Source organism: Numenius arquata, chromosome 1 (assembly GCF_964106895.1).
Source record: "Numenius arquata chromosome 1, bNumArq3.hap1.1, whole genome shotgun sequence".
Lineage (NCBI taxonomy): Eukaryota > Metazoa > Chordata > Aves > Charadriiformes > Scolopacidae > Numenius > Numenius arquata.
The window spans coordinates 4012494-5043348 of record NC_133576.1 but is presented as its reverse complement, the minus strand read 5'-3'; the positions used below and the strand labels follow the sequence as shown (position 1 = coordinate 5043348).

At 40.5% G+C, this 1030855-nt stretch overlaps 6 protein-coding genes across 6 annotated transcripts; 3 read left to right on the top strand and 3 right to left on the bottom strand.

Moving 5' to 3' along the window:
* Positions 1–58498: 58498 nt before the first annotated feature.
* Positions 58499–596601, bottom strand: LOC141462387 (potassium voltage-gated channel subfamily KQT member 1-like). The gene is made up of 17 exons (XM_074148301.1): positions 596031–596601; positions 565286–565376; positions 543713–543839; positions 536724–536802; positions 532848–532944; positions 527498–527638; positions 520336–520446; positions 519175–519270; positions 518192–518311; positions 515322–515484; positions 482439–482553; positions 481921–481935; positions 287825–287900; positions 284168–284262; positions 283135–283175; positions 274002–274063; positions 58499–58654 (listed from the first exon to the last, which is right to left on the bottom strand). Exons 1-17 carry the CDS (start codon positions 596411–596413, stop codon positions 58499–58501), a joined length of 1968 nt encoding a protein of 655 aa, XP_074004402.1. The 5' UTR covers positions 596414–596601.
* Positions 596602–611627: 15026 nt separating this feature from the next.
* MRPS35 (mitochondrial ribosomal protein S35) lies at positions 611628–636757 on the top strand. Its single transcript, XM_074148876.1, has 8 exons — positions 611628–611813; positions 613520–613563; positions 614789–614956; positions 615359–615419; positions 618652–618791; positions 623374–623483; positions 625229–625298; positions 636243–636757. The coding sequence occupies exons 1-8, from the start codon at positions 611669–611671 to the stop codon at positions 636519–636521; spliced, it is 1017 nt and encodes a 338-aa protein (XP_074004977.1). The 5' UTR covers positions 611628–611668; the 3' UTR covers positions 636522–636757.
* An 11820-nt stretch (positions 636758–648577) lies between these two features.
* On the bottom strand, positions 648578–654647 carry MANSC4 (MANSC domain containing 4). The gene is made up of 3 exons (XM_074158463.1): positions 654419–654647; positions 650262–650396; positions 648578–649266 (listed from the first exon to the last, which is right to left on the bottom strand). The coding sequence occupies exons 1-3, from the start codon at positions 654645–654647 to the stop codon at positions 648578–648580; spliced, it is 1053 nt and encodes a 350-aa protein (XP_074014564.1).
* An 11504-nt stretch (positions 654648–666151) lies between these two features.
* On the top strand, positions 666152–682342 carry KLHL42 (kelch like family member 42). Its single transcript, XM_074156238.1, has 3 exons — positions 666152–667041; positions 674773–674966; positions 679899–682342. The coding sequence occupies exons 1-3, from the start codon at positions 666152–666154 to the stop codon at positions 680348–680350; spliced, it is 1536 nt and encodes a 511-aa protein (XP_074012339.1). The 3' UTR covers positions 680351–682342.
* A 72219-nt stretch (positions 682343–754561) lies between these two features.
* On the bottom strand, positions 754562–760741 carry PTHLH (parathyroid hormone like hormone). Its single transcript, XM_074156250.1, has 2 exons — positions 760641–760741; positions 754562–754988 (listed from the first exon to the last, which is right to left on the bottom strand). The coding sequence occupies exons 1-2, from the start codon at positions 760739–760741 to the stop codon at positions 754562–754564; spliced, it is 528 nt and encodes a 175-aa protein (XP_074012351.1).
* Positions 760742–864250: 103509 nt separating this feature from the next.
* Positions 864251–1023037, top strand: CCDC91 (coiled-coil domain containing 91). The gene is made up of 13 exons (XM_074155405.1): positions 864251–864279; positions 891648–891719; positions 891829–891907; positions 895750–895907; positions 899438–899626; positions 901668–901772; positions 931745–931822; positions 944786–944893; positions 963344–963436; positions 963630–963698; positions 965458–965634; positions 987974–988087; positions 1019921–1023037. Exons 2-13 carry the CDS (start codon positions 891690–891692, stop codon positions 1020071–1020073), a joined length of 1353 nt encoding a protein of 450 aa, XP_074011506.1. The 5' UTR covers positions 864251–864279; positions 891648–891689; the 3' UTR covers positions 1020074–1023037.
* Positions 1023038–1030855: the final 7818 nt, after the last annotated feature.

Below are 1030855 nucleotides of genomic sequence, written 5' to 3'. Positions count from 1 at the left end.
GGGGGGGGGGGGGTTCGGACGTGGATCTGACCGTTTTTCCCGTTTGGCTGGAAGAGAAAGCGCCGAACGCGCCTCCTTAAAAGTCGGTATTAACGCCCATTTCTAAATTAACTGGAAAATGAAGTTTTCTGACGTCCCTACCCATCAGAGTGGCTTCAGCTGAAAAAACCTGAAGAAACACTTGGGTTTCATCGTTTGCAAAAGAAAACATCCCACTTCAGAAATGTCAACATGTTTTCTTTCAACATCATCTTACGGTATTTTGAGATTCCCAGCTTTTCATTTCAAAATAAGTTTTTGGGTTTGTTTTTTTTTTTTTTTCATTCATTTACGAAGTAATCTACTATTTTTTTTTCACTTGGGTCGGGTTTTGGTGGTGTTTTTTTTTTTTTTTTTTTTTTTTTTTTTTGAGATAAACACCGAAAGAAAATGTTCACAGTAGAACGGCTTTAACAAAATGTCTGAGCTGCAATAAAATAATTAGGTTATACCGTACAAATTGTTTTGCTCTGTTCCCAGATGGGATCCTCTCCGCTTTGATTTTACTGGAAAAACCTTGAAGACTTTCTGTTCTGGGTTTGTGTTTTTTTTTTTTTTTTTTTTTTTTTTTTAATACTGCTTTTTCCTCCGCCTCCGATGTTTCGTTTACTTACTGGGCTAAAAAAAAAAAAAAAAAAAAAGGCATTTTTCACACTGGGGGCGGGTAGTGTCTGCGCTTGTGGTTTCCCATGTTTCACCCAGGCTCGGCCACCTCCTCCATCCATCCCGGGAGCTTCTGTGCCTTTCCTCTCCCTGCCCGCTTTTTGCATCAATCATTGCAAGAACTCAAAATTAGGTAAAAAAAAAAAAAAAAAAAATAGAGGGGAATGTGTTTTTCTTCTCTGGCTTTTTTTTTTTTTTTCCCCCCTTGTTTTTCATTTAAAAAATAATAAATTCCTAAATCACTTTAAAGGCTAACAAATGTATCTTTTCCTGTAATACAAAAATTGATAATATAAATATAAAAATAATAAGGTAATATATAATGATAATATTTGGTAATATAATAAGGTAATATATAATGACAATATTTTATAATGATAAATATGGCCAGGAAGGCCAATGGGATCCTGGGCTGCGTAGGGAAGAGTGTGGCCAGGAGGTCGAGGGAGGTCATTCTCCCCCTCTACTCTGCACTGATGAGGCCACAACTGGAATACTGCATCCAGTTCTGGGCTCCCCAATTCAAGAGGGATAGGGAACTACTGGAAAGAGTCCAGCGAAGGGCAACGAGGATGATTCAAGGATTGGAGCATCTCCCTTATGAAGAAAGGCTGAGAGAGCTGGGACTCTTTAGCCTGGAGAAGAGAAGGCTGAGGGGAGACCTTATCAATGCTTATAAGTATCTGAAGGGTGGGTTGAAGGAGGAGGGAGCCAGACTCTTTTCAGTGATTCCCAGTGACAGGATGAGGGGCAACGGGCACAAGTTGGAACATGGGAAGTTCCATTCAAATATGAGGAGAAACTTCTTCACAGTGAGGGTGCCAGAGCCCTGGAACAGGCTGCCCAGGGAGTGTGTGGAGTCCCCTTCTCTGGAGATTTTCCAGACCCGCCTGGATGCAGTCCTGAGTAACATGCTCTGACATGCTCTGGGCAATCCTGCTTCAGCAGGGGAGTTGGACTAGATGATCTTTATGGTCCCTTCCAACTCTAAAAATTCAGTGAAATTCAGTGAAATATAAAAAGCGCAACCGCCTAAGAACGAACCAGCATCGGACTGTCCATTCTTCATCTGCTTCTGCCTGAAGAAAACAAACCAAAACCGACAGTAGATGTAAAAATCCCTCAAAATGAGGTTGCAGGGGATGCAAAACAAGCACTAACGAATGGCAGGTGAAGTAGCTCTTCCCACTGCAGAACTTTGCCCCTGCTCCTCTCTCCTTGTCTTCTCCCGGCTCCTTAGGTGCGGTGGCACAGGGGCAGCAGCCCAGCTGTGGCCAGGTGCCCGGCTGTCCCCTGGGGAACTCCTGGGGAGACGAAAACAAGAGGAAAAAGTCTTAGTTTAGCAACGTGGACAAAAAAAAATAATATCGCTGAGGTGAAAACAGAGTGGGGAACTGACCTGCTCCCAGGTCTCCTGTGGTAGACGGAGACCTTTGTGGCTTGTGACAGGGTCGGCTTCCAGCCCCAAGCTGCTGCTGCAGCAGGTGATCAGCGTCGTGGCCTCAGAGCGTGTAGAGCCTTCAGGTCCTTGCGTGGGAGAAGCCACCTGGGAGCGTGGTAGGTTCAAAGGAACGGGTGGGTGGAGAGGAGCAAGGCGATATTCAAGCTGAAGCTCGACGAGGCCCTGGGCAACCTGGTCTAGTTGGGGGTGTCCCTGCTGACTGCGGGGAGGTCGGACTAGATGACCTTTGGAGGTCCCTTCCGGCCTGGACCAATCTATGAATCTATGAATCTATGAAAATACAGATTTTTGCAGGGGCACCTTCAGCTTCTCCAGGCCTAATCCCCAGTCAAGGATGATGTGATCTAACTGAACTTGCCTTCTTTTGCAAGGAGCCAACACGTGCTCGCGTGCGACCGTCTCCGATGGGGATGTACTAGAGTTAAACACATACAGCTGGTTTGCCTGATGGGGTTTTTTTGCCCCCCTCCCCGAAACTGGGGGTGCAGCTGTGCATCAGTGGAGTGTGGTTGCCCTGTGTGTTGCCACTGGGGAGGGGACAGCTCTGCCCCCCATCCCGTTCCTCGCCGCTCCCGTCCTCTGCCGTCGCTAAGGAGCAGGGTTTTGGGGTAAATCCCCCCTGGACTCCCCCCGTTCCCAAGCTGGGCCTGGCTGCGTGCACCTTCCCCCTCTTAATAAACCTTGGTCATCCGCAGGTTCTTCACAAGCGAAGGGCACGACGCTCCTTCTCCAAAGCTTCGGGGAGGGAACGTCGCGGCTGCGGCCATCGCATTACGTGGTGGGCTGCCGCAGCCGGTGACACCGGTACTGATGCCACCGCAGCAGAAGACTCTCCTGGCCAAGCCGAGCTGACCCGAGCGGGTGCCGGTGGCAGGCTGTGCTGTCAGGGGGGGTGTCCCGCTGCCTCTCGGCAGCTTGGCACCTGCCAGCCGGCTCCGGGTGGAAGCGCGGAGCAACACACCTTTGTGGTTTCGCGTTCCCTATCCACGAGACAGGCTGTGCCAGTTCAGGCTTTTATACCTGGCCGTCCTACTGTGCCTGCGGCTGCTTGGAGGAGCCAGCAGGCAGGAACATTAGTTTCATTCCAATTTTATCCTTGGCCTCACATCTGAGACTTCAAGCAAGGATTCCAGCCGTGGGCAGACGCCCCATTTTGTGTGCTCCAGACGCTACTCCCACAAAGACCAAGCAGCCCTTTACATGGAGGCCAAAAAAACAACCGTTGCCTGATAAAGCCTTTCTGTCGCGACTGGCTCTACCCAGATTGAAACCAGGGACCTACAAGTGCAGAAAGGGCTCCCTCTCACCCTACTACCCGGGCAGGCTGGAAGACACCTGCACGTAAGCATGGTCGCAGCTGTGGTCCTCACTTTCCTTGGGGAGAGAAGCTGGAGGTCTGGGACTGACCATACCATAAATTTTTCCTGCCAGATGCAAAACCTGGAGTCGATGCCATAAGCTTGGTAACCTGGTAGACCACGAACTTTTTATTTATTTTTTTTTTTTTTATTCTGGAGCGAAAGCGATAAATTGTTCCCATCTGAGCTGCTGGCTTCCTGCTGTATTTATTTTATTCTAGTTGGGGACCGGGGATCAGAAGGGAAGGCACATGCGCAGGCTGACAAATATAGATAGATAATTATTTATTTTTATTAGTGGGTTAGTGGAAGAGAGACCTCTACTGGCTCAGCTGGAAGAGCCGCTGCCGTGTGGCCAGTCACAGCCGAGGTCTGCTGCCGGTGGGATTTCTCACTCACCTACTTTGGAAATTTCCTCCTGGGACGCAGACATTTTCCAAGGAATGCTAAGAAACAACCTTTCACGTTTCCCTTTGTTTTTTAAAAAGTCCGGCGTGTAGGGAGTCACCCATTTGCAACAGCTAGCAAATGAATTTATGACAGTGCTCAGTGTTGTAAGTAAACTAGCTTATTTCTTCTAGGAGGGGGTGAACCTTGGGCACTGAAGCACGGCAGAGAATTAGAGGCTTCTCAGCACTGGAGGACAAGGCAGCAGGGTATTGTCATCCTCTCCATTGATTTCGGTTGCCTTTTACTCTTTTTTCTGTTCTTCCCCCCAGCTGGTTGTGTAGTACTGCAATGAGGATGGCTTCAGAAACCATCTCTCTTGGGTTGGTGCTGTTAAGCATCTTGTCTCTGCTTTCAGGCAGTTGGATAGATGTTGACTCCTACCTGGGCCATACCTGGTGTCAATAATCAGCGAATGCTTATCTTCCTGGGTTGGGGAAAAGTTAATATATTGATTTTTATTATTTTTTTTTTTTTTTCCTAGCAAAGCTATCTTTATCTGAGCGCAAGTCACGCAAAAGAGGGCTTGGTGTTTGCAAGCAGGTGGAGCTGGGTGAGCCTTGGTTGTTCGTGGAGTGTAAGGCCTTTAAGTCCTGAGCTGCCAGTCTGGCTGAATGCAACGGAGGCAGTAGTTTCACAGCTGAGTCTGTACTGCTCAAACGCTGGCTTAGGCATCCCCTTCCTTCCTCATCCAGTCCGCTCATTCCCGTCCCTGGCAGTGCTGGTGAAGTTACATGAGGAACTGCATCAGGGAATGGATCTGGCAAAGATTTCCCACCTTTCCTTCTCTGCTGTTGTGTTTTGGTTGGGTATTTTTTTTTTTTTTTTCCTCTTTTCTCCAGCTGGATCCATTTCTAGCCTAGTTCATCACGCGGCTGCACTAACAACCCGACCAGCACAGTGGGTGGGGATGAGCAAGCTGGCAGCCCTACCATGAAATGGCAGCCTGCGAGCTGGTAGTGTCTTCCTTGCGCTTTGCAGGAAAGCGAAAAACTAAAGCCTTGTGGGGGACAACTGCCATCTGTTCTGCGGTGATGAGGCTTGCTAGAAGATGCTGGGAAACCTCTGGTACTACAGCCCACGGATCTGCCTCCCAGCTTTCATCTCACATCTCCAGCCATCCTGATGTGCTCCTGAGAGCTGCTTAGCTAGGGAAATAGAGGTTAGCGCCGACGGCCTGAGGTTTCCAGATTGTCTGCCAGGGGATCTCCGTCACAGAAGACGACACGGAGGCGTTAGAGAGAGATCTGCTGAGTCACATTTCTTCATGTTTTGTAGGAAAGTAACCTGGTGCACTGGATGCAAAGACAGAGAAAGGTGAGACAGTAACTTGTGGAGCTGCAGGCCCTGCGTTCTTCTTTTGTCCCTGTGAAATCCTAAATGGCAGCAAGAAGCTCTTGTCATTGCTCCTGTCCCATGGCCAGGTCCATGCCTTGCTTGTGTACCCCATGGATTGCTGTCAGTCCTTCTCCAGGTGGTGGTGTGGTCTGTGCCTGGTGGTCTGTGGTCTGTGCCTGGTGTAGGATCATGGTGAAGGGAGGTAAAAGGCAACCTTTTAGAGGCCCCAGAGCTGATGGAACTGTGAGAAAGTACAAGCTCTAGCTGTCACCTGGTGGACAGGCCTTCCACCTGCATGGCTTGGACAGCTTGGTGTAGTAGGTGCTCCCACAGAATCACAGAATGATATGGGGTTGGAAGGGACCTCTGGAGATCATCTAGTCCAATCCCCCTGCCAAAGCAGGTCCACCCAGAGCAGGTTGCACAGCAACATGTCCAGGTGGGCACGGGTACGTCTCTGGGCAGCCTGTTCCAGTGCTCTGCCACCCTCAAAGTAAAGAAGTTCCTCCTCACGTTTAGGTGGAACTTCTTATATTCAAGTTTGTGCCCATTTCCTTTTGTCCTATCCCTGGGCACCACTGAAAAAAGACTGGCCCCATCCTCTTGACACCCACCCTTTAAGTATTTATAAGCATTGATCAGATCCCCCCTCAGTCTTCTCTTCTCTAGACTAAAAAGACCCAAGACCCTCAGCCTTTTCTCATAAGAGAGATGCTCCAGGCCCCTCATCATCTTTCTAGCCCTCACTGTACCTTTCCTCCCAGAACTCTGTAGCAAAAGCACTTGCTTGCTTTCAAAAGACACTAGAAGAAGAAGTTGCTCTGTGGCCACCTTTCATGCCCTTTCCTTCCACCCTCCCTGTCTGTTCCCCTTCCACCCGTCACTGAGTGGTGAGAGCACCCGCTGTTTTGCAGACATCAATGACCTCTTCTGCCTGGTGGGGCCAAAGTTTCTTTCCTCTCTGGAGAGTGTTCTGGGTACTGGATTCCTGGCTTGCCTGAGACCTGCTGTCCTACTGAGCAGTTCCGTCCCCCAAAAAAGAGTGAAAGATTCACTGTGTGCTGCCCAGAAATCTTTTGGGCAGGAGCAAGAACATGGGGCTCCTTGTTCTGAGGTGAGTGTCCCGGATGCTAAGTACAGAAGCCCATTTTTCTTTCTTTCCTTTCATTCGTCCTCTCTTTTTCCAGATCCACTGAGGTCCCAGTGGAAAGAAAAGCTAGACAGACCTGATCAGTTCAGGCTCTAGGAGGTGGAAGTCTCCAAGCCTAGCTAATCTCACAGTAGGAAATTAAGCCCTCTGCTGTGCTCATTTAAAATCTAACCTAAAAGCGTTCCCCTGCTTTCTCGAGTTTGTTGCACATCACTCCCTCTTGATGCCATTTGCTGCCCTGTCTAATCTGCATTTGCACTGCCTCATTTCTTTGAAGTAGCTCTCAGTGCCACCACATCATGTCCTACCTGTCACTCTCACCTTAAAGTGTGGCTCTGGGCTGAAAACAACGAGACTTATGCTATTTTACTTAGCTAATCTGTTCAGCACAAATAGGAAAGAGGGTCTCTGGGTTCTTTTCTTGTGCAGCAATGGAGCACTTTGCAGCTCCCTCATTCATACCCAGTGGTTAGTGGGGGTGTCACAGAGGGCTTTGCTGGCTGACCAGGTTGTATGGTTTAATGGGCTTCAAGAAATCACTTCTGCTTCTGACAGAAACCTGTCCCGTGTTTCTGATCTGAATGGCTTGGAATGGGAGAGCTTCATCAAGCTCATGGCTTTTGTCTTTATGTTCCAGGTGTTCCGTGGCTGGCACATCTCCTACCTATAAAAAATCTGAATTCCAGTCTGAGGATCATATCAACCCCCCTGCTTTTCAGATAGAACCATAGAATCACAGAATGGGTTGGGTTGGAAAGGACCTTTAAAGGTCATCTAGTCCAACCCTCCTGCCATGGGCAGGGACGTCTTTCACTAGAACAAGTTGCACAGAGCCCTCCTCGTCCAACCTGACCTTGAATGTTTCCAGGGATGGGGCGTCTACAACCTCTCTGGGCAGCCTGTTCCAGTGTTTCACCACCCTCATCTTAAAAATTTTCAGATCCGGGAGAACTTGTAAGCTTGTCTGTCCAGGAGACAGAGGGCTTCTCAAGGGCCGGTCCAAGACCAAATGGCAGAAATTCCTCCAAGGAGAATCACAGACTTACCTTCTTCTGCCCTCTGTTTAAGGTATGCTTCCTGGTGCTGGTTTCTCTAGCAAACATCCAGAAGCACCTTAAAAATAAAACACCAAAGTGGAACAAGCCCCTGAGCACACAGACCTTCCTTGGGCAAGGGGATGAGAGCGAGCTAGGAAACCACATGTGACAGATGTTAGGCATGTAATCCTGGAAGCTGCTCAGATGCTGTGGTCAGGTGGGTGGTATTACAAACCTATCTGGGCGAGAAAAGAGAAACATTTTTCTAGTAAATGAAACGTATCTGGTAGAGAAAGCACTGAGGGGTAATAAACAGGCAGCAGAGAAATGCTGTTTGGGGAAATGCTTTTCGAGGTAAAGCTGGAGCATTGCGGTGCCTTATAGGCAAGTGCCCCATCGCTTGCCAGTTAGGAAGGACAAGATGCGCTCGTGGCAGCTCTACTGAGTCAGGAAACAGGCACGTGAAAGATAAAACTGCTCTACCTCGGAGTACAAACTGCGTACTACTACCACAACTACTACCGCAGCCACTACCACAACCACCTGCTTTTAACTGAACGGCCAGATGCTTCTGAGTGGTTTTTTTTTCCCCAGTCCCTGGATGTCCTGCATGGGCTTCGTGTGAAGCCCCCCCGAATGAGTGTCGTGACTTTGAGTGAGAGCGCTTTGGGCTTGCCTCTCGGTTTGTCTCTTCATCTGCTAAACAGTTCGGTGCACTGAATTCCTGTTTCTGTAGGCTCTGTGCCTTTTTTAAAAGGAAAAAAAAAACAACAAAACCAAACAAACCCCAAAAGCGTGAGCCAACGTTTTGTAACTGTGGAGAAATTACGGAGGATAAAACTGGTACACAGATCGGTATTTTGTCCGATGAGATGAAAAACTGTAATGTTCTGGAAAACCCTTGGCTGTTGGGCCTTCCGTGGTACAATCTCGGTGCTGAGGATGCTGTCGTGTTCCCTGAAAAAGCTCTGGAAACCAAAAATTATCTCTGCTCCCCTTGGCCCGCTGAGAGCATGACCGCAGTATTTCAAACCCAGTCTGTGAACCTCTGTGGTGATGAGGTTCTTCGTTAGGGCGTTTATTTGCAGAACACGGGTCCCAAGTCACCGTATGGGAATGCAGTTGCTGGTTTAGGTGCGCTGTAAGAAAGGGTAGGATTGTACAGGGAGAGACGTGGTGGGACCATATGAGTTTGAAGTCTTTGATTAAATGCAAACTATTATTTTTTTTTTTGACAGTGAACAAACCCAGGCCAGAGAAGTTACAAAAAACACATGAAATATAAGCAGGGTGGGTTTCTTTTTTTGTTTGTTTTGTGTTGGTTTTGAAGCCTGATAAATGAAGAATTTTCTCATATATGACAAAGCCTTTTTCAGTCATGTAAGAAAACACATGGGATTGTGGAGTTTTTCCAGACTGCCAGAGTGTCTCTTTGTCTGGAGGTAGATAATTTATTGTCACGTTTGACCTTTCAGAAATACATGATGGTAACCCAGGGTGGCAATCTCAAAAGACCAAAAGAAACTGAGGACACCTGGATTGTGCTGAAGAATCTGAACATCGTGTTCTGCTTTTTTACACCAGCCACGAAGAATTACAGCATTTCTTGGGTCAGATGATGAACAAAAAAGCAGTTTTCGCTTTTTCATTAGTACCCCACCACAGACTGAATGCCTGTAATAACATAGGGATGCTCAGAGTTGACAGATGGCCATCGGTATTTTCTGTGGGATCTCAGTGGAGGTAGAAAACACTCCATTTTTAATCTAGACTGAAATGAACTAGAAATGACAAATGGGCTTTTACAAAGACAGTGTAAAGGTTTTCCTTCTTTAAGAAAATTTACAAATAACCTGCTCCCCCACCCTTCCTCAAATTTGGGTTGCTTATCTCTTCAATCTGGGTCAGGGCCCTTCGGAAGACTTGCAGGAGCTCTGGCCAAGGCTGGGGAGGCCAATGATTCTCCACTTCACTGCAATTTGTTGCCTCTTTGAAGAGCAGCTGTTGCCTTTGAAGTGAACTTTTCTGGGCAAATGGGTATCAACGGATAGGGTGAGATTTTGGCTGCAGACGGGCAGCAGCAAATTCCCTTCACAGAGGGGACTCTGCTGGCAGAAGGCTTGCAAGATGGAGGTTCAGCTGCTCCACCAGCCACTTCTCACTGAAAATAAGCAACAAGTGGGGATGAAGCAGAGGCATAACAGAGCTGCTCTGTGTTAACCTCCTCCTGGCCTGAAGTCCTTGGGAAAGTTCGATCTTGCTGCCTGGCCTGGCACCAACCCCTCAATCTTTCTGCTGCCCCTCTGAGCTCATCTGGAGCTCAGGTAAAGGCAGAGTTTCAATTCCAGGCTAGTCTGCCTCCAGTGTAGGATGGGGTGGCGTGTTGTGTAGGTTTTGTCACTGCTAGAACAATCTTATTGGGCAGGACCGAGTCATTCCAGAGAAGCACCGAGTCCTGAAAATGCTGAGATGTCTTTTTGTTGCCCTTCTGTCACTTTTTGTTCCCAGTCTTTTTTTTTTTTTTTTCCTTATCCAGTATGTCTTTTTGTTCTCTGCAGGTATATATCCTTATTTCCTCCATGCTTTTCACTCACCTGCAACTGAGCTCTGCAACCAAAACCACTCTCGCTGGTGGTTTGTGCTAATATTCAGGGCTATTCCCTGTCACTCTTGAGGATCTGGTACGTGTTCCCCCTGCACCCGAGTGGCTGCCTCTGGCTGGGAGGGAGGTGCCACTGCCACTGCAGATAAATCTACTAGAGACTGGGAGCCAGAGCCTGACTTGTTACGTTAGGTGTCTAAATCCCCACTGTCTGTCTTTAAAACTCTGGGTCATCTGTCACCTGTATCTGAAGGTTCCTCGGGTTCATCAGCACCTACTTTATACGTGATGGTGCTGAAGTGTCAAGGTCTGCCCAGCAGTACTGAGCGTGGCTGACTCGGTCCCATGAGATCCTCCTGTAGGTATCCCTCTGTGTCTCACCTGGGAGGTGCCGGATCAGGTAGGTATGCTATCTGCACCCAGCTATTGGAGGCTTGTAGGGTGCTGCCACTGCTGTCCTCCTCTTCAAAGAGAGCGTGCGGGGTGGTCTCCCTGCCTGCAAGGGGATGTCTTTCTACAGGACTAAACGCTGAGGCAAGCAGGGTGACAAGCATACCTTTCTTATGAGGATTTCTCTTTTGCCCAGGTCAGGCAGCTTCACTCCCTCCCTGTATTTGGGCTGCCACTGTAGGCATGTAATTCCTGTTATGAATTACCATGAGAGTCTAGGTACCTGGTTCAGCCATTGCGAATACTGCTAGGGAGCCAAAGAATGAGGGTTTGGACATTCGGGCAGGGAAAGTGTCACTCCATTATTCAGTTTAGTAGGATCATAAATTACTGAAAACATGGCTCTATAATACAAACTTTCAGGCAGGTTTGGGTGTGGGTGTATGTGGCTGTGTATTGTACACCTTGCTGCGTAAGGCAGCCCTTTGGAAAACGGGACCTGGAACCTGGAACCGGGTGGCTTTACTGATTTTGGGGTTTGCTTTGTACAGGGCGATTCTCTAAGACAGACTCTTGTTCACGGGTGTCAGGTAGTTCACACTCCCGTGTTTCTGTGCAGCGTTTCACAAGCGCTGGTCTAACAGAGAAACAAAGCAGTCTTCATGAGCACTCAAATTTGTCTTGACTAAGCACACCATTGCTGAATAAAGTATATACGTATTGTTTTCAGACAGCTGTAATCCCTCTGCAGACTTTAGGGTAATTTAATCTCTTGACATGACTGTGCAACTCCTGTTATTTTTAGGCACATACATTAAGAGAAGAAAAGGTCCATTTAATCTGAAAACATATTAGCAAGTTTTCCTGCTTTCACAGATCTGAACCAGGTACCACAGGGAATAAACTGAAAGTCGTTAACGTATGATTGCTATTTGATGGCCAGGATGAAGCGGTTTCGTAACCACTCCTTACCGGCAGATACTGCAAAGCCAATTGCTAACTCTTGAAGATCGTATCAGCAAAGATTAAAAACTCATTGCAAATTGTGTGAAATCATACCCAGATTCTTTGCTGATACCAGCTGTCTGCAGTCTGTCTGCGCAGTGGACCGCTGGGCATGTGGGCGAGCTGGTGGGGATGAGGGAAGGGCCTGAAGTCCTCTCACGTCTTGTGTCGATGACACAAGTGGTGTGTTAGTGCCCTCCCTGATGATGCTGGACTCTCATGCCTGGTGTTGCAGCCCAGAGGACTGTCACTGCTTGCTCTCCTGCTCTCCTCCTCCTCCTCCTCCTCCTCTCAGCCTCTGGAGTCACTCAGAGCAGGCAATAATGGTGCCTATCAGGCTACAGGATCAAACTGGTGGATATGAACGTGGCCTAGATGCTGGAGCTCAGGCCCTAAGTCTCCTCTTTGGCACAGCAGGGAGTTCCTGGATCACTCACCATGCTCCCTGTGCAAAGATGTTTCCCTCCCCACCTCTAAAGGGGAGGTGGGGTTAGTAAAATCAAAGCAGGTTCCTGAAGGAGGTGAGGATTTTGTTTCCTTCTGAATATTCCTAGCAGTGTTATCCAACAGGCATTGGGACATGTGATAAAAAAAAAAGAAGGGTGTTGTTCAGGCCTCCACAGGCTCTTCCAGTCTTAGCTTGGGTGGGAAGGTGAGGTTACGCGTGGCAGGCGTTGCTCATGACTGTCCTCTTTGAGAATGAATGGGGCAAGGCAAAGGCGAGGGACAAAGTGAGAAAAAATCTTAAACTGCTGCATTTCATAGGGTGGACTGTTGCAGCTAGGAGGAGATTGTTGATTGTTTGTTGAAAAGCCTCACTAGCTGTGTTTGCTTTGGATACCACAAGCCACTGGGTCATGACGGGGACTGTGAGTCATGCTCCTCCTGGCAATGGAAAGCACAGATTCGTCACCGTGGTGCTGTGCTCCTTGCTCAGGCACATGGCAAGGGTGGGCTACCCCTTGGGAAAATGGGAAGGTGGCACAAGGTGGAAAGCGTGGAGAGCTTCCTCTCCAAAGAGTGTAGGAAATTGTTTCTGAAGTGTGTTTTGCTCTTCAAGTATCCATCCTTGGTTCTGGTGAGAGCTTTGCTGGAGCCTCGAAAAAGTGGCATGCTGGAGTTCTTGACTTCTTGTGTGCTTGTGTTGCTGTGGATACAGGGCTCTATTTTTATGCCTCTTGCCTCAGTTTTGCCTGTATCTTGCAGTGCCTTAGGATTTGGGGTTATGGGTAGCTCAAAGCATTGAAGTTGTATGTTCTATGGTCTTGGCAGGAGTTTAGAGCAGGCTGGTCGTGATGACATTCCCTCCACTGTCTCTTCATTTGGCAGAACGAAACCAGGTGGTGGTTTCGTTCAGTTTATAGAGGAGTGATGCCCTTGTCAGCGAGAGGTGTTGCAGCTCCCTTTCTTTGGCTCACATGGAGAAGCCCTCGGTAGAAGCAAAGAATAATGCCGATAGCCGTTGGAGGCACCGGAGGGCTGGCACTTAGGTCAGCATGGACCTACACTGACAGGATGCTAGTACTGATTTTGGCCCTGAATACACACAAACCACATTTGTCTCTCCGTTTCCCTTGGACCACTCCAGATTTAACCCTTCATTTTCTTTCTGCTGGAAGCATAGACCTGCGATGCCTCCAGACGCGAACGTGGGTAAAGGCTGTCACTGGGCATAGCTAGCAGGGGCGAAGGACCTCTGCGTTAGGTGGTAGTAAGCCATTAACTCCTTCCTTTACATAAGGAACAAGAAATTCTTTCCTTGCTGAGGGACAAATAAGTCTTTTGAGCACCTTTGGTCTGCCGCACATTAACACATGCCTTAGTGTTACCCAGTAAATGGTGAAATAATAATAATGTGGTTACAGGCCATCTGAAATGAAGTTGTGGGCTGTACCTGTCCCCATGGGCTGCAGGCTCCTGCCTCCTGTGAAAGAGCGTGGGGCTAGTAAAGAGGCTGTGTGTGGTAAGAGAATAGGTGTATTTAAGGAAATGGGGTTTAAATGAGAATTTAATTACTCATTTTTGGCCTCATATCTGAGCAAGAATAACATGAAAACCTGAAATTAAGCACTTGTTGCATTCCAATACAGAGAAGAATGCCTCCAGTATTTGAAAATAATTCGAAGATAAATAGAATTAATACTTAACATATAAAAGAGGCAGCTAATGTTTTGACAGACAAGCCTCCTCCTCAGAGCCAAGAACTTGCATTACCTAAAGGAGGAAAATCCTCATTTGTACTGAAGGTTGCCAGGAGTCATAATTAAAGAACAAAATTAGTCAAGGCAAGGATGGAATGAAGAGTAAAAAGATTGTTGCTTCTTAGATAACCATGCAGGCGTTGCAGAAGGAGCACACGCAGTTTCAATGATTTTCTTTTTTCTGATCTGTCCCTATGTCCATCAGAACTTTCACTGCATGTTCCCTTACATTAAAAATAAAAATAGAAATGTCTCACTGAGCAAGTTGTTCTACCACGGGTGTCAAGAAGCCCACTTGCCCTCTGTCCTGTAGAATCTCTGATGTCTAATTAAAAGGCTGAGCTGGTATCATGTTATGTTAGTGAGCCCATCACTGGGGGCATCGTTAAAGTTTCTTTCCTTTGCCTCCCGCTTGCACAAAGTGCGAGGGTTCGTACTAACTTGGATACAAGTGCCCCTCTGTCACATTTGATGGAAATTTCCTAAGCCGTTGGAAAGCTCCTGGGAGGGCGAAGGGGAAGGGCAGATAACCGGAGACACACGGACCCACCCACGTGCTGTATGGTTGCATAAGGCTCGTTTCTACAGGAGACCAGCCTGAAATTTTGCAGAGGATTGGACCCGTTTGTAGGAGGTTTGTTATTCTGATACTCTTAATGCAGCACCCTGGCAGCAGTTACCCAGATGTTCCCCAAAGACAGGGAAGAGTAGATAACTCGGCCATGGCCAGAGAAACAGTTAACTGGAAAGGAAAAACCGAGGCATTTTTCTGTCTGAGAAAAACAGCGTCTCGCTTGGATATATAAAACACACAGCCTTCTCCACCTTACACGTCTTTCATAGCGGCAAATGTGTAAATCTTTTCTTCCAGAAAGGAATCCAGATGCTCACTTACTTTAATTTGAGTGAAGATAAAATGGCCAAATTTTCTCAGCCTGGAACATTTGCAGAAATGCCACTGAGGGATTTTGGCTTGTTGTTTTAGATAGAAAATTGCAAGTCCTCCCATTTTTTCCTTTTTCGAGGTTGGACCAAAAATACATTCAGCAGTCATAAGCTGTGGCATATTAATAGAAAGATTTTCTCCATAAAATGTCCACTACTCCTAGAGGCAAATTTATACTATATAATCCACCATTTCAAAGGCTAAGGTCACCACCAAACATGTCAGCCCACCAGGATGTCATAACACATAAATTACATAATCGATAGCACATGTTTTCCTCCTTTCTTTACCAATTAATGGATTTTTAAAGGGGAGAGCCTGGCTTAGATTGTTCCAATCATGTTGCTCGGGGAAACCCGTCAGAAGGAGGATTAAGCAAAAAACGAGTTTTCAAATAATCAGTAAAAGGCTGGTGTTTAAGAAGCTCACATCAATTCTTTCTTTCCAGCGTTTAGCAAGCACTCAGGAGCATCAGCTGTACTTCCAGTTCTGCTTCATGCCTTCTGACAATTTTATTAATTCTTTAGAAAAATGAATGTATGTACTACCAGAAGATATTCCAGGGGTTTTTTTTCCTTTTTTTTTTTTTACTTCATCTCAGATTTGTAACGTTTTCGTGCCAACGTACTTCTCCTCATAAAACCATCTCATCTATTATTACCTCCTCCGTTCTTCTTGCAGATCCTGATTAGAGCATTCTTCTGATTTTGAATGGGATTAGGGCCAGAGGATGAGATAGTGAGTGATTTATATCAGTTGATGGGATATTTCCTGCTCTTACCATGGTGTTTTTGTATAAATTAGGTTTTTCCTTGTCAAAGTAATGGGAGTTTGCGCCTGGCTCAGCCCTTTACGCTAATTATTCTTCCTATCTATTTATTTACTAAAGTACAGGTATTTTGGGCTGAATTGTGTGAAACTCAGTGGTCTTGTAAGGATAGTTCTATTGAATTAGGAGGCATACTTACTTGAATAAAGGCTTATCAGTCCAGTTTAGTTTAATTTCTCTTTTCTTGCGATAAATATCCAGAGCAGGATGGAGCACCTCCCCTATAAAGACGGGCTCAGAGAGCTGGGGTTGTTCAGCCTGGAGAAGAGAAGGCTCCGGGGAGACCTCATAGCAGCCTTCCAATATCTGAAGGGAGCCTACAGGAGAGCCGGAGAGGGACTCTTTGTCAGGAAGTGTAGTGACAGGACAAGGAGTAATGGTTTTAAATTGGAAGAGGGGAGATTTAGATTAGATATTAGGAGGAAATTCTTGACTGTGAAGGTGGTGAGGCACTGGAACAGGTTGCCCAGGGAAGTTGTGGATGCCCCATGCCTGGAAGTGTTGAAGGCCAGGCTGGATGGGGCTTTGAGCAACCTACTCTAGTGGAGGTGTCCCTGCCCATGGCAGGGGGGTTGGAACTAGATGACCTTTAAGGTCCCTTCCAACTCTAACCATTCTATGATTCTATGATAAGCAATATTTCATGATGTTAATACCTGGTCACATCACATGAAAGCACATTTTTAAAAGCGCATGGGACAGTGTCTCAAGCACAAGTTTGCTTTCATTCTGGATTTCTTTTTGACTTTGTCACCTTTACTTTCTGCTTAGGATTTCCTGGATATACAGTTAATGTTCTTAAGTTAGAAAAAGCAAAGGAGAAACCAAACTCCCCAAAGCGAACCATTTCTGGGTGTGTGTTATGTGAAGGACCTTTCCAATTCCCATGCTGGTTTGTCAGCAAGTTTCCCAGAACATAATTCCTGAGGCAGCCAGAGAGGCATCGGGGGCAGATTTCTCCAGGCTAGCCTCTCTCTGGAGTGACCCCTTGAGGGAATCCTACACCCCAGGAGGTTTTGCTGTCAGTGGAGGTAGGACTCAAGGAACCAGTTCTCATTCCAGAGGGACTTGTATTCTTAAGGAATAGTCCCATTCCTTTTGTGTTCTTGTAGCAGTGGTTGACCACCATTAATGGAAGATACACTGTACAATGCTTGACAAAAGCAGAGGCTAAGCACATGAGTAGGCTTGGAGGTGTTGCTTCTCCAGCAATGGCTGGTTGGCAACAACTAACTTTTTTTGAGGTAGAAGCTTTTGGAGAGCCTAGAGCTGGGGAAGGCCATCCCCTCATAGTTTGTCCATCGTTTCGCCCCCATCTCCTGATTCAATTGAGACTTCTTCCTTCTTTCCGTCAAGGTCCAGGCTCATGGATGAAGCACAAAGGTGGAGTTTTCAAACCCTAAAAAGTCTACCCTGAGCCTGCACACACTGAGGTTTCTGGGAAGCTTATAACTGTGGCTGATTTGGACACAATCACACAGGGGCAGCAGGAAGCCTGGTTTTGACTGCACAAACGCCATATTCCTTTTCCAGTGTGTGGAGCCATTACAGGATCCACCAAACAACTCTTTTCATATGTATAGTCTGTAACAGGGGTGAAATGTGTTTCTCCCGTAGACTTGTGCTGAGAAGCGACTGAACCATTTTGCTGAAGCTTTCCCAAAAACCACTTAGCCCGGGGCAGACGGCATGCATGGAAAAAATCCAGCCCAAACAGCTTAAAATTTGGCAAGGTTGAACGCAAACTGAAACGCATTCTTCTCATGGAAAAGTGACCTCTGATAGGCAGAGCTCCCCGCTCCACCTAGCTGAGACACACAGGCAAAGTATGCAGCTTCCCATCTGCACTCCTCAGCTTGGGCGTGTGTACTCCAAACAGCAAGTTTTATGTATAAAAATATACACCCTTCTCTATATACATGCTGCATAGCTCCACGCTATGCAGGATTCCTGGCTGCAGATCAGTTGCATCACCCTCCTGATGTCATCCTGGCATATACCACCTCCAGCATTCTTCTCTGCCCAGGCAAACGGTATAGTCCAAGACTGTTTTTTCATGTTATTCCGTCCCTCCCCCCCCGGCTCCCCCCCCCCTGTTGGTTGCTGCCACTGCAGAAAATCAAAGGCAGCCTCACACACTTGTCTCTGTTTTTCATTTTGTTTTGCTACAGAAGTTAAAAAGAAAAGCTTTGGAAGGACTTTCTTCAGCACAAGTGAGGAAGCAGCTGTTTACCATGAAAAAAACCCGTAAGTTTGTGCTTCCTGAGCTAGGAAATAGCTGCCGTCACCACCACTGTGATTTCTTTAGACACTTTTTGTGGCCTGGGACATGACTCGCTCTGACACTGTGGCACACAAGGCTGGAGGACGACATCAGGGTGGGGATGGGAGACTAGGCGAAGGCATGTGGCTGTGACTCACTGGAAGTTATTTTTCAAAGCCTTTACTGAGACCGTATGTCCAACAGTCCATGCCAAGCCCTGTAAGAAATCTACCCTGCAGTATAGTTTCCTTGAAAGAAGAGTAGAAGGAGCAAATGCTGTGGGAATGTTGGTCAGCAAAGCCTGAGAAACTGGTGGCTGTGTCACGAGGATGGGATGTTTTGCTGTTTGTGCGAAAGTCAAGAGAGCAAAACCACTGCAATCCACTATCAGGGTTGGCACACGGCTGAAAACTGTCTATGTCCTTTTTCCGGATAAACGGCACTCAGCAAAGGTGCCACAGGTGACCCTTGCACTGCAGGTGCGCAGGCAGAAGGTCCCTGCGGGAGGTTTGGCAGGACCTCCTGCAGTCAGGGGCAGGTCTTTCTGGGAAATGGGCTTTACAAACATTTCCTCCTCTTTGCACAAGCAGAAACACAACAACACAGGAAGGGTTGCTCTCGTTTCCCAATTTATGCCCGCTTGCTTCCCCATCTGGGCATCAGGGCTCCCACGCCTCTCTGCCGGGGGCTGTGGCGGTGTTACGTGGGGCAGTGGTGAACAGGCACCGACACAGAGGGTGCGTAAGAAGGATGATCGGAGCAGTAACTGGATCTCTTGGTGGTAGCCCATGATAGCCAGAGACGGGCGCATCAGTAAGTGACAGACACATCAGACCTTTTCGGCGCCTGAGGCATTCACTTGCTGTGATTTTGCAACAGGCGTTGCTTCGTTTCATGTGCTTGTCCTCATGATGGTCCTTCGAGGTCTTTATTTGTAATGCAGGAGTGCTACCAGACATAGCCATTTGCCCCAGGTGGTTGGGAGCCAGTTGCCTGCAATATTACCTGGTCTGGAGAGGAGGATTGCCCCCTTCCCTCACTATGGTCAGAGGGTGCTCTGCAGCATGAGCTCCCCACAGCTGCTCAGGCTGGTCCTGTCAGCCCTGCCTAGGATGACATGGCCTTTCTCCTTGTCCTGGTCCAGTGCCACTGCTGAAGTGTGACTGTTGAAGAAGACCGGGCAGGGAGGCTGGGGCACAAGGTGCACACCTGCTCTTGGCATGTATGGCCTAATGTCATGGGTCTCCAAGCGTGCATGGGGCTGTGAAAGCTGTGTCAAGAGCTGTGTAGGCATTTAAGGTGTCTCCATATATCGTGTTCTGTGCGTGACTTCCATTCAGTGGTGCTTTGTGGCCCAGTATGGTGATGGGGAAGGAAGGCACCTGCCACAGTCATGCGGGACCCGCTTTGAGGGCTGAAGACCTGTTGCCTGTGGGTTATTTTTGAGGTTGTGGAAGAAGCGTGCTTCTGGACAGGGATTTGAGGGCCGGTCTCACCTGCCCTATGCTGGTGTTTTACCTATAGCCTATTCTTCCCTCTTTCTTACAAGCAAGAAGCCTCTGCAAGCAGTAGGGTATGACAGAAAGGGGGATATAAGCACACGTCTCAGAGACATGATTTGGTGTCGTTTGGTTTAGTAATGCCACCACTGCCACACCTGGAAGCAGGAAAGCAAAGAGAACTAGATGTTTTATCTTACTTTTCTTCTGTTTTGCCCATGGGACCTGGCTTTCCGCCGAAGATGGTCCCTGCATGCCAGGCCCAGCAGGAGGGGCAGGCACGTTTCACCCTGAGGTCCAGTGACCCAGCTGGTGGGAAAAAGACTTGCCGTTTCCCATGGAAAATGGGGTAGCAGTGCTAGGCAGTGGCTGCCAGAAAAGCGTCATTGAGGGGCTTGGGATTGCTGTCCCCGCCGCAGCAGGGTAGCGCACAGCCGTGAAGACCACCTGTGCGGTGGCGTAAATCAGCCAGCCCCAATTAAGAGACGCGGTCCGTGCTGGCTTACATCAGCTCAAAGTCCACCCCTGGAAGCAGCCACCCTGTAGCACACACTTTTAACGTCCTTCCAGCCACGGCTTGCCCAAGGTACCGAGTGGTGCCCTGTGAAGACCGTGGACACCTGCGAGCTGCACGGCCGGCACGACACCGTTTCAGCTTCCACTGCATTTCCTTCTTAGCAAGGAAATCTTTCTCTCGAAACTGAAGTTTCACAATGAATGTACATTTGCCGAGATAAGGTTTGTGGGAGAATATTGTTTCATACGCCGCTGAAAACACAGCTAGCTGAGCATATTTCTGAGTATTTCCTTTCTCTCTTCGGTGGGGGCAAGGAGGTGAAGTGTTGTATGTGGAAAAGAAACATAATGTAGTTGCTTTTCTTTTTTTTTTTTTTTTTTTTTTTTCCACCAGAAGGTCCTGGTGACAAGTCCTTGAAGGACGCAGGAGCAACTGCATGCCAGGGGAACCCAGGAGACCAGGTTTGGGAAACCTAACCCAGAAACCTTTCCTGGAGAAAGGGGAGACTGCAGGAAGAAAAGGCTTTTACATAGGAAGTAACAAATTAGCAGGACCAGGAGATTGTCTGGAGGGAGAGAGGAAGCAGGGAGGGGGTGGCTGGTGCATTTACAAGCTGCTCTGAACAAGGTGCCGAACTTCCCGGGAAGCCGTTTAGGGTCAGTCAGTGATCCCATCGCAGCCGTGCCTCCGCCCCTGAGACAGCCTGGGCGCACAAGGGATGATGTCCTTTCCCTGTGGGCAGTTCACACTCTCCCTCCTCGGCTGGGGCTGGCCAGTTGACATTGCCGGCTAACTGGGAAGGGAAGTAATTTCCTCCTTAGTTTCCCCACCCCATGCGCTTCCAAGGAGAGTGGAAGTAAGATGCTGGAGTCCTTCCTTTCTTCTTGGGGCTGGGATCCTGGACCTTTGGGCTCGGACTGAGCACCTACAGCCCTGGATGGAGAAGTAGCTGGGGACAAATGAGGAAGCAGTGGGTTGAGCAAAAACCTTGCGCTATAGAAATCTTTTTTCCAGAAAACCGGGGAAGGGGGTGGGGCGGGGGAAGCAGGACACCCCTTCCCTCTCCCCCCCCCCACCTTGCAGCAACAGCAGCAGCGTGTTTTCATTGTGATGCAAATATCTTCATGTAATTTGGGTCAGGTTCAGGTTCACCCAGTTCTTGTGGCTAGAACTGAAACCAGGATGTCTTCACTTTTGCTCACGCCTCTCAATGCTCTCTTCTCTCGCTGCAATCCCAGAGCTTGTTTTTGTGGCAGGGCTTCTTCTTTGTCTCTAGAGGGGTGCCATTTGGTGGAGCACATCACCAGCCTTAGTCAGCTAGGTGGTCGCCGTGCTCCTTTTCCCCTCTCTGGTGGCTTTTTTTTTTTTTTTTTTGCTCCGAATGGCTTTTTTTTCTCTCCAGAAAGGGCTGGTGGGATGTGCCCGGGAGCACAGGGGTGTGCTATGACACTGTGAGGTTTTGAAAGCTGGTTTTATTCAATCAGAGTTGTTCACACTGAAGTTAGTTAGGCTGACGCTGTCTGCGGCACCTGCGAGTGTAGAAACCAGCCCCGCAGCACCAGATTGTAATCGCCGAGACACTGCCCTGTAGACCAGTCCGGACGGCTTTGAAATTAGCAGCTTTACTTCTGGGAAACACGATGTACAGATCCGAACAGGAAATTTACTGCCTTTTTGCACAAAACTTGACTTTCTCCTCACCCCCTGCTTGCAGTGAGCCTGTAAATGTTTAAGTCACCTCACTGTTATCCTGTGTGGGGTCTTTGTTCCTCGCCTCTCCCGCTTATGTTGACCTAGCCCCGCTTCTCTCGCCGCACAGCCGGCATTAAACTCTGGGGGCACAGGGCAAAGGCAGGGCTTGGTCACTTCTCGCTTGCCCCCCTCAGAGAGGCTGACTTTTGCTGCTGTGTAATATGGATTAGTGGGGCTCCCCTCCAGTTTCGGGCCCTGGGCAGTCACCTTAGTTGCTCTCTCCTAAATCTAATTCTGTTCCGCTTTGTCTAGATTATAATGCTCCTTGGAATTCATTTTAAATGCAGAGCAGGGTCAGGGGAGGCTTCAGGGACAGCTCGGATGCTGTTAGGGCTAGGGCTGTGCTGAAGGCACTTCAAGCCTGTTTTGCAGAATTGGCTGTTAAAATCATAGCGGTTTCTTGAGCTGGCTGTTAAAAAAAAAATCACTTTCAGCAAGTTTGTCTCCGTACAGCTGCTCCCTACAGCTCCTGGTACCCAAGCTCCCAGGCTGGGCTCTGCGCATGACTCCTCCTTCCACCCATGCCAGCTCAGACCCAAAAATCTCTGTCCCCATCAGTGGAGGGCCCAGCCCTTGCTAATTCTCCATCCTGGCCCTATCCTTCACGCTTCCTGGCCCCGGCCCTGACCCAGCTGGCAGCTCTGCCTGCCTGGGTTCAACGCTCATTGAGCCATTTTGGTACATTGAGTGGGGATGGAGCACGGTGGAAGGGGTGCAAATCTTGAAGTCTTGCATTTCAAAATCACCTCTTACTTTGAAGGATCTGATCACACTTTGCAGACTCTCTCGCTCCTGTGACACGAGTTGGTTTCCTTGCACTTAAATGCACCTGCTTCTGGTGCAAAGTAGGGCAACTGCTTTACACAGTTGAACAGGAGAACACTTTGGCAAAGGAGACCTAATGATTGTGCTTGGCTGAATCCGCATAGGGAATTTAGGTAGAGGGAATGTAATTATTGGAGTTCAACCAGGACTTTGGGAGAAAACACCTGTACTCTTGTGACATGTGCCATAAGAGAATCATTTGCAGCAACGGAAAGGCTACACAGTAAAGCAGTCAGCGTTAGGCAGGTCACTATTCTCCATGTGCAGCATCCTGAGTAATGTTCTGGCCTCTCCATCTGTAGGGAATGGGGTTTTAATTCTTCATATATGACAATTACATGAGCCAACCATTTCCCTTAACAGGCGCTCACAGAAAGAGGTAGTGGTCTACTCTAATTTTGTAGGGTCTGTGAGGAAGCTGTTGGTAAGTTCTCCTGAAATAACTCTGGTTTCCTGGGCTTTGGTTTCACGTATAATTGGAGAAAAAAGCAGAACTGGAATCTTGGATCTGTGCAGCCGGAAAGGTTAGGGATGGAGGAATAAGGGTTTCTTCATTAGGAACGGTTCTCTTCCACCCTGACCCAGTTGAGACCCTAGGAGCTACGGGGCCGAGTTTGGGGTTTGAGGTGGTGCTCAAGATGTGGTCAACTGCTCAAGATCCTGAGGTTCTAGTGGATGTGGTGCAAGACAAGCTGGTCCCCTGGCCAACCTGAGGCTGGAGTCGTGACAACAGCTTCTTTGGTTTCTCCGTTGTTTTGTCTCATTCCTAGCCCTTAAGCTGTCCCAAACCCAACTGATGTGAGAATTTTGCTTTGTTGACCATCTTTGGCCCTTCACAGTCACTTTAGGGTCCCTTAGAGATGATTATTATAAGATTATCAGAGAGGAAACAAAATCGTTTTCTTGTGGTGTTCTCGCAGTGGCCAGCCGGAGATGTGGTGAGATCTGTAACCTAACTCATATGAATGTGACTCATATCACAGTACAAATGGTAAATGGATGTAGTTGATATTGATCCCAAATTGGACACCATTTTGACCAGCTTCAGTATTAACTTTGCCTCATAGCATTCCTTCTTGGAGCCGGACTCCTTTTTAAGGTGAAAAATAGCATTAAATGATCTCTCATTAAATTAGAAAAAAAAGGGAAAAAAAACTCCTTCAGGCTCACCGCCATCACTGAGAAAGAAATTAGCTTTTGAACGGGACCACAGACTTGCTGTGGGAATGAGCGACTGACTTTTTCTGATGGAGGAGGAAGTGCTGTGTTACTCAGAGGGCATGAGGATGCTACCAGAAAGTGGCACTAGTTCTTGGAAACAGCACTACTGTTTTTTTTCCCCACAAATTCAGGAAAATTCAGGGGGATTTCCAAAGAGGAGAATTGTGGCTGTAAAGAATGGTGGCTGTTCCAAACAGATAAATCTATCTCCAAACACAGCGATCCTCAAGAGAAATTGTGCTATTTTCTCCAAGCTATTAGTGAGATAACTATTAAACCCAATGAGAAGGATAAGAGGAAATTCTTATGATGAAATGTTTACAAACAGGAAAACCTCATGGACTGTCTTCTTAGTACCTAAAGAAAAGTCTAATTCTGCTGGGGGAAGGTCAAAGGTATTCCTTAAACCAGGGGATGAGCTGCCAGGTTTGGGCCATTTTCTTTCTTTCAGTTCTTGAGACCTTAGAGGTCAGGTGAGTAAGGGGCATCAGGAACCCCTTCAGGCAGGGAGTTGGGGTGCAGGTTCCCCGCTGCCTGTGGAGACATGGCCTCGTTGCTATGTGCCATCAGCTCATAACTGGTTGATTTTATCTTTGTTCCCTTTTGGGGAAACCGTGTCTGATACCTGAAACATCCCAGAGGGGCAAGAGAGCAAGTGAGGTTCTTCCATGTTTGCCTGGAAAACGCTGAGCAATAGCAACTCGGAGCTTCAATGTTTCTTGGAAGCCTCTTTCAGTTTCCAGGACTGCTTGTTCTTGGTGATCTGCTACATATCTCTGAGGCACACATCTCCTGTGATGTATGTAAATCTGCAGCAACACATCCTAGATTCCTGTAAGCTCATAACCCCCCCCCCCCATTCGATTAATAGAAACCCCGAGTTCCTTTTTTAGCTTCCTCTGCTGACCACAACTCACGTCACGAGTAAAGTCCCGCCTGCCATGCTGCCTGCCAGTGTGTGTGCGTATGGTCTGCAGAACATGAATGCAGCAAACCACTTCACAGCATTGTTGTTTTCTTTTGCCTCTTTTTTTTTTTTTTTTTTTTTCTTCTCTCAGTGGAAACTATTAAAGGCTGAAAGCCTTTGCTCATAAAATTCACACAGCTGCTGTTGCTGCAGATGAAATCCTAACACCACAATAGGAATTTCCAGGCAAGGATGCCCCCTTGGAAATTGCACTGAAGAGGGTAACGCATCTCCAGACTATGGAGAGCCATCACAAAGTCACAAAGACATGTCACTCTTGTGTTTAGCCACCAAACCTGTAAGTGAACCAGCCTGTAAGGCTGTTCTCTGCAATCAGTGCAGGCTTGCAATTTCCTCCCTCACCCCTGTGCTGCCACTGAAGCTGCCCTTCCTCCAAGCACAGCTATGGTTTGGAGACGTCAGACTCAGATGCCAGTTCTGGCCTGAAGGTGAGGACGATAGAGTTCACTGGAGGCTCACATTTGGCCTGTCAACAGCTGGCTATTTGTCCTATAAGCTTCTAGTTGCCTGATAGTGAGATATTGTAATGAGAGTGCTGACACTACAGCGTGGTTCTGCTACGGAGCAAAGGCAAGGGGGAAGAAGATCTCCATTCTTGCTTTCCTCCCTCCTCCTAAACAGAGTTGAAAATGCTGTTTAAAAAAAACATATATGCATAAAAATCAGCTTGCAGGTTGGAGAGTGGATCCCTCCAGAACGGGTGTTTGGGAGGAGCGGCTGGCCATGCTACAGAAATAACATTTTCTGTTGGCTCCAGCTATGCCAGGCTGGATAGTCTTTGTAAGGTGGCAGGCACATCATTGTGGGCAGGAATGTTTAAAGGGCAGAAGAGAGGTCGATTTCCATGGAAGTCTCCCTTTCTGAATTTCCTTCCCCTTTTCAGTACAAGCCAGTGTTTGTCTGTAGGTTTCCAGAGGACAAGTCATTTCTGAACTAGTACCTTTTAGTGGAAATATAGCCTGAGTAGCAGCAGTAGAGACTTCCTATTATTCTATCAGGATACTCAAGCCATCAACATGCAGACATACATGTAAGATTTCCAAGCCATAGGACTTTCAGTCCTTGTGTGTGATAATTTATGCCAATTCCAGTAGGAGTTGCCTTAGGTGGCTGCTTGTACTAAAAGAGTTGGGGCAGGAAGGTCTCTGTGGGGATGAGAGAAGCTGTTGCCCTATTTTGGGGCCACCAGAGCTTTTGCAGAGCCATCCTGAATGTCGCCACGGCTAGTGGCCTGCCTGTTGCCCCAGGGGTGAGATACGATCTGGCTGAGCCATGAGGCAGGTCTGGATGTATGCTAGCTGTCCTCTGCTTCTTGTGGCTCGTGGCCTTGTGGTGTCCAAAGCCTTATTTCACCCGCCAGTGATGGAGCAAGAATGAGCCAAGGCCATTTGTAGTAACAACCTGATTTTGGCAAGTCAAGATAAATGTGCTGCTTTGGTCTAGTATTTACCTGGGCCTGGTAAGAGGTGTGAAAGCGTGAGGCGGTGTTGTCTTTCCTGATATTTTGCCTGCTTTTAGTTTTCTAGAACTAAGAGCCCTCCCACTCAGCCTCTGGAGTCAGCACCTGCCAAAGAGGCTATAAGCACTCGCAGCTGAGCCGTTCAAAGCCCTTCAGACTTGTCTCCTGGTTTATTCCACTCTAATTTAATGCAGGTGCTTTACATGTCTCATTTTGTTACAGGTGCCTATTTGCAAGAATAATTACTCGTTTGGAGCATATTAATAACTTTCTCACATAGGGCCCCTTTTCAGAAGAGTGCAGCGCCCTGATGCAGCCAGTGGAGCATGTCGTGGCATCACTGAGGGGAAGGAATAGTCTTTAAAACATGTCCCTAGTGCTGACTATTTGTGTTGTTAACAAAGAAATAACCGTAGGGGAAAAAAAAAAAAAAAAAAAAAAAAAAGAAGTAAATATCCCATCCTTCCCTTCAGTAGCGTTTCCTAATTATTTCACAATCTGGTCCCTGAGCATTTTGCTCTGGTTGTTAGAAACCACACGTTCAGCAAGATACTCCTGCAAGGCTTAAGGCTTCTGCTCCTGAAATGCAGAAATGGGATGTGCCAGCTGGGGTCTGAGAGCTTGATCCTGCAGCGCTTCTTCAGACAAAGATTTTAGTCTTGCACTGTACAGGACGCAGCGCAAATTCCCATCTCATTCAAGCGTGATCTGAACAGGGCCTTATCCAATGCTTGGCCTTTCACTGGATTTGTGGGTGAAGGGGTAAAGGGAAAAGAGGACTAAGTGAAAAGAAGGGGTCATTGACTTCAGCAGGAGCGGGCTTTTTTGCCTGGCCGAAGAGTGCTTTTTCCCCTAATGATCACCTCCCTACTGGTGAAGTCCATTGCATGAGCTCGAGCTGGTCCTGGCAGATCCTGTCACCATCTTCCATCCTTAGCACAAAACCTCATGTACAACTTTGGAGCAGCCGTTAGTTACTTACTTATTTATTTGTGAGCCTGTTGGCCTGGTTCAATAAAATTGGTTATTAAAAATTATAGCTGGCCCCGAGGTTGCCTGTTCAAAGTTGCTGCCTGCAAGCTCTGCTCCCTGTCACTGCTGCTTTTTCACCAGAGAGATGGACCACGTTCCCTTCTCTTGCCGAACAGTCCCTCTGCTGCCTGAGCCTGCTCCAGCCTGGATGCAGAAGTCTCTCCTCCAGCTCCAGCTTCCTGGACCCATCACAGGTTCCTAGCCCAGCCTGCTCATGCCCATGCCCCTCACAGTCCCGGGACATTTTGATTCCCATGGGCCAGTTTCTCTTTTCCCCAAGAACAAAGGGCTGCTCAGGTCAAAACGCCCAAGCTGAATGGAGAGACCTGCCACCTCTTTAGGTCTCGCTCTCCTATTGAAGAAGAGGGCAGAGGTTTATTGCATCTTCTTTTCAGCCTTTTAGACACAAGCTTCAGGCTGCTAACAAAGTGCCATTTGGCTTACTGCTAATCTGGCAGAGAGCGAGCCCTGTATCTCTTATTTACAGCTGCACTCCTAATTAGTTAGCAACAAAAATACATAATAAAATACAGCTTGTACTCAGACAGGTTCTGGCTAAAGCTAAGCTGAGATATAGTGAGGTAAAAAAAAAACCTCAAAACTTTGAGCCATGCTGAAGGTAAATCCCACAGAATACAGAAAATTACCTCCACCCTGGGAAAATCAGAAATTTTAAGGTGTTCTCCATGCAGAAAGCTGTGAAAGTAACACATCAGAGCCAAGACTAGACAAATACTCATAATGTGCACATAATGAAGCCTCTGGATATTGAACAGGCTGGAGCTTGAATCTTTCCCACTGCGGCAACTCCTGACTAAAATACACAGCTGTGATGACGAAGTCAGAGGATGCTTTTTAAAGTATTACTTTAAGAGGAGAGGTACATCTTTTCCCATGCTTAAAAATAAATGCACGTGGTATACCACCCTTGGTTTTACTGTTCTTCTGTCTATTTTGCTGGGTGTTTGCTGGGAGGATGTAGCGAATGCAGAAGGACCCAAACACTCCTGCGTGTTAACCTCACACTTCTGTTTTGCTTGGAGACCCGCAGTAGGTTTGCGCTGGTGACATACCAGACACGTCCTACAGCTAGATGTGTGCGATACTCAGCACAGGGCTGTGAGTATTCCTACCCATTTCTACTAAATCAGCCTTTTCCCATCACGCTTGCTGACTTGGCTTGAAAGCCAAGTCCTGAAGGACGTCTCAGACCTTGTTTTTGCCAACAAGAAGTGCCCTCCTGAGTTTTATCCCATAGCCTCACTGGGAGGGTGCTCATGGAGGCTGTCAGAAGTCACTCAACTCTCAGGTGACTCCTACTTTTACCTCAGGGAACTTTGGCCTGTTTCTGCCAGGTGAATGTGGTGACACCTGGGCTTTCGGGTGCTCAGGCCTGTGGGTTCTCAGCCCCAGAAATCAAAGCACTTGTGTATCAGCCTTAGCTAGTCTTCAGACTGGGAACTGGATGCCAGTTGTCTCACTTCTAGATGAGTGCCCGACATACCAGATTGCCGTTGACACTGGCTTTCTTCTCCTCTCGCTTCCTCCTCTCTTTCTGCATCCCTGTGAGCAGCGTGGAGACGATGAAGTCCGTAACTCAGTGCTGTGAGTCCTATCAGTCAGCAAACTTGCTGCTAAGTTTTGCAGTTTGCTAGAGTGTGCTGGCCTGCCTCGTGGATCTGGCCTGCCTTGCTGAGTCCAGCTCACCAGCGTAAGAACAAAGACCTTATTTCTTCTTGAAGCCCTGCAGAGTGTTGTCTAGGAGTCCTTGGGATGTGGTGACGTGTTGTGGTCTCTTTTTTCTTTATTTAAAAAAAAATTATTTTTCTGTTTTATTCAAGCATTTTCCAAAGCACAAGCAAAACAAGCTTTTTTAACATTTTTTTTTCTTAGTTCTCTGGTGTGCATGAGTGAGTCACGCTGATAGAGGAGCTGAAGGCCAATGCTGTGTCAGATACTTGCACTCAGCATGAGTGTTCCATGTAGCTGCTCCTTGTCGCTGTGAACAAGACATATCCCTCCTTGCAGATGAGCCAGAAGAAACTGATCATGAATATTCAGAGAAAATATTTAAAAATCTTTCTCTGGCTAGACTGTAGCTGTTAAATACAAGGGCTCCCTTTTCATTATAAGTGACTATATTTCTTGAACAGTGCCTCCAGGCACTCCCCCATACAGAGAGCTGGGATGGTTTGAGGTCTCCAGATGGGAGAGTCTTTTGCTTGGAAGGTCCTGGGGCCAGTGCAGTTCTGCCAGACAGCAATAAGAGGTCATTTCCACCTGATGGCAAGCCTTGCAAACTTGTGTAAAATAGCTTGGTTCTTCCACAGGTTGTTTTCCGTAGATTCAGGTTTCCACACTGTGAAAGCTACAGTCAGCAATAGCAGTATTTAGCACAGTTTGGGTTCTGGCTGGGCTTGAAAGCAAAGCTTTGCGGTCCTACCTAAACCAGGGTTGGACTGACATATGGAGGCAGAGCGTCTTTAGGGATGTCCTTTATGGTGTAGAAGACAGCAGTGGGGTAAGGCCAGAATCAGAGCATGCACTTGTGTCTACCATGGTCTGATTCAGCCTGCTCTGGCAGAGGAATAAACATCAGCACCGACTTCCCTGTTTTAAGTTTAGAGCAAAAAAAGAAAAGGACCCTGTCTGAAAAGTTTGATGAAGTTGGCTGTTTCAGGACCAGCAGAAATACTGCTCCCCCCTGCCCCGTTTTGGATTTTAGCAGTTGCTGTGGTTAGGGCAGAGATTTCACCCCTAATCTGGAGAGGTGCTGTGCAGGTATGAACACTGTCAGAAACAAAGCAAAGTTGCATGCAATTTGCTTTCCTCCAGACCAAGCCCAGGGGAGCCAATGTACTGTGAGGATGAGGAAGTCTATGAGGGGGAGAAAAAGCCAAACAATTGCAGAGGAAAAAATATATGGAGTGATTAGACAGTGAAGAGGAGATTAATTAAGTTACCAGAAAGTTAGAAAAATAGAAAAAACAAAAGAAATTGGAGTATTTTTCCCTCCTTCTTTATAACAGTGGTGTAGGTATCTCTCCTTTCCTTCTTCATAGCAATGTGGCTTCGTCTATGAGAGCTTCAGTGGCAGGCATTTGAGATCAAAAGACGACCATAGATGAAAAAGCCTGGAAATATCCTCTGTAGACTATAAGACTCCAAAGGGAACAGAGAAAAGATGGTCCCCATACCATGGGCCCATTTCCCATACCAGGGAAATCAGGCATGGCTGGGCCACCCAGAGAGGACATCCAACCCCCTGCAGCTGGTCCAGGGCTGCTTCCAGTGGCTGCCTCCAAAAGGATGGATGAAGGAGGTGCAGACCTGATGTACCCATCCCACAGAGTGGCCACTCATCCTAACGGGACTGCTCCTTGCAAGGCAGGGTTTTTCCCACTGGTGCAGAGAAGCAGCGGCAGCAGCTGGGCAAAGGCACTTCTGCCTTTTGTTGGCTGCAGGTAGAGGTCGGCACTGAAGACCTCAGTCTGTGAGCTGGTGGTAACGCAGCACTGTTTGGAAATGGGAGGCTCTCAGAAAGGAGATGTTTAAAAAAAAAACCCAAACCAACAAAACCCCAAAAAAACAAAATAGAGAAAACAACTAAAAAACCTAGTGGGAAATGTTACAGGAAGAAGTGGAGGCTTCCCCTGGGGAAACCTGCTTTGGCCTTTCTAGCTTATGAGGCATGCGAGTGTCTTTCCTCTGCCGTAGCCCCTTGACTGACTGCAGAAAATGTCCTCTCCTGCAGTGCAATATGTCCGTCCTCCCCAACAATTTACCTGCCTTCCTGCAAGCCCCTTGCTCCTGCACGGTGAGTCTTCTGCATGGTTTTGGCTCCTCTCCTTTCTGCTGTTCACCCATGAACCTCTCCTTCTGCTGATCGCAGCTGCCACCGCCTCCCCTCTCTCTTTGCAGGAGGGCCCGTAGCCACAGCCAGGAGCATCTGCAAACCAGCGGCCCTTTCTTTCCCCTGGGATTCGTGGGGTGGTAGCGGTGTCCCATCGCTCTGTGTGAACGATGTGGCCCGGGGTGCCCAAGTGCATGAGAGACACTGAGCAAGGACATTGCCCATCCAGAGGGTTTGCATGGGTGTGCAGTGCTGGCACAAGCTCTAGCTTCCTAAGCCTTGCTGCAGTGCTGTTTTTCCCATCCCTTTCCACATCAGCTACTGTCCTGAGGCTTTGAAATCTGAGTCCAAACCATTGGCTATTGAGTACTGTTCCTGCTAGACCTGCTACTCCCTCACTTCCCCCCAGTCTTTTATTTCTTCTTCCTGGCATGGGCTTAGGTGGGCATGCATAGTGCCATATATTCAATGACTTATGAGTTTTAATTTCCTGTGGGAAACATGTCTTATGGCCTGCAGGTAGGTGCTTTGTTATTTTTCCTCCTCTCCCCTACCTCCCCCATTAGCTCTTTCCTCAGTTTTAGAGCTTTTCTGTGCCCCGAACTGCCCCTTTTGAGATCCTGAGCCTCTTTGGATCTCATTTACTCCGGGATGTAACTTGGCTGGTTTCAGTGGTGTTAGTGCTCATTCACATCTTGGTAAATGAGAGGAAAACCAAGAGTCCATTTACTGTGTTTTCCTTGGTAAATGTAAACCAGCCTGTCCATATTGATATTTGCAATTGGGAAGCATTCCGTACCAGTCCATCCTGGCATACAGCAATGTGTTTAATCGTCCATCTGGTGTGGGAGACTCTGGGTGGAGGGAGAGAGGTGAAATGGTCTGGCCAGTGAAAACTTCTAAATTGCTATCTCCTGCTGAAGAACCAGATAGACTACGACCCACGCTACCCGTGTCACAGATGACACAGTCAAGGATGCGCACACGCTGGTGGTGCTGCTGCTGGCCATCAGCAGGGCAGGATGGACACGTGAGAGGGGTGAGACCACTCTGGGACTGCGGTGTCCCAGCTTTGCACCAAGCCTGGAGGCTAGAGGATCAACAGAAGTGGAAGCTAGCTGTGAAAAGAACTCTTTGGCCTGTTTCAGTCTCTGCTTTCATTTCATCCCTGTGTTTGCAGTCTTTTAATTGGTTTGGACAGTCTATTTCCCCAAGAGGACGAGTCTTGACCTTCCAGGGGGGTCAGGGGCAGCAAGCCATAACCTGTCACTGGGCTGCACTCACAAAAGGGTCCACTCACCATGGATGAACATGTGGGCATGCGCGTGTATGTGTGTGCACCGCGTGTTTGTGTATCTCAGTGATTAAAAGAGAGGCGTATGAATATACATACATACATAAAGACACATCTATAAATATGTATACATAGCTTAGGCTTTGAAACACGTTTCTTCCCCACCCAAATTTTTCCATCTGGGATCCCGAATGCTACTCCTTTTTCATTTCACTCCAACCCACAGATTCCCTTGGCCCTTAGGATGTAGGGTAGGACTTCATAAAATCATCCTTCCCCGGGACTCTTGTGGTCCACGGGGCCTTTAAACATTACTTATAAAGAGAATTTGTAACCATGGCCATCTTCAGCATGTATCCTGCTGCCCACAGGGTCCTCTCCAGCTGTCAGAGAGCCAAGCATGCGGGTGCTCAGAGTTCTTGAAGCCCTGACATCAGCCCTGAGTTCATCAGAGCCCTGACACTGATGCCTCCGGTTATAGCGATTGATTCCTCCGGCTCACCCTATCACTTGGCATGGTGGTGAGAAACCGTGGCAGGTCTGTGCCACAGCCTGCACCACTGGGGAATGGCAGAAAAGGAAAATGCAGCCCAGCAAGCAGCTCTGGCAACCTGCGGGGATGGGAGAGTCCAGCGTGCAGCTACCAAGGCGGTGAGGAGGGCAACGTGTTGAGCTTGGACTGATGTAAACTCTCTTTTGTTTTCTGCAGTCCCCATCCTGACATCCCACATGTTTAGCTCATTTTTTTAAAGAACAGTTTGGAATCACCTGGTCTAGCTTGAGTAAAAGGCTTAAACGCTGTGTTTAAGTACAGATTTCTGACCACTCATGGATGTCAGTGCTTTGCATTTGGAAAAAATTTGGAGATTTTGCTGAAAGCTGAAGCTTTTCTTTTTCTTTCCAGTTCTTACTTGCTCATTCATTAGCTGCCTCCGGCTTGGGTACCTGCACAGCCTCACGTCGCATTGTGCAGATGCTCTCTATGCTCAGCAGCCCCACAAAAAGCCTGATTTTCAAATGAGCCGAGCCTCTGAGCAGGTTCCACTGGCTTCACCTTATTATCACAGGGCTCCTGCTCCAACCTACCAGTCAGACCCACCAACATCAAAGGCGCTAGGCAGATTCACACCAGATGAAAGCCTGGCCCACCCCTGGTGGGATACACCCCATTCCCTGCCCACGTAATGCCGCTTCCCCACCTGGCCAGCTGTGGGGTAGGGGGGTAGGGTGGGACCATTGCTCAGGATGGCAGCTTCTGGCCCCATTTCCTCTCTGCTGGAGGCACCCAGAGACTCAAACTGCTCCCTTCCCCCCCCCCCCCCCCCCATGCCCCGGGCCATGTCTACAAAGGGAATTTTACTTGCTGCCTTCTCCTTTGCAGGCACCAGCTGCTGATGCTGCCCTGCGGAGGTACGGGCATGCTTGGCTGCTGTGACTCCTGCCCATGCCCTCTCTGTGGGGGTCCATCTCGGACAGACATGCCCACATGCCCACATCTGGGACAGAAATGCCACAGACAGGCACGGTGGGGTCTTTTTCTGCCCCCACACAGTGCACTTTTGCAGGTCCGGTTTGGGCAGTAGCACTTTGCCCACAGACTCACGGGAATCCAGCGTGAAGTGTCTGAATTCCTCTTTGTCCAGGCCCATTTTTTTCAACCTGCGGGTTGGAAAATTCCTACAGCCCCAGTCCCTGGTGGCCTTGCATCCTCCCCATCTCCCACGGTAAGGTGACTCTCTGGGCTGCAGTTGTTTAAGGGAAAACTGAGAGCTTTGCTCCCTGGGTCTCTTTTCCTAGGCACAGGGCGCGCCTGGATGCAGCCTCCTAATTTTATTTAAGGGAATCAGTTTTAAAAGCCTGGACTGGTTTCCTGTGAAACGAAATCTCAAAAAATAAAAAGTGGCCCCACCTCTTCCAAAAAGGCCCTGCTGTCAGCAAAAAAGCGGCTCAGAGTAGCGGGGCAACATCTCTGTGTGGTATAACAGACGGCTGGAAAGGTATGAGTTTGCACAGCTTAGCTTATATAAATTGAGCAGCAAGTGCCAGCAAACTGCAGCCATACGAGAGAGCCCGAAAGGTTTGAAGTGTTGCAGAACAAAGCTACTTTTATGATTTATACACTTGCCAGACAACCATCAAATTCTTTGCTGAAACTGGAGCTTCCCTGGTAGCACCACGAGGGCTGGCCGGCCTGCGAGGAATTCTTGGCATCGGAGCAGCTGTCCCGGAGTGGTACAAAGGGCTTTGCCAGTGTGGGATGGAGCTATCAATAGGATGTCTATCAGGGCAGGCAACAAATGGGCCACTGGTCTTGGCTTCCTCCACTTCACCAGCCCCGGTGCATGTGATATACAGTGGTAACAACCCTCTAGACAACTGTCATAACATTTCTGTGCAAGGTGTGGTAGCCACTGAGTGGCCTCTGTGCTTCATAACGAGCTCTTGATCGTCTGCTGCGCAGAGCTGAGTGGCTGGAGCAAAGGGAGAACCTAAGGGGTGAGATGCCCCTGTGTGGGAAGGTTTCGGTCTGCCCACAAGGGCACAGCACGCACAGGGAGTGGGCAGGAGCTGGCCCCATGGGGCAGGACACTGGTGGCCACCGTTGGTCCGCCCTGGTAGGGCAGAGCCAGCTGGTGTGTGAATGGTTGGTAGAGGGAGGGCATTCCTACGGTCTCCCCTCCTCCCCCGCAGCTGTAACCCAGGGAGATGGTCTGGGAGTCAGGCACTTACATGGTTTAGCTCATGTTGAGAGTCATGTCAAGCTCTTAGCTTTGTTATACTTCTGTTTTCCTGAGCGCTCAGCAAGGAGCCTCCTAGCTGTAACCTTTCCGAGGTGCTGTTTTCTCCTGTGTAAAATGAGGATGATAGTATTTAATTACTTTATAGCCAAATGAAGCATCTTTATAAAGGCAACAGGAAAGGGTGAGGACGCCTGAAATTTTGCCTGTTGAGTGAACTTTGGCCGCCATGTCTACCTGGGTGTATGGCTTAATGGTAGGGGCTTATGTGTCAGTGCTTCACTGGAGAGGGCTAAGAAACACTAGTTAGAGCCTTCAGTCTCTTTGCTAGTGCTAAGCTTGTATGCACTGAGACATTATTTATTTAGAGAACAGCTCTTATTGCTGCTGTTTTGCCAGAAAACATCCTCTGGTTTCCGCTGGCCTCTGAGCCTGCAGCATTAGAGATTATTTTCCACATTTGTTTGCACATTGCTCTCATTAATGCTTCCAGCAGAAGTCTGTGGGCACTGAAGTGAGGAGACAGGGCACGAAATCAATGGTGGGCAGGCAGAACGATGTGGTGTGTGAAAGCCCCACAGGAATGTGTTTGAATATCACCATAGAAAAGGTTTCAGAGGTTTTGCAAAGGTTGTAGTGGTACACAGCCCATCTCGGGGTGCTATCCCATTAGCTACTGTGGGTTGACTGTCCAGATGAAGGTATTTCACCTAAACTAAGGAGGCTGTGTCTGCTTGAAAAGTTTTACAGGGTGGAACTCCAACTCCGGGCTGACAGTATCCAGGGATCTCCTGTACCCAACAAACTGTCACTGGAGAGCACCATACAAGCGCACAATGATATATTTTACTTTGGGCATGGGCTTTGGTAAGCCAGGCCAGTTCCTTCCTCTAGCTTTCTCTTACAAAGTGCATGTCATCTGGTATTTCTGTATCACCTATATGACTTACTGTGCAGGAGTGTGATGGCGATGATGTTCTGTAGCAGACAGGGGAGAGGGGGAAACCCGTGCCAGAACAAAAACGCGTCCAGTTATTTTCGTAGGGAGTGAAGTGGGGACTGGTCCCACTGAAATAAGGGATTTGGGCTCAGACTCCCAGTTCTTCTACTTTTTAGGGTGAGGCAAAGAGGGAGTCCAGTTAACACACGGTGAAAGAACTGGTTCTTCCCACTGGGAACACTTGGTTTTGCCCTGTTCACCCGGTTCATTTGCAGGCAGCTGACTTCTCTTCTCCTTGGCTTTCTCTTTTCCCCCAGCTAATGCGGACTGGCCATTCTCTTCCATTTAAACAGAATCCAGCAGTATTTTGATGCCAGGGAAAATACCAAAATGTTGCTCTGAAAGCCACAAAGGGTTCAATTATTTCCTGGAGACGATATGAAGCCTATTGAATTGCAAGAGATGGTTATCGGCTCTTACTTGTGGAGGAAAAGGGCTGGGAGTGAGTGGAATAGAAATCATTGTACAAGCAGCTTTTGCCTATGAAAGTCATCCAGCTCATTTCATAAAACGAGGTTAAGCACAGAGTGCAAGAAGAGAAAAGGGGGACTGAAAATCTTGGCACTTTCTTATCCTTATCTCTTCTCCTGCTTTGCACTGGGCCTGGGCTCCGGGGACTGATGGCTGTGTAAAAAGGGAGCATGCTCAGCTCTGGGGAGTGGGAGAGGCAGGGATGTCTCCTGTAGTCCTTCTCTCCACTGCTCCTCCTGGAAACCAGCAGCCTCTCAGTAGGGCAAAACGTGTTGACTCCGGGGATGAGACGGAGCTAATTAGCTGTCTGGGTGTTTTATTAGGTGGAGGAGAAATGGCTGTTCTGGGAGAACAAGAAAAGAGGGCACCAAGAAGTCATTTTTATGCCACTTTTTTTTTTTTAGCTCACTTGCTTATTTTCCATAAGAGCTGTCATCTTTACTGATGATGGGAAACAGGAGATGGGATGGGAACAGGAGAGGAGATGGGAAACAGACCATCTCATTAAGAGTCGTTTAGATGTGGTGCTGGGGGATACGGTGTAGGGGAGAACTTCGTAGAGTGGAGTTGATGGTTGGACTTGATGATCCCAAGGGTCTTTTCCAACCTGAATGATTCTATGATTCTATGGTCGGGGAACAAGTTTACATAGCATGGGTTATACTGGTGTGCTTGGTAGTAAACGAGAGGCATGTGGAAGCATGTGTGCACAATGCCTGTTGTACCTGACTGTCTTTGTGTGGGATTTCAAAATAGTTCAGAGCCTTAACTGTGGTAAAAAGAACTAATCTTCAGTGTGTGGTATGGAGGAGCTGGGAGAAAGTGAAATCTGCTCTTTGAGAGAGCCTCCTTAGCAAAGGCTGGGGAAGGAAGATTGCATTTATTTCACCCGTCAAATTAGAGCACCTGCATTTTGGCTATTCAGTCACAAAGTAGCTTCCCTCCTAGAAACTCAGGTTTTATATATGGCATTTGTACAGTCAGCCAAAAATAGCATTTGTTAGGTAGCCCAGTAACAGAGTCTGGTACAAAGAGATCGTAGCTTCTACAAAGAAGCCCAGATAAGAAACAGCTGATTCCAGAAGCATTGCCTGAGATATAGCCCTTAATCCTATTACGGCAGGCAGTGGCCTCTCCAGGTTTCTTTCAGTTTGCTGCTGTTTTGTATTTTAAACAGGCAGGATTTTCAGCTTGCTGCATGGGAAGACACCTTTTTTTTTTTAAGGAAGGGGGACTGATGTGATACGTGCGCATCGGATCTTCTGCGTTGTAGCAGCTGTTGTGGTCACAGCAGGGTTAAGGAGAAAGAGGAAGGTTCCTTTGTGTGCCAATAGGTGGGGATTGGAGCTCATTTTTCAAATTAAGAGCAATGAAGGAGAGAAAGCAATACCCTGATAAAGAGTCCAATATGGTGGGAGAGTCCAAGAACAAGAGATGCCGGCTTGGCTCAGCCTCAAGGAGTTGTTCTTGCAGAGGAATGCATGCAGGGATGGAAAACAAAGCATGCCTCTGCTCCCAGTGTGGCTCTGAGGTCCGGAGAACTGCCCAGAGCAGTCAGTGTCCCAGCCCAGAGGGGACGAAGCACTGATGCCGAAAGGGCTGGCTGACTGCACCTACCCTCCATCACTTTTAGCATGGTCCCAGTCCTGCAGAGAAGTCCTCAGCTTTACTATTCAGAAATCAATGGCATCAGGTAATCCTGGTGATATCAACCCAGTGGGCAACTTTCTACCCAAAGCAGACATGTGTGTCCTAGTCTGGCCCTTGGTGAATACTGCAAGATGGTTTTTTTCTTACCATACTCCCTGCATACCGCTGAGCTGGGCCACCAGACTGTAAGTCCATTGCAGTGTCCATGGTCACACTGAATCAGATTGGGTCCTGTCTCTAGGGTGCCAGTCTGAGACCTTCCTGCCAGTCCAGAGTGGTCTGGTAAGATCCCTTCACGTCATTTTGACCACCCATTGGAGATGGGTCTTCGGGAGCATCCCCAGCCTCTGGAGGTAGCTTTAGGAAGAACCATAGTCCCCCAAAACCCTGTAGACTCTTCTGGCTATGTGGACGCACAGGTTTCTCTGTCTTGAAAGTTTATATTAAAATCTTGAATTGTAGACATTTGTGTACAGCCAGTATTTTGAGCTGATCCATCACTCTGTTTTACGTTAGCTAGAGCTAGCTCTAAGCACAAGCTTTTGTCCCCAGTCAGATCCAATCCCATGGATGTTTTTGTGAGAGCTCCCCAAGTGTTTGGAGCTGCACTGTAGATTGTTAGTGGCAGTTCTAGGCTTGGGGATATAGGTTTAAGCATTTCGTTGTCCACCAGAGAAAGCAGGACGTGTCTTGATTACGGAGATTCTTCATTTATCTTCGTACTTCAAGGCTTAGTACAGCAAACGCTGTACTAATGTATCAGTTGGTCTTCCCGCTGCTTACCTCCCCACCCTCACTTCCTCCAGCTATTTGCTTTGAGTTATTTGCTCAGGATTTGTTTTCCCTCTGACTTTACAAGTTTGCCCTGCGCAGCAAAAAAAAAAAAAACCTGCTATTTTGTTCTCTCTGGTATTTGGCAGAAAAACAAAAAGAACACAAAGAAGAAAAGGATAATCATTGTTTTTTTCCTGATGATTTAACACACAAGTGTTCTTTTTAGTGCTACTGTTGCTGCTGCGTTAAAGCATCTTCTTTTCTTAGGCGTGCCAAGAGCTACTGTGGAGAGAAGAAAACAGGGTGTCTCTTAACTGTGCTGTCCTGGGGCTGGCAGTGGGCTCTAAGCTGAGACCTGCCCATCTGCCTGGTGCTTGCTAGCAAGGCTCCCTCACATGTTATTTTGATCCAGGTGATGGAACTGGACAGAGCAGCTTTTGTGCAGGGATTTGCAAAACTCGTCTCTTTGCTGTGCTACTCCAGTGGAAGTTGAAACAGGTGTGCTGGAGCCACTGTGCTCATTGCATTTCTCTCTTTTTTTTTTTTGTGGTTCATGTTCCCATGCATTATTTTATGTTACGACGCTCCTTATTTCAGACTGGGGATAACCTTCCTCTCCTCAGGACATACGAAACGGTTGGTGAAAGATCACCAATGGCTTCCTCCAAATAACTGGGGAAGGACTGGTTTGACAGCAGGGTTGGTAGTTGGTTCAGGAGTGTATCTATCTGAGCAGTTTGAGCCTCTAACTTGGGATGCACACTTTCTGGTGTCGGCCATGAGACTAGCCTCTCCCATGATATTTTTGTTTTCTTCTTCCACCACCAGCTGAGAACAGGAGATGCACAGGGCACACTGAACCAGAAGGCAATCCAGCAAGGGCAGTGAGATGAACTCTCCTAAGGGACTTTTCTGAGGGCTGGAAGGAAGAAGCCTAGGGGTACAGACTGTTTGCTCTCCTTTCTTTCTCTAAGGCTCTCAGTCATTCCCTGCCCCCTCCAGCTTACATGAGAGAAAATGAAGAGTCCCTCGCCTTCCTCTTACTGCACAGCGGGTGGAAGAGTCTTGCTCACAGACTGAAAGAAGAAGCAGGAACAGGAAAATAAACAGCTGAGTCATTACGGTAAAAAAACCCCAAACCTTCAGGAAAAGGGAGGACTGGAAGGGGCTGGCCATGAAACTTCAAGAGAACCTACAAATGTGGCGGTGGATGTTTACAAAGGCGGTCCCTCTCCATCTGCGGAGAGAGGGCTACAATGGCTCCCACAGAGGACATGGTGGGTACCAGGCAGCTCTTGCCCAGGGACAGTGACAGCATTCAGCAGGTTCCAGCTGGTGAGAAATATGTGGAAATGACATGCTGTAAGCCAGCTAAATAAACAAGGAGGAAAAATGGCTGAGTGAGAAAAAATGGAATACTAGGTTCAAATGCATTATTAATTGGAAAACTGCTTAACACAGCTGGAGATCCTATGGGCATGGGTAAACAGAAATACGATGATGAGAGAACCAATTAAAGCACTAATTAGTCCTTTTAGGAAGTTGTCCAGGTCCGTTAGTGATAGCCCTTAATTTTAAGTGAAGGAAGAGACATATGTATTGCTGCTGCTGCTGCCTTGAGCTTTAGTCCTATGTGTGTGTGTGTCTTGCATTTTTGTGCCTATACACAAATCATCAACTTAAGAAACTGCACAGTGCAAGTTAATGCACAGAAGAGTGCAAGTTAATGAAAAATTAGAAACTTTGTCTTCCAACTACCCCATGCGTAGTCCATCAAAGAATGATGTACTGGGATAGAATTTATGCAGTTCCCTTTTCTGAAAGGAAGGAATACAAATTCTTCCCTCTCATTCCCACAGCAGCAGAAATAAAACAGCAGTGCTGGAACCGAAACTGTTTGTAAGAGCAAAGCATTAAGTATTAATAACCAAGTAATTATCATACCAATAACTATAATGAAAAACACAAGGTAGTGTTCCCAGAAGATTATGCTTTGCAGAGGTGGAAAGAGCTTTCATTCAGCCCATTGCCTTGCCTGTAGAGAATATAGTTTCTAGGCTGAGGAATTCAGCAATTACCGAACTGAACATTCACTTGATCTTGGTCTCTGCAGCTCTGCCTTCACCAACAAAAGGCAACTGTGGAATGAGTAGGGTGAGGGAAAACGCCCATGTCCTTGCAGTAAGAACGCCAGCCTCCTTGATTTCTACATGGAGCTGTTTCTCTGTTCAAGTGCATCTGGAAGAAACCTTCACATGTTTGTGTCTTGGACTGTAAGCACCTCCTGAAAACAATAGTTTTTCAAAGTATGGTAAATCTGAGTGAGTATGTGCAAAGGGTTGTTCCTCCTTCTGCTCAGAGACAGTAAAACATCTACAACAAACAGAAACACTATCAGGACACCAGAAGCTCTCTTGTATGTTGGTGAAAATTATCTCAGACCATCTTCTTGGACTTCTATGTTTTCCCAAATCCCAGATTCCTAAGTTTTCTCTGAAACAATAAGCTCTATACTTCAGAAACAAATACAGTTTTTGGCTCCCATCCAAGCTGCTGGGCAGATTTTCATTAATGCATGAACTGGACTGCATGTGGACCTTTGCATACTCCCGGTTTGCAAACTCCAGGGCAGGCAAGCGGCGCTTCGCTTTAAATAGCTATACCGTCTGAAGTCCTACTGTGAGGAAGTGAAAGGGACACTTCATTCATCCGATGATCGAGGCCTGTTTATCTCTTTTCATGACTGTACAGCTGGGCTTCTAGGTCCTTCTGACATGTAAGCCCCAGCTAAACTGCCCTGCATGTGCTTCTGTAGCTAAGTTGGCCACCCAAAGCCATAAAGCCCTGAGATATGCTTCAAAACAGTTTTCTCATTCTGCGTGGTGTCTTGAACTTTGTATAAAGTTCTGTGGAGTCCACCAGGATGAGAATTTTAGCCTGGATCTCACAGCTCTTTTGAGAGCTTTTTGAATACATCTTTGCATTAGTGCATTTGAAAAATGCTGCACACAAAAATGTTGCAAGTTTTGAAGAGGAGCTACAAAGATGCATTTTTCACTACAAATTGGGCAAAAATATTGACTCCTTAGACTTTCCTCATATCTGATTTTTTACCTGCTTCTTGGTATCTCCTCTGTAATGTACGCCTCGCCTGGAATGACCATCACTGATTAGAGCAGTCCTGATGGGGTTGTAATAACGGCCTTGCCTGGGAACAACAATTCCTCTTTTTGCTTTGCTCTGCATCCATGTACAAGGGCGCTGGACTCCCTGTTCTAAACTTCCAGTCAAAACCAGGTGGGTCTCTCAAGAAGCATGTCTGTCACTGATGACTAAGACTGAGTGCCTAATTTAGAGCAGATGCCCAACTTTTAAATAGACGGCTCAAATTAGGTGAGGCAAATCCCACCCAGGGGGAAAGATTCTGATCAGTTGAAGCTCCTGCAGAACTATGGAAATGTGTGTTAAATCTTCCATTACTGAGATTTTAAAAAATGTTGGGAAAATCTAATACCAAATAACTGCATAAATTTTAATAGCCTAAAACAACCTGGCAAACCACTGGCTCACTGAACAAAGCGTCTTACAGCTCTTGTGTGGTGGAGATTCCTCTATTTGCTTTCCTTTCAAGATGCAGCTGCAATAACAAGGCATATGTGATTTTAATGTGACACTATAATCTGTCAACCCTGAGAACTAGGGAGCAGGCCCGTATAAGATAACTAGCTCAACCTCACAATGATAAACATGTCAAGATACAAAAATCAGTTCTTCCCTTACAAATGAGAGAAAGATGTCATGTAATTGGAGATGTCATGCTATGCTGGGATGAGCAACATTCCCACAATTAATCATACCAAATACATTATGTAGTACTTGCTGCTTGAAGACAAAGGAGGAATAAATACTCGTGTAAACATGCCAAATATGAACTCTCCACAGATGTTGATTGCTGTTCCGTATTTAGCATGAAGCTCGTCAGTACGTGGAAGATATGCTTTGCATCCAAGCAGAAAGATAGCTCGGAAAATGAGCTTAGGACTCTGTGGAGGCTGCAGGTAACATGGTTGGTGTCTTTTCTAGGGTCCTTAGGAAACTGGACGTTAGGAGCTCCCCTGCTGACAGCAAAAGAAAATTTGCCATTTTCTTCAATTAGGACAGCATTGGGGCCCTGGTGAACAAGAGATGTTTGGCTGACGATACAGTGGCTTAGAAACTGAAGGCGAGTTCAAAAGTTCCTAACAACACTTCCAAACAAGAACTTTGTGAATACAATGCAAAAGCGACCATGCATATTTGCTGGAATAAAAAACCAAATTAGCTTCAAGCTGGGTTTGTGATTCCTCCCTGACTTGTATGTTTACTTTTCATTAATATTGATTCCTTCTGACCTTCAAATGCCTCTTTTTCATTGTACATGCTCCACACTGAATAGCTTGCTGGCAATGATATTAATAGCAACAGAAAACGTGAACAATAGAATGCTTACATGAAGAAATGTCACCTTGTGAATGTTTTGGGTTTTTTTTTCCAGTATCAGAAAACCTCATTTGGGGACCAAAAATTATATACTGCGTGACTTTGTATACAGCGAAGCTGAATGGTATCGCATGAATTTTGGTATCATAACAAATGGCTGACAAGCAGTGTGGAGACATACAATCCACCCTGAAAACGGCTCAGACACGAGATCAATACTTAAGATTAGGAAGCCATAACCTCTAGGTGACCCATATGGAAATGAGAGCAGGGCTAAATTCAATGAGAAAAGTGCTTGCTTAGGTCTAGCTGAAATGAAGAGGTTTTGCATTGATTTAATTTTTACCTTTGATTTTTTTACTGCTCCTCTTTGATTTCCTTGTCAGCAGCGAAGCTTCTGTTCCCATCACCAGTAGTGATTTGGGAGAACGGTTGGAGAGTGCTTCTGAAGACGCTTCTTCCTCGGCATTTGCCAGGGTTTCTGTAGCTGACTTGGTCCCTTCCAGTCCTTGGCCTGGGTTTACCTCAGCTGACTCTAGCACCTAGTAGCTGCCTCCCCCTGTCCTCATAGGAGAGACAGCTTGGCAATCACAAAGGTTCCTTCATCCTCTGTTTCTGAAGAACCTATTCCCTGAAGGGATGCGTTGCCTTTGGGAGCCAATGTTGTCCCCTAGGTGCAATCAGAACCTGGAGATCCAGCCTCCTGCACTAGAGACACCACATACCTAGAGTTACATGTGATATCCAGACTTTGATGTTCCTTTGCTAATTGATTTCTGCTCCACGGGCCAGCCTGTTCAGTAAGTGAAATTCTCCTAGAAAGAAAAAGTGCCTTTTACTCTATATTTTCCATGGGGAGCTCTTGTACAATAAGGAGCATGGAACAGCTTACTCTGAAAAAGCTGTGCCAGGAGTCTGTCTGCCCTTCTTCCCAGGGTGAAATTTGTTTTTGTTTTTGTAGTATGGAAAAAATCCTCTTTCCATAAGACGCAGCTAAACACAGAAATCTTTTACAGTCCCCTCATAAAGCTGTAATAAAATTTGCACGCGAGAAGAATTTTTGCTTGTTTATTTGGTGCCCTTTATACCCGCTATTGCCTAGAGCTAGCACATCTGACAGCAATGATAGGCTGTGGATACGGGAATAACAGTGCTGTGAAGTCTTCCCCAAAACGACAGTACTTGTGGTCTGATTTGTAAATACAGATGACACGGTGTGGCATCCATGGCACAGAAACTGACTCTGGGATTTTCAAAAATTGAAGTTTAAGGTTAGACTCACGTTGAACGTGGAAATCCCTATTAGGTGTGATTTTTTTTGGCAAGTGTCAGGCCAGGAGACAAAGTGTGATGGATGCCCCACTTCCTCGGGCTCCTTGGAAGAATCCTTGCCCTATGCTGCAATAGCAGCTACTGTGAGCTCTGAGCGTTTAAAAATCATATCACTAAAGATGTGGATGGAAGGCTGAGATTTTCCAGAGCCTTTAAGAAGTGTTCTACTAGGCACTTAGATTCCTGTGTTATTAAGATGCTTTTGAAGCTTTTACTGAGGAGAGACTAACTTTAGGCACCCGCTTTTGAGAACCTTAGCTGGAGGGAAAACAAACCACTGATAAAAGTTAGACAGAGTCTGTGTTTTGGAAATCTTCCCACAGTTATTTACACATCTGTGTATTACCTGGTATTGGTCACTGGGTTTTGTATGTGTGTGTGTGGTTTGTTTGTTGGGTTTTTTTACAGTGCACCTACCACAAACCTCAATTCAAATACAACCCTAACAACCAGGCAGTCACTAGCATGCTGAGACCCTATCCAGGCTGCAAGTTGTGTAGAGGATGAGCGCATGCAATTCCAGCAGCAGTCTCTTGATGCATAGGTGCCCAGCAGGCTGTCTAAGGTTACCTGGCTCCATTCTCATCGCGTGGCAAGTTCACAGCTGTTCTTTGAATATTGAAGGTGATGTGGTGAATGTTTGGCAACAGAGACACTGAAGCCAGCGAAGAAATCTGCTATTGCAGAAAAACTTGACGTTGACCTTTCCCCATAACTAAGCTTTTTTTTTTTTTTTCCTTCCTTTACATTCTTTCAAGAATTGTGAGGCCCCAGAGAATTGAGGGAAAATTCATACAGCTCAGGTCATTTTACCAGTCTGTGCAGCCATTCAGTCAGTAATAAACACTCTAGCAGGGCAATGATTATTGGAATAGTAGGGGGCATTCTAGCCAGCAAGCCACATGAAAATGATAGACAGTTGCTGAAATCAAGAGAACTACAAAGCAAAGGAACAAAAGCATAAGTAAGTGAATCATTAGGCTGGGCTCAGAGACGTGACATACCAAGTGCTGTGCCTCCTATAAATTTGGTGAGTTGATGATTTACCATAGCAGGGCTTTTCAGTAAAGAAAATGAAAACTTCAGGAGGGCTCTTCAGTTCCAAGAAACAGCACCAAGAGAAACATACCCTTTGTGTCACAACAGCTGACTTGGTATTAAAAGCATTGATACCAGTGAATGGGGCTGGAAGAGGCTTCTGACTCTCTCATTCCTATTAGGGTTTAAAAGCACTGGTGCCAGATCCTGCAGTTCTTGCTCAAGCAAAGCTCCCATTGATGTGTTCTTAATCTGGAAAAAGTCAACATGGTTATTTATGGAGCTGTAGTGCCTAGGGGCTCTAATAAAAACTGTGCTAGACATTGTACCTATATTTAGTAGCAGCCAGTTCATGTCTCATAGAACTTGTGGTCTGCATAGACAAGACTGATAAAGCAGATATGGGGTAGGAATTGCTGTTATTCCTGTTTTACAGATGGGGAGTAAGGGTTAGAGATTGCAGGGGGATTTTCAAAGCCACATAGTGATGTTGGATATTTATTTCCCATGCATTTTAAAGGGAACTGGACATACAGATGCCTTGGTTGTGTTGAAAGGCTCAGCCAAACACAGGCATCTCAGTTTTGGCGGGATGACGGGAAGTCTGTGACGGATGTGTAATTAGTTTAGATCTAGACATTCCAGGCCAGTCTGCTATGCTAAGAACATCCTTTTTTGGAGAGAGTTTGCCTCAAGTTAGGTCTGCAGAATTCTGACCTATGGACAATGGCCACCATCAATGTATGGATATAAAAACAAACAGGTAGAAAACAGAGTGAGAGGGAAATGGAAACCCATATAACCTTGATTACCCTGAAACCTCCTTTCTCATTGGTGCATGTGGGTGCCTCTTCTTGCCTTTTGCAGAAACCACCTGAAACCCACCAAGACTTGACTGCATTGCAACTGGATACCTAAGCCCAGGCTGGTTAGCTGTAGAGAACACTTTTAAGTGAAATTTGGTAGCTGGAGCACCTAGGACCATAGAAACATAACCTGTCACAGGAATTTCCAAGCCAATGACAACCACCATGTTTTAGAAAGGGGCCAGCAAGGCAGAGAAAAGAGTTTGGAAAATTAGAAAGGGTTCAGAAAAAAGCTCACCAAGTGATCTGAAGCATAGGAAATCTGCCTTACGTTGAGAGTTGTCAGAAGCTCCATGTGTTTTGCTCAAGGGAAGACTGCAAAGTGATTTAGTAGAAACGTCTCTATGGGCAGTGACTTTTGAAAAGAAGGAAGGTGATTTTTTCTTAATTTATTTGGCACCTCCCTTTAATATTCTGTGACTGAAAAGTGCCCCTGGACAAATTTCAGCTAGGAATAGGACACAAAACTATTTCTTTTGAGAAAGCTTAATTTTGTGGCTAGAACAACAAATGCATCTGCAGTGAATTCTCCATTACTGAAAGATTCAGCAGAAAACTTGATATTTTTCTCAAAGCCGTGGCCTTAACCAGGCAGAAGGGTTCAGCTTGAGCCAGCAGTTACTTTGTGTGGAGCAAAGGACAATGCTGTGTAAGAGTGAGGCAAGATGGTCACTGCACTTTTTAAACTTACAAACTTACAGGCAAAGTCAAATAGAAAAGGAATTTTATTGATACTGCCTAAAAAATTCCTGTAGTATTTCCTTTAAGGTTTCTCATTTCTCATCCTCATACAAAAGGTTTCTTGGATTGGAGCTCTTGCAGTGTCCTGCAAATTTATTAGCCAGCCATTTCAGGCTAATGGAATCAGTCAACGTAATGGATACATCTCATACTTAAATATAATCAAATTAAGAATGCAGGCTCTCTCCTAACTTTGGATGAGACCTGGAGGGGCCCCAAACAGGATTGTCAAATATATTTGAGGTCACTGCGGGGCCTGATTTTCAAAAGCACTTATCGTGTGGCCATCCCTCTTGTGCTATTTGTGTCGCAGCACAGGTCAGCATCCCCTGAGTTGTGCTCATTGGAAAAGATGGCCTCATTCCTGGTCCTGAGCCCTTAAAAAAGAGATCCCATGATACGCAGGTGCTCTTTCCCAACATGATTCAGCTCTTAGCAAAAGTGTTGCGACTTAAGTCAGACAATGCTGAGCTTGCTCTTACTTGAATTTCCACATTTGAAGCTGCAGATCTGTAAAGACTTGCTCACTTCTAGTTCTAGCTTGAATGGAAGTTTGTTTATATGTGAATATTGTATTTTTAAAAATCAGATAAAAATAACAGGAGAATAATAGAAGTAATAAAAGTCTGAGTTAGACAAAAAGGGGATCAGATGCATATGAGTGAAAGTAGTGAATTACCCTGGCTTGTGAATACAGAGTCACTGAATTTCCATTTTACTGTGCATTTTGCTGCTCCAAAAATGCTCACCGTCCGATCAAGGACGAGCCCTTGATCCTGTACAAAATGAAAAGACTGTAACTTGCCCTTTTAATGCCTCTTTCTCCCCTCTCCTAGTGGGTCATCTGGAAGACAGAAGAAGGCCAAAGGTTTACTGCAGGGGGAAAACCCCAGCATCTCCCAAAATACCCATTCAGCACCCCATGAATATCGAGGGACAAGCAGGGACACCGTCAGCTGCTGGGTTCTCCTCCACTTGCCTCCTACCCACCTGTTCCCAGGCCCCTCTGCAAGTGTGAGATGGGATTTCAGTGAGTGGCATCCCGGGGGGGCGAGCCCGGGGCAGGGATGGGGGGTGGGGGGCAGAGCGCGGCCGACCGGGATGACACATCCAGGATGAAATGTCCAGGTGCAGGAGCAGGAACAAAAAAAATGGAAAAAAAAAAAAAAAAAAAAAAAGAGAAAAGAAAGAAAGAAAAGGCTCTCGTGCGCACGCACACAAATCAATAAAAAGTGTAATGCATCTTTCTTTAATTAAATCCCACCCTCGAATTCGCTGGGCAGCCCTGGCCGGCGGCGACCTCTGCCCTGCTCCGTTTTGTTGACTGGCACAGCTGTTAGTAAATCACCTGCTGGGGCGGCTCTCCGGGGCTTTAAAGGTCATCTGTCAGCGGCTGCTGGGGAGAGATAAAGAAGAAAAACAGAACCAAAAAGTCTAAAAAAAAAAAAAAAAACAGCAAAAAAAAAAGCACTTTATGAAAGCAAAGTCATTTGAGAGCTCTGCATCCAACCTTTCCACTGTTTACCTTGCTGACACCTGGGGGTGCTTTTTATTCATTCGATTCCCCCGGCTCTTTCGTATGCATTTTTCCAAGTTTCCGGCTACTTTTATAAATCTTTTGTTTTAAGCTTTTTTTTTCTTTTTTCCTGCAGGGGAATTGGTTACCTTGCTTCAGCAGCACTGCTGAGTCCCCGAGAGCCAGGCACTACCCCATCTGGGAGGGAGCGATGCTGCTTGGGTAGGGGGGAGCAGGGGATCCCCTGCCCCGGTGCTCTTGTCCCCACTCCCCTGCCTCCTGGCACCCAGTGCCGTGCCACGATGTGGCCGGATGTGCAGGACGGCGGTGGTAGGAAGGACACAGAGTTCATTTCCCTTCTTCCCAGGTTTGGTTGGCTGTGTTCACGGCCATTTTGCTGCCTGGAGGGTTTCCCTGTGTCCCCCCTTTTGCTCGGGAGCTACTTTTAAGCCGAGAGGCTCTCCCAGCTATGCCCATGCCATGTACCCCGTTGACCTGGAGCCTGACCCCATGCCTTGACTTCCCGCCTTGGCCTCCCTCCTTCTTCACCACCATGGACTTGGCAGATGATCGGGACTCTTGGTTGAACCTGCTCTGCTGGTCTTGTTTGAGTCCTGGGGGACCAGGTCCTCATTGGTGAGACCATGGCCTTTATGGCCTTGTTATCACCCTGGGCATCTCCTCTCCTCACACAGAGCAGTCAGCCCTCATTACCCCTCATTCCCTGCTCCAGGTTACTTCGGGAGATGCCAGAAGAAGCTATACAACCTCAGCCTGATGTTTTGTTTCCAGTGATCTGTGGCTCCAGGGCCGCAGCGCTTCTCCAAACCGGTCAGGTAGATAAGGACTGCCTGTTGAAGGCCAAACACATGACTTCACCCAAATTGGAGAGTGGATTGGGTGGAGGGGGGAGTAGACAGAGCAACTCCATCCCAGGACATGAAAGAGCATGATTGCCGTAGGTGATTCCTTGCCACAAGCCACTCCTTCAGCTGTTTGTGCTTGAAGGGATAAGCTGGTTTTATGCTTATTCAACAGTTCCACTGTCACCTTAATTTTCAGTTTCATGAAAAATGTTGTCAGTGAAAATGATGTTATTTTCATGAAATGGGTACATGGGTAAGGCCCAGAGAATTTGGCAGCTTTTTTCCACCTGATAATTACTGACATATTTTCAATAATCTACATTTTAATGCAGCACTGAACGTGCAGCAACTTTCTCAGACTTTAATCCCAAGTCAGGCAAGACGTGAAGGTTTTGGTGCAATTTCAATTTTTTTTGCTTTGGGTTCACACATGTATTAAACTCAAAGGGAAGCCCAGGTATCTGGGAACCCTCTCAAAGCAATGCTATTTACAGAATTGATCCCAGTCATTTGGGACCTCCATCATGTCTGTCTCTATTTGTTTCCCAGCACAGGCATTTTCCATGGAATAAAAAAATGCTGTCTGCCTTTGTAATATATGGGTTTTGCAAGCCACTGGAAAATTTTTACGCTAATTCAGAGCTCCACCAATGTCAGTGAAACTAGGTCTTCTTTTAACCTACCAACTGTTTATTCAGACACATGGTAAGAGAGATCAAGCCAAATTCATCTCTGGTTTAAGTCCAATGACCCCATTAGATTCATACATGCATTGAATTTAGCCTGCTTTGATGATAGATCCATCAAGTACAGAACCTCTCAGTGGTCTGTGTCTCTTCAGCAATGGTCATTCTTGTCCCTAATGCTCCCGTGGAGAGGAATGACTGTAGGCTGTCAGCTGCAGCCCTTTGGACTAGAGCTTGGTTTGTGCTGATATTTACTGATGTTGCTTTCCTTATGCATGGACCTGGAAGGTTGGCTTAACTGGACTGTCATGTGGGGAATAACATGATAACAAAGATGAGGGGAAGCATTAGGACAGCAAAAGGGACATATGTGGCTCTGAAGATGAAGATTTTGTTGGTGTCTTACTGCACTCTGCTATCTGACCAAAGCAGTAGCCTCCTGGGAGTTGGCCAACTGGCTTGGTGGAATCCAAGAGTGATGACACTCGTGTTATAGCCAGACTGAAGAAGGAAGAAGGAAGAAGCCAGACTTCCAGACTAGAGGAAACGGCCTCAAGTTGCGCCAGGGGAGGTTCAGGTTGGATATTAGGAAGAATTTTTACACTGAAAGGGTTATCAAGCATTGGAATGGGCTGCCCAGGGAAGTGGTTGAGGCACCATCCCTGGAGGTGTTCAAAAGAAAGGTTGACATGGTGCTGGGGGACATGGTTTAGTGATGGTTTTTTGTCAGAGTTAGGTTGATGGTTGGACTAGATGATCTTGAAGGCCCCTTCCAACATAGATGATTCTATGATCCTATGACTTTGCTTCTCTGTAGCTTGGTCCTTAGGTAGAGTAGGTGTAAAATATTACTAGGTTATTTGGATATATTTAAGCTCTCCTAAGAACAGACATGACAACCCAAGGTACATGGCAGTAAAGAAGAAAAGCTGCATTTTAGCTATGCATAAGAAGTGCTCAACAGGTATTTTTGAAATGTGAATTTTTCTTTCCCCTCTATGGCTGAGGTAAGTGTCAGGCAAATGCTTAGCAGGCGTTGCTCTTGAAAATTATGATTCTTTGGTTAAACGAGGAACAGGCTTTGCCAGTCTGATTGGACTGACAAGCTACAGCAGTTACATTAATCACAGAGTTCAAAAATCCCCTTCCCTTTAGCACCCGCATCAAGTCGGTCCCTTCCACGCGGCTCCACCCACCCCAGGGGGAGATCACATAACATCTGAAGATGAGTTAAAATTCGGTTCGCAAACCCACGTGTACCAAATCCAAACCCAGAGACAAACGGGTGCTCAGCCAGGAATCTAAGCAGAGACATTGTACTTTTACAGAGTCATTTGGGAGCCACTGTTAGCCATAATAAGGGCTAAGCCCAATAGTAACAAGTATTTTGGCAAAACAGCTCATTGTCGGAAGACGCTCTTTACTGTTTTACTCTTCCGTGTCTGTCAGACACTGTTTACTGTATGACAGGGAGAGAGCACGTGCACGTCTCCAGCACCAATAACATGAATATAATCCACTGCTTGGGGTTCTCTGAAGGTTAGAAAAGCATGTGGTATGCAGTGGGAAAAAGGATAATGACCATTAACAGGAGATTCAAAAAGTTTGTTAGACTTTTTTCTCTCTTTCAGTGTTTAATATATCTAGCTACCTTGACTGTCCCTTGACTAAGAAGTTGCTTTAACTAAGAAAAGAGGTTGCTCTTCAGGCAGGCTGAGGGGAACACAAACCTTTTGCTACCGTGGAGGTAGAACAGTACCATCCTGTTTAGTTTGGCTGGCAGGGCTCTGCTCGAGCTAGAAATGATGCCTGAGAGAGAGCTCCACCCAGGCCCTTCACCATGCTTTTCCTGGGCTGTTACAATGATTTTAGCATGTACTCCTTCAGTATACTAAATAATGCAGTTTTGATGATTGAGATTCTTCACCCTATGCCATTTTAGTCCCTAAAACATGCTTTTCTTTTTAGACTTTTAGACTTTAGTTGTTCAGACTGTTCAGAAAAGTGCTGAATGAGCCCTGCCATTTAGGGCTCCATGAGATACAGTGCATCCTAAATATATTTATGAGTGCAGACTCTTCAGGGCTTAGGTTTGAAACATCAGCAAGAAGCGAAAAACACTTGAGATACTGAGAAAAGAGACACCAAAAGAATCCTGCTCATTCTACACAGCCAGCGAGCTGGGAGCTTATTCATGGCACTGCAGACATGAGGAGGACTTCCAGCACAGGCTTCTCTGGTGATGCCAGGGCAAGGCAAGTGGGTGGAAAACCTCCAGGGCCACTAAATGGACCTACTTCTGAAAGGGACAGCTGTGGCTGGAAAGCCTTTTCTCACTTTTTACTCTCCAGAGGTGGAGAAAGTGTTCCGGATGAGGCAGCAGATTTCTGATCTGTGACCCATATCAGCTGTTCCGGGGGCACAGTTACCTTTTCTCAGGCATGAAAGCCCCCAGCTGATGAAAGCTGAACTTTTTATCTCCCTCACTGCTGCAGCCTTATCATATGCAGGACTTTAATCCCACACACCATTTCAGAAATATCGTCATTAAAGATCTGGGTATACATTTTGAGATAAGATAGGTTCATGATAATATTACTGGCTGTGTAATTATGGAAATGAGAAAATAATCCCCTCAGGCTTTGTTGTAATGACTTCTGAGCATCTTGCATCATCAGAGGCAGACAGCAGGCTTCAGGATGCCATGCATTATTAAAAGGAATGTGGAAAATCTTGTTTTGGTTGGTGTGGATGTCTCTAGTAAGGGAGGACACCGTGTATCTTCACAGTGAAATTGGATCAGGTAGAAAAACATGTGGTCTTTTTGAAAATAAATAGCTAATCTTTGCTTGATCTCCTGCACTCTTGCCTTTTGATGCATTGGTAAACTGCATTCCTGACAGCCACCCCTGCTGATACTGTGGCCTTGAGAGACCTTGGCCGCCTGGTCTTCGCCTCTCTTCTGAATCAAAAGACAATGTGGGACCATTGCAGACCTGGCTGCACAATGCAGATAACTTAATCAGACCATGTTAATTCATGGTATTATTACTATTTTACTAACGTGAGAAGAGTTGCTGTAGGAATGAGCTTGCAGAATGTACTCTTTGTTCAGCAGCCGGGTGTGTGGTGTGTGTGCTGGACTCTTGTCATGGAGAAGTTATTAAGATGCACATCAGTGGACTAATGTTAGTAGAAATGGAGATGAAAACACCCAAATGGACTTCCCTGGGAATACTTTCTGTGATTTTTCCCTCATGTTAGACCCACCGCTGAGAGGGAACACTCACTATCACATCCATTTTTACAAAGTGTTTAAGGAGGACGCTGGGAACTGCTGACCAGTCAGCCTCACCTTAGTGCCCAGTAAAACCATGGAACAGATCCTCTTGGAAGTTATGTTGAAGCATGTGGAAGACAAGGAGGTGATTAGAGACAGCCAACATGGCTTCACCAAGGGCAAATCCTGCCTGACTAATCTAGTGGTCTTCTACAATGGAGTAACTGCATCAGCTGGAGAAGAACAACTGATGTCATCTACCTGGACTTCTGTAAGGCCTTTGATAGGCTCCCCCTCTAAATTGGAGCGATATGGATGGAATATTAGATGGGTAAGGAATTGGCTGGATGGTTGCGTCCAAAGAGTTTCAGTTAACAGCTCAATGTCGAGATGGAAACCAGTGACAAGTGATGTCCCTCAAGGATCTGTACTGGGACCAATACTGTTTAACATCTTCATTAATGACATAGATAGTGGGATTGAGTGCACCCTTAGCAAGTTTGCAATTGACATCAGGCTGAGTGATGCAGTTGATACACTTGAGGGAAGGGATGCCATCCAGCAGGACCTTGACAGGCTTGAGGACAGGGCCCTTGTTCATGAAGTTCAACAAGGCCAAGTGCAAGGTCCTGCACCTGGGTTGAGGCAACCCCAACACCAGTACAGACTAGATGATGAGTTGATTGAGAGGAGCCCTGTGGAGAAGGACTTGGGCATACCGGTGGATGTAAAATTGGACATTAGCCAGCAATATGCACTCGCAGCCCAGAAAGCCAATTGTATCCTAGGTAGTATAAAAAGAAGCATGGCCAGCAGGCTGAGGGCAGTGATTCTCCACCTCTATTCTGCTCTCATGAGACCCCACCTGGCGTACTCTGTCCAGCTCCAGGGCCCCCAGTACAATAAAGACTTGGACTAGAGTATGTCCAGCGGAGGGCCACAAACATGATCAGAGGGCTGGACCACCTCTCTTATGACGACAGGCTGAGAGAGTAGGGGTTGTTCAGCCTGGAGAAGAGAAGGCTCCAGGGAGACCTCATTGTGGCCTTTCAGTATATAAAGGGGGCTTATAAGAAATATGGGGACAGACTTTTTACCAGGGCCTCTAGTGATAGGACTAGGGACAATGGTTTTAAACTGAAAGAAGGTAGGTTTAGATTGTATATAAGGAAGTTGTGGATGCCCCATCATTGGAAGTGTTCAAGATCAGGTTGTACAAGGCTTTGAGCAACCTGATCTACTGAAAGATGCCTGTGCCCATGGCAGAGATGTTGGAATAGATGATCTTTAAAGGTCCCTTACAACACAAACCATTCTGTGGTTCTATGATACAATTTTCAGAAAGGTAATGCACAGGCAGAACTCTTCATGTAAATCCAGCTTTGCTCTCTTCCTTTTAACGAACCTTAGAGAAGTTACAGTTTTGGACAAGACCTCTACTAATAATCTTCCAACCAGGATTTCACCTAACTATTTAAATAATGGCACATGTACAAGTCAAACTTGACTCTGCAGCTATGCTGCATATTTACTCCTTAGAGGACCCCAGCCTGCAAGAGTAAGCTCAGAAAGTCAGGCAGTTGGATCAAGGAAACAACCTGTGGGACCATATAATCTTTATGAAAAATATAATTTCTTTCCAAACACACAAGAATTATGACAAGTATCTGTTAGAAGAGCTCTTCGAGAGGACACTTTTGGTGGTGTTTCATACAACAAATCCATACCAAAGTTAGCAAAGTCAGCAAAAACTTCCATAGTGCTCTTGATGGTCTTCTGATACTGTTCCACGATGAACTAGATCATCTCATGACTTCACAGGACTTGTGATTGCAAGAGTTAACCTCAGGGTTTTGGAGTTTCCTGAATCTCATCCCTAAGCTTCTTCCCTGCTCTTTCCATTTCATTGTTGCTACATACACAATGACCCTGATCTGATGCTGTTCCTGCCTGCTCAGTGGATGGTAAGGCCTGACAAAACCACATCGAGCATAAGTCAGTTCTTGCCTTGGGAAATCATAGCTTGCTGCTGAATGTTTGCTGATAGCACATCTTGGTAAAGGGGCACTCAAAATACCCATGACGCGCAAATGTATTAATATGCGGTCTGTTCACCGTGTAAAACTACCTCTGCTCAGAGGAAGGGTCAGGTAGTATTATCAGATGGTTGCATCGGTGCTACTCCTGGCTACTTTTATCCCTGGGCAAGCAGAAAGATTTTGCTAGATGGCAGCTCTTGTCTTAGTTGCGGGTGTGGAGATTTGTAAGGCGAAGCTATGTGGCTTTTATTTTTTTTACCCTTAATCTCACCATATGGTGTGAAAGCGGGTGTCTCCCACCAGTCTTCTTCCTTCCTCGCTGCAGTTTGTTCAGGCCACACCCTTATCTCTCCATCATGGCAGCAGCTACGGTCGCGGTCACACGTTGAGCGATGCTGTCTGAACACCTTATGCCGCACTGCAGGGTTCGCAGCGGCCGGCCACAAAGCCGACGGCCGGCCAGCCCTGCTGGATTGTCAAACCCTTCAAGGCTCGGGTTGTGGCCTCACTGAAGACTTGCTGGGGAAATTTTGGCTTGTGGTTAAAATAAAAAAGACACGTGCGCACATACATGCACACACACTTGCACACATTCTTCTTTTTTTTTTTTTTTTTCTTTTCCCCCCTGAAGTGACCACTGTGGGCCTCTTTATCCTTCCCTCCCACCCACTCATCCCTTCTGACATTCTCTGTAGCTGACACCACTTATATTTTGTTTAACTGAATTTTCCGGGGAAGGGCGTTTAGTGTGTTTTCCAAGCACTTCAGAGCAGTAGGTGTTACTGTATATATAAGTGCCTTAACACTTCTACTGAGACTCATTAGTAAGTAAAATACCGTTGCATTCCTTGTTCCACAAAACAGTGACCATGCATACCCCTCACATAAATATATGCAGTGTACCAGGAGGAAGTTTCACCTTGTGTTGGTCATAGAAGTCCTGGAGCCCTTCTGCTGAAAGCTGCATCTCTCCTCTTCTGAACTTCTGGGGCAAAGCGATCTCCGGGGAGATTTTTTTTACCTGTGGTTGATGAAATATAGTACCTACCTTTGGTGTCCAGTTGCCCTGAGTGGCCAGCCAATGAGGTTATATGAAGGACCATTGCAGAAGCTCATGACCCTGCTCGAAAGCCAGGAGCAACTCAAAGCTCTGACAATGATTATTTACCATTTTCCCATGTTACATGCTGTATTTGGTCATGTTCAGTAACTCTGTAGTAATCAGACAAGATGGAACGGCGGCTTGTCAGCTGATTTAATTAAAACCACATTGCTTTTTTTTTTTTATTGCCTCTCACACATCATTAATATTCCGTCTAAGACGCGCCTGCAATCTAAAGATTGGAATCAGTCTCATTGTGCTCTTTCCAAGCTTGAATTCCCAGACACAAACCTGGGAAAAAGTTTTAAAGGGACAGGTAATAGTTAGAAGCTAATTTGATTACATTGAAATGGACCAGTCATTGGTCCAAATAAATGCTTATTAAGGGACCAGTCTTTCAGGTTGCTTTTAAATGCAGTACAGGCTTTGCTTCCATGGATGTGAGTGGGAATAGAATATATTTAGGATTTCCCAGGAATCAGGTCTTTGCTCTGCAGACTTCGGCTCATTCAAATGGTTGGTTATGCAAATATATTAAAAAAGACTTGACTAAATAAGACTGCACCCTTTTTAGCTTGCTTTATTATTTACATATTTAGCAACAGTGTTGTATCGTCCCTTCTCTGGAGTGCCAGGTAAGATCCGTTTCACAGTGACAGCGTATCAGCCAGCATACGCACTCGGTTTACAATCAGATTACGAGGAAAAAAAAAAAAAATCTAGCATTTAAAATTATATACAGCAGTTTATTTAAACAGCGATTAGCTTTCATCAACAGTATGTGCATTTTTGTTTTCTTTAAGAAACGCTGCCATTCTCGATCCCAGCTGGAGCCCTCCTGCAGCACCCTGTTACTCAGTGACTCGAACTGAGCTTTACAGCTTTAGGTTGGCTTTCACAGCCAATTACCGTACGGGTTTCTTGTGTTAAAATTAAGGCAACTGGAGTCAACAACCACTGCTGAATGAAGGTAAAAGCTTGAGAACATTTTGCATAACAGTCATCAGTGTAGCTGATAGCTATTACAGTGTTCTTGTGCAGTAAGCCTACGCAGATACTATCTCTCTTGCCTGTCTGTTCCAACATGCATCTCATCTCATTTGCAACCCTTTGCTTTAATTAGCTGAAGTCTTTGCTTCAGTCTTTCATATGTCAACCAGCCTGTGTACACTTCCATATTTTTAATCAGTAGCCTGTTGTCTTTACTTTGTCATTCACACTAGCATATAAATCTGCCCTTCTTATGATCCTCACTGCTTGGTAGAAGTCAAAACATGCTGTTTAATTTTCCTGTTCACTGATTTCCATTTGTTTCATGTTCAAATGCTGGCTCTTTTCCCCCTTTTGGGCATGCTGTGAGCATTAAACTTAGTGATTAAATGCCAAAAAAACCAGTCCTTTTCCCCTTCCGTGCCCACGAACGGGTCATCCTTACCCCCGTCAGATGCTTACCTCCACAGCGTGCCCTGTGGGTGTGCAAGCAGCCGAAATGGGGCCAGCTGCATGGGACCCCATCGTAGGCTGGCAGAGGTTAGTTAACGATGGCTAATGAAACAGGTGCAAAACTTATGTGCTCTCCTAGGGTCGCGACTGGCTTCTTGCTGCTTCTTCTCTTTTTTTTTTTTAATTTAATCTACTACAGCAGAATATGTCATTTCACCCACAACACGGCTGAATCCTGAGACACCAAGACTTAAAAATAACTGGAGGTCAAAGAATGAGAGGATGGCATGTGGCCGTCCTCTGGCTTTCAAATTTTCTGGTTGACTTGGAGGGAATCCAAGGTTGTCTGTAGCTGTCTGACAGGTGGGGTGGCTGGCCCTGACATCTGTGCCTGTGGCTGATCCCCGAGCTGAGCCTGGAGCGTGTTCAGGATGTCATCTAGCTTCTGGTCCATCTGCGTGACCTGTTAAGGAATCAGAAAGCAAACGAGCTGTCAAATGGTTGCACATGCTTCTGGTGAGAGGCACTCACTGGCCAAAAGCTCTGGGAGAATAAAGCCTGGCAGGGAGCACTGGCATCTGAGAACCACCAGTTCCTCCAAGTTTTATCTAGCCTGTTGCTCTAGAAAGGCTGAATGATGCAGCAAAGTCACAGGGAAGGGTGAAAAGCCATGTGAAGTGGCAGCAGGAGGACGTTGGTGGCCCAAGCACTTGACCGCTCAAGCCAGCCATTTTGTCTCTCAGCCTTTTCCCAGGGTTGCCAACTTCTCTTGGTGATGATGCATCCTGAAAATATCTGCCCTGAAACTCTATTTCACTCTTCGGTTTATCCTGGGTGTTTTTTCCCAGTGCTTCACCACCCTCGGTGGTAGGACATCATGCTTTCCATTACTGTCTTGGGAAACGAAACAGCTCCCCTCCCTTCACACTGTAAATAGATGCCTCTGTGATACATGTTACAGTCAGAGATCCTACTAGATACGGTGTTTATTCCCATGCATTGTTAGGAGGATAGCCTACTAAAAACCACATAATAATACCAATGACTTCATTAAAAAAAAAAGAGCAACCGTTCTATAGGAAGCTTGACATGCTAATCCCTCCTCTCATTTTGTTGTCTTCCAGATGAAATTTCTCAGGCGTAGTCCCTAGGCAGAGGAGTCTTTCCTAGTTACTATTATTTTTAAGCAGGGAAAGGCTAATCTGGGTTTTTAAAGGGACACCGCTCTTATACTTTCTACTGCTTTTTGAAATCTGGGCCTTTATTGAGGAGCCCCAAACAGGCCTTACCTTGCTGTGCTGGCAGGGCTTGCCTTCCCTGCAAATGACATCCCACTCACCTTAGTATCAGCCAGTGGGACAGGCTGGGGACTGTTGACCGCTCTAGTTTGCTCTAAAGGCAAACCCGTGGCCAGAATCCCATAAACAACTGGGACTGCTTCTAAGGATGCTTGAATACAGTGCAGCTTTGTGTAACAGATGCGCCCAAGAAAAATGAGCATTTTGAAGAACATTGGATGGTTCACTTTACAGTTATCTGCTGTGAAACTCTGAGCCTCTGAAAACTGTGATCTGTCCCAGTGGGTCTAATAAACTTTGATAGCAAACCTTTTAAAGTGATATCAGATCTAAACTGAGCTTTCATTAAAAAGAGAGACAGAGAGAATAAGAGAGAGAGAAGGATTCCAGCCTCTTTCTGTGCAAAGATAACTTTGGAAATAGCCACTGGCAGCATGGACTGAAAGTTTAGCAGGCTGAGATTGCTTTAAAAACCAAGGCAAAGAAAATCACCTTATCCGCTTTCCCCTCCTCTGCTTTTTCTCACTCCAAGTGTCTGCTCCCCTGGGGGCCCCTCAAACCTCAAGGTACCAGGAGCTTATTCAAGTTATATCATTTTGGCAACCACTGTTCTCTCCTATACACAACCTGCTGGGGAAAGGAGGAGTGGAGTATCGCTCCTACCTCATAAAGGGAGAGACGTGCTTGTCTCTTTTTCATTTCTATTTTCACGACTACTGTCTGCTAGTAGAAAAGTTCCTCTTCCTGTGTCTTCTTCCGTGTGGGTTCCCAGAGGCAGTGTTTTCAAGCAGCAAGGAGGGAGTATTTAGGGTATGGGTTAGATAGCATTCCCCTTCAGTATGATTTCTGCCCGAGTGCTTTCAGGTGCATGGCTGGCACTGCCTGAGCAGTGGCCAGGGCGGCCAGGGCAAGGTGTGTGGGCATGGAAGGATGGGGGCTGCTCACTACAATTACCCCCCCGAGTGCAGGGCAGTTGGTGCCAAACCTGGCTTGGGGTGAGTCACCGATGAACAGCAACTCGAGTAGATATTGATGCTCTTTGGTTGGGGTGTAGGGACCCTGGCAGAGGTTTGTGTCCGGCAGAGGTGTAGCTGCCTCCTGGCCAGCCTGACCCCGCATCGCCAGTAGCATCTCTGCCTTTCCCCGTATCTAATGAGCTGCTAGGAGAGGGTGGTCGACGCTGCTGTGGCAGGTCTCTCTCCCTGGTGTGGTCACCAAGAGAAGCACTGACGGTGCTTCCATCACAGGCACAACAGCTACATATTCTGCTCAGCATTAAATTGGTTGGAAGTCTGGAAGACACTAGTGGTTTAAGGGTTAAGCAGCATGGAATTAATTTAAAAACCACAGCCTTTATTTTCTCCTCCATTCTTGAAAAGCCTGTTTCGCTGATGCTGGTAATGACTCAACAGAATCTTTCTTAAGCAGAAATGTTGCGCAGAGCAGAAACTAAAGCAGAACTAATACATTACAGTAGGGTAAAAAGAGGTGTAGGCAGGGAAATGGGATCAGGCAGATGAAAGATCTTTTGGGGCTTTCTTTTGTGAGGCTTTGTTGATTTTGATCTGCACACTTGATTTTAGATAAGCTATGCCTGCATATTCCGTATCAGTTAAACTTGCTGTCTTTCTCTGTATTTTGCCAACTCAGTGAAAGAATGTGATGGGGGATAATTTTATGCACTTTTCTTTCCAGGAGAGGAGGAGGGTGGAGAATGTAAATATCCATTTGTAGGAAGGAAAAAAGAGAAATTCATCCATAAGGGAGCAAATTACACTACGCTTCTGTCACACCTTCCACGCAAGGATCTGCAAATATTTCCTGAACATTAACAACCAAAGCTGCTCAGTTCTCCTGTGTTAACCATATAGATGGGAGGGTTTTATTGGTCGTTTTGGAGATAAGAAGCAGGATTTTGCAAAATTAAGCGACCCGTAACAAGATGTGGTCATTGGCAGATCTCTTCTAATCCTTAGCTTTGTATTTTGTACACAGGACCAAGCCACCACTTTCTGGCTTCAGATGCTCTAAAATATGCCTTACTTGGAACATGCAACTAGGCTGGTAAAACTTTAGTCAGAAAGACAAATTCTTAAGTACCCTGTCAAATCAGAGCCTATTAAAAATTGGGTCAAATTTGGAGGCTGGTTAACCGTGATTAAGGAGTGACAAAAGGAGAGCTGCGGACACTTCAAGGCTTGACTGAAGTCAGTAGGATGACTTGCAGGGTTATATGGACTCTTCACACGGGTGAAGGCTTTTCACAAAAAAGTCCTGGGTTTAGGTTCCTCCAAAACCACCTAGCAGCTACCACTTTCCTCAGTCACCAATGGGACGAGCTGCTGGTTTTGAGTAACACACCCAGGCAAGCGCGCGGGCAAAGGGTTAAATTGTGCAACATGTTTTTCGGCTGAGTAAAGTGAGAAGCCATCCGGGGCTGGCTGCAGGGTTTCCAGAGAGATGTGATATGCCCCTCACGGGTCTCGGTGGAGACAGGTGAGTTTGGCAGCTGTCCACGGGCAAATGGCAACAAAACTCCTGTTCTCCCACATCACAAAAGCTCTCCGGAGACGATCTATAAAATTGTTAAAATGCTTTTGTATCCTTTCAACCGCTCCGTAGAAAGGAGACTTGCAGAAGCAGTTTAAAATATTACACTGTCGTTATTGGGGCTATGAGGTGAGCTGAAGGAGTGTTGAAATGTATATTCATTTTAACATCCCCTCTGTGAAAAGGGGCTGGGCAGCATGGTGACATGCAGGGCTGGTAGGCAAAGAAAACATCTTCCAAGCAGCCGCAGTGAGTCACAGCAAGCCCTGAAGGGGAACTGGGTCAGTCAACCTGTGGGATGCGGGGTGTCCCTGCTCTTCCCCTTGAGCACCAACCAGGCTGGCGTTCAATACCTATGTGCAATGCCAGGTTGCTTTCGAGCCTCTGTTTGTGCAAGCCGGTGCCTCGACCCTTTATCTTAATTTTACCCTGGCGGGCTCCTGCTGCAGAAACACCTTGTGGAGAAGGGGATGCTAGGAATGGCAGCAGCATGGAGAAGGAGGGCTGGATTATGCTGGGGATTTGCCACATGCTGGACAGATTCCTAGCTCCCCTGAGAGCTTTTTTTCTGACATGTTTTGCACACACACACACACACACACACAGACACCATAAACAAAATGCATGTGTGGAAAACTCAGTTGGAGTAGCCACATGGTCTCCCCCAAATCCTCTCACATTAAGCCAGAAAAATCCCTCCCCCCAGGTTCTGCCTGTCTTTTAAATATGATTTCTAGGGGCTGGAAAAAGCCAGTATCCATTATGTGCACAACAGACTGACTTGAACTGTTTCCAGAGGAGTAGCAGAAGGGGAAAGATGGTCTGCTGGAGCACTGAAGTAAATCTGTAAACCCACAAACAGGCTCCTATGTTGCTAAGTGGGTGGAGCCTGGTATCAAAAGCTAAGCTCTATAAATCAAATAAAGTTGCTGTCACCTCCTTAAGGCTCTGCCCTCTCCCTGCCTGCAGCAGTCCTGCATGGACTGATCCAAATGGCTGAGCCGTACAGCCTTCGTGCAGTTGCCTGCAACACGGCTGGGTACCGGGGATGCGGCACGAAGTGGGGGAGGGAGAGAAAACAGCCCAATTTGTGTTGCCAATCAAAATGTCATGGAGTAACAGCAAGTTCTGCTTTTGGTTAAGCTGGATTGACTTTGGCTTCCTGTTTGCCTCACTCAAGTGGGCAAAACTATGACGCTGTGCCCACAGGGCAGCCCGAGGTGTTGTGGCAGGGATGGAAGACTGGAAGAGCCACCACCTTTTTGAGCCCCATGCCCTGCTATCACAGCAGCTGTACCATGGGTACAGCTTTGGTTCTGGAAGCCCCACAAGACACACAGGCTTCCGCTCCCCAACATGCAGCCCTCATCCTACGACAAACTGCAAATGTAAGCACGGACAACCAAGGGTGACCAAAGCACAGAGGGCCACAGGAGGCAAGCAATGTCATTCCAAGGGTGTTTTCAAGGTATTATGTGATATATTCCAGCTGCCACTGCAAAGTGAACCACATCTGGGGCCAGAGCTGCCATGGCCAGCTGTCCCAGTGCATGCAAACACAACATCCCAGCCCAGGGATTCCAAACCACCATGACCCCCAGCTCACCCCACTGAACACCCCTTCTCCAGCAGAGGCCCACCTCTGGGCTCACAGGCTTACCACCACCTAGGCGTGCCCCCCAAGACCCTACTAGAAGGGGTCTAGATCCTACCCAAGATCCTCTATTTCCAGCCTTTGCTGCAGCTCCTGGACCCCAAGGTAGCTAACATGAAATGGGATCCCCTTGCTGCAGCTCTGACTTAGAAACGCTTGATTTGAGGGCTCTAACACCAACTGCTTGGAAAAGAGTCGTCTGATGGGTAGGATTTATTTTGCATGGAGAGAAGAACGTATGTGAACCTTTGTATGCCATGAGCTATTCTACCTGCATGTGCTTATTTCTGCATGTGCTTATTTCCGCATGTGCCTATTTCATAGGTTCAAATGGTATTACTTTAGTAAAATCAGATACGATTTAGTTGAACTAGTGCCATCCATTTTATGGATGCTTCCATTTCTGACTCGCGTAACGTATTGATTTAGCTTACGCTCGTTATCCAGAAATTCGTGCCATTTTCTCATGCTGACCAGGTGTGTCACACGATTTTTCTTTTCGTACCAGATGGTGGACTGATTTGATTAGATTCTGTAAAGCCTATGTTTAGCGTTATATGCACATCTGGTCTTGTAGCTTCTCTCTGCCTACAGTTACACCCAATTATTCAAACATACTAATTGCCTATCGTGCGGTTCGAAGTCTGAATTGTTTGTTTTAGGAATCACTTTATTTTTTAGCATGTCCCTGAGTGGATTTATTGCTGTCCAGAGACTGCTGATTCGGGGAAGGGAAATCTTTTCATACAGCACCGCATGCAAAACTGCCTCCCTCTCACCTGGCTTGTCCCCCGTTAAAGAAATTTCACTGAGGTGAGGTGCTGAAGCCACTGAAGCATTATTTTTTTCTTTTTCTTTTTATCACGGCCAGACAATGTGAATGTTGATGTAACCTGTTGTTAGCTGTCTGTGAGGAAGTGAATGGCCATGCCAGCCACGAAGACCACGACTAGCTTGGGGAGATTTCTCTCGTGCAAGGTGCGCTTCTAGTGCAGCCTCTGTGAGCCTGGTCCAACAAACTGCTTGTGGATGTGTTAGCTTGAAGCATGTGAAGAGTCTTGCTGAGTTCACCAAATATTTAAGTGCTTTGCTGGACTGGAGCCAGAATGGTCAACTGTTTGCAAGACTACACCTTTAGGATAAGCTTTTGGAGCCTTCTAAGAGTATTCATACACCCATATGCACAGAAATATATCTACACCACCATTTTTTAAGCCTCTGAGGAGCAATACTTGGCATCTATCATGAAATGACTTTAGTATTCATATTAGCAGAATACTAGCGACTTGTCTCTCCTCTTCAAACAACAACAACAACAAGAAAGCTTTGATGAACAGGCTGCCATTAACTGACTGTTTTTGGGATGAGTTGTAACAGATTTGGAATTGGCCTGATTCCTAAAAGCGATGCTGTATCCCAAAGCAAGGTTGCCAGGTGGCACGTACACAGGGAAACATCTCTCTGTGGTATGTCGAAGTCTCTTAGCCAACTGCCATCACTCCTTGCCCCAACACCGAGCCGTGCAGCTCCTCACTTTGTTCTGCTGAGGGTGCAAATAGTGCAGAACGACCAGCTTCAGTCAACAGGAGCTTTTGCCACTAACCTCAAAGGTCGGGTAAACAGGTACATTGAGTAGAAGCTACACAAAGTACACTTCCATGACAGCCCGTTGTTCTGGCAGACCCAATTATCCATGAGCACCAAAAAATACATAAACCACCAGACTGTCTTGTTTGACTTATTCCGTGCACCCCTTAGCAGAGATCAGTTGTTTATTTTCATTCCATGAAACTTATCTAGATAAGTCCATGATTTTCCAGGCCTCCCTTCCTTTATCCCAAACATCCCCACCCATTCTTAGGTCAGGTGTTATAACCTTTGGTGGCCTAGAACATAGTAATCTTTATTTTAAGTATAGCTTCATTTGTTTTGGTTTCCATCTACCTTTCCTGTTTAAATGAAAACACAAAGGTCTATCCCTCTGCACTTTGTTCCTTGGGTATTTCCTGTCGGTACCCTTTTGGTGAGCATTATATTTTTATATTTCCTATGCCAAAGTTGCACTGATGAACCTTTGCAGTAAGACCTGCATCTGTGGTTGCTGCTTCTGGTGTAGGATGCCATTTACTTAATCGCTAAGCAACTCTCAAGAGTTCAGCCCCAGGTTTCTAAAGCAGGTCTGGTCAGCACACAAATTATGTTAGCACTGTTACTGCTTCGGGGAAGGTGTGATTTTTATTTTTTTTTAAATGAATTCTGGCTTCCTAAGTAAATGAGGTTTAGCTGATGATGTATCTGTGTATACGTTGGAGTAAGCTGGCCAGCTTCAGAATCATTTGCCAGAGAGACAGAGCCCTTGCAGATGAAAAGTTTGGACATATTTCTGAAAATCTGACACTTGTGCAGAAGACAGACATCCAAATTAGTGCCTCATTGAAGGAAGGGCAGAAGAGGAAGGTGAACTGTATTATTAGACCCCGGAGAATCCACACAGGATGCCCTGACCACAGGAAAAGCTTTATTCAGCTCTTGCCCCCTTATTAGCCTCAGATAATCAACCACAAAATACAGAGCCACAGGAAACCAGGCAGCATAATTTCTACTACTCCCAGAAGTACTTGTTTCTAGCTGAAGAAATTCAAGTGGTGCCACTCTTTGAGTGGACACAGCGGTAGCTTTCCACAGTCGCCATTAAGCAGCAGCACTCGGCCGTGGGGTGTGCTGTAGCTGCCGAGGGAGTTTGTCTCATTTTAGCTATACGCACATGCACCTGTGTGTCTCTTTGCAGCCAGCACTTTAAAATGTTTGGGTTTTTCCCCCTGATTTTCCCCTGGTAGGTAAATCAGACTTTGCAGAACTCTCTTTCTCTTGATTTACATACACAAATTGTTATTTTTTTTTGTTGTTGTTGCGGGACGTTTCATTCCTCACCCTCCTCCAGATCCTGCTCAGATCCTCCCTGTAATCTTGCCATCTCTCTTTGCGACATCGCTCTTCAGCCCCACCCTGGATGACGCACTGCCATTTCTCAGCTCATTATATTGTGTGGCTACAAGTCCTGCTGCAAAACCAGCGTGGAAAGAAACAACACACACACACAAAAAACAAACCCAAAGCTAGTCCAGCCTCAAAGGTGGATATGCAGCTACTATGAGTCACACCTTAATTTCACAATAAAGTAACCTTGGAACTTATGCTCCAAGATGCTGATTAATTTAATTTTTAAATCTCTAAACAATACCGGACAGAGAAAAGCAAGAAAAAGAAAACGCAGCCCTGAGTATTTAAGTGGTGCCAAAGGAGCACTGAGAAAGAAGTGACCTTAGCCTTTCACTAGATGGATGTGATAAGCTCAGCATTTTAGATGGGTGTGATGAACTCAGTATTTGCGCCTCATCTAAACCTTTGAAGAGATGGCATCAAGTCTTCTGCGCTCTGGTTGTTTTGCCTTTACTTTTACTTTTTTGAGCTCTATTAAATTTCTTCCATGAGAACAAAATCTAATCCCACCCTCCTCATGTCTAGATAGGCTTGACCAGTTCCTGTAATGGGGAAGACACTTTGTGCTGTGGGGCAGCTGGCTTGTTTCACCAGTTACTTACTAATACTGAAATAAGTGGGCGAATTCCCTTAGTCCAGGTCTACTGACCCAACATCTAGCTAAGCTAACACCTAGTTAGCACAGCTGATGGACCGTGTATGACAAGGTAACATTTATATACCTTATCAGAACTATTGATACACAACTGTCCTCCACCAACACACACACACACACACAAAGCTTTACTTCAAATTATCAGTCCATCTTTTCTTATAGGTTGGCAAGAAAGGCAAAGAGAGAGGGAGTGTTATTATTGGGAGGAGCACAGGCATTATGGTGATGGTGATCTAGATAGCAAGACATGTAGGTACTAGAAAAGTTCCAGGCAGTTCTTGTAGGACTAGACCAGGACTTCACAAACCCAAGCTTCAGTCTACTCCCCGCCACAGCCTTCTTGCATTGAGGACAAGTCACTTTCTGGATGAGCCTCATCAATATTTGTTAACCACATGGATCAAATAATCTTCCATTTCTTAACTTTCTGACATGAAATCACACGAAATTGGGTAGGCTTGAGTCTTGGTACAAAAAAAAAAAGAAAAAAGAAGACATTAGAAATTAGAGGAGTAATCTAAAACATGAACTGAATGTTGACTGTAGGAAGGAAGAAAGTTATAATGGAAAAAAGAAGGTCAGTCTCAGTTGGAAAAGAACAGGAAGAGAGAAGATGGTGCTCCTTTGTCTTTCCTACCATTGACTCTTTGAGGATTGAAATGGACACAGCAGAGCAAGGCTGGCATGGTGGTCATGCCAGGAACAAAATAATAATCAGGAAGCAAAAGGATGATTGTCTAGGGATCAGAGGATGTCAGTGGGAGGCCACTCTTTGGGCTTCTATTCTCAGCTCTGCAAAAGAATTGTTATAGGCTTTTAGCCAAACCCCGTAGCAAAACTAAGGGCTGGTCTGTGCACAGATTTGTGCTGGTGTCAGGAAATAAAGCCTACAACATGCTTTCTGTTGTTTCAGGGGAACCTGTGCCTGGACACTCATTTTGATGGGCCCCATTTCAGTGGAAGCGATGAAGTAAGCCTGATAGGAGCTAACTCATCAGGGTCTTGGAAAGCGAAAACTGTACCTTTGTACAATGTGCTGTTGAAAAGGATGAATGAAAATTTCTGCCCTTTTTTCTTCTCTGCTCCGCATGGGACAAGTCTCTAGGGTCACCTTTATGTAACAAATCCACTGAAACTCCCACAGCCTCTGAGGGATGCCGCAAACCTTGCTTAACGCGCGCAACACCCTTTGAGGAAGAAGCTACAGAAGCACGATGTAGTGTTACGTATTTAAACCATGAGGATTACAAAACACCACGGTTGGCTTATTAAAACACAGAAACCCAAAGCAAGTAAAACATTATCAGGCAGTGCTGACGGAGGGTGTAGCAGTTCTTGATTCTTGCTGATTCAAATATGCTTTGTTGAACCCTTTGGTTTTAGGCTGTCTGGCTTATCTGTCATTTGATGGATTTTACTAGCTTGCTTGTGTATACCAGGCCTGATTAACAGCACTGCCAAACACGTATTTTTAATGAAGTCTTGAAAAGTCATGGCGAGTGGGTGGACTCTGGACTGTCTGGTCCGGTTGTGCAGCCGCCGTGACCTGATGTTGAGGGTGTCTGTCTGTCTGTTCAGTCATACCAAGCCATAGCGTTCCATCCCATATCAGCAAAAGCCACAGGCACAAACTGTGCAGGAAAAGCAACTACGCAGCAAGAAACGGTTCATGACTTGAGCAGAGATTGCTCAGCACCTGGAAGGGTCTGGGCAATACGTGGGGTGTGACAGCATAAATCAGTGCGTAAACTGGCTATAGCTACAGTAACTGTAAATGCAGAACATGAGAAGAGATTGCAGGAAGAATGAATTTGACTGGATTTATCTTTTTTCTCCTTCCCAAGCCAGAGAATTAATTGCATAATATGTTCTGTAGCCAAAGAGATATCCATGGGCATTTAAAACACTGACTGAGGACAGGAGACTGATTAAAGCAGATTTTCCAAATCCAGAATCTCAACGGTGGACATTTTCCATTTCTTTTGTGCTTGAAAAGTAACAGAGAATTTTGAAAAATTAGCATGGCTACCTCCCCAGGGGAGGCTGAAATAAAGCATTAATTAAAGTAAAGAAAGGGAGGTGCCTTATTTGAACTCTGCTGAGCTAGATGGATTACCTATGAAAGCTGGCATTGACAGGCCAGCTGTATGAGGAAGCCTGTGGCAGAAGTACCGGTGTCTTATACAAACAACGGGAGACAGGGCGGGAGACGCAAAGCCATAATTGCCAGATAGATTTCTTCCTCATGAGGCATATGCTAAGTCAGCAGAAACCTGCTTCAGTTTTCTGTTGCAAGGCTCTGCACTGTTAATTAAAGAAAAAAAAAGCCGGTTATACCCACTATCGCTCTTACAGCTCTTTAGCCTTATACTGTAGAGAATACTGCTGGGGAGAAGAATATAATAGATCTTGCTTGCAGAAACAATCATTTTTCTCTTGCATGTCTCTTCTTTTTCATATATCATTGCAGAGAAGAAGCACAGCAATAAAAAGGGACATGTATTAACATGAACATTGAGGTTCAGGAATATGAGAATGGCCTGGTGAGATTTCACTGTCCCAGCATTTAGTAAAATAACTTAAACTGGTGCTGTAGTTTAATTAAGATTCTGGGTTACCAGCTTTTTTGATGTTCTAGAGGTAGAACTGGGAAGCCATGCAGGTCTTTATGCAACTTTCTGCTGTGGGGGGAAACAGATTTTTTTCAGGTCAATAAGTTAAAATTCATTAATAAAATAGGTACCTGTTGAGCCTACTGAGAACCCCACAGATAGAATTGCTTAGCTTCATATCTACTTGCTCTTTTATTACTTTTACTCACCATGAACTACGACTTTGATCTACTAACTCAATATAATCTATAGTATGTGTAATATGTATTTAAAAATGCCTGGGTTATTTGTTGTTCTGCAGTGTTTCTTGTCCCTTCAGAGCAAGCTTGTTTAACTCCATATGGAGCTAGTTATCAGTGAGAAGGAAAATAAGATATCTATCTTTTTGCTAATTATTACTTCAGACAGCTTTTGCTTTCATGTTTTAATGCGTGTTAAAAACCCTGCTGTGACTGAGTGCTTGTCTTTCTGTACCAGTATGGTGTAAACCAAAAATGACCATCACCATGAATCCATGACATTGAGGCTCTGGTGGCCTGACCACTGTGCTTGGCTTCCTTCCCTGCGTGCCCAGCCCTGAAACCAGGAGGAAAACGCCTGCGTAAGCCCTACTGCTGCTGAAAGGCATGGCCCTGCCCGCTCCAGCTGCACCCTCCTGCCCTCCCTGTGCTATAGAGGTCCATGGTCCAGCCTTGGTTGGGCTCAGGAGCAAGCCCAGAAGAGCTGTGCAGCACAGCAAAAGCTCCTTGTGTAGGAGATCTGCCTCCAGCTTGGAACCCAGGGCCATGGATGCCTCCTCCGTGCTTAAATGACTCTTTTACTGCTTGCAGGTTACACAGGAACAGAGGGAAAAAGCGCAAGCCCTATGTGAACCAGGGTCATGTGCTGTGCTCCAGCTGAGGCACTGTGCACCTCATCAAAAAAGCTAGGCTTCTTCATCCTGCTTTCCCTTACCTCTAGTATAGTCAGCTGAAATGTGCATTGTAAGGCACACAACTGCTTTTTTCTAGGACTTTGAGCTAATGTTTTAATTACTGTTAATAAGGAAGCGAATTTTCTATCCTGCAAAGAGATTCAAAATTTAAAAAAATTCCTCCCAACCCCCAGACCATGCCAAACCTGTGTAAAAGCAAATAATTTCTTTGCCATGAAATCTAATTTTTTTTTTCCTTTGTCATTTGCTAATACTTTGCAGAAGATAAAATCACTGGGAAATACATGCCCCCACAACTTTTCATTTAAAAAATTTTTAAAAACACTGAAATAGCTCCATTCAAATCTTCCCTTGTTTATACTTATTGTTCCTAAAAATGCTCATTGAAACCAATATGATTTTCCGCATCAGATCCTGCAAATTTGTGCCAGGGAAGAAGTGTTTCAATGTAAAACCTCCTGCTAGCTCTAGTTCAAACACTTGTGACTTAGCATACGCCAAAACTGCAAGATGGTCTTGCACAGACGGACAGCACGGGGAGCCCCGGGAGACAGCCGTCCTCAAACACCTTAGGGAGAAGTCTGGTAGACCTGCAAGCCTCCTGCCAGGAGGTCCTTATTCCCCTGAGATGTTGGATGCTCTGGTAGGGGCACCGGGGCCATAGTTGACACTGTGCTGAGCCCTGTAATGGGCAGCTTCCTTTTGGCACTGCCCTCCTCTCCTGGTGATGGGGGGAGATGTCTCCACCTCCTCTCTCCTGGCCAGAGCAGCTGATGTGCATTGCACTACCCACCTACTGCTCTTTATCATAGACAGGGAGTGGCAATGGCTTGACTCAAAATACTTTTGTACGATGCATTTATTGGCAGTAAGCTCTTTAAAAGGCTCTCCTATACCCTGTTAGCCACAGCTGGAGCCCCGTGTGCATCCCCTGGGTGCAGGTCTTCCCCCAGTCTGGGGAGGCTGTTACTCTCCCTGCCTCTCTGATTTTGGCCCCAGTGCACGGTGTCACGCCACTTACCACCCTTGGGCTGCTTGGCTGCATAAGCATCATCACTATTTTGGGGCTGGTGCCCTTCACCTCTCTCCCCAGCCCTTACGAGAGGCAGAGGTATCAGGGAAGGCTTGCCCATCCCTGCTGCCAACCCCCAGCCTCCTGCTCATTGTTTCCCTCCCGATGGCCTCTCCTGAGGTCTCGGGGGAGCAAGGCGAGGGATTACTGAGCTGAAGGCAGTTGCAGTGCTACGTCCTGGGCAAAGCAAATGCCTTGGTCCAGGATTTCGGATGCGGTTCTGTTTACCCGCAGCAGTTGGACACCGCCAGCCAATGGGGCAATCTGAAATATGATTTTAGAGCCGGCCGTGGCGCTCATAAGTGGATCTGCGTGGGCAGTCAGGGAAGATTAAATCCTCTTGTTAGCCACAGTGCAGCATGGTGTGGCAATTAGTATGTTAAGCAGAGCTGAGAGAGACTTTTGTAATGAAACTGAAAACTTGGCTGGCCCCCAAAATCTGCAAAGGTTCAAGAACCTTTCAGTAAACCTGGATTGAGCCTTGGCAGATTTATAATTTCAAGGAGGAACCGTTAAAAACACCCTGGTCTTTGCACGATTTTGAGCCCAGACCCAGCCACACTTGGCACTTTGGGAGTTTTGCTTTGGGTTTTTTGCATACAAATCCAAAACACAATGTAGACTCAGCAGGGAGGAACCGATGCAAACCAAAACTGCTGAGTTTTGCACAGCTCTAATTATAATCTCTTCACAGTCCTGGTTTTATTTATTATTGTTTGTACTGTGGTAGCAGAGCGGGGCTCCAACCGGCTTCGGGGCCGCGCTGTGGTAGGTGTTGTAAAGGCAGAAGAAGGAGGCACGATCCCGGCCTGAAGAGTTTATAATATAAATAAACAAAATAGATAAAGAATGAGGGAAAGATATAAAACACGTAAGCAAAGTGATTGGGGGGTGTTGGCAAGACAACTGCTTTTTCTTAGCGTCTCTCTCACCCACATATAAAATCGTGTCTATTTACCCTGTAAACTCTTTGGGGTCAGGGCTGCATTTTCCCAAATGCAGAGGGAGACGGGATGTGAGAAATGAGCGGAGAAACAGAGGTGCTGGGGGGGCAGCGGTGGGATCAGCATCCCCCCAGGGCTGCCCTGCCAGATTTCGGCAGCGAGGGTGGGCACGGGAGGCAGGTGATGGGGAGAGCAGCAAGAGGACGGAGGAGACAGACAGCACTCCCTGCCTTGGGTCAGCTCAGAAAACCCATTGCGTACACCACGACGACCTGGGACAAGCCACCGGACCGCTCCATGCTGCGGTTTCCTCTAGGGTTGAGCAGGGCTAAAAATATTTCCCTATACGGCATAATTCTTTCTCGATGTAAACTGCTTTGAGGTGCTCAGGTGAAAGGTGCTAGAGGAATGCAAAGATTTATTTTTCATAAACCTCCTCACAGAGTCTTTTCACTGCCAAGTCAAGGCCCGAAGCCAGGAATTTTAGGGATGCATATATCTCTCTCGCTATATATATATATGTGAATATAAAAATATATTTATGGAAGAGGCCAAGGTATATTTTTTAGAAATGAAGCCTTAAGTTAGATTTCCTAAATCTATATATAGAAACTTAAATGAACGTCCAGATTTAAAATCAGGACACTTACTTCTTTAAAACTGGGTTCAGGAGTCTAGCTATAAGTTCTTACTTGAAAATGTTTAGCCGCAAACTAGCTGGAAATTTCATATCTTAAAAGAAGTCTGTAATGTCTGGGTTTTTTTGCCTTTTTTTTTTTTTTTCTTCTAGGATTTAGGTGAAGGTTTGGGCCGGTTATTTTATCCCAATTATTCACCATTCTGCAACTATTAATTAAAACAAACAGCTCTCTGAAGCTATTTCTCATAACAGGGAAGATTTATATCTTGAAACTGAAGCCTGTTTTCTCACTGTGTCTATTTTCTACACGGCGTAAACATCCAAGTTTGTTATTGCAGCAATCACCAGCGCGCGCTCTCAGAGCTCATTGCCAGGCTTGTGATATTTATTGTTTGTTAAGCCCCAGCTCCTGGAGTGAAGTGATTAGATGAGAACCTCAGCTTGCAGTTAAAAAAATGATGTAACTTTGCGCTGGACCACAGGGCCAGGTGAGAGAAATGGGAAAACATGGAGCAGAACGTACAGTCCAGGGTCCAACCATCAGAAAGGTGGGCAGAAGAGAAAAACCCCACACGTATTATTATCTCTAAAGCCTAAGGACTCTCAAGCCAACCTCCCCCGTATAATTTGGAAGTGGGGGGCAGGGGGCAGGGAGTGGGGGCTGACTCATGGCTTCTGACTGCCAAAGCATGGCCGTGGTGGGGTTACTCATCGCCTTATAGCTGTGCAGCGGTTTCTCACCAAGGGGCTGCTCACCCCTCTGCTGAGCTGCACGTGTTTGGTATCGCCGGGTGTTGGGCTCCTGCCACTTTTTTTTTTTTTAACTTTTTTTTTTTTTTTTTTTTTTTTGCCTTTTTTCCTTTTAAAACAACCTTACTGAGGCAGTCATTTATGAATTATGAAAATATCCTGCGCAAGGAATTACACGGACTTGGCAAATAGAGACAATGGGTCAATTCCCGGGCCTCTCAAACCTGACAGGATCCCTTTAGCTTTCAAAAAAAGAAGAAAAGCAGAACTATTAAAAAGTCTCAGCTTCCAAATAGTCAGCAAGTCTATAACAATGTAAAGCAAATGTAAACATTCTATGATGAAATGCATTTTTTAAAAAGCCCTCTCTTCTCAGCAGTTAGATTGGCTTTATACACAACGGGAAGATTCATTCCTGAGGGTAGCTCCAGCGTATGAAACAAACCCCTATATATCACCGTCTAAAATATCAGTTTTACATGAAACAGCAACTGAGGCACTGCCTTTACCTTGGGAAAAGCTCATTCAGCCTCCTGATTTATGAAGGCTCTACTTCTCTCTCCTTCGCTCCCCGCCTCGCCGTGCCCACAAACCCTCTGGGGAGAGGAGAAAAATACGTCTGCAGTGAAGGAACCTAGCTATTACCAGTGTAACTAAAGGACATTAATAATGGAAAACCAATGTGAAGAGCACAACAAAAACACAAGCAGGAGAAAAATGAGAATGTTTGTGTGTGGAAAAATAGCTATACGAGGTTGCGGTTTAAGACATGCAAAGGTCCGGCGTGCATTGTTCACCGAGCTATGGATGGGAGCTTGGGATGCAAGTGGGGGTTTGTAGCCAGCTCTGGCAGGACTCTGTGCCCTCCCATGCCCGCAGGCATGGGAGTGAGCATGGAGAGCAGCCTGCCTCTGCTTTCTCACCATTACAGCCCTGAGGAAAGGTCCTGTTGATGCCCAGGGTAATCCCGTGGGTGTTTTCTACCCAGTTTCTTCTCCACATGGTGGGATCTGGGATGGACATACTGGTGTTGGTTCTGAACGAAGCATCTGCTTACTGGGGGTTGCATGCTTGGGAGGAAGGAAAGGTTGGGAAGATGATACCAAAGCTTTACACAAAACCTCATGACTGTGGTCAACAGTGAATTGTGCTGGTCAAAGAAAGCAGAGGAAAGAACAAATCATCCTTGTCTTCCCCTCCTCCCTTGAATGGGTCCCTACTGCAGACAGTGCATTTGGCTGGATGTATGTCTATATCCATGTTGCAATTTATGCAGCCTACATTTATTCATTTACATGGGTATAATTCACAACTCTCTTTAGTTAAACCTGAGTTCTAGTTCAAGGTGTGGCTTAAGGAATTAGGACAGTTATAGACCAGCAATGGATGAAGACCGTTACAGCTTAGAGGAGAGATAAATCTCCTCTCGCATGAGTGAATAAATGCCAGAATACCCTGAAATCCCACTGTTTACCAGTGAACCTTGCGTTATGAAGGTTTGTGGATCTCTACTGGGGCTAGGCTTAGACATGAACCAATATTGTCCTTTCTGTTTCACACATACTTTGTGAGCTGGTGGAGGACAAATGTTGTATGCACTAGTGCCGTCAGCTGCCTCAGTATACTTCAGAAATGTCATTATTTTTATTCCTACTGTTAATTCAGCAACACGTCCTGCCAATAAGCCATAGCAATAGCTGCCTCTCAGGTCATCATGCCTACAGAAGAGCAGACTGCTTGCCAACACCAGACAACATAGACATCAACCGTGTACTCTCTGGGATGGCCAAATTGTCATAGGCAATGACAGACCCTCCTGAACTGATGTCTTCTCCCAGAGGGGTGTCCCAGGACTGAAGGGCTAAGGCATGCTTCCCACAATTCTGGAGCTACAGCTGATCAATCCAAGGTGCAGGCTGATACAGTCCTACTGTTTTGTGCTTGCTGTTCTGGTCCAGAACGAGTCAGCACTGGAGTGTCCACAGCTGGTAAAACCTATGTCAAGTGTCTTTGCTCTGTCATGTCTCAGCCTGTGTGAGCTGTTAGGCAAGGCCCACCATTGTCTTCTTAAGGTGACAAGGTAGGGCTGAAGTGGCCTCCAGCCAAATCATCACATAAGCAGGGCTCATGCACAGAGAGATGTATGAAGGTAAACAGCTTGAACAACTGGGTACCTACTGGAAGGAAGGACATGTCAAACCAGAGCTTTCTGATTTATTACTCTTCTGCAGACAGATCCAGGGAAAAAGGCAAGTATCCCACAATACCTTGGAAAATACCTCAGTACAATGCTGAAGTCTGTGGGATGTGCCCTCAAAGAAAAGCCCATCACCTAACGCAGCCCTGTTGTTGGCACAACCGTGCAATTAAACTTAAGCACTACTTGAGACTTTGGAGGCTTAAACTCAAGAATGCCATGCCCAGACAAATTCTGCTGTAAAGACAAAGTCAAAGTGACTTAGGCAGATTTGTAGATTAAAATGGAAATGCCCTCACTGTACTGATTACTTATGCCATTTTATTTTGTCCTTCACTTTTGAAGAGAACTGTTGTGTGAGCAAACAGAGCTTCAGTTTTCTTGTCGAAACTCCTGACGCCAGCGATCCTCCACTTACATGCAAAGCAAAGCTATGTGTAAGTCATAGGGTCAATTTGTTTACCTTGCCTGTGGCAAGAGTTGGGTTCATCAGGTTAATTTCAGTAGCTGCTAAAAGGTCTTGAAATTTTTTCTGGTGTCATATGGCTTTTGCCTTTTTTTCAAAGCAGGGGGTAACCATGGCCTGTTCAAAACATAATGAAGTAAACAACATTTTTCTTCACCAAGCTCATCCTGCAGATTAATTCATTTGCATTTCTAGCCCTTTCAAGTGAAGGGAAGTCATACAGATGTGAGCAGTCATTGAAGGATTTTAAGGGTTGTGGTTCACATCATCCAAAATTGATTCCAGGACTACTCACTCACAGAAAAGGGAAAAATGAAGGTGGACATGCTGGTGTGTTGGGAAAAATGGGGGATTTTTAATAAAAAAAATTATAATTTTATAGCTGCTGTTATTTATTTAAGTTCAAAACCTCTGGGCACATCCACGGTCCACACCGATCTGTTGTGAATTGCTTCTTTGTTGCTGGTTCTAGCAAAGTTGATTTCATATTGCTGATTCATCTAATGGCTTTGGACTGCTCTTGTTATCCTTTCAGATAACGGACCATTGAGCCTGCAAATAAGTTTGCTGTCTGCTACCATCAGCTGATTTACTTCAGATTTCTAAAATTGAGCAGTTCTAGTTTTTGGGGTTTGCACATATAGGAAAAGTGAGAACGTCATGAAAATCAGAGTAGCAAAATACTCTTTTTGGTCAACAAACAGCATGTCTTAAATGTTGCTAATGAGAACCAGTTCCTGTATACAGGAACGAGTTAATCCTGAGATAACTCTGTTGATAATTCGCCATTAACCATGGCTATTGATTCTGTTGCCTGGCCTTAGGTGAAATCGCTATGTCAAAAAACACAGTGGCAATAGCAACAAAGTGCAGTGTTTTCTGGCAGACTCTTCAAGCCCCTTCAATGCAGGAAGCAATAGATTATAAACAAGTTTTATTTTAATCCCTGCAGGACATATTGTGAGAGTCCAAGAACAAGACCTATTTTTCTCAAAGCCTTCCAGAGAAAAAAGTTCTTGAGATCCCAATACAGTATCAAAGAGATCTGCCAGTAAAGAAAAGCTATCTGTTCCTGGCAAGACATCAAAACATTTCCCACAAGTTTATAGTTGTCCAACCGATCATCAAAGAAAAGAGTTTTGGTTGAGTTGGGGATTTTTTAGTGCCAAGAGGTGTTATTGATTCTGAGACGCCTGGTATTTTCAAGTATGCCAGCCAAAGGACTGCTGAGGGAACATAAATGGTCCTTACTATGTGAAATGTGTTATCTCTGGGCTATTTTATGCATAAACCGGTCTTTCTGTGAGCAAAATGTTTAGTGGCGTGCCCAGTGCAGGCAGCTATTGTGCACACAGACGCTTCGATTTGCACATCCCACCATGCACACAAAAAGTGAGCATAAATAAATTTCCTGTCGAAAAAAAGTAATATCTAATTCCTAAAAGTACACGAGTCTATTCATTTCTACTGTGCTCGCCATGAGCACATCACAGTGGTTTATCTTCACACCTTTTCGGGGGAAGCAATGAGAGATTCAGTGGCAGAGATAACTTGTAGCTTAGCTGTGAAAGGCTCCAGAAGCCAGTCTTACAGTCTCTTATTTGTAATAGCATAATGTAGGGGAGCTGAAGCCATGGGACATATGCAAATGCAGAAAAAAAAACCCCTACTCTATATATCTGTACGACCAAAGCCTCCACATTAACTGTGCCACTGCGTGAATCCAAATTTCTAGCTATGCTAGCGAACACTGCGAGTAGAAACGCACGATTTGTTAAAAGTGCAGCTTTCGCTGCTTTAGCTGCTACCAAGTTGCGGAGGAAAATAATGGTGAAACCATGTTTATGCCTGTGTCAGCGGACCTAAGGGAGCCGGCTTGCCTGTGGCACTGACGGCTGGACACGTGGGTTCTCTCCCTCTCCTTTCTTCTCTCCGTCCCCACCTCCCGCCCTGCTCGCTCTGCTGTCCCCAGGCCAAGGACAAAGGGCTGATTGAGCGGCGGTGGCCGAGGGACAGCTGCCGGGGAGCAGCTCCGCTCTGAGTCACCAGCAGCGAGGGACAAATGCAAACGCCCGGTGGGCTTGCTTGCAGCCATCCTGCGTGCTGGGCAGGGAGTTGGGCTTTCAAACTGAGCGGGGATTCAAAGAAAAGGAGCCAAAAGCAGGAAGGAGTCTTCTGGCTCTAAAGTAAACCTTCATTTAGAAGGTCAGCTGCAAATGCTTCAGATCTCCTAGACAGTCATGAGGTCAAGATGTGGCTGGGAAACCATCAGCCACGGCCAGGGCTGTTCAGAAGGGCTCAAGAGGGCTCTCTGCCGAAGAGCGCTCCTGCCTGTGAGAAACACAGTGTTTCTGGGAGGAAAAGTGCAGGTATTTTGACAACTCTTTCCTGATGTCAGCTTAGGTTTTGACTTAGACGATGCTGTAAGGGCACTTCCCCCTTCACGCACAGCCTTGCCATCCAAGCTGAGACGATTTATGGTCCATATTTGCCCTTCACGCAGGCTAGTAGTGTGCCTTCTGCTCCGAGATGACTGAAGCGGTCACTTGAATGTTGATAATCCCCCAGCCAGAAAGGCTGCAGGTCCTTCCCGCTGCCTCTCACACTCCCCCCACTTCCCTCTGACCCTCCCACGAGCCATCAGGGGAGCACCTCAGTTCCCAGCAGTGCAAAACAGATGCTGTCTTGGCCATACACAGATGTTAATGAAACACCATCCGGAGGCTGATGCTTGTACGTGACTTTGCAGAGCTGCTGGAGTAACCACAACACCTGGGCTAACTCTGCAGCAAACTTATTGCCACCGCAGGGTGCCCATTGGCATCCTGTCTGTTCCCCACCGACCTTAGTCCTGGTCCTTTTGTCCCTCCTGAGCTGGAAGTGCTGCCCCTAGAAGGCTGTTTGGACTTCTGTGCTGCTGTAGCTAGGCATGAGCAAGCCCCAGTGCAGCTGCATGGGGCGAGCCCACAGGAAGGCTGTTCCCAGCACAACTGGCTTGGCCACCGAGAAGAATCCGTCCCCACGACTGCTTTGTGCACGCTGAGCTCCAGAGCCACCACAGAATCACAGATTGATATGGGGTTGGAAGGGACCTCTGGAGATCATCTAGTCCAACCCCCCTGCCAAAGCAGGTCCACCCAGAGCAGGTTGCACAGGAACGTGTCCTGGTGGGGTTTGAATGTCTCCAGAGATGGAGACTCCACCACCTCTCTGGGTAGCCTCTTCCAGGGCTCTGCCACCCTCACAGGAAAGAAGCTCCTCCTCACGTTTAGATGGAACCCCCCATGCTCAAGCCTGCGCCCACCCCTCCCATCCCATCACAACCCCTCCTAAATATGTCCCAGACAAAATTCTAGCAGGTCCCAACATTCAAAACCCGTTGCTTAAAGGTCATGCTCCTATAGAACTGATGTCCTTAGCGTGGCTGCAGCCCATGTCACGTCAGAAGAGAGGAGATTTCAGAGAAGCCCAGCTCTGGCCGTGGGCAACGCTTACTTGAAGCGCTGCCAAAAATTTGAGGCGTTATTATTTTTGCAAAGCTCCTCCGCCGTAGCTGCCCCGTCGACCTCTTAAATGCCAACGCTTCTGTCATCTGTCACAAAAGAGCGCTGCCATTTTGCTGCAGCGGTAGGAAGCCCAGGCTGTTGAGATAGGAGCCAGAGTTTGGCAGGAGATCTGTGTGAGCGGGGAGCGAAATTAAAAAAAAAAAAAAAAAAAAAAAATCCCAAGGTGGCAACACGCCAGAAGGAAAATTACAGTGGACTGAGAAAGCAGAGCTGCGAAATTTATGAAAGCCGGGGAGGGGAGGGGAGGGGGGGGGGGGGCAAGTCCCTTTTCAAACGTCCGCCCTTACGAGAGCAAGGTAAAGGCGGGTGATTTGCCGGCAAGTTAGACTGCTTGGTGTGAAAAGCCAGTTCACGGGGTTCACTGCTGTTAGGCAGGGCAGAGAGTTCTGTAAACGGCGTGAAGCAAACCCCAGCTTCCGGAGCAGAGCATGTAGTTCTGCAGATTGCCGACACCCCCCCCCCCCCCCCCCAAAAACCTGATTTTAGCTGTATTTCGTCCTCAAGGAGTCAACCTACCTTCCCCTGTGACCGAATTCCTGGGAAATCAACGCCATGGAGAGGTTGAGCTGGTGATTTTCACAAAACCGTTTCCTATGCAAATAATGTCTTTGCAGGGGACTTAATGAGATTTTATTTTGCTGCACGTCTTTTCTTTTCATGTATGCTAGTCATTTGAAATGGTGAGTTACCCAGGTCTGGATACACAATACTAAAATAATAGAAGGGTTGAAAAATTTTCCTGTAAATGGTTTTGACTGAACTATACTGCTTAGTGATTTGTTTTTAGTGATGTAAAAGGTATTCAGAATTTTCTACTTTCCTTTTAAAAACAAAGTGCAGTTAACGCCCTAAATTTCCAGCCTTTGATTTTTTTAAAGTCTTTTACTGACAGTGTGGTTTTTTTAACCAAAACCTTTTCCAAGGAATTAACAAGTCAGTTTCAAGCTTTTATTGAAAAGCACAAAAATTAATAGAGAATCGATAAAAATAAGGGATTTCTCCCCGCTCCGCTGTCCCATTCATAATCGCCTTTTTTTTTTTTTTTTTTTTTTTAAAACAGCTCGGCCACAAAGGCAAATAAAAGCCTGAATCCCAAGCATCTGTGACTTAAACCAACAACACGGCATGACAAAGTGTGCAATTACACTAGATGCGTGCACTTTTTAAAGAGGCAAAAACTCTTGGCCGTTTGCCATCTCTTACAAGGTAGAGAGGGGTCTGGGGACACCTCGGGGTGACTGCTGGGGGGACTGCCCCCAACCTCCCACCCACCTCGATGGGTGCGGGCTCAGGTTACTTGCCCTGCCTTTCCGCTCGTGCTTTTAACACTTATGGCACCTATATATATATATATGTTTTTTTTTTTTTTTTCTCATTTAACAATGCAAGTGGCTACGGTTTTCATACTTTTCTTCACGATTTAAAATGACGTTTTTATTTGCCCAACAAAATTTTGAATGTGGCTTAATCCACCCCCCGCCCCCCTCTCCTGACCTGCATTCTCTGTTACACGAATAATGTTTAGGATTCAATTCATACTCTACCAGGCAAATATAATCAAAGTCAATGCAGGCTCTGATGCCGGGGTAGGGGGTGAGGGGTGTAAACCCCAAAACAAAGGGAAAAAAACCCAAACAAGCCAGCCCATGCCTCCAGCCCTTTCCTGGGACAGAACAGAGTGTTTTGTACTCCTTTCAACCAGTTTGGCTGCAGCGCTGTTGGTGGTTTTGTGTGCAGGTACGGTGACCTGCTGCTCAACAATTTGGGGGTGTCCCTGCGATTTTGGGGATGAAACTCCCCCCGGGAAGAGCAGGCGGATGCCTCTCCCCGGCTCAGCCCAGCGGGACGGCTCCTCTCTGCCCCAGACCCCCGGTGGTGTTGCACGTCGGTGCACGCTGGGGTGTGTGTCTGTGTGTATTACTAGGGAAGTATTAAAAAAAAAAAAGAAGAAGAAGAAAAAAAAAAAAAAAGGAAACATTTTCAGGGACTGCACAGAAAACGGTGCAAGAGTTGCTAGAGCAGTGTGCATACGCTCGAGAGGAATCCCTTTCAGTTCCTCTTTTCTTCAGCTTTATTTAAAAAGGGTTTGAAGGCTGGTTTAATTACGAAAACCAGCTCTCTAGACACCAAACAAAACGGCAGCCTAGCCTAAGTTGGCACCAGGACAGATGCATATTTTGCTCACTTCTCCATGCCAATCGGCTGTAGCTCATCCAGTATGTCAATCCAAGTCAGCTGTCTGAAATCCAAGTTTAGTGGCCTGAAAATATCCCGGTCCGGCTTTGTTTCATGTGGTAAACAGCTTGCTCAGTCTATTTCTTCGACGCACAGAACAAAAATCAAAACCCCCAAAGAACCCGTTACTACATGTTATGGTAATAGCCTCTCTTTGCGTTTTACCCCACTGCAGGATTTCCCTTTTTTTTTCTCTGTTGACCATGAAACGCTGGCAAAACACACTGCTTTTTTTTTTTTTTTTTTTTTTTTTAAGATAGACCTGATTCTGGCGGGCGCTGAGCTCCGATGGATGGGTTCAGAGTTAAGACTGAAATGACCGAGTCCTGTCACAAAAATGTTGGGGGTGGGGTGGGGTGGGTATGTTTAGCACTTGCAGCTCTGCCAGCTCACCCGAGCCGCCTGGCCATCTCCTAGACTTCGCTAAAATCGCTAGTAGCCACCTGCAGGAGCAGGCAGGGCTGAGGGATGGTGGCTTTGCAAAGCCTGGTCTGCTCAGGGCTTTCTAGAGCTCGGTGGCTTCTTGGGGTTTGGTTCCCCCCCCAATGCTTCTCCTCTTATAAGGTTTTGCCCGACAACGCGCGTAAGAAAAAGAATAGCAAGAACTATCAGGGAGGGTTTATCGTGATTTACCATTGATGCAAATTCCCTCCCCTTCCTTTCCCCCCTCTGCCATTTTAGTACAAATAAAGGGGCCCAGGCTCCCTAGTCAGCCAGCAGGATCGGGACTGCCAAAAGAAAACAAATCCAATGCGGGGAGGCTGCCCACAAAAGCACGGCTTAGTCAGTATTGCGGAGATGAGAAAAAAAAACAAAAAACAAACAGCCTCCCGAATGCCAGTGATGGAATATGGTTTCCTCGATAATTAAATTCAAGCAAGGACTCATCTCTCCTGATTTCCTGCTCGCTGTTTCCTCCCGAAGGAAATTGAAAGTCTCTGAAAACCTGAAATCGGGTCTCCGCTCGCCAGCTTTCTAAGCAGAAGCAATGTCTTTCCACGGGGTACAGCTAAACCCTGCGGAGACAATTAACAAGTCAATCATCTAGTTTCCACCTTTCCCAATCACTTTGCAACTGACGCAGTGCTTAGTGGTGTATTTACGGGATAGTGGAGAAGGAAAAAAGGTAAGTAGAATGTGAAGGGGTGAAACAAATACATAGCTTGTGAAAAAGAGGTTAAAAAAGTCAGGGAGTCTAGAGAAATCCCTAGGAAATCAAGAAGTATCCCCAGCTGTCACCTTTCTTCTCCCATCTTCCCAGTGAGAAGTTATATGGTGTTCAAACAAGCCAAGAGCATGCTGCCTTTTAATTATCATACTTATGTGCTTTATAGGGGCACTTCACATGGTGGAAGTGCTGGGCAAATATTAACTTTGACTCATCTGAACCTTTGGTTTAAAACAAAGAAACCTGGGAGGTGTGGGGAAGCAAACATTGGGAGAAGAGGCTCAGTTCCAGCTATTTACCCCCATCAGGGATCCTGACTGCAGAGAGAGATACCGTCGACTGTGGAGGTGAATTCGCCTCTGCTAACGACACTGCAAAGCCGTATGCTCTACGCTGCCATGTGGGTTTTTGCCCCCCAGCGATCCCCTGCTCTATATTTGCGCTTAGAGACCCTAAGAACGGAGGCCGAGTAACCATCAGCAGCCTCTGTCCATCTTGGTCTGCAGCAGCTGGACTTTTCTGAAGGCACCTTTCCTTTTCCAAACGGCAAGGCAGGGGAAGCAGCGTGGGTCTCGTGTCTACCTCGGGGCAGCGCCCCTGTGAAACTTGGCAGGTTCGGTTAAAAGCAAATCACCAGCAACAGGCGAGCAGCCGTGCTGCCCTGCCACGGGAGGCAGAGAGAGGCACCGACGCAGTATCGCTTGGGAATACACCCTCTGGCTCCCTGAAAATGGAGTGTTTCTGAGGCTGGGGTTATCCGTTCTGCTGCTGTTGCACGGCAGCGGGGGGGGGCTTCCCCCCAGGGTTGTGGAGAGCAGGATGGGGAAGGCGACTCACGCGGCTTTGGGAGGGAGGCACTGTGCATGCACAGCCCAGGGGAGCTGCCAACCCCGCCATCCAGCAGAGCCTGGGGCAGAGCGGGCAGGGTTAATCCTGACCACAGCACACACTTCCCCTTTCCCCTCCCCCAGCAAATAAAAAAAAAAAGCATATTTCCTGCCAGGGGATGACTTTGCAGTGCTCTGAGCAACTCTCCCAGTGGCCAGGGGATTTTCTAGGTATCTGGGCAGGGAGACTTTGAAAGCATGTGTTTTCCCACCAAAAAGCACTCTCAGTATCTCGTGGGTTCGCAGGCAGTTTAAATTACTCCAGTGAGGAACATGCAGATTCTGTACTATCCGATTAGGATAACGGCACTGAGGGTTAGGCTCCTAAAAGGCATCTGCCTAATTTCCAGACGGTTATCAGGAAATGCACATCACCACACCTATGCACCTGGGTGGATTGAGAAAATGCCTGGTCGCTGGATGAGTCTGGTGGAGCTTTTATCTCTTGGAACAGACGGTGCGTGATACACTGACTGCTGAAATTCAAAGGTGCTTTATTCCTTTGCTGCTTTCCAGTAAAAAGAGCGGCAGCATCTGATAGTTGAGGAGGAAAGATGAGGAGGAAGAGGAGAACAGAAGCAGAAGAGCAAAGAAAGGAGAAAAGGATGATGGGCATTATTTGTTAGCAGGGGGACTTGGTGTAGTTTCAATGGAACTGGAAATTCTCTGCTCCCACCTTCAGGGAGGGGATGGCAAATACTGAGTGAGCAGAGATCAGCCCTGGGTGAGCAGTGGGGGGTGTTGTGTCACTGCCTAGCAGCCCCACTGGCCCGATACGGTGTGGGCAGCCTGGGTTTGGAGGGCCAGTCCTTGTCAGCAGGAGGCAGGCAACAGGAACATAGAATCATAGAATGGTTAGAGTTGGAAGGGACCTTCAAGATCATCGAGTTCCAACCCCCTGCCATGGGCAGGGACACCTCCACTAGACCAAGCTGCTCAAAGCCCCATCCAGCCTGGCCTTGAACACTTCCAGGGATGGGGCATCCACAACTTCCCTGGGCAACCTGTTCCAGTGCCTCACCACCCTCACAGGAAAGAATTTCCTCCTAATATCTAATCTAAATCTCCCCTCTTCCAATTTAAAACCATTACCCCTTGTCCTGTCACTACATCTCCTGACAAAGAGTCCCTCTCCGGCTCTCCTGTAGGCTCCCTTCAGATACTGGAAGGCTGCTATGAGGTCTCCCCGGAGTCTGGGAGAACCGTGGGACCCTCAGAGCTCAGAGATACGGACCCATCTCTGACACAGGAACCATTTGATACTAATCGGAAACAAAGGCAAAGGTAACTTGCTGCTCTGGGTGCAGAAACACAGCTTTATTTAACATGCAGAGGACAGAGAGGCTTGCCAAACTTAGTCTTTTTCTTTCTCAGCAATACCTGGTAGTTTTTTTTGTCCAGATGCTGTCCACCCACAAAGGCTGGCCCCCTTCTCTGCTCTCAAGTTTCCCCCCAGGATTCAAATCTTAGCACCTCTAAATCGAACTTGGCTTCCTTCCTAGAAGGAGCGGGGCTATGGGAAAAGGGTTGCACAGTGGCGATGCCTTGGTTCGCCATGGAGAACAAACCTGCAAACCTTTTCAAGCCCAAACTCCAGGGTGACGGGCATTTGCGTTATACAGGAGGGGGATTGTATGAAGATGGTGCTTACCCTCACCCATTGCAGGGGAGACAATGAAAACTCTGTATTGGGAGCGAATAAACAGTTTACTGTCACTGAAACTGCACTAGTCAGCTTGCAGCCCAAAGGTTAACAGTTTTAGCTTTATTTTTTCACTTGCGTTTCAGGACCATAACTAAAAAGCCCCACCTGGTTTTGAAGTGCTTAAGCTGTAGAACTTTTAGAGTTCTCTCTGCAATCATATGAACAAGGAAAGTCCTTCTAACTTCGAAAGAAAGCTGAGATTCTTGCACAACTGCTTCCCCCCCCGGGAGCTTGTGCCCTAGCCCCCAATCCCAATCCCAACCCCAGTCCACCAAGTACCTTGAGACTTGCAATTAAGTCTGTTGGCAGGATAATTGTGATGGTTGGCAACCCAGTGTCACTGGAGGAACTTCAGCTCCCGCAGCTGACGGATTTGGGCTCCTTCTCTATTTCACATCTGCGCTGATGCAGAGGGCATAGTGTTCCTTCTTTGTATAACAATGTCTTACTTGTACAGAAATCTCAGCTGTGGAATGGGAATGTCTTCTCTGGCCCAGGTTGTGAGCTGTTAAAAATCTGGCAGATCCCATGCTAGAGGTGGCTGCATTTCAGTGGTGGGAAAAGTGATTTTCATATTGTTCTGGCATGGTTCTTGTAAACTGAACTTCTATAACACTTCTCTTTGGGATCCATGGGAGTTTTGCCTTCTCTAGGCCTGTGGTGCAGGGCCATCAGTTTGTAAAACACTAAAAGAATGACTGAGAGGAATGTTGTAACGAGGTTTGTTTGTCAGAGAACTTTTTTTTTGTCCTTATCTTTGGTTTCCCTTGAGATAATCAGAGTTGACTTTTGCCTCTCACATTTGAGTCTTTTTCAAAACGAGCTGTGCTCAGTGGGACACAACTCACTTGTACAGTTATGCCACCGACGTGCATTTTTGATACATTTGCATGTACAAATGGTTATTTCATTACGATTTTCTTCTGTAATTGATAACGACTTTGCTAATTAGGTGTGCCACTGGGTGCAATTTAAAATCAGGTCCTTTCCAAGGCTGAAGCTAACGTTCAGCATGCAAACTTCATAAATCAACTTCAGCAGCTCTTTGCCCCCCCATCCTGCACCTGTGGGCACTTATTTCTGCTTGCCACACTGTGGGCCCACGTAGCTGTCTGTGTGGCTACACAGGAAACTGGTAGAGGAAACTAATGCAAGTGAAAGAGAATTCAGAAAACGAAAATGGTTATTTTTCAGCAGGATCAGTTCCCTGACCTGCTTCATTGCACAGTCCCATGAACAGCTGTGCTGGACAGTACAGAAGGTGGTGCAAAGGTGGGACAAGATGGCCAAGGCTTCCTCTGCTGCTGCCTAGGAAAACACAGCCTGAGTTGCTTCTTGGATGTTCCCATGATTTATCTCTGATGGTCTGTTTGCAAAGTCTTTTCCAAGGAAAGATCTCACCATCAATGACCTAACAGAACATCAGAAGCAAGTATTAACACACCTGGATGTGTCTGAGGGCTGCAGAACAGCCTGCTCTGGGCCCTCAACAGTCTCTGGCAGAACAAGGGAGATGAAGACCCTGTGGCAGCCAGTTTCCTCTGGCTCTTGCTTGTACAAGTTAGACCATCAGTGCCATTAAGAACAGGTTGTCCTGTAGTGGTGGCACACAGTAATTTTCCAGCTGCTGTGTGATATCTACAGCACAATCTTGCAAGATCTCGTGGGAAAGCCATCGAGCTTTTGCACTCTGTCTTGTCCCTCTTATACAGTTGCAGTGAGAAGCTGAGTTTTTGCTGGTATAATAATAATACTAAAAAAAAAAAAATAAACCCAAAGGAAATTAAACCACAAACAACTATATTCAAAAAACAAAGAGTCTGGCTGGTGCCCAAGAAAACAAGGAAATTTAAAGATAAAGCAAACTGTCCTTATTTCACCCCGTTGCGCCTGGGGATGGCTGGGGTTTCCAAAGAAGGCAAGCCATGGCATGCCCTGCTCTGCTGGGGAGCGGCCAGTAAAGGGCCAAGTCCTCCCAGCACGCGAGCTGGACTTTCTGCCCGACTCCTTAATGGGAAAGTCATGCGGCAACGTTGAAACCCAGACGTTTAAATCTAAAAGCCCTCCTAGCCATGTGTGCGGCTGGGATGCATTAGGACTAAATGAAGCCCGGACTCGCTGACAGGACGTGGAATAGGGGAAGACTCAAATGGGATGCACTTCCCTTGAACTTGCTAATGGGACTCCAGCTCCCCGGGACTTCTGCCTGGCCAAGGAGGAGTGGTGACTAGCCAACCTACGCCAGGGGGTGCTGGTCACAGTGCAGGAAGGGTGGACTGTCAATCATCTAAAAGCTGATGTCTGAAAATCAGGAGGCTCTGGAGTAGTCAAGAATTCAGCTTTGATGCCCTGCCAAGTCAAAGGGAGGAAAACGGAAAGTGGCAATGCTCATCCTGTGGCACCACCACGGCTCACATCAGTGGACGGCCTGGCCTGGTCTCCAAAACTCAAGTGAGGGCTAACGGCAAGACAACCTGCTCAAGCCTAGAGAGTCACCTCTGCTCACATTCAGCTGGAACTGGCCTGCAGTACCCAAAGGGCAGGCAGGGCAGTGGGGAGAGAATTAGTAAGGAACAAAATCCCAAATAAAGCAATCCACTTTGCATGACCATTTGTTAAGCAAATACTCGACTTGATTAGTGTATTTGCTGGTTTCATTATGACAATCCTTGGCAGCAGTCTGTGCTTGCAGTCCATGTTAATGGCCCCTTTCAACCTTGTAATGTCTTGGAAGAGCAAGTTGGCCTTTGTAATTTTTATTCTTTTGTGATACCGGTTTTACTACTAGCACAGGCCTCCAGAGAAGCTACCTTTTATAATTTCTATTCATAATTCATTAATATTTAGCAAAATCTATTTTATGTAGTCTTTGAATATCAAAGGATTTCCTCTATCCTCCTTCTGAGCCTACGTGACCCTGGTGAACGCCTGCACTTTAATTCACAGTGAAATTAAAAGGTATAGGCGGTGGCCTTAATGTGAAGATGTGCCAAATGACTGGGAAACAATATACCATACCCCTATCTGTGACATCTGCATCCCTGAGAGTGCTTCTTGCAGGTGCGTGTCCTATTACAGAGTAAAATGCACACATCTGATTTAGATGTTCACTTTGCTTGCTGAAATCGTATTAAACAAATGAGCTGCATGCTTTTTTTCTTTTCTTTTCTCACTGTCACATAAATTTAGGCTCTGCTAATTCCCCTGTACTCGCTTGGACCCCATCAATATTTTCTATCATAGTAGTGGAACTCTATTTTCTACCATAGAAAGTGAAAGGCAAGCAATAAAGCCACTGAATAAAACCAATCCTTTCAAACCTGCTATGTCTTAAAGACAGAAATTGTTTCCAAGTGATCAGAACATTTTGCTGACTTTTCTCTTTGGTACAGTACACCCTTTTCTACTCCAGGAATCAGAGATGGATTCAGGTCTAAGAGCTGACTTCATTTATAACCACATTTATTAAAGACAATTGGGCGCAAAGGCTACTATCTCCTTGCAACTCCATTGGCAGAGCCAGATGCCCTGAAATCCTAAGGTTTTTGGCAGTTTGCAGGGGAGCTGGGAACCTAGAGGCCAGCTCCAAGGGAGCATTCATTGCTTTGAAAAACCAAGCTCCCTTCTAGGTTGCCAGCCAAGAACTACTGGGGAACCTTGACTCCCCAGTGGGGTGGGAACACGGGGAGCTGAATTGGGCCTCCCACGTCCCAGCTGACAGCCTTAATTTCAGACCTGTTGATTATTCTGGGGTCTGGCTTTCTTTTTTGACATGCAACACTTCAAAAGGTCTCAGTTTCAACTTAACATGAATGAGGGAAATTTGTGGAAGCTTGAAAAAACTTGGCAGGATGGAAAAGCTCTTTCTCACCCATCTAAAGTCTTCTGTTTTCTCCTGGATGAGAGTAGTGGTTTTCAAGCTTATCTAAATTTTTCCCAGTGGAAATGGAGACTCCTGCACAGTGAAGTCATGAGAATAGCTTGCTTTTCTCAGTCATCTTTTGTTGAGCCTTCAGAAGTTGTACACAGACCTCCCTGCGCTGGATACTGTTGAACAAGAGGGACAAATGCTAATATCCAGTATGGGGACTCCTATGTTCAGTTCCTCCCAGAGGGACTCTTTTACTGTGCTCTTCAAATGTCTAGATAAAGTTATTGGCAGATATTTAAAACTACACCGTTTCTTATTTTGGCTTTAATGAATAAATACACCTACCAGTACCAGCAGAATCTGTAACACCATTTCAGAGCCTCATTATTTGAGATGCTGATGTCCAGACACCTACCGGTTCTCACCAGCTGCTATATGAGAATGCCTTTTCCATCTATTCCTAGTCATATGATTCACCAAAAGAGTGTAGTGCTGTCCAAGCCATTTGGCAATTGGGTCCTACTACATATTTTTCAGGGGTCAGGTCACGATGCAGGAAACTATTACAGAGTTAGTTTGAACTGGATACACACACAGATAACGCTGCTAAAAAGTACTTCCTCTTGAAAGTACTTGTGTCCGGTGCCACTCTTTGATAGATAGTTTACAGGCTGAACTTTCTCAAAGGAAGCCTCCTTCCAAGCCCAGTCTATGTATGGAAGCTGGTATGGAGTCCTCGCTGGAGATGACTCAGTAGGGAGGCAAGCACAACTGTGCTTATCACATTCATACAAACAAACCTGCTGCTACTACTTGCTAGCTAACCAGCCTGTCAGCACACGTCTCAAGTCCATTTCCAAAAAAAGAGAAGAACAGACAAGATGAGATCTTCGCATCTGTTTTACCCTGACATGAATACAACTGCCCAGCTCCAGTGTGTAAACTCTCTGCTTTGAGCCGGGGCTTCAATTCACTTCATTTGTGGCTCTGACTCACCATCACGCAGTGCCTGACCGCCTCTACAACTGTGGGGCTGTCTGGTTGGGGTAGGATTAGGCAGCCACAGGTGGCACCACCTGCTGCAAAGCCCTCCCGCCTGGGTTTTCTTTGCTAATGACTCCTAGACATTTAAGAGCCCGCTCAGTTGCTGAAAGGGAAGTGGCCAAGGGGACGATGGGCTCCTTGTAGCTGTTCAACAGTATCACTTGGCTTTGCCATTGACTGGCATTTGGCATAGCATGTTGGGCTGGATGCAAATGGTGCAAGCAGTTAGCTGTGCCTCTCCAGAAAGGTGCCAGGAAGAGTTACAGGTCTATGTTGGTCTATAACACAAAGTGTAGCTTTCTCTGTGCCACAAACCCCACCCTTCAGATGGTGATGTGAACTACTGCAGGTTCTGTCATAGCCACTACGGGTCAATGGTGTTGGGCTGCTGCTTTTCTTTATTCCCGTGCTTTCCTTATTGCGCTTTCTGCTCATTTGGATGAAATGTCTAATTAAGTATATTTCTTGTAGGAGAGCCTAGAGCCTCACTAGAGCAAAGATGCTGCACACTAAAAGTGCTGCCTTGCTACCTTTGCCTGCAGCCTAAGGACAAATCCAGTGGAGCCATCTATTGATAAAGCCACTAACAGGTGCCATTGTCACTATCGTTGCTTACCACAAGTCCCAGGCCCATTTTCATAGATCATAGAATCACAGAATCATAGAATGGTTAGAGTTGGAAGGGACCTTAAATATCATTGAGTTCCAACCCCCCTGCTGTGGGCAGGGACACCTCCACTAGAGCAGGTTGCTCAAAGCCCCATCCAGCCTGGTCTTGAACACTTTCAGGGATGGGGCATCCACAACTTCCCTGGGCAACCTGTTCCAGTGCTTCACCACCCTCACAGGAAAGAATTTCTTCCTAATATCTAATCTAAATCTCCCCTCTTCCAATTTAAAACCATTACCCCTTGTCCTGTCACTACACTTCCTGACAAATTTTGAGCAAGGAAACTGGCTGTGGAGTCCAGTCCTCCCAGGTGACATATCCAGAAACTGCAGCTCTGATGTCATTATCTGTCATAACCTGCAGCATCTTCTGTCATGGTAGATGGGAATCAATAACGGCATTTATCAAAATCAAAATAAGTCCCATGGGGAGGCTAATCCAAAGTCTTAGAGTTTCATTACAAACTTCACCTCTCTGCACCCTCTCCCCTGCAATACCTCAAAGCGTACAAGCGATGGGAGATCCCTAAACAGGTGCCCTGAACCCTACACCTTACCTGCCTGACTGAATCTTGGTGTTCAGAGGATTGCTATGTGAACCTTTAATTTTTATTTTGATGCAGCTTCTTTGTATTTTTTAACAGGGGCCCCACCGTCTCATGCAAATGAATGCTGTATGCTTGCATCCTGTTCTGATCCATAGGCATGTGCTGTATAGTTTGGCTTTAATACCAAATAAAGTAAGTAATTACAGAAATCAAAGTGCATGCGCCATCCTCTATCGCATGCAAAAGAGGTCACTACCACAGCTACCTGTCTTCTCAGGTCAGGCCAAACTATGAGCAAAGTCAGAAAGCCTCATACCTGTAGTCAGATCACAAAGCAAAGCACAAAATCTGTTCTAGTATATGACTGATCTCATCCCTTGTACTGTGCCATCCCACAGTGCCAAGATTAAACCCATTAAACCAAGATTAAACTCTCTGCTGGTGGTGACAAGGGCTCTTTGGGAGGAGGACATGAGGAGATCCATAGACTACAAACAACTGAGAGTCCAATCTAGCTCCAGGGAACTGAGAAGCAGGAGTCCCTCAGACTTCACTTTGAACAGGACTGACTGATAAATTTATCTATATTTATAACTTCAAGCTTCACTGTCAATTAAACGGAAGTTCCAGTGACTTTCACTCTACGGCCACAAAATGCGAAGACTTTTCTAGTGTACATGTGCACACACACACTAGTGGGAAACACTGTAGGTACAATTTTTGTATCTAGTCCAAGATAAGCAAGGGTTTGAAATTTTCGGAGGGCAATGTATATTCATTTACAAATTCCAGAGGCTCCTAAAATTTTGAATATTTAGAAATCATTGTAACGCCAAAGTCCTTGTCAGAATGAACAATCCGGCATCATTCTTCAGAGTCCGTACAGTTTACTTAGGAATCGATTTGATTTCAGGTGAGCCAACTGAGACCAAACGAATTTCATCAGAACCTCACTTCTTCCTTTTAAATGATTACATGTTGTTGGCAATAATGACCACAACTGCTGTGTTCCCTACAAGTCCATTTCTAAACACAAGGACATTTTCATTTACTAGCACACCTGTTTGTGTGAGTCTAGACATAGCTTCATCTTTGGGGCTATTTTTCAGTTTTCTTCATTCCCCGAGAGCACATCCTGCAGCAAATGCTCAAAAACTAAAAATGGGATGACATTAAAATCCTCAGATTCATTTACTCCTCTAAATATCATGCGGTGGAAAGACGAGACAGATTTTCTTGCCTCTGGCCTAGTCCTCTCTTTCTGATCTGAAGATGTCGGCATCGCTAAAGCATCTTGGCTTGACATTTGCTTTATCTCTTGTTTACAAAGATACTGTTCTGAATAGCACTTTCTTTTTTGTGGTACCAAACGGCTGCATATTAAAAGGGAAAAATACCAGTGGAATAGACATTTGTCTTTTCTGAAAAACAACAAACAGAACTAAATGCTGACCTACAGCCTCCAGACTGTAGCCAGACTACAGCCTCCTACTCCTGCCTAGTAGACTAGTTGTCCCAAGCTGTAGAATAGCCATCCTTTCTGTAGCCACCGTCTCAAAATTCCCATGCATTCACACACTGGCATATCAAAAAACCTTGTTCACTTCAGTGCTGATTCATCAGATTACTCAAAAATACCCAATGCCAATTAATGAAAATTTTGACAATATTTGTAGCCCTTGATTCAGCTATTCACTTTCTTCTGCTGGTATGTACAAGTTCTCATAGTTGTCTGTACTTTAGGTTTTTTAAGAGTTCCACTACATTAAAGTTGACAACTAATGTCATTGAGGGAGGCAAGAGGAACAAGAAAAGGTTTCTGCTATGACACAGCAGATCTAACTGCACAGAAACAATGACTGACTTTTGAGTGCCCATATCATCAATGCTACATTGACATATTAATGTTCTTTCTTAAAAACATAGAGTTAAAAATGAAAGCTTCCTTAAAACCCTAGCCATCCCTCTGCTATCTTGTAGTTCAAACCACAAGAAGTCAGGAAAGGAATACTTTGAGTTATGCAGCTTAATACAGCTATGTTGCAAACCTGATATCAATCAGATTTAAAAAGTCAAGCACGAGTCTTTTTTTGTTGTTGTTGTTCTGCCTTTATTTATGAACCTGGAACTTTCCTAAAGTCAGGTGGCAATCTCTTTTTTTTTCTGAAGGACCTCATTAGGGCCACCTCTTTAATCAGAAATGGCTGCACAGGAGCTCCTGATTGTGCAAGTACCCAGTGGTTAAAGCACCCACTGAGAAGGGGTCAGTTGTTTTCTTTGCCCAAGGAATGGAAACTCACATCTCTGGTGATGACTGCTCTCACAGCTGGGAAAGAAATTGTGCCCCCACTGACTCCAGCTAAATGCATCTTTCATTGCTAGAAGTCATGTGGTGTAGGCTGAGCAGAAAGGCTGGGAATGACCTTACACTCTCAGGATAGCCCAGTGAGTGTGACACTTGCAGGGGAGAAATATATGCCTGACCTCCCACAGATACCCTCTACCCGAAGGAATATGGTCATTGTTAAAGCAGGACTCATGCCACCACTGTCACCCTCTGGGCTCTGAAGGAAAGCCACACTGACCACAGCTTTTCATACAGAGCATCATTCAATGGGCTTGCTCAGAGATTGCTGAATGAATCGAGCCATTTGTGTGAAATATGTCAAAAAATGCCACAACTGTGGTCATGATAGGGCTTAACTGAGACAGGCACTGAGCAGCACAGTCCTGTCAAGACGGAGGTACTGCTGGGCACACCCCAAAGCACAGATGTAAGTACATTTGTACACTTCTGTGTACAAAGCTGTGGGTGCTGGATCTAAGTTTTGCTTGGGAGGCAGTGAAGTCTTATTTTGGGTGCCTAAAGCCTTTTATAATTCTAGATAGGCCAACAGAAAGCCCATTTAAATCCACAGAAATACCTTTGTCAATTACACGGTTGGGCTGCTAGTGCTACTGTCAGGGCTAGAGCGGCCCAAGTATTGTGTATCAAGGAATCATAGAATCATAGAATGGTTAGAGTTGGAAGGGACCTTCAAGATCATCAAGTTCCAATCCCCCTGCCATGGGCAGGGACACCTCCACTAGAGCAGATTGCTCAAAGCCCCATCCAGCCTGGTCTTGAACACTTCCAGGGCTGGGGCATCCACAACTTCCCTGGGCAACCTGTTCCAGTGCTTCACCACCCTCACAGGAAAGAATTTCTTCCTAATATCTAATCTAAATCTCCCCTCTAAGGAAGGAATCTGAGACAGAGATAGACTACTGGAACCGCTCCCTGCCTTCCCTGTGACAGGCGCAACAGGTAGACAGGACACACGGTACGGAGGATTCCCTACCCTCTCTCCACCTGGCTGAACATGGCACCCTGAACGAGGCTCTGCAAGTGGAACTGAACAATGATGAAGAGGATGGTTCATCTAGCTTAGAGGTGTCATTGAGGGTAGGTTGGCATACACTGTGCATCAAAACTGCTTCCATAAAGCAAAAAAGACTGGTCATTGTCATAGAAGACCCTCTTCTGAGGGGAACAGAAGGACCGATATGCAGACCAGACCTACTTCTTAGAGAAGTCTGCAGCCTCCCTGGGGCCCAGGTTAAAGATGTGTAGAGAAAGCTTCCTAATCTTATGCGGCCCTCAGATTATTATCCACTATTGATTTTTCAGGCAGGTAGTGATGAAGTTGCTACAAGAAGCCCGGGGTCTTAGGATGAGCGGTTAAGAGATCATGAGCACATATATTGTTCTCCTGTATCCTTCCAGGGATTGCAGGGAATCATGAAGGAAGAAAGAGGAAGACCCAGCAGATCTATATCTGGCTTTGATCCTAGTGTCAGTGGTGGTATTTTGGGGATTTTGATCACGGGTTGGTCTACACAACACTAGGCCTGCTTATGACAGAGTACACCTGTCTCAAAAGGGAAAAGGGACCTTTGTGCGGGAGTTAGCAGGCCTCATCAAAAGAGTTTTAAACTACATTTGAAGGGGGAAAGGGATAAAAGCAGCCTCGCTAGAGATAAGCCTGGCTGTGGCACATCGATGTTTGCGGGACCTGCTTAGTGGATGAAGGAAAGGCTGTGTATGTTCTTTAGCTGGAATTTAGTGAAGACTTTGATGCTGTTTCTCACAGCATTCTCCTGGAGAAACAGGCTGCTCATGGCTTGGACGGGTATACTCTTCACTGGGTAAAAAACTGTCTGGACAGGCAAGACTGAAGAGTTGTGGTGAATGGAGTTAAATCCAGTTGGCAGCTGGTCACAAGTAGCTCAGTACTGGGTCCAGTTCTGGTTAATATATTTATCAATGATCTGGATGAGGGGATTGAGTGCACCCTCAGTAAGCTTGCAGATGACACCAAGTTGGGTGGGAGTGTTGATATGCTTGAGGGTAGAAAGGCTTTGCAGAGGGATCTGGACAGGCTGGATTGATGGGTCAAGGCCAATTGTATGAGGTTCACCATGGCCAAGTGCCGGGTCCTGCACTTGGGTGACAGCAAACCCATGCAGCGCCACAGGCTTGGGGAAGAGTGGCTGGAGAGCTGCCTGGCAGAAAAGGATCTGGGGGTGTTGGTCAGCAACAGGCTGAATACGAGCCAGCAGTGTGCCCAGATGGCCAAGAAGGCCAACAGCACCCTGGCTTGTATCAGAAATAGTGTGGCCAGCAGGACTAGGGAAGTGATTGTCCCCCTGTACTCAGCACTGGCGAGGCCGCATTTTGAATATTACGGTCAATTTTGGGCCCCTCACTATATATCCAAATATATATATCCAAAGAAGAGCAACAAAGCTGGTGAAGGGTCTAGAGAACAAGTCTTATAAGGAGCAGTTGAGGGAACTGAGGTTGCTTTAGTCCGGAGAAAAGGAGGCTGAGGGGAGACCTTATCGCTCTCTTGCAAATACCTGAAAGGAAGTTGTAGTGCAGTGGATGTCGGTTTCTTTTCCCAAGTAGCAAGTGATAAAAGGAAAGGAAATGGCCTCAAGTTGGGCCAGGGGAGGTTTAGATTGGATATTAGGATTATTTTTTTCACTGAAAAGGTTATCAAACATAGAACAGACTGCCCAGGGAAGTAGTGGAATTGTCATCCCTGGAGGTATTTAAAAGATGTGTAAATGCAGCACTTGGGACGTATCACTTGCCCAGAGAAGTTGTGGATGTCCCATCCCTAGCAGTGTTCAAGGCCAGGCTGGATGGGGCTTTGAGCAACCTGCTCTAGTGGAGGTGTCCCTGCCCGTGGCAGGGGGGTTGGAACTCAATGATCTTTAAGGTCCCTTCCAACTCTAACCATTCTATGATTCTGTGATTCTATGATTGGGAACATGGTTTAGTGGTGGATTTGGCAGTGTTAGGTTTACAGTTGGACTCAATGATCTCAAAGGTCTTAAATGAATCTATGAACTTAAATGAATCTATGAATCTATGATTCTATGATTCCGAGTGCTTAGACAAATGCAGGAGTCCCAAACACAGCATCCACACCACCGGCAGCAACGGCAGCAGCAGCCTCCTTTGATTTCTAGAATGTTCATTCGCCCTCCTACTTTCCATATCCCAGATTCCAGTCAGCCCATATAACCCCCCTTCTGCACAACTCCCTGCAAACCAGAGCTCTAAATGCACACCCTTATCTCCCCAGCCATGAGTATCTCATTGCTCTCTCCAACCATGTTCTCACACACCTAAAGCACATGGCATCTCTCAAACCTCTGCTGCGGTCCTGCCTTTCATACAAGGGTTCATATTGTCGCTCTTGGAAAGAACAGCACTAGCATTGGCAGCAGCGAACCAGATAGGTGCTCAGATGCCAGAAAACATTTTATATTTGTGCATTCCCTTAAAACTTGCGAATCAGCAGAGTTGGAAGTGTTTGCTACCCTTCCCTAACCCGGCCCTAAGAAGTGGTTTATGTACTCATTAGTGAGATGGCAATCACGGGATGGGACTCCCAGGGCTAATGATGAAACCACCCCCAGGATCAAATGGTACCAGCTGTCCAACAGTGCCCAGCAACACTCACCCAGGAGTGCAAGGCAGTAAACGGCAAGCACTGTGTTCAACCAGAATTAAAGAGCTGATGTAGACACGTTGATATATCCAGCCACTAATACTGGATAAATTCGTTGTAATGCCTTGTAAAAATCTGTTTGTCACTTCCAGATGGTCGTGCTTGTAGCTAGTTGCTGAGCTTGGGGGGCTCAGATGTAAGTAATTAACATCCTAGCCCTGTTAACATTCCACTTTCATTCTGATGAAGCATCACATGGTAAAGCAGACAACAATGAAAAGCATGTCCATTTTCAAATTGTTTAAATATATTAATCATACAAGCCAGGATGGATTTTAATTAATCATTTTTTAACTTGTGTATGGGGGGAGGGATTAGCTGACAGAACTGTGCAATGTCACTGCCAAAAGTCCTGGCTCTTTTAATAACTGTGTATGAAATTAGAGGAAAAAAAATCTTTAGCTTGGGGACCAGACCAAAATGTATTTTTACAGCTGCCAAGGTTCTCATTGAAGATATAAACCAGAATCTAAAGGGATCCTGTGTATGTGTGTGCTGCATTAAGATATCCCACTTACAACAGCACTAACATTAGTTTTGTCGGAGGCTGAATGGTGGAAGGGGAGGGCGAGGGCTTGGCAGTGGCTGCACTCTGGCCAGCGCTGTGTTAAGACATCCAAACAAAATCATTTAGGGAGAAAAGTTTCACGCCACAAGTTGCTGTTCTATTTAGCAGGCGCATAATGGCTATGAAGGGGCTGGATTCCCTCCTGTGTTCCTCAGGTGGTGGACGATGCTGGGGCTGGCCTGCAAGGAGGTGCTTCTCCTGTGAGCAAGCACAGGGACACGCTGTGGTCTCTCAGTATCTGCCTCCCCCTTCCCACCTTACCCCAGTCAGTGCAGGTCAGGTGAAGGGATAGATGAGCTCTGCTGCAGCAATCCTCTCTCTATGCTATAAAATCTTTTAAGGAGTCTCTTCTACCCCTACAGTGTCCAAAGAACAGTCTTTTGGTTGGTTGCAAAATGAGTGGGCAGTCAGGAGGTCAGGCATAGGATAAAATTTGTCTCACCACTTGGCTGGTGGGCTGCTGCAAGTTCAGTTTCAAGGGCTACAGGGAAACAGTGCAAAACCGAAACAGAGAGCGCTCTGTTCATACTATTGCTAACTGAAAGCCAAATATTTAATGCCATACCCAAACGCATGATCTGGAAGTGACTTTGGGCTGGTGAGAGCTGCCAGATTGCTAGCACTGGGGTCTGAAGCATCTTCTAAAGACTCAGCAACCCCCCTGCACCTGAAGGTGGGGATTCATAGTCAGCTTATGCTGAGATAAAACTGTGGCAAAACAGAAGGAGGCTGTCCTGCCTTAGACCATGACACAGCACCCTAAATAATGTCATGTCCTCTGAGGCCAGTGTGCTTGCAGGTTGGGAACCTTGGTGAACAGAATGGCAGGCTCAGTAACGCAATAAAGGTTCCCGTCTCTTGCCCAGTCGAACCTGAGGAGCTGTTCTCTGAGTGATGTTCCCCCCAATATTTACCAACTGTGTTATTTTTGTGTAGACTATTGTTGACCGTCCTAGCCCTGTGGTCCCCAATGCAAAACAGAAGATGGCCATCACTCTCTTAGACCACACTGATTCTGATCAAAATTACCGAAGCCGGTATCACATACGCAGGAGAGTTACCTGCTGAAACTGATGCAGGCATTAACAGTGGAAATACCTTAAAGTCTTGAAGCTATTTGTCTTTTAGTAGCTGGACTTGATGCATTAACCTATTGCTCAGAGGTCTCTCATCAGGTGGGAATGATTTTCAGGCACTAACATTTTGTCCAAATCCAAACTTAATTGAAAGATCTGACTTTCTATGGTCCATCCAAACACCTCCACCTATAGAGCGAATTTTCTTTTATTGAAGCATTTTCTTTCTTAGGGGCCATATTTCCTTTTCATTCTGCCATACAAGCTACAAGAATGATCAAAGTCTTAAACAGAATCCCAGCTGAAAGTGGTTACAAGAAACTGGAGATAATAAAACAAATATTGTAAGACCCCTAATATGAGCAAATCATAAAAAATGAGCAATCGGGAAACATCTTTGCAAGTCCTCTTTTAAGTTCATTTAGTACATCTATTACATGAGCTCTGAAGATCTAATGTCATAATTTTCCAAAAGTAGCATAATGCTGTTTCCACTTAGAGATTTTTAGTAAATTTTGCAAATAAACAAATTGCTTTATGACATGTATTAAATTCAAACTGAACAAGACAAAGATACCAGAGCAAAACAAAGTATACAGTAAAAGAATAGTCACAGATTATAAATCACAATTTATAAATCACATATTATAAATTATAATTGTCCTTCAAAATCTTCCACCAAGACTTTTGATTTTCTTTTCTGATGCTGATGGGATGGCCTAATCCATGTTCAAATTGTCACCTGGCACTTTTAATAAATTCTTAAGATGAATGGAAAAAAAAAAATTAGTTTTTTCTATTAAGTATGTTAGAAAATGCTATGCAACATGTGAAATATACCCTTTCGGATGAATGGAAATCAAATGTCGCCCTGTTCCTTTGCAGTCTATTTCTCCTACTTTTAACAAAAAAGTTCAAAGAAATATGAAACGGCTCTGGGAGGGCAACCAGTATTGTAACATATTTTCCTGGAGAAAGGAATAATTCGGATTTTTTTTCTGCAGATTGAATCTGAAGCACATTTGAAAAATGGTCAGGAGCCATATGTCTGAAATCTTCAAGGAATATTGAGGCTAACGGGCTAAATGTCTGCCGCTGAGATGCTCTAGAGGATGCAGATTGGCTAAATGATGTCCAGCCTTTGAAAACCTGGATATACTCCAACTTGGTGCTTGGAGAAAAGCGCCTTAATGAGCCTTTGGTATCTGCATTTATTGTTCAACAAAACATCTTGAGCTGGGTAAAAGATGGATGTAATTTGTGAGGATCTAAACCTAAGGCAGCAGCTCTTGCCCTTATATGCGCTGCTTCAAAGGCTTCCTGTGAAGCCTTGAAGATCAAGGAAAAGGGAAAGATCAAGGAGAAGGGAATGAACTATCTCAGCCTGACCTGCCCTTTGGCCAGGCTGTCTGGGGAGGTGGCACGTGGGGGCTTTTAAGCCATTCTGCTATCAAACCCAGCAAGGGAGCATGAGGTCCATGGACCCACAAGTTTGGGTGGTATCGCTTCAGCCTCTGTCAGCCTCATCAGCTGTACCATCATGGGGACTGTAGGATTTGGGAGGTCGCATGCTGCTCCCACTGGGGGGTTGCAGTCTTTCTCTTCTACTCACTAAAAAGGGAAAGGGGGAAAGGTCCTTGAAGGTTTACCTCTTTTTTATTGTCTTGACTGGAAGGGAATGCCCAACTACTAAGTGAAAACATAGGGCAGGACTCAGGACTAAGAAATAACTTGGAAGGATTCAGTTTAGGACAACTTTCTGGAAGCCCTCAGCTCTATCAATTTGCAAACTATGAAAGCAAATAGCAAAAAAAAAAAAAAAAAAAAGTTGAAAAATGTTGTCCATTGCCTGCTTGACTTTAATGCAGTCTGCAAAGGGTCTTTTTAATCCCAACAGCAGAGCCTCACCACTGCTGGCAGTCCCAGCTGTGTTCCTGCTGCCAGGGGGACAACAGGGGAAAAGATGTAAAGCTACTGAATGGCATAGGGAATTTTCAGTCGAATCCCCTGAAAGATGATTAGCTGGAACACATCACAGACTCAGCCAATACCTAAAATTCCCATCAGGCTGGATTTCATGATAAGACGGTCACCTTGAGAGGTGACAGACTCAACAGCTTCATGAAGTCGTAAGAGATTTTTAGAAAGTATTGTTAAGCCTCGGTGACGACAAACACGGAAACAAAAGAGACGGCTCTGCTCATGTCTCAGATAGTCTTGCCTCCAAGAGTACACAGCTCCGGACTACCTTAAATGTCTTCTGAGTGTGCTGTTATTTGTTTCTATTTTGCTTCACAATTGCCCCCAAAGTGAAAAGTACTTCAGATAAAACAGAAAAACTGATTAGCAAGTTCTACCAAGTGTGCAATATCCAGCCTCCTGAATCTGGACCAAGCCGAGAAACGCAATGGAAATTTTTACTGTGTATGAAAACGGTTATTGTCACAACTTCAAAGCTACTCAACCAGTTTTCTGCATACTTAATCTGCTTTTTACATTTCACTAGTATACGCAAAATATATTGCCAGTATGTCCAACCTTTACAATAAACATGCAGTGTTTTTGTTGGCATCTAAGGCATCTTTGCTTGTTTGCTTTTTGAAGCATAAGTGAACCACGCCAGTTTTCCTGATACTCGAAAATGAACAGAATGGACACTTTTGATCCAATAAAATATCCTTGAGACATTTATGAGCAATGTGTAAAATGCTGTGTACATAGATGATAGAATGGAAATTGCATTCAGTTTTCATTGGTGTGATTTGCTGGTGCTCAGCCATAATAAAACATCTTTAGTCAGCTTTGATGGAAGACGCAAGTCTATTACTCTGATGGAGTCCATGGGAATAACAAAAAGCCTTTGTCTCAGGTGTGGAAAGGTCTCCAGCGTCCTTTCTAAACAGCACTGGACCTCTGAACTAAACACACCTCCAGTCTAAAATACTTCATGCAATCATGGAAAATAATGGAAATGAAGGTGCATAGCCAAAAATCCTATCCTGCCCTATGAAAGCATTTTGAGAAAGCTCACTATCTATGGGTAGCACTTACAGGAATCCTGTCATAAAACAAATGAAGTCTGGCCTTATGGTAGCCACAGATGTGCCAGGCATCCTGAAAAGAAAATGAGAGAGAAGGCAAGTTCTGTTTCCTTTAGGCAGGAAACAACAACAGTAAACGATCCAGTACATAGCCGTGCTGTTTCTGGTACCCAAACCGGTTCACTTAAAGCCATTGTGGGTCTCTCTGCCTTCTTCTGCAACTGATAGCCCCTTTGGGTCTTCCTTAAATGAACAAGAAAATCAGTCTGTTGGTTCTCAATCCAGATTTCCTTTCCACAAGGCAAAAGTTAAGAGCTGATCAGGTCATGTAGGCTGTATTTATTGTTCATTGCTGTAGGGGTGGTGAAAAGGAGCACCGGGACAGAGTGAGGAGCTGCCGGGGTAGGTGCTATGCAAGCAGAGGAGAAGGGTGCCTGCCACAGGGTGATGGGGCAGCGCACAGACCTGGGGATTGACACTCTTTTGTGCCCTTGAGGAAAGCCAGCTAGGTCTTGTTAGCATTTGGCCTTAGGAAGAAAGGGTTAATTGCCCCAGTTTTTGCCAGCTGGGGAGGCGCTGAGCCAACAGAAAATTGGGAGGGGAAGCAGGACAACCAGCTCTTTGGAGTGGGAGGGGAAAGAGGCTGCCAGGCCTTGCTGTTTGTATTTGTATTTCTGTTTTAAGTTCTGTTTTGAAATAAAACACATTATTACACCTCTGCAAACTACTGGCTTTTATAAGCCAGCCCTGTGAGACAGCCTACGATCCCGCAGAAACAAGGTCTAGGGGCACATGTAGGAATACAAAGGCAAAAGAAGATAGGCTGTGGTCTCAGCAGCTACTTGTGCTGGCAGGAGTGAGTATCTGCATAAAAGCAAAACTAGGAAAACATCCATTTGATATACTTTCCAAACGGCAGCTTGATTCAAGCAAGATTCTCGTGCTCAGCTCCTTTGTTTCACTCCCACTACTGCTTGTTTTTCAAACTGACTATTTGCTGCAGGAATTTTGTTTTAATTTAGCAGGCAGCTGGAGCTTATTAAATGTGATTTTCTGCAGTAGTATTTTATATCAGTACTCGATAATGGCACACCTGTAAACACCCTCTATAACGAGCACCTTTAGGCGCCCGTGGAATTCGCCTGCTGCAGTTGGCGTGGCGGGGATGCTGGGTAACAACAGCGTGGCAGCTTAAGCCCAAACTTTCTTCAATGCATTTTTCCCCTGCTTCCTAATCTCTCCTGACATAATGTTGAAAGTTATTACTTAGCTGCATAAAGAAAACCATCTGTCAATTATTTACCTGCTTACATGTGGGACCAGGTACCCAGAAGCCGTTACTGCAAGCCAAGGCAAGTGCCCGGCTTCCAAGAAAGCAGAAATCCAATTTCAGTCATCTGATTCAACCATCTACCTAGAGTAAGTCAATAAAAATCTGCTCTCTGTCAGAGAACAACTGAGATTCCTCCAAATACCATTTTTGACATCCAAGTCACGGCTGAGTAGCCCTTAAACTTCTTTTGAGAGCTCTTGGAAAATGAAATTTTTAGCAGCTGTAAGTAAGTATTTAAGTGCACATCTTGCTGAATAGACGAATAGAGATCGTTCATGCTCATCTATGAAGAGTATCCTCCTCGTGTTGTGTAACAAAAATGCTAACATCTGAGCTCCAGTCAGCATCCAGAGTGCTCCTGTCGTAAGTTACAAAATTTACTGCTTCTCCAGTTTTCCTGGCATGAAGATTGAACTCTCCAGAAGCACTCGGTGTCTGCTGAGGTCTGGTCCTGTTGGAGTCACTATGAGTTTATCACTAATTTCAGTGGAACTAGATTCTGAATAGAGGGCTTTGGTTATGTGGGCTTTCACTAAAATACCCATTTTTTTTTTTTTTTCTCTTTTCCATTCTGCAAATAACAGAAAACTGTACCAAAGGTTTTCTGAGACTGCTCAGAAAGACCATCTGGGAAAAAAGTCACTCTTGAAGAAACTTGTGCTTTCCTCTCTCATGACCTGTAGGTAGATTTTTGCCAATGTTACTTCAAACTAGATATTTTCTGCTATGGTTGGGAGACTCACTTGAGGTCTGTGGATTTCTCATTGAGCTCCCTGGAGCTTAAAAAGAGAAACCCAAAACTTCTTGGTTTAGGCTTGCATGCTTGAATTTGCTGTAGCATAGTCTTCAGTGGATGGTGGTCCCCTGGGTTCACAGAATGGAAATAAGACTGAAAGCCAGTATCTGAGACTGCCATTACTTAAAATTAAAAAATATCTTTTGATAAACATTTAAAAATCTGGCTCATTTTGTCAACTTTTTCTGGTTTTGCTGTGACCTTTTCTCCTCTAGTAATTTCTAAGGAGAGGCTAGCAGTCCTGAAACAGAGTTATCCAGATGGCCCTTTACTGACACCCTGGTCCAAGTTCTGTAAATCTGGTCAGTTTGATGGCGGTGCCTTGTTTCAGACTTACTAAAAGAAAAAAAAAAACCAGTCTGATTCCCAAAGAATTTATGTTATATATTAGCAGCAATACTACCAGACGTGGGGAGGGTTAAAACACTTGCTAATAGATAATTCCAGGCATATGTTACTCACTTCCCTGCAGAAGGACTGAAAGCTTGAGGAATACATTTTCCCTGTTCCCCCACTCCCCTCCAACTGGATGGATTAGTAGAACTGCTTCCTTGAATTACTTGCAAATCATAGCAGTTATAACTTGAACTTCCAGAAATAATGTGCTAAAGATTTTGTAGAAGATAAACTCGGATTACATTTGCTGTAAATAGTCAGCATTCACGTAGCAGTGTGTCAGCTACTGGAATAACTGTGTGCTGGCCTTAACTTAGCAGATGATCTTTTCTCTGTGGATGCTCCATCTTTTCAAAAAGAAAAAGGAGAGGAAAATAAACCACACTTAGTGTTGGTTACAGTTAGATCAGTTAGGTCAGCGCTAAGCATTTTTGGAAATCCCAGACAATGGAAGCTAAAATGCTTATTGTGCTGGCTGCGTAGGAAAAATGTGGAACCTATAGAAGCCAGAAGCAAAATGGCCAGCTTAAAGCAGTATTATCAGCATCTGCTTTTCAGTCTTAAATAGAAAGTGCTTTTTAAGGAGGTCTGTTGGGAATACTCCTACAACTAAGTGAACCCATAACAGCGCGCTGATGATGACTAAGTAAATGGAGATGGAGGAGGAGAGCTCAATGGCTCCCAAAGGAGTTGCCATATTTCTTTCCAGGATTTCTTGGACAGAAGTGTATGTCTGAGCTGTTTGTGATGCCTTCATAATGAGTATGGTCCTTGTGAGACCTAGTACGCATCCACTGCTCCAGTGTTTTGGTGTGTGCAATGGGTCCAACACACTCAGCACATCTCAGGCTCAGTGGCTGCACCTGTACTCATAACACAGGGCTAAGCCCTGGCACCTGATCATCCGTACTGTTAAATTTCTACCATGGTGCTGGCTCTGGTTGGGCCAAGTGTTGCCCTCCCAGACAGTAAGTGGGTATGGAAACACTTCCCTGTTTTGGAAGGTGAAATAGGATGGGTGGGACTTGTGCTGAGCCCTTTGGCGTAAGTGCAGGAGAACGGGCCTCGTGCTGTTTTGTTTCATATTAAAAATATGACCACTGTGTACAGCGTCAAAGCTGAACTGGGATGCCTTTTGCTGCTCTACAGGGGGCCTGCCTAAGATATGCAGTGGGGGATGTCCCAGTCAGTTGTACAAAATCTTCAGATTTTCCTGGGACAGAAACTGAAAAGTGGAAGAATTTGCATTTAGGATATTCCAGGATTTATAACTTCCGTTCCGCTACTTTTTATGACAGTTTTGCTGTCACCCTGTGTTGCTCTCACATACAAGATGCTGCACAGTCAATGCAGCAATGAAGAAATCACTGCTTTGCTACAGTTTAAGCATAAACTCTACTTACAGCTCACAGTCCAAGGGTGCTCAGACCTAACCATAGATGCTAGTGAGATCTAGATCCTCTTCTTTTTGGCTCTTAAACCACCTCTCCCATTCAGGACAGGCTTTCTCTAAACCCATTTTGTAGTCGGTTTATAATTTCTTTTTCAGAATAGTTAATTTTTACCTGCAGTGGGAGCAGTTTGACAGCACAGAGGACTACTGTCAGGGGCACACATGCTGCAAATGCCATTGGAGGCAAGTCAGCCCTTTAAAAGACATTTTTAAAATATCATCTCCACAGCTTGTGTGGCCATTTGTTAAAAACAAATGGCATTTGGGGAGTCTGGAAACCAGGAGCAGCCATTAGGTGGATCTAAAATATGTGTCATCTGTTTAGTGTTGTATCCCCTTACGCACTGTCTCTTCTCAGAAGGCCAGTCCCTCGAGATTTGTGAGATCAGAGGGAAACAGGAGACCCATCTGCAACCTGCTGATTAGCGAGTCATCAACAGATTATCTCCTACAAAGGGATGAGGGTAATGGGCTGAGGCCAGCTAAGTGCATATATGGTAGTGAAAGCGCCAGTGCCGCAAAGATGGGAAAGACCAGATGATGTGACTTCTGGGGAGGGCACCTTTAAGTGGACAGAAAAAGAAGGGTCAGATTGTTGGGTGAGTCACTGCAGAATACTTGGCATCAATATCAAATCAATGGGTTCAGCCTGGTCTTGTGGTTTCCTTTCTTTCTGGGCTACAAGCCGGAGGAGCTGGTGGGTGTGCAGTATTTGCAACCGCTTTATTTTCTCTGGGCTAAAAATACTCTGCAAACTTTGGTTTTATTTTCCATTCCTAACAGCTGAGCCCTGGTCTGGAGGGAATGAATGTGTTATCCCACTGTGAAAACATCTAAACAGGTGGAAAGGACAAGGGAGGGTAGAAAGGGAGGGTGGAGAGTCTGGTTTTAGACATAAATTCCATTTCCCTTTTGAAAACAGAGTGAAGGTCCTTTAGGTTTTTTTAAACTAAAACTTGAATTCCCATTCTCATCTATTTGCTTATTTGAAAGAGCTTTGTGTTGGGAGACATCAGGAAGAAAATAGTTGTGGAGACACTGTCAGAGGAAAGGGAAAATCGTGTGTGCTGCTGTTTCAGTCAGACCCAAGCATTCTACCAATAAACTTCATTTTTCACCTGTAACTTTTGTTCTGCCAGCTGGACTCTCCCACACAACTTTGGTAAAGTGCTTTCTTGTCTCTTTTTCTGAGAAAGCTCTTTATGAAAACTACCCTAGCTCGGAGACAGCTCTGTCGCAGTATCTCAATGCTGACTGGTGGTGCTGTTTCTGTAGCCATCTCTGTGCCTCAGCACAAACACAGCTATCGAATAGGCTGAATTATGCTAAATGTTATGTTTTCCATTTTTCAGTATGGAAACATTTTCCATTGAGAAGCATGCTCCTGCCTGGGTAAGACTCTCTTCATCCAAATCCTGTCTGGATTGCAAGTAAGTCTGCAAAGGCAAGGGCTAATGCCCTAATCCATTCTGGTACTGTATGTCTTTATAGAAGCTTTTTCAGAAAAGAAGAATAAGAATAAGGGTCCAGAGACTTGTACTATACAGAATGTAATCAATAAAGTTATTCAAAGTTTTACACAAAAGCACTCACACAGATCATTAGGGCAGAAACTTTAATCCACTGAGGTTTAGAAATGAGGAATTTCTTAAGTAGCACCTGAGATATTTTTTTTTTTTCTCTCCAAGTCTGTAGGGCTTTGTGGACTGTAAATCCTGCCAAAACACTTTTTCAAATAAATATTGGGGAGGAAAAAAAATAAAAGAGGAGTAAAGGGAAGCCCAGCTGAAATCTGACAAACAGCCCCAACATTTCTACCCTTTCAGGGGTCACTGGCTATTGCCCCAAACTCTCTCCCAGGTGATGGAAGTTAGTAAATAATCATAAACAGTGGGGAGGAAAAACGGTGCTGGTGAGAAGAACAAAGCCATGCCGGTTTCACCTTTCCTACAACTCAGTCTTTGGGTAGGCTTTGAATTCCCTTAGACACGCCTCTTACCATTCATACTTTTTCTGCTTATCATCTAAACAAGGGCTGGCTACGCATCCCACCTGCCCCTACTGAAGGACAGGTCGGGGCTGTGTGGACCCTGGATTTGCCTTGCCTATCCAACAGCAGTTTTCTACCTTTCACCAAAGGCAGCTAGACTAGAGGAAGGCCAATGGGTCAAGCACGAAAGGATGGGCACTCTTCCTCTGGCAGGCAAGCACAGCTTGGAGCGTGCTCTTATGGGTGCCGAGTCTTTCTCTGCAAGACCGTTGGTTGGAGTGCGCCGGAGGCAGCCCTGTGGGCCTGCTGCCAGCACAGTAGCACAGATGAGTGATGTGTTGGTCCACCAGCCCAGCCTCAAGACTATGCCTGTGTAGTCCTGCAGGCATAGCCGCAGATCAGGCGTGAGCCCCACAAGTCCCTGCAGCTGCTTTCCAGCTCTTGGCATGAGCATGGCCTGGAAGAGCATCCTGGGGGTGGGTACCAGGCTGAGGTAGTGCAGTGCCACTCGCTGGTGTGCGGCTCTCTGGTGAACACTCTTGGCCAAGGAATTCAGCCACAGAAAGGGCTTTCCTGTGTGACAATTCACCCATGTGACAGTTCAGCTGACACCAGGTATGAATTGTCCTGGTGAGTTGTGGTTCCTCCCACATCTTCTGAAGAATGCGTGAAATTTGGAAGGAAGCAAAGGGATTGCGGAATCCTTGCAAAAGATAGCATTGGGACCATATACTGCTCTTGTGGCAGTTTCTACCAGTGTTATCATTCGTGTGTCTTCTTTGGACCAAAGCAGAGAGAGGACTGAGAGGTGGACTAGCATGTGTGAACTATGCGATAAATGAATGAAAAGACACATCTAGTCTATATGCCATACTTGTACAACCCAGACAGTTTCACATATCACCCATACATAAATTGCACATATTTGCAGTAATGTTGGCATCAGACTGCATGCTCATTTAAGTCATCTGCATTATGCCTGCACAGTAGGTCAGGTGACAGAATAAGAAAGGAGCTGTGGTGTGTGGTCCTCCCCCTCCACCAGAAGAAGATCTGTGTCCGCTACAGCGGAAACTTAGGTATCCCACTGTTGTACAAAAGTGTTTTTTAAATGGCTTGGTGAGGCTGGGTGCATGATCTATACCTCTCTTGGATAGCCATATTAACCCAGGACTTGCAGACTCATTAGTTTTATGTGAGACTAAGCTCACTGAAGGGCTGCTAAAGACCTGTTAGTCCAGCATGATTGAAAATGGCTGATTTAGGCTTGCTTAGGCTGCCATATCTCCTTGATGGTCAGGGAGAACATGTGTTTGAGGTCCTCAGAGGTTGCTTCTGCTTCACGTAAGCCACTGGAGCAAAAGCAAGTTGGCAAGTGAGTGTTCCTGCTTTCAGCAGGTAAACGGAGATTGTTATGATTCATTCAGACTCCGCTACAGAGCACTTTCACTAATGGCCATTAAAATGGCTTCAGAAAAAGTACAGGCAGAACTACTGTTTAGTTATACCAACACCAACAGAGGTATTCTGACTTCATCCTGATTATGAATACTCACACTCAAATACTGAAAACACTGTGAAAACACTGTGGGGCTGATATTCTAGAGAGTACCTGTGAATTAGAGGTCAAGGAAATGCAGTATGGTCAAAGCCTGGTATAACTATTCATTTGGGGACAAACCAGAAGCAAGTGGCTGAGGGAGCAGAATGGAGAAAGATGGCTGGAGAAAGAAAACATGGGGAGGGAAAAAATGATTTTTCTGCCTGACTGCTGGTTTCAAGGCTAAAGAGAAATTATGAAATCAAAGCACCCATTAATTCTAACTATTCAATCTAACTTAGTTTGCTAATGCTGCAAAACCACTGGTTCACTTTTATCTAAAATTGAAAAAGTGTAATTCAAAGCCTGTTCAAAGAGAATAATGAGATAGTCTGAAAGACATTACCTAAAAACCAGTTACAATTATATGCTATCTGTGTGGACTCAAGTTTTTATTAGCTTGCATTTGCCCTCCAGGGCATCAGAGAAAGGCCATCTATTTGTTAGGCTTTGGAGGAGAGTTAAAATCAAGCCATTTTGGACAGGGCTGAGGGCAGGGCTCCCATCTCTCTCTCTGGGATTTCCTAGAGAGGCGTAAGCATGAGTGACATGCAGTGACTTTACCCTGTGCATGTATTGCACCAGTGATTTGCAAATGCATGGCTAGACTTCTCTGGGGTTTGTTGATATCTCTGCATGGGCCGTAGCAGTAGCTCTGACTTGGCTACAAGACTTACTGCAGACAAATGGCCAAAAGTTGTTTTTTTTTTCAGCTGAGCAAGATTTCTGGACAGAAAAACTGGAATCAGACATGAGAGAAGCCAGGGGTAGGGTGCTGCTGTACCTCCTGTTGGTTAAATAACACTTGCTCTCATGTGCTAGTGGCTACCTGATAATCTTGTCTGAGTTGCACATATAACTACTATCAGAGTACTTTACAGCTTGTGTAGAGGCGGTGTAAGGACGTTAAATCCGAGTAAATTCATAATATGTTGGATAGTTGAAAGTTGCTAATTCCTCCTTTCCCATCACAAGCCCAGTCTCTCCCTCTGCAGCTGTGATTTAGTAACGGGGTACTGTTTTGCAGTCTCAGATTACTAAGTCTTTGAGTACAAAATTAAGTCCTTACATAACTCAGTTTAAATTAATGGATTGATTGATACCGATGGTTTGATGTTATTCCGTTAAAGTGTTCTTACAAGGATACAAAAATGTGTCATGGTATGTTTGTTTGTACGCTGTGGAGCATAAATGAAAGAATTGATTGAACGGTTTTATAAAAAAAAGGATAATAATATCTTGGCTGTCAGTACTCTTTGTATCTTTATTGTCTTTGATTCTTTATACTCTTTACTGGCTTTAGTGGACTTTGGATCAGACAGTTACTAATTCATCTTCAAATCTTTATGCAAATGACAGCGGCAAGTTCACTATGTGTGTGAACTCCCTAATCTTCTGGGAATATTTTAAGTTTACATTGTAAACCAAAGACCTAACGGTAAGTTCTGAGGCTACTTCTGCCACCCCTATAAAATAATTTTTTATCAACCATCTGACGTGTTTCCTTGCCAAACTGCTAATATGAGGAAAAGTAGGTTGTGTGTGATGCTGTGTGTAATGTTAGGTAGCCACTGGCAAATGGTTACTTTGAATAATAGACACTATTGTAAGAAAAAAACCACATAAAATGCTGTCCAGCAGAGAATAATAGCTGAAGACTAAAGAAAAGGAGATGGAAAAACTGTTATTTTGATGTCTAGTGCTAACATATCACATGTGAAAAAGAAGTTCAAGGTTCCCCTTATTTGTTCAGGACAAGTAGTGCTGCAGGGTTGGAGTACAGGAGGAGATATGAATCTCTCTGCAGGCTCTCTAGTACTTGAAGATGGTAAATTCTCTGGAAGGAGCTCCTTGCAAAAAAAGTTTTAAGAAAGAAGGTGCAGAAGCAACGACTCTAGTCTGGATTAAGATCCAGACAAAGCTTAAGGTTTGGGGACTGGAACTCGATGACCTTTAAGGTCCCTCCCAACCCGAACCATTCTATGATTCTACGATAAGGTCCATAGTAATTAAAGACAACTCTTCTAGCAGAGCTTTGCAGGTGACAAGAAAGGTTGTCGCGGTCCTGTCACCATGCTGAGCTGAAGTCTTACATGCTCTGGCTAACGTGATCAAATGAATGTTTCTTCTACTCAGTTTTCGCTCCTCTGAAAGTATCGAGCCCCAGTATCTGGGATGAAAGTAGAATTTTTCCTCATTATTATTACAGATTATTATATTTCCCATGCCAGCCACTGGAAACCTGTTTGAAAAGACACAGATCCCCATGGAGCAACAGCCAGAACCTGGATCCCAAAATACCCCTCAAAAGGCTGCATGATGGCAAGTGCTGGGTAATTCTGAAGCACTCCCAAGCCACGACTGTTATTTTTCGCTGCTAAAAGTCATTAAAAATCTCTGAGGAGGAACACAAATAACAGAGATGAAAGCCTAATCTTTGTCAGAGATCCAGACACTGACTGTATTGTAGTTTTAGCACGGGCATGTGTCTGACATAAAATCAAGGAGGCAAATAAAATGGGAGCACTCAATGCGATCGTGCAGAACTGGGATTTAACCCTTTTTCAGCCTAACCAGTTACAGCCTGGAGTGAATAGTGACCGTGTATTTTGTAAAGGAGGAGTTGTTTTTGTTTTTGTTTGAAAAAGAGCATTCAGATCAGCTGAGTTTGAGCCAATACTGAAAACAGAGCTGCCAAATTTATCATTGACCAGAAGATTTGTATGGGGCCAAAGGAGGTTGGTACAGAGAGATTAGAAGCAGATTATCAGCATGCTTTTAGCTTTATCTGTTTCTAGAAGCAAATAATTAGCCTCAGCCACAACCTCAGCTTTAAATAAGATTTTGAATATAAATTATTGGCGTGAAAAGACTGAGAAAAGTTATAGGAACTGTTTCTTCCAGAAGAAATTAATTCCCAGAGGAATTAATTTCAATCAACGTGGTTTCTGTAGCACTGCTACATTTTTGCCAGGGAAAGCCAATTTCAAGGAACTCATTTAGTTCCTTATTTCAAATCCTTTGTGTAACCTGCCTAAAGAGAAAGGGGGGAATATACACAGTTCTGACGTCAGAAACTGGCTCATTTACCTTCTGGAGCTTTGTTACAAAACTGAGAAAATTGCTGGTAATGGCTTTTTTTTTTTTTTTTAGGAGATGAAGTAGGTTGATTCATCCTGGTTTCTGAATTCCACGTGACCCAAAAAACCCAAACGAAGCAGAAGGGACCGGCTCCCAGCACGAGCGCTGTGAAACGTGCGCTGCGTAGCCGGGGCTTATCTCACCCACGGAGAGAGATTGTCACCCAGGGAAATAAGCGTAATGGAATTGAGAACTGGCATTCGTTTGTGCTGGTGTCATGTGCGGTCCTATATGCGGGTCGCTGATAACTTTGGAAATGAAGGGAAAGCCCACGGTTTGTCAGCAATATCCAGGTTTCCTTATGATCTTCTTGAGAGCCTGGATATCGCCTCTTTCGGCTTAAACAGCCTTGTGGAAAACATTACGGGATTCCTCGCAATCATGGGGATATGATTTTAAACTGGTATGTTTACGTGTTTTTTTTAAAGCAATGAAGATTCAAGTAGTTTCCTTATGCCCTGCTCTCTTACATTGCTTTGAAAGCTTCAATTATAGGAATCAAGGACCTTTCTGGTGAGTAGGGAGAAGTTCTTTCTCATATTTGAAAACTTGTATTGGAAAAAATTAGGTTTAACAAAAATATTGTCCCATATCTCAACACAGGCAAGGTGATAAAGGCAAATGAGAAATGAAAGAAAACTGTACACTGGGCTAGACATCACAGACGGTTTTTATAAGACAAAACTGTATGCTGCTGGCACTCACATGCTGAAGAATAAGCAAGCCGGCCTTTTCATCTACATGATGGGCTTTTTTACCAAACTTGAAAACTGCTGACTGTGTCCAGCCTCCTCCTTCCCTGGGAAAACATCTTGCCCATACTATGCCTCTAGTACTGTTTAGTTTTCTTCTGCCTCCCCATTTGAGGGTGTCCTCACCTGGTGAAATCTACATCTCCAGCTGAACACAAATCCTTAGGAGGCCAGAACAGAAGTTAAGACTGAGGTCTCCAGTATGTCTCTGCCAGGAGACGTCTTTGATCTTTCCTTTTGTCAGGGAGAGCTGAGATCATCTTAAGTGACAGACCTTGCCGCAGGGGTAGTAGGACTGGCAGACGTGGATGGAAACACCTCCCTCCGCAGCAGGAGATCCACAACCAGGGCTTTTAATTTCCCGTATGACAGTTTAGCTCCCTGTCCCCCTCTGGCAGCCAGGTCACATGTGGTGACTTATGACTTATCTGCTGCTTCTTTCCTAGGTGGTTTTAAATCCAGAAGTTACAGATTAGGTAGTTTTATACCTAAAAAGGTCATTCTTCTAAAAAAAATAAGTTAAAACCCCAACTTTCCCCAAGTCATTTGATAAATAAAGAAGCGGCACTTTTTCACAAGGGTGTCTTGATTTCTCCACTCAGTGCCATCACGACTCTACTGCAGGTAAGATGGCAGTGAGGTGCTTGGCGAGGTGAGGTAAGAGCGATGCATCAGCCCCACTGGCCGGGCAGTGACTTCTGCAGGCGCATGTCGCCTGTTGGGATGGCCAGAGCTAACCTCGACGCCTCGCAGCATCCTAAAGAGTGAGGGCAACCAGTGCAAGCTGTACCGACGCTCAGTGGGGCTTCCCCGAGGAGTGAAAATAAAACTGCATTTCTCAATTATGGTAAAAGTGTTTACAAATCCGTGCCCGAATGGGGGAAAAAAAAAAATAATAAAATTGACACCAACGGGGCCTGGTGTATGCCAAATATATGAGCTGTTCTAAAAGTACGATGTGTCATGGGCTCATTATTCATCAATGCTTCATCACACTGAGTTTATGGTGGCATTAAAACCGGAGAAAAAAAGATGTCATTTACATGAAACGCTGGAGACACTCCCTCCACCCTTTGATTCCTTCAGTAAGCTGGAAGGAGGTTTGTGTGCGCATGAGAAAGTGTGCTATACAATGCCGGCCTTTATTCTCTTCTTGAATTACTCATACTGTGCAGTATGTAGCAAAAAAAAAAAAAAAAAAAAAAAAAGTTTGGGGCTTATTTTGGTCTTAAGAAATAACAGTAAAACACCGAAGCAAAGCTACAATGCGCCGGCCACTTCTCTTCTGGAATTTATTTTTCTAGTTCTGTTTTTGAGTGCTAGTATCTCTTTCTACGCTTCACACCAAAGTTGTTACTTTTCTATGTACAGAGGACAGGCCAAATTCCTTCCCCAGCCCCCTAAGTCCTGACCTCGACAAAGGAACGACTGTTGTCCCAGTGCACGAGGTTCTGCAGGCTGTTAAGCAACTGAGATGGAAAGCACCAGCCAGCCGAAGGGAGCTGGCATGGAGCAAGGGGCTGGAAATTTGGGCAAGGTGGAGAGCTTTGCATGAGAAAACGAAATCTCATTGCAGTGCAGTTGTCTAGCAGAGGACTTTCAAGTTCAATAGCTGACCTCCTTCCCGGGGTTGTTTTTTTTTTTTTTTTTTAAACTTCTAGGTTTACACTCCTGACAAAAAAGGGCGTTATTTTAAATTCCCAGCCACCGCGCAAAGCAAGAAGAAATATGGGAGGCTGAGTTCAGCAGCCTTCGAACAGGGCTATCACATTGCTGCCACACAGGCAGGGGACCACGTTCAAAGAGGGGCACGAGACCCACCAGAATGACACGGAAGACAAAGCTGGGGGTGTGCACTGGCGCTCTTGCATCTGGTGCTGATGTCCACCCTAAAGAATTCAGAGGGGTGTGTTTTGACTGAGTCGTCTGGCCATCAGCTAAGGTTTTAAGATCATTTGATCACTCATTTTTAAGGCTGCTTAGTTTTTCAAAGTTCATTCCCTAATATAGGCAAAACACCAACTTTTTTTTTTTATTATTTTTTATGAAGAGGGGAGAGTAAACTTTTACTACCTATGGCATTATTCATCTAATGTTTCTTCAAGCCCATGCTCCGGTCTGACATAACACAATAGACTGGACTGGCTCCAGAAGAGTTTGTTTAGTTCCATATATAATTATTACCTTGTAAACAGGATGCACCTTTAAGTTATAATTTAAATATGATAAATGGGCCGAACCCAAGAGTTTTATTATCCCAGGACATAGTTATTACCAACTTAACAGGAAACACCTGCAAGTTATTGTTATAATTAGAGATGGCTGAAAAATGGGGAAATCATTTTGTGGAAAAAAAGAATAGAATTATTGAAGTTATTTTCATTCTGAAAGGTTCAAATGTATGCATTTGGGCAGAATTATATGCATCCTTTTTATAGAAGTCGTTTTAATGTTCCCATTTGCAGAGAACAGTTACACTTTTCCACTGAGAACTAGCTTTTAGATAGAGTACGAAAAGGTAATTTAAAACCATGTAAATTTTAAGTCTCATTGAAACAGTGATCAGAGATTTTGTTTAATGAAAAATGTAACAATGTGGGCAATTTGTTGGTCAACCCTTTTTGCTCCCTAAAAGCTTATTTTCAATTTAAATAAGAACATGTAAAGCTTTTTTGATTATTATTTTACTGGAAAGTGTCCTCTTTCCGCCCGAAGCTTTTCAGCACTGTCGCCAGAGTAAAGTGTGTTAGAAAAGGTCTACTGCTTAAATGTTATAGGCACGGATCCCCAGCCTTCCTCACTGCAGCCTGATTGTCACCCTAAGTACTTGTAGTGGAGTTGACTTCAACCCTCAGTCCTTGCTTCAAGCCTCATTCACGGTCCCTGGTTTGGAAGCTGCTCCATGTCATAGAATCACAGAATCATGGAATGGTCTGGGTTGGAAGGGACCTTAAAGATCATCTAGTTCCAATCCTCCCTGCCATGGGCAAGGACACATTCTGCTACACCAGGCTGCTCAAAACCTCATCCAGCCTGGACTTGAACACTTCCAGGGATGGGGCATCCACAACTTCTCTGGGCAACCTGTTCCAGTGTCTCACCAGCCTCACAGTAAAGAGTTTCTTCCTAATATCTAAACAAAATTTCCCCTCTTTCAGTTTAAAACTATTACCCCTCATCCTGTTGCTACACCCCTTGATAAAGAGTCCCTCCCCATCTCTCCTGTAGGCCCCCTTTAGGTACCGAAAGGCCACTATAAGGTCTCTCTGGAGCCTTCTCTTCTCCAGGCTGAACAACCCCAACTCTCTCAGCCTGTCTTCATAGGAGAGGGGCGCCAACGTCAGTCCTGTCAGTCAGTCTCATCCCTCATCTCGAATACTATTCAGAGTGGGCAGTCTTATAGGAAACAAGGGCTTTTTTGGAAGGAGCAGGGACAAAAGACTAATGAAATGACTTGGGTGTTGGGGCTCAAACAGTGAGGAAAGTGGTCTCAGCAGTGGCAGGAGGGAACTTTACTGCGGAAGACTTTGGCATAGCCACAGTGCGTTGGTGAAAGGTCAAGAAGTGTGTATCTTTAGTGTAGTTGCTATCTGAGGGGGCTTTCCCCGTAACTCAGGGGTTTTGTGGGTTTTTTTAAGAAAGTGTTTTATTTCAGAAAGTTCTAGAAAATAATTTGAAGGTTTTTACTTTATTGTTTTGAAATTGTTATTGTTTTTCTTGATGTACTACTACTACCGATGTCAGGCGAGCTGAAATAGACTATTTTATTTTAAAATCATGAAGGGCATAGAGACTTGTTATTCTCTTTTCCACACGGAAATGTCTACTGCGTATGCTGTGTGATAGGAGGGCACCACAAGCGTTGTCTCAATATTAATTTTAAATGTTGCTGCTACATTAATGTGCCATTGTCAGAAGCTTGTCAGAGGTAACCACAAATATGCATGCATTTTGAATGACACCATTAGTTTAAACCTTACGGGGATGAAATGAAATGTTTAATGGAAATAGTTTCCCAATTCTTGAAGTGAGTTTGCATTAGATTAAGGGACCGTTACTAAATTAATTAACATTGAAAATGCATAACAATATTTTAATGAATGGACCATCAATCACAACAGATTATTGTCAAGGCAAACAGCTTACTTCTGACTTTTTAGTGGTACGGCTTTTACTGCTGCAAAAGTTTGAATTTAATAATATTTTTTTTCAGTAGGAAAATGGGACACAATTGGTGAGCACTTTAATTAAAAATCTTTCAAATAATGGTATATGTCTGTAAGGGATAATTTTCAAAGTCTGTGAACCTCAGTAGACTTCCATAGGCCTGGATCACTCAAATATGGGACTGGGGCTATCAAGTTTGTAGGAGGCTTTAAAATATGTTAAACATACACTGTCTATTCATTCTTCCTAGACTAGACTACAAAGAGCATATTTCATAAACACGCTTCTAATGTAAAATGTATTACACTAATTTAAAACAGAATGCTGTTTGGACAAAAACACTTCTCCTTTTTGCAACACTAACAGAAAGACAAAGACCAGAAAGCCAAGCTGACTGGAAACTGTGGTAAACAAAAACGAAATTGAGTTATCTACATCCTTTACTTCTTGCCATATTATACTTGTCATTTCCCTTTAAATTCAGATTCGCCTTCTAAATGTGCAAAGGTGAAATGTCTTATTAATCCCTCTTGTTATATTATAATTATTGGCTTTTTAGTTTTGCTACAACTAAATGGTGAATAAGAGAAGTGACTCGAACACATGCTGCTTCTCTTTTCTCTGGTACCATCAGACTTTCCCATTGTGCATGCATAAGTAGGAGAGGACATGACTGAGTAATCAAAATGAGTCACTTTCTATCTTTAGTGAAATAACCCTCTGTTCAGCATTCCCCTTTGCCAAGTAGCAGGCAGCAATTGCAAGTAGGTAATTGCACTGCTAACACATGCCAAGGCTCAGATAAGAACCAATCTGGGTACACGCAGCGTATTAACAAATTCTCCAAGCACTGACTCTGCAGAATAAGATTCAGCATTTTCATCCAAGATAATATGCTCTAATTAACCAGTGCACGGTACTTTACACTAAATACAGGGCTTGAATAGAACCTTGGGAATGGGATAATGGAGGCTTATTAGGTTAATAAAGAATCATGTGTTCCAAGGCTGACTTAAAAACACGATTAGACTTCCTTTAAAATAGGCCAAAGTATTTCAGATTTAATCAGTCCCCTGGAGGTTATTGAAATTATGAAATAGGTTTGGCAATCGATAAGTGACATCATTTATGCTGTTCAGAAAATGAAAACGCTCTAAAGAAACACCAGGAGCTCTGGTGGCTAAAAGCCACCTTAAAACAGCCTCAGAGACTGGCTGCTTTTTGTCCAGCATTTGGACAGAAAACATTTTATCACAAAAGTGAGAACCAGTCTCTGATGCTGTGTAAGATTTCTATGACAGAAGGGAAGCTATATGTTACGCCATCTGGCTTCATTGAGATTACTGGTTGCTGTTCCCTGAGAAGACTTCTCCTCTAGGTCTTTGACTTGAATTTAGAAGCCATCCAAAATTACTTTGTCAAGAAATCTTGCTCAGACTTAAGAGATGGAGGGTATGCACTGAGATGAGGTTCGCTGGTTGACACTAGTTAAGTCTAGACATTCAATCAGAGTATGCTTTGCCTTCAGCTACTTGGATGAGTCGATGGCATCTTACAAAATTCCTTTATACCGTGCTATGAAAGAATGGTCTCTCATCAAAACTTCAGCTGGAAATACTACATATTGTAGTTGTTTCATAGAGTTCCATGGCCCAGTTTTGGATCATCTAGTCTACAACCCTGAGTATCATAAGTGGTCCATCATCTGTGAACCACTGCTACAGTGGTCTCCCTACTGACCTATCCTTAAGCCCATGTGACACCTACGTGACATCACTGGAGTGCCTTCGGGTGGCCACAGATGTTGGGCTGCAGATGTCCAGGCACAGGGAGCCCATTTCAAAGCTCTGTGCTAGATTGGTAGGACTTTCTGCATGGACACAAACTCTTTGAGGATTCAGTCCTGTAAAATGTTGAGAATTTACTTTCTTTGATCAACTTTCTCTCAGCAGCTGACAATTGTTGCTGGACTGAAAATGTGTAGGATCTCAATACCCATTTGACAGCATTGTTTGAATCCCTCCCTGAGACTCTTATTGTGACTGGATGACAGAGTAGCATAGACAACATTATTGCCTTTCTATTTGTTTTTTTTTTGGGGGGAGTAATTCTTCTTACACATACACTCTGGAAAGTATTTGCTATGCTAGCAGCCTTTTCCATTATTCCTGCTTTTTATCAATTCAAATTTTTCTTAGCTGATTACATTGCAGCTGATGAGCCAAACACCCCAGGGCCTGATCATTAGGCAAAAATCTCACCTGAAATCAAAGGGAGGTACAGCCTCGAGGGTGGGACTGTCTGTCATGATTATTGAAAAACATTACCAAAATGCATCATGCCATCCCGTATGTGTAATCAGAAAAGCCAAATGTGTTTTAGCCTTTTTAGTGGAAATAATATTTAAAAAGAAAAATACTGGAAGGGTGGGAACATCTGAGGAAAGAGTCTGCAAGTAAAATTTGGCTCATGCGACTAGTTTGGTACATTTGGTACATCTACAGGGGATTTCTAGGAATGGGGCTAGCAGAATTTAATCTTTCCTTTGCAGATCTTCCCAGATTAATGTGGATTTTCTCACATTTTAAAAATCAAATATTCATCCAGCTTTTTTTCAGTTCTTCTCCACTTATCGCCCATCTTCCTCCATCTTAGCTGAAGTTAAGCTCTAGTTGACCCATAACTAATACTTGAAAGACTGTAGCTCTCAATACCTGAAACAAAATGTCTTAAATCAGCCTAACCTGACAAGGAAGAAACTTCTCCTGCTAAACCCCGCAGTTATTCAGTGTCTATCACAGTATCTCATTGCTAGCTTCTCTAAAAAGTGTTAGAGGAAGTAAGTACATGGGACAAATCCAGACTTGTAGGAGGACTCCCACATGCTTTGCACTGAACCCTAATTTAATGCATATCATAACATTCAAGTGTTTATATAGTCAGATCGGTTCCAAAACCCCCAGCTAAGAGATACGTAGAAAATATGCGTAGAACTGACAAGGAACACGTGAATATCAGGTGAATGTTATCGGTGTATCTCTTCTTATGCCACTATGTGACATAGGTCTGAACAAAGCTGTCTTCAGTTAGGACAGGCTGTTAGGAAAAATATTTCCTGAATTAATGTGCAATTGTTGGAATTATGTTAATAATTTGCAAGCCAATAAGAGTTATGTTTAATCATGCAGTGCAAATACAGCTATACTGGCTGTACAGAATAATTCAGAGAACAAAGCCCATAGTTGTCTTTTGTTTACTTCAAATCACATTAGAATACAATGAGATAAGCAAGTAAATCTTGCTTTCATGTTCTGGAAGTCTGTTTCCTGCTTCAATTTGTATGTGCGCTTGTAAACAGTAACTTAGGTATGTTTAGAAGGTCATCTGTCATCCACTTTGTTCATATAACAAAGAGTTGTATAATATTTGCCTAGAGTGGGGGTGACTCCACCTGACTTTTGCTATTTTTCAAGGCACCGGAAAACCTGAAGAAATACCACTGAGAGAAGGCACTGGTCTTTCTCCCCTTTTTAGGGAAAAAATTAGGTTTCTGCAGCCAAGTAATGTGTATTAATAATCAAGGCAGGGAATTTTTTATTTTTATTTTTTTTCTCATTAATATGCTCAGTTGTGTCAAGAACAAGTGCTTCTTTATGTGTCTCTGTGGGCTGCCTCCTTAAGTCTCTGCGTTTTGCAGAGGATACTCACGAGGGATTAAGCCCTTCATATTCCGGCCAGTTGAGTGAGGCCAGTCCTGATCAGCCAGGTCTGGAGGGGGCAGGTGGCTACATCTTGGATCTCATCTCCATAAGCAGATGCTAGCCCTGATCTGCTGCTACTCAAATTCTGCTGGTAGTTATGTTCAAGGCACCCAAAAGGCCCCAGAAGTCTGTTCTGGCTGCAAATGGTCCATGTGCCACACGTTTGTGGCAAAAAAGCAAAAGGAACAATTTATCTTCTTCAGTCAGTTAAACACAATTTCAGCCCGAATCCTCTCATGGTTGGGTGCATGTAACACAGCACACATTTTGCCGGTGGGAGACTGGTCCCTTTCCCTTCAAGAAGACCAAGCACATCGTCAAAACAGAAGCCAGGTGAGCTGATGAAAATAAAGCTGTGGGTACCCCAGGGACACTGCACTTGTGTCCCCGTTTGAAGTAAAACCGAACCAATTTTCTGTTCTGTAACTTTACATCCTAGCTAGGCCTCCTCTAACTCTCAGAAATTAACGGCATATTGTGGAGAAACCTGCTCGTTCTCAGAATGATCAGACCAATGTTTGTGCTCCATGCCAAGGAATGGTGTGCAGGGAGGCCCTTGCTTATCCCTATTGCTGTAACAACCAAGGGCAGCCAATTTCATTATTTGCCCCCTTAGAGGGTCGGAAACGGAAAAAACGTAGAGGGGTCACATCGGTGGGGAGGAGGGGACAGGAGAGGTGACCCAAACCTGACCAACTGGGGTATTCCATCCCATCTGCCCCATGCTCAGTATAACAGCTGAGGGATCAAAGGGTCAGCCCCTTCCTGCGATGGCCGACGTCCAGAGAGGACTCTGTCTGTTCATCTGCCTTTGATCCCGATCCATGTGTTCCTGACTCCAGAGCTGGAATCCAGTTCCCATCCGTCGCTGAGTCCAGTCTGGGACTTCCCCAGTGCCTGCTGGTGATGTGACTGTCATCCTGGGAGCTCGATACGGTTTTGTATATATTGTATCTATTTCATTATTTTCTTCTTTATTTTTATTTTAATATTAATTCTTCATTAAAGTAGTTTAGTTCATTCTAAACTTCTGAATCTCCTTATCTCTTTCTCCTCCTCTCTCCTCTTTTTTTTTGGGGGGGGGGAGAAGTGGGGGGAGAGCCATCTGTTGGTCTGGTTTTGGTAAATTCGGCCGAAACCACGACAACTTGCTCACGTGCTGTGTCACCAGCACATGGCTGGCTACTGTGCAGGATGACTTGCCTGGGTAACATAGCTCTTGCTCCTTCGGTTGCCGTTCTTACAGCCAGCAAGCTCTGCAGGACGAGTGATTGCCCGAGCGGTGCCAGAAGCAGGACTGCTGAAGGGAGCAGAGCTGTAATGGCCCTAGCCAGGAAAGAAGGAAGGCCCTCAAATGAACAGCAGTAGATGGGGACATGAGGGAAAGTGAAGCAGTTTGGGGCACCAGATCTGGTGGGGAGGCTAATGACACAAGTCACTTCATGCGGGTACGCACACTGGCTGCACCTGCCCAGGGCTGCTGAGGGAAAGGCTGGTGTTCAGCACCGTGGGGGCAATGCCAATTCCCTGCCCTGAGTGCCCCAGAATCACAGAATCTTCATGGTTGGAAAGGACCTCTGAGATCACCGAGTCCAACCATACACACACAAAAGACCCCCACAATCTCGGGCACTAGAGCATGCCCTGAAGTGCCACGTCTACACGTTCCTTAAATACCTCCAGGGATGGCGACTCCACCACCTCCCTGGGCAGGCTGTTCCAGTGCCTGACCACTCTCTCAGTAAAGTAATTCTTCCTAATATCTAATCTAAACCTCCCCTGCCCCAACTTCAGACCATTTCCTCTGGGCCTGCCATTATTTCCTTGGGAGAAGAGGCCAACACCCATCTCTCTGCACCCTCCTTTCAGGGAGTTGTAGAGGGCAATGAGGTCTCCCCTCAGCCTCCTCTTCTCCATACTAAACATGCCCAGTTCCCTCAGCCTCTCCTCGTATGACTTGTTCATGCCCACAGGTCCTGCCCTGTGTGCCCCAGGATGCCCACAGCTCCTGCCCTGTGCTCTGGGTCCCTCCTGCTCAATTCAGCAGGTTGTCCTGATGTCAGGAACCAGGGGCTGGGAGATGTGCCCGTGCAGACGACACTCATAGCACAGTCCCACCAAAGGACCACCACAGTCCAAAGGACAGTGACAGGACTGGGTATGAACTATGGCAGTTAGAGCTCAGAGAGTCCCATCTTAGTAGGTGTAAGGAGAGACACATGCAAACCTAAGACTTTTCGAGAGGCAAGATTTTACCCTTTTCCTGTCTGAAACTCTTCATCCTGACTCTTTTCAGCTGCAGCCAAGTCAAACATCCCTAAGATCTGCGACGGCTGCATTCAGCAAAGCCACACGCAGCAACTTCTTAAAGATGCAACAAGCCTTTTGCCCCCTCTCTGTTGTGTGGCTACACTTGGGGCCCCCTTTGTTTTTGAAATGTTTCAGCGCTGCACATCTGGAGCTGTGCAGTGCCCCGCCGGGAAAGGAATACGTTTACAGCAAGTGTAAGAGTAAATATTTACCAGAATTCATCTGTAGCAACAGAACAGGAAAACTATTTAAAAACAACAACAACAATAAAGAAACCAGCCAAGAAATAATAGAATGGTTAATCCCATTGGCTGGACTGATCTATTTTTACACTAGGAATAACAAACATTTGAAATGAATTGTACTTATTATTTTTCAACACAGTAGCACTGAGGGCCCCTGTTCAATGGTCAGTCTGTCACTGACATTGCCTGGTTTTATATCGAAAACTGAAGCAATGTTTTTATAGCATATAATGTCAATGTTCACAAAATAACCAAGTGCTGAGCCTTCGCTCCCATTGAAGTGAATTTAAAGACTCCCACTGACTTATGTGGGAGTTGGATCAGGCCCCACAGCAACTGTTTATGCCCAAATACAAAGTATTACTGCTGCAAGTAGGGGCAAGCTTTAGGTTTGTATGATGATGATTATATTTTAAATTTTGTATGGGGAACAGATACGTATTCTTGTTTGTTTTTTTCAGAACTGCTTTTATCTTTAAGTGTTATAATAACCTTTTATTAGGCAGTAAGCTGACACTTTAGAGGTTAAGGGAGGAGTAAATGGCACAAGTCTATGAGAATAGACTTGGCATTAACGGCTGCCTGTGTTTGGGTTGTACTATGCTCAGGAAGAATGAAGAAGCAATCGCTCCTTGGTTAGAGCTGTTTTTCTGAAACATTTCTGTAGAGAACAAGGGCTTGAGGAAGCAGACACCTCCCAGGAAGGAGAAGTAGGAGCTAGTTTTTCAAGTCAGCATGTAAACCTCAGAAGGACCTGCAGGGACAGAAGTCTTAGGGAAGATGGAAGGGGAAAGAGGCATATACCTTTAGGGGAGGATCATGCTAAAGCTACAAGAATCTCATTGCAAGTCTCAATGGTAGACAATTTAAGCCAAGTAAAACTGAAGTGACCTGAAATCTTGAGAAAACACTGGTTCAACACACAAGGAACACTGGCCAACAATGAGGAAAGAGTAGCAGAGTGCAACTAAGTAGTGTGTCTTAATTTACGCAGATCTGTACAGCCTTTATGTTACTTTTAAGAAAAGAACAATGCCTTACAAAGCTGTAAAGATGATCCTTTTAAAGATGGAGAATATGCCACAAGAAATGGAGGACAAGGTGGACTGCAGTGCAGAAGATCAAATGGCCACCTACCACATCTTCTGTTTCCAGCAGTGACCAGCAGCAGATGTTTACGGGAGAGTACAAAACCGAGGATGTGCAGCATTATTCATTTCCTTGTTTGGCCTCCCATTTTGGGTAATCAGCTCGTCAGAGACTTCCTGAGCTGGATGTTCAATGTGGACAGTCATGTCCTACTAATATAGCTTTCCGGCATGAATTTGTCCAGTGTCTCTTTGAACCTATTTGAATATCAGTCTCCTCACTTAACTTTTCAGTAAGTTCTGCAAAGTTACTATATGATGTCCAATAAAACATTTTACCCCCCATCTGCTAATGTAATTTTTGTGCCCTGTTACTTGTGTTTTAAAACTTAGTGACTAGTGATTAACTGCTGTCTCTCTCTTCTCATTTATGAATTTAGAGAGAGTTCTCCCGTATCTCCCCTTAATCATGTCTTTTCTGGGTGGAGGTCTTCTAGTCTATGCTGCTTATGTGCTGGAACCACACACACTTTTACTCATCATTGGTGTCCTTTGCTGGGCCTTCTCTAGTTCTCCAGTCTCCTGAAATGGATGGAGATGAGACCTGTGTATTGTAGTCATGCTTTCAGAAAGGGTTTTTCAGCTATTGGTGAATCTGGGGATGCTGACGGTGATCCAATGGCTAAGATGGTAGAACCTGGAGGCCTAGTTCTTACAATTGCCTGACCAGAACACCTAGACAACTGGAGGAAGCACTTGGCAGTTTGTCAGGTTTGAAAAAATTTTGGAGACCCTATACATCCTTGGTCAAGGTCCAAAATAATATAGAAGGGAGCCCTGTCCAAACAAGCCTACAACACAAGGATTTGTCTTCCTGGGGATCCCGTGTAGAGCAGAGTGAGGGTGATATCTGTGTCCTTCTCAAATCTGTATGTGTGATCCTGGAATACACACAATGTTTCAGGTGGCTTTAAAGGCCTCTGCTCCTGTTCTTCATTCCTCTGAATCCTTGCCTAAAGGTAGCTGATAAAGGAAGAGTTAGGACATATTCTAAATCTTTTCTAACTTTTCCTTTTACTGCCTTTTTCCATTTCATCTGGAACTGTGAAGTCTATGTAACTTGGGTCAGAACACCAGAAAGATAAGAAGTAGACCATCTGATATACCTCATCTATGGTAAATACTTTCCTTTCTAGGTAAACCCAAATTATGTCCCCAAGGATGAACAGGCCCTTTGAGCCCAAAGGTATTGCTGGTTTCTCCAAGAAATTAAGTGTCCATGTGAGCTGGAGATAAAAACTTCCTAAGGAAAATCATAGCACATATATTTGAAAATTCCAAATTCAATCTTTAGGTGATTGTGGAAAGACCTATAAGACATAAATTCTTTAAAAAATGAGGTAATAATTTTCAAATTAGCTATTTAAAAAGAATCCACTGGCTGCTAAACACTCACGGCGTTTTTACTGTTTGGAGTGTAGTTATCAATTTACATAAAGAAGGCAGAAAATTCAAATGATGGGAAGACTGTTCCTTCCCCACCCTCTACAGCTGATCTAATGCCCCAGCCCTGTTTTCATTCCGCTCTCTAAATCCTAACCTAAACCATCGACCGGATGCAATGTGGAAAAAATATCTTGAAATAAACAGGCTTCTATATTTATACACATTCTGCTGTGGTTATGATAAAACTGATGAAGATGTGTGTTTCTGGAAATCAAATCATTCTTCACAGAAATAAAGATTAAAAAAAAAAAGAAAAAATGAATCCAGTGTTACATCAGTGGTCGAAGGACAAAGGAGCAATGTCATCTGAATTTTGCTGAAAGGTTTGATAAGCTTTGGAGGAGCTCCGCAGGAGGAAAGCACAGAAACCTGGCACTATCCATCCGATAGTGGCAGAAGAACATAGGATACACAGCGAATAAGCAAAAGTCGACATTGTCTACTGTGGCTGGTATGTTTTTCTTGTCACACCAACACATTAATCTGTCCCACTGTTCTTTCCCTCCTACCTTCTAATGCTAGATATGTCTCAATGAGTTTACCTGTCCTCAGGTATGATGCTTTGATGGCATATAATACTTTCTCTGTTGTGACCAGTTTTAATTATATGTTTTAATTGAGTATACGGCTGCTCTGATGAAGGACACAGCCATATTGTGAGTTGGTGAGTAGCAGACCTGGCATCTGTGGCATTTATTTCAGTGTAACTCAGCTACCTGAGCCACATCCACATGGGGAGACGAGTTCTCAAGTGAGTTTTTGCAACCTTTTGTTTTAGTTTTCCATAAATACAAAGAAAGAGAAGCACTGGAAACAAGGTTTCGTTCATTGTTACCCAGAATTTTGCCAGCATTATACAATTTTTTACTCACTGTTTATCATTTTAGACCAATGGTAAACACTGAGCAGAACACTTATTACCTACTAAACCTTATCTGAAACTGAAAGTGCTGGCAATATGCTAATCATCCAAGGCAAATTCTACTGGCATGATACTTATAATATCCAGATTAAGTCAGTAGACATAAATGATGATATGAGATAAATGATAAATGAGATCCTGCCTCATTTGGTGCAGCAATGTAACCTTACCGACTTCAGCAACAGTTGTGTGAAAAATATTGCAGGACAGAAGCTGAGCCAATGTTAGTGAAAAAGAATAATATCCCCCAAATTTAAGCTTATGCAACTGTACGGCAACGCAGGTCGCCTAGAAATGGAGAGCACCAAAGAAACATAAAACAGTGGGACACTAAGTCCATGCAAATGATTTATAAGGGGACTCTTTTCCTTGGTGAAATGATGTACCATTAACGGAATGGCTTCTTGCTGTTCCATTTAGTCCTAACTGTGGCCAGTTGTGTCTTGGAAATAGCCAGAAGTGACTCTGCTGAAGTCAACAGAATAACCTCTGTGTACAAGCGCTCCCTTAAAGTGAAGCAAAGACAGTGTATTTATTTCTGAGCAGGAGCAATTTACTATGACGTGGTACCTTTTACATATTGCTATAATGGTTCCTTTACAGTTGCTAAAATTTTTTGGCATGTCAAATGGGGGGGATATATGTTTTGTGATTTAATTTTACAGCTTCTGGTGTACTGCTTCCTACCTAGAAAGCAAACTAGCATATTTTCAGCTTTGAGAGCAGAGACTAGTTTTGCCATGTGGGACTGCAGAAAGGACCGTAGAGGAAAAGAGATATTGTGCGTCTGAACATGGAAAATTTAAGAGGCAATACACACACTGAAGAAAGTAAGGCAATATTCTACATACAACTATATTTAGCACTGAGGATTTGTTAGAAGAGAGAAGAAAAAAGATGCCAGCTCAAACCCAAATCGTAGAGGTTAGCTGTTTCAGGACCAAGCTCTTAGCACCTCTCAAACAAAAACCAGAAAACATTCCCAAGCAAAGAAAATGCAGTGAAAAGCAGTCTCGGATACATGTTAAATAACAGCAGTGACTTGAGATAAAATGGCATTGGGGAGAAATTAGAAAGGTCATCTTTCCTAGGACTTTATTTCCATGGGGTCTCAAACTTCTAAGTTTACTTTAACTGAAGCTTAAATCACTCTCAGATGATTTCTCTTCAGGAAAAGCATGAGTTAAAAGAGAATGGGAAAGCATAAATATGAACGTTGAATGTCATAGCCTGGTAAATAACAACAAGTAATGGTCCTAAAGGAATGGCTACGGATTTCAAGGAGACACGGACTCATGCAGGATGTGAGTAACTCCCACAGACTTCCCACTATCTTTAAGAGGGCTCCCACTGACGTTATTGGTATCCTGTGGTGAGAGAATAGGACCAATATTTTTAGATTTGTGTACGCTAGCTATTTTCTGGAGTTGTTACAACACTAGTATATTTTTAGTGGTTCATTATATTAAGTCGAAGAGCCTTTGCGTTGTGTTGTGTCATACGCAGTGTGCGAACTTCCTGGAGCTCATCGGTTCCTTTGATGCCACCAGCCACAATAAAAGTGGAGCTGACTCATCTGCCACGACTATTTCTTCCTTAATAGGAGCTCCCCAGGTAGACGGAAACGGGCCAAACCGGGGATGGTAACGGCCATATCAACTCTGAGTCCGGCAATGACATGATGTCCACTGCAGATGGGAAGAATCTGAGCAATATCAGAGATATTGCAGATATTTCATGTGTTTCCCTTCCAATATTATGTAGTAATACTATGTTGTTGTGTCCTAAGCATATTTTGCATACTTTGCAACCATACTAATGTCACACTATACTAACGATAAATCTCTTGCTGGGCACAGCTATCTGTGCCTATTGCGTAGATGACAGGGTTTATTAGATAGATAGACTACAAGGCCTGATGCACATTTAAAACTCGTAATTGAATGTATCTTGACCAAGACGTTGATACAGAGAGGTCATTTCTAGTTGTTTTTTTCTGGTGTATGTTTCTAGGGAAGACTGAAGGTCAGTTTTCCTTTGTAAAGTTTATTTGGTTTTTCCTGTTAACGACTGTTATTCAAAATAACAAAAATACGATGTTCTACTACAGCTGTATGTTTCTTACTGCCTTTCTTCTCATCAGTGAACACTTAATTTGCGTTGTCAGTAGCACATGTTAGCTGTTAGAAAATCCAAACAAAACTATACAATGCCTCGTGACTTAGACATACTGTTTCCCCACCCCTCACTGCTACACACACAGACCTTCAAGACAGCTGTCTGAGATACGTGGTACTGACTTTCTCCATAATGCCAGTATCTTAAGCGAATTTGCTAGAAAAATAACACAATATTAGTTTCAATCTTGAAAACACAGGAGTAACTAAATTCTTATGCACAATATTTTGAGAAGAGTTCCATGAGATTAACTATGCGTTTCAACAGAATTTGCAAAGTATTTCTATTTGAATTAGAGGATCACACAATGCATTTTAACATATTTTTGTCATAGTTTTCTGTACTGGCTCTTCAGATCAAATCCCTCAACATAGTGTATCTCAAAGCCTTGCAGTAGTTTGTGAAGTAAAATGACTATTGTCTGAGAGGTATTTTCTTTTTTTCCTTGTCTCTCCGTTTTGCTGTGGAGGTAGAAGCCTGTGCAGCAAACATGTCTGTCTGTCTCTCCTTTTTCCTTTTTTTTTTTTTTTTTTCTAAATTGTGTGTGTGTGTTTGTACATTGCACTGCAAATTTCTATGAGTGAACGAGGAACTGAAGAAGAGCGCCTCTTCATACTTGGAGCAGAAACTGGTGTAATGCAACTACACTGAACCACAGTGCACAGACAGGAGGGCAGTAAGTTACCCTGGTTCAAAGTATGTTTAAGATAACATTTTGGTTGGCTTGCAAGAGCCATGCTGTGGAAGCTCACAAGCTAAGAAAGGCTGGGCCTGGTTAATACTTGGATGGGAGATCTCCAGACAGCGTTAAGATTTATTTCAGGAAGTTGCATTAGTGGCTTTGCAGCTGGCACTTTGAATTGGTGCTGTCTCAGTGTTTCGTACGTTGGTAGGGATACAATATTTCAAGAGAGAAATGGCTGTGTTTTCAAATACTTTGCACAGTCTCTACTTCAGCATAAAAGAGAGAAGTCAGATCCAGGAGATAAGAGCAAGTGTTTTAGCATTAAAAATGCACTGTTTCTAGTCATAAATTTGGGGGAAGGTTTAATTGTAGAGTTCTTGGCTAAGCCTCTGCTTGGGTTCTTTCTGCCCATGAGGGCAGTTTCACGCGGGGCTTGAGTCAATCTGAAAACCACCTTGCTGCTGTGACAGGAGTGGACCTGCTCTCCTCCACCACTTCCAGGCACATATTTTGGCCTACTCTGGCTGAAAGACAACCCTACAAAACAGAGGTGATGCAGAAATGACCAGGTGCCCCAGGTGATGCTGCTGCTGCATGATTTAATGATGCCAGCACAAAGGATGTGGTGGGGAGCCATGGCTGGTAGCAAGGCAGGGCTGTTCTACTGGCCACCCTCAAACAGTCTCAGGCGACTGCTAAAGATGTACCCTGCAGTCCATCAGTGGTTTAGTTTCGAGAAGACATTCTGCTCATCCTGTTCCAGGCCTTTCTGTGCAGGGTTAGTTCCATCAGCAGTCACATTCCCTCGAAGGGTGGCTGCTGAGAGAATGAGCTCCGCTTATCTTCCATGCAAAGGGTGCTGGCCTTCCGCAAAATAGAAGACCTAAAGTTTTTGACTGCCACTGAGAGTAAAGAGTTTGCTCCCACAGCCTCTCTAAGGAGACTGCAGAGACTTATGTGAGGCACGGGTTGCAATGTGAGCACTTGGGTTGCCACCTCATTTTTTCAAAACTTGTTGGGTTTCCCAAAAGCTGCGTGATGCACAGGAGCTGTCTGTTGAGGGGCTTTTTCCTCCTTTGGGCTCATTTCTAGGGGACAGTCTGGAGTGCCCTGACCTAATACTTGTCATCATAGTATGTGTAGGTGCATGTGTATTTACATGTATGTAAATATAAGTATGCTTAAACATAATAATGTACACACACAAACTCTTTTGGAAAAAAAAAGGAAGGACAAGTTGTTAATTACAGAAGCAATTCTGTAAAATTTAAAACGCAGTGGCTTATTCAGGGTATTTTATTATTATTTTTGCTCTGCTTTGATAGACAGCAATTACAACAAAAAGGAGGAAGAAAAACCAGAGCTGTGCACCAGCCAGTGATGGGAGTGGAAACATCTCTCTGTGCCTTCCAAATGTAATCTCCAGAGCAGCCTTCCCTCACGCTGCTCTTTCAGACAGTGATACGTTGGAAAGCATTTCACAGCTTCAACTGTTTTTCCTATGCACAGGAGAGATTCCTGGTCTCAGCTGTGTAAATGTTTTAACTGAGATTCATGCTTGGCTATTCAGGTCATTGCTTTCTCTTCCGGCCCACACAGGCCAAAATGCATCTATATAAGCATAAAGTGTCCAAAATCAGCACAGTGTTTTTCACTTGAACACACCCATGGCACGTGGCTCACTCAAAGTACAGGGTACAATGCCAAGCAGTAGACTTGTACGTTTGCCTGATATGAACTTAGCATGATTTATAAAAAAAGATGCAATAGCCCTGTTGCAATAGCCTTTGCAAATCTGAACTTGGCAGAAACCCTTCCCAGAGAAGGAACCCAAGGAAACCAAACTCTCCTTTCTGTCTTAAGAAAGGACTAATCTAATCTAGGAAGTGTTCTCAAAATATGTAATTTATATTCAGAATTACAGTGTATTTCTTTCCGAATTCAAGTAACCCTCCTTTACTGGAAGAATAAAATAATTTTCCTTCTGCTGTTTTGACTTTATTATATAAGGGTTTTAGTGGCACCTTGAATCTCAACAGCAGTCAAATAACTAAAACACCTTTAGTTATTGAAGGACAAACGTAGCTCTGGCGACATGTGTAATCAATGCACAAATTTTCAGGGATCGTGTTCCCACGTATTCTCATTCTGCCTGCAATTCTTTGCAATGTCAAATGAAGCTAGTGAAACCCAAGCACACTCTTCTGTGGTGCCAAGACTTTCCTTTTGTGACACTTCCCTAGAGCTTCTTTTTCTAAAATTCAATATAATCATAAACCCAGGAACTTTAGTACTTTTTTAATAAATTTGATGAGGAGGTTGTGAGGTTTTTCGTGGTCCAGACTTCTGAACATAGTGCCTAGGCATTTTGCTGTTTGACTTGTCCCCTGTGGGGTGAAAGAGCCCATGTCCTCAGCACCCAGGAACTGATTTTGGTATTTCGGTAGCTAATTCACTGCCACAAATACTTATCCTTGTTGCTTTGGACTGCATGGCAAACTGATTGCTGGCCACCCAGAGAAGGGCTCCCAAACAAATCCATGAGGCCACTGTTTGCAGTTGATTTGGTTCATGGGTTTCCCCCAGCACTGGGCTCACAGACATTTGCCTGTTGGCACACATATGGGTGACTGCAGCACCACAGCCATACCCTTGCCATGGAACCCGTCAGACCAAACATCATCCAGTGTATGACAAGGGAGGCCAATTTAAAAAGTGCCTCACAGAAGACAAAAATGAAAAAAATACAGAAGTTGATAATATTTTTCCCGTAAGTTTCTTTTCTCCTTACAAAAGGAGTTAAGTCCTTATGCTGACATTTTAGGGCCACTGTCATATTGCCTCAACCCCTTTAATTCAAAATTGCCTCGATGTCTTCAATTCACTATGTATTTGCAACAAGATACATTAATATGGCCTTAATGCCAGGATGGTTTCAAAATCGTATACCAGTGCAGGTTACTAGACTGTGAATGAAAAATATGTTTCATATTTCTCAACCTCACAACTCAAGGTTGAGAGACAGAAGGGGAAGCTTGCATTGGTGAAACACGAATCATCGTAGGGACGAATATTGTACCGCACTCAAATCCCTCCAATCCCATTTAGTTCCTTTTGGTTGCTTTTATTAACCTCACATTAATACACGTTGCCACCTTTGCTCCAGATATAGGTGGTACTGGGACACTATGGAGTAGCTACAGGACAGGTTAGATGAAGTTAAGACTCTCTCACTATTTTGGCTGGCTTAATGGAAAGCAATAAAGCCACACAATGATGCATAAAGCAAAGCCCAGCTTGAACGAGGAGGATCATTTTCATAGACTAATTTGTCTCTATGAAGACCTGAATACACGTGCTGCCCACACATCCACAACTAGTTACAGGAGGGCTTGAAGAAGTGAAAGAAAGCAAGCGGTGGAAGCAGCTTGTTTGTTGATATGCTCACCTGGCACTAGGACTGGTTGGGGCATTGCCCAGAAATAGGCCATGGACTTTCTTAGCATGAGCGATGGAGACAAAGAAACACTTCCAGATATTGCAACTGGATCCCAGGAGACTGTTTCATCCTCTCAGTCAGTATTTTTCTGAGCTGATTTGTTTGCCAGTCTGTGCCTGCTACGCATTCTTGCCTTTTGGCCTTGGCTATGTTCACCCCATTTTCCTCATGAGGTGCCTTACCGGCAGGGTTAATTTATTCCTGTTTCCCCCAGACATCTCACTTTTCACTAACTAGATATTTAAACTTCTATCTGAACGTAAGGCTTCATATTGGAGTTTTTGGAGTAGAGAAGGAATGACAATATTTCCTAAGTTTTCAGGCACATCCTATTAGTTTCTAGACAGTACGTGTAATGTTGTCTTCTAACAAGTGACACAGCAAGTCATGGTATTAGTGTTTTCTTTATAGTAGCAACCAGTGATCCATAAACGCTGTACTGGCTGCTGCGGAAACACTCACTTGTCCTAAACGTTTTACAGAGCCAAGATCAGTGAAGTGTAAAAGGAAACACGAACACCCTTATTATCAATAGGAAATAAAAAATGAGTTTTTCTCAAGTTCAGGTGGGAGGCCAGTGTCACAGCTCCAGCTCCCTTAACGCCTGACCCATGCTCCAGTCACAAGAACTACCCTTCTCTTAGTAGATCTTTAAACTCAGTGTCGTTTTCTCCAGAACAGGTCACTACCAGATACTTCCAGTCTGAACAATATAACTAAATCAATTTTCTTGTTATACATGCTAGAAGAAGATGCAGATTATTTCTGACAGACATCTTATAATTTTGTAAGTATATTTTGGTAACTTTGATTTGATAAGCCTTTTAGAAGCATATGTGAAGTGGTTATCTCAGGAGACATGATCTGGTGCCAGAAGTAATGCAAGACGTTTCAAGCCTGCACCCTGCCTCTTCCTACCCCCTGAACTGTGCCAGGTCAGGGAATTTGGTAGATCCTCCCCAAAACATTTGTTTTTTTGGTTTTTTTGGTTTTGGTTTGTTTTGGTGTTTGTTTTTTTTTTCCTTTTTAATTTTAAAATAAGGCAATTCATTTTCCTAGAGGTAGGAATGAAAGACGTTATACTGGAAAACCTGAAGCTGTGCTGCTGCTGAACACTCTCTACTCTGACAGCTCTGATGCAGAAAGGAAATTTCATTTAATTTCTGCATTATACGTCCAACGCTATGCCCACAAAAGATAAGTGAATATGCATCTCAAAAATGAGTCACATTTAGTGAAACACACAGGCTGAATCCCCCTCCCTCACTCATGTTTTGTTGGTCTTTAGTTGAAGTTGAGCTGTGAATATTTCCATGCAACAAAACATCTATGAAGGCCCACGTTTTACTTATGATCCCAGGGGAAGATGTAGTATTACCACACTAATTTGGAGAACTGGATGCCAGATGGATAGAACAGAATGCAGCATATATTTGAAGTTAGGAGAGCTGACATGTTGTGTAGGATGTACAACATAAAAAATTTAAAACAAAAAGAGACAAGAAAATGCTAAGTCTGGAGTAGCCTGGAGCTATTTTATCAGTCATGTAGTACGTGTGAGTAAAATACTGTTAGTTAATGATGGTCGAGGTATGCTTATGGAGGAAGAAAGAAGAATACGTCTGGTACAGAAACTAAAAGCCCACTCAACAAGCATCCACAACAAAAGCCTGAAACAATCCCAGAATTGCTGATAAAAAAGCCCATGAGAGCTGCCACAGATCTTAGCGCAGGAAATTAATCTGAGAAAGAAAATACAACAGCACATTCTTTGTTGTGTATAAGAATAACCCAGGTCCATTTATACATACATCCTGTATCTGACAGCACCCAGGAAGAGACAATGAAAAACCCTTTGCTGTCCTATTTTATTTTCCCAGCAAACTGCGGCCAAATGTTGTAACCACCTTGTCAGAGCACTCAATACACTTTGCCTTTGTTAATTTGTCTACATTACAATTTTGAACCTGTTTATGCATAACTATAGTAACTTGCAATGGCGAGTTCGACCTGTTAGTCACAAACATGGTATTTCCTTTGATTAAGTTGATAACTGCTGTTTCCATTTGCTCTCCTTTACTTCTTGTACAAGCGGAAGTAAGGAATGACCATTGCTCCTTCTTTTTCTGTACGTTATGTTTGATCTGATGGACCTTCTCCAGTGCCTCTTTTCCAGGCTGAAGAGTCCTAGCCTACTCAATCTCAAGTCGTACAGAAACCTCCCATACTTTTAGACATTCCTGCTCCCCAGCTGGTAGCTCCCGGTTTCTCACACCAGCCGTACCTCCTTTCTAGTTCTATCGTAGCCTTTCTAGAACTGCATGGAAAAGCCGAAGTGTGGGGTCTCCAGGGATTTATATTGCAGTACAATGCAATGTATCTTCCCTTCGCTTTTCATTTCTCTCCCAGCAATTCCCAAATGCTTTTTTTCACTGCTGGCCTCAGATGGCTTTTTTAGAGAACTGTAGAAAGGATTCCAAGGCCTTCTTTGTGAGTGCTAGCTGCTCATGCAAGGACTTCCCAGTACGGAAATTCTTAGGGTTCTTTCTCCTTTTTTCATGTGTTATTTTGCATTTACTGACTCTGAACTCACTCTACTATTTTATTACCCTGTCAGCTGAATCTCTACACCCAGAACTACACATAGTTCTGGGTACCATGAATAATTTTGTAGCACCAGAAGACCGCCACCCATAAAATGCTAAATAATCCTAAATTACTGGCTTTCATTGCCACTGCTTAGAAGAAAGAACAAGTCTCATTAACACTTTGATCTTACATGTTTATCATATTAAGGGTATATTCAATCAGTCTGTCCTTTATATAATGCAGAGTAGGAGCAGATAAACAGTAAAAGAGGCATACTGATAGAAGACAATGTCTGTGCTATGGAAGGGATTTGTCTGTTGCAGCTCAAGGCTGTGTGAAACGAAATAAAAAACGTAAAAGAGCCAACGGTACAAGTCAATTATATCAGCAAGGATTTGTGGACTCCAGGGATCTCTTTCTCCACCTGCCATGGATGTTCAGAAGAACCTGATGTCTCTACAGCCCCCAGGGCATTGCTTGGGTCCATGCATACAAAACTGCTGTCACAAACTGAAGCTACTGAGGATTTATCAGTGCCAATATAGTAATCCTCTTTAATTTGTAAGCCTGGTTTCTGGACTCTTCACATGTATTACCCATTGCGTCAGAAGATAAACCTTTAACTATGTAACTGTGGCAATCCTTCAGTGACTCCACTCAGAAAATATGTAAGAGAAACTGTGTATGTTGTTTGCCTCTGATTCTTTTATGTAGTTAAAAGACACAAGGCTTATTCTCAGTTGTTGGACCAGCCCTGCTTTCTTATCTTCCTGACAACTACTTGTAACATCTGTCAATGCTTATTTAGGAGTGCACCAAGACACAAAGAGCGCTAGGACAATTACTCTGAGCTACATACTCCATTATCATGACGCTCTTGTCTTGGCTTTGAAAAAATATGTTCAATGGGAATAAGATAAAACCATGTGACTTTTTTATGGTTTAGAAAGTATATGTTGGCAAAGGCTTGTCTCTAACAAACGTTGTTTCTTCTTTAAATAACATCAGGGGAAAACCCCATCATAACTCTTTTTAACTATTGTAAGACAATAAGCCGCTCTACCCAAATAACATATGGCATCTTTCTCATTTCAACCTGCAGTATATCTCTTTGACAGACTTCAGAAAGTCCTCAAAGTCACAGGGGGACAATGCTGACAGATACAGAGCTCAGGAAAATGAAAATTTTCCAATTGTTTCAATGGGAACAGATCTTGTCAAAAGAAGGAAAAGGATAAGACGATAGAATTTCGGCTGATGGGGATAGCTGCTCCTTCTGCTGCCACAGAAAGCCTAATGTATCTGCTGACAACTGCAGAAAAATGTATTTCCTTCACAGCTTTTTGTTTTCTTTATTTTTTTTTTTTCAATACTTGTATGTTTAGGGACAGTTCTGTTTCAATACCTAGTTAATGTTGAAAAAACAAAGGAAGGGCAACTTGCTTCACTTCCAAACTGAAAGAAAATTAAATGCACAATTTTTTTTTTTTTTTTTAATATTTCAAAGCAGCTCATTAAATACCGTGAAAAATAGCAATTGAAGGCACAAATACAAGCAAGTAAATACTTGTTGAGGACCTCAAGAGCACCAGTCCTGCGCTCATTTATGTGGCAAAGTCTGGAACCGCCTAGTGAAATAACTGACTGCAACTGACTGAAACACGTTTTTATATGGAAATGTTTGCATGACCTGGGTGTTAATGCATGTCTTTTCACAGAGGATAACATGTATTCACCTATTTCAAGCTGTATTAAAATCCTACTGAAGCTGATGGAAAGGGTGCGCATGGCTGTAGAAGTCAAATCAATTCCGTAGGTAAACCTCACCACCCTCAGGTGTTCAGTGCAGATGTTCTTTGGGAAGTCCTGTTTGGACAAATGTGTGTCTCATGGTGCTCGAGTAGGGCTATATAGAGTCTGTAATCCAGTATAAATATTTCCACACTGGGTCTAAATAGCAAACTCTGCCTGCATGAAGCAGCGTGGAGAGGCCATCTGCCTATGAATAGGCTGGTGCTGGGGCCTGGGGGGGGACGTGTTGTGGTGTGGAGAGAAAGGCAGCAAAACCAAACCACTACTGAGCTGCTGCAGGGTCCTTACTTTGAGAGGCGAAAGGGAAGAGGCTGCCCAGCATGGCTGCACACAACTTTGACCCAAGTTTGAATTTTCAAAGGTAACTTGGATATCTCTCCTATTACGAAGCAATCCGCAATTCCCATTTGCCTTTACATTGTTTTTTAAAGGTCAGGATTTTCCCTTTTTCAGACTGACACATATGTACAGCTCTAGACAGCCTTCCCTTTTTACAGACAAAACCCACATAAGGAAAAACTACCACAACTCACAACATCATGCTGAAAACTTATGCTGAACAGAAGAAGCAAAACTGCTAATAATTATGGTTTCTCAGTAGGTATAAAATAATTCCTCCTCCTCCCCTTCCCTCCAACACCCTGAAGAATTCAAAAGAAGCAGAAACACCGCAGTGTAGTTTAGATGAAAATATTGTGAGTTGAATTAAGTATCTCGGATATTAAATTACTTCACTTGCCCATTTTGTTAATTGACTACAAGGGAGATTTGCTCAGTACTTGGCCAGGGCAGATTTCTGCTCAGACTTGTAATCTGGGTGGCTGTGAAAACCCTGTGTGTACTTATATGGATGTACACATAAATAAAGGTATAATCCTATTACGAAATCAGTGACTAAAAGTTATTTCAGGCCTTTTGACTGACTAACATCATGGGCAATCTGATGCACCAGAAGTGTCCCCAGTATCACCCGAAATGCTAAAGAACTGAAGTTATCCTAGCCACAACCACATTACATCCACAAGACTTAGAACATTTACGAAGTGGCTAGTGTTACTTCTAGAGTCTTCCTGTGACGCTTGCCGTGACAGTGCAGTACTGCTAGGAGCAGTAAAATTATCTGTGAGAGACCATGTCACCAAGGTCACAAGTAGGGTAACAGTCTTCTCTTCTCTGGAGAACACATTTGGATCTATGACAACAGGGTGGAGGGCATGGGGATCATCAGATCCATCCACGCAGGTCTGAACTTCCCTTTCCAGTGTCGCCAGATATCCAAGTTCTATGGCACTGCAAAGCATTTTGACGGGATGCCATATGTGGCAGACCAGTTTAGGAAGCTGCTGTGCACCTAAAACTAAAAAGGAAGTATTGCTTTACTTGTGCTTACAGACAAGAATTCAGAGAAAAGGTTTATTTTCCAGCAAGAAGAATACTCTGAAATATGCTGTCGATGTGTCGATAATAACTGTGTATTACTCCTCCTAATAGCCACAAAGGTCCCTAAAAATATTCTGCAGTTATAATGCGAAATATGTGTCTATTTTGTGAAATGTCCGACAATTAAAATAATTTTACGAAATAGTCTTAAGTGTGGAAGTAAGTGACTGTATGGTTCTGTGGAAATACGTGTGTAGAAAAATGCCAAATTTTGAGAAATTAATGAAATGGTAATTTTACTAAATGACTGGCTGAAACAATCACTTTGCAAAATGACTGGAAATTTTAGCCCTTTTGCAAATGACTCATTTTGCAATGTCAATAGAGCATACTTATGTGTTTGCAAGTGAACTTAATGCCCAAGAAAATGAGGGACTAACAAGCAATCACTACTCCCTGGTTTCATTCCCCAGTACTCTGCAACTTCTCAGACCCAGCTCCAGTCGTCCATCTGTCTCTTGACCTGAGCTGTTCCTGCTAGATTAACTGTAGGCTTGCTGGTAAGTTGATTTTATGTTGGATGTTCACTAAACAGAAGTCTGTTTCACTTCTCCTCCTAGTAAATGTAAGAACAGATGTCTTAGGGCTGAGAGAGTGATACGGCTCCTTGGCTGCTTCTGCTAATCTGACCCAAATGTATCTGCAGTGAAAAAAATTAACAGAATGTCCAAATGCCAAAAATTCTACAACTAAATATGCAAACAATTACCAGGCTTGTGCGAATGTGTGGGTGTGCGAGCCTGTGGGTGTGCATGTGCATGCCCACAGCAAATCCACACCCACATGGGCTGCCATTAATCACTCTGTTTGGGATGTTTATTCCTGGCTTATGAGGATGCATTCAAAGAACAAATATTTGGTTTTGGAGTGCACTAAATGACATAAAAATAAAAAATAAAATAGTATTTCTTGAGGGAGGAGACCCTTGACAGCTACACAATGGGTTTTCTCTTCTATGGTGTTAAATAGGCTGATTGGTAGAAACTACTGAAGATGACTGCCAAGCTGTAAACTGTGTGGGATGGAGACCATCTCTTCTTACACATGCACACAACATGCAGAATCCAGCTTATGACCAACGGCAAAGCCTTGGTTAAGGCCTTTTCCAGGAGCAGGGACCTTTAGTCTCCAGGCCTTTCCACTTGCCCTGTCCTCAGTCATGACACTTGCTTAGATCTCTTCTGCCAGCTTGCTCAGTTTATCAATTGATGACATTATGAAAAAAAATACAGAACATGTGGTGATCATATGAGAGCATTTATACTAGAAATTTTTATTCTTGCTAGCATGCTAGTGAAGATGAATATACATATCTGAAAATGAATATACACATTGGCATCCACTGCGCAATTCTTCTGTAGCAGCCCAAAGAAGCTAGAAGCTACTTAATGGAGGAAAAAACACAAAAGTCTCAGATATGCTCAGAGATACCCTGCGTCTTCTTTTGGATGCAGGGTATTAAATTCTTCGTTCCCCTAACTCCTCAGCACTGCCCCACCACAGCGTATCTCCTTCTCAGTCTGCAGCTAGTGGGAAAGGGCTCATCAGAGCAGCACAGCTGCACATGGGAACGGGCCAAGACTTACAGTAATGGCAGCAATGCAAAGTAGCCAGAGGCAGTAATCTCCTTGGCTTGGAACAGTTGTAGCTGGAAGGAGATGTGTGCCTGCCATCTTAGTTGCTTTTTGTTTTGTTATTACATAAGCCCAAACACCAGGAAAATTCCATTATTCCCTATATAGAAAGAGAGAATAATTGGTGGGAGTTGTTTAAGCAAGGCTGGAAGAGAAGACTCTCAAATTTCTGAACCTTGTGTGATTTACGGTCCACAATGTTATGGCTCCGTTTCTCAAATGAAATGACTGATGACTGTTTCTTCACACGATGGTCCAGCTACCTGGAAGGAGGACTCCTCTTATTTTACTACTGTCAGATAGTCTCACCTCTTAGTTTCATGTGAGAAATGTTAAGGGTCCAACAAAAAGGGTGACCCCGAATCTCCTCTGACTGACAGTATCTTCATATTGGTGAAATTTAGTGGATTTCAGCAAAGCTTATTTAAGCCAGTGGAATTCTGCATCTGACTGCACTATCAAAAAGAGAAGAATCAGGCTTCAGGTACAAATTCACAAAAGTTTTCTTTCAACACAAGATATTCTTGACCCTCAAAATGTCACCCCCCTCCTCTTGTTCAGTCCTTTTCTTCTTACTCTGCACTTCTGTGGCACTGAAAAAAGTCTGTTTTTACAAGGCCAAGCTACCAGATTCTCAGATCCTGCCAGAACTGTACTGAAAAAAAAAATAAAAAAACTTTCTGGAGACTGCCTAGAATCAAGATCCTTTACAGAAAGTAAAATTATTGGATCAAGTCCTTAAGAGATCTGGTGAAACTTTTGCTATCCAAACACAGGTATGACTTGGTGAGTTTTCTGAAGCAAACCTATACCTAAGTCATGTAAGATATTCTGAACTAGAACATTAGTGTTCCAGGGTGCCTTCCAAGTATTTATTTTTAGGGTGAGGAAAACACGGGGTTAGAGGAGATCACCATGAAAATGCAGTGGATAACACACCTGAAGCACAAGTTGAACCAAACCTGATTGACCACAAAATCCACTTTTAATCTTGTCGATCTGAATGATATTTTAAAATTTTGTATATTACATGCGCATATATAATGTACACACACACACAAACATACATGTATAGATTTGAGCATAGCACTAGATAGCACATATGTGTATACGTGTGCTTCTGTGTGCGTGTGTAATAGCTGCCAAATAAAGAGAACTGGTGTCTGTTGATGTCAGCACATTGACCTGGAGATGAAATAATAATGATACCGCTAAAGCAGTAAAGGAGCAATTTCTTCAGAGCAAATTTACTCAACAGCTAGAAAAATGAATATACAACACTGAAAAAACTGAAAACAGTCTCCACCTTTGTTGCTTCCCAGCCACCATGACATTATTTGGAAACCACCTGTGAAACATACACACAGACTGGCATAATTTCTTGGTTTTGCTGCATACTGTTTCCAAAAAAGGGACCTTCAGACATGTGCACCTGGAGGACACCATACACAGTAAAATAAAAAAAAAGGAAATTACTCAGAAATACTTCTTTTCCTCCAACCCTAACAAGACTTCTTTGGGGATGTAAAAATTTAGTAATACTGAACAGCTGCCAGGGTAACCCAAATACAATACCCAGAATCCTTTTTCTAGCCTGTTATTTTATAATTTATCAAAATGTTTAAATGCTCCTTCACTTGGCTATTAAAAAAATATTATTAAATGGAAGAAAGACCTTTCAGAAGGCTTTGAGCTTTAATGCTTTTCACAGAACACCCAGTCACAGTAGAATACGAAGGTGCAAAAATCCTGCCAAAGGCTCAGTGAACAGCTAAAGTGTTTGAGGTGATGTGTGTTTTCAGAAGACATTAGACAATATAATTTCACAATTAGGACAGGACACTCCCCCCTTTTCAGTCTGAAGGCCAAGTGTTAAAGCATATGGGCACACTGCGCTGGACAGGCTGCATCCTTCAAGTCTTACGACATGAATGTCATGGGACATTCCCATGCCATGGGAATGTTCAAGGGATGACATGAATGGGAAAGGGTAGATGCTCAGCTTGGGCCCCTTGAGGTCACATATTAAACCTGAAAGTTTAGTATGCATGCTCCTCTTTAAATGCTAAATACTAGCCTATGTCTACCACTGTAAATGGGTATATATCGACTTGTACACATTTCAGAGTTCTTATGCATTTTGCTTAAAAGCAAGGACACAAGTCCAAAACCAGGAACCCGTTCTCTGATACAGACAATATTAGCTAAAAGTTGATGGACCTATACCCATTTTAACCCTGATACAGGAGAGAAATCAGAAACTCTAGAAAGGATTGTGCTCACATGCATATTCTGTATTCAAAAATTTGGAAGACCGGTGAGGAAGGAGCAAAGCCAAAATTTAGATGTGCGTTTGGCAAATGGTACAAATCCCAGCCCAAACCACTCGGGAGCTTTGGACACTCAAGTTCTGCTTCCAAATCTGCTGCTGGGCCTTGAGCTCGTCTTGAATCTGGGGTGGATAAATAAATCACAACACCAAGAGAATAATTTTTTAACTTCCCTTATAATGCAGTAAGATTGTTTTTATATTCAGTCATTCTTGATACCTGCCTTGCAGACAGGATTTACAGCGGTCTTTCTTGGAAGCCCCTTTGGCTGGCCATTGCACTTGCTGTTTTCCCTCTAGCCAGCAGGGAATGCTGGTGTACGGAAGTAACTCTCCCTCTCCCTCTCATATGCAGAAATGCCTCTTCCTCAGGAAAGCATGGAAAACATTCCCTGCGCAATCTGGAATTTATTTGTTTCTGGAACAGCGGTGTTCAGACGAAATGCCAAACTGGTTTTCAAGTGCAGAGCATTCTCACCTTAGTCTACCCTGCTTTGCTAGGGTTTCTAGCAGTCTTAAAGTAGGATGTCCTATTTTACAGCACTTGCGACTTAAGCCAAGAAGGATCTTCATGCTCCAGTCACAGAAAACATAGCTTGTCTCCAGGCTGGAAGACATACTGATCTTTAAGTTGCCAGTCTCTATTCTTAAACATGTAAATGGTCCAAAGATCTCTCAGAACTTGACATGATATAACAAAGCAAAGGTATTTATGTTCCATGATTATTTTCCCTTGTCAGACCCAGTGAGGATAACATACAGATGTACTCCAAGACCTTCAGTATTCTCAAGTGACAAAGCCCTTTTGGCAGGCATCCTTACTTTTTCAATAAACATAAGGTTTTTCTAGGTTTTAATTTACAGCAATGAAAGTTAGTATCTTTTCCATTCTGTAGCTGACGACACTGAAAACTGGAAGTTAATAGCACCATAAAAAACCCCTAAAACCTTTTTTCCAAAACCTGTACACAGTTTTTATACTGTTTGAATTGGAGGATATTTGGGAGCAGATTCTCCAAAGTAACTGAGCTCCAAGATAATTTTTCATGGGGACATTATCCACTTCACACTCAAAAACAGCAATACCCCCAAAAAAGTTGCTCCACACTTACTGTCCCCCTCAAGGGTACCAAATGGAAATGTCTGCCAAAGGAGAGAGGAAAGAAGGATGATACTGTGTTTGGCCTGCAGTTGCAAACCTGCCGGAAGGGAAAGGAGGCAGTGCAGCTGTGGAAGAGAAATGCACAATTTTTATCTGACTTGACTTCCCAGATCATAAATCTGCTGATCTTGAGGGGCATCCTCATTCTTTGACAACCATTCACAAGCCTCTGGCAAGCACTGGCACAGGGATCGCTGCCAATATCTACAACAGCAAGGGCTGTAGTTTGACAGCTTGGCAAAGAGTGCAGCATAGCAGAGCTTCTGCCACCCCGGAGTTTTGTGCCTCTGCCTCAGCTATGGGTACTCCAAACACCCAAGGGGAAGTGAACTAAACGAGTGGTCAATCTCTCAAATCCTGTGTGAGACATGCAATATCATGAGACAGGTGATGTGGCTGCTACGCAGGGACATCTAACAGGAGAGGTCATACGAGGAGAGGCTGAGGGAACCGGGCATGTTTAGTTTGGAGAAGAGGAAGCTGAGGGGAGACCTTATTGCCCTCTACAACTACCTGAAAGAAGGTTGTGGAGAAGTGGGTGTTGGCCTCTTCTCCCAAGGGAATAATGACAGGACCCGAGGAAATGGTCTGAAGTTGGGGCAGGGGAGGTTTAGATTAGATATTAGGAAGAATTACTTTACTGAGAGGGTGGTCAGGCACTGGAACAGCCTGCCCAGGGAGGTGGTGGAGTCACCATCCCTGGAGGTATTTAAGAAACGTGTAGACGTGACACTTCAGGGCATGCTCTAGTGCCCGAGATTGTGGGGGTCTTTTGTGTGTGTATGGTTGGACTCGGTGATCTCAGAGGTCCTTTCCAACCATGAAGATTCTGTGATTCTGTGATTCTATTGTGTGCCATCAGGAAGGAGGTCATGCAGTTGGAAGGACTGGGACGGTCTCCTGGGACTCCTGGGCCTGGGGTCCCAGCAGGTGTCAGATACACCAGCTGTAATGCCACAGGGCCATTATCCCTATCTAATATATACATATGTATACACACCTATACAAACCATATACTAGTTCTAGCTAGTGATTGAATTATCATAAAGGCCAACCATCAGCTTGGTACAGAAGAGACTGGGATAGAGAGCTATTGTACAAAGCTGCACATGAACAGAATGACACCTATCCATCTATTCATGGGAGGACATAAGAAAAATATGAATTGCATGAGAGTTATGACTCATATCTAACAGGTTAAGTTCAGATAGATGGAGAAGGTAGTGCCCCTCCCTTTTCTTCTCTTTGAGTCTGTCACTGTCTGTGGTAGGAATGGTTGTTCCACACCTCAACTGCTGTGGTTTAAGCAGCTGAAGACCCTCTGAGTTTAACCCGCCAACATTTGTGAATCAACAAGCTAGGCATGAATCTACCCAGGTCTAAGCCTCTGTTGCTGTGCCTTGACCCGTACATTGCTGAGTGGGAAAGCAGTTGCTTTAAGGGAGCCATTTCAACTGACCCTCAGCAAGTTTGCATGTTTCACCAAACTGGGAGGAACAGTTGATACTCCAGAAGATTGTGCTGCCATCCACAGGGACCTTGCTAGAGACAGCCTAGCAAAGGGCCACTAAAATGATGAAAAGACTGGAGCATCTCCTCTATGAGGAAAGGCTGGGAAAGCTGGGACTGTTTAGCCCAGAGAAGGGAAGGCTCAGGAGGATCTTATCAAAGTACATGAATACCTGAATAAGGGGTGTAAGGAGGACAGAGACAGTCTCTTTTCAGAGGTGCCCAATGACAGGACCAGAGGCAATAGGCCCAACCTGAAACATAGGACAGTCCATCTGAACATCAGGAAACCATTTTTTACTGTGAGGGTGACCAAGCACTGGCCCGGAGAGGCTGTGGGGTCTCCTTTCCTGGGAATATTCAAAAGCCGTCTGGACGTGGTCCTGGGCAGCTGACTCAAGGTGGCCCTGCTTGATCAGGGAGATGGACCAGATGACCTCCAGAGGTCCCTGCCAACCTCAGCCATTCTGTGATTCTGTGATCCTGTATTAAAGCCCTGCATCACATATTTTGCACACTGCATTCTGGGTATTATTTTACTGAAACATTGACCCTTACAACTCGGTATGCTCCAAATATACTACAGCTGAATGAAATGTCATGAAAAATGCTCTCCAGTGCCACTCACAAGTTGATGACATGTAGCAACGTTTTAGATTGGTGTTGAATGACAGGTGACAGTTGCTCCTCCTCCGGAGGACCTCTCTCTCTCTCCATAGATAAGGGAAGCAGAGACATGCTGGACAACCTATCTTCTCTAATGTTGATGTCCAGATATCAGGCCAAGAGCAAAGGCCAGCTGCTGACAACAAAATATGAAGGCCAAGTGCGAGGTCCTGCACCTGGGTTGGTGCAATCCCCAATATCAGTACAGACTGGGTGATGGATTGGTTGAGAACAGCCCCGTGACGAAGGACTTCGGCATACTGGTGGATGTAAAATTGGGTACAAGCCAGCAACGTGCACTTGCAGCCCAGAAATCCTGGGCTGCATCAAAAGAAGCACGGCCAGCAGGTCGAGGGAGGTGATTCTTCCCCTCCACTCTGCTCTTGTGAGACCCCACCTGGAGTACTGCGTCCAGCTCTGGAGTCCTCAGCACAAAACAGACATGAACCAGCTAGAGCATTTCCAGAGGAGAGCCACAAAAACGGCCAGAGGGTTGTTCAGCCTGGAGAAATGAAGTCTCTGGGGAGACCTTATTGCGGCTTTTCAATGTATAAAGGGAGCTTATAAGAAAGATGGAGAAAGACTTTTTACCAGGGCCTGTGGCGACAGGACAAGGGACAATGGTTCTAAACTGAAAGAGGGTAGGTTTAGACTGGACATAAGGAAGAATTTTTTTTTTTATGATGAGGGTGCTAAGACACTGGAACAGCTTGTCCAGAGAGGTTGTGTATGCTCCATCACTGGAAGTGTTCAAGGTCAGGTTGGATGGGGCTTTGAGCAACCTGATCTAGCGAAAGATGTCCCTGACCATGGCAGGGAGGTTGGACTATACGATATTTAAAGGCTTCTTCTGACCCAAACCATTCTATGATTCTATGATTTGTCTCCATGATATCAAAAGTTTTACTTCATGACCAAATAGCCGTAACAATAACTCAACCAGTTTCACTATTAGCTAAGCACCTTGCTTTTGGTTTCAGGGCTGGCTCTGCTTTTTCCTGAAACTCCTCACATTATCTGGGAAGGAAGCCAAACAGCTCTGAAAGATCAGTTTATGACAAGACAGAGCTATTTATCAGCTTCATGACACAGGGCACCAGGATACACACTGTCCTGATGTTTCATTCCCTGCACTGTTTCTCCTCTGAGCCTCCATCCTGTCACTGACAGTCCTCCCTGGGACTTCTGGAGCACCTTCCCTGCCACAGCTATGGGGAACCGACTTTCCTACATGCAGACTGCCCCCCAACAAGGCAGATCTGTAAGTGGTAGATATGAAGGTTTCACTAAGGCTGGACTTGCTTCTGCCCCGGAGAAGCTCCTGAATCAAAAGCATAAAAAAAAAAAGGGGTTTTTTTTTGGTTGGGCTTTTTTTTTTTTTTTTCTTTTTTTTATTTCTCTAAATAGGCCACACTTGCAGAGACAAGCAACGATCCAGAAAGAATATAATGATTGCTACTGAATATTGCTGTTTTTAAACACTAAACTCCTGTCCTGATGGAGGCAGCTAGGCAGAGATAAGGCTAAAGAGCAGTTCCTGTGGAACTGTGGTCTTAATTTTTATAATAGGATACTGTGGAAAGCAGTGTTATTTTTAGAGACCTAGTTTATCTGGGAAAGTTCAGCTTGCAGCTGAAATACCACTTTCATGATCCATACACATGGATTTTTTTATGAATGGTTCTTAAGGGATACTTTTTGCTTCCAAGCCAGTGTTTGGTGACATTCAAAATTATAATAGCAGCATTATGAGCAATAACCTGGTCCAAGAACCCTTTAGAGCCATGAGCACGTGTGGCAGATGTGTAGCATCTGCATGTAGCAATATCTCTTCAATTCACCAGTGTGTGCGGGCTCTGCAAAAAATCTCATGGACAAAGCTGCACGGGGGCATAACCACCACATTATTTGGGCTGCTCCTCGGCTTTTTCGTACCCTCACTGAGCAGACAGCAGTCATTTTCCATGCCTGTGGAGAGGGCTTCTCTCAAAGATCACAGGCTTCCCTGGTACAGCTAAAACTTTGCAGCACCTTTGCACCCCGACTCCCCTGCCCTCAGAAGCATGTACTTTATCCAACAGTTAAGCATTGCTGGCCCCCAGTGTCTGTTTCTCTGTGGGAAACACCTGAAAAGTTCAGTATTTTTTGTGCCAGGTAATCAGCCTACAGAAGGATCTGCACACATCCATCAGGACCGTGGCCGAGTGCCCCGTGTGCAGCTTCCAACAGAGAGACTCTCCCTATATCTTTTTTTCTCTTTCCTTCTTTTTCCTTTGTTTACTTTCCAGGAATTGTCTGAAGTCTTTCCAGTCTGACTTTACCCAGCTTCAGTTCTGATCTGACTTACTTTCTTTCTCTTTCTTTCTTTCTTTCTTTCTTTCTTTCTTTCTTTCTTTCTTTCTTTCTTTCTTTCTTTCTTTTCTTTCTTTTCTTTCTTCTTCTTTTTTTTTTTTTTCCCTTTCCTTTCCCATGGGCAGCCTCACTTGAAACTCCCGGCAGCTTAACGGCTGAGTCTGCTGACTTGCAGCATCCCAGGGGAGTTGATTCAGCCAGCCCCTGTCTGTGGAGCTCTTCAAAGGGCTCCCGCTCAGAGCTGCAGCAAACTGGCAGCTTGCTCTGTTTTTATGTCCGTAACCGAACAAACTGAAGGTCAGCACAGGAGAGCTGGTAGGGTGGTGAGCGGAGGACTGGATTTGCGAGGGAAGGGGTGCAAGGAAAAGGCAAAGGGTCTTGAAAAATACTCCAGCAAAATCCATGGATATATCATAGGATGATATATACCTGAGGTGGGGAGTGCAATCTGCGAGGTACTGAGATTTTCTGAATTTTATAATGGCATGGGGGAATGTTTTATTTTTATTTTATTTTGGGTTAAGTTGAAAGGTGCCATTTTGCTTTGGGATGTTTATCCCTTTAAAGCTCTCCTTCCCTTGTTTTTAATGAAATGTGGCTTGATTTTTTTCAAAGGTCATCTTGGAGTGAAAGAAAGTTTCACTGGAGGATTGATGAAAAATAACATTTCAGCTTTCCATAAGCAATGCATTTCCGCTTTTAAAAGCGTTGAATTGATTTTCTTGATATTTTCAGAACCCTTCCTTCATTACTTCTTCTGGGACAGATTCCTAAATTTAAGTGGATTCATGAGCAGTTTTAATTTCTCTAAAACTCCATTTCTGGTTGGATTTACTATCTGTTGAACACGGAAGCTGTATGGTGCCAACAGACCTTTTGTAGAAGAGAGTCTCATGGCAAAGCCATCACCCTGGAACTCCTGAGGCCTGGGTACAGCTTCTGACTCTGCCAAATGACTTCATGTTGGCCTTTTCCCAAGGCCAAATTCTTAAAGGTATTATGGCATTTTGGTTGTTGTTTTTTTTTTTTTTTTTTTAAAAAAAAGGTGCCAAAATAGGCTAGGCTTCTAATACGTACACTGACATCATTTTCTGTTAACTACAGCTAGTGAAAACCTTGGGATGATGTAGGATGATATAGCTTCCCTTGTGCTTCTTCACTGTGTTGTGTTACGCTACCTTCAGGATGCAAAACTGCGTGAACAGGTCACCCGAGGGAGCTGCTGGGCTCCAGATCCAGCACCCAGAACAAAAAGAGGCAATTCTAAGCGGTCCCTGATCAGCTCATTCCAGTTAGTTGCTGTAGAGTAAACTGGCAACCCAGCGTACTAATTAAGAAGATAGCACAGAAAAAACAGTGAGCTGTGGAAGGTATTACATACTTGAGAAATGTTTTGGGGAAATGAGTCCAAACCAGAGCTAAGGAGAGGCCAAAACACCAGAGTGAGGTTTCTGTAAGCCTCCCTGGCAATCTTCATTCCAGCCAAATCTGCCTTATTCTTCCTGAGATACTGTATTCCTGGGTCACCCTGTGGCACAAGTAACGAACCCATCAGAACAATTACTTATATCCACATAGTTCTGGGAGAGTCTTTTTGTACTCTAAAATGTAAAGATTGTGGTTGCTCTGAGGAAAGGTGCTTTCAGTGTTACTGTACAGATGGGGAGCGTGAGGAGTGTCAGAAGACACGTTTGTCCAGGATCACACTCAGCAGCAGCGCAGGGAAGAGATTGTCATGAGACACTTAAATGAATTTTCTCTGTTTTCTGACTTTGCATTTTGGGCCTTGGTAATATTCCATGCCTTCCTAACAGGCTTTGAGCTCCTCATTTATGGTCACTTATGAATTACCTTTATTGTTAAAAGCTCTTAATAATTTTTTGTTCAATGATAGCAACCAAGATGCTAAAAGTTCCCATCTTTGTAAATGAAATCACATCTTTCTTAAAACAATAACTTGAATGTGAGTCTCCCACAGCTTGGGGAGGAGTTTCTGCCCGTCTCTGAGAGAAATGGGAAACAGACAGAGGTGATACCTGGAGAGGCCCTGTCCCAGAGGAACAACACAGCAGTGCTGTGCATCACAGCCAGTCTCTGCACCCAGCTCCTCTGCTGGCCTGAGCAAGGGCCTTCCCTCCACCTGCTGTCCATGGCCACCACTGCCTGCCAGCTGCTCAGCCTGAAGATGGTACTGCCATGCTTCCGAAAGACCCTTGGTCTGAGATGCAGCAGGGCAATGGTTGTAGCCACCCCGGTCACCAGTGACAACCTGCCATTACAGCCTCTCTTGTGAGAAGTTCTGTCTTCCCTTTCTCCCCCTCTTGTCACAGGGCTCATGCCAGGGCAGGGAGCAACCCAGAGATGCTCGTGCCCTCTCTGCTGGGGCAGATCTTACTCTCTAGAGCAGAAATCCTTCCCTGGACCTGGTGAATTCTTCCCCATTAAAGTCACTGTCAATGATAAATTCCAGCAAAAGACCGCGTTTGCGGTAAGTTGGTGTTTTGTCAAGCAAAGCATCTTTTGCTGAAAAATTCTCGACCTGCTCCCGCCTCGTTGCTGCCTCAGCCCCACTGTGCTCTGGCTCTGCGGAGGCAGGGATGGGTACGCAGTGAATTCCCTCCTCTGCTCCGGCTGCAAGCCCAGCCTGAGGGCTACTGGACGGGAGCACACAGCCACATCCTTCTCCAGCACAGAACGGGGAGATATTTCAGCAGAGGAGCTTATGGAGGTGCAATTCCCTCCACAGTACCTCTGCCTTCGCCGACTTTTTCTTTCTCTTCACTGTGCTTTACAAGCAGGAAGGTAATGGCACTGCCTATATGAAATGCTAAGCTCCCATGCTGCTGTAAAAAACCTAAAGATACAAATTTTTAAGTGGAGTTTCCTACAAAGCATTTAAGAAAGGTTCCTAGGAGGATGAATCCTGTGTACACAGAGGAGTGCTAGGTTGCATGAGAAGACAGCCCATAAAATAAATGTCTTTGTGGACAGTCCCTGTGAAATTGTCAGCTATAAGAAACCCTCCTGAGTCAGACACTTGTAAAAAGACAATTGTTATCTTCCCTGACACTGCATCTCTTCGACCAGTTCTGTAAATACGGAGACGAATTCAGTTTTCAGGCTGTTAACTTTTCACAAGCAGTCAGTTCTCACTGGAAACGCACTCAAACTCTCCTCTCATTAAATGAACACAGCAAACGAAGCACCTCTACTCCGACAGAGGACTGGACCACACCGCCTTACAAAGTGCAAGTTTTTAAGTCCAAATGGAATTGAGACAGAAGTGTAAGTAGCAATAAAGGGCTCCGAATGCTGAGGAATCGTCTGCACGTGAACAATAAAAATAAGCAAGTACTGCTCCTTTTGGAAATGGGAGGTGCGAGCCTGAGGGCTGTTTGTGCATTAACTTGTCATAGTGGCTTTACAAGTGTGTGCCTGCCTGTTTATTCATGGATGCAGCAAGAACGGTGTGCTTTCCACAGCAGACTCTGTACTGCAAGAAAGAAACAGAACTCACAGATAAGCAGTATTGTGCGGAGGCAAAACACCCATCAAAAAACTGTGGGAACTTTGGTGCCTTTATAAAACATGTTTTGATGGGGAAAGACATGTATAACAACAAAGCCATCTTACTGGTAATCGTATTTAACATTTCTCCTAATTCCATTAACACTTTAATTCTTACAGGAAGAAAGGCTGGCAAAGTTCATTTGGTTTTAATTAGAGGGGTGAAGTAATAGGTGACTAGAGTTTGCAAATCAGTTGTTTTGAGAAACTAATTTACAAAATTTTTTTTTCTTATGATTTGTTGTCTTAAAAAAAAAGAGACAAGAAAAGAAATCTATTTAAGATATGTTCCCTAGCTTAAATTTGGCTTGTGGTAAGTATTATGGATGAAAGTGGAAATTCAGCTGTACTAGAAACAATAATTTTTAAATTGTTTTTCCCTGTCTCAAGCTTATGTTCGGACTTTATGAGCTCGTTCCAATGTATGTCTTCGGTGCCTATTACCACAATATGCTCTTCTCAAATACAAGCCTGTTAAACCGTCAGGGAAGACAGGCAGTCACCCACTTTGTGATTTTCCTTAGAGGGGCTTTTTGCTCTGCGTGAGCTCAGAGCTGAGTTTCAGGAGGAGAGAAAAGAGTTTGTTTTGCTGTTTGGGACCTATTCGCCTGAGCCAAAAAAAAAAAAAAAAAAGGCAGAAGAAATTTGGATTCATTGCAATGGTCACAAAGAAAGCCATAAAGTGATTTTTACTAGAGTTCAACTCTTGGTCAATGAGATTCATGTTTGCATATGTATCGCTGAGCCGTGGGGGTCCTGCAGCAGGTGTTCCGTGGGGAAACGCTCGGCACCACAACGGCACCTGTGCCCATAAAGTCATCACCTACCACCCGAGAGGGGCGCAGAAGCCTCGTGGGTCACGGATTCTCTCTCGTTCAGGCATGGCTGCACGGCCAGGGTTTGGGCTTCTTTCGAGGGGCAAGCTGGTGGGGAAGGATTAATGGCAGAATTACCCTCTCCCCTTCTCGAGGCGACAACTGCCAGCGATACGCTTCTCTCCTCACCCCTGCCAGCCCCGCTCCAAGACAATAGACAGATTTGGCTGCAGCTGGCTGGCGAGCCAACGTAAAACTGAACACCTGTGGACCAAATACGCACAGCTGCGGCGTGCCAGGGATGAACTATTATCCATTGTACAAGCCACGCACGTGCCGCCTGCCAGCGCCGGGGAAATGCCGCACGTTCAAAGACGGAGCCATTGGGGGTGGGGGAAAGAGAGGTTCCATCTGCTTTTACTCAAGTGCCCCCAAAAGTCTTTTCGTGGCAGAGGTTGTTTCTGAGACCTGGACGATTTAGGGATGAGTCCACTCAGAGCGCTAATCAGACTATACGCCTGAAGGATTAAATATCTGCTGAGGACACACTTGGCCATAGTTTGCATTCAGTTTTGGTCTTATCTCTGTGATTCACAGGGAGTGACTCACAAGAACAACTAATTCATGTAATGGCCTATTCTGTTACTGAATAGATACAGAAAATACCTAGGGAATCACTGGGTTGCTTCTTTGTGAATTAATTTCTGTACTCTGAATATGTAAAATAACATATACCTGGTATTAGTCACAGCAAGTGAGCGTAATGCAGAATCTTATGGGCAGATATTTCATGGAGCCACTTTTGCTCATGAACCATATAGATCTGTTTAGACCATTCTTCCTATCCAAGGTTACACAAGCTTTAGCAAATTAAAAAGCAAATTTTCAATAGCAAATTGTTATAATCCGTTATCATGGATAGGGGAAGATCACTTTACGGAAATTTATTTGAAGCCGCCCTGAGAAAACACCGCCATCCAGAAATCCCTCTTGGAGATTTCAGCTCAGGCAGAATGCTGGAGGATGAGGTCTTGAATTAAGAAATAAGGATAGCAACAGCTGCATGCTGAAAATTTAATTCCAGCATATTTGTACCCTTAAAAATGACCCGTTTGCTAGATGTGTGGTCCAGCTTGACCAGCTAAGCGCTTTGGCCACAGAGCTTCTTTTAATTGTAGGTGAAGGCCCCTTGAGAAACTCCTTCACCCACGTTACCAGGTGTACCAAAAAGATCTGTGCACGTATGTCTGATTGCTTCTAGAGACGTGCTCAGTGTTCCCAGTTCTTCCGAAGAGGCCTTAGGAAAGAGAACAGTCAAAACAGGTCATCACCTCCAGAACAGTTTATCCTATCAGTTTTTGTACTTAGGGATGCTTGGAAATATCCAGGGAACAGGCTGGAGGCCTTCCAGCATTCCCAAGGACCCTGCGATGTCTTGCTGAGTGAAAAATCAGGGGCTCTTAGGCCCCGGGAAAATGCCAGAGACAAGGCATGGAATGGATGAATTGTCTTGGTGACTATATATGCCCCATGAACGTCAACTGGAAGCTGTGAGACTGTCTGTTTTTATACTGTTACTTCAGACTCTTAAATAAGTTGCATGGACTAGCTGACTGATCTAGGGCATGAACACAGCTATACTTTTTTCCTGGTGGGAAATTGATTGTGGGACTTCTAAATTTTTAAGTTAGTATGAAAATGAAAATAATTTTTCTGGGCTTGTTTCTTTTTATTTATTTATTTATTTATTTTCCAGGAGAAAATGTCTGTCAAGCTGTTTTTCATGGTGAAAGTTTTATATATTCAAAACAAAAAAAATTTAGAACTTGAACTTAACATGACAAGGTGCTCTGGAGTGTCTGTGTTTATGATGTTCTCCGCATGGCAGTGTGGCACTTCTGGCTTCTGGGAAGCTGGCACCTCTGAAAACCAGATGCCCTTGTTTGTCCCACAAACCAGTCAACAGCGTAAGGAAAATCACTATTCAGCCAATGTACCCCTACACTGATATGAGTAAAACCTCTAAAATGCCAGTTTATGGGAGCTATTAAAAGGGTGTTGAGTTTTTTACGCTTACTGGGAAATGGACGGAGGCCACCAAACTCATTTCACAAAGGCTGCTACAAATCCTCCAGTCAGTAAAAACTTCCAGTCATCCACGGCGGGATTTGAACTGGCAACCCATATGTAAAAGCTGCTGTATCCCTTCATCACTCAACCCCTCTCTCCTCAGCTTTTACGGTCAGCAGGTGTGTGCGTAGGAGAGGCTGTGGTCTCTCATTTCATTTGTTTCTCCTGATTTATTATATAATATCAGTTCGGCAGGCTTCGTAAAGTTGGAGGCCAGGAGGGACAACTAGATCATCTACTCTGACCTCCTGCGTAGCACAGCCCATTAAGATTGACCCGGACACCAGTATATTAAGCTTAAAGACGAAAGTGAGACTACAGCACTTTTAAGTACACAGTGGATTAAACTATGTGCCACAGATGGAAAACGGGAGAGAAGAAAAGTCACTGCTGCTCAAGACCTCTGCAATCTCAAAGAAGAAAAGAGTTGAGAGAAGTTCAACTGATACCAGCAGACAAGCCCAACTCTGTCATACAGAAAGAGGGGAGAGCCCCCAAATCAAAAATAACAAAGCTAGAAAATCAGAAGTGAGGGCAAAACAGCAGCCGGAAACTTCTGCCGACCAGGTTTGGGGGAAAATCATATCTTTAGTCCAGATATGGTGATCAGCAGAGCCCTGGACATGACAAGAAGGAACAGCAGCAGGAATATAGGAAATAAAACTTTCTGCCATCGCAAGATCGCTCTTCTCTTTCCTTCTCCCATTAAGCTTCTGAGGAAGGCCAAAGTTAAAAAAAAAAAAAAAAAAAAGGAAAAAGGCTGCCTTGCATGGCTAATTGCTTTTTATAAAGGTTTATAAGGGCACCCAGGGACACTGGGCATGTGACACTGAGAAGTGATGAGTGTAATGTCATGTAAAGATGAAAAGCTAAAGCATGGGGAAAACCAGTCCTCAGAACAAGCCATGACACCAGGGCAGCTCTCTTGAGCCCTGACTTTCCTGACTAGGAAACAACTGACTAACAAGGATCACGCATGGAATTAACTTACTGTCAGAAGGAGGGGGAGGGTTTTGTTTTGTTGGTATTATTCCATAAGGGAAAAAGCATCACTGGAGAAAAGCCAGTCCAAGCTCCATAGTTTTTAACAAACAAAGAATGGGACAAGACACAAGCATACAATACAAAGATTAAAGCAGTATTTGGTGGACTTTAGCATCTTGTTTCTTTCAACTGTGTAAAAGTTTTAGGAAGAAAACATACAAACAGTGTTTCCTCTAGAATTATTAGGTGAAATATTAGGGCTTTTTAACAGATCAAATTTCTCAGCAATTTTATTCTTCCATTTTTATATTAAAAGGCCAGGTACCCCAGCAGCACTGAATCTGAATCGAGGGCGACTTTGAGAAGTGAAACCAGAGTGTATGGGGTGTGTTGGGGAAGTATATTCAAAGAAATGAAGACTACAATGTTGGGTGGCTGATTCATACAGGTGTCTGAACAGTCATGTACTAGGGAGGCAAGTCCAACCGATCAGTATGTCCACTATCCTGAATGATTTTTCATCTGATATTTCCAAGTTTCCCCTTCTGGCCATTTTCTGAATATCATGTATATAAGGAACAGAACTACCTCCTGTCGTTGTCTATCTAACATATTTCCATTTGGCCGCACCCTCCTGTGGACACCATCATCAACTTACTCTTGTATACTGAATAACAACAAGGGAAAAAAAATCTTAATATTGAAAAAGAGAGGGAAAAAAAAAAGAAGAAAAGAAACAAGAACACCAGAATAAACAGAAGGTTTTACAAGATTCTGCATATAAGTAGAAAGCCAAGCTTTCCTGTGTAATGATGTCACCTGCACATACAATGTGATTCATACAGCCCCTTTCGCACCAAACTCTCTCTTAATATTTTTCTATGCTCCACAGAGACTTTGGGGTCCCTCCACAAGAAATAAGAGGGAGGGAAAAAATTAAGAGAGCTGTGGGGAGAGACTGGAAGGGATAACAAGAAAATGCTGAAGGTTGTTTTAAAAAAATAAAAGAGAGAAGGACACAAAGTGCTGGAAAAAGTGTCTAGAAGGAAAAAGTGTAGAAGTGGAAAGGAAAGAGGAAATTCAGCAAAATATGTACAAGTCAGAGGCCAGCAAGCCAGGTTTTCAGCTGGGGTAAGCCAGTCAAGTTCTACTAAAATGAGTGGAGCTGAAATGATTTCTACCAATTGAGGGTCTACCCCATTTTGTTACATTAAATAAATAAAGAACAGGAAATATACTTTATAGAGAAGTTAGAACTCATGAATTAAATGTGATTTAGCTGACTCCCAGAAAAATTCAGCAAGAACCCTATTAATGCCCACTATTCTGTAAATGATATCCAATTAGACTTGTTATATTTTAGAAAGCTTGGTGTTTGTACACTCAAGGTGGATCCTGAGGATGCCCAAGAAGATCCAGAAGTGAAATCTGGGATTCTAGATGTGTCCAAGTACAACAGGAAGTATCTGGAGGCAGACTTGGATTTGCCCATTGCATCTGCACATTCAACACAGGTCACCCAACTTTTCCTAAGCCTTCATGTTTGAACTGCGCAGTCCTCAAGTTTATCACAGCAGGCAGAGAAGGCAGCAACACATGCAGTAAATCACAGCCTCTTGTTAACAATTGCCATGCCAGACCATTACAAATTTTTAGAGAACTGCTAGCCCAGCTTTGGAGGACAGGTCTATTTGATTTGACACAGAACAAATCACAAATCAACCAAAACAGACCCCCGTAATTAAGCCTCATGTAAGGCTGCCCTTCTTGAAAAGATGGAACAGTCAAGGCTAAAGCCAGCCGTGTCTTTTGGGGTGGCGGGGAGGACTCCAGAGTTCCCCTCCCACACGCAATCTCTCCTTGCTGCACTGTGGCAGCCCTCCATCCATCTGGAAATGCTCTGAAGTTCGGAGGAAGCTCGAGAGGAGTAATGTGCAGCGCTCCTTCTCACAGCCTAGGGAGCTCTGCCAGGGATCAAGTTCAAGGCCTGAACAATGCCCTGCTTGGCTAGTTGTTTGGACAGAAAATTTAATTTACAGCCGAATTGCGGAGGAAGGGCCAATTTCCAAAGAGCACTGAAGCCTCTGGAAGCTTGGCTGAAAAATCAGTAGCACTGCCAGAGCAGCTGAGATTTCCACTTGTTGCAAACAGCAGCAAAACTTGATGGCCACGTACACGGGTAGCCTAAACTGACCCACACATCACACTGTAAGCTGCCACTGCGGGCACCAATGGGGAATGCAGTGCACGGTGCAGCTTTTCACCATGACTACAGTTAAGGCTAGGTCTCCTTGCCAACCTAAGTGGTGGGTGTTTCAAAAGAAGAAAACACTGAGATGCTAAAAGCTGTAGTGCATTATGGGAAGGACATGGACCTGTTGGAACGGGGCCAACGGAGGGCCACGACGATGATCAGAGGGATGGAGCACCTGCCCTATGGAGACAGGCTGAGAGAGCTGGGGTTGTTCAGCCTGGAGAAGAGAAGGCTCCGGGGACACCTCATAGCAGCCTTCCAGTATCTGAAAGGAGCCTACAGGAGAGCCGGAGAGGGACTCTTTGTCAGGAAGTGTAGTGACAGGACAAGGAGTAATGGTTTTAAATTGGAAGAGGAGAGATTTAGATTAGATATTAGGAGGAAATTCTTTCCTGTGAGGGTGGTGAGACACTGGAACAGATTGCCCAGGGAAGTTGTGGATGCCCCAGCCCTGGAAATGCTTAAGGCCAGGCTGGATGGGGCTTTGAGCAACCTGCTCTAGTGGAGGTGTCCCTGCCCATGGCAGGGGGGATGGAACTAGATGACCTTTAAGGTCCCTTCCAACTCTAACCATTCTATGATTCTATGTCTGACTGCAACGCATGGAAACACTTCTTTGTATTGAACATGCAAGCAGGGCTTTTCCTGGAGGCTAAGTGCAAATTCTCCAGCTCCTGGAGAAGAGCCAGTTACTTCTCCCAGGCAAGCAGGAGTGCCTGGTACTACCATGTACCATTATCTACATTTCAGTATCTCACTGATTCCTCCATGTCAGTACGTTTAGACACTAGAAGGATTGCTGAATTGCTACGCTCAGGAAAAAGTCTGTACCAGTCTGGAGTGAGGGGAACCATCCAGCGCTGGTTTTAGTACTTCTGAAGTATACCGTGACACCCAGCCCTCCACACTGAGACTGTGGCCACTGTGACATGAAACACTGGGAGCAACGGAAGGGGAAGATGTTGAAGAGACTCCCCTAAAGCAAGGGGTCAATGGTTTCCTGGGGAAAAACAGGAACTGTTTCAAGAACAAAAAAACCCTTGGGATTTTAGAAAGGTGCAACACAGATCACAGGCCTATTTATACTGTGTCCAGTGAATATTTCCGAAGGATTTTCAAAACCTTTATTTCATATCTTTACATAGATTCATACATGCATACCTTAGAGAAGATGCACAGAAAATGTTGTAAGTTTAACCTGACTTCCCATGTTTTGGGATAAAAGAAGTGGTTTTGAATCTGCAAAAGGTAAAAAAACCCAACACATTCTCGTCTCTGAGTGCATGGCTACTAAAAATAGATCCTGACTACCTACCTCATACATTGCTCTCAAAAGGTTGGGGGCTGCGCTTGAAGCCATCACTTGCAAAAAAAGTGTGCCAAGCCATTTCAAAGGAAGTGGCTTGTGAAATAAAACTTTACAGCTAAAAAGCTAAAAATAAAACTTCAGTTCTTCTCAAGTGTCAGGCTTAATATTCTCTCTGTTATTCTTCTTATTCTGATGAGTCTTCCTGTTATTTGCACATCTGAGCCAATGTTTCCAGGCGATTCACAAAGTTACTCGGAAAGCTCAAGTGGGACATAAGGTATTCTAAACTGTAATTGTGATTGTCATTTACGCTACAGCTTCATTTACACCCAATTTTAAAGTCTCTTGACATTCAGAGAACTATGAAGGAGCTTTTTTTTTGTAACAGCATCAGGGGTTTTATAATCTCTCCTAATCAAGTTTTCGGGTTTTACAACTCAATTCTTGGTAAAATTCCACAGGAATCAAGGGAATAATAAAAAGAATGATTTTGACCACTCCTATTATTTTTAATAATTTTTCTACTACATGAGAGAAAACCTGAAGAGTGATACTGTGCAAATTAGGTTAACGGGTTAACTTAAAAAGAGTTCCTTCTGAAAAGTATATGCAGGAATGCCATCGACTTTTGCAGCTTTGCAAAAAAAAGAGTTCTCAACAATAGGGATTCACATTATAATTCACTATTTAATCATACTTCTCTCAGGTGAAGATAAGATTGTTAAAAGACTTTTCACCACAAAGGCAAGATATTTCTCCTTCAGAAACCGTAGTTTTTTTAATGGCAGTCTTTTAGTTAGTAGTGTAGTGGCAAAGTTAATCCAAACACTTTGTTATTACCCATGACCCTTCCAAACCTGGTTTCAGTTGACCAGAGTATCAGCTACTCTGTTGCCTTTCCTAACAATTGGGAAAAACATAGCATAATAATGTTTCATGTAATATTAGTTATATATTCTTGTAAATAAAATAATTTCATGCCATGTAAGGTATTTTTCTACTTGAACACTGCACTAGCATTTTATTTTAAAACTTTACTCTAGATTAAAAAAGGGAGATATCTGAAACTGAGTAATACTTCTTTTCTGTTCAATTTTCATAAGCATCCTTTTACTTCTCCGCCTTCTGCTCCATTCTCTGACTTCCCCCCCCATACTCCACCTTTTATTGGCTGTTGCAAGTGTACATTCCCTTAACACGAGAATCTCTCTTAATGAAGGCTCATGAAGATTTTTCAAACTATTATTTTCATAAGGATAGATCAGGGCCAAAAAACATGCCCGTACATGTGGAGATTTTTGCTTCAAGGCATAGTACGAGAGATGCCATATATATGAAGGTAGTCATAGGCTGAATTCAGCTCACCCCATATAATCCACTAACATTTTTGTTGTAAGGGATGACATCATTTAAAATGGGCTTTTGATACTGGGAGCAGGGTTGATTCAGAGCATGCTGAAATCAGTAGGAATATCTCTACTGACTGCTGTGAACTGATGATCAAGTCCTTTCATACCATCTGTAGAAGACAATTTCAAGGCATTCCTTTCATTTAAAAAACTCACAAACTCTCTGGTGCACAACAAGGCTTTTAAGAAGCCTGCATATATCCAGTGGGCATGTCAGCCTACCTGCTCACTGCATGTTCCAAAGCCCTGCAAATTCCCCTCAATATTTGTGTGTCTAAGAAATATCATAATAGTCATTGTACCATTTTGACAGCTGAATGCAGAGACCCTTTGAGTCAATAAAGTATTGCTGATGTGCCAGAGGCTGAAATGCCTTTCCTTCACTTTGAGTTTTTATTCCTACCAAATTGCCATTCACGTTTCAGCAAAATTAAATATCCTTCTGTTTAGGTGCCAGCAACTGATGGGAGCAGTAAAAGAAGTTAATTGAAAGCTATTAGCTGCAATACTCAAGCAAGATTAAAAAAATAAAGAAAATTAAAAAAAAATAAAGGAAAAGAAAAGAAAGAAAAAGTCCTCTAAAATGTAAAAACCTCATGTTTTTGAGGTCCACTGCATTGACATTTTTTCATTTTTTCAAACCATGTCCATTGCATTGACATTTTTTTTTCCACTTAAGCTACTCTTTTGACTTTATAGCAGTCTGTCGAAACCACAGTTTATGTCAGGTGGCTCCCGATACTGTACAGCTCACTGTTCCTACTTTTCTCCTACTCTTATGAACTAGTGCAGGGCCAGGTGTTGTCCACCTCTACCCACAGCAAGAAAACCCTACTTTCCCAAGTATTCCTGTTCGTAGAACAGTTGACGGATCCTTTTGGGAGAAGTAGAGACAGGGCCAGAGCTAGATCTGTGTGCAACCTCTATCTAAGCAGCAGGCAGATGAGGAAGGAGATATGGGGCAGCCTGGGGTGGGGGCTGCAGCTGGGAAGGAGGTACATGTGGTTTCCACAAGAACTGATGCTTCCTTCTGGCTTGTTGCATCTGGCATGTAGGATGGAGGTGCTGGAGAAAAGCCATAGTGCTATGGGGGGAAAAATGTGAAGCACATGGGAAGCAGGAGGGAGAAACTAACTGGGGAGAAGGAAGAACAAAGCCCCTCTAGCCCCCTCCCAGTAAACTGAGAGCTATCAGGCTGTTAAGGTCCTATAATTAGCAGTGTATAGACGGGCTGCTGCGCCCTTGTTGGGCACCTCTGAAGCTGATTGTGCACAGCCAAGTCCAGGATCCAACCCCCAACTCCGCAGCTCGCTAGACTAAATGTTTAATTCAGGAGAGTACTATGTCTACCAGAAAAAGTTTGCAAGATCAGGTCCAACGAAAGATCAGGTCACAGGAGGTGATTCTACCCCTCTACTCTGTGCTCGTGAGACCCCACCTGGAATACTGTGTCCAGCTTTGGAGTCCTCAACACAGGAAGGACATGGACCTGTTGGAACGGGGCCAGCGGAGGGCCACAAAGATGATCAGAGGGATGGAGCACCTCTCCTATGAAGACAGGCTGAGAGAGCTGGGGTTGTTCAGCCTGGAGAAGAGAAGGCTCCGGGGACACCTCATAGCAGCCTTCCAGTATCTGAAAGGAGCCTCCAGGAGAGCCGGAGAGGGACTCTTTGTCAGGAAGTGTAGTGACAGGACAAGGGGTAATGGTTTTAAATTGGAAGAGGGGAGATTTAGATTAGATATTAGGAGGAAATTCTTGACTGTGAAGGTGGTGAGACACTGGAACAGGTTGCCCAGGGAAGTTGTGGATGCCCCATCCCTGGAAGTGTTTAAGGCCAGGCTGGATGGGGCTTTGGGCAACCTGCTCTAGTGGAGGTGTCCCTGCCCATGGCAGGGGGGTTGGAACTCAATGATCTCTAAGGTCCCTTCCAACTCTAACCATTCTGCGATTCTGTGATTCTGAAAGCAATTTTACCAGCAACAGTAAACTACATGTGAGGACCAGGAGCAGGGAAGACTGCAGAATGGGAAGGAAAAGCCCTCAATCTGTGCCCAAACCTATGAAGTTCTGCAGTACCTAGCAGTCGAGCAGCAGGTGACTGCTTCCAGGCTTCTCACTACCTTTGTTTGGAGCTGGTGTGCCCCATGGCTACAGAAGGCGCTCATGCTGATGGAACTGCCTCTTGTCTCTGCTCTGTGCTTTTGCCTCTAAACACAATCCCTTTGTCACTACAAGGTATTGAAGAAACATAAATAATTTTTAAATCAAACTTACAATTTAGTATGGGTACTATTTCTTCCTTTCTTTGCTCCACTTCACTAATCACAATTTCAGCTGAACTCGATCCCTCCTTTTTCTCTGCATGTACAAGACTGTGCATTTGGGTTTTTCCTGTAAGGTCCACCTTACAGAGACAGACTGGTCCATACAGGTCCCGCTCCTCCTAGACTGTCTTTGATGTTAGTCAGTACCAAAGTTTTCTGAGGAGAGCTCCAGAAATGCTGCAGAAGGCAGACGTGCTCTGGGTTTTCTGTCCCTTTCACTTCTTAGTTCTGTCTACAGAAGTTGCGATTGACCACATACATACACTAATCCCTTCTTTGATTCTAAATTCTAAATTCTCACCTCAACAGCTTCCGGTGGCCATGAATCCTGTACTCTAATTACACACCCAGTTTCCTTTTATCAGTTCTGAATATGCTGCTTTTCGGTTTCATTGTTTTCTTTTTCTATTATTTTGAGACAGAATCTCACTTCAAGCGAACGGCTTAAAATCCTCAGATCAGCTCTTCACTTACAATGTATACACGGACTGAGGAAAGGTTTCCCTTCTTCTCCTCTTGGCATTTCTTGGCATTTTAAGCAGTAAGTTCAAAATTGAATTTTGGGTCGTTCTGGCAGTGTCCTGTGTCTGCTGGGCTACTTGTGCTCGTACAATCTGAACTACAGAAAAGGTTTTTGGGTTTGTTTTTTTTTTTTTTTTCTTTTTTGGTTTGGTTTGGTTTTTTGTGTTTTGCTGTTGTTGTTGTTGTGTTTTGTTTTTGTTTTTTTTTTAAATCTATTACTTGGCTAACTGGACAGAGTAGAAACAGGTACCTGACATGGGATGGACTGATCTCACTTCTAGCCACTTATCTGTAACATTCATGTTTATAGAAATACTGCAAATGCTTGAGACTCTCTTTGGCCTCCATACAGTGAAAACCTCTAGCTAGATTGGTGGTGAAAAAACACATGTGTTTGCAAGCTTTGGATCAGAAACAGCCAGAGAAAAAAAGCTTTTCACATACTGAAAGCTCTGACGCTGTCAAGCCTCAAGTCACTCGGCGTATGCAGCTCCAGCTGCACCAGATGGGCATTCGCGTGGCCAAGTGGCTGCCCAGCTGGGTTGTTTCTTACCGGTGACTCTTCCTGATGCTGGGCAGCCTTGCAGCACAGCTTTAGCCCTACTTTGAGCCTTGCATGGCCACATTTGGCTACAGCTGGTTGTCGCTGGACCTAAAAGCCAGCAGCCCCTGGTTGCTTCTCCCTTCTGTACGCCCCACAATTTCCCAGGTTAGAAAATTGTGAGTGGATGGGGGATGACAAAGGATCTCTCTGCTGGCTCTGGGCCGCACTGAGGGTGACAGTTACACTGTCTTTCTGGCTGTGTTGAGCTCTCTGGGCTAGGTAAAGCAGCAATAAAAACTACCCACTGAACAGATGCACGGTTTCAGAAATGTCACCTTCCTTCCCACTTCTCCCTTCCTACGTAGAACTGATAAAGTCAAACCAGTGGTTAGTAAACATTGTGACAGGCCCATAACTCAAAATGTATGGAGCTTGTGCAACGGCCACACAGCACAATTAAGTTCCTTGTGAGTGACATGTAGCGTTACTCATGAAAAATATTATGAATACTCTGCATTCACTGTCTTAAAAATAAATATACTGTGACTAGACGAGCCAGTTGTGCTACTGTTATGTACTTTGCTATTATAATGCAGGACATCTCTGTTGCCAGAACTGAGGCTTGCTGCTGGAGGACTTTATAATCTGGCCATTGCAGAAATACCGATTTCTGTTTGACGCGTACTCAGTCTGGTAGTTCAAGCTTTCTTTGGACTGGGCTGCTGCTGCTAAGCAGTTGTTGGGGTTTTCTGGTTTGTTTTTAAGGAAGATCTAAAGCCTGGAAAATTTACTTCCTGGTATCATTACAAATTATTAGGCAAAACTGGTTCTGAATCCTGGGCAATGTGGTCTCCAAAATTTCCCAAAGTCCACTGTAATTCCTATGTGTAACACAGGGGTTTTGTTAAAATGCAATAGATTTCATCAACTATAGCTACCAGAAAACTGCAGTTTCAAGTAAGAATCATAAATGTGTTGTCTCCAAGGAAGGACAGGGCAAAGAGATTTGACACTAAAACTTTCTCAGGTCTCCAAATGGTCTTGTTACCATTTTATCCATGATATAATCTGTTAAAACCCTACATTAAGGAGTGCAGGGCACATTTCAATGAGACACCAGTGGAAGCTAGCCATCTTACTACATAATTCTATTAAAAATTATCATGAATATTTATCTAGCTCTTTTTCTATAGCTCCCAAGAGTCCAAGACTATTTGATATCCTTCTGGGTTGTACATTGAAATGTGTCCAATGATCTTGTTACTGTAAGTTAAGTTCAGGTGTGAGCTTGCATCAGTACAGTAACTGTTGTGCACATGTGGCAGCTTGTTTAGCTGTCCGTACCTCAAATTACTGAAGATCAGTCTAATTATGTAAAGGACTTTTCCAAAAACAAACATAAACTGCATAATCCTTTATACAGAATCAGCAGCCACAATGGATTTGTAAAATGATCTAAACAGCTGGTTTACAAACAAACAAAAAGATCATATCTTAATTCAATGTAACTCCTTTCAAAGAAGTTTGTTTTAAATAACAAGTTATGCTCATTCAAGCACACTGCTACCTACTTCCCTTTTTGACCCCAACAAAGACAGGCTCAGGTCTGGATGAACTACTCTTGGGATTGTGAGAGACAAAAAATCCCCTTTTTTCAAGATGGGTTTCTTAAGACACTGTACAGGAAGGAGGGACAGGAAAGAGGAATTGACCATCTGTGGCAATGGAAAAGAAAAGCTTTCTATTATAAAACAAGGTGCAAGGGCTGTAGGATATTTGGTTGGACTCGATGATCTCAAAGGTCCCTTCCAACCATGAAGATTCTGTGATTCTGTGATATATATGTAGTGTCCATGCCTGGCCCTAGTCCACAGAGCACACATGATAAAGGGTACAGTAGCTGAAAGCACAAGGGAGAATAGATGAACAGAGCATAAGGATGAGAACAGCAGCCAGGCAGATGAGAGTGATAGGTACAGTCGATGTGAAGTAGAAATGAAATTTTGTACAGAAAGGACAGGAAATATCTTGAAATGAAGAAACCAGAACATCTGGTGCAGGACATCAAACACATCATTGCAGGAATAACCCAAACCTGGTCAAACTATGGTTGCAGTAGGGGTTGTGGTCAAAACACAGTTGCTGGAAGTATTTGCTGTTCCACAAAAACACATATAATGACAAAAGCCATGGGTAACTCTGTATATTAACAGAGACATAGCTTGGACAAACAGAAAACGATACTGTAACTGTCTAATCACCATCATTTCTAAAAGGAAAAAATTTGGGCTACAGACTGGAGCCACATTTTGGTATGAATAAAGATCTACGTAATGCTAATAGAGAGAGAAACATTTCTGAGCATTTTACTATGTTGAGATACCGTAATTTTCCAGAAATACATTGGAGAACAAATTCTACCAATAACGTCAGAGACCAGAGGGTCTGGCAGGGGTACCTGACAAGTAGTTTTTCACTGTTACTCTTGTGGAGCCAACATAAGGAGATGTTATCTTAGATTCAGTTTTGGTGAGTACTTGAGGAAAACCTAGCCAAGCTATTCAGAGAAGCAACCTTAGCTTGAATGCTCATGATTCAATCCACCTTAAACTTAGGAAAGGAAAAAACACAATAAAGCTATAAATAATGAAGGAAAAACTCCAGTGAACTTAGGGAAACTGTCGGTGACACAGACTGGTCTGGTTATTTCTAAGATTTGAAAGTGGAGAAAACCTGTACTATCTTTGAGCTGAGGTACACAAAGTTATCTGGAACTTGTGTCAGACTGGTGTTTGGAGAAGGATTTCATAGCTAACCCCATCTCAAAACAGGGTAGCAGAAATAGTAAGAGATCCTCCTAATATGGGGAAAAGGATCCATCTTCAGAAAAGTCCTGTCAAAGAAAAACTGCATCCTATAACTGGAGAATTGTAGGGCTATTGTGAAAACTTCCCAGTCCACTTCTTTCAGAAAATTCAACTGCCTTAAAACAAATGGCAAAGGGCTCCTCACCCATACAAATAGAAAACAGAAAAGGGAAAATAAGTATAAGACTTCTGTGCTTAAAAATAAAGTAGGTATATGATAGAACAAAAACTTTGGCGGATTTTTCAGTAAGTACAACGGCATCCACCACAGTGCCAAAGGCAGGAGGGGAAATGGAGCACAGATTCAGAGAGCATAAAGAACATGGAAGTATTTTCTAAATTTGCATGTGTTTTTGCCTTTCAGTGTGGTGCACTGGATACAGGAATGGGTTTAAGTCTTGTCTTGGGCTGAGACACAAGAAGTCTGGAGACATTTGAATCTTGTTTTACTTGGAGTGGGACAGCCCTTCAGGACTGAATAGTACATTACCATTAGATAGAAACCACTTTTTATCGGAGACAATGGTAGCACCATCCTTTTGACATTAACTTTCAACAGTGTACTCCTAGAGTATGGATAAAAGAAGTCACCTGAAAGATGAGTTACTTAAGGAGAGAGGCGGGAGGAGGAGAAGGAGCAGAGAAGAGCTAGACAAGCACACTAAGAGAGACATGCACAGATGCTGACACTTGTTCTGTGGGGTCTTTCAAGGCCCACGAACAGCTGTTCTCTGATGGACAAAGAGCTTGCTAAGATGGTTTATCACCTGAGAACTCTGCATCTTTACTGCATGATCGGCGAACGCAAATCTATGGCAGAAAAGTTATCTGGCCTAGCTGCAACATCATTCTGGCTGCTGATCTGTCCTGAGGGGCCTGCATCAATTTGGGTTTCTCTCTGGTGGGGCCATGGAAATAGCATGCTGTGACAATCGCAACAGAAGTTTTGTCAGCCAGGCCTGTAAGTACCGAAAGCTGCAGCCAACTTCAAGAGTTATGCGAGGAGGTTGCGTCAGGGCTGGGGTCAAGAGAAAGACGTGTCTTTGTCACAAACGCTCAATAGGGATTACCACATCGGAGGTGGAAGCAAAAACATTCCTGTGCTCTAGTGAAAGGATTAGCTTTTGGACTGATCTCTTCAACTATTTTCATGAATGGTCTTGGCACAATGATAGGAATGCACAGGAACGCATTCATCAAACTTTTTGATGAGAATTTGGGATATTGCCAGTACAGCAAAGGATCAAACTGTCATACATGAAGAACTGAACTAACTATTTGAATAAAAGAAGTGTAGTAGGTCATGCACTTATGAACTAATGATAACACTTCTGGAAAAAGTTGGGAACTCTCCAGTTGGAAATAGCTCAGGAAAGCATGAAAATTCTGGTCAAAACAGCATGACGGGGAGCGACGGCGTGAGGCAGCTATGAAAAAGATTGCTGTAATCCCACGATAACTATTTCCACTCAAAACAGGAAAGTGTTAGTATCACTGTAGAGGGCAGGGGCAACTTTTTCCGGAAAACCTTGTACTGTTCTATTCACCCATGCTGAAAAGAGAGAGGAATTCAAAGTGGGACAAACACACAGACTCATTAAAGGTGCAGTTTCCAGATCACGGTGAACTGAGTCCCACTTGGTCTCACATCCTTTCTTGTGTTCACGCAACTGTGTGGTGAACCACAACAAGAGAGGAAAAAACTTATGAGGCAAAGATTACCCTTATAAGATTTAAGAGTGTAGTTCTTGTAGAACATGTAATACTTAAAGACGTATTTGATTACCTTTTTAAGAATTTAAATGGATTTTTAGGGATATTTAGCTCCCATTATTTTAGTAAGAACTTCAAGTGTTCAAAATACTAAAAGAAGCACCTTAACTGCCATTTTTCCAAACCTGCTCAGCAGTTAAAACCATGAGAAAACTGTCAAAGAGCTGAACTTCTACCAAGGAATTGAAAACAGATGCATTTCCAGACATGCCCTGTACTTCCCAGGTTTTCTTTTCAGATGGAGATGGAAAGAGCTGAGTGGAGACAACCTCTGACACTCTGGCCACTTCATACAGCTGTGTTAAGTGTGACTTTGTGAAAATCTTCATTGCTGCAATAGCCTACATGGGAACTCCTGGATGCTGATTTCTTATGAAAATTTGGTGCTCTACTGTATTGTCTGGGATAATAAAAGCATCAGTAGCCCTTAAAAGCAGCGTTCACGTGATGCCTGTCTTAATATGACATACAGTAACACGTGCACAAATACATCATATGCATCAGTGAGGCTGAATATTGTAGCACAACAAAAGAGAACAGCTCAGTAAAATCCTGTCCACACAAGAATGGCAAGGGTTTCTGCCAAGGATATTTACAGTTGCATTAAGAAAAAGTGTAAAAAGGTTAATAGGCAGATCCACGTAAGAACTTAAGCGTTATAATTCCTTTGATTAGCAGAATAGCTGGGAACCGGGTGTTCACGCTCCCTACAGCATATGCAGAGCATATTGGGTTACAGCTCAGTGTATTAATGAAGAATAACAGTCCTGCTTCTCTAAGCAAGGTCCCTATCCCTCGGGCACTCCTTGCCTGAATGGAAGCCACAAGCACCCTGGTGCTATGATGCCATTCAAAATTGCCCATACCGTCAAGTCAGGGACAATTCTGGCAGAATTCATACTCCAGATCTACTTCCTCATGAAGAACACCTCAAAAACTGAGCAGGAGTCACTGTTATCTTTGCAAACACAGATCAGGTTTGGGAGACTTGTTCTTTTATGAGATCCAATGGTGGTTGAAGAGTTGGGCAAGAATTGGCAGGTCTGTGATCAGTACCCTTTCAATCTGCTGCCTTTGAGAAGGATTGTCCTCTGCCTCACACCATGCAAGAGCAAGGGGGCAAAAAATTTGCCACAAAAAAATTAGTTTGCAGCATGGAAAGAGCACTCCAGGTGGCATGCAGTTAGACTGTGGGACGCATTGCCACAAGTCACTCTTGATGCCAAATGTTAGCAGTGGTTCAAAAGCTGACTGGCCAAATAGGTGGAAGAGAGGTCCAGCAAGAGCTTTGCATTTAATACAAAGATTGCATGTCTTTCTTGGGAAGTTCCCTGGGACAGATTGCTGGAGGCTCAGAAAATACTGTGGGGAATAGCACTACACGTTTGCCACGCATTGACACTTTTCTCTAGGGATCTGCTGCTGGGCCCTGTTGGAGATGGTAGTGGCCTAGTTGGACATTTGGTATGATCTAGACCTGCCATTCTCATGTTCCTTTGGAGCATTATTAAGCTAACTTATCACAAAGAAAACAGTAAAAACTGTCTCTCTCTCCTAGCTATTCAGAGATAAACTCTTTTTTTCTTCCTAGAAAAAACAATGCTGTAGGAATGAATATGAACTTCAGACAACAAATAAGATCAACACATTTATAGAATCATAGAATCATAGAATCATCCAGGTTGGAAGAGACCCTTGGGATGATCGAGTCCAACCATCTACCCTACACTACAAAGTTCTCCCCTACACCATATCCCCCAACACCACATCTAAACAACTCTTAAACACATCCAGGGATGGTGACTCAACCACCTCCCTGGGCAGCCTATTCCAATGCCCGACCACTCTTTCTGTGAAAAATTCTTTCCTAATGTTCAGTCTAAACCCACCCTGTTGGAGCTTGAAGCCATTCCCTCTCGTTCTGTGAGAAGAGACCAGCACCAACCTCTCTACCTCTCTCAAGTAGTTGTAGAGAGTGATGAGGTCTCCCCTCAGCCTCCTCTTCCTCAGACTAAACAGTCCCAGCTCCTTCAACCTCTCTTCATATGATTTGTTTTCCAGGCCCTTCACCAGCTTCGTTGCCCTCCTCTGCACTCGCTCCAGCATCTCGATCTCTCTCCTGTACTGAGGTGCCCAAAACTGGACACAATACTCGAGGTGTGGCCTCACCAGTGCTGAGTACAGGGGCACAATCACCTCCCTACTTCTGCTGGTCACACTATTTCTAATACAAGCCAGGATGCCGTTGGCTTTCTTGGCCACCTGGGCACACTGCCGGCTCATCTTCAGCCGCTTGTCAATTAGAACCCCCAGGTCTCTTTCTTCCAGGCAGCTTTCCAGCCACACTTCCCCAAGCCTGTAGCGCTGCTTGGGGTTATTGTGGCCCAAGGGCAGAACCTGGCATTTGCCCTTGTTGAAACTCATACCATTGATGTTGGCCCAATGATCCAATCTATCTAAGTCTCTCTGTAGAGCTTCCCTATCCTCCTGGGAATCAACACTCCTGCTTAACTTGGTGTCATCTGCGAACTTGCTGATGATACACCCTATGTCCTTGTCGAGATCATCAATAAAGACGTTAAACAGAAATGGTCCTAACACTGAGCCCTGAGGCACACCACTTATGACCGTCTGCCAGCTGGATTTAAATTCATTGAGCACCACTCTTTGGGACCTTCCAGTCAGCCAGTGCTTGATCCAGCAGATCATATGCTCGTCCAGGCCGTGTGAAGCCAGTTTTTCCACAAGAATTGTATGGGGGACAGTATCGAATGCTTTTCGAAAGTCCAGGTATACAATATCAACAGCCTTTCCCTCATCCAATAACCTGGTTATCTTGCAAAAACTTTTTATTCATGCAAAACTTTTAATAACAATTTGTATGAGTAAAAGAGTCACTTATACTGACTTCTAACTTCTTCAAGGAGATAAACACCTGCAAAAAGTTAGACAGATTTTTGCCCCCTTAAAAGTAGGTTCCTACAGGTAGGCTCCTAATTCCATATTTAAGAATCTGTCTTTTATTAAGAGGCAGCAAGAATCCAATAATTTCTGTTTTCTCCATTTCTTCTGCCCATTAACTGGTCAGTTGCAATCTGTATTACTAAAGCCTGATCTGTACTAGTAAAGTCTGGATGATTCTTAGCCCCTTAAGGATATCCCATAGTCAAAAGAATAGCTTATGCTCCTCAAAACTGGAGAACATGGAGATTTAAAAGTCTGAACAATATGTTCTACCCCGGAGATGGAGGATAAGCAAGAAAAAAAACCCCAACAGATGGATATTAGCTATATTGCAGAAAAAAGTTGAATGTCTTTTTCCCCTTCAAAGCTGATAATGACTCAGCTGTTTTCTTCTCAAGTTAAGGAAGAAAGCTGTTGCTTTAACACTGATTAGTTGTGTACAACTTGCTTTCTTTAACCAGATTGCATATGTGAATGTATTTGTGGAAAATAAACCACTCCTACAAATGAAATATATGTTTATACGGTTGATGTTATCTTATGCATCATAAATAGCGTACCATCCGAACAAGCTCTGACAAGATAAAACAAGTGTCCATAAAAATGTTTGGCCTGGGAAAACTCTGCTTCTGAATTAAAAGCTACCTATTGAGACAGCACTGGACACAGACTTTCTGAAGCAGCATCAGCCACACTTTCAAGACCACCATTAAGCACCCATGTTAATGACTGACTTTTTCAAGACAGTGCAGCTCCAGCGTAAGCACTTGGGTAAATGCTGAGTATTTTGCAAATGCTGACAGCAAACAGGAGATGCTAGCTGTTGGGTAACTTTTGAAAGTCTGGCCACAGCTTAAAAGATAAGCAGAGCTCCTACACAAACGCAGTCCGATTTGTGAGTTTTAAGCACCTGGAAGGGTAATTCCATGTATGAACATTAGTATGTGAGCATCCAGAATGTCTTTCTCTTCAGAGACATTTTGAAGGTGTAATGATGGTGTTGTAAAGAATAAAGAAAACCAGTCTGCCTTGCTTGTAGATGCTCTTGGTTTTTTTTTAACTCCCTTGTTTGTGTTTTTCCTGCTTTCAGACTGTAACTTTTAAACATTAGACAGCTCTGAAATATGTACTTTGAGTCACAGTAAAGTTACCCACATTCGCTGACCCATGCAATTTCTTTACCTTAAGCCATTTGTTGTAGTACCCGATGGAAACTTCTACATAGCAACCGTGATCCAAGCTGGCAAAAGTTTCAGGTGCTGGAATACATCGTGATACCATCACCTAAGCGCCTCCCTGCTGATGTAGCTTAAAGCACGGTTTTCTCTTAAGACAGAGAGGACTTTGTTTCAGAGCCCTCTTAGAGTCACTCCTCTAGATATTAAGCATGGTAGTGTAAGCCTACGGCATGCCTGAGACGCAGCTAGAAGACTACTGTATAAACAATGGTAACAGTAATGCTATACGTTAGATATAACACCTGGTACTGCAACAGGCCCATTCCCATTTTGTACATGTAGACCAAGCGGGCTGCTGTAATCTGAGAAGAAACATCTGGTTCACAAGCTTTTGCTCGTTCTTTTCAAAACTGAAAAAAGCCCCAACCCCAGGTCTCTCCAAAACCCCACCACTTCAAATGCCCATGGAAATGTCCAATAATTATCTGCCTTTTCAAAATTAGCAAAGTATCACTTGGTTGTGATTTAGCTCATTTCAAACCTGTTCCTCAGGAAATGCCATTATTAAATTCCAAGCAATTCTTTGGGTGAACCCACTTAGCATACAATAATAGAAAAATACATTCGTTCCAGGTGCTTTCTTGGCAGAACCTGACATTCAAGTCTGTTTATTCTTTCCACTGTCTCCCAAAACCCCTTTAGATTTTGTTATTCTGTAATCCTCCAGGTTGCCTTGTCTCATGCAAGAGATGGCTGGGGAGGAAAGGAGCTTTAATGAAAGGAGCGTGGATCAGAGCCACAAAATTATTCCAAATATGGCCTTTGTTTTCCTGTTTTGCAGTTGACCCACATGCATTATAAAACAGCCTCTTCCATAACCACTACCCCATTAAAAAAATATTTAGAGCCTCAAATATTCTGCATGTTTTAAATGGAATTTATTCTTTTGTTTGCATGCTTGTTTGTTAACTAACATTGTGCAAGGTATTGTACAAAGCACAAAGGAGAACATGCTATTTTCTTCAAAAGTCTTGCAGTTTAAGCACACAGGCAAAGAGCAGAAACAAATCCTACTGCCCATAAAATGTTGGAAATTACAGCCACAGCTTCCAAAGTAACTTAGACTTCTGTGTATTTGATTTTAAAAAAAAGTCCATATTGTGTTTGGCCATTTCCAGGGGTTGGGGATGGGATGACTGGCAGGTGCTGAAAATCAGGTGCATATAGGAAGTCGTCTTCTTCCACTAAAAACAAATGTGCCCCAAATACTTGATCACTTTTAAAAGCTTGATGATGGAATTTCTTATTTCTTTATACATATTTTGAGCTTCATTTGCCATTTTGATAATAGGTGTTCATAGTAATTTATTATTGGTCTACGTTGGAGACACATGGATTTGATGGGTGGACCACTTGATGGATAAGCAACTGGCTAGACAGCTGCCCTCAAAGGGTTGCGGTCAACTCTTGAATACCAAATTATCTTAAGCAGAACTGCATGTGGCTGGGAACGCTGTATTTCCATAAGCAGAGGGTAAAACATATGTTTTGTCTAAATTTACTGTTATTTTACACTGAAGGAGAGAAGTGCAAGCCAGTGATGAGTGGCATTCCTCAGGGATCGGTACTGGGACCAGTGCTGTTCAACATCTTTGTTGGAGACACGGACAGTGGGATTGAGTGCACCCTCAGCAAGTTTGCTGACGACACCAAGCTATGTGTTGCAGTTGACTTGCTGGAGAGAAGGGATGCCATCCAGAGGGACCTAGACAGGCTTGAGAGGTGGGCCTGTGCAAACCTCATGAAGTTCAACAAGGCCAAGTGCAAGGTCCTGCACATGGGTCAGGGCAATCCCAAGCACAAAAACAGGTTGGGTGGACAACGGATTGAGAGCATCCCTGAGGAGAAGGGCTTGGGGGTGTTGGTGGCTGAGAAGCTCAACATGAGTCTCCAATGCGTGCTTGCAGCCCAGAAAGCCAGCCACATCCTGCGCTGCATCAAAAGAAGAGTGGCCAGCAGGTCGGGGGTGGTGAATTCTCCACCCCTACTCCACTGAGACCCAACCTGGAGTACTGCATCCAGCTCTGGAGTCCCCAGCACAGAAAGGACATGGACCTCTTGGAATGGGTCCAGCAGAGGGCCATGAAGGTCTCCTATGAAGACAGGCTGAGAGAGCTGGGGTTGTTCAGCCTGGAGAAGAGAAGGCTCCAGGGAGACCTTATAGCAGCCTTCCAATACCTAACGGGGGCCTACAGGAGAGATGAGGAGGGACTCTTTATCAGGGAGTGTAGTGATAGAATGAGGGATAATGGTTTTAAGCTTAAAAAGGGGAGATTTAGATTAGATATTAGGAAGAAATTCTTTACTGTGAGGGTGGTGAAGCACTGGAACAGGTTGCCCAGGGAAGTTGTGGATGCCCCATCCCTGGAAGTGTTTAAGACCAGGTTGTATGGAGCTTTGAGCAACCTGGTCTGGTGGGAGGTGTCCTTGCCCATGGCAGGGGGGTTGGAACTCGATGATCTTTAAGGTCCCTTCCAACCCAAATTATATGGGCTGATATCTGTGGAGCTCTCAAAAGAAATAAGCTTTATCCAGAAACAGTTTTTATTACAAATTAGCTTCCCCTCAATGCAAAAGTCAATGCTAAAAAGTATTACAGGTGCATTTTTTTCACCTCTAAGTTTCAAGACAACTTTGGCAATGACCAAAGGATCCAATAAAATGGGACTGCTACCAAACACAAGAATATGCCAATAGTGAGATCCGGAGAGGAGAACCATAGAATCACAGAATCATGGAATCATAGAATGATTTGGGTTGGAAGGGACCTTCAAGGGTCATCTAGTCCAACCCCCCTGTGATGAGCAGGAACATCTTCCACTACATCAGGTTGCTCATAGTCCTGTCCAACCTGACCTTGAATGTTTCCAGGGATGGGGCATCTACCACCTCTCTGGGCAACCTGTTCCAGTGATTCACCACCCTCAGCATAAAAAATTTCTTCCTTATTTCTAGTCTAAAACTACCCTCTTTTAGTTTAAAACCACTAGCCCTTGTCCTTTTGCAACATGCATTGCTAAAAAGTTTGCCCCCGTGTTTCCTGTAGGCCCCCTTTAGGTACTGAAGGGCCGCTATTAGGTCTCCCCAGAGCCTTCTCTTGTCCAGACTGAACAACCCCAACTCTCTCAGCCTGTTCTCGTAAGAGAGGTGTTCCATCCCTCTGATCATCTTTGTGGCCCTCATCTGGATCAACTCCAACAGGCCCATGTCTTTCCTGTCCTGAAGGCCGCAGAGCTGGATGCAGTACTAGAAGTGGGGTCTCACCAGAGTGGAGCAGAGAGGCAGAATCACCTCCCTCAACCTGCTGGCCACAGTCCTTTTGATGCAGCCCAGGATGCGGTTGGCCTTCTGGGCTGCAAGCATGCATTGCTGGCTCATGTCCAGCTTTTCATCCACCAGTACCCCCAAGTCCTTCTTGGCAGGGCTGCTCCCTTCATCCCCCAGCCTGTATTGATATTGGGGGTTGCCCCGAACCAGGTGCAGAATCCTGCACTTGGCCTTGTTGAACCTCATGAGATTCACAGAGCCCATTTCTTGAGCTTGTCCAAATCCCTCTGGACGGCACCCTCCAGCGTGTTGACTGCAACACACAGCTTGGTGTTGTCAGCAAACTTGCTGAGGGTGTTCTAGATCCCACTATGTCACTGATGAAGATACTACACAATACTTCTCCCGGTATGGACCCCTGGGGGACACCACTTATCACTGATCTCCATCTGGGCACAATATGATCTTATCAATCATGAGACTAGGATTTTATATTTGGGTAACAGTACAGATCTTAAAGCCTGAGCCACTGGGCTTGCCTCATCTTCTATATATTTTATTCTACTTCTTACCTCATTTACCACTGAATCACTTCAGTGCAACCTCTCTTTCCAGGTTACAGTTGTATCAGATTAGGACATCTGCTTCATATTCATGGTAGGTTTTTATTAATAATGCACTTTCCTGAATTGAATTCTGGACAAACAATACAGTGTATCTTCCTTCTGTTTTTCACTTAATTAATTTGTACTGTGGCAAAAATTTTATGTGTAAAAACTCCCTTCCTTCCATAGTTTTGCATGACTAATGCAGGCAGAGCTTTACCCTACAAAGGCAGCAACAATAGAAATCACTTTTCACGTTTTCAACCCTCAGAGCACTGTATAAAAATGTCATACCCATTCCTTTACAATGGAAATGTCATTCTCTTGACCTTCACACCAACTGAAAACCCACCGGACTTAAAGCAACATAAGGGACCATTTTAGAACACAGGCCACTTTTAATCACATTTTTTTTTGCTTGTTTTAAAAATCTTGTTAACTCCAAAATCAAATGGATATTTAAGGTGAGATCTATTTAGAGAAGAACTCTAAATTCCCTCTTCTCTGTAAAAAGGGCTTTGCCGGTGCCTGTCCTGGTCTTCTGGAGGCTGTAACAGGCCTCCATAATAAATGCATGCTGACCATGCTGGAGATCCCTGGCATTTCTAATATTGGAAATATAGGAAGAGATGATACACCAAAGAAAATCAAAGAAACAAATCTTCTTACCTTTCAGACCTTCACTTTGCACAATACAACATTTAAGTGAGCACACAACTGTTGAAAAAAAGAGCATTCTGCATTTCAAGCAGAAACTGTTCCCTACCGTGAAAAACAAAAGTGTGATCATTATGCTCGAAAAGTGATTTGCTGCTTCACAGAACAGTTCTCTCTCTAAGCCTTTACTAGGAAACATGTTTTCAGGGCTAGAACTGTATAGAAATGTATTATGTGCACTAACAGATTACCTGTTCACAGGCAAGCCAGATATTACGGAATCACGGAATTGTCAGAGTTGGAAGGGACCTCTAGAGATCATCTAGTCCAACTCCCCTGCCAAAGCAGGATTGCCCAGAGCACATCACTCAGGACTGCATCCAGGTGGGGCTTGAAAATCTCCAGAGAAGGGGACTCCACCACCTCCCTGGGCAGCCTGTTCCAGGGCTCTGGCACCCTCACCCTAAGGAAGTTTTTCCTCATATTTGAATGGAGCTTCCTATGTTCCAGCTTGTGCCCGTTGCCCCTCGTCCTCTCACTGGCAACCACTGAAAAGAGTCCAGCTCCATCATCCTTCAACCCACCCTGTAGGTACTTGTAAACATAGATAAGGTCTCCCCTCAGCCTTCTCTTCTCCAGGCTAAAGAGCCCCAGCTCTTTGAGTGATTCCTCATAAGGGAGGTGCTCTAATCCCTTAATCATTTTAGTTGCCCTACGTTGGACTCTCTCCAGTAGTTCCCTGTCTCTCTTGAACTGGGGAGCCCAGAACTGGATGCAGTATTCCAGTTGTGGCCTCACCAGTGCAGAGTAGAGGGGGAGAATGACCTCCCTCCACCTACTGGCCACACTCTTCCCTACGCAGCCCAGGATCCCATTGGCCCTCTTGGCGACAAAGGCACATTGCTGGCTCATGGGAAGTTTGCTATCCACCAGGACTCCCAGATCCTTCTCCTCAGTAGTGCTTTCCAGAAGATCCACCCCTAACCTATATTGGTGCCTGGGGTTCTTCCTCCCCAGGTGATTTTGAAATCACAAACTGTAATATTGTTCTTCACAGCAGAAAAAGCACAGAATTTAAAATCCAGATTCCTAAATTAAATACTCATAGTTGTTTGCTTGTCGAAATGGTTTGCTTTCCTGACAGGCTGACCAGGCACCAGTTCCTACTGATTTTTTAAAAGCTCAGGCCTCCTTCATTTAGCAACCTTGATATAAAATTAGAAAGCTAACTTTAGACACCCGGGTTGGAAAATGTTGGTGGCCTGTAAATATGATTACATGTCAGGCAGTGCAATTAAAGTTCCAAGGAAATAATTGGTATGTTATATATGTATCTATCTATCTATCTTGCTATACTTACCCATACATCCCCGACTATTCCCCCCAACACATGAAATTAGCAGTGGGATCATGAAATACATCTGCCTTCACTTAACTCTGGCCCATTCCTTCTGAATGAAGTTAGCTACCTAAGTGTACTTCTTGCCTATCTGCTTGCTTTGAAATTGGAAAATAAATGATATGTGATGCTATGTTGCCTATCCCTGGTTACCTCACTGAGAAGCTCCCCACCCATCTTGGCACCATCTTTTCAAGACAGGAAGCAGAAAATTGTGACCACATAGGGTAAAGGTGGTGCCCTAACAAAGCCACAAGGACTCTAAATTTAAGCCAGCCATAAAAGCTTTGAAAATGATGACACACAAAGAAGGAGAAAATATGGGGAACGAAACACCTTAATTTTGAAAAACCACACTGATCCACCCAGCACTTTTAGAGCTTTGAGCTCTGAGGCATGAATTAACCACAGGCAGAGTTTTTAACCTACCAAACACAGGCACTCATTCTTTGTAACTTTGCAGCTGCTTAAAATGGCATGGATGTGTCTTACCAACGTAAAGCGGACTCCCAACATGTCTACGTCTCTTTGAAAAAAAAACACCAACACACTCACAATCCGGTAGGCTGGGCATCTGCTTCAACATATGGCTGGGATTCCCAAAGATGAACTGGTGACCCTTCATTCTGGAATGCAAAATTCAGGGTACCGTACTGGTATCTGAATTAGAAAGCCCTGAACACCCTTGTTCTGAAAAAAAGTGTTCTGCACTACTTCATCTTGAGCTTGGGTCCCCCCCCCCCAAAGCAGCTGAAATAAGCAGCGTGAAAATCTTGGCCTGGAGTTTGTGATTTCAAAACTCTTGTGGGTTGGTCATGTTCCACAGAAAGGTGCTGACATTGTATTTAACTGCGACTGTAATTAAATCCATTTATTGCATCATTCGTTATTCATTTGTATTCATTAGTCAATTATTGTTATTAATTAAGTGTTCTTTGGACTTCACTTTCATTTGAATAACACTCTTTAAAGGACAAGCAAATGGTACAAAGTGCCTTCTCAAACGTGACGCTATCCAGAACCAGTGGTGAGTGGAAAACTGTTATGTACATTAAACTAAGCTCTTCCCTGAATTAGGGAAATGCTGACTAGCGTTTCCTCTGAAGGTATGTTTTGGGGGGAAACTTTGTGTGCTGGTGAATGTGAATATCAAATTAAACTGAAAATAAAACCCTACTCTCTGGAATCTACTTCCCCTCAAATCAGTCACAGTCTAATCATTGCTTTCCTTGGAGCAATATTGTGTTTTAGTTTTGGGCTTGGGTTTTGGGTTTTTGGTGTTTTTTTTTTTTTTTTTTTTTTTTTTTTTGCATGTGCTCAAAAGACTGTGTGAAATTATAGGAATACTGGAACAGAGTAAATTCAAATAACAACATGTGACATGGCCAAGACACATTTTACAGCCATTTGCAGGTTACTGCACTTGCTCTTACAGCCAAAATTTGCCAAGGACCCTGAGGCGTGTCTTTGCTGAAAAAATGACTCCACTGCCCAGAGCAGCACAAAATATTTAAAAATCTCAGCCTGGAATAATTCTGAAATTTGTTACAAACTTCAACTATGTTTCTCCTAGCAACTCTGAATCCCAAATTTGAAGGGATTTCAGTAGCATCTGAGAAGAGCATCTTCGGGTTGGGACCCAGAGGTGCCCTGAGTCCCACTGGTGGGGAGCAGGCTCTCCCAGGAAGGCGTGCTGTGGTGTAACTGGGGGCCACAGTGCTGGTCTCATCTTCCTCCTTGCTGCACCCTCTCCCTCTGGCATACTTTACCTCTCATTCACTGTAGCTCTGCTGAGGTGGGAGAGCCTTTCTCTCCTGGTCCTCTGCTGCTCAGGCAGGCCCTAGCAGGTTTCTACATCCCTGCAAGGCAGGACCCCAACCCGACGAGTGAGCGAGTCACTTTTGGGTGAGTCAGATGGTGAGGACGACTGTAGCACCGGGTGTGCCTGGGGATGACAGCATTCACCAGGGAGGTACGTGAAGCTGGCCAGCAAAGCAAAGTGCCTCCACCCGCTGCGTCAGGCCACGGGGAGGGGAAGACGCTGCGGTGCAGGTGCAAAGCATGGCTTTGTGCATCAACGCCCATGAAGCAGAAGCCAGATGTATAAATCTGGCCTGGCCTGCTGTTGAACTTGACTGCCTAGGCAGGAGAGAAACTCCTCTATATACTGAAAAGAACCTTAAAACTGTATTCTAATGTTTTTAAAGGACCTTTTTTTTCCATTAGAAGCAGCCAGTTTTATTTTTCCTGATAAGACCAACTTTTTTTTTTTTTTTTTTAACACTGTATACTTTATAGAGACATTGGATGTAAAACAGACTGAAAATCCTAACCTTATGGAAAGCAAAACTCTAGTAGGTATCACAGAAAAAAGTTTGAGGATTTCCTTCCAGCTCTCTCTATCTGCTTGAAACCTTTTCCTTAACAATTGTCACATTTTTACTGAAATAAACAGGGGAAGCTCTAGTCCAAAAGTTTGAAAGAGATTTTTGCATGTGTACTTGTGTATATGCCTGTTCAAACAAATGTTTTAAAGCAAATGACATTCAGAAACTACATTTATTATTGGCACATGATGTTACTCCATCTATCACTCTGACAACACAAGCCAGACCTCTAATCCATTACAATCTCAAGACATCACCAACTTACTCAAATTACTTTAAAATGCACAGAAAAATACTGTTTTTCATAGAAATGAAATGTGGGGGATATCATTCAGTAGTAAAAAAGGTTGAAGGAATCTTGTGGTTGCAATCAGGCCACTAGACTTATGGGATCTGTCAAAGTGTAGAGGAGAAACTGAGCTCAACTCTCCCAGAGCCAGAGAGATTCTTTTGGAAAGGTGGACAGGAGCATGGACAGGGCCCCCATTACAGGGATCTCATTGCCAAGAAACAGTCTCTGCTTGAGATAATAAAGGGAGAAGACAGTGGCTTATTTTGCTTACTTTCAAATTTGGGACAATGTGGCTTCTTGAAGGCAGTTCAATTCCCTAGAAGAGGCTCATGACAGGAGCAGGTTTGTACCCTACAGGGGACACCACAGAGAGGCCACCCACCAGAAGTCTTCCAAGGGAGTGTTGTTTGTCGCTGCTCCCTGCTCTGCCTTGAAGCCTGACTTCACAGGAGGAGGAAAGAAGGAGCTACAGGAGGGCAGATTGTCTGGCCTTAAAAGGAGATTTCCAGTATGGAAATGTTGTGCATAGCCTGACTTTGCTGGTTGCTGAATGAAGGGGAATATACAAATAGGCAGGCACACTCACACAGATGTTCTTACGGGGACCTTTACACCCTCCTCTTCATTCTTCTAAAAACACATTTCCACTCTTCACCTTTCAATTATGGAAAAGTTCTCATTTCTGTGACCTCAATAAAGAATTCTATTCCGAGACCAAAATGCTGAGTCCTCTCTGGTGAGGGGGGTAGCTGAATCTTATACACCATCCTGGAGATGGACTGTTTTTCCTCTGCGCAGTTTCTAAAGGCGGGATATACTATTAAGAGGCTTGTCTGCAGACATAAGGGCAATAATCTGACTGGAGCCAGTCGGTCCGTGACCTTAAGTGCACCATTTAAAAACCACACCTCAAGCCTTGCCCTCATTCTTACTCCACCCTCTGCAGAACAAATCACACCACTCCAGTTTCATAACTCTGGGAGGCTATTTACCCACTTTGGCTGTGGTGCCATCAGCAGCTTTCGGGAGTTAGACCTTCTGGGGTAGCTTTAAGACAAAAGTCTTTCTTCTGACTTCTCTTGAGTGCCTCTCCTTGCTTTTCATGCTTCCCTTTCCTAGCTTGACAGCACGTCTGAATGAGTTTGCATGGAGTTTATCAAGAACAGCATTATGACTAACATATTTTCATGGGTCACAGAACAACTTATATCAATCCAGCTAATTAGCTCTTTTCTGTGGTACTTTTTTTTACATGAAATATTTATTCAGTTTTCTTATCTACTGGAATTTGTGATGTGCAGACAAAGACATACCACAAAGAGATGCGTTATGAAAACCACAACCCACTGATCTTTATTTGTTCACAAAAGCATTCAAAAGTAATTTCTCCTAAGGGATAAAAGAGGCAGAGAGAGCAAACTGAAAGAAGATGAAGATAAGGCAGACTGAAAGCGACAGAGCAAAGCTTTGCCCAACATCTGGATCTGGCACCCCACCCTACAGTCATCCGAATTCTCCTTTCAGCCTCTTTGTTACGTTACCGGCATTTTAGGCTGATTCCTGTCCATTTCCTGGCAGCTCTGAGAAGCTACAACCTGCCTGACGACACACGTTCGCCCGCCAAGTAAATCTCTATCAGCCCTTGTAGGGTTGGGCAAATGCTGGAGCGGGGCAGTGCTCTCTGAAAGCCCCTCTGGGCTGTTGGCAGTGGGAATAAGAGAGCGTAACGCCACGGCAGGACCGGCCAGCCGGAAGGTCACCCAGCTCATCCCTTGCCCACGGCAGGTCAGCAGCATCCCTGTTCTTCCTGGTACATGTTTATCAAGCCTATTCTTAAAGAATACAACCCTCCAGGTAATCTAGTCCAGGTCTTCATTTTCTCTGTCATTAGAAAGCGAAAAGTATTCTAGCTGCATATTACTTGCCCCAGTTTATCTTATCCAGCATACTAATGGAGAACAGAGCACCCTTTTTCACCTTTTAGCTGTCTTTTATGTACTCATGGCATCATGCTCCTCCTTCAGCCTTCTCCTTTTCAGACTAAATTACCAGAGATGAGTAGTCACATTTTTTGCAGGCCATTTCTGTAAAACCTTTGATCATACCCTCTGCCCTCCTGTGCTTTCTCCAATATCCCAAACTAGAATACCCAGGACAACACTCAAACCCTGATCTGAGGATTTACAAGTGCTAGAAAAACTCGAGTGGAAGAACCATTTCACATGCCAATCAATCTCTACTCCTGGTTACACATCCCAGACAGGCGCTCGCCTGTGTTGAAAACCCTGATATTGCTGGCATTGTGTGAGAACCCCCCCCCCGGACCAACAATCGGACTGGGACCTAACAACCACTTGCAAGCTTTTCTCTGCAGAGTTGCTGTCTGGCTAATTCCTTCCCATTCCTCATGCCTACAGTTGATTACCGCTAAGTGTAGTTTCTGGCACTTGCTGCTGAAATGCATCCTATTTTTTCAGCTCATTTCTGTATTTTGTCACGATCAATTTGAATTCTAATTCTGCCCTTCAGCACGCTTGCAGTCCCTCCCAAATTGTCATTTGCAAATTTGAGAAGTGTGTTCTCCTCCTGCATCACCAAGATCATTAATGTAATCATTGCATGGTATAGGACCTCTTTGGAGCTCCCCAAATAATTTTCCACTGAATATAGTTTTTTCACCTAGATTTCCAGCCACCCCTTTGTAGACATCTCCAGGCCACGTTTCCTTTGCCATGTTGATGAGAACAACCTGCGGGACAGAGTCAAAGGCTTGCTTATCGGCTACTTGTCCTCTGGGCATGCAGTGTTGAAGCTGGCATCAGGCCCCATGAGTTAACACACAGGGGACTGAAAACCACTGCTTCTGCTATCACTCACTTTGGATGCTGCCCTTTAAGGAGCTCAGCCAAACCAGAAAAGCAGAGCCTTTGTGTTTCAGCACACTGCAAAACAACTCTCAGAAGGAACTTACAAAACCAAAGCAGTTTCTACCTTCAGGCTGATTTTGGATTGCAAGCAAGAGGCCAAAATTCAACCCTTGGTGGACGGTGGTGTGCATTTCCCACTGTCATTGGAGTGGGGAACTATGCAAGTATTTCAGAGCTGAATTTGGACACGTTACTTATGCACATGCTTTCTTTCTCTTGATCTCTACATGCAGGGCACTGATGTGATCCTGAAAAACTCATTATCCAACACCTGGGACCACTGAGCTCCAGTTGTTGTGGAACAAGGAAGTTTATTGCAGTTGGCTTACATGCTCCTTCACCTATCACACTTCAAATTTGAAATTTTGTTACAAAAATTAAAAAATACTATTCTAAGAGAACTGTGTTTGAAATAAACATTTTACTAGTCCTAGATTTTCTTAAAAATATTTTTTTTACCTTTCACTGCAGACAAGACTTCTACTGATTTTGAAAAAGATTTTGCCAGAAGGACTGATGTTGTATCCAGATCTTGCAAATTAGACTTTATTATTTTGTTCTGCCCCTGGCTTGCCATTTATCTTGGTGGAATTCCCACCTGCTTCTTCCAGGTGCTGCCAACACAGATCCGTAGGAGCTCTATTAACTTTTAAAGTGCCAGTGAACGTCATTCTAAAAAGCCACTTGTTTTCATCTTACTGCCATCAGTCAAAAAAAAGCAGCACTCCTCTTTTCAGCAGCTCATTAAATCTTATTAAAATACATGCCTGCAAAATAGGTAAATTGACTCCACAAATCCACTGTGACAGTGTCCAGCCTGCCAGACATTCTTTGGGTTTGGGCTTTTTTTTCTCTTTTCTTTCTTTCTTCTCTTTTCTTTTAGTAGTGAGCTACCAGACTGGTAAGAAAGGATACATAAGTGCAGCTCTCTCTCCCTCTCTCTCTCTTTTCCCCCAGCTTCATTTAATTTGAGACTTTACTAATTCATGCAAAAGAGATTTGGTTCTTTACTCCCTACATCAGGGTGACTCTGAATACTCCACTGACATTTTCCTTTACAATAGCTCAAATAGAGGAGAATTAAGGCCCCGGACTTGTCTATCTTTAGGTAAAATATTTCTGTTAAACCTAGCTAATATATGCTGAATGTTTTTAGGTAATTTCACTTTCTTTCACTTTTCTTACATATAGATAGGTATTGCATATGTGTCAGCCAGCAGAACATTCACAAAAGAGCAGCCTGTGTGTCTCTAGTTTGCAAAGAACAAAAAAGAAGCACTGATTTCCAAAGCAGCAGTTCTGATAAGAGTAGCTGATTAAGTGAAATACAGATGGAATAAAAGACTGCCATCTGCCTTCCTGTTTTAATTTTTGTGGTAAATTCTGAGAGCCTGTATCTCTCATTTATGCATATACACACATATGAATCATAGCTGCAGGGCGAATGGGGAGTACATGAGCATTAGTAATTTGATAAAACAAAACAAAACATGAAAAGAAAAATAATTCCTTGTGTTATTTTTAAAGGGACCTTTATCTTTTGTTTGAACTTCAAACAGAGCTAATGCCAAGTAACCCAACCTTAATTTACCATGAAAGGCACTAATATCCAGTCCTTCACAGAAATGATCCACAATCAGCATTCCCTGCAGGATCTTTGCAACAGTCAGTGGAGATTTTTCATTGCTGTTTGCTACTTGTGAATATGCTTTACAATCAATTATTCATCCTGTGTCCTCTACCTTTCATCATTACCTCTGAAGAGGGAACCAAGACGAAAAACATAATTGCTGCAAATTCATTACTTTATAATTATCGTTCTCTCCTGTGACTCCCTTGACCAAAAGAGTACTTCATGCATCGCTGGATTGCTCAGACTGTTTGTAACTTCTAAAATATTATTACTACCTAGCACTTGCTCAATTAAAGTTCAGGCTTATCAAGAGAGGAGAGAAAATAACAGCGGGGGCACCTGGGCTTAGCACCAGCACAAGCACCAGTGCTGGCAAAAAAGCTCCAAGGTCGTGAGTCTTGATCATGCTGTTGTCCAACATCCCACTTATACTGGCAAGGCATCTAGCTCCATTCATCCATAAATGAATCATGGCAGATTTGCTTGGTCTAACTTTATTCTCATCACTGCTTACGCTTCAGTTTGCATAAGTGCATAAACAAGCGGAAGCCTTGTGGTGAAAATCATTGTTTGCATGTGAAAAGACACAGTGGCACAGAAAGGACGATTAAGGAGAGTATCCTCCATAATATTGCACAATTATGGAGACCAATTTTTTTTTTAAATTTTAGGGCGCTGAGATATTCTGGCCAGAACCTAGCATTCAGATAAAATTTTATTTAAAAAAAAAAAAAAAAAAACAAACAAAAAAACCCCAAAAAACAGAAAGAAAAATTTGTATGTTTCTGCAATTTTAAATCTAAGAAGCAATTTAACATTATGGAATCTTTGTCAGTTACACCAATTCCCCAGTTAAAAGGACAATAAGACCACATCTGAGGGCAAAGTTTTGCAAGCTCCTTACGAAATGGCACCCAGCAAAGAGGTAACTGAGGATTAGTAAGAAATTTGGAGCTGGATGAAGTACCAAGTACCTCATGGATAATGCCTGAGCTCAGTTGAAGGGAATGAACATCTCTCCCACTACAAGAGGGCAACAGTCCGTTATTGCTTTTCATCTTTAAGTCCCTAATGTAACTAAGATTATAGACCAAACTGCACAATCTTTCCTTAGATGGCAAATTAAGCAGCTCACGTTTCAAGCTATTGTCTTTGCCATGTCCAGCGCACAAAGGTCTTTCCTGGTAGCTGCTGTGGGTGGGTGTAACCTAGTAAGTAAGATGAGAAAAAGACGCTCGGGCTTGCCGTGCTGTTTAAACTCCAAGTTTTATTGTATCTGGTTGCTGAGATTCACGTAGCTTTTTAAAACTGTAAATAGAGACTGGCTGCTCAAACAGTAGCTGCAGGAGCCTGCTGACAATTTCATCCGGTGACGGGAGGTAGTTTCAAAGAAGATTAGTAACTGCTATTGAGAATATTCATTGAGAACTCACTCTGCCTGCCTGCAGATTACAAAGGTTTACCGGCAGTCCCGCTAACCTAAACAGACTGGGGTTGTTTTAACCATCCAGTTGCAGCAGTTTCCTAATGTCTTCTGGACCCAATTTACCACCAGCTTGTTTTAGCTGCAACAAGTTGCAGAAAGGAATACGACTCTTTTAAGACTGAATTTAGCCAAGAAAACTACGCTAGGAAGAGCTACATCATACATTAACTGGGATTTCCATTCAGTTCTAATTAGGCTGCATAAAAACGTCTCCAAACATATTTAACTTGTATGCAGTGGCATCATGTTCAAGGCTTAAAATTTTAATTTATGGGTTTGGGTGGGTGCCTGATACTTCTAATGTTTAATGAATCTGTCCTCACTTGGCAATTTGCCATTGGTGATCGTAGAGTTTGTGCATGCCCCTAGGTATTTATATCTGTAAAATTGATAGTGTGTGAAATGTCTTATATTTGACAAAACATGGCTGTTTTATTTTCTTCTGAAATGACATAATTACTCCTGCAGGATATGTGGTCAGTTAAAGATTTGCAATTTTTCATATTAAAGAGTTCTATATATTATTTCTGACAACCAATGTTTTATTTTTGTGAAAGATTCAGAGTCTGTTTAGTTAATGGGTGTATTTTGTTTAAGTCCCACACTGGAAGTTCCCTGGGACAGGGGCTATCTTTGTGTTGTAATACAACTGAAACAATAACTTTAAAAAGCTCTGTAAAAATGGGATTTTCCATTAATTGTACAGATGGTGATTTGCTAAAAATACACAGAGAAATTAAAGCAAAGTGGCACGAAAGCTAGTAAGAGAAAACACACAATAAAATCTCTTCAAGTCCAAAAAAGAAATGAACGAGACAACAAAAAGCTCATGGATGTTGATAAAGTAAAAAAAGGATAATCCTTTTGTTATTCAAGCAGGTCTTTTAAAATATCTTTATTTTTTTCCTTTCAAATACCACAAATGACATATTTAAGTAAAATTTCCACTCCCTTGCCAATAACTACTTAAAAACTACAGTGCTAAAAAAAGACAGGAGAACAAAATCAGGAAGGCATGCACATATGAACATAAAACCAATCTAAAGTCCTCTGGACACAGTCTGAAGGTTCAACGCTGGTACAACAATAAGTCTTTTGAAAGCCTCCCAGTTCAGCCACAGTTAAGAAAAATGATGGTGGTGTCAACCACAACCCCTCTGTACTGCTCTGGCTTTTGTGAGATGGGCCACCGTAACAATTCAAAGCACCTACACTTCCAGTGTCGGCTCAGGTTCATCCAGCTTTAAAAGGAAACTTGCTCGTGTCCCTTCTAACACGGTTGCACTGACAAATCTAGCAGATCCAGGAGTCACTGTACACTAAACAGTCTCCCTTGTATCCTCTAAGAAAGGAAAACCGTAATTTAAAGGAGACACCTTTTAGAAATGGCATCTAGCTGGCTCTTTTTTCATGATAGTTGCTAACTCTTACACAGGGCGAGCCTGGGCTTGTCTGGAAATAATTAGCAGGTAAAAGGGCTAGTTTGTTCTGATGCTAATGCACAACAACAGTGAATTACATTGCAGCAAACAGCAGTTCTTCCTGTGTCCGCAGTGCCTGTTATTTTTGCTACGCTGAATCTCCTCCGTAAAACAGAGCAGAAAATAGTAGGTAGTGTCCCTCACTTGTCTTCAGAACGTCACGAAAGGTCTTATAAATCAAATGTTTAGTGCTGCTTTTTGTAACAACTCTGTTTGCCTTCCTCTCTAACGCTCTACTTCCTGAGCGTGATAGGGCCCTGGATATTTTTAACAACTTCTTTCTCCTACATCTTCCTTCTTCTCCATAGCTCCCATTCTCCAGGGATCCTCCACCCTTCTGGCTGAAGGATGCTCACATTTGCTCAGAGCCTAGCAATCCTTTTCCGAGGTCATTGTGAGGGAGCACTGCTGTCTGATGTGCAACCCAAGCTACCTGGGCTGAGCAAACTAAGCTCACTGGCCTCACGCGTAGGCACGGGAGCTTCTCTAAAGAAACTAGGCAACATTCATCAGTTTAGACCAATGCTGGTAACACATTTTCCTATGGAGTAGGTTTTTTTATGGAAGAAGCTTGGTTTGTTAGGATGGAGACGGTTTGCAGGAGCATGGTGGCTACAGATAAACTCTTGAAAAATCCAGGCAGGCTTTTTGACCAACCTGTTTACCTGTTGGCTGGACACCCTGTCAAGGGTGCCTGTCTAATGTTGCTCTCCTCCTGGCCAAATCTGTTGCTTCATTTGCTATCTCTTCTTGGAGGTTGTTCCATTCAAGAATAGTTAGCATTTTTTTTACTTTTTGTTATGACCTGCAGCAATTTTTTCTCCCCCAAAAGTTATTTCCTTTTCCCTGATGCAAAGCTGTCTGTACCACTCTACTTTTGACCTGGTTTGAAAGCTTCTTTGCATCAGCCTTAGCGTGCTTGTGGTCCCATATCACAGTTTATCCTTGGAGCTTTCCAGCTTCAATTTTATTTCAAAGTTCTCTGTCCCCAGAATACCTCATACTTCACTTAATGCTGGTATTTAGCAAAGGTGTAGATTCTTCCTGAACCTTTAGGATTCAGAATAACTGAAATTAAGATTCTGAACTTAACAACACTGTCATAATATCTGTCCACTTAATGGATAAATAAATATCTGACCACATTCTAAATTAATTTGGCCTCTTTACCTATGAAATCGTTCTTCTTACGCAGGTTCAAGTATTTGAGTTAAGGTTTCACTCAGACCAACACAAAGGGGATGGGGATTATTTGGCCCAACAGCTTTAAGTTATTTATTTGGCTCACTGCGCCAGCTTGGTTACCTTGGCAGAACAGCGACCTACTTTGGTCCTTTAAATGGGCTGTAGAAGAACATTTTCAGCCTCCGAGAGAGTTTGACAGTCTGAGCAGAGCCCAGAGATACTGATAGCACACACAGAAGGGGAAAATTACCAGTGTTTCTAGGCTGTTTCTGTTCACTTACTAAATAAATTATTTAAAACTTCAAGGCTTTTTGTCAGATCAAAATTTCTCCTAAGCTAAAGAATTATGTGCAAAAGGAATATAAGAGAAAGAATGTATATAAACAGACATGCTTGACATTGGAGCTTGAAAGAATCCTTCAGTATGTTCACAAAAGTGCATGCAGACAGTGCGCACGTGCAGACATACATGTATATGTACACACACACTTCTTCAGGCTCCAACTGTCACCACATTTGTTTGAGGTTTTATGGGTCTCAGAAAATGCTACAAAATCAAATGAGAATATAGCGAAGAGATTCACATTTTTCAGGTACTATTTTCCTAAAGTGATATATTCACTTTCTGAATCAACATGCTTTCCATCCCAAGGGCCTATTATGAGTGGCGGGAAGGAAGGGGAGGAAAAAAAAAAGTAGAGAAAAGGTAGAGAAAAGGCAGTGAAGACTCCAATACTACTAACTTAATTTGAAACTGAGTGATTCTCAGATTGTAATGTTCATGCATATTTCTGTGCAAATTAGACCAAAAAAGAAGCAGTAAATACACTGAAATAAGAATTATTTGTTAAATTCAACTGTAAAGAGTGGCTGCACGTTTGTATTTCTTATAAACTCCCTTGACATAAAATAACTAGTGTTCCTGGAATATTTCAGTTTAGTAAAGAGGTTTCACTGCTGAGCACAGCTTTTTTCTTCTTGTCTTTTTACTCGTCCCTCCCCACTCTTTCTTTTTGCGTCTGAGGATAGGATAAAACCTCAGTGATTAGCTTCATTGCCGGCAACAAGCCTGATTCTTTAATGTAGCTGCTCTGCTCCTTAGCTTTGTTTTCATTATTATTTGCATTGTGCAGCAGATGACTAAGAGATAGTCAAAAGATCAAAGGTTTCCTTTGATGGTTTATATCACGGATCCCTGCTGTATTAAAAAGGATCCCAGGTCAGGACATTCTTGTTCACACGCAGATCTGAACAAGGGGCTGCACGGGGTGATCAAACTGGATGAAGGCTGAGCACATCCATCAAAGGGCTGACCACATCGGCCCAAACAGAAGAGGAGGTTCTACCTCCATAACCATGACATTAACTAGTGACAGATGTCTCCCCGTGGCTGCTGCTTTGATGTGTCAGGACTAAGAAGAACCAGAGAACATGGAGAGGTTACACTTTCCACATTACTCTAGAACTGTTTTATAAAAAAAATAAAATCATAATTCGTAACGAGCAATTTCTAATATCAAAGGGGGGTTGTTCTTTACAGAAGAGCACAGATAAACCCATCTTGCATAACCAAGCCACACGTGTCAGGTCACAATATGTATCTCTTACACATTGCATTTAATCTTGCAAACATTTAGTAATCAAGAACAAACTAGTCATTGCAGCGCCTCTGTGAAATAAAGTACCGTCATGCACAGAAGGGAGATGGAGATACTGAGACCAAAAGGAAGGCCTAGTCTCCAGAAGGTGGTCTGGTGCAGCTTGTCCACTTCCATATTTATAACTCCTGCCTGTAGGCTAAAATAATTTCGTGTGTTTCTTTGTGTTTGTGAGCGAGGGTGATGACATTTTTATACCATTTAGGATATATCAGGCGGAGATTGCTTTTGCAGCAGGCCTGTCAAAGCCCCTGCAGTAAGCATGGTACTTGTTTAATGAGTGTGGGCATTCCTCTCTTGCTAGGTGTCTCACCAGTGTGCAGAACACAGTGACCGCTGTTCTCCTCCGTGACCCATATGCCAGATATAGCAGCCTGCCCTAATTTAGAAACCACTGCCCAGATGCATCTTGGTTGCCATTTCACGGAGCGGGGAAGAGACCGTGATCTGTGCTGTGTCAAGAGGGTATGAGGCCAAGGAAATCCAACGCAAAACAGAGCCTCCCCCAGTGCTGGATATGGTCACTTCCCTACTCTGAAGCCCAGAGGGCTTTTTCCTCCAGGACATGATTTGCATGCTGCTGGGTTTCCCATCATATCAACAAAGGTGCCACTTTCTGCTGCACTGAAGAGACATTTACCTGGAAGGGGTGCCCAAACATCCTACACTCATTTCTTGAGTAAAATAGGAAAAAAGCAATAACAACCCCCCAATTTTTATGCCAGGCAATTTTGTTTACATTAGGACTTGTGCCAGGGTAAGTGCTGTCAAAAATAATCTCATGCCGCTAAAGAATATTAATCTATAATTAAAAGCTTTAAGTGTAGACTTGCCCTAAATTTTATAGGCCATTTCCATCTGCCATTACTTGCAACGGCAGCACAGCTACACCTCAAGGGGTAGGATTTAGCTCTGAAAACATCATGTGAAGAGACGTTTCTAACCTGAAGTAAGTGCTAAAGCCACTTCTTTCATGTTAGTAAGGCTTCTCTCTCATAGCAGGGAGCTCATGGCACTCCCGTAGCTCTCATAGCACTTCCAAAGACCAGTTCATTTTGCTTAGTCTACCATCTGCGTTATGATGCTACAGAGGAAGCCCTGTTGACAAATTTCACTTGGATATTTAGACATCAAAAGTTAAGCAAAATGAATCCCACCTGGTATGGTTTGATAAACCCACAACAACTTAATGTCACTTAGACAACTATTCCATCACCTGATGATCCCTCCCAACCCAGGAAGAGGAATGAGGGAAAAAAAAGGAAACACGAGGTTTGAAATATAGATTTCGTAGGATAAGACTAAATAATTAACTTTAATAATACTAAAAAACCAGTATTGATCTCAATACCAATATAAAATATAAAAGGATTATACTCAGCCAGTTCTATCAGCAGGAAGCTGTGCACTCCCAGCAGTGGGCAGCAAATGTCAGACACTGCGAGCATGACAGCTTTGGGAGGAAGGGAAGGCCTCAGGGGTCTGGCACCGGGGCAAGAAGTTCTCTGGACCACCACCACCAAGGGAGAGCAAAAACTTCGCAGCAAACCTTCTAATTTATGTTGAATGTGATGTTCATGCTATGAAATAATCCTGTTGGCCAGCTTGGGTCAAGTGCCCAGGTCTCATTCCTCCTCATCCCTGCACCTGGCGAGCTCAGAAAACACTGAGACTTTGAAAACCACATACCATAGCTGACTATAAAGTAAATATTTTCACAAATTCAGATACTAGAGTCTTCTAAAAGTGCAGTTTTCCCAAGCATTAGAAGATAAATTAGTCCTGTGTCGCTCAAACCAGAACACCACTGTAACACACGATGGCTTTCCACTGCGCAACTGATGTAAGAGCTGGGATTTTAGAAGGAATCTTGGCTTGTGGTTTTGCATTACTTCAACAGTTCTCACTCAGCTCATCATAAATTGGTCCCCTTACTAAAAATCCACTGGGTGAGTTCACATTTCAAGTAGTATGCATCTGACAGTATCATTGAGATGGCTTGTTCAATTGTGTTACATTCTGTGCCTTTTAAAAAAACAACGATAACCCCTCCCCAGCCCTTGATGTAGTCAGCAGATGCTGACTACAGAATCTGAAAATCAAAGAGCAGGTTTAAATAGGAAGCCCATTGCTGAGTAGCTTTGGAGGAGTATATATAAGGCGGCCTATGTTCTTAGAAATGTGAAAAAGCAGCCTTCTCCAACTATCACCAGAGCCAGCTCCTCCTACCAGACAACTGGGGATACCAAGTGGCAGAAACCTCACGATCTGAGCGTGCTTGTGAAGTAATGGAAAAATTCAACTCTTAATCTATAGACTGCTTAAGGGAGACTTTGCACTAATATCATTATTAGCTGGATTAGCCACGTAGTTACTTGACTTAAATTCCAAAAACTTGACAGGCTTACAGCCCAGATATTAGCTGCCCTCCTCCCCTCTACTAAGAAATTACCTGACTTCATAACACTTTTTTTTCTCTCTTCCCAGAACATTGAATATCCAGTTCCAGTTACAGAGAGTTATTTCTCTCTCAGTTCCAGTCTTTGGCTGGTGGAAAAGGAGAGGAGATTCTGTTTTGCTACCAGTGGACTTTTGCATATAATGCCTTGCTTTCCAAAATGATTACTTTTTAAAAGCCATCTAGGAAGCATGTTTGGAAACACTTATTCACAGCAGTGAATGTTTATGTAATCGTTTTAGTGGTGGTGGTGTGGATACTTGTAAAATAGAAAAAAGTCACAATTTAGTCTCGAAGACGTGTTGTTTCTAAAGCACTGTTTGTTGTAGGTCTCCTATTCAATTTCTCATCTAAAATGGAAGCACACGTTTGATGTCTGAATCTACCAGAAAGTTTTAGATTAATATTCTCAATTTGCTGATGATGTATTATGAAAAGTAATAAGGCTTGTAAGCAGTATTCTGGCGCATAGTATTTTTGTGAGCTGCTTTTTTGTTGGATGTAGGCGCCGGAGTTACACTGCTGCGTGCAGAGAGAATGCCTGGCAAAAACGTGAGGGCAAAAGCACATTTGTGTATGCACAGACTATATCCCAGCCTGTCAACAACTTGAAATAACATGCAAATAGGTGCCAGTACATCTATCATTCTGTTTATTGTCCTTACTCACTTTCAGTTTGACTTCTCATACAATTCTGGCTCTAAGCAGTTGATAAACACCATCGGACTACTGGATTTTGTTTCCCACCAACATCACATCTTTATCTTTTGGAAAGGTTGATGAAATACAAACAGTATAAGAAAAACTTTACTGGCAAGGGCCTCTGTGTCTTGCTACACCAGAGCAATGTACTATGGTTGCTTTGTATCTGTTGCATAAAGTTTGTTTGAGTGACAGTCTGACAAATGGTCTTTTTAGCACTGAAACTTAAACAAGGAGCGGATTGAGCAAAATCACAACCTGGACTGACTCAAAATGACATATCAGGACCATTTTTCAGTGGTCAGTTTCCTGATGGTTGAATTAACTGCATTTTTATCTTTCTCTGTATTAGCTGTTTTACCTCACTTTCACCAAATTGCTTTCTTATCGTCATAAACACTACTGAATTACTGTAAACTGCCAAAGTGGCAGAACTCTGCTATCCAGCCCATGGGTGCAATCACTGGATTTTCCTCTCTCAGTTGTCCATTGTATTTGAAATCATCTCAAGAGAAACAAGCCAACAAAACCATATTTTATCTTAAATTGCACAAACTGTTACATATAGTAACAACTCCACTTTAGTATGACTGGATATGAATTTCATGCACAAATATATGCCAGACAAATAAATGACAGACAAATACATGACAGAAAAATAGCTTTGCTCAATCTTTTGGCAGGTTTAGGTGGGTTATAAAAACAAATACATTTCTGTGCAGGCCTCTCCATTAATTTTGTAGTTGCCAAGATGACATCCAGAGGTGACTGAAGGAAAGGCATTGAGACTTTGAAATGGATGGATTGGAGGACCTTGCCATTTCTCTCTTCTGAGGGTAAAAAATCCCACTGAGGTGTCAGAGGGCAGGATATAATGAAGAGGGATGAACTTTATGTCTTAATAATTTCCTGTTTCAAAGGAAGTACAAAGCACCTAGTGAAGATCCACCAAAAGACTTCAATGGTCTGTAACATGTGAGGGGGAAAAAAAACCCCAAAAACAGAAGGAGCCCAAAGTCAGCCCCAGAGCTTCTAAGAAATGCAATAAAAAGTCTGATTTTTGAAAGGACTGAAATTGTTAGCCTTTCCTCCTTACCATCTTTGCAGAAGAAAGCAGGAGTTTTCTGCTCAGGAGACAGAAAACCAGCACCTAAAATTTATCTTGCCTTTTCAGTAACTAAAAGTCACCATTGCACTAACCTTGTGACCAGTACACGTGTTGGTTTTCTGATAATCACAAACCTGTAAGAACCAAGCCCATTTGCCACTGCTGTTACTGGAACACAGAGAAAGACAGAGATGAGTCAAGACAGACTGAAAAGTATGCTGTGATCTGATTCCACTGCATGCTCGTGAGCTCATCAAAACCTTTCTCCTGAAAAACTCCAGATTTTCCCAAACTGTCCTATTCAAAGACAAAACAAAAGCCATAGAGGTAGCTAGAAGACAAGACTCTCTGTGTTCATTGGAAGCTGCCAGATTTTAGGAAATAGCAGTTTGTGTCCTCAACTTCAATTCATTTCACTTGGCTCTAGCTGGAACACTGCTTCTGGCCCTTTCCCTTGTTGCAGAAGCTCAGAGCTAAGAGGAAAACATGTCTCCACAGGAAAAACTCAATTTTGCTTTGGTCAATAACATACTGGGACCTGGCAGGAATAACTAAGCAGGTGTGTGTGGATAGGATTCATAAGCAGTTTACAGGAAGCTATCATTAGATGTGTAATAATAGCACAGTGCTGGCAAAATGAGACAACTTGATCAGACAAGGATACAGGACTTATAGGCTAGTGCTTTATGTAATGTCCTTGAACTATGCTTTCTAGGTTGGTTCTCCAACAATCTCATGTTTGTACTAGTAGTTCTGTCATATGGTTCCCACATTTTCCTGGGATCTGAAAATACAAAGTCACCATAAAAGCTCCAGTAGCGAATGGGACAGGATGTTCTACACCCACCATTTGATATTTATCAGCGATCACTGGGACCAGAGAGGAAGTGGTTATTGAGAAATAGGTCTGCCTAGGCTGCTGATCTCCACTTGGATTACAGCACTGGTGACAGGCAAAGTCTTTTCAACAGGTTTGTGAGTCATCAGCAAACAAAAGAATTAGAAAGAGATCTTGTTCTTCTGAGGGGCTTGGCCCCAGAGATAGCAGAGAGTGGCACACAGACCCACAGAGCAGATGCTGCACAGACCGCCTTCATTTTAACACCTCACAATGATTTTCCTGTGTATATTCTAGCAGTACCTGTTTTTGAGCAACAGAAACGAAAATCCAGCTGGGATGGATCAATAGAGTGTTAGTAAAGCTGTGACCTCAGTAGACATTAATATACATTCTTAGTGAAAGTTCCAGGTGTGCCTCTTTATACCAGGAAAAGTTGAAACTGTGCTTAAAAATGGGTCAAGGAACCTATGTATAAGCACTCAATTTATCTCCTTTGGTTCAAGTAGGAACGGTTTAATATCATTTGTGTAGAGTGTTTTCTTTCTAAATATGAGGCCTTCTGAGCCGTCCCTTATCAGCATTTGAAATACACAGCAAAAGCTAGCATCTTCTCATGATACTGATTTTAGGATGCAGGCACTTCATCGAGCTTCCTCGCTTTCGAGACTGGGGGCCCTGAACATAACCCCCACTGAGCGGTGTGGCCACTGGGGCACAAGGTGGGCATGGTATGGTACGGCCACGTAGCCTTGGGTCAGTCTGTCAGGAGAAAGTACCCGGCCACCCTCGCCCATGAGCTGCCCTTACCCTCAGGCACTCGCCCCGGGTCTTTGCCTGAGCTATGCTGTGGCTTTACTGCCGTGCTGCCGCTTCCTCGCTCCTGCTGTTTCACGAAATCAGCTCAGTTCTCCTAATTAGTTTCAAGAGTGCAGCTATCTAAGCAATCACAGAATTGTCAGAGTTGGAAGGGACCTTCTAGGGATCATCTAGTCCAACTCCCCTGCCAAAGCAGGATTGCCCAGAGCACATCACTCAGGACTGCATCCAGGCGGGTCTTGAAAATCTCCAGAGAAGGGGACTCCACACCCTCCCTGGGCAGCCTGTTCCAGGGCTCTGGCACCCTCACCCTAAGGAAGTTTTTCCTCATATTTGAATGGAACTTCCTGTGTTCCAGCTTGTGCCCGTTGCCCCTCGTCCTCTCACTGGCAACCACTGAAAAGAGTCCAGCTCCATCATCCTTTAACCCACCCTTTAGGTACTTGTAAACATAGATAAGGTCTCCCCTCAGCCTTCTCTTCTCCAGGCTAAAGAGCCCCAGCTCTTTGAGCCTTTCCTCGTAAGGGAGATGCTCCAATCCCTTAATCATCTTTGTTGCCCTACGTTGGACTCTCTCCAGTAGTTCCCTGTCTCTCTTGAACTGGGGAGCCCAGAACTGGACACAGTATTCCAGTTGTGTTGTTTAAATTTTGAGACTCAAGAAAGGCCAGGAAAGACAACCAAGTAACATCCAGCACTGGGATACCCATGCAAGCTTTTTGGTAAAATTCTCCCCAGAATAAGGAGCCATCATAATACATTTAACACCATTCAGTGGCTTTATCCACACCACCTGGTCTCTTGCGTAGACTGCTGGTTCCAAACCTTTGCTGTCACAACTTTTTCCTCCTGTTTCACTTAAATACTTAAGCAACTGTCTCCTCATCTGCCACCCTGAGTCATTTGTTTCAACCTCCTTGTTGTTCCTTGGACTGCTGCTACTCCTTGCCCTGCTACTCACTGCACACAACCAATCAGCCAAGAAAATCATCATAGCTTCGTATCTATTTCCTTCCATGGAAGCCTCACATCCACCGGAGAAGCCTGTGCATCTCTCTATTGAGAGGGAAATCAATGAGAGGGACCACAGTATTGTTTTCTAAGGTGATTTGAAATAAAAAAAATAATTTTCACATTTTGAGTGTGAAAAAGGAAAAAAAAAAGGAAAAAAGCATGACCCAGCTAGCCATGTGGCAACTGTACCAGCACACTGGGAACGGTATCTTCAGAAAACTTCTCTCACATACTCAATGGGAATCAACCATGTTGTGGATGTCAAGCCAGCACAGACCCACCTGTATTCACCCCCATATTTAAGCTGAAAGAAATTGGACTGGATGCAGAACAAGCAAAAGTGCTTGGGCCTCCCTGTAAGTAATTTCTGAAATTACAATGTGCCATACCCCTTGCACATAGCAATATAAAAATATGACTGTTGATAAGCTAAGTGGGAAGAGTAGAAACAGCGGTACTGTACAATTTTTAGACTCCAGCAATATGAAAGGAAATTTTAAATTCTTTTTTTTCTTTCCCTTTTTGGAAGGCTGCACACTGAATGGTTTAGATAGGGATGAACGCTAAAAACAATGAGTAATCTATACCAGTTAATCTGCCCGACTGGGAGAGACCGTGGCTGAAGCCAGGCATGTGGCTCTGTACTAGACAGTTGGGATTTATGTCAGCTGTCTGGTCTAGAGTTGCACCAGGACCACAAAAGGTTTCCTGATTTGGAGTATGTGGACTGAAGGCTCCCCACAGCAACACAGATGGGACTGCAGGGGTTGCGGAGAGTGATTCCAGGCAGACCCAAAATAGAGAGAGCACGTGAAAAACTATGTGGATTATCGCATAAAATAACATAGCTGGAAGGATCTTAAGGGTTTAAATGATTTTTCTAGATAATTGCAAGTAATACAGAATTTTGTGACTCAAGAAATGCCAGGAAAGACAACCAAGTAACATCCAGCGCTAGGATACCCGTCTCCCCAGAATAAGGATCCATTGTAATACATATTCACTTGAACATGCACACCTCCTTCTAACAGGCAGGCTCTCTAGACCTTCTTTGAGTAAACCCAGGGTTATAAGGTTAATTCCCTTAAAAAAGATTTTGTTAAAGAAAAAGGAGAAGATACTGTAGGATATAAAAGAAAAGCTATGTTTTGGCCAGAAGTTCCAATTATCAGAAAAGTATGTTTTCTCAATTACACATGTGTGGCAGCCTCCAGTTTAACTACATCTTTGGCAGCCCTAGCTAACCTATGAGACCATACCCATCCCTTGGATGTGGTAGCTGGGCTCACTGGACAAGGGTATAGTGATAATTCATCTGTTTGACACTAAAAAATGCCTCTATGCACTATTAGCCAAATTATTGTCCCATTTAACTGTTTCTTCATGGCTTTGGCATTTTGTGTGTATTTCTTTGGCCTATGTATAGTATACCTGACTAGTTTTCAATGGGTTGGAATTTTGCTTTTCTTACGGTACCTACGCATCCAAAACCCTGAGAGTTTACTAACTCTTCTGTGTTCTCTCATGCCTCTGTATAGCCTCCTTTCACGTTGCAAATACTGAGGGCAAACCGCCTTCTAACGCAGAAGTAACAGGCCCTGAAAATGCCCTGCAAGTGGTAAGGTATGGCACACAACACTGGCAACATGGCCCAGCTTAGATCTTGAAATGCATCCTGTGGTCTGCTGAACGGAATGTGAATTTGATGTACACTGGAAAAAAAATTGAATGAACTCTATAGGGTCTATCAGACACAGTGAGTGTCACTAGAAGATGACATCTACTTTCCACAGGCGGGTTGTTCTTAGAGCATCTGCTTTAAGGTATGCACACTTTAGGCCTCCAGCGCGATGTCATGTGATGCTGCACCAATAGTGTTTGGTTTCTGCATTATCTCAATAATATCTTCCTTTTTTCATATACATATTAAAATAGTTGTCTCAAAACCTGGAAAATATTAGGAGTGAAAAGTTTCCCTTCCATTTTGCATACGTAAATCCACAGACTTCTGTGGTTTCAGATCATACTTTTTTGAAGACAGTTCTTATAATTACCTTCAGAATGGCAGCTAATTATTTTTCCCTCACCTCACAAGTAAAATACTCCCCGACTTAGCTATACTTTTGGGATCAGACAGGGAAAAGATCTGCAGAAATAAACTAAAAAATGATACTGCAAGATTATTACTTCCGTTCATCCATCTAGAACATCCTGAGAGGATGACAAAAGGTCTTGGAAGTCCATTAATATAAAGTACTGCCAACTTTCTCAGTGCAAACATATATGTGACTACAGAAAAAAACAACACCAAAACCCAGAAGGATTAGTGAATCACTTCTTGCAACTACCTTAAGACTTCACAGGATTTTGTGCTGGTGCAACATTTCATCTGCTTGTAAGAATCCCATGAGAAACAAAAAATGTACCTGAAGGGAGGTGGTGAGCTTAGACTATGGAGAAGGGAGATGTACAGCTTGTATTTTGAGCATATATGGTTCAGAAATCAATAAGGGAAAAACTCTGCAACTCCTCATCCTTACTGTAGACCATAAGTCAAACCAAAATAAACTCAATGGACCCAAAAGGTTCTACCCAGAGTGTTTTAAAACACGGGACATTTTCAGAATTGTGGAGGTTTGTTGGCATCTACCTGGTGACTTTCTGGTTCAACAAATTATGCCATATAAATAATCCAGTTTAAAACTTAAAAGGCCAGCCTAATGCCATATGACCAACCTAATTTAAAAGTCCATTTGTAATAACTTTGTAATTAACCAAATAGTTTTTTTAATTAAGAAATTGATTTAAATGTGATTACTGATTTATAAACACTCTAACTCAGAGCCAACGTGTTTTTATTTTGTTTGCCTGAATTTACGCTAGAGGTCAATTAATTCTGATGAAATTAAAGTAATTGTAATTTTGAGTAACAGCATCTATATGGGACCATGCAGTTTAGCTTTAAAGCATTTCAATCCACTTTCATACTTCTTGTTAATTTGCACTCTTTTTCCTCAGGGTCCATGTAAGGCAAACGTTAAACACAATTCTAAAGGTATTCATGCAGGACCTATGATTTATCTCAGTTTTCCCTAAAGGAATTGGGGGCAGGATGACGCAGTATCAGAGCATTTACTCTCAAGTTGGAGAATGGCAGAAGAGGGAGATCTCTCTGTCTGGTTTTGGCACAGAAGAGGAGCTATGTTTTCACGGTCCTGCCTTTTATTTGCAACCGGCTTTTTTTTTCTCCTTGCAGTTGAAGCCCCTAACAAAAGGGAAAGAGTGAAACGAGACAAAAAAGCATCTGCTCTGCATGGAATTGGGCCAGTCCAGTCAAGTTTCAAGTCTCTGAATCATTTGAGGGGTATGAGACTGGCAATTTACTAATGACTACAACTTATTAAAAAGGCATGAAAAGCTCTCTAATTACATATTTGGATGCTAAGTAGCCATTCTCAGCTTCAGAGACAGCATGACTTTCTCTTCCAGTCGTGTCCCAGACCACACATTAAAGAAAACAGACATCATGAAGCGTCTGGCATTCTAGGTGCTAGGTACTAAAATATTGTAAAAGAGTTAACCAAACGCTTACTTGAGGCTTTAGGTTACTCTCTGGTTTAACTCTTATTGAAGGCTAAAAATTTTTGGTCGTTTTACAGTATATCCATTTGTAAATATGTAGTAAATCTCCCTGAAATTTCCATATATATTCTAAATCTTCCAAAAGCAGCACAGTACATTAATCCCAGCCACCTTTTCTACCCTGCCAGGCTAAGACCACAGGATCATTAGTTTTAAACATCTATTACACTGAAAAACTCAAACAAATCCTGAAAAGCTTATGGACACAAAGTCAGACATTCAAAAGTTTGGAAGTGCCAGAGTTAATGTTGACCACAGCCTTAATTCAGTTTCCTTATGGGTATTAATTATGAGACAGTCTTTAATTACATGATCATATACTCTTTTTTTTTCACAGGAACCCTGCCTCATTTAGTGCAAAAGTTCAATGGGGTTCAGCGCAGGGAAATCTATTTACCATTCCTATTATACAAATTACTCAGTGCCTTTATTTACTGCGTATCACCCAAAGCCAGTACTAAATAGAAAATTATTCATTTCCTCATGAGTGTTTTTTTCCCTAAATAATGTGTTGACCTAACATCGGACTGCTCCACAAACATTCTTGAATTTATCTGCAAAAGACACCCTTGAAAGATGTAACTAGTGTTATGACAGGTCCCAGTTGTCCAGGATTTACCCTTTTCCCCCTCCATCCATGAAGTAAAGCCAATATTTGCGGGAAGTGATGTATTCATTGTGCATGCGGTGTACAGCTGAATTGTACAAAATTGCACATTGCACAAAATCCAGTATAACCTGCACGTGTTGGGTTTGCAGTGTGTGAGCAAACCACCTGCCCAGCACACACATACAAGCCAGCCCTCTTCAGACATATCCAAGCCCAGGCAGAAGCACAGAGGCCCTCCATGCAGTGCACTCATTTTCTCTGTTTTATAGGAAAGGAAATGATGCACAGAAAAGGACAATTTATTCAGCGCATTGATACTGGTTAAAAAATTTAAAATCCAAAAAATCCCCACCAAGCGAGCACACAATGAAAATCAACAGTTGTCTCTGCAGCAAGAGATATTTAATATATTTAAATACAACATATGCGTGAAACCCAAGCAAAATAAACCCAATACTGTATTTTTATATCAACAGCTCTGCAGCTGTATGAGTACTTATTATATACCTATTTCTTTTGCTAAAGCAACAGGAGATAACAGCATCTCCTTATGAAAACTGCCAATCCCGTGTGCAAAATTCACATAAACCTGGTTCTGCTCTTTGGATGGACACGTGCAGACAGGCAGTACACTTTCAAGGAAGAGAGACACACAAGATTTCTGTGGCCATTCAGTCATAGGAGTAGCACCCAAAGCACAACCAATGTTTCACCACAGCTGAAAACAGTACGCATGGGACCCATCTCATGTAACCTCAGTCATCTGGAGGATAGCTGTAAGTTATCTTTCCGGATTCCCTCCATGATCAGTGGGCATGGAAGCTTCCCAGGAATGCTTCATCCCAACTGTTCTAGCTTAAGTGCAGGCTACACTACAGCCAGCCAAACTCTGTGAAGCACAGTCTGTACAAGTTGACTATAGTCAATTAAATTATGATCTGAAAAGTGTTTTTTGGCTTTTTTAAAAGTACAGAACAGTGAGTGCCTAAATTGCACATAATTCAGAAGAGCTGAGCTCTCCCACCAATGCAATTCCATTCACGAAGAAGATGGTGACATCACCAAGGCTATCTGCTGCAACATCATTTGCCTCTAAAGTCACCCATCAACTGCAGAGCCAGGCACACTTAAATCCTGAGATGAGGAAGCACAGTGGCTGCACAACTACCTTATTTCATTTAAAGGTACCTGACAAGGGGATGCACTTAAAGCAAAAAAAGAACTGGCAAGGACTTTCTGAGTAACTGAGTCTTCCCTTGCCGCACGGGTGGCTGCATTACGTAAAACCAAAAAAATCTACTACAATACAGGAAAAGGATTACTCTACACAGGAATAAAAGCCCTCAATGCCGTAACCCCTTCCCCAACACACACGTCTCTAAGGATTCCTACATCCTCTTCCACAGAGACAACTGGGGAGCTGGAAAAGGAAGAGTAGGTGGGTAACTGGCAGGCAGTGCTCCTAATTTTATCAGAAAGCTGCCGCTGAAGTTCAGGCATTTTGCACACAGTCTGCATACATTCTCATTTTCCCCAGAAAACTAGACCTTGTCAGCCATAGAAGACACATGACACAGAGGTACAGCAATGAGATGGGGCTGAGTTCCAGCTTAGCGCCTCTGAGCAGTGAGGAGTCAAATAAAAACCACAGTCATTCACGTATGGCCAGGCACAACCTGAAGACCACACTCATTTTCTGGAGAATGCTTCAATAAACTTGAACAAAAGCCATATACTATTAAACCAACAGAGGCATAAACACCAAGTTCTGTTTCAGCTGATAGAAGGACAATGAAGAAATAATAGTACTACTCACAAGTGTTGTAGGGAAAAAGGGTAAAGATTATAAAGGTATTTTTATTCTTGGCTGACACTTCTATCAACCCAAGCCAAAACTCACAAGAAAAAGAATAGCTGCTTTCCTTTATCCACATAAAAGGATTCTGTGCTGAGCAGCACTTAAGAAAAATGATCAGATTGTGATTATATAACCCTAGCATGAACTTGGTGACCAGTACAGTCATGTCAAATTAGGATGCATTATTCAAGCAGCAGGGAAGGATGAAAGTGTTTACCATCAGATATAAAAAACCCTGCATTTCCCTTTCTTCTAACCTGTTCTCTTCTTTTTCCTTTACTGGCTATGTTGGTGGGCTGGCTCACTTACTGTACCAGCTCTCCTTCAAAAACAGAGAAATTATCAGTAACAGATGGGAATGGTAACTGAAAAGAAAAGGAAAGACATCCAGTCATTATTTCTCCCATCTGCCTTAACCAGAAGCTTCTATCTTCTCCCCCTGTCAGGAAGCTGGTTTATTTCTTGCTCCCCTTGTTCCCGGACCTCTTCCCATTCCTTCCTCTTTTCCTTCATATCAGGGTTCCCATTCTGGCATTCTTCTTCCAAGGGCTGTTCATATGACCCCATTCTCACTTTCTCTATCATCTTTCTTTAACTTGTTTTCACTAAAATGCATAGCGTTGCGCCCATCGGTGTCTAGACCACACCTTGTCACGTTTTTTTGTTGATCAGATTTTAAAAAATGAAAAGGCAACAAAATGAGAGAAATAAATACCATTGAGCTGCATGGATGAAAAACAATCTGAGGCTAAAGCAGTCATAAGCAACGTAAGTTTTTAGATGCAGTTTAACTATGTCTAATTAGTATAATGCAAAGCACCTGTTATATTATTCAGGCATATTTTGGGCACAGCCATTCTTACTGCCTGAAAATTACTGACTATATCGTGACAGCTAGCAAGTTTAATTTTTTGATCACTTTACATCTTCGAAAACCGACAAAAACAAAATTTAAGCTCCCAAGCCCCACAGAACCAGAGTGCAAAAACCAGCTTTCGACCACCACAGCACTTGTTTACATCCCATATGAATTTATCTTATACAGTTTTTACCCTGCATCTGAAGATCACAGTTAAGAGTTTGGAAAATTCAGTTAAATATTTTCAACAATATTTAATTCCTCTATCAAGTCAGTTCAGATTGTCTTGTTCCGTTTCTCAATCAGTCATTAACAATGAAATATAGAAGAGACAGTTATTTGCTTTGATACTGTGGAATTACATTTAGACATTCAAACACATACACAGAGGAAAATTTCCTTTCCAGCTACTTTTTTGTAGTAAGAGCTTGTCAGTAGAAATAAGGTTTTCAGGCCTTGGGTAAATATGTTATTCAGGTAACGTGATTGCTTGATTCTAGAAGTGAGGCAAAAGACTTTCCATTACACAGACCAGCTGCCTTTTGGATGCCTTTAAAAGATTCACTGGCTTACCATTAATATATGATAAAAGTCATGTAAAAAAAATTGCATCCCTTTCAAGGATAAGCAATGTGATGAACTGGGGCCATTATGGTGTTACCAGAGACCCGAAGCCATAGTCCTGTTAAGAATACTGCAATACAAGCTTAGCTTTTCATTACAAATAATCTTATTTTACCTTTATTTGCTTTTTTTTTTTTTGGAATAATACAACCAGAAATCAGAACCACCTAAATGAAAGATTATCGCTGGGATGAAACAGCATTCCCTCTTCCTCTCCTCTGCACTAATTTGTGCACTTACCCTAACTGTCCCACTTCTCCCCATGCACTCTCAAGGGAAAGAAATGGCTTTCTTCAGGCAATGAATTTGAGCACTCAGCTTAGGTTCCTGCTCAAAATAATTTAGAGACATGGTTTAGTGATGGTTTTGGCAGTGTTACGTTGATGGTTGGACTCGATATCTTAAAGGTCCCTTGCAACCTAGAAAATGTTATGATTCTGTGATTCTATAACTTGGAGAAGGGGCATCCCTCCCTCTCCTTGGTCTCTGGCAGAGGTTTCGGTTCTTAACTCATATACACTCTCTGTTGGCACAGCACGCCTTTCTCAAGAGGAAGCGGGATACGTGGGATCACACTATAAAGAACACGGAGCACACACACATCTTGCATCACTTTGAAAGGCAGGGGATGCTTACAGGCAAACCTACCCCCTCTTAGCTATGAATATGAAATTGTTTCTTTGAGAGGAAACCTACCTACCCCTGAATGACTCCAAATCCTCTCCTTAATATTGCACATCGACATTCAACCTGTCAGTATATCCTTCTCTATGGGTGACAATTCTGGCAATTGTTGCTTAAGCCAGAAACAGACTATCATCTCTTTGGAAGACATTTGTCTTTCCCGCACGCTTTTGTTTTGTTTCTTATTTATTCTGTAGAAGCTTTTTGTGCAGTCAGCATCACATAGTAAGTACATTTGTGCGGTTTGTTGCTTCAGAGGGAAATCACACCCCAGCAGTGACAGGAGGCAGGGCAGTGCAATTTCAAGGAGTGAGCCTGAGCATTTCTAGCTGGAAAGGTAGCCCCTTATTGGCCAGGCCTAAAGAAAATCTTACCCACAATCTCACCGTTCTCCCCCCCACCTTCCTTTCTCTCTTTTTTCTTTTTTTTTTTTTTTTTTTTTTCTACTTGCAATGCTTTTCTTGGCATCCCCTGACATTCCACCAGACTGACAACTGAGCAGCACCTCACTAATGTATTACCTGATTACATTAAGTACTTTCACATGTGGAATTTTGCACATCCAGTACTCAAACAGTGACAGTAACAAATAGGGTATTAATTAACAACACAGTGATTAAAGACTTAGGATTCCGACATCTGTAATAAATATTCCAAAGATAGTGTCCTTGCATGGGGGATCTGTAAATCAGGGTGCTTGCAAAATGAGCTCTGCTCTTTTTCAGCTCATTGCCATTCGCTGACTACTAACGAGGTTAACAAGGCAGAGCTGAAGCATTTGAATCAAGCCTTACTTTTTCAGAGGACTTAATGAATCATGAGCAGACCATTCATATCATGTGTTTTGCAGCAATAAGGGGAAGTTGATTAAGCAGTTTGCTTACCCCACAGTGTATGAAAGTCACAGTATATCAGAGGGAATGCAATCAGTTACATGGGAAATGTTTTTATTTCCTTCTCAACATCCAATTTGATTATCTCATTATGTTTCACCACACTTTGTCTAACTTAGCAATTTGCTTCTAGACCATTTCATTATTCCTTTTTTGCTCACCGTTAAAAACCAGTGACAGGTCAGATGGAAATTCCTTCTCCAATAGGCCTTCAGTTCAAAGATGTAGTTGATTAAAATGTCATATATGTAACAAAAATATTGGCATCCAGTCAAAATCTGACAAATTAGTTATGGCTTGTCTAATCCACATTCAGCTGTAAAACATGATTTACCAAATGCACTCACCTAACAAAGGGTATTAGATTTCTTACTGAATTCCCTCTATTTTGACACTCTCATAATATGCAAACATATATGGATTTAATTTTTTCATTTCCTTTGTGATCGAATATTTCAACTTGTTAATGCATACACAAATCCTGGTAATCCTGAAAGCTGGTTGGGCTTTATTTTTCTTTCAAATTATACTTCCTCTATTTTTTTTTCCAGTTTTCTTTATGTTGCACACATCTTTGTGCATGGATTTACAAGAGTAGGCAAATAATGAAAATGACATGTTGTCTCAAAGAAAATAGTGGAAATAGGCAGAAGACCAAGTTTGTAAAAAGATATTTTTAAAATCAAGCCTATTAACATCCTAGTGGTTGTTAAAGTTCCCTGGAGAAATGGCTAAAATGGACTCTCCATCATGCCAGCAAAGGTAAAATTGGCAATGCCTAGGAAAAATTCCAGAGACGTATTTCAGAAACATTTTTTTCTAGTGCTTCTACCATGTGAAGTCTGTATGAATCCTGGAATTGTAACCTTGCATCTGTTAGGGCCACTCTCGGATTTGTGTCCTACGTACAATGGAGATGTGAAACTCAATCTGTGACATTAATGGGATCAAATGGTGGTGCTTAATTCTATGGAACAGGCAGAGACCATTTGAACACTCCCTTTAACCTCCATGGCTCTTGCAAAGGTCTTGACCTTTGTCTTGTTACAATAAAGTTTCCCAACCAAAGGCATCTTGTTTTTCTCTAGGTATTATATTAAACTGGATATATATTAGTTTCCCTGTCAGGTGACATCAGAAGCAAGAATGTGTGACAAGGAAAAAGTGCCTCTTTTACCCAGAAATTCTGGTCTCTTTTAGCGTTACTAGTTTTCAAAAGACAAAATAACAATCACACATCACTCTATTTTTCAAGATAAACGATGCCCGAAACCAGCTTTTTTTTCTCTCAGAATGAACACCCTGTGCCTGATGCTGGCACCAACTATATCCCAGAAAACACGCCCTTTTGTACAAAATGAAAAAGAAGTAATTGAAGTGGTTATTTGGATAAACCTGCTTGTGGCACTAATACACTAATTAAAGAAAGCAAGCTACGAAAATGGGCGTAGCAGAGAATGTGTCTTGCTGTAGCCATTTCTGCTGACAGCATCCCTAGCATGTCCACACCAAACCAAAGACAATGGAAGGTATTAAGAGTTAACAGCTGAACTTTGACTAAACAATAGGTTTGCTGAGGAAGTTGACTAAAGTTTAAGATAACTCCTTCTCCAAATGTCTCTTCGGCAGGCAGATGTTCAGCAAGTGGAAAATTCCTAGACACAAAGTAACCAGACAGGAAGCTATGGGTGAGGGAAGAAAGGGAGCGAGAAGCACAGAGGGGTTCTACGAGGAGGACGGAGAGGCTTGGATTACGTGAGGTACCTGCCAAAGTTAAGCTTTGCCAGAACATATCCGTACTTCAGAAGTCAAGAGGGCGCTGCAGAATAAAGATCCTAGACAATCTTTATCCAAATAATGCCGTAGAGCAGTGAGAAAAATGAAGTAAGCATCCACTATAGTTTGTTATTTTTATGCCAGAGAGAGAGAACAATAATATTTCAGAGCCCTGGGCACAGCCCGTCTGTTCATCGTCAGCTATGGCCGGTCAGGTGTCCCTGAGGAGGGATATTAGCCAGAGGCGCCATACACCTGCGCTTCTGGAACAAGATGTGTTTAAGCTCCTGGGGGTACTCGGGGTCCAAATCAGTCTGGGGATCTAAGACAAACTGCCCTCTGCTACAGGTTCCCATTTCCAGGAAGCGATAACACAAAGGACACTCTGCCAAGGAAATGTGCCTGAAAGCCAAGTAAAGAACCAGTGCTAACGACATAACGTGCTTCAGGAGAACCGATGGCACAGGTCTGTCTGTGGTAGCACTGGGGTCAAAGAGCGAGGATTTTGAATTGCAAGCAATGAGGACAAGGCAGTTGAGGAGCTATGAGCAGTGATACACCAAGAGATGGATCTGTGAGAAGAAGTAGTTCTCATTTCTTTGATTTTGATGCCAGTAGACTTGAGGATTTCTTGCCTATCACAGGGGCCAGAAATAGCTTCACAGGTAGCAGACAATATGTCATCTATTTGAGAGACACCAACCGCTGCCAGGTTCTAGCTGAGCTCCTACCCTGCAACAATAAACTCTAATTTGAGAATGAAAAATACAACCTGGCATGCCCATGCTTGACAGATCAGTCACTCCCAGCTTGGTGTATTGAGACCCAATAGCACCGTGAGAGGCCAAGAAAGGAAGCTATGTCAGCTCTGCATCAACATCGTGTCACTTGCTCTTCAGCAAAAATAAATCAACTTTCTCTGCCTCCCTCTCTCTTGAGCCACATGTTCCCAATGATTTCCTTCCTATGACTCTTCTCCCCTTGGATGGCAATATTAATACTTTTTTCAGTGCTTCTGCTCCATTTGGTGCTTTTTTTATGTACCCTCCAGTGCTCTCCTTTTCTACCACCATCCACTCCTCATTTTCCCAGTTGCCATTGGTTGCATTCTGCTCTTCCTGACTCAACCTGTCACTGCTACTGCCAGCTCTGCAGATCTTTTTCTCAGAAGACATCCAAAATACACACAGCCGTCCCTTCAATGTTATGCTCTCTTTTCATTTAGGTCTTTTTCTGACATCTAGTTCTCTTTTTTTCTGGGGTGTTATGCCTAATCAATGCAAAATGACTGTCATGTTAAAAAATTATCTCATCTGAGAATCTAAGCCATTTCAGGATAAAAATTAAATAAGTAAGGAAACAGCTGGAGGTCCCAGGAGTCATCACAGGCCAAGAGCTTAAACAGAAGCCTCATTTTTTGTGCTGTGTGCTCTTTGTTCCCCCTTAAACTCCATGGGGCAAACTCCCTGATGTGGACGAAACACAGCATCTCGTGATTGGCAGGTCAGAGCATCCTCTCCAAGAGCACACCACACCCACAGAACGGGACAGCTGTCAAGTCACCTCTGAGAAGCAGCCCGACTAACATCTTAGATTTAGGCCAGTGTTCTCCAGCTGCGGGTCATGACCCCACATGGGCTGGGGGTCAAGACAGGGTTCGCACGGGGTCACAAAGTGTTAGAAAAAGCTAAAGAAATAGTTAAGCTTAAGGATTTCTCTTCTGTTTTTCTCCCCCTTGGTGGGGGGAAAGGAAGGAGTGGAGCTGCACACAAATAGATGATCCAAGAAGGCTGGTTGTTTCCAAAATCCTGACTTGAAATATTGGGAATTCCACACTTGAGAGGTATAAAATGGTTCTGTGGCTTGTGTGCAGGGGGAATGCTTTGACTATGCAGGTTTTTTTTACTTCTTTTCTCTTTTCTTTTCTTTTCTTTTCTTTTCTTTTCTTTTCTTTTCTTTTCTTTTCTTTTCTTTTCTTTTCTTTTCTTTTCTTTTCTTTTCTTTTCTTTTCTTTTCTTTTCTTTTCTTTTCTTTTCTTTCTTTTCTTTTCTTTTCTTTTCTTTTCTTTTCTTTCTAGTTTGAAACTAGCCAGAAGTCTGGAAAGGTTTCAGTAACCTTAGAAGACAGACTAGCAAACAAATACAAGACACATCAGCGTGAGCATCCTAGTAATAGTACCTGGCTTTCATCAGAAGATTTTGAAAGAGTTCTCAACAGTGAAAGCATTTATACTTCCAGTAGAGTAAAAGGAGGTTTTCATTATCTGCATTTTACAGAGAAGAACCTGGCTAGGTGACTTGCTCAATGTCATGCAAAAGTTCTGTGGCAGAGTTGAAAGCTGAGTCCGAAGCCGAATCCTTAATTAAGTTAATGCCCTTGCCGCAGGACTATTCCGTGCTCAAAGTCCTGAAAAAACGCATTTTCAATCATACGGATATCACCAGCACCTATGTAATTAGAATTGTGCAATTACAGGAGCATTGCAACAGACCTCGGGGTCATGGAAGGTGTGAGAGTTATTAATCCAATGACTGATTTTTTTTTTGTTCTTACACAAATAATACAGATACAGCCATAGATAGTGATTTGCCAATATGATTTCATCCCTAAAGGGAATACCTGTAAAATCTTGCCCACACTTGATTATGAAGATCAAATTCAGTGGCTGCTTTCTGTCCTTCAGGAGTAGGACTGCAGTCAAACAATGTCGTTATAGACATTATAGTCCCTCCTAATAGCAGTAGTAGTCAAATTGCCAAAAGCCTTCCTTACATGGGCCACCCTGCAGCCCCCCTGCTGGTTACTACAGCTTTTGCTAATCTGAGATAGACTGAAATGTGGGAACTGACGTGGTGTGGGACAACAGGCCATGCTGGGGGAGACGCCTCTTACAGCAGTGAAGCCAAGAGGGGCTTGTGGGCAGCTCCAGTATGGCTTTCCTCATGTGAGCAACCCAGAGCAGGATGCACAGCACGGACCTTGTCTAGGAGGAAACAAAACCTCTTCAACAGCATTTCTGCACTTGAGTAAACTGCAATGGCAGCAAGATTTATCCATAGGGGATCAGCTCACTACCATCACAACTCCTTGGAGCAGGGACTAACCAGCACCAGAATGAGCCTGCATTGATTACATTTTACAAAGGAAGCTACTTTCAGTCAGCTGATATTTGGCACTGGTTCATCAATCCAGCTGCTGGCAAAATTCTGTTTTCTTGTGTAGATAAGAACTTGGCCTCACCCATTACAGACTGATTTGTTAGCTGGGAAAAGATCACTTATTGCTTTCACATCATTGCTTTAGCTGTCCTTGGATAAACTGGCTACGCAATCTAATAGCTGATAGTTTTCTGCTTTCAATATTTTCTTGATATCTGAATTCTATCTACTTTCCTACTTACTTTAAATATTTCCTTATTTACTTTAAAACCCTTTAAAAAGCAAAAACCTGTAGTAATTTTCTTCATGCCATTTCCTAATGATGAAATGAATTTTGCCAGTATCTTTGTATGTAGGAATAAGACTGTTACAAACTAACAGATTCTCCCTGTGTTTTCCCCTCAAGTTTGGGAAGCTTATCTGTTTACAATCATCACCTCTGTTTCTGCAAGGGAAGCCTGGGAAGCCTGGGACTTTCAAAAAACGTTTATGCATGTGCTGAGTGGGGTGGAGTAGAAATGGATACAGACTGGGAACATTTTGATTCCAGAGCTCTTAGAAAACTGTTAATAGGATGATGAAAGCTTGTTCTCATAGCTCTCTTATACTCTACTGGGCTCTTTTGCAAGGTTTCTTTGTGTATGGCAATTGTGAAGTCCCATCAAAATAACCTGTAAAATTTTCACCTGCTAGAAACAAAATCACTTTTCTTTGCCTAGATAAATACTGTGATGAAGGTGCTTAAAAATACCCTCCCAGAGACACTCTAGACTCCCTTGGTATCTAAGGTCTCTTGCCCTGGTAGACATGACAGAGGTTGTATCAAAGACCTGTGTCCTTCTGGAAAAGAGGCTAGAGGTCAGCTGAGGTGTCCTAGGGCATCTTAATTGATACAGCAAACCTTCGTTTCTGGGGTAACTGAACCCCACGTATACTTTTTCTTGGGTTTGGTTGGTAGTTTTTTTATTTTTTAATAACAGAATGAAAAATATTATGGCTCTTCGTTTCATCGTTGTAGGTACTTGTGTGTGTGTACATTTATAAACAACATTAGGGCATTGCACAGCAGCAGCAGCTTGAAGAAAAATGATGGCAAGTAACACAGGCTCGCCTGGCAATAGAGAAACTCACCGAACCTCTTAACTGTTCATTTTCCAAGATCTGGATTTTTTTAAATGTGAAGTTTGTTTAGAATGTGTAATATCAAAAGCTAGGTGTTTGAAAAAGACTTAATGTTGAGTTGTAGCTAATTGGTTGTTCTGGAAGGTACTAGTAACATATATATGTATATAACTATATAATTGGATGTATTTTTATATATATACATTATATATATTTAAATGTGGCAGCTCACTGGCAGAATCAGCTTGAGTTGCACTCCTCTTCTAGAAGGGGGAGCACGGGCAAGCACAAGCTCAAAGTTTCTGTTAAATATCATACCTAGGTAGTCAAGACAAGGAAAAGTGTAGTACGGAAATATAGAGATGGCAGGGAATAAAAGAGGTAACACTTTCAGCTCACGCCATTCTCTCATCTGTGACTACGTATGAAATCTCCATTGTTACTCAGCTGCACACCACTGGGCTTCAGAAATTTGCAGCCAGAGCAAAAGGAGACTCCAGAGGTGCAGACCTGATATACAGAAGCAACTTGAAGACCACTCTTAACACTGCATGTTATACAACATGGTAACAAACGTGGTTGTAGGAAGCCATGAGCTGGATAAAATACATAAGACTTCAGGATTTCTAGATGGAGTAGTGAGTGGAATTACTTCAGGTTTTATTTAGCTGTCTAAGCAAAATCATATTTGGAGAGAGAGCTTGGCTCAGCACTTCTTTATTTTCCTTCATCTGGGAGGAAAGGGCAGCTCAACTATCTTTGCTGGAGTCTAAACAGGATCTAAAAATATGGATGATAAGTTTTCCAGATGGGCTAGTGGTTTTCTGTGTTCCCTACCTACCTGATAAACTCATAGGAACGGGGCCAAGAAGTAGGATCCTGATGAAATCCTGGCCCCAGTGAAATCAAGACAAAACTTTTGTAAGGTAGAGATATCAAACGTAATCTCAAATTGTCTGAAAAATGAAAGGGTCTCCAAACTCAAGTCTGACTTCATGCAGCTTTAAATGGAAGAAATAAAGAGTAGATGTACCCACTTGACAGAAGATGGTGGTTTTTTTGAAAGGTCTGACAGCCTCATTTCTGCAAAGAGCAGAGCTAACACAAATACAAACACAGCAAAAAAAGGCCTCTCAAACTTTTCTAGCCAAAGCCACATGTTTAAAATGCATTACAATGGGTGTTAGGCTTAACCAGTAATTATCTAGATCTAGGCAATAAATAAATAACAACAACTTTAATTACAGATCTGCGATAGAACTCATGGAAGGAACAAAAAATGATGTCTGGAGGTAATTAATGCTCAAAAATTAACAAACAAGAGAAAGATAAACAGAATGCGATCATCTTCAAGTACTATGAGGGCCTAAACTGTATTCCCGAGGCAGGGTTGAAAAGTGACAAATCTAAATCAGTTTTCCTGGGAACCACAAGGTTTTTGAAGGGCATATGAAACAGATATTGCATAAACATTTCTGATACTTAATTCCAAAGAGCTCAATGCCAGGTATGGTGATTTAAAATCACTCAGTTTCCTCGCGTCAGCAGAATTCTCATAAACATAGGCATGCCCAATATGTTGACTGTGTGATTTCATATAAAACCACGATCATCCTTGTGCTCCAAGTCTGTAAACAAGAGTTATATAAATGGCACAATTTCATGTGGTGCTTTATCTGAAGCAGCTGGCAGCTGTGCACTTACCCACACCAGCTCATCTATCAACAACTCTAAGCCCTTTCAAATACAGGACTTGCATTACAGAAAATACAGCTATTTTAAACCTAAAATTATCTCTGTCTTCCCAGCTCTGTCCTTGGATTGGTCTGAGCAAGCGCTCGTCCTATGTCTTGTACTATAAAGCGTACTAGTAGGCATCACAGCGATAGTACAGCTATCAAAAGGCATTGACCAAGTCAGGTAGTACTTGTCAACAGTGTGTCTCCCTGTCTCAGCAACAAATGTGGCTCTGGTGAGAGACATCTGATTGACACGTCGCCTCTATTCATCCACACAACAGGGAGTGAAGAGATATTGGTAGCGTTTGTCCGCAGTCTAATCCACACCATCTCTGGAAATGACAACAACCAGTGGGCACCAAAGCCTCAGGGAAGTCTGCCCCTGGCTTCAGTGGCTCCTGGTTTGGTCTGCAGTCACTCAGTTGTTGAACCCCACTGCTGGAAATGACAAGAATACCAGTTGTGAAGGTGATTTTCATTCCATCCTGCAGATGTGGATCCAACAGGAACTCAAGCAAGGCTATGACTACTTAATACTTCATTTCAGATAGGCTCTTCTAGACCATTGCTTTTCTGCAGCTTAATCTGACAACTAAAAGGCATGAATGCTTGAAGGTTTGTCCATTCATTTTCAAATGCTCCAAACGTGCACTATGCTTTCTCTCTCCCCCTTGTTTTTCTTCTTGCTATACGACCCATGGTTACAGTTAATTTCTTAGTGGAGACAAGCCCAAATATTGCAGATTTGTGTAGTGTTAAAACTGGCTCCATTGTGAATGCTTGAAGTTACTAATAAAAAATTCTAAGCCAAGTAATAAAATGTTGTTTAATTTGAGTAACCTAAGACTAAGCTCAAAACGCAGAGAAGGGAGATTCCTCTCTCTCTCCTCCATAAAAATGTTCCACAGTCATAATATCAAGGCAGATAAAAGGAACATATTTCACTCCTGATGCCTTTACTCCAGTAGGTCTCTTCTTCTCTTATGGAGAAAACACAAGTGAACTTTCAGTACCAGCCAAATCCAGCCATGAGGCAGCACAAGAAAATCTGGTTCATAGTGCTGTATCAGCATAACTTTATCTGTTTAAATTTTTTTCAGTGGAGCTTGTAGCAGGGCAAGAAATTATTTTTTTCTGTGAAAAGCTAATGAGATAAAAAAAAGTTTTTTAATTAAAAAAGCAAATCCATTTTCCAACAGTCAACCTCCCAATTGTCAAATTTGTGGATGACAAAACCAGAAAAAGGTTTTTCCACAGAATTTTGACAAACATCAACAACAGTTAGTACAAAAATATCTATTCTTGTAAAGAAAAGACAGTAAAGCACAGGAGAGCTGGTTGTTCATGAAAAATATTTCACAGGCTGTTCTTCAGACCTTGTTTGTGTCCTCTTTCCAAGTCTGTTAGAAACTAAAAAAGGAATGAGGAAGAAAGTGCTGTAAGGTTTCAGACAATAAAAACAAAAAGGTCTTAGTGATAGCTAAGGTTATGTGATAATTGTGCAGGGATTGCATGGTCTGTCTTGTTTTTTTCCAAGACAGAACCGGTGCATAACAGAAGAGGGAACTGGGGCAGTGCTGGGGAAAGCCTAGAAGCAGTAGTCATACAGAACTTAAGAGCTTCCCTGAATGCCTCTATTTTTTTCTTGCACGGCTGAACCCATAGGTGGTGTAAATCACCTCCTCAGGGGAAGAGCAAGTATCACAGTGTACTTTAGCCTCACGGCAGAGTCAACCTCTTGCAGCAGAAAAAAGTCAGATTTGTATAAAGCTGGTTTCACAACCCATTCTGCCACAGATTTCCAGTTTACTAAACCAACTAATCTTTCTGTACCTCAGTTTCCCCTTTGAAATATGCAAAGGATACTATATATATTATTATATATTAGCTCCTAGAATTAAATCCAGGGAAAGCATGCCTGTAAGATTTCTGACACTACCTAATTCTAGACAAGAGAAGCAGATGAGACTTCCATAAGTCATCAGGATCACTGACCAGAAATGGGCCTTGGCGGGGGCTTTCTTCCTCAGGCAGAACTGCCATTTGCACAGCACAGTCTTGGCTTGACAGTTACTTCTCTTTGGGGCTTCACATTACTGGGCGATTGCTTTCCTACTCCTGGCTCTCCTCCACCACAGAAATAGTTGATCATGCATAATTTGCAAAAGTACATCGTGGTTTAGTCTTCCTGTCTACAAGGGACAGTATTTGGCAAGTAAAAAGACCTGGAGGTGAGGATCTCTGGGTTGTGTGAATACACACACATGTGCCGAACGGAGAAGGGGCTTCAGAAAACGTCAGCTCTTGGGAGTAACTTCTGGAAAGATTTCCAGGACTTGGAATCTGTCATGATTAAAACCAGTTGTTCTCTTTCTTATCTTCTGTCAAACTTGAGAAGTGTAATGACAGCTCTTAAAGATCGCACTCTCCAAGGATTGGGAATGCTCAGAGTGGCACGTGAGCCAAAGAGCGTGAGGGAGATAAAAAAAATCAAGGGTGAAAGTTCCCTTCTGACTATCACAGAAATGCAGGCATGCTTTGCTTTGCCTCCCAACTAATGATGTAAAAATGTATCATCCTCGAATGTATTTGTCTTTAGAGTGAAAATCTAAAAGGCGTCTATTGATATTAATACCACAAACATTGCACTGTGCTCCAAAATGAACTTTTTTGGCTCCCACTGTGAAATGTCAGCTTAGAAAATAAGAGTGCTCTGTTGTGGTAGCCTTTGATTGTCATATGTGTTTATGCATCACACACACACACACACTCACACACAAACAAATCTGTTTAGCCACGGCCTCCAAAACAGGGTCTTTGGAAAGGTTACCACTCCACCAAATGTAGGACTTTGATTTATAGTTATATTTTTCACAGCATGACACACATTGTTGGTGAACTGGGGCTGTGATAAAATCGTAGAGGTGTAAAGTTTCACTGGCTGGATGGTAAAGAGCCGAGTCAGAGAGAGTGTAATGCGAGTCGAGAGCTGCTCTCCAAATGAATGAACTTGTATTGTGGATCTGGTTACAGCCGGCACACTGCCCTAATCCATCAACAGCAAGTTCACTTACAAACCAGCCTTTGTTTTTAATCCATGAGCCTTTTGGGATTCACGATAATCAAATGACCAATCAGAGGAACACATAAGAGGGGGGAAAAAAAAAAATTAAAAAAAATTGCTACAGTGAAGTTTACTCTCAGCCACAAACTCTCCCTCAATCCCCCCCACCCCGCCTCCGCCTTTTCCCTCCTCCCCAGGTAATGCAGATAACAGTATAAAGCACAGCATTAAGCTTACAGGCATTAAAAAACTCCACGACTTGAAAGTCAAGGCACGGCAAAACCAGATCTCGTTACTTTCTGGGGGTGCTTCTCCGAGGCTGGAGAAGGCTTTGATTTCAAACCACGTGTGCTCTCGACATGGACACAGATTAGTGATGGAAGACAGCCACGAGGACTGCGATTGCTACAGCTCACTGGGAGTTTTCTCTTGTTTTGAACGAATGGAAAGAACACCCTGGATTTTGCAATTAAAATGTGTCAAGCTGAAATAACATATGTTGCTTGGCAAGGGCGTGATATTAAGCCTTGGGGTGTGCCTATGTACACATAAACAAATACTTTTATTTAAAAATGTGTGTGTGTTTTATTCTTTTTCAGTTTAGCATAAACAAGGAGAAACCTTTACGCTACTTATCCTCGCAGAAGACGAGGCCAAACATCCACCACTGCCCAACAGCCCACGTTAAGATGGCAGACACATCCTCAAAAACGGAACTGGGGACAGACCGCAGTTCCCATGTTAGTATGATAATACTATGTTTTCCACTCTTATGCCATAACTCACCTGGGCTACCCTATCTAGCTACCATCCCCTGCAGTCCCTCAAGATGGACCCAGAAGATGATGACCCGCAGTGTGGCTTACTCGGGGCCATATGGCTGAGCTCCTCATCGTGCGTGTGTGTACGTGCAGTGGGGGGGGGGGGCATGGGGGTGGCAGGGAGAAGGTGGCAAGACGTGCACACCATGCCATTAAAGGAGTGACAGATGGTGATGAAAGTGCCATAAAACCGTAAGCACTGACGGCTCATGGCTGTGGCTGAAGCAGCTGCTGAGGTATCACGTTGTAAACAGCCCCCCGTTGGGGCACCCCCCTCGCAGCGCCTATCACAGAAACTGTCACCTCCAGCAAACGCTGCCCTGTCCTACCACAAACCCACCTCACCCCTGCCTCATAGAATAGAATAGAATCATAGAATCATCCAGGTTGGAAGAGACCCTTGGGATCATCGAGTCCAACCATCTACCCTACACTACAAAAGTTCTCCCCTATATCATATCCCCCAACACCACATCTAAACGGCTCTTAAACACATCCAGGGATGGTGACTCAACCACCTCCCTGGGCAGCCTATTCCAATGCCCGACCACTCTTTCTGTGAAAAATTCTTTCCTAATGTTCAGTCTAAACCTACCCTGCTGGAGCTTGAAGCCATTCCCTCTTGTTCTGTCATTAATTACCTGTGCGAAGAGACCAGCACCAACCTCTCTACAGTGTCCTTTCAAGTAGTTGTAGAGAGTGATGAGGTCTCCCCTCAGCCTCCTCTTCCTCATACTAAACAGTCCCAGCTCCTTCAACTGCTCTTCATATGATTTGTCTTCCAGGCCCTTCACCAGCTTCGTTGCCCTCCTCTGCACTCGCTCCAGCACCTCCAGCCTCACTCCAGCAGGGGATGCCATGGCGAGAAGGCAAGCGGCTGAAGCAGAGGGACTGCAAAAGGCTTATGGCGAGACTGGAAGAAACACTTTTGCACACCAGGCAATCTGAGATGAAGATGAAAATGGGGAGACAGCCACAAAGTCCCCCATACCAGAGTACGGGCAGGACATGGGTGCCACCAAGCAGTCACTACACATTTCTTGGTACTTCTCCCTAGCCTGATCTTCCAGCTGCACAGCCTGGCTCCACATGTAGGAAGGTCTCACATGCAAGAGCATGGCCAGCTCCTTCCTAGTGATGGACCAGCTGAGCAGCATAAGCCCTCAACCCTCAGGTCCGCTGGCCAGCTTTGGTGAGCTCCTAGCCTTCTTTAGAGACTTCCATCAGACTTCATGCAACCTCTCTTTACATTGCATTCCCATCATGATAAAGAGAGAAATATACAGTGTTTCCTCTCCACTGAAACTCTGGATGGCCAGAAACCTGGAAACAAACTCTCTGCTCTTAGGGAGCTCTTCCTTTAACCCACAAGGAAGCTTTGATACAACAGCCTCTTCTCAGGAAAAAACGGTACTGGAGACCAATGCTCCTGTGAGCTCATCTCAAATGTCTTTTTTTCATTCTTGTCTTTTAAATATACATACATACGATCAGGCAGGGCAGCTGTGACAGCACATAATTTCTGATGAACTTCCTGAATCCCGCTCCACTCACCTACTCAGCTTCAGCAGAAATGGTGAACTTCAATGCACACAACATAGAAAAGGGACAGATTAGTTTTTCCTTGAGTTCGATCTTTCAATACTGGTCGTACGGCTACCCTCAGGACAGGGAGCCAGCAGAGTCCTCTCAGAGCGTTTTGGGTCACTTCTTTCAGAGCGACTTTGGAGGCTGTCCAGCATGAGGTGACTCCGCTCCTGACAGAGCCCTGTGGCACAACCCCATCCTGCTGGGACTCCTGTGAGGGGGCATTTCTGTGGACCGCAGTCCCTGTGAGGACACTGTCCCACCAGATATAAGTGGGTATCAGACTGAGCTGCGTCTGGTTTCGTCAGACCAAACACAATCTCTGTGATCCTACCAGCATCTGGTGGAGAAAGAGAAGCATTCAGAGGATCCGGGGTGTCTATATTGGCTTTTTTTTTTTTTTTTTTGGCATTATCTGATTGCTTAAGACTAGAGCAAAGGAGACAGCCATGGGATTTTAATTAAGTCATCACGGTATCTACACACTCAATGCAAGACAGTTGTCCAGGACAGCCAGGGAAACCTACCCTCTTCCCTGATGTACGGACCCCTTGCAGTCTTGCTGTGCTCCTCCCAGGCTAAACCCTGCTCCACTTCTGTGAAGAAATGAGGTAGTGGGCTACCTTAGCACTGCTTGCTGGACCATATGTAGGTCCATGGGGAGTATTGTACGACTATTTAATATCACTGTGAGCCTGCCACATGTGCACATGTTGACGGTGGTAGTTTAAGGACTATGGAAGCATCCCAATCCTGATTAATCCTGCGTAACCTGAAGAATGTAGGTGCCTAATTTGCCGCGTTTTCAGTGAGGAGAGAAGGCAGGAGAATCACCACTGTTACCTACAGCCTGAACCACCTGCAGCAGATTCCCCTTGCTAACCCAGCTTGAACTCTGTTGGTGATAGACACATAGAGAGTGCCTGCTTTCCTCTACACACTGGGAAAGGAACCAGGAGCTTCTTTGCTGTGGAAATACTGTACAACAAGCAGCACAGTCTGCTGGAAAAATTTAGCTGGACCACTTGCCATATGAAAAGCCCTATTCTTACCCAAATAAAAACTTTAAAATGTGCTGAATTCAAAGGAAATAGTAAGGTATTACATTTTTTTTTCAGGAAGTAATTTTTACCAGCTGGGTTTTGATTTTTCTTATTTTTTATTCTTTCATGACATAGTAGGAATAACATACTAATATGTCATTAAAGTATTTCAACAAGTTTCTTTTAAGGCTTTTTTTCTGAAGTAAGCTTTAGTACGTAATACTGAGGAAAACATCTTGTCTCCTCTTCTTGACCCATTTGATGTCACAAATAGGCTTGAGATGCAGATCAAAGTACAGCTTGAACTGGTCAGACGACGTCAGCTGATACATTTTAATGCATGACTTTATTTTGCCTCCCTCCCTGCTTCCCACTCTGCTTCTCACCTGTGCTGGAACTCTTGAAAGGTCCTTTCACCCTGGTGTGCCCTTCCTTTCCTTACTTTTACCTCATCTGGACTCTGTACAGATTAGCAGTTTATTCCAGCTTCCCCTTGGAGGGAACTCTACATGGCAAGCCCAAAATTAATTTCCATTTGTACCAGAAGCAATTTAGCGGCATCAAAGCCCTGTCCAAGACACTGTCTTTTTTAGCAGCACCAATAAGCCCACACAAATCTCCATGTGGCTGTTCCTTCGAAAGCATCCAGTATTCGGGCTTGCTCATTTAAAGCCACTTGAGTTGTATGTCAGTCTGCCAAGAGACATACCCATGGTCTCCTCACCACTGAGTCTTGCAATCTGCTTGAACATGACTCTCTTCTCTTCTATTTCCACGTCTTTCTTTGGACAAAGGTTTTCAGACTTTGTCAATATGTGGCCCACTTTTTTTTTTTTTTGTTTTTGGTAGGGGTGTGGACTTTGTAAAAAATGTAAGCCTCCCCACTACATAGTATTCACCACTAGCTTTTGTGGCCATCTTATAAGTCATCTACGGAGCCACAGATCACAAGCTGAAAACCACTGTTATGTGGTCCTTAGATACTTATGTCAATACTTAGTTATGAAAATGGTACTTATCTAGGAAGACATAGATAATCAGGCTGCAATGTTACGAATATTCACGATTTTCAACATCTCTGCTCCTGAACCATGGTGTCAGTACAAGAATCTGTTTCCCTCAAAATAAATAAAAGAGAAAGCTCTTATGAGTGCTGAGGAACATTTCCAACGTGAACTCTGACACTTCAACACCAGAAGACTCAGTAGAAAGCAGAGTAATTCCTCTCCCCTTTCTTCTCATCCTGTCTCCTCTAAGTGTGTTCATTTTTAAATCTCATGCTTTTGGAGTGGGTTAGACTTCACAATACTGGAGTAGCAAAGGAGAAAGGAAAAAAAAGAATTTCAGTGTCACCATCACCATCAGGATATTGCAAATAGTCTGTCATCTACTGGAAAATGAGACTGAAGCTACGTGGTGGCAAATGAAAAGACACAGCCCTGGTGATAGTGCAGGCAGACACCAATTCTTCAAGTGCTTCCTGTCATGAATCCGGACATCTGGCAGAAAAACACTGAAGATTGATTTAGTATCTCAAAGGACACATGAATATGTTACTAGAGGCTTGGACTGACAAATGGATTTCTAAGTTCTCTTTGGAGATTTGGGGTTTTTTTGCTGAATTCATTTCTCATTTTATCGAGTTTCTTGGTTATATCATATTGTACTGTATGCTCATTCATCGCCTGAACATGGATAAGCTAGATTAAGAAAATACACAAATATTTGACTTATGGTTAAGTATCATCACCAAACCTAACAGAGAGCTGGTAATTACACAAATCTCTGTTTCCTTGTGCACAGGAACTAAGCCTCAGCTTGACAAAGAACTAATATTTTGCTAAGGTAAGAAAGCTGAAATCAGATAGGGTTGTTTTATTACCTTGTTATTGATAAACATGGACTGCTAGAATGTTTTAACAGTGATCCAGCCCAGCAATCCTTTACTCGTACAGGCTCTGTGTGTAAGCTCAGGCCCTTAAATGGTCGAACTATTCTTAGCCTTATGTGGTGAATACCCAGGAATGTTCATGGGCAGAATATTAAGGACAGAAGATGGCCCTAACAGTGCTTGGCAAAGGGAGATGGGGTTTACAGGAAATTTGCTTTGATGCTGTTGACTCCTAACTACTGCCTTCTGATGCTCCCCCAACATACAAAATTAGCATTAAACTCGCATTCCAGATGAATGACAGGGAATGAAAAGTAAAAGGCATTTCAGTTAAAGTCTACAGAACTAGATTCAAGCCCAGGATCTGGACAGGTTTAAAACCAGGCTGGATTTCTTTAGTTGGGAATTCCCTGGCTGACAAACTCTCTAGCCACTTCCTAAACAATATTCTTCCTCTTTAATTGCTTTATAGGAAACGCAACATACCTGGTCCAAGTGCTATTTGTGGCTGGCACAATTACCACTGGATGCCACAAAGATAATTTAGAACTGCACCCGTATTATACAGACATCTGACTCGGAGGATTCTCCTTTTAAATATGCTCGGAGAACACAGGAATTCTCTACAAATCTTGCGCTACAGTTGGGCTTGCTTGTTATCACCAAAACAAGAGAGAAGCTTAGTCAAGCAAAAATAAATACGTTATTTAAGAAAAAAAAAAAAAAAGACTACTTCTACAGCTCGCCTAAAAAACTAATCCAGTGTTACATTACGGTGTAAAGTGAAGCCACATGTAAATAATTACTACAGCCATATATTAATTTATATTGCCTAACAGCTGTGAGAAGTGACTAAACTGGAATTGTGTATGAATGCATTTTGGGAATGGATGGCAGGTATTTATGCAGTGTTGTAGAGCTTTGTGACTACCAGACGGTATATTTCTAACAGAATATTATTTGTTTCACAGTAAGAATGAGCCTTTCCTGAACTTGCTTTTAAATCATTGTAATTACCACTGCAGTAAGTTAAACAATGCCTTTTGCAAGCTGGAGATGAAAAATGACTCTATCTGTGTATTAGGGAGATACTTGACCTATCATTTTGCAGCCTTTCTGGGCTGGAACAGAGCAGCTATTAAAATAGTACCACATAAATACATGATACTTTGAGGGCAGAATCTCAGGACTCCCCTCTCAAACAAACCCAGCCTACTAAGAAAAACACACCTCATCCATTCAAAGAGAGAGTGAAGGTAGGCTGCGGTTTTGTCTTCTGATCAGACTGTCAGAAGCAGCAGCTACCACCGCCGAGAGGGGTAACGAGTGGTCTTCACTAATCCCAACCCACAGGGTTCTTCTCTTTGCATCTCTTTAGCCCCAGAGCGCCATGTAAGGGTATTGGTTTAAGAGTGACACAGAGAGAATAGTGCCACCTACTGAAGTAATTATTTTTAGCACTCTTGAGTTCTTCACCTAGGCTCGTTTCGGCTAACGTCTAAAGACACTGCAGCATCATTATGATATTCATCATATTAAAAAGCTCCTCTTCCTCCTCTATTTTTATTTTATTTTTTTTTAAATCTGCTCTGATTCTATTCATAAGAATGAAGAAATACAAAATTATTTTAGCGGGAGCAAGTTCATTCTGTGATTTTCTTCCAGGCTAACTTATATAGTGTTGGACCAATAGCCTTGAACTACAAAATTGAAATTAGTTGCTACACAGACTGGAGCTGTCTTTAAAAATCCTAATTTAAAAAGCTGAGATTACCTTTTAATAGCTCTCTCTTTTATTATTATTATTTATTTATTTATTAGGATAAAGACAACACTTTCTAAAGCACGGTGATAAAAAAAAAAAAAAAATCCCCCTTCCTCCATATCAACGAATGTGTATAATTATACCAGGCGAAAAAACCAGCACGTTCTCTTTTCAGCGGGTGGAAGAAATACACCAATGTCCTGTCTTCAGATATCGATTAGTGTTGCTCTGCACTGCCAAACACCTATATAGGGTCACTTCACCGGCAGCTACTTATCAGCAATGAGTGAAGTGGTCCCTACAGTCTCCCTTAACTACTGCATACACTTAAACAGTTAATGCCTGCAAAACGCAGTGAGAGCTTTGTTAAGAATGCTCTAGGAACACAGTGACATAACAGTCACACCACGTGCTGTAAACTGAATTTACTAGTAGAATTATTAATTAACAACCAAAGTCATAAATAACAACAATAAAATGTTGCAATTCAAAAGTCATCTCAAGTGTCTTCCACAGAAGATCTAACCAACTCTGGCGGCTGTTTCTGCTGACCCACCAGTAATTTTATTGCTGCAAAGGCAATGCAGGGTGTCATACCATGATAGATTTGGGCTTTTCTGACATCCAGCTGCTTACTGTTATTGTTGGCTGTTGCTGAAGTACTGGAGATAATACAGGTGTTCTGTGCTGTTAGAGCTGACTGTGCTCCAGAAAAGTCTGGGATAAGCACGAGGCAGGGATATGTCTGCTTTGGTGAGTGAGAGCAAGCAGGCAGAGGGCATGGAGAAAAATGTTAAATAGGCCTCTTTTCGGTCCACTCCAAAACGAATCGAGGACTATTTTATCAGGCTCCTCCTACTTAAACAGAGAGGATGATCTATAAACACAGATCTCTGATAGGTGGTTGGTTGTTTTTTATCTTATTTTTGCTTATCAGTTGACTGACTCCGACCTACTCGGTCTGATCACACACGCCAAAACTGTTAGTATGAATGTTGTCATGTGTTTCGTAAGTTTAAAGCCAGTACCCACATCTAGCTCGTAACTAAGACTCATCCTTGATCTACAGACGGGGAAACTGAGGCGTTGACCAATTGACCATTGCCTTATCTTTAGATGAAGCAATTTGTCCAAGGCTACGTGTCAAGTCTGGGAAAGAGCCTCAGTCAGGACATAGGTGCTTCTCTATCGGAGAAGAATGTTTGAATAACCAGTTAAAGCAGACAGGATGGTTCCCGCTAAAAACAAACTCAGGTGAGCAGTATCTCATTGCAGTATCAAGGATGCAATACAAAGCTAATCCTACGCCTCTGTTTTTATAAAAATACTTGACAAATATCATGAGTAAATAAACAGCTGCCTCCGAGTTATTTACAGTGCTGTTAACCGGTATTTAGGCTTCAAAATTGATCACTAGAGTCAACAGAGGGTTGAACAAACATATCCGTGGTTGAGTATTTGTATTTGAGATTAAGCACACATATATGACTGTGAACACATGTGTTCAGCCGAAGTATCGAGGCTAATTATGAAGAGACATCAGACTGTGCACTAAAGGGCATTTTGGTCAAAAAGCAAAGAAACTATTCGTGCAACTAACTCCTACTTGTCCTCATTTCCTTGAATCTAATCTAAACACTTATTTGGGACTCTTGTCAATACTTTATATTGAGCTTGGACCTGATAATTTTTTAATGAGTTGCTTTTGGTTTCTCCACTCGAAATTCTTTACCCTCTACCAATGGTATCTCGTCTAAAGCCTTAGTATCCTTTGAAAGGAGTAGTTCAATAACAAAGGTTCTCTCCCCACATCTCCACGCCCCTGGGAAAACAAGGAAATAGACAGTACACATCCTTGCTGGAGCTCCACTTGACCTCAGGAGAGTAGCATCAGGAAAAAAAATTCAGTGAGGCTCTTTTCTATTTCAGGCTTAATTTTTCATACTACAAATAAATTAAACACCATAAGTGCCTCAGGGGCTGAATTTGCTCCTCTGTGGCAGCGCAAGAGTGCAAGTGAGCATGTGTTCAGATGGGCGGATACTACAGCTTTTCAGTAGGGACTTGAATAAACAACAGAGCCAGAAATAACCCAGTGGTAAACCCAAATAAAGGCAAACAGTTTGCCTTTTGCATTTGTGTTTACCTTTTTTAACGGTCTTTTTCAAAACCTTCAGGGAGCCATAACAACCTGAGATCTGGTCTTTTCACAGTACGTCCACCATCCAGAAACTGAAATACCAGGAGAAGATCAATTCCTGCAGTATTTGGGCTTTAAAAATCACTCCCCTTAGACACTTAAAAAAGGCTCTGAAAATAAATCAGTCCAAATGTGACAGAATTTGTGCACCTCTTGGCATATGAATCTTTTACACATAAACCAGTATCTTGTTTGGGAAAAAAAAAAAAAAAAAAGTGTATTACACAGTTAGGGAACTTGGAGCAACATTGCAGTAGAAAATGTTTTTATTCACAGAATCACATGGGGTTGGAATGGACCTCTGGAGGTCATCTAGTCCAACACCCCGGCCAAAGCAGGTCCACCCAGAGCAGATTGCACAGGAACGTGTCCAGGCGGGTTTTGAATGTCTCCAGAGAAGGAGACTCCACCACCTCTCTGGACAGCCTGTTCCAGGGCTCTGCCACCCTCAAAGTCAAGAAGTTCCTCCTCATGTTTAGGTGGAACTTCTTACATTCACCTAAACATTCCTTTCCATCTGCCCTCAGAGAGATAGATGACTCAGCTCAAGTTGGCTTAGCAGGGCAGATGCTCTGCTGTGCTAATGAAGGTTCCCAAATTCCAATGACTTTATGGTAAAGGCAGACGTAGTGCGAAGAGGAAATGCCCGCCTGCCTTCTCCCTACCTCTGCCAGACAGTGAACAGGCAGCCCTTGCAGAATTCTGTGCCTGGACCTCCTTTGTAGTCTTCTGACACCACTTGGGGTCTAGGCTAGGTTGTTAGCAACCAACATTTACTTCCTTCTGGTAGATTTTTTATGTGGTCTACTTGGAAATTTTTTGCCCCCCTTGTTTGACTAGTGTCACTCTGGAATTAGCACTGAAGCCTACCTCCTACTGCTTATTATGGCTTTGGTCTATGGCAAGAGCTGGTCAAACAAGACAGCAGCCTGTGTAGGGGTTCCGTCCTATTGATATTTGCTACCCTGTGGGTATCACCAACACTGGTAGTACCACTGAGACTAACACAGTCCTAACTAACAGACTAACACAGACTTCTGTCTGTTTGACAGAACAAGGGGTAATGGCTTTAAACTGGAAAAAAGCAGATTTAGATTAGACATTAGGAATAATGTTTACCATTCTTTACCATGAGGGTGGTGGAGCACTGGAACAGGTTGCCCAGGGAGGTGTTTGAGGACCCTTCCCTGGAGACATTCAAGGTGAAGCTCGACGAGGCCCTGGGCAACCTGGTCTAGTTGGGGGTGTCCCTGCTGACTGCGGGGGGGGTCGGACTAGATGACCTTTGGAGGTCCCTTCCGGCCCAGAGGATTCTATGATTCTATAACACAGTACCCTTGCTGGCTGTCTCACCACCGAGGGCAGGTGCCGGATGCTTCCCATGCAGCCTGCCCAGGGAGGAGAGCAGGTGGGAAAAAAAAGAAAGCACCTCATTTTCTGTGGCTGCTAGTCTAGTACTTTTTTTTTTTTTTTTTTTTTTTTTTGTCAGCACTAAACTTTCATGGGATGAAAAAAGAGATTAAAGCCAAAATCATTCTTCTGCTCCGTGTAAGAGATTTCAGGTGCAGGGGTTTGTGTCCCGAATAACAAGCTACTTGACTAGAGGCTGATTTTTAACAATGCTACGTTCTTACATTCAAAAAACCCCAAGCTGCATGCACTGTAGCTACGCGCTCTGTTTCACTTTGGGTCTATTTTAACAGGGTTTTAAAGCTATTTCACCTGAGTGCCTGCTGATTAGCATGCTGAGTTTTTTAAACCAATCCATTGAATTCACTTCCTTTCTGCGTCCCCTGTGCCCATTCACCTATAGAAATATATAGACAAACAAGGCCACAGGTGCAGAAAATTGGGCCTTTCCTGCTGTTTATTACAATGTTGACCTCAGGGATTTGTCAGGGGGGGTGGCGGGGAGCAGGAAAGAAAAAAGAAGAAATACACGCTTTGCAATAGGATTCTGCTAAAATCCTACCTTCCTTTTCTTGCGAAGTTAAAAAAAAAAAAAAAAAAAAAGGCTCCTAGCTGCCAACAAACACAGACATCGAATTATTGGGAGGTGGAATGGGAGCAGGACTGTTTCTTTCGCATCTATGAAGGGGTTTTGGACGAAGTGCTGCTGCCCAGAAAGCCTGCTTTTCCTTCATCCCCCCTCCCTCTCCACAGTTTGCCTTCTGGTTATTCTCGGGCACGAGAATTTGCTCTGCCCTCTGGTCGCCCAGCCTTCTGCTGGGTTTCAGTCACACCAGCGCAGGAAGAAACAGCCACCTGCTTGCCAGGTGCCTCGTGCTGGAAAGGCAAGCCTGGAGATGTCTCCTCTCTAAAGCACATGGCTCCCACCCAAAAGCGGACCTCCCCACACCAGAGGCTGCTCTGCCATGAGTGCAACCCTGGTTCCCCACCAGGAGCAGAGCAGAGATCCCCCAATGAAGCAGCCCTTGCCCACGGGAAGACTTCAAACCTTTCTTGATGTCAACGGCTGAGTGGGTCAGATCTTAAGAATCCCTTTGCGGACTGGATAGGGATGACGAGTGGGTTAATGCCACCCAGTACTTGCCTGCATCACCCTGTACTGAGCTGGGAGCTAAGGCAAAGCAGCAGACAGAGTGCTGTGGCAGAAGATGGATGCACTGGGGTGTGAGTGTGCGTAAGGGTTCAGCTTCCTTCTCTGTCTATGAAGGTGTTTTGGACTGATTTTTGAAATTCTGCTCAATCTCAGTGGATTACATTAATGTAACCCCTAGTAAAGGCTAGAAAATGACTCAAAGAGCTTACATTTGATTTAAAAATCAGAGACCACGGATGCGAGAAAGGATGTATTATTCCTGAAATTAATAATGTGAATTTGATGTGCAGAGCGAATAAACAACTTGTCAGGGGTGGTCTTTCTCACCTGGAAACTAAACTCATTTCTGCTCAGCACCAGTTCAGCGCCTAAATCCAATGACTGCTTTTCCTTAAAGCAAAGTGGTTCTACTCAGGCTCACACCGATTGAGTCCGAGATTGTCAAGGCTGTTTAGCTGCTTAAGGCCTTTGGAAACTAATGTGCACCCGGTCAGACCGACCTGGAGGTAAAGGTGACTGCTTGGGTTAGTGAAGACAGGCGCTCTGCATTTTGCTGGACATCTAGGGCACAAAGCTGACCTGCAGTACGTAACCTACTGCCCCCTGCTCTGGTCTGAATTTCATCCATCCTGTTTTCATAGGAACTTCATAACGTGCACGAAGGTTTACAACAGGGGGATGCTTTCTATGTGCCTATTTAGGAATATCAATGGGGGCCCATTTGTTTTGTTGGACAGTTGGTGCCAAAAAACCCCTTTGAGAAACCTGGACTGCAAAACCTAATCCAAAGCACTTGGAAACATGTTGCAAAATCTGATCAAAAAAGTCCAGATAGCAGCTTGTGTAAGCCTTGCGTAAGGCTGGTCTTTGGTGGGCAGTGATGACTATGTGATGACTATGATGATCTCAGCTCCTGAGTCACAAACAGAGCATTCTCGTTGGTTGCTACTTGATATTGCTCTTTGTGGGTAGTAATTAGGAAAAGCTCAGAGCATGACCCTGCATTTTTATGACTTCTTTCCTCTCTTGGCAACATATTTCTGGGGCATGATTAATCACAGGGCCTTTGGCCTGATATTTTACTATCCTGCCCATGGCCTGAAGTACAGCCATTCTACAGAAACGCTTACCTAGGCCTTCACCTTTAATAACTGCAACCAAAAACTCTAGACAGAAAACTTGGTTAACACAACCAAGGACAGCTGGTAAAACAGAAAATGAGTTTTAAGCAGGTTGAGCTCTCTTGGGATAGCGCAGATGTACCCCTCTTAAGCAAAACTCATAACGGGCACACCAGAAAACTGATCTACTCTCAGTCAAGGTGAAGAGTCTCCTGTTACACTGCCTATGAAGACTGGTGTCCACATTCTTCATCAAGGGCAGACCACATCCATGTTTGAGTACAACTTCACCTGAGGACTGAGCTGGTGGCGAAGCACAGCCATAAAGCGAGTTTGATGGTGTTCTGAAGACATGAAGGGAATGAGCTACTGGGGCCACTGAGGGGCCATGGCACTGGCCCACAGAGGCCCTTCTGGGACCTGTCACAGGGATGGATAAGCTCTGGAGACATTCTGAATTCGGGTTATCCTTATTTGGTGGGAAATGCTTGCCACCACATCACTGGCATCCCACTGGAGATGGCTAGGGCTGCGCTAGGACACCTGGGGCCCCTGGAGACAGTGCAGGTTTTATCTAGAAGACCATTTTTAAGGTACTGTGCAGCCACAGATAAACGCCTACAAGATATTTATTTTTCATTTGTTTCCTTTTTTCTGACATATGTCTTAGAATACAGATTCCGAAATTTTAAGGCTAATGATGTCAATATGCCATAGGTGGTGTCAATTACTACTTTATGCCTTCCCTCGCTTGGACACACACATATTAAGACATGTGTTTAAAAACCAATAAAATACGTACAAGTTGTCCATACCCTCGTGTTCACTTTGATAAGCTAACCAAAACCCACAGTCTGCTTTGTCTGAGTTACTAATTTAGCTCATATTAGTTAACAAACCTCAGATTGTCAAAAATTAAATAAATCTTTTCTGCAATACAGGCAGGACTTAATGTTAACTCCCAATATGAAATTCAGCTTAGCCCTCTTTCATGTAAAACCAGTTTTCTGCATTTTTCATTTTCATTTGTTCAATCTTCTGAATTGGAATAATTACTGTAACTGAAAAAGCATGTTAAAATAAAATCAGTTATTACAAATAAACACTCTGGAACTTTCATTCTAGAACTCATCACTTCATAAAACCATACGTCATAAAACCAGCCATTCTGGGCCAAACACATGCTCCATGTAACCCAGTATCCTGTTTGTTATCATGATTAACAGGGGAAAGTGTAGAAAAAGACAAAAATGGTCTTTTCTCCTTCTGTACCCTCCCACCTTCTAGTAATCAGTGGTTTAAAGATCCAAAATGTTGTTTTGTAATAACAGAAATGTAATGCTTCCAATGAATCAAAATTAAATTGCTGTTTACTCGCATTAAGTCACTCAATCTGATTTTATCATGGTATCTACTTTTTAAAATCATGTTTAATTTTTAGAAGTAAATGTATATCTTTACGTCAGCTCCAGGGAATTAAGCTGGAAATACTTCATTCAAATTACAGTACCCAGAAAGAAGAAAGAGGGTTCAGCTGGAAAAGAAACTATAACTAAAGACACAACCAAGCCTGGCAAAGTGGGGCAAACTATGAATTTGCTCCCATCCTACCCTGTAGAAAATATCTGGACATTACAATTTTTTTCTCTCTCTTTTTTTTTTTCCAAGGGTCTTTCTGGGTTGTTTCCCATTCTTTCCTTATTCTCCTTTCTCCTTGCTCCATGTTATTAGTTGTGCTTTTTAGTCCCACTGCCTCTTTTCTCAGCTACTTCTTATGAGAATGAAAATACAAACTCAAATTAAAACTTCAAACCTATAGATACTAGAAAACATGCAAGGATTCCCTCCATCCCAAGCCATTTTTAAACCCTCCTGGAAACAAACATGTCTATTTAGACAGTTTGTTTCTCTATCAATCTGTGAAAGTTAATACAGTTTTGTGCCTTTTTTGTTATGGAAACAGCCCTGTAAAAATACCATATGGTCTACTGAGGCCTGCCCTTCTAACCCCAATAAATACAAATCACCCTAGAACTTATCATTGTAACTTAAAATATGTAGCTAATGTTGTAATCTCAAAAATCCTTCACAAAAAGAAAACAAACCAGCTCCTTTTAAACCCCTGACTTGTTGCTCTTGACTTCAGCTATTTGTTCAATATTTCAACAACACTAAATAAATGTGCCGGAAATACTTAGCATTTCTGAGTCACCCCCTTGCTATCCTAGATCCCAGACTCTTCAAATTACTGACTATCTTAAAAAAGATTAATGTGATGCATTCTCTTTGTTTCAGTATTGTCTTCGGCATATCTCTTGAGAGTCTCCTATTATCAATGCTGCCTAATTCTAGCTAATCTTCTTGGTAATTCATTTCCCATCTCCCTATCACAGGCTGTTTTGGCCATTCTTTTTTGTACCTTCTCTAACTCTGAAACATTAGCATTATTAATGGCACACAACACTGTATATTATACCCACATTATGCCTGACGTCAAGGTAGATTTTTCTGTTATTTGTATTCTGTGTATAAACACCTATCAACAAAGTTTAAATGATGTATGTTGCAGAAGAATATTACCTTCCCTCACCTCCTCTGTAATATATGGCAATTATTTTGCCCTTCATTGCTTATTTATACATATGTATTTCAGACAACCAGAATCTTCCCTAATTCCTCGTGATTTATAATAAAATAGAATAATAAGCCTCAAGTAAAAAATCTGTTCTCTAAATGCAAAAAAAGAAGTACGCTGAGTATTATAGTGGGGAAATGCAATCAGACAAACTGATTCATTTTATTATTTAACAACAGTATTTCACTAGTGAGCATCTAGAACTATCTTCATATCAGGATATATAGTAGAAAGAAGTCTGATTTCCAGCATCACATTGAACTCTGGTTCTGAACTAACTGCTCTTTCAGAGATGCTCAAGAGTTTAGTTTTAAAAGTGAGCGGCAGTTTTGATGCTCTCTTTCTGAGATATCTGTATGATGTTTGATTTTTAGAACATGTTTTTTCCCTGTCCAGGAGTTCCAACATAGAAATGTTAAAAAAAAATGTAGCAGAAATCAAATAGTTGCTTTTGAATAATTTCAGTCTTCATGGCTCCTCTGTCATCTTGAAGTGTGGGTGAATGGGAAAGAAAACCCATACTGTGCAAGGTATTTTCAAGGACATGATCTTGGTCATTTAAATATCCTTTTTCTGGTTTTAATTTTGCTCTTGGAGTAGATTAGTAACGGTGGAAGTCAAACAACAGTAGGATAACAACAAGCTACACCTTGCTCTTCCCAAAGACCAACTGAGTCCTGCCTCACTTTTAGGCTTGTCTTTTCCCTTGTACCTCTTCAACTGACGGATTTGTGTCAGTGAGCAAAAATAACATAAATGTAACATTTGTGCAAAAAATACTTGTGCTTCTTTTTCCTTCATTTCCAGAGAGTGTTGCACTAGCACCACAAATGACAGAAAAACAACTTTGAAATGCATTTGCGAATCTATCTATTCTGTGAGTGCTTTTATTCTCTCCTAACTGAAAAATGGAAACCATGCCAGATGGTTCAGCTAATAAATGCCAATTTAAAAAAGAGATATTTGAGATCAACCCACACAGTAAACAGTTGTAAAAGCTAACTGTAGGATAAATGGAAGACCACAGATATATATAAAGAAATCACTGTTTACTCAATAAACTACGCAAGTGAAAAAAGATCAGAGAAGTTCATTGCAATGCTACAGGCTGCAAGATTCAGTCTCTGGAGCCTTTGGGGAGAATTCCCTGAATGCTACATGCCTGTCTCTGTACCTCCATCACGTTACTTGTGCAAAAAGCACACTCACACTGATGTTCAGTGAGAAAAAAGGCTGTGCCAAAGATTGCGTTAAGTGCTGAGGGAAAGACTGGTGAGGGTTGCTTAATACTACTTTTGTCTCTGTTCTTGGAGCTGTCCTGAGTAGAACTCTTAAGGCATGATGCAGCCCAGACTCCTAACCTTAATGTGTTAAATACATTGTCCACTTCGGTTTGTTCACTTAGCTCTAGCCAATGCCTTGTATTTTTTCCTGTCTGAGAACAATTAAAATTGCAGGATATTTGCCAGACAGGCAGAGGCTCTTTCACCACTCCAAGCATCCCTTTACAGCATTGTGAAGAAAGATCAATCAAATCCACTCTTAGTTTCACCTGTAAACAATGTATTTTAACTGACTTTACAGGTCTGTTTGGAGGCAGCTTAATACACAGAGACACGTAGTGAGTTCTACTCGTATCTGTGTCAGACTGCACTTCCATTCGCAAAGAAATCATGAAGGAAAACTGGGGTGGAGTGAATGAATTTATCAGTGAGCTAAATATGGTATATGATCAGAAATAAAACCAACCCATAAAAAGAAGAAATGACTACTCAAGAATAGGAGAAAACCTTGTTCCTCATACCCTTTTGTATGCCTTCACACGCAAGTCTTAATGGTTTTCACAGGTGGCATATGACTAGGCACGCATAGGAATACATGAGAACAACAAACATGCAGCCTTCTTGCAAACTAACTGCAGACATCTCTAATTATCAAGATCTGACACACAGCTGATTATATTCCAGGGAGTTTCTTGAGCAGAGATTTTAGAAAACGTTTCTTCGCATTCACTTCATTTATGGATGCAAGAATAGCTGCCTAGGGTAAGGATGTCCCAGGCACAGAAAATAAATAGATAAGTAAAGAAAGAAAGAAGGAAAGAAAGATTAATTTGTGCAGAGGCCAGAATAACAATATGCTTCATTAGGATATCAGTTCTGAAAGCATTTAAGAAGTTATTTTCCTAGTAAGGAATTTCTGTACACTTGTATGTGTGACCTTGTGCAAAAGGAAAAACCTTACCTATACTATATACATCTATTCAAATATAGTACATGGTAAGAAACAGAAGCAAAACATAAACATTTTATATTGTACCAATAGCATCTCTGAGGTAAAGTGGATAATAATTTTTAAAATACATTACAGGCTGTAACTTGCATCATTTTTTTTCTTCACCATATACGTATCTCCTGGTTTTCAGGACAAAAATTTAAAGATCCCCTTAGCCCTACCAGGTGATGACCAAGTGCACTCCTTAGTCATAAAATACCACAAAACTTTTTCTATTGGTACTGAATTACAACTGTGTTATCTAGAGTAGTTCCTATCTTGTTCTTTTCTCAATATAAATTTATTTTCTCACAACTTAGTCTGTGCTGTTTCTATTAAATTAGAAGCACTTTTGATTTCTCTGAAACTAAATCCTATAAAGTGATGGGCCTATATATGACAACAAATACAGTAGGGGCCCTACTATTTGAAAGGTATTTTTAACATAACAACCTCAAAAGTCACTGTTACACATTTTATGAAAAGTGTATCTAGAAAACATACGCAATTGGAAATTCAGGAAAAAAAAAAAGTTGTCTGGACAGTTTAGTTCCATCAGATTCCACTCTAACATTAACTCAGAATGTGGTGAGCAAGTCCCATTAACTCATATGGGTGAGCAAGTCCCAGAATATTTTTGTATCTGTGTGCGTTTGCACTTTCAACACATTCTTTTTAGTTCTCTGCATACTCCTCTCTGGACTTGTTTTCTGAAAACTACCTCAGCAAAACAGCCAAGAATTCAAGAGCAAAGGGGTTTTCCCCTTACACTTTTTTGGAAGCTGTAATTTTAGCACTGGTATACATGAACTTACATGAGCCAAAACTGCACCTGTACACAAGCAAGAAACTAAATCATATAATTTGGTATGCCCAGGAAAGTACAATTCATGGGCAGAGCTCAGACATTCAGAGTGAATGCACAGATTTCAAGCTATCTGCCAAATAACACATATATCTTAGGAAACCACAATTAAGAACTATTTTGTGTTCTGGAAACTTGAGGAGTTTCTTCTGTTTGGGTAAAAATGTATCTTCATGCCTATCACTTATTTGTTAAAAGAAAAGCCCCAACTATGCGGCTGCAAGGCACGTCTACAAAAGGAAGTTCAGTGCCCCTTCCCCAGCTTCCTCTTCCTCTATGCACTCCTGGTCTCTGATTTTCTATAAGCTGCTCTCTTCTCTCTTGAAGGCTCCTCTGCCCTCGTCTCTGACATCACACGGACTTATTTACCACAGAAGGATACCTTTGATGACTTTCCTAGCAGATTATTTGTGTGAGTTACTGATTGGCTGGTCACAACCGAGAGGACTATGATGGCAGAGAGTACTTATCTATGACTAAAAGAAGGATTAATTTCTGTGGAAGTTATGCCAATATACACTTTTGGTGGGAATGAAAAATTCAGACCCTGCAAAGTCTTCATGTGACAAGTGCCCCCCAAAGCCTGTGAGAACCAGGCGTGCAAACAGCTTGCAGGGCCGGCTGTGCATGTGGCCGCTATGGGCTCGGGGCTGCTGCAAGCCAAAGTCCATCCTGAAGTACTTAGCAGGGATGGTGTTAAGCAGCTCTATTTCGAGGTCCTGTCGTGAGAACATCTCAAACATTCATATGTTTGTGACCATGTTTACAGGCTGGTGGAAGTATATCTGTCGGAGACGTATCAGTGTGCTGCTGAAGAAAAGAGCTTCCTGTGCACTTCTCACATCTCTCGCCACCCCTGCTGGCTCCCGGGGATTGCCTGGTTATTACTCACGTGCGTGGCTGCGGCTGGAGGGGGGGGGCACCAGTCCTGCACCCATCGGGATAGGTGTTGTCCAGATAAAGAACAAAAAGGAGTTAATTGTCTAGTGTTTTTATCCGCCTGGCTGGTCTCATCTTGAGTCTTTATACTGTAATGCCACAGTAAAGTCAATGTTAACTCTATGACATTTCAATTGGCAGTAGAGGAACAGACAGCAAAACTGTCCGATGGGAGTAAGGAGAAGGTGAATATGGAGAGATGGGAGAAGAGCTCCAAAGTAGGGCTTGACCCTAATTCCTTAACCCAAACCTTATAAGCAACACGCTATTTCTAGGCTTGTCAAAAAAAAACCCAACCAACCAACCAACCAAACAAACAAAAGACAAGAAAAAAAAAGATTTTGCAAACCAGGACTAAACTTCAGGTAAAATGCCTTCAATCCCTGCCAACTGGGAGGAGAATGTTATTCGGAGGTAAGATAAGGAAGTGATGATAATCTGCTGCTTGTATACAATCCATACTGCTGTACTACTTTCTTTAACAAAGAAAAAACCCCCCATGTGACTAACATTCCCTCTGCCTAAGGATTCCATATACCGTAACTATTTGTTTGCTTTTTTCTTTCTTTTTTTTTTTTTTTTTTTTTTTTTAACAACTCCCTTTTCTGCTCCTTGTGCTGTGCAGTAAATGCCACCACTAATGAGATAATATCAGCGTGTTTGAGAGCAGACTGACCCTGCTGTTTTCAAGCAGTTTCAACTTCTCGACAGTCAGGAGCCTGCCTAATGTTTTGTGGCTGCCTCTGGTCATTGACATGGTACAAACTGCCTTATCTCCCCGTGGGAGGGAGGTCATTGCCAAACCCACGGCTACTTGACTGGGGAAGAAGGCGGTCTACAATGACTCAAACGCAGGGCCTGAGCCAAGCAGCGGGCTTATAACAAACAGCCTAAAATAGCTCCAGTCCGAATGTGTTTCAATTTTGCTCTGTATGTCAACAGATGACATGCATTGTCACAGCGCTATGTATGATTCAAGAGGCTCGCTTAAGTATTTCACAGTAAAAACCCATTGTTTGGGATTTCTGCAACTTGGGCACTTTCTCAAATATCCTCCTTTACTTTTTGCAAAGCCCTTTCAGTGACCCTTTTTGTGTCACTGTAGAGCTCAGCTCACAAATCAATTGTTCTATTTTTATTTCCAATATTACACTTCCTTCCAGAGTGCTCGTAGGACGACGCCGTGCATTTTGCCACCAACTCTTGCCGAGTTCCATGAGAACTCCCTCACTGGGCCCAGGATTAGCAGGAAAGTGGAGAGAGTAGCAGGAGTTCAAGCATTGTTCCCTCTCTCCTCTCTCACCATTAGGACTGCTGGTGTAGAGCAGTTATTTGTGAGACTGGATACGCACCAAACTGGAGTGATGTCTGTGCAGCTGACCATTTGGGACGTTGCACAAATGAGCCCAGGAGAATTTGTGGTTTATGGATGCAGGGAGCACTGATCCTACCACATGTGTAAACTGGAGCTAGCCTGTGTTTCCCAGGGAGTCCGGTTCATCCAGACCTCCCCCCGACTCTGCCCACACTTGGCAAAGTTCATCCGTCTGTGACTTCCCAGCCCCATGACTCACCGTGCATGAGCAGCATGACTCAAAATACCAAATTTCTTTCCAGGATCTCCTATTAACATGGCTTTCTAGAGCACCAGACAAAGTCTAAGATAGTCATTGCCCACCCCCTCATCCGGCTGCTCCTGGTGCTGCTCAGCAGCTCAGCTCTTTATGGGAACAGAGGGTCCCCCTGTGGGACTCCTCATAGAGCATGGGGACCTTCAGCATGAGTAAGGAGGGCACAACAAGACCCTACTTCTTTTTGCATTTTGGCATATGTTAGTAGAATGCCTTGGGCATAACTGGGGCTCTGACGTACTACTGCTGTACAATGAAGCAAGATGCTAGAGTAAATACCAAGTTGCTTCTGACCTCTGTAAAAGGGAGATACTGACATTACGGACAGCAAAAGCATATCAAAACTCGCTGCAGCAGTCAACTTTCATATATGGTATCGGGCCACGGACACTACTATAGTATTTGAGACTGAAGTCTGCTCCTGAAAGAACATCTTGCTTCTCTTGCTTCCATTTCACTCACCTGGAGGTATACATTATTAGCTAGGAATATACACTGATCATGCGTACAAGAATTTTTAATCTCCTAGTCTAGAAAGCTTGAACTGCAAAACTGGATGCTAACTGATTTTCTTCCTCCCTCATTACATTTCAATTTGCTTTCCCAGGAGCTGAATACCAGTGATGTTCACTGCTTCAGCAACTGGAAACCAGTTATGAATGGAAACATCTATCATAAAAAGAACAAAAACAAACAAACAAAAAAGAGCAAAAGCAATGGTCACACCAAATTACATGGAATTTGTAGTATAGTGTTATCAGCACTGCAAAGCACGTGTGCTTCACAAGCACTGAGAATTTCAGCTGTGCCATGCCTGCAGCAGTTAAAGGAAGGGCTCCTCACATTATACATATGGCACTGGGGTATGGAGAAATTAACAGACCTGCTCATGGTGTCCTTCTCTCTTTCTAGATCTCCCTCTAGTCATAATACACCTGCTTTTACCAAAAGACATTAATTTTCTCTTATGATACTAATTCAAAGGAATTATTATGCATCATTCCAAGGAAGAGAAGTAAGCCAGTGCAAGGCCACAGGATGGGTTGTGGATCTGGGCACTGGTGTCAATGACTAGGAGAATGCAGATCCAAATCACTGCTCCAGCCCTGACCTCTGTTTTCCTGTGGGCCAGTCGCTCGGGGTTGCTAGAAAATGGGGATCATAGTAATGCCATACCTCACCATCTCTCATGAGGGTGCTTAGAGCTAACATAAAGGATGTGGGTAGGTGCTAACACCACAGTCCTGGCTATCTCTGCCGGTGTTTCCTGGCACACCCATCCCTGGGACTGGGGCTCCTTGTGGTGGGGCAGGACACCTGTGAGGTGGGACTCAGAGAGGAAGCCCAAGGTTGTGTTTTTGCTGCTGGCGAGGAACAACAAAACTGTTTTGAGTCAGCTGCAGGTGGGGAGTTGCCTTTCTTCTCTGTTGAAGGCACCAGCAGCTGCTGCTCTGCTGCTCGTAGTGCTCAGGGCCTTGCTGGGGAAACCCTACCGGCAGCTCCAGCCCACCATGGCAGAGAGGCACTTGATGCTCTCCAGAGAGGAAGAACTCCATCTTCTTTGCAATATTTTTACCTTTCTCTTTGCCAAGCACAACTTCTTGCTTTGGTGAGTGGTCCTTTGGTCCTCCTGACAATTGTATTCTTCCTTTGGGTAATGGTCAAATGTTTTCACTAGTGTGTCCTGTGTAGAGACCTTGCCGAAGGGACACTGATTTTTAAAAGCCAATGATTTGTTTTAAAGGTTTTCTTTTTCCCCTCAGTCTTTGTACCAAAAAAATTGATTGTTTCCCTACACAAAAGTAGGTAGAAAATGCCACAAAGAGCATTAAGGCACAACAACCTTTTCAGTATGACTGGCAAAGAGTAGTAGTCACTGCTCTTCAAAGGTACAGTAGTACCAGCTGATGAGATGATTCTAACCTACAAGAAAATAACAGCCTGGCCAGAAATTCTTCTCCTGTTCAAAGAATTCAAGCAAACCATTCTCATAAATAGCTTTTTTCATCACATTTATGTTAACAGAACGACAACTTTATGTCAATTCTCAAGTTAGAGCTCATCGCAAATAAACAGGAGGAACTAAAAACAATCCATCAGTAGAATCAAAGCTGAATTAATACGGTGGTACAGTCCTAAATAAATGTACTTCACAATACATTCTTCCCTGAAAGAAAGAGAGCGAGTGCAAACTATGCATTTAATGTGTACTTAAGCAACTGTAACAGCATAGTAAGAGCTTGTATTTTTTCTGGCACAGCCCTCTGTCATAATCCCATTGCATACTTTCAAATGTATTTTTAAATTGCTCGGCTTCTGTCAACAGATTCATTCAGGGCTGTGTTACTTAAAAGGTGAATGCAAAACTCACAGAGCTTGCAACGTCCACTCTGACACATCTATAGCGAAGGCTCACTAATTCACCCCTTTCCAAGTGAAAATAAAATTAGAAATAACCAATACCAAAAAAGGAAGACAGTCCCTGTATTTAGCTCCAGCACGCCAAGATGATGCCAAATATACTTCAAGACTCATTTCCATTAAAAAGATACTGACCAAAAAAAAAAAAAAAAAGTGTTTACCTTGCCTGACTTTGCATGGGTAAACATCCCTGTATCTAATGTAAGGAGCTATATTTAGAAATGTATCCCTACCAGGAAACTAAGTAGGCTTCAGTGAACCCAAAACAGTCCTGGGCCTAACTCTGTCACCAGCGAGACGGATGAAGTCAAGAGGAGCTCCACCGGCCTCACTGAGCTCAAAGCCAGACCCAGAAACTGCACCCTCTCTCACCCCCGCCGTGGGGCAAATCCTCCCTTCCAGGCTGCACCGATAGAGGAGGGCTTCTAAAGCCATATGAAGCTATACCAATTATCTAAAAAGGAGCAGCATTATTGAAAAAATGTTATACAAGCAGTGGTAAACCTCAGTGGTCTGGGTTTCAGACAACAGAAAATCGCTTTGACAAGTAGTAAACACACTAAAAATAGTACTTGGTTCTTTTTAAAGTCAGCTTAAAATAATTCTCTTTGCTTTTTCCATCCTGTTTTGCAGTTTCATATGAAGGTTAATCTTTTACCAGCAATAAAAATGACTAAGGTCCTATTCTGCAGCTTGGTGTGGTGCCTAATGCAAGTAGAGAAGATCACAGGACTATCAAGTGAGGACCACGTCTCAAGAGAAAACTTCCAGCCCGTGAGGACTGCCTACACCTCACAGTGAGATTTTGATGCACCGAATGTATCTAGGAACAGAAAAATACTAACCTTAATGTCCTGAGCAACCGAGGCAGAAAGGATAAAGATTAATTAGACTGCAGTGTTCTTTAATTCATCTCAGCAATAACTTTACCAGAACAGGCTGTGACCGTATTCTGAATCATTTCCATCTGATTAAAGACTGCCATTTCCCAGGCACCCTTCCCCTCCAGGTCTCAGCTATCACTGGGAAGACATCACTCTCTGCTAATAAGAGAGAGAAAGTGTATCTCTTTCAACACTAGACTTGAGGAGTGGGAACGATCTCATCTCCTTTACACTTGAGCTAGACATCTAGACTCCCTTAGCAGTCAATGGAGAGAAACAAGTACTTCCAGAGAAAGACTTACCTGACCTGTTTTAGACGTGCTTTAGGATGAATTATACCTCAGAAATGGATTTTTTCCTACACTGACAATACAGGGATCCTACGCTGACAATAGAGTTCTATCCTAGGTTGGCTAATTCCCTGCCTTGCTCCAATAGAGGATACCATCTGCAAAATCACTATAATCTGGATTTATTCGTTGATCAGAGCATGTACGAAATCAACACCTGTCCTGTATTAATTGTGGAAGCCTAGCCCAGTGACTGCACTGGCTCTTCTGGTTACGAACCTGAAATACATCTCACCTTCTCCCTTCAGTTTTGTTGGTGAGGGAAAAACTGTTCCTGTCTTGAGGCAACTGATCACAGGCTTGCAATAGCCCCCGAAATCTAGCTTCTGGTTAGTTATAATAGGTGTAGAGAACTTGGTTTCTACACCTCCCTTCTGGTGTCTGTGGTTATAAGAAATATTACTTGTGCACTCTTTAAAGTACTCCCTTCTTTGCATCCTACTACCCCCTGCTTTCAGTCCCAGATGGCTATCCCTGGAAGACTGAATGGCCTTTATTCCTCACCAGACTGGCAACCTCCAGCCGTCTTCGAGACTAGGAAAATTACTATAAAGTGCAGGTTAATGTATGCTTTTGAAAAATTTTGCTACTTTAGAACATATATTAGTAAGTACATTTAATAAAACATCCTATATGTTTCAAAGCTTTGGCATAAGTTTTTCTCATTTTCCTTTCACTTTGAAGTTGTTGCTTTTTTCTTTTTTCTCTTTTTTAATAAATTCTGTAATTTTGACAAGAGTTTCCTTTTCATTTTGACTGAGTGGGCATTCCACCACAACAAGGGATTCTGTGATCCTAATCTTCTAATTTAGTTACTGAGTATCTCCAAAGTATGCTTGTATTTCATTGCTGTATCTCTAGTACAGCTATAACTATACTTAGTTACCCCATATCTAAAATCTGATGTGTTCTTTAGTTTTCAGTTCATTAAGGTTCACTTTAGCTTTTCTGCTGAAACAAAAGCAATGTTTCCATGGTCATAAAAGTAGCAAGCAGGGGGGAGAAAAAGCCTTTGAACATTTGGCACAGTAGTTTGCTTTTTAATATTCTCCTTGTGCGTAAATTTAAAAGAAAAATACACTGTTTATAGAAGCCTTCAGCTAAGAAAGTAAACAAAGCTTCCTTTAAATATAGCTCCTCAGGCAACTATAATGCAGATTATGAAACAAGGATGGGAACATACTAATGTTATACTTACTGTGCAATGGGCAATCATACATATTGAATAAACAACAGAATTACCGTAAAAGCCAAGATCAGTGCCTTTATGGGATGCCTGGTGTCATGGTCTGTCACTCAGACTTTCCCTGAATGCTGAAAACACTTTGGAAATAACACTGGTTTCAACTACTGCATGCTGTGGCTGTAAAATACAAAACCTCAAGCAGTCATTTTATACGAATTTTCACCCCAAAACAGAAAAACTGAAGAAACCTGTTTAGAAACAAACCATTACCCTTCTCAGCCAAGACTGATCACTTCTATGTGACATGTTTGTCCACCTGAACTTCACTCAAATTTCCTTTACATTTTGTATGAACAGACACCGACTTTTGTTATCCAAGTTACTAAACGTAGCATGCAAAGACAAGAACTGAAGGGGACTAAAACATGAAAATAATTGCAATGGATTTTAGATTTCTGAAAGAAAAACTTAGCATGAATACTAGATATGCTCTGTTGGAGACTATCCACTATTTTACTAGTTAGGACTTTATTGATACAAAATCTCACAATATATCTGTTGTAAATGCTCTTTTTTAATGCACTTTCATTTGCTCATTACTCCTGCATCCCTCTACACCGTCTCACTTATTAGGGTATCAATCAGGTTCAGGTTTCCTCTCCCTAGACCAGAATCCAGGGGTCTCCCACCTTTTCCCTGAGTACTCTAAGCCCTGAAGTTATCTGCAAAACATGAGTGTTGCCTCCCGCACTTATGCCTTGAAAGAAAATGGCCCTGACTGTTGTTTCATATTGAGCTCAGAGTTGTTGCTGTGTGGGAGGTATTCTCCAAGGACTCTGCTGGCACAGACCATAGGGGCTTGACGGACGGGGAAGCCTCTTCCTCCATGAAGCCCAAGTGTTTTCAGGCACTAGAGAGATACCTAGATGTTCAGCCTTGCCAAGGCAGCACTGCTGTTAACCATATAAAGTAACAGAGTTTTGGGCATCTGAGTACATTTTCACAATCAAATATAGGTGCTCTTGATGGAAAATTATTTTGTCTGCCCTACTGGGTTATCTACTTACCTCTGCAGAACTCAGGGTCTGAATGAGTTGAACTCACTGTTAGCCCTAGACCATTGTTGTAATTTTTCAGATGGGGATGTTGAATGACTTGCCTATAGAAGAAAAGGTGAGGGACAGAAGCAGTGGAGGAAATCATCGTCTTCTGCTGCCAGCTTTCTGAAGGAGTAGCGGTGCGTAGCTTTTGTCATGTATTCTCCTTCACAAGGAAATAAGGAAGGGCTCATGCTGAGATATCTGAATGTATATCTTCTGGTAGAGCAACATACACACTAGCCCTAAAGTTATTTCAACTTTCCTCCTCATCTAGCAGTTACTGAAGCACAAACACGTAATCACGGGAAATACTATAATTAACCATAAATCTCTGCTTCAAACCAAAAGGGCACAGAGCTTTCATTTCTGTGTGACTGAAAGGCTGGAACAAGAGCACAACTATCAAGGAATCTACCTTTGAATCAATTTCTGTTGGTGTGCTGTGCTTGCTTTTTTGGTCTAACACACAAATTTGTACCTGTACGGTTAGCCAAAAGCTGTATGTTATTTACCAACATCAGCATTAAAACTCAAGGATCTGGCAATGCTCCATCTTGGAACTAAAGATCTGATGCTTACTTTAAGAAACATCACAACTATGTCTGAGAATACTGCTCCTTGTATAACTCCACACATAAGAAGTTGAGATCAAATAAAGATTTCTTAAAGCGTTTTACTTTTTCATTCACGAAATCATTTTGGGCTTGTCAGAAATCAAGTATTCTCAAACACAAGGCCAGAAAAGATAACAATTATAGTATCATTTTCTTGCTTCATGTTTTGACACAGGTAGACTGCAGAAGAAACGCTGATTGTAGCAGAGCTCTGGTTTTGCTATAACTAAAGTGGGGAAGCCCTGAAATTTAGGCTGAAATTTGGCTCATTTTTAAGTGCCTAAAAACCCTAGAGGCTTATTTAGCTTAAACTGCAATTTGCTGGCATCATGGACATGCTCGAAATAATCTGAGCAGGGTGCTCCCAAAATCCAGTCTTCCCTCCAAATCAGTTTCCCTCTTGTTCTGTCTTCAAAGGGGTGGGTTTGATTTGTGTTGGGAACGTTCCTGGGGTTCAAAGCGTGGCTCAACTGTTCCCTACCTGACCTCATTGATTCCAGCTGTTGGAAAAGTACCGATAAAGCTGTTATGGGAGACACTTAGTGTGTGAACACTCTCGGTCTAAATCAGATTGCAATGTATATAAACACAACATTTGGGTAAGATTTACAGCCAGCCTTTTGTGACGCATCCTGCATGGTTGAAGTGTAGGTACCCTGTCCTTGAAGATGGTGAGCTGTAGCCAGTCCCAGAAATCTCAATAAAAGACATAAGTGATGAACCTCAAGCAGATAGCTACAACCAGCTCCTGCTCAGGCAGCTGGGGTTTTGCTGAGGAGATGTAATACATTTGGAAGAGGAAAGTAAAGCACATATGTGAATGCTCACTGGAAGAGTGTTGGGGTGGGGGAATTGAGAGGAGGCAGGGTACAGAGTGGTGGAAAACTAGAGAGGAAAGTGGCCCTAGGGAGGCACTGTTGGGGTTTGAAAGAAAGAGTGCAAACAGAGGTGGCAGGAGAGAAACTGGAGGAAGACGAGGTAGTTAGCAAAGTCAGCAAGTGCAAGAAGCCTGCCAGTGGTGTGCTCTTCCCTTTTAAGTGTGCTAAGATCTAAGAGAGATGACAGGGAAAAGAAGAACGGTCTGAACTCCCAGAAATGCCCAGGTAAGAGATACAATGCTCCTGCATCAGGCAGAGAGTTGACTGCAAAGAAAAGCGAGGCATGACTAAAACATTTTCTTTCTAGATTCTAACAAAGTACTCGTCTGACCTTGTTTAAAATAAAATACAGGAAATTTACTGTCAAAAACTCAAAGCAAAACAAAAACAAGTGCAGATTCAAGCTTGCCTGCTGATAGCACATGCAGCTCTGGAGCGTCAGACTCAGTAAAACCCACTGCAGTGAACTCATCTGGTGAGCATGCCAGTAATTCCCAGGGACTGTGACTTTCCAGGGGGTCACATTCAAGGTTCTGTTGGTATATGGCAGGACTCCTCATTTTCTGTTTTTTCAGAGGTTTGAGTTTTGCTGAGCAAGGCATTCTGGAAAGGCATGAGAAACCACTGGGCGATTTTAACTCTGTGTTAACAAAGACATTTTGGTCATTGAATTAGCTTACAGAGGGCTTGCTTTAACTGTGTCAGAGTGTGTGTTGGAGAGGAGCTGCAGAGGGGAAACTGCATCTCTGAGGGAAACTCTCTTGGGCTGAAGCACTCTGCAGAATACTAGGGATTGAACTGTGTGACAAAGATAATATACAGAAGAGTTCAGGGTGGGTGAGTGCAACTGCAGGTTTCTGTACCTGTCCATTCATCCTTCCATTCCTTTTTCTGGAGGAGGAGAAATCCATGGGTAGAGAATATCTCAGCACTATCTGGACTGCAGTTTTATACACAGAAATCTTAGATACTCTGAACTCAGGATAGCTGCATATTTTCTGAACATGATATTTACAGACATTATATCCCCCACATCCCCGTAAGCCGCACATGAATATGTCATCTGATTCTTTAGAGAAGCATGAAGAATCATTGACTAAACATATCTGCAACCTGGTTAACGATTTTGTTAAAATAGCTTAAAGTCAGTTGTCTTTTTAATTAGGGCATTGTCTAACCCAGCAACATCTTTTTAAACAGAATCTTTTTTTTTCTTTTAGACAGTCTTCTGGATTACAGAAAAACAGAAAGAGCTGTTTTGATTATGCTGGTCTGGTTCTACTTTAGGGAGTTCCTTTAGCTGCTGAGCTACATACTAACTCAATTGGAGCTCCTTCACCCTTTGCCATGTGTTTACATTCATTGTTCTGTTGTTCAGAGAGCTTTCAGTTACGGAGTGCAAAGTTGGGGTACCTTGTCTTTGACAGGCTTATCCTGATTTTAAGAGAAATTTAGTCTCATGGCATTTTTTTCAAAGGAAAACAGGGTCTAGCATCTGGGTCAGATAAAAAGATGTCTCAGAGAGAGGTGATGGCGTTGTTAGTGGACAGCTATAAGGGATGACCTGCCTACAGCAGAAATTTCTTTCTAAAGCCATCAAGTAGTGATTAGGCTGATGCTCTCAGGCATGGAGAGGCATGAGGCTTATGTCTGATTTTGAGAAAATGCTAAATAACATGTTCTAACTACCCATAAAATATCGAATCCTGCAAAACTCTTCCACTTGATAATTTGTGTGACACTGACTTCCACAGATGTATGTTTATCTGAGGAAATAAAGAATATCCTTACACTTCCTTTAACTTTATTTCTTATTTCATTTCATTGCATAAACCTTCAATCTATAGAAGCATACAAATCATTATCTAAACATGGTACTATTTGTTTGATTTTTTTAAGGTCATTTAATTATGCTTTCAGGCACAAAAGTCTGCTTCTCAAAAACACAAAATTCAGTCTTGTTGCTGTACCCGAACCAAGCTAGAGATTCAAATTACAGAAATGAACTCTTCAGCTATAGAGGCAGAGGAACTGAAAAAGTACTCATGTGTAAAATCATGTCACAAAATTTCTCACAACCTGATCTATGCAAATAAAAATAAAGCAACATTTACACCAATATGCACACCAAATAAATCATAAAATAAACTAGGAATGGGACTTGACTTACTACAGGAATTATATACTCTAAGCCTGTATATATTTATAGATACACACATAGAATATACATTGTGTCTTACCAGAAGAAAGTGCTGACAGTCATCTCAACTTGAGATGTCTATTAAAAGCTCAGAGAGAGAGAAAGAAAGAAAGCACTGTTCTGACGAAGTACTGAGCATAAGATTTCTAAACTGCTTTTGCCGTGCTGTCCCTGAGGTTAAGATCCTGGGATTATAGGTATTTATAGAGTGTTGGTTTACTATCATGAAAAATGTTACTCTTCTCTGAGTGAATCAGAGTATTTTTCACTTATGTACTGACAATTAGCAAAGAAAAAAAAAAAAAAGAGAGAGAGAGATAGTTTGGGAACTTTACCTCCACCCAGTTCTCATCAAACCTTAACATATCATTTTTGTTTTTTCCTGAAGACTGCTAAAGAGAGCGTACTTTATTTGCAGTTCCTGCCCATGACCCTGTGCTGCCTCAGTCCTATTTCTTTTCCTCAGTAGGAAAAACTCCTAATACTTTTCAGCACTGGTACAGCTCCACTGACTGCGGCAGTAATAGAATTTGAAACCCAAGAAGGTGAAGAGTTGCGTTACACACAACACTGCACACCGCGCGTGCTACCAGACTTGCACTGGGGGGGAAACACGCAGCCATATTTTCCCCAGGACTTGTCTCTGCCAGAAAATGACATCACGCTAGGACACATGAAGAAATAAGGCATCAAACACCGCTTGGAGCTTGGTTACAGACAAGGTGGTCAGGATGCATCCCATTTGATGTCAGCTATGTGAAAGCTGGGTGTCTAATTTAAACCAGTCATCTGGGCTTTTTCTGCAGTTAATAGAAAGAGAGGTACCTCAAAGGGAGAGCCACTTTATTTATTTCTGGGATACGCTGAACAGCATTTCCAAGTAAACTCTCCTGTTCAATCAATTGGTTTAACTGAGACTTCTGACAGTTTGCTGTGAAACCTTTAACAGCTGCTTGCAGGAGCTCAGCTCTGTCAGCTGTGGACAGGAGCCTCCACAGACCAGCCAGGCTTCTGGGCTCTGACCTCACCCAGGTGAGAGCCAGGCTCCAGCTCCCACCGGGGCTCACACAGATGTAAACGGCTCTATATTGGTCATTTCCATGAAGTACATGTAAATATCTGGAAATGGTAATCAGCAATTTTAAATTGCTGATAACTTCTATCATACAAGATACAACTTCTACTTATCCCAAAATATAACTTTTTTCAGTTACATCGATGAAATCTAAAGAGTTAGGTCTATGCATGCAAAAAGGCTAAACAGTCATTTTGGAGATACACCTGATCTCCCTGCACGCTTTGCAAAAACAGAAGTTATTTTCCAGGGGCTGTCATATTCACTAATCAGTTAAATTCCAAACTACTTCTTTTGACAAAGGTCAGTAATAGTTAAAATGTTCACACACAAGAGCATTAATTTTCCCCAAGCTTTAGAGTATGCCTTTGGAAAGGGTTACAATTTTTCTCCTATGTCTAAGGGACGCTTCTGAAAATTTGGGGTCAAACAGATTTGTTGCTATGATAATTTTGACAGCTTTACTGAGCAGAATGCACCTTGCTAATAGCAAAGGGGTTTATGAGCGAAATTAGAATCTTTCAAAATGTGCCTTTATGCAGCCCATAAAGGAAAGAGTCCAAACTAAGATACTGCTTTGATATTAAACATAGATAAAGCCTTATGCTACTTGCTGCATGCCCTGAAGACCATATAGAAGGTAAAAATCAACAGCTGGAAGGTGTCCTGCCTTCCTGCAAGGCTCTCCGTCCTATATAAGCGTGGTCAGGAAAGGGACTAAGGCGATGTTTTAAAATAAAAGCTCTAGAAAACATGGAAGATATTGTTGGAAGGTATTTCTGCTGTTTGCAGTAGTCATTTCTGCTCCGTGTCTCCCCCTCCTTGGAGAATGAAGAATACAATTGCAGGAGAAGTGTTGACTGAACTGTGGCACCTCCAGAAGCTGTGCGGTCATTTAAGCATGAGGAACAGAGATTTAAATTTTCAGGGGAAAATGTTAGTGGGATCGCCAGGAGTCAGCACAGAGCCTTCTCAGGTTGGACACTCAGTTACCCTGAGATCTGTCCTTGGAGCCCGGGGATGTAGAATAGCCCATGTCTTTGCACAGCAAATCCATCCTAAAGCTTTACCACTCTGAAGCTATTTCAGTGTTGATGCTTTGAAGACATTTTCCCCTCTCCTATACACCATTCCAGAGATGGAAGAGCAAAAAATATAGCCCTCTATCTAGTAAGTTTGCAACCAATGTGAGTACAAGTTCTCCTAAAGTGATTCAGACAGATTATATTGACACAGCCCTATTGACTACTGGATCTGAAGACCATATTTTTCTTACCCATCTGTATAAATCTGGTTGAAAATGACTTCAGTTCCCTTCTTTTACTGTCTTTTAATTCACACACTCTGACAGACCAGTGAAACAACCTATTTCACCTTTTGGCATCTTCCTCATTGCTCATTGGGGATCAAGATGAACGTTCTAGAGTGGTCATGAGTGGACACCACAGCCTAAATGAACTGGGAATGTTAGAACAAATGCCTCTGGGAAGGAAATGAAGTAAAGGACCACTCAGAGAATCCATTGATATTTTCCAATAGACAAAAAGGAAAAAAAAAGCAATATCATACACAGGAAACCAAAAAGACAAGCTCATGGTATTCTGAGGTAAAAACCATGAATGGAAGGGAAGTTCATCTCTTAGCACAAGCATCACAATGAAGAAACCCAAGTCAGAAGATCCATCCTTTCCTCCCAATCTCTTTAAATGACAAAATCATGTGCAAGTCAAATTCTGCAGGAAAGTACACCTGTGTTGTCATAAACTTATAAGTAAGTGCAGAGAATTTCCTGCTTTGCTCTTGGAAACCCCATCATTTGTCATCTAAAGAGCACATGGGAGTCTTGTTTCTCTTCCCTCTAGTCTTATGTGGGATTTGGTCGAGGTATGTACAAAATTTTCCAGGCTCTTTACTCCAGAAGTCTTTGACCAAGTTCCAGATGACTCCCTTCGTTTAAAATGCTTCCCCTCAAGTATCTGTTTGGAGTTTGCTGAAGTTTTATCCTGCCTGGTCCCAGAGTTTCTGGAGAGTGCCTCGTCATGGCTTGTCATCTGGCAGAGACTGGTATGGAGTCATCTGCCAGAAGAGGTATCAACCGTCTTTAGAGCTGCAGAGACTGTCATTTTTAAATGGGATTTTTTCCTAAAATCACTGGAGATTTTCATTGGAACGTTATTTTTTTTTCCATATTGGATGATTGCAATAGAAATATAATGTTCCCACACATGCTTAAATAAAATCATCTGGCTTATACCTCCTCCTGAGCCTTCACAAAATAACACATCTTATGGGAAGCACATGAAAGAATATTTTGGCATTTATTCTTGCCATGAATTCAGTTGTTGCATGAACAGAGCTGAGAGTTAGCACCTTTGCTGAGCTGTCAAAAAAAAAAGCCAGCAACCCGCACCACAAAAACTGAACCAAGAGAACATTGTCCATTGTCCAAAATGCAGCGCTGGCAAACACGTGCCCCCACCAGTCATTCTTTGTGGGTTGCATTTTCTCTGAAAGATATGTACTGTGCCTCTACTCTTTAGCATTTGTCACAAAAGTTTTACGTGGTTACAAGGGTGCTAGAAAATCCTCTCCTCCTTCTGGTCTCTGTCACCATATCACTATTAAAGAAACCCTACTGAATACCAACCTTTTAAACTGAAAAGAAAGACAAATAATAATGATAAATTTAAACCAACCCCAAAACATAAAAAAATGAACAAACAAAACATCACTACCATATCCGTAGTTCTTAACTTAAAAGGGAAAGTGGCAAAAGGGGATTTAATTACCACCATTGATATGAGAGGCAACCTGCTCAAACACTATTTCAGCTGTACGCGGTTGTGGAAGAGGAAAAAAAGGGAATGATATTCTAAATGACATGTTAAATAATACACATTAAACAAACACTGTAACAAGCTTCACACAGAGACATGCAGTCTGACAAGAGGGCCCATTTAAGCAAGCCAAAAAATGCAGTAAAAAAAAATATCAAAAGATCTGCTGCATATTTTTTCCAGCTTATTTTTCCCTTTTTTTTTTCCTCTCTGCGCTAACAGTCTTTAAGAGGCCAAAGATATTCAAAGTGAAATGTCACCATTCTTACAGGCTTAAATAAACTATTTATTAGAGGTAGACTAAGTACTCTGGAGAAATTTATTTGGCCTGGCAATAATATTTATAAATGACCTATGAAATATTATGACATTGTACCAGTAGCATTGGAGTTTGCCTGTGAGGATTTAGTTCCAATCAGCAAGTGCACTTAGAGGGGGGAAATATGTCTGTGCAGGGCCAGCGAAGTGTGCAGGCAACGCTTGGGAGAAGATGAAAAGGCCTTAAGTACAGCCTTGTCTTTGACGCTGGCAGTAAATAAATATAGAAGCAATAAATAATTAAATCATTCAGCTCAAGAAGAAACGCAGTCATTTTACGGTCCCCATCAATTGAGTCTCTGCTGCGTGTAATGCAGAGGTCTAAACGCAGTGTGGCTGAAATAGGGAGCTGAGTTTCTCAGCCACAGGACGGTGGAGTCTGTGAGACTACCAGAGGAGGAACACAGATACCTATTGAACGCAGGAAGGCATGGGCTCCTCTTTACATTTCTTTTTTTTTGACCAATGTACCGAGGCGGGAACGACAACAGAAACCCAGCAATTAGGTATTCCAAACAGAACTGCTATTTTAAGAACAACAAACTTCATTAATGGTTTGGGGGTGAAGGGTGGGGAAGATTTAGAAGTAAAATGCATGTGTGCAGGCAAACGTGTAAAGTTAGATTATTTAAATGCTAATAAATACTACTCTTGAACAGTTCTTCCAAATGACATAGAAGCCATAATCTCTACAGCTCATAACTAAGTCATAAACTCTACAGCTGTTTTAAAAGATAGCTCATGTTGGTGATGAGATGCTTGTCCTCCACCACAGGACAGATAAAAACTTAGAAAAAAAAAAAAAAAAAAAGAAAAGAGAAACAAAAAATATTGGAAAACAGCTTACATCTTCATCTTTATTCCCACTCCAGAAAAAGTTAAAAGTAGTAACTGTGCCACAAATAAAAATATCTCCTTGGGATTTAAACACAGAAACCATCATTTGTAAGATCAACAGATGTCATGTAGGACCAATATTTCCAAACATCAGCTCACTGAAACTAAAAATATAAGGAAATTCCATTTATGCTTCATTTGATTTACATATAATTTATAAGTTCACTTCCTATACTGCTCTACTGTGCATTACAGTATCTCCACATAAAATCTGCATTACTTTGTATGAATGCTATTCCACAGTACTAGCCTAGCATTTATTGTGAATGCTTCACGTGTTCATTCAAAGCTTTCACTGTAGGTATCTCATGCACATAAGCCATGCAGGTTGAGATTCTTAGTTTTCAGATGAGTAGTAACTTTCAAAGATTTATTCAGTAGAATTCTACATAGAATTCTTTATGAGAGCAAGATGGTTGAATATGGAGAAAAGAAACAAAAGAAACGAATTTTAACAGCACTTCTGTGACATGTAAAAACTTTCTTTTTAAAATACAAAATTTGGTATGTGTACAGTCCTCAATAACTTATACCTAAAAGACTGTATCTAAAGAAAGCTGCGTGAGAGAGAAAGTATCCGTAAAGTGGATGCTGAATTCTATTATTTCCCTCTTATATCATGTTCGCTTTATTTCAACTCCGTTGTGATAATGCTGTAGGGGCATAAGACTGACACAATGATACAAAAAGCCCACAAAACCCAGTCCCTCTGGTACTTCTATCATAGGCTTTTAGACCGGTGCAGTAGACTTCGGTGCAGTAGACCTCAATGCAGTAGACTTTAAACAACACACCTTTAAGTCTCCTTTATGCTTCATTTTTGACCCTTTTTTTTTTTTTTTAACTGACCCCTAGTTCTTTGTGCACAGAATTCTAACATACGAAAACTAGAAAGCCCTGCTGAGATGTGGTTAGGAGCAGGTCATGATTTTCATCTCAACAAGTACACCAAACCTTAGCTCCTCTAGGGAGTGGCCCTGGGCAAGAACCTCTACAAACTTGGCCCAGGTTTCCTGTTTATAACCGAATAAAGTGTCTTTTTGCCTAGTTTGCAAAACATGCACAGAACAACCTGCTGCTGATCTTTAACATGCACTTCCCAGTCACACTTCTCACACTGCACAGCTATCTGCTCGTCTGTGGTTATTTGTCAGTGCTATGTGAGTGTAAGGAGGTGGGTACAGAAGAATAGAAGAATTTTTTTTCTTCCCAGAAGTAATGACCCGTGAAAATGCAGAAAGCAAAGCAAAGCATGGGATCACAGCAGCTAAGGCAGCAGAACAGACATTCAGAGCCATGAGACTGCCTCCAAAATTTCACGGAATCACAGAATCATGGAACTGTTGGAGTTGGAAGGGACCTCTAGAGATCATCTAGTCCAACTCCCCTGCCAAAGCAGGATTGCCCAGAGCACGTTACTTAGGACTGCATCCAGGCGGGTCTTGAAAATCTCCAGAGAAGGGGACTCCACGACCTCCCTGGGCAGCCTGTTCCAGGGCTCCGGCACCCTCACCTAAGGAAGTTTCTCCTCATATTTGAATGGAACTTCCTGTGTTCCAGCTTGTGCCCGTTGCCCCTTGTCCTGTTGCTGGGAACCACTGAAAAGAGTCCGGCTCCATCGTCCCTCAAACCGCCCTTTAGGTACTTACAAGCATTAATAAGGTCTCCCCTCAGCCTTCTCTTCTCCAGGCTAAAGAGCCCCAACTCTTTGAGCCTTTCCTCATAAGGGAGAGACTCCAATCCCTTAATCATCTTTGTTGCCCTATGCTCCTTCTTATTTGACCCCTTGCCTTTAAGCACTTGTGCTAAACCCCTGTGAGCATTCAGGGTTTCCTCTGTGTAAGGTCTAGATGCTGTCACGTAACCACAAATCAGACTATGGGACAACCCTCTGAGCTGGGCTTGCAAGGAAGCCCCAGCTGAGGAGGAGATGAACTGGTAAACTCTTCTGTGCCATGTACCTGCAACAAAACTGTCATCTGCTCACACCCAGCACCCATGGATGCTGCCCATGGGAAGACACCAGCTGTGTGCTTTTGAACACCAGCATCATCCATATTTCAGAGCTCCTGCTGGTGAGTCCTGGCCACCTGCAGGTGCCTCCTGGCAGGTGAGACCTGTGTGCCAAGCCATGTGCTGGGGATGAAATGGGAAGCAGATATGACATGCTCGGTACGGCCCCATGCATCAGCACATCCACACCTGCAGGACTACGGCCTTTCTGCTGCTGCTTGATGTCAAATACAGATGTCAGTGGTCAACGACTTAGAGATCAGACTGGCAGGTCAAATCTGGTACCTGGAGCTTGGCAGAAGCCTTGATACAGTCCCATAAATGGACAAGACTCAGGCCAGGTTAGGGGGGAACGTGAGGTGAGTTTTTAAGAGTCCAGCTCAAGATGTATGAGATTTGAGAGGTCTCTCCCTATCCCAGACCAAGGGACAGTCAACAAAAGAGCAAAGGTCTATTTGATCTGCAAAACAACAGGCCTTTTTTGGCTAAATAAATTTCAACAGATCAATAGTAATCCCCTCTCAACTTTATCTTCAAGAGATAAAATTCCATCCTTCAGTTTCCTTCCTTTCTTCTTACCCTCCTCTCCTCCCACCATTAATCTTAACTTGCTGCCTAGCACCTTTAAAGTCTTTCTGCTGGGGCTGTGTGCAGCTAGGAGGTGCATATACGCTGTTACAATGAAGAAATTAAAAAGAATCATAAATGTAGGCTGGTGTATTAAGAGGTGAAATACAAGATATATTCTGTTCATTGCGGAATCCAACTTGGTCCACTCCGCCTGCTTATTCTAGTTAAATGCACATGTCAACATATAAAAAGTTATTTCAGACTGCAGCATTTCATTACCCGAGCCAAGCCAAATGAACACAGGAATAGCAACAGTACACAAGCCAAGGAAAATGAACTTTTTTTTTTCCTCCTACTGTGACATTTTTGGAAGCAGCCAATTATACATTAAAAAAAATCATGAATGAGCAGTGTAATTTTGGAGCCATAACTTAAAGTGAAGTATTCCTTTAAATATGAAATTAATATAATCATGACATTTTAACAGTTTTTCATGGTTCTGCATTCTTCTACGAGGACTCATTCTAAGTAAACTTATATGCTATATAAAAAGACCACAATAATCTTTTCCCACTAGTAAAATTGCTACTCTTATGAGTGTTACATATATAGGGGTTTTTACATACATAAACAGAATGTGGTCACTTGTGGGATCTATAGATTACATTGGGGGCATATTAAGGGAGTAATGCATGCGCCAAATTTGTTGGCGTGTTTTACAGTGTCTAGATTTTTCTATCCTGTGCTATTTTGTACATTTCCTGCCCTGACATAAATGACCTCATTAACAAGAAATTCTAATAAGTATTCATAAGGGTTTTTTTATTTTAAAATCTGAACTTTGCTGGCTACAGCTTACTTCTATTTTGTGACTTCCCTCCATATGTATAGCGTTGGAGGAGAACGAGAGAGGAGGGGAAAAAAAAAAAAAAAAAAGAAACAAAATTCTGCTCACACAGGGGAGTTTTCTACTGAATGACATAACCGTTACTCCCATCAGCCTGAACTACGGTCAGCCTGCCCAACCATCCAGCAAAATTAAGTAAATGCAGAAAAGATATTTTGGGGATTGAAAATTACCTTCCAAATACAAGCAGTTTATTTTTGCCATTCCAAGCCAAAGAAGGAAATCACACAGCAGCATATGGAGCACTCTATTCCCTACGTATTAAGGTTGTGTTAGCTTCATAGCGGTTCCTGTCACCATGCAGTATCATACCCCCCAAGTAGATATGTTTTACTACAGGATCAGAAGCCTATTTTTGCTATCTCAGCTCCAGGTAAAAAACTTCAGTGGGACTCTAGGATGTGACCCACTTGCAGTGATCCCTACAGTGAGTTACCCTGTAGCTGGGGCTGGAAATAAATGTTGTGCTCAACATCAGAAACACTGTTTTGTTTTGTTTTGTTTTTTTTTCCCTCTGGATAGTGAGTTCAGAATGTGCTACAGAAGGAGAGCTGACAGTACCCAGCAAAAGCTCCAGTCAGAAATAATAACAACATTCAGTATTCATAGAGTGCTGAAGGTGATTTTTAGAGTCTAAAAAATGGAGGCAGAAATGCATAAAATGTAAAAGATAGCCAGGGAAAAAAAAAGTCTATATGCAAAAATACTAAATATAAATAAGAAATATATATATGTATTCATATCTGTACAACTGCACACCCAGTTAACATACACATTAACTCCACCAAAAAAATGTTGACTAAGGTACAGTCATGCAAGGCTGCAGGATCAGGCTCAAATGAAATCTGGCCTGAAGCATGATTTGGAGTTCAGGCTCCAAAATTCTCTGAGAAAATCTCATTTGTTTGCAGTTTCTAAACCCAGCAAGAGTGAATCCATGTTTCACCTCCATCCTTCCCTGTTAAAACTACCATTTCCCCTGGACCTCATCTTCCAGCCATCTCCCCAGCCTCGCGGCTGCCTTCCCCGGCACTGCACACACGCTGTTACCCTGGGGCAGTTCCCCACTATACTAATTTAATGACGAGGGTGAATGGACAGGTCAGAGCTAAGGGGGGGCCCAGAAATGCATATCCTCAGGGCATTGGTGTCTTGCCTACCTAGCCATGCATTTCTGAAGATGGATATCCCATTTATATGGTAATCATACTTATAAATTTGGCTTTATGGTGAGCATACTCTTTGGATATGGTCCTTCTGCCCTTCAAAAAATGGTTTCTAAGTGGCTTGCTCTGGACGGATTTCAGGTATGTGTGGTGGTGCTGGGAAAAGGCTGCTGTGCTTCAGTTTCTGGGTACACATCAAGTACCGTCCTCCTTCTATGGTACTACAGGTTTATGAAAGAAAAGCAGAGAAAACAGCTTTAACTTCTGTTTGACAGCAAATACCGAGGCAAACTGAACATCGCCCAAAGACATTAATGCTCTTCGCACGTCACCCACTCAATCTTGCTCGACGTTACAGGTGCAGCCTTTCATAGGCAAGAAGACTTGCTGCTCGTGGCTTTAGAAACTCTCCGGACGCATACAGCCACAAGTTGTGCGAAGCACGTAAAGGCTGCAGCCACCGAGCACCTTAGTTAATAGGCAGCTCATGGGAAGGCAGAGTAGGAAATTTAGAGACGGTTCATGTGTTTTGGGTTGCTGCGAAAGAACATGGGCTTCTGCTGCCTCCTAGGGTATGTCCTCACGGCAATGCCTGCTGCTTGGGAGATACCTGAACTTCCTAAGTGCAGTGCAGCTGGCAATGTACTTACGGTGGCAGAAAGGCCAGGGTGCTCTAGTTTTGAGCATTTACTTGGCATTTCAGCTGGCTTTTCTGCCTCCCCTGAATGGTGTGTAGCAATATATATATATATATCAGTGTCTGCTAGAGCTATTTACAATCAGTACAACTAGACTGTCTTAAAACACCTGACATATTAAATACAGTGTATATTTTATGTTTGTCCTATTTTTCTTTTGAGTTTTGAGGCTTCGGGATTCCTGCTTTTCATGTGTACCTCCACAGTGAAGGCCAGAAAAGAGCAATTTTCATAGAATCATAGAATGGTTAGAGTTGGAAGGGACCTTAAAGATCATCGAGTTCCAACCCCCCTGCCATGGGCAGGGACACCTCCACTAGAGCAGGTTGCTCAAAGCCCCATCCAGCCTGGCCTTGAACACTTCCAGGGATGGGGCATCCACAACTTCCCTGGGCAACCTGTTCCAGTGCCTCACCACCCTCACAGGAAAGAATTTCCTCCTAATATCTAATCTAAATCTCCCCTCTTTCAATTTAAAACCATTACCCCTCGTCCTGTCACTACACTTCCTGACAAAGAGTCCCTCTCCGGCTCTCCTGTAGGCTCCCTTCAGATATTGGAAGGCTGCTGTGAGGTCTCCCCGGAGCCTTCTCTTCTCCAGGCTGAACAACCCCAGCTCTCTCAGCCTGTCTTCATAGGGGAGGTGCTACATCCCTGATCATCTTTGTGGCCCTATTTTAATTTTAAGAATTCTCACATAACTGCCTGAAGATACCAAAGCCTTAAGAAACATGCAAAGTAGGAAGAGATTTGTGATATTATCGCAGAGCTGATGGCCTGTGCTTTCTGCTCCTGAAGAGGCAGGGAAGCTTTATAAGTCAGATCTTGAATCCAGACAGAGATGTGACCAGACATTTAACCTGACCTGGCAGCAGACAGTAAGGCCCTGTACTAGCCCACATTTTAAGTGACACTGTTTTGGCCACTTTCCATACCTGTTAAACTTTACACGCATTGCTGTGTGCTTCACCTCTTGAAAAAAAAACAGTCCTTTTAATGTCAGTTACACCCCCCTATTTTTGCTAGCATTTTTTCAGAAGAGAAAATACAATAGGATTTTCAGTACTTCTAGCTGTCAGGTTTTGAAAACACCAAGCCCCAAGATGCTGCCATGTTCTACATGTGCACTTTAACTGTGGGCTGCAGGTCTCAGAAACAAACACAGACCTGCCAATTTGGTACTTAACGATGCCCCTTAAACATGGGCAAACCCTGCCAGCACATTTTTAGTCATTATTTCTTCATCTACATGTGACACGATACAACTAGAGAATTGTGTTAGACCCACAGTAGAGATGGTGGTGTGCTGCGGTGACTGCACAACCTCCTGAGGTCCCCTCCAAGCTGAATTATCCTGTGATCCCAAGATATTTTATGGCACCACAGCCACAGAATCGAAAACACTGGCCATGGCCTGATGCGACAGCAGACAGTTTACCTTGCGGGCAGACACAGGCATTTTAAGTTCAAAGAAAGATTAAAGGACAGATGTTTAGGATCGCTCAGTCCACACAGGAGGACATTGGACACTTAAGAAAGCAGTATTTGAGACTGTGAGGAATGCCTCTAGATGCTGAGTGATATACTTCTAGATAAGGTATTTATACGTCTCTCTGTACGATAATATCTGAGTACCATATAGTAACTGAAGTAGTGAAGTATTGTTTTATAGAGGGGGAGACTACATCTTGTTTGCATTTGCGCTGAGGTTCTCTGGCAGAGCATCCTGGGTTTCTGAAGCCGGAGCTCAGAGCGGGGGCCAACAGACCGTGCTTCCTTTCTTTCAGCCTATTCAGAGTCATAGCTGTCCCACACAAAGCCATTTTAACCTGCAGAAAAATACTTGCTGATAATGAAAAAAGCACAGTTCTTCAATGACAAGACCATGAATAAATCCCTAGATAAGCTGCTTAGTGATTTAGTATTACTTAATTGTATTCTGACGTTGCATAAAAACGCAATTGAGGATCGAGCTTGTAATAAACTAAGCACTGTACCCGCATGATCAGAAGAGATTTGGGGTACTCCACACCACCTCACCTCTTCAGACTCAGAACCCAGTCCCCTTCCCCTGGTCTCAAAGGACAGCAGTGTGCAACAGGCTCATTGACTACCATGCGCTTGACTAAAACATGCCTAGGGCACAGCACTGAAATCACAACCAAACTTCTGAACAAGAAAAATATGAATATAATTTATCAACAGTATTTACTAGTAGGAAAAATAATTACATTGTAGAAGTGAGTATGCATTACTGATCTGCTCACTATTTTCCTGCTACATAAAATTTAGAGTTATGTGTTGCAAATAACAATCTGGTGGTAAAAATAGGGAGAAAGGAGCTTTCTCAATTTCTTGACATTTTATGTCTTTCTCCGTTACCTCATAAGCCATTATATGAAGTCCTTTAAATGAATTTACTGTCGAGTGAAAATTTTCTTCCCTAGATACAGCCAACATGTCAGGGCAGGTTGCCACAATTCTCCAGTGTAACTTGGTGGTTTTTTTCACTTTCATTTTCATTTTGTTTTTGTTTTGGTTTGGTTTTCTTTTTTCTTTTACAGAGCTGTGCCATCCTCCAACTTGCCTTTTACAAGAGTATTCTTCATACTGCTTATTATATATAATCCACTGCAAACACGCAGACACTAGGCTATAGCCATTTAGACTCAATCTATTCTTCTAGTCCATGCCTTAGCATCCGTACTGGCCATCAGCAGCAACAGAATAGCTCCAGGACTAAACAGACGCTTGCTCTGACTTGGTGTCACGGTTCTTGCATGAAACATAAATCCAGCTGCTAGTCCGGTAACCATTTGAATCATATAAACCTGGTTTTTTCCAGTGTACTTCCCCTGATTAAGAGGAATTAGAGTTCAATATTACACGGCATTCAAATAATAATAAAACTTCCCTTTAAATTACTGATCTGAAAGATGTGGTAGGTGAAATAACCACTGTAATTCTGAAGTAAGGAGTACTAGAGGAAAACTACTCTTTTTCCTTTAGAAAAATTTCTGTGTTCTCTGTGAATTCTCCATGATGCTGGAATGTTTTCATTCAGAAACAGAACGAAATAGTAACAATTTTAAACAAATTAATTAGAAAGAAATCGGTTCAACTGAAATGCTCAGAGAAATCAGAGTATTTCACCCCAATTCTGATTTTCAGAAAGTCTCTCTGAAGTGGAAAATTGGAAATACTTTCTTTCAGTATATGATTCAAAATACAGTTCCATAGGATGTGGCACCTTTTCAAAAAATGTTCCATTGGAAGAAAATTGTCATTTTCAGATGGATAAAAATTCTAAAGGAAAATTCTCTATTTGTCGGGCAGCAGTTGTGGCATACACCCATAACCAGCTAAGAACAGCTACAAAACCTATTTTTGAAAATAGCTTTCTAAATTAAATTGTTTAACATAGCAACATTGGGAGGTCATAAAAAATGATAAAATGAAATTTATTACCACCAGAAAATAATAATTTTTGAAAAGCTGTTCATAAGAAAAGACAGGTTTAATGACTTTATAATTTTTTTTTTATTTTTTTTTAATATGGACAGGATAGAAGAATTGTTGAAATACTCCATTTTCATATTTCTAAATAAAGGCATTTTGTTTGGGGGACCAGGATGACTGATCATTTCAAACTTAATGTTAATTTAGAATAACTTAAAAAAAAATTACAAAAGGTAGAAGCAAAATACTTGTAGCCAATCTGATTTCTGTTATCCTTTGGAAGTTCAGGTCAAAGCTCTTTGTAGGAGAATTTGATATTTTATTTAAAAAAAAAAAAAAAGTCTGATCTCCAAAATTCTCTTAGGGTAAAAATATATTTTTTCTTCCAGCAACAGTAAATAAATTGTGTCGTTGCTTCATAAGCAACAGAACCAACATGCTTTGTTTCCTATACATTTGTGGCCCGACTCTCTGGCACCTGAGCAGAGCCACACTCACACTGTAGTCTTTCCTTCTGGGAGCAGGGGATTAACAGAGTGTCTGTCTTCTACCCAGACACTTATTTTCTCTAAAACTTACAGGAAATAACATCTCTAAGCTCATGACCCCTTTCTCAATTTCAGTTCAAACCTGTTGCGATGCTTAAAAGGTTTTGGTGGAGAACAGGAAGAGGCTTGCTTGACCACAGTCTTTTTGGTCAACACTCCTATTTCCAGGACCTTTCCCCTGCAGGTTAAACAGCCCAAGAGCATCAATATGGATTAGATTTCCATCATCGTAACAGCCCGTGAAAGATTCCCTTCCCCAAAGACTCTGTTATTTACCCGTGGCCCCAAAACACTTTACTGTTTTCTATCTTCCTCGGTGTTCACAGTTAATCTGTGTGCTCTCCTCAAGGAGCATTAGTGTAGAGTTGTACATCTTCTTGGTTCTTGTTAAATGTAAGGTAGCTGCAAATTGATTTCAGGCTGCTACGCTGTGAGCCCCTGCCTCCCCCCACCCCAGCATGCTCCAAGGTGTCGCGGGCAGCGCTTCCTGGGTGGTTTTGGTTCCACCAGAACAGTTTCAGCCAAGAGAGCAGAAAAGCAACTAGATTGCACCAATTGCCTAATCACAGCAATCCTTGAGACGGCTATAAATGAGACCAAACTATCCAAGCTGGATCCTAATCAACAGTCAGTGCAGTCACTGGGGAGCAGACACTGCCATCTGCACGCTCATTTATTGGGCTTTGGAATTATTTAACATTTGATTTATGGTGGTGAATTGTGTCCTGGCAAATGTTCACTATGCAAAACCCTTTGCTCCCTCACCCATTAAAAATCAGGGCCTGATCCATGTGAAAGCCTCCTGCTGAGTTCACTATTTTTTGGATCAGGCCTTTGGGTCTCAAGACTGGCAGAAAATGTTCCATTTCTGTCCAATTTTCTTGCTCAAATTCAGAAGAAGCTCAAGTGTTTTCCATCAACATTGTTATATTTACTTTTGGGAGAATCTTCACAGTGGGTCAGGTTACTGTGATATAGAAAGGATGACCCACATCGACACACAAATTTTCCAAAAAATCCCAGCCTGAGGCAGACATCTGCCTTGGAAAATTTCAGCCCAGATGGCTAAAGTTTGGCAAAGATGTAAGCAACTGAAAATAGTTTTATAACGGAAAGTGGTGTACAGTCTTAATAGGAGGGTGCTACCAAGTACCATACATGATAAGGCTCCATAACAAGAACCATAAGGGAAGAATTCAGGCAGGATTTTTTCAGATATGCTTCAGAATATATGATCTAACTCTTCATTCCTTTGGCCTGATAGGCGTAGCAGAGTTAGCTCTTATTTTTTGTCTGGCCCTTCAGACATTACCATCACAATGGTAGTGAAGGCAGCTCAAAACCAGCCTTTCCCACTCAACCTTATTAAACAAGGTTTATCTGAGAAGCATAAAATCACCCCGGATAGTCAAAAGAAGTCCAGGCTGCAACAGTTCCTCTCCGCATTGAGAAGTCAGCTAGCAAAGTAGAAAACCCGTGTAGCTGAGATCTAAGCTGTTAAATCAGCATTACTTGGTTTTCAGATTAAAAATCTGTCTTGATGTTTCAGTACAAGAATGCATGCAGAACTTCAGTTCTACGGTACCTTAAATCCCCGGCGTAACACAAAGATTCACGTAGAAATAATAGATGAAAAACAGGATTTCACTCTGATTAATTCTGAACTTTTTGAGTCCCTAGTTCTGCTGTCACCTCATCTCTGTCAATTCACTCCTATTGAGCAGGATGTGATGACGTGAGCTGGAATCTTGTTTAAAGCCATGTAAGAAACTTGCTGCACTTTGCACCTGCGTAAATCCTGAGTAACTCCACTGGCATAAATGAAAGCACAATTTGGCTTGAAGTATCAGGCATATTTAGTTTTTTTTAAATTAGGCAATACCTTAAAAATAAAAATCTAATGACCTCATGGGTATGATGCAGAATCAATGGATTTGTGCTGGACTGCTATGGAGTAAGTGAAACCAGGCAAACCGGGCTTTGACTGTGTTTACTGGCATCCCATTCCAAATACGCATTCATAGCATCTCTTCCTGTCTGTCTCCTTGAACTGAACTGAATTTCACTGAATTTTTAGAGTTGGAAGGGACCATAAAGATCACCTAGTCCAAACGTGGCATGCTCCAAGAACACGTCCAACAGGCAATGTACCTTCTTCACAAGATATACTGTTATTTGCAAGTAGCATTATCCATGTTAATTATTGACGTTTGTCTTGAGAAGATATACTCCAAAAATCGGCAGTGTTCATGAGCGCTAGCAAAGCCTGGAGGGTCAAGATAAAATGTATTTTCTACTTACAAGAAGGAATGGCAGCGTATCTCTGATAACTACTTTTAAGAATTGTTTCAGTAGCTAAGGAAATCCACATAATGCCCATTTGCAAAAAGCCTTCTGAAAAGTTTTATATTATGGAATGACTCAACCTTTCAGGAGCTGGGGGCAAACAACCCACAAACACCTTAGCTTCAAAATATGGTTTTGTTAACAAATGCATTTGTTGGGTTTATTTCAGGCATATTCTTGAAACCTCAAAAATGTAGCACGCTCATTTTGCAACTGACTCATTGTGTACCAATTTTCAGCTTTTTCCCTTTTTTTTTTTTTTTTTAATGTAGTTCAGTTATGCTCATCACTTCACCCACAAATTAGGGGTTTATAATGGAAATTCTGACAGGGCCTTCACTATGGTGGTGCTTGCAGGCACTGTCATGATAAATAATTTACTATTTAATGGTTCCTGATGTAATCACAGCAGGAGTCAGATTCACTAACATCCATCCCTCCATTGTTACCGAGGAGGAATAAGATGGTAGGGAAACACCACTCTTCTCTGAGCCCATCTTTTTAGCTTCCAACTTTAAAACGAGTGTTTAAATTGGTAAAGAGAGAGTTTACCACCACAATCCAACCTCTACATTTGTTTATATTGGATGACATTTTTGTTCTGGCTCACATTACTCAGATGGATAAAGCTCAGAAGGGTTCTGCTTTACTGCCCTGTTTTCCCTTAGCGTTTCTGCATTTTTTAAATGCTACCAAATGGCTGCTTTTGGCTCCCAGCATTATCACATGTTGTCTATAAGTATGGAAATAGTTATGGTAATATGGATGTAAATCATAACTGTAAATACCACATAAAGAAGACTGCCATATAATTATAAAAATACCTAATAGATTTCTTTTTCAAAGACAATACAGCTGTCCCTTCTAACTTTTCATTTGTAGATTCTTTTCTCTCCTGTTTTTATTTATAGGTTGCCGTGCAGTTTGACATAGCACACCATGATTTTTGTTTCTAATTTTGAAAAGAAAAGAAAAAGAAAGAACACTCATTTCATCATAAAGAAGCATTAGTTAACAATTTTGAAAAGAAACTAACGCCAGCTCTAGAACATCATCTTGGAACCAATCTCCCTCTTAATACATTTCAAAAGAATCTGTCAATGGCTACATACCGCAATTTAAAATTAAACCCTGCCATCGAACTCAAGAAAGGGTCAGCCAAATGGCACACATCACGTGTTGGGAAAGAAGCCCCATTCTTTCTCTAAACATCTCAGCGTTTTTATGAAAAGAACCACAATAGGTTATTACGCTGACCACAACAAAATTAGTTTTTTTATACCCCACTCAGGGAAAAACAGGTTGAAAAGTGTTATGGGTAAACTTACACTATGCAACATGCCATGTTAATGAAAGGACTGAAGCCTTACACGGCACTAACGTTGCCAAAAAAGGTTTTACACGTTGTCTGGAAACTGCCACCATGAATTTTATCCTTTTCCAGTCAGCTTTGCAACGCTTTAAAAGCAAAGTTACACAAGCGTATTTCAGCTCTGCTTTACGCTGGACTCGCATGGTGCTTCAACCGACACAAACTTGTTCTTACCTCTTCCCTGTTACCTTAAACTTCCACGCGGAGCCTGGATGGTCACAAAAGAGAGGCTGCCGACAACGCTGCTCATGCCACTTGAATGGAAGGCTGTTATCTCTGCATCTTTGAAACATTTTTGCCTCGAAGCTTTTATCTATCACTAAGCAACCACTTCAGAAATCTGTGCCTATGCCCTTCTAGACAGCAAATCCCCCATTTTAACTCAAATAGTAGCAAATCTCTAAAGGGAATGAAGTTCGTCTTAACCATCAGAAATATACACTTCTCTCTCTCCCTCTCTCTCTCTCAAAATTTATAAAAAGAGTAATTATGGCTTTATGTAGAACAACACACAGCTCTGAATGGGTGAATTACATTCCGATTCCCTTTCAGAGAAACAACTAAAACAAATGAACTGGAAAATGCTGGTGGGAAAGATCAGTCTGGGCTAAGGGTGCACTAATAGCTTATCGATACAGATTTTTAAGCAGATGAAACATTCAAATCCACACTGCATTTTTTATCTACACCAACTGGCCTTTGTCCAAAAACGTGTCATTTTATCAGATGTGTCACTCGGTTGGGAGGTTGCCATGACTATACTGGGTGACTGAATGTTAAAATAATTTCTCCAGGGGACAGAGGCTGATCCCAAAGGTTTTCTAGTTCCAAGGGGGAGATCATTTTTCACCACCAGCTGGAGCCTGATGTCAGACATGCCCTTGCTTCATTTATTCTCCTCAGAGGTTGAAACCCAGCTTGTCCTTCCTGACTCCAATATTGTTTCACATTTGGGCACAGAGTAGCTACTACACAGTGAACTATTAAAGCAGGAGAACCCATGAGACATGGGAAAATAGTTTAGGGGAAGCGGTTTGACAGCAGGATGCGGCCGTTTCTATTGTCCTATTAAAATAGAGATATCTGGGAAGCTTAACTTTGTTTTCACTATGTAAACATATGTATTTTAGTGTAATGTGCCAAAAAGATGCAAATAATAAAAAAACAAACCCACACCACCAAACCCCCAAACAAACAAACACAACAAATGTTTGACCTTTTTGTGTACTGTGTCTACTTTCTTGGCAGGAATATAAGAATGAAGCCCTGTACACCTAAAAGAAGTCTAATTTGTACCGACAGAACAAATGCCCTGGGATCCATTAGACTCTGGCTTTTTATTTTACATTTGATCTGAGAACAAAAAGGAAGTGCAATGACTGAATCTCTTTATAGAGTCATCTTATGAAAATATCTTGACATATTTTTATTCCCTTCTATTTGTTTTCTCCAGAACAATAAGTAGAGAGATAGAAATCACCAGTTCCCATCCAACATGCGGTCAGTTAAAGCACTACAGTTTAATTCTTCAAACAAAATAGCAGCTAGGTCTTGCCCACGCTAATGGTTTGAGCTCACGACAACTATATTTAGATCACGCTTAAATGATGTTGATGGCTATACCAGTGGCTTTTCAGACTTTTTTTAAACTTTTTAAACTTTGACTGTTGTTCTGAGAACATTGTTGTGAATCCCTGCTACAGACTGGTTACCACATGCTTACAATAGACATTTAACACGAGAAAGCGAAACCATGTTGCTTCATCATCTCTAAGCATTTACATCGAGGCAGTATTGATGAAAATTATAACCTTTCTGAACCAGCTAGAATTTGGTTTTATAACAGGTTTAAGCTGTAAAGATCATTCACTGCAGCATTTTCTGTGCACACTGGCATCTCCTGTAATGTTCCTCTTCTTAGACTAGGCTATTTCTGCAGTACTCTAGTTAAGGCTTTGAAATAAAAAGTTATCAAATCCACACCATATTGTGCTAAAGCTGGACCAATGCCAGACACATTAATAACTTTCTGACCTCTCTTCTTCATAAATATGGAGCAGTCAGGAGACCATGAACAACTGCTTCCGGAAGTATTTACAATTCTAGCAATATTTCTCACACAAAGTAATCTAACTGTTATCCCAGATACCTTTATTGCTAAATTTTTAAATCTGTATTGTGAGTTTCTCTATATATGTATATTTAAGAAATCTGAATGAACTAGTGGTATGAATTTACAGAATATACAGAGACTAGAGAGCAATGTATCTCTTTTGAAGTGAATTAAGCTAATCTGAACGAAAGCCATTTTCACTTTGAATGAGAGTGAAAGAACCACAAGGGACCAATCCATTTTAAAAGTTAACTCAGATAATTTGCCTTTATCTGTGAAGCTGATTCTCTGATGCTGTCCGAGAAAGCTAAAAGTCAAAGAAAATCTGTCCTTTGACATCACAGCATCACGTATTTCCAATGTTCTCCTCGCAATGATCATTAGCTATTAGGCAATAATGGGAGGAATTGTATTTGTTTAATTTTAATTTCTGATTTTTGGCAAGATGCACAATTCTTTTTAGGAATAATGGAAGATTTCTTTCCCCTTTCCTTCTCGCCTCACTTCCCAAGAAAAAAGTGAAAAGAAAATTTGCATGAGAAATTTGAGTAAGACAGGGATACAAATAGGCAATGGATATGTTAAATTCAAATCGACTTTTGTCTCAGTTGTTACATCATACTATATACCAAAGCTACTGCAATGCTACTGTCCACAGAAAGCATTGTTCAAGGGACACCAGATTTTAGGGGGAGGTAAGAGAGCTGACCAGAAAACTATAAGAGAAATAGATTCCTAGTTTTAAGCAAACTTGTACTTTCATTATCACTTGAGTGGGAAAAGCTCTTGAGGATGTTTGGAATAGATCTAAAACAATAGAGCCTTACTGAGCTTTGGCCTTTAGGCATACTTCTAAGTAACTCTAATTAATAACAAAGATGAACATATTCTTGGCGAGAAGACAGAAGGGGAGGGGCAGAATTGATGCAAAGATAACTGCACAGGAAAAAAAATGCAGTAAGCATTAAAGAACCTCGAGATTATTGACTGAGATATCAACTGTTGCTCTTTACAAAGGCTCCTGACACTAGCTTTTCTGCTTAACTCGCTAATTCTGGTATGACAAACACCTTGTCAGTTCACAGCACTTATCTGCAAGATGTGTGATTTGGCTTCCACATGAAAGCAGTACCTTTTAAAATCAAGAACCTAATCTGTATGGCAGGTAAATGGTTAATGCTGAACAACACGCACACGATACTTCATCAACTCCCTTACAAAAATTAGGATATTATTCTTTATTATGGTGCCCTGTAATTCTAAAGTAAATCATGCCAAGATACTATCTTGTATGTCTGTAGATCAGATATCATTACTCAGGAAAAAAAAAAGCTTTCATGCACTTACCTTATCCTCTAGCCGGATCAGTCTGGCTCCTACAGTATAGTATCCTTTGTCTACCCCTTTTTCTAAATAAAAAAGAATAAAAATGGGACATTCATTCGGCGGAGAATAAACTCAGACTAAGAATTATATCAATGGTATTTAAAGCAAAAAAAAAAAAAAGAAGCTGATAAAATGTTAGCGCAGAATAAGCAACATGAACATAACAAGAAAGAATTTCTTCATAGTGGACAGGAGTGAAAAAGGGTAGCTGGAGAGAAGGGAGTTAGTTTGTCTAACTGACAAGACTAAGTTAGCCTAAAAGGCAACCCGGACCTTGGTGGTGGTAGTCTGTGGACATGAAGGACTCCAGAGCGTCTGAGGAAACTTGATTCCTTGTTTAATTATCTCAATTAACTGCATGTAGTTAGACGGAATAGGCATGTTCTTTAGGTGCACTCCCATTTTGAATATCATTGACATGAGCCATGTACAACTTTCTATACATAATGAAATCAGAATAGTTTTCAACTGAGGTTGTAGATGTAGGAGGCAGCCCTGCCCAGGGTTTCACGGGCTGGAGTGGCACTGGAGGGAGGCCTATCTCCTCTCTGCAAATGAGTGACCTCGGGAAAAGCCCTTGCATCTCCAACCTCATTTTCCCTCCTAGCCTTCATAAGACCTGGTTATTTAAGCCCCGTTCCGCAATTTGTTTCACTCACACACTACAAATAGTGGGGTTGGGAGCCAAGATTGGAAACTGTGTAAAGTGGGGTCTATTCTTTGTGTTTACACCGCTAATTGCAAAGGAACGCCATAGTTTGGGGGTGTTATTTCACAGGAAATGAAGCACAAAAACATATATTCTGAGCTGGGAGAAAATATCCACAAGAAAAAACAAACAATCCCCAATACTAAAGTAACTTAGAAGCCTATGCCAATGGAAGTTGGACATATTTTTCTCTACTAAACTATTTTTCCAATACTGGGCTGGAGCAAATACTCCTTGTTTGTTCCATAAATTATTCCACTTTTATGGGGGGTTAAGCTTTGGTTTTTAAAGCTATTTAAGTCCATTTTGCTTAGAGCGTGAGCACAATGTGAAGGGCTTACTGGAAGGCAGACTGAGATGTGGATTTACAGTGCCTCAGTGTCCACTGTAACTACCTGTATGTGTGCTCATTCTGCAGGGAACTCACATTCTTGCATGTCTCCGTGAATGGTACTTGCTTTACCATTACCATTAGCAGCGCATACGTCTGCTGATACTGATGTGTTTCGTGATACGTTTGCACCGAAGTTCATCCAAAGGTAACTCGTACCGTATGCTCCACAAACTTAGAGGAAGCCTTTAGTGAAAAGCAACGCTGGCAAGAACACACTTTTTGCTTTCCTTCTCCTCTACAGACCACTTAGTGTATTAAAAAGGTCATGGACCCTTGACAGCTCCAAGCAGGCATTAGAAAGGAGAAACGCTTCATCAGAGAACCGGGAGGAGTAAATACCGTACGGAGAGAAAATTCAAAGATTGTTCAAGGACACTGTGTTGGGATAGAAAATAAATGACACGGCTTGGCTCATACATGTGTACTGATTATGATTCATTAGTTCACAACCACAGGAACCTCTTAAAATATAAGTGGCTGAAGCTCAAGATTATCTATGTATTAATCTCTGCCTAAAATGAAATAATTGACTTTGCAGTCTACTTTCTAGTAAGTAAAGCTGTAGACACTTATCTTTCAAACTACATACCAGAAAAAACATGCCTTTAAGGATTTCTAAAATGGGATGTGATTTGAACAGCAGTGGGTAGGTAGTGTTTTTATTTATGTCTGAAACCAAAAAGCCCCCCAAACCTGAGGAAATATTCCAATAAGGGTTTTTTTTTTTTGTTTGTTTTTAAGAAAGAATAATTTCCTCACCAGCTCTAATTACATCCTTCATATAATCACCAAGACATCCCAAAACAACCAAACCACATTAATAATGTTTCCTATTTTAGTTACTCTCCAATGTGGTGTGGAACAGAAAACAAGAAAATAGGAAGCAGATAATCAGTAAGAAGCTATTTTGTGGCATGTGGCACTCCTATCAGATGAACTGAAAAGAATGATATACATGCACATAGCCGTGTCATGTCCACCCCTTTATTGGCATGCAGCTTGTGTATATCACAAAAGGCTTTGGTCTTTCCCATTTCTTATTAGCCTCCATTTAAATAAGCATTCAGCTCTAATTTACAAGCATTTTGCTCCAATAAAGACCATCTTTAAAGGTAAATGGGGTGTGTATACAATGCGCAGAGCATTGTGGTAAGAAGGGTGGGAAGAAGTTCAGATAACATTGCTGTAGTACATTTGATTTCTATCTCATGTTTATGCTTTCTCTCTCGAGCCTTTCCAAGATATATGATTTTAGACCTCCTACGTGAGATTATTTGCTTTTACGCAGTTGAAAAGATTGCATGGCTAACTATAAATCTGAAATGCCTTAATTTTTACATTCTTTGCTTTGTAACAAAAAATAACTTTCTTTTAGTATTCATTTTTGTCTGTTCTTTATGTTGGTCCGCAATAAAACAGATAAACCAGCTAAGCAATCCAGTAACTGCGCATACATACGTGAAAGGCATAGACAAAAAGGAAACATGCATGATCATCATGAAAGGAGGCACAATTATTTATAACTGGATGAAAATATATATGGAAAAATCTTAGCTCAGAAGAAAAAAGATTATCTTGAAACAAGCTTGTATCACATGGTTGATACGATACAAACCCACCATTTTATATACTTAGACTTGAATCAGATAAAATATTAGTATATAAGCAATAGGCATTATACTTCAGGAGACTGAATGGTTCTTGGGTCAGCTAGTCCATATCTCATCTTCATCAATAAGTAAATTTCTTCCCTGAAAATCTTTCCCTTCCTGAGTATACATCCCATAGTACTTTCAAAACAACATGAGCCTGTACTTATTTTCTAGTATTTTCACAAAGGTGGCACATCTCTTTTTCTAGTGAACAACAAGAGATGCCTCTCGTAAAAAAATATTAGATTTTTTTTTGTATTCCCCACACCAGGTGAGAAAACAAGAAAGGCCATCCCCGACTGTTTCCTCAAGTGGAAGCACATGATATAAAAGATCTTTTACTCGCTATTCAAGTTTGTTTTCCTTTGAAAAACCCCAGAAATTATAACCTGAAATAAATATGAGGAAACCAGCAGATCAAATGAGGGACAGCAACACAATCTTACTTTTTTACTCGGTGTTCTCCATCTCATCAGAATACATCAAACTTTCAAGAAAACAGATTTTTTTCTTTGGTTAGAAAAAATACTTATGGGGACCATTAGGACAGTGGAAGAATTGCAACCAGACGGTCTGAAAATGATAAAAGCTGGAAGTGGTCTACTCTACTTCTACAGAGTAAGAGACCTTCTTTCATTTTTGCTTTTATGGTGTATACAGCTAGAAGTAAGCTAACTCAAATTTATTTTAAAATTTATCTAAAAGCCATTAATTTTTTTAAGCAGAAAAGGAGGAATTTGAGCACTGTGACAGTGAGGATACTCCAGATTGCTAAAGACCTCACAAACCTTTGGCAAATTATATCAAGTTCAGTACTGAGACTACAGAAGGCAGGACAGTGCAAGAGATTCCAGTACCTTCTTTTGTCTAACTCAATGCAACTACAACCTTCGGATCCCCACTTGTTTCAGTTCTGTAAAAGCTCTATGTAGGAAAAACTGCAACGAGCTTATGGTAGGATCTAGATTCTTATGTTTATAAACCAGGTGTGCTTCTGAAAACCAAGTCAGGATTTCCCTTTTAAATCTAGGATCCATAAAGTAGCAAATAGCAATGTTGCCCTAGGCATCATGACTTTGACTTGAGTCTCTTTATTTGTCAGCTAGAGCCTTTTACGACTGAAAGGCAGAAGAAAATAAAAATAGGTAAGACATAGCCCTAGATCAGGCGCTTCTGATTTCTCTTGGACAGCCTAAAGAAAATAAAAAAGGTAAACTACCAAAATATTGTAGTTTAGAAGGCCATACTGCAACACAGAAAACTTTGTGACAAAGCTAACTGTTCCATGGTGAAGGTTCAACAGCATACACTGAAAGTAGAAAGTTGAAGCTTTTTCAAGTTGCAAATATCTATCTGCAGTGAGTAACTTGCCAGGTTAAAGATGCGCGACCAGCTTTCAACAAATAAAACAGCCCTAAACAAAAGGTCTGCATGCCTACCTGTTTCATTTATCCAGCCTCTGAGATGGCACAATTTCCTCAAGAGGCTCATAAGGAACAATACAATCAATTTATTAGAGAGAATCCATATACGCTGCATATGGTATGAACTAAATCACATCTGCCCTTCCTCCAGAACGTGCTGACGGCAGGATTTAGACACACAATCATTATACTATTTATAAAACAATTAATATACAAAATTCAAAATGAAATGCAAGCTTCTCTATTAGTTTTTTATTAAGAATGGAATTCAACAGTTTGGAGGACCTGGACGAAAAGTAAATCAGCTGCAGGTTCCACGCCCTCAAAGTAGGATACATGTGATATTTCTCTTTGCATCAAGGTAGATCAAACCCAGAAATGAAATTAACTTCTAGAGAGAAGATTGTGAACACCTGACAGCTACATAAAATGTCCTAAGTGGTTTTATTTTTGACCACGTTCCCATGGATTTTGTCTCCAGGAGGAGTGGAATAAATCAGTTCCGCAGAAATACAGGTATCTCTCATTTCAAATATTAATTGACTTAAAAAGTTAAAAATTAAACTAAATATATTTATTATGCTTTAAAAGATATTGTGACCCAATTTCTTCTTAACAGCTGTGAAGGAAATAGCATCAGAAAGTTTAGGCGGCATTTAATGGGAAAAAAAAAAGCAAACAATGGAACTGTCAAAATTTTACAAGAAAGCCTTTTTCTCCAGGGATTCCCACCTGGTTATGCAGACCCAAGAGGTTCAGATGAACTGCAGATAAACATGAGCCTCTTGCATACTTTTCTGAACCCAAACACTGGATCTTTTGTTTTACCTTGGCACTATTCTTCACCTTTGCCCCTAAAAAGCTATAGTAAGCCTCAAAAATTGCATTCAAAAGCAATTAATTCCATCATATGTAGTCAAGGTCAAGTATTACACTCTTCTTATTTGTATCATTACATAAGTGTCTGCTTTGTTAATTCATTAAATTTTATTAACATGTGCTTTGCCCCTATATCAACACTTTCATTTATTAAGGGGTTTGTTTACTACTACAGGGATCTTTGTTTCATCTTACAAAATTGCATTACCTGGAGCACTGAGATGGGTTTTCAATGAAACTAAGACAGTCTTCTGGATATACTCATAAAAATGGGATTCAAGTCTTTGGAAAATATATTCATGATCTTAATGTTTTTAAACCCATTCCTGAAACTAGGAGTTTCAAGGAAAGATAGTAGATGCCAAGACCAAAGCAGGCGGAAAGGGAGGATTCCTCACAGTATGTGTATGTGAAACTTAAATAATGAAAATTCTTGCCACGAAATATCGCAGATGTTAAAAGCATACAGGGGAAACTCGGCAAGCTGGTTGAGGACAAACCAGTTAGGACTACTAAATACACAGAAACCATGTCAGGAAGTCTCTGATCTGCAAATGGCTGAAAGCTTACAGGAAGGGTAAAGGCTTATGCGTGCCCCGTTTTTATACATTTCCCAAAGCACCTTGCTTTTGGCTCCGTCGGAGTCAGGACTGGTTTGACCCAGCATGGCTTTTATTCTTTTCTTGTATCCTTATCTTGTTTTAACACAGCCTTTGGTGCTTTTATCTTTGAGAAAATAACATGAAAAAGAAAAACAGTAATTGCTTCCAGTGAATTCAGATTCTGGATCTTTTATTACCTCATTCACTTTTGAAAGGTAATAATACTATAGACACACTGCAATTACTTCATATAGTATTATCAAAGTTGACAACAGGGTTTCAGTAACAGCCTGATCCAAAATCCACTGAGGTCACTGGAAAGACTCCCATTCATTTCAACAGGCCTGGAATCAGACCTTAAGATTCTTTGAATGGAAGTATAATAAAACATGGGAAAAAAGGGAGCTGGAAAGGAAAATTCTTCTCATGTTTTTCTCCTTGGTGGTTTAATTCTCTTTGCGTTGTTATTTCTCCTTTGCTTGCCATCAATACAAAAATAATACAATCTGGAGGAAACACCCATATTGTTTACAAATGAGGCTTTTAGCAATGCCTTTGAACTGGAAAAACACATCATATTGAAAATGCATTTCCAGTGTAGAATAAGCCATCCATTCTGAGGAAAACTCAGGAAGAAGTCTATTTTCCAGAGGAGGAGAACAGGGCAAGAGTCTGTTTCCATCCAAAGCAGACCAATACTATAACCACTCATCACTGTTCATCACTTGATTATTGGTGGGTTGGATAATACTGGGACTAATCATAAACTAACTCTAGTTTTATTTCTGCAGACCATTTATCTGTAATCACTTCTAAAATTCTGGATTTGTGGAGGTTTTAGATAAAATAACTACTAGATCTAATAACTTTTGGTTTTGGTCTTGCAAATCCATAACTGAGCTTACCAGGTTCTGCATCCCTAATGACGATTTTACCTTTCCCAGTCAGTATTTATTCAGTCCATTTGAGGGCAGAGTCATAGGTCTTTGCAAAAGGTAAGACTTTGTAGAATTGGCACGCTGTGGAGGCAGACATCATTCTTAGCAGGGCCACCACGCTTTTGCATGTAGGGAGTTGTCTCAAAGCAGCTACTTAGCAGTAATGTTGCAAGTAAAGACTAACAGGGGAAGCTAGCTGCATGTACATGGATGTCATAATCTTCTCCAGAACACAGATTACAGTTTTCTCAAATATCTCTGAAGTGCTGTGAAGCTCTCCACGGTAACACTGTCCGTCATGAATTCTGAAGATGAGCCTAACACACCTCACCTCTGGAAGAGAGTGGGAGGGTTTTTTTTCCATGTATTAAGTCAAAGCAAGAATTTTTGATACAAAATGATAATGACTGATCAAAAATGTGGAGATTTTGACTTAAACTTTTTTTTTTCCCCTCCCCTTAATCATCTGGGGCTGTATTTGCAGGCTAGCTCTCCACGATGTGGCTGGTACAGCAAGTTGCTGTATAACCTCATGCCTTCAGTAGTTCATTCACATTTCTTCTGTTGTCCAGTGTTCTAGTCTAGACTAGAAAGGAGTTGCCCAGCACTGAATCAATCACGGACACAACCTCATGGCTCTTCCTCAGTACTTTAGACTCTTTTCAGCACTCAAACTCTTTGAACACTTGTTTAAATCCACAGACCCACCTAAGATCCTCCCAGTGGTTGCTACGATCCTTTTGACCCAAGATTTGGTGAGACTAAACATTCTGAACATCTTCAGCTTCCCAAGCTGCTCAGAACATTACTTCACAATTAGCTTTTTTGCAGCCAACACTTTTAATTATTCCTCACCTCTGAAAAAAGAAGCTGTTTCATAAAAAGTGCATCTAACATTAGTCTTTTTGAGCAGAAATTGTAGCTCTAATTTGGTAATGTTACCTTTGTAATAAAATAATACATTCTTTGAGGTTAGCAAAGTTTTTCCATAAATTTAGCTTGCACATTGTGGAATGAATTCTGGAGCATAAATATTTATAGATGTATTTAAACTGACAGATTATTTTGCTGTGGTCCAAAACCAGCTCAGCTACAGGGAAAGAGGATTGTACTACTGAGTCTTCTGCAGCAATCAGATGCTAAAATATGTTTTGAGAGAGGCTCTTCATTCTGATAGTTTAAACCATTTTAACCACTGATAATATGACATTTTTAAAGGCGCTGAAATAATTTTGGCACCCTCAATTACCCTTACACGCAGGATTGCTCAAAGTCACTTGGAGATATGGGACTTCAGTTCCTAAGTCACTTTTGAGCTTGTAGAGATAGAGAATGAGACAAAGCCTCTGGAAATTTGAGATCAATCTCTTGAGATATAAACTAAACACTTTCAGTCTTTCCCAGACAAGCACTCAGGTTTCTGACCTCCATGATTCCCACCACAAGGTTTTCCCAGAATCTCATCCTGTGCATGGCCAGGGACTTCCCTCCTGGCTATACATTTTCAGCTTAATTGTATTTATGGCCAGTTCACAATCATTTTTTCTTTTGCTTGTACTGTCCTTTCCCTTATGTATTTCTTTTGCCTCATGGGTAATCACTCCCCTTGCAGAATTAACAACCCTTTCCAGCCCTTTGTTTTGCTAGGTTAAAAAGTGTCAACTTCTATTTCCCACTAATAGAATAGGTTCTCCTCTTCCCTAGTCACCCTAGTATTCCTTCCCTATTTTTGTTGCAGTCAGTCTTTCCTAAAGATGTGGAATTGAATCTTTGCACAATATACCAGCTAAGGCCTTACCCGAGTCATGTGCAAACACAGCCATACTTTCCTGTATGTCTTGAAAATCTCCCTCCTGATCCTAGGATCAGACTAGTTTTTTTCATGGATAAATCACAGCATTTTCTTACATTCAGTTGGTGTTTGCTTACAATTAATTAGCATACCAAGCCTTTCTCTTTCTCAGACATGCCAAACTTTTTGCCACTGTTAGCATGTAGGAGGTTTTTTTTTTATTAGTTTCTCTGTGCCTGATCTTGCCTTTTTTTATGATTGAACTTCATACCACTTCTGTCACTCTAGCTTTCAAGGCTACCCAAGTTCTTCCTGAATGATACCCTTGATCTTCCTTTGAGCTTTCCAAAACTGAATTCCATAGGTTGTTCAGAAAGGAAGAAATCTTTTTAAGTGGAACGAACATATATTCTAAACCCACCACAAAAGATTTAGAAAGAATATTTTTGTGGAAAAATTTCCAGCAATATGTTTCCAACTCATCGTGCACTGATATACATTTTTAACATTTATTCTTAATTTCCATTTACTGCACTACCACCTGAATGCAAGGTATTTCTCTTTAAACCATCATTCCAGGGCTTATTAACAGAATTACATATTCATGCATAATTGGGTAGATTATAAATCCCTGTTACTGTAGCCACAGGTATTTTCATGAAGTTATGAAGCTAATGATAATACACAAAATACAGTCACTATACCTGGGAGGAAAAGACCTGGCTTTCCCAAAGAATGATCCAACCTGAAAAGCAAACAGAGAATTAGCAACCAAGCAATTAACGAAGCAGCTTAAACTCTGTTGCTAGGAAAAGTAAGGAGCATAATTTACACAAAAATTTATGTTAGCTTTAAACCTAAACCAAAGTAAAAACATGAGACTAGCACGATTTTCTTCACGTAGAGTCAGCAGTTTAGTTCTTTAAAGTTTGTTTTCCAAAATCAAACCATATTATTATTGTTATTTTCAAGAGTACTAATATTTTATTTCTTAGACTTTCATGTTGTAACTAAAACATAGTTCTCCTGTGTCATATGTAATCTAATAATAAAGAGCATACAAACAGAATAGCTTCTTAATAACATTTGCAACTATTCCTTGAATCTCATGCAGGCGGATTTAATATCTATATATGTTGACACAGTAGATTCCATTCAATAGGATTTTTTTTGGTCTCGTTTCATTTACAGGACAGAGGAGTTCAGTCTGATGTCCCAGTCCGCAGTGTTAGTTTGTAGAGAAAAGCACTTTGTGTTGAAACAGAAGAGAATAGTATTGTGGCAAAATATTTCAACTGCAATCCCGTAACTCAGAGAAAGCATATGCAAGGAGGAATGTGGGAAGGGAAAAGTTCCAGATAGAGAGGGGAGCACAAGTGAACCAGATTTCTCTCAACTGTGGAGAACCACAGAGAGGGGATAGAAAGGCAAATCAGTATTTGAAAAGTTTTCCTTTTCTAAGAAGAGGGCAGAAAAGCGCACTTCATACTATAAACTTCACAGCATGCACCTTAATTTCTTTTAATTTCACTTGGAGGAGAAGAGAAGGAGGATAAAGGATAATTGTAAGCTCAGTCATAAAAAGGGTTAAAAATGACTCCAAGTGTAATCCTCTAGATATTGTGCTCCCTGTTGTGCTTGCAATTTTGGACAATTACTGTTCATTAAGTACACATCTCTCCTAAGGCCAGCTGGCACCAGAGAAATCAAATATTTCATGAGGTAGACAGGGCCTACCTTCTTTGAAGTTCTTTTATCCGAACCATCATATTGAGGTGGCCTTGTGAGTACTGCTCAATCACATCGCGTACGTCATACGGTTTCCGAGCTTGCTGTGAAAGAAGTCATACATGAGACTGAAAGGTAAGTATAGTTTAAACTTGATTTTTATTTCAGACAGGCCTTCATTCTATTTTTTATCTTCCAGAGGTTATTTGCTTGCCATTTTGCAACAGTCGTTGCAATTAATAAAAAATATGTAGGCATTGTAGGAGCGCATATTTATTGTGGAGATGGAGCCAAATGATTCCTGTTACTGTCAGCTAGAGTCATGTCTTCATGTGACTTCATACTGAGCTAAATATTAGACCTTCACAGTGTATTTAAAAAACACAAAACCAAGATATATAATTTTTCTAAGACTATCACGTGCGGTATCTCTCGGCTCATTCCAAACCCATATGTTAATCATTATCAGAGGACTGAATGACAGAGATAGGCCCAATTCATAACACTTGGACCCAGAATCAAATGTCTCTAAAGACTAAAGATGTCTGGTGACAGAAGTATTATTGCTGAAGTAACTGGGAGGACAGATGCTTTGCATAAGTCTGAAGACTGCTGCACATACATTTTCTTTGTGCTTCTTTGTCTTTAATGGTACCTATGAGGTCAGAAAAAAAAAAAAAGCTGCAATTCAAATAAATAAAAAAGACAAATAAGAAATGCAAGAGAGCTAAAAAAATGCCATCTGCCCAGCTTTACTGCCATTCTAATGAGAATTCAGGTGCTTCTGCCAAGCTCTCGTTTCTTGCTGTAACCACTAAGCCAGAATTTTGAAACAAGTCTAGAGAATTTGCATAAAGTGATGTGATTATAAAAAGTGCACCATGGTGAAATTTTATCAAGAAAAAGTAATGACTGTGTGTGATGGAACAAACGCAAATGATGTCCTTTTGAAAATATCAGCATATATTTTCAGAGCCATACCAACCCGTACGGGAAATGTGGGGCAAGATGTCTCCTTTTTGGCTCTGACTCAAGAAAAGAAGAAAAAAAAAAAAAAAAGGAAGGTAAACTGCAAATCTAGTAATTGGAAATTACTGAAAACAGCTCATTAGTCATCTTGTTGTCTGTTTCCACTCTGCCACAGCTTCAGCCAGAGCCATTAGCATGCACCACTGCACACATGCATCGAACACCTACAGTATGTGCTGGAGTCATGCTTGGAAGGCAGCCACAGGATCCTAGAAATTTCACATGAAAGCATGGAACTGGAATGGAAACAAATCCTGTGAAATGAATGAAGAAGCAAACGCTCTTCGTGATAAAATGCCTTCCTTGCGCTCAGCCATCAGCACTTACCTGCATTATTACTTTCAGAAGAGTTCATGGCTTTGGCAGTGCGCACGTACGTTTGTGTGCATTTGGGAGAAGAGACACTTTGCGGGGGAGGGAGGTTTCAGCTTTCAGTTTATCGCTTTTTTTTTTTTTTTTTTGCCTTCTCCAGCTTCACTTTTTGCAGACGCTGACACATCACTATTTCTGGCCAGAAAAGCAGCCCATTGTCTTCACCCAGAGAAACAGTGCCAGTATCACTCTTTAGATTGACTAGCGGGGGTGCTTTGAGCGCATTTTGGCTAAATCCTCTGTCCTTTCCTTTGGACACTCTCTATTTAAACATGATGCATGGCGCAGAGCCTAGATGTGCAGGGCATTTTTCCCCACCTCCTTCCCCTCTCCCCCATGGGCTACTATGTGCATAATTAATTCTACTCATTCCTAATGAAATTTCTCCCTCAAAAGAAGTCCTCAATCTGTTATCCCTTTTATCGAATCATCAGCTCCGTGTTCTCTCTAAAGCATAGTAAAAATATCCCTCCAACCTTCACCGTTTTTCTTTCCTCTTCTGCCATAAAGCTTTAGATATGAGCATTTTATGTCCTGCCAAACTTTGGCACAATCTCTCGTCATGTTTTTATCAGGAAATCCTAGTACAGTACAACTTAAGGAGGGAGATAACAGGCTTCCAGGAAAGTTTGGTAAACGCAGAACTTGAATCAACTTTGTTAACCCTCATTCTGTCCATTCTGTCCATAATCCCAAATCCTACTCATTTGGGCTCAGCATTCTCCATCCAGTGTGCTTAGAGCTCCTAATGCAAAACTCAAAATGATACCACCCAGCTTTGAACTTCCAAAATCTAATTAGCATGGGGAGTCCTATAAGCTATATTTCACAGCCCTGAGAAAGACAAAAAAACAAAAGATACTTCCTTCTTCTTCTTCCTTTTCATTAACACCAACTCACTGAATCCTTTCCATATACTGATCAAGTTCAGTTTTTAAGGTTTGACATGACCGCTGTTGACTGACAGCTCCAGAACATTAGGTGTCTGGTGTCTTGAAATATCCTAATGTTTATCCTAACTCCTTTACAAACTGATTTTATTTTCCAGGAATGGCGTCTTCAATCTACTGTTGTAATTGACTTTTTAAATTTCCCATGGTGTTTATCTCTCTGGTGTATTTACAATATAATCCTGCTCTCCTGTTGTTTGCCGAGTTAAACAAACTGTCTTCTCCTAGTCTTCTTTCATAGGGTAAGGTCATCTGAAGACACATTTCTGCATGAGCTTGGGAAATGCATGTGCTATTCTGCCTGCTCTAATCAGGATCTTCTCAGTGCTGTGAGCTTATCTCAAACTTCTATCCCTTGCAATTAAGTGCTCAGCACTAATCAAACTTGCTTGAAATTTAGGTCCTTGCTTTATCTTTCTAAAACCTCTTCAAAAGGATTATGGAAGTCGATTAACTTGCAGTGGACCCTCTTGGACAAAAAAGCATGAACCTTCAGTTGGAAATAACAGGGGCTTTGAAAATCAGGCCAGAAGTTAATTATTCATTTCCATGGTATCGCCAGCACATGGGTGATGAGAATGACGATACCAGAATCACATTCCAAACAAGTTTTATCATAATGGGCCTTAGTAAACAGGCAAAATAAGACAGTTTTTCCAATGCAGCACGTTTACTTTGAGCACTTTGTGGCCTGACTGAGAAATTTAACTTAAACCTTCATAAAGACAGCAAATTTCCAGAGAGCAGATGCTCCATGATTTTGTAAAATAAGGCCTCTCTGTGATGTCCCATTCTGCGAAACAAATTTGGAAATGTGGGCCACAAATGTGAAAGCAACTTTTCACAGCATAGTGCTCATCAGTAAGGTCTATTGATCTGTCAGCCACACGTAGCACACATTTAGTTGAACATTCTCTAACCAGTCGTCAGATGGTCAGTATAGACCGGAACAGTATTTTAGCAGACACTTCAACAGTCTTTTGTTCAGCTCTTCTAGTAGATGGGTAAGTAGTCCACGTTTTGGTCAGTAGAGTAAAACAAACAGAACCACAAGACAAATGCAATAAAAGTGAAAAATAACTATGCTGACTCCGCAAATTCAGGAGGTTTTCATATCTTACTATACCCATGGATAGTTGATAATTTTGCTCGTGCTATGAAAAAATCCACATAAGGTAAGTATGAGGCCGAGAACCTAAACAGTACTTTTGACTTATTACAACCACATGCACAAAGACAAGTTCACTCTCAGAGCACTTTCAATGTCATGTACTTAAGTCTACAAATTGTACTTATGTTTAATGGTGCTGCTTACCTGAAATTTTCTTCTGGCTACAAAATACTGCATTCTCCTGATGACTTTTACAGCTGTTCGATGTGCTTCGGTTAATCTGCCAAGAAAGACAAACGCAGACATGCATAGGGGGGTGGGGGGGGAGAGAGAAGTAAGAAAAATGTCTTAATGGAAGATGTTAACTTCAAGCACCAAAATCTACAAATCTGTTTTATGTCTACAATGCAAAATTGTAGCATAACACACTGTGTGTGCATGTGTATTTTGTTCTGTTGCTTTACTCTCTTGTAGATTGTGGTTCTAAGTATAAAAACCTGATAAGTGAGACAATGAAAGCAGGTGTACAAAGATAATACGTGTGGAAGGGATTAGACAGGATTACTGTCAATGCATACAACTGGCATCAGTTTGAAGAATGTGAAATGTTTTTAGAACCATGACTGCATTCCTTATTTTGCTTTTATTGAGTGTTTGCCCATGAGCTCTATTGCACAGAAATTAAGTCCTTTAAAAAGTACTTTGAATTCTCTAGGAAGGAAAGAAAAACTGAAGTATCACATCTAAAAAAAATAAAATTAACACAACACACCCTCTTGGCACACACGTATGTGTGTGCCTGTGGCTGGCTGTATTGGTATTCAAACACAGAACTGGACATATTATAACTTAACAATATCACTTCACCCAGAGGGTACGATATTTGCAGAACATTAATTGTGCCACTTGGCTGGCAATTTATTACCATGCCTTCTTATTTACTGTGAATTTTGGAGGAGTGGAGAAGCAGCAGGAATATGGTAATTGTAAGAACAATCATTTTATTTAGGAACTGACTCCTTCCCCATTTCATTCATTCACAATGAGTGAAGTAAAATTTGCCTTCCAAGGAAGCCACATTGTTAGGAAGTCTGTGTTTTATACAGACATCAACTTTGACATGTGATGATAACCCTAGGAAAGCTTGCCAGCAAATTTCTCAAGTCTCCTGAAAACACAATATGCCACCTCTTCCCAGTGTATCCGACTGGGGAAAAGGAAGCATTGGCTGGGCCACCTACTTGGATGCCACGGTTTAGAGATAAAGTCTTTAAAAAGTTGAAAGATTACAGCGTATTATTTCAAAGTGAAGTAAATAGAAGCTAAACTAACAGGGACTGTATTTAAGAACTAGCATCTATTTTCATTTTTATAATTTCTCTTTGATAGTGCTTCTGATTGGGTGAGATACCGCAGCCACAGGAAGAGGGTTTTCACAATAAGCTTTCATTAGCTTTTTCTTGCTCAACTTCAAGTCCCAGTTTAATATTAAATACATGCACAAATCTGTGTGAAATTCAGGTGGCTATACTACATAAAAACTCACACTTCATGTATCTACGTCCATTGGTGCACATACATACCCACATATATACACTCACACGTGCAAACACACAGAAGACAATGCAGGGTGAGCACAATTCGAGAACCGCCATTGTTCTATACCATCAACAGCATTGCTAAGTAGGAATCTTTGCATTTGTGTAAGCCCATCAAAGGGATTTCAGAAGTGTCACTGATGGCCTACCAGTAGTTTAGCCCACAGGACCTTTATTATGGTGAAAGAAAAGCTCTCAGCTTGACACCCAGGGCCCCAGCTGAGCTCCTGTGCCTGGTGACTAGAATGGAGACAACATTCTGCTTGTAAATGGCATATACTTGATAGAGAAATCTTTGTCAGCCTGTACAAGCAAAATATATATACATATATATATTTTGTTTAGAACCAGAAAAGAATCACTATTTAAGGTTTAGGGTTTAGCCTACCTCCTTCATGTACCAGTTAAGATAAAAGCTTGAAATTATCCTCTAGCTCTAAATGACATGAGGCTTCATATATAGTTAAGAGGGTTTTTTTGGGGGGAGGTAATCCATATTAGATGGTTCATGCATTGTTTAAATAGTCTCAAATAGATAAGTTTAAAAAAGTCAGAGATGGAAACAAATCAAGGCAGTATTATCCTCCTGATTCCTCTCCTTCAGCAGAAATCAGGGCTAAAAACTTTTTTTCTAATGCGTTTTCAAGTTTAAGTGTCCAAAACCATGAGGCTGACTCTTGGAACACGATGCACAGTTGAGCAGGCCTCATTTTGAAAGAGGAAAGTTATTTATTTGTGAAATATAGCAAAGAAAGTCACCTGACTATAATTCAAAAGCACTTGATATAGGCCTGTTCCAGCTGGCAAAATTCACACCGGTCTCAACGGGAGCAAATTTTGAAAAAGGAGTAAATTATTGTTCAGATTTAATGGCCACTAATATTAAACTGACGGACAGAAACACATGAATTCTGGCTTTAATAGAAAAAAAAAGACAGCGTGAAAAGGTGCAAATCCATAGCCTGAGATATGTGGATGTGTTATCTTAATTGCCTCAATAAATCCATAAGGAGCACAGTGGCTCAAGATGACAGAGAGGAACTGGCGGATGGGTTAAACTCCCTGCTCTGTGTAGTAAACAGAGATATCCTCCTGACGGGGGGCTGTGGCAGTGTGGCTGACTATGATTCTATACCTTTTCAGAGATTTTTAGCTGATTTTCAGTTTCCTAGCACTGATGTGGGCTGAGGGAACTGGGCATGTTTAGTTTGGAGAAGAGGCGGCTGAGGGGAGACCTCATTGCCCTCTACAACTCCCTGAAAGGAGGGTGTAGAGAGGTGGGTGTTGGCCTCTTCTCCCAAGGAAATAATGACACAACCAGAGGAAATGGTCTGAAGTTGTGGCAGGGGAGGTTTAGATTAGATATCAGGAAGAATTACTTTGCTGAGAGGGTGGTCAGGCACTGGAAGAGCCTGCCCAGGGAGGTGGCGGAGTCGCCATCCCTGGAGGTATTTAAGAAACGTGTAGACGTGGCACTTCAGGGCATGCTCTAGTGCCCGAGATGGTTGGTTTGTGTCTGTTTGTGGGTGGGTGTAGGGTGTGGTTGTGGGTGTTTGTTTTGTGTGGTTTTGGTTTTTGTTTTGGTTTTGGTGGTGGGGTTTTTTTGTTTTTTTTTTTTTTTGTGTGGTTGGACTCGATGATCTCAAAGGTCCCTTCCAACCAAGAAGATTCTGTGATTCTGTGATGTCCAGAATGGATAATTACATCTATTACTGGCCAGGTTACATGTATTTAGCCCAATATATCTATCCTGCTAAGTCTTATATTTTAGCCCAAAAACCTGGATTGGGCAAAACCATTTCAGCCTTGAAGGTGTCAGTCTGTTACATGCCAGAAGCGTACAACAGGAGAGAACAAGTGGCCAGGGATGCTTTAGGTCACGCTTTAGTAATGCTCAAGAGAAACACAACACTGCTTGCAGTGAATCTCCTAGATATTTTGAGACATGCAGCTCATGAAACAAAAACCCGGGGCGGGGGGGGATTGCGGTGGACACCATACTTGCACAGTCCTTCTGCATGGCATTTTTGACTGACAGAAGACAGAAACAGACAGATCTTCACACCTGTTATGGTGCCTAACACCCATGGAGATAAAGATTCAACTACTTTCATAGCTCTAGCTGCCAAATGAAGTCAGTAGGACTTGAAGCACTTGCTCTAAGTAGGAATATGGGTTGGTGGGAGACCACACCTCCACCCCTAAGAAACCAGCCAAGCTCTCCTGCCTCTGTGCAGCAGAGGGCAGTGGCACACACAGACACTAGGAGATGCTCTTCAGTACACTAAAAAAATATATATATTTAAATTGTTTAAAAGCTTTACCCATAAAACCAAACATAAAGGCTAGACCTTGTAAGGATGAGGGTCTGTGCTGAGGTGGGGTGTTACTACTGGGTGGGTTGTTTGTTGTGGGTGTTTTGCTCAAAAGAATGTGATTAGAGTTTTATTGACAGACAACAGCATGCTTTACCGTCTTCTAACCTAAACAACAGGTAAAAAGGTTTTATTAAAACCTTCCCCCAAAAGACTGTAAAGGAGAACAAAATGGCATTTGAACAGAAGTGATCAGGGGTTTAGAAAGTTACGACCACATAAAAAAATTAATAATGGAAGCTTGCAACATCTGTAACTATAATGGATACCATGAAATGTCTACTGAAATACCATATACTTGGATACATAAATGATAATGACATCATCTATAACTATGTCTTCAAGTAGGACCCAAGCCTTGGATCCATTTGCAAAACAGTATGTGTTCCTTACCTCCCCGTTAACCGATTGCTCAGCAAGATGTTACATTTTAAAAGCGGTCAAACCCATCCTTAATTACAATGAGTCTTTCCTAGTTTGGCTTATGGACTCCTGGGCTGTCCCATCACTGTGGTGGGAGAGGGAAAAGGAGGAGCGGGTGGAGGGCCTGGAATATATCTGTTAACAAGCAGTCCCCACCCTGATCCCGTGTTGGGTAACTCTCCAGCAACTGTTCTTGTGGATGAGGGGGAAAGGGGCCCCTCTTTGCTGGCTGCCTCCACCTTCCCCTCTGCAGGTTTTGAGCATGCCTCTGCGGCTGCGGAGCCTGGTGGGACATCTGTGTGCCAAGGAAGCACTGCAGCCCCGGGTTTGATCCTCTGCTCATGGCTCAGGAGCACTGTGAAAAGTCACTACTTTTAGCTTAAAACACTTGGATGCATTTACGACTTTCTTTTTATTTTTTTTTTTAAACTGCAGTAGCCTAAGCCAAAGAAGCCAAACATTTTCAGTTGAAAATAATTGAACTAGAGGAGGAAAGACAGATGATCAAACCCAAAGCAACTCTGGGAACTATCCACAGAGATTTTTTTCTTTTATTTTTATATACCACTCTGTTTGTTAAAAGCTTGTGTTGGCCAGTTCAGACCTACTCTTTTTCTTCTTGTTTTGTATGGAGGCCGATCGCTTTCAGCTTAATATGCTTTGGAACAGCCAGGGAATGTTCTAAGTGAAAAACAGATATGGAAATGGACCCTAAACCCAGACAAAGTTACAACTATTCCAGGCCACGCTGAGGCACAGCTCAAGTCTCCAATCGAGTCTGTTACCCGTGTGATGCGCCTTTCAGTGCAGAAGCGGTTTTTAATCATTAGAGTTCACTTCAGTGTAGAAACCAGGGGAAGAACTTTACTGCGGCTGTGCTGCAGGATGGCTGCAGATAGCGGAACGTGCATTCCAGGCTGGTTTTCCTGCCGTTTATTCAGGTGTCGTGAATTAGAAGAGTTATTCAGTGTAACGTTAACTACTTTGATCATGAACTGTGGGAAATAAAGGGCACTTCAGCAAGGTCAATTATAGCTCTCTGGCCCAATTTGCAAAACTGTTTTGACGATACACGCTTACAGTACTTGGATTACTGCTGAGCTTCATTCATTTGTTACGTTTTGATTGCTTAGCAGGAAAACACATATAAAGTCACACTAACTCTATTTTAATACTGGTCATTGGATAATGTAGATCCTGCCCAGAGTAACACACAAAGTCACACTACCTCTATTTTAATACTGGTCATTGGATAATGTAGATCCTGCCCAGAGTAACACACAGCATCATCTATTCTGGAGTTGTTCGCTTGACATTAGTTTCTAAGCCAGCACAAACAGTGACTAGGTCAGTGACAGCAACTGAAATGTAAAGAAGTTATTTGAGAAACTCAGCCCTCCATCTGCTTTTTTGTTTTCCCATCACATTTGATTAAGGGTATTCACTGTCCAGCTCTTGTTTCTGGGAAAGAACTTTGATTCTTAGTTATAACTTTATTTTTTCTCATCTATAATTATCTCAAATGGGCTGATATTTTATTCGGTAAAATATAAAGCCAGCCTTAATTGCACTGAAACATTACCAGAATCAATACAAAACATGAAATGTTGGCATCACAGGGTACTCTTTTGTCTCTAGATGCACGTAGCACAGGCTGCTCACTTTCAGAGAAAAAAATTCTCATTAAACTGCAGATTCCCACTGTTACTGAAGGGCAATATCTAGCAGAGAGAAATATCCCCTATATTCAAATGTAGCTAAACTGTGTCATTATCCCATCACATGGATAGCATGCACCAATAAGTTGTTGGGGGAGAAGAAGGGTGGGGAAACAGAAATCATAGACATTAGAGAGTTTATTACAGGCAGGCGCAGCAGTTAGTCCGTATGCAGTCACAGCACTATGTGGGCTTTGTGTTGATGGAGAGAGGTGGCAGAGAGAGATAGTTCTTACCACAAGAACCATAAAGAAAAGAAGCTTACATAATGTGTTTTAAATACTAAGGGAAGTTATAATGTCCAAATGAAGAAAAAAAAATCTTCCTACTAATAAATGAAAATAAAATTAGTGTTGCCTTCAGCTAAGCAAAGCCAGACAAAATGCCTCAAGCCTTTTAAACCACTCGGGTTAAGAGAAGGTTGCAGCTTGAATCTGACATACAAACACCTGGAAATGTCAGGCGATGATTCTGATTCCAGAATTCACTCTAAGCCAGGAGAAGCAGAGAAGTACAACATAAATATAACAGAAGAGATTTCCAGTCTTGTAACATTTCATCAAAGCCTTGTGAAGAACAGATACTTCTGTAGAATTTCCAGAACTTACATGATGGAAATTTTATAAGATGCCATTTGCGCTGAAACCTGAGAGAACATTTCAGAAAATGTTGGCACAACTTTTTTTTTCCCTTTATTCCTAATCACAATCGTACCATAAACCTACCTCATCTCTACTCTAACCATATCCTTATCTGAACCTTTTCTTTTCAAGCCCATGTTTGGCTCAAAACTATAAATAAATTAGGATTGGCTTCTCTCAAAACAGAGCAGCCTGGAGGCCTATTTGGCTTTATCAAGCTCTGCTGACAGCCTCAATTTATGAAGGAATGCTGCAGATTCTTCAAATCCCTCCTCAGCAGGTACAGTCCCAGGCAAAGTAGAAAAGAGTACAGAAGTTACATGTTCATGGAGGGCTGAGTTTTGGCAGCTGGTTATTTTGCTGAAGATTTTGTGGCATTTGCTATCTCCATCCATCCATCCATCCATCCATCCATCCATCACCATATACACTACTGCCTCTCCGAATTCATTCCAGACTGCAATTGCCTCTGTTTCTATTTGCCTCTCTAACCTGTCCTTCCCTGAAGTGAATGAGAAAGAAAGCAGATTTCCTACAGCAGTGCTCCTAGAGATTGGGGCAGGGAAGACAGCTAGTGCAGGGACAGAAGAACACACTGAGGAGAAACGCCGTTAGAAGAGGAAGAACTAAGACACCATTTACAGGGGGAAAATGGCAAGACAATATATTGGCAGAGCAAATACCACTGGGAGAAGAAGCAGGGCAGGGCATTTGCTTGATGTTGTCCATGAACAGAATTTAAAAAAAAGTAGAAAGCTCCTGATAATAATGCGAGGTAGATGTAACCTGCTCACTAAATGTGATTTAATGAGGAAGAAAATCCCTCGAACTTTGAGTTGTTTTTCTCAACCCTAGGCAGTTGGAGTTTTCAGTTACAAGTTTGTTCTGTAATATTACAAAGTGGGTTTATTGAGAAAGTGGGAGAAAAGCTCTGTGTTAGTCCCTTGCTAATTAAAATGCATAATTAAAATGAGTAATTAAGCTTACCACAGAATGCTCTTGTGTCTGGGAGCCCAACTGCCCTTGAACAACAATTCATCTGCTGAACTGTCTCTGAGAACTAAAGTAACCATTGGATATTTTGGTTACATCTTTCCTCTATGTTTCGTTGGCAGCAAAATAAAAGTGCCTGGTCTCTTTTCTGCCATTTTATTTCTTCCATTCTTTCTGCAGTGTCAGAACAAACAAGATGATGTCATAGGGATGTCTTTTCAGTGTGGAAATACAAACACAGAAAGATTTTCCTTTTTTTTTTCTTTTTCTTTTTTTTTTTTTTTTTCTGAGCAAACAGCTTCTAGAAATTACCACAATAACTTCCTGCATTAGCACTGTACCATGACTACTTCTGGTCCCAGGATAGGTGAAATGCTCTTGTCTCCATGCCAATTCTCATTTGCTTAGAAAACAGACTCTAGCCACAACCACAATCACAACCTTGGGAGGTGGACAAACGCCGACAGACAATGACACGTTTTTACCCCACATCTTACATCAGTTGCTGATCCTAGCAGATAAAGGGATTTTTTCACTTCTCTCTCCTTAAGACTTGGTCTTCATCAATTCGCCTTTTAAAAAAAGCCAACAGAACTGAATGCCTAGCTAGTAACAGGGACCGGAGAGACAGCCATCACCAAGTCAAACAACCTCCCAGCACAGGAGATGCCGTTCTGGAATCCAAATAGCCTTTGTAGCGGTACAGGGGGAACAAGAACGGTACAGCCTGATTTGATGGGCTCGGGTTTGCTCACTTTAAAAAATGCCACAACCCAAATTAATGAACTTTAAGACTTCATTTTCCTCTTCACTGTATTCAGCATTTATGGGAACAACGTGGTGTTGTTAATATACACCAATGACTGAGCGCTGTATTTATGCCTCAATGATTTTCTGTCATGAGAATATAATGCCTGGCAAAGACTGATTCTCTGAAATACCAGTTTGTTTGGGTTCATTAATCTTAATTCCTATCTTGCCTGAATAGGAACTGGATAACAGTCAAGTCAGGGAATAGTTCTGAGAATTAAAACTTCAATGGCTTTTGGGCCGCCCAAGGCTTTACATTTCTTTTAAAAAATAAGTAATTAATTAATCTGCACCAAGTACTAGGGAAAGACCCTGTGGAATTGAGCAAAATGTTTCTTGTGGTTTTAAAAAACAAAAAACAGTGGCTTTTGGCAGGATCTTTCCTTAGTAGCTCTTGTGATTTAGTAGTTACAGCAGGGGCTATGGAAACACAACTCCTGGGTTCTTGAATTGATTGATTTAACTGGCCTCTGTCTCTCTGTGTGATCTTTTACCTGGCTATGCTCTAGCTTATATGTCTATAAAGTAAGTGTAAAACCTAAATCATGGAGGTATATCAGGAGGCTTACTTCACTGAAGATTTTAAGGCAATTAGCGGTCCCAAATGAAGATGTATTTTTTGTATAGAATAACTCAGCAGAAAAAAAAAAAAAAAAGTAGTAACAATATGTTTTTCCTTAATGATGATATGGAAAGAGGGAAACTGATTTGTAGGCTTGGGGTAAACTGCCATGCCACTACCCCCCTAAGCAGAGGTTGTTTTCCAAAGCATTCTTCATTCTCCACCTTCACAACCTCTGCTCCTCCTCTCCTGAACACCTGAGCAATCTGTTTGGGAACTACCTCCTTGTTCACCGGATACTCAGCAATGCAAGACATCCACAGCATCCAAAGCCAAACAGGACCATTAGATCATGAACGTGACCGGCTCAACAGTGCAGGGGATTGCCTTTCACACAGCTGCCCTTGCCCTGAGCCAAAAACCTTGTGTAGGACTAAAGTAACTTTCCAGAAAGGCATCTGGCCTTGATATAAAGACCTTTATATACTGTTAAAAAGTGCCTTATTTTTTATTTAAATTTGTCGGTATTCAGCTTCTAGGCTCCTCTCTCCAACTGGAGTAGCAGCAATTTTAGCCTTTTCCAGCCTTGTCTTGCTCCCAGGGACCTTCAGCGGTGCCAGATGCGCTGCCTCTGGCCTGGCAAGGAGACCAGGCGCTGGTGTAGGGAAGAGAGACTACTGCTCTTTGGGGAATTGCAAGGAGAGACTGAAATCCTAAAACATTTTTAGCGTTACTTTCCTGCCTGCGGTCTAAGCCATGCTCTCGGTAATTAAAGAGATGCATAATGGAAATGCTTAGACTGGCAGAAGTGGAGAATGAACGGGAAGGTCTGTGTGTGGAAGCACCAAAATAGGAAAAACAGCACAAAAAGCCCTATGAGGATGGCAGGTGCTTGTGGGACTGAGACCATCAACATCACAGCCACAGCACATTTATGTACAGCTTTTTAGGATATCCAATTCAGGAACACGAAGGACAGCATACAGTCGAGAACTGCCTCCGCCCTGACTGAAAAAAGGACTCCAGCTGCTAAGAGGCGATGGTGGGAAAACACAGAACTGGGCTGATGTCTTAAGAGATCTAGGTAAGGAGACAGAGGACAGAAAATAAATCCTAACGATTCTCAGAGGTGGGAGAGCATGGAAAGGTAAAAGACCCTGATCATTGTCAGCTCCCAAAGGCAGAAAGGGTTCATGGGCCCATGATTGCCATACTGAGATCTCAGCAGACAGTGAAGAGCATTAGAGCGTTGCTTGGACTTCCACACAACTTAAAGAAATCCTGAGCAGCCCTCCTGGATACATGCAGCTGGGATGCAGGCATGGTGGACGGACTGCTTGGTACACACATCTTGGCATTTGTGAGTATGTGATTATGACACTGTGAATCACTGAAGCTAGCCATTTTAAAAGAAAATCACCTTGCCCTCCCCTGAAGCCTTGCACTGAGTTTTGGTACACAATAACCAGTTTATACCAGCAGAAAAGATTCTCGAAAGATAGCTCTAAATTTGACTTACTATCTGATCACCTTCAAATTTGCCTTTCAAAGGTCTTGTCAAAAACACATGTATTCTCACAATGGCCTTGTGAGTGCCCGGCACGAAGCCACAGGCCACTTCAGAGCTCCAACACCAGCTTCTACAAACCCATGTGCCAAGAAAGACTATCACTTTGCCGTTAGAGGAACTGGCATTTCAAAACAAAATATCGTGACCTTCCTTTTTTAAAAATTTTCATGTCCATAAACTATTTTGCAGACAATAGTGATCACACTCACAGAGCCTCACAGGGAGCTTTGTGTAGCCACAGACACCTATTTCCACCTTGTATTTCATGACAGAACATGCATAAAAACCTTACAAGTCTCACTTTCCTAATACTGAAAATATGCAGTGCTTATCAACTCCTACAGAAAAAAATATCTTGCTAAAAGTTGCAAGCATCACTTGTGCAAAACTATCACTGAAACCAGAAGTTTTGCTGAGCTACTTATTTCAAGATGTTTCACTTGCTTTCTGTTCAAAGATTGTGCATTTTTTTCTTTATCTTCAGGAAAAGATGCCACCTCTGCAATTTTTTTTTTCTGGCAAACTTCTAGCTCAGTCAGTTGATGAACAGTAGGAAAGCGATCATATACCAATTGCTCATGACTTACTATTAAAGAACAGGAAAAAATCTTTTTTCAAAGTAAGTGAGGAAATCTGTGTCCTCATGCACTGGGGAATTCTGATTTTCCTGCCTTTGTTTCCATCCTATCTCACAGGAAAAATATTTTAAAAGTCATTATGAAACAAAAGATTCTAAGTATTTGAGCCTGAAATGATAATATGTTTCATTTTGTGCCATTTTAACACACATTTATGTTTCCAAAAAGGAAATATTTCATCCTCTTATAAAATTAATGCATTTTATCTGCTTTATGCCCTTTCTTCTCCTAGTAACTCAGGCTTCAAGACATATACTCTACCTGGCATCATCTAGTGCAGAATGAAGATCACATGCCTTAGAGAAGATGTAAACTGGTTTACAGGATACTATTAAAGAACGGCACATCTAAGCTATGAATTCTATGAAACAGCAGACCATGCTGACAGATCCAGTCCAAATATTGCTACAGACTTAACTTTGACAATTTTCCACTAATCACAGTCTTCTGGACTGTGCCTGCATCAAATTAATTTTGTTTTAACTCCTTCTGCTATAAGATCAAATGAATACACACCACCACCACCACCACCTCAAGTTTTCTCATGGAAAATCTCCATTTTGGAGAATTGACACATCAGAAGGCTGTGCTGCCATACAGCAAGACCTGGACAGGCTGGAGAGTTGGGCGGAGAGAAACCCGATGAAGTTCAACAAGGGTGTAGGGTGCTTCAGCTGGGGAGGAATAACCCCACGCACCAGTACAAGTTGGGGACTGATGTGCTGGAGGTCTGTGGAAAAAGACCTGGGAGTCCTTGTGGACAAAAGGATGACCATGAGCCAGCAATGTGCCCTTGTGACCAAGAAGATCAATGGCATCCTGGGGTGCATCAAGAAGAGTGTGACCAGCAGGTCGAGGGAGATCATCCTCCTCCTCTACTCTGCCCTGACGAGGCCACATCTGGAACACTGTGTCCAGTTCCGGGCTCCCCAGTTCAAGACAGACAGGGAACTGCTGGAGAGGATACAGCAGAGAACCACAAAGATGATTAGGGGCCTAGAACATCTCTCTTATGAGGAAAGGCTGGGGGACTTGGGTCTTTTTAGTCTGGAGAAGAGAAGACTGAGGGGGGATCTGATCAATACTTATAAATACTTAAAGGGCAGGTGTCAGGAGGAAGGGGCCAGGTTTTTTTCAGTGGTGCCCAGTAAAAGTACAAGAGGTAACAGGCACAAACATGAACATAGGAAGTTCCATCTAAACATGAGGAGGAACTTCTTCACTTTGAGGGTGGCAGAGCACTGGAACAGGCTGCCCAAAGAGGTGGTGGAATCTCTGTTTCTGGAGACATTCAAAACCCACCTGGATGCCATCCTCTGCAACCTGCTCTAGGCGAACCTGCTTTGGCAGGGGGGTTGGATTAGATGATCTCCCGAGGTCCCTTCCAACCCCTATCACTCTGTGATTCTGCGAATTTTTTACCACTTGAAAAATCATCAGCTCTGTTCTCACTGAAAGTTAGTAACAAATGAAGATCTTCTAGAAGCAAAAGATATCCATATATTATCGAGTACATGAGGTGAACTAATTAACAGGATAATAGCTATTCCTATCAGTGCTTCAAAGTCTCAAGCTGCCAGGTTTTGGGTGGGGTTTTTTTTGTGTTTTGTTTGGGGTTTTTTTATTGGCCCTTGAGGATGCCAGTACTGCAATCAAATGTGTTTCTAAATAATTATTCACTCATTTAGGTGGCTAGCCACCTGAATTGCTGTAATTAGAACACTTAATACAAGCAATTAATTATGTCAGCAATGATGAAGGCTGTTTGTAAGATCTAGATACTGAAATATGTTCAAACAAACAAACAAACCGAAAAACAAAAACCAAAGGGATCTTCATTTCATTTGACACATTTTCACTGATTGTTATCTGACAACAGTCTGAGAACTCCTCTTGGAATTTCTGTGTAAGAATAAAACTGGGAACAATGCTCTCAAGACTCCCACTGAAGTGGAATTTATTTTTTTATCCAAGGGACAGACACATAGATGTTGCCTCAAATTAGCTTTATCTTGTCCTTGAACAATTGGCTTTATTCCGGATCTGAAGGAACTTACTGAGGAGAGCAGGCAGCAAATCAAGTATTCATGTACTCAAGCTCAAAATTTCAGTATCAAAAATATGAAATTGTTCATGATCATCTGTCCACTTGAAGCTGAAATAAGGATACGTTTCTTCTCTTCCAACATTTCCCAGCATCCTCCCATCCTCCAACAAGTCCTCAAAATATCGAACTGGTTTGATAATGAATTACATGCTTAGTTTTATAAAAGTTCATAAACCTATAAACTTCAACCCCATTCCAGAGGAGCCTGAGACAATTTATCTTTTTTTCTTGAAAATTATGCAAAAAGAAATCATGCAAAATCTGAGGTTTGGCATGGATTTGAAGCAAAACCACTTGAAACACTGCAATTTAAAGTGAATTTACTTTGAAAATTTCAGTTTGCCCAAACCTGAAACTCAAAGCAAACCTCAGGGCAGAAGTGTAAACCAGAACAGATAGAAATCAACAACCGTTTACACAACACTCCATGAATCAAAGATACTTAACTTCACATGACATGAAGCAGATGCTGACAAACCAGGAATCAGACAGGAACGTTTTCTGAACACGATCTACTTTGTTTGCATTTAACAAAACAACAGTTCATCTCTCCTATTACCAGCCTTCTCAACCGTGGAGGCCCACTAGTTTCAAGCATTAAGCTCCCCTCTCCATCTTAAAATCCATATTATCATCACTTCAATCTTTCTCTTTCTCAGATTTTCAACCCTCTTGTATTGAGAACCATACACAAAAACATTTTTAAATTTGTTCTCAGTAGAATAATAACATGTGTCTAGTAACCTGGTGAACCAGTTGAGTCTGCGTGATAGTTGATAGTTTCCCTGAATTATATAGTGTCACAAGTGATACTATCACTTATCTGAAGCAAAATACCTTTCTTCAAGGGAACAGATCCAGGCAAATAGTTCATAAGTACCAGGGTGTTTTTTTAATTCTTTTTTTATGTGGCAATTTTTGGCCAAAGAGATGAACAGTTTCAAGCACAGAGGCTTTAAAGCAGCTCTTTCTCTGTTACAAACAGAGAGAGTGCTTTTCTCCCCAGCACATCAGGGGAAACGTTCAGTTTGATCCACAGCATGATACAGTCTACTCCGTTCCTGGCTACCAAAAGTGGCCATGTACACGTCAATACTGTACAGTTCTCAGGTCTCTTAACTTGTACTGATTTTGGAGAGAGCTAAGGACAGAATAAAGAATTAATTTTTAGTATTCTCAAATATTAATAGAACATAAGAAAACAGCTCTTCAAAATCGGCATCCATACATATTTATACATTAGGATATGTCTGTGCTACTTCTGTTATTAGCTCCTATGCATTCTCACTCTAAGAAACACCCATGACAGAATTAGCAATATTCTGCACTGAATTGCGTATTTTCAGTGCATCATTGTGTTGGTCGACAGCCAGCTGAATATGAGCCAGCAGTGTGCCCAAGTGGCCAAGAAGGTCAACAGTATCCTGGCCTGTATCAGGAACAGTGTGGTGAGCAGGACTCGGGAAGTGATCATCCCCTGGTACTTGGCACTGGTGAGGCCCCACCTCGAGTATCGTATTCAGTTTTGGGCCCCTCACTACAAAAAAGACATTGAGGTGCTGGAGTGGGTCCAGAGAAGGGCAATGAAGCTGGTGAGGGGTCTGCAGAACAAGTCTTATGAGGAGAGGTTGAGGGAGCTGGGGTTGTTTAGTCTGGAGAAAAGGAGGCTGAGGGGAGACCTTATCACTCTCTACAACTACCTGAAAGGAGGTTGTAGAGAGGTAGGGGTCGGTCTCTTCTCCCAAGTACCAGGTGATAGGACAAGAGGAAATGGCCTCAAGTTGAACCAGAGGAAGTTTGGATTGGATATTAGGAAAAATTTTTACACTGAAAGGATTATTAAGCACTGGAACAGGCTGCCCAGGGAAGTGGTTGAGTCACCATCCCTGGAGGTATTTAAAAGATGTGTAGAATAGTGCTTAGAGATACGGTTTAGTGATGCTTTTTGTCAGTGTTAGGTTGATGGTTGGACTAGATGATCTGAAAGGTCCCTTCCAACCTATGAAATTCTATTCTATTAATTTTAATTATTTATTCTATTAATTTTAATTTTATTTCTATTCTATTAATTTTATAAAACAGTGAGCATACAATTATTTGCAAATTCAGACTGTAAGGGACTGGGATATAGCAGGGAAAATATTCACAGAACTGTGAAAGATCACAGAATTATAGAATGGTTTGGGTTGGAAGAGACCTTAAAGATCATCGAGTTCCAACACCCCTGCCATGGGCAGGGACATCTCCCACTAGAGCAGGTTGCTCAAAGCCCCATCCAGCCTGGCCTTAAACACTTCCAGGGATGGGGCATCCACAACTTCCCTGGGCAACCTGTTCCAGTGTCTCACCACCCTCACAGGAAAGAATTTCCTCCTAATATCTAATCTAAGTCTCCCCTCTTTCAGTTTAAAACCATTACCCCTTGTCCTGTCGCTACACCCCTTGATAAAGTGTCCCTCCCCATCTTTCCTGCTGTCCCCCTTTAAGTAGTGGAAGGCTGCCATAAGGTCTCCCCGGAGCCTTCTATTCTCCAGGCTGAACAACCCCAACTCTCTCAGCCTGTCTTCACAGGAAAGGTGCTCCAGCCCTCTGACCATCTTCATGGCCCCCCAGTGGGTACTGGAAGGCCATTATAAGGTCTCCCCGGAGCCTTCTCTTCTCAGGAGTAGGCAGCTGGCATCATCCTACAGGATTCTTACCACTCCACCTTATCAGCTGTAACTTGCTGATCTGTATTCCATATATTCATTTTATTCAGAAGAAAACTGGACATTTTGGAGACACACATATACATGTATAAATAAACACACTTAATACACTTCCATGATTATGCTGAACTGTTTGATAACTGTCAGAAAATAATTAAATACACATTAAAGTATATGCATGGCTCTAGGTTGTGAGCATAAATATGGAAAAATGCAAACCTGATTTGTAAGCTCAAAATAATCTCAACACTGATTTAGCTATAGTTTTAATAGCATGAAAATGACTAATTTAAGGTCAAGAGTAATTTAGTTTTGACTGACTTGGCAATCCTTTGTTCTCTGGGTCATGTAAGTGTTGAGTAAATTATAAACCTGTAATTCTATCCTGAGGTCAAGGGACTTCAGAATTGATTTGATATATTGGTCTCCTGGAAAGTTCTTCCAAGGCCAGTACCCTCTAAACTGTGTTTATGAGTTGACTGCATTAATAACTAAAGGAGTCATATAATATTAGCAGAGGTGAAATTAACCCTTTCAAAGAAGAGTATGCTCAAAATGCAAGATTTTTAAATGAGGGGCAGAAAAACCAGATACATCTATGAGAATCCAAATTTCTACAGGGTATTGAAAAAATAAAATGAATGTTAAAAGGTGTAGATATCTGACTTCAGGAACAAAATCAGACCGCGCCATGAACATTATTTGGGATAATCCTGTCTTTGTGAAGCAAAACCTATTACCTTGATATCTTATACAAGGGGAAAATAAACAAACCAGCAACTACTCTGACAGACTTTGTAAGAAGCATAAATACATTTAAAAAAATCAACAGCTGCTCATTTAATGCAGTCTTTGCTCTCTTCCCTAACATTTGCCATTGAAAAACTGAGATGGCAAGTAAACAGAGATGTTTTCTGTACAAGATTTAAGTGTGCATTATAGCAGCACTTACTAATTTTGAAACTTTCAATGTTTCCCAATGAAAGTCATCACACTGCTAAAAAAAGTACACTGCAAAGCCCAGACACACGGCCTGGACTATTCTTTCGTCACCAGGCAAACATTAAAGTTAATGGTCCTCAAAGTGTTTAGGGTTATTTTTTCTGCCCAACGTCACAGTCCTGAACTCATTAGTAAGAGGTATATTCAGATTAGCCTGTTCAGTTCTGATTTAAAAGAAACTCAACAGTAATCACAATCTGAAATCTTGAAATCATTAGGAATAACCTAGTGTAACCCTTGAGCAGTCCTGTGAAAAAATAGAATTAGGTTCCCCCCACCTCCAAGGCTGTAGATTTCATGCGAGTATGAATATCTCCTGGTATCTACTGAATACCAGGAGATGTTTGTCCTGGACAGTCCTTGGCTATCTCCTTCCACTGCTTCCAAATTCCTAGCAAAAGCACTAACTTGGCTGAGTGCTTTTACATTTACAGTAATTCCTGTATAAAAATCCAACAGCTGGTTAGATTAATGATCAATAAAGACACACCAAGGTTAAAGAAATATCAGGGTCAGAACTGAAACTGCAACAGCTCTTACTGCAATGGATGACAGCATTTGACCTGGTCACACAGTAGGAACCAACTTGAAAAAAAGGAATCATGGCTGCTTAGTAAATAGCACAACACAGGAGCGTACCCAAAAACCATTGAATGTCACAGAATGCGTTAGAGAAGCCTTTCACTTGCAACTTCAAGGGACCTTTGAACTGGTTTTAACGGATATTATAAATACAAGCCAAAATTCGGACGAGTGTTTCGCGATCAGCTTAGGTCAAGCTGTGACCACGCTGTTCCTGAGAGGTGGCAGTCTTACTCCCTGCGTGGGCAGCAGATCTCACTGCTCCACACTGAGTCAGGTCAGGCCATCAGTTTGTCTGAAAACTAACCCTGGAGGGGAGAAGAAAAATAATATTCTGTTGGATTAGTCCCCTGAGCAAAATCACCTTTGCAGGGCAGGTGACAGCCCCCCCCAGTGGGGGACAGAGAGGGGAAGGAAGAAGAGGTGGTTTGCAGTACCTCAGATGTAGACCGGTTCAAGTTGTCAAGATACATACACACTGTCCCACCTGCTAAGTTTGGTGACAAAGGCTTTTTGTGTCCAAATGTGCATTTTCAGACTGGGTAATTAAATAAAAAGAATGCTAGCACATAGCAAAATCCTCCTGACTGACTATCGCTAATCAGCATCACTTTATGAAGGCAATTACTGTTTCAGGACCTTGAGGACACTAGGAAGCCTTAGTGGCCCTGACCAGCCTCACCTGGGCCTCCCCTCACTCCTACCCACGAGCCCAGGAGCCCCATTTCAGCCCAGACCTTGGCAGAGCTATGCTGTAGATGTATTTGTCTCTGCTGCTGTCTCCTGGATGGTCCTCAGACCCGCCTTGTAGCCTTGTTATTCCCAGTCCTGTCTCTGACCCTGTTTCCTTCAGGATTTGGACCTGGCTCTTGCCTTGACTATGGCTCTCAATGGACCCATCACTATCTCCCAGCTCTGCCCATCCCGAGGACCTGCACCCTGTTGGGGAGGACACTGCTGGTGGTGGAGTCATCTGTGGATCCCAGTTTGTCCTCCCTTAGGGAGCAGCCAAACCTTGCTGTTGTACAACACACTCTACTAGTACAACCTAATTGGCTTGTAAGATGGATAGACAGCAAATTTTTATGCTTGGCTTTGTTAACACATTGTCCTTACTGTTTTTGTGTATAGCCATGGTCCTGCTCATTCTTGATCATCTATGAGTTATGTACTAGAGTTATCCTAAAGCTCTACCAAAACTTCTTTTTTTCCTTTAGGAAAAGCATGTGTCACAGCTCTAGCTCAGGCTTCTAGATCTATCACTTTAGGCTCACATGGGTGTTAATATCAATGCAAAGGATGCAGAGGGAGCTGATGGATTAATTTTGGATAAAATTATTTAACATTACAGCTGAAGAGAACAGATGATGTTTGGGACGCAGAAGAACTGCCTCAAATCTGAAGCAGACTAAGGCTGAAGTTAAACACTGGTGAAAAAACAATGCTTTGAAGGCAAGTTGAAATGATTTAGCTGAATCAAACTGACGTTTTACTACTATAGAAAGGAGCAGTACTATCTCATTTTGTTTCCCCTTCCTACCATCGCCTGATTCTCACCCGACAGTTGCCCCTCCCCTCTTCAGGCTCATTAAGCCAATTCACTGCACTGACCTGGTAGAAACAGTTCATAGGTTTTGTCGGACCGCTCTTGGGCTGATAGAGCTTTCCGAATTGGCTCAGAACAATATCACCCGATGATCAGCAGAGGAGAGAGGTGTGCAGCTGGAGCAGGACCTGCCCCCGCCCCACCAGCCCCGCAGCGGTGAGCTCTTATGTTGGCTCAGCCTCAGTCTGCCTTATTACTTCAACCGGGTAAAGCTGCATGCCACGACAGGCACTCGACAGCTTGTGAAAAAAAACAGGTGAAGCTTGGCAGGTTTGAGAACAACGCATTGTCTTGTAACCGCATCTGGCAGGGAAGGAGGGCAGTGAAAACAGCCTGTCCTGATTCGAGAATGAGAATACTTGAACTGGCTGGCTGTAAGCTCACTCATCTAAGTATATTTACCTTACGTATATACAAATGTAAGGTAGGACTCATCTCATAGAATCATAGAATGGTTAGAGTTGGAAGGGACCTTAAAGATCATCGAGTTCCATCCCCCCTGCCACGGGCAGGGACACCTCCACTAGAGCAGGTTGCTCAAAGCCCCATCCAGCCTGGCCTTGAACACCTCCAGGGATGGGGCATCCACAACTTCCCTGGGCAACCTGTTCCAGTGCCTCACCACCCTCACAGGAAAGAATTTCCTCCTAATATCTAATCTAAATCTCCCCTCTTCCAATTTAAAACCATTACCCCTTGTCCTGTCACTACATCTCCTGACAAAGAGTCCCTCTCCAGCTCTTTCCTTGTGCTGAGCTCAGGGCTGCTGGCAAGTTTCTGGTTGAGGGGCAGGAGTCCTTAAACTCAGGTTTAGGTTTTAGCAACATGAGGAGGAGACAGGCGAAGGCTTGAACCAAGGATTTGGAGTGGGGGTTAACTTACATTGCAAACCTCCCCTCAATTACCCAGTGAATATCAGCCTATGACTGTTCACTGTGAGAAGCAATAGGTTTGAATTATGGATTTAAATTATGGACATAATTAAGGATTATGTGTGGGACAGAAGATTCAGCGAGTAAAGGCAAAGCCTGCCCCTGCAACACACAGAGTTCCTACAGCTGCAGTCACTGTGATGTTATCTCATCTCTATCAACAGCATCTCCTAAATCCTGTATCTGGGTTTCTTGGTTTATCAGCACTACAAAATAAAATTTCTGTTTGCTAATATTTTTCAGCTGCATTTTAAATGAAGGCTATTTTCTTGGGGATACTGAAAGAAACTTCTCTTTTCTCCCCTTTTAGATACTATATACTGTATGGGGAGTATATGTTGTATTGTATATTTTCTATAAAAACATTACATTTTTAACTTCCCTGGGACCATGTATATAAATATTTGTACATGAAATTATACTATAGGCTTTGAAATGTATGCCTTACATTTCTGTTAATGTTCTAAAAATATTTGTTCAGGCAAATGAAATTGCAGTAAAATATTTTACTACAGATCAGTCAAAGGTTCTCACAACTTTATCTTCCTAAAAAACAATATTTCAAGCTATAAAACAGGGTTCCATTTCAGATATCTAAAAGGCAAATTTAACCAGCTTGATTTGATTAATACCAAGTAGTTTAATTTTTTTTTTTAAACACTGAGGTTTAAGGTGAAATAAAATCAAGATGTAAGCATCTTTTTTCTTATATATTTGATTTAATTTTGTTTTCTAGAAACTTATACTGGTAGAGGCAAATTGCCTAGGCAGTAGACGGGGGGTTATGTGCATATTTCCTATTGCCATTAACAATAATGAGAGCAGAGTGTGTTGCCCAGCACACAAAGCTTCAAGTATACAAATTGTTAATAAATCTGACTCCTCACAAAACAGAAAATTACTGCCGTATTCAGAATGATGTGTGGTCCCAGATATATTTTCGAACATACTCCTTCGGGTGTCCCAACACCTTAATCACAAGCTCGGCAGCCATCTGGCGACTTCCAATGGCTTACCACCCACCGTGGAAGCCTCCAGGATAGCTGAGTAAGAGCCCTGTTCTGCACCACCATTTCTGCTTGCACAAAAGTCCCTTTATAGAATCATAGAATGGTTAGAGTTGGAAGGGACCTTACAGATCATCTGGTTCCAACCCCCCTGTTGTGGGCAGGGACACCTCCACTAGAGCAGGTTGCTCAAAGCCTCATCCAGCCTGGCCTTGAACACCCCCAGGGATGAAGCATCCACAGCTTCCTTGGGCAACCCGTGTCAGTGTCTCAGAGTAAATAATTTCTTCCTGTTATCTAATCTAAATCTACCCTCTTCTGGTTTAAAACTGTTACCTCTCATCCTATTGATAAGTCTCCCCATCTCTCCTGTAGGCCCCCTTTAGGTACTGGAAGGCCATTATAAGGTCTCCCTGGAGTCTTCTCTTGTCCAGGCTAAAAAAACCCCAACTGTCTCAGCCTGTTATTAACGTCAGTAATTTTGCTTCAGGAAGGTTCCAAACAGCCCCCAAATCATACACACGATATCGACAGTTTTCCTAGGCAGCGTACAGGGGAAAGCCTGTGTGTCTCCATGAAAAGCTGGTTTCCCGCCCCCTCTCCCTTCTCTAAATCCTCACCAAACGACCTACGCTCAGGTGAGCTTGAATCCCGACCAGCTCGCGCTCAGTTTCACCGCAGGCTCAGCGTACCTGCAGACACCTCTTCAACAAAACTCACACCTAACTCGCGGCGTTTCGTTCCCCTTGGCCGAGTCCCAGCTCCCGCGAGAGCACGCTCCTCGTCCTACCTCCCCACCTCCTGCTCCCCTACCCTGCGCACGCCGGCTGGCCTCCACCACCTCCGAACGCCAGTTGCCAAAGCTCGTCCCCTTAGTCTTCTCCGCAGAAATCCCTCACATCTGGTTGCTAATCTCCCTTCAGAGGTGCCAGTGGTGCAGACGGTAACTCGCCGCCCAGCAGCGAGTGGATGTTTCAGATAATGGGTGCCAGGGGAACGGCTCGGAGAAATTCATGGTCTGTGGGCATAGACTCAAGTTTAGGAATTTACACCAGCAATTTACTAATCCCCGTGAAGCTTTTAGATGTGCCCAAATACGTTTTCCCCTCACAGCATTAACATGTTGCCCAGCAGACGGAAATAGTTTTTCTTCCTCTTATTCACATGTCAGCAGCAAACAACAACTCAATGAGCATCGGGCTCATGAATTTTACATTTTTTTTTTTTTTTGGGGGGGGGGAGCATATTTTTGTTCTTCTTTCAGATTTAACACTATTTTCTTGTAGTTCATGTGTCACCTCTAAAGACAGCAATCGAAGGGTCATCTCAGTAGCTCCTTAAAACAAAGGAATCAAGAACACCAGCAATCACACTAATATTGCCTGATTTTGAGGCAGATCTCTAAATAAAGTTCCCTGTTTTCCAATATAATGGAGCCTGGCAAGCCAGGAAAGAGAAAAGACCATGATATATTCAGCAATAAATGTTTATCCACTTCTGATTTGGGCTATATGAAGCCTACCTATTTCCTGCACACACCCACCCAATAGATTTTATTTGTTCATTCATTTGTTTTGTTATATTTATGTCTTTGGGAAATACAGAGTGGGGATGCATCTCTGTCAAGAGACTGTAAAGGCACAGAGAGAGATGTAGGTTTAGGAAGGAGGGGCTAGAGCCATCTGATAAATAAACTAAACCAAGCCTGTGGTAGAGAGGATAGACTAGGATGAGGAATCAGCAATGGGGAAGATGCAAAAATATTTGGAGAAAATCCAGGGACAGAAGCTGGGGAAGGGGAGTGAAAACAGCTGGTAGAAAAGTTTGTTATATGGTATGTGTCTGCACCTCTTCTGGTGTTAGCCCACATAACAGTTTTATGACTAAAGTCTTAAATCAAGGATAAGATGCCACTGTGTCACCGCTGTTAGGGTTTTTTTTTGTTGTTGTTTATTGAACAACATCAAACACATTCCAGAAATAAAAATTATTTATAAAACTTTAAAAAAATAATATGAGGGTGGTAGCATCAATCCAGAAAGATGAGGAAATGCCATATGCTAGGTACCTTCACAAACTCAATTTAAGCCTCTATGCACATGCAATATAATAGGATTGCTTGAATTTTCAGAATGAGTGAAAATATATTCAGATATTACCTACTGCACTATATTCAGCAGAGAATGAAGAAAGTTCACACGCCACAATGTATTCATTAATACAGTCTCTTTACCTCATTTAGTTTGCCTTTTGCAATAAATTTCAGGTGATTGCAATTTTTATGTTTTTTTATGTAAAGAAAATAGAGTGCGTAAAATAGCATCACAGTAGGGAGGCTTCAGTTATTTTATTAATTTAAAATCTGGGTCACTGCACAGCCATTAAAATAATCCTAAACCAAATAGACTGCCCATTCTTACAGCTGAAGAAAGGTGGTGGGAAAATTAACTGCCTGGGTTGAACTAACAAAAGTGGGAGACTGAAACACTTAAAGATGGACTAGCCACATAGTTCAACTACAAACCAGCTTCAACTCTGAAGGAAAACCTGAAGCAACTATGGGTGTGCCTTTCTTTGCACATGGTAGTACATTGCAGAGTCAGCTCCAAGAAAATTGAAAACTTCGGTTTTGAAATGTCTGAACTAATGTGCACATGGGAAATTCAACGTAGAAGTAAACTTTGCACCAAATTGACAGTTAGGCTAGCAATTTAGATAAATGCCTCTGCAACTTCCCCAGTGATCTTGGCTACTTTACGTTTCCTGTGCCCTCAAATGTCTTACTTTTGTCCAAGAAGCTGAACGCAAACTAAATGAACAACAAAAGAAGTTACAATGAACTGCAGATTACATACTTTCCCACTATATAAAAAGCCAAAAGCATTGAAGAAGAAACTTAGTACAAAAGCTTTCTATTCATGCAATACAATTGTACATGGTTTTTAGACCTGCAGAATTCAGATAGCTCAACTCAGACTTCCCAGAGAAAATGAATTTCAGAGTTGGTGGGGTTTTTTTACATGCAGCGCTCAGAGTTTGCAAAGTTAAGCCATGGTGCTAAACAGAGATGGATTTGTGTCAGAAATTTAGAATATAAACTTCCAAATTTCTCAGATGTTAAGACTCAGATCCACAGTAGCAAACCAGGATAGGGGACAGAAACAAAAGCTAAAAGTGTAATGAAAAATGCAACAAGACAGCCAAATTTAGAGTTGCTGTGGAAACCCTACTGCTGAAACTTCTGACTTTTGTGCCTTTGACTTCTTGATCATAAGGTTTCACTAAAGGAGTGTTTCCGATGAATATATTTTCTTTTCCTTCCTTTTGGAGATAGATTTGCATGAGAATGGTATCTTTGTTTCCTGGGATTCCATCTGCTCCCACTGCTTGTTACTCACCTGAAGCCATAATCCTCTGTGTGAGACTTCACAAATGGCTATTGTGGACACAATTCAGGGCTTCAGGTGGGGAACCAGAGTAAGATGAACTTTTCAGATAAAAAGGGTCTCCCTTTCATGCAAACTTTCTCGGGTAATAAAGAATGAGAGAGGGGAAAAAAGAGAACAGAATACACGGCAGTGACAGAAGTGCTTCTAAAGAAAATGTTCTTCTCAAGTTTTTAATCAGAAAACTTCCTGCTTACATGGGAAGCTGCCATGCCAGCAGCATCTCGTGAGTGAATGGGGAAGACTGCAATTGGTAGACAGCGTATCCTTCTCCCTCTATATCAGGCTAATAAATCTGCTACGTAGGCATGGCACCTCTTATGCAACATGTTTTCAAGTCCCTCAAGAAAAGGTGAGGAACGTTGGTAAGCCTACCAGAATTCAGAAATGTGAGCAGTGTCAGTGCTTTCTCTAAATTGCCAAAGAAAAAAAGTTGTGGGTCTACCCAGCATACGAACCTAAAGGACTTGGCTTGAGTTTGTAGCTCTCTCACAGGCATTCTTTATAGACAAAAAGGGCAAAGTGAAAACATGGGTTAAGCTGCTTGTGGATGCTGTGTTGAAACAACAAGTAACATTAAACTCCCTCAGAATTAGATGATGTTCTGCCAAAGCTATAAAAAAAGTGTGAGAACGAAGTGGCTTAGTCACCACTAAAAACAGAATTGTACACTCATCCAGGGTGGAAAGACAATTCAATCCCTTGTTAGTACAGGGCTAATGTCAAAGTTAGGTCAGGTTGCTCAAGTTTTGAAAATCTTTGGTACAGAATCTTCAGTTATCAGATAATAATAATACCAGAGGCCCAGTAGGCTGGCAAGCTGTATTCCAGTATCACATAAATGAGCTGATAATCATCATTAAACAGACACAGGCAAAATTATCTACAGTCTGTGTGATATCATAGCAACACACTATGTGATCCGAGTGAAAAAAAATACTTTCCTTAATTCCTGACTAGAATTCTTTTAGAGAACCAACAAAATAATGAATTAAATTGTACCTGTGAACAACATAATCTTACTGGGGATGCTGCAGGATACTGAAGATGGTTCAGAATCAGATAATATAAGTGACATCAATTAGCACTGCAAGTTCGATACATTCAGGTCGATCACAGTTGAGGACATCCTAAAACAATTAGCTTTTCTACCTGACCAAAACAGTACCGCTGGCCACATCTGTATGCAGTGAATGTAGAGCAAGGATAGAAGGGGAAAGAGTTTAGACGGCAGCACTGTCTGGAAATTGTTCCTCGGGCACCAGCAGTGCCAAAACATTATTATCTATAAGGAACAGTAATTTACAAAAGAAAGGCTTCCCTTTTGATGAAGCTGGATTTTTGTGACAAAACTAGTGTCCCTTTTACAGTTTGTTAACATTATTATACAAGAGCAGGGATCAGCTTTGTGGCAAGCAAATCAGAACACTACAGACAAATCCAAGTAAGGGCAACATTACAATTGTAGATGTTTAAGAAAATGTCATTCACCATATGAGAGGTGTGTGTAAGAGATTTTAGAAGGGCAGCAGAAAGACCAGCTTCTTTCCCAAAAACTACTAATGAACTGTTGCGTGACCTCAGGCAAAATCACTTCAGCGCTCCATGCTTCTGCTTCCTTTCCTACTGGGTCTATTTAGACTAGGAGTGCTTTAGGGATAGGGACTGTCTCTCACTTTCTATTTATACAGTGTCTAGCACAGCGAGCCCCCAATCTAGCATGAGATCTATTGATGCTATTACATTACAAAAAATAACCATAATAACAATGAAGATGTAACCAAATTAGACAAATATGGAAGGAATTAGATTTTACTCGTGAGAAGCTTTACTGGGTCTTTTATTAAAGAGTCTATTATGACAGTCAATTTTAATGCACAGTTAATACAGCAGACAAAACCAACAATGAAAATGTATGTAGGTGAACAATTATACAAACTGAAGGCTGAAGATCAGTTCTGGGTCTGTTAAAGGGACCTATAGTTAGCCTGTTATAGCTGGTTTTTGTTACATGTGATATCGAAGATTTTTTTATTATTTTCAAAATGGGAAGATGTTTAACAGATTTGAGAGGCAGAAAACAGTTATCAGTGATTGTGTCTGTTAGTGAAATTTCACTCAGCTGTCCCTCATAATGACACCAATAACTTGTTTTTTATTAACCCTTATCTTCAAGGGGATTCTCTTTATTTTTCAAGCTCTAGTGAAAAGCGTGTAATGACTTTTCACCATTATCCTGGACTTCTTTTCAAAAGGGGTCCTCATTTCAATCCTGCATGAACTACTCATCTGCTGAAACCCATGGGGAATTTTATTGTTGGCTCCAACAGTATTTTTAGCTCCTTCCCAGGGACGCTTCTAAGAAGAAGGAAAAATCTACTGATGCCTGGAGAACCATTCATTTATTTTTTCACGTCAAGGAAAAAAGCAGTCTCAGAAGGAGGTAGCAGATAGTAAGGAAACAGATTAAGCAGCCTTGCTGGAAATATTTATACTTTCTTCCTAAAATGTGTTTTAGGATTATATGATTTAGTATACAAATTAATATCACTAGAAATGAGAGGTAAAGAATGATATCTCTGGTATTTCTCTATGGGGAACATTTTTGGAGACACCTTATACCTGGGACAGTCTACTCCATTTCAAAGGCAAGTATTTGCTCTTTAGAAGTAACCTCTGCTAATGGATGCAAACCTAGCAAGGCAGCAAAATCACTTTGATCTCCCTTTGAAAATGTTTTTGGAATTTATCCATTGCCAGGGAATTAGTTTCTTCTCCTAGAAAGTGTTGAACCCTTGGATTGATTATACCCCTTGACCAAAAAAGCTAAATCATAGACTTACAATATGATTTGTATTGATACAGTCCCCAAATATGTCTTCACCATCTAAATATTCCAAAAATTTCTAGGTCCTTTCCTATTCTATTTAAATTCAGAGAGTTATCAATAGGACTACTTCAGTCCCTAACATTAGTCTCTTCTCTCTCAATGTAAGTTTTATAAGAAAGAAACTATGCAGAAACTGCACAATTAACAGGGCATAAGATTTAAAAAAAATACTGTACATCATGTAGAAAGTTACCAATTTTTTTTTTTTTAAATTTTGGTACAATGGAGTGCATGTGAGTGGATATTTGAAATGCTGGATATCTGTAGCTTTTAATACTATTAGATGATTTACCCATGGACAAGTTCTGCATAATTTCAGATAAAAATAACTAGAACATAGAGGAATTCAAGTCTGAAATACTTTGGACTTTTAATACACTTTGATAAAGAAGTCTATATTCCTTGCTATATGGAATTCTAAAATCTTAGGGAAACAAACTCAAAAATACCCTACTTTTTGGAACTTGTTTGCTTTGTATTTTTTCGTTAGAACCAATTATTTTTCTTGTACTGCTCTTTTGCCTGTATTTACACAAGCAGAACTAAATTATAGCAGAGCTATATTCAGTGACCTTTTTATCTTTGTAAGATCTCTTGGTATAAATATCTTTTCCCACAGATTTAATCTAGTATGTTGAATTTTTAAGGACTTAATAAAAGAACAAAAGCGATAGGAAACAATGCAAATTTCAAAGTCAATTGACAGCACGTTAAATACCTTGCACTGAAACAATTGCTTCGTATCCATTGAAGAGCTAGTGAAAATCAGACTGTATTAAAAAAAATCACAGCCCACCAGGAGTTTGGTCTCCTATTTTTATGTAGTTTATGAAGGTCAAACTAAGCCCAAAAGGCAAGTGTACAAAATGAAGCATTGTACTAGCAGTATAAAAGGTGAGAATTCAGTTATGTTCTATCTTTGTTTTGCTTTCTAGTCTTAAAGCTATTGTTATTAGCTTGTAACCCATGTATAATAACAAATACCCATCCAAGAGAAATATTAATAATAAATACAGGATTACACAATAATTTGATTAATCCAATAAATAAACAAACTATGACTATCCAATAGACTGTGTATAATGACTTAAAAAGAAAGTAGAGTAATTCAATTATGTATTTTAAACATTACCGGATATATAACCAAGTCATACAATATACATCAAGATGAAGATCTGACTTTCCATGTTCTTGATTCAGATTTTGACAACAGCGTTATGCAAACAAAAAGTTTGACTCAGATCTGAGTTTTGCTGAAAAGAGTAGCTACTCAGTATTGATGAATGATTTGGATGATATTTAAAATAGATTTTATTGTTTGATCTAGACAGATGAAGTCACATTTATTCAACCTGGACTAAATGTAACTAATAGGTCTTCTCAAAGATGTAATGCCACCCAACCACTGGCCAGAAGACTGACTGGTTAGAAGCAAACCAGCTCATGGCTTAATTTTGAATTGTCACACTTATACCTTTGAGCTAAACATCATATTTACCATGTTTGCTGAACAGGAAGGTGAATTCTAAGAAATGCCCACACGAATAATTGGGCAGTATCAGACATGAATGTTTGAGGGATTTGTATTTGGGAAAAAAAATGGCAAAGTGAGCTCTCACTGTTAGGACTGTAAAAAAAAAAAAAAAGAATATGAATAAAACAGAAAGCAATATTATATTTCTTACTGTTTTGGAAGAAAAGAGGAAGTAGGAAAAAACCCGTGGTGCAATATTTGCATTTTTATTTGAACAGAAATGACGTTTCTCAGAGAGTGGCTGAGCACCTCCTTCAAAATGACCGACATCGGGAAAAATAAGAAAGAAACCTCACAGCTTCTGCTAGCTAATGTTGCACAAAAAGCACTGTTCCCAAAACGTCCCCCCATCTCTAATGGGCAGGAAGTGGGAATACTCCTGGATTTGCCGTTGCCCGCTGTGCATGCCACCGCTTCCCGACGTGTGCAAGGGGAAACTTGCTCGATCTAATCAAAGACAGGAGCACTAGTGCTGCGTGCACATAGTCTCCTAGCACGGACATATGTTGCCTTCAACTGCAGAATGCCTTTCTACGACACTGTAGAGACACTTGACTTCCTATTGGGGAAGTGCAGCTTTCTTTCCTAACAATGGGCCAACTGGTTTTCATAACGGAGATAAACGCTCCCTGCTGTGAATTGTAATAGAAAAACATGTCAAACAACCAACAATAAAAAGAAGCACAGCCAAAAGACTGGCTTTTCCTGTTTTTATGTGCAGCACAGAGGAAACTAAGCACGTGAACTACACTTGGCTCCTTACAAGTCAAAATACCACTTCTTTTAAATGAGAAAGAGGAAAAATGCAACTCATTTCTGACCCTTTTTTCACTCTGAAGTGCAGACATGAAAACTGAACCCATTAGCACTTATTTGCCAGAGGGTATTATGAAACCTCTGAATGTGAAAGTCAGATGCTTTACTAAAAAAGAGGAATGGTTATTCAGTTAGGTTTTTTCCACCCTTTAAAAAGCTGTAATATTTATGAGCGATAAGGACATCCAGCTGCCATTCTGATGAACCCATAATATTCTCTAGTTGTCTGTTCTCTGCTTTTGCTGACGAAAGATCACTTGTTTAAAACCCCTCTCCTCTTCCATCCCATCATCTGTCCATTTTCACCTGCCCTGCATGATTCTCTTCTTCATTGTCTTACTTTTTCCCCTGACTACCTTGTATAGCCCATTAGTTTTATTTTGACATTTCTCATTAATTAGTTCTGTGTAAGTCTTCAATGAAAATCACTGCTCCTACACCCTCACCTTGTCCATTTGGCATGTTTGTAATGTATCTTTCCCTTTCTTGCTGTCCTTCTCATCTGCCTTAAGTGGAAGAAGCCAACATTTAGGGCTTTTCAGTGAGCACGGATGATCCTGCAAATTATTGGTTAATATTAGATCTTCTCACTTTGGGTTAGATTATGCAGAAATAGGTAAGATGAGTGTGGTCATAGTTGTTTGATCTCTTTGACCTCAGATGCCACACATCGCTGTGGCTCAAGATAGCCCTAGTTTATGGTATGCCTCTGGTAATAGTTGATGACCTGGTATCTAAAGTGACATCTGTAGACCAAACAGCTGCCTACAGTGCTGAGAGTCATTTTGACAGGAGTGAACTTTTGACAATCTTGCTTTGACAGGAGTGAACACGGCTGTTCGTTAGCACCTTTGTTCTTTCCTCAAGCAGAGAGATCTTCTGTTCTCTTTTTCTGTGTGTCTTCTTTGTTATCTGTACTAGACCTCTAGAAAGAAATATTGGTGCATTTGCCAGGCACACAGAGCTTCATATGCAGCAGACCCACAGTATTTAACTTGTAAGCATTTCAAGGAACACCAGCACACCTACAGGAAACCTGATACCTTGACATCTCAAAAGACTTAATTCAACATGCCTAGATTAACTACACAACACGTGTATTTGGATGCATCGGACTCACTGCAACTATAGAATGAATATTTGCTTGAGATCCGAGGAACTGCTAAGCCACAAGTGCTGGGAAGCTGAGCAAGTGTGCCTCTTCTCCTATTTTCCTCAAAGTGTCCACATCACTGGCGGGTGAGTAGGCTAGATGGACTTCTGATCCTTAGGGATTTGGCAGCCCTGTTTGTGTGAATTATGCTGGTGAGAGATGGTGGTAGACGGGCTAAATCCTCTTAGGTCCCTCTGTCATCTAGCACTTCAGCCAGTCTGTATGGTACTTTTTGTTAGCTGTGATTCTACTACAATGAGCCTATTGCTGTTTGATTTTAAACCAAGCATTTCAAAAGAGCAAAAATGACAGTGACTTCAGCTAATGTTGCTGTTTGTGTATTACGTTTTAAGTTTAACACTCCCTTGCTCCACATATGAGCCAGCATCTCACACCTGCAAGTTACTGTTATCTTAATCATGAACCCTAAATCTCCTAGAGCGGAAAAGGATTCCTCATTCACTCACGTGGTGGATGCCTGTACTTTGGGAACAGAAGGCACTGGACTATGTCTGTGTTTATAAATGTGACATTCTAGACAAGCGCAAATCGTGAGATTAGAAACAATAGATTACAGAATGCAAGATGTTTGTTACTCTAATAAGGGTGATTAGACTATGGCTGGGTTGTGAGTGGAATGGGAGAGGTCACAGAAAAAGCAAGGGAGAAGAGTCAGAATGAGAGGCCTCAAATGTGTGGTTATCAGGAAGGCTGCTTCCACCCTGCTCTGGTTTCTGTTAATAAGGCCACAGCTTGGAACCCATCTGAAGACTCTAAAATATAAATGCATTAAGGTACATTAGCTACTATGGCTATAAAGAATCTTAGAGTCATGACATTATCAGATATGTAGGACAAAGAACAGATTCCCAGAGCAGCCGGAGAAAACAAACAATTAATTACAAGAACAGCCTGCCCACATGTTGTTCTTCCCAGAGCCTGATACCAAAAATTCAAAAGGCATAGATTAGATTTTAAGATGCTCCTAACCAAGGGAGATGCTGAAACTCACTTCCATTTCATATAGAATGAAGGATTCTACAAAGCAGAGTCATATAACTTTTGTGCAAGGTGTGGAATAAAAAGAAATAACACACTTGGAAGCACAATGATAATCGGGATCTGTGTGGGATTGGAGAAGAACAAGGAAAAGGAGCAGATGCTGGAGGATCTCTTGAGCTAATATACTTGGGCTGGGGTGGGAAGGAGGGAGGAAAAGGGGAAAGAATAAAGTGCAACTTGTAGATGGCTGAAATTCTCTCTCTCCTCAAGTAACAACTTTCAAATATTCCATATGGAATTTTAGAAATAACGTGATATTTAGGATAAAATCTTCTCATTGTTAGATCAAATGTTAAAGACTGCTAGTATTCTGAGTAGGCCCACCTGATCTCACAGTTATATCGATCAACATTAACTACCTTTTTGTTCACATGCCAGATTTCTGGTATGGAATGAAAAAGAAACAGACGTTGTGTTTCTGAGGTTTTATATCATATCAGAGGCAGTGAGTGATATGCTGTAATGGCTGGATAGTTTCCATCTACCATTAATGAAGAGAGAGTAGAGGATTTATCCAGGTAGAAATGAAGACTTTTTTTTTGTTCCTAGTGATCGTCAGTCCCTATTACCACGTTTTACTGAATTGGAGCCAAACACGTGAGCTGTAAGAAATGTTATCAGCTGGTAGGATATCATCATCTATACCATGAAATTTAGTTTGCAATTTTTAAGTTCAGTGAATGGATGTAAATAAATGTTCCTCCTCAAAGGAGTAGAAATAAGCAGCTGGATGTGCAACATCATACTTGGGAATAGAAATGGGCATTCAGTGAGAATAAAGAAAAGGAGAACTGGCTAATTCGGGTTGTCAATTCTTGAATGACAACAAAGAGGAAAACTGAGACTTGAGATTTTAAAAATATATCAGGCTTCTAACAGTCAAATCGAAGCACCTGCTTCGATAGGTAATAGAGATGTTTACTAATTCAGGTTGCCTAGCAGTCTCTCTCTGTCAGAATTTGCCGGCAATGTACGTGTCAGAATAGAAATTAAGCACGATATTGGTGCAGCCTGCATAGACAGATACCTGCCACAGTTCGTGACCAATGCCACATACACCACTGCTGGACAAAAGAGAGAAGAGCCATTTTACCTGCTGTGAAATTGGGCCTAGTTTTATGCTCTGCAGAGCTGGTCATGACAAGTTCTCACCACTGAAATATAGCACTGAGGCTTAATATTTTGCCAATATTAACCACTTGCACACCTCTTAGTAGCGATTTAATTTTGATTCATGTTTGCTGAGGTTTTTTTTTCCCATCCCATGTTTGAACTACTTCACTGAACTTTTACATACTGTGAAAATGTACCTACAAAAGAAAAAGGGAAAGAGACGGCTCCTAGAGACAAATATATCACGTGGAGTCACTTAATTCAGGCCCAGACCTGCTCGCTCCCAGTTTCATGCACATGAATAACATTATTGCCTTCAATGGCACTTCTTGCAAACCTAAACTGATGATGTTTGATGGATAGAGGCCTAAGCCTCATAACTGCAAATTCCCTAATCAGAAGAATAAAAGCCTTCAGAGTTAAAATAAATAAATTAAATTAAATTAAATTAAATTAAATTAAAAAGATCCTGTATATTCATATATATTTTCCTCTTTTTTAAGGCATGGCCTTTTTGATATGAATGTATTAACTGTGGAATCGTTCTGATAATTAGTACCATCCTGAGAAGCATCATTCCAATGGGTTAACTAGTTGTGTTACAAAACATGCCTGTTAAATGTTGAAAAGATTATAAACTATTTACAAAATATTTTATACTTTTTTACAAAAGCCATGTACAATATGTGGCCTTATTTTATTGCATATCTGCTTTTTATTATTACTTATTTAAAATGTCAATCTGTCGAAGTTCTGGTTCTATACCAATCTGACAACTGTGCAGTAACACAGTGGAACCAGAGAAAAAATGTTTTATAATTGACCGTGCAGTGACACACAGTTGCCGTGTCTTTGTTTTAGTTCGCATGAGTTATCTACGCTGCATACTATTTCCTGTTATATGTATGTTTGCATTCTACTGTTTTTATTTCAGATCTGCCAAAAAAGGTCCAGAATCTGTTGATATCTGTGCTGCAGGGACTACCTATAGCCCAAGGATACAGTCTGTAGTTCAGCAAAGCACTTAAGGACAAGAATAACCTCTTTGTTACCCAGCAAAGCAATTTATTTAAGTATGCAGTTGAGCATTATGCTGAAAACAGATGGAATAATTATTTCTTGGTGCTAAAACTGTGTTTAATTGTATTTCTTGCCTAGGCAATCAGGGAATTAAAGGATGACCCTGTAGCTTCAGCTGTAGTTAAAACTGTTGTTGAAAAATTACAAAGAAAACAGGTTAGTTTTCTTAGCCCTGTTTTTTTCTGAATGGTGAGCACAATAAACTGCTGTTCCTGTGATGGCAGACGCAACCAATTGAAAGAAAATGTATTTGTAACCCAGTAACCATTTTGTGTATTCAAATGCAGAGAGACACTTAGTGTTTCAGCTGTGTTTATAAGCAGGCATTTTACAGCATTTATAGTGAATCTAAATCTGTTGATTATAGATGAATATTTAGCTTATTTAAACCAGTCTGTCATTAACAACACACATTCAGAAGTAGAATCCTTGTATTTAATTGTACATACTAGTAAAAATGTGAACGCATTAGAACTATACCAATGTTCCTCTTTCAGTATTGTTAAAATTTATTTCCAGATTGCCCCTCTTTTGCTCTTACGGTCTTCTGAACACAGGTCTGTTTTTGAAAGGAAGGTGAGCACTCAAATGACTTTCCATTTTCACGCTTATTTCTGTCACACGGCCTGTTTTGCCACCCTACATGTCAACCCAGGCGCTCAGTCTTCTGGGTGTGGGAGAAGTTTCCAATACCACCGTTCACCAACATTTATACCCTGGGAGAGATTCTGTACCAGTTATTTGGATCCAAACTCACCTGCTGTATGCAGCCTTAAGCCATGCTTATTTAAGAGAGATCAGTCAAGCTACGTCTCAGCATTCCTATTGCGAGCGCAGGATTGTGCATGGGCAAAAAAGAAAGAGCCCCATGTAAAGACATGGCTCAAATTCCAAATACCCTGCAGGATAAACCTGTATGCTCTTCAGAGTAGAACCAGTAATGAGCAAAAGGGATACGGCATTTTTATTGCTGTGAGTTATCGCTAGAGAGATTCTGAGAAGCAAAGGGATCTGGATGGACGTTAAGTGAAGAGAGGAGGATGGAAGCATGACAGAACAGAGAGGAGGTACCCAGCCTGGAAAGAAGCAGATGAAAAGACACTAAAGATCATGCAAAAAGAGGGTTTTTTCTAAAGAGAAATAAGCAAGAATGGGAAAGGCAAGAAAAGCCAGAAGAGATGTTATTTAGGTGTTTTTCTCTTGAAGGTGAAGGAATTTGCACTGAAGTGTGCAGGAAGGCAAAAGTAAGAACTTCAAGCATTTATCACATTGTCCAAACCATATGAGATGAGGAGACTGTAAGCATTTTGATGAGCAAGGAACAAAGTGAATTACAAAGAATATGTCACCACATTACACAACTGCAATGGGAGTACTTTTAAAACAAGCTGTCTACTTTTGACGTATGGCTATGCTTAAGAAAAAGCCTACTCCTGGAGCACCCCATATTTCTAGATGGAAAGGATCATTTGGAGCGTGTCAAGGAATATCTACCGGACTACCTAATTTCTTCAGTTGCCACCTCAATGAAATATTTCTGTAGGACCCTGTATATTGTTATATTGAATATTGTTACAGGACCTGGAGCCCTCAGTCACAAAATGGGGCCCCTGTGCTAGGGTCTAGTGATGCATTTCCATGCAATTCCTCCAGTGGGCTGGAGGAATTTGTGGTCTCTAGTAATGCATTTACACGCACACACTGACATTTGCAGTGCAAGGTTTTATTGTTGATGGCAGTGAGTAGGAGAAGAAGGGAGGGAAACAATTCCACCCTGTGTGCAATGCAAACCAGAAGATTTATGGAATGAAAACTCAGAAACATCCCTGAAACAGGAGAGAAGATGAGATTAATCTTGCCTTTTCTCTGTAATTTTTTTTTTTTAAATCTAAATTTGGGGACGTAATTTATTCATTATGCTAAGGACACCAACTTAGAAACTTGAGATAAAATACTGCATTTATATTAGCCCACAGAGTAGTAATCTCAAAGGTATCCTCTCATTGCTCTAATGATGCCACTATTTTATATTTATGCTATTATTTTCATAGCAGACTGTTCACAAAATATTTCATGTGCCTAATGCTCATGAAACCTAGATTAAACCTAGATTTCATTTTTTTTTAGGTATGACAGGGTACAACGACATGCGTTTAAACCCTTAATGGATAAGTAAATACCTAATACATAGTAAAAGACATAGTTTTCGGTAGACTTGCACAACAACTGTGAAGTTGTAGTTCTTTTTTCTTTGTATTCCTTATTATTCACATGAAGTTATACGTTCCTGGAGGTAAATATTTGCTACTGGACAAAGATGGAATCAACACAATCTAGGAGAGTTTACTATAAAACTTGAATGTTTTTCTCAGGGGAGGGGGGCAAAAGGAGGAAAGAGAAGAGGAGGGAAACAATTTAACCAGCTCTAGATCTAGCCATACAATTCTTAACTCTATTTCTTTTTAATTACATTCTCCCCCGAAGCAAATTTCTCATTTTGTTTTAATGAGCAGCTCAGATGAATGTTCTCAAACTCCCGGTATTGCTGGAAGAAAATCTTCCTACGCGAAGAGATAAACTTTATGCTCTCTTTAACATGAAGTACATGTTAAAGAAGTACCTGGAAAATACAATGAACTCATTTAAGTACACGTGGATAACCTCATAAATAGTGCAAACGCATTATTCTAAGAGTTAGCAGATTACAGCCTGGTACCCGAGACCTCAGTCTGTTTATTAGCTATTGCTCTGAGCACCAAGGGAATCTACACAGTGACTTCTCCTCCTATCATCTGCAGACTTTGCGGAGTCTCTTTAGCCCGGGAGCGTGATAAACCCAAACCTCCCAAGATCCATTGAAAACTCAGTTTTGCTTTGTTTTTAAATCAGTAATTACGCAACAACAGAAAATCCGATCACTGTTGTAGTTTGTGATATCTCCTCTCTCCCATACGTAAAATGCCATTTTTAGACCGTAGAGGAGCAGGCTTTAGAATGAAATAATTCCTGTATTTAGGCACAAATAGAGCGCTCGTTAAAGAGTAGGAGTAACAGCATTTCAGCGAAAGCAAGGCAGGCTCTTCTGCACAACTCTCTCCCACGCATCTCTGCCAATGCCAATGACCTGCTTCACCTCCTGTTATTGCAGTCTTGGGCCCCTGCGTTACTCTGCCAAAACACCTCCGTCCTGACCTGTGACGCCCTTTTCTATTCAGGTCCTGGGGCTCCCAAAAGGTTCTGCCAAGACCTCCTTTCTGACCTGCCCCGAGCTCCCTGCTATTTCTTTCTCCCGAGCCACCGTGCAAGCTTTGTGCCAAGGCCACTCCAGCGCCCTGCTGTACCTCCTGCCATCTCCACGGTCCTGGGCCCCTCCGGAGCTCTGTAAATAAGCCTCCATCCTGACCTGCAGCAACCCTTGCTATTAGGATCTGGGAGTCTCTTCTGAGTAGAGCCTGCCAATCATTCCAGACCACTGCCTAAGGGGACTGGGGGGGTGGGGGGTTGGATTTTTTCTTCCTTTTCTTTTTTTTTTTTTTTTTTTTTTTTTAGGTGGGGGTAGGGAGGAGAGAGGGAGGGAGATGGAAAGGGCTGTTTTTAAAACTTAATAGAATCAATGAAGAATTTAAAGAATACAGTTTAACATGTTATGAAAACAAAGGCTTTGCTCTGGTTCACTGCGGCAAAAGCACATGAAATGACACTTTTCTACTTGTGGGAACACAACATGGACTGAAATAGAAGGAAAGAGTGCATAGGAAAGGATTAGTCAGAAGCAATCAGAGATCCTGATAGACAAAAGAAAAACGTAGATTTCTTTGTGTGTAATTGGAGGTGCAGCCCCGCACAGCTCAGCTCTGCTTCCTTGTAGCATTTGCTACCGATTTCCCATATTCAGCATTTTTGCTCTCCCCCATCTTTTCATACCATTGCTCGCGTGGGCCGAAACCCAGCAAAAGCTGATGTGTGCTGAGTCTCACTGAGTTCAAGGGGATTGGCTCACATATCTAACATTACTCATGAGTGAAAAGACCGGCAAATTTTCAGGACTCAAACCGTGAAGTGTTTCAGATACAGATTTGTAAGTTTTGCCCATAGAACTTTTATATAAAAAGAAGCATCAATAGTAATGCTGTCTTCAATCGTATACATGTACAAGACGTCACTTTAAATGCATAAATCTACTTTTAGTAATGAGATAACTCATACTCCAAAGTTTAGGATGCACACAGGGCTTTTTTTTTCTTTTTTCCTAAGACTTGCATAAATACTTTCCTTACAATCTTAAAATCTTCGCTGTCTCAATCCGGATTTTTTCCCTCTCTGATCAGTATCAGCATGTAGAATGTTTATTTTGTATTAACTTCTTACAGCTGTACCATCCTCTTTTCTTTTTTCTGAAACAATGTAGTTTTTGCACACCCCCACACTTTTTTTTTTTCCCCTAAATCTTTAACTGTGTACATTTAGGAAGTTGTAACTTGTTTTGAGTTATTCATTAAATGTTTGCACTTTCCAGATTTATGTCAAGACTATAGGTTGAGATTACTATGATACATTTGCTGACTGGTCTACTTGATGACTTGCTGGAAGCATCATCTCATAGTTTAGATAACAGCTACAAATCATTAGAGACAAAAATGTTTATGCAGAAATTTCAAGGATTTAGAGGATAACTCTAGAGTCTAGAACATGATGCACTGGGTGGAAAGTCATTTTAGACATGTATGAATACTGCTGGGCTGAGCAAAAAAAGAAAAATGTTTCATGTCTCTGTTAAATTACTTTTTGTAATAAAATTTACATATACTTCTAAATAGGAACCTGTTCAAAAATTAAGTTAAAATGTTCATGTTAGTACTGGTAAAATTAATTAATACAAATCTGAAAGAAATAATCTTATTTTGTTTTAATTTGGCCAAAAGAAAGGAATTAAATGCGATTTCAGGAACAATTTAAGTCCAACCAAAAAGATGTGTCATCTGAAATACTTAATCAGACATAGCTACAGGTGATCTTCCCAGTACTTAGCCAGTAATTCTAACTTTGGCTTAGATTCACCTTTGGCTCACAGGTGATCTGCATTGAAACCTCAGGGTTCCACATAAATCATCACGGAAAAAAATGGCCTCTGCCAGTCATTACTGAACACTAATTTGTTCTACCCTCAAATCCTGTCCTGTTACTTGGAGAAAGCAGTCATTTGTTTTCCCCATCTGCTCCACACCTCAAATTGCCCTTCCTAGTGTGATCTGTCCTATGATGATCCAGTGGCACCTGAGAAGCTTCCAGTCTGTCCCAATTAAGACTCAAGAAGAGTAAGAGGACAGCCAATCTCAACAGGCTGCTGTATAAAGATGTATGCTCAGACATATTCAGAAGAGGGAACTTAATAACGGCATAGTGCTGCAACAGTTTGAACCCTGGCCATCAGTGGGGAAGGACAACACCATAAAATTAAAACACAATAGGAAAATACTATTTTCTACATGCAAAATTTCTCAGACTTTCTAACTGTAGCTTGATCGATTCTAACCTCCTTTCATTTTTGACTACCACAAACGACAAAGAGTTTATTTTGTTTTGAGCAAAATATATCCCTGAGCAGCTTGTATTGGGTTTTAAAAGGAAAACAGAACTGAGACTGAAAGATTTTTTTTTAACGTATTCTAGGTAGCGGAAAATACACTCATTAAAAGAAATGTAATTCTTTATTGCATAAAGCCCTAAAAAATTAAATGCAGAGACAGGCATAGCACAAATTTGGTCATGCATTGTGAATGAATTCCATACAGTTAAATTAAATATACTTACTACATCTATAATAGCGTTTAGAGACGGCAAGATGGCAAGACAGATGACAAAGAAACAAAACAGATCTCAGCCAGATAAGAGATATTTATGGTATATATTCTGAAACACAATCCTTCGAATTCACAAGTTTAGATTTTCATTTTACAACCAGAGGCCCAACCAGGACAGAGTAACAAGAATCTAAGCTACAGCAGGAGAGCCCAGAAGGAACTCTAGCAAAGCCAGCTAACGTACCTCCAGGAGGAACGGATGTTTTCTAGCCCGAATGACCTGGCTGCTGGGGTCCCTCACCACAACACACCCAGCAGCTCCAGGCACATTTGATCAACTTTCTGAAACACTTTCAGGGAGCTTGACCCTGGGTTGTATCAAATCCTTGCAGTGTGAGGCAAAGAAATATGGTTTCTCGCGTTCCCTCCTCTCTTCCTCCTGTATCGTCAGGTACTGCCTGACCCACAGTTTGCAAACCAAAGAAAACAAATAAAACTTAACCCTGCTCTTACTCAGCTGGTTTTCACGAGGTTTTATTTGCTACAAAACCCTTCCTCTGTGCCCCAATTCTCCTTCAGCACTATAACGATCCTCTCATGGCGGTCTCATGAGCTTGATGCTGACTGTTGCACGACGCTGTCTGAAACGGCTCTACCTCACGGTAACAAATCCACAGATCACAGCAGGGACTGGAGAGAGTCATTGCCCGTTGGGAGCTGTGGTTTCTGCAGGCTGCACCACCACATTACCAGAGACAAGACCCTGAGTAACTTAATCTGCTTTGGGCAGATCTGATGCATTTCAAAGGTCCCAGAAATTTGGTGAATGTAGGGCTTCAATGGTGAAAAATGCATGCGCCTCTTGAGACTTAACGTTTCGTAACACAAGTAAGGGGAAAACAATAAAGATATACTACTATTATTAGTGCACCTGAGGAAGAAGTGTGATTTGACATTCATCACAACATTAACCTAACAAGGTCTTAACTCCGTGTTGCATCACCTTCCGAAAGCGCGCGGTACAGAAACACCCCGGCTGTTTTTTAAATAGGCTAAATGCTGTCTTTACTTCCCTCGCCAGGATTTGTAGTGGCCGTAACTTAAACCTTATTGAGCACAATCAACGTGAGAGGAGAGGATGGGGGAAGGGAGGAGGAAAATCAGTCGTGCTGGGGATTGTGTGACTAAAATAAGGTATTGAATTTCTGGTTTTCACAATGAAACACTCCAGGACAAATGAGGTGCTGAAGCAGGATTTATAATTCATTGAGTAATAGGATTTTGTACTGTTTAGCAGGATTAGGCATGTTAAAGAAAGACCTATTTATTTCAGTCTGACAATGGATGAGAAAAGTGTATAGTGCTCTTCATTGTTATTTTAAGCAATTTACAGGATTACTTAGTAGTGGAGGCCCTGTGCTCCCTCTATCTGTAACGTGTCACAGTAATGGTGATATTTGTATAATTGCAGTTCTCTCCATACAGTTTAAGAACCACAGCATTTGAGGGATCAAAGGTGTGAAGGTTGGTGGAGGGGAGGAGTGAGGGAAAGGAGGGATGTCAGGGGAGAAAAAGTAGAAACCAATTAAAACACTCCCTTATTAGGACCATGACCTCGGTGACCTCAGCCCTCCAAGTCTTTGGGACAGCATGCTCTGTGACTTAATGGTTTGTTTCAGGGGTTTTATGCTAAAGTGCTGACTGTGCTTTCTCCAATGATGTCTGCCATTGACCTGGCAAGGGACTGAAACCTCTCTTGCAAAGTGGTTGGGGGGAGGAAGAAGTTGTTTTTCGCTAACACTTAGGATGGGATTTCCTGTTACAGACATTAATATTTTGTTCCTTTCTGCTCCTCTCTTAAAAAAAAAAAAAAAGCAGCAAACCAAAAAAGCTGTACAGCTTTCTTTCTTTTTACTTTCTTAATATTCTATGGTTTTCATGCAGTTATTTATTTCTGTTGGCAAATGTAGAAACAAAACTACCAGCACATCCAAGCTAAGATTTCAGAGCAAAAGGCATGTGCAGAGAAAGTGGCATTTTTCCTAACAGAGTGCTCATTCTAAAGCACATGCACGAAATGGCAGCTCATGTCAGGAAAGAGAAGCTGAGAACCCAGATTATTCTTTGGGAATCTGAAATGCAGCTTAATTAAACCAGTATTACAGCCCTTTTCATAACCAAGTTGTTCATCACGGCCACTTTCTTTCTGAATTTAAAACATCTAAAGCAGTTTAAAAAATGAAATCCTTTCTCTCCAGAAACTCGGATGGCCAGACTATACTGGCAATTAGTTTAAAGAATTCCTCTGGAAATCTGCAGAGGCTGCATAATGCACAGCTCTAGGTAATTTTAACACAGAAAATAAGCCACAGTGGCATGATTACTTTGCTCTCAAAACCCTAGTGCTCTTTTGTGAGCAACAGAATGATCATTTTTCTTCTGGCAACCCCATTATTATTGAAGAAACTGGAAAACTAGGTGACTAAAATGGGATGACTTTCTGTTGAACAGGGAATTAAAAATATAATATGGAGAAAATGAAAATCTGCTTTATATTCTTCCTAGTAGACCAACCACAAGTCTATTTGCACCTGGAAAAAATGGCTAATGGAAAATAACAACAATCTTTAAAATCTTTATGCCACAAGTTCATAAGGTGTTCTCATCATTTAACTATTGATAACTATTCTGCTTGCAGAACAGAGGGCCAACTGCAACAGAGGCCTACTTAATGTCCCCTTCTACCTAATGGAACAGGAAAACATAATAAAAAGTCCTCCAAAGAACAGAATCCATTTTATGCATGCACCTATTTTAAGCGGCACCTGCAGAAAGTGATTACATTCCCATGGTCTCCACAGAAAGAACAGAACTACCTTCAAGTCAGGAACTCTCTGAACTTATTGAAGCAATAACAAAAATCCTCAAATTTAGGTCTTCTCACAATTTGAAAGCAGATATTAAATATTTGACAATGCTAATCATCATGTGGCAGAATTAATTAAAAAACAATTTCTTGAAAATTAGTCAGTGATACAGGCAGAGATGAAACAGAGGGGGGGTCAATAATCTAACAAAATGGTCATTAGCAGCAGATTTGCATTAGCATCCAGATTTGACTGGATTCTTTCTAGGCTCCAAAACAATAGGTTACCCAGCAACGAATAATAAAAATAAGGTCATAAAAATATATTCATGCTATCTGGCAACAAAAGCTAATTCAAAAGACAGGACAAATTATTTTGGACCACAGAACTGATGGTCAGAATCGTTTTTTCTGCTCAGAAAATCTTTTACTGAGATACAAAACCCTTTTTCAAAGAATAATTATGCCTCAGAGAGTTCCTGGGAGGTGCATGCCAAATTTTAAAAGTAGTCTGTATGCTACCCATGGCATACAGGAGTATATGAAGTACTGCAGATAAAAAGCAAATTTGGGCACTCATTCTGAACATGCTTGTTTATAGGTGAGTGATTAGACCTCTGAAGTGATTAATGAACATTTACTCTTGGGACTTCTTGGAGAGTCTCATGATCTTTATGACTTTCTTCTCAGAACCCCACGCCACAGGCAGCAAGGGATGATGTAAGAATTAATGCTTTCGTTAGGGGAAACGTCCGGTTCCCAGAGCTCTAGAAAAACTTGCAGGCATGATGTCTAACATTCAAAACTTGGAATGAAATGTGGAAGAATTTCAAATTAATCATAATAATGTAATATTTTGTGATTTTTGAGGTTTCTGGCTTGCAGTTTTGGAATGTCTTGGAATGGCAATATTGGGTGAACTTTTGGCTGTGCTGCTCATTAGATACAATAAGAGCTTCTGTAAGTAAATTATGAGAGGTAGAAGAGCTGCAACCATCTGCTTATCTACTGGTCCTGTGCATCAACTTCAAATTACATCTAGAAGCCAAACTAAAAAACAGCCCCACCAGGTCATATGCCATTAAAGGGTATAGTTAAAATATCAATTTAGAAGTCATATTATGAAATTAGATTTCTAGACTCTAGATTTTCAGACTTTAGATTTTCAACCTATTTCAACATGTAGAAAATTATTATTACCCTATGCTTGATGTTCTGAGAAATGTCCACACGTCATACTGATTTATATTGACCCATTTTGAACAGTGAGTAAAAGTGGTTAATGAGCAGACAACCAAATCCATCAAAATTATGTTTAAAAATAACCCTTAACAATTACTCACTTTAGCCCCATTTGTGCTGTCAGTGGTTTATGCTCAAAAGCAGACTGAGAGGTCACATCTGAAATGTGTTTCAATCCAGTTGTTAGGAATAGCAATTATCAACAGCACAGACATGTTCCATCACCTACAACATCGTGTCAGAATGCCGTGAAATGTGCTTTGAGGAGAAGTAAGGTTAGTTCCAAACTTTACATAGAGGACTTCATCAGAAATGAGCTGGTGTATGGATGCTAGGCAACTGCACTGGCAAACTATTCAGTCACAGTCTTTCCATTCATTTCCTTTTATATTAGTATACCTGGAACTATGTTTTAATGCACTGATTCTTTAACTTGCATTATATTATGATACTTTGGATAGCTATTTTATTTAAAAGGTAGTTTGGGATACCAGCCCGTGAAACGTTGTTCCTCGTACTGATACACACATCATCAGAAATCCAAAGCCTTACCAAGAAACCTTCCTAGGATCAGAAGATAGACACTCTTAGAGGTTTTTTAAATTAATCTAGAACTCATTTTTGTGCCTTCTACATTTAAGCTTGTTGAGTTGATGTCACATTTTTCATGATTTTTTTCCCTACAGTCATTTTACCTGACATATCACAGGCTGAAAATTACCAATTTAAAAGGTTCCACAGGTGATATGCAAATACCTCACTGTCCCTGAACTACTTCTAAAGAATCTGTAAAGGAAAGAAAGACTATTATCAGTAAACTTGAATCCACTATGCTGAGCTCTGCCTCTCCACTAAAACAAACTACCAAGCAAACAAAAACCCGTACTCTCCAGTCTCTGCAAAACCATTGGGAATGAAACCTATTGTGCCAGATTAGATTTGGATCTGAAATGAAAACTAATGCATGGATTTGCACTCTTAACCTTCCTCTGGAGACTGTAAATCTAATCCATTAAGAAATATATCTTTGAAACAAATTATTTGGAGGTCTTATAAGCAGATTTCCTATTTTCGAAGAGTAGTGTCTTCAGTTGCCCTCAGTCAAACCTCAGACATAGAAGCAGACTACATTATTTTACTAGCACACAACATGTAAGTAATGTTTGCAGGATTCGGCCAGTCCTCCATATGAAAAGATTCTGCTGTTCTTAAAGTGTCCGTGGTAAGATTTTTCAATGTATGTTGGAGTAAGTGATCCATAAACTGTTGTTGAGCTCAGTGAAGCTCAGTAGTAAATTCTTCTTTTTTAATGATAAAACAGCAATGAAATATGGTGAAAACAACTGAGGAATGACTGCAAATGATTCAATTAGTTCTGCTTAGATAATGTAACATTCATACTCCTCTGAGCCACCAGTCCCCAAGGATTAGTTCTGATAGATACAAGTTGCAGTACTTGTTCAAAATACTTGCTAAAAAAACTAGTGTTTCAGTTCTACAAACTCAAAACACCTGTCTCTACAGTCAAAGCAAATTCATTACAAACTAAAATCTACTACAAGGTGACGTGAGATTCAAATGCTGATTCAGAAAAGAGTCTTTAATTTTAGCAAGTAAACCAAGAAAGGCTTTTGAAAAGAACACTGCACAGTTTAGAACAAAAGCGGAGTATACTTTAAACATGGGTATTAGAAAGGTATTTGTTACTAAATAGCTGCTATCTTCTTTCAAAAGATGTAAAATATTAACTTTCCACTGCTGTTACAAGTAATTTAAATTGTACTGACAATGATCCAAAGGATTTGTAAATTCTGTATCCCACTACTGAGGAAAAGGAATGAAAATAATGACATAGCCATAGTAAAAGAGCATAATCCCACGTGTGCGATTTGCCGTGGCACTATGGTAACACATGTCCTCCATGCTCTACAGCCCAGCTGAGAGTCCTGCAACAGAGGTGACGTTATTTTATCTTGTTCAAATACTGCAATGTCAACAAAAACTCAACAGGAAAAGGCTTAGTTCTGTGAGGCTTCAAACACCTTAATTCTATCAGAGTCTGGGTCGGCATAAGTTTGATAGACGATTAACGTCATAACAGTGGGCAGCTCTGGGAGTGCAATAATATACTCATGACTCAATTCCTTTGCTGTGAAACACAGTTAATATTTACTCTCTTGTGTCATTTATCAGACTTACACTCTTTGGTTTTCCATTATGCCCAGCACAATGACATCTTGATGTCCAGTAACCCAAATGATAAACAATCTAACATAGTCCCTATTGAAGGGCATGTATTTACTATATTCATTTTTTCACTGGTTACACAGTAGAGTTTGTTTAGGAGTGAACATGTGAGTACCTACACACAGCTGAAACAGCACTTCTCCCAAACCCCACTGACACATGTTTGTGCTTTCCATCTCTTGGAAACCTAAAGTAGGATATTTTTTCTAATGACAAATGACCCACAGCTTCCAGACATCAAGTTTCTTTAAGATGTCAACTTAGGTAGCAAACATCATTAGTCATTTTTAAAAATGTTGGTCCTTTTCACTGTGGCACTGGATGTAGATGAGTCCACCCAGGAAGAAATCTGATTCCCTGTTTAAATTAAATACACTATGTTTCTGCAGTAATGACATTGAATACTGGACTGACCTTCCTAAGTGTAACAAATGCTTATCCATTTAGTAAAATGTAATGCTTTGACCTTCTTTCCCCACAGGAATCATAATTCCTTATTAGCTGACCAAGAGACATTTTGGTCATCTGGCATTTAAAGAAAAAGATCTGAAGAAAACTGTTGCAGTTTTTATATGCTTCTATATTACAGCCTCTAGAAAAGAAAGAATGCCATGCATGCCGAAAAACACACAGTTCCTACTTCAGAGAGTTTACAGAGGGAATACGACAAACTGAATTGTATGACATTACTTGCAACAACAGATTTCGTGATCTGAGACAAGTTTTTGGCTTTTCCAAGGATAGCATTCATACATTGTGAGGATTGCAACTCCTTCCAAATGAAATATTCAGCATACCTGATTCAAATGCTGTAATCACTCTTACTGCTTTCTCTTTTTTTTTTTTGTGTTTAAAATCATTGAAACTTTACAGAGAGGAAAGGAAGGAGTTCAATTTCAAGTACTCCTTTGAGGAAAAATACTGTTCTATTTCATTATGGCAGATGTAAGCTGCCCTTTAAAATAATTCGATATCGAAATTCATACCAAAATAAAGGCATTAAAAACAGGAAATAGAAAGAGTACGGTTATAAAATACCACTTTCCTTTTACTGTTTCTGATTTATTCCTAACTCTAATTGTATTCTTTTTTTTCCAAAATGCAAAAAACACTTGTGTAATTCTGGCCTTTATTTCTGTTGGGGATGAACATCAAGAGAGATTCATTTTTACTACTTTTCACAATGTAACTAATGTGGCTAAGGATCTACTATTTTTACTGAAATACTTAATGCATATGTCTCCCTATAAGCATAATTTTGCCACTATAATGGTTCCTTGTACTGTTAAAGTGGTAATTCCCTTACACATCTGTGAAGGTGCACATCTCTCTAAATCTAGATGAGGATTGCTTATACTAAATTGCTATATCAGCCAAGTTAAACTACTTGACCATATGAATTGGGACCATTGTTTCCTCCTGTTTCATGGTATCAAACTAAAGAGTCATGAGAGTGAGGTAATTAATTCATATGTAACTTTTCATGACTGTTTTGAGCACTTCCCCTCCACCCCTCCAGATTATTTTTACATGTGTGGTACTGCACTGAGCACACCTTCCCAATACTGGGCTGCTTTTCATTTCAGACTTTAAGCACTAGTGTTATTGTACTAAATTCAATTTGTAGAGCTATGGACAAGAGTATTTGCCAGGGCTAACATGCCAAGCCAACAAACAACATGTGACAGAAGTTAGTCGCATTGCATAGCGCTGATCTGGCAGCGAATGTGATACGAGAACCTGTACAGAATGGAAAACTGAATTTTATGTTTTGCAACTACAGGAAAGTGCAGCTGAAGAAAGAACTATCAGGAACAAAAAGATGTGGAATGACAGGCTCCTTTTTTTTCTTTCTTTGGTTTTTTTTGGGGTTTTTTTGGGTTTTTTTGCCCAATACTTGCAGACTCTTTTTCTCAGATAACTGTCCAACAATAATTTTTAGAACTATATTTATCAGAAATGGCAATAAGCGTGTCGCATTCTCTTAATGCTGTCCATACACATTAGTAGTGAAATACTGTTTTAAATGTAGCAAAAAGTCATGATTGGTCATGATTTTCTGTTTTAAAATAAAGCTACTCTATATGTGCAGTTTGAATCTTTTGCCAGCTCTATTTCATGAGTGTGCGTGGCTCCAAATGCAGCTGGAACTCATGCTGTGTCTCTGAACTGAGGAAAAGCAAGAGCATAGTGTCAAAGCAGCATCGACCAGTCCCCTTTTGGTGTGAAGACAGGACGGACGCAACAGTGAAGCAAGGGATACAGTGTCTGTATAATTCTGTGCTCCAAAACCGACTCCAGAATCCTTCTGGCATTGTTCCTTATCCTAAAGGCTGTTATTTTCCTAATGTGCCAAAGAGCAAACTCAAAACTACGTGCCCTCGGGCTACCAGCTCTACACCTGTGTACCACCACCTTTTTGACTTGGTTCAGCAAAACTAGAAACCTTTTGGCAGTCTCCTTTGCACTTTAAATAGCAGGGTCTCTTTGTCTCCGTAAGCTGTTTCACCGGCTGGAGGTTAGGTGCTGACAGACCTAATAAGTTATGGTTTGCCCTGTCTTGCTGATGCAGCAGGGAGCTGGTTTCGTGTGCTTAGCTGTGCTGTTCTGGAGATATGACCACATTTAACGTTACTCGGAATGAATGCAGGAAGGTACTTCTTTGGCACCTAAAGCCATTTAAAGTTCGGCAGATACAAATCTCCTTGCAGTCATTTGGTTCTAACCCATTCCTTCACTGTTGCTTAGGTCTCCAAAACAAAGCCAGATGATCCATCCTCCAAACCCGTCTTATTACACGTGAGCATATTTTTCCGATAAGGTAAATTACAGAACAAAGGAATTGGTGGATGAGAAGCTCAACATGAGCCGGCAATGTGCACTGGCAGCCCAGAAAGCCAACTGTATCCTGGGCTGCATCAAGAGAAGTGTGGCCAGCAGGTCACAGGAGGTGATTCTACCCCTCTACTCTGCGCTCGTGAGACCCCACCTGGAATCCTGTGTCCAGCTCTGGAGTCCTCAACACAGGAAGGACATGGACCTGTTGGAACGGGCCCAGTGAAGGGCCACGAAGATGATCAGAGGGATGGAGCACCTTCCCTATGAAGACAGGCTGAGAGAGCTGGGGTTGTTCAGCCTGGAGAAGAGAAGGCTCCGGGGAGACCTCACAGCAGCCTTCCAATATCTGAAGGGAGCCTACAGGAGAGCCGGAGAGGGACTCTTTGTCAGGAAGTGTAGTGACAGGACAAGGGGTAATGTTTTTAAATTGGAAGAGGGGAGATTTAGATTAGATATTAGGAGGAAATTCTTTCCTGTGAGGGTGGTGAGGCACTGGAACAGGTTGCCCAGGGAAGTTGTGGATGCCCCATCCCTGGAAGTGTTCAAGGCCAGGCTGGATGGGGCTTTGAGCAACCTGCTCTAGTGGAGGTGTCCCTGCCCATGGCAGGGGGGTTGGAATTCGATGATCTTTAAGGTCCCTTCCAACTCTAACCATTCTATGATTCCATGATTCTAAATGCGCTGCTTCAGCTCTCCCTCCCCCCTTTAATTATCAGTGGCTGGAGACACAATTAATTTTGGAATTAAGACTGTCTCCTTTCATAAAAACATATCCTTCCTTGTCTGGCTATGCTTTTTTTTTTTTTTTTCTGGTCCAAGCGATGTTAGTAATTATCTTCTGGGTCGCCTCTCAGTTGTCAATAGCCTGTCTGTGTGGAGGACTGTTTCTGCAGTGATTATGACAACAGGCTGTTTGTGGCACAGTGCGGCACAGCCAGGAACCTGATGGAGAGAGGGAGGGAGGGAGGGAGGGAGGGAAAAAAAAATCGAAATACTTCAGCAGGGCTGCAGAGGCTGGTATTACGGAGTAATTACAGATGTCATACAACCTGGTAACATCTTTGAAACACAGGGCCTCCTAATGAGCATGATAAAACTTTAAGCATTTGTTTCATGTCTTGAATGCGGCATAATTATTAAAAAAAAAACAACAACCCACCTCTGAGCTAACTAGATCCCTGGCTAAAAGGCGTGGATTTCACAAGCTTCAAATAAGCCTTAGAAAATACCATCACTACCCACTCTACATGATTCTAAGGGAAGGCATACAGAAGATTTGGGAATGTATGGTGACACAGACACAGATAAAACTGAGCATATCAGAAAGAGCGGGGATTTCCTGTTGCTAAAATGTGCTGTGTTGATAGCCTTGGAGATTGGAGCTCCCCCCCATAAAATGTCTGCTCAGACTGGAAGGAACCACACCTAAGGCAGGTGGTGATAGGATAATTTTGTCTCCATATGGTTGACCTCAGTCCTTGATCTCCCCTTGAGAGTGCCCCCAAGGCTGTCTGTTACAGTGGATTTGCCCTGAGGATAAGATCCAAAAATGAAGACAGGGACTGGAATCATAATTATCTGTTCAAGTAAACTGGAGGTGTGTTGTAAATGGGCAACATGAGATAGACTCAGACCAGGATGCTACTGAAAATATAATAACTCACTACCACTGGCCAGCCAATCCCTTTCTCTCTTGTTTTAATCTCAGAAATGTCACTGCCCTATCCTAATTGTGCCTCTGAATTATAGCTTCAGCAGCAGTCTTTTACCTTTGAATCAGGACAGACGGAGGAACATTTCCAGAAGACAAACAAATAACAACCACATCCCGCTCATGTTAGGAGGAGAAGCAATACAGGTCCTAAAATGAAAATTCCTCTTCTCCTAGAAAATGAGCACTTGGCTGGCCTAGGAATCACATATATTTCTGAGTCAGGGTTCCTGCTAGACAGCGCATGTGGTCTCACCAGACTACAATTTCAGAACATCATTCCTCAGTTTCAGTTTGTGAGACGGTGATTAAGTGTAGTTCACTGGCCTGTAATACAGTTTCTAGAAATACTGGCTCATTCAATGCTACTCATGATTTTAAACTGATGAGTTTCTCTCTCTTAGATACTTACGTGCTGGAGAACAGCCCAAGGGCAAGTTAAAAACATAAAGGAATATTGTAAAGCAAACATATCTAGTGTCCTCCTTCAGAAAGACCAGATTATTTACAAGTTCTATTCATAGAACTCGTGTTTACTTTTGGAGATTTTCCGTGAGACAGGCACTCCTCCAGCAAAGATGGCAGTTTGGGCCATCTGACTGTGACACCTGGAGCTTGGTTACCCTAAGTGACAGCCAGCGCAGTGGAATTGCCAGAATAAGGCTGGAGTGTTATGGCACTACAAGCAATAAAGCAAACAAGGAATTTGCATTTCAGCTTCCCACATCATCCCTTTAGTTGTGGAATTTCAGTCAGTTCTTGTGTTCTCAGTGATTTATATTACCTATGGTCTGGTTATTGCCAAAGGGGAGTGTGTGTGTGTATTAACTGCAGTGAGAACTTCATTAAAGTTCAGCAACAGAGAGCAGAAGTTAAGCTTGTATGGCTGAAAACAAGTTTGGGGTTACTGCAGGGTGGACTGGGGTGAGCAGAGAGCACCTCCATCAACACAAGCCAGTCTGGCCTGGGTGCCATCAGTCCTATTAACTGTAAGGTGATACACAACTCACAGTGATTGCATACAGAACTGTTCACGAATGCATAAAAAATTGCAAATAAAGTTACTGCACTTCATATGGGGGTCAAGATACTGAGTCTTGACTCTACATTTTGGCCAACGTCTTCCAAGAGAGTTTTCTTTTTATTTATCCTTTCAGTTACAGAGCTATTCTGATCTGTCAAGACAAAACCATTGTCATTCAGTTTCCTATAAAAAGTACACAGCTTTCAGTTCTAGTTCTAGCTAACAATAATCATATTTATCTGTAGACATTAAGAAACTTTACAAAATTGGTGTTATTATCTCAATTTTGCAGGTGAAAAAAAAGTTACAAAAAATTTCCCAACACAGAAATAGAACAAGGTCAAACATAGAAGTGAGCTGTCTACATGTTGTATAAGCTCTTGACCAGAGTTATGCCATTTTCTAAAGATATAGTAATATGTATACTGCCAAGAATGTATAAAACTCAGAACAGTATTAAGTAAAACAGCAAATTCACATGTCTCTGAAAAAACTCATCATAGGAAGAACTATGACTCCCTGATCAATGGGATGTATTTTCTTTTTAAACTTTCCCACCAAGGAATGCCTACACAGGCTAAGATGACTGATGATGCCATTAGTTTGTCTACTTATAGATCTGCCCTGTGACAAGTCAGATTATGAACTGGTTAAAATACTGAAAACCAATTATATTTTACTGGAACTATTTTCTGAGAACCTATCCAAATGAGAAATATATTAATTTTCCTCAAACAACACGTTAAACAAACTGCTGAAAACAATGAATTCATTTTAAATATTTGATTTTTTATTTTTATTTAAATAAAGTGACGGAGATAACTATAACAGCCAAAATCAGCAGGGAAGAAGAAGGACTAAATATGTTATACTTAGAAAGCCTAAGGAACATGTATGATTAGAAGGATATGCCACTCATAAGCTCATGCATATAAAGCCCTCACAAAAAGCTACAATTATAAAAAAAGTACAGTTTCTTAAGAATCTGATGAACACTTGAAGTAACTTGTGCTGGAAGGAATATTGCTACAAATGTGAGATGGAAAGAGAGATTATCCTTCAGTGTAGACATCTATGCAGACTCACTGAAGGAAAAAATAAACTAAAGGACGAAGCACGTTCAGCACGTGTGTTTGGGAGAAGAGAGGCAGATGACCAGAAATAATTTATCAAAGGCCAGCAAGAACGGGTAATTTTCATAGAGTATCTGGTATGTGCCTATTTAAATAGGAGTCTGATGAGACAGCTGAATTTCATATTTCCATCGGGAGCATCATTTTTAGGTACTCTACAAAGTCAAGGACTCCATTCAGAAGCTATCCAACAGAAGCATCTAAGCATGCTGTTTCTTCCAGCACCCTAGTGAATGGGGGCTGCTTGACCAAAAGAAAGCATTACATGTCATTCAACCCTCAGTTTCCACAGCACCACTCTTCTCTCCAAACCCTGTGTGTCCAGCACCTAGCCTTGTTAACATTATGAGATAGTTATCTTGTAAATAATGCATGGCCCCTCTGGGGCCCCCAACAAAAGACGTGGACCTGCTTGAGCAAGGCCCAGAGGAGGGCCGCAAAGATGAGCAGGGGTCTGGAGCACCTCTCCTGTGAAGACAGGGTGAGGGAGTTGGGGTTGTTCAGCCTGGAGAAGAGAAGGCTCCAGAGAGACCTTACAGCAGCCTTCCAGTACCTAAAGGGGGCCCACAGGAGAGATGTGGAGGGACTCTTTATCAGGGAGTGTAGCGATTGGACGAGGGGTAATAGTTTTAAACTGAAAGAGGGGAGATTTAGGTTAGATATTAGGAAGAAATTCTTTACTGTGAGGGTGGTGAGGCACTGGAACAGGTTGCCCAGGGAAGTTGTGGATGCCCCATCCCTGGAGGTGTTCAAGGCCAGGCTGGATGGGGCTTTGAGCAACCTGCTCTAGTGGAGGTGTCCCTGCCCATGGCAGGGGGGTTGGAACTCGATGATCTTTAAGGTCCTTTCCAAGTCAAACTGTTTTGTGATTTTACATTTCTATTCTATGGCCTCTGTGGAGTCCATTGCCACTTGACATTTACCAACCATTTGAATCAAAGCAAAGAAGGAATAACTTTTCAATAACGGAGCGTGCATCAATGTAGAAAACAATGACACAATAATAAAATAAATAATTCAGTCTTCCTGCCTCTCTAAAAACTGAACGTTGTCATGAAAAGTCTCCCTAAGTTTCTTTATAAAAGGCATTATTTTCCAATATGGTCACATTTCTAATTTAAGCTTACTTTTGAAGCCACTGAGTCAACTCTCTGAGTTGCCATTCACATATCCTGACCTAACCATTTCCCTGAATCCAGCTGAACCGGAACCATCTTTGTCACAAACTGTGAAATGCAGATTCTATTTGATTTTTATGAAAGCACAATTATTATATGGAACAAATCTTTGCCTTGAATCCTAATTCATACTTTCTGAAGGAAAAAAAGAAGACAGTAGAAATAACTAGAATACATTGCTATCAAAGTTTTACCAGAATTATGATGCTTTATTTCAGTTTTGATTATGCACTTGCAATCAATAGTAACCTCGCTTCCCAAAAACCTATCTGCAACAAGGCAATGGGGACATATCAAAACTTCCTCTGCTTGGACTGTGCCTTACAGACAAACTAAAAATAGCTGGCATGGAGTGCAAATGGTTCTAACGATGACACAGAGAAAAAAACAGTCTCTTCGTATTCCTGAGTAACTGTACACACATGTGTGTAATTCCCAAAGTGCTTAACATTGCAATGTAAACACTTTCCAGTTGCTTTCAATGATATAGTCCTCTTACTAATCATTCCAACCTGAAATTATTATTGTGGTGAATGGTCATTTGGCTGCTGCTACTAAAACCTTCAGTTATATCTGTAAATTACCTTCATTACCTAGAGCAGCCCAACTCCCTAATTAGAACTATGTGATGTCTTGGTTAATCAAGTCTTACACTTTGTAGTTAAGACATTAAAGTGTAAAAAAAAAAAAAACATAAAAGAAAAATGTAAAAAATGCATTCCATTAGGTCAGCACTAAAAACAAAAGAAAAAGCAAAAAGATTATTTTACCTAACGAAAACAGTCATGTTTAACCTATAGCATCTTCTGCTGCATCATACCTTAAAATAAACGGAGGCTTATAAATGCCAAGCTGAAACATAACGATATCTTGCCTAAAAATCAGAGCTCAATTAGCCCAAGGGAGAGCAAACAATTGGGCAGGTTCCTCCTGCAGCTGATGATTAGCTCTCATTATTTCAGGCTGTCTTCTAGGCCATGTAGCAGAGCAATGGAAGACAATCGGGGAAAAAGTTTACTTCAATGAGAGTGCCTGCCAATGCAAGTCTTGATTTAATTTCATAGGACAGCACGGGTTATTTAAATTCCAGCACAGTAAGATGTCAAATGTAGACACTGCAGGTCAAAGAAGTCAATCAAATAAAATGTAAGTGAAATTGGGCATTTTCAAAAAAAAGGGAAAGGACGAGTTTTACCACAAGCAGCAATCATTGCAGCATTAAATATTTTTACGTTTGTCCAAAGTATTGTATTTGCTAATGTATGGAAATACATTTCACAAAGAAAATACATTTTTTAGGCATAGAGATAGGCAGCGGAGGAAAAAAGCTTTCTTCACAAATAATTTCATAAAAGTATCTGACCTTGTACCTGTAGTAACAAGGAACCACATCTAGTTGGCGAAGACATTCCTTCTGATTAATAAAATACAATACAACTGCTTCTTTCATATGAGCAAAACTATTTGTTCTCTGTTATTCCAGTTATGTACTGATGTAACTCACTGCTATGACAGCTTCTTGGAAACACAGTCGAAAAAATGTAATCAAGTTCAATGACTACATTTTAAGCAAAGGACACTGATTTGCTGGGACTGTAAATTCCCAGCCTACGAGAGAGGAAAATACTTCTTCAGCATCGAGTCCCACGCAGTGAGGAACGGGAGAGATTCTCTACGAGCAGAGGGTCTATCTAGATATAACTGAAATACAGTCTCTGATATTTGCAGCACTAGGATATGTAAGTGATTTAGACTTTACACATGAAGATCAGCTCAAAGAACAGAAGGCAAGCCCTGTGAAAGAGTCCCCCTTTAGCTCCACCGGTACAGGAAAGTATGGAAGAACAGTTAATATGCCATATCTGCAGGTCCAAGCTGGAGCATTTGAGCCTCGAATACATGGAGAGCAATGAGCAAAGCAATGCAGTATGTTACAAAACTCAGAAACATTACACAATTATTAAGGCTAGAAATGAATTTCAGAGCTAAATGCAATTGCAGCAGAGGTGAAGGAAAATCTACAATGCAATCATTCAAGCAGCAGTTTGGCCAGGCCACCAGGATTAACACCTTCAGCTTCTGCAAATACATCATAGGAACTTTAAGAACCACAAGTGCTCAGGGCTTTGTTTTCATCTCTTGGGCAAACATCCTGCTTTGTGAGTCAACAGCAGAGTTTTGAATAAATGAGTTTACCTATACTGTCTTCTAGAAGACCAATAAACAAGAGTTCCCATAGTTAATCCTAGATGCTATCAAAGGAGTTTCAGTTCAGTTCAATACTTTTAATTTGCAACCTTTGGCATTCAGCCAAATAGTTGTGACTTAATAGGATCTGCAAGTTAAAATTAAAATCCTGCATGCCTGTCTGTTTCAGTTCTTATCCCACACTTCCTCTTTGGTTAAAACACTCCGTTATTACTGCTGTATCCAGAGCCTGTATTTTGTCTCCGGTCTCCTTTAACTTGTGGCAACCCCTACTTATCAAAGACCCAAACATGCTATAGTATAACTACTGGGAATAGTTATATATTCTTTTTAAGTCTCCAAAGAACTTTCATTCGGGTCCTTAGAAGTAAAAAAGAGACAGTGCACAAGCTCAAGAGACATTGAGACAGAGCCTTGGAGGTACGTGGAACACATTATACACTGCATGCGTCTATACAGTAAAAAGCACCTTAGAGAAAGTGTAGGGCTAAAAGGTGTAATTTAGAAATTTGGGGGTTTTTGTTTAAGATATTTCATTTTCTTACTTCAAGTAACAAATGTAAGGAATTCTGATACCTGTTCAACTGAGGGATTAGAAATAATGAACAACTGCTGTGTTTGTATGTTATTTTTACTACATAGAAAGGAAACAATTTATGTTATGTAGCATAGGCCAGCACTTACAAAAAAATTCTTATATGCACTCTAACTACTGAGGATAACTCTGAAAGACACTAGAGGTAATAATTTCAATCGCATATCAACTGTGATTTTTTCCTTCACTTTTTTTTATTTACATTCTTTTTCTCCTTTCAGGCTTTTCCTTTCCTTCATCTGCCTTCCCCCTCACATTTCTATTGAAATTAGATGGCCAAATGTTTTAAACAATAAAATGTGTAGCAAATTCAGCATCTGGCAGTTTGTTGTCAGTTTGCACAATGAATATATACTGTGTTTTTTACTGCAACCTCAGGGCTTTGCAGACTTGGGAATCACTCTGCTTTTGTAAACCAATAAAAATTAATATACATGTATTTAAAAAAGAATCCAGTTGCTCTCAGAAGAACTTATAACCAAAATACTTTCCCGCTTTACACTCTCCAGTAAACAAGACAGAGATCAAAGTCACAAACTGAGAAATGCTGAGACTTACGTTTTGAAAAATTTGCTATTGAGTAGTTCTTAAGGATATATGTAACATTTATTATTCCCTATGAATGTCTTATAAAGAAAAGCTCAGCAAATGTCTTAGAAATTATTATTTTAAGATGTGCACACTTTATACACCTCTTGATAACAAAACAATAGGGGCAAGATAATAAGTTTTTATCCTTGATTACTTTTCTGCTTTAGTGGAGTGCTCCCACTGCGATCTGCACAAGACATTTCACAAGACATTTATCTACAAGAGAAAGGAAGAGAAAGAAATTCAGGCAGAGTGATTAAACCTGATGTCTCCTTTCCACAGACACGTGCACAGGCTTAATCAATCTGACGCCAGCAGTCTCTCCACTTTCACATTGCCTGCTGGCTTCATGCCTGACAGATTCCACCTACTGTACATCTCTGTAGGCAGAATAAAGATGTGAGATAAAGAAAGCGAAGTGAGCCAGCAGAGCAGGCTGCATAAATTGCATGCCACTGGTCTAAGCTGCGTGAGGCTCTGATCCCTGCGACTATTGCTGTCTCAGCCACCCTGCAGTGCAAATAGAGTGTTTATGAAGAGTATATGTTTGCTCTTGAAAGGCAAAGCTTGCAAAAAGTTAGGCTTACTCCGTTTTTTTCCAAACTGTGAATGGTAATGCTTTCAACATTAAACAGTCTGCCTCCTTTAAGTGTTGAGTTGTCCATCTACACATACTACACTAGTCAAATAGGAAACATATTGCGGTAATGGAGGTTCTTATGAAAATTTACCAATTCATCTTAGACACACTGACATAAGAGGATTTTTTTAAGCAACACCTATTAGGCTTGGTATATGAAAGCAATGACTGTTTCAGCCCAGAATTTTCCTAAGGGGCAAAAAACAAATAAAAACTGTAACTAAATCTCCAGCATTCCCTCTCCCCAGTGAAAAACGCCAACAATGTTGCAATTTGAAATTCAGTAAGAAAAACAGTTAGCATAATAAATTGCTCTGGGCTTTATGTGTCCTCACTGAGGGTAATATTGGGTTCTCCCCTAAATAAAAACATCCCCTGAGGATGAAATTCTGGGACAGTAAATACTGTGTTTTGAGAGGAGAAGAGGCAGACCTGCCAGCTGTCTTAAACTGAAATCCAGGAAAAATCCCATTTCTTTCTCCTATCCACGTATAATTTAATATTTCAAGGCCCAAATGATGAGCCATATTTGTGCACAAGATGCAAAGAAAGACTCTGAAAAAATAAATTAATATCTGTAGGAAACTTTAAATAGCTCAGATATTATATTCTGGGATCAAAAAAGCAGAGCTTCTATTTTCAGATTGATAACCTAAAAAGTTTACAATAATAAGAAAATTACAAGAGTAAAAAAATTACACCAGTAAGAAATTCCATATGTGTATCTGAAATTAAAAATCACTCCTTTATAATGATACAAATCACTGAGGTATGTTTCATTAATTGCAATAAAGCTCACTGTTACCGCAAATCTATTGGGAAAAAGTATATAGACAAAACACATCACAGACCAAGTTCTTATAGGTCAGCCATACTCCCAGCAGAGTGGGCCAGCACCGAGGAATTCTAATTCACTTTCATTCTATGATAAAAATCATAATAAAATACTGAATAAGAAAAATTATTTTCAAATAGATATGTAAGCAGTTGTAAATAACTTCTGTATGGCTGGAAATTTCCCTTTCTTTTCATGAGAGAATATGGTTGTGTGAATAGCATCTATTCTCGATGATAAAACATATGGAGTGTCCTTAATTCAGGAAAACTAGGATAAAGAAAAAGGCTCCTGAGAATTATAGACCTTCACAAACAATCGTGGTATAAAAGAGATCATTCACTCAAACGCAGGAGAAGAAAGATAAGAACAACAGGGTGTCTTGACCCCAGCGTTTTAATAGTGGTCATATGGAAAGAGCCAGATGGACAATCCTGTCCTAAGAAAACCTAACAAAAGGTTCATTTGAATTCTGTCTGTTAACATTTCAAAAAAATTTAAAAGGACAACGTCAAAGCGGGTACTGTAGACCTGAAAAATAGACATCACGTCATCCATATCCCTGTGTTCTGCTCTCATGAGCAGGCAGTCAAGAGGATTCTTGTAAATACAAGTATTCTTCCTGTCCTCACAGCAGAGAGGGGACAGACTTCCCAGAAAGAATACTACACGTAGAGGTCTATGGTTGGGATGTCTATCCACTGCCACAGACAACTCAAGCATCCTCTGAGACAAAAGTATATCAGTGTCTTATTAAATCTACCTTTTCAGAGTGCTGGTGTTTTTTCTCATACTAAGATAAATATACTTTCAAAACTAGTCTATTTTTAATAAAATACTATTAACACCTATTAGAGTGGAGTGATGTATATTCCATCAGTCTAAAGAAAGCAGAAAGGCTTTCACCTAAAATATTCTGAATGCCAAATGCTGCTATATGTAAATAGGAAATATAGCTAGATATAGGCATAGCACATGGTCTGCCAGGGCATTTCCCATGTGTCTTTTGAATGTTTTGGACAATGACCAAATTTAAAAAAAAAAAAAAAGAAAAAAAAAAGAAAAAAAGAAAAAAAAATCCACATGAAAATAGGGAAATCAGGCTTTCCCCTACTTTTTTTTTTTTCTTCATTCCTGGTTGACAGCTTAGTCCTACAATTTACAAACTCCTATTTCTGCCTGATCCTGCCATTGAGTAACAGTCCTTGATTTGAGACACTGGAATCTGTTACACATAAAATAACTGTATACGTGATATTGATCCAAATCAGAATTGGCATAACTGGATCAAGTGGGAAAGCACAAGCACAAAAAGCAAGAGATCTCCAAGTTTCCACTGATGTTTTCAATAATTAGATGAACAGAAAGCAAAATCTTGAAAAACAAACAAAATCATTTCTGTTTAAAGAATGGTGCTGTCAGCTTGTTAACAGACCTTCAAGAAATTAAATTAACGATTAATTGTTAATTAAATTAAAAAGGGAGGAGAGATTATTTTCTTTCTAGTCAATTCTAGAATTGGGGAGTCACCATTGCTGGGGCTACCCAGAAGTAATCACTACACCCATCCTTCTGCTTTCTTTAAGGTTTATCTCCACAGGAACATCCACTTCACAGACCTACTCCTCTTTGCACCTGAGACACCTTTTTCACTGAATTTCACTGAATTTTTAGAGTTGGAAGGGACCATAAAGATCATCTAGTCCAACTCCCCTGCCGAAGCAGGATTGCCCAGAGCATGTCAGAGCATGTTACTCAGGACTGCATCCAGGCGGGTCTGGAAAATCTCCAGAGAAGGGGACTCCACACCCTCCCTGGGCAGCCTGTTCCAGGGCTCTGGCACCCTCACCAGAAAGAAGTTTTTTCTCATATTTGAGTGGAACCTCCTATGTTCCAGCTTGTGCCCGTTGCCCCTTGTCCTCTCACTGGCAACCACTGAAAAGAGTCTGGCTCCCTCCTCCTTCAACCCACCCTTTAGATACTTATAAGCATTGATGAGGTCTCCCCTCAGCCTTCTCTTCTCCAGGCTAAAGAGTCCCAGCTCTCTCAGCCTTTCTTCATAAGGGAGATGCTCCAATCCTTGAATCATCCTCGTTGCCCTTCGCTGGACTCTTTCCAGTAGTTCCCTATCCCTCTTGAATTGGGGAACTGGATGCAGTATGCAATACCCGCTATTTTTTTTGGTAGTCAAATCTTTTTGTAAAAGGCTCAGAAGACAGGATGGAAAAGGAAGAGTCCCACCTCGGGATCCCTCCAACCCCTTCTCTATGGAATCGAGGCAGTTTCACTCAGATCTGCATCACCCCACGGCAGCCAGGATTTATGTCTGGCACGTCTGAAAGCTTTCTTGGATACAAAAATCCTTCTTTAAAAAGAACGAACAAAAAGGAGGGAGAAAGAAAGCTAACTGAGCAGTAGAAACAAGCTACCTAAGTAAAACAGGCTCAAGGCTGAGGCATGTGATTTAATTGGGGCTGTATTTAGGCTAACAGGAAATGCCACTGATAAGAAGTTAAGGACTAAATGGACAATGTCTTCTAAGGGATTTCAAGTTCTTTGATGGGCCTATAAGGCAGAAGTCTTCTAACAGTCTGTGCTGCAACCAGAGTTAATTATGTATTTATATACGTGGAGAAAAGGCTTGATAGTTATCTGTAATAAGCCTAAATTGGAGAGAGACAACCTGAGGTCAGAGAAGTTATTAGTCTGCCACAGAAAGCTTGCAGTGAATCCAGGAAAATGAAAGAGGAGAAAAAAAAAAAAAAAAGAGAGAAAAAAGAAACCCCAAACCCGCTCCCCCCTGCTTCCCAAATTGAAGTAACACTGCCTTCATCATCCTCACTTCTTAGCTGACATGGAAAAATCAAGGCTTTCCCCTTTGATAGTGTCTGTTAAATTTAATTTACTTTTCCCATGCGAAATACTTCGACAATCGCTCTGTTACCGTGCTGTCACAAAGTCACAATAAAGTAGGCAGCTGAAAACATAGCTGGTTTCTGGAACGCAGGAATTTTTCAGGACATCACCTTGTTCTGAAGATGGAGATGGTATTCCTCCTATACAGAAAAAAGGGTGCTTGGAGGCCAAAAGCAACTCTTCTCACTCACGCAAGCAGCCAGTACGCTACCTGGCTGAGCTTCTGCTGCTCTGCCAGAGGTTGGAGGTTACAGTTTAAGAGAGTTCCAGCTGTGACAGAAAAGTGTTAAAAAAGCTCTGAAGGTAGAGGATTGAAGGCCAGTTTTCTATGTTGCCATAAACATGAGGTATCTACGAATGAACAAATTATTTGCTCCTGGGGCGCTCTAACTTAATTTGCTGTATGCGTGTTAAATCGAATTAAAAATCTTGCCTTTCCAAAAAATTACTTTACTGCATTTTCAAAGATGCAGTTTGACTTTGATTTCACCAGAGGCCTACATTACACACAGTGTGCCTGCCAAGCCTTCACACACACACACACAAAAAAAAAAGCGTTTAAGTGCCTGTTCTAAAAAGGAAAAAAAAAAAGTTCAGTCTTCCTGGCTTCAAATGTTTGATACTCCGCGCATTCTGAAGTATAATTCACTTGCACACTGAGAGTTTTCAAATCCAAGCAGCTCTCACGGGTTTCATGCAAAGGGCTGAGAATACACAGATCCCAATCTGGAACCAGGCAGCCCTTGTTGCATACAAACCCCAACCCATGGCACCACAGGATCTGAAGCGTGAGCCTCAGGCTTGCCTGAGAGCACCAAGAGGTTTTCAGAGACATGCTGATGTGGGAGCCACCTGTGACTGCGTGGTTACTTCTTACCTTAGGAGCTGCACTTGACGGAGCCACCGCGTGGATGAAAATTTTTGTCCATGAACTTTGAACAGAGAAGTGATGGGTAGTTTTCAAGGGAGGAAGTTAAACAGAAATAGTAACAAAATTTCTGAGTTATTTGACCTGATATTTGTGTGTCTGGATAACGTTTTTAAAAAGTTGCCCAGCACAGACCAGAGAATACCTTCAGTAGCACAGTTGTATCAAACCAAATAGTATTCATTTATATTATTTTTTTTATGTACAGTATTATTTCTGTTTCCAGATCTCATTACTTTATTGCACGTCTGGTTTCTTCTTGAAACTTCAGTCCTTGAGGTCATATAGTTGCCTTCATGAAATACTAAAAAAGGCTGAAGATGAAATAATATATGTGCCAGTGAAGTGTATGCCACACAGAGAGGATGCCCACGGATACTAGTTAATTCTGCCCAGCCTCCTAGCTGTTAGGGTGCAAGTCAGCTCTGATCCAAAAACCCTTTGGCCAATGTAATGCTGAATAGACAGCACAGTCCCGGCAACGTGGTAGGGCTCACAGGCTGGGCTCAACACTGCTCTTGCAAGCCCATTTACTGCATGTAGAAACTGTCTTACTATCTACTGCTATTTACAAGGATGAGCGGTCAGACCACGTTGTGATTTTGGTAGAGTAATGATCATGTACATTTCTGAAGTCCCAAGGCTTAGGTGATCTCTGAACACTCATGCAATATGTCATGGAGTCAAGTTCTGAAGAGGAAGATCTGGGGGTCCTGGTAGACAGCAAAATGACAATGAGCAAGCAGTGTGCTCTTGTGGCCAGGAAGGCCAATGGGATCCTGGGCTGCATAGGGAAGAGTGTGGCCAGTAGGTCGAGGGAAGTCATTCTCCCCCTCTACTCTGCACTGGTGAGGCCACAACTGGAATACTGCATCCAGTTCTGGCTCCCCAGTTCAAGAGGGATAGGGAACTACTGGAAAGAGTCCAGCGAAGGGCAACGAGGATGATTCAAGGATTGGAGCATCTCCCTTATGAAGAAAGGCTGAGAGAGCTGGGACTCTTTAGTCTGGAGAAGAGAAGGCTGAGGGGAGACCTTATCAATGCTTATAAGTATCTGAAGGGTGGGGTGAAGGAGGAGGGAGCCGGACTCTTTTCAGTGGTTGCCAGTGAGAGGACGAGGGGCAACAGGCACAAGTTGGAACATGGGAGGTTCCACTCAAATATGAGAAAAAACTTCTTCCCAGTGAGGGTGCCAGAGCCCTGGAACAGGCTGCCCAGGGAGGTCATGGAGTCCCCTTCTCTGGAGATTTTCCAGACCCGCCTGGATGCAGTCCTGAGTAACATGCTCTGACATGCTCTGGGCAATCCTGCTTCGGCAGGGGAGTTGGACTAGATGATCTTTATGGTCCCTTCCAACTCTAAAAATTCAGTGAAATTCAGTGAATTAGGACCAGACGCTTATTATTGCCTAAAGAAAGAGAAGTTCAAGCAGGCAGACCTCTGTGCCACGCCGAGCCTAAGGCTGTTCACGTTCAGGATAAGAACTGGACTCCACCTGCATGTCCATCACAACAGGGAAGACAGAAGTGTGCTCACTGTTACTCATTCATTCAGTCTTTTTTGTCTGTCCTGCATCTGTTCACAAGGACCTTAATTATTGCCAACTGGAAGGACTGGTTTGGTAGAAAGCACAGGGGAGCAGAGTATAAAGCTTTCCTTTGCAGATCCCTTTTAATTGCTCTTCAGAGTTTTCCTTCCCGAAGGGAAAATTGGTCCTTCCTCCCCTCTTTCCCTTTTAGTGAAGGCCATGATTTCCAGTTGAGTTATGAGTGGGATAAAATATATCTTTAAATAAGCAGGTAAGTAGAAATAGCTGAAGAGCCTGATTTTATGGATCAAAAGTTTCATAGCAGTGAGACTGCAAGAGTATGTGCTTCCATTAGAAACATGTGTGCTGAATGTTGGGCAAAATACTTCTGTTGCCAATGCCCCCAAATACTTGAAATCGACCATTCATATTAAGGACATTAAGTTAAATGAGGATGCTTACTAAAGACACCATTCCTAACATGAAAGAATATTTTTAGTAACCTAGAAGCCTAAGTTTTCATTTTCCTGTGGCTAGCTGTTCACATAATGAGGGAAAACTTCTTTTCATTTCAGGAAGTATCTAGGCCTATATGAAGTCTTCATACGAGGCTGACATTAAATGCTGATTTCATCCGTCACTAAGAAATTATACCCAGGTTTCTACAAATCTATTTATAAACTTTATAATTCTCATGATTGATAGCATTTAAAATGGAGTCAATTTAAGAGCTTTCACATTTCTTGCAGAAGATATGGTAAGAATGAATAACAGATATCAAATATCTGCTTCAACCTTTGATTTAGAAAAATCAATGCTAAACTGTGTGTTGTTTTGCATTTTGGACTGTGACACTTCTATTTTGAATGAAAGAGATGCCAGCTGAACTACAAGGACACTGAACACATTTGCAAAGAGGTTTAGATTTTTTAGTGCCAGGAACCAACACCACATTTTTGCCATCCTTAACACAAACACATAAAACGTTGCTTCTGATCTTTTTACTAAATTTGTATTTCAAAACTCATCTGAATACTTCCAGTGCCAACACGCACTTCTAACACTCAAGCACAGTAATGGAACAAGCGCAACTCAGAAAAACGATATTTCAACCAAAAAATCTGCGCTATTTTGTGAAGCAATTAGTATTTCCCCCATGGTTTCTCAGACAAGTAATGATCAGGCTTAGCTTTACTTTACTTAAGACACCTGAAAACCACAGCCAATGGCACAGTAGTGATGTTAGATAAGGAAACTCTCTTCCTTTCTTCATATGTTTTTTGCTGCAATGATTTCCTTTGTTTAATTTATCAATGGCTACATAAGAAAAAAGGAAAGAAAAGCAAAAAAAAAAAGCGTTTTACAGTTGAGTGAGAATGGAAACTCTTAACCTCTAGCATACTGTTCTGGAAAAGTTATATACTAACAACAACCAGATTTGTAATAAATGCAAAATAGCACTAACAGTAAGAGATAGTGACTACTCTTATCATAAACCAGAAACGCTAAAAGGTAGCACACACAAAAAATGAGAATGGAATAAAAATTACAGACTAATTTAAAAAGCTTATTTGCCTCTGTGCTACCATACGCAGTTCTCTGGTTTAATTCAGAAAAATGTCAGAGTGCAGCTGGTGAGTGAAGTCTCTGACCTCACTTAAATCTTGAAGCTAATCTTGTGATTATGGTATTTCCTTATGACTGTTCTAATTTGTGAGTTATGATATTATGATTTTGCTATTTTAAGCTGTCCTTTCAAAACAGGTATTTGGATTAACTATAATATATAAACAATCATTTAAATTTAGGAAATGTCTTTGCAATTATAACCAAGGAGATTATTTCTTGCAAAAATACATTTTAATTAAAAGGAGAATTAGCTATAATCCAGTTCATCATGAGAAAGAACACAGAATGATTTGCATAAAAATTGGCATACAGCTAATCAAGATTGCCTGGTATTTACCACTACAATATCCTAATTTTATTTCCTTGAAACTTTGCCAACATTGCAAAAATTACACAATAGTTTCTGAGAATGTCAGGAGAAAACAAGCATTTATGTCTATGTAACAAACAAAAGTACTTAAAAAAATACCTCCCCTGTCAAGTCAGTAACAGCTGTCAGTCATCAGGTTGAAGAGTACTCTGATTTAAAGGAAAAAGCTAATGCTTGGCAAAAGCTTCGCATTTCTGTCAGCAACGTGCTTTTTGCTGTTCCAAAGAAATCACCCAAATTTCACCCAACTATAAGTCTGTGAAAGACCTGAGTTTAACAGTTGCTCAGCAGAAATTTCTTACAGCTCGACAGCTCGATGATCTAATGATTCCATTTTTACCAAGCAGACAGTCTTTCTACAGAGCCCTTACGTGACGTCTATACAGACACAAGACACGCTCAGGCTGAGGACTGCAAGTGGAAATGGGAGTTTCTTTGTAATTGCTCCTTACAGTTACTTGCAAGGGCTGCAATACTGGGAATCGGCAATAAGAGCACAGAATGATCTGCAGGTGCTTTTAAAAGACCCAGCCTTTATTGATGGCTAATCATACAGCAACTAACACAGAGGAACATGGGTGCAGTAATCCTATGTCCATGTAATAATACATGGACGTGTTGCAGCATGAGACAGAAATATGAGTTAATTTATATTCCAGAGCCAATGTTTTTACGTTCATGTGGCAATTTTATATGCTAAATATTTCCATGTTGCCCCCAAAATAGAGATAAATCAGTAGAATATTCTACTGGATACTTGTTATGATTGACAATACATTAATTGGCTTCTAGATAGCGTTCTAGGTATTGAAACATTAAGGAAACTATAGGGCTCTTATGATGCCTACAGGAGAGCCCTCCATGACTTTTGTTGCAAGGACTCCGGGTCAAACATGGTACCAGTTCACAGTGGCTACACAATCACTTTCCAAAACATGCACAACCTACTCCACAGCACCTCTGTAAGTTTGAATGACTCATATTAAGCTAACTCCTGATTTTCTTTGTTTCATAAACAATCACTGCTTCAGAAATCCTCCAGTAAATCACAGAATAATTAATATTTGGAAGGGATGCAGAGAGGTCATCTAGTCCAGCCTCCTGTTCAAAGCAGGGCCAGCTTAGACAATATAGCTCAAGGCTTTGTCCAATCAAGTTTTGCATAACTCTGAGGATGGAAATTCCACGCTCTCTATGATCAGCTGTTCCAGTGTCTGATCACCCTCATGATGAGAAAACATTTATCTATATCTATCCAGCATTTCCCATTGTCCATCTTGAATCTCTTACTTCCTCCCCTATGAAGACAGACTGAGAGAGCTGGGGTTGTTCAGCCTGGAGAAGAGAAGGCTCCGGGGAGACCTCATAGCAGCCTTCCAATATCTGAAGGGAGCCTACAGGAGAGCCGGAGAGGGACTCTTTGTCAGGAGATGTAGTGACAGAACAAGGGGTAATGTTTTTAAATTGGAAGAGGGGAGATTTAGATTAGATATTAGGAGGAAATTCTTTCCTGTGAGGGTGGTGAAGCACTGGAACAGGTTGCCCAGGGAAGTTGTGGATGCCCCATCCCTGGAAGTGTTCAAGGCCAGGCTGGATGGGGCTTTGAGCAACCTGCTCTAGTGGAAGTGTCCCTGCCCATGGCAGGGGGGTTGGAACTCGATGATCTTGAAGGTCCCTTCCAACTCTAACCATTCTATGATTCTATGATTCCTGTTCTATCACTCTGTGCCTCTGAGATGAAGCCTTCTCTACACCCTCCCATCAGGTGGTTGCAGACAGCAACAACATTTCCCCTCAGCCTTCTCTTCTTAAGGCTGAACAAACCCTGTTCCCTCAGTGCCGCCTTCTATGTCATATATTCCAGCCCCCTAAACATCTTGGTGGTACTCTGACAGTTCAACTGAAGTCAGATGGAACAGTTGCAGATTAAGAAAAGTGAAAAAATATATTAGAATCTGGTTGAGTATAAAAAAAGTATAAGTTTCAGACTAAGAACAGAGAAGTTATTTCACCAAGGTAAAGGGCCCATCATACCTCAATGCTCTCGTATCTTACAAAATGACTTGTGTACCTAGTGGCGTAGCTGGATCTCAGAAACACCTTTCGAAAGGCATCATTACTCAGTGTTACACAGTAGAAATTACAAGCTGTAATAATTAGAAGAATGAGCTCACAAACAACATACACTTCCTATGTTTGGACAGGCAACTCAGGTGCACAGGTCATGCAGATAGATCTTCCAGCATGAGATAAGAAAAACAGCATTAGCTGGAAATGAAGAATCTATAAGTAACTTAACAGAATCACAGAATCACATGGGGTTGGAAGGGACCTCTGCAGATCATCTAGTCCAACCCCCCTCCCAAAGCAGGTCCACCTAGAGCAGGTTGCACAGGAACGTGTCCAGGCGGGTTTTGAATGTCTCCAAAGAAGGAGACTCCACCACCTCCCTGGGCAGTCTGTGCTCTGCCACCCTCAAAGTAAAGAAGTTCCTCCTCACGTTTAGGTGGAACTTCTTATATTCAAGTTTGTGCCCATTTCCTCTTGTCCTATCCCTGGACACCACTGAAAAAAGGCCGGCCCCGTCCTCTTGACACCCACCGTTTAAGTATTTATAAGCATTGATCAGATCAGGGGAATGTTCTAACCCAGCAGAAACTTACCTTTTATGGTACACGGGGCTGTTTTGGATTTATCAAAGGCAAAATAGAGATGTATACAGAGACAGCAATAGATATACAGGTATACAAGAATCATTTTAGAAAAATGCAGAGAGTCTATGAAAACCCAATTATTTCTCTCACAAACCTAACCTTCGCCAATGCAGCTTAACCACACACAATCACACAGCTCTATCACATCAAAGCTTCTTAAATATGCAACCATTCCCTGCACCATGTCTCAGAAATTAACAGTAATATGAACCACCTACTAATGGCCCAGGTAGTGCACTCAGTCACAGCAATACAACATATATATTACATTACCATTAATAATTATCGAATTTGTTTTGCAGATAGACTTTCATATTTTACCCTTCCTAAAAAATCTCATAATTAAGAAAACTTCCCTTATATTATTCATATTTTGCAGCTGTGTTGCTGAAGGTCTTAGGAGTCCCACACGTTGAGCTCTCCATTAAAAAAAACCAAAACCAAAAACCTAAACAATCAAAAAATCCCACTGGAGAAACCATCCCTGTTTTATTCTAAAATGCAAACGTAGTTCTGAAATTTAAAGCAGATTTTAGTTTATGTGGAATGGAGACAAAATGGTGCTTGTTAGCAGTTTGGTCACTTGTTTTGATGTTACCAGCATCTCCCCAGGACATGAATAATTACCAGTGGGATACTCAGAGAGACTTGGATCATTTCCAAGTGTTTCTGTACTTCGATAAAGCCTGAAGGCTTTTATATATCTAAAATCTTCATTATTATATTCCTGTCTTCCTCCTAGGTAATTGATCCTAAGATTCTAACAAAATGATCACGGTGGCTTAATTAGTCTCCTATTTTGGAAAACGAGCTTGATCAGTATTTATGCATTTTAATAGTATGCTGAACTTTTAAAATCACCTCCAACCTGGTGTAATTTGTCAGCTGCAGCATGACAAATGTCACAATCAGGTCAGCATTATAAGACAGACTCAATGGTATCAATATTTGATATAAAAATTCTCCTCTAAATACATATTTTAATGAAAAGTCAAAGCCATTTATTTAGTCATTACCAATGATTCAGAATTACAGCTTTAGAATGTTGAGGTCAAAAGACTGTGTCTTGCTTCCTATAGAAATTCAAAGAGAATTTTTTTTCTCTAGCTATACGACATGGACACTAAATACTTCCAACATCTACCTTTATACAAATAGTTTTGGCCATACATTTCAATGACTTTATCTAGGCCATTAGGAGCTAGCTCATATTACCGTCAATTTCTCAGCTATAGAGTAATGTTATGCATTTAAGAAGCTTAAATGCTTAATAGCTCAGCCTATCACAATTCAGTATTTTGTCAATTATTGCATGCAGTTTTAATGATTTTAATGATATCGTGCTGTTAATGAAAAATCATTTAAGCCTGTTGAACTGCAAATGCAATTTTTCCTGGTGGGGGTCACAATCCAGTACCTTTCTTTTAATTTTTTTTCTCTTCATCAAAGTTAGTCCAGCCACACAACTCCTAATGCATCCAGTTTTCACAGACTGCAGATTTCCTAGGGAATGGAATGTGAAGTATTTGGGGGTTTCTTGCCCCTAAAAGTATGACAAGAATCTCCAATTTCCCGGCTGGAAAGCAATGAGTTTTCAAAAAGAAAGTATGAGGTAAACAATACGTTACTTCTAGGAGCCTGCTCCACTTCTATATACAAGGATGCACCTTCTGCTAACACTGTGTTGAAAGCGTGGTTCCAGCACTGCAATAGAGTGAGTCCTCTACATTAGGCAACCAATACCTGCCACACAGCCAAAACCGTGTGGCCACACAGCCACAACGAGCTGCAACATGCAGAGTCGCCCCGAAGGCTGGAAGAGAGGAGACCTCTGGAGGTTTCCCAGTCCAACCTCTCATTCAAAGTACATCAAGTTTCTCAGGGCCGTCCTCACTTGAGATATGAATATCTCTGGGGATGGAGATTACACATCTTCTTTGGATGCCTATCCTAAAGAGCTTTTTCCCTATACGTATCTGCAGATTCCCTTGGTTGCAAGCTGTGTCTGTTGTGTCTCGTTTTTTTTGTTGTGCACCTCCAAGAAGTGTTTGGCTCTCCACACACAGTGATTTCTTAGTGTCCTGAACAACTGCTGGCCAGAAGTAAAAATGGCCGTTTCATATCTAATGCTGTTTAAGTTACTACCAAGACAGTCAACACACGTGTATGCTATAAAATGTGATATTCAGTGATATTCATTTGCACTATAGTCATGAAACCCAGATGCTGCAACCCATGAGGTTACTCTGATGATATCTGGATGCAGACACTACTTGGACTGAAAGCTCATGCCCTTTAAATCAAGTCTCTCCGAAGTCTATTTTTTAATAAAATAATGTGAAATTAGCTCAGTAAAAAAGCAACTCTACTTAAATATAAATTCTTTTGACACAGGAGCACGTGGAGGTTATATATAGATCTCTCCCCCTTTCTAAATGTGTGTGTGCCCGAGGGATGTGAACAGTAAGATGTAGGAGTTTCCATAGTAATTGAAAACTGACTTAACTATTTATCATGAACTTCAACTGTGTAGACAGATACAGCAGCGTGGCTTTTGCATGCCTCAGAAAAGGAACTGCCAGTGTACTAGTCTGAATATAAAACTAAAACTTCATTCAGAGTAAGGGATGTTAGACTCGCTGTCAGCTTCACTGTAGCTAATCTTCGCTCTCTTCCATTAATGGTTGCTTATTTTTAGGATACCTAAGTCTTCAGTAAGATGTCCTTCAGCTTTTTCACTTAACAGATGTATTTCTATCATTCCATCCATGTCTTGTTTTGTATACGGAGTAATGAGAGGTCGTGAGTGCGCTATAAAACAGAACCCTCAGGTCAGGAGGCCTTGAACAAAGGCAAATATTGCTAAAGGCAACATACCCTTAACTGCTAAGTGAGGGGAACTAGAAAAACACCACATTGTCCTAATCAGAATATTTTTGCCTCCAACAGCTGGAACTTTTCAACTGAACTATTACTGGAAAAGAGTGGTATAGCAATGTTTTTATCAATTTACATGGATTGCTACTCTTACAAGCCATGATTAGGCTGTTGCAGTGTAGGTGTGCTGGCAAGAGTATCAGTGGAAGCAGCTGGTATTTGGAAAAGACACATGCCTGTGGACAGCTGTTTGAGTCAGACATTTCAGTCTCTTTAGCTAGTCTGTGACAGATTTGCTGCATTTTTATTTTAAATAAACAATGGTTTCTGTCAATGTTTAAAAAAAAAATTCAAAATTATAATAAACTGTGATAGTTAATTTGATTAAGCAAGACCTGGCTATGATGAATGATTAAAGCATAGCTGATTCTCAGGAATGCTTAGTTACCCTAGAAGCAAAAAGAAAAAAAAAGAACATTGTATTCCTTCTGATTATATCCAAATAAGTTTTCTAGGGAATAAAGCTATCTTGCTGTCTCCTACAGCAGATACAATTTTCTTAGGAATACAGATTTATGTTTAGTTGTGAATACCAGATATTTTCCAAACGCTTATCAGGCACCCAATCAGCAGTTACAAAAATAGACACTGTTTGTATTTAGTAATTGTCCTTTTTGAAACACTATAGCCACAGCACATCTTACCGAGAGGGCACACAAAGCAGGCAAGATTGCAGTCTCCTGATCTGCACTGCTAACAAGGATCATGCATATGCCTTCTTGTTCCTCTATAAAGGTCCAAAAGCCATCATAACTTTCAGAGTCACAACTCTAAGTCTCTACTCCTAAAACCCACCAAAAGCTGTGTTGAAGATTCATTTTGATCACATCATCTCAAAGAGAAATCCATTACTGCAAAGGTATTCTTCTTCAAACGTGTGATTATGTCACTCTCTCAGGGATGAACCTGGCAGTGGAAATCAGTGTATTCAACTTCATTGCTCTAGTCATGATGGTCATGACTGAACAACTTCCTAAAGTCATCTTCAAGGCCTACTCATATGTCAAGACCACAGTATTTAACTGTGGTTAAGGTACTATATTAAATTACTGCTTTGTGCCATAGGTGAAATTTGCTTTGACATTTTGAGAGAGAAAGATCACACTCTTATGTAGAAAACAAATTTATGATCCACTTAAGGACTTAAGATGGTCTAAAATTTTTGTCCTATCATAGTCACAGATCAAATATCAAAACCGCATACACAATATGTAGGAAGAAGGCTAGCAGTTTAATTAAGTTATGTTCTGAGATTGCCATTAGGATGGATGTGCAATGCGATTTCAACATGACCTTTTCCAAAGGGAGTCAGGACGCTGAACTCACCGAGAATCCACAGTGAGGCCAGAGCAGAAAGAAAACAGCATCAAAGTCCATTGCTTTATTCAGCAATGCAAAATGTGTGCAAAGAAATGGAAGTGTAAGGAATTTTAGCAGGACAATCCTGAGTGTCCTTGTAAAAGACAGGTCTGAACTATTGGCCCTTGAGGAATCTCAGCACCACGACAAGTTAGAAGACCAGCCAAAATACCATGATATGGCAATCATAATTCAAGACTGAATCAGAAAAAGAAACACTTTAGACTATATTCATATCACCTTGTGTAGGTGATCAATTTAGGTATCATGACAATTAAGATTTAGGCACTCAGTCCCAGCAAGATATTTCAAAGAAATGCTCAAAACAGTCTGGAGACATTTCATCACCCTTGACAGATAGTATCCAGTCATTTGCCACAGGGGCTGAGTCTGGCAGCTCACTCAAAAACTGAATGGGATATTTTTGAACTGATTACTGTGTTGTACTGTATGACAAACACCTACTTCAAACATCTGCTGATTCTCACAAGTTCTTAAATGGCATGAAGCCATTTGATTCTGGTAGGAGAGCCGATGCCAGAGTTTCAGCAAGTTCTGAAGATGATCATTTTTGGTACTTCTGCCAGCTAGTTCTACCAGCCTGGGTAGAAATACCACACGAAGCTTTGTCCCCCCGCCAGTTCCCTCAATATGCAGGCCAGATTGATTGGTGCTCAGATGTATGTGAAGTGGACCACGATCTACTCAACAGAGTCACTATAGCTCATTCATTGCAGAGATACAATCCAGCAGTGACCAAGCCCTGAAGGGAAAGGCACCTGTTTTTTGTCATGTCCATCCATCTTAGAAGGTTTTACAATGGAAAGACACAAAACCACGTCCAGCACAGATGTGGGAGTGTAATTCTTATGGATTTGTCATGTCTCGGATACTGACATATTACCTAAGCACAAGGGGATAGAAATTTTCTCCATTGTCTCTTTGGAGCTACTCACATAAGACCTGTGGGAGGTCACATTGATCTAAATGGCCCAGCTCCAGCTGTGACAGCAGCAGCACATCTACTGCCACTGCAGACACCAAGGCCACCTCCTTACTTTACTTCTAGTGTAAAAAGATTTGTGTATGCCTACTCATATTTAGAAAAAAATTGAGACCCTTAGCATGAAAACCATAGACAAAAAAAAAATAATTTAAAAATCTGCTGTTCTATTTTTTTAAACCCTTAACTACAAACAAACAAGAGCAAGATTGTTGTGTTTCTGTGATTGTCCCGAGAAGCAATGTCTATGTTCCAGTATGTTTTCCCAAGCATCTGTATTGTAAAGATGTTTCCTTTGAATACACACACACAGAGATCAGAAGGGCTGCTCCAGCATTCCCATGGGAAAGTTTAAACTTGTGAAACAAATGTTTTCATTGGCCGTGCTAAATTGCCGTTTAATTTTTTTAAACCAAGTGCAATTTACAACCCACATTATTACTGCTATTTTGTAAAAAATATGTGGATTCAAGAGAGTAAAAATGGAATCAGTCCTAAGGGTTTGTAGTTAATGACTGAGGGACATACAGCAGCATTGTTATTTGTTCACAGATGGATAGCTAGAGCACTTACTCTAAATGCTAGCAGTGGTTAAATGTTTAAACAAACAACTTCTAGAAGTAATTGACTGTTCAATCGCTTTTACTTCTGGATAATATCAACTCTCTCATGTCCAGTATTTCTGCCTGTCTTCACAGTCTCTGCTGGTCCTCAATTTGTTCTTCTCCTTAGAAGTCCTGAGGCACTTGTATCCATTATCATCAGTCAGCCTAATAATTTTTTATGGCTTTGATGGCAACCTATATTACCTTATTAAAGTATTATCTCCATTTTGTACACCATCATGTAAATACCAGTGCTTATTCATGTTTTACTTAGAAAGAAAACAATATGATGCTTGAAAGACTAACCCAATTTTTAGCCCTGTGTCCTAAGGAAATTAAAGTGATTATACACTGCATAATTTTACATCTTTGTTGGCTTTCCATCTCAGTATGTCTGAGATGGACTTTTAAAATCAATTTGACAGAAGACAATTATGTTTTGTTCTAGTAAAATTAATGAAAGTAAGAGGCAAAGAAGATTAAAAAAAAAAAAAGAGCCCCCATTAGTGGTGCCCCATGAACAGGAAAGACTGCAATTTAAGCTCCCTTTTTATTAGACACTAGAGAATCCAGGCACACAAGAGGCTCTGTAAATATCCCAGCTGTGGGAAAAGCTTCAATTGGAACTTAAATTTTACTGGACATCAGAGAGTCCAACCATGAAACTCAAATCCATAGGAAACCAGGCTTCATTAGTTTCACTACGCACAGACAATAAGTTAATAAATAGAGATTTATCAGTTTTAATTCTATTTTATTCCCACTCATGTGTACATGCAAATGTCAATAAATACAATCAGCACGCACACAGCCTGCAGGAGATACTGTCTGTTTGCAAGAACAAAGCACTACAAATTAGGAAACTTTGGCACTCTTCCTGACTCTTTCACGAGGCTTCAATGTGTGATCTCGGGGAAAAAATCAAACATTCCCATGGGTCAGGCTTCCTTTATCCATATATGTTTATGTTTATACAGTACTTTCTGATTCCCAGCTAAAAGGTGCTCCATGAAAGAGAGGAAGTTTGGGACTTCTGCTAGTATGTTGTTGCTCATTTTCCTACCAAACACACCTGACTCTCAGATGTCTGTACGACAACACTCATTGTTACTTCTACAGTAACCTAACTTCTTCAGCTATAAAAGGCCCCTCTCAAATACAAAATAAAACAATAACAAATAAAAAAAATCCGAAATAATGTGAACAAAAAAAAGCTTTTTCCCACTCAAGTCTTCTCCTCTCAGGTTTCCCCTTTGATTGACCTCTATGCCAGAATATTTGAATCCCAGGATCCTTCCTACCCAGTTTTGTCCACCACTGCTTTATGTCCACCGACCACGGGTGCACTAACCTCCGCTAGCTCACATCCTCCAAGCCCAGGCTCCCTCTATCACACAGCCCTTCTCAGTGCCTCAAGATCCCTGTCTCCCCAAACCATGCACTTCTCGACTCCCTGTTTGACCTGTCCCAGCCTTGGAGTTCCTTGTATTTCCCTCATTCCCACCCAGTCCCTTTCATCCCCATTCTTCCTCCTCCTCCTACCTCAGCTGTCCCTGCTATTTGTGAAGCCAGTCCAGCACACCAAAGGAGCCACCATTACCAGATAGGGACCAGATGCAGCTTCTTCTGGACACCATTTCCATCCTCAACAGCCACAACATCTCTATTGGGGTGTGCAGCAGCCTCACAGTAGCCACTGGCATCCTTTCTGCATCTGGGGGGACATTTAGTTCCTGGCAGTCACCAGGGCAGTTGGTCCTGCCTTGGACACAGCCAGAAAATAGAAGCTGAGGATTTGTACGTATGGACTGGTGGGCAGCCATGGGTCCCGCTCCTAGATGAAATGGTAGCTTTTGAACTGGCATATTCTGACAAAACAGCAGCTAAAATTAGTTTAGATACCAGCATCTTGTTTAACTAGAATTGCTGCCTTTGCTGCCATGGCCAAAAGCACTGGCTAGAAATTCTAAGAGATGTCTAGTGGACCCAAAGCCACATCAAGCCTAAAACTTGTACTTCTGGCACACTTCTTTCCAGCAATAGTTGAAATAAATGGACGGTGCCAACTGTCCCCATGCTGTAAGTCCTATATGAAAGTAAAGAAGGATACACATTAAGGTACTTCTCACACATCCCCAGAATGCAGAAAAATCTATATGCTGCAGATGCATGTGTCAGAAACTCCAGGTCCTTTTTTTCCCCCCTCTAGATAAAAGAAAGATTTGATTTACGAAACTATGGGGCTTCCCATTTCAGTTTCCAGACTGAGAAAGGACTCATTCTATTTGACATAATTTCAGCAGACCATGCTATGCCCAACTAGGAAGGTTACTGGAAGCAAATTTATTGTCTATGCTAAAAGGTAAATAAATGGTCATGGTGAATGCATCAGAAGAGTATGATTATTTGAAGGACACATCATGCAACCCCTACATTGCCTAGTCAATCACAAACATGTTTTAAATGACAGAGGAGTCAGGTTGCAGAAGAAAGCAAATAGTGTTTTTAGTGTTTTGACTTAAATCATCAATCGTTCTTCAACAATGCCTTCCAAACTACAGCAGCTAAACTTAATCATCCTCAGTGCCACTGCAAATTTATAATAAAATAGTGGAGTTTAATGTGGAAACAGAATATTATGGGATGGAATGATGTTTCAAGCCTCTCTGCGTTCCATCTGAGTCACATATATCTTACAAAAAATCCTTACAAGCAAAAGGAAGGATGCAAATGTTGGTGCAGTGAGCTAGAAGATTAAAGGAAAAGCAGAAAGTTGGAAAGGCAAGTGGATAATTTTATTTTCAAATTGAATCTGTTATGTGGAGTTCATAACTTCCTTTCAAAATGTGTCCTGGATCTAAACCAAAAGCTTAACTCATTTGCCAAAGGCTTACAGTTTTTTTTAAAGAGAGATTATATCTGGATTGTTAACAGTAGTGCTATAATTCAAATCTTCCAAGGCCTACCTTGGTTGGGAGTTTAATGATCCAATGAGTAACTGAACTGCAAGCAAAATTTAGTTCAAAAATTAAAGTCAATGCAACTGGCAAAAAGAACTCTCAGACTCTCCTTGGCGAGGGCAATTTATCAAAATGACCTTTTTTCATCCTTCTTTCATCACAGTCAATTATTGGGAAGAGCTTGCTGTGAAGAAGAAAGTGTTTACAGTCTGAAATGCCATACGGACTTGATTTCAGTTATTGGGCCATAGCACCACTGTTTAGATGGGTAAAAATAGAAATACGGTGCTCATGTCCATTTTTTAATTAGAGATAAAATGAATTCTCCTTTTCCTCTTCTCACAAAACACTATGCTGAAAAACCTGGGGAGAATGTAGGCACATCCACAGTATGTGCACAAACACAGAGACATTAACGTGCCGTGAATGTGGACTCACTCCATGTGGGATTTAGCTGTGCAACGCACAACACGGTAGATCTATTACCTCCCACGTCTGCCCACTGTGTTGTAAGGCGGTTAGCAATATCCCCATTTCAAACGAGGGACTGCACTTCACTGGCTCATGCCTTAAGACAGTATGGATTGTGTTGCTTCAAACGACAAGAGTTCTACACAAATATCAAATAACGATGGACTTCGGAGTGAAAGGAATGATTCTGTGTTCACTCTGAGAACATACAGAATGTTAATGTTTAGGTAATACTTGATAGAAGAAATATGCCTTATTTTTTTTTTCGGTGAGGTACTTGCAAGATGAACATTTAAAATCGTGACTTTTGTTGCACTTCTTAATAAATGTAATCCTTCAAAATTTTTACATAATGCAGACTCTTACTACTAAAGAAGGCAATTATTTTAAAATGCCTGCGTTTTGCAACTTGTATGACCAACAACAGAACAAACAATCCAGGTCAAAGAATAGAAGGAAAACAGAGTTCAATAAATATTGTTCTCAAACTACTACCAAAGGGTAATTATAAAGAACCATTAAACTAACAATATTATGACAGTATCATTTTTAAACAGACTGACAAAAGGATAAGTTACAAGATAAACCTTTGTTTTTGCAACTTTATTTTTTTCTCATTCTTTTGTTTAAGCTGTATTCAAAATTCTTCTCTGGAGTATCTCCAGGTAAGGAAAGGGAATTACAGCAGGGGGTATATTTAAGTTTTTGGCAAGTGATCCTTTCAAAAGTCATAATGTGACAACAGGAGTTTTAGAAAGCTCAATCATTTTATGTCTGGAATGCCTTTCTCTACCATTCTTTCCAACCCCAGTAAGGAGACCTACCCAATTAAAATGCAATGCAGTTTAACAGACTATAAAAGTGTAACAACATATTAAAAGCCACATAGGCAACTTTTACAATAAGGGAAGAAAATTATACAAGAGCCAGATGAAAATAACTGTGTTTAAAAAAAAAAAAAAAAGTATTTTCAGAATTGTTTTCTTAAAGGATCTGCCGAGGCAGCTGTCCAAGAGGAATAAATTCTACGTCTCAAGAATCACTAAAGCAAAGGTTTTACCCTGCCAATCAAAGCGGCGAGACTCAAACCCTTTTAAAATGAATGCCATCTCAAAACTCTAAAAAAGCAGGTCTTGGATATCTTAAAACATGTCTTTGTGCTAAAGGCTCTTTTCTTAAAGGCCAATTTTAAAATCAAACCACTAGGTTTTTTTGGTTTGTTTTTTTTTTTTTTTTTTTTTTTTTTCCAGGGAGCCAACATAAAGAAGGCAGAGGGGTAATCTGATCACAGCTATTCAACCCAGTGAGGTAGGCGTGCATTCTCAGCTCTCTCCAGCTCAGTGGTGGAGCCGAGCTGCAAGCCCAACTAACAAAGAATTACAATAAGGGAGTCTTGTGGTCACCGGGGCATATGTATTGCCTTTGAGAGGTCATCCCAGGATACGCATGGGTGAAGTCTGCGCAAACAGCCCAGCTGAAAGAAGGATTTCTGCAGCACTGACACACGGTTTTCCATAGGAAGGGTGTGGTCAAGGATAACACCATGTTTCTTAAGTTAGCTCACCGCTTCTCAGCATAACCCTTTCAAAGGCTGGGAAGAGGCAGGAAGAGAAAAACAGCCGACTCGTCTCTATTTCCCTTCCTCTGTCCTTTCAAACTCCACCTCTCTCTTGCCCAGCCCTGTACCGTTCCACTATCATCCTAACACCAATTTATAACCTACACCAAACAAGAAGCCAGGAAATAGGCTTAGTGGCACATCTACTTTGTCTGCCTATTCTACGGGCACTGTCGACGCAAGCTCATAATTAACAGGAAGTGTTGCAGTGTTATGACTATGACAGAAAAAGCAAGGGTTTACCTAAAGTAACATTGGCAAAGCCACTATTAATATAGCACATAGTCGTTTAATGAGGTAATCTCTACACCATCATAGAGCCTTTCTGTTTGCCCTGAGACTGACGTCTGACCTCGGTAGCCACCAGAGAGGAAAACAAAAAGTCCATGACAACACGGCTAATAACATACAAAACCCAACTGTTTGTGTTGGTCTTTTATTGACAAAGGTTACACTGCAGCTGACTTCCACTACAGAAGTTACAACAACAAACCAAACATAACCTAGACACAGGCTGAATGGATGTTATGACAGAGTAATGGAACTGAATAATGACTTTAACAGTTCATCAAAATTATTCTTTCTGGCAGTGGTAATATATCTGCCCAACTCCAGGCTAATGTTATGATTTTGTATTGTTGGCTATTCGTGAATTGCCTATCATTACCGTGTGAACAAAAGCCACAGTCTTTCCAACGTAACGGGTAAGCACCCTGCCCACTGATAGCTCTTTGTATAAAACTGATAATTGATGTGTTGAAACGTTCCCAAAGCCCTTCATTATATTTTACTGCACAGGGCCAACAGATAATCAGAGGACAATTTTAGCAAAACCCAAGAAGTCTGCTGGGGCAGCAAGTGCTAATGTAATTTTTTAACACAATATATAAATAACACCCCCAAGCTTCTCTGGTAAGCACACTCAGTAAAAGGAGCACACAACTCTTCTGTTGCCGTAGAATAATTAATGAAATAAAAGATTCTAGACCTCCAGCTAATGAAAATCTGTACCCTACATTTGCTTTGGCAGTCGGACACCAATATTATGTTACTAAAGCAACTGAACTTTAATACAAAATAAGTTAACTGAGGGAATCATGCTAAAAGATGAGAAGAACAAGATGGTGTAAAATTTCCACAACATGATTAGAGAGATATGCTGTTTTGCCCTTCTTTTCAGGAGGGTCTCCAGATTTCTGTATCAATATGAGACCATCTGTGTGGAAATAGAAGTAGTTGCAGAAGTGCTTACAAACTTACATTTCATCTTATCCAGTTATGTTTTTCTTCACAAAAGTTGCTGCTTTGACTTGACCACATGCAATTAATTTTTATCTGATATGACTTAATGAGCTAATTCAGGTTACTTCCTCATCTGGATTCACTAGATGTATTCTCTGAGGCGTCATCATCTAAACACTGCAGGTTTTGTGGCACTACCTTAACTACTAAGCACGTGTACAATACAGGAATAGGAATTTCATTGGAGGAGTGCAATGGTGGGCTATAAGGTAAGTGGTGGATCATTGGCTGAAGGAAAAACCTCAGCTGGTACCCTACATCACAGATATGCTAACCACGCTGTACCAAAATTTTAACATCCATTGTCATTATATCAAACTTCCTTTCTGCATGGAGAAGTTTTGCTATTTCAAACCTCCACCGATAGACCTTAAGGAGACTGCTGCTTATGTCAGGTACAGCTTATCTATTTCTTTTACCTCACACTTTTAAGAGGATCTTGGATATCGAGGAAACCAGAAAGAATTAAAATTTTGCACAGACAGTTTCTGGAGACCAAAGGCAGTTTTAATTGCATTTCTATCACTTTGAATATTCATATATTTGAGTAATTTTTAAACAAAAGCATCACGTTTCAATTTATTGAGCTGACACAAAACACTTCAGATTAATCACATTTAAAATGCTTTTTCCATTGCCATAGAGGAGGTCCAGTTCGGATCCTATTTATGTTAGGCTTTCTACATCTCTCATAATAAATTCCAGTTGTGTAACCCCATGATGCACTACAAAGAAGAGCGGTTAAAGAGGAAACTGTTATTTTATGGTAGAAATAGTCCTCTGGTCAGTTCAAACTTCAGGAGACATAAGGAGCTTGAACTTCAGGCCTCAGAGGGAAATATGCTGGTTGGCAAATACAGGTGTTGTAAGTTGTTTTAAAATTAAATGTTTGCAATCCATTCAAGTAAATTCCGACGTGCACCAAACTGACCTGAAACAATATAATGCAATTTGGCTTTCCTGCTGTGTTTTGGTAATATCTCAGACTTTCACATGGAAAAAAGTAGACTTTGTAGACATTGGATTTTTCACCAGACAACGAATCCCCAACAGGCCCTGTCAGTAACTGAAATGTATTAAGCATTTCAGTGTATACAACACACTTCCCCCTCCCTCCCTCCTGCAAATCCCTTCCTACTATAAAAAAAAAAAAAAGAAAAAAGGGCAAAAAAAGCAATACTGACAAATGGTAAGGATAAGAGGCATGTAAATTACACCAGATATCACATCTCCCTTGGATCTCTCAGTTCTATTTTCAAGGTCCCCCATAATTTCTTCCTTCAGTTACCTAGCAGTCACTGACAATGACTAGTCCTAAACAATCACTCATCACATCAGGCTGTGGCTCCAAGAAAATTCGCCAGTTGCCCATACAGAATCTATTCTTCTTCTGGAAATGTTTTCCTTTTTTTCTGGACATCTCCCAAACAACAGCCTTATATCACAGGTTAACCTGAAAATTGGAAATACTGTTGGCCATGAAGAAACATGCCCGATGAGCTCATCAGTGTCAGTTTACCATTAACCTTTGCTTGAAGGGAGTTGAGAGGATCTGGCCTTGACCAGCTCATAAACTGCTAACTAAACTGAGTCCAGCTCATTAACATATGTAATAGCCCACAGAAAACATGAATATTACAGTACACACATGGCTACATACCTCTAGACTATTAATTCTTTTAATTTGCAGCATAATGGGGCATCGGAAGCTCAGCTTCTCAATCAGTAAGACAGCCTTCAAAATATGTAGCAAATGCAAATGTCACTGCAAGGTTTAGTTCCCGGATCCACTGGTTACATGAAATCTGCGTAAGTAAATACTCAACTCCTAAAGCACTGGCTCTAAATCCTGGTGACAATTTGTAGCAGGAGAATTAACTGTTTCACTGCCTACAGATTGCTCCCATCCTTCTACCTGCAACCAGAGTTATCTGGCAGGCAGAGGCTAAGGTAAAGAAAAAAGAATTACACTTTTCTTTTCCTGTGCCTCCACTTTCTCCACCTCCACATAGAGGTTTAAACTAACTTTTGCCCCAAAACAGCAGAGAAAATGAAGGTTCACCTCACCTCATTCACATTACCAAAAATCTACCAATAGTTAAAAACCACCTATCATGTAGGCTGTTCAAAGCACCAGCTAACATCTCCTTACCAGTTAAATACTCGAGCATTACCCAGATGTCCATTACATGGCAGCTGACTCTTCCCAACACAATAACTCAGACGAGGCTGGAAGCCAAAGTTTCAGCTTGGTGGCAAATAGAGCGTAACAACGAACACCTAAGATTTAGTTATTATGCCACTCTTCCAGACAGAAGTGAAACATGAAGTCCTTTAAGTAATTTTTTTACCTCCTCTAAAGTGAGGTTCAAGCTTCATCTCAAATTAACTTTAAACATCCTTTCAAACTTCTTTTTCTTCAATACTTTTACTAGAATTTATATCCAGCTTGCCTAACCCAAGGGAGAAATGTCCTAAGCCAATGCATTTATATGAAAATATTATGATAGAGTAGCCCAGCTTCCCAGTGATATAAATTGGCAGTAGCAGTTGTGATTTTTGGAAATTTTAATAAAAAATTAAGTTTTATTGTGCCAAAGAAACCTTATGCCTGGAATTATAAAACAGATTCAGTGGTCCGAGGAAGCACTGGTCCCGTAAGTGGAAACAGCACATTATACCAGTAGAGCTTGCAAACAAGCCATTCACAGGATAATTTCTGTATGAGTGAGACGGTTCCCATTAAAAAGGGACAGTGGAAGACTGTGTGTGTCTCAAGACACCACAGCACAAAGTAAAGAGCTCAGGTTATTTGAAAGGCTTTCAGATAGTCCTTTGAGCGGAGTACGTCTGGCATTGCCCCACTGATACACACATAGAAACAAGCAGTTATGTCATGTTAGTGCTCATGGGCAGAGAAAAGGAGAAAATAATGCCCAAGGGTTCTAAAAATGTCACTGATTGTAAGTTATTTTGGTTTCTAAGTGCCCATGTTGATACTCCCAAAAGATGGCATGGCATCTGAAATCTGTATATTCCTAAAGGTTGTGAAGCTTCACAACAAGGGCCCATTACAACACAGATGTGAATGCTTCTGAAGTAACTTGCTTTAAAGCACTGCTCTGCCTACCAATTAAAACCCTGTAATGCAGCAGAAAGAAAAAGCTCTTTTGTACTACAATTTTTTGGGTACAGGGTGGCTATGCCATAAAACAACACGTACACAAAGGAGAGCCAGCAGTGTTGAGACAGCAGTGTTGAGGCAGTTCTGCCAACACTTTCCCCTTATAGTGACTTCCCCATCAAATATCTGACAGACTTTGAAATAAAATAAAGGGAAAAAAAAAAAAAAGACTAACACCATTTGGAACAAAACCTGGATGCTTGTGAAATAGAAATACAAAATAGCTAAGTCAGAGAGAAAGAAGCAAAAAAGGTTCTCCCCCATCTACCGTATTCTTGCTTCAATCATGGGTTTAATGAATTCGTTGACTTTGAGCGGCAGCAAGCTCTACCCAGTCCCCCTGATTACTGGGGAGATTGGTCACTACAATGATTGTCTGCTCCTTGCTCTTCATCACAATCTGTCTCCAAGCAGAGACCAGCCTCTCTTGCCACAACTCCCCCTTGTCATCTATCATGAGCTCTCAGACTTCAACATACTCATTAGCTTGAAGAAACACAACACAAACCAAACAGTTCCCGTTTGCCACTACGGAAGTAAACTGGGGTTTACACCTACCAGTCAGTCTTTATCTTTGTGGAACACAAGAGAGGATTCAAATGACTGTGGACTTCAGTTGTGTGAAACAGGAAGAAACCTCCCCTCTGGCAATTCAAACCACATGCTCCTGTTCAGCTAGAGTGCCTTAAAATAGGGAGGAAAGCTCTTTACTATCTATTCTCTTGCTCTTACTGTTCTTCTTTTCATTTAATGGAAGAAGAGCTTCAACAAGAGTTGAAACATTATATTTCTGTCTTACAGAAATAAACCAGTTATCAGTTTGAATGCAAAGGTCCCAGGACTGTATTGGCTGGAATTATAGAATCATGGAATCATAGAATGGTTAGAGTTGGAAGGGACTTTAAAGATCATCGAGTTCCAACCCCCCTGCCATGGGCAGGGACACCTCCACCAGAGCAGGTTGCTCAAAGCCCCATCCAGCCTGGCCTTAAACACTTCCAGGGATGGGGCATCCACAACTTCCCTGGGCAACCTGTTCCAGTGTCTCACCACCCTCACAGGAAAGAATTTCCTCCTAATATCTAATCTAAATCTCCCCTCTTCCAATTTAAAACCATTACCCCTTGTCCTGTCACTACACTGCCTGGTGAAGAGTCCCTCTCCGGCTCTCCTGGAGGCTCCCTTCAGGTATTGGAAGGCTGCTGTGAGGTCTCCCTGGAGCCTTCTCTTCTCCAGGCTGAGCAACCCCAGCTCTCTCAGCCTGTCTTCATAGGGGAGGTGCTCCATCCCTCTGATCATCTTCGTGGCCCTCCGCTGGACCCGTTCCAACAGGTCCATGTCCTTCCTGTGTTGAGGACTCCAAAGCTGGACACAGGATTCCAGGTGGGGTCTCACAAGCGCAGAGTAGAGGGGTAGAATCACCTTATGAATATATCATTCCTTCAAACGTGCTTCCACACACGCACCTGCTTTGTGACATTGGGGACCTCCCTGTGTGCCACCTGGACAACAGTGACAAACAGGCAGGCAGGCAGGTTATACTCAGTACCCCAAGGCATTCAGGTTGAATGTGTTATGACTAGACACCTTCTCTGTTGTTTTTGCCCTGTTTTGCTGGGGTTTTTTTGAGGGGGGTTGGGGGGAAATGTGGATGTTGGGGTTTTGTGGTGTGGGTTTTTTTGGGTTTGCTTTTTTTTGTTTGTTTTTGTGTTTTTTAACTGTCCAATTACCAACACTTGTTAGGAACCTGAAACTGCAGCATTGAAATAAATGGGAATTTGATCATGAGCTTCAAAGAACATTGATTGGGACATCGCAGTCACTGGGAATTACATTTTAAAACACACACATATGTAAAAGAACCTCTGTCAAGGGAATACTGTGGTGTCAAAGCCAAGCCTTTCAGAAATGAAAATATGTGTTGTAGTACAACCTGAGGTAAACATCTTCTTGAAAAATATTAAGTGATTCTGCAATTAAAGACTGGGTTACACACATGAGGTTGGACATAATGTGAAACTGCAACTTCTGAATCATTGGATTTGAACCACTGATGTCCTTTTAACGAGAGTTTTGATATGTAATAATTATGTATTTTCCATCTACATATGTATGAAAACATTTGTAAAACACACTTCGATAATACTAGTTTGATGCAGCTGCCCAGATTTACTGCACCAATAGAAAGTTAAAGTCCATGCAGTAAAGAGAGATCTGGAAGAATTTCAAACTAAAAGAATTTGTTCACTTCATGCAAGAGAATGAAAAATGAGGTGTGCAGAAAAAAAGACTCTTTAAGAAAAGTAGCATTTTTATATATTTGTACAGTTCTGACTACAATGGATACTGGAGTACAGTGCACCAATGTTAGAGCAAATAGGAATTACAGAAACAATAGAACATAACAGAAACAACAAATCATATCTGACTTGAGTACGTTTTGTATTACACAATGTACTCAAGAGATATGATGTTTTCACTTCAAATATAGCATTTCTGGGCAATATCCTGCAAAGAAATGCACAGCATTTATAAGCACATAACTACATTTAAAAAAATGCTATCAGATCCCATAGCAGTTGTAAGAACAAGCTGAGAATCCTGAGAGGACACACTGCCACTACCAAAAAGAATCAAGTACAGACTTCTCTCATTTGAGTTTCTGCAGAACTTCTACAATGTGAAAGTTTATCTGAAAACAGAACCAAAAATGGGTTCAGGAAATACTTCTCATACAAGTAACTTGTATGAAGAAGAAATCATAATAAGGAGAACATCAAAAATACTTAGTGCAACTAAGAAAATTAGTAGGTGGCATACTGTAAGAATGACTTAGTAGTACTAAAGTGGAATATACAGAAATCCCTTCAGAGTTCTTCGTTTGTTTTTGCTCCCAGTCTGCAAGTGCAACTCTCAGGGACTCGGACAAAAGGCGTGACACAGGCTGCTGATGTCAGGTCCTTGTGAGAGGACTGTATTGCTTCAAGGAGCATCAAAAGAAACTTCTGTTCGGTGATAGCAGCTTTAGCCCTGCCATTACTTAATTAATATACGGAACTGGACACCTCTCCTTATTATACAAAATGTGTGTAACAACAAAGGGTCTACCATGTTCTCAAAAGAACTATACTGACATGTTAGATAACGTTACATCTAGATGCCTGTATCCCAGACTATACAACATGAATTTGAAGACTAAAGCATGTGGCAGTGAAATAAGCAGTTTTGACTTAGAAGTACTGTCAGGCTAAGAGACTGAGTTTATTACCAGTGAATAATAAAGTGCCGGATTCAACACTCATGGTACTGAGAACACACCACCAGGTTTCATCTATGACCCTGACAAGTCAAGAAAATAACACATTACATAAAGGAAAATTCAATTCAGAAGGAAGACATCATGTAAATTGCTGGGGGCGGGGGGAAAAGCCACTCTTCCTCAGTGACAACAGGCTCTATTGGTGACTTAACCTGTGACCTTTCCAAGGCCTGTGCCTCTTTTTAGCAGTTTCACCTTGAAAAGGAACAGTCATACACGATGGACATTTACAACATTTACTGTGCGTTCAAAGGTAAAAGCCCAAGTTATTACAAAAGTACAAATATGAAGCTCTGAAAAAGACTCACCATTTTCTTTTATTCTCATATTTAGCCAAACCCAAACAGCATTCGAGTGAAAGAAAAATTCTCCCATGACAATTCAGCCTTTTCAGTGCCTTTGGAATGATCATGTTTGAGGGTACCTACTTGAGCCAGGGTGATGTGTATTGGGGATGGGGGTGAATTTTCCAAACTCCTTTGCAATACAGCTGACTGACATGGGGAGGTGTGTGAGGTTCTGCAAGTCTTCACTGCTGGACTTGCTCGGGAGAATAATCAAACGAGGCAATGATAGCCTCTTGGTGTCTGATTCCCCTCAAGTGTCCCAGTACTGTGAGCAGCAGCTGCACAAGAAACATTGTTGGAAAGGCTCTGTCCAGAAGGGGTTTTAGCTGCTGGAGCAGCCATGAACATCACTTTGCAGTAACTACGCTGTTGAGCTGCCATGACCACCCGTTCCTTCTGAGACAGTAGCACCTCCTGCTGAGCTATGTTCTCTTGAGTGAGGTAAGCAGAAAGAATTCATCTCCTTACTGTTAGGTCAAATGCGATGAATCTGCAGGCTGGAAGCTGCCAGTTGGAATTTGTGTATAGCATAAATGATGAAATTTGCTTTTTATTGCAACAGGTTAAATAACTTAGGTGGGGAGGAGAAACATCTGTTTTCAAAGTGTAATACCAGTACTGCAAATAAGACTCCAGCATCCTTACACTTTAAAGGAAAAAGTGGGTTTTGAGACGGTACTGATGAAAGCAATTGCCATGCCCAGTTCCTGAAGACCCTCAACTTGCCATGTCATTTTGGTTTTGCTTGTATTCCTACGCTTCTTGGTTTTCACTGAATTGACCATCAGTGAGAGCATATGTGGATTAGGCAAGTATAAGCAGAAAAAGAGTTTACCTCTTAATTTGTGGAATCTATTTTGCATTCAAATACATGTCATTTTATTTGGATTAAGAATGACCTAACTGAAGCAATTTGGTCCTGTAGCTTTCCAAGTAGATTATGGTTGACCATGTCTATGGCATGCAAACATACTAGATTCACATATAATAACTGGATTGAACTGACCCTTTAGAAAACAGGAAGGCTAGACATTTAAGTTTTAGTACCTTTCTTGTTACGCTTTGCAAGGAAGTCAGTCGTTCTCTGAATGTGTTATTTTTTTTTAAAAGCTGTCCACAATTTTGCTGTTGCTTCTTTTCATTAATGACATCATTACTACACCCTAAACAATCAACAAACAAACGAACACGCAAACCCCAGAAGAACAGAGTCACTTTCCTTCTTCCAAAACAAAGTGTTTTGTTTTGGTGCTTCTAGAAGATTAAAATTCTTTTTGCCACAGTTCCTTGGTAAAATAGCACAAGCACCACCATGACTCATCAAGCAACTCAAGTATCATTCAAGGGGGAAAAAAAATATCTTCTATTTCTGAAGTCTGACACTCCTGAAATCAAGATCTGTAAGGGAAAGTAGTTTTCTTCATGCTATGTCATTAATTTATAATATTGATATGAAAAATTAGTTTATTGTATTATTCCTGGGGAGGCATGAATTGGTGAAACACTGATGATAGATTCACTGATGAAGTTCAGAATATTCCAGTGAACAGCAACTGAAGTAAATATTAAATAGTGCATTGCAGAGGACAACATTCAGTACAGGACAATACTATTGAACAAATTTATCTCAAATGAAAATTCTTATGCTGATCTCAGTTAATTTGCAGACCTGTGAGGCACAGAAGGTGATGTCAGTACAAACATATAGAGCCTTAAATCTTTATTCTTCAGTGGCTGATATTAATTAATTTGTCAGATATATCTGGTATGTACACACTGAAAAGTTAAATACCAAAATAAAGAAAACATTCAAAAACTAGTGTCATTTCAAATATGAGTCATGAAAGAAAAACAAATAAACAAACACACACATTGAATCAATAAATATAGTTAAGGTGTCTTCTTGGGTTTTTTCTAAATCACTGGGGAGAACATCAGAAACCCTCTTTGATTCTTTTGAGGTCATCATTCACAGCAGTGCTCAAGAAGTTACAAATTATTCCCAGAAGGAAGCTCCCCTGCACATCTTTCTACAAGAATTTTGCATTTTGTTTTTCATATAAGACAAAACCGAAGTAAAATATATTGCCAAATATGATGACAGAACTTTTTTCTAAGATGTTTTGAAAACTGCTACCCTTTAATTAAGTTTCAACAGTTTTGCTGGCACCAGACTCTGGATGTTAAGCTAACATATAACTGTCATCATTTTATTTCACGAAGCACCAATCAGCAATGCCAGTGTCTAGAGTTGACATGAAATAGGTGTTATATCCAAACTAGATTTTAAATTGTCTGACTAGAAGTACTTTGCCACCAAGGTACTCAATTTTCAGTATCTTTTGACACTATTTGGCAACAGAGATACTGGATGGGGAAGATCCATATAAATACTGTGCACTTAAACTCTGGATATCAGAAATACATTTTTTAAGAGCCTAGATTGAACCACACTATTTTAAAAGCCTGGATATTTACAGGCTTTCCTATCTGTTTGATTGACTAAAAAGAAAGAAAGAAAAATAATCCTACATTCCTCCTTTAATCCGTAAGTAGACAGTTTTCTTCATTCATCACTTAAAAAATGATAAAAGCAAATTCAAGAGTTTAATGAGTTTCAAGGGAGACTTAAAGACAAATAATATATGCAACTAAACACTGAGACATACAGTAGCACGGGTTAGACAAAAACAATGAGCCTGAGTTTCAGAAAGGATATTGATTTTCCAGCTTTGGTCATGAGTCAGACTGCACACTGAGAATGATTTGTTCTTGGGGCTAGATTATCACTCAGACTGCCTTCCTCAGTGTTTCTGCTTTGGAAGTCACACGGTTACTGACAGAAACGGGACACTAGCCCGGAGAGACCACTGTTTTGAACTTGTGTGGCAAAATATCTGTATTCTGATTTGGCTGGGAGAAGAGGCGAAAGGCCAAAGTATACATTTTTAATAGTGTTTGAATGAATATCTACTAGAAAACCCACAGCGGGGTTGCTAGGAGGGGAAGCCAAAACCAGAATTCAAAGGATGTAGGCGGGTAAACCAATGAGAAGAACTCTTTCCTATTTCCTAAAATATGTAAAGCTGAGCGAGCACAACTAAGAGCACAAAAGTGAGCATATGAATTATTTAATCTATGACTGTTTTCTGCAGCGTACTGCCACTGCTCTCTCAGAAAAGGCACCACAGGAGAAGAAGACGTGGAGAAACAGCCAGCAGGCGTTGATGGTAGGCCTCAACTTTTTCATGTAGAACAGCTTAATGGCACAACAACTTTGAGAAACACTAGTTTAAACAGTAATCTGCCCTCTCGGAAAAGATAATGTTTCACCAGCCCAGACAAAAAAGTACCTATTTCTTTGCTCCCCTGTCATTGTGTAGCTTTAAAATAAAAAACAAAACCCTCCACACACAAAAACCCACAGAGCCGAATTGCATATTGCGTACACATGTCAGGAAGAGGTGGCATGATTACCAGATGTTTAGGTCCATCTTAGTAATCAGACACCATGCAGACTTGAATAATAGGTAAAGAACCATTTTCCCCATAATGACATATGCTTCCTTGAAACACGACAGATCAGGTCAGCTTTGGTGAAAGTGATTCATCACTTCATAATGACAAAGTAGAAACCTCGTGAGGAACACGCTGCTCTCCCTGTTCTTTATTTTTCCATGGGTGAAGAACAAAGTGGCATCAATTAATTATTAATTAGAAAGATCTTTTTACATGTAGGATGGTAAATTATTGTTCTTTGCTAACAATAGTTAATTTGTTTCTGAGTGAGACTTCTGAAATATTTGAGTAATTTTCTTCATGTTATATACAAAGATTTGAGAGATTAATTGTCCAGATGTTTCCTTGGGTTTTGTTCTCTCTTTCTCACATAATAAAAATCTTTCAGCACATTTTTTTTCCCAATAAACCCACAGTCCATCTGTTATACTTTGCTGCAGACATAAAACAGCACTACATGTGTGTTACAATCATTCTAAAAAGTAAATCTTCGCCATTTTCTTTTACAAATAAGGTGAAAGATTCCATTTTTATTTGTTAGGTAATGTCTTGATATGTTGCCCTTTGCCCTAAAACACTAGCTCTGTTCACTAATACCTTCACCTTTGCTTCTAATGTCATGGGCTAAAATATTCAAACCCCAAGTCAGACCATCAACTATTTCTGTCTCTTTCACAACAGAAACTCTGGAAAAATACAGCAGAGCAAGTCTTTAACAGCTATCTCCTATTTAAATACAGCACCACTCCTTTAGAATGGTTCAGAACTTATCTATCTATCTCAGGATGTCATGAGTAAAGTGAATAATGTTAGCGTGCATTTTTATTTCTGTATGTGTTACAAGACGTGCTTTTGCTGTAAATTGAGCAAGTGAAAACACTGGTTAAAATGTACGTGTCAAAAACCTACTTCCTAGATTGCTGCTACAAAATGACAGCCCTGAAGTAGAACTGATAAGGAACATTCTTTTGGAAAGCAAAATTTGACTTTCACTTCTGCTGATAATATAAAAAAAAAAAAAAATTCCCAGAAATCTCTCCCATCTCTAGTCCTTCAAAGTCCCACACAAAGAAAAACAGGAGAACATTTAATAAAATAGTAAGGTAAGACCATGTCAAGAAGACCTGTGTCAGCAGAGGTGTTGTAGTCAGAACTATCACAGATTTGAGGGAAATCTTAATGTAACAACATTCTGACTAGGCAGATGAGACTTGAGGTGGGGTCTAATATTTGTTGGATTATTTCACAGCCTTGAAGGTTTACTAAGTCTCAAACAGGTTTCACAGAGAGCTAAGTCAAAATTGCTAACTGTTTGCAAGAGCATTGAGGAATCTTTTTCAGAGGGCATCTCAGGGTTTCCTTAAGTCTTTCAAGAATCAAGAATCTTTGTTAAGCCACATGCTGAATGAAGTAATACTGTGAAGAAGGCTGGTGTGATGCATCACCTGTGCTCCCCAGCTTAACAGTCTTTACCGAAAGCAATGTACAAAATCTGCTAAACTTAGTGGCAAGAACTGCTTTGGCTTCAACTGACTTTGAATCCCTCTGAAAGTGACCTGTGAAGATATGGGGGTTAAATGCATCAAGAGACTCGTGGAAGGGGGGGATACCAGATAGGGATTTGAAGCCAAAGGCATGAATGTGTATTCCATCAATTTTTTTGGGGCCCACAAAGGAAAACTTTGATAAACTTGAGTGGGTTAGCAGAAGGCCACTTTGATAAACTTGAGTGGGAGCAGGGAGAAGGTGTCATTTGAGGAGAATCTGAGAGAATCTGCCCAAAATCCTTAAGTCATTATGAGAAGTGGATGCTTAGAAATTAGTTTCTTCAAGTAAAAAGCTGGGCGAAAGGTTTGGGAGAGGCTGACTGTAGTGACCAAAGGGAGGGTGTGAGTATCAGTAGCTGGCAGATGGATGGTGTTGGGGTACTGACCAGGAAGTTGCAGAAGTCCTTAGCATCTGCAGCTGATGTGGGAGACTGAATGGAAAACTTCAGTGGGAGCAGACTTCTGGCAAGCTGTGGGACACATAACTGGAAGGAAAAGGTCAGCAGATGTATGATGCATAAGGCTCAAGGTGAGAATGAACTGGGACTACTAAGGGCCACCGCTTCAAACCGACACTTTTAACTATGACCTTGAGTCACAGGTGGGTATAAGCACACATACCCTGCAGGAACGCATAACAGAGAAGAATTCTGGGTACTTGATTTTTCCTCTTTTCTGCTGTTGAAAATGCACGGACCTGCGCTTGCTCATCAAATGAGAAAAGGCAGCCTTTCCCATACACAAGAAATATGGTACGCTCCCTAAAAAAATAAACTATGCTCATCTAAGTAAAACAAACCATCTGCATTAACTAGTAAAAAATAACAAAAACTAATTTGTTTCAATGTTTATCTAAACACTATTTCACGTGTGCCAAAAAGATCATAAAAATACACTTAACATTAAAAAGCACTTCAAAGAGTAGACAATGGATTTTTATCTTAATTAAAAATCTAAGAGATTACTTATGCTAGTTTATACCTTATTATACTTTGTCTTTCAAAACTACACTTCATTCAAAAAACGTTCATCCCAGCATCAACTGTATTCTTTGAGAGCACAGGTGTTCTTTTCTATCAAGTTATAAAACTGGTCTTTTCTCACAAGACACACAAATGGTGATATTGTGGACATTAAGCAGTGTCCTGATATTGCTAGATTGTTACTTCCACTGTTCTGCCCTAAAACCAGCTGGTTTCAGTCTCTATCCTCAACGTGATGACAAAAATGTGCTTTCAGATATCAAGGAAGACCTGAAATTACTTTCATATAGCCAGAATTTAACTCATGATTACCAGTTATAATATGATTTGAACAATGATTTCCAAGAAGCCACTGTTTTAAGAGAAAGATGATTTATTTCAATCAAGAAGAACACTCAAATCCATGGCCATTATTGTCCAAGATGAAACATGGAGGTATTATAATGGCTCCTTGGTTTTCCAGCTGTTGCCTGCAGAAACCTGGAGCCTGTAGGCTATTTATAAGAGGCTGGGAAATGTTGTAAAGGAAAGTAAATTCATCTATGCTGTGTGTATTTGTGGAATTCCTAAAGAGGTTTGCATACCCACCTTAAAATGTTTAGGATCTGTAAACTAAAAGATCTTGAAAAAAACGCTACTTATGTCATCATTTTCTGGAAATCTGGTGGTAACTAGCTCTTGGAAAGTGAGAACGCTGTTTCAGCAGGGCATTTGTTTTCCTGGAAAGGCATTGGAGGAGCATAAGGCACAAGGTAGAAGAGATGAAAAAAATTGTTTCCTCTTTGCAACAACAGAGATAGTCCTCTTGTTCTTAGGAGTCAGTAATGAAGAAAGGGTGAGAAAATGAGAAAGCTGGATGAGGCTGGAGTCAAAATCCGGAGACTAAAATTCATACATAGCTTAGATCTCAGGCTGATTCTCTTCTTCTCATGGAAAGCCAGTCCTCCGGACTCATCATGACGTGTTTTAAATGGCAGTGTCAGCACATTGTATCTACTCAAGACAACACCACAATGCAAACACTGCAACCTGATATCAGGATGCCAGACTGACCGTGACCACTTTGTGGCACTCAGCATTTTTAATCAACACATCCAGTTCTCAATTTTTTCAAGTCTGAGTACTATTGCACGTGTGAACATTAAAAAAAAAAAAAAACAACAAAAAAACTGGCCTAAAAGTTTCAGTGAGCTATGGTATTTTTTTAAAGTAACAAAAACTATCATTCACATCCCCCCTTTATCACTGTAAGCCAATGATTTTCTCAGCCAGCATGTGCTGAAATCAAACAATCTTCATGCACAAAGGAAAGAGCAAAGAAAGAAAAGTATTTTTTCTGATAAAGGCATTTAAAATGACAAATGTCACCTGTTAATGTCTGTTCTGCTGCCAGAATTCCTAAGTTCGCACAAAAATCTTCGTTCATGTATACTGACACAAGGTCAATGCTTATGAAAAAAAAAAGCTGAAAGCTGGATAATGCCACCTCTGTAATTTTACCCTGGTTTTTGGTGTCTCTGAAGAGACGTTGCAACATTAGCTTTTTAATAAAGCTTATAAACATTTAGCAACATCTATTATAAATGGTGGGTACCATATGCAGAGCTGGGTGGGGTCATTCTTTACAGCAACTCACCATATGGTATCCCTATGAATGTGGCCCTGATAAAAGTAATCTATTGAACCTGAATGACTTACTCTGCTGCTGTCGTATTAAATTACTTTCCTTCCTCTTCCCCCATTCACTTGCACTAGGAGTAATGTTGATTCACCTATCTCACGCTGCAGCTACCATGTTCTCCAGCTGCTTGTATCACCAGGATTTAACAGACTCTGTTACATTATTATTCTAATTGCATTGAGTTTGCAGAGTGTGAGCAGAGAAAGGAACAAAATACATGGGTTAATGTTTAAAGGATCAAACTAGGGACTGAATCCTACGCCCTTCTCTCAGCTGCCACTACTACAAGGAAGCTACAAAACTTTCACCTGCCTAAAGATTGCTGGGTCAGAACGAATGATTAGAATTCAATCACCACTGCATCTCGCCATTTCCTTTTGTATGGGCAGAGCATCTGATTTCACTGAGGAGGCACAATAAGGTGCTGCATCTGGCCTGAGATCATTGAAAGTGAACAGAGGAACAAACGACCTCTCCGAATATGATCTATTTGTAAAGCAAGTAACCTACTCCCCTTAAATTGGAGCTTACATATAACTGCATGAAAATCACCTGTTTCACGGACAGTGTCACTAATAAAGGCTCAATTCCTGTCTTCTGTCCCCTACATTCTCCTTTCCATTGTAACAACTTCTTAACTTTTGGGGCTTTTCAACAACCAAGAGACACTACCATAGATGCTGGTCTGGATCTGCATATGTTTCTTGGGGACCATATGCCTGTATTGACTTGACTGGCTGGCCCCTATCAAACAGACTGGTTAATAGCCACGTTTTGCTTCTTGTTCAGTAGAGACCTTAACTTCAAGGCCCCTTTTCCACCAGTGGCAGATCTGCATAAAACATGCAAGACCATAGTTGTATGTCTGTCAGTTTGGGTTGAAATTTACCATGATTTCGAAGTTTTGAGGAGAAAATACTAACAGACAAAAGACAGCAATCTCCCCTAAGACTATTGCCCTAGGCTAAAAGATAAAAGAATTAATAGTGGCCCAGGATATATTACTCAGGTGTGTGTATTCTTTCCTCCCTCATTTTTTCCACTAGCTTTTATAAAGTTGAAGAAAATATTTAATTTAAATATACAGAAATAAAATAAATGCCTTGATAGTAGGTTTATTAATAGTTTCACCAAAACCTTCTAGAAGACAAAAGAAAATCTACCAGATTAAAGCCTTTTCTACACTATGAGAAAAAGTTTAAACCATAAAGAAAAATGCTCAGGTATCTATGTATCTCAATTCCATATCTTATTAATAATAAAATTAACAAGGTGATTTATAACAGCCATATCATTGCTATTCCCAGTATTTTTTTCCCTCTACCCACTAAGTCATACCATGTTCAATCTCAGCTCCCAAACTTTTAAAAATTTAAGTAGTGTATAATTTTAGCTAGCTGAGACGTTCCAATCAGTGAAGCCATTCACAGGAGCAAATCTATGCATGTGGTTGGGTGCCTGCAAGATCATGGCCTTAGATAATGAGCATTTTATGGCAGCAACTTTGTGCTATTTATTTGGTCTGCTCAACCACTGGCATACTTTTGGGCATTGCAAGATGTTAATCCGGATATATATTAAAAGATACTGGGAACCAGTGTCTGGATCACCAGGAAATTTTAGTTACCCAGAGTATAAATATAAGACTTTTAGAACTGTCACACAAGTCACACTGCTTATATGTCAAAAACCTTTCTCTGGTCTCTGCCTTGTTTGCATGGCTCATAATTTCTGGGCTGAGATAGTCTAACTTCTTTGTGCAATATGCAATATCAGTCACTAAACACAACATTAGTAAAACCAGCCAGTACGTATTAACAGAAGGTTATTCTGTACATACAACCTCCTTTTGAACAATTCAATGAATACTCAGTACGTGTGTCACTGATAGATCATCATTCTTGTAGGTTTTAGGTCCAGAGAAAAAGATAATTACTCATATCTGTGCAGGTTTAATACAATGAGCTCTTGCCTAGTATGCAGACTTCCATATTTTTGTGGTGTATTAAAACCAAAGAACAGTAATAAGACCTTTTTTTCTGAGAGATATAGTATTTTTAGAGGAAAGCTTCTTGCTGGAATATATAAAAGTTATAAGGAGTTATAAGATCCCACAGAAAGGCTGCCTGCCGAATCCAATTACTTGATTGCCACTGAATTCCGTGGGGCAAGAGATCACATAAAGAAGTTAGCAGAAGTAACGCGGCACGTTTGACTATTGCTTTGTATCTTAAAAAGGAAAAGAACAAGAAGAAACACAATCAGGAGGCAAAAAACATGAAATGATTCCTACTGTCCGTGCAACAGAACCATGCAGGTACATAGATGAGAGAACAAAATATATCGCATACAGAAGAAGACAGCGAAGCTGTGATCTCTATATGTCTGTACCAGTATAGAAGGACTGTGAAGTGTTTACATTTGTGGTGGGCAAAGCAATACAACAAATAGCAGCATAAATGCTGGAAACGACCTGACGTGGGATCCCTTTTGCTGAACCAGCAGAAGCAACAGTGGGAATTCTTGCCACTTAAATTCTGCCGTGTGGACACAGATGAAGTCTCACATTAGAAACGAAGACAGGGCACGCATGGGAAAAAGAGAGGTCGCTGATGAGGGAGAAAAAGTGCTGAGCCACTGCTGTTTTAGCTGGAGCACTGACAGCAGAATTGTCCCTGGGAAGTTTGGCTGCTGTTTTTGCTATCTTTATTCCCAGCAAACAGGAACTGAGTATATTGTATATTCAGGGTAATAGCTACATGATCCATGCAGGATGAGTGATGCACTACAGACACTGCACCGATTCCTCTTTTCACATGAGTAAAAGGGGCAATGAAAAAAGTGCTACATAAGCGTTCACAGATATTAATTGCCTTCCCCTTCATCTGCTGGCAGCACACAACATGACTTCTCAATTTATGCCAGTCATGCTGCATTTTATGGCAGGTCTCATATAGAGAATAAAATGATGATGAAAACTGTTAGGGATGCTGTAGATTGCCTCCAGGACATGTACTTTGGTCCCTTCAGTATTCCGTGCCTTGTTAATGCAATTAGGCAGCGGAAAAAGAATTGGTAAGAAAGAGAATTTCATGCACAGTAGAAACTAATTAACAGGGTATTGCATTTATTGTGGGCATTTCCATGCTACAGTGGTATGTTCAGAAAATCTCCCCCACATTCCTTAATGCAGCAGGTTTGTTGCATGACTAAACTCAAAGGGGACTTTCTATCTTGCTTTGACTAAAAATTTTAGGTTTTGTTTTGTCCAGCTTCGATGTAGATGCTATGGATAAAAGAAAACACAAAAGAAAATGGGCATTGCCTTAAAGAATTCACTAGAAAGCAGAAGTATGGATTAATGCATACATACAATAATAGTATAGCTATTTGCAACTCATGTGCATATTGCTGATGTACCATATTAGAGAGAAAAGCCCGGAATGCATCAAAATAACTCGATACTGGTTTGGTGCAGTGCACAGCATGAGCTAGTTTTCCCATTCTCTAGGCATTTCTTAGCAAAAGAAGAACTCCACATAGCATTTAGCACCTCCTTCCTTCTCCTCTATCCTGCCTAATCTGAAAATGAACAATCTTCTTTCCAGTCTCTTTTTTCCCCACTTCCAGAAACATGGCAAAATAAGAGTCATGCAGATGAAACAGAAAGATCACTGCCCGGCGCACCGCACCTCAGAAATTTATCATTAAAATTAAAACGGATCAACATATTCTCTCAGCCAGATTTTGAGGACACCCCTAGTGTCCTCTTTGCCAGACTCGGCAAGCTTAACCAAAGTTGCAAGCCAGTGACAAAGACTCAAGACATTTCTCACTCTAGCGGGAGTAGCAGCTGCACTACTAACTGGTCCCAGACTTCTGCTCTCCCCAAGGAAGGTAAGTTAGAACGGACAAGAAGGCATAACTATTTTTCGCTAGCCAAGACTCCAGGTCTGCAAAGCCACGAGCCCCAGCTGTGAGACTTGCTCAGTCCTTCAGTTACTTTTCACCGGTCTTTTCTATGAAACCACGTTGCAAATTCTGCTGTGATCTACCAACTAACTGACTCTGCCCCGGGGGATTATGAAAAGGGAGAGAAGCTGTGTTGCTGCACTGTGAATAGAAAATACGATCGTGAGATATTCAAATACCAGGGCCTAGCAAGGACAGTCCTGTCCATCGCCCGCCATGTGCTGTTTGCTACACTTGGCCTTTGAGACTTGCACACTGGTTTACGGAGGGCTGAGAGTTTGAGTTCTGAGAGATCTTCCTCTGATTTTGTGAGTAGTTAAACTGTCCATGCTCAAAGAGAAACTGGCTCATGCAACTCTCTACCAGAGTTCTAGCACAGGACAGGGGAATCTGAATAACCTGTGAGTCAAACGCTGAACTGCTTGTGCTGTTACCCAGACCTAACTCAGCAGACTGCAAGGTATTAAAAGCAAATTCATAACAATTCTTGGGAGCAGCAATCAAGAACATTTACTTAAGATCAATGAATCCATAAAATCAATCTGCCTGTGGAATTCTGTCTCCCCCTGAAAGAAGTATTACACTTTGTCTCTCCCATTCACTACCCTTATCGTTTTATTGCAGCCCATTGTGCTTGCTACACACGATAACAATTTGTTGCTGCCTGACATAATTTCACTGAATTTCACTGAATTTCACTGAATTTTTAGAGTTGGAAGGGACCATAAAGATCATCTAGTCCAACTCCCCTGCTGAAGCAGGATTGCCCAGAGCATGTCAGAGCATGTTACTCAGGACTGCATCCAGGTGGGTCTTGAAAATCTCCAAAGAAGGGGACTCCACACCCTCCCCGGGCAGCCTGTTCCAGGGCTCTGCCACCCTCACTGGGAAGAAGTTTTTCCTCATATTTGAATGGAACTCCCCATGTTCCAGCTTGTGCCCGTTACCCCTCGTCCTGTCACTGGGAACCACCGAAAAGAGTCCAGCTCCATCATCCTTCAACCCACCCTTTAGGTACTTGTAAACATAGATAAGGTCTCCCCTCAGCCTTCTCTTCTCCAGGCTAAAGAGTACCAGCTCTCTCAGCCTTTCCTCATAAGGGAGATGCTCCAATCCCTTAAGCATCTTAGATGCCCTACGTTGGACTCTTTCCAGTAGTTCCCTGTCTCTCTTGAACTGGGGAGCCCAGAACTGGATGCAGTATTCCAGTTGTGGCCTCACCAGTGCAGAGTAGAGGGGGAGAATGACCTCCCTCCACCTACTGGCCACACTCTTCCCTATGCAGCCCAGGATCCCATTGGCCTTCTTGGCGACAAGGGCACATTGCTGGCTCATGGGAAGTTTGCTATCCACCAGGACTCCCAGATCCTTCTCCTCAGTAGTGCTTTCCAGAAGATCCATCCCTAAATACAATAGTACAGCCAGACATGAGATTCAGAACAACCATCAGTTGTTTTAAACAGAGAGGAGAAAGCTTGGTGAGAAGAGAGTTATTTAAAGCATGGATTTAAGAGAGAAATAAATTAAAAAAAAGAAAATAATCCGTGATGTAGTTTGTATAGCAGATGCAAATGAAGGAATGCACTACAGATGAAGGAATCAAATAGGAAAGAAACACCTGGTATAAAAGAATTTTGCCAATTCTTCCTGTGATCACTTTGTTATTTGCTTTCCTTTTCTTCTTCAACTGTAAGCCATTTGGGGTAAATTTTTCTTTTACTGTATGTTTCAATAATTTCTGACTCTGATGGGAGTATAACATATGAATCATGTTCTCATTATACAGAAACCTCAAAAACGTTTTTCAAAGTTATTTTTTGAAAAGTAAACAAATTCAAAAACCGAAATGAAACTCTGAGTAAATTTAGTATAAATAAAATATAAAACAGTAAGTATTAAACCCTAAAAAAGTCATGGCAGATTTTCTTGAAATAGATTGAAGAATCCCAGAAGAGCACTCATTATGAAAGCGCAGCAGCTATTGTAGGAATAAATGTGTTATTACCAGCACTTATTGATAAGTGAATACTAGCCTATTAGTTGTCCATATCCCTCTCAGGAGCTTCAGAGTGGCTTTATTTTGAAAATTTCCATTATGCACACTGCAGAATATGTATTTTTGTTTTTTTCTCTTCTTCTTCCTTTTTATGCTTTCCCACACCATACTGAATAAACTGAGTGCTACCCAGGCTGGGATCTCCCACACTTTTCCAGCCCCTCATCCCTCTCCCAAATATTCAAAATTTCCACAACTAGTTTTCTTCCACAGCACTTCTACTGCAGGCCTACTCCTCCACATGCCTAGGAAATACTGCACAAAGAGGAATGCGAACGAATTTTTGCAAAACCCCTTAGCAATAGAAATAAAACACAGTCAAAGTTTCCAGGCTCAAAAGTAACAATTCAATTTTATGAAAGAACAAGTAGGAAGTAGTAGAAGTTTGCAATTCACAGGCTCCTTTGAAAGTTCTATAAATCAGATCTACTCAATTGTTTTATCTTTGTTATTATTGCTTAAATGGAATTTACCAAAATAAACACCCAAGTTCCAACCAAAGTCACAGGCACATCCTAGTTTTCAGCCTCTCTCTCACTGTTCTTCTGTTTTGGGGACACTATGGATTTCATGATTAAAAATAGAGGGATGGGAATGAGTAGAGTTCAGTTTTACTCCTCTCTTTACTAGATTCCAACTATCTGCTTATGCTACTCCTTAGCTACAGAATTTCATATAACTACAATATTTAAAATACACATTAATGTTGTAGTGGCATAGATCTACTCTACTTTAAAAGCAAAACAGTCTGGTAAACATGACAGTAAACCACAGTATAAAGTTTCAAAACAAATGGAGATTTATCCCATAATGTAAATGAAGTATTTACATAACAATAGATATTTGAATTACAATTACACACACATTTAAAAATATATTTAAACTTTATTTACATTCTATAAATAAAATATTTGATAGAAAGCACAGATATGATGTAAATCAGCAGGAGTGATTTAGATGTACAGTAATTGCTAGTGGTATGCAGGATGCCGTATTATTTCCTTATGTTTTAAATTAGGTTTATTTAAAACAATCTGTTGTTTAATGACTATTTTTCTCTGTAGCAAAGTATTAGCATTTTGATTTGTTGACTGCTCTTTTCAGTCAGGGGAAGGAATTGGGCCAAGAAAAAAAAAGTGTTCCCTATTTATATGTCCGTATAAAGGAAATACCACTTGATGCTGTATCAGCATTTGGGGCAAAAAAAAAAGCCAGCTAATGATCAGTAAAAGGACCTCAGAGAAACAACATTCAAAACCAGAGGAGTATATTAAACCAGCCGTAAGACCAACCTAAAGTCTTAGTAGTAGTCAGGACTAGAAACTTGAGAAAGCTACCGGCACTGGTGTCAGGTTCAGCAGTGACAGGGGATTTGGGTTTTCTCAACAGCCGTGGCAGCAACATTTTGAAAGGGAATTTCTCAGAAAGTATCAGAAAAGTCCACCACCTTAGGTTGTAGATGTCCCTCACTAAAAGAAAGCTCTAAGAGCTTGATTTGGGAATCGATGGTTTAGAGGGACAAGACTTTTGCTTATTGATCTCAGGGTTGATTGTTTGAAGACTACACACACACACCTGCAGTCATTTTGTCTTGCCCTGCTTATTCTCTCCCAAAATTTTGGACTTGAAATTGCTCTGTGCTTTCCCACACCAACCTCTACACAAAGAGTGGAAACATGGATGAGATGCAGGGGAAGCAGAAACTGGAAAAACACCAGAAAGCAATCATTCCTCACTGGAGCAGTCCTCAGAGAGCAACAGTAAAGGACTGTCAAGCTGGTCAGGGATGGTGGATCCCGTTACACTGTCATACTTCTGCGTTCCACCCAGATGCACTACAAATTGTTGCCTTCCACTCACCTAAGTAGGTAACCAAGAACATCTGTGAAAAATTCACAACTAAAAGCCTGAAACTAAGCCTTTTTTTGTCAGTAGTATGTTACAATCAACTTCTTTCTAAATAACATTCAAGGACTGAAATCAAATTAAAGATGTTGCTATGATGTCACCTAAATATACCAGAAACTAAGAGGCACATAATTACCTTCAGAACAAACCTGTAATTTTTGATGGAAACATTGCATCTCCCTTACAGTTTTAAATGTAAAACAAATTTCCAAAATGATGCCTTCTATCCAAATATTACAGTATTTGGCATGAAAATAGATACTTTCTGTTCTGTTACACGCCTCGTGAAGAATGGAAGATGCATTTCTGCCTTGTTTTGTTTAAAACACTTAGGGACTATATTCCAGTCTGCTCACACCTGACACTCAAAGCACAGTGGTTTCATAGTCTTTGTCTTGTGATATGTAAAAGCACGACACATGGTTTTGCAAACTGCTCTGTGTTCGGAAGATCTATGGATGGTGGATACCTTTTTACAAGCTTCCAAAGATCCTGATGACACCATCATACATCACTATAAACCTGACACAGTTCTTATTCCTCAACAAATTTAGTTTTATTTCTGAGGGGAAAGAAAACTACCAGCTGGGTCAGACTTGGCTCAAACTGATTAGTGAACAGACAGTTAATTGGCAACCTCAGTCTTGAACAGCTCCAGCAGCGAGAACTCAGAGAATAAAAATGTGTGTCCTGAAACGGTGCCAGGTCAAGCTAGGTTTAAGCTGGCATGAACATATGAGAGAGAAGTTGTACAACATCTACAAGTGCTTTCTTCAAGAATAAAATCTGAAAATGACCAGCTGGACAAAAAAAATTAAAAAAAAAAAAAAAAAAATCCATTGACCACAGCGTGAAATTACTCTGTATTAACAAGCAATGAAAAGTATCTCAGATATGTAGCATGTGTTTAAAAAAAAATAGTTCTTCCTCAGGACTGCAAGTGTTAAAGCAAAATTGCATTTCACAGTTTATAAGTTAAGAACACAAACAGCAGACTGCTTCCAGTATCCTGGCACACACATTAAGTTATGGTATTACAAATTCCTAACTGACCTAATGTCTTCAATGTATTTATGTCTTGGTTGTATCAGCGGGGTAATCATCCCTGCCTTACTAATGGCGCTGTTTAAGGAATCCTGGCACACATTTCTTTAGTAATAAGCACTTCATTTTGTCAATGACTTCAGTTTGAGAAAAAAAAAAAAAAATCTTAGCTTTCCAAGATCTGCTTATTTTTACAGAACATGAAAATTAAATTAACAACTCTACCTTACATAAATTCTTTTATCTGCTTGGAAAAAGTGCTGGTCCAAACTGTTGCACCATTTATGTGTCCCAGGTTTGGCTTCAACTGTCTGTGGTTTGCATATTTGGACTCATGATATTTTTACTGCACTTCTCTTTGTCAATGCCAACTGCAAGCTATTTTCTTTGGTCAGCTGGGTACTCTGACCAACAAATCTCCCTTCTTCTAGTACCAGTGAGATAGCTGTCAGTTAGAGGCTTGGCATGCTTAAGAATCTGCTTCACTACCCAAGATCCCAGAAAAATAAAAGATACAGAGACAGGCCCATAAATCATATGAAGAAAGAAAACATTTGTATTATACTAGGAGCCCAATGACACCGCTGAACTTAAGAATCTGGCAGCCTTTATGTTACAACAGAATTTTCAGAGGCCATAAACATTCACCCTGGATTGAAACTTGGCATGAAGTGATGCCATTTGACTAATCCACATTTTACCCTAAACTCTGTTTCTCATTCAAAGGCAATGATGGTACACAGCACTCTCTATTCATAACACATTTTGAGGCTTGTGCCACTGCTACAGCAAACTCTAGTGGCTAGTTAAAAGCAGAGCTCTGGGGAAAGGAGTTCTTGCACTCACGTAAGGAAAATTACTGTGGCTTACTGCAGGCTTTGCCATTCTCTTTTGCTTCTTTACAGAAAAAACTGACCACAAACCAAACAACCCCTACATAACTTCTCTTCCCTCTAGATGGACTCACATGTAACAGTGTGCACTAAAACAATTTCAGTTAAGTTTTACAAAGTGCTGTTTTTACCATCCTCTGATTAGCTCTAACCTAGTCCGTGCAGGTTGTACTGAATTTCAAGATACAGGTGCCTCTCTGATGTATAGTGCAGCACATGCAAATTAATAGACCTACTTTATACTTCTTGGAAAGTTAAGCAGGGAATTCTTTACAAGATGCTTGGCAGGATCCTGTTTCTACTACAATCATTTGGTATACTTTGAAGGCACACTGCTTGACATTGCAGACTCATCACAAAGTACATAACCTGCCTCATTTTTAACAATTATGATTCTTCCAAAAGTGATCTTGGCTCCATTATTTCTAACTGTGAAGATTTCTGAAGCTTGATGAGACTATGTTTTAAATTAAAAAAATTAAAATTAAATTAAAAAGTGACCTCAGGGGCAGCTATTCCCCAAACCTCTGATATGTAGGATTTATTACAAAATCATAAGTGGCAGATGGTTATTTTTCCTGCCTTTTTCTGTCAACAGACCCATTTGGCCAGTGCAGTCTAAAAATAATCTCTACAAACTGAAGAATGGGAAGCTTTGCTTTTTTTTTTTTTCTTTTTACAGTTTATAATCCAGAGACTGAGGATGTTTTCCTTATTCCCTTCCTTGCTGTTTATTCCTCTCTATTAGATACAGCAAAAGTTTCAAGCCAAAGATAACCTTGACCAAAGGCATCAGTTGGCTAAACAGAGCCTAAATCAGAGTCTAAACCGACACATTTGTAAGTCTGCACAAGTTGATATAACGGGGCCATCAAATTCAACATATTGTCAAGACTGACGTTCCACCCTGAGAGCTGGGATATGGGGAAAAACACAAATTGCTGATTATGTTCTAAACAATACACTTTTATCAAGAGGTTCAAGACTTCAAGCTACCTTCTATGAAACAGATTCATTTTGTCAGATTGATGAGTCTCTAGAGTATTATCTTAATGGACTTTAAAACAAAACTAAAGTTTCTGCTTGTCTGTGTGAATGAGACATCCACACTCAATGCGCCAAATATGCCTTGCTGTTCTATAGCAAGAAAAACCAGACCATTAAATAAGGTGTCTACACTTCTGAAGGTTGACATCACAGGTAGATCTTCACAATGTATCTGTATCCAGCATTTATAGTAAAGGAGAAGCCTTTTTCACTGAGCAAATGGAATTCAGGTAATTTTATGGTGAGTTGTAGATCAGGATTATATTGCACATTGTTCATCATTAAAATGCTGCTATAAAATACTCACTCATTAATCAAGTGTATGGGGAAACAAATCTGCAGCTGAAAAAGAAGAACTTTTCCCAGAACACCTTAGTATAACATTTGTTGGCCTTAGGAGGTGGAAGAAGCAAGAAATTAATAGCCAGTTAGATATCACTGGAGGTATCAGCTGAGATGTGGAAGTATTGAAGAAAATGAAGAAGATATCTAAAATGCATAGATAAATCTACATTGTTGCTGTTTGGAGCGGAAAGATGTTGCCTAGAAAGCAGAGAGAGACCTAGTCATTCTAAGACAAACTTGGCTCCAGTGATAACTTTAAAGTCTTCTAGGATGTAAGACGTGCTGGAAGCAACTCAGGATTAAGAGAGAACTAATTCCAACATAAAAGTCTGGAATGAGAGATAAGGCTTACAGAGCAACCTCAATAAAATGCTTTAGAGAGAAAAATCGCCAATCTGCAATGTAAATCAGAAAGTGGCAAGTGAAAAATTACCCATGGCTGGATGATCTGATCATTTGCTACAAGCTTGGTGGTTTGTTCTTGGCGTAACTGAAGCTTTCATTTCATATCAATGCTAGGAAATTAATGTAGCAATATTAACAAATGTATTAACTAAACTTGAGTAAGGTTTCATTTCACTGAATAAAAATGGATTTAGTTTTATTCAGTAACTACATATCACACATTTGCAGCCCTTCATGGGTTTACCTTGGAACTTTACTTCCAAAGATAGAATATCAACCCATAGGCTTTGGGGCAGTAGAAACTCTGGAGCTTGGTCAAAAAAAAGATGTTAAGCTCTGAGCTTTCTTTATCTCACCACACCTTCAGAGTTTAAAGATGTCTCATTAAAAGATTCTTTTACGAAATGCTGGACTACACTCGCTAAATGTCAGAGCAGAAACACCTTGGGGAAGGATGAGATGGGAGATGGCAAAAAGTGCTAATAAATGAAAGGAAGGTGGGTTTCAGGGAGGGTCATTGTTCTTTTTTTCAATCTTAAGAATTTGGGTTCAGGTTCTGATTGAGAAAAAGTAATATTTTTAAATATTTTTTTTTTCTGTCAGTAAAGTACAATAGCACAGGTCTGTATATATATATATATATATAAAGAGAAGAACACTTCTCCCAGTACAACATATGACTATGTGTGCGTTACAGTCTTAAGCACTTTGCAATAGACTGAAGTTAAGGTTTCAGACTTAACTTTCTATTCCCTTGCTTTTGGAGATTTAAACACCAGTTCTTTTCTTTTGCAAATTATTAATATTAACAGTTTGACTAGAGATTGGCTCACTTATTAATGCTGGGTTTGGGGATAGAATGTTAGGAACAGCTAAGTCTTTTGCTTGCTAACATACAAGTTCAACACCTTTTTGTTATACAATATGGTTTAACTGGAGTAAAAAGAATAAGACTTTTCTTTAGGAACCAAGGTTCCCTTTTATAAACCAACAATACATAACAATAACCTTTTCACACATTGAAATCTTAGTGGAGATTTTGTAACACCACTGTCCACAACTCGAGATGATACTTCACAATGGCCACAGACATGACTAACAATCTACGGTATCATTAAGTACGGTTTAAAATAAAATAACATTTCATTTGTGATTGCTATCTCATTTTGAGATTCAGAACATAATTCACATTGTGCAAAATGTATCTTTTGCCCTATTTGTTAGAAGTTATAAAACTAGATGGTAAACAAATAGTAATATACTGAACAGCCTGCCCAGAATAGTGTATGTCTTACAAATAGCCATGATATATGAGGAGTAACATGAGTTTAAATACAGCACTAAAATCTTTCATTTTAGAACTCAATAAGCAGATTACTACAATTTGGTTTGGTTTTTTTTTTTCCAAACAAGGAAGCTTGAGGTAACGCCCCAGATGAACTGGAGCAAGCAGAAAATCAGGAGAATAACAGACATGCCATCAGACTTTACACACAAATACGCAGACCTGGCTAGCCATGTCCTCTGTGCTGGCAACCCTAAGAATTAAAGGACAGATTCCAAGGTGTCAAAGACATCTTTTTCGTATTGCAAATTATATGCAAGTCAGCCTGTTTCAGCTTTTAACCAAGCGCATGGCGCCCGGTTGCAGAAAGATATAATTTCTTTGAGCTGAGGGCTCACTAACAGCACCCACTGCCATGGCAGTCCCAGCTCGTCACCTCTCCTCTGCTCCATGAGTAGATGTGGCATCAGAGTTGATGGCTGATGAAAGGATTCACCAGTCACTTACGTATGGGTATGCAGCGACACAGAGCGGGGGAGAGGATGTGGTCCTTTTGTGTAAAGGTATGAGAAAACTGCTCACTCTGTTCTTCCTTACATGAGAAAAAATAGTTTGCCTTTCACCCTAGACAACTGTGACTGGATACTGTTATTTGGAGTAATTCATTATCTGGAGCTCTGGAGAATGATTGACTGATTGTCAGAAATGGAGATTTGAAGCAAGGTAACCGTGTGTTCAGAAGACAAAAGAGATTTATCATCTGGCTCCCTAAAGGAGGCCAAACCAAGGTTACTGAGTCTGCACAGAAAGTCAAATAATCGTAGTGACATAAAAACTGACTTAATTGTTACAAAAGACACAGAAGTCTATGCTAGTTACTGATTAAGTGAAGTAAGCTATTACATATAAAACACTCAAAAGAAACTATATCTAGCTCTGTAAAACAGAAAAGGATCGTAAGGTAAAATACAGACAGAAGTATTCTAATGGCCAAAATCCAAAAAAGCCACCAAAATTCTAGCTTGAGAGATTTTATTTCTAAAGTCTACTTCATGTCCTGGCAGCTGAAACAATACTTCCTTGCTAAGTCATGATTTTCAGCAAGCAAAAGACAATGAAGAAATATGAAGCTGACTAGGCTAATTCCGTCTTCTAAGCTGAAATGAACCAAAAATGACCCACAGATATTCAATAACATAAAGAATATTGGTCAACTAAAACCATCAGTTTCTTTAGCTTTTCTTTTAATCCTGTTCCCTTCTTTTTAAAAACAAAACAAAACAAAACAAAACAAAACCTCAAAACCAACAACCCAAAACTTACTATTCACATATGGCATGGAAATCATCTTACTATATAAATGGACTTCTACATTAAAAACTAGTGAATCTCATGATTTCTCTACCGGGACACGTGTTCTTAACTTACAGCACTGTGGGGAGGGTGGGCACTAGTGAAAAAACATCTGACACCTATCTACTGAAGTGAGTGGGGAAAAGGAAGGCTAAAAGAGCTGACAACAACATTCTCACCCACAAGAAAATGGGACCGGATAGACTACATGTTTTGCCCTCCAAGAGAGGAAGAAAAAAAAGACTTCCTAAAACAAAGGAAAAATAATACATATATATATACACACACACATATATATAGGTATGGAAACTGTGTAGGTAATGAAATGTGTATTCCCACGTACTTCAAGATACTTATTTGTCTGACCTTGAACTGTCCTAGTTCACCCCTGCTTAGCCACAAGAGGCAGGAAATCTTCTGGCGTTAATATTTTCTTTGTGGATATTTTTGTGCACACTTCAGGAAGAAACAATACTGTACAAACAGATTCATCAAGGTAGAAAACTGGTTGAAAGTTTTTCAGCTATTCTGCAGATAGCCAACAACTTGGCATGCGGTATGCATTACATCAAGTGGTGTAACGAAGCCTGATGACACAACAAACCTAAAAGACTAGCAGTTAGCTAGAGATTTAAATCAGTACACACCTACTGGTGAAAAACCAAGCTGCTCTTGGCTTCCAACAAAGTATTTTCAGCTGCAGTGTGAGCTTGCTTCAGTGTTACTTAAAAATATTTTCCTTTTGTGTGGTTTTAATTGCTATGAAACCTCCAAAATCTCAACTATCATGTCTATACAAATATAAAATACACCAGATATCTCTCCCCAATTACCTGTTGTCTGAACGTGAAGTAGATACCTCCTCAGGACAGACTGGCTACATTTTCCTTTGATTTAGTCTGCTAAGTCCTTGTCTAAACCCACAGCACAATAACTCGATGCACTGCAGTGGCAGCCAGCCTCTGACCCCTGAGCCACACACGGTGTTGAGCAGTTGAACCACCCCTCCTGTACCGGAGCTGTGCTGGCTCCTGGGTAACCCATAATCCTCATGTGTTCAGCGGTGAGCCACCACTGAAAGCTCAGACTGACCTCCTGGGTGCACGCCCAGCCAGCCCAGACCTACAGTGGAGCAGTGAAATCCTGGGGTGGCAAACCTCTGATCCATGAAATGCTCTTCAACTCTTCCAAGGTAAGTGGACTACATCTCATGGTTCTCAGCTACACAAAGAATATGTGTTCATAGTCCCATGAAGACTGGATACCATTGGAATAAAGTAATATGGCAAACAGGAGACAACAGGCAGCAATGGGATTGCTTCCAATAAAGAAGCACTTCACGACAGAAAATAGAACGTGGTAGAAAAATAGCAAGCAGCAAATGTTTAGGCGTTTCCATCACAATGAAACCAATACAGCCATCACTGCCATTGCAGAGAATGCAGCGCACAGAATGAAAGGGAATAAAAGGCAGTCCTGAAAGTATACCATACACCATCGGTATTCTATTTATATTCCTCCATTAGACACCTTTTTTCCTTCTGGACCATCTCCCTGGAGTGCAAGGCTACCGGTTTTCTTGGAAGCTGATACTAGCACTTGCTAAGTCTTTGACAGAGAGCACCAGTCAAGAATTTACCAGGTATTCTAGGATGCAATGAAAAAGTGTCAAAATGAAATAAAAAAACTCAGGAGTAGAAAGTTAGGTGACAGCTAAACATAAAAAGGAGGAGCTGTTCAGGAATGGATTAGAATCCAGAATGGGAGAGTGGAGAAAATACACAGCTAAATTTTTTTCATTTAAAACAGGCAAAACCGCTCAGTCCAGGCTGTTTTATTTCAACCATTTCTACTAGACAAACTCCCATGTGGCCTCAGAACTATACCATTTACCTTTTTCTGAGTCATAGAATCATAGAATTGTTTAGGTTGAAAAAGAACTCTGAGATCATCAGGTCCAACTGTTAACCTAGCACTGCCAAGTCCATCACTTAACCGTATCCCTAAGAACCACGTCTACATGTCTTGTGAACACCTCCAGGGATGGTGACTCAGCCACTTCCGTGGTCATCATGACGAGATTCTTCCAACACATTATTTGGTAGCATTTTAAAAATGAACACTGAAGGGAAAGTATCAACCTAAAATGGCCCTACCCTGAAACCCAAATATTGCTGTGTGGTCTGTGTCTGCCTCTGTTGTGTTAGGGTAACACTGATGTTTTCTTGTGGGCGGGTGGGTGTCTTGCCACAGGGCTCCCAGTTGCTGGAATAAAACACAATCTAGTCTGGCACTGGAAATAAACATGGCATTTCTGATATATAGCCTCTCTCAGCCTCTTCTCAAAGACCTTCAGTACAGTCTAGATTAGAGCATCTCCTATGATCAGAGAGTTTCTTATGAAATTTTTACTAAATTATTCTTGCCGTAGTATATGCCATACTTTAAATCCTGTCTGTCAAGGAAATAGAGTGTATATCAGTTCCTTTCTCCTTATACAAGTTTTGCGTATGTTATAAAACTCTCATAGTCATTGTCAAGCTTCCCCTCTCTAGGTAGAAAAATGTTTCTCGCAGGTCACATTGTCTAGCTTGCTGATCATTTTCATTCCTCTCCATCAGTCTTTCTTAGCCTCTTCATTTTTCTCTTGAAACGTGTTGCCCAAAACTGGACACAGTACTCCCACTGAAGCTTTATGGGATTACTTTATGTGTCTTGAAAGTTACATTCCTGTTTATACATCCCAAGATGGTATTTGCTTTCTTGCAATAGCGTGACATTGCTGACTAATGCTCTGCTTGTATGCTGAAATAACATCTGTACCATTTCCTATAAAGCTGCTCCTGTTCCCCATCTTTAACTCGTGGACTTTGTCATTCTTGCATTTGAGCCTAAGCGTACTGCTGTGCACTTGTCCCTAATAATTTTCCTCTTGGTTTTTTGTTGGTTGTTTCCGCCCCTCCCCCCCCAATATTTTTCCCCATTTCACAAGATAATTCGATCTTAACTCACAGTCTGCCCTACCCACAGCAACCTACTCTCACAGCGTGATTTCCCAAGCAGTTTTGCAGATCTACACAAGAGTACCCTCCCACAGATCACATTTCCTGAGCTTCTCTACCTCACAAGAGACAATGTCATGCGAAAGCGTCTAAGATCAGGAGAAGGTTGCATTTTTCCTTCTGTTGAAAGCAAACTACTGGGTATTTTTCTCAAGAGGTGTGCTCTTCCCTTGATGACTCTGAAATAGTTTGAACCTCAGACCGCTATTTGCCCTCACTGATGTAAAAGCCACGCATCACTGCTCTTCTTCGCACATTTGCATTGGGCGCTGGGAGAAGTGCCATTTTGACGAAGTCCTAACTCACTTTGCTGGATGCTTATTGCTATTTGTCCACTGTTGCTTTTGAAAAATTGCAATTCAGCTTCGAATGAAAGTTTTTTCCGCCACTAAAACTAATTAGCAGTGACAGTGATGAACAATGGTTTTGTGATCACTGGCACACATTTCTAACTGCATTGCCTCAATTAAACTCCTAATGTTGTACATAACACTAAACCAAAGTGGCCTGAATTTCAAAGAACTGATGTAAAGACCTGGTAGGCTTATTTCAAACCTGATGGAATGAAAGAGAACATAACTGTTGGTAGAAAATTGGATGGGAATCATATCATACTGCTTTACTCAGCAGAGGCTTAGGGCATACATAAGAAAATGATGGATTTATTTTTCAGGAGGTAAAACAAATGGGTAATTTATTTTTCCACTGCTAACACTAGGATTTTAAAGAGGTCACTCTCTCTTAATATATATGGTCACACAAATGAATATATATGTATCTGCTGGAAGCCTTTTGTAAAGTATTCTCAATAAAAACAAGAACTTTTAAGAAGAATGACAAATGTTTGAGTAGTCACATACTGACATAGCGTAAGTACTCTGCATTCTTTTGCCCATTTTCAGCATAGTCAAAACCTTCTAGAATTAAAAATTTATGAAAGTAAAAATCAGTCAGTTTTATAAAAGAAGCCAAATGTGCTATTGTAAAGTAATTGCAACTGTGGGAATATATTTCTGCATTCCATACTTAAATAAAACATTCACTACCTAGGAAACATTACCATTTTTCTAATTAAATAAAGAAGTATGGGTATGAAAGGTAAACCCATCATTCACTAATGCCATGTAATTGTGCTTGGAATAAAAACTATACTGTAGCATAAAAGCTGTAATAAAAGGTCACCCCTGATGACAAAACCTGAATTGTAGCAGATGGCTTCAATTCTGAAGATAGAAATCTGTATCTCCATATGTAGCATGAAGATTCCCTAGACAGAGTGTCCCTAACTCATATTTTATCATAAAGTTTCAGTTTTCAAACATCTTCCCCTTTGCTACCTCTCCAGGGTTACTCCATTTTAATGATATAGTTGTCACTCGCATACAACTTTCCACAAAGACTTTTTATTTTGGTGAAAGTAAAAATGAAATCATAGCATATTTTTTAACCCATATGTACAAAGACACACTTTTGTTTTGTGAGACCTGATATTTTTGCAAGACAGCAAACCATAGCGTACCACAGCTAACCTGAAGATGATGCATTGCTAATGCTTGTCCAAGAGCTAGAAAAAAGGTACAAGTAATGTAAAAAAACTAAGCAAACTGAAGAAAAAGAGAGTTTAATTATTCCCAATATCTTCTCCTAAAATCAGTTGTATTAATCAGCATTTTGTGTGTCATAAATGCAACGAAAAAAATAGAGTTCAAAACAAAAGGGGTTGGTATTAAAAATTATTTTAAACTTCAAATTATGATCATGATCAGGAAACTCTGCATTACATCGTGCATTGTTTTAAGAGAAGTGAATTAAATGAAAGTTTTAAAAAAACTTGAACGCACATTTAAAATGCAAAAGTCAAAATAAAATCACCTAAGTTGTTACTTGCAAGCTCAAATACAGTTACATATTTTTCAAGTGCATCAACTTAGTGTGCAAGTTGGTAAAACTTTAGATGCCTATTTGAATCAGCTTAAAATTAAAAGGAAAATTCAATTTGTCCTTCTCAGGAAAAAAAAATGCTCAAAATTTAAACAGATATAGCTGGAAATAAAAATCTACAATCACTTTTCTCTCTAGACACAGGTCCCTCTTTCATCCAGCTGGCATGCTGACTACATTCATATATTGATATCTGCCTTAACTGTGCCACATGTTAATTTAACATCAAATTGCTACAGCTGAGAGCTGGCTGAAATCACAATTAGATTCCAGACAGATGTAGTTAAAAAAAAAACTCAGTTCAACGTTTTCTGCACTACCAATGAACTTAATTCTCTGGCCTATTTTGACTTACACAGTAGATGTTTGAAATTAATAATCTAATATGAAAATAGCCTTAACTGAAGGAGCAATCCACAGCCTCAGTCTTTGGGAATTAATTTTGATTTGTAATTTCCAAATTACTGCAGAAATTTGACAGTGGGATTCAGCTCTTTGTTCAGACGCTTACTCCATTCTCCCTCTTGCAAACATAATTTTACTAGAGAATTTAACACTAAAAACTCGGGAAATGTCACAGACAAGTTTATCACACCATCCTAACTCTCTCCTTCTCTGCATATGGAGTATGACGCAGTCTTAATTTCACAGTCATGTATCTCAAATGCAATATGTTGGAATTTATTTCCCTCCCAAAACCAAAAAGGAATGCTTTTCATTTCTTGGCCTAGTTTCATGGATATACAGATTAATTTTTTTTTTATATCCTTTTTTTTAAAGGATTTAAGACTGCTAATTATGACAGATGCCAAATTACTCCCAACTCATAACAAAGAATACAGAGTTCGACTGTATGGATTCCTGCAATGCTAAAACTGGGGTCCAATCATAGAAATGAGCACAAAAAAAATTCAAAAAGAAATTTTTTAAATCTTCCTTATAAGAGGAAGGTGAACTCCTGAATCTTGCTGCTATGTGAGGCTGTGGAGGTCCAAAGTATCAGCAGCTTTAAAAATAGATTACATGAAACAGAGAATGGGTTCATAAATAGATACAAAAGATAGTTTAAAAAAACTCTGCTACTAAAAAGGCAGTATGTACTTTTCTAACATTTTTAGTTCTGAATTAAATTACCCGCCTGGACACGTTCCTGTACAACCTGCTCTAGGTGGACCTGCTTTGGCAGGGGGGTTGGACTAGATGGTCTCCAGAGGTCCCTTCCAACCCCATATTGTTCTGTGATTCTGTAAATGGTGGGGCAGCACAAAGGCAAAGGACCACAGAAAGTAGCCAAGATACTTGTGTGCTGTCTAAACAGCATTTCTTGCTGTTGTAATTGCCTTTCTCAGGAGATGCAATGCTGGGCTGGATGGTCTGACCTGCTAGGGAATTTCTAATGTTACGTACTCATTACTGGCATCCTTCATAAGAGAGAAGCAGAATAGTGAAGGGCACCTTGGAGACTCCAGTTTTCTCTTTCTCAGAGGACCGAGGCTGAATTGCCAATGACAACATGGCCTTTACCTTTTATCTGCACCAGACATAAACTGTTACAAAAATATCCATTCTTCCTTTGTATGAAGTACACTTCCTTAGTATCCTCTTGATACTAACCTTCAGAAATGTTGGTGTCTTTACTTCAGCTGTGAATTAGCGATTGGGTAAACAAAGGTGACCAACCCTATCAGTCCCAGTCATCCAGTTTAGCTAGATGGGAGAAAAGCTGGGCAGCTGCAGATCCTAATGGTGGAAGGATGGGTCCATATCCTCACTAAAGGGTGAAAATTTTTAGTGATCTACTGGAGTAGTAGAGGATGGAAGAGGTCACAGCAAAAGAAGCAAAAGTTTTATTAGGGATTTTGAAAGAGCATCAGAAGAGCATTCTCCATTCACCTCTCCTTCCCCTCACCAATGGGCTGTAGTAAGGCTGAGGTGGAGAAGGGGAAGGACTTAGCACCAGGAGGTGGTTTTCCCTACTGTAGAAACTCTTCAGTGGGAGATCACATCTGACAAATCCATGAAATTTCTGACTTCAGCCAATTGCGTGTACCGGGACCTTGCCCTGCTCTGTAGGAAGATAAAGCTGCAAGAGACACCACTGCACACATATTTGGGAAAGGCAGTTCTGGAAGTCTTGTCTTTTGAGCCCTTTCTTAATGTTCTGAATTTTAATTCATGAATTTGTTTTGTTCACTGACTCCTAGCTACTGCTCCCCACCGTGACTTTCTATACCTAATGATGAGCAAAGCAAAATAATTTTTAAGGATTAAGCATGGTAAATGTACCAATCAACACTTCAAGAGGGCACATTTGTGCAGAGATGACCTCTGATCTGTGATGCACACATTCACTCACTCTTTTTCTGCCTCCAGCAGGTCATCATTTACTCCTGCAGCTCAGGCAAATGTTTCTTCTTTATTTGAGCTGGATATGGGGATAGGGTAAGGCTAACCAATAAAATATACTTGCAGAGGAAGCCAAGAAAATAGCAACTCTATAACTATTGTAAGAATGTGCAATCTTATTTGCAATAAAACGAAGAAAGAACGGGGTTGGGGTTGGGGGACGACCTGTACCATATGATTACCAGCTGGAAGACAGAGTCAATCCAGAATGATCTGTTGGAAAACAGCTTCCAACAACACTGTTGCATTGAATTTAAAGTTATGTATTCAAGGCGCGCATACCCTAGGAAATTATTGCAATAACATCAAGAAAGGTCTCCTTTGGGAAAATCCTTACTGTACCTGCAAATTTATCTTATTATATTATATTATATCAGATCACAAACATTTGTAAGAAGTGACACAAATGAGTAATTGCAGAAAGTGTCAAGTGTTGCTTTTGGTATGACCGCTATGAACTGAACGCAATCTAATTTTACTCCTACTGTTTTGCAATATGCTCATAACCCTGATTAGTGCTCTCTGGGTGACCTGACATGCTTCAGCATTCATGAAATTTCTAGTATAACGATTCACTTCTGAATGTTTCTGAGTTAGCTTTACAGCCCATTTGACTAAAAAATACATGTATCACTTGTGCCCAAATCCTTCAAATAGTTTTTCCTCCCCATAAATAGATTTTGAACATTTTCAAAAAGAAGAACACACCCTCTTCTCAACTCCTCACTATTCTGTTCATTATTTATTAATAATTTTTCAATGTGCTCTCCCATTAGGTTCAAGTTCTGGCTTTCAACCTCTTCTGCCTGATAAAGGAACTGAAACCAGGTCCTACTTCATGAGTGTTTTAATCAGTAATCTGTCTCATAAAACGTGGGTACCGTTTTTTGCTCTTTCAATAGAAATCCTTCTGAAAACTCATGTTTTAGCATTTGATTGTAAAATATGATCCCAGACTGTGTTTGGCTGAAAATAAATATATTCTTCTAGGTCAGAGTTAGGCCCAAAGGGCCTTGGGGTTCAAGTTTATGCCTTGCCTTGCTCAGTCAAATGTTCATTCAAGGTGACTGGATGTTATGAATCTTATTTTGAGCCACAAAACTTCTGTGCTTCAGGAAGGGAGATCAGGCATCTAATATATAGTTATCCTATGGTGGTAGAGCTGGCCATCAGCCCTAGGGTAGAAACTATTTCCTCTAGACACCAAAGCTTGGACAATGTGCCAGAAGAGACTTCTGTGGCAGAAGTTACTGACCTCAATATTGCCACTGCTTGCCTCCCCAACCATTTCAAAGGAGAATTCAGTCAAAACTCACTTATTTATCCACAGCATGAAATTCCTCCTTTGCATTTTTTGAAACCAAGCAGTATTTTTCAAAGCACCAGTTCTCTCCACAAGGAAAAAGCAGCACCAACAATGCAATGACACTGTCCTTCAGGGGTTATGCTCTATTTGCAATATATTCTGTTGTCCAGTGCTATGTATACAACATCTACTCAAGTTCACTGGAAACTGACTTTCCACATTATATAAGATTGTTTTTATAAAAGCTCATCTTTTTCACGTTCAGTAAAATAAAAAAAAATAGCTTAGATAAATCTTACGTTTTATTTTCCTGCACCTAAATGCAGTTAAAAAAGTAAGGACTCATCTCTCAAAATACAAAAAGGACTGTATATAAGTGGATAGAAAATATTCCATTCCATATATGTGGAAATCTGTGAGAGCCCTCATTCATTATTCAGTAGATGAAAGAGAAGGAGGAAGAACCTGGAAAAGGATAGGGGAAGGTATTATTACTGCACTGTTTTGTAAAATTAACTATTTCAAGCTGCTTAACCTTAGCTCAGCACGCTCTGTTGGACTGGTGCTCTTATGAAGAGAAATCTGCTGCAAATTAAAATCTTGTCTGCTGCTTTTGAAAATGAAAAACTTGAGAATAAAGTGGAGCCACCTTCTTTCCCCTTTTATTGATTTGAAAATGAGTCACATTTAAAATGCGTATTCCCATGTGTCATCCAGAGAAGACCACCCAAAGTTATTACATTTTGAGCACCATTTCAATTCTTCAAACCTTCAGGAGTCCTCTGCACTCATCCCCTCCTGACCTAGTCTATTTGGTTCTTAAACACAAGTGTTACGCAGGACAAAGAGCCACATGCTCCAGCTTATTTAAAAACACAAAAGGAAAGGGGAAAAAAGCCCTTATAATCTCAAGGTGCATTTATTCAAAAAGATTGGTAAGAAAGATGAGAATTTCCTCCAAAAACAGAACACCACCTCCCCACCCCCTCAAAAAAGAGTCCAGCATTATAAGCCCTGCTACAATGACAGAGGCCACAGGCTTCAGCTTTAACTAATCTCAACAGGTGATATAACTCTGACAGAGTAACTTTTTCAATTAATAGAGGTCATCAGGTGACATAGGAATTAAATCTTAATGCTTAAGCACTTGCAAAACTGCAGTTACATCTTATTTCTGGACTATCACTCTTTTAGAAATATATACATGACAACCAGGAAGAGTTAGACTTCGGAAATCACAACTAAAACAGTATATTCCACTATACTGTGGGTTTGTTTCCAATAAATGTCTACATTGTATTCCCAAACCTGCTCAGACCAAATAAAATATCTGTTTATGTTTTCTGCTTTCCCACTAGGACATACACTGAACTACCAGTAAATTAATCAAAAGCCATTTCCTCTTTCTGTTGAGTTTTCTTCTTGACTCAGATTTTCCCATTTGCTTGCATTCAGGGATAGCAGTTTAAAATAGGTTTGGTACTTGAGAACTGCTGCACACGAAAAACCTCTTAAAATACAGAAGGAATTATTGGTTGGTAATTCCTGAAATGGAAGTAAGTTGATTTGTCAGAAACACTCCTCTTTCATTTAATACATTTGTCATATTTATACCAGCCTTTTAGTTCCAAACACTGCATATACTATGCTAAGAAACAAAGCTGCGTACAAGTTATTCCTTTAGAATCAAAGAATTTACCAGATGGCAATTGTAAAGATTTTTGATCAGGTACATTCTGTCTTCCCAAAGTGGGATTGCTAGGATTGTTTTCTCTCTACTGTGAAGTCAGAAACTAGTATTCCACTACGTGCTTCAGGTGACATAGCAGAAATCAGACAGAGCTTCTAAAAACCACAGATGTTAGAAATCGAAAAGCGCTACTGTGAAATTTAGCAAATTTTAACATTCAACATAGCAAATAACAACACTGCAAACGAAGCACTGCTCAATACCGAGAACACACATCCGTTATCCAGCTACTCTTTGAAAGTCACACCGTTTAGAAGGGCTCTGAGATACTGTTTCAAGTTAAAAGAAACATTTACAAAATAAAATTCAAATATAAAGCAGCCTTCCACTCAGTTTCCACTTATAAAATCATAGAATCATAGAATCGTCTAGGTTGGAAGAGACCCTTGGGGTCATCGAGTCCAACCATCTACCCTACACTACAAAGTTCTCCCCTATACCATATCCCCCAACACCACATCTAAAGGACTCTTAAACACATCCAGGGATGGTGACTCAACCACCTCCCTGGGCAGCCTATTCCAATGCCCAACCACTCTTTCCGTGAAAAATTCTTCCCTAATGTTCAGTCTAAACCCACCCTGTTGGAGCTTGAAGCCATTCCCTCTTGTCATTAATTACCTGTGAGAAGAGACCAGCACCAACCTCTCTACAGTGTCCTTTCAAGTAGTTGTAGAGAGTGATGAGGTCTCCCCTCAGCCTCCTCCTTCTCAAACTAAACAGTCCCAGCTCCTTCAACCGCTCTTCATATGATTTGTTTTCCAGGCCCTTCACCAGCTTCATTGCCCTCCTCTGCACCCGCTCCAGCACCTCGATATCTCTCTTGGATTGAGGTGCCCAAAACTGGACACAACACTCCAGGTGTGGCATCACCAGTGCTGAGTACAGGGGGACAATCACCTCCCTACTTCTGCTGGTCACGCTATTTCTAATACAAGCCAGGATGCCGTTGGCTTTCTTGGCCACCTGGGCACACTGCCGGCTCATATTCAGCCGCTTGCCAATCAGAACCCCCAGGTCTCTTTCTTCCAGGCAGCTTTCCAGCCACACTTCCCCAAGCCTGTAGCGCTGCTTGGGGTTGTTGTGGCCCAAGTGCAGAACCTGGCACTTGCCCTTGTTGAAACTCATACCATTAAATGGTATACTATACTACAGTTCATACTATTATAATAGTATAACAATAATTATTATAATTAATACTAATTAATATATATTTAATTAATAATTAATTACTATATAATTAATACTAATACATATAGTATTACAGTACTATACTATACTACAGTTCATACTATTTTTTCCAGCTCATACAAGTTTTTCATACTATTCTGACACTAATCTTAAAACCCTGTTCACTCCAAGATAATGTATTACTCTCTCAATCTTCTCACATCAACATATTTCGGGTTTTTGTTTCTTTGTATTATACGTGATACAAAACTAAACAGCGTATCTCCTTCTTGCTGAATCCACCTGATAGATCTCTAGTTAATACAAAAAAATCTGAATTACATCTGCTACAAAGCATAAATAATGATGGCAACAGGCATAATACTTTTTTTCATGAGATAATTTTTGGATTTATGAGAACACGACACAGGGGTATATGCTCACTTGCAATTAAAACATTTCTTCCTACCTTGACTGTGGATCACATGGAAAGCTACACTTTTAACAAGCAAGGAAAGGAACATCATTTAATGTTGCAGTGGGAACATAAAAATCTACCTGGCCTTTTATTTCTTAAATAAAACTTCAGGAAATGAAAATGCTGAAAGGAATAGAATATTTTGAGACAGTACTTAAACAGATATCTTGTGATCTTTTGAAAAGATCTTTAATATAATTACTTATATGTAATTCCAAACAATGTCAGAAGAATGTAGGAGAACTAGAAAAGGAATTGAATGGCAAGATATATAAGCAATAGCAATAGCTCAACATTAGTCGGCAATGTGCACTGGTAGCCCAGAAAGCCAACCACATCCTGGGCCGCATCAAAAGTGTGGCCAGCAGGTCAAGAGAGACAACACTGCCCCTCTATTCAGCTCTGGTGAGACCCCACCTGGAGTACTGCATCCAGCTTTGGAGTCCTTAGCACAGGAAGGACATGGACCTCTTGGAGTGGGTCCAGCAGAGGGCCATGAAGATGGTCAGAGGGTTGGAGCACCTTTCCTGTGAACACAGGCTGAGAGAGTTGGGATTGTTCATTGGGATAGGAAGAGGGATAACGGTTTTAAACTGAGAGGAGATTTAGATCAGATATTAGGAAGAAATTATTTATTGTCAGGGTGGTGAGGCACTGAAACCGGTTGCCCGGGGAAGTTGTGGATGCCCCATCCCTGGAGGTATTCAAGGCCAGGCTGGATGGGGCTTTGAGTAACCTGGTCTGGTGGGAGGTGTCCCTGCCCACTGTAGGGGGGTTGGAACTCGATGATCTTTAAGGTCCCTTCCAACCCAAACAATTCTATGATTCTATGATAAATGCGTGCTCTTGATAGGGAGAACACCACACTATGGGTGACACAGGAATGCAATGGTGCAGCACGCTGGGCAGCTGAGCCTTCACTCTATGGCCTTCCTGAAGGACAGACTCATTAGGAGTGACAGCAGCAGAAAGAGCATTTAGCTCCAACATTGGCTGATCTTTGCTCCACATGCAACCTATTCATTGGAATTAAATCTCAATAACTGACAACCTGCTAAAACATGTTCATATTTCATTAGACATATTTGAAGGCTTTGGCCCTCTAATGGGTTATTTAATCTATCTCTATATCACACATTTAGGCAAGACTAATACAACTGTCCGTAAACCATTCTTCCCTAATATGTTTCATGTGTTGGTTCACACACACACCTTCACCGTTGATGGTTCCCACTGTGAGCACAGCTAGTTTATCTGTTGCCTAAATATTTTCGGTTTTTCTCAGTCCAATCTAAAATACGCCTGGTACTGAGTGGGGGGAGAGGTTATATATCTACATTTGTTATAACATTTAATTTATGAGTTCCTAAGTGATCACTCAAAAAATTTGAGAATCAACTCTACAATCTATTATCACCACTAAAAATGATAATATGAAACAAGTGCTTATCACATTCTGCTTAAAATATAAGACCGCTGGAATGTGGCTTAGTACAATTATTAGAGAAAATTAAATGCAAAAAATCATAAATCTAAACATTATCAAATATCAGTCTTCTAGTCCTATTGGCAACTAATTTGTTCTTTGTTCTTGAAAATAAAATTGTATTCATGTAACCAAACTTCTGTGCCTGTCTCCACAGGTCAAGAGCACAATCTCGGTCCAATTTGTTAAATTCTTCAAGTCACATCATTTAGCAGGCCAGATAAAACAATCTGAGATACTGCTTTGAAAAATTACTGTGAAGAAGTGTCTTAGACGCATATGCTTTCAGAGAGAACACTTATCTGCTTCAAGCTTTTCTTCCCAGCTCCCTTGTGTAGGCTTGAAGAAAGTTTCACTCATTTGCCATCCTGCTCTGTATGACAATCTTTCTGTGCCACGCCAACAGCTCTGCATTTATGGGACTGTCTGCAGCTCTGCCTGCAGGAAAAATGTCCTTTGACCCTACGGGACAGAGGCAGATTTGTAGGTCTCCGTCTTCACGGACTTTAAACTCATTTCTACAGCTGGTTTACTGGAGAGCTAGCTTTACTTGCACAAAAATTTCTCTGAAGTCCAGTGCATGATTAATGGCTCTTGGGTTTAGCTTCTTGCCCTATGCTCTCCTCCCCCAGCCCTGCACATCACATCACTTGCTGTAGCCTAATTTTAAAATATTGTAGGAGCTGCGTTTTTCCTCTACAACACAACACATTTGCTAGCAAACTTTAATGCCCTCTTTTTAAGTTACAGGAGAAGGCACTCACCAAAACACACGTATCATCCACTTTTATACTTTCCAAAACCACTTTACCACTTAGTCCTTTGAAAAAAATCATCAGAAATGTCAAAGAATCGCCAAACAATGTAATGCCAGGAATACCATATCAAATTTGTGGTCTCGCAGACTTAATAAAAGTTCTTTTAAATGGACAGCACTATACATTCATAAAGTCATAAAATCTACTGAAAATACAGAGAACTGGAAATCCACTGAACAGCATTTTCCACACTTGTTTATCCTGAATCACTTCCATTGTTGTTTTTCAAGAAGGTCACACAGAACCATGACCTCAGAATTCAGTGTAAAACTGACATTTTAATATAGGCTGAATGGGATAAATTAACTATACATGAAATGTAATGGACTATAAGTACTCCAAAGAGGACAATACTTTAATTGTTTAACAACTTATCAGTCAATATTTTAGCCTTTTATTAAGGCTGCCGTAGGTAATGCCTTATCAACTAATATCGGTATCTTTGTAGTAGGCGGCATTTTCCTGTTACCGTCTCTCCAAAAAAAAATTACAATACTTATTTGGCAACTAATTTATAGATGCTAAACTTAGGTTAGATAAAAGAGGTGATGAACTACTTTACTGAAACTGAAATGTGAAATCAAGTTTTTAAAATATTATCCTAAAAATGAAAGTGATAGTAATAGAAAACCAAGACATTTCATTTCAAGTTGATGTTAACACATTTTCACTTTTTTGCAGATTGTTAGATGAACCTGTGTTTGGGGAAATTTGGTAATGATGGGAATAGAGAATTTTTTGTTCTATTATGAACTATGGTAAGTATCCTACCAAAGAGCAACTGTAAGCAGGACTCCCATGGAAATGTATTCTTACACATGATAGTTCAGAACCCTAATATTTCTACTTAAAAGACATGTCTATTATCATAGTGAAATATGTAGCATTTCAAGATAGCACATATTTAATGTGTACTTGACTTTCATAGTATTGGCCCAAAATAGTGGTATTGTTTTGTTTACAAGTTTATACTTCGAATGTTTTCATTTTATTTAAATGATAAGGTAAAAGTAAAACCCTCTTGCGAAGTTAAGGAGTCTAGGTTAAACAATTAGTGAACAGAGAAACAAGTAGAAGTAGTTAAGGAAGACCTGCACACCAAAACAGAAATTGGATATACATATGTTTTCATCTCTATTTTACAAGCATAATTCAGTCATAAAAAAAAAAATCTATGCTATAGCTCTGTTAGCTATAATACAAATACTAACAATGGAGAAAGATCCATGCATGTATCATTCATGAGAGAGTGAAATAACATAAAAATGAGATAAATTTTAAGTTTCTTATTTATTCTTATTGGCCCTAACAGCCAAATGGCTAAATTCCCCTATTATCCAAATAATGTGACCCAAGGAATTTATTTCTGAATTCATTCTCTGCCCCCCGCCCCACCCTTCAAAAAAGCTGTCTCCCATTGACGTCTCTGTCAAGTGACATCGACAAATAACCTCAGGAGAGGAGAGGGGAAGAAAGGAACAGGTTTTAGTTTACCAGTTACTGGTGTGATGGCGGAGCCATTCGAACTGTGAGAATACAAGGTAAGCTGGGAAGATTCAACAATGCAGAAGAGAAACTATAACCTACAGGAAAACGATACTGGAAAACCTCAAAAACCCGAATCCACCTAAAAAAAGGCTCTAGACTGGCGATAAAACTACTAAAGGGAAGAACACATCAGATTCGTTATTGCTTGTCTGGATTTAGACATTTTCATTTACTCAAGAACTATGTTGGTTTTAAATCTATGAGAAGCAGACATATTTGTGGGACAAAGTACGCAATATGCTGCTTTCCATCACCTATTTTCTGAACTAGCAAACTGCAAGCCGGAAGGCTAATATCCCATGCAGAAACTTCTCAGAAAAGTTGCGCATTACCTTGAGATTCTGCATTGATCCCAAAGAAGCAAGGAAACTTTAGGCTGTAGGGCTGCCTTTTGAAAGGTGTTAACACATGGAGTGCCTAACTCTAGGAAACTTGCTCAAAGGGGCATAATCACTAATATAAACTATCAAGACTGAGAAATCTTAGCACACGCAAGCACCAAGCTGTGATCTGAGACAGCAGTATAGTGGAAAACCAGGAAGGATAGCCTGAAAAGTCTCTAGCAATGTTTTACAACTCAAGCCTTTTGCATCTCTGTGTATTCATTTGTACTCATGGGTACTTTAAAATTACAACTTGTGCGAAAACCAAACTAGCTGCAGCAATTGACTTCACTTTAGGCAAGTAGAACTGAAAGGGAATAAACTCAACTAATCTAGCAGAAGAGCAGGTAAAATTTGATGACACGCCTAAGTGGAAATCTGAAGATTTCCAAGAAAACTTGAAAATCCCAAAGCAGACTTAGTTTGGAACAAAAAAAATTGAGCCAGTATCTAACTCCCTGCCAGCCACCAGCAGTCCCAACCGAAAAAAGAGCCTACTTTAAGCTCAGCAATACAAAGCATGAGGTCCCTTGTAAACACAGGTGATGTGCTGAGTGGTTTGAAACATGTTCTTTGTCAAAACTTCATACATTTCAGCATACTAATGACAACATTCACAATAGCACGGTCTTTCTGGACGTGTATGCAACTTTGGCAAACTAATGTTGAAAAAGCTTATAACTTTCAAAGACATCACAGCTTTCTGAAAACATGACTCCTAATATGCACCTCAAGTTAAAAATCCTATAATTAAACCGCAAAAAATATTTAAACATTTGTATCTGTCTTGGCTTAAACAGACAGCAATTTTGTTTTACTTACTCTAAATATTAGTCACTTTATTTGCTTATCATAAAATACTGTAAGTTAAACCCTTCAACCACACACAGTGCATCAAAAACAACATAAGAGAATTAGTTATTATAGGACACTTTTATTTAATCGTTTACAAGAAACTTGCTCATGTTGTAAACTCTCCATAAGCTATTTCAAGCTTGACTTGTTGGTTTCTGAAGTATTTTCTGTAACAACCCATCTGTTATTACTTCAGAAAATCTATTAATCTGAAGTAGATGGGGGCGAGAGGGAAGAAACAGATCATCTCAGAAAGAATACTTCCAGAGTTTCCTGGTGTTTCCCAACTTCCTTCTCAAGTAGCTGATTCAAAAATTGGAAGAGGTTTTTGCTATGTAAGAGCCTAAGCGTGCGGCCTTTGGTCAGAAGAACATGTTCAATCACACGGACATTAGCGGGCCATTTGTGAAAATAACGACCACATGAGAAAGTTCAACTCAGGAAAATGGCTTTTCTTACCGTAACTCAAACAAAAGCTAACATTTAAAGGCATAAATCTCATTTTTTAATTGGGATCTAATCAGGATAGAGACCTAAACCATATTCTCAAAGAGGTTTTCTATAACACTCACTTTAAACCTCAAGCAAAAATGACTCCTGGTTTAAAGAAGAGCACATTCTATTAAAAAAAAAAAAAAAGGGAAAGAAAAAGAAAAAGAGGTTCTGCATGACCACTTCTTTAGTAAAATACAGCAAAGTTATTTGTGTTGGCTTTAGTTTATTTACTTTTGCTTCAGGAATTAACTTCAACAATCTTATATGACACATTGTACAACTACTATTGATATTGAAATGGATTAGAAAAATAAATCCTTTATTATAATACTAATATTTTATTTGCTTCTTTCTGGATTTTTTCATGTAAGTTAATGAAAAATGTTCCATCGATATTTAAAATATGGTGAGTTCCATTGATATTTAAAAGCTGGTGAGTTACACATGGAAACACTTCCATGCTTCATGTTGGGAAGTGATTTCCAAGCTAAACTAGTAAATAAAAAAATTAACTCGGGCTTTGACATTCAGGAACAGTAGTGTATTTCCTGAGTGAGAAGTGAAGCATCAAATCATTATATACACTTACTAAGGAATTCCAAGTTTAGCGTAGAGGAATCTGTTTTGCACTTCAAGTTTATTTCTAATTTTACGGTAAAATGGTCAAGATTTCCTGAATTCTCTCACAGAAGAAGAGAAGTAGTAAGCTGAAATGCCTGCAAAGGGAGCTTATTCAGGAGTAGTTTATTGAGAATAATTCCATGCACAGATAGGCATCTCGAAGGCGTCTGTTTACTCACACGGATTATCCGGCTGTTATATGAAACCTAAAGAGTTGTGGAATCTGTCTGAAACTTCTTGTGGAAGATACTGAGAATTAAACTTTACCCTGAGGTGATAATTAGCAGACATTGAAATTTGATGAAAATCATGAGTACAACTCTGTAGATGTGACTTGTGCCTTGAAGTATGAAAAAATGGGAAAGTTCAGAAATAATTCTCTGTGTTTCAAGGAGAATGTCAATATTATCGTTACGTAACATCAGTATAATTAACTCCACGTGCAGGCACTATCCAGGAAAGATCCTTGTGGAGTTAGGGGGGGAAGAAATGTTCCAAAGCAGTTTCACCCAATCTTTGGTTGAGACAGATGAGCATTATTGCGAAACAAACTACATTAATCACTGCTATGCGGAAAATTCTGTGCAACTTACCTCAGCAAATATGAGCAGTGGCTTTAAAGGTTATCTTTTGCACTAAACTAAGTGTTGTAACAGTCTTTCCAGCCTTTAGGACTCAACCTTTGGCAAGCTAATATGCAAGCACGGAACATATGCAACCCGAAAGAAAAATCCCAGTTTAACACGAACACAGGTTTCTACAAATCCTTACCTTCTTTTTCTATACAGCTTGCACACACAGCAGCCCCTGAACACAACCACCATACAAACGACAACCGAATTTAGGAAATGTACCCAAAGGTTTCATTGTATTTTCTAATTACACATTTTAGGCTTTCATAATCACAAATACGATAGTTTGATGACCAATACGCACTGATGGCACACCAGAGACGCGCACTTTAGGCGAACACTGCACACCAATCCACCCCCTCCCCCGCACCACTTTCTATCTATTTTCACACAGATTAGACAACTGTACGGTTAACCCTGTACCTAATTCCATTCCAATTCACTATATTCATTCCCAAATCACCAGTCAGCTTCCTTGGATACAACAGAAAACTACTTTTTTTTCTGAAATTGTTTCTTGTCCTCATGAAGAACAAATTAATAATCTGACAGAGGATTATAATATATCGACTTTAAACCATAGTGACAACCTGTAGTGATCTATTTACAGCTTAAAGACAGTTCTAACTTCTTTTACTTAGTTACAACTGCTTACACCTTGGGGAGAACAAAAACTAACACTACAAGAATCCCTACTTCTTGGCCAGTATGCATATAGAAGACGGATAACAAAATCTTTATAGAGAATGTATTCAGATCAGAATAACAAAAATACTATTAATTAAAAGATGGAATAATAGAGGAAATTTTATAATGCAAAAAAAGAAACATAGGTAAAGAGAAAATACAATAAAAATTTTTGTGGAAAAAAATCTTCAGCAAAGTTATGGCTTTTCTTCCTCCGTGTCCGTCTTTCCAACATGGAAATGTCTGCAGCCAGCATATGCATCCAGACCGTGGGTCCAAGGATCATTCAGAATACAACAGCAACAGTATCCCTGCAGGTTCATAATGCAGCTAGCATTTGAATATAGTGCTGGTAAGAGGGGCAGCACAGGGAGGGACGAACCCTCTCCTATCCACTCCGGTTTAAGCATCCCTGTGTCAGATCTCACGACCTGGGACTGTTCCCACAGTATGGAGCTGCCTGGGTGGGGAAGAGACAGCATAGCTCATCATCCACATGCAGCCTGACTACATCTCCTCTCTGCAGCCCTTCCTTAGTTTGGGAAGAGCCAGAGAGAAACTGTTGAGCTGCATAGTAGATGGAAGGCTAAGTTCTGTCAGTGCCCCTGAAAATGAGGCCTAAACCCTCTTTTCATCCATCCTGCATGAGAGTAATCTGCAATTAGACACAGTGACAAGTGAGGGGCATCTGCTTTGATATATTTCCAGCATTCCAGACCAACAGGAAATAATTTTACTATTTGTAAACTCTGTTATTGATAGGAAAGTTATCAAGTTCAGAAACTCAAAATCTGCCTTAGAAAGGGAAAAAAAAAAAAAAGGGCTTGTGGTGTGATGCAGGAGGCCATGTAAGCTTCATTTTGAAATACATACATGCACCTGTATGTGTAAGTATCATATATTAAATATCACACAGCAATCACGTGTTAATAACATTCTGGATGTTGATTTGCACAGTTACATTTTTCTTAGTTACTGAACTAGCACAAGGAGGCAGGGCTTCCAGACAGCTATTTTTCGCTACTCATCACAACCAGTATTAGAGTAAAAGGTCTGCATCTGGCACAGTGTCCTGTTTTGTGTTCCAAGCAGCATTAATGTCCTGAGAAACGCTGAGGTACACATTTCTGTAGGCTCTCCTTCAGCATTACACATGTTCAGCTAAACAACTGGTCACAAATGGTTTAAACTGAAAATTCAATCGCTTCCAGTGATGCCAGTGATTAATTTGTTAGGAAAAGTACCCTGCTACAGTTTGGTTATATTTAAATTTGCAAGTAGGGCAGCAAAAAAGGATTAGATCTGTAAAGAGATTTTCTGCTAGGGAACTGACGTGTGCACTATACACGTGTCGAGTTTTTACCTCTGGCTAAATCTAGTCTAGATTTGTCGACTAAAGGTCTGTTCACAGCTAAGATGCATCTTCTTGTTTAACTTCATCAAAATAAATCAATTTGCGTGCTCGGACAGTGCTGTACAATACATACCAAAGTGCAGTAAGTGGGATCAATTCAAATTGCGCTCCTAAACTGAATTGAAATGCTAATACACAACCACCTTTTCTTACAGGTAGAGCATCCCAGAGACCTACAAGGCATGGGATTGGTTAAATCTGCAATATTATTGATTGCACTCTCTCTGGGTCAGCATGTTTTTCAGGCATCCAAACAACGATGTCATATTTTTTAAGAATTATCATTCTTAAGCACCTGTTGACTAGTACCTAATTCATTAATATGATTAGATAGATCACATCCATGTACACTAATTGGGTTATTGACATACGATGTATAAGGAATTGCAGTTGCCAATAAGCTTTAAGTTCACTCATTCTGCGTGGCAGGTAAGCAAAGCTGCAAAAGGGGAATGAAATACCAGATATGAAATTTTATTCTTCCTCCTAGGCTTTCATATCTCCCCGAAATGACAGGATAATGCACAATACAGAGTCCCAAAAGCACTAATGTTTTCTGATGAGGGCTGGGAACCCATTACTCCAAGTAAGTTCAGTTAACACAGGAGCAAGCAGAGGATCCAGTCCACTTACCAGGTAGGGAGATGGTGGCTATGATACAAGTCTTTATGCAACGGGAACCAAATGATTAAATTTAACCCATTGGGCTATGATGTACTCGTGAGCAAGCAGAAATTCTCAAAGGAAGAATATAAAAGCCTGGGAAACGATTGCATGCAAAGACCAGGAAATGGTTCCATAATAAGTAATAGCGATCATTGAGTTAGTCTAGGCAAATTTTTGAACTGTTTGATGAACTGATGAACTGATACTGCCTAGCTACAAATGCTGGAGAAAAGATAACTTATAAAAAAGGACTGAAAAAAAGGCAGTATCAACTTGAAATGTCGAGATGAACATGCCAGCTGACTTTTGTTTATTTATCGTACCAACCGACAAGGACAGAGGGGAAAAAAAAAAAAGCCTCATCATCATAATCCTGTCTTTATTGAAACAGCCAGTCACAGCATGCCATTATCCTCAGACTCATGGTACTCATTTCCAACAAAAGGACCATGAAATTACAGAAAGAAGTTTGCAGCTCTTTCGGGTAGGTAGTAGACAAGATAAACCTACAAGCCTTTTATCTGCAAAGGCATCTATTTTAATCTGGTTCAGGTCACAAAAGATATGAGCTTAGTGGTTTCAATCAAATGTTTTTATCAACGAGGTACCATACAGCTGAACCTAAAAGGCACAGACCAGAAACTAAAAACACCAAAGTTTTTTACAGAATAACCAAAACGTGTTTGTCAAGTTCTCTGGGCAAACTCACACAGTGTTTTTGTATACTGCTCTGTGTTTCTGACAGCAGTTTCAGATCCAGATATACCTTCAGTGCCTGGTGATTTAATGGTGAAGGTGTGCTCATGAGTCACTATATATCCCCATGGGCCATATTTCTAATTCAGAAATTTATGTCAGAAGAAAGTCATAGAACTCTGATCGTCATTTTAGGCATCAATTGCTCATTGGACTCTCCAAATGCCACCCCATGACACCGTGTAATCACACGGCCTCTGTAACTTTAATCACAACTTTTGCAGGCACAGGATTTTGCCTGTGTGATCACAAGTGAAAAGCATATGGCATTTCCAAAATTTGGAAAAGACCTTCATAAGGCATTTTTTTAGCATCTACATCAGTGAAAACTGCTGACAGAAGTAAGAATCTCTCTGAACAGTTTCTCAGAACTTTATTCAACGGTGGAAACGGTGATACTAGGAGACAGTTCTTTTTAATTCTGAAACATTCTGTCAGAATAAAATTAACGTACATTTGTCTCAATTAGCAGTGTCAAACAGCAAAAGATGATCCTTTTTTTTCTGTATTCTAACTGTAAACCAAAATGAATACTAATGTAATAATGCTACATCAAACACTGTGATGAATTTACACTGGCAAAGGCTTGGTTGTATGATGACAGCACTCCCCCAGAGAATAAGTGCACAGTGCATTGTCCCTTCTAGAGCTCAACTTCAAAGCCCTTGAAAATCTCCTTTGAGTTTTGAACCTTCCAGATCAAAGCCTTGGAGTTCATTTATACTTTTAGGATCAGATGAAGGCGGGCAGTAAGACAGCCGTGATTTAAAGGATAAATCACTTCAGAACAATGTCTGTGAACATTCTCTATGGCATTACACTTGAAACTAGGTTTAGAAAGTAATACCACAAAGGCACATATTCTGTTTCAGGAAAACCGAGGCAAAATAACATTATTTTATTTTACTTTTAACTTTCCCAAGTGGAATTTACCTTTCTATTTTGCAAGTTTGTTTACAAAATAATTGCCCACGTAGGTCTAAGCCCAATGTCTTGATGATTCACACCCATGCCAATTTATACATAGGTTGGGATTTAATGTCTCTGTTTGCTGCGTTAGACAAAAATAAAGATTTCAGTGTTTCAAAAAAATGTACACAGAAATTTAAAAGAATAAGCCTCCCTCCATCAAACAAACAAGCAAAAGCCCTCTGGACCAAGCCTATGGTTTGATGTGCGTACAAGCCAGATCAAAGCATGCCTTGTCCAATCATGCTATATATGCATGGTTGAAAAAAGGACAAAAATAAGCCCTATAGCAACTCTGTTCACACTAAACAATGAGCTCATTAAATGAGTTCAAATATATTATACATATTAATTCTGATATTTATAGACTCTTCCAGTGTGCTTAAACATAGGAAAGCAATAATCAGCCCAGCATGGTATCCAGATTAAAAGACACACACGTGGCTGATGAAAAGGAGTGGTCTAAGGCCTTGATGATTTCTCTTGATTGGCCATATAAAAGATTCAAGCCCAAGGCAGCTGTGGGCCACGGTCTTGAGGTAAGATACCCTGTAGTCTCAGCACAGGTTTAAGTGACTTGATTTTAGGAACCCTGTAGCGGAGCCGAGAAGTGCAGCCACAGCTCCAATCACAACCCCATTCCTTTCCTCTTCTCTAATTCACATGCTGTGGTCATCTATAGAGCTTGTGCAAAAGTAGACCACTGCTGCTTCTCTGTTGTTGCAATGTGTAAGTTACCTTTGCCCCTTCAGAAGGCAAATCATGCAGTGATTTGTCTAATTCTTGAGACACCATTTCTCTTTCACAACTAGCAATTTTTTTCCTTTTGTAAACACACTGAACAGTGTATCCTAGTGGGTACGGATCTGTAGGGAACAGCAAATGCCCAGTATGAATACCATACTGGAACTTAATTTTGTAGAGTGCTTGTTATTGTAATTTTAAAGGCCAAAAAATCAAAACTCTGTTTCTAACCGTGTGCAAATTTACAAAAACAGTGGAAAAGACCTTTACTTTTCTATAGCCCGTTCTGGACATTTTGTAAACCATCTGCACATAGCTGAAAATTTTCAAATGGAAACTCAAGATCTAAACAACAACATTGACAAAGTTTTCTGAGTTTGGATAAGAGTCTGGTTTTAAGTCATTTGCAGAAAATTGGTCAGGGTGGCGTTGAGCAAAGACTGTATGAGAATTTGGGGGACAGTCTGGAGGGAACTCTGAAGAGACAAATTTGCAAATAAGATTAAAAAAACCCCAACATTTTACAAAGTGCTTTTAGCTAATTAAAATTCTAGACTATAAGATTATTTAATAATGTCCAAACATTATATACAATTTAGACATTTTCTCTCTTCTTACTGTCAATGAGGTCAAATACAGCCAACTGATATGTACCTCCCAGTAACAGGAGTCAATGTGTTCAGACAAGTTTGGTTAACTGCTCAGTACATAGAAACACTGCTCTACTCACAAAAAACTACATGTTTCTGATTTGCTTTTTGTAGAATAAAAAAAAAACTTGAAAGAAGCCAAGGGACAGCTGAATGGAAAAATTTTACGTTCCTTACTACTCACCATTAAGTACTGCAAGCTGTTGGATGAAATTAGTATGCAGAATTTGCTTCCATATAAACAAGACAAGGATTTACAGAGATTTCACCTTTTGATTTGACCAACAGAAAAACTGGAAACAGATGACACTGCTGTACTGAAAAGTTTTGGGGACTTTTTGCCCTACGTTTTAATTGTACGAATTAGCCTAAGCAAAGAAATTACCCTTCCCTCACAAGCTCGCCTTGGGGAGTCTCCTAGTCACACCTACAATAGTGTGTGTACTCCATATAAATGAATTCTTTCCCTGCCCTCAGTTAAGGCTACAGAAATAAGTACATTCCATTAGGGAGGGATTTTAGAAATGTTGACTAAGTATACACAGACGGAAGTAGAGTTAGGCCAATCCTAAACTTGCATGCCTGAATCCAAGTTCTGCTAGCAGCTGATGTTAAATCCTAGGAGAAGATACTGCTTTCTGGAGGAAAGCAAACAATATGTCAATCTATGGTCACTGGTCACTTGAACTACCTACTCTGTAAATAAGCAAAAACACTGTGAGCAGAGTCCACTTGGCTTATCGACCTCTGTATAGCTCAGCTGCCCTCACTTTATTTGTTTTGTTGTTGTTGTTGCTGCTTTTGGAGGTTGTCCTTTCAGATGCAGGAATTCTGCAAGGATGCAGAAGGATTTATAAAACAAAAGCAGTATAGAAAACAAGGTACCACACGCAGTGGATAGCTTGGGTAGCCACTGGAAAATGGCTTTTAGGTATTCTTTCTTCGCTCTCCAAAGTCTTTAAATTGTAGAGCACACTGTAGGCATCTAGCCAGAGGATTACAGACACGCAGCTGACAAGTTTTGGTTGTGACAAAACATTTTACCTTTTAGCTAGTCATTAAGATTTGTTGTTTAACTAAATCAAGACTGGGAGTCAGTAGCAAAGATATGGGGAGTCCAAGAAGTAGCACAGAACCTGGAACTTCCAAAAATTAAACACTTTCCTAAAAAAGCAGACACAAAACTCAACTTTCCTAACGTCTCCTACTTCCACTCCTACCATTCCTGTGCAGAGTAACAACCTCTGCTGGATAGTACAGAAGCAAAAGCTGAATCATCTAGCCACTGCCCTGAATTTGTTGAAACTTCCATAATTATACAATCTGGGATTTAAAACAGCTTTGAAGAATCCAGTTCCTCAACAACATGGAATGAGGAGAAAGGAAAGGAGAGGAGAAGGCAAGAGGAAGAGCCATCTCTAGTTGCCTACTTGGATTTCCTTCCAGGCAAGTAACATATTCATGCCTGTGGATAACCGTTAATGTTAGTTAAAATATTTTCCTACTAAATGTTTAGATCTTAACCAATTGCTTTCAATTAAAATTGTGTTTCAATTATTTAAATATTTTAAGTCATCTAAATATGGACAACTAAATCTGTATAAAATCTATTGGTTCAGAATTCCATTAATTCCAAAAAACGGAAGAATTATTAATGACTATTTGATTACTAAATACTGTGGCATGCTCAGGCAAACTCTTCCTAAAATTTAATGAGAAAAGATACACATTGACCTTTTATCAATAATTTTTTTTTAACAGGGAAATCTAAACTGACCAAATAAATTGTATGTCGGTCTTGGCAACAAACCATAAAAGGAGCACTCTTTGTCTTGTATACTTGCCCTCCAAAACCTTTCCTCTTCTCATTTATTAAGTTATGTGCCTATCTATACTTTCTGTTGCCCTTCACCCACCCTGAGGATAGGTCTGAGAGCCAGAAATTCCTTGAGACAAACACTAATATTTAAAATAATAGAATACTATGCAACAGGAAAATGTATGTCAATCATCTGAGAAGAATGCAGAAAGCCTCTACTTTATCAAAGGCTTTATATTTTATTGCAAGAATTAAGGAAAACATTGGAACTTAGTTTAGACGATGGAAAAATGTCAATGTAAATCCTGAACACATAAAAGCAAATACTGATGTTCTAGATTAGAAAAGAGCAAAGTTTTAGAGCATCATATTTTTTATTCTGTCATTTAATGTATACAATATCTTATTTCAGAAAAGAATGGAAAACATCAACAATTCAAAGCCAGGATCTCTGAAGAAAAAACAAACAACAAACCAACCAAACAAATTCCCCCTCTATGGAATCTGGGTTTGGGGGCAAAAAAGCTGCTACCTGACTATGAAAACATGGCATATGCATGAACCTGTAGTTCAATCAGAGTAAGTGGGAAAGAAGGTACAGTGCAATTGTACCTATACAGAGGTCTTTATTGCTCAGAATGTCAAGGGAGTGCAAGATAAGGCTAAAACTTCAGTACAAACTATAGCGGGAGAGTAATTTTTAACTCTGATAATGATAAGCAATTACTCAAAAGATTACCAGAAGCCTTAGTGTGCTTTGCTCTGTAAAATCAGGGGGTTTAACCAAGTGCTAAAACAGAATTGCATTTGTTAATAGTTTATCTACTAGAAATTATGAAGGCTAAAGTAGTTCAATTATTAGTTTAATTATCCATCTATTAGATGTAGAGCTCCCTTACCCTTTCCCTTCTCTTATGTCAACAAGGATAGGGAAAAAGAGACACATTAGGCAGAAGATTTTAAAGATAAGACATCTGAAGTAGGCAAAACTCCATCTGCTGAAAGGCAATATAACAACAGTAGCTGACTTACCAAGCACAGAATCCCCTTACTACATACTTTCTTTTGCAGAAACTTCTACATGGTTCATGTTCCCTATTTTTGTGTTGGGTTTTTCCCTCTCTGGGTACACATAAAACATCATTTAAGAACTTCATGGATTATCTCTGTCCCTCTTTAAAGGCACTGATTTTTGCAAATTAATTTTTTCTCTCACTCAGTGACCTGAGGCAGACATGGTTGCAAAATAAGAGTTCTATTGAATAATAACATGGCCTCATACCTAATGAGAAGATGACCTCTCACCCCTCATGTATATTGTATCTGCTGTTGAACCCATTTCAAGTATTTGTAACTAATTAGCTGAACTAACCAGCTTAGCAGTTCAGCTTCAGACCAGCACACAAAGACAACTGTACCAGAAGGCCAAAGAGATAAGGTTGTGTAACTAGCTAGCTCAGAGCAACTTGTCCCTCCAGGGAAGACAAAAGTTTGTAGCCAGTAATGAAGAGTTTTCCATGCCTTGACCTCAGTGTTGCATGCTAGTGCTGCTGCATTAATGACTTCAAAGAGGCCTTGAGATTGGAAATCAAATCCAACATAATCCTCAGGAGCTGAAGACCTTCTAAAGGTCTGTGGCCTGCTATACTTGCCTGCTACAATCTGCTGATCAGTCAACTCCCAAAGTCCAGTGGTTTCAAAAATAAGAAGTTTAGAGATCAAGGACCAAACCTCACTGAAATCTTATCCAGAAGGATGAAGGCAATGAACTGGTGTAAAACTCTAATCTCGCAAATAGCAGATAAGCAAGTAAGAGATGCTGTAACTCCTTGTTTTCAAATTAGAGGGGTACTTATGAGAAGAATACAAACATGCAAACTCAACTCATCCTATATCCAACAGGTTAATAATTATGATTCACAGATTCCAAGAAAATTGGTGTTTGGATATCATTCTGCAATAAATACGTCTCATATAGTAACACTCCAAGGAGTGTATAAGATATTGAAAAGAAAGCCTTGAAATCTTGTCACAGCCTTTTAATAAGACTTCTCTTTTCACCAAAAAAAAAAAAAAAAAGTATTTCTTTTTTTTTTTTTAAGTGTTGCAAAATTAGACTAGCTCCATGTCTGATGGTAAATCAAGAAATACTGTGCCAAAGGTATTTGGGCAAATTCTTATGAAACCAGAAATGTGACTAATATTCTGTTATCTCCCTGAGAAGTTCATTAGTAAATCTGGGATGCCTATATATTTGAATGCAAAGTAGATAATGGTCTTGGGTGAGTGAACGGGATAGTGATTTTAAAAGTGACTGCATGAATTCAAAGTAACTGGACATATTCCTGAAGGATTTAGTCAGGGCTCTTAAGTACAAAGCATTGTACACTTATCCTGTTTTGATTATGATCCTCTCTAAGCATCTGCTGCTGACCATAGATGGAGACAAAAGCTTGATAGGCCTTTGGTTTATATCTGTATTGCCACCGTTCTGTCCACAAGGCTGTTGCCCTACATTATTTCACTACGTATGAGCCCACACGCCTCCCTGGGAGCAGAGAGTCCAGTTACATACATTTAGGTACTGTGCTTTCCTCTTCCTGCTGCATAAGTCTTGTTCCATTTAACAAAATTTTGTAGTGCTAGACTTCTTAAAGGTGTTGACATCTGATATACAAGTAATCTGTTCTTATTTGGATTAACATTAATGTGAGAGAATCCACATATTAGCATTATTATACCTAGAACTTCATTTTAAAAATATTTTCCAGCTTGCAAAGTCAGTGAACTGTTTATGTGTAAGCACTAGTGCCATTTAAAACACTTTAAGGCATACGAAATGTTTGCACAGGGCTTAACAGGCAGGAGAAAAGATAGATTAGGGACTTGCGCCCTTCAGAAATAGCTGCCAGGAGCCAGGTGGGATACCTTAGTGTCTCAAATGACAACAGATACTTACATTTAGGTAACCAAATCCCACCCTGAGTGAGAGGACTACAGAAGTTCATCATGCAAAGAGCTTTCTTGTGCATCTACTCCACACACATTAGTGAAACTGTAGCCAGATAATTAAAGAATGCATTCCAAGTTGCTACCAATTTGAAATAAGCAGCTTACTGAAACAAATAGTGTTGTTTCAGCCTTGCCAAGGTATCACTTTGACAGGAAAACAGATGCCTTTTTTTATTTTTTTGCTAAGATATTTTATATTTCATTAAATATGTCACTACAGAATTCTAAAATATTCAATGCAACCTAAAGCATAAAAAAAACTTTTGTTACTGAGAGTTATCAACCAGCTCTGATGATTATGCTTATGTGTGTAGTGACTGAATTAATATCACAAAGACAATAATAAATCTGGCATGCCCTGGTTTCCAAACACTTGCCTCTTCAAGTACACGACTTTAATGTGGTCTTTGTAATGAATATTACTTATCTTTATAGCATCAATAGTGTTCTATTTACTTCACGGACAAGTTAAGTCATGACCCCTGTCTGCTCCAGACTGTCAGTGGGAATGAGACCTGAAATATTAAATATCAAAAAGTACAGCTCTGTGCATAAAAAAGCTCCTTTAACTCTGAGATAAAAACCAGACTGCATAGCTGCTGAGATCAGCTGCTAGTGAGTCATGACCACATAACCAGGCACTTTTTTTACAGTTTGGTGATGTACACACAACACGAGAAAAGAAAAAACTTTAACACTGGATAGTGACAATTAAAGTATTCTATGTAGCTTGTTCATTAAAATAAAAAATATAACATATATGCATATATACGTGTGTGTATGTATACATACATACAGTTGTTGTTATAGTTTAATCCTATCTGGGAAAATAACCCTAAATATGCCCCTTTGAAAACCATGTAAATGTGTCCAGATTTTCCCTATTTCAAGTCTACCATTTCTTCTGCATTGCTTTGCTTAATAGTTCTGGATGTCTAGAGGCTCACATTGCAGGATATTCAAAATCTCTGGGCAAATGGCTACTGCAGACAGCCTGAGTGACTCAGCAGCGGTGTCTGTGGAGCCACCCTGGGTGCATCCACCGATGCCCAGAGCCCGTAACATTTGCAAGTGGGAACACAGTTCACACTCAGCCAGGGCCTGTGCTTACCATTGTAGAATCACCTGGGGCATTATCAATGACTTACATAGGAAAAGAGGCAAGTTTTCCTCCCATCCGAGAGAAAAGAGGAAAATGTAGCATACTAGTAACATATTATATCCACAGAAGATAGGTTTGGACCGCAGGAGAATTCGGTACCGTAGTTCTATTCCGAGGAGGCACTCGTAGTGAAACTGTTTCACCTTTTCAACACATCCTACTACACAGCTTTGTAAAAAGTATTTACTTTTCATGTTCGTTTACGAGTAGAACCAGAAGGAAGCAAAGACGGTCAAGAGCTGACCTCTCAAAGCTCAGCCTGACTGGCTGATGAAGCGTGTGTGTGTGTGCGCGCATCCACCAGTTGGCTGGGCGTCCCACACACAGGAAGCGTGCAAGCAAGTCAAGAAAATAAATTAACGTCTGACCGCAAAACATTCCCATAAATTTCCCATAGAATAGCACTTTTGTGACTAACCCCGATGCTCAGTAAAACATTTAGTACCCTAAACCCAAACATATCTGCAAACAGTAGAACTCATGAAGCAATGTCTTTGTTTTGAGCTGCCCCTGTGGATTATCTGCGCTCTAACAAGGATTGTCTTTACACTGTAAGCCTTTTCCTGCTTGGAGGGCAACTCCTTTGAGTTTCTCTCTACTACCTGAGTGCCAATATTCACAATACCTCTAGGAATTTAATACATTTCAGACTTCTCCTCTAGCAAATGTGACTGAACTTGGCCAGTAGGTTCCAAAGTTGTTGGAGAGGACTGAGGGAGAAAGAGGAAGAGGGAGAGGGAGAGGAGACTGACAAAAAATGAGACACTGAGAGGATGATCTCGTAAACTTTGTCTCCTTGGGAAACCATGAAAGTATGACCAGGACAGTTCAACCACGATACATAAGAGCTGGATTAGAGTAATGCCTTTTTCTCATCCTTTCACGTGCCACAAATATGGAATATTTATTTAAACAAAATCCTTATCATAGCTTCTGGAAAAACTACGAAATAAACGTTAGTAACTAGAATATATACATATGGGCTACAGAGCACAAAAGCAGTCCACGCTCACCTTGCAGACCATATCTGTCAGCTCAACAAACACAAACGAAAATCAACTCAGCTTACTTACACTTACATGCACAGGATCAATGGAATGGTGAGTGATCTTTGCAAAGACAAAGATCAAAGAGGGGAAAAGTATAAGAAAGGCCGGTGTGCACGCACAAACTGTTTTCATCAAACTCTTATAACGTAGTCATATCAAAACAGACTTTCTTAAGATGTATGACTTAGGATTATGACCCTTCCAAATCACCAAAATCCTGTGGGGTGAAAGAGATTCAAAATAAATTAGGGGAAAAAAAAAAAAAAACAAACCAAACTAGCAACTTAAAATACACTATGTATGCATAGTATAGCAAAGTATTTTTCTCAGACAGAATTAAAGCCAATTGAAACATGCTTAAGTTTGGGGAAAATGCTTCTTCCACATAGCAATAGTAGTGGGTAGTTTCAGCCTAAATGAAAATATTTTGCAAAGCCAGAAACATTTAAAAAAATTAAAATGAGAGTGAAAATTGAATCCCTCTAAACTCTAGGCATTGCTCTGTATACCACCTCGAATTATGCAGGCATATTCAAAGACAGATATTCAAAAAAGCTGACCGACAACAAGAAACTCATCACAGGTAACTGGAGATAATACTTTGGATAACGCTTCAATGCCTAGTGAACAGAAAACAACAGATTTCTTAGTGCTGGATGCTGATCACATCTGAAAATCTGGCTTAAATAAATATAAGAGAGAAAGAAGTAAGAAAGCCAAGATACCTCTATTTTGATCAGGCCAGGTTTTGAAGCCTAAATCTATGAGAAGAAAGGAAAAAGACACTTTTGATTATTATATGGGGATGTTGAGGTACTGCAGATGGCTGTCAGGAAATCTTAGGCCAAGTACTAAATACTAGAGCTGAGTTTTGTCTTTCTGTATCCAAATGCACAAACTTGTCTACTTTTAAATATTTTATCAAGGAATAATTTACATTTCCAGGCATAACACCTAGGAAAGAACAGAATATTTTGTATATAACGTGTGTTGGCTTTCACCCTTAAAACATCATTCAACTATTACTGCCATTTCGAGACTTCAAGAAAGGACGTTACTTTACATATTCCTTTGAGCAGCTTCCTTCTTGCAAAGACAACAAAACCCACCCTCTCCAAACACAAACAAAACCTAGAAACACCATTCGCATCCTGTCTGGAGCTTATGCAACATAAGAAAAAAAAAGATTTTCACTTGATCAGATATACACCTTCATTTGAAGGTGTAACCCCTTATTTAGTAACTTTAAATGTAAAATAATTTTACAGTTTACAGAATGCTATGGATACAAAGTTCAATGCAGCATATATTCTTTTGGTGTCTAAGTGCCCTCTGCATCTTTGAGCCTATTTGTTTAAATTTCTACTTTAGACATACTCAGACAATTTTTTTTCTTCTTGCCAGCCACTCCTAGACATAATTTTTCTTTCTCTCTTTTGAGAAGCAGTGGAAAGCAGGGAATGCATCTGCTTGCTTTACCTGGGCATGAAAGACGTCAGTCAGTGCATGGGACAGGAGAATGGAAGGGTGAGCTTTTCTTCTCTCCTTAGCCCTTCCGTACAGGGTGACATCTTTAAAGTGACTCTTCTGGGGGTTTCTGACATTATGATACGGCAACGGCTGAACTTAACCCACAACCTCTCCCAGTGAACAGCCAAGCCTAGAACTGGGCAGGGCAGAGGTACAGGACAGCCAGAGCTTTCACCTCGACACACAAACAGAAGCTGTCTGTGCAGTCAAGTTGCTGGCTGGTTTTATCTCCTGGGTCCTGTTTCAAACCAAATTGTGTGAGAAAACAACCATTAGCTAGTATTAGCTGGAAGGTTTGGCAACTTTATTATATTTTTTTGTAGGGCAATTATCTACATTGAGTAATTCTCTACATTGGAAACAGTTAGAAGGGCAGAAAAGTACCTTACATTGCTCGCGTGCTATTTCAGCAGTCAGTGAACTGTTTACACAAGAGGTTGGGGGGTTTTTTTGTGCTATCTGAATAGCTCTGTTCCAGGCCTGCTTTTACTAAACAGCATCGCAGCAACTGCAGTTTCAGAAGCACTGACACACAGACAAGGATTAAAGATCATCTGCCAGTGAGGACGCAGTAAATCCATTAGGAACAGGCTCAAGTGTTCTCAAACTGGTTTTAGCTAGCCTGAAAGGGCCACTGATAGTGTGAGGCTTTCAGCATGTAGGGTTTCACCGAAGTTCAAGGAATAAGAACTATGAGGGTGTTGGGATCATAGGGCAATGGGGTTTCCTGACTGTCAAGAGTAAAACAAAATGGCTGTCTGGGATGATTTTGATCTATGTCTCAGTGAATTTTACTTTACACCAATTTCTATGTCATTTATTCTAGGACGTGCAGCCTCCAATTCTAGAGATTAAGGAAAAGAAATAGTTACTCTGAGATGCTTAGGATGATGCACTAATACTTTCTATTCTGAGATGCATCCATAGCATATATACTGAGCTATCCTCCACAATCACCACCTGTGGAATAAAGCTCTAAAAAATATGTTTTGCAGTAGTTTTGTGAGAAAACACCATGAGCTGAAAGCCAAAATCTCTAAAGGGTAGATTCTCAGCAGTTATGATATGGGAAGATTCTCAGCCTCAGGAAGAAATCACTGATAAAAAGGAGAACATGTCCACTTTAATACATTACTTGCCATGTCATTTACGGAGTATGTAATGGGAGACCCAAGATCAGCTGCATGCCCTGCTGATTACGGTGGAGGAACTTGAAATTCAGTTTCCCACAGTCATATAGAATAATATTTCTTGTTCAGAAAAAAAAATAATCACACATAGACATTTTTCCAGCCAACAGTCCTACTGCACCTTTTTCAGTCATCCAAAGTTCTCGTTCCCTTTGAGTCAACCTGCTTTCATTATTTCTTATCGATCTTAAAAGCCAAGATACGTTAAAGATTCACTCTTTCCTGCAGCATATCCTGTTGATCATCTGGCCTACCTACTCTGTAGGTCATAGTCCATCTATTGCAAGGAGATCCTGGAACTATCATTAACCGAAGAACACAATGTTACATTTCATTTTACTAAGTGGAAAACGAGAATCTTTTGGGAAAACCTTGTCATACTCCTCCAAATATAACATCTATGTGAAGTTAAAAGGTGAGTAGAGAACTGCGTGAAAAAAAAACGCATGTGGGGAAATGATGGTGATGATGATGATGATGATGATTATTAACATTAACAACTTATTTGCAGCTACAATATGAAATGTAACTGCAGCAGTAGATCAGGTGCACAACAGAAATCTTATCCAGCTGCTTGCACTTCCAGATTGCTTGCTTTAGAGCCTTCCTTCACCAGCAGAGCCTGGTGCTCTGCAGCTGTTCAGCTGCTAACGTATCTGGGTCACGGTTCTGTTAAGGAAAGCAGAGCAAGTTTTGGATTCAGATCAAGTTCTGTTGTGAACTGGGGCACACACATGGAAAGGGGGACTGGGCGGAGCAGCCACAATTAAAGCTCTTAAACTGAGCTACTTAAACCTGTTAGGAACTAAAGGCATGATTCTGCTATGTCCCACTGGACAAAAGCACCTCAGTTCCTCCTGTCTTCCTTCCCTTCCTTCCCTCTTTTGATGTGGTGGGCCTCATTTTGAACCTCATTAGAAGCTCTTTGAAGCAAGAACCATGTTTTCCTATAAGTTCATAAAGCACATAGTACAGCTGAACTTGCAGGGATGTTTCCAATAACAGTTCAGTCATTTAGATAATATTCTTCCAAAACGACCGAGAGCGATGCCAGCCATGTGTTGAGCAATGCTCTCTTTACCAGTAAATAAGGAACCCAGAGGCTGCATGAAGTCAACTTCCCAGAAAGCCCACAACAATCAAATTTGGTTTCTTGGCTCCAAGGAGGCAAAGATCTGACATCTGCACTATTAATATTGAAAAAAAAGCCTCCTTCTGTTTTATCTTAGAGTGCCTGTGGTCCACTTATGTTGCCACATATCAAAAGGGCAATAAACAGCGAAGCTTAGTGATTTTACTATTGCAGTATGTTATGGTGGGAGTTAACAAATAGGTAATAAGATAGGTTTCCAGTTGTAGTTTTTAGGGTACTGTTACACACAACTCTGAGCAATGGTGACCCAAGAAACATTACTAAACACATTTGCACTTTTTATTGTTGTGCTTACATGAAGATTTATGTAGGGTTTTTACAAACCTAAAATGGTTGCGATAATTTATGACCACAAGATATTGCTTATAGAACAATTTTGAAACTTCTAGGTACAGACTGCCAAAAACTATAAAATCTAGTTCTGAAATGTTGAAGAAAAGAGCAAGAGGCTATTCAGTTTGTGCGTTAAACCACATCTGTGTGCAACATACAGTAGAGTACTTTAATGCTAAATGATTCCAAGATGAACAACCTGTACAAAAACAAAAAAAGAAAAAAAAAAAAATCCCTTTCCAAACTTCTGCATCTCATGCTTTATACCACATTGCAAGGAGCTTGCTCCAGACTTATAAAGTTATTGTTTTAATAAGTCCAAGAACATTTCTGGTTAGAAAACCTCCTTATTGGACACCCACATCCAACCTCCAAAATCCCTTACTGTCAGTAAGTATTATGGCAAGTCCATAGCCTTTCTCAATTTTAAGGAAAAAACTCTGTTTCTGTCGTAAGCCCCATTTTCCACCATACAGTAGCGCATGAAAATCAGTCTCACAACGGGTAGCTGAGGCCTGGGAACAAAGATAGAACACTTTACTGAACCATAAATGAGTTAGAGTGACAGGACTTTCCAATGACAACGTTCTTAAAAACATTAAAATGGTATGTAAAACCTGCATTTTAGCTCTGGTCCCCCTAAACTACATCAACAAAAGGCCAATAAAGATTTATGGCTTCATAACAAAATAAAGTGGATGTATGTCATCTTGTCCCAAGGAGGGAGGTCAATGGGAAAATATTTCTTATTCGTAAGTATTAAAAACAAAAAAAAAAATTCACAGTTAATCAGATGAACTATTTATAAATTATAACATGTAATAAGGGATGGCAGACGTTATAGTGAAAAAAGAAAATTCCCCTAATTTATTTTTACTTTGGTGGTCAGCAGAGCAGGGACAGTGGAAAACAGAGTGCAGCAAAGTGTGGCATTCCAACCTCATTCCTACCTTAATAGGCTTGTTGGGGGCCCCCTGTTTGCAACTGGCAAAACTCCAGAAATTACCCCACAATATATGTCTTAGCAGGCTCAGCAGGAGATCTTGCAAATAGCCTTCACCCACTCAAAGCCTTAATTTCAGCTATCCCTGCCAGACCAAAGGGGGCTGCTAGAACTATAGTATTTTCAGTATATGATCTAGGGAACCATCAGCTAAGCAACTAGTAGCTCTGTAGAGAAGATACAATTTTGAATCTTCCTCTTTACTGATTCTTTATCGCAGAATTGCATCTTTATCCCTCAGAAGAGGGTAAAAAAAAAATCTTTTTTTACAGGGTTGGTGATTGTGTGCTTGTATAGACTGTGTTTACTCATGCAGAGTCCTCTCTTCTAAAAGCTTTAGAGGTAGCAAATAAATAACTAAAAACCTGCTCAATAAGTTGCTGCTTTTTCTTCATAAATTTACAAAAAGCAGTTTTTACGAGAATTAGGAAAAAAACCCAAACATAACAATAGTTACTTTTCCCTACGTTGTCAAATATTACAAACGCTTAGTTTGAGAACAAGGTGGTATGACTTCTCTTATTTGTGAAGGAACAAAATTCCAGGAAGAATAATTTAATTATCAGCTTCTGGATTACAGTTAGAACTACACAAGCTAAAGCTTTTTGGTCATATAGGATAGATCACCCACTATAAAATGACCGTGTTCACTCTTTTTACACAGCTTGTAGCCATCATAAAATCTATCTTGACCTTCATCGCTCACAATTTTCAGTCTGGCAGATCGCTTATTCTAAAATTAGGTAAGAGATTGTAAATCAAAATGAAGAATGCGACTTTTCAAAGCAGAATAGACATGAAGAATCTTACTGTCTACCAGACTTCACAGCGTTTCAGCAAAACGTCGTAACACTGAAGCACTAAAAAAGAGTTATTATCAATCATAAGCTGGAAGTTTGTTCCTAGAAATCAAGATTTCCTTGAGTGGAATACAAAGGAAATAGAAAGAGTAGAGAAAAGTGATGTGAGCCGTCCATACAGACTCTCAATGTCACTAACATAAGAGAAAATCCCCCACAGATTATCATCTTTGCTTGATATTCATTATCACTTAATTCAGCTAAGTTGTTGAAGTGTCTGTATTTTGAAATGGAAGAAAAAGAGTATGCTCACGAGATTAAGTAAGTAATTATTTGCTGGTTAGTTAAGATTTAATTCTGTATAGAACTAGAGATTTTATATATTAAACACTTACATAAATTGCAACCAATTTAATTTTAAACTTTTGGGTTTACCGAGCCTGTGCTTTGTATCTCTAAGGAAATCAAATGCAGGGAGTACATTTGTGCATATGTCCTTGCTGATCAGAAAAGAAATATTGGAGAGCACTGTAGGATGCTTGTTTGACAACTCTCTGAGGAAGCAGCTGAAACTTTAGATATCATTTTACCTCCTACACATGAATACTTTGAAGCAGGCCAGGCTCCACTTAGTGTAAGCAGTAATGAAAGTGCTGCTTCACTCCATAAAAATTATAATCAACATAATCTATTGACATGGTACAATTTTGGCTGTTGAACTGGGTTAGCGTAAAAATTCCTTCCTCTATGAAGAAAATGGAAGCAAGTTTGTCATGTAGTAAACTTCATCCAATCCAATAGAGAGAAGTTATCCTGAAGTCAAAACCTTAAGCTATGCCAAGCCCCAGCTCCCCAGCGGCAGTGATGTGGGGCACCACGGCGCAACCCATTTGCTTAATGCCAATTTGCACTTAGAACAGGCTTGCTCAGCTTTGCTTGCATTTGGTTCTGTTTATTAGTGTGTTTCTGAACCCCAAAGAGCCAGTGATGATCGTTCTGCGGTCACACAAAAGACGGCACTTGGCACAGCAAAACCAACAGCACGTGAAACAGCAGAGAAGAATCTATAATAAAATAGAGCCACTCTTTTAACACAGGCTTGGGTGCCAGTAAGGGGCTGCTGCCCACAACAGCGATGCAGCTCCAGTTCTCCCTTTTACACCCAGGTAATGCCCTACGAAGGTCTCAACTGGTCTCATAGAACGGTAAACCTCAGCTGGCAGATAGACGCTACCATTTATACTGCTGTAAGAGATGTGGACACAGTCCCAGTAGAAGAGACGACGGTTTCTGGCCTGCAGACCTTATAACTTGAAGGACAAAAGAGGGAGAACAAAGGGCAGGCCTAAGTGTTACAACGTGGGACGAGCACCGCCAGGGCAATGGTAAGCACATGCTCAGTTACAACCTTTCATTAAGCACAGACAGCATCGTTTCTCAGATGTCTCCCTATTTCACAGGACGACGTAGCTAGAATGAAAAGCAGTTGGCTCAGGATGCTGGTCAGATGCACTGGGGGAAATGAGAAGCTCATCTAACTTCTCCTGTTACTAGACCACCACTGGGCCCACCCCTTTGCCGGGATGATGCTCGTCTTCTGAAGTCTGTGGGACTCATCACTGACTCCACATGTTCAAACAGCATGGAAAAATGACTTTTTTTTTTTTTTTCCCTTCCCTCCAGATCTGCAGAAAAATGTACATATTTCCTTTCAGTTTCATCACTATGGTCTGTGGTTTTGTCATCGCAGCTCAGAGTGTGATAATGTTCAGCCTAAAATAAGACTTTTTACTATTGTCAGCACCAGGAACCCAGCAATGCAATTCACTCCCCCTTCAGGTGACATTAAACAAAAACTCCTCACTTGTTGAATCCAGAAGCCAAGGTGGCTGCCGCTCCATGCCAGCAGGTTCAACTGGTAGGGGTGTATTCCCAGTAGGCAGGCACACACATATATATGACAAATATATACATTTACACACGGCCAGCCACACAGATCAACACAGACAGAAACACTCAGCACTCGTGCAAACAGCACCAAAGGCCGTATCTTGTTCCTCTCGTTAGCTGATCAGGATGGAAGTCCATTACAGGAAAACATATATGTATGTATACAATACGGATCTCTCCAGTAGCTGGACTGGACGTACAATTCCTTGAGGTCCACAGCCCAGTCCAGCTGCTGAAAGAGGTCACCCTTGCACACACCAACAAATGCACAGAGAAAACCACTATAGATTCCTCCAGTAAATGGTGTTAGACATTCAGTCTACTCAGTAATCAGTCCTTGGACCCTCTCATCACCAGTTGTCTCACTCACAGAGGCACACACGCGTACACTCACTTGACCCTCAAGCCCTGTGGTCTCCCTCATAAATGGCTTGACCCTTGCAGTTGCCAACTCACAGACCCTCTGGCCTCTCAAGCCTACTCTCCAGCTACTCTGGCTTCATATTGGCTAGAGATCACACACGGACCTGCAACCCCTCGTTCACACCAGTTTGTGGATTCCACAGATGTACAGCCCCTGTGACTCATGGACTGACTACACACACTTGCACACAGAATAGCGTCTCCAAAAAAAGTGGATTTTAATAAGAAGACAGGACAGACTGTGCTGATCGGGCAGAGGGTATGGCTAGACAAGTACCGACGGTCAACTGTTTACATGTGACCAGGCCCTTTTCTCTCTTTTTGCCTCTATTTTCCACACCTCTTCCTCCTCAAACTACCTAGAGCTCTCCCTTTCTCCACCTTTGTTTCCTCTTCTAAATATCCCATAGTAAATATTGTATGATCCCACGACGCTCTTCCCCTACAACCCCATCATGAGTCCTTTACCCCCAGGCAATGACCCCCTCAGTCTGTGAGGTTACCCAGAGAGATGTTCCCATTGACTCACCCTGATGGGTCATGTTGGACCATAGACGTGACATTCCCCTGTGACAGCTCTGGGAGGACCCAGACTGGAGGCTCCTTCCTCTGCCTGTTATAGGGGTGCCCCTGCCTGCCATTGTACCTCTCTGTGTGCAGATGAGCCTTTTATCACATAACCTAGCAGGTATAAATGTTTACCAGCAATATCCACTAAATGGCTGTAAATCTCCCTCCAAAATTGTAACAGGCAAATGTCTTCATATTTAAGACAAAATGTAAACTGCAGAGGGAAAGAGAAATGTTGTAGGCAGAAAGTCTGCTTTCCTTATATTTGACTACAGCTCCAGGAACTACATAATCCCTTCTCTAGCTCCCCAAAGTGGCTTCAGCCTCCTTGCCTGCACAGGCAAAGCTAATGAGCACATTTAAAGCTTGAGCCTTACCTAGTCCCAGTGTTTGGAAATGTGGAATATGTAAAAGTCCCCCCAAAAAAACCAAGTTCCTGTGCTCAGTAGGCTCAGCCTCCTAATCCCACCGCATTCAAAAGAAAGTTGTTTTGTGTACATAAATTTGGCTTTCAGAGTTTTTCACCAACAATCTGGACAAATTTAAATCAGTAGAGCATTCAGTCAAAGTTACAGATTTCAGTGCACAGAAAGCCTAACGTACAGGATCTCCTAACACACAACAGACGTTCTTTAAACTGCAAACAAAGGCATGGAGTTGTTTTGTAAGAAGAAAAATCACTGCAATAGGTCAATTTTCCGGACAATGGGAGTCTCTATAGAATATGCAGCCACAGCTGCCTTGTCTGCCTGTATGTGATGTTTGAGATATCACTAGACACTGTACAAAACCAGAAGGAATGACTGAGAGAGCAGGTTGCTGGGCTGTAGCTGAGCAGCAGAGAGACTAAGTGTAGCCAGGACACTTAAATCTAGGGAAATAATTTCCAAACTCACAAGGTACCACAGTGTTCTAGGAAGCTAAGGCAACTAGAAATGCAAGCAGAACATATAATTTTCTTGCATGCCAACAGCAAATAGAAGCGATAACTGAGAAAACGGCAGCTTTTACTATCACTGACTTCCAAGTAAGCCAGATCCCTATTTCATGAAGGACCCATGCCTTTATTTCTCAGCAAGATGCTTGTGCAAACGTGCTCTCTTTCCTTCCCTCCTCCCCCATCCCAGCTTCCCCATGTTCCACCAGCCAAAAAATATCCAGCAAAAGCATAAGGGCAAAAGAGAGTAGGGTGAGGGGGGGGAAGGAGTTACAATGAAAAAAACCCCTCCGGACTACATTCTGTAATCAAATAGCCTCCAGGTTCTGCTCCAGGCTAGCCCATTTTTTTCTCCGGCTGTCGGCTATTCCACCCTGCAGAAAAGAGCTGTTATTGTGCTCCACACAGGTGCATAGAAAGGCTCCTAAAGAGAACTCCCAATGAACACAAGGCATAAACAAACTCAAGTGTGGTCTTCTCTTCAAGAAAATAATTCAGCCAATGTGAAACTCCCTCCTTGTAATAAATTAGCTCCTAAGAGTATTCAAAAGCTAACCTTCGACCTCCTCCCGTATTATTCTCATGACCACCAGTGGGAGAGGAGGTCAAGTTGGTCAGTTCTTCTCACCAGTCACTGATGCCTCTTTAGCAAGGGAGGGCTGGGGGAGGAGAGAAAAGAGAAAGAAGAAGAGAGGGAGGGGGGAGAAAAATCAAATTTGCTTCTCCATTGAAACATAGGCTTAGTAAGTAAACCAAGGAGGCCCAAGCCTCCCCCGGCAGGCGTCCAATTTTACAACACATTTGTAAGTGTGCTGCTGTCTAAATATACTCAACACAGAGAAATTCCACACCATGGCTACAGCAAGCGGGCCAGCACTCCTCAGCCAGCTGCTGCAGGATTTTTCGGCGTTTGGTCTGCAAACTGAAACCATGGAAAGCTAACGGAAAGGCCGCAACTGGCAGCTTGTTTTGGCCGCCTCGCATACATAAGGCTCGTCTCCTGATTGAAAGCATATGAAGAAGGTTAGGGTGCTAAAAATAGAGTAATTTGTTAAGTGGCACATTCCACCTACCCGTGGCTGGCACATGCTAAGTTCATTCATACTCACAAGGCATTCCTTGCCAATCTGTTCTGACGTTTTTCACTTAGTGGGTAGTAATTTTTAGAATAACAATAACATGATAATATATAGTATCAGATAATCTTTGTTAATAAAACCGCACGTTGACTTCATTCCCGTGTCACATGCAGTTTCATAGGGAACCTCTCTTTTGATAGTATGGATAGTTACAATACTCCTGGTAAATGGAATTCTCTGGAAAGTATTCCAGCTATCTGTAGCTGGCCAGCACTTGATTTATTCTGCCAGCACATGCATCAGGCTGGACTGTGAAAAGAACCCACTTTTATTTTTATTTTGAGTACAAAAGCTGTTCTGTGGTTTCAGTACCTCCCATTGCCTGGATACTCCCCTGTCACCTCTGCACTTTGCATTGCTGAGGGGAAAGATTGGGACTTTCAGTAAAGTCAATGTCCCGGTTTGAAGTAAAACTGAACCAATTTTCTGTTCTGTAACTTTACATCCTAGCTAGGCCTCCTCTAACTCTCGGAAATTAACGGCATATTGTGGAGAAACCTGCTCGTTCCCAGAACGATCAGCCCAATGTTTGTGCTCCATGCCAAGGGATGGTGAGCAGGGAGGCCCTTGCTTATCCTTATTGCTATAACAACCAAGGGCAGCCAATTTCGTTATTTGCCCCCTTAGAGGGTCGGAAACGGAAAAAACGTAGAGGGGTCACATCGGTGGGGAGGAGGGGACAGGAGAGGTGACCCAAACCTGACCAACTGGGGTATTCCATCCCATCTGCCCCATGCTCAGTATAAAAGCTGAGGGATCAAAGGGTCAGCCCCCTTCCTGCGATGGCCGACGTCCAGAGAGGACTCTGTCTGTTCATCTGCCTTTGATCCCGATCCATGTGTTCCTGACTCCAGAGCTGGAACCCAGTTCCCATCCGTCGCTGAGTCCAGTCTGGGACTTCCCCAGTGCCTGCTGGTGACGTGACTGTCATCCTGGGAGCTTGATAGGGTTTTGTATATATTGTATCTATTTCATTATTTTCTTCTTTATTTTTATTTTAATATTAATTCTTCATTAAAGTAGTTTAGTTCATTCTAAACTTCTGAATCTCCTTATCTCTTTCTCTTCCTCTCTCCTCTTTTTGGGGGAGGGGGGGGGAAGGGCCATCTGTCGGTCCGGTTTTGGTAAATTCGGCCGAAACCATGACAGTCATACATTGAGTATTTGCCTTGTTAAACAATATTCACCTGAAAGTCCATTTCATTGCCTCTCAGCGAAGATGAGCATTTTTATCTCTGCATTCAACAGTATATAATACATCTACTTGGCAAATCACCACTGCTGCATCCTAGCTCCTCTTTGTAAATCCATGACAAAGTCTTCTGAGAAGCTGCTTTGCAATCATCTTATAAAATGATAAAGAAGAAAACACCTGTCCATAAAACAGATCTAAATTATATACTTCCATTATATTTAAAAGGATAGTATGGTTAACTGGAGATGAAAGCTGAACACATTAAAGGTAAAAGAATAAAAAAGGCAAGAAATCTTCATGCAGACACAATGAATACAAATATGGGTTTTTTTCCAATATCATTAAAGTAATATAAATTATAAGGAAAATTATATTCTGGGGACAGAAAAAAAAAAAAAAGCCAGCATGGCATCTTTTAATTCAGTTTTTAAGTTGCATGAGTCTTGCAATGAGTTCACATTAAATTTAAACAATTCTTTCTACTCTTGTTTTTTACTCTACAGTTCTACCCAGTTTTGTAGAATATCACTGTACAAGGCTAACATAATCTTTCATCTGTGAGAGTTATATAAATTTTGTAATTTAACAACTGAAGTGTAGAATGCATAGTCTTTTTAGGAAATTTATCTTTCTATGAAATTTAAGTTATTTTTATCTTATCTCTTAATAAATCAAACAATCTGGTATGAAAGATCACATTCATTCTAACAATAAATAGTACAGCTATTAGCTTTCAAATACTGATTTGCATTTCTTTCTCTTTGGAAATAATGCAAGAATATAAATAGTGTTGACTCAGACACGTGACTCGCCCCAAACCAAACTCTGCTGTCTTGGAGAAGTCATCAAAGAAAAACTGTCAACGTCACACAACCAGCTACCATAAATGACCCATATGGATTGTGATGGTAATCAATTAATGTAAAAAATAAAACACAATGTAGAGTCATTAAGAGCCAGCTTAATTTTCAGAATCTGAATATTTCAGAATAGACATGCAGCTGTGATAATTGAAATAAGAAACCATTCCAGTGCGAGGCTACTGCTGATCTCATAGTTGCTTAATGTAAAACAAGCAGTGTGATCATATATCAGCTCTCAATGGATTATTCACAATAAAACACCATTATAAGGGGCCATGCTTGTATCACGCTGTCAAACAACACAGGTTCTAAAATTTCATTAAGTTTGACATACCTAGGTTATGTCAAATATATCCTTTAATGTTACTGTAACCCAATGAGTGCCCAAACAGGACTACTCCCTCAGCCCGTGCTGTGGCCTTACAGTGTAAGCCCAAGAGCCAGGATGGAATTGAGGTATTAGACTTGCAGCTATGTCTTTTCTCTCTCACTCCAGCTGAGACCCGCTCATAAAATATTGCTCGATGCATAAGAAAAAGCAATAGTAAATATATACGTAAAAATACGTACATTTTCACCCACTAAATCACAAGAAAACTGTTACCCGTTCTCACACATGCAAAGAAGATGTTGTCATTCATAAAAAGCCCATGCGTCAGCAGAGGAGTCAAATAATGAGAAAACGGAGATTAAGAGCTCTGATAAATACACAGAAACTCAGGGTCGGAAACGCCAAAGGGCTCTGATATTTATAAGATTTTTTGGCAATACGAGTGGAATAAACTTGCCTACATTGACACAATGAACTTTCTGGATGGCGACGGGCCTGAAGCCAGAGAGTTGCCAGGCAGCCTCTCCTGTAGCCCAGCATTTCGGTTTTGGGTTCAGGACCTTTGTTCTGTGCAGCTCCGGCACGAGCACACGCTGCTGCTTTCGGGGAGTTATTGGTTTTACTAAGTGCCTTAAAAAAATTAATTGAATCTAGCATGAAAAAGCATCAGATACATTCCTGTAATGTTTTGAAAGCATTAAAAGGCACTCCTGAATTCAGCTTCAAGTTATTCTTGGCTCACAGTATAGTATTTGAGGGAGAAAAAAAACAAAACAAAAGAAAACAAAATAACCAAAACCCAACACAATAAAAAGAGGGGTGCAGCTAACATTCAAGCAGATTAAACTTACTCATGTGAGGTAAGAGAGCCAAAAATCTCTTCTAAGCCTCACTCAAGCCTTCAAAACAAAACTGGAGCAGCACTCAGGGATTTCTTCCTACCTATTACCAATTTATTTCTCCCATATTCAGAATACAATACACTAAGATTTTGGAGGTTTCACGTGTGCCAAACATACAGGTGCAAGCCTTCAACATCCTGTACTCCCTGTGTCATGTCACAAAAAGCCAACAGGATTAAGTCCTAGAAAACTTCTCAGATTTTGTCCAGAGAAGCGAGGCACAAAAGTACAAGCACGACTTACACAAATCTGAGGGTCATTTCTAGTTTCACACTGCAAAGACAGACAAATCATTTATTTAAGAGGGCACAATTCCTTGTGAATCCTTCTATAGATTCTTCTATTCATAATTAAAATAAATAGTTTTAATGTAATTTAATTCAAGTATGAGGTAAGCTGAACCTTCACGTGTTTCAGAGACTGGTTAAAAAAATTTTGAATGGCTTTGCCCTGGAAGCATAAAACTAAAACATTCCAAAAGTTAAATACCTTTAAAGATTCAGTTTAGATTTGATGACAGATTCATAATTATTTGTGCTTTGTATTTAAATTAGGATTAAAAGCATTTTATCTTAATCTATTTATAGAAAATAAGTTCACATGAAAGACATTAAATCCATTTGGGGATAATTCATAGTAACTTCAGCAAATTGGTATTTTATAAAGTATAGCTGTATATGATTAGTGACTGTATTGAACTGAATCACTGAAAGTTTCTCTATACTGGCAAAATTACGCAGCATGTTTTAAAATCGTACAAAGATTTTAAAAACTTCTTAGATCTGCAGTGCAGAAATCATATGGTTTTAGAGAACATGACCTGCTTTTACCTTGGTAATGAGACCAATTCAGTAAAAATAAGGATGCCTACCCGAAAGTGATTCAACGCTATACTGTCTTATAAACTATAGTATAAAAATAATTTTAATTAGATTGATCCCAATCTAAATTTTGCATCATTTTCACATTAACTAATTTTGTAGTGATTTTTAAAATGAAGAAAAGAATATTACAAATTTTTAACAATGCCATGGAACGAATCCTCATCACCGACAAACTACTTGCCCAATCCAGGCCAAATTTGGGAATGCTTTTGGTTGCACTGAAGGTGTAGGGTGAGGGTTCTTTTCCAGTTTTCTAAGAAAGCAGTTCAGATTACTTAGAGGCTAAGGCTGAGCAGCAGATATTTTTCCAAACTGTGACATTTTTCAAGATTTTTATTTTGAAATCATCCAAAATTGGAATAAAATCTCCAGCAGTGTTGTGAACCATAACTGGAAAAAAAAAATCAGAATAGTTTGTTTATATGTTGATTTTTTTTAAATTTTAATTTGTTCACAGGTTTTTAAAATATTTAACTCAAAAATCATCAAATAAAAACTAGAATTTACTTCTTGAACTAAATCAAACCATTTAACAAAAAGATGTTCCATAATTCTTTTAAATATTAACAGATTTGACAATCTGTGAAGAAAAACAAAGTTAATGCAAGAGTTAAGTAGTCTATATTTCAGGGCTTATGTTTTAGAAAAGCAAAACGGAGAGTAGATTTGCTTGATTTAAAGCTGCTGTAAATCACAACCGAACCATACCGTGTTTTCATAAATACCATTACAGATTAAATTCAAGCATAAAACCAATATTCTCCCTCCATTCACTCACTTAGTAGAGATGTTCAGATGAAGGGCTGATCTTATGACTAAAACTATTTTGCCTGAGACCGGTCCAGCTTCCAGACCCGGACAGATGTACTCTTGGTCAACTAAAGGAGTTCCACACACCCACTCCTCTGTCATGTAGCACAGGGGCCCATTCCGTGCCAGCTGCTCTAATTCAGAAGCTTGAATCCTTCAGTTCTGGGTAAATTCAGACCTGTTGTCACACAGCTCCTTCATAATCTTAGGCAAGCTCCTTAATATCTTTGCATCTCAGACTTTGAGCTGTATCTCTCTCGCTTTCCAAAGAGATAGTACTTCCTTTCCCCTATCTTTTATAACTACCTAGTCCTTTCAGACAAACTGAATTCATCTCTCTCGGCCACAGCACCAGAACTAGCAGCAACGAATGCCATTTAGGGAATGTGTCAAAAAAAAAAAAAAAATATATATATAAAATCCATTTCTCAAAATTGCACATTAACTTTTTTCAGAAAAAAAAAAATGATTAATTATTTCTGAAATTTCCATCATACTTAGGCTTTGTCAGTGTGCAATAATAACAGAGTTTTGCCTGGATTTATAAGCAGTTTGTCAACAGGGAACCAGGGCAAATATTTTCTGCTTTGAAGTACCAGTGAAGCCATGCACTGTCCCTGTTTATGAATGAGTTTAGAATCCAGTGAACTAGAAAACAACTGTGCCGTAACAATTTGAACTAGAAAGAAGACAAATATGCTTTATTCTGAGTGACCATACCCTCCATATAATCTTATGCAGTGTTTAACTGCAAATATCTCTGTTACAATGAAATATAAAGGCTGTTTTATTTTCTGAACTTCATAGGATTTTTATACATGCTTTTTTCCACTGCGGAGTTGTTCTTTTTAGAAGTGTTTGTAGGCAATTGGTTTTAAAAGGGCTCCAGGGGGCTTTTCCCTACTGTGTTAAGCTGTTTTGATATTCTTTTACAAGCACAGTCTTAAAGTTGTTCTCCCAGATGCATTGTCTTACTAATCAGCTTTATGAGGTTCAAGGTCGCCATTCAACATTAATTATTCATTGTACAATTCACAGCTGGTGATGATGCTTAAAATGGCAAATAATATGCATGTTCAAAAATACACTCATAAAGCAACTTCTCCATAAAGCTTCAGATGAGAAGAATTAAGAAACGAGAAGGAAAAAAAAAAAAGAGATCAGTGTGGTACTATGGAAAGATGGATTAAGAGCACCTCCAGAAACACCTGTGGCTTTCCTGTCTTTATACAGACATTTTCAGTTATCTCAAAATTAACTACAATGGAAAAAAGGGAGGTTGTGGTCACTGGTATCAAAACAGTCCAATGTCTAAGCTAAGGCAACCATAACGAAATCACAAAGAAGAAATTGGATGTTTGAAATGCATTGTCCAAAGATTTACAAAGACAAGATAAAAAAAACATCCTTGAACGAAACCTCATAGCATGGAAAGAGGGTATAAATATCTTACATTTATAGTAGCCCTTGTATGTGTTTTAAATCTGTGCAGTGTCAATTTTAGCAAGGTTTTTTTCTTCCTCTTTAGGCAAGCCAAGGCTTGTCACACGTTGACAGTGGCAGGAATGATGTCATCAGCAAAAAATAAGCCTTTTTTTAAAGGGCTATTTAGATTTTGGCAAACTGGTGTGGGCAAGCTGCTACAACAGATTCTGCCTGCTCTCTCCTCTGCTGTACTCATTCCTTAACTTATTAAGGATTCAAGAACAGTTGAGGCTTTGAAACAGAGCGGAACCAGAGCCAAAAACTCCTATTATAAGTCTAATTATACTCAGTTCCTTCCATACACATTCTAACAAACATAGCACTTCTCTGTGTACAATATACTTGCTTAACCGAACCTTTTTTTAATGATAGTACCATATTAAAGACCTTCTGTTTTCTTTTCTGATGTCCTGTTTTACAGTTAAAGTACAAAATACTTGCTGCCTCCGCTCAATCACACTTCTGCAATTACTCCGCGGCTCCTGATAGTACTTCAGCAATTATTTTTATCTGCAGCGGGAATGTTTTTCTTTCCTCTGCATGTTAATTTCTTGGTTTGTTTAGACAAAATACGTTAAGCTGATTTCAAAAATATGGTTTACAAAGTGCAGGTCACTGCCAGATGTTATTTAATACTTTCAGGCTGACGCTTTGTGTCCAGGAAAGCGGGTCCTGTGATGATTCCCTTGTCAATAACTGCTGAGCTGACATTTAACAAATGGATCTGATTCAACACAAATATTGAAACTGATATCTTAATTTTGGCACAAACTTATTGTTTAGGTTCTTTTCAAAAGTAAGAGACAGCTTGGTTAAGTTTTTAAACACTATCAAATTCTAAATGCTTGCACTCACGCATGTGTGCATCAATAAGCATGTGCATTTACAAAACTTTATTCAGTTATTAAGTATAGCCCATTTCTCTTCGTTAATGATAGTTTATTATAGCTTGGGAAAAACTAAAGCAAGCTTTAACTACATGCCTTATACTGGCTGCATGCTATGTTTCTTTTTTTTAACAACTGAATTCTTAAAGCACAAAATTTCATTGCCAACAAAATAGGTGGTCAAATTAACCATATAAATACATTTCAGAAAGAATCCAATTTTTATTTCCAGCTCTGTTTTATGCAGGAATAAAGCATATGAAAACATAATTTCTCCGAGTGGACAGGCAGTAATTGTTTAAAAAACAATCATTAAGAATGTAAATGCTACGTCTTTTTGTATCCATTGTAAATCATAAAAATTCTGCATTTTTAACTTGTTTCATAATTTCATCAACTTGGTTTAATTTACAGGCAAAACTAACTACAGTACTTCCCCCCTTCCTCTCTGAACTATATATGCTTCCAAAACTGTATCGAGAAGACACGTAGACAGGCTGCAACTTTAAAATCTCAACTATCCAATTTTCTGGTTTTCTTTTCCTATTTAGAGTTCTGTCATTTGTTACATGGCATCTGGTAGCATCACAAACCGCTGTGTTACTCTCCTCAAGAAAACAAAGCTTGCATTTTAAGCAAAGAATATGGGCGAGTAAGGGCTGCATCAGGCCGTATTTTGGACGCAAACAGTCCTGATGACTCCAAAGGGTAGGAGAAGGGCAATGGCTTTGTTTCAGGAGAGCACATCTCTACCTCCGGGGATTCCACTGCTTTTCACTTAACAGATTTAAGAAAAATCTGTGCCTCCCTTACTCACAGAGAGTTATACATTAGCCTGTGAATAGTTCCTGACCCTTTAGCACCGGGGATCACTTTCTCTGACGTTAATTCGGAAATGAAAAAGGAAGCGTTAAGTTCTCTTCAGGGCATGCTCTAGTGCCCGGAATTGTTGGTTTGTGGTGGGGTGTTGTGTGTGGGGTTTAGTTGATGGATGCTGCTTTTTTTTTTTTTTTTTTGGGGGGGGGTGTTGTTGTTTGTTTGGTTTTGTGTTGTGGTTTTTTGTTTGTTTGTGTGTTTTTGTTTTTTTTTTTTTTTTAATGTGGTTGGACTCGATGATCTCAAAGGTCCCTTCCAACCACTAAGATTCTGTGATTCTGTGATCTGTGATTCTGTGATTCTGTAGCAATATTCATTTTGTACAAGTTGTAGCCTGCTCTTGCTAAGAATCTCTGCTCACCCAGCCATTCCGCAAAAGGGTTTCGTTAAGCGCAAAAAAAAAAAAAAAAAAAAAGCTTAAAAACTTTTCTGCAGGTTTTGAACATTTGCAACACGTACTGGACTATGCCATGATCAATGTGCAACTTAACCTTTCTAGTTCAGTTCTTCAGTTTTCCCTTTGCTTTCTGTTGATATAAAAGGCATTAAGTGTCTGACTTCAAAGAACAGCCAGCATGGATATTTGTTGTTCAGCATGGTGGTCTTTGCTCAAATGGCTGCTTCTTTTGTGTTTCTTTTTTTTTTTTTTTTCTTTAGTTGACTTACTATACAAACATTATGATCTTAGCCTCCCTGTCTCACTGTTCATCCTTACAAAAAATTATACAACCGGTATAAATTATTCTGGTAGCCAAATGTAACGTAGTGCCAGAACATTTTCCATTTCTTTGAAAATGTAAAATCATAATATTTCCAAAATTATTTGTACTCCTGTCAAACATTACTCTGAAAATTTACAAATAATTAAGACATTATAATTGTACTGGTAATTATACTCTCAAACTTAGAAGGAAATAGAAAACATATAAGAAGGTTAATTTCCTTTCCAAATTTTACACCAGAGACTCTCTCTCTAGAAATGAAAAGAAACTTGGCTATTCTCTGACCAAATTCAATTAGTTTTTTTTTTTACCACAGCGATTTTTTTCTATATTTATTATCCTCATATTAATTCCACCTAGGACAATATTGCTCCCTTGAGAACAGCAAGGAAAAAAAAAAAAAGGCAGAAGCAACCTGATGGCAAACGCTGAGGTACAAAGCAGTGGCAACCACTGCTACCGCCAACAGAGCGCTGTGGGTGTAAGCTGTCGCTCATTCACACACTGGACCAGCTGGTGTAGATTAATGCAGCACTCCCAAACTTAATAGAGATGTATTAATTTACAGCAGTTGAGAATCTGGGACAGATTTTTGGACCACTGAATACACAACAGCAAGCAACTCCTAATTATAGATGAATCACTCCGGCCTGTGTTCAGGCTGAGCGTATCTCATGTATTATAAATAAGATTTCTCACGGCTCCCCTCCATAGAATCAATATAATACACAGCCACCTGCATCAAGCTACCTGGGTCACAGTTTAAACGTGGCATTGTGGTGTTGCACTGCACCCTGGGTGCGCGTATTTATCGGAGCTTCATCACAAAGATCACTTCGTAAGAGACAATCTACAGGCTGTTACAAAGACTTCCCTCCTGTTGCCTGACTGTAGATCCAGGTCACGCTACTGATGCTATAGCTGCCTGTTCTTCCACCATACGAACACGGCACTTTGTGTTGGAAAGCTGGCAGCATTGTGCGTTCATTAACACTGATGATTTGAGTGGATAATGCTACTTATCCTGAATTCTAATGATGAATTAGAATAAGAAACTTCTTCACGGTGAGGGTGCCGGAGCCCTGGAACAGGCTGCCCAGGGAGGGTGTGGAGTCCCCTTCTCTGGAGATGTTCCAGACCCGCCTGGATGCAGTCCTGAGTAACATGCTCTGACATGCTCTGGGCAATCCTGCTTCAGCAGGGGAGTTGGACTAGATGATCTTTATGGTCCCTTCCAACTCTAAAAATTCAGTGAAATTCAGTGAAATTTCTGGAGAAGTTTATCCTGAGGGATATGGATTTTTTCATAGTTCCAACTGAAAAAAGCACTACAGCATCACCAAGTACCAGAGACCTTCTTGCACTTTTGGAAAAGGAGAATGCAGGACTTTCAAAAACTCATAGGTGGAGCAAACCTTTTTCCTGTTAACCCTGCTTGTCAGCACACTTCCTACTGCTAAGAACGTTAGGTTCCAGAATGCTTTACTGTTTGGAAATTGCTGAAGTGCAAAAAAGCTACTCAGTTTGGTACCACCTTCTCTTCCTTATCCTACGCCGGTCCCCAGTACGGCCCCTTCCCAGATGTGCCAGGTTCTTGTTGGCCTTGCAGCTGCAACCCCTCCTCCCTGCTGCTGGCACGGGGAGGCTAGGTAAGCAACAGGAAAAACAGGTAAGGCTACCGAGCAGCTGAACTGTGGGCAACAGGGCCAGATTTTTGGCAGAGGGCCCACGCCATGATGCTTTAACGCCACAGCAGTCTTCCCTGTAAAGAATTGGGAGTACTGGTTGGTGCTTCTAACATCTGTAGGAATATTGGCAGATTTCATCAAAGAAAAAAAAAAAAGGGGGGGGAAAAAGTAAATGCTGTGGACAGCAAAGGCAAGCATTCTACTTCGCTGCAGGATCTTCAGGGAATCTGGTCCATTGTTTTTCTAAATGAATTTTGAATTTCCTACAGGGTTAGTTAAGGAGTCTGAAGGGCCATGTGAAAAGAAAATACTTGCTCTTCATGAGCTGGTATGACCCTATCTGGTAAGAATGTTATTTGGACAATAAAGGACAAACAGGGACCAAGATAAGATGTAGATGATTTGGGACAGATGTTTTAGCAGGGCTTGTTGGGATAGGACACGGGGTAACGGTTTTAAACTAAAAGAGGGTGAATTCAGACTAGATATAAGGAAGAAATTTTTTATGCTGAGGGTGGTGAAACTCTGGAACGGGTTGCCCAGAGAGGTGGTAGATATCCCATCCCTGGAAACATTCAAGGTCAGGTTGAATGGGGCTGTGAGCAACCTGATGTGGTTGAAGATGTCCCTGCTTATTGCCAGCAGTTTTAGATCGATTTACAAGAAAAAGTAAAAGATACAGGTCTACTTTTGAAAAATAGAAAGGAAGGAAACTCCCTTACAATTTTTTTCCGCTGCTGAATGGCTGTCTCCTCAGAGCAGGGAGAAAAATAGAAAGAATGAACACAAGCCAAACTGTGCATGGTGAGTGAATATGGCCCTGTATCACAACCTCTGTGAGCTGGGAAGGCCAGAAGGATGGCATTCCCTTTCCAGTCCTTCCACTGGGTAAATTATACAGGACACGTCCTCTCTCTATTCACCAGATTCCATCTGCAAAATGGAAATAACATCAGCAGTCTCTTCTGTATAGGTTTTTGAGATCTACTGGTGAAAAAAAAAAACCACACCACCACCAAAAAAAAAAAAAAAAAAAAAAACAAACCATAAAAGATTATTTAACTAATGAGTTTCACAAGAACAGTGCTTGTAAACTTTGTGTCAGTGTCCTAAACACTCCTTGTAGGTGATTACAATACTATTATTCTACCTGAGCAAGGTGAACTAAAACAGTAACTAGGTTTTTTTGCACAACTTTTCTGGGTTTGTTTTTTTTACCAATAGATCCCAAAACACTTTACAGAAAAGACAGTTGATGTTATTTCCATTACAGACTCTTTTCATGCTGCCCTCACCTTTGAGTAAACAGAAAGCTCAGGCTACGCAACAAATCAGTGTCAAAGTCAGGAACCGAACCCAGGAACTGAGCAGCCTTTTTGGTGCTCTAACTAGAAAAGGAAATATTTCTCAAATTGAAAATTAGCTTTTACTCTCCTTTAGGAACCAAGCCAGTAAAAGAGGCTTGTGTTTGGCCATGGGAACTTTTTACTGATCCAAGTCAGTTTTATGGCAGTATTTGCTAGCTGCAACAGGTCTATAAAAAGATAATACTCAACACCGTGGCCTATATTGCTTTTACTGTTTGTTTTTTAAATGCAATATCTGTATCCACAATAGCATAACAGAAAGTAGAAAAACAAATTGAAATTTAGATGAGTGAAGAGAGTTATTACCTACTACCTACATAGAGTAAGGCACATTAAAAATAATCCCAAGGTGAAAACACAAGTTAAGTTTCCACAAAGACAGTTGCTACAGATGAAATGCAATGGTCTCTATAGAGCGTTTGAGTGATCTATTGCATAAATCAATATATAGGTTTTATAAGCGTGTGGGGCTGAACCTATCAGGTACAGAAGGTGTACTGTATCGTTCACTCCAAAGGCAGACATTCTGCACTATATAGTGTTTAGAAACAAGAAAGTAAAACTGGGGTCTTGTTTTTCTTCCATGCTTCCCTCTGACTGTCACTTCACGACAGTGATCAAGAAAAATACAGAAAATGTAAACTCTGGGATAAAAATCTTCCCTTCCTCCACCCATTTCTTTTCTGCTAGAGGCTCTTTATCAGTTTGTATAGAATTGTCTCACAAAATGAGTTGGTTTATTGAGTAATATTATAACAGTTCTAATTACTGAAGTGAAAAGTCACCAAAACAAACATATTTAGTCTGCTAATTTTACTCGCCGTTTCTGAAGTGACATAATGCAGCTTCTTTTTAAAGCTTTCTTGAAAAAACAGCAATTTCCTGTGTTTATTTTGTCTTCTCTTCTTATTTCAGAAGTCTTTCTGATTTGTGCCAGCAGATGTGATCTGCATTACAGAAAGTTTTTTACCAACAAGGGGTTTTAGTTGGTACGAACGCTGGAGAAATGCAACCTTTTCGGTATTACCGCCTCCATAGATTTTTAAACAACTATTATCGTGAGCCTCTCAAAAGATTGTCACTTATGGTTTTAAAAAAGAATAATCTCAATGCTTAGTTACTAGTACCATTATATAACAACTTGTGATCTACTATATGCCTTAAAGTTCTGCCTTGAACTTGATCCATTTTATTCAGCTGGGCAGAATGGAAACTCATATGGTATTTGTTATCTTGCAAGAACTATGACAATCTGTAGTAGGATTTTTTAATGTTTTTAAATTATAACAGCAGTGCAAGTAGAACTTTAGCGTGCTCATCTTACTGAAAAAAGGATTTCCTGGAAAGCATGGAAGTTAAGCGGACTAGATTGCAAGATTTCAGTGTGCTTTTTTACTGTTTTAAGTCAAAATATGCATATTTATAAATGGAACAGCTATTTTTTAAAAAACAAGCTCATGGCCAGGGGGTACAGCCATCTACTGGCAAAAAGACATTTCAGGAACAAATTTTAAATAAACTGTAACATTCAACTTATAAGAAATGGGGAGAGAAAGCAATAAATTCTGAAAAATAATTTTATTTGCAGAGAGGAGAAGAATAGCAGGGAGGAGGAAAATTTCTAGAATTCAATTCACAAAACCAAAACTGAAAGTGCCAGAATTTCATGTAGAGAAAGACACTGTCATGCTGTCAGAAATGAGTAAGTATCAATGTAAGACAAAAAGATAGCTCATACAGGCCAAAAATTTAGTCACAAATGGATCATAGAAAATCTCAAAATCTTCTGACATAGCCTTCTTGTAGAGTACACATTGCACTGTACCATACTTTTCTCAATCCTCAGCAAATGCTAGAATAGGATTTTTTACAAGTCTTCAATAGAATTTTTATTTATTTTTCTTTACCTAACGAAGTTAATATGAAGATTATTGCATAGGCTGACTGTACACAGAATGGCATCTGAGTATCAGGGAACACTTTTCACAGTCTGTTTTTAATAGAGTACTTAAATATGTTACTACGTGCTTACTAAAAATGTTACATAAATGAAAAGAAATTATCTGAATAATCAATTCATATGACCCATTGGTGATACACAGGACTCATTTTTAAAAGCTTTTATAGACCAGACTACCAAGTTCATGCTTGAGAAAGGAAAAAAAAAAATCCAAGGGATCTTTAACAGATACTTTCAGGGAGGGAGAGAGGAAGAAATGGCCTCAGTATAAAACCATCCTCCCATAGGAATTCTCCCAAGAAGAAAATATCCTCCAGCCGCAGCAGCAAGCATGAACTCAAGTCTCTGTCAAGTATCAGTTGTTAACACTCTACAGCTCCAACTAGCCAAAAAATGACCCGTCAAATCACATTTAAGACATGAAGCCATGAATGAGGAAAAGACAAAACAGTTTTTAAAGAATCAAGACTCACATATAAGAATAATTTATACATTTGAAATTATAATGACAGTCAATTTACTGCATTAACTGAGCTCTTCTTTCTAACTTTCATCAATCTGTTTCTAAAACATTTATTCCATTTTTCCTACTCTACAGTATGTAAAACCTACAGATATTGAGAGAGGATAAAAGATCAGTAGTTTACTCATACTTAGTACACCCAGTTTTATGACATAAGGAAGATTATTCTTGCAGCCTGGAGAAGACAGACACACCGTCCTGGCCGTGTCTCTTTTCCCTACCTACACACTCACTGAGCAGAGACTTCACAGTGAAAATTCTCAAGTTAATGAACTAGTATATTATTTTTTTTCCCCAAATTCACATGAGTTTCAAAGAGAAAACCCTCAGAACCAAATAATTTGAAGAGGTAAAATGAATGCATAAAATAAACTTCCCTATGCTTATTTGCCGCCACCAACAAACCAGAAATAGAGATTCTACACACAACCCTCCTGTAAGTATTCTGATTCTCGCAAGAAACTCCACATTTTGTTCCCTTTTTTGTTTATAAAGTTACAGTTAACTTGAGTGTCACCAACTCGAGAGAAAACAAGCTGTTCGTTTATTACAAGGATCAAGCAACATAAATCTGCAGATGCTGCACTTACCACCCACAGAGTCCTGAAACACGCGTACAGGTAAGCTCCCAATAAACCAGTACCTAATGTTTAGGAAGCGCAACAGCACTGACAGTTTTACAGTACATAACAAGGCCCACCATCGCTACGTAAAGTCTGCCAGGAAAACACGTTCGAATTCTAACAATATAGTCTTTAGGGAGGGAGATTCTCCTTCGATGTGAGCATTCCTTTTTCTAAAGCCTTCAAATGTTTGTAGTTTCTACCATCACTAAATACAGAGCATGATTTACTTCGCTTATTTTTTGGCTCCCTGATTTTTGAATAGACCGGTAGCCAGTTACTGGCTATTTTTGCTAAGAAGTTCACTCTAATCTTTCCGGAGAAAATGCAAGGAAGTCATGCCTAGAATTATTTGTTATCATTATGGGTCTAGAGAGCCAAATTGCCTTCTCCGCACACAAGCTCAGTACCTCTCTGCATTGCCTGCAGAAATCTCTCCTGTTCCCCCAGCTCATAGTGTTGAAGCCTCATCCCTCACAGCAGTGCTCAAAATGGCTTTCCTGTGAGACTCCTGCCCACGGAGGGCTTGGCTTTATCACGCATCAGCACCAATTCCATATTGCTACTTTCGAGTGTAAGAAAAAGAGGGGAAAATGGGAGCAAAAGGTTTGGGGGGGGGAGGAATAGAGAGGAAAAAGGAAAAGGCATTTGTCTCACAGCCACACAAAACTGCAAAATGGATAACTTCTGCAAAACCTGACATGGGAAACTTGTCTGGGAACACTGTGCTTGGACACAAATGCAGCAGATTCAGAACTAACTTAACATAGTTTTGCCATGAAAGCTTTACAAATCTTCAGACACCAATATATTCTGCAAAACTGCAAACACCTTAAAGTGCTTGAGTTCACTCGAAATTCATCATACCCGAAACACAAGAAAAATCCTATCCACAGAAAAAAAAATAAAAATGAATAAGAAAGAAATATGCACGCACTTGAACTTCAAAACAAAGCAACACTTTGAGCTTATACACAGACACACTGAACTACAGTAAACAGAAACTGGTAGTGATGGTGGCTGAATGTCTGGTGAAACATGGGAGCTGGAAGGATTTGTACTTTAAAGAGAAGTTAACACTGTTTTCTAATAGCTTCTGGTTCAAGACATGCAATATCTCTGGTTTTAATACTAACCATCTGTACTAAACTCAAAACGTATCAGAACTGCATATCTTTAAGATACAGAAAAAAAATGAATTATGTAACTACTGGTCACCAGCCCAATGTCCTTTCAGCCTTATAAGAAACACAAGTTTCTGTTACTGGAAAGTTACCCAAACTGTAACATTTTGATTGCTGATGCAAAGAAGGAAACAATTTTCTGCAGTCATATTAGAAAATATTAAATCATTGACAGATACCTTTGAAAACCTGCCGTTCCTTAATTTATATTTGCCAAGGCTAAGAGCAAGAAATAATAAGGGTTCTGGTACGTTTCAGACCTCTACTAGCATAAACAGAGCTTGCTCCTGCCTATAGCTTATTAGTCTAAAAGTTGTTCAACTTTCAGGGCAGAGGTGGGAGACAGAGGAATCCTACCTCTGCAAAACCTATGGACTCAAACTAAAAATAAACCCATTTCTCCCTTTTCCCTGAAACCCTTTTCTGCTTTTGTTTGTTTGTTCTGGATTTTATCAGTCTCTTTTTCATGCTGGTGAATCATGTCTCTGTGACAGCTGATTCCATTTATCTATCCTGGGAGAAAACAAAAGCTAAAAATAACTCTTTTGGGGTTTCTGCTGGGTTTTGCACGAGAAGGGACTGAATATGTTCATTCCAAGCTTGTGTGTCAATGTTTTGCTTTATCTTTGCCAGGGTTGATTTAACCAGTACCATGTTAGAAAAAGAAAAAAAAAGAAAGCTTTTTGCTGTCCATAAAATTCCAAGTTGGCTAAAATTTAACAACATCTGTGGCAAATGAAAAAGAAAACTTTCTTAGCATCCAAGTTAGTACTAGAGCATTTTATTTGCCAGTGAGAGCTTTTTTCCCCAAAAAACGCTTTGCCATTTCTTGTAATCCACAACAATCTAAAACACAGGTTCTATCAGGCTGCAGTAGCTGTGTTTAAAAGGGTTTGGTTTTCCCCCTTCTTTAAAAGATTCTAGCCATGTAAAAATAGTTACTAAATTTAAATTATCATTGCAACCAATAATCAGTCTCATACAGTGCAAGAAGACATTTTGTGTGGGCTAGGCTGGAAATCTTGCAGGAACATTTAGTTCTATGGTCTTCAGTGCTTCAGTACTTCTTTCTCCAATTTGTATTAGATGTACCTGACTAGCTAACTATGAACACAGCCCCACAAGAAGCATTTCAATGGCTGTGGCTTATTCTATGAAGTGCAGTGGATGTAGCCACTTCTGGGCAGTGGGAAGTTTTTGGACTAAGTCTAGTATGTGTGGAGAGCAAAAGCTCAGGTCAGTATTGCATTTCATGAATTTCATTTGTATAATTCTGATCATAAAAATCAGATGTTAATTGTTGGGTTAGCTGCTTATGCAGCAACTGGGTTCAAGTGAGATATTCAGAAGAACTCACACTAGTTATAACCAAATCAGAAATCCCACAGCACCTGACATGTTGAGGGATGAGAGCTTCAGACTGTTTTCTCTATATGCAAGTGCCCTGAAAAGCTTGGTTCTTGAAAAACCAAGCTCAGTCCTTAGCCTGAAAAACATACTTTCAAAATGAAACATACCTTGCATGCAACAGGAAAGGTTGTAGACTCCTACCACATCTTAGAGAAAATGCGGTGGTTAAAGTAAAAAGAACAAAGAACTTTAACAATATCTTCAGATGGTTTAGGTATGCTAGTATGAGTCATCAGAGCACGACTGAGATATATAGAGAGACAAGATAAGTAATGGTACCAGGAACTTAGCTCCAGCATATCCGGCGACTGACCTTTTATCGTAATTTTGTCTGTTCCATGCTAACTGCTTGTGCCAAGCACCCTTTGCATTTGCTTAGGGTGGAGGCAGTGGTACGGGCAGCATAAACATCTTTAGGGCCTGCAAAGTCAGCTCAGGAAGATAAGGACGCTTGGACAGGTAGCTACATTGACCTTTATGATACTACCGAAGCACTGCTGGCAGTACACAGACTTCTGGTTTCAAGTTACCTCACAACACGATCCAAATCACAGTCGTTGGCTAGCTTGCTGCAACAGAGAAATGAAGCATCGGCATGACTGAAAATATTAAAAAAAACCCAAAAACCTGTAGATTTTTAAACGTATTTGGGGAATGCAGGGGAAAGACGCAGCAAGAAAAAAAACCGGCGCTACATTTAAAATTAAAGTCTAATTTTCATTTTCAAAGTTGAACAAGATTAGCGACTGTGACATACACAGTCACTTGCCAAAATAAAGCAGATAAACTCTAAGGAATCCAGCAAGAGACACAGATTGCCTAGCGCCAAAATGGTCCACAGGTAGGAGGTATGTCTTTAGGGATCATTAAAAGGTGGTATTTAAAAAAAGAAGGTGGTTTTTAAAATAATACTTCAATTATGATACTTCCGGCAGTTGTCAGATTTATTTGTTTTTCCTCTGTTTCTCGATCTTTCAAAAATTTCAGACTGAAAGTCATAGGCAATGGACTACAGCAAAAAGCTTAGACCTTAAGAAAGAATACCAGGGTGGCAGCTTCTGCACGTTCTACAAATGAAATCTCGAGAGCTCTCTGTGCTGAACACATCTAAAGGCAATGTCACAAAGTATGAAAGGATTTCTGAAAACAATATTCATCAAACAACAAAAAGTTACTTCTGTAAGTCACTTGGCAAAACTGCCCATGATATCACCACATTCCAGGCTTCTTACACTGACTGAGCTGGAAGCATTTAAGTTCATGAACTCCAGCCTCTCATAGCCACTCCTAGTACAGTTATTCTAACTGAGACCACAATGTGCTTTTCAAAACGTTCCAAACCTAACCTTGAAGTGAATCTGTGCTTCTCCTTGAGAAGGAGTAGCTTGCTCTTCCTGCCATCCCCCAGTAACGCGATTGCTCTATTCCGTATCACACGTTAAAATATACGAAGTAGCAGCTTTTTCAGATGTTTCACTGAACATGAATAAAGTGGGGATGCAGCGACTACAGCTTCACTGAGTTGTGGTTGCTGTGGTTGTTCAGCTGCAAGCCATCTTGTATTTCAAGATCAAAATGAATAGCAGAGAAAAAGGAAGAACAAAGTGTTACCTTGTAGAGACAGCAGTAGTAAAATATTGACAAAATATGTAATTTTATCACCATATCCAAGTCAATTGCATTTACAGGGCAAGTGCATTTTAAGTGTATTTGTTTAACAACACAAAAAAAACCCAAAAAACCAACAAAAAAACCCAACCAAACAAAAAAAAAGAAACAAACAAAAAAACAAAACAAAACAAAAAAACCAAACAGATATGAAGTTTCCCATTCAATTTTTTCAGACATACCTGCTTTGGGTGTAGAAAGAATTTGCTGCTGCATCACTGAAATTAACTAGGCAAAATATCATCTTAGCGACTTTTCCTTTATGAATCATTGACAAGAATGATTTAAGTTGGAGAAGGGGAGATTTAGATTGGATATTAGGAAAAAGTTCTTTACCATGAGAGTGGTGGAGCACCGGAACAGGTTGCCCAGGGAGGTGGTTGAGGCCCCTTCCGTTGAGATATTCAAGGTGAAGCTCGACGAGGCCCTGGGCAACCTGGTCTAGTTGGGGGTGTCCCTGCTGACTGCGGGGAGGTCGGACTAGATGACCTTTGGAGGTCCCTTCCAGCCTGGACCAATCTATGAATCTATGATCTGCAAACTTATTCTGCAAAATTTGTAAACTGCTGCTGAAACCACGAATCACTCATTTTTACTTCCAAAAGTCTAGTTAACTTATTAAGGCTGATACTCGAAAGTTTTCTTTCAGAATGCTCATACCTGATCTACAAGATCTTTGAACTTAATGTGACACCATTTTCCCGACATTTTTCAGCATGCACTCATATTTTCGCTGGAGAACTTTTATAGAAGTTCTGTGGAGAAGATATAGGTACCCATCCGCAGGGTCAGATATGGAATAAACAGAGCAAGTTCTACCACAGTCATAATATAGGAAACACTTTTAATAATATAGGTCTCCACTTTTAGCATTATATTCGGTTTTCAAAATAACAAACTTGTCTACGCACATATGTGCAAGCAGATTATAATTAGAAGCAAAAATAAAGCCTGACACTACTCGGTGACACGCGTCTGTGCCGACAAATATCCACAGATATGGGAAGTGTATGATACAAACAGTAAACATGCATGTTTTTCTTCTGTTGCCAGAGGAAACAGAGGATTTTCTTCTGTTGCATCGGTCATGGCCAACGAAACATGGTGTAATTAAAAAATCCAAATGTTGTTTTTTAATCCCTGGAGAAAGCCATGGGTGGGACTGGAGAATTTACTATTGCTGAGGTATAGTATAGGGAGGTACAGAAGGAAAAGAAGTTTTTAATTCAACCTGATCTTTAAAAATACCTGTTTACTGCAAGACTAATGGATCCTTCTTCCAGTCCTGAAATCACAAGCATCCTTAAAATGAATCACAGAATATTTTTGGTTGGATGGGACCTTTGAGATCATCAAGTCCAACCAACAAAAAAAAAAAAAAAAAAAAAAAAAAATCCCAGAACACCAAACACCAACACTAAACCCAAAACAAACACCCACAACCACACCCCACACCCACCCACAAACAGACACAAACCAACAATCTCGGGCACTAGAGCATGCCCTGAAGTGCCACGTCTACACCTTTCTTAAATACCTCCAGGGATGGCGACTCCACCACCTCCCTGAGCAGGCTGTTCCAGTGCCTGACCACTCTCTCAGTAAAGTCATTCTTCCTAATATCTAATCTAAACCTCCCCTGCCCCAACTTCAGACCATTTCCTCTGGTCCTGCCATTATTCCCTTGGGAGAAGAGTCCAACACCCACCTCTCTACACCCTCCTTTCAGGGAGTTGTAGAGGGCAATGAGGTCCCCCCTCAGCCTCCTCTTCTCCAAACTAAACAAGCCCAGTTCCCTCAGCCTCTCCTCATATGACTTGTTCTCCAGACCCCTCACCAGCTTGGTGGCTCTCCTCTGGACACGCTCCAGCAGCTCAATGTCCTTCCTGTGGTGAGGGGCCCAGAACTGAACACAGCACTCGAGGTGAGGCCTCACCAGTGCCCAGTACAGAGGCACCATCACTGCCCTGCTCCTGCTGGCCACGCTGTTCCTGACACAGGCCAGGATGCCGTTGGCCTTCTTGGCCACCTGGGCACACCGCTGGCTCATGTTAAGCCGGCTGTCCACCAACACCCCCAGGTCCTTTTCTGCTGGGCAGCTTTCCAGCCACTCTGCCCCCAACCTGTAGTGCTGCATGGGGTTGTTGTGACCGAAATGCAGGACCCAGCACTTGGCCTTATTAAACCTCATCCCATTGGCCTTGGCCCAATGATCCAACCTGTCCAGGTCCCTCTGTATAGCTTGCCGACCCTCAAGCAGATCAACACTCCCACCTAGCTTGGTGTCATCTGTAAACTTACTGAGGGTGCTATACTACAGCCTCTATCACAATGGGAAGTAGAAGGCACAAAGAAAGCATTCACGGGGCCAGGTGACAAGTCCAAGTGAGTTGTGAAGAAGTATGGAACTGCCCAGGCCTTTCAAGATCCAAAAAACCTGTGGCAGAGCAAAACTCCATCTTAAAGCTGTGTAGAAAATAAAAAGGAACTGAAGAAGAAAGTTAATACTTTCTAAGGCAGGACTGAAGTACCTTGAAATTGCCTTGGGAAACAGCTTGTCTCCCACTGCTGCTTAAAAGAAGGGGTGTGGGGAAAGAGGGGTATTTTAAATCTAATAAGCATGCAGATTACTCCTTGTCACTCGGTGCGCTGTTGAATGGGTCTTCTTCCTAATCCCCGGCCCTGCTCCTGCACACATACTATTCACGGAATTGTCAGAGTTGGAAGGGACCTCTAGAGATCATCTAGTCCAACTCCCCTGCTAAAGCCTAGGCTCCTTGTCCAGTCAATCCTGGCACATCCCTATTTGTTCACTCTCTCTTTTGAACAGCGTTTCCATTTTGTCCAAACTGTGAAACGGAACTTCCTTATTCTGGATTTTTCTCTTTAAAATACCCTAGTTGGTGAATTTATAAAATATTCTTATCATTCTTGAATGAAGATAAATCTAAGGCAGGATACTGTAGCTGAATGTGTTATTTTGTTGTTTCTTTGTCTCCCACTCCCTCAGTGGATATAAAGTTTTTTCCCTTAAAGCATGCATTGTACTTAAACATCTGCTGAAGTTGAAGTGAAAATACAACAAGATTCTTTAGGATACACGCTTCAAATGCAACTGCTTATTTTCAAGTTACTGTCCTTAAACAGAACTTTGTAAATAAGGAATAGGAAAATATATCAGCCTGAATTTCACACACTTTTGTAGGTCATCTCAGTAGCATCCATTAATCAGTGTATTGTGACCTGGTTCAGCTGCAGACAGGCATATAGAAGGCTGACCATACCATTAATGTGACTGTATGTAATGTAAAAGAAGAGGGCCAAGAGTTTTAAAAGTTGAAGTTAAGAAGAGTAGCTCCATAAACCTTGAAAAAAACACATGGAAAAAAATTTCTGTCTTCATTATATTCTCAAAATAACGAATTGTCCCAAGCTAATGAAGGCTTTCTTTTCCCCTTTTGTACTCTCAGCCTCTTCTACTGGGTCTTTTGCAGGTATTTAATCAGAGAAGTGACATGTATAATATCCAGTGCTGAGAAAATGGAAAAAGCGTGGGCAGAGAGGCAGGAGTGCAGAGGTAAGAGCCAAACAAACCTTTTTGGAGGCAGCATAGTCTTAGATCACTTTAAATTGATTGTGAAACCACAATCATGAAAGCACGAATATTTTTGTAACATATCAGCAAGAAACCCTGGAAAGGAGCTAGCAAAAGAAAATGAAGCACTTGGTGAAAAACAGAGGAGTCTACTCACAACTTTGAAACAGTCTTGACAGTAGGTTTGTGTTTTAAATATTGCTTCCACTTTTTGATGTGATTTTTTTTTTTTTTTTTATAACTACATCAAAGTTCCCAACAATTTGTTGAGCTAAGATATTCAAGCGCTTTTGGAGACTCCCCAACAAGACAGCTCTCCTACCTGGAGGAACTAGTTTTCTTGAGCCACACCTGCAACAAAACTAGACCTAGAGAAAGCATCACATATAGTAGTTTCTTTGAAGAATAAAAAGGCAACAGAAAAACTCCTGTTTCATCCTCATCATGTGCGTTGTGTAAGGAACCTGTGTGAGCTCAAAAAACCCAAGAAACAAACCCCTCCAAAATAAGTACACCTGTGGCTTTTTATTATTCTCTGTCCAGTGTCCTACCTTTCATTTATCTCTACTATAAATCACCTACAATTGCACTCCTTACTCCTTTTGTTTATTGAGACTCAACAGAATTTTCTTAAAAATCTGTTTTGTTACCAGTTACTAAAGAGTTGATTTTTAACAGGTCATTTTACTTCCCTTCTCTATTCCCATTTTAGTTCTCTTGCATCATCCTTCTTAATTCAGTTCTAAAAAGAAAGAAGCAATATTTAGAAGTATTTGGAAGCTACACTGGCCTGTGTTTTATTCTAACAGTTATCATTGTTACTTAAAAATTCCAGAGGAAGAGTAAGTTTCTGCTCCAAAGGATAGAATAGTTTGCATTATCAATCTTCCTTTGCAATGGAAAGAATTCCTCTTCACACAGATAAATGGCCATTTGTATATGATTGGTTAAAAAAGTGCTCGTTTGCATTTTCTCAGGAGTATTACCTAGTGATATTTTTTTAAATGTCGTTTTTCATCTGAAAACCTCTGAGTAGGAAACTGGGACCTCGCTGCAATCTCATTACGTTTCTGAGGTATATACTTTGTACCTTTATGGATGGGTAAAATGAAGCTGAGACTGAACTTCCCAACCATGGAATAATAAAGCTCGGTAGTATAGTAAATGAAGATCAGAAAGTATGCTACTCCTTTACAAGTGTTATAGTAACCGTACTTTTAAAAGCATTTGACGTGATCATATGATAGGGCTCGTTTAAATGAGCATAGTAAGTTTGGACATAAGTAGAGAAGAAACATTAACCACTATGACAGATTGTAAGAACTGACATTCTTCCTTTAGCATGGCTAAGGTAAGTACATAGTACTGCTGAGAATCTTACTAATTAGTTATTTTTTTTTCTTTAAGGAACTTAAAGGACTAGGCAAAGATATAGAATGCCTATAGGGCATTTCTTGGTATAGGAAAAGGAGCAAACAAACAAAACCAGACTCAAATTTTCAGGCGGGTGGCCATGTGTTCCTTTAGTTCACAAAGTTCACATCTCATTTTTGTTGGCAAATCAACAACAAACTTCTACCCTTCTACTGTTATTCACTTGAATTTTTGCCAATGCATTAAAGCATTTTTTTCCCAAAAGAAAACACATCACCAGCATCATTTACTACTCCCCCTAAAAATACTTACAGCACAACATTACATGCATACTTTTGACAATTGTGCTTTTGGAAAACATCGTTCCCTGTAGCAGTGAGACAATAAAAGCTTTTTCATGCCAGAGAGATACTGTTTTAAATACGTGCTACTGACTAAGAACAGACAGACATAAACAAGAACCTTCCTTAAGATAGGGTTCATTTCTTGTCTTTATATTAATAAAAAAAATTACTGAATATAGGTACAAGTCTGGGTAAACCCACAGTCATCTAGCCTTGTAACTCCCAGCCCCCAAAAACTTCTTAATACATCACTGTTTGAAAGTTCTCTTGACTTCAACCTACAAACAGAAAAGTAGAAAAATTATTTTTATAACACTTTCTTATGCCAGTTTTCTTCTTTTCTTATTGTCTCAAAACTAATAATTATTTTATCCAAATTTTACCTTGCTTTGCGTGTCAAATATTATGGCAGATGATTGCCACCAAGGAATATTAAAAAAGTCAGGTGATTAAAGTTAAAAAATAAAATGCTTAGGGTTCTAGAGCTATGATTAATACCAGAGCAATTTTCACTGTCCCGTGCTGTTAAAGGCAGAAATTCCCTTTCACTTTGCTCCAAAGATATTATGCAAAATGGTACGTGCAAAAGAGGAAAAACCATGGGATCTGCAGAAAATGGAAGCTGACAGAACATTACAACAAAAATGATAAGTATTAACATGGTCAAGTAGTGATCAAGCACTGTGTTTATATATCCATAACCATTTGAAGGAAATGAATACAAGGCCTGTTAGTTTATTATTCAAAAACTAACAGACGGATTTTAAGACAGAGAAGATAAAACTTGACTATCAGAATATCTAATCGATAGAAAAATATATGTTCACAGATCTCATACTCAGTATCACTGAGGATTACAAAGTTTATGTATTCCAATAATACCAAAGAAGAAAGCAGATGACCCAAAACCTGTTTCCCATTTGTGATTTGGACTTTGTGGACTGCATTTGTACAAAAGGTGTCATTCCACAGGTTGCTGCGCAGTAGACCCAATCCCTTGGGCGCAGTGAGTCCTCTTTGAAGTCATACCTTTGCAGCAGATACAGGCAAGCACATGACCCTCAGAGCCTGCCTAACAGCAACCAAATAGCTCATGGACTGCAGCTCGCAGCCGCTCAGCACAAGCTCACGTGCAAACACCCCGGTTTACAATCCATTTAATAATCTGAGTCCGGAGCCTGCATGGAGAAGTTACTCCATTGTACCCTGAGAATAAGCCAGTCTAATATCTCATGTCAAGGAGTTCCTCAGGTTTCTCCCTGACTCCATAGACTTTCATCGCTGGCTTTCGCAGAACAACTACAGATTTCACCTGCCAGAGCACAGCTGGTTGCTAGTCTAAGACAGGCCAGCTGTGTTTAAACAAAAGAACTCAAATGAGAACTAACAGTGTAAACCAAAAGACCTTGAACTTAAATTGCTTCCTTCACTTTCCTACGCCCCGATAAACTGAGGCATTTCAAAACAGGTAGATAAGGAGTCTATGGATACTACTGTGGAGGATATTTCTGAAATAAAGGTGAAGTCACCACCTGAATTGTCAGACACTTCTTTGCTATTTCTTTTGTTATCAAACAAGAATACTGGAACCAATGAACAAGCAGAAATCCAGGGAGAAGCATAACTGTTGTCAAACTGTGATACTTATATTAACCTTGCTCAGAGAGTGCTAGAAGAAAAGCCATCTCAGACAATAAGTAGTAAGGGGAATGGTAATGTCTTGAATAGCAAATTCTATAATGAGCTCATGCCTCTTCTATTTGTGAAAGAGATAAGCACTTACTGAACAAGGAATAGGCAAAGATAAGATTAAATAACCTTGGTCACAGCTCCAGTTCTTCATTACCTCATGCATTAAAGCATCACAGTTCCTCTGCTGAAATAGGAGATTTTAGAAACGCTCATTACTGGTGCGCAAATGATACAATTCAAAAAGTGCACTACTTTGTGATACTATGAGGACTTTTTTTTTCTTTCCTAAATTACTGTTATTTTATTGTGTAATCCTTATCTGAGATACAGACTGAATGGATAAGGTAAGGGCATATATTTTGGTTTTGTTATTTCCAGTTTAATTACAAGGTCTAGGATATAGGCTGTGGCAAAGTCTTTAATCCAAACATCAAAACTAAGACTTGTGTTTTGAGCACTAGGACTCAGAAAGCTTCACAATATGCCTATGAAAAGACAAAAATAATTTTAAAAAAAGTTTTACATTCATCTGTGGGATATTTGTTTCTCATGTCAAATAAACCAGCTAGTAAAATCTGCTAAACCATGTCTAGGTGTTTATCTATTGAAGGTGAAGAAAGCTGCCCTTGCGAACAAGCACTTAAATTTTATTTTACCCTAGGCCACCCACAGTGTGTTTACTCATCACACACACAGACCTGCTGTAAAGTAAACAGAGGGATAATTCTGACTTAATTTTCAGGTTTTAATACTATGCATGAGTGATAAAATTAAAATTAGACTCCAAGTAAATATGCAGGGGTTCAAGCACATAGGTTGGTTAAGAGCTTTCACAACTGGGCAAACAAACAACAAAAGAAATATAAAAAGGTGTAACATAATATCATAGAAAAGAGAGACCTCTGTAAGGCTGTCATAAACTCTGTTTCACAGAAATGCAATAGCTACCTACACGATTATGCCTCTAAACCTATGTTTAATCAACCACATACAGGGCTGACTGCTCATTGTAGCAAATGAGTAAATTTGAAGGGAATGGAGATACTCCCTGTATCCCAGCTTATCAATTAAATCTGCACAGCAGGGACCTGCTGCGACGTTGCTGAAAAGATGTGTCGGTAATGAAAGATAAAGACTTTTCTCCCAATTTTCCAGATGCAAGACATTGTTCCTTGGAAAAGCTTAAGGCCCTCTGAGGATGCATAAACTCAGATATTTGACCTGCTGGAGAGATAGAACTCAGATGTTTGAACATTTAAATTGAAGTCAGAGTTCAATCAAGATTTCTCAGCAGAGAAAGCAAAATCAAATTTTGTAGTCCATGGCTTTCCCCAGACATACACATACACACTATTCCCACCCCACAAACAAGAAGAAGAGAAACTGGAGGGATTAATGAGATGTTGAGATGGTTTCGGATGATGAAGGGAGCTGAGAGGAGCCAGTGCAAGCTCTGAAGTGGTCAGCAAGATGTGCCAGGGAGCTCTGGGTAAGACTGAGAGTCCTTTTAACCTTCATCCAGACTTCTGCTTTCTCTGCACCTATCCTCCTCTCTTTTCAGGCATGAGCTCTCCATCTCCTGTCCACCTCTCTACCACAATTGACAGAACCTGCACTCACCACCGAACCAATCCATCATCCTCAGGAACAGCCATTATTCCTGTGCCTTTCCTGTTGTTGGGGGCAGAAGGAGGAGACAGGAGAAGAGGGCACAGGCTCAGCCCATTCCTGATGCTGAGACATCAAAGTTCATATCACAAAGCAATTCTCCTTCACTGACAGCAGCAGTTCTCTACAGAAGCAGCAGGGATAACTAGCTGATGTGGTTTCAGTTGGGAAAGAGTTAACGTTTTTACTAGCAGCTGGTATAGTGCTAAGTTTTGGATTTGGGATGAGAAATACTTCTGATAGCACACTGGAGTTCTTAGGTGTTGCTAGAGAGTCAAGGCCTTTTCTGCTCCTCACCCCACCCCACCCCACCCACGAGTAGGCTGGGGGTGCACAAGAAGTTGGGAGGGGACACAGCCAGGACAGCTGACCCCAACTGGCCAAAGGGATATCCCATAACATATCACGTCATGCTCAGCATATAAAGCTGGGGGAAGAAGAAGGAAGTGGAGGATGTTTGGAGCGATGGTGTTTGTCTTCCCAAGTAACCATTACACGTGATGGAGCCCTGCTTTCCTGGAGATGGCTGGACACCTGCCTGCCGATGGGAAGCAGTGAATGGATTCCTTGTTTTGCTTTGCTTGTGTGCACGGCTTTTGCTCTGCCTATTAAACTGACTTTATCTCAACTCACGAGTTTCTTTTTTCACTTTTACCCTTCTGATTTCTTGTCCCCATCCTGCCGTGGAGTGAGTGGGCAAGCAGCTGCATGGTGCTCGGTTGCTGGCAGGGGTTAAATCACGACACTAGCTTAATAAATTGTACCTTATTTTATTTAGAGTTGACCTTAGGTTTCAAGAGGGGTCAAACAAAGGGCTTGCAGTCCAAACCCTCAAGGTACCACAGCAGTTCCTTGGCTAGCAAGTTCTCTTTGCCCAGTGCTTGTTTAACTTAAACACTAACAGGCTCATTTTCTAAATTATAATTTAAGTGGAGCTTGGCAGGTGGATAACATGAGATTAATAGAAGCCTTTCACTCAAAGTTGGACATAAAAGATTATGCATATAAAGCAAATTGAAACTTTTCCTCCATTAAAAACAAAACCCTAAGTTCTTTGCCAAGATGAGAAAGCATGTGAACTTCCACAAATAATGAAATTTTGAGATGAAGACACAAAATTTACTGCAGCCACAGCCTAGAATGAGTAAGAAAAGAACTAAATACAGGAAGAATAATGCTTTGTTTATCTGAAATGTCTGGTGAATGCTGCAAGTTCCACACATTACCATTTAGAAGCAAGTTGGTTTTTTTTTTTTTTCAACAAACAAAATAGCAAAGTAAGCACAGGAACATGTGGAAACTTCTAGCAAAGTTGTGTCCAAGAAAACAAATACCAATTACATTGTATTATTGGATTTGCATTACTACAGGGACAAGTCACAGAACCCATCAGAGGGGATCCTTCGGTAGCAGCTGCTGAAGTAAGAGAAATCAGTATAAGAACAGCTTTATTAGCTCTTTGAGCTCTGTTTTAAAATATATTTTAATACTAATGAGCACCACATATATTGTAGACAGCTGACTAAATAAAAAAAGGCCATCAAGATTATCTATTCTTGCTAGTCCTTGGGTGTAAGCAGTCTAACTAACGTAAACCAGAGGAGATAAGTATCAGTAACTTATGAAAAATGCCATTACAGCATGCTAGAAGCAAAACAGCCATGTGAAATGAGAGGAACAGAACTCAATATAGCGTGCAATGACTGTAAGCTTCAGTGCCCACATACTAAACTCTCTGTACTGTAATGGTCTGATACATTCATTTTGACCCAGAGACCAGAGATAAATTGTCTTAGCAATACAAACAAACAGCTAAGCAATTAGGGCAAAGTTTTTGGAGAACACAGTGATAACATCTAAAAGCATTGTTGGGTGATGGGGAAAAACAGCCCCGGAGATAGGGGGTTTAATCTGAAGTAAAAGAGAGAGTATAATTGCTTCTCCAAATTACAGTGCACTAGAGAAAAAAAAAAAAAAAAAAAAGCAGACAAGCAACTAGCACTGGTATTTGTCTGGCATCTATTTCAGTGTATCCAACCTGAAAAGTAACTTTCATTGTCTCATTTGGAGTTAATCAAGTTTTGCCTATAAAAGGGGACATTTTACATGCGCAGCTGTGGAAGTGTCAGAGCTAAGAAATCCACGAGGAACCACCAGGTTTTAAATAATTTTATCACTTAAATTTCCTTAAATAACTTATTAAAAGAAAGTTTCCAAACACTGAGGTTAACACAGTAGTCAAAGGACCAAAGCAACAATTTTATCTATGAGCTTTTACGTATCAGCCCTATTTAGAGCGTCAAACACAGATGTACATTAGTTGCAATGCAGAACACTGGCTGCAACAATGTCTATTACCTCCCAGGCACAGTAATAAAGGTAACCAGTATTTAACCTAAATTATGTGTTGATTAAGCAACGAGCATTTGGTTATTGCTTTAAACCATTGCACAAAATGTTATCTACATTTTAGAAAAGAGTATTATATACATTTAGAAACGAGTGAAATACCAGGTCTGGAATATGCTCCTTCAATTTGGATAGAAAATAGCCATAAGCAGATGTAAAATAATCTCTCAAATTAATAATTTTTAGTGTTGTGAACACTCTTGTTGTACACAATATGATAGTTTTATTAAATGGAGATGCCTGCTTATTGCAAAATATCTAAATTTGATTTTAGTGGAAAAAATTGCAATCTGGAGTAGATAAATGAGCACTGTACTTTTACTGCAGCTGAACGACCGGGGTCTCAAAATAGTGTTCACCTAAGGAACAAAATTGGTATTGTTTTTAATTGCATGATGAAATAAAGATGCATGCAGCAATTTTTTTACTAAAGAACTTATTTTTCCTTGTAAGATTTTTCTTTGAAATACATTTTAAAAAAAATCAATAAGAAATTTTGAAAGATATACAATTATTTATAAGAGAGGTGGTTTTGGAGCTGTCATAAATGATCCATAGTCTTAAATCCATCTAGTATAACAGAAGCAGCTTCAATAACTCAGTTTAATGCATTGAATGTAGGCATATGTTTTGCTCCATTGTGTACTGTTGTATACAAAAGTCTATAAAAGCCACCTGAATGAAATGAACAATTATTTGTATTTCAATAAGGAAAAGCACTTTACTATTAATTCCAGAATAAGATTGTATAGAGATCAGCAAATAAGGCAAGACTGCACTGTGCCTTGGTAAACATCAAATTAACACTTAAAAACACAGAAGACTTCATTCTTTTATGTTAGGGTAAGTGAACAGCCCACCTGCTTTCTGGGTAGAAATAAATTAGAAACTCCAATTATTTTTTTTTGTTCCAACTCCACTATGAAATATTTTAACCAAATTATGCTATTTCAATTTATAATTGATATATTATTTTGAAAGTTTTAAAATATAAATTAATAATAATTTTAAATTATGAAATACCAAAGAAATCACCCATAAAGAGCAATCCCTAACTACACAGCTGTTCTCCAAACCTGTAACAAAATTTTCTTTCCTGTTTTCTTCCTCTAATCCATTCACCACAACCTAACAATTAACAACACTGAGCTCCCTTAACTTTCACTTCCAGTTTCTGCATTTTTGTTTACTGCGCGATACCACCCCAGAAACAACGTCTGTAGGAGGAACACGTTAGACAGCCTTAAGAGAGTAAACTGCAGAGATGAAAAGTCATTCTTTCAACTAGGAGGCAGGATTCTGGCTTGCAAGGATGTGCTGTCAACGCAATGCTCAGAAGAATAGCTGTATATAACACTCAGATATTATTAAGGTAAAATTTATACCCCCTGCCTTAGAGAGAACATTGGGGGTTTTTATCCCAGCTCTCCCCTTCACTGCCACAAATTGAACTCCGAGGAAAACAAATGGTGTCTTCATGTCTTCAAGCTTTTCTCCACCTTTTTTTCCCCCCTAATTGCTTATACACTCCCAACCAGCAGGGGTGGGCTCTTGATTTGATTTGATAGGTGGGCTGCCTTACTTTCAGTCACAGGAGCAGCCCAGGGCAGCAACCGCAGTAAGGAAAAGGAAGGACAACTGGAAAATGCACTTTCTAAAGTATTTTTATCCTTTTGAACACTGCCAATACAAAACACAAGATGGGACGTGGCTTGTGGATAGAGCCAGACCAAAGTAGTGACCGATGTATTTTAGTTGCAGTCGTCATGAAGCCCTGTCACTGTGCTTTTCATTTCCCTCACTATGTCTTACGTAAATGGATGCAATGAAGTGCTTGTTACTAGAATAGGTGTATACATGATTCATATACACCAAATTTAGTCTCAAATAAGAAGTGTTAAAGTTGAAACTACTGCAAAACCACAAGATCAAGACTAAAAGAAGACGTATGCTTATTTATTTCTACCTATGCCACGGTAAAGGACAAAGTCACACTTCTCTGTGCATTGCAGTCATCATGGTTTTCCACCAATTTTTTATTTTTTTTTCCTCCCCCATAAAAACAAATACCATGCTTGGCACTTTATTTTGTGTAACAATGAGAGACTGAAGTTATCTGGTAAGAAGTCTCATACTGTCATCTTCAGCAAAGAACATACCTTAATGATGTGTCTTTCAAATTTTCATCACAGATACATATAAATGCAGTTATCCATATTGTCAAGTGTCATGAAACTCAATGGGAGCAATTATGAATATTTAATTGAAAACAACAACAAATTATGAAGCCCAAATAAAGCCTTTATAAAATGATTCTTCCCTTTACTGGTTTCATCCTCACACATACAGACAAAACGAGCCAATCCAGCCTAGCTCTTTCCACCCTTTTCAATAACAAATGAAAGAGTTGCCTTATTTCCTTTCTCTAACTTGGTACTGAGATAAATAATAATTTCTAGTAAAGCAAATCCACAAATATGAGTCTTTTACATTGATCCGAAAACAGAGACATTCTTTGTAAACTATTTCTCATACGAGACAAATGTTTGCAGCCACACATCCCAGAGTCATCTCACTCCCTTCTATCCCTACTCTAAAATTCTGTGAAATGATTAGAAAACTCATTAAGAAAAAATTAATTCTATGAAATGTCATGTTTTTGTAGAAGTTTCTGTTTCCAAAACAACCTTTTATTTTAGGCTTTTCCATCAGATCCGAACCATTTGTTGCATAGAGGCTTACATGATATATACACTTGGTTATATTTTGACAACTTTCAGTGGGCTGTTACAATAGTCTGCTTTCCAGAAAAGAAAGTATAACCACAATACCAAGCTGAGCCTTTGGGGGTTGGTTAAGTTTCTCATTAAATTGACGTTCGAGTACATGTAGCATTTTTCCTCAGTGTGGCAACTCGCCACGTTTAACATTAGGGAAATTCGGATGCTTATAAATTAAGTTTATAAGTAAGTTCGTTGAAATGACAAATCGGATTTTGAAAACTGAAACGGGTGTTTCTGTCTCTCATTGCATTATAATACAGTGCCCTCCTCTGGCCGAACGTCCACACTTAAAAAAAAAAAAAAAAAAAAGGCAAAATTTCTCTGAAAAGTTACTCTTCAGGCTAAAAACCAAAAAAACAAACCTCCAAAAAAACCTCAGAAGCAGTGTCAAATTCTTAAAAGAAGTTATTACATAATGGCACCAATTTATACTAATGCCAGGCTTGCTTTCCTATTACATGGTAATAAGAATACTTTCGGTGCTGAAATAAATCCTGAAGCAGCCTTTTTAGAGAGTTTGAAATTAGAGGTGACAATACAAAAATAGATGGTACTAAAAAGTGTAACTTAACACGAGGCCTTATAATAGTAAAAAGCATACAACCAGATTAGCAATTACTACTGTCTGTTGAATTTTCACTATTTTACCTTTATCAGTACAGAAATGACAGACCCTTACCTAAATTTCTCTTTGAAGCAATTAATAATGCTTTTGAATGCAGTGGACAGAACTAATTGCATCAGTACTACCTATATTAGATGTACCTAAGAGAGTGAGGATTAACGTGTGAAGAGCCAACAGCACAATGAGAAAGCTGGAAACAAATATATAAATGTCCTCCCTTCATGTTACTGTGAGTTGCCCACTTCTTAGTTTTTTATCACTCGCTCTCACTTCACTTTATGATTATTTCAAAAATATGGATGAAATGTAAATGTGGTGATGGTAGGCAAACTGTAATATCTTCAGGAATATTCTGTACTCCACCAACCTTGCTGTTATCTTTTGGCCAACGCACTCCTCTTGGGTGATGTTCTCGCTTGTAACACCACTCCCTTCACTGGCTGGTTGATGGCCAGTATTGCTTCACAACTTTCTCCAATACCTATATTAGCTCAGTGACAATATGGGCAACATTTACATGATACATCAAGTGCCTGATCATGCTTTCAAAAATTAAGAACAACAATATTTTAAAATAATCCATGAACATGTGCAAAAGGACAACAGGTGGTACAACAGATCTAGCTGATGATTAAGGACCCTTGGGACACTATCTTAGTACTAAAAGCATTATTAATTAGCTTTCAGTAGATTCAAATATCCTACACAAGATTACTATCTAATTACTAGATCTAATGATATTCAAAGCGATAAGATTTGCTGGTGACAAGGTGAACTGTTTCTCTAATAAGACTAAAAGCAATAAGCAATAGGAGGAATTTATGATAAAAATATAGAGATAAATCGTGTTTGCACAGGTAGACCAAAACCATAAAAAGATGGAAAATATGCTTTGTGTCAAGAGTTGCACGTTGCTGGATTTTTCAAGCAGAGCCAAAGGAGGACACAAAAATATTCTTAAGTCCCTTATAGAACCTTCACTGCCATCTACAGATGGAGGGAACAACTGGAAGGCTGAAATAAAGCTGAAAGATGGATTTAACATCCCTTTTTTCAAGTGCTCACCAATAACTTTAAAAGGATCACAGAGCACCATTTTATGTGAGGACATCTAAAGTAAACTTTAAGACCTAGCATAGTTTTACAGTTTGTTGTTCCATTCACTTTGCATACAATTTCTGTGTTAGTAGGCAACGGAGGAAGCTAGTCATATTTCATATCTGCCAATCCTATGATAAACTGCTTCCACAAGAAAAAAAGAAAACCAAACACTGTTCCTAAACTTGTTTTGAAGGAGAAAAAACGATGCTGACACTAATAATGAAACACCTTCCTTTGAGTATAGTTGCATGGATCACTAACAATGGTGGGATTTTCTACTCCAGTGAACAGCAGTTCTAAAAGTACCCCACCCCCCCACCTCCTCCAGTCTCTGTAGACCCCAATTCTGTTGAAGAGGAGAGCAGCTTTGGTGCTCTGTTTGTCCAGGCAGCCTGGAGTGAGCACAAACAGCCAAGAATAACTTCTTTGCCTCATTAAGCCTCAATCATGACAGAAGGTTCTGTTCCTCATTGAAGATTAATTTGTGATATTCCTTTTGTATCAGGAATCACCAATGATGACACAGAGCAAGGCATTCAAGTCATCCTTGGAGTCTCAGACCCTTGGAGTCTCAGTTTCCCTTGTTAGAAGGAAGTGCTACCTTGTAGGCCTTGAGGTTTTGCAACCATTGCCTTACCTCAGATTTATCTTTTCACCCCTCCTCAGGGTTCTATATAGCGTATGGCAATTAGCCATTTCCTTTTTTTTTTTTTAAGCAGGTATTCCCACTTCCTTTGATTGTGCAATAACCACATACTAATGCTGGGTTGTCCCGCTAATCATTTTGCAGATAAGATCTCTCTCGTACAATTTAAGAGATGTATTTCATACTATGAGCTTTAAAGAAAAAATTGGAGGTGGGAACGGCAGATACCTAGTTGCTTCCACATTCAGATCTCTGTGCTTCTATGACACCATTTTAAGACCTCAAACCGAAATAATGAGCCATTTTCACAGCCACATTACACATAGACTAATACATAGGAATGTAGTAGAAGTACAAAAATGCTTTCTAAAATTTTACATAGAATTGTTTTGGCCAGAATTGTATTAAACCCACACTTCCTTAACATGATTTAACTCTGCTGTGGATGGGGCCTCAGAAAGAAGAGCAACTGTTGGTCTCACTCTCAACCCATGAAAAGTAATTAAGACCCTACTTTCCCGTGGGGAACAGGTGTAGCTATCACTTCCCTGGCAGCCTGTTCCAGCTGAAGAGTTATTACTACAGCTGTTCAGCTGATGGCAATTACCACTGACGATGGTCATTGTATGTGGATCTCACCTTCTAAAGGTTTCCTCCCAAGGGAGTTGATGTGATGACTGCTGAACTGCAGCATTACACCACTTTCTGCTAAGAGACCAACATACACTTACCTTTACATGACCTTAGTTAGCTACAAAATGCATACTCAACCACAGTTGCTTAACCATGCTGACATATAGAATTTTTAGCTTTTGCTTTTCCTTGCAGTGTAAAGAGCTTTAAACACCACAGCTTTAAACCACAGATCTCTGAAAAACAAAAACAGGATGTCTGCCTCTGAAGCTGGTGCTGTGTATATTTTCCCTGAGACCGTGCTATCTGGGGCCAGGTTGGTGTAATCTTTCAATACAGTCTATTGGCCGAATTCACTCTTTCCTGCTGGAAGGTTAACTCCAGTGTGTATGACAAAATATTTTCATGGCCAAGGGTTGTTGTCATCACAATCTGCATAACAATAGGGCCAGGTGGAGATTTAAAAAAAAAAAGAAAAAAAAAAAGGCTCAGAGTTATGTACAGTGATCTCCTTTACTCTTACAAAGCTCCAGTGCAGTCAAGAAGAATCCAGAAAGAGCCAAACACCATTTGCACAAATCAATGTGGGAACAATGCTATTCTTTCTTCTTCCTCCTCAAGAGTGGATTTTGATACTGCAAGAGTGTTAGTGCAGGTCTACAGGACTTGTAGTTGAATAGACTATTTTAGTTGGAAAGGACCTAGAACAATCATCTCGTCCAACTTCCTGACCGCTTCAAGGCACACTATTTAGGGCATTGTCCAAATGCCTCTTAAACACTGACAGGCTTGGGGCATCAACCACCTCTACAGGGAACCTGTTCCAGTGTTTGACCACCCCTTCAGTAAAGAAATGCTTCCTAATGTTCAGTTTAAACCTCCCCTGGCGCAGCTTTGAACCATTCCCAAGCATCCTATCACTAGATGCCAGGGAGAAAAATCAACACCTCTATCTCCACTTCTCCTCCTCAGGAAGCTGTAAGAGAGCAATGAGGTCGCCCCTCAGCCTCCTGTCCTCCAAACTAGACAAGCCCAAAGTCCTTTGCACTCCACATAGGACATGCCTTCCAACCCTTTTACCAGCTTTGTTGCCCTCCTCTGGACACATTCAAGGACCTTCACATCCTTGCTTGTCAATCAAGGCACATACCCGTCCCCAAAGGCTGTATCACTTAATACAGGTAAAGCACAACTATAATTTCTGGTTTGAACCAGCTGTTGGGAGTGGCTGGCCTTAAATGTTTGGACTAGGAATATGGGTTAAAAATCCACTAAGGTTTGGCCCTGCTCTCCTTCTTATGTGTATTTCTCCTTTCTTCTTTTTGTCACCAAATTCATACACACTTTGAGAGGTTTTATTTGCATTTTTGTTGCTTATGGACACAGTTCAAGAACTAGCAAGCTTACAGCTTATTCATTTTACAGACCTCAATAGCATCAGCTCTTTTCTCAAAGACCTTATGACACACATGATAAGCTGCATCAGATAGATAAAACAGCTCTGGCAACAATGGATAGGAGACAAGACTTCAAAAAAAAGCACAAACCATAGACTGCCACTTGCTTAATCAGTGCCATTTGAAGTAATATCTTGCCTCTTTCATTAGTAAACAATCTGGAATGGAGATATAGGAATTTGCCTTGTATTACTTTACAAACAAGTTTAATTCTATATGAGGTCCTCTGTCCTTCTGTCAGAACATCTGTGTGCATGCAGTAGGAAATTAGGAAGAAAGAGGAGCTTCAAGACATAACATCGTGGAGAAAGAAGTGGCTCTATGCACTATCTATGCACTATCATGTTGAATCAAGTTGGATGATGGGTCCATCTTCAAATTGTTTGATTTTATATCTTCCACCAAAAAAATCAGGTGATACAAAGTCCTAAGGTTAGCAAGAAAGAGCAAAATGATAAAAATGAACTTTCCAGTGCTAGAAGTGCTGGATCATTGGGCCAGTGCTGGATTTCCAGTGCTGGATCATTGGGCCAACATCAATGGTATGAGTTTCAACAAGGGCAAGTGCCAGGTTCTGCACTTGGGCCACAACAACCCCAAGCAGCGCTACAGGCTTGGGGAAGTGTGGCTGGAAAGCTGCCTGGAAGAAAGAGACCTGGGGGTTCTGATTGACAAGCGGCTGAAGATGAGCCGGCAGTGTGCCCAGGTGGCCAAGAAAGCCAACGGCATCCTGGCTTGTATTAGAAATAGCGTGACCAGCAGAAGTAGGGAGGTGATTGTGCCCCTGTACTCAGCACTGGTGGGGCCACACCTGGAGTGTTGTGTCCAGTTTTGGGCACCTCAATCCAAGAGAGATATCGAGGTGCTGGAGCGGGTGCAGAGGAGGGCAACGAAGCTGGTGAAGGGCCTGGAGAATAAATCATATGAAGAGCGGTTGAAGGAGCTGGGACTGTTTAGTCTGAGGAAGAGGAGGCTGAGGGGAGACCTCATCACTCTCTACAACTACTTGAAAGGACACTGTAGGGAGGTTGGAGGTTGGTGCTGGTCTCTTCTCACAGGTAATTAATGACAGAATGAGAGGGAATGGCTTCAAGCTCCAACAGGATAGGTTTAGACTGAACATTAGGAAAGAATTTTTCACAGAAAGAGTGGTCGGGCATTGGAATAGGCTGCCCAGGGAGGTGGTTGAGTCACCATCCCTGGATGTGTTTAAGAGTCCTTTAGATGTGGTGTTGGGGGATATGATATAGGGGAGAACTTTGTAGTGTAGGGTAGATGGTTGGACTTGATGATCCCAAGGGTCTCTTCCAACCTAGACAATTCTATGATTCTAAGTAACACTCTCAAGATTTAGACCTTCCCTAACGCATAACTTAATTTAGATGGTTACCAATACACGTACAAGACTAACCCTAAGGACCAAGCTAGTGTGCTGTAATGAGAGAAATATAATCAACTAGTTTATTTCTATGTTTCAAAGAACAGAGAAAATAATATTTTGCAGTCTCTCTATGCATTGATGGAGTTATCTTCTGACAATTTTTAAAATTGGGTGGGTAAATACATCAGGCAATAAGGTAGTCTAAGCATTTATTTAAATTTAGTTAAAAGATACTTATCAACTGATTGAAATTAACGTATTTATTTCAACTGTCACATTTGATTAATCTCTAACAACAACATTCTTATTCAACTTTGGACACACTAGAAGCAGCCAGTATAGAACACAACATAGCTCCACCCAGGTCAGCAACGACATCAAGTTTTTACCCCTGAGAGCCTGGGACAGAGATATTCAGCAAGAAATTTCAGACAGGTACAGAATTATATATTGAATGTGATGCTTTTGTTCCCTAGCTCAGGAGGTTGCATTTTTCCACACTTTTGCCAAGATCCCTGGAAACAAATATCATCCCAACTACCTAAAGGATCCAAAGCAGCTCTATTTCTATGGAAAGGTATGTTAAGCTCAATCTTCAAGCTCGCTATTTGGTTTTGGTTTTATTCACACCTTCCACCAGGACAGTATACCTTCTTTAAGCTTGCATGGATCACTAACATCAGAAATCCAATACTGGATGTATTAACCACTGAAACGTGAGAAGTGCTGCAACCCACTGAACTAGTTTGTCTTCACTCAAGATGCTTTCTTAAATGGTAGTATCACCAGTTTCCAACCAGCCCGATAGGTTTTGCCAAGCAACCACTTTAGTTACCGTCAGACCGATGCACACATGCAGATTGATGCAACAGATGTTCAAGGTAGCATGGCTCAAGGGCAGGAACTCTATTCTTCTGGGACAGTATCTGCCTTCCCACACAATGAAGGGAGTTTTGAAGACAGTATGGCCAAAAATAAAGGTTACCATCATCAGAAAACATCCCTCCTATCATCTGTCTAGCAGAGAGGGTTCCAGAAGAATCTACTGTTCACATTACAGAAAAAAACCTCAAAACATTACAGTTGTAGACCTGTTATTTCATGTTTAATAATCAATATAGCAGCTTTCAAAACTTAAAAAATGACCAGTTACTGGCTTTGAAATAAAGGTATACCATGAGATTGGTTTTGTAACCCATAATGCTTGTTGAAGACAAGGAAAACTTCGCTGTTTGGCAGCTTGAAAAAGTTAAGCTTGACTTCACAAAGCAGTGAAACTGTCATCATTGTAGCATACTATCAACTGTTAGATGAAAGTCGTATTTTCACTTACTTTGCAAACCAAGACGGTTCATCACATATATACACACCCCTTTGGCTGAATTCTACTCTTGGAAGAATTTTTGTCTAATTCATTGATTGCATTGTGACTCTAGGATGAAGATTTGTCACACTAGTTATCAAATGCATGTTATTCCCAAATGAGATAAAACCACTTTCCGTTACATAGCTCACTCCAAAGGTGGAGGCTGGGGGCGGGAGATGGGGGCAGGGAGGGCAGTGAACTAACTGGTACACAACTCCACAACACAAAACAAGATCTTGATGAACAAACAGAACAACTGTTTATTCTGTTCCAGGTAAACAAGCAGAATAAAAGTGGAACTTTTAATAGGAAAAAATAATATATGTATATTTCCCCATTGCAAATTCCAAGGCACACTAGTTTAAGGTGCAAAGCAAAAGCCATGCTGTTTTGGAAAGTTCACACACCAAAGCAAGTATAGCACACATGAAGACTTACCTGCTTATACTTCTGCTAAAAGACAAGACAAATAATCACACTAAATATATCTAATTTTCATGTAGAAGACATATATCAGACAAATACAGTGTTAACATCTTATTCTTTGCATTAAAAATGGCAATTTCATTTATGTTTTCAATCAATTCATACATTATTTGTACTAGGAGTGCTTTGGAGCTCAGACTGATTCAGAATTCTACAAAGTATAAACCTACCTATAAAACTCAGTCTCAGGAACTGTGCCAGCTGCCTTAAAAAGTAAAACAACAAAGACACTGAGACTGCAAGCCACCCCTTGCAGAGCAATGCTTCTCTTCCTAAGTGTCTGGCTACTTCCATTAAACTTCAAGCTAAACTTGCATTTTGTAGAAATGGTCGCATAGTTAAGTAAGATCAAACTCATAATCGCTTCAAGTGCAGCCAGCCAAAGAATAATACTGTTAATTCAGCAAGAAGTCTCCCTCACCATTAATGAGCATTTATATTATGAATGAAAAAGTTGTTGTTCCACTTACTGTGCCACATCGGATACAGCTGGCAGCGGCGACTCTTCTGATATAAGCTCAATGTCATCAGTGAAGCTGTTGTCTCGTGACATTTCTTGGGTGTTGCCTTCTAAACGTCTTTTTACTGCGCAAACAATCCAAAGAAATCACAATACTTTAGGGAGACAATGTATACAAGCTCTTTCCCTTGCTTAAGATTCATAGATTCATAGACTGGTCCAGGCCAGAAGGGACCTCCAAAGGTCATCTAGTCCGACTTTCCCGAAGTCAGCAGGGGCACCCCCAACTAGACCAGGTTGCCCAGGGCCTCGTCGAGCTTCACCTTGAATATCTCAAGGGAAGGGGCCTCAACCACCTCCCTGGGCAACCTGTTCCAGTGTTCCACCACCCTCATGGTAAAGAACTTATTCCTAATATCCAATCTAAATCTCCCCTTCTCCAACTTAAAACCATTGCCCCTCGTCCTGTCACTGCAGGCCTTTGTAAACAGACCCTCCCCAGCCTTCCTGTAGGCCCCCCTCAGGTACTGGAAGGCCGCTATGAGGTCTCCCCGGAGCCTCCTCTTCTCCAGGCTGAACAACCCCAGCTCCCTCAGCCTGTCCTCACAGCAGAGGTGCTCCAACCCCCTGATCATTTTCGTGGCCCTCCTCTGGACCCGCTCCATCAGGTCCATGTCCTTCCTATATTGAGGGCTCCAGACCTGCACACAGTACTCCAGGTGAGGTCTCACCAGAGCAAAGTGGCAGAAAGATACTGTGCGGTAGAATAAAGAAATGGTTCTAATATGAGACATGGCTTTCTTTTTTGTCAGAATCTGTGAAGTTGATGCTTATAACATATGCCACACAAAAATATGTATGTGCACATATATACTTCAAATACAAAGAAACCTCTCACAAGAAAGGCTTGACTTCTTTAGGATTGTCTCCCTGTAAGCAGAAATTCACCATACCCACAATTTCAATGTGGTCATGGCAAGAGAATTTCCTCAGTTAATGCCATTTGATACATATACTTCAATTTCTCTAAAACCTTTCTTAAAAAATTTATTGCTATTACCATGTAAACAGCATTGTTGCTTCAAGCCTTCTTTTTCGTCACTATATTCACCAGTGTTCAAAAATTCTCCCAGCGACCAGGGAAAAAGCCTTGGGTGTTTGAATGTAGTCAGCTCAGCAAGGGTGACCATGATGGATGCAGAGCTGTACTGCAGAGCTCAGCTTATGTTCCAAGCACAACAAAGCTGCAAATTTCATTACAGATAGGGAAGACGTATGATGGCCAATGAATGAAGGAGTTCACTCACGGGACTGCAAAAACCGGGGGAGTGGATCCAGCTCTGTAACTGACGAAAACTGATGTTTTAAAAAGCTCAGTACTCATTTCCATCAAGTACAGGGCTGGCTTCTTCCTCTATAAATGTGAAGTACAAGTGTACCTGCCTTTCTGAGATCAGCTGCATCAATATTGATAAACAATTTCTGCTTCAAGGTCTTTTCAATATCTTTTCCTATATTTATTTTGTTCAAAAATCTATGAAGTATATCTAGCTTAAATTGCTGTGATGTGAAATAGCATATTTTTTTATATAACTACTAGTGATCCTAACAGTTTCTATGGAAGCTCCCTATCTATTTTAATTCTGATCATTCTTGAAAGCTTGACACACATAGTTATGAGCTGGCAGAGTGAAATGGCTTGGAAAATACATAGGATGATGCATATAAATTCAAGGGAGAAAAAAAAAAAGATAAATATTTGTGGGATGGAAGGGGAAATCACTTAAATTAAGTTTCAAACAAAACAAGTAAAAGACAAGTAGCATCACTTGCATACACTGTAGTGGGTAAGAAGACAAAAACAACCTACGTGACAAAAATGAGAAAGCTTGCCTCCTAGAAAACTAAATTATTGAAATCTCAAGTTAATACTACAGCACCACTTTTGGCTGGACTACATTCCAGCTAAATACTAAAAAACATACAACACCAGAGCTTACTATTGGAAGAGCCATAGCATAAATGGCAAGGAGTGAAAATGAAGTCTATGGAATATAATTATAAAATGGCATAACTGAACACCGCTAAAGGACATAAAATTACAAAACTATTTTATTTACATCCGCTGCACTTAATCGCAATTAAACTATGTTTCCAGGAGAAAACCAAATCTTCCTGGCACTGGGAACATGAACTTCTGTGCTCTTCCAGCACTACTGAAACACTTTGATTGCTCTAGAGGAGCTTTGTTTTGTGAGACCTTCCAGTTCTGCACTTGTTTTGGTAAGACTTTTTTTCTGTAATAGAAGAACGTAGCCTTATTTCTGGACAAAGGATTGAGATACATAGATCCAATATTTGAAGTATTGCTTTGGGAAGCACACATAGATTTAGGAATAGGCTCCTTCAATCTGTAAAGAAGTAACACCACATATGATCACATTCGCAAAATTAACCTGGGGGAGTTTTGGCTTCAACTTCAGTAAGGTTTTCCCCATAGAAACCTAGCAGAATTTGAGAGTGAGCCAAAGGCAGAGTTAAGTCACTGTGCCCATGTAAGGCATAATCAAATTAAAAAGAAGACACTGTACTTCTATCAATTCGTACTACACAATGGACTGCTGAAACGCTAAGAGGAGGACCTAGTTAATTCATGGGGTTTTGCCTCCTTTATAGCACGGGATAGATATTAAAATTACTGCAATGCATTTGACATGGAAAGAAGTACGATTATATTTAATTTCTGTCATTTTAAATGTTTGGTCCATATTGCCTTATCAAACTTATCTCTCTCATCATACCACTGTTTGCAATCTATATCCACGGGTTCTTGAAAAAAAACAAAACCACAACCCCCTAATTGTTTACATTTTGCTTGCTAATTCCTTTTCTGAGAAGTGTTCACCACCACAATGGCTCTTTGCTCCATAACATGATAGTTATGGGAAAAGAGGGACAACAGTATCATGCCAGTTCTGAAACCTTCACTTTCTCGTTATTCCCGTTTGCGGGTGCTGTGCTGAGCGCTGCAGAGCAGCTCTGCTGTTACTGCAGGGGGTGCCTGGAACCCCTGCTTCTCTCACCATGGATCTTCTGCAGAGATGTGTAGAATATAATCCTGGACTTAATGTCCTCAACTCACGCTTGGCTACCTACGCAAACATGGCAAGCCTCTGTTCCTTCTTTATATAGGGTAAAAACATGCAAATTTTCTGTTTGGTGAAGACTTTGCTATGATAATCTGCAACAGTCTAATCCCACGCCCAGTACACATACAATTCATTCCTACAAGCATTTTGAAAAAGACAATGATGCGATTATGTACTTTATACAAACAGGAGTTCTGTGATGTATACTCCATAGTTCATTTTATTACGTGAATTGAATATATGCACTTAGCACCATAAAACTAAGGATTCGGGTCATGTCTCAAAGATTGCCTCCCTGCTTCCTCTCTCCCCTCCCACGCTTCCCACAGGGTCAGGTCTGTGGACAGAACAAGTTTTGCCAGTTTGGTTACAGACTAGATTTATCTCAAAAACCTGCCTCTAGATTATATAAGTATTAAGAGAAAGAAGAGCTTCTCCTAGAAGCGCTGTTCTCAAATATCAAGTTAAAGCAGAAATCACAGGTCTGAGGCTCATAGTATTTGGGTGGTGATATTATAAGATTCTTACTATTCTTGGAGCTACTTGACTCAGTTCAGGTTTTTGTTTTGTGAAGTATTAAGCCATCACAAGAGAATACCTATTTTATCACCGTAACCCTAATAATAAAAGCTATTTCATACTAAATCCCTTTATGCTTTTATCACCCATTATTTCTGTGTGTTCCTGCTTTAAAATATTAACCCATTAATAATGTTTTCAGGTCCACATACGCAAATTTTAATGTGAAGGGTAAATGCAAGTTACATGTCCTCTGTTCTAAATATTTTCTGCCCTTAAGGTGACTGTCAGAGTCGTAAGCAGTTATCGTCTTATTTGAAACACCCTTTCTGGAACCAACTCAGTTTCTGAACTGTCACTTTCCCTGAGTGAACTTCCAAAACTCATTTAGACAGCAGTGTTCAGTTCCAAATCAAAAATTCCTAAAATCCCACAAAAAGGAACAAAAATTCTTTTTTTAATGTCAGGAAGCCATAAGCTTCTGAGCAATGAAATAATTCATAATAATCATTCATGATAACACTTTCATTTTGAGGAAATGTGGAGCATTAAAATACATTCAACACATGGCAGTGATGCTTTCCAGAAATGAAACTCGAAGTTGTAAGGTCTAGCTACTACATATGGTAAGTTTATAAAATCTGCAGCTCAAGCCATAACAACTATATCTTCCCTCTCCATATTTATTTTAATAAGCTTTTCTTTTCCAAACTGACTTTATAGGAATGAATGCCTAATTTTTGTTGCCAGGAGGGGAGGCAAAGAAATATGAAGGAGAAAGAGAAGAGACCAGTGAATGCCGTAGACCTAGGAATCCATGAAACAGATCAACTTGTTAAATGAAACGGCAAAAGGAAAAGTTACGTTTCATATACCTCTATTTTTTCCATCAGTACCAATTTCTAAAATGGTGAGAACATACAATAAGCACATCAAAACATAACCCAGAGATATCTTTGTAGTGCTGCTTAGCTTTATCTAACCTTAGATTCCTTATCTATATTACACTAACTTCTGTCTTTGTAGTACAAGGAAAAAGTGAACTCAATTTACAACTGCAGTAGAAACTATGATTGCACGTGGTTACCATTACCTTGTTCATCCTCAAATAGGCAATGCCTACCAATACCAGGACAAGATAACTAGGAAGATTTTACACTATTCTCTTCTCAGATAAAGAAGGTGGGAAAAAAGAAAAAGCAGGTCTCTTCTATTGCAAATAATTCCAACTTACTGTTTTTATTAGGAGTTTTTTTTCATATCCACCAAAAAAACCCCAAACAAATATTTAAAGATAATTCATACCATTCCCACATAGTCTACTTTATAAAAGTCTGCAGAGAATTGCAATGGCTGCTTAGAGAATATAGAAGAGAACCAGCAGTTGCTACTCCCAGGAATACAAGCACAAAAGAACTCGAGTGAAAGGAAATGCTTGGCAAATTAAGCTGGCAAAACACCGGAACGTGGATAGAAATGGACGGTAAATTTGAGACAATTTAACATAGAACAGTTCCTGTTGCATGAATATTTACTCCTCAAATTGTCAAGTAATAGATTATGCGAAGACAATGCCAAGTACCTGGTGACAGGAGAGAACTCACAAAGCAGACGGATAAAGATGACCAGGAAAGCTGTAGAGCTGCGTGTAAAAAACAGAGGGCTGGAGAAGGGCCATATGGGACATAAAAGGTAAGCTAACCAGTGTTCAAAGCAGTAAAAAGATTAACATATAGAGAGTGCTGATGAGGATAAAGTCTTCTCTACTAGATGCAAGTAAAGGTGGGGTTTTTCTGTTTGTCTCAGGGTTCTGCTTGTTTGGTTAGTTGTTTTTAAAACAGAACATTATAAAAGACAGGCTTAAGAGACCAAAAGTAAATTCCAATCTATTCCTTCAGCGCCACTTTTAATCACTTTAATCCATTTCAATTATTCTTTTTCTTTCTTAGAACAAGGACTTCTTATTAGTGCTAGAAAAGCTATCCTATATAGAATAACTCTTAAATGAAATAACCTGTGAGAAAAAAGTAACAAGACAGCATTTTGAGAGATGTGTTTCAATCACTCTTATACGCTAAGCAAGAACTTAGTAGGAAAAATAAACTGACAACAGCAACAATAAATCCATTACAGGCTTCTTGATAATATACACAGTTAAAATGGAAATATACTCCCAATTTTTATTTTTTTACTGAATTCAGCTAGATCAGGCACATCATCAAAATTATGATGATACCTAGTGCACTTTAAGTTGCAATAAAACTTTTCTTTGTTAACAAAATCAAAAGAAATATTAAAACAAAGAACCAATTTTATCTGTAAATTTATCTACATGTTTAACAATGGGAAACAAAACAAGCTTATCAGCTTATTTACAGTAAGACCGACTAGATTTGTTTTCAAAAGTGCCTAAACCAAATTTTCCAGTACAAAAGTGACATCCAGTAAAATTTAATTTCCTAAATTCCATATGTTTTCTGAAAAAAAATCTGCTCTGCACACTTCATTGGCAGAGCATTTCATTGTTTGATTAAACTATTTCCATAGATATTATCACTTTAAAAACCTGTGTGTGCACAATATGCACTGTGGGTGACATATCACTAGGAAAAAAAGGAAAACCTCTTAATTTTGGTTCGTTCCCACTCTGTGGCACATCTAAGCCAAAAACCTTTGCTTTCTCTACAGTCAATGAAGAAAGGGAAGAGGAGGCATCTCTGAAGAATGACTGTCAGTCCAACAACAGACAATGCCATTATACTTATAATGCACATATCTTGATTCCACATGCAAGGCAGGTGGAATCAATCCAACCTAAAACTTGACACTAGCAGTTGACTGCCTACTGACTTTCAGATCAGAAGTTGTTAAAACACATTCTTATAACACCAGGCTCCACTACTCAATGTAACAAATGTCTATGAAGTAAACACATGATTTGTTTAATTTTATACGTTAGGCTGCACCTTGACAGAAAATCCATGGGATGACTATGTTTCCTTTATCCACAGGGAGGAACAACTTGTGAGATCACAGCATTATTTCCTGTCTTCTTTCTTGTGGCAGGAAATCCTATCACCTCACTGCTTGAAAGGCAGTATTTTTAGAGCTGTACAGAGAACCAACCTGTTTTGTGTCCTAGACTGAGGCATTTCCAAATACTTACTATCCTCAGAAAGAAAGGAAACTTAATGGCTTATGAAAGCCAGGGTGCCCATAAGTGTTTGATACCCGACCACTAGCCTGCCTTTAAAAACCTCTTCAATTTGCTATCGTTATTCATTTCAGCAGCCAAACGGTATTCAAGCTCATCTGAGCGGTCATGTTGGAAGAATATGGCCAAACATACCGTTAGCATAGAGTGAATAACTTCATCAAAGTTCTATTATGAGAGATTTTCTTCATTACTATTGTGGAACTAAAGTGTCAGGAGTGTACTCAGTACTAGTCCAAATAAGAAAGAGTTATTTTTATTTTAGTTTTCTATAAAAGTGTTAAAAATCTGAGCATCTGAAACTAGGATTTTAAATCCTTACTAGGTACTCAAATGTAAGCCATCTGCAAATGCCAAATACTCAGATTGTCCCATACGCGACTCTAAGAGCTACAAGTGCCCAGTACAGTTAAAAAAGCCAAGCCACTTTATATACCTAATTTTAGGCATCTAAATTTATTGTCATTAGAGACACAGCTGATACTGCAATTCTTGTACATTCTCCCTGAATTTGATTTTGCTCCCAGAAGACCCACAGATCCAGACCGAAATTAATTAAACAGTAGTTTTACAGCAGAAGAGAAATAAAAGAGCATCCAAATAAGTGAATTGAGAAATAATAACAAATTTGTATTTTCCGCAAATATATTTCTGAGTATATGCAAAAAGTGCCATGCCAGATTGCCGTGGTACTTAGTTACGTGTTCGGCTGCAAGTGTTAAAGATAAACTTCAACATCAGGTTCCCTGTGTATCTGATTTGAAACAATCAGCACTCAAAATGCACCAATGCTGACTTTATTTGTTGTACATTCTTTTGTTTAGATAAGCCTGCAGGCCAAATTACATACTGACTTACACCCCATGGAACCACAATCACTCGCTGCATGTCTAATGGGACAGCATGGAAACGGAAATGAATACCAGCACATAATTCAGAATCACAAAGGCATGTAGTACGGGGAAACACGCAGAGAGAAAACAATGAAATATATTTTTGAGTGCACATGAAGATGCTGTTACCTACCCCACTGCCTAAAAACTCTTATAAGATCTAACAGACAAGAAGGATGCAACGTATTCGCAAAAAAAAAACCCACCAAAAATGTTCTACAGCATGATAAACAGAAGTCTACTTAAGAAAAAGTACAGTCAGTGCAAAATCTACTTCTTTTCTTTAAATGAAACGTATCGGCTTAGAATATTTAGCTGAATATTTTGTATGAAATAACTTGTAGAGTGAGCAAACATCCATACCACTGAACCTGTGTAATGTTTGGCATTAACTGACAAGCAGGTTTGTTGAGAGATTCAGAGAAGTGGTCAGGGACCAATTGCACAAAGAGTTGTAAGTACCTCCTCATCCGCAGATACGACCTGTCAGAAGAGAACTGGAGATTAATGGAGCATAGTAGAGAAGCATGCAGCGTTGGTGCCACTCACTATCTGTTCAGATAGCAAGCTATGATTTCCATTGCGTTCAGTTCAGCCCCTTGCAAAAGCATTAAGTAAAGAAAGGATTTTCCTTGGCCAATATAATCTGAGAAAATTAATTATGTTTAAATGTCTATTGATTGTGCTGGGATAAAAGCATTAATGATCAACTGAAAACGTGAGAACAGGGAGCTAAGTTACAAATAAGAGCTAATAGGTAGCTAAGAGCTACCTATTTTAACTTTTATATTTCTCGTTGCATTATTCCCAGGATTATTTTACAGTTTTCCTCATGGGAATGAGCCACAACAAATCTAGAGGAAGCTGTTTTCAGTTCCTTGTCAGAATAGCAAGCTAAAGTTTGTTCCAAAACAATGGCAGATGTGATTTTTTTTGTTTGTTTGCTTTTAAACAGTGCTAAATGCATCTAGCTATGAGTGAGCTGTAGTCATTCCGCTATCGTCATTTGGTCATACTGCATGCTGGACAGTAATATAGGTATTTACAAGATGGTCAGGTATATGGTCCAACTGCCTGGATGCTCCGGCCTCCTTTCTCCTTACTTTCACAGGAGTAAGGAAACGGCATTTCAGGAGTATGTACAACTCCACCAGCCAGATACCTTTTTCCATGAGTATGCATAATGTGCCCCTTACTTGGAGGGGCTTACTTACTTACTTACTAGAGCCTCTACTTGGAGGACTCCATGGACTTTTTTCCTCCATCTTACTGAGCCAAAAAGACAAGGAGGCTAGAGAAACAGAAGGCCTACAGGGAACCCTAGAGGGTTTTCTCATTCTCAACCTGAATCATCCATAGAAATCTCCCATCTCTTAAGAACCAGGGTCTCTACTTGTGTATCTCGGGTAGTTTGCCCTTCCCAGGTTTATACGTGGATAGAGAAGTGAACATTGACTTCCTTATCTTAACATTTCTTCTCTCTTGTGCTCTGTTCCTGAAAAAAGTAATGCTTTTCTCCTTATGAAAGCTATTTCTCCGAAACATAAAAAAAAAAAGTATGCTTCTAAACACAGTCGAATGTATGTGGTTGATAAGGATGGTAATAAGGGGTAAGGTCTGGCAAAAAAGGTTGGAAAGCACATTTTCCTGGTTGGCTGGGGAAGAGGAACATGCAGAGAAACCCACAGAATGAAATGCACAGAAGATAAGAGTTCAGTTATTAAGTTATGCCACATGGCAGTAGCAAGAAGATTGTGACAGCAGGAAAAATACAGTAAATTACATCAATAGGAAAAAGAACATCTGTGTAAAGCAAAGCATCTACCTATCTTACCTAAAAACTTTCCAGCCCTTGAGGTGATCCTCCTTCAAGTGAGGACAGCAGGTACCTTATCTCCTCAAACACCTCCTAGCAAAAAAATCTATCTTGGGACATGTTTTAACATGTTTATGTTGCCAACTCAGCTGCATGATCGACAAGAAATCCCTATATATCCTTGCTCTCCTGTTTCTCTTCCTTTGCAGGTTTACTAGCTTAATACTGAACAGCCTTGCATTGAACATTTTCAATGACCGGGCGCATCTGCACTCACAGCTTCCTGCAGAGTAGCTCCAATTCTGCCAGAGTAGTTTATGTTTGCCATTTACACTTGGTGGCTGAAACACCACAGAATAAGTTGCTGACATCTATTGTCAGCAGTGAGCTACTTTTCCTGCACACGTTAGGCCTAAATGCTGCCACAGCTAGGCCAGGAGGAATGCGAACTGGACACCTTTGGGAAAGTATCCAACAAGACAAGTTGTATTTAAATGATGTCAAGAAAACAGTGTTTCTCAATATTCTACAGCAAAGTATCTTGACTCATTTCAACTTTGAAAAATATCTCTTTTTCTCTTAACTGAAGCCTCATTGTGTTTCCTTTCCTTATCTGAGACAATCCTTGTGCCCACAGGCATCTAGAACATGTTTCAGAGTTGGAGGTACCATCTGCAGCTTGTGAATATGTTAGATCATCGGCTCTCTATGACTAAATTCATGTCACCAATACTAATGCATTTGACTTTTTCAGGCTAGCAATACTTGACTGTTAGTTCAGTTATTCTGAAGAACAAAAAATACAGTAAGAGCAATCAAGAAAAATAAGACAAAAATAGCTTTGAAAGGGATCCTTCTCTGTGGCTTGGCTTTTTTTTTTTGCCCCCTAAAGGACAAGAAGAACTTGACCTTAAAACGAAACAATTAATAGTCAGTGAAATGTAATTTGGCAGCTTGTTGGCTCTGCAGGGAGAGCTCTTAACACATACAAACTCTTAGAATTACACATAGGGAATGTATCATGTAATATAAATATATAGAGTTACTTTCCATTATGGGATTCAGAACTGCTATTATAGTAAAAATGTTTATTTTAAAAAGGAAGTACAGTTTTAGTGTGGCTATTAAAAAAAATAAACCAGTCTGAAAACGTTTTTATTTTTCATGACTGTTAATGGTCAAAGCATACAAATTGCAATGACAGTAAAATTAGAAACATCTTCCGAATTGTTGTCGATGTTTTGACTCAGGAGGACACAAAACCCAATTATCATAACTACAGTGAAATACACCACAATTATTTGCTCATCTAATGCAGTTCTTTGCCCAATTGAATCCTTGTAGAACAATTCCCCATTGACTGGCAGTTCACCATGAATCGAAGACATAGAACTTTGTTATCAATCTGCTTATTCTGTACTGACCAGAAAAATGCTGTAAAGTGAAACATAATACTAGAGGAAATAATTGCCATATTTGTCCTAAAACTCAAAGCAAGTTCAGCAAAATAATCTGTAGCTATTGACAACATTCCATGGGAGTGTTCCCTTCCTATTTCAAATACATTCACTCTGAATATTTATTTGCTAAGTGTTGGATGCGAAGATTTTTAGGTAGGGCAGTAATTTGAGCAAAAGTCTAATTTACAACTATTAAAAAAGGAATTAAAAATAGCCATTGTTTTATGTACCCAATACTATACAAATTTTGAATGACAGACTTCAAATTATAGAATTTGAACTGTATGTTCTCATAACCACAAACCCACCCTATAAGTTATCTTCCAAGAGATGCTGCAAACCAACTGATTCTGTTTCATTTAAAATTTAATTCATGGAGTCTTCAACCATGCACTTCAGAACTCAATCAGTATGTGCATTCACTATTAATGCTACATTCCCACTTTCTCATATTGCTTATTCAGAATTTCCACTAGGAAATATTTAGAATATTTTTAAGTTCATCTTAAATTTATTTAATTACAAAGAAGCTGGTGAACTTTTGCTGCCACAACTAAAATGTGACTTTAATCCAATTTTTTGAGACTCAGATTATTAGCTTTAGAAGATCCAGCATAGTTAGTATTCTACGCTCCCAATTGCAATCAAAAAATTGTACATAACAAGGGAACAATGATGTTTATAACTGAGATACAACCCTAAGTTGACACATACCCTCAGTGATAGACTAAAGTCTTTCTTTACTGATGACATTGTGGAAACACATTTGAATGTGTCCTGTAGCTCTTAAGGCTTAGGGTGACCTTGATTTTCCTCTGGCAGCAGGCCATGATTTTGCTTGAAAAAAATCACAGTGACAGTGAGAACCCCTGACAGATGTAATGAGACATACAGCTTTATCGTGTGCCTTTCCCTTCTCTCCACCAAAAGACCTGGATGTAAAAGGGTGAAAAAGCTCACTCTCAAGCTCACCTTGTGCTTCTCAGCTTGACTGACCCACTCTCCCCATAAAACACATCTCCACGGAGCAAAGAGTGTTCCTCTTAAAGAGATGTGCAACAAAGCCCTGAAAAACAAAGAACTGCGAGAGTGCTACTAGTGCCATCGTTACTGAATACAGTGGTCAGTACCTTATGAACTGGCTGTAGCTTCTGCGAATCCCAAAGAGAAATCTAGCTGAATGCTGCATTTGAGGAGTGACTTGACTGGGATCATCTTCAGAGAAAGTAAATATAATAATAAAAAAAAAAATCACAACAGATATGTATTTTCTTACCCTGGGAGTCCCATCACAAGGCTTTGGTTCCATCCATGCTTCTTTAAGCTATTGATCTTCACCACATTGCTGAGGACTGAGACATAAATTCATCTTCGCCGTGAGTGAAAGCGACATGGCTCAGTTAGCAGCCTTACTGCCTTTAATCTCATGATTTATCAGAATCACCTTTTTAATATATACACATGGCTACAGATGTTGAATCCTAAACAGACGCAGAGGATAAAACAACTTCCATGCTACTGCCTGTCCGATCAAATATTTTTCCTTTAACTAAAAATAAAAAAAAAAGGGAAGTGCAATTTGTTTCCTACACATCACTAATGGTTTCAGACACAGTGTCAAGAGGACAGAAGCTACAGATGTGATTAGGACAATCTTCTTGTGCCACTGACTAGCTTAAGAAGTTCTGCTTTTTCTTGGTAGGCAAATCACAGACTACCCTTGCAGAATATTCCCTTCAATTCTCTTTGGCATAAAAGATTCCGATACCACTCGGTGTCTTAATTCAGTTGAAGAATCCAAATAGTGATTCCCAACTTCTATCCTCTGTCCTATGATATATGCTAGGATCATATGATGACTGGAATAAAAGCATCTCTAGAATAACTTTATTAGAGCCCTTTTTTAAAAGCTCACAGAATTTTTAAAATAAACTGGCAAACAAATTTTTAGCTGAAATAGGAGAGATTGCTCAAGACTGAACTTATCTTGGGGTGGGGGGAGGGAGGAAAAAATCAACCCTGACAAACATTTTAACTAGAAATACTGTTTTGTAATACATTTTAGACAGCTAAGGAATACTGTTTCCTTTTGAAAGAACACCAAATACTTGACAGCGTAATCACTACCTCGGACTTCCTGAATCACTTCAGCTTGATTTTCCCCACAGTAGATTTCACAAGCCTTTGCTGTTGCCTAAGTGCTAAGAAGGACCTTTGAGGCAAGCACTGTATCGCTATGCCCTGTGTCCAGTGGGTAGAGCCAAGAGCACACCTGACCTGAGCATGGCTACCATATTCTGAGCATGGCTACTAACACATTCACCATAGGGAAGCTGGGTTTTGAAGACAAGTAAAGGCACTTTGGAACAAAACTTTTTTTACTGCATTCAAAGACTAGGTAAAATAGAACGGGTAATCCTGCCTCTAACTTTGCCTTGGGCAAACACCAAATACACTGCCTACATCAAGAACATTTAAGAGTTCTCATGTGTTCATTCAGCAGCGGTTTGAAATTATAACCATTTTGCTTCATCCATTAAATGTGAACAAACCAGATGATTCACTAAGTATATTTTTGGTAAGTAAAAGCGGAGGGGTAGCAGGATCCCATGGTCGTTCAAATGCAAACATATACATACCATCCTGGAATAGTTTGCACTTTTGAACAACAGCTGAAACAGACAACACAGGTGGATTTTCCTAATATCAGGTAACAGCAGATCAGGACAAAGCACTGTATTATGTACTGCCTTGTCTCCAACAGAGGTAAAGAGCAGATGTAGGAGGACAGAACCAACGTGCAGTGCTAGCTTCACAGAGAACTTCCTGTGGTTTGCAGCTGTGAGACTTTCAAATCTGAGGTGGTATCTAAGAGTTCCTGGTGGGTTTTCTTAGTCAGTAAATTCATTCATGTGAAGTAGAGAATACATAAAAATTTGTTTACACTGATTTTGGTACAGATCTGAACATGCACTTGCCCAGTGAATGGAAAATTCATGCAGTAACCTCAAATACTTAATATTGCTATGGGGAAAAAATGCAACATTAGTGAAGCACCATGTCAAAAGCCAAGAGAGGTAGGATATAAGTAAAGTGAATTTTATTCCAGTAATATTACAGACTCTGGAAATGACAAAGGCATAGCCTAAGAGGCAAGTTACTTCTTTTGAGAGGATAATGTGAAGACTCTTCTTCTCCTGGTGCCCAGTGAGAGGACAAGAGGAAATGGGCACAAACTTGAATATAAGAAGTTCCACCTAAACATGAGGAGGAACTTCTTCACTTTGAGGGTGGCAGAGCACTGGAATAGGCAGCCCAGGGAGGTGGTGGAGTTTCCTTGACCAGAGGAAATGGTCTGAAGTTGGGGCAGGGGAGGTTTAGATTAGATATGAGGAAGAATTACTTTACTGAGAGGGTGGTCAGGCACTGGAACAGCCTGCCCAGGGAGGTGGTGGAGTCGCCATCCCTGGAGGTATTTAAGAAAGGTGTAGACGTGGCACTTCAGGGCATGTTCTAGTGCCTGAGATTGTTGGGTTGTGTCTGTTTGTGGGTGGGGTTGTGTGGTTGTGGGCGTTTGTTTTGGTTTGGTTTTGGTGTTCTGGGATTATTTTTTTTTTTGTTGTTGGTTGGACTCTATCTCAAAGGTCCCATCCAACCGAAAATATTCTGTGATTCTGTGATTCCTTCTCTGGAGACATTCAAAACCCACCTGGACAAGTTCCTGTGCAACCTGCTCTAGGTGGATCTGCTTTGGCAGGGGAGTTGGACTAGATGATCTCCAGAGGTCCCTTCCAACCCCATGTGATTCTGTGATTTTGACTCTGATTACATTTCTAAAGCAGTAAGAGCTAAGATTTTCATTGCCATTTGGAGTCCTGACATCATAAAGGTTACCAACTGTTGCACACAAGGCTTTTGGAGATTTGCTTTCAGACCCATAGGGAGAAATTAACATCTTGTTCCTCATCTCCCTTCTCCTCCCACCTTCCTTTACATTGATGATCTTGTGCAGCTACTTCCTCATGACTATGTTTTTCTACTGGGGAAGCCCTCCCCAAACCCATGCCTTATGTGTTGGCTTTCAAGCTATAAATGCTTTAGTGTTCTTTTATCCAGATTTGGATATGGTCCTTTTTCCATCTGAAAATAGGTTTAAATTAGGTTGAAGAACAAGTGAAGGGAAGACCTTGCTGCTTGGTTCAAAGTATGACCATTTCCAGCTTTTCAAAGATTATTATAACGATGATGTTTGCTAGCATGGCACAGAAGCACCTCTTTGACAAGCACTTGCTTCTCTTATGCCTACACCTTATCATCATTCTCATCTGATATTACAAGAGATTCACAACTGAAACTTTGTCACTCTCCTCTTCCACTCCAAAGTCCTTATAAATTGGCAGTCAGCACAACATACTCTGTAACTTACAGTTCAAGAGGTTAAATGAAAGCTGGCACCATGGAGGCAATTCAGCAGCATTATTTACCCTGAAGTATTTGTTCAGTTGCAAAAGGAACCGCTTAGATGAGATCACTGGAATAAAACAGAGCCTTTCTACAACAATTCCTTCATTTTTTCATGGCTAAGACATCAATTCCATTGGAGATAGTCTCATGGAATAAAGCCACATTTCAGCATTTGAGGTGGGATTCATCTGTGCTACACAAGGGAGGATGTGCAAAGCTAAGAAGTCCTATCTCCCTGCAGCATAGTTTCTTCAGATGGTTGGCAGAGACCCTAACAAGATAGACATTGGAAAAATTTCTTGGACAATTGCATGACCCCACTGCAGCAGCCTCAAAATGAAGGGAGAGAGACAGAAGACTGTCAATGGGTGATTGCATCCTATGAAGTGGGAACACACTAAGGTCCATTCAGTGCTGGGGAGGCCAGATACAGAGATGAAGAAGGTAGAAGGAGAGAGCATTAGAGGTCTCCTAAATAAGCCTTATTCTGAATTAAATGCCATAAAATAGGTAAACAGCAAACTTGTTCAAATTAATCTGTTTTTAGAAATTCCTCCTGACACAGACTTAATGGACCCCAACCTAAAGCGCCTTGCTCTCTGTAAGAGAGGTTGAAGAAGTATTTTCCCCTCAGACTGTTTCGTCTCCAGTCAGTCCATGCCTGGGTTTGGCATATACTACTGCATTGATTTATCTAGCAAGGAACATCTTTACCCCTTTAAGGAGACTTAAGCAGTCTGTAAATGTAAATTGAGGATTTTTACCGGGCAAAGTAATTCCCCATAAAAACACATCACTATCTTACCCAAGTAGATCTCTATCAGCTAAAATTGATGTCATTTGTGTGACATCTAAATAGGCCTACTGTTTTATAAATGTGATTTTACCTTACTCGAAAAGGTACAACTGCAGAACTTCCAGAGATACCATTTCTCCAGCAAGAAAAGGAAAAATCCTTTTTAATACTGATATTTTATTACACTAAGGCAGGTTTGCGTACTTTTGCATATACTTTCTGTTCATCAGGCTGTATAAATTCATCCCTGTAAACCTTAAGCTGCCAGGCCCCCCTGTACATCGAAATCTAGTGCACGTTTTCTCTCTCTCTTTTACAAGGTTACAGAAACGGCAGCTAATCTGAGCCCTTCAAATAAACAGCAAGAGAAACTTGTACACTTCTATCTAGGGCTGCCGGCACGCACTTGCTTCATGATGGCTCACTCAGCACAAACTAATCTAGGATAGATTCAGGTCAACCTGACCTGAAATGGATCTTAATTGAGTTAGTACAACCAGGTCTAGAGTATCCCATTGCCATGGTCTGATTCACCCCATTAAAAACGGAATGAAAAAGCCACTAGCAACAAATACTGGCATTATGCTGCTTAAGATTTTTTTTGAAAACTGGAATCAATTTCTGATCACTCAGCATAATATAATACTTAAAGGAACACAAATGGATCTAAAGGGTCAGAACATGGTCACAGTTTACGTACCCGTGAGGCAGATTCAGGACCAGGTCGTGTGCAAGCCAGAATTCCTAGAATTAGTTATCAGAATAGTATTACAGATGCCCTCCCCATAATTCACCTATCCAAAGATGAAAAAAATATTCCTCTCCTTTTACAGTGGAGTTTTTAAGTCCATGCCAACTACACACAGTTCTCTTGTTGGTGAGACCACATGCTACGGACGATAGCAAGAATGGAAAAGAGGAAACCCAGGAAATTTTTTCCTTGATGGCGGATTGCCACTGCTGGAAGATGCTCAATACAGAAACAATACATTATTAAAATAATAAAGAGTTTAAAAAGCCATCAAGATTTCTTTATATTTCCAAGATGGGTACTTCTCTGCTGCATTGAGTAGCACTGATCACATCTCTATTTTTTTATAATACAAGACAGGAAGGTTCTATATAGGAGTCTTACCTACATTAGCATGGAAGGAAAAGCAAGCGAACTCCCTAATACAGAAAGTAAAGCAAAGAGGAAGGGATGTCCAAGGTAATTCATCACCTTTCCCCCCAAACCTCTGTGGGCCTCACCCCAGAGGAATTCCCATAGAAATTATTGCCAAGTCAGCTGGGATATTCACTGGAGGAGAACACTAAGGAGGAAGAGCTTTTCCCAGAGATTTTTTTTTTTTTTAAATGAACCTCTTTGAAAGTGAGTAAATGTATGTCCCCCTCCAAGTGAACAGGACTTATATTAAAAAAGAGTATATGTTCCAGTTTTGCCAGCTTCCCTTGTGATGAAAGAACGTATTTTTCCACACAAAACATTGCTTATATGGAAAAAGAACTGATGCATTTATCTCCCACTGAGTGGCTTTTTAACAATGGATAGTAATACTGGATAAAATGCAAACCAACTCAGTGATTCCTGCAGTATTATTTAACTGAAAAGTCGGCTGAAAAGCAGATATCAATAGCTCACTATAGAAGTCAAACATCCTAATTCTGCAAGAAAGACTACGAATTTTAAGCAAAACTACTCATAGATCACAGGCAGAAGCTTTTTACATCCTCAAAGTTTTCTCAAAATTCAACACTGCATTCTGTCAAAACCAGTAACAAGATCAAATTGTTTTATCAGTTGCAGTCAAGCAATGCTGAAGAGTTCAGAATTTGGCCCAATTTTAATCAATACAAATAAGCAGTCTTACTCACTTAGAAATTTATTAACTCTGATCGATGGATTTCGTACAACAGCTGCACAAAAAAAAAAAATCAATGAACAATGCAACTTATACAGAACATTGCAAATGTTTGTTCATTAGGAAATTACTGTTGCTTCCTCTTTTCTTTCCAAAAGATAACAATATTGCAAAAGATTGTTTAGCCAAGTACTCTAATGCTAAAGGTGCACCAGTTGTATGTACACAGCAGATTAGTGGACACTCCAAATTGAAGGGGAATCAGTTCCAGATGTTTTCCACTGATTAAATTTAGCCCAAGCAAGGTTAAGTAAATGACGAGCAGCTGCTTTTCTTTTTTGCAATAGTCATGAAAAATACTCTTAGAGTTCTGACTACCTCTAACTGGCAGACACATGGTACAGTACCTATTTTCCTAGGTTTTTATGATTAACAGAGACTATGGACAGTCTTCAGAGCAACATTCTTTTCACCCCCAGTCTGTTAGACCTTATGCAGATCAGAACTAACAGGAAGAAGCTCAACAATAAGAAAAACCATACCTCTTTGGAATGACTCAATTATACATACCCACACAACACAGAGATTCTCATTGTATATACTACTTTTTACTGGAGTAAGTAGAAATAATATAGGAAAATGTTAAAGTGTCACTAGACCAGCTTATAGCTCAGTGCAATACTGGCATCACCCTAACGATCACTCCATCTCAAACAGGACAGCAAAGCGCATTGATATCAGGTTCTCCCACATAACATGAGAATATCAGAAAGAAAAATCACAGCCAGCAATAGGCGCAGCAGCTATAAATGAAAAATTATTCAAGTGCGGAAATTCACAACATAATAGCAAACAAGACCACTTTAAAAGCAGGGATTGCCTAGCTATTCCTCTCTGAAGAGTTCTTAAACTTTTACTTGGAAAAAACCAAAGATCATTGATTGGAATGTCACAGTTTTGACCATGTGCAGAGGTTGAAACAAGGCTTTATATCTCAGACTTCTCTCCTTCTACTTAGACATACAGTGGGCTGGTTTTTTTTGGTTTCTTTTTTTTTTTTTTCCCACACCTGATAGGATTAAACTGACAGAAAGGCATAAAAAAATTCCTTGTGCATATATCTTTAGGCAAGTTGAAAGCCCAGATTTTCCATCACAACCCTTATTCCTGGCAATGCATTGAAGCATTTCCAATGCACAGAAGAAAAAGCAAAAATTCCCATGGATTTGTGATTGGGAAAATCTGGAAAGAATACCATGCATGCCCATATATAAAAATTATTTTCCAAGCATCTTCTGTGAGATTCCAAACAGCATGCTATGTAAAGAGGCATACCAAGCAAACTAAAATTGTTTAGGAAGCGGCTAACACTTGGGTATCTAAATACGGAGCAAAACCAAAAAAGAGAACACTTAAAATCTTTTCTTCTCCATTTTTAAAGTAATGAACAGTGTTGCATATATATATAAACACAGCCCCAAAGAACCAGGGTTTATTTTACTTCTAATTCTGGAATCTTTTCAGCTTTCCCAGCTGACATACAATGAAAAATATGTAAAATGCATGCTTTTCAAGCCATATTAAGCCACATATTCAAGATGAAAAGTATATTTACTGGCACCTACTCCTCCATTTAAGTAGACCTAGTCAAAAAAGCCATAGTTGTTTTTTAACATGCTCCCCTGATCTCTCACAATAATGTCAGTCCCATCAAAAAGAACAAATTTTTGTGGCTAAAAAGTAGCTTAACATTCCGGATTAAATCACATCTTATTTTCCTCACAGAGCATTCACCACATTTTCCGCAAAATCCAGTTTATCTTCTTGCAAAAGCTGACATGCCCAATTACCACTCCTCCTTGTTTATAAATGAGTAGGCCTATGTTTAATATTGCATTGACTAATAGCATTCTTCACTTCTGTAATGCTGTGTCAGTCTGAAAACACTTCATAAACAATTAAGACTCATAATATCTCTGTGACAGAGACAAGACATATTCATTTAACAGATGACGCAACCGAAGCACAGTGAGTTAATTGTCTGCCCAAGGTCACATAGCAAATCAGTAACAGAGCTAGGAACAGAATCCAGGAACACTGACTCATGCATATCTCCCTCCTCAAGAGGAGACAAGCCTTTTACATACAGCCTCAACACCAAAATGGGGTTTCCATTGCAGTCCAACAGCCCGCTACTACATGCTGGAGTTTTGTCAGTCTTCCATTCTCATTTTAACAGCTTCCAGCTGCCTCTGCTTCTTTTGTGCAAAAGAGTTTGAGGCAAAAGCTGACGAGCCTCGGCTTTTTACAAAACAAGCATACACACACACACACAAAAAAAAAAAAGAAATGCAAAAAGTTACCCTTATTCCCACCTTCAGTGGGAAGGCTCTGAAGCACCTCAAAAAGGCCTTCACTCTCGTACAGTCACCAGTAAACTGCAACAGAAAACCTCACAGCCTACAGTACTACAGTCGAGTCGCTCTGTATGTCACTACAGGCCTAAGTGCTGGTTGGGTGTTTTCACCCCTTCCCCTTTTCTCATCCACCCGATCGCATGAAACACGTTGCATTTTGAAATTAAGTCACTGTCGTTCGGAGTTTGGTCTTTGGCATGTTAGACCGTGCATTCTGGGCTGCACTGGTGTGAGACACTTGCTACCTCACTGAAATATTGAATGTAAAGGTGAGATTCTAAAGCAGTAGTGGTGAAAAAAAAAAAAAAAATCAAAATTGCTTAGCACATAGCTATTTGTGCTTTTAAAGGTCAGTTTCATAGACTGTTTCCCCAGGCAACCCCCATTTGCATATTAGTTTCCCATTTCCCGATGCACAATCTGCATTGAAGTTTGAATATCGAAGTTACCTGACTAATTGAACAGAATTAGAAAACTGCGGTGTTCTGGAATTCAAGCTCTCCATAAAAAGGGAAGCCTTAAATCCCAAAATGCCTTTCCCCCCCGCCCCCTCTCAAAGGTTACCCTCACTTCCCCAAAATAATTTGGATCGTAGGACCTCGAGAAAGGCCGGTGCTGCAGTGCTATGCTGTACTGGAAAAGGCTCTACCTACAAGGGCTCATTTGAGTGCAAAGCATCCCCCAGTGATACGCAGTGAGAAGATTCTTTTCCATGCTGTGGCATCATGTACCATAAACAGCTGGTTAACAGACCAGAGATCAGGTCAAGCAGCTGCCTTTGTACTTGATATCAAAAGTATGGAGACAGATCACTGCAGTGAATTAGTGAGATACAGGATTAGCCCAAGAACATAAGACAGGAGCCAACTGCACGAGCATTGCTGCCTCTGTGGGAGGGTCACAGTCCACAGGCCATCTTCCAAAGTGCTCTCAGCCACTTCTGATCTCATACCAACTGCGTATTGAATAAAAATTCCACTCTAGTCCATGATCTGAGCCACTGATGGGCTTATCTGATAGCACCAGGCTCAGAAACGTTCATAAGCCCGAGCCAGCAATGTGCACTCGCATCCCAGAAAGCCAACCACATTCTGGGCTGCATCAAAAGAAGCATGGCCAGCAGGTCAAGGGAGGTGATCCTGCCCCTCTACTCCACTCTCATGAGACCCCACCTGGAGTACTGCATCCAGCTCTGGGGCCCCCAGCATAAGAAGGGCATGGGCTTGCTGGAGCGAGTCCAGAGGAGGGTGCAGAGACGATCAGGGGACTGGAGCACCTCTCCTATGAAGACAGGCTGAGATTGTTCAGCCTGGAGAAGAGAAGGCTCCGGGGAGACCTTATAGCAGCCTTCCAGTACCTAAAGGGGGCCTACAGGAGAGATGAGGAGGGGCTCTTTATCAGGGAGTGTAGTGACAGGATGAGGGGTAACGGTTTTAAACTGGAAGAGGGGAGATTTAGATTAGATATTAGGAAGAAATTCTTTCCTGTGAGGGTGGTGAGGCACTGGAACAGGTTGCTCAAAGAAGTTGTAAATGCCCCATCCCTGGAGATGTTCAAGGCCAGGCTGGATGGGGCTTTGAGCAACCTGGTCTGGTGGGAGGTGTCCTTGCCCACGGCAGGGGGGTTGGATCTCAATGATCTTTAAGGTTCCTTTCAACCCAAACCATTCTATGATTCTATGAAACCTCTCTAAATGCATTTCTCAGTTAACAAAATAGTTACCAGGAGTTCACTGTTTAAGCATCATATTCCAGTAAGTTTTCATCCCTCTTACAGTAGCCTAAGCTAATTTTCTAGGCCATAATCCAGATCCTGTGCTTATGCACATATAAGGATGAGACATGAAAGAGTGACTAAAATCAGTATGTAAACAGATTTCTGCCTCTCTCCATCTTCAACCCACATTGCCACATCACAGAAAAACGCCCCACACCATCTGATGCGATTGCTCTTGACCAATTCATGTGAACTGTTACGTATTTCCTTCCTACTGTCTGGTTTTTACAAATATTTTGACCACTCCAGCATTCTTCCATGAAATGAACTTCCCTAGAGATGGAAATTGCTCCTTCCCTCCCTTCCAAAGCGTGCAATATGTGGCCTTTTATAGAGCCATGCATCTCACATGCCTGCTATCAGTTCCCTTAGCGGCTCTTAGGTTGTTTCTGATCCCTCCCTTGCTCCTCAGGTATTTACTTTGCAAGCCCAGATTTGCAACCCGATTTCAGTGTCTCTTTCCTCATCTTTTCTCCGCTGTTCTGACTTGATTTGCTGCTCGCTAGGGCATTCGCCAAATAGTAGGAGTTGACTCTACAAATGGTGTCCATTTTAGACAATTCAGTGTTAATTTTCATTGCAAAGAAAAAAGCATTAACTATCTCCTGACATCATTACTTTATACTTTGTTTAATAATTGGGTCAAACTTCTATTCTGCATAGATTTTCATCTCAAGTTTAGATCGCTAAAAAAAGATTACAGCATACCCGGATTGTTCCTATCTTTCCTACAGTTTGGAAAAGTGACAGCTTGGGATATTCGTGTGAGTTCACCGAGGAGTTCCTATGTCTCCTGAATCTTCTGTGTTGTCTTGTAGAATCATAGAATCATAGACTCATAGAATCATCCAGGTTGGAAGAGACCCTTGGGATCATCGAGTCCAACCATCTACCCTACACTACAAAAGTTCTTCCCTACATCATATCCCCCAACACCACATCTAAACGGCTCTTAAACACATCCAGGGATGGTGACTCAACCACCTCCCTGGGCAGCCTATTCCAATGCCCGACCACTCTTTCTGTGAAAAATTCTTTCCTAATGTTCAGTCTAAACCTACCCTGTTGGAGCTTGAAGCCATTCCCTCTCGTTCTGTCATTAGTTACCTGTGCGAAGAGACCAGCACCAACCTCTCTACAGTGTCCTTTCAAGTAGTTGTAGAGAGTGATGAGGTCTCCCCTCAGCCTCCTCTTCCTCAGACTAAACAGTCCCAGCTCCTTCAACCGCTCTTCATATGATTTGTTTTCCAGGCCCTTCACCAGCTTCGTTGCCCTCCTCTGTATCTGCTCCAGCACCTCGATATCTCTCTTGGATTGAGGTGCCCAAAACTGGACACAACACTCCAGGTGTGGCCTCACCAGTGCTGAGTACAGGGGCACAATCACCTCCCTACTTCTGCTGGTCACGCTATTTCTAATACAAGCCAGGATGCCGTTGGCTTTCTTGGCCACCTGGGCACACTGCCGGCTCATATTCAGCCGCTTGTCAATTAGAACCCCAATTAATAGCATATTAGCACAATAATAATTAGTTAACTGGGCCTAAGCTTCATACTGAGACCTAATGAATGAGGCTTCTCAGGACCGCCCTGTCCAAACTTTTCTTGGCCTAAGCAATTTTGCTGTGACAGAAGTTTCTCTAATTGACCAGGTCCATATCTAGATCCATATCTAACTTCGTTTACTTCTGTTTGTATTTGTGTCGTACAACCACCGTGTCATCTCTACAGCAGTAAAAGCAGTTATTCTTGTAGAATGAGATACTTACAATGAAGTAATGGCATAGTTCATAGAAATACAGGTTAGGTAGAAATATCACAGGCCTCGAGAAGTGGAAATAGGGGGTACAGTGTACAGGAATATAGGCAAGAGATAAGAGATGGGGCACAAGTTTGGCACTCGAGAACCAACAGGTATAAACAATTCACCAATGGTCAGTTAAAGAAAAATGCAGTCCTGGAGCAAGACAAAAACTGTTTAAGATAACAGAACAAAGAAATACTATCTCACATACATAAAGGAGAACATATACAGTAAATTCAGATGAAACCTGGAGCTGCACACCAATGAGGAAATATGTAAAAGTGTCTTAGGAAACATTTATAAGTGATCCCAAGTGGATCCTGGGAGAAAAAGAAGAAACTATTGCCACAAACATCATATTCCTCCCTATGAAGGACACCAGATTTCAACAGCTTGTTGTAACACTCCCCCTTCTTCCTCCATGGCAAATGAAACCTTAGGACCCAGAGGAGGGGTGGGAAGATGAGCATAATTTCTACCTATTTTCCTGGCATTTAAGAAGTATGTGTCATAGTTTTAATTGTATTTTTATTATTACTGCAATTTTTTAAATATGAAAAAAATATTCTATTTGATTTTTTTGGTAACCATTAGATCTGGACTAACAGTGATTAGATTTCAAGATTTCCGTTATACTAGTCCTAAATTCTAGTTTTATTTTTATAATGCATGCTTCCTCTTTCTTATAAAGAGGACTTTGAGCGTAACACTTAGTCTTGCTTCCTACCATACAGCATCACAGAATCACAGAATATTTTTGGTTGGAAGGGACCTTTGAGATCATCGAGTCCAACCAACAAAAAAAAAAAATAATCCCAGAACACCAAACACCAAAACCAAACCAAAACAAACACCCACAACAACAACCCACACACAAACAGACACAAACCAACCATCTCGGGCACTAGAGCATGCCCTGAAGGGCCATGTCTACACCTTTCTTAAATACCTCCAGGGATGGCGACTCCACCACCTCCCTGGGCAGGCTGTTCCAGTGCCTGACCACTCTCTCAGTAAAGTAATTCTTCCTGATATCTAATCTAAACCTCCCCTGCCGCAACTTCAGACCATTTCCTCTGGTCCTGTCATTATTCCCTTGGGAAAAGAGTCCAACACCCACCTCTCTACACCCTCCTTTCAGGGAGTTGTAGAGGGCAGTGAGGTCCCCCCTCAGCCTCCTCTTCTCCAAACTAAACATGCCCAGTTCCCTCAGCCTCTCCTCATGTGACTTGCTCTCCAGACCCCTCACCAGCTTGGTGGCTCTCCTCTGGACACGCTCCAGCAGCTCAATGTCCTTCCTGTAGTGAGGGGCCCAGAACTGAACACAGCACTCGAGGTGAGGCCTCACCAGTGCCCAGTACAGAGGCACCATCACTGCCCTGCTCCTGCTGGCCACGCTGTTCCTGATACAGGCCAGGATGCCGTTGGCCTTCTTGGCCACCTGGGCACACCGCTGGCTCATGTTAAGCCGGCTGTCAACCAACACCCCCAGGTCCTTTTCTGCTGGGCAGCTCTCCAGCCACTCTGCCCCCAGCCTGTAGCGTTGCCTGGGGTTGTTGTGGCCGAAATGCGGGACCTGGCACTTGGCCTTATTAAACGTCATCCCATTGGCCTTGGCCCATTGATCCAACCTGTCCAGGTCCCTCTGTAGAGCTTGTCGACCCTCAAGCAGATCAACACTCCCACCTAGCTTGGTGTCATCTGCAAACTTACTGAGGGTGCACTCAATCCCCTTATCCAGATCATCAATAAAGATATTAAACAAGACTGGCCCCAAAACTGAGCCCTGAGGGACACCACTGGTGACCGGCCGCCAACTGGATTTCACCCCATTAATTACAACTCTCTGGGCACAGCCATCCAGCCAGTCTTTTACCCAGTGAAGAGTACACTTGTCTATGCCATGATTCACCAGCTTCTCCAGGAGAACGCTGTGGGGGACCGTGTCAAAGGCCTTACCAAAGTCCAGGTAGACAACGTCCACAGCCTTCCCCGCATCGAGAAGGTGAGTCACATGGTCAGAAGGCGTTATCTATTAACTCTGAATCTCCATTCTTGTAGCCCAATAACTATTTCACTTGTCTCTTCTTCCCAAGGCTGGCTAAGTCTATCATTTTATGACTACTCTCCAACACACCTTTCATATTTTTAATCAAATCTCTAGCAGTACAACTCAAAGGTAGTGCGGTCTCTCCTCTACTTCCACTCTTCACCTTCTGTACCAAGGCTGCTGAAGATCTAGCTGAATAATGGGTTTTTCCAATGCATTCCTTCAGACAGATGTCAGGAAAACCTCACAAGGTCCTGTATTGTGAGAAGATTCTGCTCATTGCTCAACAAAAGAAAAACTGATTTCCTGCCTTTATGGTCAACAGTTGAATTCTCTTTTGACACCCTTATGACAGGGTCTTGGATTTTCTTCCATCCTTCTCTTGCCCAGACGACTTACACAGCAAGACTATCACAATGTATATTCTGCATCCGAGAGCAAAAATTATCACCACGACATCAGTACCATGGAACACCTTACCAAAACTATACGAGTTATTAGGTCAATTTAATCTCACTTTTAAAAGCTGCCTTTGTTTTATTATTAGGCAACATGTTGACTCAAATATAATTTATTTGCTTCTCTAATTTTCTACATTTTTACAAATTCAACAGTATTCTGAATTATTAATTTTTGGCAACAAAACATCCTATTCTGGGGTATGCCACCTTTGCAACACAATTATTTTTTCCCAATGCTGTGCAGATAGTGTCTTTTTTCCAGTTCTAACAGTCAGCTTTACCAGAAACACCACTGCCACTAGTCTGCAGTGGTCAGGACTTCTGTTGTTCATTTGTTTTTTAACTCTATAGCGCAAACTTATCATTCATCATGTCCTTATCCTAAGCCATCTTCATCATAGAGTCTCCATACCATGCTGAGAAACTTTCTTTTGCTACTGAACAGCTAAATTCAGTCTTCTATCACAACTGAAATTAGTTGAAACATTTTCAACTAAACTAAGTTTCATCTAAATATACTGTCTTTGATGAAGCAAAAATGTTTTCTGGATAAAAAAAAAAGTCTAAACTCAGTGTTACTGATATTACTAATAAGAAAAAGTTTGAGAGCTGCAAATACCTTCTCTCACTATGCACTCCCATGGTCTCTGAGACCATCTGGTACGAAGTCCCTGCTCAAGTCCAGTGGGACTGGTGATCTAAACTCTGGTCCTAAATCAGGCAGAACAGGGAGCTGAATAAATGCAGAACAAAAATAAATCTTTAAACCTCAAAAGCTGCCCAATTTAATCAGAGGTAAGAGCATGTTTGGCAGAGGCAGCTGTTCGTTTCCTATCAGCCTCCATCACCCCTTACACCACCACCCCACCCCCAGTTCTATCACAAAATTCACTTAATGTTCTCACTCAGGGCAGCCAGGGCTGAAACAGCAAAGACTGAAAACTTTCTAGTAGAGGTGTACAAATATGTTTCCGTAATTCTTACTCACAGGCAAGTACCATTATACCTATGAGTCCTGAACTGACTGACAAATACAGAGGTTAAACAGCCCTATGCTGAATACGGATTCTCACTGCAAAACCACCAGCATCTGCTAAACTCACCTTCTTAAGATCATGAAGTTTTTCAGAAGCATGGTATCTGGATACTTTCTCTTGCTAATTTGGAGCATATCTTTATATTTATGCCTTTCTGACTTACTGACAGTTATGCAGACCCTCAAAAGCTTGGGTGTTTGCTTTATTCTGTTAATTTTAGCCACATGTTTTTTCTCACCTTTCACTCAGCTTGTCAGCACTGGAATCTATGAACCCACTTAATTTAAAATGTTTGCTTCTTTATACGTACTGCAGATTGTAATCCATCCACACCACTGAAAGAAAGCAGCCCTTTTTCCCAATGGAAATGCAAATCGGTTTTCCAAGAACAACCAACCCGTTACTAGATAGGTGAATTCTGGAATGTCAGCATCCAAACTGTCATTACAGACAGAGTAAATCAACATTAACACTGTTAAACTCTTATATGAAGTGTGTATGAAGGTATTCCGAGGGTCATTGAAAACTACAGTTCTCTCCCCACTCCTGGTGAAAAGTTACTCTTGTGCAGCTTTGCTTTAAATAGGGGGGAAAGTCAGAGAGGAATACGTCAGCATGTAAGAAACTCCAAAAAGCAAACAGAAAAGCATAGTGATAAATAGGGAATTTTGTTTTTACCCCAGCAGAGATTTATCACTGTGAGAGTCTTGTGACTTTGACAAATTTTACAATAATGAGTTGTGTATACAACCTAAAATAACTGACAGAGAATAATATATTCCATCTGCTGGAGATGTCCCAGGAGGCTAACCCTCAAGGTCCAAAAAACTTTCACATTTTTGTAATTTTTTCCTCCCTAATAAAAAACGTTATGAAACAGCTCTTCAGTTCATTTTGAAAAGCATGCATTGCAGTGAATAGCTGTTATTTGAAGATGAAACTCAAGTGCATGTAAGAGATTTCAGTTACACTCAAGCGTTATTTGTTGTTCTTCTATTTGGATCAGGTTTTATGACTTGCCACTCGCTCTTGTATCATAAGTAACTACCATCTTGATACCTAAGTGCCTTCTTTAAGTCTTACAGGAACATTAACAGTGTTAGAGAGTTCATACATGTCTTGTCATTCTGAAAACAGACCCTGCTGTAGAGGAGTATGTACACAATGGTTGACAGAAGTACGGGTAAAGATCAATTTCAAGACTATAGAAAACAATTATGGCTATAAGCTCAGGTGAGAATGAAATCACTGAGGGTTTTAAATTAGCATAGGAAAAAATTAAACCATACACCCTGGTATGAAAGAGTTCTCCAGGAGAATCAGTAATATCCATGAAAAGAATATGCTGCACTAGAGTATCTCCAGCATCACAGTTATTTCCCAGAATTGGTTTTCTTAAATCCGTGTTTGCTTTAGCTGTTCCTTTTTAATGTCTTTCTAAATAGCTTCCTCATTTTGAGAGGTTTGACTTCAAAGAAGGAAACTATTGTTGCAGAAGACTTTTAGCCTTTCCATTCCTGCAAGGACAGTCAAGTTCTTACGGTCACAGAGCACTCTACGTTAGTCAGACCCTAAACACGATGCATGGTGAAGAACTAAGTCAGGAACTGTTTTCCTTTTAGGTTATCAAGTGTTTGCTTCAAGATTCCGTCATCTATGGCACATAACGATTTAGTTTCTACATTATGCACTATGCAATACATGCTTTTTATTACACAATTATCTCAGAAATCTTAATGTTGACCATATCTATAGGCTTTTTAAGGCTTCCCTTTTCTCAAACCTTCTTCATACAGAAGAGGAAAGCATTTTTGCCTAGCTTTGGAAGATACACCTCCTAAGCGAATTTTGAGTGTGCCACCACGTACATGAAAACATTAACAGGGTATCTTAAGAAAACCTCTGAAAACATGAAAAAAAGGTGTGCTCACACAATGCAGTTCTTGAATCAAGGTAAATCTCTCCTTTATCAAGGAAAGGCATGTTTATGCCCCTTTATCTGGGCATGTTTAGTTTGAAGAAGAGGAGGCTGAGGGGAGACCTCACTGCCCTCTACAACTACCTGAAAGGAGGGTGGGTGTTGGCCTCTTCTCCCAAGGGAATAATGACAGGACCAGAGGAAATGGTCTGAAGTTGTGGCAGGGGAGGTTTAGATTAGATATCAGGAAGAATGACTTTACTGAGAGGGTGGTCAGGCACTGGAACAGCCTGCCCAGGGAGGTGGTGGAGTCGCCATCCCTGGAGGTATTTAAGGAACGTGTAGACATGGCCCTTCAGGGCATGCTCTAGTGCCCGAGATGGTTGGTTTGTGTCTGTTTGTGGGTGGGTGTGGGGTGGGGTTGTGGGTGTTTGTTTTGGGTTTGGTGTTGGTGTTCTGGGATTTTTTGGGTGTGGGTTTGTTTTTCTGTTTGGTTTTTTTTTTTTTTTTTGGTTGGACTCAATGATCTCAAAGGTCCCATCCAACCAAAAATATTCTGTGATTCTGTGAAATTTTAACTTAATTTCAGTCTATTTCTGCCCAGAACAGGGAATTTTCTTAGTGGGATTGTTACTCTGTCGCCTGCATTTGCCAGGCATTTGTTTCAGGTCTCCCTACAGTCTCTCTCACCTCTGACCGCAGCAGCATACTAGGAGAGCTGTTTTAAAGCAACAGCTCTGCTCCTCCTAGGTCAGGCCTATAAAAAGTGATCTAATTCAGTCTCGAAGTTTGCCATCATCTGTAAAACATCCAGCCCCTCCAGCCAATGAATAAAGTATTCCACTAGAGCAATACTGAAATAGAAGCTGGCATGGCCCTTTTCAATTGCCTTTTAAAATTATTTTCTCTGCCTTTTCTACTTTCAGCTTTTTAAGAGAGGGGAAAAAAAAAAAAAAAGCAGCACCATTTACAATCTTGAAGCCTAGTACTTCCACTCCCCAAGAATCAAAGCATATTAATTCTGGCAAGGAGAGCTTCACTGAGAGAAATCAGGTTTAAACTTTTGAGAGGTGTCAAGAATGTTCAGTCAATTGAGCAATCAAGTTAGCCAACTACATTCCTGGAAGCTTTGCAACAGAAGGAATAAATCAGACAATCAAATTAAATGTGACTTACACCTGACACTGGCTAAGAGAAAGCATGAACAAAAATAAAAAATAGATAAAACTTAATTGGCTAGGGAATAATATGCATGGATGTCTCTCAGAACAAGAATAAATTAGACCAGAAATAAAAAAAGTACAGGAAAACAATTTCAGAAAAAGTGAAAACACTTATTTTCCTCTGTTACCAAGCTGTCAGGCAGAAAAAGATAGAGGCTTGTCTTTTCAATCTCTTTCTTCTGATGCACAGAGCTTTGCTCAGACTAACTATCAACGTTCAAGGAACATAGCTTAAGTGAATAAATGTGCACTGGCAGAGTCATCCATACAGACAACAGTCATCAACATCTTAACTGTCTTCAGTACTGTTTGAAGTTACACAACACCTTGCTTCTTCTGTCCATCCCTGACTGATACCACAATATTAAAATACACTCCGCAAAATCTGCTATTACAGCATCAGCAAGAGAAGCTGCAGAGCTCTAATAAACACGCTGATAATGAACACAGAATTCCGTTCAGAGAAATGCAGGTAAAGCAGCAACTTTATTTAGAAGTCACACCCTTTGTCCCCTTTCCCAGAACCCTATACAAGCACTGGAAACGCCAAACAACAACTTCAAAACCACCACTGCTGAAAAGCATTCTGACCTCAAATTGACAGATCCAAGATTTATACAGATTATAAAACATAACGAAGAACATGAGGTGTAACGAAAGCCTCCACCAGAGGAAGAAAGAAACTCTTCCTCCCACAGTGGCAGTTCATGGCTATCAGTTGCCTGAAGCAGAGACTTGAAGGTCTTTCTAAACCCCTGCAGGAACCAGATGCCCGTACCCCTTACAGATGTACCTCAATGTGGCACAGCTCTCAGCTCCCTGCTATTCCACATCCGACTGACTGCTCTAGTACGGATGACGTCGGTTGCATTGACAATACAATTTATCAACTCTAAAGTCGGAATAACTGAGTGAAACTCCTTCTACTTTTGACTGCGTTCAACGCAAAAGACACTACATATTCCCTCTGGGTGCAAAAACATTTAAAGTACTTTTTAATAAAGAAACCATCACATCAAGACTACAGCCGTACTCTCTCCAGGCTGAAATTGTGTGTCAGCTTCAATGTCACATAAGAGTAGCAATTTTATACAGAGTTGATGTTCAGGTTTATCAAAGACAGATGAAAACCTAAGTCAAAGCACCACACAATAACATACCTTTGAGTAAAGCCAGCATCTTTGGCTACCTCAGTTAACTTGGCAAGGCTTTGCATGCCTCTGGGTATGGAACATAACTCCTCAGACTACGAGGAAACAATCTCCTCTTGAGCTAAAGATTTAGCAGATCCAGAACTAGCTCAAGTTTCCCCAACCCCATCAGACAAAGGAAATCAACATGAAGGTGGAAAAATTAGCTTTCCAAAAAACCCTTACCTTATAGTGAACAATACAATTTCATACCCACACTTCCACTTAAAAAAAGTTAAAATTTTACAAACAAAGCAGTATCTTAGCTCAGCAGTGAAATTCAGCCAGTTCCCAGGCTGTTGAAATACAACAGCCACTTACAGCAACACACAATACTTTAAATGAAACAAGAAAAAACCCCACTTATCAAAACCTCTTGGCATAGGCATAAAATATTTAGCTGTTCCTATCACAATTTATTTGAACAATGCTTAAGATGGTGCTTTAAAAATGTAAATATGTTTTTCCTGTTTATTTTCCTTCCTTCAGGCTCTATGTGAGGTAAAGTTTAAAGGTAGGGTAGACCTGGGGAAGTTTTCCATCCAGCTCTGAGATAATTCAATGAAGTAGGATTAACACTATATCCAAAATCTTAATTGAGTTAACTTTGGTAAACAAAGACAGCTCTTTTGGTGTTCATACCATATGAAAAGAGACTAGAGATTTCCTTTAATTTGTGTCTCCCCGTTTTGGTTATGTGATTGTCCTCACATCGTTTGAGGCATCTTGCACTACTGCTTAGTTCTAAATTATTTTTTCACAGAAATTTTTCATTCATCGGTTCAAGTCACTTTAACATTGTCTCTTAAAAAATGCCAAACTAAACATAAGTGAAAGTAAATTACCTCCTGGTTCATCAATGTAGAAAGACACCTTTTTTTTGTCTTCTTGTTCATCAATGTGATCGTAAGTGATCTGCGGAATAGACAAGGCGTTCTCTCCTGGGTTTATTACGGGTGCAGAACCATTACCACAGCCTAGTTTCCCTTTTCTTTTGTATCTTCTAGCCTATGGTAGCAGAAATGGGATGGTATCAGAACATACTATCAAAAGCAGAAAAGTACACATACGAATTTCACTATACAGTAAATTCGTTTGAGTTTTTATTTTATTTTTTTTTTTAAAGAACACAATTGAAATTCAGTGAAAGTTTTACATCCTGGGTTAATGTTTAAAAGTGGCTGATTCTGAATTATCAACTTAAATCTGATTTCATTGTCAGGAGAAAAATGCCTAGCACATTCTGAAAATCTGGTCTCAAGTAAGATTTCTCAAAGTGGATCCAAAACTCAAGGCACCTGAAACACTTATCACTTAAGTATACAACATCTTTCTAAAGTTCTAATTAAGCATAACCATAGACTTTGAATTATGAGCTAGGCACTGTGCAGTCTTTTTAACTACAGAAAATTTCACCTTTTATCAAAAAGGCCGAATTAGGCACACCATGAGAAGATAAATACTTCCTCCTGTCTCAAAAATTGAAGTTCTCCTGATTTTAGAAGCCTAAGAGGCAACCTAATAAACACCCTACAGCTGGTAGATAAGAATGAAAAATGAAGGTTTGAATTTAAGTGGTTCCAAGCAAGGTTGGTCTCCATCTGCCTTTGTGATTAGAAGTGGCCACATATTCACATACTGACAACATGGCCTGTGCTGTCTGCCTCCTGGATGATGCCACCACCTAACTATAGAAATACTGCTTCTCACAAGATAGCATTTTATTTCCAGTCTTCCTGGACTACCTACCCTTTGGCTCTAGTCCCGCTTGGTTCTACTACTCTCACACCTCAAAACAGAGATAAGAAGCATACTTTAACTTGCCTGATGCTCCAGTAACCTTCTGACAAGGAGCTGAGATCTAGGGCTACTGCACTCATTTCTGCAAAGTACTCTGGCCTCTGATGTGACCGCTAAGCAGTTAGCGGAGATCAGCATCAGAGAGAACAAGTATTTGTACATATGAACACAAACAGCTGCAGGTTCAACGTATTCACAAATGGGACAATGTTACGTGGTCTAAGTAAACCAATTCTAATTTATTACAGTCTGTATTCAGTCTTTTGGAATTCATTCTTCTGTTCAGCTCTGCAGCAATTAAACAAAAGTGTGTTCAAAATTAATCAAACAGGGCATGAAAAATAGTAGAAATGGGCATTTGTTGTAGACAGTGGATGCACTACCATGCATCAAAATGCTTCTAAAGGAGAGATTATGGGCTCTCATAGCAGGAAAAGAAACTAGGAATTCTCTGGAGAACAAAATGCTACAACATGCACAACATGATCGATACACATTTAAGTCTTTACAGTAAGAGGCCAGGTAGAGAAAAAAAGAACTGGTCTCCTTTAACAAGAGAAGATGGTCTGTTGGTAAGAGATGAAAGAACCATTACTATGTTCTTGAATTAGGTTTAGCAGTTCTCGGGGAAGTTCACGTTTAATAATATATTAGGGAAGTCCCTCTCACTAGAGAAAACAGAGGGAAAATACTAAGGGCACTAAAAACTCTCTGGTTTTTCCAGGTCTCCCACCTTGGTTTGCTTCCTGTTCAGCAATACATACTACCCAGTCTTACTTCAGCTTCACCCCTTTCTTCGCAGTTTTTCTGCCTCTAGCTATGAAGAAGATTTTACCTTTGCCATGAGACTCTCATACTGCTGTAACACAGAACACTGAATTTCACTGAATTTTTTTTAGAGTTGGAAGGGATCATAGAGATCATCTAGTCCAACTCCCCTGCTGAAGCAGGATTGCTTAGAGAATGCTACTCAGGACTGCATCCAGGCGGGTCTTGAAAATCTCCAGAGAAGGGGACTCCACACCCTCCCTGGGCAGCCTGTTCCAGGGCTCTGTCACCCTCACTGTGAAGAAATTCTTTCTCATATTTGAGTGGAACCTCTTATGTTCCAACTTGTGCCTGTTGCCCCTCGTCCTGGGGCAAATACATGCCCCAAATACATAACAAATACATGCACACAGATCATGCCCATACAGCTTTCTACACGTGCCGTGGGGAAATCGTACTGCAATTCTCTGCTGGGCAACAGTGGGATTTCGCTGCCTAAAACCAGGCCTCTAACATCACTTTAGAAACCCTGGGTATTTGAGCTAGACCTGCTGCAGACCCGGGCCTTTCCAGAAGGGCTGATGAAGGCTAGGCAAACTCACCAATGAAACTACATAACTATGTTTAGGCAATCCTGCCCGTGTAGACAACCACTATTTTACTCCACTGCAGCCACAGCTCAGGAATTTGCCCAAATTTCTACCCACAGTCCCAAATAAGCCTACCACGGAGAGAAGTACTTGAGCAAGACAAGCGTGGATACTGTCATCCACGTTGTTGAATGCAAACATAAATTTTTAAACTATCTTTCTCCTTTCTTCCTGTATGAACTACTATGCAAAATGGGCAAGTGTCATCATTGACTTACACTGCCCTTTAAGAAGGCAGAGAAGACTTCAAAGTAGATAAAATAATGAAGAATTGGAACCTGTCAGACCACCAAGTCAAATTTAAGTTTTTCTGTCCCTCGGGAATATTTCAAGAAAAATTAAACTAACTGTACTGTGGCATGAGGAAAACAATACAACTGTTACAAACGGCTTTCAGCTCTCCAGGTTCTTTGGACATTTCATAAGGATTTTGGCAAATTATCCAAATCAAATTAAAAAAGCAAGAACAGAATAGAGCTCTGCCAACTCTCCATTACCTGTTTTCTCAGACTAGGGCTAGATGGCGCTGGTGGTTTTTGCACCGGTGGTGTAACATAGATCTTCCATGTTGCTGTAGAACTGCAGGATTTCTCTGCTGCATAGCACCGCCACAGAGTCTATTATAAAACCCAAAACCAATAATCTCGGTGAATAAGCAGTCACTGTTGTCCTGCAGGACAGGTAAGTCAGATTTCGCTTCAATTCAAACTGACAGCAATCTTCAATCAACAAAAACATGCTGCAAAGGGTTCTGACTGCAATTACTGTGCTATATACCACACACCACCATGCCTAATACACACCACTCTTCCCTGTGTATAACTGTGTCGAGTATAATTTGCACCAGGAAACATACACTCAGCACACAGCGATCTTCAGTGTGCTCTCTGTAGCGTTCTCCCCAAGAGCTGGGGTCTAACCCTGCCCACAGTAAAAAACAAAAACAAACAACCCCCCAAAAAGTCGATCCCCACAAGCATCATATAATACTGCCGTTTCCCTTTTTCTGCAGTGTGCCACATTTTAGTGCATCATACAATTGCATTCTTTATATTATCATATAGAAAGTTATGCAGGGACATTTTCTAAACTGAGCTGTGTGTATATACGTATATATACCCACATTCATCACCTCAGGATTTGGCAGATGCAGAGGACCTAAAGGAATATAAAAAGTAACTTAGGACTTAAATATTATAACAAAGAGTTTTTACTGTTTTGCCAAATAAACTCTTTACATCCAATTAAAGTCATTAGGCTTGCAAATATCAGATTAGTAAAGCCTCCTGTGCTCACTCGTAAGAGGGGGGACAGGCTAATTCTAATTCTCTGTAATGACTGAAGTGGATCAAAAAGACAAAGTGGTTAAACACAAATTCTAGATTTATAATAAAGGCTAGTAATTGTGACTCTCAGCACTTTAACTACTAAGTCACACTCCCTAATACTCTCCTAAGCATTTAACTGTTAGGGGCCTTACCTGAATTAGAGAAGCTGCAGCTGGGATTTGTCTGTTGAAATGCTTCTGACGTTGCTTCTGTTGTACTTTCAACGCAAAACCAGACCCCAGAATACCCTAAATACAAGAAAAATTACTAGTCAGACTCCAATATGGCTCCACATGTCTAAACCAACCACTTAACGTACAAAATAAACAGACAATTTATAAAAGACTTTCCTAGAAAAAGCGAAGTTCTGAATTTTCAAGTGTCCAGAGTGAAGAAATCTATTTATTCCAGCAAAGAAATCTGAAATTGAGCGTGTTGATATTGGCATCACGTAAATTTAAAAAGCAACGTGTGTGCATTGTTATGATCTACAGGCAACATTAGTCAGAGGCATTCACAGAGGTGGTCACGTTCCAAAGGCAACCCTACACAATGGTGGGAGAAGCAAACGCTCATGTCACATGTCACATCCATAGCTGTTCTTCACACTTGGCTTAAATTCCTCACCACAAGAAAATCCCCACTACTAAAGCCAGAATCCAGTCTGATTTTCCAGGCAAATTGAGCAAAGAAGCCAAAGATATGCTTCATAATTTCAGCATTTCTGTTAAAACTGATAGTTACTGAAGAAATTCTTTGTGTATTCTAATTGTTTGGATGTTATTTTCATTATTTCTCCCCCATTCGGTTATTTGAAGATATAAAAAGCCCAAAGATGCTTTATAGTACCATGAAGGAAAGCAGATGCAGTTTCCTAGACCTGAGCTGTGTGGCAGTGTTCCTCTCCTCACAGGACCCCAGATTTTTCCAATATAGTCATAAAATAGCAGAAAAAAAAAAAAAAAAAAGAAGGAAGTTTCAGCTCCAGCTTTGACACACTGATTAAAAAAAAAAGCTCTCTTTCTCTTTACCTCGCAGAATAGCTTAATTTCTTTGAGCAGTGAAAATTATTCTTACCTCCTTCCTAGGCCACATCTCTCTGAAATGACTGCAGTAAAGATGTAGCAGTTTCATTCATCTGTGTGTGCGTACACAGGTACACAAACACACACTTGAGGACGCACGTGTGCACAAACATTCTGAAGGAACACACCCCCCCATTATTTCCTACCAAAGGCACCAATTTAAAACTACCTAATTGTGAGCCCGAGTCAGACAGACAGTTAAAAAAAAGTGAACCAAGTTCTACTTACCGCTGGCAGAGCAAAGAAAGATATAGCAAATACCGAAAAACAGGAAGCTATTGTCTTCCCAATCCATGTCCGGGGAACTTTGTCTCCGTAACCAATTGTGGTGACCGTTACCTAGGCCAGAAACAAGCATCTGATTCACCGCAATGCAGTACCCTTTTTCCCCCGCAAAAGGAAAAATAAAAGAAAGGAAAAAAGAAAGTATCAGGAGATACACGGGGATCAACAGTGTTTGGGTTCGTATTTAAGGAAGCCACAAGAGTACCCTAAACGTAACCGTAGATTTATCTTGTTTTTACATTCTTCAGCAGGTATTCACAACTGGCCACTGTTTTGGACACAACACTAGGCTGGACTTCGGATGGCTGTTCTCACCGTTTGTATCTGGCTGCTTCCACCCTCCCAAACTGGAAGGATTGTCCCTGTGTGCTTGAAACCGTAGACTTGCAGTCTTTCTGCTTTTGCTTTTAAAACGTAGTTCCGCAGGGTTTGAGGAGAAAGCCTTGGAAGCGCTGACTTGCACACAACTGATGCACTGACATCTGCCAAGCTCTGCGGTCATCAGGCAGAGCCACTAGCTGCAGCAGGGTAAGCTACACACTGGGCTGGCAGGAAGAGGAAGGGACAGGACTAATACCAACTCAGCTGAATCTTCACAGCAGGAGGAGGAACACACAACCCTTCCGTGACGCTTTATCTCCCAAAGTAAATAAGCCAATAGGCCAACAGCTAATACAGCTGAGCCCCGTGCTGAGCTTTTTTACTTCCCCCCACAAATACAGTTCTTTGCCACTCAAAATTCTGTTTGAGACATCATACAGAATCACAGAATGATATGGGGTTGGAATGGACCTCTGGAGATCATCTAGTCCAACCCCCCTGCCAAAGCAGGTCCACCTAAAGCAGGTTGCACAGGAACTTGTCCAGGCGGGTTTGAATGTCTCCAGAGAAGGAGACTCCACCACCTCCCTGGGCAGCCTATCCCAGTGCTCTGCCACCCTCAAAATAAAGAAATTCCTCCTCACGTTTAGGTGGAACTTCTTATATTCAAGTTTGTGCCCATTTCCCCTTGTCCTATCCCTGGGCACCACTGAAAAAAAGACTGGCCCCATCCTCTTGACACCCACCCTTTAAGTATTTATAAGGATTGATCAGATCCCCCCTCAGTCTTCTCTTCTCCAGACTAAAAAGACACAAGTACCTCAGCCTTTCCTCATAAGGGAGATGCTCCAGGCCCCTCATCGTCTTCGTAGCCCTAGCCTACTACTGTACCCGGATCTGCTCATTACCTATCAAGGTGTAGCAAGAGCCAGGTACTCCCTAAGGGATGGGAAGCTCAGAGCAAAAGGAGATAACACAACCAGCAGGGCAATACCTCCCCAGTCAGTGACCCAGTCCCGCAGCACCCAAGCAAAACAGATTAAAAAAAAAAAAAAAAGCATGACCAGGTCTAACTAAGAATGCAGATTATGAAACAATACCACAGCAATGAGGCAGGTCTGACATCAAGCCAGGAAGTCCATCCACAGGCCAGGGTTAGCATCAAGCAAGAGGCAGGTGTCCAGGGCTGAGCTTAAATAGAGGTCCTGGGTCGTTGATCACCTGGTGTTGGTGTGATCCCAGGTGTGGCTGGTCAGGGCCATTAAGGCTTTTTAACCTATTCAGAGCCCTGACACTGCCATAAAATGGTATGACAAAGATGACTTGCACCCCTGGGAAGTGGAAAGCTTCTGATGAGGAAATTAAGAAATCTGTCACCAATACCAGAGCTTTAAATAGAAAAAATGTACTCTGCCTGGGAGCACCAGCCCGAAACCCAGTCCCTCTCCCTTTACTTTGCCTTGAATGGTAGCAGAAATACAGCCAAAACAGACTTAAAAGAATATGTAAATTTTCACTGACTACAAAAGAGGATGTGGCAATACTGCCTTTTATGGGAAAAGTTGCTGCCAAATACTTAGATATTATGCAAAAATAGGCTTCTCTGATGAAACTATCGGCGATAAATGCATAGGAAGGATACATTTCCTCCTCCTTTCTGAGCAGTTCTATGAAGAGTTGGAAGGAAGATTTGCGGGGAAAAAAATGACCAACTACTATCAAACTGAGTTTTTCCAAGTTCAAAAAAAACTAGGCTTGTGTTTATTCATCACGAATTTCTCACTTGATGAAGTCAACTTTGTAGTATCGGTATCCTCTAATGAATCTTGTTGTTTTGAACTGCAAGCTGGTCTCAGCAGGAGCTCTGTCTTGCCAGGTGTTTGTCCAGGTTTAATGTGGCTTGCCCCTGAAGTGACTCAGGTGCTGTGTACTGCCAGCAGTACAAAGAGATGTGTTTGCCAGCTCCCAAAATTAAACCGGACCCCTCCCCAAAAAATTCAGCTTCGAAATGCAGTATGTGTTAGGGGGGAGTAGAGGAAGTTGAAGCAGTGTTTCTTTAACAGCACTTCAGCTCCTCAGTGCACCCAGATGACCCCTTAAAGTCTGGGATTTTTCCTTCCTTTTCCTCTCTTTTTTTTCTTATGAAAGGCCTCTTGGTTTTTTGTGGGTTTGTTTTTCTTTCTTTTTTTTTTTTTTTTTTGAGTTCTCCAGCACTCAGGACTTAAAAACAAACTGCAGTAAATGTTGAGCTACCTTAGCGTTGCTACGGAAGACAGCATGAAAGCTGTAACCACAGAAAAGATGATTTTCCATCTCTACAGCAGGCATTTGGCTGGCAGATTCCTGCAGGTGCCTGAACATGTCTCAAAAAGTTTCTCCCTGGCTACCTTATGAGGGTTCCTTCTTGGTAATCTAATTAGTGCATTGAAGTATGTGGAAATGATTATAAATAATGTAATTCTCTGGCTTTCTTAATCACAATCAGAATCTTTTTCTACTTGTATATCCAAAAGTTATTAGTTATCTGCTCAGAGAATGTTTAATAACTAGGCTTTGAAAAATTACACCTCCTCCTTAACACAGATTTACTATGGCATATTCCAGCTGGTATGCACACGCTCTAATGCAGGCTCTGAAAACATATGTGCACACTTCAAAATAGGAAGAACTCTAATTTAGTAGAAGTCAACAGAGCTGCTCACATGCTTTAAGATAGGCAGGTGTCCTGAAGTTTGAAGAGTTAGCATGCATCAAAAACCATGTTAAATATATAGGGGGTCAAACTGCTACCTCTGGCATGGCAATTTATTGCTGGAAAATCTGAGCAATTGATCCCAAGTAATTCTGCCAGATAACACCAACTTACCGGAGCAACTATTTAACTCAAGTTCAACGGAACAGAATAGTCCACCCTGCAGCAAAACCAATAAGCGTTACCAACAGCAAGAGATGAGCACGGAAAGGCCAACAGAAGAGAAGCTTCCTACATGCCCTTCTTCTTTCCTCAAGAAAAAATACTCAGAAAGGCCAGAAAAACTGCTGTGACATGGGTTGTAATTCTGGCAGGCTGACAGTGCTGTTGGAAATGCTTTTGCATGTGTTCTAACATGCTGTAACTTCTGAAAGTGGCTTCATATAAAATTTCACAAGCCTTTGATATGTCTTTGCAGTTTAATCTGTATGCCTGCCAAATCTAGGTGAAACAACCTTGCATTTAACTGGAGCGAGTTAACATAGTTAGCATTTAATTCCAATTCTCATTCATTCTTTATTTTCCCTTTTCTTCTTATTTAAACCTTTCAGGTCGTTTGTATCAAGTTCAGCAAGCTTGCACTTTCTACTCAGAGCAAAATGTTACCCATAGTACACTCTGTGGTTTTTGTCATAAGACTTTCAAATACTTGCTACCAAGATTTTTTTTTCCTATGATTCAATTTTGAAAGGCAAAAGTGAAATCAAATTTCACTCCCTAGTAACTCCACATCTGTGTTTCTACGTTACAGAAGATTTGAAAAGAAAAAGAAACTGATTCACTTTGTCCTTTGTCACTGTTCCCAGCTGTGAACTGCACCTGCACCGTGACTCACTAATGCTGAGGGGGCCTAGACGTCTGGAAAGCTTAAACAACAATTTAAACAGTGTTCTTCGTGTGCCTCACACAGCTAGAGAAAGACAAAGCTGATTTTATCTTGCTGAAACACAAAACAAGTCAAGTTTTGGAAAACAACAACAAAACCCATTGAAGACTTTGCAAGGCATGGACATACACTTTGAAATACAGATTGCAAATCATCTATCTCAACAAGGCAAAGTAAATTTATTTGTTGGTCTTCGTAAGGGAACTCCTTTTAAATCCCTTTTAAACTCCTTTCAAATTAAGTCCAAAATATTAACAAAATATGCCTGCATAAACAACACATCCTGACTTTTTTGTCCTTAATTTTTTACTTTCTACTTAAATCAAGGCCATAGCTTCTACCATTTAAAAATATTTTGTAATCCATATCTAAACATCCAATGCAACTCATAAAGCAAGCTGTGGATAACTAGAGCTGAAACAATAAAAAAGAAGGAAAGGGAGAAAAAGTAAATCAGCTTCACATGGAATTTTTATTATATGTAGAAATAACCCTGCATGAATATACATGCACAGAACTGGATGCTAAAAAACATAGCTAGTTCTGGAACCATAGTTCCTAAACTGATTGCTGAAAATCCTTTTTTGTTTTCCACCCTACCTTGTTCACCTCAGTTTGATAAAGAGTTCCTCTTCCCTCCCATTCAGGTCTGAATTTGGGCGTTTCTGGTCTTTTGCAGTTACGGGCCTAGGAATTACTTTATGAAACACCAAAGACATAGAACCATAGAATCATCTAGGTTGGAAAAGACCTTTGGGATCGTCGAGTCCAACCATCTACCCTACACTACAAAGTTCTCCCCTATACCATATCCCCCAACACCACATCTAAACGACTCTTAAACACATCTAGGGATGGTGACTCAACCTTCTCCCTGGGCAGCCCGTTCCAGTGTCTGATCATTCTTACTGTGAAGAATTTCTTCCTGACGTCCAGTCTAAACCTACCCTGTTGCAGCTTGAATCCATTCCGTCTTGTTCTATCGCTATTTGCTTGTGAGAAGAGCCCAGCACCAACCTCTCTACAGTGTCCTTTCAAGTAGTTGTAGAGAGTGATGAGGTCACCCCTCAGCCTCCTCTTCCTCAAACTGAACAGCAAACATGAATCACCATCCTTTAATGATTACATATTAAATTAAGACCTTCTTATTAATAAACTATATGCTTTCCGTTTCTTTCACTGGACTCATTCTAACTCACGCAGTGCTATGAACTATGCTAGAAAAACTTATGAGATATTTCTCATAGATTTAGCTGAACTAGCGTAAACTTTTATGGGAGCCCCTAACGCTGCTGAAGTTCCCACAAGCAGGCCCACTTTTAATTAAGTGTACTTCACAGGCTATTAGTAGCTAAACCATTAGTAAAAACAGAAACAGTAGCTGCCTTCCACCGCATTCAGCCACTTGAACACTGGTATTTGAGCTGAACTGCTCAAATAATAGCAGAATAAGCGAGCCTCTGTACTGGTTTGTTTTTTTAAAGTAGACATGGGGTGTCTTTCATAATGCCTATTACACCCTAATTGTTTTACTTTTGCTTTTAAAAAAGAGCACAATCTGTGCTTCTGGGATATTTATTCCTCTCCTCCACTAGCTAGAGGTTATCTTTTGTCTATAACCATGAGGTTTTATGTTCTGAAAACCTTAAATCATAAGTCTATAGAGGACTTTAACAAGTGATTGTTGTATGGGTTAATTCATGGCTTCGTTTCTTCCCAGCACATTAGGTAATCAGGTCCATCTGGCCATTTAGTGGATTTTTCTTTTTTACTAGTCGTCTTGCTTTGCACAGCCATAGGTGATACTCTGCAAATGAAATGAATGCCTGACAACCTAATGACAGAAATTTAATGTTTAAAAGATTTTTACTCTGAACCACTTAATAAGTGGTAAATCAGGGTACATGTAATATAATCTATATTTCTCTATACTTCATTAAAGTAGAGGCTTACAGAGCACCCAAGTTAAGCATTAGAAACATGTATCTATTAGGAATTTTTTGTCTGTCTTCCAGATTTACTCACCAGTTTACTTTGATGTGGATGATAAACAATTGGTTTATGGCCCAATAACTATATTGGCATTTTTCAAGTCTATCATCTAAGAACAAATCCAGTTTATTTTGTTTCAACTCATTCTTGGTATATATCCTTCCGTCTCTGGAAGTTGGTGGCTCTGCATCTGTTCTAGTCCTCTCATTTTTCTCTGTCACTAACACTGATGTGATGAATCTCCTTGGGTTTGTAATAATGAGACAGCCAAGTCATAAAATATATGAGGTGCTCTGCGCTGGTGGGGAAAAGGGACCACAAGAGAAGAGATGGTTTGTGCAACAGCTAATAACGAGGGAAAGCATGAGTCACTGTGAGAAACATGATAAGAAGAGCCATACGAAGGGAGTATAGAAACAATCCGGTCTCTTACTCTGTTCTATAGCTATCTATTCCATTTTCAACTGATTCTGGGCATGCACACAATAATTACCACAATGCTTTCATAATCCCAGTTCCCCTTCATGATATTTTTTTCTTTATGTCACCAAAGATTTGCACTGACCCTGACTGCTGATTGATATCCAAAGTAGTTGAATCTGTGAGGCTTTGCCAGCTGCTTTAGATGGAGCTATTTACCTTTACAGTGAATCATGGAATTATTTTTTTAAAAAAAAACAGGAGCCTGTAACCTGCAGCAAAGTCTGCACTATTACTGAGAGAGTGAGCTCTACACAAAAAGATGCAAAAAAATAGGGTCATAAACCCAACTTCCACAAATAGAACATACTTTTAAAGTTATGCACCTGTTGCAGATAATTAAGTAGAGTTTAAAAGAAGTGGTATAGGTTTTGGAGGGCATTTATACTCTTTTTGAAATGTGGAATTCAATGTGAACTTTTTGTGTCTGTAAACATTCAATATCCTTTGCTAAGGACTTGGTGTCATGCTTTTGCAATAAAGTTTAATACCAAAATAATTCAATTGTATTTATTATATTTTCCTTGTATCCTTTTTAAAAGGTCGACGAGCTTCCCTACAGACATACATTCTGCAAAGAAAGAAATGCCAGTTTTTTTTTTAAAAAGATCACAACTTAAACAGAAAATCTTACGCACTAAGTTTGCACTTGCATTTTGTTGGTAAAGACTTACCACACCCCACCAAAGGGCATCAGCATAGCTGGAGAAACCCGTCTTTCCATCCTCATCAACTGCATCTTTCTCAGCAAGGTAAACAAAATAGGATGAAAAAATTAATCCCAAGAATCCAATGTACAACGTGGTTATGAGTTCCTGTTAAGAGAAAAAGCAAACAAGTACATAAGGTTTACATCATATATATATGTATTATATCATTGTAAAACACTGGAAGTATCTGGGAGGGTTTTTGCATCACAGTAGAAAAAATGAATAAGTTCCATTTGAGATATGAGATTTGCTTCCAGTAAAACCGTTGTTCAGTGACTTGTTTTCTATCCATATTGGACTAAAGAATTCAAGAATCCATCATTTATACAAAATCATTTGGACACCTAAATGGAGGGTGGGACATATCTCCTGTTTCATGTCTTGTAAATGGGAATCATTCCATTTAACTATCCACACAAAATACCAAATGTTAATGCATTTTAAAAATAGCAAAACAGCGTTAGAAAAGCACTTTATGAACAGTAGGCTAAAATAACGGTTAAGAAATAACAACCATGTCTTGTGATTATGACCATATCTAGGCAATAAACTCTACTATCTGATACTTCGATTGCTTAAGAATGAATATTGATACCTTAACAGTTTCATGTTAAGATAAAACGAAATCTTAAGGTGCAATATGTTAGGTGTGTTAACCTCTACTTCAGTCCTGAAAAATACAGTCTGTTTGAGGCTAGGCTGGTTTCTTAGAAGGGATTTTCATTAGGGCATGATACAGTGCTTGTGAACGTATCAGTTTCTCTATAGATGTTTCTGTAGGAAAGTTGTATCGGAACTGATGCGATTTAGATACAGGATAGTTAGAATCTTCTGGGAAAATAAGCTTGCACATTTAAACAAGCCAAAATGTGGGGCGTCACAGATGCAAAAATGTGTAAAGTTTATAAAAACAGCACTACTTCATAATCAAATGAGATATTCACCCACCCCTCAGGAAAATCCAATACCTAGTTATGTGGGAAAACAGCTTATTTTAATTACTTAAAGTTTACTGTGCCTCAATAGTTAACACATGGAATCACGGAATTGTCAGAGTTGGAAGGGACCTTCTAGAGATCATCTAGTCCAACTCCCCTGCCAAAGCAGGGTTGCCCAGAGCACATCACTCAGGACTGCATCCAGGCGGGTCTGGAAAATCTCCAGAGAAGGGGACTCCACACCCTCCCTGGGCAGCCTGTTCCAGGGCTCTGGCACCCTCACCCTAAAGAAGTTTTTCCTTATATTTAAATGGAACTTCCTGTGTTCCAGCTTGTAACACATATTATTCCTTTATTTTCTTTGCACATATTTAGCCATCTTTATTATGAAACACTGTAGTACTACATCTTCGTTGGCATCTTCCTTAAATTCTTGACAGAGTTATTTTTCTTTCCTTGGATCCAAACCAATATGGGAATTAAAATATTCCCATAAGATAAATTTAAAATTAAAACCTGTCTAAGAAGGATTGCCTCTACTTATAAAGTGCGTCCGGTTTTCACAGATATTCTCTAACACTCTACCATGTTTCTTAAACTGTGAAGGAAAGTTCAGGTTTTGTCACCAAACTTCCTTCAGATTTTTTTTTCTTCTTTTTTTTTCATTTCCTTATAAGAGCTTCCTGGGAATATGTAGCCCTGGTAGCTAATAGTTGCATGCAGCAGCGGAAACTATAGATACTCTTCCTTCTATTATAGCACTAATTAAAATCTAGCTTCAGCAAGTTTTTAAGCAATCTTGGCACAAGGCAAAGTAGGTGCTTTTTCTCTAATCATTTAATAATGACCTAAAGAATGAATTTTGATAGTATTAAGTTTTGCCTATGGGCAAGTCTTTTAACCTAAGCCTTAACTTTTTGCAGGCCTGTTTGCTAAACAAGGCAGCGGAAAGAGGAAATAAAACTTGGATTTTCAGAAGTTCAAATTTCTACGGTGGCCACCTTTCTTTTCTCATCTTCTTCTCTAATGATAACGGTACACTCTGTACTTGTAGATATGACTTCATTGCTCTGAAAAGTTCCTTATGGTTACATTTATAGTTGACTATTTTAATTTCTCTAATTTTTCAACACTTTTTGCTTTGCCTACACAGTATTTTTTTAATGCAAGATGAAACCATTTAACACCTGAGACTGTAAGTTCAGTGATCCATAGAAAATTACAACAGAAATGGAGACTAATTCTTGTTGCCTGCTTACAAAGAAAACACTCTGCTTTCATCTCTAGTGGATTTGTGACTTCCTTCCACGTCAACAGAAGTCTTTTAGTTACACTTGATATGTTCCTTACATCTCAGATATTACAGGTTACTGAAGAACGGCCTTCACTGCTTTCTTTTAATTTTGTCTCAGAGGACAGAATTAGAGAGTAGATAATAACCGGAATACTTCTGTGTTAAGTGCTGGCTTTTTGAGAAGTGGGCAGAAAAATATGCTTTTCAGAAGCGCTATGCATGGTCTTATGAGATTCAATCAAACAGGTTGAAATAGCAACAGAACTACTCAGGTTATTTCCCCACTGGCACCTCAGCTCCAGTCCTATTCATCTGAAGACTGAACTCTTGTTAAGTAAAGCCCAGATGCAAATGTAATTGCCTTAGATTTATTCTAAATGTCACTCTATGTTAAACACCTATAGAGAGACAAAATACTACATGCCTATATTTAATTATTAAGAACAATGGCAGCAATCTTATACATACTGCATCTAAGGGAGAGTGAGTAAGATTTTAAAATAATATGTGCTTCAAGAAATACAGATAGAGTAGTATCTATCAATGTCAAATAGTATGAATTGATACACGGTCTCAAACCAAAGAGCATTTTGCAGAAATCAGGCCTCACATTGATAAGAATTTTTAACACATAGGAGCTTAAGAATGAAGAGAGTTGCCTAATCCAAATGCCTGTTTTCAGCAAGGACTTTCAGATATATATATACACACAAAGGGAACAGCAAGAACAAAAAACAAATATGCACAAAAGTAAATCTGAGTATTGAGAGACTTGAGTCAACCCATTTTTTTAACTTAGATTTGTATTTTCAGTGACTATAAGGACCAAACAATATAAAATTCAACACTGAGGAAAAATAGAAGAAAATCCCAAATCCACAACTCATCAGTTACTTCCTCCTCAAAGCAGTAGAAGACCTCACAAAGCAAGGTGACGAATAAGTAAAACTAATGGAGAGGCTTACAAGCTGGAGCTGTATTGGCTAACTCAGTTTTTCAGTTAGCTGCATGATTTTTCCATGTCTTTCCATTACCACATGACTCATGTTTTGTTGCTTTTGGCAAGAAATGCTTGTATAAGCTCAACCTGCTGAAAATAGAAGAGCATCCTGGCCAACTTGGGCTTGAGTGAGCCAATACAGCTATATGTGAAATTCCAAAACACATGGAAATCATTGGTGACAACTTTAGTAAGCTCTTCTGGGCCCGCAGAGTTCCAAGTGCCTGTTATTTTCACAGGTCACAAAGATGTGAATTTATTTTCTCACATTGTTTAAGGGTTTAGGCTTCCATTTATTCTGAAAGAGTACCAAACTCAACAAATAAATGAGGGCCTTGTACTCTGCCTGTAAAGAAAAAGCAGCTGAGGTGGTTTGGTTTTGTTTTGTTTTTTAAACAAAAATTTCTTTAAGAGACTGGACAGGAATAAAGGTTCTATTCTCCCTTCTGTTTGGTCCCATGCTAGGTTTTCAGCTACACTTGTCCAATGTCAATACAGAACTGCGTGTTTGATTTTTTTTTTTTATTAATGTGTTAGTGGGTGATCTGCTTTGACAAGTACTAAGATCTGTAGAGTTTTATGTATCATCATAATCACTTCTTTGGATTAGGAGAACTTCAGGTGCGTTTATTCATAAATTCAAGGGTATTTTTTTTCCTTTTAAATCACTGAACTTATTTACGTTTGTGACATTTAAGATTTAAGTGTTATATTTTGGAGATAGTATTTCCAGATTCTTGACTAAAACTCTGAACACCCACAGGAAAAAATTTTCTCAAACACCTCTGTCAGTAAGGTTAGCAAATGTTGAGAAAGTGTATTTGGATACCAGCTCTGCCCTAGCTAGATATCCAGGCAATGTGACCATAATAAATGAAGACCACACAGACTTGGAGCATTAAAAGTCATCCTGCTGTACAGGATGAAAGTAGGCTTTATACTAGAGCACTTTTAAAAGATTTATTTCAAATTGGAACTTCGGTGTGCATCAATGCTGCACAGTCATCGTGACATAAAATTTCCTACAGCACTGGGGGAGAAAAATAAAGGAAGGAAAAGTAACTTTCAATATTGAATTAATCTTTTGGATTAAGCACCTCCCATTCTCTGCCCCAGAACAATATTTTTCTAAACAGCAAATGAAACAATGTCTGTGTGGAAATCTATAACTATTTGTCAATATCTGGAAAACAAATTTATACTCATAAAAAGTAGGTTAAAGAACCATCCTTACAAGTCTGATGTAAATATTCATAGCACAGTATTAGCCCTCCATAGTATGGTATGCTACGCAAGATTTAAAGGCTAATGATACCAGTTTATTATTATGTTCATAAAGCTAAGTCGGCTTTTCATCAAGAGATCCCATGAGGCCACAAAAAGAAGCCTTCAGCTATAATTTTTTCAAAGTCTGCACTAAAACATATACGCTTTTCCTGCTTAATGAACTTTTATACAGAATAACTGTTTCAAAGCTTTAACAGACGTGTAACTATTGACAGCCACGTTTACCTCTGTGACTATACCCTTGAAAAAGTAACCTTATTATAACTATAGTTACTATATTTTAACTTATAAGTTATTATAACTACAAGTAACTAGATTATCATAACATAGTTAGTACTTTTATTTATAGAATGGAATAGAAAATTCCTTATTCAGACAAGAGAAAATAGAATAATTCAAATAACTGACTTGTTCTATCAAGGTTTTTCCACTAGTGTTTGTTTTTCCACAGATCAACCAAGCTAGGAACACATCTTCTGTGAAGACAGTGGACAGTATTTGCAATATGAAAGGCAGCTCACATAACCGCATTTAATAAATTATATTGAAGGATAATACCAAAGAGTGCAACAGTTAATTTCAAAAAAATACTGATGCTGATACCCTGTTAACCACTGACCTGAAGTACAGAATAGCGTTCCCATTTTAGAGGTAGGAAGAAACACATGATGGACTTTTAAAGTATTTTTTCTCCTGCAACAGTAACTTTTCTTTTAAACCAGACTAAGATTTGAAGTACATGAAAAGAATATACTAAAGCAAACAAAATGCTGGGGATCTTTAAAGATCTAGTACCTGACGATGTATGAAAACAACTGATCCTAATAGTCGCCAGGTGCCACCCTGTCGATCTACATGAAGCATGCGAAGTATCTGGAGAAACCGGATCCCTCTGTCAGAAAAATAGGACATTAAATAAAACTTATGTTTGAGAACAATACTGCTCTATCTATACATATTTGACTACCTTCACTAACATAACGCCATATTAGGGAACTGGGATAGTATTGCCTCTGGCTAGGGTTTCATCTTAGACTTGAGACGACTCAGTAGACAGCACATTTAGATCACATTTCATTACGTTCAAATATATTCAGGAATATTGACTAGGACACCAATTAGTTAAAAGAAGAAGAAAAAAAAACAAAACTCATGCTTTCAAAGTCAGAGGATACTTGTATATTTTACCTGATTATGATTCTCAAATGCTTCCTTTCCAAGCAAAACCAGTGCTTCAGGCTTTGCTAAGATAAATATGAGCAAATTTTTTTCTCTATTTGCCAAAAGCAGAAAGTGAATTGAACATGGTATTACTGAAGTCCTTTATGTGTAAGTTACAGAAGTCATTTAATTGGAAATAGATACAGTCCTATGTGACTTTAGGACAATAACTGAATCAAAAACTCCAAATATTTTCAACTAAAGAGAAAAAATTATCCATATGGTTCTTCAGCAGGATTTTATTCAATGGAAAGATTTCATTCCAGTCACCCTTTTATCAATGAACTTTGTTTGCCTACACTCATCTTACTATCTTTTCACTGAAACAAAACAGTGAAGAGCAGGAAAGGATGAATGTTGAATTCAACTACCTGAAAACTTTTCACTAGAAGTATTTTTAGCTCTTTTTAGCTACCCTTAAAATTTTGTTGGTGGTGGTTTTTGGTTTTTAATTCAATCTTCTTAACTCAATTCCACTGTGGCTGCATTTTTCTGGGTTACACCAACAGGTAGGAAAATCAGAATGGTGCCATCCTCAGTCACTGGAAAGGCAAACTGTCTTCAGAAGGACCCAACTTTTCCTTTTTACAGAAAGCAGGTGTTCTGACCTTTCACAGCAGACAGTCAAACGACCAAATGGTTGTCATTTTTTTGGAAAACTCACACTAATCCTGACTATCAAATCACATATCAGTGACTGGGCATATGAACACCAGGTTTTTTTATTTCTTTGATATGCCATTGGAATAATAAATTTAATTAGCTGGGAACTTAAAAATATGCACTTAAAACCTGTTAATTAAAACATGAGTCCAAGAAGAATTGCAAGACTACCAAATACATGAGCACCAATAGACTTCTGTAATGTTATAGCTCATTGCCTTATGTCAGGACAGGTGAGAGTTACATGTAGCTGTCCTGTACAATTATTAGACACACTTCTTGATGCCTCGACCCAATGGCAGTTCTTGATTTTCCTGTCTCTGTTGTACCTGAGGTGGTTACGGTGATGTTACTGCCAAGAGCTGACATGCATGTTATAGGCTGGCAGTTTTACAAATAAAGATTAAAAAAGAAAAACAAAATAGTGAACAAGAAACTCCAGATACACAGCCTCTGAACATAAAAACCCCATTTCCTCTGAAAAGAAATTCATTGGAATGAAGATCAATTTGGTGTACTTGAAACAGTAAGGACAGAAGGCTGTAGGACTCCGCTGTGTACTGTGCAGTGCTACTACAGAGCCAGTCTCACTGGCTGCTGCAGGGATGAAAACGTCAGCCTGTCACACCTGACGGGTGTGGAGCTTGCAACTTCATTCTACAAGAAAACAACCTAACTGCGAGCACCCACGCTTTCTGGGATTGCTGGGATTTAAGGGAGGTCCAGCCAAAGAGGACCATAACAGTATACCTTAAAAGCAACAAATGCAAAGGCAAGGCTATGAGATTCATTCCTTCTTAATTCAAAACCAGCCACTCACATCACAGTTCTGAGGAAACCTGATGGGACTAAGACTTGCCTGACCCAGAAGGTTTTTCAATGGGGCAATAACAACAATGCAGAGACATGTGTTAAGTTTCTCTGGCAGAAAGCATTCTGAGCTGTAGGACAGTGACTGTATAATTTAACACCAGCAAAGGCTGCGCTGAGCCCAAAGCCACCTGGGTTCACAAATAAACACACAGCAGGCCTCTTCATTAAGGTCCTTCCTACGCTTCTAGTTAAATTAAACAAAATCTTGAGAATTTTCACATTCATCCTCCTCCTACACCAGCTGATAAATCACATTCGAGCTGCCTGTGTGAGTCCTTATCGTCATGCAAGGATTAATATTCAAAGGTAATAGTTACCTTAAAAATACTTCATACATGTAGTTCCCTCCAGTGTTCATCTACCCAGCTAGACAGTTTAGGCAGTACTGTACAGTCGCAATTCCCAGTGATCAGACTGCATTGGAAATCAGAGGTTTGTAACAGAACATGCAGCCCATCTTGCAAGTTAAGTTAGAAGGAGTGGGAAGTACACCTATTCTGCGTATTCTTCCTTTCTTCTATTTACCCACTTCTCAAAACAAGCATGCAGTACTCCATGCAAGCTGAACAAACACTGTAGACATCAAATGTTTCTGGTTCATGTACGGTATGAGTTACTTGTGCCAAACAAATCCACCAAAGCCGAATTACTCTTTAAACAAAGTAATTACTCGTGCTCAAAAAGTACCAAGTTAACTGCTGTCTGGGTTACTTCTTAAATAAAGTGATGTTCTGTAATACACTTTTGTCTCAGAGAGCTGTTTGATGTTTTATATAGGACATAATAGAATCATAGAATCATAGAATCGTCCAGGTTGGAAGAGACCCTTGGGATCATCGAGTCCAACCATCTACCCTACACTACAAAGTTCTCCCCTATACCATATGCCCCAACACCACATCTAAACAGCTCTTAAACACATCCAGGGATGGTGACTCAACCACCTCCCTGGGCAGCCTGTTCCAATGCCCGACCACTCTTTCTGTGAAAAATTCTTTCCTAATGTTCAGTCTAAACCTACCCTGTTGGAGCTTGAAGCCATTCCCTCTCGTTCTGTCATTTTAGTTACCTGTGCGAAGAGACCAGCACCAACCTCTCTACAGTGTCCTTTCAAGTAGTTGTAGAGAGTGATGAGGTCTCCCCTCAGCCTCCTCTTCCTCAGACTAAACAGTCCCAGCTCCTTCAACCGCTCTTCATATGATTTGTTTTCCAGGCCCTTCACCAGCTTCGTTGCCCTCCTCTGCACTCGCTCCAGCACCTCGATATCTCTCTTGGATTGAGGTGCCCAAAACTGGACACAACACTCCAGGTGTGGCCTCACCAGTGCTGAGTACAGGGGCACAATCACCTCCCTACTTCTGCTGGTCACGCTATTTCTAATACAAGCCAGAATGCCGTTGGCTTTCTTGGCCACCTGGGCACACTGCCGGCTCATCTTCAGCCGCTTGTCAATTAGAACCCCAAGGTCTCTTTCTTCCAGGCAGCTTTCCAGCCACACTTCCCCAAGCCTGTAGCAATGCACGGGGTTGTTGTGGCCCAAGTGCAGAACCTGGCACTTGCCCTTGTTGAAACTCATGCCATTGATTTTGGCCCAAATAATAATGTTTCTTTAAAAATATTTAAAATTTTAAAAAAAAATTTAAAATAATGTTTCAAAAATAATGTTTCTTTAGTTTCTTCTTCTTGGATTCAGCATTCACATCATTCTTCACATGCCTTGTTTCTGCACTCTTGTTTCCCAACCAGTGACTGAGCACAATAACACACAGTCTTCCACTATCCAGTGTTTCAATATAATAACTTTTTCTGTATTAGGAAAATTACATATACCTCTGACTCAGAAACTGGGAAAATAGAGATACATGTAATATAGCTCTGTGGTTGTGAAGAGCTACAGTCACTAGAAGAACATACCTTATTGCAGAGGTGGCAAACACCTGTCCATTAGATCCTATGCTCAGAACAATAATTGAAGCTACTACCACAATTAGATCTGTTTAAAAAAAAAAAAAAAAAGAAAAAGAATGTATTAAACAGTAGCTCTCAGCACTTAAACATACAAATACAGACTGAGGAAAGCACTTTTAAAAAGCAATTAAGTTAGGTGAAATTTGGTGGGCAGTAAGTTAATGTAATAGTTGCACATCGAAAAAACAATGACTACAGTTTCTTCCATGTTGAATTTAATAACAGAAATTTTAAAGATCCTGACAGATCAGGCAGCTTGCCACAAAACCAAAAATGGCAACAGCATATGCACACCCTGGAAATGAATCTACGGTTTGACCCAAGGGTCTTAATTTAAGGGGGAAAGTTAGGCTCTGCTTCGATCAGTAACAAAAGGCATACAGACAAGTATCACATGCAAATATACACAAATACACTTAGTTTAAAAATTGTACCAAAGCTGTGAAGCCAAGCTTTCAAACTTCAGGGAGCTGTCAGAACAATTGTTGCTTAAAAGGAATCAGAGTTGTTGGTTTACTTTGTGATATAGTCTTTAATGGTATGAAAAAATAATTGTTTCCAGAGTTCCATTTTTTTCCACAACTCCACAGTTTACACAGTTCCAGCATTATACGATGCAAATGAGGGATTGTGTTCACAGTGCCAGCATCCCGTATTTTCTCTTATCCTAGTTCAGTGAACCGGTCTATTGCTTTTAATTATTGAACCCTACTCTGACATTATTCTGAGAAGACTTTTTTCTAATTTCCTCACGGGCATTTCTGTGGTAATCCTCTTTAGAGCATCTAAATGCTTCACTTTCAAATTCTAACCAGAAAATAAAGGACAGTATTATAAATGGGTAGCAAATGTAGACAGAACGAGGAAAAGTTTTGGTAAATTTTCCTTGCCAGTTTTAAACAAGCGGTACCTTATTCTTCAGAGCACTTAACATTATATAGCACTTCAAAAAAAAACCGGTGCCCGCTGACTTCACTTGCAGCTGTGAGAGCTCAGAACCTCTGTAACTTGACTTCAAAGTCTTCATTTGGACACCCAGAAAATGAGGCACACTTGTGAAAACTGATTTAAATGACTGCCACAGAGTTTCCACGTAATGCCTAGGCAAGATGCAGGATAGAATCCAACTTCAGAGGCAACAACAGTTGCCTTCAACAAGAGTAACTTTTTTTTCCTCTCCTTTAAACATTCTCCTGCCTCATTCACAACCACGTAGTTGCTGCAACAAATATTGCAGCAGTTGTGTAACCAACAGTATCCTTCACTCTCTGGATTATTTTCCAGTAATAGTCTGAGTTTTGCTGTAAAAGCAGGATTCCTCCCTGAGAGATAGCCCTCAATCAGTTTAAAGACTGTACTACAATAATTGTACATTTCTGAAAATGAAAATACGTATAGGGAGGGATAAGTTAAGGCTACAGAAAGAGCTTCCGTTTTGGGATAAGCTAACTTTTTAGTATCTACTCTTCCAAATTTTTTATGCTGTTCCTTTATCATGTGCTTGTGTGAACACACGTATGTAAACGCTCGGAATTTAGAGGGAGTTTTCTTCCCATTGCATCATAATACAGATCTTTGCCCCAAGCAAATGGTCCTTACTAAACTATCAGACATATACATATGCATCCGATGACCATCACTGAAGGAGGAAAAGATTGGCATTTAGGAAATTAGTTTCAATCAGGTAGCGACAGAAACAGATTATATTTCTACTTTCCACTTTTCTGAGAGTGTGTTCTAGATTGTACAGGTATTTCAGTTTTTCCTCAAAACCTGTTCTTCTATCTCTGCTTCTTCTTTGTTCCTAATTTTCATACTAGTTTAATATCTTTAGGCTTCTTATACTAATCCCAGTTTACTGGTTCAAACAGTCTTATTTTATGCTCAAGGTCTTCAGCCTATCCTTCTGTGTTTACACTACCACCTTTCAATCCCATGTATTTTTAGTCACTGATTTTTTCCTTCAACTTCCTCCTTGCTTGTCAGTCTCTTTATACCTCCTTCTCCTAGACCCTTACATCAGCATCCATCCTCCTCTCATTTCACTGAGTCTATATGTCCCAGTCCTTTCCTCCTACCCTGCCAATTCACCTCCGTATTCGAGCCTGGTATTTTTCCTTTCCATGTGCCCTGGGCAGTTTCAGGAAGAGCGCTATAAAACCAAAATCAACAGATTTTTCACTTCCAGCCCCAGCACCGCTGTTCAGAGAAACCTGAAATTTGCATTGTGCAGGCTCACTGCAGATTGAATCTTTGAAAAATACAGGGTCATTCTCCAGCAGAGCTTTTTAAACATAAACAAGCTACCAGTTTTTCAGAGGTTTGCTAGTCAGTCATCTTGAAGATGATTTTCACTGATGATAATCAAAAAGCTATTTTCTCATTAAGTATCAAGTATCTGCTTCAAAGTGTAGAAGTGCTAGTGCTTCTGCCAGAACCGCCTTTTTCAGGAACAGCTTAAACATTTTGCATGAAATGTCTTCACGAGACTCAAACTGAAGCAGGCACTTGGCATGGAAAATATCAGGATAAAGAGCCAATGTTTGTTTAAATAACTTCTCCACTATAACAAGCATTAGGATTTAGATTAGCATTACATTAGTATTTATGATAGCTTTTAAATAAGGAAGTGTCAGGAAGCCTTGGTAATTTTACACATTGAATTCCAGTGATTTAGAAACAACGACATGTGGATATCCTTCAAAAACATTCTACCTACTTACATGTTGGCAAACATCTCTGTGCGCGCACAAGAGGCGTAGAGAGACAAAAATGACACAATCACCTCCCTACTTCTGCTGGTCACGCTATTTCTAATACAAGCCAGGATGCCGTTGGCTTTCTTGGCCACCTGGGCACACTGCCGGCTCATCTTCAGCCGCTTGTCAATTAGAACCCCCAGGTCTCTTTCTTCCAGGCAGCTTTCCAGCCACACTTCCCCAAGCCTGTAGCGCTGCTTGGGGTTGTTGTGGCCCAAGTGCAGGACCTGGCACTTGCCCTTGTTGAAACTCATACCATTGATGTTGGCCCAATGATCCAATCTATCTAGGTCTCTCTGTAGAGCTTCCCTATCCTCCTGGGAATCAACACTCCTGCTTAACTTGGTGTCATCTGCGAACTTGCTGATGATACACCCTATGTCTATGCAGCCCTGAGGAAAGGGACTTGGGGCTGCTGATTGACGAGAAGCTGGACATGAGCAGGCAATGTGCTCTCGCAGCCCAAAAGGCCAATCACATCCTGGGCTGCATCAAAAGAAGTGTTGCCAGCAGATCCAGAGAGGTGATTCTGCCACTTTACTCTGCTCTGGTGAGACCTCACCTGGAGTACTGTGCGCAGGTCTGGAGCCCTCAATATAGAAAGGACATGGACCTGATGGAGCGGGTCCAGAAGAGGGCCACCAAAATGATCAGGGGGCTGGAGCACCTCTCCTATGAGGACAGACTGAGGGAGCTGGGGTTGTTTAGCTTGGAGAAAAGGAGGCTCCGGGGAGACCTCATAGCGGCCTTCCAGTACCTGAGGGGGGCCTACAGGAAGGCTGGGGAGGGTCTGTTTACAAAGGCCTGCAGTGACAGGACGAGGGGCAATGGTTTTAAGTTGGAGAAGGGGAGATTTAGATTGGATATTAGGAAAAAATTCTTTACCATGAGGGTGGTGGAGCACTGGAACAGGTTGCCCAGGGAGGTGGTTGAGGCCCCTTCCCTTGAGATATTCAAGGTGAAGCTCGACGAGGCCCTGGGCAACCTGGTCTAGTTGGGGGTGTCCCTGCTGACTGCGGGGAGGTCGGACTAGATGACCTTTGGAGGTCCCTTCCGGCCTGGACCAATCTATGAATGTATGTCCTTGTCGAGATCATCAATAAAGACGTTAAACAGAAATGGTCCTAACACTGAGCCCTGAGGCACACCACTTGTGACCGGCCGCCAGCTGGATTTAAATCCATCGAGCACCACTCTTTGGGACCTTCCAGTCAGCCAGTGCTTGACCCAGCGGATCGTATGCTCATCCAGACCGTGTGAAGCCAGTTTTTCCACAAGAATTGTATGAGGGACAGTATCGAATGCTTTTCGAAAGTCCAGGTATACAAAGTCCACGTATGTTCCTTAGTTATGCATAAACTTCAGCATATCCCATAGCAACACCTATAATGCAGCTTACCTGAGTACTGCTTTTTTTGACCAAATTGTTGACTTGTTCCTAACATGTCCACGAGTTTACTTTCTATTATGCAATTCTCAGCTTTTTTATTAAAAGCATTAATCATTTTAAAATTTAAAACAGTAAAAATATTTGCATTTCTATTTTAATTTTTAGTTGCCATAGTATTTTACAGAATGGAAATAGCCATTAGCTTGCAGGTGTGTTCTTAGTAGTCTGGAGATAATATGACATCCAATTAAACAGATTATATTTGAATATATACATATTTGGGTTTGATTTACCTAACTTTCTTTTTTGCTGAACTTCTGTGCTCTATCGGCACTTCATAAGTTAGGTTTATACAAGGTTACTGGAGCTTTATGTACCAGGTGCTGATGCTTTATCAGAGCCGTATACATAACCAATTAAAGGTGCTCGTAAATAAAGTTCTATTATGCTTTGCTTAAGAACAACATTGGAAGGACACGCAAATGTGTACTCATTTCTTTACACCAGTAACTGGTGTCCCCCTTATGCCTTTCAAATTGCATGGTGTCAAAACCAGGGGAAAAAAAAGTTAATTCATAATTTGGTTCTTTGTGACAGTTTCTGCAACAACAACAAAAGGATAAAAGAGGCTGTGAAAGAACATTCTCTTGATTTTGCCTGTGCTTGGTATCTGCCTTTCATGAAAGCCTAATTAGGCTGGGATTTTCAGAAGCATGTAGCTGCTAACCTAACCCTACTGGAATAGTAAGTAATGGAAGCGTAAAGTCAATATTTAGGAAAGGTATCACTATTACTGCTGCTGCCATAGTGCATGAGCATTGCACACTCTTTAAACATTCTGTGAAACAGGGAATGAAGAAGCATGGAGAAACGAAGCGATTTTTCTAGGGATTCTTGGTATGCTGGGAATTAATTCAATCTATGCCCCCTAACAGGTTCTTTAATTACCGAATTGTCTTTTCTCACTTACATGTAATCACCTGTAATCTGTCCGCAAAGACACCCAGTTACAGTTATATGTTAGCATACTATTTTATGCAGCACAAATGCAATAATATTATACAAATTTATAAAAGAAAGTAATAACTAGGCTTGACTACTGAACCACTTTCTGGTAATAAGCACCAAAATTATTTTTATTTAAAATTAGAGAGGGGAAAAAAAGAAAGAGAATGGAGAAATTAAAGAAGTTAAAAATTGCTGCCCAAGTTTAACTTTCTAAGAATTAATCCAAATTTTAGTGTGGACAAAAACCCATATAAGAAATCTCTCTGATATCAAAGACTTTTCAATTATATTTTGTAACTTTTAATACTAAAGTCTTTATTTTATGCAAAAGTAAAAAAAAAAAAAAAAAAAACAACTTTATAATTTTACATTCTATTCTAATCCTTTATTTTCTTTTTCTAATGTTTGTATTTTATTCTTGTTTTGAAAATGATGGCTCAGTATGCTTTTATCATTTATGGCAAATGTATTTCCCACCTTTAGCTTGTAGACACAGTTCCATCTGCATTTGATATGTAAAAACAAATCTTGACTTTAAATGTGTTGTATTCTTAGGGGACTTTTAAATGTAAAAGCAGTACCGATACCTTTGAATGCACAACCAACTGTAGTCATTCTTAGCCTTTCTTAACAAAACACTGTATCTTCTCAAAGGGCTATACAAACATTGATGTTTACTGTGGCAGATGCACGATACCAGTATCTAGAGCAACTATCAAGTTGAAATCACAGTTTAATGGGACTGACACATTTTCTCCTGCACCTGTGTACTCTACCTACCTAAGAAGCATTTCTTAATTGAAAAAGAAGTCAAGAACACGATTAGGAGAAAAAATGTTACCTATAGGTTTCATGGTTAGATCATGAAACTGGATCAGTTCTAGAAGCAGCTGAAGAATTTGTTTGTATGTAATGAAACACTTCTTTCTCAATAACCTAAAACTGAGTACAGTATCTCATCACATTATTCACTACCCACATCTAAATGTATCATAGAATATGTTGTTTCCCGAGTTTTTGCACTAAATTTCATAAAATTGGTTAAGGAAACACCAGCTCATTCTCTCCCCTTTTCATCTCTCCCACTTTGCTCTATTTAAAACTCAATGAGTTGATGTTTGAGTAACCTAAAATTCACAGGTCATTGGAGTCTTTATAAAATCGTGGGCTTAAAACAGAAACGCTGATTTTATGGTCTACTGCAATTTTGTCTGAACATCACCTTTTATTAATCCCTCACTGTTCCATAGGTTCTATTAGTCATCTCTCCCCTTAAAGTCTCTCATACTCCAGAGGTGCTACCCACAATAGACCCTCAAACCATCTAAACTGCTTAACTTTAGTACCACCCAGGGAAAATTTTTCCTGAGTTATACTTTGCACATTTCCATGTTTTTCCCAATTTATCCACACCTTTGTGTTTGCTTTCTACAGCAGACCTAAGGATTTTGTGTTCAAGACCTTGTCAATTTTCTCCAGTTACACAAGTAGATTTAGTAAAGATTTCTTCACCTTACAATTTTGCTGAATGAAGCTGATGTCTGCCTGTGCCTCACAGCCGGATCTTAAATGTTCAGTTCTCGCAATCCAAAAGAATAAATAATTGCATATGTTCACAAGGCAGATAAACGCTTCAGTGACAGACATAGCTCACAACTGCAATATGGTCCCTGCAGTAGTTGACATCTTTACTTTAAAATGGATGATAATAGCAAATTTAAGAACGGTAAAAAAAAAAAAAAATATATATATATATATAAAAGGTTTTTAAATCTTACCGATAATCGATATTGGCTTTCTGGCAAACCGTATTCTTCCCTGCAAGCCAACATACTTACTCCTGCAGCCTGCAGACCACAATCGGACCACATATTCAGCACCAAAAAACACAACCAGAACTATTTCCTGCCAGAATTAAAAGGACAAAACATCAGGTTTTTTTCATGAAAAGACTACAGTTTACACATCTAATTTGTTCTTATGACTAATACAAATAAACTTGTTGAGATGAAATACACAATAAAAAAAGATTGTGCCCAATTTGTTCACTTTTCATGCACATATCCCAGCCAGTACATAAAAGGGAGATGTAATCTGTTCCTGAATGTGATTTGCACGAGTAAAAGAATGGTTTAAGCTGAATTCCATCAGTATATCATAGGGAAAACCACAGTATTCTTTTTCTTTTGTTTATTTCCAAAACTTACAATTTTTAAAAATAAGGAATAGAGGCTACAAGCATATAATTCCTAAAACTAACAAGTATATGAAACATTTCTAGATCACAAAACAAAATTTATAAATATAAAATCAGAAAGTGTAATGTCAACTTTTGTATTCAAAATAGAATCCCAGTATCATAGAATATCTCAAGTTGGAAGGGACCCATAAGGATCATGAAGACCAACTCCCTGCTCCTTGCAGGATGATCTAAAACTAAACCATACGACTAAGAGTGTTGTCCAGATGCTCCCTGAACTCTGACAGGGTTGGTGTCACGACCACTTCCCTGGGGAGCCTGTTCCAGTGACCGACTACTCTCTCAGCAAAAAACCTTTTTCCATTATCCAGTTTGAACTTCCCCTGATGCAGCTTTGTTCCATTTCCTCGTGTCCTATCACTGTTCGCCAGAGAGAGGAGATCAGCACCTCATCATCCTCTGCCCCCCTTAAGGAAGTTGTAAACTGTGATGAGATGACCCCTCAGCCTTCTGTTCTCCAAGCTGAACAAAGCAAGTGAACCTCAGCCTCTCCTTGTTAAGTCTTGCCATCAAGGCCTTTCACCTCTTGGTTGCCCTCCTCTGGACACACTGTAATAGTCTGATGTCCTTCTTATAATGAGGGTCCCAAAACTGACTGAGGTGGTGTCACACCAGTGCAGCGTAGGGTGGAAGAATCAACTCCCTTAACCTGCTAGCTATGCCGTGCTTGATGCACCCCAGGACACGGTTGGCCCTTTTGGCTGCCCAGGCTCACCGTTCACTCATGTTCAACTTGTCATAGAATCATAGACTCAGAGAATCATTTAGGTTGGAAAAGACCTTTAAGATCATTGAGTACAACCATAAACCTAACACTACAAAGTCCACCACTAAGCCATGACCCTAAGTGCCACATCTACATGTTTTTTAGATACCTCCAAGGATTCTGACTCAACCACTTCCCTGGGCAGCCTGTTCCAATGTTTGACAACCCTTTTGGTGGAAAAAAAAAATCCTAATATCCAACCTAAACCACCCCTGGTGCAACTTGAGGCCATTTCCTCTCATCCTACCACTTGTTACTTAGGAAAAGAGACCAACACCCACATCACTACCACCTCCTTTTGGGTAGTTTTAGAGAGCGATATGGTCTCCCTTCAGCCTCTTCTCCAGACTAAACAATCACAGTTCCCTCAGCCACTCCTCATACAACCTGTGCTCGAGACTCTTCACTGGCTTCATTGCTCTTCTTTGGATGTGCTTCAGCACCTCAATATCTTTCTTGTAGTGAGGGGCCCAAAACTGAAAACAGTATTCAAGATGAGGCCTCACCAGTACTAAGTACAGGGGGACAATCGCTCCCCTAGTCCTGCTGGCCACACTATTTCTGATACAGGCCAGGATGCGCTTGGGCTTGTTGAGCCATCAACCCAAATCCTCAGATATCTTTCTGCAGGGCTGCTCTCCAGCCTCTCATCCCCCAGTTTGTATGTATAAACAGGATTGCCTCATCCCAGGTGGAGAATCTGGCACTTGCTCTTGTTAAATTTCATATGGTCGGCATTTTCCCAGTTCTCTAGCCCAGAGAGAAAACCTCCTTTCCCAGGTCTCTGGACCAGAGAGGTCCAGACCTCTTTTTAAGGCCTCTCTACCCTCAAGGGAGTCCACAGCTCCTCCCAGTTTAGTATCATTGGCAAACTTACTTAATGTACATTTGATTCCTGCATCCAGATCATTTATTAATACATTAAAGAGCACTGTCCCTAAAATTGAGCCCTGGGGAAACCCACTGGTGACTGGCTGCCAGCCTGATGTAACCCCATTTACCCCTTGGAGCCCTATCCGTCAGCCAGTTGCTCACCCAACATATTATGGACTTGTCTAGCTGTGTGCTGGACAGTTTATCCAGAAGGATACTGTGAGAGACAGTATCAAAAGCTTTGCTAGAATCCAAAACCACCACATCTGCTGGCTTCCCTTGGTCAACTAGCTGGGTGACCTTGTCATAAAAGGCAGGACTTTCCCCCTGTGAACTTGTGCTGGCTATGACCAATGAGTGCATTGTCTCTTGTTTTTCAATAACTCCCAGAATAATCTTCTCCATAATTTTACCAGGCACCAAAGTGACACTGAGAGGCCTGTAGTTACCAGGGTCTTCCTTCTTACCCATCCTGAAAATTGGGACAACATTTGCCAGCTTCCAGTTGACTAGGACCTCTTCAGAATCCCAAGACCATCCCAAAAATAATGGAGAGAGGTCCCCAAAGACATCAGCCAGTTCTTTCAGTATCCTGGGATGAATCCCATCGGGCCTCATATATTTATGCACATCCAGCTGGAGCAGCAATTCTCGAAGTAATTCAGGGTCAGCTGGGTGTTTATCAACCCCTCAGTCATGGTTTTCCAAGACAGGGCTCTGGGGGCCCCAGGGTCCACCATCAGTGTTGAAGAAAGAGGCAATGGCGGCATTAAACATCTCCACTTTGTCTAAGTCCCTATTTGTGAGGTGACCAACGTCATCAAGCAATGACCCAATGCTATCTCTTATTCTCCTTTCACTATTAACATATTTAAGAATGCCCTTTTTGTTGTCTTTCACAGTGCTGGCCAGCTTGAACTCTAATCAAGCTTTGGACACACAAATTTTCTCCCTACAGTGGCAAACAGCATCTCTGCAGCCTTCCCGTGTCACCTGCCCTTGCTTCCAATATCCATATTCTCCTCTTCCACCTAAGTTATAGAAGATTGCTGCTCAGCCAAGCTGGCCTTCTGCCCTGCCTGCTTGACTTCTGACACTTCGGAATTGCCTGCTCCTGTGCTCTTAAAAAGTGGCTCTTAAAAAATGACCAGCATTCATGGACCCCAAAGCCTTCAAAAACAGATTCCCAGGGGATCTTACTAAATAGATCCTTCAGCAGCCCAAAATCTGCTCTCCCCATATTCAGGGTCGAAGTTTTGCTGGCAGTTTTTCTCCTATTGCCAACCATTTAAAACTCAACTACTTCATGGTCACTGTGACCAAGACAGCCACCAATCACTGTTTCACCCACAAGTCCCTCTCTCTTTACAAACAAATCTAGGATGATTATCTTTCCTAGTTGGCTCCCTTACTATCTGCACCAAGAAGTTATCTTCAATACACTTCAGAAATTTCCTGAACCTGCTTGTGTCCACTGTATGATATTCCAAGTTCATGTCTGGGAAGTTAAAATCACCCATAAGGACAAGGGCAGTTGATCTAGAGATATCCTTTAACTTCTTGTAGAATAATTCATTGGTGTCATTGTCCTGTCTGGGTGGTCGATAGTAGAATCCCACAACATCCTCTTTATTTGCTTTCCCTGTCATCCTTACCCAGAGGCTCTCAACTGTGTCATTACTAAGCGCCATACTATCCAACCCCTCCCTTACATACAACACCATCCCTGCCTCACCTCCCCTGCCTATCCCTCCTGAAGAGCCTATAACCATCCATCATGGCACCCCACTCACAGGACTCACCTTTATGCTTATGCCAATGCAATGTCATAGCTCTGGGAGGGAGCCAAAGCTTCAAGTTCCTCTTGTTTACTCCTCATGCTGTGTGGGCTTCAGTGTAGATTCATAGATACATAGATTGGTCCAGGCCAGAAGGGACCTCCAAAGGTCATCTAATCCAACCTCCCCGCAGTCAGCAGGGACACCCCCAACTAGACCAGGTTGCCCAGGGCCTCATCGAGCTTCACCTTGAATATCTCAAGGGAAGGGGCCTCAACCACCTCCCTGGGCAACCTGTTCCAGTGTTCCATCACCCTCAGAGTAAAGAACTTTTTCCTAATATCCAATCTAAATCTCCCCTTCTCCAACTTAAAACCATTGCGGTGTACTCAGCACCGTCCCTCAAACATTGACTTGCCATGCCCAGGCTTATCTCTAGCGAGCCTGGTTTTATCCTTTTCCCCCTTCAAATCTCGTTTAAAGGTCTTCTGATGAGCCCTGCTAACTCGTGCACAAAGATCCATTTCCCCCTTTGAGACAAGTGTCCTGCAGGCCTGGTGTCGTCTAGACCAATCCATGATCAAAATCCCTAAAATACTGTCAGTGACACCAGGATCAAAGCCAGGTATTAATCTGCTAGGTCTTCCTGTTCATTCCCTCATCATTCCCTGCAACTGGAAGGATAGAGGAGAACACTACTTGTGCTCCTCATCTCTTAACCACTTGTCCCAATGCCCTGAAGTCTCTCTTGATTGCCCTTGGATTTCACGTAGCAATTTCATCACTGCCTACCTGAAAAAATCAGTAAGTGATCAATTAAAATCAATTTAAAGAAAATCACTCTGAGGGCTGTACCAAGTTAGGAAGTTTTCTCTTCACATCTTTAACCTGCTCCCCAGGAAGGCAGCAGACTTCCCTAAGAAGTAGGTCTGGTCTGCATATTGGGCCTTCTCTTCCCCTCAGAAAAGGGTCTCCTTTAACCATGACAAGCTATTTTTTTCTTTATGGAAGCAGTTTTGACGCAAGGTGTAGGCCAATTTAACCTTGTCAACACTTCCAAGCTAGATGAACCATCGTCCTCATCATTGTTCAGTTCCAGTTGCAGAGCCTCATACGTATTATGCAAGCGCACCTGGGAAGTATGGCTGGGGTAGTTATGGAGGAGACACACCTGCTGTGCCAGGCAGGAACTTGTCACCATTCCCCCCTATCCCTTAGGGCACCGCGTTCAGCCCCAGAGAGAGAGGATAAAGGAATCTTATCATGCGTCCTGTCTGCCTGACAGATCTGCCCCGGGGAAGATAGGCTGTGGTTCCAGTAATCTCTCTCTCAGACTCCTCAACCTACTCACCTCCTCCCAGAGCTCTGTCACTAAGCTGAGGAGTTTCTCTACCTGGACACACCTCCCACAGGTGTGCTCACTACTGCTGTCCAATACTGGCATTGACACCTGGGTGGCAGCATCTTCCCATCGGAGCTTTGTCTGGGAACCTGTGTCAGTCGTGGTGGGTGCAGAGTTTAGAGAGGACACGGCCTTCTGCCGGGTGGACCCCATTGCTCCCCGGTGGATCCGGCAGAGCTACAGTGCCCTTCCAGGCAAACCGCTGTGCCATGGCCTGGTTGCTAGTGCTCCCGAGAGGTTTCTCATAGAGGGGTTGGAAGGGCCCTGGGCCCTGTCCAGAAGACCTTGTTAGCTGCTGTCACACGAGCTGTGGGCTCCCGGCAGCTCTCTCCACTCACTTGAAGTCCTCTCAGTTCAGGAACCCCCCATACACCACGGTAGGGCGTTCCACTGCTGATCGGATCGTTCCAGCACTGGAGCTGCTCGCCTCAGTCACCGAGGTGAGCAGTAAATACACAGCACATAAAATAAATGATCTATATTTCAATATTGTTTCCCTCTATAGCACTATATCGTAAAGCACTTGTGCATAACCAAGGATCGGTATACTTTGAGGTACTTCTAAAGAAAACAGATCAGTAAAGGATCACAAAACGGACAGATTTGTTGAGATCTTTGTTCGTTCCTTCCTTGTTTTCCTCCGTCATTGCAATATGCTAGCACAACCAAAATACAGCTTCTAGGATTTGTTCCAATCCAAACTGTATCCTGTAACTCGGAGTCACCGAACACCTACTATATAAATTACAGCTTTGGAAAATATTTGTATTTTAACTTAAACATGCTCGCAATCTGTGCCTGGGGAATTCTGAAGCACCCAAAGAGTGAACACACTTAAATCATAATTTCACTGAATAACAATGCCAATATGTCTTTAAAAATGACACTCTGAATGGTTGAAAAGAGACCAAAATATTTCAAAGCTGAAAAACAGATAAGAAAAACTCAACAGTACTATGCAAAACTTCATGTCAATTTTGATTTTTAACAAAGTTAGGTTAACATTTCTGTATTCACTTCTACCTCCTTGTTTTGCCTGGAATGAGAACGAAGAAAATATGCACAGTCTTCCTCTGTTTTCATGTTGCTTCAGCCTGACTAAAACCAAGGATTAGTAGAAAACCAAGAAAGCTTACAACCCAGTTTCAAGGCAGAAGCACAAGAAAATACACAGCAAATTAGCTCCGCAAGTTTGGTTTTTATAATTAATAATCTAGAGCTTCTGCAAGTAATACTTCTAAGTTTGTGCTCTGGCTGAAATCTAAATGCAAACATTTATTCAAGCATAATAGTCAAAGCACAATTCAAGACCAATCTTCAAAGGGAAACAATTCTTGCATTTCAGGGATCTTGCAAAATGCTCTCTCACTTATTAAATTGTCTACATTTTTAGCAGGCTCCTGGCGTCATCATTCAGTAGCATTTGTTTTCAAGTCCCTTATGAAGGATTTCTTATTTCCACCAAAGGAACCACAACGCTGCCTACAAGGACCTACCAGACCTCCTGGAGGAATGGCACTGCAGCTTTGCAGTCATGAGCACTTCTTTCTGTAATTAGGCAGACAGCTAGTACCAAAGCTTGAACTGAAAGAGCATTTGAGAAGCAAACAGTTCTACATAATAGAATGATAGAATGGTTAGAGTTGGAAGGGACCTTCAAGATCATCGAGTTCCAACCCCCCTGCCATGGGCAGGGACACCTCCACTAGAGCAGGTTGCTCAAAGCCCCATCCAGCCTGGTCTTGAACACCTCCAGGGATGGGGCATCCACAGCTTCCCTGGGCAACCTGTTCCAGTGCCTCACCACCCTCACAGTAAACATCCTCGTCTGCAGACTAAAATGGCTGAGTTCCACTGAACTTCGCCTTAGAAATTCATGTGTTCACAGTCTTAGAGGAAGAAACACAACTAGAAGGCACAGCTTATGTGATTTTGTTGACAATGTTGGTAACTTACCCTTTGACAAGGGAAGATACCCATAGCAATTCAAACGAAAACAAATGTGTCATCCAATTGCCTCAAAAGCATGCTTCTGCCACTCAGTGGCAGTTTATTCAATGTAGGTCCTAAAAGACAATGCTAATGGCAGTGGAAGAATCATTTCTACAGAAATTGCACATTAAAATCACTGGGTCAGTGAGGTAAAAAAAATGTAGAGAAAGGAGACAAGCAATAAGTGCAAAAACTTCTTAGACTGAGGCTATTCCTCCATGAACCTATTTTTAAAAGCTGAAATTAAATCTATATCTGGCCTGAGGGTATTTTATTCTCAAGGCAAATTCCAAAACCTATGAATTTATTTCAGCTACCAACAAGAAACCGTCTTGGTTACATCTGGAGAATCCTGCTGAAGTCAATAAGGTTGCACAGTCTATGAAAAGAAAAATAAATTGTTGACAGGAAGGAGGAAGAAGGAGGAACCTACGTCTTCAACAAACTTGAAATTAATTACTGATCTCAGTTCATTTTGTCTTGGACAGGTGTTCACATTACCAAAACCACAGCAATTAACACATTTGTTGGCAGCCTCGGACAGGCCAAAGACCAAAAGAGCATGGAAACTGGACAAACATCATAGCTTTATAGGTGGTCCCTTCAGAAAAATAAAAGAAGGAAGATTATGAAACTTACACTGCTGTCGTGTACACTTCTATGAAAGATAGAAGACATCCATTTCCAGGGCTGTCGAGTCTGATCAAGCTTCACCTCACTAAATTCACCTTTAAAAAAGCCCTAACCTGCCTCCTTTTCCTGCTATACACATAAACACTTTTCAGAACCTTAAATTTATTGCCTCACATTTACCCTCTGGTAAAGAAAAAACCCCAACAGTTTCCTGGAAAGTCAGAAAAAACACTTGTTCTCACTGAAATGGCAACAAAAGGTGGTAAGGAGTTCTTGTGGACAAAACACGAACCAGAAAAAATCTGCAAAAAAACCAAAACCTGCAAATTAAATAGTATGCCAAATATGCTCCGTAGTGACGTCCATTTGTATGTCAGTTTGAGATCTTTCTCCAGCTTTCTGAAATTTTCCAGAACCCTTGCTTATAAAATGGTATTACACTCACAAGGATCCCGCAAGACTTTTTTATTCAGGCTCCCGGTAGTATTTTTCCCCTTCTTCTGCAAGTGGTGAAGAAAGAAATACACGATGGAGGATTCTCAGCAGATTTCATAAACCTGCAAAGCCATTTGGCTTTAACAGAAAGGCAGGGATGAACTCCTCTAATGAAATCAAAACCAAAAATAACAAGTAGGAATAAACCATTACCTCAAAAAAAATCAGAGCCGCATCAAGCTTGAACAAAATAGAGCTAATACATATCCTTGGCTGCTCTATCTAGCAGTCAGCTTTCAGTGTCAGCCTTCCATTTTTCTCAGCAACCCTTCTCTGAACTCCTTTGAGGAAAGAAAGGGAAAGCAAAGACGCATATCCTTTGGACAGAAGAGCTGCCATAAACTGTCAGGACGTTTGCCATGACCCATTGAAGGATCACAAGACAGGTGTGGAAAAACACAGAGCATCATCCTTTCTCTGGGGCGCTGAACCTGCTCCAGAGGCACACTCTATTGACAAATGTACCAGCGGAGAGGGTCTTTAGGCAGTGCTGCAACCCAAATTATCTTCGAGGAAGTAGAGCGCAGAGTAAGGAAACAACAGTGCAGACCAGATTCTTCACACTCACACATTAAGTCTTTTCCTGTTTTGTTAGTGGTAAAAGATAGTCTTGGCAATTCAAATTGCCGTGGTAACACTAGGGAAAGCATTTAACATGCAGTAACTGCCTATCCTCTGTAAAGGACTGACATATAATATGACTACAGATTTTAAACTGGGCTTGTACTATCTAATATAAATTAGGACATTGAGCTGCTGGAGCGTGTCCAGAGGAGAGCCACCAAGCTGGTGAGGGGTCTGGAGAACAAGTCACATGAGGAGAGGCTGAGGGAACTGGGCATGTTTAGTTTGGAGAAGAGGAGGCTGAGGGGGGACCTCACTGCCCTCTACAACTCCCTGAAAGGAGGGTGTAGAGAGGTGGGTGTTGGCCTCTTCTCCCAAGGGAATAATGACAGGACCAGAGGAAATGGTCTGAAGTTGGGGCAGGGGAGGTTTAGATTAGATATTAGGAAGAATTACTTTACTGAGAGGGTGGTCAGGCACTGGAACAGCCTGCCCAGGGAGGTGGTGGAGTCGCCATCCCTGGAGGTATTTAAGGAACGTGAAGACATGGCACTTCAGGGCATGCTCTAGTGCCCGAGATGGTTGGTTTGTGTCTGTTTGTGGGGTGTGGTTGTGGGTGTTTGTTTTGTGTGGGTTTTGTTTTGGTTTTGGTGTTTGGGTTTTTGGTCTTTTTGTTGTTTTGTTTTTTTTTTTGTTGTTGTTGGACTCGATGATCTCAAAAGGTCCCTTCCAACCAAGAAGATTCTGTAATATCTCTGCTAAAGTCAGTAGCAGCATTCCATTATTCTGTGCTTGTCCCTGTTGTCTGGGGGAAAAAAAAAACCAACAAAAAAAAACCCCAACAAACGCACACCTATAATATTCTTTGCCCAGTCAGGTGGAAGTCCTTAAACTTATTTCATCTCTGTATTTTTTTCTCTTTTGTAAGTCTAGCCACTGCATGTCTTTTCTTCTTCCCCACAAAATACATAATAATTTTTATGCTATTCCTAGTATAACTCCATTTTATGAATTTTATTCAGAAAAATGAAAAAAATACGCTTAAAGAGAAATATGTATGCAAATAACTTCCATCTGTATCTAATTCAATAAGAAACTCCTGTGGAAAAACCATCAACTTTTACCCAAGAGTGTCACTGATGACAAAATAGAAAAACGCTCACATTAACACAGAAAATCAGTATTTTATACAAGAGCATGTGTAACTGAAATATATAGCCTGGAATTTACAATATGTTCCAGTACAGTTATGGATAACTGCACAGGGGAAGCAGGAGAAGGGAAGGAGTTCGGCTGGAGTGATTAAAGTGCACACATGAAAAAGACGAGTATTTTCTCAGCTGCAGCTGTGTTTTAGGTGGAGAGCACACACAAGGCTCTCTTCACTTTTTTTATTGGAATATTTAGGTGCAGGGGTAAAAGGAGGAAGTGGGATGGCTAAATGAATAGTGTGTGCTCACGAAGATTCAATCAAGGAATGGCAGCTCAAAACAATGAAGCCTCAGAAGCAGGCATAAAGCTTTAATAGTCCAAATGTTTGCACACGTGTACTTATGTCCAAAATTTAATCTGATAACCTGTCTTCAAGGTTTTCCAGTCCTTGGAGTTGAAAATGTCAATTTAGTGACCTGTTTAGCTTAATAGTTACTCAAATGCTACGAAAAGCTACCGATACTGAAAGTACTTATTTCTACCATCATGCTTGCTCTTTTAAAGATGACAGATGTTGTATGTGAAAATATAACATCCAGTAGATGGAAGAAAAGATGTCAAATGCTGCTAAGTGTCCTATAGTATCATTAACTTTTTCAGACTTGCATCTCAGATGAAACCAATACACTTAATGTTTGAAAGTCTGTTGTTTGGATACGAATGGATTTGTTTAACATTTCTTAAAAAAACAACTACCATTCAAGCAAGCTGGGCGAGTCAGATGGGAAGATTTACTTTTTAATTCTACTTAGGCAACAATTTTTCTACAAAGAAAATTAACTACAGTCTCAATTACTTTTGAGCAGGACTTTTTTCTAGAATTGCTTAATTCAGAAAGATACTGCCAGGACAAAAACAACCAAATAGTGAATCAAGAATATTCGAGAAGTTAGTGCCTAAAGTTCTTCATTTCTCTATAGATCTACCAGTACCCCACCACAGCCTTCCAGTTTCCCAACAGTTTGTCTTGAAGCCTGACCTCCTCTAGTAGGAGGCAAAGGGTTTACCTTGCTCCTGGAGTGGATTCTATCTGTTGTGAAAATCCACCTCAGAACTGTAAATAATCATATCCATGTTCCTTAACCTTTTGGTTTGGGATGGTCTCAAAATTTTGAGGGGAGGAATTGGAAAAATCCTGCACGTACCTCTCCACCTTCCTCTCACTCCCAAGTAAGAAATGTTTCTCTAGTCTCTTGGGCCACATTTTGAAAACACTTTGCACAGAAGAGACTATAGAACTAGAGAAAGAAGTGAGTAAAATTTTACTAAGGGCATAGTCTCAGCCATACTTACTGCACAATGATTTCTATTTTAGATAGTTGAAAAGCACACAGCAATCATCCAGCACAACATGTTCTGTACAAGGCAACCCACAAGGTAATAAAAGCCACAAGAATAATTTTATCATAATTCACATTGAGAAGCTTGATAGTTACATTTGATTCCAGAAAGACTATGGCAACTCAGCAAGATTGCTTAGCAGACAACTTAAGCTTATGGAATATGGTGAAAGACTTGCAGACTCAATTTTTTTCCTAATATGTTTAATGTATGAAACAATATACCATATCTATTTTAATAATGTTTTATATTGTAATATAATATTCCTGATCTATTTTTTCATCTTCTTAAGGACCAACAAGAAGTTCAGAAAGAAACAAGGATTATCCTTCTTGTTTTCTCTCTTTCAGGTTTACAAGGAATAAAAGAATGGAGAAAAAGCTTTTGAGTCATTAATTCAGGTGTATTCTACACTAATAGTTTGACTCTTCCATAGTTCAAAAGAAATAGCATATTTTTCTGCTGAAGTAGTTTACCTGTCAGTTCCTTTAAGGGACTGGGCACCTCATTAACACCTACTGTTACACAGGCAATATACACCACACAAATATCACAAAACGCCCCTAAATATTATGGGACCTACTCTGAATGCCATAATCTGCAACAAAAATCCACTATCATCTGTAATAAATGATCTGGTGAGGCCAGCAGGAGTACCTGTGAACTTCATGTATTAGATTATCGTAGAATCATAGAATGGTCAGAGTTGGAAGGGACCTTCAAGATCATCGAGTTCCAACCCCCCTGCCATGGGCAGGGACACCTCCACTAGAGCAGGTTGCTCAAAGCCCCATCCAGCCTGGCCTTGAACACTTCCAGGGATGGGGCATCCACAACTTCCCTGGGCAACCTGTTCCAGTGCTTCACCACCCTCACAGGAAAGAATTTCTTTCTTTATCAACATATCACTTTATTAAACAGACCTCGAAAAGCCCCTAAGTGCTCATGCCATGTGGCAAAACACAGATTTAGAGTTATAAATTGGCACAAAAGCAGGAAATTGATAAAAAATCCACCATTTTTCTTTCTAACAGTAATTGCTTTGATGGGATGGAGAAACTGCCTTCAAACCTATTAGAATACATACACTTCTCCATAAATCACAGAGAAGACTAAATTAAGCTTACATACCATGCAATCTTATTTGTACTCTCCTAACAGATTAAAGATGACACAGCATTTTATGACGTGACTACCTAGCTTAAATGGGAGAAGGGATAAAAGCAGAGGCAAAAATAAAGGAACAGGAGAGCTCCTCCACTGCAGACGGGAAGAGTGCGTCCTCTTTATAAAAACACACACTTTGAAAATGGTGTCATCAACTCACTACTTCCAAAAAAGAAGAGTCATTCTGAGGTCCAGTTCAGAAACAGAGCAGTTAAATACACACATGCCTTAGCACGCCTTACGTAAGCCAGCTATCACTTGGTACTCTGAAGTTTGGGTACTCTGAGAAGCCTAGCCTATATATACAGCAGGAAGGTGTGTTCATGGCATATGATGCAGAAGAAATCATTACATAAAGCCAAAACCGAGCAGTGACTTCAGGAAAGACACAGAACAATGTGACCCATCTGCAGCCTAGAACTTTTCATGAGATCCTCCCCTTAAGCCCTGACTACTAAATAAAGCCACAGCATGAGCCTCTCTCCCAAAAAGCTTAAGCAGCAGCTGATGAGGGAGCTCCTAATCTTACATCTCAGCCTTTTCTCCAACAGGATTTGCAAACACAGGATTGTTAATAGAAGTTACATGCTAAATGTAGTCATTACATCAGGCTTGCTAGTAACCAAGCAATGTGAGAGGGCAGTGAGGGCCTACATTAGAGGCAACAAGTGAGGAACCTGAAAACAGAGTCTTTTAGGGTATTGTGTACCCTCCAGTACTGTACTGCTATGAACTACAGGTGTTAAAGTGTTTGGAAGATATGCTGTTGCTTTTTCCAGCAAAGAAACACGTCAGAGGAAAGCGGATGATGTAAAGACTGTCTCCCAAAGGAAGAGGTACCACAGGAGCTGAGGTCATCTAGAAAAACCACTGGAATCCAGTATCCAGCCCTGCTGAGACAGGGAAGGTGATCCCAGCTGAAACACTGAGACTATCCACCTTGTTTGTGGCTCTGCTGCAGAGAACTTCTAGGAAACACATGCCCTTTAAGTCTTATCCCATAAGCCTGAGAAAAATACAGTAGGAAACCAGCCATCAGGAGAATGTGACTAGAATGTAGTGACCCCTGGTGAAAGCAAAAGAAAACTCTTTTCCTATTTCACCTATTTTAATAGAGAATAGTTTTGTAAGAAAGACTGCCTTTTTTTTGCGTCGAAAACAGACCATTATCAGAAATACAACAATGAAGTAATTAAGCTTTAGGTTTAATCCAGTATATCAATTCATACACAGTTTTGCCATTACCACTTGCCCTGAAAATGTTGCAGTGATTTCATATTTGGATTATGTGCTCTGAATTGGAAAGCGCATTAAGACAGACAATATTTCCTCTCTCTCTCCTTCATTTCAATTCCAATGACCACAACATTAAATACATCATGGCATACAAGTAGAAATTAAATTAACAAAGTTGAATCGATATGATTTATAGCAAAAACATTCTGTTTTCTCAAAGTCAAGAATGCTCTTGGTATTCTTAAATTAAAAAAATAATTAATATCAAGATATTAAAGAAGTGAAAAAATTCCCTTTAACCTACAGCACTGTCATTATACAAATTGATGATTTATTCTATTGTTACTCAGTGTGTAAGAACATCATGTGTATGATGAAAACAGTATTTTGTTCTTGTTTTTAGAACAGCACATTCAGTGAAATTACTTCCACGAGCTAATAAACTCTCTTTCTGCAAGGTCTTTTATAATAAAAATAAAAATCTGTCTTTTGTAAACTACCACGGTGACCTCTCCTGGTAGAAAAATATATGACCTCTAACCGTGAAAACACTCAATCAGATTAATCCTCAAAGGAGGTATTACACCTGGCCCACTTTATAGTTTATTTTTTTAATGCCATATCCTTAAAGATCCAGATGCCATGTACAAATCAAAACTGACACACAACCTACTAGATCATTAAGAAAACATTACAGCCTTCTGGTGCGTAGGCAAAAGCCTATACAAGAGGCTTTAGCAACTTTTTAAATTTTTCAATAGGATCATCTTAGAGTAAGATAAAATTATAACTGTATATTTTAGGGAACTAAAATCTGGGACAAAGTAGAAGGATAAAACATTACCTAAAAGGAACACGATGAAGGAAGCCTGGAAAAATAGATGGACATAAGCATATGCATGTTTGCTGAAAATACAGGGTTTTTTTCCTTTTCTGGCATAAACTTTTTAAATAAAAATAATAATTTCCCTGGGAAATTTAAGTGAAAATACTCCTAAGCACTTCATTTATTTTTAATCTCAATCACTTATCTATTGTGATCTTACACTCAAGACAACTTCAAGGTTTGCTTATGGTCATGCAAAAAGTCTGTGCTAATACATCAGCAACTCTTTGAGAATAGCTCAAGACATTCTTTGCTTTGAATAACCACCAACAATACAAACTGGTGAAAGCATATACATTTTTTCTGTATACTACACTCACAACTGAAAAAAAGCTTTATACAGACATGTCTGCTTCCTGATGTAAGATTGATGATCTCCCAGAGAAGAAAGTGGCTGAAGAAAAAGCATAACTTTAAACACCGCAGTAAATAAGATTTTAGAGGATCATGCTCAGAACAAGGAGTATAAAAGGAAGACTTTCATGCTAGGTACAAATATTAAAAGTTTAAAAGAACAGTTGAGCAAGCAGAATTTTTTTAATGAAAGACACCATAAGCAATCAGAACTGATTTGATTGATCTGTTGAACTCATGGGGGAAATTTCAACAAGTGAAAGCAAAAAGAAGTAAAATGGTTAGAAGTCTGGGAAAGCTAAGACTCTGAGAGACTTAGATATGTTGGCCCAATGATCCAATCTCAATGGTATGAGTTTCAACAAGGGCAAGTGCCAGGTTCTGCACTTGGGCCACAACAACCCCAAGCAGCGCTACAGGCTTGGGGAAGTGTGGCTGGAAAGCTGCCTGGAAGAAAGAGACCTGGGGGTTCTGATTGACAAGCAGCTGAAGATGAGCCGGCAGTGTGCCCAGGTGGCCAAGAAAGCCAATGGCATCCTGGCTTGTATTAGAAATAGTGTGACCAGCAGAAGTAGGGAGGTGATTGTGCCCCTGTACTCAGCACTGGTGAGGCCACACCTGGAGTGTTGTGTCCAGTTTTGGGCACCTCAATCCAAGAGAGATATCGAGGTGCTGGAGCGGGTGCAGAGGAGGGCAACGAAGCTGGTGAAGGGCCTGGAAAACAAATCATATGAAGAGCGGTTGAAGGAGCTGGGACTGTTTAGTATGAGGAAGAGGAGGCTGAGGGGAGACCTCATCACTCTCTACAACTACTTGAAAGGACACTGTAGAGAGGTTGGTGCTGGTCTCTTCTCACAGGTAACTAATGACAGAACGAGAGGGAATGGCTTCAAGCTCCAACAGGGTAGGTTTAGACTGAACATTAGGAAAGAATTTTTCACAGAAAGAGTGGTCGGGCATTGGAATAGGCTGCCCAGGGAGGTGGTTGAGTCACCATCCCTGGATGTGTTTAAGAGTCCTTTAGATGTGGTGTTGGGGGATATGGTATAGGGGAGAACTTTGTAGTGTAGGGTAGATGGTTGGACTCGATGATCCCAAGGGTCTCTTCCAACCTGGACGATTCTATGATTCTATGAAATATGGTCAATGGAAATAGAGTTGACCCAGGACAGGAATCCACAGTAATAATAAAAGTGCATATATTTATTTTAAGAACAAGTAGATTAAAACCAACTCTAGTATTTAAAGACTAACTTTTTCTTCTCTTAATTATCACCAAACCACTTGTAAATGTATCAGTGAAGAACTGAAGTGTGAAATTACTTCAAGCAGGTAGGGTTTTCAATTAAGAAGAAATAATACTATGCCTGTTCTCTTAATTTCTCAGAATATGCATTTTGAAAACATTTGACATTAAAAAAAGAGTAACAGGTCGGGATGACGGAACAAAAAGACAGCTGTCAGGTTTTGCCATCTTCAAGAGCAACACTCTTCAAAAGCCATGTTCCTGTCAGAAAAGTGTATGGGGACACATCGCTGCAGATCAGGCAGGAATCACAAACTCATCTAAGGAGCACTTATGAAAACCATTGGGAAGGTAGCAGATAAACACAAGTAATAATTAGCAGTCAATTCTATCAAAGGTAGAAAGTGATCAGTGTTGACTCAGGACTGACTATAGGAAATCCCATCATCACTGCTCTTAACTTGTATTTGGAAGAAGCTATTAAAAAGGCAAGCGAACCCTGACAAATATCTCCATGAGTGCCAAAAGTGTCTACAGAGTAATTAAGTAGGGGGAAAAAAAAAAAAAAGACAGCTATTGAACAGGGTTTGTTTATGTTTTTGCCAAAAGTATTGATCCATTTTTTAAAAGGAATTTTAAACCAGTTCCCAAATTCTGATGCTCATATGCCAGGCTTTACCACGTGGTCCACAAAAAGGCAAGAAAGCCACATTTCCTCCTTTACCCTCAAACTGTAACCTTTAGAACATACCACAAACCCTGGCTACCCACGTACTGGTGCTCAGGCATGGCATGATAATTTGTGAGAGTGTATCCCAAGTTCATAAACACCATGCTGGGAGGATTATTTCAGAAACTTGTCTTTCGTGTACGATAGAATAAGTTTTCTCTTTTCAGCAGTCCCAGCTGCAGAACTGCCCATAGTCATCCCTCGCGCCGCTCTGTTGGCTCAGTATGCTGTCCAGTTTTGCCAATCTGTCCTGGTGATCAAAGTGCAGGATTTCTTAAAAGGGTACCTGCTCCAATATTTGGGGCATGAGATACTGGAAGAAACACACAGAGACATCAGACAGGGGACATAAAAGAAGCACGACAGACTTTTTGCAGAAGTCAGGTGTTAAGCACTTAGTGCGCCAATCAGGACCTGACAACAGGCCGCTGAAGGTGTCATCATGGTGGAAGTTTGTCACGGACCAAATGGTCAGGATAAGACGGCAGACAAGGTCTTCTTTAAACAACTCAAGAAAGTTTCTAGATCATGCCCTGGTTCTTATAGAGGAATTCAGCTATCATCTATTTGAAGGGCAACACAGTGAGATGCAAGCAATCTGAGAGACTTCTGGAGTGTTTCAGGAGTAACTTTTAGATACAGGTATTGAGTAGGCAACTGGGAATGAAACACATTGGGCAACTGGGAATGAAACACAGCTGTTCAGATATACGAGGAAAAAATAGACGGAGATAGGCAATGCCTTGGATGTAGCATCCAAGAAATAATGTAATTCAAGATCCTGAAGGGAGTACAGACCCTACACTTCAGGAGAGCAAACTTTCAATTAGTCAGGTAACTGATAGTTGGGATCCCATGAGAGGCAGCTCTGAAGGGTCAACAAGCTCAGGAGACCTAGTAGGTTTTTAAAGACAACCTCCTCCAAATGCAAAGAAGTGATGAAAGCTAAAAACAGGAAAACAAGGGAAGTAATTATCCCCCTTTACTTAGCGCTCATTAGACTGCATCTAGAATACTACACCTGTGTTTTTCCACCAGTACAAGAAAGACTTTGATAAACTGGAGCAAATTCAGCATAGGGCCATCAAGGTGGTCAGGGTGTTGGACCACACACTCTATGAGGAGACGCTGAGGGAACTGGACTTGTTCAGCCTGAAGAAATGAATGCATGAGGGACCTCTGAGCTTGATTCCATACAAGAAGGTTATTGAGAAGATAGAGCCAGGTTCTTAACAGCAGTGCAAGGCAGGAAGATGAAAGAAAATAGACCATGACACAAGGAATGAAAGACTACAAACCAAAGTTGAAACAAGAGAATTTCATACTGGATAGAAGGAAAACCTTTTTCACCTTGTGGGATGGTCAGACATTGGAACAGGCTGCCCTGAAAGGCTATGCAGTCTCCATCCTGGAAGGTTTTCAAGACCCAATGGGATAAGGACCTGCGCAACCTGGTCTAATCTCATTGCTGACCCTGCTTTGAGCAGAAGGTTGAAGAGACCTCCTGAGGTCGCTTCCAACCCAAATTATTCTATGACTGTATGAAAAGAGGAAACCACCAAGGCACATGGTTCCAGACTTCTGTGGGATCCAGCATTTGCATGTTATGACAAGTGGAGATGCTATCCACTCCCATTATGCAATCTGTAACTAGAGTGGCCACAATTATTTTGGAAAACCCTATTTGCCCTTCCTTCTTGGAAAATTCCAGCGGCTGCAGGACCCAGAGAGGGGTAGGCAGTGCAAGTTTCGAAGGCAGATGGCAACGTAGTATTGCCTTAAGTGTTGCAAATACGTTATTCACAACTGTGGCCCATTCCATTGTGCTTCCCCAGATGTTGTACAAGAACTTTCTCATGAAGCAGATCCTATATACTGATGGACAGACAAGTGAAAAGGCCCCCGACAGTACAGATCCAGGGCCAAGGAAAGCAGGGGAAACGAGATTCCTTATCATACATCATTAAATGTCTGATTAAATACCACAAGCATCACATACTACTATTTATTTGCTACTGACACACTAACAGGGCTATGCAAAGAATAACAGCTTCCTTCAATCAGAAATAAATAGATTTCATTTTGAACTTGATCCAATAGATGCTTTGATCCAATTTTGTTTCTCACCATACTGGCAGTCTCCACTGTTCTCAAACACTTTCAAGGGAGCAAAGTGGCATGGAAGGCAGAATACCCATGTGTGTTTTTTTCATATTTTGGTGAGAGAAACTCTCTCTGGTTCCATGAACAGTCAACTGTGGTATGAAGTAGATTAGAGTAATGATCTACTACAGAGTAAAGAGAGCAATGATCTCCAGGTTTCTGTGGGGTTATCTCTCTCCTGGATAAAATGGGAGATGTAGTTTGAAATTCCTTCAGGTGAAGGTGGGGAGGAGAGAAGTGGTCCAAGCAGGAGTCTAACCATTTAGCTACTAGAAACAAGAAATCTCGCAACTCTATGAAAAAGAACTGATATAATTACCTCTAAAAGCAGTCTTTCAAGTGTTGTTATTGAAGTGAATTTATTTCAGAACAAACTCTAAGACCTACAGTTTTAAGACAAATGCTTTCTAGGCAAGTGAACCTACAGTAGCCAGCAGAACAGCTAACCTCTGTGATGGCCATTTCTAGGAAGGAAGCTCAGGAAATATCAGGGAGGATACTCAAGAGAGGGATCCTCCAGGGTAAGGTCTCCAGGGTAACACAAAGTGGAAAAACGTTCCAGCACTGCCACTGACTATGCGTGATTCATTTGTTAGCCGATAACATCACTTAAAAATAGCTGGCAATGCTTTGTGAGCACTATGTGAACCACACATCTGTCTTCAGCTAGTTATTTTTTGTCCAACAATAATACGTGCCTGCACATGTACATACCATCAACACGAAAACAATCAGCTAAGCATTGAATCCTTGCCAGTATTACTGTTTTGAGTGGTGGTTATACTGACCTCCAATCGCTCTGCATCCTTCAGTGAGCATGAGAAGACTACGTATGATGGGCAGAACACTGCACTTTGCTTGACACTGAATATGGCTTAAAGGCCAAGCAGCATTTGTGACAGGATTAACATTAATCAAAATCCCAAAGTAACTCAGGGGTCCTAATGATGGCTTAGTCAATTGCATGCAAAAGCCACATATACTAATGTAGTCTAAGCCACAGGAAAACAAATAAGTAACTGATTTTTATTTTCAAACCAGATGGAAAACCAAAATCCATCACATTAGAAGTCACCACTTAGCAAAAAGAAATTACAATAAGAATACTGAGATTATGACACAATGAGATCAGAGGATTTGAGTGGCTAAAGGACAGATATTGTGAGCAACTGTTCAAAAGTTATGTACTCCATTTTCATCGAGAATGCTTCATCTCCATTCTTCACCTCTTAAGGTGAAGAGGGGAGAGGGGAACAGAGAAGGAACATTGGCAAGAGTCCTCATGCAAATTATTCGTACTTTTATTTCCCTCCTACTTCAAATTAACACTTAAAAATATTGTATGTATGTTGCAACAGTTTATAGGTGGCTGCTGGACATGATTTCACATTTTTTTAGAGACTTAACAGCTCAGGACTAGTAACACAGTTCAGGTACATTTCATCTGTAAATTAGCCACTCAGTCCAGCGATAAAAGAATCTCTCCCTAGCTACTGTGAAAACAACAAGCCATCTCTGTATACCTCCAGGTGAGCAGATTTTTCTATCACAACACCTGTTGTTTAAATTCCTAAAGATTCTAATAGCAAGAAAAGGATATTTGATAAGCCACACAATGGCTTTACCCTTTTGCAAAATACCAAGCACAAAACTTCACGTATGCTCAAGAAGAACCGGACACCCTAGTGCATTGCTAACAGCCACAACACTTAACAAGCACCAGCTTCAAAGCCAGATCACTGATGCACAGAAATGTGATAGGAGCTCTTCCTTCCTGTTCTATATACAGGCAAACTAAGCCAACAGAAATCACTTACCCCTGAGATTCAGATACTGAAGAGCATGGTTCCTGGCCAATTTTTAACCATAAGACTTAGAAGAGGTATGTTTTAAATATATGTTCCTGCCTATAGAATATCCTGTTCCACACTGCATAAGATGCAGTGATGAAAACTAGTTGTACACTGTAAGAGCTACAGCGTACAGCTTTATACCTTACAAAAAGCAAGTATATAAAGCATGTAGAGTATATAAAAACTGTTAATCTATCAAGTACCCTCATAGTTTACAGATCTAGAAAATAATCATCCCCATTAAACTATGACCTTCCTTTAATGAAAGCAGTTAATATTTTAAATGTGCCCAGGTAGCATGCTTTGAATGAGGATTTTTAACAGTTATCTCCCTTGTTCAAGTAAAGCAATTTAGATTTAGTCAAACTGACTAGAGTCTTTCCCAAAAAAGTTCACTTACCATCCAGAAAAGGGTTCCAGTGGCAAATTCAGAATAATGCTCTATAGTAGACAGTACACTGAATATTAAACAGATCAGCACCAAGAGAAATCTGTAAAATGAAAACAGTGTTTAGTGACTTGTCAAGCTGAACTGCAAATCTAGATCTAGATTTAGCTCTCTCGTTCACATAACTTTTTTCATCACAAGTACTTCGTGTTTAATCAGTTCGTTCTCGCTAGTCCAGTGAATATAATCATTTTGCATTCAATAGCTTTTAAGAAACATCGAATAAACATGACAGAATGGCTGAACAGAGTTAAATCAATAGCTAAAAATCACATTATCAAGTACATGGACAGTGGGACTGAGTGCACCCTCAACATGTCTGCCAATGACACCGAGCTGTGTTGTGCAGTCAACACACTGGAGAGGAGGGATGCCATCCAGACGGTCTTTGACAGGCTCGAGAGTTGAGCCTGTGAAAATCTCATGAAGTTCAACCAGGCCAAGCGCAAGGTCCTGCACGTGAGTCGGGGCAATCCCAAGCACAAATACAGGCTGGGCAGAGAATGGATTGAGAGCAGCCCTGAGGAGAAGGACTTGGGGGTGCTGGTGGACGTGGACAAGAAGCTCAACATGAGCCAGCGAGAGCCCAGAAAGCCAACCACATCCTGGGCTGCATCACAAGAAGCATGGCCAGAAGATCAAGGGAGGTGATCCTGCCCCTCTACTCTGCTCTCATGAGACCCCACCTGGAATACTGTGTCCAGCTTGGGAGCCCCCAGCATAAGAAGGACATGGACCTGTTGCAGCAAGTCCAGAGGAGAGCTATGAAGATGATGAGAGGGCTGGAGCACCTCCCCTATGAAGACAGGCTGAGAGAGTTGGAGTTGTTCAGCCTGGAGAAGAGAAGGCTTCAGAGAGGCTTTAGAGCGGTCTTACAGTACCTGAAGGGAGCCTACAGGAGAGCCGGAGAGGGACTCTTTGTCAGGAAGCGTAGTGACAGGACAAGGGGTAATGGTTTTAAATTGGAAGAGGGGAGATTTAGATTAGATATTAGGAAGAAATTCTTCACTGTCAGGGTGGTGAGACACTGGAACAGGTTGCCCAGAGAAGCTGTGGATGCCCCATCCCTGGAGGTGTTCAAGGCCAGGCTGGATGAGGCTTTGAGCAACCTGCTCTAGTGGGAGGTGTCCCTGCCCATGGCAGGGGGGTTGGAACTAGATGATCTTGAAGGTCCCTTCCCACTGTAACCATTTTGTGATTCTATGATAATTTCCCATAGAAGCTTGTCATAGTGAATGTTTCGTGTTTCACTGATTGTTATACAGCTTATGTGCTGCAGTAGAAAGGTATCATAATTGCTAATGCATTAATTAAAGTAGAATTAGCCATATGACTGAAGAACAGTAACTTCAATGAAAAATGTTCCATTAAATGCATTCCATAAATTCAAAGCATACATAAATAGAGCAGAAACAGCTACTACCACAGTATTTCTAGTATCACTATTCAGATCAAGAAAACCATTTGAAGGTCTCAAAATATTAACTCCTGCCCCCAAAAATAGTTTAAAAAAGGAAAAAACAGTTTTAAGAAGTAATGAGAATTGGAAAACAATATGTGCAATTGAATCTTAGTTGATTAAATGCTGGCAGAATACCCATTACTTTAATGTATACAAAGTCCTGGCCATCTTTCCACCATTGGTAACATGTTAAACAGTTAAACAACTGGTAAAAATAAATGATGTATGAAGAACTCGGATGGACAGACTAGAAAGACTTCTGATACGTTTGAACTACAGTTTTCACCATCTCTTAAGGTCATGCAGAAAACAAGAGAAAAATAAGAAAACCGAAATTTCTTCCACTAACAGCCAGAAACATTCCATCTTGTGTACCAGCTCGTCCAGCTGTCATCTCCTCTGATTCAATGCCAAGAGGCTGTATCTAAATTCCTAAACTCTCAAACCAGTAATTAAAACCTTAACAGTCCTGCACGTAATGAGACATTTTTCCAATGAGAAACCCTTCTGATACTTACAAGGCTAGACAAGAGCTTCAAAACAAATGACAGACTAACAGCCCCGGTGGCTCTACTATTAAAATTGTGAGATTTAAGAAAACAGATATACACGCACTAACTACATTTAGTGTGCTTTTGGAGACTTTTACATGAAAAATACAGCAGGAAGAGCTTATCACGAAGGGCAAAAATTCATGTTCAACCTAGAGACCAGTGACAAGACGAACTCCTTAGGAGTCTCTCCAGGGACTTTCCCCGGTCAACGTTTTCATCAGTGTTCCAGAACTGGAGACGAAATGCACCTCATCGAGTCCACCATGACACCAAACCAGGGGTTCAGTCAATAAACCTGAGGGCAGAGCCACTGGTTAGAGGTGTCTAGACAGGCTAAGGAACAAGGCTACAGGAATCCCATAAAGCTCAATATGAACACACGTCAAGTCCTGCACATGGTATGGGGCAACCTCAAACCCACACTGGATGAAGACTGCCCATATAGATTCATAGATTGGTCCAGGCTGGAAGGGACCTCCAAAGGTCATCTAGTCCGACCTCCCTGCAGTCAGCAGGGACACCCCCAACTAGACCAGGTTGCCCAGGGCCTCGTCGAGCTTCACCTTGAATATCTCAAGGGAAGGGGCCTCAACCACCTCCCTGGGCAACCTGTTCCAGTGTTCCACCACCCTCATGGTAAAGAACTTGTTCCTAATATCCAATCTAAATCTCCCCTTCTCCAACTTAAAACCATTGCCCCTCGTCCTGTCACTGCAGGCCTTTGTAAACAGACCCTCCCCAGCCTTCCTGTAGGCCCCCCTCAGGTACTGGAAGGCCGCTATGAGGTCTCCCCGGAGCCTCCTCTTCTCCAGGCTGAACAACCCCAGCTCCCTCAGTCTGTCCTCATAGGAGAGGTGCTCCAACCCCCTGATCATTTTGGTGGCCCTCCTCTGGACCCGCTCCATCAGGTCCATGTCCTTTCTATATTGAGGGCTCCAGACCTGCACACAGTACTCCAGGTGAGGTCTCACCAGAGCAGAGTAAAGTGGCAGAATCACCTCTCTGGATCTGCTGGCAACACTTCTTTTGATGCAGCCCAGGATGGGATTGGCCTTCTGGGCCAATATCTTGGGCTGCATCCTCTGTAGCCCTGCCAGCATGTGAAGGGCAGTGATGGTTCCCTTTGGCTGGACTGCACGTGGGATAGTGCACACTGATGGGACCCCAGGGTACAGCACAGAGGTGTCAGACCGGTGGGCAAAAGCAGCGCGCGGACAACCCTGACCTAGCATGAGGAGGGACAGGTGCCATCACTCTAATGGTGGCAGAAGCCTGCCCCTACTGCCCAGCACGTCTCCCACTTGTCCCAAAGTCCTGTGCATCTTCCAGTCACCTCATCTATTCCCTTCACCTCCTTCTGCCCCCCGGAGTTGTCATTGTGTAAAACATCGTACACCACTTGTTCACAGGCTGCCCTGTGACTGGCTGATAGGACCAGCTGCCTCTTCCTGTCTACATGAGAAAGACAGTAACGCTCCTGCCTATGATATACCCGGAGACCCATGTCTTTTTATGTCATACCCCACATATTTTCGTGCTTCTCGATGATTGGACGGTTGCCTTTTTTTTTTTTTTTAAACTGTCATATCCACGTGATCTCAGACTACCCTCTGACTGGCTGCTCCTTTCCACGGACCAAGAAGTGCTCATATAAAAAAATACATATACATTTTTGTATATACATAGGTTTCTATATATAGAAATAGATATACACAATGTAAAGACCATAGAGACTATAGACTTGTGGTGGGTGCCGGACACCCACCCAACCACTCTCTCACTCGACAAGACAAGGGGAGAAAACAAGATGAAAAGGCTTGTGGGTCAAGATAAAGACAGGGCAATCACTTACTCATGGGCAAAACAGATCCAACTTCGGGAAAATTTACTTATTTAAGTTATTTTTTAATAATATTTTATATTTATTATTATTACCAGTTTAAAAAGATTTGGATATGAAGAAACAGAGAAAACTAAACCAGCTCCCCCCTGTCTTCCTTTCCCAGGCTAAACTCCTTCATTCCAGGTCCTCTAACTCCTTCGCTCCCTCACAGACACCGCAAGCCACACAGGGGGAAGGGGAATGTGGGGTTGTAGTCAGTCCATAACACTTTGCCTCTGCCCCACCTTCCTCCTCCTCACACTGTTCCCCTGCTCCAGTGTGGACCCTTCCACGAGCTGCAGTCCTTCAGGATAAACCTGCTCCAGCATTGGCTCTCCAGGGGCTGCAGGGGAACCTCTGCTTGCGTGCCCGGAACACCTCCTCCCACTCCAGCTCCTCTCACCTTGCTATCTGCAGGGCTGTTTCTCACACTTTTTTTCCCTCACTCCTCTCTGCCTGGGTGGCATTTTTGCCCTTCCTTAAATACATTTTCCGAGACACACCACCATCTTGACTGAGGGGCTCAGCTGTGCCCTGACGCGGCTAATTGGAGCCAACTGTGTGTGGCACAGGGCAGCTGTGGCCTCTCCTCACAGGGGCCACCCCTGTAGCCACTGCTGCCAGCACCTGGGCACCAAAACCCAACACAAGAACATATAATATGGAATACAGAAAATAAATCACAGAATCACAGAATCTTCTTGGTTGGAAGGGACCTTTGAGATCATCGAGTCCAACCACAAAAAAAAAAAAAAAAAAACAAAAAAACACAAAACAAACACCCACAACCACACACCACACCCACCCACAAACAGACACAAACCAACCATCTCGGGCACTAGAGCATGCCCTGAAGGGCCACGTCTACACCTTTCTTAAATACCTCCAGGGATGGTGACTTCACCACCTCCCTGGGCAGGCTCTTCCAGTGCCTGACCACCCTCTCAGTAAAGTCATTCTTCCTAATATCTAATCTAAACCTCCCCTGCCCCAACTTCAGACCATTTCCTCTGGTCCTGACATTATTCCCTCGGGAGAAGAGGCCAACACCCACCTCTCTACACCCTCCTTTCAGGGAGTTGTAGAGGGCAATGAGGTCCCCCCTCAGCCTCCTCTTCTCCAAACTAAACATGCCCAGTTCCCTCAGCCTCTCCTCATGTGACTTGTTCTCCAGACCCTTCACCAGCTTGGTGGCTCTCCTCTGGACACGCTCCAGCAGCTCAATGTCCTTCCTGTAGTGAGGGGCCCAGAACTGAACACAGTACTCGAGGTGAGGCCTCACCAGTGCCCGGTACAGAGGCACCATCACTGCCCTGCTCCTGCTGGCCACGCTGTTCCTGATACAGGCCAGGATGCCGTTGGCCTTCTTGGCCACCTGGGCACACTATTGGCTCATGTTAAGCCGGCTGTCCACCAACACCCCCAGGTCCTTTTCTGCTGGGCAACTTTCCAGCCACTCTGCTCCCAGCCTGTAGCGTTGCCTGGGGTTGCTGTGGCCGAAATGCAGGACCCGGCACTTGGCCTTATTAAACCTCATCCCATTGGCCTTGGCCCAATGATCCAACCTGTCCAGGTCCCTCTGTAGAGCCTGCCGACCCTCAAGCAGATCAACACTCCCACCTAGCTTGGTGTCATCTGCAAATTTACTGAGGGTGCACTCAATCCCCAGTTTGGATCAGAAGTTATATTTTACTATCTTGTGTCTAAGTCAGCAACTGCAAAATAACATGTAAGACACATTGTTTCGTTTCACATCCTATTCAAGGTTAGCTACATTCCTTGATGCCTCAGACATGTCCCAAATGAAACTTCTTGATAAAGGTTTAACTTTGTTCTTTAGGCATCATACCTACCTCCCCTTGTATGACAAATCACTGAAAGGGTGAAGGAGCTGATTGCTCTCACCACCTCGGCCCTCCTTAGGTATTGCAAATCTGCCTCCTGGTGAGTTAGGGGATGGCCTTGCCTCTGCCATTGTCACCCTTGGTGCCTGACTTTAATGGAGTAGCCTCACTCTCACTGCTCCCTGTGTATATATATGCAGATGCAGGTATATATACTCTGTAGTGTGTGTGTATATATATATAAAATGCATTTGTGAGTAAAGAACATATTATGCCTATTTGTATACTCCTTTATATCTATATTTATATGTGTACTTATATAATAATGACAGGACCAGAGGAAATGGTTTAAAGTTGCGGCAGGGGAGGTTTAGGTTAGATATTAAGAAGAATTACTTTACTGAGAGAGTGGTCAGGCACTGGAACAGCCTGCCCAGGGAGGTGGTGGAGTCGCCATCCCTGAAGGTATTTAAGAAACATGTAGACGTGGCACTTCAGGGCATGCTCTAGTGCCCGAGATTGTTGGGTTGTGTCTGTTTGTGGGTGGGCACGGTGTGTGGTTGTGGGTGTTTGTTTTGGTTTGGTTTTGGTGTTGTGGCTTTTTTGTTGTTGTTGGTTTTGTTTGTTTGTTTGTTTGTTTCGTTGGTTGGACTTGATGATCTCAAAGGTCCCTTCCAACCAAGAAGATTCTGTGAAATTTGAGCTAAGAGTGTACCCCAAACTAACCTTGGGTAATTATAATGCTAAAATACACACCCCTTTGTGAATAACGAGCACGCTAATCAGGTAACCTCCCTAAATATTTTAAACTTGAACTTAGACGCATATGTATAGTTAGGAGTGGCGAATGAATGATTATTGACCAATCATCAGCTGTATTTCACCATTATAAATATTGAGTGGTTTGAAATGTGAGGTGTACTGGCTGTTGTTAAATTCCCAGCACCCAATTCTGCAGAACTGAAATAAAAACAAGTATCTCGACTCAGTGGCTGGCTCTTGCACATCGGGTGAAGAACCTTCATTTAGGAACAACAGGGAGTCAGGCTCAGTGTCCGTTCCAGAAGCCCAGGCAAAAACAGCACGGGACATGACTGTAACATTGGTCCAAGGTCTATCCAAGAGACAGGGAACAACACAGATTCAGGTTTAGCACCTGCAAAGAATTACTTGTGTACAGAAACACCCAGAATACACGTTTACCTCAGATGGAGGGCAGACTGAGCCAATATTCTTTATGCAGCACATTCAAAGCACGACTAGAACCAGGGAAAACAGGAGAATATGAATATCTATGGGCACAAAAGGGCCCTTCAGCTTTCCTTTTCCTCTTGTAGGAATGCTTCAGATTTTTAGACTGCCTCAGGATCCCCAGGACCACTGAACAGGGGATAATGAACACTGAAAACAATTCTCATTCACATAACTGGTATGCTTGGTCGGGTCTTTCACACGCTGCAAGTCAACTGCACGAACGTGCTAACACAGGCAAAGAGAGACAGTTGCTTCTCAGCTGCCACACAGACAACAGCTGACTTTGTTCAGGCCTAAAATTGGATTTGAGGATGTAAAAAAAATCCTGCTTCCATTCTTATGGCTCTGGAAGGGCTCTGTCACTATTATCCACAGGTAGAGATTTGAGAAAATATCTGAACTAATTATTAGCTCTTAGGAAATACTTTATGATTTGATCTGGTGCAATGCTCTGTTAATTGGGCTATACTACTTTTTAGTCCCAAACTATTCCCTGCATACAATATCTAACACTTCCATGTATAGGTACACTAAGTCAGCTGTCATTAATGCAGAATTTTCAGTACTGGACTCTACTGTATGTTGTTGAAACTCCCTCTTTCATCTTTTTCACTTACTCTTCTCCAGATTCTCAGCAGAACACATTAGGAAAGCCACACAATTGACGTAGCACAATTTGTAAACTCAGAAGAAAAAGGGAGTTGAGAATTAGCAGAATAGGAGCTTTAATATCTAAAGTCAAAGGGAAAGCACGATGCAAGAGAAACTGAAGGAAACAGGTCTCTTACCAGAAAGGTTAGATTAAAACAAAACAAAACAAATAAACAAACAAACAAACAAAAAGAAGTATAAAATCTGCATCTTTTTTATGTAGTTGTTCCTTGAAACCAACATAGAGTCCAAATTCAGCATATGACCCTTTTTAATACAACTGGAGAATCAGTCACTACACAAAGCAAAACTATACACTTTTGCAGAGTGAAAAATATGAATGAGTCTTTAGTTCGACAATATCAAGCAGCTAAGTTAGCACATTTATATTTAATGTTTCAATGTTTCCCAAGGCATTCCAGCATGGCCAGCAGGTTGAGGGAAGTGAGGCTTCCCAATGGGCTACAGGCAGGGATACCAGGGATCAACTCTGGCAGATGATCCCCAGGATGGGGCCAGGCCTGGAACACATGACCTGTATGGGAAGGCCAGCAGCACTTCCCATGATGCAGGAGCAACCTTTCTCTCTGGTAAGGAAAATGGTCCACAGGAATAGTCCCAAGGAGAGCAGCCCTTCCACACTGGATACATCTTAAGTGAGAACCAGCTGGTAAAGGCATAAGATTGAGCAGCACTGTGTAAGAGGCCAAGCCAACGCTGTGCTGGTAGGAGTAAAAGATAGAAGCTTAGAAGCCGCCAATGAGGAAACGTGTTTATCATGCTTACTGTAAATTAAAATCTGATTTATCTGAGTCTCTTATATTCAGGAAGTTGTTTCACCATTTTTGATGGAATTAACAAACAAAAATGTGTTTGTGGTGGGCATCTTAATGATTTCTAGTTCTTCATTACCGGCAAATACCTGGGGCTGAAATGTCTTTAGAAAAAATAAGAGGAGAAGGGAAAAGAGATCTAGATAACACATCTTAGTAAGGGCTATCAGGGCTTTTAGCACAGGACACATCTTGGCCACAATCTCATGACCATCACCAAATCCTGCTACTTCTTTCACTTCAACAAACGTATGTTGCCAAGCATATTATTTAGAAGTTTTATTTCTAGCCCCAAATGTTTATCTCTTTGAAAATGGTGATATGTTATAGGGAGGTAGAGAGATCCGTCCAAGTCATAATAAAACTATATATATTGCTTTAATGAGCCACTACACTGGCCAAAGATAAGCCAGCCAGCAGAGGGGGCAAAAGCCCCACTTTCTTCCTGTACGTGGTATTACTGGAGAGTAGTACTGTAAAAAAAAGAAAACCAGAGCAAAGCGTTGGGAACAAGAGACTACGAAACACAAGCCAGCCTTTGTTAAATGCAAAAGAGCGAGCTGATAAGGAGTTTACAACACAAGTGTATTGCCAGCGTCCAATAGTAGAAGAGTGTAGGCATCGGGATATGCAAATCTTTAGGCTTTCCTAAACACACTAGAACTGCTTTCCATGTAAAGAAAATACAGATATAAAATTAAGGTACACAGGGTTATAAGATTCTCCTTTTCTTATTACTTTTAATATGACAGGAGTACTTTAGCACACAGAAGCCTTCACTGGCACTGATACCCCACTCCATTACATGGCTGTGCTCCACCTGGCAGTTTCTTCATCCAGACAGCTTTTACTTCCAATTAGCAATACCAATGACAGGTAAATGGAGAAAGACAAAAAGAGGTGAGCAGACTTGTCCATATATAAGGACAGAGTCAAAAGCATACAGAACTCAAATCTCTTAAAAGGACAGACCATTATCCAGTCAATAGTCACGGGAACAAAGGAACTTGGCTGGTCCCTGAAGTAACCACAGATAACCACGTAAACCACTCAAGCATACACTTACCAAGCACTTCTTGGAATTAGTCAGTCTAGTCTAGGAACTAGTCTCATCTTCTTATGAGACCGCTGTTCCACTCCTACCATTGTTACAGATCTTATTTCTAGGTAAAATGCATGTATAAAGATATGGAAAGCTTCCTCTGAGTAGAGCCCCTTAATTTCTTCCAGGACCCTGCCATTTCAGTTACCTTCTTTCAAAATCCCGTTGCCTTTTTTTACTGTCATCACTAGCAATAAATTAAAAAACAGGGGTAATTCACATTCCAAGTATTGTCTGTCAAATTACTGAGGATGACAGTGCGCTTCACACCTTTTCTAGTTTTCCATTCTAAGTTAAGCAAAGAGAAGAACTAGATATTATTACATATCCTGCAGGTACTACCATTACATCTTCAACCACACCTCCTATTAGGCCTCAGAAAAAGTAGCCAGATTTCTAAACCTCAAAAAAAAAAAGGTATAAAGCATGAAAAAGATGGTACAAAGTGCAAACATATATATGCATAAGGATGTATAAGGGAGGACGATGGGTGCCATTTATTTACTAAGGGAACTAGAACCATCCAAAGGCTGTTAATACAGCTCTCTCCCTCTCTCTCCCCTTCTCCCCCCTTTTCCATTTCCAAAACACACATTAAAACCATTCAAAGGACCCCTTCAATTCAGTTAATTTATGGCACTATATATTCTGGCCAGTGAGTGTCACTCCTTCCCAGTGAATCATTTTCACTCCTTCCCAAAGGCATCGTTTTACTAGCACAGGATAGGCTGGATATTCTACGGATATATCATGTCCTCATATAAAATGCATTTATTTGAAATGTATAATTCGGCTGGTCACTTTTGGTCATAAAAAGATCAAGACCTGTTTTCTGCACGAGGGGAAGAGTTAGCTTTAGAGCACCTGGATACATTCCAGTTTCACTAATCTCCTTTCACAAATCCAAACTGTAATGTAAAACCCTCCTGGTAATGTCAAGCAGAAAGTTTTTATCTTTCTACACTACGCTATTAACAACTTCAAGCACTGAAGCGCCCACATCCAGCGACCCCGTTTGTCACTTCTGTCAACGGCATGACGCAACACAATGACACCCACACGGCTTATGAAAGTCAAAGCTATCGGTGGAGACACACCTGAGACGGGCATTCAGAGCAAGGCAGGCAAGGACGGTATCAGCTCTAAGCAGTACTAGAGGACCATACTGTGTTATTCTGAGACAGCTCAAAGTAGGGACGAGCGGCCTTGAGACTCTTGGCCATAATTCCAAAAAATAAGAAAGTATTGCGGCCTATTTCTTGGAACCTGGAAGAATAACAAACCTGGCACAGAAACAGCTAGGTAATGTAAGAAAGCCTGATAACCAGCCAGAATGCCAGAAAGCACAAGGAGACTTTAGCAACTAACATCATGATGGGGAAACAGCCATGGCTTTGGTGGACAGCCGGCTTAACATGAGCCAGTGGTGTGCCCAGGTGGCCAAGAAGGCCAACAGCATCCTGGCCTGTATCAGGAACAGCGTGGCCAGCAGGAGCAGGGCAGTGATGGTGCCTCTGTACTGGGCACTGGTGAGGCCTCACCTCGAGTGCTGTGTTCAGTTCTGGGCCCCTCACTACAGGAAGGACATTGAGCTGCCGGAGCGTGGCCAGAGGAGAGCCACCAAGCTGGTGAGGCGTCTGGAGAACAAGTCATATGAGAGGCTGAGGGAACTGGGCATGTTTAGTTTGGAGAAGAGGAGGCTGAGGGGAGACCTCACTGCCCTCTACAACTCCCTGAAAGGAGATTGCAGAGAGGTGGGTGTCGGCCTCTTCTCCCAAGGGAATAATGACAGGACCAGAGGAAATGGTCTGAAGTCGGGGCAGGGGAGGTTTAGATTAGATATTAGGAAGAATGACTTTACTGAGAGAGTGGTCAGGCACTGGAACAGCCTGCCCAGGGAGGTGGTGGAGTCGCCATCCCTGGAGGTATTTAAGGAACGTGTAGACATGGCACTTCAGGGCATGCTCTAGTGCCCGAGATGGTTGGTTTGTGTCTGTTTGTGGGTGGGCGTGGTGTGTGGTTGTGGGTGTTTGTTTTGGTTTGGTTTTGGTGTTGTGTGGGGTTTTTTTGGGTTTTTTTGTGGGTTTTTTTTTTTTGTGTGGTTGGAATGTCCCTTCCAACCATGAAGATTCTGTGATTCTGTGAAATAAGCAGTTTCTTTGTCCAAGTGATAAAAAGCCATGCTAAGCAGTGGCAAAAGCAAGTGAACCATAAGCATGAAGGCAGCTCACGTGAGGTGGGTACAGACTAAATTGCAGTGAGGACAAAGTCAAAGACAACTGCAGACTAATCAGTAAGGAAATCAATTTCCCTACAATTATCAATGGCAATAACAACAACAAAATAAAACAAAACAAAAGAATGCAAGCTCGGTTCAAAGGCAGTTCACCTAGTCAACCAGCATGCCATGAACTGGTAGTAAAGATGTTATTCCAGTAATCTCTAATCACGGCAAAGCTCTAGCAGAGAGACAACAGGTTTAGAAAAGAAGACTATACAATAATTTGCATGGAATTAGACATGTGCTGTAGGAGGGAGAGCAGGTATCAACCTGTTGCACAGCTCAGCAGCAAAGTGCAATGGCAGCATTCTTGCAAGTGGCTTGCCACCAGAAAAGGCTGTGTTTTACAAAAACAAAGTTCTCTTCTTATGGAGCCCACCTTGGCTGAAAGATACAACCAGCAAGTGTCCTCAGTTGTAAATCCTAAAACAATCTCTGTGATTTTTCCCTTTTATCCAATGGGAAGCCCATATTCATTTTGCAGCTAGGAAATGTATACAGGTAGGAAAAAAAAAAAAAAAGAGTGTTAATAGACATTAAAACTGCTAATAATTACCCAGACAATTGTCAGGGCCTTTTGGGCCCTGACCTCAGCCCATCCCAGGCCCGAGGGAGATGTCCAATGCATCTAGGCACTGCCCTGGCTGCCCCCTGTCCTTCCCTGATCCCTGGCTGCTGTGATATGATGGGCTCTGGCTGCAAGGTCCTGCCTGGCTGGCACTGGGGAGCCCCAACACTCCCAGTATCCAGCACTCAGGGAGGCGCCAGCCCATGCAGAGCCCTGACAGCATCCAACCTTCCCTCGTCAGGCAGGGGATGAGTAACTGACCTTACTTATTTCCCTTCTGCACTTCTCGCAGACGGAGTCACGCTCTTCACTCATAAGAGAGAAGCAGCAATACACTTTACTGATATACAACGGTGAGTTAGCAAAGTTCAGTGATAAATGTGACAGTGTTAAACAACGAGATTCGATGGCAAGGTACGCTTGGTTATTTACGATATAGAGGACAGGGTCAGACGAAACTGTCAGGGAGACTGCCGTTGAGTCACAAGGTTCAGAAAGCACTCTCTTGCTTTCTAAACTTCTTCATGGAAAGGAATCTAGGTGCAGCCAAATCCAATCCTAGTCCTAGACTCGGTCAACGGTTTATGTCTAAAGAATTATATCTGCACAATCCACCTAAGAAATAATCTTAGTGAAGATTCAAATTTTAGCATGCTATTAGTCACTTACCGAGGATCTATTGTGACAAGGAATCTCTCGACCTCAAGGAGTCACCTTGAGAGGTGTTCTTACTCAAGGGCAGATCCTGGTGTTCAGCCCGCTGCCATGCAGGAAAGCCCAACAGGCTTTTGGACAGGGCTGTCCACTAATAGAGTAAGATAATTGACCTATATTTGCATACCAGCAAGAGATCCGGGTCCCTGTTCCAAACAGCCTTTGGCTGCCATGCTGGCATCCATCTCCCAAAGTCCAGCATAAGCTCGGTGCAGCCATCATGACCCCCACTGGTGATTATGCCTTAAGTAGTGGCAGGGGGGGCACACTACCACAGCACTGTGACGTTGTGTTACCATTTCCACGTGAAGCTTTCTAATTGCATTGAAATGAGCACTTTTGTAGAACTGGTTTTAAATCCACTGTCCTATACTAAAGAGTTTTAGTGAGATATGATACTGCGTTACTGAATGCTCACCTGCTGTTTTAGGCTGCAGCTGCTATTCATTACACCAAAGGTGTAAAGGGGACTAGGAGGGTCTCTTTATGAGGGACTGTAGTGACAGGACAAGGGGTAATGGTTTTAAATTGGAAGAGAGGAGATTTAGATTAGATATTAGGAAGAAATTCTTTCCTTTGAGGGTGGTGAGGCACTGGAACAGGTTGCCCAGGGAAGTTGTGGCTGCCCCATCCCTGGAAGTGTTCAAGTCCAGGCTGGATGGGGCTTTGAGCAACCTGCTCTAGTGGAGGTGTCCCTGCCCATGGCAGGGGGGTTGGAACTCGATGATCTTTAAGGTCCCTTCCAACTCAAACCATTCTATGATTCTATGAATTGTGTTTTCCTAAGTGAGTAACAATAAAATGCTGCAAAATTCAAAGCATAACTTGGGGTTGATCATGTCCTCCCAGTTCCAAAATATCTCTCAAATTAATGAGGAGCCTCTTCCTAGGCTGCCTGGTAGAATCTGTACTATTAGATACCAGAACACAGAAATCATTTTTCACAGCTGTGATTTTACCGTAATGTAGGATATTCTAGAGGTTTTACTTGCTGAACAGCTGTTTCAACGGTTGACTATACCAACTGCACTGCTACCTAAGGATTTAGTATATAAAAAAAACCACCTGAAGAGTATCATGGAATTGTCAGAGTTGGAAGGGACCTCTAGAGATCATCTAGTCCAACTCCCCTGCCAAAGCAGGGTTGCCCAGAGCACATCACTCAGGACTGCATCCAGGCGGGTCTTGAAAATCTCCAGAGAAGGGGACTCCACACCCTCCCTGGGCAGCCTGTTCCAGGGCTCTGGCACCCTCACCCTAAGGAAGTTCTTCCTCATATTTGAATGGAACTTCCTATGTTCCAGCGTGTGCCCATTACCCGTCGTCCTGTCACTGGGAACCGCTGAAGAGAGTCCGGCTCCATCATCCTTCAACCCACCCTGTAGGTACTTGTAAACATAGATAAGGTCTCCCCTCAGCCTTCTCTTCTCCAGGCTAAAGAGTCCCAGCTTTTGAGTGATTCCTCATAAGGGAGATGCTCTAATCCCTTAATCATCTTAGTTGCCCTATGTTGGACTCTCTCCAGTAGTTCCCTGTCTCTCTTGAACTGGGGAGCCCAGAACTGGACGCAGTATTCCAGTTGTGGCCTCACCAGTGCAGAGTAGAGGGGGAGAATGACCTACCTCCACCTACTGGCCACACTCTTCCCTGCACAGCCCAAGATCCCATTGGCCCTCTTGGCAACAAGGGCACATTGCTGGCTCATTGTCATTTTGCTGTCTACCAGGACTCCCAGATCCTTCTCCTCAGTAGTGCTTTCCAGAAGATCCACCCCTAACCTATATTGGTGCCTGGGGTTCTTCCTCCCCAGGTGCAGGACTGTACACTTGCCCTTGTTGAACCAAGTATGGTTCAACAGTGAGTATATGCAACCCCTTCTAATAAACAAAAATAGAAATCACCATGCACACTGGAGAGAAAAGCCCTACAAATAAAAAGGTTAGCAAAATTACATAGCAATCTTTTGAAAGCTTTTATAACAATACTGTTTGTTTAGCTACCGCCAGATTCACGTATTTCTAAAGTAGGTTGTAGCCCACAGCAGGAATGTGTTTCCCTTCACACACAGAACCTGACTAAATGGCTGTCACACATCTACCTCTTTAGCAGAATTAGGGGACGTATTACCAGTAGATCACCCAGACTGCTAAAGATCATTTTGCTTCCTGATGTATTAGTGTCCCGGTTTGAGGTAAAACAGAACTAATTTTCTGTTCAGTAATTTTTCCTTTTTAGCTGGGCCTCTTCTAACTAACTAAACTCTGAAATTAACGGCATATTGTTCAGAAACTGCTCAGTCTCACAGTGATAAGACCTGATTATACCAAGGAATGGTGAGCAGAGAGGCCCTTGCTTATACTTATTGCTATAACAACCAAGGTCAGGTAAATTTGTTATTTGCCCCATTGGAGGGTCGGAAGCGGAAAAACGTAGAGGGGTCACACCTGTAGGGAGGAGCGGACAGGAGAGGTGACCCAAACCTGACCAACAGGGCATTCCATCCCATCTGCCCCATGCTCAGTATAAAAGCTGAGGGATCAAAGGGTCATCTCTCTTCCTTCAGTGGCCGACATCTGAGGAGGACCCTGTCTGTTCGTCTGCCTTTGATCCCGATCCAAGCAATCCTGCCTCCAGATCCGGAATCCAGCTCCTGTCCATCACCGAGTCCAGCCTGGGACTTTCCCCTGTGCCTGCTGGTGACATGATCATCACCCTGGGAGCTTGATACAGTTTTGTATATACTGTATACTTTTTTTTTTCCCCCTTTTTTTCCTTTTTTTTATTATTATTTCATTATTTATTAATATTTTCATTAGTTTATTTTTTTCTAAACTCATAAATCTCTTTTATCTCTTCCCCTCCTCTCTTTTCCTTAGGGGAGGGGAGGGGCCATCTGTCGCTCTGATTGGTTAATCTGGTCAAAACCACGACAATCAGTGAGAGAAAGCACAAATCCAATGATCTGACCCAGTTTTGCCAGTACTGAATGACTGCTAGCGTGTGACTATTCATTCAAAAAAAAGAATATTTTGAGGAGTGCAAGACAGACAAGTATGTTATAAATCAAGCCTGACTCGGGATTCTTAAGAAATTAAGAGTGGGGTTCAGAATCAAGAAAGCAGCTGGGGACTGTTCAGATCTCAGTTCGCTCATTATGATGAGAAAAAAGGCAAAAAGGAAAATAAGAAATACACCAGCTTTAATCTTTGTAACCTGACAGAAACGCTGTGCAATTTTGTCAAATGTTAAACAACGCAGCGTTTCTGCTCTCAAGTTTCTCTTTACACCTAGCATCTCCCTCCACATCTGCTGCTACCTGCCTGCGGCCGCATCCTGCTCTCTCTTCCCTACCGCCGCCTGACCAGCACGTCTTGGACTCTATTGTCCCTGTGCTATCCCCCAGAACCATACAAAAATAATCCCTAATTGTGTGGAAATTAAGAGCTTCAGCAACAGTGCCATTTTTGCAGCTGTGCTCCATAATCCTTTGTGGGTGGAACCAACCACTTTGTGTTGACAAAAAACTACATTTTACTGTCCATTACATTTCAAGTATCACTGGGAAACACTGTACAAGACTATCTACGTCTCATTCTTTGCATGAATAACATGAAAAAAAATGTTCAACAAGCATATACAGCATTAATTATTGTATGGAAGATCCAGAATAGAGAAACAAATAGTTTTTTCTAGTGTGTATAATCTCAGTAAAAAGCTCTACCTTTCCAATACTATGTTTCAGCTGAAAGCCGTGAATAAATCAGACTCTCAGTTCTACTGCTCAGGTGTGCACTTAACATGATAAGTGTCTTATCAGCTTCCTCCTAGCTCTGTGACAGTCTTACACCATGTAGTTTTGAGTCCCAGAAAACAGGTTCTTCTGAGTGCAAGAAGCGTATCAAACCAAGGCCTTCCCAATACTAAGTGCTCCTTTTTGATCTCAACTCCCCAAATTGCTGGAAACCTTCCCCAATAGAGATGCTTTACATTTCAAACACATCTGTTATTCCTTTTTTCCAAGCAATCCTAAAGAGAGGACCTAGATCTGAGACGCTCCGATAATCTTGCTGTACTGTCCATGGATTGCTGCAGCCTGTCATCTCCATGAAGACAGAAAGGCCTGCTGAAGCGAGTGGGAATGGCAATTATCTAATTACTACTCCTCACAACCAACATGGAGTAGATCTTCCCATTCTTTACTTGAAGCGTTTAGACATTGAACTTGAAACAGATAAGGGATAGTTTCCGGTATTATCAACCAGAGTCAGATTGACTGAAGATCGGCAAAGTAACAGAGGCATTGCATTTTAAGGTAGGTATAAAAACGTATTTCACTGAATTTTTAGAGTTGGAAGGGACCATAAAGATCATCTAGTCCAACTCCTCTGCTGAAGAAGGATTGCCCAGAGCATGTCAGAGCATGTTACTCAGGACTGCATCCAGGCGGGTCTTGAAAATCTCCAAAGAAGGGGACTCCACACCCTCCCTGGGCAGCCTGTTCCTTGTTTCATGTATACAAAACCCAAAATGATGCCGTTCCAGGCAGTGATCTTACAGTATATAATTTCCCTTTCACTTAACACAGGTTCATGGGTGGACACAACCTCAGTGTGAAGAAGCTAGGACTGCTCTCCCCTCTCACTTGATAGGTGTTTCATGGTGTTGTGGACGGAGTGATTAACTTCACTAGTTAGAGTGAAGTAGTGACATATTTATTAAGGTGAAACAGTGATTTAACAAAATCGGTAGTAAGTGCGATAAAACCGGTAGTAAGTGCGATAAAACCGGTAGTAAGTGCGATAGTGTTTTACGAGGTTCGATGTCAAAGTACACTCTATTATTTACTGCATAGAGGACAGGGTCAAACAAGCTGCCAGGGAGACCCTCCCGTTGAGTCACGAGGTTCAGAAAGGACCCCCTTACTTTCTAAACTCCTTCTCAGAGAGGAGTCTGGGCGAGGCTGGATCCAATCCTAGTCCCAAACTTGGTCAACGGTTTATGTCTAAAGGATTAAATGTGCGCAATCAATCCTTGACATTACTTAGCTAAGATTTCAAAGTTTAGCATGCCATTAGTCACTAACCAAGAATCTGTTGTGGCAAGGAATCTCTCAACCTCGAGGAGTAGAACCTTAAGCGAGAGTCCTCACAAAAGGGGAGATCCTGGCTTGCAGCCCGCTGCCATACAGGAGAGCTCCAAGGGCTCTTGGGCTGTCCACTATTTATATAGTAAGATAATTGACCTATAGTCATATTCTCATGGGAACAAAATTTCTAGGTCCCCACTCCAGACAGTGTTTTGTCTGTGTTGCCAGCCATCCCCCAAAGTCCAGGTGCAAGTTATCACAACTGATATTGTGATGGCCATGGTGGCCAAGGCCCAAGCAGGAGCCGGGGAGGAGAGGGGAGAGGGGGTGGAAACAAAACAGGGAGAGCACACCACCACACATGGAGAAGGAAGCAGAAAGGGCTGAAGCTCAGACCCTTGAGGAGCTATTCAGGCCCCGTGGTTTACACAGCAGAGACAGGTTTTAGCCATTGCTGGGGATGTCCCTGCCATAGCATTGGAGCTGTTTATACTCTCAGCGCACATCACAGTCTGTTGGAAAGAAGCCACGCGGTTGAGACGGGTGAGCAAGCGGTGTCTGTGTTATGGCAAAAGTGCTGGAGACAAGTAGCGGAAACGAAGGTCAAGTCCTCCCTGCCCCTCAAGTAAATCCATTCCCATAGAAACAAATAATCCTTTTGCACCTTCTTCTCTAATACAGTGGAACAGTATTTCCTCCTCCCTCTGATTTCTTTAAACCAGCAGTCAGCACCTACTGCCTTCATATTTTTTTAAGGTTACTATCTCTGTCACTGAGCCATGCGCCAGAATGCAGGTTATTTTTGAGAAGTCTAACCATGAAGATAAATGGCTTAATTAATTGCCAACTGATCTGTAGAATTCGACAAGCTACAGCTCTGTTGCCTCTTAGACAATCAGGAAACCTCCTTGTGGATTGCTCCTAACAGCCTTGGGGATGCTAAACATAGCTCTAACCAATGACCTTTTAAAACATACTGGAGAAAAAAAACCTTGGGTGAGCGCCAAATCCCCTGTAAAGAGCAGGACAATAGTTGAGTATGTGGTACCACATACAAACCTTTAGCAAGACTTACCACTAAATACCACCGGTTTGTCTTTAAGTCTCACTTCACGTTTTGGTTTGAGAAACAAGCTGCTCCTCAAAATGCAGTGGCAAAGTCTAACAGTGTTAACTTGTCAACAAGTGACTACCAACCAGAACCTGGGTCTCCCTAAATATTTCTGATTAGATTTCTGGGATACTTACAGGAAGGATAAGTGGATGGGTGCGAGTTTAATATTGTTGGCTTGGGGTGAAAGCACTTCAAGCTTGTCATGTGGCAGTTTCCCTCTGCCCACCAGCTACTAGTTTGGCTCTCTCTTGTTCCCTGCTATTCTTACTCTCTCCTCCAATGGGCGGTTCTCTATGCTGCAAGGGGGTGAAAACAGCTTATGATTGTTTGTTTGTTGCAAGTAGTTATTTACATCAACAGAGAACAGTCTCAGTTGTTGGCGGTTGTTCAGTTCCTAAAGGGAAGGAGCTGATAAGGGCAGAAATAATTACCAACAAGTAGAGTCGGTCTACTCTTTCCTATTTCAAAATAACCGAGGCGCTGCTTTCTGGTATTTTGTAGTCCTCTGAGCCTTTCTGTGATTCCCAAGGATGTAAAGCCATAGTCTGAGCTATTACTTCAGCAAAATACTGTTTTCTTTTTCTACCATATAGCTGCTAAAAATAGAGAAGTATTTCCTCTCAGAACACCTGGCTTGCTTTTCCTTCAATTTTTTTACTTTTCTGAAGACGATAATTTACCCTCAATCACCTATTTGCAGACTTTTCCTCGCTCTCTCTTTGAAAAGGAAAAAGAAAATAAAAGGTTTTATTTACTAGAGCAAAGGGCATTATCTCAGAATTTCTCATTTGGTTTTGGATTCTCACTTAACACAGTTCACACGAACAGAAGATGGAGGTGCTATGCTTTCCCAAGTGAAGTCTTGCTAATATACACTGAACTTTTGTGTTTCCCGATTTCTCCTAAATTCCTTAAGCCTCATGCATATAACAAAATACAACTGCTTTTTCATCAGTGTTTTTAAACTATCATCCTGAAATCTGTTGTTTCATGCATTAACAAATTTAAATAGGCAGTACTGGTGCATTGGACAGTTGCTCAACCGGGGTTAGAGATTACAAATGAGTGATTCTCTGTGTCCTGATTTTCCTAAACATTGCTTCATTTGGAGAGTAGATAGCACAACTGTAAACATGTTTCTGTTGTTATTGTAGCCAGAACAAATTCTGCTTAAGAGACTAATTGGCTATGAGCATGCTCTACTGAAGCCTACAAACACTTGGAACTAGTAGGTTAACTACAACACCGAGAGCAAAATGGTGTCAAGTACTTTATCAAGGGTGAACTCTTTCAAGGTTGTGCTATAACAATCTCATTTTCCATGGAAGACAAGCCTAAAGAAAGCTCTTAAAGGATAATTATTAATCATTCCTCCTTTTAAGTTTTGCATCAAATAATGCCATTTCTAGCAAAGACTATCTGTGCAAAGACTATCTTTTTTTGTGTGTTTATCTACTGCAGATAAGTGTACTTGAAGTGTTGATAAATGAGATGCTTGTGGGAATGTTATCTCTTGAACAACAAAAAAGGGATGGGTGAGGAGGGGACAAACTTATAAACTGGTAGACAGAGATATACTCCTTGGCAACCAAATACAAAATAGTAGCTTTGTGGCCTTTTGGGCTTGCCAAACTTAACTGTCTCTGCAAAGTTGTGTTTAGAGAAGAAAACATTTTTAGAAAAATGTGAGCTCTGTAGTAGAAGAAAAACAACAAAAATTATTACAGATGAGCTATTGAAACCTGTGCTCTGCAGTATTTAAATGCCTTGATCATGGGTCACTGGTGTTTTTAACACAACCAGACATGTCTTTCCCCTGCTGTGCTCCTTCATCAAAACTGAGCTTCTATGACTTACTTCACTATATGAAAGCCCTTCAGCTAGGTAATCACAAACGGTTTATATAAATCCCCAGTTTAAATTATATCCAAAACATATTTTTAAAAAATTTCTTACATATCTTCTTTATCCTATCTACTGTTTGCTCCAGCAACACGTGAAGCCAAGATGTTCTGCTCTACTAGGGGTTAAATAACAAGAAAAAGAGATTGGTTTGAGGCTAAATCCATGTGCAATTACACCCATTGGAGCTTCAGCTTTTTTCTTGATGATAGACTACAGAGCTGTCTAACAGAGACTGATAGTTTTAAGACAGCCTGTTGGTACAGAGAATAAATGAGTTTAACCAACAGAAAGTTCTTTGAGGGGCTCCAAAGGCATGAGCTGCTTTTTATTTTAAGTGGTTATTTTGTGGCAGGAAAATTAAGGAAAGCATTTCCATTTTTTCATGCTATAAAAAGTGCAAGATACTCTCATTCCTGAGTTCATGAATTTCTTCTAAATGGGATTATACTGTCTTATGTTGAATAGCCATGTGTGTCTATGAAACATTCCTGCTAGTCTGAATAAAACCTCATGCCTGGTGCTTACATATTTTTGTTATTCAAAGGAGTTTCTGACTAAGTCATGAAGAGAAGGTTGTCCATGTGCCTTTGTAGGCAAGTTTTGATGTCCTTCAGTTCTCTCATAGATCTATTTCCAGGTTTCTGAGGCTTTATGTGCTTATATATATGCAACCATACACAAATTAAAGTTGGTTGGAAATTCTGGTAAAGGAACGATTTTTCTGCTGAAAATACCAGTATGTTAAAATTAGAAAGGAGTCTGGGAATGTGTTCGTTTCAGCAGAACTGGAGAAGGAGACCAGACAGGTTTTAATGGAAGCTTGCCTAGCTTTGGACTCTGTTGAGAGGCAGCCTGCCTGGCAGGCAGTTTGGGCATATCTAACTTTCTGTGTTGCCTCAGAATAAAATATTTTCAGGGATTTAAGGCCCTCAACCAAAGGAAAATTCCACCTATAACATGGGTATACTGAGGATATCTGTTTTCAGCTTTTTCTTCAGCTCATTCTAGGTTGCATCCAGAAATGCCTTACAGCCCAATTGCATGTAACATGAAGTTGTCCAGCTGGCTCCAATCAGAAGTAACTAACTAATATTTCGACAACACTAGAAAATTTAAAAAGTAATTTTCAAATGTACTCTACTATTCTATATTTTTCTTGAGACCTTTCACCTGCATATGTATAAATTATCACAAACCAGTTTCAATCAATAGCTAATGCCAGTGCCATTCAAATCAAAGCATAAGCCACACATCATACTACAAGATCTCCCACTTCAAACCAACTTTCTGAATCAACTGCCCAAAGATGTGTTATTTTAAAATATCCACAACTCTTATCAGTAATGAGCACTTCACATTTTCAAAGCATTTAACAGCCTAACATATTTGCTGCTCTTTAAAGAGCACTAAGATTTGGGTTTTGCCTTTTTTCCAACTTTAGCTGGCAGTAGTCCAGAACTGACAAATTACATTCATGCGTCCATGACAATCACCAGAAGCGCTGACCTTACAGAAACCTTTTCCACTGCCCGGCCATTCCTAGGATTTAAGTCCCCTGATTCAACTGGGTACCTGTATCGTCCACTAATGTCTGTGCTGCTGTGTTTTGTCTTTTCTGCTTTTATCTCCATATGTCTTGTTACCAGAATGCCCGAATGTCCTCTCCTTCCCTGGGCACAGGAATCAAGCTTCCATTTTGATTCTGTATCACTAAGACTTTCTAGAAGTGACCTAATCAGTTCTTTAAACATTGACAGAAACAGTTCATCATCACGACTTCACCATCAGTGTTCATGAGTCTGATACATTTATCATCAACCTTCACCCTGAAACAAAAAATATCAGTAGGTTTCGGCATGCCATCTATGACACATTTCCCCAGGGACAGAAAATTACTACCACCATTTACAAAGTAACACCAAACTCTTTGTAGTGCTTACATTAATTCATGTTTCTTAGATTCAGTACCAAAACCAGGAAATAATAAATGCATATAATGATGCTGTGCAAATACATCCAGAAATATGTTAACGCCAGCTTAGTTATCATGAAGACATCTGAAACATTTTTCTTCTTGAATTTGATACCATTGGGAGTCCACAAATTAATGAGCAATTGTAATGTTAACATCAAGGAATAGCTTTTTATTTTGCTGGTTTCTGTAAGAACAGAGGGTTTTTCCACAAAGTGTAACCAAATTCCACCAATAGCAGCATATCAACGCCACACTACAGTATTTGTTTTCACTATAGAAACAAATGGTTTCACTATAGAAACAACATTAGCCTGTGGGGACATTAATGCATATTCATTGCACAGTCTATTATAAAATTGAGCTCCTAGAATAAGATGGATTGAATTTCTTACATAAAGGATGGAAAAAGTCATCAATAATCTCAAAAAAATGAAAATAAAACTTACGTAGCCTGTGGCTTTGGGCCCTGTGGTTAGGTTATTCTGTGCCTAAAGCAAAGTTCTTCCTTAGGAACTTTCGTAACATCTCTATCCTGAAAAGACTCTTTGGTGCCAAACAATCTAATTGAGCTCAAAGTGAGGTGTGTTCATCTTTGGGGTTATTAATTTCTCTTTCCTCTGTCCAAATGCTTATTTTAGCAAAACACGAAGAAACTTAATATCTCTGACATGTCTCATCCTCTGTCAATATTAGTTGAAACTTGCCAATTGGCTGAAAAGTTTTTGGTAAGGCACTTTCAGACAGACGCACTCAGACAGTGTGGTTGCATAAACCTCATTTCCTTAGGAAAAGAGGCTAAAAAATTAATAACGGTCCCCATGTATTTTTAGAACAGCCCAATCTTGGGAGTTTACCGAATCCTAAAGATAATTCTGTTTAATATTAGTGCACCTCCATTAGCAACTTAAGCTGTTCCATCATATCATCCAGTTGAACACGCAACCCTAAGCAGCGAGAAGGACATTCCACTTTAATAAAACTAATAGCTCTTTAATTTCTTCCCTTTAATATTGCTCATCTTTTGGTACCTGAATTTCATTGTCATAAACAATACATCAATTTAGTACCTCTCTGTACCTCGGATATAGATGAAAAGTAACTACTGTAGCCCTAAATTGCAAAACTTGTCAGTTGAATTTCTGTATAAAATGTCCAAATAAGTAACTGTTATGCTGGCAAGAAACACCCTGAATCCAATAAAAACAATAAAAAAGCAGCTCTAACTTACCCTTAGGAAAGCACATCATGTCCAGACCTAAGCTGTGACATCCAGGTCAAAACCAGAATCTTGAAAGCAGTCATATGCTTATAACTACTCTGAACTTTAGTTGCTGCTCGTGTTGGTTATATTACAATCACATCATTGGAAAAAGCAAAATATCTGCTTGCATTCTAGAGATAATTGTGGGAAGGACAGAAATGGGAATTTGATGATCCCTTTGAGATAAACAGTTATAAATAATGGGCTATAGGCTCCATTTACAGATAAAAACAGAAGCAGGAGAACACTATGCTAACTTACTTGCTATGTATATATCTAGTTTCACCGAGAACTGCTACACTTGAAGAACCAAAAGATATGCAGGCAAGTGCCCCACAGTCATTAAAAGGGACCGCTAGACCCTTACATTTTTGCCTTTTAATGTCCTTTACATCATCAGCAGCTGTATGTCAAACAAAAATGGAATATCAGCCAGAATGGTGGCTCTTGATTTGTTCAATCGCATTAACAGAACACGACACACCACACGACCTTCTTACATGAAGTTGAGGAAAGTAAAAAAAAATTGAGAAAGCGAAGTCTGCAGAGGAACAATAAGAGAAAATTGCCATTTTTAATTTGTCCCAATAATCTGAACTCTCTTCATTTTGTATTACTCATGGTGACACAGACTTCAGCATATAGAATCTTTCCTAAAGGATAAAACCCTTAGCTGGCCATCCCCCATTTTACAAACATGTTCTTTATCTTCTGTACTTTCCTCCCAAAGTTATAAGTTAGTGACATTAATGATGTAGCTCATATTTTTGTAAGGTTCACGTGCTTGCAAATTACTCAACAGTAATTCCTACGATAGGTGTTTTCAACAAGCTGCCAGGAAGACGTATGTGTGTGTGCCTCTCTATGAAGAAGCTGTGGGAGTCAGTCTGAAGCAGGAGGGAGGTAACAAAGCAAACTTAGGGCATGGTTTCATAGGCAACTGAGCCAACACCACAGTTCTCTGGTGGCAAAAAGGAGAGCTCTCCCTCATCCCATTCCAGTCTTGGCCAACTGATTAGTACTGGTTCCAGTTTTTGATACCATACTCCTTCAGGTATCAAAAGCTACTCTCTTTCTTGCTGGGCTAGATTTCTAAGTGAGTTGACTTAGCTTAGGAGGGCTACGGCGAGCCAGAAGCAGCACACATTATGCAGGAGAAACATGGGGCCAGGAGAGAAAACGGGAAGGTGAGAGAGGCAACCTTCCCCTTTTGGTACCGGTAATCTATTATGCCAGCTCTTGTGAAACCACTCTCTGAGGACGACATTCTCTTCATCTTTCCCATGCAGTCAGCAGAGACAGACAGCATCCTCCAGGAAGGATTCAGAGCATTATTCTCTCCGAGTCACCATTTGGAGGAGTTGTTTCCCCATAAATTATAAGGGAGCCTGGAGAGCAGACTTTGTTGCTAGGCAAACTCTGCATTTGTGAAATGTTTTGCAGTCAAACCAGGTGGTCTGCAGTACTTGCCAGATTATTTGTAGTGTTACTTTGCAATTATTCCATACAATTTTATATTAAATTTAACAGGTGATTATGATCCACTATGAGCACTAAGAGAACAACAGTAGACAGTGCTTCAAGATGCTGAATGTGTATTACTAACCTGACAGATGACCATCCACTTTTTCCTGCTGGGCTAGGTTTCTGCTGGCTTAATAAGTTGAACTGGCTCAGCAATTCAAGGATATCCAAGGACAACTAGAGCTGGCAGGAGCAAGCTAAATGGATAAGGTGGATAAGGGGAGCAGAACTGGAGGTGGTCTGTTAGTAATGGCCTGTTAGATCAGCTCACCCCATCCCACAGGAAGTTATGGAATATAAAGATTGGTCTAACTTTTAAATGAGAACAAGCCCTAACACTCGTTCAACAAATGGCCAAGCCAGCACAAAGTAACCTGGAACAGCTGCAAGTTCTCACTTAAGCTTTCACAGTGTTACACGACAAGAAAGTGGCAGGTCTGAGAACACAGTCTAAGAGTCCCTCTCATGGGCCTCCCTCTTGCCTTAGACTTGCCTCCCTTTTCAACCAGCCTGTGGTTTCTCTAATGACTGCCAGCAAGCCTTCCAGCTGTGCTAACTCCAGCAGCGATGTTGACATCCGTTTGCTAAGAACTGGACTGAAACCAACAGCTCCTTTTGTATCTCCCCACAGTCATTACTTCTTCTTCACTATTGACTTGGATGAGATTCAAAGCAGTTGCCTATGGGTGAAAGGTTCCTTCGCCCATCATGAATTCCACGCTCCCTCTTTCCCCTAGCTTCCATCTGTCATCTCCTATCCCTTCCTCCTCCCAGTGTCTCTCTCTGAGCTTCTTGACCATTTTCAGCTGTCCCGCAGTTCCAGCTCCTTGTGCCTATCCAGCCTTCTGATCTCCAGAAGCTGCCAGTCCTTGTTTCCTTGCCCTTCCTGCTTAAGGCTGCTTCTCTTTGTTCTTGAGCTAGCCTGCTCTTGTATCACCTTTTCTCCAGTTTCGGCACCAGTCTCAATTTCTACGACAATCCAGTCTAGCCTTCTGTCTCTTGGTCCCAGGTTCTCTTCTGTCCCTGTTCCGCCAGACTCAGTGTGGCCATTTGTTCTCCTTCTTAGTTCAAGTGCTGCCCACCCAGGTTCCCTATAAGCTTCAGGCTTTTAAATAAAAAAAAAAATAAATAAAAAATCAGCTACCCAGCCAAGAGCAGCTGAAAAGACAAAAATTGGAAGTGTCTGGATGTTCCAGAGAAGTGGAAAAGATAGGACAAGGAGGCTGGAGTGTAGCAAGTAAAAAAAAAAAAAAAACAAAACAGGGTGTACTTGAGAGGAGAATGTACTATGGATCCACCTTGCTTGCTGAAATATATGGCCAGTTAGCTTCAGGGCAAATTTATGCAAACTCAGTTGTTTTCTCCCCGGGACCTGAGCCGGTGGAGCTGTGCAGCCACAGGGCTCCACTGCCTTGTAGACACAGCCTTAGGCTGACACAAGGTGGCCTCTATCATCCTCACTCAGAACAAATTAACGTATGACAGCAAGCAACTACCTATTCTCCCTGAACACAAGTGAAACCATACTGTTCTATTATCAGTCACCACTTACATGTGCAAGTACACATGGGTGCACTCCCATAACTAAGAAGTTATCCTCTTGTTTCAATAGGCTTGTGTTGCACCTTCCTACTGCTTCTGTGCCTCTACAAACAGGGCAGAAAAGCTGGACCATCTCCACCCTTTGCCTATGACCAAGGTGGCCTGCTGAGACTTGGCAGCGTTAGCATTCCCCACCACATTCTAGCGTTTTGAGCACATACGTTGGACTCCGGTTTTGATTTATGATCATTGCTACCTGGTGTCTAAGTGGGGGTCAATAATCTTATTATCAGGAAAACTCTCTGGCTTTACATCTCTCCACTCTGTTCACATGTATGTGAACACAATATTTTATCCAAAAGAACACAGTATTCTAGACAATAATTGAGCCATCTTAGTTGTAATTAAATCTATATATGTTTCAGAAATATAAACTCATCACACAAATAAGGTTCCACTTGCAATCAAATGATTTAAATGTGTGGATTTGCCAAGTAACTTCATTACCATACATAACTCATCACCAATACATAATTGTACTTTTCATTCAAAAGAAAATATTTGGGTTATACCCAAATATCTTGACATGCAGATGTGATTTAAGCAAGTGCCTGGCTGAGTTTAGAAATCAAATTCAGATCAGGCACACACATCTTTTTCTGGACTGAGGACCATATGGCAAACAGCTGGACTCTAACATATATTGATATCAAATACCTTGAGCTCTTACATAGCCAGAAGAAGTGGTTGGTTAGGATCGATGTATCGCTATTGCATGTCACAGCTATTTCTCGAGCCATCACCTCTTTCTGTCTTGTCCTCTAGCCTGTTCTTGAGGATTTCAGGAATTAAGTATTTCACAGTACTTCCCGTGAAGCTGGAAATTACCTAAGTGAGAAGGTTTCCAGGACTGTGAAGGAGAATTCTCAAGTAAACCCACTCACCTCTTCAAATGTTTTGTTTTGAAACCACAATTTTAGCCTGGAATAAATTCAGTAAAATAACACAAATTCCAATTGGAATTGGGCAAAAATAACTCCCGTTTCTAACATATATTATGAGGTTCCTTAAGAAGCATGCATAACAAATGTTACACAAGATGAGATTATTTTGGTAATTTCAGAATGCAAGAGAAGGTCACCTCCTGGAGCACTTGCTGTTCCCTCGCCTTGCCTGTTAGGTTCTTTCTAGCAGAACTGGCTCCAGATCAGAAAAATCCAGTCCCTCTTGGATAGAAACTTCCCACAAGTTTGTACATGAGTTATGTGGCCTTTGTGGCAAATGAAGGACAAAAGGACAATGAAGGGATGCTGCACATCCAGCTCCTTCAAGCTATACAAATATCAGCTACATACTTGGAAGACTGGATTTGTTATGAAAATCGTCATCATCAGATCAACTCTACATAAATTACCCCAAAACCACAGATATAACATGGGAAACTTTTTTTTTTTAAATAAACTACAGATTGTTCTCATTTAAAAATCAATTGTATTTTAAGTTAGCATTTTATTGATTTAACAATGTTTAATGATATTTAATGTTCTTTCTAAAACATAAACTTGTTATATGAATGAACACACCATGTTGTTATTGGAATAATTATTAGGACAAATATACTTAAGGCAAGAGCTGGCCAAAAACTATGTTTAAAAAGTTTCCTTTCAAGCAATTTCAAAGAGAAAAAAGCTTTTAAGAGAGGTCAATTTACATTTTCTCTCGTTTATATTAGGAATCCTCATACTGTTAAAAAAAGAAGAGTTTCCTATTAGTAATACCAATATTTTCTCCAACTTTCTAGGGGGAGGGGGGTGTGTGGATTTCTTTATTATTATTTTAATATATATTGCAGAATATAAGCGCATATTAAAGATCAGCCTTCAGATAAAAGCAACACAGATGATGAAACAAATGCATTTTAGCAAGATTAATAAGTCCTAACCTCAAATAGGCTTAAATCATAACTATTCACATATTTAAATCTACACAAATTACATCTGTTTAAGCCTTTGGAATTATTATGTACTATAAGCATAGCCCTTGAAAGAGGCCTTATCCTTTCACTTGGCAAAATTTCATGAACCAAAAAATCCTTTTAAAAAACCCATATATGATTTTGAGGGGTGAAAGGAAGCAAGTATTAATAAGACCATCTATTTTATGCCAAATAGAAGCATTATGATTTGTTCTTATAATTACCATATATTTCTCTGGGCAGTTCCTGACTGCAGTAACTGATAATGGGTTTTCCAAAATGCAGTCAGGCCATAGAAAAGTTCAGCTGAGACAAACAGAATAATTTCAACACTCTGCATTTCTTTAGGACATAAGCTAATTTGATAATAAAAGCAAGGACTTTTGGCTCAGTTTGCATTCACTACAGCCAGTAAAACTTCCTCTTGCCTCAGTCAGAGCACAATTGGAGCCTTTCTACAGCTAAGATGACAAATTATCATCCTGTTAAGAGCATTCAAAATAGTAATTGAGGTCCTGCTAAACTTGATAGATACCATAAACAGCTAAAAGAAGAGTAACAGCTGTATTAATGTATTAACCACTGTTTTAGAAGAGTAAATGGAAATCTTAATTTCCTCCTTGCACGTACTATATGCACAGTATAATGAAAACCTTTTTGCTAAATTTGTACTCATTACGTGTTCACAACTGTAAATTAATTCAAATTAGTAATGTTACCATTAAACATTTGTCCAACAAATTAACTGGTTTGGCACTTCAGCATGAGCAAAATGGGACTTATAAAAACGTGACTTGTCTGATAAAAGATAAGCCTTTCACATCTCATGTTAAAAACCGCAGTGTCTGAGGCTAAAACAATGTGAAGGAGCTAAGGCAGCAATAAAAAAATGCCATGAGCATATAGGAAGTCCCCTCAGAAATATCAAATATACAGTGTACTTCCTTGAAGACAAATATCAAGTGAAGAATAAAAAAGCCCTCTTCTGGAAATGTTAATGGATATAGCAGCTGATCCTTTGAGAAACCAGCTTTTCCATTGCTTTCAGTGGGATTAGCCATGCAACAGGTTCTCAGCCTGAGAGCTCAAGTACTATGATTTCTGGTTGATTAAATGGACAGTTTCACATTTTTCTTACACCAAAGATTAAGTGAAAATGTAGGTACTTACACAGTAAAATGATAGATAAAACACTTCCATCCACTGGGCCTCTCCAGGAAGTTGTAGACATCTCCCTGCGTACTAGTTTTAGTTAAATAACGGCTCTGGAAACACTTTGTTGTACAGGCCCTGCGGACTTCACTTTCTGTCAAGGCTGCAGCCTTTGTGCCTTCCTCAGAGTTGCGGGGAATCCCAGATCCATTATTCACTGGGGTATCGGGATCCAGCGCCACGGAAGAATACTGCATATTGCTTAAATCCCCCCTCACTTCCAGCAACGCCGCAGATTTCCTGTTTCCACGCAGACTGTTAAGCTGGGAAGTGGAGCCTTGAACCTGTCCACAGAGGTTATACATCGGGTGCCCAACAGTTTCCCCACTATCGCAGGACATTTTGTAACAATGCACAGGTATTAGTAACCCTGATCAATATTTAAAATTATAAAGAAGGTATTGTATGTCCTCCCTGCCCGGGGTGTTCTCCAGCAGCTGATAGGATGACTTTCTGCTGTTATCACGGAGCTTCTCTGTGACACGAGTGTGAGCTGTCAGCCTGTCACCTGCTGTCACTCACAGCCTCTGAAATTAAATCAGAAAAACATATTAGACAACAACACATGCTAGACATCAAAAATAACAGAAGGATGGAAAAGGAAAGAGGCTAAGAATTCCAGAAGAATAAAGAAAGTTAAGATTCAAAGGAAGCTTAAAACTATTTGAATAGTGCAACACTAATACAGCAGCAGAGCTCTCTTGAGAGCTGATCCTATGATATTATTTTAAGCTGAGCAGTTTTTGAAGTTTCCTGATACGAGATGGAACTGTGAAAGTTTTCTGCAATTTATAAACTTGCTGTTGCCTAAAACACACTAGATTGAGGTTTTGAACTTCAACACCTACACCTCAAGAGATCTTATCTAGAGTTACAGAAAGATTTTAAGACTTGAATAAATTATTCCAGTGACCTCATGGGATCTGATCTTGCAGTCCACAGAACTCAGGAATGATCTTTTTCAAGTGCAAAAAGGAGAATGCCATTAATGATAACTGTCACTGGGAGGTTAACATCGTTACAAGGGAAAAAATCAAAAACTTCTGGCCTGATTCTTGATTTTTTTCAAGCCATTTAACGTTTGCTGCTAACTTTGCTACTCTCGAGCAAGTACCTAGAGAAAATAGAATAGAAAATAAGTCTCTTATAGATCAATATATATTTCACGGGGCAGACTTAAATTGCTGCTAACATACAGATACTTCGCAGCAATAATGATCATTTTGTGACACTGAAAGCAGCTGGCTTTCTGAAGTGTCATTTTTTGTACTGCCTCATTTCTTACACACTACCATGAAAAGCTTCCTAATTTAAAATGCTCAGCTAAAATGAAAACATCAAAGCACTATGAAAATATTATAATATTAAAAGCATCATGAGAGGTGGCTTCCACTTCAAAGTACTGCCAACGTTAATGTCAAAATTATGTCTGTAATGTCATGCTGTAACGTACCGTGTTATCTTCAATATAAACTCCACATGCCTAAGAGTTGCAGCTGACTGCTTCTCTGTCAGAAGACTCACACCCACATTTTGAGTTACTTTAGTCTCAGCAGAATAATTTAGAGAGAGACAATTTCAGCCTTCACCCTCTCTTGTTAAATAAAGCTTACTTTTTGTTGTTGCTTAAAGATCCTCCTGTGTAGTGGATGAACTCCCACTCTAGTACATTCCCACAGAGCCCTCTAAGTTATTCCACAAAACAGTTACATGGAGTAGTGGACTTGTTACAACATGCTCATTTCTTAGTGCTGGTCATGGTAAGGTGGACTAAGGCATTTCTACGTTAGTCTTATAAGAGACAGGACTTTCCCTCATCAGCTCTCTTAACAATGAAAAGCTGGAGGGGCCCAACATTAACATTAAAACACAAAGCCCTTCATCCTCGCCAATCTACAACAAGAATATAAGAAACACCTATGCAAAGTACAATCCATATCATTCATTTTAGGGTGCTGGTAGCAAAGGCTGGCTACCCAGCCGTTGCCAACAAAGCTGCCTGAAACACATTCACTAGCCTGCTTAATCAAAACAGGGAATCCCCCCCGAGTCGGACATAAAGCCCAGAAAAACCTGAAACCAGCTGGCAAACAGTACCTTCTTTCTCTTGTCACGTGTCCTTCTACTCCTTCTCCTTTGCTGCTCCCCCAGCTCCATACAGCAGGCTCCCTGGATAGGTGCAGGGAGAGGAGCTGCGTCCTGACTCTGCTCCCAGCTTATCAAGTCCCACCCTAAACAAGGCAGGGTCCCTCCCTTTTATCTGCCTTATATGGCTGCCCTGGGGAAAGGCAGAGAAAGAACTGGGGAACAGTTTTGACGGTTCCAGAGAGGAGTTACTTCTGCTTCTTCCTGCTGTCAAAAGCAGCAATCACAAGCAACAGCTTAATTATGCTGAGGATCGTCCTCCTCTTCCTCTCAGTCCTTTTCTTATCTGCAGACACTTAATTGCAATGGGTTAAGAGTGGCGTTTCCTTACTTCACATCTTTTAAAAATTTGAATTAGGTGTTGCTTGTAGCTAGCTGGTGGCTCTGCAGCAGGCTTTTATATTGAGTAAGTCTGAAAGGCATCTTCAGTTGTTTGGTTTTTTCCATCAAAGTTTTGGCAAAACCAAAAGCAGCACTTCATTATGTTATGATTATGGAAAATCAGAGTTCTCTATTTTTGTTGCCTTTCTGTACTGTGGTTTCTTTTTTTTTTTTTTAAACTAAGTTGGGGAGGAAGAGAATCCCAAACATAACCATTCCAGCATAAAATTCCTCATTTCATTGTTGAACTTTCTAATCATGAAGGAGAAAGTGAAAACTACTCTTTCTCTCTTTTTCTCCTTTTTGTAACAGAAAATAGACCAGTGTCCAAAACACCAGCGTTCTGAACATCAGTTGTTACCTGCTTTTCCACAGTCACGTGGCTGAGAATGAAACAGAGGTAACCATCTCATCTTTTGTTTTGGCAGCGGGGGAATGTTGTCATTTTACATGCTCTTCAACTTTTATCAAAATATTGTTCATGGGGCCGAGACCTCTCATTCCTTGGAAAGATTATCACAGAAAGTTACTTTCTTAATTTCCGAGATACAGAATCATAGAATCATAGAATCCTCTGGGCCAGAAGGGACCTTCAAAGGTCATCTAATCCGACCCCCCACGCAGTCAGCAGGGACACCCCCAACTAGACCAGGTTGCCCAGGGCCTCGTCGAGCTTCACCTTGAATGTCTCCAGGGAAGGGGCCTCAACCACCTCCCTGGGCAACCTGTTCCAGTGTTCCACCACCCTCAGAGTAAAGAACTTATTCCTAATGTCTAATCTAAATCTGCTTTTTTCCAGCTTAAAGCCATTACCCCTCGTCCTGTCACTGCAGGTCTTTGTAAACAGACCCTCCCCAGCCTTCCTGTAGGCCCCCCTCAGGTACTGGAAGGCCGCTATGAGGTCTCCCCGGAGCCTCCTCTTCTCCAGGCTGAACAACCCCAGCTCTCTCAGTCTGTCCTCACAGCAGAGGTGCTCCAGCCCCCTGATCATTTTGGTGGCCCTCCTCTGGACCCGCTCCATCAGGTCCATGTCCTTTCTATATTGAGGGCTCCAGACCTGCACACAGTACTCCAGGTGAGGTCTCACCAGAGCAGAGCAAAGTGGCAGAATCACCTCTCTGGATCTGCTGGCAACACTTCTTTTGATGCAGCCCAGGATGTGATTGGCCTTCTGGGCTGCGAGTGCACATTGCCTGCTCATGTCCAGCTTCTCGTCCATCAGCAGCCCCAAGTCCCTTTCCTCAGGGCTGCTTTCTAATACCTCATCCCCCAGTCTGTATTGATCGCGAGGATTGTTCCAGCCCAGGTGCATAACTCTGCACTTGCTCTTGTTGAACCTCATGAGTTTCTCTTGAGCCCACCTCTCCAGCCTGTCCAGGTCCCTCTGGATGACATCCCATCCCTCTGGTGTATCGACCAGACCACACAACTTGGTGTCGTCCGCAAACTTGCTGATGGTGGACTCCATCCCTCTGTCTATATCGTTGATAAAAATGTTGAACGGTACCGGTCCCAGCACAGACCCTGGAGGGACACCACTTGTCACTGCTCTCCATCTGGACTTAAAGCCATGGAGTACTACCCTCTGGATGCGACCATCCAGCCAATTCCTTATCCACTGAACCGTCCACCCATCAAATCCATGTCTCTCCAGTTTGGTGAGCAGGATGTCATGGGGGACCGTGTCGAAGGCCTTACAGAAGTCCAGATAGATCACATCCATAGCTCATCCCTTATCTAGTGACACAGTCACTCTGTCATAGAAGGCCACTAGGTTAGTCAGGCAGGACCTGCCCCTAGTAGAGCCATGTTGGCTGTCGTGAATCATCCCCCTGTCCTCCATGTGCCCAAGCATGGCGTCCAGAAGGATCTGCTCCATGATCTTCCCAGGCACAGATGTGAGGCTGACAGGTTGGTAGTTCCCAGGGTCCTCCTTTCCACCCTTTTTAAAAATGGGTGTGGTACATTTTAAAAATGTATATTTCCATGCCACCGGAAAAAAAAAAAAATGTTCTTAGTTCCCTTCTTCTTCTTATAGTCTAATCAGTCTTATGTTTTTACTTCTCTAAAAATCAGCCCCTCCAGAACATTGCCCTTAGATGCTGTGTGCCTCTCAGTTTACACTGCGCACAGAATTGAATACTGTATTCCAGACAGGATGCCTGTAGGTGAGCCATTGGGAAGGACTAATACCTGACTGGAGACATAGAAATCCTTCTCCAGGTTTTTGCTCATGTTTCTTCCTTGAAAGGCTTTCTGCACCAATTAATACTTTCTCTGCTCTATTAACTTTTCCAGATAGTAATTTCCTAACTGCAAAAATTGTTGTCTGTTCTCACCCATGACCTCTCTCCTGAATATAAACGTTCAAGCTCTAAATAACTAGCCAATGGAGGGAAAAAAGCATTTAAAAAAAAAAAAAAAGGTAACAATAATTATCTTGGATGTTTTAGGGTTTAAAATCAGTTTACGTTGAGAGAAAAGTAGTACGCAGCTTCATTGCAAACACAAAACCGCAACATAATAGCAGCAGGTCTGAAACCACTGCAGAAATATAACCCAGAGCATCTGACTCCTATTTCTTGATCAAGGAAAAGATAATGATTTAATGTTAAGATTTTATTAGACTGAACTGTGGAAGACCTGAACTCCTTCCTTCACCTATCGCCACCCCCCCAAATATAGTATATCACATCTTTGGGTCAAACTCTCGAAAGGTAATTAGTCACCTAAATAATTTATGGCTTCTGTGAAATGGAAACGCATGATTTCAGGAATGTCGAACTGCTGAAGTTTTCACCGGCAAAATTATATAAGCATATAATGCCCTGCAACTGTATGTTTACAAAAGTGTCTCTTTTATGGCTGGCCTCATTTATCTCGCATTTAATCTTGATGTGCCTGATGCAGCCCACATGCTCAGAGCGTATCTACCCCACACTGACAGCACTGTATTTAGCACTAGGCCCTGCAAGCATGATAACTTATAACCAGAAGGCCAGGATGGGGAGGCACAGGGAAATATCTGGTTTTGAGATGCAGATTTGAACCCCTTATTGACAAGGAGACACTTCTCAGGAAACTATCCTAAACACAAGACCAAGCCCTTTTTCCATCGCTACTACCATCACTGTCTCCCCTGGGGGCTGTATTTTAGAAGAAAAGCATTAATCAGTCCTGCAAGAAATATAAAGGAATAATATGGAACCCAAATGCTAGAAAATATTTTGAATGGTAAATAATAGATGAGATTTGAGAAACATTCCCATGCTCCTCTCCTCATTTCAACTTCCATTCTCAGGACCTACACTTTCTGCATACAGTGCTCTTAAACATTTGTAAATCCACTTCCTGTACTGGTTGCCTAAAAGTTAGACACTGCTGAGTGCCATGTACCATTCCGGTTTAGCTATAGAATCTTTTTCTAGCCATGATCACCTTGAGTCACAAATTCACCATGTTGTGTGGCTTGAACTGGTTGTGCCAGGCTGCCTGTAAGGGCCAAAATGCCAATCCCTGCTTTCTGCTTGACCTTCCCAGCTGGGTGAGGCAACAGTCTTACAGTGGACTGTAAACTAAAGATTACCGTGGGTAATTTGGGCTCTTGGAATGGGTTATAGGCTAATGCCCCAAGTTCTCATAACAGTACTCTCTCACTTTTCATTTCTGAACTGCAGACTGAAGCTGTGATAACACATATCTTGCAAATATCTTGACAGTTCAGTTGTCTGTAGAGCATTTTGCAATCCACGTAATGCACACCATGAATACCATTATTCTTTTTCACAGGGACATGCTGAAGATGAATTAAGACTATTTGGATTTGTGGACTGTAATATTGAACAGCAGACTGTGACACTGTTTCACTCGCAAAAGCTTGACATGTAAAATATATTGTAGCATTTTGTTACATGGGGGTTGAGCTAAAGTACTAAATTGCCTTTTATGCCTGTAGGCGCTGCTCCATTATTTTATTATTAATATAAAGATTCTACAAGGCTGACTGCTTGACCCAGAGTAGCCTCTAGCAATTCTGTAAATCCCTCAATTCCATATGGAAATACTATAAGAAATTAAGATTGATTCCTTCAGTTATGCAGATTTTTCTAACCATTCAAACTGAAAATAAAATGTTACCGGGCAGAAAATGCAAGTTCTTCAAGAAATGCCTGAAATTAGTAACAGCTGCCATGTGAAGAAAATGTCAGTTTCCTATAAACTAAGCTAGATCTTATACTTTAAAACCTGGCTGTTATGCTGACTCTAATTAAACAAATGCTGTCTACCTGGTGGAAATATTAATTAATTCACATGATCACTATAGGGGGAACTAGTACCAACATCCAGATCAGTTTGTCTGTCCCCACCAAACTCACCCTTCTCATTTTTGAAATTTCACCAAAATTGCAAGCATATGGACTGAAATTTTCTTTTTGAAGTCTCTGTCTAATTCTGGTTTTGACTGTTTGGTTCAGCAAACTTTGACCATAAAGACAAGAAAACCAGCTAACTCCTTTAAAATAAAAAACACTGGCAACAGACACATAGCAATCCCAAACTGAAACCAATTAGACGACATTTCACCTTTTGTTTATTCTGTTTCATTCACCTTTTCCGTTACCCCAACCTTCCACTGTATCAAGGCAATCTCTGCTGATTCATACAATGCAAAAGGAAGAAGTGCTGGCTGCAGTGGCAGGTACAATAATGCTATTAAATGTTTCATGCTAAAGCACTGGGCAACATGGAGATGGTGCAATCCAAAGGGCAGGGTGAGAAGGATACCAGTTTAACGTATCTGTTGACGAAAGGAATGCCTTCGTTTGAAGGATGCAGTTTTCAGTCTGGAAATAATAAGACCACTGTATACACCCAATGGTATTGCCCACAAATGCAGTTCCTGTGGTTGTCCTCGCCTAACAGGAATGACAAGCGGAGGAAAGCGCCATGGTTTTGTGCATTGAAAGCACGCTCGGAGAGATTCCCTCCAGAGCACGTTCGATGGCGCGGAGGGGATTCAGCACCCTGGAGAGGGCCAAGGGATCCCGCCCAGCGAACCCCCACCTCCCCTCAGCAGCCCCGGCACCCTCCGGAAATTACAGACACCCACCAGAACTTCTCCAAGCGGGAACCTTAATCGTGTTAAACTCCCACAGGCATGTACAAGGCATTTGACACGCAGAAGAGCCCCCACACCATGCCCCCCATAAGCGAGCAAGGTGCATGTATAAAGCTTTCTTCAGTTAGTTCTGGTAAAACAAAGGAATTCCAGTTTTCGACATGGTTCTTCAGATTATGTTGCTTGGGAACCTGGGCCAGCATCTGGACTAGCACTTTTGAGCTCCTGTCCTTATTTCTATTTACTCTCAAATCACTGATTTACATCATTAAAGAGATACGGGCTAGTTCTGAGAGGCGGGCCCAGATGAACCTCATGAAGTTCAACAAAAGCAAGTGCAGGGTTCTGCACCTGGGCCGGAACAATCCTCGCGATCAATACAGACTGGGGGATGGGGTATTAGAAAGCAGCCCTGAGGAAAGGGACTTGGGGCTGCTGATGGACGAGAAGCTGGACATGAGCAGGCAATGTGCACTCGCAGCCCAGAAGGCCAATCCCATCCTGGGCTGCATCAAAAGAAGTGTTGCCAGCAGATCCAGAGAGGTGATTCTGCCACTTTGCTCTGCTCTGGTGAGACCTCACCTGGAGTACTGTGTGCAGGTCTGGAGCCCTCAATATAGGAAGGACATGGACCTGGTGGAGCGGGTCCAGAGGAGGGCCATGAAAATGATCAGGGGGTTGGAGCACCTCTGCTGTGAGGACAGACTGAGAGAGCTGGGGTTGTTCAGCCTGGAGAAGAGGAGGCTCCGGGGAGACCTCATAGCGGCCTTCCAGTACCTGAGGGGGGCCTACAGGAAGGCTGGGGAGAGTCTATTTACAAAGGCTGGCAATGACAGGACGAGGGGCAATGGTTTTAAGTTGGAGAAGGGGAGATTTAGATTGGATATTAGGAAAAAGTTCTTTACTCTGAGGGTGGTGGAACACTGGAACAGGTTGCCCAGGGAGGTGGTTGAGGCCCCTTCCCTGGAGACATTCAAGGTGAAGCTTGACGAGGCCCTGGGCAACCTGGTCTAGTTGGGGGTGTCCCTGCTGACACCTGCGGGGACCTCTCCCTGTGGGGAGGTCGGACTAGATGACCTTTGGAAGTCCCTTCCGGCCTGGACCAATCTATGAATCTATGAATGTATGTCCTTACACAAGGTGAGCGAATCTGTGGGATGTTGAATGTCACTGTGGGAAGAATCTCTGATCCGTGTGTGAAAGAGGTACCAGGAGAGCATGGGACAGAACAGGCAGCAGCAGCATGAGTAAAGAACAGTGCTCCCAAATCTGACCCTGCAAGATCCTTCAACGGTTTGTGTGATGCATTATTTCTAAATATGGCACCCTTTATGAATACAAAAAATAGAAATGGAAATTGTGAAAACTTTTTCTTTAAATTGGTGCTATCTGGTGGTCGTTCAGGATGGGTGAAATCATCACGTTGTTAGAGAGGTCAGGCAGAAAATGGACGTGAGCCATTCAGATCAGGTGAGACACCCCCACCCCATCTCTTCAGGCTGTATCAGACAGTTTGCCACCTGCCCCCCATAATCTGCCCACTTAGCTTCCAGCCAAGTTTAGCAACAATTTCACTGAATTTCACTGAATTTTTAGAGTTGGAAGGGACCATAAAGATCATCTAGTCCAACTCCCCTGCCAAAGAAGGATTGCCCAGAGCATGTCAGAGCATGTTACTCAGGACTGCATCCAGGCGGGTCTGGAAAATCTCCAGAGAAGGGGACTCCACACCCTCCCTGGGCAGCCTGTTCCAGGGCTCTGGCACCCTCACCAGAAAGAAGTTTTTCCTCATGTTCCAACTTGTGCCCGTTGCCCCTCGTCCTCTCACTGGCAACCACTGAAAAGAGTCTGGCTCCTCCTTCAACCCACCCTTTAGGTACTTATAAGCATTGATAAGGTCTTCCCTCAGCCTTCTCTTTTCCAGGCTAAAGAGCCCCAGCTCTCTCAGCCTTTCTTCATAAGGGAGATGCTCCAATCCTTGAATCGTCCTCGTTGCCCTTCGCTGGACTCTTTCCAGTAGTTCCCTATCCCTCTTGAATTGGGGAGCCCAGAACTGGATGCAGTATTCCAGTTGTGGCCTCACCAGTGCAGAGTAGAGGGGGAGAATGACCTCCCTCGACCTACTGGCCACACTCTTCCCTATGCAGCCCAGGATTCCATTGGCCTTCCTGGCCACAAGAGCACACTGCTTGCTCATTGTCATTTTGCTGTCTACCAGGACCCCAACAATAAATCCATTCAAAGGCCAGCTGGGGCACCTGTGCATGATGCCTTCCAAGGCCTCTTTCCAGGAAGAACAGATACAAACTCTTAAGCTTTTCACTCACTGAGATGAAACCCAGGAACGAAATGACTAGTGTTATGCACACCTTGTCCTTTAAGGGAACATTTCCAAAGCAGACTTAAAAACTTCTGAGGTCATTGGTTATAAACAGCAGATAAATCCTTATGTTATGAAGATATGAGAAGAGTGAATGCCTCCTACAGTTATATATTTTATCTCTTTATCTTGCCAAATTTATAATTGCTATATGGTTCAGGATGAGGAGAGACGAGCAACAGAAAGAATTATTTTTATCCAATGTTAACTCCTTGCTTTTGTGCAATTTATCTTGTATGCCACCAGTCAAGTAAAACATCTATTTCTAAGTCAACACTGTCCTTATTTCACAAAAGACCTTAGTTATTAATTACATTAAAGACCTTAGACAGTATGACAATAAGACAATAATTACCCTTAAACCAGCACAGTACTTCTAGGCAAGATCTGATATTCCTTATACTTGAAAGAAGGAAGACGGTGGAGGGAATGAATCTGTTCATTTGTTCTCACACAAAACTTAATAATTTTCAGAATCTTTATTTCTGAGTTTTTCTCTCATTTTTATGAGTTCTGCTGGATCACCAGTTGTCCAATGCTCATCTCTTAATAAATGCACACATTTCCATTTTTTTTTTCACTTGACTTTCAGCAAGGACATCATGTGTTCAGCTTATCTTTTTTTTTTTTATTTTTTGTGCGAAAAATCTCCGATAAGTAAATTATTTCCATGGCTTAACCATCATTCCACACTCTTTCAGGATGAATTTCACTTTTCCATGAAGAATATATATTGTGTGCCTCTTACTTATACTAGTTTCTTAGCTTGGTATCCTGTTGGTACTTTATGTTGTCTCCCACTACAAGGAGGGGGCAGGTAAAAGACTGGATAATCAGGGGAAAGAGTCGACAAAGGAGTATGTTTTCCTCTGTAGGAAGGAACCGTGAAAAGTATTCATTTCCATGATTTTTGCAGCATAGTTCAGCCAAGTTTCAAGCGCACTAATTTCTATCTGACAGGTGCTGTGCCAATGCCATTGCAGGCTGTACGTGCGATGGAAGCATACGTCACTCTCACTTGCACAGAGAAGTGATCTGTTTGGTTAACACTTGTACGGTAAGGACAATGTTGGGCCCGGTAAAATGAGATCCGATATTCAAGAGTTCAAGAGGTCTGTAGCGGAAAGGAAATAACTCTGGGATGTCATGGCTTCAGGTATCATTGTTCTTGACCTCACTGAGCACAGCAACAATCACGCACCGTGATGAAGAAAAGGGGACAAAGTATGCAACCTTGCTAATTATACTGTCATTTCAGTAGGCTTCTGGAAAGAAGGTAATTGTTAAATTGAAATATTGAGGATAAGGAGAAGTTTATGATATAAAGTGCATTTTCTAACTTGGCATTGTATACGGATTAAGAAAATTTTGTTTACTGAAAGCCAGCATCATAGTGTCCTGATCCTGTTTGGCATTTTAAGCACTATTGTAAATCAAGCAGTAATTATAATGCACTCCATGGGAGTTATTCTTTACAATGCCGAAGCCAAATTCTGCTCACGTTATTCTCATAAAATCTCATGTTATTCTACCTGGACAACAGAGAATAGCTTGGTGTGCAGTTTAAGGTGTGATAGATCTTTAAGTTTAGTGCTCTTCAACAGGTCAGCAGAATTCTTAAACTAATTATTTCACTGAATTTCACTGAATTTTTAGAGTTGGAAGGGACCATAAAGATCATCTAGTCCAACTCCCCTGCCGAAGCAGGATTGCCCAGAGCATGTCAGAGCATGTTACTCAGGACTGCATCCAGGCGGGTCTGGAACATCTCCAGAGAAGGGGACTCCACGACCTCCCTGGGCAGCCTGTTCCAGGGCTCTGGCACCCTCACCATAAAGAAGTTTCTTCTCATATTTGAATCATAGTATATCTTCATAGAAACCCATAGTATTTTTAATACCTGGATAAATAAGAATAAAAACAGTAATTAAATTGTATGAACTAAAATAAACTCCTACCACATAGGGTGAACTGTTGATATGCTTATGTTGCATAAAAGGAAGATAAAATTAGTGCTTGAAATATCGTACCTATTCTAATTGATGAAGAGGTATCAGATAGCAGTCTTGGAGAGCCTTCAAATAATAAGAGACAATATAAATTCTTGTACAGTGAGCCTCACCTGTTATTTGATTCCTATTTTCAATTATATTAAGTGTCCTAGCATTGTTTTATTGGGTTTGTTTAAATCATTAGTGATGCACTGGAGGAGGATACTGTTATCGGTACAGAACGCCATTAAAAGTGGATGCTTATAACAAGTATATATGAACAGACTGATCAAAATATAACTACTGCCTCAGGAGAGACTTTTTGCACAGAAGCTGTGTGTTTTAACTGAAGAGAGAGTTTGGAAAGATGACAATGATCCTCTAAGGATAAGTACAGTTCCAATATCTGAAGGGAGCCTACAGGAGAGCCGGAGAGGGACTCTTTGTCAGGAAATGAAGTGACAGGACAAGGGGTGATGGTTTTAAATTGGAAGAGGGGAGATTTAGATTAGATATTAGGAGGAAATTCTTTCCTGTGAGGGTGGTGAAGCACTGGAACAGGTTGCCCAGGGAAGCTGTGGATGCCCCATCCCTGGAAGTGTTCAAGGCCAGGCTGGATGGGGCTTTGAGCAACCTGCTCTAGTGGAGGTGTCCCTGCCCATGGCAGGGGGGTTGGAACTCGATGATCTTTAAGGTCCCTTCCAACTCTAACCATTCTATGATTCTATTTTTACATTTACGAGTTTAAAAAGTCATTTAAGACATTCTATTAATTTTAGTTAAAGATTTCCATAAAACTTTTTTTCTGCAGGCTGTAGGCTCTTTTATACAACCTTTAATTGATTATCAAGGCCCCAGTAACCTTCTTAAGGAAACCGCAGCGTAAATTAGCAATGTGATCACTACAGCTGATATTGAAGACATAAACTAGACTTGAAGTTCATAATGTAAGTGATAACAGATGGCGATGAATTAGCTGAATATGATGAGTTCAGCAAAGACACTCTGGATCTGAGACGCTTCAGTCCAGTTTTGTCCACCTTTTGGAAATCTGGGGCTGTGTTTAGCTTGGCTGAGTCAAGGAAGTCTAAACAAAGACATCTGTGATAAGACACAATTTGATCTGTTTAAAAGCAGTGTAGAAAAGAGGCTGCCTCAACAGTAAGTATTCTGGAGGAAGCCGGAATTCTTGAAAACTGTTTACTCTAGCAACTAGAATATCCCATAAATGTTTCTTTTAAAAACCCTTCTGAAATAGACCATTTGACGTTCACTTCTTGCGTAAAATCTTAAACAAGCAGCAGTGTGGGAACAGCGATCATTCTTCTGAAAGCTGACATTTAAATAATACTTATGACTAACTAGATTCTTTTTAGGAAAAGCATGAAAAATTCAAAAGAAATTAATAACTTTTCAGACTGCAACCAAACACATGCAAGCGGCTTATGCTGAAGTCATGAAAGAGGAACTCCTAGCTAACACAAAACACTTGCAGCTGGATCTTGTTCTGGTACTGGCACTTCATTCTTTCAGCAACAAAAGATCTCTTCTTATGTTACACTAATGTGGAAAATAAGATAAAATTCAGAGTGTCTTCTAAGTAAGAATGTTCAGCGGGACTTCAGAAAGTCAATAAGGCTGCCTAAGTCATTGCTTAGTATTTTTAAAATTCACTAAAGATATTAAGCATTAATATAAACCAAAGATGTATCAAAGTTCACATATTAACAGCATTTTCCATTTCATGTTCATGTGCATAAACTGACTTGCAAGGTTTCTGTCATGGGGATATAGATATACATTAGATATAGAATTCAATTAATTAATCTTAGTTCAGAGCAATTATCAGATACTGCTATTAAGAATTTTGGCACATTTTGTTTTGTCCTCTTTCCACCTACTGTTAACAATGGGATGGATATTCCATAATTCAAAATTTGTAAAATCAACAAAAATCTTGTGGAAATCTGTAACTGAAAGGTTTATATTGCAATTAGCGCTAGGAATTGAGCAATATTCATCATTCATAAGAATGCATTCAGACCAACAATTGTGTTAAAGTGGGTAAAGTCATTGTGAGATGCTGTATTAGTAATGAAAGGGTAAAATACATTACAGATACGTTGTAATTTAAAACAAATAGAAGCAAGCCTTACCTCCACCTGTTTAGAAGAGGCAAAGGAAGCAGGCTGGCCAACTTGGTGAGCTGAGCTTTAAACTGAAGGACTTGCGGGGTGGGGTCCAAAATGACAGTGCTCATGCCATCATATCACATCCAATTGGGAAATAAGCCAGGCCAACCAAAGCAGCAACAAATGTTCCTTAGCTGACTCCCAAGATGAGAACCAGAAGGCCAGCTACCGCAAGGGTGTGAATGGCTGTGGTGGATCCTCTTGCACCCCTCCAAGGAAACCCACACGCTCGATTACCTTTCTGAAATGCCTGTACACCGACGCATACAGCATGGGGAAAAAGCAGGAAGAAGTAGAGATCTGTGCGCGGTCGCAGGGCCATGATCTTATTGCAATTGCAGGGACACAGTGGGGTAGCTCACATGGAACGCTGGAACGCTGTAATGGACGTACTTTTTAGGAGAAGACAGGCCAGTGGGGTAAAGTGGTGGAGTTGGCCCTCTACATGAGAGAGCAGCTGGGATGTATCAAGCTCTGCCTAGGGGTGGATGAAGAACACATTGAGACCTTATAGGTAAGAATTAAGGGGCAGGCCAATATGGGTGACACTGTTGGGGGTGTTTACTACAGACCACTGGAGCACGAAGAAGAAGTTGATGAGGCCTTCTACAGACAGCTGGAAACAGCCTCACGATCACAGGCCCTGGTTCTCATGGTGGGGGGGGGGGGACGGGACTTCAACCACACTGGTATTTGCTGGAAAGGCAACACAGCCAGGCACGCACGCACAGTCCAGGAGGTTTCTGCAGAGCATTGATGGTAACTTTTTGACACAGGTGGTGAAGGAGCCAACGAGGAGAGGTGTGCTGCTGGACCTTGTGCTAACAAACAAAGAAGGACTAGTTGAGGATTTGAAGGTTGGGAGCATCCTTGGCTGCAATGACCATGGAGTGGAGCTTACAGGGGTCACTGCAAGAGCCTGTCCCTGTTTGGGGGATACAAAGAGCACGCAGGGCCTGAGACGCTATATTTTTTACTTATGAGAAGAAGCCACTGACTTCGGGAAAGGGCCACCGCCAGAAATCCCCATCCTATCCCTCAGGCCCCGGCCAGGCCGGGAGCCCGGCTGCACCCCCACAGCCCCCACAGCCGCTAGAGACGCTAAGATGGCGGCAGCAGGACGCAGGCGCAAGGCACTCTCTGAGGCGCGATCCTGCGCCGCTCTCCGCTCCTCCCTCGCCCTCCTCCCCTCACCCCGGGGGCGGTAAGATCACTACCGGCATTTTGTCCCGCCCCGGCTCCCTCCGTCAGCTCCGCACCTCCTCTCCCGCTTGTGGGCGGGGAGCCGTGACTCTTCGCCTTTCCGACTGGCTTGGCCCGAGCCGGCTGCCGTCCCGCCGGGAGGTTGTGTCTGAGGGGAGGAGGCTGCGCGCGGGCGGGTTGGGAAGATGGCGCCTGTCGGTGGGGCGGCGCTGGCCGGTGTGGGTTACTGGGCTGTGCTCTCCCGGTGCTGCGGCAGGGTCGTGGTGGCTCCTGTCTTCGGGGCCGCGGCTTATTCCTCCGTGCCTGCTGTGGAAGGCCGGCAGAGGGAAGGTGAGCGAGGCCCTGGCCGCTCTGCGATGGTGGCGGGGGCAGCCGTGCAGCCATCCGGGGGCGAGGGGCTGAGGGCTTGGGTTGCCCCTCTTTCCCGGCTGGCAGGGTCTGAGGGCGGGCGGGGAGCTCAGGCCCTTGTCCCTCCTCCTTTCCCGGCTGCAGGCTGCTCTGAAAAACGTTTTGTTTGCAGCTCTTTGATGGAGAGCTTTTGGTAATAATAATAAAAAGTTTTACGGTGTAGGATACAAATTTTAGCAGCGTAAGTATTGTGAACAGTCCTGAAGGAAAGTAGTGAGCAAATTGGTGTTTATTAGAGAGATTCTCAGCTCGGGATTACAGTGGTTCGGTAGACTTGCTGTGCATTGCCTGGTTTTAGGTATTCCAAATGAGAATTTCTTCATTTCCGAAGGGGTGCGTATTCCCGCTAAGCATTTGATGTTGTGCTTGGCCTCAAGCTGAACTGTTCAGGCTGTTCCGAGTGCAAACAGAAAATGTGGGCTTGTGCCAACAGTTCTTCCAAAGGCTGGGTGGGCGTTTCTCATCTACGGGTTCAGGAGCAGGCTAGGTTGCTTGAAAGGGCCTTTAAGTGATGTCTGATACTGCAGCCTATGGCAGGAGTAAAAGGTGTCCTGTCCGAAATTACTGATGTTTGTAACCAAAATAGTAAGGTTGGTATGAATTAAGTGTGTCTGGTTTCGAAAGTACCACAAAAATGGCAGATCAAGGGATAAAAGAATGCTGTTGCAGTGCCCGATAAATATTCTTCAGTTTAAATTTTTATATACCAAGAAGAGGCAGAATAGAATTGGACCTGTAAAATATTTAGATAAGGAAACCAAAGAACTGTGAAATTCACAAGTTTTTCAAGGCTTATGTGGGGTAAGGTTGTAAGACAAATGAATGAGGTTAATAGATATCTGTTTAGATTGAAAATCCAGTGGTATTTGCTATCGTTACGCATCCCTAAGTCCCTTACCACAACCCCAACTGAAGTCAGTTGGCTAAAAAGTGGAGGCAAATGGTGGCCCAGGCATGCTAAAAGGAAGTAAACTTAATCACTTTCTGTTGCAACTTCTTTGTGACTGCTCAGGGAGCCAGATAAACATGGTAAAATGGCAAATCCATTGGTTTGTTCCTCATCCCCAGCTCAAGATCAAAAAGAGTTTCATGTGCTAAGTTTTTATACAGGGGTTAAATGAGCTTGAGAGTGGCACAGAACAGGGTGTGAAGATGTGCTGTCAGAAGGAAGGGATGGAGCCTTGGGATTCTCCTTTTGGTAATGAACTGTTAGGTTTAGCTGTCTTGTACTGCTGGTGGAGAGTGATTTGTGACTTAACAGGCACGTGGGACAGGGAAAAGCAAGCACAGTAAAGAAGCCAATAGTCTACTTTCACTTATCTTTCGTCCTGTATCAGGCTGGAATAAATGAGGCTAGAAAAATGCATTTAGGCATGTATTGTTAACATGTTTCTAGGGTAGACCCAGGCAGAATAGCTTTAAAGCTTTTTTTTTATCTTAAGTCTCAAAAAATAAATGAGCAGTCTGCAGTATAAGTATCTGACCTTCCCCTTCTTCCACGTAAAGACTGGGAAGTATTAGTGTATATTGTCCTTGTAAAAGAAAAAAAAGCGTACAGGATTATGCTGCATTTTTTTTTCAGAAAACCATATAATAGTTTGTATTGAAAATGTTTCTTTTTCTTTCAGCTTCAACAAGGAGAAGAGGCAGGACACCACGGTTCATAAGATCAGTAAGTACTGAAACCATTTGCAGTTAACTCAGAGGCGTTCGAAAAAGTTTCCTAAGCTATATGTCTTAACAATTTGTACAGGAACCCCTTCTGCAGTCAAAACCTGGTGAAACGATCCACTGTGACTATTCCTGAACCAGGACCTGGCTTCTTTAATCTCCCAGCTCTTTTCAGTCTGTATTCTCATAAAGGCAAACACATTAACAATAACAGCCTAACAGTTAGCTTGTATTAACACCAGGTACTGAAGGTACAGCAACTTAAAATTGCATTTAAAATAAAACCGGACATTTTAATGTTTTCAGTATGAGTTTTCAGGATTTGTGGTGGTGTCGTTCTGGTGCAATGAAAAAAGCTGATATTGTGCATAAAGTAAAAGTATTCTTGGCGCAGAAAACTGGTGTCTGAACATTTAATCACTGAAAATCTTCTTATTTATTCTATACATACATTTCAAAAGTAGTGTATTTTATGTTATGATTTTTACAGGCAAATAGTAAAAGTGAACCTGCCATGTATTAAATTTTTGTTTAACTTCTAAGAGCAGATTTAATGACACATAAAAGCAGCCAGACTAGCTGCTTATATCCATTTGTCTTCTACCCTTCTAAATTAAAAATTAAGGTTTTGGGGAAATAAACAGTGAGTTGTCTTTTTTTTTTTTTTTAATTTTTTTTTTTTATTTAAGAGCATTTAACTGGAACCTTGATCAGTTATTGGAGGATATAAGCTATTTTTGCAATACAGTATTACATCGTTCCTATACTGGAATTTATATAGCAAGTAATTTCAGAGTTACTAATATCTATTTCTTTTAATATGAACTTGTCCAGACTTTCAGAATTCCAGAATTTTATAATTCATTTTCTTGCCCCCCACCAAATGCTTAGGCACTTTAGGAAATAGTTTGCTATTAAATATGGGTTTGATTCCCCTTCCTCCCCGTGCTGATTTATCACAACACAAGAAGATGGTAAGTTCTTCTTCCTAATTATTTCTGAAATCAAATGCAATTGAAGATTAGGAAAGGCCTGCTACCCAAGCTTTGAGAGGCTATCTTTTAAAAATTCCTTTAAAAATGAGCACTAACTTTTGATGCAAAGGTGTCTTGAAATTTCTAGCTTTGGGAATTTATTCCTGAAGTAACTTGTTGTGCGTGTGCTCCTGGTTTGTCTCACAAAACAGCATATCTCCCATTAAACTTTTATAATTTTCAATTTATTAGCAGGCTCCTCCCAGAACTGAGAGGATGGCTGTTGATCAGGACTGGACCAGCGTTTATCCAACAGCAGCTGTGTTTAAACCTGGCTCTGTGCCTCTCCCAATTCGAATGGGTTACCCAGTGAAGAGAGGGGTACCTCCACCGAAAGAAGGCAACTTAGAACTTATGAAGGTAAGACACATGCCATAGGTTTGTGGTAACTTTTAAAATTATTATTCACTAAAACTGCACTGCTTTGATTGGAATATTTGTATTGGGTACTGTTTTCTATTATTATTAAGTAGGATAATACTCTATTTAATTTCTGAATCGAATGGTAACAAATGCAAATGTTGGTAACCACCCAAAGAAGGAGAGATTTTTTAGGATTATCATGCCTGTGACTTTTGTAATGGGACGAACTTAAGTCTTTTGCTAAATCAGACTTGAGGAGAGTCATCTTATCTGAACTTTTTATTAAGTATGTTGTACTGCCTTAACACATTAAAAGTGTAATCAGATTTCAGTAATGCCCCTTTACTTATGAACAGACAAAAAGTTGTTATTCGGTAACTCTTAATATGCCTGTTTCAGATTCCGAATTTTTTGCATCTTACTCCTCCTGCAATCAAGAAACACTGTGCAGCTCTTAAAGGTGAGGGGTTTTTTTGGTTTTCTTTTTCCTGTTTTTAAAAACCATCTCTCTTGAAATTTTTAAGACAGTGCAAAATGTGACTGTGTGTGATGAGGTAGAAAGTGAGACATGGTCCACCTCTGTTTATTTGTCAGGCTTTGGGTAGGATTGTATGCTTTCTTGTTGCTGCATTGAGTCATACAGGTGGTAGGCAGATATGTCTTACGAGGTTTCCAGCACACCAGTAAGATGTTAATTTTACCTTTCCATTAGGCCCTGCTTATACTGGAGAATTTATAGGTTAGTGTCTTAAGATGAGTGATCAATGTGACGCGGTTCTCAGAAGATTATCTGTGATTAAACCAGGGTTCAATCAGTAGCCATTCCTGCATGAATTTTTTTTAAAAAATGCTATTAATAAATTAGACCTGCTGAGAGCAAGGTCTGCCGGGGAGATATAGTGTCTAATGAAGACCAAGAGCATCTCTGCCAGCCAGCGAGCCAATAAGGAGAATGTAATGAAGAGGTTAACCCAAAGAGAAGTGGAGGTTCAAGGGGACTGGGAGGAGATGGAATCATAGAACCATTTAGATTGGAAGACCCTTAGGTCATCAAGTCCAACTATTAACCAAACACTACCAAGTCCACCACTAAACCATGTCCTAAAGCACCGTGTCTACACATCTTTTAAATACCTCCAGGAGTGGTGACTCAACCACTTCCCTGGGCCATTCCAATGTTTGCAAACCATTTTGTTGAAGAAAGTTTTCCTAATATCCAATCTAAACCTCTGCTGGCACAACTTGAGGCTGTTTCCTCTCATCCTGTTGCTTGTTACTTGGGAAAAGAGACCAATTCCCACCGCACTACAGCCTCCTTTCAGGTAGTTGTAGAGAGTGGTAAGGTCTCCCCTCAGCCTGTATGGTAAGAGGCCTGTCTCGAGTTGCCTGTATACAAATGCATGCAGCATAGGAAACAGGAGGAATTAGAAGTCTGAGGAGTCACAGAAATGCAGAGTGAAAGCTTGTATGATTGAGGTACAGACAGGGATGATGTGGAGAAGGAGCTGTACCCAAAAGAACAGCTCGGATGCAGATCTTTGCGATGAGATGCATAGCAAGCTGGTTAAGAATTTGAGAGTTGGGATTAGAGGGGAAGCTGGAAATAATGTCTTGGTGGCATCTGCCACAGACTGCCTGGTTGAGAAGAGGAAGTGAACGAACAGCTGAAAAAAGCCTCACAGCTGCATGCTTTGGTTTCCATGGGGAACTGCAGCCATCTCAACATCTGTTGGAAGGGTAACAGGATGGGATGGAAGCAATCTAGAAGATTTCTGGAGTGTATCTTTTGGTGCAGATATGGGACAAACTCTCTATGGAAGGTTTTGTACCTGCTCCTTGCAAGTATGGAAGAACTGGTTGGAGATGTCAAGGTTGCTGGCAGCCTTGGTTTTGAAAACAAGATCGTGGAGTTTAAGATCTTGAGAGAAGTCAGGAAGGCAAGTAGTGTATTGAAGGCAATTTCTCGATGCAGATGATTAACAAGTTGACTAGGAGACATGCTCTGTTGGATTTGTTGTTTAGAAACAAGGAAGAATTGATCAAGTATGTGAAGGTTAGGGGCATCCTTGGTAACAGTGATCATGAAAATGTGGCGTTTAAAATCCTGAGAGAAGTGACCAAGACAGACAGTGGAACTACAGTCTGGCTAAGCAGATTCTTCAGTAAACCAAAAACCATTCTCCTGAAGTCCGATCTCATGGGAGGCTCTCCTGGGGAGCAAAGCGGCCCATGAGAGCTGGTGGATGTTTAAGTTCAGCCGCCTTAAAAGAGCAAGAATGGTCCATTCCAGCGTGCAGAAATTTGAGCAGGTATGGCAGAAGGACAGCATGGGTGTGCAGGGAACTCCTGAGTGACCTGAGATGCAAAAGTGGAAGCAGGTAAAGACTGTCCAGGAGGAACAGGAGGTTTTTGCCTGACCATCTTCAAGAAGGGTAAGAAAGAAGATGCAGAGAACTGCAGGTCAGTCAGCCTCACCACATTCCCTGGAAGATTATGAAGCAAACCTGTCTTTGCATGCTTGGAAATGGCTTCCAAACATGCTATATATCAACCTGGACAACTGTAGAGAGCACAACCTCAGCAGGTCTTCAGACGATAATGAATTGGGCGGGAACAAGTGATACATTGGAGAGCAGAGCTGTGGTTCAGGGGGATGTCAACAGGCATGAAAAAAAAACACACAACGCTGCAGGGACCCTCATGAAGTTAGACAAAGGCAACTGCGAAGTCCTTCATCTGGGGTGGAATAACCCATGCAGTAGTACAAGTATGGGGTCAGAGGGGCAAACAGCTAGAAAGAAGCTTTGCAGAAAAGGCCATGTGGAGCCTGGTGGGTATTTGAAAGTTGAGCGTGAGTCAGCAGTGTGCCCTTGTGGCAAGGAAGGCTAACTGCATACTGGGTTGTATTAACAAGAGCGTAGCCACAGGAATTCAGTAAATTAATTCTTTTTCTTCTATTGAGTACTGCATCCAGTTCTGGGGTTCCCAGTACAGGAAATACATGGACCTTTTAGAGGAGGGCCACACAAATGACCAGAGGACTGGAACACCTCTCCTGTGAAGAAAGGCTGAGAAAGTTAGGTTTGTTCAGCCTGGAGAAGGGAATGCTCCAGGGGGACCTTCTTGTCACCTTTCAGTACGTAAAGGGGGCTTACAAGAAAGTTGGGGAGAGACTTTTTACCAAGGCCTCTATGACAGGACAAGGGGCAACGGTTTAAAACTGGAAGAGGGTAGATATTTAGATTGGACATAAGGGAGACTTTTTATTTATGATAGGGGTGGTGATATACTGGAAGAGCTTGCCCAGAGAAGCTGTGGGTACCCCATCATTGGATGTATGATCATCATTCAAGGTCAAGTGTTTCTTTCAAGTGTGATCTAATGAAAGATGTCCATGCCTATAGCAAGGTGGTTGGACTAGGTGATTTTTGAAGGTCTGTTCCAACCCAAACCATTGTGATTCTGTTTGGCAATGAGGCTGCATCTGGATTACCGTATTCTGTTTTGGGGAACCCAGTAGAAAAAAGACATTGAAATACTAGCAAGTCTAGCAGAGACCCTGCTGTTATCTAAATGAGTATGGTTTCTATAAATAGTACTTTTAAAAAGATAAATTGCAATAAGTTTGGAAAAAAAAACCCAAAACACAAACCAACAAATATTACTTGGAATGCTTTTTCTTTATTATACAGATTTCTGCACTGAATGGCCGAGTGCTTTGGACAGTGATGAGAAATGTGAACAGCATTTTCCTATTGAAATTGAAACCATAGATTATGTTTCTTCAGGGACATCTATTCGTAATCCCAAAGCAAGAGTGGTGACTTTAAGAGTAAGTAGTATTTTTGGTAAACAGCCTTTCTTTCAAAAACCCAAATGCTTGGCTTTCGTTTCAAAACATGTGCAAGTATGATGTGTTGTAAGGAAATGAAAGAAATAGTTTACTGAATGTATGAATAAAAAGCAGTGGATTTCTTTAAGTATATTGCAGCACGTTAGAACTGAGGTCGTAAGGTTATGGATATGTATTTATAAACGAACACTAAGCTCTGATATAAACAAAATAGTGTACCTTCTGAAGAATCTACTTATAGAAAAGGCTGTAAGTACCTTTGTACCCAGTGTCTTGGTTAGGCTCTTTCCTTGCTAATTTATGGACCCTAGAAGTGCACAAGTATTGAAAGATAGGTCATATGAATGTGGCACTCTTAGTAAGAATCGAGTTGATAGGCTTCCAGGCATCAGTGTGTATGCAGTAGGAGCAGCAGCCTTCTGATCAAAGGATCGTGGGATACTTGAGGTTGGAAGGGAGCTCAGGAATTTTCCAGTCTGACCTTCTGCTCAAAGTAGGATAGGTGTGAGATCAGACCAGGTTACTTGGGACTTTATCCACTCGGGTTTTGAAAACCTTCAGGGCTGGAGATGTCCAGGAGTGGTAGTACATGAATGATAGTAAAGTTAGGATTGTACTGTGGCTTTTGAACGTGCCTTTTGAGATGAAATTTGAGCCTATCTTAAGAGCAGCGGCAGCAATGAAGTCAGTGATAGTTGTGTTCTTACTCTGTGGGCGTAGAAGGTAAAATACAACATCTAATCATGGCAGCTTTGAGTGGTAGTAGTTCATTTTGTCTATAGGAGTCTTGACTTTATGTTGTCATGGGCTTGTTGTTTATGGGCTGAAATTGAGTCTGTCATTGACTTACCTTCACACCGGTTCACACCGCTGTTAGCAGTAACTTCACCATCCCCTTGTAGTTGTTGCATACTAGAGTTTAGTCTTTTATCTCCTTATTCAGATCCATGGTCAAGAGCAAGTTTTGACAAATTTGTATGCATTAGAAATAAAAGGAAATGGAGTTTATCTGTGAGAGTAGAAGCCCCTGATTTCTTGCTGGGTTGTGAATGTGTGCAGAGGAGGCACACACATTGGACTCCCCCTTGCCTCCCATATTTAGTTGTCTCGGATGGAGTAATATTGATATTTGCAAGTCAGTGCTGGGCATGGTGTCACTGCCAAGAGGTAGAGCTCTGCTGCTCAGACAAACAGCCTTGAATCCCCTCCCATTAAAAACAGCAGATGGTGAGTTTATTGTAAATTTCTTGCTTTCTAAATCGTGTAAAAAGTTATTAGATATAAATATCTTCTGTTAAATGTGACTGTTGAGTTACAAGATCTTGGACTAGGGATTGGCTATGCTGCAGTGGAGAGGATAATTGAAAATGATACACAAATAACCTTGTCTGTATTATCCTATCTTAAATCTACTCATTAATGTTGACTGGCCTTGATTCTTGTAAGGCATTTTGTGGATGTGTATTATGCATGTATATTTAAAAAAGGAGGGGTTGGAGTGGGAGACAAAATGGAACAACTATCCATATGCTTTATCAGTTGCTGGTGTTCCAATCCCAGACTTCATTAATAAATTCTTTCTCCGATTAATCCTCTGACAACAAAATCTGCCTAGGGAGGGGGAAGAGAAGGATTTAAAGGTGAAAGGAGATGGCACTGGGTCAGATAGTGGTTGAGTTTTTATCAATGAGAGAGCATTTACTCTGTGCTGTGTTATAGACTTTGATAAACTCTCTGGTGGATCTTCATGTTAAGATTTCCATTTTTAAATATTGTATAAAAGTTAAACCTTTTTAATCTTAATTAAAAAATTATGCCTTCTTTTTCTAGCAGGTATCACACTAGAGATGGTAATTTTTTCTCTCTTGTAGCCTAATGCCAGTATTTCTTGTCATTAAATTTATCCTAGTCTTTTCCCAAGTGGAATTGTCCACATTGTGCCACGCGACATGGTACTATAGGATGTAAAAATGAGACTTCTTAAAAAAAAACCAAAACATCCTGCTGTTCTTTGTGGAGCTCTATCTTTTCTAAAATTCTACATAAAATAGTTTGCAGCGTTCCAGCTAACAATTATAAATGGTCCAATTGCTATCCCATTTTTGAAGCAAGTATCCATATAAATATTTGTCACTTTAAAGTGTCGTTGGATTAGTAAGAACATATTTTTTGTGATCCTGTAGTGTAGGCAACAGACCAGGTAGCTTTTTAGTTTTTATAAGAAAAGCAAGTCGTGGAATAAAATCATAGCTATTTTACAGTAAATTTCAGATGATCACACTGCATGAAGGCAGCATGATGCAATTATGATAATGCCATCCTTTTAAGACAGTGCAAAAAGTACTACTCAATGAAATTGTCTCACATGGTTAGTTAAAGCAAGCTAATGCTGGACATCTGGGCTGGAGTAACCCGTTAAGTTTTAGATGGTCATGGTCATAAAGTGCTTTCATGCAGTAGCAGCTGTACGCTTGCCGGAAAGTTGTGTTTGAAACCCTTTAGCATTTGGAGCATTCTTTCTTTCTGTGAATGTTAGAGAAAGGCAATGTTAGGAAAGTGTGTTTTGCAAAAAGGCATTTCTCATCAATTTGGATGAGCATCCAAGGGTGGGCCGTTCTGTCAGGGCAGATGATCCAGGGGCGGTACGGCAGGCAGGAGCAGTGACTTCCTCAAAAAGGGTGCAGCTACTGCCTGGGCAAGGTGAGAAGGGCAGATCTGGTAATAGCGACAAGTTCATAATGATAAGGCAAGTTTGAGGTCGAAGGGGGAAGTCAAGTCAGTGAATTGGGATTAGGTCTGGTGACAGAACTAGGACCAGTCAATGGTCTGGTGATTGTCAAGCCAAGCTATAATGATGTAGTAGGTGAGGTCAAACCAGGAAGGTTTATGCATCAAGGAAGGATCCACAAGAAGGATGTGCATCAGGGTTGTGTCCGTGTGGGCCATGGCTAGGCTCAGACATGGCTGCGCTGTAGCTGAGGCAGACGCTAAGGCTGAGTGCCTCAGTTTAGATTCAGCTTCTCAGTAAAGCTGGGATACATCCCCCTTCTCATAGCTCCTATTCTTTGTCACCACTGATTTGAGGCTATGTGGCTACGATGTATGGAAGGGCGCTGTATGCAAGGTGCAAGCCTTGAGTCTAAGCTGCCGGACCCTTAGAAGGGGTTGCTGTGTGTGTAGGGACCATGGAAGTATAGTAGGCTCAGAAGTGATTGTTCATGGACATTTTAGGCCACACTAAGAATAGAGCTCTTCTCTTGCAGCTTGACCGTTGCCTTAAAGACTGGATGCACCTACTAGGTCTGTTAGAATTACCTTGACAAAATGTGAGCTAGGGAACAAAGATAGGTGAGTTCCTGCACCAGGATTACAGGTGTGCATAGTAATTCCTTAAAGAGGAGACATTTTTCATACAGTCTGTGAAGTAATGAATGTTAGAGGTTTTTTTCAAAATTAGAGGTTTCAGTATTGAAACCCTGTTGTCTCCTCCCTTATAATACCTAGGTTAGTACTTCAGTTTTCTATTTTTGGTAGTAGGGTTTTTTGTTTTCAGGTACTACTTTTTTCCCCTCATATGTACTGGAACTTCTAATTTCTTCTAGTCCTTCAACTTTTGTTAGTTTTCCTGATGGGGCTTTCTTCATTTTCTTTTTTTTTTTTTTTTAACAGTTCTGTAGTACAGTAATGACACAGTAGAAAGAATACAGAGGAAAAATAAACAATGGACAAATTAGTAAGAGACTACTATTATGTCTTCACGTTTTGAATATTATTCAGCAACTGACTTAATAGGAACTTGTTTCTAACACCGTATATCTTTAGACAGTTAAGGTTCACAGCCTTCTTATTTGCTGTTGTGTGAATAGCTAAAACCAGCTTGCTTTACTTTTCATATTAGCTATTGCATATAGAAACTAGCTTCAGACTAACTTCTTAGAATTTTTTTTTTTTAAGTAAATACTAGTTATTTGTTGTGTATCTTACGTTTGTGGGTTTTCTGGTACTGGAACAGAAGACAAGCCACTCACACTATTGTTTGATCAATTATATGAGATCGGACAGTTCTGGTCCGTTACATTGTTAGCTGTGTGCATCTTTGCAAACTTCTATTAGTCTCCCAGTAATGACTTTGAGAACTCTGATGTCTCTTGAATTGATGTCTTTCCTCCTCTTTTGGATGCTTGTGATAAATGATATATCTTAGTGTTAGCCTTACTGATCTGTATTTGAAAAAGATTTATTTTTGCATATGAAGTACACATGAATATGAAATACAGCCACAAACTAACCTTGACAGCTCTTTCTTTCTTCTGAAAAAAAAAAGTTTGAGTAGAAATATTTTCCCCTGGCCCCTCTGGTATTTGGATGGAAAGAAATACATTGTTTGAATATTCAGATTATACTTGCCTGTGTTAAGACTTCTGATATGTGAGACAATCAGGAGGAATAGCTATCCTTTTAATTCTTGATAAAAAAATATGCCTAGCTATCTCAAAATATGTTCAGGGTGCAGAGATTGAATTATCCAAGTAATTAAAGGTGTTTTCTCTTGTACTTGAAGGTTAAACTTTCCAACCTGAATTTGGATGATCATGCAAAGAAGAAGCTCATTAAACTTGTAGGAGAGAGGTACTGTAAGGATACGGATATGCTCACCATTACAACGGACAGGTATGGTTACAAGAAGTAAAAAATGCATGCCTGTAGCAATAGTCATGGTATAGAAAGGGCTGGGTGTCTTCCAGTAGTATCAATAATTGTCTTAGTAAATTATTGTATTTTTAAGGCTGAAATATGACCTAAGATAACCATACTACTACTGCTGTTATTAACTGTTGACACTGTAATGGACAAATCACATAAGGTCAAAACTAATACTGATTAAATATTGCTAGTTATTGAAGCTCTGTATTTAGAAGTCTCAATTGTTATTTTAAAGCAGTTGTCATGTTTTCCAAATGGGTTCTGTTAGTTTTAAAAATGACTTGAAGAATTTCAGGCAAGAAAAATGGGAACATTGGTGTCCAGACATTTCTCAATGTTTTGATGTTCTAGATACAAACAAATCACTGTAGTTATTTACAGTTATGTTCAGAAGGCTGCATGAGAGAAACATGCTTTCTGTGTTGAATTATAAAGAGTTTAAGAGAATACATATGTATTCCTAAATTTATAATATGCTTTAATTCACAGCTGCTTTCAGTGGTAGGAAAAACATTATTGGTAATCTTTTCTGTTTGCGTGGTTTTATTATAATTCATTTTTCTCTCTTAAATTTCCTGTCCTTCAGTTGGAAATACTGTTTTATTTCTACATAAAATAAATACAAAATGGATAAAATTGCGTGTATCTTTTTCCATTAGACTTGGAAATCTGGGTAGTTTACTGGGATCACTAACAGCTACTAACATTTTTCATTTTCCTAGCAAAAGTTATTTGGTGGCTAAAACATTAGGATAAATAGAAGGAGCTTGCCCTCTAGAGCATCTTGTGAATTGTCTCATGCTGTGTTCCAGAAGAAACTCTTAACATGCCGCTTGGTATTTCACTTTATTTTTAGTAATTTCCAGGCTGGTATTTAGATTAGTTTTAAACTGAATCTCTTTCACTATGAAAGAAATACAAGTCAAAAGTTTTGAGTCCTTTCTAAAGTTCATTTGCTAGAGTAGTCATAGTCCATAGTCATTCAGATGAGTGTTTTTGGAGTGTCTCAGGTGTAGTCTCACATGATTCAATTTGTTCTGCATCAAAAAGGGGGGTGAAGGAGCCTGCAGGAAGAGGTGAGTGTGAGAAAGGGGCAGGAGATTATGGGTGATCAGCGTGAGGAAGAGATTAATGTCATTAAATGCTCAGCAGAACGTTTTGATGACTAGTTTTAGGAAATACACTTTAAGAAATAATTTAAGAAATTTGCAGGATGGTGTCTTATCCCAACAGATTTTACTGGTGATCATGTTTAGACTTACAGCTATATTGATGTAAACTTTTCTTGTTAAATTGTTGGCTAGAGCTTCTGTTCTGTGCTGTGCTTCATGGCTGTTTTCACTAGGCATCCTGCCCTCTTCAGGTCTGGGGAGAAAAAATAAAGTAAGGTTTTAAGCGAATTCAGACTAAAATATGTTGGATTCCACTGTGGCTCAGAGGGCGAAGAAGTTTTTAATGATTTCTGAAGATCTGTAAATTCTTGATTATGTACATGTTACTATTGACTTGCAGATGCCCATTTGTCGATTTCCTTAATACTCATGTTTTCGTGATGTTATTCTTGATTGTGTGTAATTCAGAAATGTGAGTGAATCAACTAAGATTCCCTACATTACAAATTAGAAATTTTGATGGTAAGTTTAACCTTTTATTCAAAAAGATATTACAGTGGCTTGATTTCAAAAAGACTAGCTTGCTTTCTGAATTTTCAGGTGTCCGCTAAGAAGACAGAACTATGATTATGGCATACACCTCCTCACGGTTTTGTACCACGAATCTTGGGTAAGCAATTGTGAATAACTCGCCTAACACGCTTTTGTAACTTATGTAAAGTTCCATGACTGTGCGCAGCTTAAGTAAATCATCTTAGATTCTGTTCCTCCTCTACCTCACTCTTCTTCAAATTCAACCAAGATAAGTTGCTTGTGTTTGAATCCTATTCCCTAGTCAGAGTGCATTTCTTTAATTTCACAAGTGCTATTCTGTCTGTCTACATAGTTCGCCTCTTTTCAGAAGTTCTCTAGTTTTTGACTATAATAAGAGATTCTTTCCCAATACTTTGTTTTGCACAATGAGTCTAAAACTGACCCTGAACCTAACAGAGAACACCTTAATTCTTAGGATTCCTGAGCTGCCATATAAATATGAATTGAGTGCATCCAGAGAACTATTTTACTCTGTAATTATCACTCTGTGATTAGCTATGCATTTTCAACAGTGACCATATTTAAAGACTAGAACAAGTCTATTCCAGACAAGCAGAGGAGGGTATTACTGGTTTTAGAGCTATGAAAGCTAACATACAGCACGGTATGTTTTGCCTGATTCCAAGCTCTTATCTGTTGCTTAGCATCTCTCTTTTCTTGGGCTCTTCCTGGGCTGTGGTAAACCATGGCCGAGATTTGGAAGTATTCCGCTTCTTAAATGCGCTCTCACAAATCTTGCCTCAAGCTGGAAGGAGCGAAGACTTAGGCTGCTTTTGCTAAGAAAAGGGACATCTTCCCCACCTTCTATTAGGTTTAGGATTTCATGGCATCAAGAGTTATCGTCCTGAGAAATGTATAAAATTATTGTGACTCCATAAATATTTCTATCAAAGCAATTGTAATGTAAACTTTTCTATAATCATTCAGGATATGGTGTATTTGGGATTTTTTCCGGTTTGCTATACATGTGAATGAATTAAATTTACATGTTATACGTGTAAATTAATTAAAGATCTTATTGCAATTTATTGATGATTTACTACAATTTTTAAGTAGTCCCCTAAATGTAATAAGATACCTTTGGACCACAGATCTTTCTTTTACAGTGAATTCTTCAGACTTGTGTCCTGTATTTTTGTCTTTAATTGTGCTGGCTATAAGTATTGCCTTCAACAATTTTACTCCCATTTTTTACAGAAAACAAGTTAGCAGTCTGAAATGAAATTATTGTTGAAAATCCATAGTTATGTTTGGGCTAACTTTGCTTAAATGTAGTATGTTATTAGTCACGTTGAGGCAGATCACTATATTTCCATACATGTATTCTTTTAAAAAAGTTGTAGTTGATTCCAAAATTCGCACTCACTGTTTTCAATTGTTGTTCGATATTTAAATTAAATTGCCATATTTAGCATTTTTATGAATTTCAGCATTCTTGATTTTGATCGTTGCAGTGATGACATAAAAAGCATGATAAGGAGGATGAGCTAGATCTCCCTTTCACTGGAAGTTGCCTTGAAGGATACGTTTTGTAATTGTAGAGTGCATCAAATTAAATTCAGCTTATACTAACATCTTAAAAGATACATTTACTTTAGATTTCAAGTGCTTTGTACGCATGGATATTTTTCTCCCCAACAGCATTACATTGCATTACAAATCTTAAATTAATGACAGATCGATTTCCAGTATTAAGCAATGGCAAGAAAGCTAGACACTGCTCGCTTTATTAATTCCAGACGAACACCACATCTGTCCTTTGCTCTAGCATTACTTAGTGGTGGAAGGCAGGGCTATACGATATTGCTACGTGAGTGTTCAGTGTGTATTGAATATGCACGAGTCTCTTGCCCTTTTATTACCTTTCAGCTTCCATGTTAATATTTGATGAGTTCATCAATCACTTGTAATTGTCTTTGATTTCCCTGAAAAATTAATGGTCTCCTGAGACATGTTTTTTTTATTTTGTCTGACATGTTTTGTTTTGTGGTTGGTTGTTTTGGGTTTTTTTCCCATGATCAGTGGTAATGCCTTTTAATAACTTGCTGAAAGATAGTTTAGATAAGTTTTGTAAATCATAAGCAACCACTGTATGGATTACTTTAATTTGTATGAACTTTAACATTGGAGGGGACTGGCCTTTCATGTAGACAGTAACGTCAATCCTGTTTACAGAACTAATTGCAAGATTTGATGACTTTCCCAGCAAAGTAGTTCCACACTGTTTTCATGCATGTGCATTATGGAATTCAATAAAAAGATGAGGGCAGTGTTCCATTCTTGCTAAGTGAAGGGAAAGCTGGCTGCATGTAAATTTTGCCCTCAATCTCGAAAACTTTGCCAACTATCTGTCTAAACATGGCATAACTCTGTAATTTATGTTAATAACTGGATTACTGAATTCTGTGAACAGCAAGCATGTAAATATATAAAAGGAAAAACTGTATGCAGATACAAATCAGAAAGGTAATTTCAAGTGTAATTATATTTTAATTGCCAGTGATGTGTAATTCTTTTATTACACTTGTGAACTAGAGCATCCAAATACTTTAGGAATCTGAAATCTTTTTAGAAGAATGACTGTTCTTTGTAGTTTTGTTTGGTACATAGTGAACTATGTGCTATGAAGCTTCATTGTGTAGAGATGCATTTCCAGCAGAAACTTATTCTTAAAGTAATGAGTACAAGGAGTTTACTTCTGGCTCATCTGTCTCTTTGTATACGTACTTAGAAGACAAAATTTATCACTGTGTCAACAGTAGCATCTGTGTTAACAAATTGTCTTGTATGCTTTTCCAGTCTCGGCTTCAATAAAAACCCAGGACATGCACAGCTCAGTAGTTCTATTGCTCTTGCAATTAGAGGGCTCAGGTGGAATTAGATTGCAAGAATCCTTGTTGTAATGAAGGTACAGTTGAAATACGCAACAAGCATGCAGACAAAATGAAAGAGGAGAAGATTACCAGCAATTGGTGCAGGTATTGCTCTGCCTCAAGACTCTGAGTATATTGTTAAGAATAGATTTTTTTTTTTTTCTTGGATTGTGTTGCAGGGAAGAGAACTTCTTTGCGTTTAAATAAATGAATAAAAAGTTATCCAAATCAAATTTGGCAAACTGGTTTCTGAGAGGTACCACAGCCAAAGTGAGGGAAGCATATTGATAGGTTAATGCACTGAAACTAGCATTTTTGTCTTCTCTAACCTGTTAGCACTCAATAGATGATGCAAGAAGACAGACTAGCCAAATTGTGAAAGGCTTTGAAGATATGTTGGAGGATTGAACCTGGTGTAGAAAAGCTTCCAGAGAAGTTCTGGTGGTTTTTATTATCGCGTGTGTAAGAGAGCTCCCTTTTTTGAATGCATGGAGAAATTAGAAAAAGCAAAAGAATTGAAAGGAAGAAGCGATTTTACCTGATTGTTTTGTTTTTGTGGAAGGACTAAATGAATGTCTGTTTTGTTTTAGTTTTGTGAGTGTTAGCAGAAGAAACAGAGTTTCCATGCTGACGGAGGGAGACGGCTAGGGGAAAAGAATCATCAGGCTGTTCGTAGATGGTGAGAATAAAGACTTAAGATGAAGAAGCTGACAAAGGTGGCAGAAGTGTAAAAGGGTATATTCGGGACTTGGGAATGAAGAGAGTAGCTGAAGCTATTTGATTACTTGAAGGAGAAGTGGGATACTACTGAGTAGCCTTCTGGGCTACATAACCCTTGAGGATTGGTAGTTAAAGTAGTATTGCATCTGAAACTGTCCTCTCTTTCCTATTTTCTCATGTTCACACAGAAATGCCATCAATGGACTTGACCATACAAAATCCTGCAAAAGCTGAGGGTGCTCAGGACATTTCAGGATTGTGTTAGAATTTACCAAAACACAGTGCAGCGTTACCAGTTGATATTTGATCTGTATTTAAATAAACGCCCTTTATTTTGAAGAAACAAATGTGATGATTTTCTTTCATCTTCTAGAATGCATTTCTGTAGCAGATAATACTACCCTTGCTTTTGACAAAAGGAATCTATAGTTCTTGCTATTTTCTGTCAGAAAAAAAAGTTCTTGCTTGTTTGTTTTAATAGGGGAAGTGAAGGAAGAGAGAGAAAAAATGTGAATTCATGTTCTGATTCTTGATCCACCCCTTGTTATCACAAGTTCAAATGAGATACACGGTAAAGCAAAACTGTGTGAAGCTGTTCAGAATATTGGCAGCAAATTGATGGATTGATAGTAGCTGCTTGGTAAGACTGTGCCGTTTCTTGAGATGGATCTGAACAGTGGGAGCAGTATGAAGTAGGGTCTACATAGTGCATTCTTGTTTCAACCTATTTGAATTACAACTTGGCTAATGAGTCTGCCTCAATATAATAGATGCATAAGAAGCAAGAAGTGTGCTTTAAGATTCCAGACTGATGCATTTGGTGGCTTAGTTTTGATAAATGCAGGTAGATGTCAGGCACGTGAGTTTGGTTATCTTCAAAATACTAAGATTTTAAAACTTAAGGATGATAATTTATTTTATTTTTTTTGAATACTTGGAGATCTTTTGTTTCATTTTTAATAGTCTTCAGGTTATCAATCAAATATCTGTGTTTTATTAGCTTCAGAATTAAGCTATCAGCTTAACAGATATCTGACTTCTACCACTTTGGCAAGAATTGAGCTTATCATCCTTGGACTTATTCTGTGATTCCTTTCAAATTATCCCCCAGTATTGCACCAGGATTGAATTCGTCAGTGAAAGGGTGAGATAGATTAGGTAATTTGTTAAACAGCAGCTCAGTCAGTTGTTATTTCTGCTACCGTTACGTGATTGATGGTGCTTCTTGAATGCTGTAACAGCAGCTCTAAAAACTGAATTTATTTTTATGGCATTAAGTGGTTTTTAAAGAGTAAGTGTTTGCTGCCCTCAAGTGGTTAAAAAGATCATAAACTGATTTCTTCACATGGCTCAGATTAATAGTTTATCACTAAAAAGTAAAGTTCTGTTGTGAGGTGAAAGCAGGAAGGAAAAACAAGTGAAGCACGGAGTTAATTTTCCAGTAAGGAAAAACTTTCATAGTCATTATAAAGGGGAGGAATCAAAATGAGGAGGAAAGAAGTCAGTTACTTATACCAGCCAAGACTAAAAAATGTGCAACAATTTTGCTTGGTCCGATTCCATGTGATTTTCAACATACACAAGATGATGGAGAGTGGAGCATATAATTCTGGATTATACAGCTGAGATTTTGAAAGATGATTAGTGAAAAGTTGCCCTTGCATTTTCTATTCTGCAGTGTATTTCTTAGAGTAAAAGGTCTAACCTGACAGAATAACAACAAAGTAATGCTGTTCACACTTTTGAACTCTCTCTTGCTTTTCCTTTAGTGTAGTTGCAGGAGGCTGATAAAATAGATTCAAGACTTAAAAAGAGCAATAAGGAAGGAGGAATGTAGAAGTAGAGATAAGTGGAAAGTGGCTACTGAATATATACAGTAATAGCCAAAGGGTCTTCTGGGTGCATCTCTTTGCAATGTGCTTGGATTGTAAAAGTTAATGATACTTGAAATGAAAGTACAGGGAAGTTGAAGCAGAAAGGTGAAGGAAGGAGAAAACTGCAGAATAGACAGGGTAAAACTAGAGGCTTAACTAAAATTTGTCTATGAACACCGAAGATGTGTAGTTTGAATGTGAGGAAAGTGTCTCACGTTTGGTTTTATATTCATTTTTCAGTAGAGCAGCCAGCTGCAAGGCACTGGTGGGGTGGGGATTCTGTGTGTGCACGCAGCTGAATGGGTATTTTAACATAACCATTGGTGATATTTGTAAAATCCATTGTATAGCTTTTCTCTAGACTTCAGTTAGCACTTAAATTGTATTGACTTTTTTTATCTATAGTCATTTTAAGCCATTGCAAGTAAGCATAATTTTTATCACTTCAGGTTGTGCCAGTAAAACTTAGTAACATTGGAATTTTGCGGTTTTCATGGTAGGAATTTACCTTCTAATTCAGCCTTAAATAGGTGAAAAGACATAAGTCCACTTTTGAAACCTGAGCAGGTCTCTGGCAACTTAGGTTTCAAAAGTATGCTTTAACTTCATGTTCTGAACACTCAGGATGTTATGACCCATGGGTTATAGGATTAAAATGGGAGGTGGAGGGAGATACTCTTAAGTCTTGCTGAAACTCTCTCCCTGGGCAGAAGAAAATTCAAGACTGAATGACCTGAAAAGGACAGCCATAGCCTGGTGACTAAAGCATGTACCTGGGAGAGACAGATTTAGAGCTCTGGGCACCATATAGTGTGACTGAAAATACTCTGAGATCTCAAAGTCAGGAGAATTAAGTGTGATATTATTGTGCCCTTCCTACAATAGCGTTCTTTCTCATTATGCTATTATATATGGTTGAGGTAACGCAAGCTGAGGCTGAAGTAAGGGTGGTCTCTAAATGTTGTAATACATACTTGGGTTTGAAGTATGTATTACATTTCATTATGCACTCAGCAGTGCTCCAAATCGAACAACTTGAAAGAGCTTTCATTATTAATGCGAGTCAGAAAAGATAAAGCTAGGTGGCATGCTAGATATTAAACCGAACTTTCTCTGAGGTTCAGCTGTTTTGTACCTCTTGCTTGGAACCACAAAGGATTCACGTTCAGGCAAAAGGTTGAATTAAAATTGGTTTTGTACTATTTCAGACTGTAGTAGGCTTTTTACAATACTTTGTGTTTAAGCCCTATGTTTCTCATTGCTGGAGAAACAAGGCTGCTTTTTAATGCATAAATATAATTATTATAGCTGTTTAATTTTCAGTCTAAATGTTAAAATGAACTAAAGTCTTACGGGGCATAGATATTAACACAATGAACAGAAAACCATCAAAGGTTTGGATGCTCAGTATCACTGATCTTTCTTGATGAGGTCAGAATCTTACCTGATTGGCATTCAGAAAACAAACTGAGTTAGATAAATACCTTTCATTTGACCCTTTCAGAAGCCTGGATTTTCCAGAAAATACATGCAGCCACATCAGCCCAAAGAAATTAGGTGTTGTCCTCATTTTTGAAAGAGGTGGTCTAGATGATGGTGACTGTTGAGGTTAAGTTAGTGGCAGAACCAGAGATTAGGCCTGTGAGTATCAAGTAAGCGAGTATCTCTTGCATCTGTTTTATTTTTTGAGACAAAGTTCTGTTCGTTCTGTGCTGGTAGAGGTCTTGTCTGCCCTGTGCCATTGCTGTGTCCTAGAAAATAATGTTCTGCTCATTCAGAAAAATGTATTTTAACCTATTGTTCATCATTAAGCAATTAAAATTTTTTTGTATCCGTCCATCAGATACAAATATGTTTTGCCTATTTATGAATTTATGTTGATACTTGTTTTTCAGTTGCGAACTAAATAGCACAGTTCGAAGGTGTAATATATGCAAATTATGAATTTATGTTGGTATTGCTTTTTAAGTTGCTAACTTAATAGTTCAAAGCTGCAATGTATCCAAAGAGATAAGTACCTAATTGTTTTGGCAACCCCTCTTTGTCTAGAAGGTACCTGATAATTCAGAAAACGCTAGCATAACTGTGATTTATTACCTGAAAATCTGTGATTATTGTACCACACAGAGTATCTTTTCTTTCAATGCAGCACTAAGAAATAAATTTATATATTCCAGGCTATACAGAGTTTGAAATTTGACTTGCAACTTAAAAAACTTTCCATCTCATCAAAAAAAAACCCCAAATCCCACTAAAATGCTTGGTCTCTGCTAAACAGCATTAAATTTTTAACTGTTCAAACCATTGACAAGCACATTGTCTAACACGAGTCATGTTTTTAGTTGCCTTGAAAACTTCTGCGTGCCACATACAAATATTAGTTAAAATGTCGTCCCCCAAAAAAACACCAGAGAACTGACAATTCTAATCCTGGCTGTGACAGCAAAATTATGAAAGTTAAACTGGAAAAATCCCAAAGAAAAAGATGGTGAAATGCTTTCCCTTTTTCTGTGCTGAAGGGTACGATATATACTGAAGCTTTTTGTTAATGACTTTTATGTAAAAAGCAATTTCACTCGCCAGAGTACTATTTTAGTATTTATACTGTGTCAGCACTTCAGATTAAGCACTGTAAAGGCTTGTAAACCTCCCCAAATACTGGCTTAAAGTGTCATACAAATGATTTTCTTGAAACAAATCTTTATTCTGTTTATAGCATTAAGAAACCAATTCTATATATTTGCATTAGGAGGTGTGAAAAACCAGAAAACAATCACTCTCTTATGCCTCTGTAGTGATAGGTTTATGTCCTTTGACTTTATAGTAGAAGTTGCTTTCTAGTGACTGCTTTGTCATGTGCAGTTCTTATTGGAAATTTTGGTAAGAGAAGCAGTTGAAATTATCATTTTAAATTTGCAGGGAACAAAAATAATCAACTAACAAAACTCCGAGTGATGAAGACCTGATTTTTGAAATTTCATTCATTCTTATTAGTTTTCTTCATAACACTTTAATTTGAGGCTACAATACTTGTAACACTTCCAGTGTTCAGAGTTCATGGGTGCTTGTCTGCCTAGGGTGCTTTTTCAAATGAAAATAAAATTCCAGATTCACTTTTTCTCTTGCAATAAATGTGGCTGGAGAGGTATTTAAGCTTCCCTCAATATAGTCAGTTTGCAAAAATCTGGTTTCTGTTCAGCTTCCTGTTTGTGATGTATGTCTGGACCTGTGTACAGTAGGATAACTTTTCATTTTGAGGCACGGCCACCAACGTTACAGCAATGGATACTGGCTTCTTGAGCAGGGCTGAGGAATGGATTTTGAAATCTCCCCTTCCTGTCATGTCTCCTTTCCTGCCTCCCTTCCCCCTCCAGAAGTCAGATTTTATTTTGAAATCCATTTTGACACACCATTCTGCTGGGAAGGATTCCAAGAAAGAAATGCTGACCAGTTTCTTTGGCCTCCTTTAAAATCCTCTTGCTCTGTATAGCTCAAAAGAGATAGGGAGGAAATCTTGCTCTGTTTATCAGTGTGCATCTCTGAAATCCTGTAAGTGCAGAGAAGGATTTTCCTGAAGAAATAAATGGAATAACTGTAACTAGTTCTTATTGTTTCTGCTATAACTTAAAGGTGTTTAAAAGCCTCCCACTGGTCTTTTGTTTGAACTTCAAATGTGAATTTGGTCCTGGGAGTGACCAGGAGTGATACCCATATTCCCTTACCCTTGAGAAACTCTATCCCTGTGAGAGAAGCTTTTGCTTTAAGATTCTTTTTGAGTTTAGGAAGAAAATGTCTTGGATAGCCATTTTGCAGATAAACAAGGGATTTGTAAAACAGGATGCCGTTGTTAATTTAAAACTATGTAAATCTCCACATTGAATTGCAGTATTTTTCAAACATTCAAGGAATACTTTACCCACTTGTTCTGCTACTGTTTTAGCAATACCAGCTACAGTATGTCCTTTTATTTTCCCCCTCTAGAAATCGAAGGAGGTTCTTTTACTTCTGTGTTTGTATTGTGTCCAGGTTTTAATGTCAGTCATATGAGCCCTTTAGCAGTGTTAATCACTGTTTCTGACTAAACATTTGGACTCAGAGATTTAAAAGACAAGAGGTTCCATTTACCGGGTGCAGGATGCAGCATTTGTTAAAGTATTTTTAAATTCAGATAGAGAGACCCAAGCACACAGAGTTGTAGGGGGGACAAAAAATCTTGGGTCTTAATTAAAGGTTATTAAATATAGTTCGACTGCAGCAACCTTGTTGCCTACTGGACAAAATACTGTAAAATAAACAAATGGAAAACTAACAAAACCACCCCCCCAAAAAAACCACCACCAAAAACCAAACAAAAAAAAAAAAAAAAAACCAACCCTCTCGTGATTGCCAGGTTTATTTGGATTCTGTATAGCATAGCTAAAAGTTCACTGAACAGCCCCTTCTGGCAAGGGATTAAAAAAAAAAAAAAAAAGAATCCATATGATGTAAATGCTTTATATAATGCTTCTTTGAACTTACTTCCAGAAAAATATATTTTCTTTAGACATGACTTCTACAGCAATTGTGAAAAAAACATGACCACTAAAAATACTTCAAATTGTGATTCTTGTGTAGTTGAAATAGTATAAAGATGCAATGTATTGTTCACACCAGTAAAGTACTAACTAATTATAAACATGCAATCTATCTAAAAATACAAATAAATCTGAGATACATGTATTTAGAAAAGTCCAATGAAAATTAAGTATACAAAAATAGCAGGTTGTAACATCCGAAATATCCCTTAAACAGTCTGAAGCTAGAGGAAGGCCTGCTGAATCGGAAAAATAGTCAAATACAAAATTTATAAAGAAAACTGCACAAGCCAAATACTTACAGGCACAGGGATGATGTCTTCTGTTTGTGTTCAAGTTTTGATCCTGTCCAATCTTGCAATACCAATTAGGTAAAATTTAGCACCTTGAGGACAGAGATTCTTTTAAGGAGCAATTTGTTTTGCAGGAAGATGAAATGGATTAATTGGTTATCCTTTTCCTTATGAATCACAATTAAAACATTTCCCAAATAATGGAGGATTGCTGTCTCTCATTATAGGTTACTTGGTATGAGCTGTCTCACTTCGCATCGTATAGCCAATGTAAGCACACCGAAATCATATGCTAGGGACATAATAGCTAGGTGACTACTTCCAAAGCTTGAGCATTTAGGTTTATTTAAAATTATTATTTTGACAAGGTTTTTGTTATTCATTATGTATAGTACATCAGCTTTTCTTCCCGTTTTGACTTGTCTAGTAACATCTGCCAGATACATAAAGAACTTGATAAGTGGGAGGAAATAAACTCATTCTGCACAGAAAATGTACAACATACAAGCACCTTTTGAACCTTTTGAGGCTTAAGGTACGAGCCTTGGACTTCAGAAGAGGGGAAATACCTTCCACAGTGAAAGTAATTTTGAAAGTGAATTGGTATGAGAGATAAGTTTCTTCAAATTATTGTAGCTTTGTTTCAGTCCTGCGTAGTTTTTGAGATGATGTGTATCTTCTTTCAGAAAACGGAGATGTGGGAGAGTGAGAAGACTGAGGAAGACATGGAAGAGTATATCTGGGAGAATAGCTGCTCTCAGAAAAATGCATTGGATACACTACTTCGAATAAAAGCCTCAGAGAATGTCAGTAACGTAACTAAGGAAGAGCTTCTTGCATCCGAAGTAGTTAAGAATTACAGAAACTCTGTAATTGCACTTAAAAATGAGGGGGAAACAGAAAATAACATGTCTCAGTATAAGGAATCTGTGAAGAAACTATTGAATATACAAGCATTATCATGAGAGCAGGCTCCGCAGGTACATATTGTTACAGAAATACTAAATTCCTATGTTAATATTGCTATATGATACAGATGTATAATTGTTCAGAACCTTAACCAAAAATATGAAACTTGATGAGTTAATTTAAATAGTAATCAGGTTTTTCTTTACTGCTGGATTTTCTTGTAGACATAATTTTCCTGTCCGTGAATCTTGTTCTTTGAATAAAGTATGTTTTGAGTCATATTGGTGACCTGAACGTTCTGTTCTGTGCTTTCTTAGCTTGGAGATCCTGGTTCGGCTCTCTGCTTAATCACATTCGGACTTCTCGCACAACTTCTTTTAGCATATAATTTAGAGCAGCAATGTTAAAAACGATGAAATGACTTTGGCTCTGAGTTCCATTAATGAAGAGTCTGCAAGTTAAGAGCTCTAAACTTTCTAAATGCTTTTTCAATGTCACTCAGATTTTTTTTTTTCTCTATGTGTAAAATAATGTTACCGAAGTAATTTAACTTTCGGAGAGGTGTTGAAGCACACTGGGCAGCGTAACGCTCTCTGTTGTCATCATGAGGGCTAACAACTGCCCTATGTAAAAATACCTGTCTCTAAAATGGTGGAATAAAACAAAAAGGGGTGGTAGTTGGAAAGTGAACTAGCGGTTGTTTACGGGACACCAAAGTACATGGGAAAGGAAGAATGATGAGAGTCGCTGAAAGCGAGAGCTGGTGAGTAGTGAGGCGAGTATGTAACTTAAATAGGAATGGACCGAGTCTTGGTGTCCTGAGGCCTGCAGAGGTGTCTCTGCAATGTACCCAGGCTCTTCAAGGAAGAAAATGTTTGTAGCATCCAGCTTACTGCTGTGAAGCACAGAGAAAGAAAATATATGGATGTTTATCTTCTATCTGGTAATTTGTATTTGAAAGGAATTTATTTGAAACACTGGCAACTTTTATTGCCTTCTCACGTTTAAGAAGAAAACAAACCTTAAAAATATCAGCTGGAAAGGACATAAATAACTCTATTCTTGGTTTTATTGTACCTTCCTGGCTTACTAAGATTTCAGCTTGGAGAAAAAGCCTTCATTTTCTGGAAGGGGCAGAGGGAGTTTTTATTCATCAGACTTAAGGATTCTGCACACCTATAAAAGAACCTATCATGTGGCTCTGCCAGAAACTTATTGAGAGAAAACAGTTTAAGAATAAGGACATTGAAAACTGAAGAGGAATTGATTTCTGCAGTGTTCTGTGTGGTTCAGCTCACTCACTGCTAGGATTTCTCATTGTTTGTTTTGTGTTTACATTTAGCCAAAGAGTGTATGTATTCCCATTTCCAAAACATAGTCAGTTTTGGAAGGATTATTCTTAGGTAGAGATTGTTTTCAAATGGCAGGAGACTGAGTTTAATGCAGCTTTTTGCTCCTTAGGAGAACTTTCCAGAGCTGCAGCTAAGTTTGAAAAATGCTTGTCCTGTAATTCCAATTTTGCATTTACCAGCTTGGTTATTTAGTGGTCCTTCCTCTTCAATTTGTATAATATGAAGTTTAAACAGAAGCTTAATAGGGGGAAGGTTTTGGCTGTTAGCAGGTTGTCTCTCTATTCAGGGATAATGGGGGTAATGTTTAAAATTCTCATTTGAAATTATACATCTTTGTAATTCCTAATTTTTTTGAACAGCCATGAAACCAAAATTACTGAGGAAGTAATTGCCGTTTGACTCAGAGAATGGTATGGATGGTGGAGCTGTGCCTGGCTTTATTCCAAGGGCGGTTTGGTTCTAGTATGTACACGAGAGAAATTTGTTTCCTTAATTAGCTTTGTCAGTGCTTGCATAAGGACTGGCTTACTAGCAAGCATATGTAACGAACTTCTGTTTTGCAGTGGCATGTGTTGTACAAGACCATCATGAGTAATGTCCTTAAAGGTTATAAGAAACCTAAAACCCCATAAGCATGCTTTTTTCCATAAAGTAAATAAAACGGGACGTATGAGCTACCTGATAAAATTCTCTCTGCAACAGAGGAGGACAACTCAAGTTTTCCTTTGGTCTTCATAGACTTTAAATGGACTTAAGCAGAACTCTGTATGAAGGTTGTAGTTAAAATAACTATTTGACTTTACTAATAAGGATGGCTGGTAGAAAGAACAGCGCAGCAAGGGAAATTGAGATTTTTTATTATTTTTTTTTCATTTTATTACATTAGCATTTCACAGCTAATGCATGGAAAACCTAAAATGCACAGGTCTTTAGAGTTCCCTCTGAAGTGTTCAAGCCTAGCTGATACACATCCTATAAATGTTTCAAGAAATACAGTCAGGATAAAAATTGGGTGGCTCCTGAGTACCAGTACAGAAAAACTTCTCTACCAATAGTTTATACCTACTGGGACTAACTCTCACTGTGGTCTCTAACCACATCCAGCACTTACCATCAGAAATTAATTAGAGATACCAGTTTTCCAGTAGTACCTGCTTGAATGACCCTATGGCTATACAAGACTTGGCCAGCTGGCCTTAGAAATCTGCAAGATTGACCTCCAACCTTGGTTTCCAATGTCATCTTCACTTCCTCTCCTTGCTAAGAAACATAGGAGCAAAACCAAAAAGCTTTATAATGCTGTAAGTGCCCGATCAAGCTGCTAGAATCAAAGGCAATATAAAATTCAGAGTCACGCTTTTGATTTCTACTGATGGTTTATATGTTACAGCACAGGACTTGTGTAATGAAGTGGACTAGATCAAAGGTAACCTGGTTTATATCTTGAGCTCTTTGTCATCTTGGATGTTTCTGTTTTTCTCCTTCTCCCTCCAAACTGTTTGTGTTTGAGGATGGCAACATTTCTCTGTGATTGTGCAGAAAACCTAGAACACTGGGATCTTGACTCCAGTGGGAGTCTTCCCAACCTTGATGTATACCATAGCATGTTTTTTATGAACTAAACTACATATCTTTATTTTCCTATTGTGGAATAATTCCTAAAATATAATTTTTATTAGAAATGTATAGCATTGTTCACACATTAAGGAAAGGTATAAAATGGAAACGGCCAAGCTCTGTGATTACACAGCAGAATGGGAACAAAGTGATCCTATGGAAGTGATAAGCGGCATGCTTGCTACCCTGAGCCAACAGTCTGTCAAATTTTGATGAAATGCTGTCCTTTGTGCGAACTTTGCTCGTTATAATGTCATTATTATACCAAAACACACCTCCAGCCCGAGGGCTACCCGCCTCCAAGGTGTGACCAGTCCTCCCTGAGTCTGCGCCCTGAATTTTTCATAAACTACGCCTTTAAATGCGAGGCGAGAGAATTTTACACGAATCATAATAAAGGTATTTATGACTAAAGTCACTCAAACTCCACCTTGAAAGTAAAAAATAATATAAAAATAACCCGAGAAAGGGGGGATGCTAGGGAAGACACCATCGTAAACAAGTCAGGGAGGACCCCATCAGGGACTGCCTCTGACCCCCGGGACCAGTCGAGGGGCTGAGCTTTTCTTCCCCCCATAGGGACGCCTGTGGGTAAGACTTAGACTATCGAGTGCTTCCTCGGGGAACTTGGAAATCTCTCTAGAGGGTTACCAGTTACATTTAGAGCCAGGCTGTATTGTTTGGAACTTTGTCGCGCGCTTTGTACCATTAACATTTTTTCTTTTACTCGCACGTGCTTTGCAGACTGTACTTATCACCGGCAAACCGTAAGAACCTTTATATCTGTTGCTGAAATAAACTGCACTGCTTAAGTAGCTAGCCGTTTGGGTTTCTCACTGAACGCGACCAGACACTGAAGTGCGGCCGTGCTAGTTCGTGAGCACGACTCGACTGAAGGTGCAGTCCACTGTCAGTGTATCCAGAATCGTGATAGTTTAATATATTAAACGCGACTGGACTGATAGTGGTGAATTGGGCATCACTCAGAATTTAAACCCAGCCGCCCCTAGCCTCCCACCTCGGTGAGGAGTGTTAGAACGCAAGGGGGTTTATTTTCTGCCAAAACTATTTTGGCTCTTCACACAACACCTATATGATCCTCTTGCAAACCATCTCACTGGAAACCTGCACCGAAGTTTAAAAACTTTGAGGAGTTAAAGAGTAATAGACTTACAGGTTAAGCAACTCTACAGCACAGTAATAAGTGCATCCTTAGGAATGGTTACAATGGTTAATGTATCATGTACTTTATAGTGTAAATGCATGACTCTAAGGTGTGTATCTCTATATACGTACCCGTGTGTATGTACATTCTTACATGGAAGTGCTCATGTTACTTTTTAAAGAGAAATGTGGATAGATAAAGCTTAAGAAACAGGCTAGGTCCCCCTGGGCATAAATTCAGAAGGAAGGAGGAGCAAAAAACCACACATAATATGTAGAGGTATTGGCTGTCTCCATAGGTAATTCTTTTACTGGTGTTCACTGGCCAAGAGGAACATGGAGCTAGTTCATGACAGCCTTGACCTCAGGCAACCCTGTCCATCATAGTTTGAAACTTGAGCAGGAAGACTACTATATGTGCTTCTTTGCGGTCACTGTTCTAACCTCCAAGTAGCAGATGTCTCATTTCAAATCCAAACACTTGCCCCCGCAAACTGGAAAAGTAAGTTCCTTACGGCAAGGAAAAATAAGCTGTCTCCAATGGAAAAAAAACTCAACACGAGTTAAGTTCTTGGCCATCTGGAATAGTTGCGATGCATAGTTTCACTGGTGCTGTTGAGGAGACTAACCTTTCTTTTATCTCCCATATAAACATTCCAAAGAAAGGTTGAGATCTAGCGTTTGGTCAAACTGGAAAAGAACTTGCTTTGTCAGTATTCTGGCTAATTTTTTTTTTTTTTTTTTTTTGTATCTAGAAACTACTGCAATCACTGGCATAAGATGTCTTTAGTAAACAGTGTGCTAAGAGTTGTGAAGTGAAACGTCCAGTGTCGCTAAATCGTTTCTTGAGGTTGCTTGGCTGTCCTGTCGCACTTTTGCCCTGTAAAGAAGGGCTGTTGGACGCTAAGTGTAATCTCTTGCTCAGATTAGACAAGAAAGCCTGTACAGGGACATAATACAGTTTTTGGCAAGGAGAGTAGATGTTACAAGTGCTTGAAACTTGACCTAAGCCCTGAGACCTGAATGTGAGTGACTGTGTGTGTGTGAAGAGTTGGTGAACCCCTACAGATAATCTCATGGTCTTCAGGGAACCATTTTATACTCCTGACTGGAGTTGGTGCTTTTTGCCCTCTTTTCATGCGTAGCACTGCTATGAGCACAAGTAAAGGATGAAAGTACAGTTGCCTAAAAAGGGATGTGCTCTCTGGACAAACCATCCCTCTACCCGTTCCTTGGTTTCCCTCATACTTAAAATGTATGTATGTATTTTCTTGTGACTCTTCTACTCTTTAATAAAATAGTTCTGCTACCGTGCTTTGTATAACCCTTTTCCTGCCTATTTTTTTTCTCTGTATGCCAACAAATCAAGAATATCTGCGGAACGTGATCTTATATATTCCAGTTGTTCCAGCCTGCCCCAGAAGCGTTTGTGCATGGGAGACAGAAATTTTCACTTCTGTCCCATTTGCTTTTTCTTGTGAGTATTGGGGCCCCAGTTCAATTATAGGTTTCTGGAAAAGGTTAAGGGTGAGCATCAGAGGAGCATCGAGGTGGTATTAAGTGCACTGTACAGTCACCAGTCTGAAGATGAGGAAACCACGGGTGACCGTGACTTGCTGCAGATCACACAACTGATAGGTCGCATAGAAGTTACTTTTCTGAGAGGAAAAGGAGATGAGAAAATACCCGTTTTAAATTAAATAGTATATTACCTGTGACTTATTTCTATTGCAACTAATGCCTTCTTGCTGAGATTTGTGTTTCTGGCATGTTGGAGTGTATCATATCCTGCGAAAGGGTTTCTTTGCTAGTCTTTTCATTTGTAGGGGCATTTAGGTAGCAGCCCAGCGTGAATAGGAAGAATCGGGATAAGAATGGATATTGTCTATTGCCAGTAGACAATATTGTCTGTATCAATAGATATTGTCTGTTGACAATATTAATAAAAATCGTGCGAGTCTTGTATAATGAAGGTATTGCAAGATGTTAGAGTCTGCCTCAGTTTTCAATTAAATTGCATAATATTTATCTGAAAACAGCGATGCCTTAATGGTACAGGAAGAAGAGAGGGGATGTCCCGTGTTCACTTTTGCTTCTGTTTCCTGTCTTGAATGTCACCCATTATCCTATGGGTACCGCGAGATACCAATACTGCAGGAACCATGTTGCCTTAGACACGCAATGGTCTTGTTCATGTGGCTTCAAGTTCAGCAATGTATTATAAATATATATTATGGTTTTAAGCATCTTCTGTTTTATATGCATGATTAAATAATGAGTTGACTCAGAAATGCGTTCTTCTCAGGATGATAAATTCATGGATACAGGGCGCTGTGCTACAATACTGCCGCCTCAAATTGTTAAACGGTTCTGCAAATCTTACTGTGTGAAGTAGAGAGAAAGAGATGTTCTGCACTCTCCTTTCTTAAAACCCTGAAAAATGGGAAAAAAAAAATTATATTCAAATTTTAAAAAATCCAAAGTACGAAGTAACTAAATATAACACAAAATGCGTATGCCTCTGTAACTGAAGATAACTAATATTCAGCAATGCTTGGCAAAACTCTAGGCTGAGAAAAATGAAACACAGCTGAAAGTATGGGGGAGTTTTCAGGGAAACAGAACATAATTTTTCTACCTGAATTGGACTAAGCAGCCTGCATGTGAACTCTTTAGCCTAAAAATTGCACGCAACAATAATTTTAGTATGTTCCGATGTTTTCAGGATAAATCATATTTGGAATTCAGTGCTGCAAGGTCTTGAAAATAAAGTTTGTGCGCTTTGAAATGCCTTAATTTCTCAAGTAGCATCTTCTTTTTGTCTGGGAGCTATTGAGTCTATAACGTGAACACAAGCAGAATTTTAATGGCTCCGTTAAGCCTGAAGAAAGGTATCACGGTGTGCAGATCTGGATCTCTTACAAAGTATTTTTCTGAGGCTGGGTTTAGGCTTTTTAACTCCTATTTGTATAAAAATGCAAAGTTCTTCAAAGTCTGTTTTTTCCTGAGCCCTTCTTTGGCAGTGAACATACACTTCACCGTTTTTATTGTTTTGACCATTTCAAAGAGACGACTTCTTAAGATGTTTATGTGTTACTGCATCATGTTGGAAGTTTATTCATCTGTAGCAAATGGATAAGCAGAAAGGTAGCTAGCTGGGTTTTAGATCTGCTTTTGAGGTATCTTTACATTTTAGATGTAAGTTGCTTTTAAAATATGTTTTCCTTGGATACACGTTTTTAAAAATTATGGGGAGAAAAGGATCATTTAAAAAGGACTTTCATTGCAAATTGATGTGACAACGCTGTTTGAAGTGTTTCGCGGGAGAATCCTTTGACAACACGTGCTTGTCATCAGTACTGAGTGAGATGAAAAGAACCAGAACTTGACTTGGAGCACGTGGTTAATCAGGTTTTTTTATTTAATGTTGTTTAATGATCAGGTTGTCATGATGTGTGAGGCATCTAAATGTTAACTGTGGTAGAGATCAAAACATGAAGTTTGCAAACTTTTCATTTTCTGATGAGGACTTTGTAGATGGAAATCAGTTAGGCCTGCTTGTGTCTTTAACAGAAAGATGTTTCTCCAAGCTATGAACTTCTCCTTCAGGATTTGGTTGGTAGAGCGCTGTACAAAGAGCATCGTGAACCACTTGGTCTGCAGCTCCTAGTCTAAAAAAGCTCCTACTGACGGTCTCAGTGCACATCACCATTTCCAGCGGAAGTTGTGGGGAAAGGATGTAAAGTGCATCACGGTAATCTACAGGTTGAGAAACCGAGTTCCTCCTCTGACATACGTGTGCCTTTGTTCCCAAATGAAAAGAATCGGACCTGAGACTTTTCCATTTAGGGGTCAGATCCATGAAGATTGCCCTAAGATGATGAGCGCATGAAAAATACATTCTTTATTTACAAAATCACCACGTTCATGCTTTGATACAATATATCTTGGTTCCTTTCTCCTAATTCCTTTCCTTTTGATCTTAAAAACCTGGAAAAGCATACACGTCAACTTCCTCTAACTCAGAAGAGCCCGTGGGGTCTCATCATTCATAGAATCATAGAATCATAGAATCGTCCAGGTTGGAAGAGACCCTTGGGATCATCGAGTCCAACCATCTACCCTACACTACAAAGTTCTCCCCTACACCATATCCCCCAACACCACTTCTAAACGGCTCTTAAACACATCCAGGGATGGTGACTCAACCACCTCCCTGGGCAGCCTGTTCCAATGCCCGACCACTCTTTCTGTGAAAAATTCTTTCCTAATGTTCAGTCTAAACCTACCCTGTTGGAGCTTGAAGCCATTCCCTCTCGTTCTGTCATTAGTTACCTGTGAGAAGAGACCAGCACCAACCTCTCTACAGTGTCCTTTCAAGTAGTTGTAGAGAGTGATGAGGTCTCCCCTCAGCCTCCTCTTCCTCATACTAAACAGTCCCAGCTCCTTCAACCGCTCTTCATATGATTTGTTTTCCAGGCCCTTCACCAGCTTCGTTGCCCTCCTCTGCACTCGCTCCAGCACCTCGATATCTCTCTTGGATTGAGGTGCCCAAAACTGGACACAACACTCGAGGTGTGGCCTCACCAGTGCTGAGTACAGGGGCACAATCACCTCCCTACTTCTGCTGGTCACGCTATTTCTAATACAAGCCAGGATGCCGTTGGCTTTCTTGGCCACCTGGGCACACTGCCGGCTCATCTTCAGCCGCTTGTCAATTAGAACCCCCAGGTCTCTTTCTTCCAGGCAGCTTTCCAGCCACATTTCCCCAAGCCTGTAGCTGCAGAACCTGGCACTTGCCCTTGTTGAAACTCATACCATTGATTTTGGCCCAATGATCCAATCTATCTAGGTCTCTCTGTAGAGCTTCCCTATCCTCCTGGGAATCAACACTCCTGCTTAACTTGGTGTCATCTGCGAACTTGCTGATGATACACCCTATGTCCTTGTCGAGATCATCAATAAAGACGTTAAACAGAAATGGCCCTAACACTGAGCCCTGAGGCACACCACTTGTGACCGGCCGCCAGCTGGATTTAAATCCATTGAGCACCACTCTTTGGGACCTTCCAGTCAGCCAGTGCTTGACCCAGCGGATCGTATGCTCATCCAGGCCGTGTGAAGCCAGTTTTTCCACAAGAATTGTATGGGGGACAGTATCGAATGCTTTTCTAAAGTCCAGGTATACAATATCAAGAGCCTTTCCCTCGTCCAATAACCTGGTTATCTTGTCATAGAAGGAGATCAGGTTCGTCTGGCAGGACCTGCCTTCTATAAACTCATGCTGACTAGGCCTGATCCCCTGGTTGGCCATTATGTGGGTTTTGATGGCACTCAAGATGACCTGCTCCATGACCTTACATTTGCCACCCTCCAGTCCATTGGGACCTCCAGTTAGCCATGACTTCCTGTAAATGATGGAAAGCGGTTTGGCGAGCACGTCTGCCAACTCTTTCAGCACTCTTGGGTGTAACCCATCTGGTCCCATAGACTTGTGTGCATCCAAGCGGCATAGCAGGTCACCGATCTCTTCCTCTTTAATTGTGATGCTCTCGTTCTGCTTCCCCTCCCTGTCTCCTAGCTCATGAGGCTGGGTGCCCAGGGAACAGCTAGTTCCACTGCTAAAGATTGACATGAAGTAGGCGTTGAGCACCTCAGCCTTTTAATTCTTAGTTGAAATTTTTAGTGATAGTTAAACTCTGCTAGATTCAGCCACATAACGAATTAGAAAAGTGCACTTTGATGATAAAAGTCAGCTCGTTGAAATTTAAAGTACATCATGCAGTGATGTATCTATCTAGAGTTTGTATCACTTTACATATAAGCAGAGAATTGCCCTTACAAACAAATCATAACTCGTTCTAATTTTTCTAGCCAAACCAAAAGGAATTTCTTTTGTGTTATTTCAACCGATGAAATAACCCCACTCCTTTAAAATGTTTTTTTTGCTGTGTCAGTCTCTCTTCTATTACATATACATTAGAGAGATATTGAGGTGCTGGAGCGGGTGCAGAGGAGGGCAACGAAGCTGGTGAAGGGCCTGGAGAATAAATCTTACAAAGAACGATTGAGGGAGCTGGGACTGTTCAGTTTGAGGAAGAGGAGACTGAGGGGTGACCTCATCACTCTCTACAACTACTTGAAAGGACATTGTAGAGAGGTTGGTGCTGGGCTCTTCTCACAAGCAAATAGTGATAGAACAAGAGGGAATGGATTCAAGCTGCAACAGGGTAGGTTTAGACTGGACATCAGGAGGAAATTCTTCACAGTAAGAGTGATCAGACACTGGAATGGGCTGCCCAGGGAGGGGGTTGAGTCACCGTCCTTGGATGAGTTTAAGAGTCGTTTAGATGTGGTGTTGGGGGATATGGTGTAGGGAAGAACTTTGTAGAGTAGGGTAGATGGTTGGACTTGATGATCCCAAGGGTCTCTTCCAACCTGAATGATTCTATGATTAGCATACAAGGTCAATCAAATAGTATAAACAAGTGTTTTTTTAAATTTCAGTTTTCTAAACGACATTCCTGATCAATGTGGGTTAAAATATAATTTTAGAGAGGATTTTCCTCTGAAACCAACCTGCTCAACTGTAATTATGTATTCATGTGGCCTTACAACCTCCTCACTGTAGACTTTGAACGTTGCATGAATCTTACTAGTTTTAAAATAATTTTCTGCCACATAGACATGTGACAGTTTTATTTTGTGTTGTTTCTTTTTATAACATTTACACTTGTCTGGGAAATAGAAACTTCTTACAGCAAGGGAAGAAAGCGAGAAATTCTGAGGCTTCAACAAGTTTAAAAGAAGAAGAACAATCCTGGTTACTGTTGAAAACGTTTGCTTTGCTAAGCAAACTTCCTGAGTAAGGTAAGGCAAGGAAATACCTTGCTGCCTTGTTGATCTAGTCGCTTGATTTATGTTCAGGAGGAAGCACTCTTATGAATAGAGTATACAGGATGAAGAAACACAAAAAAAAAAAAAAAAAGGATTTTTTATCATAAAGCTAACTTCTAGAGCTTTCGAAACATTTTGTCTATTCCTGTGCAACGTACATTAAATGGCTATTCCTATTTTAAAAAGCTAATGACGTAAAGGGTAAGTATGAGTAGGCAAGGCAAAGCAAGTCCAGGCAGACAGCACTGACGCTAATTGCAAGGCCGGAACAAATGTTAGCCACGTTTGCGTTTTCCTTAGCCAGTAACCGAATGGTTAATGCATTGCAGAGCAGGTAAGTTTACGAGAGCGGTTGAATTCTGAAGGTGCTACTGGAGGGGCCTGAAAAACATTCGAAATGAGTGTCATCAGAAGAGTAAAGGTAGAAGTGGGGGGAAGGTAAAGCATAAGGGTTGCGCGCTCAGATGTTTGGGTATGACTTAACAGAATTCGGTGGGTTTGGGGACTTGGGTGGTTTTTGATGTTTTCCTTCGTAGAAGTAAAGAGCGCTGGCTAAATTGTTTTACCTCAATATTAGGGATAAATGGGGAAAAAAGGTCAATCTAGAACTCGGAGAAAAATGGACAGTTTTTACAAAAACAACTAGATCTGAGGCAATTAAAGGATAACTAGAGTTAAATGATTTTGTGATACGATAAAGCTCCAGTCAGTTTTATTGATTGCACTTACACTTAATTTTCTGAGGTTCAAAGTCAGGGGAAAGAATCCGTACAGCTGCAGTGAATCTGCTTTCTTAAGTTAGGGAAAGCGTATAGTGTTTGTTAGGCATTAGTCTGGGTCAGATTACGAACCAAAATGTGTTCTAACACCTCTAAGCATGCAGTGGGAACTATAAGTGTGTACCTCTTACCCAAAGAGACAGGGGAATTGTGTGTCAGCTGTTGAGAATTAAATTGAGAATCAAAATATTCTGAAACCATCAGTGAAAAAATCGTCTTTGATTCTGTAAAAGAAATAAGCTGGTATATACATTGCATTTTTTAAAAAGCTGTTTGTTCCAAAACAAGGATGGTGACATTATTTTACAAATTACCTTTGACAGTAGTATATTTTATAAATTGTCTCGACGTTGTTGTTCTTCTCCTTATGGGCCTATACTGACCTGTCCTATTTCTGCAGCGCCCTGCTGTGAAAGCAACAGTACAACAGCAAAGGAAGATGAGAGAAGAGCAAAGAACAACGGGAATCAACCAGACACCCAGAGCTGCAGCTTCCCAAGCAGGTGCCTCATTATCCGAAGTATAATTCCTACCGCTGTAGCCTTTGGTTTCATTCGAGTGTTGTTTACTGCTGTTCAGACGAGGAGGAGTGGGCATGTGGGATAATACCTGGGCAGAGCTGGACATCGAAGTTAAGGGCACAGTCTTTTTGGCCAGGCTGGTGATTGACTTAGCGCTTACTGAAGTTGTGCTGGTCCTCTTAGCAAATTGATCATCCAGCGGAAAAGTTTCTTCCCTGGAATAAGTGGTAATTTCAGGTTTTTTGACCATCAGGCTTGTCCTGGAGGTGTAAGTGTTTGCTCTTAAGCCGTGGCTAGCGGTAGAAGATGGAGCTTGGAGCAGAAGAGAACTTGATGTGGCGTTATGATGCTGACATCTTTCCCACTCGGTGGCCTCTGTGCTGTTTTGCCGTTCGTACTTACTCAGTGAGGAGTCAGTATTTGGTTCTTTGGATGTCAGTTTTTCAAAAATAAGAAGATCCGGATCGATCCCTATTAAATCATAAACCGTGTTAGTTTATGTGATAAAACCTCATCTGCACACCTGCAAAAGGAGCACACAGAGGCAATGGTAGATCAGGGAGCCCAAATAAGACCTATCAACACCTTCTGGACTGTGAGCGTCACTGCCTAGGATTGTGGGACACCTTATGGGACGCAAGGGAAGTGCGTTTTGGGATTGCATAGGCTTTGCTATGGAATGCTTAGGGCAGGAACCAAAGGTGAGGAAAGGGAGGAATCTAGGCTACTGGGGAGTAGTGGAGTCCTGACCAGCTCTGTGTGTGTGTGTGAGAGACAGTCTGTACCAGCAACTGCACCCACAGGGGCTTGTACGTCCAGGTGAGGGCAACAGGAGAGACTGGGGTCCAGGGGTAGCTACTGGGCGGACTGAGCATCTAAACCCAGCTGCTGGGGGGCATTCGCATTGCACGTATATGTAGTTATATACGTCACTAGCCGATCTCCATCCTACGCAGCCAGAGAAAGGAGCATGCAGCTCTTGGTGCAGCCTATGTCCTTGTGTCTCCTTTATGCATATATCTGTGTAACCTGTGTTGCCGACCGTGTATATATGTGTGCTTGTGGTATGTATGCGCGCTCTTTATGTGCGTGTGCCTAATGGGAATACTTTTTAGCCTTGCTACTGGTTGGATCTGGGGACGTGGAGCAGCGGGCAGCCTCGCCTCTCAGTCTCTCAGATCTGGTATGGTATTTTCCTCCAGCATAGTGTTGATTAGGTACCGGAGTCACATGAATCTTGAAAGCAGGGTGTATCCTCAAGGTCCTTTCTCAAATACTGAATGGAAGAACAGGGGGAAGTATTCTCAGAAGTAGGTGCATTAATGAAAAAGGAAAAAAAAAAGCCTTAAGCTCTTTTAGCAATGCATGGTACTTCAGAAGACCTTTTAGCACAGTAACTGACTTGGTATAATTTTAACATTTCCTGTAGTTCCTATGTTTTCAGCCTTTATAAATGAAGCAGTTACCTGTCGTGATGTTGTACAAAATGACATTGATTCTAGCCTTTAGTATGCAACTTTCCAATGCTGGGCAAGAGATGTGCAGGCAATTCATATTCTCATGAATAGGTCCAAGGTAGAACACTGCCAGATTGCAGGAAACTGTAATACAAAAAGAATGAAGCTGAGCTTATCAACATAATGAACATTGCATCGTGCAAGTTATTACATTATTTAACATCAGAAGATCATTATTACTGGGGAGCTCCATACTACTTTAAATCTGTGGTTCTCTCATTACTGTGCATACTCATTAAGCACCTAGTCAGTAAGGTAAAATTACTTAATAACTACATTCTTATTTTAAGAAGAAGGAATAGATTAGCCATCTGAATTTGAAATGTGCCTCTGATAAAATAAAATCATATGCTTTAGCTTGTAGTCTTCCTACCAGTTGCCTGCCTTCACATCTCAGCTGCGGTGAGCGGACCACTTCTAAAAGAAAAGTTATCAGGGAAGACAACTTTGAAATACTTGCTCTTGTGTAATATTCCTGACTGCTTAAAACTAGACTGCAACCATTTGTTTCATCCAGATTACTAAAAAAACATCATGAAGTACAATAAGTAAGTGACATCCTGCCCTGTTGCCAGTTCCCAATAGTTTTTCTTGTTTGCCTTTGGGCGGTTACATTTCTGTGAATAGGGTAGTTTAGACAATTCCTTATTTATATTTGAAGGTTCAGTTCTATCTTCCCACATTGGAAATCAGGGTGAAAGTAATAATGAAAAAATGCCTGAACAACTTGTCACTGAAAACCGATTTTCAAAAGTATGTAGATGCCCGAATCCTAGTGGTTTAAGATTTAGATTTAAAATATATGCCCTAATACTTACAATTAGAGTCACACTATATAAAAAGCAGGAAAGATTCTTCTTTCAGAATCTCACGGGTCATCAAAATCTCAAGTCAAGATATCAAGTCAAAATTTAATTTTATTTTATATCAATGTGCTTGGAACAGGGTTAGTGTTAGGTTTTGTTTCAGTTTTATGAAGTTTGGGGGGGGTTATTTCTTTTATTTTACCTGTCTTGAATGTAACCTCCATACCTGAACTAATTAATCTGAATGACTACCTGCAATTCAAAAAAGTATTGGCAGGGCAGGGGACATATTCAATAGCAGAAAGTACTTGTTCTGACTCTCAAGCTTTGCACTTCAGAAAACTGTAGCATCCCTTCTGACTCTAAATTGGACAATTTGTGTATGAAATAAGTTTTTAAGATAAGATCTGCATTTGTTAATGTAACTGTCTAGAACGTGAATTAATGAGGCTGAAGAGTTGCTTCAGGCAAACAATTCTAAAATAATTTTGTGATTTTTATTTGCTTTTAAATATTGGAAAAGCATTTTAGTTGCTGTATATTTGCTTAACACTCTTGTGAAAAAGCTTTCTTTTACATAGTTAGGAGACTACCTAGCTTTATAAATGTATTCTGTTTACTTACGTATTTATTCCAAATATTTTTCTCACATTTGTAAGTAATGAAAATAATTTGTAATACTTCTGCAATGAACAACAGAAGTCATGCAGCACTTTCCATTTTATGTGTCACTAAAAAAAACCACCTCTATCTACAAACAAGAAAAGGAAGAAAATACTGTAAACCTGTGCTTACTATATTTTCTGTTATTTGTATTTTTTCATCTAGTAGTCTCAATACTGCGTCATAGATTTAACATGGTAAACACACATCTTGGAAATGTCTTTTTCCACCATAATGAACTTACGTGCCCTAAGAGAGAAGCATTATTTTCAAAAGATGTATATGATTACTTAAATAAAATTTTGCAATGAAAATGCTTGCTGTCTGAACAATACAAATTCAGCAGCTCTGTGAAAGAAAAAATCGTGGTAGAAGTGCTGTTACAGAATTTGTATTGCCTTGTGTTTTTTAGCTACTTACACATCAAGGTTGTCTGCCTAGCTGAAACAAAACCAGTAATATTTACAAGACTGGAATCCTAAACTCTAATGATAGCAAGGTAAAGATACAATTTGTCATCAAAGCTAAACCAAAGATGGTAATCAGAATTTTTTCTTTCACTGATGTAATTTTCATGTCCTATATCTACCTCTAGTTAGGCTTCATCAGTTTCTGGTTCTATGTCATAGGAACTTGAGCTTAAAGTAGGTATTTATGAAAGTAAGACTTTCATAATATATAATATTATATATTATGAATATTATAATATAATATATTATATATTATGAATATTATATATTTCATAAAATAAATAAAGAAAGTACAAAGAAGGTTATGATTATCAGAACAATAGAAGAACATAACTTGTGAAAGACAGAATGATAATCTCACAGGGAGTATGCAAAGCCCTGGCTTTATTATATACCAATTGGCTTATATTTTTATTTAAAAGATTAGAAACATTATGCAGTGTTAAAGAAGCGTCTTTGGCCGGTGTGTCACTATTTGGATATACTTCTTGAGAACTACAGGCATTTCTACAGGCAATGGATAAAAAACATTGGCTTCTACAGATAAAGGAATTTAAAATCCAATGACTATTTTAAGGAAAATACTTCTGAATATAGAAATAGTTCTAAGCATTAGTAAACATTTTGCATCACTTTTAGCATAAATTAACAGTTTAAAAGAAAAAGACCTTCAAATATTTCTATGAAATATCTACGTAGTACTTGCTTTTCTGTGATATCTTTTGTTCAAGGATTCTTAAACACTCTGCAAACTCTAACAATGTGGTATTATTGAAGTAATTGTTTGAAAAATCACAATTTTCAGATATTTGCTCACGTTGCTGATTTTTCTTCTAACAGAAAACTGTTCTTCGCTTGCATCACATGTTGTAGCAGTATGTACCCTTGCCTTCAAACCCAGGTATACAGTGTTCTGGATTTTGTCAGAGAATGGATGTTTTGTGCTAATAGTATACTATATGTTTGGGGTTTAGTGTGACACATGAATACTACGCAGGTTTCTGATGTAGAGACTATCTTATTTAAGAATATATAAAACACCTGAAAATACATGTATTTGTTTGAAGGGGGAGAGAAATCTTTGAAACCTTTCCAATCTTCCAGTTTTGTGCAAAGTTCCGTTGTCATTAGAGACTCTGGTTTTTAGCACAACATAATCATAAATGTTTTTTATTTTAATGATTACTATGCATGTTTCATGAAAATATCAAATAGTAGGATAATCTTCTTATCTGAAGAACTTGGCTTCTGTGAATATATTCTCTTTGGGATCTGTGATGGATTTTATCACATAAAATTGGTTAAGAAAAATAAGTAAGCAACAAATCTGGTTTTAGTAAGAGAGGATAGTTCTTTGGTCACGAAGAATCCTTTAAAAGCATGCTATAAGGTATTCTGGCTTGGTTTGAGGAGATACAAGGAACATATTTTATTGCTTGCTTTTAAATTAGTTCAAAATTTCTTTTTATGTTGTAAGATTAGTTTGTTGTAAGATTAGTTTTCAGTAAGTGTGCTATTAGTGAGAATACTCAGAATTACTGAGAAGTCTGAGTTTACAAGGCTAGGGGAAAGGTGTTGCCACCTGAGTAACTGCTATTTATTGCTATAACTTTATTGCTTACATTAATGTTATACCTCAGTTGTATCAGAAACGCGGTGTAAACACAGAACAAGAGAGAGCTCTCTCCAAGTAAATTAATATTCTTGTAACTCAGAGAAGGCCAAATGATGTGTTCCCTCACCATGTCCTAGTATAGTGCCGTACTCCATGAAGACAAGTCGTGTTGAAATCACTGCCACTGATTTTTCTCCACAGGAGTAGATAGTGATGGATACTGAAGAGTTGTTGTTTTAATGGTAGAATCACCAACAAACTTGGTGACAAAGATCTAAAATTTCAAAGCAGACCCTAAGATTTTAATGGGTTTCTAGGGTACGCTTCTGAAATATCCAGATTATCAAGTTCCTTTCTATGGGACTGAAGATGGGGGAACAGTTACAATGTGCCTCTGCTTTCCTGCCTCAAAATATACATATTATACAAAATATCCCAATTTTTTTTGCATTATTTCTTCTTCAAATAAAGGGATGTGTATATAAAAAACACCCCAAATGTTTTTCCTCCTGTGTCATAATGTATGCCACAATCTTGATAATAAACACTCACCGTTCCTCAGAAGGCAGCAGCTTCTGCTGCACTGTTGAGGTGAGACTTCAGCGTAGATCTTCAGCACCTGGGCTCCCCTCTTCTGCGATTCCTGCAGGTCAATCAGAAGACCTGGGAAGCGTCGGATCCAGCAGTTCTTGTAAAAGGTAGTGGGTGAGCAGAGAGAGTCTGACTCCGCAGCCAAACCCAGGACCATCAGCACTTCTGCTATTGCCACCAGCGGAACCATCTCGTCAGTGTAATGATGGAAGTCAGCGCTTTCTGAGTGCTTAGTCAGCACGCTTTCTCCTCCGCGGATGCACTAAAGTTTGGGCCAGCATTTTAAGAGACAATCTCTTGAGTGATGAGGATACTGCCGATTCTGCCAGGGACATGAGCCAGGGGATGTTTTTTCCAAACAATTCCCATGGTGCTGTTTGGGCAGCTGCTGGAAGGAAGCAGCCATTTTATGAGCTACATACGGTTATAATAGTTACTATTGTTGTTCCCTAACTCAATATTTGGAGACGGTTTTTGAGAGACAACAGGGAGAGGTTGCTTTTAGTCATTCAGAGAACTTGTGTCTGCGGTCCCAAGCTTGCGTTTCTTGTCACTCTAAGACCAAACTAGGCAGACAGCCTTAATATGTGATGAATCGTGGTAAGGTCGGCATATTGTCTCACCTCAGCCCTGAAAGTGTGCGGTACGGTCCCTTGAGAGCAAGTAGGTCTGCCACTTTGTTCAGGCACACTATTACACTCAACACCGAAGAAAAACAGCTCAGTTTAGTTTCATAACGCTTCTTGAATTATCTGGTGGCTGCAAATTATAGTTCCCTTCTTTGCTAACAAACCGAACTATCTAATTCTGTCTGCCAGCCAGAGGTGGAAATTTGTGCCTCTTCCCTACTCTGTTTTGGTTGCAAGGATAATATGATTTTATTTGCAAAGATCTAGGAATAGATGAATATGACTGGAGAAAGCTGTGACCTACATCCATCTCCGGACTAGGTAGGTAATCAAAGTCCTGCCCCTAATCTTCCATAGATTTAAGAATATTGAACAGCCTGTGTGGGTTCTTCTGCTTATGTTTAAGCTTGGAAAAGGCCTGTGAGAGTGCAAGAAAAGAAAATGTAGTTGGCATATAGGAATTTTTCAAGCACCTGGTCAGAAACCTGCAACTTCCAAGTGTTTTGTTTCTTAAAAGGATCCAGTGTGGTCCCCGATTCCCACTTCCGTATGCGCTTTAAAATATTACAATACGTGAGTTCATTTAAATGCAATGGACTATACAGTGAGGTTGAGAGATTTAGAGAGAAATACAGTTGTGTGCAATACAAATTGTGTGTTAAATATGTAAAAATATTTTAGACGGCGTTCTTTTTCCCTCAAATTTAGAATCAAGGAGTTTCCCCAGTCCTGCGTGACGTATAGATCAGTGACATGGTGGGGAAGCCTCAAACCCATTTGGATTCTTTAGTCATTATACCTGGTGGTTTTTTTTGCAAAACAAGGCTCCCAGTTTAGAAATGAGATGACATGTATACAATTTTATTCCTTACAGAGCTCCTCAGAAGGTAATAGAGCTTAGAGAAGGTTATCTCCTGTTAATCCAACAGCAAGGCCAAGGCATTTATTTGTTCAGTGGAACTACTGGCTCTAATTAGGATAAAATTGTAAGAAAGAGCGCAAGTGAGTGATTTTCAGGCCTCGGTCCTGAAAACCAGCTCTTGATGCTTGTTTTGTTTTATATAGTTCTGGTAGTTTGCTGGGCTTTATTTCCATCTCTGTGTGAAAACCGCTACTTAAACCCTTAAATCTGATTCAATACACCTGTTAGTTTGCGTTTAGTGGGCTGCACAGGGATGTTTTTAAGCATTTATCTACCGTTGCTGTAGGCATTATTGACAGTGGATTTTTCTAAAATTTTTGGTTCAGTTTTCCAAATATCCCAAGGCATCACTTGATACGGGACACACTCAGAATGTTCAGATATGCCTCTATTTTGGCATCACTTCCAGCATTTAGTATGAATTTTGGATCTATTTTGTTCTGTAAGACTTGCATGCAAAAATGTTGATTCCTGATTGCTTTCCTCACTCCTATTCTTCCCATCTCTCCAAGAAGAGAAATCTAGAAGATTCTAAATAACTTGGGGAGACATGGAACGAGATGATCAAGTGAATACAAAACAAGTATTTATATTGGATAAAGCTGAATATGTCTTTGGTTTATTGAAATACATAGAATTATTTGCGTAAACAAAAAATTAGATATAATAGGTGGCTTTAATAGTATATGTATTTGTAGTTACATAAAGATTACAGTGTCTCAGCTCCTCTGTTTTTATACATTTGATGCCTTGCAAAGTGTATGTGTAAATAACAAACATGTTTACTTATTCCTTTCCAAGAATAAATAAAGAAATAAAGAGAGGACTAGCCCTGTGACCTGCTTCAGTTACACTGACCTGAAATACCATATGGATTTTTTCGATTTCGGTCAGGCTCTGTCCAGACAATAAGATAAATTGTGAGACTGACTGTGAACACACCTGAGCACCTAAGCGTCTTTCTGACCATTCAATAAGGCTTTCTCTGTTTTGAATAAAGCGACAAATTCTTAAGTACCTCTTACTTCCATTGAGGCAGTCGCCAAACGCAGTTAAATGTGCGTACTCACTGTGCATAACGCTTAATTAGGTATTTGCAAAATTGGGCTGGGATAACCAGTCACGTTTTCTACAGATCTGTATGTTTTCAGTGTATATTTTAAATCTCTTTTTTGTTTGCCACTGTTTGTCAATAGACATGTTGCTAGTCTTTATCAGCACCTTCGTGGTTTTATTCTGTTCTTCTGCTGTGTGCTTCAACCAAGCAGCCTTTTTTCCTTTTCATTACTTGGCATTCTTTCTCCCTTCTCTGTTTCTAAATAAATTACGAAAGCAGGAATAGCTGCAGGGAAATCTTTTATTTAGTGAAATATAAAGAGATTGAAATAAATAAATAAATGGCTGCTTCGGGCAATTTCCTTTAAAAACTGAAAACTTCTCTCTCTTAAATTTCAGAGTCTTCTGCCAGCTTCCCCATAATTTCGCTTTGACCTTTCTAGGGGAAACGCATATATATAACTTAATGCTGAAGTTTTAAATCACAAACATTTTGGAAGAAGGAAATACCCGAGTCTTACCTGCAAACCAGTGTGACCGACTGTTCCATGTGCTCTGCAAGGAGGGATCAAGAGGCTTTTACTGTTAGCAAGGAGTCTCTGGCCAGTATCAGAACACCACTTCATGTTATTTAGTGATTCTTTGCATCGGTCTTCTCAAATTTCTTCCTGGAAAACAAAAAGGCAGTTGCCTGTTTTCTGTGAGAACGTGGATGTCTTTGCAGACTTTTCAGTAAAAGACATATAAACGTTTGTTTCAATAAACAAAGGAAGGGAACGATCTTTTTAATGGTTCTTGTTATAAACAGAAGCGGTACCTGAAGGTTTCCACCTGGGCTGGCAGTGATAATGGCACAATCCAAGAGCTTCCTAGCACAAAGGATTCATCATCAGGCATTAACTCTTTTTTTGCCAAATATAAACAAAAGCAGACACCTTCTCCATATAAAGTAACATATATATTGATATTTGGAACTATATTTAGCTTATATGGAATATATGGTTCTAGTACTCAGAATATGCAAAGACCAGACAGAATATTTATATAGTTAAGGAAAGCAGTTCCGGAAAGGACTGAAAATGCCACGGATTTGATTCTGTAGTCAGATCAGCCTGTCTGAAACCACACTGCACATTGGCTTTGTTCATGGGTCATCTGGTGTCCACGCTGTGATTGTCCAATGCTTCTCTGCTGAATGTCTCGAAGTCCCCTCTCAGCCCTGAGCCGGGGAGGACAGGCAACGTCCTGGGTCAGGCTGAAGTTTGGGCATTTGTGCTGTTTGAACGGCTATGGGAGACAGTGGCATTAGTTGCCATGTCCCAGCCAAGGCTAGTGCCTGTCTTGGATAGTTTCTCCCTTCTTCTGCTCTGTCAGTGGTGGTGAAGTCAGTATGATCAGAGAGGGACACATCCCTCATGTAAATACAGGCCAGACAAGAGGGGACAGTTTTGTCTGTCTGCGTTTTCCCTTCCTCGAGTAGATTATAGGAGGGAAGAGGGAGATACTCCCCGAGGCCCAGATGTGGCGATTAAGCGCTCCTTGATGCTGCCATGATGATGCAGAAGTACGCAGCGAATGATTGCTGCTAGCACAGACCCGGCCTGTCTCAGGCGTGGGGAGAGACCGGTGCTAACTGTGCAAAGCACTTCTCTGCCACACCTAGAGCCAACCATGTTAGCTTAAGTCATCCGTGTTTTCTGTTCTCTCTGACAGAGCAGTTGAAAGATGACGATGAGCTCCACCTTGAGATATTCAAGGTGAAGCTCGACGAGGCCCTGGGCAACCTGGTCTAGTTGGGGGTGTCCCTGCTGACTGCGGGGAGGTCAGACTAGATGACCTTTGGAGATCCCTTCCGGCCTGGACCAATCTATGACAACTACCAGCCGAGGAGAAGCCGCCTGTAGTTTCCCACGTGAGTTATGAACCTGCTTATGTCCTCCTTTGAACATCAGCAAGCTTATTTAATCAAATGTGCAGCATAATCCCGTGCAACGTCAGCCCTAATAACCTCGGCTGGAGCTCTGTTGAGCTCTGTTGTTGGAGCTCTGCGTTGAGCTCCACGTGAATAAATCGAGTGGCACAGGCCTGTGTTGAAATCGCCCTTATCTCCTTTTTCTTAGGTATGTGCATGTGTTTTCCCTTTCTTACGGCAGCGTTAAGGTCAAAATTTTACCTAAGTATTTTGATAATGCCAGAATATGTCACTGTGACTCTATTATAGTATAGAAGTTATGCAGTGCTAATGTAACGAATCATGAAATAATGAAATGTAAGTACTTCGAAAAAAATATCAAAGCAAATCTTTTTGACATTGCGGAAATACTGTCCTCACTTTCTCCTGTAAAATTTCCTTGAAATCAAAACATTCCTGCAAAATGTCTTAAGTCTAACAAAACAGCATTTTTTGAGAGAACCGTTTTGTCAAAAACAGCTATTAGTGGTCAGATTTTGGTTTGGAGCAATATGTCAGGTTTTTAATGAATCTGACCTTCTCCAAGGTTTAGGACAGTTGGATCCAAGATTCTGGTTTCAGCCCCATCCCAGCAACATGGTAAAAAGAGGTGAAATATTACGGTTTCTGTTCCTGGGACTTTTTGCAAACCATTTTTTAAACCCTTGTTTCAAAGGAGCTGCCAGGCCCTGAGATTCTCTCGGAGCTTGGCTTCAAACTATTTCTGGTAAAACTTCTGCACGAAGGCTGGAATCTGTGTGTTCAAACAAAGAGCAACTGAAGTCTTAACCAGATTAGATTTATACAAATATAAATCTACCGGCATACGTGCAGACTTGAGCCAAGGTTTATGACAAAAGGCACAATGTTTAGCAAACACTCTAATGAATGCAGGCTGATTTATGACAGAACTTGAAACTAGGCAAAAGGGATGGAGTTTCAATATCGTGATGAATTTTATACAGTTGGATGCTTAGTGAAAGTCTTCCGTGTGGGTTACCATTCATCTTACCTACTTATTATGTCCTAAAATTCGGCTCTGCCTGTCCGTACCAGGATTTAAAAATATATGCTGTTTTAAAAGCACCCAGTGTACTCTCATCTAGACAGAGCTACACAAGAAAATTCTGGCTGGGGATGCACGATGCCTTTGTGCAGAACAAACATCCCTAGCAGGAGGTTCGGCAGCAGGCAGAGCATTCCAGCAGCCTGACCCCTCTCCAGGCTTTGTCACTTATTTCACCTGAGAGAATTTCAAGGAAATTCCGTACTGGATCTTTGGTGTAAAAACCTGAACAGATGAGTGCCGTTGTAACGATTTACGTGCTCATGCCTCCGTTTTGCTGCCCGGTGACCGAACTCTTCTCCTGATCCACAGAGAATGCCCGCTAGCAACATACATTTGTTGGAAGGAATAAGTATGAAATAGTACATCTAAAGCAGAAAAATTAAACAGAAAATAATCGGGAATAAAGTCTAAACAAGTGCTATTTGAAGTACGAGTGCTTTTTTTTTTCAATAGCATTGCTAGTGGCATTGGGTAAGAAGTGCTTTGTTTGGCTGTGAATCTGAAAAAAAAAGAAGTTACCTTTATTTAGCAGCTCATCCTTCACAAATGATAGAGATTTCAGTTGAAATAAAGTTATGCTCCAGTCAGTTCCTCTCAGAAATGCCAAGATCCTTTAGAACACTGATATTTTTAATGCTGAAATACTGCAGGATATTTCCTATGTTCCGCAGATGCTTACTTTGTATCCTGTGACAAGGAAAATACTAAACAATGGCAGCAGTTGGTGAATCATTTCCAAAAGACTAATTCCTCTCTTGAGTAATTCCACTATTACTCAATACACAGTTCCCTGGCAGTACAGTACAATTCCCTGGCGTCTCAGAGGGAAGAATGTGGCACTTTATATTTTATATTAGATAGCATGTATATTTTAAATATCCACTTATTCAGTTCCAGTGCACATTTTAGACTAATAAGGCTGAAAGGAATTCAATTTTTCCTTTGTTTTTTGCCCTCTATGTAGTCCTTTCCTTAGAGCAATCAGGTCGGTGTTACTTTCTGGTTCCTGTGTATTGTCCGGTGTCTCTCTGTTGAATCAAGAGAAGGTTTGCCTAAAACAGACACAAAACCACTGCTGTCTTCCTTTAGGCACTGTACTGGTGCTTAAGGGTTTGGTTCTCCTCTGCTGCAGATTTTTTTGTGTCATCTTGGGTTAGACCCCCAAAGAAATTCAGGCTATGTTTCATGTATATGTGAACCGGGTTTCCTGGCAAGAAAAGCATTTGCCATTCTGGTTCCCAGCCACTGGTACTTGCGTTAGCCCCCTTTGCTTGTGGCTTGTGACCTTACCAGACTGGAGACCCATCCAGCTTACCACACAAAGCCATTGAGTGGTTCCCGGAGGAAAAACAAGCAGCCATGGTTTTCTAAGTAAATCTAAGCAGTCTTAAATACTTGGAAGTGAATCTAAAGTTTAAGCAGGCTTCAGTCTTAGTGCACAGAGCGGGCTTGCACCAGCCCTGCGCGCATCCCTTGCCAGTTGGGAAGCGTGAGCCGAGTTCCACGCAAAACAGGAGTGCTACCTCTGTCCAGTTATCTCTGGCTTTGCTTTTCCTGTCTTTGTAGCAGTAGGTCCTCCTGATTCTCTGTGTTTCTTGCTTTTTCTAAGCTAGAAAAGTCAGAGGGCTATAGAAATGTATGCCCAGGCAAAGAAAAGGTCAGAAGAGTAGGTTTTCTGTATCATGGTTGAATGGTCTATTACAATGTAGCTGCTGTATAAAAGAGCTTCTTCCATTTCCAGGTCTTTCTAAAAGAAAAGGGTGATTTCTCTTCAGCCTTGGAAATAACTCAGGCATTAACTACAAGAAAATAGTTCAGGCACCAAGCACAGGAAAAAGTGTCTAGACTGTGAATCTCAAGCAGAAATGCCCCTCTCAACTCTAGAGAGCCCTTATTGACACTGATGCCTTCCTGCTCCATTTGTGGCACTTGAGAATCCTATTCCTTGAGATAAATTTGTCTCTCGGACACTGTAGGGAGAGACCTGAAGTATCTAAAACAGGCTTGAACATTTCACTCTAGAAGCCAGACTCTAAAAGCTAGTTCTTGAAGAGCTGAGCATAGTTACCCTTGTCTTCCTCTCTGTAAATGTCTTGTTCTTCAGGCTATGTTCTTTTATCATGCACTCATTTAATATCTACCATGTTGCAAACTGGTTTTCGTGTTCTTAAGGAGTGATAGATGGTCTTTCATATTTGTTTCAAAGATCATAATCATAGAATCATAGAATACCAGGTTGGAAGGGACCTCAGGGATCATCTGGTCCAACCTTTCTTGGCAAAAGCACGGTCTAGGCAAGATGGCCCAACTGAATCTTAAAAGTGTCCAACGTTAGTCTTTTAAGGCTCTTAACTATAGATTTTGTAGCTTGCATTTTGACCCTCTTGCCCTAGGGTTCCAATTTTAACTCTGCAAAATACATTTCTTACTCTCTTAAGATCAACCAAGATGATTTCTGGTGAAACAACAAGACCTTTTCTTTTATTCCAGAATAATAATATGTATTATTGATCTCAGCATAAAACAGTACAGTTGTAGACTGGGAGAGAGATGAAATTACCTGTACAAATATGGAACAAAAGGTAGTCCTTGCCTTGGTGCATTTGCAGTGTAAGTACTATCTAAACACACCATTCAAACTGACTGATTAGCATAGTAAAAAAACAAGGGAACTGCCCTGTCAGCAGGCTCTAACTTAACGCAATTGCCCAGTCCTAAGCCTGGATAAAGCACAGAGAGCTGACAATCAACCTAGTAAAAATAATTGGTTAAGGAAACAGATTTAGGCTTTTTACAAAAGTGGCCATTCAACAAAGAGTACCGCTGACCCCTTGTGCGTATCACGGCTCCTGATGAAAGCTATAGAAGTCAATGCTCTCGAAAGTTTGCCGGCAGGAAGAAAATACTTATTAGCACACGACAGAATTGATCCAGTTTATTAAAATCCTCACGGACTGTGAGGAAGATGGACTTGAAAACCTTGGCAGAGTGGCAGGTACAGGCACATCGGCAACAGAAGAAATATTCCATCCATCCCGGCTGCGTTGTCAACATTTTGAGGGAACAGAACCTATCATAACTGACTACATGGAAAAAATCCCTCACCAGTTAGGAGCTGACTTACCAATACATCAAATGTACGAGACTCCAAAACAGATGTCTAAAGATGGCAATCATACCACCGTGTTGGCAATCATACTGTATTCCAACAGGGAAGCTTAATGGCCACGACAAACACGAGCTCTCTGTTTATCTCCAAAGTATGAATGATTACAATTGCTTGAAATGCCTGCCTATGGGAATTAAAGTACAAGAAGGAATTATGGGCTGGACTCTTACTGAAGTGGTAAGACCCGTGTTGTGTGTGATGATCTTTTTAAGGCTGAACCTCAGGCAGAGAAATATCCAGCCGGTGTTCAGAGTCAAGCTTCAGCTTGGTGTAAGGAAGTCGAGAAGCCAAATGATGCAGTGCTTCATCAAGAACAGCAGACAGGAAAGTGGAATTTGAAACTTGATTAAATAATCAGGGAGAATGAAAGATGAATGTAAAAGAAGCAAGGAGTGAAACTCATTTGTAGGAAAGAGAAAATGGAGGTAATAGTGACCTAGCTAGGGACTGAGGCGGCTGAACAGGGCTCTTTGGAGCTGGTTGAAATCCTATATAAAAGGATTTCAGAACATGAAAGCAATGCAAAAGCAAGCAATCTTGGTCTTGAAGATGAAAATGCTTTGAAGTGAGGTGGAAAACAAAAACGCACAGAAATCTACCCCACCTCAAGGAATACTTTTACAGACGTCAGCAGAAAAGGACACCTGTAACTCTGAGATTGACATTCATGTCGTCTGTATGGGCTAGAGTTAAGAAGCTGAAGATAGCAAGACAGTGAGAGAGGATCATTTCACAGAGGAAATGCAAACAATCCTGTCTTCCTTAAAAAAAAATAAGGAAAAGAAAATAATAAAAAAAAAGAAACAGCCTAATAGCACTCTGAAGAGTTTTAACAGTTGGGGGGGGGAAATGATCCCTTCCGAGTAGTGGAAATAGGGATTTGTCTAAAAACTGGAGATGAGTCACATCGCTGCTAAAGGGAAAGATTTTCTATGGTCTGCAGTACCCGGGGTGAAAGAAATATCTTTATAAAGATTAAAAAAAATATAAAATATATTTTTAACATCTTTTTATTAAGCTTCATCGTATAAGAATACACAGGATGGCAGACTTCCTTATCTTTTTCAGCAGTTTCTTGGGGATTTGTCTTGTTTTGCTTTGGCTTTTTAAAAATTTTTTTTAACTAATAAAAGGGACAACCATCATGTTTCAAGAATGTAACAAGGCAAAGAGCAAAACAGTCACTTTATCCATGCCCAAGATGCTCAGTTATTAATTTGGTCTTTCCTTGCTCATGTCAAACAAAGTCAGGGCCCCGGTATGTAGATCACTCTCACCCTCACCCTCTACCCCTCTACTCTGCGCTCGTGAGACCCCACCTGGAATCCTGTGTCCAGCTTTGGAGTCCTCAACACAGGAAGGACATGGACCTGTTGGAACGGGGCCAGCGGAGGGCCACAAAGATGATCAGAGGGATGGAGCACCTCCCCTATGAAGACGGGCTGAGAGAGCTGGGGTTGTTCAGCCTGGAGAAGAGAAGGCTCCGGGGAGACCTCACAGCAGCCTTCCAATATCTGAAGGGAGCCTACAGGAGAGCCGGAGAGGGACTCTTTGTCAGGAAGTGTAGTGACAGGACAAGGGGTAATGGTTTTAAATTGGAAGAGGGGAGATTTAGATTAGATATTAGGAGGAAATTCTTTCCTGTGAGGGTGGTGAGACACTGGAACAGGTTGCCCAGGGAAGTTGTGGATGCCCCATCCCTGGAAGTGTTCAAGGCCAGGCTGGATGGGGCTTTGAGTAACGTGGTCTAGTGGCAGGTGTCCCTGCCCATGGCAGGGGGGTTGGAACTCGATGATCTTTAAGGTCCCTTCCAACTCTAACCATTCTATGATTCTGTGATTCTATGAATAACACAGATAGCCTGTTCCAGGACCTTTGTTTAAATAGGATAGAGTAGCAGAACAGGTTATATAGTATCTTTATACACCCAATAAAGAGCTGAGACACTGAGGGACTTGCGCAGGAAGGACCAGGCAGGTGATAGCAGAACTGTGTACCGTTCCTAAATCCTACCGCTGCACCAGATGTGCAAGATGACCCTTCTTGTCGTCTCTGTGGGTGGATGCCGCAGTGTCGAGCTGCCGCGGTGGCATCACGCTGACTGCAGCGCTCCCGCCTCCTCTCTGGCCACGCACGAACGCACGTACACATACCATGGGCTTTGTTTGGGTTTTTTTTTTTTTCCCTGGTTCGAGAATATTCGCCCTTTTCCAGGGATGCAGAGGTACATTTATGGCAAAGAGGCTCCAGCAGCCGGCTGGAGCCGCGATCCCGGCCCAATCCTGGCAGCGCCAGCGGGGGAAAAGCGGGGGAAAGGCGGGGGGGGTGGGTGGGGGGGCGCTACAGGTTTTGCCGGTGACTACACCCCGAGCCGGGCACTCGCCCTCTCTGACCGTGTCCCTGACCCGCACACGGGCTGGGACATGCCCACCCCCCCCCCCCCCCCCCCCCGCGCTTTCCCAGCCCCGGGGCCGGGCGGGTGGCGGGGCGCCCGGCAGCACCATTCGCCGCCGCCGGCCCCGGGCAGCGCGGAGAGGCCCGGCCATCCCTGAGGGCTAAACATTGCCTTTTTAGGGCTTTTTTTTCTTTCCTCTCCGTGTTTTGGTTTTGTTGTACTTTTTTTTTTTTTTTTTCCCCTCCCTCCCTCCCTCCCCTTCTTCTCTCCTTGCAGGGACGGAGCCTCCCTTCCTCCTTCCTTCCCTCCCTCCCTCCCTCCCATCCCTCCCGCCTCCCCCGGCGGGTCCCGGCCTGGCCCGGCTCCTCTCCCGCTCCGTTCCGCTCCTCCCACCCCGGCAGCGGCTGCCGGGCGGCGGCGGCGGAGGAGGAGGAGGAGGAGGAGGAGGAGGAGGAGGAGCCGGTACGGCCGGGCTGAAGCGCAGCCAGGGGAGGGGGTGAGCCATGTCCCTGGCGGGGCGGCGGCGGCAGGAGGAAGAGGAGGGGGAAGGGGAAGGAGATGGGGCCGGTGCGGGGGAGGAGGTGGTGCAGATCCGGCTGGGGGACAAGTGCTACCCGGTGTGCAAGAGGAAGCTGATCGAGCAGAGTGACTATTTCCGAGCCCTCTACCGCTCGGGCATGCGGGAGGCAGGGCAGGGCCAGGAGGAGCAGCTGCTGCGCGGGGGGTTGAGCGCTCTGGGGCTGGAGCTGGTGCTGGACTTCATCAACACCTCCTGCCTGGCCAGGCTGGAGCAGGAGGAGGGGGGCGATGAGGAGCCCCCTTTGCTGGAGGAGCTGGTGGAGGCTGCTTCCTACCTGCAGGTCACCCCCTTGCTCCGCCTGCTCCTCTCCCAGGTGAGGCTGGGCAACTGCTTCGAGCTTCACCGCCTGGCTCAGGTCTACGGTCTCCAGGACTTGCACGATGCCTGTCTAGACTTCATGGCCGCCCACTACCATCAGGTGCTGCGGAGGCCCGATGCCCGGCCACATCTCCTCCTGCCCCATGCTCTCCAGCAGCACTTGAAGGAGAGGCGGATGAGGGGCACTGCCACCCTTGTGGCCATCGGGGACTTCATGGGTTCCTCCTCTCTGGGTCTGCCCCCAGGCTGTCACCCGCAGGTGGAAGCCCCCTGGTCTATGCTGAGGTACGATGAGGAAGCAGAGAGGTGGCTGCCCCTGGCCAACAACCTGCCCCCTGATCTGGTGAACGTCCGAGGCTACGGGTCAGCGATGCTGGACAACTACCTGTTCATCGTTGGGGGCTACAGGATCACCAGCCAGGAGATTTCGGCTGCCCATTGTTACAACCCTTGCCTAAACGAATGGAGTCAGCTGGCTTCGATGAACCAGAAGAGGTAACCCTTGCTCCTACACGTGTCCATGTATATTGTCAAAATAGACCCTGTTGAGTCACGTGGTGTTGGCTGGACTCAACCTTAACGAGATGTGATTCAGACCCGTCTCCCTGACGTGAATCACCCACGCATCTCTTGCATCGTGTGGTGGGAAGGACCGCAGTGCTTGGCGGTGGCTTGGCAGCACGCCACCGCACAGGCCTGGCAAACCTTGTCTTGACCGGCAGAAGTCATCCCACCGCAGCACGACGCTGCAGCCTCTCTTCTCCTTAGGGGCCCCCTCCTCATGGCATGGGGAGCTTCCGTGGCGAGGGAAGGGTGAGGAGGATAGGACTTTTTTTTGCCTAAATGCTGGTGATTAAGGCCTCAGCTGTGGGGAGAACATGAGCCGGGCGTCTGCAGAGGAGGACTGTGCTACAGCTCTCCACCGCATGTGATCGTTCACCTCGGTGTGAAATGGTGGTGGACTTTTCATTTAAATTGCAGTATACAAGGAGCCAGTCTCTCCAAACAGCTATCTTGCTGGAAGTAGAAATTCTCCCCAAAATAACAAAGTTAAAGAAAAAAAAAAAAAAAAAAAAAAAAGATAAAATTCTTCTCTGACTTTTTTTGTGGTCTATTTTAACTCCGGTACTGTTAAGTGACAAGTTTTCCTGCTCTTAGTGGGGATGTACAGTCTATCAGAACTAGAGGTGGCTGAAAAAAAATTAGTTGGAGCAGTCTTTGACTGGTTTGTGCTTTCATAAAAATCTGAATGCTTTGTAGGCCTGCGTTTCAGTGAAATAGTCACCAGAAAAATGTCAGGAAGATTGTGAGAAATCTCTCGCTTTATGAGAATATTTGGATCTGGGAATCATTCATCATTTTGGCCATTTTTCTTTTTTTCCTTTGCCTTTTTGAATTGTTTGTTTGACGTTTATGCTTACGTTAGTATTCAGAAACACTTGTATGATTTATATTTGAAAGAATAATGGAGAGCTAGCCTTGAGGGGGACCCAAGGAAGGAGTCCATCTCCCTGGCCAAGATTGTGGCTGCTCCACCTTAATCATGCTGCAGAGTTATCAAAATAAAGCCTTTTACTTCCTTGAAACAAAATGTTTCTGTTTATCCAAAGTGAATTTCTTCATTGTTTCCATTTTGGATAAATTTTTATCTTCTCTACCTGAATCAAAACTAAAAAAAGGAAAGAAACCAAAATTCACTGTAGATTGGAAATCCTCTTTTCCATCCGGTAAATTCAAGGATCATCCAGAGACCCCAACGACTGGCAAAAATATTTTGTATCTGGGTAATAAAACTGCAGTGTCTATTCCAGGGAGCTTGCCAGATAAAGCCCCTCAAAACAGGGGTTTGACATAAAATTAGTTCTTTCCCATTTCACCTTTTTTTTTTTTTTTTTATTATTTATTTACTTCCTGTATCGCTGTGAGAATTTCACTGAAATGGTTGCCTCCATAATTGGTCACTGGAATTGATCGGAAACCTGGGATATTTCTGGCTGTTTGGAAAGGCATTGCGAAAAAATAGCATCTGTAAAATGAGAGTTTGGCTTCTAAATGCTGCAAGCACCTTTTCTTGCAGACATATTTCTTAGGGCCTGAGCCTATGCGCAGTCTTCACCCAGGTGCCTGTGGGAACTGAGATGTTTTAGCCGCCCTCGCTTCAAGCCCTCTTGCCTCTGTGAGCGTGATTGAGAGCACGTTGGCCTCCACAGGAAAGGATGATGGGGTCAGCCCGTACAGCATCTCCGATGGAAATTTAACTTGAACACAGGAGTCCCACGTTGATCAAGTTACGAGGGTTTGGCATTAGTTTGTGTGATGCGTAGAGCAAGAGAGATGTTATTATGTGCCATGATTCTGCCGCACGGCGAATGAGGGCTTTTTAAAAAATGCTTTTTTTGAGGCCCTTTTTTCACCTTAAGACCTGACTGTTCGAACTCTAGATCAGCCTTTTTCCCTCCACGCTTTCCCTTGTTTTATCTAGGATGTGTAATCATCATATCTGAAATAAACATACGGATATTTTCTCCTTATATTACAGTTTTCAACTGCACTGCCATACCAACTTAATCTTGAAGCCCATCGCAGGTGACAGCGAGGTATTCCTTTAGCGTAGAATTTCACGCAGGCCATTTATGGCAGAAAAGTAGTATGTGGATGGATATTTTTGGAATAATGTCTATTCTTAGATTTCACGGTAGTTATTTCAGGTCAAAAAGAACCCAGAATTATATCTGCCTCTAGATTGCGAGATTGCAGTTATGTGAAGTGACTATGTTGCTCTCTCAACGATAAGCGGGGGCAGTTTTTTTCATGGAAACTCTGCTGACCCCTTCACAAAACACGCTTTTGACTTTTTAACATCTTCGTGGAGCCTCGACTCTGAAGTTATTAAGTAGTAATTTTTTTTCTATATGACGGAACATTCCAGCTCTTTGATGACCGGCTTGACGTTTAGTGGCCAGAACACAGGAAAGGGTGGCCTGTGCTGTAGGAGCCAAGAGCAGGAGAGGCTCGTAGGATGAGGGAGCTTGCGTTCAGCCCGAAGAGCGCTGATGCCTGTCTGCCGCACAGATGTGCTGCAAATAGATCTGGGCTTTGCTCGGCGTTGTATTTTTAGTTTGTTATGCTGTAGTGAAATAAGCAGGGCAGTTGCCCGGCGTGTTGCCTAGGAATTACAGTCATGTGACTGTCTGCCAAACGAATTTATGTCAGCTGATATAATTACATCCCATGGATGCATTTTTTACGTACCTTGAGGGATGGTTCTAGTTCCCATTGAAGTTGGTTTGACTTCAGACAACGTTTTAAGAGTACCTGGGTCTGGCCTATGTGAATTGATGCATGTGTTGGCCTCAGGAGAAGGCTGGGGAGTTATGGAAATAATCGGGCTGATTTGCTGTTAATATAACAAGTTCTTTTCCCTCAACATACCTTGTAAATTCTATGATATTTTTATCTTTAGTTATTTCCACTATTTTAATACCGAATCACAGGATGCTGCTGTTTCATCTATGCACAGCCATTGATGAAATAGTCCCAACTTACTTCTAAGTGGAAGACAAAAGCCATCAAATGCACACTGAATACTTAGCAGAGAGTCATTCTGGTTTAGGTTATAGCTATTACCTTTCTTTCTAGGTGTAGAAGTCTTATTAAACTAGTTTCAAATTTATTCACAATAGGTAACTTCTGTATATTATTACTGTGATGCCCCACATAAGCTTGAGAAAGAGTTATTCCCTATTTACGCATACGCAAGGTAGATGAAACAATTTGCTCAGGCTCATATAGGAAGCCTGTGACTCAGCCTGGAATTTCTCATCATCTGAGGGTTAAATCTGGTGCCGGTCACAAATCGTCCACAACAGATCACAGTTTCAAGATCTTTTCATTCTAGAGATATTGCTGTACTTGGAATAGCGCGTTCAGAGAACTACCTGGGCTTTTTTTTGTGAAGAGACTTCATGTAAGTGTTGCCCAAGACCAGTTGCGGTGCTTGGGGACAGGAAGGTAACAAGGCGCTTTGGGGACTGTCCCGGGGGGTTGGACTAGATGATCTCCAGAGGTCCCTTCCAATCCCATACGATTCTGTGATTCTTTGATTTTGTAATGCCCTTCAATACCTTTCCATACTTTTCTTTAAATTGATGCTGTCAGTTGAAATTTGCTATTCAAAAATGATGTACTCATGGGATTTCTACTGCACGTGCCAGTTACAGCTGTATATTCCACTTCTATTTTCCTTCAGAACACTCATGGCAGGTAAATTTTCCAGGCTTGGAAGACCCTTGTAAGCCCCTGGCTGGGATTATCCACATACACGTGGAACATAGTTCTTGTGAGCAATCTGTGCCTGAACTGCTGCCACTCTGAGGACTCTTACAGAAATATAGGAGAGGATGTTCCTGGGGAATGGTGGAGGTTTATGAGACCTTCTCTTTCTGCAATATTTGATGTGTTTGGGTGTTTTTTTTTTCACTCAAAATTCTCCTGTGTTGGAGGAAAATAGACTTTTCAAAAACTTTCAACTTAGAAATATTCATGTCACGTTTACCACAAATGTATCACATGCTTCCAAAGCTAAAGATGTGCTCTGCAGACTCATATTAAGGAATGTAAAAAAAAAAGAGTGGTTCATGCAAAAAGTGTAAAATGCTTTGAAATTGCCTTCCTAACTGTGCTTTCATGATTCGTAGTCTCTATTGTAAATGCTTTAACTCTAGAATAAAGAAGTAATCTGATTTGTGAGAAGTTTTAAGGTTAATGTTGATCATTTGGCAGGTAGGAACCACAGGTTAGTTACTCCGACCCTCCTGCTCTACAGCAGGACCAAGCTCACCTTGCAAATATGTGTCTAACTTGTTCTTGAAACCCTCCAGCAATGTAGATTCCAACCTCCTTCTCCCCAGGCGACTGACTTACTCCCATGTTTACCTTCCCCTCTGATCAGGAAGTCCTCTCTAATATCTATGCCAACGTTTTCTTGTTATGTACTAAACCAATAATATCTATTAGTGAACAAGAAGAATGCTTGCTGTCCTCTTTGTAGCCACTTTCATAGTGGTCTCCTACAGATATATCTATGGCTGTTAATGCAATCCAGAACAACGCGGGGTTTTTTTGCAAGCTGTTGAATGTATTCAGAAAGCTATATGCTCTGACCCCCAGATCCTATGCATTTGTGCATTAGTTTTTCTTCCTTGCTGCATGTAGTGCTTTGCACTTGTCTTTGTTGAATGAAAACTGTTGTATTTTAAAGTATGGTAAGACCCCACAGTTCACTCTTACTTGTGTTTCCTTTCAGAGGAAACAAGAGACATGAGAAGACAGCTCATACAGTTGGGACAGTCTTGTCCCAACAAAAAGGGTACTTGCTAAGCCTGGCATTTGGAAAGTGCTTTTGATCCCCCCCAGTGGGGGGATCAAAATTACGAGATCAGTTATCTAAACTCACTGGTGCGAGTGGAGTTACACTGCAGCTGAATCTGACGGACTGTTCATCTCCCTTGTTTCCACGCTGTAGTCCATGGAACAGTTGTTAGTTGTGGAGAGCTGGCTGGTTGCTCAATGTTTGCTCTCTTTGTTTCCAGCTGCTCCAACACATTAAAACAGTGTAAAAATACACTAAATATTTCCTAATGTTCACTCTCCATAAAAACACCTGCTGTTACTGGCATGGAAAGGTGAATGGCAGAAGTTTTTCATAACATATTGAGCCACTGTCCTAACTTTCATATAAAGCACGCTGATGGATACTTATGGCTATCTTTGAGTAAAATGAACCTTATAGTTAATGTGTTCCCTAAATCTGAGATACTTCCACCGAATGCCGTCCGTTTTAACAAGTGTTGGAGGTGGTTAAATGAGTGACACAAACGTGCGTGGCCATCTTCTAGAATAATTGAAGTTGAAAGTTGTGCTGTACATCTTTCACTGGATACTTTTCCCTGTGCTGCAAGGAACAATTCAGTGATGTGAAGGCTATCAAGCAAAAACTGGGTAAATTACTTCTATTTGGATAAAAAAGGAAGAGGCTACAATGAGAGGTTAACTAGAGAAGCACATCTGAATTAGGAAATCGGAATTCTTTAATGTTCTGACGCTACACACTTGTGTAGTTAATTCATGTCCTCTGAGGCTGAACTTCTAGCATGTTTAAAAAGTGGCTAGAAGATCTTAGAATAGGGAAACGCTATCTGTGTGCATGTTAACTTAAAGGATGGCTTGGAAAATGCGTTTACATTTTGTGGTTTTCACCCTCTGTTAAATTGTGGATTTTTTTTTTTTTCCTCCATAACTTTTAGAACAGGTACATTGCTTTGAAAATCATAATGTTTTGCAAGTAATTATCCTCATTTCATACCCGCTATTGATTGCCATGTTATTCTGGATTCTCTCTCTAAGATGGAAAACATAATTGCTGTAGAGAGGAGATGAACAGAGTGACCTAATCGTAAATGTCAGCAAAAAAAATGAATAAAAAGCAATTAATTCCTTCAAAGGAGCATTTTAGTTTCCAAAGCTATATCAGGATGACAAGAACAAAATGATTCCATCTGGAAACAAATTCTTTTTCCAAATATATTTAATAAAAAGAAATTGCAGGGCAGTCTGCTGCTAGGCAGGGTTCATTTTGTCCAGACAAAACCCTGCAAAACTACTTAGCGGTAAGTTTTGAATCCTGGATTCATGCAGAGTAAAACTCACTTTACTGCTCAGCGGGCCAACGCAAGTCTAAAGCACCACTTCACTTTTACAGACATAAGGCAGTTCCCCGTTTGGCTTTGTGCTGAGCTGGTGCGCTCCAGTGACTTTCACACATTTAGTTAACTGGGATACGGCATGGTAAAATCTCCTTTTGGCTCAGCAGTAGAGAAGGAACCATCTTTCTAGGCAATAAGTTTCTGAGGAGAGGAAGAGCTCATCTTTTATTAGACCAGCTGCTGTAGCTGGGAGGAATAGAATCATAGAATCATAGAAACGTCCAGGTTGGAAGAGACCCTTGGGATCATCGAGTCCAACCATCTACCCTACACTACAAAGTTCTCCCCTATGTGATATCCCCCAACACCACATCTAAACGGCTCTTAAACACATCCCGGGATGGTGACTCAACCACCTCCCTGGGCAGCCTGTTCCAATGCCCGACTACTCTTTGTGTGAAAAATTCTTCCCTAATGTTCAGTCTAAACCTACCCTGTTGGAGCTTGAAGCCATTCCCTCTTGTTTTGTCATTAGTTACCTGTGCGAAGAGACCAGCACCAACCTCTCTACAGTGTCCTTTCAAGTAGTTGTAGAGAGTGGACACTGTATTATATACTGAATACTATACACTGAATAGCCGAGCACACAAGCCCTTTAACTTCACCCCCTCCAGTTCCTTCCTACAGACTTGCACCTTCGACACCCACAGACCCTTTGGTTTGGCCTGTATTATCTTAAAAGTGTTAGATATAAGGCTTCTTCTGCTTCAGCAGTCAGACGGTTGCCCTTTGCCATGCATAATGGAACAGAATATGAAATAAAAGAATAGGGCATTGCCTGTGGAGTGCAATGTGTTCTGTTCAGCTATGGTTGGAATATTAATTTACGGATATATTTTGCTTCAGTGGGATGGAGGGTGTATTTAGGAGTTTAATTTAATGCTGAATAAGGTACAGGAGATTCTCTCTTCCCTCTTATGCAGTACATGATTCAATGTGTACTGCTTCAAATTTCTGTTTATTGGGGTTATTAAAGAGACTTTGTATTATTGCCTAAGATGAGTACACATTCTTAGACATTCATCAAGCCTTGTTTGAAATTCCTGCAATTTTAACGAAAATAATATCCTTGGCTGTGTGTATATATAATACATTTTTCTCTACTCAAGGTACTTTACTAAAAGCCTAGTAAAAACGAGACATCTACTGAACACATTAGTTAACTAAACATTTAGAGCTCAAACCGTGACAGATTGAAATCCAAACTGAAGTATTCATCAGTCTCGGCATCAGCATCATTAACATCCAGACTGTCACTGGTTACTGTCCTAAGTAATTACAGTGTAATTACAGAATTTTGGCCTTGCACGGGGGAGTTCAGATGCTGTAATAAATGAAGTAATGGTACAAGTTGTAACTGATGGTGAGTATGTTGGAGCCTAGATAGGACAAAGAACTTTCTTTCCTATGTTTTTCTTTACATCCGTGGAACCTATTTCAATGCTGCAATCTTCTCTTTCAGGTCCAATTTTAAGCTTTTAGCTGTAAATGGGAAGCTCTACGCCATCGGTGGTCAATCCCTTGCCAACGTGGAGTGCTATAACCCAGAAAATGACTGGTGGAATTTCGTAGCGTCCATGCCAAACCCTCTTGCAGAATTCTCAGCTTGCGAGTGCAAAGGCAAGATCTATGTTATCGGAGGATACACTACACGAGGTAGAAAGCTTGGATTTACTTTTGGGTTTGGTTTTCTTTCCAACCTGATTGCTTCTAAGGCCCAGATAATTTTCTTCTCTTTTTCAGGAAATCTTTTGAGCTGATGTAGAAAGCTGCATAATACTCATTAAAACATGTAGAAATAAATCACAGGTAGAAAATAACTGATAAATGAAATGAAAAAAAATAGCTCTGTCATACAGGAAACAGATATTGGGGTTTTTTTTTCAGGGCCTACATGGACCTGGGTCTCTGTCATTATGGGGGAACAGACTTCAGCAAAAGCTTAGCCCTCTTTTTGTAAGATTTTGATCATACAGTAGAAAGAGAGGCCTCAACAGGTACACTTTGTTTACTTTTTAAATACTTGTTTTAAACTGTCAGCAGGAAAAATGTGAAGAAAATAATCACATGCATTAGTATTTCTCATGTATTAATAGATGTCACAATCCTTTCACTGTAGCATTCCAGTATTTCACAGGCAAATTCAAGCCATCGGTAAGATTTTCAGTGCAGAAATAACTTAATTGAATAATTAATCAAAAGCTTAAGCAAGAGCCAACATTTTGGATTTACTTCCTTTCTATACCCTGTTTTCTGAGGATACTATATAGAGTGAAAGATTTGAAGTTGCATTGTTGCCTGACAGTTTCTTTTTCTTTATCCAGTGGAAAAGCAAGCCACTGAATCAGAGCTCCCATTTGTTCATTCCTTAAGCACGTGGTGCTATTCTTTGGGAGGAATAGCATTTTCTAGGCATTTTAGAAGTCAATTATATTTCACGTCAAACGTTGAGTATTTACCAGGATTTCCTAAAATTAAATTCCTATCTCTAGGCCTTGCCCATTGCATTTGACCACAGTAGTTTTAAACTTTTTTTTCCAAATGGTGAATAAAATTAGAAGAGACATCAGCTTTTGTGTAGAGTACTGCAAGCAAAGCTAAACTGACATTAAAACAAGCTGTCCCTTCTAGTACCTGAGCTGATTTTAGCTCTGAACTACTATAAAGTTTATAAAAGACACGCTTCTAGCCCTCATGATCCTTGTGGTAATGATAACCTTCAAAGGCATTTTGCCAGGTCCATTCTGACCCAGAACCTGGTGGCTTCACTGAGGTAAACAAAAGTATATTGGAGTGCTTGTGGTCATATGGAGGGCCGTGTTGTGGTGTGCTCTGCAGTCCCTGTCCTCTGGTCATTAAAGGACCTGTTGGGGTGCATTGTGCTCCCCGATCTCTGGCACTAGGACTGGAAGATGTCTGGCAAACAGCACTTGCTGGGTTGGAAAGTCAGACCCAAGGGGAAACATCCTTTGAGACAAAAGAGCAGAGAACAAGGAGAAGGGACTGAAACAAAGTGATGGGAAGACTTGTCTCTAGAGACCAGAGTTAGGGTTTTGTCATTTTTCTCTAGAGAAAGAGAAGGAAGTCACTAAGAAGAAAAAAAACACTCTGATTTGGTTAATAGTGCTACAAGATTATGGGAGTACAAGCTTTTCTCCTACATTCCCTGCACTTTGCAAGTTCCCTTTCTGGTGCCTGTGCTGTTCTTTCTTCAGGCTGCCTACTCCTGGTGTCACGGATAGGCAGATCAGCATGTTGCTGATGCAGGTCCTTTCCCCTTACAATTCATTAACAAAGCCTGCGTAGTCAGGATTGCTGCCCTTTGGCGAGCTCCTTATTCAGTACTTATTGCCTGTGGTTTCAACTGAAGGAGGGTAGTGAGTTACCTCTTGTTTCTTCCACACCTCAGGGGATTGCCACTGACCTTCAGGCTTCTGTCTTTTCCTAGATCTTCTCCTAGATCTTTCCCTAAAAGCCGTTTTTAATGGAAATAGGATAATAAAAGAGTAGGAAGTTGTGAGCAGTGGATAATTAGCACATTTAGGCTTATGTTTAAATCCAAGACTGTTCAGGACAACAAATAAGTGTACGCCCATGCTTGTTATAAATAAAGATCCTTTCCTGAGCGAGGGTCTAGAATCAATTTTTCTGTGACACGTTGCCTTAGGACAGCTATCAGACTTAGAAACCAGAATTGCTGCAATTGCACGGGTGATCCACCTTCCAATTTATGCAGATGTTGGAGCGTGTCTATCTGGAAGACGCTGAGGTTCATTTGCTATTTCACTACATTCACTACATAAGACACACGCAACAATTAATATGTAAATTTTAATTTTATTTTATTTTTAGTATTCCTGCATATACCTCTGTTTCGGTAGGTTTTGTGGGCTATTTTTTTTTTTGATCTGTGTAGAGCTTTCTCCTGAAGCTGCACTTTCCAAAAGATGGTAGGATCTGGAATTTCCCACTGTAAATTATAATGATGCTCCTTGAATAAAGAACCTCCTTCCAGTTCTCAGCTCTCAGTTGTGAACCTAGATCCTAATAGAAACTTCATGTCAGGCACTATAGTATTAATGTTTTGTATTGGGTTTTCCTTTGTTTCAGTGGATATAAAAGCCCCAGGCTCTGGACTGAGCAAATGAGGGCCATGTCACAAGACTTCCATTTCGTATACCCCCCTCTCAAACCATAGCACTTTTTCTCTGGGAAGATTACTGTTATAGATGAACATAGAAACTTAAGAAACATAAGAAACTCAATTAGAAAACTTAACTTAGAAACATAAGATTAAGAACATTAAGAACATAAGAAACAAACATTAATTAATCAGAGGGATGGAGCACCTCCCCTATGAAGACAGGCTGAGAGAGTTGGGATTGTTCAGCCTGGAGAAGAGAAGGCTCCGGGGAGACCTCACAGCAGCCTTCCAATATCTGAAGGGAGCCTCCAGGAGAGCCGGAGAGGGACTCTTTGTCAGGAAGTGTAGTGACAGGACAAGGGGTAATGGTTTTAAATTGGAAGAGGGGAGATTTAGATTAGATATTAGGAAGAAATTCTTTCCTGTGAGGGTGGTGAGGCACTGGAACAGGTTGCCCAGGGAAGTTGTGGATGCCCCATCCCTGGAAGTGTTGAAGACCAGGCTGGATGGGTCTTTGAGCAACCTGCTCTAGTGGAGGTGTCCCTGCCCATGGCAGGGGGTTGGAACTCGATGATCTTTAAGGTCCCTTCCAACTCTGACCATTCTGTGATTCCATTCTAATCTAGATGCCCCCCTCCCCTCAACAGTCAGGGAATGATGCATTTTTTGTAGACAAAGAACATCTATATGCAGGTCTTTGATCAGCAATTTCATAGAGGATTGCCATGATATTTTCCCTTTTTTTCCCTCATTTAAATTGGATTAGGTGTACAAGAAGGCAATGTGAAGTAATGAAAAATGGCTGGAAATCATCAGAGTACAAGCAAATGCTATAGCAGCACCTCCCTAATCATGCTGCTAATGCACTTCATTCATGACAATCCAGTTATATTTATGGCTATTTATACCTGTGCCCTTACATAACTTGTCAGTGTGTCACCATCTGCTGTTCCACTTGGGAGCTCATCTGGAGATCGTCATGCAGGATAGACTTGTAATATGGAGCAGATTTTATTAAAAGACCAGCCTGGAGTCTGCAAACCTGTTGCCACTTGTCACTTGAGTTTGGATTTAAGCTCAAGTCTCCAGAGACTGAAACTGGATTTACTAGCTAATGAGTCTTGTACATTCTGTGCTAATTTAGTGAAGCCTTGGACACAGCCAAGGTCTCCACTGCACCATAAATCAGGGCAGTATTGTAACAATTTCGTAGAATAACAGTATTGCAACCATATGCATCCACTGAAGTATAGAATGGCTTCATTTTTTTTTTTCTGTGTGTCTGTCTGATGCTGGGGCACGGAGTTCCTCGTTCTTAAATGATTTTGACAATGTGTGTTTCTTTCTTTATAAGGCACTGAACATGTGCCCTGAGGTCATCCATGCCTCTTGCTGAAATGTAACTAGCTTTGTGAATTTTATTCCATAAAACTTTGATTTATGGAAAGTAAATGCAAAGTATCAAAGTTAAGCTTGGATGATAAATCATCACTTGACAGCCATTAATGAAGCATACTGTCTTCAGGATAATTTGATTCATCTGTGATCACTGTTGGAGAGCAGAATATTGCTCCATTTCCCTTTTCATAAAAATTCTAACATATCAATTGGAGACAGAATTAAAAGCCTAAGTTAAAAGGTAGGGATTATTCTGCTAAAATCTGCATCCCCAGACCATTTACGTCATGTAATGTGCCAGCAGCAGCTTAGTTTTTTCCTCTGCAAAGAAACAGAATGTTCAAACTTTTTGGTCAAGGGCAAAGAGTTGAAGTTCTCCATAATTTCACTGAATTTCACTGAATTTCACTGAATTTTTAGAGTTGGAAGGGACCATAAAGATCATCTAGTCCAACTCCCCTGCTGAAGCAGGATTGCCCAGAGCATGTCAGAGCATGTTACTCAGGACTGCATCCAGACGGGTCTGGAAAATCTCCAGAGAAGGGGACTCCACACCCTCCCTGGGCAGCCTGTTCCAGGGCTCTGGCACCCTCACTGTGAAGAAGTTTCTTCTCATATTTGAGTGGAACCTCCTATGTTCCAGCTTGTGCCCGTTGCCCCTCGTCCTCTCACTGGCAACCACTGAAAAGAGTCTGGCTCCCTCCTCCTTCAACCCACCCTTTAGATACTTATAAGCATTGATAAGGTCTCCCCTCAGCCTTCTCTTCTCCAGGCTAAAGAGTCCCAGCTCTCTCAGCCTTTCTTCATAAGGGAGATGCTCCAATCCTTGAATCATCCTTGAATCATCCTATAATCAATATTTCCATATTCATCATATACGAATCATCCATAATCAATATTTCTTCCCTGATCTGCTATGCTTTTGCACTGTAATACGTTAGCAATCTGTAATAATGGCTGATACAGTTTGTCGGGGGGAAGAATCCTTCTCCGTGAGTACCTTCTAATATGTTTATTTATTTGTAAATATCTCTCCTCTGTTTCAGATAGGAATATGAACATTTTGCAGTACTGTCCCACTTCTGATTCCTGGACCAACTTTGAACTTTGTGATGTCCATGTTCGCAAACAACAGATGCTCTCTGTTGAAGAAACTATATATCTGGTAGGGGGTTGTATTCATGAACTTGGACCAAACCAAAAATCCAGCCAAAGTGAGGACGCGTTAACCGTGCAGTCTTACAACATTGCTACCAAAGAATGGCTCTACCTCAAAGAGAATACATCAAAATCGGGTCTTAACTTGACTTGCACTCTCCACAATGATGGAGTCTATATATTGAGTAGGGATATTACTTTATCTACAAGCTTGGAGCACCGTGTTTTTCTTAAGTATAATATATTTACAGACAGTTGGGAGTCACTAAGACGCTTTCCAGCCTTTGGACAAAACATGCTCATCTGTTCTATGTATTTGCCTGATGTGCGAGAAGTGTAACAGCATCAGGTTTTCTTTTCAGCTCGTTAATCATTCTTGGAAGAAATATTGCTCGCTCTAAATAATTCCAGTTTCAGAATGTCATTTCAGAATGTCATGTGGTTGCATAACGTAGGTATAAAACACTGATTCTGTTGTTTAAAAAAGTTGCAAAATCCAATATTAAGAAAAATTCTCCCAGAAACAGTTTTAAGATTTCAGTTTAAAAAATTTATTGTTTTGGATTAAAATTTTACAAAGTATTGTTTGCAATTTAAACATAAAATTATTGTGTTGGTAACTGATAAAGGAATTCCACAGGCAAAACTGATCAGTCTAGCTTTATTCTCCATCTTAATAGACAGTGTAGAAGATGAGCAAGAAGCATACGTGGTAAAAGTGGAAAAAAATTCAATAAAGTAAACAATAAGTATAAGAAAAATCACAAAGGCAATTATTTCTTTTAAAATAAAGCTTTTACTCAACCTATGTCCTGTCAAATGCACAATGTTTAAAATTGTTTATACTCTCACATTTTTATCTCTCCTACAGTAGCAAGTGAGATTCTCAAAGGTGCCTGCAATGGGGGTACCATCAAGAAATAAGAAATTCCCCTCAATTATTTGTAATTAAATGCTTTGCCAGGGACTGGGAGGAACTGCCTAGAGGCTTACAGTTGCCGGTTGGATACTAGATGCTCCTTTAATGGAAGCTGGCAGAATTTATTGCTGCCTTTAAGATAGAGGTTAAAAAGCTGTAAATTCAAAAGGGCAAGTTTTCTTCAGAAAGGTTTTAAGTTTTAGTTACCGTGTTGTATTCTGCAGTACTGACTGTTAAAGGTCAAATTATAGTTGGCACCAAGCTGCGTGTTAGGAAGATGTGCACGAGCACATGCGATAGTGATTCTGCACCAGGTGCATCCCACTTGATAATGGTCATCCAGGACATCCGTCTCTTGGTATGGAAGGTTGATTCGTGTAAATGACTTCCTGCCAACACCAGCCAAAGCACGTGCGCATGAATGTTGGCTCTTTCTTGTTTTACAAGGATCTTGATAGAGATTGCCTCGAGTTTGCCACCCAAAGGTGTTAGCCTCTGGTCACCATGAATCCTGCTACGTGGGGATTCAGGAATAGATACTCTGGCAGCTTTTCCCTGAGAGAATTATAATCATGATAGGCCCCGTTCCTTTTGTAGCTGACAAGTTCATAAGCATCTTCTGAAGGCGTCTGGCCAGGTGTGGAATATGTATCCTCATGACAGGAAAAGGAGAAGGTCTTGGCCACCATGGGAAGGCTCCACTGCTGCTGCCTTTAGGGAAGAGATAACCACGTTAGGCATGTGCTGAACACTTTTCAGAGATGCTGGTTCTGCAGCAGCTGTTTCTTCATATGAGAAGACAAGATTTAATTTACCTGAAGAGGTTCCTAATGTGTCGAGTTGTCTTCTTTTTTTTAAACTTGGAATCAGGAATCTGAATCATCTTTTGAAGATAGGTATCTGTTGTAGAGAGGAGGAGGTGGCAGCAATGATTTGCTCAAAGATCTTTTAACTCCCTGCTTCTCCGTGGATTTGCATGAAATCAGTGCTGACTAAAAGAGCCACCAGACTTGAAGTGCCTTGCCAATTACCTCTCACACATTCAGTGGTTAGTAGCATAATTTTGGTGCTTCTGATCGTGCAGGGCAACCCAAACAGAAAATCCAGAATGAGGGCATTTGGGTTTGAACACTTTTAGGATATCCAAGATTTATCTTTTGGGTGGAATTTTTGCTTCCTGGCAGAGTGTGTTATGCTTAGGCCCAAACTAGTGTCTACTATTCAGCTGTATGCATGGTTTAATGAGTTAAGCCTGTGATTATTCCTTTGAAAACACAATGTGTTGAGCAGCTGCTGTGTTCTGATAGCAGTATCAGACCAAACAATGGCTCTTCTGCAATGAAGAAAAAAGGTGACTTTCATAAAATTCTTGTTTCAGAAGTGTTTTATAATAAATATAAGCAGTGTGTCAGTGTCTGGTGAGAAATTATCTTAGTCACATTATTTTACCTGCTTTCCTTCATTTCTTTTCAGTTCGAAATTCAGTACCCTATAGTTATCCACAAGTCAACACAGATGGGTACTGGTGGAAGGAGTCACATCTGAATTGGGGCATTCTCCTTCCACTATCTGAAGGGAGCCTACAGGAGAGCCGGAGAGGGACTCTTTGTCAGGAAATGAAGTGACAGGACAAGGGGTAATGGTTTTAAATTGGAAGAGGGGAGATTTAGATTAGATATTAGGAAGAAATTCTTTCCTGTGAGGGTGGTGAGGCACTGGAACAGGTTGCTCAGGGAAGTTGTGGATGCCCCATCCCTGGAAGTGTTGAAGGCCAGGCTGGATGGGGCTTTGAGCAACCTGCTCTAGTGGAGGTGTCCCTGCCCATGGCAGGGGAGTTGGAACTCGATGATCTTGAAGGTCCCTTCCAACTCTAACCATTCTATGATTCTGTGATTCTGTGATTCTCTTGCTTAGCAAATCATCAGCTGTGAAAACCCATCACTCCCAGATTTGTAGGGTGATGTATCTCATCGAGTCCTTTCAAACCCATTAATTTCTCAGTGCAGTCAGTCGTCATTCCAAAAGCTACGACATCGTCTTTTAGGTGTGATCACTCTTTTTCACATGAGACCTTTCCACACTGGGTTTATCTATATGTTGGTTTCAGCTTCCAATGATCAAGTGGAAAATCTGAAGAACCTGCTCAAATGTAGAAGATAAAGACAGCTCTGTAAATAATCAGACCCTTTTATCAATCTATAGTGCAAATTCCTCGTATACTGACATCTAATAGTACTACAATAGTACTACAACTCAACACTGGTGTTGAATTAAGTGGTAGCACCAGACTATTATAATCTAAATGGACTATATTACTACAGGCTGAAAGAAATATAATTTTTTTAGACAAAATTCATTACAGAAAAGTATGCAATGTGGGTGGCCCTCATACCTCAGGAAAAAACCCAAACATTGTAATGACTGTCCCATGCCCTTTTCATTTTCTTTCTATCACTTTAATATTTCACATAAGACACTCTTGGACAGCTTCTGCACTTTGGGCCAAGGAAAGCTGGTTGAGAGTCACTAGCAGAGAATAATTAAAAAGCTGATTTTTAGCCAATGGAAATGTTGTTCGGTGATTCAGTGTGCTCTCTTTTCTTTGGTGGTGGGAGGGAAAAGTTCCTTAAGGTAAGGACAAACAAGCTTCCTTTGAATGACAACGATACAAGTGTAGACCGCTTGCAGTCCGATCAACTGGAAATCCCCATGTTATCCTGATATTGCTTCTAACTTACCGTGTGAGCTTGGAGAGATTACTCCGCCTTCTTGCTTCTTCATCCCCAAATGTAACTCGTGAGTAGGCATGTTCACTGTGTGGGAACACAATTGGTTTGTCTGGTGTAGTAGTGTAGTGTTGATAAGACACCTTAAGCTTGTGAAAAAATAAGTATGTTGTCATTGTTGTAACTGTTGGTTATTAAAACTGCTCATGGCAAGTGGCAGGATAGAAGGCAGTCAGTAATCTCATTTTGGTCTCTGCTAATTACCTTTACTTTGACTGATGGCTGTTTCCAGTCTCTCTTCCTTCCTTCCTTCCTTCCTTCCTTCTTTCTTTCTTTCTTTCTTTCTTTCTTTCTTTCTTTCTTTCTTTCCTTCTTTCCTTCTTTCCTTCTTTCCTTCTTTCCTTCTTTTTCTTTCTTTCTTTCTTTCTTTCTTTCTTTCTTTCTTTCTTTCTTTCTTTCTTTCTTTCTTTCTTTCTTTCTTTCTTTCTTTTCTTTTTCTTTCTTTCTTTTCTTTCTTTCTTTCTTTCTTTCTTTCTTTCTTTCTTTCTTTCTTTCTTTCTTTCTTTCTTTCTTTCTTTCTTTCTTTCTTTCTTTCCTTCTTTCCTTCTTTCCTTCTTTCCTTCTTTCCTTCTTTCCTCCTTCTTTCCTTCTTTCCTTCTTTCTTTTTACAGTGCCTAATAGCTATTTGTCCATCTAAGTTTCTTAGTCTTGGTGTTCTCAAGTCTGTAGCCAAATTCAAAACTGCTGCTTTCCTGCTGTGTCTGGGTTATCCAGGGCTCACATATCTGCTATTCATTTTCTCTGTCTCATGGACTGATTCCACTTGATACTGACCAGAAAAAGCTGACCGTGGTAGAGGATGATCCCAAGTTGAAAGGAAGAACAACAAAGAGAACAACAGTCTCCAAAGTACTGGGGGAGGAGTAAATGGAAAACTCTGGGAACTTTAGTCTCTTCTCATAAAAGAGAGAAGTGTTTAAGAAGGTTCCTCACATCAAGGTTAAGACAGAGCATAATAATTTCTTCCTTTCCGGGAATGGTTTGTGGTTCTCAGTGTGAAATAAGAGTTGTGTGGGGCTTAAGTTCAAACTTCCTGGCCAGTTTCCATAGGTTTCCCTTACTGCCCTGTCGGCCGACCTTTCTTGGGCTTAGTATCTGTGTTTTCCATTCTTGGAGGGTTTCGCCTTTCTACATCAGTGTCCAGCTTGTCTTGCTGAAATGATACAGTAGCAGTCTGTTGGTCAGTTCTATTTGTTAGTCTGCTTTTCACACTGATCTGTGTCTGTCAATCACCACGATGAAAAAGTAAGTAATTTGTAATTCAGGTTAAACCTTTCCGTTTATTCAGTTTTGGGCTCTTGGAAGAGAGGGCTACCAAGCTACAAATGTTTTGTTTCATTTAATCCTCATTTTAGTGAGAAACGATGCTACAGACATTCGGTTTGTGGAAGTTTTTCTGAGTCAGTAATGTGATAGAGAACAGAAGGCACAGAGTGTAATGACAACATGCATGTAACACGCTCAAAGCCCTACACAAGCAGAGATTACTCATCCCTATCGTCCCCGAAAGGTAAGATATATATCGTAAATGGTGTTAAAGCAGAGATGATTCTTGCAGTATCTGTCAGTATTACCAATGAATTTATGAGTGGTTACCTCCTCAGAGGGCAGAAACCGCCAGCATCTGTGGTACGTTATATTGATTTTGCATTTACAATAATGACCAAAGGGTGGCTCCCCATCCCCACAGTAAGTCCTAGGAACCAGAACAAATGCTGTAAGATACAGAAGGTTTAAACTTCTTTCTCTACAACATTAACAATGCCATCCTTGGAGTATGTTTTCTATCTATTCAACTTAGAGCCGATTCAGTGTAATCTCTGGTTTGGTTTTTTGTTTTTTGTTTTGTTTTGGTTTTTTTTTCCTATAAAGGAGAGTGCTGTTTGGAAAAGGAGTCTGGATTTTGTGAACTGATAGGGATCATGCATTCACAGCTTTAAAATTGCTACCTCAATTATGTATGGTACGTGGATTTTTTTCTAAAAGCATCGACTTTACCAGTAAACATATGTTGTTATGCCCTATGAATATCAATATTTTCTAAAGTAAGTTTCAGTTTCTTTGTTGTAATTAGAAGAGTGAAACCGTTTCATTTCTGAAATACAAACTGTATCTTATAAAAGAGAAGGAATCACTGCAATTGCTGTATTTTTCTAGTGGAAGGCAGATTAGACTGTCCAATTTTAGAGTATCCAGTTACACAATGTGCTGCACGTCTTCAACTCATATATGCTTCAATAGGAGAGAAAGATGTTCAGCACCTGAGCAAAGGTATTTCCTTGTCTGTTGGTTCTTATACCATTATTTAAGATTCAGCAGTGAAAGCAAACTCTCTGAATCCTCCTTCCCTCACTCCATTTTTCAATTGCAATTTATGATTATCTGATCTGTTGTTGATTTTCTACTCTCTGATATTTTCCAGATGTTTTTAAGGGTGTGCCTTGTGATAAGACACCCTTTATAATAATTTTCAGAAACTTAGATAGTTTAGTCTAACTCACCATCTTTTGCCTGTGAAGATTTTACCCAGCTACAGCTCTATCATTTTCCTGCCAGCGTGCTGCTGCTGCTCTCATGCTGCCTCACATTTGCCCTGATCACCATGTTATCCTCTGTGAGGACCCCAAGCTGGTAGCACTCTTGGATGAGGCTAAGCTGATCGTGTAATAGCTTGTGTTGTACTGCAAGTCCCAAATTCCTTTCCCAGAACAAACCTTTAACACACTGCTTCTACTGTACAGTAACTAAGCTTTGACTTATGAGACGCTATCCGTCCACAAATCACTGCAGAAATCAGATTTCTGATGCAACTGTCAACCTAGAGGAGGTTGGAAGCTGCCTATCTCTTTTGGAGTTATACCCAACCCTTCTTGTTCAAGATTCCCGTAAACAAGTGCAAGTCAAGTTATAAAGACCCCTACTGTAGGGAATTCCTGAGAATATTACACTTCAAAATTAAAATTAACTGCTAGATAGGTTTTGATCTCCCCATTCCTCCCTTTTGTCATACCCCATCGACTTATCCAAGAATACATGGATCCATCCACGTCTTCTGTGTGCTGTTTTTCCCTCAGACAGTGTTTTCCAAGGAAAGATATCTTTTTTCTCCATTCACCTTCTATAATAGAAAAACCTAAACTCCTCTTTCCAAGAATCTTCCTAGTTTTAAGTTATTGCATCTTGGAAATGACTTAGCCTATAAACTTTCTGGTTTGCTTTTATGGGTCATGCTTTGAAAAGTGATTCTGTATAATTTTGAACACCTTGTATTTAGTGAGCATTCACAATGTAAACGATTTACATGTGTAAGGGTAGAGGAATCTTATCTGTAGCTCTTCAAGGATGCGCCAGCAGCTATGCGAGGATTGAGATATAAAAAGTGGCATTATTTAGTCTCCTTTGGAACTTAGACTAGTTTCAAGATTTACCCTGTTCACTGAGGTTAAAAATCTTGTAACTGAACAGTGTTTTGGGGGGTGATGTTAGAAGGGCTTGTTTTCGTATTTGGGTATTGTTATTACAATCTTCTTTTTCTACTAGGGATAATATATATGTCTTTTAGTATTGCCTTTTTAGTTGGTTGTAAGGGAAATTTTGCCCTTTTACAGGTAGGGCCTTGATTTACTGTGAAGACCAGAGCTGTGTCATTTGAGAATGTGTATTTTGCAGTTGTAAATTATCGATTGATGATAACTGCTCTGAAGCCCATAAAAACATAATTTTGGGTGGTAGAGTGGAGATAAAGTCAGAAAACAGATGCTTGGGAACAGCCATTCTCTAACCTCCAGGCATAAGCAATTTTCAAATGCAGAAGCAGGCAGAAGAAGTTTTGAATGGTTTTAAAATAACAACTCTGTTTTCCCTCTTCCCATCTCTCCCCCTGCAACTCAAACCCTTTCAACCGCAATAGTTTGTGGCAAGGCATCTGTGCATTTGGAAGAAAATGTTAGTGGTGAGGTAGGAATGCACTGCTTGGGCAGGTGATCCCTTATCAGAGCTGCTACTTGGCAGACCAAGAAACCTTCCTTCGGCTTTTCTGGATGACTCTCTGACTGACATTTATGACTCTTTAATGACATGTTATCTGCTAACGTATGTATAATGATAGGTGAGGCAGGGAGAGAAATCACAGAAGCCCTATTGTATACCTAATATCAAGTGCACAATGGGCTCGTAGAGAGTCTTTTTTTTTTTTTCAGTAGGGCCTGATCTGAAGCCTTTTGATGTTAATAAAAAGAACTAGCTTTGAATTAGGCACATGTTTCAGTGAATTAGTTAATTCTGAAAGAATCTGAAGAGATGTTAACTGTACAATTGGCTGATGAAAGAAGAAACATAGACTGAAGACCTGGAGAACCTTGATACAATATGATCTCTGATATGCCGCACCTGTGTTTTTTGTGTTGAATTTCAATGTGAAGTTGTCCATCTCTGTTAGCACAAGTCTTTCAAATATACTGGCTCTAAAGTAGTCAGGAGAATGACGTTTTCCTAAAAATATCTGGGGAAAGGTGAACATCTCTGAATTATGCTGTAGGGAAGTCACTGAGAAAACATTGCTGATACTTCATGACTCTGAACAGCAAAGCGCCGCTGTGTGTCCTGGTCTACATTTTCTTGTTCCAAGACTAAACTTTTTTATTTTAGACCGTGGTGCTATAAGATTTTGTTCATTTCTTTCTTTCCACAATGTCCCCTCAAAAAAAATAATAATTGTATATAAGTATTTGGATCCTTCTCTCACATGCTGCAATCATGCTATACCCCAAAAAATTCAGAGTATGGTCATGTGGAACAGACAGGCATAATTCCTGTTTAACATTGTCAATATATACAAATATAAAGGATTTATTTGCACAGGGATTGGAAATTTGGTTGATATTCCATGCAAGGTGAAACAGCTCCAGGAACTGTTTGAGAGCAAACCACCTCAGGGCTACACCTTAATAGGAAAGATAAGGGTGTGTCCCAAGTAGTGAGTTGAAATCCTTGAGGAAGAGGATAGACTTGACCCCAAACCTCTTATATCTTGGCAAATTTCCCAGTGAACATAGTCCCTTCTCTCTTCAGTTTGTTTGTGGAACTGGCTTTTGTCATTTGCTTAAACCAAAATTTTTTTTTCAGGCTTTGTTTGGGATAATCAAGCTATGTTTTTTCAAAAAATGAACTATTTACCCCAAGCTGTCTGCATATGACACCTTCAAATCAGGGTGTTCACACTTGCATTTCTTATGTATTAATTCCCTCGTTTTCTCTCTGAATCTGTTCCAGCTACTAGAGTATTCAAATGAAGCTTGTTAATCCTGTGTCCCCTGAGTATTTGCAAAACAGCTCATGAAACGAGGGTATCTCCCTGTCCTTCAACCTGGTATAATCATACCGATCTATGGGGAATTGGGCATGGGCTTTACTGGCACTCTGGTTATGTTAGGGCAGTTGGTCAGAGTGTCTTGAACACCAGGTTCAAGAGTAGTTGTAAAGACTGACTGCGATTTTGAGGGGTGATTGTTGTTGACCAGTGTGGCCATAAAGCCCCTTGAACGTCCCCTTTCCAAGCAGCACAATGTAATAGTAACTCTGACATTGTTTCCCTCTGGATTTTGGATTGATCCATCTACCCTCCAACACCTTCAAATCAGAGTCATCATCTGCCAGCTGTGTTGCATAAAAAGTTCCACTCTCTATGTGGCCCGTGAAGTCCAAAATAAACATACAGAAACATAAACTCTTTCACCCCTTCTGGGTCCAGCACTCAGTGGACTCCTTACCCCTCCAACGGTCAATAGAAGTCAAAAAAAAGCAAACACTTCCATCCCACCTGGAATCAGGGACCCCCTAAGTCACTGGCAGCCAGAAAAAAATCACTCATTTTCTGCCAGAACTTCTTCACCAAAGGGCGGCTTTAATAGAGAACAGTCTTCCTTGGCTTCAGGCTTCTTGGTTAGTCACCATTAATAGCTGGATACTCACCCTGTCAAACTCTTCCCTGCCAGTCTAACACCTATTTCCTTCAGGTGCCGTGGGGTGGGACATATTAGGAACTCAGCAGCCCATTAATTCTTTCCTGATTTCTGTGGGAGGTCTTAACCAGAAGCTCAAGATTTTCTTCAGAGGCAGTAAGTTTGGGATTCGAGTTCCACTCTCTGTAGCAAGCATGGGCCGCACGTAGTCATATTAAAAGGTAACCGTCTTTTTATCAGCGTTAAAATGCACGTGTGCTTTCAAAGCAAATGAAGGCAAAGGTCAAGAAAATGTGAACTGGGGTACAGAGTACACTGGTAATTGCAGTATTCACAGGTGTTTACAGCAATGGCAACTCAGTAGACACAGACATAGACTTAGGAATAAGGGGCAAAGGGTTTTCAGCATGGTCTGCAATGCCTTAAACATTGGGGCATTACATTTCAGGCACTTCAGAATGGGCTCTGATGTTTACTAAGTGTAGCACTTAACGTGCTCTCTGAAATTGTTTCTAAGTAGGCATTTAAAAGTTACAGTCAATCGCTCTGAGCCGTTTCTGTGAATTTTACTAAGCAGATCTCTGTATCTTCTTCCTCTGAACGCTTTGCATCTTTGAAAGCACTATTTGCTCAATTGAACAAATTAAATCGGGTCAGCTTCCCTCAAGCTGTGTTATTGGGACAGAAATAGCGAGGCACTTACCTCACTTCCAGTGTGGAAGTTCAGTTCTTCCAGTTCAACTCTCCACAGTTTTTGTGTGCAATGTATTCTAGATAAGATATTGCTAAATATATTATATTTGTACTGTCCGTTAAGAGCTATTGAACAGCGATCAGTAAACAGGAATAGCATGACGCAGGAAAGCCACTCGGTGTTGGTTTAGTTAGGCATTTAGCTAAGCAACAGAGCGGGAGTGCCTACATGAAGGGACAGAAGCAGAAGTACCTTGAAATAAAGGGTCTTTATCCATACAAAGAAAGTGATAAACAGACTTTTGGTTTTGAATGCACACTGCTTTTGTGCAGGGGTCTGTCTACCCATCCACCCATTTTTTAGCTTCCTTTAAGCCAGAGTTTGTTTTATCAAATTCTGAGAGGTGTCTTTGCTTTTTTCACCCTTCGTTTTCCTCTCCCATCTCCTGTGTTCTCTCTGGCAGTGAAATTCCATGCACGTTATAGATGATTTTGGGAAGAGGAGGCAGCCTTACGTTTCTGTGTCCCCGTTATTTTCTGGCAGCAGCAGCCATCAGGGAATATGTAGGACCCAAAGTTCTTTACTGCACTTTTTAGCATTATTCATTTTAAATCTGCCATTCTGTTGGAAGGAGTAATCTATTAATTTGTGATTCAAATCTTCAGAACAAATATCAGTTTTGATGTTGGATGTCATGATGCCGATGGAATCCCGGAATTGCCAACAGCTGTGAAAATTATTTAGCTGATAGTTTGCTACCAAGACCTGGCAGGCTTGTAGAATGTTGAAGAGTCTTTTTTTGGTGACCTCAGAAAAAACATTTCCCAGGCTTTGCCATCACAGGTCTCCATGGTTTGCATATGAGCTATATGAATAAGGAGTGAGTAGAATCATAGAATCATAGAATGGTTAGAGTTGGAAGGGACCTTCAAGATCATCGAGTTCCAACCCCCCTGCCCTGGGCAGGGACACCTCCACTAGAGCAGGTTGCTCAAAGCCCCATCCAGCCTGGCCTTAAACACTTCCAGGGATGGGGCAGCCACAACTTCTCTGGGCAACCTGTTCCAGTGCCTCACCACCCTCACAGGAAAGAATTTCCTCCTAATATCTAATCTAAATCTCCCCTCTTCCAATTTAAAACCATTACCCCTTGTCCTGTCACTACATCTCCTGACAAAGAGTAGAGTGCCCACAGCAGAAGTCTCAGGTTGAATCATATTGATTTGCACCCCAGAGTGTTTTTTACAGCAGTAAGAGGTGGCTGGATGGGGAGGGGGGCAAAGGTCTATTTTCTTTCCCTTTAATTCTTTCACAGTGGACTTGTTCCAGGTAGTTGACAGTTTAATCCGTGCTGGGTCAAATGGGTTGCATAGCATTCAGGGTTTTTTGGTATGAAGAAATGTTACTCAGCAATTAATATGCCGAGGTGGAAGCAGCCCAATCAAGTTAAGAGGGAAAGCTCCCTTTTCTGCATGTGTTTCAACCAGCTCTGCTTGGCCATGGCGCTAGGGTTCCTTTTGTGGCAGTGTCTGTGTTATCTTCAGCTGTCCAGCTGGTGAGGTTATGTAGGAAGGCTGTGGTTTCCTTGCATTTGGTCTCTGTGTGTGTGTGTATAAATGAGTCTGTGTACACATTCATCCGGGCCCTTGCTCCAAAAATCTTTCTTACACTGTTATCTCTGCAAAGCTTTTCCTTCAACTTTATGGGAAGGTTAATCTAAAAGAGATCTGTTTCCACAGTCGCCCTCACTTGAGCTTATTTCAAATGCCTAGTTACAAACTTAACACTTCCAGCACATAAAAATAACATAATAACAATAACAATAACAAAAAATAACATAAAAAGTTAAAATAATCTTATCATTTGAAATAGAAAAACATATAAATTCTCAAATTTTATATGGAACTACATCCTAGGCAGGATGGATTTAATGACTTCTTAATGGTGCACGTACTGTGCCCCACACAATTTTTGACACAAACTCCTGTTTCTCAAATGTTATAAAATTGTTATACTTTGCCTTGTTTAAGACCATTTCAATAACAAAACTTACACACCTAGGATAAACCCGACGCACTTATTCCACGGTTTTAGTATACCGCTTTTGAGAAGCATACCATGCACTGCATTCTATAAACATTTATCATATAATACATTTCCTTTAGTAAATATTTAAGTAGCTATCTAACCTATTCCAACACAGATGTAGAGTTCCCCATGGTTTGGGGGAGAAGAAGATGTTGCTAGGTGTTTCTATGCTAAGTGCTATACCAAGTGACCAACCTGCTTTTGCAATAACGGTGCATCTGTTATCTAGAACAAATACATGGGTTTGACTCTTTTAAAAGATTATTTGTATGAACTTAAAAGCTTCAGTGAGTGGAGGCTTATTTTAATTGTATGTTTATGCAGCTCTCGATCATGATGGAAATCTCTTTTCTGAGGCTTTTCAGTAACCATAATAATTCCCCGTTTAAGGAGAGGACCAAACTACACTAAAACACACCGGCAGAGTTGGAAGGCACAGATTTGCTGAACAGAGTGTGACTTGGCCTCTCAAATCCCATGTTCCCAAGGCAATAGGTTGTTGGTACTTTTTGGCACTTTTGTTAGCAGTGTTCTGGCTGTGTCCTGGGTTTAAGTCTATGTCTGTTCTCCCTGTCCTACACTTCCATTTCACCTCTTATATTTAAAGGTAGGACGCTGATTTTCCTAAACTAAAGATACACGTATTGCATGAAACGTGTTTGTTGCCGGACTGTACAGTCTTCAAAGGAAATTCAGAGAAGGTCAGTTCTTGTTAGCTGTAGAAGATGGGAGATCGACTTTGCTTTTCCCTCTAGTCAAAATATTCCAGGGACTAAAGATCGCTTACAAAAATATGATGCATTTGCCTGAGGCTTTATCATGATGTCATTATAGGCTTGCAATAACAGCACTCCAGTAAGACACAATAATAACACACATACGCGTGGTCGCACTCTGTTTAACTTTTAAGTTTATTCTGCTTTTGCCTCCGGCACTTCTTCTCTCTGATGTTGTATGATTTGAACGCATTCCCAAAGGGCCAAGAGCAAAGCCACGGGCTCTGGCGTCCCTGCAGCTCTGTGTTCCCTTACTGGCTTGGTGGTGGAGTCCCTTTAATGTGAAGTTAATCACTTTCTTTTGAACTGTTTATGACAACAAATTGGATGTGAAATAATAAACACTGGCAGCTCTTTTCAATACTGAAGGTATCCCAGAACTGACAGGAGGTACTATCAGTTTCTTGAAGAAAGGACTTTCATGTGCAGCCTTTTAAAGCACTTTGTCCATGAGTGAGCACGTTAAGAAATTCTTCTTGCATCTTCCAGGGCCCTCAGACTCCTTTATGCATTAAAGGACTTGAGAAGCTTTGCTTTTTTTTTTTTCAAATTTAGAAAAACTTTCAAGAAAGACAAAAACACTACCACATTGACTAATTATTTGATGTCTAGTTAACAGTGTGTGTCAGTTTATATTACCTGAGGCAGCACAGGCAAATTATCTTCACTTTCTTGGTTCAATTTTAAAAAAGAGATTATTTCTTTCCATCTCCTTCCCCAATGGTTACAGAAATTTACTCTTAACTCACCTACTGACAAAACCACTCAGATACGGTATGAAGAGCACTATCAATGCCTAACAAATATAAACGAAACAAGATTGATGTTATTTTTTAAAGTAGAAATTTGGGCTCTTAAACACCTCAAAGGGCTTGCTTAACCTAGAAAAATCTGTGGTGCTTAAACAGCTGGAGAATGTGGTTAATTCCAGGCTATTTCTTCCTTCTGTCTCCTAACTCATGTTTTCTTACAAAGGCAATAATTAAAATAAGTTGCTGTGAACAGCTTCTCCTGCCAGCACTACATTGTAGTGAAGCTGTTAACGTTGTTTGGCAGAATTTAACTTTCGCTGCATAAGCAAACCTTTTAAAGCAGGCAAATATTGTCTCACAGGGGGATGTGAGGTGGCTGGAGATTACGTTAAATATCAATTTGGAAACATACCCCAAATTCTGATCTCTTTACTGCTTAGAGGATTTAATTGGCATTTTAAACACATTTCAAATTATTCCCAAATCCAGATAATACAAGAGCATTTATGATAATTTTACAAACAGTACATCCTGCAATAACCTATTTAAGATTTTAACCTATAGCTATCAGTATTTATATATATTTCTATATATATTTATTTATATTTATATAGTATAAAATATTTTAGAGACTTTCTGTTAAGATACGGATATAAGGATGGACTTTATTTTAATGGAAGCAAAGGCTTCTCTTTGTTTTCCTGCTTCTGTATCATTGAGACAGAAACACATGCGAAAAAAGATTGATGAATGAGTGAAAATATTGAATAACAGCACAGACAACATGAAAGGTATCCCAAGTGTCATCATGATAACAGATTCTTAAGTAGATACATAGCTCGAGGATATATAGTGGAAGCCAGCATGCTGAGAAGGTAGCAGCAACTTCATTAGAGAGGCTCTTTGACTGTTTCTGTAACTCAACGAGGACACCACAGGACTTTTGTGCTAGAAAATTCTCTTGCATTCTCTAAGCAATCCTGCTTCAGCAGGGGAGTTGGACTAGATGATCTATATGGTCCCTTCCAACTCTAAAAAAATTCAGTGAAATTCAGTGAAAATTCAGAAAAGAACTAGCCAGATGTAGCTGCAAGTAATCACTGTGACTGGGATCAAATAGAGAATAAGCTATGTAAGAAGCATCGGATGGTGTTGCTGATTGAGCACTGACTGTGTTCTGTTTCAATCGTGGCATGGATTCACAACGATAAGCTGATGACCAAGCTTTGCCCAAACCACAGTCTTCATTAAGACAGTGGTACCGTCGTAAGTGGCACTTATGGGAGCCCTGTAAGGTTTCACAATGATTCTGGCTGTCCCATATAGCAAGAGGATTGACATATAGCAAGAGGAGAAACATGAGGTGGGCTCAAGTAAACCTCATGAGGTTCAACAAGAGCAAGTACAGAGTTATGCACCTGGGCCGGAACAATCCTCGCGATCAATACAGCCTGGGGGATGAGGTATTAGAAAGCAGCCCTGAGGAAAGGGACTTGGGGGTGCTGATGGATGAGAAGCTGGACATGAGCAGGCGATGTGCTCTCGCAGCCCAGAAGGCCAATCACATCATGGGCCGCATCAAAAGAAGTGTTGCCAGCAGATCCAGAGAGGTGATTCTGCCACTTTACTCTGCTCTGGTGAGACCTCACCTGGAGTACTGTGTGCAGGTCTGGAGCCCTCAATATAGAAAGGACATGGACCTGATGGAGCGGGTCCAGAGGAGGGCCACCAAAATGATCAGGGGGTTGGAGCACCTCTGCTACGAGGACAGGCTGAGGGAGCTGGGGTTGTTCAGCCTGGAGAAGAGGAGGCTCCGGGGAGACCTCATAGCGGCCTTCCAGTACCTGAGGGGGGCCTACAGGAAGGCTGGGGAGAGTCAGTTTACAAAGGCCGGCAGTGACAGAACAAGGCCTCTTCATAGAATCATAGAATCCTCTGGGCCGGAAGGGACCTCCAAAGGTCATCTAATCCGACCCCCCCCGCAGTCAGCGGGGACACCCCCAACTAGACCAGGTTGCCCAGGGCCTTGTCGAGCTTCACCTTGAATGTCTCCAGGGAAGGGGCCTCAATCACCTCCCTTGGCAACCTATTCCAGTGCTCCACCACCCTCATGGTAAAGAACTTATTCCTAATGTCTAATCTAAATCTGCTTTTTTCCAGTTTAAAGCCATTACCCCTTGTTCTGTCATTGCCGGCCTTTGTAAACAGACTCTCCCCAGCCTTCCTGTAGGCCCCCCTCAGGTACTGGAAGGCCGCTATGAGGTCTCCCCGGAGCCTCCTCTTCTCCAAGCTAAACAACCCCAGCTCCCTCAGCCTGTCCTCGTAGCAGAGGTGCTCCAGCCCCCTGATCATTTTGGTGGCCCTCCTCTGGACCCGCTCCATCAGGTCCATGTCCTTTCTATATTGAGGGCTCCAGACCTGCACACAGTACTCCAGGTGAGGTCTCACCAGAGCAGAGTAAAGTGGCAGAATCACCTCTCTGGATCTGCTGGCAACACTTCTTTTGATGCGGCCCATGATGTGATTGGCCTTCTGGGCTGCAAGTGCACATTGCCTGCTCATGTCCAGCTTCTTGTCCATCAGCACCCCCAAGTCCCTTTCCTCAAGGCTGCTTTCTAATACCCCATCCCCCAGTCTGTATTGATCGCGAGGATTGTTCCAGCCCAGGTGCATAACTCTGAACTTGCTCTTGTTGAACCTCATGAGGTTCACTTGAGCCCACCTCTCCAGCCTGTCCAGGTCCCTCTGGATGACATCCCGTCCCTCTGGTATATCGACAAGACCACACAGCTTGATGTCATCCACAAACTTGCTGATGCTGGACTCCATCCCTCTGTCTATATCGTTGTTAAAAATGTTGAACAGTACCGGTCCCAGCACAAACCCTTGAGGGACACCACTTGTCACTGCTCTCCATCTGGACTTAAAGCCATTGAGTACTACCCTCTGGATGTGACCATCCAGTCAATTCCTTATCCACTGAACCGTCCACCCATCAAATCCATATCTCTCCAGTTTGGTGAGCAGGATGTCATGGTGGACTGTGTCAAAGGCCTTACAGAAGTCCAGATAGATCACATCTGTAGGTCCTGCAGAAGTGGGATGGCTCGCTGCTGCGGTGGTGCCGAGGGTCATTATCCAGATTCCTAAACTGCAGTGGGGGCTTCAAGCCCAGCAGAGCCAGTGCAGTAGGTGAGGAGTGTGCTTTGTTAGCGTTCGTGACTCAGGCATTGAGTGTAGCCTGGACTCACCCAGTTAAAGCTTGGGTATTTGGTTGGTGGGTGTCCTGCTTTGCTTCCATCGACTCGAGTGGGGCAGCCCCCGTGGGCAGCTCTGGTCCAGATGAGACTCCTACCCCCTGTGCCACCCACTGCTCGATTCAATTGCCCGGTTCACAGTGTCTTGTTTTTCTCGCTCCAGCTTTCCGCCTCCAGTTTTATGCTTTCTCTGAAGGCAGTGCCGCAGCCCGCCCCACACATTTCCAGGTTTATTCCTGGTTGCAGTTGGTCTCACCAAGTAGGAAAGTATGAATTTGCAACCTTGTGGTTATTTTTATATAAGAATGTCTTAATACATGGTGGATGTTTGAGTCTAGCTTTCGATGTTTTTCAAACGGTGTCTGTATTTTGATTTTTAATTTGCCTCTGAGCAAGACTGTCTACAAACACTGGCCAAATCTGCCTATCTGGGACCTGGAAGGGGTCCCTGGAGAAAGCACTTCAAGTCATTTATTCAGCACTGGCTGCTTTTACATTTGGCTTGAAGTCTGACAACTTTCCACCAGACCTGCAGCATAGTAAAGCACATCCTCTCTATGACAGCAGTAGAGCCAAGGAGCTAGCAGGTTGCAGGAGTGAATGCTATAAAACAGATGTTATTAGTGGGCTTCACCAAGGGTGGGAGGCTGAGTACAGTAGCCCTATTACAACCTCCAAGGTGGGCCACAAGATTGCTGTCTTATGAGCAAGCTGTGCCTGCAGTATTTGGCTCAGCATCGCATCCTGAAAATTCCAGTGCTGAGAAGCACTTTTGCGCTATGAGTAAACTGTAAGCTAGATTTGAAAGGAAAGATTTTGATTAAAATCAGCATTTCAGAGCCTTCAGCTGGCAGCTGGTGTGGTGTTAAGGATGGACATCGTTGGAGACTCCTGCGGTAAAGAGGCCCCATGTCTGAGTGTTTAAAACCAGGTTCCATCCAGTTGTGATGGTGGTTTTTAGCAGTTAAAGGAAAAAAAATATTGCTGCATATTTACACATAGGGACAGATTCTGCTCCCATTAAAACCAATGGCAGAGTTCCCGTTGATTTCCATGGGTGCCTGCCTCAAAATGTTTGAACAGTAAATATATTCTTCTGGGTGGGAAACCAGGATAGAAATCCCTCTCACAGCCTGCTCCCAGCACTGCAAATGTCAGGGTTTTTCGGCGCTAGGCTCAGAAACGCTACTTCTAATTTTAAAATGCTTTTAAACTTCAACGACCATATGTGGCCTTGCTTCACAGCTGTCAATCAGAATCAACAGCCGGTATTATAGTAGCCTATATTTACCTCTCTTCTCCCTGTATGTGTAATTATTTCATTTTTATAAATATCAAATATATCAGAGTCATTGAGAAATGTAATATTAGATACAAGCATTTGCTCCCTGAGTGCTTTTAACCAAATAATAAATCTTGATGTGCTTTAGTTTCATTGACACTAGATGAGCTGATCTGGTATGGATTTTTTAGTGCTATGGCTTATGCTCTATATGTGTTTCCCAAAGTGTGTGCGTGGCTCTGGGCATGTAGTTTTCTCTCTGTCTCCCCACCTCAGTCTTGATTGAAAACTCTAGAAGTTCATGGTCATTTGGGATTTTTAGGGATATAGCACAGAAAATTTATAGGAAATAACATTTAAAAAATATATCCCTAGCTTCTCCCTAGAAATTTGAGACAAAAACCTTTCTTTAACAACATCTCTGAAAGCTCCTTAATGCAGAGCATTCACTCATAAACTGTTGGCTTTGTTTTAAACCTGTAATGTATATATAGATTTCTGTTTCCAATAGTTTTCAGAGTTGTGTACAGTCAACTCAAATTATACAGAGCCAAAACTTCTGGCAAATTACTGTCAACCTGTATCAACATTTGCATCAATAACATTTGGTATCGCTTGATGGATGGTCTACATCCAAGCTTTGGAAATGGGTATGGCGTCTGTGTGTTAACTGTGCTGTCTACTGAAGGCTGCTCCTCTTTGGCAGCCAGTGCTTCCTGAGGATATGATTGCATGATGGACAACCTGCATATCCCAGACTTCTTGGTCCAAGTAAACTACCAAACTATAGATTTCTTCTGTGTTCCTAAATGCACAGTAAGAGCACACAGCTGTCCAGAAAGGAGGGAGAAACAGATGAGCAATTGTCATTGATTACCTAGGTAATCAGAGAAAAAAAAGAAAGAGAAAAAGAAAAAGAGGGAGAGAGAGGAATAAAAAAAGAAGGAAAAAAGAGAGGAAGAATCAAAGAAATAAAAGGAAAGTATAAAAAGCAAGTAACCAGTTCAGTTGATGTACCTGTGCTTCTAATAGCTCTCAGGTATCAACCCGTTCTTAAGCCACACACAGCTGATAACTAAAATTGCACCACCTTGGAAATGTTAACCTCAGAAATAGTTTTGAAAATGCTTCTTATTCGGGTTTTTTTTGGGTGCTAACGGAATATTAAGCAAAGTTTTGTGCCTGTGCAGGCATTCTTAAGTAGCTTATCTCCTTTACTTGTAGAGTAAAATCAGTCAAAAACCTACATAAAGCCAAGAGTTCGCAAGCCTTTCCTGGTTCACTATAATGAATTTGGCTACTGGATCTTATGTCTGATGGAACCACTCTGATAAAAGGATTGTTGGGGGTGTACCTACATTTATGTGTTGTTCTTCTCTAGAGAGAGAGGAGTGTCACTAATGCTGATGCATAATAGATCTTATGGAAACCTCCCAAAAGGAAAGAGTGAAGAATGGAAGAAATCATAGCGGAGAAGCAGAGGCTACCATTGCCCACTGCACCTCTTCTAGGTCAGCTTTTACTCATGTTGGGATAGCTGGGTTGTGTGTGAGGATGATAGCAGCCAAAGTGGAGACAGAGAAGGCCCTGTTTCTCTGAGCTTTTGGTGTCCCAAATGGGAGAGGGTTACACCCTGAGTGTTTATGTGCTACCTCCATGCTCATTCACAAATAAGAGTCCAGTGAGCATAGCCTCCACTTGCTTTCTCACCACAGACACGAAGGAAATCTTGTTGTGAGTTTCTCTGCAATGCCAGTGCTTTTACAAAGAAATGGTGAAGTAAAGAAAGAACTTAATTTACAATGCACAAGCAATGATCTACTAAATATACACTTTGTGTTAGAGGTGGCCCCTTTTGTGATTCAGCTCATGAGAGCAGTGTCTTCAAATGTTTTTGAGTATTTTGCAGAGTCACATTCAAATTTTCTTCTGTCAGTAACTGTGCACGCTGTCAGTAAAAATAACAAGATAACCTAGAAGGAAGAAAAGCTCACATTTATTTCCTTACTTTGGCAGAAATTACTCACTAGTCAGAATTTTTGAATCTCTTCACCTTTCTGAGGTAAATAAATTGAGTGCCATGCGTCTTAATATGTATGGGTCTTTCATATAAGATGTTAAAAACTGCATTGTGTAGATAATAGGTCCATTGATGAGGGACTAGCCTTGGAATTGGCTGAGCTGGATTCTCTTGTAGGTTCTCTCTCCGAGTGGCTGTGTGGGGTTAAGAAAGTTGCTGAGCCTTGAAGCTCATTTGTGACACCTCCTCACCTCCAGTAAAGCACTTGAGGGTGTAGAGGTAAACGTTATCATAAACAGAGGATGTCAATGACTGAGTGACCTATCCTCCTATATCTATACGAGAAAATTTTGGGTTTTTTTATTTCTGCTTTTCTTGAGGTTTTTTTTTCCTTTTTTTTTTCCCCTGACTTTCCTCTGCTGTGCAGTTTCGGCTGATGTTGAACCCAGTGTTTTTCATTAGTGTCTCATCAGTGTATTAATTGGTTTATAAGTGTACTGTACTAATTTCCTAGTGTCCTTATAACCGTGGGTGGTGGTTACTTGATGTGAGATCCACTGAGATGACACTCAGCATACCAGTATGAAGCAGGCTGTTGATGTTTTGTTATGGTTTACATTTTGATAGCTAAAAAAAATGGGGGTGGGGTGTTAAGCTATACAGATAATGGGGTTTTTTGGTTTGCTGTGATACTGAAAAAGTGATCCTGTTTTAGGACTGCCTGAAATGTTTTGCTTTTAACTTCTTTTTGTCAAATTCTGCCTTTTTAGAAAGTGAAAACAGTTGTTTTGAAATAAAACTTTGCAATGTTTCAATTAGTGCCAGTGCAAAGCTTTCATCTTTCCTACATTTTAATCTTTTTTAGTCAAAAGTATTTGTGAAATTCAGCACAACTTCATGAATGGCTCTGGCCTTCCCAGAGCTGCATAGTTCTGTGAATAAGCTACTTGTCAAAAAGCAAAGAAATCAATCTCCTTGGTTGTATTTATAAACAAAAATTTTAAGAATTCATCATTGTTTTACAAAGCTTAGTTTGCAGACTTTATCTCTTGTGGAATAAATCAGATTAATTTTCAGTCTTGTAGTGTGTCTGTTCAAAATAACAAAAACAAAAATCCGGAATGTTTCTCATAGTTTTGAATTTGTTTTCAGCTGTGGTAATGACACGTCATGCTATTTGTTGTCTGTGTTGGCGGGGTCATTTTCTACGCTTCTGTACGGTTCTTCATAATTGAAAGGGCTTTAGACTTATATAACACAGGTTCAGGTTTTGCTTCCCTGTTTTCTCTTTCTCAAGCATCTAACTTTCCTGACTGTGCCCACAAAATGACGACAATGCTGCAAGGTCACCAGGGAATGCTAAAAAATCTCCTAGGGAAAGGCAATTGGATTAATGCTATGGATTAGAACATATTTGTGTTTGACTGATTTTCCAATATCTTCATTAACACTGGTGTTGATAACATGGCTTTTAATGGCTTTTATAACCACAAATGCAGCATGGAATGGAGCAAATAGGTCATTAATCCCTTAAAAGTACAATTTAATGCAACGCTTCATGACAGGAAGTGAACAGGATAATAAAACCTTTACTGTTTTAAGCCACACTTAATATTTTTACAGCACAGTTGGCTTGACAAAATACTCTTTGTGAGTCATCACTTCAAAGCAAGGTCCTGGGGACCAATTAAAGTTGTGTCTGCAACCCTCATGCATAACTACATATAAGCGCGAGTTATTTCAAAATATCTCTTTCAAGTAATAAGAGTTGTACCAATATGAAGTAAAAGGGACCTTTTGCTTCAAGCCTTTTAATTTAATATGCCCATGTGTGGAGACACCCTTGGGGAATGAGAAATTGATATTCATTCTTTGCATAGATCCTACGGTAATTTGCACTGTCAAAATGGCTCATGGAATTTGTCTTCCAAAAATTTTATCCTTGACAGACAAACAATAGCAAGAGAGATTGTCCTTGATTGCAATCTTTATCTTGAAAGAGACAAAAATGTCCCTATTATGGATGATTAAAACCTGAGAAACATAAAAGTAATTGCTTTGCATCCAGTTTGCAATTTCCGGGCCAGAAGAACTGAATGGATTAAGAACAAATACGAGGACTGGAGGATTTTCTATTCTAATTTAATCTATGCCAATAACCTGCTGTTTGACCAGGCGAGGTGTTAAACCCCCCTTTGGTTGATTTCCACTTTGAATGAATTGGAAATATGTCTATGTTGTTCTAGGGTTGCTGATATTACCATGTACCTAATGGGGATGTTCTCATCTGAATGGCATAGCAAGCATTTTTGAGTGAATTTTGTAGGTTTTTGAAGAATCAGCTTGGCTAGAAACATCATGTTACTACTTGGGCAGTAACATGATGGCTTTCATACTGGAACAAGTTACATTGACATGTTTTGTTGCTTGAGGATCATCTGTGTAGAATCCCATTCATTACTCTGCAAAGAGTGGGCATATAATGATAATTTGTCATTGGAGGAATGAGAAAGCAAGTCTATTATTTTCATGTAAGTAGAGAATAAGCATTATATGGGCTGTGTTTTCTGACAGAGACCATGTGGTTGTGGAAAAATCACTCTCTGCTATTCTAGGATCTAATGTTTTCATCGTGCTTGTTCTGCAAATGAAATAGCAAGAGATAATCTGTTCTTGAACAGGCTTATAAAAAATATTGATTGTCATTGTAAAAAATATTGCTGACAGACAAAAAATGGGCGACAACAGGCAGAGTGACATAATGCATCAGAGGAGACAACAAAATCTGCATTTCCTGGGTCTTAGTCTAGAGTTGTGTTTGCAGGACTGTAATATCACAAGTACTGTTTTTCCTTTTAAAAAAATCTACTGTACCAGAAAAAAATATCAAAACCCAAATATTGAATTGTTTCAAGATCCAGCCACTTCTCCCCACCAGACAATAATTTCTCAGCCACTGACATCTCTTTTTTTTTTTCCTTCAGAATTTCCTTGGATTTTGATTGTGCAGTCTGTGAGTTTGGTTGGTGAATCAGGACTGAAGAACTGACTTACTACTGTAACAGATAATAGGATTTTTATGTGTTTGTATCCTGACAAGTTCATAAGAAATGTGCTATGGAGAAAGAATAGGGGTTCAAAGAAAAGGTAGTTGCATGAGTGGTGGAAATCTGAGATACAGATGCAAATGACAGAGTTCACATGAGAATCTTTAGATTTCTGTTTTCTATCTAGGAAGCATTTTTGCAAGAGTGTCTATGAACAAGCAGCTTTATTTTTCTCACCTTTCTCCTCCTCACACTTCCCGATTATCTCTTTATCCTATGTCTTTGTATAATGCCCTAGAAACGTATTGGGAGCTTTAAAGTAGACGGTTTTGGTTTAGCAATGGCTCATGTACAGATTTCTGAATCCAGGGAGGTTCAACCCGTGGGAAAGTTTCAAGTCCCATCTTAGGGGGACTAAGCTCCAAGTATTGTTAAATGGCTGAGGTTAGAAATAGTGGGAAAAAGAGTAAATAGATGCAGAGCTGCAAGTCAAATCTTTACACCCTTTCTTTTCCCTCTCCCCACAACCTTGCCTCATGCACTGTTGTTGTATGAGTCAGTCTGTTTCTCCCTCTGCAACCCCCCTCTAAGTGGGAAAGTGGATCTATAAAAACTAATAGAAATGAGAGGGGGAAAAAAAACCACCCAACCAACTCTTGATCTTCAAACTCCGAGACTTTGACTGAGAGCCAAATATTTCAAACAGCAGCCCTTTCATAACTGGGAGAGCTAGCACTAGATCTGTTGGGTATGCAGTGTGACCACATAACGCTCAGCACATGTCAACATAACTGATAACCAAATTGTACCTCTCAACCTCCCATACAGCGTAACTTTGGCAGGCTGCCAGTCTCTCAGTCCTAATTAACACACTGCCATGCTACGACTGGAAGGTTAAAGCCACAGCTTTATTTACTGCACAATTAACGGGTAAACATGACTTAATCATAATTTAAACATTCAGCCTTTACGAGAAAATTTCAAAATCCTTTTAGGAGCCCTTTTGACCTCAAGTCTCCAAGCAGACCTCTTGTAATGTGGAATTAACTGCCTGTTCCACCAAGGGACATCGAGGATCTCTGCGACACTGTAGATTTTCATCCCTGAACAAATTAAAAACAACATCAACGTAATAGACATTCTTGTGTGTGGGTCTTATCCCAGTGTCAGGGTTCTCCTGGGCTAAATTTGCATCTGATGGCATTGGAGCACTGACTTCAGCGAGGATCCCCAAGTACCAGGCAATCTCTTTATTGTTTTTGGATCTCAGCAACTCTGCTGTTGGCCCACATTGACCCCTCAGCTTTGATGAAAATGCAGCACCTTAGTGCCGGTCCTTCAGAGACCTAGGCATACGCTTAACTTGACATCTTGTGAACAAGCATGTTAACTTTAATAAACTAACCACTCATAAAGTTTGGCACCCACACACTGTTTATTTATCATGTTTGGTGCCTTAGATGCTATCTGGCTTACTCAGTTTTAGTTCTCAAGTACTGTAGAAACCCACCAATATAAAGTGACTTCACCAGCAAATTTCTTTTTGCTTAAGAGAACCGGTGCCTCAGTGCCCAATTTACGGTTTGTCTCACACCCAAACAGACATGTAATCCTTTCAAGTAGACTAGATATTATACCAGGGTGGGGACCTATCTTAATCTCTGTGGAACCACCACTGTACAAAGGGAACCGTGTTGTAGCATGGTGGCCCACCAGCAGCACCTGCTCCATGCTGGACCATTCCCATGCTTGGAGTTAGGCAGCCATTCGTCATCTCCAGAATGAAGTAATTTACATATCAGTAGATACAAAGGCACCACATTTTTACAACAACCCACCACCACCACCACTAGATGTACAGCCATCTCGCTGGTACATGCATAGAAATATATCCCTCAAAAGGATAGGAGGAGAAAAAAGCTTTCTTCTTCTGAAAGCAGAATGACTTCTTGTAAATAAGTACTATCTACTGAAATTTATTACTTTTCAATATGACGATATTTTTCAATATTGTGCAGATAAACAGAGGGCAATTTTTCACTGTGGAAAATACTAACCCTCTTTCATCTGAACTCCTGATCTTCTAATACCATCTTTGCTACCAGCATACTGTTTCTACCATTACAGCAAATGCTGAGCTGCCAGTTTTACCTCTCCCACCCCTGATTCAGGCTGCAGTGTAGAGAATCTTTGTCAGGAAAGGAGATGAAGTAAATAAGGAAGTTGCTGATATCAACTGGAGTGGGTCGATAAGGAATTTTAAACACCCATTTAGATATATTACTGTATTTTAGAGCCTGTAAATTGTGATACAGAATAAACCTGATCAAGAAAGAAAGAAAATTATTTATATTTTGTTGCTGGAAAATGGTATTTATTAAAAGTCTTTGTGCTGTTGCTAATACTCGATTTTTCCATAGTCATGTGTACTCCTCCTAGGTACCAAAAATGCCACATCTTCTACCATGTGAGACTTATGTAAGGACATGTGAGAAGCTGAGTGAATGGATAGAAACTGCTGCTGCTTCCAGGCAGTGTGAGGGGAGAGAGCAGGGTACAGTTATGGTGAACTGTCAGGAAGCTGTGCAGTTTAGATGGGCAAGGTTGAGCAAAGTGGTCCCTGCATGTAGGACGCATTCCTTCCCCGCCCCCGTTCCTGATCTTTTGAGCTTCTCCCAGCCCTTCAAGTGAGATGTTTCCTCTTCTGTTTCAGACCCTGGTAGAGGCTGATAGAGAGTGGGAGGAACTGCAGAATAGAGGAAGCTTTGTGGATCCAGGACTGGCCAATTCATTGGCAAAATTCCTATGCCCTCCTACTCACTACTCCTGCTGCTGCCCATGGTGTTTGCCACCTGTTTGGGTATGCCCTGTGACACAGAAGGTAACCATTGTGCATTATACAGCTTCAGATCTGCAATCAGCTAGTCATGTGAGACGGTCTTATAGGGATGAGATTTAATGAAGAAATAGTAATCTAATCTTCTATTTCCAGCCCTGCTATTGGCTTGATTGCACTGAGAGGGAAACCAGCTACTCTGACTTCCATGCTCCTCAGCTTTCCTGTCTGTACAATGGAGCTAGCGGTGCTTATCAAGAAAACATGAGTGACTTGAAGCCTTCGTTGTGTTTGGAGAAAGCTTTGGTTTCCTGGATTCGAGGTCCCTTTGGAAGTGTCAAGTAGTATTAATGTAAAGAGAATACGGTGGTTTTTTGCTTCGTCTTAATGTGTTATTCACTTCTTGGCTTCAGGAATAATGTGCACATCCTCATGTGTGTCTGTGCCAGCACTCAATATTGTGCGTGCCAAGATACGTTATAGTGTCTGTATTTACTATGTACAGCCTACATACCGCCTTTCTGAGTAAGTATGGCAGCAATGTAGTAGGGGAAGGGGGGGGAGTATCTGTGGGTCTGCATATAAGATCATATATTTGTACAAAGTGTGTGTCTGTGGGCTTCAGAGACTGAGGGGAGTCTGTGGTTCAGACAGTCTGCCTGTTTTTTTCCTTTTTTTTCTCTGAAGGCAGCAAAATATGTTGATATGGATTTTTTTACAGGAGCTTTTTGTGTTTTGAGTTAATACATTTCCCTCACATCAGATCTTGCCAAACGTCATTTACTTACTAGTACTGTGAAAGCAGGTTACCCAAAGGCAGCACCATTCCCTGTTGTTTTCTCTTCTTCCAAACTGCTCAGAGACATACTGTAATAAGACTCCTAGTTAAAAACAACAGAATATCAGCATGAGCAGAAAAGTTGAGCCTGTGCTTTTGCTGCATGTGTGCTTAAGTATTTAGCTGAATAAATGCCAAGGTTGTGAGTTTATGCAGCAGGAATATTGCCACCGATGTGATCCGTGTAACTGTGACCCAGTAACTTCATTTGTGAATTCTGTCCAGTGTGGTATTTCCGTTCAATATTCCCACTGGTAAAAGAAGGCTTTAATCATGGCGCGTATGAGGGAAAGAGAAGCTTCATACAGACTAGTCTGCAATGAAGTACAGAATTTTCATTCATGAGAATATTGTTTGTGCCTTTTTTTTCCCCAGAGATGAAATGCCTGCAGTAAGAAAGTACACTACAAAGGAAGTGAACTCATCCTTACTGCTGGAGGTTGTAAGTAATGACCTCTTCTTTTCTTTTTTTTTTTTTTTTGCCCCTCTCTTTTTTTCTTTTTTTTTTTTTGTTGTTACCAAATAGCAAGATTTCTCAGTGGAAATAAGCTATTTAGCCTATGTATAGATCGTTCGTCAGTGGGATTGAAATACATTCTTCACAAGCATGCTGAACGTACCCAGCCATTAACAACAAAATTGTTAGTGGTGAATAAAACAATGGATATTACACATTGCCAGTGGGGAAATTGATTTATCTTGCTTTGGTTGGTTGTCTGCATTAAGAAATGTCACACATAGTCGAAGTGTTTTGCATAGCTACTGTCTTGTGTTTTGCCATACCAAAATCTCTGCTAGACTGTATTTTGGCATCTTTTTCTTGACCTCATGTCAGCAAGGAAACAACTACTTTCATTGAAGTATGTTTAGCCAATTAACATATATACTTTATATATATATATACACGTATACATGTAAAAAAAATATATATTGTTATGCATGTGTTTAGATATTTTGATGAATTGGACCAAAAACTTATTTGCTTCTCTAAAAAGGACCACACTGAACTGTGTATACACTGGCTTTGTGTTCAACCTTTAAGGACAAATTACTGACACATGGGAGGACTTGTTGCTTCTGAGAGTAGAACTTCAGAGAACTTGAACTACTGGACCTTATCTCTTCCCATTTAAATCAGTGGCTTTAAGATAATTAAAACTAGATTCATGGACTTACAAGACAGCTCACAGACTGGTGCAGCCAAAGCACATGCCCTACAAGGGAATTTCAGTTTGCCTAGGTCCACAAGGCTGGTTGGCACACTTTCAGATAAGTTTAACTCAATTGGTTTAAAAAAACATGCAGTCCATGATATAGCCATAGAGGCAGGATATAAAGCATGTTGTGCTAATAGACACTTTTAAAACTGCTTTTCAGAACTGTGTGAACATATCCAATCAGCGTTGTTAGGCTAGTCATGATGATTCCACTCTAAGTATTCATAAATTTTCAAACTACGTATTGAAAGACGGAAAGTACCTAAGTTACACCCTGAAAATGAAATGTGAAAGTCTTATAACACTAAATTTGTTAGTGTCCAGATTTGGCTTGAGGTTTTTGTGTTTGTTTGTTGTTGGGTTTTTTCCTAAACTTATTGAGATCAATGATACATACAAGCGAAATTTGGAAATTCCTTGCTGTGGCTGATTTTGAGTTCATTGAGCAGAAAATGTCTCATCAGAACATACACGGAAAAATTTTTTGTGTGGCTTTTTTTGTTTTCAGTGCTAACATAAATAAACTGTTTAACTGATTTTGTATAAACTTTCCAAAAAAAATCTCAAGCATGGAAAATTTCAGCCCAAAATGAAGTTTATTTGAGAAAATTACAAGCAACAGAAAAAGAGGGTTAGAATGGAAATCTGAACTCCTCATTAACTAGAGTTAAGCGCCAACTTAAATGCCAGGGTTTTTTTCTGTTAATATTTGGTTTAAAGTTACATACAGGTTTGGAAGAGCTTAGGTCTTTTTAACCCCTTTTTTATTGCTGTCACTGACTTAGTTCTGTCTCAAAATGATGGCATGGGTTCAGGCCTCCATAGCTATCTTCACCGCAGCTGGAGACATATTTTTTAACTTTTTCTTTCAGATCATCACTTGAGACCGTGTTCACACAGCCTTAAATTCCCCCTAAATCCCTCTCCCTAGTATTTACTATTGGCTGGCTCTAAATATTTAGTGGCACAAGCCAATGGGGATCATTAGGCTAAGGCGGGCCTTAGGCTGTTGGATTATGGCTTCTGGTTTCCATTACAGATCTGTGGCAGTGAGAGGAGAAGACAGGAGGTCTACCTAGCACAGCGAAAAGGTAAGCATAAAACTCAGTAAAATACAATGCAGCTGAAACAATGGCCTACTGTGTTTTCAATCCTTAGCCGAGGCAGAAACCTGCACAGTTTCATCTCTGAAAATGATGGCAAGTAATGTTTTGAGCACATGTCACACTTTTCATCTGGAAATCTCAGCGCCTTTAGGAAACTGAGGAGATGGATGTTATTTCTCTGCTTTTACTCTTGCTCTAACTAAATATGGAGATTGCTGTGGTCTAATGGATAGAACCTGCATCTAACTCCACAGCAAGCAGCTAACTCTGTTCCTGGCTCTGCTGCAAATTCCCTATGTAACCTCTGGCAAACTTTCTCTTCCTCCGCTCCTTCCTTTGGAAAATTCCTCTGAATTCAGGGGGGCATTTTGTTGGGGGAATGCAGGATGAGGAGTCGCTTTACCAGATTTGGAGTCTCTTTTGCTTCTTGAAGTGTAGCCAATTCAGTTCTGAGACCAACAATGAATTTCTCCATTGCAGTCCTTAAGAGAATTGTCTCTTTTTCCAGTGATGTAAATTTTGTTTACATTTTATGCTTTCTACTTTTAAAAACCTCCCTGGTCTGTCTTTTTTCCCAATTTTTTAGTCCAAAAGATTGTTATTAGATATACAGAAGAAGGGATCCAAGTAGTTATTAGAAGCAATTATAAGAACTCTTAATTTAAAAAGCGCCTACTGCAAATATGCAGAAAACATTCAAGGGATCGGTGAGATTGCACTGAGTGTGGGAGTTTGCACTTCTCTTATTTTTAAGTTATGAAAATTATTAACTTTTCTATAACTATGAGGAAGCAACTGACAATCCAGGCACCTGGTAGACCAGGACTACAAGTCTGGTACCACAGCTCCAAAACAGAGGTCCCTGACACTTAAAAGAAAGACTTCTGCCAAGCACTGGCAGTCTGTGGAAACACGCATGCAAACTAAACGGCAAGGTGCCTACACACTAAGGCCATAATCAAGCAGCCTAAATCCTATGAGTGCTTGTGCCTGGTGTCTCCTATCAGCTGTTTGTCAATGCCTCCATCCTTAGCTTCATTCCTCTGAACCATACTTCAGAGGCCTTCAGAGGTGCTTGGCTTTCTCCACTGAGTAAGCACAGGGACTTAAGCGAGCTATAGACCATCTGAATGTGGTCCTTAGAGCCTGGCCATCTTCTCACTAAATGGTATTGAATCCTTCACTGTCATCACTGAAAGCTGAAGTGGTCTCTGGTCTGTCCATAGCAACAGTTATTATTAGTTAAAATTAACAAAATCGTAAACTACTGATCGACATTTCTGATAAATTCGGATTCTTTAGGCAAACAACCCCACCACTGGTTAAATGTACATCTACATTTCTGAAAATGCTTTGAAAATTTCAGCCACTTCTTCAGTAGCATACCTCTCTTCAAGGAGGTGTAATCATGCAGAAAGCTTGAAAGTGTTGTAACAAGCTGCATTTCGCTGTTTCCATTTTTCAGGACAAAAATACAGTCTAATGAGCAAAACATTTATTTTGCTCCAGGATTCTTCCTGCTGCTTAATGCTCTTTCCTTCTGCTTTTTTTTCTAGAGTACGTGGTTTTTCACATTGGCAGGATGTGTGTGGACATGAGCTGAATGTATATTTAATCTTAAATTTGGTAGCAAGCACGGTTATTGAACAACAATGCCTGCATGAAGACAAAATTATGTCAGCCCAGTAGGAAGATATGATAAGGTAATTACCGACTTTCTTGAGTAGATGGGGGCCTGCTTACCAATAAATAAAATCCAGCATTTTCTGAAGCAGCAATACTTCTGATATGAGCACTAAGGTTGTATCACATCTACAACTCAGAATACAGCCATTCTTGTGAAGCAGATGCAAAAATCCCATAATTAAAATACATTTTTGATGTATTTTTTTCCAAGTAATAGTAACTGCTTAAGCGCGCTCAGTGTTGTCACAGCATGTCATGACAGTTAATGTAACCTGTTTTAGGAAATGAAGTGGCAATTCAGTGCTGCGAGACTTGTGCTGGTTATGCTGGATTTGGAATAAAAATAAACATACAAGCTTAGTCTAACCATTTAACGCTTAGACATTTATATGGACAACAGCAGCTCCCCTCCTGATGCCGAATCAAACTTTGTGTTACTTTTTCCCTCCAGAAAGCCCTCAGGCTAACATTTGTTAGGCAGGGAGCTGTTTGCAACTGGGAGAAATGCTCTGTGGGTGGCTACACTAAGAAATGCTCACAAATTCCAAATAGCACAATATCGTTCTGTGACTGGCACGTTGTAATATCTACATTTGAGATATTTCCACGTTCTGACCAGAAGAATCCCAACTGAATCCAACTGTTCATCTTCACGGAAGGGCCCTTCACAAAGGCACTCCAGCCACTTCAAGGTCCACCTGGACACACAGCTTCTTCGATGCTGATTTATGCAACCTGATAAGTTTACTCCACTGCATGTATTTCCTTCCTCTGATGAAAATAGCTCTGAGGGGCAGAGAGCTTCTTTTGTTTCTCACAATTTCTTCCTTTTTGCCCTCTAGGAGATGCTGATGTTGTCTGTCAGCTTGGAGCTTCATCCTCCCATCGGTTAGTTATCAGTCCTGCTGCTACTTCAGCCTCTTGCAGGTGGTGAGTCCTTGGGTCACTGTGATTGAAAGGCAGAAAGCAAAGAGGTGACCTTGTAGGAGCACAAGAATGAGGTAGGATCTGGCAATGAAACTCTATGGATGATCTCTGGGTTGTAAACTGGGGTGGGGCCCTGTGCTGCAGGTCAAGAAGCAGAGAATGGCTCAATGTCTCTTCTTTTTCTCCCTGTCGTTCTTAGTCCTCTACTCCAGAGCCATGCTGCTCTGAAAGGCTGAGAAGTTGACTCTACTTCCTTTGCAAATAGTGTTGTTTTCACACACGAATACTCTTGAATTTTGCCTTGGGAGGGTGGGAAGCTGTAGTTAAAGTGCTTTGACCTTCACAAGCGTTTAGCAACACAGCTTTTGCTCATTCCTGCATTGCCCTCAGTCTTTCCCAGATGAGTGGATATGCCCCAAGGCACAATTACAGATGGTCTGCAGCGAAGGAATAGAGTCAAACAGAAAGCAAATGACTATGAATTTAGAAAAGAATATTCACAAAAAGTAACCCATCTCCGAGGCTTATTTAATGATATCTTCCATTTCTTAAAGGAGACTAGCTTTTAGATGATTAAAAATCTAGTCATTTAAATATCCTGGTAGATATCTCTCTGCTTATTCAGATGTTTAATTACTTTTTAAAATCTGGTCATCAGAGCTTTCTTCCAGTATAGTTTTGGGAGCAATTTTTCCGACGTTGGAACTATCACCAGCCATTGCTTTTCTGTCACCTGCAAGAGAAGGATATGTCCGCTGCTCGTAATTGCCAAATAAACTTTCATAAAGCGTAAGTAAAGATGAAGAAAAATAATGATATATGGTTAAAACAGGGCTGGAATATTGCTGCTAATGTGAATGACCAAATGCCTGAAACCAAAATGCAAGACGCCTGTTTTTCCTCGTGAGGCTCTGAAGCTGATACTCCATCGGTGTAGGAATGAAGCCAAGTAATATGACAAGTGAAATGTTGTGGTTCTGGGAATTTCTAGCAGGCTTATGGCTCACATGTGTATTTCATGTGAAAGCATGTCATGTGCCTGTCCTGTCTTATCTTGTATACAGCTGTTGAACAAAAGTATGTGGAAGAAAGCTTGCATGCAAATCTCTCTTCTATGTGTGCCAAATAGAGGTGTTTTGTTTTCAGCCAGGAGATGTTAATTATTGGGGCTGGGCGAGGAAGTACTTTCAGCAAAGGACTTGCTCTGAGGAATGGCAAGTTTTCCCACTTAGAAAAACTAATTTTTAATATGTTTTTTGGTTCTAGAGTTTATGGAGCAATTTGTAGTGTATATTATTGCTAACTAGTGTAGAGCTGCTATCAGAAAGCTAGATGCCAATGAAGAATACAGCGTCCTTTTCTAAGAGAAAGAGAGGCTAAAAGTTTTGTAAGATGTATTGGAGTTTTGCTTGCATGTATCAGTTTGGTAGGGTATTAAGAGTTAATAACAGGATGATCACCAGAAGAAAAACAATTCAGCCTTTAATTAATGTACACTCTTAATTGTTGCAATACGCTTTCATTACCTGAAATTTAGCATGCCAGTCATGATAAATGATATTCTATTCTCTACCTCTAAACTTGTTCTTTTCTCCATCATCAACATTTCTCAGAAGTGAGTCATTGAAACTGCAGAGACACATTCAGACACTGCAATTTATTGGTTACTTTGCTTATAAGGAAACTCTGATCCTTGATGTGATATAGATTATATATAGAATTGCAAATGTAATATTCAAGAGACTGCCAGAGTTTCTGTGTCTGTGCGGCTTCAGACCATCAGTGTGGCCTGAACCCTTGAACTCTTAATAGTGAAAGCATGAATCCTGTCAGATGGAAATTAAAAGCTAGACTTGTAATGAGGTAGTTTGTAGATCAAGCTTTTTTACTGATCACGAAAAATAGTCAAAAAAAAGATGGGAGTAAAACACACTCAAAATGGGATCATGCTTTCTCTTTGAGCTTCTGCAAAAGTTAGCAAGCACATGACATGTTGATTTTGGGGAGAGATGCTGATGTTTTGAAACCCCTTCAAAAACATCTGTGCTTACACTGGCTTCAAATGGTGACAGAAGTGTTGAGAAGCTTTCTTTTAACGGGAAGTTTGGGGAGGGAAGTCGGAAATAATGGATAGGGAAGAACATACCTGTGGCTTTGATAGTTTGGTGACCATCCTTAAACAATAAATAACCCATCCTAATAATTTTGAGCTGTTATCCTAGTTAAAAACCAAAAGGATTCTTCCTTGATCGGTTGAACATTGAGAAGCCTTGGTTTCTCATTTTAAATTCTTCTCAGACTTCTCACCTGCAAGGTTTTCCTGGTTTTGAAGTCAAGAGATAAACATCATTCAAGCGTGGCTCAGCTGTGCTGATCAGGGAGACAGATTAAGATGATGTTGCTCTCAGCCAACAAATGTGACAGTCTGTTTTTTATGAGAGTCAATTTTAAGAAGTCTTACTTAAGAAAACTGAAAGAAGAACTGCAGAGAAGTTTAGTCCGTGACATTTCCTTCCTTCTCCCCCTAAATTTGTAATATATAAATACTCCCTGAAATCATTGCTGGGAGTGACCTTGAATGGGTTCTCAAACTTTGATGAATTGCTTTCAGGTTTTATTTCTGAGGATTTTGCACAATTAAAGAAAAAAAGATATTCCTAGGGGATTCCCTAGGAAGATCACTCAGTCTTGTTATGGGATACGTTTCTTGTACTGTCACAAGATGAAATGAGGGGCTCCCCTGACAAATATAAAAGTTATGTGACAACCTATCTATTTTTAGATGATTTAAATCAGTGAAGAGGGAAAAACATTTGTTTCCAAGACTGTAATTTTCCAGATGACACCATTTTATTGCACGGTGCCATACCATGAGAAAGAGCATTCTTGTGGCTTTTGAACTGGAAATCCTGTAGGAATGCTATTTCTGGCATTTATTTGCTGTGAAGCCAGGCACACATGGAGAGCAGACAGACTGACCAGATACAGTTTGTGGTATTAAGGCATTCAGAAAAGTCCCTGCTGCACAGCCCTTTTCCAGCATACGAAGTGTTGAGTGAAGTTGAAAAATTATCAATGAAGATCAAATCTGAAGTCCATGATGTGATCAGACAGCCAGACTTTCATGCTATTAATGTGTTCCTTCCTCTTGCAAAAATGCTGTTTTGAAAATTCAGCTTTTCTGTCTTCATACATTGATGTTTATAAAATAATTCTTGGTAATGAACATGATTTTGATACAAAGTGGGAGTGAAGGTTGAGTGCACGCTATAATGAAAAACCACATACAGTCACTCTAGTTTAACCGGGAAGATATTTTTGGATTAACCTGAGTACCATGTGTGAGCACGCAAAAAAAGTGCTGATTGAAGAATAGGCACAAAAGTAGACAGCCTAGGCCTTTTCTTTGCTAAGCTTCAAAGTGGGCAGTCATAGTGAAGTCAGTATGGCTACCCATGCAAGAAAAGTTTTTGCATGAGTAAGTGCTTATGGGAGGTAGCTCTCTATAGTTTAAGAGTTTGTATCTTCAAATACTTTCTGTAGTTCAGTTAAATAGAGTAGTCTGGATTTTTCCTTTTTCAAAAAGCAAAGAAGAAGTATGCTATGAAATTTTTCTTGAATATAGTTGTGTCTCTCCACAACCTCTCTCACAGGAACAGCTCTAAAATGATAGTCTGCCTGAACGGAGCAAAAACCCTAATAAATATGGTGCATTCCTCTTTAAAAAGTATATTTATTTAGTAAGTTTAGAAACCACTCTGAGGTTAGGTTACAGCTATTGGGATTAGAGGGCGTCTCGTGGGCAGTTCAGACATCAAGCTATAGGTCCGTGGAGTGAAGCTGAGCTGTTTCAAGCCTGATGTCTGAATTATGAATTAGGTTCATTCTAATTCCAATGGGGTAAACCTCAGAGCAGTTTATATACTTATGGCTAAGTGCTCCTAAAATACAGGCTATTTATTTAAAACATACATGTAAAATGTAATCTCTAAAAAAGATGTCCGGCCTAGCGATGCTGGAGCACAGCAACCCAGCTAAATAAAATCTGAATTCCGACTTCGGAGCCTTGCAGAAGTGGATGGCACAGCTGGCTTTATGCCACACGCTGATACTCCCAGCTAGGCCATATCCCCGCTTGGCTCAGGGTGAACTGAAACAACCACAAGACTAAATTAATTTGCCTCAGCCCAAGGCACTTGCCCCTTCCTCAGCCATGCCTGTCATGCCAAGGCTGAGAGAACCTTGGGTGGTGATGCCCTCCCTTGGCCACTCAGGAAAGTCCCTTAGGCCAAGAATACTCTGCAGGATTGCCTCCTCGCGCTTTATATCACTGAAGCTGTGCAAAGGAACCCGAATCTACTTTTTAGTCTGGTTGGATATTTGGGGAGTAGAATGGAGCTGGAGGGTTGGACAGAAAGCACAGGATTTATTAATAGCATCGGCAACTACTTCCATCTGGAGCCACCCTGGTCTCTGAGCTCATTCTAGCAGCAGCGCCAGCTGGTGAACCTCTCACCTTAATCATATGTCTTTGACCCCTGCTGCTAGCAGTCAGGTAGCTGTGCCAAGCTGCAGTCTACAGCTGGCTTTTTCACAGGACGTTTCTGACTGGCTGCCTTGTGGGGAAGAGCAGTCAGTGAGGGTTTCTGCAGGAGGCTAAGCCATCCCTTCCTCTGTTCATTTTGCTCAGGCTACCAGAGAATCTAAAGGATAGACAGCATCTGATGTTATTTTCCTGGGATGGGAGTGGAACAGAAACTACCCGTCATTTCAGGACAGCTGAGCTGGCTCCATCACTATACAAAAAAAAATGAGTCAGTTTACACTCTGGTTCTCTCTTCCCTCCACATCATCCTCCTTTAATTTCCATTCCAGGAAATAAATGGGACAAAATACCTCTCAAGTAATTACTTCTGCCTTGGCATTGAGTGAGGTATAGAGAAATCTTCTGGAAACTACCATTCCCAGGTTTGGTCAGAAGGTGAAGATCTGTTGCAGATGCAGAAGCAGCAGATGTGTAGCGGAGACAAAGGGCAGACTTCTTTGGGCACTGAAAAATTGTCATAGGGCTGAAGGAGTGCGCAATTAATTCATATGGGGCCAAAGATCACTTTATACAAATTCACAAGAGTTGGCAAAACTAAATGTCACAAGCAAGCTAGTGGGAGTTTAAAATTGAACATGGACAAAACCCGCTGTTATTGTTTTCTGTTTTCAAAGAAACAAAATCTCGCCATTTTGTGTGACAGTAGAGAACTCATAGTTCTTGGATGCCCGAGGCTGATCATGCGGCACTAATATGCCTGAGCGCTATTGGAATAATCCCTCTCCCTCAGTTGCCTAAATCCATTCAGAGACGCTTGGGAGGCAATACTTCATCTGGCACAACTGAATTTTGGGCTGGGCTCCAATCGGAAACAAGGAAGTGGAGTGCTTTCAGTGAATTGTTGGGATATCAGCAAACTTGCCATGTCATTGATAAGCCTGAAGGTAACTCTAATGAAGGGTTTCGGAGACCGAGATCAAAGCAATGAAAGAACTGAATAGTGGGTCTCCATCTACCCCTGCTGCTGTCCTTTAGTCCACGATTCTATCATTCCCCTCTGGGCACTGTCAAATTTGTCTATATTATCAATAGCCTTTCCCTGGGCTGAAGCATTCAACTAGGTGGGTAGTAATGGCAAGGGAATAATAAAGCCTTTTACTCAGATGCACCCCAAGTGCAGGAGAAAGATCACATCTAGAATTGCTTGACTTTTTTTGTGCTTTCTACCAAGAGTATTTAGGAAATAAGATTTGGTCAGATGAGTGTGTCATCTTGTTTCATTTTGGTTTGGTAGGCTACTCATCTGACCTCAGACCTATCTGGGTTAGCACATGGGTTACTTCAGAGGAGGTACAGCAGGCAGGTATGATGGCACTACACAACAAACACGATGGCTTGGTAAGGGCTCAGATATTGTGGCTGCGATGTGTTAGAACCAGCTGGATGCCTGGAATGTTATTTGCTTTGCTGATGACCAATATATATGGCCAGAGGAAAAATTCTCCAGGGAAGTGTCATAGAAGAATAGGCATCAGTCAGTAAAAGCAGAATGACAGAAAAAAAAAATCTTGTTGTAACAGATTAAGTACCTATCAAGTGACAACAGAAGTTTATTTTCCTTGAGAAAAAGTAATGGATATACTTAGACATAATCCTACCCTCAAGTGTTTTAATTCTGATGGCACTTCTTATTAAGGAGAGTCGCCAAAGTGGAAAAGTACACACTCTAATGGAAACGATGTCATAAGTTGACAGCATTTCTACAAGGTAGGTTGACACCTAAATTAGCTAAGAAGGCTTGAAACAAGATGGAAAAAAATTAAAGTTAAAAGGAAAGAAAAAGATTTGCTATGAGTCAGTGTTTTTATTATTTGATGAGTGTTTTGCAGTCTGTGTTTTCACAGCCAATTAAGATACAAAAGGTAAGAGGATTAGGTCTTGTTTGTTTTATTCTATCTTCCTGGTCTGTTGACTGCCTAATCAAGAAAGCTCCAGGCCCAGGTGGGAGTTCGTACCTGCTTGTGATTTCTCTTTGCCTCAATGTTTTGCTTGAAAATGTACTTTGTTAAACTCGCAACTCATCCTATACCCTTGAAACAAAAAAGGCAAATGCAATGGATTCAAGCTTCCGTGTCTCTTGACCTCTTGGTGTTGATATTGTAGGCATTGCGTATCTGCACAGGATAGAGAATACACCAATACACTTGTTTATTCGGTGCAGATGACCAAAATCACATCTGTATGCCAATATATGGAATGCTGATTTGACCAGACTTGCTTATATATCTCCTTAATTTCATTTGTAAGGAGATAGTTTTTTCCTATGCAAATATTTGCAGGTTATTAAAATCACCCAGCAGGCTAATGAGGCATACAGTGTGTTTCTGTGTGATTCCCAGTATATTTTCTCAACGTAAGCAAAATCAAAGTTGTTTAACTCCAGGAGCACCTGAGGGAAAAAAATTCTTTAAAGAGGCACAGTTCCTTTTGTGCTGTCTTCTTGGTCCTGGTGGAGAAAGTATTACTTTTGTACTAGCCCAACTATCAGTAGTTTACTGTGCAACCCTCCATGCAGAATATGGCACACCATAAAGAAAGCTGTTTATGTGCAAGCTGAATTTTTGGTTCATCATAAGTCAGTTAGGCTATGTGATTTTTCAAGTCTATGGATTTAAAAAACAAGAGACTTCAAGGTTGGAGATAATTCTGGAGGGCTCAGCTTAAGTTCTTGAAATGTAATTTTCCTTCTCAACTCATATGAGAGTTTCTTTGACTGTTTTATACAGTTCAAGGTGTAGGATTTGATTCTCTGTCTTCAAGGAAGGGGGAGGTAGACATATGGAAGAACTAGAGAAGGACGTTCCCCCACACACAAAAATAACCTCAAAAAAAAGGCATGTTAATTGGAATGAACTTCTTTCAGGTTCTCTCATGGCACTCAGACTTTCAGTCTCCTCCGTTCAAAAACTTAACATGACAGGTAGACCAAGATGGTATGGTTTTGGGGTGATGAATCTAAAATTGAAACCACCTCTATAAGAAATAACAGAAAACCTCTCTGGTATCTCTGTCAGCATGTCTAATGTTTTGAGACAGTCCGGAAGACATTTCATAAAACAAGCTTCCATGGCTCATTGCTTTAGGTCGATTACTCATATTTTCCCTTTGTAGTAATGTTTTTCTAAATGCATTTCATTCAACACAGTGTTTCTCTGGCAACAAACGGCAGGTCATTGTTGAATAGCTAGCATTGCTTTGATGATTTTATTACTTCAGTGCCCATTTGCATAGCAGAATCCTCTACAGAACTAACACAGCCAGTTCCTTGTGTCAAAATTTTCAGAAGGTCGAGCTTTAAAAGTGCACAGCTTTCAACAGCAGAAAGATGAGTGCTTCACCCCATGAAAGTGTTTAAGGTTCAAGAAAGGTTTTTTACTTGTATAGTGGCAAGGCCAAGGAAAACTAAAAGACCTTGTAAAATATTTTCACACACATGTGCAAAGATACCTCGGGACAGCTAAGAGCTGTCTACTTAGGGCACTTGTGTGGGTTGGCAGAGAATGACTTAGCAGAGGTTTAAATCCAGTTTTTTATATCCCAGCTGACAGCCCCAATCAGTAGGCCATCATCTACACTCAGGTTATTTGGTCAGCCTCTTCTGTGTCTCTCCTCTGTCTCATATCAATGTGGTCCTTGGTTTTTCTCCTTCCCTGGCAGTCTGATCTCTGACACATAGTAAGAGGATTTCCATGTTAATTTTTTTGAAGAAATAAAAAATAAGTTCTACCAAGATTTAAAATGGAGTAATTTTAATCTGTTTCAGGCTCCCCCCAGGCCCTGACTATACAGTGGCTGGCTAGGCCTAACACTCCCCTGGAGTTCTTTGTTCTGTTTTATTGAAACTTAGATACTTACAGTTTATTTTGGATGATTGCTGGCTGTGAGTTTATTGGAAGATCTGTAGCTTAGTCTTTCTGTGATCTCAGATCAGTCCCACTTACTTAAATATTTTCAATGAAACAAGGTTTTGTCCTATATTCCCGGTGAGTGTCAAGTTACTGACACTAAACTTTGCAGAAAACTCCACTCAAAATTTAGAATTGATTTCATGATACAAGGTTCTACATTAACACATTCCTATTAGTAATTCTGGTTTTATGGAACTGGTATTTTTGACGATAAAATGTATGGTAAAAAGTGTAATAATGGATGTTTGTGTTTTTCTGCAGACTCATGCAAGGTGAACATCCTGACTCAAGCAAAGAAAGAGCAAGAGTTGTTGTACTGAAGAACTTCACATAGTGATTCTAAATTTTTAAACTACCATTGCAATGCTCCTTCTTAGCCAAATAAGTCCAGCTATACTGATAATTGTGGGAGATGATTTGTCTCTGAAAGAAAAATACACTCATGATTGTATCCTAACTTGTTTTTGGTAAAGGGAATAAACTTCTGTATTTCAGGTGTTAATTTAGGTGAGGATTCTTCCGATATATCACTGTGCTCCCACTAAACTAAGTTATAAAATTTCTCTGGGAACAAGGGTAAGTCACTTCAGAAAACACAGCCTCACATTCCTTGTCATTTCACCCATCCATCTAAGACAATTGGAACCTCAACCCTTACCTCCTTAGTTTAAGAACATCCTTGCCATTAAAAGTTCTTGGTTACCTGCCCAGCTCTCATTGTACTAGGATGAGAGCTGACTGGGTCGTAATTAACTGGACACTTCCATTTATCTCTTCATGTTGGATCAACATGGTAAAATGAAGACTATGTGTTTAAAGCACTTGAAAGGCAGTAAACTTTAAAGTGGCATCTAATCAACCTGTGGAATTTTTTGCTGTGGGACATGGAGGCAAACAGTTTGAGAGTCAGGGTAGGATTAAGCACTTGAATAGGAATAATACCTGCAGTTAACTTGTGAGGTTAAAGTATTATGAGGTTTATCAGTTCTTTTGCTTCTGGGCATAAACTGCCATCTCAGCTTGTGAAAGAACTCATTTCTGCTCTCGCTTATTGCTCCGAGCTGTTTGTGGGATGCTTTCACAGGGTGTGGGGCACCCGAGTAAGTTGCTGCTGGAGGGGAAGGACAGCAAACCAGAACGGTCAATAGCCCTCCTGTGGAGCAGGGGCTTCTGCACTGGTTTTGATCCCCCCCCTTCCCCACCCCGCTTCTGAGGGATTCCACAGCCCATGTGGGAGGCAAGCAGCGCAGCCAGTGGGCTGCCTTATATTAAATCTTGTTTGCAGAAAATTGTCAAGGCCGGGAAGTGATTTATTGTCCAGTCACTGCATGGCCACTTTTCCATACAAAATAGAAGCCCTTCATTATGTATGTGTGCCTTCTGACACATGAATATATTAAAAGGAATTAAATCCTCCTGCCATTTGGTCTGAGATCACACTTATCTGCACATTCCCTTTCTGTCTTTTTGGTAAAGAAAAGCTAGAAGAAGGTGGCTTGAACATTCCTGCCTTTTTAAAACTTTTTCCGTAATGCCTCTTCACAGGCAGAGATTATACATATGCATGTTATGGCTAGAAGGAAATGCAAAGGCATTAGCTACAGCAGCAGGTGTTTGGGGGATCGTTCACCTCTAGAATATTTGCACACCACCATTTAAACAATTAGCTATTTGCCCTCAAGGACTGGGGTTTGTAAAATAGAACTCTTTACACCAAGGGTGGTTTGGACTGAAAACGGCACCAGTTAGATGAGGGGTTTTGTTCTCAGACTTGAAGATCAAGATTAAAACTTTAAATGCCTGGTTGTACCAAAGTGGAACTTTGGATTTAGACTGCAAAACTATGTTTAGGCTGCAGGAGAACAAAGAGACAGCACTGTTGGTGAAGTGTTACATTAGAAAACAGGGTTGAGTGGCTTTCTTCAGGAAGAGATATGGTGTCCTCAGATAGGCTTCCAGGAGCACCTGATGGTCTTATCTCACAGAGTTTTAAAAAAAAGGAGAACATTCTGACTGCCTTGAATGATTAATGTAACCAAGTGTTACTAAGTGTTACTAAGAGGTCTAGCTGAACCCAAACAAAAGCAAGTAATGCTTTTCCTCCAGCTGGCTTCAAGGAGCAAGTCAAAGTGTTAGATATGCTGATCTCAAAGACCAGGCTAAAGGGTTGAGGACATGATTTAAATGCTGCTTTTATTTCCAGAGTTCTGCAAATTTCTGTATTCCATTCCCAGCTTTATTCTTAAAGAGGGCAAGGTGTTGGAGATGCCATGAAATGTGCTGTATCTCCCTATTGATCTGGGTGTCTATGTGGGGATGCTACGTTCTCTCATGTGCACTATGGGGTTCTTGGGTAGAGGTAGCTGGACAAGCACTAGTTATCTGCATGACAACTACTATCTGGAAATTTAATATATGGATCTACTGACCTTACCAGTCCCTTGAGGGACCATCCCTTTAAGACTCTCCGTGCTAAGGTGGGTTGAGAAATGGCGCAGAGCACTACTATGTTCCTAAAGGACAGTAATTCCTTCATGTTACAAGATCTGTTGCCAAGTTACAGTGGTCAGGGCCTTGACTGCACCAAAATCCCTCAGTTGCCCTGACCGATGCTACCCAGGGCCTCCATCCATGCAGTCCTTGCCCATTAGTCCTTGAGCTCCATTAAGCTCAATCCTGGTCCCGCAGAGTGCCTGAGTGATGTTGCTGATGTGCCTGTCTCTTGCTGTCCTGAGTTGCTGACTGGATTTCCAGGATGGATACCTCTGTTTTAGCCCTGTTTCTGATCCTGTCTCTGGTCTGAGCTACATTGTTGGCAGTCTTGTCTCTGGTTCTGCCTCCTCCTCCTATCTTGATTAGATGACTTGACTTCCTGGATAGACTCCAGGCCATGTAGGGAGCCTTGTCACTAGCTCTGCCTCCAGCTCTGTCTCCAGAGACTTTTGTGTTATGCAGTAAACATGGAATAATCCAAAGACCATTTGGCATTGCACTGTAGCTATGAGGATATTACCTGGCACAGTCAAAGTCAGAGAGGAAGGGAGAGAGAATTGCAGCTGTGGTGATGTGCTGGTTAATGTACTGTAGACTAATTTACTCGTCATGAACCACCCAATGGCATCTAGCTTCATTGTGCCTATTCCTCTAGTTCAGACACGTAGCTAAACAATGTCCTGATTCTAGTTCTGTGCCAGAAGGGCAGCTTATAAACCCTTCTCAGACAACATACAACCTCCTTCTTCCTTCCTGTGAAACCTCCCGGGGCTTAGCATGTGCGGGGGTGGTGGAAAAAGGGAGGGAGAAGAGGAGGAAGGGTGAGAGGAGCAAATATCCATTGCCAGCCGTTCCCGATGGAGAAAAAGGCTGTGATAGTAAATGATGCATTTTATAGCAGAGGGGAAATGCCTTCATCCCATGAGCTGTGGCCGCTTATGAGCTCCCTGGCCAGGTTTCTGGCTACCTGAGAAGGAGGGGGTAGGTCCCCGACTGTATTCAGCCAGATGAGAAGTCTGCAAGTTGGGAGGTGTTGTCCCTGGTGGATGTAAAATACTTACAGGTGCTTCCTGCTGCCTGGCTCCAGCTCCAGCTCTTATGTCGGGAGGTAGGAGAGCTGTGAGCAGATGATGTAGTTGTGTCTGGAAGTTCTCAGGTGGCAGATCGCCCCTTAGAGACTCTCACAGCAAGCGTGGATCAGCACAGTGAGCTGAGTCCGGAGCTGTGGAAGATTGGGAATGACAAGCTGTACTTTTCTTACCTGGAAAAAAGGGACACAGGCAAGGAATGGTTTCAGGATTTTGTCTGTGGAATTTCTTGCTGTTGTCCTTTCATGTTATCTGAAAAGCACTTTGAGCTTTTTCTTGAGATTAAACATTTTGGCACTCGTTTGGAGGCATGGCCAAGGGATGGTCTAAAAGCTCTGCATGAAAGTTTTGTGTCATGATAGCTCTTATGCAGTCTGAAGAAAAAGAGGCTTATACAGGTCTAGCAAAGTTTGTAAAAAGAACTCTAAGCTTTTTGCAAGGAAGACATCAGGGCTTTTTTTTCCTCAGTTTTCTTCATCATTCTATTTATGGCCTGCTCTAGTTTGATTTTTCTTGGCCATCAGACAAGTAAGCAAGTCTTTTCTCTGCTGATCTTAAGGTGGAGTTTGTTTATATGTATACAAGATCTGTAATTACATAGCAGTGTGATTCCCCACAAAACACCCCCTAGCCTCCACTCCTCAAATTCATACAGGACTTTTTTCTGCAAGGCCAAACACACTTTTAGAGTTTCTAGACAAAGCTATTTTGTGTATATATGTGATTTCCCCTCCCGTCTCCCTCCCCTTCCCTCACAAAAAAGAAAAAATAAGAGGAAAAAAAATAAAAGAAGACAGGGCAGCTGGGAAATCCTAGGCTAAAGGGCAGATCACATTTCAAAACATTGTGATCTAAAAATAACAATTCTGATTACCCCTTCCCTCTTTTTCTCTCCCCTTTCCCCTTATTCTCAATGTAATTCATTTTCTCTAAAGAAAATTTGCACCCTGGGAATATATGAACCATGTAACATTTCAGTGAGATACTGATTTTATTCACAATGTGCAGTCATGATTTAAAAAATTGGGAACTGGGATAAAAGCAAGCCTGAGACTATTGTGACTTGTACAACTTGATGTAATACTGTACACACATGCACACACATGCATGTGTGGTAGCAGGAGTAGTAAGGTTAGAATTCATGTCCATTTCAGCTTATTCTAGGAATCAGTGGAATCAGATATTTTTATGGATTTCACATTAATTATTAAATATTTTGCCTTTGTGAACTTACTTCTATCTCTCAAAGGACAGTTCCTACTGAAGTTTGTGGGTCTACCCTTCTTGTATGTAGATCAGAGGTTTACAGTTGTGTGAATTAGATTGAAGGGTTGTTGGTTTGGGGGTTGGTGGTTTTTTTTTTGTTTTGTTTTGTTTTGTGTTTTTTTTTACTTTCATCGGTGTTTTCAAAAGCAAGGAAGAATTTTGCACCTTTTTGAGTGCCACTCTGCTGCAGGTAAAGAATGTAACAGCTTGTGAGAGTGGAGCTAGAGCCAATAATAATTTGACTGACATGTTTTGGCACTGAAATGCCTATTAAAACTCACTCTGTCCTTTCAAGATGGAGATTTTAATGCTGGGCACTTGTTTGAGCTGAAAATTCACTCTCTTTATAGATCCAAAGAGCCTACATCCATGCTTATTTCAGGGTTTAGGCTGGAGAAAGATTCTCAGAAGGATCTAATATTTCTATTGATGACAGAATAAATCCTTCAGTGTCACGAAGTTTCCAAGCCATGGAAGTTTCCAAGCCCAGTACGTACTGCAAACGTGTTTCCATATGTAACACACCATACTTTTCCATACAGGATCCCAAAGATTCCTTGGAAAACCGCAGAGGACAGTGGTAGCAGTTTTAGGAAAAAACATATTTACTTTTGAGAATTTAAAGGAAATACAGAAATTCTCCGTAAGGGTTAACTGTGGATCCTAGGGATAACCAAGTTCATCACAGGAACAAATGTCTTCAGATATTTGATGGGCACAATTTCAATGGCAAATAAGCCAGCTCTATTCGGAAAAGTTTGGCAATATGTGTACTCTTGTTTCACAGACGGGCAACTTGTTTGATTTTATGTGAGATATGCACGCTTTTAAAGCCAGTTGCAAAGTAAAATCACTGATATTCTTTCCATGGATTTGAGAGAGTTCCAGTAGGTGGGAGGTTAGCTCTCCTACCCACACTGCCAGTAACCAGAAAAGGTTTTTTAAAGAGCTGTTTATTGCATGGTATGGTAGAACAAAATTTTTCAATACGACCCCCTGTCTCCTGCAGCTTGTAGTGCTAACACAGGTTTGTGGTGCCTGCTGGAATCTGCCCGGATTTTAAGGCAGAATTTTAAAAACGCTATCTGTTTCCCTCTTTCCCATAATGCAATAAAAGCTTGCGTTAGCATTTAGAAAGTTTTGCATATGAGAGAGACCATGACATTTGTCTGACCCAGACTCCTGTGTTGACTTTCTGCAGAATTAAAGGTACTTTGTTTCAGAAGGTACTGTACATGTGTAGGCGAATGTCTATGTGTAGGCACAGGTATTACAAAGAGATTGATATTCCAAGTGTTCTTACTGCTTTCATTATCTGCTCTGTGGCTACAGCTTTTTACCTGTAATTGAACATCATCATAATTTTAACGGTGAATCTTAATGTTTCTACAAGTGCTATCCAGTCCAATATCAAGAATGATGAATAAATCTATTTAATCCCAGTATCTGCACCACCACTGTGCTTTTTTTACGAATTCAGAGACATGTAGAAATTTGGGGTGAGATCATCACTCTCTACTACAAACCTCTTGAAACAGAGACGAAATGGCACTGTGGTGAACAGTCAGATCCTTGCAGAGCTTCAGAAAACTGGCGCCTCTCTCACAACTGTGCATCAACTTTTATTCCTTTCTTTGTTGAAAAGTCAAGTGAAATTATTTAGGAGAGTTCAGTTTTAGCATCCAGTTTTAGGAACTGAGCTGAGCTAACTCAGCTGTGTCCCTGGAATCCTTGTATAGGCAAAGATGCAAGGATTCTCCTGAGACTGACTCAAGGGGGTCATAACTCACCTGTAGAGCGAACCCCAGGAGAACTAGGTGCCTGGGATCAGGTAGTACAATGGCTGCTACTGGTATCAAAATCCCATGTACATGAAGGCTTCTCACTGATTCTCTGTGGAGCCTACTGAAGATTGCTTCTCACAATGGGAGATGCTGCTGGGGTGGCTGTAACTCTGAATCATAAATGGTCAGGCATGAAAGACAGCCCAGACAGACCTCTTTGAATAGGGAACCTGGATTTTCTACAGTCCTCCAATTTGTCAAAACCCACGTTTATGGAGCAGAGAAGAGCAATTGTTCTCCCACGGCAGCCCACGGGAGCAGCAGTAGCCAAATACAAGCTACCTCACTGCTCTGCAATTTGCAGTGCTGTAGAATATCTGCATAAAGAACAGTGAAACAGTCTTTGTGATTTCCAAGAATTTGATTAATCTTTCACATCGTTTTAGTTCCACTTGCACTCTGACATTTCCTCATGTTTGTGCCACAAGCAAAAATCATTTTTTTCCAAACCAATAATAATAACTTTTGAAATTCATTGCACCTTAAAAAGTCTCCCTTGAGGAATATATTATCTTACTTCTCCTTTCCACCACACAATTTAACAAACAAGTATGTATACTGTATACTGTACAGATTTATTTGGATTAGAAATCTTGCTTGTGAGGTGTGTAGGTTTTAAAATACTTCTTTGAATGAGCAAAAAGTGCATTTATGTAATATAATGAAAGTTAGGCTGAATTAGGAAAAAAATGTTCGAAGATGCCACAGATACTATGAAGCTTATGATTTCTTTCAAAGAAGTCAGGCCATATTCCTCCTGAGCTTCAGTCTGTTTTGTCCTTCTGGAGGTCTGTGGTGTCTCAGATGTTCCAGCTCAGCCCACACTGTGGTTATAACTGTCCTACTGATACTCTGACAGTTTCATAGGGTAGGTGAGAATATATCCTGATGTGTGTTTTCAGGAGAGGAGCTAAAAACCTATTAGCAGAATGTTGTACCACTGCATTTCCACAGTATGACCATTTTTTTCCATTGGAGGTTGTTCCATGGTTGTCTTGGGAACAATCTCTAAGGTTTCATCAGTGTGAATGAGGGCAAAACTTGGGCTTCATCATGCATGAAACTCTGGTTATCTCTCATTTAACTTCACAACAAAGAGAGTAGAAGTTGTGTGAGTCTGCAGCCAGCAATGCTGTGAGAACTATATCTCCCTTGCTTCAAGCACGGAATGGCAAGCTCATCCAGGTGTACCTGGCATGCAGTATCAAAGACCCTATCTGAACTGGTCACACGGGGCTCTGTTTAGAGTCAGGATCAAGCCAGTACAATTAGTGGTGCCTAGAGCATCATCTAACCCATCTGAAGCTAGACAACTAAAATGGCATTAGCTCGGTAAGGAATAGAATAGAATAGAATAGAATAGAATAGAATAGAATAGAATAGAATAGAATAGAATAGAATAGAATAGAATAGAAATGGAATGGAATGGAATGGAACAGAATATTTCAGTTAGAAGGGACCTACAAAGATCTCCTAGTCCAACTGAATGGGCTTCTAAAAGTGCCACTTTCTCTTCACTATTTATCCAGGGAGCTCAGAATGACTCATTTGGCTATAGAATGAAATCTACTGTAAAGATTGAAAGTGAAGGGAGATGAGCCCCGCCTTAGCTCTACTGCTTGATAGGCACAGTGAATGTGAATTTTAAAATTCAGCTTCTATGTCTCTCCCTAATATAGAGCATATGCTAGCAAAAATAGAGTTGATAGCATTTATTGTGACAGCTGATGCTGATGAGTTGACTTCCATTAAATAGATGAGTCATCTACAATTCTTTTTAGATTGTCTAGATTATGTGTACTTAAAGTCCTTTGGGGATTTTAATTCTACATTTCACCTGTGACAAGGAAAAGAGTAGGCACGTTGAGCACATGGAGGCAAACTGAAGGTTTCCCAGGCTTTGTGAAACAAAGTCAGATGTCCTAAGAAACCAGGTGACACAGATATATAAACTCTTTTTCGCTGTCAAGGATCTGTTTTCTAAAGCAGCAGTAGGAATATGCAGGTGGCATTTCTAGTACTGCTGCTGAGATAGAAGCAGCTACAGGGTGAGTCTGTCAGGATCACTCTGCCTTCCTGAGAAGAGAGAGGGAAAGAACATGTATGCTTTCTGATAGGATCAGGTGGTGGAGGAAGACTTCCTGGAGACATCCCAATTTTAGGATCAGAAATCCATAATGAAACTCATCAAAAGACAGCCAGCGTGCAAACCTTTATCTTAGCTTAAACACCTGCTGGTTGTTCAGACATGAACTATACCCTGGGTGCCGAGTTCTCATCGTTTTTATTTCTGTGATTTCAAAAATTTTAAAAAAATTTTCACCTTTCCCACAGCAGTGTGTGCTAGAGACTGGAGCACATCTCTTCACTGTCTCTCCAGAGACGTACCTCTCTTTAGGAAAAAAAAAAAAAAAAAAAAGAAGAAGAAAAACACTGAACCTTCTTTCTTCCACACTAAAAGACCTTTGTCCCAAACCACACATGTAGATTTTAAACAGAAAATAATATGAAAGCACAGTGCTTCCTTTATAGCAGACCTTATGTGCCTTATGCAGCTTTCTGAGTTCCTGTGTCCATGGATTTATGATGTGCTCTACACTTTCCACATTCTCAGTGTTGTTTTCCCACATTTGAAGGAGAAATGATCAAGAGATTTGTGCTGGAGTGAAATTTATTCTGTCTTAAGCTGTGTAAAGGTTCCAAATTCACCACAGCATGGAAAATAGAAATGCTGTAAGCATCTTGGGCCCTTCCCAGGCATGCAGACACCGTGCCTTCTGTAGAAATGAACATTACATTCTTGTAATTACTGTTCTTGTCAGAACTGCTTTTACCTCTAATAGATCAGGTAAATATGAACCGAGCATATGTTATAATGCCCAGGGGGTCATTTCTGCATGGGAAAATAGCCCCCAGCCCAATGAAAAGTTGCACTCCTTGACAGAGGAGAGAGGTTGAGTGGCCTTTTTGGTCATTTAGAGTGAATTGCAGGGGTAGACCATCAGCACTCCAAGGGGATCCTTTGTTTTGGGGTAGAAGAGCTGTAATTTAATATTTTTAAAAAACTATTTAGGACCGTGGTAAACAGGGTTTCTTGTCCAGTTTCCTCTGTGCGTGCTAGAAAACTGTGAGTGATCATCAAGGGTCAGGTGCTGAAGCCACTGTCCCCCTCTAAGGGTGTCTCCCCTGGTAAGGCCCCCACTTCCATAGCAATTCCTAATAGCAGCAGTGCCGGACTTGCCTCCATACTGCTTAGCAAGTAACCACCTCGCTACCTCCTCAGTAACCTCGAGTGTTCCTTGGAAATGTTGGTCATTACAGCCATGATCCTGTCCCACCTCTTGAGGAATCCTCTAATTCTGCTGAAATTGCTCAGTGGTTTGCCAACTGCCCTTTCCATGGAACAAACAGACAAAAAAACCCAGGCAAAGTTAGAGAATTAATTTCTTCTTACTCCAAGATTAACAAAACAGATACACAGAAATAAACAAAATCACACTTATAATTACCCTTTCCTTAGATCACCTATTAACCAGCCAACCACCTCTCAAGACACTTACGTATCTGGGATCAATCCTTATTCAAGATTCCTGGGAATTACTTACATAGAAAGGAATTGAGACTCGATGAGGAACTTCTCCTTATATATCTATTTGGGCCTTGAGCATGTTGCTCCAGCTTGAAAAGCCTTTTGTAATTCATAACTTAATTAGGATGCCAATTTTTAACAGTGCTATTAAAAGATTACTGACCTCCCCTGCCTAATTTTAGAAATATCGATGTCTTTTTGGCATGGCTAGGTAGATCTATTTTCTGATCAGAGAATCAACATAGCTTGTTAATGACTGTGCTAGTGCTTAACAGGCTACAAATTTATTTATAGTAATGAGGGAAATCTTCCTGCCTGGAACTGTTGAAAGTACAGTAGTGTTCAAACATTTGTATATGAACAGTGTACACAAAAGCCTGTAATTTAAAGAAACACATAAATTGATAGTCATACCTCATTCTCTTTTCTGTGTTTCCATAATATGCATAATTCTTGATTACCTCTCAAATCCAGTCAGAACGTGACAGTTATCAATCAAATCTGAAGTGAGAACTGGTCTGGGGAATAAACATGTCTACTTTGGCTTGGAGGCATATTGTGTTTTGCAGCCTAATATTTTCCTCTTTCAGTTCCATTCCTTTTTCTTTTTGTTATTCTACAGAGATTTTTGGACTACAGTTACTGGCAGCTGCAGCGAAGAGCATTCAGTTTAATACAATCTAGGTATATCGTAGGCAAGTGCTAGGTAAGTGCCTCTCTGGCTACATACTCCATGGTCAAAAATTAAGCTCCGTTGGTCTACCCAGCAGCAGAACTATGCAGGATGGAATAATTGCCTGAGGGTAGTGGAGCCTGATGATATCAAATATTCATTTTCTAATATTGTTTTTATTCTAACACATATTTAAGCTAAAAACCCCCTTGAGATACTGAAGAAACTTTTATTCCAAATATGGGTTTACACTGTCAGCTGGTGATCATGTTAACTGATAAATATTTCTTACTGTGTCTCACTGCACCCTAAATTTCCCTAAAACAAAAACAAAGCCTGAAAATCAGACCATTCCAGAGTGTTAACCCAAGACCTCTACAGCCCACTTATATCCCACTTAAGCACCAGGCTTCCAAATCTAACCTTAGTGGAACAACGCAGTGTCAAAGGAAAAAGCATCACCTTAGTCGTGAAACTTAGTTGCTTTGATCCTTGCTAAGCAATGAGCTGTGCTAGGCTATGCTCAAATTGTCAGTCAATGCAGGCTCTGCTCTATTGCTCTCCAGCTGAGCAGCGGTATATTTCTCTCTCCTGATTTCTTGCTTCCAAGGCCAGCAGAAGCTGCAGAGACAGCACATTTGGCTCCCTCCGGAAGGATGTTAGTGCTTTGTTTGGTTTGAATCTCTCACCTCACCCTCTAGCCAATGAGCAGTCATCATGGGCAGACTCCGAAGGGAATTTTCTCGAGGTCTTCTTGAAGTAGAGATGATGCCAGTGATCTGGCAAGGGGGCATAGTCATGCCTCAAAAACCAACATGGCTCTACCACACCTACCCACAAAAAAATAATAATAATATGAATGGTAAAATTAGGGTTGGAAATAAGTAATGCAATGCTATGACCACAAGTAAAGCACAAGAGAGAGCCAGAGAAACTGGCATGGTAGCAGAATGTGCTGGGATCTGCGCAGAAGGAAAAGAGACCTTGGAACAAGTCAGGAAGGTAAGATCGACTGGAAAGAAAAAGCTGCATTATCGGTTATTCAAGTCCCTTGCAGTAGGTGGCACTGTGGAATTCCCATGGGCCACTACGGTGTGTGAGACTAGAGCAGGAGTAATTTAAAAATTTTTCTTTTCAAGGGATGTGATAAAGGACATTAAAAGTAAAAATTAACTTAATAAGAGTTGGTAGAGAGTAAGATAGAAAACGTGTACTTTAACTAAAAAAACCCTACACACAACCCCAAAAAAATGTTAAAGGGGAGTATCCTTAAAAGCAGAAACTGAATGGAAGCAGGGCTTTTTGTCTATCATATAAGCCCTAAAGACACTATATGGGTCTCAGCTGTTTGTATACAGAACAGAAAATGACTATATTGTAATTCAGATCAAAAGACAAATAATAGATTCAGAAAGCAGCACTAAAAAATAAGATCCTTTCTTTATTTGGACTAATAATATTTGAACGGCAGAAGCAGGCAAAGGTGGGCAAAACTACTCCATGAGGGATTTCCAACTCTGTCACAACGCTGCAGTCTGGGTCCTCTGGGGTTCTGGAGCCCAGGGCAACATCATCTGCAAGACAGCAGGGCTTTCCAAAGCCTAGTATGAAAAGTACAGTTTAGAGAGCTAAGACAGAGCTGGCAGCACTACCTGTTGGTGTAAGACCCCACTTTTAGTGGACTTTGAATTTACTGAATTGCAACAATTTCAACGGACATCTTCCACACCACAGGTCTGGCTCAATTCACATTATTTTTTCTGAGTTTTGTGGTATTCACAGTGACTAGTAGATACAAGGAATAAGGAAGCTGTGTGAGATTAGCTTTTTCATAATACCCAATGCCCTACCGAATGCCTTATTTTGGCATGTCATTGCAATAATTCCACTTACAAATGTTCCCTTGTATGCATGAATGCTATAATTGTGCATGCAAATCAAGGACACATAATTGCCCTGGCATTTTCAAAAACTAAGGTTCAATGCAGAATTTTAATTTGGCCAGTGTAATCAATCTGTTTTTAAAGGCCTATACAGCAGATTTTCTACAACGTCCATAAAAAAATTCTGTTCTGTAGCTTGATTTTTTGATTGCCATGGTTTTTTCCTTATTGTGTTTATGAAAATAAAATGTCAATTTAAAAAAAAAAAACACTTATTTTGTTTCTAACTGGTTTGACATAAGAGTTGGTATGTTTGCAAGTGGAGTTCCCAAGGAACTTGGCATGTCAGACCAGACAACGTGACACTTTTATGTACAGATGCATATGCACAGGATTCCACTTCTGACAAAATGGGAGAGATTTACGAGGAAAATACAGGGCCTTTTTGATCAGTGTTATGATAAATGAATAAATTATTGTGGTAAGTCCCTTCAGAGTTGGAGTTTTTAAAAGCGTACAGTTGATCAAGCATATTCCAGCTCCTGCTATTTTGTTTATAGCACAGAAGGTAAAGGAGGAACAACAGGTCCTAATAACAGATCCTTTTGGCAGGATCAATTAAGCCTTGGGTGCCCTGGCTGAATAAAAATAACAAAAAGAAAAAAAGCAAAAACAAAACCAAAAAAACACAGGGAAGGAAACTCAGTGTCCCTTTGCAAAACTCATCTTCTACTTGAACAAGTGCAGTTGGAAAAGAATGAATAGACTGATCATTGCTTTTTAAGGAAACCATCATCTGTCTGTCTGAAATCTCTCTCCATGCTGTAATAGCTATTAACAACATCTCTTACTGTAAACACTATTTTTCCATCTTTATTTCTCGTTCATATATTTTGTATATATAGAAGTTCTGGTATATAATTAGCTCTAGTGTATCCTAAGATACTTGACCACTTTTTCATACTAGTTATGTGACCAGGCAATTGATGGAGCAATAGAAAGATTTCTTTCTCCTCATTCCTTTTTTTTTTTTTTAAGGAATGTTCACCACAGGACCAAGGGCAACTCCTTTGGCAAGTTTGCTTGTGCTTTCTGAATATTTATTTAGTATCATTGTTTAGTACTGAATTCTCTGATTAATCTTCAGTGACAGTAACTTCAAGAAAAAATTACACAGCTTCAAAAAGTGTGTGGGCAAATTCATGGCAGAAAAATCTACTAAGACTATTAAATATAAAACCAGAAAGTCCCTAAACTGCAAATTGCTGGAAGTTGGAAGACTGTTCCAAGGAAGTATCACTGTATCTTTTGCTTATAATTTTCCCTGGGCATCTGCTTTTGGCCAGCATTGGAGACAGGGTACTGAGCCAGATGAATCTTTGGTCTGACTCAGTACCATTACAATTTTATGGAAGTGTCATGAGAAGGATGTGACAGATGCAGAGATGCAGGTGAAGAACCACTTTTTTGTTATAGGTAACTCATCTTTTTTTTTTTTTCCTTCTCTTTCTTCTCTTTTTTCTTTCTTTTGATGGTTTTTTTTTTCTTTTTTTCAAGTAACAAATATGCTATGTTTTGCTCTGAGAAGCCACTTAGCTTCAGTCATTGTTTTGCCAAAGCTGGCCTTTGCAAATTCAACATAACTGCAAATGTTGTGGGGAAAGAGAAATCTCTCTATCCCTGGAGGAATTAAAGCTCTCAGTGAGAATTCACTGGGCTGATCCTTTGTGTAACCACAGTGTTGTTGCTGAGCTCCTGCTCTCTATTAGCCTCCCGTGCAGTCTAGGGTTTAACTTGGCAGAACTTAAGGTTTTCAGAGAAATTGGTTCAGCTCTTTAACCATCACGTTTACCAGCCCACATGCAAAATCCCTAAATATCAAAAGTCACGGATACTTTGAAAGCACATGAAAATCCATGACTCACATGACAGCTGTGATAAAAATGCAGTCTTTCTTACTCCCCTTTTGTTTATGGTCTTTCAGCCAATTTCCAGTAGGACAGTATAGAAGTTAAAGTCAATTTTCAAACAAATGAATAAAATTCAATATCAATACCTTGAAATCTTTGCTAAAACTCAGATACAGTTTTCACTGTGTTTGCTTCATCTGTAGCTCTTTTAAAGTACAGAATAATAAAGAAAGATAGGTATTTTTTGCCTGAAAAGACTTTATTTTTATATTTATTGTATTTATTTGTGGTTTTAAGAGTTCTTTTTGCACCTTTGGTACTCAGGTATTTACACATAAATGTTCTAACATCCTTTCTTTTAAATACATTAATATGAATGTCAACCACTGCTAAAAGGGAGAAATCTTCAATCAGTTGTGATGGTAAATCAAAAGAAAGTTGCAAGGGCTGTCAACATTGGTAAAAACCTTGAGAATATGTCAGTTCATGAACAAAATTGATACTCACAGATTTTGAGATCTCACCCAGCTTTAATTTGCTCACTTTAATTTGCCATAAATCTATGCAGCCAAAAGAGGTATCTCCGCCTTCCTCCCCTCCATCGCACCCTTGGCTACTGCCTTTTTCTGCTTCCTGGGCTGGCACTAGCACTATTTTTCAGCCTGATCTTTCTGCCACATGGCCGCATAAACTCTTGCAGTGGAACAAGGATGAGTGCGGGCAAGACTGTTCCTCTGGTGCAGCACCAACCAGTGTCTAATTAAAGTGGGCATGTAATCACGACCCCAGTCCTTGGCTCTTCCATTAAGTATTGTGAGCTGAGTGGTTTATCTGGTTTGTTTCTGTTTCAGCTGAGGAAGGTTAAACAGGGGATGAGGCAGATTTTAAAATATGAATGGGGACCAGCCTCATAGCACCTACCCTCAACCAAGGTTAATCTGGTCTCCAATTGCCCCACAGGCAGCAGGTAGCTGTGGAGTACGTGCAGCACAAGCGTGCTGAGCTTCTGTACTGATGCCATCACCAAAACAAGCAATATGCTGATATCTGCAGTCAATTAACCACTTAAATGGCTGCCAAGGAGCATTATTTTGACCATAATCTGAGCCTGACAAGGCCAGTTGCAGCTCTTATCTGGAAAGGGGATGAGGGCAGAAAGTGAAGGCTGTACATGCTGTACTGGGAGGTTATAGCTGTGAGCCATTGCCTTCTCTCTTCCCGTCTCCTTGACTTCTGCTAACTGTTAATAAATTCTCTCTAGGGAAGCAAAAGGAGTGGTGACCTCTCTGTAGGTTTATCAGCCAGAGGAAAGCAAGGACTGTGAGAAAGAGGAGGCCTGTCTAGACACTGGTGCTAATTCAGGACCCGGCAGGGGAAGAGCAGGACTGCTGCCACTGACGGCTACTCGAACCAAAGTGCAGTCTCTCACAAAAGAAAGATGAAACATGGCTCCTGCTGACAACTCCAGATCTTTCCACCTGTGTCATCTCCACCTTGGTCTAATAGCTTTTTTTTTTTTTTTTTTGAGCTCCTCATCTGGAAGCAGTGACACAACTAGATCATACCCAGATCCTACCCGGAAAGGTTAGAGGTACTGGGCATTCAAATGCAGTGCAAAGCATTGTAGAAGCCTCCCTAAGCTCACACAAACTCATACATTAAGAAAATTACAAGACAGGTGGTCAAAGGAAAGCCTACGTGCTCCGGTGAAATAGATCTGCTGGGGGTGGGGTGGGGGTGGGAAGGAATCATCCAAGCCCACAGAGGATTAAATTACTCTGTTGAACTCAGTCTTAACAATAATAGCAATAGTCATGATCATCTCCTGCCTCTGAACACGTTAATAGTATCTCATGAATAAGAGCATAAAAGGCAGTTATGACTGTGGAGGCATGATCATGGTCTACAACAAGCTTTCAGCAAGACAAGTGACAGAATCCGTCTGGATGAATGGATTAATTGAAATGTGACGGTCTAGAAAGTACAAAACCTGCTTTCCCTTTAAAGGGAAAGACTTGACATCAGAAGATACTTGGCCAGAAACAAACTAGGAACCATACTTCTTACCCCTGACTCACCTACCAGCCCCTAAATGCTGAGGGTGCTTTTCTGAGCATTTAAAGTTTTGTTCTAATTATGGGCTGAAATTGTATTTCCTGACTGTTAATTGGCGATGTTCTTCCTTCCTTCCTCTCTGTTTAAATAGCATTATTGATTATATACTTTTTTTCCATTACCTCTCCTAATTACTTGGAAGTATAGATATTAACAACTCAGGCTGCTCACTACCTAACTTGCTTCTGCAACCAGTAATGACTGCTGTGTGGTGCCTTCAAGGAACAGGTGATGGGTATGTTTTCTTTCTATATTTACATTTCCTTTTTGCCATGGTTTCCAACTTCATCATTTGCTTGTTATATTCTTATTAAAGAGGGGTTTGAAATATTTTGGACATTTTACCTCAAATAGTAATGCTCCTTAACTTTTTTTTTTTTCTAATTTATTTACTTCCTTTTTTGGAAGTTTTGCTGTAGTTTTCTTCCTCTTATGATTTTTTTTCTGCCTTATATCTTGGTGAACTGTTCTTATCTACAAGAGAAATAAAGGCAGAATGCAATTTTCCTGTTTCCATTACAATGTAGTTTAGAATCACATCTTTGAGCAATCCATCCCGAAGACCTGTTGGCTGGTTTCTGGTTTTGACTTCTTTTTTGGAGAAATTGTAACCTGTTGGGCCTTAATTATAATGACTCCAAGATTCTCCAGCTGCCTTGGATTTTACTGTTTCCTCTTGCTATATTTCTTCCACTACTCCACCTCTTCTTTGCCTCCAACTCTTCTGCTCTTCTTCTGATGAACTGAATTAAAACTTTCACTAGCAGAAATTATGGTGTGCAGCTGTGCACACCATTTGCTGATTCCAGATTCTTTCCCTCTGTTTATGCTTTCCACACAGATTGTTGCTGCCACTGGAAAAACAAATTAAATTAAACTGGCACCCGGCTTACTGGTGAGACTAGCAGTAAACAAGCTGGGGAATGTTGGAGCTGTGTGATAGCCTTAAGAAAATGAAATTAAATAAAAAGTCCAGCTGCAATGAACCGTTTAGCACAAATGCCTAGAAAGTATCATGAAGGTGAGGCGTCCCAAAGGGGGATGACTGCGGGCTGATTTTTATTGAGCCTAATAAGCTTTGGTGCCTTTCTCCAGGTTAGGGAGCTAACAGGTTGACTTGGAGGCCCTGGGAAGGATAACTTGCTCTTTCTAAAAGGCCAAGATTTCTAGTAAAGCATTTATTTCCATTCTCCTATTCTCAGCAAACCATTTTGCTTGCTTATTAGTTAATGAGTATGGAGAATAAGGGGAAACATTCCCTACTTGGTGTTAAGATACACATCTGGGTCTGCTGAGATATTTCAAGTCTGGAACCTAACTGGCAAAGTGTTGGGTATTTTCCAACGTGTGTCGCCAGCTGCATGTGAATATGCATCCCTGAAATGCTAGCATTTGGCAGCCATCAAGATCTGCAAATATTAAAGTATTCATTCTTGGATCTACCTATATGTTTATAACTTGCCTCCCCCAACTGTGTGTGAGAGTCCAAAACCAAAGAATCCCCAAATACCCTTTATATGCTCTCTGGCTCTCACTCCCACACACACTCGTACGTGCATGTGCATGTATGCATAGTTATTAGTGAAAAATACATGCAAACATACACAAAAAACAAGGCAGAAAGGAAAGCTCCTCTTGAAGGAACATCATTTGCAAACTGCAGCCTTTGCAGCTTCATTTTTGTTCTTTTGTTTGATAGCAGATATTTCACGTTTCTCTTGCTTTTATAAGGTATTCTGTGCTGAATATGAAGTTACCAGAAGCATGTGGAGGGTAACAGGGTGGATTAAGGGCACAGCAAAAAATTGGTCTGAGAGAGAGTATGGGGTGTAAAGGAAGCTGCCAGCTAAAGAGGGGGCCTCTAAAGGGGGGGAAAAAAAAAAGTTGTATGGGTTTTTGGATTCTTATTCCAAATGAACTTGCAAACCTCTTCTCCTGTGGGTCCAGCCAAGTGATTTCAGCCATTGCAAGTGATGATTGCTGCGCATACCTCTGTCGCAGAGGCAGCAGGCATCGCTGGAGAAACGTGGGATTTAACAGCTGGCGGGGGGAAGGCTGGAAAAAGCAGAAAATGACCCCCTACATTTGAAAGGCGTGATGTTTCTTGCCTTATCCCCCTCACCCCCACCACGCTTCCTTCCCTCCCTCCTACACACACATTAATAAAGCGAATAAGGATTTCAAGCTATGCAGTTCTTGGAAATAGGTTGGAGAGCCGGCGGCGCTGTAACTGATGTGTGCTTCTCCTTTTAGGAACGAGTCCCATGTGCTGTGCACAGGACTGGGGTGCAAAAGCCTCTCTGCCAGCCAGGGCAGAGGCAAAGCATCTGCAGCCTTTGGTTAATGTTCCCCTGATGCTGGGAAAAACAATATTTCTGAAAGCGAAATGGTATTGTATCTGCTAGATATAATGTAACTTTGTTTTTTACGAAAGCTGCTATTAAGCACGGTGTGGCGCTGGGAGGCTCCGAGCAGGGCAGGACGCTTCACAGTCAGATTGAAGACGGTAAACACATACAGGAGATAAAAGTTTGAGATTCTTTGGAGGGAAACCTGGTCAGAATTCAAGCTTTTGATGTGGACATGAGCCTCGTCTCCTGCCTTGCTTCTGCAGCCAGTGCCTCCAAGTTCCAGCAAACTCAGACTGGAGATACAGTCTCTTCTCTCGGCCTTTCAGCCCCTGCTGCGGCCACCACCACCTCAGACGGGTGGCTGATGCATTGGAGGTCCTGCTTTCATCTGACTCATTCTCCTTTTCTGTCACAGTGACCTCCAGTGGTTCTCTTCATTTACGTCCTGCGTGTTGTGTCCTTCTAAAGAAATTGGGCTATTTTTTCCCTTTTTTTTTTTTTTTTTTCAACATCCAAGAGCAAAACCTGTTGAAGTGAAGAAATGAGAATGCATCAGCTTTCTAACCAGTTTGTTATTGTTGCTCATGTGGGCACTGGATTCCTCTTTGCCGAACGTGCAGGGCAGGCATGCATCTGTAACTCTGGTGAAATAATTAGCTGGTGAAACAGAACCATTATTTGTGACTATTAAATGAATGAGTAAAACTGTTCTGAGATCTGCCAAAATGTTCACATAGAAAAATCAGACTGCTTAAGGGGAGGGAGGGGGTGAGAGGCTTGGAAAAACTGATTTGCTCAAGTTTGAAGCAGGTCAGGGAAGACTGGGGGAGGGGAAGGGACTAACTTCATCTCTGAGGTGGTCCCACTTTCAAGAACTTTGTGAGCCCTCTTTCTGGAAGTGGTTCTCTTTATACATTCAGACTTGGCTGGCAGCGGTCACCTTGCTTGGCCTTCCCTTATTTAAAGAAACAGCTGCATATGTCAGTGTTTTTGTTACTATTACTTTGTACCTTGTGCCAGAAGTTCTGAAGCTATAAGCCTGCTCACCTTATATGTACAGCGTATAAATTTGTACTCTTAAAGAGGGATGATGGAACAGTCCTGGAAGACGGGAATGAAAGGAAAGGACATCAGAGGCTGATGACTGAGACACCTCTGTACACAAAGAGATAAATTGTTATAGCCTGGAAAAGGAATTGTGTTGAAAACAAGTCAAATACTTTCAAACTCTGAGGGGCCCTTGGGAATATTTTTTATGCAGGCAAAATTAGCAGTGAACTCAATGGAAGGTTTGCCTGATTAAGGGCAGTTGAATATAGCCCTAGAGCATCCCTCCACCCACCTGCCCAAGCCCAACAAAAAAAAAAAGCAGAAGTCTAGGTGTTAAAGAAAGTGATCAAGAATGAAGTCTTAGTCTGTTGTTGAAAACAGTATCAGGAAAAATTTACCTATAAATTTCATTGCTTGGAAGTGCCTGCAGTATTCACTTTCGTTCTGCCATAGCTATGCCTCTCATCTGCTGTGAGATCTTCCTCATTCTTGCTAGCCCTGTCTAGTGGCAGAAGGGAAAATATTGGTGAAGCGCAGGATGACTCCCAAGAATCCAGTGTGAGATCAGACTCTGGATTATGTGCTAGCTACTGATTTTTTTTTTCCAGTTGCTTGAAGAGCCTGTCCTCAGACAAGCTGAGTCCGCCTGTGCACATGAGGCAGATGACAAGCGGGTGAGGGCAGCCTGCAGCACGACATCTGATGCATGTGTGCCGGTCCCAGGGATAGCTCTTGCTAACATCAACAAAAGCTCTGTGGGGTGTTTATAGTGCACCCAGACAAGCATTCCTTTCACAATACCTAACAGACATTGTATATACCACTGTAGATGGTTCCATACAACCCTACCTAGGCTCTGACAAATAAGACCACATCACGGACCACTCTTTCCCAGCTTCAGGCGACTCGCCAGTGTGCTCTCTTTCCTCTTAATACGTTAAAATCACCTAGGATGAGCTGCACATTTTCCTGAGGTCTGTCTTTTTCAGAAAATTTTAATTAGATCCTTGTAGTTGTTTTTCATTATGCATGCATATGTTCTTACTACAATGCTGTTTAAATAATAACATGCACAGCAAATTGTTCATGTTAGTTTGTTCTAAATTTACTGGTGATTTTGGGCTGTGAGACTAACTCTTGTTATGTCTGTCTCTGTTAGTCTCTGACTGCTGCCTTTTTTTATAAGTGTAACTATTAATGGTCCCCGTGGGTTGATCTTTGTCTGATAAAACCGTCTCTTAAATGGATTAAATATAAATGACAGATCATCTGTCATTAGAGCTGCTCTTAACTCCAAGTATTTACCCTATGTCATCTTATCATTATCTGAATAACTCGAATACAGTCATAGTGATTGTGATATATTTATTTAAAGTTTTCATTCTCCTGCCAATAGTGAGCCTCTGAAACTGAGCAAAGCTGAGAGCTCTGGATCTGCTTAGCCCTGTGGAGTCCTGACATGAGAGTAAGTGAAAAGTAAAAAAAAAAAAAAATAAAAAAAAAAACGGTGGATGTCAGCTGCATTTCATTAACGTAGATAGCATTTTCTGTATCTTATTTCATGATCTGGTGTTTCAAATATAAACAAATCTACTCTGTCCAGTAAGGAACTTCCTGTAGCCATTGCACAACAGCTAGGCTACTTGAGAAGAGGCTTTTCAAAGAACAGCCTCTCTGTATCTTTCACACTTAAAAAACCCCAGGGTTTTGTCAAATTTTTATACTGGTGCCAGTTCCTCACAGCATATCACTTGGAATTGACTGTCACCCAAGCCGTTGTCAGTAATGCTGCTCTGTGCTGCTCAGTTGTACCAAGAGACAAGCCTCCGGATCTTTCCAGTCACTGCTGGTGGCTCTGCCCTTGTCCTTCCCAGGAGTACGCTGACTTCGCAGAGTCCGCGCATTGCCACCCTTTTACTGTGTGCGACTGATAAATTCTACATCCAGCAAACGTGTAGGACCTCTTTGTGATCCGTTCTTGCAAGACCAAGCAGTCCTGTATGTAAACAACCCCTCTGGGGCAAAGGAGACCATGCAATCCCAGCTTACGGATTGATTGTGAGCAATCATGTGGGACTTGTATTGGTGTGTTAGACTCAAACTGCTTGAGGCTGTAAAGCAATCCTGTCAACCCGGGGGAAATTGAAGCTAACTGCTCAGTATAGTTAGTGAGTTACAAGGAGCCTTGTCCTTCATCTCTTGTGATTTCATATGTGTGAGTGGAATGTCATCACTATACAATGAGAAGCCTCTTAATTAGCCCCGAAAGCACGATAAGCCCATTTGGTCTTACAAAAAATTTATTAAGTCTATGTGCTTTCCTGGTAAATCTCTCTTGGTTATTATTGGAACAGGAACTGGAGTGATACAAAAGGTAGAAAGGAAAAGAATCTTCTTGGCTGCTGGCATTGAAAACTGTAGACATTTTAAGTGGGTACAGCAAAGCACTAAATCTCCCCTGGTTTGTCTCAGAATTACAAAAGCAGACTGCCCTAAAAGCCTGACTGAGGAACCGGTTACTAATACCCCCAGTTCTCATGTTGATGGGTCTCCACTCCTATGAGCCCCAGCCTGGATGAGAGGAGCCTTGGGGCAGTTCACATTTCACACTGAGGGTTGATCTGGTGGCAGGACTGAACCATTGATAAAGTAGTATACAGCCACTTTTTCTTCTTATTGGGAAAAGAATTGGTCTTATTTAGCTGCACTCAGCGATTTACTCCGACATGCTTGTGTGCTTTCACATCCTTTCAGCTATTTGAGGGTCAAAAAAGGCAAGAATTCATTTATGAATATGGGCAAAGTGACTAAAAAGTGTGAAAACTTGAAATGTATCAGAGGGGGTCTTCTTCATTCCTCTAGTGTAGCAACAAAATGGATAATTTGGATACATATTGGAAAATTCAGGTTACAAGATGGGATATTTTTTCCTTTTGTTGTGCTCTTGCTTTCTGCTTGAGGGATCCAGATCTTATAAAACATAGTTCTAATGGCACTAATCCACACAAATCCCTCCAGCCCTTAACATGCTTGTATATGCACAGCGGTGGCAAGAAGGGCCATTCCACTATCTTGCTGCTAATGAAGGATTTTCATTAGTGCATACATACAGCTTACCCTGCAGTTGCACTGGGAAAAAAAAAATCTCTTCAAATTTTCTGAAGTTTTCCTAAGGGAAACTTGTCCACAATACACAGAGTGAACTTAAACGTGTTCTCTGAAGTCCAAGCATGTATTCTAGTGTAGCAACGCACCCAGTAATGCGCAGAGGATGCTCACCTGCATTGCCAGAGAACAGGATCCAGCTGTTGGAAAAGGACAGTCCATGGCATATGCAATGTAAACCACTCTGCTGGATCACTAACTCGGTCAGAAGGAGGGGCATGGAGAGGGTTAGATCATAGATATTTTCCACAGTAAATTAGTTAACAACTATAGGAAAAAATTATTGTAGTTGTGAGGAGAAGAGTCCAGGAAACTGATTAAAAGAGAGGACTCTAGAGGGTATATATTCAAAGAATTCTGTGGGAAGTTGTGTGCATAACTTCCACTGAAGTCAATGTCTAGAAGGGCATCGTGGTGGATGGGTGACGAGAAACTGTCTTTAAGCGTGGTCACCTTTATCTGGGTGAATACTGAAACCTATGACTGACTACCTGATGACTCTATTCATAGCCTGAGTGAAAGAACTGGGATAACCAACCATGGAAAAAAAAAGAAAAAAAAACAAAAACAAACAAACCAAAAACAACCAACAAAAAAAATGTGTGTGTATATGGGTGGATGAGGAGTGGAGGAGTGGGAAGAGGCAGGCTGTCCAATAATGTTTTGCCTTTCTGCACCAAGCTTTCAGTAGAGCTCAGAACATTTTAGAAAAGTGGGCAAGTGTGAACTCATTTTGAATTACAACTGGGATAAAGAAGTAAAATGACTTCTCCAAGGAGCCCCAGTACTCCTGTTACTAAAATTGGGGTGAACGCATATGCCTCTTTCCCTGCTTTGCTGTTGAAACCCGTAGAAGAAACTGCCGGTGGTCTCAGTAGAGCACAAAATGTATACTTTTAAATGAGTTTGTTGCTCACATGACCTGAATGCTCATGCTGATGGTTTCCATTCTATTATGAGAGGTATGGTGGTGTGATGTTCAAAAGGTAGTTTGTGCTTCCTTTACTTGTATCTATGGTGTAATTAAATAAAGACCTTCACACTCCAAAGAAACTATTCCAGTACCTTTTCTCTGCAGTAAATGATGACCAAATAACAAAATGTTTTAAACTCTCAAAGACTGTAACTAAATACAGCCAGCATTCCCCTACTTTCTGAATTACTGCAAGAGAGCCAAATTCTCTGTGGTGGCTGAGGAGATCCAGGGCACTTACTCATAAGTGAACACGCATGCTTACTACACTGTAGGTGCATTGTATTGGGAATAGTGCTGTCCACATGTTGAGATGGTGAATACCTAAAACTAAGCCAAATAGTTCCTGTGCCTGAAATCCCTTCCTTGAGAGCATAGAGTCATTTCATAGTATAGGCATAAACTACATTGGCTTTTTTTTTTGTGCGTCTTGAAAGCCAATTAATGTCTGTATTTGTAAAGGACCATGAAACAAACTCCACTGGAACTCCACCGTTGGTGAATTACCACTGCCACGTGCACAGAGCCTAAAACGATCTGGTTTTGAGGTCCAGCACAGCATAGCTGCTGTGAAGAACTGACATCATTTGATGTCTCCTAACAGCTTTTGAGTTCTGTAGTAAACATGTCATGGTTTCAGCCGAATTTACCAAAACCAGACCAACAGATGGCCCTTCCCTCCCCCTCTCACCCCCAAAAGAGGAGGGAGGAAGAGAAAGAGATAAGGAGATTCAGAAGTTTAGAATGAACTAAACTATTTTAATGAAGAATTAATATTAAAATAAAAATAAAGAAGAAAATAATGAAATAGATACAATATATACAAAACCCTGTCGAGCTCCCAGGATGACAGTCACGTCACCGGCAGGCACTGGGGAAGTCCCAGACTGGACTCAGTGATGGATGGGAGCTGGATTCCAGCTCTGGAGTCAGGAACACACGGATTGGGATCAAAGGCAGATGAACAGACAGAGTCCTCTCTGGACGTCGGCCATCGCAGGAAGGGGCTGACCCTTTGATCCCTCAGCTTTTATACTGAGCATGGGGCAGATGGGATGGAATACCCTAGTTGGTCAGGTTTGGGTCACCTCTCCTGTCCACTCCTCCCCACCGATGTGACCCCTCTACGTTTTTTCCGTTTCCGACCCTCTAAGGGGGCAAATAACGAAATTGGCTGACCCTGGTTGTTATGGCAATAAGGATAAGCAAGGGCCTCTCTGCTCACCATCCCTTGGCACGGAGCACAAACATTGGTCTGATCATTCTGAGAACGAGCAGTTTTCTCCACAATATGCCGTTAATTTCCGAGAGTTAGAGGAGGCCTAGCTAGGATGTAAAGTTACAGAACAGAAAATTGGTTTGGTTTTACTTCAAACCGGGACAACATGGTGACTGCTTTAAAACCAGACCAGCAGTAGGGTGCCGAATGTAGGTTCCCCTTGGAGGTCTTGGGCAGTAACAACATTTCTGAATGTGTTAGCTGGATCTGAGAGCAGCTGTTCAATGCACTTCTGAGGTAGTCGACCATCTCCTACTATGACACCCTAGCTTCATTTCTTTGTAATTCTGACTCATCTTTGACCTTTCAAGCTGAAAACTTCTAAACTGTCTTTTAGAAAAATTCAGCCAAAATAGTCATATCATTTTTAAATGCAAAGCAAGGTAAACACATTGTATTATCCATGATAAAAGTATTTTGGAATTCCTTCTGAGAAGCCCTAGCACCTTTGTGGCTCAGGGGAAAAAAATGGAAATTTGGAAGTGCATCCTCTGCACTAGAAATGCTCTTTTATCACCTTAAAGAACACCTGGCCATGTTGTAACCCTCTGAAAAATCACACTCATTGAATGAAGGCTCCTTTATCAGCAAAAGCTTTCATCACTGAGCATGGCCCAACTCCTGTGCGTGACTGGGCTTTGACTGCACATCCCTTACTGAACAACCAAAGGTACCCCACCACCCTCCAGCTCCCATGTTCCACCAGGAGGGCAGACCCTGCCATCTGACCAGGCCCACGCTCAGAGGCTATGAGGGCAAAGGCAGACTATCGCCACAATTCCTGCTTAGCCAGAAGATTGGGAAAAGGTGCTGGGATAGGGCAATATAAAGAAACAGTGAGGAGGACACCTCCCCACACTGCTCTGGTTGGTTTTCCTGCTGACAGGTAGGTAGAGAGCTGGAGGAAGCTGGTGTGGAGAAAAGCTGGGATGAAAGGGTTGAAGAAACACAAGAATAGTGACTGTGAGCCAGGATGCGAAAGAGGGACTTGTTGAACCAGGAGACTGGTGATGCAAGCTGACATGGTTGAGGTGAGGTCTGGGATTAGCTGGCCGAAGAGGAGGGAATCTGCAGTGTTGCTGGGGATGGTGGAGACCAGGAGAAACAGAGTTGAAAGGACTTGTTGGGGTGTGGAAAGGGAAGGAGGAGTGAGGACAGGGATGGTGACATACATGGTGGGAACAGAGACAGTGAGCCAAGGAGAGCGCAGGGCAGCTGACACCAAACAAAAAGACAAGAGCTGGGGAGGCAGAAGTGGAGGGAGGGAGAGGGAAGAGAAAACACATGGCAGAAGTAAAAACTGTAACTTCTGACTGTAATGTGGGAGCAAAGGGGCCAAATGAAAGTCGTGTAAGCAGGCTTTCTTTTGGTACTTCCAAACTCTTGGAGTGCCTCCTTATCCATAATGCTGTCCATTTTAGGAATGTTTAGCTATGCACATGTGCCATGTAGAATATCAGGTGGGCAGACATACATGAATGTAAAAGCACAGTCTTCCAAGAGGTCATACAATGCACAGGTTGAAGCCCTAGAACTACTTTTTTACTCCTCTGAAATAATTGTACCTTGCATTTGACATCATGTATATCAGAAAATACCAAGATAAGTCCCAATTACTGCAAGGTCTGTGAGACAAGTTGATTCATTAGGGTTGAACTGTCTGGGAAACTGAAATCTCTGGAAGATTTTAGACCCATGCAGTTAGGAAGGCAAAGCTGCTGTAGTTTGGCTCAGAAATAGGGGTCTTCAGGATTTATTTTCCTGCAAAGTTGAGAGCTCAAAAAAACTTGCATTCAGCTTTGCAGAGTTAAGTCCAATGGCCTGTAGCATGGACTTTTGAACCATAGTCTGTGAACCACATGATCTGTAGACAGCATTTATAAGATCTGTGTAAAGGTCTGTAAGAAAAACAGGGCTTTTGTTTAAATTTGCTACAGTCGCAAATTTTACATATAGAAAGTAGGAAAAAGTTGCAGTTTCTTAATGAACAGGGTAAAGATAAGAAGGAGACCAGCAGCACTTCAAAATCAGGCCTCCTCTTATGAAGTGACCAGTTCTACAGAGCCAAGGTTTAGCATTTCGGGGTATGGTTTTGTTTTATGCTCCTCGGGCAGCCCCTGTCTGCAGAGGATCGTCCTTTCTGACAAAGATAAATTGCCCCTGTCCGCTGTAGCTTTAGGTTTTAGTTCCAGCTGGGATATGCTGGTAATCCTGAGGTACAAAATCATCTTCTGAATATATTGCAGTTAACTTCAGTTGTATAAATCCAAGCATTAGCTGGATACTATAAATAGGCAGGATGTGCGAGGACGCCAAGTTGAAAACGTGCAGGAACTATGCCTTTTTTCTTTAATGCAACCCCGAAGTTGTGCTATGTTTCATCATGTATAATATTTTTCATCTGAAAAGGAAATGATATGCATGTGCTTTGTGAGCGTAGTAATTAACTGGACATAGTGAAGCGTTGAATTTCACACTTTGGAGAAGTGGATAGGGAGGATGGGTAAGTTTTTGTCAAATTTTCTTGCTTTTAGTGCTTTCTTGGAGGTAGTTTTCTGCAAGATTGGGTAGAGAGCATAAATACATCTGGTTTATATTATATGATGGCTGTACTTTGGCAATGGAAAAAGATGGCACTTAAAAAAAAGGAAAGAAGAATAAAAAAGAAAAGCTTGGCAACTACAGAATGGAGCAACAATTACAAGAACTATCTCAAAATTCCCAGGATTTGTAATTTATTTTTCCACGCTTGCATTTTTCTGATGTTGCTGATGTTAAAGGAGTGAGACAGAGGAAATTCGGTCGGATTTTACAAAGTACAGATATCTCCGTGAAACAATCTCCTTTATTCAGGTTGCCCCCACAGCAGCTGCTGTGATTAACATGTGGGTGGTAGCAAAAGGAATAGGAAGCAGGACTAATATGTTCACTTTAAAAAAATGATAGGAGATCACAATTTTTTTCTGTTGTTTTCTGCAGCCAGTGACCATGAAGTAATGAAGATGGTCTCCCCCTTAACTGCAATTATCTATGGGTATAAGGCAGAAGTAAAATTAATGCAGATGTTTTTCAGAAATAGAGCCATGTGAGGCATCTTTGTGGTGGGAAAAGTTATTCAAGCAATGCAACCGTACCTAGTGATGTGTCAGCTACAGCATTTTCCATTTTTTCTTTCCTTTATATATTCCCCCAGGAAGCACTCTTCCCCCCCCCCCATTAACATAAGGTGATCCCAAAGTGCGAAGACCTGAGACTCTACTGATGTGGTAGATATTTTCATCTTTGAGCAAAGTTGGTGGAAGCCGAGGATACTGAGTATCTGCCTGTTTTTGAACAAGACTGTGGGGTGTGACATGTGAGCACCTTCCAAGAGTGTAGTAAGTGCTGCATCCCCTGGGGCAGTTTTTCACATCCTCTCACTTGCAGAGTGTAATGCTTCAGCCTTTGCAGGGCTGGAAAGGTTGGGAATCTGCTTTCCTGCAGTGGGGTCTGGGCTGTATGACAGTACCCCCAGGTAGTTCAGCAACTTAGCTGACTTGAAATAGAGCACTGGAACAAAATACGTTCTGAGTGATTTTTAAGTAAAAGCTAATGTGAAAATGTGGGAGTTTGAACCAATGTAAACACATTAAATTTAAAACGATTTTCAAATGTAGTAAAGAAAAAAATAGTGTTCCTGCACTTGAAATTCCTAAGGGACACATTTTTCCTTCTGAGTCATGATTTAATTAGATTATATTTTATTAGACATTCTTTACAAATTTTAAAATACTGCTATTATACATGCACAAAGGAAAATCAGTTTGAACAATTATATGTAGGCATTCATTGAAGTCAACCACAAAACAGGAACATTTTATGTCAGTTATCAATGTACTTGATATGTATATCTAAAGTGCATTATGTTACAAAAAATATAGAAAGTCAGCAGCACCAAGATACGTTCACAAAATAAATACACCAGTCAACAAAATAAATTATGGTAAATGTGACAATAATAATTGTCTTAGCCTTAGCAAAAAAACAAAAAAACAAAACAGAAAAAAAAAAAACGGAAAATTCACAATAGCCAAATGTGCAGTTTCAGAGAGCAACGGGGGAAAAGGTTTTATTCTGAGCATTTACAATATTTACAAGTAATAAATATTTTAATACTTCCCATATGTTCACTATTACAGAATACTGCAATACGTCTTCCAAAAATCTCTTGCTGAAAATGTCAGCGCCTCCTGCAAAGAAAAAAAGGACAGAAAAAATAGAAAAATTAATTTTCACTTCAAATACGTGGACACAAAATTAATAGCAAGAGTGCCACAGACTATAAAGGATGCACGTTGCTCATAGACTTTTGTTATAATAGGGCAACAATGCTGCAGTTTTAGACATCTTTTCAAGACCTCTACTATATTACTTTCAATGCAACTCAGCTATATGAAGACCTGCAGTTTGTCATGACACTGAGGCAATCTATTCCATTCTATTGTACACTCAGAGAAACAGGAAGGGGGCTTTAGTTTTCTTCAGAGCCTTATGCAAGAAGATTCCCAAGTACTACAGGTAGAAAAAATGTATCGACCTTTAATAAATATACCAAGTGCTAAAAAGAAAAAAGTACAGTTGGAGAAATGATAAATTGTTTTTGAAGATAAGAAAAAGACAGTCTTTCTTAAATAGTGGCAGTCGTGCCCCTTCGGTGTTAATCACTTGGGTGTGGTGCTGGGCTTCTGACTAAAACAGTCCCACTGGGTTTATTTGGACTATCTTTCCCACTGATAGACCGCCTGTTAAGACAAGGGTCTGTTCACCATAGAGGTAAATATTTCTATGCTGTCATGAATATGAGTACATGCAGTACTCCTATGGTAGAGACTGCTCAGGTCTGGAAGCGAACAGACCCTTGATGGTGTGTCTCTTTAAGTGTTTGAATGAATTGAAAGACTATAACCTTGGAACTTTCCCTCCCTGAGCCAAAGAGCAGGGTCCGGAAAGAAAATGAGCAGCTTGTCATGTTAAGTCCTGACTCCTGTTGCATTCAGCCAAAGCTGAAAGAGTCAGACCTATACAGCCCTAAGATTTGGGAGTTTTTGACGGGATGCTGGCAGCCTGGTGTGAGTTCTGCACTCCTCCCTTCCTTGTGAAGGCACGAGAACAAAAGCAGAGCCTGCTCCTATCCTGACAGTGTATTTCTTACACTACAATATCATTTTAAGTTACTTCGTAGGGGTGCTGCAGGAAATGGTGAAGGGTTGGGCTTTTTTCCCTTCTGTCCCTGTGAACAGCACATTTCTGTAATGCACGTTGGTTCCCTGGGGAACAGCTATAGGGTGGAATGCGAAGCTATAGGATGGAGCGTGATTCGCTCTGTTGCTGGACCGATCGCCAAAGCTGTGGGTAGTGTTCCACATGGCAGACGCGTGTGGGCGTGAGACACACAAAAAAATAGCAAATCCTTGAGAGTTAGGAGGGGTTTTTAATGTGCACATTGAATATGAGACTAAATTTAACATTAGGGAGTCTACTCATTTGAAAGGTTTCTTAGGAAATTAAGTAATAACAGCTTAATTGAATTGGAATGGGAATATAGCTGAATGTCCATGAGAAAGAATTTTTTAAGTGCCTGGAATGGAAACGCTACCATGAAGGTCCTTAATAATTAACTAGTAATATTAGGGTGTATTCAGGCTGTATTACAGTATGTATAATAATGGCACACAGTTCATACAGTGTGACAGTATATGTGGGTCTGCATTATACAGGCCTATTTTTAAGAGGTTGACATTTTCATTTTGGCTTGGATTTTAGGCTTTGTTCTAGAGTTTAAGCTAAGCCACATCTTGACAATGGGCTCTGTACTAATGACTACTTGCAAGCTGCTTACTGTGATTTGGTCCCAGATTTTGCAAGATTGGCTTCTTTTAAGAGATACTTCTTGTAGTAAGTCAAAAGATCTAGGGAGCACATTACTTTGGTCTTTTTTCTGACCTAAACCCAAAATTTTGAGACCGAGACTGCGCAGAGGGAATTGGCATGAGGATTTTAGTTCAGTGTGTTGAGCAGAAAAGAAGCACAGAGATACAGTGAAAAGCACACTTAAAGTTGTGTAAAATGCTGCTGGATTATGTACATCCACTCCTTCACTGGAAAGTAATGATGCTTCTTCCAAACTGCAGCTACAGAACCAGCTTGTATTGGTGTAGCATATGGAAATCCTGTCTGCACACACCTTCCTTGTCCCCCACCCACAGATAGAGTAGAAGTTCCTGATTTAGCTCAGGACAGCTGAGGATTCAACCTCACTCAGATGTGGTCATCCCTCCACCTAAAATGTGCTTGCCCACCTTGTGCCATCAACCGCATAGACAACTGCATTGAATCTGACTCCTCCTAAAGTACATGCCAGGGAGTCAGGGCTTGCTTTCGTTTAAAGTTTAGAAATTAAATCTTTTGCCAGCCTACTGGGATAACTAAAAGCTCATATACCAGCTCTGTACTTGTGAAGGAGGAATTTTGTTTTCCTGTTTCATAGCTTCTCTTTGTTTAATCATCTTCAATTAAGCATCTGAAATATAGGCCATCTTTAGGAATCTGTTTCTTGCCCTGTAGAAATATTGCGTCTCAGGAAATAATATCAGTAAAGTAAAGCTGGAGATTGCCTTCAGCAGTCTGGGCTCCACAGTAAGGCTGACTGACTTCAGCCGTCCAGTCATACTTGAAACAGAAAGGGTGAACTAGGAAAATCAACAGGGTTGTACCTGTCCTTTTTTTACATATCCCATTGGATATAAAACCAAAGACAGAGTAGTAAGAAAAAGAAATAACAGCCAAAATGCCCTAGGATGTTTTCCCCTCAAGATGTCTACATGCCAAAGACAGGTGCTATTTATTGGCCGCCACAGTTCTTAATATCTGTTGAAACATAAGGCGACTCCTGACCGGAGCATGCCTTTCCTAAGGTGCTGACACAAACCAGCCTCTCGTTCTTCGCTACTAACTGCTACAGCCATGCTAACTGGTTTGTGGTCCGGGACACAGAATGACTAGCCCTAAATGCCCGTAACTCCTGTCGATGCCAGCAAAAGTTGAGGCGATGGAGCATGTTGCAAACTGTGGGCTGTAAAGTTTAACCCAAGGCTGGATTTTAGTAAATCCCACAGCTGGCGTCTTTTTCTAAGGGATTTACTCTGAGCAAGTGGCACTTCTCTTATGTCCCTATTCTTCCAAAGTGAAGGGGAGAAGAAGAGAAAAGGGTGAGGCTTTTGCTGTTGAAAATGCAAATATTTAAGGAGAACTGAGGAGTGGACTCCTTCGCTTTGTCTGCAAGTGTGCAGACTTCCACTCAAGGTCAGACAACTGCAAGCAGATGAGTCGCTTGGGGCACCTACGCTGAAGTCTCTAGCTCACCACTGCCCTGAAAACCCTTCATTGTCATACACGAGGGAAGCACGTCTCTCTCCAAAAGCAGCGCTCAACATTTTTCAGCAGCAACGTAATTGTTTCACGAGCTGGTAAAAAGATGGAGCTGAATTAAAAAGTCCTAATGGCAGGGAAAATTTTATGGTGAAAGGCTGGTCTGCATTGTTTGCAGATATTACTAAGAGAGAAATTTTCCGTGTTCTCCCCTAAGGTTAAACAGTAAAATGCAAAACTGTAAAGTGAGGGTAGGAAAGTTGCCAAAAAGGGGAGGTGCTGAGAGGGAGGAACGAAAACTTCGCCATTTTATAGATGCAGAGCCTTAAATAAAACTCAAAGCTTTCAGTCTGCTGAGGCCCAAATGTGGGACCAAGACCTGAAGTGAGAGACACTACGGTTAAAACAAGAAAGGAAATTTTAATGGCCATGATGTGCTTTTATTTTTTTATTTTTTTTTTTTTTTTCAGAAATAACTTTACTTACTGCTCACTCAGCTTCAGGAAGCTCATTTTGGCAATAAGCGGTTTACTTGAACTGTTTGTCATAGGAGAGAAAGCCTTTGTCACCAGTGCAAAGTGGAGAGGGTACTTACCTCCAGAAAGCACCTTGAGACTGTGCGCTACTTGAAACGCCACTGCCCAGCTCTGAGCATAAAGGCATGCTATTACTCCAGGCTGTGTGAAGCCTCGGCCTCACACACTGAAGGATAACAATTTCAAGAAATATATGGTATGCCCCCCAAAAGGATGTAGCAGGATTACCTTAAATTGTGATTATGTGTAGTAACAGAGTTGTCCAAGAGTGGACTCTCAGTCGTGTCACTTCCATACATGCCAGAATTTAGCCAAGTTGAGCGGGCTCGCCTCTTTTTCTTCTCTTGTTCCTTACGTTTTCCGGGCTTTGCTTTCTTTTTCTTCCCCGATACCTTCAGGGGCTGCTCCTTGTAGGTCTGTGATTTGTTTGTCTCCTGAGTTAGGTATCTGCCCTCATCTTCACTACCAAATCGGACAGGGTAGTTCTTCGTGTTGGTAGCAGGCTTAGGGTTAGGTGAAACCTCCGAAGTTGCACGGATTTCTGCAGTGTTGACGCCTTCAATTAAATTTTGAAGGAATATTCTTCTTCGTAAGTCTTGGATTGACTTGCCCTTGTCATGCAATAGCTGGTGCTCTGATACAGCCCGTTTGCTAAAGAAAGAGAAGAGAGGGGGGGAAAAAAACTTTTAGGATTTAGTTATTGCCTGGTACTTGGCAGAGCTCCTGTCTCCACTGGCAGGGGCAGCAAGAGTGCCTGTGTACCAGCTTTCAGGCTTGGAGACATCCAGTTAAGTCAGACTGCTGGAGCAAGTCCTGCTTCTCAGAGTAGCTGTTCCCTACAGAGAAGGGAAAGACCTAAGCGGGTAATAATTCTCAGCTGACCGATCACACACCACTGGACCTGGAGTCAGATTAGTCACTGCTCTGTTCTAGGAAAGCATTACAACTCTTAATATATCACACTTCAGGCAGTAAAAGCAGGAAGGCAGTTGTCAGAGATAGGAAAACTAAAGGGTCAGATAATGGAGCACTGCAGTCAAGCAAGAGAAGGAATAACGAGTATGTTGTACTGAAGCCGGAAGCAGTGTTTATACACCATCGTTCTAATAATTTTCTTCTGCTCAGCCATGTACTTCAAAAACGTAAATAAATACATAAAAGTGCATTTCATTTCTAAATTTAAATGAGTGCAATTGCAGGAGCGTAATGGAAAAATGCTCAAATTTGGGTGCCTAAAACGTAGGCGGTTCAGTCCACAATGAGCTATCCAGAGAGGCAGCAGCCTGAGCATCAGCAGAGATGAGCCTCCAACTCTCCTGTTGATTTTACTGCTTGGCCACTTGTGTCTAATTATGGTTTTAGATGCCTGTCTAGTATTCCTTTAAGCACAAACTTTTGGGGCCAAATTTCTTGTCTGCTGTGCTCTTTGAGTTTTAGGCTAGCCCCCTTCTCTGGATCTTCTTCAAGAACATCCTGATTTGTTTGAGTGGGTCTCTGGTACTTTTCCAGAGTTCGTGACCTTTCGGTTCACTAATCTCTGTCCTGTTTTCGAGGAACTAGGAGATGGTTAGCTATCTGTCTTTTAGAGAAGTTGTACTGGCAAAGAAGGTATGAAACATATGAGGAAAGAAGATACAAGTGGCACCTGGGTAATAAATAACTGTGAGAAAATACATGCTTTTTCCTTGATGTAGGATAGACGCACAGCTGCACTGAGAACCACAGAGAGCGCAAGCTGGGATCTTAGCTATGTTCCCATGAACCCTATAATACAGTTTATCCTTCCAATTGCCCTACTTCAGTGTGCTGAGATTGGCTATGTATCCTCTCATCTTGCATCAGGGTACTGCATGTGACTGGATTTTTACTGGCCAAAGAAAATGAATTCGTTGCCTTGCCTGTCATATAATCATTCGGTCAGTTAGCTGGATAAGAAGTTGTTTCTGCATGTGGGTGAAATGGGAGAAGACAGAACTGTGAGTGAATATTCCTTCCTTCCGCCCCATCCCTAATTATCCTACTACGTTACCAGGTTTCAAAATGTGGTGGAGGAAGATAGTATACTGAATGATTGGGAGTATTCTGTAATTTATCTTTACCAGTCCCTTCAGCCAAACACTTTAGACTTGTGGTGGGATCAACAGTAGAGCTATTTGAAATTGGCAACTTCAACTAGCATTGGTTTAAGAGCATCCCCTTCACTTTTTGTCCTCGTAGAGCTGCATTTTTGAGTATTGGGTTGAAGTGACGGGTTCAAGTGACACTACATCTCTGCTACTCAGTGTAAAAGTCAGACAGCAGCTTTCTCCCATTCCACACCGAGACTACAAGGTGACCGTTGTGTTTGCATGAAGTGATACAGTAGGGATACTTTCTCAAAATCAGGCCTAGCTATACTCAGGTTTGTGAGTGCACATTTGACCAGATATTGTCTATGTTTTAAGTGTCCCTAAATCCATTTTGGATTACTTCAGACTTTAGGACAAGTATTTCGTGCCCTTCAACTCAATGTCCCTAAGCAAAAACGCAATGTGATAATACTGTGTTGAACCCATATTGTTTCATTATCTTCAGTGCAGCTGTGACCATTAACGCAAGCTCAAGATCTCCCCCGGGAGAATTTTTTTGACCAGTGCACTCCCTGAAGCTCTCCAATGGCCATCTCTAACAACCTTCTCACTAAGGTGAGCCTGATTTGCAAGTATGCTAACAAAACTAGCACCTCGGGCTCCTCTGAGTGGTATACTTCTGCGCTGCTTGTCAAACTGTCCATTGTGGCTCACGTTACACTCCTAGCTTCAGACATCTCTTTTCCCAGGATATTTGCATGGGAAATGCAGTTCTCCTTTCACTCTTCTAGTTTATAAAAAGCATACAAAATCTTAGTGCTTCACTCAGTCTAAAACAGTACGTCTCATATGTGATGAGCAAAGCTTTCCTACTGCCTCTTGTAAACTACCAAGGATAATTCCTTTTATCACAGACAACCTAAAGCTGCCTTAATCCTGTAATGTGTATTTGGTCAATTTACCCACTGTGACAAAATCTTGAATGTCTAAAGCCTGTTATTAAAGTCTCCTTGATTGAAAAGCTGTTCCATTTTGTGGAGCTGAAACCTAGAGATTTGGTTCCAGTACACACAAGGCAGTCAAAGAGCATTACAAGATCTACATCTTGTGTGAGTATGCATTTCCAAAATAATGCAGGGATTGACGTGTCAGGGGTTAGTGTGCCAAAGAGGGTGGGTTTCTGTTTAAATGTCTGTATGATATTTAGCATCGAGTCTGGCCCCGAATAACATTCTGCTATTCCAGATGATTGTATAACATTACGTAGTGTTACATTTCACATGACTTTTATTACTCAGCCAGACTTAAGGATTACATTTTGCCTACCAATTTCCTTTGTATGCTCTAGATCAAAAATCTTCTTAAAACAAAGAAGATGTGGTAGATACATATCTCTTTGACCTTCTGCCTCCTTCTGCCTCAGTTATTCAAACAACTCCTGTGTTTGTAAATCAGGGAAAAATACTTGCCCAAGAAGGCTGATGTAAGAAGTGCTTCATAATGGAGATATCAACAATATCTCACCCACACACTCGGAGTAGGAAGGCAATGGAAACTGGAATGACTGCATTCACATATCGGGTACAGTATGTAAAAAAATATTAGGCTGTTAGGGTTAAGATGACCCACTAGAGGTCCCTTCCATCCTTCTATAAAACGCGCTTCTCACTCAAGGAAAAAGAGTCTGACCCCAAACAAAGTGCAGTAAATTCTAAGCTTACACGTGGTAGGATCTTTTGAGAGAAGGATGTTGATGGTTTGTATTTGACCAGAGTGTCTGAACTAATTACTGTGTCCAAGTATACTATGCACATATGGGACTTGATGTCTCATTAAGGGGAAGACAGTAGAAGCCCATGACTTGTGACTATTCTGACTTCATGTACTTCCAGGTAAGCTGTTCTTTTCAGGTACATGCCCTCTTCATTTTTTTCACTGGCTATCTAACACCACTGAGAGGCAACATTCTTCAAGCAACAAATTTCTGTCTCAGAGTTGCTCTTATCTAGCTGTTGTTATCCTTAACTATTCACATTGAGTCCAATCATAAATTCGGCAAAATAACTGGAAAGGATTCAGTCAGCTCTCTGTCTGGGTTTTGCAAGACTGAGTGCCCTTGCCAGTGGCTCCAAAGGGAGTGAAAGCTGCTCAACCTATCTCAGGGTTAGGAAAAATATTTTGAACAGATCAGGGGACATGATGCTGCAGTGTCTGGGCATGCTGATAAAAATATCTAATTTCACTTTGAGGCATTACTGGGTTTCTCAGAAGTTCTTTAGCAGCTAAAGCATTTCTGTAACAAATAATATGCATGGCATTCTTTTCTCGGGACAATTTGCTATTGCTTTCCACAGGAGATTTGCCTCAGTAAACTCTGCAAAACTAGGCCTATGTCATTTGGATTATTTTTGCGTGGCTATAATGACGTGCTTCAGTATTTTCACCCGTTACTGGTTTAAGCCTTTGACAGAAAAAAAAAAAAATATCTCCAGGCTTAAGTGAGTTATTAACCATTAACTCTAGGAATGGTTTGTGGCGATATTAAAACAGAACACATGTTTGAGTGCGGTGTCTGTGTTTGTGTTGTACCCACAAACAAAACTACGTGAATGCCACTAACTGACAGCTAACTGGTTTCTGCTGTGTGTTTTACATGCCATAGCAAAGAGGGAGCTGAGAAATGCATTTTGACTGCTTAGCTTCCATTTTCTACCCCCCCCCCCCCCGTCAGGATGGAATGGGGATGTTGGGAAGACCTCCAATCCTGACCTTTAAAAACAAGTGTTAGAACAATATTAGCTTCAAAAAGAGAAAGAGTATTTCTTAGCAAATCTAACTTCTTTAAAAATAAATTTGGCTTAGGTCCAGTTCAGAGTTTCCTAGCCAAAAAAATACAGCATTTGACTGTACTTCATCTATTTTCGTTTTTTTTTCATTTCTGAAACTGAAGTTTGGTTCCTCTGTATCCCAAGGGAAGAAAATAGCCTCATATGAAAGAAATAGCTCGACAATACTTTGAAGGAGTACAAAACAGCTAAGCATTAATAGACTGGGAGGAATTATCAGCAATAACATGTTCTACACAATTTGCTGTAGGAGATTTGTAATAGCTGTCTGCCTGGTGCCAAGGTTTAGGTGTGTCTGAAGTCACTTCACCTGGGGGATTTTATTTCTTTTTGGTTATTGCTTAAGTGACAGAGGAAGTGCTATTCGGAGATCTTGTCCTTATGTATGTAATAAAACAGTTACAAGGAAACCCATCTGAAATTCAGTTTGCCGTGTCATGTTTCCCTATAAGTTGCATTTGGATTTTCCAATCCTCTTTCTCCAACCTGACTTCTTTTTGAACTTGGTAACAATACAGCCCTCCACAGCATGACTGAAGTGCTTCTTCCTCAGAAAATCTGATGCAAGTTCAGTGAAAAGCCAGCAAGTTCGATGTGTGAGACAGCTGCTCCCACATCAGCCCAGTGGCTTCTCTTGTGCACTTTGCGTAGGGGTATTAGGATAAACCATGTTGATTATTTTGGAAGGAGCAAAAAGGTCATTTCCTGAACAGACTCTCTTAAGTTACATTATCATTTATCAAAAAATATGCTTCTGCCTCCCAAGTCAGATACTGGACTCCCTTCGCATTTTTTTTTTTTTTTCCTGAAGTGGCAGAAATCCAAAGAAATTGTTCTGTACTTCACTTTCATGACAGCCCTCACTACCGCGTGTTTCCCCTTATCAAAACCCTTATCAATACCCTTATCAATGTTGGCTCCATGCCAGGGCTGAAGAAGTATATGGTACTTAGTGTAACATACAGCGGTTTGATAAAACGGGATGCTTCCCACCTGGACCCTCCCAGGGCTTCCGAAAGGTGTGGACGAGCACCCAGCTGCATTGCCGCTCCCCTCGGGAGACCCTCGCCTTTAACATCTCCTTCCCAAAAGTTTTGCAAGTTCCGGCAACTGAAAAGCCCGCTTTCCCTGCCCCAAACGCCTTCTGCCCCATGGTTTAGATACCCCCCAGGGAGCACCTGGGGCAGGTAACCCGGAGCCTCTCCTCTGCGGAGCCGATGCTGGAGGCTGCAACCCCCCCACCACCACCACCACCATCACCACCTCCCCGCGCTGCTCCCGCGGGGTTGGGGGGGCAACTGCCTCCCTCCCCACCAGCACCCACAGAAGAGAAAAGCCAGAAAGAGGGAGAGAGAGAGAAAATAAATAAATAAATTAGAGAAACTCACAGTCTGCGGCTGATCCCCTCTACTGATCTCCCGTAAGAGGGCACGGAATAACTCAGCAGAAACACTGCGAAACTCCACTGCTGGAAGAGTTTAGTGAACATTGTATCCTCCGGGTCTTAAAACCTGCAAGGAAAGGGAGATCAGTCCCGGGGGACACATGCGCCAGCGCCGTCCCCAAGCAGTCCTGGCTTCGGGCTCTACCAGCTCCGAGGTTATGAAGGAGAAAACAAACTTTCTGAGCCCTCGGCAGCGGCTCCCTTCTTCCAAACTTCGCTCCCTCTCTCTCCCTCGCTGTCTGCCTCTCCCTCTTTCCCTCCCTCCCTCTCTCTCTCGCCGTTTCTCGCTTCCCGGAGGCAAGTTCTCTCTCAATATTAGTTGAAAAATCATCTAGCTCATATTTGAGGCGGGTTAGAGAGAGCGTCCGTTTGTCTCCCTCAGCCCTGCTCAATTCTAATCCGCTAAGCGGCTGGCTCGGGGCTTTACGTTGGGAGAGAAGCCCTCTTTGCAGATAAGGAAAGACTCCCAAAAAGTCAACTCAGCTGCCCTCTTCTCTGTAAAGCGCGCACACACACACACACACGCACACGCACATACACACACACACGTAGATTCGGCAGGGTGTCGGTGGGGAAATGCATCTATACATCTGGCTTAAAGTATACCTCTGGGGGGGGAAAAAAAAAAAAAAAAAAAAAAAAGTCAGGTTCACGTCCTCTGCTTCCGGAAAGTTGGGTCCACAACTGTGACAAGGAGCGTAAACTTAAGCAGAGAGCGCTGCCTAAGCTGGAGAGCCCGAGGGGTCGGAGAGGAGCGGTAAGCCCGGGGAGGCTCAGGGGCTGGGAGGCATGCTTGGCTCCGCAGGTTGGATTGGGCTGGAGCCTGCGATGTTCACACGCTCCGAAGCAGCTTCTGGGAGACCTGCGGGAGGACGGAGGGTTTTGCAAAGAGATGGCGCCCTAGGAACATGTGCGGAGAAAGCGAGAGCCCGGGAGGGATACCCACAGCCAAAAAGGAGCCTAGAAATCAGCGCTTCCCGGGACCGGAATCGAAAAGGAGCGGAGAAAGGGAAACACCCGACGGCACATGCACTCGGCAGACCCTAAGGACGGCGGCCAAGCTCTTCGCATCTTCTGCATCTCTCTCTCTCCCCCTCTCTCTACCTCTCCCTTTTTGTGTTTACCCCCAGGTCAGCGCCTCCCCTGCCGTAGCACAGTGGAAAGGGCGATCCCCCCATCAGCGGGGACGCTTTTTAGATCAAGCCCAAAAGCCCAGCCTGCGATCGTTGCCGCCTCTCCTTTCACACACCTACCGTTGTTCGTCGCGGTTCCCCTATTAGCTGGAGGGCTGATTCCTAATGATGTTAATTGTACGCTAGTAAAGGGGAGGGGGGGGGGGGGGGGGGACGACTAGGGGGGAGGGCTGAGGGAAGGACTCGCAGTCTATGAACACAGGCGCTCCTGGCCAAAAAAGTAGATTAGTGGAAAGTTTTCTCCTCCTCTCCCTCTTTCGCCTTCCACTTCTCCCTCCGTCAATCCGGCCAGGGCGTTGCAAATATGTGTCAGGTCGCACTGCCGTGCGGGGCGGGCAGCGGCGGGGGGCGGCGGGGGCAGCCGCGGCGACGGCGGCGGTGGCGGTTCCCGGAGCGGCGGGAGGGCGGCCAGCCTCCCCTGAGCCCCGCTGGGCACCGACAGACACACACACACACCCCCCCCCGGGCACCGACTGCCCCTCCTTGCGCCCCGCTGGGGATCGACTGCCTCCCCCGCGCCCCGCCAGCAGCCCGGCACCCACCACCCCCCCCCCCCACACACACACCCCCTACGGAGGGACCAAATTTTTCCATCACAGGAAAACACTTCTGTAAAACCCAAAGGTAACACAATCCGCCCCTTTATACAGCCTGCTTGAGCAAGAAACTGCCCCCGGGTATTACGAAGTAGGGTACCGGGAGAAAGCCCGGGGGGTTTGGTGCGCCCCTTGCCCCCACCCCCCGACGGCTCTTCCGAAGGGCAATCCTTTGCAAGCCAATCTCCTGTTTGCCGGCAGAGGATGGGCACGCTGTGGCCCTGCCCAGGCGGTGCAGCTAAAACCACCTTGGGGACGCCCGGTACCTTCCCGGTAGCATCCCCGGGACCCCTCATTCCTAAGCGGGACTCCGCTCCGCGCCCCGCGGAAACCTTCCCCCGGAGCGACCTGCCGGCGGGCACCTCCGCTGCCCCCGGGTCCGGAGGGGTTGGCTGGTGTTCTGCCACTGACAGCCTGATTTACAGCAAACGCTTTCCCAACACCCTCACAAGCCGCAACAAAGCCCCGAGGTGTGCCGCCCGGTTGCCTCCCGTTCATCCTCTCCCCGTATTAAAGAAACACCTTTTCCTGGAGAAAATTTAGGCGCAAAGCAAAACTATTTTGCTACCTGCGTGTTATTTCTGCGTGCAACGACACTTGCTGCCACCATCCAAAAGCCCGGCTCCCCAGCCAAATTTCATACCGCACAGGCAAATAAAACCGAAAAGGCAAGAGCTGAAAGAGAAATCATGCTGAAAACGTGAAATCGTTTCTGCTGTAAAGACATTCCCTGAACACCTGGTAGGCTATCAGTTCAAACGTATAGCTAATAGGCTTCTTTGACTTACACTGCCCTTTCGACTAAATTAAAAATCATTGTGACATCCCCTTAAAACAGTCTTCCCCCCCCCCCCCCCCCCCCCCCCCCCCCCCCATGCGCCTGTTGCTGATGTTAAAGGTAAAACGCCCATCAAATATTTCTAGAATTTCCTTTCTCCCAGAAATAATAATTTTTTTGAAAAGGCAAAAAAAAAACCCCTTCCATCCCAACCCTCACAGACTCAGGAAAAATAAATAGTCTTTATAAACTCGGAATACTGCAGTTTCTTCACAATTTATTACTTCACCTTTTCCTTGAGTTACAGCTCTCTGTGCCTCTTAGAGATCACCCTGGCCAACAGTGGTTGATCTTCTCAGCAATCGCTTCCAAAACTATGTCCTATCCTTAAGAAAAAGAAAAAAAAAAAAAAAAGAAGTGAAATAAATCAAAAAAAGTAATACTTTTCAAAAGAAATCCAGCCCTGTAGAGTTTTTATTCTGCCTGCAACAGATTAGTGCTAAATAAAGGGTGCAAAAAGCAGGTGCTTTTCTCCCTTGCTGCTCTTTTTATTATGAAGAACAGAAGCTTCTCCTAATATATATAGTGAGGGAGACCCTTCTCTATTGCTTTTATTGAAAAGACCAAACTTGTGACATCACTAACCACCTTCCTATGCTGAGTTTGCCTCATCTCTGCCTCAGTGGGCTTGGAAAAAAAAAAAAAAAAAAAAAAAAAGGAGAGAGAGAAGAAAAAAAAAAAAAAACCAACCCAACTATGCAACTATGGCTTTACTAATATGGCAGGAACTGGGCAATGCCAAACCCGTTTAGGAGACTTACTATCATACCATGATACCTTGCCCTTTCCCCTCCCTTACTTCCCCCCCCACCTCCTCCCCCTTTCTCCCCCCTCCCCGCTCCCCCTGATGCCTGTTTGTCATCTGCAACAACCGGCGCAGCGCTTTTTCTCCTGCCACCTACACAAATGCTTAACCCGTGAGCAAACTCCTCCTGGTACCTAGCCCCACTGCAAGCCTGAGCCCTCCTCCGTGGCAGGACGGGGCGAAAAGTCCCCTCTACCGAGGTTTAAACCTCCGTTTTCCCCGCCGGAGCGGGGGATGCGCTCCAGGGGAAGCGGTTCCTGGGAAGGACCCGCCGCCACCTGCGGCATCTCACCCCCGCAGGTCCCTGTCGTTCCTCCCTGTCAGCTCCGGGTGTTCCCTGCCCTTGGGGAGGTGGGGGGGGGGGGGGGGGGGGGGGGGGGTGTGTGGGTGGGTGGGTGAGAGGATGAGGCTGGACGAGAGGAAGGATCGGCAGAGCGATGCTTTGGCGCAGGTGTGGGGACGGGATTCCCGTCCAAGCATCGCTCCGCACGTGGAGCAACCCCGGGCACGGCTGGTCCTGCGTCTAGGAGCAGGGAAAAGGCACAATTTTGGTGGAGTTTCACCTGCCGGGGCCTCGGTTACGGCAGGGTTCGCCGCCAAGGCGAGGCGCTTGCTGAGGCTGGCTGTTTTCCCAGCCGGGGCGCACGGAGGGACCGGTCGTTTTGTCGGACCTTGGAAAAGGCTTCAGCCGCGGGGAGGTGAGGCAAAACCCCGTGTTTGCCTTTCTGGTCAAAGTCCTCCCTGCCGCAACAAGGCAAACCTTATCATTTTAGGTTTCCTACCTCCCCTTTCTCCCCTCTTCCCGCCTCAAAGACAATGAGATTTTGGAGGGATGCCGCGCTTGGCTTCTGCCTCCTTTTTCCATACGTATCAACAGGCATAAATCAGCTTTCCTACGAGGAAGTTGACCTGGGAGCTTGGCTAGGAAAGATAAGTCCCTGTTCCAGGTTTGGCACATAATTCCCGAGGGGGGGAATAGGGCCACGGGCTGCGGGCGAGTGGGTGATCCGGCTCCCCCCGAAAGCCGCTCAGGAGCGAAACCTTCCCTTGAAACAAAAGGAGACAAGTGGGACAGGTTCAGCTAATCGTGGAGGAGGTGCCATCGCAGCCTCCGAGAGACAGAAGGAAACAATGACTAACCCCCCGCCCGGTGCTAAGTCCTCAGTTCTGCAAACTTCCCATCCTTCACCTTTGTGAAGTTCCGCCTCTCCCTCCTCCCTCTTGTTTTATTCACAATAAAACATTTTCGTCATTTCCCCTCCCGGGTTTCTATAACCTCAGTTGCACTCGTCCAGGGCTTGGGTTCAGACGGGGAGTTTAACCTCCCCAGTCTTCCCAGGATGGAAAAAATGGTGTTCAGCAAAAAAAAAAAAAATAAAAAATAAAAAAAAAAATCAAAAGCAGAAAAAAAAAAAAAACCAAACCCAACAGGCTCGTCGACCGCTTGAGAGTCTGGCGGGGAAGGGAAGGGAGCGGCGGCAGAACAGCGAGTGCTGGACTCGTCCTGCGAGGACCAGAGAGCCCCTGAGACTTGCACAACCCCTGTGAGCTAGCGAGGTTCAAAGCCAGCGAGGGCAGCTCTCTGCAGGCGAGGTGCGAAGTCCCGGTGGTTCTTTTTATTTTATTTTATTTTATTTTTATTTTATTTATTTATTTCCAAAGCTCCCAGGGTGGTCTTGAGGGCATGGCTGTTCTGCAGCTATGTAGCAAACGCGATTGCTTACAGATTTAGGCAGGCTTTCTAGCGTATACTCCTTCTCGCCCGCAACCCAGTCTCGTTGGGCTCTGCTGTTCCCAGCTCCCGTAAGGGTTGCCTTCCTCCCCTCTCACTCTCCCGCGGCTGTCAGGGATGAGAAACTCCGTAGTCCACGTCTGACGCGGTGTAATCTTCTAATTGGGTGCAAAGATTGCTTGGGGAGAAAGAGAAAACTGTTTTTTTGGGTTTTTTTGGTTTTTTTTTTCCCTCCCTATCAGCAAGACCCAGAGGTTTCGTGGCGCTCATCTGCACACGCCGATCGCCTTCACTGAACAGTGACAGAGCTGCCTCTCTCCCACCCGAGAGGCGGCCGGAGCTCCCCGGGTTCAGCTCTTGACACAATGCGCGGTTTATTCAGACAATATGCGTTTAATTTAACGCTCTCGAGAAAGGGGGGAAAAAAAAAAAAAAAAAAAAAAGAAAGAAAAAAAAGAAATAAAACTTGTGTGGAACTCAAGAGGGTTTTGCCAAATCTTCTGTCTGGTTCCTAGAATCCAGCAGACACCGAAAGGCATAATTTTCAAATTTGAGGGCAAGGAGTCAGTTATTAATCCATCAAGCCCCTCCCTGCTATCTCTAGCCCCGCGGTGCCGGCGGCTGGCACCCCGCGGCGGCGGGGCGGGCGGGAGGCGGCGGCGGGGCAGTGAGCTGTCCATGGTGGTGCGGGACCGGCGGACCCGCTCCGCTCCTCTCCGCTCCCCTCCGCCCGCCGGCATCCCGCACCGCCCGCGGCCCCGGCCCAGGCCCCGGCTGGGTGAGGAGCGGGGTCGCAGGTCGACACCCTCCTCTGTCACCGGCTCCCTGACCCTCGCCTTTAAGGTGCAGCGATCCAGCCCATCGCTGCCGTTTCGACTCACAAAGCCGCCTCTTGAATCCTAAGCTGTGGGTATGGTCAACCTGGAAGAAGCAGGCAGCTGCTGCAGACACCTGTCCAAGGGAGACTTAACAAACTTACTCCCTCCAAGCGCTCATGGCGCTTGAAAGTGCCCTCTACAACTCCCTGAAAGGAGGCTGCAGAGAGGTGTGTGTTGGACTCTTCTCCCAAAGGAATAATGACACAACCAGAGGAAATGGTCTGAAGTTGCAGCAGGGGAGGTTTAGATTAGATATGAGGAAGAATTACTTTCCTGAGAGAGTGGTCAGGCACTGGAACAGCCTGCCCAGAGAGGTGGTGGAGTCGCCATCCCTGGAGGTATTTAAGAAAGGTGTAGACGTGGCACTTCAGGGCATGCTCTAGTGCCCGAGATTGTTGGTTTGTGTCTGTTTGTGGGTGGGCACGGTGTGTGGTTGTGCGTGTTTGTTTTGGCTTGGTTTTGGTGTTGGTGTTCTGGGATTTTTGGGTGGGTTTTTTTTGGTTGGTTTTTTTTTTGCTGGTTGGACTCGATGATCTCAAAGGTCCCATCCAACCAAAAATATTCTGTGATTCTGTGATTCTGTGAAATGTGAATAGTAACTGTGCCTTCAAATGACGCATATATTTTCATTCACTCCTCTGAAATCTTAAGCTGTTAAGCTGCTCCTCTCTATGCCTGGTCTTGACTTCAGCTTTGAGTATCTCTTAACATAGTTTGGGCCATTTTATTTGCTCCATTTTTGTGATTGAATATCTATTAAATACCAACAGGAATAAACGTGTCTGGTCTATTTAACTTACACACAACCATTACCAAGCTGGGCTGGCTGGAGAACAAGAATTCAATTTAAAGGAGGGGGGTGGGGGTAGAAGCATTTTAATTTGTTTTTGCGCTATGTTGGAACAAAATCCATCCCTTTAGACATTTTTCTGAGAGGAGACAGACTCACCTCCTGTCTTGGAATAGCTTAGTGGTTAGTGTACTCATCTGGGATGCAGGACACCAGAGTTCAAGTCCTTCCCTTCTCTGATTCAGAGCCCTAATCCCTGGACCGTTGGCTTCTCTCAGTTTCATCCCAGACCTAAATCCTTTCCAATGACACTTGTGGTGAATTGATATTTTCCAATGGGTGAAAAATGAATGTTTTGTTAAGGAAAAACTCCCTTCTAATGGTTATGCTGAGCAGCCTGGGATTTTTGATTAAACAAAGAGAAGTCCAGACTGCCATCACACAACAATGGAAGGGAATTGCAAGTTATGAAAAGAAGTGGTGTGCTAGGAAAGCAGAAGGAGTCGTCTTCTTTGGTGGCGTGCAGGGCTAGTGTGGTTAAGGCATACTTTCTTTATCTTTAGGTTTGCAAATTATTTTGAAAAAAGGAGGACTCTGTCCTTCCCCATGGGCACGTGGGACTAGTATGGTTAAGGTTTGCTTTCCGTAGATATAGTTTTGTTTGATATTTTTCTATTTATTTAGCAAATGGAACACAACAGAAAGTTCCATCTAGGATCATATCTAGCCTCACTTGACTTCCTAGCTCAGAAGACAGGCTGCCTTTCCTGGGCTGATGGAAATAACTTGTTTGTGTGAAGCTTGAAGTCACACCTATGAATCTGGACAGCAAGGTACCCTAACATGCTCTACCATGGGCATAACCTTCATTTGTTACCATTTCTTAAATGCATATATTTGTTTTATGCATTTTATTTTTTATTAATCTATTTTTTATAATCTCCTTTTATACCACATTAATGATCCATTTTCGTATCCCTAATTCCCAGTGGAACAAACTGCATCTTTAAACTTTTCCCAGAAGTCACGCAATCTGGTCCAGCTCTCACTGAAACCAAACTGATTCTCTTCATTCACTTTATTTGTATGGTGGTCAGCATCTTACATGGCCATCCCTTCTATAAATTTTGAATGTTCTTTGATCTCACAGTACGGTTACTTTTTCAGACATGATGTCCCATGGGGTGCGAAGACCAAGCTGTAACACGCAAAGTGGAATCGCCACCTGACTTGCTTTAAACAGGCCATGCGTATGAAATGGAGCCCATAGAGTTGCCCATGACATGCTGCATAATCAGCTTGAACAGCAGGAGATGTGAGCAAGCACATTTTTAGAGGAGCTTCAATTAACCCTTGCAGGTTAGAGTTCTAAGTTTACTAGCTTATCAAATATGGAATTCAATTAACCTGAAGGAATAAATAAGGGTCAACTGTAAAAGTTATATATTAGTTGTTACTTGTTTATCCCAAGTTGATTAAACTGCTCCTTAAATCATTTTAACACCTTGTTTTACACTGAGGTTAATTGCTCCTCGATCTCTAGTTTTCATCTCTTTTAATAATAGAAACAACAATTTGTGAATTTGTGTGTTTGCTCTAACCTATCACCGGTGTCCTCCAAATTGGTCTAGAAGCTGATTTTTGTTTCTTAGGAATATTGACTATTTTATTTCTACTAAAGGCTTGAAGTGGTTTCAGTGGCTGTGGGAGATGGAAGTGTAAAGGTGTCAAAAAGTCAGTAAAGCAATATTTGGCTTTAGTAAGACAAGGTGGCAAGGTCTCATTTTCTGCTAAAAATTAAAAAGTAGTTAGAGTTTTGGCTCTGAGCAGGACTGGACATTGACAGTCAGAGTTCCTGGGTTCTGCTGCCCTCATTGAAACCACTCTGCCTTCCAAGCCTTTGAGATGACTTGAGTCTTTTACAGGTTCTTAAGCTGGCAAATGAGGGAATGACACATGGGAGAATTTTCTAAGAGCAGCCTGTATGACTCAGGGGTGGCCTCTGTAGTCATAGCGCATGTACAAACAAAGCCAGCTATACTTAGTGCTGGCTGAGGACAGCTCTAGGAAGGATCTGTAGGTTGCTATACTGGCAGGAATGACATCCAAGATTGTAATACACAGCCCTGACGAAAGGAGGCTGTAGACATCATTTCAACTTGTAGATCAGGATAGCAGCAAGGGCTTGGCTTCTATTTCATTGGAAATATTTCAATTTTTCATTTGCTTTGCAGACTACCAGCTTAGAAACAGAATCTTTAAGTGGTTTTCCTGTCTTTCTCCTGTCAGAGTATTGGACTTGCTGTCCAGCTAACCGGACTCTTGAGTAAGCATTGCCCCTGCGGTATAACAGGAATGCCTGAAGTAACCAAAGGCTGTCTGCTTGATGTTGATTTTTGGGAAGGGCCAGCAGCAGAGCATGGAAGTGTGACAAGGTTCTCACTTCCAGCCCTGAGTCACATATCGGTTTTGAAATTATTCATACACACAGACAGAAAAGGCTCCTGGGCTTCCCACAAAGAGTTAAGTCATTCAGAGCATGGGGCTATTTCAGCCCATTTCAGAGAACCTCTCAGACCCTACTCATTGCAGAAATTCTTCACATGTCCCCAGACCTGCCAGAGCTCTTCTTGCTTTATTATTTTCCGTCTTTGAAAACGCAGCATGAAAACTCCTACAAGAACCTTGCGCCAGGACGAGTAGAACAGAAAAAACTGACATTAAAATTGAGTGATCCTCTTTGTATGGAGAGAAAGAGTTTGCAGGACTCAGGGGGGAATGTCAGACCTTATTAAATCTGTATGGTTTTTCGTTAACAATCCATGGAGTCACAGGCATGAATAGGGAAAAATTGTGCAACAGGTGGTGAGGCTTGTCAGAAGATGGCTTATCACTAATTACCCCTGAGATGCCTTTATCCTCTTTTCACCAAATATCGCTATTTTTTCAATATGAAGCCAAAAGATAATCAGTGATAACAACAGCCCGTCCTGTCACAAAGGCAGGGTTTGTTAAACTCATAATTTCTATGGTTGCAGCTACTGTCAGACAGTGGCAGACTCTCCCTCAACCACCTCTTTGAGGACACACTCATAAACTCATTTCATGAAACCAACCGCTGTGCAGCCAGCATAAAGGGTTGGGTCAGCATGGGGAAGGAAGGGAAACACACTTTATTTCCAGTGACTGTGGATATCAGAAATATCAGCAACCCATGCTGTGGAGGCCATCTGCACGCTGTGCAATCTGTCCTCCCAACAGCTTCACAGCAGGTGTTTTTTAATCAAGGTCTCCAGGTGTTTGTTTATGAAATACTTTGATTCGAGGGACACATGCGCAGTCTGAGGAGGAGTGTGATATCTGTGCAGTCCTCTGGAATCCTGTACTCATTAGTAAGTAGTGATGATGTGCTTGTCAACACCTATAGGAAAGCCAATTTGTACTAAATTATTTAAACCCTACTCAAACAATGATGATCTTATTTAAGTTGCAGGTGCTCAGCTTCAGGCCCAGGCTTGTGCAAGATGTTTACTTGTTATGTCTCAAAATATATTTAGTGAAAAAAAAAAAGAGAAAAAAACGTGCATGTAAGAATGTACAAAGCAATGTCTTTGTTACATTTTAGGACCTTTTTCCATAAACACACAAAAGCTGAACTAAGACAGTCTTGTTGAGCTTTGCCAAGCACTGGGGCCTCCGAGATCCCATGTATGTTCTACAGAGCTTATGCACAGTAGATAGCATCTACAGGCTGCAAATGAACATAAGGCCTCTGCTGTGTTTGGTGCTATGCCGTTCCGTGGTACCAAAAATAGATTCTACTTAACAATCCAGTTTAAGCACAAGTTGCAACAGGGAAACAAACCAAACAAGTAGGGAGAGGACAAATGGGATAACGATAAACCTGAATCCATTTCAGTTAGCTTTGTGTCAGTCCAAACCAGTGTCTATAAGGCAGTAACTGCCAGACATCACGGCAGAAATAAAGCTTCAGGTGGAATTTAAAGGTATGTAAGGAAGTGGCTTAATGGCGTAAGGGACACAAGGAGGCAAAGCACAGAAGGGTGCTACGTAGATGTGAATGAACAGGCAGGGAAAGCTGGTAACGCTAGTAGCACTAGTGAAGATGGTAATGCTGCAAGAACTGAACAGCCGGGTAAGGCGCAGTTCAGTTGTGAAAGGATTTAGAGGGAGGGATAAAAGGTGGAGGGTTTTTTTTTGTCGTTTTTAGAAGGAGGTAGGTAGCAGAAGTCCATGAATGGTATAAATTGTAGGACTGAAAGAGCTATCAAAGAGGATGATTTGGGCAATTCTTTGAGCAGACCAGGTGGTGAACAGCTTGCAACAGCTGAGGGTTAAGATGCAGGGAGTGAAGCGCTCAGGTGAAAGTTTTTATATTCAGGATACATTCTGGAGATGTTGAAAGAGGAAAATATTTGAGTATAAGCCCAGTGTTGGAAACATCAAAATGCCTCAAAGTCCCCCCTCAAAATCAAAATCCATAACCATGGATCCAAGGGACTGTGTGTTTGATTAGACTCTTATCAACAGGGAGAAACAGTAAAAAAAGAGTGTGGGTTTGGAGAAGAGCTCAGCTGAGATCTTAACCTTGTTTTGCTTAAGCTCAAGCCTATACAAATGAGAAGTGGAATAAAGGATGGAAACGGATGGAGGCAATTTAATGTGTCATCAACCTGAAGATAGTTTGAGAGTGAATAAAGATTCTGTGTTTAGGGAGGCATCATACTGTGGGTCCATAGTTCAGCTCTTAGCTGTTATGGTAATGCAACCACACAATAATCATAAAGGAAGGGTTCAACGAAAGCACAGTGTAAAGCCAAAGAAAGGGAAGCGGGAAAAAGAGGAAAGATCATTTGGATAAGGTTCTAAATGACCAAGTAAAGAAACATAATGAAACACAATGCCCACTGCAATGTGGAATTTAAATAGGGTGTTGCTGAACAGAGGAACTGAAGAGTTTATGAGACTGTGGATAGAAGAGGAGATTTGGGACTTAGCCAATTGAAGGAGGTTGGAAGCTTATCTGAGAGCTGCATTAGTCAAAAGAAGAGGCTAGAAGTCAAACTAGAGACAGCTGTGAATAGTATTAGTGAGAAGGATTTTGGGGGGGAGAGGGTGGTGTTGCAAAAGGCATGCCTCCTCATTTGAGGCGAGATAGAAAATGGGAATGTTGTCTATAGACAGGAAAAACTACAGCATGTTTAAAACAGTGCTGTGGCTTTCTCTGTCTTCTTTCGTCCTGTTAGTGTAGGACGGGAACATTTTGCCAAGTGCAAAGTTCACAGGTATGTAATTTTGCTTGTATAACGTAATTCTTATAAGGAACTTCAACCAACTTCAGTTGTGTCACAACACAACATATTTCAGTCTTCCTACTCCTGAACTTTTACCTTAGTATGAAAAGTATGTCTTTTCTCTCTTTTTTAAAAATTCCCCAGGTCCATTATTGTCCTTTGTGGATGTCCCACTTTTGTAATAAGTCTGCCTCTTACAGTTGGTTTATATCCTGATCTCCAAGCTTTTGTATCCTGGTTTATTTACTTTTGTGTACAGAGTGACTATACCCCTCTGCTATCATAGATATTTTAGAAATATTTTAAGTTTTACATTACCTCTTTAAGTAATTCATATGGAAGATACTGAGTCTTTCAAGTTGCTCCAAAGAACCAAACCAAGACAGCCAGCTCACTGACCTGAAACCATCCTCTCAAATACCAGTTACAGCTGATTGCTTAATTTATCCTCCGTACTGGAAGGTTCCCTAAGAATATTGGCGAGGGGACATATCTGAAGTTCCTCTGCATTTCTGTCATTATTTCCAGGGTCTTACTGGAAGCACTTAAATTATGTAATCACACCTTTAAATCCAAAAATTCCCCAGACCGAGTTCCATGAAAACACTGCCATGTGAAGAAATACTGGGGTTTTATTCCAGTCTCTTTCGCTGAAGTTTCATTATAAGTTTCATTAAGTTGTGACAAGGCATGTGAACACAGTGCTCGGCCATAAACATAATACATTTGTATGAAAATATATTAATTTTGATTTATTTATATCATCATGTTTATTTTGCATGCTACTGTGTTTTTCATTCTTTTTATGCCATCACAGAACAGATAAACTCCATCTTTCAGTGATGTGGGAAAGGCGAAGACTGGCTGTTTACAGAAACAAACAGTAACAGTGGAGTTGGCCTTCTTGGAATAGAGAGTTAGATCATATATTTTATGGGAAAGATTAACAAAAACAATCTGAGTGTCAGTCCTTGCTTTACTTCACAAGTTCTCTGTCTCCCTAAGTCTAGTACAGCATAAAGCACAGACAGTGTTATTCTAGCTCTGTGATTAGAAACAGTTTTCCGCAAGGCTACTTTTGATTTTAACAGCTGAAATCTGTTTTTATTTATCATATATAAAAGCTCATTTCTGTAATGGAGGCTGTTTTAAAAGACGAAGCTATGCATACTTAAATCAAGAAAGATAAATAATATAATTAATATTTATAGTATTATCAACAGGTTGATTATTTAATCAAAACAAGCTATTTAGTAATTATAGGAAATATAGCAAGGGTCACATGTACAGTAAATGCTTAGCTAAAAATAAAGAAGTTTGTTGAGATGGTTTTCTTGCTAATCAGAAACATGGCAAATTTTCAAGCTCAGAAGTTCATTCAGGTTGCAACAAGACAACAATATATAGATATGTTGTTCAGTTCACTTTTTTTTTTTTTTTTAACAAGCAATAAAAGAATCTTCAGTCACTTTATGGCAGAATAAGATGATGAGAGAAAATGGCTGTACAAATCCCTGTGACCAGAAATCTATTTATGATTAGAATTTATGAATTTAAAATTTAAGAGTATTTTTTTCTAAGACTTCTATGTGACTACTCATTTGCAAAGTAATGTGAAGTGTTTGGAGATGTAATGTTTGAGCTGCTGACATAATTAATGATTTCATTAAGAGCATGAAAGGAGGCTCTTGTATTTCTCTGGTGTTAGTGAGCCAAGTTCATGTCCGAACTCCAATAACCAAAGTTGCTTTTGCCGATCTAGACTGTTGGTCCTCTTGTTGCAAAACAAAAATTTGAAAGCCAAATATTATACTGGGCTGTGATACTTCCCAACATGTCAGGAGTGTGACATGCTTTAAATATGAGCAGCTACTATGGATTACATGCTGGCAGAGAACTTACTAACATCTCACATAACAATGCAAATGGGAAGAATGTAAACAGAATAATGTGCTTGCAGAAGTTCAAAGGAAACCAATTTAAAAATTACCACTTATCCCTCCTGGTTTTCATATAAGATCCTTGCTTTGGTAGTCTGCACTCCAGAAGCAATGTTGATCCTTGAAAATTTATGGCAATCCTAAGAAAGCTGCAGTAGGATTTGTTAGGAATAAATTATGAATTTGGGACAGTGCCCTTTTAGTTATGGCCTGACTGACTTTTCATCTCAGGAGAGTTGGGCTAACATCCTGAAGAAGTTGACATGAGTTTGGTTTCTTCATCTTGATACCTAATGAATAATAAAGATACAGCTGCTACAAAATCCATACTTTGAAGTAGTCCAGAGAAGTGGAACAGAAAGTGTGCTGAAAGCCAGATTTGTGCACTAGACCTATGAGAAAACAAAGCATGTAGGAAGTACAAATAGCCAAACTGACTTCACAGAGACTACCCAAGTGCTTAAGCTAAGGAAAGGCTGCTGAGCTTTTCTGGTTCAGAACCAAGCACAACAGGGGCTAAAATACTAAGAGGGCTAGAACCTATGTCAGGATTGAGAGGGCTACATGGAAAACTGCTAGTGCATGCCTGGCCTCAGACAGTGTTAGCCTCTTCAATGACCATTAACGTCACACAATGCCCTGCTTCAGTCTATACGGTATATTTTTTAATTTTGTAAAGAAGCCGATTCTTTGGTGATGTTACAGGTATGAAATCAATGATACAAACCGACCTAAGCATACGCTGAACATTAACCCTGCAAGTAGTCATTTTAAAACCAGCATTCACACATTAAAACATGCCCACACATATCAAAAGTAAGGAAGCTGTGAAACTATGTGGAGATTAAGGATCAAAAATGAACCCATATCATATGTCGGGAAGTCTTTTGTTGATTCATGTTAACATATACGATGGTTTCATCTCTTCATCAATTTGAGGATATTACATTGCGATGAAATGAAAGGAAAATTTCATATTTCTCTGTTGGTGTGTATTGTTTCATAGGACCTACACTTATACAGAGCTTGATATCTTAAGGTTTCAGAGAGGATAGGAATAACCATATTAGGTCAGAATCAAGGTGCAGCTAGCCCATTGGATTGCCTGTGGCAGAGACCAGTAGCAGACACACAGGCTAATATAAAATGAATCATCTCCAGTTAAATTCTCCTGTTTCTCAGTAATCACTGATTTAGAGGTTGACTGGAGGATGTATTTGTATCATCACTTTGAAACAGCACCAATAGACTTATTCTTCCCAAGTTTTACTAAAACCTTTTCTGACCTCGGTTTCAGTGCTGGCCTCCACAACATCCTGTGGTGGACTTCCACAGTTTAATTATTACGTTGTGCGAAGAAGTACTTCCTTTTATTTGTTTTTAATGTGGAGGGAACTGAATTCTCCCTGATTTTTTATGTTATGAGAAATACAGAATAGTCATTTTCTGCTCATCTTCTCTTTGCCATTCATAATTTTGTAGACCCTGTTATATTTCTCCCTTGTCATCTCTTTTTCCAGCAGGGAAGTTGTAGTCCATTTCATTTTTCTTCTGTGCAAGCCTTTCCTTAATTTGAGTTGTTTTTCTCACAATGGTTATGCTCTGTATCTTTTCAACTTCTACTGTATCATTATCAACAAAGGACAATCACAATTATGAAATTCAGAAGTGTAGAAACACACTATTAGGAATATGCAGAACTCAAGTTCCTTTTTCCTCACACATTTATAGTATTTCATTTCCAGAGTAACGGCCAATTACATATGCAGCTTCGGTGTTTCTTGTCCTGAATGGTTTCTGCATATTCTGTCTTACTGGACTATCTATAAAGAAAATATCAAATTGTTTTTCCCCTCTAAGCGACCCAAGGAGATGACAAATACGGATTTTTTTATTTGTTTGTCTGTTAGATTCAAATAAGAGAAGGAAAAAAAAAGAGAAAGTATGAAATAAGTCCGCAAATTCTTTATGTAATTTTCAGAGCTCTTGAAGAACCATCATGTGGCATTACCTTTAGAGAAAAACCTTAGATTCCAAAATCCATATATAGTTACCTTTCCTTGGAAGTCTTGTTCCTAAAACTCTGTCTCTTAGCTTTTGCTTGGCTGTTTGGTTGCATCTGTATATGTGTGCTAGGATGTGTGTGTGTGCTCGCATATACTTGTGTGTGTGTGAGCTCATTCACTTTGTGCTCGGGTTAATAAGATATGAGGTCATTCTTTCTTGAGAAAGGGTTTTGTGGTCTGGCTAGAGAAAAAAAGCCATGTTCAGCATTTTAAGCTGTCTCTTGCTGGGGAAAAGCTCAACTTTCTTGAGGAGCCCACTTATCACAGAGACGACTGGGCATGGAATGAAGTGCTATACTTCTGGTTGCTCAGTCCTAATCCTATGAATTTATGGGACCAATATATATTAAAAGAAAATGTGATTATTCATATATACATATATATGTGTCCAGATAGGCTGTGCTTTATATGAAATAGAAAAAATATGTTTAATAAGTATTTCACACGTATATAGTATACATATGCATATGCGTACATATGCCTATACTTGATATATACGCTATATATATGTATATGTAGACCTATATATTTGCAAACAGCAGTAAATCTGGGGAGTAACAGTAAGCCCTTCAGTCTTTGAGTTAAACAACTGAGATATAGTGTTTATGTTCATGTGAAACTCCACTTTTGAGAACCTGACATAAATTCACATATTGCTCAACAGAGTTGTGGTTTGGTGCTGAGTGCCTTACAGTCCTGGACTATCTCTCTTCAGTTGGGGTTTTTTTTGGGTTGTTTTTTTTTTTTTTTTTTTCTTAATTTAGGGTATTCTTTTATTCCTAGCTTCTGGCTCATTAGGGTGGATATCAGTTACAACACTTTACTGGAGTCGTCCCATGAAACTCGTAGCATTATTTGGTAGCATTATTCATGTCAGTAGGAGATGCAGGAACTTTACATGTATCCACATGCAAAAGTTACAGCTATGGTTGTGATTTCTAGCTATGGGAGTTTGACTTTGAACAAATGGGAGGCGTGTGAGTTGAGACTGCAGATACACATCAATGAGATTTGCTCAGACTGAAAAAGAAACCACCTTCTGGTAGAGAGTGGGCTCAGGGTGCTTCATCCCAAAGTGAATTGGTTTGGGAAAGTTTTAAGCAACTGAAAATCCAAGATTAAAAATGTGTGTAGAAGGAGAGAACTCAGGACTGATCTGGTTAGGGAGAAAGGGTTGGCAAGGGGTTATGAAACCTCATGTCTGGAACTGCATCTTGTGGTAGGGAAACATTTACCACACCAACCAATGTGTACTGGAGGGAGCTGAAAGTTCTTTCCCCTTCCCTGCTTTCTCTCAGTAAATCCACTTTAAATGAACTTTAGTTTTACTGTCCAAAATGCTACACTCTACTTATGTAAACTGCACGTCTGCACCTAGAAAGCATCCATTGTGAGGTTTTCCTGGTTTCTCCTAGTATACCACACACCTAGCAGTACGTAGTGCTGGTGAGTGAGAAGATTAACAGGTGTGACTATAATGTACGATTAAATAATAAAATCTTAAAACAAAACTGTCATTTAATGGGTAGGTAGATTGATGGGGAAAAAAAGCAAAAAAAAAGATTTTTGCCATCGTCATCAAGTTTTGACTACGTGCCTCTTTACATTTACTTTGACTTCAGAGTTGCGCTGCAATTGCGATATTCTCCATTTTCAGTTGACACATCCAGAGAGGAACACCTCATATAACCGCACGCTGAGTCAGTAGCACCGTCTAATGGGAAAATAGTAGTTGTTGCCCTTTAGGTATTAAAACAATAGCTGAAGTATTAATCATTCTATATTTAATGCAGACATGAACAAGCCTTTTCCCTAAAGTTAAATATATTTGTTTGAGCATTATTTCCATGTCATAACTGATTCAGTTCTCCCACTATGCTCTGCCTGCCAAATAGAAAGAATAAATTTAAAATTATAAAACAACTGTTTTGTTATTTTGTGAAACTATGTTTAATGTGTATTTTAACAAATGGTTTCTTTCGGTTTTGCATTTGGTGGGTTTGGGCTTTCTTTTATTTTGTCGTACCCAATCCTGTAAGAGTTACATTACATATTCTGTTCTTGAAGAATAGTTTATCCTGTAGGAACAGCTACACCTCGCAATGATTTTTCCTCTTTCCAGAACACCCTTCTTCCAGAAACTTTCAAAGTACTGTGCAGACTTAAGATATGACTTGCAAATATTAGCATGATCTTGGTTTAAAGCCCAAGGAATGACTTCCATTAGCTTTGATGACTCTATCTCAGGTATTGTAACTTCACCCATTGCTAAAATGGGATGGAACAGAAAAGTATTTCAACATTGCATGGCAGTACTCTGAAATATTGTCCTGGTTTGAGGGATTTCAAAACCACGACAAATATTTAAAGAAAATACACACAGAAAAAGAATATGCATATTATATATATACTATCAAAACAAAAGCTGCAGTGCAATTAAAACGCAATACCTTAAGAGAAGTTTGAGTGGGACACGAACATTATCTTCTCCTAGTCTGCTTACAAATGCTGTGGAATTTTATATAGCAAAAGAGCTTACCTCTACATTGTCGAATCTTTGTGCAGCCTTTGTTTGGCATATACTGACTTCAAGAGTAGTTCAGGAAAGTTATATTAATAAGGCCCTTTGGGAAAAAAGTTTGGAAAATTGCCTTGAAATAATAATATGTAAGCATTGATGGGAAATGAGTAAACAGTAATCCCAGAGGTAATCCTAATAGTCACAGCTGGAATGGGAATTGTTAGTAACCACACTCTTTGCCGAATTCTTCCCTTTTGCTAGATAGATGGATGAAGTTCAGAAGGCCTCGCAAGGTTTGTTTGAATCTGTGCTTATACAGCATGCTGAGTTTGAGATTTTTATAAAACTGGGTCTAAAGATGACATGGAAACCATGGGAATAGAGTTTCCCCCTCCCCTGCCAAAGCAGGCCACTGTTACTTCTGCCTTGTTGGAATGCTTTGTGTTCAACCCCTGCTGAACAACTGCAAAATCTTACTGCAGGCTATCATCAGATCTAGAAGTCTTAGCTAAGCCAGATGTAGCACTCAATTACTATAACTTCTGTTATAACAACTCCATGACTGACTCCACAGTTGGAAACACGCAGCTGAAGTGCTGCAGCTCCCGAATTTTGAAGACAGTAGCAGACAAGCAGTGTGTGCCAGAGTGCTGGGCCTGGGAGCACTCTAAGCACAACCGCAGTGCTTGTTTGGGCATTGGGAAGACAAAGGATAGAAAACTGCATGTAGGCTGAAGGTGGATACGAGTCCCCAGGGCTGTGCTAGGATGCTCAGCTACATGGCTAATTGCACTAAAAGCAGCAGTTCTTACTAGTTCAGGGCAGACCAGATTTCAACCCTGCTTCCCATTTTCTTAAGCGTAGGTGTTGTGCCTAGTTCATGATGCCTTGAGGGTTTGCCACTGCCTCCACCTCCCATGCGTATATGTGACTGCTTTCTAGTAAACTTGTGCTCTCCTCTCCCTCCCCATCATCTCTGTTGCTGTTATGGGGCTTGCCTTTAAGCACAGACATGTAAACCAATGAAGGGAACTGTGACCAAAGACATGCTGTATTTCTTTAATCCTTTAAGCCTTTTTATTTTTCTTTTTTTTTTTTTTTTTTCCAGAATTTGGTGTATTAGGTCCAAGTTCATTCGGTGAATTAAGTTCAAGTTGCCACCTCCTCAGGGTGTTTAGGAGCTAACATGTTTTCCAGATTGACACAGGGCTCCTGTGAGAAAATAGAAATGTTTTCCTGTCATTAAGGTCTGCAATATATAGGTTTACACAAGGCAATTATAAATTTGTCATTTCTCTACCTTTGGAAGCTTTCAGATGGCAACGGAAATAACAGCCTTCTATCACTGTGTATGTATTTTCATGTTAGTTGCAGGCTTTTAGTTAATAAACACAACAAAGAAGCTCTACTCTGACAGTCATTTATCGTTCTCCATTGATAAAATTTGACTTCCAGGCACAGCACCCCAAGCAATTTCCAACTGATCACCGTCAAAGAGAAACAGGTTATTCAGTTCATGAAAAAAGGTCATTCCCTGTGTAAACTGGACATTTGAGGGGCGTGACAGTAAGTTTTATTTTAGTTAATTTTCCTTTGAAGTGATGTCTTCATCACATTTTTGCCCATAACCCTCCCTCTTCCTTTCATTTCGATCTCTTTTCTTAGTCAGCTGCTCCCACACTCTGGATCTCTCATCCCTGTGACTTGTTCTTCCTTCCTTGTTTTCTGTTGTAGCTGCCACCATACCCTGTCCCCACGCTGGCCATTGTAATCCCACACCTATTACACTGAGTCCCCTTAGTGGACAGGCAGAGCCATTTTGTCTGTACCAGGCCAAGACATAGCCATTCATGGAGGTGTTGTAGATGCAGCATGAAGGCAGATACATCAAATCTCTGGGGGTTTTAGCTAATTGCCAAAATAACTCTGGGTTCTGGAAATTACAGTAAAAAAAAAAAAAAATAATGGTAATTTTCAACGCCTCTATTACTTGTCCAAATCTGAATTTATTAAGAGTAGAGTGAAAGGCATGACACTGGCTCTTAGGCAATCCCTGATTCTTCCAGATTTCAAAGACAAACAATAGAGGTGTTAACATTGTTCAAAAATTGATTGCAATAATCTTATAATGGAAAGCGTTGGGCAACTTACATAGGACAGTGCCAACTCCCACTACAATAACAGTCTCCTCTGTCTCACCACGCTCAGGCACTATAGGATCAGATTCAGTGCAAAGTGTCAACTGAAGTCTGATTTTTATTTCCTTTTCAGCTTTTCTCTCATGCTCACTTTGCTTAATTGAGCAGTCTAAACTTAAGGAGGAAAGTAGGGCGATAGGGATGTGGGGGACAGTTTCAGGTCAGAACTTCAGAAGAATGGGCACTAGTGGGGCACTTGCAGAGAAAACAGCTTCAAAGGCATAGTAGGCTGCTTGGTGCTTCTCTTTGTGAATGTTTTCTCCTCTCTGGCCTTATTAGGACAGGGTGACTATCATGCTTCATTGAGATGTCATTAATTTGTCTTGCTTTTGCCGTGTGACTGGATTCTCTTCTCATTTCAAAACCTGCCTGGTGTGTTGGAGTACTTCCTATCAGGTATAAGACTGAGATGCCTGTCTGGGACAAATGGGGTTAAGAAAAAGGAATAGGACAAGCATTTCCACTATAGTTGAGCATCTCCACAATGAACAAAAAAGACCCCATAATACATATGGTGAATGACTAGGGTTTCTTCACAGTTTTGTTTAAGGACGAGTTTCACTGGAGAGCTGAATTTGGCCGACTATCTTTCAGTTTCTATTTATTAATCTCACCTAATTTAATGACAGGAAATAAGTGGAGAAATCCAGCAGTGGCAGGTGCTTATTTAGGCCAAGTGTATCTGAACAGACAGGGGGCCAAACCATTACCTTACCAGGAGATTTTTTCTGCTGATTGCTAATGCACATTCAAACAGATAAAATATAAAAGCTTTTATGATAATTTTAAAGCTTTACTGGGAGGCAATACTAGAAAGTGTTAGTTCTTTACAGTCTACTGTAGTGGGTTCTGATAGTCACGTCCACTGCCACCAGTAGCAATAGGATGCTGCATATAAGTTGGTCAGAAAGAGTTCGCAGCAAGATGGGCAGAGCTGAGCTAGCAATATTTACTACTTCTCATAAATTCCAAGTAAAACAGGCACACCTGCTGGGATAATGTCTAAAATAGTGATTTTAAGTTTGTTTCCATAGTCCTTCATCTGTTGTATGTCATTTCCGAGCTACGATGAGGGGAAAGGAGGAACAGAAGAAGCCAGATGAAGTGAGATATTTTTTTAATTTAAATGGAAAGGTATTGCCTGGAGGTATTTTCAGCTACAACCTGAGGTTTCGGAATAGAAGTTTAATTGATGTGATGTCATAAAATAAATAGAATAAATTTATGAATTGATGGTCTCTCAGTCTGGCTCTCAGTGGGTGGCAGGTATCTACATTACAAAGACCATCAAGACTGGCACCTCTCTTGGCAGTGTCAGCTAGGAACCTAAGCATTAATTTGGCATGGAGATTACACTGCTCTTCAAGGTGGTCTCTCCAGGTGATGGCTTCAGCACCATGTTGTTCATGAGGGGAGGCCTGGGGGGTGGCACTGGAGGCAAAAAGGACCATCACTACCTAACCAGAACTTGTGTGTGCATCACTGAAAACTCTCTTCTCCAGTGGTGTCAACCTGAGATCTGCCACCACCACTAAGCGAGCTTTTAAAATTTCAAGGAAGATATTTGTTTGTTTGCTTTTAATGTTAGGGTGTTTTTCAAGTGCTAAAGGGCCCCTTGTTAAGAAAGTGATGGTGAGATCAGAAGGGCTCACTCTGCCATATTAAACATGGTCCCCGTGCTGTAGGACTGTGCTGTCTGCCGTTACTGGGGAATGACTTAGTCCTGGGAGGGATGGAGGCCATCAGGGAGTGTAGCAAAGCAAAATATTGAAAGGGGCTTGGGGCCACAGAGAAGGAGTGATACCAAGGAAATGCACTGATCGCAGAAGAAGGTGGACTGAAGAGAGCTGACAAGGAAATTACTGAAGTTACGGTTAAGCCTTGGAGGGGACAGGTCTTTGTCTAGAAGGACTATTGCCAGGACTAATCTGGAATGTAAGCCATGCAGGTGTCTACAGACACAATTATACAGGCAAGAGGGCTTATCCCCATTTTTGTAATATGAAACTGTCTCTGTGTGGGTGGGGTCATATGTTGTGAAAGCTGAAGTGCTGTAACTAAACCCAAATAAGCATTTGCCTTTATGGTATTACATTATTACTCCAAATTAGGGTCTGCAATTCCAGCTGTTGTGAATATAATAGCAGGCTACTTGTGCTCTGCATCTCTATGAAGTATCTGCCAATATCCTCAATCCAGACGTACAGGGTGAGGTCCGAACCTGCTTTTTTGGTGGTGGCTTTTTTATTATTTTATTTTATTTGGCAGGGAGTGAAATCTACACCTTCAAGAGGAGGGGAATTTTCCAGCAGTACTTCTCATTCTGCTGAGTTTTAGGTTATGGGAATGCTGTGATAATAGATGGTGAGTGAGGGGAGGGAAACCATGCCCAACTAACTCTTGATGTTTTAATGAGGGTATATTTGAAAGTATCTATCTGCGTATGCCATCTTCTCTATGCTGAAAAAAACTGACTTTCAAGCAACATGTAGCACAAGAATTTTATGTAGCTCTATTACATTCAGGTTCTTTGCCCAGGCAAGCATGATTGTAGAGGAAAATTTGCCCATGTTCATTCATGGATACCTGTGACTATATACAATGTTATTACTAAATATAAACTGTGTCCTAATAGAAATCTTGATCTAAAGAGGTGATGTAGACAGAGGATTTGTGTGGTGTGGGAGATTACTCACTGTTAAAATAATAAATATAAAATAGCAAAAAAAAGCCTTATGAAAAACCTCAGAATTAACACTTGACTGAAGAAACACAGTTGTCGTAATTATGCCAGGTCTGCACTATTATTTTACGCCTTCTCAATACAATGGGGAATTATAATATTCTAGTGAATGCTGCCATGACCATTTCAACACAGAAGTACATGCCAGTTGCTGGCTTCATTTATTTTTGGAATGATCACTGTTCCCCGTACAAAAGAAAATTAGTAGGAGAGAGAGATAGTAAATCCTAGGTCTTAGTCGTACAATTCTCACTTCCCTGTCTCCTTCCCATCATCACATTTCTTTATATGGTGAATTTGTGAAGAATCTTCTTGAAATGCCAATTATAACTCCTTTTAACATTTACACAATTTGCATAAAATCAATCAAATTTATTAACAGAAAAAGAAAACCAGTATGTGATAGTCTTGTTAAACGATGCTATTGCTAAAGTTTTCATGGCTAGGTCAATAGATACATGCAGAGTCTTGGTTTCTGTATTAATTTTCTTTTAGAAGAGTTTTTTTTTTTTTTTTGGAAGAGGAGGTGGAAATGTGGTGCCTCTGGCTGTGGTCCACCCACATTAAAGTCTGGAAGAATTATTTTATTTATTCCTTTTCACCACACCTCTTCTGAATCCTGCTTTTGTCTTCTCAAGTCTTAATCTTTGCATCAACTAACTGCTCTTGAAACTCTGCTTTGTTGCCACACTTAAGAATTATTCAATACATATTTCCTTTAATGTTTGGCATTTGCTAAATTTATAAATGTGTGTGCATTTGTATATGTATATGAATATAAATATATGAAGGAAAACATTTTATAAATAATATATTATATAAATAATATATTATATAAATAATATATTTAAAATGCACTGAATTGAACTGTTAGCACTGAGAAAGGAATTAATATCTGTGCCGAAAGCTCATGCAACACTTGTATCTCAAAAATTGGCTTAAGATAGAATTTAAGTGACATTTAACAATATAAATATATAATAAAATAAAGAGATATTTCCTTGCTTGCAGTTAGTTGTACTGGGCTAATCGGAACTCATTCTAAACTTTCTGGCAGGTTATATTCTAAGCCAATACTTTGTAGAAAGATGTGATCAAATAAATGATTTCTTCTTAAACACCATAGAAGGCTAAATGAGGATTCCTCCCCATGACCAGCCTTCACCAGTAAAATCAGGAAAAATGAAGAAGGTGTCTACATGCTGTTTGTATTCTAGGCAGAAGTCAAAATGGCATCTTGTTTTCGCAGCAGGAAGATTCCTCTTTCCTTGGTTAATGATAAGGGCTTTATGTTTCATTTTGACAGCCAGACAGTGCAGTGCTTTAGTATGTATACTGATTTTAAAAGGATAAGAAACTGGTGCACTAGAGAAAAGATCAGTCAGGATCTACAAATAGATAAACATAAACATAAACATTAAAACAGATAAAGCCTGAAGCTGTACAGATTTATATCTCGACTGGAACTCTAGTCATGCATTCACTTCCCCAGTCTTTCTCCTTCCTTTGATTTTCCCTCCTCTCCCTTTCTTTTCCCCTCCCACCTTTCCCTCTTTCTTGATTCCCCCCTCTCCTTTCTCCCTTTTCCAGTACTGAGAGGCTAGGTATCCTCTGTGAAAAGGTGTGGCCTATTTTGAGCCTAGAAGATAAAGCTGAAAAATTTTTGTAAGCAAAGACTTTGACTGCTGTTTATCTGTAGTGCTGAAAAAGTACCTAAGTACGTGTGTATGACAGAACTTATGACAATGAGAGAGTCCAAAATACCACATTATGGAACAGATCATCTGGAGTGCCATCACACAATACGTACAGGACAACTAGGTGATCAGGCTCAGTCAGCACAGGTTTATGAAAAGCAGGTCCTGCTTGACTAACCTGATCTCCTTCTGTGACAAGATGACCCTCTTAGAGGATGAGGGAAAGGCTGTGGATGTTGTTTACCTGGACTTTAGTAAAGTCTTTGACACTATTTCCCCCAGCATTCTCCTGGAGAAACTCTCTGCTCATGGCTTGGACAGGTAAAAAACTGGCTGGACAGACAAGCCCAAAGCATTGTGATGAATGGAGTTAAATGCAGTTGGCATCTGGTCACAAGTGATGATTCCCAAGGCTCAGTACTGGGGCTAACTCCATTTAATATCTTTATCAAGGTGCGCCCTTAGTAAGTTTGCAGATGACAGCAAGTTGGGCAGGAGTGTTGATCTGTTTGAGGGTAGGAAGACTCTGCAGAGGGATCTAGACAGGCTGAATTGATGGGCTGAGGCCAATGGTATGAGGTTCAAAAAGGCCAAGTGCCAGGTGCTGCACTTCAGTCACAACAACCCCATGCAGCGCTACAGGCTTGGGGAAGAGTGGCTGGAGCTGTCTGGCAGAAGAGGACCTGAAGATATTGGTCAACAGCTGACTGAATATGAGCCAGCAGTGTGCCCATGTGGCCAAGAGGGCCAATAGCATCCTGGCTTGCATCAGAAGTAGTGTGGTCAACAGGACCAGGGAAGTCATCATCCCCCTTTACTTGGCACTGGTGAGGCCCTATCTTAAGTACTGTGTTCAGTTTTGGGCCCCTCACTACAAGAAAGACATTGAGGTGCTGGAGCACATCCAGAGAAGGACAATGAAGTTGATGAAGGGTCTACAGAACAAATCTTATGAGGAGTGGCTGAGGGAACTGTGATTGTTTAGTGTGGAGAAAAGGAGGCTGAGGGGAGACCTTATTGCTCTCTACAACTACTTGAAAGGAGGTTGTAGTGAGGTGGGTGTTGGTTTCTTCTCCCATGTTACAAGAGATAGGATTAGAAGAAATTTAAATTTTAAATTCATATTTTTTCTTTATATACCAAGTATTTCTTCCTAGGATGCCATAGACACATGTGACTTCACTGATTTAACTTAAAGAAGTGATGGAAAAACTAAGTCTTTGTCTTATAGCATACTATGACAATGGGAACAAGCATCATTCACTCGTGTGTGTTCACGTGTGTGTGCTTAGACAAGTCCACATGCACTTTCATAGTCTTCTTTGAAGGCTTTCTGCAAGGATGTCGATAGGCATAGTGTTACATTTGTGACTCTAGGGGTGTACAGAGCACCTTGTGAAATATTTATTTTCTAGAGATGAAAGAATCGGTACTCACAAAATTAGAGACAGCAGTAGTAAAGGTAATGAAATCTGGTCCTTGCTAATCACAGTAAAATGTTTTGGAAAAAGAAGGGAAAGGGAACACAAAGAAAAAATTGTGACTGATTGTCTAAGTCAAGTTTTTGTTTCCTCTAGTAGTTTGTCTTAGCAATTCTTGTTTAAATCCCTACATAGAAGGCACATTAAGTAAAGGTATAATTTCTTTTCATACTGGATTTGAATATTTAATGGAGCTTAATTGGATTATGTTGGCCCATTGCACAGGCATGCATTTCACCCAAGTATTGTTGGATCATTTTAGCTAAACTGTTCTATAATTTGAAGGACATTCAGCAGATTTCTAGAACCAGGGGGTATTGTTTTGGCTCTGTGACATAAAAAAGTATCATTACTGTGTTACAGATATGCAGTCATATCTGGCTTTTGGATACATAAGGACTAATTCAAAATAAATTTTAAAAGTGTGGGCATTTCTTTATATAACTGAGAAGAGACTTTTTTCCTGTCAAGCATTATAATGGCAGTACACTGTGGTCATGGCGGAGACATGAGTGCGGCCATTTCAAACTCCAGAAGCTGGGGTCAAAACAAGTCTTACTTTGCAAAGAGGAATTTGGGTCGGTATTGCTTCCATGTGAGGGCTCCAGTCATGTTTCCATTGCAGGTTCACTAGCTGAGATGTACCATCTACTATAATAAACACTTTCCCAGCGATTGTGTTTACATTTGTGGTTACTTTGAAGGCACTATGAAGCCTTTTTATTTAATTAAATTAACATTTATTCTCTTTAGTGAAACATAATGTGCATTCTCCCTTTATATTCATTCTTTACCTTAGGCAATTTGGATAACATTGTTAGGTTGTTAGGAAAGATTAGCTTCACATAGGATTGTGCTAGGTTTGCGAAATGTATTCTTTCATATCTTTTCAACTTTTGAGTTTGTTTGGTAGAGAATGAATAAAACATATCATCCTGTAGGCTAGAATACATCTAATTGCCATCTATCATATTTCAAGGGAGCTCAATCAAATAAGTTATTTCCTTACGCATTAAATATGTTGCTTAACCTTTTAATTCCTTAAAACAAAAGACTGTACAGTGTGGTACAAATAAACAAAGAAGAAAACTTATTTTTATATCATTCCCTCTATCATTTTATTTTTCTTTTATGAGAATGTGTTGATAAAGTAATAATAAGTGCTCCGACTTCATCAATCAAAAAAATGATACATGGTGTACTTAAAAGACTACAAGAAAAAAAAGGCTTAATGGATACTTTTATGAGGCAGAGTTCAGAATTGTCTAATTTATTGCAGGTTTGTTATCCTTTCTGTATTTTAAGTTTTCCATTTCCCACCATATAAAAAATATGCTAGCAATATGGGTTTGCTGTTACAGCTTCACTTAACCTCATTCAGAGCAAATGGACGAATAAAACAACGTTAATCTATTCTTCACACTATGCTTCATTAAGCATACCTCTGTGCAGTGTCAAGGAAGAAACCAACTGTAGGAAATGAAACTTAGAGAACCTTTTTTTTTTGTGTGAGTAAATGGTTTAGCAAACTACATAACTCGGATACAGGACTGAGTAACAATGTGTATAGGTGTTTCCTAGGGACTGATAACTGGGAGAACACAACTGAAGCTGTGGCCAGGCATTAGAACACCCTTTAAAATAAAGGCTTGAAAACTGTTTTTATTCTCCAGCTTGCTCAGTGCTCAAGTAGCTGTAATACAGCTTGAAGGGCCAGCATGTTTTAAAGTAATCCAGTTCCCCTTTAAATTTGCCACTGTGAAAGTAGACTTCAAAAATCTCTTGGCAGTTTTTAAATATTGCGGTGGCTATTTCTTCAGACATGGCTGAAGTCATTGCTATTCTGAATGAGCACAGGATAGTGGTATGGGAAATTTCATAACTGACGCAACTTCACTTTGGTATGTGCAATAAATGGGAATCTAGATAATACATTTCCTGTACTATTAGGTAAATCCTGCTCGGAATTGGATGAATACAAACTCAAGGATTTGGTGTCCTTTCCAGATTTCCTGCTCTTCTTCTTCCTCTGACACTGCCACTGCCTCTTGGTGGCTGTCCATCAGAAAAAAAGCATAAAAATCTCCACTTGTTTCACCCTTATGTTCAACATTTGTTGCTACCTCACTTTTTTGTGTGGCATTTGCAGGCAGAAGAAAAGAAGGGCTGTTTCCTTGTGGCAGTATTTAAGTTTGAGGAGAAAGAACAAATTTTAACCAGTTGGTTAACAAAGACACTGTTAATTCTGGCCTGTAGACATATTATTCGAGAGGACCAAGTACTTTGCTGCAAACTTCCTTTCTGCTCAGCTACATGGGCTAAATTGTGCTCTGAGACCCCAACTAACTGTATGAACTGAACACAAAGCTTCTCTCCAAAGAGTCACAGGGAGAATATCTTTTATCCAAGATGAGATTTCAGGAGAAACACACACAGAGCTAGCAGAGAATTATCTGACTCTACTTATTTTGTTGTTTATGGAAAATGCAGACCTGCATGAAACTGCATCAGTTGTGAGGAAAAAAACTGAGTCAGGGGAAAAAACCTCAGAAATGGAAAGAGTAATAGGGAAGGGATTGGAAGGATGAGAGTCCTTGGGCCATATGGCTTCTACCAGAGAGAGATGATCCAGCTCAAGAGTTTGATCTGAAGTAGTCAAAGCAGGGATCTAGTCCTGGATCTCGTAGTCACTGTATGAAATTCATGATCACTGAGCAAAGCAGTTTGTTTTCAAATCATATTGGAGATGTTCCAAGCTCTATCCTATTGAAACCTGGAACAAGAAAGGAAGTAAAGGTGAAAAGAAGGGAGGGAAGGAAGAGGGAAGATTGGTTGATACGCAGGACAGATTAGATGTTTCCTGCCCTACTTGGTTTCTATGCAAGTATCTCAGTAAGAATTTAAGCCTGGAGACATAACATGTGTGACAGGTGTCTGTCCAAGTAAACCATCTTGACTTCCGCTTTTCTCACCTTCCAAATCATCTTCTGAGGTCAGGTCTCTTTTCTAGGAGTGAATGAAGCCACACCTCAAACACAATATATGTCAGCATAGACAAAAACAAGGTAGTACATTTCTGTTGGACACCTCCTTTCCATCTGAAAGATTTCTGGAGATGCATTTGAGCAACTGTTTGCTAAACTTGATCTGCCATAAGTAACTCTTTCTCTTGTTGACCCTCAATGTTCTTTGTACTGAAAAGAGCAAACTGTTATGGAACTCATTTAGCAGCACTGTACTAAAACACTTTTAAAGACAGAACAGCTGATTTGCATCACTGGTATTGGCTAAGGTTCAGATAAATTATCTTCATATTTACTTTTTTTTTTTTTTCTGTTTTCACCTTTCTCTGAAAGTAATCTCAAAACAAAAGAATGAGGCTAACAGTTTTTCCAGTCTCTGAAAGTATGTACTGAACAGAAAGACTTTAATAACTTCAGTCTGCTCATCAAACATGGGAAGTAGAGACATCAGAGCGTAGAGAATATTTGCTATGATCTTACTTTTTGTTTTCTTCTTTATCTTCATTTTGAAACTAAAAGTTACAAGCAATTCAGTACATCTTCTCATGCTGAGGTCTGTTTTCACTCTCTTTTGCTTTCCCCTCACTTCCTTTCCAACTTGTGTGTAAAAAGGAAAAAAAAAAAGATACTAACAAGTTGTCTGAGTTATAGTTCATTAATATTTCTTTCAGGATTGTGAAATATGCTCAGTTGCATATTGAAATCTGTGGGCACTAACTAGTTGCGAAGTGAAATTACCACGCAAGTACCTTGTCTGTGCTTTCAAAGCTGGAGATGCACTGTTTGAAAAAAATCTTTTGTTGTTTAAAGAACTTAGTTCTTTAGTATAAGTTATATTAACTGATATTAACACGAGGCAGCTGGAAATTCTTAGTTCTACTGTATAAATTGCTAACATTACCATGGAAAGAAAGAGAGGTAGAAAACAAAGACCTAAAATGTCACTGAGGAAAAGATCAGACCAGTATTAAGTTAGAATGCAATTGTTAATTATTTTTGTATCCAAAAGTGACACAGACCATACTAAATTGCAGGCTTGCAAATGGCCGTTTTGAAGATGGTGTAACAGATAAATGGGAAACATTTTATACCTAATCTGGTAAGAGGCAGATTAAAATGTATATGCGTTTAGTTGTAGCATTTCCAGAATAATCAGTCCCCAGAGTGCTACTTGAGTTTGCACATGTTGAAACTTATTGGATTATGTTTTCAAAATACTCAAAGTTTCATTTTTCAACACTTCAGAAAATTTCACCCATAGCACATCAGTTTCCTGTAAATCCATTGTATGTATGAATATCTATGTAAAGTATTTGCATATATACTATGATCAAGTATATAGGTAAATCTTGGGTTGGATCAAGGATAATAAGAAATAGTATGTGTGTAGATAATCTCAACTGAGTAATTAAATTTGTAAATATGTGCACAAATTACATAAATGAATTTTTAAAAAGCTTTGAAATACATAATTTTTCTTCAATTTTGAGCATGTAATACCCTGGCTATTGTAAATACATGTGAAACTCAAGAGTAGAATAAAATCACAGAGCTCTTTCAGGCTAGGCTATTTTTGGTTATTTTTAGAGGAATTTTACTTGCATTGGTCTTAGTCTTTAATTAGTTTTATTTTGGGCCCTTACATAGCTAGAAGCAACAGTTGTGTGTTTCACTCGGATGCTGGGAAATTCCCTCTTCCAAAAGATATAAAGTTCCCTTATCTAACCCTGGAGGGCTTGAATTTATCAAACTTTAAGATAATTAAATGTTTATATGTATATATATGGGTACATGTAGGTACAAAAGCTGTGGCCTGTGACAGAACTTTGCCCAAGCTGAACCTCCTGCAAGAATATCAGAATTTTTTGTGGTTTCCATCTCCTATATTAAGGAAGATGGATTAGTGTGTTGGGAGCAAATTATGTGGCTGAAATTAAATTAGTATATCTAAACAACACCTTCCAAAATAAAGGAGAAAATTCTTGAGAATATTTTCTGAAAAATGAAATAAAGTTGGCATTTGAAAGGATCACGGAGGCGCTATAGATAATAGGTTACAGACTGAAAATAAGTCAATAATAATCTAATTGCAAAAAAGACAAAAGTCCTACTAGGTTATGTGAACCAATGTGTTACATCTCCTGCTTTCTTTGGCTCTGCACAGGCAGAGAAAGTCAATAGGACAGCAGCAAAAACGATTGGATGTTTAGAAAAACTGTCATGTAAAGAAAAACTGCATGAATTGTGGATGAATAGTCTGCACCAAAAAAGAAATGAGGCAGCTCATGTAGGTATATAAAAGAATGTTGCCAAGACAAAGGGAATAATTTATTTTCTTATGTCTGTGATGGGTAGGACTAAAAGTAATAGGCCAAACTGGAGGGAGGAATGTTTAATCTGGGTACTAGGAGAAATCTTTCCACTATTAAGAAGAGTTGCTCATGGAGGTTACAGTCTATGAGAAGAGATTGGAGAAACCTCATTAAAGTTCGTTGGTTTTGTCTTGGGCAGCACGATAGACTATATAACCCCATGAAGCCTCTTTCAGGATTATTTTTTGTATGATTTTACTAACATTTTGATGTGTACTCCCCTGACAATTTTTTTTATAAAGTGCTTTGTAGTGAATTTGTGCCAGGTAGTGAAAGGGCCTATGATGGACTAACAATATGCCAGAGCTATGCAAATTTCCATCACAGACCTATTGTATTTTCTTTAGTGAAGATTCAGTGTACTTGAAGACAGTATAGAATGGGCTTAATATATGTCCTTATTCAGATTACAAAAACAAGAGGGGAAGTCAGCTAAGATGCTGTCTTAATAATAAAACTTTGGCTAAAGTATAGTCAGATAGTTTATAGCTATAATACAGTGTTCCTGTGCATCTAACCATACATAAGGGTTTTCCATTGTCTTCACTAATGCTCCCCTAAGCTTCAGGTGAGGGTTTTTCATTGTCTTCACTAATACTCCCCTAAGCTTCAGCTGTTAAGCTTTGTGATATGACTATCTGTAAATACGTATGCATGGTTTTGTTAACACTCAGTAATTTGATAGTAACAGGCTCTTTTTTTCTTGCCTATGGGACATGAATATTGTCCCTACAGCTCGAGATATTGTCATACCTGCTTTTTGGCCCCGGTGGGACTCATGATTATGAGTTTCCTTGAGGCAGATGACAGAAAAATATAAAGGAGAAATATTACTTTTTCATTTTATTTAATGGAAAACATCCAAAAGTGTTCCTTTGGGAGTCAGCATTGAAATAGCCAGTTTTGCCTAACAAGTTTCTAGGGCTGCAAAGTAAGTGTGTATGGCTTCAACTCCTGAACTATGGAAGCAAGGATAGATACTAAAACCTCTTTGTTTCCTAAATTTTTAGTGTGAGAATGTCCTTCTGGTATGATGTCTTAACAGAGTCCCATATTATTTTCAGATCAGAAGTTACGAACGTAGATAATCTGCATAACGGAGATCCAGACTGCAAAAGAGTTACTGATTACTGGTTCACCGAGAGTGTCCAGATCTCCATGCTTTAAATTCAGTGCTTTAAAGAGTGCTTTAAATTCAGTCAATAATAGGAAATGCACGACTGCTAGAGCAAGACAGAATTCAGATAGCTAGAGCGACTTGGTTTGCATCACACGTGCTAAATTCTTTGGAGATACAGGTGGCATGTAAATGCCCTGTTCTGCCTATAAACACATAGATTACTTGCCTTCTTTGAAAGTTACACTGGGTTTATCTACGTGGTATTTTCCAGGCTGACGAGAGTCTGCTTGGGCCGCTGTGTGAGCCACCATGAAGCTTCCATTAGCTCAGCTGGGAGAGAAGCGTTATTAGCTTTGGCACAGCAATGTTAGCTCCAGCTCAGCACTGACCACATTCTGGTCACTGACTGCTTCTGGTCTGGGCAGCTCAGAGACCAAGCAGGCTGGGCTGGCACTTGGTCAAGGCACATGCAATCCTGGCTCTTGTCTGAATACTAAATGTCATGTCTGCATTCCCACCATGTTAGGCTAGGGCACTGGAAAAAAAAAAAAGAAAAAAAGAGAGATTGCTCAAAGGCTTAAAGAAGTGGTTGACTGTATCTAACGCTTGCTGTGAAAAGGCACAGAAGGTAAACGCACGGTTTCACAGTCTGAGTAATAGTTTACTGAGGTGTACCTAAAAGACAGGGTGAATTTGTGTAACTACAAGCTTACCCTTCAGATCTTGTCCTCCTTCACTTGAGAAGATTTCCTCAGAGGGGAAGAGATCTGAGTTCGGTACGAAAGCAATTGTTCATTGTGTGGTTTCTTTATTGTCTGTTGGCATGAATCAGAGCCAAGCTTCCTCAGGTTTGCTGGGCAACCAACGACTATGCTATTGTGCTTTCACCAGTCAAGGAGGATTTTCATAACCCTTGGTGTGCTAGATATCTATGTGTGAAATCCGATTTTAATCTGTCTCTATAAACATAGTAACATATCTCTAGCTCTCCCTTAGGGCATTAATGCCTGAGGTAACGTCTGGATTTCATGCCCCTCCCCTCTATTGCTCCTTGCTTCCTCTTTCACACAAAAGCTTCTTGGCTCAGCAATGAGTCTAGTAGCTCCTCCTCATGAGACTTTTTATTCTCGAGCAAGCTTCCATTTCTTTTTGCTTGTACGCAATGAACGCCACCAGCGCACCTGCAGAAGGAGCAGAGGTGCATTTTTCTGATGTGACCTTGTGGACCCATGGCGGCACATCTACAAGAGAAGAAAGAGCCTTCAGGGTACCTCATAAGATTCCAGTATGCTAAGAACTGGTGCTCTGCCTAGACTGCCTGATGACGAAAGATGCTTTTGAATCAAGTTTAATGTCCATTAAAGGGTTAATCAGCCCTCTGAAAACAGTGTAAGCATGCTGATTGGCATTAAGGAGTCTGATGTTTGGCAAAGCTAATCTCGGTGAGAAAACACAGTAAACTTTACCATCATAGGTCTAATATATCTCCAAAGTAGCACCTGTTGGTAAGTACTGGTTTTTGAAAAGCCAGCTCCAAGGAGAGTAGTCCAGCTGGATCTGATGCTACCAACCCTCTGTTGAATTCTGTGAAGAGTAGGAAGAAACAAAGTTCCCTAGCCTGCCCACACATCTTATTCCAGCTGAGATATATTCCAGTTTATTTTCTGTCTCATTGAACTCGAAGGCAAGCATATGGACAGTCACGCTCCACTTCCAGATAATAAAAAAGATGGATCTTTAAGCAATTCTGGTAATTTTGTACTACATATTTTCTTTTTTGGCCAATACACAGGTGGTATTGCTATGTTACATTACCCAGCTTGCAAGCCTGGCTCTTTAATTACTGCTGTACCTGCACAAGCATCAGGCTCTATAAATCTACAAGGTGGTGACTGATTCTTGGGCACACCATGCTAATTAAGTGCTTGCTCTTCTTGTAGGGAGAGGTTAGATTGTTTCTAATGAATCTAGTTAGTCCTTCTGTCGTAACAAACAGTGCCCAGTCTTGCACACATGTGTTGTAATACCTCATCATCACCATCTCATTAATGTATGAAAATCATAGAATGTAGAAAGGTTTATCGGGCTTCTGTTGTGTAACTCAACGTTGACAAGCAGAAGTGCATTTCATCACCATTCCTTAGGGAGGGCAGCAGAGAGGAGCTGCTTTTGAGATCGTTGAATTTAGGCCATCCCTCCAGACATAGTCTTCTCTGGTTTACATCAGGGAGACTAGAGAAGTTTAACTCTTTCAATGAATAACTGCATGTTAGAAATGTGGTCAGCAAAGTGCAGCACATGAGAACTAAAAGTTAGATGTTGCTGGGTTGTATTGACCCATAATAAAAAGCCTCAAAACTGCATTATGAGCCATGGAGGGATTCAAATTTGCTTCAGGAGTAAAAATACAGTGAAGATAATTACTAGACATCTTTAAGTCCTCTGAGGTAGTGTTTCCTGCTTGACTAAGGTCAGGAAAGCTACAGGTTTGCATATGTGTATAATGGAAAGGGATGGTACTTGAAGAGTTACCATGCATAAAGAAATAGCTTTTGCAGCTGATGAGGGATCTAGTCTCTTTCTCATTGAAGTCTGCAGAATTCCCCATCGATTTGAGTGGAAGCAGAGTTTGGCTCTAACTTCTAAAGCAAGAACGAGACATTTAAGAACCACAAGATCACTTGGTGTAAGAGACTCTTTATTATAATAATTATTGTATTGCTTAATGGCAACTGAATAGTATTGACTCTTACAAAATATGTTTTTCTTTGGAAATGTTTATATTGTCATCCAGAAAGGGGTTTGCAACAGCTGTTAGAATTTCTTAGACTTAACAGTACTTTAATGTGCAGCATGATTGTATAAAACTGAGCATAATTGTATGCATTATAAAACAATACACACTGTTGTAAATTTAATTGTACAATAGCAAAAGACATTTCATGTAGCCACTTTCATCACACCTTGTTTCAAATAAGAAAAAAAAGATAAAATAATACAAATGTCATTTATAAGCACACATAGGATGTTGCACATAAATGAAGCAAATCTTCAAGGTGTAAATTCCTGAACCTGAACTCCATAGCTGTGGTCTACAATGGCTGTGTAAATAAAAAGACTCATAGAATCATAGAATCATAGCATGTTTTGGGTTGGAAGGGACCTTGAAGATCATCTAGTTCCAACACCCCTGTCATGAGCAGGGACACCTCCCACTAGACCAGGTTGCTCAAAGCCCCATCCATCCTGGTCTTGAACACTTCCAGTGAAGGGGCATCCACAACTTCCATGTTGGGTGGTTGCTTACAACATGAAGTGGGAGCAAGACTTCATATACATGAAACACCGTATAAGACTGGCCTAGAAGCAAATTAATCTGTTCTACTTTTCAAGTAACTAGTAGCAACTACAAAAGTGGTTTTCATAGAAGGGACTTTTATGGACCATGTGACCTTGACTGGCTGGTGGTTCCATCAGACCATATATAGAAATCAGAATTTCACTGATTGTGGTATTACTTACTGCAATTCATTAAAAAAATTAACAACTGCTGAGTGAGATAAACCTGTGAATCCCTGAGGCTGCATGTGTTATTTAGGGAAAGTTTTTTAAATGTATCTTAACTAAATGTACAAAGATATCATGGCCTTTCTTATGAAATCCAAAGAAAGGTCCTTATTAAGGAATGGTAATGTGGATTGCTGACATCACAGCAGTCCTTTTCACTATATCCTATACACTAGCTCTACTGAGAATTAAAATATTTTAGAAGCCTTAGGAAACTTTCTTCACCCTTATTATTTAAGTTGTGGGCATCCACACTAATAAAGTATGAAGTCTGATGCAGTCACCCCCCCTCACTGAGCTGTGAAAAGGAGGACCCTGTTTGTTGTTTGAATTTGAGGCATAGGAAAACTGGGATCTCAGGAGTCCAGCTCTTTTGGAAACTCACGTGAGGACTGGCTGAGGTAGGTGTGCCTGCCACTAGTGGCTGCTCCCTCTGACATCAAGGACTTGCCAGGCAGGGAATGCCTCTAGAGACTGTGCACTTTCTCTCAGGGGAAATAAGTTGATTTTGAGGAAATCAGTTCTCACGAAGAAAACCCAATAAACACAAATCCAGGTCTAACTGCACAATTGAAAATACATTAAAAATATTTATTTTTACCACTTTTCTTTCACATATGAAGTAAACAATTAATATTCAAGTTCTATGTGACTGAGAAGCAGGAAGACAGCATCCTCTGGGATGATTTTATTATCTGGCAGATACTTAAAATGCTACCTACCTTGTGGTATGTTGAACATGAAGCAGAACTTCCTTCCTTTATCCATGGTTAGGACTTGCAAGATGGCATATCTGAAAGAATTACACTGACGGTATAGCTAAATGTTGTGTTTGTCAATTATGTGGTATGTTCTCTAAACTTGTTCTCTAAGCTGGGGATGGCAATGGGAAGCAAATTTTTTTCTCCAGTTTTATTCAAGTAATAAAGAGTCCAGGAGGTGGCAAGCATTTTTCAAACCAGGAATAATTTTGATGGAGGAAGCATGAAATTCTGGCATGACCAGTGCCACTAACCTACTTCTGAACATCATGGTAATGGAGGAGGGAGTATGGAGAAGCTTAAGGAAATTTGCTGGAGGGGGGGAGAAGAAGGAGCAAAAAGGCTCTAGAGGTGATGCAGAGCCAAGTTATGGCGTCATGACAGAAAGGTAGAGGAAAGCCCACCAGCACATACAGGACCAGTTGCAAAATCCTTTCTTAAGCAGAGCTGCATCAACTGAACAACCCAGGTACCCAGGGGCTCTTCCAGTAGAGAGGGTCTCCAAAGCACTCAGACTTCCAGTATTTGTGCAGGTTGAACAGGTTTATTGCTACCCTTGTGCAGATTTTAGAGAGAAGGTAAACAGGTTGTTGTGATCCTATCAGTGCCCTCTGTGCTGATGTCCAGCTGATTAAGTAGGAAGCAGCAGCTACCCTTGAAGACTCCACAGGCGTACTCAGAGGTCAATAGACAGAAGCTGACCAAGCTGCGCTACGTATTGGTGTCAGGGATGTCACAGTAAGCCCACAAACAAAAAGCAGTGGGGGATTGGCAGACATACAGGTACCTCTAGCCACGTTTAAAACATGATACTGACAGCAGGGGCTGGATTTTCTTGTAAAATAGATCTTGTATTGGGGGGGGGGGAGGCGAGGGGAGGAGAGGAAAGGGGAATGCCATATAAAAGGTGAGTCAACCTGCTGCAATTGAGAAGCATAGACTGTTGAAATGGATAGACTCTGACTCTGAAGTAAGACAGCATCGTTAGAATAGTTAGAATAGATCGGGGATCCTTCTGCCATGCATCAAATAGGAATAGTTTAAGGCTGCTGCAGAGCTGAGTGTGTTGAATAGCAGGATGCTCTCTTGATGAACAGACACTCACAGGCAGTCCTGCCAGCATGTGACCACCAAGACCTCCATAATGATTACAGAAAAATGGGCTGGCAATGCCCAGCTTCCATACCTCTGATCTGTATGAGCATGCCTGTGGGGTTACATCCATGTGCTAGATATTTAACCACAACCACTGGGACACAGTAGATGTCAGCTTGGTGGTAGCACCTTGAACAACCTTGTCGTGCTTTTGGCATATGAGAGAATGGCCTTCTTGGAAGAGGCCATGGCAGCACAGTTTTTGAGATGCTTACACCCCTGATTCACCCTCTGTGAGGCTTCTAACTTCTTTGACTTTCTCAGTGTCATGTTGCAGTATACTGAGGTAACAAGCAGTGTCAATGCTGAAGGACAGCACTGGATGGAACTTCTTGTAAAGGGCTATGCAGTAGATCTAGCAGCTGAAGACAAAGTAGACTACTAGGTATGGGTGCCAGAAGATCTGTGTTCAGTGTATTGCAAGATCTTACAGGGCAGTAGGTACTCTCAAGGGCAACTCAGCTTTGATGTAGTGTTGTCATGCCTGAGTCTTGCTGAGGGACAGAGGCCACCAGAGGCAGGTTGGAAACATTCACTAAGGCAATTCTAACAGAGGAGGCCAGACACAGCCACTATGGTCCAGAAATCAAAAACTATGGTGATAAATCAGATGGTTCAGAGGCGAGCCAGGAGAATGATGAACAGTAAATAGAAAGGATCTCATATTGCTCAGTTTAACAAAAAGAGTGATATGGAAAGACTTGTTAACAGATTATACACACCTACATGGAGAGAAGAAATTTGCTAATAGAGAGAACATGCTCCTGAAGATAGCATTTTAATGAGATGAAGCTGAATATGAATGAAGTTTGGAAACTCAGTGTGAATTTTGGAAGCAGTATATCAAAGACTTCTGTGGATGAAATTGTGTAAATCATCGGATAACAATCAGTCAAAAAGGGAGCGAGCTGGATATTGCTCTCTCATTCTTCATTTCACATGGCTATTTGAAATACCAATATTATATCTGTGTTCTTATCAGCCTCTGAAGTTCAATACAAAGTAGTAGAATCTGCTTCCTAAACTTGTCTAAAGATTTATGGTCTTATTAACTTCACATAAGCAGTGCCACTAATGGAAGAGAATGCTTTTTCCAGATATGTTTCCTTCAGTACACCCCCTGTAGGAGATTTCAGTCTCTACTCCAAAAAATTTTATAATTTATAGAAGAGACTGATTGCTTTACAGTATGAAACTGAAAGCTACATTTCATCAAAAGAAGTTGGCTGTTCTGGGAATGGGACTGTTACAGTTATAAATCATAAAAAGCCATAGTAGTATTTATCTACTCTAACAGCTGTTAGGTTTTTCAGTGTTTGCAGGTAACATTTGCCAGTGATTAAAACAGACAATTTTATAATGCCACCATTTTCACTAATCTGATTGTTAACTTGAATTTTTTGATTAGTCAGAACTGTTTCAAAAGGCTTACTTTCTGTAACAGTGAAGGATTATGCCCCCAAATGACACATGATAGGCTTTTCCATCAGAGTAACATTTATTAATCTTAAGAATGGTCCAAGCGGAATCAAGATATAGTCTTATGTTCCATATCTTATCCACAGACTACTGAGACAGGACATGAAACACACTGAAAAATTGTCTTGCTTCTTAGAAGAAGAAGATCTGATCATATAATTGTACTCTTTATCAAGAGTTTTCTTTGTCTGGAGAGACCTGTTAACTTGAATGGCAAAGCCACTTTTTCCCCATGCAGGCGTATCAAGAGCACTTGACCACCTGCATAGATCTGATTGCGGGACTTGGTTCAGCTACTTGTATTTACATTTTTCTAAATCGAAGGTTCATTATTATTTTCTAAATCGAAGGTTCATACTCGTTATTAGTAACGAGTGGTGTTCCGCAGGGGTCGGTACTGGGACCAGTACTATTTAACATCTTTGTCGGTGACATGGACAGTGGGATAGAGTGCACCCTCAGCAAGTTTGCTGATGACACCAAGCTCGGTGGCGCAGTTGACACGCTGGAGGGAAGGGATGCCATCCAGAGGGACCTAGACAGGCTGGAGAGGTGGGCTCGTGCAAATTGCATGAAGTTCAACCAAGCCAAGTGCAGGGTCCTGCACCTGGGACGTGGCAACCCCAGGCACAAATACAAGTTGGGTGGAGAATGGCTGGAGAGCAGCCCCGAGGAGAAGGACTTGGGAGTGCTTATGGATGAGAAGCTCAACATGAGCAGGCAGTGTGCACTGGCAGCCCAGAGAGCCAACCGTGTCCTGGGCTGCATCAGGAGAAGTGTGGCCAGCAGGTCTCGCGAGGTGATTCTGCCCCTCTACTCTGCGCTCGTGAGACCCCTCCTGGAGTACTGTGTCCAGCTTTGGAGTCCTCAACACAGAAGGGACATGGACCTGTTGGAACGGGTCCAGCAGAGGGCCACGAGGATGATCAGAGGGATGGAGCACCTCTCCTATGAAGACAGACTGAGAGAGCTGGGGTTGTTCAGCCTGGAGAAGAGAAGGCTCTGGGGAGACCTTATAACAGCCTATCAATACCTGAAGGGAGCCTACAGAAGAGCTGAAGAGGGACTCTTTGTCAGGAAGAGTGGTGACAGGACAAGGGGCAATGGTTTTAAATTGGAAGAGAAGAGATTTAGATTAGATATAAGGAAGAAATTCTTTACAGTGAGGGTGGTGAGGCACTGGAACAGGTTGCCCAAGGAAGTTGTGGATGCCCCATCCCTGGAAGTGTTCAAGGCCAGGCTGGATGGGGCTTTGAGCAACCTGCTCTAGTGGGAGGTGTCCCTGCCCATGGCAGGGGGGCTGGAACTAGATGATCTTTAAGGTCCTTTCCAACTCTAGCCATTCTATGATTCTATGATTCTATGATATTTCACATTCCAGAGTTTTCAAACTCCCGTCAAGTATACAACCAGTTAATAGCTATATATATCAGCCTGTAATCACTTCAGACCAGTTACCTGACTTCCCCAGTTAAAGAAAAAAAGGTTTTGTAAGTAGGGAGGAAAGAAATATTTTTACCATTCCTATAAAAAGTCTGAAGAATTATCATCTGGGACACAAACACAAACAAGTATTAGTTTTCCCCTTGGGAATTTAAATTGGTTATGCTGGCACATAAAATCAAGTGTTGTGACTATTACTGTTTGTGTTGTACTACGTGGAGAGGATTATAAACTGTATATTATATAGGATTCTATTATATATTTCTGTTGTTCCATATGTGCTTAAAGCAGAAATAACCACAGCCTTTTCAGTTGGTTAATCTGTGCCAGTCAATCTGTTGATCTTTCAATCCATATTTTTCTTGTTCCACAATGATAAGCATAATTACTGGAGCAAATTGTGGCTGGTATAGATGGCAGTTACTACACACTGGGTTTAATATACAGAAAAAACCCATACAGATGAAAAGTAATGCCAAAGCAATTCAACCTAAGAAATATACAAATAAATACTACACAATCTTTTCCCTTTGACCCAATTCCGATTCAGATTGCCTCCCTATGCGAGACTGTACTTGTACCAAATAAACAAAATCCATGCCATATGCAATAAACATGTTGAAGAAAATCTACCTCAACTGAAGGAAACTGAGAGTATGCTGAAAGCTATTTCACTAAATAAATAATGTCTCAATTATGCCTATTAGCATCAAAGGAGAAAGCAAATTACTAGACAATTTTAAAAACAATCCTAACCCATTATTTTGTTTATTTAGCAAGGAAAGCAAGCAGCACCTTTACAAAAGATGTTTAGTATACAACTTAATACAAAGAAATGATTTAAAGTGGCTTTTTAAGTCATCTGAGAGCACATCAGAAAATTTTTGTTTGCAATGCAATTTGGGTCTATTTCTTTTTTTTGTAAGTAGAAATCAAGCACAGTGGCTTTTCATCCATTGAGGGTCCTCTTTGGCTTTATCACAATAAGAATGATAAGACCTTTATAGGTGTAGATACACTCCCTGAACACCAGTGGCTTTATTATGTATTTCCACTAATGTTAAGCAAGAGTATTTTGTCATCCATGTTTTCTACAAAATCCAGGATTTTAGTAGGCAACATTGCTGAATCACGAATTTAGCTCCCTTCACCTCTCTGTTCTGTCCATCTTCCTACTACTTATCTATCTCCCTGTCTTCTCCTTATCTTTTTTTTTTACCTCTGAGCTATACTCAAGATCCACTGAAATTTAAATTGGAAAAAAATATGGTACCTCTTCACAAGAGCTGAGTGCATTCAAGCAAGCTGAATGAGCCTTCCTTACCACAAAGATATGGAAAAAAGAATCTTGAAAATGGCCATGCAGTCAGGATTTCTAGCCAGGAGCTTTTGAAATGCTAGGCAAACAAATGCAGTATCTAATGCCAGAACTGATGTTGCATCACAAGTCATTGGGAAGCTATTTAGTGGTGGGGTTTTTTTCACTGTATTTGTTGTTAGAAGAGTGGTATTTACTGATGCATCTTCATGCATGCAAGCACACATAAACTCATCCTTTTTTTATTACCCTAATATTTCTATCGTTCACAGTATGATTGAAAATTTCCTGGAAGGATAAATCTGGACTTTGGGAGGTGCCTTTTGTGGGTTCCAAAAATGTCAGTTTACATTTGGTTGATTTATAATTGTGGAACAGGCATTTTTCATCCCACAGTTTGAATAGTATAGGAGGTTTGGTTTTTGTTTTTTTTAGGGAGGGGATTGGAAACATGTTAAAACCCTTCTGTGCTACATTCAGTAGCACTAAGCATGCCCTATTGTGGTGTTTCAGATCCCCATCTTAGCAGAGTCCAGACTCTGTGGCTACATGAAAAACGACCCCTCCATTTCCTTCTGTGTGTATGCACTCGGAGTGCTGACAACTATTCAGCAGTAGAGATGACACTGAGTTTCCATCTTGGTGTCTGAGTGGAAGAGTAATGAGACAAGTAGGCTGTGCTGGCACTTGGGCTCAGAAACCTTTTAAGAGGTTAGTGGTGCCGCCTGCCCATCTCACCTCAATAAGCTGAGAGGCAAGAATGAGAATTTTACAGATACATCTTCTGAGAAAAAAAACCTTTTTGCTGTGATACATTGACCAGAGAGAAAAGAACAGCTGTTTGAAGGTGCTGAGAAGTATGGAATGGTAGAAATAGTCCCAGAAGAGGTAGGTTAGTAGGGAAAGGCCAGATGAGGTGTTCAGAAGCACATAATAAATTGTGAAGCCATGCAATAAATATTATTTAGTGCATGGTTCTGCAGTTTATCTTATGATTCTAAGCTTACCGTGAGGATAACACCATCCATATATTTATGCATATGCTGTATATAATATTCACATAGACACATGAAATACTTCTGTAAATAGGCCCCTATATATACATAAATAGCCTGCTGTGTTTTGAAATACTCCTGACTTTCTTGGTATTATTAGTATAAAGATAACAGTAGAATGAATAAATGTTCCTCAGCATTGGAATAGCTTCATCTTTGGCTGTTTACAACTTTTGCACACTTGTATAAACCAGCTGGTATCAAGTTTAAAAGGAAATAGTATCAATGACTGAGAAAAATCAAAACAGATGCTCATTACATTTGTCTAAGATAAAATTAACTGAACCTGTCATATTTTGCAGGCAATTCTTCTAACATCTGCAGAACAAAGCAAATACACTTAATTCACTACAGCCTTTAGTTTATAGGTCAGTTATGGCCTCTCAGGGCTATTGTGTTTGTGTTTAAAAAGCTTAAAGTAAGTTTGAAAACAAAAAAGATGGAAATGTTTATTTTTGTGGCCTGAGATAATCATCCTTCCTGAGTTTCAGTTATTCTAATTTAAGGTTTACACTTGGATGGAATAACCAGACTCGGCACAAATAATTCATATGCAGCTGGATGGGGGAAAGGGAACTCATGCAGGGAAATAATGAATTTAACTGTTATGTCCTGAGACTGGAGAAGAATCTCTGTCTTAAACAGATCTGCCTCAGAAGAAAGACATGCCTACGTGTGTCCAAAGAAGGCATCTGTCTTCATTGCTGTGCATTTTGGCTTGATTGACGAAATCGATATTTCTGCCATACAAGAGAAAGGTAACAATGCTGCTGTTAGTTATTCTTCATGTCTCAAATTTTCTAAGCAATAGAATAGCTCAAATGTTTATCTCTTACTAGGTCTCTAACCACTTCCTCCCACCTCCATACCAAATTGGGAGTGGTATTTCTGTGGTTGAGTTCCCACAGGGAACTCAAAAACACTGAGATGAAACAACAAAAGGTGAACCCTTGAATTCATCGAGGCTTTCCATACACCCTCCCAAAGCAGACTTAGTAAACTGCAGAAGAAGGGACTGGATATACAGACTAGAAGGTGAGTGAAAATCTGCCTGGACTGTTGTGCTCGAAGTGCAGTGGTAAGAGGTTTGAAGATCAACTGGTGGCTGGTTACTGGGACTGATATTGTTCCACATCTTCATCACCAACCAGGCTGACAGGATGGGGTGTGCCCACAGAAAGTCCACAGATGGCACCAAACTGGAGGAGCGGGTAACATGCTGGAAGGAAGGGCTGCCACCCAGCACCATGCCAACAGGATGGAGAAAATGGCAGTCAGAAACCCACTGAAACAAAGACAAATACAGAGTCTTGCATGTGGGACAGGATAACTCCATGCCTCAGTACAGGTTGGGACTCACTGGCTGGAAAGCTGCTCTACAGAAAAGGTCTGCGATGTCCTGGTGGTGAGTAAGTTAAACCTCAGTCAACAATGTGTCCTTGTGATGATGAAGGCCAAACACAAACAGGGCTGTATTAGTAAGACTATTGCTAGTGGGCCGACAGAAGTGTTTCCTCTCTTTTGCCTAGCCCCTGTGAGACTGCTTCTGCAGTACCGTGTCCCGTTATGGGCTTCCCATGCAAGAAAAGTGTTGGCATATTGCAGTTAGTCCGTGGAGCACATGATGTATGAGAGGGGCTATGAGAGCTGGATTTTTTCACCTTGGAGAAGAAAAGGCTAAGTGGAAGACGGGAGGGAATCTCATTTTTGCCTTCAGTTACCCAAAGGAGGATTATAGAGAAAACAAAACTACACTCTTCTCAAATTTGTGCAGTGAAATGCAACAGATTTCAGCAAAGGAAATTCTGGTTAGATATAAGAAAAATGTATTCACTTAGGAGAGGCACATCACTGGAAAAGGTACCCACAGAGGCTGTTGGATTTCCTTAAATTTTTAAAACTCATTCAGATGAGGCCCTGAACAACTGGTTCTAGCTTCAAATCAGGCACTGCTTTGAGCAGGAGGTTAGTCTACAGGCTTCCAGAGGTTCTTTCCAACCTCAACTGTCCTATGTATCTATGGAAGTGGCTGTGGGTTACTGCCACACAGTTCTTTGGGCATTTCCTTACCCCCTCTTCTTTATTGTCACATCTCCAAAATTTGGAATCTTCCTTTGTCCCCTCTCTCACAACTAAAAAAATCTTACATTTGGAGAGGTCAAATACACATCGAGAGATCAGAAGTCATGCACCATTCATATCCTAGAAATGGGAGTTATATCTTTGACCTTACTCACAAATTTCTAGCTAGTCATAGACTGTTGTTACATCAACACTTTACCCAGTCCTACAGTCTACATAGTTTTTTTCAGTCTTCCAAAAAAAAATTCTTTCAAATCTGTAGTCATACGGACCAGATTGTGCTTCGTTGTTTTGGGGGAAGGAAGGAGGTTGCTGTAAAGGATATAATCAATGCAAGACTGCTTTGTGAGGAGTTAATATCCTTGGGGGAAATCCAGAGAGGGTTAGAAGAGAGGTGGCTCTGATTGGGCTTGTCTTTTGAGTCAGTTTGTGGAGCTAGTCCCATTATAGTTTGACAAATAAGCTGTGCATGAAGAACAGTCAGAGCAGTGAACTTGCATTCCCATGGCCTGGAAACTTGGGAAGGAATCCCCCTCCTATGCTAGTAAGGCAGCACCTAATGGAGTCCTCTGAACAACTTTTGCTGCTATTGTCCACACTTCCTTGCACTGTGTCATCATTTGTGGGAATTTCAAGGAATTACGTATGTGTTTATAATGTAGAAGTTGATGATTTAACTTGCTGCTGGATCTGCTCTTTTTACCTTACTGAATCTCTGTGGTTGAGTAGACCACCTATGGGCAGAGGTTTTCAGGAGCAGGACCTACCCATAAGCCTCCAACATATGTGAAACTGAATGGACCCTTAAGGACTTTTATTTTAAAAGAAAATTCAGTGATTTTTAAAAAAACTATTTTGCATGAGGTAGATTCTTAATATGAAATAAGTGTAAATGAAATAATTCTTCAAGGACAACCTATGCTAGGTATGGGATATTGTTCCATTTTTATGGTACTCTTAGTTTTGAAACAGAATGGTTGGGGTTTATTAAACACACAGGCCTTTGGGGCCCTTTTCTGGTAATTAGACACGTAACTTAAATCCATAAAAGTGCTTTCTTGGAACCACTGTTGCTAAAGGGGTGACACAATTTACTTTTATCCTTGGCATGAGTCCTTGAAATAATATATACCATTTTATTTCAGGATGTATAAACTACACATTATTGTCAACAGTAGAAACAATTATGACCGGACTTGCTTATTCATGTTAACCCATAATATCATTATAGAATGATTTGAGGTTAAAGCTAAGAATACTAAAAAAATACATTTTAATTTTATATAGAATCCATAATAAATACTGCTGCAAAAACCTCTGCAGAGAGTCCATAGAAAGATTTAATAGGGAAGGAAAAATTTATGTGTGCAATCAGAAATACCAGGTTTGCTATATACTACGGTTGGAGAGGGAATGGAAGAATATCAGTTGTTTTATGAGAGAGGGAAGAACACCCTCTGTTTACAAAGTTGTAGTTAGTCCTACTAGTTGAAAGCTTTTACCACCGCTTCTGGAGATGTATGTCAGCCCTGACTCCCCCCTGTTCGAATGAACATAAGTAACAGTTTTTCAAGATTGAGTATGCCTCGCTTCTCTCTGAAGCCATGTGACTAGAAGATCACATTTCAAGATAAAGCAAGGAGGATTTTCCAATGTTACCCTCTTGAACCAACATTTTTATTAACTCTGAATTGTACCTTGTAAATGGCAATGCTCAAGCTCATGTCACATCTAAATGCAGACAGATCTAACTAGTTGCAGATCTGTTACACTAGTTCTTGGCCATTACTTACTTACTGTAAACAGCTTGACTTTTGTTTCCCAAGGCAGATAAATAAAGGCAGGCATCTGATTCAAATCACTTTTCTAGCTCATAAAACCATTGCAAAGATGCTGAGTACCGCGCGCTTAAAGAAGGTATCAGATTTAGACAATCTGATTTAGAATATCAATCTAATTTAAAAACCAGCAGTGGGATCAGGAATTCAAGGAGGAAAGTAATCTAAAACAGCTTTTACAGGTACCTGTTAGAAAATGATGGATTATTATGCTTATCAAAAGACCAGAGACCTTTCACCTCTGTTTTGATACTTCCTTTCTCATATCAAGCAGAGCTTCACAACTATTTGGGAGTCTGCAAGAAGTTATTCAAGTTCTAGTACAAGGTTGTCTGTACCATAAATAAAATGATCCATGCTGAAATCTGCTAGTTTCTTCACAGGAGCCTCAGAGTAAACAACAATTTAATGATGGGGGGGGGCGAGAGGGGGGGCGGGAAATGACTCCTTTACTCTTTGGATGTGGTCCGTCATGGTAAATTTCAGGTGCATTGTCAAAATACTGGTGAGAGAGTGTGTGCTTCCGCTCCCCATGTCACACAGCTCCTGTGGACAAATAGTTATGTTCACTATTGGGACTTCTCAGATTGTCTTCTTTCACTGGGAATCAGCTTCATTTTTCTTTGGAGAAAACCATGGAAATATCAGTGCTTAAATTGCCAACCTCTGCTCCCTAAAGCGGATAGTATTGCTGAAAGAGTCTCCCTCAGGCACTCTGAGGCACAGTCCCACTGTTTCTCTGCTCAAGGGGTATCTGTCAACCAATAAAAACAGCCTGAGCCTCTTGTCACTATTGTGCCAGAGTCCTTCAGCCCAATGTTAATGAAAAGTCTTCTACCACTGAAAGGGAGTGCTTTTCCAAGGCTCCTGGCAAACACTGAAGAACTGATTTGAAAGAGGAAAACCCTTGCATATAACTGTCACCTGAAAGGAAGACAGCAGAAATAAGTCCTTAAAGGAAGAACCCTTTAATTCACAATATTTAGGGTCAGAGTCAAGGCAGAAATAGGAAATGGAAAAAATGAAGCAGGAATCAGAAAGCACCTAAGTCTGGTATCAAAAGACAAAGTCTGAAAGTATGTGAGGAGCCAAAAGCTACAGATGAAGGCTTGAGGCACCAGCTAGCTAGGGAACAATGTGGGCTTCTCCAAACGTTACCTGTGGTTAGGTTGTGGTTACCAAACCTCAAGCTGAAAAGAGCAGTTCTTTGATCCTGCCTAATGACCCCTGGCTAGTGAGAACAGTGGCCAAACTCTGATACCTGAAAATACGGCACAGTAGAGCAGGCTCCTAGTTTAAGGGCATAGCCTAATCTAGCATTTGAGGTAAACTGCAGAGTTTGAGAAGCTGAGTCAATGGCTAGACAGTTGCAATGTGCTTTGTGCGGTATTCTGTTCAAGTATTTTGGTGCTCTATTTCTCTGGTAAGAACAAGATATTAAAGAGAATGTGAATACCAGTTCAGTGCTCCCCATCCAGCAAGTCATGGAAAGTCATGACAAAAAGTCATTTTGTTTCTTTCCATGGACTTTTGATCAGACTCACAAGGCCTTTAGGAGCTCAGTTTGTTGGGTGATTGTGAATAATTTTCTTTCTTATTCTACAGGTACATCCTCTACTTTGGCAGACTGACTGCTGCTGTTTTTCAAAGATCTTGAGAAACCGAGTGAAAGGAAGTAAGCGTTAGACAGGGTAATTTTCCTGTGATGAATTAGGGCTGGGCATTCCTTTGTTCCTTTGAGAAATCTTTGATCTGATTTTATACCTTAGTTGTCCTTGATGGGAAACAAACTGAACTTCTGTCAGGAAGTCACAAGTGGGATAATACCCATTCCTCAAGTTGCTTACCTACTTCCAGTAGGCTTAATGATCATCTGTCTTCCTCAGACTCCTGAGAACTTCTATAACATGCCATAAGGAGGAAAAGAAGGGTGTAAGAATAGTATAGATCAGCCTTTTAGGCCATGTTATAAACTACGTGGTAATTTGGATGGCTACATTTACAGCTAAGTTCTACCAGATGACACAAACAGAATGAATCATAACATGCCTGAGTCTGCACACCCTTCTGACTGCAGTGAGCTCAGGGCAAGAAGGGGCAAAGGGATTAAGTGCTCTGTTGTCTCCTTTCTCAAGAGACCAAATCAAAGACCTGCCTCCTGCTTTTTGGATCTCTGCTTTTTGCCACAGCTCACTCCAGTCCAAAATTTCTGTGTCAATAGTTTTAATATATACTTAATTATGTAATTATTACATATATTTACGTATTTATACACACACATACTAATAGAAATAATATATACATACTAAATTCCATGGTTTCAACATTGTTTGCATATCTCAGATGTGTGACTTGTGTTACAAGGAACACCGCCGTATGACTGCAAGGGAGTGAATTGCCATTGCTGCAAGTAAGCTGCTGGAGAAAGCTGCCTGTTCCTTTCCCAAAAGCTTATGTCGCAAAAGATAGTAAGGAAGACAAAGCTCAGTAGACTTTTCTGAAATGACGTTCTTGCCCTTTCACTGACCTCTTTGCTGTACTTGAGCGACTGGCAGCACTAAGCTATTAAGAAACAGGGCGTGCACGTTGCACCCAAAAATCTTTCATAAACACCCGTCTATCATGGCTTCTTAGGAGGAAAATGTACTTTTGCCATTGCTCTTGGCATCTTGAAACAACATTGCACACCATTTGGTTTTCTGACATTATCAGAAGGGTCTAGTTGCATCTAGAGCTTAGCAAAAACAAAACAGTTCAGTCTAGAGCATTTCCCATGGGCTCTTTTCTTTCTTTTTTTTTTTTTCTCTTTATGAATTGCTACTGACGATGTTCTTCCATGAGTAAACGTTTTCAGCATTCCTATGGTCTCATTCAGCTTTTTCCTATAGGTCTTGTTGAGACAGGAGGATGAAAATAAACACAATTCTGGTGGGTGAATGGGTATCTCGGAAATTTGTAGTAGGAGGTAAGAGATTTCTTTTTTCTTCTTTTTTGTTTTTAGTCCTGGCTAGATTTCTGTTGCATATGTAGCAATTACCTTCTGCATAAGGAGAGGACATCAGTGTTCAAAAGTCATTTTTTATTTCACAGCCTACAGAGCACACTTTGAATACTCTTTTGAAAACAAAAACTTCAGTCTTTGGGTTACACCAAACCTAAACGAGAGCCTGGGAACAATGAGGCTTATTCTCCTCAGCTAAAAAAAAAAGCAATGGAGTGAAAAGCTGAAGTCTTGATCTTAGCAGAAGTACATCATGCACCCTCTGAAGGAGCTCCTTCCCCATTCTGCCTCTTCCCCCCCCCGCTACCACCAGCTGCCATCGCATGATGATTGCAATGGGTAATTACACCTTCTCATGAAGAAGGAAGAGGAAATTCAGAGAATTCAGTGAGCTCAGTTTATACTCTTATATACTCCCAGTAAGGCCTGCCTGGGGCCATTTTGCAAGGGCTTAGTTAGTCTAGCCCAGCGACAGCTGTTTCTTTCATCATCTGTTTTTTATATGTACACATTTCTATTTAACATTGCTCTCTGTCAGGCCTAATTACTCTTTTCTTTCGAGGGGCTGCTTTCTGAAAGGAGCTAAAGAATTTATTCTCCAGGCTAAAAAAAATGTATTGAAAAAGACCTAGAGAGAAGTATATTACCCTGAAAGCAAATTTTGTTTTGGCTTTAATGCCTGGAAATGGGGTAGCAGAAATGGAGGTAAATACCTTATTGGAATTAGTCATTAGCCTCTCCACTTCCCCTCTTACAAGAAGGCAGAAAGGTTGAGGCAAGTCCCTGGCAGCAGTTGCAAAGTTGGGTGGGGATTCCCTTCCACAGCAGAAGGAGCAATTATTCTCTATCATTACTTGATCCTTTTTAATTAGCCTTTGGACATCTATTTTACAACTCAGTTTCTCTCCAATGGCATGAAGTAGTGTTGGGGTCATGTGAGTGCCACTGTTCTTTCCCTCTTTTCTGTGCCCCTGAAAGCCCACCAAATCCCACACAGAGGATCATCAACCAGTAAAGATGGAATAATTCTCAAAAAAAAAAAAAGTTAACCCTAATAACGTGTACTAAATTCTAAGATGAAAATTTTATGCTGAAATTGCAAGTCAGTACTTGAGCAGATTAGGTTCACACGCCAGACTTCCTAGCCTTTCAATACTATTCAACTGTGTACCAACAGAAATTATATTCAATTTCTGTACCAACAGAAAAACAGGAAAGTTGAGGAGAAAAACAAGAGGCCAAGAAGTCTTCTGACAAGTCTGCAGGGCGGAGGTAACTAACAAGAAGATAAGAATCTAGGGCAAGGTTTTGCTAAGGTTTGATATATTGGTCTTATTTGTAAAGACAGGCTAATTTTGTGTCAGAATGACCCAGAATTACAGAGACTTTTCCATCTATGTACTAAGGGGCTATATTTCATGCAATTTTTATGTATTAGAGTTCTTGTATCTCATTTCACTACCTCTTCCTACATAAAATAAGCTCTATGCGAGTAAATGCTTGAGATTTCTGGATTGATCTATGTTTTCAAAGGTCTGACAAAGCACTGATCATTAAAAGGAGTTAATGATCTTTCATAACAGTTTTTCTACATCATCATTCAGAAAAAGTCCCAGTAAACTTCACAGATCTGACCTAATTAAAACCAGCATCAAGCCATGCCTCTTCAGTTTTGGTTCAAAAACCAAATAAGATTCTGATTTCCAAATATAAATAAGAAGCCGATTCCATAATTGTGAAGCGTAAATACAAAAGGCTCCAGCCGCCAAACGTTTTCAATTTATATTTAGGACAGCTAATAAATCAGACTCTGACCTCAAAGTATAACTGGAAACATAAAATCAAAGTCACTTGTAAGGATATTCTGGAGTAATATGTGAAGAACCGGATAGGTAAACAAAAATACTTTAAAAATATCAGGATAAAATATTACTGCTAACCAATGAAAGGTTTTCAGCTCCAGGGTGTTTTGTTCGAAGACTTTTCCAGACTTTTTTTTGCTTTACAGTAAAACAGCTGCACTTACTTATGCAATCGGGCATGCTACAGTATTGTATCAGTAAATGAACTGAAGCTGTTTGCATGGTACCAGTTGGGAGAGTTTTCTTAAACCAGCACACAAAGATTTTACGTCTAAATGCTACTGATAGCGTCTGTGCCGAGTCGTCACAAACTGCCACTAGAGACCTGTCTCAACAGTGTCATTATAAAAATTGCAGGGTGATCCTTTCTGAATGGCATCTCCTGTGATCTCGCTATGCCCTATGCCAGAAATAGATTTTTAATCCATTATTTAAGAATCCGTTTCCAATCTTAGCTGAGGCAAGCAGAGTATCTTCATCTAGAACTCCCTTGTGGTCATTCTTGTATCTCAGACATAGAATTCACCCTTGTTTTTCCATTGTTCACTGACAATGAAAAAAGCCCTGCTCTTTAACTTACTTCGTTTTTCCTTTACAGTTCTCCAAAGAGAAGGAACAGTTGCTTGCCAAATACTGCTGTCAGTCTGACATAACTGTGGGCTTGATCACATGAAAATTGAAAGTGTTTCTCTTTTCAATTGATTAAATGATTAAGTACAGACTTCTTTAATAGAGCAGTCAGCATAACTCACCCATAAACTCAGCATGGAGCGCTGTGCTCACCATGCTTTAAATTGCTGACAAACAGTTTATGGTTTGTCACAGTTGGCAATCTCTGTACAGAAAAAAGGCCAGTCTCAAGCTGAAATAAAAATAGGTGCTTTAACCAGAACTTGGAAGCAACTGGTAGGACGAGAGGTTGTGCGAATATATATCAAAACCTTTCAGCTTTTCATTTCTTGTTTTACTAGCTTTAGTTTCATACATCATCATAACTGTCCTTTCCAGTCAAGTTACCATCTGTAAACAATGCAATATAAACAATGTTAAGATTTTTTTATCGTGTAATTGGATAACATTTTTAACATACTCAGTTAATGCTGGGCATTATTGAAAAAGAATGGTAGCTAAAGGAGTGAGAAAGGTGAACTTGTCTTGGTGAACACCTTGACTCTATTATCTTACTCTCATAAATCTCTCTGTCTCAGGTGACACAGGCCCTAGAGTGTTTTTTTCCACATCTCCACCTTCTGGCAACTTTTTGAAAGTTGACAAATGTGAATTTTTTTAGAAGAGTGTTTTGTTTTGACTTTCTGCAAACACCTAGTATTAAAAAATAAAATAAAATCCTGCCCAATAATTTTAACTACTTGGACAGATATATGGTTCCATTTCCATAACTCTTGGGTTTTGCATCTTCCAGAGAATCTCTGCAGAACTAGGATGTCAACTTGCCATGTGTTTTACAAACTTCTGGGAAAAGACACATCTTTGTGCAAAGTGATTACATGCTTCTCGGCTCCATCTCCTCTAAGATGATCTAGATGAACAGGTCTTCATGGCATCACAAAGCTCTACTGAGATTAGTTGAGCCGCAGCTGAAGCACATGAAACCATCCACTTAAAGTAGTTCACTGAATCGTAACTCAAATGGCAGGAATCAGCAAAAACGAAGTGCAAAAGAAAAGAAGTAGCAACACGAGTGGCATATGTATACAGTTCATGTATGGTTTTGCTTTATAATGTAAGAAAGAGCCATCTGCAACTCCATGGGTGGTATCTGACTCTTCAATGGCAGCTATTGTATATGCTGGGTAAAATTACGATGCTTTAGCAAGGCCATGTGAGGATTAAAGATTAGAATAGCGGAAATGTCACAGATAAGAATTCAGCAGCTTCTTTATATACTAGACATATCTTAAAAAGCCAAAATATTCTTGACCTGATTAAATCTGATGTCTGAAAAGCACTGAAAATCTGCATGGCATAAAACTGCCCCAAGAATAGTGTTTCTCGACAGTCTTGTCCCTATTTAAGTAGAATATAGATTCTGGGCAGGATTACTGATTTTATTTTTCTTACTTTATTTAAAGCAATTACTGTAGAGGTTATTATAAACACCGCCTTTCAGTTTCTGTGACCATATGACCAGGATTAAGAAGTATTATCTACCCTAGAACATGGGCTGGCATTGCAGTGTATCTCGCCATTAGCTGATATAGGGAGCTCACAGACTGGATGAAATACTTCACTGACTGACAGACATTTAGTGCCGTATGGAAGATGAAAGCTGGCAAATGAAGAAATCAGAAGCCAAAATAGGACAAGGAAATGTCTTCCATATTTTTGCTAGTCTCTTTGTTGCTTTTAAATCCAGAGAAACTCTTTTGCAGGTATGATTGCCCTTTCAGCATTTAGATGCATACTTGAAAACTGTGGATTTCTGAGGGTAAGGCGTCTTCAAAAGCCATCTTTTTCTACTCTCTAGTTTATCTTTGACCTACCAGTAGCTGTAGATTCAAAGTTCTCTTCCTGCATTGGGAATATACCACCTAACATGTAAAAGGCTGTAGTATTTCAAGAACCTGAATAGTAAAGTAATGTTAGCAAAATGCTTCCTCTTTCAGAAGTTCCTATGATCCTGAAATGTGCCGCAGTGCCAAATCACAAATGGTAATTATCTAATTTTGTTACTCTTCTTCATAGTGAAATGGACCTTATTTATACTGTTTTGTACAACTTGTCCATCCGGTCACAAAGAAACCACTTTCTGTACTGTGGACCCTGATTCCAGAATAGTACAATATCTTTGCTTTTTAAAACCTTTCCTTCCATCTACCCCTCACATATGCTAATAAAACACTTCTTGACATAGAGATACATTCTTTGCTTCTGACACAAAGAATGAGAAAAAAAGCTCCATAACTGGCCGTTTTCCTTACGTCATCTATTTTTATAGCATTTTATAGACGCTAATAGAGTGTTATGGGTGTCATCCAAATTTTAGTGACATAAGTGAAAAAACTCCCACCATTTCAGTGACTTCAGCAAGTTTTGGATGTTACATGAGTAATGTTCATTGCATAAATCTGGACAGCTTTCATTCAGAAAGCATTTTTAAATTGCAAACCTTACCTTTTTCCTATAATAGTTTTTGTAGTCATTTCTGTTTCGTATAGAATTTTTACATGTTTAGTTTTTGATTCAAAGTAGAATAAAGTCAAACAGCTTTGGTAATTTCATGACACTGATAATAGTTGTCAATGTCTGATGTGTAGAACTACTACATGTCAAGAAACTAATCTGGTCCAAGTTCAGACAGTGGAGAGATTAAAACTGTGACTCTATAGTTTCCCTATTTTGTGTAAGACATCGCATTTCAGTCATATTTTTTAATACTGTGTATATATAATTCTTCTATAGTAATATGTGTGTATATATATATAAATTACTACATCAAAAGTATTGAGAATGCAAGCACATGATCATTTGACTTACTGACGTTAATTTAAATTTGTCTATTTTGGTAATCTATTATTATAGAAGAGTTAATAAAGATTCAAAAAAGGGCAGAAGCACAAATAATGACAAAACTCCAGATTAATTTTGGAGTTAATCGATTTTATTTAACTAGACTAGCTGCTTGCTAAACAGTTTCCAAATTATTTTAATTGTTACAGGTATTTTAACAAACATTGTGTTTGTTTTACAGATACAGATTCTTCTAGCTTGTTAAACATTTCTGATGGAACTCTCTAATTACATGGACCGGCATGAAAAAAATGTTATTTTACAACATGCCTGCATTAGAACAGTTTCTGGACAGTGAATTTAAAGATTTCAGAAGATGCTTATGACATTTGAGGAGGTCCTTCTAGTAATAAGGAACCATAGCCTTATTTTGGTATTCAGTTTTTCAGCCATAAGTCTTGGTGCAATTTAAGCAAGTTACTAGATAATACTATCACCAAGAAATGGGAATTTTATGTTTTTTTTAATTCTGAGCCAAAACTCTATTTGAATTTGGCATTGCTTCTTCTATGCATGATGCAGATGGCAGAATAGCACATGAAAGTTTGAAAGTTGAGAGCATTGCTACTTCTGCTAAATTTATTATGCAAATGAGCATACACAAGTAGAAAGTACTTAGGTCCTTGCAGTTGACTGTCTAGTTGTGGCTCATTTGGAAACAAGGTTTTCCCTTTTATCCAACAACTGCAGCACATGAATCACAAAGGGAGAAAAGTTTTATTTGGTGTTTCTCATTTTCTGCTTTATGTTTTATTTTTGATATTGTTCCTCTTCTTCAAAATCTCCATTAGCTTTTACGTACTGGGGTATTTGGTTCAGCTAACCTACTGCTTAGAGCAGAGTCATTGTGGGTGACACCATGAGGTACTTTTCTTTATTTATTGGGCTTTAATATTCCTAGAGAGAGAGGAAGTTAAAGGAAATGAGATGAAGAAGGGAGCGGCAAAATAAAAATGTGTATTATTGCGGTGGGTTGACCTTGGCTGGCTGCCAGGTGCCCATCCAGCCACTCTCTCCCTACCCATCCTCAGCAGACAGGGGGAGTAAGTAAGATGAAAACGCCTGTGGGTCAAGATAACTACAGAGAGAGCACTTCCCAGTTATTGTCAATAGGCAAAACAGACTCAACTTGGAGAAAATGTTTTTAATTTATTGCAAATAAAAATCAAGTCGGTTGGTGAGAAGCAAAGAAAAAAAAATAAACCACACCCACACGCCCTTTTTTATCCCAGGCTCATCTTCACTCCTTCAGTCCCAACTCATCTGTGTCCTCCCTTTCACCCTGCTGGGTGGTGCAAAGGGATGGGGAGTTGGGGGTTATAGGGACAATCCATAACAGTTCCTTTCTGCTGCTCCTTCCTCCTCACACTTTTCCCCTGTGAGTCCTCTCCACAGGCTGTTGTCCTTCAGGATGAATCTGCACCAGCATGGTATCCTCCACAGGCTGCAGAAATGAAATCTGCTCCAACATGGTCCTCTGCATCGGCAGCAAGGGAATACCTGCTCCACTGTGGTCTCTTCCACGGTCTATAGTGGAATTTCTGCTCTGATGCCTAGAGCACTTCCTCCTCCTCTTTCTTCTCTGACCTTGATATTCATGGGGTTGTATCTCACACTTATTTTCCTCACTCCTCACACTGTCATGAGTGAATTTTGGCCTTTTTAAAATAATTTTTCCCAGAGGTGCCACCAGCTTGGCTGGTGTGCTCAGCTATGTACTGTGGTGGGTAGCCCCTCATCTCTTCCCACAGAGACCACTCCTGCAGCCCTTGCCAAAACCTTGCCATGTAAACTCAATTACAAAGACAAGGAAAGCTCACTGTGGCTTAGAAAAGGTGGGGGTTCTCACTCAGCCCCAGTTTTTCCTCGCAAGTTACACGTGGGAAGCTTGTTTCCAAGCAGGAGATTACAATTTGCCCTCACAGTGCACTTCTCCAGTCCTCTGGATCACTCTTGTGTTGCTCTACAAGTGAAGTACCAGAAGGAGAGAGGCAGAAAGGCATAAGCCAACAGAGGCCTTTGGGAGGGTGGTCATTATACGCTGTCACAGCTGAAGAAACTTCCAGCCAGAATTGTTACATGAACCATCTGTTTGCTGTTCATTAATATTCAGGAAAGTGAGAAAATCTAGTCGAAAATCCCATGAGAATCAAACATTCTGGGGAGAGGGACAGTATGAACTGACTCTCTGCGCACCTGACACTCCTCATATATCTCCAAAGAAAAAATGGAGCCATGTAAAATGGAGCCATGTAAGACCGCAGTGCATGTTTCTGATAACTCCTCAGACTCTCTTTAGGCAGAAACAGTGATCATACTATGTGTACGAAGGGTGTAACAGAACGGCATTCTAAAGAAATCTTAGTCTTCTGTAGCCATTTAAAGCATCTGGGTAAGAAAAGTGAAGGTATTTATATTCATTATGACTACTGTCATCTTGCTTCTCTGAATGGAGTTAAATATACTACGCAACAGCTGTGACAAGACATTGTGCATCCTCTTACCTCATTTCAGATTTTTGTTCAGGTACTTGTTTTCCACTTCCATACTGCCTCTTGCTTCATTTCTTTTCAGCTCTGGCTTCTTCTGGAATCTTTCCTCATCTATCCACTTTACTACTTGGTCCAGCTGTTTTCTGGGTTCTTTTACCTGGTATTGTCCTTGTTTTGTGCTCTGGCTCCTTCACAGGCATTATTCTACTCTTGCTCTTATTTGACTACTTTCTGGCAAATCTTTTCTCTTTTCTAGCCCTTATCACTGTGCCTTCCAGCCTTCACTACCTGCTCAGTTTGGCAGTGGCAGCAGCAGCAGTAGATGAAAAACAGGCATGAGACATACTTACCCCTATATGGTATCCCTTGTGTGATGGTCATGATGTTTATCCCACCCTTGCTGTAGACTGGTCAGCATATGTGTTTACCCTGGCCAGTTGGTCTAAAAAGAAAACATAAACAAATCCCAGGCACTGTAAATCAGATTAATACAATAGGAGTGTTTCTGATCTTGTTTATGTCAGTTGTATAAAATTGACGTAAGTGTGGTCACTCCTGGTTTACCTGGTTATTTGTGCAATTTGAGTAAATAGCTGTGAAAATGAACTGCCATGGAAGAATAAGGTGAGCTTGGGCTTAATTCCTGACTCCAGTATTATACCACTATAGCGCCTCTGAAATCAGTGGCATTGCTCTAGCATAAAAACGTAGTAAGCTGTGGGGAATGAAATCCTGTTTTGTTGCCTCTGAGAATTTTCAGAGTCTGCCTGATATGGCATGAGTCAAAAATATTTTGTTATTCACTGCTTTTTCTAATTATCAGATCTGTCTCCAGTCCATTTTGTGGTGTTGGCCAGGCACTTGATCTGAGTCAAATTTTCCATACAATCCACACTGCTTTATGTTTCAATGTTTTTTTTCTTCTGCCTTAAAACCAGAACAGAAGAGCTGGCTAAGCATGTACAAACCTGCCTGATGAAAAGACTTGTTTTTCCTTTTCCCTCACCCCTTCTTTTTCATTTTATGTTAGTACAAAGATGAAACATGGTTTAAGTAGCATAATGGTTAGAATTATGAATTCGGAAAGAGATTAGCAGATCATCAGTCTGTTCACTTTCCAGTGGACCACTTCATCCACACAAGTCACTCTAATTAAAGAAGCCAATCTCTTGGAGATAGCATTCATTTTTATAATAAGTAACTGTGGTATATGTCTGATATTGTTTTGAGAACACTTGTTTCAGCATTCCTGAATGCTAGTTAGTCTGTGGAGAGTATTTTAGGGTTGAAAAACATCTCTAGTTGCATAAAAGCATATGAGAAACAGAAACAACTGGAATGAATAAGTAAAAAATCCACCTATCCCTCATCACTGAGTGGTCTTACCACTTGGCTCAAGATCCTACTTATAGTCTTCCCATTACGTACTTGATGCTGGCATTGTGTTCCTCATCCATGTCTACATTTGGAGGAAGGATGTTCACTTTTGAAGCTTAGGTGAAATTTCATCTGCAAGCTTCTTGCTGTCAAATTTATGTGCTGCAGTCTGGATTCATGATGGACAATTTGGTGGAAAAAGGGGATTACTTAGTCAGAATAGCATAATAGTTTCACTGAGTTTTCTGAGCACAGGGTAGACCTAAGATGCATTATTGAAAGTACCAATTCAGACAAACCTATTTCCTACTGAAGAGCGCAGACATGTGGCTTCTAGGTTTGCTGTGTTGTCTTGCTTAACAAAAGTACATATAAAAGCCTACTTTGTTTTTCAAGCCATGGCTGAAGGAGCTCCATTGATGAAACTGGCTTTTGGGCAAAAAAGGGGATGGTCTCTTTCCTATACATCATACTAAAAAATTTCAGTGTTGTTGGCTTTGCTAGAAAATTCCCAGTGGCATTGGTTTTGGACATCAGAGATTATCAGAAGCCTGGCTTAAACTATTCTAAACTGGCTTTTCCTGAAATTTCCAACTCACCGGGAATAAAAGAACCCAGTAGCTGCTGTTGCATTTCAGTTCCTTTTATTTTTCTGAGTGTATCTTGAGTTGTGTGCTGCCTTTGTCTTATCCAGGGTCAAAGACATCAACACAAACCAAATGTTTCTGAAGCTGAAAGAAACATTAAACTTCTGGTCCAGGTGGAACTTCATTTTTTTTTTTAAGACACCAAAGAGATCTGAGTGTTACATCCGGCCTTAAATGTTCTGTTTCAGTTTTACACTTTTGAACTGAAACCTTTTTCTTACCCTGACTGATGTCAGCTGAAAGAAAGATCCAAGTAAAACGCCCTTTACAGTGCTATTTTAGGGCTGAGGCCATTCTCCTCTTCTCTCTTCTCTTCTCTTCTCTTCTCTTCTCTTCTCTTCTCTTCTCTTCTCTTCTCTTCTCTTCTCTTCTCTTCTTCTCCTCTCCTCTCTTTTCTTTTCTTTTCTTTTCTTTTCTTTTCTTTTCTTTTCTTTTCTTTTCTTTTCTTTTCTTTTCTTTTCTTTTCTTTTCTTTTCTTTTCTTTTCTTTTCTTTTCTTTTCTTTTCTTTTCTTTTCTTTTCTTTTCTTTTCTTTTCTTTTTTCTTTTCTTCTCTTCTCTTTTCTTCTCTTTTCTTTTCTTCTCTTTTCTTTTCTTTTCTTTTCTTTTCTTTTCTTTTCTTTTCTTTTCTTTTCTTTTCTTTTCTTTTCTTTTCTTTTCTTTTCTTTTCTTTTCTTTTCTTTTCTTTTCTTTTCTTTTCTTTTCTTTTCTTTTCTTTTCTTTTCTTTTCTTTTCTTTTCTTTTCTTTTTTCTTTTCTCTTTGTCTTTCCATTTCCCTGATGCAATCCTCAGTCTGGCCTTGGGCTCACTTCACAAACATTAAAAAACAACAACAACAACAACAAAGTAAAACCAGAGGGACCCTTCAAACCTCAAAATTTTGCTTTCAGAATAGGCTCAGAACCTAGTGATTAGCTTCCACTGAAACAGCTTTTCTGATTCGCAAGCTTAGAAAAATTGGAATCATTGAAAGGCCTGGTGGCAGATATATATCTGTGTTGTTTTTTTTTTTTTGCACTGAGCCTATAACTCAATCTGGCAGTGGAGAAGCCTACAAAAGAAACACAAAAGAGAGAGGAAGTAGCTCAGTAAGGCTTGGCAAATACTTTTAAAGAGTAAGTATTCCTCCAAGTTTGATGACTACAGACACAAGTAAATGCATATTAGCGTGTTGCCTTAGCTAGGATTTTTCTGATGAGCAGAGGGAGTGCTTAGCAGGTAATATTCTACCTCAGTTCTTTTTGCAACAATTAATCTCTCGTGTTTGGTTTTACGCTCCTTTACAGTTGGCCTCACCAAAGTGCCAAAGGTCAGATTACTTGTCCAAGGTCACCAAATGTCTCAGTAGATTAAGTGAAAACTGAACTCAGAGGACCACCCTGCTTTCTAGCTTTTTTTGTTAGGGATTCAACCTACACAGTTTCTCTGGTATTTCACACATTCCATTAATCTCACTGGCTATCAGCCATAAAGATATTGCAGAAAGATTCAATACACGTAAATATGTACAGTGATACATAACTTCAAGCTGATGGAAAATACATTGGACAAGCATGATTTAGTTCCTCTGCATTTAAAATAGCCATAAGACTCGTGGCTCAAAACTAAAAGAATATGTGAATACTACTGTGGCTCTCCCTGTGTTTATTAAGATGAATAAGATGAATCTTTCATCTTATTTCACTCTTGCACTAATGACACATATTCAAAATCCCGTGGTTTTGTACCCAACTTCTCATCTTACTCTTATCTGAAAATGAAATTAGTAGCTTGACTGTTATGACTACATTCCTGTTGATGTTCTCTAGATGCAGAATAGATAAATTCCAAATTTCAAGATAAGGTATTTATTTACAGTTTTCCCACTTGTAAAAACTGAGAGTTAGAGATGAGATGAAGTTCTCAGCCCATCAATAGAGCAAGTAAGGCAAACTTTCATCTAAGAACTTGTTCTCTAGCCAATTGTGAAAGTCTTGTAAAAGCAAGAAACTGCCTTATTCTAACGCACATTGTATTCTAAATATATTGGATTTGGAAATGGAAGAGTTAAGAAGCAGCTACTGAATACATTTCATTAAGGAGCAACAGTAGTAACTGACCCTTGTGAAACTGTGTAACAGGACAAAACCCTATGTTGCTGCAGCAAGATTTGCAAGCATGTCCTAAGACCTTGCAAGTGGTTAACTAGTAAGAAAAGGAACTTTCTATAATTTTCTTCTTTATGATGGCATCCTTTGACTTCTTAACATAAGCACTAAGTGTCTCCCTGACCTGCCAGTTTGCATAAACTCTCAAAATAGTCATTATATCATTTGGGTTAAAAAAAATCTGTCTCCTGTCTGAGGTTCTGTATGTTTCACTTGACACATTCCTCTGCAAAACCAACTCCAACCTCCTTGGTAAGCCTCTTCCTTTCAAGAAACTTTGGTGAGAATCTCCCAAGATTCCCTTTCTACTGCCATTTCCAGTATTTTAAGCCTTTTTGCTTTGGGTTCTGTGTGAGTTCCTGGAAAAGGTACTGGTCAGTTCAGATGTTTTCTGAGCCAGTGCGCTGCTTCATTTCCTTCCATAAGAAATACTCCCATCAGTCAATGGTGGTAATCAGTTTCTGGAGACCTATTCACTGAGGTTTTGTTACCTTAGGGTGTCCTTGTTGCATGGTGAGAGGGCAAGGAAAACAGTAAAAAAAGCATTTAAAACATTTTGAAGGGAATGAAGGTGTTTACTTGTTAGCCAGAAAAGGAGCCTCTGTGTGTTGCATGAGTCTATACAAATGGAATAGATAAGTTGCCAGTAGATGGTGGTCAGGATTGGTAGCAGAGTTCCCAAGTTTTACAGTACCATTAAAATGTGTGTAAATTGTTTCCTTCAATTTATGTCAGCTATTAGTATAGAGCATGCCCTCTTGGAAACCCCACTGCTTCCCACATCTCTGTGAAGAAACACTGCCGTTTCCTCTTCACTGAAAATCTCTGCATATATCCCCCAGCTTCATCTGTAACTCAGATGTGCCTAGAGGAGCAGAGTTGCAGAAAATTCTGCTGTAAGTTATGTGATCCTCCTTGCTTATGGATCAAAATATATGTGCAGAAATGTGGTGGGAATGTGGTGTGCAGTGAAAGTTCCACTGTCAAAAGTGCACAGGAACACGTGTGGGTCTACCAGGCAACATTTCACCCTCGATAGCTCATTGCAGGAGTCATAGGATACAGCCCACAATGTGATGTCAGTCAGTTAAAGAGAGCAAACTTGAGTCTAGTTGCATTCAGGGAGCCCCGGCTAGGAATTCACAAAGTGGGGGCAGAACCTCAGTCTCCAGTACTGTGGATCCCAACTCTCTGCTCCATTCATTGTCTTGGCCCCTTTCTATCCCTTCTGTCTTTTTTAGCAGCTAGGTGGCTTGGGAGACACTTGCATGATCATCTTGGTACAAACATTGTTTTTTAAATGGAGTCAGTTACAAGATCAAATAGTGAATTACAGTCATTTTCTTGAGCACGTGAAAGTCAAAACAACTCTTGCTTAGAGATGATCTTTTGAGGACAGCTAAGTAAGAGCTTGTAAGAAATAGCATGATTGAAAAATAGCCATTTTAGAAGAGCTGGGCGTACCTGCATATGCAGGTTTCCAGGTTTATGTGAAAGAGTACCACAGTACTTATTCGTTCATGGCTATACTTGACTTGCTTAGGTTTTATTTCTTGGTAGCTCTGGAAAAATGTTTTAGTAGCCAAAAAATCTGTACTTAATTAGACACAAAACCCAGTAGACAGGAAGTCTATTTCCTCACAGAGATACTGTGGTTTATATATTCTGCCCTAATATGAACAAGTCTACTATTATTTTCTCATGTCTCCTGTTTAAGATGCTCTGAGTAACATTAAAGCTCTTTTTTTTTGTACACCAATCATGAAAGAAGACTTGTCAAGATACAGAGATGCTAGAGTTTTCAGTATTGGACGGTTCCTAATTCCATTTGAAAACAGCTTTTGCCTGATTTTATTTTATAGGAGTTTATCTCATTTAAAAATATTTAAAAGTAGCTGTGGATATGTGTGCAGGCTTGGGGGCAAAAACTGATAATGACTGTATACCAGTACTCCCACCCTGAATTTCATCACTGTTCGAAGTGGTGGTTTTATTTCCTTGTTACTTGAGGTTAGTCCAAATATCCAGTGATTGGAAGCTGTTTAGGACAAGGGGGGTTGAAACTAAATGATCTTTAATGTCCCTTCCAACTCCAACTATTCTATGATTCTATGATTATAAGTGATGTTATTCCCCTCACTTAAATTTAGAAGCTTTGTGGGAAAAGTAAAATAGTAAATTTTTTACCTAAAAGTGGTTTAGTTTGCCTTAGGACTCTAAGCAAATGTCAGAAAATCTTTGAATTTCACTATTGCTTTTGATTCTGTTCAGAAAGTACTCAGATCTTAGGTGATCCCACCCTCTCCAAGCAAAGGAGGAAATTGTTGTGTGTTATTCCTTAAATACTAAATGCAAATTAAGCTATGCAGCATGACTTACATGGAATGACAGCTATAAAAAGCCTACTCTCACTGTGCTATTGGTCCTTGTTGGTTTTTTGTTTTGTTTTTTTTTTTTGGGGGGGGGGGGGACAGGGAATGTGATATTTTTTGTTTTGGTTTGGATTTTTTTTTTCCCCATTTGGGCTTGTTTTCCTTAGGTTAATTATTACAATATAATTTTTTATTTCTTTGGAAATTCCAAATTTATTTACTTTTGAAGTTATTTCTTGTGATTCCACAGACCTTTCTACTCCGCTGTGAAGGTTTCTTGCATCCAACATTTGCTCTACTTTTTCTCTTCACCCTATCCTAGCATTCCATCTCTGTTACTATATCCCTTCAAACTTTATTATTCTGATTTCACTCTTCCTCCCACAGAGCTGAGATAGAGCGAGTAGTATATTCCATGATCACCATGAATGAAAAACAAGGAAGAAAAAAAACTTGAAGATGAGGCCGGTGTTGACAGTGCTGGAACAGCAACTCTTGAAAACCTGATCCATGCCAGACGATGTGGCAACAAACATCTCTTACCCAGATATCATCCTACTCCATCACTATTATAAACATATCTGAACTAGAGCTGGAGTTAAAAATAAAAAACCCTGAAATCACTGCACTGCAGTGCTTGTATTGCTTCTGAAAAAAATATCCTTCCTCAAACTAAAATGGCCTATTCATTATTTCCCACTTGCAATCACAGCCTTAGGTAAGTCCAAAGCAAGTCCTTTAGAGCGTGTGGAACCCCCCCTCTATATCCCATGTCCAAATGCACAAATACATTATTTTGCCAACTGACGCTGTCTGTCTGTGAGGTACCCATGTGTCTGGAAAACAGTCAGAACCTAGAGAAGGCCTGTGTTGTGGCTCCTCTGCAACATTTCCTCTCAACCTTTCATTGGGGTAGCCAGTAAGACCAGAACACAAATAATTAGTGAAGGAGATACAATCTTGTGCCTTCTTTCATTTTACATCTGCCTGATGTGGCTAAAGGGAGGTCTTTACCAGATATGGAGTAGAAAGGGGATGTGCATGTGGAAGAGTTCTGATCTCTCAATGGTTCTTGTCAGACCCACTTGGGGTAGCTGCCATAAATTCTCAGAGAGACTTATTCCTCTTAATATACACTTCTTCAAGTAGAAAAAAACCAAACCAAACCAAAACAAAAAACAAACAGTTAAGCCCATTTACTAAGTTACAATCATGTTCATGTGTAATAACATCTGACAAATTATTGATCGTGAGCTAGCTCTCCACGAGGCAGCAGATAGTCTGGCAATGTTTGGGCTGAGTAGTGTCCTTTCTCCCTACGGTTTTTATATCCAGTGAGGGTGTGTCTGAGGAGACTTTCAGTTCTACAAAAGAATTTAATTTTTCTTAACATCTCCAATTTTCACCATCTTTCTCCTTCCAGAAAAAGAGCAAATGCTTATTGATGGCATATGAAAATATAATCACTACCCTGTCTGTCCACCCTAGATCCCCCAGTGCTCTTTTATCATCAGTGAAGGAAAGATGGGAGAAAGGTGGAACATTCAACCACATTGTTTTGGACCCGGAAAGAAAAAATACAGCTATCAAAATACCAGTGGACTCCACAGTCCTTAACTTGATAATGACAGCACAGACGAATTATGCTTTTCTCCAAAAAGAAGCGTGCTCCAAAGTAATTGCTCAAGATTATTTTGGGACTTAGTGTGTTGCAAGTTGCTCTGATAGACCTACCTCTGTGGTATGTCTAAATTCTAGTATATTCTTTGCTACAGGCAAGATAAGTGACATGAAAAAAACAGACCCAATGGTAACATTATTGGAAAGCAGATTCCTGTTCAAACAAGCTAGAGATTAATAAGATAGATTTCTAGTGACTAGACTCATCTCTGGCTTTTGTCTTCCTTCAGTGTAAAATAGAAGACAGATAGTTAGATAGAGGAAAGTCTGGCAAAGGTAAACAGTAACGATGGAGCAAAGGAGTCATAACATTCTCCTGACGAAGCCCGGATGCCTGAATAGTGAAATACAGAGGAATGTTGATTAAGGTGACTGTCAAGCTTCCCATAGGCTGCCAGCAGTAGCTATAGTATGCTCCCAAAAACATACGATAAAGTCAGTTCAAATCTTTCTTTTCTGTGCACCAACTTCTCTAAAATGCAATTATTCTTTCTCACAGAGGCATGTTCCATTTTTAATTCCTCTTCGCTAAGTTATGTGAACATCACCTGCTTCCCCATGTTTTGCAAAGCAAAAGACGTTGCTTGTTGTGACTATTTCTTAAGGCTAAAGGCTTTGCTAGCAATCTTCACATTTCCCAGTCCTCCTAGGAAATGTAAACCTATCTTTTAATGAAAATGCCATTCTCTGTCTTTACAATTCATGAAAATTATTACAACCTCTCTGTGTCTGTGCTTCAAAATAATCTGGCAAAATGGGTTATGTCTATTCTAAATAAGCAGTCGACTGCTTCTTTCTGATTAAATATAATATACAGTAATTGCAGGAATGTAGATTGCACAATTGTCTTTCCTAAGGATATATTCAGGTACAGAGGTAAAACACTAAAAGATGCAAAGCTCTAGCTCACAGTTTTGCAAGGCCAAATTGTGCAATTTTTACAGCTATAAAGAAAAGAGATTTAAAATTTATTAATGTATTTTTCTGGAGAAAACAAAACGTACATTTAATATTGGATAGAATGCCAAAACAACGTAGGAAGAGATAATGATCTAGTAACTCAGAATCCATTTTCAGTGGAAAAAAACAATATACTTGGAACATCTTGACTTGATCTTTGAATGACATATTAGGTAACCTTTTTTTTTTTTTTTTTTTTTTTTGTTGATAGACATTTGTAATGTGAGAGGGAAGACATTTCTTGAGCCAAGTCATTTATATGAGCATAAGAGCCATCTTATGATATAGATTAGACTGACTTGGCACCACTATAGATTAAAAAAGCCATTTCTTCCTTGCCTTGTAGTAACCATTTTCATTCTAAAACTGATAATCCTGTTATTATGTGGTATTATTTTAATATATTCAATTGTCAAAAGAGACAAATTTGGAGGCTATTCCCTTTAGGCTGACTAGCAAGCAGGGTATTCGTCATCAAGTGACCCGTTAGAGATAAAAACTAATACAACTAATTGCTTTACATTAAGCAGAAGCATGGAATAGCAGGAGTTGTTATCTTTTTATGTAGAACCTTTGCATTCCAGTTGAACCCTGTTCACAAGAGCTACACCAAATGATGTTGCTTCTGTGTGTGAGGATCGCACCACACTTTAAGACGGCTGCAAATTAATCCATAACTTTTCCCTCCTCTCCCTAGTCTCTCTAATATTATTTGATTTGGGAAAAATAAGACTCCTGGTCTGTAAATATTTGTATCTTTGCATAAACTTCTAAGTTGCTAGATCTGGGATCAAGTAACATAAATGAATCAAAAAAACTTAGCATAAGTAGAAATATTTACAGCCCCAAAGTCTAAGATATCAGTGTTTTCTTTTAAGTGGTGTAATTACACAAAAAATCAGAGACACACGCTGGGGTGTACAAAAGGGACCAAGGTACCTAACTTCCACTGAATCAAAGTGTTGGAATGCCTTTAAAACTGTAATGGTAAAGAAAAACTTCCTGATGCCCTTTCATTCACACTGAACCGTACCTTATTTTGCAATAGTTCCCCTGACTTCTCAGCATCGGGGTTATAGAACATAGACTAGAGAGGTCACATGGTTTTCTCTTCAGCACACCAGAAGAGGAAGACATGGGAATGAGATCTTCACGTCCATTGACCTAAATATTAACCTCTGAAAGAACATCTCTACTGGATGAATTCTTTTAAATTATTCCAATTGGTCAGTATTAGAGAGTTTGGTGTTTAGGTTCAGGAAAGTACTTAAGCAAGTACACTTTTCATATATTTCTTAGGCATGCAGTTTTGAAATTTTAGGAAAAAAGATATAGAAGAGAAAGAGAAAACCCTGTTCATGAAATAAAATGGAAACGTCATATGAAACAGATTTAAGTGTATGCAAGTTACAACAGACTCCCTTAGGCATATATAACTTGTATGCTTACAACAAAAGATAACTTAAATTGTTGTTCAATTTGCCAGTTTATTGCAAGCATGCTATTTTGACTTGTATTAAACAGTCTTGACTGATGACGTCTCTAATTTGTTTGGTGCAAACACTTTCTTTCAACATCAGGTACTTATTTTTTTTTAACCATCTACTTATTTGAGAGAAAAATCTATTGTGGCCTGTGCAGACAATCCCACTTTTTAATTGTGTTAAGGTTTCTCTGCATCTGCTAGACAATGCATGAGAGCACTTGATGATGAGAGCATCGATTAACCTTGAAACATATAATCTGGTTCCCAGGCTTGGTTCTAAAGGGTTTTTGGCTCCCTTTTCAAACATGATTTGCCAAAAAGCAATTACTAGGGAGCTGCAAAAAAACTCGCATTCTGGATTTTAAATTCACTTCCTTCTTTAATGTATTAGGAATCTGAGCATGCTGCCTCCTGCTTCTTATCTGTTAAATATATGCAGTGATATGAGAAAAAGAAACTGTGAATGCTGCAATTCTAGTTCATTAGAAGTCGTCATATAGGGAGCATCTATAAAAGCAAACGGTGCCAAGCAAACAGCCAAGGCTGTTCATCAACTCTGGATTTAATAACTACCTTATTAATATCCTACATGCTAGGAAAAATATTGTAATTGGGATGGATTATGTAGAACATAAGGAATGGAATAATTAATGGAATAATTAAAAAAACCCCAACAGTCTGCTTTGCTTCTAAGCTATTTGAGACTGGTTGATTCGGTGGTAATAATGGAATATCATTAGTGTCCAATTCCTTTTACTTTTCTATGTGACATTAGCATACAGGTCTTTGTAGAGAGAACTTTTTAGTGGAGGACAACACTAGAAGATATTTTCTTCTTCCTTGCTTGTAGTCAACAAGGGGCCTGTCCAGCTTGCTCAAGACTTTTCTCGCAGAGTCTCTCTTAGTGGTTGGCTTGCAGCAGGGCAACCCAGAACATGTGCACTGTCACTCATGCTCTGCCCCAGCACCTTAAAACTCTCCAAGAGTATCTGTGCAGGAAAGCACAGAGGAGGGCGATGTCCTGACTTCCACATTTCGTCCTGTCTGGGTTTTGCAGGTTAAGGCAATTTTTGTGTCCCTGACTGTCAGTGAGCCATCTTTTGTCAGCACTAATCAGCCCTGGAAACAATGAAAAGTATACAGTGTGTTAAGACTTGCACAGGTATCTGATGCAATCTAAATGTGAGACAGTCCTGTTGCATTACCTAATATGTCTAAATGAATGTCCCATAACCCATATCTTTATGCTGGGGAACTGCTGATTGCAGTAGCTGTTCATTACAAACACCTATGCGTCTCCAGGTGATAATCCAGCAAATGAAGGACTTTTTAAACTGACACACATTCTTCTTATTCAAGGACATCAAGAATATTGAGCAGTGTTCCAGCAGAGGGGAACTTGCCCAGAAGTTCAAAGGGGGAACTTTAGCAGAGTGGGGATAAACCTTGCACTGTCAGGATCCTTTGCCTTGCAAAAGTGCTCATACAGGCTTTAGCATAAATAAGAACCAAATCTTTACTTTGACCATCAGCTGAGAAGGGCGCAAGATTTTTGATAACCTAAAATAAAATTAATAAAAATATGTTACACTTTTTGAATTTTTTTTGTTTGTTTGTATTTTTTTTTGGTTTTGTATTTTTGTTCTACTTTAAAGAGGAGAATGGATATAGCAGGTTAAAAAAACCCAAAACACGTGGAGATACACAGCTGTGCAATGAAATACTTAAAACACTCACTGGCCCTTTATTAATATGGTTATTAAGATCTACATTTTGCGATATTCCTATCTGGAATCAGTCCTTTACTTTTTGTTGTAGACAGAGTATTAAAAAAACCCCAACAAATTAGGTATTTGATCATGGAGACAAAAAAGCAGAGAAAGTAGTGTGTGTGCACATTACAATTATATTATCAAGGATTTCTGTAATGTTATTATAGGCTGTTCCAAGTTACCATGTATGAAAACAAACCACACTGATTCCAAGGCCCAAAATGAGAGAAGTTAGGGAAATATAATCAGTGCAGCTGTGGCAACAATACTATTGTTAAAGTACAGGAAAATTTCATAAACAGTGAGTAAGAAGTCAAGAAGGAAATAGTTGTAGACAAAATCATTGCTAGAAAACATGAAAGCAACTCTTTTTTTCCCATCCCATCCCCTCTCCACCCTGTGAAAAGATTAGCCATGGAAGGGGAAAAAAGGGTGAGGTTGTGGGTGGTGTCCTACATAAGGCCATAACACACAGAAAGTATGTGTGTTTTTTCTCTTGGAAGAAGATGAGGGGAAAAAAAATGAGCCTGAAATTTCTTTTGGAATAGATACTGTACTTTCAGGTGCCATATGCGGGCCACGCGTTGTATGAAATAAGTCTATGTTAAAACAAGAATAAGAGATAAAGGATATTTGACGATCCATCGTAACCATTGCTTGCAGCGTGACATAGGTGTTCCCAAGCTGGTTTTAAACTGCCTAGCTGTAAGAACTGGTGGCATTTCAGTTTCTGTGCCAGCAATGTGTAACACAGAGAATCAAATATTTCAACAAATGCTAATTTATCCTGCTGCTTATTGACAAAGCTACAAATGCCTTAGCAAAAAGAGAAATGTCACTGAGTCAACGGCTGTGGTTTGCAGTGGTTTTCATTCACTTTGCTTTGGCAGTATTTTAAGAACTTCAGTGGAATTGCTCCTGCTTGACATCACCACAGAAGAATCATTCAAAATCTGATCCCCTGATAAATACTGTATCAAAAAGAAATTGATGGTGCAATCCCCTTAGCATAAGAGAGGCCAGGCTTTAACCCACATGTTTTAAACTGCTTCCATGAGCCATTCAGTGATGTGATAGACGAAACCGAAAGCTGAAACTTGACTAGTGTATCATCCAAATTTACATTAAATAAAAGACAATTTTCCATCTGCGGGGAAATTTGCTTAATATGAACTGCAAACATATGAAATGTGAGAGCAGGTGTTTCCTGACATCACCGAAACTACAGGTATATGAAAAGAGGTTCCCAGTCTAGCCGGTTTTCACCGTACAGTTTTTAACAGTGTTTGGATCACACACTTCAGTTTAAAGCATTTCTAGATTCCAGCTTGGGAGAATGGCAGTTCTGCTGTTCATCTCTGCCAAGATAAAAGAGAGATTTTCACTGCTTCTTTTGAAGTTCAGACTCTATTAAGCAGCAATATAACATTCCCATTTTGGAAAAAAGGGTTCTTGCGAATTGGCAGGAAGCATAACATGACTTGCTGGTAATGATTTCCATGACATTAAGTTATTCCCTTTTGAGGTTTGCTTAGAACGTATGTATCTGGTGCAGCTAGGAAAGTTTATTAAGCAAATGTGCATACTGAGGGGTGACAATGAAATTGTAAGGTAAAGGACTGTGGGTGTTTCTTCAGATCACTTTGATATGAAGCTGGTATTCCAGGCCAGATCCTTCAGGTGAGGTGTGTAATGTCAATGCAATAATACCAGAAACTGAAAGGCTGAGTGGAACTTAATCCTGTAGACAGTAAGAGGCATTCTCCATAAAGATTACCACATCTCTTAGCAATAAAGGTCCTACCATCATCCTTATGTGGCATGCTATCTTTTACAGAATTGGGTTACTTCCCCCTCTCCTCCCCCCCCCCCCCCCCCCCCAATTTACAAACTCCAATAAAATAATTTGAGCCCTCTGTGATTGTGCATTCTCTCTACTACCTTCAGCATGTTCTCTGTCTTCTCCTTGCCAAAAATATTTCCTGTCCCCCAGACATATAAAACTGCCAGCGAAGAGGTTAGGTCAGCTGTGAGAGGATTTCCATGGAATCAATTAAAACTTTCTGGCAGCAGGAAGGCAGACACCGTGGGATGTGATGGGACTCACTTCACACAGAGTTTTGACCTCATCCACTTTCTAAAAGTGCACTTCGACCTCCAGCCCAGCACCTCCGTTGCTACTACCTCCCAGAACTTTTGAATACACAGTTCCCAGACAGACCAGGTGCTCAGTGATGGCTTTTTGCCCCCCTTTGGTACCGGAAATTGTTTAGGGTTCACTGGAATCCCAGAGTAACAGTTAACACTAGTAATTCTTCTGACATGAATATAAATGGCTTAGGGCCAGACATAGCATCAATACAATTATTGCCAACTACTGAAAATGAATAAATCAACCACAATTTACTAGCATACCTGACTCTTTTTCTGAATAAAATTAGTACATTTTGAGAGTTTTCAGAGAACCTTTGACAGAACTCAGCTGAACAAAAAACAACAGCAATGTTTTTGCTAACATAATTTTTTTATTATTTTTAAAGCACTTTTGACAGTATACCTCACAGGAGGCTAGTAAGGAAACTAAGAAGTTGTAAGGTGGGAGGTGTAGTTGTGTTTTGATCACAAAATGGCTAAAAGAAAACAGAATAGAATGAAATGGTCAGTTTTCAATATGGCAGCGATTAGCAGCAGAAAACCGTAAGACTAACAGAACTTCACTATATCCATTAATGTTCTGGAAAAGGGCTTAATCAGCATGACGGCAAGATCTGCCACGGAACTATTTTTTTTTAACAAGTAACAATTATTTAACTGAGAAGTTATTTAAGTCAGTCAAGACAAACCTAGGCAATTATTCAGTACAATGGCAGAGGAAGTTCATGATGGAAAATACAAAATAAGGTGTGTTGGGAGGATATTACTAATACACATTGTTGCACTTTGAATTAACAGTAACCACCCAAGAAAATGACCTGTGTGTCACCTTGGAGCACTTAATAAAAACATCTGCTTAATGTGGAAAGGCAATCAAAAGCCAATGAAATGTTACCATGAGTAAAGAAAGGGGTGGGGTCCCACCGAACCTGCTCTGGCCAAGGCTGCCCAGGATGTACAGTGAATCAGTACACTTTCTCGCTCTGCTGCGCAATTTCTAGGATGAGTTGGCTGGTCCCCTGGAGGAAAGGAAAGTGTTGAGTACCTTTGACATCGCTTTCCGTTCTCTACCCCCAGCTTTCTCCGAAAGGCCTTCCTGTTGCTGAGGTCCAGCTGTTCACAGACTTTTGCTATTGAAAAGAAACTGAGTTCATAAAGCAAGCCCACTGAAACGGACTCGTTTAACAACATGCAGCATTTCAAAACAGATGAATAACATTACGCTCACCCAAAAATTAAAAAAAAAAAAAGAATTAAAAAAAAAAAAATCAGGTAAGGAGAGTTATTCAGTTCAATTGTGTTGAAAATCGGCCTAAATGCAATGGCTAATGCTTCCAATTACAGAGCCCAGCACTTCTTTTGTTTTAATTCTCAAATGAAACCATAATTAAGTGGTATATAGTCTCAAAAGCTAGGAATACTTACTATTTTGTGATGAAGAAAGATTATTTACCACAGGGCGGCAGGGCTTACTAATCTCTATAACCCTAAATTAAAAACATCAAGCACCCACAATACCTAATTAATCACCAGGTTTTGTGTGTGGGAGTTCCTTGCAACTCCATATAAACATAATCCCATGATGGCAAAACATTCCATTGCCTCTAATTTAACACACTATTATTCAGCATGTAAAATCTTATTCTCTTTGCAGTAAAGTGATACAGGGTGGGGACTAAAAGGACTGACAGAACCAGCTCTGCTCAAACTTACAGCATGAGGCAGAAATCAAGCTTTGATTATATCTAGTTGAGAATGCATTTTTATTCCTTACATAATCCACTCCACAGCACAGTAAGTGTTCTGTACATGTCTGAAAACAGATAAATGAAAATAGTGCTGAATGTAGTAAAACAAGAAAGCAGCTGATCAAAATGCATAGGGGGAAAAAAGAAAAAAAAAAAGCCAAACCTAATATTATCTTTTTACAGATCTTGTGGGAAAACAGAGATGCACTGGAAAGAAAACCAGTGACCAGATTCTTTCATTTGTGCTAGCCATACAGGTCAGGTTCAGGTATCTGGAGATTCCCTCTGAAATATTTTGTCCCTTTAGCAAGGAAAGGCAGGGAGAAGAAAGGAGGGTGTTTGAATTTATGGGGAGGAGAAGAACAGGGGTTAAGTTGTGAGAGTTTGGAGGAAGGAGCAGAATTGAACTGGCTTTTGACAGGAAGGAAAGAGACACTGGGAGATATTGGTGAGGTCTGGGTAGAGAAGAAGAAGAAATTGATAAGCAGTCATTCTCATCAACTTGGAACTGGAACTGCCTGAAGCTACAACTAAAGTGCTTAGCAGGAAAGCTGGGCTTAGACATTCCCTGTCTGCTGCATGTAGACAAGCAAGAGTGAGAGGAGAAAGAAGAGCTGGACAATGTCCAGTGAATATCAGCCAGGTAGTTCGGTAGCCATACAAGGAAACTAAGTCTGGGATAAAAAAATCCCAGGGGAATGCAAAGACACTGGGCCTGGAAAGAGGAAACTGCAGAATGCAGTCCTCAGAGGAACCAGGAATTACCAGGCATCACACTGTTACTTTGGTAGAAAACCGTATTATTTCTGGTTATGCTGGTTCACCTTGACAATGGTTAGTCATTCCGCAATCAATTACTCTGTCAGTTTATGTAGGACAAAGTAGTACAGTGGATCTAAATTCCAATCCTGCTGACATTTCACATGCTGCCAGAATACAGTACTATTTTTCCAGTTCATTTCTTAAAAAGTTAAGAAGAAATAAAACATTATATAAGAATTATGCATTATGGTCATAAAGTCAAATGTTAACATTTATGAGAAGCCCAAACCAGAATTATTTATGCAACCTTAATTTGGCCACCATACACATAGTCATAATATCATCTTTAATTACATAGTCGAAGAGTTATTTATACACAAGATCCCAGTGTTTTTCAGTATAATGATGGAAACTTTAGCTATTGCAGAAGTCCAAGGCAAAGGGAGTCATAAGGCAGGGAACACAGTGTAAGAGAAAGAATGTCTTCACGGCTATCAGATACCAATTTGGAAGAATCTCTTCTAGACTCTGCTTCCCGTGTAATAACAGACAGCTGACTTAAATCTGTCGTTCCCAGATAATCAGTAAGTATATTCTCCATTTTTGAGGTGTCTGCCTTAGGCCTGGTTTATATAAACCTCTAAAGCTCAGGACCGTATTTGATATGTATGGGACCTATGCTTTGAACACATTAAGCAATAGATAATTCTGTATGTTCTGAAAAGATCTATTCCTGGGCATGCAAGATCTGACCCACACAATCAGTGAAAACTTTTGACTTTAGGACCTTAGTGCTTCTGTTTTCCACTGATAATACTATGTTCCCTGAGATTGTTTTGTGAAAATAATACCACACATATTTGTGAAGCATTCATAAACTGTAGGCATGAATATTAAACAAAAACCCAGAGAGAAATGAGCAATTTTATTTTTACGTCATAGAGCCAACAGCTTGCAATAAACAGGGCATGAAATCACATACTGAAAAAAAAAATCCCTATTATAGATGCTCCATGCCTGTTCATTAACTGAAGATTGTCCACCTTGTGTATTCAATGAGACAGAGATTCCCCTGGAGAAGGCAAGAAAACAATATGGTCTTTAATCTCATGATCTCAATGGATATAGGAAAGATGACCCAAAATTCTGTCAGTCCCTTAGTTTGAGTACTTTATGATTTCACAATCCTACATGATCTTTTAGGCCTTTTAACTCAATTTTACATGTGTGAGATATATGTAATAACTGGGTTTGTAACAAAGAACAATGGACATTTGATGCTGAGTGACTTGATTAACTATCAACCTATTATTGGCATTCTACTTTTCATTAAAATCACAGCAGAGCCTGTGACAAAGAAAATTCCCAAAGATCTATTTATCTCAGAGCTCCTTGATCCTTTTCAGTCCCTTTATTTGCATGGGTATGGAACGGAAATTGCACTGGTTCCATCCATCTGAGAATGAATTATGACTCTATGACTATGGTAATACTGCTAGACTTCTCTTCCAAGTTTCACCGACTTTCGTATTACACAACAGACATGAACACTGCTTTGGAATTGCTGTTTTCTCTCCTAGTTTGCCTTTCCCAGAATGTCTTGTGTGAAATTCACTTCCTTCCCCTTAAGGCACTGTGATGGGGGACTACACTGGAGATCTGCCTTGTCATCTTTCCTGTTCAATGTGCATTTGAGACTGTTGGTTTGAAACTGTTGGGTGAGTGGGAGTAATAGGATCCAAGTATTGTTTCTGGGATGTTATCACAATTCTGTCACTCCTCTAACAATCAGTGCAGTAGTGTCTTGCCAAAAGTCTGGGGAAACTGCAGAAGGATGAAATCTTGTTGATTCATCCAGTGCAACTGGGATTAAACTGATGCCATGGTTGGGCATAGTAACTGAATTGTAAAACCACTAAATCCTTCATTGTTTCACCATTCTTACTTGTGTTTGCAAATCTGCAGTGATGCTGGACACCAGCTGCTCTCTGATCATGTAGCAGAAGCTATCAAAAATGCTGTATTGTCTGTGCTTGAAACATTACCTTTGACTGTGAAATTTGCTGTTAGGATTCTTGCTTTCATACTCCAGGACTGTATTACTTCAAAGTGAACTATATGGGGTGCAATCCAAAATCCTACAAACATAGAACAAAAAAGAGAAGAGCTTCTGTTCTTAGCAGCAACATATGCCCCTGGTGTTCCTTGCTGTGAAAAGGTTCCTAATTGAAATACAAGAAATTGGGTTTGGCTCTAAGGTGTTGGTAGCGAGTCCCGAGTGCCCAGGTTCTTGTGGCTTGACTAAACACATTGTCTCTTTGTGCCAAGTCACCAAAGGTTGTCTCAGTCTAAATACTCTAATTAATCCTTCTTGACTTGAAAGATGGAAGGCTAGCCACCAGTGTCTTCTGTTAGCATGCTTCGGGTTTGGAATGACGTCCATTTTATGCTAGAAGTAGTATGCAGCTGGCTGCCATCGGAGTGGAATTTTGAGGGAGATTTGGGACTTCACTTTTATTTGTATAATATATGGCAGGGATAGCAACAGCTTTAGAGTTTTCCTCTTCTGCTTTTCTCTAAGTGTTATTAAACACAAATGTTAAAGATGCCTGTGAAATAGAAGCCTTCTGGCCTGTGCCACTACATGACCATCCTCGGGCAACGGAAGGTGCAAAACCGTTTTCATACTGTAACTCCATGGTTAAAAAAAAAAGTTGAAAGAAATCCTTCTATAGGGACACAACACCACTGTAGAGATTTATTTTGCTTCTGTCATTTCTTCCTTTGGATCAATAAACCCCTGCATAGTTATGAGAACCTGCACTTGTTATTTCATCACTTATGAGCAACGTAGTAATTCCAAACTCACATTTATGAAGCTGTTACATCCCCTCAACATCTGTTTCCAATACATATGAGAACTAGGTTTATCTTTGTTGTCTAGTGCAGTCTGGCAGTTTTACTTAGGATTAAAATATCTATTGAATATACCATTTTGCTGATCTGCTCTGAAATTTTGGACCAATACAATGAAGCTCACCTGGAAATGATACATCTTTGTCTTATAGCTGGGGAAGATACACAACTTTTGAACTAGTAAAGTTCATTACATTGATTGACTAGAATTATCCTTTCTATCCCTTTCTATTCTGCTGTTTTCCTCTATTATGATAATAGGGTCAGAGTCCATTTTATGGCGACTGAGTAAGCTGTCTTAACTATACTTCATACAAAACTATGAATCAGCCATTTTAACCCTGATGTAACCTTGTACGAATGTTTAAGTATAGATTTGTCACTTCTATAGAATTATTTCAAAGTAAATAATATGTTGTAAAAATTAACGAAGGCTGAGTGATACAAGGTAAATTGAACAAGTCTGGTCATGTGAGAGTTCATATTACTGAAAGTTAAAAAAAGCATTTTTGTCTTCAAATACTGACAGTTTTCATCATAGTGATGGTTCCTATTTACAGAAATGTTAAAAAATTGCATTAACTTTAGAACTAGTTTTCTCTACCCAAGTAAAGTTTTTAAATAATATATTCATATAGGTATATTCTTCCTTTCCTATCCCATTCTTACTTTTTTTTTTTTTTTTTTTTCCCCTTACTAGCCACGTTGTTACTGTGTGTTACTGGCTAGGCTATATGGGGCAAATAAGCAGAAAGGAAAGAGCGCTTGTTTCAACATTACTTGTGCCTGCCAGCACAAATATAAGCCCGAGATTGAAAAGACAGGTTTTGTCATTTTTAAAAATCAGTCAAGGACAGCCAACATATTCATTGATGAAGGTTGCATGAGAAGCTCCAAAAAGTAGATGATCACAGACAAAATGAGTAAGACTGAATTTGATTTAACAGACTGTAACACACTGACATGATTACTTTTGTAACCACCTGGGATATGTTCTGACAGCTTTTCCTGGTTTTTATTCAATCCTTAACCAGGCAAAACTCCCACTAACTTCTCTCCCACGGTATTTTTTCTGACTAATATTTGAGTACATTATCCTTATGTCGTCTTGTATGGATCACACAGAACATCATCTTACTCATTTAGCTTCAGGAGACAGTGTATTTCATATTCAGAGACAGGCAGAGCTGTTACAGCCTAAACATGAAAAAGGATTAGAAACTTTATTACACTCATTACTACTTCACTGTGCAACTTTATACTTCCTTACATAACAATGTTTCTTTCAAAATGGAGAATTCCTTTCATTATACCATTCTGACAAATAAGTATATAACCATATGATGGCAGCAATATGCTTAAGTATGTTGATTCCAATGTGCAATATTTTTTAACTTGTCTAAAAAAGAAAGGTATGACTCAAACCAGTGTTCTGAAGAGTAAGACTTGCAGCAGTCAAATATCACATTCAAACTGAAGCTTCCACATTTTTTGACCACAAAATATAGATCAGCTACAATTTTAGTTACTGAATACAATTCTAATTACTCTGATCATTCATTCCAAGGCCATTTTTACCTCTTTAAATGGGGAGACAAGCATTTAACATCAAAATTTGCATTTCCCAGAGATCTTCAGGGGAGTCATGCATATGCAGGAAAGGACTAATCATTTTTTTTTTTCTATATTAGATGCACATTGTTACCACAACACATGTACTAGATGCCATAGAATTACCTATGCATTTACCCTTCCACAGTAACTGAAGGAAAATTAAAATATGTAACAGTGTTAAACTGAGATAGATGATCTAGAGTGAGAAGATATTGGAAATTTTAATAAAATTTTCCTGGTTGACCTAGATCTCTCCCAAACTAATTTTTTAACAGCTGATGAAAGTGAATGAATACTAAACACAGCCTAGAATGGAAGAATCACAGAATCATATGGGGTTGGAAGAGACCTCTGGAGATCATCCAGTCCAACCCTCCTGCCAAAGCAGGTCTACCTAGAGCAGGTTGCACATGTCCAGGCGGGTTTGAATGTCTCCAGAGAAGGAGACTCCACCACCTCCCTGGGCAGCCTGTTCCAGGGCTCTGCCACCCTCAAAGGAAAGAAGTTCCTCCTCATGTTTAGGTGGAACTTCCTATGTTCAAGTTTGTGCACGTTACTTCTTGTCCTGTCCCTGGGCACCACTGAAAAAAGACCGGCCCCGTCCTCTTGACACCCTCCCTTTAAGTATTTATAAACATTGATCAGATGTCCCCTCAGTCTTCTCCAGGCTAAACAGACTCAGGTCTCTCAGCCTTTCCTCATAAGAGAGATATTCTAGGCCCCTAATCATCTTTGTAGCCTTTTGCTCTACCGTTTCCAGCAGTTCCCTGTCCTTCTTGAACTGGAGAGCCCAGAAGTGGACACAGTGCTCCAGATGTGGCTTCGCCAGGGCAGAGTAGAGGGGGAGAATAATCTCAATAACCTCCTTTGACCTGCTGGTCACACTCTTCTTGATGCACCCCAGGATGCCATTGGCCTTCTTGGCCAAAAGAAGATGTTATAAACATGCTTGAGAAACTGTTTACAATTAGTTACCAGAGAATTCTTAAATTGCAGATGGTATGAAAAATAGTGGTATGTAAAATCTGTGTGGACATACAATCATGTCTATAAAGATTTTAATAGCTTAAGAATGTTAAAACAAAATTTCTCATCCAGGGATCCTAATCATTTCTGGAAACAGCTTTGTATCCAAGTTTCATCTATTTGTGGTGGGAGATGCTACACGGAGAAGATCAAAGGTGTTTTAAAAATGGACAGGAGTCCATTTGGTCTGTATGGGTATGTGAATTAAGAAAACCAAACCTTTTTCTTTGTTTGTTTGTTTGTTTGTTTTGGTTGGTTGGGTTTTGGGTTTTGGGGGTTTTTTTGTGTGTTTTTTTTTTTTTTTTTTTAACAGATGTTTTCTTACAGATAATTTTGAGGCTGCATCTCTATTGTCTACTTTCAAGGCCATGAAAAAATGTAATTCATAAAGAAATGGAGAAGAGGAAAACTGTGTGGCTTACTAAATATAATTAAAATCCAGAAAGGCCCTAAAGATCATGCTGTGTCTTGTTCTTGACAAACATGCTTTTATGTATTTATCAGCAACTGAACACTGAGTATATTGAATGTTAAAGTTTGCTAGCCATTGACCAATAGGTTCCACCAAAAGAAAAATAATAAATAATATAATTTTCTTAAAAAGAAATGAGTAGTGACATTCAGAGAACCTAAATGATTTTCAGTGAATCTTTCACAAATGAATGTTTGGAATCATAGAATCATAGAATGGTTTGGGTTGGAAGGGACCTTAAAGATCATCGAGTTCCAACCCCCCTGCCATGGGCAGGGACACCTCCACTAGAGCAGGTTGCTCAAAGCCCCATCCAGCCTGGCCTCGAACACTTCCAGGGATGAGGCATCCACAACTTCCCTGGCCAACCTGTTCCAGTGTCTCACCAATCTCACAGTAAAGAATTTCTTCCTAGTATCTAACCTAAATCTCCCCTCTTTCACTTTAAAATCATTACCCCTTGTCCTATTGCTCCACTCCCTAATAAAGAGTCCCTCCCCATCTCTCTTGTAGGCCCCTTTTGATACTGGAAGGCTGCAACAAAGTCTCCCTGGAGCCTTTTCTTCTCCAGGCTGAACAACACAAACTCTCTCAGCCTGTCTTCATAGGAGAGGTTTAGTACCAATGTGAGTTTACAAGCAAATAGAAAATCAGTTAAGTTCAATGAAATTTCTCATTTCATTAACCTCTTCTGCATTAATGTTCTTTTATATAAGAAAGGGAGATATTTCATATTTTTCATCTCCCATACTTCTTGCACTACTTACTTATTTGATCCTGCAAGTTGCAGCTCAAAAGAGCAGAGCTCAAAGTCTTTCTAAATGAGTTCTACTTGCATAGAATAAATACTTTGAAGGAAATGTGGACTTGTAGATTCATTCCCCAGTTAGGTCTAAACCTCACCTATGAGCATTCTCACCTTTTTTTTCTCTTCATTTGAAAAATACAGGCAGCATTTTCTTAACTTACAGAATGTTCTGAGAGTAGATCTTGAACATCATCAGATCCCGTGATGATGAGCTTTATAAGAAAAAAAGAATCTCTGATCTGCACCTAAGCAATTTCCTGTTATCGTCACGGTCCTATTATATTCATATCTCAAAGCTACCAGCATGAGTAGTCTCTGATCAACGAGTGCTTTATCAGAGAATACCGTGTATCAAACAAAACTGGAAAAGGCAGGACTGGAGAATCTGGAGAGAATGCAGGTGACAAGCGCAGCAATGCTTGGTTTGCTTTCTTCCATGAGCTCTTCAGACAGTCATTCATGATCATCAGCTGATCCTCCCAGCTTCTCCAAATCTTCCCCTTTGTCCATTTAGAAATCACAGAATTGATAACTAGCCCATTGACGTTGTTGGCCTTTGGATCACGTCTCACATGTAAAGGAAATTGGTTTAAACAGATGCCAGCAGTACTATCAGAACTGAACAATACCTATATAATAAGATATAGCAATTTCACTGACATGTTACCAAATGTTCACTTCTACACTTGACTAAGAATTAACGAGTGCTTCCTCTATATTCAAATTTTTCCTTTGTTTCTTGACCTTTCCTCCTCAGAATATTTTTTCTGATTTTCAGTCATTTACCATATAGATAAAATCCACATAGAGTTCATACAAGACTCAAACAGAGTTTCTGCTGCTTCTGTTTTCATTTTATTTAGGTTTATTTTTCTAAACCACATGTCACCTTATACCTTGCCAATGTAACTCTTTTGGAAATAACATATTAATTCAAACAATGTTTGTTTGGAGGAACTCTCTGATAGCTTTCAGCTGGCTAAACACACTTAGATAGCATCCTGTTGGTTTCTATGACAGAAATGAAAGGCTGATATGCTTACCAAGTGGCAGCTTTGATGCAATACCCTTACAATATATGAGTGCTTACAGTCCTATATTACTAGTGATAGCTTTTTCTCAGGAGTCCTTCGAGTGCCAAAGTTCATGCAGTTCATGTTTATATCCAATTAAAACCTCAACTAAAATATTTGCAGATAAATGCTGGATTCTCAAGCTCTACAGAAGCCATTCAGACACATCTTCTACACAGATAACTGGGTGGACTAAGTAGATAATTCTATGGCAAATTAGCCTATTGCTGTTTATTTTGGTAGAAAGTATTTGCTAAAATTGTTTTCATGCATCCAAAATGAAACGTAACTTGATAACACACTGACTGAAAATATAAACCAGGTTCAGAAAAGGAAACTGCAATTCAGATTTATTTTAAAGCATTTCATAAACTGCCTGATCATTTTGTTTTCCAGGGGAAACAAAAAGTTAAATGTACCATATGCAAAATCCAATTAAATTCACGTGCTTCTAAAATGAACTTGAAATCTTAGTAGTTAAATATAGTGATTCATAACCATGTTTTGATAGTGTTTTTCTTTTACTGCTCCCTGAAAGGCTTGTAGAAGCAATCAAAGAAAGTAATTGCATACAAATGAATGTTAAAGGCATTATGAATAACAGTACACCTCTTCAGTATAATAGCTTTTCCCTTCCCTTTGAAAAAAAATGTTATTTTACTAGTGTTGCAGCAGCATATTTTATTATCTATTTTAATTAATTCAGATCCTCTAAAGTTTAGCCAGAAAATGGTCTAATAATATAAAATATCTTTATTATGGCACACCCACACATCAAGTGTTTGCTTTTCTAGCTGTCCATGAGAATAGCACTCCTTTACAGTAATTTGTAAAGGAAACATATCTAACAGTAAATAAACATTTTGAAGCATGGGTAGACATAATAATTATTACAGCACTGTTATTTGCTGCTAAACCACTGACAGTTCAAGTGCATCAGGGCAGCATAATCAGCTGGTCACTAATTAATCATAATTAATGTTGTCTGGATTCCACGCTGTAAAGACAAACTAATTATAGAAAATCAGCAGTTCTAATACCATTAGCCACCTCTTGTCTGTCTTAAAAATGTCTTATCCTATTTATAAGTCTTACACGGAAGAGCATCTTTTGAAGGACTGTGGGCAGGTTATTTACTTTCCTGTAAAGGCAAAGGCCTCTTTCAACTAACCAGCTCTGTAATCTTAAAAAAAAAGTAATTAAATTGTAGATAAGTAACGCAAACAATACAGAAGATGAGTAACTCAATCTTCAGTTTCAGTAGGATAAGATTATTACCCATTTCTGGAAATCGTATGCAATGTCTCACTAAAAAAACCCTGCCTTATGCCTTTGATGGTTATGTGGGAGTGTCCACAGTAGGACTATCAGATCTGGCTATTTCCCCTCCTTTCAAAGCCCTTATCAAGGAGCCATGATTGCCACTGAGAATCTCCACAACCAGACATTGTCTACACTTACACATGATTCATGGAGATTTTCTTCTCTCATTTCATCTTTTGGTTCACCAAAGAATCATAACTGGCAGTGTTGATGTAGTCTCATAATTTGTTTCAAAAGAATGTGCTTAATGAATGCCCTTTTTTTAAAAAATGTAAATTTTGACTGGAGAGGAACTTCAGTCAAACCTCAGGATATTTATTGGAGAAAAGCCAAAACCAACCCACCCTAAACAAAACGGAATCCCTGAGAACGAATCCTTTCCCAAAACTAAGAACAGGTTTGGTCCTGCGTTCCTGAAGCTGGGTAGATTCTATCAATACCACATAATTACTCTCGTGGCTTCTTACAATATCGGCTATAACAAAGCAGTAGACCTGAAATGTGCCAACGGACTTCAGAATGACAGTCATCCCCTAAATAAAGGAAGTTTTCTGTCAGTTGCCTCTGTTCTGAAGCATAAAGTTTCCTGGTTCCTCAGGATGCATCTGCACTGTCATGTTTGCACAATCTCAAGCTTAAAATTTAGTTCCTGTAACACCTCTATTATCTACATGTTAACGCATGTTCAGACTCAACTTTAGCATATGCCAGCTTGCTCACTGGCAGAGGAACTCTATGGTAGAGAAGGAACAAGAACAAAGAATTGAGATCTGATTTATGCTTCAGCTCTATTGTTACGGAAGCTAACGGGCATGGCTGAATTAAGTTGTCCTGGCTCCAGCCCTCCACAAGTGTATTAGCTTGCTACGTGCTACCACCATGACCGAATATCAATGTAATCTCAGTGTTCTACTAAATATCTGTTAGGTACGAAACAGACTTTTGCTTCCTGAGGGAGTCTTTATATAATTACACAGCTCTTACATGAAACAGGTTAGTAAATAACAATATAGAAGGGAACTATATGGGCATAGGAGAAAAATAAAATTTCTGGCAAGACTTAAAGCAAGAAAACATTTTCTTTTCACAAATCTCCAACCAGCATACAAAGAAGGTCACAGAGGGAATATGACTCTGACCTGGATACAACAGGAGAATAAAACTACAAGATTAAAAACTGAAGAATTTATACTTGTACGTATGGAACCTCATCTAGCCCTGCAGGGACACATTTGCCTGTTCCATGACAAGCAGAGTGAACGTAATCTACACGGCATAATTCTTGAGCACCTGTGATTCACTGGCGTGACTGCAAGTGAAACAGGCACGCTAGGCCCCAGCCTCCATGATGCATTCAAAGCGTGAGGCCATAGGGCATCAGCCCCTAACGTGCCGGCCAGAAGGTTGATTTTGGAAATCCCCCTGCCACAGATGCATATCTTATACATGCTTCAGTTGCCGACCATTACTGAAGGTCTTGTAGACCAAATCTGGCTGACGACACGGGCATAGTGTAGATGTTTGCAGTGGTAAGCACGTATGGTCTGTCATGAAAGGTGCAGCACATACAGAATAACTGGCAAGTCCAAGCTCCTACTGTGAAAATTCTCTGTTTGAGCCTTAGATGAGTCTAAACATAAGCTATCGGGGCGGTCTGTACACAGCTCCAGAGGCTGTACCTTTGCAGATCTTTCACATCTCTGAGAAACACACAAACCTATAGACATATTAGAAGGGTAAAGTACAAGAAAATTGGTATCATACTATAGAAGATGAAAAATTCCTATCTTACATACCTTTGTTAATTTCCCTGGCATGTGCCTGAAAATGAATTTTCTATAATTCTCGTTAGAATACCATTATTAAATAAAAACCCTCACAGAGTAAATCTGAGTGAACAGAAAATGTACATAGAACTGGAATTCACACTTTGCTTTATAAATAGGTGTTTATGTAGAAGAACATTTATAATAACATTATCAGAATTTTGAAATGTACAGGCATGCTTATTAGTGTGAATTAGTTTCCTCCGCACCACGTCTATGGAATGTGAAAAGTTAGGTGGTGGCAAGTCTTACAGCCTGTGGGGTCAATCTTGCCCCTAGACACACGTGTATGTGTCATTTATCTGCTACAATGCTAGCCAACACTTGCTGATTTTAGAAAGTATGTGCACACAACTGTGGGCAAGACTGAACAGTGACTTCTCAATTTGAAGTTTCTTCATACAAATGCAAACACTTTTTGCAATCTGATTCTAATTAACAAAAGAGTCATTCATTCATTCTCTAACAAATGAGCAGAAATCCCCTTCCTTTAGCAATACACAGACATTTGATAGTAACTAAATATTTGAGGTGATTATGTGTTACAAGATCTGATTCTGTTGTACTTAAGACTCAAGTCCTGTTTCCATCTCGGCTATAGGCCACAAAACCACTATGCTGTATTACTTGCTCAGGGGCACTGGAAGAAGAAATCTTCTACCCACAGCTGCAAAGAAAGCAGTGGAGCCATTTTGTCACAATGAAGAAAACTTCAGGGTTGGCCGAATACTTAGCTCATAATCTATATAACAGAAAAATATCTACTGAATGTCAGCAGTGGCAGCTAGCGTAGCCTTTTAATGGCCTGAGTTCACTATTATATGAAGCTTAGCAGTGATTCCATTAATCTCAATTAATAAAATCAGATTCGTATAAAAGTGCCCCTCAATCTTCTGGCAACACGCTTGCTAATACAGCCCAGTATGCAGTTGGCCTTTTTCCCCACAAAAGCCTACTGTTGGCTTATGTCCAATTGGTTGTCCAACAGGACTCCCAGGTCCTTTTCAGCACAACTGCTTCTGTGAGATTCTTGTTTAAGAGTAGAGTCAAGAGGTGCAAAACCATGATTTTTATTATTTTTTTTTTTCGGACTACTACCAGGGTGTTTGTGCTGGAGAGTATCCAAGGAGGAGCAATGAAGCTGGTGAAGGGTCTAAAGAACAAGTCTTGCGAGGAGTGGCTGAGGGAACTGGGATTGTTTAGTCTAGAGAAAAGGGCGCTGAGGGGAGACCTTACTGCACTTACAACTGCCTGTTGGTCTCTTTTCCAAGTAACAAATGATAGGACAAATTGGTTATTAGGAGAAATTTCATCACCGAAAGCATTATAAAGCATTGGAACAGTCTGCCCAGGGAAGTGGTTGAGTCACCATTCCTGGAGGTATTTAAAATCCGTGTAGATATGGCACTTAGGGATATGATTTAGTGGCGGACTTGGCAATATTAGGTGTACAGCAGGACACAATGATCTTAAGGGTCTTATCCAACCTAAATAATTCTATATGATTCTACGACTACCTCTATCTGGTCTTATACACCAAACAATTATTAACAGCTGGGGATATTAGGTACACTACCTGGCAGGCGTCTTCCAGTTTAGTTTCATTCAAAAGGCATTCAGCTCGTGTTCCAAGACTATTCCACAATGTTACTTCAAGTGCTGTAAGTGGGGACAACTGAGATATTCACTTCAAATGCCCACTACTGATATAAAATAAAATGTTAATATGAACAAACCTATAGGATCCTTCTCCTTGAGGGAACGGAAATCCTATGGTCTTGACCAGGTGCTGGAATCTTGACCTGTAGCTTGAAATACATTCCATGAGACTCGTTAAGGCCTGAAAAATATGAATAGGATCTCAGAGCTTGGTATGGAAGACCCCAATGACTTTTGTCCCTAGCAAAGAACCTATCTGTGTAACGATAGAACTCAAAAATTCCATTCAAGTCAGAGAAGTGGCAAGAGAAAGATTCTGGATCTTGGTGATCTGTATGAGAATCTGGTGACTCTAAAGCTGTTTAAAGTAACATCCAACCTGACTTTGAATGCTTCCATGGATGGGGTATCTACAACTTCTCTAGGCAAACTGTTCCAGTGTCTCACCACCTTCATAATAAAAAAAAATCTTCCTTATATCTAGTCTGAATCTACCATTGTTCAGTTTAAAACTATCACCCCTTGTTCTATCGCTACAGGCCCTACTAAAAAGTTTGTCCCCATCTTTGTTGTAGGCCCCCTTCAAGTACTTAAAGTCTACAATAAGGTCTCCCCAGAACTTTCTCTTCTCCAGGTTAAACACCACCCTGTCCTCATAGGAGAGGTGTTCCATCCCTCTGATTTGTGGCCCTCCTCTGGACTGGCTCCAATAGTTCCATGTCCTTCTCATGCTGGGGGCCCCAGAGCTGGATGCAGTAATATGTGTGCAATGTTTCCCTTTTTCCAGTCACTTAATATATAATCTGCAAATGTTGACAGAACCATTGTTAATAGAAGAGTCATTAGTGTTCTGGAAGTCCGTATTGCACAAACTAGTACTACAGTAAGCAGCAGTGATGCCCTTGAAGCAATCTCACTAATATTGGGCAGTCTCAGACATGTTTTTGTATGAGATACAGGAGCTGTTTAACCAATACATACCTGTTTAACCAATACATAGGTGATACTGGGAGAGTCCCGAGGTTCTTAGCCTGCTCTTCCACCTCAGCATTCTAGAAGTCTTGAGGATGTCACCATTACCTATGCCTTGTGCACTTACATTTTTTATATGTATAGGTAATCTGCCAATACCGAAGCCCACTCCTATGGAAATATATGGTTATGGAGACAAAAAATTTTAAATAAAAGTAATATCAAACAATAGAAAAGAGCAAGGATCCTGAGAGAAGAATAAACAAATCTGAGAGAAATATAAAGCCCAAAAGAAACTGAAATTTGAAAAGTGGCTGTTGCATCTACATATGAGATGTAGCAGGGAAAATGCATAGCAAGCAAATTTGTCCTCAGATTAATGCTGTTGTGTAGTGTGAAGAATACTTTTTAAATTTTGTGGTCAATCTACTTGTTCTGAAACAATCGCTGTTTCAAAACGAGTGACATCCCTGCATAACGCTCCATTGCCTTCCTCTCTGTTTTTTGTGCAGCTGACTCCCGTCTCCCCTCCTGCTACTTCCCCCTACTCTTTCTGTGTGTTCTTGGGTAGGAAGGACACTCTACAGTACTCACCGTAGGAAAAAAAAGCCTTGGTGATGTGGCATTACTCTAAGAAGACTGTGATTTGTCATAGTATATATCAGATTGGACTCTCTTTGTTCTCCTCGGTAATGAGTGGCTTGTACTTATCTTAGTTTATCTTAGTCACTTACCACTAGCAGGAAAAAACTGAGACTGCAGCCCAGTTCATTATGTTCTAATGCTCTACCTCAGTTTCGTTCTAATTTTATCTTCTCCGGTGCATCTTTTTTAAAGGCCTGTCTGCTCCAATAGGATTTCTGCTTTTCAAGGCTATAAAGCCGGCAGATGAGCATAAAAGAGAACAGGGTTTTCCAGAGCTTTATAGCAGAACACTAGAAAATGAGAAGACAGATAAGCATTGGAACATGTTGTGGAATCTCTGTTTTCAAGATGATGGTTTTCAAGGTCAGATTTGACAAAGCTCTGAATAACTTCCTCTGAAATTGATGTTAATCCTGACCTGACCAGGGGGTTGAACTAGGGGATCTCCTGAGGTCCTCTCCAACGTCAATTATTCTGATAATAACTGAGGCAAAATTCCTAATGTTTCTGTAAGTTAGCTTTCCCCACAAAGTACCACAGAGGCCAGATTTGTAGACAATTTACAATGAAGTATTGATAATAGTGTGACTATGATATTGATAGTAGATGATACTGATGACAATAAGCCTCACTACAAACAAAGTTGTACAGTGGCAAGAATGACTCTTGACTGGACCACAGATGCATAAAATGAGGTGGTGTTTTGTTTTTTTTCTGAGGCTATGCACAATACAGTAATGGGTCCACAGTACAGAATAACAGTCAAGGCAAACTGATAGAAAGCTGAGAGGGATCTCAATGCCATGGTAGCAACTGAAAGGTGTTTTGCTCATGCTCTACTCCACTCTTTGTGGGTAAGGAAATTCAGATGGGAAAACATTGAAAGATAGTCTTTTCCGATATCAAAAAAGTTGCTCAGCAGATACTTTGTACATATGATTTCTACTTTACTGTGTACATCATCTAATAATTACTCACATAAATAAATTACAGAAAGTGCAATATTTAAAAAGTATAGAATTAAATACAAATGCAAAAGACGTTTAGTAACATGGTGTGACGGCTGGAATCTACATGGTGTGAGGGCTGCCATGGCTTGTTTACTGACATTTTGACAAAGGTATTTGAAAGATGATGTCTGTATATGACCTCCACTTGTCAGAAGATTCCTATATATTCACTGCGTAGCTGGTCTAGTTTTCCAGTTATGGAAACTTTTGGTTTGTCTTTGCTTATTAAATGAAGATGACATTATCAAGATACGTCTCAAAATAATGTCTCAGGAAACCCTTCCATATCTGTACTACAGGGACTTTGAATTGATCAAAACTGAAAATGTTTTAGAACTAAATTACTTGCCACTACTTAGATTGTTTAGGATTTATTACTTAATCAGTTAAACTGGAATTAGTTATCTTTTTTCTGTCCTACTGACAAGCATTTTTGTCCTACTTACACATGTTATTTTGGTTTCCCTACAGAGATAAATACAAAATGTGATAATTGTTTAAAATATTTTATATTGTTAAATTCATAAAATACTTCCAGTAATTAGGCTTTGGTAACACATGAGACTCATCATCCTAAAACGTTAATGTATTTGTTGTATTACTCAAACATTCAAAAAATTTTCGCACTGCTAGCTTGAGTGTGTACCTACCACATTATAGGAAGCTGCCTTGGCCAAACAATTTCCTCAACACAGCAAGAGAGAGGTCACCCAGAATTTTACTAGAAACTTCGTGCTTGTTCCAACTGTTCATAAGAAGTATCAGTCCAATAGTAATCTGCCATTTTTGGTCCAAGAAGTGGTGAGAAATCTCTTTTTCATCTCATTTTATCATTTCATCTTTGAAAACCATGTCATAGGATACAATCATGGAATCATTATGTTGGAAAAAGACCCTTACGATCATCGAGTCCAACCAGAATCCTAACACTGCTAAGTCCACCACTAAGCCATGTCCCTAAGTGCCCATCTACATGACTTTTAAATACCTCCAGGGATGGTGACTCAACCACTTCCCTGGGCAGCCTGTTCCAATGCTTGATAACTCTTTCAGTGAAGGGGTTCTAAATCTCCCCTCGTGCAACCTGAGGCCATTTCCTCTTGTCCTATCACTTGTTACTTGGGAAGAGACCAACACCCACCTCATTAAAAACTCCTTTCAAGTAGTTGCAGAGAACTTGTCAGAAAGAAGCAAAGGGATAATTTTTGTACCTAGCGTACACAACTTCCTTTAATGTATCTATATGATACAGGCTATCATATAATTTAAAAATGCTTTCCAAAGTCTTCCATCTAAATTATTCCATCTAAATATAATAAATAAGATAGTCCAGTTTATGGTTATTTCCATGCGCAATGAAGCACATGGAAAGGATTTAATTGATTTTATAAGAACTGGATTGATTTGACTTAGCATTGGATGATGCCAATTATCAATACACTGGGGTTTAGAATTTTCTATTCTAGCTATCTGCGTGAAGACCATGAAAAGAAGATACACAGTGTTTTTATCTGTCAAAAAGAGAAAAATATCATTCAGGAGTAGGCACCTTAAATCCTGATGTCTGGCAAATGAAATGGATTAAAATTGAGTTACAAATGTAATTTAGCATGTTTAGCGATTCTTCCAGACTATTAGTTTCTTTGTCCAAATATTTCTTTGCTAGCCATTGTGTAAAAGAGTCATGCAAACAGCAAGATGAATTACTGAGGATAATAAAACTGATTGAGTATGGAATTCTATCAAGTCCGCAAAATACACAAAATCAGAAAACTGAAAACTAATTTCCTTTTAGTCTCTGCCATAATAATCTGTCATGTTTTATTGAGACTATGTAAATTTACTTTAATGGCTGCAGTCCTCCAAGTACTTTTTTTCTTTTGTTATTTGTGTTTTTTCCCAAATGAGTAACTTAAAAAGATACTTGTAGTACATAAACTAACTTTTCAAAATCTTTACATTATTCACACTGAATATTAATATCTGTTTACTGTTCTACCAAGCAGAAGTTCATTTCTAAACAAATACAGCATCTGGAAAAGAAAGTCAATACAGGCCTAATTTCTCTATTTTTAAGAAATGTACATATTTGACTAAATTATTTAAATGTAAACCCAATTACTCTCCCTTATACATAGTAACTCACAATAAATCAAAAAATCGTCGGTTTTGGAAATACGTTTTCACTTTCTCCATTCATGCAAATAATACACTGTTGTGATATTCCATTATAATATGCTAATAAATAATGTTATTTTTAATGTATGTAGCATACTAAAATGTGGATCAATGGATTAAGGTCAAAATTCTCCTGAGTAATTTGGCGAATATTCATCTAATTTTTTCAACATATGGACACATTTCTTAATACATATTTTCAAAAGACAGATGTTTCCACTACTTTAAAGGCTTAATAATAGTTCATACAACTGAGAAATGCAAATTTTGTATACATGCATAAGTGGTTTCACAAACATCTTGCAAGTAAACTCTCAGAGCCTGTAACATTTCAGGCCATATGAGGTGTTCAGCACTTTTATATAAGTTCCTTGATTGCCCAAAGTAACTTTATGCAACTCATATTGGCATTTTAATGGGTACAATAATACAAAATATTGGGACATAGCTTTCTGGTGCTGTGAATGTATTTGCAGTGTGAATGTGCCTTTGCTTATTAATGAAATCAAAATGTTGGTTAATGAAAACCACCAACAGCAGTGGCCATCAAATTTTGCCAACTGAAACATTTCACCAGAAAGCCAAGAATTCCTTTTTTTAATTGCTTGTTTTGGTAAAAATAATTGCCAAGCCTTTAGAGTACCATTGGCATGTTATAAGCAGAGGTTTATTTCTAATGTTATATCAGCATTTTTTGAGGAGAAGCTACAAGTATTCTTAGTTTATAGCGTGACAAACATTTTATATTGTCTTTGTAATTAAAATACTCGATAAATGGTCAACAGGGTTTTTGAAGTGACAATAACTTCATAGCTGCATCAAAAGAAGCGTGGCTAGCAAGTTGAGAGAAGTTCCTCTCCCCCTCTACTCGGTTCTTGTGATACCCCAGCTGGAGTACTGTATTCGGCCCTGGGGTCCCCAACATAAGAAGGACACGGATCTGTTTGAGCGAGTCCAGATGAGGGCCACGAAGACGGGCAGAGGGCTGGAGCACCTCTCCTGTGAAGATAGGGTGAGGGAGTTGGGGTTGTTCAGCCTGGAGAAGAGAAGGCTCCAGGGAGACCTTATAGCAGCCTTCCAGTACCTAAAGGGTGCCTACAGGAGATGGGGGAGGGGGGAGGCACTCTTTATTAGGCAGTGTATCTATAGGACAAGGAGTAATAGTTTTAAATTGGAAAAGGGGAGATTTAGATTAGATAACAGGAAGAAATTCTTTCCTGTGAGGGTGGTGAGGCACTGGAACAGGTTGCCCAGAGAAGTTTTGGATGCCCCATCCCTGGAGGTGTTCAAGGCCAGGCTGGATGGGGCTTTGAGCAACCTGGTCTATTGGAAAGTGTCCTTGCCCATGGCAGAGGGGTTGGAACTCAATGATCTTTAAGGTCCCTTCCGACCCAAACCATTCTATGATTCTATTGTATGACTTGAGGAAAAAAGGGCAAATGATGATAAGAATATTAAACCTAGGATAATACCAGATCTTGATGTGTTTAACAGTTGTTCAACTGAAAGCAGTAAGAGTTGGGAGCACTTATAACCTGGTCATCAGCTTCCCATGTTTGCCCAATGTCCTTTTTTATTTAAAAAAAAAAAAAAGGTGGAGTCTTCTTGTAATCATTTCCCCAAGGTGATAATGTATTTTGTGAATGTCAAAAGTCTTCGATGCTACTCATACTCCTTTGCTTGTCAGTCAGTTCTTTTGCTACACTTTCACATTAGCAAACATTTGATGCTTTCTCTCTTTTCAATAAAAACATCTAAGTCAAACTATCATCTTATGGTTTTTATTAAATTTTTGCATAGCAGCTGGATTACTTGGGAATACTTCTAATGGAAAAACAAGCTCCAGAAGATGGATAAATAATCAGGATTTGGATAGTAATCGCCTATTCGCTTGATAATCATTACTACAATGGTGTCCCAAAAGGCTTATCACGTGGTTGCACAATGAGAAGATGCAATTTATACAAAACTTTTGCTATGTGCATGTCATGATTTTTCTGTATCAGACAGTAATATAAGAAATAATTGTTATTTCAGGTGTATAATTTTTTTTCCTTCCATAATGAAACACAACTGCATGGGTTACATAAGTTCTTGGTAAACCACTTCAATTAGCAGCATTAAAGCCACTTAAATTAATAAAATAGAGATTCATTTATGTAGGACTGAAAGTGAAATGTAATTGTCCATTGCTACATTTCAGCTGTCTGCATTTCAAAATAAATTATTCTGAACTGTAACGTGAATGAATCCCTACTGTAGCTGTTTCGCAAGTGGTAAACCAGCAAAAATGATTGATCGCTTCTTATTCCAGAATCGGGTCATCGTCCCTCAGATTCAGCGTAAAGAGATGGAAAAGAAATGTCTTCATTCAGGAAACAGGAGTGGAATAGAAATCTGTGTTCCTTTTAGTATTGTAATTTCAAACTCAATCTTTGACTATATCTAAACATGGACACATAAAACCAGACTGAAATTCCTCCAGGGCTCCCGTTTGGTGCGATTGTCTGACACTGTTGGATTACCGCTGAAAAAAGGAATGGTCATTCCCCTCTGACTGCCAGTGGAAAGAATGCCATTCCCCGTGTAATAGCTGTCCAACAATAATTGGTGCAGCCACCATTGCTGACAAAGTCCAGGACTCAGAAAAGGATGCACACTTTTTAGAAAGAGAAATAATTGAGGAATTTTTGTTCCAGAACATTTCTGGCTGTTTGATTCAATCTGTCTCAAACATACCAAAGTCACAGTTGATTATAAATAACTCCAGGATTGTGGAGAGGCTAGTCTGAAGATTTTAATGTGAGATAGTAAGCAGCTTTCTCAGAGTAATTTTTGGAGCTCATCTGCAATACAATTAGGTCTTACTGCAAGCTATTTTTAAGATATTAAATTACTCATAAGGAATGATATGCTAATATGCTGACCAATCTGATGCAGTACCTGGTTGCAGCAAATCTGGTGAGAGAGGATTCCAGGACTGACTAATGCAGTACTGCATCCGGTTCAACTACTGCACTAGAGTCATGCTTTGTACTACAGGACACGCAATTCCAAGCAGCTGCTCCAAACCAACAGTATTTGTCCTTCTTTGGTGCTCGGATGGTGACCATGTTTACAGAATCCCATCTTTGCTCACTTGTAGCCTTTCAGCTCAGCCCCCGATGGGATGGTTGCTCACTCAAGTTATATGAAAAATTCCGTACGTAGCTTCTAGCTGTTTGACTATCCACCTGAGATTTCTGCGATTCTATGGATTATGATTTTGGAAGTCATTTCTAGGGTAGGGGGGGCAGTCAGACACCAAATCTTGCCAGAGTCTAAGGTCAATAATGATTATAGGCTAGAATACACACGTTCCTGCACGTCATTTAACAAAGTGCTTGATACTGTAAAGGAATACTTGTACTACATTATGTTAATCATTCTGAAGGCTGTATTTGTTCATATTCTTCAGTCCTAAGGCCAGAATTTAAACCTGTGGTAAAACTGCAAGCGAAAACTAGGTTTCCCAGGTGCCTCCTAGGACACATTTGTTTACACCGTCAGCTCTGGATTTCCATAGTTTGGAGAGAACTGTGTCAGTTCCTGCTTAAGGGAAGTTCAGGACTGACTGCATGACTTCCTACATTACTTAATGTCTGTATCAAGTCATTGCTATTAGTACAGCAAACGTATGATAAATTTTCTCAGTAATTTTAGCAAAATATAAATAAACAAACAAAATCCTTATGATAAGCTCTCCGCAAAGCCACGTTGATGCGATGAATCCAGTAGTGCTGCAAAGCTTGTCCTTTTCTTTTTACGTATTTATTAAAAAATAAAATAAATACAGAAAACCAAAAGCACAGCACAAACTTAGGAAGAGGACCACAAGCTTTAGGAAAACTTTTGCCCCATTGAATTTATCTCCTCCCAGGGTTAACCTACAACATACACTTAACTTTATGTACGTTGGCAACATTGTGGAGAAGGTACTGATTATGCTAGAAATAAAATCATGTTTCAGAATGATCCATAGAAATCTTGAATACTGAAGTTCTAAGAAAGCCAAGTGGAAAAATAGAATTATTTTCAAATGGCAATACTTTTGTCCTCAGAAACTATTTGTTTTGGGTGAAGTTCAGAGTTCTTGAACTTGGTGTTGAAAGAATTTATGGACCTTGTTTGTCCACTCTTTCAAATCCCCACAAAATGTGTGTACACTAGCTACCAGCTGAAGAATACAGCCCCAGTTCTTGTTGATGAGGTTTGACTGATTTAAAGCGCTGCAAGTATGCTTGTAATGGCTTTAAAAAGGACTACTTGGACATTTCCCTCACAGCTTAACCAAACTTCCAGCACTTGTGCAGTTTTCCATGATTAACTAGGTGATTTCTTTGTGCAATATTGTTTTCTCTTGAATTTCTATGAACTCAAATATTTATTTATTTTAACATTAAATAAGGGAAACTAAAATACTGTAGGAAAATATCACTTGAAGTAAGAGCGCTGTTCATAAATTGCTCTTGCAGATGTATGCAAAAACTGATTTAAAAAGAGTCGCTCTTGTGAATCAAAAATCTGTCTTAAACTTTTTAACATGATTTCACAAAGAAGTCTCCAGTGTAGCATTGCTGCTTATACAAATGCACTTAACATACAAATCAATTAAACCTGGAAAAAGGTAGCTGAAAAATAGATCACTGGTTGCAAATCCCGAAGTACTTCCATACGATTTAGAAAACAGCAGGACCAAATATTTAAAACAAAACCACCCAATCCAGGAAAACAGCAAGTTGCCTAGTACAGTGTCTATTTAGATGCATAAAAGCTGTAACAATTAGAGAAGGTTAGTAAAGTGGATACTACTAACTCACTGCACGCACAGGATTGCATGACTTGAGATGGCAGGTCCAGTACAATATCGGAAATCCTACCTGATGAACCTGGAGAAAACTTTACATCTCTGCCTACAACTGCCTAAAGAGTTTGCCAATAGTCAGAGTCTCGAAATGGGAAAAAATACTTTAGGACTTTGCATCTGGGTTCTGCTACCGTCATCCAAAAGGAGAAATATATTACAATAGTTTGGGAAAAAAAGGTACTCTACAGCAGGCTTTTTGTTTAACAGCAGGAGTTTTAAGTGTCTGCATTTTAGTAAATATTCTTGAAAGGAAATCGCAATGATTTCTATACCATGACTTTTTCTATAAAACCTTAAAAGGCAAACAAGTATAGTATGCTTTGACTGTGGGTTTTTCAGTGGGTAAAAAGGGTGGCAGAATTTTTCTAAGCAGGAGGATTGTGGTCTAGCAACAAATATACTTTTTGCTTTATTGCCAGTTGTGGTAATACCAGTGAGGACTGAACTAGGTGGTGATGGGAGTAGTGACCTCAGAGATTTAAGTTGATGAAACACACTAAATTATTCTACACATGATGGCTAGTTTCAGGGTTGACACAGTATTTTCTTCTCCTGCCCATTTCAGACTGTTTAACTGTTTGGATCTTGCTCCTAGTATTGACCGGAAGAATGAGAGAGTATGTCGGGTCTTATCACGGAAACGATAGTTTGCTAACAAGCTGAACTTGGTCCATCCTTTCCTGCTGACCATCAAACAACTTCATAAAGGCTTTAGAATGCTATAAGCCTTGCCTGTATTTGAAAATGTTGAATGGCACAGTATTAAAATAGAGGTAATCTTTCATACAAAGAAGCTCACTGTCCTACGTCCCATTGTCTCAATCAGCTTCAGAATAAGAAAAGTGAATACTTAACTTTGTTCTCAGTTATATCACCAGTTTCCCTCAGTAAGGAACTCAGCTCTATAGGTGAATGATGGCATTTAATAGTAGTAAATCAATCCATATCTACTTTACAAATCATTCTTGTTCAACGGAGTTTTTCTTACTTCTCTACAAAGATTTAAAAAAAGCGTTCAGTCCAATAACATTACAAACATTGTTTGATTTGGAAGACCCACAAATATGACTGGCTTCATACCGCACAAACTGCTATACTGAAGGTTGGTATTACCCACTTATTTATAACCACCTAATGTTACCATGTAAGGCTGAACCAATTAAAAAAAAATAATCCAAAACTGACAGGAATCTCTATAAACTTTGCTCTCTAGGAGACATAACAATAACATTCAGCTCAAATTAAGAAGTTTTTGGTCCTAGATTGGTTCAAACTATTTTGGGTGTAATTATACTGGACTTTCTGTTTTTCAGTAATCTAAGTATTATGAAAGGTCTTTTTTCATATTTCGTAAAACTCTAGAGAGAAACATAGTTTAAAGCTGAGTACAGCTACCAAACATAAACAATCAACCTTTTGCTAATTGCTGCATTCAATCTTAAGTCAAAATATAAACCTCCTGTACAGCTTCGACTTCCTGATTCCCTTTAAAAACTGCAATCAGTGTATAGCTTGCAATGCATTTCCTCCTCTTGCTTTTTCTTTAATTGATATTAAAGAATTAGTTAAATTGTCCATTTCAGGCTTCGGGGAATGGGTCTGAGAGTGTGACAAATGGATTTTCTTGTTTCCTTTTGTTTCTTCATCCCTCGGTTTCCCAAAATATGGTGGCTGTCAAGAATCAGTACTACTTTGGAAGAATGCCAACAATTTATACTGATGGTCTGTCCAAATTGGGATATTCAATGAACTGCAGCATTAGACAGCAAGAAAACTTTTCTTTTGGGGTGCATTAGAATAGGAAATACTCCTAAAATATACAGAGATTTTCAAAATTACCTGACAAGCGCCTTGAGACAGATCAGCTGAAGTAAAAGTTGAAGTACATTCACCAACAGCAGCCTATTTTGAGGGCTACAGTGTGGCAACTCGGCAGGGAAGATGACTATCAAAACAAAACCACATCAGACCCCAAGGAAAGCATAAATACAGATATTTAGAAAATTATAGACTTAAAGGACTTTTCCCACTTGAGTTAATTTGGGGAAAAAAACAACAACAACAACCAACCAGAGATAGAACTTGTGTTACAAGAATGCACAACTTACAGTGCAGAATTGATGTTGAAATTGATTTTCGGACAAGCTAAACATTATCGTACATGAAAAACCTTAATATTTGATCTCTTTTTGGAACTGTTTTAATATACTAGGGACACTTTCCTCTCTTGTGATGCTGAATTAAGGATATTAATTAAGGATAGAAGATACTTTGCATACTGATTCAAGAATTTTTTGAGCACTTTAAATTGAGGAAACATACATTTAATAGTTTATGAATTTGTTTTCTAGACCAGTATTAGCTTACTATACATGCACATAGAAGTTGCACACCCAATTTTTATAGACACTAAAAAAGTCTTAGAATATTAGTGATTATTTAGATTGTAGGCTTTGAGGAACTCCGTAAGATATTGCAGTCTTACTGTGTATCTATTTAACAAAATCACAGCATAATTTCTATCAGTCTTCTTCAGTTACTGAGAGAATGGCACTAGAGGTGGACTTTCCTTAGCATAGAGAAGACTGAGTAAATATATGTCATCTTTCATTGATACTTACTACCTGACATTAAAATAGTGTCGAAAACTATTGAGATACAATATTAATATAATCACTTCAGTGGAAAATCAAAACAAAAGTGATGTCATTTTTTTCTCATCTACCAAGTTCTGACACAGAAAAAAATAAGAGGCATATGATAATGGTCACTACGAACCATTAAACTCAGAAAAAATAAAAAACATTAAAATTATAATAAGCAATGCATTTACTTTTCCTGATTCTCAAAATGGAGAAAATGAGCTAATTAGACAAGTCTGCATTTTGAAGGGACATTTTCCCTTACATAAGAAGAAAAGTATAAAGTTCAGTATATTATATACTAATTCTCATAACCCAAAAGATACAGCTGTGCTTTAAAAACACAGTGAAAATGTAATTACCTAATTTAGCTTGGTAAGAGCTACTTTTTCTTGGCTTTTTGCCCAGAATATGCTTATTCCTTCTGCAAAAACAGTATGGCAAACACTCAAAAAGAAAAGGAACATGTTGCAGAGAGGCAAACCAGAATATATTCATTATAAACATAACATACTTAAGGATTTCTGCCTTCAGGGATCAGTAATAGAAATTTGCATTAATCTGCACAAAGAGAATAATACCTTGATAGTCAAAAAAGTGACATTTTCAGTTTATTGACGAAACAGCAGCAGGCAGTCCTGGCCTGAGAGCGCGTTAGAACACCATTGTGGAAAGGATCTCCTGAAGTCTTGAGAACTTGAATTTTCACTTTTCGTGTTACAGAAACCAATGAGATAACTACTGACTAAAACTTCATAGAACTTCTTGAATGTCAACATATTAATACAGAATATTCAAAAAGTTCTCTTAAGAAGATTTTTTTTCCCCTTGTACATGCAAGAAGAAACTCTACCCTGTGACTGACCTATATAATGGTCTTTATCTGGGATAATACTGCAGTGGAAGTCTAGCTAATGCAGAAAACAAGAGCCCTTAGAATTGCTGCTGGTTTTGTCTCCTGGGCACAAATGTTTCAGAAATATCCATCAAACTTTAAACTTTTCATGATTCAGGCACAAGCCTTTTAGCCTTTTCTTTTTATTTATTTATTTAAATCACAGAATCACAGAATGCTAGGCATTGGAAGGGACCTTTGGAGATCATCTAGTCCAACCCCCCTGCCAAAGCAGGTTCACCTAGAGCAGGCTGGACAGGAAGGCATCCAGGTGCATTTTGAGTATCTCCAGAGAAGAAGACTCCACCACCTCTCTGGGCAGCCTGTTCCAGTGCTCTTTCACCCTCAAAACTAAAGAAGATTTTTCTCATGTTCAGATGGAATTTCTGTGTTCCAGTTTTTGCCCGTTGCACCTTGTCCTGTTACCAGGCACCACTGAGAAGAGTCTGGCCCCATCCTCTTGACACCCACCCTTTAGATATTTATGAGCATTGATGAGATCCCCTCTCAGTCTTCTCCAGGCTAAACAGACCCAGGCCTCCCAGCCTTTCCTCATAAGAGAGGTGCTCCATTCCCTTGATCATCTTTGTAGCCCTGTACATCTTTGTTGCTCTAATGCATGGCCTAACTTGTAAACAGACTAATAAATGTACATAAGTTATTTACAAAAAAATTTCACATTCCATTGCCACCTTTGTAGTCAGGTGTAATGGGACATAAAGCCTAAAGCATCATATTTTCTGTTTCTTCATGTAGTATGGAATATGAAAATTACTGCAGCGTACTTTCCTGTGCCGTAATGCTAAATCTTTTTCATTCTGTGTCTTCTAATGCACTGTTCATTTAATAAGTATCTATCCTATTAGATACTGAAACTCTTTTGCCCACAGAATAGGTTCAGAAGTGAAAATAACCACTTAAGTTTCCCCAGTTCATCACACTATGGTATGTCATTCACGACTTGGCTGCTCCACCTTCGTTTTCACCGCTTTATGCCATGTCTTCTCAGCACCTTACAGCAACTGCAGAGAGGACTGCCCAAAAGCTTATCTTCTCCTTCTGTCCAGACTAGGGGGTGGTTTGATCTTCACTGCACAGTCAGTTCTTGATTCGTTTTCTGTGATGATGCAGAAGAGGGGCAGCGGGTGCTAACTAAACATGCCGCCGCTGCTGTTTGAGGACAAAGCCTGAGGCAAGGCACCTCAGATCACCACACAGGCAGGGCAAGCCACCACGTCTGGCCTGCAGAACCAAAGGCCAAGAAGCAAAGGCTCCATCCAGAGGCCGGAGCGGCTCCAAGGCCGGCGCCAGCCGGTGATTCCAGTGGCGTCGGGTTTCCGTGACTGGCCCGGTAAGGAAGGATAAGACCGGGGAGCCGTCCCAGGATAACCAGCCACTTCCCCGAGGCACCCACCGTCGCCGGCGCCGTTACCGCCGCCCGGCACCGGGAGCGCGCCTCCTCCCGCCTCAGGCGGCGGCGGCGCCCGCCCCCGCCAGCAGCCAATCAGCGACCGTCGGCTCCCCACGCGCGCGTGCGGGGCCGGCCCCACGTGACTGGCAGGGTGCCGGGGAGGGGAACGAGAGGGGGGGTGGGGGAGGGAGCGGCCCGACATCCACATCCGGGTGAGGCCGCGCGCTGGCCGGGGCTCTCGCGCGGGGGCGGTTTACCCGTGGCGGGGAGGGGGGAGGGATGATGGCGGCGGGCTCGGAACGGCAGTGGCCCCGGGGTCCCTGAGAGGAGCGGCTGCGGAGCGGGCTGAAGTGAAGGGGGGAAGGCGCCGCTCGCCCTCCCTCCTCTGTGGGGGCTGCCCGCCCACCCGCGCCGAGTGGGCCTAGCACCGGGAGGGGGGCCGGCGCTGTTCCCAGCTGGTTCACCCCCTTCCCCTCAGCGGGGTTGCGGGGCGCGGAGTCTGGCCTGGTGCCGGCGGTGGTGGAGCCGGGTTGCTGCAGGTGACTGTGCCAGGCCTGCCTTCATCTGCCTGACTCCTCCTCCTCCTCCTCCGGTGCTGCCCACGGGTCCAGTGCCAGTGGGCCAGGACGGCCCTCCGGTATTGATTGTCTGTGTGCTGTGGTGGGCGCTCTTACTGATGCGACTTGAGGGTTTCCACGAAAGGGTGTTTTAAAAGTAGTTTAGAGGAACGACAGGAGCCTTCTTTCCCTCCACCAGAAAATTGATACCCCTGTCAACAGGAAGGAGAACCTTGTGAGTAGTTCTCTAGCCCAGAGGCTTGGAAACGTTGGCTATGACTTCTCTGCTCCTCCGCTTCTGAGGCCAAACTGCGCATGGCCAAATTGTCAAACTTCGTCCAGAATCTTAAATTGTGGCAAAATACCTAGTCTGAGTTTTCAGAGATGCATCTGTGCCTAATATCTGTTACTATAAATGGAGTTAGATGTTGAAGTATTTATGAAAAATCTATGTGAATCTTCATATTTATTTTCTATAAATCTGGTCTCTAAACATTTTAGGTTTTGAGGCTTCTCATACGTAGAATAGGGTTGACTAAATCCTCTTGATACCTCAGCCCCTGAGCTTAACCTTTTGCTTTGGGATACTCCCTTGATGAACGCTCTCTGAAGCCTTGGTTCTTCTCAGGAGACTGTAGTTTATCTTACATATATATATTTTCCTTTTCTGTCCTAGCAACTCTTTTTGCCTACCAACGGCACATTGTGAATGCATGTCCTGCCATCTTACTGCAGCATTTTAGTGAAGCTTTGGGTAGTTTTTGTTTTTTCCACAGTGCTTCTGTAGACTTGCTTAATTGTTTTTGTTCTCGGCGCTTTCTGGCTGTTTTATTTTCTCCTAGTCTTCAGGTTTTGCTCTTCTGCATACGTTTCTTAAGCTTATGACTTTGTTCTGAGTGCCTCCGTGTTGATGGCTTGAATGTCTAAGTAACTGTTGGTGCTAGTGTTCTAGTACTTTGTTTTTTCTTCGGGGCTGTCAGTTTCTCGTCACTAATACAGGAAGCGGATTGCTGACCATTTTCAAACATAGTTTGTGGGGTAGGCAATGCCCGTTAATGAGTGCGGTAGCAAACTTCGTGCTGGTAGGGTTTTGAAAGAAAAAAATCACAGCAGTGTTCAAACAGATGATGCCTGGATGCTCGATGAATGGCAGATAATCTTTATTCTGATCATTGCTATAATTAAGTTTATGGTTTCCTTCCAGTTTGATTCTACCTAGAGATAGATATGATTGAAAACTGAGTATACCCAGTGACACGTTTATATCTGTGATGTTCATAAACCTCCCCAAGGATTTTGAGACATACTGGTCAGTGCCTCACTAGAACTTTCAGTGCATTTTATGTACTTTTGCGTTTAATTACATCCTCCTTGATTCTTTTCTGCGTGTCTTTGAACACTGTGGACTGTTAGACCAGTTCCTTCGTGTTTCTCTCCAAGTGACACAACTACTGCCAGAGGTCGGTGAAGAATATACATTGTGTAGACAATGTTAGCTGTTTATGTGGTGTCAGGCTGACGTTCAGGATGATGATAGCTACATAGATTTGTAGGTGCCAAAATACAGTTATGCTACAATGCATGTTTCTGGTCCAGAGGAACAATTGGATCACAATCTTAAGGGCAATAACTGGCATTCTCTAAATGTTTACAGAACTGCTAAGACATCTAAGTATGGTGTGTATCTGAGCAGTTGGCTTGATTCCTCCTGGCTTACTGAAAACCAACTTCCAGGAAAGCTTGCAACACCAAATGGAAAAAAGTTTTTGGTATGATGGAAAAAAGCTTTTTGTGACTCTTTAAATGTAAAGTTCACAATACCTTCTTGCCCATGCTCACTTGAGTCCATTCAGGTCCCAAGGTGATTGGTTCAGTCTGCAATGGTCTGATATGCTTGTGTGTTTTGTAATCTGCTGTTGTCCATTTGTGGAGTTTTTGACGCTTGAATGCCCTTACAAGAAAGTTCTTTCTGCTTATACAAAACTGATTTAATCATAGTAATGAAGGAAAAAACCTCTTGTTAAACCAATCTTGATACTTTTTTCAGCTATGTTTTTTTCTTTTGTGTGGAGCTTTTCCCCCAGCACACTAGAGGTTTCAGGCTGCAGACAATGTAAATTTTAAGTCATACAGACTAAACCTACCTCTTAAATGCTTTGTAAGTGGTAGATTATCTAAAAAGTGTTGCAAGGTGGCTTTCAGGCATTGTATTTTAATACCTGTTACATCTCGCTACTTTGTCCTTTGATGTTTATAATTATAAGAATGCATCAGAAAGTCAAAATGGGGTTTGTTTTTCTGTTTTGGTTATCTCACGCTTCTAAAGACTTATATGGAAATAAGCCTTGCTCATGTTAGTAAAAATAAATACCTTACATTTTAAAGTTGGATTTGGCTTTTCTGATAAGGCCTATTGCAACCTTAATCTTCCTATATCCCTTTGTGTCCCTTAAGCAATGACACCTGCTCTCCAGACCTGAGTCTCCAGATATGGTGCTATTTTTACAGAAAGGAATTAAGTAACTTGTAATGTTCTTAATGTAGAATAACATAGTGTCTTGACTTTCTTAACGTACATTAGGATTCATATTCTTTCTTCCTGAAGAGTTTGGGGTTGACCAATGTGAAGAATTTTGCTTTTCTGACATAGTCGGCTTTTTTCCTTCTACGTTCAGTTGACAGATTTATTTTTGGAGTGACTGAAATGAATTCTGGGAGTTCTGTCCACTCTTTCGATGAAACCAAGACTTAAAAATGTAAATTCCTTTATAGGGTATGGTTGGAAAAGCATAATTATGTACCCCTAAATGTCTTTTTAAGCAATCTCAGAGGACTTTTTGAATTAAAAGAAAGTGAAATAAATGTATTACTTTACATGTACTTGTTTGTTAAAGTGGTGATGGATATTCCTAAAGAGATTTTTAGGGATGGCATTTTTATAGAACTCTTGTGCAGTTTTTCAGCAGCTGGATGTGGCATCTGTCTGCCTTTGTTTGCATACATGAAGCTAATATTTCCTGTTGATCACATTGTTACAGATACTGTTTAGCCTTTCTGTCTACTACTTTTCAAGCCTTTGAAACAGAGCTAGAGGAACGGAGAAAATACTTGTAAAGGTGTTTTGGATCCTCAGAAAGAAAAATGTTTCTCCTGGTTGTATAATCCCTATATAAGAAAAGCAGTTTTTGCTATTTGTCATTAAAGTGATCACAATTCAGTTTTTGTATCTCTTTCAGAGCAGAATCTGGAAATGGCTTTAGTTTAAGTTGCTAATTTCAGTTGATATAAAATATGTCATCTGTTATATTTGCACAATTTTTCTAAGTTTTAGTTTTAAGAAAATCAAGTGCGTCCAAACTATAGTGCTCACTTAGTGCAAAAAGATCTAAAATCTCAGGCAGTTTATGCAACACTGGCTTGAAAAACCTCCACTTACTGGAAACAAGACAAGATTAAATTCAGATTTTTAAGTTTCCCACTAGTAACTCTGGTAATAGTTTTAGAATGTAAAGTTTTCACCTATTCAGCACTTTTCTTAATCAAAGAAACAAATTTGAATGGTTTAGCTATTTTTGTGAATCTCCTTATCTGATAACATATGGCATCTTAATACTCCAATATTAACTCGCCAGGCAAGCTTTCTGGTGCAGTGAAACAGAAGTTGAGTCTTGTCCAATTCTTCCACCTTGGGACTCCAGGACTATTGCTTCTCTTATTTCATTGCGGTCCTTCTGGAAAAGATGGTAGGGTTTTGTGTGCATATGTAAACTAATTTTAGGTGACTGTGCAACAATAATGTTAGGGGCTTTTTGCTTGTTTATTTTAGGAAAAAGTAGTTATAATTATGCAGGTAGCAGGAGTGGTTCCAAGTTGTGGTTCTTGCTTCTATTCATCTTCCCTTTGGATTAAGAGGCTGTAGCAGATACTGTACAGGGCAAAATAATCTGTACTGGAGAAAAGATTAGTTGCAGTCCATGGAATACATTAACATGCCAGCTGGAAACTGGCACTAAGGGCTGACAGTATTAAACACTATTTTGTTTGGAAACAGAGGATGTAGGGTGTGCAAACACATGTTAAGATACAGAACATCCAAACTCAAATTCTTCCAGTTGGAAAACTGCTAATTTCAAGGCGGTAGCCCTGAATCTGTTGCTAAAGCTGTTGCTTTTACTTCAGCAAAGGACTTAAAAAGGGATTTAACGTGATGTGTTGTTTGTATAAAAGTAGTTCACAGTGGCATTACCACAGAGAATGTCAATGTTTGAGTATATTTATTGGTTGTGTTTCAGTTTTCGCATGTATTGAAGAATGGTTCTCTGATTCTGAAGTATAGCACTCTTAAAGAGCTGTTGGGTGACAACATAACCATACCAAGACACTAGTCTTGATCTGAACAGAAGCGGAAACATACACAATTTACAGTAATCTGTTTCAAGTGATGATAAATGTGTATGAAAATGTAAAGAAAATTTCATACTTACTTCAATTTGAATATTATGTGTTTGAAGGTGTGTCCTATGAGGAGCACTAAGGACTCTGGGCTGGTCTAGTTTGGAGAAGAGGAGGCTGAGGGGCGACCTCACTGCTCTCTACAGCTTCCTGAGGAGGGGAAGGGGAGAGTGAGGTGCTGAGCTCTTCTCCCTGGGATCCAGTGTGAGGACACGTGGGAACGGTTCAAAGCTGCACCAGGGAAGGTTTAGACTGGACAGCAGAAAGCATTTCTTTACCAAGAGGGTGGTCAAACACTGGAACAGGCTTCCTAGAAAAAAGTGATCGATGCCCCAAGCCTGTCAGTGTTTAAGAGACATTTGGACAATGCCCCTAACAACATGCTTAGACTTTTGGTGAGCTCTGAAGTGCTCAGGCAGTTGGACCATATGATTGTTGTAGGTCCCTTCCAACTGCAACTATTCTATTCTATTCTATGAACTCTCTAGGGAAGAGATGCAGCCCTGGGTGAGGATACTGAATAAATGTGAACTGAAAGGGAGATAAATATTAGCTCTAAGCTTTTTCAAGAAAAGAACTGCTGTAGGCATATTTGCTGTTGTACATGTTCTTTTGGGCACACTGAATAAAGGTAGGAGAAGTTTGTTAGAAGGTGAGCGGGTTCAGAGAGTCTTCGTCTATTATTACGTACCCAGAATAGGTACCTGCTTTCTGGGAAAATCGTGTCATTAGTCCTTGCTGAGGTTGGGGTCCATGTTTCCTGGTACTATTTGGGGCTTTTTAGAATGTCCAGAGGTGTCTCTGTCTGAAATACCTCCTGAACTTGGCTGCAGAGAATTATTGTTACAATCTGAAAAGGCTATTTTTACAGTACTGGAAATTTCGTAGGGATTGCCCTGTGTCTTCATTGAACAAAATATATTCTTGAAGATTGTGACATGTAGGTGACTCCTACATATGAAGAATTGGGCTCCTGAATTCTCTGTCCATGTATTTACATAAGACCTACCTTCTGTACTGCTGAAGAAAGCTTAAAGCTTTGGAAATTTTGATGAATAAATGGGATTTCTTCTGGCTTTAGGTCAGCCTCTAAAAGGAATGATAACATTAGGGCAATGTGATTCTGCAGTATATGATTATATAAATTGATCCCAGTTTGATTCAGTCTGTATGGCAAAGTGTTAGGGAAAATGTAAAGGCAGCAAAATATATCTAAATATTCCCACCACAAATTCATTCTGGGATGAGCTGACTCCAGTTTAGGAATGGCTTATGGATCCCACAGAGTTAGTAGTTGTTCCCTGAGAGTCCGGTGGATTTCAGTTTTCAGTTTGTTACTGTAGAATAATTTTTTTTTTTTTTAACTAAATATGTTAAAAAAAATTAAAAATGTTTTGCCAGTTGACAAACTCATGAGTGGTTGTACGAGTTTTAATGTTAGAGAGGTGCTGGAAACGGACTGCAATTTGCATTTTACAGTCCACGGAGGTACGAGAAGGCATTAGCAGGATCATGTCGTTGTTGGGCTTGTGCAGGTCCTGTTCTGTAAAGGGACTCAAGTCTTTCGAAGAGTCTTTGTTGCTGATTTTTTTTTGATGTTTCTGATGCTTATTGAGTTTTTATAATACAGTTTGATGAAAATGTTCTTAATATTTAAAAACAGAAAAATGTGACTGCAGAAAATATAATTATCTCTCTATCAAATGGAAGTTTGTTTTTATGGAATAGAATGAATAATTTTGTATAGGAATTCTGTGTGTGTATTTTATTCAAAGGTGAGAACAGATTATAATACCATTTTATAATTAGTTTTCCAGATTGGGTTGTATCTGTTGTTGAGATAGGTCTTTATCTTCTTGTAGGTATACCTCTTGACTTGTTTGGGACAGCAGCCCTTACTTGGAATGCCTGGATTTCAGAAAGGCAGTGTTTTTACCTAAGGTCTTTGAAAGTCAGTTTTCATTCCTTTTCCACATTAGGTTTGTGATGAGGAGCGGTAAGAAAATGGAAAGAGTTTGATCTGTGATGTAGTAGGAGCTTGTGGCCAATGACAGTCCTGTTAAAAAAAAAAAAAAAAAAAAAAAAAAAAAATCTTTGGTGTGGTAGGGATAACTTTCTGTGCCTCACTTCTAGAGGAGTTACAGACTGACTTTAGAGATACGTGTTTTCTAAGACAGTAATGACTTAAGCAGCTGTCAGCAATGAAAATATTTTCTTTTTTTTGTTTTGTTTTGAGGCAAAATCTGTAAGTGGTAATGAACATACAGTTACTTAATAAAAAAAAAAAAAAAAAGGACAAAACAGACTACACACGCTCTGACCTGTTAGCATAAACCACTGATTTTTATTTCGTGTCCATCTGAAGTTCTGTAGAGGTGTTGCAGCTTGTATGTTTTTTACTAAAAATGTTTATAACTACCTTCTTAAGGAGTGAGGGTAGGGCAGATCAGAAAGCCTTGGGGACATAGATTTGGACCCCCATCACTATCACTTTAAAATCAGTGGTCCAAATTCAGTCCATCTTGTTAGCAGGCAAATTATTTTGTGCGTAATGAGTTGGGGAGTTTACCAGTTCATACACACTTATGATTTTCCTTTGTGTTAGGATCAAACTGCTGCTTGGTTAGTAGCTGTAAGATAAATTTCAGGACTGGCTGTTCAGTGTTTTTTATCTTTGTGTTGGCTTGGTGTGGTGTGTGTGGGTTTTTTTGTTTTTTCTTTGGTTTTGTTGGGTTTTTTTGTTGGCTGGTGGGGGGGAGTGTGTGTGTGTGCATTATTTGAAGTAGGCACTTTCTTATGGCCAAGATCAGAGTTAGGTACACATTTATTTGGGCAGATGTGATATATCAGCTGGGACTAAGACTGTATTTTTACTGTATTTTTGTGTATATCTTTGGTGCAGAACTCCAGGTGCACCTGGTGTAGTACTAGGAATATAAAAGCAACTGAAACTGCTGACAAAGGAAGGTGGTGGGAGTTTTTTTGAATGATTTTTTCTTTTTTCAGTAAGATGAAGATCCTGTGTTCTCAAACATTTTAAGTTAAGAGGTAAGGGAAGAAATACATTGCATAGTCTTCTCTGACCAGAGAAAACTATGAAGACAGTTGGTGCCCCTTTGAAATGTGTTTTATGCCTTTTACTCTCTAAGCAGCAGCTGTTTGGGCTAATGGTGTCTGCTCTCTTAAGCCGATTGACAAAAGTGAATATAATCCCCTACTCAATTTAAACTCGGAGCCAAACAGGTTGCTTAACCTGGGCCTGAAAGTAACAACATTTAAAACCCAAACAAATAAAATACCTTCATCTGAGAAGCAGAAACAACCCCTTGCAGCAACTTCATAAACAATTTGAACTCAATATACAAGATTATGAAGAGATTCTCTACAAGCCTTAAAATCAGAGTATTATAAGCAATTTTTTGTCTCCTTCCCAGAGGATTGTATTCAGTTAAAATAATTAAAGATAAAACAGTCTTTGTACCACTGATGCGTTGTTTAGATTTGTGTTTTCTGGTCGGGTGTAAAGTTAAGGGAAAAGGAGATGTCAGAAAACTAGCCAAATCTTCTGCATATGGTTTTGGCTTTAATGGGTGAAACATAGGAATCTAAATGCGTTGAGTGATAATAGACCTGTTAGGAAAATAAAATAAAACAAAACTGCATATGGTAGAAATAGGTAGCAGTTAACCTGTGCTGGGGATGAGGAGTGACAGAGATGAACCACTCAGATATTTATTTTTTTTAATGCATTTGTTTATGTATTATATTTCTCTACAGCAATTTCCTGATGGTTTGTGTGAGGGACTGTCGGTGTTTTTACTTAATGTGTGTCTGCTAAGCTAGGCAGCAGATTGTTGTGTCATTAGGCGGGGACAGAGGACATCGGTCAACAGGTAGCACCACTGCTGCAGTTACAACTTTTTTTTTCTCATGTTTTCCTCCTTAAGAAGTTTGTCCAAGAAGCAAACTTCTTTTCCATTTTTAGTTCTGTGTGTTCATGCTGAATATGCAGGGATTATTTCCCCTGCATTAGAGGAAGGGACTAAAAGGTTGCTGATTTAATATGCTACTGGTTGTGATGGTATCTGCAAAGTCTGAGCTGTGAAGTATGTGTGTATCATGCTTTACCATCTTCTGCCTGCAGGTGTTTGTGTCTCATCACAGTCCATTGAAAGGCACATGAAAGCCATGCCTTGCTATAAGAAGTGTAGCTCGTATTTAAAAGACACTTTTACTGAGTGATACAAAAAGCTTTTAGTTGTTGAAGAGAGAAACAGTTCTGATTATGTTTGCTAGAAGGCATCCTTTAGTATAATACTTGGTGAAATTTATATTCAGAGTACCATCTAGATCAGAGAAGTAAGTGAATTTGGATGTAAAGTAAGTGTTATCTGTAAGAATTAATGTGTGAGAGAGAGCAGGTAATAATAGTAAATAGGTGACAGTGATTAATTGAGCTGCAGGTAAGATCTGAGGATTCAAAATACAAAACTTCCAAAGGTTTGGAAAAAGTTTTGTGATGCTAGGTTGCTGTAGATAGTTGAGGGACCAAACTAATTTGAACTTCAAATAGGGCACACGTAAATAGTACTTATTCATTGCTAGTCAATTCTTTTCTCTTCCAGACCAGCAAAAAGGTAGCTTTTTATACAAAGGAATATAGTACCGTCTGTGCTCTTCTGTTAATATTTCTGAAAAACCTCTGAGGCATTTTGCACCTGGAGTTTAGTTAGTGGATTTGACAGTGAGTCCTTAGCTCAGTTTGCAGTGGTAATGGCAAACTTAGTCAGATCGAGGTAACAAACTGCTAAACCGAAACTGAAATGCTTTGAATATTGATTTAGACGTCCATACTAACAATATATGTTTGAAATAGTCTCGGTGTCTGTAAATATCTATAGATGCCCTTGACAAGTAAAGACAAATGCTAAATTCACTTTTAAGCCGCTCCTCTTCTGCTTTCCATTAGAGGTTTGTTTATTTTCAAATGTTTCACAGCAAAAGACTACTTATGTACTGAACTTGTTCTTGATTATATTTGCTTTAGTTTTTGCTACAGTGTAATTTCTTGAATTGAGCAGAACTGATTGATTGATAAATAAGTAGGTGGTGTTGAACCATGCTGCCAATGCAAGATCCTGCTTTTAATCAGAAGAATTATTTGGCTGTAAATTAGTTTAGAATACAACACATTGTAAGGGGATGAATGAGAAAGAACCATCTTTTGTTGTTTTAATTACAGATGAAGTCTTCATAGAATGGGGGACACCAATAAGTACGTATAAAAAATAATTAAGAAAATATTGATTATAGAGTTTGATCTGTTTGAAACCTGTCCTCTGAGACCGTGAGAAGATTTTGTTGCTTATGGTGCTTTCTGTACATGCTCTAGATTCTGAAGTTCTGTTAGCTTGTAAATAAATAAATATACTATATAATGTACTAAATCATTACAAGTTCATTCCATGTTTCAAAGTTTTTGAATAATGTCAATGTAGGTAAAAGCTATCCGATATTCTGGTACTGTTGCCAAAGCTTGGTCTTTTAGTTCTTTACAGTTGAAATTTTCTTCATTAAATACTTTGTCAGAACACACTGCTATGATGGATTTCATTTATCTTGAGGTGGGGCTTGAGGGAAGGATTGGAATTGCATTAATTTAAATTTGGTTCAGTATCCTTTTATATTAAATACTTACCTTTTCACTTAAATATCTTTTATTTATCGCAGAACACAGGCCAGTGATTTTTATATGTATATATTTTTAATTTCTGAGGAAAAGAGACCTACAGTCAACTTATTTGCACTAGGCTTACTCTTTTTTCAAAACTTTAACAACACTTTCCTATGTTACGGTTCTTGAGTTTAGTGTGTGTGTACAGAGAGAAATAAACCGGAAATCCTGTCTCTGAGGATTGGAATTTAGTGTCGTTTTAGATGGAAAACAAAATATTTTAGCATACACTTGCCAGTTAAGCTTTTAAAAGGACTTTCCATGGGGTGAAACTTTGGAAATAATGCAGAGCTTCTGAAGAGGTTTCCACGTGATATACACACCGCAGTCAACTTGCTTTTAGTTTATAAGCTGCCGGAGAGAAAATCGCTATCTTGGCCTGATCAACTATAGATTGAAGAAATGTTGTACTTACTTTGAAATGCTGGTTTTCAGTCAAGTCTTGTGGCACGGGATGTGTTCTGCCAGTGCGTTTTTCTCATGTTACATGGGAAACTTTAATCACTTTAATTTACTACTTTTTTTTTTTGTTTTTTTCTTTTTCTGGTCAAGTTATTACACACTTGACTAGCATATTCAAGCACATTTGATTAATGTATAGTAACATTGTAAAATCACTGTGGAAAGGGTCTAGAAACTGCATTTAAAAACACTTTAAAACTTTAAAAGTTACAGTCCACGTAAAAATGATTTGTACAGAAATTTAATATTAATTACTGTGTGATGAATGGTAAATGAGGTATTGATACTCCAAGATCAGATTAACTTATTATTAGAAGGTAAAAATATAGTTTCTGGTTTAGGATTTTTGTGAATACTTTTTTTCTAGTTAATGAGCGCTTGAAACGTGTGATACAGCTATCTATCGCTATTGAAGGTACCTGTGATTTGGTGTTGTTATCCTTTATAAATATGCATGCATGGACTGCCTTTAGTGTTTTATAAAGAGGCCTGACTTGTCTTTTGTAGGGGTTGAAAGAGCAATATTAGTTCAAGAAGCATATTTTCTTTAAAAGGAGAAGAGACAGGAATTAATGTGCTGGAAAATTTCAAAATACAGGCAAATTATATTTACTTTTGGAAACTATTAAATTTAATTTGACTGTGTGCCCTGAAGATTTTGGTATACATAGATACTTTTTGTTTTACTATCTGAACATAAGCGTGCACTATCTCTTTTTATAAATATATTTATATAGATAGAGAGATATACACACATGTTGCCCCAGTGGTACGCGCACAGTTGAGCAAAGTTATGACTTGGTTTTTTGTGGGCTTTTTTGTGTCATGTGTTTCTTTTTTCTTAATAATAGTAAGCAGAAAATATGTTATATAAATCGTTAATACAACTTTGTCATGCATTTGAAAGGGGCTAAGGTAATACTGTTAAAAAATGAATTTATCAGTAACAGATTTCAAAATGTTTTTACAAAGGTAAAGATACTGACCTGTTGGATTGCCTTAATGTATTCTAGACTGTGTTTAAGAAGGATTTAGGAAGTTAATTTATCCAGTTACTGTGATGGTGAACTATATTAAAGACACATTTTAGTAAAAGGGACGGATATCAAAATTGAGTAAAGAATACTGAGTAGTGAGAGTGCTCAAAAATAGTTATAAAAAAATTTGTCATTTTTTATTACTGTCGATCTGCATGGTATATAAAACACACTCAGAAATTATTATCTTTCTAACATACCTGAATCTTAAAAAAAAAAAGAAAGAAGTTAACAGTTGTTGCAAAAGCATAACATGTTTTTCTTTTAAATGGTCGTCTTCAGGTAGCAGTTATGCTGAAATTGTTCAAATCTCATAACGTGAAATACAGTGTGATGTAATTACAATGTCTAGTTTAGAAGTCTAGATAATAAATAAGAGTTTTTATTGAAAAAGAATCACAGTGTTTAATCGTATGTCAGCATTGGATCCCATGGAAAAATGCACACATCTGTATTTAACCTGGTTAAACTATAAATGACTATGGAACATCTGGAGTTAGTGAAACTGGTGAAGGATAGGACACTGGCAATATCTTTGTTACAGCAGGGCTGCTGTGTAGTTCTTGCTTATTAATCCAATCCTGGTTCTTCCATTAAGTTTGAATTATAGAACCACACGCTAAATAAAAAAAGTGAGGGAAGGATGAAAGAAGACCAAGAGTTTGCAGAGCTGAATTGAGTTATAGTCTTCTGGCACTCTGCACCTCCCATTCAGTATCCTGTTGACAGACAACCAGGCTGTGTTCTGAGCTGCTCTCATTAAATGCCATAGGATTGAATTTCTTAAAATTATTTTGGCATTTTGGATTAAAAAAAAAAAAAAGAGGTTTTTTTTCTTTGTTCTTATTTAATGCAATGTTTGTGATAATAATTTTCCATAGAAGTTGTGCGCTCAGCCATATTTGTTCTGGGAAAGTAGCGGTTTGATTATAGAAGTAGCCTAACGTACTTACTACTCGTTATGAGTGAAGGAAAATAGTTGTGATTTTTCTGGTAATATTTTTTTTAACAATCTGATAGTGTAGAAAATATTAGCATATATATAATATTAGCATATATATAATATATCTGTGTTAGCAGAATCTGCCCATTCACATAAATTTTTTCTTAAACTCTCTAAAGAAAATTACAGCAATTACCTGGAACTTTTAATTGTTAAATGCATTGTTATTATTATTGAATGTAAGTATAGGGTATTAATGGTTATTGTTCAAATAGTCAAGCTTTTTCTTGCTGACTTTATTCAAGCAAAACTTGTCTTCGTTGGGAATTTTGCTGACTAAAGACTATGTAATTGCCTGGTAATTGATGTAGTTAAAAGATATCATTCTGCATGTAGTTTGCTCTTTGGAACCTGAATGTTCCGCCTGTTTTCTCAGTGTTGCCAGAAGGGATCAATTTTACATAGTAATTTTTGGATAAATTTCAGTAGTTCTCTTTAAACAGTGCCGGTTTCAAAAGCTATTAAGCTCTGTGAATATATAAGGTCCTTGTTAACTTAAATAATTCCATGAATTCTCAAGTATATTATATACAAGTTCACTACAGTTTGGTATTATTTTGTTCTTGTATATGTATTCTATACGCATTGTAGTTTTATACTTTAGGATGAATATCTGTTAGGCATGAATTTATTTCCAAGGGCATGCATTTATTTCCAGTTTTGCAAAGATCGTGGAGGATATCCAAAATTGTGATTTAAAATAAATTACATGGGAGAAAGAACAATTACTTTCTCTTAGACTGGGAAGATGTGGAGCATTTTGAATTGGGCACACTCTGTGATAAATAGAGGCTTGTCTGCGTATATTGCCTATACTTCATAAACTTTGTGCATCCAATTTATTCTGCATTTTAGCTGTGAGGCAGTGTATGTTTAATGAATTACCTGGTTTTGTGTGTATGCGTGCTAGTGTAGTATGGGGACGGGGATCCTTACTCCTTTAATACCACATTGTCGTCATGGCTGCAAAGTACTGCAGAAGGCAGAGACATTTTGAATGTGATCGACGTAAGGGTATATTCTTTCTTAAATTGTAGGGACTTGAGCACTCCTCTCTTTTATTAGCATTATTGCCATTTATTTGTACAAGTTACCGCACATATGTATGAGCATGTATTCAAAGACTTATGTTTTCATTTGACGTGTCGTCATATTAAATTGTTGCTATGATGCTCGAACGGTTACTAAGATTGTGTCAAACCTTCAATTTTCAGATGTTGAATTCTGTCACAAAGATCCCTTGAGGCAGAACTTGATGATTTTCACTCTTGGAAAGCTTGTCCCTTCATCATACAGACACCTCTTTCTACGTTCTAGTAAAACATGTTAGTGTGATTTGCAAGTAAAAAGAATCAGTTGCGTTTTGGAATATTGGATATTAACAGGAAAGAATAGAGAAGCAAAAGTATTTCAATTGCTAGTCTAAGTTCTTGAAGCTTACTAATGTTTTAAGTGGAAATGCATTTGAAATACCTGTGACCCTTTTATTTTACTTTTAAACCCTCCCTTTCTTAAGTTTATCAAACAAGAACTATAGATTCTTCTACAGACCGCTGTTTGCCCCAGCGTTCCCAAACCTTCAATAGTGGATGTTTTTTGTACCGTTAATTTCTGTGCTGCCAAGTAAAAAAGATTGCGTTACGTGAATAAGCGCTGTACAGAAATGAAGCGTATAGCTGGAGTGCCCGGTTACGCAAACTGTCTGCAACTGATAACCAGCTCCTTTGTAAGGGAAGCATTGATTAGCAAAACACTGTATCTGTCGAGGCCGAGAGGGAAGAAATAGACCGAGACTACTAAAACTGTCTCGAAAAACTATTCATTCATTGTGAAATGTTCAACTTTTCTTGGAAAAAAAATAAATGCTATTTGTAGATATCTTAGTGATTGCATATTCACAGTGAAATCATGCAATTTAATGATTTGTAGGGATGGTTTTGAACAAATTAATGAATTACCTAAGTTTTCTATTATTTCCGGAGAAGAAACATCCCCATGCAAGTTTTTTTTCTTTTGAAGACTTTTTTTCTTAATGCTACATTTACCTCAGCCTTGTTCAAGAAACATCTCTCAGTACAGAGATTTAAGACGCTTTTTCTTTGAACTCATGATGAAAATATTTCGCCAGGTTTTTGCTACTTTTGTCCATCCTACAACAGTGAAGATCCTCTAGAAGTACTCTTTCATGCTTCTCTCTTGAAGTTGGTTCATTTGTCATTAGCAAACCCAGTCCTAAAATGATCTTGGGTTGGTAGTTATTAGTACAGGTCATCTGAAGAACAATCTCAAAGGTAGATTCACTTTTTTTACAGCCTCCGCTTCTATTTCTGGATTATTACTATTTTTTTTTTTTTTTTTAACTGTGCTATTCTGGATAAAACTGAAAGCATTGGATCATAGACCATGCATGGAAGGGACATCTGGAGGTTTTCTGGTCCAAATCTCTGCTTGAAGCAGGTCTGGTTTGAACAGGTGCCTCAGAGCCAGTTGAGTTCTGAATGTCTTTGAGGATGAAGAATCCACGATGTCTGTGGGCAGCCTGTTCTAATATCTGGTCAGAATTTTCACTATTCCAACTATTGTCCTATGGATCCTAATTTGTCCTTTTGTCCTAAACCCTCTGCAGCTCCGAGAACACCCTGGCTTTGTCTTTTGGAGGACTGTGTCCAATTTTATGGTCGCTAGTACAGTAAGAATACTTTAAATATGGGAGTTAATTTTTAGGCTACTGTGGTCACTTTTGCTCAGGCATTTCCAGGGCCATTGATGTCTGATATTTGTGACCTACTTAGCAGATGACAAGTCACATTTTTCTTACCTTTTTTTGTAGAGTAAAAACTAATTTCCAGAACTTCTGATTAGCATTATTCTGAATAAGGGTTACAGAGATTGTTGATCTGGACTTGATGTTGGTTAAGTATAGATATATTGTATTGTCTTTATTTGCATGACAGAAATGTTCATTACAGTTTAATTCAAGCTACTTTTTGAGGGTTTCTGGGGGGATGGATGGCGAGAAGGCTTGCTAAGAGGAGAGTTTTTTCCTCCAGAAAGCACAGTATGCTTGTATTGTATCAGCTTTGTCAGACTTCTCAGAGTAGTTTATCTACATTTTGTAGAAGTGTGTGGCTTTTGAAAGAAAAAGATATTTGTGACAGAGAAAGTTTATAGGGAGATGTTAGAGAAATTAAAAAATTAGTTAACTATGTGATTCATCATTTTTTTGATGAAACAAAAAATAGTCTTTCCATGTTCTGGTGACAAGAAACCAGTTGTGGTGAAGACTGAAGACCTTGGAAGGACTTCCTATAAATTCTTGAGTTACTGCAGTTCTTAAAATTAAGTCTTGAGAAAGTGTCTATAGATTCTGGAGACAAAGAAATAGACTAAATAATATGGTAATATGATCATTCTGCTGGAGTTGATAAGGTTTTATTTTAACTCATCTTTAAATATCTAGAATGAAAAAGTTGATATTTTCTAAGTGGAAAATTCTTAAGGTTGGGACAAGCTGGCAAGGAATCACGGGCAAAAATGTAAAAAAAGATCTTCAGTCAAGAAGTATATGTGTTACTATAATTACTCATGTCAATAGATAACCCTCTGGAATTAAATCCATATTTACCTTGTTAGAGGTTGTTTTTTTCTTTTTTCCTGGCCATAGCTAGATCTCAGTGACCAAGACATTTGGAAGCCAAAGTATACAGACCTTTTCTCTCTTCAGCCTTTTAATTGAAAATATGTGCTAAAAATACCACGATGACACTTGCAAAGTTTTTTTTTCTTCTGAATGATGCTATCCTCTGAGTACTTATGGTTACACATGGAATCCCCATGTGGTCCATGGGTTGTGGTCTGGTATAGAAACAAAAATGCTACATGCATGTGGTAGACCTCTACCTCAGGAAATACTCTGAAGTCAACCTCGGCAATTATTTCTGAATCACAAGCAGAGTAGTATTTTAGACGTTGGCCTAGGGTTCGCACCTTTTTATTGATCTAGGAAAAAGCACTTCTCTCCCAATTTATATCTATTCTTTCCTATACATAAATGCACACCATGTCTTTGGTGATTTTACATATATGTAAAGCTCAGGAACAATGAGTGAAAGTGATTCAGTTTCTATCTATATATTGCACGTTTTCTTCCCCACTACTAATTTATTTTGCTCACAGTCTATATCTTTTTGTTCTTTGTTACTCACAGAATAGCATTCTGAATTACTTCAGTGCACCATACCTTTTACAAATGGATTTCTTAATAATTGCTTTTCAGAGATCAGATTTCACAGAGCGTGATTTCGATAAATTTTCTAGTTTCTTCTAGGATACGTCTGAGGAATTGCCAGTTCTTGAATGCATTTTCCACACAAGGCTGTGGTGGCTTTTTTCTCTCCTAAGTCTTAGGTTAATTTGAAAACTGGCACCTGCCTTTTCTGTAGGAGCTGTCTCTCTCTTTTTCTTGTGAAGCTGTATCTGATCAAGGGAAGTGAAATGGACTTGGCATCTGCACTTTATTGATTTTTCCTTGTGAAGCTGTATCTGATCAAGGGAAGTGAAATGGACTTGGCATTTGCACTTTATTGATTTTTCCTGCCTTAAGCACTGTTTAAAAAGCCAAAAGTGTATGCTGAAGAAGAGGACCCACAAGTTCTAAACCACAAATTTTTGTGGAACTGATTTTGTGAATTATCTTAATACCTATACTTATGAACTTCTGAGTGTTTTGCTCATATTAGCTCAGTACCTTTCAGATGAGAATATGATTTGTAAAGAATATCTTCTAATTTATTCTCTAAAGGAGAAGTCTTGGAGTTTTTGTGATTTTTATGCAGCTGTTGAAAATTTTACCACCCTTATGATGCTTATAAAAGGTATATATATTGGTGTTTAATCATATGCTGTGGTTCATTGTTTTAAAAATGCTTTTTTAAATAAAAGTTTTAAATAAAAAGGCAGTTATAGAAGTCTTGCAGGTTGCATGAGGTGTTCTTGTTACATGAAACAGATACAAATGCTACAGCTTTTGCTGCTACTGTTTTATTACATACAGCACTGTTACATGTTAGTAGTGTTATTCAAAATTACTTGTGAAGCTAGATAAGAAATATCATAGCATGGGATATAGAATCTTGCATGCTTCTTACAGGATCTGGATCTTTTGGTTCAGGGGGTGTCTCCTGAGAAAAGGACTAAGTGGTAAAATAAATTTTGTATTGGTTATTTTGAGCGGTAGGAGTGGTTGTGGTTTGGTTTTGTGGGTGTTTTATTTTTTTTTTTATTAACTTTTAAATTCACTGTAGGAATTGCTAGAAAAGTTCTAGCTATTGACAATTATTTTACGTATTCTATTTTGTGTAAATCAATCCTTGATTTTTACTGTCACATTCCTTAATGTCCTGGTCTCATCTCTAAGTGTTGAAGCTTTCTGGAGACTCTTCAGAAGAAGTGGATAAATGAATAGATGACAAATGTGAATAGGAAAAGAAAATTCTCTGGGTATCTGCTCTAGTGTTTGACTGCTGTCACCTTGTTAGACTGGAGTCCTTGCAGGTATGCTAAACTTGACTGTATGTGGCCTTAAACAACCTGACGTAGGGTCTAAGGTGGCCTTGCTTTCAGGTGGGCTTGCACCAGGTGTCCTTCTGAGGTGCTTCCCAAACTAAATTTATCTGATGATTCTTTGCATATATTCAATTTTATTGGTCCACTTGGGCTGTGGAAAAGAATTAGTTACAAAGGGACAGACTTGCATTTTTCTTAAAAGTCCCATAGATTTCAGTTGAGTCAATTGTAATATAAGCAAGTACTACATCTACAAATAGATGATGTTTTGCATCTCCTTACTTTGGGATCTTTTTTTATTAAAAAGGTATTTTATTTAGTAAATCTTTATTAGGTCAGTGCTGGGATTGAAATGAATCAACCTCACTTCCCAGGAGACAATTGCTGTGATGTGTTCTGTGTTGTCGTCTTTTTCCCAATAACCTTGAAGTCTCTTTCTTTAATATGTGATTGGGCACGCTTCTGTGGTGTGTTCAAATACAGGTAATAACTGCTATATTATTGTGCCTTTCATTATGGAGCTTATAGGTGTAATGCTTTGTGGTGGTGGTGGTTTCCTACGCATCCCATTATATGACTAAATACGCGCTGTAACATGATGGAGAACATGGGCATTTTGGTGATGCCTGATTTTCACTCTCTCATGATAGGGGTAGGGTATGCAGCCCTGGTATTGTCTGTTTGATTGAAAGATAAAAAGGCAGTTATTTGCGTGAAAAATCGCAATACTCAATTGTTTCAGTCTCAGCCTTGCATCTTAGATGCTACAGGTTCTCAGTCCCCTCGTCTAACCACCTTCTTTAACAACTGTCACGTACAGACAGACATAAATTTGTATGCCTACAGGGATTTAGACTTTTCTAATGTAGCATGAAATCATATTTTGCATCTCTTGATACAGAGAGATGTGGATGCTATATGCATTTGGCAATAGTTCATTGCTTCAAATAATATTAAACGATACTTTCCAAAGTAGTTGATTTTCTCCTTTTTCTTAAAATTTTGAAGCTATGTTTGCCTTCTGTTGTGGTTAAAAGTGACTTAAAAAAATCCCCAAAACAACCCAAACCAAAAATTGAAAACCATAAAACCTCCCACCTTTCTAAAAGTAGAAAACTTAATTGAATTTCCAAGTTCGTTTGACCATTTCATTCCCTGAAATGATAAAAAACTTATATTTCTATTTCTTCTTAAAATGTCTTCCTAATGTTTACCTTTGGTTCTAGCCAGAAGTCTTGTAGATATCTCATTGGAAAATTATAGCTTATCCAAAATTCATTAATGAGCACTCAAAGTAGCATATTTCTTAATAATCAAAGAATTTCAAGTCTCTCTGAGGAAATAATTAGCCTAATTTCTTCTTATATAACTAGTTTATTATAGTTTTGACACAAACTCTTATTTTCTTATGGAAGGCTTGTGTGAATTTTGTTGCTTCCAAGGTTTTTTTAAAATCATGTTTATTGCAATTATGAATGCACTCTAATTTTCCAAATTGAAAGGCAGTCCTAAATTTCCCTCTGGTCCTCATGGTCTTGTGATGTTAGCCCCTGCTCAGTTGTATACTTTCCTTGTTAGATGCAGATGATAAATACTGAAAAAATATTGCAGAATTTAGGAGCTCTTAAGAGCTTTCCCATTGAAACCAATACAGATTACTCTTTTTCTGTAACAAGACTATTCATTAAATAACAAACCACTAAATGTACGTTAACCACATGGATCCTGCTATCTTTGTAGGAAATTTTTCCATTCAATTTTACTGTATAGTCAGCTGCTTAATAAGGGGGGTGGAGGGTGGAAAAAGTCTGGAGAAGCTTTTCATTGCAAGTAAGGTATTGCTGAGGTAAATTACAGAATTGAAAGTTATAAAAAATATAAAATATATAAAATATAATATATAAATAATAATTTATATAAAAATAATAATATATTTTATATCTATAAATAGATATAAAATATAAAAAGTATATTTAAAAAATATAAAACACTGAAAGGCTTGAACTTTCCATTGATTTGAAGGATTAAGAATTACTGCTTAATCTTTATTTTTGTTTCATTCTTTTTGAAGAAAAAAAAAGAGAAATCACCTACATCTCAGTACCTCATTGCAGCTACCATTTCTAGAAATTGATGCCTGACAGATACGCTGAAAGAATTTAGCTTTATTGCTAGGAAGGGAAGTTAGAATTCCTCAGTCTCAAAAAAAAAAAAAAGTAAAAAAATCCACCAGTAGCTATTCTTTAATTTTTCTTTTGACAGTGGTCTTCGGTAATGTTCATGTTGTTTTTCATGCTACTGAATTCCTGGCCATAATAAATGAAAAATATTCCTCTGTTTATAGTCTAAGTGTTATTAAACAGGTTACTTTTAGTGCTGAGATCTCAAGCAGGAGTGAAGTAAGAAATGTAAGATTTAATTTTTTTTTAAGAAAATTTTACAGATGCTCTAAATTTATTTTAGATTTGATTATGCTGTACATTCATATTCTGTTTTTTCTTGGGCTATGTATCTTTTGGGATATGCGTATTCTATAATTGAAAATTTCTAATTAATGACTTAGTAGCTACTGTAAGTTGATGAGATGCCACGTGTTTGTCCTTTAGCTGTGGTTGGTGTAGATCAGGAGAAACCTCTGTATCAGCTGGGTAAAAAGAAGAAAGCTTGTTCATGTTTTAAAATTGCTAAGAGGTGCTTGGAGTTTTGGCAGAAGAGCCACGTGAACTGCTTAGAACTTTGTGATACAGAAATTTATCATCTGTTTAGCTCTTTATCACAAAGGGATTGCCAGTATATATGCTTTCTAAATGACCACTGTTTCATTTTACTGTTTTTTTTTTTTTTTTCTGTTGTTGTTGTTTTTTAAATCTCATATTTATTTTGGCTAGGCTTTTTGGAGCTTGCAGTTTCGACCAAAGACTTAGTCTTCAAATAATGCGGTCTACGTTATATCCGGTAAAGGAAGAGCTAATAAGCCTGTCCTAGATTGAACACACTGAATGAGTCATTTAGTAAGCATAAGCATGCGAATAAAACCGATACGTTGTCATAGGTAGGGGTTAACCACCAACAGTGTTTGCCAGAAATACAAATGCAGCGGCCCCACCTTCAGCCAGCTCCCCACATACTGTGCTGACAAAATGAACAGCCAGCAATATGGTCTGTAAGTGGTTCCTTTAAAATGTACAGAGTTCTGCAAGTAAGTTAGCAACTTGGTCAAGGTTACAGGCCAGGTAGTATGTTTTCCAGCTGAATGTACCTGGCAAAATTAGTTGTCTTTGTTACTGAGACAAATTTATATTTGATTTATCAATTAAGAGATCAGGACTTGATTAATTTGAATGCTTACTAACCAGGGGTAGACTTTTAATGAAATGAAGAATCCTTCTTAATTCACTGTTTGGTGTCTCTGCCACTTTTGCCTTCTGGATATGAAGACTACCAGGATTTCTGGTGGAACTATAACATTCCTTCTCCTCCTAACTGTTGGAATGGGGAAAAGGAGCTTTTTTCCCAGCTTACATTTTTCTGTCTTTTTCCTTGTGAATGGCTTCTGGTTTTCTGGTGTATAAAACAATGATTTTGGTATGTCTGTTAGGTAAGTGCATTTCCCAAAGTTCTCCCAAAGTTCTCCCAAAGTTCTCCCAAAGTTCTCCCAAAGTTCTCCCAAAGTTCTCCCAAAGTCCTGTGTTAAGCCGATGGTCAGGCTTTGGTGACTGCATTTTATGTAGGGAAGCTTCCAAGCGTCTCGGTGTGTGTTTGAATCTATTCGTCATGCGTTGTTATCAGTCGTAGACAAGGCAGTCTTGGGCAACCTGACCTGAATGCAGTGTTGAGCCTCCTTTGAGCAGGAGCTTGGATTGTATGACCTGCTGGTCTGGGTTCTGGCCTAAATTATTGTATGATTTGAGGACTAAAAACTTGTTGATAAAATCTACTGGAAATGCAGTGGCTTACGTATCCGTGATCCATGAAGTTTCCTTCTTTTCACAGGAGTGTGCTGGATAGCTTCTCCAGCCTTTTAGGACATGACTGTCTTGAGAACTGTAATGTTTTGGAAATGGCCTGGGATGGATGACCTGCTGTGTCTTTTCCAACCATAATTTCTATGAATCTGTAATTTTGAGGTTGATTTCTTGTTGCCCAATTTTACAGTTACTTAATTCCAGTATCAGGCATATTTTAAGAGACCACATTTAGTCATGGTAAGACTGTGTGGGTTGTTTTGGTTTTTTGTGTTATTTTTTAAATCCTTCTGCAGATTGTCAGCACTTAATGTATTCTTTCCTATTCTGGTGCCACAAATAATGTCCTTAGTCTGTGAAGAAAGAAAAGTCTGATTACCCATTTTGGAATAGATTATTGATTAAAAAGTGCTGCTCCCAAAATTGTTGCATTCCTATGTGAAGTGTTAGGCTAGTTCTGCTGTTTATTTATACCAGAAATTCATTTCTATCACCAGAATAAAGGGTGGAGTTGAGAAGTTCTGTATTTGGTCATAGTTTCAGCATTGTTATCAATTAAGATTATAATGAGTTATTTCAACATTTTAAGCATTTTTTTAGAGCTAAATGCACATGTACTTTTAAGGGCTATGAAAGACTCCTAGCTAAAAATAGACTTGATGATTTTTTTTTTTTCTAAACAGTTCTTAAAACATTGGTGTGGCCCTGTACCCTTCTTGCAGAAAGCACCCATTTCTTTTCCTGCAAGAAACAACATCTTTTTGGAAAGAGATCTCTTAGTAAGAGCTCTTTCGTTAACACTCTTTGAAAAGAACATCTCAGCCTTTGAGTTTTTGAAGCGCCCTGTGCCAGCATCCCTCAAGACTTAATCCATACTTTCTGCCCTAATTTGCTTCCTGCTTACTTGTGATACGTGCTAAGTTTGCCAGTTTCATTCTGATATTTTTATTTTTTTTAATTTTTTTTTTATTTTTTGGATACAGCAAACAAAGCATGTAAACAAATCCGGATTTCTTTTTGATGGACTTAAAACTTGGTTTTGTTTATGAAAACAGATGTGCGTGTACATGTATGAATATATATTATACATGGACAAATAGCAAACAGTCCTGGTTGAGAATCGCTTTGCCTAGAATTCCTGTGGGATCTCCGAAAAACTGGAAGTTGGAGGATTAGCAGTTAGGCATGAAAACACCAGTGATACTGCTGAGACTTGGCTTGGAGTCTGTTTCTTTTATTCCATTTAAATGATGTGTGGAATAATTCATAGATTAATTGTGCTGTTACAGCCATGAAATGTCTGTGTTAAAATGTGTGGAGTAAGGTAATCTGAGGTCAAAATAGTCTTGTGGTCATTACCAGACTTATGAAAACTGTATATGACATGTAATAACAGAGAGGAGGGATTCAATAACAAGTTGGTCTCCGTATTTTTCTTGTGCCCTACATCCTTTTCTTCTATCAAACATTACTTCTGTTTTATGTATACGTAGGTTCTTATAAATTTTCTTGTAGGGGTTTATGTTGCCTTCCTGGAAGTCCTTGCCGGTATTTAGCACACATTTTGCCTACAGAGGCTTCTGTCCTTTATTGCCTTATGTCAGTGCTGCATTTGATGATACATGAAAGTAATTAATCACTTCTTAGAACGACATTTTTTCATACTTTATCGATACTTTTGTTTGCCTTTTTTAATTAAAAAAAAAAAAATCCTCTCCATTTTAGTGTGCCTTTCCAAAATGGTATTAATTCCTGTGCACTCCTCTGAACTTGTTCCAGTTTGTGTTTTTAAAACACAGTGCTGATATGGAATGTACTTTCTCCAGTTGAGGTGTAACCAGTTCTGAGATGATGGGAATAATGTCTCTTGCTCTTTGGGGAGAAAATCTGCTGTGGTCCTTTGAAGTAATTACTGAGGTCCTTTGAAGTAACTTTAGGTAGAGCCTGTAGGACCTGTTGATGTGACACAGTGTATAGATAAAATACCTATTTGCCTTTCTAAAGCCTCTCTTTCTTCAGCTACCTGCTTTGATTGCTTCTTGAATGCTGCATTTTGCAGTACCTATATCAATCACCACTCTATTTCGGATGGTGTTTAATAGTAGGTAGAGTGAATTTCACTGAATTTTTAGAGTTGGAAGGGATCATAAAGATCATCTAGTCCAACTCCCCTGCTGAAGCAGGATTGCCCAGAGCATGTCAGAGCATGTTACTCAGGACTGCATCCAGGCGGGTCTTGAAAGAGACGTTTAAGAGCCGTTTAGATGTGGTGTTGGGGGATATGATATAGGGGAGAACTTTGTAGTGTAGGGTAGATGGTTGGACTCGATGATCCCAAGGGTCTCTTCCAACCTGAATGATTCTATGATTCTATGAAAATCTCCAAAGAAGGGGACTCCACACCCTCCCTGGGCAGCCTGTTCCAGGTCTCTGGTACCCTCACCGGGAAGAAGTTTTTTCTCATATTTGAGTGGAGCCTCCTGTATCCAGCTTGTGCCCGTTGCTCCTCATCCTCTCACTGGCAACCACTGAAAAGAGTCTGGCTCCCTCCTCCTTCAGCCCACCCTTCAGATACTTATAAGCATTGATAAGGTCTCCCCTCAGCCTTCTCTTCTCCAGGCTAAAGAGTCCCAGCTCTCTCAGCTTTTCTTCATAAGGGAGATGCTCCAATCCTTGAATCATCCTCGTTGCCCTTCGCTGGACTCTTTCCAGTAGTTTCCTATCCCTCTTGAATTGGGGAGCAATATGTTGACATTCTCAACTGTTTGTTTATTGCTGTCGTCTTCAGCAGTGATGTTCTGTCTATACAACTGCCATAGCTATCATTTGTGTGTGCATGTGTTATTTTTTTGAGTTAAATATTAAAGCTCTGAATGCTAATAGAATACATAAATGTTTGACCAGTTAACCTTAGCATTGATGGGGAAAATACCCAGCTACCCTCTTTCTCTCTTAAAAAACAAAACAACACAAAACTCCAACCAACACAAAACCAAAAAAACCCCTTACAGTCCCTAAAAAGATACTTTGTTGTTATACCACATGTGAATATTGGACAATACTCTAACCAAATCTGTTTACTTACACTGTGTGATAGTGGTGTTTTAAACTAAGTTCATCAGTAAGAGCTTGAAACTTGATTTGTTAAACTTTGGAAGATGTGTGTTTGAATTGAAATCTTTCTTGGTAGTGATTTTCAGCAGTGGATATAGACTGAAAGTGTCCCCTTCTGACATTCTAATACTTCAATTTGGAGACTTCCTCCAAACCCTTTGAATTCTTCTGTTTTTGAGCATGTGCTTTCACAGTAATAAAAGTTTCTTCAGCTTACAGTCTATTGACTGAAGTCAGTTAACTTCGCAAACATTTTGCCATTCTATAAAGACCCTAAAGGGTTTTTTTGTGTAATCCTTCATTCATGTATCAGAATGATTTTTATTTTTATTTTTTTTTTAAAATACATATAATGCCCTTATTGAACAGCCATATATATATTGAGTTACTTTCACTAGCTGAGTAACTTATCCTGCATTCTTGTAAAAGGAACTGCAATTTGACTATAAATATATCAAAATGCCACAGAATTCAGGGCTACAGCTCAAAAATGCTGATCAGTTTGTAAAATCTAAATCAAGCCCTCCATGAAACGTAGGGAAGGACCTCTGTGGTAGCAGAAAAATTTCCAGAAATTCACCACAGTCTTTTTCGAAGTTGCTGTTTGTGCTGATGTTGCCAGACAGCTAAGAAGAGATGGGAAAAGCAGGAAATCTTTTTGGATTTAATCACAGTGCTGATTTGGAAAAGCAGCTTAACAATGAAAAATATTTTTATATTTTAAATCATAAACACAGAACTACGAAATACATGGCAGATCGTGATCACATTAAATTGGATCATCTTCATTACTAACGGAGAAAGTTCTTCCTTTTGGAATCTGATGGTCAGAAATCCTACTTCCTGGACTTTTTTTTTTTTTTTTTTATATATATATCCAGACTTTGGTTATTTAGTGTTTTCGGTACCATTTGTTGAGGTACTAGGGACTTGACTGTTATTCTTGAGAGCAATAGATACAGCTTTTGAAGTGTCACCTTTCTGTTTTCCTGTGTTGGAAAGCTTTTTCTACATTCTTGCTTTCAAAAGTTCTTTGATAACGTTGACGGGCAGTGCTTATCTTTTCCCTTGAAGATATTCAAGTTCCATTGTAAAATACCCAATTTTTATTTTGTTTGTCTTGATCAATAAACGTGTGCTTCTTAAGAGAGATATTGCACTTCTAGACCTTACATCCTCTATGTGGAAAAAGTTCTTATTTAGGTCCCTTAATCTTTTGTAGAACGTGTAAGCTTGGAAGACTTCAGGTAACCTGTGGAGTTGAGTACTTGGATGAACAACTGAATACTCATTTCTAAATGAGAAAGTGAGGCGGTTATAAAGAGCACCTAGATGAGCTAGGTACAGTTGTATCCAAGTGAAGGTTTCTACTTGTCTGCCGTGTAACTGAAGCACAAATATAGGAGTAATTTTGTCTTTTGACTCCTAGTTGATCATAAAATCAGCGTGTTTCTCTTATGAGACTGGCCAATGAAATATACCCATTTTCCTGCAGTGTAGAGCATTTTATTACTTCGGCTGCTGGGCTTTTAAGGTTTGACCACAGTGACTTGTTCTACCTGAGTCTATACTTTAAAACTAACACCATACCTTTGGTTTTACAAACACTTTATTGCTATTTTATGAGTAAAGGTGATACAACATGTTAATGTGGTGGTTTGTTTTTTGTTGGTTTTTTTTTTTTTTTTTAGTTTAAATCAAGATTTCTGCTATATTCTAGTTCCAGTTGAAAGATGGATGACGATGACTTTGGAGGATTTGAGGTATGTTATTTGGATGACTCGATTTTTAAATTTAACTATTTTCAACAGTTTTTATGGGACTTTATAGCATTTTGTAAAATATGTAACAATAATTTTTTCATGTTTCCAGGCAGCAGAGAGTTATGAGTTTGGAAATGGTGAAAAGCAGACTACATCCCCTGCTATTGCTTGGGCGGCATTTCCTACAGGTATTGATAATATCACTAAAAAAATTCTTAACAATATATTGCTGTCCTTCTGTATTCACTGTAAATATTAGTACCCAGAGGATGTTCATACACAATGAAAGAGTAGGCAGCAGTGAAAACCTAGCATAAGAATGTTCCTGAGTAATTATTTTGGGAAGCTGCACTTCTCGAAGTTAAACTTTCTTGAGGAATGAAAGCAAAGCACAGTTTATCCAGTTCAAAGGCTGATTGGCATCTCATGGGAAGAGGAAATGGAGCTTCTTCACTCAAAGGATATTCTTACTTTTGAGTATGGAAGGTCTGTTGCAAATGATGGGAAAACATACAAAAACTACACTTGAAAATAGGTCTTGAACATGTTGCTTCCTCCATTAGATTTCCTTGACTGTGATAAAGTCTTTTAGTTGATTGGGGGGGGATGTGTGATCTTTTTTACTTTTACTTTAAAACTTAGTTTTTAAAGTTAGAAAATATATTACGCTTCCTTTATCTCAAGCAGAAGCTGAAACATTATGGAGCTACTTTTATTAATTTATACAAGTGCCTGGTGCCTGTCTGGATTTTAAGAAATAGAAGTTCATTGATACTGGATAAAAGTACAGTATGAGTAGAACTAAAAAGATTAAGGAGATGTTACTGTTTGACAATTTATTTTGTTGTGGCAATTTAGTCTAGATTTCATAGCTTTCACAGACAGAAACATCACTTTAGCAGCATTAGGAAAAAAAGCCAAACCCCACTTTATTCTTTGATCAGTAACTAAAGATTTCTGCCTGTTATTATATTATTATGCTGAATAAATTATGCAAAGTAATTATAGTTTTAAATATAAGACAGGGATTTGTCTCAATATGACCTCTTCATAAATCATGTTCTTCAGTTGTTTTTATTTATTTCTGGTGCTACTGTCGTTCATCCATTACAGAATAATTGGTTTGTGTTTTAAATAAAGGAAAACAAATAATAAAGAAACGGTATTTTCCCAAATAACTTTATTTATTATTCATCTTGTCATTTTGACTGTTATTCAGCCTTCTTGGAGATACGACTTTTGATATACCTGCTTTTCTTTGTAGCGCTGCAGCTGTGATCAATGAGCAATAACATTTTTTTGGGAAATTCATCAGGACTATCAGACTCCTGTCCTGCTTACTGAAGAAATTAGAGGAGATATGTTCCATCAAGGCAGGATACTGTGGAAGAATATTTTGTCATTATTATCAGAATGGCTGTGTATCATAGCAGGTGGTGCAGCAGTTGGAGAGGATTTGTGAAGTGGTGCTGAAAAGCCAATATCCACACTAGATGTACTTCAAGAGTTTTATTTCAGGCTAGCATTAACCTGGTCCTGCGGACTTGAACATCCATTAGCTGTTGGAGTCCAGTCAGGCAGTTTTATCAGAGGCAAGTTTTTGTTTCAGGGGTTGTGAAACTGTTCCATTATGATAGCTAGGGCATAGTAAGCAGGAATGATTGAAGAGTCATCTTCATAAGCGAATTTTGAGCTGAACAAAAATGCTAATGCAATTTCACCAGTATATACACAAGAGGAATGAATTAAGAGAGCTTGAATTACAGACATAGCACATGTAATTCTAGGAATGTTCAATTTATGAATCTTTAACATTGCTGAAAGTGAAAAGAAGGTTTTGTAATAAAGATGTTTGAATGATACCTTGGAGAATTGCCGCCTCTTCTTGTCTTCTGCAAGCTCATGTATTTAGTTGAATAATTTTAAACCACAGTGTTCAGAGGTGGTTACCAGTTGTTGCTCCTCATTTCCTAGGCTTTATTTTGACAACTTAAGAGGTGGGTTTTTTGTTTCTGCTTTTTCTTCCCCCTCAAAATGCTAAGCATTCATTACTTTAACTGGAATCACTGAAAACTTGATTTGCTTTAAGAAGGTTCCACATAAAACTGTATTATCTGAAAAATGAAGTCTTATGTCTAGTATTGGATACCCACAAAATATGTGAATATTAAGCTTAAGCTTTAATTTCTGAGAGTCTCCATTCCTCATCTGCATCCAGACTCAGTTTTGGTTTTTACTGTTGTGATAAATTACTTATATCTGAACTATGCCTGTTCTATGGTCATCATCACCAAAGGATGAATGCTACCATCACCAAAGGATAAACATTAACACCACAAGGACTGGTGTCATGCTAAGTTTTTCCTTGTTAGTTGAGAGTTTTAGTAAGAGGAAACAGCTTGTCTACTCAGTCAGAATTGCCTGGTGTACATTATTTTAGTTGGTTTTCCATCTATTGGAAATTTATTTCAAACTGAAATTCAGGTTATTAAGTGATAGCATAAAAAGGAGATTTTACTGTTTTTTTTTAGAAGGAAAGATACCATTTTCTCTGTCATCTCACTGTCATGTGAACTAACAGAGTAGGTAACGGTTATAGGAAGCTGCCATTGAAAGCAGGTATTTGGAAGGGGAGGGTGGTTTCACAAATATCTTATGGTATGTAAAGGAAACCTAAAAAGTCCTGTTTCCAGTACTGGGGAAGAGTTTACCGTTAAAGGTGCAGTTGTGTCCCAGTCCTTTGTTTTGTCCTGGTTACCTAAATTGGTTCCCATTCTGTTGGCTGGAGTGCTCTCCTCTAGGCTTTTCATCCATGTTTCCATTTTCTGCTCAGCTGGGGTTTTTTATGTTTGTGGTTCCCCCCCCCCCCCCCCCCCCCCCATGTCCAAATCTACTATTGCTGCAGTTAGCATCCTGATATTCTTCTGTCTTGTGGTCTTTCTGTCTTCTTTTGTTAGATGAGGTTTGCATGTTCCTCTGTGTTAACCTGAAACCCAGAAATGGGAGGTAAAGAAGATGGGACACAGAGCACCCGGATTCAAGGATAAGAGTGTCCTTTTGAGTGCCTGTAGGCCAATGTATACGCTTTTGTTTGTGCTGTGTGTGCATGCTTGTGCAGTATTAATTAAACAGTCATAATGAGAGGCTGAGACTTGCTCCGGGCTAGTGGCATCTTTCACCTTTTACCAGATTTGTAACGATAATGTGAGCTGCTTTTTCTAAAGCAACTGGATATACTTTTTTGTCGTATGCAAAGGCTACCTGTAGCTAACCATATTGAAGTTTGCAGCACTTTGCTGTTAAATTAAAAATGTATGCAAAGCTTTCTCTTCTCCTTTCTTTTTATTTAGCTTATATTGGAATCTTTCATAAAAGTGCTCAAGTTTCTGTTGTGCCAGGTTGATAATGGTGATCCACTGTTCAGGATTTTTATGTCATAGCTGGAAATTATTATGGAAGATCTCTCACTCCAGTATTAATTACACTTAAGTTGTATTAGCTAGAGAGTTATTTATTTTGTTATCTTTTGCTTACTTGTAAAACATAAAACTGCTTTTATCGTGTGTCATGGTAAGCTGTTTGTGTGTGTCTTCTAAGACAGTTGAGGATTTTTTTACCTTTAAAATTTAGAAAACTTAGGAAATATGTATAGAAGTATGGTTTTATAGTTGACTTAAACAGATTAAAGATCGTGCTGAAGCTGAAAGGTTATGTGAATGGAAGAGACAAAAGTTAAAACTGCTGCCTTTGGCTATTGTCTTGTGAAACCTAAGTGTAAGTTACAAGTCTAAATTTAGTGTGACTATACGATTTTGAATGTTCTTAAGCTGATAATACTCAAAAATACGGGAACTTTGTATGGAATTATGGAATTACTCTTCAGTTAGATTGTAAGAGCTATATAACCTTTTATGACTATACTTGTTGCTACTGTGACAGGCTTTGCTAGGTATAGATTTCAGAAACAGAATTAATTTTTGAATGCTTCTTCATATTGTGTGTGTGTTTTCTGTTTTTATTTTTGCATTAGTATCTGAAGTCCATATATCTCCTGATGTTCTTCTGGAGCACTCTGTGCCTTCTTCCTGCCTGGTTCCTTCTGACTTACTCAGTTTATCAGGTGATAATGTGACAACAGCTATTCAAACAGCCAACAATGTTATAAACCCAGCTGTTCTTGAAGAACAGGTAAAACCACAATTCTTGTGTTTCGGTATGGGAGCCTGATATATTAAATATCTTAGAATCATATCTTTTCTGTTCAAATTCAGATAAAATTGCCTTTTAAAAGCAAAAGGTCCTTGGGTTTCTATGATACAGACTTTGGGGTAAAATAACTTTTAAATTATGTTTAAATCCCCTAACTGGGAGACACCATACTACTTTGGGATGGACTGCAAGAGAGACAAGCGTGTTAAAGAGTTATTAAAGGTTAAAGCCATGCTGATAGTGCTGGGCGTGAAAGTAGGAAACAATAGCAAGAAGGTTCGCTAAAAACAACTGTTACTGTTAAAGCTGTAAAGATTATGGCTGTACATATAGAATCATAGAATTGTCCAGGTTGGAAGAGACCCTTGGGATCATCAAGTCCAACCATCTACCCTACACTACAAAGTTCTCCCCTACACCATATCCCCCAACACCACATCTAAACGGCTCTTAAACACATCCAGGGATGGTGACTCAACCCCCTCCCTGGGCAGCCTATTCCAATGCCCGACCACTCTTTCTGTGAAAAATTCTTTCCTAATGTTCAGTCTAAACCTACCCTGTTGGAGCTCGAAGCCATTTTTTATGTGTCATACTTGTTTGTTTTCCCAAGTTGTTTTAGAATTAGAGAATTAATTTTTAATGTTTATTTAATTATAATTAAATTAATTTTGGTTTTTATTTTATTATATTTTACTTTATTTTTCCCTTCCATTACTTTTGATTATTTTTTTTTAATTTTTTTTTTTTTTGTGATCTGGCCAGTCCTAGTTGTGTGATCTTGATCTCTCCTTGTGGTTGCAATACTGCTGAGAACTGATCTTAGCTTCTTTTTAGCTTTTTGAACTAAACGATTAGGTGAGTAAGGGAGGGAAAAGAATTTCTGTCTGGAGACTAGCACAGGAATGCTAGATTGCTGAGGATGAAAATTCAATGGATTTACCCGCCCAGGTGAATTTTTATTGCCATTGTTTGCAGTGACGTGTATTTGAACAAGTTTGTTTATTGTAAAGTTCATTGTTTCAGGATGCATAGTGGTATACGCTTGAATTAGAAAGTGCTCTTGGCTTTCTCTGAACAAAACAATATTTTGGGCTAGTTTGTGACCCTCCCGTTTTCAGGACTTAACGTGGTTTCTTATTTTTCTGGTAGTCTCATCAAGTCCTACAGCTACTCATGCTGGAGGCTGAATTTCATGATTAAGTCAGATTTCCATAATGAGACCATTTAAAAGCATTTCTCTAGAGCTATTTAAACAACCTGTACAAAATACTTGTTTTGATTAAAGTGACTCTTTTGCTTTCCTTTTGAGCAGTATCTGTTCACACTTTCAGGAAGACTGTGGTTAGTACAGCTCCAATAGTTCAGTCTTACTAATGAATTAGTTACTGTTTTGTATTTGTTCCCAGCCTAATGTTCTGGGGAAAATCTATAAAAAGGGAAGGAGAGATGTGCCCAGATGCAAATGATACTGAAGAAATTTTCTTAGAAATCCAGAAGTTGTGGGGTTTTTTTTCTTGAGAGGGGGGAGTGTTTATTTTCTTTTTTTCACTGATGCCAGCCAGGGTAATTTTCTGTGTTGAAAGCTCTTCGTCTGCCTCTCTGACAATGTTTTGATAAGTAAATTTCTGTTACTGGCAGGATGGTCAAAATTTGCTTTTCTTCAGCCACAAAAGATTCTACTCTTTTTGATTTTGGCTAACAGTGAAATGTGAATAACCTGTAACCTTTCTTTTTTGAACTAGGCCAGCAACTTTGGCTTGTGTGCTCTCTGAAAAGAGGACTTTGGATATTCCAAAATACTAAGGCTCAGGTGCATTTTTTTAGAAATAAAAAGTTGTTTGGTTAGGTATTCTTACTAAAGAAAAGAAATACACTTTGTTACTTCTGAATGCTTTTGTGTGCAAATTCTAGCTGTAGGCCATGTTTCACTTTTTCCCATCTTGTTCTGGTCAGCTACTGAGAGACCTGTGGTTCCGTAAACTCTCTTTTTAATGCAGCAAATAATACAAACTAAAGAATACAACATTAGAAAGTGTGACTAAAGGGAGAAAATGAGTTGAGAGGAGGTCCATCAACATTTTTAAATGGAGATCAGACTTTGCGTTTCCTTTCCGTGTAAAGGAAAATGGCGGGTGTAAAACTATAATGAAATATTCTTACACCTGTGAGAGGAGGGCATTAGGAGAACTGTATTATTCTACAATTGTATCTCCAGAGCCTCTCGAAATTTCATGTTAAAAAAAACTTCAACATTTCATTTTCTGACCTCATCTTTTTGACAGTGAGAGACTCTAATCTTGAGTAGTACTGAGGAGTAGAATTAGCTCATCTAGCTTCCCTTTGCTTCTTACAGAAGGGGAATTCAGAGCGCAAACTGCAGTTTCCTTTCTGGTTTTTCTTTTTTTTTTTGATCCATTTTTGTCATGAATCTTATGTATCCATGTACTGTCAAGATCTCAGCTATTTTGGTTTGTTTCTTTCTTGGAATCCTTTGAGAGATCCTTGTTTATTGAAAAGTCAATCTATTATTTGAGTGCCTGGAATAAAAGGTGTTAAAGGAATGGATTAAATCAGGTCAGTCAAACCTCTCTTAATAAAAACATTGAGATGTTCCTTTCACCACCCCTTCCCAAATCTCAAGTGCTCTTGGCTTTCAAATTGTTGTTGAAAAAGTAGCAGCTGAAATTAATTTACCATTTTTTTCCTTTGAAGTTCCTTTGCTGTGATATAAACAAGTTCTTGCTTTTTTTTTTTTAAGAGGGGAAAAAAAAAAAGCTTTGGCTTTTGTTAATTATACCACAAAATAGTTTAAACCTCACCTAATTTATTTTTGTGTTTTTCTGAAAATGTGGGCTTGTTATCAGTGTTTCATCTGTTTCGGGTTGTCTATTCTAGAAGCCTCCGTTTCAGTATTTTACTTCTACAGTTCACTGAAATAGCATTAACTAAATGTTGTAGACATGTCCCAATTACTCTTATTCTGTTGGTCTAGCGTCAAGATGAGATATTTATTTTAGCACAAAAAATTTGTATTCCCGTTCCATGGCTACTGTTTGCAGTCTGCATGGGTGAAAACATGGAGTGACTAATCCAAGGGGAGTTTATTTCCCTGTAAGCCTGATGCTTTGAGACAGATTATTTGGTTTCGCTTCTGTTCCTTTTCACCTCTTCTGAGTATTTTAACCTCATTGGAAAGTGAGGTTTCTGTGCCATCCTCTTTCTTAAAGCCTTCTCCTAAAGTATTCTTGAAAAGCAGTTGAGGAGATCGGAAGGATTGATGTGAACCCATCTTGAATTACTAGCTACTGTTCCGTTGTCGGAGCTTTCTTTTTGGCCAGCACATCCTACGTATGAGGGTGTGCATGGCCAATTTCAGAGAAGTGTGGTTTCAAAAAAGTAACCTTAGTATTTACAGTTCTTAAGTTCTGTAATGTCATCTGGAAATGAAATTTGACTTGACTGGAATGTTAAATTCCCTTTACCATTTTGTTTCTCTTATGAATTAGATTCAACCAGATATTCCAGTTGCCTCTTTGAATGTAATTGAAGACAAGACTTTAGTTACATCAGCCATTGCGTTGGTTGATGCTGAGACGCAGAGAACAAACGAAGCAAAGAGCTGCCTTCAACAAGCTGTTGCAAACCTAGAAATCAAGCTTTGCACTGCTGAAGAAGAAAAATTAAAAATTAAAAAGGTATGAATAGGTTTTTTAATGGAAATGTTTGGTACTTATATTGGATTAAAATATAGTTGGAGCTGGCAGAGATTTGCAATGCATTTTTTTTAGAGATTAGTCAAATTCCAGAGAAGTTGGCCAAATTTAGCCAAAATACTAATACTTTTTTTTTTTTTTATTTCTAGTATCTATTTTTTCATATTCTAGTATCTAGATAGATACTAGATACTATCTATCTAGTATCTATTTTAGGCTGAATTTTTATAAAGTTTCAGGGGGAAAAAAAACCAAACAAGTTTTCTTAGCATTGAGCCATGTGGCTAGAAGGTATAGTGATTCCCCCATGTTTTGGGAGTGAGTGTGTGGTCACTGAAGTTGAAAGTGGTTTTGACTATCTTTATGAACATAACATGTAACACTCTTTTTCTCTTTTTTTTTTTTCTTTTTTTTTTTCCCCTGCGAGCTCTGCTAGCTAAATTCTTCATATTCCTTCTGACCTGAATATGATCGAGTACCAAGCAGGGCTATGCCTGTAATTATGTGTCTGAGTTAGTGAAAGGTCACAGAGGCATGGGAGAGAAAATTTAATTTCTGCTATTCTTAATACTGATCCTTGATAGCTGTCAAGGTGTGCTAGGGAAGGAGGAAATGGCTTGTTGGAATTGAAAATGAGGATAAGTAACTAGAGCCAAAGATGAGGAGGTCTGGAATAGATTGATTTTGCTAAGAATTAAGTATATAAAGGGGGGCTGGGAGGGGGAAGCATGAATGCTGACTATAACAGGAGATAGGTTGAGAGCTAGACTCTGAATTGAAGAAGTTTTGCACAATCAGTTTCTATCTCCGCCGTTGAATCAAAGACTTTGAATCTCAAGAACTGTTTTTATTATTTCGTCCAGAAGCAGGATTGAACTAAACAGAATTGCTCTTTCTGTCCTCCTTATGACCCTCTCAGTTGTGCCTTTGTTTGAATAGCTGTACAGTGATCTGGCAGGTCATTTGTTTCTATACTGGCTTCCTGCGTGGCTGCAGAAATAGCTGTTCTTGAGCAACTGAAAGGGTGCCAACAGCTTATGTATAGTAGGAATGAGTTTGGTAAGAGCAACAGCTGCATTAAGAAAAAATAAAAATCTTTAGCTCTTTGTATAGCAAACAGTTTTGAAGTTTATTGTCAGTAATATCATTCTCCCTCTGTATTGGTTCATGTTGGGCAGGCTTCTAGACCGAGTCTCTGCAAGATGCCAGAATATTTTAACATTTTATTCATTTTAGAGTTGTAGGGTAGAGATCATTAGGGCTGTATGTAATGGGATTTCTGCCTTTGTAGTGAAACCATTTGCTAAAAGTACATTTAGTATGCTGCTTTTCAAATGCAGAAAGACAGAACAAGCTATTAAAAATATGGAAATAATTACAATAGAATAGAATAGTTCCAGTTGGAAGGGACCTACAACAATCATATGGTCCAACTGCCTGAGCATTTCAGAGCTCACCAAAAGTCTAAGCATGTTGTTAGGGGCATTGTCCAAATGTCTCTTAAACACTGACAGGCTTGGGGCATCGATCACTTTTTTCTAGGAAGCCTGTTCCAGTGTTTGACCACCCTCTTGGTAAAGAAATGCTTTCTGCTGTCCAGTCTAAACCTTCCCTGGTGCAGCTTTGAACCGTTCCCACGTGTCCTCACACTGGATCCCAGGGAGAAGAGATCAGCATCTCGCTCTCCCCTTCCCCTCCTCAGGAAGCTTTAGAGAGCAATGAGGTCGCCCCTCAGCCTCCTCTTCTCCAAACTAGACCAGCCCAGAGTCCTTAGTGCTCCTCTTAGGACACGGCTTCCAGGACATGCCTTTGATTTTAATTACCTTATACTTCTTGAAAATATTATCTCAGTTTAAAAACTGCAATCAGAATTTTCTTGCACAACTGTTTATCTCTCTGTATATTATGATAGCAAACGTCATAGTTTTCAGAACTGAAGTTAGTTGGAGTGATTACTGAATCTGTATTTTAACAATTCGCAAATGTTTGTAACTTCGTGTATTTTATTTTGTAAACTTTATAGGAATTAGAATCTTTACTGGAAAAACATAGCATTCTTGAAATGGATTTCTTGAAGGAAAAAAAAGAGAAAGTAACTTCACATCAAGATCATTACAAGACACTCCAGGTAATTTCTTTCTTGTATTATCTTATGTTTTTTTCAGGAGGATTTTGTATAGAGTGTATTTATGTCCAACAAATACTACTGTTAAGTATTTAGAGGCCTGCTCCAAAACCTTTTGAATTTAAAGAATTTCTAAGGTCTTTAGGTCTAAGCCTGACTTGGATAAGTAGATTATTGTAATTCAGACCACTCATTCTTAGTATGATCTGTTTCATAGAACAGATGAAAAGAAAAACACTTTGCACAGTAGATGTGTGTTTAACAGTACGACTTAGCACGTTCTAGAGTTGCTATGCCCAATTCTTTGTAAAGTATTAGCTCACTTGAATATGGAATAGTTTGTGTTGCATAATAAAAATCTCAGAAGTGTAATTAGATGCTAGACAATGGAATTAATATTGCTTCCATTGCAAAAATCAGCATTGTTCATTAAATACTTGTATGAAGTCTCACATACAAGACAAATTTTTCATTGAAGTTTTTGGTCTTCTTCCAGCGTTATAGCATGACAAACTAAATATTATCCACTTACAACATTTCAAAAGTTTCTTGTTGGTAATTCAGCTTCACTTAATGTATTTGCTGCTGTGGATGTTTTTTTTAAGTAGCTACTGCATTGTTTCCCGCTTGTACTTAAGAGTTTCTGTAATAATTTGATTGAATTCCTGGCTGCGGTGCTTCCTAAAGCTCATCTAATTATTTTTTTTCTTGTTTCAGTGAAAGAAACGTTTGCTTATCTATGTCATAAAAATAAATTTTTCTTAAAAACCTTTTGATTTATGGAGTATCATACCAGCTAAAGTTAATGATCCACATAAACTCTTGACAATCAAATTAGTGGATTTTATTTTTAATACTTACTCAGTGATCTTCAAGCAGAAATATTTTTAAAGAGTGGAAATGTTACTGAGACTTGCAAGTATCAGTCTGTCTATATCACACCTCTTTGAGTCAGGTACTACAGTTTACAGGAATGGCAACGAAAGGGTCATAACCTTTAACTTACGTTGTAGAAAAGCTCATGTACTTGCTCTTGTTGTCTTCTGGATATAGCCAGAATCAAATCAGAGAAGAAAAGTGAGTCATACTTCTAAGAGCTGACAGTTAAAATTACTTTCATGAAACTTGAATATCAGATGCCTTCTGTTAGTACAGCTTTTAATGCCAATTCCTTTTGTCTTTCTCCCATTGGCTTCTACAACAGTGGGGTCAACACCTGTGGCCACACACTGAGTAAATCTGGCAGCCACACAGGACAGATGTCTGTCTCACTAACATTTCTTTTTCCAGCAGAAACAGCTGGTTATTAGTGCTGTTGACTTGAAAAGCTTAAAAGCAGACTGTAGCGGTGACTCTGGCATAGCTGTGGGAAGTCTCGGGATAAGACTTCCAACTGAACCGATTCTGGCATCCTAACCTGTAGGTGTGCGTTGACTTAATTCCTCTTAAATTAAATTTCTACGTTCATATTTGAGTATAATATGTAAAACAAATGCCTCATGAGATGGTTCTAACTGCTTTTTACAAGAACATGCATTATTTCATGCACCTTTAAATTTACTAATTAACTGACTCGCAGCACTTGTGACTAGGGAATTCTCAAAAGCTGGTTTGGAGGTAATAGAGCTGGTCAGTTAGCCAGATCTTTAACAAAGTGATATTCAAATTAGACTCTTTTCTTTCTTTGTGAAGTTGTTGTGCTTAGTTTTGAGAGAAAATTTCACTAATCTTTGTCAGCAAAGCCAGCAATTATTTTTTTTCCGCCTTTTACTATTGATTTCTGCCTCAGTCAAGGGTGACAGTTATGTTACCGCAGTTTTGTTGTCACAAAATTGTTTCAATAAAGTATGCTTTCAGTTTTTTAATATTAAAAAAAAAAGTTGAAAGGCAATATAGGAACATAAAGCATATTACAGATGTTTTCTGAGCTGAGTTGGCATGTTGATGAAGTGAATCGTGTTCTGGACTAGTCTCAAACTTCCTTCGTTCTCAGTGTGAAGGTGTACCAAGGTAAAGTGTTATCATTTAACTGATAGGTGACGATGGAATCTTGCCACATTTATGCTTGTGTAAAAGAGAAAAATAAAAAGTCCTGTGTTTTGTCTAAATAAAAGTAGCTTTAAAAAGTCAAGATTGAACAGGGCATGTAGTATTTTCACGTTCTTACTGTTGTTTCCATATGTAACTGCAACAACCAGGGACAGTAAAGGGGCAGCAGTGGGTTCATAAATAGAATAAACAAATTGCTATTGGCTAGTTTTATAGAGTTGTTTGGATATTTAATGCAGTGGTCTCTTTGAGATCTTGAATTCCTACAAACTGGTAAAATTAGAGTAAAAATTCCCACATTCTTGCTTTGGTAGTATTTAAAAGGCAGAATAACATACTGTAATTCTAACTTCTTTGCATACAAAATGTAGCTCAGTTAAAATTGTTGTGGGAAGTGTTTTCTTGTGTGCAGTGTTGCAACCATAAAGTTGTATAAATGCAAATTTAGCTTTATATTTTTGCTATATAATTTTTGCTTATTTGGACAGGAAGGAAATAAGTGCAAATACATGTTTCTTTTTTTTTTGTTTTTGGTCAGTATGTCAGTCTTATTTTTTTTCCCCCGTTTTGATCACAGTCATTTATATTCATCTCAATTTTTAACACCTCAGCTCTTCTCTAAATGTGAGGTGCTGCGTATTTCCAAAACATTTAGTGCTAGTAGGTAATACATGTTTCTGATGATGCAGAATTAATGGCCATTTCAATCCTATAAATCTAATATTTTGCTGCAGCCCCATTGCAATACGTTGTAGAAATGAATAAATGCTGTGTTTTAAGACTACGAAACCCCAATTTGTAATATAGTGAAAAACCATTAACAGCAAAATGAATACTCCTGTTCTCTTATTTGCAAATCAGAGAGGGAACATTTAATTTAAGAAGGGAAAATAGTGCCTGGGTTCTAGTGCTTTTAGTAGGAACTTAATTCTTTGGACAGATTGCTTAGCTGATAAGACTTCCGATGCTTGGTCTATCTACAGACAACTGTTTTTGATGATTCGCTAAGAACTGGATCATACTTTTCCCTTGCTATTTCTTTGATTTACCACACAGTTGGACTTGAAGTAATACTGCATTGCTGCTGGAAAATTCTAGTTGTGGTTATACACATTTTTTCCCATCATCAACCCTTTCTGGAAGTTAAGCAGGCTGTTTTTTTAAAGAACAATATAGTTGATGTGGTGCGATCCTTCTTTTTGAAATAGATTCTTTTTTCTTTTCGCAACTGACATCTATTCTTCTAACTTAAGAAATCTATGGTTGTTTTGAAAGCATCAAAAAGGTTTTCTTTTGGACTCCTTGTTTCTGTTCTGCCTCTTTTTAGGGATTGTCTTTTAAATTTTCATTGAAAGAGTGGCTTCAGTGTGCTTATTTTATTTACCAATATTCCTGTTGTTGCAAAACGTCATGATTAAAAATGAACTAACTTAATACCATGATTTGATTTTTAATTAAGCAGGTCAGATAGACTCCCTGTTTAAATGATGTTTTAGAAAGGTAGGAGAGGAAGCTTTATACTGCAGAAAACATTGATAGATCAGTACATAATGTTCCAAAGAAACTTAAGCAGGGCATGCAGTAACACTTAAGTCCAACCATTGCTGGTATTAGATGTTTTTTCATTTATTTATTTCTGTAACTGTTGATGTTTGGGGAATTTTTCATTTGAGTGCCTGTGCAAATGTCACATTAAATTATAAAACTTCAAAATATGAGGAAAAGACTTTACATGCAGTTAAGGAAAGACGAGAAAAAGTGAACTTGAGATTCGGGGCTAGTTTCTTCCCTCCTAATTCTAAGGGATGAATCTTTTTTTATTCTGATTAGTATTGACTGTTAATTTTGGTTTTGGACCCATATATCAAACAAATTCATATATAATAGAATGCACACTTTGTTGTGTCTATCTCCTTGGTTTTTGACATGATGCTTCAAAATTTTAAAATACTTTGTAAGGTATGTAAGAATTAAAACTTTACTTTAATGCTAGATTCATCATGCAATTTTGCCTTTAAGTAGAATTTTACAAACAGTGATTTTGATGTAATTGTAATTTAGTACGGAGCATAATATGAATCTCAAAAATTGCACCTAATATATGTAAAAATTTGCTTGTATTCATAAGGTGTTGAAAAAGCAACGTTAAATAATGTGGTTTGATCTGATGATGCCTGATTTTATGTGTATGGACCCTTTTGATTTTTTTTCCTCTTAGTATTCAAAATGATGTGTCTTAACTGTTGCCCCACCACCACACTTCATGGAGTTTCTTGCTTTCAGAATTGAATGAAGCCTCAATATTTCATAATGTATCTTAAAATTTTTGATTTTAGATTCAAATAATGTCATAGTAATCTCAATATTAAGGAAATAAATGACTGAATAAGTAAATACTAGCTCTAGTGGTTACATGTTAAGCTTCCTATAATGAAAAGAATTTCTCTTGGAGAGCTGGCATTACATTTTTGCAATTCCAAGAACAAGAAACAAGGTAACTAATTTTGTTTTTGACAATGGCAAAATTCAGTTTTCTGATGACAGAAGATGTTCCAGAAATAAGTAAGGATGTTGGTTCCTGAGGAGGGTGAAGCAGCTTTGGAGAGCTGTGGTTTTGAGTGCTGAAAGTTCGGTGGTGTTGCAAGAAAGGGAATAGAGACAGCAGCTAAAAGTGAATAGAAGGTACTAATAAGGATTGAGGAGTGGGAAGTTAATCACAGATATCACCCGTTCTCTCTGCTCCCAGTATGATCTTGTCCAAGGGCTAATACTTCTTCTAAGGCACCTGTGTGGTGCTGGTCTGGAGACAGGACAGCCAGTGTGCATAAAGCACAGATGACTGAGAGTTAGGGGTAACTTCTGGTTCGCGCCTTTCATAAGGCACCTCTTCCTTCACAGTTCCCTGCGTTATTGGATTTTTTTCCCCTCCTCCTTCTCTATTTTTATTCCTTCTTCTGTTTCTCCACTTGTTCCTGCTCTTGCTTACCTAATGGATAAACTCAGCCCTTCTGTGTCTTCCAACTGCATACACCTCTTCTTTCTTATCCAGTACTGACAACTGGGGAGTGTAATTTTGCCTCTAATATGGGTACTTCCCAGCATTTGAGACAACAACAAACTGGGCTCTCTAACTTCCCCAGCCTCTGTTTTGTTGTTGTGTCCTGGTTTGAGGTAAACAGGAAAGCTGTCCATTTTCTAGCCAGTGCTAGACCATCTGATCCATCAGTACGGTATCTGATCCATCAGCTGTCCATATTGTGAGGAGTCTCAGTGGCTGAAACCTGAGGAGACAGGAGAGAAATGTGAAATTCACGTCTTCATAATGAATAATTGGCCTGTTCATGTTGACAATAAGAAGGTGTCAAAGTTCATGTATTTGGAATGAACACAGGTGATCCCAGGGAGAAAGCTTCCTGTTCTGGAAGACTCCGGTGTTGTGCTTTTAACGTACGTCAGCAGTCTCGTCCTTGTATGAACATTAATTTCCTAAAGTAATTTCAAGAAACAATCTTGCAATTGGATGTCTGGCAAAACAAGCTCTTGGAAGCACTTGCATTTGAAGTGACAGGGTGAAATGGTCATGTTTCCCAATGCTAGTTGGCCATATGATGAATAAATTTTGTATCCTGTATTGGAAGAGAGAACTTTCTCTGGAGGAAGTATTCCCTGTGTGTTTATACTCTAGTTAATATAGTGTACCCCCATCCAAACAGATAAGTCTTTATCCTCTTTCGATAAAGAGACCAATTTTTCTATTTGGGGGGATAGGTCTTGGGGAAAAAAAATAATGATAGTGATGGAAAATAACATGCAAGAATTTTTCTGTTGCCGTTATACTGAACATAAAATAAAGTACAGCGTGAGTCATTGTGCTCTTTCTTCAAACCGCAGTTCACCTTTGAAATAAATTTTGTATTATTTTGACTGCAAAGTTTATATCCATTCCAGAGAAACTGAAGAAGCAGGAGCTGACAGATTTACTTCTACTTGCAAGCTAAGTATACCATGGCGTGTTTATTACAACAAATCTGTGAATTTGGTAATTAAAAGGAAGAAATTATTTCTGCTTTTCTGAGATATTTCCCCCACCCTCAACATCTCTGTATGATTTTAAGAGAAAAGTTATCGTTTTCCTTTACTGAAAATGTGATAGTGTATAAGAACGCTTATAACAAAAGAACCATAGCTCCTGGTTCGTACTACAGTTTCAAATAGATTTTAAATAATTTCACTTCAACTTCAGATTGGGAAAGGAGGGTTGAAAATATGGACTAAACCACAGGCTGTGAAACAGATTTTCTCTTCTTGAGCTGGCTCTGGAGATCTATGGATGACTGATGTATCTGGATAACGTAAAGAGGAAAAATGCCTTACTCTTTTGCTGTCTTTCCTATTTCTGTTTCTCAACTATTGAAGTAGGTTAAACATAACTGCTTTAATGCTTGCACATTAGCTGTGTTGGACTGGTTTAATGACTATTTCAGTTTTGCCACACATGGACACTAGAAATAATGTAGGCAATTTTAATGGGAATTTAAATGGGAATTGATCAATTAATTCACATAAGAATCTTCATAAATCTCCCATATTTGAAAATGTCCCATATTTCTTAATGGAAACTGGAGACTTACAGTTGATTCAGAGTCTTGGCCTGAAGTAAATGATATCTGGAGTATTGCTCTGGCTGACTGCTGCTTTTGATTGCAACATTAGCAGTAAAGCACATATGAAAGCTTAGCGCTACTTTGTTTAATTAATAGATATCAGTCAAAAGGTTGATGACGTACAGAAAACATCTGATGATATTTGACAGTTGTGTCAACATTACGTTTTTGCTATGATGCTTTATAGTGAGCTTTTTGCTTCCCCTATATATCAGTTCTTAGTTTGAAAAATACTGCTCTAAAATTAATAGTGATAAAGTAGAAAAACTTCATCTAAAACGTTTCATTCACGGAATTACTGTAGTTGGAAGGAACCTCTTGAGATACGTTTTCCCACGACATTCTTGATTCTAAATTGGGGAGATGGATTCGATGGATGGACTATTTGATGGATGGAAATGGCTGGATGGCTGAATCCAAAGAGTTACAGTCAACAGCTGAATATTCAAATGGAAACCAGTAACAAGTGGTTGCCCCTCAAGGGTCCATACTCCAACTCCAATACGGGTGCACCCTCAGCAAGCTTGCGATTGACACCAAGCTGAGTGGTATAGTCAGTACACTAGTAGACTGATTGTCCACCATTGCCCACAGGTTCTTCTTTGCAACGTGGCTTTCTTGTCATTTGACACTCAGTGTGTTCTAGTGCATAGGGCAGGACTTAGCTTTTCCTTTTGTTAAACTCTAGCCTGTTAAGGACCCACTGCTCCTCACAGTTTTTCATCATCTGCAAACTTACTGAGGGTGCATTCTGCCCCATCATCCAGGTCATGATAGAAGAGGTTAGATGGTGTTGGCCCCAGTATCAATTTATGAGGTGCGTAGCTTGTCACCAGGTGGACTTCCTGCCTCTCTAAACCCTCTGGAATCAGGCATTCAGCCAGTAGAAGTCCACCTCAGTGTCCACTTATCTAACCCATACTTTCTGAGCTTTTCTGTAAGGATGTTATGGGAGATGGTGTCAAAAGCTTTGCTAAAGTAGAGATAAACAACATCTGCCACTCATCATAGAAAGCTGTCAGGTTGACTAAGCATGTTTTTTTTCCCTTAATAAATCCATGCCAACTACACCTTCTTGTATTTCGTGTGTCTGGAAATGGTTTCAGGGATCAGTTGCTCCATCACCTTCCTGTGGACTGAGGTGGGGCTGATGGGCCTGTAGTTCCTCAGACCCTCTTTCTTGCCCTTCTTGAGGACAGACATGACATTTGTTTCTTCCAGTCCTTGGGAACCTCACCTGATCACCATGATCTTTTGAAGATAATTCAGAGGGTGGCTTCAGAGTGACATCAGCCAGATCCCTCAGTGCTTGTGGCTGCATCTTGCTAAGGTGCCATGGACTTGTTTAAGTCCGCTTTGTTTTAATGTTGCCTAACCTAACCATCTTCCCCTGAGGGTTTAAGTCTTCCTTGCTTCAGACTTTCTCTTGGGTCTCAGAGGGCTGGGGTTCCTGAAGGCCAGTCTTACCAGTTAAAATTGAGGCAGAGAAGGCATTTTTCACGTCCTTTGTCACCAGGGCCTCTGCCCCACTCAGCAGCAGGTTCACGTTTTCCCCAGTCTTTCTTCAGCTGTTAATACACTTGTGGAGTCCTTTCTTGCAGCCCTTCACGTCCTAGCCAAATTCAAAATCAGGTGAGCCTTGGTTTTTCTAACCCCACCCCTACCCGCTTGGAAAACAACTCTGTGCTCCTCCTGGGCTACCTGTTCTTGCTTCCACCTCCTGTACTCTTCCTTTGTCATGACAGAGTTTAGTGAGGAGCTCCTTGTTCATTTGCTGCCTTTGCTTGATTTCTTACTTGTCTCTTACTTGTCATGATGGACCATTCATGATCTTGGAGGAGATAATCCTTGAATACCAGCCCTCTTTTTAGGGTTGTATCCCATGGGGTTCTTCCAAGCAGACCCCCAAAGAGACCAAAGTCTTCTGTCCTGAAGTCCAGTGTTGTGATCCTGCTTTTTGCCCTGTTCCTTCACCTCCCCTGAACTCCACCATCTCATGGTCAGTGCAGCCAAGGCAGGCTGCCACTGATCTTCACATTCTCAGACACTCCTTCCATGTTTTTAAGTGTCGGGTCCAACAGAGTGCCTCAGAGGTTGTTCCTCAGTCACCTGTGTTAGGAAATTGTTATTGATATGCCCCAGGAATCTCCTGGATTGATTGTGCCCTAGTGTGTTGTCTCTCCAGCAAATACTGGCATGGATAATGTCCCTCATGAGGACCAGAGCCTGTGAATGTGAGGCTTCTTCCTGTTGTATGAAGAAGGCCTCATCTACATCATCTTCCTGTAGACCGTCTGGTCTACAGGCACAGCAATGTTCGCTATACTGCTCTGCCTGCTAATCCTGCCTCATCAGTTTTTGACTGATCACCTATCCCAAAACAGAGCTCCACATATTCCAACTCCTCTCTCACGTAAAAGGCAACACCCTGTTGTCGCCTTCCCAGTCTTTCCTTCCAGAAGAGTCCATTTATGATTCTGGAAAAGGTGTTGTGCAGGAGATTGGAAACAGGTCTTGGAGGTAGGTGCTTTTTGTGGCTGGAGTACTAGAAAATGTATGTTTTCTTACAAAACTAATACATGACTTACATCCTGTTAAATACCATCTTCTAAGAAAATATTTAGGTTGGTTTTAGGTGCAGACATAGAGGAGACAGAATGCTAATAATGCAAAATAGGTGTGAAAAAAAAGTTATCTTCTGTACCTGCAACTAAATTTATAAATGAGATTCCAGGAAATTTCACAGGTCACAGTGGAGTTTAAAATTATGGAACACTGAAAATGGGGGATTTCAGAAAAGGCACTTTCAGAGATAGCAATGCATCTTTTTGCTGAACTGTTAAAGGTATTTATGGATATGGCAACAATCCCTCGCCCACCTCTATTTCAAATGTGTGCCAGATCTCTCACGTTTATTTCTTCACCTTTTATATTTTTTTAATGTTACTCTGTGTACTTGTCTTTCAGACACTCACTTTTATTCAAAGTCTCTGTTTATTAATAATTTCAGAGCTGTTTATCTTTTGGCCCGTTCCCCCCCTTCCCTCCACCCACCCCCAGTTTTGATGCCTTCTTTCCTCTAAATTATTTTTCCACAGCGTGAGGAAAACCAACTTTTTATTTCTGTTGGGAAAAGATTCTGTTCCTTTGCCTTTAAAGTTTGCCTCTTAAAGTTAAATTATATTTTTATGAATTATTTTATTATCTTGTTTCAGAATGATTAATTAGAAGAGTGGATATAAGACTAAGCATGCTAATTCTGTTTTAAAAATATACTATGTATAAATATACTTCTATTACACTATTGTACTGTTACTTAACAGCTTTGAGTCCCTAACTTGCCTTGTAGTGTAGTATTCAGTTATAGCCATATAGTGTGCCTAACATCTATTCTTCTACAGTCATGTGCCCCCTTTGGCTCTCTGATTTTAAAGATATGCAAGACACATAATGTGTCCTAGCATTATGTCCAGGATATCTAGGATATCCAGGACATCTAGGATATGTCCAGCATATCCTAGATTCATTTGAATCCATTGACTAATTTACATTTAGTGTGTCACAAGGCCGTCACAACTACTGCACGTCTCCATTTGTGCATTCACAGTGAGTGTGTCCAGGATGATTCATCTTTTTCTTTTTTCCTGTTTAATATGAAAATTAATATGAAAATTGAGATGCTTGTGAAACATCCAAATGTGTTTAACACTGATAAACTAGAGTTATTTACCACCAAGCTTGTTTCATCAAGATTTTTGCTGAGTCTAGCTTTTGTAGAAATAGTATCTTGTTGGATTATTGGGGGGATAGTGGAAACGTGCAAATTGTACTTGCAATTTAGAAACCCATGTAGAGCAGAACTTGGATAATTATACTGTTAAGGCCTTGCTTCTAGGGTTATCTGTTACTTGGCACACGCTTTTTGAAAAAAAGGTGGGGAACAGTGCCAAAGTAACTCCATGTCTTTGGATCCACTTGATCCTGTTTGTGTTCAATGTAAGGCATCCGAGAGAGTGTCTTGTTAGTACGCGACCATTGCTTGCTATCAATCTTAGCCAATATTAGCCAAAATGAGTAAATACTTTTAACAGCATCTTTGTAGTCATGTTTATCTACTTGGGAGAAATAAAATGCATCGCAAGTCTTAGGATGGTATTTTGGGAACAATTTTGAAGAATTATCCCTTCATTGCCCTTTAACTGCTAAATCATCTTATGTGGTTTGCAGTTCATTAATAGACTATGAACTATTGCCTAATTAGCCTATTACTTAAACATCTTCAAATTTACTTCTTCAATCTGCATTGAATTTTATTTGTATATAGTACACGGTTGGCATCGGAGCAGTTTGATCAGTTGAAATGTATCATTTGTCAAATATTAAGTAACTTTAATTTCTAGAAATGTGTTCTAACTAATTCATACACTGGAGGTTAGTACATAACTAAGAAAAACTCATGTGACCTACATGTCAAAGTTTATGCATTCCATGTTAACTTGGAAACTTCCTTGTTAATTATGCCTTTAAGATTTGGGCTCTTTTACTTGATTAAACTGCCAAAATATTAATATGTAGGCACAAGGCTTAACGTCTTAATTTCAACAAATAACTAGTGTTGTAAGCTACTGCAAAAGTGTGTAACAGGTCATTTCTATGTAGCTCCTGATATTAGGAAAGCAGTTACAATGGTAAAATACTAGTTATTGCAGTGATCACAATAGAATATAAATACAGCAATTTTGTATCATCAAAGTTGTAAAACTACCATCTGATTGTGGGAAACTTTAAAGGATAAAATAATGTATGGGACGTGGAAGAGATAAGGGAAGGTAAAAGTCAGCTCTAATTATATACCAGCATAACTAGGTTGCCATTCCATCTTTATTTTTTTTTTTCCTTCAAATAAAAATATGTGTTTATAAGGTCAAAGCAGTTTTATAGTGTATATTCTTACACTGATTATTTTTGTTTCTACTTATAGAAAACCATAGTGATGCTAATTTCTTTTAGTTACTTCACTGTTACTGTTCTCAAAAAAAAAAAAAAAAAGTTGCTGCTGAGACTTGTATAATTTTTTTCCTCATTTAAGGCTTAAAAGGTCCAGAACAGCATGTGACATTTAAAATAATCATGTACTTAAACTACTGAGAACTCTTTTTTACTTTTCTTGGCTGAAGTTTTATCATTTAAAGAAAGCTGGTACTGATGAAAACTAAAACATCTGTTCTTAAACCTGAAGGATGTTGAGATAAAACAGACATTCCCAGTCCTATGCAATTCCTTAAAAATAAACCTTCTACCTAAATGTTTTGCTAGGCAGATAATATTTTGATTTTGGATATGCATTACAAATTTAAGCATCCTCAAGCAAATAATTGTTTAGAATGATCAACAATGCATACAATAATGAAATTTAACTTAATCAATCAGACTCGTATTTTCATATTTTAATGCTTAAAAAATAATCCAAGACGCTGTGGTAAAGGATTGAAATCAATGTTGAATTTCTTCATGTATTTTAATATTTTTCTTTATATTAAGAATAATTTCCACTAGTAATTCTGCACTTTATGTAGTTCCTTTTTATGTAGGGATAACAATCCATGTTCCTGTGCTAGGTTTTCAAAGGGCTGAGCGTATAGTCTGAGTTTTGAGGGTAAGTATCTAGAGAGAAGTGAGTGTGTCACTGAAAAGTGAATTTCAATTCTTCTGCTGGGTAGAGAGTTTGAAGTTAGGCTAGGCAGCTTCAGGGAAGCTAAGAAGAAAAAATACAGTTTGAGCTCATAAGCAAGAAATAATGAAAAATATTCTGGACCTCCCTTATATTCAAACTGTGTAACTGGAAAAGTAGTTTTTAATTGAAGAGACTTCTTGTTAGTGATAAAGAAGAAAAGGAGATATCCATTTGTATCTTCATCAACTAAACCATAATTTCAGGCAGTGTTTTAGTTTCCCTGCTTTTGTGGCGCTGTTTTGTGAAATATTTTCTTTAAAAAGAAAAAAACCTCCAACACACCCCCAGAAAACCCCCCAAACCAGAAACAACTCATTGTACTATTTAATAACTATTATTTAAAACTACTAAGAAGATATTCTTATTATTACAGTTCTACGATAGTGTAATTTTTGTAATTAATTTTATAAGTAAGACATGTGATGCTTGTTTCCATTAAGGAATATTTATTCTTAGGCTTTTTGTTTTTATGGAGCAGTTGCAATTCTCATTGATGTCTTTAATAGTGAGTTGTGCTAAACGCTTTGGCTTGAACACAAGAAAATCTGCACTAGATTATGATGAAATTAGCTGCTTCTAGGGAGATCTTGCTCTCCTTTCTTCCATCTTGAGTCTTAAGTGTTTATCAGATATTTTTCAGTATTGTTATCACTTCCGTTGGATCTGCCTCATTTGGGAACTTAACCTCTTGTAAATAGAGTCAAATGTAATTTTGGTCACTAGAGGAGAACAATTCCTGGGTTTCTATGGAATCTGATCATATCTTTGCCATCTGGGAATTCTATTACCTGCACGGAATCCCCTCATGACCGGCCAGAAAGCAGCTGCATGCAGCTGGAGTGCTGAGAAGTTGCTTCAATGAATGAGACTTGGACCTGTCGCTTATAAAGGTTCATTTTAGCCATTTATCACTTTATCACAGTCAACGTTATTGTTTTAAACTAGATTAAGCAGATTTTAGATACCCTATCCTATACAGTTGTTACTTACTAAAAATATGGTGTCCATGTTAGGTGAGGAAAATTATTCAAGGCTTTATGGTGTTAAGCCAAAAATACAGTGGACATCTCGTACGCAAGGAGAAAGAGGACATTGTAGCTATCCTTTAACACTGAATACAGGAGTAGTCTGAAGATATCTCGTATTTCACATAATATTTTCATGAGCGAGTTCTCACATGGATGAGGGTCTAGTGGCACTCGCCCCCCTTCTTATGTTAAGGTTGTCTGTCTTTACTTGCACATTCTTTTGAGAAAGGAATATTTATTAAATAAAAATAGCAGTTCTTTGAGACATGTTGCAATTCCTATGACAGTACTTCATAAACTTTCAACACATTCCTGTTCTGTCACCACCAATTAAATTACCTTATCAGATGGCAGTCACTGCCATAGCTGATGAATTTTCCATTGCACAATAGAAAACCCAATAGTATTTTTTTAGGAAGAAACAATTTTTTTTATTCATTTTTTTGGTATTTTGTATTTTTAATCGCTACTGCACTACTTTAGGTTGTCAAATGTGACCTCCAGTCTTTTAAATACCTTTACATATGCTTAGTGAATCTGCATATATCCAGTTGAGGAAGGCTATATTCCAGCAAGGTTTGCTTTCACTTTTTGAAAAGACTTTTAGCCAAGAGCTTTACTGGAAGCAATGTTTGTGCCCCTCTGAAGAGTGGAGCTGCTCAGAACAAGAACATGTCTCCATCATGGAGTTTCTCGTCTGGATTAGTCGATTTGTGGGAGGTCTGACAGTGTAAAATACTAAGAATTTTCAAAGTTAGAATGCAGCTAAAGCTTTCTGTCAAATTCATTCCTAATGTTACAGACTTTTAAAATCTGTTTAAATTTTAATTTGTCTTATACAACAAAGAAAGCGTGAGCTTGTTTCTGCATCCCTGCCAGCTGGCTTCTAGAAAGGCACTGAAGGACTCTCGAAAGGGGCGATGTATGTATGGTCTCAGTTTTTAGAGTTTGAGGAAGTGATATTTGTGTCCAAATTAGAATCCATTTGCTTCTCACTCTCACTTTTTCAGCAACAGGAGGGTTCTTGCGGTTTTTATTCTGTCCTACTCTAGATTTTTTCTTTTTTTTTTTTTTTTTTTTGAGAAAAATGTGAGATCTGTTCTGTCTTTTGGGGTTTTTTTTTTTTTTTTTTTTTTTTACTGTGGGGTTTTGGGTGGGGTTTTCGTTGGTGTTTTTTAGCTCTGTGTGTGTTTGTTTTAAACTGCAGCATATTGAAGGGATTAAAGACGGGAGCTGTGGAGAGAGTTAATGTTGTTCAAAGAAAAAAAATTTCAAAGATGAGAACCATGGTTTTACCATCATTGGAAGGAAGGAGAGAGCATGGCAGGGGGGAAGAGTGTATTCTAAAAAGAATTTAATGGCAAAGTGAAAAAGATCTAGAGAGTGAATGAATGTTAGATACAGTAATAGAAAAGTCAGTCACTGCCTCAAAGGTATGCATGTGCAAGACTTGGATGGGAGTGCAGTTCTCATCCTGAGACAATGGGAAAAGGGAAGACTCTAAGAAGACAAACTTTATCCATGTTAATTCCATTCAGGTCACTTTATCTCTGCTCCTTGTTTGGGCAGGAGGCAAGTTGCTAGGCAGGTTTTGTTGGTTTTTTTTAGTTCTGTCCTAATTGAAGGCTTTTTATAGTGGGAGAGTTATTCTTTGCATATCCACGTATAGTTTTTATTACTGAAGTAAATAGAAGTTTCAGCTGAAGAACAGATTTGACTTAAATATCTTTCTCACACTGTCCACAACTTCATGTTTCATCCTTCAATTCATACTCTGCTCTTTTGCTTTCAAAAAGACTGACTTCTGTTACAAAAGAAATGGTATTTTTTCCTCGAATCTTTCTCACAATTTCTTTTTTTAAATCTTGTTATCAAGATCGAGAAGTAAATGGAGGATGTAAAATAAATAAATACATAAAACAGCCACATCACTGTCTGGAATCTCGACTTCCTTTTGGAAAGCGCAGGTATATGTCTATTTTTGTTGTTTTCACTATAGATTTGTAGTTCAGAATATTTATCTGTATGAGTCCATTTGCCTTTTGTAGCAAATCTCTACAGTAATAACAGCTTTTATAAAACAGATTAGATGACATAGCTTAATGATCTGTAGATTTGAAAATCTAGCAGGTCAAAAAGTTTTTCAATTTGCAATTAAATTTAAAAAAAAAAAAAAAAAAAATCCAAAAAAGACCCAAAACAAAAAAAAACCCACAAACCAAACCAAACCAAAAAAAAGTTAAGCCCCAACATTAGAATAGCTTTTAGTTACCTATAAGTAACAATGTGGTATCAATCATTGCTGACATTTTTCAGAAACTTAGATCTGATGTGTTCTGGCTTAAATTAAAAAAAAAAAAAAAAAGTAAAAAAAAAAAAAAGTCATGATTTAAGAGAACTCTTTGCTTAGTGAAAGAGAATAGATTAAATATATCATCCTTTTAATAGATTTATTAGGTTTTCCACCCACGCGCAGAAATGTAACTTCTGGAGTAAGTAGTTTTGCATTTAGTTCTATGGCATCAGTGTTTCACAATAAGTAAAATGGAGAAATCCCTTTTTTTCTTTGGTTTATATCTCCTTCCATTAGCTCACAAGTTAATAAATAAAGCATGTTACAGTTTTCACATGGGAATGCTCCTTAGATGTCTAGTTCCGTACCTGGGCTCCGAAGTATGAGGGGGGTTTTGTGGGTGGGGTTTTTTTTTGTTGTTGTTGGAGTTTTTGAGGTTTTCTGTTACAAATACTTTACAACTGGAATGTCATTGATGACAGTTGTAGTGTAGGGTAGATGGTTGGACTCGATGATCCCAAGGGTCTCTTCCAACCTGGATGATTCTATGATTCTATGACAGGCAACTAGAGCTTGTGATCATCTTTTGCTAATCAAGCCAAAGGTATGAATCACAGACTTAGGAACTAAATACTGTAATCTCTTTTTGTTTGTCTTATGTGTTGCTTGCAAAGGAAGGAAGCAAGACTATCTTTCTTCTGTCATGTATGAGTTTAACATCTATTTATTTTTAAGAAACGTGAGTTTAGTTGCCTCGGAGGTGGGAAGTGGTAAAAGAAGTAACAAAGACCAGACTGTCGCTCATCAAGCAACACAAAAATTGAACTGATTTTCGGGAGCCCGTGTCAAATGTGCAATTGGGGAAACAAGCAGGAGGAGCTAGACCTCCACGTATAGAGGCTGAACTATGACATTGAAATAATTGTGATGTGTTGGGGTACTTTGTGTGGCTGGATCTCTAGTATGGCTGATGGCTATCAGCTCATTAGAAGGGCAGAGAAGAAGAAGTGACGGTGTTATTCATAAATATGATCAGCTTCAGACCACAGAGCATAGGAGAGGACAGACGACAGAGTTCAGGAGAGCACACTGGTTTAGTTAGGTGATGAGAGGGCTGGCTGTCACTATGAGAGAGTTCTGTATCAACTCAGAGACTGAGAAAAGCCTCTGATTATTGAAGAGGGGCAAGAAGGATAACGTATGGATCTACAGGCTTGCCAGCCTTTTGGTCTTTGGGAAAATGATGGCGCAAGTGCTCTTGGGAGCTGTTTCTGGGCAGATGAAGAAGGTGATTTGGAATAGCCAACATGGATTTACCAAAAGATAAGTCAGGCCTGACCATCCTGATTGCTTTCTGTGATGAAACATCTAGACTATGGATGAGAGGAATGCAGTGGACATTGTATAACTTGACCTCAACCTGGAGAAGAGAAGGCTTAGGGGGAACCTAATAGCAGATGTGCTATCGAAACATAGGAAGTTGCAACTTGGTATATGAAAAAAGATATTTTTGTGATGAAGATAAGCACTGGGATGTTTTAGCCAGCGAGGTTGTGAAATCTCCATCCTTGGAGGCTGTCAAGGTCCAACCGGACAAGAATCTGAACGATCTGGTCTGAATTCAGTGTTGATCTTGCTTTAAGCAGGGGATTCATGATGACCTCCAGAGGTCCCTTCCAACCTGAATGATTGTGTGATTTTGTGATTTAATACTTTGGTCATAAACTGAGAAAAATAAATAGCCCACTCCCAGTCACTAAGGTCATAACTCAAATCCAGGGGATACTCCCCAGGCTGAATTATTTGGAATATTTTACTCCAATCTGGCCTACCTCATTGCCAGCAAAAAGATATTAGCAATTAAGGGCAGGGTCAGGAAAGCCTGAACCAAAAATGTGATTAATGCAGTATTTGAAATGTTACACTAATTAGAATATCAGTTACTGTAAACTTAAATCACTGTTGAACGGAATATAACATTTTTGGTGGTTTTAAATATATCTGCTTTGTTAGAATAGGAGCTAGTACAGTGCAACCTATCTATGCTCTGTATCAGGTTTTACAGTAAGCAAAATATAGTCATTCAGAATGTGGAACTGCATGACTAGCTCCCTAAGATACACAATAACAACAGAGAAGGTTGTCTTATAAAATCTGTGTATCTGTGATTTGGGTGCCTTTTTCTGGACCGTGGGAGATGCTTCCTTCTAGTTGGAATTTTTCTGATGTTAGGAAAAAAACCCTTCAGAAACCATATTAAATCTTAAAATAAGGCATAAGAAGTTAATTCTCCTGCTTTCTTGATTTACCTTTTTGTTGTCTCTGGTGAAGGTGTAACTTGTGTCTCTTTGGATTGTTTCTGTTTTTGTTTTTTTTCCCTACACGCTTAGATTATTTACGAATTTGTCAGATATGTAAAACAAATAATCAACAATTTAATCAGAAGTTTACAAGTTGATAGCAGTTCTCTGGATGCAAGGAAAATGTTGGAGTAAGTTGCAGATGCAGTTTACATCATGGGTTGGGCAGTATGGTCTAACTGACAAGGGATCGATTTATTTTTTTTATTTCATAAACCTCTTTTCTCATGAACAACAAGCCTAAGAGAAGCTTGTCTTGCAGATCTTCAAGTGAGCAAGTCTATATAAGGCTTTGCTGTCATCTTCTTCAGTACCTGTTTTTCTTGTCATCTGGGTTAGCCCAAACTCCTTGATTTGATGCTCAGCTACCCAAACTGCTGTTCATTTTCCCCATTTTCCCCAAACATGTGGTTCACTTCCTTCAAGGAAGGACATTGAGCTGCTGGAGCGTGTCCAGAGGAGAGGCACCAAGCTGGTGAGGGGTCTGGAGAACAAGTCCTATGAGGAGAGGCTGAGGGAACTGGGCATGTTTAGTTTGGAGAAGAGGAGGCTGAGGGGGGACCTCATTGCCCTCTACAACTCCCTGAAAGGAGGTTGCAGAGAGGTGGGTGTTGGCCTTTTCTCCCAAGGGAATAATGACAGGACCAGAGGAAACGGTCTGAAGTTGGGGCAGGGGAGGTTTAGATTAGATATGAGGAAGAATTACTTTACTGAGAGGGTGGTCAGGCACTGGAAGAGCCTGCCCAGGGAGGTGGTGGAGTCGCCATCCCTGGAGGTATTTAAGAAAGGTGTAGACGTGGCACTTCAGGGCATGCTCTAGTGCCCGAGATTGTTGGTTTGTGTCTGTTTGTGGGTGGGTGCGGTGTGTGGTTGTGGGTGTTTGTTTTGGTTTGGTTTTGGTGTTGGTGTTCTGGGATTTTTTGGGTGTGGGGGTTTTTTTGGTGTGGGGTTTTGTTGTTTTCTTTTTTTTTTTTTTTTTTTTTTTTGTTGGTTGGACTTGATGATCTCAAAGGTCCCATCCAACCAAAAATATTCTGTGATTCTGTGATTTCACCTTCTGACCTAAATTCTTGTCACTTTTCTAATGGAAAAAATAACAGCAACTTGATTAAAAGATGTTTATTTGTCTCTCTGGTTGTCCAGCAAGTTCTGTCATTTTTGTTCAACTTGCACATCATACCCTTCATCCATTGTCTTTAGGAAACAAACGAACAAAAAAGCATTTGTAGCTCTGAATAAATATAGCAACTACTTTGTGTTGTAGCTGCTTTGCTTGTACTTTGATGGGAAAATAGGTGTTGATCAGCTGGTTTTAAAAGAGTGTGTCTGATTTGGAATATTTTTACAATTCCAAAATGTATTTACAAATCAGAAAATGAGTTAAGATTGGAGGAAGAGGGCAAGTATTATCACCGTTGTTTTCTTCCTGAGCTTTGTATCCAGAAGCAGCCAAAGAAAATAGTTCAGACCCCGAAAATGAAAAGAAGATTTGAATACAAAGATGTAACTACTTCTGCTGTTGATTTTGTAGTAAATAGCATTGCTTACATTGTACTTCAACTTATTTTCAATACTGCAAAAACAAGGAAGGAAGGAAGCAAGCAATTTGTTCTTTTATGACCCTGGAAAAATTTCAAAGGTATGTTACAGTCTTTACAAACAGGGTCACCACGAGTTGTTACTTTATATCTTCTAGAATTAAATCTCAGAAAGTTTTTATTCATGCTTAAGTGGAATTTCTGCCGGAATGCTTTTGAAAGGATTGAACTGAGTGTCAAGTTTCTTCGTAGTCGTCTTGGGTTTTTAAACATACGTGAAAAGACTAAATCTATCCTCTAGGAATGTGCTATGAACATCATTATGTGTTGTGAACAGTGTAACTGTATGAAAACTCAATATGCATTATTTCAATCAGTTATGTTTCTAAAACATATGTTGATGACTTCTGAAAGGTTAACAAAGCTGCAGATGGAAATGTTACCGATTTTTGGCAAAGAAAGTATCTTTAGCTCAATCATAGTTTTGTTAATATAAATGGTGGTTTTGATTACTATTCACTGTGAGGTTTGAAGTTTCATATGTTTGAAACTAGGAATAAAAGGTTATATCCAGAATAAATATTGGAAAACAACATATATGCTGTAATGAAATGCAAACAATGGGTCCTTTGGAAGAGTTCACCTGTGATAGGTCCATAAATATGCAGCACTCCACTGTTGGTTGCTTTGTAATACAATAGCAAGTTCTTTTTGGTATTTCCTGTGGAAAGGTTTTGAGGGATAAACAAGCAGCCTCATGATTAATACCTAGTAGATTAGGGCTTGGTAAATATGATCGTGGATCACAGAAAGGGTGAGGTTGGAAGGGACCTCTGGAGGTCATCTGTTTCAATCCCCGTGCTCAAGCAGAGCTACCAGTTGTCCAAGATAGTGTCCAGATGGCTTCTGAATGTCTCCAAAAAAGGAAGAATCCGCCACCTCAACCTCACAGTAAAAAAGTGTTTCCTGATGTTCAAACAGAGCTTCCTGCATTTCAGTTTGTGCCCATTGCCTCTTGCATTTGCACCACTGAAGAGAACCTGGCCCTGTCCTGTTTGCACTCTCCCTTCAGATATTTATATACATATACATATATCCCTTCAGATATTTATATACATTGATTGATAAGGACCCCCCCCAAGCCTTCTCTTCTCTAGGCTGAACAGTCCCAGCTCTCTCAGTCTCTCCTCATGTGAAAGATACTCCAGTCCCTCATTCATCCTTGTGGTGGTTTGTTGGACTCTTCAGTATGTTCATGTGTGTTTTGTACTGTGGAGCCCAGAGCTTGACACAGTACTCCTGGTGTGGCCTCACCAGTGCTGAGTAGAGGGGAAGGATCACCTCCCTTGACCTGGGGCCAATACAGCCCAGGATACTGTTGGCCTTCTTTGCAGCAGAGGCACGTTGCTGGCTCGTGTTCAACTTCTTGTCCACTGAGACCCTTCAGGTCCTTTTCTGCAAAGCTGCTTTCCGAATGGGCGGCCCCTAGCATAAACCGATGCATGGAGTTGTTCCTCACCAGGTGCAGGACTTCGCACTTCCCATTGCGGAACTTCACGAGGTTCTTGCTAGGCCATTTCTCCAGTCCCTTTGGATGGCAGCTTGACCCTCTGGCATGTCCACCACTCCTCCCACTTTTGTGTCATATGCAAACTTGCTGAATGTACGCTCTGCCCCATCATCCAGATCATTAATGAACATATTAAGCAGGATCAGACCTAGCATTTACCCCTGGGGTATACTGCTAGTTTCTGGCCTCCAGCTATAGAATTTGTGCCACTGATTGCCACTCTCTGGGCCTGGCACTTCAGCCAATTTTCAGTCCACCTCACTATCTGCTTATCCAGCCAACAAGTCAACAGCTTCTCAATGAGGATCTTAACGGACACAGACAATATCCATTGTTCTCCCCTCATCTAGCAAGCCAGTCATTTCACCATAGAAGGTGATCACGTTGGTGAAGCATGACTTCCCATTGGTGAAGCCATGCTTACTACTCCTGGTGACTTTCTTGTTCTTGCTGTGCCTGGAGATGGTTTCCGGGGTTGGCTGCTCCATCACCTTCCCAGGTGCTGAGGTGAGGCTGACCAGCCTGTAGTTCCTTGAATCTTTCTTCCTGCCCTTTTAAGATAGAAGTGACATTTTCTTACCTCCAATCCTCAGACATTTCTCCCAGTCACCACGATCATAGTGAAAGTATTGAGAGGGGCCTTGCAATAACATCAACCAGCTCCCTCAGCACTTGCAGGTGCATCCCATCAGGCCTCATCGACTTAATTATGTCCAGTTTGCGGAAGTATTTCCTCCCCTAAAGGTATGTTGTCCTTGTTCCAGACATGGTCTATGGGATTCCAGAAGGCTGGTCTTGCTAGTAAAGCCATTCAGTACATCTGCCTTTTCCGTGTCCTCTGTGACCAGGTCCACCATCTCCTTCAGCACAGGACCACATTCCCCCTAGCCTTCCTTTTGTGATCTCTAGTTATAGAAGCCCTTCTTGTTGTCTTCGACATTCCTTACCAAATTCAAAGTATGGGCTTTGGCTTTCCTAACCTCATCCCTGCATGCTCAGATGATGTCTCTATATTCCTCCAAGGTTACACGTCCTTGCTTCTAAACCTGCGTATGTTTCCTGTCTGGTCTTGAGTTTTGCCAGGAGCTCCTTGTTCATCCACACAGGCCTCTGGCAGTTTTGCTTGACTTCCTGCTCATTGGGTTAACCTAATCTTCTGCAGTCTTTTTTGTCCCCTTGCATTCTGCAGGTCTGTTTCCTGTCTAGAGAACGAAGGAAAGCATAGTAGAGCAATACATAAATACTAATATAAAGATTATGTAGTATATGAAATTGTGTTGGATATTATACCTTCAGTATCAGTAGCTATTGATGACAGCTGGCAACTCTTTCCAAGTTAATATTTTGTTCTTTTTGAACACTGGTGGAATTTAATTTAATCTGAATACTGGTGCTCTTGAGATAAAAGACATGAGAATGTCCTAATGAAGATACGAATTCCTTTCATGCTTACTGCATTGTTTAATTGAAGTATTCTCTTTTGTTAGCTTCCCTGGGATTGTTTTCCTGTTTCTCTTTTCTTGTCTCATTTCTCTTGCTACTGTGTCCTATCATTTAGATTATGTGGGGAAGTAGGAAAGCATCAGTGGCATAAGATTCCCTGGCACAGTTGTAGTTCTGTCCCAAAGAGTGAGTGAGTGAGTGACTATCTATCTATCTATCTATCTATCTATCTATCTATCTATCTATCTAACGTTTTAGAAACCTGAAGGCAGTCAGAGAAGGCTTCCTGAGCCAAATGAACAGTGATATTTACTGTATCATACAATTTTCCTCGCAAAATGTTTATTAATAGTAAAACCACTTAGTATTAATTAACAGATTGTTCGGCATGTGAGTTAACTCTTGTTTTTCTTGTTTCATGTCCTCCTCAGTGGAGAGTGTCTGTATTTACATCCTGTAGAAGAAACGAGCAGATATAAACTCTAGTTTTTCTTCACACAATATTAATGTCTTAAATGCGACAGGGTAGAGATCCATGTTATACACTGCAAATACTTGAAGAGTTTAGTTACATGTGGTATGGGAACTATAATTATGTTTTGGGCATGTACAGGCTCTTCCATACTATTTCCTTTACATAGTCTTTCACATTTAATCAGTCATAACATCTCCCAGCAGACTGGTCCATTCACACTCACTCAGCTCTGGCTCAGCTCAGTTCTAACTCAGCAGGAAATGTCCTCACCACTGTATTAGGAAGTTACTCATGAAAGTTTCTTCGCTACCTCACTTCATTATTCACTTCAAAGTCTTCTGTCCTTGTATACTCCTGGTAGCAATGATATTTACTTGTATAAAATAAATGATTAGTGTCTCCTTGGTTCCTGTGGTGAGCTTCAGGTTGTGTGTACTGTACAGTCTTTTGGTTATATAGAGAAATCTGAAATCTTTCTTTCCTCCCTATAGGAATGTACTTATCTTTAGGTTCTCAGCTGTATCTTTCACTAGGATGGTGATGATGAGACCAAAGTGAAAATACTTGCTTTGCTATAGAGCTGGAGGCAATCCTGTGTCTTAGTTCTGGAGACCTCACATTATTTCACATGAACAGAAATAGTGACCAATCTGTATTTTATATACAATAGCACACTCTAGTGTGTATATTAATTAGCCATTATGGACTGATTCTTATGACATTTAACTCAATTTTTCAGTGATTTTGTTCTGTTGTATTTGGTAAAATTATTTTTTTCTCTATTCTTGGGTGAATTGGAGGAAATGTATATCTTCACGTGAGAAGTTACCAGTTTCCTAACAGAATCAATATGATACTCAATGTTATGTATTATTTTTTAAAATGATGCTGAAAGGAAAAAAAGAGCTAATAATTTTTGTGGAGAGGAAATTCTTGATGTAATGGAGGAATTGAGTCCAATATGAAAAGTCTTAATGATGTAATTGCATAGAGCAAAACTGCATAAGCTAGATCTGAAATTTGTCGTTTGGTTGCCTGCAGTGAACTGCAGTTTGCCTTTTTGCATTAGTGAAGAAATTAGGAGGGAAGAGAGTACATCACTTTCTAAGATGTTGGCTCGGACTAATTATGAAGCTAATTATGAAGATACCACAGCCTTACAGAACCTAGGCAGTCAGCATCAACTCAGATAGCTGGCTTGCATGTTAAATATAGTAATGTAAGACTCTTAACAGGTGTTACAGAAACATTTGTACAGTTGAAAAGTGGGTCCTTTGTTTTAACTTACTATTTTATTGGCATGTTTTTCCTGACTTCTTTTTTAAACAGGGTTATGAAGTAATATAAAATATAAAAATCACATAATATCAGTTGACCCCAAAATACAGGATTTTATTTTATGGATTGCATTTGATTATTTGTGAAAGTGGGCAAAAATTTGGAATCTTTCTGAATTTATTTTATTTCTTCTATTATTTTTTCCCCCATGTAAGTGTGATTTCACAGTGCTTCTTTGCAGTACTGGCTTTTGCTTTATCTGTGTATTACTGCTCTGATATTTTTATTGTTATAAATTGTAATTATTGACAACCTAATAAAAAAAGAGGAAGAATTAAATTAAATTGATTTTCCTCTGATCACATGAGACAAATCAGTGGGGAAAAAAATACCTGTGGAGAAAATGTCATAAATTCAATAAGCATGACATAAATTAATTTCTTCAGTTATTTTAAAAACTTTGGGGTTTTTTGGTGTTAGTTATGCAGGCTATAGAACTGGGATTTTGAAAATATTATGGTGTTTACTTCTGTGGGCAGTTGATTATCAAAAGATACTTTGATATGTAGCCATTTGCTTCCTTTTCAGGTGACTGTTTCGTGGCCCTAATTTGCAATATCAAGTGTCTTTTTTTGATGCTGCTTTTGATACATTCTAGGAGCACCGACACAAAATAATTTTTCTGAGCATCTGCTAAGCATCATTTTGGGCACTTACTGCTGTCACAATACGTGTGACATATGCAGGCATACCAGAGTGGAAGGTTAGAAAGGAATCTGTGCAGAGTCTATGAGTGGCATGAACTTTTCCCAACAATTCAAGGCAGTCTGCCTCTTAAAAAGTTAGCAGAAAAATGTATCAACTTACGGGTAAGTAAATTTAATGAAATAAAATAAGTTTGAGGTCTTTACTTTCACTTCTTGCCCCATCAGATCTCACAAATCTTTTTACTGTGTATCTTACGTAGTTCCCTGAGAGGTGTTACCCTTATACTTCCCAGTATGCGCAAACACATGCCCTGCATTTCTGCTGAGATGTTGGATGTTAACAAAGAACCCTTCTTAAACTGTTTATGCTAACAATGGTTCACTTAGACTGAAATTATTTAGGAAGCAATTCAGCTAAAAGATCTAAAAGAAGCGCTAATGCAATCGGCGGGCAGGGACAAGCAGCTGGATGGCGAGTGGTCAGTAACAATTCCTGCTGTCACAGCCGCTTCAGAAGACTTCTCTGCCCAGCGGCGTGGGAACCGCACCTCTCAGAAGCTCACCAGACTTTTGGATCCATCTGCCTCTACAGTGGTTTGATTCACAGGGGCCTAACAAAAGAAGAGGAGAGCCTGCAGTCACTTGGCTTTTAGACTGTAAGGAAACTTTCAAAGTGTGATCTCAGCTGGACAGGCTGGAGAGCTGGGCAAGGAAGAACCTCATGAGGTTCAACAGGGAAAAGTGTAGGGTCCTGCACCTGGGGAAGAAGAATGTCAGGCACCAATACAGGTTAGGTGTGGACCTGCTGGAGTCAAGTTCTGAAGAGAAAGATCTGGGGGTCCTGGTAGACAGCAAAATGACAATGAGCAAGCAGTGTGCTCTTGTGGCCAGGAAGGCCAACGGAATCCTGGGCTGCATAGGGAAGAGTGTGGCCAGTAGGTCAAGGGAAGTCATTCTCCCCCTCTACTCTGCACTGGTGAGGCCACAACTGGAATACTGCATCCAGTTCTGGGCTCCCCAATTCAAGAGGGATAGGGAACTACTGGAAAGAGTCCAGCGAAGGGCAACGAGGATGATTCAAGGATTGGAGCATCTCCCTTATGAAGAAAGGCTGAGAGAGCTGGGACTCTTTAGCCTGGAGAAGAGAAGGCTGAGGGGAGACCTTATCAATGCTTTTAAGTATCTAAAGGGTGGGCTGAAGGAGGAGGGAGCCAGACTCTTTTCAGTGGTTGCCAGTGAGAGGACGAGGGGCAACGGGCACAAGCTGGAACATGGGAAGTTCCATTCAAATATGAGAAGAAACTTCTTCACGGTGAGGGTGCCAGAGCCCTGGAACAGGCTGCCCAGGGAGGTGGTGGAGTCCCCTTCTCTGGAGATTTTCAAGACCCACCTGGATGCAGTCCTGAGTAACATGCTCTGACATGCTCTGGGCAATCCTGCTTCAGCAGGGGAGTTGGACTAGATGATCTTTATGGTCCCTTCCAACTCTAAAAATTCAGTGAAATTCAGTGAAATTTTCTCATCCTTATCATTCAAGTCTTATTTGAATTTCTGAAGGCACGTACACTTGGTAGCATTAAAGCCTGCATACTTATGCATAAATTGTTCGCAATGACATGTTTCCTCATATGAGTCACAAAACAAAAAAAATTGAAACACTGATAACCATTGAGAAATGAATTGCCTGTTACTTCCATACTGTGTCCACACAGAATGCCTCGTGCCCTTCAAATGATCGTCAAGATTTTGATCACAAAATAAAATAAACCCCTCTGTCTTCCAAGTTGGTGTGAGATTCTATCCAGCACAAGGCACAAGGGAAGGGGATGAAAATCCTCTGAAGATGATTTTACTTAAATTTCAACCTTCTCAACTCACGTTTAATTGCTTTCTTAAAAGCGTTTATTAAACAAAAGAAGGGAACAACAACGTTCTTTAAAAACCTCTCTCCAAAGTCATGCAAAGCATGCAGGAGAATTCTACAAGAGCCAGAAAACACAAAATTCTTCTCTCTTTGACAGGAAATCTGAATACTGCATTTTAATTTCAGGTCTACACCATTCAGAGCTTTTCATAAAGCTTCCCTTTTCTTTCTTACAAGCAGAGTAATAATTCTAAGAGTAGTTATGTTGGTTCATTAAACTCATTTTCCTATGGAAAGTACACAATTTATTGAGGATTTATGAAGAACTGACATGACCATTGTTCTTCAAATGAGTATGCTGCTGTTCTTGGAATGTTTCTGTTGTGTTCATAGCCAAATCATGAAACTCAGGAACTTTGATGTATTTTTACTGTTAGTGAATCAATGCATGCACTTCCAAAATGTGTTACTTAAAGTGACTTTGGGTCTTCTCCTTATTGGGTCGTATTACAAGGACCAAGCACACGTTCTTTTGAGTGATGTATCTATAAGATTTTGCAACAGTATTTTACAGACTTTCAGAAGAAAAGGCCAGCCATCCTCAAAAGATTTGAAATGCACCTTTACAAGTTAAAAAAACCCAAAAACTTAAAGGCCTGCTGTCTTAGCTGAAAAATCTTCCAAATAGACACAGAAAAAAGGCAGTGTGGTGTTCATCAGACTGGATGAAGACCTTACTTGGAGGGGGCGTTTTTGTCTCTGAGCTTGTAAGGGCAGCCTTTCATTCTCTCTTCTACCCCTTGTTGTAGGAATTGATTTCTAAACCTGACTCAAGCAAACTGATGCCTTACTATTAGTTCTTTACTAATGACTTTTTTTCCTCTACTTTAGGAAATATTTTAAGAAAGTTAAGTACTCTAAAATGTGTTAGGTGGAATCTTGGTGTTGGTAGTTATACCTTCGTGTTGATGCTTCAACTTGTGTTACCGGTTTGCATTTAGTACATGATCTTGAACAAGTCACTAATTCTGAAAAACTTGAGACATTTATTCTAAGAGGACAAACTGCATTTTTTGCTTGATCTCTTGATGTGGCCGGTAATGCTAGTGAGAGACACTCAGAATGAAATATCTGACTTCCTCGGTCAATGCACATGATCCATTGTGCCGCATTGTTGCATTCAAGGTAATTCTCACAGATCTTAGATGGAAATCTTACTGGTTTAACTCTTCTCATTTAAAGGCTTTTCTCAGCATGGAACCCTTTCTCTTCGCTTTTGGTTTTGTTATTTTGGTGTTGGTTTTTTTTTTCAGCTAGAATAATTAATGACCATTAACTTCCATTTTCTATATAATTCTATTTTCATGTTTGTGAGTCCAGGATACGCTACTATATTAAATACATTTTTCTCGTCTTATTCCCCCTATGTTCACTTTTCACAGGGAACATGTTTGTTAATGATTTGTGAAATTTTGGAGTTAAGCACTAGATCACATTTTTCTTCCTTATACCAATTCTGTAGTTTTGTACTGTAAAAATATTTCTAGCTCAGCAGTTGTTTGGGTTTTTTTTTTTTACATATATAACATCTGAGTTTAACTAGTTTATGGCGTCAGTAATATCTATGCATCACAATCTGATTAAACTGATGTACCTAGATGCTGTGCATTGTTATCTGACGTAGTAGTTTATTTACATATCAAAATATTTCCACCTTGAATTCTTCTGCTTCATACCAGTTGTTCTTTCAGGACTTCACAAAAAAGACCAGTTCTATTCAAGAGAATCTGAATGTCTCATTGTGTTTGGGTGAACAATAAGAAGTTTGTATAGCTATAAGTTCAAACTTTTTGCGAAGATGGCCCTTTCAGAAGAAAGGAACAGAATGGCAGAGCAGCAACCTCTAATCAAATATAGAGTCACAGACTAATTTATTTATTTTTAATGGTGTTATTTAGCCTTTCATAATATAATTGAACATGCTGTGTTAGACACTAGGTTTTGCTTATTCCAGACATACAGATCTTACAAAACATAGAATTGTATTAATTAATTTCAACTAGAATTCAATCCAAAAAGCAAGAAATACGTAGTGCAAGTTGTGTATGGTTTTGCCCTGTAATCATTGCAAGTTAACATCTGTGATGAATGGCTTTCTGCTTTCTGCACCATTTTGCAAGGTAATTAAAACATCTATGACCTGCTGTACTAGCTGATTTAAGAACAGATCCCCGAAGCAAAGAATATGGAGGGGAGGGAAAGTTTTTCATCTTCTTACTAATTGGTAATTTCAAAAAGTGGTGCTGCTCATTGATAAGAGTGAAATGTTGATGAGGATCTAATAAGGTGTTCACATTGCAGACTCGGATAGCAAACCACAGGCAAGCATTTTTATGTAAATGCAAAAATATTAGAATGTTCCTATCTGTGTTATTTTTACATAATACTATGAATAAAAAAAGTAGAGCTTTGTTTGAAAAACATATGTCTTATGCAAGAACACTTTCCTGAGAACGTAACAAATAAAAAAAAGATAAAAGAGGAGCTATGTGCTGAGTAGAAGGGCGTGCTCTTCTGAGGAAGCTGAATCTGATACTAATCCATTTTAACATTTTTATTAATGTAGGCAGTAAATAACATTTAGTAAGAGAATGATTTGGAAGTTGTGCCATCCACAGGTGCCAAGAAACCGGAAAAAAATTAGAGTAACAAAGAAAATCTTAAAAACATTTGGAGAACCATTTAGAATTTTCTGTGGACTAATAAAGTAAAATCAGGAAATAAAGAAAAATAAGTTTAATATTAGGACCAACTTGAATTGAGCGTATATATTATATCTAAAGAGCCAAGATGCGCACTTTTATTCATGAAAGATACCAAAAATGAGGAAAATAATTGGTGTTTATTCTCCTAATTAAAACTGTTATGCTGGGTGCCTATGTTGTATATAATCTTTCCACGTTTTCGTGCAGGAAAAACATAAGCAGGAGTTAGAAGACATGAGGAAAGCTGGACATGAAGCCTTGAGTATTATTGTTGAAGAATTCAAGGTAAGTGAGTTGCCAAAAAACCACAAATTTCCAAATAATATTATTGTAACTGTATATAATAAGTATGCACTACAGACGGCCTTCTTAAGTACTGTTTATTTTGGTTGCTCAACCTCTTTCATTTTAACACTGTCTTTTCTGTTGTTTCCAATTTGGACTGTTTGGCCTGAAATTTTGCATGACGTGTTTTCTCACTCTACGCTTTGGGAAACTTCAGATAAAGTAGGTTAGCCATTTTCAGTAATGAAACTTGCAAAAGAACGAAACAAAAATGTTCAGTCAATCGTGCTAAACTTCAGGTTTGAGAATTTATCACATATCCACATTTTGTACCTTCTCAGTCTCAACAAACTGCACTTGCAGGAAAGAGGCCTCATAGATGAATTCAGCAGGTTTTTATCTACCCAGCACTAAGAGGAGTTAAGGGTGAAATGAGGCCGAATCTGTGACTCTTCTCTCATGTTCTTCCTAGTTCCTCTCAGCTGGTAAGATGAAACAACTGGATGTAACCACAGAGGATAAATCTGTGTCTTTTGTACTGTTATGGAAACTTCCTAGTAAGAAATGCATACAGGACAAAACCTGAGTCAGGTTAGGAGGAGGAGTAGGTAAAGCTAAGAATTCTAATTAGACTTAAAGAGGTAAAAAAGATCTGATGGGGGAAAAAAAAATGATACAGGGAAATGGAAAAGAAGGCTGGTTTTGAGAATGAGAAGGGAGGCATGAGACCTGGTAGACGACTGTGAGCTGGGAACACAAATCTGACAATGTAGGTAGTGAAGGGGAAATTCAAATTGTAAGTGCTCAGCAACAGTAATTCATGACCAAGGAATGATCTGGCATGGAGGGCAAGGCGGCCCAGATGCAGAGTGATTTAAACTTGCTGGAAGCAGGAATGCCAGAGACAGAAGGACTCCATGTAAGGGAGTGACTTTTCCCTTGTTATGAGATAGGAAATGTCACAGAGTTGTCTTGTAGCAATCCATCCTGGAATGTTAGTGCTCTGGGGCCACTTTTGGTAAACAGTGGTGACGCTGGGGAATGAACTGAACACTGGGGTAAGGTGCCTCATGCTGATGCTTACATGAGCAGCGCTGGTGCAAGCGTGTATAAGGAATTGTGTCATGTTGGGTCTTTGCAGACTCCTTGTAGAGCTGTTTATGGAGGTAGAACTGTCCAATGCATTGTTAATCAAACCTTTCTATGTTTAAGCACAAATTTGCCTCAAGGAGTGTGACTTTGTTACTAATGTGTAAGGTAGGTCTACCAAGCTCCAAGTCTGAGAGAGCACCACTCCATTAGGAACCTGATGATGCTTTTAGGAACCTCTGCTTGAAGACAGCCCATGTCATAGGCTGCAGAAAAGTATAAAGTAATTCTATTCATCATACATTTGCTACAACTCATAATTAGAAAGTCTTTTAATAATTTTGCTAATAACTGTTAGTAGTGTTCTAGCTAATATTGAAATTGGATTATCTGTAGAAATATGTCTGTCTCCATCATTACAACTTATACTAATTTCACCTACAGGGAACCTATCCAGAAAAATGTTTCAGAAGTTTCCATTCCTGAGAAAAGTTAAGCATGGCCACTGGTGATGTCTCATTTCTCTATACCTCCCTTATTTCACTTCTGGAGGAGAATGATTGCGTTTCTTTTCCCATACTTCTTTGGGGACCACTTTACAATGGAAGTTCTCAAATGAGAATTTTCTTCACACTGTCCCACCTTCGATGGGTCACTGAACACATTGCATATCAGCATTTTTAATTTCTGTTTTTTGCTAGATTTGTATAAAATAATGTGCTGTTTCTGTGTGAACTTATATTTTGGAAAAAACTGTGAGCTATAGGTAATTTCTGAACTTAACGTTTCCTCCTTTTTATTTCTGAAAATATAAACAAATTGTGAATGCAACAATTTTATAGTATAGCATGAAAGTTCTGTATGTTTTCTAGATACAATTTTTCACCATTTTAATGCCTCTGTGTGAGCTAAAGGAGAGTTTTGCATGTATGATATTGATCCTTTTCAGGAATAATTTCTTCATGTATAGTTGGGTAAAAGAACATACTCATGTGCTATATTGATTTTTGAAAACAATTTTACCAGTCAACAGCAGCTGGGAAGATCTGATTTGCCTTCTGAAAAGAAAATTGATGTTTATCAAATTATATGATTTGGCCCAAAAGATTAGAGATTTAATTGAATATTGTGATTCTAAGCAATATTTATATTTAGCGTATTATTTCTCATAGACTGTTTATATTCAAGTTATACAAAGAAATTCTTTACTACCAGGGAACCATGGCGTGAATGTACTTCATACAAGTCTTCCTGTTGCTTCATGTGGTTAGTTGCCATATTTTGGTCAATGAGATCACAGTACTCATAAGAGAAATAACATCAGATATGCCAGCCTCCGAGTGAAGTACTGCAACCAACCTCTGAGTAAAATACTGCAACCAACTTGTTAGGATTAAAAAAAAAAAGTAATCTTTTTTTGGTTGTTTGTTTATAGCTTAAATACTTTTTCAGTAACGCTTTGCCATGTACTTAAAAAAAAAAAAAAGGAATAACAGTGAATCATCAGAGAATTCAGTGAAGGCAAAAACCGTTCTGTAGTTTTGCTGAAGAAAATAATCTCATGGATTCTTTCAGAATGTTAATTAATGGTTAATATTTCAATATGGAACAGGGTTGAGATTATTTTTTTTTTCCTTAAGTAAATGAGTCAAATGTGTTTTTGTAATTACAAAAGTAGTATTTAACATTTTGGGGACTTTTTAACTGCTCGTATCTTCGGGAATTTACTATATTTATCAGACATGTTGGCTGATCCCCAAATTACCTTGAGTATGGAAATTCACCTAAGCAAGTCTACTGAATTGTTTAAAAGGCATAGGAAAGAAAAATCTTTCTTACGATGAATACAGTCCCATTTTGCGTTCCTGGCTATTAATAAAACAAATTGATGCAGACTATTCCAATGAAGTGCTTGTTTATGGCCCAAATTAGGTTCAGTTGCAGTCGTGACTGTTGGAATTATGACTAATCATCTCTGATACCAGCCAATTATAATCTTGTAATTCCACTCCAAGCAGGGTTTTAGCGTGGTGAATGTAATACCCAACATTGGTTGTTTTAAGGATAGCTGTGTAAAAATATGAACCATTCGTCATTAGCCCCACAAAATAATCCCCAGAATCCCTCAAGCCCCAAATCCTGTAACTTAGGTATTGAAACTCTGGGTTGAACAACAGCGGAAAAGAGTTGACTACTTGCCTTTGCTGTATTCCCAGCATAGATAAATCTTTCCTACTGGTAGATTTAGAATCATAGAATCATAGAATCATCCAGGTTGGAAGAGACCCTTGGGATCATCGAGTCCAACCATCTACCCTACACTACAAAGTTCTCCCCTATATCATATCCCCCAACACCACATCTAAACGTCTCTTAAACACATCCAGGGATGGTGACTCAACCACCTCCCTGGGCAGCCTATTCCAATGCCCGACCACTCTTTCTGTGAAAAATTCTTTCCTGATGTTCAGTCTAAACCTACCCTGTTGGAGCTTGAAGCCATTCCCTCTCGTTCTGTCATTAGTTACCTGTGCGAAGAGACCAGCACCAACCTCTCTACAGTGTCCTTTCAAGTAGTTGTAGAGAGTGATGAGGTCTCCCCTCAGCCTCCTCTTCCTCATACTAAACAGTCCCAGCTCCTTCAACCGCTCTTCACATGATTTGTTTTCCAGGCCCTTCAGCAGCTTCGTTGCCCTCCTCTGCACTCGCTCCAGCACCTCGATATCTCTCTTGGATTGAGGTGCCCAAAACTGGACACAACACTCCAGGTGTGGCCCCACCAGTGCTGAGTACAGGGGCACAATCACCTCCCTACTTCTGCTGGTCACGCTATTTCTAATACAAGCCAGGATGCCGTTAAGCATTTGTGAAAACGCCTTTCATTTAGTGTACAAAGGAAAAGAGAGTTGCCATTTTTTCACTTCTGTCTATAAGGTTGCCAGGTTAGTAAGCAAAAGCTTACATTTTTCTTACATTTAGAGCCAATTATTACTCCTTGCAGACTTACTGCAGCAGATTTGTTGTTGTTCTATCTTTCTATGCTTGAAAACGGGTTACACTTTCTGATCATTATTCCCTTGTATTTCGGGGAAATATTTGTTGTAAATGGACAATATTTCTCCATATTGATCTTTCATTAATACATTATCCCTTGGCAGACCAGCACTCACATTAAAGACCAAAGCCTCTCAATTCCTACCGTTGTTGTTACTGGTCCTTTTTAATATGGCAACCGTATTGAAAATGGAGCTGACACATGAAGTCAAATAATGATTTATTTTCAAGGATCTGAAGATACCAAAGCCCTTAGAATTATTGCAGTTGTCTTTGGAATATTAGCTTGCCAAAGACTCTGGGAAATGCATTAACAGAGACCATTAGACACTTTGTAGCACAAACCCTCAAAAACCTTGGCCATTGTTAAGCATCTCAAATTCTTATCTTCCTTTCAACAAATAAACCATCTACAACATAGTCATGAAATTTGTGTAAAAAAACATGGGGAAGCAAATTAAAAACGAACTTAGTGTTCTGTGTAGGCCAAGTTTCCCCTTCTCATGTTTACCTAATTTTGTTTAATTTCTGTCTTTCATGTCATTATTTTTTTAAACTCTTATCCCTGGTAATTAACTACAGTAAAGAAAAGTAAATGTAGATCTTGGAAATGGTGCTTGTGGGATCATGTCACATTTTAAGATATTTACCACAAGCAACATAAGGATTTTTCTTCTGCTTGTTTAATCAAGCTTTTGTTCTGAAATTGTCATAGTTCTGTAAATAGACGAGTTAAGAATTTTAATCTGTTTTGTTTATATTTCTCACCATATAAAATATCCTCTAATGTAAGCTTTAAAGAATATGAATTTACAGGCAGGTGTATTTTTTGATGATATTTATATACTTAGATTATTTTATGCAATTATTAGTCTTCTAAAAGACAGCTTGCTTGAATCAGATGTGTGTTTCCTTTTATGGAAATTAACTTCAAGACGCAAAGTCCTTTCCAGCCCTTTCCACAGTGAGATTTTGTCTCTAAGTTTTTGGTTTTAGGTGGTTGGGTTTTTTATAGCTTTCCAGAATGTAAAAACAGACAGATTTGCAAAGTATGAGATATAGGAGGGGCATCAGATTGTCTTTCAAAATTTTTTGTGTCAATAGTAGACCTCTGAACTGAAAGGTTACCTTCTAATAAACAAAAGAAAATTTAAAAGATTTCATTACAAAAGAAGTTAACCTAGAATGACGATATCTTTTTTTAGACGTAGTTTATCCCTAGTGAGGAGGGAAAACTCTTGAAATGTGGCCAGTTCTCAGCTCTTTAAAACACCAGCTTAACTTATTAAGTTTCCAGGATGACATCCTGGCTCAGGAAGGCCTGACACAGGAATAAAAGGACAAATTCAGAAGTTGTTGCAAGGACTGGTATTTCACTTCTAACTCCTGTACTTATCTGCATGTAAGTTGCGCTAGAATTCAAGTGGGCCTTGAATATAATACAATATTGGTTTTTGTCATGAAAAGCTGATGGCTAGAATAGGAGAGATTCCTTGTCATTTTTACAGTATAGGAGTACTCATGTACAACAGGGATACTACTATAAAAATCTTTCTACAGAATTCTGGTAAAAGCAAGGTACAGTCAAGTCTCAATCTTCAGAAGATCTGGCTATCAAAAATATTTTATTATTGATTAAAGCATCTTGATATTTTAAAAGTAGTTGTAAGAGTTACAAGATACCTCTCCCTCCCTTTTTAGTAAGGGTGACTTTTTATATGTGGTTCTGACTGTAGAACAAAAAAACTGCATTGTTAAATATTATAATGATTGAAAGGTTTGATTAAGAGTGAGTTTGCAGTTTGTTTCTGGCAGGAGTCTGGGAGAACACTGGTTTGTGGAAAATAAATCATTTAAACTCACATGCCAGTAAAACGGAGATATCTAGATAAACTGAGCATAGTATGCAAACTGTAAGTTGTTGATTATTACTGGTATACCAAAAGCAGCTGAAAATGAAACTGAAGTTGTTATACCACTTCACAAAAAAATGTGGTGCCCTATTCTTCTATTTGATTCAAATGTCTTTTATGTTATGTCTTTGAGACACCTGACTGAAAACCACTTCACGGTGTAAACAGGACAGTGTTTAGTGAAACCATGCATCTTCCTCATACCCTGATGCACATCAAAATGTGTTGACCTTTTGTAAAAAATAACTTGTGAGAAGGATTTTCCACAGGAAATGCTTTGTGACTTGATATGTAAAATTTCACAGTACGAGCTCTGTTTAAAGCTTTGGTAGCACGCTATGACTATGAGTGGAAACAATTCAGGAAATTGAACTCAACATTTTGTTTTATTTCATTTAGAACCAACTTCATTGTAAACTGCAAGTTGACTCTGTCCTAAGCAGGAGTTTAATTGCTTTTATTTTGGTTAATATTCACTTGTACAAAAACAAATCTGTATTCCATAGCACCTAAATGGACATGTTTCATTTTCACTTAAAGGGAGGCTCACCCGAAAATAGCCTGATGATGAAAATGGGCAGTATCTTGGGCTGAAGTGGATATGTTGGATTCTGTTGAAAAAGACATTTTAAAAAATCTTTTAAATAATTTTATTTATATAGTACGTTTACTCGCTAATGACTGAGTTATAACACAACCAGTATATTTTATTGAGTTAATATATCTTCTCCGAGGGTCAGGAAAGAATTTTGATTGTATGCTCTTCTCTGTTTTATCATTCAACAATTGGTTAATTATATTTTATATTTTGCTCTTTAATAAAGCAGTAGAAATTAGTTAGTGGTGGGGGCAGAATGCTGAATACAGTGAATCATTGACTAATGCCCTCAAGCATAGAAAGTATTATGTACTATTGCTGAAATTAATGCTGCTATTTAATATAGTTTGTATGTTTGAAGTAGTACTGTAAATTTTACTTTTCACTAGGTAACTTTATTTTTAAAGATTACTTGGTCTGAACGTCCTGACTTAGCAATTTTGAAGTACAAAAGGTGTTTGATGTACTGGCTTGTAGTTAGTTAAAGATGCAAAGATTACAAAGGCCGGCAGTGACAGAACAAGGGGTAATGGCTTTAAACTGGAAAAAAGCAGATTTAGATTAGACATTAGGAATAAGTTCTTTACCATGAGGGTGGTGGAACACTGGAACAGGTTGCCCAGGGAGGTGGTTGAGGCCCCTTCCCTGGAGACATTCAAGGTGAAGCTCGACGAGGCCCTGGGCAACCTGGTCTAGTTGGGGGTGTCCCTGCTGACTGCGGGGAGGTCGGACTAGATGAACTTTGGAGGTCCCTTCTGGCCCAGATGATTCTATGATTCTATGATTTATGATTCTATGATTCTATGCTTGAGCAGGAGAAAGAAACCATGTTGTGTTTTTGTTTTTTTTTTTTGATTGACTAAGGGTTTCGATGCGGTGCTTTTAAGTAATATTGTAGAATATAATGTAGCAGCCCGTACATCATGATGCATGTTTCGTACTGATGTTTCATGCGAGTTTAACATTTTCAAGCCTTTCCCACATCTGAGAAGTCTGGTTTTTGCATGTATTGGAATTGCTTTTATACTGTTTTTCAGAAGAGATGAGAGTTTTTCCCCTTGCCTTTTTTGTTTTCTTTTTCTGACTAGTTTTTTCCTCCAATAAAAGAGGGAGTTCACAGAAAGAGATTTGGCAATTTATTACTGTTAGGGAATTTGGGATGAATTTGGGGGTAACAGTCTATATTTTGACTATATAATTCAAGAAGGATTCTCATAAATTCTACCTTTTGGCCATACAATAAATCCTGTTCTGGACAAACAACTGTGGTTGCTGTTGCCAGTAGAATTAGAGAGTATGCACTAGGGCTGGGCAAATAGGTTTGTATTAAAAATGGACTGGAGTGTCTGTGCTATGGTTTTGGCAATATCTTAATGATTGCGCTTTTGCCTTTCGAAGGCTGAGGACAAATTTTAGAAAGCATCTAGTACTTTATACATAACATGACCTGTAGAAACACAGGATAAAATTTTGTGATCGCTTATATTTTTCTAATCTTTAAATTTTCTTCTCAAATGGGGTACAGGGAGTTTTTCAGTTTCTACTCTGCATGCAGTGGTGCGGTTCTCCAGTGTTCCCATCGTACATGTAGTGCTTTGTCAGCTACATTCCAGAACTACTTAGTTCTCTGCCTGTCGGTAAAGCATCTAATGGAGTAATTAAGATGTGTGTTCACTTAAGGACACCCCAAGGTGATTATGGATAAAGTTCTTGTTGTGATGTTTGGATCTAGTTTCAACTCGGAGTCTTCCAAAATTACTCTACTGGATGAGATTTAAAGCTACGTTTCGCTCTTTATCTGAGCTCAAACAGGAGTTTGGTCTAATTTACTTAGTTAAGTTTCGTTTTGGTAAAATTCCAGCTTATAAAAGTAGAATGGATTCACTTTTAAATTAGTTTGTGGAAAGATAAAAATGTTTTGTACTGTCATTTAAATGCGTGAAGATTTTGATAATGGTTTGAGAAAACCATTGTTTCTGTGATTTTGGCTATAGATTAAAATTTGAGGCTAAAAACTTGACCGAATTTTAGCTTTGGTTAGCTAAGAAGATTATGCCAAGTTGAAAATGAATTATAACTGAACCAAACCTAGTAAAACAATGTCAATGTAGACATTAATTCTTGGTTTTCTCAGTTAATGGGTTTTTTTTTTGTCCCCTTTAGTAATGATAAAAGTGTAATATGAGACACAGGGAAGAAGAAAATGTTAAAAGGCAATGTGTACATGTTGGTGATATATGGTGATATTTTTTGTTTTCTTTTCAGGAGTCAGAGGAAAGATGTTACTATTCTTATTTTATTATACCTAAATTGATTTTGATTATTTAATACATAAGCCTTATAAATTGTGTCTTTGTTTGATGAGTGGAAAGACATCAGTTCAAATGATGATGTACTTACGATCGTAACTATGGTTATGCAGCCACTATAGTGGCTACAGTTCATTCTTATATTCATGCATGGCTTTGTGTTTTAATTGTAAGCAAACCGCTTTAAGCAGTTGTTTATCTAAGGTACCACAATCCTTTAAACTGTTCCCTGATACAACGATTTACATAAGAGGTTGGGAGGCAGAGGATTTTTGAAAACCAAGGAAATTACAAATGGGAAAAGAAAATCTAGTAACTCCCTGAAAAAGATTACTGCTTATTTGGGTCTAGCAAAGACCTAAAAGGTGACCTCACTTTTGGTTAAAGGCAGATGTTAGGGCTTGTGAAGTGTGTTGGGCTGAGGAAGGGCGGGGGGGAAGGCAAAAAAAAAAAAAAGCCAAGAAGCAATAAGGACTAGTTGATAAATGTAAAGAAATCCTGAAAATCTGAACCCGCCACTTCCTCTATGACTGTAACAAGTGTAGACCGAGGCAGCAAACGTGATAGGAGTGTAGAAACATCTCCGCATCAAGATTGATGCCTCTTGCCGTCAATTCTGAAACTGCCTGTTAGTACAGCATGACCCTTGCCACCCTGTGTCAAGGAAGTTCATTGCACAATATGTAGAAGGAGAAATGAGTTACCAAGAGCACCCATATTGAAATCCTACCCTTTGACTTCACGCAACAGATGCTATAGGCTACATTCTACTGTAACCTTACTTGAAATGATTCAATGAGCTATTAAAAGGAGATTGCTTCAAGAACGCCAGCTTCCCACAGATGTATGGAACGTCAGTCCGCCAGGATAATCGTATAATTAATTAAGGAATAAAGTGATTCAGCAGCAGGAAGTAGTTGCCCGGAATAGCAATTAGTCGAAAGACTTCTAGTGTCATTGTACTGAAGGAAATATGTAACTATAAGTTAGAGATGCCTATAATGAGGTAGCTAAATGTATGTTTTAGTTTAGTAAACTACTTAATTAGTAATTTTTTTTCAATTAGTAATTTAATTAGTTGCTTATTTTGACATTTGCGAAAGATTTGTGTGGATATCATGCATCTCTGCTCTATTTATCCTATCAAGAAACCTTAAATGGTGGTTGTGATCAGACCAAGAAGAAAATGACCTCATTTTTTAAGTCAATGTTTTCTGTTGGGTTTTTTTTTTGGTGGCTTTTTTTTTTTAAATCTTAGACATTTTTTTATGACATCTTTATGTTCATATTTACTTTTAATAGTCAGCTGGAGCCAGACGGTTGTAGGATATATGCAATGAACATTGTAGTGACCTAGGCAACAACTGCGTGTTAGATTAGCATTAAAGGAAATTGTCAAGTTTGCCTTTTGTTTTACTTTAAAAATTGTCTTATTTCTGATAATTTATTAAATACAGGACATGATTTCAATGATAAATTAAGAATAATGAATAATTAAGAATAAGACTAAATAATTAAGTCTTAATTGAAAGAGCAAGCTACTTTTGTCTAGTCATGCCAGTTATCTATTACACTTTTCTGTTCATACTTCAGAAGAGTATACTTTCTGGTTTTCTGTTTTATAAAAGTGCCTTATCTGACAGTATTGACAAGTCCTGAGCATAAAAATTTTTCTCAGGAGAATAAAAGCATTCTACAATTTAAAATAAAGTGGAGCTCAGCATTCTGTTTTGATTGTAAGCATATCTTAAAACCATAAGGTTCTGAGAATCTTCAGATTCCTCTTGAAAAGGAAATTCTTATATTTATAATAAGGAGTTATTGCTATTTCAGGGTATTGTGTGACATCTCATCTTCTTTTAAGTGACTTGAAAAGATTTAGGCCTTGGCATAAATAATTTATGTGGTATTTTAAAGGCCTGTTTGACTGGCTAATCTGCTGCATCTCTCCATAGGAAATAAAGATTTTTGTCTGGAGAATTTTTTTATGGCACAACATGGAAACTATTGCTGAAGTACTGTGCCACAGAGGGGAATTTTTCTCTCTCTCCTTACTTGGCCACCTAGTGGAATAGTCAAATACAGAATCAATTCTGTGGTACTATTAAATCTTTATCAGTTGTAAAGGAAGGCTTTTGTTTCTTAATGTGGAATTTTATGTATTTTCTAAAGAAAATTATAATAAGGAAAGGAATTAAAAAATTTAACAACCTGTACATGCCATCCAATGAATAATAATTATTTCCTTGAAAACTGAAAGTTCTTTATAATACTTAAGAAGAATTTAACAGTCACCAGTTAAGTTTGCATAGTGCATAAAGTGACTCAACCCTTGGTGTGAGCAAGAAGCTATCTGAGAAATGGTACACACAGTGACCATTCTGTGTACTGTTTTCCCCAAGATCAGAATTGGAGGGATTTTTTCTTTTGTGCCAGTTACATGAAACAATTCTTGTCACAATAGTTTAGGAAAAAACCCCCATGCCCCAAAGTATAGACTTCATTTTTGCCGGTGATACATGGCAATTCCAGTTTATACACAGTAGGATTTAGCATATAACATTTCGCATACAGAAGTTACACTTCTTTGAGAGTTAGGGTTTTGTGATTGCCTGAGTTTATATCAGTAGAAGAACTAAATTTAGTTGAAAATAAATTGGCTTTTATGAAGGTAAGCTTATGGCTGGCTAAGTCCCCTGCAAACGTCAGTAAACCTATGCTTACACTTTGATTAAAGTATACGTTAAGCACCATTTTTTATGTTTTAAATCTTTCTGAACCTGTGCTGAAAACTACTACCATATTACAGCATTTCTGAAGAACGCTGATTTTGGCATAAGAGGCTAATCAGTGTAATATTTGGAAAGGTAGTTCAAAAATTATCAGGTGGGCTTTCTGTATACATTTTTGGTTTTTTAAAAAGTATTCAAAATTGTATGTAATGTGTGTGTTATGTTCCATGAGGTAAATATATCTCTAAAATAAAAACTATTTAAAAGATGGGTTTTTTTTTTTCTTTGTCTGCATTTGGGCCAAAGGTCTGTTTTCTATAAAACTTAACGTCTGTTTTAACTTACATAGTAATTTCAACTACTTCGCTGTATTGATTACTAGTTAAAAATAGTTTGCTACATTGTGTATAAATAACCCAATGAATATTTGGAAAGTGACATAAATATTTTATAATATTAGTGAAAAAGACTCGCATAGCATGAGTTAAGTAAATCCTGCGTTAAAATACCATCATTGTTTAAGGAAGTCTAAGTGTTATTCCTCAAATGGTAATTTGGTTTTTCACATATCCTAATTTGTTTTTTTTTTATTTGTTTATTTATTTCTGCGTTCAGATGCTGGAAATTCTGCAGAGTTCAGACAAGTGCATGTGAATACACTCATGTGCATGCATATGTGCTCACATGCAGAGTTCCTAATTTTATCATCCTTTTGTTGCTGCCTTGGTATTTTGACTTCCACTGCTTCACATTTGAGTGTGAACTTCCTGGGGGGGCGTTCTTTTATGTTTTAAATTACTCAGAATTTCCATCTGCTTTTACTTGACTTGTGGTTGTGAAGATCATGCTTGGCCCATGGGATCTTACACTGTGCCGAGAGGATGTGGAGTTTTGTCAGCCAGGGAAATATGTCTGGCTTTTTTTTCTTCTTTTTTTTTTTTTTTTTTTTCTTCAGCAGCTTTCATATGCTTCTCTTCTTGTGTGGTCCCACTAAACTGAGTATATTTAACAGAAATACTCTCCCTCTCTATCTTCTGTGTGCAGCTCTCTTTTAAGCAGACTATGTATGAGAAATCTGAGATCCAAAAAATTTCAGTCCTGAGTGAAAACAAGGTAGTGTTACATAGAAAGGTACTTTAATAGTTGCACATTCCAAATTTATAACAGCATTCCACATGCTGGTTATACACAAGTATTAGTAGATCTGCAGTTACCAACAAACATCCCGATTATATCTTTCTTGAATATTCTGTGCTTTCTTTGTGCAGGCACTGCTACAATCTACAGTTCAACAGCAAGAAGCAGCTATTGAAAAACAGTATATACTAGCAATTGAAAAACATTCTCACAAATGTGAAGAACTTCTTAACGCTCAGGTATGGATGTGAACATGCAAAGATCTTCGTGATTTTCTCTTAGTATCAACTCTTTTCTGTTTGAAAAAGTATTAACATATACGATCACCAAAGAAAATAATCAGTCTTTCACCTCGTGTTCTCAGCATAACAGTAAACATAAGTATTTAAAAATGCAAAATAAATAATGACTCTTCATTTGTTGGAATCAAAGGTGTTTTATAACATTTAATCCTGCTTAGAACAGATTCAAGAAGAGTGTAGAACTGAGAAAAAGTCTGAGCAGCTTAATACTTACTCCTTTACCAGCTGCCATTTTCTGTAGTCTCGGAGAAAACATGCAATTATTTTTAATTTATGGGATTAAATGCAGGATTTGATTGTATGGGATATGCTCAAGCTTTCAGTCCAAATTTTTTGACGCTTCTTAGATGGTAGACACAAACATCTGTTGTCCAAATCTATTTTATTTCATAGAAATCTTACATAAAAAGCCTCCAAACCTCACTATGAGGAATTACAAAATATTCAGAAATATATACACATAAATAGGCCTGTATTGGCTCATTTAACGTGACTTGAGTAATAGCACACTGCATAAGTATTTGGAATTACATCTGTTATTGATGAGTGTCTGAACAGTGTAAACATAGTTTGTTATTGAAAATATCTTGGTTTGACTTAAATACGGCTCTTGAATCAAAATAATAATGAACAGTAGTATATAAGTTTAAAAAGATAAAAAGCTAATTTGCTAATAGCATCCTGAAGTTGTTTACATTGCAATTGACAGTTACCTTTTAAGTACTGTTAGCAGCAAATCTGCTAAAAACACAAAGGATAATTGTTTATTTAATTTTCTTGGGGTATACTAGATCAAAATACATCAACAGTCCACTCAAAGTATTTCATCACTTCCAACAGTGTTTTGTGACCATTTCACTCTTCTGATCGTATCAATTAACACTTAGTGCAAACATGTATAAAATATGTATGCATCTTTATAAACAGTATGAAGGAAAGGTGTAATAGTTTTGAGAAATCTCTTCCGTGAGGAGCATGAGCGAGGATTTTATTGCACTGAACTACAGTTATTTAATGCTTACCATAAAGCTCTAGAAAACAAGTGAAAATTAATTTTAAGAAAATATTTTGCGCTTCTGAAATGAACATATTGCTTACTGACTTGATATCATTTTCTGAATCATAGAAAGGAATGAATCTCGTAAAATCTGGAAGCATTATAGGAAGATTTTTTTGAGGGTGTACTTACAGAAAATATTACAAAAATATTGCTCACGTGACCTGTTACGTTTGCATTGCAAACCAAAAGGTGGGGACTAGAAATGTGAAGACGTTTTCAAGAGGTTCAGGTTCAGCCCAACAACGTAAGGGACCTATTCTTAGTCATAGGACAGCAGAGTACTTACGACATAACAGCGCCCCGTTCACATCATATCTACATTTAACACCCCCTTTGGATCCCAGGAAAGTTTTACATTTTGTTCGCAAACTTCCAAGTCATTCCTTATTCAACCCAATCAAGATTTACCGCCTTTAATGGTAATATAAAACTAGGATTTTGAAGCCTAATCAAGTAGATAACCATGAGTGCTTATGGTAGAACTACCAGGTTTAGTGAAATAAGATTTATACTGGAAAATTTTGTTCACTCATAAATCTTTGTTGGAAGAGATCTGAGAAACGCATAGTATATTTTAGTCTTTTTGAATACAGTTACTTTTAAATGTATGTTTTGGTGTTTGTTTTAACATTTGTTTTTGTTCAAATGATTTTGTTCTGTGCAAACCATTAATATTACTGAAATGATTACTAATTATTATATATCAAGTTGAGTAATATTCTATGTTATGGGATTGTATATGCATATCCATCTCTACATGGAGAGTTATGAGTATCTATATGACTGTAAAGGATTTTTTTTGACGCGTAAGTAATCACACAGTGCAAGTATGTTCTGTATAAAAATATAGCTGCTTTTTTTTTTTTTTTTGTTCCCTTGTAATATTCTTGCCTTACAAGCAGTATTTTGCCTTCAGGCTTCTAAGCCTACATAAAACTTTGTCAACCCACATAATTTTTTTTCCTTATTTGCCATTCCTTCTGAATTTTCTGCTGTTTTATTTCCAGTTCCACAAAATCAGTATTATCTCCTGTAATAACTCCTTCCTCATGCTTTTTCCTAATGCCATTTTCCTGTACCCCTCCATCCCAAAAACGTCTCTTCGAGAAGGAGGAAAGCCTGTTTTTCTCTGCTTCTCTTTAACCTATCGTTAATTTAAGTTTCTGATTTTGAAGCTGTATTTTATCATAGCATATCACTGTTTTTCCTGTGATGGAGATGCATGTTAAAAGGCTGTCTAGAGAGGTACCGTACTGCTGATATGGTCAGTATGCAAGGCCATCTCTTCCAGGATCAGGGAAGATGTGAAAGGCATAGTTCTATGGTTGCATCTCAATTTCATGATGGACAAATTTCTGCAATTCCTCTTTGATTTTTCCACGTGAGGTTTTGCAGCGTGTCGGCTAGCTACAGGTAACATCATCATCATCATCATCTACAGGAAGGAACCATCAGCCCATCAACGCTAATTGTCTGCAGTTCTGTATCTTGTTTCAGGTCTGTCACCTATCTTTTCACTGTACTCTTCTAGATCTAACTCCATAGGTCTGCATTTTAGGACATTGCTAAAATTGCAGAAACTTTTCCAAAGTAAAATTCTGAGATGTTTTTTATTCTGGCTCTTCTGGCAGATGCCATCCCCACCCATCCCAAAGTGAGAAAGTTCTGGTGTGTCTTCTAGTTTAACTTCATCTGCATGAAGTTCAATATACTCTTTGACGTACTACAGTGCCTGTCAGTGAGGCGTCCTTTGTATTAATCATTATCACTATCCGTTGCTTTTGAAACAAACATTTGAGAGATGAGCTAGTTACTATTCAGTTATTGCCTGCAGATGCTAGGTATTTCTGCATCTACCCTTTTTTTAGTCCATTAATGTTGCTTATCTTGAATAGCCAATCTCAGATGTCCCCTAGGTCTGGAGCTTATGGGTCACCTTCCCCCTTTCCCGGAATGTGTTGAAAGAAACAGTTCTGTCAAAGAAATTTATGACCACTGTAATGGATGCTTCCTGAGGAACAATTTCTTGGGCTGCTGTTTTTTTCAAGGAAGTAAACTCTCATATCAGCAATTCAAAAAGCAAACCGGGCATTCTTGTGGCATGTGTTCAGGAGCACTGGGGTCATGGTGTCCTTCATCAATGAACAGGAAAATGAGAACTCTTCTCCTCTATGCTAGGAATCAGTCACGTCATATAGTGAATATTTAGGAAATCAATGCGAGTTCTACATTTCTAGCATTTGAGAATATCAGAGAAAATGTAATTGGAAAACATGTCAGTTTTCTGCTTAACCAACTTGATCTCTTTCTGTGACTATGTGACCCGCCTTCTCGATGTGGGGAAGGCTGTGGACGTTGTCTACCTGGACTTTGGTAAGGCCTTTGACACCGTCCGCCACAGTGTTCTCCTAGAGAAGCTTGCAAATCATGGCATAGACAAGTGTACTCTTCACTGGGTAAAAAACTGGCTGGATGGCCGTGCCCAGAGAGTTGTAATTAATGGGGTGAAATCCAGTTGGCGGCCGGTCACCAGTGGTGTCCCTCAAGGCTCAGTTTTGGCGCCAGTCTTGTTTAAGATCTTTATTGATGGTCTGGATGAGGGGATTGAGTGCACCCTCAGTAAGTTTGCAGATGACACCAAACTAGGTGGGAGTGCTGATCTGCTTGAGGGTCGGCAGGCTTTACAGAGGGACCTGGACAGGTTGGATCATTGGGCCAAGGCCAATGGGATGAGGTTTAATAAGGCCTGGTGCCTTATTAAACAAGTGCCGGGTCCTGCATTTCGGTCACAACGACCCCAGGCAACGCTACAGGCTTGGGGAAGAGTGGCTGGAAAGCTGCCCAGCAGAAAAGGACCTGGGGGTGTTGGTGGACAGCCAGCTTAACATGAGCCAGCAGTGTGCCCAGGTGGCCAAGAAGGCCAACGGCATCCTGGCCTGTATCAGGAACAGCGTGGCCAGCAGGAGTAGGGCAGTGATGGTGCCTCTGTACTGGGCGCTGGTGAGGCCTCACCTCAAGTGCTGTGTTCAGTTCTGGGCCCCTCACTACAGGAAGGACATTGAGCTGCTGGAGAGTGTCCAGAGGAGAGCCACCAAGCTGGTGAGGGGTCTGGAGAACAAGTCATATGAGGAGAGGCTGAGGGAACTGGGCATGTTTAGTTTGGAAAAGAGGAGGCTGAGGGGGGACCTCATTGCCCTCTACAACTCCCTGAAAGGAGGGTGTAGAGAGGTGGGTGTTGGCCTCTTCTCCCAAGGGAATAATGACAGGACCAGAGGAAACGGTCTGAAGTTGGGGCAGGGGAGGTTTAGATTAGATATGAGGAAGAATGACTTTACTGAGAGGGTGGTCAGGCACTGGAACAGCCTGCCCAGGGAGGTGGTGGAGTCGTCATCCCTGAAGGTATTTAAGAAACGTGTAGACGTGGCACTTCAGGGCATGCTCTAGTGCCTGAGATTGTTGGTTTGTGTCTGTTTGTGGGTGGGTGTGGTGTGTGGTTGTGGGCGTTTGTTTTGGTTTGGTTTTGGTGTTTGGTGTTCTGGCATTTTGGGGGTTTTTTTGTTTTGTTTTTTTTTGTGGGTTTTTTTATTGTTTTTTGTTTGTTTGTTTGTTTTTTTGTTGGTTGGACTGAATGATCTCAAAGGTCCCATCCAACCAAAAATATTCTGTGATTCTGTGATTCTTACAAGTTGGAAAATCATAAATTTCATCCTTACTTTTTTCTGAAACACAAACGTTTGATGGTGCCTCCTGAAAATAAGCACCAACTTTGATCTTGTGGTTTCGCTCATGCTGTATGAAAATACATATTGAATCATAGAATCATCTAGGTTGGAAGAGACCCCTGGGATCATCGAGTCCAACCATCTACCCTACTCTACAAAGTTCTCGCCTATACCATATCCCCCAACACCACATCTAAACAGCTCTTAAACACATCCAGGGATGGTGACTCAACCACCTCCCTGGGTAGCCTGTTCCAATGCCCGACCACTCTTTCTGTGAAAAATTCTTTCCTGATGTTCAGTCTAAACCTACCCTGTTGGAGCTTGAAGCCATTCCCTCTCGTTCTGTCATTAGTTACCTGTGCAAAGAGACCAACACCAACCTCTCTACAGTGTCCTTTCAAGTAGTTGTAGAGAGTGATGAGGTCTCCCCTCAGCTTCCACTTCCTCATACTAAACAGTCCCAGCTCCTTCAACCGCTCTTCATATGATTTGTTTTCCAGGCCCTTCACCAGCTTCGTTGCCCTCCTCTGCACTCGCTCCAGCACCTCGATATCTCTCTTGTATTGAGGTGCCCAAAACTGGACACAATACTCGAGGTGTGGCCTCACCAGTGCTGAGTACAGGGGCACAATCACCTCCCTACTTCTGCTGGTCACACTATTTCTAATACAAGCCAGGATGCCGTTGGCTTTCTTGGCCACCTGGGCCGGCTCATATTCAGCCACTTGTCAATTAGAACCCCCAGGTCTCCTTCTTCCAGGCAGCTTTCCAGCCACACTTCCCCAAGCCTGTAGCGCTGCTTGGGGTTATTGTGGCCCAAGTGCAGAACCTGGCACTTGCCCTTGTTGAAACTCATACCATTGATTTTGGCCCAATGATCCAATCTATCTAGGTCTCTCTGTAGAGCTTCCCTATCCTCCTGGGAATCAACACTCCTGCTTAACCTGGTGTCATCTGTGAACTTGCTGATGATACACCCTATGTCCTTGTCGAGATCATCAATAAAGACGTTAAATAGAAATGGTCCTAACACTGAGCCCTGAGGCACACCACTTGTGACCGGCCGCCAGGTGGATTTAAATCCATTGAGCACCACTCTTTGGGACCTTCCAGTCAGCCATTGCTTGACCCAGCGGATCGTATGCTCATCCAGGCCATGTGAAGCCAGTTTTTCCACGAGAATTGTATGGGGGACAGTATCGAATGCTTTTCGAAAGTCCAATATCAACAGCCTTTCCCTCGTCCAGTAATCTGGTTATCTTGTCATAGAAGGAGATCAGGTTCGTCTGGCAGGACCTGCCTTCTGTAAACCCATGCTGACTAGGCCTGATCCCCTGGTTGCCCATTATGTGGGTTTTGATGGCACTCAAGATGACCTGCTCCATGACCTTCCCTGGTATTGAGGTTAGACTGACATCATATTGAAAAACATGATTAACAAATTTTTGAATGGAAATTTTTAATGCTCAGAAAATGAAGGAACATATAACAAGAGCAGGTTAGTAAAAGTGCTTCGGTATAGTCAGGTATTGGTCAGTGCTAGAAGTGAGATGCCACATGGGGTAGAACAATATGTATCTTCATTATAAATATTAGAAACAAACTCCAAACAAAACCGAAAACCAAACCAGACATCTGACAGTCAAATGTATCTCTCAGTGAGATTATTGGCAAATTTAGATCATAGTTCTCTCTTCTAGTAAGTGCTGGCAATCTTTTATGACAAATGAGGCATGGAAAAGGTCTACAGGCTATGTGTCCCAGTTTGAAGTAAAACCGAACCAATTTTCTGTTCTGTAACTTTACATCCTAGCTAGGCCTCCTCTAACTCTCAGAAATTAACGGCATATTGTGGGGAAAACTGCTCGTTCTCAGAACGATCAGCCCAATGTTTGTGCTCCATGCCAAGGGATGGTGTGCAGAGAGGCCCTTGCTTATCCTTATTGCTATAACAACCAAGGGCAGCCAATTTCGTTATTTGCCCCCTTAGAGGGTCGGAAACGGAAAAAACATAGAGGGGTCACATCAGTGGAGAGGAGTGTACAGGAGAGGTGACCCAAACCTGACCAACTGGGGTATTCCATCCCATCTGCCCCACGCTCAGTATAAAAGCTGAGGGATCAAAGGGTCAGCCCCTTCCTGCGATGGCCGACGTCCAGAGAGGACTCTGTCTGTTCATCTGCCTTTGATCCCGATCCATGTGTTCCTGACTCCAGAGCTGGAACCCAGTTCCCATCCGTCGCTGAGTCCAGTCTGGGACTTCCCCAGTGCCTGCCGGTGACGTGACTGTCATCCTGGGAGCTCGATACGGTTTTGTACATATTGTATCTATTTCATTATTTTCTTCTTTATTTTTATTTTAATATTAATTCTTCATTAACGTAGTTTAGTTCATTCTAAACTTCTGAATCTCCTTATCTCTTTCTCTCATCTCTCCTTTTTCTTTTGGGGGAGGGAGACGGGGAAGGGAAGGGCCATCTGTCGGTCCGGTTTTGGTAAATTTGGCCGAAACCACGACACAGTTTTTAGCAGGAAAGAGCAGCAATTTTTTTATATATATATAATTTAAATTCATTCAATATATGTCATACTTATGGAAAAATATAGTTTCATTGCTGAGACTTCTTCACTAAGCAGTTGCTTGGGTTGGATGCTGGATGCAGCTAACAGAGGTCAGGTATCCCTGGTAATATTCTGCTGTTCCATACTTGAATATGTGGGATAGAGTGTCTTTCAGCTTTCCCTGTTTTCCACCGTTTGAATAGAAGTAGTCTTTTGAAACATGAAAGTAAGCTTTTCTTCTGAACATAGAGAAGACATAGAGACTGAGCAACTTTAAAAAGCACGGACCGTAAAAGGCACCATAAAAAAGATGGAGTAAGTAAGCATCTATTATTTAAAAGTATTTCCTATGTATGACTAGGTTATTCGACGGAATTTTCTCATTAAGGTTGCTAGACCATGACCCTGATAATGTAAAAGGAATTACATGTTTTCACTGGAAGCCCTAGAAATTATCATGTATGAGAAATTTCTCTCACTATTCCATCAAAATGGATGGTGTTATAAATGTAGACTATATTGAGGTTCATTTTTATATTCTTTTTAAAACAGTCAATGATCTGTGTATTAGGGTAAAATAAAATTTTAAATACCTGCAGCAAGTCACCTCTTGTTTCTGAGAAATCATTTCCCCTCTATTTATTTATATTGCACTTCTCTTTCCTTAGCTTGATGGTCTCCTTCCTTACTGTCTTCTAAACAGTGTGAAACATGCGTTATTGGACAGGGAGGGATTGAAGTATATGTGAAGTGAGGCTCAGATCACGCATTTCCATCTCTAAATTATGACTTGACAATATTCCTCTTTTTCTGTATGTCTTCCTGAGGAAACAGCATCAATCAGAGAGATACAACTGGACATTTTGTGTACTGTTTTCATGCTTGCATGTAGTTAAAGGGGATATGTGTTACTGTGGTCCTTAATTATGTTAGTCTGCGTATTTTCCATTTTGATTCATGTAAAAGAAGAATAAAGACAAGGAATAGAAGTCTATTCCTTGTAGTTCAATTGCATGCATATTCCTTTCCTGGGCTGGACTTCCTTTCTTCTACTTAGTGAACCCTTGAGGATGTGCCATAAGGAGGTACAGCCTGCAGTTTTCCTTTGTATAGAGTATATTATGCTGATTTTTTTTTTCCATAGTTCTAGGAAGCCAAAGGAGCTGCTTGTATAATTGCTGAGAGAGAACAGAACTGGAAGTGCCACACAAAAAGGAAAGAACTCAGTTAAATGCTTCATCTGCACTTTGGCATATTAATATTTTTCATTATGATTTTATGTGAAGCTATGAAACAAATCTTGCATTTTTAGATGTAACAACATTTAAGATACGTAGAGTTAGCCCCATGTCCTTAGTTCTTTTTCCACTCTACTTTATCATGATCTTGGCTGTCATTCATATGATAAATAGTAGTTCAAAATCTGTTGGATGATGCATGAAATCTTGTGCCTTTTTTAAAGAATGCTCAGAAAAGTACCGGTTCAGCTTCAATTTGAAAACAGGTTGCTGAAAGCTCAGTCAGAATAGAAGTTCCGTTTGCTAGAACTCCGTTTTTTGAAGTGTATCATGCTTCCAAGAACTGCTTGTGGACAAGCAGAAAACTGGGGTGACAACAGTAATGAGCTGCTGGAATTTGATAGATACCTTACCTTCTCCAGTATTTGGATGATGGGTTTTGATGTGTTTTGCATAGCCTTGTGTGAAGAGTACCAGTAAGTCCCCCAACAATTCCTACAATGTCAAATGTATAAAGTACTTGTCTTGTATAGCAAGTGATTGTTTGTTTGTCAGAGAAAATGTTCATTTCATTCAGCAACTTTGTTCCACAGTCAGGAAGTATAATCTTCTATTATTTCAAATCTTATTTTTATATCTACTCATAGTTTGCAGCATGTTTACATAATAACATATTTTATTAACTTGGATTTTTTAATTTGTCCCCTCTTGTAAACCAAAGACATTCTGTATTTTTCCCATCTAATGATAGTAATTGTGAGATCTATTTAATGCCTGCTCTGGAAGGGAGCATATGCAACCTAGTTTCTTAAGAAAATTTTGAATATTTACATTTTAGGAGACATAAGCCAATTTTTGCAGTGAGAGTAGCAGGTACTTCAATAATCCTGAAGACTTGCATACTGAAAAAATGAAGAATGCAGTGGACCTAACCTTTCTGATTCATTAATTCCAACTATGATAGGTTTGGAAATTCTATTGTGTCTCCTTTTTTTTGGCATTTCCTCTCAGTTCTCAGAAATCTTGCATTTTGCTGCTGTAGGAATGATTATTTATTCATTCCCTCCAAAATTAAGTGCTTCCTATCAGTCATTCCCGTTATGTTTTCATCTAATTCACTTTGCACCTAACCTCCAATCTTTAAACATACTTCATCTAGATGTGGCGTTTCAGACCTGCTGTTCTTCTGCCAAAAGCCAAGTTAGACTTTCTCAGAACTTCTTTATTCTCTGGTAGTTCCTGATTATGTAAAGGGGAAAAAACAGTATTTATTAGAATCTTGTTGTCAATTGGAGTTGTTTATTCCTAAATTCATAATACCTCCATGATTTCTGCACATGTAGAAACAATTAGAGTGAAAAGATCAAGAATCGGCTATTCCTGTGCTGAGAAAGCTTGCTTTTTTTGTTTGGTTGGGGTGGATTTTTTTTTCCTGAAATCCTGAAAAAAGTTTGATTTATCCTCACTCCGCATTTTGGTTTTGTATGTGTTGACTTTGTATCCAGTTTCACTTAGTATTTACCTCCCAAAGTAGAAGTTACATTGCTAAGATCCAAAAACGCATATCTTTTTTTTTGAATAACTATAAATCCTTACCCAGAGTCTTCTCATTTCAGTTCAATCTGCCCACTAGCACAAGCTAGTTAGAGGATGATTTTGCAGTCCCTTTGAACTGTGAATTCGGCCAGGATGCTTTCAGAGTCTCAACTAAAAATCTTATTTGGAAATTGCATTTGCGTCCTTGAATTTGTCAAGTTAAACGTGAAAGTAGTTCTTTAGTGTGATTTTTGTTTTCTGCCTTTGCTTGTATAACAAGTTTCTTTAAAATCTTAATTACTTGTTATGAATTTATATTGTCAATTCTTGTCAATACTGAACAACTAAGTAATATAATATGACTTTTCTCCTCAATTATTTTTGTTAGCTTTTCAACAGAAAATTAATTTTTTTCCTTCAGTTTTGCTATCTTCTGTTACTGAATATTTTGCTGTTTATATTGCTCATATTTTAGGAGTTAATTTCCTTTTATTTTTCCTGATAGATGGAGCAATTCTGTGAGAACTCATACAGACTGTGAAATGAATTAGATAACAAAAACAGAAGGGCTAATCAATGCTTCCTTTTTTCTTCATATTTTTACTGAAGTTCCTTATCTCTGTATCCTTAGGACCTCAAAGTTTGTGGGTTCTTTTCATAGCCTCTATTACTATGTACGCTTCTGAGAAGCGTATTTTCATTATTTGTATAGCTTCTTACTTTATTTATAAACAATAAAGCACGTATCCAGGAGAATGTTTTAGGCTTAATTTCTGCCTCTGATGTGCCTCAAAGTATACAGTTTACATACTGTCTGTATACTGCTAAGTGGAACCCTGAGGAGAACTGTAGGCTTAGTTATTTTATCACCACTATTATAATTTTGCTTTGTATTTTCATTGTTTTAACTTTTCTGCTTTAATAAAGTTCTGCTGATTCCTGAGCTTTCTCTTAGAAAAGTTTTCCTGCTTTGTTAGCCACTTGGACCTCAAACTGGCAAAAAGATACAGTTCAACCATGCAGTAATAAGTTATAATTTGAGGAAGTGGAAATATGTAACAGATGTTGGAATTCTTCAGACAGATTTTCCACCTTGCGCTGCCAAACAGTCAGATGCCACAGATAGTGAGGACAGTGTAGGAAACCAGTTATGACTACCAGATCTTGTCATTTGACTTGAGCATAGTTTAGCGGTGGTGAAGAAAAGGTGCAGTATAAAAGAATATGCTGTTAAACATAGCTAGCCTTTCTACAGGAACAGAAGACTATTATTAGTGTTTTAACAAGGTTGCCTTTTTCCTCAGAATAATATTTAGAATAGGATGTAGAAATGGACATATTTTGATAACTTTACAAAATCACGATGCCATAACTCCGTATCTTTGTTATGTCATCTCCCTCATAGAGATAATGTTTCCCACGACCTGTGTTATTTCTTCCTACTGTTAGATTCCTTCATGAGAGACAGAAATAAAAGTAGACCCTCGTGGATTAAGAAGTTTTCTTGTTAAAATAGATCGACAAATTTGAATGGGTGAATTCTTAAAAAGTCCAGCCCAGTGTTTTATTAGTCCCGCTGATGAATGAAGTACGGAAACATTTGCTAAGTGTTTCTGAAGGTAATTTTTTTCCAAATCTCAAGGGATGGGGATTGTTCTATGTCCATATGTAATGAAGGTACAAAAAAAAATTAAATATTTACATTGGGGATAAGAGATAAAGTCTTATTATGCCTGTGTTTTTTCCGTTAAACTACTAACTACAGTGCAGTTTCATAAGATTAAAAAATTCAGTAGTTTTTTATTGTAAGAAAAATTGGTCATTCACTGAAGGTGAATTAGACATACGTATGTCTTAACATACCGTTTTTCGGAACGATGCTATTAAAAGAAGGTTCCAAGTGTAATTTCATTAGTGTGTAAAAATTGCTTCCTCAGCGGAAAGATCTGTGAAAGTGTGAAATATCATTATTTTGTTGCAGTGATAGTACAACTAATGCAGGCTTTTTTTTCTGTTCAGTTTTAGGACACTCACATTAACTTTGGTTGTTCTGTGATGTTTGCTGTTTTGTTTCTGAATGATTATCTAACCGACTGCTTTTACGTAAACTATGAATGAATGGCACCTAACAAAATTAATTTATTCATACTGAATTTGGGGATCCGTGCATGACGATTTACTCAGTATTGTGAAGGAACTAATCTGCAGAAACATAAATTGCATGCCTATTAGTTATAGCAAAAGAATTGCATCTTCAGTTGTGGATGAAATCCTCTACTTCTTTCCTTTTAAATGAAACAGTGCAGGCCCCAGGAAGAAACAATATATTTTTAAAAAGCATTTCAGTTCATGCAAGACACCCTATTTTCTGTTTTTCTTTAAATTTGCAGTTTAGGATTAATAGGAATATGCAAGGAATTGTAACTGTACTAAATTAGAATTATTTATTAATAGCTGTAATACAGTGTTTTAGCTGTAAAATAGCTCATATCCTGCATTAGTTCATTCACTCTGTGAATTATTATAATATATACTATGGAATCCTTCAAAAGATGCTTACCTGAAAGAAAAATGTCATGATTCCTCAGAAATAAATTTAATATATATAAAAATAACAAAAAGGACTGACTAGTTGCTATTGTGATTAAATCTGTTTACAATGTCTTCTGTGACTCACATTCCAGGAAAAAAAGAAAGATTTTTTTGATTTCTTTTTTACAGGAATCAAGAAAAACCACAGAACCTCTGTATTTATATTTGAATCTACATCAAACGATTTTCATTTGGAACCATTGCCTAGAGAACTTGCAGGGAGGAAAACATTATAACCTATTTTTGAATGCCTTTTGTTTTAAGTTGATTTTCAGAAGATTCTACTTGACCCTCTCTTACTACTTTCCAGAGAGTAGGGTAAAAATACTAGTATTTCTCTCCACTTTGGAATACCACTTTTCTAAAAAGTTTTGGTTTTTAATTTTATTGGAAAACACTCTGTTGTGTCTCACTGGGCCATCGTGTCCCACTACAATTTGCTCTTCAGAATTTTTACACATCAGAATTTTGCAGTCTTACCCTGTCTAAGGAATAATAGGAAGCAAATTATAGATTTGTCAGAAAGAGGGCTAGATAGGGGTGCTGGGCTGTGGAAATTAGTTCAGAGACAGTGATGCAATAAAGAGCTATACTCTTTTTTGTACCTCTAAGCTAAAGGTTTTAGATCTGAGTATCTCTCCATAGTGTTCTCTCTACTGCGCCTTATATATAACATGCACAACGTGAATGTGCAGCCTAGCAAACTTACACTGTCTGAAAACTTTTTTGTTGCACTAAAGCGGAAAATTCGCTGAGATTTATTTTGGCCTCACACTGATCCATCCCACCATATTTCCAGTTCAGGATATTTTTTGTTGGGTTTTGTTTGTGGGTTTTTTTTTTTTTTAAGATTATCTGTAGTCATAACTTTTCATCAATTTCCATTTTTGTATTTTAGTCCATAGAGTCAGTAAGGTGTATTGTGTAATAACAGATTCAAAGCTCCAACATGTTTAGAATTTTCTTACCTGTTGTGTGGATTGTTGATTAATAAAGGAAACCTTCACTTCAACTTCCATTTAAAACCTTCATGGACTCTGTCTTACGGTTTGCACAGGTTAGGTGCTTTTTTCCAAATGTAAGGCTTCATAAGTAGGTGTCCATCATAACTTTTACAGGAAAAGTGGAATAGACTTGATTATTTTTCACAGGACTGTTTGGTCTGATGAACTCATTAGCCTACTTACAGGAGGCTGATCACTCTTTCTTGAAGGTTTTTTTAGGTTTCCGTTTTGAAGCATGGGCAATACCCTCTTGACAGGTACAGTTGCCAGGTGGTCTCCAACTTTGACGTCCAGAAAAGCCTAAGAAAAAGTGGCCTCTACAATGCTTTGGAATAAAAACTCATTGTATAGATAGCTCAGAGTGATGCCTTAAGTCGGAATGCTCTTCCTTTATTCCTTTAATACCATCTAACAGAGAGAGGAACATGTTCATAATTCTTGCCCGTGGAAACTGGAAATGCTGAATGAGATTCATTCAATTTTCATCCTTTCTACAGTTTTTATTCTTGCTGAGAAGGTGAGGGGGTTATGAAATAATTTTGCTTAGCTGTAGGCATTTATTTCAGCATATATGATCTTTAATTCAGCAATGTATTGTTGAGAGACCTTTACTGCAGTTGAACAAAAATCTACAGACCAAGTAAACAAACCTAAAACATCCTGTTTATTTCCTGTTAGCTAAAAACGCACGAGCGCTTGAAAGCTCTCAAATGTGTAAGTGCTGAAATGAAGACGTCACCTTCTATATGTTTTTATGTTATTAAAGGGAGTGAAGGTTATAACTTCGTCTGAAGGACCAACTGAGGAAGCACTGACTGTATTATAAAGTTCATCGTGGCCATTTAGTACCAGAGTCCAAAGTCATGTCTAGAAAATTAATGTACCTAATTCTTTTACATAATAACTTCCACTTAGAAGGTATATGGATTATTTTTACATCTGAAGTACAAAGCTAGTTGCCCCAATTTAAAGACTAGTTCCAGAGGGGTTAAAATAGCTTGCTGTCATTTAAACTAACAGTTTGGAAATCTATTCATACATTCATTAATCATTTCCTTAGCGTTACAGCTTTTTTTGAAAATCTGTCAGAAAGCTGTCATTATACAGTAATAGCTAAAATTTCCTCGATCACTGTCAGAATGGGGAATGCACAGAAACCTTTACTATCCATAACTTCTCACGTTTTCTGCTCATGTGTTATGCATAACCTAAATACCTGAGTATGCCTTTGAAAGACCTGTGTTTCTGTAAAAAGGAACTCAGATGACAAGGTGGTGCATCCTTTTCTATAAAATACATTAATAATACCACTGAGCTCTCCTTACACCATTTAATAAGCACAGCTTTCAAGGAGATTCCATGGCTACATATGAGGGCTAATACTACTGTGGGGCACAGTACTTTGGAACAAAAATAAAGTTCTTGATAAGTAGTTAAATTGCTTATTAATTGCATGCATAATGGAAGCTTTCATCCTTTTTGCTGTATCTATGCTAACTATGCGATACGGTCTTTCTGGACTCAGGAGCTTTTCAGGGAGTAGCAGTTCACGCAATAACTTATTCTGCTTTGTCTATTTTCAGTTACTTATTTCTTTTCATATAATTTATGTAATTTAATAGTTTAAGGTATGTTTCTCTCTGAAAAAGAAAACTATTTTGCCAAATATAAATTCTGAAGCCAAATAAACAGTTGTCCAAGTTATTTCTCTAGGACTAGTACAAGAGAATTTGCTTTACTGGGTTGTATGGACAGCTGTTGCAACATTTGTGATGATATATGAACTTTTGGAAGTTCAGATATGAAGGTAACCATTTATGGAAGGATTATTCCACATGAATAAACATTTACATTATAATAGGAAAGGACATGCCAAGCTGTTCACAAGGGGCTTACAGTCTTGAAATTATAAATTTTACATTTCCGTGAGAAATGGGGATGCTATGCAATGTAAAACAAATTGCATTGAAATATTCCAGAAGCGACTAGCTTTTATTTTGAAAGCATTCTAAATGTGCTTCCAAATAGTTAACCTCTAGTATCTTGAAAAATAGGAACTAGTGTGTTTGTATACACAGATACAACTCTCAATACAGTTCTTACTGAATTCGTGTGATTTCCATAAAACTCAACATGTAATACCATATAGATTTTTCTAATCTAGCAAGGAAACAGGAGATCCTAAGCTCAATTAAAGTAAACGTACTGCAAATGGCAGTCACAGCAACCTTCATTTTTATGGTAATTGCTTATTTATTAGGCAACTTTTTTTGTAGTTAAAGTGGTAAGCGGAAGCACTATATTGTATATTAAAGATTTCCCTTTTTGCTTCCAGAAAAAGCAAACTAATTTATTTTATACTGCTGTCTATATTTCCATTTTTTTTTTGGTATGCTGTATCTCCATGGAACTTATTTGTCCTGGTGGTCTTTTGTAGAAAGAGCTGATCTCTGGATTTGGTTGTGTACTCTTCTTTGCAGTGAAGGAGGTATATTTTTTTGCTTCAGAACTGTATTAAAAATCAGAACTTTTCAGGTTTCCATATGATAAAAGTGTTTTGGTCCCAATATCTGTATTTTCCAGGATTCTAGGTCTGCCACAGATTTATGAAAAGCAAACTGCTGTGTAGTGAAGTTTGGGTCATGCAGAAAGCTATAGTCATGAAAGTATTTTATCTACAGGGAGAACAGGCATTAGTTGTCTCCACCGGCCACGTACACATGTTCTATGTGTCTGCATTGTTTCAGGACTTCCAGGATGGGCTTGAATGTCATCTTATATGTATGTATATATGTAAAATCAAATGTCTAAAACTTCCCTGGAGTTTAAAGGCTGAAAATTGTAGTCCCGTTGAGAATGTTGTAAAATGCGTCTTGTAGCTGGCCTGTTAGGGCAACTTGAAATATGTATACGCAGTCTTCATATCTAACCTAGAAATCTAATGGTCAGAGTCAAACTGGAATTAAAAGCCTGCAAGTCTTAAATTAGAAATTTTAATCGTGCTGAACAAGTTGATTGCCATTCTATTGGAGGTGCTGTAAAAATAGAGGTTATTTTCTCTACTGAGCTCTCTTTAGAAGGTCTCTTGCTGATTCTTGGCTGAAGCAAATAAAGTTTTAGACAGAATTCTAACTGACATTAGTAAACTTTGATTTGTGGTATACGTCCTGTAAAATATTTGCATATGTTTGTCTTCTATTGTGTCATGCTTTCAAATGAAAGTGAAATAACAGATTTGTAGTCTGTGCAGTCAGTGAAGTGAAGAGTCATGGAGATTATTTAACTAATAAAATCCATTTATTGTTTCACCCTTGAGTTACTGGGGAAAAAATAATTTCTATAAGTGCCCTGATAGTTAAAGCTAACTTCTGAAAACACCGAGTCCACAAGAAAAGTTAGTTACACATCATTAAGTATAACCATGATGTGAATTTCACCACTCCTTCCACAGGTGTTTTCCATTAGAATATGTCTGCTCCATTCAGACCTATTTTAAGTAAATTCACAAGGAAATGCCTCTTTACATGTTTATCCTGGAAAGGCAGATAGGTGTTTTATTTTATAAAGCAGTCTAGAAGTTTTCTATTCTATTCTTCAAATGAAAAAATGTTTTTCAGAACATAGTATTGCAATTTGGTAATGTATTTCTAGCTGCCATTAGAGACACTTATATTTAAAACCTAATAAAATTCATGTAACAGATGACTGTTTCTTAGAAATGCTGGTGAAAAGGGGTATTTGCCAGCATAAGTGTTTGTGTAAAAATTTTATGTTCATTATAAACACTTTTATTAATACAAAACTATACTGTTATACTTTTCTTTTGGTCATCTTGTAAAATATTATTAGGTATTGATACTATACTTTAGGGTTACAATATATCATCTCTTAAATAACATGTTAAAAAGTGTACTGCTTTGCTAGCAATTATCTCATGACAAATACCCAACATCAATAACTTCCTGTAATAATTTTCAGTTTTGGAAAACAGCTTAGCTCTTACAGACAAACCCCACGTCTTTCAAATGCTTTACTTGGTTTAGTGGAAAACAGATAGATGGGTTGTGATTAAGAACAGCGATGGAGTTTACATCTACATATAGACTAACTTGGTCACTTTATTTCAGTGTACATTTTCTCCCTGAGAAAATGTTTTGGATTACAAGAAAATGAGAAGAAAGCAACATTCTCTTTTGTTGTCATTTCCCGGCTTTCAAAGTTCATGGTGTCACAAATGGTTGAAAAAAATACATTTGTTTTCTGCCCTCTATATATATAGCTCAGGGGTACTACAAGTATAATTTAAATTCTGCAGATGGTTAAATGAAGTGTTTAAATTGTGGTGTTACTTAGACCATCTTTATAAATTTTCTAAGTGTTGCTTTTATATGGTGATGATTTTTTTTCAAACTTCTTTCCTAATACTCTTCAGACTCAGAATAAATATTAGATAGTCAGGAAGCTAAACATTTCTTATTAGTGTAATTTTTTTTTTTTTTTTTTTCATGTCTGAAATCAATTAAAGGAGTCCTGTGTGTGTCATTTAACTGAATCTACATTTTAAGTCATTTTGTAAGCAACTGACAAACCTAAGTGTCCTGGATGAGTTCTTTTTGTCTGTTTTACTGGCAGACTCTGGTTACAGCAATATGGATGTTTTCTCTCAACAGCATCAGCGACTTCTCAACATTTTGGAAGCAGAGAAGGAAGTGTTATCAGAAAAAATAGAGGAAGCTTTGATGCAGCAGTCAAAAAACCACAAGGTATTGCTTTTATTTATATAAAACAAAAAAAGAAAGACGGGGGTCTGATCTTCACCATGGAGCTGATTGGGAATGATCCTGTCACAATCGTGGACAGGAAGAGGAAGTTTTCTCAAGCGCTTTGACTGTTTGAAATGGTTTTTAGGCACTCCTTGATCGTGTATCGGAGTTTCATTTTTCATATCATTTACAGGAAGTGCTTGACAAATGTTTGGATGAAGAAAGACAAAGAAGTAAGGAGGCTGTGGCAGCTGCTGCAAAGGTATCTCTTGTTAAGTAGTAGACGTGCAATGTGGATTCTACGTGTGTCATTACAAATGCCAAGTTCAGCACCTCATTCTTTTTTCAGAACTAAATCGGTCAAATTGTATGTTTTCCTCTGTGTTTAAAAGAAGGTAGCTCGTGAACGTGTCTGCTATATCCTATGCCTTAATACAGATAGTCTATGCAACTTCTATCTGAGATAGCCTCTGAATTAGTTCATAAAAACAACATTGCAGTTCAGTTGTTGGTGTTACCTAAATATCTGGTTTCGTGGACTTTCAGTTAACGACATCAATGCATCTTGATTTGAAGAGATAGGTAGCTGGGTCAACTGAAGATCTTAATAAGACAGCATTGCGTCTTATTTGATTTTTGTTATATATGGTCATTTTCAGTGAAGACAGAACTATTTTATAAATTGTATAAAAATTTGGACTTTTGAACAGGTTTCCAATTATTTCATATGAGTGATGTTTGACTAAAAGTTTGTATTTATTTTTTTAAAGGTGATTTCTTTGGCCTATTTCATTATTAAGTGCATTGGGGTTAGGACAGTAATTTTGTAAATGTTAAGCTATCTTTCATTTCTAATAGTGATGTAGGATCTAGTACAAAATTTCAGTTGCATATAATGATCTGGGAAAAGTAGTGATGTATGTTACTTAGCACGGTTGGTTAGGCTATATTATCATTTTCTATCTATCTTCATATGTAGTACATGATAGTCAGAGCATGTCTCTGAATATCGTTCAGTAACACAAGAAGACATCTGTTACATGGTCGATATCTAGGGGAAAATGTGTATATAATAAAATAATTTAATAGGGCATTTTTTTAACTTATATTGTTATTATATTTTATAAATGTCCAACTAAAAAAACCCATGTCCCAATGAATTGGAAGAACCAGCTTTATTTATAAGTGTAGTTATTTGAGGAACCTGGTGGTTTTTTGCCATTTATACCTTCAATTGACCAGTTCCATAATCACCATTAAAGGGCATTGGAATCACTTGTGTGCTTAGTGAAATTGGGAGGTGGGGGTGGAGGGGTGTGTCCATGTTTCTTTATTTTGAACTTCAGCCTGCCATTATTTATTTGTAGATATTATGCAATGATTGTCTTGCTGATAAATATATTTACGTGGCTCAGCATGTGTAGAGCTGTCCTTGTTACCTCAAATTCAGTGTGTGTCTTCTGGTGATTTCATGTAATGGTTGAATATAAACATTTGGAAAAAAAAAAAGATTAAACAGTCCTTCTTGTAGAATGCATAGCTAAGGAGCTTTGAGAGGGAAGACGCATTTGTTTTAAGTATGTGTTGGCTGCTTTGCCACAGAAAACGCTCAGACTGTTTTTGGACTTTAGATATCTGTGGGTAAGGGCAGGAATATCTCATATATGGGAATATCAAGCAATGCAGGGAGGCCCATGTTCTACCCACTCTTACATGGCTTCTGCTGCATGTTTTTTGTGCTGGCTTTAAGCAAATTAGTTATGATAAATTCCCACCTACTGAAAACACTTGATCCTTGCTTGTAACTTTCTTTTTCTTTCTGTAACTACAAAGTCATTGTCCAGTGGTAATACCTGCTTGGTTGCACCTTAAGATAAATTTAAGCACGTAGTTCAGAAGTGAAAATATTCATATCCTGTATCTTGTTAGCTCATAGATCTCGTTAGAGGAAGCAATATGTATCAGTTAGGCACCCATGTTAGGTATATTAATCATTTATTTGTGCTTGATTTGTTTCAAAGGTTGAAAAAGAAGTAGTGCGGGAGGCTGTTCTGAAAGCAGTAGAGGAGGAAAGGAGAAATATGGAGAAGATTCATGCAGAAGAAAGAAAAATGTGGGAAGCAGAACGTGACAGACATAAAGAGAAGATTGCCCAGGCTGTTGAGGAAGCCATGCAAGAGCAAAGAAAGCATAATCAAGTTAGTATATCTTACCATTCCATGGACCTACTTTGTGTATTTTATTTTTTTCTTTAGAATGTCTTCCTAATGTTGTGGTAGATTTTCTTATGACGTCTGTCGTTGATCACGGCACCTAGTGGATACTTGCAACGCAGAGCGATCTTGTTAGTTTATCTTCATCTAGACTATGTGTATGGAGAGAAGTTGGCACATTCCAAACAAAATTCCTGCAACCTTTTCAGGTACCTATATTGAAATGAGATGAATCATACCCTGCAAATGCCTGTTTTTGTCCACTGACTTCAAAAGGAGCCCAAGATGACTAGCTCAGATACTGGCTTTTATGTTGTATGTTATGTAAAAGTCAGTTTAGGTGACTATTTTTATACCTATGGAAAAGAAGAGATGTTACATTTGTTCCTTATTATGCTGGAATTCCATTGTCTCTCTTAGTAAAAAGGTATTTTTCTAGGACAAAAACTGGAATAGGTAAAAATTAAAGAGAGGGTTATGAAAATTGGAAACCTAAACCTGTAATGAACCAGAGTTACTTTTTAGAGAGGTGCTTCTATAAGGTTAATTGTACATCAAGACAAGTTGAGAGGGACATTCCCAACATTGCTTTTAACAATTGTAGGAATTGCAAATTAAATATGCTATTAATAGCAGTTAAATTACTCTTCCAAAAGTTGAATTTTGTAGTTTCTGATGCTGGAAATATCTGGGAGAAGAGTCTCTAAATTCACTGATTTCTTGGTGGCATATTGGAATGTTATAGTCTGAAGAATTTTAAACGAGAGATATTTCATTTGGGTGTTGGAATTTGATATTACTGTATTTTTTTTTATTTTTTTGTCCTCAGTAGCAAAAAAAATAAATAAATAAAAAGGAAAACCACCAAAAAACCCCTTAGAATTTGAAGTAAAATAGAATGTCACGGAAGTTTAAAAATGAATTTTTTGGAAACAGACCTTTCTGCTGGAAATGGAAACATTTCCCTTTCCAGCCTTCAACAGAATTATTAAACTCCTACGTAATCAGTTACACAAAAAGTTGGATTTTTGATGCTGAGCCAATATTATGCACCGTGTTGCTATTTCTAACATAAACGGAATGATTTTTACTTTGTATATAGCTTGTTAACTTCTTTTTGAATGTAAATATATCAAGTGGTAAGATGTCAGTTTTACCATACCGATAAACCTTCAGGCACTCAAGCTCATCTTTACAACAAAGAGATAAGTAGCTGACTTCAAAGCTAAATTCAAGATGAGAATAATTTCACGGAATCCTAGAATTGTCTAAGTTGAAAGTGACCTTTAAGATCATCGAGCCCAACCATCAGCCTAACGCTGCCAGAACCACCACTAAACCATGTCCCTGAGCACCATGTCTACCCATCTTTTAAATACCTCCAGGGATGGTGACCCAACCACTTCCCTGGGCAGCCTGTTCCAATGTTTTCTAACCCTTTCTGTGAAGAAACTTTTCCTAATATCCATCCTAAACCTTCCCTGGCCCAATTTGAGGTCATTTTGGTATCAGACATATAAAATGAGCTTTAAGAGCAGTACTGTTATTTCAAGAAAGAGAGATTTCTTTCTGACTAATGCATTACTTTGGAGCATAATACTAGGAAAGGGAAGCCTTACTTGTTTTTAACAAAATCTCTCTTCTCTTAGTTTGTTGATTTATCACCAGAGGAAGTAATCTATATGTGAGAAAGAAAGTATATTTTTATTTTTACTTCTCTGGTTTTTTTCATTTTTAGTCTTGTATCACACTAGTAATTGTCAGAGAAACCTAGATTAAAATTCAATTTTATTCTGCTGTAAGTTAATTTAAAGAGATTTGCTTTACTCATTTCAACCAAAACAAAGAAATTAAGCATAATATTAAAGAGAATGGATTTTCCTTCACTAATACTGCAATAAGTCTGCAAAATTGAAAGCGAAAGATCAGAAAGGGTCAGTGGAGTCTTCCGCAAATAGGTGAGTGTCATGGTTTCAGCTGGGATAGAGTTGACTTCTTACGAGCAGCTGGTATAGTGCTATTTTTTGGATTTGGAAGAGAAATAATGTTGATAGCACACTGGTGGTTTTGGTTGTTGCTAAGCAATCAAGGCCTTTTCTGCTCCTCATAGTGCTCCACCATCGAATAGGCTGGGGGTGCATAACAAGTTTGGAGGGGATACAACTGGGACAGCTGACTCCAACTGACCAAAGGGATATTCCATGTCATAGAATCATAGAATGGTTTGAGTTGGAAGGGACCTTAAAGATTTTTTAGTTCAAACACCCCTGCCATGAGCAGGGACACCTTCCACTAGACCAGGTTGCTCAAAGCTCCATCCAACCTGGCTTTGAACACTTCCAAGGATGGGGCATCCACAGCTTCCCTGGGCAACCTCTTCCAGTGTCTCAATACCCAGATAGACTTGCTGAGGGTGCACTCAGTCTTCCTAATACCTAAATCTGCCCTCTTTCAGTTTAAAACCATTACCCCTTGTCCTATCATTACACTCCCTGAGAGTCTGCCTCCACCTTTCCTGTAGGTCCTCTTTAGGCACTGGAAAGCTGCTATAAGGTCTCTCCAAAGCCCTCTCCTCTCCTGGTGAATTTTCCTGGGTTACCATGCGAAAGTCTTGTCGAGCCCTATGCCCCATCCAACCCAACTTTGAACACTTTCAGTGATGGGGCAGCCAGAACTTCTCTGGGCAACCTGTTCCAGTGTCTCACCACCCAGACAGACTTGCTGAGGGTGCACTCAATCTCACCATCCATGTCACTGACAAAGATGTTAAACAGTACCATTCCAAATACCGACCCCTGAAGAACGCCACTTGGACGTCAAGCCTTTGACAGCAACTCTTGGAGTGCGGCCTTCCAGCCGGTTCCTTATCCACCGAGTGGTCCATCTGTCAAATCCATGTCTCTCCAATTTAGAGATAAGTATGTCGTGTGGGACAGTGTCAAATGCTTTGCATCTGATATCATGCTCAGCCATATAAAGCTGGGGGAAGAAGAAGGAAGCGGGCGATGTTCGGAGGTAGGCTGTTTGTCTTACCAAATAACCATTACGCGTGATGGAGCCCTGCTTTCCTGGAGAAGGCTGAACACCTGCCTGCTGATGGGAAGCAGTGAATGGATTACTTGTTTTGCTTTGCTTGCAAAACGTTTGCTCTTCCAATTCTCATAGCACTATACAAAAGGTCAACTCTATCCCAGCTGAAACTACGACAGTGAGGCAGAATGGCTTCTAGTCATGGCACCCATAAGTAAATCTAGGAGTAATTAATGGAAAAATTTGAAGACAATCAAAATGTTATAATTTTATTTGAGGTACAAACCCACTTTATGTGGTTTAAATATATTTGGGTCTGTCTTGGAGTTGAAGAACAGAACAGAAGAAATTGAGACCCTGAATTTGACAGCCAGAATTGCTGCGGTACAGCATCAGCAGACACTGAGAATCATAACCAAGAACAACCCTACAACCCTGGCATTAAAAAAAGAATTTCCTCTAAATGGCTGTAAATTAAGAATAGAGAAGATGCACAATCAATGTAAAAAACTAAAAAGTGAAACTAGACAAATCATTAGAGAAAAGGACACTGTCATATGCATGGGGCAAGCTAAACTAAATGGGAAAGATATTTGAGAAACTGCAGCAGCATTGTTTATCTGTAAAATGTTTAAATGATGAAAATGAGGAAAAACAAGTTTCTATGTTGTAATGGTATGATTTTGTTGGCTTCTCCTTTGTCTTCTAGATCAGAAAATAAGTTTAGGAGTCTTAATTCTTTGTTTTAAAGGAGGAATTTACTCTCAACTAATTTTCTTTATAAAATAAAAGGTGTTCTTTTTTTTTCACGGGTTTTTAAACACATGGACCAGAAGAAACTTGTAGAACTTGGTTATGTAAAAGGAAACAAATGGAAAAAACCTTAAAGTATGCTAGTTAACACTTCTTCGGTCAGACAATTTTAGCATAAGAACAGTAAAGCTTTGAAGATCACAGTTCTGCTGAATCAGGTGGTGAGATTTCCCTTCGTCTTCTAAATAATTTGTTTAAAAGAAGAAAAGATGAATGTTTACTGTGCAGGGATGATACAGGTGTTTTTTTAGACTTTTGTTGTTGCTGTGGCGGGGTGGCCAGGAAGGAGAGCCATAGTGGATTCAAATCTGGAAGCTTTATGCAGATTGCTGCTACTTGATAGATATTCATGCTTGACAAAACTTTTTCCTAAAAAATTGTTTGTCCTCAGTCAGAATAGGTGTTGAGCTTGCAGAGAAGAGTTGCTACTTCCATATAAGATTTATTTTATTAATTTAACATTGCCAGAGAAAAACTGGGGGACTTAAGGGCAGTTTAATAACTAACTCATGAGTAATATCAAAAATTTTGTTATCAAATATGAAACAGCAGAGTAAAGGAAAAACTTACAGTGAAGTAGGAACTAAGACCTACTGAATTAATGTTTTGACTTGATGGAGCAACCTTGACATACGCCCTTCTCCTTTGTTTAAAAGAAATTAAAGTAACATGAATATTGCATTTGTTTTCATGAAAGCTTTGCTGTTCCAGTGACTTGGGGTCTTTACTTAGAGACATGGGATTTTTATTCCCAGAAGATATTAATAATATCTTCCCAGAAGATACTATTCTCTGAAGCCTTATAACTCTGATGGGATAAATAGTAAGTATTATGCCACCAAGGAAATGGTAAAAGTTTTTCTAGAGCACTGTCTGAAGAGGCTGTAAGGTATTAGAAGTCCAAAGATTTTGCTTTTGGTTGAGACTGGCAGCATCTTCAGGTTTTATACATGTGTTATCCGGTGCTTAGTGCTTTTATAAAAGAGATGGGGTTTTTTCTTTTTTTTCTTTTTGATTCAGAAGAGGATTCTTAGTTTTGGGGAGGGTGGGCTTGCATTTTAAATCAGTGAGAATAAGCTCTCCTCGAAAGAAGTGAACAGTCTTTTGATTAAAGATAATGTTCATTTGCACAGTAACCTCATGATCCTTTTACAACAGATTGAGAAGTCATTATAGATGAGGAACTCATATATTCAGCAGGCTAGATGTAGCTTGGCATGTCTCCAGTATTTATTTTTTTCTCTTTTTGATACATTGTATGGTGTTTTTTCCAGTGGCAAGTTCCCTGCAAGGAGAGTTTAATATGACTGGTAGTTGACAGTGTTGATAGGAATGCTTGGTGAAATTCTTCCACTAGAATGTTGTGGTTTTTTTCTAGAATACTTATTTGAATAACAAAGTGGTTGCCCTCTGGATAAGGAGAAACTATAACAGGTAATTTCGCTGAAAGCAGAAGCTTTTTCCCTAAAATTCAAAATTGCAGTGAAGCTCCAATGGTACAACTATAAACTTCAGTGAAAAAACAACGGACAGTCCTCTCCGTTGTAATCTTTTTTTCCATCTATTTCTACTCTTTAAAAAAAATAAAATCCAAAAATTCTTCAAGGATATAGGATGATGAGATCCATACAATTTTGGATAAAATAGAAGGGTGATATACTGTATTTATAATTAGTGGGCCATGCAGAGTAGGTAGAGCAGTAGCTACTATAGATATAATGCTATCGTGCACAGAGCTCTCTGCATGGTTGTTGTTATGAATTTACAAAGCTAAATACTCAATTATATAAATGAGGTGAAATCGGGGGGGGGGGGGGGGATGTGGGGAGGAGAAGAGGACAAAAGTAGCAAAAGAAGCTAAAGAGAATTCATGCACCAGAATTTTTGTTTTAAAGGAAATTCATTAAAATGAAAGCTGGCAGCTGCAGGGTGAAGCCTGGAAATTTAGGTCCATGTCATAGCTTGAAATTAATAACTCTCCTAAAGCACTCAAAGCAAAGAATAACCTCTGTCATTTCCTGAGGGCTTAAATTTAAAATACTGTGTATAATCTACTGTAGTTTACCCTAATTCTCAAAGGAAAAAGAGCTTGAGTTCATCATTAGCATTATCCACACAGCAGATATATTAGAGACTCAAATGTTCTGAAGGCTGCAAATAATTAGAAAAAAAAAAAAAAAAAAAAGCCTTTAATTTATTAAAAGAACTAGCATAAACTCTGCTTCCTCTTGGACGTGAGCAAAAGCACTAAGGCAAAATGATCTTACCAATGGGAAATTATTTCAGGAAAAATGAAGCTGCAGTGTTTTATTCAGCCAAGTCATAACTGAGATATACAAAGAAAAATATTTTTGCAAGAAAAGTTAACTAGAAGACTTATGAAAAAAAAAAAAAAGTGAACTTCCCCGTAGTCTTTGCTGAGAAAATCTCTAAGCAGTCAAGACAACAGTCTTGACTGTTCACAGTCCTGAGGGTTCATGTTGTGGTGTTCTTTGCAGAACAATAAATTTGTAAGTTATAATCTTGGAAAATATTAATATAATTTTACTGGCAAACATCTAAATAGCTGAAAAAAAATTTGATTCTTCTGCACTTTATGGGCTTTAAAGTATGTCTAAAGTTTTTCCATGAGTTTATGAATAATAATATATGCCATTGCTTAGCAGGTAAAAGGCAAAATGTCTAGAACTCATGGTGCTTAATCCCCAAAAATGAATGGCTACTTAACTGTTACATTATTAAAACTTTTTTGGTATTCACGCTCATCTGCTTGAGGGAGTGCTTCTGTTGATAGTTCTGGCAAGCCTGAATCAATTTTATATTGAATGTCTTAAGGATTTCCATACGCAGTCATATCACAGAATCACAGATATGTAAGTTAACAAAAGATATGTAAATGAAAACATGAAGATGTTGGCTGTATACTTAAAGAACTGGCTTTTTTTTTTTTTCTTTTCTACTGTCACTTAACTGTTAAATTTTTGTTGAAAATTAATATTTTTCTAAATATTTTTCCTTATCACCGTGTATTTGAGAAGGCTGGAAGAACTAAGAAATAAAAGTTTATCTAAAAAGTTACTTCCCATTCTAGCTTTCAGACAGATTTATTAGCTGTGGAATGCCCCTTTCTTACCCCTCTAATCTGTAAAAAAACCATCGTTTTTTCTTTTGTGTCAAATCAGCAAGAGTATAGTGAATATTTTGGAGGGTAGTATGAGGAAAAAAGAAAATATATGGGGATTATACATTTGTCTTATCTTTTTATTGTCCAGTAAGGCTACTTTTGCAGATGGATTCTGTGACATCTTTTTAGGTGTCAAAACAATGGAATTTTGTTTATTGGCACCACAAAAAACAAAACACACTTAAAAAACTAGAGAACATTGAGTTCAAGTGCATGCCCCTTTCCTGATTTTGAAATCTGTGAATTCATTTCATATTGTGAATCCAGTTATCTGTCTTTTTCTTCTTCATTGGTTGTACACGGTAGTTTTCAGGGTTGTTCTGAGAGAATTTTTCTCATTTGATCTCCTGTAATCTCTTTCTATCCTGTCTGTTCATCTCCTTCATACATATACTCGCTCCTGAGCTGCTTATTTGTAAACATCCATCCAACTGCTGTTCCCATGATGGTGGTACAAAAATCTCTTTCTTCTTCGATCACTTTAAGTGATGAGATACCTGGTATTCCCTAAAATTTTATTATGAAATCATCATAGTGTTTTTAAGACAGAGCTGTTTTCTGTGATCTGCGCCTCCTGTAACTTGCAGAACTTGCATCTTGTATCTGTGTGATATAACAGGTGATCTGGTAATTTTGGCAAGGCAGGAGATAGGCTAGTTTGGGAACGCCTACATTGTGGAGAGGCAAGATACCACTAGGTAGCTCTTTGGTGGCAGTTTTCTGTGGTACTCCATGACGTTATGCTGCGTTAGCCGAATCGGGAGCTATTGCCTCCCTAGGTTTAGATAGTTGCTTTATGCTTTCTATGTAAGATTCCCTCTTGGTTGGTATCAAATTTGGAAGCCTAACTGACTTTTTCCTCCATGCCTTCTGGGAGCGCTATTTCTGTCTACACTAAAAACGCTAAAAAATATCTTTGATACCACTTTATGAATGTATCGCTATCACTTGAAGTTCAATAGGTCTCTTAATCTTTCCTTTCTTCTTTCCCACTCTCCAAATGCTTTCTGGTGCCTTCAGGACCAACCATGTTGCTTGTTACTCTGGACTGTATCATGGTATTGTTTCAGTTTTAATCGTAATTATAATTGTTTACATGTTGCTGGTCATTTAGGCATCATATCCGTTAAGAGATCCATATCATATCTATCAACATAGATATAATCTTCATCTAAGATCCCACTTTTCCTGTATTTTTATTAATGCATCTTTTTTTTCCTGTCCTAACAATTATAGTTTGTCCTTTCAGAATACTGCCCTGGTGATAACTTTCTAGCCCTTTACCCTCTATTTATAATATTGTTACTGGGAGAACTACTTTTACCCTTAAAATGTTCATGATATTGGCATCGCTTTCCTTTCTTTTATGATGTTTATGTACTTGGGAGGGTTTCCACATGGCATATAACATTAATTTCATTTCCTTAAATACATCCTCAAAACTTCTCACCTGTGATAGACAAAGCATCGAGTGCGTTGCCAGTTCAGGGAATATAAAATAGTATCACTTTGTCAGTCTTGCTTTGGCCATTTCTTATTTGTTTCGTCTTATACCTAGGTTACAGAATCCTATGAGGAAGACAGAGTTTGAAATACTCGATTTATTCTGTGATTCTGAAGTTCCCAGCAAAATGACATATTGCAATTCCAGGAATAGCTTTGTTAGACTTTGTAGGATTTTGATTGGGTGAGAGAGTGTTAATCTTTGGAAGAAAAAAAAAGATATTTTTTCAGCAACAGGCTTGGACTATCGTAACATTGTTGTTCATGTTCAATAGCTTGTGGATCTTGAACAACAAGTTGTTGTTGGCTTTTTTTCTCAGTGTCATGGTTCCTACCTAAATAGGCTATTGAGCTGGAGAAGAATCATAGAATAATAGAATCATCTGGGCCAGAAGGGACCTTCAAAGGTCATCTAGTCCAACCCCCCCGCAGTCAGCAGGGACACCCCCCACTAGACCAGGTTGCCCAGGGCCTCGTCGAGCCTTACCTTGAATGTCTCCAGGGAAGGGGCCTCAACCACCTTCCTTGGCAAGCTATTCCAGTGCTCCACCACCCTCATGGTAAAGAACTTATTCCACATGTCTAATCTAAATCTGCTTTTTTCCAGTTTAAAGCCATTGCCCCTCGTCCTGTCCCTGCAGGCCTTTGTAAACAGACCCTCCCCAGCCTTCCTGTAGGCCCCCCTCAGGTACTGGAAGGCCGCTATGAGGTCTCCCCGGAGCCTCCTCTTCTCCAGGCTGAACAACCCCAGCTCCCTCAGCCTGTCCTCACAGCAGAGGTGCTCCAACCCCCTGATCATTTTGGTGGCCCTCCTCTCGACCCGCTCCATCAGGTCCATGTCCTTCCTATATTGAGGGCTCCAGACCTGCACACAGTACTCCAGGTGAGGTCTCACCAGAGCAGAGTAAAGTGGCAGAATCACCTCTCTGGATCTGCTGGCAACACCTCTTGATGTGACGCGTGGAAACAAACCCTACAACTCGAATAGAGTTATAAAGCAGGTATGGTTATTGCGGCGCCGGGTGCAAGGGGGATTTCTCCTCCTAACTTGCACACTGGCTCGTAAAACAAGTATCTATTTATGATAAAAAGTATACATATTCATTAATGTGGGCTGGGTTATTATAATTAATTCTAAGAAAAGGCGTTACTATTCTAATTATTTCTAGGAACTTGTTATCATAAATCTCCTCCCCTTGCCGCATGCCTACTGTCGCCCGGTGGTCGTGGGCCGGGATCTTCTGGAGGAAGGCTCATAGTCTTCTTCACCATGTACTTTTACCTTTGGCTTAGAATGCTGGGCTGGCTGGACCCCAAACCACGAAACTGGTCCCGACCAGATGGACACTTTACCCAGACAATTGGGTTCCTCCTTAGCATGCAGGCTGTTCCTGCTATCTTATACACAAGGCCAGTTCCTTATCTTGGAATGCTGGGCTCCTGGGCTCCGAGCTCTGTTCTTTGCCAAGCTGTACTAAATCTACACTAACGACCTTTAACCATTCATTCTCCGAATCAAGTCCCCCCTTTTCTTTCACCTTTGTAAATTCTTTTACAATTGCCTATAACACACTTTCCTTCTCCATCTGATTTCTAAAATACTTCCCTGACTCCACTCGTTCACGGAGCTGATGCTTCTTCCATTGAATGTATTCATCTTTGGTCCCCCTGGTACAACACATAAGACATCTAGCTAATGCACACACTAAGATTCCTAACACAAGTATTGCTACTAGAAGGATAAACAGTTGTTTAAGCCAAGCCAGGTTAGGTAACCACGAGGTTAACTTTTCCCAAAGGTCTGAAAACTCGAATGTGGTGTCATCTTGCGCAGTCTGATGCAAAATCTGAGTTTTAGCTATGAACTTGCTCCATTCCCAGGCTATTGTCCTATTCACCGGCCCCCTGCGTCTATATTCCCCGTGTTCCCAGGTACAATTGTTACTGCTAATTAACACAACAAGCTCTTCTTTCAACACTTGTAAATCAAATCTGGGTCCTAACGGGTAGATATTATCATCGTACTCACAATACCCGTTCAACTCATTTCCCCCTCTTGCCCAAAATTTGGGCCAGGTCCCGTTGGCACTGTTCCAATTGCTTGCTGCCACCCCATATAGAGGCAATTTCATTTCTCCTTTGGGTAGGGTAGTACATACCCAACAATCTGACATGTTAGTAGCCCTTACCAATGTTTCCAGATTTTGTGAATATGTATTCATATCCCATGTCCCTCCCCCTGAAATACAAAGTCCTGGCATGTTGACGACTATTAATGTCATTAATGTCCATCTTTTCGTTGGAGGCAAAGTTTCAGGGGTCCGGCCTGCGTAGATGTCCACTGGGGTTCTGGAGCTCTCTTGACTCGAGTCCAATGGATCCAAGCGGCTTGTTCCTTAATCTTTATGGCTGTGTGAGTGGTCAGCAGTACCTGGAAGGGACCTTCCCACTTTGGCTTCAGTGGTGAATCTGTAAAAGACTTGACATATACATAATCCCCAGGTTCGATCTCGTGTACTGGTCCATCCAGCCCACGAGCTCTTGTTCCCAGAACCAGTTTTTCTACCCCTCAGAGCTGTTTTTGTAAATTTATCATGTAATCTGTCAATATTTCATTCCCTAACTCTGTGGATGTCCCGTCTTGTACGCTATATGGTCTCCCATATAGTATTTCAAAGGAGCTCAAACCTTCTTTGGTTCTGGGTTTTGTTCTTATCCTGAGAAGGGCTAATGGTAATGACTGAGGCCAGGCCAAGTTAGCTTCCTGGCCTAGCTTCACAATCTGCATTTTGATTAAGTGATTCATCTTTTCTACCTGACCACTCGATCGTGGGTTGTATGGGGTATGAAGTTGCCAATCTATACCCAATAATCTGCTTACTTTTGAAACAACCTTTGCAGTGACATGAGATCCTCGGTCCGAGGAAATCACTGCGGGAACCCCAAATCTTGGTACGATTTCTTGCAACAATGCTTTAACCACTTCTCTTGTTTTACTGGTTCGGCAGGGAAATGCCTCTGACCATCCTGAAAAGGTATCAGTTAATACTAATAGGTATCGAAACCCCCCTTTTCTTGGAAGTTCTGAAAAATCAATTTGCCATTGTTGTCCCAGATAGTTTCCCTTCCCTATTTGGCCAAACTGGACTCTGGGACCTGTCCTAGGGTTGTTCTGTAAACATACCTCACGCTGCTGAGTGACTTGTTTGACAGTGGCATATAGATTCCGAGCACATATTAGCCTACTCAGGTATCTGTAAAGTGCCTCTGTTCCCCAATGGGATTTCTTATGTTCTGCTGTGACTACAGCCCATAGTAACGAGAAAGGCACTATTATTTTTCCCTGTGGGGTTCTGACCCATTTCCCTTCAATTTTCCCATTTAAGTCTTTGATCAATTTGTGATCGTCCCTAGAATATCTAGGTTCTGTTGTCAATTTGTATCTTACCATCTGGGACCAAGGATTGTACCTCTGCATTACCCATCTCTGCTGCTCTTTTGGCTTCTCAGTCCGCCAGTGCGTTGCCCAGTTCCGGAGTGGTGTTCCCTTTTTGGTGAGCTTTGCAGTGCATGATAGCCACTTTGGTAGGCAGTAATACTGCATCTAAGAGCTTGAGAATTTCTTCAGCATGTTTTATGTGTTTCCCTTGTGTAGATAAGAGTCCTCTTTCTCTCTAGACCGCCCCGTGAGCATGCACTACCCCAAAAGCATATTTAGAGTCTGTTCAGATATTTATTCGTTTTCCTTTGGCTAATTCCAGGGCTCGGGTTAGTGCTATTATCTCAGCCTTTTGGGCTGATGTATTTGGGGCCAGGGCCTTGGACTCTATTACCTTCTCTGTGGTGGTTACCGCATAGCCAGCTTTGCGTATCCCCTGTTGAATGAAGCTGCTCCCGTCGGTGAACCAGGAATCCTCTGCATCTTCCAATGGTTCTTCTTTCAGATCTGGTCGACTGGAGTACACAGCCTCGATTGTTTCCAAGCAGTCATGGGTCACCGATTCTCCTTCGGTTCCGCTGAGGAAAGAGGCTGGATTGACAATATTAGTTACTGTTATTTCTACATCATCTTGCTCTATCAGGATAGCCTGGTACTTAAGAAACCTCTGAGGTGAAAGCCAATGCCCCCCTTTTACTTCCAGTACTGCTGAGATGGTATGTGAAACCATAACTGTGATTTTCTGGCCTAGGGTGAACTTACGGGCCTCTTGGATGTTTATTACCACTGCTGCCACTGCTCGGAGACAGCTGGGCCACCCTTTACGTACTCCGTCGAGCTGTTTGGAGAAGTATGCCACCGCCCTTCGATAGGGTCCCAGATTCTGAGCTAGGACTCCTAAGGCCATTCCTTGCTTTTCATAGGAAAACAACCAGAAAGGTTTAGTAGTATGGGGTAATCCCAGGGCAGGTGCTTCCATTAACCTTTTTTTTAACTGATGGAAGGCTCTGTCCGCTTCCTTATTCCACACAATATTCTTTGAGTTAGATTTTAATAACTTGTATAGCGGCTTTACCAAGAGTCCGTAGTTATATATCCAGAGACGACACCATCCTGTCATTCCTAGAAAGGTCAGAAGTTCCTTAGGCGTCTGTGGTCGAGGTGTCTGGCAGATGGCTTCTTTCCTCTCCTTCCCTAGTGTCCGTTGGCCTGCGGTTATTTCATATCCCAGATAGGTCACTTACTGCTGGGCTATCTGTGCCTTCTGTGGAGAAGCTTTATAGCCATTAAGTCCAAGAAAATTTAGCAGGCTCACAGTCCGTTCTAGGCATGTTTCTCTGGTGTCAGTGGCGAGTAATATATCGTCCACATACTGCAAAACCACTCCTGACCCAAGCGGGCGTTTCCACTGGTCCAAGTCTTTGGCTAGCTGATTTCCAAAAAGTGTTGGACTATTTTTAAAGCCCTGTGGTAGCACAGTCCATGTAAGCTGTGTTTTCCTTCCAGATTCTGGGTTTTCCCATTCGAATGCAAATAAAAGTTGGCTCTCTGGGCTCAGAGGCAAGCAGAAAAAGGCATCCTTTAGGTCCATGACGGTAAACCACGCCAATTCAGGTACCAATTTAGTTAGAAGAGTGTATGGATTTGCTACTACCAGATGTAAATCCTCAACAATTTTGTTGATAGCCCTGAGATCCTGTACTATACCATCCGGCTTTTTGACAGGTAATATTGGAGTGTTTTACTCTGATTCACATTCTTTCAGCAGCCCATACTCGATAAACTGGTCTATAGTTTGTCGGATCCCCTTCCTATCCTCTATCCTGAGGGGATACTGTTTGACTCTCACCGGTCGTACTCCTTGTTTGGGTTTTATCACTATTGGGGAAGCACTTTTTGCTCTCCCTGGCACTCCCGAGGCCCATACCCCCGGATAAATTTGGTCTCTAATCTCCTCAGGCACTCCTGGAGTAATGGGAGTTCTTATCAGGGTCAATCTTAATACTTCAATTAGTTGATCTTCTCTTATCCGAAGTTCAATTTTTCCTTTTTTGAATTTAATTTCTGCTCCCAATTGTTCTAATAAATCTCATCCTAGCAAGGGTTTCAGGGAGCTTGGCATGTATAAGAATTTGTGTATCCCCAATTGTTTTCCCAATTTGAACCTAAGAGGTTTGAGAAAATATGCCTTTTCACTCTGGCCAGCGGCTCCCTTTACTGTCACAAAATCAGTATCAATAGGGGTCAGGGCTTCATTCAAGACCGAGAATGTTGCTCCTGTATCTACCAAAAATTCTATTTCTTGTTGTTTTTTCCCTAGCCTTAGAGTAACCAGTGGATCCGCTAGGGTAGATTCCCCAGGTCCCCGTTAGTCCCCCTTTGCCTGGACCTGTATCCTTCCCTTCTCAGAGGCCTTTTAGGTCCCATATCTCCAAATCCTTTACTCTCTTGTAGCGCCGCTACTAACTCTCACTTATCTTTCCTTCCGTCTTAACACTCTCCACGCTTCTCTGCTTTCTGCCAGCCTCAACTCTCTCCGGATATCACTTGCTGCAACATCTCTTCAACTTTCCTTTTCCTTCTTTCTTATTACACTATTGGGTCTTGTGGAGCCACTAGTCCACAGTCCTGCTGATATTTGGGGTGGTTCCGAAGGGTGAAAAACATGTCCGCATATGTGACTTCATCCCACTTTCCTTCCCTTCTAAGGAATAGCATTAATTGTAATATAGTATTGTAATTAAGGGTCCCATTAAAGGGCCATTTCTCCTGATCATCTAACTTGTAAAGGGGCCACCACTGATTACAATATTTAATTAAGGTTTTCTTGTCCACACTGCCACCTGGTGAACCTCCGATCTCCTTCCAGTGTGCTAAAATACACCCTAGGGGACTCTTTTTCAGTATCTCGCCTCCTTGATTATTGCCCATTTTATGTTCTCCTTACCCCCTTGGTTAAGAGGTGACCCTGATCTCCGTGTGTCACCTAAGTGTTATTCCTGTTTCCCTCCCGGGAAATGGTACAGCTATATCCCTGTCCCTACCTTTATCTCCAGGGGTAGGCTATGTCTCCACAGATTACTTGTTTCAACTCTCCCGCCCGCTCGATCTTTTCCCACTCAGTCCAGCTACCACACTGTGGACACCAAAAATCGTCCTCCTGATCTACCCAGACCTCCGTATTACAAGCAAAGCACTTTAAGATAAAAATAGGATCACAAACATTATCCGAATGTCCAAGACACTGCCACTCAATATTCTCAATATTTGGTTCACACAATGTTTCTTTACAGTCTGTCACACGCTTCGTTCGTCTCCGGCCGCTCTCCTCGTGGAGAACACGGAACCGCGGATCAGAACTCCACACTCGCTCCGCAGCAGTGCCGCGTCTCAATCGCTCATTTCACTCATACAATAATTTCCACCTTATATCAGACAATAACACGGTAGTGGTACCTTATGACAAATACAACAAGTAACAAACAGTATTACAATTCCACACACTAACATAAAAACCAAAACCGAGGGATCCCACACAAGCATAACCCAACCGTTAGCCCAAGCTTGAGCATACCCTGGGGCGAGTACGCCGACTCTTTACCACGCGTAGGACGTCTCCTCACGACTTACAGGTCCCCCTTAAGAAAACCCTAAACATACCTGGTCCGCAGTAGATGGTCCTTGTCTGTCCCCACGGTGATCTGGATGAGTGAGGGAGTCCTCCCAAGAAATCTCGGGGGCGCCCAGAGGAGTCCCATCCTCAGCAGGTCCCGCAGCCGGACGGAGGGGGTCCCATCTGGGGTGCCAAATTGACGCGCGGAAACAAACCCTACAACTCGAATAGAGTTATAAAGCAGGTATGGTTATTGCAGCACCGGGTGCAAGGGGGATTTCTCCTCCTAACTTATACACAAGGCCAGTTCCTTATCTTGGAATGCTGGGCTCCTGGGCTCTGAGCTCTGTTCTTTGCCAAGCTGTACTAAATCTACACTAATGACCTTTAACCATTCATTCTCCGAATCAGATGCAGCCCAGGATGCGATTGGCCTTCTGGGCTGCGAGTGCACATCGCCTGCTCATGTCCAGCTTCTCGCCCATCAGCACCCCCAAGTCCCTTTCCTCAGGGCTGCTTTCTAATACCTCATCCCCCAGTCTGTATTGAGCGCGAGGATTGTTCCGGCCCAGGTGCATAACTCTGCACTTGCTCTTGTTGAACCTCATGAGGTTTACTTGAGCCCACCTCTCCAGCCTGTCTAGGTCCCTCTGGATGACATCCTGTCCCTCTGGTGTATCGACAACACCACACAGCTCGTCCGCAAACTTGCTGATGGTGGACTCCATCCCTCTGTCTATATCGTTGATAAAAATGTTAAACAGTACTGGTCCCAGCACGGACCCTTGAGGGACACCACTTGTCACTGCTCTCCATCTGGACTTAAAGCCATTGAGTACTACCCTCTGGATGTGACCATCCAGCCAATTCCTTATCCACTGAATCATCCACCCATCAAATTTGTATCTCTCCAGTTTGGCGAGCAGGATGTCATGGGGGACCATGTCAAAGGCCTTACAGAAGTCCAGATAGATCACATCCATAGGTCGTCCCTTATCTAGTGACGCTAGAACTTGCTCTTCAAAGCAAGTCTCCAATTTCTGTTGTCTTTACTGTATGGTTCAACTTTCAGTGGGAGTGTTTGCTTACATTTCCCTCAAGAGGATATCCAACTAATATTTTCAGTTTCACTTTCTTCTTGGTTTTCCACCGTCTTGGAGAAACGTTAGTGTGTCCAGTGTTTATGGAGATCATGGTGATTCCATAAGGACACAGAAAAGCATCTTCCATGAAGGAAAAAAAGAAAAAAAAAAAAAAGTTTTATAATCTTGAGCGTGTGAGAAAGTACACAACTTAATAGCACTGACTGGAAAGAGATTCCTGCCGTTAGATCAGTTTATTTTTAATTTGCTTGCAAAGTCTGGAAAAGGAGTAGGTCACTCCGTGCAGACTTTAACCATGTCTGACTTCAGAAGTAGTTTGTAGTAGTTTATAACCACAGACATTATAATTTGAGGGTTACTATTTTCTGAGAAACCACTAGCATTGCAGTCTGTGGCTGCATTTCCTAGATAAAATTTGGTACTGCCACCTGATCCTCGTGTGGAAACAAAAGAATTTTCCTACAAAATTGCAAATCATCATATGGCTGTTTTTTTTTGTTTTGTTTTGTTTTGTTTTTTTTTTAAATACTGACTGGAGTTCTTGGATATATACAGTACACTGTTCTTTCTTTCTGTCTTCCTGCATGTGTGTGTATATATACATAGTGATTGCCTGGTTGTGATTCCTAATATATGATTGAATATGGTTTGTCAATTGAGTACTTGAATAACTTAATCTTATTTTTCTGTTTAGTGTTCTAGTCTTCTAACTGGTGTCAAGCACATGTATTTAAAGTCCTGTAAAAGAAGCTAACTTTGTGACTATAATGTAGTGCTCTGATCAGATATTAAAAAAAAAAAAAAAAAAAAAGAAAAGGGAGATGGAAGGGAAGAGTTGCACCTCAAGGGCAATTTGTGGAGTGCTCTTCCTCAGCTTCTTATGGGAAACTGGGTTTTCCCATTTTCTTGAATAGATTACAGTAACACTAAGAGCCTCAAATAATGTCATAGCCGTTTTAGCTAAAGATGAAATAAGGGCCAACTTTTTCTTTTGCAACCAAAATTTAAATTAGGATAAAATCTAAAGGTAGATATAGCATAACAGGAAAGAGAAAAGAAAGAGATGAAGGTAAAGTAAGCACATACACTGACAGGATGTACATGCAGCGAAGACTGTTAAACAGTAGTAATAGGTAATATCAGAATTTAAATTATCTTCTTATGGGTTGGTAATCTACTGCAATGACTGACAAAAACAGAGCAAAGACAGACAGTGACTTTAGCAAAGACAGACAGTGACTTTGAGAACTTAGAGGAGAAGATTTTGTGAAAGGTTGTGTAGAAGGAGGAGTGAAGATTTTTTTTCACAGAAGGAAAAATTGATATCACTGATTAATTTGAAGGACGGGGAAAATATATGACTGAGTTGGCTAGGGGACTGGGTGTTGTGTGATGTTTGCTCTTTGAAACCTTCTGAAAACTGGATGGAAAAGACAAGAGTTTCCCAGTTCATTGATACCACAGCAAAGAAGTCTTTTGATAGTCTTGAGTCGTCTGTCGTTGTTACACAGAATCCTGCGTTTGCCCATTGTGAGCTGCAAGTAAGGGACAGTGCAAACTAAATCAGCCACTTAAGTAATGTTGTTAGTTGTTGTAGTGTCTGCTTTTTAAGATATAACCCTGGGAAGAATGCTGTGTGTTTTCCTGTACTGCTTCATTTCTCCTGAATTTAGCAAGCAGGATAATGTTTAAACTCAGTTGAGAAACAGACATTCCAATCACAGGCCAGAGAAGCATATGATTCATGCTGGACTTTGGTTGGTGAAGTTTAATCGCCAAAAATAAGAAATGTTCTGGACTATTACCAGGAGTCTGGTAAATACAAATGTTGGGATGAAGCCCACCAAAGCACACATCTACAATCATATGAGATTGTCCGGTCTGATAGACAGATCATGTGGATCTGTCTGTTGAATTACCATTGTCATGGCAGACTGTGACTGTTGCGATAATTTTCAGATGATAACTGTAGTCAATATGTATCTGAAAGAGTGATATTTCAGTTTCGATTTCATTATGTACCCTATATTAATTTTGTATTATGAAGTAATAAATGCTTATTTATTTTGAAGATGTATTAGTACTTCTTTTGGTTAACTAGAATATGGTAGATGAATCATGGAATTCTTTAGGATGCATCTTTAAGATCATCAGGTTCAACCGTTAACCTAGTACTGCCAAGTCCACTACTAAACCATGTCCCTAAATGCCACATCTATATGTCTTTTAAATACCTCCAGGGATGGTGACTCAACCACTCCCCTGGGCAGCCTGTTCCAGTGCTTGACAACCCTTTCAGTGAAGAAATTTTTCCTAATATGCAATCTAAACCTCTTTTGGCGCAACTTGAGGACGTTTCCTCTCATCCTGTTTCTTGTTACTTGGGAGAAGAGACTGACCCCCACCTCTCTACAGCCTCCTTGCGGGTAGTTGTAGAGAGTGGTAAGGTCTCCCCTCAGCCTCCTTTTCTCCAGGCCAAATAACCCCAGTTCCCTCAGCTGCTCCTCATACGACATGTTTTCTAGACCCTTTATCAGCTTTGTTGCTCTTTGGACATGCTCCAGAATCTCAATGTCTTTCTTATAGTGAGGGGCCCAAAACTGAGGACATTATTTGAGGTGGGGCCTCATCAGTGCTGAGTAAAGGGGGACAATCACTTCCCTAGTCCTGCTGGCCACGCTGTTCCTGGTACAGGCCAGGATGCTGTTGGCCGCTTTGGCCACCTGGGCACACTGCTGGCTCGTGTTCAGCCGACAGTCGACCAACACCCCCAGGTCCTTTTCTGCCGGGCAGCTCCAGCCACTCTGCCCCCAGCCTGTAGCGCTGCATGGGGTTGTTGCAGGACCCAGCACTTGGTTTGTTGAACCTCATCCCATTGGCCTCAGCCCATCCATCCAGCCTGTCCAGATCCCTCTGTAGAGCCTTCCTACCCTCAAGCAGATCAACACTGGTAAAAGTCTGCATTTAGAGGGGAAATTGATAGTCTTTTTTTCCAAACTCTCCCTCAGATCATTGGCAACATGGTTTCAATGGCTATCTGTTTTGCTTGCCCATTTATTTTACTGTGCACCGGCTCCTCTGTTCAGCTATCTCTGTGCTGCACAGCTGTGGTGCGGTAACAGGGGAGGTGAATTTTGGCCCATAATAAAAAATAATGTAACAACATTATTTACAATTTCTGAGTATTGCAGTAGTTTTCAGGGTGTTTTCTCCAGTGTTCACAGGTATATTTTTGAAGGACTGTGGAGCTTTTTGCCAAAAAAACCCAACACCCAAGCTTTTTTTTTTTTTACCTGAAGAAGTAATATTTCTGAATAGCTATAGAGAATAAAAATGTCGTATATCTTTATTCTTTAAAAAGAAAAATAAATTTCATCCATTAAAATTCTGATTACTGTGTACTGTTTATGCTAGAGGTGAACGCACTGAGTGAGCTTGGTGATACAGACTGGGGGATGAGGTATTAGAAAGCAGCCCTGAGGAAAGGGACTTGGGGGTGCTGATGGACGAGAAGCTGGACATGAGCAGGCAATGTGCTCTCGCAGCCCAGAAGGCCAATCACATCCTGGGCTGCATCAAAAGAAGTGTTGCCAGCAGATCCAGAGAGGTGATTCTGCCACTTTGCTCTGCTCTGGTGAGACCTCACCTGGAGTACTGTGTGCAGGTCTGGAGCCCTCAATATAGGAAGGACATGGACCTGATGGAGCGGGTCCAGAGGAGGGCCACCAAAATGATCAGGGGGCTGGAGCACCTCTGCTGTGAGGACAGACTGAGGGAGCTGGGGTTGTTCAGCTTGGAGAAAAGGAGGCTCCGGGGAGACCTCATAGCGGCCTTCCAGTACCTGAGGGGGGCCTACAGGAAGGCTGGGGAGGGTCTGTTTACAAAGGCCTGCAGTGACAGGACGAGGGGCAATGGTTTTAAGCTGGAGAAGGGGAGATTTAGATTGGATATTAGGAAAAAGTTCTTTACCATGAGGGTGGTGGAACACTGGAACAGGTTGCCCAGGGAGGTGGTTGAGGCCCCTTCCCTTGAGATATTCAAGGTGAAGCTCGACGAGGCCCTGGGCAACCTGGTCTAGTTGGGGGTGTCCCTGCTGACTGCGGGGAGGTCGGACTAGATGACCTTTGGAGGTCCCTTCCAGCCTGGACCAATCTATGAATCTATGATACTGTTCATAGACAAGTGTGTCACAAATCCCTGCTTCCACCTGCAGACACACCGCTACTGGTTCTGCTACTTCCACTTTTGAATATCTAGCATAAAAGCACGGGAATTACAAAGGCCACTGCCTGGTTGCTGAGACACTCTCTGTCTCCCTCTCGGCCACCCTTCCAAATCATTTAACGTTGTGCGATTATTTTTAATGGGTGTTTTGTAGTTTTCTGAGAAACATTACGTTTTTCTATGGTTTGTTTTCAGGAACCTTTTGTTTGTGGCTTCATGTTCCTGAATTTTTGGCTAAGTAACTCTATTACTTATTTCATGAGTTGCTTTGGGATGCTGGGACTTAAGTTCTAGAACAGTAGCTTTGGTACAGGAAGTTGCTTCCTGAGCTGGTAACTCAGGCAGATAAGTTGTATTGGCTGTGACAGAGGTGTTTCATGGAATCACGGAATTGTCAGAGTTGGAAGGGACCTCTAGAGATCATCTAGTCCAACTCCCCTGCTCAAGCAGGATTGCCCAGAGCACATCACTCAGGACTGCATCCAGACGGGTGTTTTGAGAAGTGGTTTCTGGCTTTCTCTCTTGTGATGCATTTCTAGTACTGAATCACATTTGATGTAGGGTAGTTCTAATTTGGAGGGTGGGTGAGTGTCCATTGTTGCTTTTTACGGCTGCGTGCAGAATGACCCTGGCATTTCCCAAGGTTTGGAAACAAATTTATTGTCGTTAGGACTCTGGTTATCATGATGTTAGAAAAGTCCTTACGTAAGTTCTGGAAAGCCGTGCAATATGGAGGCTGAGGGGCGACCTCATTGCTCTCTACAGCTTCCTGAGGAGGGGAAGGGGAGAGTGAGGTGCTGAGCTCTTCTCCCTGGGATCCGGTGACAGGACACGTGGGAATGGTTCAAAGCTGTATCAGAGGAGGTTCAGACTTGACATTAGGAAGCATTTCTTTACCAAGAGGGTGGTCAAACACTGGAACAGGCTTCCTAGAGAGGTGGTCAATACTCCAAGCCTGTCAGTGTTTAAGAGACATTTGGACAATGCCCTTAACAACATGCTTTAACTTTTGGACAGCCCTGAAGTGCTCAGGCAGTTGGACCATATGATTGTAATAGGTCCTTTCCAACTGGAACTATACCACTCCATTCCCACTCCATTCCCATTCCATATTTCATTCATAGCAACTAGTACATCCCTGCTTCTCTTGGAATATAATACCTGTATTTCTTCCTTTTCTTCTGCTCTCAGGGAACACAGATTTAAGGTGATTCTTTCACTCTTCTTTAGACCCTTTAGTGATCAAAATACTGAATTTATAAATTTTTTTAAAGGTATTGCATACATTTAGGATAACTGTCGTTGAGAAAGGAGTGTGGTCATGATAAAATTGTAGTAGGAAGGAAAGATATGACTTCTGTTACATTTGTGAAATACTTTTAATATTTACACTTATGTGTTTTCCTTTTTAAAAGGAAATTGTCAAGGAAGCATTAATGGAGGAGCAAAAACGAAGTGAAAAGGCAATTGAAGAAGCAGTGAAAAGGACAAGAGAGGAACTGATGGAATATATTAAAGAGCAGAAGAGGGTGAGTTACCAGTGGTTAATGGGTTTCACTGCATGCAGTGAGAAATTGGTGAAGTTTCTTAATCCTGAAACTTGTCTTAAAGTGCACAAGAAAACAGAATCAGGAGTTGTCTTCAGATTTGTCAGTCCTTTTTTCAAATATTTTGATACTATGATATATTTGTTCATATATATTTATAGAATTTTAAGTTCATCACAAGCCAAAAAGCAGAAATGAATACGTTGGCTGAAATTTACAATATTTCTTATTACAGTAACTTAAAGATAGGGCGTAAATGCAGTCTGTCGAATTCAAATTGTGATCTGAGTTCAGTTCATTGAAAGCTTTGCAGTATCAATAACAGATGCTATTTTATGTTCACAAATTAACTTTACTATGCAGTTAGCACTCACACAAAGGTTATTAACTTTTCCCTTCAACCCCTATTATATGACAGCCTGAAAAGGTATCGGTATTCTATTGAGCATGATTCATAGCCAGTATACTGGTCTTGTTATGAAATGTCGTAGTGTTCTGAAACTTGGTTGCAGATATTCTCTTAATATTTTATACTTGCAGTTTAATGCTTGTATATAAACAGTCAAATGTAACTTAAAAAGTTTAATTCACTTTCAGTAGGAGGAGAAAAAATTAACACACTTCTCCCTTTTGAGGCTCTTTATAAAAATAAAAACAAAAAAAAAATTAAAAAACCTTCTTTCATATGGTGGTAGCAGCCCAAGATCAAACTAATTTATTTCAGTATTCTCAATAAAGAAAATCACTAAGCTTGAATCTAATTGGTAATGTTGTCCTGAGAAGGAAGTAGAAATAATGTGTTTGGCCTCTTCTATTCCCTTCTTTTATGGGCTGAATAGTATTACAGGAAATAGGATTTAACTTCAAAAGTTCCATTCTACTACTAGTTAGGATTAGTATTGGATGAGCTCTTTTCCACTATGCTGTGTGTGGAGAAGCTTGCATTTAGCAGTATGGCCATATTGGCAAACATTTAAACAGAAGTCTGGGGAAAACACAATCCATAAAGAACTTATTTATATCTGAAGTTTGTCATTTACAAAGGATAAGCTGTGGGGAAAGTGAAAATAGGTCTACTGTTTTAAAATAGCTTGTATCATAAACAAATTGGTCAGCAGGAGTACTAGTCCAGATCATCTAATCTATAAAATGCAGACGACTCATTGTTGACAGCTAGATCACACCATTTTGAATTGACAGTAATTTCTTGCAGGCACTTCAATAGCAGCTCATCTGTCCTTAATATCTTAGATTTACATTTTTGTCAGGATTGGAGGCTTTCTCCCATTTTCTTTCCGCTTGAACACAATTGGAGCTCATTACTGTTATTCCATTGTCTGACTGCTCTTAGTCTGTCTTGATCTTGTGTAGCTTTCACAAATCAGTGAAACAATGAAATATCATCTTCAAAGATTCAAAATCCTCTTTGGTTTACCCAGTAGGAGCATCATTTCCATTCATTCCGTAGAGTTCTTGAATATCAAAGTATTTGTCGACTTTTTTCCCTTATTGATCAATTGATGTGTATTTTCATTCATTTAAAAAAAAATCATAGGTAAGGACAGCTAATTTTTTTCTGGCATATGATTTATAAATTTGTCTGTATTTAAGTTGAGAGTGGAAGATGTTTTTTAACTCCAAATCATTTGGCATAATAGCTTTTATATGATTATGTAAGAGTCAGAGCAAATGGAGCTTGGTCAAAGCACCTGTCAGAATAATAAATATACTTTATGAACTATACTAAAAAGTAGCAGCTTACAGAAGGAATTATTAGAAAGAACTCAGTGAAAATGCCTCGCTTTCCTGGCTGAGATTCAGTGATGGTTTTTTTTTTTTCTTTGAGTGATGGGAGGTGTCCCAGTTACACACTTGCAAAGGTAGTGTACACCATATATGTTTCATCGTTGTTTTGTTTGCTGGATCCTTCAAAGCACGGGACGTGGGCACAACAGTATTTGTACTTGGTTAGCAGTGGTTAAAGAGCTTTAGGAAAAGACTCATAAACAGATTCTTATCCAGCTTATTTTGTAATAGTACAAAGTACATTTCGTCCCTCATGGCAAATGTAGTATACACCAGTTTTCAAAGTAGCTTGTAACTCACTTAGTCATGAATTCCATTAAAGCTTTCTTTTAGTAAAAGTATAATAGTTGTTTTATCAGTTGAAGAAAATCAATTGTCTATTTGGCCAGTTTTGTATTTGCTGAAAGTATTTTAAAATATTAATGAGCATTTACAGTTGTATTTTTGCTTAGATTCTTTGAATTTCTGTAACAGTTAGAAAGAATTGATTGTGAATGAGTATTTTTAAAAATAGACTGATATGATAATTATTTTTAGAAGTCAGTTGTGTCAACATAACATGTACATAGAAAGTAAACCATAGAAATCTCCTGTTGCAGTTCCAAAACCAACTTCAGTTATATTCTAGCTATGCTAGTGCTAAAATAGTGGTTACTTTTAAGAGCCAAGAAACTATACAATTTAAGTGTTCAGAGACTTACCAACGGTGAATCCAGCATATCAGATACCTATGTATTTTTTTAACAGTCTCTTATCGTATGGTACGTATGCATGGGATTATTCAAATTAGTAGAAAGTTACTTAATAAAAAGCAAGTAATTGATGTTCCTTTGTCCTTACACAGCACTTTTCAACCCTTTTCTTTCCTGATCAGTAATCTTTCAGTGGTAATTCTTTAGAACTGAGGAAACTAAATTTCCTGCCTTTGATAAAATTATTATCTTAATAATTTAATGTCATAAGCATAATTTTTTTCTCTACCTGTGTTGTTTATAGATCCATCATATTTCAAAGCCTTTCACAGATAAATAGCTCAGAGTTAAACTAGCAGTTTTATGTATAATATGTTTGACATTGTTACGTACAAATGAGTCATATTCAGTATCAGTGGAGCAAAAAGTGATTTATAGTCTCTTTGTTCATATTTTCTTATGCACAATCAAGCAAACTTTAATGTATTTAATTTTTTTAATAGTAAAAATGAGAGGTTAGTAAGATTAAAATTAAGAGGAGGAAATGGAAAGTAATGCAACAATTTCATCACGCTAAAGTGCGCAACATAAGACAAGAACAAATGTAACTTGCTCTGCATTCAAGCCAAACAAAGTCTCTAAAGCTAGTGGAGAATGTGTTGGCAATTCTTCACCTTTGATTAAAGGACACTGCAAGCTAAAACAACAACAAAACCAAACTGTGATGGCAACATATTTTTTCACACAATAAATGAAAGATAAGCAATGCATTGCAGTTATGTCTTTTTCATACTTCAAATATAATCCCAACTTTTTAAAGATATATAGCACTATATTGGCAACAGTTCAATTTATGTACTGCCCTCAGTTTTTTTTTCCTCTGTGCTATATTATAAGAATAATTTTATACTAGAATTTTATTTTTTTTTATGTTGCCACAGATAACATCTTAAGAATTTGGATAGCTAAGATGTGAAGGAAATTTCAGTTGGGAATTTGACTCTATTATTTCATAACCACCACCATTCTGAAGCATGCTTCAAAACTCAAACAGAGTAAGACTGTCACATCTGTTCAAAGACATATATAGCTACCAAACTTGTGGAGGTTTATGAATAAACACCTTGAAGAACTCTTCTTAGTCAAATTTGAATATACTTGTTTAGACTCTTAGCCAGACTTGCTTTCTCCAGCAAAGATAAATCCACATTATGTCCAGAAAGTTATCTTTATTAATTGCCTGAAGGTGGAATCGACCCTGTAGTATTGATACACCCTTGTTTGCATGTAAGTATCAGAAGGTCTGATACTTGCAAACCTTCCTGCTAGTGGGGTGGGAAATGAGAGGAGAGAGGTCAAGTGTAGCACACAGGGAAAAAAGAGATAGGCACTAAGGTAGGATTAAATGGCAAACCACTAAATTCACTTTTGTCATAAAAATAGATTTTATTCTTGGTTTGTATCCAGTGCATGGATACAGCACAGTATTGCGTGCCACCTATATCCATGAGGCACGGATGTAGAGGAAAGCAAAATCTTTGTTCGGTTAGAGAGAGTAGAGTAAAGAATAAGGAAGGACTTGTCCGTGAGTATCCAATGTCTGTTCATTTTGATGTAAGCTCAAGATTCACAAACTCATTTGTCAGTATTGTCTTTTGTTGCCTGATGTTCATAATCCTATAATCTCTGGCCCCGTATTGTGGTCTTCAGTCATCTGACCGCTCAGAAAACACGCAGTACTGTGACAAGCCCCAGCACCTTAACTGCCCAAGCTCCAATAGATCAGATAGGCCAGCCATTAAGGCTCACTGTGCCTGTGCTACTGATTGGACTAGGAAGCATTTAACAGCTTTTTGCAGTAATTCTTTAAAAATTCCAGCATTTGTTTTTCTACTGAATTTATGTGAAGGGGTTCCCCATTACTAGGTGGAACAGCTGTCGCGGACGGAGTGATTAACTTCAGTAGTTAGAGTGAAGTAGTGAAATATTTATTAAGGTGAAACAGTGGTTTAACAAAATCAGTAGTAAGTGCGATAAAACCAGTAGTAAATGCGATAGTGTTTTACGAGGTTCGATGTCAAAGTACACTCTATTATTTACTGCATAGAGGACAGGGTCAAACAAAGCTGCCAGGGAGACCCTCCTGTTGAGTCACGAGGTTCAGAAAGGACCCCCTTGCTTTCTAAACTCCTTCTCAGAGAGGAGTCTGAGCGAGGATGGATCCAATCCTAGTCCCAAACTTGGTCAACGGTTTACGTCTAAAGGATTATATGTGTGCAATCAATCCTTTACATTACTTAGCTAAGATTTCAAAGTTTAGCATGCCATTAGTCACTAAACAAGAATCTGTTGCGGCAAGGAATCTCTCAACCTTGAGGAGTAGAACCTTAAGCGAGAGTCCTCACAAAAGGGGAGATCCTGGCTTGCAGCCCGCTGCCATACAGGAGAGCTCCAAGGGCTCTTGGGCTGTCCACTATTTATACAGTAAGATAATTGACCTATAATCATATTCTCATGGGAACAAAATTTCTAGGTCCCCACTCCAGTGTTTTGTCTGTGTTGCCAGCCATCCCCCAAAGTCCAGGTGCAAGTTATCACACCTGATGTTGTGATGGCCATGGTGGCCAAGGCCTGAGCAGGAGCTGGGGGGGAAGGGGGGTGGAAACAAAACAGGGAGAGCACACCTCCACAACAGCTCTGGGTTTTTTTAAGAGTTAACAGTTTTGTTTCGCTAATACATCATGCTGATGTGGCAGCATACATTTGCATGTCTCTATGTCGGCTCTTACATGTATGTGTGTGTATACATTTATATTTGTATTTATTAGCTGGAGATCAGGGCAAGAAGTAGAGTCTAATGGCATGTAAACTATGGCTTAGCGTTGCAGCTCCCAAACTGTGATCCTCGGACTGTGAGACGAAGGCATAGCAGTCCCCTATCACCGATCTGTAGAACTGTATTGCCGTTGCAATCCTTTCGGTTAAAGACTGGATTAATGGGTACACGATGCTCTGTTAGGAATATGAAGACAGGCGAGGCCCATCCCTGCTCCAGGTTTTATGGACTTCATGTGGGGCTTTGGCCCCTTCACTGAACGCTTTGCTTCAGCTGCATCAAGTGAATATGAGCATAGCTTTGTCCCAAAGTGCCAGTTTTACAAGCAGTTCCAAGGAACTTTCGCGTTTATTGTTTGCTTCTGTGTGCAATGTAATTACGAGATTGACTGAAATTTTGGAGGTACGTTAAAAGTATTCCAAATATGTGAGCGGAAGAACAAAAGAAATATGTTAGCTTCCTGTGAAAAGTAATGTTTGGACAACACCTTTGCCCTAGTTGTCTGCTTACACTCTGTCTCCTTTCACTGATCCAAGATGGGAAGAAATCAAGTTGCAGCCTGTACCAGATGCATCAGTCCGTGAAGCTGTAGAGTGGAAGACAGGAATTGTTATAAGGTAGTAAAGGTAAATTTTCAGAATCCATTGGTCTGAGAGAAGTTTCTATCGCCGTCTCTCGTTAGTCGTTCATCAGTGAGAACTGAAGCAAGAATGCATAGCTTAGCCATGCAACACAAAAATCGCCCCAGCAATTTAGTAGTTACGGACTAAAATATGATATTTCACAAGTCCAGGATTTGTTTAAAAAAGATGCAGTGATGGTTCTGGGGGTTCTGTTCATTCTGTGTCAGATTCTCTGATTTTACACATTGGCTTCTGAAACTTTAAATTTAGTTATAACTAGATTTTCTAGAATAAGAAGGTTATAAGACTGGAAAGGACTTTTTGGGTTATCAAACCAGTCTTTTGCCATTGTACGTAATTCATTTTCCAAGCGGTCATAGAAAAGTCATTTTGAAGCACTTAAAGTAATCCTTTTCCAATTTATGGCACGAGCTGTATTAGGAATCAGTCAGTTCGTGCCGTTCAGATGGAGATGCTGTAGGGGCTGCAATGATCCTTGAGAGCGTGGGCCTTTTTTTTGCCTAATGTGTTTTCTAGCCTAGTCCTCTTGTAACAAGGTCAACCGCTACTAACTTCTGCTTCTTTATTGCTTTCTTCAGTAGAGGGTCATTGAGTCCTAGCAGTGCAGTTGTTTTCCCAATGGTTGGTATTTCTGTATTTATCTGTAAAAGTATTAGCAGACAAACTAATACCGTAGTAATAATTTTGTGCTAGTTTGTTCTGCATCCATAACAGAGCAATTAAAACGTGGTCACAAAGTTGAGATGTTTTTGCCCTTCTGAGTTTTGTTCTCTTCCGTAATGTGGCCTTAGTGTAATTGTTCATTATTTTTGCATATGGAATTGTTTGGAAATTCTTTCTGTAATCATCAATAGAGAGTTTTATGACACTTTTTGCTTAAGGAGCTTTATCAAGTACCCCTTCAAACAGTAAAAGTCCCATTTGATTTTAGTGGGAATACAGGTGCCCAAAAAATGTCATCCTTGTCCTGGAATGTAGAACTTTAATTGAATTTTTCTAGTTATTTTACAGATACTCTTTCAGTTATCTGTTTTGGGGTTTTTACTGTAGGGTCATTTGACATTTTAAACAATTTAATTACTTGGATTTTTTTTTTCTTTTCATGGTTATTTATTCATACTAGATTTTGTGCAAGACATTTATGCACTGTTTTCTCTTTATGCTTTTATTTTTTCCATTCCTGTGATTGACTTTTTAATGTCTACAGTACTGTGCATTTTGTGTTTTAAAATAATTTTTTCCAGTAGTGTCCAATAAATAATTGAACTGGGTTCTGAAAGGGTGACTTCACATTAACTGGGAATAGATTAGACCCAGGGTGATCTGAAATAATATCTTGGTGCAGAAATTTTTATTTACTGTAGTTTTTTGAATTTCTTTATTGACATCTTTTCTACCAACTTTTCATGTATAAAGTTTATGAAACTTTTTTTTTTTTTTAATTAAACCCAGAGGAGAAGTAGATTCTAACATATTTGTTCCTACTTCCAAAACACTGGAAAACTACTGAAAAACCTATATCTAGTTTAGTATTTTCTGTTCCTGTATCTAAATTTTGTAGGAAAATTTAATGAGAAAAATTTGACTAATTAGAATGGGTATATAGATCTACTGGATCTACTATCTTAGAGAATAAAGGTGGAAATAAGTAGAAGTAAAAGCATGAAGATGTGTTGCACTGAGTATCTGTATGCAATCACATGCATAGTTGCATTTCAATTCAGTTGAGATGCGGGCACATCTTGCTTGTTAAATATTTAATGTAACTGAAGCCGATCTCAAAAGTAATAGCAGATCCTGTCCTTCGATGCATTTTAGTCCTCAGCAATTGTTTATCCCCATCATTTAGTCCTTCAACAATTTTAGTCTCCAACTGAATGGATAAAGCTGCTTTTCAGAGAATGTTCAAGTAGAAAGTTCACCTTATCACGTTTTAGCATTAAGTTAACTGTGAATAATTTTTAATCTCTCCCTAGCCTTCTGCGTACCAATCATATATATAGGAACTTCCTACTGTTTACAAATTTGCAACATATCCTTGTTTTGGATATTTTGTTCTATTTCCTCTTTTTCTAGGTCGCAAGAGGAACTTTATTTAGTTGTATTTAATATTCAATATGTTCAAATTCTCATTCGCTTTATTTTTGTACCTGTTGGATCATTTGAATCAACATGGCTGCTGCAGAGCAGAATAAACACAAACATGAGGAGTTCAGTACAAAAAAGAAATAAAATCACTGAAACTACAATGTGATTTATTTATTTTTAAGACAGGTTGAAAATTAATTGCTACCATTTCTGTTTCTTAAAGTATAGAAATAATAGGTATGTCTCAGCTTCTTTATGAAGTGTTCTTTATAAAGTGTTAATAAAGCAGTTATTGCTTGATATTTATTTTTACATTTAAAGATACACTGTCAAAATTACCATTGTTGTATTGAAAACTCGTAACTCTCAGCACTTTTATGAATTTTTGTCATCTTAATCGAAAGACATTGACAGGACAAGAGGTAATGGGCACAAACTTGAACATAAGAAGTTCCATCTACACATGAGGAGGAACTTCTTTACTTTGAGGGTGGCAGAGCCCTGGAACAGGCTGCCCAGGGGAGTGGTGGAGTCTCCTTCTCTGGAGACATGCAAAACCCGCCTCGACATGTCCCTCTGCAACCTGCTCTGGGTGGACCTGCTTTGGCAGGAGGGTTGGACAAGATGATCTCCAGAGGTCCCTTCCAACCCCGTATCATTCTGTGATTCTGTGATTGTTTAAATACTTAAGAGGGGATTTCTCTGAAACAGGTGTTTGGCATGTGCAGAGATGCAAGTTAATATTTTCCATTAATTTCAATTTTATTGGAATTTCTTGTTAAAAAAAAAAGTATCGTTATATGGGGCTTTTTTCTGCATGTTTCATGGAGAAGTAGTACACGAGAGCATGTCTTGTTTTACCCCCTGCTTTGTATTTGACATGATCTTTTGTGCCATTGAAATACTGGTTATACATTTTTTTACTTGCTTTGTGCACATGGTAGAATTTTCCTTTATCATGTTGGTGTTTTTTGTTTGTCTATCATGTTGTAAAAATATGCTTTATAAAACTCAAGGAAGAAGACAAACATTTAGAAGTGTTTGTCCCTTAAACTAGGCGCTATATTAAGTCTGTTCCAAGAGGTTCCTATGATCTTTTGGGCACCTCAATCCAAGAGAGATATCGAGGTGCTGGAGCGGGTGCAGAGGAGGGCAACGAAGCTGGTGAAGGGCCTGGAAAACAAATCATATGAAGAGTGGTTGAAGGAGCTGGGACTGTTTAGTCTGAGGAAGAGGAGGCTGAGGGGAGACCTCATCACTCTCTACAACTACTTGAAAGGACACTGTAGAGAGATTGGTGCTGGACTCTTCGCACAGGTAATTAATGACAGAACGAGAGGGAATGGCTTCAGGCTCCAGCAGGGTAGGTTTAGACTGAACATCAGGAAAGAATTTTTCACAGAAAGAGTGGTCGGGCATCGGAACAGGCTGCCCAGGGAGGTGGTTAAGTCACCATCCCTGGATGTGTTTAAGAGCCGTTTAGATGTGGTGTTGGGGGATATGGTATAGGGGAGAACTTTGTAGAGTAGGGTAGATGGTTGGACTCGATGATCCCAAGGGTCTCTTCCAACCTAGATGATTCTATGATTCTATGATTCTATGATCTTATTTTCTGGAAGCCTCAAAACTACTGTCTTCTAACTTGGTCAATACAAGTCTTCTTATCACATTGTGTCAATATGAGAAGCACTTCTCATCACACATTCTGTTTGCATGCAAACACATGTTTGCCTATGAGCACTACATCATACAATAAAATCATGAAATCCTGCAATTAACAATACTTAGAATATTACAGTAATGATTATAAAGTGGTCTAGTAAATACAGTTAGATGTCACCTGCAAAACAAGCAGGAAGATATACTTCTTCCCATAATAAGGAACCCACCAGATATTGTAGATGCTTAAAGCTGAAATGATTCTTTTATTTTCTTTTTAAAGACATCTTTTTAAAGAAAATTCCAATCAAGAACGTTTTTTAAATGCATACATATTTTGCTCTGGCTATGATAGCAACTGTGTGAGTGCACGCTTCTCCTGTTATGCTCTTTTCTAGGTTCTTACTGTTTGCCTCTGATAAAGACAGATGCTATACTAGATGGACATTGGTCTGGCATGTACCAACATGTTGCGTACAACCTATTCTTATGGTTTTGTTATGAAAGCAAAGTGAATAGAGAGTAAAAATAATTTCCATGAGTGTATCTTTAAAAAAACCAAAACAAAACCATAACAAGGTAATGTCTGTAAGAAATGCCAAATCCACTGGCTCTGTGCTACATCATGGGGAATTACAAAAGGAGGCGCTTGGTTGTTTTCAGTTTCCTCAGGGGGACCAGTGTAGCAGCAGCAGCTACCACATTTGTAGGACGTACCTGTGGCTTGTGCTGTTTCTTGCCTCAGTACTAAATACTACATATTTCTGATTTGAGTTCTTATTTTGGCATATATAGAATCAACTCTTCCGTGTCTACCAGAAAAGAAAAAAAAAGAAAGATTTGTGGAAAGTGGTAGGATGCTAAAAATTAGATTATAACTCAGGGTTTAATTAGAAATATTTCTACTTTTAATTTTCTCAGGAAGCTTGGAGAACTGAGCCCTTAAATTCATTATGTTTACATGTCATGTAATAATACATACAAGGACTTCATTAAGACTTTTTAAAAATGAAATTATGAAATTAAAACCTGGTACTTAAAAGTAAAAACCACTTGTAATATGCATGCCTTCAGCGCATCATCCAGGCCAGGAGAGTCAAATGATACTTTAATGCATTTCTGTAAACATTTTTAGGAATGAAAACGAATACCGATGTCAAAAGCTTATCAGTTCGGCAGCCTGATTTAGATATTGTACTTACCTGGAATACATTTTTTTCATGGAACATACCTCTTGTTGGGCTATGTAAATGGGATTTACTTCGAAAAAGAAGATAACATCTCTGACCACCTCTGTGAACCTCTGTTTTGGAGGATTACCATAAGTGTTCTTATGAATTCAATAATTTTACTCTCTCTATATTCTCTGTGTTTTCATTGGAAGATGCAGAGCCATAGCAAAATTAGATGGATAAATGCACTTGGTATTATTCCACGTTGTCAGCCTCACTGCTCTCTTCTTTTTTGGTCAGCAGCAAAAAGTAGAGCTTGCTGTAGTTATTCCTGGTTGGTTCCCTGTTCATGCTACCCATGCTGTAGCTGTCATGTGTTACACCATTTTTTTTGGTGGAAAACTAATGAGGGTTTTTTTAAGGTAAAAAAAATACCTCCCAGGAGCCATCTTCAAAATTACTTTTATTATAAGTTTAGTGCCACAACTGAAAAAATACAGTTCCTTTCTGAGATGCAAAAGTTGCAGAGAAGGCAGCCTTGCTCAGAGGAAAATATACAGTGCTACACTGAGCTTTCCTTAGAAAGAACAAGAAAAAAGAAAAAAAAAAAAAAAGCACAAAACAGTAAAATTGTTTTAATATGACAGCAGGAGATGGACTCAAGGAATATTTATGCTCCCAAAGGATTTCTTCGCCCTGGAGAAGAGAGGTCAAAGAATCTGCTCTTCTAGGCTCCCAACTCAAGACATCAGATCATTTAAATGGTACCAATTTCAAGCTGCTGTGAAATATTGAATTAAGCAAGTATACGTCTGTCTGTCAGAGGAGACATCTATACAAACTAGAATGCTACCCGGAGAGTTCAGGTTGAGTTTTGGTTCCTCTTAATCTCTACCACTCTTGCATGAGAAAGCTCAAGAATATCACCATCCTACTTGCTTCCTACCTCTTGTGTGTGTGCCTGCCTCTCTGCCAGTGGCTACCTCAGAGCAAGTAAGGTCTCACAAACCCTACAATACATCATCGGTGAAGATGTAGAGCTGGGGACGGCAGAATTTAGCTTGGGTATTGTGCAACAGTTAGCCACGCTTTTGACTCACGCTGAAAGTAAGACAAGTCACCTTCCAGTCTCCTGTTATTCCTTCACTTCTGTTCAGTAAGTGAAAAATAGGCAAACTGAGAGAAATCGTGTAGCGTTTTTGAGTTGTTTTTACAAATGCATTTCACTTTCAGTCACCTTAGGGCTACTTACAAGTAGATATGAAAGTTTCAGACAGAAATGTGATTTTTCATGTTGACTCTGCCCTTGTAAACTATCCAGAAACTAAGTAAGGCTGAAGTCAATAAAAGTAAAAGACGAAATAGTTCCAGGTGCCTTATAAAAATTCTAATGATCAAAGCAGTTAATTGGTCACTACTGAACTTCAAACTAAGATCTGTTTTCAATTATTTGTTGTTAGAAAGGTCAGGAAATTCTTTGCTCTGCTTCGTATTTTTTTCAGACTTGGACAGTGTTCAGGCTGCTTCTACGTAATCTGCAGATGTCGTTTGCCTTGTGTTAAAAACTAGGCATTGTTAACTCTTAAAATCACACAAATGTTAGGAATTTTTGTGGAATGGAGGTCTACAAAAGTATTCTGTTGTCCAATTGCAGTATTTTTATTGTCAGTGCTACAGATTGGAAGTTGTTTATAAATCTCATGGTTCCGTAATTTACTGCCTATTCATTGCTATTGAGTGCTTCGAAACACTTTCATTCAATACATTATAGTTTGCATGTTTATAGCAGACAAAAATGCAGGACTGCAATACGGTGCCTATTATTTATGTACTTTTTAGTTTATGTGACCACTAGCTGTACAGAGGAAAAAAAAAATGAATTCTTGTAGTTGGCATATGCAGGGGAAAGTAAGCCACAAGAGAGAACGTTTTTTACCAAATAAATCTTGTGCTGAATAGGTTTTTTAAAGAAATTTTCTAAATGGCAAAGATTTACTTCATGAGATAAGTACTTAGAGTAAGCATTTCTTATATTTGTAGCTCCTGAACTACTACCAGCCAGCAAGCAAATTTTAATTTTTCCTATTTACATTGACATTCATCTTCCTTCAGGAAAATTAACTGCTTGCTTTCTGACAACAAAACTAATTATATTAAGCAGTCAGATTTTGTCTGCTACATTGTACACGGGTCTCATTGACTTTAAAGGGCGTATTTTGGCCTACAGGGGAAAGCTTACTTTGTTAGGACTGGAGGAATGATTCGAATGACAAACTTGTTTTTATGCAGCCCGTGTTTCCCTGAAAGACACTTGTCACAAATGCACTCCCATCCCCATGTAAGGGACAGAAGCTGCGAGCAAAGATACAACCATTGTAATGAAATTCACTGCACTACTGTGTGTTCCCATGGGATTTGTGCAGCTGTGCTGCGTAACCTTTAGAAGAAAGCAGAACTAAACATTGCGTTTCTCTGACTAATATTTACCAAAATATAAGTGCACACTTCAGAATTGCAAATATCCAAAAGAGATTTTTTTTTTGAGTTCAGTATTCAATAGGTCATTTTTTCCCATATCATGGAAACTAAGGACCTATTTCAACAACAGTATTTTATTTATATTTAAGAATCACTGGCAAGCTGGTGTAAGCCGTGGCTGTCTTACTGTACAGTAAAGAGAAAGCTGGCAAGTTTCTCTCCTGGCTTTGTATAGAGAAATTATTCCTTTAGTTTGGTAATAATGCAATTATTTTTGGAAACTAGAATTCCAGGGCCATTTCCTGCTTCCCTGACCAGGTGCTTTCTGTGCACTTTTGTCCAGTCAGCGGGATGCGTGGGAGGTTACCTCTATGGGGTTTGGGACAGTCAGCTTAGCTATTTACCATGTAACTAGAAGAACTGGAAATTTTTTTGCTCGTTTCTGAAAAGGACATGGAATATTTGGAAAATACAAGAGTTTACCCTATTAACACATTTGTAGAGGGTCAGCTCATCTTGGACTGTACTTTAAAGTGCAAGTCATACACTTTCCCAGTTTCAGTGGGATTATTCTGGAAAGAAACAAGTATTTAACATTTGGAGAGGGAATTGTGCATTTCATTCTGTGCACAGAATTGGAGTCGCAACGCTTTTTAAGGGAAGAAAAATAGTGACCAAGTTATACCCAGGACAGCAGGATATATCTATGAGTAAATCAGATTAACACACCTAATTTCCTGCATGGCCATTCTTCTGTATCAGGGTTATTTTTAATAACGTACTAGATTTTTGGAGTGTATTTTGTATGTTTATTTTGTCTGAAGAAAACAACTAGACTTTGTTTTGGCCTTTTGAGTATTCTTCTCTCTGGTACACTATTTTTTGGGTTCGGTTATGGTAAGAAATCCCATTCCGATTTTTTAAGTTCCCTGTGTTCTTTTTGTAATTACATATAGCCATACAGATTTGATTTACCATGCATGCACTTGTAGAACTGATTTATTTATCTATTTTACCTTTGATTTTGTAGATCAGGTATAAAGCCCATAAAATCTATCTTGAAAGCACCTTTACCAATATAGATTGTGGAAGATGATCTGTGTTACAATTGCTATAACCCTTGTTATCTATGTAGAATTTTTTCCTAACATATGAAGTATTTTCTTTGCAGTGTTCACAGAGAATATCTTTATTATATTCTTTCAAAACAGAAATACGTGGGTGGCTGGATATTCTTCAAAGCTATCTACCTTCTCAGCTCCTATCACCTGGCTATTATTTGAGTTCATGTGCTTATAAAAGAGAGTGTAATAGTAGTTTATGTTCAATACTTGTTGTTTGCGTTCTTTAATATTTTAAGAGAGGATTTTGTGATAAAAATCAATATCTTGCATCAAATTATTCAAGGTAAAGACTGCAAAAGAATGCTTGGAGCTCAGGGTAAATGTTCACTTCATTATCCACCCTGTTGAGGAGAGGCAGCAAATTCCTTCGCGTTGTTCAAATTGTCTGAGGAACTGTCTGTAGTTCACTCCTAAAGGCTGGCCACGTGAGAACATCCGTGTACCTCTACATAGTTGCTCTGTTGTTCATCCATCAAAACTACCACAGAAAATGGTCAATGAAGTTTTCCCTAAACAAATCAGACTAAAAGTTCTCCCTTTGCATAATAATATTAGAATAATATAAAATAATATTTTAGTTCCTTACAATATTGGCAAAAATGCCATAGTTCGCTTATATTCTTCATAAGGACTTTGTTTATAACCCTTTTTAGATTAAGAATTAGGTCAAATTAATGGGGAAGATCAGCACAGTAGAAAAGAGAGAAGATGTCTGCCAGATAGCTGAAACTGGCTGGGATTGTAAAAAGTCATTTGAAAACAGTATGATTACCAGAAAACACCTCCAAGCATCACTTTAATAGAAAACAGAAATGGCTTTTTTTGGCCCCTCTTATCAGACATATAAAAGTCTGTGTTTGTTTCTTGCTATTTCTGCTGATGATTTTTAATTTTCTACTTTCGAAGGTCACATTATCTCTATAGAAAAATCTATATACGTAATTGGTGTTTCTGCCACTGAGGAAATGTCACAAGGCTGGAACCATTTTCTTCTTACCCATACATCAGTCTTCAAGCTTATTACCGTAATTGTAGCCCATTGCAATTAAAGGAATTTTTATAGCATTTTGGCTTTCTATCCAAGTAAGAGTTGACATAGAGTTCAGCTATTGCTTATCTATTATCTATATTTTTTTTCTTTCCTGAAATTATTAAATTGGTTGCCTTCTAGACATTTATTATATAAGTAACAGCTCTCAGCTTTACTTAGCTGACAATTCCTTGGCCTTCTCTCATTGACTGCACCTTTGCTTTTCTCTCTGTGCTTCTACGAATGCCTGATAGTATCTACTTTTGTGATACATCTATTGGCAGTAACCTTTGCAACTCAGCAAAATCTCCTCTTGAAACCTGAATCCTAATGTAGCTTTAAATTAAACTATAATAATAATAATAATAATAAAACTATAATTAAACTATAAAATAATTAAACTATAAGAGCTGAGATTCTTGGGGTGATCGTGGTTAGACTGTAAATTAATTTTTTTACTTTATTTATATTGTCTAAAATTCTCAAGTGTGCCCATCCAGTCATTTTTTTTTCTCTCTTAAGTAAACTTGCAGAATTATTCACTATTTCTATATATTTCTATTTCTATATGGAAATATTATTTCTATATATTATAGAAATATTATATTTCTATATATTTCTATTTTCTATATATTTATACAACTAACTGACATGATGATGAGTGGAAGTAAAAGAAACCCTTTACCTGTTTTTCAGAAATGTACTGCATGTGAATGTGAAATGTGGTTTGAAAGGCTTCTGGAATACCTACTGTCTTGGATTGAATAGAAAATAGCTGTTACCATAATCTACTATAATAACTTCAGTAACTAGACTGTACACATATAATCTGCAGATTTTTAAAATATATAGTTGACTTTATGGTCCCAAGAAGAGTCCTGGTGTGGTTCATGTTGAGTACTGATGTGCTTGCGTGGTTACAAGGCGTTTGCTGTCAACCCCTTTCAGCTATAGCTTAGAACAGTATTAAGAATCCTCACTCTGCCTTCTTTCCAGTTATTTTAGGAAAGGCATGACAAGCACACAGCATCTGCTTATCCAATGCTTTCAGACCAAAATCGAAGAAGTCTGCAAATAAAAGTGGGGGGTTTCTACACAGTGAGGTAGACTAGGCCACGGATCAGCACCTAATTGGTCACACTTTGCCATTCATATTGCCGTGCTGATTTTAATGATTCCTTTTTGAAATAAAGAAAAAAAAAAAAAAAAAAACTTGGAATTCACACAGTATACTGGGTAGAAGTCTGGAGTATATCATAATCTCGTATTCTTCAAGTGACCACTGTGCATTAGCAGTGGAACACTTCCTAATGAGTCCTGTTAGAAGTCCTGGCACACCCTTTCCTCCTTTTCTCTGTCTCCTTGGGATACTGGTAACTTCCCGTTCTTCAAATTTACCATTTCTCCAGTGGCAGGTGAGCTATCTTTAATCGCTGCTTTGAGTCACAGTTACAGTCTAGTCTTTGAGTCAGATTAATTTGCAGCCCGATTTCCATCTGGGAGAATTGTGTTGGAGCGGTGGATATATATGTTCCACACATCCCATGTAGATCCAGACTGCAGTTTCCCATATAGGGGATGGTTCCTATGTATCATGTGACATTACAGAAGTTGGGGGTAGGATAGGCAGGGCTGGCCATTCCCTTCTTGGGGAAGAGATCCCAATTCCCTACCTGGGACAGAAGATGTATCTTGCATTTTATCTGGTACTCTGAATCCATCTACACTGTGAGATTACAGACAGCTACTGCTAGAGTCTCAGAAGAGAGAGAGGGAAAAACTAATAGCTGGAGCAGCAAACTCTCACCTTGAATGTAGTATGTTTATTAGAAGAAGATGGGAACAAAAGAGAGAACTTAAAAAAAATGCTAGTATGAAATGTTTCAGTAGCAGGGTTATGGTAATAATATGTCTTATCGGTGTGAATGGGAAAAATTCTTCTTGAAAAACTTGTATTACAGATTGATGAGTTTCATTCATTGATCCATTTGTGTTGTCACTTGCAAAATCAGGCAGTAAAACCAGATAATTTATTTTTTAACTCCTGTAGGTAAAACTTATGCCCTTCAGCGTTAGCCAATTATGATCAGAATTTTGATATATATTATTTTTTTGCAAGTGTGCTTGATTTCAAGCGTCAAGCGCAGCTTTCTTCTGAAAGTTTATTATCTGAAGACAAGTGCAAGTGGGAGAGGTTATGAAAATCAGTTTCTTTTAAGTTAATAATCTCAAATGAGTGATTTTTTTTTTTTAATACTTGCTATATTTTAATATGACTTAGAACAAAATAGGGTGTCATTACCATTCTTGTTCCTGAATGTTTGGCTTGGCATTTGATGCAAGGCCTCAATTGCAGGCTGAAGTGCCAGCAGCCGAAGCTGAAAACAAGACTGCGGTGGGCAAACTCAAGGTTTAATTTCAGAAAGAGTGTTTATATTTTCCCTGGGGCCACATTAATGAGAGTCCAAACCCTAAATGTTACCACCAACACATTTTAACAGACCAGTTTCCCAGTTTTTAAAGCGTGGTGTCACCTTGCGTATTTTTCTTTTAACTTTTAACTTTTTCCCCTTCTTCTGACTTTAAAAGAAAAGCAATAAAGCTGTATCATTTTTGGCTGAATTCAGTGTCATGTTTGGGGAACACAAAGTTCTGTGTAATGCAACAAAGTCGCATTTAAAAACATTTAATCCTATCTTCTATTTCTGTATCAACTATTTTAATAATTCAGCTTTGAATTACCAGTGCAAGGCTTCGTGTTACTACAAAACACACCACCATCTGGCATGTACATATGTGTTATAGGGGTCCACATATTGATGTCCTGAATCAGCCTGATGTCAGAACATCTGTGCCATGCCTAGGATGAACTTGTGACCAACAGGTCAGTGCCAAGAGAGACAGTAGTGATGGGGTCATTGAGAGTTCCTTAGCTCAGTTTCCTGCTCCTTCAGCTGGGCCTGTTTTGTGGCTTTAATAGGATTAAAGAAACATTTACATTGAGGCTTTAGGAGCATTTTCACACTGCTCCTTTACCCAACTCAAAGAGCGGTATAAATCCAAAGGATTAAGTATGGGATTTATGTAAAGTTGTAGTGTAAGATGAGTTGGTGCACCTGGCTCTCCGTTTTTTCCTCTGTGAATAAGGCACACTGAAGCAGTGTACTGCATGTGATACAGAAGGCAGCTTGGCATTCTGTCCTGAACTTCTAAGTTTCCATAAACTTTGAAATTATTCTTTCTAAATATTAAAATGAAATGGTAGTTTCTGATGGAGGAATGTAGTATTTTAATCTATAGATCCTACTCGACATTTTTCTTCAGAGGGGCTTATGGCATTTTTCTGTCACTTCTCAATACTGAAATATCATGCATTTAACAGAATTTTTAATTTCCTGGAAATTATAGTACTCTGTCTTTAAAAACGGAAAGGGGAAAAAATACAATTCTCAGCCACTTATTTAGGTTCATTAAAATCCAAAGGAAATTGTTAAATAACCAAAATTATAATTTTCAAACTCCTTGCATAATCATTTATGCTGATGAAAGCAATTTAGTTGAAACTACATACATAACCTATTGTATGTTTTTTGCAATTACTTTAGAGTAAAATTGCCAGAGCCTGAAATTCTTTACTTAAGTTAAAACCGGTTCATATATCCTTTTGTGCCTCACTGTATAAATCTACAAAGACCGAGATTATGCTTCTACTCTTTAGTCAGGCGAGATTCCAGTTGAAACTGAAATCAAGTAGTGTTATTGCTGAGAAAATATTGTGCTATCAAAGCCAAAAGGGGAAAAAATAACAGGATGAATTATAATGTTCAACAGTATGATGACTAGTTACTACTATTTCAAAACTACTCTTGTAATGTAGATATATTGTGTCTTTAATCCAGTGCGCATCATTATAATTACTGTAAGAGGTATGTCAGCTTTGGATTTCGTCTGCAATCACACAGTCAGTCATCTTGCTCTGTGGATATAGTCTGTTCACATTAATAAAGATTTACTGTGTACACTGTACTAATGTCACCCAGACGTATCCATCGGTGGATAGCGGTGGTGGTTTTCACATCATCAGGTGATTAAGCAACGCCAGAGGTCCAGGGCAATGCGATGTTTGTCATACGGGGTGCCTCCATCCTGCAAGTATTTGATAAAGAAACAGATGAGACTTCCATATTTCTTTCTGTTGTCCGCTAGGAAAGGTGTGTGACAGGAGGAAGTGATGTATCCTTACACACCTCCTGTCCCCTGCAAGTGAGGCTCTCCTGCGTTATTCCTGATTCATTCTTCAGTGTTACAATTGAACAGTGTTTTATACTGCGCTTCTGGAAATCTGAGAATTATAACCAGATCCTTTCTTTTGAGATTAAGTAGAGAAAAAAAATCAAAGTTCTTAATTAGATGTGTGGAGTTACTCATTGTTAATGTGACTCATGACTATTGTCCATAGGCATTTTTATGAGAGCTTTAGGTTGACTAAGAAAAGCTAAAAAAAAAAAAAAAAAGAAAAAAACTATGGATCCTTGTGTATGAATGAACATGAATACCCTTATTTTACCATCCTAGTGAGAAAGGTAGACGGGTCAGCTGAATTTTGGAGGTTAGACACTTAATATCCTGTTAGACTGAATAAATTAATGCTTTGAGGATGAAGACTTGGTGAAGATTTTGTCATTCCGATTAGACTAAAAGTTTTATCCATTTATTAACTTTTTCTTTCAAATTTATTTAAATGCTTGTAATCAAATCTGCATTCCAATGATTTGTATTTCACTGACATTTCTTAATTCATAATTTTTGAGTATGTATAATTAGGTATTTTGGTAACACAGCACCAGTTATAAATTTTCTTTTTTTAATTTAGTGTAATCCACATTGCTTTGTGCTAGATGTAGAGTTTAATCAGTTCAGTATGATCAACTTGGATTAATTAAAGCTAAGAAAATGCATGTATATGCTTACCACTGACTTAATGCTGAATTTATCACAGATTCACTGCAGACTGATTTTCCTTGTTGAATTTCTTCATGTGAATGCATCGTCTTTAATCTACAATGGTAGTTTAAGAAAGATATCTGTATTTCATGTGATATCATCTTTGCCTATGCCTTCAAGTATATACTGATTCGTCCTGTCACAGCATGCAATTAAAGTTTCATTAAAATGAACACTGAAGAGGTGACTGTTAAACCAAGCGTTCCTCAAAACTAAGAGGTAGGATATTTCTCATGCTACTTCAGTATGTTCCAAACTCCAGTGTGTTGTTAGGGGACACTTGGCTTTAGAGATAGCTAGTGGCATATAGTATCACAGTTTCACGCGAACCGTTAGATAATCATAATTCCAGTCTCCTTGATATCTGAGTAGAATAACTACAGTCTGACTCCATATGTTATCTGTAGTTTCAGCTTGGTATTGTATTTGTATTTGGTTTTCACCTCCCAGTCTAAAACAGTGATTCTCTGTGGTGTGTATTATTAACCACCCATTGTATTTCTTCTTAGAGGTAAGGAAGTTGTGCTCATGGTGAATCTCCTATTAATGAAGAATCACATTAGATATATTTGTTTAGAGAGCACTCGTGGCAATGAAATAGCAGTTAAACAACTGTGGAAAGTTTTACCTTATGGTTGCCCACTCGTGCATGTTATTAGGGTAGTTTTTTCAGTTTGCATCCACTGCCAACACTTATGATGCAATGATTATTTCTATTTTACACACTTATTCCCTGATGGTGTAAAATACGTTCTGTCAGTAATTAAAAAAAGATATTATTCTTATTAGTACCTTTATTTTCTGTTTGCTTTTTAGTTAGGCTTAATTAATCCAGTTCTGTAGATACCATTTTAATACTGCAAGGCAGTTCTGTGAGCGTGACTCACCATGAGCCCATCAGATAACTTTTTTTTTTTACTAGGTTTGATAACAATAATGATTTTTATATGTAGGAAGATTCCTGTTGCTTTTTACCAAACATGCTTCCCCTGGATTAATTTGGAACGTGTATGCATACTGAAAAACGAAGCAGATCTTTGGTACCAGATCTAGCACCCGACCCTGTAGTCAGGGCTTTTCCAGAAGCGTAGTCTGATAGTCTTCATGGACTTTCCTGAAGAGATGGTAATTTGCAGTTATGAAGCTCCACGGAAGCCCTGTGCAATCTCTGCCGGGTCATTTGTAGCCATATTAAAACAGCATGTGATGGTGCCTACGACTGTCTTGGGTACTTAGTACAGCTCAAGATTTTTAAAAAAGCTATTAAGGACTTCTGTTGTCTGTGAGGACTAAGGATCTGACAAGCCTAGATAGAAAGCAGTCTTGAGTCACTTACAAATCCTTTATTTAGTTGCTGTTGTACATCTCTAGTTCCTTCTTCCATATCAGAGGAAGTGATCTAAGTAATATGGTCCTTAGTTAACATTGTGGTTAGTCTTCTGCTTTGTGCCTACCTTGCAGGGACTGTAATCTAATGTACATCAGAAGCTATACAGACACTTACCAGAACCAAATGCTAACCATTTATTATTCAGAGATTTTGCAGACAGTGCTGAGTTCCATGCTGGGTAGAATCAGATCTTGCTCAGGAGGACATACAGCATAGATTCACTCGCGTGGCTTCATTTGTAAAACAATCATAATAGCATTCACAGAAGTATAATGAGAGTTAAGATGTTGAGTATCAACAGGGACAACGTAAAATTGTTTTGAATAAGTAGGGGATAATCAGTATCTCTGTAATTTGTGTCTAGCTCAAATGATTTCTTGCTTTTTTTGTTATTGCTGTTGTTGTTGTTGTCACAACCAGTAGAAAATATCTTGCCCGGACAAAAATATGAATTGGTCCTGTGTGGCATAACAGGGTTTATTTGAAACCAGCCCAGTCTAAGCCAGTGCTACTCAGCCTGTAGTTTGTAACTATTAGAAGCAGTCTGCAAAATAATTCCCAGCTCTACTCTTTTATTAATTCAAATGCAAATTCATTTTTCATTTCATATACAGATACCGAATGTAATTGTTTTGTTATTTATTTTAATAGTGGAAGTGATTTTTGTTTTCCTAATTTTTAAGTAGTCTATTTAATACTCTTCAGTCATTAAACAAGAGAAGGATACAAGGTGGTGATATAGGGTTGTTGTTTGGTTTTGGTTTGTTTTTTTTTTTTTATTTAGAAAGAGAAGCAGGAAGTATTGACACTAAAGTTAGGGGTGTATTAGTAGGGGTTTCCTCATAAGGGGGAAACAGAAATGGCAGACTGCATTTTGTTTTAATGCCCATAAATAGAAGTGAATTTTAACAACTTCACAATTCCCTGTAGCTTTCATGTCAGCATTTTAAAAGCGCATGATCTTGGAAAGAACAGTCGAAGGCTGTGCATATCAACAGATGCAGAGTGGAACATCACTCCTCAGCAGCGAGAAGGAAGGGATCAGTATTAAAAAAATCTGACTTCTTAAATTTAGCCAGTCTTTTCCATGCATCTTATATTCTGCCACAAGGAAGACACTTGTTTTCTACTAGTTCAACAAGTTTTTGCGAAAGTTCCTGTTTTGGAAACCTTTAAAAATCAATGAGATTTCTGTCCACATAATACATGGGTGACTTTAATAGCGGGAGAGGTTCTACTGTGGTCAAAGTTTTGCCTGCATCCAAAAGTTTGCAGCTTCAGGGCATCAATTTGTAAGATTAGGCAAGTGCATTTCATTGTATAAGATGCTTAAGTACTGCTTGCATATATATCTGTACATTTGTCTTAAGTATGTTGAATCTGATCGCTAGATCAATCAGGAATCATAGTAGCAAATATGGTAACTCCATATATTTAGTGTGTGACAATAGTCTATAAATAACTTGGTTGAGGAATCCTATGTTCCTAATCTGTTAAGTAGATAGGTGACTCCAGAGGTTGCTCATGTGTTTCTACACTTAAATATTTCCATTATTATTTTTGTGGGTTTAAATAATGCCCATTTTTCACCTTCTACAGCAGTGTGTTCAGGTACTGCAACCATTTTTAGTTCCTTTATGCACTCAATTGAGTTTCCTTGACTGAAAGCAAATTTCCTTCTCTTATTTATATGAAGGAAAGTTAGTGTTTTCTTACATTCCTGTGTCCAACTGGGAGACAGTGGAGATTCTGAGAGGGTTGACAGGGTGTTTTCCCACCACCTTCAGCAGACTAGGCAAATCTGTTTTAAAGATGTGTCCAACATATGGTATTATTTTAATGGTTTCACTGATCAAGTTCAGAGCATAAAATCCTTAAGGTTTAGAAGTTGCAGCATTATTTATTTAAGGAGAAAGAAACATTTTCACATGACAATATAATTTATTAAACATCACTCTTTCCTAGAGGTTCAGTCTTGAACACTGATGGCTTTCTAATGTGTAGCAGATACTGTATAAATTACAGCCACGAAGAAGCTTGTTTTTATATACTTAGTAAGTGTTATCAATAGTAGAAATTCACAGGTGGACAGACAAAAATGTCCTGTTCTGGGATTAACTCTAAAATAAGCTCTGCTACACATATGCACCATATGGATCTGTTTTCCTTCTCATCCATTATAGAAATGAGAGGAAGTAGTTCATTGTTTCCTCATCCAACTCTCAGATTTGCAGGTTCCTCAAGGTAATAATTTTTTTATATGGCCTATTTAATGTGCTAGGGAATTTTTTAAAGCCTTCTGTTGAATCTGTGGGGAGAAGTTCATGTTAGTGCACTGGGAAAGCTTTCTAAAACTATAGTTTTACTAGAAAATATAATCGTGTAGCTGAATGTCTGCAAATACAGAATTTTTCAGAATCATGTCAGGCTTGTTCACTGGTGTGGGTTAGTTGGGGGTGGGGAGGAACAAAAAAACCCAAGCACTATACATCATAAAAATTGTAGCAAACAAACCCCTCATCTTTGACTTTTCCTCAAAGAGGGCCATCTACCGATCAAAATATGAGAAGACATTATGTTTATAAAAACATTTATTTGCACTGCAATGTTCTGCTGAATGCTGAGTTTGTTAGCCAATATCCAGTACAGTGTACGCAAAGAATCCTAACGCGAAGTTGCAATAGTCCATTTCAATGGATTATTGCACACCATGAATGGGGGCAGGAGGAGTCCGCAAAACTACGATTTTAAGCATACAAGAAAACCCATAATTTTCCTTTAAAAATGTTTAGAAAGTGGCTGCAGGTTTAAAATGCAGTCATCTATCCACTTAGCACTGAAGTTCAAACCATTGTTCAGAGAGACCGTAACTGTATTTTGTAAGGCAGACTGATGCTTTAAATGTTTTAAAGAAAATATTACATATTATTACAGATGTACATATAATTAGGCCAAACAGAAATACCCAAACGTGAATCCATTTGCAACATCAATGGTTGACTCTAAGCAAGCGGTTCTGTTACATCTTCATTAACTGCTCCATCGGTAGCCCATTATATTTTTAACATCCTGTTGGCTATGTGGAATAGTACATTTCGAGTTCCTGCGAAAAGGAGAGTGTCACTGACAGAACTTTTTAGTAAATCGTTTACATGCATGAACAAATCAAGAGTCATAATAAATTCTTCCTCCTACTTAACTAAAGTGTATTGCTGATTCCACTGTTTTGAAAGGGACTTGAATTTTTTTTCCCCCTGATCCTTAAATACACAAATATTTAGGAAAGCAATGCGTCATCATCAACGCTTTTGACTGGTGTTCTGTTCCCCATGGACACATCCATCTAAGCATTGATCAAACGATGCTAAGTTAGAACTATAGAATAAAATGGAAAATTATTTCAGAGTCTTTACATGGAAAAATGTAAGTTGACTATTGTTAATTTAGGCTTTTATTTGTTTTCTGCAAAGATGAGGACATTTAATGAAATTATCAAAAAATAATAATCTGAAGTAGGTTTGTCTTCATTCTTTAATTTATACTTACTGGGTCATTTAGAAAAAAGGCTTTTAGTTAGAAAGTTTATATAATACAAAACCATATAGAAAAATAAGAAATAGGAATTAGTTATAGTGTGTTTGCAAAGAGAGAACAGAAAAAATCTTGGTAAGTTTAGCAATAATGAAAATACTCAAGGAAATGAAGTCTAAATAAAAGAAGATAAACTTTGACAAATATTACAAGAAAATCTTAATTGCTTTTACCTACAATGTTAAAACGTCCCCTTTCTACTGAACATTACTTAGAAAGGGGGTAGGAAATACGTAGGATTGGTCATACTACTAGTCCTTTGAAAAAAATATCATGATGCAATGATGATGTCTGTAAATAATTACTTGTGGCTAATCAATATTCAACTTCAAAGAATTACCTTGGTAATGAATCCTATTCAGCAGCTAACAAGCACCTAGTTACAAGCACTAAATGAATGGAAACCCTTTATATCAGCGTCACTAATCTAGGCCTGCCAAACTCAATCTTCAGAACGTGTTCTCTTACAATACAACGCAATCTCTGGGTTTTCAATTCCCCCAAACATTCATTTTGCATTTGAAATTTCCAGTCTTTGCATGAACATAATTTTCTTCAACTGAGTGACAAGGATGCTTTTCAGGACTTTGAAGTCTTCCCCCCAACCCCAATCCTTTACGAACAAATATAAACATATATATCACTGTGCTAGATATTTTTCTTGGTGTACTTCTTTGCATGAGTTTCGTAAGAAATCAGCAGGACTCAAAAGCTGATTTCTGATTTTATGGTCTTTAAGGGAAATTACTCAGCTTCATTAAATAATAATGGCATGATTATTTTTTTATTTATTTGAGAGTGTACATATGTGTGAACAACTACGAAAAATAACAGTAATTAAAGTAAAATTAAAATTAAAAACGTTTTACTCAACTTCTTTGCTCTTTTTCAATCTCTGGTCATTGCATTTGTTGAATCTCATGATAAAAAGAAGATTGCAACTTTTACTCATGTTGGTATTACAGACCTAGAATAGTGAGCTGAACTGCTTTTGAATACATTAATCATCATTTGAAGTACAGTTAAATTGTTCAATACATATTGGTATAAATGTAGCTACCATTTTGTACAGCTACAAATATATTTGGTATTGAAATTTTGAAAAATAAACTTTTAAACATCTTCACGTTTATACAAAAGGGAAAACTGAAGAATCATATTTAATATTAATTTTGCTTTCTTCCCTTTTCTGGGTGAACTTCAGGCCATAATGAGAGTAATAACAAAGCATATCTTTACTGTGGGGAGATCAGAATTTCATCCTGAAATCTTCAGTGCTAAACCTAAAATTTTATTTTCCATAAGATATTTTATTAGTTACTAGTAATGGATAATATAATTCTGACATGTAGTATTTATTTATAGAGTTCTTACTGGGTTTCTCTTCTAGCAATTTTAAATGTTTAATGGGTTGGAGAATAGTCAATAGAGGAAGCTAAGCACATATGCCATGAAAAGTTATCTATTTGCAGGTAGGTATTACAAGGGGAAAATATGGAGAATGTGTGTTGTCAGTTATTTTCTGCTTTAGGCATCGGCCATGTAGACTTTCATTTCATTTTGCAGAAAATTTGAGTCGTATGATAAAAGCTAAGAAAGCGTACAACTAAGAATAATTATTAACTGTGGTTTGAGCTACGGGTTTATGAAATGATGCAGGGGAGGGTGGATCAACTTAAAGTAAAATATAGCAACCTGGGATGAAAGTAGTCACCTGGTGGCAGTATTCTGCACAGTTACATGTGAGCCGCCTTTTTATTTCCCAAGTCAAATTCTTGCATCCAGTGACGGGAGTTCTGCTGAGGCCTATGCCTCCCTTCAGGGCATGCCTCCCATGGCTGAAAGGCACATCATTCTGGGTGGTCTACGGATATGACTGAGTTGGGACCCCACAGGGAGTCTTATGCTGTCATCTTTGGCCAGAAGGATGGTGGAATCACACTTAGACCTCAAAAGTGGACTGAAGGATTAAACAGAAGGGAAAAAGCAGCAGTGAATGTGTTAGAATGTCCTGCAAGAATCAGCTCATTTTTGGAAAATGAATGTCTCTCAGTGATTGTAGGAATTTCAGGAGTGGTATAGACCCTACGGAGTTCAGGAACTGCTTTTGCAAATCTTAGATAGCCAGTTCCTCAGTAGGTTATATATAAGAACATAGAGAAGCAACCTCTGGCTCTTAAAAAAAAAAAAAAACAAACAACTGTCCAGAGTTAAAAAGATACCGTTGACTAACTAAAAATAATGAAGCTCAGGAAGATTTAAACTTTGAGCTAATTAAATCTGTGCCAATGGGGCACACTGTACAGAATTGGGAACTGGATAGATTTTGTATGGTGGAAGAGAAACGTTGGTTAGTTATAGCACCAGGGATGGTGTGATGTAGAAAATTGCCCTCCCGTGTGGTAGATCTGGACCAACACAGTGTATTTTTCAGAATCTGTAGAACTAGAACGGTTGGGTTGGGTTGGTTCTGCAAATGCTCCATCCCTAATATGTTGTTCATACTGATTACATTTGCATATGAGTCACATTCAGTTTGAATTTGCCAGATGTCCATTTATGTTTGTTTAAATAATGACATCATTCCATGAAGTGAACAGGATCTAAAAATATAGAGGGAAGACTGTTTAGAAAACCAAATTTTAAAATGCCTTACTTATATATTTTCATATCTCATGGTATATTATGCAAGCAGAAGCATAGCAATGTTGAAGCACCGTTCAAAAAAATGTGTCCGTTGCTAACACTTCATTAAACAATATATTATATAACGAAGCTTCACTGGATTTGTTTCTGTTTCCTAGTCAATTCCTCCATTAATGGGAATGTTCTGCTTCCCAATACACTGGCTTTGAAAATGGTACATTTGAATGTAATTTCACTGCTTCTTATGTTGTGTTATGTGAAGATCCCGAGTATTTTCAGAGTGTTTTGTCATTTACTGTAGCATGGAAGAATTTTAAAACGTACTGCTCAAGGTAAAGCTTATACATAAACTGAGGAGACAAGGGGCAACTGAATTCTGAACTTTTATGTTATTGAATCCACATAAACCTTGTACAAGCAGTAAACTTTTCTTATGGACAAAGGGAGACTACCAACTAACCACTTGAGTTCAACAGAGACTCCCCAAATGTGTACTTAATTCGTTTGAGACTTATAAAATCTTTCTCGAGCCTAAAGGCATTCTGGTTTGTTCGTATGGCAGCCAACCACTGCACGCGTTAAACGTTTACGTTAGTACTTGGTGAAATAAATTTAACAGTATACGGTTTGAGATCGCTGCTTAACTAACGGAAGTTAACGGCAGCATATCAGAACACACATCTGGTAAGCTACTTGCATCTCTTTAAAGTAGAGTCTGCAAGAAACGAAAACGGAGAGTTTAGCCTAAGCTCTTGGGTAAAGCTCAATAAAGAAAGAACTATCTAGGAGTATAGATGGTATAATACCCAATAAAAGGAAACCATTGAAAATCACGTTCATGCTAGGATCCTCCAACTGATACGTCTACCAGAAGCAGCAGAATTTGATGACATAATACGTTTAGAGAAAGAGGTTTCTCATGTTCTTTCTTAAGACGTAACAGATGATTTTATGTGAATTGCACTATATTTGCCCGTTCCCCAGAGAAATACAGGTCACAAGCACAAAAACATCTGCGAGCTTCCCCGTGCAAAATGTTCTTTATATTTGGACCAGAGACGAGGAAGGAGGTAAGATATCTTTCAAACCAGAAGAAATGCACCATCCCGATAGTGTGATTATGGTGTTCATTTCTTCCAGACTCTCTTTTCTAGATACAGCTTCTTCAGAGCTTGGTTTGGTGTTTCTAAATCTTTCATTTTCTTGTCAGTAGCAGCTGGTACTTAAATATATCAAGAGCAGACTTCTCAGAAATTTATTTGAACTAGATTAGCTTTAAAATCTGTTGTAAATCAGTGGGCTAGGTTCACATCAGGCAACGTATGGAGCAGTAATTTCTGCCTTTGCGAAGAGATTCAAGAATTCGCACAACAGGTGGGAATTTGCAGGACAAAAAGAAGTGCAGGCAGACATATTACTGAAAGAGTGTTTTATGATTGTGTGGCTTCTAGAAAATACGTGTGTTCTCCTTGTGACTACATTTTACACATTCATCTCTGTTGAAACACAATGCTAAAATATTCGGTCTACCAGAGCCTGGTTTTGCATGTTAGAGGAACTTAAAGAGCAGCAAAGCACAGGGTCATGAAAATGTTTGCCTTTGTGTACTCAATCACAGCACTGCAGCTATACCCTGAGCGCGTTTTCAAAGTCAAGTGGGAACATATCTCTGACTTTGCCTTGGATTCTGTATTTAAAAGTTTATCTGTTATAAAACAGAATGACCATTCAAGTGATTTCTAGAGCAACTAACAGAGCATGTATGTGCAAAGAGATACCGTAGGATCAGGGGTTTTGTCGCAAGCTGTAATTAAAGCTGTGAGTGCTAGACATGCGAAGTACAATATATTTTTTGAAAAAATACCGCCATTTGCAGATGATTGCCAACAGTCTGCTAGACTAGTTGCTGTAGTCTGCCAGGGCCATGCGGCCTCACATTAGCATTTTGCTGGTGTTACAGAGTTTGAGACATTGCTTATTTCATTGAATTTCACTGAATTTTTAGAGTTGGAAGGGACCATAAAGATCATCTAGTCCAACTCCCCTGCCGAAGCAGGATTGCCCAGAGCATGTCAGAGCATGTTACTCAGGACTGCATCCAGGCGGGTCTGGAAAATCTCCAGAGAAGGGGACTCCACACCCTCCCTGGGCAGCCTGTTCCAGGGCTCTGGCACCCTCACGGTGAAGAAGTTTTTTCTCATATTTGAGTGGAACCTCCTGTGTTCCAACTTGTGCCCGTTGCCCCTCGTCCTCTCACTGGCAACCACTGAAAAGAGTCTGGCTCCCTCCTGCTGCAGCCCACCCTTCAGATACTTATAAGCATTGATAAGGTCTCCCCTCAGCCTTCTCTTCTCCAGGCTAAAGAGTCCCAGCTCTCTCAGCCTTTCTTCGTAAGGGAGATGCTCCAATCCTTGAATCATCCTCGTTGCCCTTCGCTGGACTCTTTCCAGTAGTTCCCTATCCCTCTTGAATTGGGGAGCCCAGAACTGGATGCAGTATTCCAGTTGTGGCCTCACCAGTGCAGAGTAGAGGGGGAGAATGACTTCCCTCGACCTACTGGCCACACTCTTCCCTATGCAGCCCAGGATTCCGTTGGCCTTCCTGGCCACAAGAGCACACTGCTTGCTCATTGTCATTTTGCTGTCTACCAGGACCCCCAGATCTTTCTTTTCAGAACTTGACTCCAGCAGGTCCACACCTATGTGGACCCAGGCACAGCAGTTTGACAGAAGTGCAGAGCTGGACTTCTTCCACATTCCATTGCTTCCTTTCTCTTGAGTGGCATAACTTTTATGTCTTATTGGCCTTGTACCGCTACCTTTCCACCTCACTGTGTCATTGTTATGTATGTATTTAGTTGAATTTGTGGCTGTTTGAAGCATAGTCCAGTTGAAAACATCTCTCAGTCGTGACATTATTTATTTGACATTTGAATTTTAAAATTCAAATGGAAGGAATTCTGCATTGCATTTTATTTATTAGTGTTATGATATTAAGAAATTCAAATACCTTTTAGTAAACCATATTTTTATGTCATTTATACAACATAACCTACCAAGTCTTGTTATTGTGTTCTTATCTTTTTTTGGTGGGGAAGAAAGGGCCATTGTCTTTACTGCAAGTAAATATATAGATCACACTGTTTGACAGTAGGGGACTCCAATAAAACGTTGGAATAAACAAAGTAGGCAGAAAATATTACCACTTTTCCTCTGGGAACTATTTAAACATGCTGCCATGTAAATTAACAGTAGATTTGAATTTTTTGATATCCAGTTGTATGTGGTATTCATTTTAAAGCAGAAGCAGTATTTTTTATAAAAGCAACAGCTGCAGTTTTAAAAGATGCTGTGGGGATTTATCTAGTCTGGCAGCTAGACTTCAGCTTTTTCAAATTTCTTGTGTAGAATTTCACAGCTGTTGGAAAGTTACTTTTAGTCTTATGTACATTTTATTTTGAAGAAACTCAAATACTTCATTAAAAAGTTGTTACTAAATCGCGCGCATGGAAGTTACTTAGATTTTCTTGTTGTTGTCACATTTGGTTGTTGAATTTTTTTGTTGAATACGGTTGATTTTTTGTTGACAATCCCTGTCATTTATTTCCAGGTTTTCTTAAATTTTTTTTGTCTTTTTTTTTTTTTTATTTCAACAGCTTGATCAAGTCGTCCGTCAGAGAAATCTATATAGTTTGGAACTTTTCCTCTCATGTGCACAGAAACAGTTAAATGTTTTATTAAAGGAGGAGCCAACATCTACGGAGGAAAAGCGAGAGACTGGCATTCTCAATACTCCTGATACAGTGTGATTTGTAAAGCTGCAAAGTTCAATCTGACAAATGATGAATATATTCTAATATTGGGATTGTACCATTGGTTCAAGATTGATCAGATCCTATGCTTGGCAGAAGTATTTGTGGATGATGTTCTTCTATTTATTTATTTATTTTACTACTAGTATCAGATTGCAAATATGGGAAGGAAAAAAAAACCCTGATTTTTTTTTTTTTTTATTTATGATTTTTCTTTCATTATATTTAGTAGCCCGTGATTGAAGTTCTAGGTGACTGCAGCTGTGATGAAAATATTTCCCTATTATGTCTGTTTCAGATGAGGCATCACGTGTTGATTTAATTTATCAATATTTTTGATCTTTTAAAAATGGAGAAAAACATTTAGTTGACTATAGATGCAAATCCATCTCTATTTCCAAAGCATATGCCCAAGTTCATTGCCTCAGCTGAGCCTGAGGACCTTCTTATTTCTTACTACATTTGATGTATAGCAGAAGAATCAGAACTGATATATGAGAGTTGACGTGCATTTTTATAAGCAACTCCAGCTCTGGTAATAGAAAAGTTTAAAAACTAAACAGTGCATCTTTTTAGAGTAGTGCAAAACATTGCCATAACCAATGTATAGTATGTATTTTATTTCTGTTTTAAAAGCTAGCTTGATTCCAAAAGTCATTTTCTCATGAAAATGCGATTAATGTGACTGACCTCAGTTCCAGGAAGAAGATGTATGTAATTATGTGGAGACTGATACTGCACTGCCTCAGTGGAATTTCTGACGGAATAAGGAGTGCAGCTTGCTGACCTCAGATGCCCTTTCTAAACCCATTGAAGGAAGCGGAAAAACTCCCCACTGATATTATTGAACTTTGGATCAAGTCATAGGTCTTTCTAGTCTTGCTAACGGCGGCATGGAGTGGAATTTCTGTGCCTACACTCTCTTGATTGTAGATTTGGGGCCTTAGTTATAAAAGAGTTCTGAATGAAATAAGGAAAAATAAATGTTCATGCTTAGAAATGTAAATAAACGGAGAATGATATCTCTTCTGGTGACCTTGTGATTCAGTGGGGGACTTATGGGCATTTTTTAGTATGGTTCTTGTTATTCAGTGGTGCTTGTGTGGTTTTTTTTTGTTTGGCTGTTTTTTAGCATCAGCCCTCACTTTCCATAAATTGCTTTTTTATAGCCATAAGGAAACAGCAAATGGTTGAATATGTATTTGGCAGAATGAAATATGGATTGCAGACAGCTTAGCGTTTCATTTAAAACTTTTTCTGTGCTTCATTTTTGGAATCAAAACCAAGGGTTTTGTCTTCTGTATGCAAAATTTCACTGAAGAAGTAAATAATGCTGATTTTTCTAGATGATGACCTCACCCTACAAACGGATGAAAATCCAGTGTTCATTTTGATATTTCTTGATTGACTGATCAGTTCCCATTTCTTATGGCAGACAAAAAAATAGTGTTAATGAGTCACCTACTTATCGTTCCTAAGCCAGTGAAATTCTTGTCTTTGTCAATTTAACCAAAGATGACATAGATGTTGTCATGGTTTAACCCAGCCCGCAGCTAGGGCCACGGGGCCGCTCGTTCATCCCCCCTTTCTCCCCTAGGAAGGGTAGGGAGAAGAGGGAGAAAAGTAGAGGAAAGGAAAAAAAACCTCGTGGATTGAGATAAAGATAGTTTAATAGAACGATATCAGAAAAGGAAAATAACAATAATAATAATGAAACAAGTTACTCTGACCACCCGGTGATTTGGCACCATCCCAAACAGTGATCACAAGTACCCAGCCCCCAGCTAAACCCATTTATATCCTGAGTATGACATCCGTGGTATGCGATATCCCACTGGCCATTCCTCCGTTCTGCCTGTGCTTCTTCTCAGCTTCTATGGGAAGCTGAAAAAAGTCCTTGAAAACTATAAATGTCGCCTGGCAACAACTGAAACAATATGTTGACGTTCCTTTCATACCAAATCTGAAACACAACGACCACTAGAAAGAAAATTAACTATCTCCCAGCTGAAATCAGGGCAGGTATCCAGGTAGGTTTTTTTGGAAAATAGAGACAGTGCGAAATGAAATTATCTACTTCTGTCTCACAATCTATGTTTAATTGTGGAAATGTGGTATGACCAGATTCCTAGATGAGCTTCAACATTATTGTTTCTTACTTCTAGGCCTGTACATGGAATAGCATTCCTTTTTACTAAAGACCTCAAACTGTTCCCCATCAAAGCCAGAGCCTTAGATAACATATGTGACATCCCTTTTTTGGCAATGGGTTATAAATGTGCCAAACAAACATTGGCCTGAAAAACATTTTTTACGTGGGTATAATTTGGGCCTTCAGTTCAATTCAATGTGTTTGCAGGAACTGCTGAAACAAATGTTTTTTCTTTTCTGCAATCTGTCCAAGAATATTGTTCTTCTAAGGCTTCAAGAATTGATGACTTACCTGTTAGTATAGCTTAAGCACAGATTTCTTTATTAATTTTTAAGCCTACGTAAAATTAATAATACTGTTGCTGAATTAGGGTCACATTTGAACAGTTGAACATGATGGTGAAACCATCTGAGCTGCACTCCGTTTGGCTCAAGTTTCGTATTTGCCTTTGAAAGCGTATGCTTCCTCAGCTAAAGGAAAGCGCTGAGGTGTGTAGACTTCTCCTTGTAGACATTACCTAAGCAGTTCACTTGCCATGGTGATGTAGTGGCTAAAAACGTCCTCATGAAGCTGCCTCATATGTGGAGCAAAAGGTGAAGTCTTGCTTTACGCCATTTGCCACAGATACACATTTGCCACGTGCCCCATGGTAGGTTATGGTGTTTATATTTCTGTGGGAAGCATTGCTGGCACTGCATTATAAAGACCTATAGTAATGTCCAGAAAGGGGGGGAGAATCAACTGTAGGTGCTGGTGACAGCACAGTATTTAGCAAGACAAAATAAAGATGATTAATTTTTTTTTTATTGATCTTGTTTATTGTGGTGTGTATATTTAAACTTGTTGTGTCGCCTTTAAGTGACAGGACATTCTTTGATAATAATCACATTATTATCCTGTGATAATAACAATAATTTCCTGTGACAGATGTGGTCAGTATTTCATCCGCGTCTTACATGCGGTGTAATTATAACAATTTTAATATGCGTCAGAGATTCACATTTGTTTATATTGCCTGTAATTCCTCACATTTCAGACTTACAAAACCAGCATTTTTTAGATGCTTTCCATTGTCCAGCGTGGATAACGTGATACACAAAGAAAGTGTTATTGAATAAACACTCAGACTATTCTAGGTTTTTTGAACTCTGAAGGATGTTTCGGTTTTTGTAGTACTACCAAATTAGGGCATAGCTGAGACTTCACATTGCTTTCACTATGCAATTTTTCTGAAGGATAGCTGGTCATGATGATACATGGCCAGTCTCTATTTTTGTGGCAATAATTTTGAGAATTCTATTACTTAAACACCCCACTCCTTTATTGTGACCATAGATTACATATTTAGAGAGTGATTGTGAATTTCTGGCTCCCAGGAAGTCATCAGGAATTCTGCTGTTGGTTATTTTCAGCTCAAAATTTCATCCTTCCTCACATTTTTTGCAGTTGTGACTATGATGAATATAATGCCAACAGCTTTGTCTTTGTATAGTTCTGGAAATGTACCAAGAAGTTATTTCAAGAGCAGGTTTCATGATCAGTCCTTTGAAGAAAATGTCAGCATTGGTTCTGTTCATGGTATAGTGGGGAAGGGGGTTAAGATGTTGGCTGAGACCTTGGTGAGGGGGTACGTATGTCTCATTATTGCTATCCTACTGCTAGAAAGAATGTGTTTTCATATTCTCATTGAAATAAGTTGCTTCTCCTTTGGTATGTCAGAACTAATAGTGACTCTGTAGTATTCCCTCCTGAAATGCCTAGAAGAAACTCATTTGGTTACATCAACAAAATCACTATCACAAATCAGTCCATTTTCAAATCAGGCTTGACAGCAGTGGAAACGTGATGGTAAATGTGAGCTGCTACTCTTTGTTATATATCCCTTTGACTACTGGTTTTACTTGACAAAGAAAATGGGGTCATTATGAAATGCTCCATCTCCTGCAAATTCAACTGCCTGATGAAGTTTGCAGCCGGATAGTAGTTAGATAAAAAGCTGGATGTAGTTTGTCAGGGTCAAAGAGTCGTACAAATGAGAGCATCTTGCTTTTGTTATGGATTATTGTTAGAATGAGTCAAAATCTGTCCTGGAACGTCAGCAGCCAAGGATTTCAATGGCTGCCTGAATACAACAGAACTGCATTTGGTCTGTTTGAAACAATAATGTTGATGCTGGAAAGCACGATTATTTCAGAAAACTGTCCATATGCAATTTTCCAACTTTTGTGTTTTTAAGGGTTTTTTGCATGTTTTTCACGTGTTCCTTGCCCTAGGGCAAAAGAAACAGTGTTATTCATAAATGTTTATGAACATGATAGTGAAGCAAAAGGAGGAGTTGTAAGTTAGGTGGAATTTATTTTCTCCATACTCTTTTGGTAGTGAGGGCAAGAGAACAGAAATTCTCTAGATACAGAAAAACAAAAATAATAGCATTGTAGTTTGTGAATTGAGAGGGATTTGGTGAGGAAGAAGAGACAAAGAGGTATTCTTTTATAATGTAAACTTTGTGGTATATTAAGAGAAAGAAAAGATGTGATTTCATGGAATGGAGAGGGATGACAGATTCAAATGAGAAGTGCAGATGGGAGGTTCTGAATCCTCTAGAATGTACTCATCTGAACCTACAAACTTCTCGGATGTAAACAGCAAAACGAGTCAAGAAAAAAGAAAGGTGAAGATTCACATATTTCCCATGCAGTTTGAAGAGTAATTGGTTTCACGACTCAGAACTTCTGAAGCTTAACAGTGGTTTCTGTCAGGACCTAGACAATTTACCCAGAACGTCTCATCTTTCAGAAGATAGAACTACATGACAATCTGTACTTCAAAACAACGTCCAAAATATCAAAATAAATAAAATAAAAGTTTGTGCTTTGTAAAGCTTAAAAGCATTACAAGGTTGACGTGTTGAGACCCAAATACGTTAGTCTGACAAATGTCAATAGAGATTCCTGGGAGTCCTTGACAGGATGTTTTCAGAGCTTCGCTGGGGGTACTACTGCGTCAGGATGATGAAGGTATTCTTGCTTGATTGTTACACTAATATTAAAAACAAAGTTATATACACAGTGGAGAAGTCTTTTAATGTCTGCCAAATACAATGGAAAGGGATCCAGATGTTGTGTTCAAAGATAATGTATCATCTGTTCATCTTCTTGGGAATAAGAAATGTGTTTAGGTCTCAGACAAAATAATTTTTCATTTGCAGAGATTGGAATAAAATTTGCTATAAGCTCAAGACAGCAGTGATGAAGATCTACAAAGGACTGATAGTTACATGGTTCGTGAATGACAAGATTATTCAAAAGAATACAAATAACTACAAGCACAATCAGCATCAAATTGCACTCGATTATATAAGTATCATAGTCCTAATGTGTATGCACAGTTTTCAAGACAATTTTTCTTCAATAAATTCTTCAAAGAACAAGTGAGTTGAAGGAGGGGACGATGAAGTCATCCTCCACTGTTTTTAAGAAGGATCCAAATGGATGGTTGCTTGGTTTATTGCATGTTGGGGCCAAATGCTACTACCTTTTCTGATGCATAAGCATACAGAAGTGCATGCTGGTTTTCCCAAAGCAATCATATAGCATAATTGTCTCTACCAATTAGATGTTTTAATCATATTTTTCCTGTTGATTAAGCTTCAATAAATCAAGCCGGTAAGTGAATTAGTCTTTTATGTGCCTTTTATACAGTTGGTGTCATGAATAATTTAATTATGGCCTCCTCCAGGACAAAGCTCAGAAATGTCAATTAACAACTTTTAAAAAGGTTTCCTACTTTATAGTGAGAGTCCATTCAAACTTTCTAGACTTTCTGTTGTTGAGCTCAGTGAAATGGATACTGTTTTCCTTTAAAGAAGACAAAACTGGGGTGCCAAATTTGCTTGGTTTTATTAATTAAGAAGGCCTGTTGGTCAGTAATGTTTTTAATAGTGCTCTGAAAAATACATATTATTATGAGAGTCCAGAAATCAAGCAGAACAGATGTATTCTTTGCTGACTTGCAAGTCAAAGTTCGTTAGTGGATTTTACTCCTGCTGTTAATCAGCGAGGCCAGGATTTTGCTCATTGTTTCTAGCTAATGCCTTGCCTTCTTGACAATGGAGCTTTGAGGGAAAATCAGCTATACCACCCTCAAAAAGGGCTCTCGGAGGAAAGAGAGAATCACTGAAAAGCATTCCAGCCTGGAGTCCAGCTGGGAACATGGTGCTTCCATCTCCAAAGATGTCATCCTGCCAATTTCTCTCACCAAATATATCAGCCTACTCAAAATTTGCAGGGAGAACTCCCCCACTTGCATAGATTATAATGTGTTCTGAGTCTTGGAGGGAAATGTTTTATCACACTTTCACAGAGACAATACATCTTGTACTCAGCAGTGGTTCCTGACATGCTGTGCTACTGTATTGGCCTTTTAATGTTGAATTTTACAAAGCTGCCCGTTGTGCACTGTATTAAAGACACTTCAGATGCTACACTGAAATGAAACTGACAGTATGAAAGGATCTTGAATTTTATTTTCTTTTTCGTTTGTGAAAACTGCTGATATTTCTTTGCATAGAGGAAGAGATTGCTAGCACAGGAAGGCTTTCAGCATTCTTTTAATGGAAGATACTGCGTGTGTCATACTGTGTGTCTTCAAGCAAGAGTCCAGTGCCCTTAGCACCTAAAAGTGGCTGATGAGACAGAGTTACTCGGAAGACTGGTTTTCATCGTCATCCTCGTCTTCAATTTGGGGATTTATTTCATTTCAAAGGCAAGTTTGATTACCTCTGAAGCAGGTGAAGAAAGTACCTGTTAAAAAGAACAAACAACAGAACTGCTTCAAGGTTCACACAGAGGAGACAGCGAAGTAGTCTTGTTCCTTTCCTTATCACAGAATCACAGAATCACAGAATATTTTTGGTTGGATGGGACCTTTGAGATCATCAAGTCCAACCAAAAAAACCAAAAACCCCACACCAAAAACAAACAAACAAACAAACAAACCCAAAATCCCAGAACACCAAATACCAAAACCAAACCAAAACAAACGCCCACAACCCACAACCACACCCACCCACAAACAGACACAAACCAACAGTCTCGGGCACTAGAGCATGCCCTGAAGTGCCACGTCTACACCTTTCTTAAATACCTCCAGGGATGGCGACTCCACCACCTCCCTGGGCAGGCTGTTCCAGTGCCTGACCACCCTCTCAGTAAAGTAATTCTTCCTCATATCTAATCTAAACCTCCCCTGCTGCAACTTCAGACCATTTCCTCTGGTCCTGTCATTATTCCCTTGGGAGAAGAGGCCAACACCCACCTCTCTACACCCTCCTTTCAGGGAGTTGTAGAGGGCAATGAGGTCCCCCCTCAGCCTCCTCTTCTCCAAACTAAACATGCCCAGTTCCCTCAGCCTCTCCTCATATGACTTGTTCTCTAGACCCCTCACCAGCTTGGTGGCTCTCCTCTGGACACGCTCCAGCAGCTCAATGTCCTTCCTGTAGTGAGGGGCCCAGAACTGAACCCAGCACTCGAGGTGAGGCCTCACCAGTGCCCAGTACAGAGGCACCATCACTTCCCTACTTATGGGAGTTCTGAGGATCAGTTTTATACTGACCCATAAGAGTAAGCAAATCAAAGGCCTTTGCTCACATAGGCAGATGTAATGCAAACTCTCTATATAACCCAGTTCTCCTCCCTTCATTCTTTCACATGCTGTATTGTCCAAGACTCCTACAAACAGGGAGCAGGATGCTAACAAGGTACTCGTGTGTAGCTGCAAATGAGCTAAGTATTAGTTGTTGTCATCACTAACACTTGGTCACTTTTTTCTAGCATGCACCAGCGTATCTTGCAGAAATGGCATCATGTATCATTCATCTTTAGGTTCAGCTTTGATGGAGAGATGATGCCTGCAGTTCTTCTGACATGTTTGAGGAACTGACTACTTTTGATCCTTGTGTTTGCCTCTCTTTAAATGGACAGTAAACTAGTGTCCTACTGTATACGTGCTTGACAATGGTATAAAATCTTAGTCAAACATTATCATCAAATAGTTCAAGACCTTTAGATATTTTTGAAAGTCATAGAGTGTTTTTTAGTCATTTTAATAACAAATAGTTATGCTCTTTTGGTGTGCCTTACAGTTTTGAACGCCTTAACATTCAAGCTTTCCCCTGGAAGTGCAAGTGCTAGAAAGCCTTGTTACCCCTTTAGGAGGTCTAAGATTTAAAGGATCCCAGGAGGTAAGGTGTTAAGGAAAGGCATCAAATATTGTAAAACCTATGAGAAAATCACCTGGGGAGCAGCCATGTGTGGGATGGGTCAATGGCTCACCTGAAGAAGCATGTCACATGCTTCTGCCTTGGTTCTCCCGTCATAATCTCACTTGGCCCTCAGGGTGAAGGTTTGGGGTTAGTTCTCAGGCTGGCTTTACACTAACGCTGTCTTCATTTGTGCTCTTACAGTCTTCTGTTACTAATGAGAAAACATAAGCATTGTGCCATTCTGTTGGGTTGTCCTACGTTACACAACCTCAAAGTTCTTGACAAACATTTTTTATTTAGATTATTCAGGAGAAAGGGGATCGCTGTCCTTCCTTGAACAGATGTCCTCGCTGTAGGATACACTAGAAAACAGAGGGACTTGACTTAGTGTAAAAAACTGTAAATCCCAATGCAATCTGAGTTGGTAGACTGCTTCTGATGCGGTTACTGGAGCAGTAGCCTCTGTGTTTAAATAGAGTATGGATACCTCACTAGTTCTTGTTGACATGCTGCCACAAATGTGAATAAAATCATGCAGACCCTGAATTAATCACTCCCACATTGTTTTGCTTATTACATACCAAACTGACAGGCTGCTAGGCAGCTTGGATACAGATAAGGCAAAAATGTGGAAACCGACAACTGCTCTGTGTGTCAAAATTCTGTCAATGATACTGTTTATAGGAAAATTTCTTCACATTAAAAAGTCCAAGTCTTACCTCATTCTGATACACAATAAAACATGGTAAAATGTGCAGAGCCGATATGATCAAAACATATATTTGCAACAATTGTATTTTAAATATGATTGCCAACAAGTAGAGGAGAGCTTGGTACTACTGAGGAAACACAGGAACTATTTTCCCCATTTATTACCCTGTGGATGTATCTAAACTAAGGTTAAAAATAAAGAACATAAATAACAGTAGCTAATCACAGGTTCTCAGCAGAGATAGAAATTTTTAAAGCATATTGGGTCCTCATAGCAGTTCATTAAAGCAAAGACAATGTAATGGACTTTCACCCATCAGAGGACACTGAATAGCGTGTCTGTCCCTCAATTGACTGGAAAACTAGTAGAAAATGACTGGTTCTCATTGTAAAAATCAAGACCAAAAGGCGGCTTGTGTTTGTGCGTAGAAAAAGGGGAAAATCTGTGGAAGAATAATGATCCATCAGCATTGTATGAAGTTCTCATTTCGTACTGTAAATAAATAATGATTTAATACTGGAATAAGACTGAGTTAATAATATTAAGCATGGAGAGTCTTTTTTCCAACCCTATGATGTTTGACATGTAAGGCATTGCAAATGAATAAATGACTGCGCTGCAGGGTCATTTTTATTGTCATGTCAAAAAACTCTGTTGCTATGCATTTCCCAAGGGCAGCAGCATTGCAGTGAGCAGAAAGAAGGTGGAGCAAATGGCCCATCATCATTAGTGATCTTACAGGGACATTAAAAAAAAAACAAACTAGATAGATAAACTTGCTCAGAACAATCAGGCTATCAGTGTCTCCTGGGAAAAGCCTGTCTTCACCACTTTCAGATCAGACCATGAACCAGTATGATAATTCTGAGCTGTGTGAATTTTGCACATGTATGAGGTCCACTCATTTCAGAGTGAATTCAGTGCCTGAGGGTTACCTGGTAAGCAAGGCAAAACGCAATGATTGCAAAGAGTGGTCTTGAGTTATCAACTTACAGGATGCACTTTCAGGGCTAGTGGAAACTGCATTTATTTCCCACAAGAAAGTGATATCAAGCAGTAAAGAGAAATGAAGAGCATCCAAGAAAAAATCTGCCTAGACAAAAAGACAATCCAAGACCAAACAAATGGCACAGGCCAAAACTGTTTGCTATAAATGTGAAATAAAAATAACAAGTCTAGTTGATTGTAGTCTAGATAAGAAACACACTTCTGGGCTTCCAAAAAACCCGAAAAGAGCCCTCAATATTTTTCAATTCTGCACTTCTCCTCAATTCTTCAAATTCTCCTCAATTGTTTTGGCAACATGCAGAGAAGTGGATCAGTGAATCCACCTGCAGAAGATACAGCTGGTGATTCAGAAAAAAAGGTGAACTTCCAGATACTGGAACTTAGGGCTTTGTATTATTAGTGTAATAGTAAATGCATACTGTATTGTGTGTTGGTGTTAAGGTTTTGGTGAAGGGGGGCTGCAGGGGCGGCCTCTGTGTGCAGAGGGCTGTGCGGGGCCTGCCCCAACCCAGACATGGCCGTCTCCACCAACCCACTCTAGGACACGGCCCAGCCTCTCAGAAAAGGTGGTGGTGGCACCTTGGGGAAAACACATTTGAGGAATGACAAAACACTGCACAGGCAGGGAAGAGTGAGGAGAAGAAT

Coding starts and splice junctions, on each gene's coding strand:
- PTHLH (XM_074156250.1), bottom strand. CDS start 760,741: ATGTTCACTAAACTCTTCCAGCAGTGGAGTTTCGCAGTGTTTCTGCTG. Junction 754,989..760,640: donor GAGGGGATCAGCCGCAGACT/GTGAGTTTCTCT, acceptor CTCTTTCTTTAG/CAAACGGGCTGTATCAGAGC.
- MRPS35 (XM_074148876.1), top strand. CDS start 611,669: ATGGCGCCTGTCGGTGGGGCGGCGCTGGCCGGTGTGGGTTACTGGGCT. Junction 611,814..613,519: donor GGAAGGCCGGCAGAGGGAAG/GTGAGCGAGGCC, acceptor TTTTTCTTTCAG/CTTCAACAAGGAGAAGAGGC. Junction 614,957..615,358: donor GCAACTTAGAACTTATGAAG/GTAAGACACATG, acceptor TGCCTGTTTCAG/ATTCCGAATTTTTTGCATCT.
- MANSC4 (XM_074158463.1), bottom strand. CDS start 654,647: ATGGTTCCGCTGGTGGCAATAGCAGAAGTGCTGATGGTCCTGGGTTTG. Junction 650,397..654,418: donor CTGCTGCCTTCTGAGGAACG/GTGAGTGTTTAT, acceptor TTTGTATTACAG/TTTCCTGCAATCTGGCAGTG. Junction 649,267..650,261: donor TTTGTACAACATCACGACAG/GTAACTGCTTCA, acceptor ATGATTTAATAG/GGATCGATCCGGATCTTCTT.
- KLHL42 (XM_074156238.1), top strand. CDS start 666,152: ATGTCCCTGGCGGGGCGGCGGCGGCAGGAGGAAGAGGAGGGGGAAGGG. Junction 667,042..674,772: donor GCTTCGATGAACCAGAAGAG/GTAACCCTTGCT, acceptor CTTCTCTTTCAG/GTCCAATTTTAAGCTTTTAG. Junction 674,967..679,898: donor CGGAGGATACACTACACGAG/GTAGAAAGCTTG, acceptor CCTCTGTTTCAG/ATAGGAATATGAACATTTTG.
- CCDC91 (XM_074155405.1), top strand. CDS start 891,690: ATGGATGACGATGACTTTGGAGGATTTGAG. Junction 891,908..895,749: donor TTGGGCGGCATTTCCTACAG/GTATTGATAATA, acceptor TTTTTGCATTAG/TATCTGAAGTCCATATATCT. Junction 963,437..963,629: donor AGCAGTCAAAAAACCACAAG/GTATTGCTTTTA, acceptor TATCATTTACAG/GAAGTGCTTGACAAATGTTT.
- LOC141462387 (XM_074148301.1), bottom strand. CDS start 596,413: ATGTCCTGCGATAGTGGGGAAACTGTTGGGCACCCGATGTATAACCTC. Junction 520,447..527,497: donor ATGCCCTTTGGTGGGGTGTG/GTAAGTCTTTAC, acceptor TTTCTGGCCTAG/GTAACGGTCACCACAATTGG. Junction 284,263..287,824: donor TAGCCAGAAGAAAATTTCAG/GTAAGCAGCACC, acceptor CTTCTTTCACAG/CAAGCTCGGAAACCGTATGA.